General features: G+C 39.0%; 10 protein-coding genes, 2 long non-coding RNA genes and 2 other non-coding genes across 46 annotated transcripts; 7 read left to right on the forward strand and 7 right to left on the reverse strand.

Annotated features, from left to right (window-relative positions):
• Positions 1 to 141,546: 141,546 nt before the first annotated feature.
• On the reverse strand, positions 141,547 to 158,713 carry LOC119704944. The gene is made up of 4 exons (XR_005258104.1): positions 158,555 to 158,713; positions 142,968 to 143,147; positions 142,133 to 142,293; positions 141,547 to 141,999 (listed from the first exon to the last, which is right to left on the reverse strand). It is a non-coding gene; the product is annotated as an uncharacterized LOC119704944 (long non-coding RNA).
• A 50,927-nt stretch (positions 158,714 to 209,640) lies between these two features.
• EPHA6 (EPH receptor A6) lies at positions 209,641 to 590,652 on the forward strand. Of its 9 annotated transcripts, XR_005258586.1 has the most exons (20): positions 209,641 to 210,583; positions 238,887 to 238,951; positions 298,413 to 299,076; positions 390,043 to 390,198; positions 398,768 to 399,103; positions 464,964 to 465,088; positions 483,812 to 483,859; positions 484,286 to 484,448; positions 492,928 to 493,036; positions 495,811 to 495,881; positions 497,790 to 497,915; positions 503,486 to 503,671; positions 518,635 to 518,757; positions 531,540 to 531,601; positions 541,276 to 541,485; positions 569,848 to 569,997; positions 575,152 to 575,345; positions 577,688 to 577,837; positions 579,243 to 579,429; positions 580,770 to 580,897. XR_005258586.1 is itself a non-coding variant. In XM_038150636.1 (19 exons), the coding sequence occupies exons 1-19, from the start codon at positions 210,481 to 210,483 to the stop codon at positions 580,750 to 580,752; spliced, it is 3,045 nt and encodes a 1,014-aa protein (XP_038006564.1). In that variant the 5' UTR covers positions 209,643 to 210,480; the 3' UTR covers positions 580,753 to 580,859. The 9 variants fall into 9 exon arrangements, 8 of the variants coding, with proteins under 8 accessions (XP_038006564.1, XP_038006573.1, XP_038006545.1 ...); XM_038150636.1 differs by lacking the exon at positions 579,243 to 579,429 and having other exon boundaries at positions 209,643 to 210,583; positions 580,749 to 580,859; XM_038150617.1 differs by lacking the exon at positions 579,243 to 579,429 and having other exon boundaries at positions 209,644 to 210,583; positions 580,770 to 590,652.
• Positions 590,653 to 592,171: 1,519 nt separating this feature from the next.
• ARL6 (ADP ribosylation factor like GTPase 6) lies at positions 592,172 to 609,429 on the forward strand. Of its 4 annotated transcripts, none has more exons than XM_038149112.1 (9): positions 592,172 to 592,238; positions 594,797 to 594,947; positions 596,268 to 596,329; positions 598,024 to 598,092; positions 600,516 to 600,610; positions 604,395 to 604,524; positions 606,000 to 606,055; positions 606,159 to 606,171; positions 608,584 to 609,429. In XM_038149112.1, exons 2-9 carry the CDS (start codon positions 594,825 to 594,827, stop codon positions 608,618 to 608,620), a joined length of 585 nt encoding a protein of 194 aa, XP_038005040.1. In that variant the 5' UTR covers positions 592,172 to 592,238; positions 594,797 to 594,824; the 3' UTR covers positions 608,621 to 609,429. The 4 variants fall into 4 exon arrangements, with proteins under 4 accessions (XP_038005040.1, XP_038005048.1, XP_038005058.1 ...); XM_038149120.1 differs by lacking the exon at positions 592,172 to 592,238 and adding an exon at positions 592,287 to 592,512; XM_038149130.1 differs by lacking the exon at positions 592,172 to 592,238 and adding an exon at positions 592,545 to 594,216.
• A 12,542-nt stretch (positions 609,430 to 621,971) lies between these two features.
• Positions 621,972 to 703,835, forward strand: CRYBG3 (crystallin beta-gamma domain containing 3). Its single transcript, XM_038146758.1, has 22 exons — positions 621,972 to 622,362; positions 636,150 to 636,228; positions 648,000 to 648,427; positions 659,636 to 664,070; positions 665,058 to 665,105; positions 665,449 to 665,564; positions 666,521 to 666,668; positions 672,957 to 673,096; positions 674,391 to 674,505; positions 675,539 to 675,574; positions 676,279 to 676,412; positions 678,129 to 678,255; positions 681,998 to 682,140; positions 683,704 to 683,830; positions 684,845 to 684,877; positions 688,838 to 688,947; positions 689,470 to 689,596; positions 696,216 to 696,355; positions 699,575 to 699,698; positions 700,936 to 701,094; positions 701,370 to 701,529; positions 702,046 to 703,835. Exons 1-22 carry the CDS (start codon positions 622,034 to 622,036, stop codon positions 702,132 to 702,134), a joined length of 7,347 nt encoding a protein of 2,448 aa, XP_038002686.1. The 5' UTR covers positions 621,972 to 622,033; the 3' UTR covers positions 702,135 to 703,835.
• A 560-nt stretch (positions 703,836 to 704,395) lies between these two features.
• On the reverse strand, positions 704,396 to 715,616 carry RIOX2 (ribosomal oxygenase 2). Of its 5 annotated transcripts, none has more exons than XM_038146846.1 (11): positions 715,489 to 715,532; positions 714,234 to 714,330; positions 712,524 to 712,959; positions 711,272 to 711,391; positions 710,593 to 710,721; positions 709,745 to 709,848; positions 707,854 to 707,956; positions 707,384 to 707,549; positions 706,911 to 706,999; positions 705,664 to 705,774; positions 704,396 to 704,637 (listed from the first exon to the last, which is right to left on the reverse strand). In XM_038146846.1, exons 3-11 carry the CDS (start codon positions 712,953 to 712,955, stop codon positions 704,476 to 704,478), a joined length of 1,416 nt encoding a protein of 471 aa, XP_038002774.1. In that variant the 5' UTR covers positions 712,956 to 712,959; positions 714,234 to 714,330; positions 715,489 to 715,532; the 3' UTR covers positions 704,396 to 704,475. The 5 variants fall into 5 exon arrangements, with proteins under 5 accessions (XP_038002774.1, XP_038002764.1, XP_038002784.1 ...); XM_038146836.1 differs by lacking the exon at positions 715,489 to 715,532 and adding an exon at positions 715,235 to 715,366; XM_038146856.1 differs by lacking the exon at positions 714,234 to 714,330 and having other exon boundaries at positions 715,489 to 715,616.
• A 3,590-nt stretch (positions 715,617 to 719,206) lies between these two features.
• Positions 719,207 to 775,724, reverse strand: GABRR3 (gamma-aminobutyric acid type A receptor subunit rho3). 6 transcript variants are annotated; one of them, XM_038146889.1, is made up of 13 exons: positions 774,647 to 775,724; positions 767,149 to 767,361; positions 762,480 to 765,407; positions 753,637 to 753,746; positions 746,918 to 747,428; positions 738,159 to 738,271; positions 730,007 to 730,074; positions 728,470 to 728,693; positions 726,293 to 726,375; positions 725,540 to 725,680; positions 722,768 to 722,920; positions 720,446 to 720,642; positions 719,207 to 719,544 (listed from the first exon to the last, which is right to left on the reverse strand). In XM_038146889.1, the coding sequence occupies exons 5-13, from the start codon at positions 747,043 to 747,045 to the stop codon at positions 719,242 to 719,244; spliced, it is 1,410 nt and encodes a 469-aa protein (XP_038002817.1). In that variant the 5' UTR covers positions 747,046 to 747,428; positions 753,637 to 753,746; positions 762,480 to 765,407; positions 767,149 to 767,361; positions 774,647 to 775,724; the 3' UTR covers positions 719,207 to 719,241. The 6 variants fall into 6 exon arrangements, with proteins under 6 accessions (XP_038002817.1, XP_038002845.1, XP_038002835.1 ...); XM_038146917.1 differs by lacking the exons at positions 762,480 to 765,407; positions 767,149 to 767,361; positions 774,647 to 775,724 and adding an exon at positions 756,391 to 760,558; XM_038146907.1 differs by lacking the exons at positions 762,480 to 765,407; positions 767,149 to 767,361; positions 774,647 to 775,724 and adding an exon at positions 754,969 to 760,558.
• Positions 775,725 to 775,868: 144 nt separating this feature from the next.
• DCAF6 (DDB1 and CUL4 associated factor 6) lies at positions 775,869 to 850,391 on the reverse strand. 7 transcript variants are annotated; one of them, XM_038146779.1, is made up of 22 exons: positions 850,160 to 850,391; positions 833,633 to 833,694; positions 827,351 to 827,443; positions 824,571 to 824,756; positions 821,097 to 821,210; positions 819,915 to 820,050; positions 818,871 to 819,085; positions 817,019 to 817,112; positions 815,560 to 815,679; positions 815,107 to 815,352; positions 811,160 to 811,327; positions 804,745 to 804,804; positions 799,179 to 799,284; positions 796,741 to 796,856; positions 795,883 to 795,966; positions 795,411 to 795,729; positions 790,704 to 790,745; positions 785,123 to 785,261; positions 781,998 to 782,154; positions 780,390 to 780,478; positions 777,817 to 777,922; positions 775,869 to 776,317 (listed from the first exon to the last, which is right to left on the reverse strand). In XM_038146779.1, exons 1-22 carry the CDS (start codon positions 850,251 to 850,253, stop codon positions 776,253 to 776,255), a joined length of 2,811 nt encoding a protein of 936 aa, XP_038002707.1. In that variant the 5' UTR covers positions 850,254 to 850,391; the 3' UTR covers positions 775,869 to 776,252. The 7 variants fall into 7 exon arrangements, with proteins under 7 accessions (XP_038002707.1, XP_038002699.1, XP_038002735.1 ...); XM_038146771.1 differs by having other exon boundaries at positions 795,411 to 795,732; XM_038146807.1 differs by lacking the exon at positions 811,160 to 811,327 and having other exon boundaries at positions 795,411 to 795,732.
• Positions 850,392 to 850,912: 521 nt separating this feature from the next.
• On the forward strand, positions 850,913 to 858,069 carry MPC2 (mitochondrial pyruvate carrier 2). The gene is made up of 5 exons (XM_038147040.1): positions 850,913 to 851,112; positions 854,505 to 854,545; positions 856,075 to 856,159; positions 857,217 to 857,328; positions 857,843 to 858,069. Exons 1-5 carry the CDS (start codon positions 851,007 to 851,009, stop codon positions 857,880 to 857,882), a joined length of 384 nt encoding a protein of 127 aa, XP_038002968.1. The 5' UTR covers positions 850,913 to 851,006; the 3' UTR covers positions 857,883 to 858,069.
• A 718-nt stretch (positions 858,070 to 858,787) lies between these two features.
• Positions 858,788 to 901,012, reverse strand: MPZL1 (myelin protein zero like 1). Of its 4 annotated transcripts, none has more exons than XM_038146992.1 (6): positions 900,846 to 901,012; positions 882,161 to 882,321; positions 878,889 to 879,102; positions 873,253 to 873,385; positions 869,857 to 869,962; positions 858,788 to 864,557 (listed from the first exon to the last, which is right to left on the reverse strand). In XM_038146992.1, exons 2-6 carry the CDS (start codon positions 882,281 to 882,283, stop codon positions 864,456 to 864,458), a joined length of 678 nt encoding a protein of 225 aa, XP_038002920.1. In that variant the 5' UTR covers positions 882,284 to 882,321; positions 900,846 to 901,012; the 3' UTR covers positions 858,788 to 864,455. The 4 variants fall into 4 exon arrangements, with proteins under 4 accessions (XP_038002920.1, XP_038002904.1, XP_038002912.1 ...); XM_038146976.1 differs by lacking the exon at positions 900,846 to 901,012 and adding an exon at positions 896,253 to 896,351; XM_038146984.1 differs by lacking the exon at positions 900,846 to 901,012 and adding an exon at positions 890,226 to 891,638.
• TRNAP-AGG lies at positions 900,657 to 900,728 on the forward strand. Its single transcript has one exon. It is a non-coding gene; the product is annotated as a tRNA-Pro (tRNA).
• An 82-nt stretch (positions 901,013 to 901,094) lies between the features above and the next one.
• On the reverse strand, positions 901,095 to 901,166 carry TRNAP-CGG. The gene has a single exon. It is a non-coding gene; the product is annotated as a tRNA-Pro (tRNA).
• A 949-nt stretch (positions 901,167 to 902,115) lies between these two features.
• Positions 902,116 to 932,484, reverse strand: RCSD1 (RCSD domain containing 1). 2 transcript variants are annotated; one of them, XM_038146948.1, is made up of 7 exons: positions 932,309 to 932,484; positions 911,164 to 911,271; positions 908,626 to 908,715; positions 907,295 to 907,366; positions 905,818 to 906,012; positions 904,549 to 905,269; positions 902,116 to 903,700 (listed from the first exon to the last, which is right to left on the reverse strand). In XM_038146948.1, the coding sequence occupies exons 1-6, from the start codon at positions 932,312 to 932,314 to the stop codon at positions 904,562 to 904,564; spliced, it is 1,179 nt and encodes a 392-aa protein (XP_038002876.1). In that variant the 5' UTR covers positions 932,315 to 932,484; the 3' UTR covers positions 902,116 to 903,700; positions 904,549 to 904,561. The 2 variants fall into 2 exon arrangements, with proteins under 2 accessions (XP_038002876.1, XP_038002882.1); XM_038146954.1 differs by lacking the exon at positions 908,626 to 908,715 and having other exon boundaries at positions 902,116 to 905,269; positions 932,309 to 932,475.
• On the forward strand, positions 932,368 to 939,039 carry LOC119705079. 3 transcript variants are annotated; one of them, XR_005258131.1, is made up of 4 exons: positions 932,381 to 932,507; positions 935,087 to 936,297; positions 937,057 to 937,214; positions 937,477 to 939,039. It is a non-coding gene; the product is annotated as an uncharacterized LOC119705079 (long non-coding RNA). The 3 variants fall into 3 exon arrangements; XR_005258130.1 differs by having other exon boundaries at positions 937,057 to 939,039; XR_005258133.1 differs by lacking the exons at positions 935,087 to 936,297; positions 937,057 to 937,214; positions 937,477 to 939,039 and adding an exon at positions 933,237 to 933,269 and having other exon boundaries at positions 932,368 to 932,507.
• Positions 939,040 to 940,298: 1,259 nt separating this feature from the next.
• Positions 940,299 to 946,221, forward strand: CREG1 (cellular repressor of E1A stimulated genes 1). Its single transcript, XM_038147025.1, has 4 exons — positions 940,299 to 940,660; positions 942,690 to 942,809; positions 944,084 to 944,268; positions 944,656 to 946,221. Coding segments are annotated over exons 1-4 (603 nt in total). The 5' UTR covers positions 940,299 to 940,363; the 3' UTR covers positions 944,657 to 946,221.
• Positions 946,222 to 948,512: the final 2,291 nt, after the last annotated feature.

Genomic DNA, 948,512 nt, shown 5'->3' on the forward strand with positions numbered 1-948,512 from the left:
TATTTCTGGGCAGACCAAACCACTGTGTCCCTGTAAAAGCAAAAGGCATCAACCTTAGTTTGCTAAAGAAATTACCTTATTCCTCTCTAGACCCTCAGCAGCCTGACCTCAGGGCTGCACTTTGGACTGAGATGCAAATTTTTCAACACAAAAAATAATTTGAGCTTATGATCCTTTTTCCTCTTCATGATTAATCCTCTGGTACAGCAAGATTCAGTGCAACCCTTAGCTGGCTTGCCACTGATTAAATCATTCTGTTGAAACTAATTTTAAAAAAAAATCTTAAAGCAATTTATAGCAGTTTTCAAAGATCTGTAAAATGCCCTGATCTCTAGCACAGCCTCAGTGTGACACAGGAAGTGATACTGGAAATATCCTGGGTGTTTTAAAGAGAGGTGTCTTCACTGGCTTTTACTGCTGCTTTCCAAGTACCTGACAAAGCACAGTGAATGGCACTGATTAAATGCTGTCTTCAGCTATGAAAGTGAAAATTCACTTGGGCATTTTTGTCACTGGTAACACTAAGATAGCACAAAGATAATTGATACTATGATTTTCCTGTTCTTTACACTAACTGCACTAAAAACCAAAGTAAATTATGAGTGTTTCTCTTTTTAATAGAGATAAATAAAATTCAGGGTCTCTCTCTCATTATGACAGCTGACAGGCTGTAACTCAAACCTCTTAAAAAATTGTAATCACAACCTTTATCCCACAATCACAATGAAGCTTTCCAGAGGAAAAAAAAAAAAAAGATGCTTTTTTGATGATTCCAAGAGAAAGATGGTTTTTAAAGACAGATTTTCCTCTTTCAGTGTAAGCTCATGACTGCAACCACACCCAGTGAGACCAAAGCTCCCTGGAAGCATCAGCATTTTGTTTCAAATAGCACAACCCCCCCCCCTCATCTCACCTCTGTGTTTGTAGAGCATCAACACACTAAAATCATGCAAAATCACACAAAATCTCTCCCCATCCTCTTATGGGCCAAAGAGAGTGTGGTACCCAAAGTCCAGCAGTAACGATTCATGTCACATCACCTACTGCACTCCTGAATGTTGTCTGCTCCTGGGATTTAACCCCATGTCTGACAGGAAAGCAGCAACCGCAGCAGGAAAGCTTCACTTCCACAGGAAAGGCACAAAGGGCAGCTCCTCCAGAGCCTACAGGCACAAGGAAGATCTCTCAATTTATTTTGAATGAATTCTCTGCTTACGACCTGTATTTGGAGCCACATGGACTTGAGTCTGTTCCCACTTCAACTCCAGGAAGCTTCTGCCACTCTTTGGGAGCTGAGGAAATGGCAAAGTGAAACTCTCCCAAGCTAACAAAGCATCTACATATAAATGTCAAATGATTGCATTTCATTTCTCATATAATCTGCTGATTACTTTGAGGGTTTTAATGTGATTTGCTGTGATAACAGATTTTCCATAACATCTGAGCAGTATTGAGATCATCTAAACACCAGGTTTACATAAAATATTACATACCCACCCCAGTGCCCATGGTGAAATTGTGCGCTGCTTCTCAAAAGTTCTCCAAGTCCATACCTGCAGGGTGGTGTATCTATCTTCATTTTAATTGCTATCAGACTTTTACTTTGATTACTTATCTCAAACTGACCCAAACCCAAGGTTATTCAGTTCCACTTTAAGTGATTGAGATAAAGAATTAATTGCAGTATAATTAGATACTTATAGTCAGTTAAATACTAATTGAAGGCCTTACTTGAAACTAAATGCCACTGATTTTTTCCAATGAAAAGGCAAACAAAAGTTTTAAAAAAAAATATCAGGCTCATTTTTAAGCAGCTACTTTCTACATTTCTCTGTGATCTTCTTTCAACAAAGAACTTTTTTTAGTATTTTTTTCACAGAAAATATCTACTCATTGAGCACTGCTGATTTAAATAACAGGTATCTTCAAGTTACAAAAATTGCCTCTAAGGCAAGTACTTGCCCTGAAGAACTCTATGAAAATTACACAGAATTGTGAAAATGAACTGAAAGAAGAAAAAAGTGCAGTCAAGTTCTTCCAAGAAATAACTATACACTACGTAATTTTCTCAGTGGAGCCTAACTGCTTAACTTTCTTAACCAAGCAGATACAAAGAAGCACATGAATGACTTTAAACTGAAGGAAGGTAGCTTTAGATTAGATATTACAAAGAAATTGTTACCTGTGAGGGTGGGGAGGCCCTGGCACAGGGTGTCCAGAGAAGCTGTGGCTGCCCCTGGATCCCTGGAAATGTCCAAGGCCAGGCTGGATGGGGCTCTGAGCAATCTGGGACAGTGGGAGGTGTCCCCTACCCATGGCAGGGGCTGGCATTGGATGAGCTTTCAAATCTCCTCAAACCAAGGCCATTCTATGATTCTGTGAAAGAAAGGCAAAACATATTTACTGTATTAAAGAGTAAATGTAATCACTCATGAAGTTACTCAAAATAATGAAGTTGTGTATGAAGTCTATCGCTGGCAGGATTTGTTTTTTTTTCATGTGTCAAGAATAATACAAACCACGCCGTTCTCTTTGGCTTTTATGCCTGTGTAACAAAGCATAAAGTCATTATGCATAATCCATAAAATATTTCTGTTTCAGTACCTCTTCACAGATAGCTATCAATGTATTTTTAAACACACCTACAAAGATATTGTTACCTTTTTTTTTTTTTTTTCAGGGAAAATGAGAACTGAAACAAGTTGAATAAAATTTAACAGGCTAAGGATACATTCATTGGGAACAAAATGATTCTGAGAATTAATCTAGCATATTTTTCACTAATTTAATTAATCACATTTGACTGAAAGGACACTCTAGATTTATTGGTTTATTGTGGTCCACAACCCAACCAAACAACACATTTACCCTCCTAAGTCCTTGTTATTTCTCTTGTCTATTTTGGAATTGAAAGCCCTTATTCATATTAAGCTTGCAGAATGCAGATTGGTGCCAGAGCAGATCTCATCTGGGTCACAGTCATAAAGTCCACAGCTCTGCTACAGAGTTAATTGCCTGCTGCATCTGGTGTTCCTGATCTAAATCAAAAACAACCAGTTTGATCCATTTTAGGAGTCTCAGCCTTTGATTTTGTGCACATTATCAAGGCAATACTTAGAAGAAGGCACCACGATTTGGAGTTTGGATTTCAACTTTCTGACCTGACATAAATCCATAAGCTTTTAACAAAAAAGGGTGCACACATCCATCAAATGGAGTGAGAATCTGGATGAATCAGGCATCAGTGGCTTGCTGGAGGCACCCAGCTGTGTGTCTGTCGCTGCCAGCAATGTGCAGTGGGGTGTCAGAATTCCCAAAATCACAGCTTAATCATCACATGGGGAAAGGACAGGAAATCTGCACTGTGCTGGCACCAAGGACCTCCTGCTAGCAAGGCAACAATCTGCTCATGCCAAAGATGAGGATGATGAAACTTGGAGGCGAACAAAGAGAACTTTGCATGAAGCACTGCTGGGCAATATTCAATAACAGCTCCCAGAAGAGTCAGAAAAAACTCCCAATATCTTAGGCTATCCAGGGGGGTGACAAAGTGTACAATAATGTGATAGAGAACTTCAGAGGCTAGAAAGTTTTTATCAAAAATACCTCTCCACCCCTTTCCAGATAACTTTCAGTACCTGACTGCAATTAAATTCTAAAGCCTTACTCTATTTCCCCACTCATAAAAGATGTAGACATACTATTTGTCTAAAAAAAAATCCAAATTATTCTTTTTCCACATCAGTAGTCTTCAAGTATTAAAATAAAATTCTGACTGCAAGGTAGTAAATTCTTTCCCAGATATGTCCAATTGCAAATTAATAAAATTTCTATTAGCATATTTTTATAGCACCTCTCCAACCATAGAAAGACAAGAGACAAAGCGTAATGGAGCAAACATAATGCAAAATTCTTCACAACACATTACTAACACATTTTTAAAAGCAAAGAACAATGAAATTGGCTTTTGCACTCTTCCCTCCCACAAAGCACTACAGAAATAACCAACAATGAGAGACACCTGAAAAGTGTATAGATCCAAATGGAGAGGGAAAACAAACACCACAAAACACCCATTAAAAATCTCCCTATTCTTATATTCCCAGCATTTTAGTTATTGGGTGGTGCCTTGCAGCACCATTTTAAAAGCAAGATGGTCCCAAAAACCTCAGTGTAGACTCCTCCATGCTCCCGACAAATAAACAATTACCCACAGGATAATTTTGTTGCAGATCACTTCTGTGCACACACAGAAGTCCAAGCTGACTGAAAAACTTTATTGGGAAATATTAGCATCGGTCCCTGATTTTACTCAGTCCTTGTTCAATCAAGCTTTCAACAGCCTCTCAAAAATAAAGCTCAGGTCTTTAGGATCTTGTTCTGCCTGGTACATAAATTTAAATCCTGATGTCACCAGGATTCACCACAGTCACCTCAAGAACCAGAAAAAATGCTTTTTCATTCGTGTCTTGTCCCTGAATATGGGGTTAGGGATCCCTGTAAAGAATTCAAAGGACACCCTACTCTCTTTTAGTTTTTTACAGTCAACAGGAAACAAAACTATGAAAATTCATCTCAGCTTTAAGTGGCCCTTTTTCCTTCCTTCAGTGGGAAACTGGAGCAAAAAACCTGTACCCTTCCCTTCATTTTGCAAGACAAAACCAAGAAGTTGTACAGCTGGCCACCATCTGCAGAAAAACTGAGTCCCAGGCCAAGAAGTCAGACAAAAAATGTCACAACAGTGCAAATGCAGCCCCCTTTGCTCTGGGGGAGATCTGAACCTTCCTCAGAGTTTCAAAGAGGCTGAAAAAACATCTCCAGGAGATCAAAGAGGCCAACAAAAGTTCTCTCCTGACCTTTGCAGGCTTCTAGAAGACATCTGAAGTACATGGTTCATTCAGTACAGGTTATGATGAAACAGATGAAATGAGGAAATGAAGAAAGACAGCTGATTGATGATCTGACTTAAGTGGCACAAGCAGCTTGCAGTGGCCGAACTATTTCAGAGCTGAGCTTATTACAAAAGACTCTGACTTAATAACCACACTTTGAAGATGCACAAAAAGGATCTAAAATATCTCTCTTTTTTCAATTAAATCAAGTAAGGAGCATCAGAGTCAGTGGTTTAGAATTTTTTTTTCCGCTTGAGGCATATCTTGATGGAAATCTAGAACTTGAAGGTTGCACTAAATTAAGCAAACAGGCTAAAGTTTCCTACTACCTTGAAAATCAGCCAGTTCATCTCAGACTCTGTTTACACCTCTAGACTGAAATCTGGAGTTGCAAAAGGTGAGGGTGACAGGCAGGAAATAAACGCTGCTACCTTTTCACCCTTCCATTTGACCTAAGGGATTGCAGGGGGATGGGGTGTGGAACAAACAAAAAAAAAACCAACAGGAGAATAATGGCATCTTGCCAAAAATTGAGTCGAAGCACTCATTGCTGGGCAAACACAATAAAGGAGGGCTGAGGATGGAGAGAGTTAAAAAAGAGAAAAAAGTACTATTTCTCTCTTAAAACTGAATTGAACCTCAAAACCCTACCACAGTCAATGTCGTAGCAGTGACCAAGCTGACCAAAATGTAGATTAATAAACCACATGCTTCATTCTAGAATCCTTAAGGGAAGAACATTAAGCTATTATACCCATTAATTAGTTCATGATTGATGAAATTTATCTGTTCTTCCTAAGACAGGAACTGGGGGGATAAAAGCACTGTTGGTCCTTACATAGTACTGTGATAACTTCATGTGATTTAAATTTCCTGCACTTGGCTAAAACCAGAGGTTCATCCAGCCACACACAGAATAAATACTCATTTTAAGATTTCAAAAAGGAAAAACCTTAAAGTCAGGAATCAGCTTGTTCAATGACAGTTTCCTTATGTGAAAAGGAGATCCGCTACCAACTACTCAGCTGTGTGTTCTTACAGGAAAAATACATCCATCTCTACAAAAAGGAATTCAAATTCACTGACAATAAGCAACTTGAAGGTGAGGAGGGGAAAAAAAAGAAAATAGTTCAGTGTGACTTTAGAAGCTGGCAAACATTATGCTCTTGTTCTGTCCACCAAGACCATTTTAATATCTCTCTGACATTTGCCTACCCAAACGTTTTCTATAGCTGACATTTTCTCAAACACCACAAACCTTACCTTGGTGGAGACACAGTTTCTCTGGCAGGATTGTAATAGGATGACACAGCTGTTGCCATTTACAGATATAAATACAATTGACTGTTATAAAGGAGTAGAAGCTCTCCTGAGCATGCAGAAAGAAAAGTTTTTTTTAAAAAAACCCCATTAATTCCTTTTCAGAGGAACTTTCAATTTCAAGCATTTGTCACACTCCTACTTCAAACACACAATGCAGAGCTAAGGCACAGTAAGAAAATAGCATCTAATCCTTCTATGACTTACTCAGAAATGCAAATAGACTTAACAGGGGGTTTTACCAAAGCAAGAAATGGGATTAAAATATATTTCCCAGTTTGTGAACTTCAGTTGAAAAAAACCACACTAAAAACAGAAAAGCCAAACTGTTCACAAGTTAAAACACTGCAGTCCCTCAAGGGTTTTCTTCTCCAAGATCTTTCTGCAGTCCCAGAGGTTTGTGGGCAGTTCTAAAAGTCTCTGAAGTAGACCAAAAGACCCCATAGACTTGTAACTATTCCAAAAAACTGTGGGCCTTGTGCAAGAGGAAACACTTCAGTCCTGGGATCTGTGCATGGACACAGCAGAAGACAAACTGCACCCTTAGGAGCTTTAACAGAAACACAGAGAAAGCAGGTAAAAGCCACCTAAAGATAAGGGCTGTAACATGATGCTTTTCTTCATGAAGGTTCCAGAGAAATTTTTTGATCTCACAGCCATGTGATTCCTTCAAATACTACACCTCTACTAGCTGACCAGATTGTTTCCAGAATATAGAACAGCTCTCACCCACTTCAGTACAAATTGCATTTAATTTCATGCTCAGATTTAAGGGAAAACTTGTGTCTTTGCTCAGCTACCGCAAAACCAAATTGGAGCCGGGCAGCAAACAAAGTGAAAGTTAAAGCAAAGAGCAAGAATTTAAGTTAAATTAGAAATCATACATAATACCTAGATGCACATCTAGTAATATGTTCAGAAGTTGTGCAATTACTTTTTATTCAACCAGAATTACTAATTTTTTCCTCATATTCTGTCTTTTGCTTTTTTTTTCATGTTCTTTTCCAGTAGGGAAAAGGAAGTTAACAAAGTAACTCATTTATATGACAGTCTGGGGAAAAGGGACTCTCTTCAGAGAATGTAACAACCACAGAAATGACATCCTCATAGATTTGGAGAATACATAAACAGCTACTTCCTCTTCAAAATCTGTACAGACCCTGCTCTTGAGGTGAGAAAGCTTAGATCTTTCCCTTAAGTTTTAGAGCCACCTCTTCGTATCAAACACCTTTTATGTCAAAGAGTATAAATTGTCAGGCTGAAAATATCCATCAGACTCCTCCTCTATTTCTTGTCCTCATCATCACTGTCACATGCAGCCTCTGCCAATGTCACAAGTGATCTCTGATTCTGAGGCAGCAAATTTAGATATTAGAGGATGTCCAGAAAAGAGAGATTTTTCTTTGTGCCCATAGAAACTTAAAGGTCTTTGAGCTCAACATCCCAAAACTACAAAATTTTCTAGAAAGTTGCATGTTAACCTTATTCCTAGGAGAAGAAAGGGAAAAAAAGATAAGCTCCTTTTTCAGGTACAAACAACGACTGGTCAAGCAGAAAGACAGTAAAATGAGCAATTACAGCCAAGTGAATCTTAGGAAATAGTCATAACAAGCATCTTAAAATATAAAATTTGATAAGCAGCACATTTGGAAACAATTGGTCAGCTCTGTTATGGACTATCTCACCATTAGATACAGAAAATAGTTCATCTGATGACACAACACTAGAGATACCAGAAGAACAAAATATATACGTATATAAAAATTTAAATCTAAAATCCCTCTTACCATTCAAAGTAATGTCGCTCATTTTCATTTCAAAAGGCACATACCAAGTAGCTCTGGCTTTCTTGTATTACAGAAGACACCAAACTCACATATTTTTAGCACATGAAGTAGAAATAATATTTTAACATACAGCTATTGAAATTCATCACCTTCTTTAAAAAATAAAAATCCCAAACTCTTTTTCTATGTAATTCAGTGTTTAGAACAGCATTTTCAGCATTTATTCACTAAACTGCTTATTCAGAGCAGACCTTACATACACACACGCTTTCTCACATCACACCAACAGTTGGTGTAAAGCTTTTGTTCCCCAAAATTGCAGAAAAAGATGAAAGGTGATATTTAACTTGCTAAAATAAATTACATGTTCCAGAGATCATCCCCTTTGCTGTGTGCATGTGTTCCAGAGCAATGTCAGGCTTAGGTAAAACTCCCCAAATAGTCTTAGCTTTGCACTGATCACCTCCTAAGCGAACACTAACAGCCCAGAGCTGTGTCCTGCTCTGCCTGCTGAGGCACTACTGCATCTTTGTGGTGCTCAATCCCACAAGGATGGCAATGCCCACACTGCAGCCCTCTGGCACAGGAACAAGATGAGAAAGCAGGAGGAGAGCACAGACACATGAAATCACTCTTACATTCTGAGAGACTGGAGAGAAAAATCCATAATGTGACAGGCACACTTGCTAAGTTTTTCTAAAAATCATAGCAGAGCAACAGAAACACTTCAGAAATCTTTCTCAACCCTTTCACCCTGTGCTTAATTTCTGACACCTCTTCATAATCAGTGTCTGTTGGGGTTCCAGCTAATCCTTCACACTTCACTAGCTGTTTATAGACACTGCAACTGGAGCTCCACATTTCAGTGGGCTGGCACCTCCATTATCGACTTCTCTTTTTTTTTTGTTAAGCCAATTGTACAGGGGGGAAATCATTCCAGACTGAAATCAGGAACACATGCACAAAGTTATCCTTCCCAGTATTTAAAACATTTGTACATGATTAATCTTTGCTCAGTATCATGGCTTTTTGTCACACACTCTTGTTTCACAGCAAATTAAATGCAGCTCTGGAGTTCCAAGTCCCAAAAAGTACTAAAAGTACCAAACGATCAAAGCTGCACCATCACGTGATAGGATGATGCACTTGCTGCTTTGATCATGTAACCACAACCCACTTGTTACTTTCCCCTCCCCAATTAATTTATTTTCCTTAGGGATAAATGATATTTCTTACATGCCCTATATTTCAGAACAGAATGGCACAGCAAAACCTAAAGACAGATAAAAATGACAACACTGGCAGGAAAACAACTGTCAGTGCACAGTGCAACATACCAGGAGGAACATAGAAAGCATTTCCTCATGTTCTTGAAGTTTAAGTTTTCCATTGACTAAAACAATGCCTTCTCAGTCATCAAAAGGAGAAAACAATTGACACCTATGCAATAGGTATGTAATGCATTGATATTTTAAAAAAAAATCCACAAAAATGTAAAAAAAAATCCTACTCAAAACATAGTTTAATGATTTCAAGATACAGAATGATAATACCACTTTTTGCATGCAATCTCTGAATCCTGGATATATCAAGCGAACAATAAAGGAAAACATTCTACATTTGTGAAATTTCAATTATTGTCCCTTACCTTCTTGGAGTTTTCTCAGTTTCATCTTATCTGCTCAATACCATCACTATTTAATTTACATTTCTCAAAGGTCCATTTATTCAAAACTCCACTAGTGGGGTACTGTTTATTCCTGTACATAGTCCCTTTTCACTTGATGAAAATAAATGTGCAGTAGATACACTCTAGAAACAAAAATTCATTAGTAGTAAATATCACCATTAGAATTTTTAGCTTTGTTATTAAGAATATATTACTTCAGGGAGTCTTTTGTAAGAAGAACCTACTGTGCCACTGTCAGCAATTATGCAAAACAATAATGAAATATCAAAGTCTCAAGTGATACTCAGGAAGTTAAAAGGTTTGGGAAGCAGTGGGAGTTAAAAAAATCAAGTTCCTCAATAACTACCACCTTCAGACCTTAGGGAGGACAAACAAATGCAGACCAAGCTCCACAGGATCCATGGGGAGTCAGGGTGATCTCTTTGAACCTCTTTCTTTCACTAATAAAATTTTTATTAATCTATTATTCATTTCTTCATATGGTCAGATAAGAGACATCTCTCTCTCATTCTTTTCTTCCTGCATCCTATGAACACAAGTCACAGGATTCTCTGTCTTTTCTGGAATGCAAGCCAGGGAGCATTTCCACACTGAGTAGCCTTCCACATGGTGGCAACTCTTTCCATTAAGTAATGCAAAAGCAGTGACTAGGTTATAAAGAATACAAAAGCAAAAATTAAATTGATAGTTGGGGCTGGACACTCTACCAGCTCATGCCCTGAAGTGGGAAGCCTTCCAGGCAGGTGTTTTAATAATGATTTGTTTTCAGTATGCAACCCTTCTGAGTTCAGGTCACACAAACCAGAAGAGAGCACAGTGAAAAGTGAACACAAATTTGCTGTCAGACTGAAAGGCTAAGGAAGAGAAGGACAAGGTCAAGCCTTTGTCTTACTGGGCAATTGTCCTAACAATTTTATCTTATATACAGAAACAAAGCACACCACCAGAAAATTACACAAATGTAAAATAGTGTGCTCAAAAAGCTTTTGACCAGTAGCGAGTTAGATTATAAAAGGATGATCTTATTCATAGTAAATATTAAAAGCAACAAGAACAAAATTCTTCAACCCTTCCCAAAGACTACCTGAAGTCCAAGGAAGGAGTCCTGTAATCCCCAGTCACTTATAAATGATGACCCAATCATCTGACAAAAGACTGCCCTCAAATAATGCAGAGGTTTGGGTGATAATGGTAATCCTTACCCAGATCTCCCATTTGTGGGCACCAAAAAACTCCCAAATTATTCTGCTGTGACAAAGCTACCTTTCTTATGCTTGTTTCTGCATTACTGACTTTAGTCAATTTAAGAATGTCTAAAGTCTCATATCACTCAAAAAGCATACTGTAGAAATGACAGTATTAATACCAGACTCCAACCAGAGAATTCCCCAACTTAGCAATGAAACACTTGCCAGACATAAATTTAAGTCACATACAGGAAAAAGAGAAGAAAAAAGAAAGGGAAAAAAAAAAGATTAATGAACAGGTAGAAATTGTAGCACCAGAACTCCAGAACAGTGAGGAGGAGATAATTTCATTTAATCAAGAGAGCTCTTTGATGTGACACAGGATAGGGAGGACTTGTACACTGACAGTAATTGTTTTTCCCTCATTGAATGTCAGGGTAAAAAAAAATGAAGTCATGGACAATCTAACACTACATCAGATAATTTACAGACTTGATAAAGTTCTTGACAGCACTGAGGCCTTTCATATTTCATTGCATTCTTATTGCTACACATGGATTAAATGGATGTTTAAAAGTTCAATGTATAGAAAATGTAGCAAAACACCACAAATACAGGAGAAAAAAGGCTAAGATAATCTCAAATAATTACTTTCTTTAACATACCAGAGATGCTTGAAATTGACCCTGCAAAAAAAAAAAAAAATCCACATAAAATTGTGAAAATGACAATTCACAATTAGCAGAGAACTTTAAAAATGAGTAAATAAATAACCTTTCATAGTTTTTTTAGACTAGAGTTTAAGTAACAGAACTTAAAATTTTAAAAATAACAAAGTTTCAACTTCTTTTCAAGCTACCTTTTTCATAGCTATCAACTCTCTCAAACACACCAAGCAAGATCAAGCAGGAGCAGCAGCAGTAACTTTCACCCATTTAACTGTTAAAATCTGAAACAAATTCTCCTCCTAATAATATTTGTACAAGTATCAAGGGTTTCCTAACAAAGTTAAGCAGAGAACAGTTACAGCCTTCCACCAAATGACAACCAGGTGGTGTGGCCCAGTGAGAAATCCTCAGGAGCAAACTATGATTTTCTCTTGTCTAATAAGGCTCACAAAACCTTGTCTAAGGGGTAGAACGCAGCTCTACACACACTTTGCTCAAAACATTGAAAAGGTAGGGGAAGGGAGGTGAGGGTGGAAGTAGAGAAGAAAAAAAATTGCAGAAAAGAAAATTAACTTATTCCCAGAACTAGAAATCATTCTGTATGATGTAGTCCCGGTATATTTTTAACGTTGACACTTTCATTAGTCTGTGACATATATTAACTAAGGATGAACAGCAGAGCATGACATGATTAAATACTTAGCAATGCAGCATTAAACTCATTAGGTTAAACCTCCACTACCAGCAATACCACCCTCTGCAAGAACAACACTGACAGAAATGAACGTATTTTCATGCAGTTCTCAATTCATCACACCTGGGCTTTAACTCTCATGTTCAACATCACTGGAACAACATCACTTCACTATAGCAAGGGTAGGTGAGGCTATGCAGGTCTGCATTGTAAAAATGAAGATACATTCATCAAAAAGCCACATGCAAACAATCTGAATTCTCTGTTACATAAACCACACCTTCCTATCATGAAGGCATAACAGGAACGCTCATGGATTAATGAAACATTTGGTAGATGGGCACTGCTACCAGGGACACCACAACCATATGCCATTTTCATGCCATTCATAATGTTTTCTAGCTGTGATTCTTTCACTCTTTTCTGTTGCACGAAACAATAATAAATTTTCAAAGCCACAAAAATGTGAAACCTCACATTTCCTGCTATAGCATCAAATCAGCTGTAACACACATTCAGCCATTTTCTCTTAGCAGCAGCCAAAAGGGAAAAAAGGTATAGATAAAGAAACAGCTCTTACCCATTTACTTGTTTAACTCTGATACAAACCTTCTTCTGTGTGCTGCGTGCACAGGCATCATCAACCTTTTCTTAATGAAGTCACCTGGAGAACAATTACATTGTTTTCTCCTATGTCAAATGGAGCTATAGCAGAACAGCCTTGTGGCACTAAGAGAACTCCTTTAGAGTCCAAAGAAAGTTGGAGGACTGAAGACCACAAAAAATAATCATTTAAGAGCATATTTATAATACCTACTGTTTCTTTGTTAGTCAGCCATCTTCTACTTCCTTTCACTTCCTTCTAGCCCTCATACAAATAATGTCCACTGAAGAGCCACTTTTAAAACAATAAGAAGAAAAATTAGCAGATTCTCTTTTTTATTAGGGTATTTCAAAAGGAAACCTCCACTGGTTTCTCCAGAGTTCTCCATTATTCTTTTAAAATTCCCAATCATCCTGTCACCCATTACATCTGCTATTTCATAACTAAATGTGGCACTTCAGATCAGTAAATTCATGCTGCTAGGTCTCTTGGTCACAGTAAAAAAACACCAAGTTTAGTTTCCTTTTTTTAAGAAGTACAGAAGTGGAAAAGAAGGTTTTTAAGGTGTGTCAGAGTGCAAAAGAGGAAAGGAAGGCTTTAGAGATATTTTATTGAATAAGAACTTTTTCTTTCCCATCTATACTTCAGAAATGGAATTGCAGAAGAAAACCATTTTACAATAACTGCATGCCTGGATTCTGACTGTATTATTTCTCCTTCTTGCACATGATGTCTTTCTAAAAGATGTGAGTAAAATCTCATTCACTCTTTACCATAATATGCTTGCTTTATGTGCACCAGCTTCCTAATGAGCTGGCACATTAGTCAAATGCAATCAAGGTAATAACCTAATTCAGGTTTAAAATATTATCAAGATGTCTTACAAATTGGCTCAGTATTTAGCTATTCAACATACATTTAGAATGTTCCTTTCATGATGAGACTAGCAAGGCATTGTAGAAAAAAAAAAAAAAGAACTAGCAACAAAAGAAGAGACTTCACAGCTCTGCCAGGCGGCCTGAAACACCTGACATTGGTTGTGTACTCATCAGGTTTTTCAACTCATCCACAGAATTGCTGATCCAATACCCTGGGCAGAGAATTTCAAGGCCTAGGGAATAGATGACAAGGGCTCCAGCACCTGACATCTTTAATTTGCATTTGGAGATGATTAATAAATGACAATTATTAAATACATGGCTCAAGATGACGTGGAGGAAATGAAAGTTCAGCTCAGCAGGACTGAGGTTATGGAAGATCTTTGAGATTAGAAGTAAAATGTGAAGAGAAAAATTAAGCAGAAAGCAATATATTTAGGCAGTGACTGGAACATGCTCCTCAGCTGGGAATTAACCAGAAGCACTAATATGTTCAGTCCTCAAACTATTAAAAAACCTGCTCATTCCTAAGAGAAATCATTTATCCTTTCATGTACACTGAATAAATCCCCTCAACCTAGGAAAATGCAGTTACCTAACTGCCTGTGAAATCAATTGTTGTCCCCTTCAGCTCCCAGGGCAAAGTGCACAAAGTGCAGCAAAGATCTACTGTTAAGATCATCAGCTGCCACTCTCATTAATTACTGAAGGTGTATGGAGAAAAACCTCCTCTTTTCAGAAATGGCCCATGAGTTTCAGTTTTAGGCACATTCAAAGAAAAAAACCCCAGTCCTGTATTTAAGAATCTGAGTTTTATTCTGGAAATAGTAACACTCCTTGTAAAGCCAGTTCAGTTACACACATCCAGCCACTCTGATTCAACACCTCTGACACCACATTTCAAACAATGCCATCAGGGCTAAGTTAAGTGTCCCCTATATGTGACACTGGTGGAAAGGTACCCAAGTTCCACTGTGACACCAGAGCCGAGTTAATCTCAGTATTATTCTCCTCAGCATTTCCACTACTGCATTCTCTTCATGTCACAGGTACAATTTTCCACTTTATTTCTAACTACAGGATGTAATAAACACCTGAAAAAAAATCCATTAAGTTTCTCGACTAATTTACTCATCACATACTGTGAGAAAGGTTGTATTTGGTCAGGACTCTAAAGTTGTCCCATCTCTTGTTTTAATCACAGAGACCATTAACACCTAGTTTAGAAATAAGATATTTAAGACAAGCAAATCATTTCAGAACTCCTGAAGATGGAATTTTATGTCAGCTAAGTGCCTTTTTGAGCAGAATACCAAATGTTGCAGCACATTGAGATCTATAATATATCTGCACACATACCATTGGCACAAAGAAATAGTTATTCACTGCCATCATTGCAACCTCAAATCTCTCAGACACCTTTATTTTCACAGCATTCTTCCAGGAGATTTTTATAATCTTTAATGAAGCCACAAAAAACTTGGGTTTATCTTAGGTGATCAAAATTTTACTTTTACATATTTTTTCCTGGTCATCTATTTTTTACTCTGCTTCCTATTTCATATGAAATGATTTAATCTTCTGACATTCTCAAGCAATATAAATACTAAATTGAAAATAATCATGTTAAACTGTGAACATTTGTGAAGACATATGGCTGTCATAGAACAGTAATAAATATCCAGGGATTGGGTCAATACCCATGAATCCCATCAATGACTACAATTAGGCTTTGGTTTCTTTTGGAGCTGTGATCCTCAGACTTTTTAAATTCCTGGTTTCATTCTAATGCTTCTCACACAGTGATTTAGTATTAACATTGCCTCTGGGGGAACTGCTCTTTGCAATGCCTTCCAACTCATGAAGCACTTTGAAGCTTCAGTAAAAATTATGGGTTTATAACAAAATAATTAGTCACAAAAAGAAGCAGAACATGGGAAAAGAAGGAAATTAAAATTTTAACTTTTAAAGTTTTATTTCCAGAACTAATATTTAATAGAACAAATAATCCTCCTACCCAAGCAGGGAAAGTTACTGCAGTAGATTTTATGGGACTTCCCATAATAATGCTTCAACTAACTTTATTTTTGGTTTGTCACTAGTAAGTATTATGTATTAGAAAACACAGAATACATCTGGCCAGTAAAAAACAGAATATTGCTCTTTTTTGTTTCACTTTTGTGTTAGAATTTTAGTGCTAAATGGCAAAGCGTTAGCAAAAATAGGTTTGTGCTTTTAGTGGGCAACAGGTGCAGAAAACTGTGCCCTTATTAATTTTCAGAGGTATCTACCTTTTGATCTGGTTTTCTTTTGCTGATGTGTTTCTTCAAATCTAGTTCTAATATAGAGTAAAATAAATTAAACCTGAAGCTTTTTTATTCCACCAATGTAAGGGATGGCAGGGGGCTTTGGAAAAGGGAAGAATACTAAAATATAATTGCAGAATTTTAAGGTATTCCTTGATACTACACCAAGATATTCAAATTAATATTACTTGTGCTGTGTTTATTTACTTTCAAGACCCTGTACTAAATCTTGGCTGTAGAAGGTCAACACTGACTTGAAACTTTGGGAAAACACTCTGCATTTCTGTAAGAACACAGCAATGTGTTTGATAAAATTTACCATCATCATAGCTTATAAAGATATGAAAGGTTAAAATTTTCACAGAAACATCAATTGTCAATTATGTTTAAAAGACCAAGATTTCAAGTGCCTAAATATTAGAAATTAGGCTCAAAACTATGAGTTTGGAAGAATCCATTCCCAAGAGATGACCTTGCATTCTTTTATTCCTGTTTTTGGTTATGTACTCCATCTGAATGCCCCCCCTTGAAGACACTGGCTGAGTGCTGCTAAAGCTCTCAAAATAAAGTCCCTCATGGCTCTGCACTGACCCTCTTAGGAGTTCATGTGATCTCTAAGTCAGGTAGCAGATTAACAGCCCTCTATTAACTGCAAAATTTCAGCTCAGCAACAGCTGAATTTCATCCACAGAATGACTGGACTGTCCATGTGACTTAGAAAGTTTTATAAAATTTATAAAATAACCTGCTTGGAACATTTAGTCACATTCCAAGAATATAAGCATTATCTGAGTTCATACATAGTATTAAGTATGTATAATGAATGAAGTGTGAAGTTTTATATGTCCCATTATCACATCACTAATGTGACACTTGCTAGGTGTACTCTAAACCCCCTTTTCTGTGAATAATGTTGTGGGATGTGGAAGTACCTATTAAACCAGTCCAAATCATCAGCCTGCTAGTTAATTATCAGCTGCTCAATGCTTCTGTTCTGTTTACAGTTAGTCATATATGGTCCCGTCTCACACCTTGTTCCTATATGAATAATGCATCACTCCAGTACATCAATCCATGTGACAGCCTTTTTGTCATGGCCATACCTGGGGTTTTTTTTTTTGTTTTAGTTTTTTGTTAATGGTGGTTTTGGGCTGTTATTTTGGAGCCAGGATTCCTAGCTATTTGTAAATAGGAAACAAGCACCTCCACAGACGCCCACAGGACTTCACATTGGGAATGTGATGTGATATTGGGTTTCATTCCTTCTCTCTTTTCAGCGGCATTCACCTAAACCATGAAATATTACTTAAGTCAGTGTTGTAAAAAATTTTTTCTGGTTTTACCCAAATTTTTCCCCACATCCTCCACAGTATTTGCCAAAAAGAAACTCCTTTTGCTGTACAGCATCTTCTGCTCCATCTATCTACCTAACCCAACAAATTCCCTACTCAATGAACTGTATGCACCAGTTTTTTGTGAAGTGGAAGAAAAAAAACCCCAAGTTCATACTCTGTTCTAACTACCGGTTAATCTTTTGGCCCTCCAATAGCCACTAATTTTAGCAGCTCTGCTCCCAAAAACTTTCAGTATTGCCAAAGAGTTGCCTGTGGGAGGAGTCTTCTCTCCACTTTTCCAGTCACAGAAGTTGGGTCTGCTCTGGTGCCAAGAACCTGATTGGGACACAGCAGGCTTGCTATGAAACCTTGCTCCATTCCATCTTGTTAGGCTGTTTCTTTCATGCTACCTAATTCCTACACCTGTTTTTGAGAATTATCCATCCCTGGCATGACCAGGGATAAACCCAGAGCGCCCAAGGATTTCAGAGCTGAAATCCATCACTGTCCAAAACTCACTGACCCTAAAGCTACTTTACAGTATTTTCTGCACACCCAAACATAGCTGGGCTGAGCCCAAGACAAATGTGTCTCCACATTCAACCTGCTGACAGAGCAACTTGGGCAGTGTCAGGAAGTCTCCAGGATTCATGGATGCTGACAGCCACCACAGACCCAGTTTCAGTGGATGCCATTTTACAAATTCCAGAGGTCTTATTCATAGGAAAGGATCGCTTTAGAACAACTTACACATACTCAACTGAAAGCAACACTTCAGGGCTGTGCTCTTGGGCAGTAAAACACTGAATTTTCTTCTAACAGGTTGAGGGATCTTAATCTCAAAACAGAAGAACAGGAAAAACCCAACAGAAGATGCTGTTTTGCCCTTATAAATAATGTGGGGTTTATGTAAAAAAACCCTACACACAAAAAACCCTGGAAATGGTTATTTTTTCAGCTGTGAATAGAGAGAACTAATGAAAAATGCCTCTACACTTTACATCCATACCATAAAGGCTAACCACCTTTTAAAGTTGCAAAACACCCATTTATTGAGAAATACATGCAGTTTCAATTCTAAATTCAAATTACTGTGCAATCTGAACTCAGGTGAATTTTCAGAATTAATAATCTCATCACATAAATCATTCCCAACCAAAAAAATGAATTTTAAAAAAAGCACTACTCAACCAAAACCCAAAGGAGTACACCAAGACTAGGCCACAATTACAGCTTTAAGAAAATTTGTCATGGAGCATGAATTAGCTTCTAGGGCCAAATTTGTTTGCTCTGAAACATCCTTATCTCTCCTTTGTCCTGTAAAAATATAGGCAGAACTGGCAGCAGGGTGTTAGAAGTAATATTATCTTAGAAAACATTTGTCAAGGAAAAGAAGTGTTTGCTGGTCTAACATCAGAAAGAAAAGAAAGACCAAAACAAACTTTGGGTTTATAATGAAAGTGTTCCTCGATTCCTTTTTGTGTTAGAATTAATAGATTAAAAATTCAGCATTTGAAAGACTACGCCTTTGTCAGATCTTTTTGAGTTCAAAGGATTTCTTTATATTAATTTTGTTTTGGCAAAATTGATCAAAAGGGAGTAGAAAATATGCAGCTATTTGATAATGCAAAGAAAACTCAAGAAAGGAGAATAATACGTTAAGATTTTCTTGCCTGTATAAGGATTTTTATATTTACAGCACTTTAGTATTGTTATAAATAATTATGTACATATGAAAACACACTTTTATCTTTCATCATCAAGCCTTTCCAATCCTTACTCTCTCAAGCCAAACACTGATACTGGGGAGAAAAAAGAAAGTCTAAAGTAGACAGGAAGCATCCCATGCTCTGCTCATAGTGCCTTCTGCCAGCATCAGCCCCAAGGAAAACACCAAATGACAGATGACATAATTCCTGTACACTACAGTGTTTTTAAGAAATAAATTTCTATAAGCATGCAAATTTCTGGGTGTGCTGATTCTTTTTTCCCTTTGGATGGAACAGCATTCCTTGCTGTTGTCAAACAACAGATCCATTAAATTGATATGTCTGTCATTGAAAATGATAATTTTAGGGTTTTTTTCAGTTTAGTTGAGCTAAAAATTCCCAGTGCTCAATTAGCTACACAGTCACAAGGTAACCATACACACCAATCCACAACTCATGTGCTTTTCTCCTTAATGTTTTCAGAGGACTTGACAACATTTTTAGTACCTCCTGTCGTAAGTGGTCTGTTTGATTCACCCTCAAATCTTCCAGTACTAAAAAGGAATACAAGGTAAAATATAAAGAGGAATACCAGCAATCCATTTTCTTGCATTTACATCAACCAAAAAAAAAAAATCACTATTCAATAACTTATCCAGCATGAACCAACCATCACCATTGAGGGCTTAATAAGGTACAATTGGCACCCACAGAGATTTTTTTTTCCCCCCAGAAAATACATCCTTTAAGATGCTTCAAATGTATTTACATTTAGATGGTAATACATTTACAAATTAGATGATAATAATCAGCCTGGGCTATATAGAGTACACTTATCTTTTCATGTCAGGAAAATAAGCAGTTCCAAAAGGTTTGTGCCTGCAGGAAAAATGACTTTCAAATTTAAAAAAGATCTTCACAGTATATAAAATACAGGAACACAGTTACCAAGCAAAAGTACATCATTAACATTTTTTGCATTTGGTTTACTGACGAGCCTGAGAAAGAAAGCAAAATTCAATATTATTTATATCTTGACAATCTCTGTTCATGTAATAACTGTGCTTTCAGTCTGTAAATGTGCAATTATTCTGCATATATAGTACATTAGAAGAGCTCAAATATTATTTGCAACTGCCTAATTTTCTCATTCATCAAATAGTATCATCTGATCTCAGCATTTATTTTTTTCCTGGGATTTAATCACTTCATTGACATGCTTATTTTAAAGTACAATAACATGCTATTTTCTAATTTACAATGACATAACCACCAATTTAATGAGTTTGATCTGACTGAAGTGAATGAGACAATAAAATACAAGCTGCTTCTTGTCTATCATAGAAATATCCAGTGGTTTATTGCAAAATGAACTATTGAATTTGCAAAGCAGAACATAAAACCTGACACAACTGGCCCTAATGCAACTGCAAGACAAAGTGTAGTACCCAAAAAAAAGAAAATCAAGTATTTGAGGGAAAAAAACTTGGTTCCCTTCAGTAGCCATGTCCCAAACTTCGCATTTTTTTTAGCTGTACACAAATTAGTAAGAATTTGTTTCCTCTCATTTTCAAAGAGAAATTCATTTTGATTGATAATCAAACAAATTATCATTTGCCTGCCCGCTTAGAAGAGTAAAAAGAGTTTTTTACATGAACACATTGAATTCAGCCAAAGTTAGCACTGATTAGTTAACACCATGTGCTGCTGCTGCTGCAAAAAAAAAATCTTTTCTGTATCATCAGCACTCTTTTTAGTGCAAATCTCTAACACAGCCTCACTCCAGCCACTGGGAAGGAAATTAATTCTACCCCAGCCCAAACCAGCACAGCCAGAGAAACAGATGCGTATTGATGGTTACCGTTTTACCATTATTCTATGAATGTATCGTCTCAGCTGCATCTCTTTTTGTTATTTCTCACCACTGAAGGAACATGACCTGGCAGATCCCTTCAGAAAAAGGCATTTGAGGTATTAGTGAAGAGATATTTATACCAACAGCCTAAACAAAACAGGTGACCTGAATTGTCCTGTAGAGGGACATAGTTCAGTTCCAGTCACTTGAATTCTGAATTCGCTTGATATCTGATACCTCCAGATATCAACCTGCTAAACTGTAACTTCAGTAACTTACTATCCACAGAGACTCTTGTATGTGCTTGGGTTCTGATCCTTTGTTTTACATATTGTAAATCTCATTTATTTTGCCTAAAAAATTATCTGCTCACTAATCAAAGGCAGCTTTTTCATCTCAAACTTGGGAAAATCAGTTCAGCAACTTCTAAAGAGCATCCATCAGGTTCCTAAGGCTTCAGGCTGTAACTTAAAATTATCTGCTATTCAGACAACATTAACCACCATCACATTCAAAGTCATATGCATCATACCTGCCTGTAAATCTATCAGAGTACCCCTCTGTATACATAAGCTTAATTTTTGTTGACAGGGCTAAATTGGAATTTAACTTGTAGCAGAAGAGTATTTAAATGTAAATTTACTTTTTTCCCAGCACCAGATTTTCCAAACTTTGCACGAGAAACCTGAATTTAATCAAGACATTTGCACACACAACTTCCTGTGAAAAACAATCATGCAGGCAAATTTAGCAAGTGAGTTACTTCCATTTGGTTGCAAGTATCAGCGTACATCCAATCTGACTGGATAACGTTTTGCACATATATTCAATTCAAGCAGGAAAACTGCATGGAAAGCTGCCCAAAAGATAAGGTTTCAAGAGCTCAAAATGTTTGAAAGACTAGAATTCTAAAGAAAATAATACTTAAGATATCAGTGTGTTTTTTAAATACCTCATTACACATTTGTATCCACATTAAAAAGCAAAAGCCATGGGGCAAGAAGAGTAAAAAGGAAGAGAGTGAGGCTTTTGTTTCCCTTTGTTAAAGATATTATTGTAGTACTGTCAGTGTGGAAACTGGTATCAAAAAAAGAGAAAGAGGCTACAGAGAAAGCACCATTTTATGATTCAGAGTCTTTTTGTAAAGTCTATTAGCAGAGGAGATAAAAACCTGTGCAGATACAAGTTATTTGCCATGGAAGTTCCAGTAATAGAATTGTTTTCTAAACCAATAATCTACTCTGAGTTTAAAATAAGGTGGTATTTAACATGGTGTTAATGATTTTGAGCAGCAAGAAAATCATCTGGACAGAGAAAGTAGGCAGAGCCAAATTTTGTTCCAGAGAATCACAGCAACCCATGCCTCCCTTCACATCAGCTTCCCAGAAAGAGCTTGACAGGCCTGAGAGAAGCTGCAGAGGAATCCTGATAAGGAGTGACAAAACTGTAATGGATCTTCAGATATTTAGACACATCAAATATTTCTCTCATTATCTCTTAAACAGGTGCTTACAAACAATGAAAACCATTAGCAACTGAAATGGAAATGAATAATGATGTTAAGTTTGTTACCTCTCTGCAACAGCCTCCTAGATTAACTTCCCAGGAAGATGATCTTTTCTGGCAAATCATTTACATCCTTTCTTGGCTCTCACTTCTATATGAGGACTCCACCATAATTATTAAGAGTGGAAGTCTCACAGCTTGAACTGAAAATGGGGTTGCAAGAGGGCTGTAAAATGCACGGTGGGCTTCTTCCACCTGAGTCTGAGCCTGTAGTTCAGAATAAACACGTAGGTACTTCATTATTCAAATAACATCAGCAAAAACCATTCATACTCTCAGGTGTAATTAAAGTACTTGGCATGCACTGTTTGGGGGGGGTGTTAAGATGATATTTTAGATATAAATTAAGATACCATCAACTCAAGTTTTACTAATGAACAGCTCATCTCCATGGCTGCAGAGAGTGACCTTATACCATCTTTCTCAGCCTTCTGCTTTTATCAACTCCTTAAATTCCAATGTACTGAGTATCTTCTTTTCTTTTTTGATTTGTCTACTGAGTTATGGAAAGCCACTAAGTGTAAACTGTTACCAATTTTATTCCTTTATGGCCTTTCCTTATCTCCTTCCCTTTAGAGCTTTTCAGATTTAAAACAAAAGGTGCCCTAGGTTAATCTTTCTCATTCCCAAGGGTAACCAGTGATGCCACTGATTTTGCTATAAAATTAAGACCAACAACAGGAGACACTGTCAATCAAGTCTGAAGTTTTCATGTTACTTTTACAGCACAATAGGTGCTGTTTGCAAAAGAAAGTTTCAATTATTCTGGTTTCTTCCTCTCTTCTGGTACAGAAAATCACAATCCCCACATTACTTAAAACTTAACCAGTTCCTCCACCAACACCAGTTTCAGTCACTGAAACTGAGTAACTTCTCTTTCCACTGGCACCCTCCCCACAGCTCCACTAATGCAGGAAACCTAAAGAGAATGAATAAAAGATAGGGGAGGTTCTTGAGGTTCATGCTACTCTGGAACTCATAACATCTACAAAGTTAGTAAAAAGTTGACTTAGCCAATGTAATACGCTCAAGTTAGGACAAAAAGCTGAAAGTTATTCCTTTCCATATAAGTAATGAGAACTTACATGCAGGCAGAGAGGCTGAGAATTCAATGGCAACAGGCTTATGATACTGAGTCCTGTGTAGCTCTGGGTACAGAGGGGCCAGAAACAAACTGGCAGCAAAAAAAATTTTGCAAGGAGGAAAAATAAAACTGTGAATGTATGCAGACATAGGATGAAGATGTATTTGTTTAACCATGTTAAGAATGCGATTGTGTTGTTACCACCAAAAGAGTGGTACAGTTAAAGCAATAACATCATCTCTAACTGTACAATGGTGCTAGAGACTTATTTATTACACTCCAACTATAGGCAGTGAGCGGAGATCAAGCCCTTAAGCATAACTATTAAACACACTCCCCCAGCCATTACATACTCAAAAGACAATTCAGAAAGAACCTAATGTTTAGGACCTAAAATAGACATAAAATGAATCAAGACAAATGTGGTATGACCTGCAGAAAATCTGAAAATTAAACAGCTGCAGATCAATTATTCTTTGGAAGTAAATGAGAAAATATCAGGGCAGCATACAGATCGCAAAGCTTTTGACACAATAATAGAACAGAATGAGGACAGAGGAGTGCTTTTTCTTTGTAATTTTAACCCAAGAGTCCAAAATAAGATGGCCCAATGCTTCCAAAATGTGACACACAGAGGCAATAAAGATCCAGCCCCTAATGATGGTGACAAGGACATGACCTACTCCAAGCAGCCGCCATCAATGAGAGGGTTGGGAACACTTTCTTCCTCAAGGAAAAGCAAACCAAAAACCACCACAAACTTGTCAAGCACTTCTAAGCTTTAAAACTCAGTCTTGTGAACATTCGCTGTCTCACTTCGTGCATCCCTAATTAAAGCAAGGTAGGGCAGCATCTGCACAAACTACAACAAAGAACATATGACAACTTTATTTTGGAGCACCTCAGGCTCCAAAATAACACTGAATATTTGTCACATAAATGGTGACTGGAAGCAATGTCTTTGAGGAATACTGCAATTGTGAGTACGGCCTGTTTAGACAGGGGAATACTAATAAATGAACACAAAAACATCCACTCAGAGCAGAAAATTAATTAGATAGTGATCTCTTATTAGAGTGCCTAAAAAAATTCACAGAAGGACTATCACTTGACAAACGCCCTGCTTCAAAACAATTTTTAAAATCTATTTGTTGCAGGAGAGAGAGGAACATGGCAAAATAACCACCTTTAAAATGCAATATAAAACTCTACTTGAACAACAGCAATAGCAATTACATGTCAGTTATATATTAGAATTGACCTGCACATAATTTTTTCCTCTCTACTTGCTTTCTCCTTAAAACCTTTCTCAGCCTTTTCTTTTCCCCCTCCAGGCTGCTATTCTCATTGTCTATTTCAGCATTATATTCAACACATGTAAAACTTTGAAATAATAGGCACAGGCAGTGCTTGTTCTATTGCCTCACAAATGGGCTGCTCTCTTTTCTAGGTCAGCATTACCTAAGGGATGACACCTCCTTCACAACAGTATTTACTACCCAGATGTCCTGTGGCAAAGCAGGAACAGCATGAACTCAAACTCTGGGGTCTGGGATGATGCTCTATTTCCAACACTTCTCTGGTCCTGTATTTTAATATTACTTCATCGTTTGGTGTTGATAATATTTTCCAAATACACATTTCCTCTGGTTGCAGACATCTGGCAGTCCAGGACATCTTTGGGTGCCCTAAGCACATCTCATCACTTGATTTATCTCCACATCACCTGTTCTGTGGTTTCTCATGTGCTCACAACTGCAAGAGTTTTAGAACTGTGTATGTATTTTTCCCCTTACTGACAGACCTGAAGTAGAACTTCAAAAGGGCACAGGCTACTACAATGCAAATTGTAAGAGCCAACAGAAAATATATATTTGGTACCAGACAACATAACATGATCTAGGAAAACTCTTACCCATACATTATAATGCAACTCATGGGTTGCTTAATATATAGGTATTAGATCTTGGACTAAAGGCCTGAGAGTAGCTCTCTGCTCATTTATTCCTAATTTAACCCTGCAGGAAGGAAAAAAAGCAAAACTAGGGGAACACACAAAGCAGAAATCCCCAGCACCCATAGGTAATGTACCTGGATAATGACAAAGTTATTAGATCTTAATTACCAAGCTCTAAAAATAGCTGCTATTCACACAGCAGACTGAAACAGCCATTCAGATCTGCCCATCAATTCTAGGTTTTAACTCAACAGAAAAATATAGAGATATTTATACACATATAGATCCATATCCAGCCAAACACATATGGATAGATGAATATATATTTAACTTAGGACAACATTCACTTCCTAAATCAAAAGAAAACTGCCCAAGTGTTCACTGCATTTTTTAACTCCCTTTATTGCCTTTTCTCCTCCTGCTTTTTCTCCCTGTCTTAGAAACTACCTGAGACTTATGCCTGGCAGCCAAAACTGAAGTGTAAATGGCTGTAGCCTGGCAAAGATCCAAAGAACTGAAAGCAGACTTTTACTTTTTTACTATAGCAGGTGCTGAATAGATTTGTCTGCACTCAATGACTGTAATGCCACCAACAACAATCAGGAAGATGTATTAAGGTTTCAGAAGCAAATGGATAAACATTCAGGTGCACTGCTACAAAACAGTATAAGTGGCAGGGTGCAAGAACTCTGTTTAAGTACTGGCTATTGTGTGAATAACACAATAGCACAGCATTAAATTTGGTATTAGCAATGTCAAATTTAAGAGCAGTTTTGAAACAAGTGGTTTTTAGTAATACATATCTACCCTATAGAATATTAACTTTATCACAACCAGTTATTTATATCTTCTACTTCAGCATTAAAGAGCAAAAATATTTCAAGAATGCATTTCAAAGAGTCTTTTTTTCCTCCTCCTATTATGGAGCTATGTCATGGGTTGGGTTGGAAGAGACCTTTAGGACCATTTATCCCATCTCCTTGCCATGGACAGGGACATCTTGCAGTAGATCAGGTTGCTCAAAGTCCCATACAAACTGAGCTTGAATTGATTCTTCCAATCATGAAGCACCCACGAATTCTCAGGGCATTCTCTTCTAGTGTCCTTCACCTTTGTAGTACTTTTATCTTTATTTGCAATCTAAATAGATCCCTTTTTCAGTTATTAAACAATGTAAGGGTGTAATTTAATTATACATTTAGATAACCCAGTGTTCTAGGAAAACACACACTTAAACTTATGTATTTTAAGGATTATTTTTTGTGGTTTTGCTTATCCTGAGCCCTGGGATTAAGAGAAGTGTTAAGTTAACACTCCATTGTACTTACACAAGTTTTCATGTTATTACATAAACTACATTACACAATATTTAATTCTATGCTATTTTAATACACATATAAGAATATATACAGAACATATATAGTAACATATGATTGCAATGAGATAGTAACCAAAATTCAAAGGTCCTCTTGATCTCTCAAGCCCTGTGAATGAACATTTTCAGTCCACTGGTAATGAATAAGCACTTATTACACTGCTTCCCTTCTCATGCTACCTTTGTTATAATCAAGTTCATTGAAGCCAAAATAACAATAATTACTTATTTTCTGTGTCCACCACATTGCTTACATATACATTTCATATAAGTCTGCTCATGCAGGTACCTGTTAGTACCACTATTACAGATTTTCAGGTGATTCTTTCTGAATTTGTTCCTCTTCCTAAAGAGTTTATTCTGTGTCCTTGGAATTAGAGCCACTCTCCACTACTAAGAAGCACCATCAGCCTATAGCAAATAACATTTATTTCCTGTTAAGAACTCACAGGGGTAATTTTGATTAAAAATTCCCTGCTGAAGACCAGAGATGAAGTGTATCTCCATGCAGTAACATCAAGTCTCACACTGTTACATCACAATCAAGATCTGGTTATTACTGTGTTAATCTTTTCTCAGTACGCATTGTTTTCCATTTGAGATCCCTGCAAATAAATTTCTTTTGCTTGCCCATTGTTAGATCTTAAAAGGCACCCTGCTTCCCAAACAGTGGGTGCTTAGCCCTTTCCAAAAACTAAGCCATTTTAAAGCATTTCATGCAGAATAAGTAGTGCTGGACAAAAAAAATTAAACAGCTTTTTCTGATCTCAAGACTAAACATTAACGTGACTTTTTCCTGAGAGAAGCTGCAATAAGAAGGGAACTTGATTAGTAAGAGGACTGGATGGGGGGGCAACCCAAGGGGACCTGAAGGTTTCTGATGAAGCTTTTTGGGAGTTGCACCTTTTTTTTCCTATCAAGTACAAAAGGACAGGGAAAGCCTTTGTAACGTTACTCTGTAAATTGTACATTTAATCTTTTAGGGTGAGCACTCTGGACATTGGGACAAAACCACACAATTTTGAAGAGATTTCTTCTTTTTTCCCCCATCTCAAAATTCAGTTGTCCTAAAATAAAGAAATGCATTAAACACACTATGGTCACTTCTGTACTTAGTTCTTAATTAGATGCTTCTACCAGTATGCAAAAGATCTGATAGAGACTTGAAAAACTGTAGATGAGAAATCAACATATAAAACTCTAGTAGTAGATTCCTGACCCAAACTTTTTTCTTGGTGTTTTTGTTGGTTGGGGTTTTTTTTATACTGTGACAAAATATTTAGAGTAGATATAAAAAATTTACTTGCATGCTTTAGGACCATTCATAGAAAAAAAAAACCAAAAAAACATGCATCAAGGAAATCTGACAAAGCTATTTGGAATTTTATTTTTTTTTTCAATTTACTCTATTTTAATTGTGAAGTTGGCAAGAAGATCCAGTATTATATAACCAAGGAGACAAATCACACAGGAGCATAAACACAGAATAGCTGAAGACAACAATTTTTGAGGCTGCCAAATGTTTGTCATGCTATTTTTAATAATCAACAAATGCATTAAGCTGTAACAACAGATAATGTGCAATAAGAGAGAGAAGAAAGTACACTGAATAAGTAGCTGACACAGTTCCACAGAAACTGAAGGAAATACCAAAGTCAGTCATTCATTCAGGAATAATTCAGATCCCAGAAGTGGAAGTGGCTTAGCCAGAGGAGGGCCAGAACATTTTTTTAGGGGTTGTAGCCCCCCTCTGGTGAGGGCATCTCCACAGTCTAAGAGAACTGGGTTTCTTCAGCCTGAAAAGGCCCTGAGGAAGCCTTATCTGGAGAAGGCTTCAAGCAGCCTAGACTATTGGAAGGTGGGAGGTTGGACTTAAATGGTCTTTAAAAGTATCTTTGAAGTCAAGCTTTCTATGACTCTATGATACACATGGCATTCCTGAAGAAACAAATTGAAGATGGAACAGACAAGCCAAAGAACGTAATTTCGGCATCACATTCAGGTTTTAAAGATGTTTATGCACATGATACCAGCACATCTTCATAGTTCTCCAGATACATGGCATAAGGCTACACCTTTGGGGGAAAAGTGCACATTTTGCTTAAACACCCTGGTCCAACTGAATTGACAAATATAAGCTATTGCATGCAGAGCCTAATATCACTGAGGCAGCTTTTCTGAGTACAAGACCACCATGCTTGTTTGCATCTTACTGCAGATTGCCCCTCTTCTAAAGCAGATGCTGAGTACTCACCATGGTTACAAACCTACCCAAAGCACACATGATATCAATAAAGGATGGATGTTTAGAGGAGCCCTGTACTGAGCTTTGTAGCAATCCCAGGCCTTTAGCCTGATTAGTCTGGAGGGCAGCATCTCCCAAGCTTTATGTGATATACTGTTGAAGTCAGAAGGCATCAGAAAGAGCAGTAAGAAGTGAATGGACACCCTTGTGAACACTGCTGGCGTTTTTATGCTCAAGGACTCTTGTCTCAAAGGTTGTGACTAAAGCCACCTTGCTGGTTTAGAAAACATCACAAAAGAGGAAAAAAACAAACAAGTTAGGAATTCTATGGCAGCTCTATATTGCTTTTCATTGTTCCTAAGCAATCTATCTGAATAAAAATGCATTGCATTAAAACTGCAGCAGAAAAAAAGGCAGAAAAAAACAAAGAATAAATCTCCAAAGATAGATACAGTGCATTGTCATAGTCTAGACAGTTTTGATCCAGCTAAGGCTGCTGAGTGATAATCCCTAAGAGGCACTTGTTTAATATTCAAGACAAATAAGCAGGGTGACTAAAGAGTATTTAAAAAAAAAAAAAAAAGCTTGAAGACGAGAATGCCTCCCTGGGGATAACTGCCAGGATTCATACATCTCTGAAATCTCTGAACAGTAAAGAATAAAAGAAATCTTCCATAAACTTCTTATATCTAGGATGACACCTGTAGTTCATTTGGGTTTGTCTAATTAAAATATCAATTAGTCTTTGCCATCCTATCAGCCTTCTGAAACACTTTAATCATAATACAAGCCCTGCTGTGATCCAAGTTGCTGTGTTTTATAAGATACATATTATTTGGGTTTTGCCTTTCCATATCCACTTTTTTTAAATACCCTGGCATTAATTCTAACCACATTTCACTTCCCAGAGTGCTCTACTTGGAGAAAGAGGCGACCTTTGGGTACTCTCAGAGAATTGCCCTTTAAAGCTAATCAGTTTGCTCTATCACTCACAGGACTAGCACCTGGAAACTCCATGAACTGAAGGTGGCACAGTCATGCCCCAGTCACCAGGCTTGCTCACCAGAAACAAAGAATGTGACATGCCAGGGAACTGGAGACTGCAAGAAGAAAACTTATCAGATAGCTGACAATGAAACAAGATGGTTGAGTCTGAAAGAAGAAAAGTAATTTATATCTCAAACTGAGAGATATTGTACAGCTTTGATACACTTTTCATTTGCTTCAGAGAGAAAAAAATCCTCCATTTTCATAGTAAAGGACTGAATTAGTAAGGAAACACTTGTCTGAGGAATTGTAATATTTCATACTCATCTCTCAGTTTATATAGGAATTCAGCTTAATGTCATCTTTCCATCCTTACAGAGCTCACTTTGGCCTACTTGCTGTGCCAGGGTTTCCTGGTAGGAAATACAAAGCTAACCCACTGCAAACTGTCATCTCTGAGGAGTCACTCACGACAGACACAGCTGGTCCAGGCTTCACATATCACTCACAGGACATCATCCTGAACTTCCATTTCAGGAAGACCCTGCAGGATGTAACCTGTACCAGCTTAATTCATCTGCTGTCCCTATTCCATCCTTTCATCAAATCTTCCAGCCTGGTTTCAACAGTGATGGAATCGCAAAATGGCTTGGGTTGGAAGAGACCATCCAGTTCCAACAACCCACCACTACCTCCACACACCCTCTAGGGTGCCACCCACTAGATCAGGTTGCCAAGGGCTTCATCTAACCTGGCCTTAAACACATCCAGGGATGAGTGATGGCACATCCACAGCTTCTCTGGTCAGCCTGTTGTAGTGCCTCACCACCCACTGAGTAAAGAATTTATTCCTAACCTCTAATCTAAATCTCCCCTCTTGTAGCTCGAAACCATTCCCCTTTGTCCTATCATTATCTGTCCATGTAAAAAGTCACTTATCCTCTTTTTTATAAACCCCAAGCTTTTTACCCATCAGAACCACCAAGTCTTTCTGCACAGGGCTGCTCCCATTAAGTTCTTCTCCCATTCTGTACTCATATCTAGGATTGCTGCCAATTCTGGGACAGTGGACTCTGTTTTTCAGGGAATATTACTGCACTCCCTCAGATTCTATGCATTTTACCAGCCACTTCTACCAGATTTCCAAGTCTTAAGAGAAATGTGGAAAATAAAAAAAAAGGCAACAATAAAAAGATTCACAGCCTTATCTGACAGCGAGAGGGAAAAAATATTTTCCCAGATGGAACTGGTATCTTCTCTCAGAAGCCCAGTTCTAGTCCAAATCAAAGTGCTGAAGAAGACCAAGCACTCTCTTGCATCAAGTATCATCCTGGCTTAAAAATTTATAAGTGCACCACTGTCACAGAACCCTCAATAATAAACCACCACACTGTTTCATAAGACTTTTAAATGAAGTGCTCAGATATACAAAGTTGCCACGGCTGGCTCTACAAAGACAAAAGAGAGAAGAGACTCAGCAAAAGTTCCCTCTTCCACACACAAATCTGCTGGGGAAACAGGATGAGGGCAACCAAGCTGTTCGTGCGGGGGGGCTGTACTTTATTCCTTAGCCAACTTCTGTAACACAGTCTCATCTGTTAGCAGCTCTTCTGTTTTTCTTGTTTGCACTTGTTGCTGGCACCTGTATGGAGAGCTTATAGAAACATCAGGGTATATCCACCTGTATCCTGTGTTCTAAAATTTGCCATACATTGCCTTTCACATATTTTATGGCACCCAGACATCCCTACAGATGGTTTTATAGTATTCTCAGAAAGAACAAATTCCAAAAGAGGTGGGAAATTTCCAAGAGCCCCCACCAGTATACCTGTGCTTTACACATCATACTCAAGTGTGCTAAACTGAAAGAACATGGAACATTTTTCAGGAAAAAAAATCTATTACTTCATGGAGGGAAGAGCCTATGTGTAGATAGTGATATATGTGCAGTTCAAATCCACTTTTTCTGAGGAATTTCATACCTTTTTAAATAAGCTTTGTAAAGTATCACTAGAAAATACATTTTTGTTCAGAAGACCTGCACCATGATATCAGATAAAAGTCTTCAGTGAACCACATCCCTGTCTCTTCATTATACAGTTCTCTCCATTACAGCTAAAGTTTAACAAATAGAAGCTGTGCCCATTATCCAGATGTAATGTGAACATTCTTCACAGCTCTGTACATAACAGTAATGCATCAGAATCTATTCAAGTGACTATCTAATAAAAAGAATGCGTTTGCTAAAATGTAGGCCAACAAGTCTCCCATTCTCTGTGAATTTTCAGCAGAAGTGCACTACTCCACAACCTGACACATTCTGAACTCACTGTTGGTGTTAACTGCAGGCTATGATGGTAACCAGGAGCAACATCTGCCACTTAAGTGAAGAAGCTACTGTAAGTTTAAGGATTAATCTATTTATTACTTTATTCCCCAAATCATCACCTCCATCTTATTTCTGCCACGGCAGTGCCATACCATCACAACCCAAATACTCTTTCCATCTCTCAAGGGCAAAAGAATGAAAGGACTGATTTATAAAAGATAGCTCTTCTGAGATACTTGTTGAATGTGTGTAGCAAAGCTGGACTACTCCATGCCAATCTACAATGAGAGAACTACAGTTTCCATCCTCACAATCTTGTAAAGCTTCCTTTTTCCTTCTTTTTAGTGACATGAAGCAGCTCCAGCAAACTGGGGCAAGGCTACAGCATATTTCTCAGCTCACTTTTCTAAGTCCTGCTATATAAAATATACTGCAAGATTTTGAATAAGAAAACCCCAAAACTTGAAAACGCAATTTACATTGCAATGTATGATTTATTATCTTGTCCTCTTAGCAGCTTTCTGTACTGGGAATCCAAGCCTGGGGATATATCTGCTCAGCCTCCCACAAAGAAGGAAATGTGAACATGCAGAGATTAACACTCTTCATTTTTCTTCTACATTAAACTTTCCATCACTGATTGTACTCTACTATTTGACTGATTTTCAAGATAAATAATTATCACTGTTAAAAAAATATTTGGGGAGAAAGGAAAATTTCCAGTAGCCTGAAGTTGCTGATTTAGAGATGGAAAAAAAAGAGAACTCTGGTGTTCCACTTTATCAGCTGTTCAAGCTTTCATCCTTCTAAAACACCACTTTATCAACACTTTCAATATTAACTATGTACAATTTTTCAACTCACCTTTTCTCTTCAAAGTTCCCTGACTGTAAGCCTAGACTGTAAGCCAATGCTTTCTCTTGGTGCATTCTTGAAAACACTCATGTTTTTACCATGTCAGGTTCCCCTCTCTTTTAAGACCAATGTGAGCTGCATTTTCATTCTCTCAAAAGAAGCTCCTTTTATAGTGAAGAAGATCCAAGCACTGCAGGTGCACCAAATAATATCTAGGGCTTTAGCAGTAGCCCAGGGCTTAAAAGCCTCTGTCTCTCTCTGACCTACTTTTCCCTCAACATGGAGTTTTTTGAGTCAGTAAGACCACAAAGACTCACCTGAGTAAAAAGGAAAAGCCTGGTTAAGACAGGTGAATTCAAGCTAGGGACAAAGCCAGGCACAAAACCTATGCTATGCAACAGGGAAAAAAAACCAAAAAAAAACCCAAAAAAAAACCCCAACAACAAAATGGACAAATCCCAAACCAAACACACACACACTGCACACCCAACGTGTGGCTGTCACACAGAATTCACAAGCCAACCATGTGCCCAGCAAGTGACAAGGCTACCCAAGGCCTGTCCTATTCATGACACCAGGAGATCACCACCACTCCCTTTGTCCACATAACAATCCCCTGTATTGCTTTTTTACCCTAATCAACATAAAATCAGCAAATTCTGGGTACTTATTCTGGTTGAGAGTTATTAAACAAGAAGATTTGATTGATTTCTGAGCTGTGTAATGTGGGGTTGATAGGGGCACATTAAATTAAGGATAATGTTTCCAGATTCATCCAGCTCTGCAAGTTAAAACAGTGCCAGGTATAAATAGAACTGTATCATTCTGAGTTTTCTTTTGCATTTTGCTCATTCTTTTGATATGAAAAGCTGCTACAATTCATTACCTTGGCAGAAGGCAATACTCTAAGGATGAAACAAGTAGTGATTTGAGGTGAGCTAAATCAGGATGGAAATATTTTACAACAGGAGAGCTGCAAGGAGCAAAAAAAGAGTAATTCTGCTATTAAAAAAGTTATTGCCAAAAACAATAACCTTTATGGAGTCATCATGCCTTTGATTTAGCAGAGCACAGAACTGAGGCTTCAGTCTGAGATACCAGTGCAATACTTAACAAAGACAAATGATGCTTTGCATGAGAAGATGCTTTTCTTATTACTTCACACATCAGCAGCCTAAACTTTTTCCACGTACTTTGGTTCATTAATTTTAAATATAATGACATTTAGGGGCCACAGTTCTCACAGGTGTAGGTATGTTTGCTGAATTCTGTAGACCTGGAGGATTTAAAACAAAGGAAAGCCAATTCTTACTATTTGCCTAAAAAAACCCTAACTCCTTTGAGAATAGCAGATGAATGGTGCCAGTGCTGTGCTCTTATGTTCTTAGCATAAAATGAAAACACAATCTTTTAATATTTGTCATACATACAGCTAAGTGACTTAGCATTGCAGTGCTAGATTACTTTTTCTTGAATACAAGAAAAGGTCAGAAGAATTCTTCTTATTGTACTACTTGATCTTTAATGAATAGATATTTTGTTCCTCTGAGGATCTAGCCCTAGGCTTTGACAAGAATGGAAACACGCACCATTTGCTGTCTGAGATAAATACTTAACATTTAATTGGTATTAATTGATATCATGCCAATAATAAGAAACAAAATCACACTCCTCATTGAGAGAGTTTAGAATGCTCAGTGTGCTTTGCATTTGACCTCTAGCTTCGTAATTAGAAAGCATTATAACTGTGGCAACCAAAGCACCATTTTTTTGGCAACACTAACATACTGCTGGCTTTTCATTGCTCTCTGTTGCATTACAGAAAGTCAGGTATTAAATTACTTTCTCCATCATAAGTCCTATCCCACTGCATTGCTTTTCATCTTTATTAATTGCCACATCTATATGGGCTGTACCTGAGTGGACATTGGGCAGGTCAGAGGAGCAGCAAGAAGAGGAAAGACCTGTTATGATAACTACGAGAGCTCTTAGAAAATAAGAAACAGAAAGGGACTTGGAATTATTATTTCTTTTTATCTTGAAAGGTACTGTCTCCTGCAATCTTCATAGCCAATAAAGAAAAACCAATTACTCACCATGTAGTCACTCACAAAATGAGTAACATGAAGGAATTTTCCTTTATAACTCTTTTATAACCCCCTATAATTATTTTCCCCAAACCTGTAGACTTCCTGGTACTACTGTACATTAAACGTCTGTCTCACTTTGAAATCTGTGCTCTTCATTGGGGGTTTCTGACATTTACAGGGTTGCTTCCACAAAAAACAGGGTACCAACTCCTGTCATTTCAGACAATGAGGAGGTACTCATCTACCATGTGCCAATCCTCATTTACAAAGCAGCTGGCAGTGAAAAGAGTGGCTGAAAGTGATTAATAGCTACCTGTCAGCAGCACACTCTGCCTACACCGGCTGCACCTCTGAGCTCCTAAATATTCCATAGAAACCCACGTTTGAACCACTTAGCTATTCTGCTATCACTGCATCAACCACACAGATGGTAAAAAAGGTTCTGGAGTTGACTGCCAAGAGACTGCTGAAAGTGCCCCAACAGTGGTGGAAAAATCCTAATAACTCCATGTAGATTGGCATGAGATGTGCACCAGACTGACAGCTTTGCAGACCTAGCCCACAAAACAGCGAGGACAACAGCTGTGCCATCTTCTCCATCCTGCCCCATCCACTCTTTTCCACTGCTGACCTGGAGGGACCACCAGCAGAAGCAAAGAAACATTTCATTTATTTTGGCATCTCTGATGAGGTTCCTAGCAAGGGCGCCAATTAGCACCAGGTTTCATCATATTTGTAAGGTGAAAATGTGTTTACTCAGAACTGGGCTGAGACCACCAGATTAATTTCGCATAGAGAGCTCAGCCACCAGGTGGTAACAACTTGCAACTGCTAATGACTTGGCTGGCTGTGAATCCTAGAGGTAAAATAGGAAAGGCTGCCTGTCCCACTGGTCCCTTGACATGCCCTGACCCCCACTAAAATTTTATAATGCGGAGGGAAAGCTGTACAGCTGTTGGGCACACCAGGACATGAGGAAGATACCTGTTCTCATACTACTTTGCTTTTCAGACTCACTTAGGGCTACATAATGTACCACATTTGAGAGAACCACTGTGAACATGCTGCAATCTCAGAGCTAAAGTAAAATCCCTTGTTTGTGTAGACTGCGAGGACAGCCTCCTGTCAAAAGTGATTTTTAGTGCTTTAACATGCATTTTGCACTGCTTTGGTACCAGGAGAATCTGCTGGACTAATGCTTCCTGCCCAAGGCTGTGAGGTGTCCATTTTGTTTTATTGAACACGATAAATATCTCCAAATGTTTCCTATCACAAATGTCCAAATAGCACAGAGGCACACTTAAAATAATTTTGTCTTACAGTTGAGAGTTCCACCCAAATTTTAAGAGAACAAATACCATTATAACCACTCTTACATCTGGAGCACAAGTAACATTAATTTGAAAAAAAAATTATTCTAAAATCTGTCCCTTAAAACTATGCTCAGCTCCTTATTAAGCACTACAGCAGAGAGATTCTCTTTGACTTCAAGAAAATAATCTAGCTTCTCATAAATAACTTCAACAATGCTGTATTTTGTAACCCTCTCAAACACCAGGCCACCAGAAGTACATGTGAAGCACTGCAAAATTGTCTGGTACTGTGTTTAACATCCTTTCTGCTCAGGTTTTCTTCACAGTGAGCGGTTGTGTACCTTTTTTTTTCTGACTAGGATGTTCAAACCACTTTATATGGTTTCCCAGTCATTTAAAAAGTACTTCAGCTCAAATTAGAAGAGGGATTAGTATAGCAATTTGTCCAGCTGAAGTGTAATGAGCTACATTTTTGAGTCTGAAATTTGTAGACCTAATCTACATTAAAACCTGCATTGTGGAGCTCCACAGGCAGATACCATCCTCTAATTTTGATACGGTTAAAAGAAAAAAAAAAAAAAGTCCCATACTTCATTTCATCCACCCACCCTAAAACCCTGCAAACACACCTGAACTTTAGCTCAGTAGCTTGGGCTAGGACATTCTCTCCTTCAAAGGCTCAGGGGATGAGGGAAGGGAGTGAGAAGGAGACAGACATCCCCTTCCTAAAATAAACTTACATGAACTTGGCTTCCACAGATAAAGCCTATGAACACTACTATCATGAGGGGAAGGTGTGTTGGTGGAAAAAAGAAACTAGAAGTTCAGAAAGTCCAAATGTAGTCTTCAAATCATAGCAATTCATTGGCTCTACCTGAGATGGGGTTAATTTTTTTCATAGCAGTGCACGTGGTGCTGTGTTTTGAATTTCTGATTGAGCTAGTGCTGAGAACACACCACTGCTTTGGCTGCTGCTGAGAAGTATTTGCACAGTATGAAGGGGTTTTTTAACTCCTCTCTCTCCCAGCAAGCAGGCCAGGGGTGGAAAGAAGTTGGCATGAGACACAGCCAAGACTGCTGACCTCAACAGGCCAAAGAAATATTCCATGTCATATAATGTCGTAGTCAACAATAAAATTCCTAAGCCTAAGAAGGCAGTTTTGGGAGGTGGTGATTCCTCAGAGACTGGCTGGACATCAGGCTGCTGATGGCCGTTGCATCACTTCTAGGCTTTTCTTGTTTCTCTTTCCCTGACTTATTAACTATCCTTACCCTGAATTTCCTAAATTTTGCCTTCTTCTCTTCAACATTCTGCTGAGGGGGGAGTGAGGGAACAACTTGGTGATGATGGCTTAACTGATGGCTGGGGTCAACCAAGCACAATCAACTATAACGAAGTATTCTTTAAAGCAGTGTCCATAGTACCATTGCAGCTATTTTCCTCCAATGAGTAAGGTTGAGGAGGAAATAAGGAAGCTGACATAGCACAGATAGTGCTGAATTTAGAGGCCAGCTTTAATAAAATATATTATTCAAATTAATGAGATTTAAGACAGTCATTTAAATTCAAGAACAGAAATGTAATAGCAGATGTTCAATGAACCCTTTTGTTGAAATGAGTTCGTGTGAAAGAGATGAGAGAAAAGTGGGAAAAGTATTCTGTATCAGAGAGGTATCCTCTGACCTATTCAGCAAGAAACCAGAAATTTTGCACATGTGTGGACACAGGTCAAAAATACACATATACGGGCCTGCAGCTGTAATGAAGAGGAACATCAAAGAAAATGCCTTATCTTTCCCACACACCTAACAAGCTCCTCAATTGATATTTACAGAGGGAAAAGCAGCACGAGTTACAGAGCAGGGCGAGCACACTTTTTGGGAGGTCACACCGAAAGGTTACAGTGGTTTCACACTGCCAGGGTAGTCATGGAACCACAGCTCTTGCAGGACCAGGGGCAGGTAACAAAACCAATCCATGGCGCACTGATGATACCACTCCTAAAGGCTGAGAAAAATACATTCAAACCTGTAGGGGGGAGGTTTATATTTTGAACTTGTGTGTGTTTATACTACACCGACCACTGTTACTCAAGCCTTGGTTTTATTATCAAGCCTTCTGATCGCATAGACCTCTAAAAAACCCAAGAAATGAAAGTGGCCCTACTTGTCTTTATACTTCACCCCAATCAACCAACATGAGGTCAAATTCCAGTAAATCAAAATCTTCTGTAGCAACCAAGCCTTGTACTCATGCCATGTCCTTTTTTCAGTAGGATTGTCTTTCAGATTACTAAGGATACAATAATAGTGAGAAAATGGCTAACATACAGGGGTGCTGGGACAGATTATCCCACAGATAGTGATGAACATATATTGGAGAGATGGATATGCTAAGTTTTATGAGGAAATTGTCCAAAACCCTAAACTAATTAGGAAACCTGTGGTTTCATTGAGAAATAATTAAGCTAACCAGTTAAAAGAAAAGACCAAGAAAAACAAAAAGATCACAAAACCCATTTAGTAGAGTGCTGCAAAAAAAGCAGAATTCCACCCAGAAAGAAACTGAAAAACTGAGTTGCAGTACACACAATAACTCTTCCTTTTTCTTCCCTAATTTGTATTCTTCCTTCTGCCAGCTATATGGGGGTTTTAATCAATGACTTAATTGAATCTTCTATAATAATATTACCACATTCCATGCTAATTTTGCAAGGAAGGCCACAACTATATCAAGGGCTGTGTGCAGTTATCGCTGCCATCATTTGAGTTTATCCAGCCTACAGCATTAATAATGGAGATAAACTTAACCAAGAGCCATAATTCCTTCATCTGCTGCACCAAAGCAAATGGTGTTTACAGTTTGTCTGGAGCATTAATACAGTAAAAATGTCAAGTGCAGAGTTTTCTTCCAATCAAAACAGGAAAAAAAAGCCTTCTATTTTTAATTACTCTTTTGTATCTGATTTAAAAACAGAACTAGAAATCCTTCTGGAAACAGCATCAGTCTAATAAAACAACCAAACACCCTTAACAGCCATTGTCTTCAATCCATCTCATGGTATCCAAACCAGCCTCTCCAACATTTTTCACTTTTACTTTGAATAGCAAAATAGCCCACTGATGAAAGAGAATTTATCCAGTTATTATAAGCAAAGAAGCTTTAACTTCCTTTAGATTTCCACTAACAAGATATAAAATGACACTTCCTGGACACATCACCAGCACAATAGGGCCTCCATTGATTTTCAGATCATGTTCTTTAGCCTGAGATGATTCTCCTGTGGATTCTGCTTCCCAGCAGGAAAAAAATTGCCTTTTCTATGTTTGAATTCAATCTATTAATGCATCCCTTGCTGTAGACAGTGTCTTTTTCCTTCTTTCCCTCTGTAGTTGATGTGTCTACACCTTGCTGGCATGGGGTCCTAATGGATCCCAGGGTTAGATGTCAAGGTACAGAAACCAAAAATGAAATTGCTCAGCTTGGGAATCAATAAAAAGGAGACTCTTAATCTTTCTGAGGGTGAAATGGGCAACCAATGAGGCGTGATAAGTGTGTTCAACCTTATGCTAAAGCTATAAATAGAGTATCAAATCCAAAAGAAGTTACACACCTAAACTAAGACAAAGTTAATATTGTTGTTCAGCTTGCACTAATGCCATCAGGAAATGCCATTAATGCCATCACAGCTGGAGGAACAGATACTGTTCCTCTTCTGTCATTAGGAAGGTTTCTCTGGTGCAATGCTGACATCATCTCTTTGCCATATAATTTAAAAGGCTAAGAGACATCCAAATTACTTCTGAGGTAAGGTTCACAGATCAGGATAAATTAACTTTGGTCATATGTCTGCATTTAGCTGTGATTACAAATTCAATCTGGGAAAAACTAACAGCAATACAACTCTTGGAGATATTTCCTGCTTTTTCCCACAGCCTTCACTTGAATTTGAAAGTACAGGAAATTAGCTTTGTATTGTGCAGTCTTTGGCTTGCAGGAAAGGATGAACTTGAAGAAACATTTCAAGTTTGCAATACCAAAATAGCTGTATAAAAATACAACACCTGATATCTTGCACCACCCAGTACAGAGTAATGGGATACTTAACAGCCAACAGTTACAGAGCTTAGATCACTGCAAGATGAAAAAGGGAAAGTTAAAAAGGCACAAAAATAATTGCACAGCTCAATTTTTACTGATCTATCTTTGTCCTAGACATGAAATACAACTGTGTGACATTTCTGACAGGAACTAACTCAGTGACAAAATGAGAAAGTAACTTGACAGCTAAAGAAACACATTCTGATAACAGACACTACACACACTGAAAAAAAGCTCTCAACTGTGAGCCCTACAACATGCACCCATCTGTAAATTCACTCTTCTGTGCAAGGGTGTAGAAGAACATCAGCACCTGGACCAGGGGGTTGAACCAACCTTCATTCCCCATAAAGAATAGTTGTTTAAAGACATAGCACACACACAATCCACGAGTCCATCTTTCTCTATCTTGGTCTCCAATTCTTCTGGCACACTGCAGCCCCAGGTGATCTACATGTTCCCCTTTACCAACTGGGGGACAAGATCTACTGCAGCATCAATAGTCATCTGCTACAGTCAAGTGTCACAGGCTTAATTCTGGGGGGGATAAAGGGAAGATCACATCCATATGGACACCCAGGGACAGTTTACAAGTATTCACAGAAATGAACTGACAGCTCTTTCCTTTATCTCAACATTTAATGACACCAAAACTCATGCCAACCAATGGGGAACTGTATGCATTGTTGTTTTCCACAGAACATTTAAAACAGTACACAGCTAACAGAGACCAAAACATCAGGTTTTATCTCTAGGAGTTGCATCCCTACTCGCATTTTTAGAGAGAATGAGAAGTTAGGGGGACTCAACTAGCAATTTGATAGACAGATCTTAAGGATGTTTTGGGGGCACATTTCTACCTCCCTGGCAAGTTTGGCAAAGAGGTGATTGCAAACCATCCATCAAGAAAAGCCAACCATTCCCTCACCTGCTTCTCTTACTTTAAGTATCACTGCCACCAAGATGAGGAAAAAATTCAGCTCAAGGCCTTATCATCCAGTTTCTACCTCACACCTGAACAGTTCTGCTTCCAAGCATCCCATCTACTCAAAAAGTTAAATGTAGCAGGTCACTAAAAAAAAAAATGCCCTGAATTAACTTATAGGAGACAGATTTTGCATTTTCCTAGAGGAAGACAAGCTTCTTGTCAATTTTTTTTGTGAAGCGCTGAGTTTCTTAAAACAAAATATCTTCATCACCTTGAAATTGCCTTCCTTATAAACATGTGAATATGGTGCAATGGTCTCTACATGGAATTGAGTGATTTGCAAAGCCTTTAGTTTCCTCAGCCCTCCACCCATCATTAGCAGTCCTTTACCACCTGCCAAACCTTCTTCCAGGTATAACAGGGTATCCCTGCAGGGTGTCTGTCTCTGGCCCTGGAGAGGTAGCTCTGACCTCTTCAAAGGCCTGCTTAGAGGAATCCTGTACTTTAAGGCTCCAGAAGAGAAGGGGGTCCAAGAGGACTGGTCCTGGAAACTGAAGACAGAGAAGGTGGAATTTCTGCGCACCTTCTTCTGCCCTAATCTACTGCTGAGGGTGGCCCTCAGCAATCCCAGACTTAGGAGGTAAGAGAAGAAAGCTGGAGAAAAGAGTCGAAAGCTGGAGAAGAGTCTTCACAAAACTACATAACTCAGTTGAAGTGTATTGTATTATTCGCATCAGATGATTAATTTACCATATCCATACATGATATATTATTGACACTTAACTAGGGCATCTATGACCTGTTAGAGGGGATATTTGCCATACAGCTCTGTTGGCCAAACACCTGCTGAGCCAAGACAATCCCCATTTTGGCTGGGACAGTGCAGGGAACCCTGCACACAGCAGGAACCCTGCAACAATGACTTGGTCAATTGATTCAATCTGAGCTGTGACCAGCAGGTGTCTTTTCAGTGTGCTTTGAACAGCTCTCCATGAATCCCTGTGATTCACAGGAGCTGGAAGTTTGGCACATCAGTTTGGTCATACATCAGTGTGTCAGGATTTTCTAATGCAAGATGCAAGTATTTTAAGCTCTCAGAAGTAGCAGCTCCCCACATGCTTCAAAATCAGGTATCTCCTCGGGAGATCTCTCAAAAATTTACAAAATCAAAGACAAGAGGAATGTACTCATTTGAGTTGGCTTTGATGAGGCAAATGAAACCCGGTTTCATTTGTGGCTTTTCCTCCCTGTTTAACGAGTGAAGGATCAGAGGAGCGCTGCCATAGCAGCCAACTCTTGCCGCAAACTGTCACTGGGCATCTGGAAAATAGATTTGATTACATTGGGCTTTCAAAGAAGCAAAACACTGGTATATCTCTCTCACATTCTTCTAACATGCAGTTTGTCAGATTTGCTAAGAGGCTCAGGGTAAATACCTGACTATGAAGAGGGCTCATGGCATTTCACCTCATTCCTGGAGTTTACTGAAGATTTTCTAGATCCCCATGACACAGCCTTTCTATTCAAGCCTATATAAGCATTTAACATGCACGAACACAGAAAACATAGCTCTTCAGTGAACTGCCAGGAAATTCGACTGCACAAATTTGTTGCTCATAGCAGCACATTACAAAAAAGAAAAAGTAACTTTTAAAGCAACATGACTTTAAAAATACCAGCAATATACATACCACCATCCTCAGAATTTGGAATATCTGATTGAAATTACTGTGCCTAAAATGGGGTTATTTGGAATTGTCATTAAAAATAATGACATATTTAACCTCTGCAGATTTCTAATGAGAACACTTCCAGCAAAAGGAGCCACTGTATTCTCAGTCCCAAAGCAATATCAAAATCCCAGAAGCAAACCAAGTTCACACTCTAACTCCAAATTCTTTCATTTACACAATTGTCTGTCTTACACTTTAGTCTGATAAATTTGGTGCCTCTGTAAAGGCACCACTTAAAAATATTTGTTTTTTCTATACAAAAAAGACCTTGCATATGATACACCAACAATTTTGCAAATGGCAAAACCCAGCACATAGTTTGAAACAGAAACAAGAATGTACCATTATTTAGCAAGGTAACAACACAGAAGAAATGGCTCAACTATCCAGAGCCACAACTGATGTTAAATATCTTTTGTGGATGGATCAGTAAACACCTGCCACATCAAAGGACAAATTGATGCCTACTCATTAAAGATCCAAATGAGACATAACCACAGAGGTATCTTTATCTCACGTATTTTTGATTTTTTTAAAAATCATTCTTCATAAATGCAATTCTACTAGCAAAAATAAGCACTGTACTAAACTAAGTTTGACTGTTGCTCAAATGCAAATCATTATGGTCTGTAGTTTAGTGACGTCCTCAAAGCATTTGCAAATACCTTCTTATCTGAATTAGGTATCTCCCACAAAAAATGAGGAAGTTGTCCAGGAAGAATTGGCAGCCTCTCAGTAGCAATGTACACCTTTGCACCATCACATATTTGACCTTTTTTATTAAACTGCCAAATGCTAGAGTGCCTTCACGAGAGGAACATGGCACTGGAGCAAAGTCCAGCAGAAGGGAGCTGCAGTGAGGTAAGAAGTTTTACTGATCACATTAAGCCCTCTGAAGGGTTAGCATCAAAATACTTCACAAGAGAGCAAGCATGGCAGTATTTTATGAGCAAGGTGCCACTGAACTTGCAGCAGTAATTTACAGTATACACTTCTCTGAGCACAGCCATCATCTGTAGGCTCAATAAACAACCCATTACTCAGGATCAGCTCAAGGCTTCTAGAGGCAGATGTGTCCTTCTGAGGAAACTCTTCATCCTTGAGGAGCTCAGATTCAGCTTTGCCACAGAGAGAGGGGGAAAGTCAGAGGGGGCTGGCAACATCCAGGGGCCACCAAGGAACTGGAAGTAGCTGAAGCCAGCAGAAAGGGTACAAGACTGGAAACAAAAGTCCCAAAATACAGGACTGCTGCTCAAGATATGAAGACTCTGGGCATCTAGTGACCACTGATGTCCCCAGCAACAGCAGTCCTAAGCACTAAACTGGCATTCCAGGCCCTGACATTGGCAAAGGTCATGCCAGAAGAAGATGCAGGGTTTCTGTGCAACTCTGACCCTGCCCTTACTATTCCCCTTCTGTACCAGTAGGCATTTTGGTCCTCTATTTTCTCAAATGAGGATTATACCCAGGTGCATTTCAGATCTCCATTTAATGCAGCTCTTCAATTCCACTGGGGAAAGAAAAACCAAGCCAAAAATCTTTACCTTGACGAGCAAGGGCTTGTAATCTTACAAGTAATCATTTCTTCTATCTCAGACGCCAAGCACAAGCAGCACTGAACCACAGACTCTGAAATACACAAGCCTAAGGAATCAGAGGGCTTTGGGGAGACATATTCCTCATGAAATTGTCATCTTCAAGTTTGGCTCTAACTCCAGCTTACAGTTTAAGATTTAGGTAGTCTTGCTATTCATTCAAAATACATCTGTGGCTTGATATGAGCCACTGCCCAAAACACACTGAAAAGCACTATCTGGAGTATCACTATAAATACAGCCAGAAGTATTTCCACCAACACAAAAGGCTGAAAATATCCTTGAGGTTACAGTTTCCATAACTAACTGAATCGCATCAGCAATCTTATTTATAAGCTGGGAAAGGATTTAGAAACACTTGACCTTCAGGAGTCAAAGAAGGATGCAGCTGTCCTCGTTACCATTTGAAACTTCACTGCCACTTGCTGAAGCAGATTTAATGCATCCTCCCAGCTTATCAGCAGAAATGGTAAATAGTCCACATTAATCAGCACATAACCATCTCATCTTTTTGGAGATGAATGTCCATTAGGGAATCAAAAGCAGATAAAGCAGAATTTCAGTATCTTGAAGCTTCTGCTCTGACTCTGCCTGAATTATCCTTGGGTTCCTCACAGAACAAGGGTGGAGGAAGCGATTTATTTTCCAAGATATACCCATTAAGAAACAAGACAATAGATTTCCATTGTCTTATCTAGTTTTTTAAAGCACATAAGGGCAGGCAGATGCCAATAGGACAACTCAGTGTTTCCTGGATTTCCAGCAAGCAAATCCTGCTCTACACTCTGCACTTTCAGATCAGAGCAGCTGAAGGTGCTTTTAGGCAAGTTAAGTGAGAAAATAAAAAAAATAGACATCACCAGTTTTTAGTCCATGTCCTTTTGAAATAATTTGAAAACTGTTGTAATTCCCAATTCTCAAAATTAGCTGAGGTTTAGAACACAACCAGCCTGGATGTGGTACACAAGCCATTATCAAAGTTGCAGTAATTCTTCATGTAACAACTGGTGAGATTCTCAGAGACTTTGCACTGGGATCAGGGCAAATACCTATAATGCAAACATGTTACAGTGGAATTTTTTCCCTGATTATATGACTTTTGGCTTAAATAGTATTTCATCAAGAAGCATTTTCCAACAACTACACTTTTTCAGCAAACTTGGTGCAGGAATAAAATACTGAATTAGCCAGGAAGCATCTGGAAAACCATGGACTTCAGTTCCTTGTATCTCACAGGATTTCGTTTTCAAAGGACTACAGAATACACCTTTCCACATTAAAAAAATACCTTTACTATATATTTTGGCTTCTCTCCCTGCACCTGATAACATGCTGTAATTCTTATACCCCTGCCATCTCATGTAAGAAAAACCCAGATAAACTCAGATGAAATCCTTCAGACTGAAATATTTTTAAGACCCATAATGAAGTAGAAAAACATGGAAGAAGAAAGCCTGAAAATAAAAAGACCAGCTGTGTATATTTTGTGTAGAACCATACTCTTACTTCAACCACCACTCACTGCTTCCCAGGTTCTAAGCAAACTGCAAAGAGCCAAATTCTAAAGAAAGTTGTATTCAGTGAAATTGTGGAGCCACTCAGCATTCAGAGCAGCAACATGTTAATTCCTTCCATGCAAGGAGATGTTTTGAATGCAGTAAGTAGCTGGATTCTTTCATTAAATCCAAACTAGTAAAGTTCTTTTCCACAGAGATTCATTACAACACACATCACAACTATTGCAACATTTCTGGATAGGAACAAGATGATTTTGTGTCCTCTCAGAGGGGAAGAGCAGTTACTGAAGAAGGTCACAGTGTAAGAAATTCTCTGAAAGGTCTAACAGCATGTAAGGCTAGTTACCCAGGATTCTTCAAAAAGATACAATATACCACTCTTAAAAATGTTCCTTTCTAACTGATGTTCTGAACAGGAAGAACAGAGACCTATGTCAAAAAAAAAAATAAATTAATAAATCACTTGTTCTCTCAGACTGAGTCTACTCTGAGGAGGCTGACATCATGCAAATCCATCCAGAAACACAATAAAGCCACATGAACTAACACTGATCTTACAACATATTGTACATAAGTATACACAGTACATATTGAGAAAAGTGTTTTATGAATGCCCTTTTCCTTCCAGTGGGAAACAACCATGCTTTGCATAGAAAGCTTTTCTGGAAAAGACTGTTCTGTCATTTATAAATGACTTTCCTAGGAAAAAAATGCCATCTCAATCTCCAGCTTGTAATTAGCAATTTCAATTTCTATAGGTAAATTTATTTGGAAATTATAAACCTCCAGACTGATTACACCTGAGAAAGGACCAATCCAATACCAACTGCTTCACTCCACCACTGTGAATCCAGGCACTGAAATACTCAGGAGCATAAGCCTGGGGCAAACAGCATTTGTGGTGCTGCATGCACAAGCAGCTGGCACACTAGAAGGAAGCAGCACCTAGAAGAGTGACAAATTTAGCCAGGTACATTCAGAAATTAAAACTGCTGCTCTTGGAAGAAAGCTAAGTTGCTTTCAGAGTTTACTTTGTGCATTTGTGAGGATATTCCTTGGGTTTTGTGGGTTTTATCTGTCACTGCTGGTGAAACAGGGCACACCAAGTAGGAAATTGGTTTGGTTTCACTCCTCTGTATTTAACAGCCTCAACACACAGGGAAGTCTGTCAATAATCAAATGGTCTGGCATAGAAGTAACTGCTTTTACTTCCTTCCTTCAAGCAGAGCTGCGCAGCAGAACAGGCAAGTGGGACATGGCAGAAGCTGCATTCTCTTCCCTTTGGGAGGAATTCTGCCTCCCTACAGGAACTGCCAGAAGCATCCCAACACACACTGCTTCCATGTGAAGGGCTTTGCTTTAGAGCCACCATCACCCAGTCTCCTAACAGATGAATACAGCCTGAAAAAAATTATTCATTGAAAGCAATTTATCCAACAAATATTGATTATTCATTGAAAGCAATTTATCCAACAAATATTGATATTTACTCAAAATTCCTTTCAGCAGTTCATTGTTTGACCAGCTCCACAGACTATCCATCAAATAACTCTTTCAACAGTTTTTTCACAGCTCCTGAATGCCTGCTTAGGAATAATGACTTTTATTATTTCACAAGCACATCTGTCAAGGTGTATTTTGTCTCCACCTTCCATGTAGTGGAACTACAAAAGCCAAGGAAAGAGGACACATGCAGCATCTCTAGATGAGATACAGGAAAGGCTACAAACCGTGTAAGGTAAACACCAGAACTCCTGATGCAGAAGAGTTCTGGCTACAATGAAGATTGATGTAGCACCCACTAACCCTCTGCCATCACTCACACAGAGCAAAGGAACACAGTCACTAATTTTCCACTCAAAGATAATGTGCTTGTGTTGCAAACTTGCAGCCTGCTCCCAACCTGGAAGTGGATTTCACCACACACAACAACCTGCAGGACTGCTCAAGATTGTACAGACCTAGGGCCTGAAAATAACATTCAATCAATCCTTACCTCTGCTGGAGGTACAGGATGAGTCTAATTCTACAGTCTGACCCTTCATGTCAACACTTATCACCATGATGACAAACATGTAGGCAACAAGACAGGACAGCTTTTTAAAACAGTCTTATAAGACCAAGCAATTGCAAAAGCAGCAGGTGAATGAAGCATTTGCACCCCTATTTTAAACAGTGAACTCTTCCTGGTGTCACAAGGAGATACTATCAGGGTAAGCAAGAAGGAAGATTTCCACCATGGATAGCCAAGGGCAACTATTCTGTACTGCAGAGAAAAAAAATTAAAAGTCTAAATATAAAAAACAAAAGGAAACTTACTGGGTTGCATTGCTCTGTTCTTTTGCTCCTCCATTCCACAATTTAAACATAAAGAACAACTGAAACTATAGAGGGATTTTTCTGAGTTGTTACCTCCTCTACCCCTCCTTGCAAGGAAGCAGCAAAACAAACTACTGTACTACCACACAAACTAAAGCACTCCCTTCTTGTTCTCTCAAGTTCAGCCCTTTTTGCCTGAGGAATTCTCTTGGCTCACGGGTTTGATGTCAGCCCTTGATTGTGTTTTGATGTTTCTGCAGATCTACAATTGAGTTCAATTCTCAGCAGCCAAAACAGACATTTGTCATCCTGTATGCATCAAATTTCCTGTGGCACGCTGCCCACTTAATCATGCAGGCAAGGGGAGCTTTGACAAAGCAAGGGGCTGTCTGCAAGCCCCCGTGACCTAGCGTGTGTGGAGTCACTTGTAATTACCATTACTTAGAAGGATCACTCAAGGCTTCCCAGTGTTGCTGCACACCAGCTCAACCGCTCCAGTGTCTGAGTAAATATTTGCACGCAACGAGGAGCTGTTGAGAGGGTTTTGTCTACAGCCACAGCCCCCAGTGCATGAAATATTCAGCACGTTAAATGTCTCCACTGATGCAGAGTGGTGGGTTTTCACTCTGATTTGATTAGCAGTGATGATTCTTTCATGAAGTGTGACTGTCCTTCTAGATTAGCATCAGCCCAGATTCCATGCAGCAGTCACGGAAAAAGGGAGAAAGAGGAGTCTGCCACGTTACGAGGGTTACTGTACAGAGTCTGTCAGGTCTGAGATTCCTGGTTTACAGGAAACTGCTGGAGCCTAATCCTAAATTCATAAAAAGCATTGCTAAGTAGAACTCCAAATTTAAACACAAACATGAAGCTCAAATGTCAAAATTAGTAGTAATAAACTAGGAAAAAAACCTAAAACACAGGTTTAACTGAAGGAATGTCTGAACAAATAAGACATCAACTCTTCATCCATAAACTGGAAGCATGTCACCAGAAGAGATGCTTCCATATTATGCATAATGATCATCTCCTAATGAACACTGAAGAACTTACACTGATTTAAAATGTGGCTGCATCACTCCTAAAAATTTTCCACCTAAATACATCTCCTCACTACCCAAGCAATCAGCAATTTTCAATGATGGTGATGAGACATTGGTTATATACTTTTAATATCTATCTATTTTAAACTAATCCCTTATGTTAACATTCCCATATTATTTCTATACCATACCAGTGAAGTGAATCTAATGGAAGCAAGCAAATTCTGCAGGAAAAAGCAGTTTATTGGACTGAGTAATGTAGCTGGAACAGAGATAAAAACGGGCTGGTACTCACAAAAGCCACACTTGTTTGCCAGTCTGATCAGCTGCCTTGACCAACAGCAGTTTGGACACAGCTCTGACTTAGACAAATTGGATTTTGAAAATATTTGAAACTCTGCAGCAAGCATTCTGCCTTAATATTAAAGGCTGACTACGCATCCACTTAAAAAGCAGAGCACTAACCTCCCTAGCTAAATCTTGGTATGTATGTCAATACTGGCTGCACTGGGGACAAATGAAAAGTCTCTACACAAATTCACAGGCACAGCAAAGAGAAAACCCAGGGTCTATCAGACAAAATTTTCACAGTACATCAGCAGAAGTTATTTAGCACAAGAGGATTCTGTAATTGACACTGAATAGGAAAACTCAGAGTAGCCAAGAAGCTTCTGTTCTCCATGCAGATCTGTGTTAAAAAAGCCAAACAGAAAAGCATATCAGTTTCTGGAGATGAATTATCTTCCACAATAAAACTGATTTAGAAACAGGATGTCTCACAATCTGCTTCAAACCATTAGAAAAGTTTTAAAACTATCAAAGGCCAGTGTTGAGCTTGGAAGGCTTCAATCCCCATGAGCAAGTTCATCAGCATGGTACTAAAATGGACAGCAAGGGGTAGGAGCCCACCATGCTGCACATGGAACTCCTTTTCACTGCACCACAGGACCCAGACACAAACCCACTTTTCCATTTAGCTCCCATTTAAACTGGGCTGTCAGGAGGCTGCAAGTTACACACACAAGAGATTCTCTAACTTCCTAGGAGTCCAACCAGCAATTGTATTTTCCTAATTAGACCAGCAAGGATGATGGGGGAAATTGAACTACACAGAGCTAAATTAGGAAAATCAGCAGAGATACAGTGCTTTGCTTAAAAGCATTTTAAAACACTGCCACTGGTGCACAGGAAACTCCAAGATGAAGAAACCACAAGTATTCCTTGTACTTTCCTAACTTCCAGTATTGTGTATTATATAGGATTATATTTGCCTACACACAGACAACTGATGAGAATCCTATTATGTCCCTAAAAGAAGAAATAAAGAAGAAATAAAGCTACATGCACTCCCAGCCACATACAGATTTTACTACACTCCTTATATAAAATGTCATTTAGTTCTATTTTCAGCCAATTCTTCCAGGGAAGAGAAAGAACTAGGAGCCCTTATTCACCATTTCCTCAAACTTCACAAAACAGTGGAGACTGGGATAAGTGTCCACTTTGCTGAGCACACCAGGTGGGGATTTGTTTGCCACAGAGGCAGAGCTCATGGAAACCTAAAACCTTCTGTGCCAGGACAGGATCTTGACCCTTAATTACCTGAGGCATAATTTGAAGGGCTACTATAGCAAAATTTCTTTTACACATTCAGGAAAGGATAGTTAAAATTAAAATGTGTATGCCCAGATGAAACCCATGGCGTCTGCAACCTGTGGTATTTGCAGAGCAATTGCTTAAGCCATTCTCAGGGTCAGCAGTTTACCATGGAACAAATAAAATCCACAGCTACTCCATACAAACCAACACTTAGATGCAGCATCATTCACACAAGCAGCTTCCCAAATCACAAAACAGCACTAGGTCTGCTCTGTAGAAATAGCTACAGGAGTGCCAGCAACCTCAGGAATCACTAATGATGACAAATAGCAGGCCTGGAAATTCTACAAGATGCCAGTTTTTCATAAACTGCTGAATCTCTGCTTTCTGCTAAGTGAAGCCCCTTGTTCTGGCTCCAAAAAAAAAAAAAAAGCAATAAGCAAAGAAGAAAGGACTTGAAATTGCTGGAGTAGGAAGCAGAGGAGATAGGAAGAGCAACACAAAAATGCTGTCCGGCCAAATGAATCAGGAAATGCAAATAAACTGAGTGAATCTCCTAAGAAAAACTTCCCCAAGATTTCATGCACTGCAACAGAACAATCACTCAAATAGATTGTGTGACTATTGACTTTTTTGATTAAAACTGCACCAATATTTGTATGACTTTTGTCAACAATTTCTACCAAATTTGTATGGTCTTTTTTAGCTTTGTTAGAAAGGATGGAGTACCTGCAGAAACTTCTCATATCACTCTTATTTCTTATGGTACTTGGAAAATTCACTTACAGCTGATAGACTGAACTTTCAATTTCTGTTGAGGCCTAAACCTTACTTCAAAGGGCTGTTTAATAAAAATATAACACTCCAATGATAAAATGTTGCTAAATAATTTGCATTCCAACATTATGCAAGCTTCAACACAGGGTTACATTTTATAGAGACTGAATAGGGTGAGCCTACAGACCACAGAAATCTTAAGACTCAATAAACCAGCAAGTTCATTCTTCACATTTGCAGGGATACACATGAGATCAACAGCATTAAAAGCCACAAGAGACAAAAGTGCACTTGCTGGAAATCAATACCCAGATGCTGAAGTACTTAAAAAAACCCAAAAACCAACACCAAAATGAACTACAGCTGGAAAAGATCAAATGCTAACCTGATTTTGACTGAGTTGCTTTTGCTGTTGCCATTTTGTGTCAAGTCAAAAATCCAAACTAAATAATAATCAAATTATTATTAATAATAAAAATATTAATAATCAAAATAATAGGACACAGCAGTTTTTCCAGAGGCACCAAGCAATCATCTTATAACCCTTCCCAGCCATAAAGTGCTCTTGAATTAAAAAAACAAAAAACCAAACCAAAAGCTAAAAGCACAAAACCACACATATAAATAACCCAAATGTAAGCACTCAGTGTTCTGACACAATTTGGTTTTGAGACAAGGAGTTTCAAATGGCAAAGACAAACATTTCTTCTCTCAGCCTTTTTTTGCCAAGCTTGAGGACCTGTAAAGCTCTTCTGTTTAGTTGTGAAATTTCTAATGTAAATACTAAAAATTAATTATGTTGGTGCCATCTGAAAATGACATGGACAGATTTAAAACTAATTTTTAAAAAACCTTTAATATATTTCAAACCAACTCTTTATAAACAGTATCACTAGATTTATATTATATAGCCATAAAATAGTGTTTTAAGTTGACTGGCATAAAGTTAAGAGGAGTAGTAGAAATGCCAGGATCAGCGATGAAAGAACTGAAATTCAAATACAGGATTAAAAATTTAGAGGAACAAAATAAAACAAAAAAAAAAAACCAAAACACCCAAAACCAAAAACAAACCAAACAAAAAAAAAGTAACCAATCCAAGCACCACTTCTACCACACAGCAAAAACCTCTCTGTTGGGTCAACCCAACTTCTGAGGTTTTCTACACCTTCATCATTAAAACAGGCCTGAGAGAAAATTTTACTTGATTTGGCATTGAACCTTCACAGAGAAACTTAGCAAGTGGAGAAGTATGAAAGCAGTTTTTAGAAAAAGGATTTGGCTCAAAATCTCGTAAAAACAAAGGTTGAAAACTCATAATTCTTGGAACCCTCTGAACATGAAAGGTTTGATGTTTGCAAGATATAGGCCAGCCCCGTGGTGCCTGGTCTATTTCTCCTGCAATTTACAGCAAATTTAACCTTATCAGTATTCAGGACCAACCGTAATAGGGAGACGAAAGATGTCATAGCAATAGAAGAAGAAGAGATAAAAGGAAAGCAGCAAGGAAGAAAAGTACATCATATCTTAATTGAGCTGGGGATGAGATAGGGATGGCTGATAGAGCCTGGAGCAATGGGAAAACACTTCTGATGGTGCAGCCTGAGAGCCAAGCCAGGGTGGATTGGCCCCAAAACCTGTCACTTCTTGAAGACAGCTTCAGCAGCCCTCAAAGCACAGCAGCTGCTGAGTGCTTGTTAAAGCTGAATGAATAATTTGCCACGAACAATACGTTTTACAAACTTAGCCTCTCTCTTTTCATCGTGTTCCTAAAACACCGTGAATGGAATTGCATTATTCAGATGTAGCTGAATGTCTCTGCGGCGTTTCCCCACGTAGAGCTCAGCTGACAGTATTCAGAGGGTTGCTGAACTGTGTTCAAAAAAGACAATCTGGTACTTTTCCTCTTCCTGACTGGATGAACAAATGTAACCTACTTCTGAAAACAGACATGCACAAGTATTTAAAAATTGATTTCCCTGAGTAACTGGCTATGTGACACATTCAGTGAGAAAAAAAAGAGGGTTTAGTAAACGTGAGTAAGACTCCCTTGCACACCAATAGTTAAGTTTGCTATACAAATTTAACTACACTAAAACCAACACACATTACCATATGCTGAAGGAAGATCTCTCTCATAAAACTCACATTTTCTGAGTGTTCATGAAATCCAGAAATTAATAAAAGTTTAACCAATTAAGTTCAAACATTTAAAGTTAAGAGTTATGACTGCTTACATTCATTTCATTGTACAATACTATTCCTGATCCCACTAGCATTATTAAATTGTGCTATCTTTCTAAAGCACTCAGTCATTTATAACTACCTACAAAAAAAACCAAACCACAACTTCTGTCTCACTGTCCCCAGGATCTGCTTCTCACACAGTACAGCAATGAGAGCACAATTACTGAAATGAAGATGTTGGCAGCCATCCAGGTGCCAGTAAGAATACAACGGGTATTACTCACCAGCTCCTTGTGTTCTGTAATCTGCCAGCTCTAAAAACAGAACATTCCCAGCAGTGCCTGTTCCCTCCTTTTGATACCAGATTCTTTTGTAAAACGCTGTCATTTTAGCTTAGCAGGAGCATTACTTATTTTTTAATTCCCTGTTGGTATTTATTTTTCCTGTTCTCTAACATGGACATTTGGTATGGCTGCCCTACCCCAAAAGCCTAAAGCACAGCAAATGAGCACCTAAAATTCTGCTACATGAAATTCAGCTGAATGCAAACATGGCCTAAGAGCCAATCATTTGGTGTTTCTTGACCTCTGGGTGACATGGAAGGCTTTCAAAGCCAAATCTGAGCAATAATTTCAGAAAAAAAACAACATTCTAGGCATCAGAATGCTATCACTTGGGATGATGATTTACCTGCAGGTATCAGTTGTGCACTCCTCAAGCACAAAACAGCAAGGTAAAATGCTGAGGGGTTTTGGGAAAGCTGACAGGCATGAGCCAAAGGCAAACAGAAGAGGCATTCTGGGTTTAATTTAGGTGACTGGTTGCATTACCTCTTCAGTTCTTAAACACTTAGTCACACTTAGCATAAACACTTTTATTCCTTTGTAGTCTCTCTTCTGTAAGGGTGTGCTTGGTCACCTACCTTAAACATTGTGAATTTCAGAGTTATTTTGGAATAACACTAGCTGGTAAAAGCAAGAAACTTTCACACCACTTCGAAAAAAGCTGTGCTGGCAAAACCAGGCCATTTTTAGTGTTGGATGTTCTCTTTCCTATTTACTCAGATCACCTGTTATTTGAAATATCAAACCTGGGAAAAAAGGGGTCATATGACCAGCAAGGTTTTCTGCACCCACAGTTTCATCTGCAGGATCACACCTCTGGTTTTTTAAATTACTGAGTCCATGAGGCTGGCAATACTGCAGCTCTGGAGCTGCAGTAGCACCTCTCAGTAATTTTCTGCCTGTCTGTACACAGACATATATTCAGAAAATGCCTCTTTAAAAAGCTGTTACTTCGCAACAATGTGAAATATATTTAAAATATTATTTGCTCCTTTCCCTTGACTATGCATGGACTACAGTAAGAAAGTGACCACACTGTCAGTGTTTGGTCTCTTTAGAGGCACCAGATCCTCCCTCTTGTTCCACATTACTTTTCAATTCCGTGTATGCATAAGCACAGATAATGCCTTCAAATAATCAGAAACTTTAGGAAAATAGTTTTTAATAGCACCACATCTAAATAACTCCTGGCACTAGATAAATATTCTTAAATAAACTAGCAGTAAAGTGCCTTTTGTTGTGGTAACTCCTTGGCCTCTAGAACTTCTACAAATATTCACTCCAGTGTTTTGTTGGTCTTTAATAAATGTGTTGTACACAAGTGAAATATAAACGAGGTTATGCTATGGCCACAAACATCACATAAAAGAGAGCTCAGTACAAGCTCCAGGAATTGTGGAGAGACAAGCTCTGTAAATCACATCACCTGATCAGCTGCAGACTCAAATCTGGTTGGTTTTTATTTAATATCAGTTACACTTCTCAAAGGTGTTCAAGTGCTGATCAGGAAAGTGGAGAAAGACCAGATCAAGCACTTAGGATGAAACATCAGAGACCAATCCCCAGTTTCACTTCAGAACCTGGGTGCCTGACACAGCCCCTCAGCAAAGCTCACCTCCTCACTTGCTCATCCTTAGAGCCATGGAATCAATGAGATTGGAAAAAGCCTCTGAGGTCATTGAGATCAGCCTGGGACTGAACACAACCTTGTCAACCAGACCACAGTCCTGACTGCCATGTCCAGTTTTTCCTTAAACATCTTCCGGGCTGGGGACTCCACCACATTCCTGGGTAGCCCATCCTAATATCTCATCAACCTTTCTGTGAAGAAATCCCCCTGAGTGTCCAACCTCCCCTGGTGCAGATTGAGGCCATGCCCTCCTTGTCCTGTGGCTGGTTCCCTGGGAGAAGAGGCGAAACCCCACCTGGCTCCTTTCAGATGGTTGTAGAGGGTAACAAGGTCATCCCTGAGCCTCCTTTTCTCCAGGCTGAACAGCCCCAACTCCCTCTTGGGACTTGTGCTCCCAACCCTTCTCCAGCTCCTCTATGCATGTCTGGTCATGCTCCAGCTCCTCACTGTCCTTCCTGAACCGAGGGACCCAAAACTGGGCACAGCACTTGAGGTGCCCCTCATCAGTGCTGAGTAGAGAATAAGCTCCTGAGACACAAGCTCAGCTCCTGAAAACTTCCCCTAATGCATTACAAGTGCCAGGACAAAACCACATCACTGCTGCACATCTAAAGCATTCATGGAAGCTCAGCAGCCACAGCCACTCCCTCATCACCAGCCAGTATTGCACCTACCTCTAATACAAGCCTCCAAAGGGGACATTCAGGAAGCAAAACTCAGCCTGGTGGAAGGGCCAGCATCAGGATGATGGTAGAAGCACAACCAACACCAAAGAAAGTTTCAAACATCTGCAACTCTTTATTACTCTGTAGTACATGCATCCCACATGCATTGCACCTGTGTGCCCTCTGGTCCCTTTGGTGGTTGGTCAGTGCCCCTGGGCACTCCATGGCTCATTGCTGCCAACGCTGTTCACCTGCTTCTCACAGCTGTAGCTCATTGGGGATGAGGCTGGGCCACAGCTCCATCCCCAATTCCCACAAACTGTGTACCTACAACAGGCCAGGACCAGGCACAAGGGGCACCCGCTCTCAGCTGTGATGCAGCCCCAGGTGTTGGGCATGACAAGAAATTAAAATATTTTTTATGTAACTTCAGTCAGTTTTCACAGAATGGCAGAAGGAGCTAGGTTGGAAAAGAGTTTTGAGATCATCGAATCCAGCCCCTGTTTGCCTTTGGCCCAGTGGAAGGGAATTAAAGTTTCTTTCCAGGGGATTGTTCTACCTGGTGAGGCCTTAACATCTCAACGAGCTGGGAGTAGCACAGAAGATACACAGAAGATAACAACCATGAATGGCCATTAGTTGAATTCACTCCAACATCACTGACTCCAAACATCGCCCCTCGCACTGTCAGAGACACCTGCTCTGGGAAAGCAGAGATAAGAGAGCCAAGGAATGAGGATTTCCTAATTATGGGAAACCCAATACTAAGAACTGTGTAACTTGGGGCCAATGAACACTGAACCAATGAATTTCTATGGGTTTTGACTATAGAAGTATCTGAAAAATCCAGTAAAATTCACAGGTCATGGAATGATTTCCTATGCACAGCCCAGGCCGTGTGTGAATGAAAGGATTTCTGTTGCACATCCTGGCCAGCAAAAAGTAATGCTTTGATTCTCCAACACTAAAAATAACGTTGGAGGGGTTTTATTTTTCCCCTCAGTTTCAGTGACACAGGTGTGCCCTGGATGGAGTTTTTGTTTTTGTTTTCCCCTCATTTTCAGTGACACAGGTGTGCCCTGGCCATGGATGGAGTTCTGAGTCCTCATGGGGCCAGCTCAGCTCACAGAACAGCACAATCAATTAAGCTGGAAAAATCCATCATTGAGTCCAACCTGTGACCGAACACTGCCATGGCACTGAGTGTCACCTTAAACACCTCCAGGGATGGTGACTCCAACACCTTCCTGGGCAGCCCATTCCAATGTCTCATCACCCTTCCTCTGGGTTCACTTACTCCAAAATTCCCCCTGATGTCCAACCCGAACCGTCTGGGGTGCCTGTGCCCACATCAGAGCTTGGCAGGGGGCTCAGCACCAAGTCTGGGGTGCCAAGGGGGTGCTGGGCATCAAAAAAAATAGTTGCTTATGCTTAGAAAATTGAGCTGGATGCTGGGCTCGTTTTTTTGGCTTGTCCCCCTTATGTAAAAATCATCTCCTGCATGATTAACATGCATGCTACAACCCTGAGCTGGGGAAATCCAGCATGCCTGGCTGTAATGTTTTAATGGGTTTGGATCTGGATCCAAGGAAACAAGCTGGCATAGCACTAATACAGCCCAGCCATACACAGACTGATGTGTGCTGCTGCTAGTAAAATCCCAGTGGGTATAATGATAAAACAGTTGTGGCCGTAACCCCAGCTACTGACAATGGCTCACACAGATATCATTCCCAAGCAAATTTCTTGTGTGTAATAATAAGTCTGATCGTAGCCTACTGATTGCATATGAGCCTGAACGCCTTCCTTGGGAGGATGTTAACAGATAGGCACTGAGCCTTGCAGTTCCCACATGGCTCTGCAAACATCACCTTTTTCATCCTGAAGTCAGCTAAGCAGGCTGGATAATGTTACCTAATTTTATATTCAACAGCTACAGCAAGAAGATTTGGGAAAATAAATAAATCTGTTACTATGCCTAGAACTCAGGAAAGACTTGCACGGCTGGTACAGAGCTCTGTGTTTTCTGACACCTGTGTTGTCTTTTAAGGTAAACTCTGACTCACTAAACAGAGTCACCTCAAGTATTTAATGGCATCCAGCTTTGCAATGTGTTGACATTATTTTGAGATATGGCAAGGTAAATTTTTTTTTTTTTTAAAGCATGTATCACTTTAGACTGCAAGTTATTATAGCAAGCTCAATTTCCATCAAAAGCACCACCAAGCTTGTTGCTTTTTATTTTTATTTTTATTTTAAAAAAAGATAAATAATCCATACAATAAAAATTGTTAAATTTCTCTTATATTAAAAAACTTCAAGAGAAAAAGGTGTTTTTCTCTCATCCACAAAGAAACAGGGAGTTGAAGCACATTCTGAGAAAAATTGTTTGTGAAGTAGAATTCAGAAGTTTTCAATGAAAGCAATTCAGTCAGTTCTACTCCAGTATATCTTCATCCACACGTCTCAAGTTATTATTTTCTTTTAGAGTAGAGGACCATAAAAATCTCTTTTCTTCTTAAACATGAGGTGGAAAGAACTGGCCCAAGCTTCTGATGGCTCATAGGCTCATTGAAGCTTTGGGTCCTGAGACCAAACCAAAATCTGACTAATAACTATTCAGTGCAAAAATTACTCATCTGGAGTGCAGCATGATTTTCCAGCCTTCAGTCAAGATGAAGTTCTTGATTATCACATGCACAATTAATTTCTTGCAGCTGTGAGTGAAGTTTTCTCCAAAATTTTCCTTGCTACATTGAAATAATGAAGGCAAGTAAGATAACTGATCTTTCCAGCTAACTATAAAGACATTTTAAGTGTATAATGCACCCTAAAGCTGAGGAGGACAGCACTTTAGCAGACAGTTGGAGAATAGAAATTGTGCATGAAATTGCAAGTGGTTTCTGTTCATTCGTTAAGAGAATTACTTCTAGAAAGGACCCGGCCACTTGTGACTTGCCTTCAGAATGTGAATTGATCCATCTGTGGTCTTTTGGACCAGGTTTTAACTTTTTTATCCAACAATCAGGAACCTGTGCCCTTCAGACTTCATTATTCACATAGATCACTTCCAAAATAACATGGGTTTTAGCCATAAATCCCAGTTTTGATAAATGAAACCTTTTTTTTCCCCATTAGTTTTTCAAGATTTAGTTGAAATTCCCAAGCTGCAGTGAAACTATTGAATGAAAGTCATAAATAACTAAAAGCCATATTTTCTTTCAGGGGTTGGATTAGCGCACAAAATAGACTCTACCTTGAAAGAGTTTTTCCTCTGCATCAGCCCTGTACAGAAGGCTCGTGAGCCAGTTTTCCAGGCAACATTCCAAGATACATCCTATCCTCTGACCACAGTGGGCTTTAAATAGGCCATGTAGAGAAAGGCATTGGCCATTCACAGGGATGTGGGTTTAGATGTGAGTTTTCTCAAACAACAATTTTGTATTTTCAAGGAGGGAGTGGTGGGGTTACTGAAAATAAGGTGTAAGACAAATGGTTTGGTTTATAATTTTTTAGAAAACACTCTTTGGAAGACCAGAAAACACTGTGTTAAACAAATTGTATTTCATAAGTTTAGGGATAAATTGACATACATTATTTAAATAATGAAGAAATATCAAGAAAATAATTGCAGACAATCTCCATCAATTACAGCTTGTTTTGTTCTACATTAAAAATCATGGCATGGAGCAATAAGGAAGAGCTCAAGCTTGTTATTCTGACGAGAGGAGTTTTTCTGGAAAAACATCAAACTGACTGTGTGCATATGGTCAAAACCCAACCAGATAAATCATTAGTGCTTCTATAGAATATTTAGCCTCAGGATCTCATAGTGTTTTGCAAAGTTTAATTAATTCTTATGTTATTTTGGCAAGACAGGAAATAAAGTACTACCTCCAGATTGCCACCTCATCAGTAATTAGAGCATCTCTTCCAAGGCTGCACACCAAACTTCCCAAGCGAGGAGGTGAACCCAGGCTTTCTGAGTCCCTGTTCTGACAACTGCTGAGCTCTCACAGCCACTGCAAATCCAAGTTAAAAGTCCTGCAGGTTTCTGGTGGCTCCTTATTGAAACAGAGCAAAGAACCTACAAAATTCATAATTCAAAGAAACTGTTGTCAAGGCCACTGGCTTCTGCATTTGTAAATTCTGCTCCAGACTCCCTTTATCTAACATTGTAAAGTAATTTAAAACTCCCAGCTTTGATTTGGAATTCCTCTGTATAATACATAAACCTACCTAGATTTTGGGATGGTGATAAAGAAGACTGAATTGTTTTCACTGTCAGCTACTAAGAATGTTCTTAGATGAGAGATCAGGCTAAAAGCTAAGGGGTTTATTTTTTATAAATGCTTTCAGACCTCAAAGAAAACAGACCAAACCCCTATTTGTATAACAGTTTCCATTTCTTTCACCCACTACTCCCTTTCAAATCATCATGGGACCAGGCTCAAGAGGGGATTTCCCTTTTAGATTTATTTTTCTGATTACCATTGACATATTCATTACATTTTAGGGCTGATTTCTGACAGTAGGTGCACTTGCTAAAATTATGAGCTGTGTTCTAATGAAGAATTGACTCCAGCTGCAATGTGTATGAAATACTCCCAGTTCCTTACTCAGCTTTGACAGGGCTGTGTTTCATGGGACTGAGATGTATTCTTACTACATCAGGACCTATAAAGCAAAGCAGTCATGATGGGGCCTTTATATTTCAGAGAAAGGTGACAAAATCTATTCCCTTTATTCTATTTATTTCTATTCACAGAAAATCCTGTGCTAATGCCAACCAAAGTATGAAACAATGAAAGTGGCAATTTGACATTTTAATAGAGTAAGTAGGATTTTATTACTTTTTCTTTGGCCTTATTTACACATTTATTTAATTTTTTAAAGATATAATTTTACACTTTTTTTCCCCTTATATACTTACTGACACACTAGTGTGAAATCTATTTCAAGTGATCTGAATCTGATGGAACCTGGAAAGAAACCTGGGAGTGCAACAGTGTTTGGGGCAATAATTAACAACATTTTAGCATAAAAATCACAGTCAAATTAACTTTGACTGAGAATTACCAAATTAACTATTAACTATTTTTGGCCTGCAGATTTTTCATTGTCCCACCCTACTTCACCCCCTGCAATCCCTATTTTCTAGAATAATGCCTACAAACATAACCAACTAAAACCCAAGGAACTGACTTGCTCCTCTTTCACCCTTCGAAAATGTAGATGGGAGTAGAACTTACAGAAAGGAGCAGAGGAAGGCTAAATGTGTCTGCAGTGTGTCTTCTTTCTGATTTAAAACCTTCTGTATTGTTGGAAAAAGTGTGGGGAAAAAAAGTGGTTTAGCTTCTATTTCTATCAAGACCGGCTGCAGCACCACAGAAAAGTTGTGTGTCCTTTTACAGAACTCATGGTGTCCATTAAAAATGTCATTACAGTCCTTTCCCAAGAAGGGGTTAGTGTCAACTGCAGGTGTTGTTAACCTGCAGTTAAAACCATATTTTTTGTAAAAAAATTGTGCAGTCAGTGGTACTCAGACCTTGGTGAATGCTCAGGTAAAAGCACCTGGCAGTACCTTATCTCTTGCAAATCCCACAGCCTCTCTCTCTTTAGGTTGACACAGTTTGCAGAGGAGTTGGGAAGCATTTAGAGCATTGCTTCCTTGTGTAGGCAACCGGTATTGATTGCTTATACAAAATACATCAAATAGAGAGGTAAATTTTTAAATATTCTATGGTTTTTGCTTAATTCTCTATTTTAAACCATGAATTCACTCAGGGAAGTTGTAATTTTCTTGATTCTAGCAAACACCATGATGTATTTGAGATATTGTCTCAATTCTACATCAGCTTGTCAGTGTTTGATCATTAATTCTCTGATATCATATGAGTGGAAGGTCCGCTGGTGTGTCAGCAATGTCTTCTCAGATTAGTGACATCTGCTGTCTCTCGTACCTGTATCTGTGTAAACTGTGGCATATTTTCCCCTATTTCTTTCCACTAATGCAATCCTTTAGCTATGCTGCTTTAGGCAGAGCACTTGAAAATGCGAAGGATGTGCCAGTGGGTTGGCAGAATCAGGTATTTGCACAATGTTATTTTTATGTTAATCTGAAGTTTGACAAATATTCTATTTATATTCAGCAGTGCTTCTGTGTAATAAAATGTGTCTGTACATATGTGCATATTTTTGGCTAAGCAGAATACAGAGTAAAAGTATGATTTATGAACGGTGCCAGATTTCTTTCATGCAATGTGCAATAATCTCTAACAAATCTAAACAGTTCCATTATAATGTATTAACCCCTAAATAATCTACCAGAGGGAGAAGCAGATACCTATATGCGTATTAGATTATGGATAGGCCAGCCCCCAAAATACAAACCAGCCCCCAAATTTATGGCATGCAGGCCCACAGCAATTGCTGCACCGAGTCAGAGAATCAAATTACTTATTTAATGTATGTAGGTGGGTGCAGATGCTGGGAGACAGATATTAACTCTCATGAAGAATGAATTGCCCTGTTACATAATGCTGAGGACTGGGAGAGAGCAAATTTTTAGTCTGAAATAACTCCTCTAACTAAAGAGCAAAAGTGCCTCTATGCCTGTGGTAATTTTCACTGCTCACCCTTGGACCTGTGTCTATTTATAGTTTTTATAAGGAGGATAAATTAGGAGAATATTTGTGATGAGACTACCATTAATATGACACCACTTTACATAGTTCTATCATCATCATTAATATTATTATTATTATTGAATTTGTTCTTCAGTGGATTCCAGACAGATAAAAGTATCCTGGGATGTTGTACTCTGTAAACTGAGCCCCTGCAAGAATTCAGGTTAAAAGTAAATATTTAAAACTGCTGTTCAACTTTTTATTTTTATTTTTTTAATTTTAATTTTTTTAAAATCACAGTCATTTCTGCAGTTTGACTCACCCTGACTCACCACAACCTCATGGATGGAAAAAAGAACAGGAGTGACTGGCTGGAAGAAGCTGTAGGAGGTGGAACAATAAGTGGAAAGAACACAAAGGGAAGGTAGTTATTTAGCTGAAGAAACACTGAAAACCCCTGCAAACAAGCTTAATTTCTGATTAAAGTTTTCATGAAATTAAGTTATTTATCTGGCTCTGAGAATGTCAGGGGTGATTCTTGATTTTTTAATTAGCATCAGTTAAAGAAACATTTCTGTGTATGAGGTGAGGGAGAGAAAAGTAAAGCATTTTGGAACAGACAGGTGGGGCCAGAATTCCTGCTCTTTGGGAAGTGGCTCTTCCTTAAGGCTCCTGGGAACTGGAACTTCCTTTCCCTGTGTCAGAGTTCATTGGCTGTAATGCCAAATCAATCTTCATCCATTTGACAGATGCTCAGGCTGAGCTGCCACCTTCTTCTAGCAGCTGTCACCTAACCACAATTTGCAGTCCATACTCAAATTATGTCCATACCCAGATTTTAGACATCTCCAAACCATCATTCCCAAGGGATGTAGAGTTTATTACACCTGCTGTACCTGGACCACGACTCAAATTCCTCCTCAAGGCTGGTGCAGGTGATGGTCCCAGCCTTTAGATCTGTCACCTCTGTGATTTGTCAAATGCCGTCAGCACTTCCAATCTTCATTGGATCACCTCTTTCAGTAGATCCAGCATCATTTTTGGTCTTTTGGACAAAGTCAGTGCATTATAAATCTCCTCTGATGAATATTTTCACCGAGATTCTACCAGCAAGAGACAGGGTTTTCCTCTCCTCTCTGGTCTCAGAAGGCTCTGTGACCTCTCAGTGGTGGTCAGGGTGCTGTTCTCTGCATGCACAATGAAAATAATTCCCTGAACATAAATTCAAGTGTTAAAGATACCTCATCTTTAAAAATACTTTTCTATAGAAGAAGGTTTTATTGGTTTTTTTATTTCCTTTAAAAATACCCCAATTCTTACGTGACATAAGCAGACAAGTCCCGGCCTGTCTGATCATATTTCCTAGCTGTTCAAAAAGGGAATGAGGAAAGGAATGGAATAAAAGATGAAAAGAGGTTTGAGTGTGCAATGAGAAGGAAGGGCAATGACTAACGTGCACTTCGGCATAGGAAAGGAAGGCTGTAGGAAAGAGTCAGGTCACTGTCACAGGGGAGAGAAGTTCCAGTCTAAAAAAAGCCAGAAGTTTTCCTCTGTGAGAGGGGAAGTACATGAAAAATTGATGCTACTGCCCAGCTTCAGTTCCTGGATGATTTTTCTCTACCATCTTTGGTAAAGACATTAGGAAGCAGTCTCTTGAACAGATCTGCCCCGATTTTGGTATTGCTCTTGTACCTCCTAAATTGGCAGTCATGCATCTGGTTCCTTCCAGTTCTGATCCAGAGACAGCACCCTCCTTAAATTAGGCTTCCATTTATCTTAGTTATCTTGATTTATGCAGCATTCTGTGGACCATTCATCACACAGCTAATCTCAAGTAACCTTGAGTAATATTTTAATCTTGGTGCCCCTAATTTTAACCTTTCTTTCTCAGCATTAGCCTTGAAGACTTCTCTTTCTGTCTTCATAAAGCACCTGTGAAATCTTATCAGGTAGATCATACTTTCCTGCTAAATTTTTCTCCCAAACTCTTCCCTTCTTCTCAGCAGGTCTTATTGCCCACCATGATTAAAACTTGAAAAATCTGAGGTGTTTAAAGGGGCACCTCACTGGTGTGACACTGACTGCCTACAAAATCTTCTGGAAAATTTCACAGCACGAAGTGTTTAAAGCTTTGGTTCTTTCCAGTTCTGAAAATCTGAGTTATTTAATTTGGGGTTGCAGAGGTATTTTTATTAGGAGGTTTCTCTTCTCTACAAACTTGGGACTGTTTAAAACTTTGTTAAACTGTCTGATAAACCTTTTGTGCCTCTAGACCAAATTGCTAACTGAGGCATCAAACAATATCTCCCAGGTATTCTATTTCAGAGTCCATTCTTCAGGGACTAGACCTTATTTATTTAAAGTTTAATGCTTTTTAAACCTCAGTCATCTTCTCTGTTATCATTCTCCCACACCCCCATGATCTGTGAGCTTCTGAGGGCATGTCTTCAGCCCAGCTTCTTCCCAGCCAGATCCCCTCTAGGCTGCATTCTGCAGCCTGTCCTTGCCTTCAGACCCAAATATGATAAATTAAGATATTTCCACATCTAGGCCCTCTGGAAACAGCTCTGCAGTGATCCCTACCAGCAGAGCTGAGTCTTTTCTCATGATGATCTCAAGGCTTCTTCTGGTCTGGCCCACCTAAGCCTGAAACCAAGCCTGCCTCCCTCAGAAAAGGGCCACTCCACTCAACCTCACTGATTTACTAGGAGAGAACTCTCAAATCTATCCAAAGGTATGCACTCCTTCCTGTGTTTCTTTTCTCCTCCCTGTACAAGCTAATTTTTGTTTAGGAAAAACAATAAAAATGGAACAATAAAAGGAATTTTGTTAGCATGTTTATGCAACTGTAGCATGAAAAATTTAGAGGCCATGATAAAACTTAATTCTGTAGCTCAATGTAAAGTGTGAGGATCTAAAAGGTCTCCAAACAGCAAGTAATTTCTCAAAGTGTATTCTATGCACAGTGATTCAGAGCATACTAAGGACAGAACTGCAACCTAAATGAATTTTGTGCCTTAATTTCTGCATAGTTTGGTGCTTTAATCTGAAAAATTAGCCACAGACACCCAAATTGTCACCCAGTGGTAAGAACCCAAGTTCTTACCATTTCTGTGAAGCAGTTTGATGAAAATTTAGAAGCAGACTTGTTGCCTTTACTTTCTCTAGAGCTCAATTCAGAACGCTTAATGAATCCAACCCGAACAGAGCCAAGGCACAGCTTTGCTGCCTCTCCACCTTGATGAGTTCCTGCAGCTCCTTCTGCTGAAAACAAAAGGGGCAGGAAAGTTTTTACCGAGGGATTTCCCACAGGAGTATGTTTTGTAGGCTGGGATTTTTGCTAGTAGTACAATACACAAAAATAACATTATTTGATTAAATATGAATATTAAATAAATTTAAATATGAATATTAATAGGTTGCATAGGGCCCTGAACAACCTGGTATAATGGAAGGTGCCCCGTCCATGGTAGTTGGCTTGGAACTAGATGATTTCTAAGATCTCTCCCAACCCAAACCATTCTTTGTTCCTGCTGGGAAAACTTTTGAAATAGAATCAATGTCCCTGGAGACTTTCTGACAGTCTTAAAAAAAACCACCACAGCCCCAAAGTATTGTTGCTCCAAAATCAAGCCACTACACTCAATTTCCCTGCACCTGATTGCATGGGAATGCTTGGAATTCCTTCCCATTGCATTAGTAGTCTAAAATGTCCATTCTTAACTCTCAAATCAAAGTGGAAACAGTACCTTGCAGGAATTTTCAAGTGTGTGTTGAAGGACACTGAATTTTGTTCATTTTTACCCCTCATTTACCAAATGCTTTTCAAAAATAAAAAAGAGTTTTGGAGATCCTGAGTTTTCCTTTTTATCTCCTGTTGGAGAAGGAAACAAAGATGAACATACAAATAGAAAAGCTCCCACACAAAAATTGCTTGCATTCCTCCTGGGATAAAGCAAGCAAATAAGTTCTTTGTGGATCAAATTTTAGTATATTTTAATAAGAAAATTTCTGGGAAAGGTTATGTATTTCAGAAACATGCAGGTTTGGTCAAACAGTGTTTTGAACAAAAAAATGTGTCATTTTTTGGGAGAATATCCTCCTTTCATATCAGGTAGTTCGGAAACAGTATTAAATATTAAGATAATTGAAGTTCCTTTTTAGCAAACACAAACCTGGAGTAGAAAACATTACCAACCTTATAAATTGGATCCGTTTGAACAAGAAAAAACAGATTTAATATTCTTTGCAGAAGAGATGAAAGATATTTGAACTGTCCATCAATAATTAAAGTAGCACTGAATATGATAATACTTTGCTATCTCACTGTGTGGTAGATAGTTGGATAAATCCACCTTATTTTCATTTCCTTTTCACCCAACAAGAGCTCTGCTATTTGTGTCCATAAAATGCTGCCACTTCTAAGCATCTCTGACTTATTGGTGAATTATTCAGTCTGTGTCACAATGCCAATAGCATGGCATCTAACTAAAAACTGTTGAGCCTAAATAAATGTATGCATTTACTGTAAACATAAAAAAATTTGGTTTATTTTGAGACTTATCTTCAGCCTAAATGCTTTTTCCAGAAAAAGTGAAATCATACAAGTGAAAATATCAATGCATAATTTGAAAATGCAGCAAATTCTACACTCCTAAGGAGATTTTTTTTTGTGGAGATGCTGAGCACTGCTCTATGCAGTGAGTCAGGGAGACTGAGATTCCCTCCTGGCAGTTTCTGTCAGCTGTGAAAGGATGTGCTGGATGCAGTGAAAGGATGTGTTGGAGGGGTGTCATGTAGGGACAGCCCTACTGAAACAGTCACTGCTTCAGCTCCATTGATTTTGGCAGGAATCTCCCTGACACAGAGCTTGATATTGAAAGGATGCTGACCTCCCTTATTACCCCAGGAGATGGGGTCTCAAGAGCTTCACTGGAGACTATTTCCTATTGATTTTAAGTCTGCTTGTTGTGACATGGATCACATTAATCTTGCAGGATGAAGGCAGCAGAGCAGCACCACAGCAGACACGATGGCCTGGGCTGGTGCTTTTGTGGTGCCATCCACTGTCAGCAGCTGGGCGCAATCCAGGTGGGAAATGTTCATGGCAAATGACCCAAACAATTGGCAATTTTCAAAAGCAGAATGTGCTCTGCTGAGGTTTACAGGGTAATCTCCCACTACCAGAAGCTACAGGCTGGGGTTTGATCCAGATAAGGGAGAAGCTGACCCTGTGGAGGTGGGATAGTGCTGCTGCCTGTAATAAAACTTTTTTTTTTTCCAAATGGTGTTAAAATTATATAAATATTATAAATTATATAAAACAATCGAAATAATATATAAATAAAAAATAAATAAAATTTGTAAATAATATAAAAGAAAATCTTTAACTGAAAGCCTTCAAGGTGCACAATATGGTGATATACACAGATGATACAGTATTTCTACAGTTTTATAAGTTAGTTGATCAGTATATCTATCAAACATTGTTCAATTAGAAGAGCAGTTGGTGAGGTGATTTCCCCCCAGGTTCTGCCACATTTGAGCCCTTCCTCCCAGTCTTTTAACCCTACACTTTATTGTGTCTATGATGTATAGTGCAAAACAAAGCGTCCTTGCCAGACTAAAGGCAAGACTAAACGGAATTTCAAGAATGTATTAGTAAGGGTTTGTTAAATTGTGGGAGAAGGAAAAGTACTAGAAATTATAATTGTGTACTAACAGTCTACAAAGTTACAAATACGTGAAAAATATATAGAAAGCTAAAAATCTTTAGGCATCAGTGCTTTTCATCATGCCAGTGCCCTCCCTGGCACAACTGGCTCAGACATAAAACTCCCCAAAGTGCCCCAAATTAATTTCTGGAACCTTTCATCAGAGGAGTGCATGTCACCCCCAGTGTTACATCAGACTGTGTAAAACTCCCCCCAGAGCAGACATCTGGGTGTCCCCATGTAAACCTTAGCATTTATTTATAATTAATTTATTAATATTTATGAAGTTTGTGTTTCATGGGCTTCCCCCATCCCAGATGGATCAAGGTAGAACCATCAACTAATGGACATCAAAATTAAAATAATCAAGTCCTATCCCTAATTCCATAGGTGGTGATCTCTTTCTATTCTCATCCTTTCTTTCTTTCTCTTTCTTATTCTTTTACATTTTCGTCAGTGTTATTTTTATGCTTTTATACTGCTGCATCTCTAGAGATAAGAACCCAAATGGCTACAAAACTCCTTTCCATTGCAACCATCTTGTCCTAGAACAAACACCCACATATATATATACATATACACACACACACACAATTAGTCTGGAAAATAATTGAGCATGTAAAAAAACATTGGGGATTTCTAACTCTATAAACAGACTGCTGCTCTTCTATGAAGAAACCAAAGAGGAAAAAATCTCTATGAACCCAGCATGTTTCCATGGGAAGGACTGTTTTTGTATCTTCATGTCACATTTTATGTCTTTAGGAAGCATTTTTAAGGTACCAAAACCTAAAAATAAATCCTGAAAACAATTGCTAAAAGTCAAGTAGCAACTTGGAGCAACCTATGGTTTAGAAAAGCCATAGATATATGTGACATAAAGTGTATTTTTGCTTTATATATTTGCACACAACACTCCCATCAAGCCAATCCCAATTCTTTTGCACAAGTTTAGGTGTTTCTGTCTGTATAACCCTCACAGAACAAGATGAGTATTTCCTAAATAAAGTCTTGCTATATTTATACAGGCAAAGACTAATTTCCATAATTTTCATTCTGTGATTACCTAGCTATCCCAAGATTTTTTTAAATATCAGAATTTTATGTTCCTCCCTACAACTGCAAGTTATCTGCCACACTCACAACAAATTGTATCTGTCTTTGTGGTCATGCATCAGTGCTACTCTAACTCTTCAAAGCTGGTTTAGATCCCAGATGATTTTTTAATGTTCCATTACTTTGGGATTCTAATGCAGTTTTCTGTTAGCATTTTAAGGGGAAAAGAAAAAAAAAGAAAAAAAATTAATTAATTTTTAATTAATTAATAAAATTAATTCATTCCATTACAGTATCCTCTGTTGTTTTGATGCTCATATGTGGTAAAAATGTTTGGAAGGCAGACCTAAAAGAGGCATTGTGGCACTGCCAGGGCAGAGACATGGGGTATGGGGATGTAGGATGCAGTGGGGCAGCATTCACCCATCCCACAACATTGCCCTTATCCAAAAAAAAAAAAAAAAAGTCAGACATTCTCAAACAGGTATCAAATGAAAGCAATGTGAAAAGAAAATTTTTTGATATAATAAAAATTTAAATGACAACTGTGCATTTCTTCCTCATAAAGTTTCAGCCACAGTGGCCTTTCTGATAAATATTAAGTTATGTGTCCACTGCAATGTTTAGAAAACCTTCTTTAACCTCAGTTTAAAAAAGTACATATTTTCTTTATCAAAAAGAAAAGAGAACAAGTTGACCAAAAATACACAGAGTAACATTTGGGAAAAAAGAACTATTAAAACCCACAGAGTAAAACATGTGACTGGCTATGCTAAGCACAAAGCAAAGGAAGTATTTGGAGGGAAACCTCTGAACCTCTTCTACTGACACTGTTTTGCTGTGTGAGAACGACTATTAATCAGAGCAAGGAGTAAACACTGAGTGAGCAACACTTGGATCAGAATTTCCCCTGACAGTGAGGAGGACACTCACCTGGGCCATTCTCCAGTGGACACCAAAGTCTGGCAGCATTGGCAGAAAGAGCTGAGAGCTCCAGCTCAGAATCACCTCACCATGGGGGCATTTCACAGGAGGGAGGAGAGGCAGGTGGGAAGAACCGACCGATTTGGGATTGCCTGCACCTTGGGGAACACCCCCACCTCCCAGCTCTTGAGCAAAAAGCTGAGCCCAATGATGCCATCTCCTAACTCTGCATTTAATTAGCTCCAACCCCCCAAGATCTTTGAGTTATCTTCCTGAACATTTTAGGGGCAACTGAACCCACAGAGCTTGGCTAAGTATCATGTGCCAAAAATATCAATCCATTTCACAGGTCTAATTGACATAAGTTACTCCTGCTGGGTGTCTGGGGGATTGGATGTGTGCCAATTCCTCTTGAAGCTTGTTTACTGATTTGATGTGTTAGAACCTTTTATCATATTAATTATTTATTCCATCAGTTAGAGGAAAAAATAATTGTAAGTAAATGCTTGCTGACTACTGAGACAGCTTAAAAAAAAACCAACAAAAACTCCATTAGCTGGGATCCAGACAAAAAAAACCTCAATCTATCTTCAAAGTCTTCTACACATTTATTAGTGTGCTCAGAAAGTTATTTTGTACAAACTGCTGGTGCGCTTCTTTAATTAGATAAAAATATGTGTCACCAGGAACTTGCACCCTCCCAATTCCTTAATTCTGCTTACAGAGAACAAAACAACAAATCCATCTGGAATGCTCTTCCCATTACTAATAACATAAACCATGTTTGTTAGCTGGCTTAAATAAAGAAATGAAAAGCAGATCTTACACACAAACACAGTCTGTGTTAACTCCTGCCTGTAGGCAGTACAACCATGGGAATGTTTGGGAAAAAAAACCACTACCTACTTTATTCTAATTAATTTGTGAGATATTGAAAACCAAAGGCAACATCTTTAACAAAAAGGGAAAAGCTCTGATAAATGCTAACAAAATTAGAGCTTCATGGCCTTTTATGACTTAAATTATTGACCAAGAAGAGAATTTTCGAACCTGCTCATTAATTTTGAGGAGGCTTTTTCATGTTTCTTATTCCCATCAAATGATTTTTGAGGTGTTTTTTACTTTGGGAAAAAACAAATTATCTGAGATGCTTAAATGCAGACTTGTCTAGCCAGGTAAAAACTCTAAGTCAAAAGAGAACATCATTCTTTAGTGTTTTGACAGACAAAATACAGTTTCAAATTAAAAATAAATGGCACAAGTAACTTTTTGGTGGAGTGTTAGGAAAATAGGGGAAAAGGTCTTTCCAATTAAACATAACAAAACCCATCAGTTGAATAACAATGCCACTGGAAATACAGAGTGTGCATCTCATTACATGCAAATTCAAACTTGAAACAGAGCAGTCAAAAACAGCCAAGTGCTCAGCTCTTCTTTCCTGCAATGAAAATTCCACCAAAATACTGTGGACCCTAATTTTGTAGATAAGATTTCAAACACAGCATTGCTACTCTCAGAGGGAGGACGATTTTTTTTGGGGTGTCCTGTGCAAGACCAGGAGTTGAACTTGACCGTGTGGGTCCTTTCCAACCCAGAATATCACATGATTTTGTGATTCTGTGAGCAGGAGCATGGGCTAAAACAGTGCAGGAGAATGGTTAACTTGAAAATTAAATTCCCACATTCAATAGGTAAAACTATTTCTTCTCCTGCCTGAGTACATGGATATAAATTCCAGTTTTGCACAGTAGATGAGAATAATATATGAGAGAGGTGCCTTGTTACCAATCTTCCAGCTGAGAGGGACGTCATTGCACAGCCAGCTGTGACAGTTTCTTTTGAACAGAACAGCAAAAATCTTTTGCTATAGGACATCAGCTGTTTTCTCCCCTTAGTTAAGAATGCTTTAGACGATGAGACAACTTAATTTGTTTCTTCAAATAAATTTTTGATTTCATATGAGCTAAGTAGAAATTCTGTCTGTTAGTAAATAATAATTTCACAAAAATCAACTCAGCAATACAAACCCACTCAAACCTCAGTTATGAGAAAAGGATGTATCCAAAGTTGATGCTTTTTAAAAATAATTTTAATTATATTGTTAAGTCTAAACCCACTCGTTTCTAGGGAATCCATAACTTTTCCTCTCTGAGTCTACAGCAACAAACCAGTTTGTCTCTGTACTGATAAGAATTAGTTATGCTATTGCACATTAATGCTGTAGAAAAATGAAGCTGTTGACAATCAAAAGCTGCCAGTGTTGACAACTTAAAAACTGCAGGGTTAATTTCAGATTAGTGCAAAACAAATCCTATTTAGCAAATAAAAACTTATGACTTTTAAATCAAATAATATGGGCTTGAGGTTTTGTTTGTTTGTTCTCTGTTTTGTTGGGGTTGATTTTCTCAAAGAACAAACAGTGATAGTCTGAATAAGAAATGTTCTAAGTAATGCTTAAATAAATATTCAGACTGAAAATTTTCTCCAACACTCCAGTAAAAAACTGTATGAAACAAAGTGACTGAAGATAAAATGGGGCTATTTCTGCTCTTTGGTGTTTGCTTTTGCCCTATTTCTCCACAGATTTTCAGGGTAGGTTTAACTAAACCTTGGTGAACAAAAACATAATCTAAACAAAGAATATAATTTTTAATGCTGTTAAGTTATTCTTTGGAGCAGTACTGAGTGCAGTATCTTAACATCTTTTAGAATTATGGCTTTCAAACAAGACACTATCAGGCACTATCAGGCTTCACCGGTTTTTATTTGTTTTCATAATACTCTTTTCTGAAGAAAAATGCCCAAACCATTGGTATTTGCTGTCCCTAAGTGAATGGTTGGGATGAACTGTCAAGGAATGGTCAGGATGAGCTCTTAAGGAATGGTCCTTGTGCAGGACCTCATCCTTGCTCTGTGCTTTCTTTTTCTCCTGGTGAGCGTGGCCTTATCCCTTGAGAGCACTGTGGAATTTGATTTCTTCTTGAATTCATTTGAATTCAAGAAGAATTTGATTTCTTCTTGAATTCAAGAATTTCTTCTTGTAGACCCCTTTGGCTGCATAGGGGTCTACAGCTTGGATTTCCTGCCAGGCTACCCAGTCCCAGAACAGGAAACAATGCACCAGGTCATCCTCACTGGGCTGTTTAGGGTCCATTATGCACCAGGACATTCTCCATGGGCTGTTTAGGGTCCTCAGGACTTTTCCTGGACCATGGATCTGGCAGCAGCATTGGGCTGACAGGAACTCTGCTGGAAGTTTTTCTTCATGGGGATCTCCAGAGGATTTGGAACCCCAGAGTAGGGCCTGACAGTCACTGCTGAGATGACCTTTGTGACAGGCTAGAGTGGCCCTTAAGAAGTAATCAGCTCCTATAAAGGAGCTTTACCAGGTTTTTCCAAAACCTGACTCTTGGCCAAGGCAAGAAGAACTTTAACAAGCTGCTTCTCTCACTCAGAAATTTTCCATGACACCAGCTCAATGCAGGCTGCAGGAAGCCTGAATGGCAAAGGTGCTTGGCCCTGAGGGCACATTAAAAACCACTCAGAAAGAGCAAATTCTCCAAGATGACTCTTGTAGAGTCACTCTCAGACTATTACAGCTCAGAGGATTTGGTGCTCAGGATTTTATAAACAGATTTTTTTTTCCCATACAAATCCACACTGGATTTTCCTCTACTAAGGTCCTTTGGGAACAGCTAGTGCAAAGTTAGTCCTCCTGCAAGGTATGAATGTTAATCCAAGCATTCCCATGCCCCGTGGGAGGCTGGTTCAGGCACCGGCCCATAGAGGCAGCTTCTCCCTGCCTCTGCAGATCCCTCTTTGAACACCAAGAGACTGAGCAGGGTGGCTCTCAGGTGATGTCTCGTTCACAGTGTCCAACAACAACATGAAGCCAGAAAAAGGACTCTCCAGATGTGCAAAGAGCAATTTCTACAGCCTGTTAATTGCTGTGTTTTTTCTAACGTGCTGTCAGTGCAGTATTCCTTAGGCTTGGGTTTGTCTGTCTATGGAGAAAGCACACTCCCATGTTCTACACAAAAATTGTGTGTATTTTCTGCACCCTCTCTCACTGACCTTGATCTGAGACTGGCTCTTTATTCTCAACATACAGCCAGGCAGCTGTAATTATTGCTTTATGTGCTTGATACATTTCATCTGAGATAACACATTTCAGCTGGAGGCTGATTTGACAAAGGGAATCCAGAAAAACAGATTTGTTTACACTGTTGGGCTGGCAGCATGTGGACTGCTTGACTTTTGTTTAAAAAAAAAAAAAAGGCACTCTGTGAAGTGGTTTCCAAAGTACTGCTATCAAGAATAAGAAAGTTAGTCTTTTTCACCATTGAAAAGTGTGGCATTTACAGCTCACTTACTGAATATTTTTCTTTTTTTTTTTCCTTGTGTATGAGTAGCTCTCAGCACATTGTAAAAAGAAAACTTGAAACACCTATTAAAAATAATTGAAGCTGGGGAAAAAATGTGAGCAGATAAAATTACTAGTTTTCCACTTCCATAAAAAAAAGGCCAAGAAGGACATTGCATAACAAAAGCCAAAGGAAACTTTTTAGAAATAAAACTTCTCGAGAGCTCGGGGCAAGGGTCCTGCAGTTCAGCAGATAACCAGATCATAGACACAAACACCTTTAGTTTGGAACAACTACAGTGAGGTTCTGTGCTCCAAGGCAATTTTCCTTGGGTTTTTTATTACTGACCTATATACTAAAGAAATGGATAACATTGAATATTTGTTCAATTGCACGGCTGACTGTCTGCCTTCAGATTATTTTACTTCAATTTTTTTCCTGTGTCTGTAAATTCAATTAGCAAACAATAAACTCCCCTGCATCACTTCTTTGTCCTTTGTGTACAGCATTGGGTCATGTACAATCCTTCTTGCTTCATACACATAATCTCACTCCTCCCTTTAATGGCCAGGGTTGTATTTCTCTCAATTTACTACTCAGAGTAGCTGCTACGAGCTCTGTAGGACAAAAGTGGCCTTAAAACACAGATCAGGAAAAGCTTCATGAAGATATGGCCAGCAAAGCCCTGGGAGAGACTCTCCAAAAAGGCTCAGTTGGAGACATTCAGGGAAAGATCAGAAAGGCTCTGTGATAAGAGAGAATTCCCCCCTGGGACCTCCTGGTGCTTGTTCTGTTCTTGTTCAGTGATTTCCTAGGAAAACTACCCTGTTTGTGCCAACAAAACAGAGGATAAAGTTACTCAGGACTGACACGTGTTACATCCTCACATTGTTCCTCCTCTCCCAAGGAACGAGAACTTCCTCCTGCATTTCCTCCATCACTGGCCACGAGATAAGTGTTTGAGCCCCAATGCCAACTCCTCCCCATCCCTGCCTCTACAGTTCAATCCCTTTCCATCTACACCTTCCTCCAGGCACATCTGCCCCTGTTTCTGGCAGCCTCTGTTCTTTCTCCTCAGCTCCATAAAGCCCCTGTTAAATGCTCCCCCACGGCTCCTCACTGGGCATCTCCACATATCTGATCCTCAGGTAATACTCTTTGTACTCCCTTCTGCCGTTTTCCATGGCATGGGAACATACAGGGAACTCTAGAAGTAGAAATGAAGGGACAACAAACATGGGAAGTGAAGAAGTAGAGTGTTTTCCTTCAGTTTTCCTGTGAATAGAATCCGTCCTGCAAGTCCAGGTTGTCTTTTCATATCCACTGAACTCTTTTCGGAGAGTTCTGTCTTGAAGGTGATTAATTTTTAAATGTTCGTGGGATTTTGTTTCCTAATACTTTGCATTTTTAGAGCGAGTTCTGTGAAAGGCACTTTCCAAATGATAAATGATAAAGCACTTTTAAAAACTCTGTATTGTGGCAAATAAAACAATGAGAAAACGAAAAGCAATTCACTTACCTCTAGCTGAACATTTGGTCTTCAAGTACCCAAGAGAAAGACCCTTGCTTTCACTGCTTACTCTTTTACTCTTAAAAAAGCATACTCTTACCTTACTCTTACTTTAAAAAGAGTACTACTTACTTTACTCTTACTTAAACTACATTGGTTGGGAAAACTGCAATCAAATGTCTTTCTCCATGATCATGGTTCCCAATATTATCATGGAGAAAGCTTCACACCTCCACCAGAGCAGGTCAATAAACCAAATTGTCTTTTCTAGACTTGTCTCTGCTGCTTATTTCAAAACAAATACCTGCAATTTTATCTTACTCTTATGAAATGTGGGTGTTAATAAATAGATATGTATACTGTAAATATAAAATAAAAACTACATCTTCTACTACTTCAGTGAGAATACATTCCAAAACAATATGCTTTCCTAAAATTATGTTCTGCAGGAAAAATTCACAGGAGAAATAGAAAATATCAGTTGAGTGGTTTGCGAGGTGTTTTAGGCAGCAAATGTAGTCAAGACTCAGGTGTGCTCCCAAGTATTTCTGTTTGCCTTCCCTCTCTCAGTTCATTGGTTTCACAAATGAAAAATTGCCTTTTAGTGTATTTGAGGAGCTTAGGAAAGCTTGGAAAGAGAAATTAGCCTGAGGACTATTAGAGATGCATTTTGATTTCTTTTGTATTTAACAAATTAATAAAGAAAAAGAGAATTAAACGTACTACAGAGGTTTAGGAAGAAAAGGAAAGAAGCCACACTTAAGGAAAGAAGTAACAAATATGAGACAGAGAAGCTAAAATGAGAAGACTCCTCTTCAGGGTGAATTCAGTCATGATTTCAGTTCAGTTCAAACACCATTCTTGCTAACTCTGCCCTGATGGCACCTCAGACAGGCTTGATCATCAAAGCATGCAAAAACTGCCCCAGCACCATGGTAGCACAGAAGGAAACTTGTCAGAAAGCACTGTTGGGAAAAAATTAATCCTCAGTCCTCTGCTGATAACCCTCTGCAGAGGGATGCTCCAAGCAGAGCCACGGTGTCCCTCCCATGACACCTATGTCACCCAAGCAGCTCCTGTCCTGTCCAGCTCTCCAGAAAATCCTTGTGTTTAATCCCCTGACAGGTTGCACCACAGTGGAGGGATTTCAAACTGCAGCCGAGCAGGATTTGATGGTGGTCAGAGCACAGTCTCTCACCTGAGAGTGTCCTTTTTGCTTTGGGTTTTTTTGCTCTGGGAAACGTCTTGTGCTCAGCTGCCACTTCAGAGCCTGATGTTTATTGGGATGCTCCTGGCTTCCCTTGGGAGTTTTGTTCCTGGGAAAGCTCCTGATCAACAAGTAGCAGTTTGATCACAGATCTCTGCAGCTGAAGCACTGATCTGGCAGGACCTGTTGCAAGCTCAGGAGCACATTCTCAAGCTGTCACAAATGTGACCCCCTTGCAATTCCTTCTGCTGTTCACAGTGTTTATTCAATTATTTATTATTATGAAAATGCACTCCTCCGTGATACTGAAAGGCACTGCTTCATTATCCCACATAAACTGGCATAAAATATATTTAAATTTTGTGGGTTTTATTGCTAACATTGTGTCGCAGTGAAACCTGTGCTAGGCTAAGGGTGTGAAGTGTAAACATAAGGAAAAGCTGCATGACACTGATAGATCCAACTGATGGGAATGTATTGGCAATGGCCAATAACACTCTTGAGAAACAGAGTTTTGAATTTCTGATCAGAGGAACCAGGCATATTATGAGTAGGTTTTCATTTTTTAAGGATCTAAGGGGGTTTGTCATGCCATAGTTAGGTACAGGTCTCCCTCTCAGGTGCCCCTTTACCACAGAGCAGAGCAGATTCTCCATGTGGGTGATTTGCTGCAAGCCACCAGCTTGTGATGTGCTCTGCTGCACATCACCTGTCATTAGCACTTAACAGGAGTTCATTAACAGGGTAATTTCACTGTGATGCTGCAATAGCCACTGCTGAAGCATGTGCCAGAAACATAAATGTTTATCCATAAATATCCATTTTCTTTTATTTTGGTAATAGAGCAATATGGGTTTTCTTGCAAAGCAGCTGGATGGTTTGTTTGGCCCATGCATGGCTTATGACTGAACTGAAGTGGAAAGTGCTTGCTAGCTACTGGAAATATAAGTCATCTTTAGCATCTGCTGCCAATCTGACCTTCCTGGGAAGGTGTATTCTGTAGGAAATTAGAAGCAGAAGTGGCACATAGTGTAACGAAGTAAACACAATCAGTCAAGCAAAAAAAAGGCAGATGCTGCACAGGTTCCTGTCTTCTGGAGTAACATGTGCAAGTGCCAAGGATGTAGGGAGGGTTTCTACAAGCCAGAAAGAGTCAGCACAAGCTAATATAATATGTAACATAAATATATAATTAACATGATGTAATAACATAGCCTAACACAAACCACTGCTTTCCAATATTGAGAGATCTACTTTGAAACATTTTGCTAAAATACTATTTTCTTCTCTAAATGAACTGACAACAAATCTGAACTTCAGCAAGCAGTTTGGGAGTCTTAGATGCTGGATGGGGAGTCAGGAGCTCCAAGCTCTGCCAACAGAAATGCTCCCTGAGGAAGTGGCTCCTCTTTGTCTGACTTTTGTTCCCTTGGGCATTTTCACCGGCAGTCCTTAGGGACAGGGGCTGTATTTTACCAAGTAATATAAAAACAGGTTTAGCAACACAATCCTTCCCCTGCCACCCTCTCTCCCTCCTGTAATCCTACCAGTCTTTAACTATTATTTGTATCAATATTTCTGTTTCCAGGGGTTTTAGGCTGCTCTCAGGTTATTGCAGTGCCTCTTCCTCAGCTCTTCTGAAGGAAACAAAGATTCAGATGTAAATTACTGAAAAAAAACCAGGCAGGCATCTTTACCAAGATGGATTTGTGTGGATTTGTGCTGGCAGAAGGATGCACCTGAAAGAGTGCTAATGGGAATTTGGCTCACAGGATGGATAGAACCCCAGAGGAGGTTTGTTTTTGCAGTGAATCGTTCACCCTGTTGAAATGCTGCAATCTGTATGAGGGTGTACACATATATATTTATCACTCTTTTTTATGCACTTGCATAAAGATACTGTTCTAGCAGCTGTTTCAAATTTTAAAAAAAGCCTCTTTGACTGGTGTGTTGGTAAAAACCATTTATAAAGAAAAGATCTTTCTACACTGTGGATCTGTGTCCTCTGCACAACACTTGTTTTAGTTACAGCACTTCTGGATTGAAGGGTAGAGAAAATAAAGCATCACAATATATGTTTTTTAAAGTTGTTTGTTTGTTTGTTTGAGGGTTTGTTTGTTTGTTTGTTTTTGGAAGGACTGAGCCAAGTTTTTTAGAACTATATAAAATAATACTGAAAACTGGAGCCTTCCATCAGAAACTCTTGATGCTGAAGGCAGAACAGGCTGGGGTTTAGATCCTGGGTGTGAACTTGGATTTGCATGTTTTCTTGTCAGAAGAGTATTTTTAGCTCAGAGGCAGGCCAAAAACTAATGACATAGCTTCACTGAAATTTCATAAAATCAATTTCTAAGCCTTCTTGGACCTTAAAGTCAGTAAAATTCAATTTGCTTTAAGCCACAAACTGTATTTCTTAAAGTGTTTTGGTGGGCAGCCAACAGTTCACATTTGACAAAGGCTTTTGTTCTGTGTGCATTTTCTGAGCTGACATTCTCTGGGGGAGGCTTTTTCCTCTCTTCTGGATTATTTGAAAGAGATGCAGACTCCTGTCCCACTGCTGAAGTTCCAAGAGCACAGAGGCTCCTCCTTGCAGATGCAGAAATGGTGGAAGGGGACAGAAAACTCATTCTGCAGTGGGGTTGTTGACATCTTCAGCCTTCCTGAGCTGAAAACATCTACAGCCTCTGGACTTTGAATTCATTGATCACATGATGAATTGGGGAAATTATGTTGATTTGAGTATTTATTTTCCAAAGGCTGTGACAGTGAATATTTAACAAAACAAGCAGGATTTTTTTCATAATCTGCTTTAAAAAGCATCTGGCAGGAGGCAATACCTGTCCAAGCTACATTAAGTATTTTGGCTGCACTGACATTAAAAAAAGAGAGGCTTTTTGTATCACAAAGTGTGAAATACAAGAAATCCACTGTTACAGCACTGCAAAGGATTTCAACGGAGTTACTCTAGAGTCACCCTGGTTTAACTTGAAGCAGAAATGGGAACAGAAGTTGTCTTCCAATTATTGTCAGAAAATTCATGATGACTGAAATACTCAGAAAAATCCCACATAGCTGTGATGAGCAAAAATCCTGCCAACTTGTGCTGCATCTAAAAGTGTAAACATGTCATGGCAGAGAGACAAAACTGCTTTGATTAGCACAGGTCACCGCTCGTTTATTCCAAATAATTTCATTTCTCAGAATCCTGTTGCGCACATTCAACCAACCTCACTACTTCTGTGGGAGCAGAGACAGATTCTGCAGCTCTGCAAGAATTTATTTCTTTTTCAAAACTCTGGGTGTGGGTTGAGGTGCTGTTTTCAAGTTTGTCAGCAGGCTGCTCTGAAAAGGATGAATGATAAAGCAAGCTCTGATTCCACGGATGTGTTTTGAGATGCGATGCACATAGGGAATGAGGCACTGACTAAAAATCTTGGAGAGTAGGGAAAAGAGGAGGTGGGGAAAACATTTAGTCTTCAAGCTACTTCAAAAGATGTTTGTCATGATTTTGGAGGTCTATTATACACAGCAGATGTGGATTTATGGCACAGATGTGCCCTTTATTGACTCAAAGAGTGCAGGCCTTGTGTCTGTGCTGTTCTACACACTCCTGAAGTTTTACAGCTTCACTGATTTCTGCACTAGAGCTTGGGTGGCTTAGAAAGCAGGAAACAAACCCTCACTGAATATAACTCATAATTTACCCAAAGATTAAAGAAAGATGGGTGAGAGAGAGAAATACCATGGCTTTGGGGTTACAAGGTAAGCTGTTTTCATTTTTCTCTGAGATGCAGATATGTTCATCCAAGCCCTCATTTATTTTTGTTAAGTATTGCAAATCTAGTTGCAAATAACAATATATATGAGTCCACAAGATGTGAATATTTCAGTAAGAACTGCTAAAAGTTAAGATGTAATCATTGTCTTGAAATTGTCTTCCTTTCCTTCCTTCTCCTTCCTTCCAGTTCATTCTGAGCAGTGATAATCCAGTAAAATAAAAAAAAAAATTGTTCCCGAAGTCCACTGAAGCCAGAGAAAAGAACTGTTGATTTCAGCGAGTTGTGGGCCAGCCACTTCTGTTCTCAGACCGGAAGAGGAATGACCAGAAAGGAATTTCCGTCATAATTTGCCATAGAGACAGAATTTTGGAATAACATCACTTGATAAAGAAAGAGATTTTCCTGAAGAGAATAAAATTACAAAAGTGTGGAAAATAATGGTATGAATGGGCATAGACCTCTTTTGCTGGAATTAATTCCATGATATTTTCCTTGTTACAATGAATTTCTGCATGCAAATAAGACATGGTTTTGTTCCCATGGGAGTTAAATTATATTTTAGAGGGAAGATTCTTTCTATTTTCTCACTACTGCCTAATGATAAAACAAGTTGGATGATTTGTAAGGAATGGAGTATGTTAAAGAGAATACAATGAAATACAAAGAAACAAACAAACAAAAAACCAAAAAACAAAACCCCAAACAAAAGAAAACCCAAAAGAAAGAAAAATAAACTTAAGACACTGCATCAGCTACTGCTGTTAAGCGAAACAGTGTCCTCTTGGTGCTTTATCTCCACAAGCTGGCCAGCTCTTACTGTGTTTTTAGTTGATAGGGTGACATTCCAGGCAGTCTCCCTAAACCCTGGGGTGGACTGAAAGAGAGCAAATTGACAGCTCATAAATGAATATATGTACCTATCTATAAGTATGTTTGACATTTGCAGTGGTCACTGACTTCAAAGCAATGTTGCTCTGTTAGCACAAGAAGTTTAAAATAAGAATCCCTTTTGAGCCACAGCAAAGGGCATATTATCATTTCTTCCAGAAATACTTCCAATGGCTGATTGTACAAGCATTTTCATTAACATAAGACCTTTAATAAACCTCTCTTAATAACAAGAAAACATGCACAGCATGTGGAAGGCTTTTCTCTGGGTCTCTAACCTAAACATCTTCCCTCCTTTTGTCTCCTTCTTTCCCAGAGGTATCAGCAGCATGTGAGGACCATGTCTGCTTTAGAACAACAAGAAATCTTGACTAGAACAGCTGCCCAGAGGCAGATCTCTGAAATATGTGGCAATTCTAGTTAAAAATTGTCAGAAGAGTTGATAAAGCTGGAGAATTAAATCTAAAGAAACATCATTTACTGACTTTTTAACCGTATAATCAGCAGCACCCTCATGCTGGCTTCCAGCAGAGGATCAGCCCCTGGTCAGGTTCAGGGCTCCTGGTTGTGAAAAAGGTTCTTTTTTGTCAAACCACCAGAAGGATATCACAGTTTCTTAATGGGTTTCACAGTTTTTTTGATGGGTTTCTCCCATTGAAATGCAACAAAGGAAACCTGCTGACTCAAAAACGTTCAAATTCTTCTTTGCAGAATCTGTCACATTATTTAGAATGAAGAAGAAATTAAAACCCAATGATTGTGCAATAAAAACAGGTGACTCAAACAAGGAGAAAGGAAACAAAAACCTGTCTAGCCCAGGGTTGCTGATGGAGCACTGAGGCAATACCTTGCACCCCACAGCTGCTGGTGCTGCAGCTTCGCAGACATCTCTGGGTTTAGCTTTACCTTCATGCCTGCTCTTGGTTTCCTCTTTCAATTCAAGAGCAAAACTGCTCCTATCTTCCTGTTTTTTTTGTCATAGATCCCATAATATCTGACTTATAGTGCAGGCAGATAAAGCAGATATTCATTTAATAAATTAATTAAATTAGATAAAGCAGAATCTAGTGAAAGGATGCAAAATACATGGAAATAATGTGAAATAAGATGAAAAGGGTTACAAGTTTAATGGAGGGCTATTTAAAATGCAGGATGAGATTCTTAGACAAAAGATAGTTGTTGTCTGAATTCCAGGCTTCTCAATTCTCATGAGAGACATGAGAAGCCTCCAGAAGATGGAAGACCAAAATAAAATCAAAATTTTAAAACAGGAACCATGACTTTATCCCAAAACAAATTTATTTTCCTCAGATCAGATGATAAATACTGTTTGAGCCTTTCCTAGCTGTTCCCATAAAAATTCAGTATTTCCCTGCAGGATTCTGAATTTATTTTCAGTTACAGCAAGTAGATCTTCGAGGATAAAAAGGAAGAGTACCAAACTTGCCTCCAGGCTGTGTTTTTCACCAAAGTGCATTCTCTGGCTCTATTCATCACCATTTAGATGCTTAGGCTACAAAACCCATTCCCAGCATTCCAATTCCTGCTTTCCACTGCTAAAACCCTACCACAATTGCCTTTTTTTTCTACACCTTTTCCAGTCCTCCTTTGAATCTTCATAATTTTAATTTTGTGATCCCTTCCTCCACACCTCTCTTGTATGCCAGAGCCAGGGACACTTCAGCTCGTGTCCCAAGACTCACTGGGAGGGTTTTATTTCAAGTTTCAGGTTCTAAGAGGGAGTCTGGTGGCTCCTTGACCTGTGTGTAATTCATACTCTGTGACTAGAAGGGAAGAAAAAGAAACTGGACTTATCCCAAACAAAGTTCACTATTTTCAGTGAGGAATGAAAAGGACTGAAAAAAAAAAGGAATGAAAAGGAATGAAAATTTTGTACTCCTGGACTGCAAATTCAAAGATATTTTATTTTTTAACAGATTTTGTAAATTTCTGAAAGTTATTTTTAAAATTTTGAGGTTTTTTTCCTATCCAGGAAAATAATCCCAACCAGGTGTAATATCTTAGTCTGCATCTTTTTTTCTCACCTCTCTGGTCAGCAATGAAGCTTTGAGTGGAAAGGTTTTATTTTTGGTTTTGAGGGGAGGAGATGGGGATGTTGGTGTTCATGTAGACTTTAAATAAAGTTAAATGAGGTCATAATTTTACCTGGGCTAAATTACAAAAAACTTCTATGACTGGTATGATTAAATCTCCTAGGCAAGTCCATTTTATTTTGAGAATCATGATACATTAGTGTTGCCTATTTTAGACAATAAAAAAAACACCTTAAACTGAGAGCATGCAAGGGTTTTTTTTCTGTCACTCATCACCAGGATGTTTTTGAAAATTAGAAAAGTTACCAGTCTGAAATGCAGAAAATTATCAGTCAGATCCAAACTGGAGAACTAAAAGTAATGTTTGCCAAAGCTGAATGGCTTAGCAAGGCCAGTTCCTTGAAGCTGGTAAAGAATAATGAAGAAAACTGAGAGATGGAAATGAGAACTGCTTTAAAAATATGAGATTTGATGGCAGGCAGCAAAGCCAGGCAGTTATATGGGGAGTGCCTTTGGTCAGTAAATAATTGCAAATATTAAATAAAAAACTGCTTATCAAAGAGAGCACAGAACTTTATTCTAGAGTAGAAATCATGTGAATACTGTATGTCCGCTAACCTTGAGTAATCTCCAAAATACACAGGGACTGCTGATGCAAATTAAGGCCTTGAATTGGTGATGCCTTGAATTGGTGATACCTTGGTTTAAACATTAAGGTTCTGCTGCTAAAGACTTGAGTAAATAGCAATCAATTTAGACTGTGAGTTTCAGTGTCTGTATTCCATGGGGACTGGGTACTGCAGGTCTCAGAGCAGATCTATTATCTCATACCCAAGATGATTTTTCATTAGTGCTTTTATTAATTTAAATCAGTTATGTTCTGTGGAGGAAGCTTTTGTAATCCCCCTGCTCTCATAAAGCTGGTTATATTACAATCTAAAGAGAGTGCTCACTTTACAGCCTTGTTAACATGCTAACAAGCAAGATTTTACGTTCTACAAGCCCCTTAATAAAGTGATAAATTAATTAGCTTGCCCGGACAATAAAGGTCTGAGACCATCAACTAATATGAAATTAATTCTGCTTGTGTTTCAAACAGGGGCATTCACATTCCCACAACAAAGTCTTCAAGGTCAGGTCAGTGGTGTCAGGACTGGATTTCTACTTGGCCTCTCTTCAAAAAAGTAGAATTTGTTCTGTATCTTTTTCTCTGACAATCACAAGCAGAAACCCCAGCCACCACCACTGGAGTCCTTTTCTGCTGCTCTAAAACCAACAGTAAGTAATATTTTTCTTCTGTGGGGAAAAAAGGTTCCTATAAGTATTTGGTTCTGAGTACTCAGTGACTTTATTAATCTTTTTTTTCTGCTTCCACTCTTTTTAGGCCAGTGGAGAGAAAGTTGTCCACCTCTAATTAGTGAAATGCAGAATTTATCTGCATTTCCTATTCCTGTTTGGAATTTCAAAAGTTTATCCTTGCTCCTGCTTCACCCATACCTATAACTAGAATTTCATGTCCTCCTCTGAAGTAAAATATTGTCTGTCCTGCTCTATCCTCACATCCCTTTTCCTACGCTTCCTCATCCCATCTTTTATTTCTTAATCTTTGCATAATTTTGGTTTTTTAAATCTGTTGTTAAGATCATAAAAGTCAGAGCTCAGCCTGAACCTTGCACTCACAAACTGAGTCTGCTCATTTGCTTCCTGGAAAACCAATATTTTGTAGGGATGCAGGGAAACCAAGCAGCCATGCAGCCCAAGCTGGGAATGGGACACAGCTGGATTATTGTCAATTGGCAAAGAGAGAAGCAAAGGATTACAGAGGTTCAATCTATTCTGTGTGAAATAGAAGCATGAAATATTATAACCTTTTAGCATTAGCAGCAGCCATAAAGCTGAGAAAACTTATTGGAATCCTGCTTGTTTAAAATTTAATGGTGTTTTCCTGCACTGCAGATATTGTTATGGCCAGATCGTAGTTAAACACATTATAGGATTCTGAACTGTAGACATTAGTGGAAACAGACACTAAAATCCAGAAGGGGGTATCATTTTCTAAGTGAGGATAAGAGGTGATCAATCCATGTCTTTCAAAAATCTCATTATAAAGTCTAAATACTTTATGGATAAAAGATTCAGATAATTCCCAAGCTGTTTAGCAACTGGAAACAGGTGATGACTTTACTAATGGGTTTTCAGCTACAAACAGTTCAATTGTGGCTGCAAGGTTCTAGAACATTTTGTTTGTTTGTTTGTTTATTCAATGTTGTTTCTTCAAGAACACAAATAGTGGGGTAAAGTTTTACTTGGTTTTTGAGTCTTTTGTTTGGTTTTTCCCCCTAGAGATCTTAAGTTGACACATGAAAACTTTTTTCATCTTAAAGGCAGGCAAATAAATAAGAAGCCTTTATAAACAAGAAGCCCCAAAGATTTTTGCTAAGATTACCACGGATGTCTAAGAATTGTCTGTCCAGAAGGATCTGCAGTGAGCAGCCTCTGTTTGGGTGACACAGAATCCTCACAGATCTTTGCACTGTCAGAAGCAGGGAGAGTCCCATAAATCAGAGGAACAGACAGCACTGAAGACTGAGTTTTAAACTTCTTGCAACCCATTATTCTTAAATACTTTCTAAAAATTAATTAAATAATCAGTGAAGACATAAGAACTATGCTGAAAAGCAAAATGCAATCAAATGTTCAAATAGCTTCCACGTTGCATCTGAATGAGAACGAATTTATGTTGATAGTTCTGATTCATAGACAAGGTTCAAAAATATTTTTTTGCTATATAAGAGGGAGAAAATTGTAGACTGATTGGGTGGTAATGAGGCTTGGAGGAGTTTGGTTTGTATAAGGAAATAAACACATTTGAACCTTGAATTATGAAAAGACATAGGGCAAGAGCATGTGATTGAAAGATAACACTTGTTCAAGAAATAATTTAGAGGTAGGCTCCAAAAGGTTGGGAAAATATATCAACATAATTGTAATTGTAACATTAAGAAAAGTGGTTTAAGATTAGACTAATATTTTAAGAAAAGAAATATCCTGCTTTTAAGGGAGGAATTAGCAATGAAACATTGTACAAGGGAAAAATGAGGAACCAAGGTCATGTCAAATTCTTACACTGAGTGCATGTTAACAAAGAAAGCCATTCTTACACGTTTTTCAAATCCATTCTCTTTTGTCCTTCAATGTCAAATTAAGTACTTGTGATGAGAATGGCAAGAGGTGAAATCCAGTATGGATTGGGTTCAGTGTGCCCTGTGATCAGGTCCTTTCAGTGAGGGTATTGGTTTCTTTACAATGCTGTACACATCTCCTGACACCACTTTGGTGATATACAACCCTCTAAGGTTAAGAAAGCCATTTCTGCATGAGTGTGTGTTCAGCCTGTGATCTTCGGCAGAGCTGCACCTCTGTATTTTACTGGCACAGGCATCTGTCCACCAGGAATTGGTGTAGGCACTGTAGGTCACAGACAGAGAGGAAGGAACAGCTGCTATCAGAGCAGAATTTATAAGGGATCTGAATGGATCGTTTCTGATTTCATCTGAGACACCCTTTCTTATCAACAGCAGTGACATGTATTTTTTAAAGTCTTTGCTTTGCTGGCAGTCTTTCCAGTGGGAGAGCAGAATTTTCAGACTAAATTGTTACTCTTTGAGATTTCTAGTGTCCCACACTTGGGGTGTTTCATTAAAACTCCACTGCAGTTGTCAGGAATAGAGCACCCATTTCTCCCAAAGAAGTGCCAGACCCCTGTTCTCTTTGGCCCAGGCCACTGTGGTACTGCCTGGGGACCCCAGTGAGGTCAGATACTTGGGCAAAAGCTCAGACTTTGGCTCTGAATTTGGGGAACACTTGTCAAACATGAGCAATTCAAAATCAAGTTCTGGTGTTGGAGAACTGATGGTTTTCCTTAAACAGAACTACCAAGTGTGCAGAAGTATAAGGGCAAAAGGAGCTGCAACTACTTCTGAAGGAATGTTGGATTCCAACCCTGTTTCCATTTATTATAGGTATGTTCTGAAAAATCATATCAACCTATCCCAGAAAATCAACTTGGTATAGTCAAGGAGAAACAACCACCAAGACAAATATAATTTATTTAATTGCAGTTCTACAGAAGTGGTTCACAAATAATATTATAGCTAATAATGCCGTGCTGTTGGGAAAAGGAAAAAAAAATATTCTGGAAAATATAACCCGGCTAAATAAGACACAGATCAGTTCTGTGTTCTGCCCAGCTCTAGTGAGACCTTGGCTAGAGTAATGTCTCTGTAATGTAGGATACTTAAACAAACACAATGGCCACTTCATACTCACAGAGAGACTGAAGCAATGATCCAAGCTCTAGAAAACATAATCTGTGAGGCAAGACTGAACCAATTGGCTTTGTTCAGTTAAAAGAAGAGACAGGAGTAGGCTGGGTCTTCTCTTGGGGTGCACAAACAGCTGCTGCTGAGTAAACAAACAAGGAAAACAGTCAGTTTACATTTGAGCTAGATTTGAACTAGGTAGAGGGAAGAGTAACACAGTGACAGGATAGACTGAAGGAGGTGTTATGGACTCTTCACTGCGGGAGCTAAAAAAAAACCAGGCTGGGCAAAAATCTGTTAGGAATTAGAATTTCTCACCATGCCCTGGGAGTGAGCTGAACAGTTCCTGCCATGTTGTGCCTCGTCCTTCCCAACCTCTGATTCCCAACCAGCTCTCTGTGTAAGAGAAACAAATTTATTCAAGGCTTCTGCAGAAAATATTATGGCCCTTGATGGGAAGAGGTAGATAAGTCATCATCAGTGTCACAAAGAGCAACCCAAGAGAAAGGAAAAGGCAGGGGAGCTCTGTGCAGCCTGGCTGGCTGAGGAACCCTTCCTGCTTGTGCTGAGTAACCCAGAGATGTTTATTTTCCTTCCACTCTTCTCCCTCCCGTCGTCTAAAAAAGCAGTCTAGACAGTAAGATTTAGATTTTCTGGAAAATATTTGTTCCATTTTATCAGCACATGGTAAGGTAAGAAGATTTAATGTGCTAAAATAGAAAAAGTAATTGATGTTTTATCTAGGGATAATTATCTGTCTTTCACATTGCTTTTTCCCACACAGAAGCTCAGCTAAAAACACTCTTTTACTTTTCAATTATATTTCTTCTGGAAAACCTTTTGCTTGCTAAAGCTTCTGAAAATGTGGAACAGGTTCTACATAGTACAGCTAATAAAAAAGGCTCTATTAATCGTAATCATAAATTGTGATCAAGTCCAGTACAGGTGTAATTTCTCTCTCTCAAAATATGATAAAAGATAGGATTAATCATCTAATATGCTAGTCACAGTAGTATTTTTCTTTTAGACACATTCAGGATATACTGGATATGCTGAGTATCATAAAAACTTATTTGGGAGAAAAAAAAATACTTTTTTAATGGAAGTTACTGTAAAGAAATCTGGCAGCTCTGCTTTTCTCCTTAACTTATATCACAATTTAGCCTTATGCTAGAAAAGTCATAACCTCCAAATCGGCCTCTTGAAGTTCCCAACTTACAGATGTTGAGATCATATAAGAGGATCCTTAATAAAATATCAAATGCGTTCATCTGCAAATGTCATGAGGGCCATAAATCAAAATCAGGGTTTTTTGAAAAGCTTCTGTCTCTGTAAGACATGAAATCAAAGTTCAAGATTCACTGTAGATTTTTTAAACTGTGGCTAAAGCTCAGCAGTTTTGTAGAGTTCTCATTAAATTCTAATTTTATATCCATAATGGGCAAGAGTCATATAAAGGCACCCAGATTTCTGCCTGATTGGGCAGCCTAGAAGATGAACATGGTTCTAATAGTATTTCTTCTGTGGTGTATAAATTTGCTATTAAAACTATCAATGTAACTTGTCCTTCTAAAATAAAACCCAGCAGGCTAAATAGCCTAATTTACATCTCCACTGAACTCCATTGTTAGGGTATTCTGTGATCTTGTTAACTTCTGTGTCAGCAGTTTTGCTGGCCCCAAGACCTTCAAGCTTCCTTTAAAGAGAAACTTAACAATTTGCACTGATGACTTGGAGAATAAAGTAAAAAATTCCTTGATTTGGAAGAAGAATCTAACAGCAAATCCATGTGGATGTTCAATGGAAGTTCTGAATTTAGAAATTCTAATGCTGAGTAAAAAAAGAACAAAGATGAAGGGATCACTCACTTCCGTGCAGCATTTAAGTCATACAAGGAATATTTTATTCAGTTTTGATCTTCCCAAGTTTGATAAAGACATTGTAAAAAATGCCAATATAATGTCCTTGAGGGATTTCATAAGATTCTCAGGGAGAAAAATCCTCATCTCTATTTATCCTGTTTATAATTGACAATAGGTATCTATTGGCATCTATCAGTAGGTACCTACCTGTCTAGGCACCTGCCTTGTTAAAAGAGTAGTACAAATAATTCCAATTTAATTTCTGATTTCAAAGCTAAAATCTTTTAATTTTTTAGGAGGACTGTTACCCCAGTCAAAATTCAAAAATTTCAAATTTTTTGTGTGTACTCCAACTCTTCTAGGGATAACTTAAAAGAAGCAGCCAAAAAACCCCTCTAAATACTTTTCAAGAATTCAGGTCTAGAATTGTATGAACTTATCAAGATGAATTCACATAATTTCATACCTGACTCTCTCTCCAACAGAAATATACACTGTCTGTATATTTTTTTTTCTGCTTGGATGATTTTTTTTTTTGTAGCAAGTGTCATTTTGTCCTCTGTTACTTTATGTCTACTTCACACAAAAATTGTCATGCAAATGTGATCCAATGTTTAAATCTGCAATCTCTGCAATCTGTTAAATGTGGATTCCATTTATACATATTTGTGCTGATAGACAGAATTCTACAGTAGGGCTGCATCACTTGTAGAACTCTTTGTCACTGGAGATCAAAATTTTTGTCTTCCTTTTAGTTAAAGGAAGCTAAACATACATGAGTTCAGTTCAATCCTGTTTTTTTCCCACATCTGATTTATCTAAGGTGTCTGATAACGTCTTGACCTGAAGATGTTGAGAAAAATGTATTATCTTTGCAAATTCAATTAATTTCAAAGACCTGATAATTAAAAAGGCTGGAGAAAATTGTGTCGCATTATTTTCTTCAGTTAATCAAAGAGAAAAGTAGGTGGCATTTTCATAGGGTTCAAACAAAAAGTCTCATGTTGGACCAGCTCCTAGGATAAGGTAGATACTACAGAATTTTCTTTCTTACCTCTTGTAAAATGTGCAGGCACAGTGAGAAGACATGGGTTGAAATTAAGCATAAAAATAAAGCAATTATTAGATAATTATGATCTTTTTTTGGGGTTTTGGAGGTTCTTTTTCATAATTAGCATGTACAAAGCACCAAATTTGTCAAACAGTGTGACAGATGAAAGCCATGCCTTTCTTACATTGCCCTTCTGGAACTGCTCCCTGACAGATGGCCTTACTGTCAGCATTAAGGCTGATTTTTATTTTTCTTTTCAGGCATGCTGATGAATATTAAGGCTTTTTAAAAAGAATGAGCATGTAGGTAAAAAAAACTACTGATTGTATTAATTGTTTGAAAGCTTGATTAAAAATTTATGATTTTTAAAGAATGGTCACTGCTCCACATTGGAAGGAGCAGGAGCAACCTTCTAGGCATCGTTTCATAGTATTCTGTTCAGCCCATTAGATCTATACATGCTTTAAGCTGCACAATAATTTATTTTGCAACTTGAAAATCATTATATACTTAAGAAAAAGTGCAGCTTCTGAGTTTCAGTACAAACATAAAGAAATGGGAGAGGCACGGGCAGCAATTAGCTTCCCAAAATCTTTCACTTTGAATTCCGTGGTTGGTTTTGGGGAGGCTTTTTTTTTCTCTTCTTCTTCTTCTTTTCTCTGTATTATTTAAGCAAACAGTTATGAAATAGCCAAACAAATTAGAAAACAGGCTCCAAGTTAAATTTAACCTCACTATATCTGAGAATTTGAGAAGGCAAGTCACGCACAGGTAGCCTTCCAAAAGACCCCAGTCCAGCTCTACCAGGGTGAGCAGCCAACACGAATCCTCAGGCTCTGAATTTACCAGGAGAGGAGATAGCTATAAAGGAAAAGCAGCATTTTCCCTCAAGTAATGTGATTATTTTTATGCTTCCTCCATCAAAGGTGTCAGATGACATCTTTACAATGGAGAAATAGATTTTCTTTCTTAAGAGCCCTACAACTGAAATGGGAAAAATTGTCTGTTATCTCCAGTTTGTAGCTGGGTAGCAATGTGGAGGAAAGTTAAAGGATGTGACCTGAGGCAGAATCCCAGCAGAGCCATGTGAATGTACAGGAGAGCCCAGTCTCCTCTGCTCCAAGGAACCCATCAGCACAACATTCCTGTTTTCAAACCTCCACACCTTACACTACCACTGCTGCTGTTCACTCCAGCACAGCCAGGAAATCTGTTCCTGCCCCTTACCTCCCTCTCTGTCACCCAGACAGGTGACATGGGATGATTATAAATGTTAACTCATCAAATTCCATCCAAGAATCCATGCTAGGAAGGACCCTCAAAGTATTGTCTTCTCTTCCAACAGCATTCCCTGACCTGTCCATGTGAAGTGTCTCGGCGTGACCTCTCCAGCATGAGGCAGACACCTGAGGGACACATTCTTTCCCCATAGGAATCAAAATTTAAAGTATTTAACATTGAATACTTCTTCTGGCTTCAAAACTAGCACTACCTCTGAATTGATTTTTGAGTGGAGTGCAGCTACACCATTCCTCATGAAATCAATGCTCTTGGAGCATCATCCATTGTGGTTTTGAGCAAAATATACCTCTTAGGCATTCCTTAACCTGTGCCCTGCTCAGTAATTCATCTTCTGGATGACTAAGACATGGGTAACTTTGACACTTTTCTTCTATTTTGACATTTTTTTTGCTGGTGTTCCACTAGTGCTTGTGGAAGTACAGGGAATCTCTCCCAAATCAATAAATTCTGTCAAAATATGAGAGAAAAAAACCTCTTAATTTATTCATTGTCCTGGATACACAGAAGTAATCCACAGAGCTAATGAGATCACCAGGTCAGAAACCTTAAATTGAAAAGGCAGATAAAAAAATCTGTCATTTGGGATCAGAGATATAATTCCTCTTTTTCTCTTACTCAAGCCATTCTTCAATGCAGACAGGTTTATTCTCAGTCTCTGAGCTCTCATCTGCTGCAGTATGGCACTAAATGCATCTCCATGAATGAATCCCCTAAAATTTAACTAAATATAAGAAATTATACTCAACAGAGAGGCCAGAACATGTTGTGTTATATGTGTGGTTAGAATTGTCCACATAGGATTTTTTCATGGTTGGTGAAAATGAGCAATAAAGATTAATGTTGGCACCCAAAAGACATTTTGTTTCATGCATATGTGAGTTCTTATAAAGTCTCATTATGCCTTTATCCAGACAGAAGTACCATGAATTATTCTTTTATGCAACTTCACCTTCCTTTCCCCAGGCTCCCCTTTCTTTGCATGATACTGTCACAGGCAACACTGCAAAGTCAGATTAGATAAAATGAATATATATGTAAAAAATATATTAAACATATTACAAGAGTTAAATATTTGCTCAGTGTTTGTCAGGGCAGGTTGAGCACTCTGTGTAGGCAATCTGCAGTAAAACCATGAGTAGATGAATCTTTCTGAAGCTTCCCAAAATCTTGCTCAACTGTTCCCCAGCTTTGTCAGCACAAGTAACTACAGCTGTCCTGTCGAAACTACAGGGTTGTCCCATGACATTGACACCGAGTTCATTTTTATTTACAGCCACATCAGCCAGACATCCCCTCCTAACAAGGTTCTCACTCAACAGCAATGCACTGAGATCCAGAAAATCAGATTTTCAGAAACCATAATGGTTCTTCTGTTTAAGTCTTCCTCAAATTTCACACACTCTATAAACCACAACTGCAACTCATGGAAACTGGCTGCATAGAAATTACAGCTCTTAGTATTTTTTGAAACTTATTTCCTGCCTGGTTTTCTCTATGAATTCTAGTTTACCACTCAGTGACTTTAGAGAAGGGTCTACAGAGGGACTGTCAGGGTACTTTGGAGATGGTGAAATATGATGGACAACATGATAATGGAAATTACCAATGCCTTGGGAGCACCAGTAATGTAATATTTTCTCTCTAATAAAACATATCTTTGCAAAAGCAATCTTAAAATACTTTTAAAACCTTCTTGCACTGGAAATATTAAACTTGACGTTACGTAAAAACTCTGAGGAAATGTCAGCTCTTTAGACATTACTGGAAACAGGGTTATTCATTAAGTCTAATTACCCACTTCTAGTTCAGAAAAGCTATTTCATTTGTGGGCTAACCTCTCTCTCAGATATTTCTGGGGAACTTTCAGCTTCATGGGATCCTGTCCCTGAATTACCCTTAACAGCTTTTAACATTTTTGTATTTAATTTTTCTCAAGCTCGTGACACTAGAAGTTGCATCTACAAAAAGACTTGTTGGGGTTTCCTGGCAGGGGGGAGATTTCAGGGGTGGTGATCTCTGTGCTGTTATCAATTCTTACATTTACCTGTGAAATTTTCCTACTGCTTCCTACTGCAGATCCTTACACCTAAAATTAAATATGTGCCCACCGGGCCATTCCTTTATAGGGCTAAAAGAAACCAAACAGCTCACACACTCAAAAACTCAGTACACAAACTTAATATCTTACTGAATATTCAGGCAAGCAGGCTTCAGGAAGCTCATGGAAGGCAGTGTTGATGAAAACATCAGGGTTTGAGTGACAAGTGGATAAGTTAGTTTTTAACAGCTAGAGAGAATCAGACATCAATATATCTTAGTTGCAAATTACTGACTGTCAGTATTTGTTTTACAATTGTGATGTTTCAGTTGCTGTTGACAACTGCTCGTTGCTCGAAATTGCAGAGAAATCTTTACATAAAATACGATATAGCAATTTTTTCAAATCATCCTTTCTTTCCCTAGTAATAAATTTACTCAAAGTTATACAGAGATCACTCTATTTTCATTGATAATATAAGAAGTCCATTTTAGCATTGACCTGTTTGCCCCTTTTAGCTATTTTTCCCTCTTTTAGGAGGAGTTTAGGATTAGCAGAATAATCCTAATTGATATCAATAATGTGACATTAAACTATAAATTGTTTTCATTTTTGTATAATATATTATTAAACTAATATGATAGTTAATACTAAAATATAATATATATAATGTAACATAATATTAATATAGAATATTATATAATATTAAACTAAAAATATTTTATTTTTTGCTTTTCCTGTCAAACATTTCCTGAAGAATCAATGTCTTGTGAACTGGTTGAACAATTAGATCTCTGTGTAATACAACACAACACCTGATCAGCAGGGTCTATTTTTAAAGTTACTTCCCTCTTTATGGTTTTTGTCCTATAAGCTGCACAGTGTGGGGTGGGAGGAACTCCTCCTTTTCCATTTAACCAGGAGGCAGCAGGTGCAGCACTCCCATGCCCTGACAGATGAAAATAATTTGGAAACAGGTAAAAACAACAGTGCCTAGAAATCAAACAGTGGTTATCAAGGAAAACAGGTGGGGTTTTTTTGAACAGCTGCTCCTCTGAGCCCTGCCTTGCCTGCAGTCACTGTAGGGGATCAGGGTGCAGAGCAGCTGCTTTTATCATTTTTTTGATCATGTTTTATCATGTTTTTTTAATGTTTGGATATCTACCCGAGATATCTGTGCTCATCAATAAGTTCAATAGCACAGAAATAAAGTGAGAATGGAGAGGGTGAGCCCCCTCAACATGGCACCTGGTATAAATGTGATGTAAGGTGTTCATGGCTGTCCCACTCCCAGGTAATTTATAATAGCCTCAAGTTCCAGTATAAAAAGCACAAAGCTGCAGGAATACAAGTCAGCTTTCCTTACACTGGCTGTCATCCCCTTGGAAACATAATAATTAAGATGCCTGCTGTAACTGCTTCTGTCAGAAATATTTTTAGATTTCAACCCATTTCAAAAAACTCAGACTATAAGGGGGAAATTACTGTAGGCTGAATGACAAACTTAGGAAAGCCTTCCTACTGTCAGGCGAAACATTTCAACAAATAGAGGCAAAATTCCTTGTCAATAATGTGAAAATTGTCTTTTCCAAAGAATGTATAAATGACAAAAAAGGCAATTAATGACAATAGGAAAGAAGAGCATTAGTCTGGCAAGGAACAAGTGCAGCTGTAACAGAAGTGAAATGGTTGGTAGTGATGTGAGAGATCTCCATCTGGTTAGATATTGAGTTTTCCAAGTCTGGAGGTGCTGGTGTGAGGCAGCAGCTGCCCCTGCAGGGCTCTGGATGGATGTGGGATGATGGGGCTGAGCAGCAGCTCAGGAGCTCTGCTCTCCCAGCTGGGCACTCAGAGGCTCTCACCTGCCTGAGAACAGCCCTCAGGAGATGAAACAAATGCAGTGAGACAGGGGCACACTACTGAGGGTGCTGCTGGCCTGTCAGAAACAGTTAATTCTCATTTAGCATTAATCAACGAAATAAGACTCAATTAAACAAGCTGCATCCAGGATTAACAAGTGACATTAATTTGCCAGTTTGGAAAGGATGATTTTTCTGCCCAGTTACACACTTTTCATGTAAGTTTCCATCTGTGGAGCTATTTAAAGGGAGATAAGTCTGCTTGAGTTGTGTTCCCAGGCTTTTCCCTGTAAATATTGCCACTGAAAGGCTACTCAATTATTAAGGCCTATATTTTAATATGCATTAAAGGCTGGGGAAGAGCTCTGACTGCTCAGTGTGGAGGAGAGACCCCTTGGCTGCAAGTGCTCAAACATCACATGCTTCTGAGGCTGATCAGAGAAAGCATCGAGCAAGGATCAGGCAGGAATCACAATTCTCTGGTTTTAGGAATTGCTCTGTGCTGTCATCCAGCAGATTTGGGCGGCTGGAGTAGCCAAAGCAACAAGCATGGCCATGACTAAGTAGTAGACCAGGGAATTAAAGTAACAAAAGTTAGAGAACAAAAGGTTAAGAAAGAAGGAAGGAGAGGAAAACTGGTCATGTTTTCAGTTTTCCACTTCTTTCCAGGAAGGTGGACACTGAACTCCAGCTGAGGATGTAGAAATAAGTGAAACAAAAGGATTATTTTTCATGCCTTGCACAGGTGGGCCCATTTATGTGCATCATTATATTGTCTGTTTTTCTTGCAAGAACCCAGTGTTGTTAACATGTGTTCACCTGATAATTGTGTGCTTTTTTCCTGCAAAATTGGCATTTTCCAATAGATTGTCACAGGTAATTGTTTCCTAGGATTTCTACCTTTCTCTTATTGTACTGTGCAATTTTGGTGCCTTCCTCTACCTCAGCAAAGTCATCCTGAATCTGAATTGTGTTCTCCACTGTGTTTGAAGCATCCCTAGTTACATGTCACCTACAAATTCCATATTCCATATTCCCCTACCCAAGTTACTCAGAATTTTAAGCCATCATGAAATCTGTTGAATCTCATTTTGGGCATCCCTCCATTTTGACAGCAAAGCTCATGATTATCTCCTTCTGGAATTCTAAATAAATTCACACAGAACTTACCTTTTCCCTATTTTATTTATTTTTCCCTATATTGTGGATAAGAATGTCATCTGAGAAAAAGCCAAAAACTTTATCAGGTTTCTGACATCTATTTCTTCTCCCTTCCCCAATGAGTTATGATTCTGTCTTAGAATGAAATTAAGTAAGTCTCAAGTGACTTTTTTCTTGAAAAATGAATATGGGTTCTTATCTTTTCTTTGTCTTCTGGATGCAAACAAATATTTTGTTCAACCATGAATTTTAGCATATTACCAGGAAAGATAGGTCAATCAAGTTAACCTTTATGCTTTAACTGATTCTTCTTCTCCCTTATGAAAAATAGATGCCTTTTTTTCTTGTCTTTCACTTTTTTTTTAGTGCAAGAATTGCCTGTGCAACTGCAAACTGTCTGTATTTTTTAAATAATTATTTCAGTGGATATGTTAAATTTCCATTTATTTGCATTCAGTGCCCTAAATAATTTTTCAATGAAGAAATATTTATTTTCCAATGGCAATTATAGGTCTGGGTGATGCTAAAAGTAGCATAAAATTCTCTAAATTAATTGTAAAAATCTTAAAGATATTAATTTTACTTTTCCAAACATGGTGAATCACTGATTATAAAAATTTAGGTTTTATTTTTTAATGAGTTTTTGTCTGTTAAAGATTCACAAGATCAGTAATTTTCTATATGAGCTATCCAAATGTTTTTTTTTTTTCCCACATCAGAAGAAACCCGTGCAGAAAAGGGTGATTTGCATTCACAGACTGCTGAAAAATGTCCTGGCCTTAAAACCTGAAGTTTGGATCAGGGTTGTACTATGAATTACAACTGGACACACACATACACACTGAAAGAAGTCCTTAATAGAAATAACCTGAAATTATTCTAAGGATTGGAGACCTTTCAATGAGATGATGATAAAAACTTGTACAATTTGGGCTGCAAAGAGCTCTCCCTCTTGCAACACAGAAGAAGAAAGAATTTCATTAAGTGGATACCAAATTTTATCAGATTAATGCTATATTATGTACCTTCTCCAGTCATGGATCTCCATAATTGAAACATTCTTTTGAAGGGGCTGATGTGTTTAGTTTATTTTTGTCCTCAATCACTCCATCCACTTTTTTTTTTTTTAATTTAACCCTCTGTACTCCCATATGCATTTATATGATTATTCCAACTAAAAAATTCAATTGCCTAAGCTGTCCATAAAAAAAATATTGTGTTTGCTCTATTTTACAGCTGCCAAAAGATACTGAACAACAGAGATTACCCTTGTAGATGTACTAATTCCATGCCCAACTATCTTTCAAATAATTTTTCAGTTTTAGCTACTGAAAGAAATTCCCCAAACTCTGCATTTTTAAACTAAATACGTACTAAATTGTATTCATCTACAGCTTTATTTCAACCATATAGTCTGACACACTTTTCTTGCAGTTCTCAAGGTTGCTCAGTTTGTTGGTGATCTGACCTTGTCACTTGAAGTTCATGTCCAAAATTGGAGTAATTCCCACAGTATCCTGCATTTTTTCCCTTATGAATCGTCCTGGCTACTTCAGAGATTCCCAGTCCTCTGAATAATGAATGAATAATTTAAGATTCAATTTCTTAATCTGTTGCATTCATTCATTTTGCAATGACTTTGATGAGAAATGAAGGCACTAACCATCTTGCAGGAATGAACGTATCAGATGTGGTTTTTTTTTTTAATGACTTGTTCTCAGAAAAAGAAAAAAAAAACACACAAAAAAATTAGACAGAATTTAAAGGAGTAATTGAAAGTGAAATCCATGGGCATACAGACATTGATTAACAAACCCCCTTTCTTCCTAACCCCAGCAAATGAAGCCGGCAGTTGCAGTTTAATGGATAAATTTCACTTTCACCCCCTCAACAGTACAACACTGTGGTGTACAAGGACAACAAACATGTAAACAATTTTCCACTCATTCCCACTCCTTGAGGAAATTAATAGATTGCAAAAAGATGTTTTTAAAATCATATATATATATATATATATATATATATATATATATATATATATATATATCTTAGAATTCTCTGGATTTATTTGAAACAGCCACCTGTATAATATCTTCGACTACAGAAGCACTTCTTTGTTCTGCTGTCTTGATGATAAAAGTAATTTTAATAGAAAGCATAGGAATTTTAATATGTCATTAATAATTAATATTTCAAGGATAAAATCTCTTAGAAGTTCTTGTTTTAATTCTGTTCTTTGGAATTTCACAGAAAACCTAAAAGAAGACTATTTAGGGTAGTTAGTATGCATAAATGCTGGAGGTGAGACTCACTGGAATCCAACTTTTTTTGAACTCTTTAATTAAAACACCGTTTATTAACAGGTTTATTTTATTTCCTACCTTTGTCTGTACAGGCCTGAATTTAGTTAAGCAAAGATAGAGAGAGAAAAGGAATTGTGATGAGAAAAAATAAATAAGCAAAATAAATTTGAAACAGAAAGGAGTGGTTGATTTTGACCCATGAGATACTTCTAAGTGCTTAGAGCTGAAGGAAGGACTGGTCACTGCTGGGAGACAACACAAGGAAAAACAGTTTTTAGGGTACCCAAACAGTTCTTATCAACAAGAGATTTCATAGCTGGTGTTGGTTTTGTTAATGTCTCTGATTTATGTGCCTTCGTGAGGGCTAGCACATCTCAAACATCCCTTGCTTTGACATACAAATGATATAATCAGCAATGATTGCAGAGACTGAATCAGGTGCTGTTTCTGCACAGGAGAGGGTCTGGGGTTGCATTTTATTAATTAAAGGAGTTTCAGTGCTAACTCCTAGAGAGAGGATGGCAAGCGCAAAGTGAACACAGAGCTGAGCACAGTTACTGACACTAGAACTGCCGTCTGGCACAGGAAATTAAAGAGAGCACTGAGAGCTCCTGCAGACAGGGTGATGAGGACAAGAACCTGTATTTATCAATGGTGATGGATAATTGGGTGACTGTCATTAGCTCTCCTGAACCCAACTTGGGCTTAGAAAACATGTCTGGTGTGTTCATCTGTGTAATGAGACTGTGGTATCTCTTTACACTCTCATTCTGGGTATATTTAGTTTCCACCTATCAAAAAAACCATCTAATTTATTTATCTTTTCCCTCCCCAAAATGTCCTCTTTGCTACACATAAACATTATCCAAAGCTAGTAGGCTGCAGTCTCTTGGTTGGGGGCTTTTGGATAGACATGAAGAACTGAACTAGGAAATCAAGGGGGCTGTGGGACTGTTCACTCAATTCCTGTTGGCATTTTGGCTACCCCAACTCATGCTGAGCCCTGATGTGTGCTGGGAGCAGCAGCATTAGGTCAAAGCAGGGCTTGGCAGGCAGGCCAGGAAGGGCTAAAGGGCATTTATGCAGCCATAGTCACCTGCAAATCCCTGTCATGTTTGTTTATTTTAATTCTTAATGAGCTCATGAAATAAAGCTTAAGTTAGAGTATAGGTTGTCCTGCCAATTTGAGAGATCTAAATGGCACTTGACATGCTGTCAGATTTAAATTTGTTAAGTAGTGTTCCTTTCAGGAACTGCAAAAAGAACAAAAATAAAGGAACCTGAAAAAACCTAAAGGAACCTGAAAGGAACCTGAAAAAAAAATTGAATGCAACTGCTCTGAGGTGTATTCTTTCTACAAGCAGCAAATCTTGAGCTTTGTTGAGCAAAGTTCTGAGTGCTTCTCTTGTCACAGTGTTTAGAGAGAACAAACATTCATTATTACATAAGTTTCACCTAATTAACCTGACACACACACCATGCTCTAAACCAGCCCTCCAAAAAATTAAAAGGTTTCCAATGTAGCCTTGGCATTTGTGTCCAAATAGGATCAATTCCCTTCGTGACATTTCCTTAAACTATAAGAAAGGTGGTTTTTTACCTGTACTCAAGCTCCAGTGACTTAACTCCTTCTCTCATTAAGAAAAATGCTATAGTTAGCAGGTGGATTTGCACACCTGAGACCCCAGAGTTCTCCATAACTAACCCTAGGGAAAAAAACCCAAAACCACCTTTATGAACATGTAATTCTTATTTACTCACTGGACTAAACCAGTACTTTTTCACTACAGCTCTTGCAGTAGATTTTTTTTTTGGCTGAGCATTGCAAAAAATGCCTCAGATTTTAAGTGGCATAATCGATGTTTCTGGTGTGTGAATCAGGTGTTTGAGAGTACAAAGAGTTTGAGCTCAGTGTAGCTTTTCCAGATTTTAGATATTCAAAAAATACACCTATAAGAAGAAAATACATATTTGATTCATTTGCAACAAATTCCTCCTGGATTTTGCCCACTTCGCAAAACAAAACATCAGCAATGTGCAAAAAAAGCAAGTAAAAAAGGTTTTGCTGAATTGAACTTAAAATTTCTGCTAGGATGTAAAACATCAAAGCCAGATGCAAATCAGCAAAGAGTCCTTTCAGGCTCATCATCATTTCCTTGAAAATTCTCAGATCTACCCAAGTGTTGCAAATCTGCTTTCAAGAGACCCACTGCATAAAATTATTTTTCTTTTAACATTTCTCATGGCCTACTGAACTCCATCACCTCACACATCATCAACTCATCTTCTCTTTTTGATGCAATTTTGCCAATTCTTCAACAATCCTTTCACTAACCTGGAATATGACAGCTTGAGAGAATCCACATCTTTCCCTCATGCAGCTGATTATTGCTAAATCACAATTGATCTTTTCACTTTAGTAAGATGATATTCTTACTAAATATTCTTACCAAATATTCTTACCTGAAATAAAGCACCTGAAAACAACAGAGTGCCACGTTTCAAAAATCTCATCCTAAACTTTAAAGTATTTGGGAGAAAAAAAATCCTTGGAGGGTGTTTATTTCCAACATCCATGTTCTTCTCAGTATTAACTGCTCCAACAGTAAAATAAATGAGGCACTGTCAGTAGGGCACATTCTATTACACCCAGAACAAAGAATGCAAAATCTGTACTTGTACCTAATCTAAATATGTGCTCAAGGTAGAAAAGAGACCAAATTTTGCAGAGACAGAGTTGCACCACTCTACCTCTTTTAGTGTCTACCTCTCCTAGAAATTAACACGTGTTATAGATTTCAGACCAAGGAATTGTCTCACTTAAATTACTTTTCAGAAGAAGAATGAAAATATTGAATTTACTTAAACTATTGGAATTTTTTTTTTGCCTGTATATATTTAAAAGCAGGAAGGAAAAGATTTTTCTATAAGGTTAATGATGGATTCACATGGTTTTACTGACTTAGTTCTATATTTTCAGTTGCTAGAATAAAAAATAACCTTGAGAGTTTATTCTAACAAGTTTTTCTTCTGCAACACCAGGCTTTGCAATCAACCCATACTCCAACTTTTCAAGTTATGCAAATTTGTATTTGCTCAACTAATGCTTGGTTACAAAAAGTACAGACACTTATTTGCATTTCAGAGCTAATAAAAAGTCATGAAGTTCCAATTTTAATCAATTTAACTTAGTCCCCATGGCAATGCCAGAGGAAATATGAGGGGAAACAGGGTGTTTTGTTCCTATTAAAAATAGCTGATTGATGGATTGATGGACTGACTGATAGATAAATAGATGATGTGTCACTCATAAAAGAAGATCAGAAGCCTCCACCATAATGAGAATACCATTAAAAGCAATAGTTCCAAATGTGAGATAAACTGCTGTGAGAAAAGCAGGTGCATTGTCAATATATCTTCAGTTTTTCCCTCAGTGTTTCACACTGTCCTGCTTGGATCAATGTCCCCTACCTGCAGAAGCCTCTCACTGATGGATTTTATTACTTAAATTCAACAATGGGATAACAATTTGTCTAATTAGAGCAGATGGATTTGCAGCATGGCAGTAAATAAAAATACTGAAAAGGCAAGTGCCAGGCACTGTGTTGGTTTTGCATTACGAGTTTTTGCCTTTATTTTCGTGAAGAGTTTGGAAAAGAAATACAAGCACTTTCAAGTCCAAGGAAAGAGCAGGAATAAAACTACCTACCCAGAGCTAATTGATATTCAAATGAATAATTACTGGCTTTGTCAAATAGATCTATTCTGATTATTTTCCTATATTAGGTCTGTCACTCCTTCTAAATTCAAACACTGTGTTTACATCAACCTGTCTTTAGCAATTTGCCAGAGCTACACATTTGCACACAGAGCAATTAGAGTGGCCTGGGCATCAGAAGCAGCTCCTAATAGAACTGTGGATCAGTACATTCATTCATTAGGTTATTATTACTGATAACAAAATGATAAATAGACACATTAATTAAGGGATTTCTTTTCTAGATAATGATTGCTATGTTCAAAACTGTATAAGGAGATATTTCTATTTATGTCTTCTTCAATACTATATGGAAATAATAGTTAAGTCACTTATAAGTCTGTCAGATTTTCTAATATTCATGTGAATTACTTAGACAACATATATCCAGCTGCATACACAGCACACATATTTTCCCCCATTATGTATGTGTGATTTTACCTTTTCAATGTGGTATCTAAATTCACTGCCTAAATTATATGTAGAAGCAGGGACTTTCAAGTTCATATCTTCCACAAATAATTCTGGAACATCTGCTGCAGCCCAGATTAACATATGGCAGATGTGTGAGCATGCAAACAAAAATATTCAGCTTGTTTCCAGACAGTGACAGCCCAGAGCTCCCAGCTCTGCCTTTGCCCTGCCTCAGTTTCCCCCTCCCAGGCCTCAAAGTTGGAGCAACAAGAGGCACAGCTTACTCCTGTGGTTAAAGTAGCATTCATGCAGCCCACAGCCCACTCTGCCTGGCTGGCAATAAGCTGTAGATGTGTGACAAGAGCATGGCTACAAAACAATTTGGTTCACAAAAGCATGCTACAAACCCAGATCTCCTTAATAGATGTGAAAAGGTTCCCTACACTCATTTGCCCAGGGATACCACAACAAGATGTACCCCATTTTCCCTCCTAATTCTTTTCCTCAGGAGTAATTTTTTGTCATAAATTCACCCTCTGGAAAACTTCTCTCAGGGATATTCAAGCACTCCATATTTTTGTGGCCCATTTCCCACTACACTGTGGGCACATGCAAGGCAGGTGACAGCACATAACTCTTGGAGCTCTCTAGAAGACATTTTTGAAGACATAAGCAAGTCCCTAAGCATGAACACTAAAAGCCTCTTAGGCTTTAGGCCTTACAGGAGAATTCATATTCTTGACTGGGACACAGGTTGAGATTCAGCTCCTCTGATTTTGTGTCAGGAGCTGAATAGATTCACATGTGATCTGGTTGCTGTTGATCCCTTTTACAATTTATTTACAGTGTCTTCCAGAATGACATGCCCATGACTTATTTCTGTGATTTGTCAAGGATTTTTGCTGACTCCTTGAACCAGGGAACTCCACAAGTGCTGACAGTACATCAGCATAGGCCAACATGCAGGATTCCCAGGGTCAAACACATCCTTGGAATGTCCAAGGAATGGACCATCCTTGGAATTCACCAAGGACAAATACTAAAACAGAAGTGCTGTAAGAAAATATTAAATGTAGGGTTAAGTGTGAGCTGGATGCCAAACTGCTCAGCCCAATGGATGTAAAAGTGATTTAAAGTGGGCCCATGAGACAATGATCCTTGCAGGACAAGACCAGTGATTTTCTTTTTCTCTCCCCTGATTTTGCAGTCAGCTTGGGCCCAGCAGAACAGTGGAGCTGCACATTTGGAACAGTTTTCCTTGTAGCTCAGATGCATTGCAGCTGAACAATCTTTTTTCTTTTTCCCTGAAATCAGCAATGCTTGCGGAGTTACCTCTCTGAGCTTAGAAACCCAAAGTAACACTCACTTCAATGAGTGCAATTTCAATAAAATCACACCTCCTACACAAAATCCCACCTTCAATCACAGAAGGTGAGGTCCATCAAAGCCCTAGACAAGTGAAACCTATTCCCATTTGCACAATTTAGGCATATTTTGTAGTGTGTTTTATGATATTAGCTTGATTTAAAATAACCATCCGCCCCTACATGAGAAAAATGGCTGGTATTATATAGGAAATCCATAGAATTTCCATGTTGCTAGATCAATAATTACTGAGCAGAAAGAAGTACAAAAACCAAAATGATATGACAGGTTCATTTGTGACAAAGCGTGGTGTTTTGTATTTTTAAAATACGTTCTTACTCTAAGGCTTGTATTAATGAGAAAGTTATTGATTCATTCAAACTTCTTTAGTTTTTCTCTAATCCATATTGAGCTGAATTTAAAACTCACTGAGTTGTCTATAAATATTTTGCATAGGAATAGCAACATGCTGATCTGTGAAATATGTGGGCTTTTCTGCATAAAACTTTGCTTTTTATTTTGCTTGAGTGCAGAATGTATGGGTGTACACATCTTTTAAATTGCCTTGTTTTTATTAATGCTTAGATCTGTAATAGCTTAATTTTTTAAAGTGCTGGCCATTTCACAGATGATATAATTCTTCAAGTTACCATCAATAACAATTAAACAACAACAACAAATAAAAACCCCCAACAAACAAAGAAAAAAAAGAAATTGCAGTAAAGAAAACAGTATATTTAAGGTCACCTAAGAGAGAAGCACTTCAGCTCAATGCTAAGATCAATTGTGCCAGCTGCACTACTGGTGACAATCCAGTGCAGAGAGAAAAATGAGGTTATGTTGGAAAACGATGTATCTAAAGTAGGTGAACAAAATTTTTTTTGTTTTGATCATTTTTGTTGTGGGGTTTTTAGGGAGGTTCCTTTTTCTGGTTTTTGTTTTGTTTTGAACGAAAATGCAGACCACTGCCCAGAGTGGTCTACTGGGAATTTAATATATATGAGGTCACAAAAAAATCAGTGACATGATTTATACTACAAAACACATTTAAAAGTTGCAAACATGCGGAAATATGTCCTCCTAAAAATTAAACCCATCAAGTTCAGGCTGAATCTGATGCCAGCACACAACCCATGTGTTCCCCAGCACCAAACCAATCTGTTTTTTCTGGCTGTGTGCAAGAACAGGGCACCTACAAGCCTTGCTTGTGAATCAGTACATTCCATAAATAGGCCAGGAGCTTCACTTCATGATTTCCCTCCCCACTCTTCCACCACAGTCACCGAGAAAAAATTGGAATACTTGTGGGCACAAGGCCACAGAAGAGTTTCAGCTCAGGAATTTATTTCTGCAAACAGAGTGCAAGTGTGCATCTCTATTTTCCTTCAATTTGTGTTGTGCTGTTAGCACTAAATCAGTCTTCAGTTACATCCTTGGTCACTGAATTCTGCACACTTGTGCAGAGATAAAAGTGAGTATGATTTGTCATTTCCTCATTCAGGGATATATTGTTACTTGTTTAGCTGTAAATACACATTTTTAGGTGTTGCTTTGTCTCCCAGCTGCACTTCCTTTCTTGCAGGCCACTTCAAAACCAATATACTGTAAAATGCACCACCAATGGTTTTAAGTACACAAAGAAAAGCACCGAACACTTCAGAAATCTTCACTGCCCTTTCCATATTGCTTCCCTAAGGGAATAAAAATGAATATTCACAAAAAGCTTAAAAATTTTCAGGTTATTCCAGGACTGGTATTAATAGGTACATCATCTGAGCACCTGGGGGAAACACTTTAAAAGGGAGAAATAAAGAAGAGTTCACATTTCTCAGATTTTCACAATCCCTGGGTATAGTCAAGTGCCTGACTCTCTTCTGGTCCAAATAATATCCAGTGTGGGCACTTCATGGGGCAAAGTGTGGTGAGTGGTAGCCACTGGAAGATTTCCTCCCAAAGCCCACTTCTGATCTGAAATAAAATGTTTGAAAATACTACTAAATAAACCAAATAAACCTCAACTTCTGAACATTTGTATCCACATCCAGTGTACCACAACAGCAACTGGGATTGGCAAGTTTGGCAGTTTCTGGAAGCTCATCAGGGAAAAAACACCTCTGGAAAGCAAAGCCAGCTTTGTCTGTGAGAAGTAGGGCCTATTTTTCCTCTTCTGCTGCTCTTCTTCCAACTTCTTCTAACAACTTCTACCTTGCAGTGGGATCAGCAAATTCAGCATGAACACTTTCCAGAGTCATACTGGCAGCTGCTCAGCTTGAGTCAGCAGGCAGCACATTGAGCCTGCAACTTCCCTAGATCAGGAAGATAATACACAAGTAATGCAAATTAGTTACTATCAAACTCTCTGTTCACATAATAAGCAACAGATCAAAATTTTCTAGTTAAAAAAAGAGTCAGCAGAGTAAAGTAGTAAGTTTCCTTTGCATCTGTTGTGATGGAGATGGAGTAATGGTTCACAGGCAGGAGCTGGAGTTCTCAATCAGCTTGCTGCAGTTATGGGAATAATCACTGTGGACAGGAGTGTTTCAGGGAAAATAGAGTTCTGGATTAACAAATTGGCTGTGAATCATTAAGGGATAGGGCATGAAATTATATTAAACCACAGCAACAACGGACTTCCAATTATTTATGAAAAAAGTCAACCGAGACAAACTGCTGTAGCATTCATTAAACTAATGAAGGGAAGCACCATGGACTGCAGTTTGAGGAAAATACCTTGAGGTCAGAATGCAATTTGATGCAACTCTGGTTTGATCTCCCTGCTGAGAACTATGACCCTGTTTAAAAATTAAATTTTATAAAGATCTGAAGCTGTAGATGTGGCTGCCCTTCCTTCACAGAACAAAAGGGAGAAAAAAACATGAAAAGTGTCTCTATGTGGTAAGACTGTTAAAACTTGAAGCACCGCATTTGGGTTTGATGTTTATATACTTGAGGAATAAAAGCTGGAAAATGATGAAGTAGCAGACTGACCTGGGTTTGCATCTGTCCCTCAGCACAAACACAGCCCTCAGACTTCTACAATCTCCTGGCTAAATTCTGGCATGGGCAGAAGGACTTCCAAAGTCAACACGACACCATGTAATTCACAATTCTGTCTTACTGCTCAGTTTAAAGAACAAATTATCAGGTCAGAGCCCAAAATATATATTGTGGTTGTGTAAACTTTGGCGTGAGGTATTCAAAAACTGGGAAGGAGGGTTTTAGTGCCTGTATGAGCACCCTGTATGAACAATGACAAGCCTGGAAGCCCTGCTTCACATTCTGTATTTTATCCAAGAGATCGATGAGCAAGTCCTCACTGCCTACAACTGCTTATTCAAGAAGTAATTTTCTACTACCAGAAACTTGTCATAAGTGACACAACCAGATGCAACAACAAGGTCAGAGGTTGATCTAGGCAAAACTAGACAAAAAATTGGGAGCAATTTTACCCAGTGCTAAGACTATAAGCATTGGAATGAAAATGGCAGGAGAGAGTCAGGCTTGGAAAAGAAAAGGTGCATTTTCCAGTTATTACTTTCACTCTGAAGAACAAACAGAAATAAAATTGAAAAAAGCATGCTTAAGATCCAAACAAAATTAGGCTGTTGCTATCGAAATCAGCAGCTTCTATTTTTAAAGGTTTTTCCATCCAGGAGATCAGACCAGGCAATCTCAGTAACCCAGTTTGGATTTTAAAATCTTTACACAGACAGGACAGGAAAATTATTATCATACCTGGGCAAGCCTAGAGCAGGAGTTTGCTGAGACATTATGCATGAAAAATCTGAAATCAGCCAGGCCTGCTGTCTGATAATCAGCTGCAGCACTGGGCTTTTCATTCAGCCCCACACTGAAACCACTTCTGATTTTCCAAAAGTAACAAAGCTGTTAGTATTTCAAACAAAAGAGAAGGAGACAAGATAATTGAGTCTTAAAACTCCTGCAGAAGCAAAGCAATCCTCCTGGATTCAGGTGGAACCATTTTATTCGAACACCAAGACATTGCATCTCTCAAACTTCTGTTGAGCCGTGGAAGTGGAATCACTTTAACAAAGGTTTGAAATAGATGTGTGTGATTGATCTATTTTGGGTATTATACATACTAGATATTGTAAATAATATTTATTATCCAATACAAGAACTGTATAAGTAATATTCGTACAAAGGAAATGCCATCACAAACAATTAAAGTCTTCTGAGGCTGTAAGCAACTATAAATTGCTGAAAATACAGAATAAATAAAAATAAAGAAAGAATGGGATTTCCAAAATGGTTCAGAACATTAATTAGTCAAGTCTGGTGTCCTGTCTCTGTCCTCTACCATACAACTCATTACATGAAAGTCCTTCAACACACCTGCTAAGCTGCAGGAAAAAAATATTCCCCTCAGCTGCTCAAAATAAGAAACCAGCCTTGACAAATGAGATTTGATTACTTCTGGTTTAGCCTGAAAAATAATAAAAATTTATCACAAGATTATCCACACACACTGTCATTTCAGAAATTATATTTGGACCAATTTTCACTACTGATGTACATTTTATTATCTCCACATGTTATGGTAGTTTTAGATCAGAATTGAGTTTGTCCCCTAAACCTTTAATTTTCTCCTTCATGAGCTCACAATAATAATCTGGCCATGTTTTAAATTATTCAGTTATAATTTGCAAGAAAGTCTCGTTTTCTGTGCATCCGCTGGTATCAGTGAAAGATTAAAATAAAGCGTGTTGTACTGCAGCTGAAATGTGCTGCAGTGTGCTTCAACAGAGTTGCTTGAAAGAGCAAAAAAAAGAATTACAAATGAAGATAACTGCCTGTTGTTGATTGACAGGATCAGCACTGCAAAAAAAAATATACAGAATTGGATCATGCTCCAAAAAGAAATTAACAGAAGGAACCAACACTTTCCAAACAAGGACAAACTGAGAGCAAAAGGAAATAGGCTTATGCATGTCAGAAATCATGATTTTTTAAGAACATTGAGAAGTAAAGCAAAACAAAATGCACAGCAGAATTCTTGACAATTTCCCTTTAAATGCGCAAGGTACCTCTACAGCTTGGATTATGATCTCAGCTATTCCTGCTGGAGCAGGTGTCCTTCACATTCTGGGCTCACAGTCCTCAATCACTCATCGAAGGGGAGAGCTGCAGAAAATGCAGAGATCATTGGAAGTCTGGGCATTGGATACATTTTTTATTTCTTTGCATTTTCAGTAGTCAAAAAAGAAAACCCCTCATCCATCACTTTGATAAAAGTCCATAGGGCATCCATTTATTCTCTTCCCAACATGATTTGATGAGTTTGGATTCTTATTTATGTTCTTTCAATGCTCAGATGTTACATTTTCTTGGCCATTATCTGAGCATTACTATTTATTATTGGTCCACAATGAAGATCCTATTGTAATGAACTGTGATGCACTGACATTTTTCATGTTTGCTGGTTATGCCAGATTTATTGCAATTACTCCTGAAAGGGATGGAGTAATTTACTGAAATCTCATTGTGGGAAAAGGAACTCCTGCAGGAGGTTCTCACTGAATTTTCTATGAAGCTGTGCTAAGATCTTCTGTTCCAAGAGCCTGAATGATTGCCAGCCTGCCTAAGACTCATGCTTTACAGAATAGAAAGTTTTAATTAAAAATGAGCAATAAATTCATTATAGATTTGTCTCATATCAATAGCAAAACCACACAATTCTACTACTTTTTAAAGGCATTGTTTAAAGATGTGTTACAATGAAATTCCAAGCAAGATGATGGGGAAAAGACTTTAAAATAAAACCTTTCTTATGAAATCAGGCTGTCTGTGGAGATGCTTGGTTTCCAAGGAGGTGCTTGGTTTCCAGAGGTTCAGCTGCTTATTGGAAGTCTCAGGGACTTTCCCATTTCAGCCCTTAACGATCTACACCCATGAAATGAGCCCTGCCCCTTCCTGAGATCATCAAGGTGTGTGTGACATGAATATGCTGACACAGATTTTCAATAGATTGGCCCTTTTGCCAGGCTGAACTTTTGGATAAATATTGCAAGATTTCATGTAATTAAGAAACGTGCTTGAAAATTAAAAAATGTTTTCAATCAAAATGATCAGACAGACATCTTGCAGTGATGTAGGCAGTTTTCTTTCATGCATTACTGTTATATTATTGATTTTGTTGGTGTTGCACTTGGGATGAATTTGGCTGTTTCTTCCTAAAAAAAATCCATCTGAAGTCTTATTGATAGTAACCAAGTGAGCATCTCATTATATTATCCCCTAGATTCTTAACAATAGGAGGGAATAACCACCAGGGAAGGAGGAAAAAGCTAATCCATAAATTTCTCATTAGCTGAAAGAGAGAGAAACATTTGCTTGAATAATGGAATATGTTTAGCATCACAGCCTGCAGTTAATCATGTTTACTTGCCTTACTTTTCCAATATTCACAGAATGAGAATGCATGGATTTTAGCACAAAATCATCAGCTATCAATATGTAAACTGGCTGTTCAAAAGTACATCTAAAGATACACATCTTTAAAGCAATGAGAGAATACCTGTGTTCAGAGTAATAATGAAAACAATTAAATTTGCATATTGCACCATTATTCTACTTAAACATCAGTAATAAGCAAAACCTAGACATCAAGCTAAAGTGAACAATTCACTGCAAATAAATTACTCAAATAATTTTCCCTAGTTTTCTGCTTAGGAAGATTAGTATTTTTTTTTTAATCCACTCATTGATTTCAATTTTTTTTTTCCACATAGACTATTAGATTCACCAAAATCCAAGTTCTGTCCTTCATTTCTACAGTTTTATAAACTATTTGGAATAAAAAAACCTTTGACAAGAGAAATCCAACTGATCACTGGAAATAACTTGTGATTTGAGACTAGCTTGGGAACAAGACAGCCAAGGGTGATTATAGCATTGAAAAATTTTAGGAAAACTTTTGTTAAAACCTGCTTTTGTCCTTTTCACCATGTATGGGGAGAACAGTTTGTTCTCGTGCTCTTCAGAGAGGAGCTTATTTCAATACTGAATTTCTTTTTCCAGGAATGAAGCCGACTCAAACTTTCCTTACAGCCATTGCTTTCTAGGTTTTCTGGGTTTGTTTCCCTTGCCACATTAGTGGTGAAGATTTACATTAATTTTATGATATAGCACAGAGAATTGGTACGAAGTCTGTTTCTCAGCCTATATTTGTACTTACCAGCAAAACCTCCCTTTCAAAGTCCACATCTCCTATGCCAAGATCACCTTAACTCCTAATCCCATCTACAAACTTTCTTCTGCTGTCTCATCCACATAAGCAAATTTTAGTAAGCAAATTTTCACCTAAAAGTAAGAAAAAAAATTGGATACTCATAGACCCAAGAAGAACCTTCAGCTGTATTTAATACATTCTTTCATTTTCACACATGCAGGAATGAGAAGTAACTTGCACACAATTTTCTTTTTTTTCTTCAGTTGTATTTTATATCATGGAAAACTGATATCCTGTCATAAAGTAGCCTTCATAAGAAATGGAGAACTAATGTCATGATGGAATGGTTCATGTAACTTCTGTGATTACAGCTGATTTTCTTTTACTTTTTTTTTTTTTTTGGCAGTTCCTCAGCTAAAATATGAAAGTGAAGCTTAAATTTTGAGCATACAGAAACGTAATTGTTTAAATACCAGTTGCAAACTTAGAATTTCTTCAGTGTTTTTATTTGGCAAATGGCCTCATATTTCCTTCTAATTACTTTGATTTTTATTGGACAAGAGAACCCTTTTTCCAAGGCATAACTCCTACTGCAAGAGAGTTGAGTTGGCAAGAAGATTCCTTATGAGAGCTCTAAGCAAACTGAATATGGCAGTCCACGGCATTTAACCCCTTCACCAAGCAGTGCCTCAGATGCCAAAGTAATTCCAGCTGCTTCAGTCTTCCCTGTAAATGCTGTATATGACTTCAGTAAAATATTGGGTTTAAATGCCTTCAAATTCCAGCTCCATGGCTGACAGCAGGAGCATCATAAGTAGCAGGCAATACAGATGTACTGATAATGAGTATGCCCAAAGTACTCAACCACAGACAGGTGTGACACATCTCTCTGACAGATTTGCACAATTTCTGTGGCAAAACACCAAGCAGGTGCTCCCAACAGCACAGGGCTAAGACCAAACAGAGCTGGCAACATAATCCATCTTCTCAGAACTGAAACTAGGGAGTTGCTTGCTAAAACTGAGATGCAGGATTAAAATACACTCAAAAAAACCCCTCAAGCGATAGTGGTTCTCTGGATCTTCAAAAGCAGATTTCAGACTCCATCACTTTTGTGCATTTGTTTAATTTAAATGTAATAAATTGACAATGTATTGACAAGTGGTGGCCCTTAAAATACATTATATGGATGGTTTAATGCATTTTTAAAAAGTTTTTGTACCCAAATGGTATTATTGCTATGATTTAAGAAGCTGCACATCTTGCATGAATCCTGCTGTACCAGTCTTTCATGGAAATGTGGCTAAACATCACAACTTCTTGTTTCACAGAAAAACCAAGAGCTTCAGGTCCTTAGAATACATGTGTGACACACAGAAAATATCTGTACATTTAGAGGATGAATGTTTTCAGTTAATTTAGCAAGTATTATTGAAACTATTAGTCTTAATAGGATTATTGAGATTAATGACTGGGTGAGTATGCTAGAAACCATGAATTTAGTTTGACCTCCTATTCACAGATAAAAACAATTCATTTTCTTTGCAATCCAGACCACAGTTAGTTCTAGCTATGTTTCAAAAATTTAACCAGAAATCCTCATCACCCATTCTGTGCCTTCAGAGCTGCATTTCAAACCAGGAGCATATCATCTTAAAAAAGTTTTTTAGGCAGTCCTTCAATACTTTTCGTAGCAGAGTTGAGCTATTTGTTAAAGACAACCTGTTCTCAAAAACAGAGACCTGGAATGTGCCTCCTGCCTCAGCAGTCTCCCTGCTTTGCTATTTCTATGGCTTTAGCCTCTTTATATCATCCCACCTACCAAGCTATCAAAAGCTATTTGGGAAGTGTCAGCTTTCTTACCTCCTCCAATATCCCCCACATCCACACAGTTCTACTGGAAAAAAACCTTGCAAAGATGATCCTTTCAGCTCTTGCCAGAGCTGAACTGAAGATCAAGCCCTCTCTCTTTGGGTAAGAGAATCTCACTGTTCCACTGACCTTGCCTGAATTCAGGTCAGTTTTAAACCTGTTCTGAAGCAAAGCTGGTCAGAGGTGAACACAATCCTTCTATGTGTCAAGATGACCCAGAAAATGCTGATAAACTTAAAAATCTTTGTTTATCCTGCTGCACAAGGAAGAATTCCAATTTTCATTGGCAACTTAGCTGGGAACTTCCAGAACAGCTGAGAAATCCATGTTCCTGTGCTAAATCACTGCCCTACATTTCTGCTGTGCGGGAGGTCACCAGACAGCAATCACAAGTTTCACAAATACATAGAGAACTTGGTGTGGGATGCATTTGCCCATCACACCAAACTGACTTTGCTATGTCTCTGTTCAGGAGTGTTTTTCAAAGCTGGTCTGGCAGTGTTGCAGATGTAAATGAGGTAGCAGGCACAAATAGAACAGCATTTATCTAGAATTTCAGAGTAATTGCTTTTAAAACCATCAGAGTTGGTTAGTTTACATTTCAGTGATTTTTAACAAGTTTCCTGCTTTGAATCCCAAAGTTGGTAGAGCTCCATATTTATTTTCCATAAAAATCGAAACAGGCTGTCCTAGAGTCTGTAATTTTCTTACAGTCTGGCTTTCCACTATATTCTGAGCTACAGAGCAATATCCCTGAAAAGAAAGCAAGTCTTTAGAGATCACAAATAACCAATTTCACAGTACAAGCAGTTGTAAATAGAGCTAAATTCCCTTTAGTAATAAACTATTCATCTTTGTGCTTCATTGAGTTCAAAGAAAAGCATTTTTCAAGTTTAAGCAATTAAGTTTACATTTTATTTTCTCCTCTTGAAAGGAAGTTATCACAAAAGCATGGGATTGAGAAGCCACTGTGGTATTGCAGGTATTCTCTGTGTATGAAATTTCAATTTAGCAAAGCATGTAAAACTCTACAGGCAGTTAAGGTTCAATACACTAAACCCACTTTGTTTTCACAGTGTGTTTGTTTTGAATCATCACTGACCCAGCTGATTAGCTGCTGAATTAGGATGTCTGAATATTAGAACCATAGAATTGCTGAGGCTGTAAGAAGAACCTTAAGAGCATTAAGTCCACCCCTAAGCCATGTCCCTCAGGGCCATGCCCACAAGTTTTTGAAATACCTTTAGGGATGGAGACTCCACCACTTCCATTTTGCTTTCAGCACAGCTGTGTGACTCAAAGTTTGTGTTCAGCCTGCACAGTCTGATTCCCAGGGTACATTAACACCTGCACTCCTCCTGTGTCCTATGACACTGAGCCAAGCACAGGAGACAGAGGGCCTGGGAGCTCAGTTTCTGTTGTGTCAGTGGGGATATAACATTATGTCCCTCTGGAGAAACACAAGGTGAAAAACCAAGATCCCAGCCACTTATGGATGCTGGTAACGTTCCCATGGCTCTCCTATTAAGTGCAAAATTGTTAATCTCAGTGTCATGGCCAGATTCGACCTCAGGTAATTACAGTTTGTCAACCTAAACTTCCCATGCAGATCCAAGTGGGTTTCTGTGTAGCTGAGCAGTCCCTTTGTTTCACAGCTTTTCAGCAGAGCATGAAATGATCTCTGCACAAGATTTGAATACCTTTAAAGTTTGCCTTCAGCTGCACAGAGGTAAGACCAGCATTATTAACACCATATAGTTGCATGCTAGATTTTGTGACTTCTTCCCTGGTTCCAGGGTGTTAGAGCTGTATTGACAGTCCATCCCACAGAAAATGTCTTTGCTTGTACTGAAAAACAAGTTTAAATCGTGTCTTGCAGAGGCCAGGTAAAATCCCTTCAGATTTTATTCCCTTTATTCATGTCATGGTAATTGTTTTCTTTGGCTCAGTAATAGATGAAATGCAGCTGAGCCAGTTGCTTTGCATGGACTCATTTGTCTAATTTTGCCCTTTTTTCCAAGTGGCTGAAACATCTGTGGCACACCATGATTGTTTATTTGCACATTGATTCAGCAATAAACTGAACTAGTAGATTGAATAAATTACTGAAGCAAATCTCCTCATGAAAAAGTGAATGAAGAAAAGGTGCTATGATATAGGTGCACCCCACTGAAAATACCTAATTTTAAAACAAGCAAGAAATTTGGAAACAAATAAGGAAAGAACTGGTGAAGCATGTGACCTTGGTGCTAGAAAATCAGATGTGGGAGCCTAGCAGCAATTGAAAGAAATTCAATTTGCCAGGGAGAAGCCTGTGAAAAAACAACACCCCCCAATGAGCTTTTTCCATGAGGAAATATGAAATCTAAATATTCTGATATCAGAATCTAGGCAAGGAATGTAGGAGCAGCTGAACTCCTGAAAACAAAAAAACAAGTTACCTCAGGAATATTATCTTTTGATGCAGAACTCAAACAGACATCATTCGGTTATTCATTCCATCTTCTTTCCACATATGAGACAGATGACACATGAATGAAAGCTCTGCCAATTCACTCTTGGATTTCAGTACATCTACTCTTTATCCAAGCCAAACCAGTTGCTCAAGCCCACAAAGCCCTGAAGAAAATATACATTGCCTATATAGTATTTTTTGGATTCAAAAGATTATAAAATTGAACAAGATAAACATTTCATGCAAGTATGGTAAGTATCTTTAGGATAAAAATCCGGACATCATGGTTAAGATGATTTACTGCAGTTAAAGGATATCACACCAGTTGTGAATGCCATTCACAGAATTTCTTTATGAGGTGCCAGCAATACACATCTTTTCTTTACAGTACCAGAGCTGTGCTAAGCACATTTAAGACTGGTGTAAATCCCAGATTAAGAAACTCGGAGTAGTCATTGTTCATTTATCCAAGGAGGGGTGGATAAGAACAGCACTATTTCCTCTCTCCTTTTCTCTTCCTCACTCGTCAGCACTGCCTGTCCTAAATCAGATACTGCTTTAAATTTCATATTTAAACTATTTGAAATAATGTATAGCAGTCTTAAGGATCAGAAATACTCAATATATTTAGCTCATTATGTCTTTGTCCCATCTGAACAATTCAAAATGCTTAAGTTAAATATCATCGTTTCCATTTTTACAGAGGAAAGACACAGTTCAGCTTGCCCAGAGCCACAGGGGTGTTTGGGTCATTGTGGTGACCTAACAGCTGGCTTTCTAGATATTGAAAATCACAGTCTAAAATGGCAGAATGACACAAAACTCATTCTGAGGCAGCTCTAAAGTGGAGTTCTTCTGATCTTTACCTCTTATTTTCTCTCTACACGTAGAGGGGAAAGACTGAGAGCAAGTTTTTGGTTGCAAGTAAGTTTTCAAGTAATAAGTGGTAAATTATGTCAAGCATATGCTTTATTAGATAAACACTCTCTGTACCTGAATATATGCTCCATATTGATATAGCCTCTAACTACCTTCCAAAAATTTTAAAAATAATTTCCTAAAGGCTATTCGTGCCTTTGGAGACATTTAGTAAAATCCCACGAGACTTGCATGTGCCTATCTAAGCACAGACTTAGTGGCAAATGCTTCCCCTTCCCAACACATTGCATTGTTACCTGCAACTTCTGTATTTTTCTTTCTTTTTTTAATCACACCTGAATCTTTGGGGGACACTATAAAAAGAAATGCAGCATGTTCCATTTGTTGACAGTTCATTTCTAAAAGAACATTCAATAATGCTGTACATGGGCAAGAGCAAATGGAGTCTTGCTGCCAGTGCTATCCCTCAGACACATTTTTTTTCTACCCTCATTGAGTCTAAAAATTAAAGTTGAAAAAGGCAGAAAATCAAAATGAGCAGAGCAATGCAAGCTATCGCTACCAAGTTCATGAAAGTCAAATGATCTACCATAATTCTAAACACAGGATAAAAATATAATGCTAAATACAGGATAAAAATATCAAAATACAAAAATATTGCACAATATGACAATTTCCTCTTACACACCAATATTATAAACCTCAGGGTCCAGGTCTTCTCCTCCCACTCCATCTGACTCAACACACCTCCTCAAGAATTATTTTTAAAAATAATAAACATCCATTATATTATTAGCTACAAGCTTATGGATTAGCCCTGATCACAAACAGAGATACACTTTTAAGTTGCTGAGTTCAATCAAAGTGACTCTATGTCCAAACCTTAAAATTTGGTTTTGACTTGGGATCATTCAGTTGATAACTAACAGTTTAATGTTTCTTTCACAACACCCAGATTCCATCTGCTTTTTTAACATTGTAATTTTTTTTAAAGTGAAAATTTCACCATTTAAGTGTCATGAATTTTAGCAATTCTGAAAAAAACTCTGGAATAAAATTGTTGTCCTTTATAGGCCTTATAGGACCAGAGTCCAGTTTCCACGAAATGAAAGAAGGCTTTGTTATTCATTTTCCATAAGAAGAAAGCAGTTTTCAACAAGTCAATTGCTTTGCAATAAGCTAAATTTTGGATTTATGAGGCAATGGTTGCCATGTGGTATGCATAATGCTTTTTGATTATTATTTATAATGAATATCATTAATGCTAAGGGACTTCCTGCAAGGGGTTCAAGACAGGTACCTACAGGAATCAAAGACTTTCTGCTTTACAGACTGGATATTTAATAATGACTCAATGAAATTCCTGACCACCCTTAAGAACCCAACAGTGTTCTCCAAGGTTGTCTTGCTCTGAAAAATTTTTTTTCTTTAATACCTTGAATGGAGGATGCCTAAAAACCTGACAGCATTGCAAATAATTTTAAAGCAGCTCAAACCATCTAACCAAACACACCTGAATGAAAGAAAATCCCTGTGTAATGTCACTAAGAAAAATAACAAATGAAAAGGAAAAAAAACCCAAAACCACACTGGCATGCAAAGGAATTTTACCTTTAATATTTGCCTCAGGTTCAATAGATTTCAAATAATCTAAACTTTTATATCCTAATGTCCTACTTACAACCCAAAATCAGAGAGACTAGGCATTCCTACAGCAGTACAGGAGCCTGTTTCTGAGGATGAATTTACCAGGCTCCTTTATCTGGATGTTTAATACACTTGCCTGGAGTTGTCTTTATCCCCCCCACACCCTTTCCTTAAAAAAGGAAGATACAGTCCTTTTAGCAAGTTATTTATCTGCAGTAAACCTTCCATGACCAGATCACAACCACCATCCCAGCCTAAGCTTTTAATTGAAATAGATTACCATAGGTTTCTCTGTATTCTTTTTTTCTTCACACACATAACAAATCCCCCAAATCCAAAGTTCCTATTTTCAGACCATTTAAAACTATTACAGCTTTGAATCACCATACTGTCATTAGTGGCCTAGCTGCCAGTCACATATTGTTGTGCCACTCTATTTTGAAGGGCCTAAGATTTCTCGTTAGCTTTCTGAAAGCACAATTTTTTTGTTTGAAATAAGTTTCTCAGACCATTGTGTGCAGCTTGCAGTGTAAAAATAAACACAGGGAAATGCTGGAAATAAATTGCTGTAGAAATACTGACATTGAGCATGGCTTTTGAAAAGAAGAAAAGAAATCTGGATATGGTAGTTACTGTCAGCATTATCCTTCCTCTCGGAGAGGAATTCAAAAGCAGACACACAGTTCCACCATTCATAGCAAAACCTACTAGTCCATGAAATCAGAAGCTGTAAGAAAAGAATGGTTTTTTATTGTATCAAAATAGCAGAGAATAGAGCTTGGCTCTTGCAGCTCCCAGAGAGCCTTGAGGCCTTGAATCATGACTGTTTAATAAGCAGGTCTAATTCTGCAGCAAATACAAACAAGACAAAACCTCTTTCAATGGAGGTTTGGAACCTCTTGTGGTAGCTGCAAAGACCTTCTTCAAAACAGACTTGCCTCTGTTTTCTATGTTCTGCACATCAGGAAAACTAACCTAAAGTAGGAATTACATAAATGAAAAGGTCTGTGACATGCAGAAAAATTAAAATTTACCCTCTAATCTAATTTTTTCATGCAACACTTACAGCACAAGAGCAGGGAAATGAGGGAATCAAAATATTTAAACACCTAGCCAGTCCAAAAAACTAAAAACCCACTACACTTTTTTTTCTTTTTTACCAAACAAATTACAAGCAAAACGTGTTGTCAGATTCAGGCTTAGGAAGTTACAGTTTCAGGCAGAAATAGATGCCTTGTGCCCTTAAAAGGTTTGTTCATTATTTAGTTCCATGTGATTTGTTTTCTGAAGTTGGAAGAAACAAATAAGTTATTTCTGAGGTAAAAAGTACTGTTAATGTTTTCATATGGTCTTAAACAAAAGACATCTGGCTATATTTAGATATGGAACAATACATTATCTCAAGAATATTTGCCCAGGGACTAGGGAAGGACTACAGCAAACATTTGGAAAAGTACAAATTAGAGGGAATTTGAGCTTTTTCATTTTTCTTATCCCTGTGGAAACAAATTTTTACTAGACTTAAAAAAAAGGGGGGGGGTGGGGGAAAAGAAGATAAAATACATATTTAAAAGCAGCTTCGCTGTATTCACTAATAACACACAGCTACTGTGTTGTGTGCATACAAACATACAAAGACTAATTTAATAGAATTGTAAATGAACCACTGGTCTTTGCAGTCTTGTTTCCAAATTTCACAAGAGCAAGGCTGGAATAGTAAAACAAGTTCCATTTGAAATGCCTTTTTTTCTGTACCCTAGTTGGGATAGTGAATAGAATTAAATGAAAATACATAAAATGATCAATTGTAGCAGCTATGGGCTCTGTTTGCTGTACTCTGTCTTCTTTCAATACAAATTCTGAAGACAGAAAATACTCAGTGTCTAAATCTGTTTCAAGTCTGAAGAAAGGCATCTAATAATCAGTGCCTACCAAAAATAGATTTTAGTCATAGATCTCTCTGTTTACTGATGCCATTATTAAACAACCCCCAGTGTGAAAGGTACACCTTATAATGTGTCCTTCATGTGAGAGCTGACCAAGTTTTCATGCACTGCATCTTAAAGAAATGCTGGACTAAATACATATTTCCCTCCTAAAAGTCACCTGGAAGACTGGTAGCTTGAGAAGCTGCAGAAATCCATTAATCTCTATAGCTGCCTTCTGGTTTTATCACCTAAAACAATTTTTAAATCCAGATACTTGCCAAAGCTTTATAACAGACAAGACAGAGATATTTAGAACATACTATTTTAGGGGGAAAAAAATGAAATAAAAGATTTGCTAGCAGTGGAGATGCATATTCTTATTAAAAGAGCACCTGTTAAAAATTATTGTGCACCAAGAGGCAGAATAAATATATTTTACTCTTCTTCTTGCTGTAAGAGATAAGCATCAAAGGGGAACAGAAAGCTTCTATTACACATTAAAAACTCACTATATCTTACCAAGGATGCTTTGGACTTGTTATGAAGTCCCAAGATCTGCATGAGACCATGTGAATAAATCTCAACCCACAAAAATGTTTGGATGTGTGGGAGAGCACTCCTAAGGATTAAGAATATTTGTCAACTTTTGATGACACATCAGGACTCAGAAGACTTAAGTTTGATCCAATAAGCCTCGCTTAGTTTACAGAGCAATTTAAAGGGATATAGTTTGCATATTGAAAGTTTTCTGCAAATATAAACAATCATTAAAATTTATTAGTATTTGTAAAAATAAATAAATTATAATATACAATCCAATGCCTGTTCATAGACAAGAAAAACCCAGGGACCGGTCTTAAAACTAGAGAGAATATTTTATTGGCAAAGTGCTATAAAAAACTATGGGCAAATGAAGCACTGAAACACAGTAAGATGAGACAACTATTTTTTCTTTATTCCATGTAAAAAACATTTGCATATTTAGTGCATATTTGACTTTTCTAGACTCATCATTGTTTAAAAGCTTCTAATTTTGCTTAGAATGTTTTGTATTGATTTCATTCAAAAAAAATCTGTCCTCTGGTAGAAATAGAGGATGAACTGGGTCCTTTGTGTGCTTCCTGTTCTTCTAGAGCTATCTTCATCCTGAACTGTAGCAAAAATGAAATATCAACCCACACAAACACTTTGAAAAATACATTTCAGAAAACTTTCATCACCAGCTTGCCAGAGTGGTTTCTATTTTCTTAAAAGATAATCTTAAAAACAGCTGTTAATCAAGGTGGTATTTTCTACAGGTTTGTAGGTTTGCCAACTTGAGCAGTTCCTTCCCTAGGCAGAGTTTGAACAAAGTTCTGCACCAAAGACCAGATTTCTTTTCAGTTCTCCATCATATCCCCAGGCACAGTCCCAGTCCCCCTGGAGCAACATCTTTTAGGTTTGAAGATTTTGACTTACATGCAGAAACAAATTTAAATCTGACATTTATGGAGGTTGCTGAACACACATTTTGGTGCTTTTAATCTTGTCCCCACAGATGCTGTCCCCACCACAGCAGCTGCTGCTGCTCTAAGGTGATGCTTGGTAGCTTGGAACAGGAATCTCAGGAACAAAGAAGAGAAAAAAATAAACAGGGGAATGGCTCCTAATGTGCTAACATTTGCAAAACAGAGTTCCAGTTGATATGAAGGCAAAATAGAAACAAGACCTTTAGGATGAACTTTGTATTTTTTAGCATATGGCCTTTTTGTGTACAAAAACTCAAAGCCTTTTCTGCTGACACAAATGTAATTTAATGAAAAGTAAGAAATGGTTTTGCCATTAGGCTAATTATTACATTTTGTACAAAACAACGATGCTAAGGAATCAGGATATTCTTATTTCTTCTCAGTTTAGTGGGATCTTGGCATTTGGATCCCTTAGGCAGCTCCAAAACTCTTTGTCTTAATGCTCATGTTGATGACTCAGAAATGCATTTCAGCCTCTGAACTTACTTTGCAGTACAGGCATAACACTAAGTAAGCACAAAAACTAATTAAAAAAGAAAAAAAAAAGTCTATATGTCTAAGCATTCCCTATAAAACTAACTGAGACACAGGAAAGAATTTTTTAAAAAAAATCTGAGAAACAGATATTGGCACAATCTACCCTGAAAGGTTTTTACAGCTCAGTGGAAGATTGGGCAGACAAAGGAAGACAGTGTGAATTCATCTGGATTTTAGCAGAAATATCAGGGAACCTGGCAAAAGAAGACCATGCTAAAATAAGTGGTAAATGGTGATGGAAAGCAGCACCAATTACTACAAAAGATGTCACATAAGAAGATTGAAAAGGATCCTACAAAACAGCATTCTCCTCCCTACCTGGGCCATTCAACATGCCAACATGCCAACATTCAACATTCAACATGCCAACAGAGGATCTGGGGGCACAAATCATCTCAGCAGCATTTTCAAAGCAGCAGCAAGATATAAGTAGACATAATCAAGTTGAGTATGGATTTATTTTCCTAATCTTATGTTTTTACTGAGAACTTTGTGAAATGATGAGGGGAAAAAAAGGAAAGGATCAGTTCAGAGCAAAAAGAAGCATTTAAAGATTACCCCCATGTCATTTTCTGTAGTCATATGATTTCTGGTATACTCTTAAATAAAGGCAACACTGTCTTTAATGCTTGATTGTCCATGATAAGCAAATGTGAGATGACTATGCAGTAGAGATGAAAGAGTCACTTCTAATCCTATTTACTGACTTAATGCCACTGATTTAAAGATATCACTTCAAGCCCTCACCATAGAGACGAAAATAATTTTCCAAGAATTCTTTGCCACTTTTCTCCTGTCTACAAGGAGTGTGTCTCTCTTCACCCTGCCCTACAGCTCTCACTGCTGCATTCAGACTTCCTGTCAATTCACAGATATTTCAGTGGCCTTCCTCTTTGCAGCAGGAATATTCATTGATCTTATGCAAGGGGCAGAAAGCTGATATAAGTGGAGCTGGCTGGAAGAGAGGTGATGAATGGGATCAGCACGGTTCAGCTCTTGGAGTCAGGGCTCTGCAGGGGAGAGCCCAATCAACTCCTGGAACCCTGCAAAGCAGCAGAGTGCCCCAGGGCAGGATAAAAGGCAGTGCCCCCACTGCCAGGCATGGCCTGGAGGCAAGCAAAAAGCATCTGAGAGGAGGTCCTTGAGAAGCTGCTGGAGTTATTCAGCAGGAGCTGAGGAATGAGGAGCAGAGGCTGGGTGAGGCTGCTGGAGAGGAACAGAACCATCAATCACCCAAGGTGCCCAGAGCTATCTGTTCTTTTTTGGTGGATAACAGTGACAAGACCAAGGGAATGCCTCCTCAGGAGCAATGCAAAGCTTGCCATCCTCATCTCCACGGAGCCAGGGCAGAAGCCAGAGGATACAGGATGCACAGATCTTACCAGGGTCTCAGTGCTTTGGAGCATGCACTGCTGGCCTGCCAGGCATGGGAAGGATCCTTGGCCTTTCAGGCTGATGAGGGCAGAGCCATTTCACTACTCTCAGATGCCTGAGATGGCTCCAGAGTGAGGGAGAGCAGGACTTGGACGCTCACTGTAGGACAGCAACATCTCACTTGGACAGGCCCGTGGCAGGAGAGAACCAGGCTCAAGAACGTGTGAGGAACTACAGGTGCACAGATCCTTGGGTCCTGATGAGATACATCCATGAATCCTGAGGGAAAGGCCTGAGGAAGTGGCTAAGGTACTATGCAGCACATTCGAGAAGCCTCAGCATTCCAATGAAGGCCCCACTGACTGGAAGCATTGATCAGAGAGCTGGAACACCTCTCCTACAAAAACAGGCTGAGAGAGCTGGGGTCATTCGGCCTGGAAAAGAGAAGGCTCTGGGGACACCTTATAGCAGCCTTCCAGTACCCTAAGGAGGCTACAAGAAAGGTGGGAGTTTTTACCAGGGTGCCATTGGGAGGAAAGGGTTAAAAGCAGAAGATTTGGTGAAGAGGGAGTGGCTTTGCTCAAAGTTACCCTGCAGCTGAGAATGCTAACAATGTTGCTGTGGGAAACCTTCCCTTCATTATACCTATTGTTGTTCATCTTCTGCCTGCTTTGAGAGGAGGAATTCCTGTGTGGGGATAGCACAAACTTGAGTCTCCTGCTGGGACAGAGAAATAATAAAGGCAAAGCCTTGTGATAAACCACATATGCACAAAGTTCTTTGATATTTTGGGGCAGGCAGCAGCCCATGGATGAACTAAGCCTAACAGAGTCCCTGTGAGTCTCTACTGCCCAGTGTTGTTAGAGAGATAATGAAATAAATCTCCTTTGCATTTCAGCTGTGTTTCATCGTCACCCTGGCTACCTGCATGGGTCCATTCCCAAAGGCATACAGTGAGTGATAGGGTAAGGAGAAACGGCTTCAGCTGAAGGAGGACAGGTTTAAATTAGAATTTATGAAGAGATTCTTTCTTGTGAGGGTGGTGAGGCTCTGGAGCAGGTTGCCCAAGAGAAGCTGTGGATGCCTCATCCCAGGAAGTGTTAAAGGCCAGGCTGGATGGGGCTTTGAGCAGCCTGGGACAGTGGACTGATTCCATGTCTAAGCTGGAATGAGATGATCTCTAAAGTGCTTTCCAACGCAAACCATTTTAAAAAATACTTACTCAATAAGAGCTTCTTGGTTGATACAGCTAAGAAATTTTTGCTGACATACACAGACCATTTAGAGTTTGCAGTCCTTTTTGTTTTGCAGCTAACAATCTTACCTCTGACCCACACTTCAGGAGAATGGTGTGATACGTGCTTACACGGCCAAATTAACTTCAAAGTTAACAATTCCACCCACTGAACTGAAGATAAAAAAGTAAGAAATGAGGAAACATATTGCTAAAAGAATAAAAAGTCATCTTTAGTGCGAAACAAAAATTAAACCTATCAAGATACATGCTATACCAAAATCTTATTATTAAATGACATCTGAATAGACACACAGGTTTATATTACTAATGAAAATAATGAATATCAGGTGTGGAAGAGGAAGCAATCAAATAACCCAGTCCTGTATAACGCCACCACAAAGAGTAATGAAATTGCAGGGTTTTCTCCACCCATGACTATATATTCTCATAGCACTGTCATCTTCAGTTCATGCTACACTATTTTACAAGTGATTCTGAGTCTTAAGAGCACATACACTTTTCTTTTTTTGGCATAAGGATGTCTCAATTAACATGATCTAGAGAATAACATCATCTTATGCCCTACAAGCACTCAATAATACTTGCTTGCTTCAAAAGAAGGTTCATTTTTAGGCCTTACTGCTTTAACCTGTCCAGAGGCAATAAAAATCCAAAGGGGAAAAAAAGTCGATTCTGAACTGCAGAAGTTTTTACAAGCACTGCTTTTCAGAGCTTGAAAGCTCAAAAAACATCTTTACTTTTAGGTATTTTGCCAAAAAGCTTTATTAATTCACAAGTCCTGAAGAATTATAGTCAAGAGTTCACATAAAGGTGGAGAGGAAAGAAAAAGATAATGGTGAAAGAGAATCATATGCATTTCATAATGCATATAACCACATGAATTTACATATTTTCAGCAGAACTTTATGCTCTTGGTACTTTCAGCCTTATGGGTAGGCTGAAAAAAATAAAAGCTGTTTCTTTTTAGAATTATATTTAAGGTAACTTACTTCCCCTTCCACCCTGCTTTTAAATATTTTATTGCCTGTAGCAAATTTAGAATACGTGGTTGAGTTCCACAGAGAGCTGTCTGATATGGCACCAAACAAATAAATTTTTACTGAAATATCTACAAAAAAAATCCTGAAGAAATTATAGAAAAACTGACTGGATACAAAGGAACACTTCCCAAAAAATGCATTTAAAAGTATGACATTTCATAGAGATATGGAAGACTTGATTTAAGGATGCTGCCATGTAAAATAAAATTAGCAACTTGAAAAGTTTCTGGAGGTCTGCTGTTCACTGTGATCCATCTCAGAGGGCCTGGATTTGATAGTAATAAAAAACCACTCTGATCATCTAATCTGGTGATTTGGCTTTTGCCCCGTGATCTAATTTAAAGTATAATAAATAGGTTTCACTTAAAGATGATTTGTTGTTGGTGCTTTCAAAATTCCAACAGAGATCTTATTCTTACAACCTATGCATGCAATAAGCTCAGTTGCAGGATTCTTTATTTTAATTTTTAGGTTTTTTAGTGTAAATTCAACCACTGGCCACTGAGCTTTCTTGCAATTCTGCGTGAAATACCCAAATCTAACAACATAATTTAATTTCTTTTAAAGTTCTGATGTTCTTTGATGAGTTGAATAGAAGATATTTCTGAAGATCATTATGAAAAGCTCAAATTCTGTTAGATTCTGTTAATGTTAGATTATTTTAGTGGCTTGCCTTTTTACACTGCCCAGTATTTTCCCCTGGCCATTGACTGGATTACAAGAAAGTCCTTCTAGTGATGACTTGTCCACATTATGATAAAGAAAAACACAAGAAATACAAAAAAAATCAATTTAAGGAGATGTTAAGGCATTTTTTTCCCCTCTCTCTCATTGACTTTGCATGGAAAACACCTGATTATTTCAGAGAAATTACACAAGAAGTGAATTCACACTTATTTTCTTTCTGCTCCAGGTTAACCCTGTCAAAATTGTAAGTGATTACAAAATATGCCCAGAACTGGAATGTTCTGCTTTGAGTCTACAAATTAGGGCTCTTTTCAGCACACACAGCAGTTTTTTAAGAACCAGGAATAGTCATAGAACTGCTTTTGTTCTCTCCAGCACACCATTAGTGAAATGATGAAAAGAGGATTTTTCAATAAGTATTGGCATATTTTTATTAACTCTTCCTGTTGGCTTTCCCCACAACACCTCTCAGCACAAAGCAAAAAAATACAGAAGGAGAGAAATACCCTTAGATTTTGTTCTTTCTTCAAGTCTTTTTCCCACAGGAACATATTCTTAAAGATTGTTTGTCCCCTTTTCATTTCTAGCATGTGATTCCACATACACAGCTTTGACACTCGCCCCTAATACTGAGGTGGTTTATTTCAGGCTAATAGTGGTAGAGAAAAAAACCCAGTTCATAAAATATTAAGAGCATATAAGAGAGGCATCCTTATTGTTGTATGCAACTCCTATAACACAAGTCCTAGAGAAGCCCAAAGACATACAAATACTTTCTTTTCTGTGTTTCTCTTTCTGAACCACTGAATGACTTATATTCATAAGATTCAGTTTTAAAACCGATTTTAAATCTTGTTTTCTCATTTTGTTTTTTTTTTTTTTTTAAGCATTTTTCTCAAATTCAAGGCACAAGGGAACAAATCTCTGGTTCTCCACTGTTATGCAGCCAGGCAGATTGCAAACTGACCTGAAGCAAATGAAATTCTGCAAAGGCAAAAAATATGTACCTGTATAGGTTTGGGATGCAGGAGTACAACTAGCATAGGATTTTCCTTCATGTTTTCCTTCATTAAACTATGTATAAAAAACCCCAAACTCCTACAACCAGTTATAGATAAAGATCCCAGTTTTAAAGCCTCAATACGTTTCAGCTCAACATTTAGGTCTAGGAGTGCTGGGACAGATACTAAAGAAATTTGAAATGGACTTATGTGCAAAAATATTCATACTGGTTTTGACTGGAATGGCAGGAAGTTATATTCAAGCTGAACTGGCAGCAACAGCATTGGAACTGTCCTCCAAGCAGCCAGATGTTCCTGCAATTAACTAGCAAGGATGGGTGGATCACTGGGGGATCCATGGTAAAGTTAATGAACCCCATTTCCAGCAAATGCAGAAGTCCAGGGAGGTGTCAGGGACATAAAAGTTGCATAGAAGGGAGTGTGGAGTGGACACATTCTGTACAAAAGCAAAGCTATTTACATTTTAGATGTCAGCAGTATCTTGCCTGGCATTTCTCTGGCTGAAAAAAGTCATATTTTAAATTGTATTGACGTGCCCAGAGCAAGCCTTGCTTTATCCTGAATCGATCCCAGCTCAGAGCAACATTATCATTCATCAAGTTATAGACAGGTGAAACCTGTTTATGTACCCAGGACTGCTCACAGGCAACAGAAGGACTTTTCCTGCTTGTTTCAGCTCTGACCAAAATTCTTATGATCCAAAATGTGTCTTACACACAAAAATAGGGAGATTTGGTCTGTAAGTCTTGATTTAAAAATAAGTCATGGTAATGCAAGTCCGAAATAGCAGATTCAGAAAGTTATGTATACAAAACCCTACCAGTTATTTTACATTCTTTATCCTTCACACCCAAATACTGATGGAAATACATGGTCCTCCCTCTATTTTTCTGCAAATCAGGGAAAGAGTGTCTTACTATCACTTTGATAACATCTTTCAACTAACTTCTCAAAATATCCTCTAGAACATCAGGCTATTAATGACTCTTCAAAAATGGAGAAACTGAACTATCAGGTGCTGAAGATCTGAGCACTCCAAATGAAAATATAATTCAGGACAGGTCAGACAAAAGCCTCCTTAGCTATGATCACGGTGAGAGAACACCTGAACAGCATTTCCCCCTCTGTTCCTCTTTTCTCTGCTGAGTGATTTCAAAGACCCAACCTATACAGTGTTTCAGAAGGGGAACACCAACCAAACTAAAACCCGACACAAACAGAAGGAAAACAGCAGTTCTAAAAAGGCAAACAGTAGCTAATGTGACATCTTAAGATGGCTCTTGTTTGAGCCTGTAGGAGTGGCACACACAGTGCTAACTTCAGTGCAGTAGTGGGCAGCTGCAATCCCAAACACTTACTTTGTTGTTAAAGGGAATGCTCTTTTATTTGGGATAAACTTGTTAGCCAGACATCTCAGATCTCATATTTTAATAATTTTACCATCACTCAAGGCAAGCAGAATAAACCAGTGAGAGTGAAAAATGACACCTCATCCAAGTCTCCTAAGCACTATCCTGTTTGTCATAGTAGCTCTCCTGTGAAAAAAAATTGTGATGGAAGTGGGATAGAGGCAGATAATCTTTAAAAAATATGAATAGAGCTTGAAGCAAGAATATGAAAGGGGAAAAGGTAGGAGCGAAATGCTGTTGTCTTGTTTGAAACATTAAAATTTGCTAGAGATGATTTTGAAACCCTCAGAAACTAGGGAAAATAAGAATATTCTGTGAAAACCTGAGTTGGAGGGGACCAACAAGGAGCATCACATCCAAATCTTAAGTGAATGGCCCATACAGGGACTGAACCCATAACCTCAGCATTATTAGCACCATGCTCGGACCAAGTAAGTCTTGTAGTCTCAAGTCAAAAATGGCTTGTTAAACTGTGTGAAAACATTCAGCTTATCCACAAGGTGATTCTTAGTAAGTCCAGAGAAGAACATTGGTATCTCATTCCAGCATTTGGTATCACTCAGATTCCTGACTCCAAACATTTCAGTGGAAATCAAGCCCTTAACCAAGGGCATTTATGGCATTTGGGACAGAAATAAAAATTCACAGAAATCACAGTGTTGGAATAGAAAAGCAGACTCTGAGAAACCACATTCTGCAAATATTTAGGACACGGCATTTGCTAAAAGTTCTCTTCCATTCAGGGCTTCACTCTAAAGTATTATACTGGAAACACCAACTAACAGTGCTTTCTCAATAAACAAATATTGGTCAGGCTACACTTCTCCTACCTAACATTCAGTTCCTGGATATAAGCTTAGCAAATCTAAGCCCACACTACACTGGAGTTTTAAGTTCCATGAAGAAACACTGGCATGGAGTTTCTGTGGAGAGAGCTGCCTGCAGCAGGGGCAGCCAAAGGGAAGAGAGCCAGGATTTTGAGAAGGTGCATGAGTGACACTGCCATGGAGATGGGATCACACACACCTCTCTCCCAGGAGAATGTGCTTGAGGGAGGGTGAAGGAAGCATCAGCTGATCAAAGTCTCCAGGGAGCAAGGATCACTTGGTACATCAGCAGTCACACAGTTTTCCCTGAGAAGTGAGGGAAAAGTTTCCCTCCCACTCGTCAGCTTCGAGTGTGCCTTCCCACTTGAAGCAGCTCCTTGGAGCACCATAACTCTTAAAAGCTCTGGTCTAAGAAATTCTCAGAAAGAACTAATGGAAATAAATGCATTTTTAGAACTCTTCCAGTTTCAGCTCAATTTTGTCATCTACATGACACTTCCAGTAAGTAAATAATTTCAGATGGGAAATCACAGGTGGATTAGTGTAAGCTTATCGATTGCCAAGGTAATCATTCTGCAGCACAGAAATCTGAGACCTCTTGACCAGAAAGGGAATAGAACACACATCTTACAGAAGCAGGCTTTTACGAAAAGATAATTTAGAGGCTTCAGGGCAATAAAGACAAGTTTGAGAACAGTTACAATCCACTTTTAGATTATATTACCTCTCAGTCCTTTTCTCCTGAAATAACCTGCTTCTCCAACTCCCTCTACCTCAGCTTTCCTTCTTTCTTTGCCTTTCTTCAGAGCAGCAAGGGAATGAACATTATGAATTATTGATGTGAGAAATACAGAAATCTCATCAGGAGAGGCTTTTTTTTTCTTTTTTTTTTCCCCAAAAAAGCTCAGGAGATAGTTTGGACAGGAGCAGAAAGCCTACACAGCAGAGGAAGGCATGTGCATAACCATCTGTAGCAGCTCCACACTTCCTACTGCTTTTCAAAAATCACTGAGACAAGTGACTTAAGTAGACAAATTCCACCAGAAAAACAAACAAACAAAAAATCCCAGAAGACCCAGAAAACACAACACCAATACCCCACACCAACAAAAAAAACCCTAAAGCAACACCAAAACCACCAGCCCACCACCCTATCCAGAATATTCATCACAGGTATTTGTGATTGTTATGCTAATTTAGACTTTTTGAGACCTAGTCAGTCCTACCTGAGAGTGCCAGTGAAATAATTTACATTCTTTCAAGTTTCTTATCAATATCAGAGACATTCTTACCAGCCTTTGGAGTTTTATATTAGCAGGGGAATCTCCTCCTTGTGTTGCTACAAAAGGAAGGAGGTTTTGGTCACCTTTTTTCCCTTCAGTGACCCAGCCTGCATCAAACATCCAAGTCCTCCTGCCTCAAGGCTTTCACATTTCATTTCTGCCTCACAAGGTGACAGATACAAATGGCCATGCATGTGAGTTGAGGCCATGCCTGTACCCAAAAGGACCTTCAGGAGGCCAGCATAATGTAAAGGAGCTTGTAAGACTCATATAAGCCTGTCAAATACCTATAAACTTTTACAGACACCATGGCTAGAGACTGGTTACCAGTCTGGACTGGAAGACCTTAGGTCAGTTCTTTGCCTTTGATCCTTCTGGACATGATTTCACTGATGGAAGGTTGTGGGAAATGGTTTGCTGTTACCTGTATCCCAGAACTCTCATGCACAGCAGAGCAAGATACACTTAATATTTGAAGGCATAGGGTCAAATGTGCTTTTCAGTCTCTCTCTGTGGTTTTGAATACACACTAATGGGATTTTAGGGGTTATTATAAATGCATCCCTTCAGCCTTTCTTAAATTTTCTCTTACTCCATTAAAGGGCCAGTCATGCCAAATGTGAACTGTCAAAGCAGATGTCAATAATTTGAATCTAACTCTACATCTACCTTGAACAAGAAAGAGGAAAATACCACTGATACTGCAGAAAAAAAGCAAAAGGCATCAAATATGCAAATGGCAGTCTGCAGACTGACTGCTCAAACTGTTCAAGCTGATAGCTTCAATACCACTCAGTTTTCCTTCTCACTTTGGCAGACATGTCTGCCTTAACCAAATGTCTTTGCTTCCTTTCCCCTAAGACTAGGGAAAAATGCATTCTCATTTCTTACCTTCCTCTCCCCCTTTCTTCTACATGCTTCAATGATGTTTTTATGTAAGTTTACATTTGGTCTCATCATCCTCAAGAGTTTTTTACCTCAAATTCTACTTTCCTAAACTATGGATAGAAACCCCTGGCTGTTGTCTGGAGGATCCATTGATTGTTGCATCTTTATTTTTACATATTTAGCTCTTGGTGGTTATTGCTTCTCCATAACTGTTTTCTCACTTCAAGAAAACAAACAAACAAACAAACAAACAAACAAACAAAAACCTTTTTAACTTTCTTTTTCTTCACCATCTCCTGTTCTCCTTCACTGTATTGTTTGCTATTCCAAGACTATGTCTGTGTTTTGCAGTTAATTCCTACTTTGCATTACTGAAGTGCTGTGTAACTCTGCAGCCATATGAGTTATTTTTAGTGCTAAAAACAATTATTAGGATCCTCCATTTTACAAGGCTATAAACTGGTTTCCACTTAAAATGGAAATGAGTGAAATCTTCAACATATATCAATAGAACTTGTTTGTAAAGTTTCATGCTCTGGTAACCTTCATCTTTATTAAGGCTGAAGAAGTCAGTCCCATGTGTCACATTTAGAGGAACACTGGCAGAAATGGCCCTGAAGACATAATAACCCACTAGCCCAAATAATTTGCACTTTAAATGTAAATGTCTATCTTTCCATCCCCTGAAGCTTCATCTCCAAAAACCACCTCTAGAGGTTTATCATCTGTATTCAAACATAGATAAATACTTTCCATAAATTAATAAAAATTAAAAAGAGAGAAAGAAGAGACGAGAAAATCATAAGGAAAGGAGAGGTAGGATAGTGAGCCTGAAACACTGATTACTCTGCTGTGGTTAGTTAATTTGTAGACTAATTGAACAACTAAACCAGTTGAAATAACCATTGGTAAGTTCTAGAAGACACAGCTTCCACTTTAGTCCTATTGATGGGTTGTCATTGCTTTAGTAACAAACATTTACTGAACAATTACCTCAGACTTTTCAGCCCTATAGAGTTACAGGAGGAGGTCAGGTGACGTTATTATAAATCCCATCTAGCCTATATTTTAAATAGAGTATATTCTAAATAGTCTGCAAAATGCAGAGTCAGAAATAGAGACATCATTGGAGGGACATAGATTTAAGCAAATTCCTGAAAATTGCTATGCTTTGACAGTCAAGTTTACAAAGATTTCCTGACTTGGGAGCTGTGATTGAACAGCTTGTTTTAAATAAATAGGAGGAGATGAAGCTGACTATATAAAAACCCAGTTGGAAATTATTAGGGAATGGAGATACTAAAGTCTTGCAGGCTTTTATTACTTCAAATAATTAACAACTCAAAGGAACAGGCAAATAATATAAGATTATCTATATATACAAATTCTATGTATGTCATTTTACATTGCAAAACTTTTAGTCATTACATTATGAAGTTCTCCTACATACCTGTTATTAAATTTAAGAGAAAACTACTAAAATTTTCAATAATAGATGAACTCACACAATGACATTAGAAGTTGGATTTAGAATGTGAAACTTGCTATTCTCTCACATCTGTACAATTTTCCCACTTAATTTACATAACAAATTAATTCCACTCAGATTAAAATACTTTAGGCTCTCTGTTCTTACTATATTTGATCATGAAGAATTACCTGGCACACTGACATTTCAGAGCAAAATCAGGGTATTGTACTTCTTTTAGGCTTTTTCCTTTCATAATATTTCAAACCAAGACATATTAGCATAACATCTATATATGCTTACAAATGTGTGCTAAATACCCATAAGCCAGTAAGAGTTAGCAAGGCAGGCACCACTCAACACCTTCCTTGTCTTAATGCTGTTTAGAATATTGGAGGAAAGAGCCTTTACGCTCAGTCATTTCGTATTTATAACAAAAAGGCAAATTGTGAGGGAAATAAAAAGATAAAATAGTCCCGAAGCTGTCATGCACCCACTGAAAAATGAAGAATGAGATGCTTTTGTCATGTTTTTGTTTTACTCCTTATATGCAGAATGTGGATAATGACATCCAAAAAAAGAAGGGGAGGGGGAGATGAAATATTAACACACACACACAAAAACCCAATAAGTTCTTTCAAGGATAAAGTTCTGGCACAATTCTGGTTATTTTATGCAGCAAGACAGGCAACACAGAGGGAAGGCAGCCAGTAAAGAAAAACTCACTTATTATCACCAGGGTTTTGGAAAAAAAAAAGTTTAGTCGGGTAGAATGATATGTGGAGAAGATTGGATATTCAGTCAAGCCCCTTCCCTGAAATAAAAAAAGGAGTTTGCACAAGGTGCTGTAGGAGTAGGAGATCAGTACCTGGCATTAGTCAGTCCCCGGCATTATGCAGCAGGACTGGCACTCCAGCTTTGGGGTTTTGGGTTTGTCCCTGCATACTGCAAGGGGTTTTCTTTTGTTTTTAAAGAAGAGTTCCAGAAAGACCTGTTTGTACCTGGCAATAAATATGTAAAAGTGCTGAGACCATGGAAAAACTGAAAGAACAGGCTTCAAAAACAAAGTTCCTAGCAGAGCTTCTAGCCCGACCCCAGATCTCCCTGGGTATGCCCAAGAGGTCACTTTCCTTGTAGGTTCACTGTAAACTAAACACAACCCCAAACAACTCTCTAAGCCTCCTCTCCTGGAATTAATCCTCATTATTTCACAGGAGAAGCTTAGCACACGACCTGTTCAGGCCTCTATTGTTTGATTGTCAATCACAACCTATCATGAGGCTTGAAGAGGTTTCATGAGCCACTACAGGAGCACAGACCCTCCCATCATCACCTGGAGTTGTCAGGTACATTTAATATCAAGCACCTTTATCAGCCTTGCAGTTTCAAGCAAAAAGCACCATCATCCTCAGAAAAATAATCTCTTATTGCAGCACTTCCTCACAGCAGGAAATGAAACAAACCCACTAAAATAAGCTTTTAAGAAGTTAAATTGGGACACATTTTCACAGAACAAGGAAAAAAAAAATAATAGACTTCCAGTATAAAAGATTCCATGGCAGAAAAACAACAAAAGAGTACTTGGGCATAAAAGGAGGAAAACAAGTAACTGACTAAAAAAATGGCTGCTTTAAAAGCATTAAGTCATAAAGACACAAATGCAAAGTTTCCATTGCATTTGCTCAAGTCTGTCTTTGTAGAAAGTGTGTTACGATGGGTGCTCTCACTGAACAGAGAAATTTACAGTGGCATCTGTAAGTACAGAAGGCTGCAAGGACAAGCTTATGCCAGCATTTGTAACTAAATGCTTTTCTGAGGAGTTGAACTGCTATGTAACATTTTTTTAAATTTTTCATCTGTGAAGGAGATTCATTTGACACTACCACACCAACAGGGTGAAAAATAGAAAGCACATATTCTCTGCTAGAGACACTGATCTATCAAAACCAGCTTTTAAAAATCAGACGAGAGCTACAGTGAAGGTGAGAAACCTGGGAAGATGTCCAAGAATGACACTACACTCATTCCATTAGTGGGGTCCCATGCAGCTTCACATTCCACAGTATGGCTGGAAAATGTGTCAGAAGCAGACTCTCCCCTCATTCCCATCAGGCCTGCAACAACCACATAAAATAGCAGCACAGCAGTACCACAACAGAGAGTTGGCCAAATGTCTTGTGAAACACAGTTTGTGATGTGGGGATATCTAGACCCAAGCAGCATCCTCAGGTTCCAAGGAGCTGTGAAGGAAGCCTCAGCCTGAAGCACCTGTTTGTTTACCCCAGCCAGAATCTGCTGTGCAAAGTACTTGAAGCTCAGTCAGACATCAGATATTGAGGTGTTTTTTGCTCACAGACATTGCAAACCTAAGGAAGTCTATGGAAAACATTGCCAGCTTTGTGTGTATTACCAAAGCCAGGCTGAAAAGTGCAGCACAAATCACTGGGATGTCTTCAGCAGTTTTCTTGTTGTCATGGCACAAAAAAATAGTGACATATGGGTGCCAGAAATTTAGAACCTTGTCTGTACTTCACCCAAAGCAGAAAGGTTACCCTAAGCCACAGTTACATTTCACAGAAGACATTCTGCCTGCTAACACTGAGAAAAAAGGAAAGCAAATTCAAAATTCAAAGTTTTCAGGGTGCTCACTGCAATACCGAATTCATCTTGAGCAAATCTTGCTCTGTCACAGCCAATTGTGGTCAACAAAAAAGCAAGCAGAAATTTAAGTGGCTAATCTTTTTCTTTCTCTTTATATTAACTGGAACTGCATTTTCCTGGAAAGATGCAGATTTTATGTTCTGATCCTTGATTTTGAAAGGCAAGAGCTGACAGTCCAATTGAAAACTCTGGCTGGTGGCAGAATTATGCCCATTCTATTCCTCCTGCAAGAAAGGGGACAAAAAACTCTGGCATGTATGTGTGTGGTGTACAGGGAGGGAAAAGAGAGAGGGGAAGTAGCTCAAGTTTAATATTTTGTGCTTCACATTCATATATTCCCAGCATAAGACAGAATTTGCAAGTGTCTACCCAACAGATTTATATTTTAATACCACACCCAAATTTAAACCTGAGATCCAAACAACTGAAAATAAGTCAGGCATTTGTAGTGCAAACTAAATTGCCTCACAGAGAAAGCTCTAAAATATGTACAAGTTTATGAAGCCTGTCAGGTATCAGCCAATGGGAAAAAAAATTTATGCATAGCAAGACATATGCACGTTACATAAGCAGGGAGTGCAATCAGAATGTTAGGGGTGGAAAAAAAGTAAAGCACCCAATTTCTGTGAAAAACCAGTGACATCTTAACAGAGTTTAGCAACTAAATCAGTTCCATGATGTTCATGCCTTCCCTTCCAAAGCAACTATCTGAAAATGAAAGACATGCTGAGGTGAAATGCATTTCTCCACACTCTTAGGTATAGAAAAAGTCACCTCTGAATTACCACAGTTAATATTCCAGAATGCACACAATAAGTGACCATGGATTTCCACAGTTCTGCGGTTCTGTTGGACAAGAATTAAATCTGAGATGTGGTGGCATTATGGCATAAAACTATTCAATTTATAGTGATTTGTAGCATGAATACACTAGAAGGTGTCTTCAGCCATTTCATTTAGCTGCATTATTTGCTTATGAGTTCAGGGTAATGACTGAGGGAAATAAAGGAAACCTCCGAAAGCTGTCCTGAAATTATCAGTAGATTTAGTGCTCCCTTTCATTCAGTGTGACTCCCTGGTAATTGTAGCTTTTAACTGTACTATTTCACAAAGTCAGAACCAGCCAGCAAGTCCTTTGGATGGTTTCACAGGAAAAAGCCACACTTTGAAAACAGAGCTCCAATTTAAAGACAAATATCACTGTCCAACAGACTTTGGATGGTAAGACTGCCTAGTTTAGGAAGTTTCCACAGGCCACCCTCCTGGCTAGTTCTAAGAGTTTTAAGTCAAGAACATGACATTTAAAATAGGAGGTATACTGATATTCTCTAATTTTGGTCAAATCTTTAACGCATTTTGCATTAAAATGCTGCCACAAAGTGACTTGGCTCAGTGCCCAAAGTAACATTTTTTACACTGCTCTCTTAACTCACTGCCAAAAGGAGGCATTTCCCTCAGACAACTCTGTTAATGAAAACTGTCCTTTCAACACCCCTGATTTTGTCATCTCAATTGTGTGGCTTGCAAGATTTCTCTTCTCAGCAATGTATTACTTAACAATATGCTCATGCCTTAACAATAACACTGAAATCTTTCCCTTTCATTGAAAAGAACACCCTGAATATAAGAGAGCTCGCCTTTGGTTTTGACAAAAAAAATTATTTAAAAATTGCAACCAAAAATCCCCAAACGAAAACTCCTCACACTCAGCACTGAGACAATAATGAAAATCTGTTCTTCCTCCCACAGCTGGTTAAAACTACTATCTCTCTTCCACCCAGCAAAGTTCAGGCTGGGAAGGCTGCGGCAAGGCTGCTTGAGATCTTGCAACCCTCTCTGCCCTGCTGCACAGCTGTGTGGCTGAAAATGCCTCACTTCAGGTGGGAACATTTCCTGAGAGCCCCACCATGTGAATATTATAAAAGTTGTTTGAATAAGAGCTGTTATCTACAGTTTTTCCACAACGAAGAAGCATTTGGCCTTAGCCTGATGGCAAATATTTCCGAATCAACTGAAAGAAATATCAGATGACATCTGTAGCCTCTGCCTCCCTGGAGGAATGAGATATAGTACAATTCAGGTGCACTGTGAGGAAGTCATCACTTCTCCTGACATCTGGATAAAAAGACAACTCTGTTTACCAGAGCAACCAAGTGCACCGTGCACACAAAGAGAGTTTGTCAGCCTGTCTGGAGGAGAAAAAGCATTGCTGTGCTCATATTCAATCAAACTGGAGGCTTGAAAGCCACAGGAGGATGGTGGCTGGAGGCTGAGCATCTGTCTCACACATAATCTGAACACCATGGAAAAAAGGAAAAAAAAGGGGGGGCGGGGGGGAGAGAAGAAGAAAAGTGGAACAGAAACATCCCTTTGACTTGAAAACTCTATCAGAAACAGAGACTGCTACAAGCATTTCCTCCCAACCCATCCTGTTACTATCACACACTCCCATTGTGCCTTTTTCGACATCTGCAGAATCAAACACAGCTATTCCATTCCACCCTTTGGTGGCCAAGCTTTCCAAAGCTCAGAGCTGCTCACAATGTACACTAAGAGTGGTGAGAATGAATCCAAGACACATCCACAGGGCCTCCCCTGAACTCACCAGAGCTTTTTGTGAATTCTCTGCCAGTCTTCCTGACAGGGACCCTGGAAATACCTTCTATGAGGTATTATTGATGAATGGAAAACATTTGGGGTTTTTCAAAACAAGCCAACTGATTTAAGGGCTACCTACCATACAAGACAGGTCATGGCTGCTGACAAGAATTTAAAAAAATAACTCCCAGAACATGCTCAGATCATTATTGGATAAGATTCTGGTTTACATTTAATATAAGATACCACAGCAAATAATAGAAATTAAGCACAGTGATGAATAAATTTTCCTTCCTGTCATCCCATTGAATCTCACTGAAGTGTGAATTGAGAACATTTCATATGCTTAAACCATTGAAAGAGACCAAGAATGATTTGGGATAAGTTAGGAAATATAAAATTTAGATTTTTTTTTAATCCCATAAAAAAATTAATACAGATAAGGTATAGATTACATTAAGTCCCACAAATTTTAGAAAGGTGCTGCATACATAACAAGATCATATCAAGTTAAGTGACACAGACTGCCCAGTGAGGTGTAAATTACCCTTCAGCCCTTACCACCCACAGAATTAACTCCTTTTTCCATGAAAATAAAGTCAGCATTGCAAGAAATCTTATTTTGCCACAAGTGACTGAAGGAAAGCAAGATGATGTAACCAAGGGAATCATTTGCATATTACAGTGCTGCTCCACCTCAACCTACTCACCACATTTCATCACTTCCATTCCAAATCCACAGTCTAGAAAAGCAAAACTAAATAGCATCACTATTTCTGTTCTTACATTAGGGAAAAAAACCACCAAAAGTGCAATAAAAATCAAAATATGGATCAGTTTTCCATTATATTTCCTAGGGTGTCAGGGTGCACTCACTTTTCCTATTAATTTATGCTTTTCTGTTTCTCTCCTCAGTTACATCCTAACACTTTGTTGGATGCAATTTACCAATCTAAAAAGTGGAATTTGCACAGCTGCAAGTCTTGGAATCCACAGAGGGGTCAGAAGAAAGTAAAAGCTCTCCAAATGGCCCAGAGCTGAAAGAAAAAAGGAATTCTTGAGTGGTCCATTTACTGCTTTTGTGATCTTTTCAAAATCAAAAGCAAAGTGAGAGAACCAAAGCTGTCATTTCCTCTCCCTGCTTTTCATTTTATGTATTCCTTTCCTTGTCACCCTCCATCTGAAAAAAGAAGGCAACCTCCCACCATCCAAAAAAAAAAAAAAAAAAAAAAAAAAAGGCAAAAACATTTGCTCAAACATTTAAGCCTTTTTCTATCAAGATCTTAACAAAACTACCTTTGCTGTGAAAATTAAGAGAATGGAGTACTGCTCTTGTTGTCAAGTTGGTTATCAACATTCAGCCCTTGTCTAGCCCAATTCTACATAACGAGCAGAATTCAACAACATTTTAAAATGTCATTTAAATTATTTATAATACACACATTTACGATCCCAAGTATCAGCATATTTAGTTTTCTGGATATCACACATACAAACAGATCTCTTGGAATCTTTCTGGCACTATTATGATTATTCTCAAACAATAAGGCCAAGTCACATCTCCCTTCACTCCCTACACTCTCAGCACCACGTAGAAAGGCTATCATCCCTTGGTTCACTTTTAGAAGGATATCATTTTCAATTCTGTGAGCTAAACTTGCACTTCAAAAGACCACAGAAAAAACTCAGTCCATGGTTTTTGAATACTTACCAGGCCACACAAAAATTAATCTTTCTTTTTATACCACCACATTCACTCCTATCTTCCTTTTTTTTTGTTTTCTGATACTTCTTCATTTAAAACGACTGCTTATAGACACCTTCACGCTCAGAGTTCTTTCTGCAGCTTGCTTGAAGACAAGCTCAGGTTCATCACAGAGATCAAATCCACCTGAGAAGACAAAAAAAACTTCAGACAGCCATCAGCTGGTTTGGTTTTCTTTAAATTTGTTTTGGCAGCATGAGTCCATGTGTCAGCAATCTCAGTTAATTATCTTGTTCCAGCAGTTATCCTGATTGTCCCATACCCACCTAAGGCTAAAATGTCTGTGGAGAAGTGAAGAGTTGATTGTGATCTGCAATGGCAGAAAACTTTGAATGAAGGGACTGAATTCCTATTGCAAGCAAATTTTCCCCTTCTAGTGCTTTCTACTGCCCAGTGATATCCAGCTTTATTGCCTTTCCTAGGAAGGTTTTGTTGGAGGATCCATTTTGCTGAGGGGGTTTATTGCTATAAAGTTGGGGAGTTCAGCCCTCTCTCATACACATCTGATAAGAGTAAGTTTATAAGAGTAGTACCCATTTCTATGTTTTGTTAATTCTTAATCAATAGAAACATTTATAGGAAAATGCAAGATTTGGGCTTTCCATATCAAAATGTCCAATTGTAGAAAGACAAGAAAACTACTCCCATTTTTTTTTATTTTTTTTTAGGAACAAAGAAATACTCCTATTAGCCACAGGAAAATTTAGATGCTTCTTCTAGTACTCAACTAGCTCATGGGTAATAAGCAACTTTTAATTTTATATCTGAAAATTGAGGAAATGCAAGAAATGTTTGAGGCAAAATTATCTGAGTGTCTCAGATCTCAAAAATTTTCTGACTTTGACACCTGGACACTAAAGTGATTTGTTTTAAATGAGTCTGAGTTAATGAAAAAAAAAAACCAAAACTCTTTCTCTTATTCCTTTTAAAGGTATTATTTTCTTTGAATTGCATCATTTCATGTACCATTATCTCAAGAAACAGTAAATAACTTCCAGAAACCTTTTTATACATGTTCTTTTTTTTTTTTTTTTGACTCCTAATTGCCACTTTAAACTTATGCATCAATTTTTGCTTGAACATCCCTGCAAAAGAATAGGATATAGTTTGCACTTTTCAGGACTACTGCAGCAAATAGAGGAAGCTGATCTATTACATCTAATGATTTGTCAAGTGGGAGCACAGTTAGGGGAAAAAAGGAAGCTTTTATTCTGCTCTTAATGTAAGACAGAAGTGCTACAAGAATAGACATGAGATACTTTTCCTTGGATACTTCAGTAACAGTTAATTATCGAAACTTTAGAAATGTAAGCTGAATTGTTTAGGATAGTTCCCTTCTGAGGGGCTTTGAGTGACTCCAGAAAACTTGCGCTGTGGCTTGGATTGTGTAACTGCTTTTGTTGGTGTGTCTTCAGCAAATAATAGGAAGAGCTTCTAATAATAAGTAGCAATTAGAAGCAAAATGAATACTTTTGCTTTTATGGGTGTCACTGAAACACCATACTGAAGAGCATTTAATAATTAGTGTAAGTCATATAAATGACATCCTATTTCTTACAGAGATATTCAGTGGCAAAACTCTTTTTTTTTGCTGTAAGATGGCTGATGAATTCAAACTCCTTAAGTTGCCTTTTTTAAGTCTGTGTTCAAAACTGCCAAGTGCTTAACAAAGGGGACAACAAAGGCAGTTTTGCTACCCACAAGCCTTCCCCAAATTAAATTCTATGCAACTCCTATTGATTTCTAAAGGCATCATTAACCTGGGCTGAGGACTTGAGCTGTTCCACAGATGATTCTGCCTTCCCTCTGTGCTCCAGGCCAGCTGCAAACGGTGTGATTTCTGTCTGCCACTCATGGGGATTTGAAAGCTGAAGGGGGAACCAGCAAGCTGCCTATGAGCAGAGCACAGCTCTGTCTTCATGTGCAGCTCTGGAGCAGAAAGGGAGGGAGCAGCTTCATCTCATGGCAACAGCAGGTTCTCTTTACCTGGCTGCACCTCCTTGCCTGCTGGCACTGAATGTGGAACTCAGAGATATGACTTTGTGGTGGGCATGGCTGTGCTGGGTTAATGTTTGGATTCAGTGACCCTAAAATACTTCTCCAACTTAAATTATTCTATGATTCGATGAAGTCGTTCTTGCTTATGAAGCAAATTGGGCTGGAGTTATGATAAAATATGTAAACTGCTCTGTATGCTGGAAATCTACAATTCTACCTCTGGGGGTTTTTGCAGCAGTGAAGAGAAGCTCAGTTTCCTGTGCTACAAAGGAGGTTTTGTTGCTCTCACTCAGCTGAGTAAGAGTGGTGAGCACACCATGAGGTTCACATCCCAGACACTGAAGTACCACTGAATGAGTAAAGGAAAAAAAATCAGATGCTTCTTTAGTAATCAACTAGCTCATGGGTAATAAGCAACTATACAAATAAAAAGGTGATCTTTGGCTATGGAGTATTGTAGTCTGTTAGAACAATGAGGTTTTTAATATATTGAATTTCAGCTTTTTAGAGGTCAAATGAAGTGCTTCATTCTCAGGCAGAAGATTAAGGCTGCATATGAAAACCAATGTGATGCTGTTTTTAGGTTCCTTCTGAGTGTGGTTTTCAACGATTCTCAATCTCTGTTTCAGATAGAGACCTTATTTCAAGAAGGTTGGCTACAGGTAAGCACTCAGGAGCAAGCAGCTGCAGGTAAAAAATTCCTCCTTGCTGAAGGCACTCTCTCAGTGCCTCTTCAGTTGTAGATATCAATCGTAACAACTCTTTGGAAACAATTTTATTTTAGTTTTCAAACCAAGCTCATAGGAACTATAACACACATACAAAAAAAAAAATCCACTATTTGTTTTACCTACCATTTAAAAAGTGGCAGAAATTTTTCATAGAATGTGTCTGGGTGGAATGATGGTTGTTAATGGCATGGCTGCCTTGCCAGGCTGCTCAGATAAAAAACAGCATATGAGACAAGCCTCTGATGTGTGCTTAGACAGAGTTCCAGCTCAGCATATACAGAATGTATATGTATTATTTCTTGAGAGAAAGAACATTTTATGTTTTGAGAATTCCAGGCTGATACTGGGAAAGCACAAGCCAGCTCTTCTTCCATATTTGTCTTTCAATGCATCACCCAAAAAAAACCCAAAAAAACAACAGGGAAAAAAAAAAAACCAAAAAAAACCTGAATAGATCAAGTACATGACAGTAGGAATTGTATAGAAAACAAAAGGGCTCAAATCCAGGCTGTTAGTCCTATATCAAATTTTTCCATAAACTTCTTGGAGGACTTTTCAGAATGTCATGAAAAGAGAGCAGTCCCAGGAAGGTGCCATTTGGTACTCCAGAGCATTCTCCTTCTATTTGCAAGGAAATATCACAGGAACAGCCTGTTCTCATAGTGGGATGGGAACTAACCCTCTCCATAACATTTTCAGTGCCAAGCAGCAAGCCCCCCATCTGTCTGCCAGCAGGAGAAAGAGAAAACAAATGAGAAATGGAAAGGAGAAACAACCAGAATTTGGGCATAGGAGAGAAACATCTGGTAAAGGGACACTAAAAAAGAGGTTCTGAGATAATCAGACGAAGAATCATAAAGCAGGTGGAAGAACATAACCATGTTCCCAAAAAAAGAGAAAGAGAGGGAGGAAAAAAACAGGTGGTGGCCATAAAAATAAAGGACATTTTTAGAAAGAAAGGAAGAGAAACATAAAGCCAGATGTAGTGTAGGTATTTACCTGTGTTAATAACAAGAGATTTGATGAACAGAATGGCTGAATAACAGTGGGTTCTGATTGCTGCAATACATGGGCTGCAATACATGGGCATACAATCATTTGGCTTGGTCTTAGTTTTTTAGCTTTTGAAATCCATGTCATTAAAATAAAACAAAATGAGGATCATTCTGGGAAAGCTATTTTTCACATTTGCACAGGAATTGTGAGGCGGGGTGGGGATAAAATCAGCCACTTACATTACAACTTCCTGAGTTTTTTGATTCCTCCAATAGAAACAGAAGAACATTCTTGTGTGCCTGGATAAAAAATGTGGTTAAAATTTATTTTAAAAATATATTTTAAAAATATGAAGAGAATAAAATGGAATTAAGTACAAAATCCCAAATCTTCCTGGAGATGCACACAAGTAGATGCAACAGATGGAATGATCCAGCAAGATGATTCAGTAATAAAATTGCTGGGATTGACTGTTAGTCCTGAACGCTTCAGATATAGAAATTGGGCTTCTCAGAATTACCTTTAAAATACTCATACATGAAAAATGCAAATAACATCTGATTTTTTTTTTTTTGTTTTGTTTTGAGATAGCTACACTTGGAGCACCTAGATATCATTCTTTGGAGCATTTTCTCTAATTTTTAACCTTTTGTTTTGTTTTTTTTTAAGTGTAACCAATGTAAGGCTTTGTTTCTGTATCTAAATTTTTGTTTCACTAAACCCAGAACAAGACAGCACAATAATTCATTGTTACTTCATGCCTGCTGCCATGAGAATGATTAAACAAATGCTTTCCCAAGGCATTGCAAAGGAAAACATCACTCAGCTGATGCAGGTTTCCATTGCTGGTACCCAAATGCAACAGGTAACAGCCATGAATTCAGATTATCCTGCAGCATATTCCTGTAATACTTTTTATTCTGGGTTTGTAATTTTCTGACTCTGTCAGCATTTGTGGAAAATGCTTATCTTAGCTACTACAACATTGTTGTTTTGTTTTTATATTTTACCAGAATTCTAAACTCTTAATAAAACTCCAAGGTTCAATGACAGCTCCCAGTACTTTTTAGCATTTTATCACAGCTGCTCATTATAATATTAAAAGTGCTCCCAATTCGTGGCCAGTCTTGAACAAGCAGAAATGTGTCAAGTGTTTAGAAAAAGAGAAGGAAAAAAATAGACACAGATTTTCTTCTACACTTTGATCTTTCCTGTTCTGTTGTCTCATGCAAATTATTTTACCTCTTAGTGATGCTTTCCTGGTGGTGTATCAGAGATAATTCACAGAAGAAAATATACCTGCCTCAAAATACAGCAGGAGCATTTCTAAAAAGATTTCTAGATATGTATAGCCTTTGATGTTTATTAGTCTCACTGCATACTTAAAATTCAAATCAAGGCATCAGAAAACCCTGGAGACAAATGCATAATTCATATTTTCTATTTACTATACTTGTTCTATGTATTATATCAGCTTTTATTGATTTCTGTTCATGGAATATTCACAAAATAATAAAATTCTCAATATTATTAATGTCTTCAGAGCTGACTTCAAAAAAGATGACACTAATGTCATTATTTATTTACCTTAACTAGTGCTATATTGGCCATTTTTTTGATTAGTAAATTACCAGAGGTTGTGGGATTTGGTGAAACACACATCAGCATATTTGTCCAATTATTTTAAGGATGTCATTTCTTTCTTACTGTACAACTGCATCATATATCAATAGGGGATGGATCTTTCCCATTCATTTCTGATTGAAGAAATTATTTTAATGCTTGCTGCAAAGGAAACTCTTGGTATTTTAGATTTGTCTGTTTTCCTCAGCTGTCACTGTCACAGTTTGGTGTGGCACTTTCCACTGAGATGTTTCCACAGCTGATGACAAAAATATTTTACAAAAAAGTGCTGTCAGCATGACTGAATCAGGTACTCTGAGATCAGCTGCACCTCAAAGATGGTACACTTTGTGTAGGGGCTGCTGTAGGAAAATGAAATTGCAGATGGCTTGAAAGGGAGTAAAAAGGGGGCCTAAAAAGGAGGTAAAATTTCAGACAGTGTTCTGAAAGTCCGCTCTGGAAAAAAAAAAATTAAATCCATGTATAAACCTGGGAATAAGAAAAAGCCTTCAAGCCTTACCTATAGGACATCAGCAAAATCTATTTTGTGGTTCAAATCCAGCTTTACAGGGCCCAGCTTAAAAGTATTGACTTATTGATTATCTATCATAATCTATTGATTATGACTTCTCTATTATATATGTTTACACACTATAATAAGAAAATTTTACTCATTATGAAGTAACAATTAATCAGAGGGACAGGAGACTTAATAAAAAGATAGCATTTTATGAGGGCTGATAAAATTACAATTGTTGTCAACCAAAATCTTCCTGCTTTTCCATTTGAAAAAACCTGAGAAGTAATTTTCAGACAAAATTTAGAATCTGAGTTTCTGAAATATACCTAGACTACAAATAGGATCAGAATTTGAGTTTCTTATGCACCTATTCTGTGGTGAGAAGTACCTCTGGCCTTGATTTTTGGAGTATTACAATGCTTTTTCTAATTCACATAAGAAGGTGAAGAAAACTAAGATACACAAGCTGAAGGACAAAGACTTGCAGCTGAATCTTGTAAAATTAAAAGAAAAAATCAAAATAAAATAAAAATAATCTAAGAATGCACTGCTTCTCAACCATTCTAAGAGCATTAAATATTGTGTAAATTATGCTTAAACCAGCATTTGCTGAAAGAACATTAGTCCGGGTAAGAACAGTTACTTCTTTCACATTAATTATTGGATTATACGATCATTACTGCTGACCACTTCCCTATTTTTTGTTTACAGAGCATCTAAAAATTGAGGAAAGCCCTGAAGCATAATATTTTCCTATTATAAAAAACACAGAAAATGGTAATTTTTTCATGTTAATGTGCCTATATATGGAGGGGAGGAGGTAGAGAGAAACAGACCCTGTGTTTTCAATGTTTTGAAATTCAGGGAAGACATTTTTGCAATAAGTTAGCCCACAGAATGCACAATGTGAAACAAAAAGATGATTATAGAACCTATTTTTCTGTGGTATCACTTTCTGAAAGATAACAGCCTATTGGAGACAGGATTTAAACTTCGTTAAGTCACAGCTTCTGGAATGAGGATAAAATGGAAGATAAAATGTAGCAAGATTTTCATATGATTTCAGCAATCCACAAAAAGCCCAGAGTTTCCTGTAACATCACTTCTCACTAATGGTCACAGCAAGACCTTGCTTGGACAGGGATATCTCAGATACAGCGAAGACAATAAAAATGCAGCAAACTGCAGTGCATAATTCCTCAGGTCTTTTGGTAGCTCTGCCAGGGAGTCTCAGCATTCATCACACACTAAAAGAAAATTTTAGGGAGCATCTAAGGGAAAAAAAAAACTCTTCGAATTGAATTTTTATACATCACTTTGACCTCATAACCTGGTTTATAGCTACCAGTTCTTTAAAGATGAGACCACGTGTCAGAGTAATTGGCAAGTTTAGCATTTTCTGTTCAGAGGGACAAATGCACAATGAAGAGTAGGGACACTTCTAAAAGAACTTTTAGAACTTCTAAAATAACAGTTTTACCATGCACACCAAAAACTGGTCTTGTTTTTGTAACTTCACTCATGCAAATACAGCCTGGAATGGTTTGCAGGGCTTGTGCAGCCTCAGAGGGTACTGAGGAAAGGCATGAGGATGTTCCTTGTCTCATAACCACCCCTCATTACTCAACGTTTACTTCTAGGCTTAGTTACCAGCTGCAAGCCATTCTCATCAATTCCCATGCAAGCAACTGCAGGATTTTAGAAGGCTTTAATTTTATAAAATTGCCCATTTTAAAAGAGCACTTTCAATGGGCAAGGCTAAAATGGCAGTGTCTGTATTGACAAATTCAGTCAGAAAAAAAAAAGAAAAGCCTCATTTTAAATCTTATTTATCACACTCAAGCTGCCAAGTATGGCTGTGCAAAATCTGTCAGTTTTTAAGTGCTACTTACTGCATATTCAAAGCCTCTTCAAAGAATGTTTCCTTGAGTTACATCACAAGAAGCCACCCACAGCTTCCTACGTCCTACCTACACCTCCAAACAATTCAGGGAGCAGGGTGACAGAGCAGCATTAACCTATCACATCTGAAGGGTTATGTAGGGGTTTCTTTGATTGGGAGTTTTTTAAAGACAAAAATAGAACAAAAACCCCCTTGCCTATTTCAACATTATGTTTCCTAATATCTAAATGCTCTTTTGGAGACTATTCCCACCAGTAATGAGTGCTGGCTGCTAGGGGCCCTTTAGGTAAAGATTTCTGCAGGAAGCCTTGTTAAGCAAAAATGTAAGAAATAAGAACCTCACCCACCAGAACTCCATGTTGTGAATATTTGTACAGCAAAATTCCAGCAAGGATTCCATTCTGCCACTTCAACTCCACAGAGCAACACTTGGCTCAGGATGAACAGCTCATTTTAGATGGAGGGATTTAGTTCAGGCAGGGAAGGATTACTCACCATGAGTTAAAATGGCAGAATTTGACAGCCTTTGCAACACCAACACATCATTTTAAAACAGCTGGGAAATGGGTATTAAAAAAAAAAAAAGGTTATGAAGGAGGACCAAATGCTGTCTTAATTGAAGCAGGAATTCTGTTTTTAATTCATCTAATTGTGTTAAACTGCTAATAGGCTAATTTGTAGAGCTCAGTGCATTCAAGAAGCTGGTATTTAATTAACAAAATCACGTTTCACACAATGCCAGACAAGGGGTCAATCCTTGAATGAGGAGCTCCCTTGAGAGGAAAAGGCACAATTAATGCTGCAGAAACTTCTCATTCATTCTTCTGCTGCTAAATATCACTGATTGGGAAGGACACCATTGTTTCTTAGTTAAATTGTTTTGGGCATAGATTTCTCTCTTTTCCTTGTCTCTGTATCTGATCCCTGCATCCTTTCCTCTAGTGGATTTTGACCTCTATCTGGTTTTATGCATCTGTGATTATATTTTTTATAAAGAGAGTATTAACCATGCAGACTTCTGCCATGGAGACAGGAGTTTCAATGATGCCATTTTAGTGTCCACCTAGAATTTCCAGCTTTGTGCCAGGAAAATGGCTTCTCCTGGCTTGAGAGGATTTTACACAACCTTAAAATTACTGGACAGACTTCAAGGGATTCCTTAAAAATGTTTCAAGCTACTATGCCAGTCAGCCACCATTCCTTAGCTTCAGGATAAAACCTTGTAAATGTTCATTACCTCAATTCAATTTTATTTGGAGGCATTGCTGGGCATGAATAAGGTAACAGAACCCAGTCCCTGTTAGGGCAGTATGCACACACCAAACTGAAGTAGTGAGAGGTTCTGGGAATATTGATGAACAAGGAGAAGAGATTATTTCAACACAAAGCATTTTAACAAGAAAAGAGAGACTGCTTGGTGAATACATGCAAAAGTCCTGGCAGGCATGATTATAGAGGTAGAACTCAGAATAATTTTCAGTCAGGGAAATTTCTTCCTTGCTCCTTAAGTTCAGGGCATTTTAAATCAAAGGTTACCATTGCTCAACTGAGGAGACATTCAGGAGAATATCTATAAATATTGATATTCTGATTTGTGAGGGTCTTTAAATTGATATTCTGATTTGTGAGGGTCTTTAATATTCTGATATTGTGAGGGTCTTTAAAAGGTAGTTTTTGTCAGTGGCAAGATGCTTTCACAATTAGAAAACTCTGCCTGGGGTTCTATTAACCACAACAGCCTTTCCTCAGCAGCCAGACTTCACAATTAGCACTAAGAGTTGCTTTTGGCTCAATACTTCCCATAACTAATGCTCTGCTTGTTATCCTCTAGTGCTTAAATTAAGGTTAGTGACCTTCTGTTATTTATTACATGACAGTTTTTTGGTGTTGACCTTAAAGAGAAGGTGTTTAAATGCATGTGAACATACATTCATAACACTTGAGGAAAAAAATTTATATTGCATAGAAAGACCACAGCTTTTTGTTTCTGGCATTTCTGGTTCTTACAGACTTTATTCTGTGGACAGTGTTAATGACTTATAAAGTGTAAGACTTTTCTATTTTAAAGAAAATGTCACATTACCACAACATATGTGGAATATATGACTCCTCCCTGCAATTCAATCTGTACACAGTACTTGAGCAAAAGATCGAGTACAGCATCTTTTGAAAGAAAAATAATTAAGAACCACTGGAAAACAATAGTGGGAGGGCAATGGCCAAAGTGTGGGCAGCCTTTGGTAATAATCGAAGAAAAAAAAGAAATTATATTTACATTCTATCAGCAAATTGGTTGATAAAAAATACTTATTCCTTGGACACAAACTCATTCCTTTTAGGCTTCAGCAATATGTTCTCTTTGCTCCACAGCTGAAATAACTGCTTTCAGAATTACTTCACAGGTCTGAAAACAACTCCCTGGAAAAATGTCACTTCTGTTCGCTTTTCCCTATTGTATTTGTGTGATTCACCATGAATGTTCAGCAGTCTTAGGCATAGAACTTTGGTTGCAGCAGTGCAATTACAGAAAAAAGCAATTTTACAGTGTACCTTGGGAGGAAAAAAATAACCTTTTATTAAGAATATGGGCATGATTTTTATTGGATACCTCTGTGATCTAACTGTAAGAAATATAAAAATCCTTTACCATTGTCTCTCACTTGTTATGTCAGAATTAACCAGTATAAATTAAATTTATTATGAGAATAATTTCTAGTGGAATTTTCAGTAGAACATTCACATGCCCAGAAATTATATCCTTCACACCTTTAATATATTTAAACAGAACAAATATCTGAATCAGCAGATAAACTCTACTCTTTTCTCTAGGTGAGCAATACCTTAAAGATAAAGATTCTTTAACATTTCATGTTGGACTGAGCCTTCTACATCTGTTCAACCCTCTAATTGCAAATACAAAAAGAACACAATCCTGAATTACACCTATAAAAGTTAGATTAATGATTTCAGTGCCTGCGTATGATCCCTGTTCAGGGCAGCACAGATTCACACTGCTTTTCTTGTGGCTTAATTAAAAGTGAAGAAATAGGTTCTTCCTGGAGACTATTAAAATCTTTCATACAATGTGATTTGTATAATAAATAATATAATTTATCATAATCCAAAGCTTCCCTTGAATGCAGTCACAGAAGCATTGGTAACAAAGTCTTACTACACTCTTGACCTGTGACATCACTCAGGGGCTGTTTCAAACTTAATTCGAAGACACTTTGTTATCTTCAAAGTGTTACTAAGCATCACTGCAAAGAAAAAAATATTAGAAAAGCAAGAAATGACATTCTCCCCATAGTGCAGATACACAGTCCTTTAAATAAGTCCACATTCTTGTAAGAGGGGAGGGAAGAGAGAGAGAAAATGCACAAACACTTTGTATTTACAGACAAAAAGCTCTACATGAAAATTTCTTGGAATGTTATTTTTGCCCAAATTCACCTTATTTATCCATTTTCTTTATGCACTTACACATGCAAAGGCTTTGTAATATTCTTGAGGTCCTTGGTGTTCTTACAGTTTTACAGCTAGTTAATTGTCTCTGCTAAATAATTAATAAAATATTTCCTTTGAGAGCGTGCCTGTGGTTCCTAAAAGCCTCTAGAGCCAGAGGTGAATGAAGCCCTTTATCACATAGGAGGGGAAAAAAAGCTCTTTATATTCATCAGATTTTAAGATTTTCATTTAAGACTTACTGAATACAAGTCCAGAACTAGTAAAAAACAAAGGAACCAAAGAATGTGTCCAATGGAAATTTACATCTGCTTCATTTTGAAGCATTTTAGAAGAAAACTTCATTGGAAAAGAGATATCAAAACAAACTGACAAGTAGGTAGACATTTCTTAGCCCTTGCATGGACTGGAATCATACTGGAGGTCACAGAAGGAAATTATCAGCTTTTTTCCCTTGTTATAATTTTCAGGACTTTGGTTATACCAATAACCTGAAACATCTCAACTTCTTTGTTTCAGAATAATACCTTGTGAGCAGGGAATGAAAATGCTCTCACTGCAATGATGCAGAACTTCTGAAAGTGTGAGGAATTCAGAATGGAATTGTACTTTTTAATCCTTATGTCTTCCATGAGATATAGGAGTTAGAGTACATTTAGTTGAATTACGGGTTTAAAATCTGTTTTCACTATTTCATGAAACCCTACTAATTAAGTGGCTGCTTTATCAGCAATCGGTAGTTTTGTGTCAAAAATGTTTCCCTCATAGTTAGAAATAATTTCTTTCACACATTCTTAGAAACCCTCCTATACCATCACTCTGAAGGATACCAGAAAGAAAAAATTCAGGGGATTTTTGTAGCAATTAGTGTTTTTACTAGGGAAAATAGGGATTGGAGTAATAAACAGGATCCCTTTATTCACCTGAAATGAGTATATTCTGCATCCCTGCACCACCTCACTGGAATATCTCTGAATATCTCAACAGCATAGTCTGTTCCAATTCTATAAGTTTTGTGTCACAAGAAAAAAAATACTTAGTTTCTTGATGCCTGCTACTGAATTGGGTTTTCACATCTGAGTTTTGATAGGCTCCAGATTTTTTTTCTTTGTTCCAACAGCACCAGAGAAATAAAGTCAGATTTATGCTTTACATATGTATTTATATATATATAGACTCCTAAAAGCCTTGATGCACAGCATTATTTAACATAATTTTAAGTAAATTTCAGGGTTTTTTCTTTCTTTAGATGTTAGAATATCCTAAGAAGGAAAAAGAGAAAAAAATTCATATACATAAGGAGAAATACCCAGGTAGGCAAACATTTTCCTATATTGTGATTAAATTCTAAGGGCCATTAAATGCTGAAAATTTAACTGAATCTCAGCAGAAAATTACAATTCAGATTATTACAGAAGCCATAAAATAACTGAACTCTGGGGCTGTTATAAACTCTCACATTTCAACTAACTGGCTGGCCTGTGGAAATTAATGCCAACAGACCCAGACTTCTGCCTTTGGTTTTCTCACACTGATTTATCTTCTAGTTTTTATTTTTGCTTTTAAGAAGGTTTAAATTTTATTTACACTGCAGCCTTTCAGCATTCTCTCAATATGTTCAATTTTTCCCCCAAAATATTAATAGATTAACACTCATTACAAAGTCAAAAAAAAACCCCAAAGCAAGCAAAGCCAAACCAAAGCAAAAAATAGAGAATGAAAGACCCTAAATGCCCTAAATGTGATGTATCAGTGTAACAAAGTTTCATATGAGTATAAAATTAGATAGTTTATTCATACATTGCCTTGGTGCATATACCACCAATTTGTCTGTAAAGATCTTCAGCATATTAAAGATTGTAGCTACTTCCTCACAAAGACCCATCTTCTATTCTAGACATGCTCAGTATAAAGAGATGAAACTCATGCTGAGAGCTTTTCTGCTTTGGTAGATTGGATGGAGACTAAGTATTTCAGCACAGAGAAACATAAAAATTTGGATTCTTAGGAAAACATTCCCTTTTACATCCATCTCTGAGTCCATAAAGTGTTCGCTCTCCTGCTTTTTAGGGAATTTAAAGTGTAGCAATTAAATCACTCTGAGAAAACTCCTCCATGCCCAAAGAGATGAGGATTTCAGATACCCTTTTACACAAATATTATACAAAATTTTGAGATTGGGCCTCTCACATATACAGATCACTTCTGTGCCTCATTAGACAACAGCAGAAAATAAAAGTATGACATTTGTAAATAAGGAATCATGATTCAGGGAAAAAAAGGTTGAATCTGGATACAAGAAGAAATAGAGTTGAAGAGGGTATAGAAACTTCTGTTCTTAGGTATTTATTAGTTGCAACCACAACTTCAGCACAAGTGACTGATGGCTGATGAGTGAATATTTGTGTGCTTTCAGCAAGCTTCATAGTTCATCAAAAGTGGGGTTTTTTTCCTTCTCTTCATTTCCTTTTCACAGAAACTCCATTGATGCTCTAATCAGGCATATTGGACATTTAAAAATTAGCATAAGTTTAGCACGTCACAATTATTCACTTCACTATCTCTACTCCCCCTCACATTACTAGGAACAGATCAGAACATCTATCAATTCCCTTTAACACAGGCCTCAGAAGTGATATTTTCACTACATAGTCCAGCTGTAAAAACAGCCTCGCAACACAATCCTTGCAGGCTCAGCAGCACTATGTCTGTTTTGTTTAATGGTACCTTTCAATACTCAATTAGAACTATATCAGATTTTCACTTGTCATTACTGTGAATCAAGGGGGTTCTCAATTGTTAGGTTCTTCAAAGAACAAAGTGCAAAGAGGTTTTTGTGCACTTATCTGAAAGTGTCAGGAATTAATGAACCCATAGTGAGACACATGTGTTACTGTGCTAAGTTCCTAGAGATGCAGACAACAAAATCTATCATATGCCTTGAAAGATAGTGGCAAACAATTTTTTGGGACAAAACCAGTGGTCCAACAATTAAAGTCTCTTGTCTGAAGGCCCAACTCTTGAGAATTGTGCCAGTTCCCTATTTTAGCCCCATAAGGACCAATATTTAGTTTAGGATATGGAATGTTCTAGCCAAGACTGGCACACTAGGGGAACTGCAAAGGAAGGGAAGGCTCTCATTAGTAAACAATTCTTTAATTCTTTTGCTTTTATTCTGGCCTTTGGAACATGCACTTTTCCACCAGAAATGGCATCTTCATCTTCCCTCTGCTGAAGCACTCATGAAAATTTACTTCCTCTGTCAATCTTGGGTGTTTTGGGACTAAGTAAAGATATTAGATGCGGTATAGAGAAACAGATAAAGCAATAGCTAGAATCTCACAGAAACCTCTTTTTTCCAAGAGAAGCAGCATGGCATCATGTAATTACATGTGAAATCTTCATACTGACCAAGAAAATTTGGATTCCACAGAAAATAGTGTCACACAGAGAAAATGAAATATCTTAATGCACCACCTAACCAGTGACAGTCACCCTTTTTTTTCCTTTTTACTCCTTATTGAGAAATCTTTCATTTTTTTGTTTTCTCCAAAACATTAATAATTATTCATATAGAATATTCAAGCAGAGAGAAAAGTCAGTGAACTTGAATATCCCACCGCAAGTCACTGCCCTTTGGTCTGTATTTATCAGGAACTGCATCACCTATAATTTTTAGGATTAACAACTGAAAGCTTTTAAGGCCTCTTATGAGAAGTGATTTAATGAACTGACTTTTTGGAGACATTCATGACAGAATGATGAGAAAGAAAACAGCTTAGAAATTTCTCAGTGAGCATGGGGCTTCCACATACTGGTACCACTGAAATCGACATAAGTACTGAAATGTACTTTGTTTTCACTCTTGAAAAGGTGAATGCCACCAGCAAAATTGTACACAAAAGATGCAAGCTACATGTAAAGGAAAAGTGATTAAATATGCAAAGAGGTGTTGACTCAGTTTTCCTGGAACACTCTTACAAAGAGTGAAAACCTGTTCTTTAGCAGTGTTTTACTGCTCTGTTCCTTCCTGGGAAGCTCTTCAGAGAATCCCCAAACAACCTTTTCTCTTTTCATAGTTTTTTTCTTGAGATTTTCCTTTACATTTGATGCTCAATCTTAAATTCCTCTCCAAAGTTTTTTGATATTCTTCTCTTCTACCTCCTGGAAAGTTTTAGCCTCTTCAAGTTTCTTTGCCTAAACTTCCCCCCTTTTAGAGGTACCAAATAGCTTCTTCGATTATCAAAAATTGCACTATCATGTATGTATTGCATAGAAAGTATAAAATTACACCTACCCACACTGCAGGGCTGAAGACAAAAAGGACAAGCAAGCAGCTGGCAATAGAGAGGCACAAACACTTCTCTAAGTAATAATTGTATCCATTTTCTCTCTGTTTTAAAGTAAGACACACACAAGAAACCAATATTGTAGTAAAATCTTCGTACTTGTTATTGCAGTAGGTTCTTAGGACTGTTATTTGAAAGTCAGCTGCTGAAATCTGGTACTGAGAGCTGTCATCTGCTGCCTGCCTACAAGATGCCAATAGATTTTCATTCCTATTGCCATGGAAACAAAGGTTGGCATGACTTGGAGGGGAAAAAAAAGAAAAAAAGTCTTTTAGACAGCCAGAGTTTTCAAACTTTGACCCAACCTGGAATTCACCTTTATTACCCATAAAGGTCACACTGAAAGGGTCAGGCAGGGATAGTGCCTGGCATTGTCCTTTCCTTGTGTGATCTCCCAGCTGTCAAAACAGATTAAGTCACAGATGCCTTCTCTCCCAAGTAGCTGCAATCAGGAGCGGGAAAGGAGGATAAAAATCTGGGATTTGTCTCACCTGGAAGCAGGACAGAGCTGCTCAATGTGCCATGTTTGGGAACCTGCAAAGGATTTGACAAGCATCACAGTCACTTCAGGCCCCATACTACACCCAGAAAACACACTAATCTGTAGGAGCTGCATTTCTCATTGAAGAAGAAAGCATTTCTGAACTATCAGCTAAAGAAGCTCTTTCAATGTCTGTTTAACAGAATAATCATGGAATAGCAGTCAAAATTTGCCCAGCTTTAAGGTGGAACAACCCCTGTCACAGATTTAGTAGCCATTCCCTGAGTCTGTATTTAAAGGTTCATGCAGGTGTTTAGTTATTTTTTATTACACCTGACAGTGGCCAACTAGAAATGGAGCTTTAAAAATTTGCAAGCTTCCTTTCATCCATTTTTTCTCCCTGACACTTTGTCTTCATTCATCACCAGGTGTCATTACCTGTGGAAGTCATCCCAACTCTTCCATTTTTCTCTCAAGCATCATTCACGGTTTTGAGCAATCATTTCACTTTTAAAATTAGCTCAAGGAAAACTAAAGTTTAATAAACAATTGGAACAAACTGTTGATCTCAGTTTAATCCGCTGGTGTACTTATGGTTTGTTTATTAAGGTTTTTTTAATGATGCCTTGCTATTGACTGCTTGAACCTTCTGTCTATTACAGCTCCTGTCTGATGCACATTTTTTCCCCCATTCCTTAACTTCTTTTTGTATGACCTTTTCTTTGCTTCTTTCTACTTGAAGAGCACCAGTGGGGACCTGCTGGTGTTTCTTCTTGATCAGTGAAGTGCCTCCTGTGCCATCCTTTAAATCACACTGTGTAAGCCAGAGACTTAAGCACCTTGAAGCTTCTGCAACACGATTTTTTCTTCAGACAGTACCTCATCTCCTGAGGTCACACAGAGGAAATAGATTCTGTGGGCTGTATTGTGCCTGCAGAACTTCCAAAATTACTGCCCTAAACACAGACTGGCAGATAAAGTGGAAAATTAAGAAGGAAATACACGTGGACACAGATGTCCCTACACACACAGATTCCTGTGGTAAAAAATTCAAGGGTAAAAGTCACAGATGTTCTGGTTTAGCAGGATGCTTCCAGACCAACAAGGTAGAGCAGCAATCAAGGTTCACAAAGATGACAGAACATTACCACAGCCATAATTTCAGGGGTTCAATAGCAGCTTCTCATAAAATTAAATTAGACATCTGTTTTCCCTCCATACTCCCTATCCTTTAGGAAATTATTTTTAAAAGAAGTTTACTCTGGCCTATATCACAACTGGATGAAAACTCACAGTACAGAATAGAACAATTTGGTCTATATTTGGGGTTTGGTATTAAAAATTTTAGGATTATATTTCAATTCTTCTAATAATATATGGAAGGGTAGCAGCTGCTTTATTGAAATGCACAACAGCAAATGATTAAAAAAATCATGTAATCACTACCACAGGAGGAAATGAAAAGCAAAACAAGAAACATCACATAGCTCACAAGGAAGTGCAAGAGCTGAAGTGGCAGTTACCCTCCCCAGCCAGCCCACAGGACTTGGGGAAGCAATTAGATCCTGGTGACCTGCAGACATTTACCTGCCCTTCACAGCTCGTTTCAAAGGAAGCCTAAAAAAGCCCTGCAATGAAACAGCTCTGTTCTGCCTTGACAGCCTTCCTGAGCACCTCCCATGACCAGGAGAAGCATCTCCAGGGGATTGCAGGCACTCTGAGAGGACAAGATTAAGCAAGGGAGGTCAGGAATAATGAAGGTGGAGAGAGCAAACACAGGCAAAGACAGAAGTGACATTCAGAGAATTAAGAGATAGAAGAACTGGTAAGCAGAGGTGAAGAAAGATACGGTATTTTCTTGCCCAGTGGAATCAATTGTGTTTCAAAAAATGTCAACATGCTGCTCAAAAGAGGGATCAAGGACACAAAAAGAAAGTATAAGAAAAAAAGAGGGTTTGTGAAACTGCTACACAAACACCTCTCATAAACTACAGGTTAAAATGTTGTATTCAATCAGCTCCTGCAGTGGGTGAGACCCACAGCCACTGGCCCTTGCACTTCCATCAGATTATTTCCTTGCAGTGGTTTTGAGGGAATCCTAAAGCTTGCCTTCCCTCTCAGGCCCAATAAGCCATGTTTAGGACTACCTATTTCAGTCACTAATCCCATATTTTTTTGCCAGTACTACTGTCATTTGAAATACTAAGCTTAATCCACATGCAGTTTTCAGTTTCTCAAGTTGCTACATTTTTTTTACTTCAACATTTAAAGATGCTCTGAAACTTTCGGTCTTAATTTAAAAAAAAAATTAATTCCTATTTTTTTATGGTTAAGTCAAGTATCAAGGCACAAGTTTTTGTTATAGTCATATGATAAAACAGGCTTGACATAATATCAGAGAAGACATTGACAGAACAGGCAGGGAGCAAAGAAAAACTTATTGCTCCTGACTGATTTATTTTTCAAGACTAAAGGTTCCCAACTCAGAAACCTACTGAACAAAAAATGTAAAGATGGATAGAAAACTCTGTCAGATAGACCTAGGAAAGTCAAAGCCTCATTATTTTCCATAAACTGCTGTTCTGAAACTCTGGACTCATCTTCTGGGGAGATCTGGCTGGACTTCAGAGTCTGTAGCTGAAGAAAATGAAGGAACTTGTGTGAAAAAACAGCATGGATGCAGCACAAAGAGACAGGAATTTTTCTGGGCCTGTCTCCAAAAAGAGTAACTATTGGCTAAGCTTTGCAATTAAGTGGGATTTTTTTTTTCCCAGTTGTTTCAAAACTTGTCAGGACCACTGGAAAACCTGTGGCTTCTCATAGGCACATTAAGCCTGGCAGCAGACATGACCTTCCCCTCTCTGAGCCAAGCACTCCAAAATGATGCTCCCATGATCCTGTCAGTCTCTTGCTCTCTAAACTTGAAGAACCAGTTATAAGAAGTGACAAGCAGAGAGAGGAGGCATCTTTGGCAAGGGTTTCCTCAGTCACTTTGGACTGTCACACACCTGCAGGAGATCACTCCACGCAGTTTTCCCCCCCAGAACTTGACAGTTATTTATATTCTGTGCTTCTGCCCAAAACATGAATTGCTTTCATTATTTCAAGCACCAGCTACCCCACAGAATTTCACTCCTGAGCAGCACCACATGGAGAAAACTCTTCCCAAAGACTTTTCAGAAAACCACTTTGGTGCCAGCACAGTCACACCACACTTCGTGTGTAGAAGTTGCTCAAGTAGGAATGATTTTAGCTCCTTGGAGAATTCCACCCATGGAGCTGCTGCTTGACAAAGCCCAGTGCAGCAGCATTTTTTCTCTAGTGAGCATCTCTTGGAGCGTCAGTGACAGTTCTCTCATCAGTGCTTTGTCTCAAATGAAACATGTAACAAAACTTGACACATGTTCAGATATTTTTTGGCACAATTGAAAGCAAGACAGAATTCTCCAATTATAAGAAAATGCAATTATTTTCTCAGCAGCTGTAAATTAAAAGAAATAGTCCTATTTTACTCTATAGAGGGGTTCAAACTAAATGGGCTTAAGGAGAATGTTATTCTTTACTTTTTCAAAGTGCCAAAGATATCTCCCCATTGATGAATTTTGAAGAAGCATTAATAAAAGTGAAGGCCAGGCTGATCCCAAATGTGTTGTAGAAAAGTAATTATAATACTTCCTTTTTTCATATTTGCCTTTTTATCCTTGGTCTGCAAAACCACGCTAGTTCTACTAATGTATTTTTACAATAAATTTAAATATGTGAAAGTTTTGTGATGAAGAATTCATAGTTTTTAAAGCATTATGCAATCATTTCTGTGGAATATTTATCAGACCAAAGAGTGCTTTATCTGCCTATTAGAGAGTATAAAAATCAGTGGTTTTCAACATACTGCAGAAACTTGGTAAGAGAATGTAAAACATTGCCATTCTCCAAGTTAGTCTATTGGCAACCAGGCAAATAAATGTTGGAAATATATGCATTAGCACTTTAAAGCACCCAGAACAAGAGAAGTTAAGGCAAAATCCATGATATTAGACAGAAAATATTATCTTGCCAATGCTTTTACACAGAATTTTAATTGGCTGCCTAGTGAGTGCAAATTACCATTTGTGATTTGTTGCCACTACTACAATGTTTCGTTACAGCAGTTTTGGAGAAAAAGCCACGTAACAGATCTGCTTAATTTTCTATATTCTAGTGCAGGAGTTCTATGACAAACAGTAATTGCTGTATCAAAGAGGTCTAGCTAATTCTCAGTGTTCCACATTCATACTGATATGCCACAACTCATAAGGCAATTGTTTTCCAATATTGCATTGAAAAGTAACAGATAAAGACCTCATTCTGATTTTTCACTAGCAGAGGTGGGAGAATTGAGATGAAAAGGTTTTAATCTTTCACTCTGATGCTGGAGAGGACACTTTTTTCCTTCTTTAATATGCACCTCATGGTTTGACCCCAGCCAGCAAGTGAGGACCACACAGATCTTGCTCCCTTCCCTCTGCCCTTCCTTGGTGGGATGGGGTAGAGAATAAAGGAAAAAAGTAAAACTCACAGATTGATGTAAAAACAGTCCAATAATTGAAACCAAGTAAGTTATACTAATAAAATAATAATGATCATAATGAAAAAGAGAGAGAGAAACAAAACCTGAGGGAAACAGGTGATGTACAATAAAATTCCACACCATGCACTGAGCAATGCTCAGCCCAACCCTGAGCAGCAATCAGCTCCTCACAGAAAACTTCCCCAAGTTTATGCACAAACTTTCTGGGGTATGGAATATCCCTTTGGCCAGTTTGGATCACTTGTCCTGGCTGTGCTCCCTCCCAGCTTCTTGTGCACTGGCAGAGCATGAGACGCTGAATAGTCCTGGACTTGGGCTGAGCATTACCAGCAACAACCCAAACGTTGCTGTGTTCGCTTTGTTATTCCCATACTAAATCCAAAATACAGCACTGCACCAGCTGCTAAGAAGAAAATAAACTCTATCCCAGATGAAACCAAGACAATGCAGCTCCACAGGAAAAATATTGGGAAGATATAGATGGGAATTTGAGCACACAGGCATTGTAAAAATAGCTTCTTAAAATACAGATCTCTGTAAATTGAGAGGATGTCTTGATTATATTTTCTCAACCTTATGCTGACTGCTCTTTCAATCAAACCTCCTCCGTTCCTGTTTATCATTCACAGTGGATTTATTCCTTCCTTGCACCTCTTCTAATATTTTTCCTCAGCCCTCACATTCTCCCCTTTGCCCTACAATGTCTCACTCCACCTTCACACCACCATCCCCTAGAGGTGGCTAGGGAAAACAGCAAATAGGGTGACTTTTGTAGAAAGTTTACTGTGCTTTGCCTTTCTACATGAATCCTAAAACTTCAGCTTGGTTTACAGATAAATATCCTCTTTTTTTTTTTGCAAAAAGCAGACTTCTCCAAACTTGCATAAAGCTCTGTGGCCAGGGGTCTGGTTCTTGGTAGCTCTTCAGGACCACTGGGCTGACCACCCTAATTCTCCTTGGTATCCACAGCAGCAACTCAACAAGGGATCTGAAACACATCTGCCAGACACTGCAGTAGATCATACACAACTTGAAAGGGTCAGAGCTCTACAAATTCTGTCCCAAAGGGAGCCTGGACTGACTATGCAGATTACATTGCCACAGTGTAAGGAAAAGGCTCTTCCAGCACTTACACACATGGCAGCAGATGCTCTGACATGATACATCTTCATTTTCATCTAAAAAATCCGTAAAAGAGAAATTATGATGTTACCAAACAAAAAGGTGTTCTTTTCTTAAGAATGATGAGCTCCCAAATTGAATGGTATTGAAGAAAATCTATCGGAAAACAAAGCATCTCTTTCTCTTGCAGATGAGAAAAGCTCTGCAGTTTGCCTAGGGCACTTTAAAGCATCCCTTTGTACAGCGTTCATTAACTTCAACCTTGTTATCACCCCATCTCCCTCTGTTCATCACTGGCCATCATTAAATTCTTTTAAACTCTAAAGGTTAATTACAATATAATTGTTCCCCTTACAGTGACTGATCCATAGATACACCAGTTTTCTCCTTTTCAGTAACAAATAAAGAAATGGAACTGAACTATTCTTATTTAGGATCTGTTCTGAAAGAGCTTTCTTAAATATTAATAAACAATTTCTATGCCAATAAAACCCAGCCAGTACCTATATAATTTACATAAACCAGTGGGATGCCTTGAAAGGGGGGTTTAAAGGAATTGTGGGGAGGGAGATAAAACTACCCTTGTGGCCCATGTTTTTCACATCAGATGCAAAATACAGCAGTAACTGTCAAAGTGCAGCTGCAGCAGCTGAGCAGTTTATGGAATTTGTAAGTAGTATTAGCAATGGGTTTCAACTTTGCTACTCACACAAGCACACAGAGCTTTAATCTGGAGGGGAGTTACCATTTTGCTTATCTGTAAATCAGTCAGACATGGAAAAGTGCAAGTAAGTCATAACAGAAGCAGAAAAACATCTCCTCACACCCATTTCATCAGGATCCAGACTTCAGTTTTTATTCTTTGGCTTTAGATTTACTTTCCTACCACAACAGATGACAGATCCAGAAGATGTGGCAGATCAGCATTACAAAAACTTAGACCACTCTTTGGTGACAGACAAAATCTTATGTATAGTTAAAAATGGTAATTATTTAATTCTAATGTTTTTGTCTTTTTTATTATATTTGTGGGTTTTTTTCATTATAAGTCACATGTTCAATTTGACTGTTAGTCTAAACAGAGGCCATGGAATAGGTGACTTGAAGAGGCTGATGGACAATATCCTGATTAATATGACAGAGAGCAGTAGTCATGCTTTTTTAAAGACCAATATATATTTTTGATGGTGTAAAATCAAATAATCATATGAAGACAGAGGTGGAGATCCAATGACAGCACAGACATATTGTCAAAAGTCCAGCTGTGGGGAAAAATGCCAGAGGGAAAGTACATGAAGCAATGAGAAAAAAATATCACTGATAAATTAGTGGCAGACAGCATAAAGAGCTCCTGTGTTTATGTGTTTTATTTTCAGTTGCCAGAAGAGAGGCAGCAGTTGGTGGCAGATGTGAATAAAGTGTCAATAATAATCACCATTTTAGAGATATATTATGTGTTCCACCTGTAGCAGGGGAGAGGAAAAAGTCTGGCAATGAGAAAGACACAAAAATTAGAGAAAGCAATGAAAAAGAAACAGGCAATGGGAAAAGGGAAGTTATGAATGTGAAATATAGATTTGTGCAGTAGGCTGAAAAGGGAAAGAAATAAAGGTCACAGTATAAAGAAAATGAACTACTAGACAGAAAACAGACATCACAATGCAGAGCAAAATGTTATGAAAGGCATGGGAGAGTACAGCACAGATAATGGTTGTTAAACCTGTGCCCCAAAGAAGAGGAATAAAGAAGCTTTTAGACAAGTGAATAGGGAAAAGCACAGACGGGTTTTGAAGTAAAGAGAATGGTTACTGTCAGCAAACATTCTGACATTTGGTAAATCTCAGTTAGCTTAGATTCATTGGTACCAATTTCAGGGAGTGAAATTTCTGTTAGATAGTAAAAAACTGAAAATCTGATTTTAGATAAATAGCATTTCCAAGTACTTATGTCCTGAATTACAGATAGTAACATATATCTTAGTTACATTAGGACAATTTTTTTGTTGGCAATATTCAGGGCTAAACACTTCAGGAAAGGACATCAAGCTCTAAAATGCTGTACAATCCAAGAGAAATGTTTTTTTTAGGTATTTCTTGTTGGATTTACTATTGTCTCTTTCCTAATTAAGACAAGATTTTGAATTTCAAAGATAGATTTTGGTTTATCTTTCTAAAATAATAAAGGCAACTGCTTATCCTTGCAATTCCTGAAATTAAGTTTGCTTGCATGCAAACTTTGCCTGCATGCATGAGTGCTTAGATTCAAGTTTCTAGCAGAAAGCATATCAAATCTGTGTGTCCATAGTACTTTTTGAAAGGTGTTCAAAGGTCTCACTAATGTTACAGAAGATGCACTAAAATCCAGATGAGAGCATCGCACTTGGGACAAAAAAATACCTCTGTTGTATGAAAGGAAACAATTGGGTTTTTCTCACTCTCCTTCAAAGAGACTTGAGCTTATAATCATTTTCTCGTTCACATCTGAGATAGAAACATCTTTGGAGCAGCCATTGCCTTTTGTTTGAGCAGCCAGCTGCACCTTAAACAAGGTTTATGCTCACCAGCTTCAGGTTAGAAACATTTGGGTTTATTCCTGTAGTATCTGTTGGCCTTTATCAAGTTGACTTAGTTGTTAAATCAACACCATATATTTAAATATCTAATGAATATAAACATTAATTGAGAAATCTTATCTTTGTTTCTTGAACTCTTTACAAAAGCATGAAGTTTGCTTCTACAAAAGTCAGGCATTAGAGTTGTGTTGCACTGCCAAACTGAGCATAATGTTGGATTAAATTAATAAACAAGTAATCTTGTTGGCAGAACTGTCTCTCAAGAATTTTGGTAAACACTTTAGTTGGTATGTATTAAAGCTTCTGAGTGTTGATAATATTTTTCTATTATGGTAACATGTGTCAAGCATTAAAAAAATATTACTTGTTTATTTCCCATGTCAGTCTGCCTCATTCTGCAACTTTCACCTTCTGTTTACCGTCCGAAAAGTTAAAATATAAAGAGGGGCAGAGAAATTCAACACTAATTGGTAGCAAAAACAGCATCATCATTTAAAATCACACCATGTCATTAAACTTGGTTATGATGAACTACTGGGGTTCATTTAGCTTATGAATCACTTAGACCTTTCACTTCAGATGAAGCAGTGACAAAGCCAGAGCTCATGCAATCAGGTAGTAATACCTAAAATTAAGCAGTCACCAGCTGCTCCACCAGAACTAATGGAAATGTGGAGTACTGATTTATTCTTGAGCAAAATGAGATTAGACACTTGAGAATATGTTTAATCTCACTAGGACAAGGTGGTACAGTTACAATTGTACAGTGGAAAATCATAGGAAAACCCAACAGGTACTTAGAACAAGCGTGGATATACCCAGTTTTTTAACAGAATTCATTTCTTCCATCACCATTTTTTATAAGCCATTCTGACATTAACTGAAATATTCTGCAGGTTTGCTGCTGGAGCTGTATAGAGACTTCTCTTCACAAAGGAGAAAAAACCCCAGTCCAAATCCCTGTTCAGTTATTGGCTGTACCCAAACTCCCTGCAAGGCATCACACCTTACCTAAAAAAAAAAAAAAAAAAAAAAAAAGCACACAGCTGAAATTTTGGTGTCTGGTTACAAACCAAACTCAGAAAGCAATGACTTGAGAAAGCTTGTTAAACCTCCTCTGAGAAGCCAATTATTCAAAATTCCCAATTAAATAAACCAACAACTCCCACCAACCTTTTGCTCCTCCATTTAATTTGGAGTAGTTGAATATGTGCAAAGGCTAGAGTTGGCAGTATTTAGTATAAAGTTTCATTAAGGTACCATGCAAAGGAACAGCTTTTTCAAAAGCATTAACAAGTGACTACAGCTGCTTCACCAGAGCTTTCTCATTATAGTAAATGATTTTGCAGCACTTTCTTTAGTGCCACACAGATGTCCCATCCACCATGAGAGGGGATGCACACTCTGGATTTTAAAGGCCCTGGAAATGAAGTCAGCTCAAGAAAACCAGAAGAATATATCAGAGGCCTATTGGCAATGAAGAGAGATGGGGAAGACTTTGAGATGGTCAAAGAATCCAAATTTACTGTGGAGTACAATTGCTTATATATTTATTCTAGGAAGACTAGTAATGTTTACTACAATGATTAGGGTAAAATCACATACACAAACTCATGCATATTATAACATCTCTTGCTTGCATAGTTTAATGAAATTTTCTTTTTCTAGTAAACTTGTCTGATTTAAATCTTCTTGCAATCTTGATTTAATTCTCAAAGTTCCATTTTTGCTTTTGCCAAGGCATTTTGTTTATCAAATCTCTTATGCTAATAAGGTCCAAAGTCCATCATCTGTCTTGTGTCCCAATATCCCAACAGTGGCCTACCTACAAGTGATACTCTCTAAAGACCCATGGGTCATAAAAAAACCCCATTCTGTAATAATGGTGGCCCAGTGAAGTCAGTTCAGTGACCATTTCACTGTTTTTAGCACAGGTATGTGGAATTTTGCCATGGAATCTCAGAGCCATAACTGGCTATAAACATTGGTGAAACCCTCAGCAGGTTCTGAGAGCTCCTAATGACTTACAAAAGCAAGCTTCCAGGCTTGAAAAAGGGTAGGCCAGACAATTGTTATGCCAAATAATACTTTCAATTAAGCTGAACTTCACATAAAAATCTTCCAGGTGAAATCAGAGCTCTCTGTCATGAGGGTGGCAGCACTGGCCTTACTGGTGCTGCCCACCTTGGCTTACCAAGCCTGATCCTGACCAAAACACAGCCTCAGGGGTGCTCAGGGCTGGGGCCATCTGCAGCTGTCTCTGCCTTGGGACAATGGGAGAGGCCTTGCCTGGTTGTCCCCCAGGGATACCCCTATTGTATTTACAAGGAATGCCCCGACAAAGGCAAGAATGATGCATCTGACTCCAGGTTTTCCGAAGGCTAATTTATTATACTATATTATATTAAAGAATGCTATACTAAACTATACTAAAGAATACAGAAAAGATACTTATAAAAGGCTAAAAAGATAATAATGCAAACTCGTGACTCTTTCCAGAGTCCCGACACAGCTTGGCACTGATTGGCCAATGAGTGAAAACAACTCACATCAGAATCTAATGAAAATCACCTGTGGGTAAGCAATCTCTAAACACATTCCACATGAGCAAAACAGAGGAGAAGCAAATGAGATAAGAATTGTTTTCCTTTTTCTCTGAGGCTTCTCAGCTTCCCAGGAGAAAAATCCTGGGCAAAGGAATTTTTTTCCGAGAATGTGAATGCCACATACCCCCGCTACTGCTCCTGTGCCACTTAAGAGCAAAAGGATAAAACCTTGCAGTGGTAGGATAAAAGCACCTCCCTAATGAAAGCTTTCAGGTGCACAAATATGGCTCTGTACTCATGTGATAAAGAATTACTACAATTTCTATAAAGTTAATTAACATATCTTGCAGGTACATCCAATAGGAGACCAGTTACCCCAGCATCCCACCCTTGGTTCAGCTCCTTGGAATTGATCCAGGAGCTCCTTTGCCCCACTTCTTGTTATGTCTCAAGTTCTGGTAGAAAGAAAAAGTCAGAAATTTTCTTGTTCTTTAGGTAAAACAGAATTTCAAGAATATAGAAGTAAGAATCTGCTAAGCCATGAGAGATGGCACAAAACATAATAGAAGCTACACAAATTTATATATTGAAAATCCACAAGGCAACAAATGCACAAAAAATAGATAAAAAGCTGTAAAAAATCTTTAGGCATGACTGGCACCTTGGCCCTGCTGGCCCTCATTGCACACCCACAGGAAGATGAAGTCTTTTTTTCTCCCATCTTCTCTTTTCTTATCCACAAACACTGACCATTTAAGACACAGTGCATGCTTACTCCAGCTCCATTTCTTGCTGCTCAGAAGACTGCTCTATCAGGTCCTCTAATCAGTATAATCAAGAACACACTTGTTACTTTCTAAGCATCTATTGCAGTTGCAATTGTTAGGCTAACAAATGGAAAAAAGGAACAGTAAACCCCTCTGCTAGTTTTCAGTATTCATCCATTTCACTGCAGTACTTTTAGCTTGCTATTATTCACTTATTCCAAAGCTGAGACTTGTCAAAGCTTTCAGGAACTGTGGGTGAAAAATTCCTTCAAGACCTTCAGCTGGGAACAGTGACAGACCATGGCTCTGCCTTTCTTTTGCAAAACACCTCAGGACAAGAACAATGCATTTGTAACAATTCGAGTGAGACTGTTCTGCAGCAACTTTATTATTGTGTGAAACATCGTGGCCTGCACCCTTCAAAGAGGCCTCAAAGATGCAATTCACTGCAATCATCTTATTCACAATGTATCCATTCTTCTTTTCCATTTACATTTGAAAGTACTGCTCCTGGACTCCACCACACAATGGTATTCACAAGATTAAGCACTTCTGTCCATTGAAAGGATACCTTTGAAAAACTGAAAACTTTCCGTTCTAATTGAAGAGAACTTAATTTCTTCAATATGCTCTGCTATCTACCTTTATCAACTCCGTTCCAACAGCCCTGATTAGGTCTTTTTTAATCTAGTTTTTTTTTTTTTTACTGAGTGATTACAAGACAAGTGACTCAGAAGATACATCCTGTAGTAAAGAAAACAACCACATTTAGGCTTGGGAATAAGCTGTACAACAACTGGGGAGTTAAAAAGAATGACAAAACCATTATGTTTCAAGACAAAAGAACGATGTGTGGAAGTTGGCTAAATCAATAACTAATTGTAAACTATACATCCAGTCCTAGAGGTGATCCAATAATTGAAAACTGCTGCTGGTCACCTGAGTCCTGTTTAGCAGGGTCAGCTCATAATTCAACTGACTTCTGCACTTCTCATTGATTTTATTTAGCAGTAGATTTGTGGTTCAGATAAGACTATTCATTCCTCACCACTGGCTCAGATTCAATGAAAGCAATCACACTCAATTAAATATGTTTGTATGTAGTCTTTAAAAACATGCAAATAAGAATCTTCTTTGACCATATACTAATAAAACTGTGCATAATAAAAATTGCCGGGTTTATTTTCCTCTTTACTCTTACAATATTTATAGGAATGTTATATTTTCATTATTTAAAAAAAAAGCCAGTTGATAGTCTTTTTCTGTAAACATTAGTTAGTAGACTCAGGGGCAGTTAGAGCAGTAGGAGATGAAGGTAAAAAAAAGAGATAAAATCTCAAGAAACTAGAGAAGTTGTCTCAATTACAGAATCACATACATTAGAAAACCAAAACCGCTATTTTTGCAGTTTGTCATGCTGCTTCCCCAATGCAGAGAACTATCTTCCCTCTTTTTTTTTTTTTTTTTTTTTATGAGCTTTGACAATTCTATTTCGTATGACATGGAATTAAGGGAGAAAATAGTGCTGTCTTCAGGAGTCATCCTCACTGAACTGCAGTGGAACACAAGATCTTCTCAAAGCTTCACTTTGTGTCTGGCACAGGAAATGTGGGGATCAGGGCCCGACTGTAAGGAAAATTATTAACAAGATTTATATTCAGCTTTTGTAGAAAGAATATCTTTCATTTTTCATTCATGTGATGAGCAAATGTCTTTCACTCTTGACTCACTTGTGATAGCTCAGTGGTGTCAATGGATATTCCTTCTCCCTGTCCCTATACTTTCCATTTCTATACCTTCAACTGTTCAAGTTTTTGTTTCATGTTTTTTTTTTTTTTCTCCTGCCTTTCTGGAGTCCACCAGAGAGGAGCCAATATCAAGGAACTAAGAGGGGAAAACACCTGCAACAGGCACTGGGAGGTGAAGAACCAGGATGCTGAGGCATAGGCAGCAAAGCTCTGAGACAGGAACAGAAAACTCTGTTCCAACTCCTAGGCTGCCCACACTTCTCTTTGAGAGCCCCAGCAGATCAGCACAAGCAGAAAAGAAGGTCGCAACAAAGCTGTGGTCTGACACACAAGCAGGGCAATCATGAGGATGAGAAATAAGAGCAGCATCAAAATTCTTTCACCTTTCAGCCCTGGGGCATGTGCAATTCAGGCAAATTAATATTTCTGACCCAGGATGGGTTTTTTACCTTATTCTAGAAACTTCAATAACATTTTGCAGGTACTTGATACAAGTTTTTTTCCCTTTGGTTTAACCTCACCTTGAGCATTTCAGGCTGAAGATGCCTGTGATGCTCTGCTACATTTTGCTATTGCCCTGGTTCCCATTCCTAGCCCATGACAGAATTCACCAGACAGAAGGAGCAACAGAGAAAAGTAGAGAGCAACGTCTGTGAATTCTTCTTTTTCAGACCTGCAGAAGCTTGGGGTTCCACTATAACCTTTGTGGGTGATGGATAACTGAGCAAGTGATACCAAAGTTGTAAGACTTTGATTCAGAAGCAAAAGTAAACTGTTTGTGCCCTTAAATGGTAGTTTATAAAATGCTGCTTAACCACTTCACTATTTAATTTCTAGCACAAATTCATAGCAAACTTCATGAGATGGTAAACTGCATCAACTTTTAAAATAAAAACCCTCATGTATCAGACTCTCCATGGGTATTAAAACCATCAGAAGGAACCCGGGTAAAAAACCATCAGAAGGAAGAGGGTAATAGGACTGAATTTTGTTTTCTAAGACCATATTGACAGTTTTCTTTGCAAATTCTCCAATTAATTTATGATGAGATGCTTAAAGCAATATTTACTGCTCCCAGTTCTCCCATATAAGTCAATAATTCCTCCATTGAACCTTTTTTCAATATTCCTTCGTTTCTGGGACAAGAATCATAGAATTGAAAAGATGACATCTTTACTAGTTTATCTGATGTTAAGTAGAAGCAAGCTGTAAAAGACCACGTCAGACCATGTCTTCATTTTCTATCTCTTTCTTCCAATCAGTTTTATTTTGGAAATGTGCTGTCAGTGCCCTACATCCTAAGTTACATGGATCTTCCTGCTATTTTCTCATCTCCTTTTAACACAGAAGAGACATTTTGCAGTTTTTAAATGGTAAGAATTTTGGAAATTTATAGAGAAGCTTTCCACTAAGTTTTTAACTAAACTGGCCCCTTTCATGAATGAATCTGGAAAAGACAACATCTGATGCACTACAACAACCATATATTTATATAACTTGCTTATTCACGTGAGTGAATTGTCAGAAAACTGCTTTAAGAGAACTTCAAGAATAGCATATTTATTTTAGCCTGTCTTGTCTGAACCAACAACTCTAACGAAGAAAAAAATCTAGTCCCAGGACTACAGAAAAACAGCTTCCTAATTAATATAGAGAGCAGATTATGAAACCTAGTCCCAGGTCCTGGCTAGAAGCTGTTGAACAGGTTAAATAAGGAAAAAAAAAATCAAAACTCAAGTCTTTAATTCTCAAGTAAGCAGAACATAAAAAAATTTAAATTCCTGTTCCTCTTGCACAGAGCAGTTCTAATATAACTTCCTATATAACTTCCCTTTGTGCCAGCTGGGAGGTGCCCTTTGACTCCTGCCTAACACAGAATGCAGGATTTCTACTGGCAAATTTACACTCTAACAGGTAAATTGCAGAGGACAGTTCAGAATTATGCTGATCTAGGTAAAAAAAAAATAGAAAGAGACCAAAAAACCCTATGAGCAAGCCTTATCATATTGCAGGCCTGCTGCCAAACCTCTGAGCTCTGCAAATATGAGAGGTTTGAGGCACTAGTGTGGAAAACACAAATGTTCCCTATCCTCCATATCATTTGCAGGAAGTGTTGCATCTGTGAAATCAAAACCTGTGTTTAAATATGCCATTTTCCATGAACATGATAACTTTAATAAACTACACTGTGAGCTAAACTAACTGGGTTAATACCCTAGAATTGCTTGCTTCAGGACTTTCAGGACAAATTCTGTCACACTAATTGCTGCAAATAATAGACATTACAGCTGTATCTGTACAAACAACTTGATTTGCCCCAAACCCCAAATAGGCACTTCAGAATGCCCATAAATGAAGGCCCTTAATTCACATAAACCTTAATTTCAGTGTTCAGAAATTAATATCCTCTGGGCTATCATACCATGCAGCTGTGAAAATATCCAGGTCCCAAATCCTGAGCTAGGGAGCCTTTAGACCATGCTCTTCCACATGAAAAAACTCAATCCTACAACTAATACAGTGACCTTCTGGTTCCCCAAAACAGTCATTTTCATCTTTGTCTTGTCCAGTCTGTACCTGAGGCAGAGCGATGGCACTTCCAGAGAGTATCATTTCATACCAAGTGAAGAGCTGTTTTCAACAGTGCTTCAGAATGATCTCTTTTCTTGAAAGAGTGTTATTTTAAAATAATTCTTACATTTATGGCCTCTTATACTCTTGAAAGCATTTGGAAAGACCAGTAAAAAGACTTACCAGCCACTTACGTAGAAAGGATAAAAGAATGTGATAGCTAGAAAATCCCCTGGCATCTGTGCTTGTTTGATGAAACCCAAGACACCAGGCTTGGATGCAAACCTGTAGTAGATGATTTCATACTAAGACAAGAGCTTTAGCTTAGCTCTTTAAAAGTGCATAAGGTTATACCTTCAAAATGAATGGGACACTTCAGCATGAAATACTCCTTATTTGAGGGTGGAAAATACAATGCAATCTTTTGCTTTGGTATTATGCCCTCTAAGAAAATTCATGCAATTGTCCAATTTCTGCACCAGACAGGGTTCATTTCTTTGGTGTCCACACAGATCAAGTAACACTACCAAACAAAACCCCTCCAGCTGCACCTCATACCTGCACAGATCACAAACACAGCCCAAATTCCATTAATAATTCCAAAATTCATCTTGGAATGCCAGCTAATACCCTAGTAATATTTGCTGCCGTTCAATGTACTGTATAACATTAACATTGATCATATATTTAAGGTCAATTTTTTTTTTTTTTACTTGTCACTGCACACTGATTCTGACAAAGTCCAGTATATTGCTAATCCCACAGTTACCTCTAGGAGACTTGGTATTTGAAACTGCTGTAGAGAAAAAAATTGTTGCTACATCTCTTAATAGTCACATGTGGAAAAAGAATCAGCCATGCTTTTGTTTAAGCTTATTTTCATAAGGTTACAAAAAAACGTTAAAAAACACACCACAGGGGAAAAAAAACATACATGCTTACACCACCACATGTTTCTAACAACAAATCTTATATGACCAGCATAACAAATGACAGACAAAATGCCATCTATAGAATTGCTATTAAGAATACAAAACATTGTTGTTCCTACTGCTTTTTACTACTATGATTCATGCTCTTGAAAGTGCTGTGGAACAATTGGACACCTCATATTTTTAATCCTGAAGATTTTATATGGAAGATCTAATTAATGTTTTCAAGAGGCAAACCTGAATGTAGACAGCCTCCCTTCTGGTTTACCTGCAAGTTTCTGACAGAGTTCACAGAATATATCAGTTATCAGCTACTACATTAACAATTTTTAATTGCTCAGAGGAACAACTTTCAGGCTGCACTATACTTGCCTTGTTATATAATGACCATCCAGGCTGTTTTCTCTTACCTTTCATTTCCAAAAGTACAAATGCTCGAAGTTAGACAGAAAAGAATTATATTCAAGGCCCACACCACTCAAGGCAACTCAAATGGTGAAATCAGCAAAAGTGTTACATTACTAATCTTCTGAAACACTAAATAAAAAACACACAAGCACTCAACTTGTTATCTAAACCCATCCTTCCACCAGCTTTGAGAGGTTTCCTTTATAGAGCTGTGTTGCAGGTGGGTTTGGCAAAGTGTGATCTAATTAAAATTATATGTGTTAGTTAAATTGTATTGCAAACATCTGCAGTTTTCACCACACAGACTTCATTAGCACAGCATCAGCCTTGGAAATACAGCTGAAGCTAAAAGCTCTTCTAAATTTCCTGTGATCTTTGAATCTTTTCCTGCCTTGCAGTCAAATATCTCAGCCTCAAAATTGTTCTCTTAACACAATTCTAGAGGTGTCATTGGCTCCTGAGAAACACTGTTCCTTCTGCACTGAGAAAACAATCAAATATTATAGGAAAAAAAATTTTATAGAAATTAAAAGCTATTTGTTTCAATTGCCAGCTAAGAAGAAAAGATAATGATTTGTTTAGATACTGCTGTGTTAATACTTGTAGTTAAAGGACAATTTTACATACCTTGAGATGGGATGAAAATGAGATGGAATGTGACTTCAAATCCATGTTAAATGCTGTATTTAGCAGTTCCTAATCACCTGCTACCCAAGACTCATCTACAGAAGAAAGCACAGAGATTTTAAACAGTTTATTAAGATGGTAACGGATTAATGCAGAGTTCAATAAAAATCTTTGAAATGCACAAATAATGCAGGTATGAATCCTAACCTCATCCAGGCAGATAAAGAAATATTACATATAAAATACAAGATAAATGTAACAAATTTACATATGGCCAGATACTGACAGCAACATTTTATCTCACTGGTGAAAAAAATGAACAATAATTATTACCTATACAATGTTATTTTGATTGCTACCCTAAGGTTACAAAAAAAGAATCAACTTGGCTCATTTTTAAAAAATGCTGAAGAATTTAGCAATAACAATCAGATGCCATGCTGCCAAGCCATGGGACATGTTAGATGTAAATCTGTGACCCTTTCTAAAAATGCCAAGGCCAAAAATGAGAATCTTTGGAGTAATTTTTTGTAGTTTGGTACCTGTGAAGCAGCAGCTTTTGGAAAGAATGTAATACATCATACATCACCGCAGCCTTGTTTGCTTGTGCTAAACAAAATAAATTCCTCAAATTATTTATGTACGTCAGTGCATTGCTGATTCACAGCTTCTCTAATTTCAGCTGTGTTTTGGCATTTTGCCCTGGATTTGCTTCAGACCTCTGTCATTTGTCTTTGCAAGGGAGTAATCGTTTCCTTGGCAAAGGATGTGACACTTATTGTGAGATACTAAGTAGCCAAGCAGTTGTTCCCTTAAACACAGTGGGAAAATATGTTTTGAATAAAGAAGCTTTTAAACTAAACAGAGTAAGTGTCAGAGGCTTAAGATGTATATTCCATTTCACTGAGGGGTGATATTGCACCATTCATTTTCCATGGGTATGAAGTAGTCCGAGAAGTTGTTTATATCCCCACACTACAGTAATGAATGCTTGTAGGGATTTAATCTAGGAGATGACAGCAAGGCTGACAAGGACACTAAACAAAAGGAGAGGGACAAAAGAGCCTGAAAATAAAATGGGTGTTTTAAAATAAAGGCCAGTGGGACATCTTAAATAGGTCTGCCACAGAAGATAACCTGATGCTCTGAATTCCTGAGAATATTCTTCCTACACCTCAGAAGTCTTGCAGCATGGAAACTGTGTTTATGCATATCACAGACAGACCTGAGAGCTGCTGTAAACAGTGAAGGCAACACACCAAACAATAATGGGATATGATGGAATTATTAGGGGTAACAACTTAAAATGTAATCTCAGGCCTGGCTGTTACTTGTACTAATCTTATTCTCTGCTGTTCAACACATTTTTGATGGGGTTCAGGCCTAGATCTGTGCATAAGTCAGATGGCTGCCAGTGAATAAATCACACCTTTCAGTTCAAGATCCAGCAAACAAGGCTATCACTTGTGAGAGCCACAGAAAATGGAAGAATTGCAGAGAAATCTCTGGGAGGGGTGATTGGGAAAAGAGATCTTGAAGTAATATTTTGTGTAGACTTTCTGGACTGAGTTCAGGAAATTGCTTTATCACTGAATAACCCAAAGCCTAGTGAGAGAGACATCAGTATGTTCACTCATAACACAATGGGGGTAAATACCTTGCAATACAGTTCCTCTCAAATAAGCACATTTTGGGATTCTGGTGATATTGTAGAAAAACAAACCAGTTTCTTTTTAATGCTTTGCATGAGACTGGAGTTTAGAGGCAGGAATAAACATATGAACACAGAAATGATGGGCTAAACCTCTGATTTTGAAAGCTACAAAGACTGGGTAGGTCTGGACAAACCATTACAAGTAGAAGAACTGTAAGTCAGTCAGTATAAAATAGAAACAGCCAGCAGATTGTGATGTCTGTACTCACACAAGGCTGTTATTTCCAATAGTTACCAAAGGAGACTCCATGTGATGCAGGGAGGGGATTGCTTGTTGAAGGATCTTGACCTCGTCTGTGGCCTTCACCTACAAATGCCAAGAGAAAAAGGGTAACTAATTCTTCAGCATTCAGCTATAATTTATGACTTATTGGGATAAAAACAACCAGAGTAATTATTAAAAACAACCAGAGTAATTATTTATTAATTTTTAAATTTTCATCCTGCTAATAACACCAAAATTGAAATGAACAACACATTTAAATATTTATTAACCCTTTTTCCTCTTTCTTGCCCCTTCCCTGTTGTAGCCAGAAGTACCCTGGGGCCTGTGGACCCTCCTGAAGCAGTCAGGGATGTCTTTTCTAGCGCTCCAGAACCCCTCATCAGCCCATTGGGACTGCCAGCCCCTGTCCTCAGATGTCATAGCAGGGCTGGTGTCCCCAGGGAGTGTCTCCACCTTGGCCGTGGCTTGGGGCAGGAGTCCCTCCTCTGCCTGGACCATCAGCAGCCATGGCAGGCAGCAGCTCCTCTGTCCAGGCTGAAATGGACAAACCTTGAAATGGTTGGAAACAGAGCAGGAGATCCAAAGGGATGTGGGACCAAGGCCCTTTTGTCTCTGGGATTTGTCCTAGAACATCCCTCCCTGCCCAGTACTTGAGATTTTAGCCTCTGGTACTCAAAACACACATTCCCACCCTCCAAAACCTTGTTTTCCTGTTTTCCTCTCCTCACCCAGTGCCTGGGGGATGTCAGGATAATTCTAGGCATTGCAAGTCAGGAGAGAGGGTTCACTCTGCTTTCAGTTTTCCCTCCACAAGCAGCACATGGAGGGGCAAGGCTTGGAGTGGCTACTAAACCAGAGGGAAGACAAAATTAAGAGAATAAATGTGGTGTTTATTGAAGGCCTTCAATAGGTACAACTTGGGCAGTCAAAAGCCTCTGAGGGGCTACACCCAGGATGGATGAGAGTGATCAGTTTTTCAGACAGATAACATTTTGGTCAATTTACATATCAGGGGTTAATCTTTCAATTACAGTTTCAGGTAATGAAGTTATTTACTCCAAGTTTGCCCCCCAAATCACTGTTGTTTACATCTCTCAGGGCCTGAGACAGACCTTGAGTTTTAGACCCAGAGAGGAATTGTTTTGTCTGAATAAAATAGGAAAACAGGAGCTGACAGGCCATGGAGTTTTAGAGTTATACACTAAAGCAGTGCAGGATCTGAAAAATAGAAAAGCTAAATCCTAAGGCATCCCTGGGATCCCTGTGCCAGCCCTGAGCCAGCACACAGGCCCTACATGAACCCCAGGGCTTTTCTGGCTTTGTTTGCAGCTCCTGGATGAAGAAAAACAAGCCTGATTGCCCCATTCTGAGTAATCTGTGCTCACAGACTAAGTGTCAAGATGAAAAAATCACACTTTAAATCATGTTGCAGCCACAGTAAGGAAGGTGAAACTACAGCTTAGCATTTTCTTCACCACTGATTACTCACTGTAAATATATTCAAGCAATTGTGCTCCAGTGTAGAGGGTAAATGACTTTTTCTCAGGGGAGCCATAGACCTGTGGAACAACTTTAGAACATGAGATAAACTTCTGACACACCAGTCATAGATGGGGTTTTGACATTTAAGCACTTCCCTGGCTTCTGGGTGTCATGTTAAATAGAATACATTTTCTCTGGTGAAATAGACCTGTAATGTGGGGTTTCACCCCCGGATTGGGATGACCCCAAAAGATGGAAAAGTCTCTCCTCCAACCCGTGCCTTCGAAGAAAGACTCAGTAGTCTTCTGTTGTCTGGTCTCAAGGTAGTTTATTGTTGGTTATCTAAAAGATTCTTCTCCTGAACTGCTGTGGCCCGTTCAGCAGCTCAGACAAAGGCACACTGCCCTCCCAGGGGGCTGGTGCCATCTTTTATATCATATATTACGTACTACATGTTTATGCTTTTTCTCCAATACCTACTATCTATATTGAATGGTGACTTTCTACTCTAAACCAATCTGTGAGTGCCAACATCACCAAAGACATGGAGGCTAGGAAGGAGAAAGAAAGAGGACAGGGCACACCCAAGTCCCTCCATCTTAGAATCCCTGACCCCCATGAACAAAACTTGGACCCCTGCGTACAAGGCTTAAAACCCCCCTGTACAGCACTCAGAAATCCTACCCTTTACTTCGTGACTACTTCTACTACAATATCTAAACTTTTGTGACTTCTTGTTCTTCCTGCAAAGTTGGTAAACTGTTCCATGGGTCAGATTCAAAGCCACAGGGGTCTCTGGCTGCATGCCAGGGTCTCAGATGCTTTTGACCTGGGTCTGGAACGTCCGAGAATGTCTGTGGGACATTCTGAGTTCCGACACCGTAAGACAGAAATATGTTGCACGCTGTATTAACAGGGAGGATAAAGCTTTTCCTGTTTTAGTACCTTGTAAAAAGGGAGAGATGCCCAGACTGCCCAACCTGGCACAGGTTGGGAGAACAAAATGCAGACATTCTGTCTTCTTTTCTGTAACTAGCTCATGACTACTGGTACATGACTTCTAACCAGTCTCAACTCTTAAAATACTTTACTTAATGTGGTTTTATACTGGTTCCTTTTCCACACAGTCCAATCAGATGAGCAACATTCAGATCCATGACAAAATTAATACTTGTTAATACTTACTAATTGTTTATTTGGGTACAGATCACTCGGTTCCTAGTAAATACATACAATACTATCTAACAAGTGTTACAAGATTTTTGGAGACTTTTGTGCTTCATTGTTGTGAAAGAATACACCTGGCAGAGCATTCAAATTCCTGCTTTGTGTACTGGGAGACATTTCATTCTTCCTCATGTTAAGCTGTCATTAGTGCCTGATCACCAAAATGAGCAATTTTTTAAGGCTGTAAAAGAATACTGTGCACCACAACAACTTTTTTTTCCTGTGTTCTTTCAGGGGAGCAAGCAGTTGATGTAAACAAATCTTTCCTACTGACCTCACAACAAAGAGTTTGCTCAGACATCATTTAAATGCCTGGATTCTCTTTTAAGAAACTGTATCATGGAAAACAGATTGTCTACATAATAGTCTTCAAGAAGGTGGATACAAAGAGTAATAGGTTAATAAAGGCCATAATTAAGTCTGTAAGGGTAGTGTTGCTAAAGAGAAGGACAAGCTTCACTAAATTTTCTGGGGGATTCACATTTAGCTTTTAGAGAGAGCCATACTAAGATCCTGCTTTGGTTCTTTTCAAGTTCAGAACAGTGAAAGTCTAGATGAAAGTCTTCAAATTGATGTTAGTTTATATTCTTGATTATTTAACATTCAGCCCTCCATGCTGGTTACTTGTGGGCATAGACTGAATGCAAACACATCAGTGTTACAGATATCAGCTCCAGTGAACTAAAAATGTACTAGTTGGGATCCACTAGCATTGAAACCATCCTAAGAATTAACAGGAGTGAAAAAATAAAGCCTTGCTGTAGCTAGTTCCTAATTACATTTAAACTTTCTTATCTGTATTTGACAAAAGATCCAGAACACATGTGAGGAATGACAAGTTTCCTACATCTTAAGGACAAGGAATTTCCTGTGGCTCTGTAATAAATTTCAACATTTCTATTTCTAGATTGTTGGCAAATAATGCAATAAGTCATTGCAGAGTATCTAAAAAGTTTCTGCAAATGCACCAATGGATTGGATATTTCAACACCCATAGACTGCTAGTAATTTATTGCCCCACACTCTACAGCAAGAAACTTCCAGCCACAATGTGTTAGCACCTGGACAAATTACAGTCATTATTCCTCCATCTTCATGCTGTAGCATCACTCCAGTGATAAGATCTGCTTTTGGTTCAATAGGAAGGTTGTTGGGAACCATGCATTTTCTGCTCCCTGGAGAAAGGCATTCATTTCCACTTGGAATCAAACAAAAAAAAAAAAAATCTATCACAGCATCACAGAATATGCTGAGTTGGAAGGGACCCATCAGGATCAGTGAGTCCAGCTCTTGGCCCTGCACAGAACACCCCAAGAATCACACCTTGTGCCTGACAGCACTGTCCAAACCTTTCTTGAACTCTGTCAGGCTTAGTGCTGTACCCTACACATTGATTTATTTTAATTTTTTTTAATTTCCCAAGAGATTAATTGTGATCTACTCACAGAGACCTATTTTTCCCACATGTGGCAAAATAACGTCCTTGACAAGAGGATAATTATATTTCAGTTCTTTAGATAATGGTTCTTGCTTATCTTTTTGCTCAGCTAAACTTTGGTGAAGTGGTCCCTGATTTGGAGGGTCACTGCTGGTGGTGGAGGTGCCACATTCTTGATACTGCAGCCACTGGGTTCCTTGTGACACATCTTGGGTGCTGCTGACACTTGAAAATTCAATTCTGATTGCAGAAAGATGAAAAGAAATCTATGCAAAAGTTTTGCTGCAGTAAAAACATCTATGAAATAGAAAAATTTGGCCTTTTTTAGTACTGTGATAACCACAGAGCCCTGAAAATATAAATGTCTGTCTCAACTGACATAAGTTACATGGAATTGTAACATCATCCACTCTTTCACCTGCTGGAGTAGAAGAAGAATCAAAGGCTGGGGAAAGGAGTGTGGGTTTAATATCTGCAGGCATGTGTGGAACCTTCTCTGGTTCAGATCTCCCAGTCAGGGGTTCAGTATGAGAACATTTTGTGTGACTTACTCAGCGAAGGCAGGTGTTATCAGGCATTGCCTTTTGCTTTAACCTTTTTGTTGATTCACCAGATCTCGCTGTCTTGGCTGTCATGAAAACTTAGAATACTTTGCCTGGCAAAAAAAAAAAAAAAAAAGAAATAAACTGGCAACATGGAGCAGCAAAAAAAAAAAAAAAAAAAAAAGGGAGTTTGTGAAAGTAACAAAATGGCAAAGGTTTTAAGTTCCATCTCCCACTCAAGTTGAGCAAGAAATGTAATTTCAAATGAAGTTGTTAAAACAGAGTATTGGTATAACCAAAGGCTGAAATGAACTAGTTTTGTGACCTGCATAAAATAAAAATAAATTACGCATTGTCACAACTGAAACACAACCAACCAGTGGTGGTTGACTACATTTTGTCTGTGTCCAAACTCTGCTCATGGGTAGAGGATGATGTTCCACCTCAATCCTTCAGAAATTTTCAGGGAAAACATATCAGCTTTTTGAGATTCTGAGTTAATATCCAGTCAATGGATCCTGAAGTCCTTGGAGCAATTCCTACACACAGGTTTTCTGACTTCCAAATTTGCCCCAAGTTCACTTCAGTCAAGATTTTGTGCTCTACAATGGAGACAAAACTGAATGAACACCAGACAATTTTAATAAAATCACTTTCAATATAATTTCTTTTAAAAAATAAGGGAAATGGGCTGTGGAACGAAGAGATTTATTTTAAGTGAGTTTTAAATGAGGAATAAAATGTAATTTCTTAGCACCAGTTAAAATTCTAAAATAATAATTATGTCTCTGTTATTCAGGATTCTGCTAGATTGCAAAAGCTAAGAGCACAATTTCTTTTGTAACTAAAAAAATCCTTGCTTACAGAAAAAAAAAAGAGAAAACAACTTTCATTATGAAACAGATTTTATATTAAACTAGACTGTTTCAGAGGGTTTTTTTCCACTCAATGCTTTTGCCAATAATTGCCTTTCCTGTATGCCCCAGATGAAGAGTCACATCTCTTTAGAAGCATTTTCTGTAACAAATGTTACTTGCTTTGTTTCTCTTTACTCCATTTAATGCTGATTCTAATTTTCTTCTATCTTCTGTTGGTCTAATCCCTGTTTATACCTTTCTGGGAACACCAGAAGTCTAACTATAACTTAAATTCCATGAGGATACATCTGCATCTGTAGGAAGCAGACAGAAGGAAGCTGCTTCTTTAAAACTCATTTGGCAGTTTGGAAGCCTAAAACATCCATCCAGATGGAATTAAGATTCTCTAAAGGTTTTGTGTTATGACATTTCTGATAAATCCTTTCAGAAGGCTATATTATTCTGGGGAGTGGCACAACTCAAAGTTGTAGAAGACAAAGAAACAATAAAATACTGCTATAAACTCAAAAGGGGGTATAAAATTCTGTTTAAATAAAACTTATTCTACTTATTTGATGGTTGAAGGCATGTGTATCTTGTTTCATGCACTCTCTGACTAAAAATTAAAAAGCTCTTGATCTATATTTCAATGACTAGACACAATTCTTCTGAGACTGAATCCAAGCACGTGTGTCCATCCCCATCTTAGCCAGGATAAGCACTGATTATTCATTAAGGTTCATTTGCATGAAATTTAGGAAGAGGAACAAATTTGCAGTTGACTAAACATGCAACAAAACCATTTTAAAGTAAGATATGCCTACTTCAGAACAAGAATGTGGCTTGAATCTGAACCTGTAATGAATTTTGAGAGACTTTTTAGCTCCCTGACACAGGTGCAGATAGAGATGTTTTATATTATGTTTGAGGCATGAGACTTCATGAGGTCTCTTTTTTTTAGGAATGGTGATATTGAAAACTTTGATTCCTTAAGAAAAGTTCTATTTTTCTTAGGACAGAGGGAGGAAGTGAACATTGCAGTGTAAGTCTTCCCCAACCACAAACTCATCTTGGAGGGCACCCTAGAGAAATGAAATTAAATGTTTCCTAGGAAATTCTCTTTTCATTATGTAAACAGATAAAGGTGTTGCCAAACTTAATGCTTTGCTCTCTTTTTTACCCACTTATTTTTAAATTTCTTTCCCATATTTTGCTGAAATCTTCCTCAAATTACAGAAAGTTAGAAACTACCTTTCCTGCTTCGTCATAAGTTTCATATTCTCCTATCCTTAAGGTGAACAGATTTATTAAAGTGCATTTACACAGTTTTGTAGAAACTCTTGACATTTAAACGACTTTTGACAGGATGTGTGATGTCATTTATAGGGTGGATAGCCTAGATATAATATATCTACAAGAAGGCTTTAAACAGAAGGCTGAGGAGTTAGGGTAAGTTCCTTGAAGACATTGAACATTTATAGCTGCAGAAAGAAATTCAGTAATCAATAGCTTTCAGTATACAATTTATAATGTCTAATTAGAAGATTGAAAATGTCACCAATTACCTATATAAAGGCTAAATCCTCTAGGAATGAAATCAGAAAACAAATAAGTTTATAACTGTGCATTGTCTTCATGGATTCTGATCATATTTTCCTATAACATCAGGGATACATGAGTGGTCTTAAAAATTAGGTAGCTCCAGAAATAAGAAGAGACTCTAGAGGAAAATTAAAATATATCCTTTCAGCTGAGTTTTGAAAGATAGATAATAGTAGAATTATCCAGACAAGGCATAAATGCTTTTATGACATTTGCTCTTTCAGTCTGATCTAAAGATTCACTATATGGGACTGACATTTTTTGTGGGGGTATCACGTTCTGAACGCACAAATGGGGGGCTTCCTAAACTACCCTGTGTCTACAGAGCATTGTGTGGGGCAGGTGTCAGCCTTGAACAAAGCTCAAAATGTGCAGAGCTCATTCTGAAACAGGGCCTCAATTCTCACAGTCAAAGATGTAAGAAAGTGTAATCCATATTTTATACAGAAGGGAAAATGTGCGATAGTTAGAGAATAGTTGAAGGACACATAAAAAATTTTATATTGAAACCAGGTGCGCAAGTCAATTCTCCTTCCAGCCCAGTCTTAAAAAAAAAGTCATTTCTTCTTCTCTGGTCTTTTTATTGTAACAGCATCTCTTGTTTGACATATCAAATTATCTCATTTTCCAAAGGCAGGCAGAAAAAAATGAGAGAATCTCTTCCCTTTGATTTGATATTATGGTACTAAGATGAAGATTTCATAGAACCCTTGTGAATCAGCAGCATCAGGGCCTGACCAAAGCTTTTCCCTTTTGTGGGGCAGTGCTTTGTAGTGTAACATCAGCTGGTGGTAGGGAGGGGTGGAAATACAGAAGAAGTTCATTGAACAGCACACATGCCCTTATCATCATAAATATCTAGAAAAAAGATATCAATTTAGGTGAGGTGAGAGAAGGAGAGAGTATGGAGAGGAAACAAGCACCACTTGTTTATAATCATTTGGGAAGTTAAAATGGGTCTTAGAATGTGAGAGAAGGGATTTATCCTTTTCCATAAAAACAGGAGCTGAAAATCTCTAAAAATCATGAAAAGGGCTTAGGGTAACTTGAGCTCTTTCACCTGAGAAGTTAAGGATGTACCAGAATGCGTGTGTGGAGATCTACAACATGAAATAATGTCAACTATGCATATTTTTATACCTTTCAGGCTGCTGTTTTAAGAGGTTTCCTTGAAATTATATAGCTTCCTGTGGTTTGCCTTTGAAAAGTCCAAATGGAAATAATGTGAACCTAAACCCCTCAACCCTCACTAGGGTTTAGTTTAAGGCTGATTGTCTCTTTCTCTCTCCAGACCAAAATTATAGATGAAAAAGTAGTAGATAGAGAGCATCAGACAAAGTACAACTTTCTCATCTCCCCTGTTTGGCAAAAACTCTCCTTTTGGTGTGTCAGAAAAGGGAGTTCATCTGATGGAATGCTGGAATAAAATTCTGGTCTTTTGAACTCACATAAAAGCATTGCACAAAATATGCACCCCATAAATGAGGTAGTCAGGATAAGTTTATTTTGTGTCTTCATTTTGGGGGGGATGCATCATTATCTGGAGAATTGACCACAGTTAATTGACTCAACTTGCATGAGAATATCTTTACTCAGATCTTTGCAGTATCATCTGCTATTTGCTCTTGTTACTGTTCTCATCAAGAGATGGTGAAAACTGATAGGGACAATTGAGAAAATATTGTACAGCTGGTAATTCAAAGATTTTTCAACTTTGCTCTCTTCCGACTCACCCATTTCTTTTTTGCTGGATGTCTCTTCATGGCAGGGTCATGATCTTAAGCAGGCAGAGCCAAGGAGAAGGAGATGCAGTGCAGTGACTGCTAAAAGCTTGAAATTTTGGCAGCATGGTAAAAGTGGAGTCTAGCAGATTACTCTTATGAAACCATGAAAGCCAGTGAAAAGCAGAGCAGGTACTTCTAAATGGTATCTTTACTTTCTTGTAGATTTCACAATCTTTCTCAATATGTTTTGGGACATATTTTACCAGGTTTATATGGGGGTTTTCCTATTTTCATAGATACTATTACAAAATTAGTGTCAGACAGGCTGTGTTTAATGGTGAATGCAGTATACTGACAAAATTTCAATTCTTTTCAGTAATTGCTATCTTTAATTTCCTTATTCTTTTTGAGACACTGGCTGGTTTTTGAATATCCACGATATAGCTGCATTCCATCTTCAAGAGATGGAAAATCTGCTGCTACAAAAATGTTCTGAATTATTTCACAAACCAGAAGTAGATTTTCTTCCAGTTTTGCTGTGTAACTCAAGTCCCAGGTTTATATGTTTTTGCTTACATGAAAGGTTAGTAGAAAACACAGCCCATCCTTGGAAAGCAAATATGCATTTGGATTTGGGATTGAAAATTACCAGAGGAAACAGCAACACAGAACTTCTGGGGGCTGAGAGCTGGGTTTGGCTCCCATCCTCCCATTGTCTGTGCAAATACAGCCATGTATAACACACAGATGTCCCCATGTCAGCCTCTTGGGCATTCGTTCTACCCATCACCAAAACACCCAGATTAAAAACCTATAGCTCATTAAACAAGAAGGGAGGAGTATCTTGCCTTAGAAATATTACTGTCTGTCTGGGTTGCCTTGTTGCAGAATGGAGACTTATCTGTAAAACCTGCACACCATTACTTCTTAATGATTTTACCCTGGCTCATTAGGAGAGCATCTACCACTGAGACTTAAGAGTAATCAGGCAGCTGTACCAGTGACACAGCTACCATGCATCTTGGGGTGGCACAACAGCATTAACTGGACTGAAATCAGAAATTGTAAATGAGATCAAAGCCAGGTAATAAAAAGCTTGCAAAATGTGTCCATGACATTGTATGTTATAACAACACCAACTGTTGACATGCTGGAATTTTGTTGCTGTTTGCTTTGCATATTTTATTGAAAAAAATTGTTGGACACTGCTTAGAACAGTACACTTCAAAAATTTTGGATTTGAAGTTTGCTTTACAAAGGATCATAAAGAGTTATAGACTTGCTGAAAGTATCTGGAGTCCCTTCTTGCTTTTCTTTTATCCTGTTCAGAACAAGTCATGCCTTTCCAGTCACCCACGAGAATTTGGGTTCACACAGTTGGCCTAAGAAAAGAGCAGGATTTTGGAATTTCTGGTGAGATAAAGCAACTGCATACCCATAATTCATAGCTAGGGTTTTAAAGTAATTCTTAGAAATGTGTTCTTAGAGAAAGTTCATTTAATATGTGACCTGTGTTTTCTAGTTCACGTCAGCTCAAGCTTCTGTGTGAATATGCTAAAAGCTCACCAAAACACACTCAAAAAACCACACAAAACACTGAGAGCAAGTTCCCAAATAGGGACAAATTGGTTGAAGGTCATTACCCTATGTCTTAAAAAAATCAAAGAGCAAATCCTTGGAAAGAAATGAAAGATTTTAGGCAAGGCCTTCTTTTTTATGATGCCACATTTTGAATCTTTAATTTTTTGACTCTGTCCCTGGGAGAAGCAGAAGCATCTTTTAAAAGACTTTTAGGAAGAAAAAGCCACAAATACATTAGGTTCTGATAAACACAGAAGAAAAAAATGCAATAATTAGAAGATATGAATGAAACAAGCCATCATATCACTTCCTTTTTATTTATAAAGAAAACAGTCATAATTTTGTCCTTGAGTGACTCAAACTGTAAATCAAAATGCTATGAGCAAATCCATGCAATTACACTTGTTACTTTTACTAGACACACAATTAATCTGCTTGGTCATGTAGAACATACTAACTACACACTGAAAAATGGTGAATTTTGACACTGCTTCATACACCAGAAAGCAAATAGTTGTAATAAATGTTATTCCCTAGACATTATTTATTATACAAAAGTATCTGCAATGCTGTCTAAGTTTCTGCAGATATTAAACAATTAATTACTAAACCCTACATTTTATATGAGCAAAAATAATGATTTTTTTTCTGCTCTAATGAGATGACCAGACTAATGGATGGGGGAAAAAATAGTTTTCCTTACAAACAATTCATGTCTGTTGCTAACATGGGGAAGAATAAACATAATGATGCCCTGAAAGCAGTTCTACTTAAAAATGTCAGAGCACAGCTGTGCAGATTTTCCCTCCTCCATTTCACATTGCCTTCTAACAAGTGCAGCAATGAAATCCCTGTATTTGTATAAAGTTCATGTAAGTTCTTACCTGCCAAGGATTTTATGTATTTTGTAATGTACAGAGCTAGAGGGACTAAAGTGAAAACTTCTCACCTCATCCATCCACCTTCTAAAGACAACCCAAATAACTTTGTGCCATTTGATATTGTCACAATCCTTCCTGAGCTATGTTGTGATCTGATGGGGCAGGGGAGAGGGTGCCTTCATTGCAAGGTACCAGTGACTTCAGCTGTCTCAGCTGAAGGAAAACAAACTGTCTTTGTTTTATTGGTGACCTATATACATATGCTCCTATAAGAGCATAATAATAAGACCTTATTATACTATATTTTATTGTATTGACTGTTACAGAATGCTGCATTCTTAGACTGCTATTAGCAATGCATTCAATGGAGAGTTTCCAGTTTCTCTCCTGAGTCTTTATCCAATTTAAAATGTTAGAGTGGAATACAAAATAAAGCAATGATAAACCTTTCCTGTCGTTTGGTCCCCCATTGTTCATATTTTTATATAGAACAATGAGATTTTACTCAGCAAGCATTATTACATTTTGACTTGGAAATACTTAAAATTATGTATATTTGAAAATGGCATTTAAAATTTCTTTTCAGTTGGGAAGCTACACTTCTGACAGTAGAGACTACCCAGGATAGTAGCAGGCAATATATTCCAAATGGAGAGGCAGCTGTAAATGTTTTATCTCTCTTCCCACTTTGAGTGCTTTCCTCCCTGGCACTGTAAAGCTCTGCTGACTTGACGGGGCTACTGAGAGTCAGAATCTCTGACTGCAGATATATTACTGCACTCACAGCTTGAACACCTCTCCAGGGTAGAATTTCAGTTGTACAGAAGGGTTTCAGTTCTTTTTCCTATCTTATCTGTTAAAAAAGATGTGTCAGGAAAGATAATATACTTAGATAAAAGAAACTAAGACATTCTTGTGGCCTTTATTTAACAGTCCTTACAGACACAGCTTTTCTTACAGTGCAACTCAATCTGCTTCTGGATTCTTTCTTACATAAATTTATGCTGTATTTTTGTTTCTTATATCTGTTTGATGGACTTTCTTGAGGACCACAGAGTGATTTTGAGGATCTATACAAATAAAAATGCTCCCTTCAAATAATTTTTCTGCATTGATTCAGAATTGAACTTTGAAATATCCACTCTGTCTAAAAGCACCAAGAGGAAGATCATTTAAAATCTCTGGAGGTTAGAAGTAGATACAATTTTTAGGTTTTCTTTTTTTTTTCACAAAAATAACAAACAAAAATCAGAATGTGTTAAAAGTCACAGTGGTAGAATAGAAAAAAGAAAAAGAAGAAAAAAAAAGAGAAAAAGAAAAAAAAGGGACTTAATTTCTGTTGGAAAAACTGAGACGTTATGTATCTTTGGAAGAGTAAAGGCATGTCCAGAGAAAAATAAAGGAAAAACCACGAGCAGAAGAAAAGCAAAGAGAAGGTTCCATAAACCTCTTTATTAAAAAAAAAAAAATAGAAGTTGACCTGTTTTGATCTGAGAATAAACATTACCTTTCAAATTTCAGAGTTTGAAAGACCTTCCCTCCTTATTCCAAATGACATTGATACATTTAGGAATTAATAACACAACTGATAAAAAGGTGCAGGTTGCATACTTTAAGTTAGTGAAGAATTGAATTAATGTAGGCTGATGTTCATTATGACTGCCAGCTTTAGAAAATACTCTTGTAATCCTCTTGTAGGTATCTCAAATTTTAGTTGTTCCTTTCATGTTGTTCCACGGTGGTGAAAGGCTTCCAGTCCAAACATACCTTGTTGATTGGCATGTTCAAGACCATATATGATTACAAGGAAATAACATCTCCCTGTTAGGAGTCAAACACTTCCTCACACGGAAAAAGACACGGAAAAACCTTGCCCTCTAGTGGCTGGAAAACTAGGAAGCAGCCATAAATCAAATTTTTACTAATTAGTACTCATCCAGGTCAGATTTACTTGTATCTTGAATCGTTTAGCTGGTTTGAATAACTGACATCTTCCTAGCTTTCAGATCTGAAAGAAGAAAGACAGCCACCAGGTCACTTGGTATTGGAACTCATTTCTCCTAGGACGGAAAAGTGTGGATAGAGTACTTGAAATTAAATGGTAATTAGGTTTTGGAACGAGCTGAAGCTGGTTGCACTTGTAGCCATCAGAATAATACAAATATCTTGCTGTAATGTGCAGCAGTTTTACTTTTCCAATCTTTTCTTCTGGAAAGGCAGAAGGCAGACATAATTTCATAGACAGCGTAATCCACTTTGCAATTAGTAAGGAATATCTGACTCTGTCTGATGTAAATCTATTGTCTTCCATTTAAAACTAAATTGCTTAATAAATAAAATAAAGCAGCATTAATAGAGAGCCATTTAAATAATGCTAGTCCAGCATTTTCAGAAGTAACATCCTCTGGGTGTGCAATATGTGTAAATCAGGGCAGGAATTGGGAACTGCTCATTTCTGCTCTTTGCACTACTGCAATCCACTGGATTTGGAAATGGTTACTCTGCACTGGCCCAGTTTAAAAGGATAATTAGGGCATGACAGACACCTCTCAAACTGAAGAATTTGATCCAAGCATAAGATTGGGAAGGATCATGGCTAATGACATTCTAGAAAGCACAGAATGAAGAATCTGGCCTGTAATGTGTTTACTTATTCAAATAAATACCCATTACTATATTGACTCCACAGCTGTTCAATCGTGTGTCAAACAGGGGATTCATCTCTTGTGAGAACAAGGTTTTCACTTTTTTATTCACTATGGAATGGATCATGCCAGAACAGTGTCCCTGGATGTTGCTGACCCCATATGGGTCTGCAGGAATCTAACTTTGTGCTGTCATGGGAGACAGTCTGCTAGTTTATTTTTCAAAGAATGCATAATTGCTCTTTCATTGGCCAAATCTTATTGCCTTACTCAGAAAATTTGCTTCCATAAAGTTTAATGGAACTAACCTTAATAAAGCAATACATTCCATATTGGATTGGAAAGCACCCAAGCTTTATTTTTCCTGGTTTCACAAAGACTGAAACAAGAACGAAAGATTACAATTATTTTTCCAACATATCTCTTACTTGAAAAAGCAATCACACATTCTCCTTTTGGAATACAATTTTTTTTATTAGCTCATGCAAATTGTACACTAATTTTCAGAAGAAAGCTAACCACTGCTGTCAGTTGCTGCTATGTAAATAAAACAGTCAATTAAATGACAATTGGTTTAGACTGTAATCAAAATCTCTGACACGTTATAACCAATCAAATGGAAAATATGCAAAGTTTTTTGGGTTTGGAATGTGATTTCATTGTCTCAATTAGAAACATCTCAGACTCAGTAATTTCCTGACTTTTTGCCCAGTTTAGTCTTTTCCGGTCTCATTCTACAGTAAAGATCCTTTAGTGCTGTCTACGAGTTACTGGGGAATCCCATGTAACCAATAATATCAGTGCTTAATAAATTGGATTATTTTCATTGGGTAGCCTGAAATTTGACAGAATATTGCAATTTACAATTCCATAGTAAATAAATTATTCAAGGCAGAATGCTCAACAGGCGTAAATAATTTACAGTCTGAAAATGGTGTAATAGGCAATCTCTCTCAATGGAAAAAAAAATAAAACATTGCAGTATATCTTCAATACTTAATCATGGTGTACTTAAGAAATCAAAGTCTGTTATTAAACGATGCCCATAAATGTTATTCTCACAGCAATTTATTTTGTTTTTCAAAGGATAGTAAATCTAATAAAACAAATTACTTCTGTGGATCTTGAGAGAATTCTGGTGTTTAGAAATTAGGAAATATATTACCTATTGCAGAAAGAAGTTGCAAATTTATAAGTTATTAAGTTCCATTTAAGTCACAAAAAGAGAAATATAACAAAGTGAGAAATACAGCACTCAGCATATATAGCTGGATATTTTCATGACCTTTGAACCTCACAGCAGTTTTTCTGAAACTCTGAAGATTTTATATAAATTTAATGTAAGATGGTATTTTTAAGAAGACAATGCATAAATGTAATTGTCCAACAATAGAATATACACTGTGCAAATTTAAAACAAAAGTATTTAAAACAGATGTGTTAGGAAAAAATTGTCTATATGCACGGTAAATGATAATATTACCAGGAAATGAATTGAATGGAATTTTAAGAAGGAATAATTTTGACCAATATCAAAATTGTAGCTCATGTGCCTGTAGAAAAGTGCATTGGGTTCTACTGCAAGAAGATGTAATTAAAGTTGTTCATCCTCATTGCAGGAGTTAAGCAACTTGTGATCAAAGAAATGAAGCTTAACATGGTCCATTTTTAAGATATGGAAATGTAGATTTTTTTTTTTCCCCAAAGGCTCTTTCAAGGCTCCTTAACTGCAACAGAAGTTCAAGGAGTTTCCTTTTGCTGATAACTCTGTTCCCTCCAGTAACACAGGCTTTAACCATTGCCACACAGGAGAGGTTGTGGTTTACATGTGTAGACTTGGGAAATTTCAGAAAAATCTCCGTATTTGACATAATTTTTTCAAGCTATCTGCAGCTCAAAAGATATTTTCCAGTGTATCAGTTGTGATAAATACTTCTTTTTTTCCTCTTTGAATTTTATGTGCAACCTGCTAAAGAGATAAAACCTAATGTGGATGATAGGGACAGCTAAAAGAGGAGGCAAAATATTCTCCCTAATACCCCAACCACTCTTAGGCTCCTTCCATAGAAACCAGTCCACAACACAAATATACAGATATGGAAATTCCTTATTTAGATCATCTGAAAAAAAGCCCCAAAACAACAAAAATACAACCAGATAAATAAAATACTTACCCCAAAACAAACCCAACAAAAATAGAATCAAGAAAAACTTGTACATTCCTCATTATGTAATAAAGAAACAATGCAAATTATTCAAGGGACAAACAACCCTAATTACAGATGTAGGAAGCAGTTCTCCCATCTGTAGTGTAAAACACAAACCTTGCCCTCTCTTCCACCCTATTCCACAAATCTGTGGCATTAAGAATCTAAAACTCTAGCAGAAAAAATTGCATTTTAGAAGTCAACAACAACAACAAAAATTCTGATCATTTCCTGTTGCTAGTTCAGACATGCCCTGGTGTGCTACTTGTGTGAATTCCATTCTAAAGACTGTCATCATTCCCATATGCATTGGAGAAAATTTAAATGTGTAAACTGAGACTAAATTCCACTACATGGTCCAGCCTCTAGAAGGTTTATGCTTGAACACTGCATCATAACTCAGTGCTCAAGCTTCTAAATGTATTTTATGATCTGTACCTAGAACAAAAACTGGCTGTTGGACCTGGTATTAACAACAAATCATGTCTGATCTCACCAGTGAGATTTGTCCAGGAGACTCTGGAGGTCAAAGTTGGAATGCTGTGATGCCCAGGAATTGCGATTATTCTGTTTGCTCAAACAGCAGCAGCTGAGCACAAGCCCAGCAAGTGGCCCCTGGTGGCTTGTAAAGAGGGGGTTGATGTCACTGTGTACCCCACGGAGGGTTCAGGATTGCATCAGGCTCTGCCAGACTCTGATTTGATGGAGAATGTCTTTGATAAGTGCTGCTGGACATGCCTCAAGGCAGAGGATGTTCCTGAGTGTGGGAGTTTCCAGAAGGGATAAACATAAAGGACAGAAACATAAACATTTTCTGTCAAAATGACATTTATTATGCAGTTTAATAAATCTCCCATTTAGTCTATGAAACTTGTGACTTGGGTCCAAAGATCAGAAGACATTGGAAAACACTGATAAACAGAATATTGGAAGAATCTTGTGAACAACTGAAAGGTGAAGTTAGTACAACTAGAACTTCATATAAACCTTTTGATATACAATATATTGTTAAAGGAGACATCCTTTCCCACAAATACCTCTTACATGTTTTTATAAGAAGGATTCATCTCCAAATATGCTTAGAAATAGCTGTTTTAATTTAAAAAAATTATTTCCCCAAAGGATGCTTAAGTGCTTTCCAGCATTTGCATTACCTAGGTAAGAGTCAGAGAAGTGCTCAAAAACCTTAAGCAAAACTATAAGAATATACTAATAAAGAATATATTTGGAAAGAGAAGGACCTTTTTGATGTGCGGAATTAGCAAATTAAATAAAAGTTTACTAGCCATGGAACGATCACACCACAAAATACTTCAGAAATTATATTTTTGATTCTGATAGTAAATTATGTGAGAGTCCCCTAAAAATCAAAGACATTTTTATGTTTTCTATGTTTATGGTTTTTTATGTTTTCTGAGCTTCAGAAGCCTGTCCCATCTATACACTGCCTTTGGCAAGATTGGAGTTAAAATCTAATGCTAAAACCTTATGGAGGCAACAGTAATCTGGAACACAAATTCTGGGTTCAGACATATCAGTAGTAAAATGATGAATAACTTGAAGAAAGCAGTGTAAAACTTTTTTTTTTTTTAGACCAAATATCCAGTTCTGGCACTGAAATTTCATCTCCAACAGATTTCTCTATGAAGGGAGAAGGAAATGGGGAGAGGACCAGGGAGAGAGATAAGGTGAGAGAATTGAGAGAATTTAATTCTCAGGTTGGGATTAAACGGTTTGCCTTAATATGTGCTTCTAAATTCCTAATGGCAAAAGATTTTCTGATATTCCAATTACTGTTAAATGTTAATGCTTATTTTGTTATATTTTGGTATTTTGTGACATGTGTGAATATTAACCTCTCCAGAGATTTAAAACAATGCATGGGGGAGAAATTGAACTGCCTCTCTTACATTTTTCACTTTTCCTACTTCACACTCCTTTAGTAACAGTACCTGTTTAGATGGTGTCAGATGATGTAAAAAAAAAAAAAAACAAACAAACAAACAAAAAAAACCAAACCAAGAATATTCCATTTAAGCCACTTAATGTAAACAATTTTTAAATTATAGATTTCCATCAAAACCTTTAGTTTTGTTAACCTTTTAGTTAGAGCAAGTGCTCTCTTCCTAACCACAAAATTATATTTGGATGAATGTATCTGAAATACAAGCTTCAGCAACTCCTTAAAAGTTAAAGTTGTCCAGTTCTATCTTTTGCTTTTCCTTGTTGCCTAATGGGGTAAATTTTACTTTGGATGTCCAAATAACTTTCTTAGTAGTTTTTTGTTTGTTTTTTCAGTGAGGGGTTTTTTTTTTTTTGTGTCATTCTAGGAATTAGTTATTGTGTCAAGTGCAGTTGTACTGAATAGCAAAAAAAAAAAGCCCTTTAAGTAGCTTGAAAAAGATGTAGTGCAGCACTGCATATTTCTAATGCTTGTAGAGCTTGGCTGCAAGCTTTGCCAGTCTGGATTCTGAATTTACAGTGAACAGCTGCTGCATGTTGCAGCCTCTCATCATTATGTGCATCCTGAACAGTTTTTCCCTGCACAGTGCCCCGTCACTGCTCCTGTCTGGAGAGCTTAGCTCTGCAAAAAAATCACATCTCTAATATTGCCTTTCACAAAGGTGTCAGTGAAGCCTCAAAATAACAAGATAAACATTTGGTTCTTCCTTACCTGGTCACTCACAAATGATTTGTTTTATACTCTTCTTTGGTTTCTTATAATTAGATCCAAATCCAAAATCTGTAATAGAAGGGAAATATTCCAAGACATTGTTGGCTGAAGTAACCTTTCAATAGACACAAGTAACTACCACACCTCATAACTTTGAAAAAAATCTGATTTTTTCAGTGTAGACCCCATCCATTAATCCTCTTTTAGTAAGTCCAGCTATTTGTGCTAGAATAAGATAATACACAGCAGAATATTTGATAACCATCAGAGGCAGAGCAATAATTCAGTATTTTTGAGCAGCTCTTAGAGGCAGAAAAGTCAACTTATCTTTCCAGGCTAAGCCTCTGTTACACACCCAGGAAATACATGAGATGTAAATTAAGGGCAAGTGACAACTTTTCATGGACAAAAAGAGAGAAGAAACTACTTGAGTGCCCAGAAGCCAATAAATCACCACAGTGCAGAATTTGCCATGTTTTATTCTTCTTGAATATTAACAGAGGTGGCTGGAAAAAACTCCTTGCAGGAAAGTTTTACCTATGCTGCTGATTTAATCAAAATATTCTACAATGGAGTTTCCTTTTCATTGTTTTTGTTTTCATGGAGGTAAGGTGAGTAATCTTCTTAACTTAATGGTCCTCTGTCAAATTTGTAGTTCTCCTTAAAATAATTAACAGAAAAGCCACACACTAACATGAAAATATTGGATCTGTTCTTAGGTATTTCAAGGGTAAAAATAATTTAAATAAAATGTTGTAAACATATGAAGAGGAGATATTACCATAAAATCAAGCTGTTGGTCAAACTAGGAATATATTTTCTCAGTATTCTTGATCCATTTTAAGAAGCACATGGTAGAGTTTTCTGCATTCTTAAACTAATACTATTTTGGAGACCAATTCTAGTATTTTATCTACTATAATTTACTCTCCCACTAATGCATAAAGATTTATCAAGTTTTCAATTTGATTCAGAAATAGGAACATTACCTTTAAAGGCACTAGAAAGCAAACTTTTTTATGCAATACTTTCAAATTCAAGTTGGAAAGATTTGAAGGTGTTTCTTTTTCTACCAATGGTATTTTTCTAGATAAAGTAAACACAGTTTGCGTGAACTAGAGAGGTAATAGAACAGATAATGACACTTTCTGCTTTGAATTAGATCCAACCATTTCAGTAGGGCGAAATTATCATTACCTTAAATGACTCAACTCATTTGTGTCTGGAATTTCAGAGTAGTGATTTTAAAGTTTTCAATTCTATAAGGTCTAAAATTATAGCTAAATACAATTGTCTATAGCCTTTCAATGATAAAAAGAAACAGTCTCACTTCATTCTCTATTAGCTAATATAAATTGTCTGGAATAAACATGAAGCCAGCTATCAATGCACTTTAACCACACTTTGAGTTTTACAGCAGCACTTACAAAAATATCTTTTTTCTGATAGTTTGGCTACATACTTTGCAATTTATTTCTTTTTTATAGTAATACAGGGTTTCTCTTCTTAGGCTAATGTTGCATATTTTACTACCTGGAACAGATGTGTTGAAAAGCTTAAAAGGACAGAAATACCTTTTTAGTGCAGTTCAAATGTTCATTTTATAAATGAGGGGTAGAAAATTCCTTGTCCCATTTTAGCAGTTCACTTACATGCTGCAGCCAGACCACTGCAAAGACCTCCTCCCAGAATTCATCTGAGAATCTTTCAATCCTTTTGCTTCATGGAATATTCATGGTCTCTCTATATGGGAGTTTTTCTATTTACTTTGCATCCTGTTTTACTACATCACCCTGCTCACACAGAAACAAATGAACTCTTGGAGTTGCACAAATTGAATTTTAATCAAGGGGAGTGAGGATAACTTTAAAGGCACTTAAATCAGACTCAGAAATCAAAACAGTCTATTTTTAGCCACATGATATAATCACAAAGCTATGTTCTTGAGGTTTTTTAGGATGTCAGTATTACAAACAAAATAAATTAAGATATTGATAAGAAAAGACAGAGATGAAAAGGATGAGTCATTTCTAGGTGTGATAAAAAAATCATAGATATAATTACTGTTTATTAATATTTCCATTTTTGCTAATAAATTATTTCCGATTCTTTCTGAAGCCCATGTGAGTGACTCTTGGCTGTACATGTCCCTCTAGTGGCACCACGTATGTAACGGAGAGCCATAAAAGCTTAGTCCTGTTTCTCATTCCTATTCCCTCCAACAGTTAAAATCAATTAAACAAGTATAACAGTACTGAGCTTTAAACTCCTTTCATAGTCCCAGTAACAGTTCAGATTGTGTCCATGTTATTCCCATCATGCATCTTTAAGATTAATTTGGTTCCCTGAAAAATTAGCTTTGTTGATACTGCTTAGTATTTGGAACAAGGTGTGTCAAGTCACCATTAGTTCTGAAATATTAGGAAGGTAAGGACTCTATGTTCTTACCTGTTTTTTGGCTTCCGGCTATAAAATAATTTAAAATGTTTTTTTATTTTGTTTTTTGAAAACTGCTTGTTAAAAGCAGTCAGAAGTAATAGATTTTCTTTAAGCAGTGGCAATATTTTATTTCACCTTTCTCATCTCCATGAGAACAACATTTGCCCTTAGGGCAAAACTCATTAACTTCTGCCTACTGTTAACTTTCAATATAGCATTAAGTAAACATTTCAGACTGAACAGAAATCCACCTTGAAAAGATGTTTTAAAAATTCAGACTTAGATATTAACAGTATCTGTGCCAAGATATTTAAAATTCTTGCTTGAGTTATCATGAGTGACTGATTATCCCATGATCAGCAGTTCAAACAGATTTGCTCTCTTTCAAAGACTCTTTTTCTCTTAGAAGCAGATACATTTCCAAATTGAAACATCTAGTTTATACTTATTTAATTGCTGTTTATTGCCTTTTAGTTCCAGTGATTATGGATGTCTTTCAAATTCTGGAATTAAATAAACATCACAGATCAAAAGATGAGGTTATTCTTACTGTGTAATGCTAAATAATAATGCAAGATTTTAGCTACTTCTTCAGTTGCTAGGTTCCCAGATGCAACCCCTGCCCTTCATTATTGTAGTTTTCTCCTATTACATCAGCAGTTCATGACTACAATAAGTATATTTAGTAATTTTTATTTACAGAAATATCTTATTCTTAACCGAAATAATGTTGGCATCCAGATAGACACTTAAAAAGGTTTTTTTTTAGAGGCCATTGTAATTTATGTTCATTCTTATGTGATTATTAACAGTAATTATTAAGGAAGCTGACAAAGTGTTTAAGGTGATCCAAATGAATAGATTTCAGGAACTAAAGTGGAAAAATTTCTGTGTTGAACATATGAGGCTTGGGGGGCAGTTTTAATAATCTTTTAAAGCTCAAATATTTTTTTTCAAGCTCAATTGTCCTACTGGAACACTGCCAGTTTTCACTAAATTCAGTGTACAGGATGGTCACAACTGATGCTTTGTTGAGTATTGTGGATTGGACATAAAATTTACAGAATAAAATGTTGACAAGTACATTGTCCTCAAAGCCTGTGAAGAACATTGTTTACCCCCAGTCCCTCTGAGCCCTCATAGGATATTTTCAAGTAGCCCATGGACCTTGGTGATTTTTATACAGCTTCCACAGCACTGCAGTAAATTATACTGTGGATAAATGCCGGTGAATAGAAGCAACCATCCATCTAGGAAGGAGGTGTTAAAATCCTGTTCCACATTATTAGAAAACACTGCAAGGATTAGGAAGAGGCAGCCAGATGAAGTTGTGGCAGGGAAGGATCTTGGCAAAGTCAGGCAGAAGTTCTTAGGAAATAATGAATCACAGCAAAGATGAAGTCACAGACACTTGTGTAGATGCAATCATTGGAAGCAGGGAAGTTTCAAAGTTTGAATTAAGCTCTCCAAGGGGCTAGTAGTACAAAATTGTCATACACACCTTGGATTTAAATTTATTAGTATTATTATGATGATTTACTTCTTTGCTAAAAGCTAACTAAGCCTTGCACCTAAATTTTTAACAGAAGATGCATTTTCTTTATTGACTTCCTCTTAGATGTGTGACTTTACAAGAATGTGGTTTAGTAATTCTGGGGGGTTTGTCCTCTATAATTATATACTATGTGATAAATTTCACCTCATTTGTACCAGATTTAACAACAGGGTAATTGGTTCTTTTTGTTATTTCTGCTCCAGTTTAGCTCTGGCTGTCATGTGCACCTGAACAGACCTAACCAATAATATATTACTATGGAAAGGGGCATCTCCTTTTTATTCCAAGAAATCCTCCTGTTCCTTACAGGACGCCTTACAGATCTGTCCTTTTAATTTGATGGAAATTGAAGGAAGCAAACCTGCAATCTGACACTGTACCACAGACAGCTGATCAGTGTGGGTCAAATTAGAAAATATGTAGCCATTTCTTTCTCATTTACCAACGTTTTAGTTAAAATCATAATGGCTTTGGCATTGAAAAATTCTGGAAGGTCTTTTGTTTCTTACTTCCCAGCAGTAGCATGCCCCATTTTTCCTTAATGTTGCGTGTGAACGGTCAAGCAAGAAATATATTCCAAATCTTTATTCTCACAGGAAAAAAAAGTACTTAGATGAAAGGTTATGGCAAGATGGATGGGAAGAGAGACACTCACAGTCCAGGAAAGGGATCAGACCTTTCTTAAACTTTTTGACCTTTGGTGACTCCCTGTTTTATCCATTCCTGACAATTACAGCCTACATGATCTGTTCAACCACCTGTGATTATTGTTGACTTCAGTGACAGTGTCACAGCAAAGGGTCAGGACAGAATCAAATTTGTCTTCCTGAAACCCACACAGCAAGTGATGCTGGTAATGCCTTGCTGTCTCACTTGACTTTAGAGCCCTGAACACTCCAATCCTGTGCATTGAATGAGGCAGAGATCAGGCACTAAACCATATAAACTTATACTGACAAAATAATAAATTTACAATGCTTATTTACAAGACTAATGCTCAAATATTTTTTTAACAATTTAGTCCTTCTCCCTTTGACTTATATTATTTTATTAAAGTAAAAATGGAATTTCCAAGGTTTTATAAAATAGACTTGCAGGAACATAGCAACATTCTTTAACAATTCCCTTAATTCTTTATCATGAACAGCCCTTGGAATCTCATCCTTGTACCTATCCATTGATCACAATGTCCCAACCCAGGATCTAATAATGGAAATACCTAATTTATAAAAATAATAAGAATGCAAAAAGCTGAGAAATTCACATATGAAAATTATGGAAGTAGATAAACTTTGAGGATGTTCCTTTAGTAGTACATATCAGTATCCAATTTGTTACCAACTTATCATCTCTAAAATCTAAAAAACTTTAAACACTCATAAATAAGGATTTAATGGTCTATCTGAAGGAATAAACCAATATCTCCTTACAGTTATGTGCAAATTTCTCTAGGACATCCAAATGCATTCCTCAAATATCCAATAAATGAGCTGTCATCACATGAAGGCAATGTGATGTCCAAGCAAAGAGGTAACTTTTAGAGCTTCTGAAACTAATGAATATTTTCCTTAAAAGTGTTAGATATTTTGTGGATATTTTAAGTAAATAAACTCGATGACATATTGCCATTTTGCAAAGTTTGTGTCTCCATTCCAAGACGTCTTTTTCATGTTTTAAGGGCAAAGTAAAGGCTGCCTGAGAGACCCAAATTTACTGAAGTTACAGTGACTGGCTACTTCCTATATCTCAGTGTGAGTGTGTACCAAGGATAGATTTTTTTCAAATCTGGGATAGTCTGTTTGATGCTGATACTTTTCCCAAATTAGTTACAATATTTGGTGTAGAATTTAGGACTACATGGTTGCAGGAGATTAGGTGGTGTGATGAAGGACCTTTGCATATAACTGAAAATAATTTGATCTATCTTTTCCAGGAGTTGTTCAGATTATATCACCTATGTTGACAAAATCTTCCCCCCATGCCTCACACATAATGTAGTTATTAGATCCTTTACCAGTTTTGTATGAGAAATGGTTCTTGTGGAGGAGGTCAGATCAGCTCATGCAGAAATGGATGTATCACATCACACCAGTTGGTAAAATCATGCAAATATGTACAGGAGTCAATGTTCCACCACAACATTAATCTGTGATAATGACAAACACATCTGCTCAGGTGCCTGAAGCAATTCCTGCATTAAGCTGCAGTTGGATAAGGGCAAAATGATCCATCTTTATAAGCCTGGTTGTTTGCCTTTATTGTTATTTGTACTGAGCCAGCGTCAACGTTTTCTCATTTTCATGTTCTAGGCAGAAATACCAAAAGGGAAAAACAATCAGGGAGATTTGAATCTTTAAGTACATAGAGTAGTAGTTCAAGTAAAAGAGTATATAGCCACAGGGTTTGATTTCAGAAGCAATATCTACTGAATGTGAAAATGTTTCCATTTTTCTAAAGTATTATAAATCTCAAGTAGGGTATTTAGATTCAGACAGCTCCAATTTGTCCATAGCTAATGCCATACAAAAGCAAAACTCCAGTTTTATCAAAAACTACAAGAGGAAATAATATTTCTGAACTCACTTTTGGGTTCACAACTTATTTGGGTATGGTATAAGTATTAAGTTCTTGCCTCCTCACAAAAGGGTCCACATTTAAGTCTCTTTTAAAGTTGTAGATATGGGGCGTGTGTTAAGTTTTAGCAATAATATTTCAATGGAAACCTCAAATGTATAATTATAAGCCCAGTCATTAAAACTGGGCTTATAACCCTTTTAATGTCACCCAAAATGTCAACAGTATAATCATTTCACTGTCAGACATGGTTGTATTCACTATCACTTCCAATGGCTAAACAAATATCCTACTACAATCATTAATTGGTACTCCATGTTCTCAGAAAAGAACATAAGAGGGTTTAGGTGCTGTTAACCCTAAATCGTCTAACTTGCAGGAGATAAGGAGTTATAACACAACCTTGTTGTGAGCCCTGACTTCATCATCCCCATGCCAAGGGGACCTTTTGGATAGAATGAGTAGAATCTGGTTCACTCTGTAGTAACTACAAGGCTTTTGTTTCTTTTTCTTTCAGAGCATTTTGTTTATTTTATCATTTTGAGACCCAACTCAATTTGCAATTCACTCAGCTGGAATTATTTAATTTAGTGAGATGGATTGAACATTTCTATAAAAAGTTTACTTGTTTTGGACATCAAAGTTTGATTAGTCTGTAATTCTGGTCTCTCTTGCACTTTAATTCAGATGCTACGCATGCACATCTATGTCTCTGAAAATACCTCTGCCAACACTATGAAGAAAAGTTTGGCTCCTTCACTCTCGATGAGGCCAAAATATTTACTTTTTGTGGTCTAGATGTTCCAATCCTCTCCTTCAGGATCTGTGATTTAATTAATTCTTCTGTTTTTATATGGAATCCCTTTGCTCTGCCACAGCAAGATTACACTCACTAAATTTAAATATTGAAAATATTCTCTGCCAAGCAATTTGTTATTCTTGAAAGATTTCCAGGACAATTTTATTAATATTAAACCTCCTGCAAAACATGAACTTCTTAGACTGTATCTACTGCTTTGCCTATTAATCCAAATAATCAGAATTATTTGAAGAAACTGCAAGTGAAAAGCATGGAAACGAACTTGTCTGTAACACTGCTTTAGAATTTGGATATATTGTTTATTTTATAAATTAATATGGAAAGGTAAAAGGAAATACTGGAACTGAAGAAGTGTTGTCATATGGGCATTTCTGTAACATCCATATGTAAACCCTGAAAAGTGTCTAAAATTTTTTGTACATTATATAATCTTCTAATCTTGGTATAGTGAAAAAATAATTTGAGGCAGTTCTAAGCCTGTGCATGTAACGAGATGGGGATGAAACCATACTGCACTTTTTATCAGTAATTTCCCCAAAACATGGTTTAGTCTAATTGTTTCATTTTTGCTTAATTAAATTGCACAGTGCAGTGTCAGAATTAGTGAGCTCACTAATAGGTCAGAAGAGGTGCAAACCATATACAAGCCAACTGAAAAGAAAAATGTAATCTAGGAAAAGAACTTAAATAATTAACAGGCAACACTTGGCCAAAACTTTCCTATATGTAACAAAATCATTGCCTATAACAAGCATTCTGCAGCACTGTAAATTCATAACTAAAGTGTTGATGTTGGTTCTATAATTCAAATAATATTGTAATGTCAGAATTCAACTAGTAACTTAGCCTACTTTTGGTATTCTTGTCTTTCTAGAAGATTTGTTGGGATAGTCAACTTTCTTTATGACTCATAACCTTTTTCTTTCTTTATTTTTTTCTGTATCCACAATAGGAGAGAAGCCTCAAAACGTACTAAACTTCTACTTTGCTTCCCTTGATGTGTGATAGAAAATTGTCCAAATCTGCAAATACTTAAAAGCACTTCATGTGAATTGCTGCACATACCATGGGCACATTTGGGGACTATGGTAGGAAGAGGAAATATTGATAACAATCTGGTGTTAGCCTGTCATTAAATACACTAAAAAATAAAGATGTTGATAAAGGAAAAGGCCTGCTCATTCAAACTACAACAACAAAAAAGTGTACAATTCTACAGACACAAGAATATAATGTATAACAAAATGGAATTCTCTTTCAGTGTTATGGGAAAGAGCCATTTATAACTGAAAAAAAGAGATACTTTTGGAAGGTTCATTTCTGGTTACACTGCCAAATCAGCAGTGTGTTCTATTCACTAAAAAAGCTCTTGCCTCAGACTCCAAGAGATCAATAATACATTGTGTTTTCCTTAGTATACAGGTTGTAGTTAAAGTCAGCAACTGTGAATGCTACTCTTTAAAAAATCTTAATGCAGGTGTCTTGGTCCAAACATCACAGCATTTCTAACATCAGCAAATCCTAATGAGTGCTGCATGGAAAAAGTGTTTTAAGTTTGTTGTAAATCTGCTCTTGGTCAGTATCCTAATTAAAATGTTTGCTTTGATCACAATAAAACAAAGACAGTAAAGAGTGATGGTTCAAAGCAGTAATACACAATACATTATATTATGAGAAATGTAAATGAAAAATTAATGGCTTTTGGTTTTTGTTTTTTTTTGAGAAAGTCAGAGTTTCATTGTAATTAACAGCACTAAACATAAATCACTTACAGTTAATTATAGAAAAAAAAAAAGGACAACCCATTATGTGTAATTTATATCCTATATTTCCTGTTTTGTTTTTTTTTTTTTTTGGTTGTTATTAACAGAAAGATTATCCCTTTATTTAAAAAAAATATTAAAAATAGAACAGATGTTTTTCTGTTTGCAGGGCAGATCACATTCTGGCTTTTTTAAAGAATGGTAATATATGGAATTCCTTGCTTCTACAAAAACACACTCTCCAGAAATCTGAGGATGAAGGTATTCAAACTATGGCTTCCCTTCTTTATCTTACCTGGTGCAATCATCCTGTTTAATTCTTCAAAGTTTGTTATACAAAGTGGCATAAGTTTCAGGGGGAAAGAAGTCCTATTTTTATAGGACTTTAGTTTTTTTATATTTAATATTTTTGCCACCCTTTATTGCATTTAGTATGTTTCCATACATCTGAAAAAGCACAATGGTTAAGACTTTATTTGGAATTCAGAATAATACATAAAGTTACAAAAAATTAATCTGTGTGTAGATGAATGAGCACTCTTCTTACAAAGTTTTTCCCCTAGAAATCCTGCTAAAATTCAAATTAAAAGCTGGTGCATGGACACTGTGGAGGGAATGCCACCCATCCTTTTTAGCTGTTTGGCTCCCCAACAGTTTCCGGTGACCTGTGGAGTTCAAGGCTGGCAGGAGGCAAAGCTGTGAAACACACTCATTTTGTCTATGCTCTTGTCACATCTCTCCCTGCCTCCTTTTTGTATTCAGCTGTAGTCTGACATGACTTGTAAAAGCAACAGAAATGGGAAGCCAGACCTTCCAAGCTCCTTGAAGAAGGAATTGCCTGCCTGATGTGCACACAGGTGTACGTGAGGATGCACTAGTGCTCACAAGTGTCTGGAGAGTGCCTGCACAGACATAAGCATTTAAATACACATGTAACATATAAACACACGTGCTGCTGGGGTTGTGTGAGAAAAGCCTGGTGTAAAACCCCAAATCTGTACTGTGCAACAGCAGAAGTGAGGGAAGGAACCTCAGTTCACTTCTGCTGTACTAATTCTTTGGTCTTTCCGACTGATGTGGGAAAAGTTTTTGACTGCTCCAAATGACTCATCTTCACCTGGGGCCCTTTACACAGGATATCCTGCATTAATATTTTATGACAGTCTGGCTGGGAAGCATCTTACTACTCAACCATGAACTGCAAAAGAATTAAAGCCTGAATCCTCACCCCTTACCCAAAAAGCACACCTTGGTAGGTACTTAGTGCTACTTTCCTTTTGGCTGTGCTAATTCTAAAACAGAACAGTATTGAGACTCATGAATCAGAATAATTTGTGTTGGAAGGGATCTTTAAAGGTCACCTAAACACCCAAACACCCAAACTCTATAAATTTAACTTTCTCCTTTAACCTGCCCTTGAACCTAAGGCAAAATACTAATCTTCTTTGACTATTTTGAAATATTTCCTCAAGCTTTTCTTGTTGACTTTCTTTGTGAATAAAAGTTTTCCTTATAGAACGTTGTAAACACAGCTATCCATAGGAAATATTGCAATGTTGTAGGCTCACTGCACTGTTTAAAGATCCATCCAAATACCTACAAATACGTATTTCTGTGTTGGCTTTGCTCATCGAACAACTTGACTGAAAAGAATCCTTAAATTAATAACTTTTAAAACATTCTTTATTCTTGCATTACAAAGCTAAGCATTCTCACACAAAACTTGTCTGAACATCCATTTAGGCACCTCAGCAGGAACTTTGGTATTCTCTGGTGCAGACTCCTGTAGCTGCATTACCCACTCACTTAAATGGGAGTTTTGAACACTGGGAAGCATTGGGAATTGGCTTTTCTTTTTTTCCCTCTTGCTTGTGGATTTAGACACCCGGTTTGATTCATATTCAGTAATATGGACATCAGTATCTTCCTTTGGGCTGGTTTTTTTTTCCCCCCTGCCTATGTAGAAACCCAGAAATTGAATTGTTCGATAGAATAATAAAAATAAAAATGAAAATAAAAATTAAAATAATAATATAACAGCAGACGACACAGGCCGGGATGTGGAGTGTGGCGGGAGAGCTGCACTTTCACAGGGCGCCCATCCCAGGTCCCGGCGCACCTGGGCAGGGGGGATGTGGGCAGCCGGCAGATCAGATCAGAGCAGATCAGATGAGCACACACACACCCGAGGCGGCTTCCCCAGCTCTGCACAACCTCCTCGTACCCGGCGGAGAAAATAATTCAAGAAAAAAAAAAAAAAAAGAAAAAAAAGAAAAAGAAAAAAAAAGGAAATGTTCCAGGGTTCCGGGGATGCGGGATGCGGCTCACGCTCGTTAGTCCCTTGCATCCCCTGGCCGTAACTTTCCGGTGCAGCAGCAGCGCAGCGCGGCACCGGGCTGGTCCCCTTGTCCCGGGAGCCGGCGCTACCCGCGGGTGGGGCCCGCACCCCTTCGAGCCGGGCTGCGCTCTGCCCGTGCCTTGTCCGCGAACCCCCTCTAGCGCCGAGCCCGCCGCACTCGGCCCGGAGCTGCTGGCAGCGCCGAGGCGAGGGGGCGCTTCCCGCGCCCGCCTCACGCACCGCACCGCACCGCGCCCCGCGCTCCCCTCGGGCGGGCGGCTGAGGAGGGGCCGCCGCTCCGACGCTCTCCTTCCATCCCTCCCTCTCTCCCTCCCTCCCCCGCTGCCCCCGGGCGCGCCGGGCCGCCCGCTAGCTGGCGGGGCGCGAGTGCCGGAGCGCCCCCGGCGCGGGGCCGCGCTGGCTCCCGGCGGACCCGGCTCCCGCCGGGCTGCGCGCAGCGGGGCGGCCCCGCGGCCGCGCCGGAGGAGGGGGCGAGCGAGCGCTCCGCGGGCGGCAGGGGAGCGGCGGCACCAAAAAACTGCAGCCGGCAGCGCGGCACGCAAATCAGGAGGGAGCAGCGAACATCACACCAGAGCCGCCTGGTTTCTGATTGCTCCGCGGCAGAGGGGGAGAGACAGAGACTGACTGAGAGGGGCGAGCGGCAGAGCCGGGCACGGCGGCGAAGGGTCGGGGATACCGCCCTGCAAGTTTCCTTGATGCATCCGGGAGCGTGAGGAGGAGTCGCCGACCCTTCTCGCCCTCGTCGCGCTCCACCTGGGGAACCTGAAGCCCCTCGGCGCTGCATCCGGCCGGGGATGCGGGGCACCGTGCGGCGCGGCCGGGGGAGGAGGCTGCTGCCGCGCAGGAGGCTGCTGAGGCTGCCAGGGGCGCTCCTGCGGGGCTGAAGGTGCCACCGGCCCGAGCCGGCGGAGGGAGCGGGGCGCGACCTCCCCCGCCGCCGCCGCCACCGCCTGGAAGTTGCCGGAGCTCTCCCCGTCCCCAGCACCGCCGCCCCTCGCGGCAGGGCGGCAGCGGGGGTCCCGGCGCCCCCGCCCGCCCTCGCCCTCCGTGCCGCCGCCGTGCCCCGGGAGGCCGGCGGTGGCTGCGCCCGGCCCGGCCCGCGCAGCCCCGGGCGGCAGTGCAGGCGGAGCAGCCCGGCGGGGCGGCGGCGGACCCCGCCGGCCTGAGGGAGCACGGGCAGCCTCGGCGGGCCGAGGTCGCGGGGCGCTCGGCGGGCACCAGCCATGGGGTGTAGTGAGGTGAGGGCACTGCTCTGGAGAGTCGGCCTCCTCCTCCCCCTGCTGACAGCGCGCCCCGCCGCCGCCGGGCACGTCGCCAGCAACCACGGTGAGTGAGGGCGGCCGTGGGTGCGCTGCGGGGCAACTTTCCGGAGGGCGAGGGCTGTGAGGGGATGGATGGAGGGAGGGGTCCGCACCTGCGGCCGCCAGCTCGGCCTCTCCCGGCCGTGGACGGGGATGCGGGACCGGGCGCCTCCCGGCGGCCACCCCTTCCTGCCGCCCTCAAAAGTTGGGGGTTTGCGGCCGGAGGAGCAGCGGGGCTCCGCTGCCGTCCCCCGCCGGGGATAACTCCGCGGCTGCCGGGAGCTCTCCGCTGTTGCCCCGGGCACCCTCGGCCGCCGCGGTGTGGGAGTGAGAGCAGGGAAGGGAAAGTTGCTTCTCGGCGAAGTGGAGCGGCAGCATCAGTTTTCTTTGAAGTCTGGGTTTAAGGTTTGATTCGGTCCTGCGGAACGCAGATCCTGTAGAATGGGTTTGCGAGAGCTCATCGCGTCTTAGGGGGAATTGCTGCTGGTGAGCGAACTGTTCAAAGGTGCCGGACTGCCCTTAACACTTGATTTCTGCATACTTTGGGCTGTCTGAAAAACATCCCTTTAAAATTTTTGTAACAGGTGCATGCTCATCAGGTCGCACCAAAGACGGTATTTTAATTCTTAGGGTTGTAAGGTGTGCGTTTTAGAAAATTACCTCTGGGTTAAGACGGGAATCACCCTGTTCATAGGAATAAAAATGCATAGCACGCCCAGAGGATACAGTATTTTGTTAGGAAGAACTAAAAGAAAAGAGCCCAGACCTGATTATGAAACATCATGTTACATGTTAACAAGCATCTGGATAGAGCAGAGAATTTCCTGAACTGCTTGTTTTATGTACGTTTATCTATTTAAGTTGCAGAGGATGCATCTATTCCCACAGTGTGAGAGGCTTCTGTACCTTTAACATTATTTTTGTACAATTTGACTTTTTTGAGGTTTTAGTGATGAAACTACAGGAACTGAAGGGTAGCTCTAAATGTTGCTGCTGACAGAAACTGCTTTGCTATGTTGAAAGGATCATTGAAATTGGCAGTGGTGGAAAGTAACAGTGAAAGAAAACAAACTGGGTTTAGTCCTGGAGTACTATCAAGTATGTAGTTCATGTATTTTCACAGCTTTGTTCTGCAGTCTGTTTTCAGTGCTCTTTGTATCGACCTCAGTAGCAGTAAAATCAGAGAATAAGATCTCCAGAAAACAGGGAAGAGCTATAGTATGGCCACAAAGCCCCTGTGGCATCAGGATGAGTTATAGCAAGGACATTCCAAGTTACTATGATTCCTTTACCTCTCCCATGCTAAATGTGATGAATAATTCCAGTTTGTTATTGTAGAGCCTACGATCATATCAAAGCTGATTTTTGCCATTTCCTGTTTCTTGGAAGACATCAGACTTTCACAGTGGCACAACCCAGTTTTCCCTTGATGTCACGGGCATTAGTGCATGCTAATGTCTGCTGCATTATCACAAGGCCTAACTCCACACATTAATCCAATTTAAAAAAATAGGTATTCTTGCTATTGTAGGATAGCTAAGGCAGCATAAAAGCATCAAAGGCAAAGAGTTTTTATCAATGAATGCAACTCAGTTTAGGTTTCTAAACTAGTATTTGATATTCTGGGATTAGATTTGTAGTGTTTAAATAGTGTTTTAGAAGTATGTTAATGGTGTTTTTAAAGGATGGAGAAGACAGTTGCCAAAAGTCTGTCAGGGATGAAGTGGTTTCTTGATGTTCATGTAACTTTTCCCAACAAGTCCAGGTGTTGTGGTGTTGGCTGCAGAGAGTACTGGTGAATTTCCTAACTTCTGAAGAACTTCTTTTTCTAAGTTCAGTGAAACGAGTAGCCTCTTACCCTTGGTACTGCCATATCACCATAAAAATCAAATAATTATAACTCAACAAAACCCAAATGAACTGAAAATGGACTGAATTAATACAGATGCTTTCATGCACCCCCCCCCCCCCACACACACCTTGTTAATAAAATGCTAGCAAAAAGAGTCTGCTTTTAATGATAACTTTCTCTAAATCCTGGAATTGAAAGAAAGGAAATTACTATTATAAAAAAAGTTTCCCGTTGTGTAAACACTTAAATGTGGAAGGTTAAAATGGCAGTTACTAATACTTGGAATCCCAATTGCAAAGAATTTTTTAAGATCTTTTGAGGAAGCGTAACTTCTTTAAATTTTCCTGAAGTGATATTTTCAGCATGCATGTCTTGAAAACATCTTTGCAAGAATTGCTGTTGGATTTTCACTAATAATTATTATAATGATATAGTAACTTAGCTATCTGGTACATTTCATCTTCTATTTTGTGTGTAGAAACATACCGGCATTAATAGTAAATTGCAAAGGAATGTCTTGTTTCATCTCTTGATGGTTTGGGTGAAAAGGATGGAAGGGGAATACGTTTATTAATCTGACTTGGTAAACAGACGGCCCTTCCACTTCATTCTTAATGGTTTCTTTCCTGTTATTAAAGAGGGATTTTCAGAAAAATAATATACTCTGGTCTTATAAATTGTTATTATAACCATGTTGGGATTAATCTTTTTTGGTCTTGTCAAACAGAAAGAAATAAATATTTTACTTTTATATAGCTGTAAGGCTCTTAGGTTGTCATTCTTCACCCTGTAAATCAATGTGTGGTGTCTTAGAGAATTTGTAGCAAGGCAGGCACAAACAATACTATTGGCAGGGATGTAAGCTTACTCATTCATCTTCATGGAATAGTCAGTTCAAAAACATATTATGGCCATGCCAAGGGCTAATTTTTACTGCTCAGAAAAACCCTGTAGGGTTTGGAATTGCATAGGGGGAGTAACCACTGCAGTGTGTGGCAGAACTGCTTGGAACAGAAGGCTCAATTAATGGTGGAGGTTGAGTGCTTGCATGTTCATACAAATTTCCAGTGGTTGTCCCTCACATCCAGTATGAACAGGCTGCTGTGCAAGGTTTCAGCATGCTGTGGTGTAGCTTTGTTCTTTGCTTGCCAGAACACCATGAATTGGGCAATTGCTGTCTGTCAGACCTAAAATTACAGATAATGGCACCTGACCTGTGCAAAACTTGTGCAAAACTTGTGGGAGCTTTCAAGATAAAGGTTGCACCAGGTAATGGCTCAACAGTTTCCTGTGCTAAGCACGCACACATAAATATTTCTACATATATAAAAATCAGAAACCATATTTGTTTCTATGTATTTGTCAACCAGAAAGAGTTTCTGTATCCTGGCTCCTTTCAGGTTGTATCTGCCATTATGTATCACCAGACAATTAATTCCTGAAGCCAACTATAGAACTTGCTGGGTTTATCATGAGTCATGTCTATCAGTGAGGTGTAAAAATGCTGTTGCTTTTTCAGTTTCCAGGTATCATTTCTTCCTGTCAGGTTATGCAAGCATGGTCTTTTTATTCATACCTTTAAAAGGCACCTGCATTCATTTTTCTCCTCTAACAAAAAAGAAGTTAAGAAGTATTGTCAAATGTCAGTTCTGAAATTCATACAGCCTTTATTTTCACAATGATTACACTTGATGTAAATTGGGTGGCTCAAAGTAGGTAATAAAGCTTTTTGATTCTGGTAGTAAAATATCAGTTAGATTGCTAATGACCTTGAGGTGTTCATCAGTTCAAAGAAGTTGGCTCATTTTCATTCACATATTTATTTTTACAGAAGTGCAATCTTGGCACTCTTTCTGAATAGAGAATTCAGATTTTTTTTTTTTTTCCTGTAGCAATAAGGAGACCAAGGACTAAGTGTGGAGAGATTGAAATTCTCTCTGAATGAAGCTGATGTTTTACTGCTAGGAGATATCTCTTACTTTGAGGACTTCAAGTACTGTGGAAAGGCTGTGCTGCTGCCTGTGTTGTGCTAGTCCTGGGGAATTCTGATGTTCAGTTGTCCGGCTCATGTTTTAGTAAGCATTTACATCATTTCAGAAACATGAGAAAGTTAAATAAACAAGGCCATTGCAGTAATTGTGTGCCAGTAATTGTGTGCCATTCCCTTTTCAGCATGTAGATGAAATCATGAGCAAAATCATATTTTATTTTCAAGTTCTTAAGAAACTTTTAACAATATTTTTACCCGTGTGTCAAATCCCACATCCATATGGACTTGTGTGCTAATGAAGGCCTGGGAACCTCTGCAGTTGTAGATATGTATGAAATGACTTGTTATCCAAGAGCCTTGATTTGTATGCCATGAAATGAACAGATTGGCAATTAATGGTTCAGGATACATTCCTAGTGTTGTATTTGGCAGTACTGAGGGCTGTCTGGATATTTTGCTGATTTTTTTTTTTTTTTTTTTTTTGACAAATAAGAATGATTGGTATGGAAATACTAAATATTAAGAAATGCATAGCTTAAGCAGATACAGTTTAAAACCAAATCAGTACAGTAGTTTTCATGTAATTTGCAGGAGTGAAAACACCACAGAGGAGCTGAAGTGTTTCCTGAAGTTTACCAATTTAACTCTCTGGTCAGACATCATTTCCTCTGAGAGGTCAAAAAGTTTACCGAGGAAAACAGAGATGGGAAAAACACATAGGAAATTGAATTTTTCTTCTTAAAATATCCTGTGTCTTCCCAGATAGATACTTTTAGATCTTAATTCTGCTTGAGGATTTTTTTAGAGCATCTGATGTTAAAATTTTTACTTGAGAATTTTAGAAAAGTCAGAAGTTCAGCAAGTTGTTTGTCACTAAGTTACACAGTAAGTCAATATCCATTTTTTTGGCTATTTTATTTTTTAATGAGAAGTCTAATGTTTAAAAACCTCATTTAACTGATTAGGGATATTGAGAAAATTATGCACATGTACATTATGGGAAGGATTTGATTGTTCTGAGATCCCAATGTAGCACAGCTGGGTGAGGATCTATTCCTACTCCAGCTGTGTGTGTTAGCTGGAATGTTTCATTAGGATCCTTGGATTTCCCCAGTGTGACGTTGACACAAAGATGAGGCCAGCCTTGTGTTTGATATGCCCCTTAACATGCTGAACTCTGTGACTGAGAGAATGATAAAATGGATGAATTATTTATCCATAATCTATCCTGACCTCCAGAAGCCATGTTATAATGCAGGAGAGGTCAACAATAAACTATCTGTTGTGAACGATTTGCCTTCAGAAACTGGTTTTTAACTTGTAAATGATATGTCAGTCTTTATGATAAGGTGTTAGAACTGAGAATTACTGCTGAAAAGATGTCACTCACGTGATAAAAGCACAAATATTTTTTTAGGATTTCTTTCTGAACCATACAAAAATTATTAAAATTAAACAGTGAAAATATTTTTAGCTTGTTCGTTTCTCATAATTCCCTCAGTCTTCCTAAGACTTATTCCATCTAGCCTTATTTTAGTTCCAAGGGTGCTTTATCAATATAGCCACACCTTTTGTGTAGGTCAGCTATTGATCATTCCCACATCTAAGAACCAGTCTGTTCAAAACAATCATTAAGGAGAAGTCACTTCAGTTGATCCAGCAGTCATTTGTGGCCTCAGTACTAATTTTAATGCGGTACAGAGCAAAGCTTAGAGACCAATCTTGTCTTGAAATAAACTGCATGTTCTATATTTGAAGCTGGATAATCCATTGTACTAAAAAACCCCAAAAGCCCAACCAAAACAAAACACAAAATTGTCTCAAAAAAACCCAAAACAAAACCTCCTGAAGATTTTTCTAGTCAGTAGTTCTGCTAACTTGTCTCACCCATACAGCATAATACTTCTTGAAGTCAGCATTTCTCTCACTTATTGATACTTGTGTTTGGACTAAATTCTGTCATCCTGTTAAAAAAAAAAAAGTGCTGAATACCTTGATAATTAATAATTAGAGATTTGTTAATTTTAATAAAGGAAGGCATTTTAATGAGGCTGTAGATAATTTTATAGATAAGAAAACCTCTACCCAAAAAATGCATGGGTATTTCTCCCCCTCTGGTTTATGACACTGTACAAACAGTTTTCTGCTCTTTAAACAACTGTTTTACAGTAGGTCATAGTACTCCTCCACCTTCAAACCAGCAGCTACTATTACTTTCTTTTATGGATCTGTTCCCATTCTACATATATAAAGCGTCAATAGTTACTCTGTGTTTTTAAAGACAGTTAGGGGTATTTTGATCTTTAAATTAAGACTAGATTTTAAAAATGCTGTAATATTGTTGATGTTTCTTTTGACAGTCAAGTCGGATCAGGTCTTTAAATTTCAAAAGCACTTATTTCATGAGGAGATTATCTTGAAAATAAAATTTTCTTTCTGTAGAACAGTCGGAAGATTTAAAATGTATGTTGTCTCTCAATAGAAATTCTTGATTTGTGTTTAGGTAGATTTCTGGGAAGCTGACAGATTTTTATTTTTTTTAACTCCTGAGAGACGGTTTTGTTTGCTGTCAGTTGACTGAGTCCCAGACAGTCTTTGAAGGTGTCTGGTGTTTGCTGACAGATTCTCCAAGAGGAGCAGTATCACGTTAATGAGGGGAGGTGGACAGCACAAGAAATACTTAGGTGAGAAGCAGTGACATAAACGCAGCAATCCAGAGGGAACATTTTAATCTTTGGGTATGTTAACTGCACTGATAGCACAGCTTTCCTTGATGCCAGCGTTGTTTTGACATTGCACAGGGTTTAGATTGAAACAGTGCTGTGTCACCTCAATGCAGAAGGAAAGGTGGGCAGCAGGCGCCGTGTGTAACAACCCCCTGTGGAGGTGCACACACACAATGAGAACATAGTTAAAAGGTGAATTTGCTGGGAGCTCCACTGCCTCAATCCACTTAATGGCTTCTGCACCTAGAACAAAAGGGGAAAAGTCACATACAGCAAACAGTATCATTGATGCATGTAATGAGTGATTTGTTTTGGCTGGGGACCCTTGGTTAAGAGTGCACTTGCTGCTGTAATTTGTATTCTCTGACTGCTGGTTGCTTCTTGCTTAAAATAAAGGAATAAAAGAACAAATTAGAAAGCATTCCATAAGATAATGCACTAGCATTTTAATCTGGGTAAAAGTGATATTCTTTCTGAATGTCCCCAGGCTGATTTTCTCAGTGAGTTTCACTTGCTGGTTTAAAATAAAATTTTATAGGGAAAAAATTTTGCTAAAATTTAGAATTGTTCCAACATATTTAGGTCATATTAAAAAAAGTCAAAGGGGACGTAGTCATTTTCTTCTGTAGTGCTTCTATTGTGGCTGGAAATTGATTGCATATAAAACATTTGGATGAAGGATTCATATTTCAAAATGTGGTTTGAATTCAGCACTTTCTGCTAAACAAAGTGAGACCATACAAAATTGCAGTCTTTTACTCTCAGTTGTGTGTGGCTGCTGAAGACCTTTGAAAAGGAAAGCAAGGGAAATGTAAAACCTTCATCTCTGGTAATTGCTTTTGTTTGTAGTGCAGAAGTTGCTAAACACTTCCACGCCACAATGGTACAGTAGAAACACCACTTAGAGGGTTATTTTAGATTTAATAATTTAGTTTAGTGGACTTTATTTTTTAGAGGACCATTTAATTTAGGTAAATATGAATACTGTTAGCATTTAGGAATGGAGAAATGTGATGAGATCTGTGGCACACAGAGTTCTCAGCCAAACTCTTTCTCAGCCTCCATCAGATGCAATGGGAACCCAAACTCAGCTGCTGTTGAGACAGCTGTAGGAATGCTTACCCTGTGATTTTGGTATGTGGTAAAAAAGTCATGAATTTACAGATTTCCAGACACAGAATTTTAGAAAGAGTTAGGCAAATTCTCTTAAGAAGTACGGATACACATCTCAAGGTAAGGGTAAGACTTTGCCTTTGTAAGATGGTGTTGTTCTCAAAGAAAGAGGAGTGGTTGCGTGCACTACACAGAGGAAAAATGGTCCCCTGGAGACAGGTATCATACAGAAGCTGCATCTGAAGAAATCTGGGATTACAAAAGGCAACCAGGAAATCAGATGGTATTCCATGTCATTTTAGTGGTTCCTCTTGATGCAGATGAATATAATGGTATTATATACTCCAGTTTTTCTACTGATTATCTAAAGGGCATCTCGTCTAGTGTAGAAAGATGAATGCTGGTGGATGGAAGGAATCCAGCATTTTTTGCCACTGTTGTTTAATCCAAGGCTCTGTGCAAACTTTAGGCTACATGCGGAGTTCTTTTTTCAGTGTTGTCTCTCTTCAGAACTACTATTCTTTTGAGGAAGCCTCTGTGTCTGTATAGCACTGATCTGAGTAGAAGAGTTAAAGGCCAAAGCTTTTAGTTCAGGTGACCAGCCTGTGACACCCAGTGTAAAACCCAAAGAATTAGTTTTTGATATGTTCAGATGTAGGTGGCAGAGGTAGATACAGCACCTTGGCTTTCAGTGTAGTCTTCAGTGAAACTTATAGTTATTTTTCTTCATGTCCATAACTAAGTTGTTCTCTGCTAGGAACACTGTCTTCCTGTTTTAAAAATCTGTGATATATCAAATTTCAGTTTCTCAAAATGCTGACTGCAGTTGAAGTAGGTTTGTACCACACAAATTCAAGACCTGAAACCTTCTTGCCATTTTAAAATGGTCTTTTAAAAGCCTTCCTGAGGGCAAGGTCTGAACCTCCCAGTAGGAACCTTGGCCTGGGAGCTGTTTGACTCCCACTGTCAGGAGAACCAGCTGTCTTCGATGGAGACTGAGCCACAAGGGACTACTTCAGCTCTGGCTCTTCCTGACTTTTGGGTGTGGGAGTTGATAATCCCATTAGTGTAAAAATATAGGTAATACAAACTTTCCTACTAGAAATTCTATATTTTGAAAGGTTCATTTTTTTTCCTCTGCTTCTTCACATATCATTCACATAGGGTGCTTTATTTAGACTGACAGTGCAATCCTCTTCTAAATTACCTGAATTACTTAAGGCAAGAGAGCTGACATCTTCCAGGGTGTCAGCATTAGATGATAATGAAAACCTTCACCTTACATGTAGTTTACATTAAGCAGCAAAGGAATTTTGAAACGTAGATGCTCCATGTTTAAACTCCATGTTTAGAAGGCAAAAAACTCTGTTGGAAGTTCAAAGAGTTAATTAACAAGAGATAAAACCATAGAGGAAGCCAATGGAGGTCACACTTGTAGGGAGTTTGCAGCTCTGTTACTTTCTCATGGCATCCCTTCAGCATCACTAAGTACATTAAAAGTTCCAGTAATGCTCATCCTATTCACTTTACTACTAATAATTTTCCTTACAAATTTTATAACAAGTAGTTTGGATTGTAAGTAATGCCCTGAGGCCTTATCATTAGTAGGTTTTCATTGCTTTAAAGCAAATTAGGAAATTATTTTCAATAGCTCTTATCTGACAGATGCATTTTATACTTGAGAGATGTGCCTGAAGAAATAAAAGCTGATGGAAATTTGTGTCATAGATGAATATTTTGAAAACAGAAAAGACGATCAATAATAGATTAGGCTTGATTAGATGTTGACATTTAGAACTGCACATAGTTTGTGTTAAATGTAGTGACAACAGACAGTGTTCATCCTGATTTGCATTTGTCCCTTCATTTGTGGTTCAGGTGGATCATGGGACACACACATTGTAAAGGTTAATGGATAAATTACCATATAGCTCATCTGATTGTTCAGGCTTCAGCCTGGAGGGCTGGATGGTTTATAATCTAGTTTGTTTTATGTGAAATAGAAATAGTTTAATCCTTTTTTCTATGAAATTCTGACTTGCTTAAGTGTTTACATGAGTCCACCCCTACAGCTTCTGAGTTTTGATAAAACCACTAAATCATGGAGTGGTTGCATTGACAGAGATCTTGGTCCGGTCTTTGTTTCCTTTCCTGAGCTGTGAGTATTATTTCCATGTTATTTGAGTAAATGTGAAATGTGACCTTTTGATAAAAATGTAATTCCTAAAACCCTGTGAAGATATTTGGCTTAAGTGTCTTCTTCACTTGTACAGACACCTCAAAACAGGAGTTTTCAATGTGCTCTATTAGCAGGTAATCCGTTAGTGCTCCCTACAGCTTTCCTTACCACCCCTCAGTGGGGTTAGTAACTACATGTGTCAGTTTTGGTGGAACCAAATGACTTCATTTTTGTAAGGGACTCACCCTTTAAATTGGTTCCAGTAATTCACCTGAAATTCCAGAAGTAGGAATAAATGAATGAATTAATTCATTAATAAAAAAAATCCCCTAATAGACATTTTCCCTGCACAGAGATAATTTACTGTATGTCCATTTGCAAACAAGGATGGCTGAAGTGAATCATCTGGAACTGCACTCAGCTGTGTAAATAAAATCAAGGGTACACTGTAATTCAAAGATGCAGTGTTTGGTTTATATAAAAGAATACCCTTCAGTTAAGCATTGCTTAGTTAAGGGTCTTCTTTTCTATAATGTCTGTAGGAAAGGAGAAAGTTAATGAGTTGATGTTCAGTCTGTGGAAAGAGGAATTGAAGAACTGCTCAGTCCTTTGCAGTAATTTATTTTGCCTTTAACTGTGATTTTGTGTTCTTGAGTCTCTCTCTGACCCAAGTGATTCTTTTTCTCATATCTGGTGTTCTTATCTCCAGATGGGATGTGATTGCACCGAATTCAGTGAATACATCATCCAAATTACCTGATTATTTGAGCTGCCAGGTAGTAGCTCAGGTTGACTTCACAGTTATTCAACATGGACAAAAAAAAATTACTTGGAATATTTGGGTTTGGGGGCCTTTATTGCATGGGACATATGTTAGAAGCTTTTTGATTTGGTGGAAACTAAGAGAAAACTATGAAAAAAAATGAAGAAATAGTCTTGCCATGAAATGCTTTATAAATAAAGGATAATTATTTTTGGTGAGGTTCATGGAAGTAGTGTTCTTTGAGCAGAACATTTATGCAGTTGTGAGGCACATCAGTATGATTTTCATTACACTAAAGTAATGAATTTTTATGACTAAAGCTAAAATAGCAGTGAGCCATCCTTTATTCAGATGGTGAGATGGAACAGTACATTTCTGATAAGGGAGAGGAGGGGAAGAAAATAGGAAGAAGGAAGAGGAGATGAAAAATAATCTAATTTTCCTGAATTTCTTATGTGAATATTGTAATTTACAAAATTTTGAATATAGTCTGGTTGTAAAAAAAAAAATTTACAGAACAATATGTCATCTTTAGCTGTAAGCATAGAGATTTGTAGACTCCAAACATAGAGGTTCCAAACATAGGTTCAAGTGCTTTTTAAAATGTACATAATTTAAAAAAATATAAAAATTAAATTAATTCCAATGTAGAGTAGGAAAGAAATGTTATCAACTTGAGTCCATTGATTCTATTTTTATTGCTGAAAACTGCTACAGTTCATAAAATGCAGTTTTACAAGCTATTAGTCCATGATGTGGATTATGCCCTTTGGACACTTAGGTTGAAGATAAATGGAGTAGTTTGGAGAGATCTGTATTGAAATTCTCTGAAGAGAGTTCAGTTATTAAGTTATTTTTACTATGAACCAAAAGCATATGGGTTGGAGGGAGAGGTGACCCTTGGCTTCTACCAGGAAATGAAATTAGCAGTGGAAGGGTCAGTTTGTCATTCAGGAAGTGGCTTCATTTCCATATAGGTGAGGAAAATAGGTTGCTGAAACATTACTGGCATTGAAAGTCTTTTTTAAGTGTTCTTGAGAAAAAGAATTGTATTTGCATTATAGTCATACCTGCCAAGATTATTTACACTGCATTGAGGGGCTCTGTAACACAGCATTGGGAAAGAGCTTTGTTACCACAATCAAATGCCTCCAGTGATGCAGTATAAAATTATTAATTTTCATCTTCAATCTAGTTAAGCTATGTTCCCTCATTGTGCCTGTTGGAAGGTTGTTCTGAACTTCAGTGCTGTGAATTTCAAATACATTTATGGGCTGTATTGATTAGTGAGTGGTGCTTATTCATTTATGCTTGTGCTGGCTTTGTCTCAAAATCCAAGAACACCTTTCCATTCTTATTTTTTATCCCACTCACTATTGTAGGAGAAGTCACATCTTTTGGGTTTTGGTGTGTGATTTTCCTCTTTCACTCAAGAGATTTCTGGTCTCTGTGACAGTTACAGGTGCCTTTGCTTATTCTTCATCCTGTTTAATTCACTGTTTCTTGAAAAAAAAGAGGTGGCCAGAACCACACACAGCTTTGCTGGTGGGATTTTACTGGTACTTTGTGCAACAGTAGTATTTTTATCATTCTGAATATTGGACAGTCCCTGTGATTTTTGTCTCTTTCATTCCTGTGTTGTTGGATTGGTCCTTCGTTGGCTTGTCAGCAATTAATATGCAGATGTCTTGTCTTCTCTGGCTGCTGCTAGGCTCCCATTTACTGAAAGGAATTCTGCTTGGCTCCCTTTGGATTGTCTGAGAGTTTATATTTAATGTCCTTCCTTCCTTCCTTCCTTATTATCCCAGAAAAGAATTATTCCTTCTCTTCCCATAGCCTCCCCCTCCACAGTGTTTCAGCCTTTAGTTGAGTTGATAATGCCTTCCAACTGTTCCATGAAAAAAATCCCATTAGACCAAGCCGATCCCGGACAAGGAAATTACTTAAATAACAAATAATATCAGTCTCATGACTTATTTTTGAGGAATTGCATCACAAATTGCACAGGTAAAGCTATTTGTCTCAAAACCATGTCTTTTATGAACTTGCTCACATCTTTAGCTCTGTATTTAAAGCAGTGAAAAACTCTTCTACAACTTGTTTTAGTTTCCTAACTCAGATTTATTTCTGACATTTATACAATGAATTGTACATGATAAGCTAAAATGTTCACTACCAATATGGTGTTGTCACACAAGCAGTAACTTCATTACATCTTAAAAGAAAATATAAATAATTTTTATAGAGTCAAAACACTTTGGTTCATATAATTCTGAATTAATGCTGAAAGAAGTACTGCTGAAAGTACATTGAATGAAATTATCCTCAAATTCAGCTGTAATTTTACCTTAATGCATTATAATTCAGATGTCAGCTTTTTCTTCCATAATTTGATTCTGCTTGGCTATTAGGATTGCTCAGTGCTTACTCTGTTTTATTGCTCTTAGATGAAATAAATTAAGCTGTGTAGCAATATAAAAGATAATATTCATTGTTATAAATTTGGTATTTACACGAATGAAACATCTTAAATTCCCCCTTCATCTGTTTTAAATTAAGTATGAGATTTAAATCACTTGATCTGATTGAGAGCAAGCGCTGGAAATGAAGGGACTGTGGGCAATCAAAAAAGCACTCTAAGATTCTGATCAAGGCATTCATTATTGGTGGTGGGAAACAGCACTAAACAATAATTGATTGCATTATGGAGAGTGTAGAGAAACCTGCCATGACAAAATATTCTATTCATAGGCTGAGAATGATTTTGAACAGGTGGAAAGTGAGAGCAATAACTATTTCCAATTGCAGTATGGTGGTTGTAAAAAAGTAGCCTTTGGATCATTCTGGATTTATGAACTTTGTGTGATAAATTTGCATTCACTTTTAAATGCTATCCCCCTTTATAGTTGCTCTTTTAACTAGGGATGTAATCATATACTGAATTTCAACCATAAAACATTTCCTTTTAACTCTGATTTTCTCCATCTGATTCCTTATAATCCTCAGTAATTCTTTTTATAGGCAAAAAAAATCAACCCCATACATGAGGTAAAAAAATGCTTGGCCTGGAACTATTCATAGATCCAAGAGTCTCAATTAAATCTATGCTAAATCTCTCAAGGATGTTGTTCACTCCAGAATAGCTCTATCATTATTGAAAATGAAACCTTGCTTCTTGAAGACAGCTTTCTGCCATGCAGTCTGAAATGAGAAGTGAAGACAGCTTCAGTTGTCTTAGTTTTAGTGTGTCTGGTAAATTGCTGCATTTTGAAAGACAGTGATTTAGACTTTTACACAGATCAGTTACTTACAGCGATTTAGAATTTTATACTAATCAGTTGCTGATGATATATTTTGGATTCTAGCTGCAGTTGTGGTGACAGGTTGTTTTAATAGAAGCATATCTGTGCAAAACCTGTTAGCTGCATCCGTTCTCCAACCCTGCCTCATTCCTGATGTGCAAAGAATAAATAATGTTTCTTTTTAACAGTCAGTGTTCATGGACAACCTCTAAATATGTTACCACTTTTCAGTGCCCCTCCTGACTGTGTAGCATTCTCCAATCCCTGTTTTCCTTCAACTCCAGTTGTGAAGTTTTTTTGCTTTTCAGCATAACATTTCTCTTCCTTTCTGGTTTAAATTGAAAGAGGGTAGATTTAAATTGGATATAAAGAAGAGATTTCTTACTGTGAGGGTGGTGAAAGACTGGCACAGATTGCCCAGAGGAGCTGTGGCTGCCTCATCCATGGAAGTGTCCAAGGCCAAGTTGGATGGGATTTGTAGCAATCTGGGATAGTGGAAGGTGTCCCTGTCAATGCAGCTGGACTAGAAAAACTGTTGAAGACTCCTCTGACCTGAACTATTCTATAATTCTATAATTCTGTGGTATGCTGGATAGCCTTCCCAGACAAACTGAGCATTTTCATTATGTTGTAGTCTTCAGATAGGAGAAAATAATATTTTTAAAAGCTTACTGGCTGGTTTTTGGTTTTTTTTCCCTTAATTGAGTAACTCATCTCCACAATCGTGGTGCTGTTTCTGGCCTTCTCGTGTTTTCTGTGCTCAGGCATTTCAGGCAGAATGCCAAAAGAGGGGGGAAAAAAAGTTGTGAAGAAAAATGTCATGAAGCACTTTTTAATTCAAATATTTCCTTTGTGGTAATCATTGAAATATAAAGGTTCCTGTTTTCTTCACTTACAGTGTGCATGTATTATTATATAGTCTATATTTGGCATTGCCTGCAGAGTCCCTGGGCAGTGCTCCAGCCATCCTCAGTGACATTGCTCTTGCATCACTGGGTTGTGTAACAGGCACTTAAGTCTCAAGTAGCCCTTTGAAGCAGTGCTTTGAGCTAAGTCCCAGAGAGCTGCTGCCTTTCCAGCACTTGACTACTGATGCAATGCTGTACCTGTCTAAATTACCTCTTGCACTACAGAAAAGCTGAAAAAGAACCCTTAAAAATGGAAAAGTAGTGTTTTTAGTTTCACTTCTTGATGTGAAATCAGAAAAAATAGTTTATTTTATACAATTAGATTATTTCATGTAGAAAAAGGAAAAAAAGAGGGTAACTATATACTGTGGAATAGGAGCCCAGTTACTCAACAGTTTACTACCTAAATGATGGCATTTTCAGATCTATTTAATGCTTTTCAGTTAGTTATCTTTGAAATTTAAATCTCCATGAATGTGTATTAAAAGTGTATAATTCAAAGCTGAAAGTCTCTACATAGTAGAGGTGGGTACTCCATGCTGTCCAATATTTTAAAGTAATTTGATCTTTGGTTAGGTAGTCAGACTTATTTCCTGTCAAGGAAGTGACAAGATGCTGTATATTTATTTGTTTATAACATTAAAAATATTGCAAACCTGATTAACTGATAAAAAACAGTTGAGCCTTCATGTTGATGTTCTACTGTATGTAAAGAGACCAAGAATTTTTAAAGCCGCTGATTATTGGTATGTACTTTGCAGCCTGACCTAGCACCTGTAAAATGTTCATGCTGTGAAAACTTGGTGCTTGACACAGTAAATTATAAATGAAGAGCTAGTGGAAGAAGGCACAGACTGACGAAGTGGAACAGAGAATTACAAAGCTCAAAAACATTAAACTGACTGACTGTGTAGATATTTAATCAAAGGAGATAAGAAATGTTTTAACATCATGAACATGTAACTAGGAGATATATCTGGGAATATTTGTCATGAGAGTAACAACTCTGCTTTCTAAGAGTTGCATTTATTTTGGTGTATTTTTGAGGTTCTACATTAAAATAAAAGAAAATATGTAATATAGCCAAATGTTAACCTCATTTTCTCAGTTACCTTTCTGTTCCACCCTGGCAGGTTTTTTTCATATTACTTCTTCTAAACTCCTCCTCTGTACGTCATGGTCACTTTCCAACTACAGTAGTATGGCCAAGTGTATTAAATACTTCACTTCTCAGGCAGATAACTTAGCAAACAAGCGAGATACCACTTCAGGAAGCAGAGGAGAAAAACTAATCCATTTGCTTGAGAGCGTTTTGCATACTTGAAAGTCATGGCTGCTTCTGCTTTGATATGCCCACAGCTTGTGGCTCTACTGATGACTTTCCTTATCCACTGACAGCTTAAGTCATTACTAACCACATTACCTCCACCCAGCAGAAAAAAACCCCAAATGTAGCTTTAAGAGTCCTCTTCTGTCCTTTTTATGTCACTTGCTTTCTTGGGTGTCATTGTTGGTACATTGCAAGTACAAGGCAGCCGCTCACTCAGTCCCTCAGGTGGGATGGGGAGGAGCATCAAAAAAAGTAAAAGTCTTGTTGGTTGAGATAAGAACAGTTTAGTAATTGAAATAAAGTAAAATTTAATATAACAATAATAATAATAGTAGTAATAATGGTGATGAAGCAGAACAACAACAGCTGGAAGTAAAAAGAGAAATAACACCTAAGAAAAGCAAGTGATGCACAATGCACTTGCTCATCTCTCACTGTCCAATGCCCAGTGCCTGTTCCCAAGCACTGATCAGCCCCTCACAGCCAACATCCTACAGGTAGCACACTGAGCATGATCTTCTGGGGTATGGAGGCCAGTATCCCTTTGGCCAGTTTGAATCACTTGTCCTGGCTGTGGTCCCTCCCAGCTTTTTGTGCACTGGCAGAGCATGAGACACTTAAAAGTCCTCGACTTGGGCTGATCATTACCAGCAACAACCCAAACATTGCTGTGTTACATTTATTATTCTCATACTAAATCCAAAACACAGCACTGCACCAGCTGCTAAGAAGAAAATTACCTCTATCCCAGCCCAAACCAAGACACTGGGTCAGTAGGGAGATCAGGGAGCATGTCTTACTGTTTCAGGAGGAAATGCTAACTTCATCCTGTTTGTGTGGCAATGCCATAGGTCTGGAGTGGATAATAATAAATGTCCTGTCACTTCTGGAGGCACATTTGTATGTCTTGTGTATGAATTCTGAGTGGTAATTCAGAGTACAGCTCTGCAACAGATGGGGATTGAAAACAGCTGTGCTTTCCTACCCTCTTCACCACTTCTAAGAGACAAGTTGAACTTTGCTGTTGGCTGGGAAAAGCATGCGAGTCAGGATCTGCCATTTCTGGGCTGGATGTTTGCTTTACTTTCTGCATTGTAGCTTTTCTGCCTGCAAAATAAGGATGACCCCATTTCATTTTTTATGATGGAAAAATATGAACTGGATGTAGATAAACTCGGATTTAGTTGCTGGAGTTAAAAAGTTAGGCTGAACTACAGAAATAGTAAAAGATGGTGAGAGAATGGTAGAGTCTTTGGTTTCAGTGGGTGGGTCTGTGCAGTGCAGAAGAAACCTCCTTCCTGTTTCATGTCTGGAATTTCCCTGACTGTTGTTCCCATGTCTGATTTGCCTGTGTGAGGGTTTCAGACTCCCAGTTCTTGCCCTCAGCCTGTCTGAAGCAGCTTTGCAGCTCTGAACACACCACCCTCAAGGGCTCTCCCCAAAATCCTGGACTGGTCCCTCATCTTAGTCCTTAGAGCCAGACATTCTCAAACAGCTCTTCATGGGGCTGTGCTGCCAATCAAGCACAAACTTTAGTTGCTTCAGTCTTTGTTCCTCTCCTAAGATTTGTCTGTTCTGTTCTCTGAGTCACCAAACTGCTAATTTTTCATTATGGTTATTAAGTGTATTAAGTGACTGCTTGAGTAAGCAGTGGCCATCTGTCCTCTCAGTCCCTATTTGTGACGTTATCAGATGTTCTCTTTAAAACTTCTTTCTTTTAAGGGACTGCCGTGGAACACTCCACACTTCTGGCTCCACTTAAAAAGAGACAGATTATGAGGTTTAAAGGTATTTCTGTATCAACCTTTACCATTAGGAAAAGGGAACAAACCTTTGCAATGCTATTTCATTCTTTACTATTAGAGAGGCTGTGCCTTTGGATCAGAGCAGGGCAAGGAAGAATGATTATGCCCATGAACTCTAGAGGAAAGTTTCTACCCCCCCCCCCTTTGAAGAGGAATTCCCAAAAAGTATGGAGTATAGGAGTAATAGCCATGGAGTTATTAACTTCATAATTAGTTTGGCTGACAGTTATGTATGGGTATTGTTATATTTTTCCTAAAGCTGTTGTATGTTGGGGTTTTATTTTTTTTACATATGGATGTTGTGAGAATAACTTTTTGTTCATTTTATCACCACCCAATACAAGTATTAAAGTAAAAGACATAAAAGAAGCTGCTTGCAAGAATGCAGGTTAACAGCAAAGTGAAGAATATTAAGTTTAGCATTAGTCCCAACCTGAATGAATTGGCTTCAATACACAACTCATTTACTAGTGCAAGGATAAATATGTTTGGGTGAATTTCAGTTGGTTCTAATTTCCCTAATGAAGATATACTTAGGTTAATAAACAGGGCTGACAAAACTGTCAGGTATTCTTGTTCATTTAGGAAATGCTGCCCAGTAATCTATTGTTGACATGAACATGATGGTGAATTGAATATCAATTAGTATTTTCAAGGCAGAATGAAAATTATGACGTAGGGCAGCTGGGCTCCTATCATAATTTTGTGATGCCTCTTTTTATCAGGGTTAGCTCTTGATCTTTTTGTATTACACATGTGAAACCAAAGACATAGAAAAATACTACAGGTCTGGTTGTGTTTTCTGGAGCTGGGAACAGAATTAATTTATCTCACTTCATTTTAACAGCAATCTCTGCTGTAAAGGAGTATCTTAAAGCTGAGTCAATGGTAAGAACAGATTGTTTCCCTGGTACCTAAACTCCTTTTTCCCCATCTCATTCTTTATGAGGAGCACATTAAAGTGGAGCAATCTGCCTCTGCCTGCCAGGACTTCCTCGGTTCTGTGCTCACTGCCTGTCCTGCAGGGCTGACATTGCAGAGCTCAGCCCCCTCTGGTGCATTACAAACGTAGGAGTTATCCCTCCTGGCTGAGCTGTGCATTTCATAACGTTCTCCTGCCTTGCTTTCCCGTTGAAAGTGCACTGATCAACAAAATCACTTTGAAATCACTTTGACGCTGCTCTAGGGGAAAAAGCTCTGTTACAGGCTAGGAGAGGTAGGACATTACCTACTCATTTTCCATTCCACAATTACCCGAGGAAAACTTGGGGCCTCATCTTTTTCTGAGGTAAGCCCATTTATTTTGGATGTGAGAATGCTTTCTTTTTACCTCAGTAGTTTTATTTTTTTCTTGTGCTGATGAGTAAGACTCACATGGGAGAAGCAAGTGCCTATGTGAGACCTCAAAATAGGAAATGTTTACAGCTGTCCTAGAGCAAAATAACCTGCTGGGTGGCAGAATAAGTAGTTAAGATGTAGCCATACACAATTTGGAATTGTAACTGTTATCCTAGAAAGATTTCAGTGCAGAAATTGTCATGTGCTTCTGCACTAAAAGATTTTCCCTATGCATTTGGTGCCACTGAATGTATCAAGTGGATTTCCAAGGCTTTATTTGGTATTCGTGAAATAAAACTTGGAATCCACCTTACTGGGGAAGACTGCATCTTTTATTGACTGTTATGACATGCTTTTAAATGATAAATTTTTTATTTTCTCCCTCCACTTTGATATCTTTTCCAGAGTTATAGACAGGAATTAAAATAATGGAGAGGAAAAAACCACAAAATTTTACTGTGATTTCTTTTGGGTGCAAAAGGATTTGTGTTTGAAAATAGCTCTGTCTTAGCTATTTTTAAATTGTAAGTTACAGTAATTGATTATCAGATATTTTGATAGGTGTTTAAAGTATTGCAGTTGCTTATTTTACAGTGAAATGGCATTGGTAAGGGAGGAACAATGTTAAAATATGTTTGTGGTTGGAAACTTTAAACCCTGAAGTTAACTTAGAGCTTGCCACTTTTTTTTTTTTAAATCTGCTTTTAAATCCTACTTTCAGAGAGACAGGTGTAACTGATGTAACTGAGGGGTCTGTAATGGTTTGCAATGCTAATAATGATGCAACATGAGAATATAGGGGTGCATGTTGATTTTTAATGTGAGAAGGGAAGAAAGTATGAAAAAAAGGATGTAGTAAAACTGAAACATTGGGTATGAAAATGTTGATTTCCATTCCAGAGAGAGATGGAGCAATAGGGTTACAGCAGCCTTCTCCTTCTCCTCTAAGGAGAACTTGCATCTTTGCATATGGAAAGGATCATTTTATTGGCTCTGTAATATGATAAATTTTATTTTAATTTAAAAAAATGATCTTCCTAAGAAATAGGTAAGAATGTGTTCTGGGGAAAAACGTTGAACGTTGTCATGGTTTGACACTGGCCCAATGCCAGTGCCCCCATGAAAACCCATTCTCCCCTGGTGTCTGCTGTGAGATGCGATCAGAGACAGAGCAAAGCAGGCCTCCACTTGTAAACAAGAAAGAAAAAAACTTTATTATCTTACAATTCTAATAAAATGAACACACACAGAGCAGAATGGAAACCTTTTAAACATTCCTCCTCCCCCCACTCAATTTCTACAGAATAACATGAAACCTTAGATCTTAATCCAGTCCATCACCCTTCAGATAATCAACTCAGTCCATCTCCACCCTTCTGACAATCACCTCTCATTTCATCAAGGAGAGAGGAGCCCCCTTGTGCCACAGACCAATTCCCCGTCACTCAGCACCACACGTCGTGACTTCTTCCTTCCATGTTCAGTGCTCTCACCACTGCACATGGACCAGAGCTGCTTTTAGGGTTTCCCCTTTCAAGGATGCTTCACCCAGTTCCAGGAGGAAACGACAGTCTCTCACCTTTTCGGGACACCAGTCCCCCCCAATATTTCACCCCCTGGGGCCGAGGGGTCTCACCATCACTCATAACCTGTCGTCTCCGCTCACATCACTCCTTTGGCACCAAGCCATCCGCCTCCCCCTAAAATGCAGTCTCTGTATTATAGGAAAGATTCTGTCCGTGGCTATACAAGAAAAGTCCAGCCAAAAGCCACTCCATCATCTCCTCCACCTAGGATTTTTCTCAACTCCTCTCAGTCGTTCTTCACTTGCACGGCTTTCATCACACTTCCATATTTCCTCTTTTCCGTCTCTCTCCTCCTTCGACTCCCGGAGGATCAGCATTTGCAAGGTTTCCACCGTCCCACAGAAGGGTTAAAATCACAGTCTCTGCTCATCTTGAACTCCCACACCGGGCACCGCCGGTTGCCGCCCCTCCCCTTCTCTTCCTCGGCCAGGCCGGTGCTTATCAAATTTCAAGATAGCACTGGCACCTCTCTCCTTCTCTCTCTCTCCTGAGAAAAGGGGGCTGCCCGCTGCCTCTCTGAGTTCTTCCACCCTTCCATCTCTGTGGGGAACTCACTCTTGTCTAAACCATCGCCTCCCGTCCTCTGCCCAAGGCTCCGGCCCACCTCCCTCGGCGGCGCGGCTTTCCCCTCCCCCGCCCAGCCCGAAGCCGGGCAGGGGAGGTCTGAACTCTTCCATCCACCGGAGCCAAGAGAAAGTTCCTCTGGGAGCTCCTCGCTTTTAACCCCTGTGTTCTCAGAGGCGTATCCATATCCTCAACGGTCAAACCAGGTGCCAATATCCACATCTGGGCACCTATTGGTTTGACCACTACCACCTCCCAAAAAACTCACTTCCTCTCAAACCACGACAAACGTAAAAGGTGAGTGCTAGCTTCTTTTTTTTTTCCCCAAAAAGAGTTATTGTCTGTTTTAATCTTGTTTTCTCAGAGCCACAGGACCTCAAATTATATCTATCCAGGAAGTTGTAGGAAACAGAAAGACTGAAACACATAACTGAATCAAAGGAGAAAAGAGGGGAAATCATTCCTTAAGCATCTGTATGTAATGTATGGAAAGAAAAATGGTGCTGTGGGGGAATTGGTTTGTGAAGATTCTCACTGGAGATCTTGTGTAATGGAGTAAAAGAGTACTAAGATAAAGACAGGCATTTATCCAATATAACCCCATCTAATAACGTTGCAAATTTCTTAGCACTGACAAGTATGAATGTATCATGAATGGGATGTTTGGCTTAGTACATGAAAAATTATTCTGGCCCATTCTCATTCATCAAAAGAAAATTTTAAGTGTTTGTGTGGGTGTGCAAATATGGGAGAAAGAAAGGTGAAAGAGGAAATTCCTTTTAAAAGTTCTTGATTAGGAAATCACTGAGCAGATAAAAAAGGCCAGTTTTGGATAACAGATCAGCCTACATTGGAGGTAACATGAAAGCAGAAGCTAGAAATATGAAGATTTCTCATAATTAATGGAAAAGAGAGGATACATGTGGAAATTAGCAGGTTAGAAAATAAGTAGTGTAGAAAACTGAAAATAAAAAGTGTGTTAGGTAAATGCCCAAGTCTCACAACACTCAGGAAAATGGGAATTTCTCTATTGCATTATGAATAAAAATGTTTGTGTGAATGGTATTGAACTATTTTTAGAAAGAGGCAGAAAATAATGTGTTTGAAATAGGGAAAATCAGAAATTAGTGATTTATTCATATAATATGGCAAATATAAAGTACTCCCCATCTGTTGTAAATAGTTCTCTTCCAAGAGTCCTAAAAGAATTGGCTGAGGACATCTCTGGGCTATTGATGGTAAATTTAATGAGTTCAGGGACTCGGGGAATTCAGGAATACTGGAAAAGCGTAGGTGTTAGAGTTGTGGTTTGAAAAGAAAAGGGAAGCCCCATTAACCAGGTAACTAGATTTTTATAAAAAACTCACATTTGGAGAAGTCATTTATCTCCTCTGCTCTGCCCCAAGGCAACAGGAGATTATGCAGAAACCAGGCCTGGCAGTGTTCAAGGTGTCTTAAAATCCTCCTGGAGTGAAGATTCCCCAGCTTCTCAATTAGTCACAGCTCTCCCTCTTCTTTACAACAGTAGGGTAGCAAGGATTTTCTTTGAGTCTTACATAAAACTCTTGGAAATGTTGAGGAGAGTGGAAGGATTAGTCTCTCTATTTTGCTGGCTCTAATCCCGCTTATCACAGGCAAACAGCATTGTCAATACTTTGTTTACTCTCTGATTTGCTGTGACTCCTGTACACTTCCCTGGCAGAATTGCTATCTAGACAGGTGCTCCTCATACTTTATTACTGCATCTCATTAATCTTGCCTAAACCAGATAGCTGTTGAATGCAAAATAATGAAAATTATGGAAAAGGATTCAATTGATATGTGGATAATGAATGCCAGTTTATTTGGTTTATGGAAAACAGGCCTGGTCATAAAACCAAGCATTTAAATATTTTTCCCAGTTGATTGCATGTTAATTACCAAGGTAACTTGGATATTGCATATCCCCTTCTTTCTGTCTTCCTCATGCAGACAAGCCACAGCAGTAATATGTTGAGATATTTTTTATAACAGAATATGATAGAGTCTTCTGACAGTAAAAAGCTTATTTTTTTTACTAAATGAGTTTTAAAAAAAACCTTGAGGTCTAAGAAGCCCTAAAGTAGTTTTAGTGACTGTTAAATCACAGAATTTGAGATATTCATTATGCATTATTCAATATTCTAACATTTTTCATTAGTAACATGAAAATAAATATAAACTCAATACCTGACAAAAGAGCAGTAAGTAAAGAAAGGAGGAGGATGTGCAGACAGGGAAGAGCCTCATCATTTAATAACGTTCAGTCCTCGCAAATGAAATTTGTTTTAGTATAAACCAATGGATCTTTGAACATTCAAGAGCAAAAATTTAACCTAAACTGAAAAAAAAATATGAAAAGGAGTGAATCTGTACAGGACAGTGATCTCGTAGAATAGTAACAGCCTATGAGTGCAATGCTGCAGCAAGAAAATAGGCTAATGTGACCCTGGATATATAAATAGGACATAAAAATAGCCAGGATTCTTAATACATAATCTTAAAAGGAATTATTTCAGAATACTACATGTGATCCTCTTTTTAAAAATGAAAAAAAACCCATAAAACCTGAAAGAAAATACAGACACTTCAGAAGACAGCAGCAACTCTCTTGAGGGCTGGAGGTGAGAGACTTCAAAAGCTCTCTGTGTTTGCCTTATAAATATAAACTTTGCAGTCAATAATAAAGTTCTCAGGGACAAAAAAACCTGCCAATTTTGCCCATTTCTGGGGGTCATCTGTAATGTCTCCCTAATTTTCTGGAAGATACTGAAACTTTTACAAAGTACAGATGAGACGTTCATGAGTTGTTAGTGCTGCCTTCAGAAATGAATGTCTGTGTATTGCTGCTTTCCTTGCAAATCTTAGGCTTACCCACTCTAGAGGTAACAGTGAAATGTTTAAAATGAGCAGATCAAACTGGATGATCCAATATCAGACTGTGATTCCATGAAGTTGGCCAAAATCCTGTATTAATTGTGTTAGTTCACACATACCCTGACCGGAGATGTGTAAACAAAAGAAGAAAAGAAGCTAGTGAAATGAATGTTTGGAAGGCTTTGTCCTTTGGTTGTACAGATATGATTGCAGAGTTCATCTTTAGAAGAGTATTTTGGACTGAAAATTAAAATTCCACCCTGTCAGTCCTTGGAGCTTTGCTCATCGTAATTTTAGGTAAAACAGTTTCCTTGGGACCAGGTAAAACCTCTGAAAAGATTAATTTCAGTTGTAAAGTCTAATAATAGCAGTGTAAGATAGTGTCCAGAAAAAAGGAAACTGAAGCTCAATAGGACATAATGAGTAATAATAATATATATTAAAGTATGTGCTGGAAAAAAAAGCTAAACACTTCTAAGAATGAAATGTGCAGGTAATTAAACAGTAGGCTTGCAGATGTATGTTCAAGTCTGTATATTATTATGGAAGTGTTAGAATCTCCAGTTCAGTTATTTAAGAAAGGACATTCAAGTGCTAAATTTGAGTTCTTTTTATCCAAAGAGTTTTTTTAAAAGGGTCTTTGAGTTCATTTTGAATCATGACATGACTTTGTACTGGCAGATCTAAACTCTTGTTCACTATGAAAGTTTTAGAGCCATCACCTCAGAAAAGTGCCTGCTAAAAGTAGAGTTTGGATGTCACAAATGTCAATAACATTGCTGAGTCTCCACCAGTGTACTCAGAGCTTTTCCTGTAAAATATTCACTGCAGTAGTTCCAGACACACTTCTGTTTATGCTGGCAGCTAATGGCTTGTCCATAATGGATACTTCATTTTTTTTTAAAGAAGGATGGAGCTTTTTATGGCATACAAAGGAGCATAAATAAGTAAATGTAGGGACAAGGGTCAATAAATATGACTTTGTGATGCCATTAGCTTTTTAACTAGTTTTCTTATTTTAAGTGTCATGGGAGTAGTGCCCACTATCTTTTTTCAGTATCTTTGCATATGAATTTCCAGTTCTTTTGAAACTTTCCCTGTCCTGCAGAGAGAGGGGAGGCCTCCACTCCAGATGTTTACATGCTGGCAGTTCCTCTTAGCCTGGAGCTCTTTGGCAGAGGGATTTTCTGCCATAAGAGCTGTGAGTTGGATGCCCCTTGTCAGTGCAGATTTGTCTGCCATCCGGGCTGTGCTGCTGGGGATAGGCTGCTTCTTAATCACCTTGTTTAAAGACAGCTTGGGTGTCTCTGTCCCACGCTGAAGTCTAGCATGTAGATACCTTCAAACCTCTGAAGAGCTCAAGGATTTCGTGGCTTTATCCATGTCCTCATTTGTATAGCAGACTCTGTTGAATCCACAGCTTCACCTGAGTTTGTGTTTCTTTGGCACAAACATAAGGTTTACTTGATATTTCAGTATTTGCACATTTTTGATTGATAATTATTTTATGTCTTATAATACAAGTGCTGTTGGAAAGACTGTATTTTCATTTTTATGATTTTTATCTCTGACCCTGAAGGTGATACCATTCCAGTTCTGGGTAGTAGTTATTTGGTGGTTTGAATCCTGCAGTTGGAGAATTCTCCAGTTGGTTTGAATTTTCCAGTTCTTACAGATTTGGTAGCTACAGGTGAGAATATGTGAGCATTCAAGAGCCTTGGTATGTCAAATGTATCAAAAACTGTATTTTGACAAAACTCAATTACTCATTGGGAATCATTTGGTAAATGTGTATGAGGAATATTATTAGATCATGGCTCAACTAAATCTAAACTTAATGTACTTTCAGTGATGAATTTACTCTAGTTTTTAATTTTTTTATGTATAACTTTGAGTCTTCAAGTAGTACTTGATTAATTCAGGCAAGGAATTAATTAATTCAGGCTCCACTGAAGAAATGAATGTTTTCCTTTCTGTATTTTGGGTCTTGTTCCACAGAAGTATTAATTTTTGAATACCTGGATGATGTTTATTAAATTGCGGTCTTACTACCACAAAAATTGTAAAACTGAAATGATGCTTCAAACCCTAATTTATGCTGCTCAGAGAAAAATTTATTTCTGCCTGCAGGTCTGTAGGAATAGCACTTGACAAAGAGCAAGATATAACTTGAAACTCAGCTGGTAACAAAGTACATAACAAATAGTCCATGTTTTCTGTGAGGAGAGAAGATGGGGGGAGAGATGAAAAGGAAAAAAAAAACACCTAAGATGAATTGAAATAGTCTTAGAAACCTGCTGAGCAGTTGGTTCTCTCTATGAAAAAGAAATGTGTAAACCCAGTTGTTTTTTTGTTGTTTTTTTTTTTTTTTTTTTTTTGAGGTAACAGATCCCCAGTTGTAATCAACTTAAAATTTTACGCAGGAAGCTGCTGCATCAAATGTCAAGTGAGAAGATGTTTTTTTTTTGACTCTTCCACAAGAGCATGGTAGCCTGACACAAATAGAAAATACTATGACAGCTGTAAATCACAGCTTTTTAAGCAAGTGGAAGACAGCAATAATCTCAATGAGACTAGTGATCCTTTTTTTTTTAAAGTAAAATAGGGATTGTAAAAAGTTATTAATTTATACTTGTATTATTCACAAAGCTTTATACAGTGAAGTGGTGAAGAAGTGGAGAGCAGAATATTCCCCTTTGTTGAATGTATTTTAAAAATGTCATTATTTCTTCACATAAACCATTAAGCTTTTATGTGGTTTATGTTGAGCATCTTACTTGCCTGTAAGTCTGTTGATGAGACAGCAAACTTCAGTTTCAACCTAAAAGTCACCATCCATTCAAATGCAGAGGAGCTCTAAGTGTGACTAGCGCAAAAGAGAAGGGAAGATGTTGGGTCAGGTTCCCTCTAATAAGCTTCCAAGTTCAGTGTCCATGCCAAGGTGCCTTTTCCACAAGGCAGAAAAGCATGACCTGGCTTCTGCTGCTGCTGTACTGCTCTCTATAAACACATTAGAGATAGCTGTACATTGATTATTTGGACAGACAAGAGGTAGAAGATGATAGCGCACAGCAATGTAAACCCCACAAATGTGTGGATAGTGGGGTCACGTTTCAAATTAATTGTTTAATTATTTTTCTCTATAATTTAACCATTCAAATAAGAACTGAAATTAGTGGGCTGTAAGGAGGAACTCAGCAATCAAAACACACCAACTCCATAATTAAAATAAACTGCCCTGTATAATACTTAATTTTGTGTTTAAATCCTAATACAGATTTCTGAAGTTAGATGGTTGGATGAAACAATTCCATTAGAGGGCAGTAATACCTGTGGGTAAAATGTCTCATGTGCTGTATATATTTTGTTTAGCATCAGTGAATGGAAGTGAAAAAGAAAGTTGATGTAATTTAGCATTAAAATAATGCAGAAACATTTTGTAATATACAATAACACACATCCTATCTTATATAAAAAAACCAAACATGAATATGATAGAAGTGATGCAAAATACATGCAGCAGATATTAACACTGAGGTACTCCCTCCAAGAGAGAAACTGAAGTTGTTTGTCTTTCTGTGTTCTCAATTTGTAATTGTATAACTTTATTTCTGGAAAGTTTATGGGTCTCATTAAAAAAAAAAATCTTGCTTTTGAAACTGTGTATTTTATTAGCTTTAATGCTGCAGATTTTCCAGTTTTCCAGGCAAGGGATTTTAGGAATGTGCATGTTTGATCAGGCATCTTTTAGTGATTAAATATCAGTAAATATCAGTAGTGTACTGTGATTTGACAATGATTTCTGAAAAACATTTAGGATTTTTTATTAATTTTGAGACCTTTTTAGGTAAGAAATATAAGGCATGAAAGCCCAAATGAAGCTGGCTTACATGGCAAGTTCAGTCCTTCCTGTTTTAATACTTTACTATGCCTAATCCAAGCAATACCACAAACACCATTTCTTTTTCCATTTTCAGTTGTGTTACTTGATACTACAACTGCCCTCGGAGAACTAGGATGGAAAACATTTCCCTTAAATGGGGTAAGTCTCTCACCATTTTGTTGTTTGTTTGTTTGGGTTTTTTGTTTGTTTTTTTTTTGTCTGGATTTTGGCATTCTGACACTCTGGAAGTGAATGGGTGGATATTCTTCCAATAGAGACTTGTCTGACTTGGGACTGGAGCTGCCTGTGTTGTGAGTAGGAATTACAGATGCAAGAATGACATGAGTACACATTATTATGTTCTTCTCTTGCTTTTCTAAATACTAAGTATCTATCTTGCTATAAATCCAATTCTAAGTGTTACACATCATAAAGTTTCATATTAAAAAAATTTTATGCTGGAGGAATGTGTTATGACTCCTTTATTTTTTTTTTTTTGTGAAATAAAAGGAAAAATAATTTTCTGTTTTACAAATTGGAACAAAAATTTTATGGTTTAAGTAAGAACCAGTATGGACTTCAGCATTTGATAATGTGGCATCAGACTGCCTAAATCAGAAAAATAAAAACATTAATAGTGTCTGTTATCCTTGGGGACAGTGAGCATGGGGTAGAGCAGCATTTTTATTCTCTGAAGTTCAACCATCAGTGCTTTGCCAGTGGCTGCACTTTCAGAACCTGTTTTTTTGTTTTTTTTTTTCTTTCCACTCAGCTAATGCATGTCACAGAGTTTCAGGGGCATTTGGAGTTTCACTTTTAAAGTAAGATGCACTGTTCTGGAGCATTTAACATGTTCTGCATCGACTTGTTCTGATATCACTGAACATACTGTGTATCACTTATTTTCATACTAGCTTGCATTATCTCCTGATTCTTGTGTATGAGGCATATAATTACTTGCTTCTCTGAAATGAGCTAAGAAAATACTGTTTTTCTGTGAGAAACATCATCTTGTTCCATTTTCAGTCATTTTGTTTGCCATGTTCTGTTCCAGAAGGAAGTAGAAACTGTCTACCCTGAGCACCTTAATAATCCATTCTTGCAAAATGCCTTCTGTGTCTTTGCCTTCAGGGATTTCAAGCCATATGACATTTCTTAATCTCAGCCTGTTTTCAGCTTTATGGATTACTACTCTTTTTCTTTGTATTCCTAGGCATAATTTCCATCTGTCACAGATACTTCTGTGTTTTACATTTTGTATGCAGTCTCACGCAATCTGAGTTATAATTCTGAAAATTTTGTTTCCTTTAAAAATCCCAGACAAAGTAAATACTGTCATACACCACAATGAGAAATTATTCAAGGAATTTTTGCTCTAGCAAAAAGTAAGGACTGTCATCTGCCATGATGAGAAAATCCAGTGAGGAATGTTTTGCTTGAGCACTGGGATGAGCTCCACTGAAGTGTAGAGTACATTTGGAAAGCACTAAATATATAATTGCAATTATTGTGTAAATTCTTAAAAGCTCTACGTACTCCAAAATAGCCACAGTATACAAACACAAAAACACGTGCACTCCAAGTTAATTTAAAACACAGCTATTATAACATGTATGTTTTGGCTCCCCATACATACCCTAAACAACAGTTTTGCAGCCTCTTGAGGGTTTTGGGGGTCTTAGGACCTCTGCTGTATATTAAGAACTGGCAGCACTTACTAGAATACATAAAGGAGTTTACATTTCAGTAAGAACCTGGAATTCAATTATTAAAATGTTTCCCAAAAATTTACAAAGCAATTTGAAAAAACAAAAGGAGGTAGAGTAAATATGGGGCAGAAAAGTGGTTTGTAGCATAAAATCACAGAATCATTTGTATTGGAAAAGACCTTTCACATCACTGAGTCCAACTGTTAACTAAATACCACTGTGTTTACCACGTTCCCAAATGCCACAGTCACACAGTTTTTGGACACTTCCAGGGATGGTGATTTATGTCCACAGTGCTACCTAATCTGAGTTACTCTTGTATACTAATATAATCCAGAATATGGCACAAGCATTGTTGTGATTGAGATTATCACTGCAGAGATAAGAATCTGTTTTGTCCCATGATGGGCACATTAGGATTTTCTTGTTTCCTGAAGGAGAGGAGAGTGACAGATTTTGTATTGTTGGTGTTTTTTGAAAGAAATTTTTGTTCAGATACTATTGAAATCTAATGTGTTACTTTAATCAAACCTTTAATTAAAGTGTTTGTGTAGTGTTTATGTGTGTAAGAAAAATGTCATTGACATATGATTACTGCTATGCTGAACATTTTTGACATTAGGAGGATGGGATGGTGGGTTTTCCTGAGCCTGTGACATTAGCAGAAGTCATTAATTTACTGGCACACTCTGTCACAAGGAATGTTTTCATTAAATTGAAGAGCAACTTAAATAATAATGCTTGGGCTTTGGGTAGTATTGAGTATGCCTCAAAGATTTTAAACTAACAGGCCAGGGTGAAGTGGGATAAAAAATCAGGATGTTCTTTTGGAACTTGCAGAACCTTAAACTTTGCCTCACAGACTTTTTATTTATAGTAGATTAATGACATAACATTTGTAAGCTTTCAGCAGTTTGGGTCATCATTGAACTGCAAAGATAACAGTGTTATCCATGTCTTGGTAATATAATATGTGATTTTGATTTAAAATTTTCTTCCCAGTTATTTGTGCGTCCTTCCTGAAACATGAGAATGCAATAGTTTTTTCTTACAAATGTGTTTTATTTGTATGTCAGATTTTTTCCTTGTATTTTGAACAGGTAATAAATTTAGTGCTTAGAGCTACAAAAATGCAGCATAAAACATTAATATCTCTGAGGTCAATAGCATCAACTTTTGTTGATTGAGTTCCAGTTTAGCTTCTTAGTGATGGGCTGTCTAAAATTTCTTTCTTAATAATGGACACATCTGATACTTCCTCTGTTCTTTGGGCTGTAGTTCAAAATGACCGATTGATTTATGAAAAAGCATGCACTATGAAAGAAGATCTTTACTCACCAAACTGTCACTCCATAACCTTGAAAATATAGAACAGAGGTTTGGGGTTTTTTTGATTGGTACAAAAAATGAGAAGACACAAGTTCATGTGTTTCAGAAGAGGATGTGGATGGAAACTAGTGGGCAGTCTCAAGTGCATGTGAAATAAAATCCAGCAGTCTAACCAAAGTCAGTTTGCTGACCTTGGGGACACTGTTAGGAGCTAGGAAAGAAATGAAAAAATCTGAAACTGAAAACTGAAAAGCAGTGGTCCACAACCTTCCTTTACACATTAGCAGTAATACTAATAAAATAAGGCACCTTATTCAACTCCAGTTGGTGAGATATCTTCCTTCTGTCTTCAGCATAAAAATAATACTAGTTTCCCATTGCATTAATCATTGCAACACAATTTTGTGAGCAAAGTTTGCTCAGAAGCTGTGGTTTGGGGACTGTTGCCATAAAGGCATGTCCAGTCCTGATAAATTTCTGCCACAGAATCATAAAATGGTTTGGGTTGGAATGAAGCTCAAAGATTGCTCAGTTTCAACTCCCTACCATGGGCAGGATGCCACAGGACCACATTGCTCAAACCTCAGACCATCCAGTCTGTCCTTGAACGCTTCCAGGGATGGGGCAGCCACAGCTTTTCTGGGCGACCTGTGCCAGGGCCTCACCACCCTCACAGGAAAGAATTTCTTCCCAATAGCCAATCTAAGCTGCTCTTTCAGTTTAGAGCCATTAGCTTTCATCTTATCACTCCATGCCCTTGTGAAAAGTCCCAGTCCAGCTCTCTTGTGGCCCCCTTTAGGCACTGGAAGGTGGTGGCCCCTTTAGGACTGGTAAAGTCCCCCCACAGCCTTCTTTTCTCCAGGCTGAACAAGCCCAACTTGTGTGTAGCCACTCAAAAAATCAGTTTAAAAGCAGGACAAGGTGACTGACAGCACAAAGCTGTGAGACATTTACACGAGGAAAAGACTTACAAAAGCTATCTTGACTTGTCATAGTAGACACAATGTATGGCCTCAGCAGTAAAGAACCTACTAGAAGTCCTCTAAATTATTTGACAACTCTGTGAGTCATGAAACTACTTTCGTTTCCACAATTATTTGAACAGTTTCCTTGTCAATTGGTAATTTACCTATTGGTCTATCCAGGGAAATAATTCTGGTTTGAATATCTTGTTTCTATAGGGGATTGTAATTATTTTTAATAACAGTTGCTAATATACAGTATTACTGTTCTTCCTGTGTTATGAATTTTTTGAGCCTAATCTTGTCAAAGTACTGATTTTTTTTTCCCTACCAGACTGTTTATATTACCCTCTCTGTTAAAATAATTGTTTTACAGTAAATGCATTCATCAACAATTTATTTTTAGCTGATTCTTAGCTAATTAGGAGACATTTTTTGTAGTTTATGGTAACAAGAGTTTTGAATGGCTTGGTACTGTTTGTCACAGATGCCACTGATGTTTTCCTGTGCCAGTCTGCAAACATTTTTCCATGCAGCTGCATCCATTTTCACCTTCATCTTTTAAATATCTCAGAAAGTGATGGGGGGGAATATATCTTGAAACATTCTTCTACAATACTTAACATTTTCAACTATTCATTTCCTTAAGTAGACTGTCTTTGAATTGTATTTATAAACATACGGAAGTTTATATACTTAATACTTATTTCCTTAATAACTCAATGATGTGTTCTCAGCACTGCTTTGGTCACCAGTATAAATATAGCACCAAAGGGCAGCTGGAAAGAAATTAACTCTGTCCCAGAGGGACACAGTAAACATAATTAAAATTCAAGTTGTGTGAAAGTTACCAGGATAAAACAGCAATACCATAAAAAACACTTCTATCTCAAAGTATTTCACTTTTCTTTCAAACAAATCATAGAATCATTTGGATAGGAAATTATTTGGATCACTGAGTCTGCCTTCAAATTAACACTGCCAAGTCCCTCACTAGGCCATGTCCATAGGTGCCACATTGATTTATCTTCACACATCTCCAGGGCTGAGGACTCAATTGCATCCCTGGACAGCCTGTTCCAATGCTTTCTAACCTTTTCCATGAAAAAAAAATAATCCTAATATCCAATATAAACCTCCTCTGGTGCAACTTCAGGCCATTTCCTCTCATCATGCCACTTGTTCCCTGGGAGAAGAGACTGAGCCCTGCCTGGTTACCCCCTCCTTTCAGGTGCTTATAGAGAGTGATAAGGTCCCTCCTGAGCCTCATTTTCTCCAGGCTGAACCCTCCCCAGCTCCCTCAGTGGTTCTCATAACACTTCAGACCCTTCCCCAGCTCCATTCCCCTCTCTGGACACATTCCAGCCCCTCAATGTTGTTCTTGTCCTGAGGGGCCCAAAACTGGACACAAGATTCAAATTGTGACCTCACCAGTGTCAAGTACAGGGGGACAATCCCTGCCCTGCTCCTGCTGGCCACACTATTCTCGCTTCAGGCCAAGAGGCCATTGGCCTCCTTGGCCACCTGGGCACACTCTGGGCAATCTGTGGAACAGAGAACTGCAGCTGTGTGGGGAGATGTTGCAGAAGTAGCAAGAAGTTTTAACTAAGAGGACGTTTTTTGAGGGAAAAAAAAAAAAGCATCCAAAAGTTTAAGTTATTTTACCCCTACAGCTACATCTGTGAAAGTTCACCAGCAGAATTTCAGAGGTGTTACAGAGGCTGTGGTTTTAATAAGAACTTTAATAGAAGGTAGGGATTTAGCTGTCAGAATATTTAACGGGGATGAAGGGAAGGAAGGTAATCAGATTTTCACACAATATGGGGAATTTACAGAGATGAAATTAAGAAAAAATATTGATACTCACGTATTTGAGATGTAATTTGGGCATAATCAGATATCATCCTCTGCAATGCCATATTTAGAATCCTTTTTGAAAATCAAGTCATTATTTGAGGAAAAAGGTTAAATCAAGGGGTAAGTTTTTTGAGATTAATTTCCATCTGCAGAGATTAAACAATTAGGTATATCCATGATCTAGTTAAATGGCTAGGAAAGCTTTCTTAAAGGAGTTGCAGTTGCTCATATGAGATGACTTGCTTGTGAGAGTCCAGTTTCCATATTTCTTTTAGGAGCATCTCTGAATGTCCTGGAAACTATGAGTGTCCAGGTAGATTGGTGCATGTCTAAATTTTTGGGTTTGCCTGTATTTCCTGGTAAAATGGCAAAAATCTTAAATTTCTTGGAAAACCCTGGGGCCACAGAATTAGCTGTGGCTGTGCTGGAAATTTGAGAGTCTGCTGGGTGGATGCAGGGTCATGGTAGCATGGTCCATCAGAAACAGGTAAATTCACAAAATTTGCTAGGCACTGTAATGTGATAGTATTTGTCACCCTCAGTGTTTTTGTACATACACTTGAGCAGTATCCTGATTATTTTTGTGTGGTACATCTCATTTCAGATTTCACAGAGGCTTGACTAACACATGGTTGTGTTCTTATTTGGATATTGCAAACACATTTTGGGCCCACTGGTGCTTGCCACTTGCCAGATCTAAACCATTCCTAGGCTAAATAATGACATGTAATTAATTAAAAACAAAACCAACCAAAAAAACCCCAAAACCCCCCAACCTCTCAGAAAAAAAAGCAAAGCCCAGGAGAAAAAAAAACAACAAACAAACAAAACAAACAAACAAACAAAAAAACCACGAAAAAAGCTAAATACAAACCTACAAACCACTTAGAGGGAAGCAGATATAATGGAGGAGGATTATAAACAAATTTGTATGCTCCAGTACAGAGCAGCCATATACTTACAGCTCATATATAATCTGTAATAGTACAGGATTAGAAGCAGTCTCTAAACTGCTCAACCAAATGCAATTTATTGTATTTTTAGTGTTACTGTGTGGTAAATCTGAATTTGATGATAGTAATGCTGCATGTATTTTTGCATTAATTTTCCATTCCTGTTTAATTTAAATAATCCTATGTACATACATACTTCTATTAAAGGCAAAATTTATTGCATATATGGATTATTTTTCAATGTATATTGTATATTATATAGCAAAGGAGGGCAAAGCGTGGCAGTAGTAGTATTTCTATTTTCTGTTGTGTTTCTCATTTTATGTGTGAGAACCATTCTAACTGGTGGAGCACAGTAAACATTTAAGTTTTTTAGTTGTGCAGGCCCACAGAATGAATGCTAGTTCTATATTCTTTTATTTAAAAAAATAGACTGGTTGGAAATTTAAGTAAATAGCATGTGTTGCACATTGATGTACTCAGTGAAAAAAAAATAGCTTTTAAGTCTGTGTAGGCTGCACATTCATCGCTTGCATTCACAAATTTACAATATTTTGGTTTACCAAAGTGGGCAGTAAGGGAAAAAAAAGAAAGAAAGTATAATTTAACACATTCTTGCTTTTTAATTTTTTTTTTTAGAAAGAATTGTGTTTGAGAAAGAAAACACAGTGGGTTGAAGGAAGAAGAATGGTTGATTTAAGTTCTGTTTGGTGTCTTTTCACCAGCGTAGGATTCCAGAATTTTATGGTTTCCGTCATGCAAATATTTTGAAATTCAAAAAATTCACTCATATGTATATTCCAATGTAAAATACAATATTTTCTGTTATAATTCAGCCTTCACTGTGCAGACTCATGGAGCAAGAAAGAATGACAAACTGGGTGATGCCCTCAGTAAAAAAATCAAGGAAAAGCCAGAACAAAATAAGTGGAAGAAAAGCAATATTTATGGAAATACCAGATGCATACTGAACACCTCTTTATCTGAACCATTGTATTTTCAGAGACTTCAGAACTGCTGCACTGAACTCTTGGGAAATACTCTTTGAAATTCCTGTGTGCTTAGGAAATGGTCTCATAAATGCTAAAGTAGGTGATAAATATCTAGTTATTCTGAAAAGAAATGTCTCTGAATTGTTCCAAAGCCTTTTTTTTTTTTTTTTTTCCGTGAGGAAAGGTAAAATTGGCAGCAGCAGAAGGTGCTTCCCTGTCTCATGACCAAGTGCTGCTTTTTACTCAGATGCTTAGTAATCTACTCAGGTGTTCAGTAATTTAGGGAAACTCTAATCAAACTACTGCTTTCTTTTTATCATTTTTAGTGCCAGGAATAATCTATTTTCCAAAAGTGGATCTCCTATGTATAATGAAAACCAAAAGAATACATTCTTAAGGATTTGGAGTAATCTGACCTTATATTGGAAGCCTTTACTTAGACTTAACAGAAAAGAAAGCTAAAAAAAAAACCAAACCATGACAACTTCACTTTTGAATCTTTTACAGATGTTTAAATACATGGAATGAATTTTTAAAATTATAGAGAAGTAACCCGATTATCAAGCTTGAAGCATTCTCTAAGCCTCTTTTACATACTTAGGCACACATAGTCCCTTTTGCAAATTGCAGTGAATCATTTATGTTCTGATAGTGCTTTAAATGATAGGATTATAGGATGTTTGTGGGTACCAGGAGTTTTAACCATTGATGAAAATACAGTATCCAAATAGTTCTTCTGCTCCACTGGAATTCTCACCAAATGAGAAAAAAATGCTCCAGCTGGACTGAAAGTGTGGTTGTTGAAGAAATTCTCTGCTTTGCCTCTCTGCCAGTAGATGTCCAAACCTCTGGTACAGCATTTGAGCTCTAAAACTCTTTGCTGAAGAACAGACAACTAAATAAAATATGCAGCAATTGCTAGTCCAAAATATAGAGAACTGTAAACTTCAGATGTAAGAAGATACACTTCAGACAGTAATTTTCACATGATTTAATATCCTGCAAAGGCATCCAGGCGAGTACAAAGCCTTTACCACATGGATTATGTATTTATGTAAGCAATCCTAGCAGAATTGGACACTCTTCACATAATCCTACCAATCTACTTCAAAAAATGGAAAATAGATAATTTGTATATATGTCTATTGGCTGCTAATAAGGAAACAGAATTATTTTTAATAATCATAATTCCTTGGAGAACAAAATAGAAAGGAACCCAGTATAAAAATCTATGTATTTATGAATAATAATTTGTAGCTGTATTTTATATTTAAGAGGATAATCCCTGCTATTGTATTTAATCAAAAGAATCCTATCCTAGGAGTTTAAAACATAATACATGACTTGCAGAAATAAAGTGATAGATCACAAGTGCTGTTGAGATGTAGAACAGTATTTGAAGATCACAGGTGTTCTGCCTGACCTTTTGTTTTGTCTTCTAAGAAGTCCAATAAATGTTTACTTTAGATTTCCTAGTAGTGTTAAAAGCTGGGCATATTGTAGAGGAACTAAAAAAAAAAAAAGAGTTTTAGTTAGCAGACACAACAGCTTAATAATGTGATAATATGCTCAATAGGGCCTTCTTCAGTGATTTCTCTCCATGTCTGCTAGTAATTTTCATCAGTTTTCCATGTTATAAGGAATACTCCCAATTCTTAATTTTCTTAAGGAAGAACTCCAACATTTTGTTTTCCCTCTCAGCTGATGGATACATGGATACTCTTGTATTATGTCTATGACCAGTAGGTCATGAAGTGGTGAGCAATAGAATTTTTATTCCATTAAAAATTGGATAGAAATGTTGTACCCTAGGTATTATTATTGCATCGTCCTGTTGGTTCTTGGCATGTCAGAAGAATGCTACTAATGATTTTATATCAAAATATTTAAAGGCTTGATAGAGTTCATTATTAACAGTAGCATAACTAAGGAGATTGCTTTAGTTCCCTTTTTCATGCAGGCTACCAAGGGGATTGACTTTAGCTCCCTGATTCTTGCCATGATGATTAAGGGGATTTGTTTAAACACCCCATTTCATGTGGTATAGCTACTGTAAAAGGATTAGTTTTGGATTCCACTTCCACGTGGGAAAGCTAAGGGGATTAGCTTTAGCTTTTCATTCCATGACAAAATAACTTAGGGCAATTGCTTTCACTGCCCATTTGATTGCATCAAGATTTGTCCTGCTTTTGCTGTTCTTGTTTCAGTTTCTTTCCCCTCTGCTCTTACTGCCCAAAGTCATTTGACTTCAGGCTTTCTGCCCTCCTGATGGAAGGCCCACTGCCCATAGTGAGCTTTGCATCTGTTAAGGAAAACTAAAGAGACGTGATGGAATCCCATGTGTTTTGGTTTTTTCCTCATGGAAACTCAAATGTTAGAATTCCCTTGGGTAAAATCAAGTGTAGGAATTGCCATAACTGCTAACAGTGCTAGTTCATGTGAGGCAGTATTTGATTTATGGCAATGAACAGGACCATGAGCTTCACCTGTAGGTAAATGTCTTGGGGGATTCTTTACACTGCCCATTGGAGCAAAACTGTGGAGATTTTTGACAAAATCCAACAAAACCAGCACCTGAGTCACAAGTGGTGTAGCCAATTCAGTGCAGCACCAAATCCACACCAACAGGCACTGTGTAAGGGCAGAATTTGTTAAGACCTGAGTGCTGTCAGAAACTCTGCTTGTGTTTCTGCACAGCTTTGCTCCTGTGAATACACCAGTCCCAAGAGAAAAAGCTCTCTGAGGTCTTAGTACCAAATTGCATTGCACAGCCAGCACAAATTAATATTTTCAAACCACTTAAAAGCAAATAAGATGTCTACATGTAAATTCAAAACAGGCACTTCATGCCCAGCTAATGAAGTTTTGTCTGAGCTATTAAATAAATCAGGATCTGTGCCCTGGCTTTGAAGATGGGTGTCTCCACAAAGCTGTTTTAAATACTTGCTCTTACCTGAGGCTCTGACTGGTGAATGAGCAGGTTTTAGTCTATAAATCCAGAAACTAATGAGGTTCTTCCTTTAGCAATCTTTTTTTTTTTATGTTAGGGTGGGTTTTTTTTTTTGTTTGGTTGGTTTGGGGTTTGTTGTGGGTTTGTTGTTGTTGTTGTTTGTTTTGCTTTTTGTTTTTATTGTTATTTACTTGTGTAGTGGAAGTGCTTGAAGCTTTACCTTACCAAAACACTTAAATGTGTTGATATTTAAAGGTATAGGAATTTATTTTAAAGTGAAGCTTAAAATTAAAAAAAAAATTAATTTAAAAAATATTTTAATGTTAAAATTTTATAAGGAACCAGCCTTGTGTATCCATCCTGTGTCAGAATAATCATAGATGTGAACAATTAGGAAAAAAAGCAGATGTGAGCCACTGCCCAGCTCTGGCATTACACTGGCACAGATGTAGCCTTAGGAGCAGGATTCTGAAGAAAATCCTTCCAAAAACACGTGCTGTTTTTCCAGTATTTCAGTTCTCCACGATGGAATATAGCAGGACTTTTTTAGCAGCTGTTCTGAGCTAGTTAGTTCTACAATGGGCAGCCACTTGAATTTTATATATACAGTCATGACTGTATATGAACATGAGACGTGCATATAGATCCACTCTCCTCTAGGATTGTATGTGCCCATACAGTGGGCACAACAACCCTAGAGGATGTTTGGCCCACTTGAGCTGTACAATTCCCTATTCTAAGCTTACAGCACATTCTGGAATTTACTTCACTCTTTATGCTGCTCAGTAAAACCCAATGTTTGAATTTGTCCCTTCAGTGTCCTACCACAGCTTTACATTTCTGAGGCTCTTTTGCTGTGGCATTTTCCCCTTTGCTTCTAAAAATAAAATGCATCAAAAGCAATTGGAAGAGAAAGCTGGGCTTCTATGAAATTTTACACATTTCTTGAAGAGAAAAAAAAAGAAAAAGGCAATGGGAAAGTTCTTCCAGAAGAACTCAGCTACAGAATACTGTATATCTTTAGTCATTCGTGGAATAGCTGTATGTTAAGACAAACACAGCAAACCATCTCAGTAAAAAATCTAATTCTCTGTAAAGTATATCAGGTAGCAGTGCCATGAGAAATATGACTTTATCTCAGGTCTTGCTGATTTATCCATATTATACAATCAGTGCTTGATGTAGATGAAAACAATCAATTTTTTTTCCCACTTGGGTCAGTGCAGGAAATTTCCTGAGGGAAAATGTTTTGTTCTTCATAATTTTTTTTTGTTTTATATACTGAAGACTGTTTATAAAGTTGAAGGATTTTTTGCTTTGACTGCTGCAGAAGAGCCAGGATAACAGGGTAAGAGTTACTGCAGTGGCTTTGATCTGAATATTTCCTCCTCATGGGAATTACCCTGAATCTACAACCTGGTTGCCTGAGCTAGAAATCATTTATAATCTGTGATTATTAAATTTTATATCTCTAGACTCTCTTGGAGTACTGTCACTCCCTGCATGTCTTTTAAAGTTATGAATATACAATAAAGTAAAGGAATATCAAATTAATCACAAGCAATGAGATAAATTTTGAGTAAGAGTAAAGCTTGAATCTTTATAGAGTGTTGAAGCAGGTTTTTCACTGCTATCCTATTTATGCCTTTTTGGGTAGTACTGTTGTATATAGCCGGGCTTTTTAAAATTCTCTTCACGTGCTTTAAGTCCACAGAGTTAAGGTTAGTCAGAAAAATGACAGAACTTCTTCAGTGAAGACAAATTTAGGCAGAGGAGCACTTATTAAGGGTAATGAAAGGTAGTTTGGTTGACAAAATGACAAAAAATAGAGTAACAGCAGTAACTTAAATACATAGTTATGGTCAAATGAATTATATTAAAGAGAGAACAGAGGCCTAGAAAGCTTATTTGGCCTGCAGCCCCAGAATAATGTTCACTTTTCCACTGGAAAAAAAGGTGTCTTTTTTTCTTTTCAATATCCCTATTTGTATTTTCTCTTCACAAAGTAAAGCAACTGTTAGTGATGTGTTAGAAGTAAGTAAGAAAAAAACAATCTTACTTTGGTTGCCTTAGTTCTCTTGCCACCAACTAATGGAAAGTTTCACAACAGAAATTAAACTAAGAATGCACAGGTGTTTTTAGGGCAGTACAAGAATTATTTAATATTTATATGAACTGTAGTCTAAAATCTCCTAGCACTTTAATGTTCAGTGAGCATTTCAATGACATTTTATAATTGTTTACATTTTTTAACCTACATTCTGCTGATATATAAGTTGTATAGAGGTTCAAAATAATTAAATATATTTATGCTAACGAAATAGGATTTTATAATTTGGGTTCTTATAAAATTATGGAAAAGTATGTTATTAAGATTACATGTTAAAAATCAAGTAGGGGATGCTTTTGCAAAGCTTCTGTATTTTAGCTAAAATGGTTGCATTTGAAATTACTTTGCTAATTCCTTTTTTGGAGTTGTAATTTTAAATTCAACTGTTGTAGTTGCTATGTAGAACTTAAATATTTTCAAAGAAAAGTGCAATAAGTGTTAAACCACATGTTAAGAAGTAAAATATTTGTTGAAATCACTCTTTTCTATGATTTTAGTGAAGAGGAAATGGATTAGCTTCTAACTTGTAGTTTAAGAATAAGGTCAAGGATATCAAAAAACCCACAAATATTTTTGGAGGTTAGTAAAAATTGTTTCTGTGCAATTCTGAGGGTATTTTGTACAGTTTTCAGTTACTTTGGGTACATTTTTTTTTGCTTTTCTTTTGCTTTGTTTTGATTTCTTGAAATTTCACTTCAGTATAAAAGTTGAATATTTAATTCTCATTTTTGATCTTTTTAATTTTGCACTGATACATCAAAGCTGTTTAAATTTTAGGAATGATACTGGCATAGAACATGTAAAGAGTGTTGAACAGTGCTATAAAAATTCTGCATCAATTACATCCTACCTGGATTCCTTGGAATTCCTTGTTGAATTACATTCAACAATTTTTAGATCCTGTATGGTGCATATTGAAAAGGAAACACAGCTCTGTAAAGCTCATGGCTTTGTGTGATACAATTTATTGTTAGCCTTGGGAATGTGGCATTAGAAGAAGAAAACTTCTATTCAGAATCTTAGTTTGTCCAAAATAGCGCCATAACCAATGCTGACTGAGAATATATTTGAGGCAGCAACTTTCTTAATTCCAGGATTTAAAAAAATTATTTTTAAGAGTTAAGTACATTTCAAGACCTTAAATTAAAGGCAAATATTAAGTTCTTGCCATTCATGGATTCCCCAGCTCTTTTTTCACTTATTAAAAGAAAACAGGGAACTAAATTTTATAACTTTTTTTTTTTTTATTTACTGCTCTTTCTGTTAGAGAGGGAAGCACACTAGAACAGAGGACCTATTTGTATTAAAAAAAAAAAATCTGTATTTTTAGTTTCAGGCATGTCTCTACTAGTGCACCTAATTTTTGCATCTGCATCCATGGATCCAGCTCTCTTCACTCTGGAGAGGGGCTTCACAAAGAAAACTTTGTCAGAAATGTGTAACATTTTACAACAGGAACTCAGATGTTGCTTAGAGTGCAGCTGGAAGAACAGACATTTTAAGGATAAGGGAATTCAATAAAAGTTGTAGCTGAAAATTCATCTCCATATCCATACAATTTTTAAATAAAATGAAATACCAAGGGTTTCCTTCCTAAGTGAATTGATATATTAACATATATTCTAAAAAGGAGGCTCAATCTAATTTTAAGCACCCTATAGACAACTGATACAGGATTATTTTACTTCCTTGGAATCTAATTCTAATTTGAGAATCATGAAGGGTGTCTTTTTGTCCCTTGTAGAAATACTGTGCATTTTTCTTTACTCCAAAGAGAAGGAAATCGGTCGTCAATCAATGGGACAGTATATTTCATATATCTGATATCATACCTTGTAAAAGAGTTGTTAGATTTCAGCTAACCAGGAAAAAAAGAACACTACTCCAAACTACTAAAGAAATTTTGCTGTGTGAATCCTGGAATTAGGCGAGAATAAAGGAGTGATGGACCTGTGCCACATTTCTACTCTGGTTTTCTTTGTAGATAGATAATGAAATTCATTTTCCAGCAAAAAATTCACAATGTTTTAGGTAACCATGACTATTTACAGCTTAGTTAAAATACTGTATTAAATGCAGAGAGTATTTGTTTAATTAGTTTGGGACTTGTTAACAGCAGTAATGGTATCTAATATAAATATCTATAGATCATTCTCTATGATTATGCATCCTTGAGTTGTGCTGCCTTTTAGAAATAACTATTATTTCCAAATTGTTCTAAGTCTGGCTTTTTTGTACCTGCTGTCTCACAAGTTTTCTGGCTGCATTTTCCAGTTCCTTTGGCTCCCTTCTCCTCCCTTCCCGGTTGTCTGCAGGCTTGCAGCATTTTCATCTCCTCTACCTGCATTGCTCAGGTTCCCCTCAGTGTTCAATCTGTTCTGCATTCATTTTGCCACATTCTGGGGTGCATTTGGAATCATGTCCAGAAACAGAAACTGACAGTTGGTCAGTTGGAAAATGGGACAGCCAAGAAATTTTGTGGTGACATCAGTTTAATGGACTTTAAACAAAAACAAACAAACAAACACAACAAAACAAAAAAAGACAAAGCATATCAAGCATAATTTAATAACAAAGTGCTGCTTAACAATGTAAGTATTTGGATTGTGTTTTCTGAGTCAAGAGTGAAATTTTGCCTTTTTAGAAAATATTGATACCTTGTAATTAAATATGTAGCCTCTGTCATTAAACTTTGACCAGCATCTCTAAAACACCCTACAGCCAGCCTTTGAAGGGAAATGAACCCATTTATCAAACACTGAGTGAAGATTTGCACCAATCTTCCAAATCATCAAAATTAGGCTAACTGGGAGGCGTTTTTATTGCCCATATATGTTTATATTTTATATTCATTTATATATATTTATTTTTATATATATTACAATACTATATCACTTGAAGATGTAACTGGGGTTTTTTTATTATTTTCATGTTCATAATATTGAAACCTTAAACATGGGCAATACCTAAAGTATCTTTAAAGCATTGCATAGCCTTAAAAAACCTCCCCTAATTCAAAACAATACTGAGCTGGCCAGGCTCCCTGAAATATAACTTTTGGCCTTCCTCTATGCAAGTACATATTGAAAACAAATGTGCTCTTTTCCACATAGCAACAATTTGGAAAGAGAGATGTTTGTCTTTTTCACACAGTGACACTGTATGATAGCATCTACTTTTAAAATCTGAAGTGCTTTTTTATTACAACTGTGCATTTGTGTTAAGAGGATGTCAGCAAATGGATGCTAAAATGTTCCCTAGAAAATTTCTGGGAAAAAAAAGAGATGTGTTTAGATTGTTATTTAGTAAGACTTTTTGCATGAAAGCTATGCTGGAAATTATGGTAACCACTTCAAGGAACAGGACATAGTGAGACAGTACATCCCTTTTTAGGCCATGTTGACCAGGTAATACTACAGGTCTCATGCAGGAATCATTCGAACAACTGGGTTTGGACAGATGTTCAAGAATTGAGAATAAAGAACCAGAGATGTTGAAAACTAGGCTGGCACTACTCTGTTTAAATGATGAATTTTAAAGGTGTCATCATTTGAAAAGAAAAAGAAATCTAAGAAAAACCAGTCATAATGTAAAAGATACTTGTCAACAGATAATAAAATCATTTATTTAAAGTTATGAATGATAAGGTCATCTTGTCTTGGTGTATATATTGCTCTTACTTTTTGGTGTTATGTATGCTTTTATTACCAAATAGAGTAATATATCAGGATTCCGTTTTTTATTCAGGCTGATGAGTAAAGATACAACACATCAGGCCAACTGTTTATAAGGTGTCTAAAGTGCTTCAGAAGAGTCATGTTTGTAATATAAATAAATTGCCAGAAAAACAATCAAAGATGATCAGTGTAAGTAATACAAAAGTGCATGAAAGAGGCATAGGACAATTGATAAAACCGATGCAATAAAGATTATACAGTCATAGTCAAAATATTTTGGCTTATAGTGGAATACATTGGTCTGAAAAGTACACAATGATGTTTTGCTGCAATATTAATTTACACAAAGCCTAATAGCTGAGTATGTTTTCATTATAAACTTGACAGACCAGTAGCTTTTTGGGAGACAGTTTGTATCAAAAAATGGATAAAGAATGATGGTAAAGGTGTAGTGTTGTATTGCTTCAGATAGATGAGGTGATAAAATGCATGACAAATCTTTCAGATCAATTTTCAGATTCAGATTTTGGCAGAATGGAGTTAGCTACTATTTTGGAAGCTTGGCCCATTGATAAATTTAAGAGATTATTAAATAATTAGAACAAATTTAAAAATGCTAATGTATGTGTCCTTTCACCTAACACACACAAAAAAAATTACCAATATTCATATGCTGAGTGATGAGATAAAAAAAGGCTACTAATTTTGTAAGAGAGAGGCTGAGAGGCCTGCAGGTACCTTGCAGGGCAGGATTTTGGCAAACTGCCTTTTACTGTCATGAAGCATTCTTTATTTTAGACTGCTGTGACATAAAAAGTTGAATCAATGGATGAAATTGAGAATGATAATACATTTAATCTGTTAATTGACAGCACAGAAAGGAAAGAGAAGAGAATGATGGTCATTTTGAAAGCAATCTGCATCTGTTGGGTGAAAAACCTTCTTAATACCTAATTTATAAAAATTTCCCATTCCTATGGAGAGGTGGCACTGGGGTCAGTTAAACTGTGTAGAGTAAATAGGTCAAAAAGTGTGGAAAGAAATATTCTGCTTTTATGTAGAAGATATTGTTCAGGTGGAGAGTTTGCATATGTGAACAATGAAAACTCCGGTCAGATGTAAAAAAAAAAGTATGAAAATTTGGTGATAAACCAACATAATTTCACCTAGAGACTCTTTGTAGGTGTGGGATCTTTCCAAGATTATGATAACATTCAGTTTAATATATTGGCATTTAAATTTTTGAGACATTTTAAATATTTTAGTCTGATTTTAGATGTTTGTGATTTTACTTCTGTTATCTGATAAAAATATCATGTTTTGTATCACTATTGCCTGTTGAGAAATTGCTTAAGCTAATGGATTTTGTGGTCATTTTGTAGGGCAAGCACAAAAAATCATGTGATAGGCGTCTTTTCCCTTTATACCCATGATTATGTCACAAGTAAAAAGCTATTTAGCCATACTTTCATTTCACATCCTTCTGTTCTCCATATTTCGAAGAGTTTTCCATATTATTGCCTACATGAGAATTCCAAAAGATAAAAAGATCAGCCCATTCCACATCAGTTAGTTGCTGAATCTTCTCAAGAAACCAAAATAGAAGGATTATTTTAATCTATGAAACACTGCGCTCTCTATTATGACTCATGTTTACTCATACAATTTGCTCCTCATCACTGCTGCTCTCCTAAGAAAGTCATTGGAAGGCATGAAATTACTGGGAGCATTTATGAAACCAGTCACACTCCACTGGAAACACCAGTAAGGAACTGGAGGATAAGGAGCCTTTTCCAAATTATTCTGCTGGTCTGCACAAAAGGGAACCTACAAATGAAATATCACTTGAGACCTTTAATGTAAAAAAAAAAAATCTCAACCGTACAAAACAGAGATTTAAAAAGATGACAGCAAGCACACTAAAATATTCCCAGATGTACTAGAAATAGTGAGAAAAAAACAGAAAGTTGTTTTTGGATGAATGCTGATGAGCTGGGTGCTCTAGAAGAAAGACACTATCTTCTGTTTCTTGATTATATCCCCATCCAAAGAAACTCTCTTTGTCTTTTGAAAAGGGACTTCATCAAAGAAGTAATTAACTGCCTGTGTTACCTATTATGCTTTCTACCAGGAAACTGAATTTTGATTAGTTTACCTTTTTGGGAAAGAAAGCTGACATCAAGAAATGTTCATCCAGATAAATATTAACCTCTCAAAGTTTTATGGTCAAGAAATAAAAATAATACATCGAATTAAAATTACTGTTTTAGGGACATGGATACTGGAACTTCATTTAACCAAAATACTAAGTGGGACATTTCAGAATGCTGGGGTTTTTTTCAATTAAAGGAATAGGTTTCATGTAAAATATGACATTTATATTGCCATTATTAATATACAAATAAGACACCAGAATGCTCAATTTCAGTTAATCTGAAGATTCTTCATCTTTGGAGGGTTTTGAGACCTGGCTGGACAAAACCTGGAGCAGTGTAGTTTGAATTCACTGTTGATCCTGGTTTGGACTAGAGGTGACTTTGCAGAGTCTCTTCCAGTTTGGATGATTCTATAATTAATACATCAAAAAGAAAAATATTTCTGCCTACATCAACTCATTTTAATTTGTTTAAGGACATTTCTTGTCAGTTCTTCTCTATTCTTTTGCCTCCAGACTTAAAACAAAAACCAAAAAAATGGGTGAAAGCACAGCATTTTTTTATCAGCCTTTGTGTTACCACTGTAAGAGTTATTGAATTTATGTAATATAGTGACATGTAGTGCTTAAAGGTGCACAGATACCTGAATGAATACACACAGTGATTGAAACATATTTTGACCCAGTGACCCAACAGCATTTGGGAACAAACAGCTCATTTTAACAAATGACAAGTTGCTTATTTTCCCCTTCTTTGTAAAACATTTTCTAGCTAACATCATTGACCTCTTTGGGCTTTTTTTCTTCTCAAAATGACTTGATATAAAGCTTGTATTCATTATCTGTCATAAAAAGGAAGGCAAAACATGCAAAGTTCAAGCATTGAAAAAAAATAAAACTTGACACGTTAAGGTTTTTCCTGTGCTGCAGGACTGAATCTGAGTGGTAAAGCTGTAGTGTGTCTGTCTTGATCAAGTTAAGATGCTTTTGCCATTTTTCTAAATAGCATCACAGAAGGGAATTCCTGACAAGAATGAATCCCAGATCCAGTTAATTTCTCTCTATGCTCTATAACCTCATAAAACTGTGTTTTTTTCCTGCATAATCTCAAGTTTGAGACTGTGAAATTTATCCTGTGGGCTTTGATTCTGTATCAGAGCATCAGTTAGGGAGATTTTCAGTGGGATTATTATTACCTTTATTAACTTACTGAGTTTCTGAGGCAGTTCTCCAGAGCAGGAAGAGGAGAACCTTGATGCAGCTGTAGTTGTCCTGGGAGATACATTCCTCTCCTGCCTTCCATGGATTTCTTTGTGACTCTGAAAGGGTTCAGCTTACCTGATATCTCTGTAAAGCAAAGAGGTTTTAACCTTTCAGGTTTACTGAGGATAGTGCCAATGATATAATGGCAAATTCTTCCCATGAAAAAGATCAAATGCAACAAAAAAGAAGTAGCTTATCTCACTCCAAGCTACTTCAGGGTCAGCCAGTAGTGGTCGCACATTTGGAATTAAGAAGGTCTTAAATCTTGGTTAAAGCTTTTTATTTCTCTTCTATTCTCACACCATTACATTGTATATAATGATCTGACATTTCAAAGCTAAGATTTATTATAGTGAGAATTTACATGAGGACCTTTTATTCAGGGAAAACTCTGGACAATTCTACAGGAAGCCTGGTTTCACTGCCAGAGGTTAGAAAATTTAATCAAAACATCTGCTCTGTCATAGTAGAGCCTTTTCTCTGTAGCTTAATCCTTTAGCTCAGTGGCACATGAAAAGTTCTCTATTTCACAGGACCACAAAAGTTTTTTTTTTTTCCCTATACTTCACCTGAAACCTACATTCAAGTACAGAGCTCTGCACACTGTTTCATGCAGCTCTCAGCAATTACTTGGTTTCATCTGAGGCTGTGGATACTAAAGGAGAATCTGCAGATAGGTGACAAGAGTGACCACAGCAAAAATCACGTCCCGTGGAGCTCAGAACTGGAGCACTGGGATGGAGACTTTTAGGAATTATGGGTCAAGAAGGAAACGTGCAGATCACAACAGCTTTAAATTATAGCAGCTGCTTCCAGATTTCCTTCAGCCACAGCAAACAGCAGTCACAGCTCTACTCACAAATAAAAAGAAACTCATTGGCAAGGAAAGGTGCTGAATTAATTTGAATTCTTTTCTATAAAGATTTCCCCTCTTCATCTGATTACTTGCAAGTCCAAACATATTTAATAGATGAACATGAGTAAAATGTGATTGTTTACCAGGGGGTCTTTTCAAAATAAATGTTTTGCATTAATATTTCTGACAGAAAGAAAACGTGGAAGTAATTTGGCCCATGTAGGAAAAAAGGTTACAATTTCTTGAAATATACACATTAAAATTTATAAGAAATAGTGCTCCAGCATGGCTATGTAACAGGTTTTTTTTAAGCTGGTTTAATGCTTTTTGGATGGAATAGATAGATTAGAAACGTAATGTAAGTTGCTATATTTTAATTTTATTTCCATTTTTTATTTCTAGATATTGTTAAGAACGACAAAAGGGATAAACATGTAAATGGGGAAAAAAGAAGGCTTTATTAAAAGCCTACTGTTCCACAAGGAAGAGCATGCTTAAAGCTTTTCTGTTTTTTATAGATGATGACCCAAATATTCTCAGGTTGGGCTTTGTGGTGAGTTGTGGGAAATGGAGTTCAGTAAAGGACAAAGCTTCCTAGGAGGCTGCAGGTTACTAAAGATCTGTGAAAACGTGAAGTGTGTTTAAGCAGAGCTTTCCTGCTGCCTTTGATTTTGTAATTCCCATCCCACTGAAGGGAGGGTTAACACTGGATTTTGGGTTTTTTTACATAATGAGTTTTTCATATCGATAAAAACAGTAGCATTAATGTGCAGTAAGAGTTGTACCAAAATCTGAATGCCCTGTACTCAACTGCAGGTAAAATAATGAACTTTTTTTTTTCACTGTAATTAAGGTGATGGTCCTATGTAGACATAAATTAGACAAAGTTTGTAAATAGAATTACTTTAATTCATGAAACTACTTCAGCACACAGTCTTCCATGCACAAAAACTTTTCTTCTGGTCTGCTTGGGACAGACTAGAAAATTTCTCTGCTTTTTCCTCTATATCAATTCATCTAGTAAAAATTATAGCACCCACTCCACAAAAAATAGTTTGTTTCATCATCTAAACAATAAACAGGATGAAAATTTTGAATCTTTCAAATCTCAATTATGGCAAATCCTTAAAACACAATAGCTACTAAAATATTTATCTAGAGGAATTAGTTAAGCAATGGATAATTAAGAATACATTAGGAATATTGTTTTCAACAGTATTTTTATTCAGAATTTAATAGAATCGTCCAGATTTGCATACTTTGATGGGAGTGAATAAAAATGTAAGTTTCAGCAATGTGCAATGTGCAATTAAATACATAAAATACACATTTATAATAAAAATCTAGATATCTGTGGGAATTAACTAGCGCTACTTGTAGTTGATTAAATCTTTAGCCTAAGTTCATTTAAATATATGAAGGCTTTATAGAAATAGCTGCACTGAAGAGATTCCTGTAAAGAAATTTTCATAAATGCTTAATTGTTTGTTAAAAAAGATTATTTGTTTCTAGAAAAACTGAGACATGGCTTAAAAAGAATCAAGGAATTGAAGCTATTTTTGTGTGGACAGCACTTTAAATAATAAATTAACCCAAAATTTCATTCAAATATTTATGCTCCTTCTGTTATGTTTTATTGATACTGCTCATATCCCAATGGAGGGCATGGTCCTTAAACCTCTCAGTGATATAAGTGGTTTTTATGTCTCTTACATATAGGCTGGGTAAAATAACTGCAAAGTCAAATATGTTAAGCCATTCTGTAGAGTATAAAAATTCAGGAAAATTCCACATTTCCGGTAACATCGTTCAGATGTTTTTTTAGATAGTAGTTTAGGACCTGCTTACTTAAAAATGTGATTTCTGTGGTTCAGTTCTGTAAATCTGTCTCTGACCATCATGGGAAAGACTGTACCATTCCTATTCTAGTTCCTGATAAAGTCAGCAGGAAGAGAGGAGAAAAAAATTGCACTTTCTGTGTCTTTCTGAGAGTGCTCTCTAGAATGAACTCAATTTTAGTTGTTATGAAGGAAATTTATGTTCAGAACAGCACAGAGGAAAAGATGTACATACAAAGTAGAGAGTGTTTAGTTTCTGTGTTTCTAAAATTGATAGTTTATTAAAAAAGAAAAGCTGCAGTCAGCTTAGAGCAGAGTGGGCCTGCCCATTAGTTTGGGAAAAGTTAATCCATATCCAGCCACAGTATTTCTTCAGAAGTTGTTCCCAAAGGGAAAAGTGGAATTCCTGACAGCAACCTTATATCTAATGCCCAGATCTGGCTGGAACCCCACTCCAGGTGGGTGCCTGACAGTGGAACCCCTGAGCTGGATTTGAGTTTTCTTCATGCCAGTGTTACACTAAATCAGGAGAATGTGCCTTTAATGATACTGTTTTCTTTCCCAAATAAAGAAGATGTCTTTCTTACCTGTCCTTGGAATACTCCATGGCACAAACAAATCACTTACTTAATGCCATTCCAGTTTACTGATAAAATGAAGCTCTGTAATCAACTCTGCTTTGGGGAAAAAATGACAGAGGCTGATGAAAACACACCAGGCTCTCAACAGACTGTCTTGGAACCTGCTCTACTCAGCTGTGATGACGAATATCTTTTGTCACCGCAATGTATTGCTAATCTCTCAAATCAATGCTTCCAATGCAGTAAAGCTTCCATCAAAGATCTAATCCTGCTCCTATTTAAATCAGCAAGAAAAATAGAATAGGTTCGAGGCAAGTATATGCAGAGAACTATAATCTCTGTAAATAAACAGACATTGTATTTGTGATCAATCACAGGGCAAGGAGCAGCAAATATTAGGGGGGAGAATACAGATAATTTGCTTCCATTACTGTATTAAGCCAATGATTTTTACTGGCTTAAGAGTTTTAGTACATAATAGTAGATAATACTGAAGTTGCAAGGACAGCAAATTGCTTTTTGTCTATTTCAATGCTGCCTGTCCCTGAAGAATAGAATGTGGTAGGAAACCCTCCCTGGGGCTTCTGTTCAGTACAATACCCAGCCAATAACTACCCATGCTGTTTATTTATTTGTCTGATAACTTGGAGCATCTGTTCTGAGTCCTAAAAAAATGGAAAATATTTCGCCTGTCTGACGTTGACTGGGAGGCTGCAGTTGGGCATCAGATCACCTCAGTAAGAGAGCTCAGCTACCCAGTCACAAATAGTTCTTCAGAAAAGCTAATGAGAAAGTTGAAAGGAAAATGTTTTCAGCAATTTGCTGGATCCCCTTTCATGTGTTTTTATGTGTTTTTAATATTAAGCATGAGAAATAAAGTGTATGTCTTGGTACCCAGTTCTTTGACAGTTTCATTATTCATAGGCATGAATGCCCACATTGTAAATCACAGCAAAAATACCTAATGCAGGTACTTTATTTTTTACAAATATAGATTCTAGAGAAATATTGACATGGCTAATGATGACTATGTTTTCATTTCCAAAATGAAGAAAACCATGTTAATTCTGTGAACAGCAATAAGCTCTTTTATTTTTTTAATTTTAGATGCTGAGATTTTGGGCTAAGCATAATGAATAATAGTCCCCAGCATAAGCTTGTCATAATGCAGATTCTTTCAAGTACATAAATGTGTAAAAGGGATAGCTACATTTTTTTTCTCCTGCAAATAGGGAAAAGCAAAAAAAAATGTATGTAGGAAGATATAAAGCACAGTTTACAGGATGAGTAACTCAAGCTCTGGGTGCTTTTTCCTTCTTACTTTAAAGTCTCACTTTTTCTTTTTTTTTTTTTTTCCAATAAAGGCAAATGAGGCACTACTATTTAAATACCATTGCAGGAGCTGAATTGAAGTCATTTCAATGCCTCTGAAATGCTGATGTGAGGTGGCAGAGCTATCAATAAGCTGGCTGCACACAGTTTAATGGAGCAAAGGCAGCCTTGGACAAGGAATAAAAAAACTCTAAAAGTACCAGAAAAAAAAAAAAAATAAAGGGCCAAGTGACAGAGGAGCACAAGTGGGAATGGGGTGAATGCTGAGTTTGTGTAAAATATGGAATTTCTTTTCATATATGCTCTGTGATTTGTAAAGAAGGTATGAAAGTAAATGAAGTAAAACAATAAAGGTGTATTTGTACATTTCAATACATAGTGGGCCTACATCTCCCTCTTTGTAGGTAGATGATTTTTTTGCTTCATCTGTAGAAATCAACATTCAATCCAGAGCATCTGTACGCCCCTCAGGATACAATCATTTAGTTTATTCCCTAGAGCAATTTCATATGGATGATCCTTTGTATCCCAGACCAGTTGTTTTAGACTGTTCAACATTTCACAACAGTTCATTCTCAGACTGCTACTTTTCTTCTACCAATAATTGCACAGAATGTAATAGTTCAGAAAAAACAGTACTGGTTTCTTTTAAATCTTCTTCCACAAATCAAGCAGACTTCTTGTATATTGAGAATTTATCTTCAAATATATACTTCACGGAAGGTTAGACAAATGGTTATCTGTTTGCAAATGCTGTAATTAGAAATAACAATCACAACATCTTCTTTAAACAGCAATTGTTTCAGTAGTTTGCCTTATGTAAATTACCAAGAATTTCTTCTTTCACATCTTGAAGATTCCTTTCTTCTGTGACCTTAACATCTGTGACAAGTCTAATGAAATCCAAAATACAGCTTGATGGATGAGAATATTTAAGAGACTGTTTTCACTCTGTGGTGCCTCAGAGAGGGATCATCATAGAATTTTTTAAAAACTACATATTATAAGTAAAAAATCAGTAAGATTGATTAGATTAGATCAATTAATTAGACTTAGAGAACAGATTGTTTTGTAAGTTGTATTTAATATGCACAAGGACATATTTTCTGTCAAATTAATCATAGGAGCACTATATTTATCTTAGCCTTACAAAAAGGGTTACTGACATGTTATTCTTAGAATCATAATAAAAAAACCATCCTACAAGATAAGCAGTGTAGGTGATAGACTGAACAGCATTCTAAATAAATCACTGGGCTTCCACCAAGCATTCCAAGGATGCATCAGCATTGTTTTGGAAAGTAATCAGATAAATCCTGTTGGAAAATCTGAGTGGGATAGAGGTTGCTTCAGGAATTTTATCCTCATTGGATGTAAATATTAATATTTATGTGTGTATGGTAGTAGGAAATGCTGTGGTAGTGGATCACGTGAAGCCATGGACATAAGTTTTAAGTGCCATACTTAAATAAAGCTGGTTTCTGCTAGTTTAGATTGACACAGCTGTATATTTCTTGTTACTGTTGTTGTATTGAGGCAAGTAGTATCTTCCTTTTAGGCGGTTAATCACTTTTTCTCCATAAATTCATGTTGAGGTTTAGATAAAATACCTTGAAAATTATTCATCTTTACATACAAGCTGAACAGCACAACTACAACCTTTTTTCAGAAATAATGGACGTAAACAAAAAACTGGAAGAACACTTGCTGATTAGGCCCAAATAATGTCCCAGATAAAAACCCTTATAAAAACCCAACCTGATTTGCTGTTGATTCTGCTCTGGAATATATCTTTACAAGGATTTTATCTTCCTGCATCAATTATATTTCCCAAGAAGTGCTATCACTCTCTGTTAATATGTGCGCCTTTTAGCTTACTGTCTTCCATACCCTCTAATAAATCTAGCGAGGAAAAGTCCTTCCTTTTGAAACATATTTGATTGAAATTTATTCAGGGGATAATTCCTCTGCCTACTCTAAGCAGAATTTCAGCCTTTAAAGCAGCACTTGTCCTTTTGTGAGACATGAGAGCTACTCGAAGGCTTGTGGGGAAATCCTTCCCACAGCCATGGCTGATCCATCATCCCACCTCCTTCCTGACCCTGTGCTCTTCCATCTTTTCTGATGAACTGCCCTCATGACTGACCTCTCCATTCTGTACCAACAGATGTGTTATCAAACATACTTGATGAAAACATCATATTAGGATAAGTCCTTTCACTGAGATCAGATACAGTGACAGCTAACAGCAATGCAGCAGGAGTGAAAAATCCCTGAAATCCATCTTTTCACTATTGGCAATAAAGCAGTTTTTAGAGATGGCTGTTTTAAGGGATTTGCTGCTTTGGGCAAACATGCTGTTTCGTGTAAAAAGGCAAAACCTTTCCTCATATTCTTTCATGGTGAACGTGGGCAGAGTCCTCATTACAGACATTCCAGTGTTCTCCTAGACAAGCAGAAAGACAGTGATAAAATACATGTTTTCCACTCCTTAACCTCTGTTTTTATTCTGCCAACATTACATGAGATATAAATAAAATGAAAATGAGCATTAAAGTGCTTTGCAGCGTTGATTTGTAGAGACTTCTCCTTCTGTAAACTGTCATCCTGCTTGATGCAAAATGGATGCAGGCTTTTTTCTTCTCTTTTTCAAATTCTATATCTTAGATGAAAGCTACTGGATGTATTTTTAATTCAGAAAGTGCCTTTTTGAAGTCCTGTCTGTGTTTCTCTTTAATCTCTTTTTATATTATTTTGTCTGATTTTTCTATTTCAAATGTAAGTCAAAGTGAGGCAGTGTACATATTCTGTACTTTTACCTGCTTCTAGCCCCTTCCCTACAGCTGTCTTTTCTGCTACATTGATGAAGATTTTTTTTTCTTTACCTGCCTACATTTCTGCTCTTTTTAGTCCTTGGATGTGTCAGTATAACTCTTTTTTATCTTCAAAAATTCTGCTCTTGCCCAAATGCTGTCATGTACAGTAGGGCTCCTCTAAGTGTCCTCCCTTGGCTGGATATAGATTTTTTTTTTCTTATATTCTTTTCTGTCCTTTAATCTGTTCTTTTTAATAGTTCTATTCCAACTTGATAGCTTATTGCTTTTAGCCTAAGTAATTCATCACACAGGACTTTTAATTAAAAATTTCCTACAAATGATATGAACTATGTCTACAGATGTTACATATTTTGGTGGTTACCCCTTCAGTAGTAGAGGGTAAAAACTTTTGATGACTGTATCTGCCTTCATGATCTAAATTTCAAACTGGGGCTGCTGTAGTTTCCATGATTTTTTCTTTTCCACAAAGTAAATTTAGCTTTCTATTTTTTTCATACCATCTGGACAAATTTTCCTTTTGGTTTAGTAGCCATAAATTTACAGTGTGGCATAACTTTTTAATGCTTATTAAATATGTAAAATGGAACTGCCCCAAATAAAAATAAGTTTCACTGTACAATCTTATATTTAAATCAGTAGCTTTGCTTCACTAACCTTTAACTTAGCTTTTGAGTAGTTACCACTGCCAATGGGCAATGTTGTACTGCCATTATTAAATGAAAAAATGATTTATTTAATAAGAAATGTTTCAGCACAAATGCTCCATGGGCTGAGCTCTGGAGCTCTGCAGTGAAAAGTTGCTCTATTGAAAATGTGATGAGCTTCTGAGCACCAAGGTGTTTGCTGCTTCCTACAGTGAGGAATTTTGCAATTCAAGTTTGTTTGAGCCCTTTTACTGAAACTAAACATTAAAGGTAAATGTAGGCAAATGTATGGCTCTCTTTTTCTTTTTTTTAATTTTTTTAAATTTTTTTTTAGTAACTATAAATAGAATATTTTAATTTTTCACATCTTGTATATAAGATTCTACAGTAATTTAATTCACTGAAAACTAGGGTTACACCACTTACTAACACCCCAGTTGATGCTAAATTTGGTTGGTGTAGGACCAGGTAATACAGGCTGAGGATGCATATTCATTCCAAAGAAGACAATGTGGACATAGTTTATTAAACAAAGCAGATTTGCCATCAGCAGGCAAGCTTGACTCAGAGTGCAGGTTGTCTGAAAGCTGTGTTCTAGCAAGAGATGCTGATCCTCTGGCAAAGTACACAAGCCAGATTTACAAAGCTGGGTAGAAATTAATGCTATAACAACCCTGTCAGTGGTGGAATTGCAGCAGACTGGTGTGGCCACAGTTTTATTCCCGTTAAGGAACTATTAGGAATGAGTATATGATCAAAAGAGCATCTGTCCAGGACAGAAACTATTCATTTGGTGTGTGCCTGGGAGAGTTCTTGGTGGGAACATCTGAGAGATAAAAACCTATTTATTAACTTTTATTACCAATTTATTAACTTTCCTTCCTTGTCAATAAATAGTGTTCAAGTTCAGGTAACTCAATCTGTTGTTTACCTTCTTTTCATGACATTTTCAACAGATGGACTCTTCTAGGATAGAAGCAGGAGGAAGGTTTAAAGACTAATGAACCATAGAATCCCAGAATCATTTGGGTCAGAAGGGACTTTTAAAGGTCCTCTGGTTCAGCCCCTCTGCAGTGTGCAGGGGGCTTCAACTCTGTTAGTTGGCTCAGAGCTCTGTCCAAGCCTGACCTTGAAAGTTTCCAGGGATGGGACATCTACAACGTCTCTGGACAACTTCCTCCATGGTTTCAGTGCCTTCAATGTGAAAAATTTCTTCCTCAGAACAAGCACTGTTGCATTTGCTTAAATACAAAGCAGATAACTAGGAAAAAGACCAGGAAAAGATGAAAAGATCACCACTCCCCCATTACCCCACATCTGTCACCACACATGCACTCATCAAGGGGAATAGTGCTTGTAATGTCCAAGGAAATAACTGCTTCTCTTCTGGAAATGGTTTTATTTTCTGGGCAGAAATAAATTAATAATTAAATTTCTTCATTCAGCTCTAGTAAGCTAAAGTTGCTTTTAACCATATTCTTTGTTAACTGTTAATTATACTTTGGTGACTAAGAAAATAAGGAAGTTTCTCAATGAAAAGCAAAAATGAAGACATAAAGTGGCTTAACACAAAAGATGACAATAGTGATAATGAAGACAAGAATGCATACTCTGGCCAGTGCCTTTTCTCAGAGGAAACTGAATTATTTTTAAAATCCAGATAAGAACTGTCTAAATGAACAAATGACTGAATGAAATGAGTATTCAAGTAAACCCAAAATCTGTTTCATTGTCCGGTTCTGAGTGATGCAAATATCTGGGGCTAAACTTGTCTTCAGTATCCTGTGTTCCTTGGAGAAGAGAGCTCTGACAGTATGATGGATTTTTTAATGCTCTCTTCTCCTGCTCCTTTCTCATTGGATTGCCCTTCAATTTAAGGTTGTTAAAATAAATGTCCCTGTTTTGCCAACAGCTTTGGCTGAACAAGTAGGGAATGCTTTGTCCATCTTAATAAACAAAGGATGCAATAGGGGTGTGATGTCCAGGCAAATTGCCAGTGTCTGGAAGTTACTGATGTTAGTTTGTGTGTATACCCCAAATGTCCTCTTTTATTATGTTAGCAGATTAGCTCTGTGAAAAATTTCCAAGGATGAAATGGTTCATTTGTGAAAATGATGTCAAATGGATTGTTTGGGCAGATACATCAGGGATCTAAAAACGTGGCCATCCGCATAATCAGTCTGGAAGAGAAGGTGCAGCAAAAATATCTTTGTTTCCTCTTCTGACATTTACCTTGTTTGACTTGCTAATTTAATCATTGGTGCTGAACATAGGGCGCAGATATTCAGTGGAAGAGGTGAGTGTATCCCACTGATGTTGTTAGCTAAAATTTCTGCCTGATTTGAATGTAAATCATGAAGAAAAAAACAACTAACCAAACAGGTTGGGGGCGCTTCATTCTCCAGTGGAGAGGGAGTGTGTTCTACTCATCAGGGGTATGAGTTTAATTAAGAACTGCTGCAATAGGAGCCCCTGTAAAAAAGTTCTGGTTCTCAGTGGCTAAAAAGGGGTTTTACCACTACTTCATGCATGCTTTTATAATGTACACAGTTATCTCAAGATAAAAACACTGTGGCATCCTTCCCACTTGGCTTATGGCTGTCCATCTTTGATTTGAGTTGCAGGCAAATTGATCTGTCTTCTTTACTCCAGAAAAAAATTCTTCTGAAGAATGAAAACAAGGTATTGTATGACTGCAGGCAGCAGTGTCTGAACAGAGATATCCGCATTAAATATTTCCTTACTTACTCTGTTGCTAATTCAGACATGAAAATCATACACCACTTGGCTGGAGTTATTTGGTAATAAACATAACAAAGCCATGAAGTAGTTCTAAATTCATGACGTGGACCTGCATTAATTTTCTTATTCCTCAGTGTAGGAAGGAGTACTGAAATCACCAGCACGCACTGCACTTAGAAGTACAATTTTTGTTGGTAAAAGGAGGGATGTAGATGTTGTGAATAACTTTCATGCAGGGAAATCATATTTTGCCTTAGACTGAGAGAATCAATAACTCACAATCCTTCTTTGCTATTCAGAAAGGCAAAGCTTTCTGTTAGTCACTGAGTTATTATATCTTAAGAACTTCAGCCATTTTCTTCTCAGATATCATTTGTTAAACATACTGGCCAGGACTTCTGATACAGGCAGATATGCAAGGTATATTAAAGTCTTAAGGAGCTGGTATAGAAAGAGGAGCCTGTGATCTTTCAACATGTTCAGTCTAAGTGTACTCAAATTCTCTTAGGAATCTCTAGATTATTTTTTTTTTCAGAATTGAAATGTGAAAACTATAAATACTTGAAATGTTTGATAACCTACCCTGACCCTGTATCTAGAACCTGCAAGCACAGTGACCTTCCATATATCCAATACAAACTGAATTACTGAGTGCTTTTTTCTAAGAATTAACCAACATGCAGTGGAACTTACTAATGTATAATTTAGACCAGTTAGCATGCAGTGTGTGTGAAATAATGAATGGACTTTTCTTATTCATACTGTGATGATATACATTTCCCTGGTGCTCATCGTGTCACTAATTCCAAAACTTCATGCTAGGAAATTAATTTTAATTATACAATAACTCTTAAGAAGGCAGTCTTGTTATTGATATCCTAGCTTTTCTTTCTCTCTTCTCTTTCCTCTCTCTATTAAAAAAAAAAGATAAAGGGAAAATTGTAGAACACAATATATTTTATCTAAAAATTTATATGTTATGCTTAGACAGAACTTGCTGTTTTATTTCTCTGTTTACTTATTCCATCTATTCATTTTATTAGAAAAATATTAAATAATACATCTTTGCTCACTTACTTAGCTTTATTGTTTCACTGTTATTCCTATGGACTTTTATTTCAAATAATTATCAAAAATGTTTGACATGGGTGAATCTTGTCCTATTCCAGTAGCTAAATGGTATCCTTTGGGTAAAATATCATAGCTTCTGCCAGCTTTAAAGGTAAATTTAAAGGTTGATTTGCTTTCTGTGTCATCTTGGTAAAGGAACCAAAGGAAGGGGTCTCAGCCTGGAGTTGCAGCCACCAGGATATTGCATAATCCTCATGGTAGAGGGTGTCCAAGTGCTCCCATTTAACAAATGCTGTGGCCTTATGATCCATGGGTGGCCCTACAGACACAGATTCTGGGAATCACTGCTTTAAAAGCAAATTGCTGTCACAAATACTTGTTAGCTGTGTTCCCAGAACAAGCTCTGCTTTCAAAGCCTTGAGCTGTCAGGCACATTGAGATCAGGATTAGGTCCACAATTTCTCTTTGTTGCATCCAAAGCTTTGGCTTTCTGGTGCCTTTGCTAATGAAGGATGTATTTTTTTTGTTCTCCTGGTCTCTCACTTCCTTTGTTTGTGCTTTCCAGTAAGGAAGCAGGAGTTGCCTGCTGACTTCAAGAAAATCCTTCACTAGAAGGTTCAATGTGGCTGCTTTAACCCGTGATTCTTTCTTACTGTCTTAAGAAATCGAAACTTATTTTGGATGGGTGTAATCTGGGTACTACTTCCAGTGAGCTCTGAAAATTCCTTATTTTATAATAAAATATCTAATAAAAATAAAATACAGAACTTCTGACTATGTTACTCTGTGAGCACCGAGATGAGCTTTGCTCTCTGTCACAAATCCAGTATGCACTTTTCCTGTCTGATGAGCTTGAACTCCATACCCTTGCTCATGTATTTTCCAAACCTCATTTCTCTCCTTGTTTCATGTTAAGAGTCTCAGTGTTTGGAGAGTGGCTTGATACCATGACACCTTATTTTTTACTTTCTAATTGGATCTGGAGTGATTTGCAAATGTTAATACTTCAGGTATGAACACGCACATACTTCAAGGGGAGCATTAGGTTATTACCAGAGGCAAGCTTTTCCAGAATTGTGGATTTATGAACATACAGAAAAATAGTTGTTTTCAATTTGTAGCTTGCATTATTTGGCCAATCCTGTAGCTCACATGAGATCTGTAAGCCTCCAAAGCTTGGTTGGTGAAGAAACTGCACTGGTTTTGTCAGGATTTCAACAAACTCCAGTTAGCACCATAGCAATAGTACTGCTATGAGGAGACAAACCACATAGAAAGAGAACGGGCTCATTTCCCCTGTCAAAAGTACAGCAGCCTTGTGGATCTGCAGTTCCTACACATCTCCTGAAAGCTGAGACTTACAGAGGAGCAATGCAGGATTGTAGTGGCAGTGCACAGCTGCAGTGATACCTTCCCAGTTTGTGGGTCTGATTTGCTGATGAGCTGCAGCTGGGGGACCCTATCAGGATCATTGCTTGCAGCTGGCCATGCTGGAAAAACAGAAATGAGGGAACAAAGGAGACTGAAGATGTCTGTTGAATTTAGGGAGAAGTTTTTTATCTAGTGAGAGGTGCATTTAGAACATAAGTTTTTTTTAGAAGCAAAGCTGAGCTTCCATTCTTGGAGAGTTTATTCAGTCTAGGTAAGTCCAATGATTGTTGTTTACAGAATGTTTTGTTTGCAGGTATATTTGCCCTAAGTTGTGCTTTGTGCTTTAACTTTTCTGAGTGTGTAGGTAGCTTCCCACTCTGTTTTTCAAGATGCTTCTGTTAATTTTAATCTCAGTTTTGTTGCATGACCCACTTGTGAGTCTCATGAGAATTTTACTGGTAAGCCTGGCTGAAGGTCAGGCCTTCAGAATTTATGTGGCTTTATATCCTGGGAAAATATAGCAGCACCTGAATCCTCCCTGTCCTATTTTTGTTTTTATTAAGGCTGTGATAGTGGCTGTATACTGCAGTTGAGTAGATCAGAGTCTGGATCCATCCTGAATAAATTCCTAGTAATGTTCAGTCCTTGCTTTGTAGAGTTTACAGTCTAGTCCTGGTGTAGTTCTCCTATCCTACCTCCATAGAGAAGATTTTTTTTTTCCAGTCACTTAGTGACTGGGAGCTAAAAAAGCTATTTTTTGATGTAAAAGGTTGAATTCCTGAAACAATTGCTTTGACTGGACGACTCTGTGAAGTTCAGGTAGGAGTGGTTGATCTATTGTGTGTGAATACAAGAAGGCGCAATCTCTGTTGATGAAGATCCTGAAATTATGTGAATATCCCTATTAGTGCTTTCTGATAATTTTGCCTGTGCAATTTGTTTTTCTTAGCTAGATAGTTTGCCTCAGCTACTGTCAAAAGGCTTTTAGCTGGAGTAGAAAATTCAGCTGTTAATTCAGCCAAACCAAACTGTTCTATCTAGTTCTTCCTGCAGTTTGAAGTTTTCTTGTGCAATTTAGTAACTCACTCCTGTCAAACCATGTTGGTAGATTTTAATCTACAAAAAAAGCTTTGTAAAAGCACCTCTGTACACCTTCCTGCCCCTCAAATTTCCTCCAGAAATGTCCATTTCTCTATTGTGGATGAGTCCTAGAAATGCATTATTAAAATATTTTTTTCACAGGGTTAATTGAGGAAAGATGTTTGCCTGTTTTGAGAGAAAGAAGGGATAGAAATGCTGAGTTCTGCATTTGGAAGACCTGAGATAGGCATGTTGAGGAGCACTCACAGCTCTAGGATTGGGTACCATAATGAAATATCAGTTCTCATGCTTTTAATTCTTTATTTGTGAAACATGAGGTTGTCTTCATCGGCGCATCCCATATAGGTTATTTTGTTTTCTGGAAACTGTCCGAAGTCCAGAGTACTTGCAAAATTTTGATATGCCACACTAGTAAGTGGTTTGGTTTTTCAAATCCCATCACAAGCTGTGTTCCCACCATCCTGAAGAAGCCCGGTTGGGGAAATTGGGAAAATCCAACTTGTTTTTGAACAGTATTTTGGGAAGATGATTCTTTGCAAAGAAGTAATGAATTTCTAATGCAATGATAATGCTAAGTGTTTTCTTTGTGATTTACTGACTAAAAAGCTCTGACGGGGTGGAGATAGTTATTTGTCATGGTGGCAACTGAAAAATAATGTGTAGAAATTAATGTAAAATTTTGAATGCATCATTATAACACTTGGATAGCTGAAGTAAAAAGTAATATGTGGATAATTGGGAGAAAATAATGCAGATCATCTAAATCACACTCCAGTCCTGAAGTATGTGAGTAGAGATGGTTAAGAACTAGAATTTAAAACTAATGGAAAATTTCAATAGTTGAGCTACCTAGCATATTAAAAGCCTATAGAGGATGAGAAGACTGAGCAGTGAATATTTTCACATAATGAAAAGTTTACAAAAAATGTAGCAAAAACCTCTTTGCATTTATGTGCTTTAAATATTTAAGTGTTTCTGCATATTAATATAATTTTCCATAGTGGAAAAAGTAATTTCAAATTAAAATTATTCATGTTCTTCAAATTTAGTTTTGCAGAATCAACCTAAATAAGCAGGTTTGAGTAATTGAGTAATGATTGAGTAATGAATTGAGTAATGTTTTCTGAAAGTGACTTTTTTTGGTTAAGAATATTTTTGTCCTCTTTCTATCCTTACAGTGCCAATAGCCCCATCTGCTAATGGCTCAATAATTATAGGACAGTTTCTGAAGGAAACGACACCAAAAAAATAAAAAACCTGAAATAAAACACTTCTCCTTACACAGCTGTAGGGCATGACATCAGAGTTACCTATCTTTGCGTGTCTCAACTTTTCTGACAGTTCAAGTAGGGATCTTGTGTTCTTAGAAATATTTGTTTTTTATGTCCCTAGGAATGACTTCTGTGTGTTAAATGACATTCAGCACAACGAATAATAGGGATTTTTTTTTTTTTTATATCAACACTTTTTTATTGGAAATGTGAGTAGCCATTTATTATTCTATTTAGTCTGCATGCATAAGAGTTTGGGAAACTTTCTGAAGGTTAAAGCCAAAGCCTAAAGAAATTGGGTGGGGCATGAAACCTCCAAAACTTTTAAGTTTTGAAGACTTGTAGTATCCAATACTGTGAATTATTTACTCTTTAACACAGAACATTGGGTTCTCAGTAGTACTATTAATAGATAGTCCCAATGACTTGGCTCTGGGATGCACTGCCAGAATACTCAGAAAAAAATGGTTTTGTTGGTAAGATAGACAACAGCTTATGAATCCCTGGAAGGATTGCTTGAAGCAATTATCCTTCATCTACTTGCTGGTCTGGAATTTCACATTTGCTCCATGTTTATATGAAGACTTAACCATTCCAATCTAAAAAGCACACTTTGGGGCAAGTTTTTGTGCTGTTGAAGTTATGACCAAATTTGCATTTGCTCTCTTGGTGTGAGGATGTGTTATTTCATCTAGCATTTTAGGGAGCTCCATCCTCTTAGAGAAATATAACTTGTATTTCAAATAAACATCAACAGATGGATTTTATATCAGACTAATAAGAAAATAAATAACTTTCTAGATATTTCTGACAGTGAAAATTGGCTCAGCATTGAGTTTAAAACTTTCTAGTCAGTACTTTACATTTTTTGCTGACAAACATGCACTCAGTATTGGTACTGTGACTCAATCCCTGTGAAGTTTAAAAGTGTTCAGTATTTTATTTTCTACCCAAATCTGCTGTCTAGGATACTTCTGCACAGAGGGTTTTATGCTATTATACTCCAGAATTATAATGCTGAATGTTTCTGAGTGTTAACTTATTCCATGTTTGACTTCAGTATTGTTTAGACATTCTAAATATGAAAACTCATTTAGAACTGGACCTCAAAAGGCAATTAGTATTAAAATTGGCTTGTTGCATTTCTGTGTTTGCGTTTGGGTGACTTGCAGGAGCTAAACCTTCTCTGTCCAGCAGCTAAATAACAAAGGCCATTTAAATGTTCCTGGTATGGATTTTGATGCTCTCTTGCCACCTCTTGAAAAGTTTCTGTGTTGACAGCTTCTCAAACCACTTTGATCTGCTAAACCTCATCAGCTGCTCTAACAATCAGGCTTTCACCTCTCTATTAGTTAATGATTGGGATGAGGATTTCTGTGGCAGCTGGTGGGCATGAGACAGCAATTCCTGTAACCAGTTGTCACCAATTTCAATGTGGGTTGCATGCTCTGGTGGCTGTGACTTCCCAAAACTCCAACAGTAAGTCTCTGTTGGGTTATGCCCCACCCCCTCCCACCTTGGGCTCCCAGCTGCAATTTAATGTTGAGATCCATTCCCTGCAGAACATCAGGCTGCCCCAAGACCACTGTTTCAATCCTGCTACAGCTTTCTGTTGCATTAAAAAATTTAAACATGGAATACTTGAGCTGCATTTTATGGATGAGCCATTTAGGGCTTATTGAGTTTAAGTTATAAAGGATTCATAGCTTAATAAATTTCCATTTGCCTTACACTTTACAGTATGACATAAAGACAAGCTTGGAAGATGTACTGAACTACTCAAATCAATTGGGATTAAATGTAACAGAGTGATTCATCGATTCACAATGTCAGTTTCTTACCACCTAATAAACTTTAATTTGCTTTTCTGTTGTTTTGTCTCCAAATGATCAATACTGAGAATATCGGGGCAGCTGCAGGGCTTAGAAGATAGGTATTTCCTTGAGGGATTCAAACCTTTTTGTGTCGTTTTCTTGCCATATTGTTCATTAGCCATTTGATTTTGTGCATCTCTTTAATGCCTATAATTAGCAGTTAAGTGTGCATAATGACTTCTAAAGATACCTGGAGAACTGTTAAGCTCCTTTGGGAGACTGCTGTTGAAAACAAGTAATAAATTAGGGAAGAGGGACCCAAAACAATATCAAAGCATCCTTTATGTGCTAGGGACATTTATGAAATAATGCTGCAAAGGGATGGCTCTTTCAGGACTTTGTCCTTGGAGTTGTCTTCAATTGGGCTATTTGTAAAGAGATCAACTTCTTAAAAGAAATGTTGAGATAGAAGATGATTGTGCATAAAGAAGTTGAAGGATTCAGTGTCTATTCAGGACAGTTGCATTTGTGTATTGCTTTAAACCTGCCTAAATTTCATTCTCAAGGATTTTTTGGAGATGAAAGGAATCTGTCAAACTCTGGTGTTTTTCTGTTACCACAAATACACTCTTTTCTTGTAAGAAATTTTTTTCAGCTCTTTTGTATTTCTAATAAACCTATCTCTTTGTTTGGTCTATTAGGATAATATATGTGGTGTAGCTTTCTGGTTGTCTTTATCATGTGAATTGGCTTTCTGTGTTGTTGTGTCCTGTTATAACTTAGTTTCTCCCAAATGAGCTGACATGTACTTCTATATTTCTTGGGTTTTTTATTGTGGAGAAGTATTTTACTAATTATGTCAGTTGATGTTCAAAAGAGCTTTAAAAATCTAATACTAAGAAAAGAGTGGACTGTATTGTAAAAGGAGAATGATCTTGAAGCACTTTTCTAAAACACTGGCCTTTCTTGTGTCTTGACTATAAACATTGATTTAAAATATTTTTCTGTAAAATAATTAAAATTAATGTAGACCTCTAAGACAGTGCTTATTAATTATTTCTTAGTTATGTTGATTCTAAATGTGCAGATATTTCAGTAAAATTAAAAAGAATTCTGTAGAAAGTTGAAATACTAAGATACAAAAGACTGCATTAGCATGTTGCTTCAGTACTAATTACACTTTAATTACTGTTGCTATTACACCTGTTTCAGGAAAGCTAAATTTTAAAAATAAACCTGCAGCTTTATTGATATTCAGCAGTGTAACAACTTTGCAGGAATGAAAAATCCTTGTTGAATATTTACCTGCTAAATTTTTGTTAAATTTTTTTTTCCCTTTCTAAGGGAAGGCTTTTTGCTGTTGGATGCCTTAATGTGAGCATTTGAACTGTAGTTCTTTGGTAAAATAATGTGAAAAAGTTACTTTGTTTTTAACCTTTTTGTGAAAAAAAATTATAATCCAAAATCAAGTCTCAGCTAGGGAGTTTCTTTTTCCCAAGAAACTGAAAAAATTATTTATTGCTAATAAAAGCCATGGGAAAATCTTCCTATTAAGGAGGAACTATTGTCACCCAGAATTTGTCTTGGATATACTTTTAATTACACTTCATTTTTTTTTCCTGCTATTTGAGTTATGAATTTTCTCGTGATGGAATTTCTAACAGAGAAGTCATCTTGCAACAGACTTAACTTGAGTATGGTCTATTTTACCAGTATCTCTTGTTAATTAAATTGTTTATTTTTTGTGTGTGCCATGTATTTACCACAGCTGTCAGTATATTCTTACTCCTCCTGTACAGGGAAAATATGTATTTCCCTGAAAAACTGCTACAGAAAGGGAGATTGCAATAAAAGATAGGATTTTGCTGTTCCTGTGTGATGTATTAAGAATCAACAGTCAGGCACTGGAAGTCAGTTCCCTGGTGGATATGGCAGAGGGCAAAAGTGGCACTGCTTGACTTTTAGTGTGATTTTCCACTCCTCCCTGTGCAATTTAACTGGATATTGATACAGGTTGTTAGGGTTGCTACACAGCTGATGAGAGCAAAGGAGTGTTATTCTTGGTTATCACAAAACATCAGCTATGAATGTGTATTCAATATTAACTACAGAGAGACAAGCAGCCTCTTTAGGTCCCTAAGAGGTAATGGCAGCATGGGAGATATCAGTAGTTAAATAGGCCTGGGGATGTTTATTGGAATAACTTGCAGCTGTTTTGGAGTGTCTTGGCCTCTGGAAGAGGGTCACTGTGTGCACACTGCATATTAAAAAGGGCCTGTGGAAAGGTTTGATTTTTAACTCTGAAAACTGTGCTGGGTGGATGTCTGGGGAGTTGTTCAGATCACAGAATATCCTGAGCTGGGAGGGAGCCATAAGGATCATCAAGTCCAGCTCCTAGCCCTGCACAGGACACCCCAGAAATCACACCCTGTGCCTCAGGGCATGGTCCAAACACTGCTTAAGCTCTCCTAGGCAGTTGCAAAATGTGCAAGGGACCATTCCCTCACTATGTAATAGTACAATAGAACATTGTCTAAGACTATTAATAGACAGTAATGGCTCCATCATATACCAGTGCCTGGCCTTTTTCCTGGACACTTCATTTTTGCCATTTACTGACTTTCTTGGGTATAGAAATGATGAACTGCCTTTTAAGCTGATTTGAAGAACCTGATTGTATTTCTGATTGATCAGGAGAAAATTTGCTGTCCTGGAAACCCCATGAAGTAGGTTAGACAATTGGTAGCCCAGCTGAAAGGCACCAAGAAAAGGGGCTGAAGCAATGATATGTAAGGACCAGCTGGGGACTGGAGTGAGGCTTGTTCAGCTCCTCTGCCTGGAGAGGAAAAGCCTCAGGGGACCCAGCTGCTGCAGCAAAGTGACCATGGGCCTGTGACAGTGGAATTTTAATTGCACAGCAGTTTTTCACTGTCAAACTGTAAATTAGGTGTCAGGGGGAGTTAGTTGGATACCCATCCCCAGGGATGAGCTGAGAGAGGCTCCAGGCATCTTCTGTACTTGCTGTATATTTGCTTTTATATCTGCTGGGTAGATAAGGTGGTAGTAGACACCTTCCAGATGTTCCTTTTTTTTACTTTTTCTTTTTTTCCCCTCCCCTTCCCTCTGTCTCCACGTAGCCACAGATTTTCTGCATCACAGTGAACTTCCTAAAAAGTAGAAAAGCTGTTACTCAGTGTATTGTGGTATGTTGTAGAGAGGGGATAACTCCTAAAGTATTACATTAAAAAGTACTGTTTACTGTGATAAACTGCTCAAGACTTGCTGAACTCATGCTGAGTAAAGCCTTTTAGGCAAGCAAAAAAGGCACTTTTCATCTGTAAAACTAGATAGTGATAAATATATTTCATTCTGGACTGTAGGTTTGCATGTGTGCAAGCTGGATCCCAGTGTATTAAACTGAAAATTAGGGGAAACATGTTTTAACTCTGGATTTTGAGTAACAAGCAGTTCAATCTTAGAATGAGGGAAAGGTGTTTCTGTGACTTTGACAGTGTTTTATGAGCTGTTTGCTTGTAGTTGTGGTTATTTTAGTGTGAAGAAATCAATCACAAGGCACTGCTAATTGCACCTTTTTAAAACTTCATTGCATTTACAAAGTGCAGCTTGAAATACCTTCTGTCATTAATACAGAAATAAAATTAGCTAGCTAAAATGAGATTTCTCTGAACTACTATCAGCTCTAGAGTGTACCTCATGTATTTCTTTGGGGGGGAGTGTGTTTACTCAAGTATTTGACCATTCAGTTCTTCAGTGTTCTTTTTTTTTTTTTTTTTTAACTTGTTTTGAGCAGGTTTGCTTTTAAACCATAAGCTTCACTCTCCTGTTTTATCCTGTTTTATCAGCAAGATTTTTACTTTTAAAATGTTACCAGAATAAACCATCATTTAGTTCTAAACAGTAACTCTATTCCATAAATCCTTATCAAATAACTTAAACTACTAAAAAGCACTGGTTTTTTTTTTTTGTTTTTTTTTTTTGTTTTTTTTTTTTTTTTTTGTGGGAGATATCCAGATGCTTTCAGCAGGCATGTGCATAACAAATATTTGGATTAAAAGTGTGTTTCACACATTCTACTTCCCCCATCCCAGATTACTTGCACTATTAACTCCTATTACGGTTTTCAGTATTTTTGTTGAATATTATTCTTTCTATGCAGATAAATCACTATTGAATCGTAATGGTAATGAAAACTCTTTAAGTAGGATTTCAATAACTAAAAGGAAATGGTTCTAGATTTATTTTCTAAGGGCCTCCCTTATGGATTTGCCTGTACTGGGGAATAAGAAATGCAAATAATGGATTTCTCTAACCATTTTACAATTTCACTGTCATTGCTAAAGACGTATTTTGGTTTTCATTACTTACGAAATTTCCATAATTGGAGGAAATAATTCCAGAATCAGTAGCTCTCTGTTAGCAGCAGCAGCTGAAGATGATTACTGGTGAGTAGAGAGATGTGAAATGGAGCAGGGAAATTCAAACAGCCATTGAGAAATTCTATTTGTGGCTCATCTTTACTTTTATATTCTGTTCAGGAACATTTATTTTAAATAAAGGAGCGGTACAAACATTTTGTCATTCTGTGGAGCTGTGGTTGAATGCCTTACTTTGTAATATAAATCCTACACTAAATGGACCTTGAAAGTCCTATTTGTGTTTTGCCACTGGAAAGTACCTTTTGAATGGACTAGAAATAAATAAGTAGCTGACATTTGAAGGTATTTTTGTTTAAAATGAACAGTAAGGAACAAATATACTTGCTCCTGATATTGGAGACTATTTTACTTGTAGTAGAGATGCAGGAGGTAAGAGACAGGTTATGGCCAGCAATTGAAATAAGATTTTTATATTTTATTAAATACTTTTTTGAAGAGTAAGGCACAGTTGTGAACTGCATCTCTACAAAAGATGAAAAATAACCTTTTTTAAAAAAATATTTTAAGGGTTGTAATCTTTGTCATGACTGTGTATGAGTCATGAATCTGGAAGCTGAGCATGAGCTGACCACGCTGCTTTTGTTAACACAGTAAAAGAACAAATAAAAGAGTAGTTTTTAGTAAAGGCTTTGTGACTGAAGACAGTGTTGTGGGATAATCACCACTTGATGAATACTGGGAAACTATTGCTCCGTGAAAAAGATTCTGGTTTGTTTTCTGGTTTTCCACTTGAGTGGTAGAAAAATCAATGAGGCTATCTGTATTTTATCTGCTTGGTTTGTTACAACTGTCCCAAAGCCACTTTGAATATGGGCTTTCTTTTTAATTTAGAGCAAAACCTTCAAATACTGAAAAACAGTTTGGCCTCATATTGTCAAAGGCAGCAAGAGTTTGGTTTGCTGAATAGACCTCTCTGCATGAGCAAGTTCTGCTCGGGTTTTGAGTTGGGGTTCACCACCCTTTTGAGATCTTTACTTGGATCTTCTGACCACTTCTCTGAAGGTATGAATATTATCCCAGACTAATTTGAGACTTTGGAACACTGCTGTTATTGTGTGTGTTTTTGTAATTTTATGGACAAATACATATTTTTATATGCCCTCAAGAGTAATGGCTTATATAAATCACGTGCTGTACATTTTCATGCTGACTGCTGTCACAGCAGTTCCCTTAGCATCCCATCAATTTCAGAATGTACTAAACTTCATCTGCTTCTCTTGCCCAATTTATATGACTTTTATATGTGTAGAATTTAATTATAAAACTGGAATATGAGAAAGAAGCTTTGATAGTACCATCACATTTTAATAATAAAATTAAAGTATCTTAAATATTTGATCATCTGTGTTGCATAACTTGCTGCATGGAGGAAGTCATTAATGCCAGGTTGTAAGTGCAGATGAAATATGCAATTCTTTAAAAGGCTTTACTAATCAGTAAGACACATTCCAAATTAATTGGATTGTTAGATCACACCATAGTTGCCAGCTCTACTAAGTGGCCTTATCTTTGTGGCTGTGAGAAATGCAGAATATTCTTCACCAAAACTAATAAAATAGAGGATCCCCATTATGAATTGGAAATTAATTAACATAAGAAGAGTCTGATTAATTTGGAAGGAAGTCTTCTTTTCTTCAAAAGATAAAGGGGAGAACAGACTTGTAGAAATAAAAAACAAACTCAGAATGGTGTTGGCTTTGAGACTATAGGGTGTTTTTATTTGGGGGAGGTGTATGCACACTGTTATATGAAGACAGACACCAGTAGGTGCAGAAGGATATGTCTGTCTGTAGTGATTAAACTTAAGTACTGAATCCAGCATAATTCATGTCTTCTGATTCTCAGATTTGCTGTTTGTTTTTGTAATATCTATGCTTAAGAAAAATTAAACTCTAGTGGATATCTGTAAACCTGATATGCCTAAGTATTCTAGGATTTCTTTGAAAAATATCCCAAAGTCTAAATTGCTTGGGTTTTTCTGGCTTTCCTGTTACTCTTGTATTTATTTTCTGTCTTTTAGTGCAGTGGTTTTGGATTTCTATTACTTGAAACCTCTATCCTTCTCTCCCGGTTTTTACAAAACTTGAGCAAATTATTTTTTTCATTAGTAATGAAGAAGATTAAACTGCAAGAATGGGATAAAAACTAACATTTATTTGTATGTATTTCCTTGGATTTTAAATGTTTCTAAAACCTGGTGATTATGATCTTTATAGGTTGCAATGCAGAGGACATCATAATTTTGAATTGGGGCTAAAAGCAGTTGAAAATCCAGATAGATTCTGTAGGTGTTGAACATTAAAGAAAATTTCTGTGAATTCACTTTTGGGAGACCTATTCCTTGAAGTCATAAGGAATAGCTCCAGGTATGCACTCACAGCCCTGTGGCCCAGGCAAATCCATTACAAATAAGAGTGGTAAATAATGATTTCTAATACTGAGATGATCTATTTTTTTCTCTCAGTATGTTTTACATATGAATAAAGCATTTTTACTAAAAGACTGAAATGAAAAATGTAACTTTTAAATAAAAGTATCTTTGCCTTTTTCCTAGTCTGCATGAGAATACTGATGCCTCTGTTTAGTTTCATTATGCAGAATATCAATTGCAGTTTTCTTACACTGTCAGAATTTAAATTACCAGAAGTCTGCAAGATTAGTCCTGCCTGGTGTGCTGAAGTTCAGTGTGCTCTATTTAGATGGCCTGCCTTAAATTTACATTTTTATAGGCACACTTCTATTATGGAAAGTAAGTAATGTTAATTTCTAAGGGGGGGGGGGGGGAGTAATCTTGTAATAAAATCTGTGATTGAGCTTGTGGAGCTCAGGGTGGAAGGATGTGCAGCCACAGGGCCCGCAAAACAGAGCTGCAATGCTCTTGTCGCTAACCTTCCCCCTCACCTTCACAGATGGAGCTCAGCAAGTTAAAAACCCCCAAACTTTATTACCCATGCCCAGCAGAGTAAAGGTTGTTTTTCTTTCTCTGGCTATATTAATGACTTTCAGCTGACTGCATTTTAATTAAAAACACCAGGTAGCCTCTCTTGGCTCAGCACAGGGCAGTGCTGGTTTTCAGCATCTGCGGGCACTACCTGTGCAAGTCTGTGCAGCCAGAGTGAGGGCCCTTTGTCCTCCACTCTTTTAATTTGTTTTTTGGGAGTTTTTTTGATGGGGGTAATGTCAGACACCACTGGGAGGCTCTTACAGACATAATTCTGGAGTTTTTTGAGAGCTGAGGGTAGAAAATGGGCAAGAATTCTCTGCTGAAACAAGGGCCATGTTTAATCCTTGGAATTTGGAAATTCTTGTTCAAATGTTTGTTCATGCAAACTGTGCTTGTTTGGACAAATTCATGCCAGCTATTTTCACCCTTATCATTAGCTACAGGAAATGCTATTTATTATTTAATGTAGCTGTTTTTAATTTTGTAAAATACAAAGTCTCTCACACCCATGGCCAGAATGGCCATGGCTGCATGGTGCAAAACCTGTTACAGAAACGGCAAGCAAAAGCAGCACTTATACAAATATGAAAATATCAATTAGTTCTAGGCACCTTAGATGCTTTTTAAGCCACCTCTTGCTAGGAACTTGCATATGAGGATTCTAGAAAAGAAAAACATGATGGAGTATGCTCTTTTGCACAGAAGTATAAGGACAGAATGGATCAGACTTTCTGTTACTTCCCACTGTGCCTGGGGAAGAACTCTGAATTAGACCATTCATTTTTGGTTGTATTTGCTGTTTTTATAAAGAGGTTTTTTCTGGAAATACACATGAGAATACCATGACAATGCAGTGTGGACAGGATGTTCCTGGGACAGTTGTTCACTGCTATTCATCTTTTTTGCTTCACCAGGTACATGAGGGCAGAATTGGAAAAACATGAGATGCAGCTATGCGTATATCCATTTTTCCCATCCAGCCAAATCAAGGCTCTTGCATTCTGTTTTCCGTTTCCTTTTTTTTTTTCCCCTCTCCCCTTGTGTGTCTCTCCTCTTTGCCTCTCAAACTTTACTGTGTTTTTTAGGTTATAATTTTAGTTTGGCAGGGAATCCTGGGAAAAATTTATGAAGATAACAGCTTGGGGAGTATTCTGGATTAGTGACCTTACCGAGTTCTTAAATGCCTCACTCTCTCAGTGGTCACTGCTAGGGGTAGGATGTTGAAGCAGCTGGGGCTTTTTGGTGTTTCTTCCTTTTTTCCACCCTCTAACCCCACAGTTATTTTACTCTTTCTTCTGCAATTATATGAAGAAAATATTTAGATTAAAAAAACCTCTCTACAATTAAAATTTGTTGTATAGTACACTTTGCATTTGGTGTAAAGAAACTTTAATGGCATAAAGCTCTTATGAAAAAGGTTAAAAATGGGTAAGAGCTGCCTAGATTTATATTTTTATTGCTACTGTGACTTTGTTAAGACTTCATTTGGGCTGAAGCCTGCCTTATCAATATTACCAGAGCTTACTGGAGTGCTTTGTTTCTTTTAAGCATAACTGCCATTTAAAAATAAAATGTTGCAAGTAAGCAAAACTTGATATTAAAAGCTAAAAGAGCAGGCCCATGGGTCTCAGTTTGTATTAAATATTGCATGCATTGCTATTGATTCGTGACACTACAGCATAGTTGTTAGTGTTTTGGTATAGCTTTTCAGCCCAAGTTTTAAAGGCTAAATATTCTTTGGGAAAATAAAATTGCAGGAAAAAGCAGGAATCTCTACAGTTTCTGACATAACTTTATTTGACAGCATCATTTAAAATAGCATAAGTACCTGCTCATTTCAGCAAGGCAAGTCCTGTCAACAGAAAAAGCCCACAAAAAGAGTTTCTGCACACCAGAGCTTATAAGATTATTTTCTAGATGACCTGCTGAAATCTAAATGATGTTTTGTGAAGCTGTGGGAGAAAAAAGCATGGGTAAAGGCAAAATAAAGACTTAAGTCTATGATTTCAAAGATGCCAGAAGTGCAGTTCCCAATAAAATGGGCTTTTTTCCTGCTCACTTTTTTAGCCCTGCATTTATTTAAGCTTCAAGACAGAGCCTCTGAATCACCTGAGCTGACTCAAGAGCTGTTGTTTTATGTACAAGAGACTCATGTATTTATTTTACTCTTAGATTCACTACATTTTTAGCACACGGTGGTTTTCTTCTTGGCAGAAAAATGTTTGGGTATAGCAGATGCTCTCCCCTATCATGTAAAAGCTGCTTTAAGTGACTTTCATCTGAAATTGTTAGTAATTTTTTTTATTCTTTTCCAGGCTTGGGTCTATGTATCTCTCCTGCATGTATAAAGTCGATGCAGGAATACTCACATAGGGCAAAGAATGATGAAATATGTGCAGTTATAGCAAAGAATGATGAAATATGTGAATTATAGCAAGAATTTGTGTTGAATTTAAATAAATGTTTTCTACAGAAAGTTGGATTTAAAGATCTCAATTCATGGGTAAAACTTTATTTCCTCTGTTAAGGGAACAAAAATATTAGACCCCACTCTTGAAATTTTTTAATTCTTTTATGTGTATTTATTGTGATTTTGTCAGCTTGAGGCTTTATTATAATTTTCCTTTTTCTGTTTCAGTAGCACAAGTGTTACATCAAAGCTGACAGTTCATTCTGTGCCTGTCTTTTGTTTTGGTTATTGATCTCATGGTTTTGTATTTACAATGCTAAGAGTAAGTATTTCTTGCTGTGCCAGAACAATGAGCTATGCAGCAACTCATCAGAGCATGAAAAAACTGATTGCTGTCAACTGTGCTGCTCTTCCCTCCCACATCAAAATCACAGGTTGTCCCAGAAACTCCATCTGATGTTTCTAATCTCCAGCAACTCTGAAAGGTGAACTTGAGCATGCCTAGATTACCTGAACTGTCTAATTGGCCTTTGTGAAAAGTCACCTGCTTATTTTCAGGAACCAGTATTAAATAGTGGGACTGAAATAAAAGCACAGATTGTGAGGTTCTGTGACTTGTGCTGCTACGCCCATTTTATTGCTTTCCTGTTGTTGGTGGCAAAGATTAATGAAACTTTTATGAAGTTGGATAGAAACAAGAAGGGAAGTACATTAAACTACCCCAACTTGCTGCACACTAATTATTGTGTCAGATCTCATTAGGGAACGGATGCACACAGCAGACTCTGCTTGCTTATTTAAACACGACTGCTTCAAGAATGGACTCTGAAAATTGGAGAAGAGTTTGCAGGTCAATATTCTACATCTGTCAATTTACAAAAGACATTTTTTGCTTCTAACTATCCTTCATCTCATGTCTCAGCAGAAGAGCAGATAATTAGGGAAGAGTTGTGCTGTGTTTGGGGCAGTGGTGGGTAGGAGAGAACTTGAATTCAGCACACTGTGCTCTAGGAAAATTCTTATTTTTTGCAGGCATGTAATTTAAGTAAAAGTGATAATAAGACTGATTAGCAGATAATAGGATTTCATGGGTTTTCATATGCAAGCCTTTGAATGTGATAAATAAGAGCAGAAGTCTTGAGAGGTGTTTTTGTGAGAGTCAAAGTGTTGTATGGAAAAACAGGTATGTAAGAAAAATGTGCCCTTCATGTGGTTCTACATATTAAATGCAATGCAGCAAAAATAATAAAACTATTTGTGTATTAAATTGATAGAAATGGTTTGTTTCAGTCAGTCATACATGCTCATTGTCTGCCTACTCCAATCTACATGGTTGGGATTGATGAAGAGGGCAAAAATGTGGTTAAGGAATGAATGATGGATTGGTGATATCTGTGATTATAAGGTTCTTTTCTGTCTCCTTTGGGCTGTGTCTTCCTTCTTGTGCAGCCTCACTTCCTTGCTCCTTTGTATGGAACCATGGATCCTGCAGCTTCTTTATTTCTCATAGGCTCCTGTTTGTCTCTCCAGAATAATCAGGGTTAGTAGGAGGATGATGTATTCTAAGGTTTTGCCCCAAATACAAATATGTGATGGAGTCAAAGCTTTGAAGGTTGCAAGGTCATGTCATAAAAAGGGAGAAGTGTTGCTCCTGATTACTTTTCCATTCTGTTGTTAAGAGGAAGTTGCAGAACTCCGATTTCTGATTTGATCATAGGCTAGTAAAGAAATCTGCAGGGAATTGGGAGCATTGTGTTTCTCCATCGTTAACATTCTGCAGTAGCAAAAAGTAAGTAATTTATTAATATGTCAGCAAACTACTAAATGGTTATCATATATTGAAACATTTGATTACAACAATTTATATCTGTGTGATAAATATTTTACCTTTAAAAAATAACTTTCAAATAGTTAGATGTAGTCATTGCTGTGGTCCCCAGAACTGTTCTTGGACAGAGTGAGAAGTACGAAGATAAAAACTGAACATGAAGTTGGCTTCTTCCTTCCTTTTCCTGAAATTTTGGTTATTGTCTAACCTCCTAATTTTACAGGATTTACATTCTCTTCATAACTCTCAAAGCTGAATTGTGCTGCCATCTTCCCTGGCCCTATGGATACTGCAACATTTGCTTTCTTAAAATCTGGGAGGTCTGTTAAAAGCATGATTTTAATAGCAGAAAAACCCCCTAAATAGTAGTTGTTTCCTAGCAGAAATGTATCTCATTCTACAGAAAAGAGGTTAAAGATTTTTAGTAATGTTCTTTAACTATGGCCTGCTTTTGGAGTGTGTTTTTTAATGATATTTAGTCAACTTTTATGAAAGGTTTTTTCAGTGTTTCATACTTTAAACCAGAACGTCATGGGACTATTTTGAGTAAATATATGAAGAGCTTAACTGATGTAGCACAGTTTGGTTTAAAAGCAACAACTTGTAGTGTCCTTCATCAAAAAATACCCTGTGAGGACATATGCCAAGAAACCTTTCTCTTTTTGCTGCTGTGAAATGACAAACATGAATGACTTTTCCTTTAAAAGGACATCCTGCTGGTAGCTGATATATTCACTAGAGGCACTGGACCAGCATCTCAACAATTGTGTTCAGCTGTAACTTAATAAAGCATTACTCTCTTAGGGGTCAAGTTGGTTGTGACAATAGAGAAAGTTCTGGAAGAAAAATGTGCAAAGTGTAATCTTTTTGGTAAATTACAAAGGAACCTGACATCTAATTTGACCTCTAGTTGACATTCCATGACCACCCCCTGACAGCTGCAGTGATTTTTATCTACAGTAGGTTCCAATTAAAGCTCTAGGTTTCAGTTGAGTGAAAAAGTCTTATTGTACTTAAACAATGAAGTCAGGTACAGCTGTTGCAATTGCTGTATCTGGAAAATAAAAGGATAATTATTATCAATTCCAAATGATAAAAAAAATAAAATAAAATAAAATTTGCCTACGTGTATTTAGGTACCTTCTTGATCAGCACATGCCCCAAGCAGAGATGGTGCTAGTTGCTTTGTGTTATGAACAAGGTTCTTTTGGAAAGCCAGAGCTTGTTCTACATATCTTGGGGAGTTTGTGGTGTTCTAAGAAAACTGTGGACTGGAAATAGAGCAAGCAAATATATAAATCTCTCCACAACTCCATAGGTTGTTTTCCTTCAGAAACCTGAACAGCAGACTTGTGAAATAAATGTACTTACTGAAGCTCTCCATGTCTTGTCATAACAAGTTCTTTGTTAAATACCTTTTAGCTGTTTTCTAATTTGGGTGAACTTAAAGGGATTGCAAACCTACATAAGATATCCTGGCCTGCCTAGCAAATAAACTGAAATATTGTAAAATGAAATTTTCACATTTCTCCCATTAGCTCTGACATAAGTTGATCCACAAAATTACATTTAATGTAGCTGAAAATATGAGTAATGAGATGAGGGAGGTTGAAAGAGCATGGGAGTTATTATTATAGTTCACATATTTTCTTTTCACACGCAGGACCATGTAGAAATGTCTGAGAGTTTTTGATGAGGCACTCTTCAACTGTAGTGAATGGAGTGGGTTTAATGACAGCTTATTTGTAGTATAGGATAATTCAGAGCTTGATGCTCCCTCCATTTGTGCACTCAGAAATGGGAGGAAAGGAAAGAGCACTGGGGAAGGGTAGCAAGTTATTTTCTTCCAGGACATTTTAACAATTATAACTGACCTTGAGCTCCCCAAGGAGATAGTGCTAATTTACAAGTCCTCAATAAATAAGTAATTTTATAGGAAGGATCAACAACCTGATATACTGGAAAACACTGGTAATTGTTTGATTTTCCTTTCTCTTCCCTTTTGTTTTTTCCTCTCTTTCTGCCTTGGAGTTCACAGACTATAGATAAGGTTCCTATGGATAGCTTTTTTTTATTTTAAAAATACTGTAGGCTTCTCATTTTTATGTATTCATTTCTCAGCACATTTTGGACACTTTGTTAAGGATGTTTGCAACCTGTAATAGAAGTTATTCCTTGGAGTTTTTTGGCATGGCTCTGTTTAACCTAGAAAATGAGTAAGGTTGTAATCCATGTAGCTGAAATACACAAGCATATGAATTTACATGCAAATAAACTGAGCTGCTACTGATGTTGTTCAGTTTGTTCCACTTGTAATAATTGGTTCTTCTGTTCCCCACTCAGATTTTATTTCCAGAGGTTTTAGGCTCAGTTAAATGGCAGGATATATTAGCATTGCTTTTGGCTTTCACTGGAGTATATCAACATGATCCCTTGCAAGCCAATAAATATAAGTTTGTGCCTTTAATTAGTCACATAGCTCTAATCTTGGTTTTCCCCCTTTTGATCCTTTGCCTTGAAGGGATAAGTAGCTTGAGAAAAAAAACTGAAGTCATGAATTTGTAATTTGTAGGTAGTGATAACGTTTGTTAGGATGGTGGTGGGAGGCTGGAGGTGATTTATGAGAGATGCAAGTGTTCAGTTCTCCAGCAGCAGTTGGGTCACAGGTATTCCAGCCAGATGTGTGCTGCAGGAATGGGCTCCACTTCAAGAGGCAGCACAACAGCTGGAGGGGAATGGAGAGTGGTCCTGAAGGAGCCCATTAGTAAATGCTCAAAGGAAGAGATGTGCTGCAGGGGAGCTTTGCAGTGTCATCAGTTCAGCTCCTGTGGGTAGTGTCAGATCAGGGCATCCACACTGATACAGCTCCTGACACACATCATGCTGGTAAAAATCACTGATCTGTTGCTTCACCTTCCTCTTAATACCCTTAGTTTTGCTTCTTTAGTTTTATGTCTCAGGCTGAATTAATGCCTTAGTGTTTATACAGCACTCCACAGATGAAAAGCTTTACATAGCTGCTTTGTGTAATTATTATTTTTAATTGTTTCCATTTGTATAATTTCAGTTAGAATCACTAGTGGACTAGTACAAACTTAGTAAAAAGTAGAAAATGTGGGATTTTTTTTCTTTTTAAAAGAAAGTAGACTTTAGAAAAAACTGGGGAGAGATGGAAGTGGACAGATACTCTTCTGGGTTTCAGTTCATCCATATTAACCTCATTGACTGCTTGCTAATTGCAGGAATTTAAATATGCCAATGCCCACATAAGAAACAAAATCCTCTGAGATCCACTGCTTTTCAGTGGTGAAACCTGGGGCTTGAAAAGGTATTAATACAATTTCTGCCATCAGTGGTATTGAAATGCTTTTTTTCCCAGAGTGACTAGTCAGGAAATGAAAGTGGGAAACTCTGAGTCATAGCCCTCTTTGTGGGTGTACATAGCCAGGACCACTGGTGTGCTGGGATTCTGTGCTACTCACTAGAACTCCAGTGCTTGGAATGGTGAAGGCAAAAAAATCTTCCTGCTGCTGAAGGGGAATGTCAAATATCAGGATTGTAGATTCAAGGCAGGGAAGGCAAGTAAAACAGAACTGGTATTTGGAAATTTGTGCATTCAAGTCAGATTTGTGATGTGATGCAATGCACAGTTTCTGAGGAGTTTAAGCGGTAAAAGCAGTCATTTGACTCAGTATGTGCATTATATCATGGGGCAAACAAGGTCAGCTCTCAAACTGAGGGCTGAGAAAATCTACCAAGTATCTCTGCCTGCCCTAAAGTTGTTCTGGCTTCCCAGCAGGCCAGCCCAATTGGCAGGGTTAGAGTTCATGGGGAGGGCAGGTCTGCCAGGAGGGGAGTTTATGGCCCAGCTTGGCTACCAAGGGGCTTGGTGAGTCAGAGCCAGTGCAGTGGTGATGTGACAGCCCAGGGCTGCTCACAAACACCTGAATAAGATTAACAGGCAATCTCTGAATTTGTAGAAATTTCTAAACTAGGACCATAGACCTTGCTCAAGGTTTGTTATTTGTTGTTTTTTTTTTTTCCTTAAAGCTTCCTCCACACTGCTTTTCTGTGTTTCTAAATACCTGAGGACACACAAACATTTACCTCAACATTATCTGTGTTATTTTGGAGATCCAGCAAGGTCCCCCAGGCTGCATAGCTGATGCAGACAGCTATTGTGCAGCATTACCCAAGTACACAATGGTTTCACTGAGCAGTGCTGTAGCATTCTGCTCCAGTTACCCGAAGTGTACGAGGTGCTTGAGAGGCAGAGCCAGGATCGCTGCTGCTCCCCATATTTAGGAAATAAAGCAACACAGCAGCAAATAAGTATTTTACTATTAAACAGCTAATACTTGATGGAGCTTGATTGGATTATACCTACAGTTTGATTTAGTTATTTTGAAGTTGTAATTTGTTTCTCAGTCCTTGTTTGTCTTATTCCAATTAAAAGGAAGTATAAGCATTAACACTTATGTATTTTAAGTCATGATATATCCCATTTACTAATCATATTTACTAGTTTACTGCTACATTTAATAATGCACTGATAGGACAGGGGGGAATGGCTTTAAACAGAAAGAGGGCAGGTATAGATGGGGTATTAGGAGGGAATTATTTCCTGTGAAGGGGGTTAGGAACCAGAACAGATTACCCAGAGAGGTTGTGGGTGCTGCAGCCTGGCAGAGTGGAAGAAGTCTCTGCCCATGGATGATTTTTAGGTCCCTTTAAACCCAAGCCAGTCTGTGGTTCTGTTGACCAAACTTGATCCTTTCATCCACACATCTGTTATTCCACAGCAGACCCCTGTGTTTCAACATGTGTGTGTTGATGCTTAGAGCAGTCATATTCTTCAGGTATTTTTGGTTAATCCCATAAATCTCACTTAGCCAAGTGAAGGTTGCTGGGCTCTTGTTCCCCTTGCCCTGCCAGAATCAGCATTATCAGCATTATTCTGTGTTTTATCACAGCAGACTCTGCAGCTGCTGGCAGCCAAATGTAGCACACAACTCTTGTGATTAGCCAGACCCAGCTCTATTCTAGTGGAAGATACTGTTAAACCACTGGGTTATGTATTTTTTATTATTATTTCTTTTGTAAGACAGAGACCAGCAGAGAGGGTCTCTGTCACAGGTCTCAGGGACAGTGCACTGCCAGATTTTTGAAGGGCACACAGCAGGGTTGAGTGTTAAGAGCTGTAGTATCTTGAAAATTCGTAGACTTACTGCTCTCAATTCCTATTCAATTCCAAATACATTGGAAGTATTGCATTACAAAGGGATGAGATACCCCTGGAAAGATGATCAGCAGCACTTTTCACAACTGAATTGTGGCATCTCTCACCACCCGCTGAGGTTTTACTAGTGGGTCTTATTTAAAAAGCATTGCTCACCATCCTTGCAGATCCTTGATGCAAATAATTGAGTCTTTTATAGTCAATAATGCATTCAGAGAAACAATGGTCTTGTTCCAGAGTGCTGGGAGGGGGGAAGTATTTTATATAGTAGTGGCTGGTTTCAATGATATTTCAGTTTATTATAAATAGCCTTCATATGTATGCATATGTGTGTGAGTTCTTTTGGGTTTTCTTCCCATTTTTCTGTACATCTCTTTTCTGAATGTACTTTTTCATTATCTGTTATAGAAGGAATTATGTATTGTTCTCTCTGCTTTCTGTTTTATACTTTCTCTGCCCTGCCCAGACAGTATGAACATTATTCTGTTGGTAACTTTTTCATTGGTGCATTATCCTGCTCCTGTCTAAATTCTGGTCAGTCAAATAAATGGATTGCCTCACTAGCCTGAGCCCTACATCAGAGTAGGTATTTTGAGATGTAAATACATTTCTTATCATCTTGATCTTTTCTAGTAGATGCAAAAAATTCTTTAAGACCTCTGGTGCCCTTTCCTTCTGGAACAGTCCCAATTCACTCTCCAAGGCTGGAGCAGGGCTGTCTTATTTTGCCTGCTGATCCTAAAGTCCTATGCTGGTTAATCCCCAAGTGAGAGTCAATTGTTTCATGTATCTGTAGCTGGTCTCGCTTGAATTCCAGGGTTCATCCCCCAAATCTCACCAAATCCAGGTCTTGCTTGCCTGTAGAAAACATTTATGTGAACCACAAGATTTTTCAGAGCAGAGTTGGATCACCTGGAGCAGCTCATCTCTCAGTTGTTCAGAGCTTCATGTAAATATCAGAAAAGCAACTCACTTTTACATTTCTATTTTTAGTGCATTAACAACTTTCTCTCCTGTGTTCTCTTGTTTATATTGCCCTAACTAGTCTTTATTTATTCAATTCTGATTTTATTTTCCTGTAATCATGTTTACTTCCACAGATTTTGAGGGGTTTACCCTCTTACTCTCATTTGTGCCTGAATAGAAAACAGATGTCAGAATTTCCTCTAATCCTGCATTGTGATTGTCATTTTAGTTCTACAGAGCTAATAAAATTGCTACATATCACTATTCATTCCCTAAACAACTTTAAACCACCTCAGCTCTAAATGTAAGAACATAAGTAGTTCAATTGCTGTTCTATTTTGCCAGCTAAGTCAACTTGTACTTGCTAAGGCATATACAAATAGCTGTGGAATTTTGTCTGCTTTTTTTTCAAATAGGCATCTTTTGGAAGTTCATTTTTATCACTCATCTTTGGGGGTCCGAGCACTTGTTTTCACATACAGCGCTATATATCTTTGGAAAAGGGGAAAAATATTACCTTGATACCTTTAACTTAGAGCAATTCTGTAGCTCTTTTAAATATTCTGTAGTCTTGCTGTTTTCAATGTCATCATAAATGCCAACTGTGCCTTAAAATGAACATTTCCTAAGCACATTACTTTGAGATAAGTTTTTTCTCTTCAGTTCTGTTATGTAGTGTGTAGCTGGTTTTGCCTGAATGTCACTACAGCAGCCAGATGTGTAAATGTGCATTGTCAGATGGCAGCTGCATGCCAAGTGCAAGTTCTCCTCTGGTGTTTACTCATTTGGACCTTTCTGATCTCATTTTGTGAACATCATCTCACTAGAGATTAGTATAAGGGAATTTTAGAAAACTTTTAAAACTGCCTTTATTTTTACTGTTCTGCTTGTTTCCATGGAAATGAGAATCTAAAAGATTGTCAGGAGTGAACAGTTGAGAGTGTTCTAAATGTGTAAATTTCATTAGGTGACTCCCAGCTGAGATCTGGGATGACCTAAATAAGTAGTAAACCATTTAGTGGGGTAAAAAAAGAGACCAATTTAGAGAAAACACTGTATGCATTCTTTTTGTCCTCGTTGGATGTGGTAAGTAAGAAAATTACTTATTTAACTTGTTTAACTGTTTTGGGTACATGAGTCGCATGGACACGCTTGCAACTTTCTTCAGACTTTTTCAGGATAGAAGCAGTTCTGTACAACAAACACAGTCCATCCCTTTGATAGGATGGACTTTTTAACTGTGACCTGAGCTCTCTCAAGTGGATGTTTGGGGGCATTGAGGGATATATATGTCAGAAAATTGCATTTCTACAGTTCAGGTTCACTGAATTTTCAAATGTCAGCCAATGTTTGTGTGTAAGAAATAGTTGACAAGTCTATTTCTGAAATTACCTTGCTTGCTGAAGCCAAGAGAGTAAACCAGATCTCTGTAGCCTGAATCGTATATATTTGTTCCTCAGTTTAGAATGGAAACCTTCCTCTTGTTGCCAGGTAAGAATAAAACTTATCACCACTGAGGATTTGCCTTAACAGTTGTGTCTTCGTAGCAGATAGTAAAATGCAGAATGGCTGAAGTCAACAGATTTTGCTCCCCAGTTTCCTGTCTCATGTTATTTTCATGCACTTACTTCTTCCTTGAGTTCTCTGCATGGAAAGTCAGTGCTTATCCTCATGTGTTTTGCTCAACAAGTGGTTTGTGTAGAATATTTTATCCAGGGGTGCCATGGTGTGCCTGATACCCAAATGTATTCATGTTGAGTCAGCCACAAACTTCTCTTCTTCAAGGGGTGACCTCAGATACACTGGTTAAGTCTGTGCAGGTGCAGAACCTTTCATTTTTAGAGAATTATCCTTAGAGTAAAATGATAAGGATAAAAGGCAGGGGAACTTTCTTGCTTAGAATACAGATGCAACAAAATTTGTAAGAGCAGATGGTTTCTTCCATAAACTTGTGAGTGAGGGCATGGGCTTAAATAACCAGTGTCTCCTCTTTATTTTTAGAATGAGGTAAAATATGAATAAAGAATCTTGAGGTGTGCAGGATTCTAAAATTGTCATCCCAGGTCACCAAACTGCTGCTGGGCTTGGTGCCTCAATAACTGTTAACTGAGATTAAGAGCCCAATATTAATCCATCAATCAGTGTGACAGCTTGTGGGAGAGGTGTCTTTCACTACACGTGAAGTTTACCTTGATAACAGCTCATTAGGAAGTAGATATTTTCAACTGCTTGATATATTTACCCCTATTAATTGGAGCAGCTTTCAGTAATGATGTGTACTAAAGGTTTGCAGCCTAATATTATATTTTGAACTTAGATGTGATGAATAATCTTGGAATCTTCTCTCCACCAGTCTTCCAATTATATGTTCTTCTACTTTAGTGATTTACTCCTCCTTTATGCTTCATGTAAAATGTAAGCTCTTAGCCATGCTGTTGTTTATTCTGTTGTTCAAGTAGAATTTTGAAGTCTTTCCTTGAAACAATGCTTTTAACATGTCTTTTCCATAAATCCTGCAACTCCAGGTGTAAGAATTAGCTTTATGCTGCTGCCGCTTCCATCAATATTGGCAGAGGTTTTTCTCATTTGAAAGGATTATAATCAAAAGGTTTTGAAGGTAGAGCAGTGCATTGGGATGGGCAAAGTTTGAGGGTGGTCTGAACTGTCAGTGTGTCTAAGCCAGACAACTCATGGCAGCTTTTGTGAGTGTCAGATCAGGGATTTTTGTGGGCGCCACCACATTCCTCTGCAGCCATCACCAGTGAGATGCTTCTGTTCATTTGATTTTGAAGTTCTGCACAACTTAAACTTAAAATTTGTTTTAATGAGAACTATAATGTGAAATACACCCAAAAGAAAACCTGTATGTGTTTGATAAATTGTTTGAGCTTTTGTTGACTGCACAGAATTCAACTGCTGCCTTTCCTGACTGTTTTTATCAGATGAGAAATGCAGCTCTCAGGTAAAATGAAAAGCAGATTGTATTTCATGCAGAGAGACTGTGTCCACTATCACAGAGTGAGTTCTGTCAGACTTTTCAGTCACTGAAAGAGACATTTTGGGGTGGTGGAGGTCATCTTGTTTCCACTGTAGAACTGATACTTAAGAGCACGTTCTGTATTTGTGACCACACCTTACTCAGCAATGACTGAGTTGAGATGTTCAATGTTAACCTTTTTCCAAGTATTTTATATGTATGATGTTTAGACTACTAGCTCTATTATAATTTTTTGCACATTGTAAACATTTTTCTTGGCCAAATGTAAATTCCTCTAAAATGGGAGATCTCAGTAGGCTATCTGGGAGCACAGTGGAAAGGCACAGGCACAAAGCATGAAAGATCTGCTTTGAATGGACTAAAGCCCTGTCCATGTTTGATCAATCTATTTTGTTTTATTCTTTGAAACCACTTATCGAAGTGCTGAGTCTTTACTTTCCTACAGAAGTAACAGATTTATACTATTAACTGCATGGTTAACAGCTAACTTTAGGGCTTTAATTTCTTAGTTCAAATTGAGATATTGATTCAGAGTGAATATATAAATAAATATTTCTGAGGAGAATCCCCTGGTAAGAGGAGGATATTTTGGATTTTTTTTTTCTTAATAATTTTAAGAGACAGTATCATGTTGAGGCTTTTGACTTAAGCTGGCCTATGCAAGTTTGGAAAGCTCTTCTATTTTTTTTTTTTTTTTTTTAAACAGCCAACTACTTTTTAATTCTGTTTGGTGTGCTGGAGTTGTTTGGTGGTATTTTTAGGTCTTTTTTTTTGAGACCTCTCTGGAGCACCTCATCTTTCTTTTAATATGACTGTAATGTTGGTTGGTTTTGGTTCTTGAGGTTTTTTTTTCCTGCTGCTTCTACCCCAATGGATCAGTACATCTAAAAGCTAAGCTAAAACTTCTGGTGGGATACAATATTTTTGGATACAGAACTATAAATAGTTCTGTGTTTTGATAAAAAATATCTCTAGTGGTAGATTGATATCATGACTGCTCAGTAGAAAGTTGATTCAGTTATATTGAAGCTACTTTTGGAGTAGCAGATTATATAATAAGAATTTGGTGAGCCTTTGATATAAGTTATAAGGAGAGATGTATACCTGTAAAATATAGACATGGCCTGTGTTTCCTATTTTGTTAGCCACCAGTCATTTTTTAATGTTTTTAATAATAGGAATTTATTGTGGAGTTTCTGAAATCAGACTTGTGTGGTGTTCTGTAGTTATCATCTTTTAACTACTGTCTTTTCTGAAGTAATTTTTCATAATTCAGCCATAGGTGCATATACGTGGGGCACGTGTGTGTGTATGCATAGTACGTGTTTTTCCTGTTTTTCAAACATTTTTACTTTCTTTTCAGTGGGATGCCATAACTGAAATGGATGAACACAACCGTCCCATCCACACTTACCAGGTGTGCAACGTGATGGAGCCCAACCAGAACAACTGGCTGCAAACCAACTGGGTCTCCCGCGATGCCGCGCAGAAAATCTATGTGGAGATGAAGTTCACCCTGAGGGACTGCAACAGCATTCCCTGGGTGCTGGGGACTTGCAAGGAAACGTTCAATCTCTACTACATGGAGTCAGATGAGCCTCATGGAGTAAAATTCAAGCCAAACCAGTACACCAAAATTGATACCATAGCTGCTGATGAAAGCTTTACCCAGATGGACTTGGGTGACCGCATCCTCAAGCTCAACACGGAAGTTCGTGAAGTTGGGCCCATCAACAAGAAGGGATTTTATCTTGCTTTCCAGGACATTGGAGCATGCATTGCTTTGGTGTCAGTCCGTGTCTATTACAAGAAATGCCCTTTCACGGTCCGTAATTTGGCCATGTTTCCTGACACCATTCCAAGGGTGGATTCTTCCTCGCTGGTGGAAGTACGGGGCTCCTGTGTGAAGAGTGCTGAGGAACGGGACACCCCAAAATTGTATTGTGGGGCAGATGGGGATTGGCTGGTGCCTCTGGGACGATGCATCTGCAGTGTGGGATATGAAGAGCTGGAGGGTTCCTGTCATGGTAAGAAAACATTGTTCAATTTTTCTTTTTTTTTTAATTTTTAAGAGAAGTCATATGCTGTCATATTCTCTTCAACTGTCAATAATAGTTTTGAAATTACTTGAGAATAAGGTGCTTTTTTTCTGTGGTAATGGTTGTGAACAATGATATCTCAGTGGCTGCTGAGATTCAACATTGTGTCTGCTGTGATTCAATATTGGCTTTATAGCAAAAGGGGTAGAGAGAGTCTGTACCCATCCTTTATAAAAATGATTCTGCTATTTTGCTCAAAAATTTCTCAGATTGGATGGTGTTAGGCAAGCTGCACAGAAACCTTGGATAATAGCATTAAAAGCACTATGCACTGTAATAAGAAAATGAAATTCACTTTGTTGTCTGATCTTGCTGGCATTAATTATCAAAATACAGTCATTGCAAGATACAATGTTGACAGTGCTCTTATTAGAAGCCAGCATCATTTTGTACATAAGGTCAAAAGGTTTCTCTCTTAATGGGATAAGGATTTGCTCTGAAACTTTAATGCTGAATGAATTCCTGTCCATTATGCGAGTCATACACTAGATCTGTGAGCAATATAGGCAGCAGCCAAAGTCTACCAGAAATGTTTTCTGCAGTACATTGACTCCACTGGTTTATTCAGTTGGCCATCTGATCTGCTGAGCAGGACCTTCAGAGTGAAATGGAGTACCCAAAGGCATGAGTTTTTGCGTATCTTACCTATTTACCCCAAGAATTACAAATTACTACTTTAGAAAATTCTAATCTAATAGAGCTTCCACATGTTTTGAAATAATTTTCGTAGGTTGAGTTGTCCATTTAATCTTCTACAGGGAATCTAAATTTTTATGCTATTTTTTTTTCCTGACAGTTTTTCAGAGTACATTTGTCTTACATTGCTTTGTGAATATCATGCCTAAGGCAAGCCCAACTGCAAGAGACGCTTTCATAACTAAAGGGCACAATTTAATTCCAGTAGTTCGCACTCTGCACTGTGTAAACCACTAGTGGAAGGTTTCCTGTTCAGGGTGGCCACATTTGTGCCAGAGCTGGTGGTGGAGATGCATATTTGGACAGCTGGCAATGCATTTGTACAATGGGATTTTTTCAGTGTGATTGTTGAGTGTTGTGAACTGAACCATGATGTGTGTGTTGATAGACACTTTCAGACAACCATAATGTTCTATTTTGAGACTTGGCTTCTTGGCTGAGACATGAATAACAAATTCAGAGTTCAGAGGTGTTGTTGTTTGTAAGTAAATGCTGAGAAAACTCTTTAATACCCAATAAATTAAAAAATACCTGAATATAACTAACTCAAAAAAGGGAAAATGTTTAAAATTTACATTGAGCTTCTTTTTAGAGAACCAGGGAGTGGGGGTCTAGGTAGAGGAAGAGTTATCTTAGCCTGATAATTTGTAAAATTTTCATATTTTTTGGGTTCTTCCCCCAAACCCAACCCAAAGCCCTTTTGCTCCTCCTATTTCCCGGCTGGAGTTGCAAATCTCAGTCTTGAATGTGTTTTGCACCATTCTGTCAGTGCTTTGTGCAGGCATAATCCGTGACATGCTCAGGAGAGAACCATTTCTTTCTTCTGTATGAAAACAAACATAATAATAATTTTGCATTTTGAAGTCTGTTCTGAAAAATAATTGGGTGGTGGGCAATACTTGCTGATACTTCAATATATTTTTCCTACTTACACATGGTGTCAAACTTTTTATACCCCAGCCTGTGGCTCAGTGGGGAATATGCACTTCATGGCAAATACGGCTTATCTGTCACAGAATTTAAAGAGCAAATTTCTGTTTTGATATTTGTGGAGATAAAGACTCTCTACTCACAAAATACTAAATGGCATAAGGAAGGATATTCTGCCATTGTCATTGCTCATCATTTTGCAAAGCAGCAAGAATGGAATAAAACCAGTCTTTGATCAGTTTTACTGCTGCTGTTAAAAATCATAGGTTATTTTCAGCTGCCTAAATCTCATTTACCTGCTTTCCTAACTGGCAACATTTCAATTATTTCAATATATGTCAGATTTATGCATCTCTCTCTGTGGATCTCTCAGTATTCCCTATCCATTGCATTTTCTTTTAAAAGCATCATTTCAGAGCCAAAGTGTCTGAGAAGAACTCCTAACTGGATTGAAAATATCCATACCTGTTAAATGTATATCCAAATGTTCCCAGTTAGTTCAGAGTCACATTAATAGGGAATTTTTAGTAATTTGGGACTGTCTTCCTTTTCTGAAGTCAGTGGGGGGAAAAGTGGCATTGACTGCAAGAGATTCCCAGGTATTTGTGTGTTCTGTATATTTTTAATGGGATTATCTGGAATATACAAAATCTTCTCTGAGTTTATTACATAAACAATCTCTCCGTCTTTGATTTGAATCTACTTTTCAAGATTTCCCCCACAAAATCCTGAAATAGCAAAATCAATCACGTGTTCTTCTGTATCTTTAGGCATAACGAATAAATTAGAACCAATAATTTGGCAATGCTGATCAGAAATGGCTCTGATATGAGCTTCTGGCTTTGCTAATTCATTTACACCCGCCCCAATACGAAGTTTCAGGTTAGAAGGAGGAAATGCTGCACAGGATTCTGGTAAACAACAATTAAAAGTGGCATGTTCAATACTCTGTGTTCTCTGAATGTCAGCCCAAGATATGAGTTGTGCTATATTTAACAAATGTCTAATATATACAGGTTGTATCAGGACTTTGTGGTGGGGGTTTTTTGCATAGGAGCAAACAATCATGACAAGGAACCTTTTATAAACTTAATCATAATGGTTCAGTTCTGTTAGGGCATGATATAGAAATAATTGGATGACTGTTAACTGAAGTTTGACTTTTTAATGATTTACCAAAAATTATCTGAATTATTCCAAGTTAGGAATTAATTGCAAAGAAAAATTCAATTATATATAGCAAATACTAATTATTATGTTAATTTCAGATTTTACTTTAGTCTTAACCAACCAATCACAGGGCAAAAGTGTATTTTGCCAGCTATAAAAAGTTGATTGTTTTTTGTGGAATATTCTTAGGAAGCCACAACTTTCAAAGTGGGATATATTTGGTATAGCTGGAGCAATGCTAAGTGTTAAAAATGTAAAACAACAGGCGCTGACAGACTCACCTGGCTTATTTTAATTGAGACAAATAGAGTAAGAAATGAAAATATAAAATTCAAATTCTCTGACCTTGAGTTGACTGAACAACACTTCCTAGGGATACTAATGCCTGAACACATGGAGTTTTTAATTGAACAAACAGTTCTTTCCATTATTCATGACTTGAATTTGTGGTAATGTTTCAGTATTAGGATTTCTGCCTTGGCAGCTGATCTTTGTGTTCTTTAGCCCTTCCATCTGATCCAACTGGAAACTGCTCTCATTTTTCAATTAACATCCCCTCCTCATAAATGTAAACCCCCGTATTGTGGCTTTTTTTTTTTGGGAAACCAAGCAGTTCATGTTACAGTCATGCTTTAGCTACCTGTGTGCTGGCATCAAAACAGGAAAAGGAGGGAACAAAGTACTTTGGAACTGCAAGATACGGAGATACAGTATTGTGTAAGGTTCCTTTTGGGTTTTCTTCCATGTGTTTATTTACTTATGAGATCAAATCTTTACCAGGCACTGACAGAAGCATTTTTAAAGGAAAATCATAGAAAGGCTTGTGACTACAGAAGAAGGACAAAATGAGATTAAATTCAAAATGTTCAATGGCTACAAATTTTCTTTTTAAGGGAAAACCTTTCTGTCCTTCCTGCAGCAGAGCTGGGGCTGTTCCACAAGGGCTTGAGTAGATCCCTAAGATACAGGGTGTAAAATTCCAAATTTCTGTCAGCCAGAGACAGGAGAGTGGAGAACTAAGAGGATCTACAGACTTTTATCTATGTTACGGAATGGGGCAATCACAATACCATCTGCATTGATCCCTCACAGAGATAATGTAAATTGTTGTCTTTTAATTGGTTGTCTTTTTTAAAGTATCTGTGATTTATCAGATCAATTTTTTAAAATTGCATTTTTTTTCAAGTAAACAGCCATATATTTAATGAAACTTTTAACAGATTTTTAACTTTCTGACTGTTCTGAAGGGAATTCGCACTTCTTTCCTGTGCTTAGGCAATGATGGTTTATTTTACACAATTTGTGAGTCTGCAGATCTTTAGATTTCGCCATTTCAATGGTAGTACTTGAAACCTTTGTGATTATTGGTGATATATATTTTTCACTGAAAAACCTCCTCTTTGGCCTGTGTAAGGCTGCACACTGAACACAGTGGATGCTCAACACAAATTTTAACTTTCAATTCTGAATATGGATAAAGTTGAATTGTGATTTGTCAATCCCAGATTGACTTCTTAGGTGGAACTGATAAGTAGTTTTTTTTAGTACAATGCAAGAACAAGGACAGGGAAAAACCAGAAGTGGTGGATAATTGCAAATGTGTAGGTTAGAGTATGGAAAATTAATTGATAATGACTGTTCAAGGCTTCTGAATATATTTAATACATATAGGGGCTAGCATATGGAAAAACTCTGAACTCAAGTATACATTAGAAAAGAAAGAATATTTACAGTGGAGAAAAATTTAAATTACTCTGTTGTGATGGGATATTGCAGATGCTACTGGCAGCACTTTTAAGTTCTCATATCCTGGTTTTAACTTCTAAATGGCAGGTCGTGTGCCAAGCTATTTCAGGCTGTATCTCTCATTTGCACTTTTTCCATTTGCACAATGAAAATAATTTTGTCCTTAAGGCTTGCAATTAGTGTGAATTAAAAATAACATTGTTTCCTGGCTAAAATAAGAGGTAAATGAAGGATGGTGAGCTGTGGTATGGATGGGATATTCCTTACTGTCAAAAGGATGATTTTTTAGTGATTTTACCAATCTAGAGAGATCTGACTTGACTAGATTCAGTAATTCCACTTTTTTTCAACACTTTTAGGTTGTTTTGATGCCTGTTTCTGGTTTTGAGTTAGTTTGTTGTGTTTTCATTTGTTCAGACAATTTATTTGTAGCATTTTTGCATCATCTTGTCAGTGCCTTAAAAATGGGGATATTTAAGTTAGTTACTGATTTTGATTTTTGAGGGGGTGGGCCTTTTTTGTTTTGGGGTTTCTTTAAGTGTAACAAAGTTGTAGGAGTTAAATAAGTACCTGAGGGCACCTGTCTTCAATGACTGCCTGAGTTAACAGCCAGAAAAATCTCAGTGCCATATAAATTCACATTGCAGCTCACAACCAAGCCTTTCTTTTATGTGATCTACAGCCATCTGCAGATTGTTCAGCTGGATAAACACAAAAAGTCTGATAAAACAGCTGAAAAGAGATGCTGCTTCAGAAGTAAGGATTTAAAGGACAAAAAAGCCCTTTATGTTTGATTTTAGATAGTAAGGAAACTCCAGTGATAATAGATGAACAAAAAATTGTTCGCAAATTCTTTCCACGTCATACTTGCATTATTTTGAGCAAATAAAGAACATTGCATTAGTCTCTGTAACCTGGTTTCAAAAATATTTCACTGTAAAAATTCAAATCAAAGCCTTGATTTTGTAAATGCACCTAAATAAATTATGCATAAATAGAAAACTTATTGTTTGCAAACTGAATTAATGTTGGAAATTGCCAGGTTTTACTCCAATACTGAAATGTGCATTGAATAGAAACTTGCCTTGATAGTAGAACAAGGAAGCCAGCTGAGGTTAAATAGTGAGTTTGAAGCTCAAAAACTTCAATATTTTCTGTTTGTACACACAGACATGGAACTTCAGCAACAAAAGCTTGCTGATAACTCAAGTGTGTCTTGCCTCAGGTTTTGCATTAGTGAATATTGCTGGATATTGATCCTACCAGCTATCCTTGATAAACAGTAGACAAAAATTGTCCAAGGGACTGCAGGGATTGATTTTGCTGTTGTGTGTGACTTGGTAACAGAGCTGCATGATTTGACATTAGCAGAATCCCACAGTAAATTAGTTACTTGCTCGTACTCTGCTGAAAAAAGTGCGGTGCAGTGATGGCCATGTGGAAAAATTGTGGTACTAATGGGAACAAGCTGTTTAACTTTGACAGAAAGTATAACTACCAGTGTATCTGTACATCTGTTTAACTGTATATAGACTAAGTACATTGTAAACCCATTATTTTGTAACTTGAAATTTCTCCTGTGTTGCCAAAAAACAGGAAGACTGACAACTTGGATGCTGTAGTGCAGCAGGAGGGGAAGAAGGAATGCACTGACTGTGTTATTGTCCTGTGTCCCTCACTGTCATAGGATTTGTCCTCAAAATGTGTGTCACATCCTACAGACACTATCAGAAACTGTGACCTCCATTATTGGGTAATGCAGCTTTTCCTTGCTTGCCATGTTTGTTTGTTTCCTTCTTCTGGGAGTCATTAGCTAAAACTTCAGCTCAAACATTTCTCATTAATTTGCCTTGGAAGGATGCTCATTGCACTTCACACAAGATCAACCTTAACTGTTTCAATGATCAAATCTATCAAATGGGTGACTTGTTTGAGTGGAACCCTTGGCCTGCTGCATTTACTGAATGTAAAATTTCAGCATTGGTTGCTTGCATGTTCCTACAGCTGAGGAGGTTTTCCTGCAGCTGGAAGAGAAGTGTGGTGGGAGTTTTTTATGGCTGAGTATATCCTCAGCACTTGGCTTTCCTCAATGTGCTGAAAATGTACATCTGAGTTTGGAGGAGGTCTTGTGTGACCAACAAATGGAGGAGAGTAAAACCATAATGCCTCACTTGCAAAGCCCTGATAACACTTGTGGAATACGAAATGCCTTGTGCTACTAATGAAAGTTGTTAAAACTTGTGAAAGAGAAATCTTCCTTTGTGAGGAAGCTGTAACAAGCTTTGGCTCCCCGTTTACAGAGGAGCACAACTGTGTGCATAGCCCAGTTGTGTTTTAAGGATTTCTTATAGGAGAATAACAGTTCTGGCACAATACTAAGGGCTTGATATATTTGTCTTTGGAAATTCAGTTTCTAGAATTGTTATTATTCCTGTTGGAGCCCTGAAAATAAATATAAGCTAAGAGAAAACATTGTAGTCATAGTCCTCAGTCAAAGTTTCCTAAGTTTTTACACTACAGTAGATTGTGGATTTTTTTCAATAATGATAAGAAATCTGACTCAATTTGTAGAATATATCTAATTCTAATTATATAATTATATGTAATATAAGGGCTCAGAAATATTCAAAATCTCCATTTTTTCTGTATGAAGATTTTTTCCTTAGGCTTCTGAGCAAAAGCACTTAAATTTGTGTTTTGAAACAATTGAAACATTTTAGAATATCATTATTATTATTTCAATATAGGTTATGTCCCCTTCGAGAACCCATAAAGTGGAGATCCAAAATCTGAAGATAATCACTAGCATTTCCTCCGAGGCAGGTTATTAATCAGTAACACATTCACAAATAAGCCATAAAACATGTTCTGTAATGAAACTGTTCCTGTAGAGGTTTAGCATCATTTTATTCAGTCAATTATTAAAGCATTTGTGCTGAGAAATATAATTTCAAAAGTGATCAATAAGACGTTCTCTCTGGCATGGCCTAGGAATCACAAGCATGAGTGAATGCACAGAGAGATTTCTGAGGATGTTTGTCTTGAATACAAAAGAACATTTATGGGGGTTTAAAAACTTGAACTATATTTGCTTTTTGCAAGCCTCAGTAATAATGCAAATGAGACAAGATTTCCTTTAGCCAACTCTGCCTTTTCTTACTAAACCTTATAGAGGAGAATAATATAAAGAAATTAGTATAACTTGTCATAGAAAAACTTATGTAGACTATAAGGTCATTCTGTATCACAGAATAACTTGCATTTTAAGGGCAGTGTTATTCAAAAGGTTTTCAGAAACTGCACCAACCAAAATTTGTGTTATGTGAGGCTTTTTTTGGGCAAAGCATTTTGGAGGCTGCTCACAAGCTTAAGTTCTTGCTAAATGGGAAAAAAACAAAAATTGGATGGCAAAGGCTGTACTGTTAGTGACGAAATTTATCACTCACACCTTTGTATAAGATAATAGGGAAATGAAGAAAAACTCTTGTAAAAGAAGAGGCACCACTTGGAGATTTTTTTCCATCCTCAGTAGTTTCAAGAGAAGTCATGAACATGGATTGGCTTTTGAGCTGCAGTGCTGTTGGAAGACTGTTGCAGGGGTCTTGGCAGGAGGAAAGGATCAGTAACTGGAACTCCAAAATGTCAGCTACCTTAGTTTTGGATGCCAAATTCTGAGAAAGACATTTTAGACATAAATTAACAAAGATTTACTGTTTGACATGTTTCATAGTCCCATAGTGTTTTAGTAGTTGTGCTGAAAGTTCTCACTTAAAGGGTTTTGTGGGATTTTTTTGTTTGGATTAGCTTCCACCCTCCTTAATTTTATTTTTAGGAGTCTCATTAGATCCCAGGAGAATATTCTGCTGGGAAGAACCTTGAGTTTACTGAGGTTACTGACCTGGAGATGGTGGCATATTGAGCAGGCATTTCTGTGAGTCCTTCCATCCTGCAAAGTAAATATCCCAGCATGGGAAGGTGATCCTTGGGACCCAACCTGCTGCAGTGAGCTTGTGCTGTTCTAGCTGTGTATCTAGGGATGTGTGCGCTAACAGCAGAATAAATTATGTAAAACAGGTCTTGTACCTACCAGGGAAGCATCTAACACAGTCAAGGACTGCACTTGAAATGTCTCTCTTTAAAGAAAAGTTGCTTCAAAAGGATACTGATCAAAGCATGAATAAATTCCCAAAGGACATGGAAATGTATGCATAGAGAGATTATACTCCAAATGCTAACAATGAATGTTTAGCTATTTGGTATCTGGCTATTATATAATAATAGTTATGGATGTGAAATATCTTAATTTTGCTGTGACAGCTTGACTGTATTCCCAGATGTTAAATATTTCAAAGCTTATCTTACATATATTCATAAACAAGATGAAAGTGTTAATTCTAATTAAAATGATGCACAGTTCAGTAGCAGCCCTAATAAAGTCCCTGTGGAACAGTGAATTTAATAGCAGTCTATCTTTTATGCAGAATCAAAATGTAGATTTCAATTTTATTGCAAACCAATCTTCAAGGAGAAACTGAGCAGTCAAGATGGAAGAACTGAAAAATCATATTAAAGAGTTATTTCAATATGTGCAGAATTTTACATACCAGTATCTGTGTGTAATGGTAGTTCATAAAGAAACTGGGGGCAGGGGGGGAAGTACAGGCAGGCAACAACCCTTCCCAAATTTGAAGACTATTCCAGTGTCCTGAAGTACATCTTTCACTTGGTAAATATTTTTAGGTTGTGCTTGTGGTAATATTCCTCGTCATATTTGCCTGTTACAGTTTTTCTTGCAATTATTTTTAATCAATATTTGAGAAACCACTCTTTTTAAATGTAATTTAATGCTTACACACATGTATGGTCAAGATGCCTTCGTAAGGATAGCAAGAACTTAAGTGTGGAGTTATTGGGAGGTGAAAGACTGGAATAAAAGATGTAAAGGTATTTTTTTATTTTAAGGCAGAAGAAGTTTTCCACAATGTTTAACAGAAAAAATAAAAGAAGGTAAAAAGTCAGGAGATAGTAAAGACCCTGGGGAGAGCCCAAGGGGAAAGCCTGGAGACAGGGTTGGTTCGTAGCATTTAGGATACCAGGAAAGGCAAATCCCAGATTATGAGGAAATACATATTTTTCTTTTCAAGCTCTGAATAGGGATTCTTTGTCATGCAGTAAATTAATATTGGGTTTAATTACTTCTGTCTGTATTTTTTTAAACTATTTATCTCAGTTTAATATTATATACCCAGTTACTGCAATTAGTAGATCCTGTTAAACTGCGTTAGTAAGAGAAATTCTGTGAAGAAATTTCATTTTGCAAAAAGTCTTTTTCAATTCTTACGAAAGATCTGAATTTTCTTCAAAACAAAGTTCTGGAGGAAAATTTAGATTGATCAGAATTTTTTTTTCCTCCTATATTCTTTCCTTATAAAACATTAAGTACAATGGTAGTGAAAAAAAAAACATTCTTAGTGCAGTATAGAAAATTTAAAGCTCCATTTCAGCAAGCTTTTGGATGTGTTGAATTTTTTTCTCTTATCATGTAAAATGTTGAAATTTTGTCACGTAAAATGTTTAAATTTTGTCAGAAAATTGGATTCTAATCACAAAGGAATAGTTTTTGGGGTTTGAGGCGCTCCTGGTTTTTGCAGTTTTTGTGGTTTTGTTTCTTTAAGTATTTCACTTATATTGCTTTCCATTCTGTGGGCTGTGGGGTTTTTTTTAACTTGATCAGTTGACCAAAAGTTGGAAATCAAATTTCACATTTGAAACTTCTTAAATTTAAGAAAATCCAAATATTTAGTGAAAACTCCCCAAATAAATGGCTGTGTTTTAGCTGAAAAACAGCTAAACAATTATAGCAGAAGAAGATGAAGTCTGTATCTGTTGTTAATATCCTAGAGGAAATGGTCACCACCTTGACAAAATCCCATTACAGAGATTTTTCACTGCACTGGTGTATGTCTCTGAATCAGCTCCTTGTCAGTCTGTAGGGGGCTGGCTGTGCTTCTGCTGCTGAACTTCCTTAGATTTTCCCTTTGATCAATGGCTCAGATTAGCTGGAGAAAAAAGTAATTTGCACCCTTCTTTTCTATGCAACTGATGTGTTTCACTGTTTATTAACTGTTGTATCCCAACCTGTTCATAGCCACCACCAAATTTTGCAATCATGTCTGGTCAGCTGGCATCACCAATTTTAGAATTAAAAATGCAAGAAGAGGCAAGAAATCATAATTAAGCAGGATTAATCTGATGGCCAGGAGTGAGGTGGTACAGGGCCTTATGAAACAAATCATGCATTTCTCTCAAGTTAGACATGAGGTAGACTTGCAGATAATTATTGAAAAATACTACTTCTGGTCTGGATTTTTAAGGGGTTTGTAGTTATGATATTTTATGAAAATCCCTTTGGTAGGATTTTCTTCTCTTGAGAAGCTGAGAGGGCCTCAGCTTCAAGTGTAAACAATTTGCTATCTGCTACTGTGGAATGCAGCAGGTGCTTTCTCGATTGGTCAAAGTGAGATGTTTCTACTTGGTGACCAATCAAGAAAGCAACAGCTCTCGAACTCTCTGGGAGTCCCAGAACTTTGTTATTCATTCCTTTCTATTCCTGTCTCACCTTCTGATGAATCTTTCTCTCTGTTCTTTGTAGTATAGTTATAGTGTTGTCATTTTAATGTAATATATATCATAATATAATAAACCAGCCTTCTGAAATGGAGTCAAGATCTCTCCTTCCCTTCACCAAGTCCTAATTACCCTGAAGACCACCACCACCGCATTAGGGGTTGTTTAGAACTTCCAGTGATAAATGGGGATTTGTGCTCATGGGAGCACCACACACTAAGCTCAGAATTTTCAGGATCAAGCCATTTAATGATTAGCAGCTCTGGGTTCTGATCCTGATGAGACTTCTTAAATTAATTTGGAGAAGGGGTGATGGTGCAGTTTGGGCATAGTGAGTGAAAGGCCTGTAGTTTCCAAAGGAAAATAATGTCCAATTTCTGTTAAGGTCATGGAAATCTGAAACAAGGCAGCGCTTGGCTAAGTAATTGTAAATACAACAGGAAAAAAAAAGTCTAGTCATCAATTTTATAGCTCCATAATCCTCTACTGTTGTGATTTAATACTTATGCAGGACTTCTCCATGGAGTTTGTTGGGTGCTTTGTTTTAGGGTTTTGTTTGTTGGGTTTGTTTTTTAAATGTTAATGTGTAATATATGAAGCAAAGTTGCCAGGAAAATCTATTCTATGAGTTCAGGCTGTTTTATGCTATGGATCTGACACATGCAGATGGATTATTGTGGCATTTTTAAACTTAGAAAGAACTTTGTGATGTATTTAAATCTAAAAATGCCATAACACGAACTCCGGTGAGTCTAGAAACCTTGCTTAAACTGAGTTCCTCCTTGAAGGGAGGAAGTGGCCCAACTAAATGAGAATAAATTTTACAGCAATTCACTTGTGCTCGAGGTAGCTGTTGCAGAAGAAGTAGTGACAATATAAATGTAAATGTATCTAAATGTAAAAATCTGCAAGTAATTTTCAGATTGTTCTCTGTGGCCATATTTTGTTGTTTTAAAAAATACAGATCATGCTATTCACCATAGCCTATGGAGAGAAGTAATCTTTTTTTTAAACTGTCAAGTAAAAATGTGAGCAAGCTGTCCATGGATAAAATGATATGATTTCATAAAATACATTGCCGAGTCTAATGATCCCAAACTAACCTAATCATTTTAAAAGGCAGCCTTGAGATTCCTCTTATCCCATGAGCCTTGAATTGGAATAAATTTCCTTCTGGTAGTATTGTAAGAGAAAAAGATCCACAGATAAAATACTGTTTGATGTCTTATAACTCTTGTACCCAGTGCCTAAGTCTTCTTACATTGTCAACCTCCTTTTTAAACATTTTTCAGTCTTTTCACCTCTTTTTACCAATGCTGCAGTGTCCAAGCAAGGATCCTAAATGTGGTACTGACTCTTTTGCATATATCTAGGAACTATTGCATTGTAAATGTCTTTGGGAAGCTGCAGTTTTGTGATTAAAAAGGAGTATTTTATCCCCAGTGTGAAAGCTCTCATTTCAAAATTCTCAAGTTTTCAAAGGGTTTTTTTTGGTTATTGTTGTTTGTGAGTTGTGGTTGGTTGGTTTTGGTTAATTTTTTTTTCCCTGAAGTAGTATCCAGTCTTCTTAGCAGTAAAATTAATATAATTTTTAAGAAATAACAAGCAATGGTGGAATCTACTGGGCAGTGATATTTACAGTTAGTTAGAAAAGGAATTGTATAATAAAAGATTTTCCTTCAAGAGAAACCTGTAAAACTGATCTTTGGTCCTGATTTATGGACTTTCTACACTTCAGGAATAAATTAGGTAAACCTGAAAGAACTGAAGGCTCAGTGGCTGTAAAACAAACTATTGATTTTTGACTAAATCTCTGTCTTCAGTAGTTTTTACAGGTGCCTGCATCCAAAAAAGCCCACAGTGTAGCTACTACGGAAGCAATTTAAGTAATTGGTATTTGATTGGCTCTTTATACCTGCACCTTATCCCTCTTTACCTCAGTGTTAATAGTAGCAGCAGAGCAATTTAACCTGAAAATCAAGGACAAGGGCACAATGAAACTCTTCTGTTAATGTAGAAGTGAGTGGTAGTAACAGTAAAGATACTCACATAGTATTTATTTTTTTTTGCTTTGAGAGCATCAGCAGTTTTACTTTCCCACATAGATTCCCCTGGGTCTTTCTGCACCTACTTTGTTTTCCCTTTCTGAAGGGAAAGAGACTGTGCTTTCTTGTGTGCTTTTGTGGGGTTTTTCTGTTTGTTGGGGGCTTATTTTGTTTATCAAGAGGACTTCAGCAGAGATACAAACCATGGGCATTCTGAGGAACAATCAAATGGCAATGGCTGTCATTCCTGAGAAAAGTCCATGATAAAGCTATTGCAATAATAATAATATGTAGCTATTTTTCTCAAAAAGGACTTGTGCCTGAGAGAATTGCATGAACTCAATTCAACTGTCAGCAATTAGCTGTGACAGGTATCTTGAAAAGGAGGTAACTTGAAAGAAACTTTGAAGTATTTTTCTTCATTAGGCTTCTATGCTAGTGACAGTGGGAAAATGCAGTGAATCCTTACAAATATTTAAAGATCAGTAGACTGTGCAGTTTGAATATGTTGAGTATACAGGAGGTCAGTGCTGTTGTTTTGAGCTTTACCAGCTTAGTAATCTTCCTTAATATCCTGTTAAAATCATCAGCTTAAAAATATTACTGTTTAACCCTTGCTACATATCTTAAAGTAGTTTTTATTTGGTCTGAAATGTTACTGCACTGCTGTACACACGCACACTGACCTTCTTGGAGCATTCATTCTGCATCCAGACTGTGCTGTAGCAGGGTGGAAAGGGAGCAGAACTTACTTTTTACATGTGGAAAACAGGTTGGGAATGTATTTGAAAACTGTTTTGGCTTCCCTGCAGAATTACAGCAGGCATGTTTGTGAGATTTAAAAATAGGGACAAATGAGTGAATGTATTTTATTTATTATCAGCATTCCTGAGATATTTCATTCTTTACACTTAAATATTGTCAGGACATTACATTTGAAAACGCAGTAATCCCCTGGGAGAGTGTTGTGGCAAAGCTTGCTGTAGTCAGTGCTCATAATGCATTTGCCAAGGAGTGTTTATCTCTGTCTTCTGCCTCAGGTTGTGATGCTCCTCTTCTGAGGGGATGTCTGCTGGTCAGTGAATTTCTCATTCTTTCAGAAGAAGCATTTGCATATCAAAGGCCCGATAGGAGTAAACACACTTTATACTTCCATCTGGCATTCTCTTCCCATTGAGACGCAAAATAAGAACAGTGTAGCAAGCAAGAGGTTTAATTTTTTGTTCTTTAATTCTATGCCATTTTGCTTTGAAATATGAAGGATGCCTGGGTTCAGTTTTCCATAGTTGTGTTTCTTTCTATTAAGGTCTCTTGACTGAAGCTACCCTAAAAATAAAATCAGTACTCTTTGGAAAAGTGGCAATTCTGAGACAAAAACAAAAAAACAAAAACAAAAAACAAACAAAAAGCAACAAAACAAACAAACAAAAACCCGCAAAACAAAACCCCAAAACCGCATTTGTTCTTAATTTCTTAACTCTGTATTTTTTAATATTTAAAAAGAAACAAAAAAAAAAAAAAAAATCTCAGAACATCTTCAGTCTTTGTCCAGTAATAGAACTTGAACTCTACATATCTTTATCTTCTTGCAAATTAAATATTATTAATATTATTTCCTAAAGCATGCATAATTTTTCAGTGTCTATGGGAAATGAGATCAGGTTTTGTTTTCATTTCTCACTTCTCTTGCACTGGTTCCCAACAGAATTTTTTCTTTGTAATTTCAAGGAATGAGCTTGTTCATAAACCAGGATTAGGGCTGTGTTAGAGGTTCCCAGCAGTGGTCAAAGTGCCATTATTCTGAGTGTGTGCATTCAAGTTTATTTTGAAACCTGAACTCATTCATTTAGGGGCGGTTTAGGTGAGCATCCAGCCCACATCTCTGCCCAGCCCAAGCAGGGTGTCACTGGTGTGAGGAGCAACTGCATGAGGATCCCAAGGGAACAACAGTTCCTCTACTTATCAACCCTTTCTGGGACAGTCTCTACAAGCTCAGCAGGGAAAACACTATTGGGCATCTGCTGTCTCCCATCACAGTGTGTGTTTCCATTGAAGCAACAGATTTCCCCCTTCAGAGTCCATCATGGAATTTTCAGAATGAGAAATCCAGATTCAGTGCTGAGTTTTCTAGTCTCTTTTCCCTTTTCATTATTTCTGAAGCTCTGCTGTTCATCACTTGACAGGAGTTCATTGTGTGAGACCAAAGAGAAAAACATCTGAAGTTTCTATTTATTGTAGCTTGAAACCAAATCTGGATTTGCTGCCAAAGAATTTTACTGTCTTTGATGGAGAAGATGAGTTCCCAGACTCTTTGGAGTGTGGATTTCATATTTCCACTTAAACTTGTATGGTACTGAGCCCAGTAGGGTCACAACCTCTGCTGGGTTCTTTGAGCAGTATTTTAAAGCTATAAACTTCTAAGGCATCTGCTTGGCAGTTCAGAATGCTGGATGCAGCCAAAGGCCTCACTCTCTCTTGTGCTTCGAAGTCATCTTTTTGACCGAGGTTAGTGTAGGAAAAAAAAAAATACTCAACTAAATCAATCAACTTTTGTGTCCAGTAAAAAAAAAAATGCTCTGAAAGACCTCTAAATGAAGCTGGAGGTTTTCCTTTTCCCCTCAGTAGAAGTTTCATAGGATTAATTAATGTGGCAAGAACCACTGAGCAACTGCATGGGCTCAGTCAATGAACAGGTGAGCTACTGAACTAAATTATCTTCTGTCATATGGGGATGCAACACAGCAAACTTTATTTTTAAGTGCAAGGACAAATATGTCAAAAATAAGGCTCTAATATGACAGAATGCATACAAGGAGAATGTCTTAGAACATTTTACTGGTTTCCTTCATCATTTTACTTATGCTTCTCATTCCTCATCAATAGCAGCACTGAAATTATTAAAAGGATATGTTGAATTTTTGGCATTTCTTTTCCCAGGCTTTGGTTTGTGGAGCTTTCTTCTGATGGACTTGTTCATAGTAGGTTTTTGCAATAGAGGGGGTTTTAAGGGGATTGTTGTTAAAAAAACAGATGCCTTTTTTAAGATGCCTATGAAACAAGGAACTTGTTTCATAACTGGAGTTTTTGATCTTGGATACCATAACTGGAAATTTGTCCTCTGCTTTGCTTGAAGGGGACACAAGTGACCCAATATGAAGATTGCTTCATACAAATTGTGTTGTAAATTAGGACAGTGATGTAAAGTGGCATCCAGTTCTTACAAGGCTGCTTGAAAAATTGAGTTATTATTCAAGTTGGGTTGAAAAAGAGAGTTTTATCAGACCCTGAGCTTTTTTTATCATGACCAATAAGTCCAGTAGACTTTTCATAAAAGAGAGAGAGATTTTGGGAAGCTCTTCAAGACTGTTGTCCCTTTCAGTGATAACTTGATACATTGCTTTTCTTTCCCTTGAGCTGGTTGCTTTCCTCTTTGAAAGCCACAAATGATGGTCTTTGAGAAGGAGGAAACAAATCTTACTTTCTAATTGATGCCAGTGAAAACCACCCTAATGCTTGCATCATGTTTTTCATTTGTAGCGATCAAAATTTTTGTTTCAATCAGACTTAAGATATAAAAGCCTCTATTATTATAAAGATTTTACTTGTGACTTTGTGGTTAAAAAGACATACATGCATCACTGGTATTTTTCAGAAGTACATATCTGGCAGTAGAAAAACAAAGTCTTGAGTATTTTTTTTTGTTTTGTTTTCTACCTTTTAAAGAAACTTAAGCACATAGTACACCTCCTTCCCATTCTATTTATTAGTATTTAGAAATTTGAAAGGGGAAATGATGCTTTGAAATGTCTAAATTGGGTGTAGATGTTTCAGTTTTACATGATTTCAAGTCTTTCCTTGGTCCAGTGAAATAAATGAGCATATCAATCTCCCTATAATTTTATTTTCTTTAATAAAGAATTTTCATTTTGGCTGGATCATTTGAGAATTCACCCTTTGCTATTACTTTCTCATAAACTTTGAGTACATTTGGGTAATGAAGAGGGACTGGAAACAAATGATGCAAATTAGAACAGAAATATCTTTACTGGGCCTTCATTCTGTGTCTTGCTGCAGGTGGCAGCAAAACCAAAAAACATTATGCAAACAGAGACGCATTGTCTGAACAACTTCTGAGCTGTGAAAAACATAACAAATTCTGATAAAATTTAATGGCACATAAATAGCTTCCAACATGATTGATAAATAAAAATGCTTTTCTGAGGCAGAAGAATGAGTAGTTGTAGGTACATTTGCTAAACTTTGGGGGATATTTTATCAAATACCTTCTCAGTAATGGAAAAGTCAAAATCTATTTTTTCTTCTCAATTTCACATGGATTAAATTAAAATGCAGTCAGTGTTGCTACTTCTAAGTTGAAAGGTAAGATTTTTCAAAAATACTTATGTACATCCCTCCATATATCAGCAGAATAGCCCACAGAGTCTGTGGTAAGGCTGAAATCTTAATTAAAGGAGTTCCATATTTTACATTAAAAAGTCTTTAAGCAGTCTTAGCCCCTCAAAAGACATTGAAATGATATTGTAGCAATAAGTAAAAAAGATCTGCCTGGATTATTCAAACAATGAAACAGTTCAAACTGATCTTATCCATTGTGGCTGAACTTAAATTTACATAAATTGATAGCCTGGAGGTTAATGAGGGAAGATCATAAAACAGCTCCAGGAATCTTGGGCTTTACAAGGTCAGCAACTGGGCTAGACAAGGAAGGAACCTAAACTGCCTTAAGCTGCCTGCATTTGTTTGGCCAATTGCAGTGTCAAAAGTGAAGAGCTTTATTTTAATGAGAGTACATCTATTACAGTATTGATTCAGCCAGCAGCTGGAGGGAGAAAAAGGGTTGAAAATATCATATTTAGTAGGGGACTTCTTTGAGAAGATGCTCAGATCATACAAACTGATCAGCGCTGGAGGAATGAGGGCTTGTGTTAGCATGGTGGAGTAATCAAAACAAGAGTGAGAAGTCAGATCCTTTGTGTTTGTCAGTGAAAAAAAACAGTCAGTGATATTCTCTAGACATATATCAATACTAAGGAAATAGATTACAAAGTAATACCTGTGCCATATTTTGTCATTGTATTACTTATATTAGCTAAATGCTGTAAATGGTAGAACAGAAACCTGTTATATCTAAGTGCTGTTCAAAAGCTGTTATGAGAACTTTCCTGAAAATACACTTATAGCCCATTCTGGCTCCCAAAAGTGAATGCAGAATAAATGAGTTGTTGCTGGGCAGTGCAATGTCTACAGTCTTAGCTCAGAATTGGCTTTTTAAAATCATTTGTGCAGGCTTGATGGCAGGTGAGGGAGCTTTTCAGTAGGAATAATAAAATTATTCTTCAGATGTTTATGAAGCAGGGAAGCACAAAATGTCCGACTGGAAAGGTGGTAATGAGGGTTGGTGTTTGAAGCCAGCTAGGGAGAGGGGAGCTGGTAGAATGCCAAGGGAAGTGAACTTGGGTACACCACAAGCAGCTCTCAGGAAGACAAGGGGCTTGTATTGGACAGTGTAAAGAAGGAAAAAGGAGAAAAAACCGGGATGCTAAAACCTGTAGAGGTGATCTTTGCAGTAATATTCTGAACGGGGATGAGCAGAGCAAAATGTGTTGTCAAGGCAAGAGAGGGGGTGTTACAGTAATTCAGTATTAATAAATGAACTTGAATGTCTTTGGGATGTAATAAAAAAACCACAGCCAACATCTGTCTCCATGGAGGAGAAGGCAGCATTTTGATAGGAGTCTGGTTATTTAATCTACTGCACAAGTGGCTAAGAACCATATTTATAAAGCTTTGCTTGAATTATGTTGATCAAAGTCCATTTGGGAAGAATCTCTTAATTGCCTGGTATGTTTATCAATAAATGCTTCCTTGGATCATCCAAAAGATGATGATTGTTAATTTTTAATTAGTAGAATTAAGCAGCAAATAGAAAACTATGAATATATTGAATATTTAATGTAAGAGCAGCAGTTTCCAGAAAGAGGGACTTCCAACCTTAGACACATTGTATATAATGGAAATAGTAGATTTTAAGTTGTTTGACTATGACTCCAGAGAAAGATTAATTTTTGTTCCTTTGTACTTTACCTTACTATTTATTTTACAACATATTATAGAAACCCATGATATATAATATATATAATAATGATATATTAATATAGAATACGGAATTATTAAATATTTTCTCTTATTTAGACTTAATATTTTCTCTTATTTATTTGTTATTTGATCCACTTATGATCCTCTTACAGTGTATTAAAAATGCATTTCCCATACACAGCTAGAAAAACACATACTCTCTCCCACATACTGAGGCTGTTCTTTATTTTTTCTAAAATTACTTTATATGATGCAGCCCTGAATTTTCCTTCACAGATGGACTGTTCTTGTTCTTCCAGTATCTGAGGATAATTATCATAGCAATTAGATGAAAAGATTGGGTTCCATTTCACATGGGATGCTGGGTGATTTAGATTGATGGAGTGAAAACTGACATGATTTTGAGTCTGAGGCTTGTGTTTTGGGGGCTTTTTTTTTTGCATAATTCTATTTTCAAATATTTGTGAAACCTCTGCCGAAGCCTTCTCACTGTTTAATGCTCTCAGAACATATGCTTGTAGTCTCCAGTGCTTTCCAAGTACCTCCAGCATTGTCATTTTGTCTTAAGCCCAGACTGTTCATTTTGACAAATATCTAGTAAGTTTTAGAGGCTATTAAGCATTGCTGCAGTGCCAGTTATTTTTCAACTGAACTTGTCACTTTTTGTGCAGATAAAACATCCTTTTGCTTTCATACTGCTTGGAATAAAGCTAAAAAGGATTTCTTTTTAATTATTCTACTAGAAGTTATTGAATACTGCGTTTAACGTGTATTTATTATTTTTATTAGTATTTTACATATATTTACCTAGGAGAATTAATTTCCTTCCAAAAAATTGTTTTTATCTCTTTTGCAGACTAAGGTAGAGCTGTTGTTCCACACAAATGTGATTTGGATAGAGAGAACAATGAATATTATTTCAAAATAAAAACATAACAGCAAGAGAATATTATTTCCTATTTCAGTTTTGCTGTAAAACACTTGGCCTTTTATTTGAAATTATGTGTTTTTTCAGTAATAAGCTGCACACTTTCAGGGATCCTAATTTGATTGGTCATCTGCTTCTATCTGCATCTCCAAAAACATCTTGTAATTTGATTAATTTAAATCTTAGTATGAGAGCTGTTCCTGAAATGCTTCATTCTGTGGTAGAGTTTCCTTTTTTGACGAAAGGAATTAATTTTTCATCTTGCCTGTGTGCAGCAATGATCTGTGCTGCAGTGACATTCATGCCCTGTATTCTGAGGCTGGGTAACCCTTGTGGGATGTTTTATGGGTGTGCAGCCTGTGTCCTGCTGAAATGAAATGAGTGAAGCCTTTGCTATCACATCGCCAGTGATGATTCTGGCGCCTAACAAGGCATACACAGAGTCCCTTGTAATAGAAGATTTCTGTGTTCTGTCCTTTGTTTTCAGGACAGGCAGTAACTACAGGAACTTAATCCCTTGAGGGAACATTGGCAAACCACATAAGAATTTGTAGGGCATTATTTACCTCTAGCTATAAGTGAGGCCATTGACTACTATTTTAGTCCCCAGCATTTGTTTTATAACAAGAAATCATGAGTTTTGTTGGGGTTTTTAAAATATGAGTGTGTGAGGAGGGTGATGACTGATGCTATGCATAAATAACTCTGAGCCACAGAGGTGTCTGCCTTAGCATTTGTGCTGTTACCAATCATCTGGTACCTCAGCACCTTCCATTTTTCTATCATTGCACAGAGACATTGCTGATGATTCTCATGGAAATGGAATAAGGCTGCCTGATTGGGAAAGCTTTGACTGTAATTGTAATCTTCGCCAGAATTACTTGTTGCCAGTCAGGTGTGAAGGGGAGAGCAGATCACACACAGCCTTCCCTTGTTTAGCACAATAAAACTGCAGTCTTTGGTTCTCCTGCGGTTACTCAAACTATTGCTCTTATTGGCACTAATTCAAAGGATTCAGAGCATACAAATTAAGGCACCAAGCTACTGGAATCTCTTCCATTTTTCTACTGACTGTCAAAGTTAATCCAGTGCATCATCCAAAGGCAGCATTTTCAATATCCCCAAAGGGAGGCATAGCTGCTGCTCTACTTTGTTTTCTTCAGTGCAGTCTGGAAAAGTTTTAACTGAGTCTACTAGAGTCTTGCTTTCAGACTTGCCTTCTTCTCAGGTGCATCCATGCAGTCTGTAACATTTACTTCCATGCATGAGAAATGAGTCTGGTTCATCTTGCTTCTATGATTGCACAGTCTCAACTGGTTTGAGTGCAATCTGCACAATATAGAAAGATATTTATATAAAACTTATAAGTTTATTTATTACCTTGTTAAGTATTTTTCACATGGTTGTCTTCTAAACAAGTACTTGAGATCCAAAGCAAGATAGAAAATCAAAGCAGTAATGTCCTAAAGTGTCATCAACTAAATTATTTAAAGGACCCTCAGTGTCCCCAGAAAACCTGTACACTCAGATCTGGATTGAAGATGTTTGTTCTCAAAATGCCTCGCGTCATCAAATCCTTCAATGCTTGGAAGCTTTAAGTGACAATTTCTGTGGAACTGTGTCCCACATACCTTGTACTTAAAGCCCGCAGAAACTCTGAGATTACATTGACCAAAGGTATCTTTATGCGCCTGGTGTGAAGTGAAGAAGGGAAGCTACATGCCGGCTATACCCACCCCCAAGCTTAAGAATATTTGAGTGCTGCCATTTTGAATTGCTTTTGGGGAAAATCACCTGCAACTAACTAGGGATCATGAGGAAAAGGGAAGACAGAGGAAAGGAGAAGGGACTCTGGGGTTATAGACCTCATTGTCACTGTGATGTGACTTGTGCTCTTCCAACCTCTGCGCGGCTGGAGGCACAATATTTCCATGTTTTCCATCTGATAACCTGAATCAGAATTCGCCCCAGTACAGAATAAGATGTTAGAGTGTTTAGGGGTTTCTTGTAAAACCATCAAATGTTTGATGAATGGAGCTTGCTGCAAAGTACCAGCTGGAATGGTACTAATATTTCAAGCAGAGCACAAAATCTATAACTAATTTGAACCTTAATTTGAGTAACACTTTTGAAAAATAGTCATCTATAGCTGCATTAATTAAAGCATCATGTGGAACATCCTGACCAGTACATAATTTGACATATAGAAGTCAATATAGTGAAGTCAAAGAGTGAACTAATGAGGTACTTAGTGATTTGAATTCCTAGGATCAGAGGGGCTTGACAGAATATTCTGGATATTGGAATCTTGTACTTACTGCAGTTTTCTTTGCTAACTTTGGAAATTTTATTATCACTTATCAATTCTAATGGATTTTAACTAACTTGTAGTGACCCAGATACACACAGTTCTTTCTGTTAGGCTGGCACTGGAGTGAGAATAATTTAATCCTAATTGTACTTGTCAGATCCTGCAGTGACAGTATCATAATTTTTCACCTTACTCTAGAAGAAAGAAGCATATCTTTACCATGAAGAACAAGAAAGTGTAATTGAATTAACTGCTGATGGGCATCTTGAAAATGTTTTGTTTTTCACTTCTGTTACACTTTCCAGCATTGCCATCTGTATTCCATTAGGCTAAATGAGAGATTATGAGGATTAAAATAGGGGAAACAATAAATAAAACTTGTGCTAACCAGATTTATCGTGGTGGTCTTTAGGGTAGTTAGGACTTGATGAAGGGAAGGATATATTTTGACTTTATTTTAGAAGGTTGGTTTATTATATTATGATATAAATGATATTAAAAAAGACTACACTATAACTATACTACAAAGAATAGAAAGATTTATTAGAAGGCGAGATAGGAACAGAATGGAATGAATAACAAAGTTCTGTGACTCCCAGAGAGTTTGAGAGCTGCTGCCTCCTCGATTGGCCACCAAGTAGAAACATCCCACATTGACCAATCGAGAAAGCACCTGCTGCATTCTACAGTAGCAGATAACAAATTGTTTACACTTGAAGCTCAGGCCTTCTCAGCTTCTCAAGAGAAGAAAATCCTAGTAAAGGGATTTTCATAAAATATCATACTTACACCAGATACACCCAGATTCCAGATATGCTGTGCTCTTTTGATTCGGATTTAACTCTCTTTTATACAGAGCTGAGAAGATATATTTATATAGTTTTGCTGGTGACCTTCCCTTATCCACCTGCCTCCTAACTCTTCAACTGTTGAACCAGTCACATACATTGTTCTGTATTGTTCATCATTAAACAGTTTTACTTGTTAAAATTTTATCAGCTCATGTGGCTTTTGTTCCTAAACTGTCAGTATTATATGAAAAAACATAAAATGCCAAGTTTGGCTGAGGTTGACAGGCTTTGACTTGCATTTTTAAGCAGCAAAAAGGGATATTGAAGCTCAGGAATAAAGATCTGTTGTCCAGATTTCTGCCCTTACTTCTGCTCCAAAATAGCTGAATTATACAGACCAATTAGATGATTATAAATGAAATGCTGTATTTATTCATATACTTAAGTGGTTTAGCATCCCAGTAGTGACAGAGAGCAGCTGTGAGCCCCCCTTACTGAGTTATTGTACTGTGGTTACTGCTTGTGAGTACTGATGATGCCTCTAAATTGTTTCCCAGGTTTTTTTTGTTCCTCTTTTTGAGATTTTTAGCATTCCTATATAAATAAATTAATTGTTAAAAAATTAAAGGAAAATAAGGGAAAAAAACCCAAACAAACCAAAAAAATCCACCAAACCCCACACCAAAAAAATCAGGAGCAGGGAAGTAGCTTACACAGTAATTTAGAGGGTTTTGAAGTGTTCAGTTCCACATTTTAGTCCTTGTAGAAATGAACTAAAAGGTGAATTCAGGAGATATCACACTTGAGATCTCATTTAAAGCATGACAGAATACCATGAGTGGGTATATGGAAGCAAAAATTAGAGAATACTCATTAATAACACACAATAATGCTACTTTCACAAAATACAGAAGTTATGTTAATTTTGTTAAAAATTAATTACAAAATATACACTAAAACTTTATTAAAGTGAAGTTTAAAAGTACAGACTGGTAGTTTAATGGAGAAATTCAGAAGTAGTAGTATTTAAACTGTCAAAACTACTTAGAGACCTGATAATGAGAGTCATGATAATGCCTAAAAAATGTAATGGACATTAGAAAAACTTTGTATTTGCACTGACTTCTCCTCATCCCCAGGAGGCAGGAACTGCCTCCCTGCTGCCAGAAAAATGTTTGTTTTGTGCTTAGGATTTCCTAGTCTAACTGTATCCTACAGGAAAGAACCTGTGACACCCAGGGCATTGTGTATTTAGGGCTCTAGAATCATTCTGATTCATGAACTTTCAGGATTTGCTGAGACAACAGCGTGATAATTATTGTGCTAAGAACATGCACAGTATAGTAAATAATGATGCGCCAAAGCTTTTCTTTTAGTCCTCATTTGCTTATGATGACTTCATTCGTTATTTTAAATATAGACTTTCTAAGTATGGCTGAAATTAATCTAATTAAGAACATCAGTATGTATTTAAATATGTATCCATATATGTCTAATTGTCTATATTTATATACCTATATGAACAGGCTCTTTTGCCTGTACACCTCACACTGCTCTGTTCTTCTTGGGAAGAAATATTTAATACAACCAGAGAGCAATTTAAAAGATTTATACTTTATGGGGTAGTCATTAACTCCGTCCTAGGCTTGAAGTATTTTTATTGTACTGGAATCAAAAGTTTTACATCAGTGGGATTTTATCAGATATATTCCAGAGGTTTTATTAATCTTAGATTTTATGACACGTATAGTGATTTTTTTAATCATTATTTTTACTGATTTGGTTTTCTTCTGACTCTTAATACTGCTCTCTTGAAAGCAAGGGGAAAATGCTTTTGACAGTGTTACTTATTATTTACTTAATTTTTGCACACTTATTCCCCTAAAGGACTTTATTTCATTATAATGCCCACAAGGGACCATTTATTTCTGTAACATTAGGATAATATTACTGTACTTTGTAGACTCATGGAATGGTTTGGTAGGGAGGGACCTTAAAGATCATCCAGTGCCACACCCTGCCATGGGCAGGGCCACCTTCCACTATCCCAGGTTGCTCCAAGCCCTGTCCAGCCTGGCCTTGGGCACTCCCAGGGATCCAGGGGCAGCCACAGCTGCTTTGGGCACGCTGTGCCACAGCCTCATCTCTCTCACATTAAAGAATTTCTTCCCAATATCCAATCTATCCCTACCCTCTTTTAAAAAGCCATTCCCCCTTGTCCTATAACATGTCCTTTAAAAATCCATCTTCGGCTTTCTTTTAGGGGGATTGAATGGGAATGAATTTTCAGAACTGTGACAAATTTTTTTTAAAAAAAGGATTTTTCATTTTTTTCTGATGTATCCTGGACATAACCTACTCCTGCACATTCCAAATCCATGGTTCATTGAGTGGCTGCAGTCTACCTGTGTAAAAATATTCTGAAGTTAAAATGCTGCTGTTGCTTGCTAAATAGAAAAGGGTTTGATATCTAAAGGAAAGGAATTTTTTTAGCTTGAAAATTAAAAAAAAAAGGAAAACAAAAAATCCTGATTTCACTTTGCTGTTTTACAACGTGTGAATGAGGTGATGGTGTCACTTCATTTTCCACTGTATTATGGACAAGAGGACAGGGTTTTCATGGATAAAGCTCCAAATTGTGTCCCCTTTGCTGTGCAATATCCAAACACAGTCTGGTCACCATGTTCTTCTTCTTGGCCCTGTTTGCATGATTCCACCTCAAAATTACTTTAATTTAAAACCTTCAAATCACTTCCATTCATAATAATGTCTCTGAGTGGTTCAAAAAAAAAAACAAAAAAACAAACCAAACAAACAAAAAAGGAGCAGTAAGCAGCAGAAGCTTACACAGTAATTTAGAAGTTTTTGAAGTGTCCAGTTCCACATTTTATTCCTTGTAGGAGTGAACTAAAAGGTGAATGCAGAAGATATGACATCTCATTTAAAGAATGACAGAATTATATCATGAGTGGGTATATGGGAGCAAAAATTAGAGAATACTCATTAATAACACACATTAATGTTACTTTCACAAAATATAGAAATTGTCAGTAATTTTCTTCTAGTACCTTCTTAATGAGAAAAGTAAGAGATGATGTCTAAAATAATGCAGATTCTGGATTTTCTGTGCTTTCCCAGCTTATGAATTTCCAGATTACAGAAAAGAATGGAGAAAATACTTTGGAACATCAAACCCTATGCTTCAAAACTGAGTTTCCTTTCAAAAAAATCTGAGATTTATGTCTGAAACCTTAATGATCTGAAAACCATTAATTAATTCTCATGTGTATTCTTTGAGGTAGGGTACAAAATTGGAGCATGTTTCTTATCAAAATCTTGTTAGAAGGATGCTTCAGTGAACACTTCAGTACAAACCTGCTGCCTTAGATATAGAAAAATTGCCATTGGCTTTGCATTGATTATTCAGCACTTCGTTTCAGTTTCAAAGTTCTATTTCAGAGTTAGACTACAGCAGGAGAGAGCGCAGTTTTTTTTATTCTATCTCCTTTTTAATTTTCATATTGCCTAGGAATAACAGTATTATAATCCTTCTGGGGAACAAGCTTTAAAATCTTATTGCTTTACAGCAGTGGGAAAGGTATACAAGTCTCTTGTGATACTGAGAGATGTGTGTAATTTTTTTCAGTTAAATGCTTTTTTTTATACCTAATTATTTCATAGGAGCCATTTATGTTAAATTCTCTTCCTGTATCTATATAATAATTAAAAAAAGCAAACAAATCTTGACAGTTCTTGTCATAAAGATAGTCTTTTCATACCTTTGCCAAACTTAGTCTGTTTTCTGTAAGGTACACCTATACAAATTTAATGATCCTCTCAACAGGGAAGGACAGGAAAAGTGTTTGGTAAATCTCCTTTCTGCATCAAATTTTTAAAATCTACTTTCACATTTTTTCAGTATATTATATTTAGCATTACTAGTTTTCCTGCACCAGTAGGAAAACTAGCCACTATTTCATTTTTTCATCCCTTCATGTGTTTATCATTATTCTTCTCTTCATTCTGGTCAACATCTTTATCTTTGGCACAGTTTGCACACAACTTTTCTTTTTCCTATTATTTTTTGAAGAGAAGAGCTCAGTGGCAGGAGTGTCCATCTGCAGAGGGGCAAATTTTGGCCTGAGGCTGGCACACCAGGGCACTGTGAAAGTATAGCTTGTAATAGAATGGAGATCTGCTCTGAATAAGCAGGCTACCTCAAAATTAGGCATGTATGGGAGGAGAATTGAAAAGGAAAAATTCTTTGAGATAAAATCAACTGTGAGGTCAATGAATTTAGGGTCAGGGAAGTATATTCTCTCTCATGAGGTTATGGAGTCCTGTGTAAAAGTCAAAGATAATCTTTTTGTTTCTTCTCTTTATATAGCTCACACTGTGAGCACTTACGAATTTTAAAAGACCAAAATCAGTAAGCAGAATTTGTAGTTCATGAAACTGCCATTTATTCTGTGCAAATGCTTGAAGGAGTACTAAAATTCTCTGAAGCTGAGACAGCAGGCTTGACTTCTCTTACATCCTTGTAAAATTAATCTCTCTCAACTTATTGTAGGAATTTGCTTCTTGCCTTGCTCCCAGAAATAGCAGTCCAAGAAGGATGGATATAGTTATTTACACAGTTGAATATACTTAGTTTGAATGCAAAACTAATTTTTTGGTTCTTTCCAACTTCCAAAGAGTAAAAATCAGCTTTTAAAACTCTTCAATAAAATCTAGCTAGGCTGAGAAACAATTTTTTTCTAGTTTTGCTAGAAATTTCCTGGTATAGCTAATACTGCAAACCTTATAGACGCATCAACAATTACTGATTTTGCCGAAGATGCACAGAGGATGCTTTTAGGAACAGCTAATGCATTTGAATTTGATAGTCTGCATCAATTAATATCTACAAGCTCAAGTATCTTGTTTATAGAAAGGCTCTTTGACTGGGTCATAGGTTTTGGTAAGATTTGTAGTCTTCCAGGAATTTTATTCCACTGTCATATCACTGGGGGACTCCTCACTTTTAGTTGGATATACTTGAATTATGATGGCAGGAAGCAAAGATAAGCTGATTGTATTTTTGGCTCAGATGCTGAGGCAGATATTACTTGGGGAGTTTCTGCTCTCAAGAAGTGAAACATCCTCATGAAAACAGAGGTGGTCCCTGATTCTGATCTCTCATCTGTTTATACTCTGATTGTTGTGTGTCAGAATTCCAGGAAGAAGCTTCCCTTCTTCACACCCCACTCTTCATCCTGAGGTTTGTGCAGAGAGAACAGATGAATAAATAAAAGCTGATGCTTCTTGGAGCCCTAAATTAAACTGCAAAGGAGCTGAAAGTTAGACCAATTTCTGAGTAACACTTTTAAGATATCGAGATTTCAGTCATAAACTTCTATCACTTAGAGCTAATTCCTTGTGCTCTCATTAAGGGATGAAACAACAGTAGAAATGCTCAAATTTTACACTTTTGCAGTGCCTTACCTCTGTTATACTCTTAACTTGTGAAGTGTCTACTTAGCTAAGAGCTAGAATGGAAAGAGTGTTTTAAATTCCAGCTACTGCTGGAATCTGTTAATAGTCCCATTGAAATATAATTTTGTTGCTGTGCTAGTACTTCATACTAAACCTAAATTATCCTACTGTTTATTCTATTGCAGCTGGTGCTTGCCAAGTCAAGTCACACCAGGTTTTCCAAACAGCTTGAAGATTTCCTGAGATATATGGTGACTGGACCTGTCTTTGCTCATAATATGCCAATCTTCTCTTTTGTTAGTGATAATGCACTTAAACTGAATATTCTCTTGGTTTGGAGGTAGTGGATCTAATCTGGAGTATTGGATGGAGTTACTTTAAGAAAGGAATTATTCAAAAAAGATTCTTAAAAAAACCCCAAACATTCAACATTTTTTCATATCTATATTTAAAAATAAATGGAGGCATAATTAAGAAGTGCTATAAATAAATAGATGTGATTATTGCTGGGTAAGTGAAAAAGTGTGACAAAAGTCTTATTTTGCATAATCTGGGTATTTTACCCTTGAAAGTTGCTGACAGCTGCACAGATTTTGTGTTTCTCTAATGCTTTTTTCTCACCTCTCTTTCACTCCTAAGTATGTAAGACCAACAGGGGAGCTTAAAAACTGCAAGCACAGGCACCTTCAATGCCGTACCCAGCAAATTACCCCCAAGTTAGGAAAGCCCAGTAGTGCAGAGCCAGAAACTGTTCAGTAAATGCTAACTTGTTCCTTCCTTTGTTTTTTTGTGGAAAATGAGGATGCGCACTCACACCACCCTACTTGCAGTCTCTGGAACCTGGTATCTGAAGCCCTTTCATTATTTTACACAACGTTTCATTTTATAGCAGAACAATCTGTTGAAGCAGATTGGCAGAGCTGTGACCGGGCTTAGAAACGACCGTGGGAGTGGAGGAGTCATAAAGTTTAGCAGCCATTTCGATGATGTTTAGGAGATGTTAGCAGATGTTGAACAGTTTAGCAAATTCCTGCACAAGGGCTTTTGATTGTTAGAAAATGGAGCTAAATCTCGCTCAGGAGTGATTCGGATGCCTTAGGGAGGTAATCCTATCAGCCAGAAAAGAAGTATTAATTTTACACAAATGATTGTTATTTTCATTTCTTCCTTTTCAGAAGTGTTTTATGAAATAGTTCTGTAAGGATCTGAGCTACTTTTCTTGGCACTAATAATTACTTTTGTTACCAGATTTCAAAAGTCTTTACAGGGAAAATAAAAAAAGTTTGGATGGGTGTGTGTGTGTTGTGTGTGTTTTTCTTCCCAAGTGTTAGAGATTATTTACACAATGGTAGCTGTAAGTAGAATATGACAGTGTCTGAGTGAACCATGCTGTGCCTGCATAATTCCTACTCATCCTTTCTCCTTAAATGCAACCGGCAGGGAAGAGTGCTCTGACACTTCTGAAGAGTGTAACTAGTAACTGAGCTTGAAAAAGAAATGAGAGGTGATATTTGATAAGCACAGCCTTGTTCTGAATGCTTGACAGGTTTCTGAAGGAAAGGTTGAGTGTCTGGAAGCCTTTACAGAAGAGCAGCCTTTTTTATTCCTCTCCCACTTTTTCATCCCTTCTACAGATAGTGCCTCATCCTCCCAGTTCACACTCTTTTGAGCGAAATACTTTTATCTTTTGCCATTAATTCATTAGCATTTTAGGTGTTACACATGATAAAAGACATAATCCTCTTTGAGAGGTACTTAATTGGACTTGACTCTTAAAGGCTTGAGCTGTCTTGGGTGGGACATTTTGCAGGTGTTCCCTCTTCTTGGGGCACAGCTGCTTCAAGGGGAAATTTCTATTTCCTTTGTTCCGTTACCTCCTGCTAAGGACCCTTCTGTGTCCTGGTCTGCATGCACCTTGGGAGATAAAAGATTTTCCTTCATCACTGCTTATTACTGAATTTACAAGGAATAATTGAAACCAAGCACATTTCTGATGTCTCTTCAAAAGCTCAGGTGATCCATATTCATATCACCAGTCCTGCTTTGAGGCTGCTGGAGATGCACCACACTTCATAGTTAAGTTGAGCAAACCTGACTTTTATGAAGGAGGGGGCCTCAGTTATTGTAGAGGTACAACTTTGCTCCCTTCTTACCTCACACACAAGATATTAAATGTATAAATGCTTTGAGAACACAGAATAGCTTCAAATATTGCGAGGAACTCTGCCACAACTAAAATTTTACAAAAGAAGCATACAGTGTTCTGAGCCGTAATATTCCTCACACAGCTGCTGTCTTTGATGAAGTGGTAATGTGAGGCTGAGCTCATGCTTTCAGTTTTGGATTTTTTTTTTCTTTAAGTGCCATCAGAAACTAGCATTGATTATGCCAACTGTGCACCCTCCATATGATGGTAGTCCTTCTATATATATCAGGCTATATGGTTAAATTTATGATTTTTTGACTAGAAGTCATTAGCACCAGTTCTTTGGATTCCAGTTTACATCCTTTCTCTTATTTCAACATATTTCTTCATCAATGCTAGATTTTCCAATGATTGATGACATTTAAGGAGTAGCAAAGTTGGAATACCAAAAATGTTTTGTACCATACCAGCCTTGCGTAATGCTGAATGAACAAAACAGATCACTGGAAAAATAGCTTATAATAAAAGTCTGTAATGAGCTGCAAGTCTTATTAATCATCCGTAATTGTGCTCAGAAAGGAAAAGGGCAGTGTTTAATACTGATACTGCAAATGGTAGAATCTTGATTAAATATGAATATGAATGGAAATGAATCAGCTGAGCACCGTATCAGGAAAAAGATATTTTGAGTCTGCTGCTATTTGTTCATGAAGTGGAAAGAAAATAGCTCAAGAAGGACAGGAATATTTGAAGGAAAAGGGAGAAGATGAACAGAGTAGTTGGACCTGCATTCATCAAAAGTGCTTCTATATAACTACATTTTCATTTAAAAGTTTGTATGAGACATGTTCATAATAGAAAAGTATCTGTGTCATAAACACAGTTTAATAAATGTGATTCTGTGGTTCTCTAACAAGAGAAATTTATTTGAACCCCTTGAAGTTTGTGGTTTAAGGTGTTTTTTGGGGGGGAACCTTTATTGTTGAAGTATAACTATATTTAGATACTGGTGGATTTGTCAGTGTTTCCAGAATTTTAATTGCTACATATTAATCAAATACTTTTTTGTTAACTACTGAGATGTAGCTTCCAGCTTTTTTATCAGTTTGATCACTGGTTCTCCTGTAAAGAAGCATATGTTCTGTTCTTGTTTCAAAAGCATGTTTGTATGCAGCCAGGTCATTTTTTATTTGGGGTCTGTTTAAAATGGCTGATCACTTGCACAGAGTAAGGAAAACCTGCTCCACATGAAGAATATCTTACTTTTTGGAATTCTTTGTTGCATCAGTACAGCATTCACAGCTTTTTGCTTGGTGTCGGTTTTTTCTAGCCATAAATTTTATTTAAAATCAGATCTAAGGGTAAGTGCTCATGCATTCAATATCTGTAAAATAAAATCTTTTACCCAGAAATATGATCTTTGTTCTCTAATGTTTAGTAGATCAGTGCCATTTGAGGTTTTTCAGCCTGTGACAAAAGCTCTGCCACATACTATTAATTTAACATCCCCATGCCAGCTCTTCAGGGTGGTTGGTCACACAGACTTGAAAATCCATCAGAAGTTCACCCAGAAAGAAAGACGTTGTGACTGTTCTGTGCTTTAAGGGCTTCCAACCCTTCTTCATCTTGCAGGTATGTGGAGTGTTCCACAGTAGATAGTTTCCTCCCAAATGATAAAGTCTATATTTTCCTCTGCTGTGTTACACACACAGAGTTTGCTCCCCTGTGTGCTGCTGGTGTACACACAGAAATATGGTGTCCTTTGTTAGACCTAAATATCTGCTGGCTCTCAGAGACATAAAAACCTGTCAGTTTACATGTGGTGAGGAATTGATATCCAATGACAAAAATACAGAACCATAAATGAGGTAAAAGACACATGAAAAAGTTTTTGTAACAGTCTAATATTCCTAATATTCTTGTGATCAGGTACTTGCTATGAGCTGTAGGGTAAACTTTCTTTCCAGTTCTGTAGGGAATCTGTCTTGACATCAGCCTGTGTACTGATTATGGCACTGGTGCACTGGGAAAGGCTGTCTGGGTGTGGAGGTATATGTGGATTTATTTTCTGCCTCCCTCTGTCAGGGGGAACTGGGAAGGCAGCACTCTTGTAGCACTGGGCCAGCACCAGAAGTGATTCCTGCTTCTGCAACAGCTGACTCATAAAGTGATGTGGCAGAAAGGACGCATGCTTGTTATTTAGCATTATCTCAAACCCAGCTGCTGTGATGCACTGCCTTTTGATGTGCCTTAAATTTGAGAAGTGGCTTCCCAAGGAGGATCATGGAATGTTCCGTACACACTGCTCCAGTAAATCCTTAACTAAACCAGCTGGAGGGCTCCATCCTTCTGAGACAAACCACACCAAAACAACAGCAAAGACCCTTCAGATTTCTTGCTGCATGCAGGCTTTGCTTTATTCTGTCAGAAAGTGGCCTGACTGATAGGGCTGAAGATATCTGACAGGGTGCCTAAGCGATTAGAACCTTCTGGGTCATAAATTTACATCCGAGCCACAGTAATGCTGCTATAAACGTGAAGTGACACAGCACACAGCCAACACTCACGCAGAAGGAATCTCTGATGCAGTGATGGAGTGTGACCTTCCTTGAGGCAAGCTGCTTCCTGATGAGAGCTGAAAAATACTGTCTGCTGCTCATGGTACATGGATGGCCTTAGAGGAATGTGACATCAGCTTGTCAGCTGCTTGACTTGCAAAAAATCCAGAGGTTTGGCTTTGGAAGATGACAGTTAAAAAAATGGAGACAGGAATTCTAGATGGTTTCAAAAGGAAAATAGCAGGCATGATGTAATAGTGCATCATATAAAATATTTAAGTGTATCAATATAGACATTCCATAATATTTTTACAATGCAAACAGATGATAATAGCACTAACTCAATAGTAACATGAATCCATTCCTCTGTGTGTGTTATGCTTATTTTCTCTGGCATACACTTGCATTTCTATTAGCACACATTTGTTTGTGTGAAACTCCGAAGTGTGAATAAAGCCCAAAAGATCATTTGAATATTTGCTGTACGGCCATATGTGCCCATTGCCATATACACACAATGTTTAGATGCAGAAAAATGTCAGTTTTACTTGTTTTCCTATGCACTCAAAAAAGCACAGTTTGAAGAGGGCAAAGTGTTGGCGATCTGAGAAGATGATGCTCTCCTCATGATGGTTTTGAACATGAAACAGGTGGTGATACACTTGTCTGTGTTTTATCTTAAACATTATTTCCTAATCTGTCTATAAAAATAGCTCTTATATATTTAAAAGGAAATAAGTTTATGGATTCATTTACCAGACAAAATAAGGTCAAACTTTAGCATTTATTTAGGTCACTTCTTTCTTGTCTTAGAGCAGGCACAGTTCTGCAGTAAATGGAACTGCATATAACAAGTTCCGCAGGATGTGCTTCATAATAGAGGTAATTTTAATGTATTACCAAAACAACTTTAATTTTTGAAACCACATTCACAGCCAAGTTGAAAAAGGATATTTTTTTTGTCAAATGAAGATTAAAAGCTACTCCATGTTTTTGTTGTCTAGCTCACTTGAGACTTTTGCTGAAGATTTTGCTCTGTTGTAATTAATATGATGATACTGTAATTACAAATATGGCATTGGGCCTAAGGAGTGGATGATAATATATAGGACAGTGATTTATTATCTTAGAATCAATAAAATGGTCATGTATTTGCTCAAGTGCACTAGATTCTTAAGCTTTTAACTAGAAAAAGGTTCAGAAATGTTAGTTCCAAATGATTAATATCATCTTTCTTTTTTTGCTTGTTACATTCAATCAGTTCCAAAATGTTTGGCTAGCATTTGCAGATACCAGAATGGAATTACATGAATCTTAATTTTCTGGGCTAAAATGTCTCTGACAATAAAGAATAAAAACATATGAAATTAACACAAAACATTTAAACATTATAAAACACTTTTTTTTTGTGCACTGTTCAATTACAAAATAGCAAATCTTTGCCATGAGAGAAAAATGTACTTCTCAGACTGAAATGAATATTTTTTAATCTTTCATTTTGAATTTTTAAAAACTCCTTTGAAATTTACTGTTGTCCTCAGAATTTCATCAAATCATTCCCCTGTTGCTGTCATTTGGAAATTTAATAAATAGAGTTTATCCCTATCATAGATTTTTTTTAATGGAGGAGGATTCTTGGGCTGGTGTTAGCACTGACTTTTCTGCTGGCTAGAAGTGGTAGCATACAACCTGGTGGCTTGTTCTCATGGATATATAGTCAGCTAAATCCAAATGTCATAGCTAAATATGCTCACTTGCACTTTTAGGTTGCAAAAATGGCAATAACATGCTTTTATTTAGGACGAAATAGCTCTCTGAAAGCTATCTTCTATGAGCAAGACAATATTTGGAAACCTTGTCTTGGTTAACGTGGTTTCTAGTTTATTTTTTAATAAATATGGTGTTAGTGAGGCTTACTACTATGCAAATTTTAATAAAATAAGAAATGTGAAGTCCTGGGCTATGAAACTTGCAGCTTTCATTTCAGTGTAAGAGGTGTGATTTCAGTTTTATTTCAGTGAGTAAAGTTAAGCTGAACAAATTGTGCTGTGGGCTGCCTACAGCAGATTGAGAGTTTTATAAATGTTCTTATTTATTCTGTCCCTGTGAAAAATCAAGTTTCAGAAGTAAGCAAGTTCAGTTCTATTCACCTGCACAAACACTGCAGCACTACAAGATGAAACTTCAGAGGCTTTCCCTTCTCTCTGCAGAGCTGTTCTTTAAAGGCTCCTTCTGGCCCAGGCTATTACTTCAAGCTCTTCAATCTCCTTTATCTGCAGTAAATGGGCCTTTTGCATCAATTATTTTTCCCTGATTGAAAAAAAAGGGACATTATAATCGCTCCTTGTAACAAATGTGGAACAGAACTATCGATTTCTGAAAGAGCAGCTATTACTGCTGCTGCAGGAGGAAGGCTTGGTAAATATATGCAACTATGCATGTGCTGCTCGTTCAGCATCACAGTATGACACATTCCTGACTGTGCATGGCCTGCAGCCATCTCAGGCTGCAGCTTATTTGTATTTCTTCCCACTTGAAGCCCAGCCCCACAAAATACCTGTATATTACTGTGCACACCCAGTGTCAGTAGCGCTGATGATTTCAGCCTTAAGTCTGTGTTACTTTGCTGCAGGTGTGGCTTACAGGGTTAACACTTCTGTGGCTATTTTTTTCCTCCACTTCCCACTCTCTTCAAGAATATTATAGTTGTTGGCTGTCACCATAATCCAAGATTTACTTTTTCCCTGCCCTGCAGGCAGTGTTGTAAGTGGAACATGAAGTGGGATTAATAACATATTCTAATGTGTTACCTGCAGTGATCAGAGCACTCATGGAAATGTGAGCCTTTCAGGGACCTCCAGAGGTTATTTAATTCAGCTGCTGGCACTAATGCAGGGTGTACTGTACTTCATGCACACCCTGGAAGATGTGTTTAAAATTTCAAGTTCTTAAAAATTTTACTAAAGGAGACAACCAGCTTCCTGTTGCTGTCTTTCATTGCTGCAACACTGGGAGAGCTTCCCCTGTTAATTACCTTGATTCTCTTTGTTGCAGTTCAAGCTACATTTTGCTTTATACATCATCATCTATAGGATAGCACCCTCTTTATCACGCAGCAGGATAGAGGGGTTTATTCTTCTTCTGTCCCTCTCCTTTTTATATCCTGCTAACCCCATTCCTTCAGTTTCACATTATAGTTATTTAATTTCACCTCATTCTTCTCATCTGCTTTCAGGCTGGGGTTTTGTGGGGGGTTTTTTAGGTTAGTTTTTGGTTGTGGGTTTTTTGTGGAGTTGGTGTGGTTTTTTGGTTTTTTTTTTTTCTTTTTGTATACTTTTAGAAGTATACATTTATACATTCTGAATTATTTTTAATGTAGTTCATTCACCTTACATTTTGTTCCAGTTACTGCACAGGCAAATGAAGAAGTTGAGTTTAAAATGTGCAATAAATGCTGTTGTCAAGCAGCATTACCCAACAATAACATTATAGAAAAATATTCCCCCTTTTTTTTTTTTTGTAATGAACTTTGATTTGAAAAATACATACATTCATAAGATAGTAAAGATAGCTTGATTTATTTTGGAGAGCAATATAAAGGTTTTGATTAATGGCACAGCCTGCAAGTATAAGATTCAGAAGTACCTATAGACAGGGACATGTAAAAACATGTCTTGGCAAGGAAATTATACCTGATTGACTTTGTTTATTTTAATCACATCTGTGTTTAATATCATGTGTGTGTGTATATGTCTGTATGAAATTATTTAAATTCCACCTGTGCCTTATTACGCCAGTCAGAATTCCCCTGGATGTCTCTAAAGACTGGGGTTGTGGAGGGCAGAAGTTGAATGTGATGCACAGAAGAAACAGATAAAAGTTTAACATTCCCTAAAATGCCTTTAAGTACTGTAACCCTTAAAAGCATGGGTCTGTAAGTACTCCATTAGAAATGGAGTATGTACTGTAAATCATCTTAAAACAGTCCCGTGGTTGATGGTGCTGGAGCTTTTAGAGAAGATGCAGAGTGGGAGCAGGTGATGCTTTGGCCTCAGAAGGTGTTTGTGCAGTGAAGAGAACGAGAGCGCCAAGTGTGGGAATAGTTGTTTGTAAGGCACAAGCTTGTGAATAACACAGGCATTTAGCCATTATTTAGAGGGGATTTTCTTAACACATCGGATTCCTACTTGCCTCACTAGACCAGCAGATGTTAATCATTAATGAGTAGATTTAAAATGACTTGTAGAATTCATGATGCTGATAGTAAATACCTCATGAAGAGGCCAGGAAAATGACTTCCCTTCTAATTTCTGCATTTCTCTCAGTGTAGCCATCTCAGCAGTGACAGTTGAAACTTTTTATTTTTTTCACATTATTTTTAATTTATTCTGTTTATTCTAGTCATATCGGAATCAGAAATGCTGCATGAATATATATTTTTATTTGTATTCACACAGTCAAATCAATCCAATGTCTCTATGTGGACCTGGCAAGATTGTTGCCATTTCTTATAAAATTATTTGAGAGAAGACTCTACTTGAATTTAGAGCAGATTGTTACCTGCATTTCGAGCACTGGCAGGTAAATAATTTGTTTTGCCTATTATCCACATCTTGGCCTGGTCAGTTGATAGACAAGGAAAACCAAAGGTTAGTCTCTTTTTGAAGTCAAATCACTATCTAAGATTTTATGTAGGAAAAGAGGGATTTGGTCAAAAAAAAAAATAGGAGGGGGAGAGGTATCTTTCTTTGAGCAAATCTGGAGAAACCATGTGTCACTGAGGTGGCTTTGACAATTATGTCTAGCCTAGTGTGTAAGAGGTCTCTCATCACTCCCAGCTCTGAGCTCTTCAAGCCACACTCACTTGCTCAGAAACTCTCTTAGGAACCCCTCATGTTCTCTGTCACTGTCAGCAGAATTGCACAGATCTATAACAATAATGTTGGGCTTGTTTGGGTTTGTACCAAATGGCTACACTTTCTAAGTGCTGAGGTGTGTTTTCCTATTAGATATGTGCAAACAGCTCAAGTGAATTCTCACAAGATGCCGGCACCCTGAAGGATTTCTAATGCTGCAGCCCATCAGTGATAAAACCTATTCGAAAGTTTGTTTACTCAGTTTGATTCTATCAGCCATTTTAATTGTGCTCAAATATCTCTAATGAGGAGAGATCTATTAAAGTGAGATGGCTGATCCTTTTTATTCATGGTCTCATAAGTATATGTATTAAATGAAGTTACTGGAGTCTTTTGGGAGAAAGTCCAAATTGTAATGTTTTGGCAATTATGTCACCTCCGGTAGTACTTATTCTACTTAGATGATGATAGTGCCCATTAAAATGAGAGAACAGCACACATGAAAAGAAAATATTCCCTACCATTTACTGTTTTGAATGAAGAGGAGAGTAATAAAAATTATGCTGAAATTTGGCCTGCTTTTAATTGCTGTGCAGTGCACAGCAATTGATAGCTAAAGTGCTAATTATTTTTAATGTAATTACATTTAATTATCATAATTGCTACTCATATCTCCTGTCCTAATAGAAAGATGTTAAGGGTCTTATTCACAGAACTGTTATGTTCCCATCATGCAACGGAGAAATGAATAGGGAACATTCTGTGGATTGTGAGACTAACAGTCCCAGTGATTGCTTCTTTTGGGGACTACAATTTGCAATATGTGTCCATTGCAGTGTGAAACTGAGATCAGCTTTTCAGAACTCTGCCCATGGCTCTTCCTTTTGGCCTGTGCAAATGGAAGCCCAGAAACTGGGAACAGACACCAGATAATCCTATTTCTGGTCTTAAATTTTACCCAAAGAAGTATCTTCCCCCCACCCACCACCACTTCAAAAAAAATCAGCAATTACACTCATGATTGCAATTATAGCAGTGATTAAACATGATCTGTGCTGATTGACTTGTAACATTAACCAAGATTTTTGCTAAATCAGTATCCAGAGCAGGCAGTTGAGATATAATGTTCACTATTTCTGGTGTTAGAGCAGATGTTCCATGTTTTATCATAAAATCTATGAAGTGGGACATATATCAATGATGTTCATATTCCATATGATATATAAGGAAATTTGTTTTCTCTTTAAAAAGCATTAACTAAATATTCATAAATGGTCACTGGTTTTTTGTTTGCCTATAGGCATAACTGAGTTATTTTCTTCCCAGAAAGTTAAAACTCATAGAAGGACATTTTGCATGATGTGGTTGAAATTCAGCACTGTATCATTATTCACGGACTTTTGCACTTTGATGTTCATGATAACGAAATAGTAGGTACAGCATCATTTGCAGGGAATGAAGGCCTTTTGTGGAGAGACTGAAAACTATAAAATCAAGTGGATATTAACACATAGTATTAAAACTGCCAAAAGCATTAAAATCCAGCAGGAAAAAGAGTGTGCACAGCTGAATGATAAATGGAGATAAGCTGTGCTAAAGCAAGGCAGCACATACACAGCTGCCTTCTTGTGCTGCACAGCAGTGGTGCTTGTGCTTCACTGTGCTTCTGAGATGGATCTGAGATGTAAGAAAGTGCACAAGTGTATTAACTTTCTTTTCAACTCTTCCATCAAGTGAGCCAAGTCTCTGTGAAACAGACCATCATTGCAAACCTTGTGAGGGTTTGCTCTTAGTACTTCATCAATAACTAGAATGGGTGAGATGGATTTCATTTGCTCAAGCCTTGTACTAATTAAACTATTCTGAACTGAAGAACCATCAGAAAAGAACAGTTGTATTTTAAACAAGAGCACCAAATGCCGTGTGATGGGAACGTGGCCAGTTTGCAATGAGGGAACCAGCCACAACAGATACAGAACGTGTCATTTTGTATTTGTTGGCATGGAGAGGATGTGCTTAGCAGTGTGAGTCTAGACATGGTTTCTGGATTTATAATTGTGTTTGGAATATTTTAGTCCAGTTCAAAACTGTTCAAATGGAGTTTATTTGCAGGACCAAAATCTAATTTATGTTTGCATGCATAAAATTGGGTGTAACACTCAACAGTAACTTACATTCTTCAGTATAGGCAGTGTGTGAGGTTATGTTTCTTTGCAAAGGCATAATTGCTACAAATTGGATACCAGGAACTCTAATTGCTCTCTGTGGATTTATATTTATCTGTCATTATTATGTCATGTAGTTCCTGAAGTCTTCAAACCAGGTTATATTTAGGAATCTGATTATTTTAATAGGATGCTTTTTGTTTTTAATTTGATGGTAAAATGCATATAGGCTCATAATGCATTTCTTTTATAGACTTGAGATTATTAAAAAGGAAAGAACTGAGGAAAAGGGGGAAAGAAAATCGTAATGAGTGAGACTGGGATCAGGATATAATGGAAAAATGGATGACATGGCTTTGAAGAAAATAAGGAAGGTAGTAGGAAACTACCTATACTATTTATTTTTTCCAGGATGGGAATTTTGAAATGCAGGACTCCAAAAGGAAGGACACCAACTGCAGATAGGCTCAGGAGGACTTTTAATGTCTATTTCTTTAGATGTTATACCAGTCTCATAAAAACTGATAATTAGCTTTTTTTCTCAGGGTTCTCTTAGTGACAGAATGGAAGGAACACAAGCTATCAGTTTCTGATTACAGCATTACAGTGAACTGTCTCCTCAGCAAGTTGTATAAACACAGACATAAAATTGTACTTTTCCTTTTATCCTAAAATGTTTTTCCCCCATCTTATATTACTTTGCCTTTGTTTTCCAATATAAGGTCTTTGTCCAGGCAAAGAGACAATTCAGTTTTGAACTGTGTTCCAGTTGTCTCATCAAAATAACCTCAGAAGTGTCAGTCCTGTAAACTTTCATCTGACTGCAAGTGCATCTCCTGGAGTTCTTGTATGATTTTTGAAGTACCTTTTCTGCTCAGCAGTGTCTCTTCCAGTTCAAATTACTTACAATTCAGTTACTTTTTTTCATGATTCTACAAGAGACCTGAGAGCCCCTGATTGATTATACAAGAGATACAGAAGTAGTTTTTGCCACTTTTGAAACAGCTTTTCATTTTACTAGTTCTTCTACTTATTTCTTGTCTATTTTCTAACCCTTGAGCAGAAGTTATCTGCACATTGACATCCAAGAATTGCCTACACTGTAGATATGTCTATAACAGTCATTTGCACAGTGTATGGTTGGTCTTTCAATATTTATCCAGTGGCTCTGCCAGCTCAGCTTGCCTCCATCACTAGGTTCTTAAAATAAAATGTGCAATTTAATTGCAGACACCTAGGATTTGTAGTCCTCCCAAGGAGAGAAGGTGCTGGGACTTGCATTTCAGCAGGTACAGATCTTTGATCTCCTGAAAATGGGTTCTTTGTTGGTGATATTTTAGCTGTGGCACTGCAAAGCTGTTTCTGCCACAGGAAAGTCTGTAACAGGAGAGAGACAAAATAACTGAAACTGAGGAGGTTGGTAACAGGTTTTACTTTCTGGACATTGAGTAGTTTTTGGAGATGGATATGAGTCTGTTTCAGCGATTTTGCTGCTTTGAAGGTGTGATTCTGAAAGTTCTTGGGCTGAAATTGGAATGATTTTTCTTTTTTTCTAATCAGAGTTAATCTCCATACATGTATTCCTGCACAAGTACAGATCAAGAGTGAGGGAGCAGCAGATGAGCTGGGAGAAGGCAGAGTTAAAACACCCAAAGCAGTGCTGATGCCTGAGCCCATATGCCATAAATGCTGCAGCTACATCCCAATCCTCGTGTTATATCCCAAATAAGACAACTTAGTAAATGTTTTTACTATTCCTTGTTCACCTTGTTGCGCCATGCTGTTATATTGCACTTGTTTTAATTAAATTAACTTCTCACTGAAATGAGTTTTTCAAATCCTAATGAGCACTCCCTGATTCACACTTTTTTCTTCCAAGTGACAGATTAACATTTGGTCCAAAAATCCACCCCCCCTCCACAGAAAGATAAAAGGCTAATTTTTAAATAGAAATTAGGCTACTCTAAGTCTCTAGTTGACCTATGAATATTTAGAAAAGTGTTAATTAAGGGATTTGTGAGTGAATCCACCTTGCTGTGTCACACAGTCATTAACCCTAGCAACTCCCAGATGTTCGTTGTGTCAGTGTTTAGGACAAGCCACAATTCCACTGTATTTGACCAGTTTGGGGAGGGCTTCCCAAGGTGGTGTTAAAATCTCTTTCAATTGCCAAAGAGTGTAGGACAGGCTCATATGTGCTCCTCCAAGCCAAAGTTTCATGTTTGGGGCTTTCACCAGTGTTGCTGTACGGGTGACGCTATGAACCCAATCTTGAAGAAACAAAGCACTTTTCAGAATTGTATTTCTCAGTTAACTCTGTTTATCAGACTTGATTCAGTATTGTGCCTATTTAAAAAAAGAAAAGCCCGATTACTGATACATGAGTGTAATAGGGGAAGGGGTTACTGTGTCTATTTTGTTACATTAATTTTTTAAAAAACCCTGAGATTTTGTGCATGATTTTTCTGAAATTGCCCTGTTATTAACTTTCAAGCATCTTAGTGAATTAAGATGCTTTTCTGCAATGTAGCCCTTAATTTGTGTGGGCTGAGGAATTGTCTTCAGACTTGTAGGAGTGTTCTGCTCCTTTCAATGTGTCCCACTCTTACCCCAAATGACACATGGGATATTTGCAAGGCAAGAAGGGGTAGAAGAAAGGAGAATGAGGAAGAAAAATTCTCAAAAATGAGAACTGATTTTTTTTTTTTTTCAGTGCCAAGGCATAACACTGATTGTGTTATTTTTATGCTTTAGTCTGATCTTGGAATACACCTAGGACATATTATGTGAAAGGTGACAACTGTTTTGTATTATTGAATAAGAGTTAGTAAAGTATATGTGTCTTCCCCATTGCACTTCAATTCTGAATTAAAAGAAACTAATATTAGAATATTTTTGGGTTTGGGATTTTTTTGTTTTGTTTTGGTTTTGGGTTTTGGTGGTTTTTTGAGTTCAAATAACATCATTTTAAGAGAAGTTTTGACTGTAAAAGTATGCAGGGACTTCTTAGAACAGTGGCAATCTAAGCCTCAGAGTACCTGCAATAAGTGGAAGTTGGTGATGAAAAAAGCCCTGTTAATTACTTCACCTTGCATATCAGCAGTGGGAAACCTTGCTGCTTTCTTTGTCTGCAAAACCTGGATTTATAAGAGCTTAAATGGCACATGGCTGAGTTCTGAGCTGCCAGCATAAAAAACCAACACTAAATGTCACCTCTCAAGATGCAGGAATTTGGCTGCAGTGCCACGCCAGCTGTGCTGGCTCTGAATGTGTCACTGCCCAGCTGCTGCAGGTCATGTCAGAGCAGCTGCCTCCCTGGCAGCTGCTCAACAGGTCCTGGAGGGTTGGATGAGCTGCTTTCAGAAACACCTGCAGGTACCTGCAGCTTTCACTGAGCAGCTGGACAGGGCTAATGAAGAAACTCCATAAATTAAGCAGCCTTTTTCCTGTTTTATGCTTTATGAGTTTATGAGGTGGCCAACAAGTGATGGAGAGTGCTTGGGAATTGGCAAGGCTGAGGTGTGTGGTGTCCTAGGCTGGGGTGTTACCCCTCTTCTCCTTTTCCAAGTGTCTCCAAGGCTTTCCAGCAGCAGCAGGAGGAGGTGCAGCTTCCCTTGGTAGGGCTGGCTGGAGGGGGTAGTGCTGCTTGCTGAAGTAAGGACAAGCACAGAGCCATCTGGACCAGGGGGAGCTGAAAAATTATGTTAAAGACCAGACCTAGCAACCCCTCCAGTTATATACCAGATATAACTTATTCCCCTCTTGAAACAACGTATTTCTCAATTTTTAGCATTTTTTCCCTTTACACCTGGCATTCTGTCACTTTGACAAAAATCTGCATATCACACAACTTAAATTCAGGAGACTTGTTTAAATTAAAGTTGGTCTATTAAACTACCTTTCCTTTTGTGTTCACTGACAGAGTGTTCCCTACCATTCCAAGATAAATTGGAAGCAATAAAGGAATGCTTTCTCAAAGGAAGAAGATGTACTAGTACTTAAATTTTATTAGGTTTTATTAAAATTAAGTATGGCTGGATCTGTTTTTGTGACTTATCTACATATTGGAAACCTAGGATTCTGCCCAGACTGAGGAAAAGTATTTAAGTTCATAATCAGCTGTTTTCCCTTAAAGGGCATAAACAATTCAAAGTGATTTAAACTGATGTTGAAATGTCAGACTAATTATCCCATTGTGGTCATGCTCCCAGAGGAGAATGAACCTCTGCAAGCAAAACCCAAAGCTTTTATTTCCATACTAATAGTTTTTTTTCCCTGAAACTTATCTTGCAATAAACATTATTTTTCAAGTTAACAGATATTCTAAATCAGTATTTAAGAAATATTTTTTTTTTAGTTGCAGGTATATCTTTGGCAGTAAGCAACTGGGGCTATTTCTTTTCAAGTTATACTTTTGAAACAGGATGGGTGGGGTGTGAAAATTAATTTTGAAATAGTTATCTTTTTAAGCTAAAACCCCATTAAAAATTAAAGAAAATTCTCAGTTCCTATATTTTGTTTTATTTGCATATATATTTATTTTCTAGATCAGAGAATAATGAGCTTTTTTCATTTCAGAAAGGATACTTCTGAGTATAAACACTGGGTTGTTAAGCTTGTTTCCAATGAAAGCAAAAGGAAATGGTTTCAGGAAAGGCATATAATGATGATATGGTAGAGAATCAACATCTCAAACTGAGAGAAACAGATAAACAAAAGGCAAACTAGTAGCTAATAGCACTAAGTGCTGGCCAAATACTTTGTGGTTTTAAATATGTGTGGATTTTTGTTCAGTCATTAGCATTAGAGCTTAACACATTTTAACAAAATTGCCTCCCTGGGGGTATTTCTGTTTGTTTATTTTAAAGGTGTTGTTGAAAGAGCAGATGACTGCATGGCAAACTAGGCCAGGACTTTTATGTAGTAATAATATTGGAAAACTAATAATCAGGTTTAAATATAATGAGCTGTTTGCTTCTTGTTAAGATGGAATTCATTTTAGTTTTTTCAGCAGGTGGATTTTCAGAGGGACTCTTGATTGCTGACTTGTTGTGTCAATGGAGAGAAATTATTCCAGTGAATTGAAGGCAAAAGTCAACAGGTGTAATCTTTAATTCAGAATAATCATTGTTAATATTGAGATACCTATTTCTAGAACACCACAACACAGCTTCCTTGTTTGCCAAAATAGCAGGTTAATTTTTGAGAATGTTCCTTAAAATGAACACTATTCTACTAACACTAACTTTAGGATTCTCAGCTGAAGGCATTTTTATAAAGTAATAGGGTTTTTTTTAAAAGCATTTTGATACTGAGATTAAGATTACTGTCATTGATTATGTTTCTGCAAAAGGCTGTGCTTCTGTTGCAGTCAATAAAATGGGAATAGGTTATAATACTTTAAAATTATGCTTATTATTTTATAAACTACTTCCCGTTGTAATTCTGTTGGACAGCTCATTAAATATCTTCTCCCATCAATGTCTTTTATGTTTGTTTATGACAAGTTTTGTCCAGCTTCATTGTTCAGGAGTTGTTATTAAAAAATCCAGAATCAGGGTTGTGCCTCTGAAGAACTGGAACAAATGTATTTTCTCCTTAGAATTTAGCTATTTATGTTAAAGATGCAAATTGTCTGTATTTTCATTTACATTTACTGATAAAATTGCATTTATTAATATTTTCAATGATCCCAGGCAGTTTAGAAGCTCAGTTATGAAAATTATCTCTAAAGTACAGTGATTATCTAAAAGGTTGTTTTGATTCTCCTAAATTTAGCCAGAGAGCTGGATATTATTCCTCTAGATTAAATAAATTCTGATGGCCAGCCTTGTGGTGTTAATTTTTGTTTTAAATGAACAGTATTTTTATACATGGGATGGTGAATTTTCTCTAAACTCTAAATTTAGCACATCTTAGGCTATCATAATTATTAGGTTTTTTGTTTGTTTGGAGGTTTTTAATCTGCTTTTGAGATAAGCAGCTTCCCACATAGGTAGAATGAGGAAGAGACCCCACTTCCAACATTTCTCATCACCAGGGCAATAACAGGGTCTTGCTTCTCCCTTGGTTGCAAGCTGAGCTGCACCTTGATTAAACAGAGAAATGAAACCACTACAATTATAAATCATTGACATGACCAGAGTCTCTGCCAGCCACAGGAATCCCAGAGCTCATTTCCAGCCTGGTTTTGTAGCCCTGATTTCCAGTTGTTCCTCACAGGGTGTCCACACTGGGAGAGGCTGAAGGGGGTGCAGGTCGCCCAGTCAATTGCTGGAGAGGGTAAAGAACTTGAGATGTATCTTTGCCAGTATTTCCACTGTTTTTCTGTTTTAAAAAGTAAAGAAATCCTTCCCCAGTGAAACTGTTAGAAATGGAGAGCTCAAGGTTGCACTGGACTGCACCAGCTGCTCATTTTGTGTCACTTGGTGGCTTTTGAGCACAGTGGAGCAGCTGGAATTAGTGAACTTTGAGCTTCTGCAATCTTAGATCAAAAACCTGAGCTGTTTCCTGTTTTCTCCCTAGAGAAATAAAGTGGCTGTAAAATTCTGTGGGCTTTTTGTCCCTGAAGATTACATCTCCATTAGTGAAAAAGTTCCAAGTTGTAGTCCATCTGGGTAACTAATGTTATCTTAGTTATGAATACAACAACCACAAGAAACTTTCATAAATTGTACAAAACTTTTTTTTTTTTTGAAGGTTAGCATTGTATTTTAAAGGGTAGGAGTTTTTTTTCATTCAACAAAAAGTCATTTTCAGGAAATTCACCCTTTTCTATTAGTGAGATTTGCAAAAGATTGATTTCTCTGTGCCAATTATATTAGACAAATATTTTATTAGTTATTTATCAGGTGAAAGTATTGGTGGATTAAAACTTTCCCCTTGAGTATCCCTGCTTTGTGCTCTAGCTTTGAGGGAGAGAAAGTAGTTTAGGAGTCATTAGAATTTTCATACTGCTTTGTTTTATTCACATAACTAAGTGTTTTTAATTTAATGTAAGAAATAAGGCCCTTGGGCAGAAATCAGCAGCCATCCCTTCATATGTAGATGCAAAATCAATCTTTCCTACCTTTTTGCTTCTTTAAGTCAGAAAAATCTTCCAAAAGTTTCTTAACCTGTAGACCATAACATATTGCTCTGTAGTTTGTATTGGCAAGAAAGGAGAAGATTAGCAATGTGGCAATTAAGATAAAAATTTAGCTATTGTTTCTTTTGCAAGTAAAGAAATGGTAACAGTGAAACAAAGTTTAGCTCTGTAGATTGTTCCTGAGGATTTCAATGCCCTCTGTTTTTCGTCACTGTTCTTTTTAATGTTTAGGTTACCTGCTTAAACGTTGTTTAATTACATCCCTTTGCAGGTTCTCTTGGGTACAGTTTGTCTAATATTCAGTATGAATGCTGGGTTGGGATGGCAGTAACTTACTAACTTCTCTCATTCTGTTTTTCTGTGGCTGAGATAGACGGTTTGTTTCTTAAAAGAAAATAGCAAACTGATTGATGAGGAGACCCTAAATTTGAAATCTGGAAGGCAGGGAACAGACTGCAAATCAAACAGCATTTTATCTGTCAGTGGAAAAGAGTAACAGAAGGATTTTCAGTTGGAGAAAATCATATGAGTAATGTAAGCAGGATCTGAAATTGCCTGCTATTTAAAACAGAAAGAAAATTGCAAGTGCAGTTGGCAGAGCCCTCCCTGGCAGCATTATTCCAGAAAGAAGGCCTGAAGAGGCAGATGGATAATGGTATATATATCATGATATATCAGCTACAAAACAGACCACTGCTTTGGGTTTTTTGGTTGTTTTTGTTGTTGTTGTTGTTGTTTTTTTGTTGTTTTTTTTTTTGCTCTGCATCTCTACTTCTAAATTTCAGAAAACCATTGTCATTGAAAACTAATTCAGTCATTTTCAGCAAATGGGTCAGCATTCCCCATATAAATAATTTGTTCATTAACAAAAGGTTTAGCTTTGAAGTGCTTGAAATGGAACCTCAGATAGAATTTTTTAAGTAAGCTTTGATCCAGTAGGTCACCAGGAACTGAGTGATAGAGATCTACTTTTCCAGTGTTTTTGTGAATCCCAAGCAGGGTACTCAGGAAAGCCATATCCCATAATCAGTGTTGTTTTGGGAGTTTTTCAGCATGGTCATAAGTACAAATATTTTCCTGTTTTTTTTCCATGTTGCTTCTTGGCTGGTTCATTTCCAGCCGCTGTGTAAGTAAAATAGTGCAGGATCCCAGCTGTTTCACAGTGATGTGACTAGATGGAAAAATGGAAAATGAGAGAAAGGAGCTGTAGAGAAATTGTAACTGAACACTGAGGTGGAAGTAAGCAACACTATGAGTTAATTGCGTGTAAAACTTCATATTTTAAATATTATGTCAGTGATTTGTTTAAGCATGTATGTGAAATTCTAAACATGCACGCATAGCTAAAAGCAATAATATTCAAAACAATAAAGGAAAAAGGAAATTGTCTTTTTTTCTCTGATGCTGAATTTCAGCCCTGAGAGGATTTGACTATTAAAATTCTTGGTTCATTACTGTTATAAAAGAAATGTGAGTCATAATTTGACATGTACCTCCTGAAGGAAATGCATGATCTTGGATTATTAACATATTTTAATGTTCCCAAGCAGAAGATTATCTCACAGTATTGACCAACTATTTTTTTCTTGTTTGTTTTAGCAGTAACTCTGATGCACACAATTTGGCTTCCATCTCCTAAAGAGTGTAGTTTGATACAAATGTCCCTTATAATTCAGTGTTTTCCCTAAAGAGGGAGAGTTCCCTTAAACTGTCCCACAAAGGCAGTTTTTAGAGCTTTTTTATCCTTTTTAGAGCCTTTACCTTAATGTTGAGGACCGGTTTTTTCACATCACTTACTGGGGTCTGTGAGATGTTAAGACTCTTGAAAAATCAACTTAACAATGTAGAAGCATGACATCCAAGAGCTGTTTTTTAAAGGTGTGCCAGATTTTATTTTAAATCTGAATTTGTCTATTTAATTTATTTACGCATATATAAATAAAATACTTTATTAATAGACTTCTAAAATACTTCTGTGTATAACAAATCTGAATTAATTTCTCATTTCCTGCTGTGCATGAAGCACCCACCTTATGTTAGTTTAAGTTCTTAACTTCTTTTTGTGCTAAATACAGATACTTTCTTACAGTGTATGTACACAACACACCAAGCTCCTGTAACACTTTCTAAATATACAGACGGATGGCAGTAACAAATTCAATAATTCTATAAATATAAAGTGAATAATAATTTAAAAATAATTTTTGTAGAGGATGAGAACATCAGTGTCCTTTTAAAAAGCTATTTTTTTTCTATTAGTAGAGATTTCCATTTTCATTTAGGATATTATTGGCCAAGGGAACAGGCCAGGATAGGCAGGTTCTTACCTTACACAGTAAGAGGAGTTACTTTACCCAAAAATTTGTTATACATTGTGTCTTGATATATGAATGTATATTTAGTGTTATTCCAAGATACTCAATCCTGGTTTGGGTGTCAGGACAAATTCTTTTTAGGCAGTTTTTGATGCTGCAGTGTGGTAATGTGTGTACAGATATAATTGGAACAGGGATCTTTGAAAAGCAGGGCAGCTCCTGTCTTGCTAATTGCTCTGATTCAGTCAGACCAGCAAGTGGTTTTTTGATTTTTATATACAAAGTAGGTGCATTTAGTGGGCTTTAGAATCACTCTTGAATAATGGTAGCAATATATTCCACGTGAAGTGTGCAAGTGAGCATAGTGACAGGTTGTTTTTCTTCTGTAGTTGCTAAATAACTGCGCCAGATTAAAAAAAAAAAACAACTGTGCAGCAGCAGCCCATGGTATTTGCAAGTCTTTGTTGTCAGATGAAGCAGAAAGTGTTTCCTCTTTCCACGCTCGATATTGAAAAGGAGAACACTGAATAACGTGATGGAAGAATGCAAACTATTTTGAGATAATACTTTTTTTTAAAATGAATTAATTTTGTTGCTGCACTTGTATACTGATGGCTAGTGAATCATCAACAGTGTCTTCACACTTCTGGTAAGCTTTGTAGCCGTTGCTGTCACATGGTGTTTGGAATTAAAATATTGGAGTCTGTTGCACAGAATTCCAGCTTTCCTTCAGTCTCAGGCCAATTACTGCAGTAGATCAGGAGTTTGTAACATTCATTTAACCACTTTGTTTATATCTAGTGAATATGTATTTATATAAGAAAAAAATAAGTAATATAGGAACTCACATTTGGGAGACTATGAATGCATAATAGCAACTGGTGTTTTTATGCCAGTGGGGCTGGGTGAGGATTTTCCAAAAAGTCACCCTCTGCTGTCTTCCCTTCTTCTGTCCTGTCCAGGATGGTTATTTTTAAAACCGTTGGAATCCAGCTCAGAAACAGATACAGGGAGTTGCTTTGGTAGAGAGCATCAAGTGCATTTTGGGGTTTTCCAGTCACGGCACCCGAGGGGAGGGCAGTGATCAGCCCCAGTGGGGCCAGTAAGAGTGGGTTTGGCTGGGATACAGAAGGATAAAGTTTAAAAAGAGACAGAAAGCATGTTAGAGCTTATAGGAAGTGAGCTGAGGGAAGAAAATATGGCAGTCCTAAGCAGAAGTTTTGCTTTGGGAGCATGAAGCCTCTAAGCACTCAGGTCTGCAAGGAGAAGCAAGTTTGAGGATAAGGGAGGATGGAGTACTTTGGGGAAGGAAACCTTTGTGAAATGCACACTTGGAGGTACAGAACAAGTACCAGGGAACTCAGTAGGAGAAAATGCTGTAGGATTTCAGCTGTGAGGGGAACGGACCAGAGGATTAGTGGGGACAGCCTAACTCTGGCATGTCTGACTTGGTTTTGAGACAAGAATTCAGACAATACTATCAATACCAGATTCTGGTACCCCTTAAAAAACAACCAAAAAAAAAAAAAAAAAAGGCAACATAAATGTTGTAGCCTTACTAAATGTGTTCTGATTTTGACGCAAGGCTGCTGTGTGGTTTTTCCCTGCTTTATGCACCAGACATGCTTTTAGGGCAATTCCAACCCTGTGGTGAGGTGCAAGAACAGGAGGTGGTGCTGCTGCAGAATGATTGTGCTGATAAAGTTGCCTTTGTAGCAGCACATGTGCCAGAGAGGGCAGGAAATTTGGATTTCCGTGATGATTCGTGTCAGGTTCTGACCACAAAATCAGTTCTTGTTTCCCTTCTGCTGCCTTAGGTTCTTTCATAAATTTTCACTCAGTTCAGTTCCTTTTGTGTTGTAAAATTCCTCACAAAGATGAGTCTTCTTCCATAGGCTGTTCCAGACTTCACTAACTGAATCTTCACCCACACAGTTGGCAAATTTGGCTGTATAGGTCTTGTCAAGTAGTTTCCATTAGCTTTATTTTTGACATCTTTACTATATTTCTCTTCACACGAGGTTCATCTCTTCCTTTCTACACACAGGCAGCTTTTCTCTCTCCTTTGGAAGACGATGTTCACTCTTTCCTGCTTCACACAACCACAGACAGTGCCCTTCAACTTGATTTGCTGTCTTACTCAGTTACCAGTTTTTCTGTTGCCATACAGCACTGAACAGTGTATTTCCCTGTGCTTTCCCTTCTCTCAAAAGAAATGTTCTGTGTCTACTCAGTTTTATTACTGATTTTGCAATAGCTGTTATAAGATTAGTAAGCAGCTAAATTTCTGGCCATAAAAGGATAAAACTCAAGCTTTCTAAATTTAAATAATGAAAATGGAATTTATTCTCCATTATGTTTACAATTTCTCAAAACATGAATATATTTATTAGTTCTAACAGGGTAACATCTTTCTGGTCCCTGAAGCAGAAACCTAAACCTGAAGCATTGAGGTCACTTAATGTGCCCTGTATTGCTTCAAAAGCTCTCCAAGAATGGGCATTTTATATCTTTATCTTTACAAGCCACTACAATATGGCTTTCTAAAATAATAATGAATAATAACAAAACCCTACATTTTTATTTGCAATAAATATTCCAAGGACTCATGGGTGTTTTTAATCCCTGCATCATTACATTGTCAAAATAGCAGCATATGTTTTTTTTACAGCCTACAAAGCAATACTTCAAAGCATCAAGATGTTATTTTTCAAGATGCAGAAAATAAACCCCTCAAGTTGCCATTGACTAAATAGCTTGAATCACAAACATAGTGACAGCCTGGTTTCCATGCTGATAGGCAATTGTAACTCGCCATTTGTATTTATACATTTATAAACAGAAAGCAAGACTCAATTTTGATATTTAGGCAGAACTCTTCGCAGTCTTGCTTAAAAAAAAAAAAAAGAGGAAAAAGTAGTTCAGTTTATACTTCAATGATAAGGTAAAAAGCATTTTCATTGTTATAAATTCTGGTAGGAGCATAAAATATCTGAAGCCATCTGAGTAAAGCATTTCTGTCATTTCAGGATGCTGGGCTGTGTAAACTGCTTTGAAGTGCAAATCTAGAAGTGGAAATGAATTAAGCTGAAAGGTCCATGTTTGAATGGATGTTTTATACTACTGAGTTTATCAGGATATAGAAATAAAATTACTTTAACCTTAAGAATAAAATAAATAGCCTTCATGAGATCTACTTATATGCTTTTGATTAGGGCAAGAAGTTGCATTCTCTGGGCCAGTACAACCTAAACCTAAACTTAACCTAGTGTTCATTGCCTTTATTGTCTCAATTTTACCGCATTTCTCCTATGTTAACACTTAGCTGTAAAATAATGTTCCTGCCCCTCAGCATGCTTATCATAAAATGGTGTTGACTAATAAATGCTAATTCCAGATAATTATTTAGTCCTGGTTCTAGACAGTGTCATTTATTGAATAGTCATCACCTTCTGCAGAACCAGGTCATCCTTAAATTGCTCTGGCACTGAGAATTAATTATATTTAAAAGTAATTATAAAAAATAAGTAACTTTGGTTTGAGTGTATCTAGTAGAATATGTTCTGACTTTTTCTGAAGTTTTGACTGAATAATCGATGAAGTGACTCCTAGTTGTCCCTCTTTATTTTTATCAGTTTTGATATAAGCTTAATTCCAATTATGCTTTATGAAGGATAGAACCTATATAGGAAGGTAAAAATTTTTTTAAAGATAGGTGATGTATATTTTCTTTTAGGATGGCAAAAGATAAAGGCACACACAACATGGAGTTGATTCTGGTAATGATTTAGATCCATGTCTTCACTTAGCATAAATCAGACTTCCTCTTAAGTAAACAAGACTCGTCCAGTTCTTTGCTTCTCCATTTTTGTTCTTGATAATATAACTTTGCTAGGAAGACATTCACTCATTCTGGTGAGAATTTCATAATATATTGCAATGTTACAACTGACAGTTTGGTAGAATGAAGTTTGAACATTTCTTGCCAATAATTGTGCTGGTGTTTGAATCCAAAATTGAATTCATGAATAAAAACATGGTAACAGGAAACCATCTGTGTCTGTTTGCTGCTCAACACTTTGATTCACTTGGAAGTTGATTGCTCCCTCACTAAAATAGACGTAGGATTTTTTTTTTTCTCAAATTGTTTTGTGAAATGAGATGAAGTTAGGCAAATTACTAAAAAACTCAACCTGTGTTTTCTTTTGTCATTTCCCACAAAGGAAGCTCACTACAGAGTCAGGCATTTGTAGATGGCTGACACAAGAATGGAGCTTTTCTTGCACAGTGAATGTGGCCCAGCAAGAGCAGCACCCACTGCTTTGGGGTTTTCCACAGCATTTTCTGTCATTTCTGCCTTTCTCTGCCCTGGCATCCAAATCTCTGCACTCTGCTGTGCTCATCTGAGCATCCAACTTCAGCTCTCTTTGGAAAACTGGTTTAGTCTTGTAAGGGTTGTTCAGACTTCTGCTTAGCGTAAAAGCACAACTCTTTCACCATGCCTGAGCACATGTCTTAAAAACTTCTCATTTATTTCTGGATTCTACCCTCTAGGAGACAAAGGTCTTTGAATCATTTCAGGTGAAGGAATATGTCCTAATGGGTGAAGATTTGATAACAGTGGATTCATCAGATTGTTGTATAATGGCTTTTTTTTCTCTTCTTGCTTTTTCCTTTCTTATTTGAAGACTTGATGCATCTTCTTTGGATTCCTCTCTATTTCCCAGCCTCCCACACTGTGATGATAGAACAAAAGGAAGAGCAGAACAGTTTATATAGTTTGAAATTATACTGGTGCTCAAGGCAGCTTTGTTTTGAATTAACACTATTTAAAGACCATTCCTCAGGAACTTCATGGTACTGAAACAGAAAGGGAACCCTAAAATCATTGGAAATGAGAAAATGTTGACTGCATGTAAAAGGGAAAAGTGAGCTTTATTATTAGTTAAATTCTGCTCTGGTTGCACAACTCTCAACCAAATAAAGTGAGAACAAACAAGGAAGTCCCCATATTCTTCTTGAGCACTTCTAATCAATGACTCTGGTCCATGAGTTGAAAGAAACTCTAAGATAATGTTGTTATAGGGAAAGGCAACAGGAAATAATGTGGAATTGTATTTATGAATAAACAGGTACCTTCTGGGCAATTACATCTGAATATTGAGCAGATGCACCGCATGATAACACTGCAGAGATTGTTCCATTGGTTTTCGGTAACAGCTTTTATAATCTTCCAAATGTACCCATTTAGATGGGAAGACTGTGGAATTCTTCTAAAGGATGGATTATTTTCTTAATTGTGATATTAAGTATGAAATCAACAATCTCATGTATTAGCTAGGTTACAGTAGAATGTTACTGCAAAATAGAACAGTGCAGGAATAATATGCAGTATTTTTTTAAGAACATGTAGCAAATTTTTTTAAATCCATTCACCTGTTGTATTAGAAAAGCAACTTGTTTGTGTTGCTTCTAATCAGACTGAGCTTCTAGATTCAGACATTTTAGAAGATTTTTCATACCATTAGATAATTTTGTCAGGACTCTTTATGGCTTTGATCAATATTCTGAGATTGACATTCAGAGATGTGACTATATTAAAGTTTAGTTTATAACATCTGCATTATAGTATTATTAGAATAACATCAACAATTTTATACTCTTGCATACATTGTTTTCTCACAGATTGTCTTTCAGCTGTATCAAGTTCCATAATTCTAAAATCTGTAGTGTCATTTGAATTTCATCATATTTTAAAATAAAAAGTCTCACAGTCAAAAATGAAATAAGTGAAAATCACAAAGCTCATGTATAACCTGCAGACTAAGAATAGCTTTTTGATTAAAGTTAGATGATCTTGTAGTCAGGTTGTAAAACATTTTACTGCTTTCTGTAAATTGTGTGACTGAGGTATTCCATATTAGTAGCAGCATATTTGTTTTGCGCTGAAGAGTCCTGAGAGTATTTTTAGTGCTCTAATATTGTTCATGTTAAGCAGATTATATCCATTACATCCATCACTCCTTTTCTAGTTGCATAGCAAGGATTAAACTTCACTTTTATGTGCAGGTAATAAATTAAGTGACTTCTCAATGTTCAGAGTTCCTCTTTGCTCTTGCTGAAGTAAATGTGTGATGCCTGCATGTCATTTATTTTCTGTTCTGATGGGTTTGCAAACTGGAGTTCAGCTAAAATATAATAAACATGTCCATCTGCATTTTAAAGGCTGTTACTAAATGAAAGAACCATCAGGGGCAATCCTGATTTCTGGCACACTCTTTGAGGCTGTTTTGCACAGCATATGGAATTAAAGAAAGCAGTGTATATCACTGTGAGGACTGAAGGCAAGAGGGTTCATCTTAAGAAGCAAAAATGTATTTTGATTGTTTATGGTCTTTCTTACCTTGATTTAAGAGGCTCTATCAAGAATTGCAGCTATTAAATCCCTAAGTGACCTCTGTGTTTTATAAAGAGGTTATTGCTCCTGAGTGCAGAGGTCAGTGGCAAATTTCATCACGTGTGAAGGATCTATTCAAACCTCAGGGATTCTTAGAAGAGATAAAAATTTCTCGTCTTTTCCAAGGCCTCTCACAGGTGGTGTTCCCCCCACCCCGATATTCAACAGACAGCTTTAGGAAGGCTTCCCTCATACCTAAACCACAACATCTTCTAAAATTCACAGTAGTTTTCTGAAAAACAAGATTTGTGTGTCTGCTTGCAGTAAGTTCAGTGCCTGCCCACCAGTTAGGTGAAAAGATTTTTAGAAAGCTTTAAAAAAAGTCAACCTTTAAAAAAAGTCTGATGTAACAAAGAGTAATTTTAATCAACAAGGACTTCATCAAAGTGTCTGAAAGCTGAAACTGTGAAAATCAATACTGAGAATTTTAAGAGAGCTAGGAAGAGTTATTTATTCAGTAAATATACTATTAGTGTTTTTTCAGACTAAAAATGACAAATGAAAATATGTCATTAAATAAAAAACGAATACTTGGAAGGGTCTGTTAAGAAGAAAATAGTGAATTTGTTTGCAGGAAGAAACCTAAGCTTTAGATTTCATTCATTTTTTCTAGTGAATGACTGTTTTGGCTGTTATGGAAACTGTGACAGTTCAACCTTTTTCTTTTTTTTTTTTTTCTTTTTTTTTGGGGGGGCAGGGAACAAAATCCTTATTACACATTCATTTAAAAAAAATAGTGGGAAATGGTCTTGGTCTGTATACTTTACTTGCTTGATTTTTATATTACAGTGCATGTCTTTTCTTACTAGCTGGGTCACAACATTTCACTTAATAAGAAAATAGGTATTGCCTTCCTGACTCAGACAACTTCCAGCCACTCCAGCCTCCTATCTTTGATAAAGCCAATACCAAACATTTCAGAGGGAAGTTAAGGTTCTCCACAGATGTGGTATCATCAGCCAGAGATTAGCTGCTACCTGGTTATCTAATAAGTAAATTGCTGTGGGTTTTGTGAACATTAAATTATATATCTCAACATTTTTCTTATAAATTATTCCGAAAATTCTTGATATAAAGATATTATTTTCTCAAAGTGTGACTAATGTACTTATTTTGGCTCTTACAGCAGCATGTATAATCTACAAGCCACATAATTTTTGGAAAGAAGGCATCTCACTTTTTATATTCACTTCATGTCCAGTATCCACTGACTGTGACTGGGTTACAAAATAGAAAGAAATTAAATCTCGAAGATCTCTCACCTCTTAGTGTTCCTTACCTCATTAATTTTTATCATACCTTTACTGTGGTCTTCTGTGTTGCCTTGAACACTGCACAAAATTTTGAAGGAGTAACTAGAGCAGTGCAGATCACCGTGGCATATATCAGATTAAAGGTTGTCTAACCTGTGCAAGAGGCACCTGTGTTTGGGGAATCGAAGTTAAAGTCTTATAAAGAGGAGGAAAAGGTTCCTTCTCTTGTCAGGAAAGGATGCAAAGTAGAGTTTCCAAGCAGCCCAGTGACTTGTCATAAATGTTGGGCTGCAGTAAATAGCATGTGTTTGAGCAACAGCCAGTGTGGGGTCAGGTATCCTCTGGAAAGGGTTGGAGGCTCTAAATAAATGTTTTCAGAGGCTCTCAGGGAGCAAAGACTGACTTTGATAAGCTTATACTGTGACATTAATGAGGAATTCCTTTGATTCCAGTTTAAGCTCAAATTCAGTATAGAACATCACATCTATTTGCAATTCATCCAAGATTTAAAGCATTTGCTTTTTGCATGTTTGCCACATTTTGTTGTATATTTTGGTAAAGAGCAGCAGTAAATCCCAGTTTTAAGCAGTTATTTTATATCTACACAAATGTATATTCTTCCCTTTCAGTGCACTGTGGGTGTAAAAACTTCTACAGCAGTGATTAACTGTAAAAAGCCAAATACAGGTTAGCAAGTGGTTCAGTTTTAGAAGGTAATCAGTTGCTTTGAATTTAGCATCCCATAGTATTAAGAATTTCAGTTTTCAAGTTAAAATACTTTCTCAAAATGTTGCTTCTGGTTTTGCAATTTCATAGCACCCATCATCATCATGAGAAGTTATTGTCTGTAGCACAAAGGAAAAAAAAAAGTAGCAAATCTGTATGAAGCAGGCAGTTGGCATATGGATTTTATACAATTTGTGGGGTGTAGAAGTGTAGAAATTGGCATCAGAGTAAAATTGCCAAAAGCACACCAGTCTAATTTTTGAAGTTGCTTTGATGTGCATATGTATTTATATATATATCTTTCCAAAAATCTTCAGGAAGCAGTTCTTGAGTAGCCAGATTTTCAGAGGTACAGATTGATGCTTGATACAATTTTCAGAAGCACAAGGAGGAGGTGAACTTTCTCTGAAAGCTGTAAGATTATATTTTCAGTACATGCTGCTGGTGCATTTTCCCTGCTCAGAATTTTCAAGGCTAATTATTACAGCAGCCTGTTCTTTCTTCCCATCTGTGTGTTTACCTCTGAGCAGCTGAAAAGATCAGGACTGTGCAGGCACACTCCTGGGCTGATTATTTACAAAAAAAAAACATGTATCTGTTACAAGGAGCAAATGCCATTATTGAGATAATTACAAGATGATTATGAAACACTTTGGAGATGTTGTAGCTGAGAGGACAAGGTCATTTGGCTGAAGCCACCTGCAGAAAGGAGACTGATGCCAGTTGCCCTGGAGCTCAGGGCTGGACATATTGGCCGGAAAATTTTGTGGCAAGAGACAGGTCACAGAAAAATGTTTTTCCTCATAACGCCTTTTAAGAATACACAGACACAAATAAGGATTTGTCTGTTTAACAAATGAGTGGGAATAAACATGCCTTTAACCTCATCATTTTTAGTCAAGACTCGAATCAGAGGAAGTCTTCAGAAAATCTCTTCTTAACACATTTTTAGTATCATCAGGCTCCTCTGCATTTTTGTAAGCCACGGGTTGTGATGGTGAAATTTGTAGCCATACCAAAGTATGAACACTGAGCCTATACTAGCATGAACTTTAAAATAAGTCTCAGCCCCATGGATTTGCAGGGAGGAGGGAAAAAAGCCAATTGTAAATATACTTTCCTATTGCTTGGTTTTCTTCAGCATTTACTACATTAACTCTTGCAAACAAAGCAGGTACAGGGCTTGTTACAGCTATAGTGTCATCACAACTGATCTGTTAAATGAGTAAAAGTGAGAAAAATGTTTTCTAAAAAAATTATGATGTCTATCTTAAGCATTCTGTTGCATCCAAAACTTACACTAAACCCAAAATCTTCTATTTGAAGTCTACATCTAACACATTTTCAAGTTCCCTGCTTCTTTTTTTTTGGCTTGTGTAGCCAATGAGCTGACTTAGGGGACTAAGCGAAAGCAAACAGAAAATCAATGGAAGGGCTCTCTTTGCCTTCAACAGGATTGAGATCAGTCCTATGTTGTAAACCTGGTGCTTACAGCCCCAGTGCACTAATTTTGGACAAGTTTCATAGCTGGAGGAAGGTCTTTCATTCACTGCACACTCTGACTGTGGAAATTCCTGCTGCTCCATGGGCTGTGCCAGACACAGCTCAAGGGGACAGAGGTTCCCTGGAGCACAGAATATCCCTGTGGCTCACTGGATTCTTCAGGTGTCTGAAGATACTGCTGGATTTAAATGTTCAAACAGCCTGGAGATTTTTTCCCATTCCTTTCTGGCCATGTTTGGGAATGTGTTGATGTGAATTTGTGTTCAATGCATTTGAAATTAGTCTGGTTTTGCACATTGCATTGCTGCATAATTGCAACTCTCATTTACAGTTTCATGGGGAGTGAGTGTATGGGGTACAGCAAATTTTCTCCTTTAATATGTACAGAGGAGACCAATAAACCCCTTGGATATGTTGTTAGGGTTGTGTAACATGAAATGTTATGTGTACAAAGTGTTCTGCATACTTAGGTTTATTACTTTGACAGTCACAGTTTGCTTAATGAAATTTCAGAGAGTATGTGAAATCAGTGAGAAACCTTCCATTTATGTTGTCTTTCCTATTGATGAGCATAACGTGTTACAAGTAATCTTTTTTTTTCTGGCTGGCTGTGGCATTTGATTTCATCTCAGAATAAGAGAAAACCTGGCTGTATTTTATATAAAAACTTGATTTTTTTTTTCCCTGCTTACTGAATCTGTAGTCTTTAAGTATGTGCGTTTTTTTATCAGAATGAAGGTTCCTGTTAATAATTCATTAAGCATATTTATTATTGAATTTAAATTTATATCAATATATGGGAGAAAACTTTTATATTTAACAATAAAGATGTCTAGTTAATTGGAGTTTAATTTATAGCAAGCAAAAAGACACTCTGAGGCTCATTATCTACACTTACAGATATACAGAAGGCAAACTTTGACAGATTACATTGCCACATAGTCAGTTGTTCTTCTTGCAATCAAAAATACAAGCAGGATAAAGAACCTTTTTTGTTGATCCTATTAAGTCCCGTTTCACCAGATCATAGTGCTGTTGCTATTTTAAGTTTATTCCTCACTGATTTCAATGTATACCATGGAGGGAGCTGATTCTAGTGGAAAGCAAATTCAGGAGAGCAAAATGCCTATCTGGCTGTTCAGGTCACTGATGTCACCAACACCTGCTGTCCCCTCTGTCTCAGCTCTGCTCTGTCCTCCCTCCACCTCCTCTGGGAGTAAGGGAGAGCAGTGGGGAATGCCCTCTCTTGGTTATTCTGCTGAAATGAAAATAAGCAGCTCAGTGGTTTCCATGAGTTTGCTGCAACTAAAATAGGAAGGTTTGGATTTCTGAGTGGCATCCTAAAGGTTGTGGATAAGGAGGTGCACATGTCGATGGCATTCCTTATTCCCTTCCCACCTGCTCTGCTGATCTCTTTGGCACCTGCCACCATCCTGCCCTTCCAACTGAGACCCTTGCTCTGTTCATTCCCAAACCCTGTCTCCATGCAGGAGGTCCCAGTGCCTGTCTCCCATCTCAGGTTGTCTTGGTTGGGTTCAGGCCTCTCTTTGCACACTCCAGCAGTCCTCCTCTGCCCCCATCAGAGTTCACTGCCTTACACAGTTCTTATTGCTGTCTTTGGAAAGCAAACAAACCGATTGAAAAACAAATGCAAATAAAGGAAAGGTATTCTGGGTTTCTTGTTTGTTTTTGCTCTGTTTCTGCATTCCTTTTCCACTGGCTCCCAGCCACGGGCAAATTTTTATTCAGCCACATTCTCCTCCACCTTCCTGCTTTGTTTTTTGTCTTTGTCCTTTGAGCCCTAACTGTGCCCTCTCTACTTCAGCTGCACGTTGGATCTGAGTCCACCCAGCCTCACAAATATCCTGGGTGAGATTTTCTGACCCCTTGCTCTTATTTCACATATTTGGCACAGCTGTAGCTGGGTGCAGCCAGTACAAGGAGGATCCAGCTTCAGGGTTGAACCCCTGGCCTGGCTTGTGTTGATGCCTTCCCTGGGGATGATACCTGTGGTGACTCATGCACAGGAACTGTGTAGGTCAGAAAAATTCAAATTGCTCTTCACAGTGCCCTTATTCCAGTCCAGCTGCGTGTCTGCCTAAAGCCATGGCCCGTCTCATCAGCCACATGCTCCTGTCCCAGCTTCACAGCCACCTGCAGTGGCAATTTGGCAACCACACAGCAAAAAAAAATCAGCCGTGCCATTGGCTGACACAAAATGAACCTGTCAAACCTGGAGTTTTTCTCTTAACTCTTTAGGCTGATCCAACTCACTGTGCGCTCATAATTGAATCTTACACAAGGAAGGGGGCTGCTCCAAATGGCCAGGTTGGGAGGGAAAAGGAAAGAAACACATGAACTTTCTGTTTTTGGCAGCATCCACCTTGCAAACCCTGCCTGCAGGCATTTGGAGTGGCTGCAAATGCCCTGAGTAGGATTGTTCTACACCCATGTGCAACACCTTTTTCTTTCAGAAAATCCAGAATTTTCTAGCACTTTGCTTGTGCTATTAGAATGACTTGGCAAGGAAAAGAAACCCCAAACAAACAACAGCTTGTGTTTTCAAGGTGTTTTTTTTCCATTTTCTGCTTTCCAGTGTTTTAGAAATTACTTGGTTTCTCATCAAAGTGAGCAATCCTTTCTCTATCTATTTCTGTCTGGGAAGAACCAGGATTCTTTGTTAAGGATGTCTTATAACATGTGCTTAACTCTTCCTGTTTCTTCTTTACTTCCCCCCCCTTTTTTTTTTCCATCATAAATTAAGTCAGCAACATAAGTTCTTGCAATTTTTCATTTTGTGAACTTTTTTTTCTCATTCATTAGTTCAGAGCCTTGGGCATGGAGATTGTACTCAGAAGGAAACAAATGATCTTCTCTGTAATTGCTTTGCACATGCACAAACACACACAAAATGCTGAAGGGTGTTAAGGGCAGGGTTTTATCTAGGTGATCATAACCTGAAATTGATGCCATGACATGGAAAAGAGACAGATAAGGAGAAATGAAATTAGTACTTATTCAGGGTAGCTCATCCTTATCATCATTTTGCACACTTCATTATGAGCTATAGATCTGAAAAATGCTTTTCAAACTACATTTTCTGATGTTCTAAAATACATTTTATCATCAGTTCCTCTTCTGACTTGTACAGGAGGATAAATGAAAGAAGTGGTTCTGCCAGGTTGGTTGTTTGTTTTTTTTTTTTTTCTCCCTATGGGAATAAGAGAAAAATATACACTTCAGAATAGAGATTTCCTGATGAATGTTGTAGAGTCCTCAGCTTTATGGTGCTGCAGCTCTGTAATGGATAGCACTGGGCATCAAAGAACATATATTTACTTAAGTGGGTTTTCAAGGATGAGCAAAGAAGTTTGGCTGCTGAAAGATTTTCTGCTAGCACTTCCCCTTTGCAGGGAAAGGCAAAAGACTAAAGTGAGATCTTTAATTATTTCAGCAGCTGCAAATTGTCAGCCATCTATACTGGGGTAATTACTGAGATCCCAGAATTGTAGGACAGTTTGGGTTGGAATGGACCATAAAGATGATCATATTCCCATAGGCAGAGACACCTTTTACCAGACCAGGTTGCTCAGAGCTCCAGCCAGCTTGTCCTTGAGCACCTCCAGAGATGCCCAGGAGAGGCAGTTTTTGGATGAGGGCTCAGTGGTGTGGCAGCCCAGGGCAGAGCCAGCTGTGTGGAGTGTAGGAGACAGAGAGCACTGTGGGCTCTACCTGTATTAGAACAGAATTTGAAAATACAATGCTGCTATCAGGGAAAACGGATTTCGGGGGTTTCTTTCACTATTAGGGTCAGAGGCACGTGCAGACACTGCGGTAAATTATTCTGGCACTTAAACAACAGCCATGAGCCTATGGCCAGTAATTATTTGGCTCCTCAGTGCTGTATATTTCAGATCCTGGAACAGACATTTATCAGGGGGGTGAACTGAGTGACCAGTTCTTCTTTCTAATCTAGTAGGGTGAGATTCATCATACCTGAATTTAGATGTCTGCATCTGAACCTGAGCCTTTCTAGTTACTGCAAAACATTGGTGATTTTGGTGTAAGGGCAGTACGTTGTATTTTAGAGATTTTCTTTATACTTTTATACATATAAATATATATATATTTATATATATATTATAATTATACAATATTGTTACATTAATATTATATTAGATAATATTATTATTTAAATATATATTTTTATACATCTAAATATATAATTTTTTTTTTTTACATTATTTGGCTAGCTTACCTTAATTACTTTAGACTAAGCAGAGTGGATATTTTGCCCATGACTTGCTTTGTTTTTCTAATCCTTTATAAGGACTGAAGTAATTAGCATTATTGGAAAACATGTGCAAAATTTCCAATTCTGCATGTGGGTCACTGCCAGTTCTCCAGCCTGTGTTTCATCATTCTCTGAGTACAGAATTTAAGCTTCTGTAGCATCCTCAGGTGTCAAGTCGGGTGTCCAGACTTACTCTTGGCAAGCCTGGATTCAGTTTAATGAACAGTTCTTATCACTTTCTTTGGAAAACAAACAGATAGAAAAAAAAATACAAATAAAGGAAAGGTATTCTGGGTTTCTTGTTTGTGGTTTTTTTTTTTTTTTTCTTTCTTTTTCCCTTAGTAAGTTTGAAGCTTGCTAAGGAATTTATATAGGATGTTTTACTGTAATTTTGGAGGTGGAGTTTTAGATTCTTTGTGATTCCTTGGTAGGGAAAATGAACTTTTTGTACTTCAATCAACGTTAACATATGCTGGACACAAGTCAGTAGCATTTCTCATTGGGATTAATGTAGTCAAGGAACTTATCTCTCAGCAATGAACATTCATAATTCTATTTAAAAGTGATAGGGAATTATGTACACATGTTCTTAAACTGGAAGTATAGTTTCAGTATGAGGAGAGAAGTTGCCACAACCCAAAGCCGTGCAGAGGAAATGAAAAATCCTATAAACTGCATTGATCCTAAGGACTTCTCTTATGTCTGTAATTTCAGAAGGGCCTGCTGAGTGCAGAAAGTGGTAGCAAAGGGGCTAAAATATTTCCTATCATCAGATCTGCTGGAGACAGCAATGATTATTTGGGACAGAAAAGCATAGTGTGTTGTACAGTCATTCTACATCTCTCATGGTGAGGAAATTTCTTTGTCATATCTGATTCATTTTCTTATGTATTAGTATTTCAAGATTAATATTTGACAAATATGTACTGTCATGAAATAGGGAAAAGAATTTTGTTTGATTTGAGATGATATCAGGAACAAGCCTTTGCTGCTGCATGTTTTCTGGTTTTAGCACCAAAAAAAAGAACACACAGTGCTTAGTTGTACCTCCTTCAAAATTCATCATCACAAGCTCGGTGCCATTTGTGGAAAGTTGAATGACAACTGAAGAACTGCTATAGTGAAAGTTATCAAGACTGCCTAGAATCTGTTTCTTTTCTCAGTGTCTTGATTTAAGCTTATCAACTTTAGGCATCAAAAAATTAGTTTTATTCCTATCTTCCATAGGAATATGTTTGTGGATTAAAAAATCATAGACATCAGACCACGATATTTATTTTCTAATCTCTTATCTAATGTGAAAATCTTGCAATATCAAGGAAAAAAATAACTTGCTATAGTAAAAAAGCTGTCTTGGAATAAAATGCCCACTTATGGATTAGCTGAAAAATTATTTGATGCCACCTTGGAAGGCAGGAGCATATCATTTCTGGGACAAAAATCTAGTCTCCTTGTATTACATGTTGCTATTTTAACTACCTCGTGCAGTAATATGTGTTTATAAGCCACCTTTAGGGGCAGAAAAAGCTCAATTTCCCCACATCAAAGATCCCTTTTTCTGCCCCTTGGGAGAGGAAAGCATAAGGCAGTTTCCTCCGTTATTAACATTTTGCCTCAGGGCAAGTGGCAATATAATCCCTATCATTTTTATTTCCTGCTGCTCCTCTGGGAAAACACAATCCAGCCAGGCGTGTGTTTGTGGTTCTTCCTTTCATTCTTGTTTCCTGCTGTGCCTGTGCTATAACAGGACAGCAGCAGGTGGCATAAATAAAGGAGAAATGTGGCAGAAAGCTCCGGACAGCTCCTGAGATTTCCATTTTGGCAATGGGTTAGAGTGCCATCCTCTCCAGGAGAGAAGAACAGGCTGGATTTGTTGTGGGGTTTTTTGGTTTGTTTGTGGGGGGTTTTTTTTTGGGTGTTTGGTTTTTTGGGGTTTTTTTGGTTTTTTTTTGTTTTTGTTTTTTGTTGTTTTTTTTTTGTTGTTGTTGTTGTTGTTGTTGTTTTTTTATTTTTTTTTAAACAAATCCCCAGCCTTTGTTGGGAAGCAAAAATAAAAGTAATGCTTTCATTGCGCCTAAGAACATAACTTCATGATTAAATGATATTTCTTACTGTGTTTTCCACTGCTGGCATGCTTTGAAACTGGTTCAAAATTAAATCCGAACTTAAATCCAAATTCACCAGGAATCAGTGGGAAAGGAAGGAGTTTATTCATCGTGCCTGTACATGAAATACTCTTCTGTGCAAAGGCTTCAGTGGATCCATGGATCCATATTAAATCTGTGAAATTTCTTTACAGGATTCTAACAGTCAAAAATGTATTATAATCATATAACATCTCATTTTATGGAATAATTGAAATAATTTTAAATTATTGTATGTTACCTTATTTCATATTTGGTTTTTATACTTGGTTGATTTTCTGCATCCAAGTTTTTCACATGTTATTAACTTTGATATTTTGAACACCTCATATCAGAACATAAAACACAAAATGTTTTTTAGGTAGGTAACAAATTAGACACAAAATTTCAATTTGTTTTGCAAGATGTGGGTTAAAGTATTTATAGTTGTTATAGAGTTTTCATCACCAACATTATTGCTTCACATTTCCTTTTTTCTAAGAGGTAATTATATGAATTTTAATTGTATTTCTGAATTTAAATTTACACTTTAAATAAAGGGTAGGGGATAATCAGTGTGCATTTTCAGGACAGTGAATCTGTCTTTGGGTGGTAGATATTATCTCTGCTTTACCAGAGGCAGTAATTTGACTGGGAATTTATAGGAATTAAATGCACAATTTGCTAGAAAAAATGAAACCACTGAAAATAGCTAAATAAGAATTAAAAAAAAAGAAAAAATATTGAAATCACAAATCCATCTATATGAATCTGAAGTGTATTTGAGTGCTTCAGTTACTTCAGGAAGTTGATAACAGAAGACTACATTTATATATATGTATATATACAACTTAGAGGAGTGATATTGAAGTGACAACAATCGCTCTCACAAAAATATGGCTGCAAATAATCAAAGTGAAGAATGAAGTTGTTACAGTCTCTTGAATCAGCATGAAACTTCATGGGCATTTAAAAAATTGGGTAATAAAAAATGTTGTGCTTTGCATTCCACAGAAGATGGCTCACGTTCAATGAACAGCAAAGTCCCTTAAATGTGGGGCATAAACAGATGGATGTTGATAATTTTCTGTAAGATTAGACATAGAAACTCAACCATAGAAAATCACACATACTTCACTGAAAGTACAGAGTAGAAAACTAACAGATTGGATAAGGGGATTTCTCTGTCCTCTCTTTTGCTTGTAGTGAAGCAAATTATTAAAATTTAGCTCAGAGAATCTCAAACTTGGCATGTGTGACATACTTCCAAGTACTTACAAAAGCCATGTGTCCAGAGGGTTCAGAGCATGCAGACAGCTGAGGAGAGGTTGCTGCTGTTGCCAGTGGAGATGGCAGGATGTGACCAAAATATTTATAGTCCAAATTGGCTTGAAAAACACAAGTTTTCAAGAAAAAAAATGAGCTGATTGCTAATGTTAGTCTGTGTCTTGCAGTGTTTGGTTAGGTTACAAATAATGGGTCACTTAATAGAATAGAAGGGAATTGCTTTTTGTCATTCATAGTGAATGAGAAATTTGTGGGGAAGACTTAACAATGGTAAAGCATCTAAGGTGCCTGGGGAATGTCAGTGTAAGTCAGAGGGATTTCTGGAAGTCAGATGGGATAGGAAGCTGAAAATATCATTATTACATAAAGATGAAAGAAAACAATGCCAGATTTTTATTTTACTGGTCTTAGCTGGCACCATCTACTCTTTATCCTCCCAAGTCCCTGAGCCTCAGTGGGAATGAATCATCCAAACTATTTGAAAATAGAGTTAGGGAGCACTTAAACTCACTAGAGACTGGCCCATGGGACCAGACTGGATGCACTCAGGGGAGCTGGGCAAGGTCCTGGTGAAGCTGCTGACGCCTTTAAAGATCACAGTGTTCCATGGAGGTTACTGGTGACTGGAAAAGAGCAAATGTCACACCCATCTTCAAGAGAGACAAGGTGAAGTGCATCCAGGCCAATCAGTATCACTTCAATCACTATGAATATTGTGGAGGAAATACCCTTGAAAGCCACATCCAGGCACATGAGAACAAGAAATTGCTTGGTACAACCCTCATGAATTTATCGAGGGCAAATTGTATCTGATCAACTTGATTGATGATTAACAGATTCCTTTCAAGTTGAATTATTTGGAGAGTCTGTGAATCAAGACTATTTTTTCCCCAATTATAGGCGGGCAATAATGAATTGAACCATCTTCCTCAAACTAACAGCAAAATTCAAAATGTGTGGCTAAAACTGAGTACACTTGGACTTTTCATGAAAATGTAAAAGGACAGAAAGTAAGAGTGATTTTTATGCTCCCTGTGACTCTTTTGAAATATCAAATGTTATTTCAGATAATGAGTTTCTGGAGGATGTGGAACTAATAAAACTTTTAACAGTATTCAACCCTGAGGTTGTGGTGTCTTAGCTTTAGTTCTCCCTCTCCTCTGTCCCTATAACCACTAATCTTTGTGCTCTGGAGCACATCTGCTCCTTTTCAAAGTACAGCAGAGCAGCCACTCTTTCCTCTGGCCCTATAAACTGTAAGAGAAAAATGAACATATTGGAAAACTGTAACCTCTAGCAGCTGACTGTGAAAAACAAGGTGAAGATAATGAACTACAGTGCTTCCTGCTACTCAGAAGCAGAATTAGGAATGATTCCTGCTTTGGTTTCTGGCATATAGTAAGAAGATATATTGACTTGGATTTGTGGGTTTTCAATTCTCATTGGGAAAGTGGCAGGGCGTGGTAAAACAAGATATAATTTACAGACCTTTTTTAGTCTCTTATAGAGGTGTATTTTATTATAGGAAACATATGCACTGTTTATTTCTGATTCATTACTAAGAATTATTATTGAAATTACTTATGCCAAGTATTGAAAAACAGATCCAAATATAATTCTGTCAATTTTCCTGCAAGGTCTGATTCTCCAGCAGTATTTGACTGTCAGAGAATACAGGCAATTGCATTCATACAGGTTGTTTCTTGTTGTTTATGGCCTTCCCCAGTTTCTGATGCTGTCCCTCCATCAAACCATGAAGAAAGCTCTAAGGAAAATCTCTGTGTATAGAGCCAAAGGCCTTGGTCATCTTTATCATAAGTTACTTTTTTTTTTCCCTTGCTCCTGCTTGTCAGCTGTCATTGCTAAGGGTCCACCAGACTCTTACTTAATTTCTGAGCCCCAGTCATTCAGCTGTGCTTGAATCAAAACCTAAAACTGCTCATTGCATAATGTTTGAGGAAAAACTCACATTATTTTGGTTTATACTCTTTTTTTTTACTTTAATTTCCATAGCACTGCTTCTATTCCATAGCACTGTGAACATGCTTAACATTTCATCAAACATTAAATATCCCTAATTGGAAAGCCTAAAAAGATGCATTGCATTGTTCTGTGTAAGTGAAATTCTGGTCTTGAGAACAGATGATTTTCTGTAGACTTCCTCAGCCATGTGCTATTTGCATATTAGTATAGAGAGGTTGGACTTTCTGCAGTTATTTTTACATTCTAGAGAAGATTTACTACTTGTGACAGCACTTGAGAGTGTGAAGTATCTGCCTGCTTTATTTTAGAATTTAATCATGCTGAAGTGGAAGGAAATCAATTTAAAAGTGTGGGTTGAAAGTGAGGAATGTTCATCCAATATTTGTGTGATAAGTAGGGAATAATTCAATTCAGCACAATCATACTTGAAATATAAACCCATTTAAAGCCAATTATTGTAATTGCATTAACTATTACAACAGAACTAGCCAGACTGATTCTGAAAAGTATATATTGAAGTAACTAATTTCTACTGGAAGAAAATTTGTTGACCACTTCTACTGCCAACTGTGTATTAAATTTAAATATCTAAAGTTTTAATTCTTTGTTATGCTTTGGGTTTAATTTCTAGACTCTTTTTTTTCTGTGCTGAATAATCAGGTACAGGAATCATCCTGTCCTGATCATGTGGATGACACCAGAACTCAGTTTTATTATAGAGATGAATTGTTAGAAGATATAGCATTATTTTACTCACCATTCTTTAGAAGGTAACCTAATGTTATATCTCCTTCAGACACTAAAGGTAGCAGTGACCAGTGGCTTTTTTTTTAAAAGAATGGGGAGAGTATGGGAATATTTCCATGTTAATAACCTATCCTGAGTAAGTTTAGTGTTCCAGGAGCCACAGAAGTGCATGTTAAATGTACAGCATCTACTACTTCATTTCAGAGTCACATTGTTTATTTTCTTGTTGATGGCTCTGGGATCATCAAGGTTGAAAGCAGCTAAATAAACTTCTGTCTGATTTAATCACATCAGTGGAATTTACTGAATGTTTCATGGTTGGAGTTGCTAAGGCAGATGTGTGAAAGGCTCAGTCTTGCATCGAGTTATGTCATTCAAGATCCTTAAAGACATCTAGTAAGAACAGCTCCTGCAGTGCAGAGCTTGAAATATAAACCTTTTTGTCTAGGAGTATTTAGGATTTGGCATGACTATCAGATTTAGCCATCTTCAAGTTAAGGTAGATTTCTACTGAAAAGGACTATATATATATATGTGTGTGTGTGTGTGTGTATAAATATATATAAAAGGACAAAAATAAAATCTTGTTTTACCATTTAAGCCCTTGGAAAGCTGCTTTGATTATGTCACATTACCAACCTGTCACTGTACCAATACAAAATAACAAATAAATTGAGATAGAAAAGTAGCAGATAGCTTTTAAATGTTTTTTTAATTAGTTCAAAATAATTTCATGTGTTTCATCAATCCTCTATTCACTGCTGAAGCCTATGAATAAGCTATCTACTTTCAGTTTAATTTTTCCTCGTTCTCTTTGATTCATGCAGATTTGTCTGTGGATGTGGTGTGTGCACATCTACAGGAAAATCTGTAACAGCAAGAGTTGATTTTCTAGAGTTCTGGTAATCAGTGTCTCCACTGCCTGTCTGTGAAGAGCAGGCTCATCCCTCTCTTCCTTACTGTGTTGATGACCACTTGCACAGTGCAGCTAAACACACTTGTGGTTCCCTAGAATGAAGGATATTTACATTTTTATTGCACAGGCCACACACCATTCATAGCTTTGACCTTGGGTTACTTCTGTTGAGCCTGAAACTCCATGGCCAGTGAATATTTGTATGTATATGGATTTTCTCAAGACTCACTTTAATACTCACCCAGATTTTCTAGGCTTTGACATTGTCCGTACTTTCACATCACGTCCCTCTACAAACTTGAAGCTTTCCTTGAATTTGAGCTGTCTATTGTGCTCTTTACCCATGTTTATGTTTGCAGTAATAGAGCAAACCTGTGTGAAATGGAAAATGGGCCAAGTGCTTTAGCAAGGTGCTCTTGACTCAACAGTGATGTATTAATTCTTTGTAGCTCTTTATTTTCATTAAATAGTGTTCTCAGCTGCTGGCATGGCATGCAAATGTTTTATTTCAAACTGTTCACTTGGCCACCCAGGAGACAGCTCTTTGAATTCTGGTACTATTAGCATGTTGTAGAATGGGAAGAGGTTAATCTTTCCTTTATATCTTGTACACCTTATAACAATACCACATAGATATATTATATGAAGAGTATAAACATTAGGTATAATAAGAATAATCTGAAGTCCTAAGGCAATGGTTAAGCCATGAGGAAAGCAACCAACTGCTATGGGTTGAAGTTGTCTAGGGGTTGTTCCCCATGTTTTCACACTTTCTAGTTTAATTTTTGGAGGAGAAAATATACATCCTTGCTAATTTTCCCCTACAATTCTTTGTGCATCTCCTCTTTGCTGCAGTGTAAGAAAGTTCAGAAAAGACTGCAGTAAAGTCATGAAACCTATTTGAACAGAAACTTGTATCTCCCGTTTAGTGTCTAAGAACCTTCACTAGTAATTAGAAAACATAGAAACTGCTTGTATGGGTAGAATGGTGTGTTTGGAATATGCTGAAGAGTTTGAGCAGCCAAAGCCTGGCAATGTCAAGGCTTCTGTTCACCTTTTCCTCAGAAAGCCCATAATAAAGCTTGAGTCCATCATGTATTGCTAGATTTTCTTCCATTTCTTTTTCTGTTTTATCAAGGTTTACTAATACTACTCTACCTTTGTTGTTAAGTGCAGATGCAGCTGCCAGTGACCATCTGTGAGTGTCACTGAAAGCTAAACTGAGCAATTTCTGATGTTGTAGATAAATCTTCAAGGAAAAAAAAATGCAAGCGGGAGACTGCTTTCCTCAAGAATAATATTTCTTATTTTATCACATACTTTGATTATTTTATGTTAGTATTATTATATATATTAAATATATATATACTATGTTGGGACCTCAATTGCAGTCCAAAGAGAATTCCGCCTCTGAACAGCTTAAAGCTGCTGTTGAGTACCTCTGTCCTGGCAGCATTTGGAGCTGAAGTTGTTGATCCCCCGCAAGTTCTTCAGGACAGCTGACAGGAAAACAGGGCACGTTGATACAGATTTGTTACAACTTCTTCTTTCCCCTTCTCCCTAATACATCAATTTTCTGCAAGTAGCATTTTTCCAGGGAAAAATCTATTTCAGTGGTAAATTGCTGATCTGCTCTAAACACCATGGGCAGGAGAGGTCACTCTGTCACTTTGGCAGTCCCATTACCCAGCCATTGCTGTGGCCCTCTAAGTCACCAGCATTCATTTATGGGAATTGAATTAATGAGGAAACGAGGGCACCCTAATGGCAGTAATGCCTCAAGGAGGGAATGAAGCAGCAGATCCCAGTGCCAGGGATACAGATTGTGTATCTGCTCAGAGCGTGGAGTGTTTAGGCTTTGGATTCTCAGCATAGTTGGAAATGCTCTTGACTGAATAAAAGCTGAGAGCTGCAGAGTAGAGGACAGGTGTGTATGCAGCTGTCTCAGGGAAAACTTGATCCTCAGTTAGAAGTTGTCACAAATTTCCTTGTAATAAGAATAGAATCTGTTCTTTTCTCCTGAAGATCATTTGACTTTTCAAAGTAAATAGGAGCTTTAAGTGTAGTAAAATGGCTTCAATCACTAATAGTAGTAGATAGAAAACAAATGGAGCAGGTCTGCTGTTTTAAGATTATGGAATTTTAATTGTGAGAGCTTTTTTTTTACCAGGTCACATTTCTATTTAAATCCTGTTTTAAGCACTCCACCACATTGGAAATCTTTAATATTTTAAATCATGTGTGATTTTCTCATTTGACAGTGTTACCAGCTTAGTCTGACAGCAGAGCTTATCAAAATCCTGTCTCTTCAGCACTCTGAATTTGTTCACATTCTAAAACTTCATTTTTTATTAAATTAAAAAATCAATAGCTAAAAGGATCAATGGATTTGGTACTAGCTGGCTTAATCTCAGCAGAAATGGATTGCTGCCAAACTCCATGTTGCTGTTTAAATTGATGCAGCCAAACATCTTTTGCTCAAAAAGTCAGTTGTGGTGAGAGAAGCACATTTTGTTTAAAAATGGCATATAACATTGGTAGTCTTTTGTGCATGTGTGCACATGGACACACACACTCTTTTTTTTTAAGAGACCCTCAGAAACAAAAATTTTTTACTGAAGACACCCTCTCAGGACCTGCATATAGGTAATTTTGTCCAAAGTTGGTGATGCTGTTTAGAAACATGAAAGAGCACTTAATTTTTTTTTTCTGTTTATGTGTTGGTTTTCTGCTCTACATCTGTAAGCATTTGATACTGCTCTCTATTTTCCCAGTCATTCAGCTTACACGTACAGTACAGGTAATTTTTTTTTGTCTCTGAGTGCCAACTGAAAGATATCTAAGTACGCAGTAGGCACTTTACAATCCTTATCACACACCATTAGACACTAATGTACTACAATAATGATCTTGATAATTGCTCTCCCACCTCACAGCACACCTGTGACTCACTTAATATATTTTTGGATCTTTTTCTTTTACATTAATGAAATCTCCTAATGAAAATTCTATAATGAACTTTCTATGGTGAACAAATAAAGCACCATATGTAGAACTGTGATTTAAATGGGTGTGAAACATGAGAAATTCCATGTGTTTCCCCACTGTCCAGGTATTTAGGGAATTGCCTTATTTCAAATCCAATATTGGAATCCCCTCCAAAAGACTTCTATATTTTGCTGGGCATTATAAGGCAAACTGGTAGCTTGACCCAACTCAGGTAACTCTAGAGAATAAAACATAATTGTTTGGCTAACCCTGGAAATATAACAGGCAGTTCCCTAGCACAAAGCTGGTTCCTGAGGGTTGCCCACAGGCTGTTGGATTTCTCCCTGTATTTATTTCCCTCTTCTTCTTCACACTCTAATTTTGTCAGGATGAAGTGAAACAAGCTCAGTGCTTGGACTGTGCTGGGTTTGGACCCCTGAGATGAGGGTAAGACATCATGCCCTTTATTTTTCCAGCTGCTGTGTATCAGCAGCTGCCACAGTTTTACCTGACAAGCACATCTTCCTTCTCAAATCCACTTCTTTTGAGGATTTCTTTAAAGGGTGACATTTTGAACCTCGCTTCAGAACACCTGTGCTTGAAGATCCATCTCAGTTGCACTCTGAGCAGCAGGGGCACAGAAAACCTGTCCCCTGTAGTGACAAGCCAGCAGGTGTCAGAGAAAGCCAGGCTGATAGAGAGGATGCAGCCTTTTATGGAAGCACCCTGAATCCCACAGAAATCTCCCAATCTGATTAAAGATTCCCTTTCCATGACAGTCCTAGGACCTCTTGTGATAGATCCCTGAGGTCTCAGCACTACCACTGACAGCTCTGTTACTTTGGGATTTCTGACTCACTTCTAATCATCTTCCTTTGTGACAGTGGGCTGTGAAACAAAAGTTCTCTTCTCTTTTCTGTTTCCCCTCTCCACCTTTGTGTTTTTTGGACAAGTTATCATGGTAACACACTGCCTGAGGCCAGGCTGGATCATAGCCACTGATACTTTAGGAGAGCCATGACTCAGTTTATACTTAGACTGCCTGCCTGACCAAGTACCTTTTCAGCTACCACTTTCCAGAACAGCTCTGCTCATATGGCTCTAGATATTTTCAGTAAATTTGGGGGGGTTGGTATCAAATGAAAGATCTTACTGCAGTTATTTCCTAGTGCTATTGGGAATGCTTTCAGTCTTCAATTCCCACTTACCTTACAATACAGACCTTAAACTTCACCAGAATTGGGTGTGAGAGATGCCCACAGTGTGAATGCACAGAGGAACAACACACCTTGAGGTTCCTCCAGTGACTGATGGGTTGTATTCCCTCCACAATAAGCTCACCATGTTCTGGAGAGAGGCAGAGCATGGTGTGTTTCCTTCACCTTGTTGTTCAAATTGTCACTACCAGCACCTAGCAATTCTCTTCTGTCACCCTAATCCATCACAATATTTCAGTGGGATGGAGAATGGCAGGCAATAAAATGTCTCCTGGAATATAAATCAGCTCCTAATTTGTTTTTCTCTAAGCCATTATTTCTTGTGCGATGGTCTTCTCCCAGGTGTTTCAGGCCTGTCAATCAGTTGCTGCAGGCACTTGTTTTCCTTTCCCAGGTTGTGCTATCTCTGGACCTGGCAGTAACAGAGTGAAGCACCCAGCAGCTGTAATTCCATGTTAAACCCAAACAGAATTCAAAGCTTGTCACAAACAGAATCTGAAACACAAACTGCATTAGCAGAAGGGCAAAGTGTTCTGCACGAGGACCTAGTTCAGTTCCCTGGGTGTTGATGAAAGAGTGCTCTGAGCTTCCTGATCACTGGTGGAAAATTAGCTGCTGTGAGACGTTGACTGAGGGAATGGGAATGTCTGTGCTTTCCATGTCACAGCAGAGTATTTTGGGACAGTAACAAGAAATTCTGTGCTCCAGTGCTCTCGGTATCTGTGTTACAGATATTTGCCTCATAGATGTGCTTTCTGTGCTACTTCTGCTGGAAGTTACATTTAGCCTTTGCTCATATCCTGAAGGCCAACAGAACAAGCTGCCTGACTGATTGATTTCCAGGTAATCAGCTTGTCCAATAGGGATTGATTAGTTCTTCTTCATTTGTGAGCAGGTCTCAGAAGATCCTTTCTTAACAACACAGAGCACTCAAAGAGTCACCAATGCTCCTGCACTGACTTCAGTCAGAGGGAATTCTGTGATACCATGGGCTAACTAATTATCAAATTGAGATGGACAGTACTGGACTGTAGTGCTTAAAAATATCAGTTATAACCCCCCAAAATCTGCTAGGTTTTGTAATAAAAATAAAATTAAAATTAAAATATTGGCATACAGTGAAGAAAATAAAATCCAGCTGCTTGCCAATTTAATATAGTAAATTTCAGCTGGCTGTTTTCTTAGCAGTGTTATTAGCAGGCCAGTTAATATTCTGTGCAATGCTTACATGAAGTGTCTGGGTCACTGTCTGTACTTACAACACTGAATGATTTCTCTTTCTACTGTTTTCACTGCCCTTTGGTACAAGACTCCATCAGCTGCACCCTCCTTCCTGACCATGAATTCCTAAGCCACAGGATGCACCTTTTCATAAATTAACAGTCATTTACTAGATAAGTGAAAACAATTTCTAGTCAATGTTAGCAGGTTTCAAACTAGTGGCAAAATTAAGGGCTAGGGTTTCCTAAGGATTAAGGTCAATATTTTATTATATATTTATTATTGTTTACAGTTGTCATTTGATATATAGTGCATCACCATCTGAAAGGACCTCCTCTTCAATTCGACAGCTGGGCATTTTAATGTGCATGTAAGTGTTCCTATAAATTGTCTCATACAAAGGAATTGCTGGCAGTTGCCAAGTGTTTTTCTCCAGTTAGAAGTACTAACAGATTCTATTTCTTTCTATTCTGTGTAAAGCCTACAGTCAGTAAAACTCTGCATTTTTCCTGTAACACCTTTTTGCTTTTGAAGCCCAAGAGAAACGGCCAGACATTTGTTCAGGTCAGTTCTATTTCTGTGTGCTTTGCTTGAACTTAATATGGCAGAGAAGTAGACAAGAAAAGTAACTCCATGTCCCTTGAACTATTTTAGTGCACTGAGATGAGTGAAAGTAAGACAGAAGCCATGGCACATTGCATCTGATGAAATAATGTTCCATTTATTACAGCATTTTAAATCCTGGCTGCTGCACTATCAGCATTGGCTCTGAGGGTACCCTTGCCAGCTTTGCCCTGCCACTAGGGATGCCATCATATTCTAGAAACATCAATCTCATCCTATGTTTCTGGTCAGTGCATACCAGGCTTGCCCAGTAGAATGGCAGTCTGGCGCTTCAGCTGAAATCCCTCCCTTCAGCTTGATATTATAAAATAAAGGAGATATTGCATAAAATATAATACTTAATAAAACAAAACCCAGCGCTAACTTATAAAAAATGAGTCCAAATAACAGTTAGGAAGCAACAGCCCACTGCTGTGAAACTGATCATTAGCTCTCCATCATTGCTTTAAATATGTGGGCATCATATTTTTTATTTAAACAATGTGCCAGCAGCAGGCTGTGCTAAAATGCATAACCATCAGCTGCAACAGCTCGTCTGGCTGGTTATGCATAAATTAATTCCAGCTGCTTTCTTACTCAGCTGTGTATCAAACACCTCACCTTTGCTTCTGTATGTTTTAGAGAAAAGATGAGCAACAGATGATAGATACTGTTAGTAGTCATTGAGATTTTTTTGTAGGCAAACAGACATCCCTGCTTTGGGGATTGTCTTGGGGATTTTAGAGTCTTACCTTATCTGTGTGCAGATTAACACAAAAAAGTATCTCTTCATCTTTTTTACAGTTTCAGGCTGTTTTTAGAAGTCTAGGCAAACTTGCATATGTAGACTCGAAGAGCCATAAAGGGATTACTGCTGTTTGTGATGTGAAGAGGGCTCCTTCTTTTTATCTGTTTTTGAAAAGTCAACTTACTTCTTTAATTCTAGTGCTTTGTTACTATGGCTATGAGAGGGGATTATCCAGGATGATTCCTCCTATTTGCCACATTGTACTGAACACCACTCTTCATCTTCATGACCCACATCAAAGTGAGAGCTTAGGAATTCAGATGAGCTCGCTTCCATCTTGCTGGAGGTGAGTTGTCCCTGCTGCTCATGAGGACTCAGGGACAATCTATGTCTTTCCCTAGTGTCCTGAGTGTTGATGCACCTGATGAGCATTAGCATCAAGGAGAGGAGGGTTGTTGCGACTGTAATGCAGTATCAGCACAGCCCTAAACTCCAGTTCGTCACAACCACCACAGGAGTTCTTTCCTCTTCCTTCTATCAGAGAATATCTTCTAAAAACTCTTGCAGAAATATTTTCATTCTGAATTAAGAATGGAATTTGAAGTTCCTCCTGGCTTTGACTAGATGAGCTTGTAGTGGTTCTGATTTCTGAGTTCTTGTGAGTTTCCCATGAAAACATTTCTGTTTTCAATTCAACCCTCGGGAGAATACAGCTCCTGCTTCAGCCTGCTGGGGTGGGATGCTGAAAGCAGTACCAGAAACACAAGTGAGGGAGTACAAGAGAAAGCACAAATGTTGCTGAGGTGGCTTACTTACCGTGACCAGTATGAACTTTTGGTATTTACATTAATGTTTACAATTAATTTTTTCGTAACCTTCTGCTCAGCCCCTCAGGGGAAAGGCTGACGTTGCACTCTGGAAGCTGATACTGCTGAGTTTGATTAGATTATAGGAAAAAAAGATTTTCCATCTTCCCACACCTCTTGCCAATTAAGATTAGGAGTCTCATAGTTGATTCAAATCTCATTATTCCACAAACACTGTTAAGATGCATGTACTTACGGTTTTGCAGTAGAAAGCAGTCTATAAACAAGCAGTTGTAATTTTAGGGATGAAATTTTAAAGTCTTAATTGGGATAATGAAGGAGATACTAGAAGCACTATGAAGGCTAACACTTAATGTACCTCTGAACAGAGGTTGCTTCCAATTTTGTATTTCAGCAATATTATACCATAGTAACTCATGGATATCCTCTTTGTATTGACTTCTTATTGTTCTTATAGCTTTTGATTGCTGTCTTAAGTCCTTCTGTAAAAAAAAAAAAGTATCTGAGGTCACTGATTTCTTCCAAATATCAAAAGTGGCAGCGAGTATCCCTGACAGGCCTCTTTGTGGGTTGTTTGTATGCCTTGACTGCATAGCCACTCTGTGTGAACATAAAGAGACTGATTAGGATCCATTCTGCAAGTATAGAATTTATAATATATGATGGAGGAAAGGAAGATGAGGATGGAGAGAAGGTGTAATTAATTCCTAATTATTTGAAATATTGTAGGTGTATAGCCTGAGCTGATATCAAGAATAATACCCAAGATGATGTAAATGTTTTCCCAGACCAATGATATCTGTAAATGAAATTACCTGTAGCTCCAGTCCTGTGCCTTTCTTAATTGGACTGCTAGTAAGGCCTTTCTTTATCAGCTGTGATAGGTTTGAAATGTATAGATGCAAATTAATAACTGAGATAAGATGTATAAATTTAATATTGATTTCCATTTTCGACCTAAGCTTCTGCTTCCATTGAACCCTAAAACATTTATCATTGTAATAATTACAAATCAAAAAGATTGTTGTTTACTATTCTGAAGTAATATAAGATAATCTTTCTGTTTTAATCAATGTTACATTTCATAACAAAAGTTCTTGCACCACATAAATGGCATTTAAGCATCATCTAATGGAAAGGTCTTAATTTCAGTTTTTTTGATGTCTCTGAGTTTTCAAATTCATCTTCCTGTCACATTTACCTGGGAGACTGATCCCATCTTGCTACAACCTCCCCTGAGCCTCCTTTTCTCCAGGCTGAACACCCCCAGTTCCCTCAGCCACTTCTCATGTGGCTGAGTCTCTAGAAATATATTTATTCCCAAATAAAATTAATGTAGTTTCGTGTATATATTTCTATATTATGTATCTACTTTTCTAAAACTAAACATCTGTGGCTATGTTACTTTTTATTGTGTTTGAAAATGTTCATGTCAAGTGTAGTTACATTATTGTAGCTGAGTTTAACAGTGGCTGTTTGTCTCGCTTGAGTTTTCTATTAAAAAATTAGCCCATAAAATAAAAAAGATGCCAAATGGTACAGCCCATCGTTACTCTTTAGATGAACACAGATTCCTAATTTTACAGTTCCAAATACTGAATGAAGGCACCAGTGTCTCATTTACTGTCAGAATTGTAGCTCCTGACCTTTGTCTTGCAGTCATTTTGCTCACAGTATGAGAAACGTGAATGTAAGTGAAGGAAAAAGGTGAAAATTGACCACATACAAGCAATGGGCCACCCCCAGGTGTGAAATAAATGTAATGTTACCTGCTGGAGGACTCAGACACAACCAGAGCCCCTGGATCAGTTAGTGAGCTGTAGCTCTCTTTATTCCTGTCATGTGTCCACACCTCAGTTAGAACAGAGATGTTTATCAACTCAAAAGCTCTCTGTCCTGCACACTTCTTAACAAGTATTTAAAAGCTGAAATGAAGTTAAACTTTACCAGAGTTAAATTCACAATCTGATGAGGAATGGCAATGCAGCATCAGTAGTTGTCATTTCTGTGGACTGTGTAACACTAATTCTGAATTTTATTTTTCTTTTGATTGAGGAATTATTCCAGACATGTCTAATCATCAGTCAAATATCGAAAATGATATAAAAAATTTGTTGCCAGGTTTTTTTTAGTCATTTGATTGCCCTGAAATGTTACCAAAAACCACATATGCCTATTTAAAACTTCAAACATTTTTCTTTCAGAATGTCATGTGAATTTACATATTTAAAAATAGCAGGATATTCACACAGTCTGACTAAGGTGATGCTAATAACTTCTAAAAAAAATATTTTTTGAGCTAAACAGTCTGTAGTTAAGAGATCAGTTTCATGCCAAATCTCTGATTGTATGTTTGCAACTGTGAAGAAAAGGGGGGAAAAAGAATAAAGTAAATTCAGTTGTAAGATGACCTTATGATGCTTTTTTGGGGTGTTTGGCTCCTCATTTAAAGAGCTACAGCCCCACCTGACCTGTGGCATGTGAGGGCCTGGCACCTGTAGTCAGGATAGTGAACTGCTAGAAAATCTTGAATTCAAGTCTCACTGACCTCTCTAAGCTTAAGGCTTTGGTTGAGATTTTCAGGATGGGGATAATGTTATTTTTTTTTTGTTTGGAAAAAAATACTTGACACTGCAATGTGCATCCAGTAGAGTTGAAAACTAGAAATAAGCCTCTCTGTACTTCTTTTAGGAAAGATTCAGCTTTTATGCAGATTTAATATGTTTTATGGTAATACTTACCTGTGTTCTTAAGCTCAAATTTCTCTATCAATACTAGAAGTCTTATTGGAGGGAACATTTTTCATACCAACTTGATTATTTGAGAATTCATATTAAATTCATGGTTCATCTCTGGGAGATTCAGTGAAATATCAGTGAAATATCAGTGTGAAATATCAGTGTGTTCAGTAGCAATATTTAACTCTGATTCTTGTCATCAATCATGTGAAATATTCTAGGCACAAGGATTGAAGATTTATCCCACATAATTACTTCAGTGAAATACAAATTAGAAGCCTGTTCAGATAAAGGGCACCTTCCTGATTTTTGCTTTATTTATATGGGGTTGGATTTGCATCATCAAAGGATTTATTCCTGTCCTAGAAGGCCAGTAGATGAATATTTGAGACAGTAGTCAGAGCTTTCCCTTGGGTTACCAAGGTATTGCCTATACATTGAAACTCACATTAATCAGACTGTGATGATGGATTGGGAGAAGTTTGCAATGTTTGCTTATGGAAAAAATAAACAAAACCCCCCCAAAAAAACCCACAAAAAGCCCCAGGAATGTTGGTGTCATCTGTACCTGTGTAAATACAATTAAATAGTTGCTGTAATTTGGGCTAAGTACTGCAAGTGATTCTACGTGGATGTGAGGAAAAGGAAAACTTGAATGAACTAATTACAGAATTTTATGTGTTGGTTCCATGGCAAAATAGGTATTTAAATACTGTGTTAGTTGCTGACATAAATCATAGAATTTTTATTCACAAGTACCACATTGTGTTACTCTTACATCTTAAAACAATGATAGAATAGAATAAGATTACATAAAATTAAGTATAGTAATGTAGAAGGCAAAAAGATGGGTTGAAAATAATTTTTAATAATCAAGATTATTTGCCTGTGATCTTGTGGGTATTCAGAGATAATGCAAAAGAAAATTGTATTTATGTCTCACAGCACATGAGTACTTTATTTTCAATGGTAAGTCAGAACTGAAATAGTCTGGGAGTCACTAATCATGTTTGGTGTCTTTAAAAATCAAGCTTGTGAGCTTTTCTGCAAACACATCCAAAAGGACTCTATTTTTCAAAGGCCAAATGCCTGATTTTATAAGGACATTTCAGCATTTTTTGCATATGAATTACCCGACTTTACAATTACATGTCTGGATTGGGGCATTTAAATATTCCCCATGATTACAGTAATTTTGTCTGTGTGCCCAAACTCCTGACTTGTAATGCAAATAAAGCAGGGCCTTAAATAAATCACACATTCAAAATCTGTACGTGAATGTGCAATCTTGGTAACCATAATAAAAAATTCAAGCATGATTTTAAGCCTCTCCTTATAAAAATTGGATTATTTAAAGTATTTTTAAAGTGGGTTAGATTGTTTTCGCATTGCTATTGCATCTTACTAATTACATTAATAATTGCACAGAGAAGAAAAAAATTGCTTTAGCTGATCATTTTAGCTGATCTGTTATCAAAATAATTGCTGTAGTGAAAGCAGTGAACCCAAAAAAATTTAGGTTTGGATCTTAAGCCATTAAAAACTGCAGTGTTATAATAAGGCCATAACAAGAAACTATAACCTTGTAAATGGAGACTGCACTGGTGTTCAGATTTTTATTGTTAATAACTGCCTGTAAGGATATTCCATTCCTTCAAGGTCTGCCTTTTCTAGAAAGCTTATCCAGTAGTAATTCATGACAGGGGGAGCTTTTGTAGGATTTCAGTGCACACCTTGGGTGTTTTTGGAGGCATGAAGCCAAGGGACATTAATTATTTGAGAACAGCTCTGGCAAATTACTATTTTCACACAGAAAATCTGACATAAAGCCAGCCAACAAAACATCATTGCAACAACACTCTGGCTGGAAGTTTTGGTCTTTGTGCAAAAGTGGAAACAACCTCAGAAAAAAAAATTAGTTACCAAAAATTCCCACGTGCAAAGGAAATTGAGTAATGGTTATCATAGGAATTAATTAACCCAGGCTAGCAGAATAATTTGTTATGGATAGAGAAAAGTGCATCTGCAGATTCCAAGGGGCTGTTACTGCACAGAGAAAAAGAGAAATCCATAACTACTTATCATATGTTCAGAGCTGAAAACAGAAAGGTTTCACATAGTAGGGGGAAGAAGGAGGAAAAATGTGGAGAGGGACGACAGAAACTACAGTTTATGATCCCAATAGAAGGACCAGAGAGGGAGAATAACACATATATGATAGATATATGACAGCATTTGATATAAAATATAATTAGGATATAATATGATTGACACACTGCTCTCCATAGATGAGCAGTTTTTGTACATTTATCTGGTACGAAAGCACTTTAAAGCTTTTTAATAGTGGGAGGGATTTTTCTAGCATTTGGTTATTATGTTCAGGCCAGGAGATGATGATTCTGTAACTGTTCTCACCAACAGATGCAAGAGATTCATAATTTGCAAAGGAATTGGCCACAAAATGCATCTGATCTATTCAGACCATTTTTTTCTTCTTGCAGAAAGTATTTGGTATGGTCTATTGCCTGTTTTCAGTGTCTTCTGGTAAGTCAGTCCTCAGCTGTACACAGGAGCATGAAAGGTTCTATGAAAAGAGAAGTTGGACACTAATTCCTCTTGAAATAATACAGAGAAATTCCACCAAACGCAGGTTCCTTCTGTAGTTACAATAAATTATATTTCTTGTTGCTGCATTCACTGCAGTGTTGAGAAACTTACCACACTCCTGCCTTATCACTTTCCCCCAAAAGTCCTTCCAGCTAATCTCAACAATGGAACAATGATTAAAAAGTAAAAAATAACAATGAAATAAAGCATTACTGATATTATACTTTAAAATAGAGAGTTTTCTCAGCTACTGTGGACAGATTTGAGGACTCAATGAATAAGTTCTGCATTGCCCTGAAGTGTTCTCAGGGTTACATTTCTCCTTTTCTGTTTAAAGGTGATTACTGGAGATGCTGGAGATGGCTGCTTGGAGCTGTAATGATCTTTTCCTTCCATTCTTTTCCTGCAGACCTTCCTGATCCCAGGAGTATACACTGATATATTGCAGGAAATTACTTCCCCTTCTTTTTCTCTGCTGTCACGTTCCTTGATTACCATTTTTATTGTGTGCCCTAATTAGCCTGACTGATTCCTTTCATTCACTATCTTCCTAAAACACAGTGATACTCCTTTAAAATTATGCAGTGTAGAAAACAGTATTTTTACTGTCTCCTTTATTAAATCTTTTTAATTGTGAAATTGGTTTTTCTATGAGGTCTATCCATAAAATATCTACAGAAATAAAGACTAATTTGGGTGTGGAACAGTGCATTTGAGTATTTGTAGTTCTCACCTCAACAAATTTATTGGACTTCAGGGATCCCCACCACAGAGTCAGCAGCACAAATCAGTGAAGGTGCATCCTGGTGGTTTTCTCTCTCTTTCCATCACTGATAAAGCACCTCAGTCTTGCAGCCGTTTTTGTCACTTGGCACTGCTGTGAGACTTTAGGAAAGAGTATCTGAACTAAAACCACACAAGATTGCTGTAAGTTGCAATATAGCAACTTTTCTTAAAATAAATCTCTTTTGACTCATGAGTACAGTTTATAAAACATTTTTAAGGGGTAATTTGAAAAGCATGCAGCCCCTCTTTGCAGCTGCGTAGCCTTTTTTATGAACAGGGTGTTTTTATGGATATTGTCTTTATCTGGATTTCAGTGCTTGATATTTCAATGAAATGAACCTCGTTTTGTAATTTTCTATTGATTTATTGTATTCATTGGAACACTTATTTTCTAATTCTGTATTCAGTGGAACATCCCTACATGCCATCGATCTGTTGTAATAGTAAATTTTATTTACTAAATTAGTCTGGAAAAAATATTTCACCTAGTTCTAAGAATTAAGTGAAAAAGAGTTTTATCAAGATTGAAAATATTTGCCATCTCTTTCTTTGAGCAGTAGTTATGCATTTAGAATCATATTCTTAAATTCTAGTTTAGCATTTAGGATCCTTGTTTCTGTTTTGTTTAGGGGTTTTGTTTGTTTGTTTTTTTTGTAGTACAGAAATGAGTCTGTGCAGAAGAGGATTCACCTGGGTTGTGTAGCACAGCCCAGCTCTTTGATGAGCTGTTGGATTGTACCCAGTATGACAGGCAGTGATAAAATTAATATAATTAATATCTTGTCTGTATGTATTTTTTTGGATAAACCTCAGATTCTTTTAAATCATGCTATGTGACCTGAATAATTGTTCAAGTTATTGTATTGAAACTAGTGATTTATACAAGGAAAAACAGCACTGCTGTGAACTGAAAATACTGTTTGATAGATGGCAATTATCTCTTTTGTCATTTCTTCTAATAATTTTCATTAAAAAAACTCCACAGAATATTGAAATATGGGAATGACAGAAGAGTCACTGGGGGAAAAAAGAGCACAAAGAGGAAGAACATTTAATTTCATTTACCTATTGTCATCATGTAGTCATATTTGAAGAAGCAGCCTTATACCTGCCTCTTTTTGTCTCCTCTGCCTTGCTTCTCTCTTAAGTCAAGGGCTGCAGTAATACTCCTATCAGTTCTCCAAATCTAAGAATAGAAATATTAGAGATATTGGCAAGAGAAGAGATTGACTGCAGCATATGAACACACATGCATTTAAGTGCAGACCATAGCACCCAGAAATACTAATTATCAAATTTATTGCAAACAAAAAAGGGAAATCAGTCTATTGTACCCCAAAGTTGAGTCATTCTGTCATTAGGTTTTCTAGGGGGGTCACCTGTCCCTGTGTAGGAACTAAATCAAACTAGAGCTTTGCTTTCTGGATACTATGATGTCTTTTATTTTTGTATTTTGAACTAACCAGCATGTTTGATAATTTATAATCTCTGATAGCTGGCCTTCCTCCACTGGATTCTTCCTCAGGTTTCTAGCAACTCATGCTGCACAGTCTCACTATCAGTTTGAACATGACCCAAAGTGAATCCTCCTCACAGTCCATTCATTAGCTGAATAAAACAAGAATGATGTGAGAAAGATGAGATTATTTAACCAGATAGTGCTCACAATCAAAGGTTGTCCTCATAGCTTTATTGTCCTAATTCTGTAATATCCTAGCCTTGATTTTGTGATTGTATTCTGCCTTTTTAATATAAAGCATCCAACTTTCATTTCATTCTTTTCTTCATGTTCTTTTCTATCTTTTCTAGACACTTCTACTAAAATATAAATTGGTTGAAGTATTGTCATAGTTCTTTCTGCACAGTGGTAGAACAGACCAGGCCTTATTGGATTGCCCTTTTTATAAAGTGAGCGAATAGAAGAGGGGTAAGAGTACTTTACAATTGAGATAATTCAGAATATAACAAATATGAAAGATGCCAGTCTCACAGGGATTTAGTGGGATCCAGTAAAGCAAGGTTAAAAAAAAATATATGAGGTGGAAATGCATAACAAAGTGTGTGATTCAGAAAGATTAAAACACCTCTTCCACAGCTACTGATGGTTGCCATTCATTGTAAATGACAACAGAGTCTTCTTTGATTTAATTTGATTGATGAGTTCTCACAAGCTATAAAAAAATCCGTTTTCATGACAAATGCCTTCCCACCCACCAACCAACAGTGTCAGACATGCCTAAAAGTTGTTCCTAAGTTTCCTTTGGACTCATCTTCAGCTAATACTGTAGTGGTCAATTCAAATGTTATGAAACTGAAACAACTGAAAACTGGAATCTTGGACAATGATGTGCTCCCAAAGAGCAGTGAAAATGCTGCTTTTGGTTTTTTTAAGGAGCAAGGTGTTATGACCAGGTGACTGCTGCATTTTTATTTCTGGGTTTTGTGTCTGTATATTATACACACCTGAGGCTGGGGAAGAACTTAATGACTGTAAGAGCCTCGAGCAATAAAGACTCTTGCACAAGAGAGCCCATGGCTGTGTTGTGGAGTGATGGAGCCATGCCTCATTTACTGGACTGGGCAATTCAAAAGACCCTCAGGTGGCCATGCAGTAAACAAACAAAACTAAATCCCATCTATTCAACATTAAATAAGGAAAATTATATTAGTTAGAAAACCTCCAAAACTCACAGTCAAATTCTGGTGAAGCTGCAGCAAAGCACATTTATAGATGTGTTATCTTTTATTAAGCCAATTGAATTATCAGTGTTTCTCTGCCTAGTTGCTCATATTTCATTGGAGAAACCTGTAGTGTTTTTGAATTGTTCATTCAGATACCCTGCTAATTACTGAACCTTTAAGACAATGTACAGTCTTTCCCCAGGCTTTACAAAAGTCGAATTTCATACACTTCCTATAATCAGTAACTCACAAAGTCACCTCTGCTAAAAAACATAAGGGGTAACAAGATGTCACCCAGTGATTTGGAAGGTAGAAAAAATACTCTGTGGTAACATAGATAAAAACAAACCTTGTTTTGTTGGTTTTGGGTTTTTGGTTTGTTTTTGTTTTTTTTTTTTTTTTTTTTTTTGAGTAATCATCAGAAATAATTTGCAGATTTTCTGTGGAAAATAGTAGATTTAGTAATTATTTTGGTTAATCTGCCACTTTGTTAATTTGTTAATTATTGAAACACAATAATTATTATCAGAGTCTAAGCTTAGATTTGTACAGTAGCTGAAGTGCTGTATTTCAGACTGAGGCTGCATATTCCTTGACTTTGACACAGCAACAGTTTATTTTCTTCCACCATGAATGGTGGCAGTCAACTCTGAGTTATCCAGAGGGATGAGTTTCCCAAGCTTGTGATAATTTTGGGGCTTTCAGCTTGTGTTCTTTTGAACGCAAGGACTGTTTTTTATTTGGAAGTATCAATAATCATTGTGAGATTCTGCATTTGAGTGAGGAGTGGGTTGTTAATATCTTTGTAAACCTCTCAGTTGAAATCTTTCCTGGTATCCCTGTAGCTTCTCTGCCACAGAATTTGATACATACTTGACTTAAGGGATAGATGTACTTGAGTTGACTTCAGAAGAAATAAAATTATTTACCTTAATCCATTTATTTTTTCCCTCCACCTTTTCCATGAGTATGCATGTGCTTTCTTTTAAAATACTTACCATGTCAAAAATATAATTGCTTTAAATACAACAGAGACTACCATTTCAGAATAAAACATATGCTTTTTGTTTTAATCAGAAATAAATCTTCTCATTGAGTTTTATTTTGTAATAGTGAATTTGTTGAATTTTATACAAAATATTGATCTTGAAAGGGAAATTTGTGTTTCTTTTGATCCAAAGTAATTTGTTGTTTGGGAGACAGAAGGGAAGAAGGAATGATTTCGGGACTGACAGACATGAATTTCAGAAGTAATAAGAATTTTAAAGAGCACTCATTTTGCTTTGAATGAAACTGTAATCTTGAATTGTCAGCTCTTGACTCACAAACGTAGCATATGAAATAAAGCAAGAATTTAATATGTATCAGGGCAGGATTTGGGCATGAGAAGATGAGGAGGGAGCAGGGAAGCCCAGCATCCTTCCCCTAATTTTGCCTTACCTCCTCTCTTCCTTCCAGCACATCTGAGAGGAGTAAGTGCCTACACTGCTGCCTTCTTCCCTGCACCAAACCTGCTGCCTTTCTAATCAGTGGAAAATTGCTACTCACTATAGTCACAATTGCATCAGACCAGTAGCCTACTTCCAAGGGGAAAATCCCTGCTGTTCCCACCCCTTTTATCTCTAACACCAGAAATCTTTTTTTTTTTTTTTTTCAGTCAGTGACAGCAAGGCAGGATGCCTCCTTAATGTCTATTCAGCAAAGTCAGAACAGCACACTGGGAGGAGAACTGCTGAAATTGCTGGGTCAAAATTAAGCTCTTGAAATTGCATTTGAAAAATTGGCTCTTGGGTTCTGAGAGGCAATCAAGGGTTATCTTTTTCAGTGTCATCTTACTCCTTTTCATTCAACTACTACTGAAACTGCTTTTCTATCAAGAAAGGCCTTCAGAATCAGAAGAAAAACTGATCCTGTATATGTTATCTATGAGTTGATACTTTTTAATAACTCAATTAACATGAACTGATATTGAATCCATTAAATGCATACTTTGAGGTACTTTTTAAAACCACCTAATTTTAAATCGTTTTGTATCTTATTACAAGAAAAGGAAGTACTGCCTATTTCCTCTAGCAGTGTAAAGAAAATAGTCTTGAATGTGTCAAAGTGAGAAAAAGCCACACGGAACCTCAAGATTATATTTATAGTGCTGGTTTCCATTGTACTACTGGAGGCGTTAAGAGGAAAAGGAGCCTGTAAAATCTGCACATGTCTGAGTTGCTCTTTAATTTTTAATGTTTTTATATGGGAAAGCCAGAAGATAGAAACTGCAGTACATGCTTGGCATGTGCAAACGTGGTAGCTGGCAGAAAAAGAAAGAAATCTCTGTTTAAATGTGTGTGATGAAGTCTGAGGATGATTTTAAAATAGTATCTCAGTATGCCCACCCGAGAGATCTGGGATAAGATTTATTTTATTGAATGTTGTTTCTGCTTGTTTCTGCTTTAAAGGCCAGCAAAAAAAGGCTTGTGAGCTTGTGCTGTGGTTAAGAACAGCAGGGACTCCAGCTCCCAGTAACTGGGGAAGTGATGAGCTCTGAGCATCCCAACATTCCCTGTTCCAAGGCTGGCTACTCTCCAGGTTGTTTCCTAGCCCAGTCAGGAGGGTTGTGCATGTTTGTGCTGGATGGTGTCAGCATCTCCTTCCTTCATCTCTTCCTTCATCCCTTCCTCATCCTCCAGCCTCTCCTGCCAACAGGGACCAGCTGATGTGGCCCTGCTCTCAGAGGTTTTATGAGGTGCTGGACGCAAGTCAGACCAGCCATAAATATTTGGGGATGTCATCCCTGTCTCATCAAGGAGTTGTGGGGGTAAATATTTTAGGTGTTGCAAGTTGTCCATTACTTCAGTAAGGAAGCCATATTAACAGCTCTGGCAGATATAGAAGTTATCTCACTCTGTTTGGTTAATACAGGTAGATAAAACATAAATAATGTTTAGTGATAGTAGTGAAGTCATTTAGAGACAATTTCAAGCAGCACTGAGGACTGACTAAAAATTGGGAAGTTATCTTTCTTCAAAATTCCCTATTATATACCAAGAACAGATTCTTTTTATTCTTTTAAGTCCATATACCAAAATAAAAAAAAAATGTCAAGAATTGTATCACCAAAGCATCTATATCTAGATTGGAAAGGAAAGAAGCAGCATTATTACTGCTTGGAACAGATTTTATTTATGATCAAAATGTTCTTCTGTTAATGAAACTTATCTTTTTACTTTGCAGCTTGCAGGCCTGGATTCTATAAAGCTTTTGCTGGAAATGTGAAGTGCTCCAAGTGCCCTCCACACAGTTTGACTCACATAGAAGCAACTTCTGTCTGTCAGTGTGAGAAAGGTTATTTCAGAGCTGAGAAGGACCCACCAACTATGGCATGTACCCGTAAGTCTGATCATTACCAGTGTTGGCAGCTCTGTTGCCTGCTTTATTTGGTTTTGTATTTAAAAAAAAAAAAAAAACAAAAAACAAAACCCAAACCTATGAGTTTGTGAAGAATTCCATTCCTGTTAATCAAAGGAGACTTTTAAAATCAAAATTCAAATGGCATATTTCTGCTTAGTGTCTAGATAACTGTAAACATACCCAGGTTTCTTAGTTTGGTGACTTCTGAACTTGTAATTCTGAGATAATAGGAGGAAGTGTAGTTGTTGTAATATAGATAACAATATGGTGTTTTCACTACCAGTAATGTGCATTTTATATACTTCAAAATTTGCTGGTGCAAAAAGTTTAAAAAAGCTTGAGTCATGTAAAGAAAAAAACTGATATAACATGCTCTGCTGTCTCCTCAGATTTAAATGAAAAGTATAAGATAATATCCCCACACAATCAAATAAAAACTAAATGCTCTAAAAAGACAAGAAAATAATTTTTAGAAAGGAAAAAAAAATTAAATCAGGATGAGGTATAACTTAAACCTCTTGCGCCATCAGCTTCTTTTAACAGAGAGTTATTCCCTCTTGTGCAACTGTGATAATGAAAATACATTAGGGGTTTTTTGACCAATTTTAGAATACATAATTTTTTGATTTTTGACTAACTTATATTTGTCCCTAAGACAAGCCTGATGTCCACCATGCTGGGGGCAGAAATTCTGAGAAAATATTTGTATTACTATGATCAATGGGTTTATGTCTAGAAATACATAGCATAAGTTTTCTTACCACTTAATAAAATATTTCTTAAAGATTTCTATTCATGGTTCATTACTCACTGGGATTAATTTATTGATTGTAAGGCAACTATAGCTGTTTAATTTAAAAACTGGAACAAACAGCAGTATTTGAAAATCTGTGTGTAAAATACTATATTTTAATAGGCTATTAAAATAACTTATTTAATAAAGGTGATTAAAGACTTTGCAGAATCCTCTAAGACACTCAGTTTTTGGTATAACACTTCATTAATTCTTTTGGTGGAGGATTTGATCTTGGTACTTTTTGTGCCACAATTAAGAGAATTCTAAAAAAATAACATGTTAAATTAATGAAGTATTTTGACAGATTAAGTATACAAAATTTTTATGAGATAAAGCCCTAAAGACAAAGGGCTATTGCAGTAACCATCAGTGCATAGCTGTGTTTTGGGATGTTTTCTGCAGCATCACGAAAAAATAACTGAGCTGACTGAATTGAGCTACTTCCTCTGCTCATTCTGCTTTTTCCAATGACACTGGACTGGGCAAATTTAGAAAAGACCTGATAATTTAAAGCTGATATACAAATACATAGATACTGAGGTCATTATCAAAACCAAGACATTGTCCATCCATTTCATGAGGGTGATGGTCACTAAAAATGGCCCTCCTCAGACCCAAGGCAGAAAACTGTTTAATCTAACCAGAGGGTTTTCAGGGGGAAGGGAAGTCTGAGCCTCTGGATACTTCAGGGGCTCAGGGTTCAGAGAGTGTCCCCCAGTCCCAGCTCACTGTGAAGCAGAGCACATAGGCCTGGCATTTTGCATGAAGTGTGTGAGGGAGTAAACAGCATCCTTTTAGGCTTCCCATAGGAAAATGGTGATTACAAATCCACTCAAATCCATGCCACAAGCACAGGCCATTAAAAACTTACTCCCAGAGCCAAAACATCCCAGGTGTTCTTGACACTTCCATGCGTGGGAAGAGGGTTTCACTCATACATTATGGAGATGTGGCTCCATATTATTTATAAGTCATTGATTTTTCATTGCCAAAAGAGAGTTCTTTGAAAAAATTACTCAAATGTGGCATTATGATTGCATAATTATCTTTCAGGGCACAGTTATAAGCCCTGATACCCTGGTATGTTGATAAGGTAGGGCGGAGCATGAGAGCCCTGTGGCATCAGAGTGCAGTTACTTCAACACCCTGCTGATTTCTTAACAAATGTGAGTGCAGAGAGCTGCTTTGGGTGAAAATTGTCAGGAAAAACTTGGTGCTAGACCTCCACATTCCTGCTGAGAATGTCAGCCAAAGTAACTGAGTTCAGGCAGGGCAAAAATCAATATCTCACCTCAACTTGGGAGAAAGAAGAACTAAAGGAGACAGTGAAGCACATTCTGATTTCTTGGTTCAGTGCCACCAGGTACTACTGTCTCCTATTCAGCCTAGGCTGTAGGGTATTGGTACTTTATTGATTGGCACAGCAGATGTATTCATCTTGCACCTACAGTGATGATTATTTCACTAATTGTCAGCTCTGCTAATGACAGTGAAGCTCTTGACAGGCAGACTGTGTTTTTACCTTGCACATTAGCAGTCTTGATGGAGAGTCTTCAGGCCAAATTATTCCCTAAGTGATATATTTAGCCCCACTGCTTTCAAATTAGTCTCTCAGTTATTAAAATTATGTTTCTGTCATAAATACAACCTCACTGCTTTTGGTGGATCTGTGCAGATGTGGTTAATTTAAATTTAATAAACAATGATACAGATATGAGTGGAATTTAGATTAGTCCTTCCAAACTGTTATGTTTTTACTATTAAAAAAAAAGGTGTTGAAAAGTTTTAAGAAAATTAGGAACTTTGACTAAATAGAAAATGCTGTGCAGAAATGAAATGCCATTTTTACATAACCGCCTTTGGGAAAGATCTGCATTTTCCATATTCATTTTCAGATTTCTATCTTGACATATGAGACATGACATAAGAAGCAAATTTTTCTTCGGACCTTTGAAGGGAGAGATATTTTTGAATGAAACACAGAATGAACAGTGGATACCCCTTACAAATGTCTTCATGTTCAAACATTTTGGCTGACTTTATTGATGCCCACTTTATTTGCTCCCCCATATCCTGCAAGGTAATATGCTTAAGGTAGATATTTTGTTTTCTAATTTCATTCCTGTGTAGGGTTAGGCAGTATGGGGTTAGGCAGAAACTTGCATATGTAGCATTATGGAAAAAAAAATTATGGGGAAAAAAAACCCACCTTGATTTAAGACAGGCATCCACTTCTTTCTAGATGAGCTTCAAATCCACTGTGATTAATTCTGTGAAAGTCCTGTGTGCTTTTACAAAATTGTACAGCTTCCACTTTTCCTTTATGTAGCTGCATTTTGTAGAGGAGAGTGTTCACTTTGCGGAACACCATAATAGAAATCTAATTTCAGTAAGAGGAATGAAAATTACATTAGAATATATTGTTAATCTCCTTCTCCTAGGCTCTTTTCATTTGATTTACACTTCTTATCAATCTCTCACTGCTACTCTTCCTCCTTATTGTATTTCTTTGCCATATGCAAGTACTCTATCAGCAATCTCTGCATACACAGTGAGCAACAAATAGCATCATATCTAATCCCCTGTCTGATTTCTCTGTACATAAACTCTAACATTTCCCACTATGAAGTAATTGGATGAATTGATCCATCTTTTCAAGGTCAGGCAGGCTTATGTTGGTCGTCTGAGTTGTCTGAATTCCTCTCTTTTCATGTTATGCTTAAACAATTTGAACCTGACAAACTTATGCTCTGTTCAATAACTTCTGCCACAAAGTATATCCTCTGTCCTCTGTTTTTAAGTCAACACTGAATTTCAGCAGCAAAATCAGGCAACACACTTGAAGTCTTTACTGCCTCTATTGTTATATATATATATATATGTGTATATATATATATATATATATATATATATATATATATATATATATATACACACACACACATTTTTTTGCAATTTAACATTATGCTTAGACTTGGGATATTGGTTTGCAGTCACTGGCTTCCATTCTTCCTGCCTGCCTCACAGGAAAAGAATAAGTGAGAAGGGAAAAATGTAATTCTATATCAAGTGACACTATTTATCTATGGTATATATATAGATACCAAAATGCAATCATGAACTCAAGGGACACAACCAGATGCTGATTCTGACTATCCTAAGGTGATGGTTAATCTTTGCCCTTCTGCTGTAACATCAGTAGTCAAATGACATAAAATTCTAAGAGACCAATAGTGTATAATGGACAGTTCTCACTTAAAAAGTAGCCATTTGTTTTCAAGTCTTTTTTTACTCACTCTCAAGTGAGGAAAATACTGCATTGCCCTCACCAGACTTCTGCAGTGCTGGGTTTGCTCCTCTTGCTTCCATACACAGGAATATGCACTTTGCCTTCAGAGAGGAAGAGAATACATAAAAGGAGATGAGGTGCAAAGCACTGCATGATGCACAAACTCAGCTCTGTTGCTTTCAGAGCAGACCAGCTTCACCATAAGACAGCCATGCCAGTCTCCTCCACAGCAAGTGTCAAAATACTTCCTCATTGTAATTTGTAAATGAAGCAGAAGACATTACTCATGCTCTGGCTGAGTTCCATCTCAGCAGAAGAGCTGCATGTTTTTATAATGCTCATCCATCTGAACTGTATTTTATTCTTTCACATAAAACTCAAAGTCATGAATTTTGCTGTGAGGAAAGGATCCCTTATTTTCACCAATCTACTTGTTTTTTCTTAAAAATCAATATAAGGAAAACCCTGAGAGCTTTGCATACAGATGTCTGCAGAAGGGTTATTGCTGCCAGCTTTTTCCAATGTGCCAAATAATCTTTGTATAATTTATAAATTATAACAAAGCAATCAGGCCACATTCATAAAAGCCCAGTGACACATAATTTAGCTGAATCTGAGGATTACAATTAATTGTCTCTCTTTGTTCCAAGTTCTAAATCTTAGTAAATGATTCACTGCATGTCATTACAGCTTAATATTTGCATGAAATCACAGTTTAACTGGCATAATTTAACAGCAATTAAAAAGCTATTTAATCCTCATGCAAATTGGCATGAGGGGCCTTGAGTATGAAGTGTATTTGCGGGTTTTTCCTGCATTTGTAAGAGGACAGTCATCTACTTTAAGACACCTCTAACATAATTGATAGTTTTCCTTTTCTCTGAAATGTGAATGCACAATAATATATGATTTTTCTTACAACTGAGAAACAAGGCACAAACTATAAGAACCTTCACTCTATAATACAAATGAAAAAATATCTTTTTTAAAAGTATTTTATTTGCTGTATTGGTTCTTCTGTAGATGCTATTCCATATAGTACAAGGAAAATCTGATAGAAAATCAAAATCCACAAACCCAGACAAAACACTCCTATTGCCCAGATTCATATTCATTCCTGTTTGAGCCTGCCAAAATTAATGAAATAATATAAAAAAATCTTGAACTGTGATGACCTGTTGTCATACTATCTATAGTTTATGTAAGACTAAATTTAAGCCGGTTTTAGAACACTGACTCCAATCCTTCAAGCAATTACACAGCTGCTTAGTTTTACGTGCATTAATATTACCAATTATTTCAAGGGGATTACTCATCTACTTAAAGTTATGCACATATGGAAGTGTGATTACAGCTCATCCTCCATATTCTGAAAACTCCTCGATGGTTTTAACAGTGGGAATTTTTAAAGATCCAGTCATTATTTAATTCTCACAGCATAGTTTAGGAGGAAACATAATTATTCCTGTCTTCCAAACATAAAGAATAAGAACTGAAGCTGAAGTAATGTGTGCTGGTTTTAGCTTATTCCAGTCTCAGGACTGTTTTCCAGAGTAGCTAGAACCATCATCCTCATAGTTATTTTGTGGGAAGGTTGGTGATCTATTAACCATAACTCTGGACAGATACATGTGTTAATAAATGCTCATCCATTCAAAAGATTTTAAACTTTCTTATCCACTAAAAAAAATGCAAAGCAGTGTAACACTTCAATCTATTTTAAATATCAAGTGCTTGAAATCCAGCAGGTAACACATCATTTATTTCAGGACAAAGTTAATTACTCTCTTATTACATGTTACAAGTAAATACCAGAAATGAAAAAGTGGCTGAATTACAGTTCACAGAAAAGCTTAATGTTTATTATTCACATTAGCACTCCCACACAATAGCAGCTTTTTATTTAGAAGCATTCCAGGTTTTATACCCATGCTTATGCCACATAAATAAATAAAAGGCATCACATAAAAATTATGAATGTTATGGTCTGTGTAAAAATTAGCTGGTGTCTTTTGCAAATGTTTCTTGTAGCCTTTCAGTCTACTTAGGAAACTCTGAAGTAAGGAAAAGCTCACTCAAAATTTTACCAGCGCCCCAATCAAAACTTTATGCCCAAGTCCTGTTGGCAGTTTTATAAATCATCAAAAGCTGCAAAGCAAGCTGAAAGTTTTCCAAGTTCTGCTAACTATTGGTGAGGCGCTGTGATTTTATTGAGAGCTGGGAATAAAATGCTTATTCAACTCATTCAGCCCAAAAACCCCAGAGGTCAGCCGTTGGGTTTACCACAGTCATCTCACTTATATCAACACTGGGAGTATAAGGCCTCACATTTTTCCAAGTACATGTTTCTTGTAATAATTTTTATTATGGGATTACATCAAAATTGGTTTTGAAAATCATACATCTGTAAGTGCTTGCTTGTAACACGTTAAGTGGAAGAAGACTAATACAGTAAGAAATTGAGATGATTCAGATATCCTGTAACAATTTGTACCTTTCCATCACCCCTTCATTAATTCCTATCTAAAAAATAATTAGTTGGTAAATTTCTTCTGTTAGACTGTGGAATCTGATATGGAATCATAGAATTACAGAACCATGAAGATTAGAAAGATCACCACGATCAACTTTAGATCAATCACCACCTTGTAAACCAGACCACAGCACTAAGTGCCACATCTTGTGGTTTCTTGAACACCTCCAGGGAATTTGGTTTCACTGCCTCTGAGGGCAGTAAATTCTAATGCCTGGTTACCCTTTCTATGAAGAAATGCTTCTTGATGTCAAACCTGAACCTCTCCCCTGGCACAGCTTGAAGCCATTTCCCTTTTTCTGTCAGTTGTTGCCCGAGAGAAGTGACCAACCCCCATCTGGCTGCACCCTCCTGTTGGGGAGTTTTGGAGAGCAGTAAGGTCATTCCTGAGACTCCTTTTCTCCAGGCTTAACACCCCAGCTCCCTCAGCTGCTCCTCATCAGACCTGTACTCCAGACTCTTCTCCAGCTCCATTGCCCTTCTCTGGACATTCTCCAGCCCCTCAATGCCTTTCTTTACATAAGGGGCCTAGAACTGGATACAGGACTCGAGGTGCCACAGCAATGCTTGGTGCAGGGGGCAATCACTAGATCACTCTATATATTTATTTTTATATGTATATATAAAGCCTCGGATGATTTCCGTGTGATCCTACACAGTAAGTCAGCAAGCAGCTTAAAACTTGTGGGACAGTCCATGACTGTTGTGTGATGCGTGGGAAATTGGAAATGGGTCACTTGTGGTACTCTGGCAGTGCACAGACAGCTCTAACACCTGCTTGTTGTCTTTGCATTCCTCCTCATACCCTTAAAGTACTTTTTGGCCTGCTTCCTTATCATCCTTTTAGACCTTTAAGTTGAAAAGTTGATGTCTTCACCGTTATCCTGATGCTGATGAGATGCCAGGTGGGAAAGAAAGAAAATTTGTAAACTGTTTCTTATGCCTAATAGTCTTGGCCTGTTGCCACCCAACCCTGTTAATGAACAGCAGCAAAGAAATCCCTGGGGATAAGCAGTGAAGGATGGAAAGAATATCTGGCAGTGCAAAACTAATACAAGCAATTTTACCTCATGTCTTTATTCCAAAGCTGTTATTTATTTATTACTCAATTTGTCTCTTACAAAACATCAAAGATTTTAAGTCTCAGAAAAGCCTACATTACTAGACATAAAATAAGGATATAAATTCTGTGGTTAGAGCTCTCCCTCAGTATCCTACAGCATCAGGAGCCATTGAAAATTTGGGTTATGTAGTCTAGGTTTGATGTTCCCGAGTCATTTTTGTGTTATCTTAAATTCTTTCTTATTGTATTTGCATTGCCCCCAGACGAAGGAAGGAAAGATGAATCTGACTCCATGTTCTCAGAAGACTAATTTATTATTTTATGATATTAAAGAATGCTAAATTGTACTGAAGAATACAGAAAGGACATTTACAGAATGCTAAAAAAGATAATAATGCAAACTCGTGACTTTTTCCAGAGTCTTGACACAGCTTGGCACTGATTGGCCATGAGTGGAAACAACTCACATCAGAATCCAATGAAACAATCACCTGTTGGTAAACAATCTCCAAACACATTCCACATAAGCAAAACAGAGGAGAAGCAAATGAGATAATTATTGTTTTCCTTTTTCTCTGAGGCTTCTCAGCTTCTCAGGAGAAAAATCCTGGGCCAAGGGATTTTTCAGAGAATGTGAATGCCAAACTTTCTGAATTAATTCTAAGTTATTTTGATTATTCAGCTTTTTATGATGTCGCCAATTCATTGTTCATTTTTTTTCAAGGATTGTATGTAGACAACTTTTAATTTTTACATTGAATCTGTCACTGAAATGTAGCTCTTATTTGCAAATAATTGCCTTCAGGCAGTTTTTTTCTCCAAAGTAGATAACACCGGCTTAACAGGCTTTCCCCTCCTTTTCTGCAGGGCCACCCTCTGCTCCGAGGAATGTGGTTTTTAACATCAACGAGACGGCGCTGATGCTGGAGTGGAGCCCCCCAAGTGACACGGGTGGGAGGAAGGATCTCACCTACAGCGTGGTGTGTAAGAAGTGCGGCTCGGATGCCAGCCAGTGTGAGATCTGCGGCGGAGGCATCCGCTTCATCCCGCGGCACACAGGGCTCACCAACTCCTCCGTCACCGTGCTCGACTTCGTGTCGCACGTCAACTACACCTTCGAGATCGAGGCCACCAACGGTGTCTCGGAGCTCAGCTTCTCCCCCAAGCAGTTCACAGCCATCACGGTCACCACAGACCAAGATGGTAAGTGCCAGCGCTGTGCGTCTGTCGCTGTGTCCTTGCCACCTGGGTGCTCGCTGCGGGGATCCTGTGTTTCTTGGAAGCCTGGGTCAGTGGTTAGGGGGTTTTGCAGATTGCTGGATGTTTTTAAGTGCCTTCCATGAGGACTTTTGGCTTCTGCTGATGAGGGCATTAAATGCTTTTGGCAGGTGGCCCTTGACCCTATTACATAGGGCACAAACCCATACATTTCTGTTTAAAATTAGGTGCAGGCTTTAGCCGTCTGAGACCAGCTGTGGTTCTTCAGGACTGGAGTCTCTCTGGTACTTTTGCAACTTCAGTTTTGCAAGAGTAAAACACCACAGGTTATCTGTTACAGCTCCACAGTTCGAAGGCAGAGTGAAAGTGAACTCACTTTCCTTGGTATCTGTGTTTCATAGAACAGATAATAGAGTTTACCTCACTGTAAGATACTTCTGCATGTGTATGAGCCATTTCCTAAAGGTGAGGTATCCTAATAGATTTTTTTTATGCCTTTAATTGTAAACTTTGCATTATTGTTTTGAGATTTTTTCTTGCCCCCATTTCAGTTTGAATTCATGTCCAAGGTGAATCTTTGTGAGGAACATGGGAAACTAAAAGAGCTCTCTTTTTTTTGTTTATTTTTGAAACTTTTTCTTTTTTGGAAATACTGTGCCAGGAAACAGCATCATAGGTTAGCAACAATGCAATCCATATAGCACTGCTCTCTTCTGGCTTGTGTAACTGTAGGCAAGAAGGTTATTTCAGAATTATCCCTTGCTGACATTTGTTCCAGAAATGTTTTTTACCTGCTGTGCAGTGACATTGCAACTGCAGCTGAAGTGTTTAATGTAGAACAGGAACTGAGCTGGCAGAACTGCTGTTTGGAGTAGAACACATTTGATGATATGTTTCTGCTAAGTAAAAGTGCTAATGTTCAGGAGCATCCTGTTCCACTTGTAGGGAAGGCCCTGGCTTCTTTCACTGATCAGCCTAGCAAAAATCTGCTTACCTGTGTATCTGGGACGAGTGGTTTTGTCAATGAGTAAGTAATGACTCATTTGCCTTTGGGCATACAAAAATGAACAGCTTGCTGTGATGATGATGATAATAATGACACTGATGGTAATACTAATAATATTAATGAAAATTGATTTGGAAAAGCACAAAACCCACTCACTCACTGTCCATGATGGTAACAGAAGAGCTAATTATATAAGATGCCTAATGATGTATAGGCCTTGTATTGACAATTGCCTGAAGCATTGAGGCAATGTATCATGTTAGAAACCTGCATCTCCCTTTCCCTTTCTCACTAAGGGAGAAAATGAGATATCAGAAACTTCCCCTGTGTAAACTTCCCCTGTGTAAACTTCCTTTTGGATGTTTTGCTCCATGGTATTAAATGTAGTCACCAAGCTTGCCCAGGTGGAGGTCACCTGAAATACAGTTCACTTTTAAAGTGGATAACAGCTGTGTAACACAGCTTGTGATGTGTATTTAAGTGGTAGGCTTTTTAAAAATAATGTCTTTTGCTGCTGTTTGTCCCTGGTTTAAGGATATAGATTTTCTCTGCAGTTTACTCAAAACGGGGAAAAGACCAATGCTTTGATAGTTTTTGACACACTGACAGTAAACTGTAGACTGTTTGCATTCCCTTTAATAATTCTTACATTACTAAAAATGCTATTGGAAAGGCTTCAGAGGATTTAAGACCAGATTTTCAGAATATCTATCAGTTTATCTGGATATAAAAAGACAGCTTTGCGTGAGAAAGCGCTGTAATAAATGAAATGGAGTCATATATAAAATGTAGTTACAAAGAAAAAAATATCTGTGGGCTTACAGGCTGTGTAGCTGTATAAAACAATAAGCATGGTGACTATATATTTAAAAGGACAAGAAAGAAATGCAGTGTTGTATGAAATGTGGAAGAAAATTCATGGGGTTTTTGTTGATGGAAAGCATGGAGAGAAAAATGGACATCTTTTTGAGTTACTTTTAGTCATAAATAAGAAGGGATATAGAAAAAGCTAGGGTATCCAACCTCAGAAAAGCAAGCTGTAGAACTAAAGCTTTGGAACATTGCAGAGATTTTATTATAAGCTCACTGCTGGTAGTCTTTCCTTAGAATCCTAATTCATATGAAATGGGTAGTAGTTATTGCATGATGTTGCAGGTTTGTGCACATATTCATAGAAAAAAAAGATCCCAGATTAAACATATGACATGAGAACAAAAATATATTTGTTTTTACAAGGTCCTAAAGCCAAAGATATTGCTTTAAATCCATTATTTTGCATTTGATACGTGTCTAATGTGAAAGATGCAGTGTGCAATAAATGATACCTACACAAAATATTTATCCCATGTTGATACTACCTTTTAATATGCAGTCTTTTCCTACATAGTATTTTAATAGTTTTGGTATGTGTGTTGCATGAAGTGCAAGACCTCTTTATAAATACGTTAATTGTTTTATTCAGTTGTAATATGTTTGTTAAGAATACAGACCAAAATCTTCTGCTGTTGCAAGTCCAAACCATTCTGTTAGCTGCCATCATTTAGAGTACGTTTTTTTAAAAATTTTATTTTCTTTGAGCCTATTGGATTTACTTCCCTCTAGTGGCCTTTTCTTTTGACTGGTTTGTGTGAAATTAAGAGATTTGTCATTAAACATGCAAAATTATTAGCTTGTTCTTTGGGGGGTTTTCTTTTCTCTCTTTTTGGAGAACAATGTTGCTGAATAAAGTAATTCAGTGAAGGGTTCTGTGGGCATCCACAGAAACTGAAGAATTGTATACTGCCGCATTAGTGAAGAGAGTAGTCTGAGAGCATCAAAGAGGGGGAATATTTGCTGACAGGAGAAGCGAACTAATTCAAAAGTGATTAAAGCTGATTTTTATGCACAGAGCCCTACCGCAACTAATATTAAAATCTTAACTGCCTCCTCATGCAGTTGCAAGTATCAACAAGATTAAGAGTGGTACTCGGCTTTAACAGTGACAAGTAGCAGACTGAAGGAAAGCAACGCTTGAAAAAAGGCTTCGCAAACTCAAACCTCTCTGTAATTTGATGTCTAAAGCATTACCAGACCTGATCAAATACTAAAAAAAATTCACTAACACTAATATGAGTAAGTGTTGTAAAATTCACTTGGTAATATCGATTACCTTTTCCTTTAATTTTATACAAGGACTCTTAAGTTTGACATCCATGGGTTTGGTTTTAAACCCTTGGCTTCATTGGGAAACAGAATTTCTGTGACCACATTGTCTGTCAGGCACCACAAAGAAATATGAGCCCATTAGCCAACATGAGTTTGATAACAGAAAAAAAGATTCGACAGAATTGTGAAGTCACCAAGCCCTTGGTTAGGTCTGCAAGTTGAAAAGCAAAGTTCAGCCACGTGAGGGTTACTTTCTGATTAGACACCAGCTGAATGACCACTCAGTCTGCCTGTTGACTGGCTAGCCAAGAAAATATATATATTTATGGTTTTGTACAATCACAGCATGTGCTGTGTCCTGTCCAGCCAGTGGGGCAAACAAGGATAGGGCAGGGTGGGTTAGGAAGTACAAATGTTGCAGATAGACAGATGAGGGAAGTGATCTATATGCTATCCTTCAGCAGCTTTGTTTCAAAGTGTTTTGAGATATCAGAATAAATCCTCACTTCAAACTCAGATAAATGGACAGATAAACAGGATTCTGCTCAGAAAAGCACTTAAGCAAAGTATCTGCTCTTGAAGGAACATTAGTACATATTAAAGCACTTTCCCAAATCACTGCTAAAGTGATTTATAAACAACTGAAAGATAAAACATGTTTTCACAAAAAGCCTCATCAAAAAATGTTTAACAATGCTATTGTTCAGAAAAGTGCCTGGATGCCTTTTCTTTATGAGAGAGAGAAAGTTTTATACAGCAGTAAATATGCTGAGTACAAAGTAATTGTACTCAGTCAACTTTAAATCATTGTGTGAAGAAGCAGAGAATTATATGCTGAGCTGTAATTTATGTTTCTCTTTTGACTAATGGAAGGAAGAGACATCTCAATATTTAACTTTCTTAGCATGCCATAGTGTCTGCATTGCCTAAAGAAAATTCAGAAGTATTGGAGGTTTTTCATGCATAATTAAAGTAGTAAATGATGAATAATTAAGCAAAACAGAACTTAAAACAGTAGTTCCTATTTCCAAATAACAGTTCATGTATTCTTTCACTCACTGTGCATTCATACATTCTATTCCTTTAAAACAGAGGGAGTTTTATCTTTACACTAGAAGGAGTGGGAATATGAGACATATCCCAAGTGGTGGAAAGTTTACACTGGAGAAATTCCCTTTCTGCCACTGCATCCTGGAAAGTCCTCTCCTTGCTCCATTCTGCAGTTTGTGGGTGACTCTGGTCTCTGTGACATCCAAGACCTGCTACCAGCTGACAGAATCTGAGGCACGAGCAACTTCACTCTGAGGGCACACACCCTACCATTGTATGAAACACTTGTCTCATTTTTCTGTGTCTGTCTAATGTTGACAGCTGAGAGTTTCAGTCAGACCCAAAAGTGCAAATCTGTCAGGATTCTGTTGTCTAATACATCTTATTTTATGTGAGCCATTGGCAGATACATCCTAGACAATGTTTCCTAATCTGATGGTAATATCTTGCCAGTGTTTAGAAGTGTTTAATCTAATTCCTTTTTCTAACCAAGTTAAGGTCTATTTCTAGTACAGGTGGCTCCTCAGACATATTTATAGTTCAGTGGAGACAATCTGTAGAAAGAGGAACTTCTATTCTGTGGGAATTGTTGAATACCTGGAAGAACTTCAGTGTCTCTTCCAGGAATAAACACGACTGTATCACCAGGAATTAAATTCATGGTGATATAATACTTCATGAAGTATTATAATCACTGTGGAGATGGTGTAAGTGGTAAAGAGCCTCATCTGGCTGACATTCTGTGTCTCAGTAACACTACCAGGACAGTTTATCAGTTTATCAAGAATAATCCTTGTGGCTGGTGACAGTAGAGTTTCAGGATCCTCACTGGGGTGGCAAGGGAGTTCCCTGTTCATTCATCCTAAATTGATTCCCACAGTAGCACCCAACATTCACCCTAATCAAAAGACAACTTTCCTTTTTTCCCCCTGAGTCTCAAATCTCTACAGACAAGATTGTAATTTGTGACTTTAAAGTCAAGAAGGCCTCTCTTTTCATAATGACATGATGAAGCCTCTTTGAACCATCTTCCATGCTGTTTATGTTAATAGCTTGTAAATCTAAAAGAACAGCTCTTCTAAATGGCTAATTATTGGAACAGAAGATCAAGTAAAAGTCAGTTATGAGAGTGACAAAACCCTCCATCAGACATTGCCAGAGCTCCAGCCCACATGGAGGAAAGAACATGACATTTTCATAGATGACAATAAAAAATGAGCTTTATGGCATTTGTTTACTGGACATCTACAGCTGCATTGAGAATTCCACCCAACACTGCACTATTGTCAACATTGCTGATGCTATTTTTGGGAAAAAATTGAAGAGAAATATCAACTTCTTGGTAACTGGCTAGGGATAGTCTGTAAATGTCTATACTGAAGGTGATGTGAAGACAGCAAAAAAAAAAGCTCGAGATGCATGATAATACATTTAAACAATACATTTTTAAAGGAATTCAGCATTATGTAAACAATTTTCAGTATGTTAATTATATGAATATGTATGCATATTTATAGCACTGTGTATATAAATTAAGCATTTTCAATTGGAAAGAAAACCACAAGAAAGAAATTCTGCATCTCAGTTCTCAGACTAGTACAGGTCTGCCAGAATTGAGTTTAGAGCCAAGGTCTTTGTTCAACATTGTTGTTAATCACAGATTTTCATCTGTACACCTCTGTACAGCTACACTACTTGTAGCTGATGTTTCTTTGCACATATGCCTGATTACTATACAGTATTCATAGGAGAGAAGTGACTTTTGAAACAATCTTGATTTATTTCCTGATTTTTTTTTTTAATGCTTATACATTTTTAACAGATACGTTCTTTTTCTGCTGGAGAATTTGGATGGCCACTTATTTTTCTTAAGGCAGCAAAAGTCAACTTACTTTCATCTCTCATACACCAGAATTAGCCATAAGTCAAACAGTGCATATATTTTAAGTTACATTCTTCTAACTTGCACAATATCAGGAGAACAAAATAAAATTCTAGTTTGAATGAGAAGGGGAAAGGTTAATCAATGTTGTATTTTTCCCCACAATATACTTACCAGTGTGGTCTTTCAGCTTCTGTAATGGTTTCTTTCATTGCAGAGTGCACCATTATTTACAACTATTAGCAATTTGTCCATGACATGCATTTTCAGCAGATTTCTGATGTCAATTGTAGTTGCTAAAATGCAACACCCAAGTGCTGCAACAATTTTATATTTAATAATAATAGTTTATTTCAATTTTTCAAAGGGGCATTTGTGGAAAAATATATAAAATAGTCATTACAAAGAAATTGACAGGCACAAAGTACTGAGATAAGAAATACGCCCTGATTTTGTTTGTTCCTGTTGTAGTCAGTAGCTGTGAAGGGCATTCAGCACATGATAAAACCCCTAAGAAGGAAATGTGTATTTATTGACTTTGGTGATTTTAACTAGAATGTCGAATAAGCTCATTGGTGCTATCTCCACACTCGCCTAAGAACCATGTTAAGATAATTAAGCACATTTCAGTTATCTGAAACCTCTCACAATGAATGATGCACGGTGGAAAGGATCACCACTTCAGTATTCTAGTCAGGATAGGGAACAAGGTATTTCAGATATGAACTGAATTAGTGAATTAGAAACTTCTGCAACAAATGTTAATTGACCAACTTAGGAAAATCTTCAGAGTTACATCAGGAACCTCCTGTTTCTAAAGTTTACCGAAACATTTCTGAAAGATAGTTAAATAAAAAACATTAAATAAAAACCAGCCAACCAAACTAGAAAAAACAAGAGCAACAGGAAACCAAAGGAAACTCTGGTGTTTCCAGTGCACGATAAGTGAAATTATAATTTCTGTTGCATTCGTGGTAAAAGTAGTGATTTTGGTTAAGTGTAGTAAAGGAAGGCATTCATCATAAATGGTCAGTCTGAAAAAATTCATGTTTATACCTCTCATGACTTTGACACAAATCTTTAGGGAGTGTGTTCAAAATGAAAGACACAGGAAATGACAAACCAATTCTGATAATGTTCAGGGTCTTTAAAGCAATAATAATTCAACAGTTTGTCTGAATAATTTGCTTCCTAAAAGTAGTTTCTTCATTACGCTCAACAGCTCTTGACTCTTCCATATCCATTTGCCTTAGGCTCATATTTTGGAAATAGTTTTAATTTATACACAGTAATGGCATTAAGTTGTGCACTTTGGAATGAGAGCAGACTCAAATTTACATAGTTTCCTAAGTTTTAGAAGTTTATTTTACAGCTCTGTAAGCGTCAAGATATTTCTAATAACATGCTTTTACCTTTTTCTGCCCAGACTAACAATGAGAGACATCTGTTTGCCGTCTTCATATCTGTGTTGCATTTTTAAATGTTTTCCTACTGTGGTAAAATTTATGCTGTGCTCCTATGAATGAATAATAAAGATTGCTTCTCTGGAAAGTTTATAGTAGCCAGGATATGAACACCTAATATTTAATTTAAAAATGCATGTTGTATTTAAAAACACCCTTTCTTGTATTTTAAAAACACCTATTTGAAGTGAGACTTCATATTTGAGTCTGAATCCTCATCTGTCAGAGATGAGACAAGTGTCAGGATTGGGGGATGCATTCTTGGCCAGGGGCAAAAGGGGAAAAAAGCCACACTCATAATCTGCTAAATCTTATTTCCATCCAGCATGCAATGTCTGGTTTCCAGTGAGAACTGATTATTGCATATTAAATATGCAATTTTTCTTTGTTTCTCTTATTTTATGGCTTCCCTTAAAACCTTCACTTGAACAGGAATATTCAGGTATTCAAGACATGGTTAGAGGTTTTAAAGTGGACTTTTTCAATAAGACCATTTTAAATCCTTTTCATACTTCTTGACCTAAAACAAGTGCAACTAATTCTGTGAAGGACTGGCTTTTCAGAGTATTTTGTGTTTCGTTGTTTTCTCTTGCTTAAGTGGCATACATTGCATCAGATACAAGTGTTTTATTTTGCTATCTATGTGTAGAGTCAGGATAGCCAAAAGGAGAAGGAAGATGACACACAAAACTATTCCCGTGGCAAATCTGAGTGAAAGAAAGAGCCATGGTAATGAAAGAATATATAGTATGAAAAACAAACTAAAAAGTTCGATAATTTAAGATGAAGATGAAAATCTATACCTTTTCAGAGAATATGTGTGACTGCGGAGCTGTATTAACTTACTTCCCTGATGTGTATTATTTTGATGCTGGGAAATTATCTCGAGCAGAAGAGCAGAGTTTTATCTGCATTCATCTCCTTGACCTTTTTACCTTTTTCTGAAACCATCAGGTTCAGTGGTGCCAGTGTAAGTGGTAACCTTTGGTGCATGAAACAGCACACTGTAATACTGAAAAATTTATTAACCTCAGCTAAACAAAAAAAATGTTTGTGAGACTTTTGAAGGCAAATTTCACAGAGAATAGTTTCTCATGGTACAACCCTTAGGAGCTGGTGTAAAAGGAAGTAGTGTCCCAACACCTCCAGCCCTGCCCCAAACACACCAAGGCATCACCATGAACTGTAAGGTTTTACTATCACGTTCCAAAGTGTTTCTCAGTGCAGTTCTCTGCACTGAGAGGGACATGCTGCAGTGGGTTTTATCTATTGATCTGTTTAACAGCTTATATAATATCACATTTACTTCATTATCTTCCCCTTTTGTAATATTTCCCTTTCTGTTAATGATGGCTCTGTAACACAGCTGGTTCGTAAAGATGGCCTAACATTTCTAGCTAAGCATCTAAGCTAAACATCTAGCTAAACATCTAAGATGTTTAGATGTTTCTAGCTAAACATCTAAGATGTTTAGATGTTTCTAGCTAAACATCTAAGATGTTAGAGCCACAATTCTGGGTGGTGAACAATTCCGAAAGAAAAATCCATGCAGATATTGGTCTTCCATATTCATATCTATAGTAGAATTCTGGATAAATTTCCTAGATAGTCTTTACATTCTCATAAACATCATAAAGCTAAGCTCTTTTAACCAGCACGGTGAATAAAATTAGTTTGCCTTTCAAGATTATTGTTTTTATTGTCAGACATTAAAAATGTGGCTTTCTAAGGCAGTTTAGGGAGGATAATGCTGACATCTTCAAAAATACTGGAGTGGGTGGAATATATGTCAGTTTTTATGAGCACTATTAGTCTCAGTTGATGGAAGATTAAAATTAATGAAAATATAAAGATGATTTTTTCTACAATTAAAGGTATTTGAAGGATAAAAAATGCATAATACTATATCTAGTTTCTACATGCATCCATATAATATAAAAAGAAGTCTTTTAATACATGTATAAATAGTGTGAAATAATAGTTTGTCATTGATTCACTAGTCTAACTAAAACTAAATACAGATTGATATGTTAACATCTTTCTATTTGCTATAAGAATATTTAATTTTGTGGAAATATTTTGTAATACTTACATATTTTCCATGGAACTTTTTCAGATTATTTGTTCTTCTCAGATATTTCTGCTTATCTATTGGGGTTTTTAGATACCCTTGCAATAATTACAGATAGAAAGAATTAATAAAGGTAAATATTATTAGAGCATACTCTATGGCCTTTAATGCATGAAACTATTCCATTATTCTGTGTTACAGCAATATTTGATAGTCCTTGTAAAAACTGCAATATTTGCAACAGAAAACAAGAATGGCACAAATTTTTCTGCAGTAATACCAATTCTCCAGATTTCAATAAAAGCAATTATTTTACTTCTGGTGACTTCACAGCCATTTTATGCAAAACAAAATATAGATGATCAGTCCTTTAATGGGTACTGATTTTCTATGTGGTTTTATTTCTTGAAGCTTATTTCCTGTGTGGGACATTTCATTACAAAATGCAGCAGGTTCCTTTTGGCTGCTTTACTGGATGATAACTGGGAAGGAAAGCAACTCAGACTGGTAGAGTGGGGGCAGATAATCCTGTGAATTCAAGGATTTACAGGGAGACTTAATGAGACAGAAACAAGTCCTCAAATCATCTTTGGCTATTTCACAGCTAAAATCTTTGGTGTTTGGATGACACTAGTGATCTCAAAACCAAAAAAGTAATGATTTACCAAAAAATGAGGAGTTATTTAGGAAATTGTAACACCTTTTTCTGGATGGAAAACTATGGCCAAGGAAAGGCTATTTAGCAGACAAACCAAAACAAAGCATTCCATCCAAATATCCACATTCTGTCTATTTTAACATTTTTTAATTACTTCCGTTTCCATAGAAAAATATTGTTTATTATTGTGTACTGTAGAGTAGTATGGAATAATATGTGGACTTCTGTTTCTTTCCTTCACTCTGTTTTTCTGACCTGAGTGGCTGAATGTTTTTATGACACCTCTATACACAGATATGTGGACGTCTCTATTCAGTTTTTATTTTAGTACATATTTTCACAAGTATTAAATGTAAAAAAATATGTACCTGTCTATTTAACCTTTTAAAGTGATATAAAATAATTCTAAATCAAATTAACTGCTAATTGTGAGATATTGGACCAAATAATCCAGATAATTCATCTTCTAAGTGGTTCAGAAATTTAACTGACATTTATTTTCACAATTAATTCCTATGAAGTATGTTCTTCCATTTACTAATTCCTCTCAAGTTTTTCCTACTACCTTCCAGCAGTGAAATAGTGCATCAAATGTCTGAAAAGAGGACAGTAGCAACAGTCAGACAGTTCAGGGATCGACATTTGGTTATTAGTTCATGGTTCTTTAGGCTAGTGCACTCACCTTTATTTGCTTCACAATATTTCCTGAGAACACAGCATCAATAGTCGGCATCTGTCCAGCAAGTGGTGGCTTAGTGCTGCAATAAAAAGTTCTTCTCAGTTTAAAGTGGGAAAGGAACTGTTTGAAACATTAAATTCCTTCTGTCAGGCAGATGGGGAATTTACTGGAGCACTCTCAGTTATAAAACAAGTTTTCATTGATCTGACTGGTTGAATTCCTAACTGTAGCTTATTTTCCCTTTGATTTTGAAATCCATAAATGCCAGTCATAGCTTTAAGAATGAAAATCATTGGCATGAGAGTTTAAATTAAAAGTGATAAATTGAGACTGCTGGTGACCACTGCCTCAGCCAAACACAAATGTCATGGCTGTGCCTCTAAACATTGCTACGTGTTTCATTTTAAATTTTTACAAATTAGTCAGGAAGTTAATTGCAAGCTTGGAATAGAAGTGATGATGCTGATTGGAAAAGCCAGCAAAAACCAATTTTTTTCTTTGCAGCAATGCCATCTGACTTACCGAAAATTAAGAAATACTAATAAAATTAGTCTGATTGTAAAAATGGGCATTTGTTATGGGAATAAGTGTGGCAATAGCTGTGTGTATGTGAAGGTGACTTCCCTTCAGAACACATTAGCCAGTTTAAAAATGTAAGAGAAGACCGAAAGATGCAGGAGACATTGTTCTCCCTCAGCCATAGGTTGTTGGAGGTTAGGGACATATATCTCTATCACTGCTGACTTGGTATTAGAGTTGCTATCAACTGTTTTAGTGGCAGCAAGTGCCAGGATGAACAATTCCTCATTAAGAGAATGTGACCTTAAAAAGGGAGCAAAACTGTTAATCTTAACTAGTTGCTCATTTATTTTACTCTCTGTCCAGAAAATGCACAGCTGTAAAAGCAGACACAACAACATTCAGGGATTCACCAGACAACAGTTTCCTTTTTTTTGAAGTTCCAGATTTAGTGCTAGTTTCAGTATCAGTGGGACTATTTCACAACTAATCAGTTGTTTGTTCTTTCTAGCAATGCATTACTTCCTTATTAGCAGCATGAGAAGGCCCTTGATAGTACATAAAGTGGTGAAATATTTATCTGTTTGCCTTAGGTTAAAAAGTATTAAAAAACCCAAACCAGCTAAAAATGCTGCATCAGTGCAAGGGATGCCTCCTAAACCAAGGACAAAAAGTATTTGAAGTTAAACATTTATCATGAGTTAAGACAGAGCTCCCAGTACAAGTGTGAAAGTATAAATAAGAATACTAAACTGAGCTGTTTTCCTCATTACAGAGCAGCTTGCTTGGGTCTCACCTCTCCACCCTTCCACTTCCTTTCTGCTCTCCTGCTTAATTTTTTTAGCCACTGCAAAGTTGGTGGTGTCATTTGTGGATTTTGTTCTGCCTTGGAAACTTGTAATGCATATATCCATCCATCCATACATTACCAGTTGTCCTGGGAATTTTGCCACTTACTGCTTTTTCTTAGAGGGCACAGCCTGAAAGTGAAAAGTTGCTTTGACCCATGAGTGAATGCACAGCAGACTTGCAGTGTCTTCTGCAGTTTTGAGTCTTGTATGAGTTTGCTGATCATAAAGTGAGATAATTTCTGTGTGCTCTCAAAAAATGCAAGTCCTCTTTATTTTGGAAAGTTTTAATCAAATTTTGTTACCGTGCTATGTGGTTCTGCTTAGAAAGTTTAGAGTTTTCCAATATTCCTACCATGCATGTTTTCAAAACTGGAAGATTCCACCATAAATATTTATTTTTCAAGTTACAGTTTTGTTGTAGAGCATCAGAGCAGGAGTTAAAATTTAGTGGACTGTTAAAATAATCATGATAGGCTGGTATCATGACAAAAGATCCTAGTAGTCTGGAAACCTTTTCTTTCATAACTAAAGTTTCCCTTGCAGTAGAAAAAAAGTTGGAAGATACTGGATAAAGACAGACCAACTGATACGGAAGAACTGAAAATTTTTAGAAGTTAAAAAAACAAAGCCATTCATATGGATTGCATAGAAAGCAACAACTTCTGATGGGATTTTGGAGATGCAAAAATCAGGGCTTTCTGCTCTGTTTAAACTCTGGTGTTTTTTCATACCTGCCTGCTACTTGAACACCAATGTTAGGACGGAAACAAGGGAGCTTCAGACCTTGAAATTCAGAGTATGAAATCCTTGTGCAGCTCACTTAAGTTCACAGAGCTGGGCATGGGCTCACTAGAGAAACATAAAACTTTCTATTGAGAAAAAGACATTATCTAAAATAGTCCTGCATTTGCTGCATTCAAAATCACCTTTTGAAATATATCTTTTATGGAATTATTTAAATTGTATTATAACACTTAGATCCAGTCTGCTAATATCTCATTAGAGAATGTGAAAAGGGCAGTTTGTAGTTAGTATATCTTGCAGTACAAAAGTGTTTAATTGTTGTTTAAAAGAGTTGGTTTCAGGCATTCGCTGCTTATATTCCTTCTCCTGATCTGCCTGAGTAGTTCAATATAAACCACTGTTTTCTGGGAGAAACATGCCTAGGAATAGATTATTTTTGCATAATCTGAAGTAATCACACATTCTGCTGTGGCATTTTCAGTGAGGTTCTGTGTGTAACCATTTACCAGCTTGCTTTTTAACAAAGACATTGTGAAGCATTGTCTTGGAGCTATGTCTTAAAAGACTGATGTAAAAATCACAATACTTTCTTTTTTTTTTTTTTTTCTTTTTTCTGGCAACAGAAGTCTCAATTCCAAAGAACATGATGCCTCCTAATAAAATTTGTTCCACTTAATTAATCTCTGGAAACTTTAATTATCCTTGTACCATGCCTTCATAAATACAGGTCCTTAACTTGAACTTTGTTAATTTAATAAGTTCTGGTTTCCTTATGTAGAAAATTTTAGAAACTACATTTTCTCATATCCAGAGATATCTCTCTCTGAATATAGGGTATAATATAGGGTATAAATAGATCAAGACATGTATAAAGGCTTCATCCAAAGTCATGCCTAGCAAATTTCAGCCCTTTGCTTCTTTTTAATATGCATTATCTCTGTTTTTTTTTTTTTAATATTCTTTTTCTTTTTTCTCTTAAAGACTTAATTATTTGTAGTATCAGTAGTAGGATTTGCACTACTTCATTTTCTTCACATTGGTGCTTGAGACTATTTCTTCTATTTCCTACTGATTTAGCTGAAATATGTGCAAAAATCACCACAATTCACTCACAGTTGCACATTTATTGTTGCTCTATCTTCATGCAGATATTGATTCTCATGAAAGTTACAGAAATAGATCTTTTGGACTTCTCTATATTTGTCTAAAAACTGCCAGTTTTCTCCAAAGTTGTTTGTGAAGAGCTAGCAAAAAGATGGGCAAACAGCATGCTCCCATAGAGTGCTTTTGTAGGAGGAAATCTTGCTTAATTTTAAAAGGTACTTATTTTACTTAATTTTGTTTTGTTGGTTTTTTTTTTCTATGCTGAAGAGAAGTAATGACAATGCCAGAATAAATTTCACGTTTGTCAGGCCTGCATTCTTTTTTGCACAGACATATGAACATATGAATACAAGCATATATATATATATATATATATATATATATATATATATATATATATATATGCTTGTATGCATATTTATGCAGAGAGATAAAAAGAAAGAAAGAAGTTTAAAAGTTTGACACCTTTCAACCCATTCTGCATTCTGTTCCAGGCAGCACTTGGCCAGCTCCGGCTTTGCTCTCTGAGCTGTGGCCAGGTGCCATTGCACATCTCACTGCACCTTGGCTGTTCCTGAAGTCCAGCTTAGGAAATAGAGACATTTCTGCCACTGAGTTCTTTGCTTTAGCACATTGAAGCTCCTCATGCCAAGCTCAGCACAGCCATGTCAGAGAATAAGCAGGGAGCCCTGTTGTCCCCAAGCTGTCCCACAGAGCCACAGCAAGACCATAAGAGCAGGGGTTTGAGCCTAGAACTGAGTGAAGGGGCCAAGCTCCAGCTCCTGATGCAGCTCTTGAGTTGAGGTGCCTGGGGTGGCTGCTGGTGCCCCTTTTCTCCTCATCTGATGCCCTGGTACCAGCCTTCACTCCTTTCTGGCACAGAACAGCTTCTGACAGATTTTCTTCTTGCATTTGATGGGTCTGGAGGAATTGTGAAAGCTTTTACAAATCGAGTTTTTCTCTTCAATCACTGTTAAAGCAGCATCACAGCAAACCTGCTGGATGTCACACCTCACAGGCCTGTGGGTGACAGATCTGTCATGTCATGTCAGACCTCACTGGAAATGGGGAGGGAGAGACCCTCCCTCACACAGTCACTGGGTTGGAAGGGGTTGTGCGTTGATTGGAAAGCCAAGATTTCTGCCTGCCCTCTGACCTTTATCAGTCAAAGCCTCACACTGATGTACTCTGGGCAGCAACTGTTATTTTACTCACAAGTCCCCAGAAAAATTGGACAAGGTCATTTCTGGAAGATTGGGCATCTTCAGTAAAACCTTTGTTTTGCCAAAATTAAGTTTCTGATATCCGTGACTTCTTAGGTAATGATCTTGGTTTGCACTAACTTAAGTTAATGCAAAACTTCTGCTAGATATTAGAAAAAGGTTCGTCACCCAGAGGGTGGTTGGGCAGTGAAAAAGGCTTCCCAGGGAAGTGGTCACAGCACCAGGCCTGACAGAATTCAGTAAGCATTTGGACAGTGCTCTCAGGCAGAGGGTGTGATTCCTGGGGTGTTCTGTGCAAGGCCAGGAGTTGGATGAGCCTTGTGGGTTCCTTCCAACTCAGTGTATTCTGTGATTATATTTGCTATATTTTCAGAAAGGTCTGTTTTAATATTTTTGCTTTAGGGTACATTTTTTTTTCTTTCAGCAAGAGTCTCAGTTTCTATTTTGATACACAAATACTTTTTTTCTGCTTGTCACCAGCTGAAAAACAAGGTGAAATCCTACAACCACAGAAGTCATGAAAGCAGTTAAGTCCTCAGGATGGAGCTAAGGCTTGAGAACACCCCACTGCAAATAGGAAAATCCTATCTTTTTGCTAGACTTCACATACATACACAATTTCATGAAGCAGAGCTGATAAGGCAGTCCCTTTCTCCAACACCAAACCATGTCTGTCTTAAGCTCTGAAGCTTTCCACATAAGTGACTTATGTGTGACTATGAAAATTAAATTATTAAAGCCAAACATATCTGCTTGGAAAATTATCAGAGCCCATTTTCTATACTCTTGAATTACAAAGGAGTCATTGCTAGACAACTTGGAGCTCTGGAAGCAATGCTGTGTGAATGGCTGCAGCCAGGGAAGACACTGAATGACATCTTTGTACTCAAAAACACAGAGCAAAAATAGAAATACCTTAAGAGCTTAAGACATTTTGGTTTTTCACATATGCTACAGAGTGGAGATGGTGACAGTTCTGGCATTTTCATGGTGATTTCTAGACCCATCATGTTCAGATCACTTTTAAGGAAGCTCTCCAAATTATGGCTCAATAGCAAAAGCCTCAGTAATCAGAATGCAATGCATCAATTCCTATTTTGTTTATTTTATTCTCTCCTACTGTTAGTGCTGCTGGTACTGCTATTTTAAATATTGCCATCCCTGTTGTCCTTATCTAAAGTCAGATGGTTGAGTGTAAAAGCAACAGAGAGAAATTCTTAGTTGGGTTGTATCTTTCCTATCAGACTGCAAGGTGCTAACCTTATTTTTTATGGAATTCTGCAGCTCAGGTAAGAAACCCAATTTCCATTTCAAATCAAGGTTTTTTAAAAAAACATTTTAATTGCAGTTGCTAAATCCTAGTTTGAGAATGTTTTGTACAGGCATTTATTTAGTTATTTGGCTGGGCTAATTACTTCTATCAACCAGTATACTTTAAAGAGATTACAGGCTGGGTCACTTCAGAAAGAGGCCTTTGTTTGCCTGGAAGACATAATTTTGGTTGCTAGAACAGATTGCTACCAGTTTCCATCTTCATATGTTCTGTATTAATGCTCACTAGCATTCATTCAATTTTTATTTAAAATTTTAATTGCCGCACCAATGAAAGGGCAAAAAAAGCAATTGGGAATAAGGAAAATAATCCTGTACAAATTGCTACTTTTTTAATTCTTCACAAATACTTTATTTGGCTTTACTCAACAAGCCAAATATGTCTGGCAAGAATCTTATGAGAAGCAGCCTTTTTTAGTGGTTTTTACCGTTCCAGCTGCTGTATATAAATTTACACAGCAGTTCACTGGGTTTCTGCTGTGCAAACTGAAAATGTATTATTTTCTGAAAATCTGCTGGTTTTTTTTTTTACAAGTCAGTTTACTTGCACTAGTAGCCTTCTGAAGTCCTGGTTATGATTTCCATAAATAATAGGAACTTCACTCCTTAACTGTGGCAGTTCTTAGTACCTTCTCAGGTGCCCTTTCAGAACTCCGGGGTGAACCAGGTGCTGAACAAGCAAATGGGATCTGTTGGTGCTGCTGGTGATTGTGTCCATGCAAGGAGGTTTTATCTCTCTTCTCCCCGCAGTAAACTATGGAGATCTTTATTGCAGTCCAGAGGGAAGCATTTCTCACCACCTTTGAAACCAGACATGGGTGAGGGGTGACCTGAGCATGCACCAGAAAAATCACAGAATCTTAGAATAGTTTGCGTTAGAAGGGACCTTAAAGATAATCCAATTCTAACAAAAAGCAGGGAATTGTGGTCTGACAAAGACAGCAAACTTAAACCAACTTGAAACCACATAAGATTCTAGGTGCTTATAGGAAATAGAATACAGAGAAAGGAGTGTAGTCAATTTTTAAATTAAAAAATATAAACCCCATCATTTTAAGGGGATGTGTGAGTTCAGAATGTGTCTCACAGACCAAGTAAATATGGAAAGCTTTCAAAGTTTCTGCCAGTGTAAACTACAGCATTTTCTTGGTTTCTATAATTTCCCAGCTCATCAGGTGTCCTGAGCAAAGCTGTGGGATTAATCAATCTTTCATCTCACTGGCCATAATGAATATTGAAAAAAATGATACTAATTGAGTGTTGAAAAAAAATCTGAAACATAGGTTTAAGTTAAGCATGTGTAGGGGTCAAAACTTTTATTCTTTCTTCAAATGCAATCAGTTTTTTAACGTTCTGAATTCAGCACCCTCCTGGATAATTGTTCATCTTCCTTGCCTGGCAAAACCACTTAGACAAGATAATTAGGTGTTAGACATGATGGAGGGTCCATTTAAAATTGCAGGGGTTTTAAATGACAGGTCTGAGAAGCTGTCTATACCATAGCCATGATTCTGTCAAATGTCAATAACAGGGACTCAGAATTCTGACTGATAAATAAATTGCTAGATGTGTTGGCTGTTAAAATGCAATGTTAGCCACAGCTATACCCTGTCGTGGTTCTCTTCTTTGTTTACAGAGATTTTGCATCATTCCCTGATAAAGAACTCTCATTTTTAGCAATTATGAAATCTTTTAGTGTCAATCATTAACTAAGCAAAAGATACAAGATGATTGATTTATGCTACTTTGGAGGGTTTTTTTCTTTTTAATATTATGGATTGATTCTCAAAGAGTAACTTTGGAAATGGTTTTAGAAATGCAGAAAGAAATAACTAGCAGCATACAATGAAAATAAATAGTTCCTGAAGTTGGGGGGGGATTTTGCTTTCTGCTTCTCTTGAAGTTGATCCTAGAATTTATTTTTTTTAGAGTTTTTGGTGGCATTAGGTCATGCCTATACTGAGAAATGAAGAAACCTATATTTCTGTCTGGAAAATTCTCCTGATAAACATTCTCTGTCTATATGATTAACAAAAGTAAATGTCTCATAACAGTAAATATGCTGAACAGATATAATTTTATTTATAAAGAAGTCATTTCTCTGCTCAAAGTTCTGAACTTCATTACTTCAAGGACCTTTCTGATTGGCAATGGAGGGAATTATACTAATTATTTTAACAATAATATAATTTTTTACCTTTTTTCAATTTAGCATGGAAAACATGCTTTAGCAGATCAGATCAATTATCCCCTTGAGCCACTAATTAATTTTTCTGACAGATATCAATACCATAGAATTCAGAGTAGAGTTTAAGAGCCATTTACTAGTTACAAGATAATCATCTGAAGTAAAATGCCATATATTTCACAGTATTGCTTAGATTTTATCCTTTTCAAAATATTCATTTACTTTAAAAGAACTTCCTGTTGTTTATTTCTCAATATCCAGTCAGTTTTAGATTTAGATTTGGTATAGAAAACTCAAATTCCTCACTGCTATAGAACAAAAACTTTAGACTTTTATTCTAGAAAGACTAATGCTCCTTTATGCTACAGAGATCTTCACATTGCTCTCTATTATTTGCAATAGACTTAAAAAAAAAAAAAAAAAAAAAAAAAAAAAACCTGCAACATTTATGATTCTCAGAGGCTTAGCCAGGAATCTGCTCAGCGTCATAAAAATCTGACGTAAAGCTCAGGCCTTTGGGGACTAAAGGTGTGTGTGACTTCCAGGGCTGGAGGCAGCTCACTGAGAAGGTCTTGCTTTGCTTTTTTGTTTTGGAGAGCCCAAACCCAGACAGTTCCAGGAGTGTTTGCACATGGAGTAAAACCACTGTGGAATGATAACAGTGAAACACAAAATTCTCCCTAAGGCTGTGAGGCTGTTTTCAGTTTCTTGACTAATAAGAATATTTTTTCTTTTACTTTTCTACCTCCTTCACCACCTCTTTACTTATCATGTCCTACCTATTTATTCATTTATTTTTTTTTTAATTTTTCACTTGAAGTGTATCATACATGATCTCCTGAAAAAGCATGTTTGTTTTTTTTTAAAGGCTCTTCTATATTTTTCTGACTGCTGATATTATACACTAAAGGGAACAGCTGCCTGAGATGCCAATTTGTCACAATGGAGTAGAAATACCCATTGGTGGTAGCACACTTTCCATTGACAAAAAAAACCAGTGGAAAATCACAAAACTACTTTTTTTTTATATGTGATTTATCAAGTTAAAAGACAAGTAACCCGTCACTATTTGATTTTTCAGAATATTTTTCAGAACATGGAACTCTTCCCTTGGATTAAAATATGCAAATATTTTTACTTCATCCTATTTTTTCAACTATTTCTTAAATGTATTCTGTGGTGTTTGCTGTGTTTCACCTATACTGTTTGCAGTTTGAAATTTTCTGGTGATACTCCACTGATACAGCCTAAGACAATTTATATGTCAGCCTGATGAATGTAGCAATAATGGTATCTGATCGATTTATCAAATGTCCTATACAATGCTTGGGAATATCTGTTCTTACCGTGGTAGCACCCAGTGGCTCAGAATAAGAATAAAAGAAGACATAGGGACAAACATGGAACAGAACAGCAGAATAATGAAATCAAACTGACCATCTAGCTATTTTAGCTTTCCTTTGTGTCTTCTGAATGTAAGAACAAGGATGAAATAAAGGCATCTTCCTTGGGATAAAACATTATATAATTGCATATTGTTTAGTAAATCATACTGTTCATATATAAATGTACAATAATGACATCATTGCATCAAAATACTGTTGGAAAATATTTGGTATTGATCCTTACTGACAAAAGTACTTGTCATAGTAAATTTTATAAATATGAAAAGAGCTAGAAGTCCCAAAATAAGACGCAGTTTTTAACCTGAAATTAAATCCACAAATTTCAAATGAAATGCCTTAATGAAATTTAAGATTAATTTTGTCTATGTGAAAAAAAAAATGTTGATAAGTGAGGTAACACTATCAGGAATTTTACAGAATAAACCTAAACTCACAATCAGAATAATTTCTAAATGTCAGCGAAATTATAGGATTAATATCTCATTAGTTAGTTGATAATCCCTAGTATCTGAGTTCTTATTGCCATCCAGTAACAAATAATAGGGAATGCACTGCATCTCAACTTAATGCAAAAGAAAGCTTTAATTAGAATACAACTGAATTCAGAAGAATAACAAACATACAAGGGAGGTCAGGAAAATGGAAAATTGATTGGCTGATGTTTTCTCTATATAATTTATGAGGGTTAAAAGGAGCCCTGCCTGCCTGGGCAAAACTCCTCTGCAGGACAGTGCCCTGATCCTGCTCAGGCAACATCAGGTGATTGATACAAATCTGAGAAAACATCAACCTCATGTTAGACAGAAAGTGAGACTGATTTTCAGAGATACGGGATTTCTTGGGCCAAGTGTGATTTCTCAGGACTTCCTGTGCTTCCCTGGATCTGTGCTGTGAGGAGCACAGAATTAGATCCCCACTGCCGTTAATCTGGTGAGGGAGAACAGATGAGTTCCTGACAGTTTTGTCACTCTTGTCTGAAATGCTCTATCCTGTGGTGTATTCTGAGTAGCTGTCACCATGTCTGCAGGGATATTATCCCAGATGTGGACAGAAAAGGATGTACTGACACATGATTCAAAACTTTTGAATGCTAATTAGGAAGTGGGTGTTTCACTCCATGATTCCTCTTTTAACATGGATGTTCAGCCAGGCCACTGGAACCTGCCATGCTTTATTGGTATTTCCTTGCAGCTTTCATAGGTTCAAACCATTAGCTGGCTTTTATTATTAAACTTTGTTGGAATATCAAGACAGCTCATTTTGATGTCCTTTATTTTTCTGTATAAAGAACCATTGTGATTATCCAATTTGTATGCACATTGAAGAGAAGTAAAAAAGCACTGGCAGTAGGGAAGCAGATAAAAAGATCTCAAAACAGAAAACATTTCCTATTCCCACAGAACAGGACTCATTAACTATAAAACATGTGTGAGAATAAATGTGCTATGTTTCAACATTCCTTATTTCATTTGTGCTACATTGCAGCATTCATTGTTTTATTTAATGGCTCTATACTGGCAAATTTCATTACTGACGTTAGCTTGTTTGGTTTTTGAAATGTATGCTGTGAACATACTTGCTTAGGGAAACTCCTAAAATTGTATTTGACAGGTCAGGATTTCTCTGTGGTGTTGCCTTCAGTGCACATTTCAGTGAAAATGTCACTGGGTGCTTTCCTTCTTCTAAGTGACCAAACTGCTCTTGAAGTCACCACCTCACAAATGCCGTACTTGATTTTTTATTATTTATTTAATTTGAAAATAGTAATTGAAAGCTCAAGTTTTTAAATATCATTAATATCAATATATTTCTTCTCCATGTGAGTGATTTCAAAAAAGAAAGAAGCAAACTGTTTTGTTTGTTCTGTAAACACCCCACTTTTCTATAAATGATTAAATGTTATGCTTCAACTGCTGTGGTTATGGTGAAGAATAAAATAACTCTTAAAAGACTTATCGGATGAGTTTATAAACATCAGTGAGTAAAGACAGAAAAATACAGAATCAATAAATACAATTCATAGCAGAAGTAATTTTCTTCCAGAATTAGAACATAGAATAGTAAACAGCAAAATAATGGGTAAAAGACAAGATATAGACCTCTGTGGAAATATTTGAATTGATTTTAGTGCAGTGTCCTTCATATTTATTGGGATGGGATTGTTAGGTGGGAAGGATTAACAAAATGAATCATTAGTTCAGAAGAATGTATTTATTCATCTGTATTACAGGAAAAAGTGTCAATCCCTATGTCTCCTTTGACATTAAAGTTAGAAAATTGACATATGTATATGTCAATCATAGCATGTAAAGCCACTCATTCCAAAAATCTATAAGTAATACAATGCATGTTTGAAATACTGATTTCTAATTCATTTTCTCTCCAAACCAAATTGAATCACTTTCAAGGGAAGACTCAAATCTCTGCTAGGTACGAAAATACACAGCTTTTCTTAGTGCCCGACAGTGCTTTTAAACTTTATATATTAGGCTCAAATTCCATGGTTCATTCCTTGTGCACGATTTGGACACACACAGCTCATGTGGCTTGGCCCCTGCCCCACCTGCAGTCCTGAAGGAATTTCTGCAAGAAAATATCCTGCAGGGTGATGTAGGAAAAGGAGGGAGAGAGATTTTGGCAGTCTTTCATGAATAACGAACTCTCCTTCCAGAATAACTCCCCTAAGAGAATTCTTCTCATGTCTTCATACCCAGGAGGAAATAAGTAGCCAGCTGGAAGGAAGGAAAGCATAGACTTAGCAGAAAAGCCTTTGCTTTACTTGTTTAGGGTTGGATATCAGTGGGTGATGAGAGATCAGAAATCTTTAAGAAAGAGGCCATTTGGCTCAGTATAGGAGGGAAATTAAAATTTATTCAATAATCTATATATATTACATTGCAAATTTAAGCTAAATTTGCAGTGTTCAGAGGTCTGCTAATGCAGAGCTTCATAATCTGCTTCAGAGTTGCTCTGTTTGGTAGTGTGAAAAAGCACCAAACTCTTTATATATTATTTTTATCTGTTCTGTTACCAAGCTGCTATGTTTTTAACATATTTACTTTTCTAGTTAACATCCTAGAGTAGGATGTTAAGGCCTAGAGGAAAATTCTGCTTGCTTGCTTTTTTTTAAGCATTATCCTATGTAAAGGAGAAAATATTATTTGCATTTTCTTTCCATCTGTAAGGAAGCCTCTTGGTAACAAATGGAGCCTTCAATGCAATAAAATTTACATGAAACAAGCTGCCATTTGAGAGCTGTGTGGTTGGAATGATGCCAGTCAATAATAGATTGCATACCTCTGGTTAATTTATTAGCCACCTGTTCCAGAACCCATTACAAGAGCACATTAAGATGCTATCAGGTTGGGGGAGTATTTTGAGCTTCAGGCCTTTGAGGATGTTTTTTTTGTGTAGAAAGTCAAGCTAATGGAAAACTGAAATGAACAATAGTACATACTGCCCTCCATGGAAAAGAGGGGGAATATTCCACAGGTTGCTATTTCTGCCTCCATCCTCTCTGAAAAATAATAGAGAGGTTTATGAAAACTTCTTCTCAATTAAAATGGAAACTAATAAAGGAAACTTAATAATGCAAAGACTGCAAGTATTAGTGCAACTGATGGTCTTTACAGACATGGGAATATGACAAAATGATGAGGTATTATAGGCTAACTTGTCTTCTGCTTTTCATGAGCAAGAAGGCATCATTTTCCATATGAATATTTCTGCAATTCAGAGCTTATTTTTTCATAACTCAGCTGATGAGAGTGTATTGATCTCACTTGCACAGTTAGAAGATAGAGTTACAAAACCAGAAGCTGAGAAAACTGTAGGGTGGAGAATAACATTGGGCAGATTGCCAGAGGAATTAAGATTTTAAGAATATGCCTGGATAGAAAAGGTTTGGGTCCCTTCTGTGTGCTCATTCAGTCTGCACCACTGAGTATTGTCCAGACACAAATGAGACAAGCAAATGACACAGGCTGGCTTTCAGTCCTGAGGACGGCACTGAGCAACAGGGATCTCATGGAAAAGATCCTAAAATAAGTCAGAGTTCATGCAGCAGGGTCCAGGTAGGAAATACCACACCACTGCTTTTAGAAAGTACAAGCGAATTAAAGATGCAAAAGTGAGAATAACACACAATCTCATATTAATTTTGAATAGTACTAAGGGCAAATATTTATGTGAACTGAACAGCCTTGGGTGATCAGCAGCTTTTTATATATCTAAGCTATTTCTTTATCTCTTTTTATATACCTAAATATATACATATATATTTATGTAGCTCAGTTGGTGGGAGCATGATGCCAATAACACCAAGGTCATGGAGCTGATCCGTGTACAGGCCATTTATTTAGAAGTTGGACTTGGTGTTTCTTGTAGGTGCCTCCCAGCTCAGAATATTCTGTGATAAACAGCACACAGTAACTTTAGCATTGATTCAGTACTGATTAGGGAGTAGTAACTACTGAGCAATCAGAAAAACATTGCTTCAGTATCTGACTTTGTTATAGAGGTATCTTATTCAGATCCTTATTGCCCTCATGTGAAACGAGGATAGCCAGAGGGGTATTGCAGTAGGCATGAAGGGAAAGAGGGAAGAGAAGAGAAAGGTGAAACCCCTATTTCAGCAACTCATCAAAAGGATTGTCAGAAAAAAAGCCACATCTGTGATTGATGCAGTATACCGCCATTATCAGAATTACCACATTTGGTTGTTTAAGGTTAGATGAGGCAGCAAAAGTTTTGATGGTCTGTCCGCTCTCTAAGTGACAGAATTAAGAAGTCTTTAACTGTAAGTTGCTTAATGCTAAAGGAAGAATACAGTGTTAAGACAGGAATACAAATTCTTGAAACAGCTTCAATGCAACCACTTATTTCTGGGTATAAGATGGAGTCATACTGCTCAAAATGTCATTTTGGATCATTTAATGCATCCCTAATGCTACTGCTGGATATTCTCACCTGAGAGAGAGTGATTCAGGTTCTGTGGTTACAGCTGCACTTGGTTTCAGCCAGAAAGAAAAGTAGCAATAAAACACATGGAAATTTGTGTGTGATCCTTTGCTGCTTTTCCTCTTGTGTGGATGTGATCAGTTTTGCAAAGAGAAAGGAAATACTGTTATTCTGAGCTGATATCTTTTAGCCCTCATACTGTATGAATGCAGGTACTTCCAGAAGATACATTTCAGCAATGAAGAAGACTCAGTATCTCCTCAAGGAACAACCTCACTAATATGCCATCCTTTAAAAAAATGTTACAGATACCTGATAAAGGCTCTGCAAAGTCCTACACATTTCTCCAAGCTGTCCACATGTGCAGCTTTTGTTCAAGCAAACTGATGCTGAGAATTGCTAAATAAATAGACTTTTTTTTTTCTTTTTAGGAGTGATAGTATGGAGCTAAGTGGTTCAGAGGATCCTGTTTGTATTACCAAAGCAGAATTTATGTTAGTAACAAACTCCTATTCATGACCTCAAAGTGATATTTTGGGTGACTTTACTGTAGGGTTTATAACTTAAGTGACCAACAGAGGTGGTATATCTCTGTTAAATATAAATATAGAATGGCTGATTCCTCTCATTCCTGTTCTCCATTTTGTTGCAGTGTGCTATAAACAGAGCAACTCCTCTGGGACTCTCCTTTTTATTAAGGTGCTTTGTCCTGGAAGCCCTGTGACCACATTGCTCCTTGGCCAAGCAGCCACACTGAGCAGGCATAGGGTATTTGAGCCTGTGCCAAGCCTAAACAGCTTCTGTTATTGCTCTCAGCTCTTCTGGGGGCCAAACATCCTGCTCCAAACCACCTCAGTGGCATTAAGCCCATCTTTTTCTTCCACTGCCTGGGCCTTCACTGTGCTAACTTAGGCAGGAGAATAAATTCACTAAGACCAAGCAATTTTAAAAGTAGCTCAAAAGTCGGTGCATATATTTTCATGCTCTTTAGAATTTTTATGCAATTTTATTCCATAATTTTCTGCCATTAATAAAGTGGCACCTGTCTTGCAAATGGCTGTTAATTTTAACATAGTCATAAGTACCGAAAGCAGAACAAAAGATTAAAATATCATGACTGAGTTATTTTTATGAAAACATCTCATCATTCCTAGCAGATTTTAAATTAAACTAAATTGATTTTAAAGCAGTAGCACTGTACTGTTCCCTCTGGAGAACTATAAGATCAGTGGAGAAAAACCTAGTTCAAAAAATTGTGTACCTGTCAGATCAAAAACTTTGTATTTTAGATTCTGCGAAGAACTAACTTCTCTCTCACTGTTCGTTATAAAATGTGCTACAATAATCACCTTTTAAGCAATACATAGGTCATATAAAATCTGGACCAATTCAGGGAGTTTTGAAACAATTACTCCTGACGTTTATATCTGTGAGCATTGGCTAGAAACTGAATTATTTGAAATTGGTCTAGGAGAACAATTTATTTTAATGTTTAAAAATGCAGTTAGGAGGCTTTCTAAGCAAGTTCTGTCCTCTAAGCTGGATGAACTCCTAAAGCAGTGAAATTCCCACCACAGTGTGGGGAAGAGTAATTTTCTTCATTTGAACAGAAAAAAGTGTAATGTGTATGTCATCACAACAGAGATGTCTGCTGTGAAAAATGATTCAAAATTGTCTGAGGCTAGAAAGTGGCAAATGAAAATACTGTAATTGAGAAACTGCTTTTCTAGTAGTGAGAACCTTGGGGTAGTCTGGCATAAAAGAGCCATCTAGAAGAGGCATAAAAACAAAGGGTTGAACAGCAGAGAACCCCCCAAATTACTGCCAGGTGGCTGTTTAGAGGGAAGGTAAAGAGCTGCATCAACAGGGCATTTTTCTGAAGGCTTCCAGTGTGCTGAACCACTTAAACTTTGACAAGAAAGATAAAGGCTTTCACAGGACTACAGATCTATTCATAAGTTCCTGGTGCCTTATTCAGATATATTATGAATAGTTTTGCATATTCCACTTAATTTGCATAGAAATTAACTCTACCTGCAAAAAAAATAATTCTGTCTACTTCAGTGAAGTGAAAATGAGCTTTTCTCACCCATTCCCCTGCCATTCTTGGTCAATAGTACATTTCCTCTGAGGATAAGAGGCTGTTGGTCCAGCCTCATGAGTAAGTCAGCATTTCAGCTGTGTGTCCAAAGGGGTGAAAGGAGGCATGGAGTGAAACACTTTGGGTTCATTTAGTGGATAAAAGCCTTACTGACAGAATAGGAGATGTTGATGTTCACACCAAGAGTGAAGCCTGAATTCCAGAGACCTCTGTTTGGTAAATGTCTTTGTGAACATCCCATGGAACAGGAATCGCATCAAAGCACTGAAAACCCAACAGCAGGAAAATAGCATTAGCACAGTATGGTCTAGTGACTAAAAATGGAGGGTATTACCAGAGGCCTGGGACCACTTTATTCTGGGACCACATGGCTCTTCAGAGCTCTTTTGCCTCAGCAGCAGAAGAGCTGTGGGGAATCAGTACCACACTGACATTTCATTGTAGAGCAAAATCAGGAAGTCTATAGTCTTAAAGAGTTTGGAGAGATCTTATCTTGTTCCCCTTTTCCTTTCTCTCTATGTGACTGATGATTGTTGTATCCTTTCAGAAAGATAGGAAATGGGGATTTTAAAAGTCTTTGAGATGCGCAGACATATTGAGCATTGGCACAGGATGTGGAATGAGAGCTCTGATTGTGGAATGAGAGCTCTGAGAGCTCCTCTGGACAAGGACCCTCTCCTTGTCCATCACAGGACATTGCCATGGGGTGTCTATGAGCACGGAGGATGCTGCAAAATTTCCAGGCTGTGTGCTGGTAGATCTGCTGTAGCAGTCCTAAGAAACCCAAAACACAACGTAGGCTAACGTTGTCCCTCTCAGAGCATTCTTCAGCTAATAGGGTTTGTCCTCTGCCTCTTATATTTCTGTGATACTAAAATTATACAGGAGTGAATGTACGTGTGTCGTGAATGGAGCATGACTGGTTTTGGGAAAAAAATCAAAATTATGTGAATAATTTAATATTAAATGGTGAAAAAGTGGGAAGAAGAAAAGGGGAGATGGTAAAGAACTTCCCTAGAATGAGAATGATGAGAAAGAAGAGGGATGCATTTTGTTGGTGAGCGGTTTTGTGTCATTGTAGCCCCTGCTGGGAAAATGTCTTGAGTTTGATTTTACAGTATTATGAAGATGTGTCTAAACCATGTAAATTTTACAAAAGTGCTGAGGTAAGATGTATAAACTTATCCAGATTTGTAATTTTATTTTAGTTGCTTTTATATGAATGCATTTCTACACTAAGTTCTTGCTAGATTAATCTTCTAATTATATGAATTGAAAGCCTCACACAACAGGATGCTAATAGTATTATATAATCATTAGTCCAGAAATCATAACTCTTTAAATATTAAATATATCCATTACATTTCATGCACATGTTCATTTAGACTCAGCTCAAGGAAATCTATGATTCAAACCAAACATTACTAGTTTAAATGCTTACTGTAGCTCTGTGTCAGTGTGTTACAAATTTCCATGCTCCTCTTTACCAGGTAAGCGAAGAGGCTCTGCTCCTATAAGAGAAAAATAACAGCAGCAACCTGTAGCTTTGTAAATACTGAAAGCAGCATGTTCTCTCCTGTCATTTAGGCTCAAATTATCCTAAATTTCAGATCTGAGTGTTTATAATCCTTGTAGAGGAGCTAAGGCTGGGAAAATCTCCCTTTGTTTGCCAAGACCACAGCTGGTGTCTCTCCTGTGCTGAAATCCTTTTGATGTCTCATCTGGCCAACTAAATAATCAGTGCTGGGCAACAACTCCTTGTTGTTCCCAGATCTGGTGAAGTGTCAGAGCATGATCAGAGTTGAGGGACTGCATGCTGTCTTTGAGCTGGCAGTGCAGTGAGGAACGGTGCAGAACATGTGAAGGAAGCTGCCAGTTCACGTGCAGCAAACAATCTCTTTCCTGGCGAGGCAGGGCTGTGGATAATGACGCACTTCAGAGAGCTGGCATCACATGAAACTCTCCAGGCTGACAAATCCTTCTCAGGTAAAGCAACAAATGAGCAGATCACAGGAAGGAAAGAAAGTAACAAGACAAAAAGCAGCTCCCTGCAAGGGCTTACGAGGCAACTTCCTTTCTCTCCTCTCTCACAAGATGCAAGTTACATAAATATTCAAAATAAACATCTGTTGCGGAGGTTGTACCCAACTCTGGCTATAAATTAAAAATAAAAACCAGAACAGAGCTGGTAGGGAATAAAGGACCAACACAACGCAGCTGGTACCTTTTCCTTAAAACTGAGTAAATATTTGTCTTGGTGTATTCTTTTCCCTTTTGATCTCTGGGAAAATAGCACATTATAAAGCCCCTGAAACCAAACATTCCACGGAGACCCATAGCAATTACTCCATCACTTGGTGTGAGGGTTCCTCAGGTACAAGGTTCTTCAGCTTTTCTCTACTGAGTGACTCAGGAAGGTTTGGGAAATAAGCAAAATGTGTCCTTGTCCTCCTAAAGGGAAGAGCATGCAGTAGCTTGTCTACATTTGGAAATTATCTGAATAGCTGTTGAACAATAAATTATTCCACAGTAGCTGACCTTATACAACCATTATTGTGAAATATTTATTGCATTTTCTGACTAATTTTTCAAAGAAAAAACAATTTTTCTGAGTGTCCTAGGGTGACGTTATGATGCTTGTATCCCCATTTGTGTGTTCTGTTTATGCTGGATATTATGTTCTGTGCCTTCAAGACTGGCTCTGAAGAGTGAATGTTTTGTTTTGGGTTTTGTTATCTGCCCGCTCCCCCACGGCTGGCGGGACACAGGGACAGGGAGTACATAGTGCGGCTTTTGCTTTTTGCTGGGCTTTTTGCTTTGCTCTTGCTCTGGCTTCTGCTTGCTCCTGCTTTGCTCTTGCTTTTGCTTCTGCTTCTGCTCATTAGCTAGTTTAGCTAAGCAGTCCATTTTTTTTTTTTTCCCCTGGACTGTTTTTTTTTCCTTTTTTCCTTTTTTCTTTCCTTTTTTTTTTTCCTCCCCTTTTTGGAACTACTTGAACCTGCTCTGGACTGGGACCTGGAAACACCGAGAGCTTGCACCTCGTGGCTTGTAGCAGCCATCTCCAGCGCCGGAGGGACTGACAACAGAGCAACCACCCCCCAAGAGAGACTTTCTGAATTTGTCATCCTTTTCAGAGTGGTGAAGGAGTGTTATCATCTGGTATTGTTCATTCTGTGTGCTGGGGGGTGCTGTGCCTGTTAAATAAACAGGTTCTTTCCACTTCTCTCCGAGGAATCCTTCCCGAACCGGTTGGAGGGAGGGGCTGTGTGGGTTTGCTTTCTGGAGGGGCCTCCTTTTGCAGATTTTCTCCCAAATTTGCCCTAAACTAGGACACTGAGGTAGAACGACCCCACAGGGAGTTAAAGAGCTAATTCTTCAGCTAATTCTTAATCATTCCTGTGAGGTGACCTAGACAGATGCCTTCTTAGCAATGTTGCAAGTGAAGAAAAAAGTTTCACTTTTATCTTCTTGTGAAAAGGCACACTAAGTTATACTGATCCAGTTTCACATTCATTTAGTGATCCAGCACTGCATGAGATTTAATTTCTGTTGACAATTCAAGGAAATAAATATGTTTTGTGATCAGCATCGCTGAGTTCCTCATAAATAAAATAAAAATGAAGCCCATGTTTATTTAACACTGCACACTCAATGAATAGATCCTGTTCAATTGCGGATTAATTTCATCTTTTCCCTTATAGCACATGTTTGTGGCTAGGAGGAAAGAAAGGAAGTGGTATCTTGCTTTGGAATTGCACACCAGTCAGTTTAGTTCTGTTATACATGGGCAATAGTGATGGAGTTAATTGAGCTGCAACTTGTAATGGAGATAGGATTTTTCTCTCACAATGTTTACTTTCCAGTTAACCTGTACTTCTCATTTATTAGTAATTTAATTCAAAATCCCTGTCTCTGCTTCTTTCCTATTCATATTAATTAAACAGATCCTTTACAAGCAAAATTCTTTCAAGTTTAATAGTGTTGGCATTCAAACTTATTTCTTTTTTGTAAGTTAAAATGTGAGGCTTTAAAAATACATTGGGGAAATATAGCAGGGGCCAAATGAGTCATCAGAACTCATTCTGGCTCTCATTTACTAGTCTGTTTTCCTCAGGATGTGCTATAATGACGCTCAAATTGTTATCTGCATTTGCTAAGTTAAGAGAGGCTGTTCTGTAGGATGAAAAATAAATGCAGATTGGAAATATCTGAAGGGAGGATGGAAAGAAGACAGAACCAGGCTCTTTTCAGTGTTACTCAGTAACAAGAAAAGAGTTGATGGGCACACACCAGCACACAGGAGGGGCTGCCTGAACATTAGAAAATACTTTATTGCTGTGAGCCTGACCAAGCACAGGCACAGCCTGCCCAGAGAAGTGGGGTCTCCATCCTTGGAGATAAAAGCAGGCAGACATCAGAGGATGCAGAGGGTTTCTCTGGGCACCTCAGCTCCCTGCTGACAAAATCTTTACCCTGCAGGAATAATTATATGGCAGGTGTGAGGCTTGTTTATTAGTTTTCATAAGGCAGCAGATTGCCATGTTGCCAGAGTTTGCTTTTCTCACTGCTGCTGGTTAATTTTCACCCTCTGTAAAAGGAGCTGATTTGCAGTTTCCCTTTGAGCATTAAAAGTCATTAGACCAAGGCAAAGTCAGGAAACTGTCCAACAGAGGCTCTTTTCCAGGAACTGAGAGAAAAAAAATGTTAGGTCCACAGTTTGAAAATGCCTGGAATCTTTTCCAGAATTTTTTTTTTTTTTTTAAGTTCAGGTTTCTGAACAGGTGAAACTGTATCATATACATACAAAAACATACTTAAAATAGGTTAAAAAAATCCTTTTTTTTTTTTAATTTTGCTCCTTGCCATATCAATTTACAATATCTGTCTTCTTCAGGGATATAAAGGAGCATAGTGATGCAGTTTACTCTGATTTGAGAGTCTACCTTTCCTATTTCATTATTACTTCCTACCTAATTAGGTCTGTTTCTTGTAATCCCTTACAAGGAAGTATCCAAGTTGAGTTGAGATTAAATTCCAACTAAAAAAATCCATGTCCTTTCACAGTAAGAGAACTGTAGCTTTGATGAAGAATCTTCTTTTAGGCAATGAAAAAGTCATACCTCTCTTATTAAAAAAAAAAAAGAAAAAAAAAGAAAAAAAAGAATTAGTGTTTTATGTTTCTTCTGTGTAGTAACTGAAAAATTGCTGATGTCTCTATTCAGATTAAAACTGGGTTAGCTATTGATGTCAGGGAAAGGAAAAAAATAAGTAATTTAATTCATACTTGACTGTTTGACCCAACTCAGTGTGCCTATGTATGCCACAAAATGCATCTACCAGAAAAGAAAGCAAATGATTTCTGGAAATTAGGACATGTTCACAGTGTTTTAGCAGCTGAACTGAGAAGTTTATTTACTGTCAGCTGCAGCAGGAATGGAGAATGGCACAACAAGCAAAGGTCAGGTCAGGCCACAAAAAAGGGTTTGTGTGGCACCAATTCTAGAGCATGTCTGATACCATTTCAAATTATTACTTTGTGGAAAGTTATTCATGTCCTTTTAAAATGTGTTGTGGGTTATGGACCAGTCTATGCAAAGAGAAGAATTCTCTGCTTTAAGCAGGATGAAGACTACTGGACAGCTTCAGTCTGTCAAAAGCAGCTGAGCAATTATATATTACTTGACCTCAAGTAAGTTGTTTTTATAGGCAGGAGACAGAACTGGGGCTGACATGAACTCCTGTTTTTTCAGACTTCATGAAAATCTGCCCATACTTAACCTGCAAAAATATCCAGGTACCTGAGCATCCCAGAAGTTATAAAAAGCTGATTATTTAAAGGACAGCATAAACTCTTCAGGAAAAAAAAAAAAAAAAAAAAAAAAAAAAGCCTGTACACCACACTTGGAGACACAGAGTTCAGTTGTTTAGTTTTTAAATTGTCAGAGCCAGTTTCCAAAACTGTGGATCTCATTTCCAAAAAGGATTTTGTCCTGGGCTTTTTTTCTGCCCAGCCCCCTAGAGAATGCACCTGCAGCAGATAGCGTATGGTTGGTACACCCCCATGTTGTCCACTGATCAGTCTTCATTTACTTCTGAATGCTTGTGTTGCAAGCTGTGCTTGTCTCAGGTTAGCAGATCAGTGGAAAAGCTCAGAGGCATGAGGCAGGAGAGATTTCACTTACAATGACACCACAAACCTCCAGAACCCCGTTTAAAATCTGACCCTGCATTATGCTCCTTTCCCCCCTCTCTGGCAGCTGAGGCTGCACTTCAGGGCTGAACTAAAACGTTTGAGAGGAGCAGTTATATTTTTACTCCTGTTTCTTTCTAAATCCAGTCAATTACATGTTAAAAACTATTTAAAACAGTTAACAACTGATGAGTCTAAGCAGTTTTTTTAATATAGACGCATTTTAGGACTTTGTTATTAAAAAAGCCCCCACAATGCATTAGCCTAGAAACAGAATAGAATATAGTCACATATATGTATGCAACATAGATTGAACTGATTGGCATTGCCTAAAGAAATAAAACTTGATAAATAATTCTGCATTCCCATCCATATTTCCTTTTACTTCAATAATAAAATGGATGGAGAGGCCAGATTAACTTCAGGAAGGAATTTCAGACACACATCATCTCCCAAAGATGTGCCTAGATAGTACTGTGAAAGACTTTGGCAAAATTCTATTCCTATATAGGATTTAGGACTCCTATTCTTGTTTAGGATTTTTATTCTGCTGGACAAATTAATTCCTGACAAGTTCTAGTCCTGCTGTCATTGGGAAGCCTGACAAGGCAAAAGCATCAGTGTACTTTGAAACCCTCATGAGAGAAGAACATCAGAGAGTCACTCTAATGTGGCTTGTTTATTTTTTTCATATGTCACCTACAATACAAATAAGGCAAATAGGGTGGATTTTGCTGCTGCTAAATGACCTTTATTTTTATAAACACTTCAGTGCTGTTTAGTAATCACTAGCAGAGGCAAGTTATTGTTTTGTACATTGCTGCACTGTTAAAGCTGTTCCCAAGACAATTTCTCAAGTATTTCTGATAAAGTAAAATGAAATCATTGCTGCCATGCCCACAGAATGATACATACTGAAGATACAGAGCAAAAATAATGAGAAAAATGTCAAGAGCTAAATTGCCTAAGACAGAAGGCTAAATTGATAGAGTCTTTATGTTATGCCTCAACCACTTGAACAGAATTTCTAGTTTATATCTTAAAATGCTCCAGGAGGAAGGCATGGGGCTTTTTTTTTAAGTGCAGAGCTGGTTCAGGCTGATTGTCTTCAAGCATTACCTTGACTTTCAGATGTTTATTTTGATATGCTGTTAGTCAATACTGCAATCATGACATTTTATGCTGGAAGCTGCTATGTCAATAAGTCCCTTATTCTCTACAGGCAGTGCAGTGGCATTTGCTAACATTTTGTATAAGATCTTCATTGAGCTGTTACAGTGTGAATGTCAGTAACTGAAGCAAATTTTAAATTAAAAAAAAAAAAAATGAAGGAAAATACCTGTGGTTTTGCTTCCATAATATAGGACTTGAGATATCTCTGATTTCTATAAACTTATTTTCTTGATGCAATCTTCTTGTTCAAAATGTGTTCTTAATTAAATGCACACCAAATGCCATGCAAAGGTGAGATGCATATAGGGCCATATCCTCCTTGACTTGCAAACAATTTTTTTTATCTTTGGGGTTTGTGCTATCTATAGAACATGTTTTTCTATCTTGAATTATACAGTCTTAATCTTTGTTTAATACCTGAAGCAAAAGAAGTGCATTTTTAGTCTAGGTTCTATTCTGACATGTCATCCATATAGTACTTTTTATTCTTCTCATCCTGTAGTTGATAAAAAATGATAAAAAACTCCCATCTTCAGATGCTTTTGAACTTCTTTTTTCTAATCAGCCAGAGCACCTATTCCCCATCCTCCCCCTCAGCTGGATGTACTGCTGTGTGCTTTCTCTGCTTGTTGTCTTCTGCTAATTTTCGCTTTGTCTGGAGCTTCCCTGCTCTTCCCCTTTCATCTCAGCATGTGGTGTTTCAGAATTTCATGCTTTTTAGCCCCAAACGTGCCTTCACACACAGTGCCTAGGTCACCAGAGAACATGTCGGCCATGGCTCCATTGCTGTTTGGGTCTTTTCTTAGATCGGTGCTTATGAATACTGGATATGTTTCTCTTAACAAAGGAAAAAGGTTATTAAGGCACACAAATGAGTATGAAAAAGAAGGGTAACAAGGGTATTCTGTTGTAATTCCCAGTATCAACTATTCCAACTCCACCCATTTTAGCAAGAATATATTGAGGCATGAAATAAGGCTCTGGTGTTAAAACTGGTATTTTCAGAACTTGGGAAGAATGGGTGACATGTGCTACTGGTTTAGCATGCCACAAACTCATGGATTATTATTTTCTTTTTCTTCTATATTGTGGAATAAAACTTTAGGACACACTATCACTGTGTAGATTTCTCTATGCCAAAGGCAGCATATACATTTCAAAAAACTTAACTTCTAAATCCTTGCCTTTTTCTTTTCTTCTGTTAAATGTAGAAAGTAATTCACCTCACAAAGACAATTTTGAAACATCATCTTGGTATTACATTTACAGATTCCTAGAGTGGGATTGTGGCTTTTTAGAGCCAACAGCAAATACAATCTGAGACCATGTTGGTTCAAGATAAGAAATATTGAATTACTTCCTATTCACTGAATATGATTCATCCCATTCAGTAACTGAAGTGCTGGAATAATGGATTCATGCATGTAATTAAGGATAATATCATGGTTTAAATGCATAGTGTTTAATTGGTTAATGGCCAGCCATAATTCTAAACTCTTCTAAATTTTGAATGCTTTACTCTGCAATCTTATCTTCTAAACATAATTAAATGTATGGTTACCTGTGATAGCAGTACATATATAACATTACCAACTTATTAGGTTTTATCATAATTATTCAAATAATATAATCACAGGATAATTGAGATCAGATTAGATATCTATAAATCATCTGATTCAAGCTCAAATCAAAACATGTCAAATAAGTTCAGGTTGCTCAAGGCCTTCCATGTTTGAGTTTTGAATGTCTCCAAGAATTCTCCTCAGTCTCTCCAGACAACCTATTACACTATTTGACTGTTTAAATGGTGAAAAGCTAAATTCCTTTATATCTTCCAAAAATTGGAGGGCTGCAACTTTTGCTTCTTGTCCTTTTGCTGTTCACCTCTGAGAATAGTCCAGCTTCATCTCTAAACCATCCTATGTGGTAGTTATGGACAGCAGTAACACCTTCCTGAGCCATCCCAGGCTTTAGCAGCTCTTTCCCTCCATGTATCAGCCACTCCTGCAGATTTGGTAATGACCACAAGTTTGGTGAGAGTTTATTTCATCCCATTACCTGAATTTTTAATGAAGACATTAAGTCAAATTGGGCCCAAGCAATGAAGTAACAGTTAGTAACAGACTGTGTATGTATAAACCAGTGCACTACACCACATCATCACACAGAGCCAAGCTAAAGCAAATTAGAGGACTTGTCATGTGCATCTGAGGTACTTGCTGTGATCAGCTGCTTTAGTTACAGCTCACCAAGGGCTAAGATTACTCCAGAGACCTCTGTGCTTTTAGCTTAACCCAAAGTGTAGGCTGTCATAGGCAGCATCGTATTTACTGAACTGTTACAATAGACTTGAACCCAAATCTGGACTATTCAGACAATTTATCTTTTCTCCAAAGTGCTCCTGACATGTTTTCTGATCAGTAGAGGTTTTTAATCATACCTATTTAATCAGCTAGAGATTTCCTCCCACCTAGGGATTTAATCTTTATTCTAGGCAACCTGTATGTGGTGAGAAATGTGCCACAGGGAAAGGGTTTGAGGCAGCTTTGTGACATCCAGGATGACACATGACCATAAATTGAAGCTCTACAGGCTGTGGAGAGCTTTGTGTTTTCATTGTCTCACTCTCAGGTCAAAAAAAGGCAAAGCTCCTGGCATGAGGAACACTTTGGAGAGAGGCTAAAACAGCCAACAGACTTGGAGATGAAAGTCAGTGCAAAAAACTTACCTAAATCACTGACCACAGATGTAATCAAATCCTATCAGTCCTGCTTAAATATTTGGTGTTGTTTTTTAAGAAATTGCATGATTCTTAATCGATCTCTTTTCCCAGAAAGTTGATTTATGGTTTCTTGGCTGATGGGTTTAGCAGTGCTTAACTCACTCAACTGGACTGTCAAGCACTCAGCAAACTTTAGGACCAAATTAAAAGTTGTTGGGTGGCAGTTTTGGAGAGAAGTGTATCTCTATATCACTTGATATTCTTATTGAGACTAAGATTTCTGTTAATCTGATTTGTTTAAACACTTTTCTTTACACTGAGAAACAGAATAAACAAAACATGTGCAAAGAGCCCAGCTCCAAATCACATGGAAACAACTAAACCTCATCATTTCAACTACTTAGTTGTTGTAAAACTTTTTCTCTGTGTATAGTGATGGAAAACTTAAGCTCATTACACATATTTTCCAGGCTAAGTCTATCCTATACTTTCATTCACAATCAACAATCATTCACCTCTGTACTTATTAGATTATCATAATTTAGCATATTTAATGGGGTGCTTTAGTGCTAATGTATTGTTACAATTGGATGTGATGTAGATTTTAGAAAGTTCTGGCAGTTTTTTTTGAATTTCTGTCCAGCAGAACACCTGGTTCTGAGAACAATAAACCTAGAGAAGCCCCATGTGCTGTGGTTTCAGGTCTCAGACACTTCTATGTGGATTGTCTGGTGTTTCATAAGGGCTGAGAGCAGTCTTTTGTTCAGTGAAGGACGGTAAAAAATGTTTTCTAAGATGCTGAAATACTTGTGGAAACTTGACACGCTGCAGACTTCTATCCTATCTTGGGAAATACTCCAAACTTGTTGAACAAAGCCCAAATCTAACTGGGCTCTGCTTTGAGCCAAAGGTTAGACAGGTGACCTCAGAAGTCCTTTCCATCCCAAATTACTCCCAGTTTCTGTCTCCAGCTTGATTGGGATTGACCATCAGGTCAGAAGTTCCTGAGGAGAGGCTGACAAGATATACATGGCAGACCATGGAGGCATTTTTTTTTCCTAATTTAGGGTTATCCAAATACCCTAAATTTAGGTAGAAGTAGCAAGCATCTGGAAGATACATTTTTACAAAAAACCAAGGAAGAACACCCTATTTGAACGAGCTATTTTTCTTGCATTTGACTTGTGGCTCATGTAAATAGAATTTGCAATGTGATTTTACAGACCACTGATGAAATGCTAAAATGTGCAGTAAAATCTATGGGCTTAATTAGACTGATTAACAGATTTATTTTTTTTTCACAAACATCTGGTACATATTTATACTATAGGATGGCCCCAAAACATTCTGGTCTATAAGCAGAAAAGGAACGAGTAGTTCTTAGTAACAGCATTTCTAAAGGTTTTTTGCTTTAAGACTTTGGTTTAAAGAGAGAAGTTAAGATTTCCATATAGGTAAAATTTAAACTTGAGAACAGTTTTAAAAATTGCCATGAGCTTCATACCTAAAAAAATGTGCATTGCAGTACATACAAGAGCTCTATGTCCTTTATGTAGAAAGGAAGAGCCCATCCAGGAGAGTAATGTAGCTGAGGTTGTTGAAACCATCATTTTTCTAGATTTGGTAAAGAGGGTTTCCTGGCTCTGACAAGAAATAAAAAAAAATCATGCAAGCATCACATGATTTTAAGGCATTCTTCTGAGCTCTCAGAAAGAAAGCATCATTCCCCCTCCTTGGTCACTTTGTGATTTCCAAGCATCAGTGTTCACATGAGGGCAGAGCTAAATTATGTATTTTCTCCTGCATTGCACTGTGTTCATAGATTTTTATCATGTGGCTGTTCATGGTTTTGAAAAAAGCCATTCATATTTGTTTTTCTATCTACTTGCTAATGACAGAAAGAGAAACTGGAGCATTTCTCATTCCTCTTCAAAGGCATGAAGGTTTTGAAAGTGTTGCCTTGGCAAAAGCCAAGATTTTTGAAGAAGCTCTTTCACCAGCATCTCATGAAAACCAGTAAATATTCTATTATTTGCCTCTGTTGACCATATTCAGTTGAATAAGATTACTGCCAGATTTGGAGAAACAAGAAACCATCATGCCCTTCTCTGCTTAGTAATTACAGAGAGAACTGACATAGGCTGGTGCAGTTCAACACCACATTTACCTTAGCTCTGCATTGGGTGGTGGAGTGAAAAAAATCTCATGTCAAAGGCTACCTGATTTTCTCCTAGCTGCAAAAAAGTCTTTAAATGAAAAAACCTACTCATATTCTTCAAAGTAAGGCTTTCCCCCAACTTCCTCTTTAAACAGCAATAGAAGATCGTAAATATTGTAGGAAAATCTAAAAGAAAAGCTTCAGAGACAGTTTTCTTTTACTAGCACTAACTGTATTTTATAGATTGAGTCTCCATTTTGTCTCCATCTTAAAGCTCTAAAACAACTCAGGCTGTAAAAATATATGATTGTATACTGTCCAAGAAGGACTAGAGAGGTTTAGGGATGGTCTCATGAATTAATGCCATTAATCTTTCAAGGCTAATTTCTAACATCAGTCATTATAAATCTACTTTCTAATATCAGTTCAGACATCTTCTATCTCTGAAATGCCTTTCTTTTTTCTTTCTGTTCAAATAAACCTTCTTTTTCACTGATGAGATTTTAAAAAAAGAAACAAAAGTTTCTCTCTTCTCAGTCTCCTCTTGAAGAATTATCCAGGAGTAATCCAGTTCCACCACACTTTGTTTAACCTTTTTATGTGAGTAGTGCTGCAATAAAAACAGTTGTGCTAATATTCCATGGTTAGGCTTTATTTTAATTAAAATGATTTTTAAACCTAAATAAAACCAGTGACAGATAACAGGAAAATAATTACATTCACTAAAACAACAAGGGGTTTCCCACGTGATGATTATCCTGTTTTACTTACCTATCATGATTCATCTGGCTAGTCCAAGGTGTTTCATTTTATTTCATTTCAAAAATAAATTCAGGAAAAAATTGACATTTAGTACGTGATAGGAAATGAAGTGCCTTGGGTTAACTTCATGATAATGCACACTGAAATGTAATAAAGGGGCTACTCGTATTTTCTACTTCTGGGCACCTCTGTTCTGCCAGCCACTGTCAGTTTCCCACACAGCCTGGGAATGAGAGGCCAACTCCATCAGGACATGCCCAAGTTAGGTCTGCCCAGTGTATTAATGCCACAACTGTGAATTTCACAGGAAAATACTGGGTTTTGTCACAAAAGGGTCAGCAGCTGGCTAGGACACATTTCTAAAGCGGTGATGATTTCTAAGCCTTTTTTTTCTCCTCTAATTAAAACTTTCAGTAACCTGGCAGGAAAAATATATCATATTCAAAGGAATTTTTATATAACATGAAATTCTGAGAATAATGTTGATGAACTAATCCCAAGAATACAGTAAAAACTTCTTGGAAATGTGCTGTTTCATTATTCCACTGCTTCAGTCTCTAAAAACAAGATGTGTAATAACTTTATTGTTGAGAGGGAATTCAGTCTTGAAAATTAATCTCTAGTGTCTTTCAGGTATTGTAGACTTTGAAAATCCTGCTATTAAATAGACATGGGTGGCTGGCACTAGCAGTTCAGTGTGATTGACCTCACAGTGCTTCATCTACACAGCTATTGATTTTTCTTTTTCTCTTCATTTTGACATTTCACATGATTCAATCCAAGATTCATCATTTTGGAAATGTCAAGTTTTAAGGTAGCTTTTTTTTATTGTTTTGAAAGAGTGATCTTTGAAGTGTTTTGCTGCCTAACTTTTTTTCAGACACATCAGCACTAAATCAACACATAATTGAGTGGTTCGGTTTGTTTTGTTTTTTTTTCTTTGCTAGTGTATTCCAATGTGCCTTTTTACTGGTTGTATCAAAGTCAAAGATAGCAGCACTGTTTTGGATAGATTTACAGTGTCTCAGCACTTTCCATGAGAAAGCTCTCTGGGGATAAAAGCCTTTATGCAACACCACACTGTGTGATGGGAAAGCAATAGAAAGCAAGCGTGGCACATACTAATGCAGTGTGTATTACAGAAATATCAGATAACATTTTCTGACATTTATTCAGCACTTAATAATTACAGTTATACTCACCACTTGCATGGGGCATGAGAGCAATGGGAACCTGAATAGCAACTCTCTGAGCTGAACAGAAGATTCTAAGCAGCACCATGAACTTGATTTGGAGCTGGTGCAGCTGCCTGGTTCCACTTCAATCCTGGTTGCTGTCCAGAAACACCACTTGACTGAAAGCCAAAGAGTCTCCAAAACACGGTGCAGCCTTGAATGTCCTTCTAATGGGTGTTGGAACACACATTTAAAGTGTTGAATGGCTGCTGAAAATAAAACTTAGGATGTTTGCTCTCTGCATCAGTGTCCCACGACACCTGAGAGCCACAGACCAGACTGCGTGACTGATCAGGAGGCATGAGCCATGTGCCACACATCAGAGAGCAGAGGAGCTGGCCACCAGGAAATTACAGAGGTTCTCTCCAGGTTTTGGATTCCATTTTGACACAGGACTTGAATCAAAAGACACCTGGTTGCCAGGAGACCCCAAGGAGATTGCCTGTAGATGTCTCACTTTCTCTGCATTGCTGTGGGTCCATGTTATCCAGCAGCCCTTGTGGTAGCCCTGATCCTCTGCCAGGCAGGAATGCAGTGGCCCATGAACCATGGGGGAGCTGATTTCTGGCTTTCTGAAAAGGCCTAAAAGCCCTTTAGGGACTGGTCATTGGTCTGGAAACCCACACATGCCCAGGTGCTGCTCCAGCTGTAGCAGGCTGTGGCTGATTACTGGCCCGGGTAATTTTCTCTCTGTACAGAACTGATCCAAAGAGTGCTTTTCATTTCTCAGTTTTACCACTCCCTCTCTCATCTCTTTTTACTGACTTTTCTGTATCTGACAGAGTTTAATTGCTTAGTCTGCTCTCTCTTTACATCACAGGTCCCAGCAGTGTAGACCACTCATGCTTATCTCTCACTCTCCTTCCCAGTGTGGTCCTCTCTAATGGGTGCCATTATTTTCACACTACTCAGAAACTTTCACCTCAGGGTTGGTGAGGGAGGAGCAATATGTCTCATGCAGAGCAGTCCTGATTTTTAAATATCCTGGTGGAATGTATCTAGGCAAGATGAAGACAGTTTGGAAAATATCTTAAACAGTGAAGTGCTATGGGGTAGGTGAAATTAAAGTGATGACTTGTGCAAGTAGAAGCTGTCAAAAAAAAAAAAAACATGCTAAAACATTTGAAAGAAGGTATTATCTCAGTGGTATGAAGGTTGATTAATTAATTTTTGAAAGACTTCTCTGATCTTTGTCTCTTACGAATTTAGCATTACCTGGGCATGGTAGTAGCTGCATAAAGCTTTGTCCAATTCTATGTCCTCATCATCTTATTATTCAATACACCTACCAGGATCCAATTTTCTTCAGTGCTGGTGATTCAAAATTTCTTCTATTAACTCCTACTAACATTCTTATGATATTAAAGAGATGCCCCTAAGCAAATAAGAATTTGATATTCTGTAAAAGAAGTTAATCTAAATTTAAAATACAAGGTTTTATGAACTGTGGGCTGCAGTGCACCTAACATCCAGCCCTTTGCTGGGTTACTGGGTTTCTTACCTTGAAGTTTCACAGGTACAGAATGTTTTTCTCTACTGTTTGTAAAAAAACCCTTTCATTGTACTCAGAGTTGCATCAATTTTATACAAGCTGAATAGATATTTATTTAGTGATTATCTATACACAAATTGAGCTACCTGTGTCAATTTTCCATTAATATTGTAGTGTCCACCAAATTCTGAGTATTATGTGGGTAAAAGTGGAAACAAAGTTATAAATAGCTGAATAATCTACATACATTTTTAAGCAAAATAATATATTTATTGAAGACAATTCAGTAGTAGTACCACTGCATTAGTAAAGGTTTCTTTGCAAAATCCCAGAAAAACTTTTCCCCACTCTTGTAAGTAGATGACAATAGCAAGTCCATTCAAAGTGAGACTTAGAACATGGTTTATATTTTCATAAACTACTGATATCTTCCTAAGTTGGAATTGACAAGGGAGAGTGGAAATTAAAGAGCATTAAAAAAACTAATTAATAACCAGTAGAAATAATATTTCATTTGCTCACTTGCTAATGTAGGAGACTTTTTCCTTTATAAAAAATTGTGTTACTTTACTGCTTTTTTAAGATTAGAGGTATCAGAGCTTGAGGCTGAACTCATATCAAGGTGGAAAACAAGGGCAGTGCAAAGGTCAGCACTTTGAGTTCTGACGGATCCATCAGCACAGTTTGACTTCAGTGCCAATTCTGAAAGTGATCTGTCTTTGTCCATGGCATCCCACCTAATCTAGTGGAAGGTGTCCCTGGATAGGAGCTAAATGAACTTTAAAGGTCTCTCAACCAAATCATTCTGGGGTTCTGTGATTTCTGACAGACCTGGTGCTTTATTGGTAACACTTAGGGTGTCTGTCTATTAAAAATAAATTAAATTACAGTACTGACATCTATAATTTTACTGGTCTTAATTTGCATTAATTTCATAATTTTCCTTTAATTTAAGACGTATTTAATGCCTTTTTGTGAAGTGCATGGGGTGTACTCTGAAAAACAAAGCAAAATAAAGCAGAAGTTATTTATCTTCTTAAATTATTCTAAGTCTTGTACAGGAACCTTATCAATGCTCATAGATTTCAAATATTTTACATTCAAATTGTTTCTTCTTGCAGTATTTTGCTACCACTGTTTCTAGCCGTTTCTTGAGCAGGGGGTTTCTTACTGCTGTGAGAGCCACAGGAGCAGATGCCTTTTGAAATTATTGCAGGTTGGATTTATGGGGAGGGGGACAAGAAGTATCTTTCGCACTCTGAAATTAACGTTTTTCAGAAAAACATGAATGTTAGAAGTTGTATTTGTCAACTACAAAAACTGGGTGTTGCAAGAAAGAGATAAACAATGACAGAGAATGAGGGTAGAAAAACAAAATAAGGCTGGATTTGTCCAGCATTGAGGACTCTTATCAGTTGTGACAGCTGTGCAGTCTGTGGCACAGTGTGCCATTTGAAAAAACAATAAAACCTCCAGTGAGTGTCTCTGCTGACTGATTGATACTCCTGAAGGCTCTGTAGCACTTGAATTTAGTAAAGGTGGGGCAGCACAGTGATGTGCACAGCACACCGATAAAAATAGTTTGTTAAACAAACATGTAACCTCAGCACTTTAGGTTATAAGAATCAGTTCTTATCATTAGATTTCTAGGTGGCCACTCATAAATAAATATATTTTCTGGCAGATCTTGCAGAAACAGGAAGACAAGAAAATGAACAAGAGAATGAACAAGAGACATTTACTCTGTTCTGGGTGTTCTGCAGCAATTCAGAATAAGGGTTATCAGTTACCTTATTAAATGTATCCAGTAAATAATTTTCTTACACTTTTTTTTTTCATTTTGAAGTAAAAAGCTCTGTATTTCTTTTTTTTTTTTTTTTTTCTATTTGCCAGGACAATTAATGAGCATGTTTAAAAGCTATTGGACAATATTTCAAACTAGAGCGACTTGAATCAATTTTCTTTATGTATTCCTGACAAAAAGGTTGATATTCTCTGCTGATAGTGCTTGCAAATAACAACATTGCTACTGATCTCCAGTTCAGCTTTTATCTTTTTTATTGCTTGGCATTTCTTTAGATTAGCAGTTTTGAGGCTGTAGATTGAAAGGGATATGGAGTCATAGTTTTCCTACATGTAAATATGGTATTTATTCTATTCCTTTATCAGCAACTCTACTCAAAATCCCAGCTCAAAAATACAAGGTGAAGGGCTCTAATGTTTCTGAGATATGTCTTGACCGATACAGTAAAATATAGTTAATATTTTTCTTTTTATATATGTTTTTACAGTTAATACAATTTTTAAACTATTGACAGTAACTTTTAGTGCAAAGAGGCCTAGAATTTGGAAGGGAGGCATGAAGGTATCAGAAAAGCATCCTCTGAAGGGCTGATGGGAGGACATGTGGCCCTTCCTCCCTGTAAGAGTTCAGTGAGACAGGGCCATGGTGCAAGGCAGCCTTGCAGAAAGCTGAGCTAATTGCTGGCATTTTCTTCTGCTTTAGGCAGGAATTCTTTGGATAGGAAATCTGACTTTCTATTAAATGAGATTTGAAGAGGTCTTGGAACGAGCATTCCTTAATGAATACCTTGTTAACTCCATCTCACCCATGCCTTCTCCTTAGGAAGGTCAATGCTTCCCTTCCAGCTCATTGGGAAATCACTTGAGAAGTGTGAAGGTTCTGATGTTGGCTCTTTGGGAGGCAGCAGTCAATAAAAAAGATCATGAACTATTTACAGTAAAATATTGCCGATTCCCAGAAGAATGAACAAACTTGTGCTGCACTTAAATGTCTCCATCTAATACTTGTCTCTGTTTGTGAATGCCAGGAAAGATAATCACGAAAAAGCTCCAATGCTGCCAAATCCTGTAAACTGTTAAGCAAGTGATGGGATATTTTTTTCTTGGCAAATATTGTCAGGCTGTAGTTCAATAAGGAGCTATGAAAGTAAAAGATAAATGAAAATCGAATGCAAATGTGATTTAAAACTAAACAAGGCATCTGTCTTTCATCACTCTGTCAAATGGGGCAGAAACACAGGTCTGTGAACAGACAAACTGTTGTGTGTAATTTGCAGCAATCACCTTTCTCAGAATGAATGGGAGCTGCAGGAGCAGCCTCATGTGTGTGAATTGCAGTAGAGATGGCAATTGAGTCATTGTAACTTAAGGCAGCAGGTTCTAATTGGGAAATGCTATCCGTAAAGAAAACAAAGATGGCCTTTGGGATAAAACTGAAAGATGAGGTGTCAGAGAAAGAGCTCCATCCTGGCATATTCTGTAGATTCTCCTCATGGGTGGTAATTTGAAGTAATGAGTAGTCCTTGTTGAATGACCTTGTACAGCTGCTGTACTGCCTGTTCAATCTGTAACTCACTTTCCATCAATTGCACTTTTATTACAATTAAATGTGCCATCATAAAGCCCTAAAAATGAGCAGCACAATCTCTGCATATGTTCACAGCCATTTAGCTTGGGACTGGGAGGGTGGCAGAAGTCCATCCTAAACCTTTTGTTCATGCCAAAGTGCAATTTGTTGATTGAAAGATGCTGGGTGATGTAGCTGGAGAGGATGGCAGGCTTTGTTCAGCATGCACAGAAGCACTCACAAAACGATTTGAGATTGGAATGCCTGCTTGAGCCAACGTGCTGCTAAGAAGCCACCTGGACTGGGGCATGAAGAACAAACTGCCCTTTCCCTCCCCACACTCAACACCCCATCCTAGGCAATACAAAATATGAACAAAAATTTTTCATTCATGTTGCCATTTTGACAGCAGAGACATTCCTGTTTTGTCAAGATAATGATAACCACAATGAATGTGGTTGCCAGGGTTTGGTTCTACTTTTAGTTATAGAGGAGAAACACTCATTCTAGTTTTTCCACTATGATATTTAGACAATACACTGCTTTTAGTTACTGCTGAAGAGAGATGGAAGGAATGTATGTTAGTAGTTCCCAAGTTGTTGTTAATATCTTTAAAGATTCAGTTTAGGATTAGTTTCAGCATTTTGTTGAGACAAATACTGCTTACCTTCTATGTTCAGAATTTTTAAAATATTAATTAGGTCGTTGTGATTGTGTGAAGGCCAGATTCTGCTGTGTAACAACAGAGTTGCTTTATTGCATTTGCCTTTACACATTGAGGTATCCTTTTCTGGATCAGTGAGTAAACAAATGCAATTGAGTGAAATATTTGTGCTGAATACAATGTACAGTGAAGAACTGTAATAAAATTTCATTTAAATTATCTTGTCCTTTAGTGTGTTTTATTGTGGTTTGCTAAATTTGAAGCTGTTACAGGATGGGGGTTTTTTGTTCTTGATATTTGGTCAAAGCATAAAACCAAGATTTTTGTGTCCATATAATTTTCTTCATTGTGGTAGGAGAACATGGAGATTTTATTTATAAATAAAATACCTATTTCAAGTCATCTTTCAAAAGATTGGCTGTTAGGATAAATTGTCCACTTTCGTAACAGAAGTCTTAGAAATCTTAATATGATTGTGTGAGCTGCTCGGAAACAACTAATTTAAAGATCATATGCATTTCTTTCTTCATTTCTTCTCTATAGGTAGCTTTAAAGAAAGCTGACTCCATATGGACACTTTAACATTTCTGAAGCTGAGTCAGTCCAAAATGATTCCAACAGTAACCAGTACTGCTTATGCATTATTTAGGATACAAATGCTCTCAGATAATTTCAAGTAATTTTACTAAATTTGTTACATATTCCAGACATTGGGACAGCTTGCTAGAAGTGACAGGAAAACACAATTTATGTCCTCATTTAGGAAATCATCTCTTACTTCCCCTTCTGTTTTTAATCCTTCATCTCTCATATGCAAGCCTTTGAAACAGGGACCTTTCCCTCCTACCCACAGTTCTCACGTTAGATCATAAATAATGGATCATAATCAAGCACTTTGAAGTACTTATATTGGCTGCCAGTGTCATCTCCAGTATTTATCTTGTCTACACTTCAGTGTTTCCAAATGCAGTAAATCTGAAACTTCAGACTGGTAACAGTCCTATCTCTTTATGATTTCATTGACTAGGAATTCAGATGTACACTTTTCCCATCTGTCATATCTTAAGAGCTTTTACCACGTTGTAAATTGTGCAAGACTAGATTCACTCTGTCTCAGGAATATGATTCTTAGCCTAGTCTGATTTTGAAAGTTCCCCTCCCTCTTTCAATGTCTCATTTGCTCATTTGTGGTGAAGCCAGCCCATGGAGTTCTGGGATTAATTTGCATTCACCTCATGATTGTGGTGTATAAATTCTGTAAGATTTTAGTTCATCATATTGATCAGAGGAGTTTTTAATTCCTTTTAAAAATGTACTCTGCCTCTGTCTCACATATATATTCCCAAGAGTCCTGTGTGCTCCAGGATGAACTTATGTGCTTACTAGCATCCAATTTTTTTGTCATTTTGACATCTAAATATGTAAGTATATCCTACAGGGAGAAATCAAAAAGCTTAAAGATGTAAATATAGTCCAACTGGTTACATTTTTTTGCCTTTAAAATTATCATTTTCATTGTGCAAAGTATGCTTTTATTGGAAAGGTTTTGCTTTCAGAAATAAAAGTTTGAAAACTGGAGTTTGGCTGTGATCAGAGCTGTAATTTGCTATGTCACCATCTTCTTCTGTCTCCTTGAAGCAGTTTCTCACATCCATCACAATAGCCTGATGTCCCAAGGATCAGTTGCCTAAAAAAGATCTAGTTACAACAAAGATCTAGTTACAACTGGAAAAGGAATGGTGCATATAGGAAATCTGGTAAAGGAACAAAGTCATGATATACCTGAATAAAAGCTCAAAATGAAACACCCCAGGCATTCCCAAATTAAAGTGTTCAGAGTTACGGACTGAATTATGTGACCTTTGCATTCTATTTACACAAATACTGAAATGGATAATTACAATATAAACAATCTTTCTTTTCTGCCAGGATTTTCTCTGGCTGGGAAAACACCCTTCTCTTCAGTGATAAGACAGAAAGGGAAGCAGGATGGCTTCTAAGTAGGAAACCAAAGTACAGAAATGTTTTCTGTGTGTTTACTGACCACTTTAACAGCATGCCTTCTTTAAACAGCGTGCACTAAGAGCAGAAATAAGCCATGTGGAAAGAAAAATAACTAGAGTTTTATGTCTAAATCAGTTGTATTTCCTTTGGTTGCTCACCCTGTTGATCCCAAGTAGCATATGTTGGCTCACAAGGCTAAGCCATACAGTTGTGTACTGTAGATGGAAACACTGAGACAAATAACCACTCAGTTTTATATGCACTTATTTATCAAGTAAAAAATGTCTAGTGCAGTTACTAGATAATAATAACAGATTCTGATCTCCACCTGTTTTGTTTTATTTTAAACAAAAAAATTTCACAGAAAAATATGTTTGAAGGAGTAACTGAGTTACCATAATTGTTAGGGATAGATATGCTTCTAATACAAAATTATTTATAAAAAAAGAAAAAAAGAAGAAAAGAAAAAGTTGAAAAATGAAAACCCCACTGTGGTGCTGCAAACTGAAGTGAAAATACATTCTTAACATGGTCAACAAAAATGCTCTCTCTAAAACATGTAAGGTTTGGTATTTTTCGTGGGAAGTCTGTTTTTCATCTTGTGTTTTTTTCTTGCATCACTGTGATTTCTCCACACCTCCTAAGTAATGCATACAGACTTCCACAAGTATGCAGTATATTTCAAGTTCAGAATATACATGTTCTCTGCCCTAAAACTTTTCCCTAAATTAGTAAAACCTGACTGAAGCCATCTGGCATATCTCTGTATTCATACTGTTGTTTCTTGCCACTGGAGAAGAAAACTCAGTTCAAACTTCCAAAGAAGTTTGCGTCTTTCCTTATTTTTCATTGCATGATAACAGCATAATCATGACTAGAAAATGTGGGAGCAGAAGGGATGTTTTGGTTTGGTTTTTCACATGCTGAGGCATCTCTCTTTTCTAAAACCAGTTTGCAGTGAATACATATGTAGACACAATGACTGAAAATGTAATGCATTGTAAAGCCTCCCAGAAGCAGCCTGGTTTTATGCATATTGAAGTTCACATGCCAGGCCGACTTAAAAACAATCCCTGCAGAGCCTTGCTTCCTGGACAGTTTAGATAAAAGAAGCCAGTCCCTGTGTTGGTGATACATTGGACTGGTGTGGGCACAGCATACAAATGTCTGTCATGTCCATCAGGATGTGACTGACAGCCTGAAGTGCCACCCTGGTCCCTGAGCCTGCAGATGCTCCTCCACCTGCAGCTGAAGGGGCTGTGGGGGGCTGGCAGGGCACAGGCAGGGCAGGACTCAGCTCACATCTCTGATTCAGACACAATGTGCCTCAGCCCTTCTGCTGCCAGCACACAGATGGGGCAGCTTCAATCTCTACATATGTTCAGTTTGATTAGTAGCCAAAGTGTGCTTATTATTTTTTGACCTGTAGGAGAGTAGATATTCCTTATTTTATGTACTGCAGGATATAAGCAGTGAACATCCAAGGTTTTATGAATTACATCCTGACTAAATGTGCTTTGCAAACTTTATGAAGTAATAAATCTCTCCACATGAGTTTTTCCATCCATTCCCATCTTTACTGAATTAAATGGTTGCTATTTTGATAGTGATGATACTTAAGACAGTGCTTGAGTTCTTAAACCAAGAAATTCCGTTAGGGAATAAAGCTCATACTTTAAAGAAATTAATGTCTCAGCCACTCTGAGGCTTATGAAAAAAGATCAATCCAGTGGTGTGTTAATTTCAGCACCTACTTTGTGTGGTTATAAAAATCCACAGGCAATGCAGATATCTCTTGGATAATCCACTCACAGATGGACTAATATTTCAGTGTACCCCATTTTTGGTACCACTAACTCCCTGTAGATATTCAAGTAAGTTTCATTGCTGTGCTTCCCCGCACAGGATTTTCTTCCTTTGCTGCTGCAGCAGGCCTGATGTCTTGAAGTGTCTTTGCTCCTGCATTTCTCTCCACTCAGTGCATATCCTGCAGCCTTTGCTCATCTTCAGGCCCAATGCATGGATAACAAATGGTGCTGAGAGGAGTCTTCCCATTCCTGACCATCCCAGAGAAGTTTGTCCTCTGATGAGTCTGCCCCAGGCCAAAGACACAAAATCTGTCTCCCCTAGAGAGTCAACCAAATGCATGTACCTGTTGTTAAGAAATTCCCACGTTTCTCTGGCCTGTCTGCCTGGCAGATTCCCTTCTGGAAGACTGGCTGGCTGTCCAAAGAGCAGATGTGCAGGGTTTTGGGAACTGCCTGACTGTGGGGATAGCACCCAGTGCCTCAGCCTCCAAATGAGCTGAAGAATTCCTTGGTGTGTTGTCCATTGGATCTTGTGGGAGTGGTCTGCATTTTAGGTTTACTTGTGTATTTCACTCCTCTGACTTCAGGCATGGTCAGCACTTCCCAGTTTGTGATAAACTGTTGCTCTCCTCAGAAAGAATATGTGCAGGTGGACTTGGTGATGAATGACTGCAGTGAGTCTGAGATAGAGCAGAGGTTCCAGATCTACTGCAATATGCAAGATGGAAGCAGTTTCTCCATGCATGTGCAGCAGATTAATTGAGAAGACTTCAGGCTTCTCACTACCATGCATGCATACAGAGAGATGAAAACACAAAAAACCCCTCAAAAAAACCCAACTAAACAAACAAACAAAAACAAACAAAAAACCCAGAACAAAACAAAACAAAAAAAAAATGGCTAAGACTCTTCATCAAGCTACTAAGTACCAAAACAGGCAGTAACCCTGCTCTCCTCTTACATTCATTTTCTGCTCCTGTTGATTACACAAAAGAGCAGTTATACTGGATCACACTGTTGGCTCATCTGGCTTCACATCCTGTCTGGCAGTAGCTGAAAACTGAAGATTGGAGCTGAGTGAGAGAACAGAAAAAGTTTACAAGATTCATTTCTTGAGTACTCAAACATCAAGTTGTACTTTTGGGGAGACATCCCTGCCCAGTAAAGATTAACAATTTATTACTAAATACGTAGTATTTAAAATCTACTGCATCCCTTGGCAAGGAATTCCAAAGCTTAATTTCATGTTTTATTAAGAATCACATCCTTTTGACTTCATTTGCCATGTCCAGCTTTTGTGCTGCAAGAAGAAGTAATCACACCTTGTCTTCTTTGTGTCATTACTGCTTCAACCTTTCATTGCATACTCCTTTTCAGAACTGCTTCTTTTCTTGAGTTAGCTGTGTGCCAGCCATTCCACAACTTACTAATTACTGTAGATATTCCCTGTTTTAACATTCCATTTTTGAGATGACAAACCAAAATTACACACAGTATTCAAAATGTGTTTCAAATGTGCACATAAGCTGTCTCAGTATGAAGGTCTGGTGGCTTTTCTTTTCCTTTGTAATCCCTAACATTTCATTTAATCTTTTTTTTATTACATTGGAGCACAGAGCTGGCATTTTCATGGATCTATTTATTAGAACTCAAAAATCTTGTTCCTGGGTGGAAATGGTCAGCTCAGAGCTCATTTTGCTTATGAAATTAGGGGTTCTTTTCCTGTGTGCATTACTCTCCTCTGAATTTCATCTGCCATTTTATTATCCAGTCAGCTGATCTCATGAAGCCCCTCCACATTTCTCCGTAGTCCTCCCTTTTTACTACCCTGATTAAGTTTAGCAGACTTTCTCATCTCAGCAGATCATTCATGAGCATCTCAAACAGCACAGGATAAGCAAAATGTACAACAGAAGGGTCTTGGTAGACTTGGTCCACTGTAAACAAAAAGCACATGTAGAATATGGACATATTTTTCAGACACAGAGAAGTCTAAATGTAACCCTGGAAACAGAATTATGACAGCTGAATATTTCAATTATATATTTATCATAACAACTATGTCTTACAAATTATTATTCTGAAACAGAAACCTTCCAGAAATCATTCTTAAACAGGTGAAATTTTCTTAATTATTTAATCAACATGTGTAAGCATTGAAATATGTCAGCTATTGTCTTCCTTGCTAGTTCCAATTACTTGAGAGTGCTAATAAATGTCTCCCTCTCAGCTGATTTATATTTTATATTCAGGACTGGGTGCTTACTGAAATGTCAGGTGATTATTATTATTATTATTATATCAGAATCTGAGGCTCCATGCTTGTATTTCTGCCTCTTTTAAAAGGAAGCAAACAGCATTTTTGAACTTGGCAATACAGCAGGATTATACCTGATGGGAGGTTCAGATGCAAAAGATTGCATTATGAAGTGTTTAATACATAATTTAATTTCTTTTTCTTGGTGATATGAACATTTATAAAATGGAGTAGGGTTAGAGTGGTTGTTATCTTGAAAACAAAACCATTAAGGTGGTTTTGTGAGTGTAGATTAAAGGTAACACATTTCACTGGTTGAGGAAAGAGAACTCGGTGTCTCTCCAGTGTAGGCAGTGAGGAGAGATGCAGAGCATGGACCAGACAGGCTGAGGTAATAATATTTTTAAGATGTGCCATCTTACAGACTTCAGAAGAAATAGAATTGCTACATTTCTTCTGCTAAGTGGGTCCTGATGCTCCTAACTTTAGGTGTTCCCATGGAATTAGATGCTTAAAGTAACTGAGAGTAGATGGTGTAAATTTAATGGGACCTGAGCAGCAAGTGGAGACTGAAACAAACACTGACAAACTCAAAGAGTTCAAAGAGTTTGAAGAGTTCTTGTCAGCCAGAGCCAATGAATTAATTATCAAGATAGCCTTTCTTCCTCAAAACTTCATGCATTCAGTTAATGTGGAATTTTTTGGAAGGACATTTCAGGGGAAGATCACCTTGCATAAGACAAGCAGTTACAAACCCAATCATGATATATCTGAGCAACCGTGTCATGACTAGTTAAGTCAACACTACAAATACTTTGTGCTCATGATCACTGATGAAATATGGAAAAGTCTGATTTATTGCAGAGTTAGCATGATGTCTCAGCAAATTCATTATATTGATGCAGGACCATCAAAATAATAACCAGTATATTTTAGAACAAAAAGTTTCAAATAGTCTTTTTGTTTCTAGTAATTATTTTCCACCAATTTATTGGCAGAGAATTAATCTGTGCAAGCAGAATAGTATTTTTTAGAAGCTATTACAAAGCTATCCTGTTTATTTATTATGTTGGTATTTTTAAACTTCCTTTTTGACCAGATTTTACTAATCCTGATTTTTCTGAACAGTACAGGTAAAGAGCTAGAAGATCCAGAATTCACACATTTGAGTGTGTCAGGACCCATTCATAGCCATGGGAGGTTAGTGTCCTCTAGACAGCGTTCAAGGAATTGCTGCATGTGTGGATGATTTTTTTTCTCTCTATCAAAGATTTCCTTAGCTGCTGGTTTTTTTTTGGTGGGGTTTTTCTTGCCCAGGTTTCACCATATGTTTGAGTGCATAGGGATTTGAGATGATTGTCTGCTGTAGAAATTTTAAGATGAAGGTCACAGAAACTGAGATCATTGCCAAGCACTGAGACATTGGTCTGAATTAGCAGGTCTTACTCTTTGGGGTTGTTTGTGTGCCAAAAAACTTTAAATATCCTGTGTGAACACACTGATTTCTCAGACCTTCCAAACTGCAGACTCACAACTGAATCACACACCAAAGTATGATATTGGACAAAGAGAATTACTTAGAATACCTAAGGAGGATTCAAAGAAGGAAGATTTTCTTCATTATAAAAATAAAAAGAGGCTGAGCAAACTTTTGCTATTGAGATTATTATTTGTACAATGTAACAATATTGCAGTAGTGCAATACCAATGTCTAACCCTGGTGTTTAACAGGAGCAATCAAACTGAAAGTTGTCTATATTGTCAAGCTCCAATTTTGTGCATGCTCTGATTTCTTCTGGTTTTGACAGTGTTAAGGAGCATAGTGGACACAGAGCATAATTTAACTCTGAATATCATTCTGAGGATCAGGCACTTGAAAGTTAGACCCCAAAGCACTCAGCTGCATGTCACTAATGTGCTGTGTGGATATGAGCCATTAATTCTCCATTAAAGCAACTCCCAGAGCTGCAAGAGCAGGGTGTTTTCTCTCTGTAAAGTTTCTGCAGTGCAGAAGGCTCCTTGGGATAGATGAAAGCTTTTTCCAGAAGGAAGCTGTATGTAGCCAGCTTGCCTTTGGACTGAGCTAAACAGAAAGTTTTGTAACCAGATAGTGTATATGAATTTCAGAAGGCTCATCTAGTCCTTTTTTTTTTTTTTTTTTTTTTTTTTTTTTCTCTGACAATAAGCTATGGGCTGCTCTGATGGAAGAAGATCAGGAAAGTGTCAAATGATGCTTCTCCATATGTGGTCTTCCAGTTCCCAGCAGCATTCAGTAGCATCTTAGTTAATAAAGAATATTTTCTCTGTTTCTTGCTTCAGTGTCTGTCAGCTCCCTAACTTTTTCGGCACCACAGAATTTTTATGGTCCTTTTTAAAAAACAACCAGTGTAAAGTCTGCATGTGTCAGTAGGTCCCCTAGACTTCATCCCTTGGACAAGAAGAGATTGGTTAGGACAGCAGTGCTCAGCTTTCTACCTCAAACCTTCCTTTTCTTTTTTTCTGTAGGAAGCACATTTGTTGTGCTACTAGAGATAGGAGATGAAAAATAGACCTGGGGAAAAAATCTCCAAGGGCAGAGTTCAGCACACAGAATGTTGAAGAACACAAAAACTCATTAAGTGTCAAGAAAAACAACAAAAATACCAAAGGGGCAAAATGGAAGAGTTCTGACAATTCAGAGGCTCTTGCTAGGAGGGCATTCCTTGGATAATTAATTTATTGGAAAGAAAAGGCAGTCTCCTTAAGCTAAGTGATGTACTGACCTGGAGGTGTGGATGCTCAGGTTTCCTTCTCACATGAGTCTTTGTCAGGAGACTGCCTCTCCATGAGCATGGATATGTGTAATAAGTTTTAAACCACAAGCTCCAGGGCATGAGCTAACTAGCAGCAAAGAGTTGAAGAGGCTTCCCTTTTGAAAGGTTATTCCATAATTACCAGCCTTCCACAAACCTCTCTTGGAAATATATTTTACTGCCTATCATCTGATCTAATTTCTACACTTCTTTAATTTGTCAGAAAGATGAAAACTCTTCAGATGCCAGTGGTTTTTCAGTTCTGCGGAGTTTTGTCTTTGTGAATAAAAGCAACTCAATCTTCTTGAAAGAGGAAAACACACAAAAAAGGCATTTATTTTTTAAATGCATTTAATATTAGTGTGACATGTTTCCAGAATAGGAGTACTGCAGTCCAGAAAGAGCCATTGGCCTCTTCTGAAGCTCAGGTTTTAGACGTAACAGAAGTTAAAGGCCAGCAGCTCGTTGCTTTTAGAGTGGATTTGCCCTGACACCTTCAGGTGTCATTGCTTCTATCCATCACCTTGAGAGCCTGCCCTCAGACTGAGAGGTGTGTAAACATCCCCAATGAGCTAACTAAAAGAACACATAAATTATCTTTCACTGCAGAGCATGTGCCTCGCTATTTTGCCACGGTTTTTTTGTAGCTTAAACATACTTCTTCATGTAGCAGTATTGTATAGATACACCCAAATAAAAAAAAAAGAGAAAAGAGTAAAAATTTATTTAGGATCTTGGATATCTGCATTGCTCTAGAGGTCACCTTTAAAGAAGATCCATGACTGATTTTGCAATGAGGTTCTGTGCTGATGGTAGTGAAGCATGTGTTAAGTGCGGTGGCTAAAATATTTGATCTACCAGCACCCAAAGCAGGTTCAGCATCTCATCTCTTGACTACAGAGGGACTTAAGACAACTTGCCAAAACTAATCCCCAGTTTTTTAACTTGCTTGAGTCAAGTCAGATTCTACCCTACTTGACTAGAAATTGAATACCTAAGCTACATTTGACAGCAGCAGTGCTTTTCAGTGATTCGTGTGCATCAAGTACAAACCATTGACTTCCTGGCCTCCTAGAAGTGTTTCTTGTCTGTATGCCAGAGTTTAAAAGGGTTTGCTTTTCTGTGCATAGGTTTCCACATCAAAGATTTAAAAGATACTTGACCCTCAATAAAGCAGAGCTAGACTAAACCTTTGGAATATTTTTAGCATTTATGAAGTATATAATAAGTACATAGTTTTGTTTGTAACATCATTCTGGGAATTAGTTTGTAAGGGCATCTCAATTTAGCATCACTGAGGTTTATAGAATGCTTTGTCAAAATCAAAATTTTTTGGGAAATCATTTGAAGATGTACATTTGAAGTCAGTATTGGATGTGTCTCCATGCACTTGCACACATTCACTCAAAATATTGAAGTACAGTAGCTCTGACATTCTCTGCACATGCCAACAAACACAGCTTTTACAGAAGGTTCACAGAAGATGTTCACATAAAATATTCATGATATTCTTGCTTAAAGAAAAACCTCTTTCAGACCTGTAAAGTACTGTTTGACAGAAAATTACTTACAATCTGATCTAGCCTCATATTTGGATATAAACAAGAGCAGGAACGATTTGCTGAAATGAGTGTACATTTTATGTTTGCCTCTTTTACACTGCAGAACGAGTGGCAATTAATGGAGTGAAAAGATGGCAGATTTCCTTGTGCTTTTTAACCTGCTTATTTCATTTTCCAGCTTCTGAGATCAATTTAGCAGCAGGAAGTTCTGCAGAGCAATTTGGTTGCAGTTGACCCTGGAGGGGTGGTTCTGAATGAGGCTTAGTTACAGCTCTGTTTCCGTAATGACACCTCGCTGCAATGAATGACGCCTTCTTAACCTCAAGTTGTATTTCCAATCAATTTATAGCAATACCCAAGTTACACCAGGAGGCTGAAAACAAAGTTCTCTGAAGAAATGTATCACCACAGGTTGTCCCCACATCACAGGGCACCTAGCAGTGCTGGAATGATATTTTCAACTTATATAACACACGGGCTGGAACACATCTTTCTTCATGCTGATTAACATCATTATAGTAGCAATCTGAATCTGCTGATAAACCAATTTCTCCTGCCTCCTTCTCTTTTAGCACAGTTTTCCTTAAAAAGAAAACCCCATAAGCCACTCTGCCTTCTTTTTTAAAGGACTCCTGTGTATCAGGAATAGTAGTCCAGGAAGGCACACACACCAATTTCAAATGTGCCACCAGCTGACAGTCAGTGGCTCACCACAATGGTTGAGTCAGGAGGAACAGTGAGCAGAACAACACAGAACATTAGAGGTTGTGAAAGCAGAAAATCTGCTTGTTCAGGACATAATGTTCTGTTACTTCTCCCCTAGGTACCACAGCAGGGTTTATAATCGTCATAAGGAGTCATAGGAAGGGAATGGACTTGCCTGGAGTGGCCTCTTGCATCCTTCCCTGGTTTTGATCCAGAACAACATGCCCAGAAGAAGCCAATGAAGAAAAGGGCCTTTTTCCCCAGTAATCATATTTTTACTGTGCCATTCAGCCATAGAAGTTGTTGCCAACTGTTGTGAGCTGATGTACCAGACCCACACAACCTCACTTTTGCCTTCTGCCGAACAAGCAGAGGGCAGCTCTGGTTTTCAAGGAGCTGTTCCCTCCAGAATCCCATGACCTATTAGGTCTTTCATTGCTTCCTGCTCCTCCAGCCCCAAAAGGCAATTGAAAGGATCCAAGAATCTGCTTATTCTGATGCAAATTCCTTTGGTTGCCAGAGACCTGTTGATTTGACATTATTTCCATTTATGTGACAGGCATCCTGGTTTAGTTTTGCAATTTTTTTTTGTTTGCATCCGATTCCTGGACTCACACCCTCCCTCTATGCTTTTTTGAACTGAATTTATTTCTCTTGCTTTAGACATACAGAGCACATAAAGAAACTCCTTAAAACATACATTTAGGTAAAGCATTTATGTGATTTTTTAGGGGATACTATTTAAAAAAAAAAAAAAAAACTTGTAACTAAGATTTTTTAATCATTCATTGTGCTATAAATTGTGTCAAACATCTCACAGTACTTTTTACCTTTGAGGTTTTGCATATACACATCATCAGAGAGAGCAGAACAGCCACAGTCTCACTGACAGCTGAGAAGGCTTTGTTTCATACTATTGTTTTAAGTATCTTCTACTAAAATCCACTTTGAAGTATCAGAAGCTTAGTAGGTCCTGTAAGAAGTAAAGATTTAGAAGTGCTTCTGTCTGAAGCTCGAAAAATGGAGAATGGCAGCACATTCTGGAAGCAAAAGAAAATCTGTAGTGTTGCAAAAACGTGTGGATGAATAATTACTGTCTCCTTACATAAGATCAACAATAGATGAAAGAGAAATTAGGCAGCAAGGAAGAAAAAATTATGGATCACAAAAAAAGAAAAGCCATGTTGAATCTACATTTACCCTGGAGGAAATCTGGGGGTTGTTTCTATCATGACCTTTAGCCCACAACACTGTAAGCAGAATCCAGCTTTTGACAAGGATATTGTGTTCACTTGGCTTCCATCCACCATTTCTGAGCAAGCAAAGGAGATCTGCAAGGGGAAAGACTTTAAGATGGAGGGAGAGATGATAATTATAACTTGCTGGAGGCCTATTTTCAGTAAATGAAGTGCTTCAAAAGAAGCACACTGCTCTGCTGTCTTTTGAGTGCAAACCTTTAGGGAACTAGTGTAAGAAAATGAAGTAAAAATACTTTTTTTCAACCCCAAACTTGTTAATTTGCAAGCTGTAATGCTTTGTCAGGGAAACACCATACTCAACTTTGAACTCCAAGGTTAGAGCCACTAATAGTATCCCCTCCAAGCATTGTAACCGTGAATTACTACTGAAATGATTAGGAAGATAAGAGACTCTATTATGGGAAGAATCAAATATCTTATCTAGTCATTGCACTAATTGAAAGCAAGCTTGTATGGTATGAAAACAAATTCTTGCTGAATTCACTATAAACCTGAAGATGTTTCATCCACGTGAACACCTTTAATATATAGAGGTGGGTTATGAACTGGGGATTTTTTAATAAAAGTTTAATTTCTGTTCCTGTTTCAGTGGTTTGTTTCCCATGTCAGCTTGTGCTTAGGTTTTAGTCTTTTATATTCACACACTCACACTTCTAACAAGAAAGTGCTCACGTATTGCAAATAAAGGAACTTATTGACATTCACATTATATGTTAAGATAGCTCAGTCAAAAGATTAAAGAAAATCTCTGGAGCACAACCAGAAAAGAATATAAACAGAGGTCTCCCAGATCCCTGTCACATCCCTTGTTCATAAGATACTCTTTCTTCTCTTATGCTACAAAGATAGCAACAGAAAGATGAACAAACAAACACAAAATAAAAAAAGGATGAACTGCATCTCTTCTGGAGGATTAATAACCGTACTGCAGGAGTGAAAACTGCTCTGAATGATAGACAGCATAACTACATCCCTCAGATGACTGATCATATGCTTCACACATGGCATTGGTAATACAGGATCAAGGCTTCTGGCCTCTTAACTTCCCTGGAAAATGCTTGGCAAATAGCTCAAATGGGTAAAACACTGGAGGCATTATCATTGATCAGGAAATGTTGTTTCATTGCTTCCAGTTTTGTTACTGGAGTAAAATGTCTTCTCTAAGAGAGCATCTTTCTACTGCCTATGTCCTTTCTAATAGTCTTCCTAGAATCAGAAGTAAAAGCAGTATTTTTCTTACTGTGCCCTGAAATAATGTCTTTTTTTTTTTTTTAGATGTGGCATTGTGAATGAAATCTCAATGCTCTTTTTATTGATATTTATAATATAAAATCCTACTCAGTGTCCAATTGTATAGGAATTGTAATATAGTTACAGAAAGTAGGCTGGTGAAACACTGTGAAATTATAATAGCATTTTCTGGTATAGAAAAAAATGCAAAGAGTGTTTTGACCATCTGGAAGAACACTTCAGATTTGGACCTTGAAACATCTCTATTCTGTTTCACTGATTCCTTAACATTTTTGTTTAATGGGCTTGGAATTATTAGAGAACTATAAGTTCTAGAGTGTTAAGCATAGTTTACTGTTGGTTTAATTTGTGCCATTAACCTGTAATTGAAGTTTGAAGAAGCCCTTTCCTTTTCATGACCAAGAAAACAGTTTTATTTTGTTTTCTGACCCAACACAGTCAATGTAAAGTAGTCTTTACAGCATTGTTATCTCTTCCACCCTCAAGTGTCCCTCTCTTTCTGAAAGAACTTTTTCCCCAGCAGGAGGAGTGCAGGCTCCCTGCAGGATGTTAAAGCAGGTTTCCTCCTCTGTAGGGTGAACCTACAGAGATTAATGAGTTTTAAAAGAGAAGCAAGGGCTTTAAATAGAGTTTAGTCAGTATTTTCCCATAACTGCAGTTGAGAAGTGACTGAGATAAGAGAGGAGGAAGAGGTGGGGACAGGGGTGGATTCCCTCCTCTGAAAGGAAACTCCTGCTCAGAAAACAGGTGACAAAGTCCTATATTTTGGTGAGTGTGCTCTCCTGTACCTTGAAGCAGGAAGAGGTCTCAAGGAAAGAATAACATTTAATTATTCAGTTTGTGTTATTGTTGCTAATGGCAGAGGTATAGAAACAACAAACTGAATTAAACATGTGATCCCAAATGGCATTATTTTACATATTGAGACCCCAAATATTTTACATACTGACACTCACAGCCTTCTCATGAGGATGGTGCCCAAAGGAATGAAATTGCTCCCCAGAGTATCCATACAGTTCAGATCCCATTTGCACTGTCTCCTCTCCAAATTTGTATCTGCTGGCCCTTCATTGTTTTTGGGCAAAACAGATACAATTCAGGGGAAAGGGAAGGAGGAGGATAAAACTGGTGCAGCTGTTCTTATTTGATGGTAGATTTTTTTTTAACAGGAAGGTGACTGAAGGGAGAGGCCTTTGAGCTGTCATGGTTTCTTTTCACCAAAGAAATAAGATTTGAAGTGAGATATGAAGGGGTGAAAGATTCCATGCATAAACAGGTAACAGGTGAGCTTTGGTCATCAGCTGCCATAAGGTCTGAAGCTTCCTCACCATGAATGGGCATCCTATAAAAGCTGTTCAGTCCTGTAAACAGGAGATATTTTTTGCCTACTTTCTTGTGAAACAAGAAATAGCACAATCAGAAAATACAGTAAAGGAAAAAAGCTTCAGCAGCCCTACAGATCACCTATTTTGAAATCAGACAGTTATGGATAATGGAAGTCAGCCTCAGAAAAAGAAATTTTCTAGGGAAAATTTAGATCCAGTCATTGTTTAATATATGCATTTTCTCTCCTGTATGCATTGCATGAGAAAAAAAAGGAATCTGAAAAAGAGAAGCCAAAAGAATTTAGAATAAAATCAGCTCACTCTGAATTAAAGAATGCACTTCCAATATTCAATAAAATTTTAAAAAAAACAAGAAGCTTATGGGACTGAATTAAATGAGGAGCTCCCCACTTTGTAGATGACTCATCGTAATTCAAGAAATTTATAACAGGGTAGAAGATGTAACAGATGGTGCAAAGAATCCTCTGTACAAAACACAGATCAGTGCTGAGCTCAAGAGCCAGAAACCTTCCTTCAGCCTAGGACCAATGGAAAGAAAATGCTGCCCTTAAGTGATTAAAACCCATGCTGCTCTTCTTAAGCATTTCTTTTTTTCAAATGGTTTCATTGGGTAACCATATTAGAGTTCTCCTGCAGCTACTGGATCTGAAACAGCTAATTAAAAGAACTTCCTATTGATTCATCATAGGGACATTAGAGCAGCCTTTAGGAATGGGAAAATAGGATTTACCTATCTTACAATCTTCTGCTTAAAAAGAGCTTTAATAATAAGTGGATAGGATCTCTAAGGTCTAATTGACTTCTGCACTGGTGAGCAACAGTTATAAGGAGCTGAAATTCCTCCACAGAAATGAGTGCTCTTTAGTAGCTCTTCACAACAAAAGAAATAGAAACTCAGCTAGCTGTGCTCTTAATTACTTGGTTTTATTTGTCTTTTTCTTCATATAATGAATTTCTGACAGAATCCTGTCTGCCAAAAACAGGATCATCCTTCTGCACATACAGGAAATGGTCAATTGAGATTCTTCTGTGCCTTTTTGTTAAAAAGTACACTCTGTTCTTTGTTTTTTGTTTTTGTTGTTGTTGTTGTTTTTTAACTTGATACAAACACAAATACCCTTCTCATATTCACAGCTTCATGTGCACATCTCTGCATTTGGATTTAGAGGATTCAGTGCTGGCATAGTGCCACAGGTGTGATGTGAGCCTTGCTGTATGGGCTTGTTGGTTTCAAGTGGAGGTCAAGACAGGTGGTTTAGGGGAGATCTAAAGTAATTTTGTTCCAATAATTTCTGACTGCGTTCTTTCCCAGGAAGACATCTGGGATTATTTCATATACTGAAGTTGAGACAATCTTCCAATGCACCATGACTGTGCTTTTGAAATGCACTTCATCAAATGGAAGAATTAATGTGTTGAGCTCAGGCTGAAAACATGTATGAATTGCTGTATAAATTTGGAAGTTAAAACACAAAGAAAAATCCCCATCATGCAGTACATATGAAAAGCTTGTAAAGTTGAGGCTATAATTTGAAGACGTGTTATATCAGCAGTGTATATTTTATAAGCCTAAAAGAGCCAAGAATATAATCTTATCTACAGCTTAACCTGGTGTTTTCTGTCACCAGTCTTAATAATTTTGTAAGGATTGGGTTGTCTGACCAGTGAGCTCCCAGATGCTGTGGGATGAAGCTGCAGTGTGCTGGGAAGGTGGCCCAGCTGATGCTCATCACCTCTAAGCAGGCACACAGGGGGTACCAGATGTATCTGACAGGTTGCTATAGCTCCCTCAGACCCGCCTGTAAATCACAGCTCAATGCCAGTGAATGACTCAAAATAACAAATAGTAAAACTATTTATGTGAGCAGTTCCTTACTAGGTCCTTGATTAGTGTTTAGCAATTACAAATCCATGTTTGCTAGCTCCTGCTTTCCTTTAACAGACCTGACTTTGTATCTTGGTTGGAGAAGTTGATTGTACCCCAGAGAAATATTATGAGAGCTCAACTTCACCCTCAGTTTCAAGAGTAAAAATTTCATTTCAGCTAAGGGAGTAGTTATACCTACACAGGGATAATATTTTGGTTCAAATCCTGTGAATGCTTTTTATTTATTAGTTTATGTTTTATTCTGTTCAGTTATTTACATTATGCTGTTTAAGGGCTTTCTGAAAACCAGGTTAATCCTTTATTCTGCGTGGCAGGAATTTTTTTTTCTTCTGACTACTTTGCATCGGACCTGCGGTTAAAGTGGCAAAGGTGTAGAAGCTTCCTATGTAAGCTCTTACACTTTGGTAGGGTTTTTTTTCTGGTGTTAGGTGTTGAATTGTTTTTTTTGGTTTTTTTTTCATATCAGAGGGGCAAAACTATTATCCCTAGAATAGTTACCCAAAGGTAAGACTGGGTGGAAGTTAATTTTCTCTCTCAGATAAATGCATTATCACAGAGAAGAATATGCATATCTCTGTGTAGAGTTTCCCTTTTTTCAAAGACAAACACACAGTTTTGTTTTTTCTGTTTTCTTCAGTGTTTGTTTGCATTCTATAATTTATTGTTTTCATTTCTTAAACCTCCTGAGATGTTTACAGGAAAGAAAACTAAGGCGTGAAATTTTGTGACTAGAAGCAGATTCTCTTTCATTTTCCTAGGGAGATTATTTCGTTCAAAAGATAAAACCAGAAGTCATAAAAATGTGTTATTTTTAGGAGACAACTCCATGGAAACTTAGAAGAAGTTAAGTAAGATTCAGAAGAGAGATAAATGGGGGAGGGTGTGTAATAAATATTTGCGTGGAAAGACAAATAATGAAATCTTTGAACCACTTATGGTAGCTGGGCTGTTGATCTTAGTTTTGTTCAAGACTGTTGAATAATATGACTGGGTTTGCTGTAACATTTGGGAAAGCTGCACATCCATACCATATTAAAACCACATTAGTGTCTGGAGAATATTTTTACATGCTCAACCAGATTAATAAAAAAGCAAAGATCGTTTTCTAGAACACAATCTTTGCACCATTTGACATCATTGCATTGATAATCGTGCACCTTCTTTTCCAAAAAGGCAGAAAAACTGGTTCTTAAAATTGGTTAATCCCAGAGTGAGATAATTTGGCTCCTGGGTACATCTATGCATGTTGGGACCTTTCCAGAAGCTGATTTTTTTCCCCCAGTTTGCCCCTACCCCAATCCCTTGCAGGGGCTCCTGAAGGAGCTGGCTCTTGGTGCATACAGACACCTCACAAAGGGCTTGCCAGAAAACGGATTCATTGCATCTGTTTTGAGCTGTGTCACTTTATTTTACCCCAAAGAGTAAACTGAATGTACATCCTAAACACTTGAATCATAACATTTAATGAAGATTCACCTGCATGCAGAATTTGCTGCCTCTGCAATGTGGTTCTGCTCTGGACACAGTGTCCCTGGAGTCAGCAGTGCTGCCTGCCTGGGGGAAAGCCCACCCAGCCCAGTTTCTTTCTGTATTTTTTGCACACAGCCATTTTCCAGAAGCTGCTCTGCACTTCAGCAGAGGAGTTACCAGCATGTACTTGAGACATTAATTCCAGGTTATATGGTTTCCCTGAGAATTGCCATCTGTCATGCTTTTCTGTCTGGAGGTCACTCCAAGTTGCCTCGGGTTGGTATCCTCAGGCAGGAGGTTGGAAGGATAAACCGTGTGCTTCGTCTTTAACCCTTAGTTATCCTTTTCCCTTTCAGCACCCACCTTGATAGGTATGGTAAGGAAGGACTGGGCTTCCCAAAACAGCATTGCCCTCTCCTGGCAAGAGCCGGACTTTCCCCATGGAGCAATTCTGGACTACGAGATCAAGTACTATGAGAAAGTAGGTCTCACTTACAGCATCACCCACACTCAGATCCTAAAAAGCAATGTGTTTTGTGTTCTTAATAGCATTTTTAAAAAAACTTTTCACTTGACACCACATACAATGCTGTCTATGCCAGACGTTTTATTTTGTGCTGATTTTTTATTGTTTTGCTTCTAACTTGTTAATGACTGTCTTGTTTCACACCAGAATTGAGTAGAGCAGCAAGCAGATTGTACATTTACTCATCTCATAGTAACTACATTTAAAAACGTGGATAAACTGATCATATGCTTCAACATATTTTGATTTATGGACTGTAAAAACTTCACATTAGAGTCACACAACAGAATTAAAGTGAATGGGAACATGATTTCATTTTGAGGCAAAAGATGTCTTTATTTATTTATTAATTATTGCTGAATAAAGCAATAGTATGTGCTTAAAGGACAGAGTGCACCAGCCTTGTTTAGAGGGTTACAAAAGGTTACATGAGAGAGAAACTTGGATTTCTGGAGCTCTGTCAAAATTAGGCAATTTCACACAGAAGAGAGCTACAGCATGCATTACAAGTAAAGGTACAAGGTGCACACACAGCATGTATTGGAAAAGCATAATTTGAAGCCTCTTTCTCCATAAGCACAAAACATATTTGGTCATTTCCAGTTGCTACAGGGCCTGGTACCAGTAAAAAATTCTGTGCTGGCCAGTGCCTTCAGTCCTGAAGACATACACAGGACATTTTTGGTGTCTGTACCTTAAACAGTTCCCTGCTAAGCCAGTTCTTGCTGTTTCCCGGCCCCCATCTGAAGTCACAGTGGAACTGATGTATATGAAGATCAGAAAGAATAGAAATACAAACCAAGTCATGGAAGAAAGTATTAGAGATATTAGGCTCTTTTAACATCTGAGAATTTTATTCCTTGACTGCACTTCTCTGTTGAGATTATGCAGCTTTAATGATGCAGAAGAAAGGGTAAACTGTGAAAAAAACCCAAACAATTTAAATAGCACTGCTAGAAGGAGAAGACAGATTGCTTAGAATATTTGGTAAGCCAAAGCAAGGAACCCTATTTTCCTGCTCTAATGGAAGTCCTTCAGGTTCTGATCCATTATCATAGTAAGCCCCATTATGACTTGAACTTCTTTTCTTCGTTGATATTAAAGAGGTGAATTAAACAAGACAAATTGTGAGATTTTATTCAATAATAAAATAGGAATAGGAACAGTTCCAAAGATCTGTAGCCATTCGTATGGGTGTTAAATTATAAATCTTAGCTAGGCATTTAATAAAATCATTTCTCAATGGATTATGTGCCAAGACCAGTCAGTGCTGAGTGACAAGGCAAATATTTTTTCTCAGAGGTCTATTTATTCTTTAGCCTTGACCATTGTGCAGCAAGACTACAGGCTTTAAGACCCTTTGCTAGACACAGTTCAAAACACTCTTACCTGTTTTTGTGAAAAAAAAGAGAACAATTTTCTGTGTCCACCTTTTAAAATATATGAGGAGCATCTTCGATCTATTCACTCTTTCTTCTGAGGTCAGGGGAGATAAAATTCACTGCTGACAACTTCCAGTGCTGTGGCACAGGTGTAATTTGCAAGACCTCTCTTGGAGACCTGGTTCTAGATCAGAGAGATGAATGATCCAGTACTGCAAGTCAGTCTGCTTATTTACAGCATTAAATTGGAAAATGTTATTTTGCGCCACTTTAATAATATTTAAATCTTGCTTTAATCATATATAAATCAAGAAGCATACATTACAACACTGGCTAAGTGTAGTGGCCAAATGCAAATGAAATTTTATATGGAGAAAGAAAAATGAATGGTTCCTACCTCAAAACCAGAAAATATTATTATGCACAATTAATTTCATTTAAGTTCCAGTTCATTTTTTCTTCTTCACTGTGAAGCTCTGTATATTAAATAGCATAGTTTGTGACAGGGCTAAATGTAGCTAGTGATACTCTAATCTCTCAGCCTTCCCAGGAACTCTGAAACAGGGGAATATCAGCATTCCTGTTCACAGCAGAAGTGACAAAATAGGGATGTTGTTGCATACTCACATGAAATATGATAAGAGTGAAATAATTTTCTACTGGATCTAGTATGAATTTATCACAAAGACATCCCTCTAACAGAGAGCAAAAATGCAGGTAAAGTTGAAGAACATGTAAATATGAAAAGGTCAGAAATTTTATTAATGTCCTAGGGAGTCAAGAAAAAGGCAGAAAACAGTAGTCTCAGCTACTAATAAACACAGTAGGTAGAAAAATGGAACAACTTCTGCAGTCCATCTGTATCCCTTTCTAGCTGTCATTTGCATTTAATAAAGAAAGGTTTTGTTCTGATAAACAATATAAGAAATGGAATGTCTCCATTAAATACAACCACTCAATCCCTCAAATTCAGCTGATTATATCAGTTTCTTAACTTCTTGAAGCTCTGAGGAATTATGCAATATTCTAAACTTTTACAAGTATTGCTGCTATTTTTTTAAGGTTTCTTGTTGACATTTGAAAAGTTGTCAGTACATCATCGGTGAGCACATTAGGGGAGCAGCCTGCTTTTAATTATCACCAGTAGCTCACAAATTCTGTGGCTCACAAATGGAAGTTGTATCTTGTCATGGGCTCCCAAGGTTCCCTGGAAGAAATGGAAACTTCAGAAATTAAATAGCTGCCCAGTAAACTTTAAGCACTCCACAAAATGGGGCAGTTTCCAACAATTTCATAAGGAAGACAAATTAGTGATGATGAGCATGGAACATAAAGATCCCTCTTTCCATGCATTTCCAGAAGAAGCACAAGAAGGGAAGGAGGCTACACTCTGCCAATTATGCAAGAAACTTACATTTATACTCTTGTAAAATACAAATTATTCACAGAGAACTATCAAAAGATAAATCTTCTCTGTGAAAAATATTCTTCTAATAAAGACTACAGAGTTATAAAGAAATAAAGTAGAGAAGGAGAGTTATCCAGGGGTCTCAATAGGTTACAATTATGGAATCATACATTAATTTCAAAGTACAATAAAGCAGTTCAATAATTTTTCTGTTTTAAAGTACCTTTTCCTATATGGCCTTCATTTCTCCAGGGAATTGCTGTAAAACACTCAGAACTTCAGGAAATATTGTCTCTAAAAATGAAAATCTTGTGACAATAAGAAAATTTCATTGTGAGCCAGTTGTACAGATTTGTAGTTTCTTCTTTTGGAGTGCACTGGTATATTTTTATGTAGTCTGACAAGAGGTCATTTTCTTCTGCAGCCTTTCAGCCAAAAATGCAGTGAACAAAATCTGACCCAGGACATAATTAGAGAGCTGATTTGACCTGGGAGAACAAAAATTCCTTGACATTCAGTCCAAGATTCTCTGAGTTCTGTCACAGCAAAGAGAAAGGGTTTTCCAGTATTTGAATAGTTGTGTGATATAACCAGGGGAAGAATATTGTGATCCTGAAAAATTGCCTTGTTGAGGCTTGGTAGTTGAAATGCCTGATTTCAGGTAGATTATGAATCATTCTGAAAACTATGTCTTGGATAATAAGTGAGTCTTTACAGCAACACACAGAAGATCAGTTAATTATTTGCCCTTGGAGATCTAAGACATGCTCATAAAAGCATTTCTTCATAGACCTTCTCTGGGGTCTTGAGAGCATTGCAAATTATCTCTGTCGATACAGGGTGTCTGTCCTATTCTGCACTCTGTCCATTATATTCTATGATCCCTTGATATCATCCACAAACACTGTTTCTAAAAGAAAAAATCTCTCATGGGCCATAGTGTCTTTTCCTTTAAAAATCTAACTCATTAATATAATCTCATTGCCACTGCTAATTGCAATTAATTTTTCTTTTATGCTTTAAACTATTACTCAAACACTGGCCAAAGCTTTCACTGTTTGCTAGATTCCAGGACATCATAATCTCTTTACTTCTCATTAAAAGGGTTTCATGTTTGGTGCAGATGAAGGAGGGGGCCTTGTTAGAGCCTTGTAATGACACTGAGTCCTTCTGTAGGAATTGGGAAAGGGAACACAGCACACAGTGGATATAAACCTCACCAGCTGCACTCCATGTTGTGCAACTGAACTGGAAAACACTTATTCCTCCCCTTTCCATCCAAACCCAGAAAGTTAATCATCAAAAATTAATGCTCCCTAAGACCTGTATTAGGCATACCAAGCTGTGCACGTATCAGCAACTGTATTAAGTTGTTATTTGTTCTCCCACATGGCCCAAGCACACCAGCTGGATTACATTTCCTGTTACCCATTAGATAACATATAATTAGCTAAGGAAACGTGTTTGTAGAGAAGGGATTTTAATGGAATATATCTAAACAGTAACCCAGGGCATTGCAGGGAAATCTCTAAATAGAAAAACCAGAGAATATCTTTAGAATCAGGATTTGGAGGAGAGAGCTGATATTTCTTTGCTTTCTTGTCTTTTGATGAAATTTAAAGCCAAATCCTTTTGCCCAACAAAATATTTCATTTTGTTGGGAGATTCAATTTGCAGCTCACAGGCAGTTTTCACATAAAAAAAATTAACGCACCTCCATTGGACAGTGAGTGGACAGGATATGTAGGACATCAGATATTACTTTTCTTTCATCCCAGTATTATTTAGAATTGAATAAATAAATGGAAGTGTGAAAATAACTGAGCAGTAGAGGCAAGGGGGAAATTAGTTTTCCAAGGCAATTTGAAAAAGAGATTAAGAGCTGTTGAGGCAGAGAGATGATAGAGGAAAGTACCAGATTTAAAGAATTAGAAAGCAGTATGACCTTGTTAATTTTTCTATCAGTCTACAGCTGTCTTCACTTAACTTATACAAGAAATGATGTGCAGTCTTAAAATCTAATATTAAACCAAAGACTGCTATTTCTTTGAGTAATCATTAATATGAATTAAAATGAGACATCCTGAATTTGAGTGACAGACCTTTAGGTAAATTACATGATAGGAATAATAAGAAATGTTAAGACTCTCAGTGCATAATGTTTTGAATGACAGAATTATTTTTTATAAGAATTAATATGGAAAATTATAAATGCCATAAGACTCATCCTGGTTTAGAGGACACCAGATGTTCCTCTGTGTCTTCTCCAGCTAAGGAGATATTGCATTATGATCTTCTCACATTAATTAACCTGACCCTGCTTGCGTATGGGCTGGAATCAGCCTCAGTGAACAGGAGCCCCACGTGTTCTCAGTAGATAAATAAGGACATTTCTCATAAGAAGCCACCTCATGTAGATCACATTCAGTCCTCAGAATTTCTGGGTGGAATTTTGGAAATGTGCAGTAAAATCAGTCATTTATCTTTTTGATTTCTCTGCCTCTCTGTCTGGTCTGAGGTCTGCATGGCATTTGTGAAGTTCCTTGACCCTCAACCTCCTTACTGCTTAAAAAGCCAAGCCTCTCCATTCTTTCCACCTCTTTAGTCACCACTTTGCACAATGTTTAACTAAGTTAAAAGGAGCACATTCTTTCAGACATGGTTGTTACAGCTCCTGTTTCCTTTAAGCACCAGCTGTTACTTTTTTGGTTCAGATTTTTCTTGTAAGGTAGATTTTTATATCCTGAAGAACCATATATGCAGCAGCTCCCTGTGGCATGAGGCTGAAGGGAGCCTGGGGGCTGGGTGACATTATCCATGGCCAGAGGTGTTTGTTTGGTGCTGGTGTGACTGGGTTCTTGGCATGTGCTTGTTCTTTCTTTTGGGCATGTTCCTTTATTGTTGCTATCCCTGTTGCTAAATTTTAAAGTCAATATCAGTGATGGGATTGGGGAACAGGTGCAGACTAACAACAGTAGAGATAAGCATCTGAGCATTTCAGGTATCTGGCCATTTATTGGGTGTACACAGTATAAAAAGCTGTTTGCTTCAAATGATCAGCTAGGCAATTTTTAATTTTATGCTAATAATTATTTTTAATGCACAGTTTTCTTCTGTAATATTTTTCAAATTATTCAAATAATTTAAGGCATGAATTTAGTAGCATTTAGTAGCAATCTGCCACCTGCAAGTAAAATGTTTCTGATATGACTGGAATCAAGAAACCTAGGACTCATGCAATAATACATTTTCATTACATTTTCAACAATTCTCATCAAAGCAAAAGTGCTGAGTATTTGGGATGTACAAGAGCTTTTGGACAGTAGTTTGAGGCAGCTCTTAATGTTTGTTCATAGCATGTCACAGGGAGACACCAGGGCTCTGAGCAGCACCTCAGGTATTCTCAGCCCTTTGTAGCTCCTGGGAAACATGCCATGTCTGCTGAATGTTTTTAAAAAATAATCACTACAAATGTGCTTTGGGATATAATCATTAAAATCAAATCTCCTAGCTTATTTTAGCATAGTAAGTGGTGTTAAACAAGCTTCTCAGTTTTTCTGTTCTGCTGTTATTAACCCAGTTTCCCAAGGGAAAAAAATGTAAAAGCCTCAGATTCTAAAAAGAGAAAAAAAAAATAGGTCTCAGAACTGTTGAAAATGAGAGTGACTAATTACCAGACTCTCTGACCAGATATAATTTTTGCCTTGCAGGAAGGAACCTAAGGACCTTGCAGCAGGCATTATTAATGACACCGATGTAATTACTATTAGGAAAAAAAGAAATCTGGCATCTAAATATCAATTACATGCAGCAAAGGCTTTATTATAGAAGTTCTAAGCTAGACCTCTATTAGATGCCTGGTTTGGCTTGTCTACTAATCATTGTTGTCAATTATTTAGAAACAGCTTCTGAACTTTTGTATTTAATAATAAAGTAGCCTGTAGAAGTATTGCTGTTGTTCCTGCTGAACCAGAAACTCTCAATGAGAAGTATAATGCTGTTTAAGCAAGCCTGGTGGATTTGATATTAAAAAAAAAAAAACAACCTATACTTAAGTCTCTGCTGATCTTGTGTTCTTGCCTGCAGCCAATACAATTTTCTCCAAAGAAAATTGCATGTACAGTGCTTATTCCAGTAACTGCTAGAAGAGCTGCACAAATTCAGAAAAAGTGCATTAATGGTTTTGTATAAGTGGTTTTCAAATGCTTTCAAGGGCCTAGGAAGAAGCATAGGAGGTATGCAAACTATTATGAGACAACAAACACGACTAGTCCCATACCTCAAATAAAGCTAAGAAAGGTAAATCCATTGATGACAAAGATTGGTTGCTAATAAAAGGAATTATTAAATGTTTTTTTCTATTCTCTAAAGCCTTTGAACCTCAGGAAAAATAGTTTCCAGAATTGTGCACTGACATAGCAATAATATTAATAATAGTAATAGTAATAATAATAATAATAATAATAATAATAATAATAATAATAATAATAATAATAATAATAATTTATTATTACCTCAGGAATCAGTGTTAATCTTAAATATGTGTTTAGGTGGGGTCAAAAATCAGAAGCTTCTGTTTTATAGAGCAGAAAGTTTCAGCTAAGGCAACATTTAGGTGATTTTGATGAACATACTGCAAAAAATAAATGTTTTCTCATCAGAGATAATGTATCAGTTGCACAAAAGGAAGTGGTAAGGAGTTGAACATGTTTAATCCTGAATTAACAAAATAGAGGATGTACTCCCAAAGCATTTTATTTTTGTTTTTTCTCTTACTATCAACTGCCTGCAGTGTGTTCACCTTTGAGTTTAGGTGCAGTAACTTTTAGGTGCATATGGTAATAGAGTTGGAGTTCCCTCAGATATCCTAAGACACATTCAGGAGTCAAACTTTGGGTTTGAAAGTTTCATAGATTTTTACCAAAAAAATGAAAAGTTTTGTGAAAAATGACCTAAATATAACAAGCATACCTGCCAAAAGATGGTCATCTAAATGAAAGTGATTTCATTATTTATAAATTAAATACAATGTCTATGTCTCAAGATCTCTAAAACCAGTCAGAATGTTTCCTTTAGACCTTCTTAAAATACAAAGTAGTTTTAAAATTCAAAAAAATCCTCTGTGAGCCCAAACTCTTTTAAAAATTGAAGCTAGCACAGTGATTTTCCTAATACACAGATGACTTACTGTTCATAAATTGTTGATTTGCAGCCATAAGGGTGGATTCACAGATTAAATCAAGATACATACCTTGAGACATGAGTTTATATCTTTGTCCAAATGAAAGAGTGTTCAGATATTGTTTCATTTACAGTTTCTTCCTGCAATATTCAATGCATTCAAGAGATACCTGGAGGGGTACAAAGGTGTGCATCATTTTGGAGAGTAAAACTAAAAAAAGTTCCTTTTTTTTCTCTCTCTTTTTTCTAAGACTGCATTTCAATTGTACTTTAAGCACAGAAAAGGACAGGATATTAGTTTTCCTCTTTGAATGGTCTCTTTTTCACATTAAATGAAGCCACTGACTGTGTAATATTAACAACCTCTTTTTTATAAAGTAGCAGTGTCTCCAAAGCAGTCATTCTGGGAGAAGGGAGAAATATCCAAAGGGAAAGAGGAAGCTCCTTTAAGGAGAGCCTCTCCATTTTAATGGACTAAACCATTACTTTCCTGTTTAATATCATTACTATGTACTAAACAAAAGCTGTGGGATTGGTATGGGGATGTGGTTGTTGGAATCAAAATGAACATTAGAGGAGCTTTTAATTTAAATTAATAATTTCATCAGCCAACTTGGATTCATAAAAATTGTACCTCATTCAGTAACTCCCACATAGTTTTGTTAGGTTCATCCCTGAATAAACCCACAAATATTTATTTGATTGATTGAAACAAGCAAAATCTTACAATTCTCTCCTTCTCTTTTGAGTTTTTAATGTATTTGCATTAATAGTTTCAAAGTGCCCTTTCTTATGTGCTTGTTGGGATGGCTGAGTTAACAACCTATTATTATGTACTCCTTACCGAGCTGCTAATAGCTTTAGAGTCTTTTGCAGGAATTCACCTGCTGCTCATAAACACATTTATGTTGCTCTAGGAACTTCACCACGTTGATGCATCTTGTATTTGCAACGACCTTGTACAAACTACCTGGTTTTCATGCATATACAGGTATTCATATTATATTAACAAAAGTCTTTAGTGGCTGGAGCAGCTCTTGTTAAAAAGGTATTGACATCCATCTTTGAATTTTGTTAACATTTTTTCAGATTTTTTCTTGCTCTTGTTTTTACCACCACCAGAAATGATATTTCTGCTCAAGTTAGCTACATCAGAAATGGGCACTTCCCAAAAAAACTGAGCAAAAACTTGCTGTGTTAGTTTTGAAAGTGCAAAATCAGCTTTTTGATTTACTTGCTGGTTTGTTTACTTTGCCCTTGAAATTCATGTTCAATTAATTGGAAAAAAGATTGCTGTTTTTGCTTTACACCCCATTAACTCACCGAGGTGTTTGAAGAAAACATAAACTTAAGGAATATGCTGTATTTATTGTTGATGTATTGCCAAGTTCTGCACTACAGTCATGACACCAGAGGTGAATTCAGCCCTTCTGAGATAGCATTACAAGATAGATGTTTGCTGTTTGCCTCCATTGAGACACAAAAGATTTTTGCATTTGCTCACAAATACACAAAAAAAAATGGATATTTCAGTGACTTTTCAGCAACTATTATATATTTATATCTGAAGAGGCTTGCATAATGAAAAGCAATACACAATCTCTATATAGAGATCAGCAGGTTCCCTCTTGCCTCTGATTTATTATTTGTATTGCAGTCATTAAAGTCAAACATTAGTTAGTGTCAGACTTTGTGTTTTAGAGCCAAAATTCTTCTTCCAAATTCATTTTTGTTGGATGGTTTGAAATCTATATTAATATTGTCAACATTATTCTATGCTGATAAATCCCAATTTTCTTTGAAAAGGGAAGTATTTGTCCCAAAGACGTGTATTCACAGTTAGCATATGAAAGACTTGTTACCATTTAACATTCATATGGTCTGAAATGAATCTTAATGACTTCAGCCATTTTTTCCAGAATAGAAAATCTGAATAGCAATCTGAATCAATTCAGTCTATAAAAGTAGATATTTTGCTTACTTAAATAAAAGTGATAGCTTTATTAATACAAATGAATTTGTTTTCAAGCTGTTGTGTATCAATAAGGATATTTTCTGGATTTGCCAGGCAGGAAACATTCAGTAGCAAATGAAAAGAGAAAATTCTGCATTAGTCTCCTCTTATAATATTAAAAGTTGTTTATGTAGAGGATTCAAACTTAAGCTGAAACCAATCTTAAAATAAGCCCAGGGAGTCTACCTGTCCTAACATCCTAAAAGGCTGCCACACATCTTAGAAAGGAGTTGTGAAGGCATGATTCCACAAGAGGTTTTTAGTACAGAATGTGGTTTTAGTACAGAATTTGGTTTTTACTAGAGTTTTTGTAGAGCTGCAAGCATCCCACAGGAGTTGAAATTTCCCAGCAAGGTGTTACAAACCTGACAAAATATTCAGCCCTGAAAGGAAGCCCTAATCCAAATCCTGGCCCTATCTGCCTTTGAATATTGTAGGGATTCTGAAAGGAAGTGAATTAAGCCAATTTGTCAGCAGCATTATTAGAGCTGAATTCTGTGTAGCTGACTCAGTGCTGTGCTATATTTTTGGATTGGTAGAATCATTTTATTTTCACAGCTTTTAACATATGTTGTGTGCTGTTGGGATTTTTTGGGGGGAGAGAGGGGGAAGGGTTGTTTGGGGTTTTTTTGGGATTTTTTGTTTATTTTGTAGGGTTTTTTTGCTGGGGGGGTTGTTAAAGTATAGTGCTGGCTGCTCTGAACGGTAGGAAGTGGCCTCACTGTAGAAGTCTTTAAGAATTGGATGATTGCTCTTGTATTGAAATTCCACTTCCCTTATAAGATGCTTTTCTGCATTTAAGTTGCCTTCACACTTCAGTAGGGAATAGAATCACCACAAATTTGAGTTCTGCCTTGAAGGGACACAGCAATTCTGTGTAGCTGTGATGTTACTACCTATGCTGGTAATGCTGGGTGTGAGAAGATTGCTTGCCCCATGGCTCAGCAACTTGGAGACCTTCAGGTGTCTGGACTGTGACTTTTTTCACATCACACGAGTTGTCCCTTTCTCTTATCTTTCTTCCAGGGTCTTGCATTTTCAATTTAAATATTTCATTATCCAGTGACCTACTTCCCATCTGTAACTAGAAGTACTGTTTCTATGATATACACAGTTATTTTGAAATTGGCTGAACATATTACTGATACTGATTATTATTCACTGTTTCTTATAGACAAGAAACTAAAGTATATTCAATAAAATAGTAAGAAAGTGGATTTTAAGAAATCCCCACAGAATTTTTTAAACATAGCTTGTAATTAAACTTGTTGCCTAGGGATGTTTTGGAGGCCACAAGCAAAATTGGTTGAAGGAATAATTAAGGAAATTCCTGAAAGAAAAGTCCATGAGCTGTAAGACACAATGAAGGAAATTTAGTTAATTCAGAAAGCCTGCAGATCTGCAGATTGCTGGGCTCTGAGGGAATGTTAAGGGTAAGAATGGGGAGAAGGAACCTGCAGTGGTACCAGGACCTCATTCAGAATTGTGAACCATGAACCTCATACACCAAAGGAATGACTTGGGAATCAGCCCACTGTATATCCATAGTTCTCTGGGCTTGTTTCACAGCAAAGAAATTTTCCAATCTTCAAATTTTCAGGATTGCTTCTGTTTCCTGTTGCACTGTATTTGTCAGCAGGTTTATGACATCATTATGAAGTAAACCTTAGCATTAGGTATCCCAGGAGAAACTGTGCTTGACTGTCCTAAGGTGAATTTTGAGTACTGCTTGAGTTGAATTTTAAAATCAGAAATTTAGTTTGTGCTTGCAGTAGCTTCTGGCTTCGTTCCAACTGGAAAATAAATTTTAAATGAGTGAAAAGATAAAAAATATCTTTGAGGCAGCTGGAGAAGCTGGCACTTTTATTTGCAGGTTAAAGAGACTTCTGGAGGTCCTGGTGCAGAGTTTTTCACTGGTAAATATTTTTAATTAGTAAACAATCACTATCACAGTAGCTTATTACTGCCAGAAAGATGGGATTTAATATCTGTGCTCATCTGACAACCCAGGCCATGTTCTCCAGCTGCCTTTGTTATATGCTGGATTGCACACTGTTCCATCCCTAACTTAAGGCCTGTTTTTATTTCATTTTGATCTCCCTGTTGGGATAATCAGCTCTGTCCTGCCTGCTGCCTTCATACCTGGCAGTCCCACTTGGCCCAGCATGTGAACCGCACAATTTTTGCTGTGCCCAGCCCTCACCTCCCTGTGCTGGTGAGAATTTTAACATTGTTTTAGAGCTTCCCTGTCCTCATCTCTCTCCTCATTTAATTTTCTGCTTTTTATGGTTCACCTCACATCAACTCATTTCTGCCTTTCCAAGTATAAAATCCGATTAAAATGCATTTTGTCTGGGGTTTGACCTTTCTGTATTTTCTTTATGATTGGTTATCTGTTCTTCCCCTTTTCACATTGACAGCCTCATTTTTATATATGGAAAAAGTATCAGCTGACTGACAGGCAATCAAAATATAAAATATTGAATGGCCAAACAGGTAGAGGACACTTGAGTGTTTCAGCTCCCCAGACTGTTACATCTCAGATTAATCAGGAGGGAGGCCAAGGAGGGAAGGGCCAGGGTTACAACCTTAAGGGGCTGATGCCTTGAAGTGCTGCAGATTTCTCCTCTGAAGCAAACACTAGAGCCGTTGGCAATTTTCCATCTGGCCCTGATTTTTTGCTGCCACAGTTTTCTACTTAGTTCCGATTGGTCCTCAGATCTTTGCAATCACTTTTCTAAATTTCCGTCAAGTTTGTGGTTCAGCTGAAAACCAGAGGTACAGGGTTTTTAGGAAGACTGTTTTTCAAAGAATCTTAATGGTATCTTTTACTTCTAGTTCTCTTATTGTAATTTTTCTTACCATTCTTTGTTACAGTAAAAATTTACCTAATCCTGTTGATCAGATTTTAATCAGTAATTAATGTTAGAAGCACATTTTTGAACCTTTAGGTCTTTAATAAAGTCTTCTGCCAGTATTCCTGTTAATTGATGTACTGTAGGTCAAAATAGTTTCATAGGAGAAAATCACACACAAAATTAGTAAATATAAAGAAACTTTCAAAGGCAGACACTGAGTTCCACAGGTGTAGTTAATTTTATTGCTTTCAGTGTAATTAGTCCTTATCTACAACAATCTGTGTAAGGTGACAAAGGTGCTATGACTAGAGGCGACAGGCATTCAGAAATCATATTATGAAAATATTTTATTGTAAAGAAATAAAATGCTTTTTGAGAATCATTGGGGCAAAATTAGTTGTGAGAGGAACATAGGCTCTATAAATCAGAGGCAGTTTATCTTCAATAGATTCTATTTGAGCTGATTAATCAGTTAACGACTAATACCTAATAATTAACTACTGTGTTATCCTAATGGGTAGCACAGCACTGAAGTTCAGGTGACTGTGGAGTGCCAGCATAGCTGATCCCATGGGAAAAGTAAGGAAGAATTTGGAGATTTCCTTGCGCAGTGGACTAGAGCTATGATCAGTAAACATTGCTGTCTTCTAGAATCATGGTCATTTCTCTAAAATAATGATGCTTCCTCTGTAGGTCACATTATGTGTGTTCCTCAGACTGATGTATCCAGGAAAGAGGAAAGATGTGACCAAATGGTCTCCTAAAAATTATTTTTTATTATTGGTGCTTTTATTTAAACATTTATAGCACCTGAATCATGAAACTCCAAATCTTCTTTACTTTAATGTGGTACTTACTCAGCTTTGACATTGTGCTTCAGTGTACAGGATAAAGACCTAGTCCCTGTGGTATATAGATTTAATCTCTATTAGTTCTTCTTTCAGTTAAATAACAGTGCTCTGAGAAGGCCAGGCAGGATTATGTGGCTTAATACAGAATTTTCGTGATGCAGGACAATAGATATAGACTAGAAAATGTGTTTGCAAACAGCTGATAGTAAATGCAGTTACTTTCCCTGGATTATTTCTGCACACACACACTTGAAAGTTGTGGGTACAATAAGTCTCTTTTAGCTGGCAGAAGGTGGAAATCCCTTTCCCTAGGGTCTGTTTAAGAAGATTTTTGTTACTCGTGACACTCAATGAGCTGAATACCTCCACTGTCATTTGTAAAATAAGCTAGACTAAGAGTATATAGCTCCCATTATATATTCTCAATCACAGCAAATTATATTTGGTTATCTTTTTAAATTGATAAACTAAAGACTGATACTATTTTTATCAGAGCCATGTCTCTTTCAGCCACTCAAATATTAATCGTGACAAATCATGTATGCCTGAAAGTGCCAGGATTTTATCAGTGCTTTACTGGTACAGTTAATCTTTTAAAGGTTATTTCAGCACTACAAGCAAAATTCAGCATTTCAGCTTTAATTTCTGTTGATTTTTTTTTTTTGCACTAAAGGTTTTGAGATAAATAATCTTTTTCTCACCTGTAACATCAGAATGTAAACTCTTTGATTGCCACAGGTGTCTAAAGTGATTAAAGGTCATCATATTTTGGTTAGCCTTTATCAGTATTTTTCTAATATGTGTCCACAAAGTCTTAATTTCTGTGCTCTTTTCCTCTGTACTAAGGTACTGATAAAATTAGAGAGCAATTTTTTCACACAGGTGTGGCATGTGATAGTTTATCTATTTAATATAGTTACCTATTTATTTAAAATTGTTAATGTTATTGGGGGAATCCCCTTTCTTTTAAGTATATGAGGAAAAATGGTGCTAATCATCACAATAATAGAACATCTGGATAGTGACTGCTACTCTGCTGCATTGCAGAAGCAGAGAGCATTTCATTAATATTTATCCTCTGATGGTGTTACTCCATTAAATGAGGTTGTCTAGTCTTAGACCATTAGCACCATTGTGCCTTCCACTCAGCCAGTCTGTCTCTTTAGATAAGAAAAAATACCTTATCTATAAAGCCAAGTATAAAATTAGGATAGATATAGATCTAGATCGGCAGAGGTGGCTGCAGGAAAGAATTTGAATCTGAAAAGTTTTCCTGTTCATGCACAGAACAAACTGTCATGGATTTGTGAACACTGTCCCTCATAATCAGAACTGATTCCATTTACAAGAAGAATCACACAAACAATAAGAAAAATACAATTTCCTTAGAAACAGAGATAGCATTTTCAAAGTTCATAATATAAATCTGTTTAACTTGGATAGGTAGTCATAGAGTTAGTATTGCATTGTATAATAACATTGGCATAGCTTGCATTTGGGTTATATTTATGTTTTAATTACAGATTTTCACCAAGATAAATTTGCAGTAGGCTATGGAAGAGGTCTTATGAATTTCCTCATATCAGATTGTTTCTCATAGTTATATGAGTATATTACATTAGATAGACTCCTTTAACTCATGTTTAACCCCTCAGCCTCTGTGTTCTCAGAGCTGCTTCTTGCGAGTCCTTTGCTATCTTAAGATCGCCAATGCTGCTTTGATACTGATGTAAAGCATCAGAGCATTTCTTGTGTCCCTTTTCTTTTTGTGAACACTGAACCATGCATAGTGGCCAACTATATATTATCTTACTTCTTATTCTTTACCCTGGACTATACTAGCAGCAATTCAGACTGCTACAGGAGGAGGTACAGCCATATCAGTTAAACTTATGTTTTACTTCACAGATTTTGTAGTAGCCCTCTGTAATTACCAAGTACAGAAAAAAATTTAGTCCTTTCCCATTGATTCTGGCCCTGTCACTGTCCAGATCAGAAAGTCTAGGTCAGAAATCTATCACTAGAGATAGATCCTTCTAGCACACAAAATCATGCTTCCTTTAGATGGAAAATAGGGTGCATAATAAGTGGATTGATAAATGTCTATATTTTGCCACAACATGAAAGCAGGATCTGGGAAAAGCATGCACTAACATCCAAGAAGTGCATTTAGGTTTAAAATTGAATTTTTAAAACTTCAGTTTAAAATTGAATTTTTGAACACAGAATCTCTGCAGAAGTGAGTGCTTCTCATGGTCTGTAGCAAAAATATGGTCTGTAGCAAGAATAATACAAAGTATCCCATACTTCTGTGCAGATTAGAATTGTAATTTTTTTGTTCTGAGTCCATCTTCACCCTTCCTGGGAAAGATCAGGGCAGAAGGAGTGGCCAGCCTTGAGAGACACCTCCATGCATCTCTGTGGAAAGCTCTGGCTTTCCTGGTAGGCTGCTGATCAGTTGTCAAGAGAATGGAGCAATGGCAAAGCATCCACTCTTTGGGGAATTCTCTGTATAATCCAGTCCTAAAAGGCTGGATTCTTTGTGCAAAACATTCTTTGTGCTGGGAAGTTTCCAGCTATTAATCATTTTGTCTTGAGTTTGAGCAACTTTTTCCTCAAGCTCCTGGAGCTTGCTCTCAAACCAAGGTGACAGATTCCCTTTCTACTCTTTCATGTGCATTAACAAATCTTGCCCCCTTCCCCATATGACAGCACTATTACTTTTAAGGTTGGGTACTCCCAGACATCATTTTTCAGTCTGTGGGGTGGATGGCATGAGAGGCTGCAGAAAGAAAGGACAGGGGAGGGCATGAAGAAGGGACCCTTCAGGGCTTCCTGGAAACCCAGGCAGGTGGTGAGGAAGCAACAAGCCAGACAACCCCTGGAGGTGGCCAGAATACCTTCCAGAAGGGACAGGCAGTGATGGCTGCCCCTCAGGAGGTTGAAGAACCCATTTTGTTGATTAAATGTCACCATCACAGCCCTTGTCACGCTCATTGTCTTTGACCAACTACAAATAATTAATTATATTTGCTACCTGCCTCTCCACACCCCTGGCTGTGCAGGCCGTGTATCCCAAATGTATGTTTTGCACAAGCAGTACTTAGCCTGTAATAACATATCATAGATTGTTTCTTTTCCAATCCAAAAGTAATTTTGGAAATCTTTCTCAGATTCTTTTCCAAAAGTCATTCCCACTTTTTATTGCTGGCTTTTTTCTGCAAGCTTCAGGGAGTAAATCCTGTCGTTGGATCTTGGGGAATCTCCACTATTTCTTTTTTTTTTTTTTTTTTTTTTTTCAGTTTCCATCCTCCTCTTAAAGACCCTATTGCTTTTTACAATTCCATCCGTTTTTTCTGCAATCTCTCCAGCAGGTCAGAAGAAGCAGTACACTGTTAAATGCCAGGACTTGATTTCAAGCAGTAAGGTAATCCAGGGAAAAGAAACAGCTTGCAACTATTACAGTGTACAGTGAAATCCCTTAGGTGCTGGTCGCTTCCTTGGCTTATAGAGTCTAAATGAAAATTTCTAGAGCATTCCAAAGTATAACTGCCCATCTATGGGCCATGACAGAATCATCAATACCTGTGTAAAACAAAACTTTGCTGTTTACATAATCTGCAGTGAAGATTTCCAAGATTTTTCCTTCACAGGAAGTCATGTAAGCTTAATCAGAAAAAAAAACCCAAAACACCTATCACTCAAACAGGTAGGCTTTCTGTCAGAAAAAAATAGGTAGTTTCTGAAATGCATTAAAGCATGTCTAAAATCCACTATACCTTTTCAAAGTGAAGTTACAACATTTCAAGTAATAGGGAGAAGTCTTATATTTGAAGAAGTAGTTAGATGGTGTATTAATTATAGTCTCTATCCATAAGATTACATATACATTTTATCCTACTATTTCAATTTAAATACATGCTACTCATGGCTTCAAATTTTGGTAACAGACTGTAGAAAAAAATCAATACTTCCTCTTACTGTATTTTCTCAAATTATTTCCACTGTTTGAAGCACAATAAATGCAGTTATTTTTAATATTGATCATTGTTGCCTTCTTCCTGCTCCTTCCCTTAACAGAATCATGAGGTTGCTTCTGTGTGTTTGTTTTTTAATCTGGTTTTCTCAGCTATCTCCCTGCATTCCTACTGGGGGAATAGTGATCCACCTGCTGCCCTGTGCTTATGTGATTTGTTATGCATGGCTGAAGTTAACTCAGAGTGTTTTATAAATACTGTTTGTTTTATTTAAAAAGTGCATGCATATTGCTGAGAAGAGGTTAAAAGTCCAAAAGAATCTGACTGAAATCTAATCCTCTCCTGGTTATATCTCTTCTGTGAACTAGATTTCCTTCTGAACAGGCTGGAAGCACCCTTGAAATAACTTACACCTGCTCTAATATCACTGCATGGTATAATAAACCTGTATGGTGCCCTGTGGGTGTCACAGTTGGACTGTTAACACATGCCAAGGACATTCCTTCTCAGTTTGGAGGCAAATACTGCTCCAAGGGAGCAAACCTAGCCTTAAGGCAGCACATAAAATATTACAGATTCCTGCTTTATCAAGTAACTAATGACAGGGAATAAATGTTCTTCTTCCAAGTCATCCTCTCATGTAAAAGCACCATCCAAGACCTGTCTAGCAAAGCAGCACTCAGTTAAAGCACAGAAATTTATGCTACTGGTCTCCATACTGGAGCAGCTGGTCTGCAGTGGTAATTCCCAGAGACCGTAATTCTCAGGGATCTCTGTGAGTCTCAGGAATTCTCAGCAGCTGCCTGGAATCAACTGCCAGGAGATTAACAGGGGACTTTTGCACAGAGTATTTCTCCTTATAGAGTTTCAAAGTGAGTTTCGTGTGTGACTACATTACAGCTACCTGGAAAGAGACAATGAGCTCAGCAGCAGTGAAGCAGTTGAACCATGCTCAAAGTTGACAGGCTTCAAAGAAAAAGTTAATTCCTATTTTCTTTTACCCACAGGTCTACCCACGGATAGCGCCGGCATTTTGGCACTACCTGCGGGTAGAAGTGAGTAGCGGGTATTTGAATACTCCCACATCTTTATTTTGCAGCTTGGTAGTGTTTCCTGACCTCCTAGTTTGTCCATTGTGCAAAAATAATGAGCTTCCATTCTAGTTGCCATTCCTCTGTGAATGTAGTCTTGTAGTAATTCATGCTGGTTTGACTATGGTTGGGTCGGTTGCTAACCCAAGTCACAAAAACATGTCTGTATGCGAGGTTAAAGGCAAAAAACCTGAAATCTGAAAGTCAAGACCATATCATACATTCTGACTATAGCACAGAACCAAAGTACAGAAATCCATACCTGCACCTCCTTTTATAAACACATTTTATATTCATGAGAAGAATATGGAGCTTCAGTTCTGTTATATCATTTTTGCAAAGATTGTTCAACTCAACTTGACATAATTTCTTCCCTCTTTTGTCCCTCAGGAGCATGAGCAGCTCAGCTATTCCTCAACAAGGTCCAAGGCTCCAAGTGTTATCATCACAGGTCTCAAGCCAGCCACCAAGTATATATTTCATATCAGAGTCAGGACGGCAGCAGGATACAGCGGCTATAGCCAGAAGTTTGAATTTGAAACTGGAGATGAAAGTAAGTTTCACTGAAGGGAAAAAAAAAAGAAATAAGTACAGCAGAAGTAGTATCTAGTTCTAAACCAGTGAGACAATGGGAGTTTGAATGGCTGAACCCATACCATTTGTTTATCACAAAATGACCAGTGCTATGTGATAAAAAAACAAGCCTCAGTTCTGGATTTACAGGAACCCATAGAAATGTTAGCCCAATGCTACAGCTGAAGGAATGTTCTCTTCCATAAAATTTCTTTATGAGTCCCTTCCAAGCTAAGATGCTCTAGGATTCTCTGTCCTTTCTTTCCATATAGAAGTCTCCTCTTGACATCTAGAAATACCCTTATCCAGGCTTTCCCTAAGTCCAGCAGCTTCATGCAAGCTCCCAGTGATGGACTCTTCACCCTGTAGTTGTCAGTGCTCCCAGACTCCACAAATAAAAAACAGAAAACTTTTATATGCATTTCCATCAACCAGTAAACCTACTAAATTTGGCACTAAGAAGCAAGAAGCCTTCCTATTCCTACAAAATATACAAAAAGGCTTCATGTGTGATGTTCATGCTCTGAATGATTTTATATTTGTCATGTGTTGTCATGTGTTGTTCAAAGAAACATGGAAAAGGTATTTATATGTATTTGAGAGGAAATTAGTGTAGTAGATACAGCATTAAAACACTCATTAATTAAATTACTTTAATTAGCAAATTAGGTATACCATGTTTTTCATTAGTGTTTTAGAATTCAAGTTGTTTAAGCTAATGTACAGACTCAGAACTATGTAAGTGCTTCTAAGAGCACCCAGGGATTTGTGTTCCATTTTTATTGCTTCTTAACTTCTATTTCAAAAATCAATCAGGGATAGATTTCCAAGTGCTTAATGCCTAATTGGACTTTTTAAAATTTGCTGGGTACTTAAGCCAATTGGTTTGAATAGGAGTTAAGCACTTGGGTGCTTTCAAGAATTTCAGTAGATCTTGTGTGTATCTTCTGGTGCAATAAATACAAGGCTTAATTCATTTTAAAAGAAAATAGTATTTAAACCTCTATGAGGTTTCACATTGTGGAAATGTCACTTGCCCATCTAAATCTGGAAGACTGTGGCTCCAGTGACATTTCCCTCATTGGTATTGAGGGAATCTCCTGGAAGTGACATTCCCCTTACTCCATCCTAGCCCCATCTCTCTTTCTCAGTGCACTGATGCAGCTGGCCCTTGGGCTGCATGGTAAGCTTAATTTTAACATCCTTTTTGAGTATAAAATCAATGCTGAACCTTATACTGAAATAAACTGGAGAAATAAATCTGTTTATGGTGCCATAAATAGACCTAACACAGTTTATCTCTCAATAATTCTGATTTCTTTTACTTCTGTGTCTAAGCTCTTGCTGTCTAATCTAGTACATGATTTCACATAGCTGAATAAATAGAATACAGCAATGGTTTTGTCAGTATTTCAAGATACTGAGTAACATTTACACAAAAAGGTTTGGGAGAGTTGTGTTGAGATTTGGCCTGCTTGGTTCTGTCAGTACCCATAAATGTTAATTTGCCCTTGCTGGCCTGCATCTGTCTTACAAACCAGTCCTAGTCCAGCTGTGTAGGAATCTCTCTTCATCATTTACTATTCTGGCAGTGTGCAGCTCAGCTGAAAATTTTCTGATTTTTTAATATACATTTTTCTCAATTTTTCTGAAAGATAGCAAATAATATTTGGCCAAGGTAGCCTATTGCAACTCTCTCCAATTCTCTTCACTAGAAACAAGTTACTTGGTGAAAGTAACTTTTTCAATTACTTTTTGTGGGCTTTCAATTATGTTTGAATTAACTAAAAAGTAGCATTTTCATGAGAAGACTGGGAAGAGTAGCATGTTTTAAAAGTCTGTGTTGTGAAAATTTATCAACCAACACTCTCATGAAAATAACAAAAAATATTTTAAGTCCTGTGTTTGATAAAAATCCTCCTTAATTGACCTTAGATTTTAACATCCTTCAGCTCTCTTCCACTTGAACATGTTACAGTAGAGAAGAATTCCCAGACTAGTTACAGGTAAACATCCAAGGTTATTCCATTTACCCTGCTTGAATTTTGACAGAATTTGCTAATAGATGGTGGTAAAGTGAGCAATCAAAAATTATAGTTTTTCTTTAATAGACTAATTACAGAAAATTAATGATTCATCAGCTGTGAGATGTGTATATCAATGTCCTAAAACACACTGTCCTTTGGCAGGGCAGTGTCTTGCCTTCTCTGATGTACTGGGTGAAACACTACCTGTGTCACTTCAGTTATAAAGTTATAAAGGATAAAATAGATACACCATTACCAGGAACACTAAAACGTTTTGGTGGGATTGCTAAAGGTGGTGCATGAGGGAGAGAGAAGACCAAATCTGCAGCTGTAGTGGAAGAAGTTAGTTATTAATGCTGGTGTGTTTTTTGGGAAGCACCCTCACTTACTGACCCACAGAGTGAGGCAGCCATGGCCTGGGGAGCTCCGTTGTGAACTCTCCTTCCTGCTGCAAAAGCAAACAAAGGGAGCATCCAAAAGAGTGAAATTTGTATTTTCTTTGTGATAGGAAATGGAGTTACCTAGGATAGTCAGAAAAAGTCTCCTCAAGGAAGGGTGGATGAATGGATTCTAACAGGCATTTCTCCCCCTTTTAAAGCCCAGAGGCTGCACCTGGGAAATGTAAAACCTTTCCAAAGCACAGCAACCACCACTTGTGACTTTGTTTCTTGTTGCCATTTTATTCAGTCTCTGTTTCAGCACCTTACAGGCAAAACACTCATAGCAAAGCTGGCAGGTTTTCATACACTCCAGTACACACACAGCTGCCACTGCTGGGGCTTTAAATTGGAGCATAAACCTCACTTGTTGGTCCTGCTTTTATCTGTCAGAATTACCAGCTTTCTGAGTCACCACAGAAACACTCTGTCCTTCCTAACAGAGAATAAAATGTGTTCTAACAATTAAGAAAAACATTTTTCCTAGGGCAGAGATGCTTTAATCTCTGACTGTTACCCTCTCTGTGTTTTTTTCTCCCTCTCTTCTAACCAGCTGGTTTTGAAATACCTTTTTTCGTTGGTTGGTTTTGTTGGGTTCTTTTCTTGATTAATGATTCAAACTTCTTTTTTTTTTTATTTTTCCTGGAGAAGTGGTTTTTTTACATTACCTCAGAGGTCCTTCTGCCCAGAGGAATTTGTAAAATATTGAACAATTTACAGCTTTTAGGCAGTTTTCATGCCAAAGCAGGGCTGGTTCTAAAACCAAGGGTATTTTCCTTCTTGGCCTGCCCATCATTAGGAAAAAAATAATCTGCAAGTGGAATGGTTGCCTTGTTTTGGAAGGGACCTACAGGACAAAGTAGCATTTGCACTGTGTACTTGTCCTGAACAAAGTGATAAATGTGAGCATATGATATTTAATCCAAAAGTAATGCAGACTTTATACTTTAAATTATTAACAATAAAACCCTAAACATTTCAGAAATGCTAATAGAGTACCTGATTAGGTGTTTTATAAAGTTGAAGACTGTGAAAAAATAATTGGCTGAAACTCCAGTCTTGATGGATCAATAACTTTAATTTCTTTACCATAGTCTCAGGTGGTGATTTTTGTGTATTGCCAGAAAATCCTGTTGAATTTTCACATTCTTCTCCCTCTTCCTACATCCACAAAATCTATGTTTAACTTTTCATCCTCAAATCAGGCCATTTTGGGTTTGCTACCAGATGTGACTCCATTCTTTCCAGAGCTCCAAAGCTCAAGAAAAGAGTTGTGAATCATTCATTCTAGTGCAGGTCCACTACTTGTTTAAGCACATGCCCTGGTTCATGCCATGACTGAGAAGCCATCCCAAAGATTTTTAGAAAATCTATTGCATTACCAATGCAAAATGGAGTTTTCTTGTTTTTTTTTTTTAATTTTTAATGTTTTGAAAATAATAAATTGAATTCTTTGTTGAAACAAAACAAATCAGATGACACATATCTCATATTTAGAAACTTCTTGTTGGATGTCTCCCTACAGAGACTGTCTTGTCCTACAGTGTCTGTCTTGTCCTACAGTTTATTCAGAATTAGTCAGCTCTGGATACCAAAGAATGTCTCATTTTGATCTTTAAGTATTTCCTTGCTGTGTTTAATACTTTTAGCCATTTGTTCTTCCCATTTGATTTTTGTCTATCTGATTGCATCACTGCATGTGTCCAGAAAACCCAAAAAAGACTTCACTTCTCTGCATTTCCTAAACAAGAGCAACATCCTCATTCAGATCTCAAACTGCCTGCACAGGCTTTCCATGTATCCACTGGCCAGGAAGTGGATATTAGAGGAAAACACTTGGAAGAAAGCTTTTCAAGTGAATAGACACCAAAAAGTTTTACATTCTTATGTCAGTGACAGTCCCTTTTAAGATCACCTTTCCTTTGCCTTCTCATGCCCCCTTTGACTGGAGCCCATCAGCTCACTGTATCACAGGAACTGCACAGGAAATACACTTGCACGTGTGAAAATGTTAAGGTTCCCCTAATGAGACTTTATGTTTTTCTTACCTATTGTTCTTAAGCACTGTTGTTTACAATGCCTTGTAAATCCCCCTGACAGCCTGTTCCTGTCTATTAGAGCTCCAGTGCTCACTGTCCACACTTATCTGTCTTACAGCTGCTCACTGTTATCAGTCTGGCTGTCTTTCTGTCACTTTTTTATCTTTCAGTCTGCTGGAGGGTCTGCTGCCTGATAGATGTCAAATTGAAGTAACCAAGGGATGAAGCTGAGAGACAGAAGTGAGCTGTCATTAGGGCTTCCAGCTCTTTTATTCCAAATACACCAACTTGTAAAGTGTTTTGGAGAAATTTGCTCAAAGAGCAGAGCTGAAAGATTCTCTCTGGTTTTCAGCCTCTTGCACTGTGACTAAAACATCTGCACCATTTCTTCCAGTGTGCCCAGTGAGGAAATGAGGAAGACTCAGGGTATTTCCTTTCAGCCCAGAGGAGAGGGAAAGTGCATCTCCTCCTCCATATATTTGGATGAAGAACCTAGAGAGAAGATGAGACAGGGCATGGATGTAAAAAGTGAATTGTAGGGGCAGAACTAACACCAGGCTGGATGCTGCCCAGAAGGGATTTCTGGGCGTGGTGTTAAGCAAGGAAGCTGGAACAATGCAGTTAGAAATTTCAAGCATCATTTCAGGCCTATAGCATGAGTTAGGGATGAAGACCAATGGCAGTGAGGAGTTTATCTGGATATAAACTCCTGGGTGCATATATAATCCATACTGCAGTTTTAAAAGCACTTGGACTACTCATCAGAAGCAGGTAAAATGTGTTTGAAGAGTTTTGCCACCCAAACATTGCAATATACTACTGAAACATCTTGGCTAAGTCATAAATTCTCCCTTTTCCTTAACTACTAATTTTTTAAATGTTTTCTGTCCAAGTGAACTCACTTAGCTGACAGGTAGATAGAATTAAGAATAGAACCAGACTAAGCAGTCAGCCCAGTTAGAGGGTGCTAAGCTCCCTTCAGCTCTGCTCTTCGTTTATGATAAAGTTCAGGTGCCCTGGACAGTGTGGAGACAACAAAATATAGATTTTAGCTGTAGGAATGCTGGCCATGTTGTCCAACATAAGATTCTGGAAAATAAAAATGCTGTGTACTTCTGTGATTAGATGCAGCACTCTCACATGTACACAAAAAGGGATGAGATGAGGTTGCAGGAACTTGCTTGGTTTTGCAACCTGACAAATTTTTTTTTAAATGTTTTTTTCTGTCTTGCATAATCAAGAAGTTCTGAGGAGAAACACAGGATCATAGACCAATATACACAGGAAAAATAAGGAAAGAAATTGAGGAAATGACAAAAAATATTCAAGACCATGCACAATAGAAACAAATAAAGCTCTTAGTATTTACCACTTTACTATAAGAGAAAGCTGGAGAAATGAGAAAAGAGAGATTGAGACACACAGAATTTAATTTAGAATGCTAAAATGCTGTAAAAATTCCAGGTATGGAGAGTCCCTGATTACTGTCTTCTCACTGTCTAGTTTTTTGTGGGACCTTTTACCTGTATGTGATAAGTCTGTGTATAAATATTTCCATTATTTTGCCTTACCAGCCTCTCTGTCACTGTTTAACAAATTCACATTTTCCAATTATTCTTGTCTATCACTTGGCATCTTTATCTGACAGGTAAATTAAGGTCATCTGGAAGTTTCAGGCTTGAAAACTCCTTGTAGTGATTTACCTACATGAAAAAAAAATCCTAATGTATTCAACTCTGGCCTCTAAAATACAAAAAAAAAAAAAAAGAAACAGAATTATCACTTTTCCAATAGGTACAGTCTCAGCTAAAAATCTGTATTGTTTACAGGCAGAGAGAACATAAATCAGTCTGAATTTCTCCCCTCCATTAATGTGACTTTGGTTCCTCATAGAAAAATGTTTGTCATTAAAGGGGTAGATTGGATTCTGTTTTAGTTAGAACACCAGAAAATAGCAGCTCCATCCAGAAATGATCCAGAACACATCTTCATCTTGATAGCTGCAGGTGCTTCTGTGGGCCATGGAATCAGCCCCTACATTTGCACCAGGAATCTTCCTGGGTTGTTGCTTTGGCAGTGAATGTTTGTTGAAAAAAACCACAGTTAATTTTTCTTTTGACAAATAAATTTTGCTGTTAATTTTGTGCTTGTGTTTTGCTTTCCTCCTGCCAAATTCACAATTTTTGCACACATCTTCTTCCTATTAAAAACAAAAGGAGAGCTGCAGTTTGTCCTCTCCACTGCAGACATGGGCAGGAAGGACTCCTCTGAAACCTTCTCCATGTTCAACTTCAAACCATGCCTGCCTTTAATAATCTTTGCCACATTTAGCACAACCCCCACTAGTCTGAAAATTGTATTCAGCATCTGCATTGTTACTTGTGTGGCATGATATTTGTTATGTTGCATTTTTCCAAGTAAACCTGAGCCTGTGGAAGGTAACACAGAGCTGGAATGCACTGCCATAACATCACTAGATATCATTTAACTATTCAGTCAATATTTGCTCCATCATTTCTTGGAAGATGTGTATATTTAATTTGTCTGGCCACTGGATCTCTTGTAATTTACTGCCTGTGCATGCTTCCATCAAATTATTTAGACAGAAACCTAAAAAGTTGGTTTTGCTGAAAATCTGACATAAGCTACTATTGTTTTTATTTGCTTTGCTACTCTTACAAATCCAGTTTACACCATGAGTTTTTAAGCCACACACAAATCTTGTTCAGAAGCCCAATGCTTTTCTAGGAAACTATTTTATGAGGCTTTGGATAGCAATGTGTGCATTGCATTGAGCTTCATCAGCTGCAAAGTGAGAGAATATCGCCTGCTGAGCTTTCTAGACAGCAGCCTAGGTGATTTCCCTAAGCTTTAATCACCTGATGCCTAAGGAAAGCTGAAGATTTCGCTTATTGAACAGTTTGCAAGTTTAGCAAATCAAAGTTTCTTCCCTTATATAAAAATTATTCCCTTTTCTGTATTTACTCCTGTTTTCAGAAGGTGTTGAATAGAATTATTTATTCTTCTTTCAATACAATGTTTTATTTCCCATGGAAATAGTAAGAATTAGGTAAATGTCATGTGATGTAAATGTTCAAGTGGAACAGAGTTTAACAAATAAAACTTTGGAGTCACAAGACAGGAGACAGAGAAAAAACAATGAGCCTAATTCTTTTTCTGCTAATGTAGTATTTGGACAGTGAGGACCACCTGGACTGTAAGTAGGTAAATCCTCAATTTAAAGATTTAATATTATACACAATAAATTAAGATAATTAGGAAGTCTCCAGCGACTGGATAATCTGAAGTGATCTTTTTAACTCCTAAACATACTACAGAAAGCAGTGAGAAAAACACGAGGCATAAGAATTTTTTTTTTTGGTCAACTACAGAGTTACCAAAGCACATTATGATAAAATATATGTATTTTGTGACAATGAAACTGAACAGCAGACATGCTGAAGAATGTGTGAAGCTACAAATTAGGTGTGGCGGTTCTGCTTTGCTTCCTCCTGCACCCTGAAGTTTAGTATTCCTGCACACCTGAAGTTTAGTATCTTCACATACCCAGCCCTGCTGCTGACTTCACTGGGACAGGCGGGAGGAGAGAACTTCTGAATTAGGTGCAGGATTAAGATAAATAAAGCTAAGGAAGAAAATACTATTTTGTGTCCAAAATCCTGTCATATTTAAACATTAGTAAGTTGCAAGTGTCTGATAGTGACAAATCCTCCCTTTAGAAACCTGTAAACATCCTCTCCCCTCCATCCTACTTGAGATATGGATTATGGTTTCTCACTTCACAGACACATTTGCATCTGATGCCCTTGCTAAACACTGAGGAAAATGTTTTAAAAAATTGCAATATTTTCCCATTGAAATTATTTCAGCCATTCTGCAAAATCCCTGGGTGATGGATGGAGTATTAACCCCTTTTGTCTGTGCTTCTCTTTCAGCTTCTGATATGGCTGCAGAGCAGGGACAGATTCTTGTAATTGCCACTGCTGCTGTGGGTGGATTCACTCTGCTGGTCATCCTCACCTTGTTCTTCCTCATCACTGGCAGGTAATTAAAACACTGTTCTCATATAGTCCCATCTAAAATGAAGAATTTTAGAATAATATTGAAGTCATTAGACCACATTTTCAGAGCTAAAATTAGAGTTAGACAAAGTGGAATATCCTCTTTGTTCAGCACAGGTCATACAGTTCTTTTATAAGTGTGGTTTTTCATAAAGACACAGTTTAGGGAGATAAGAAATTATGGGAAAGCAGGAAGTAGTTTGGATATTTAGAAATAAGTTTCTGGACTTCTTGCCTGCAAAGTGATAATTTAAAAATGCAGTATACCTGCTGCACCCTTAAGGCTCTGACATTACATGGAAAAGAAAAAAATATAGAAAAGAAGAAAAAAATCCCCACAGTGTGTTCTACAAAATCTTGTAACTGTCAATTGCAAAACTTTAGAGAGTGCACTACTCAGATATCAACAGAAGGTGCTGCACTCTTAGATTTGTAATTACACATCACTTTTGTTGGTATAGCCTTACCTCTAATTTGAACACAAAGGGAAGTTCTATCAGTGCAGGCCAGAGGTTTTTTTTGCAATACCCAGCAATACCCTAAATATGGCACTGCAGCAGCTGCCATTATGTGAATTAATGTTCTGCTAAATAATAAAACCAGTTAAATCTAACGTTCTGGTGAAGGAAATGAGAGCAGTTAACCTTGGAACATATTGTGGCCTTAGATAATCTTAGAGGCTAAGTAAAGATTCCTGCAATTACTACAGAAGGTGACAAACAGTAGGATGTTTCAGAAGAGAGAGGAATTACTTAGACAGAGACAAATTTCCAGAGAAAATGATTGTGTGGAATCCATATGTGAAATCCTGAAACAGCTCAAACACTTCCTTTAGAAAAAAAATCCCTAAACTTGGGAATGAAAAAAAAATATGGAAATGGGTTTCTTTCTGTATTTCTTCCTCCTGTTTTCTACTGTTAAGAATATCAGAGATTCTCTTAGATTTCTACTGCCTTACTCAATGGGACCATTTCAATTATGTTAGATAGAAATTCATTTTGAAGTGCTGCTTAAATGCAGTGATAAGAGCATGTTCCACAGCAGACAGAGCAAGGAAACTTTGAATAAATACTCAATTTACTCTAGGACTGGAGGCAAATTTCAGCATGAAAAATGGCACTGGTACCCTACAGATGTGCTCTGCTTCACTGTTTAGAATTATCAATTTGATGAGCTGTCGAGTCTCAGGGCTGCTGATGAGCCTATTCAGAGTGGAGAGGCTGGGTGAAATGTGCACCTGCCTCTGCACTGTGCTGGGTCATTACCCACCAGGAGCAAGCAGGAAGCAGGGCTGTCAATTGAAGAGAGGAATACGAAAGCAACAGAGGCTTCAAGACACAGGACTGGGGTCTTGGCTCAGTTTCAGGATATGGGATGTTAAACCTCAGTCTGATTTAGCCTTATCTCCGATTGTTCTGCAGCCAGCAGGAGCACAGAATGAGGAGACTTCTCCACTGGTGATTGATCACTGGCTTCTGTAGTCAAACTTTGGGGCCACATGGAAGTTTAGGAGGGCTGGATAAGGTTAAAGTCTTGTTTCTTTGCCCGTTCCCTTGGGCAAGCACTTGGAGTGTAAGAACTTGTGTTTGGGGCTCTGGACAGGTGGCACCCTACAGACCACTTGTTCAGGTCCTAGAAGTGGCACTGGCATCCTTAGGGAGTCCCAGCAACTGGTGCTCAATCTCAAGGTTTCTCCACAGAGTCTGAGAGTCCACTGGTTTGCATTCCCCCACAAGGGCACACCAGCTTCAGGAGTTTTTGCCCTTAATTTCCTCCTCATCACATGTGTAGCAGTGAGTGAACTTGTAACTGTTCCTGCTCTGTTTCAGTAGATTAAACAAACCCACTGAAATGAGTTGGGTGTGTTCACCTAGTCCTCATGGATCTCCCCTGTTAGTATGGATTTACTGACTTTAATTATTTTAATTAATTTTATAATGCTGTTAATGTTCACACAGATGACAGTCTTTTTTTTTCAAGCTGGTCTTGGAACTGCATGTCTGTACTACAGAGCACATGTTCACAGGCCCTGCTGTTCTCCAGGGTCACCAGAGCCTCAACAACCCTTTGCTATCCCTTAAACCAAAAGATTTCTCTCTAAATAGTAATTTTTAGGCTGCTCAGTGAGTGAGAAAGAGCATTAAGACCACAAGCAAATATTTTATTTTTTTCTTGACTGAGACAGTTGGACCTGCCATGTGACCCCCTAAATCAGCATTATCAGACCTGCATGTAGGCAGTGTTCAGCAGCTCAAACTGCATAGAGCCACTCAGCAAAAGAGAATAAAGGGGTCCTGATGTGAAAAAAAATTTTTTTCTTTTTTCATGAAACATGGTGAAGTCATTGTAATCCTATCATTAAGAAAATGAGAGGGTATTTTACCCACTGCATATGAAAGTTAATGGGATATGGTTTAATTACTACAGGCCTATGCACACAAACAGGAATGGAGGAAAGTAATAATTTACTGAAGTATCAGAATTCTTTGGAGGAGTCAAACATAAAAAAAGTATTACATCAAACTTAAACTCAGGCAGTCATTGTCATGCTAATCAGTCAATCATGATTTGTTTTTCTTTGTATATAATCTATTTGTAGTTCATCATGCATATTTCCCTCTTTAGATTTCTAAGTAAATATATATTCCAAATGCAAATAATTTGGCTTTCATAAAATTGCAGATAAAACTCGGTGTACATCTGTTTTATTCATGACAAGTATTTTATTTAAAACCTCACTTGTTTTTTTTTTGAAAGATGCCAGTGGTACATAAAGGCCAAAATGAAATCTGAGGAGAAAAGAAGGGCTCATTTGCAAAATGGACATTGTAAGTAGTTCAACACTATATAATATCTGTATCATGTTTTAAATGGTGGAAGAGAGTCCACCATTTCCTGAACAACTTTTGCCCTTGATGTTTTAATCTGGTTATTTGAGTAGTTCCTTATTGTCTGCATCATCTATGCTCTTTATTTTTGTTTGAAATTTCACTAAATCTATTCTTATTAAATCTATTATTATAGGGTTTTTTGGTATTCAGCTAATAATATTTAGCAGGTTCTCAGGTTTATTTCTTTGAATTCTCAGTTGTTCTGGGTACTGAATTTCTGCCACAAAATTCCTCTCCTGGTGATTGTATGACTTATTTGTATCTAGTTCTCTTTGGATTTAGGGATCTGCACTTCCAGCCAACCAAGAAATAAGAAGTGGAATGGGTTGTCTTCCCTTATGTTCCTGCTCACTGATCAGTACAGTGAGAGAAAATCCTGGTGATCTCTCATGGGCAATAATTAGTTTATATACCTTAGTTTAGCTACCTTCTTTAAATTAGTTGCCTTACTGTTTCTTGTTAGAGTAGCCATTTAAATGTATTTTTTTTTATACAAAGGGTATTGCACAAGGGGTATCAGATTTTATTCTTTCATCATTTTGATAACATCTCTGGAAATGCTATGATTAACACAGAAGTTACCAGAAGTAAAATATTTTTTCAGGTGACACCACTATATGGAGCCAAGTGTCTCTTTCTGTCAGGGAAAAGGGCACATTTGCCCATAAAGTATACTGCCTAGAAAGATGGTTTTGTCATTTGTTTCCAAGAAATAAAAGAAGACAAAAACCTTCTTCCTGGAGAGTTTGATATATGCCTCTGAGACCGTGACTGAATTTTGAAAAAAGCCTCACTCAGTGTCTTTCAGGCCAGGGTAAATGATGAATGTATTTCATGTTGACACAAAGCTTCATTTCAGAGCCTTCCCATTCATTTGTAGTGATCTCAGCAGCACACTGGAGGGGGCAAGTCTCTACTCATATATGTGCTCCACAGAACCAAGAATAAAGAGGAATTACTGTTTTAGACTCAGCTACTAACTGACAGGAGAAAGAAGGCTGAGAAATGCTTCATTCTTTTTAAAGGGATTCTCTGGACCCAGCTGCAGATGCCTCTTTTTGTCCTGATAAATTGATGGATTATTAGCATCAACTTCTGATAATGGATTGAAAGTTTTCCAGAAAACCTAATCATGATATGGCAGCAGCCTAAAAGAATTCCCACACAGATAATCCAGAAGAAACAACACAAGTTCTTGAACATGCTATACTCAGGAACACAAGGGATATCAGCCATGCCAGAAAATGACAGCTTGTTGGAGCCTGCCAAAGCAATCTGGCATCAACCCACTACTGCCATGGCCATCTCCAAGGAAACAGACAGAAATTATCTTGAAAATGGATTTGGATATTTTTGTTGTCATCTTGCACCTGGCTCTCTGGCTGTTCCAGCTGATCAGAAGAGAACAAAGCAGCACAGCCCTCCAGGACTCATCCTTAGAGAAAAGGAACTCAAAGATATGACCTGTTTGGCAAAACAGGATGTGCAGCCATCTACTCCTAAATGAAAGGAGTGAACTAGAAACAACTGTTTCAAAGTAAAGGACAGATTGCCTCAATTGCCCAAGGAGCAGCAAAGGGGAAGATAAACTGCTTTGGCAATAATCACTGTTATTTTGAAGCCGTGCTTTTCCCCATATCATTGAGCTCTCACTTGGTACCTCTGCAGACCCTTTTGCAAGTGACCAGCTTCTTTTGTAGGGTTCTGAAATTTTAAACCTGGAGGATATATTTTCAGGCCTTTCAATTGTCTAGCCAAAAAAAAAAAGAAAATAAAAGAAAACTATTGTTGCAATGCATGAATGTCAAGGAGTTCCTGATTCCTCTTATTCTCTCTTTCTTGCAGTACATTTCCCAGGACTCAAAACTTACATAGATCCAGACACTTATGAAGATCCATCTCTTGCTGTCCATGAGTTTGCGAAGGAGATTGACCCTTCAAGAATTCGTATTGAAAGAGTCATTGGGGCAGGTAAAACTATCCCTACTGTAAAAAAGAATGGCAATACTGCTTTTCATAAGTTTTAGGAAATAAGTTCATTATCAGGTTTTTGTGTAGGATTGATTTTTTACCTGGTTTGTTGGGGGGTTTTGTTTTGTTTTGTTTTCCAGATGTATTCAAAACACCGTGTCACTCAGCATGTGCCACAGTTATTGTCATGTATTCTCAGTCACTGAGGGTGAAATTAGGTCAGAATCTCTTTCTATGGGGATATAAGTTCTGAATGTAGAAGACTGAGAAAAACTTCTTCTCAAATAGAAAACTGGAAGAGTATGAGGGAGGAAAAGGAGAGGCTGGCTTGGGATAGGCTTTTCTGTCTGGAGGAGGATTACTGGCAGAGAGAGAAAAGAGTAAGATCTGTTGATAAGATGTAGACAGTATGAAAGATGATGCCCTGTAATCCTTCTTTTTTTATATTGTTTCATATGTCTTAGTCACTCTAGAAAGGAAGGGTATTTTTCAGTTTAAACCCCTCATTTAATGATATATTACTGCACTGATAACCATGGAAATATCCCCAGTGTTGCTAAGAAGTGTTTTATGCACTAGAAAATGTTGTCCAATAATCCTACAGAAATAAAACCAGGTCTGGTAGCAGACAGGAGAGAGAAAGTAAAAGAGAAAATTCTGTGTCACATTGCTGTCCATGGTGCTGGAGTACCTCAGTTTACCTGGTTGCTTAGGCCACATCATCTGCAGCTGGAGCTCTGCACCTCTGGAAGTATGAGCTTGGGAGAGCCCCCAGAGGGCTGACCTCTGTAGAGAATATTCACTTTGATTTCTTCTATTTCTTCCCTTTCTTCAGACACATTCTAGATATTGATGTCTCAGATTGTAAAGCAGATTGAGCTACATTCCACATCTGTAACTGCTGATTTCAGTTGAATACAACAGAAAAGCATTATTTGTTTTAGTTCAAATTAAAATTGTGTCCTTAATCTCAGTTTAATTCATTTATGGAAAGTCTTCTCTCAGCTTCTCTCTCTGTTTTCTTGTATGCATGGAAGTGTTTGCTTTGACATATTTTACTTTTATAGGTTTTATTTTTATGGTTTTCATTTTCTAAAATTGCATGGGTAATTTGTCAACTTCAACAATACTCACCTAACATGATTGGCAAACAGGTTGCCATGAAATTTAAACCCATTTCCATGCATACAAGATACAGGTTAAACACCATGTCTGAGGCAGTAGAGTACCATTTCCCACACAGTTCTTCAGTAGCTACTCAGGGACATACCATCAGTATAATTCTCAGCAGTCCTAAAGATTTCTGTGCATTCTCTCTAATTCTGTAGTACACATTTTAATTGGATATAAAATTGATTTCTTATCACAAGAGAATTACTTTTAAAAATATTTACAATTTTCACCTAAGTAAAACCAAAAATAAATATCTTCTCTTTTAACAAGTCAGTTAATAGATTCACTTCTAAATTTGTTCTATTTTAACATTTTATTTTGGCCATTAATTCTCATTTTTAATTTCTGTAACTTTAATTTTTCAAACAAAAATTATTTCCATTCAAGAAACAAAAGATTTCATTCTGATACTGCCAAAGTGGAAAATCACAAAAACTTGAAGAAAATATTCTAGCATTTCTGGTCAAGACATTTTTAAAACTGTTCATCTACTGAAAGCAGTTTCCAGTGGAAAAAGCCATGTCCAAAAGTTCTTAATAATTACTACTTGCAGTTCTGATGGCTGTGACACTCAAGGCAAGTATTTTTAGTTTCTTTTGTCAGCTTAACTCCAACCTAATTCTGTACTCAAGTTGTACTATAAAGTATTTGGTAATTATAGCTCACTCATACACTTTTTTCTGCTGCATCTCTTCTTGCTATTTGGTTTAAAGGTTCAGCCCTCTTCAAGGAATGAATTCCCAGAGGTACTTTATCAAGTCTGTCTTAAAATTTACAATTATCCTCCTATTTTCTTTGTTAAAATGTTGAAACTCGAGGAAGGGACCAACTCTTCAGTTTTTCCCAGAGCAGACAATATTCTTTGCATGATCTAAATCTCCTGCAAGTTCTCCCACAAGTGTAAAGACTGAAATGGGGAAGTGAGTTGAGTTGTATTTGGTGCTGTGACCTTTCAGTTCTATCAGCAGCCACTGTCTGTGCTGTAAGACATTTGTTCTGATCCCATGCAGTAATACCAGGCTGCACATCAGACTTTTAAAGGACTGGCTACTCCTGTTTCACTTTCAGTATGACATCTGCCCTTCTGAATGCAAAAAAGGACGTGTGGTTTGCACAGATTAAATTTCTAGACTGCTCAATTAGCTCCTTTTTGTATAATATACCGTAAGATGGGCGAGGTTTCTCTTATTAAACCAGACATTATTTTCATTTTATTAAAACTGAACAGGCAGTGGACTCTATCTTCTTCTCTAGTTGTGATTGGCCTTTTCCCTGGAGCAAGGAAAAATGTTGACTTCATTGACATCTGGCTCTGAGCTTCAACTTATTACACATGCAGTCATGAACCTCAGCTGCTGCAGGGTCAACATTTATCCTGTTTATCTTCAAACTTGAGCAGTGAGAATGAGATTCTTAGATGTGAAAAACCCCTTTGGTTGAACCCGTTCCCCTTTGACTTTAAAAACATTGAAAATTCTTTATCTGAACAGAAGTGTAGAAAAGCTACTGTGGGATGAAATCTTGTCAAAGTCTTAGTGTAAATAATTCAGTGCTTGAAATTATACCATTGATCTCCATCTAGTCTAAAACAGAAGTAGAAGCTATTATACACCTTATATTTCTGTCTGTTCTGTAGCTGATGATCTCAAGTTTGACATCATGTGACAAAAAATCCTGCTGGTAGTGTTTATGTTCACCAGTTTATCAATCCCAATATCCAAGGGGAGGGAAATTTCTTTCTAACTTTCCAAATCAAGCATCCAAAAAAAAAAAAAAAAAAAAAAACCAAAGTGAAAGAAACAGGGGTTCCTTCCCCTGCTTTGGATATTTTACAGATAATAAAGCTTGGAATTGCAAGTTGTTCAGCTGCCTCCTTCAGTTTAATTCATTTTAAAGCACTTGGTAACAGCCTTTTACAGTCCCTGAGGGATGAATGTCATTATTTATGAAATTCTGAAGCTGTAATATTCTTGTATAATCTTGTAGTAGCAAAATGGTTTATTCTATAACCCATGCTTTCCAAATTAGTCTTAAAATGAGATTTTGCAATTCTGCAGATTTATTTGCCACAACATTTCTTTTAAAATCTGGATATTGAGGCTCTAGTATTTTTCCTTTTCACTGCTTCGTCAAGAGAAAGAAATTGGAAAAAAAAATCTCATTTTAGGCATTTAAGCTTGAAAAAGCAGCAAGATGCAATAAGGTCATGGCTTTAGAGAAGTGTTCTGGTCCTGCTGAACATGTCACAGAACAGAAGATTGATAGACCATGTCTCCTGCAAAACATGGAGGTTTCATCACTTCCTTTTATGGGAGGACTTTACAAGTCCAAATTATCTACTGCTTTTTCAGTGCAAGTAGTCAGGCAAGCAAACTTTTAAGGAGAGTCTTTGAAAGGTGAAAGGGGCAAAATCATCTAGGAAAATCCTCACATATCCTCCCCTTTTGTCAAAAGATTCCCAGAGCATCACTCTAATGACATATATTTTCACATATTTTATATTTGCACACATCTTTGTTTTTTTTTTTTTTTAATTAAGTAGAAATAAATTGGTGGGAGGAACTGTACAAAGAAGACCTGGGAACATTTCATTTTTTTTTAGCTGTTTAGGAAGCTGCTAATTTATTCAGAGGTTATGTTCAGCATGTGTTAATTGTACTCCTGCACTTGATGATGCCTCTGTCATTGAAGTGAAAGACAAGCTATGAAATTGTTATTTTAATCTCACTCTTCCTAGATCTAAAGATAATAAAACTTTGGTTTGTTTTAGTGGAAACAAGAGAACCTAATAAAATAAAAGTCTTGTGACAATATTCATTCTAATCCTGTAACATCAGGGAGTTATAAGTTTGTGAAGTGAAGGTTGTGCCTTTAATGTACCTCTCTTCTAGATTTGCTTCATATTTGAAGATGCACTGTTACAGAATAGAGCTCCTTACTTTGTTTACTTCTGTCCTTAAAGTTTAGGGAAAACTAATACAGACAGCACTCAACAGAGTGTTAAATCCCCAGTTAAAGATATGTCTGTCCATTACCTGCTTTTTGGTTTTTAGCAGTTCTGATTCCAAAATGACTGGGGTAAAAAATTTAGATTTGCTGTGAAAGCAGCCTGCACTGAGAAATGCTTTGAAATATTTCTGTGAACATTGTTTTTCACTTACTGAATCATAACCCATTGAAAACTGACCTGCAGTCATCCAAAAGTATGTTTGGTAGGGACTCAAAATAACTTCTGTGTGACTTCAAGATCAAAGGAAAGTTGTGATTTCCATACAAACTGAATTATTAAATGTGTAAGGAGAATGCAGGGTGACAGACATCCTTCACAGGCCCTACTCAGACAGGGAAACATTAGGGGAAACAAGTCTTGAGATTCCTCTCACTGCACAACTCCAGATTTGTTGGGACTGTTGGTCTTTGGCTGTCTGAACAGGGAAAAATGTAATTAATTTCAAGTAGGCATGGAAGTCCATTGAAATAAATCATGTGCAAATGTTTTTCTAGGTCATAACATCATAAAGTACTTTTTAAATGCTTTCTGTAGCTGGAGGATAGTCAAGTGTTCTGATAGTCTCAGGGCTTTTCTTAACATAGAGGTCTGTGACTGTGTTCATGGGGGTCCCAGAATGAGGGAAGAGATGAGAATCTAGACTCCATTTTTCAGAAGGCTGATTTATTATATTATGATATATATTATATTAAAAATGCTATATTAAAACTATACTAAAAGGATAGAAGAAAGGATTCATCAGAAGGCTGGAAAGGAACAGAAAGGAATGAATAACAAAGGCTCGTGACTCTCAGAGAGTCTGACCCAGATGCATCTTTGATTGGTCATTAAGTAGAAACACCTCACATGGTCCAATCACAGATGCACCTGTTGCATTCCACAGCAGCAGATAGTTATTGTTTATGTTTCTTTCCTGAGACTCCTCAGCTTCTCAGGAGAAAAAAATCCTAGCAAAGGATTTTCATAAAAATGTCATGGTGACAAGAGGTCTTAGTGCATTTCACCCCTAGAGATAAATATTTCTATCAATAGATATTTTACATAGATATTTTGTCATCAGTGGAATAAAAATCCAAGTGTCATTTCATTCCTTCCTCAGTTATAAATCCCAAACCTGTTGATACCAATGTTTAATCTCAGTGGGGAGGGCTGAAGGTTTGCCTTTTGCAGTACAAGCTCCCATGATCTTTGCTGTGGCACAGAGAAAAGATGATCGTTTCTTGTGAAGTGCTGCTGAATATTTTGATTTTCTGGGATGTGATGACACTCATAAATCTGAATATTTGGTCAGTTATTTCTCTGTCCACTTCTATGGGATGTGTGAGTTCCTTGAACATTCTTCTGTACAGGCACTGTGAGTTACTAACAGATATTCAATCTATTTCAGGGGAGTTTGGAGAAGTTTGCAGTGGACGTCTGAAGACACCAGGAAAAAGAGAGATCCCTGTTGCCATAAAAACTCTAAAGGGTGGCTATATGGACAGGCAGAGGAGAGATTTCCTGAGGGAGGCGAGTATTATGGGACAGTTTGATCACCCAAATATCATTCGCCTTGAAGGAGTTGTTACAAAAAGTAAGTCACTAATACCCTCCCTTAACTGTTTTATGCTGGCTTTCCCATGCTGTCTCATTTAGTATTGAAATTAACATTATTTCCTCATTCAGTATGGGTTACAGTTCTAAGAAATCTTCCAAGTCATTGACAGTCAATTCTGCAAAGTTTGGGATCATAATAGGAAATGCATAGCCTGTCTGTTTTCAGTCTGGTGGGTTTCATTTTTATTTTTTAATAGCAATTACCTTCATTCAAGAGAAGTCTCTATAGGTTCTTATGAAAGAGAATGGAGAGTTTGCTTATTGGACAAGTGGAGAAAACCACAAATATAACTGAGCTGACAATGAAGTTACGTCATCTTGTAAAATATCTTATTTCTGCAAAAGTGCTCATTATTTATTTGATTGAGATTTACTGGGTTTGGTACCAGAAGAGATTAATTTCCTATTTTGAAGAAATAAAAAGTAAATTTTTCGTAGCCTGTTGTATACTGCAAATGATTAACTAAAATTCCAGAATGATCTTTGAAATGTTTTACTCCTTATAATTGTTGCAGCTGCCAGGAGAGATCTCTTGCCTCTGAAATCCAGCAGGATGTATGGTGTTATGGACTTTTCTGAAAGGCTGAAACATCTAGTTGTCACTTAACTTTTAAGAAGTCTAATTAATATGCATGTAATTTCCTCAGTGACAACCTTTTTCAGTAATGAATTAAAAAGCTCATGGTATATTCTTTTCAAAATCAATCATTGTCTCAACCAAGTCATGTTGTTTGTTTATTTGCAGAATTTATATTTTTCATTTAAAGGGAAGTGTTGTGTGTATAATGCAGTGTCCTCTTACGGTCACAGTAAACATAACAAATATGTTATGAATATTTCCTGTTTTCACCTCTTGACAACATCAAAGCTATGTTTGGAAAATTAAGAACAAAAAGGAAAGTTTAGCTCCTGAATTCATGTTGTTGGAATGGAATTTCAATAGGTTTGTGGAATGACTTCACCATGTTCAAATCTGTCTCTCTGTGATTCTAAATTAAGATATTTTTCTTTTCTCACACAGTATTGCAGGATAAATTTATTGCTTTTTAGGGATGTTTGATTAGTAGACTAACAAAACCCATTGCATTGCAGGAAAGACAGAGCTTAGTCTCTCCACTGCTCTCCTGTCAGTAGCAGCTCTGTGAATGCAAATAGGAACACAAGTAAATGCTGGCTGAGCAGCAATGGAGATCATGTCAAGAGATGTAAATGTGTAGGAACTTAAGTGAATTTAGCTCTTGCTTCACACTGAGCATATCAGCAATTAAATTCCACCAGTCTTCACCAGCAGGGGTGGTTTATGTATCAGTATCACAGGTTTGGTTGGGATCACATGCTGGATCTTCTAGGGTGTGTCTCGTCTGAAAAAGGCAAAATGTTGTGATTTAGGAGCATTGTTTAAATCCAATTAAATTGTGCCTAGGGAGTGCAGTATAATAATTTCCTTGGCAATGGCATGATTGTTCAATCCTTACCACATTTGTAAGTTTTCTTTCTGTAATGCCTCATCATCAGTCTAGAGAGAAATTAAGGTGGCATTCAGAAAAGAGAAACAAACAGATAAATTACTGCTCCAGTTTTAGAGTATTAGATGTTCTACAGGAAAGATTATAGAGAACTGTAACTCAAAAAATTATCATTAGTAGTTCTGCTTTTCACCAAGTAGTCAACAAACTTCATAAATGTTTTATAATGTTTGTTTGAAATTAATATAAAAATAGCAGGCGTTACTGTTATAGTCACACTGTTGTCTAAAAATAAATATATCTCAGATATAAAATAAGTAGTGGGACTTTGAAAGAATATACTTTGGTGTCAGGCAGGATTAAAAAAAAAATAAAACAATTATGCAGCCATAATTATGAAATGAAAATCGGATGTGAATTCTGAGCAAAGTTCACCCCCAGGCACAGAAAGTGCAAGTTACATAAATTGTAAAGGACAGGGTTGTGCAGCACTGCTCTGCCAGAGGGAAGGAGCCTGAAGCAGGCTGAGCCATGGACAAATGCACTCTGCTCTTCCCATTTTGTCTTTGGAGTGTTGCCTTGCATTTATACTGCCCCATCTAGGGTATTTAGAGAATACCATGATTTCAGCTTGGAGGAGAGCATTTGCCTTGCCGAAGTACTAATTGCAGAATCCAAATTTCATATTACTGAAAGGTATGCTCTAAAAGTCAGACAAAACTTTGTCCTAGCCAAATTATTTATGTATTAATAGCATGAATGATAGGTGTTTTGTGCTAAGACCTAGATTAATAACAACAGAAACTCTTTATCTGATGTGCATTGCAGTTCCACTAAGCTATAAAGGCACATCAGATGCAGTACATTTGATTAATAGATGTGTACTGCTGTTCTTAGCACATGCTTTCCTCTGTGTAACCATTAGTCATTAACTTCTAGCTCTTGCTGATAGATATTGCATCAGTTTGTAAGCAGTGCCTTCCATTACAGTGTCATTGACTATTGAACAAAAAAGAAAAAGGATTTGGTTGTAATAAGCAGAAGTGCTGTACCAGGTCAATAGCTATTGACTGGGGCAATAACAAATTTGCCTGCTCACTGCAAATGAGAGCTTTTATCTGGTGCTACCAGCTAAGCAAATGTTAACTTTTAAATTATACTGTTTTCAAAATTGCTGTGGAATATGTACTGTACAGGAGGAAATAAATGCTAGACTAAGCCTGTTCAAAAGTAGGTCTGAAACAGGGGTTTAATTCCCTTTTCTTATGGCTTCATTTCTCATTTGTCCTAGCTGCAGTCCCTAATCACAGAGAGCAGTAAGCAGAACAGTTGCTGTAGCATAAGTTTTCTGTTAGCAGGGAGTTCATTTCAAGGGCAATTTGCTGGGCCAAGGCAAACACACCATGGCACAGAATCTGGTTCCACTTGTATTGCTCACCAGAGCTCACAGGGGAAACTTTATTCTTGTTTGGTTTTGTTACAGCAACACCATTCCTTGCATGGTTTGCCACAAAAGACTGCTCGATTGCCTCACAAATTTATCATAAATGCTTGGTCACTTCATAAAAACATCCATGTTTCCTTTCAAGCCATGTTAGCACAGTGATAATTTTGGGAGTTCTTTTGGGTGTGCCAGGGCATGCTCAGGTGATTTTTATGTCTGTGGCCAAGCTGCTGCTATTTCATAAACAGGTATAAGAACAATCATTTCCTTCTCCAGTGCAACCACATGTGACCAACACTGAAAGGTGGACTCTAGGGAAATGAGATGTGTCTTCATTTTTACATCATATTGAAGATTTTCCATGGAAAGTCTATAAATTAAGTTAAAGGTGTGCCTGCAGAAAAAAATCAGGCTCCATAACTGTATCTACAAAAGGCATGAAGAAGGGTCCCTGACTATTGTAATTGTACTGGAAGAAATCCAGACTGGAATCTTTACACAGTTTTGCTCTACAGTGCCTTATACAATAGTTTAAAGCAAAACCTTATCAGTACTGTGTAACACTGGTCCAATAAAAAATATCAATGAATGCAAGGGCTTTATTACATTCACAATCTGTTTGTTCCTCTCCCCCACAAACTTTACTCTAAATAACTTCCAATTATTGGAAATTAGTTCTAAGGAATTGCTTCCGCTCCAAATTTTGACTGCTGAAGGATTCGTACCCGTCACATGTACAAGAGGAATCTTTTTAAAGCATTCATTTCCTTTGACAGCATTATCTACATTTGTATTCTCCAGAAGGATTTTCAAAGTAGTCCCTTCACAAAAGGAGGATAAATGAAGACAGCACCTAGAACTCTGGTTCTGTGTAAACTCACATCCTCAGACACTGAGCCTGGCTTTGGAATGACTCTTATGACTCCCTTATTGTCTCCTCACTGTTTTGATTTCATGGCTTTCAAATTGTGAAGAGTATTGCAGTTCTGAAATCTTCAGGCACTCATTTGCAGATCAAATTTAAAGCTTTAATCATTGATTTTCTTTTCAAATTACAATTTTCTTTTCAAATTATTACAATAATCTGTTCAGTGCAACAAAAGCCCTTAAATTGTGCACCTTACCTTGTCCATGAGGGAGGCAGAGCAGCAATATGATCCTCTTTCACTGGAATTTACCCTATGAAGCTCTTAATATATGACTTTTTTTTCCTTTTTTTTTCAAAAATTCAGGACATAGTGAACTCTTTAGCCAAGACATTGTGCTCTAGGCCTTTGAGCCTTTGTTGTAATGAATTTAATGTTGCTCTTTTCTCCCACCTGTTAAATGACGTTCAGAATCCATTTCAGAAGGTGACATATTTTGTAGTACATATGTTTATTGTACAGATAATGTTGTCTATTTTGTTGCCACACAAAAGGCTTGAGTCACTTTTGTGGCAATATTAACCAGATTCTTTCCTTGGTCATGGATGGTGAAATTGTACTCCCAGGAAGCATGATCCTGCGAAGTGTAAATATTGTTTATGGACAATGCACTGTGGTGGTGAGACTGTGTGTCATATTAGCCAGTGGACTTTATATGGCATTGAGCATAAAGCTGAATTTTTCTGATAAAATATTACTGTTGTTGTGCACATTATGACAGACAAAACAGTAGGATCTCAGCTGTGTTATAAATTGTTTGGTATGTGGAACTGTAAATTTAAATTTGGCTCACTCCCTTTATTTTCCTTTGTATCCCTATTCATAGATGAATATTGCAACACATTACTGAATCCAGGGTTGGCATGGCCATCAAATTAACACAAAACCCACAGCCACCACCTGCATTGTTAGCTAGATTTGTGAGCTCAGTATTGAAGTATCGTCCAAAATACAGAGCTGAAAGAGCTGTGCATATGACACAGACAACACAAAGTATCTGTAGCCTTCTTGCAGAGTAGGTTACCCTTCCCGACTTGTACTGGAAGAAATGTAATTAATGTTGATAGTCCTGAGCTATTTTTACACATGCATGCATCCATGTGGACATTTCAGTTTACACATGCAAACTACCATGCACCCATGTGCTGAAGGTTGCTGCCAAAAGTTAAGAATCCACAATTATTCAGTTCTCCTGAATGGCATATACTTAGAAGAAATGAGCTTTTAACCCTCTGGAAAAATTTACATTTGTCTTTCATGCATTACATTCTAAGAGTTTTGTTCCAAAAATCAAGGGGCCACTTTGGTTTCCTGCAGTTCAAATCAGGCATATTTCTGTGTTCTGCTTTTCCCTTTTCGCAGTTAGCAAGCTATACATCCTGACTGTCAATTCTGCTGCTGCATCTTTCACAGGACGATAAGCAGTGAAGAAAAAGCAGATTGTCAAACAGTCAAGCAATAACACCCTGTTAACAGCAGCTTAATCTGACCAAGGGTACACTATCTAACATAACTGAATTCCATAATTCTGCTTTCATAGGTTACAGCTGAGAAACAGGATTTCAGTTTCTTGAGAATCCTTTGCCTGCAGATGTCTGTATTCAGACACACAGGACCTGACTTTCGGAGATATTCAAATGCTTTGACATGAGATGTGGTTGTAGTAAAAAAGTAGGTGACAAAAATGATTCCTACTAACAGCTGTAAAAAGATAAAGACCTGTAGATAAGATATGGCCAGACTATTTCTTTTTCATTTTCTTTTGAAGGGAATGCATGGTCATAATTTTTCATAATTAGCATCATTATTAACAAGTGATTTCTTTTCCATCTGAAATATCCGAATACAATATGCAATTTCTTCCTCTGTCATAAAAGTAAAGAAGAATATGGTACAGTAAGTTAAAGGGCCAGATACTTAGATTGTGCAGGAGATACATGAAGGGTTGGGGCTTTTTTAACAGCAACCAGAAGATCAATGAATATCAGGGGGAGACAAGATTGCCCTGTGCTGACAGATTTGCTGCACAACGTGGCTGATCTGTTGCCTGTGCAGGAAAACCATAAAAGCAACGATGAGAGCAATTATAAATGACAATGGCAATTGCAGCTGACAGCTAAAGGAGTGAGGGGGTTAAAGAGTGTATAGAAAGCAATCAATAATCCCAATTCACAAGTTGTATTTGGTTGATTTATTTTGATAAGTGTACCTTCATTTGTTCTTCTGTATAGAGGCAAAAACACACTAGTAAATGTGCGTGTGACTGAGCTTTGGAAAAGACTGGGGATAACTCTGCATACATAGGGCAAGTTGTTTCACCCCATTCCAGGCAGAGCATCCTGCTACACCTTCCACTGGTGAAAGCAGGATGTAACAAGCAGGAAATAATTGTTTTAAATGTGAACTGTGTTACTCATCTTCAAATATGTGTGGTTTTTCAATTTCAGCAACCATTATTGGGTTTTAGTATTATTTATTAATATTTTTGTTTATTATTACCCATAGACCCTCCAGGTCTAGTCTCTCCACACAAACCTCTGCTGCAAAAGTTTGCATTGTGATATTTCCTACAGCTTTAAGGTTCACACCCAAATTTCTAATGCAAAGCAATAAGCTTAAGATATCTTCAACAGCAGATTCATATCAAGAAGAAGATTTGAGAAATGGACTGATAATTTTCTCATATAAATATCTGCTATTGCATTTTATAGAAACGTAAGAGTTAAATGTGAGGAAAAGAAACTATTTCACTGACTATAATTATCTTTCTGATTTTAATACATACATAGTTCAGGTTCAAGAAGAACAAATAACTTAGATGCAAACTGTTTGGGATCCTTTCCAAACTCTTGGTTGGAAATTCAGTTTGCACAAAATAATCCTTCATAAGTGGTACATTTCTTCAGAGATAAACATAGTGCTTGTAAATCAGGAGAGGATGATAAAGCTGTTAAGGGAGACACAATTGAAAGAGAGAAGCAACGTGGGAAAGAAAAGAATATGATTTTAAAACATCATAATAGATGGTGTGAAGTTACAGATTATTCAGTTTAAGTATGCTCTAAATATAAGCACAAAACATTAAAAACAATCCTGTAAACACATTTTCAGAAGCAAATGTATTTTGTGAGACATTCTCAAATAGATTCATAGCAACATCCATCTGTAAATATTGTCATTTTTCAACAAAATTTTAACAAGGTAATTTCTGCTGAATAAAATTTGAAAGCAAATAAGTTTAGCTGATAATGACTTCATTTCAATATTTTTTCTAGAGAAGCATAGTACAGAATTTTTATAATAGTAAAAACCTGAAGCAAACCACTGAACTGTTGCCAGAATTCCCATCATCGATTACCTTTCTTCCTGAAACAGCAGAAACTTGTTCATATCTCCCTAGACTGACAGTAATTAATTTACCAACTTTGGAAAACAGTCTCCCCTCTTTGCTTCCTCTGCTTTTTTCTTCTACCCTGTAGTTGAGCACATTCTTCAGCAAATGTTTCAGGTAAGACTGGCAATTTACTTCCAGTTTTCAATGCTTTGTAAGGATTGAAAAATGCGACTTTGTGGCCTAAGTAAACAAATGCTGCCCAACAACCATCCTGGCAGAGTCACTGTTGCCAAAACCAGCACAAGGAAGATGAAATGAGAGATTTTACCACATGGCATTCACTAAACACCAAGTGGTTTTTGAACTTCAGAGAATATCCTCTGAATACACTGGTATCAACAAGGAGATAATTAACAAGCACAGCTAATTCTCTTTGGTCAGCAGCATTTTTCAAAAAAGAAAGCAGAATTCCTGTCCATGTGCCTCAGGCAATCAGAGAGCAAACACAACCTGTCTTGGTTTACCAGGTGTGGGCTGGGACACCTTCACTGAGCAGAGGCAAAGAGGATTTTCTGTCTAACATACAGATTTGTAAATCTAAACCAGCATTTAATCCACTTCAAATCAAAGAGTTCATTCCAAGCCACAATTCTGGTAATGACAGCAATTTTCCACTTCTAATCCTGGCATCTTTTATTTGAGGAAGTCACTTGGTGTTTGTTAGAAGAAAGGAATTCAAACCTGTGGGCTTAATTTCACTGATATTACTGCACAGTAAGTTGTGACTGGATGAATGTGAAATAGCAAAAGGAATCCTCAATTTGTACCCTACATTTGTTCAACAGAAAATCACTGAACCCCAAGGGGGTTTCTTCAACACTGAGGCTTTTTCAGTGATACTGATTATTGTCTAAAAGTGGGGAGTGTTTGTCTCCTAGTCCTGGTTCGTAACAGGGTAACAAGGCTAGAAGAGGAGAAAATCAGAGCTTTGGTTGCAGAACTGCAGAGAGCACATCAGCTGCCTTCAGATGTCACCCATGAAAAGCTTCTTCACTCATTAAATTAAACCTTTCTGCAATTTCTAAACATAAAGAACAAAATTAATCCCCAAATCCCTGTTTATATGGAAATGCCATGAAGATGGGCAACTGAAAATTTAAAAAGCCCCTGGAACTTCTTAACCATCCCATTTACCCCACCAACATTTCACATGGGAGTTTCCTGTCTTAAAGGACAAAGAATTCCAAATTATAGGAATGCTTAGATTTTTCCTTCCAAAATAACAAAAAGTGCATGATGAAAAGATAATTCAGCTAGTTATTAATGGATTCATAATTCCCTGAAATAATGATGTATACAAAATGAATCAAAAAGTTTTCAGCTGATCTTACAGGCTTTGTTTTCTTCTATCACTGTAATTTTAAAGTATTTTGTTTTCATCTAATAATGAATGCATGATAATGAAATCCAAATGTACAGCATACAGTACTTGTAGCAGTGTCCTGGGTATCATACATCCCTATAAACACATAAAGATTTCAGGTTCTTATTTAGCATTGTGCTAAAGCTATTTTCAGTTTTGCAGGGACTGAAAAACACTTATTTAGCAGACAGCTTAAGCATACACAGTTTTATCCCATAGAAGCTCAGTATTTCCATTTCTATTCCATTAAGGCTACAAAGATGATTCAACACAGCAGTTGTTATGGCTGTTAAAAGCCTTAATCATATTATTGTTGTCACACCAATCTTGCCAGCAACCAGAACTTCAGTGTGCATTGACATTTAACACATCACAAAATAAATGCCTGTAGTGTTTGTAGAACTCTTTTTACAATTCCCTCAATTTCCCCCCCCCCCAAATCACCTGTTTGTCTAGAAGCAGCCAGGGAAATTAAATTAGATGTTAATATTCTTCCCAAATATTCTCTAACGTACATCAGTTCCTCCTTAGGAATTGACAGATTCTTTCAGCATTTGCTTTTTGTCCCAGAGAAGTCATAAGTAAAGCCAGAAGTTGTTATAACTGGGGTTTTCTAAAACAGTCTCACTGTGTGTAAATATTCCTACCTCTGGACTTATTCCCATCTGCCAGTCAAGAAATGAGAGTGCAGGTTTGTAGGGAAGCATTGTCTTCCACAAGGATCTCATGGTTAAACTCATCAGGGATGGAGATCTGAACAGCAGCTTTGCCCTGCACAGTGTTTGTCTTCTTCATGTTTCCAGAAAGACCTTATAAATTTAAATCTGGAGCAGAAATTAGGGAACTTGATATAGAAAATCAGGACTTTGAAAATATCTTCCCCAAGAGCTGGGCTAGAAGGGTTTGTTCCCCAGAAATGAAGCAAAAGCATAGGAATGCTTCATTATTTCCAAATCAGTAAACTGCAGGAAATTCAGAGTTAAAATCTAACTGAAGAGTAAAGAAACATTGAAATAAAAATCCAGACACCAGGAAAAAGCAGTCAAAGGACTCTATGAGTTCTTGAAAGTTTCTTGAGGGGTGACAAAATTATTTGTGCGTGTGATGTCAACTACTCTGGTGGAATCTGGGGAAACACAATGGGACCACCCCTTTGAAAATCTGCTGCTGAACATGAGAGTATAAATTTCCCTCTGCATAGCACAATGCAGGTTTGGTTTTACTGGTTTAGGTACCCTAGAGCAGAATTCAGCCTTCGGGAGTTTTATTGTGTTATTTGCAAGGTAATGGAAATCCTCACATGATTCACTTGGACTTGGTGGCCTTCAGAGCTCCTTTCCAACCTCAGCCATTCTGTTCTGTGATTTCAGCAGGGATTAAGCACAGTAATTTTTGTCAATTCTTACTATGCTCTAATATTTTGTGATGTCTATTGCAAAATACTATTTAGTGATCTTGAAAATTAGATTTTTCTAAGAGATATTAATTATTTGGGTAAGCATTAAGGCATACCACTCAATCAGCCTTTGCTTTTGTGTGGAAAAGTTCTAAAATAAATTAAGAGCATATTCTAAATCTCCAGATTATTGCATTGAAGAAAGTTTATGCTTTCTAAATGTACTGAAAACATGATCCAACAAACTCATCAGGGATAAATTTTTTCCCTGCTTCTGATTTTTTTTCTATTGCAAGTCAAGCCTTTTGAGTGCTCTAAAAATTGTAATCTGATATCATAATTTCAAAGTTTTATAAAGCCATTCCTTATAAAAATCTTCCATATGTTCTCTCATAAAAGATTATGAAGTAATGTGCCATTCCTGGTGGTCTAGCAAGGATAAATCAATAAAATCATGTGAGAGAAAAGTCAACTGGTTTTCAGTAGTTTCCATAATGGATATATTTCAAATAATTTTGAAAAAAAATGCTCTAACCCTGCTGCTAACTTCCCCAAGGAAACACTAGTAACAATAAAAATGAGCTTTTATTTTAGAATGGGAAGTGCTCCTAACAGAAGCCAGTCTTCTCTCAGACATTAAGTGATAAAATTGGATCATTCCCCTACGCAGAAGCAGGAAAACTTTCTGCATTCTGTCCTCCAGTATTTTGTTACTAAATGTTCAGCCCACCCCGCCTGAAAATGCAGTTTGGAGTGAAAACAGCCAGTTGCTTCCAGCCAAACTGAATGCAAAAGTTCCCTACAGCCCTCACTTCCCCATAGCCTTCATGTGCAGAGTTCCTGAGAACTTTCTCTTAGCTGGGTTTTAACAACTCCTGCATGGAAAGCATCAAGAGAACTCACTATATAGAGAAACAAATAGCAGTGGAATTTTTTACATTAAATACACCACCCGTGCATTTTTTTCTTTTTTTTTTCCAAACCAAATCTATGGGAAAGGAACAGACTAAATTCTTCTTTTGCTGGTGCCAAAAAAGAGATGGTACTTTTAAAAACAAATAGAAGAAGGCAATTGTGACCTCTCTAGAACCTCTCAATCCAGTTTGTAAAATTAGGCAACCAAAGAGCTGCTTTTGAATTTGTGGCTGTTAGATGCTCAGAAGTACACAGCACATTAAATGGTCCATTCCACCTGCAGAAAGTATTGAATAGATACTTAATAATAATAAATAATAGTTATAAATAAGGAAAACCAGCAGTGACAAAGAACAGGGCACAGTTTTGTCACTGGTGCAACGCCATGGGATGTGGGCTGGGAGCAGTGGCTGTCCCTCCTGGCTGGCCATGCTGTGACCATACAGTGCCAATAAATGGGTGTAAATTAATGTCTGTGCTCTGGAGCTGAACTAAGCATATGGATTTCCTTTGCCCAGCCACCTTCTCCTGCCCTTCTGCTCAGGGAATATTATCCTACTTAAACCCATGCCACTTTGGGTTGCTGTACCAGTGACTTCTCTATCAAATTCCACAATTTGTGGGATGATATTCCCCCAGGAACAACAGCTGAAGGTGGAAGGCAGGCTAATTGATTCAGCACTCCCCCACTGCCTCTGAGCTCAGGCACTTAGCTGTAATTATTGTGAAACAGAAGAATTTACACTGAGTTCTAAACTGGTATCACAGGGCTCAGAAAGTGGTGGATACTTCATGAACTGCCAGCTATTCCATGTATTTCTACAGTTCAACACACTTTTCCAACTAATATTGTAGCTTATGTGGTTCCCCATGTTAAGGTGACACAATGTTCATAGTGTGTAACTGTGGAGCAGGGAGAGGTTGAGGTTTTCTCCTCAATAAATCCATGACTGTAAACTGATAAATAGTAACTGCATTTGAGGACACTGAGGAATCATGGCTTAATATTCTTGCCTCCTTTTGCCAGTTTAGAATCTTGTACTGGAAAATCTTTCCATCAGTAGGAGTGCACCCAGTGCAAAAATGAGTGTTAGTTTTTGCAGAAAAGAACAGAAATGGTGGGAACCACGAGTTCCTCAGTCACATCTCTATGATGTGGACTGACAGAATGGCATAGATTCTCAAGAAATCTGGTTAACTAGCTGACTCCAGGAGTCCCTTCCAACCTTACACATTCTGTGATTCTGTGTCATTCATCCAAATATCTCATTAATGTTTATGCAAACAAGTAAATGTTTGAGTAACTTCTAAACTACTGTAAATGCCCAAAGCTCTTATCAAAGCTCTGTCCATCTGGTGGTGATTGATGTGGCTTAACAAGAATTAATTTGCTTTATCTGCAGTGATTATTACCTTCCCAACATGAAATCACATAATCAAGTCTCAAATCCTTTTCACATTGTGCACATGATGAAAAAAAGCACAACTGGGGCTGAAATAAAAGTTCATCCTGGGGCTGTATTTTAATTCAGAGCTGTGTATGTTTTAAGATGAATGAACTTTTAATCTCTCATTTGTCTGCATTTTTTTTGTTGATGGATACTGGTCAGGGCTGAATGTCACCAACCTTGTCCTTTTCAGGAGGTGTTTGAGGACTTCTAGAAGAGACTAAATGAGGTCTTGTTCTAGTAATTCTGACTTCTGCTTAGTCAGAAACATTTCTGAGGTGACAGGAGACTGGATGGGATTCAGTTCCCTAAAATGACACTCAGTGCCTCCTCTTAAATATCCAACTGCTGCTTTGCCTCTTACAGCCACTTTCAGAGTGAAAATCTCCTGCTGATCATGTCATGTCTGCCACTCAGCTGGGAATGTCTCAGATTTTTTAGATCATCTCAAATGACACAAACCATTTACACTTAAGCAACTGAACCCTGACTTTTGAGTGTGAGAGAAAAGCATTATTTATATGTATTCTTTTAGTTATTTGCTGCTTATAAAACGTCAATAATTTCAGCCCTCTAGTTCTCTTAGTATTTATAGACTTGCTCTAAAATTCACTGCTCCTTGGGGCATTTTTTTATTTCTGAATATGTACAATAAGTGAAATAAATTTGGGGTTGTCTTCATTACTTTCTATAACAAAGTAACTTATTGTAAGACTGTTAGGAAACTGGAGTTATTTGCCATTTAACAGCATTTAAATAGAGGAAAATGTCAATGGTGAAGCTGAAGCTCTTTGGCTTTTCTGAAGGTCTGTTCATATGGTGTGTGACTCAGTGGCTATACCTTATGGTTGGTATAATTCATATTTTGAAACAGGACCAAATTTTCTATTTGGGAAGTCTTCATATGTTCATTATTTAGCCTTTATGATTTAAGATGCTGTTTAGTACCAAACATCTTGGAGTTAATGGAACAATTTAATTGAATTGAACAATTCAATTAAAATTGAATTTCTGTGTATTGCATTCTGCACTGTCTGTCCAGGATCACTTCTGCAAATATTTTAAAGTGAAAGCCATGGAATATAGAAACACTTTTATAGGAATGCCAAAGACTTCTCTTGAGTGTCCAAAGAAAACTTACCTTTAGCAATCAGATATAAAAGTGCTGCATCTAGATCACCAATTAAATTAATTCTTTTTCCTCAGACTGCAGCATGGCTAACTAACAAATTTAAAGGACAGATGGATTGAGGGGAAACATTAGAATTCTTACTTGAAAACAAAAGAAAAAAACTCAAAGCTCTCCTAGGCAACTTTAAATTCAGCAAGTGCGCGTGTGTTTTGAGGGTAAATTTTCCCCAATGTATTTTTATTAATGAAAAAAAATATCTCAACTGTTGGAGGCCATTTATTTTTCTCATTGTCTATAAAAATCAAGATGCTTTCTGTCTCTTAAAAGAACAAATATGAAGTACCTGCAAGGTGAGGAAAACAAACTTGCCATTACCTAAATTTTTGGATGGATGCTTACTTGATGCACTTGCAAAAATACCCAGATTATTCTGATTTCCAGTTTAGATTTATTGCCAGGTGGGAGAATCTTGACCCTGTGCTTATCAGTGAGATTTGCAGAACTGTCATTTCAGAGCCATCTTTGATGCTGGCACTCACTGAGCACTAACATGAGGAAGTTGAAATGATGTCTGCAAACCTCTGTACAAATGCTGAAAGCTGAAACAGTGGATCAAATGCTAAGGCATCTTCATTTCTCACTAGTTGATATGTCACAAATATTTGTTTTAGAAGAGGTGGATGAGATAACCATTATTTCCAGGAATAAAACCATACATGTAGGCAATGAGAAGAATATACAGTTTATTATAGTGAAAGCATTAAAATGTATTGAGCTTCTGGTGACAGCAAAGCAGAAAGGGGCCATGTCTACGTTGCCTAAAATCAAAAACTTATAATTATATTAAAACTATATAAATAAGGTTAAAATCTTTAGGCATCTTCCATACTCCTGGTTTTTGCCTGTATCAATATATTGACAGGTGTTGGGAGATGTGACAGAATCTGACTACTGGAGCTGCCTTGACACAGAATTAAGTGTTTTAGCTGCAAATTCTGATTCCCCTTTGCCCCTTGCCTGACAGGACTTTTGTCAGGTGGCTTTAAAATGCTGGTGTAAAACAGCTTTGCTGGTATAGCCTCACCTCTACTGGTCTGTCTTTGATTTGAACACAAAATTGTAATGTGCCTCTATGGTGGGGTCATTTGGAATGCATTATGAGTATCCCACAGGTGCAATTTGATGTTGAAACAACAATTTTTTCTATTGCTCCTAAAAGTGCTGGAATTCTCCATTTGCAAATTATGCAGAAAACCTTTTTCTGGTTTAAGCTGTGTATTGTATGACTTGGTTAAAAAGCAAACAAAAGCTTTTAACTGCTTTTCATGAGCTCTGTTCCCATGAAATCACTGTTAACTCTGCAGAGATTTGGTTGTTCTTTCTTTAAACAGTCAACTTCTTTTGTCAGCCAGAGAACAAGTCATTTGATTAATGATCATTTCTATTTCTTTGAAAGGATCCTTTCCGACCATTGGGGTGAAGTCTCTTTCGAGATTCCTGAGGGCGGGATTTTTAAATAGCATCCTGGCCTCTCATCCAGTGGCAGGGGGTGGATCTTTACCCCCCAGCATTTCCTCTGGTAGGTATTCCAGCCTGTTCCCACATATGAGGTTTCATTCTTTTTTTTCCTTCACTCTCTACCCCATGTCTCCACACATCTCAGGGAAATCAAATGTGGTATTTGTCACACAGGGAGATCAGATGTCCTTTCCAATAAAAAGGCAAACCAAAAGGAAATGGAAAAGACAATAATTTCTCGGGAACAAGCCATTTTCCTGAATTAATATATAGGAGAAATTGTGAGAGAAACTGTTCTGCCGTTAAGTGGCCAACCTAAATATTGGAAGAGAAGGCCTGGTATCCTCTAATCATCCATTTCATGAAGCCTGTCCATGTGCACCAAAGGAGAACTTTAAACATGCCACAGTAAAATCTCAGAATGTATGTGGCTCTGTGACTCTTCCCTAAAAATTTATATTCCCTTGCTAAAACATGGAAGCAAAACAAATTTGGAAAGAGAAGACTCAATCATGTATTATTTTAATGTTTTGGTAGCTGCAAGTTGTATCTCATGAAAACCGCCTTTTTTTTTTTTTTAAACAACTTTTACCATTATTTGAACTCCTGTAATTCTCTTTAAATAAGTGAGGACAGGTTAGAGGCATCCTGTCCAAGATAGGCTACTTTTGTTGTCCATTCTCTTCTGGAGCCATTAAACACCATCTTCAATCAAAAGTAATAAATGAAGAGTAAATACATATAACTATAGTTAAAACTGAAACAAATTTCCTTTCCAAACTGCACATTTCTTTGTAAAAATGGACCTGTGCATGGGCTAATGTCAATCTGGTATCTTTTCTGGACATCCTGTGTTATCTGTAGTATTACTTAAAAGTTTTTCTTGAAAGAAAAAAAAAATCTCTTCTGGTAAAAAAAAAGGGAGAAAATTGGAAAATTGCATAATGTTATTGACTTGCTATACAAGAGAAACTATTGTACTTCTCTGTGCCCCATTTTATCTACTGCAGTAATTCTAATTACAAGATGATTCTTACTTTTTATTTCAAGTGCTATTATTTCTTTCTTTGCTCTCTTTGAGTAGAAGCGTCTCGGCAGCTTTGATGTCTTTTCTCATGACTGTTTGAGTTTCTTTTGTCAACAGTTTGTGAAATACTTTCCATATTATTTTCTCCATGGGATATCTCAGAGTGTTTAATAGCCCTTAGGAGCTGTGGCAGTCAGCATCACAATGAGGTGGTACCTGTAACCAAACAACTATTGAGCAGGAAACACTGCAGGCCCCATAAAATTCTCTGTTTTGAACACAGTGTTATGTAGAGCATCCCACTGATTCTGTTAAATTACAGATGGTCTCAAATTCATGAACTGGCTTCTCAATTACCTCCTTACCTACAAGTTAATTTTGTAAGATCCTCAGGACTATTGTTTTCTGTGGGCTTGTAAAGCTTTTGGTCTTATGGACTTAAAATTCTTAAATCTAGTTTGTTTAATGAAACTCATTCATAATTTCTTGCTATTCTGATTCAATCTGATGAAACATTGAAAATGGGAAAAGATGGAAATGCAACTGCATGATGCGTAACAGATATCCTCGCAAGTTAATGGAGATAAATGTTGTTGTTTGATCATGTCAAAAGCAACCAAAAAAAAAGGGGGTAAAGCAGCAACCCCAGAGAAATGGAAGATTTTCAGGTAGTTGAGAGGCAATGAAGAATTGTGATAAATCCAATGGATGAGATGTGTTCCTTTGAGAAAGAATGCTTGTTGGAGGACGGGTGGCATGAAGCTCTGCAGTGCAGGTCAGCAATTGCTGCTAACGGTTGCATCTCAACAATTTTACCTGCAGTGCTGCTATTTAACTCTTCCTTTTTTACTTTATCATATTTACATTTATATTAAGCATGGTATGAATTCTGAATTCCCTCCTTTTTCATCAGAGATGACCAGGGGATGCCCTTTCCCTTTCTAAATTGCTAAAAAGCTTTGCTTTACATGTGAAGAAAAAAAAAAGAAAAATCCCAACATTTTTTTGAAAAAAAAAAAAAAAAAAAGAAACCACATGAAAACAAATCTTGACTAGGTGATGCTGATCTGGGATGTAAGAGAACTGACCCTGTTGCTGTGCGTGATTCAGTGGAGATGTTAGGGCTTGTGTTGGATAGTAGCTCTCATAAGCCTAACATAGGTACTTAACATTTAATAAATGCAGAATTATAACCTAATTGTTTCACATATTGGTTATGAGTAAGATTTCAGTTAATTTAACTACATGGAAGACTTAAAATGCCAGCATTATTCTGCTGTTAGGGTCATTTAGAACTAAGATAATGAGATGCTTTTTATTTACCAAAACCTTTAGCTCAAGCTAAGTGGCAGATTCCCTTCCAAATACTCAGAAAATTTATTTCTAACTAAAGACAAGATGCTTTTAGCTCTTTTTTTTCTACAAAATTCGCCACAGATGTTTTAATGAAACACAGAACTAAACTAGAAAGGCTGCTATAAATAAGTGTCTGGAAAGCAGCTTGTCAGGGCCATGCAGCTGTTGGTTTCCTTTTTTCCCTTTCTACTTTAATCTCAGTTGTTGAGAGGAGTGTATTTCTTTTACCATTGCGTTGACAGCTGATGTTTAGTTTTGTGTAATTCAGCTTTTACACTGTGCAGAGATTCTCTTATGTAAAAGGTATCCTCATTTAGCCAATTTAAAGATTAATTTATGCTGCTGGGACGAGGCATTACATCTTTCTGCATAAATAGGTTGTCTCGAATGTAGGTGTTTTTCAAGCCTAGACATAACTTCTAATGCAATAGTGCTGGTATTTGATAGTTACATCCAAAGTCTATCACTGCTGTACAGCAGTTTCACCAGAAGCAAAACTTAAAGCAGGCTGGAAAAACTTGTCTTAGATTCTTGCAAAAACAAGCCCATTTGCAGACAATAGCTTCCTTTTTATTTAGCTATCATTTATGTCACAAATTACTTCATTCCTTGTTAGTCCACCTGTTAGCAGTACAAATTGACATGACTTAGCTGATGTAGGTCTGCAGTGACAGATGGATTCATATGAGCAATAAGTACTTTTTCTCAAGTGATAGCCTTGCATATATTAAATAGAATTCTTAAACCACTTAGCATTTACACTCCTCATCGCACTGACGCTGGCACAAGCTGTGGAAGCTTCCTTCATGACACACACACACACCTTGTGAAAACCCAAATTATAAACTCTCTCTTCACATTCCAGCTCTTCCAAACTACACGCCCTGTTCTTTGCTCCACTTTGGGGAAGCTCTCAGCTTGCTCCTCTTGCAGCTCCTGATTGAAGTGTTGTGTGAAGGGTTTGTTGTGTAAATGCCCACAGAAGTTACAGGCAGGAAGCTTCACGGTGCTCTGCTGTCTTTGAAGAGCCACAGATTGCTCAGCTTGCTGAGCTGGGAAGTTAAAAAGGGAAAACAAATACCTCTCCTACTGTTCTTTCAAGCTAAACTCCTTCACTGAGTTTTTCTGTCAACAAGAGCTAGAGATGGGTGCCAGGCTATGCGCTACCGTGGAAAGGTTCTGTTAGCCAAACCTCTCCTTCAGACTGTTCAGCATTCAAACTGCATTAGCAGGAGAGAACCATCAAAATTATTCTTGCCATAAACTCCTGTCTGTGAATATCATCTCCCCATCATGCTGTGGTCAGCAGCTGGATCATTGCCCCCTATTCCCCTCACAGAGACCCTCTCTGGAGCTTCCGTGGAAGTATCCTGATGTGACTTTTTTAATGAAGTGTGACCATCAGTTATTTCCTGACACTTAATTTGCAAGGGTTAACTATCCAGCTCCTTGACATTGTAGGAAAAATAGAAGCAAAGAAATTTGGTTTGATGAAACAACCTACCTTTGTGAACCTCAAAAAATATATTGCATGCAAGTAATTGAGAATGCACTTACTTTCCAGAAACTGGAAGTCAGATAGGATGATTTGCTCACTGTTGTCCTGGACTCCTCTTCAATAAAAAACACATTCTACAGAAGATATCCCCTCTTCCGTGTTTTACTGCCCAGTTATTTATGGCTCTTTGTCTAACACGCATTACAATGTTCACATTCATTTCACAGAGCTCCTCAAAAAAATCATGCAGAATTGCAGAGTACTAAACTAGATGATTAACAGTTTTCTTTTGCCCAAAATTAGTATTTTATTGCAATTTCCAAGTGCACCTGAGTGAGCCCATTATTCTTGATATTATACAAACTGACATTTGAAAGCAAATTGTATTGACAGACCATTATTGAACAAAATTGCTCAACAAAAACCATCAAGGAGCAATTGTACATAGTGAATTCAACTATGATTATAGTACTCCAATAATGAGAAAAGTAACTTTTTTTTCCCCCAGTTAATGCATTTTTGTCTACTCTGAATTCCAGCACCTACACTTCTATATTTGTTGTTAAATGATTGAATCCATGTGAAATGAAAATGAATCCTTTCCCAGTCACTAACAAATTGATTCTTCTATTGCATATGCATTTCCTGGGATACCTGAGCCAAATGGCTCTTCCAGTTTATTCTTCCCAGCCTCAGTGCTGTTCGACTGGAATGTTTACCTTATAAACCCTATAACTAACACATAATGGCATGTATTTTCTGAGAACAGAAGTCCAAATGTAGATGGACTTTTTCATTAGGCAGGCAGGGAGTACTTCAGAACCAAAATAAGAATGAGCAGCAAGTAGCATTAATACTGAAAGAAACACATTTTGTGCTGGTCAGTTAGGGTTAAGATTGAAGTGTAAAACTGAGATTAAGCTGTGAGTGTAGGACATGATAAAAAGAGGGTTTCAGTCTTCACCCTTGCTAAATATCTTATGTCATGTTCAGGTGGTCATGGTAAATAATCCCAAACATTTAAATCCTACAAGTTCAGAAAAAAAGTATTTGCATATGTGGTCATTTTTATATAATATACACTACTATTGCATATTTTAAAAATCTGACTATAGAAAATGTGGAAATTCATTGTTGCAAGCATGTTAGTTGAAGCAAGTTGCTGTTCCTTACTGACAGTAGCAGAAAGATATGAAGAGAGCAGGAGCAGCTTGACAGATATACACAGAAGTATATTTGTAAATGAGATGCACACAGATTTTCTTTGTTTCAAGATTAAGGGAAAACTGAACTCCCTTTGTTGCCAGTGGTAGAACACTGGATGTAAAAGCATAATCAGAACTGGTTCACTTTTGTGAGATGGGAGGCAGGAGAAATAGCTAACTTGAATAATGTTTGAATAGTTTTGGTCTGTTTTAGGTAGGAAGCCAGTGTGCCTTTACCAAATTCAACTTGCTGAAGTAGCATTCCCAGGCCCAAATACTGAGTATGGGAAATAATCTGCCTAAATATGAATTTTACATAGTGGTATTTAAAAAGCCTTTTTAGGTGGTTTGTGCAGTTGGTGAAGACTAGACAATCCTGTACAGACTCATTTCATCTGTCTGTGACACACAGGTAGAATCAGAGTTGGACGGAGAAGCTTGACAGTATGTGCCTCCATGTTCTAAAGGTAAAAACCCTCAAAGAGAAATTATGAAAAACCCCAGGAGATCACAAAAATATCACAATGTTAGGTCCAAGGCATCACGTATTTGTTGGAGCTCTGACTCGTGATGTTTTGTTTTCTTAATTTTGGATTTAGCAGCCTACATGTTACAACCAAAGGTTCCTTTGTGGGTTCCAGAACCTTCAGGAGTGTAGATGTGTGGCCTCCACTACTTCTGCACATGAGAAATGATGCCTTGCTTATGAAGGAAGAGTGGTGGATCATGAGTTTTTTATAGCTCAGTGGTATCTCAGATGTTTAATCTTTATGTAGACTACCGGCAAATGGGGAAAAATTGCTCAAATGGTAAATGGGGAAATACACAAAGGATATCCTTAAGTCATGTCAGAATCTTATCGAGTTCTCAATTAGGCATAATATCAAATAAACAACAAATGACATTTTAGAATAGGACTGAAATAATACCTTAACCACGTCATTATGCTTATGAAAGCACAAAACCCTGTTTCATTGTAATTGTGTATGCTTTTTTTAAAAATTTGTTCATTTTCAAATTTACATTGTAGTTTACAGCTTCTAAATAAATGCCCCTATGATAATAGGTAAATTCACAACAGAGATTCAGTAGGATTTGCTTCTTGTGTTCCCTAAGAACTTGTTATGAATTGTGGCAGACTGACTGTGAAGTGCAGAAGCCCAGATTTGTGCACAGATTTCACATTGTCTAAACCCCTTTACGTGCTCTGGGGTCAGCAGGGCAAGTTATCCTTGATGCAGTTGGACTCTGTGGTCTAATTCTGAACCAAAGAACATCCCTTGCTCCTTCCACAGGAGGATGTGGGTTGGTATGAGCCCTGAGGAACTTCAGGGTGAGATGTCATTAGATTAAGTGAAATATGCTGAATTTCAGTTATAAAATAACTGAGGTGAATTGTTTTGGTTAATCCAACTGGGCAAAAGTCTCTCTTAAACTGAATCTGAACAGAATGTGTTAGCTGTTATGATTTTTTTCTCTTATTCTTTGCTTCAGTGCTAAAGCAAAAGTGCCATTTTTTGTATTTCTGTAATATAATTTTAGCCATTACTTCCCTCTCACCTACCCAACCCCTAACATTATATTATAAATTATAATACTATAAATATTTTATAAATACATATACAGACTTTTCCTTGCTGCCAAAACACACCAACAGGCATAAACTCTTGCCAGTGGGGTCACAGAGTAGTAAGTAGAAAAGCATTTAGTGTATAATTAGAGGAAAACAGGTTTATGTTATGAAATATTTTCAGATTGTGTGGATACAATAAATCTTCATGTTACAGTGGTAGCTGTGTGGCCATACCTTCCTAATATTTAAACAGTATCTTATGGTCTTTCATATGTTTTGAAGTGTTATTAATTGATTTTGCAGAAGTATTTTCCCCTGACTAAACTAAATTAACTAATGGTATTTGGTATATAGACATGAGAAAATCCAAAGTGCTCTAGCAGCAAGATAAATAGGTTATATCTATGGGAATTTCTGTGGCAGCACAATGTAAATATGTTATCTCATCCTGTTTGCAAACTCTGGCTTCTAAACTCTCAAAAATTAGTTTGGAACTGCAACTTCTATTTTTTGATGCTGCTTAGACACAGGTCTTAGTCAGGGGCCTTCTGTCATGTGAGTCAAGAATTCAAGTGTGGTGGCTTGCAGTAAAATCCAAACTGGCTTCATGTGAATTGATGTGGGCTAACCGTTTTGCAAATGCAAAACCAAAAACGCAAAGTGGCAGAATTATTTTTATTTGCTTTTTTTCATATTCTTAAGTTTTCTTTGTTTTTTCTTCTACCTGTTTTGTATAATGGAAAAAAAAATAATCACTGAAATTAATTCTTTCTGGTGCAAACAAACGCATTTTTAGTGATGACAGGAGAGAAGCAGCTGCAGTGCTGTGGCTGTCTGATTTGAAGGGGTGTATAATGAATGGAGCAGCTGTGAGCTCCAGGAGTCCCTCTCAAGGCCTGGGCATTCCCCTGAGCTTCCCTGGCAGTGTGGAAGGCACAGCCCTCACCGAGGGTGTGCCCCCGTGTTTGAGGCTGGCTTATCTGTGCTTTGGCAGGAGATAAATCCCTGGCAACCAACAGCAGAACATGGCTTTGGAATGAAGAGATGCCTGATAGGGAGGTGATTTCCTGAGCCATGTGGATTCTGATCTGCAGAAGTGGTGGAGCAATTTTTTCTAATATGAACCAGGCAACAGGTGCCAACCTGTGCTGTTTTAAGTGAAAGAATGAGGATCATCTGTTTATGTTAACAAATCTATCCCCATAATTGGTATTAGAGATTTCCTTGTAAGTCTGTAGAAAAAGAACATGTGCTAACTGTTCTTTTTAGAGGATTAATCTTACATAAAACATTCATTAAAAGAGGCTTTGCTGTATTATTTAAAATGACAACAGGAGACAACAAGCTGAATATTTTGTCATTGATATGACACTTCAGATTCTCCTCCTTATTCATCACTCTGGCACTTAGTTAAATTGCATGCCATCAAAATCTTGTGTTGTGGGAAAAAAAAACCCTAAAAATATGTACAATGTGAATTTCAGATTTAATCGGTATTTTACATAATTTGGCAATGTATGGCTCTTTTTTATTTTTATTTTTGTGTTCCTGCTTATTAAAATATGACACAAATTGATCAGTGGAAAATACAAGATTGCAGCATATTCTGGGGTGGTATGACAACAACACAGATCGTTTGTCATTTTCTCTTGTTTTATTTGAGTGGCACTGCAGTACAGCTGAGTGGGAGAACTGCAGTGAAGAACTTTCTTAGGAAAAGTTGTCCAAAGCTGTCAGCCTCTTGTCACGAGGTGGGAGTTGCCTCAAAACAGTGAACAGCTCCAGCCCCTTCTGTAGATTCATCTCAGTTGGGATAAATTGAATTGCTGTCCTTCTCCTGCATCATGCCAAGCCCCAGTGCTGCTCTTGTGTGTTCAGTGGGGATGTCTGAGATGCTGGAACTCTGAAATGGATCTCCCAGAGCCACAGTTACTCCATGTGCAAGGAGGGAAAACTGTTTCAGACAATATCCCACACGTATCTGAGACGGGAATATTTATGCTTTCCCAAAAAATCTGAGAACAGAGAATGTGAGGATGGTATCAGTGTGTGTGTCATGTATAAATACAGTTATTTTTTCATGTTGTTATCTTAACTATGTAGTAAAATGATACACCTGTTATAATGTGCTGCACATTATACATGTGGTGTAAAATCTGTATTTAGGGTTCTCAGGACACTCTATAATTCTTCTGCTTTAAAAGGTCTGTTTTCTCACAATACTCCCCGCTCCAGCAGTGCTAAGCATCTAAAACTGCTGCAAGTCTGATTCGTTTGACTGATTTGATCACTGAACCAGCTTCAAACATTTTTATTTCATGCTGCCCCAGTTCAAATGAGAAGCTGTGTGCTCTCCTCCAGCAACACCTACAGTTTTTACCCTCTTGGTTGCAAACCCTCAGCTGACACCTTTCTCAGTGTCTTTTTTCCATTCCTTCTCTTGTGTGGCTCTTGACTGTAAAATTAACTCAGTTCTTCAGATGCTTCTCCTCTACCTGTTCCTGTATCCATGTGGAAACACTTCCCTGAAGTGGGCAATTCTTTGGGCTGGAGATGGATGTGTTCCCATCCCAGAAGGTTCAGTCATTTATGGATGTCATTATCACTCCCAGGAGTGCCTTTGCTGCCATCTGTGTCCTGCTGCTCTTTGTCCTTAAACCTCTTTATTCTCCATCTTCTGTGCTGTAAGCAATCCTGGGAAAATAATTCAATGCCTTGCAGCATTGCATTAGCCCACCCCTTGATGAAATAATCAAAGATTGCTTCTCTGTCTCAGAGACTTCTCTGCCCCACTCCCATTTATTCATTCCTGTTCTTGTTTTGAGGATGAAGAATTCTTAGTGCCATGAGAACAATGTAATTTTTCATAATCTAAGTAATAGACTTTTTAAAAAATTTATTTAGATGCAAACACTACACTAGTTTAGAAATCTCCCAGTACTATTTTTAAAGTCAGTTTTGTAGTCCTCTTTAAAGCTAAAACAGTATTTTGTGTTTGTACAGGGGTCCAGCACATACAAGTTTTCCTGGACTCAAATTGCACTACTCTGTGAAGGATGGCATACTGGCAATAGAGTCAGTGTTGCCACTTTGATGGTAAAAGTTCCCACTGGATTCTACTGTGTACTAGAGTTTTTTACTAAGTCTTCAAGCCACCCTAACAACAGCTGAGACATTTTCAATCCACAGGTGCTCCAAATACTGTGACAAATACTGTATTGACTAAAAATGTCACTGTCACAGTCTGGTTTGGAATACATAAATAACTCCAGGGATACAATAAACTTGCAGCCAAAATCAGGTGGTTTTTATCAAGTGCTGTCACACTAAAGACCGGATTATTTGAGAATTTAAGTTTGTGTCCAGATTAAAGATTTTTGCTTGAGATTATCAAGTGATGGAGCCCGGTTTGTTTTTATGGTGTCATAACACATTGTCTTGACACAATACCACCTCAATTTCATTTGAAATTTAGGTAGCATGGCAAGTGATGCAGACTGAGGCAGTGGGAAGCTATCAGCCTAAGTGATTGAATTTATTGATGATATGCTGATTTTTTGATACACAGCAACCTGTTAGAAGGAAAATGCTGCTTTTTTTGGTTTATCTAGTGCCATTCTTGTGCTGTCACTTGGAAGAGCTGGTTTTGTATTAAGACATGTCATTGCAAGCCATTAAAGTTGAGTGGTTTAAAACCTCATTGTCTAGTGACAAAAATAACAAAATATATTCTTTAAATCCACATATTAATGCATATAATTATATTTCATAGTTACTTTAACCTAGGAGCATAGGGTCTGAGTAAAAGGAAATACAGGTGGGTTTTTTGGGGTTTTTTTTTGGAGGGAAGAATATTTTGTGAGAGAAGGTAGAAAAATTAATAGTTCTGTTTAGCAAGTATGGAAATAATTTCTGTAGAAGGATGTGAATCTAAGGAGCATAAAAGCTGCAACGAGGGTCTGTGAACCTCTAGAGAAAATTGCAGCTTCTGGAAAGTGTAGAGTACCAAAGGATTACCCACAGGAAACCAGGGGTGCTGTTCTAAAGCTCCATTTGTCCTTCCCTTCAAATGCAAATTTTCTGTACAGGTGTTTTAGTTGTTGATTTACCCAGAAAGAGAAATTTCTGACTGAATATGCCATCTGAAAGCCACCTTTACACCCCTACTTATTGAAAAATGCTATTGTCTGTATCAATTCAGAAATTACTACTTGCTCAAGAGGGTTTTGCACAGTGGAAGATTCTCTAGCATCAGGCTGCAGGTTGTTTACTTCTTTAGGTTTTAGGATTTTCCTTTCATGTGGAGGTGTCGGCCCTGTGACAGTAAGGAAATGATAAAGGGAAGGGAATCTGGGGCATTCATGTGCTTGAAACTAAAGAGAGTGGGCTGTACAACCAGTCATCATTAGCAAACTGAACTGAAGGAAACATGAATTTTTAAAACCTCTGATCTCTAAGAGCTTAAAAGTGATGTATCTTTTAAGTTTATATTGCAAAACCAGGATATAACCAATGGGTGCAGATGAATATAACTGATTTGGCAGCAGATGCACATCAGCAGCTGAGGCTAAACATTCAGTTAAAAAGAAAGAAGCTGGTTATTCTTCACACTTCCAAGGGCTATCCAAAAAGACTTATCAAGGCATCTGGGAATTTTCACACACACACACACACACACAAAAAATAGTATTGTGACAACACTATGAAATGTTTTATTCATGGAAGATATGAACGTGAGAGTCAATACAGAAATAATCACAAATTTTATTAGAGGAAATGAGAGAATATTGATAGGACTACAAAAAGACCAGCCTAAGCTCTGTGAATGGGCATTATCAAGAACCCAAAATCTGGGTCAGCATGCTGGAGCAAACACAGAAATGGATCATTAATTTTTTAGATTGAAGGGAAACTGTAACAGCTCAGGAGAAATACCTGGCTGTGGCCTGTTGTACATTGTGGACAGTTTAATAAACTTCCTCTATTAACCAAACTGAACAGAAATGGACAATTGTGCTGGAACAATCAAAATGCCCTTCTATGCTTCATCAGCCCGAGCACTTTTCTTTGTTTCTCATCCCCTCATCCAAAAAAATCACAAACATAAATTGAGCAGAAAAGAAAAAAAAAAATGATGAAAGAGTCTTCTTTTGGTTTTGAAAAAATATTGTGCCAGCTAGTGTGGAACTGAGGAAGGGGAATGGTGGACTCACAGTGTCACTGCTTGGCATAGTTCTGGTTTCCCACAAACCCCAAAAGAGAGGGGCATTCCCAGTAAAAGAAAATCCTGCTATTTTAAGCCCTTTCACCTCTTTCCTAATCTTATTCACATTCTTCTTCATTAATTGTTTTGTATAGAATGGCTGCTTTGGGACATTAATAATTCTAAGGATTGCTGTGCAACCTGGTTGGCAGCCTGATTGCCCCTCTCCTGTCAAGCACTTATAGAGGGTTATTTTTTTTTAAGGGTACCAGCAGTGAGCTGGTGTTTAAGTTAAGTACACATTTCAAAAGTGTATCTTCACATTTGGACATCCTTTCAAGAAATAAATGCAATGTTTTGTTCTGCTTCAATTTGGATATGGTGCCACCCCCTAGGACTATGCTGGTTGAACAAAACCTTGATTTGAGTAACACTTGATTCATGTATATTTTAGGTATTTATAAACAAATTAATTCAGAGTTTTGCTGGATTATACACACCCAATGCACACAGCAGATGTAGGAGAACTGTTTTTGTGACACCCCATTCTATCTGTCTCCCATGTTCCTACGTCACTGAGATATTTTTCTTTGCAAGGAAAATTATGACCCTCAGTTTGTAATTACTTGGAAGTGGCTTTTGAATATTTGGGTTTTGCCTTAATTCAGATACATTCCAAAATATTACATGGCAAGTTTTGCTATTTGGAGATAGCAGGCTCTTCTTTGATCATTTTTTAAGGGAGAATACACCCAAGTGAATGATGTGCATTCGCTAATCCAGTAAGAGCAAAAGAAAAAAAAAGTGCATAGAAAATAATTCTTAGGAGTAACACAGGGAATTGTGTTTGTGATATAAATGAGAATTTTGGAAATATTTTATATATTCAGCTACTGTGAATAACCTCTACAGAACAGCTAGAATTGTAAAAGCCCCATAATATGTCCATAATCCTGATGGTGTCTCTTTGCTGTTTTGCAGGCAGACCAGTAATGATTGTAGTTGAATACATGGAGAACGGATCCCTTGACTCCTTCCTGCGGGTGAGGTGCCATTTTCTGATGACATTTGAATCAGAAACCATTCTAGGTTAAGATTTTAAATCATTTATCCCAAATTAATTTCTACATAATGTTATTCATAGATTTCTAGTGAAGAAAAGAAGCCTTTTTCCCCAGGGTATGTTTCTGAGGTACAGTAATACATTAGAGCACGGCTGGAAAAAAAGAAGATTTAAACTTCAGAATATAATTGATTTCTTCTACAGAAGTAGTTCCTGTATTTAGCAAAATGTATTTCAAATTGTTTTTGTGAAAGAAAATATAAATTGAAGCATAAATGTCTGGCCTTATTGACGTGGTTCATTTTTTTCAATCACCTTCAAAAATAGTCTGTTATGATTTTTTTTGGTTGGTGAAGCGTAGAATATACTCAGTAATTGATTTATAATATTTATGGCTACTTGCATTTAACAAATTGAATTAGAAAACAGTTCATGGGTGAAATGTCCTGGCATTAATTAACCCCCAAAGGTCCTTAGTAAACATTAAAGAAGGGCTACAGAAAATGTGAGTAATATGCTGGAAAAATTGTGTTTCATTCTTTTCAGTAATTTAAAAGGAAAGGATGACCCCCCTCTGTGAGCTAAACTTACCCTAAAATAGTCTCTTTGTTAACAGAACCCCTGGAAAGGCTCCAGAGACCCACTGACATAAGATCCTGTGTGAATAATTTTAATGTCAAGTATCCCAGATTTGTCTTTAAAAAGTAAACACCAGCCCTCAGTAGCCCCCTGCCTGGCCATTACCATCCTGCAGAATGGTAAATCTGGGCTTTTGGGAAGTCAGGGGCCTGTGGGTTTGGGAACTTGTTTGAAAGGGTACCCCAAAGGAGAGACGTTCAACAGGGAGCTGTGGAAATACTGGCATGAAAATCTTGGTGATGGTGATCGAAGGCTCTTCTGTGGTAGCAGGAGGAAGGAACTGCTTAGAGAAAAAAAAGTGAATAAGCAGGAGGGAGAATCAGCCAGCACTTCAGAAAGATTTACATGAGAGGGGAGAAAGTCATGGAGGCAGTATTGTTGGGAAGAGGGGAAGCCACCAGAGAAGAGCAATTGGAGCAAGGGATACAGCCCTGAGAGTGCAGCAGAGCCACTGCCACAGATACCTCCAGACCCTGTTGCTCTTTATTTTTTGGTTTGGATTATTCCATAGTAATTTTTCTCTGACATTTCTTTGTTGTCCTCCTCACCTACTCTCCCATATAATTTTTTTATTTTCCATTGTGAAGACACATGACAGATATCTGTTATGTTGTCAGAAACATACCAGCAGTTCCCTGTGATAATTTGCTGATTTCTCAAAATCAAGTTATTTTTAGGGAGCGTTTGATATCATCCATGTCTTGGACACCGGGTAGTTTTCAAAAATTACTCTTCTTTCTGGCTCATGTCTCTGTCCATCTGCAGCACAGGAATTGCCCCTGATTTGAGTACCTGCAGCTTTCCCGCTCTGTGATTTTTCAGCAGTACCCTGGGAAGATTTGTCTGGGCCTGAAACATTGTTCTGTGCGTGTGTGTGTGGAGAATTTCACAGAAGAGAATAGAACCAAGTCCTGAAATAATTCATGAGAGAGAATTACCTTTCTCTGAACTGCTCTGGTGTGATATCTATATTCCAGGTTTATTTCACATGCATTCATGTATCAGAACAGTTACTACTTACTAGGATAATTTAATAGAAAGTGGCATCAGCAGAATTATGATGTTACTGTGGAGCAATGCTTCTCACATTGCATCAGATATATTTGGAAGCAGAACTGCTGGGGGGAAATGTGAGCTAATAATTTCTGCAGCTGTTTTTCATGTATATTATTTTACAGTTTCAATTCACACTTCAGAGATGGGTTATTCTTCTAAAAGGCTTTTTAAATGTACTTTAGATAATATTCAACATCCCAAAGCACTGTAGATATATGTCAGCATTTCTGTTTAGAATTAGCAGAGCAAATGGCTGCAAAGTAACCTATTTAAAGAGAAATCCAGCTGCTTCATTAATAATAGTTGTTTCATGCAGATATAAGTCCACATTTTTAAAAGCTTTTGTGAAGATACAAAGCAGCAGAGAGGCTTTATCTTTAGCAATCCTAATGAAAGGCGTTCAGTGACTATAACAAATGTTCTGGGATTTGGAAGGGCTTATCACATAGTCTGTCTTTCTTATTATTTAAAGGAATCAATTGCTCAGTGCAAAGTGTTTTTACACAGAGAGGAAAAAAGTCCATTTCTCACCATAAGAAATATTTCCCTACATACCACAACCTGCAAAAATTCCCCAGCACATCCCTCCATCTTGTCTTTCTCCAAAAGCCTTCAAAAATGGGTCATTCTTACAAATTCAAAGTGAGATTCTGTGGTGAACCCCATGAGTGTATTCCAGAGGAAGAATTCCAATTGCCATCACCCTCCTCACAGCCGTGGTGGGATATCTGCTTTCCTGCCAGTACAGGTGCCACCAATCAGAAGCCTCCCCCATCCTTTAATCTCTCACCCCTAAAATCTAAAAAGCCTTTACTCCTTGGTTTAGAGACAGCAGTGCCCACTTTGTGCTATTTATATGTATTTAACGGCAAGCTCAGCTGAATTATGTCTTCCCCAGCCCACAAAGGTTCCCGTATGCTGGCTGCTAATGTTGAGGTTTTGGGTAAAAAACATTGGCATGGATTTGCAATACGAAACTGCTTCAGAGATATTCTGAAGTGGGAAGGCATCAGCTAATTAGAAGCAATTTTTTGAGATGATGGTAATTAATTTCAGTGATTGTGCTTCATCAGATGTCCTAAATTGCTGGATACACTTGACACTGAATTTTCCTCAGAAATACTGCATTATTTTTGCAATTATATAAATTCATTTACAAAAGATGAAACTTAGTTTTTTGTAGTGTTGTTTGGGAGTTTTTTATCATATAAGATTGAGACATGCAGGTTAATCATCCCACAAAAATATACCTGAAATTTGCCATCAATGAAACAATTGTTTGACCAGAAATGAGGTTCATGTGGCTTCATTTCTGGTAACACTTGGAGAGATTTCTCTGAAAAAGGATGTGGGTTTCCAGCTAAGCATTTCCTCAGGGGCTAGAAGCCTCTTCCAACATTACACCAACAGCTTTCAGACAGAGGAAATCTGTGCTTGGAAAGAAAGTGGCTAACCCTTGAGAATTGAGGAGACACAGGTAAAATTTCCTGTTAGCAGCTTCACACACAGATTTTGGATGGGGCTCATTGTCATTATGTTTTACCTGCCTGTATGGAGATCTCAGCAATCCTTTATTCTGCAGGCATATGAGGCAAATAATAAAGGCAAGAAGGGTTGAAAGGGCAGCTCTCTGTATCGATAGAAAGATGTTAGTGATTAGACAGGGCACTTGCAGTCAGATGTGTTTGCTCAGGCTTGTGGATACAGGCTGCAGAAGAGACAACAAGAAAGACAACCAGGAGAGGTGCATAATAACCACAAAGTAGAGAAAAAAAAAGCTGAAAACCCACAAAACCTTTTTAGCAAGCAGTTTGGCAGTTTGCCCTGCAGTGGGTTGGAGATGGCTGTTGGACCCAAGCCTATGAGATGATTGCAATAATTCCTACAAAAGTCCTTTCTCTGAGGTTGGTTTTTTCTCCCCGATACAACGTCCCCCACTCAGCCCACTCTCCAAGCCTGTGCCTCACAGATTCACAGGGATATTCAGATTAAAATCTCATCTGCTCCATTTTTTTTCCCAGCTCCATTTAAGGGATCATTTTTGGCTAAAATATTTGGATTTAGCATCACATGGAAAGGAACAGGGTGGTTAGGAGGTGAGGCGGCTTCTAGGGAAGAATGATTTCTGGAGAGCTCTGAGCTGGCTGTGGTCTGTGCTCACCTCCTCGTGCACTAGGCAGTGTGGCCATGGATTCAAACACGGAAAAGGAACTGGAAGCTGCCTTTTGGAGGAGGTTTGTGGTTGGCTACACAGAATCACATAAAATTAACCAAGAAGAGTACCACCAGGATAGAGTATCACCAGAATAGAGTATCACCAAAATTCTTTCAGTATTTTTCTGCAGCTGCAGACTACCAGAATGGTTTCCTGCTCAGTGTCCAAGGTGTGCTGAAGAGACAGAGATATTTAGGGTTGAAAGTTGCTCCAGTCTTCCCAGTTTTGTGAATCTCAGAGCTGTAAAAGGAAGGGATGCATTTACCTGGGGTAATCACAGCACCACCTTGCTTTCTTCATTGTTACTATTTGCTGTTGTAATTCTTCTCTTCCTGCTCAAAACTGGTGCTGATGGATTTCCATTCACTTCAGAAAATTAAAATACTTGAGGAAAAAGGCTAGATTTATATGCAGGCAAGCATAGTAAGTGAAAATGCTGCCAGACTTTTTTTTTTTTTCTTTTTAAGAGTCTATAAGAAATAAGCTTAATTGCCTTAGAGCACCAGGTGCAGCAGACAGCAAATGAAACCCTGGAATTCAGCTTTAATCCCTCAAGGCTGGCCTAGCAGAGGCTAAGATAAGTGTTACTAGACAGAGAAAATATTGTGATATATTGCTGTTTCTTGCAGTAATCGTTATGAAGTTATTCTCAGAGCAGCTTTGCCATCACACTCACCCTTTTTTCAGCTACAGTTTAGATGCTGTGGCAGACACATTTAGCAAGTTTAGGGGGAAAGCGAGAGAAGACAAAAATGAATACTTGCAGCAGATTCTGTGAAACAGTGTTGTAAAGTGTGTGTTGTATATCCATCTAACATGGCCTCACTAGACAGAGTAGGCTGTGGGGGGAAAAAAGCCAGATGGCCTTTCCTAAGTTTAATGGTTCTTGTTATTATTTATCTGCATTCAGAGAGGCAAAAAACACTGGAGCTCATAACTAATATTCTTTCTTTTTGCTTTCCCACGCAGCATTCATGTGCACTTTAATTTATTGGAGGCACGTTCCTTTCCTGGCAGAATAAAGGTGGCATTTTGCTTTCAAAAATCAGTCTGTGCACTGATTTTTGGAGGAAAGAGGAAATGTGCACTGGGAATCTAGAAACTGCTGATATTTTTTTTCTTTTTTTTTTACACTGAAATCAGATTGAGCAATTAGAAAGTGAATTTGAAAGACTGCATTACCTTAATAGTGAAATAGTAAGCAGCATGCATTTAAGTGACCTAAGATTGCACTGAGAAGGTGTGTCACTGATGCTACAGAGCCAGTGTTTGTTCTCAAGAAATGTTTTACCCTCCTAAAAGGATGTATAAAACAGCATTTCTGATGCTGCTGTGAGAATTTAGTTTAGAAATGCTGGGCATTTTTAATATGCAGATATTTGTACTTATACATTAAATACTGTAGATATTCTTAGTACCTAGCAAAAAGAAATTTTTTACAAATGGTCTTGTATTTGAAGGGAAAAAGAATTTGAAAGGTGATGTGGACTCTCTCAGTGTGCTCTTTATGAATTTGTCAAGAATGAAAAATCAGAAGATCAGAACAGAGCCTGTGTCTTTTAAATGAAGGGATTTTGAATGTCTTTTAGAAGAGAGGAAAAAAGAAGCCAAGAAATTACAGGCCAGTCAGCTTAATGTCAACTGCTGTAAGATTTCTGGAACAAATTATCAAACTAAGTATAAGCATCTTGAAGATAACAGAGAGATAAGTGTGAGCCAACATGGATTTGTCAAGAACTAATTCTGTCAAACAGATCTGGTTTCCTTTTGTAGCAGGGCTCCGGCTTTGAGAAGCAGTTGATCTCGTAAACTTTGGCTTCAGTAAGGCTTTAAAACTCTCTCTAAAACATGAGATACTTGTGAGCAGCCAGAGAAATATGATTTTCGTGAAATTTCTGCTACATCCTGTGTGGAGGGAATGGAATTTGGATGGAAGGAATATGGGGTAGGGCTGTTCTGCACTCTGTGTAGGATCACTCATTAGCATTTAAAGTGAACTAAAGTAATTAGAAATTGGATTAATGGAATCCATTAATAATAATTAAGTCTGCATGGAGCTCTGTCAACAGTTGAATGAAGAAGAAATTATCAGCTGACCTCATTTAGTACCAAAAATATAAACTTCAGTGTGACACATGTGATGGTTTGAAGCATGAGTTACACTTCCAAGAAATACCAAGCTGCAACTTGGATTTTGGAAGATTTATCTTGAGAAAGTTCTACCATTTACTTTGCACAGTAAAACTGTAACAATAAATGCATATCAAAAACTGCATCTTTCACCCAGTGACCAATAGGAAGTGTCAGTGGTGGATATGATCTAAGTTAGACAAAGACACACCATTTTCAGTGCTGTTCTCCATCTAAAATGGGATCTAAATAATCTGCAGTAAAATTTTTAGACCTGTAGTAAATCCTGCACAGAGGATAAAGGCCTAAAAGTGAAGCGGAGGGCAAAATGCAATGAGAGAAACTCTGGATATCCTAGTTCCTCCCTACAGTAACAACTTCTTCAGCAGCCCATTATAAGTTAGTGCTCTTGAAAGGTCTGTAACATGAGGAGAATATTTCACTTACATGAGGTTCTTAAAAGCAAACTGTAGCTGAATAAAAATTAATTTTTCAGGGCATTTTTAAGGACTGCGTGAATGCAAGAGCAACTACTCAGATATTGCATCTATACCCAGCTGTTGAGAAAAGTTTATTTAGAAAAGCCATCAAAGCTTGATTAAAATTTAATGGGATGAGAGGATAAATGTGGTGAGTCCACTGAGGTCTGAATTGCTGCCAGTATTGATTAACACCCTTAACAGCCCAGTGGGAATCCTATCAAAAACATATTTCAAATCTATGCTGTGGGAATCAGAATAAAGCCCTGGGTAACAACCACGCTATCAGTCAGATGAGTGTTTTATTTCCCTATATGCCATGTGAAAGAAACAAGATAGTGGAAAGTTGCCAAAGGATTGTACCTGAGGGCTTGAAAAATGCTGAAAATACGAGGTCAGATTCTACCTGCTATAATTTCATCAACCTAGCTGAATTTTCAAAAGGTTAAATATAGCTCATAGTCTGTATCTCAATCAGCTTATATCAAAAAATGTTTGATGTATTGAATGATAAGTTTATAGATTGTAAGGGGATACAGCTGGCATGGAAACTGATGTAAAAGTGATTACAAAGAGACTTGATTGAGAAAAGACATTCTGCTGACAGTAAAAATGTAGTTAGTCCAACTGGAAGGCTGGCAGTGAGAAAATATAAAACCAAGCATGAGAAAAGAGAGAGGAGAACAGATGCAGTAGAGGATTCTGAGAAATATACAGAGGGAGAAGGAGGACAGAATAAAATTGCAGCTGGTACGTTAGCAGGTCTGTCATTTCTTTAACAGTGAAGATAAGAAGGTTAACTTTTTGTGTCAAAGCAGAATCCCAAAAAAATTTGAAAGAAGGATGGAGGGAATGGCAAAAGCATGAGATTGTTTTAAACTCAGGCATTACATCTATACTGGTAAGGCAAGTACTGAGACTTGGAAAGAGCAGACAAAAGGTTACATTTTATGAAAAATCAGCCAAGCATGGCCTAGATTTGAAAGAGCAGAAATTAAAAAAGGAAGGAATGAATGCTTGCAGTCCAAGAAGACAAAAGGTTAAGGGAAGTGCTGCAGATGACTCTGAGGTTTGTTGAAAAAATTGAGCTGTTAAGGAGGAGGTAAAATCTAGAGGTTTGAGGGGTTGGTTTAGTTTGATGCTTTGTTGTGGGGGTAGAGGGGGGCTTGAATTGTCATTCTGCAAAAATCAGATGCTGGCACTTTGTTCCAAATCCTAATTCTAGCGTTAGCTGAAAAAAGTAATCCGTACATGGCAAGTGTGAAGAGTACTAACTGTTGGCAACCAGCTTTCTAATTTTTTAATCAATTGAACAATTATAATTATTAAATAAAAGACAAACCCAGAAATCCCATGTGGCCTCATCACAAAAACATTGGCTAAAATTCCTGTCCTTCCTTTACAGGAAGCAGCTTAAAGTAGTTAACAATATAATCTCTTGTCCCTCTTTGCTTAATTGCTGGACGGAATTAGATTATTGAAAACATCTGTCCCTGGTACTTTAGGACTCATAGAAGTTGTGTCTTGAGCCTCAGCTGAGTGCAGAACTATGTGCTCATCTATGGCCTTGATGGTGACGAGGGAGGGTGTCTCTACTTGGGGAGAGCTGTCTCTACTTCAGTGTGGAGATTTTAGAAACAGAAGAGCTTTACTGCCCTGACATAAGACACTGACACATTCAAGGGGAAAAAAATTGCTCTAAGTCAGTTGTAAATAGCTGGTTTCAAATAAGTGTCATTAAACATCCTTTCTGGGGAGGTGACTGTGGTGTTTGGCACTGCTCCTTCAGTAGAAATGTTGCTGGGAAGAATAATAAGGCAGTGAGGTCATCTAGCTGACAAGGTGTGTTGGTGTCTTTCTTTTACCATTTTCTTTCTGATTTTTGTTGTTGTCTTTAAATGACTAGCTGGATGTAGGCCCCAAATCATTGAATCATTATGGGAATGCTGAAATACTTTGCTGACCAGGGATAAAGCTAAGCATAGCAAAGCCTGTTATTTTGCTGAATCTAATAAATTTGCTGAATTTCCTGTAAGTTTCTTCCCTATAAAAATCATCTTCCTTAAATGCATGAGCTAAGCAATAGAAGTGTCCTGAATGCTGATCAGAACTTGTTATTTGTCTGCAGCCTAATGCTAAAAGTGAAAGAGAAGATGGAAAGTTAACTTGTTTGCAGGAATTGTTTTTGTTTGGCTGTTCCTGAGAACATAAAAAGCCTTGGGTCACTGAATAATCCATGAGAAGCTAAACGTTTGCCAGCTGAGGTCACAAAAATACTCCTGCAAGCAGTCTGCTGGGAATGGTAGATAGGGCAGGTCTAAACAAGGCAGAGAGCCTGCAATCACATTTCTGTGCAGCTCCCCACTGCCACATAACTCAGGAGCTGTCTGAAGCAGGACAGAGAAGTGTTAACTTTGATGATGCTGCAGATGGAGAGACTGAGGCCCAGCAAGGCTGCCCAGCTGGGCAAGCACAGTTAATGCCATAACTCTTATTTACAGTAGATTTCAGGTGTCAAGCAGTTTAATACATTCATGGGTCTGAGCGTAACCTTAATCTGCCAGGAAAATGTTGGCAAAGCTGAATTCCTGAATTCCACCCCATCTGATGTACTGTTCAGAGATTAGGTGTTAGGTGCAAAAGCAGAATGAGCTAAAGCCCCAAACTTTTTTCAAATTATTTTTGGATTTTTTTTTAACAAACAAACCCTCCCCAAAAAAATACCATGAAAGTGAGGTAACAGCAGTACCTCAATGCAGACAATCAAGGCTGAGACAATAAAAAGAGGGTTCTTTGTTTCCTGAGACCATAGGTGAAGAAATTTGTGTCCTTTCTCATTCTTGTACTAAAAATAGTGTTGGGGGAAGGTGTTCATAGTAACCAAGTATGAAAGCAATTAAATGTTGTCAGTAGGAAGACTGTGAAATGTGTGAAAATGTGGAGGAAAGGGGGATAAGATGCACAACGAGAGATGTGATGGGATGCACTGCCAAGCAACTTAAGTCCTTGAAAAAACAAGCTTGCAAGTGGGCAGCTTTGCTGGACGGGTGACAGAAGTGTTTTAAATAAAAGCTGTGGTTGATCTCACTGGGATGAAACAAATGGGAAGTAGCTGAGCTGTTTCTCCCCTTGCAGAAGCACGACGGGCACTTCACAGTGATCCAGCTGGTGGGAATGCTGCGGGGCATTGCCTCTGGCATGAAGTACCTGTCGGACATGGGCTACGTGCACCGGGACCTGGCGGCGCGCAACATCCTGGTCAACAGCAACCTCATGTGCAAGGTCTCCGATTTTGGCTTGTCACGGGTGCTGGAGGACGACCCCGAAGCTGCCTACACCACAAGTGTGAGTTTCTTATCTAATTTGAGCAGCTGATTGCCTGGTGCATCTTCTATTCCAGGTCCAGATTTGTCTGTGCCACAGGAAAAGCAGTTGGAATTGGCTTTGTTCCCTTCTCAGCCATGTGATTCAGCAAACATACTGGCAGTGCTAAGGGAAGTTGTTTTGATTTTTGGCTAAGGGATGTGGTAATAAACTTTGGCAAAAGTTTATTTTAAGCAAATGTGCAAGTATAAGTGGGAGACTGTGGGGGTTCCCAGTTGTGGGTTTCTCTGGGTCTGGATTGAAGGCACTTAAGATGGTAGTTTCATGTTCAGACTCAGGTGTTTATTATTTCTTATCAATAAAACAGTCTCCCTACTGTGAGCTGGACAACTTTTCATTAGAAGGCTTAGAATGGCTAACAATCTCTTGTAACAAGGCCTTTTGAGACTAAACTGTCCAATTAAGAACTGACACCTAGATTATTTTCCCTTTTAACCCAATAACTGACCCCAAAGAGCCCCGATGCGGACTTTTCTGCCCAATTACAAAATGCCACCCAAACCCATGAAGAAGAAGGAAGAGGAAGCATGAAGAAGAAACCCAGGATGACACCCTGTGCCCTCCATCTTGCTTCCATCCATGACATACTAAAAATCCTAAAATCTACATTTCTCACCAATTGATACACCTACACTACTCTCTAGAATCTATTTCACACTTTTGTGGATTCTAGTCTCTCTTGAAGTCTAGGAAACTTTCTCCATGAATGAGGGTCAAAGCCAGTGCTCCCCTGGGGGTCAGGACACCTCAGAGCAGACAAAGAAATATTCCCAGTACCCTGGGTTTCCACAGGAGACCTTTTTCATTCTTTGTGGTTTTGTTGGCTGTGGAAGCTCTTTTCCCGTGTTGTTTCCTCTTCCGGCAATTTGTGTTCATTTACAAGGATATGTTTGTAAAAGAGAGATGGGAGAGGAGAGAATCTTACCAGCTTCACTGTTGGAAGCACACTGCCAGTGCAAGCCTTGCCTTCATAAATTAGACTTTAAATTTTATTTCACTGAAGTTTATCTTCTAGCAGGACATGTAGGACCTTTGCAAGGTTTAGGTGTCAGTTTACTAATACTTAATTCCTTATGTGATGCAAATAAACTGGAAAATGGGATTTGGGTGAGGGGGGTTGGTGTGGGTATTTTTGGTTTATGGTGATGTAGGGGGGGTCCAGTGAAGGAAAAAACTCTTGAACTTGAAGAAGACAAAAGACAAGTCCCAATACACCATTTTTTCTCATACCAGACTACATTTCAGATGCAGTTATTATCACAACAGTTTTTGAGTAACTTTCATCTCTATCATTTAAACTAAAACTATTTCAGAGGCAGAGTGCGTTCTCATTACTACTCTCACAAAATGTGCAGAATTTTTATATTCCCATGGTAGGGCACAGTGACAGAATTGTAATAGAGAAGATAAATGAACATTAAATAATTTATTTTACCTTTTTTTTTCTATTCCACTTTAAAAAGTGATGTATGGCCAAAATAAGGAACTCATCTAATTTCTCTGTACTGCAGTAAGTGTTGTGATGCATCTACTGAATTCAATTAAGATACTGTAATGGGATTTTAGATCTTATATATTTATATATGTAGACTATATATTTACTTTTAGTTTAGGCCTAAAATAGAGGTGTTCTGATAATTTTGCTCGAACTTCCGTTTCTTAGAGGTTCTATACAGAACTGCAAGCTGACTTAGAGGAAAACAAGTCACTTTACAAAGTTTTCTATTGGTTTTAAAATGCTAGCTGTGGGGGAAAAGACCCCAGATTTTACTTTATAGCAGCAAATTTCCTTCATTTTGTTCTCAAAACCTGTTTTGCTTCACCCTGCTTCTTAGTAAGAGGCTTGAAGGGGAAGATAGACATGGCTGCAGCTGAGCAGGTTCTCACATGAGGGCTGAGGCTGGCTAATGGCCCATGTGAGGAGCTCAGCTGGCACCCAGTGCCCCAGTGACAGGAGTCAAGTGACAGTCTCAGCTCTGAGCCTGGGCTAATGGGCACAGCTGGTGCCAGGCACTGGGAATGGCCAGGCAGCCCCTCTCCCAGTGAGCTACAGGGAAGATACCAAATGAGAATTGGAGGCTTGCAGCTATTATTTATCCTGTAATTTTCTGCTGGATACCAACACAGAACAATTAGTTTCACAGAGCAGTTAGTGCCTGTCCTGGTCATCAAGGCTAGAGCTGCTTTTAATCAGGAAGTGCTATGCTGTGAAAAAAACAAACAGAGCCATGACATATTCCTTTTTTCCTTTATCTGTGGTGAAGGACTTCCTTGAAATTTGGAACAGGCTTTTTTGAAATGCTCCCTGTTTTTCTTTTCATCCAGCTGCTTAACATGAGAGCCTGGTATGGGTGTAGAACTCAGAAGTGCCTCAGAGCCACTGCTCCACCCTGGCAAGGCTGCAGCCAGGTGCTGAGCTACCAAATGCTGCTGAGCAGGTACCTAGAGCATGTCTAGCAGGAGGGGATGTCACAGAGGCTGATAGCAGTGGCAGATCCCTGTGGCAGCCAGGCATCCAAGGTGAATCTGTTTTGACCATGAACCCCACAAAGAAGATCAAAAAGCATTGAAACTAAGGTGGGAAAATGCTGTGTACATTATGACATGAACAAAAAACTTTGTAAATGGGAAGAGTTCAAAGCAACAGAGTCAAATATAAGGGAAATGGAAAGCATTTCAAATCACTTATTCCTTCACCTCCAGCTTTCCTGTCCTTGCAAGTGGATCCTCACACACTGACTGTTTTAGTCATTGTGGCAGAGCCTGCCCAGTTCTTCCTGTCACCTGTGGTACTTGGGAAGTGTCCTTCCCTCATTCCTAAGGGCAGACTGACAGCTGCAGTCCATCTTCTGTGTCACACTCACTCTGTATGAACTGGGGACAGCCAGGTTTCTGTGGGATGCTCTTGCCTTCCATGGGCTCCATCCTTGAGGTCATGTTCCCCTTGAGCAAGTGCGGCAGATTTCTCTGTAGTAACACCAAGCAGGAAGTCAAAAACCCTGTCAGTTTTTAAAAGGACTCAGCACAGCTCTGACCAAAATAAGGTGGGGACACAAAGAAGGAAAGATTTGTCACAGTGGCTGTGGAGGACTCAGGGAAGCTTTCATGGTACCAGAAGGGTCAAGAAGCCCACATTGGGTGCCAAATCCTCCTTCAGCTTTCACTGCCCATCATTTTGGCAATGACCTTTATCTCCCTCATGAACATCTTCCCAACAGCAGGCCTTGTGTATTCCTGGAGGATTTTATAGCAGCTCTTTAGTTCCATACTGTGATTTCAATGTGTGAAAGTTAAACCCTCAGTGTTCTCTCAAAGATTCTGCTGAGTTTATAATTCATGTTTCCTCTCCACAGAGATTTTTATTGATAACATCCCCGTAACTGTAAGAAATCCACAGAGTAGGTCTGCATATTGAATAGTGATATTTTTAGCCTCACATCTTCATGTACAGCACTGTCAGTGCTCTTGCATCTCTGTTTTTAGATAGACTGTGTTAGATGTTGTAGATTCATTTAGTTTAAAACATGGTCAGGGTTCACATGTATTTTAAAAGTAACCACATGGCCTCAGAACAACTCTTTACATACAGCAAAATACTTATAATCAGAACAGAATTTGTGGCACTACTGCAAAAAGGACTAAACTGATGTTTCTTTTACACGTAACACCTTAATAGTCTGCATTAAATCTGATTTTTAGCAAGACAAAAAGCTGCTACAAACAGCTTTCAAACAGGAATTATATGATAAAGAAATGTATTCTAGATTTCTTTTATCAGCTTTATTTCTGAATGCATTCTGAATTCATTCATTCAGCTTTACCATATGAAATATTTTCTTCTTTCCACAATAGTAGTTAGAGAATATTGATTTATTGCATTGTATTTCCTGAATCACTTTGTAAACTTTATGGGTCTGATTTTGCTCAAGCCAGTTGGGTGAAATAACCCATCTAGGAAGATTTCAGACTTATTAGATTCATTAGAGGAGCAAAGATTGATGCCAGTAATCTTTATAAATACTAGCAAGTAGCAAAACTCTGAGGGGATTGGGATGAGACATTCCTATTTTTTGACTTTGTTATGTACTTTCCACATTACAAGACACTTTTGGATTTCCCTGAGTGGTACACAAGTAAAAGGTTTGGGGAGAGAAGGTTTAATCTGCTGAAAAGTAAAACAAGGTGCAAATGTTTTTCCAATTAATTTGGGATGTTAGCAATAGTTTCTGAACAAACTCTGTGCTATTGCAAGCATATTGCCTAGGTATTTACTTTAGAGTTAGAATTAATCATGGACCGTAAATTGGTTATTGGCAACCACTGAGAAAAAGAAGCTGCAAAGGTCTGCATTAACCATTTTTTTAAAAACTCATTGGTGACCTAAGGTGGAGCATAAATGGTGTCAACTCTGTAACTCCTTGTGTGACACAACGTGAAGGGTCTGGAGCACCAGTCTGATGAGGAGGGGCTGAGGGGCTCATCCTGGAGAAAAGGAGGCTCAGGGGGAACCTTACTGTTCTCTACAATCCCTGAAAGGAGCCAGGTGGGGATCAGCCTGTGCTCCTGGTAATGAGTGACAGGATGAGAGGAAACATCAAGTTGCTCCAGGGGAGGTTTAGAATGGATGTTAGAAAAATAAAATATCCTTCCAAGGCTACTATGTGAGATTCTAATATTATTTGCCAGACTAGAGCTACAGACCTCAATGGGATCCCAAAGGGGCTGTCTTTGGATAGGTCACTTGTTGCCATCCAGCCTCATCAGGATTCTTGTGCTCTTGGGTGGGAATCCAGCTGCTTCTGGCAGTCCCCAGATACTGCAAGTCCCTGCTCTTAACTGGGCACCACCCTGCTGAGGACAAAGGTTTGCTTTTAACTGCAGTGTAACAGTAGGAATTATTCTGCTGGGACTCTGGCATTTTTTGAAGTAGAGAGTAAATATCTCAGAATGTGGGCAGGAAGCAAGTTCACAAGAGCTGTGCTGATGGGCCCAGTTGTGAGAATTGCAGTAACTGGATGTAAAGTGTGTGATGGGATTTGTGTCCACTGGTGGTGAGATGAGCCACCTACCTATGAGTGCCAGCTTCACCTGGATCCATTCCCTGCTCTCAGAGGATGCCTGGGGCTGGACACTCTGCATGTGTCCTCTTCAAGCCTCTGTCATCTGCTGTGGTGACCTGGGCAGAGCATCCTCAAGGACAAGTGGCCAACAGGTGAAGGAGTAGCCAAAGGAAGAGTGTCTTGGAAAAAAAGACTTTTTGCCTTTTGGGCTGTACCAGTGTGAGGTGAAATGACTTTCAATTAGTAGCTGTGTGTTTAAAAGTAACAGAAATCCCAAACTGAGCCATTCAGTGCAGGGTGTGGTGCTTGCTATTTATTTTATTTATTTTTGTTGTTTGTAGCAGCCCCTGAAGATGAAACTATGTCTGTGACTAAATGTAAATGTTTGGAAACAATAATTTTCAAAATCTCTCTTCAGCTTTTATCCAGCTGTGATCCCAAGTTCATCTAAGAGTTTTTCTGGTTTATTTAACCCTCCTTAAATTTAGTAATAGAAACAAACAGGCTAGAAAAGATCACAACAAAGGCAGACCCTTAGGAGGGAGGTCCCAGGACAGGAGTGAAACATAAATGTAAAATTAAACTCTCTCCATATTTTGTCAAACTGTGTATTTCTGTGAGTACTCACTTCCACAGTCATTTGAGTTTTGAGAATGCATACAAAAAAGCATGCAAATTTGCATTTAGATGTGCAGAAATTTAAAAGGAGCTTAATGGTCGAATTCAATTATAAAGCTTAATCTCATCCCTGCTTTTTTCTTCCACACCACTCCAAGTAGGAACACCAAATATGGATTTGACAGAGAAATACAGTTGTAAGTTTGCATTTCACTTTTTCATTCCCAAAATTATGATGTTAATGAATTCAATACAAGTTTGTCCTAAGATTTTGGCTGTAAAAAAGGTCGTATTTTATACTTCATTCCTAATGTGGCTTTCAAAGCAACATCAATCACTCATTGTAATCCGATTTAATTTCAAATTAGAAGAATATATTGCAGTGTAATCAATATAAAGGATGCTGCCTTTAAAGACTTGCAAGCTCTGCCTTTCTTTTAGCTTGGATTTCAGCTTTTTGTCTCTCTGGCTCCTCCTCTCATTTTCATGTTAACAAAATAGAGTTTTGAACTTTACATGTATGTGCTTCTGCTGTTTCTCTGTTTGACTCTCTGAACATTTCTCAGTGGTTTTATTTACAAATGTTTCATAGGACTGAGAATTAACTACTTACTGTAGATCTGTAGCGCTGGTGCTCTTGGGTATCTTTGCATCTTAGGAGATACTTGATGAATCTGTTTGTGGCATTTAATTCTGAAGGTGGTTGCAGTTTTTCCCCTCATAGAGAGTCACAGGTGTCAAATCTGTCTTTGGTGTAAGATTCAAAACTTGCCAGTATTCTATCCATACAAAGAGGCAATGTTATATCTCTGAGCAAATCTTAAGTAGCTGTGCAAGGACAGAGGAGGTTGAAAAATTCAATGCACTCGCAAATAATTTCTGAAGTAAGAGTTAAAAGAGGATTATGAATCTCAGAAAGCTACAGGTGGTGATTTGAAAAGACATGGGGCTGACCACGGCACCAGAGTTACTCATCTCTCAGCTGGGCATGAAAACCTTGAAAAATTATCTGTGCACACTGTTCTCCTTGGAAACCAGCCCCATAAATGTAAGCAGTACACTTCTATGTGTCTGTATACATGCACTGCATACTATGAGCAGTCATTTTGTTGTTAATTCCTTCTACTGCTAATAGTTTGGGTTTTTTTTAAGCTAACAATTTTCAGAATATTAATCTAATTTCAGACACAGCTGGGATTTGATTGCATGCATTTATAATTTTTAATGAGAACTGCCATTTTCAAACTACAATTGAAGAAGCTACTGTAAACATGCAGAACATGCTTATACATTTTTAGTGAGATCTTTATTCACTCAGAACAATACTGTCCACACTTAGGATTAAAAAAGTAGGTGTACTGGCATAAAACCAAAGTTACTGCTCTGTTGCTAATTCTGTGAATGAATGTAATCTTGAATGCCTGTTTTGTTTATTGCAAATGAAGGATCACAGTTCACCTAGGATTTTAGTATTCATTGTATTGACCAATGTGCAGTAAATCATAAAATACCTTTCCTTGTGCTGTAACACACCTGCACTATGCGCAGCTCCTGATATACTGTTTAATGAGCTTCAAGGCAGTCCATTACGGTCAAAGCAGTTGCTTTCAGTAGCATGTCAGCTGACAGTAATTCCCATAGGTTATGGTATTTTGATCTATAGAACAAGCAGGACAATCTCCTGAAAAAGCCTTGAAAAAGAATATAGCTTATTCATGTAGGTTTTTGGGTTTTTTTTTTCTCGTTAAAAACTACTGGTACCTTTCAAAGATGAGTTAAGAAACTATTAAAAAAATTGTTTACTGTGTGCTTACAAGAGGTAAGTAATTCACTGGGAAAAGAAAACCATTCAGCTCCAGTGAGCCAAACAGCTCAGCTCTAACTCCTTTATTTAGTTATTGCTAGGTAAAAGGAAATAAGACCTGGATGATTTTCCGTTTTCATTTGTTGTACCACTCTCAATGGGAATTTATGAGCCACATTAAATACCACTGTAAAAAGTAACTACTCTGCATACAGGCATATAAAACTGGGTTGAAAATTTGAAGCACTTGGCTTCACCAGGCTTTTGTAAAGCTTCATAATTAAATCTTGACATATTACACAGCAGGATGTGTTTTGTCCATGAGTATAATTAAAAGAATTCTTGACTCTAGTAAAAAAAAAACACCTAAAAACCAAAACCAACCACCTGTTGAACTTGGTTATTTAAAATCAGTCAGTTGTTTAGGTGTATATTTCAAAGCTGAAGTTGAAGGAGCTTGGAGAGGTGGAGACTCATCCTGTGTCTTCAGCTGCTGTAGGTCATTTACAGTTCTGTCTCATTTCCCCTGCTGTGCTGTGTGTTGCACTGAGCTGGCTGTGTCAGCTGGACAGCAAAGAGTTATGACCCTGGAAGAAATGGAAAATTCTCAGCAGTGCTGCTAGATTGTGATGAAAGCCTGTTTATTTTTCAGAGTTGGGAATTCCTGTGTGCTAAAGATCTGACATATGGTTGCACTGTTTTTTAAGGGGTGGAGGGTTTTCAGACTGGTTCCTGAGGAATTACCCTGCATTGTATTTGCATGTGACTGGCTAGGCCCATGTTTCTTAATGACTGTCATAAATTTGAAATTTATCAAATGAGAAAGGCAATAAAATTTCAGAAACACTATTTATGTTCATGTTCCATGAAAATAAATGGTAACACAGAAAACAAATTCTGTTAATTTAGCAAGGACTTGACCCTAATTGATTTTAGCCTGGAATTCTGATATCCAGTCTTCAAAACACAAGTCTAGGGAAAACCAATATTCCTTTTCTTTTTTCACTTATGTGAAGAGAGCAAATGGGGACTTTTTAGAGACAAATATCAGCATTATGGATATGCTGAGTCACCATGTGGATGTGGTACTTAGGGATGTGTTGTAGTGATGAACACAGTGGTGATGGAGTAATGAGTCGACTTGATGAACTTAGAGGTGTTTTCCAAACTAAATAATTCTATGATCCTGCCTGCTTCTCTGGGTAATATTGTACATCTGGGAGGGTTTAGGATACATTAACGATGGAAGAGTTCACAGATAACAAAGGACTGCTGATTGCTGTTGTGTCAAGATTTTGGTATTCACTTAAGCTAGAAGAAGGAAGTAAAAAAAAAAAAAAGCACGTCTCACATGCTATGAATTTTTCTGCTCACTTTGATACTAATATTTCTCCAGTACATGATATCAAAGTTGTTGTAAATAGGATTCTGTAATTACAGAAGGAGGTTTCTGAAGCAAGGTAGACACGTGTTAAACTTAGTCTACTTTCATATTTCTGTAATAGAAATGGTAACTTGGGAATAAGACTGGCCTAGTTATTCACCTAAATTAATCCCCGGTGAAATCAACCCAGAGGAATTTCCACTGACCATGTAGGAATTTTGATTTGCCCTAAATCAAAAGGATAACTACAGAAAGAAGCTTTTCACTGTTGCTTGTTTGCTTACAAGAATGAAAGCTAGATTATCTTCAGTCATACACAAGCCCTTGAGAATCTCCTTTGTGCACTTTCCTAATCAATCACATTTTCAAAACTTTCCAATGGTAAACTTTTAGTTCCTTGCCTTCTTCTTTAGTCTTGCTCTTTGGCAGACTTTCAGGATAGCAGCTTCTTGCCCAGCTGTGAGTTCTTCCCTTCTTTATAAGGGGGGGTTGGGAGGGGAGGATGATTCACAGTTTGTGGTTTCTGATTTTCCCTTTAAGCAGAATGTCACAGGAATATTGCAGCACGGTGCTCGTCTGGCTCAAAAACGTGTTAGATTGGTGTGACTCTGGTAATTTAGGTCAGACATCACAGTCTTTGCTCAGTCCTCACTCAGGCAAAACTCCTGTTGAGGCCAATGGGAGTTTTGCCTGACTAAGCACTGTGGGATTTTGCCCTTAGTATCTAAAATATTTGATCTGTTTCTTGCGCTTTTGGAAGTGCTCTAGAGGCAAATCTGGTATCTTGTCCTTGACTGCCTCACTGTGGCTGTATCCTCCTCAGCCCAAAGGCTCACAGATTCTTTTGCCTCCCAATAGTAAGCATCTCTTCATTAACAGAATATTAAAAAGAACTGCACAACTTCATATTTATTATATTTAAAATAATTCCAAAATCTATGTGCAGTAACTCTGTGTATTAGTGCATGAAAAGGAAACTATATTTTTGTATTCTGGACTCCTTGTTTCACTTTTTTCTGCTCTAGAGCTGTGGAATTTTGTTTTCAGTTCTGTGGGCTTGAGGGGGGAAAGAATTTTTATTCTTAAGAAATCTCATGGCTTTTTGTTGTCTCCTATAAAATATTTCACAGGTTCATATCACTGCATGTTTCATATAAGGTTTTTGGTTCACAGTTCAAATGTCAGAAATTCATTCAGTGAGGACCGGGGTCAGTTTTGTGGAGTAAAACATTTGGCAAACTGAGTCATTAAAAAACTCAAATTCACTACTACCTCAAAATAGTTGTTTTTGCAAGGCATTAGATGAACATGCTTAACTGCCCTCACAAAGAAATGTGTGGCATTTGGATATAAAGAAGGATATATATAAAGACTTGAACCCACATGGAAGATCTAATTTTCTTCTTAGTAATGTCACCATGCTTAATGTTATGATTTTTCATTATTTTACTAAAATTAGCTGAAGTGCATTTTGAGTTGAGACTTATCATCCTCCCCCATAACACCACATCACTGATTGTGCTTTCATTTCTGCCCTGATTTCTATCTGCCTCTGTCATCACTCTCAGTGCATTATCTATTAGTGCTTCCTCTGTTTCCTCTTTTCATTGCACCTTGTTTTATATCAGACCCTCTGGAGCTGGAACTATCACTTTTTTTTTTCCATCAGGCACTCCGCTTTTCATTTAAATTCCCTCTTGAAGATCTATATCTGAGGGTTTACTACAAACCCTTTTGAATAAAAATGCAGTCACCCTACTCTTTGTTTAAAAAAAAAAGCTCTAGGGTAAATCTCATCATAAATGTGTTGCACATCTCCTTAGAAACTTGCTTATCCTTACTCAGGCTGAATGACTCCCAAATCTTCAGAACTTCTCCTGAAATAAATACTCCTAAATGTGGATATGGTGTTATCCAGCATGAACAATTACCTTGAGCTCTTTCTCCCACTGTAGCTGTCGCAGCCTGTACAAAAGAACACTTGGTGAACAACCAGTTGTAGCCTAAGAAAAACATGCTAGAACCATTTCTCCAAAATGAGGAAGCTGGGAACAATTATAAAATATTTGCCTCTCTCTACACAATCTACCTTAAATTCATCACTATAACACACAGAGTGAACTCCAAGAAAGTATTAATTTCATGCCCAAATCCTGCAAGTCAACCACCACACTTAGCCATTCCTTTTATTTCAGCCTCTTTAGCAATGTCATGATTATAGATTAATTTATTTTATTTTTAAACACAGAGAGGCTTTTCAGTGCTGATACACTCCTAGAATTACAGGAGCAGCACTATTGATTAAATATGTAGGCAGACACACTGTTCAGAGTAATTTTTTTCCTGGAGAAGCATGGGATGTCCACCAGCCTGGCCCTGGTTTCATTCTCTGCCAGTGAATAAGCCTTGCACAATCATTGTAGTGTCCCTTTTGTATTATGCTTAATGTACTTAAAGACATTTCTCTGAATTGATCACTGAATTTTCAACAGACTAGTAATGAAATTGTTGGCTTAGTGAAAGTACCTAAGGTGAAGAGACTCGCTTCAGCTTTTTCTCTAACAAGCTAGAATAATTAATTCAAGTTGCCAAATAATGTATTCAGCAACATCTTTAAGAAAATCTTCTTGATATAAAGTTTAATTTGGTCTTTGTTCCCTTGGTCTGATTTTTGATATAATTTTTTCAGGAATAGCTCTCTGCCTAATCTTTTCCTTATAAGTTTAGTATAGTTCATTACAGGAGTGAAGTAATTTCAATGTGTTTTAAAAGTAAACAGCTCCTGTGCTGGGGCTGTGGTTTACTCAGGATACTTTTCAAATGTGCAGATGCTGATTAGGGATGAAAATGTATTCCCAGAAGCTGAGAGAGCTGGTGTGTGTCTGTCTTGAGTAACAATGATTCAGTTGTGTTGTTCTAAATGAAAAGAATACATCATATATTGGTCTAGATTTACTCAGTAAACATTTGGAGTTGTTTAAAGGGGAGGAAGTCAATAGAGCACCCTACAAATCATCCAGGGGAGTCAAGGATCCCTATTCCAGCATCTCTAATTAACACTGTGTAATTACACACATTTAATTATTTTATTCATTCTTTGTGCTCAACCGTGTAGCCTTAAAATTTTGTTTTGCACAGTTTCCAGTTTAATATCTCACGTGCAACATATTCCTATAGCCAGCTCTTCTGGGTAAGAATGGAAGCAGGATTGCCACAGTCCGCCTTGGCTTTAGGATCAGAGATGGGCATTGAATTGCCAGGTTAAACTGGGGCTTTATTCCATGTGCTAATTGAAATAACTCTTGGCTTTCTTTTGTACTTGCACTAGGGTAAGTCAGCAGCATTTCTGCTCATGTTTTTGTAGTGAGTCTGGCCTTGTGCATTTGCCTGTCTGCTTCTCAAGATTTCATCTCTGCCCCTTGTTCCTCTGTGCTGGAAACAGGCTGATGCTGGCTATTGCCACTGAAACAGGAAGGCATGCTTTGTACCATATAAATGGATTATTTCTTGTGAGCAATAACTTTCTTGGACTAGGCTCTTTTTTTTTTTTTTTTTTCTATCAGAAAGATTGAAAAACTTTCTCGGATTCCTTTAGTCTCTTGATCAAATTCTGGTTTTTTTTCATGGTGCAGCAATGTCACAATAAAAGCAGGTATAGAAAAAAGGGAGCAAATACAAAGATACACCTAACAGCTGTGACTAACAAAAGGAATATATTTCATTGCATAGTATTTCTTCTGAAATTTGCTCAGTTTATAGAATAAAAGGAAAAAAAATCCACACCACAATACATTGTAAATTATTCAATGAAACGAATGCACACTGTGTGTGCAGATTTTCTTTTCAGTCTTTTTTAAATGAGAGCTGCCAAAAGTTCATGAAACTGTCATGCTCAAAAATTGTTTAGCAGATCTGCTACACTCTTCTTGAAAGAAATATGCTGGGATCCATAGCTTCAGTATTTGCTGAGGTTTAAATATTTTTTTTTCTTTCCAATTGCATATAGAACATTTGGCCTCTGTCAGAAATAGGACCTTAAATAACATGTGCTTCTTAGTTAGGAGAGAACAGTGAGGGGGCTTGTACATATTTTTGGCAACAACCAATTCCACAGAATTGTAATACCCTATTGGTATGTGTAGGTGACAGAATCATCTTAAGGGTCATTTTGACATGCAGAAGATACCAGGTTTCATGGTTAAACATTTTAATTTCAGCAGGGCTTTAAGTCCCTATTGGAAATTGAGGAGAAAAGGCTTGTGACAGGACCCTGAGTCAGCCAGAACTTTGGGCAAAAAAAAGCAGATCTTGCTTGAAGGTTAGGCTTAGTCAGGTACTTTATGAATTGTGCCTTCTCATCTCTAGGAAGTTATTCCTCTCCTCTCTGAGGTTTGGCTGCCAGATCATCACAAACTTCTTGAGGCTATCTCTTGCCTGCTACATCTTCCCTTCTCCTGTGTCCCTCCCTGAGCAGAGTCAGTGGCAGCCCAAGCAAAGGGCCCTCAGAAGTAAAGCTGGAGGAAACCTGGAGCCTCCCCCAGGGCCTTCACCTAAAAACCCAAAGAAAAATGAAAATATCCATCATACAGGATTGCTGCCTTTTTCCTGTTCTAAAAAGGCCTATTATTGCTCCATCTCCTGGCTGGATGACTGACATAACAAGTAGCAAAAAGTATTTGATTTGACTAATGTCAGCTGTACATGATCAGATGTTCTTTGCTAATCTCTGCAGTAAAATAGAAATATCTAAAGCTCATACAAAATTTTAAGTAAAGATTGATGTGGCATGCCAAAGATTCATCAAAATAGAGATGACTACCTCAGGCTCTGAAAGTTCTGTCCAGAAGGTTTGTTCCATTAAGAGAAATAGCTGTTTCATTGCTAGCTTCAATTTGTGTGCAAATTTAATTACAGCAGACACACAGGCTGGGCCCCACAAACTGCTGGCATCTCATTTGTCAGAATGGGTGATTTTATTCTGAGTTATCTTTCTTTGGGAAGCATCAGCTGCTGGAGTGATCATGGCACTGAAATACTGGTGCTTTTCACAAAAAACCTTAAAGACGTGTCTCTTAAAAATTCCCTCTTAAAGTACTTGTTCAAAATACAAAATACAAACTCAAAATACAGTGAACATTTTCCAGTGGGGCTGTAATTTTTTTCATGGGAGATTAGTCTGGCACAGGCATTTATAAGGAACCTGCCTCTCTACACCAAATTTCTTACACTCCTGCTAGAGAGATGTACCCTACTGCTAGAGAGATGTGTACTTTGATAGATTTTTTTTTTATGGTAAAAAATCTATTTTTCATAGCTAATATGCACACAACTCTTGCTGCTGGCTGTGCAACACCAGTTTTATAGCCCATGCGAACAGCACCTCCCAGCTGCTCAGCGTTCCTGCAGGTCTCATTGGCATCACACACTTCTATTTGCAGTTGCTGTGTTGCTGACATCTCCATAGACCAAGCTGTTCATTGCTCATGAGCAATTCCTTCATGTAGGCACATGTGTTGTTTTCTTTATGTCAGAGTCCTTCAAAATACCAATTCCCAGTTTTCTGTCTTACTGAGGTTTTATAGGCCAGTATCTTTCAGGAGCACAACAGAAGCTGGTGAGACCCCATGAGGATTCTGGGAGGGTTATTCATGCACTTATGAGCCATCACATTTCTACCCAGCTGCTAAATGTAATTTCACAGTTTTTCCTACTTCTATCTGCCTTGTTGTTTGTAAGAAAATATGTATCTTGTCACAAAAGGGAATACAATAAACAAATCTTCAAAGAAGGAAATCTTCTGGGATGAGGCATGAAAATCACATGGATTTTTTTTCCCTTTTCCCTAACTTTGCCTCTTTCACTTTTGCTTCCTGCTTTGTGTCAGCTTATCAAAAGTACAGAGTAGGTGAGGGGACTTAGCTTATCTTGCTGCTTACTTATCCAGGGTCATGACAGTGTGGATAAAGCAAACTACAATGTTTATCCTAGAAATGGACCAAATGCTGTGTGTTCATTGAAACATCTGTGAGTTTGGCTCGATGACAAGTCCCAGAGCAACACAAGAAACCCAACATTTTCCTCCTGCAGTTTAATAGTGCTGATGCGTGTTTAATCAAATTAATGGTAAGAGGAATAAGACTTAATAGAAAACACACACCACAAAAAAAAAAAAACCTCAAAACAAATCCAAGCCTAAAATATGAAACTGAATTTCCATTATGAAAGTTAGCATGCAAGCTGAATAACAGAAAAAGAAAAATTAAGAAAATTGAACAGATTGTGTGATCTTAGAGCTTGAATACCATTCTGCTGGTTTTGTAGTGTTTACAAAATCAGAGGTAGGAGATCAACACTGCTGTACTTTGGGGTATACAACACAGTGTTGCACTGAGGAAAAGGTTTCATTTATTATAGTGAGTATGATTCATTATTTAACAGCCTAGAGGTTTATATGTGTTTCTGTGGCTTCATAACTTCAGCAGCATTTTTCCATTGCATGTGGAATATAATGCAGAACTGGTAAGCATTATAAAGAATGTTCCAAGGTAGAATTGTTAGAGGTAATACCTTTTTTTGAGTCACACAGTTTATCCTTTCCTGGTTAGGTGCATACTGAGAATAATTGTGCTTTTCCATACCAAATTAGTACTTTGCCTATACCTACTTCATTCTTTAAAGTCTGTATGTGGGTTTTTTACTGAAGTGAAAACACTGCAAAGGAGAAAGGTGTCTACATAAGCATTCAGAGCAGTTGACCATTATTTTGTTCTATAAGTAAAAAATCTATCATAAGTCACATGTGAGATGAAGGCACAGCTCAGGAACCCAGCAACTGCATAAGCTGAAACTTTGTTTCAGAGATTCGTCTCTTCTACCGTGATGTTTTACCCATATAAATCATTTACAGCCTGGTTTCAGTGACAATGAGCATTCAGAAATCCAGTTATCGCCAGTGGGAGTTGCAGGTATTCAGAACATTTGATGGTCCTCAACTTTTGTCTCTGTTTCTCCCACTGTGAAATGGAGACAGCAGCTTCTTCAGAGGGTTGCCATGAGAGTAGTTAGTTGGGAGCTGTAAAAGATGCTGAGGAGCAAAATGGCTGAGCAGTGTTACTGCACCATTTTCCTGTTTAATCATTTCAGCAAAATCACCTCTTGTTTTTGGAAATACACATAAAATATGAAGCATGAAAAACAACTGCAGATTTGGTTACAGTGCTTGAAAAAATCATTATTGGTCAGCATACCTGAAAAAAAGACTTTTATAGGCTTTTAGGGAATTGTGAAGACAATTGAGCAACAAAACAAAAACAAGATTGTTTATCTGACTTGAGGCGCATTTGCTGTGATTATCATGAATCTAAAGAAGGCAGTTTCAACACTGAGCTTTTCAACCCTCAAGTGCCAAAATAAACAAAATTATTTAAGTGTACTCATGCTTATTTTTGCTATACATTTTTAATGAAGCAGCAATTGTCTGTATTCCACTGCTGAAAATCTTATACAACTGAAAGATTTTGAGGCACTAAAAAAGATCAAATGTGCAATAAAATGCTATGGCATTAGTCCATGGAAACACTGTCCATATTGCAAAAAGCAATACACATGAAAAAAGATTGTTCATTGCTTTCATTAACTATTTTGTGATTGGGGATGGAGGGCATTACTTTGTTGTGGTTTGTTTTGTTTTTTTTTTTAAATTAAGCTGAGTTATGCCGAAAGTGCAGCCTAATCTACCTTTCACTGGTAAGAAGAATACATGCCCCAGAGCTACTGATGCTGTAGTCATGGGGAGAGTCTCAGAGAGTATTCCAGAAGGTGTGTAAGTTTAAGGATAGAGGACTGATCTGTATCAATTTCCCAGAGCACATTCTTAAGGCTGTAATTAGTCAGCTCTCTGGTACCTGGAATAAATCAAGTAATGTTCTGGAAGTTGCTGATAAAGAATGGTGGCTTCTTTCCAGTGTTGTTTTTGGTGGTGTTAAATCACTGGACACTGAGTTCACCTGAAGGTTTTTCATCCTGATAGAGCTGTTTTACTGGGTGAAAGTATGATCCCCATCCTCTGAAAGATTCAAGTTCTTCCTTCAGCTCTTTCACTGGATTTTCACTGGTTGTTGGGAGTTCCTAAGAATGACCACCAGGCTGCTCCAGGAATTTCCAGTCTATACCAAAAACAAGCAACTGAGGAATGCATTTGTTGTAAAATACACCCTACTTTGCTGTGAGTGTGAAAATAAGTATCATCTTGATTAGCATTCTGGGTTGGTTTCTTTTCAAGTGATACAGATTTTGAAGATAAGGTTGAACTTTAGCACTTCACACAAAAGACCTTAACAACAAGAAACCAAAACCATGCATTAGTATTTCATAACTTTGTTGATATCATAACTGTTTGCCTTTAATTTCCTTAAGTATACAAGGTCATAATGCAGAAATGAAGTGGGAGCTAAAGAGTAGGATGTTAGCTATCTAGAGACTGAGTAGAAAAATGCATTTTCCTAAAATGTCATTAAGTTCTGCTGAATGTTTTTGATTTATTCTACCTGAAAGTGTTTGCCTTCAGATGGTGGAGGCACAGCTGTGCTAGAGCTTCCTGTTTTAATGCATTTGTTTGTCCACCAGAGATTTGGAAATCCATTTCCTAACTTTATATTCATATATGCATATGTTCATTTTTCAGTATATAAATGTAACTCAGATGATTGGAAAAGAAGAGACTGTCAGTACATATGATTTTGTACACACAAAGAGCATAAAAAGATGCTTCCTGCAGAAGTTGCACCCATATATAAAGCAAGTTTCCATGTAAGCATGGCTGCCATGCACCTGTGCCTGAATGCTGAAAATTATTAAAATGGCTGTCTCTCAGCAAATTTGGGCTTTAATAAGTTTTGTCATTTGACAACCTACCTCTGTGAAATTAACATTTCTAAATTAAAAATAATAATTTTAAAAACTGTCCTTGTTTTCCAAGATTCTGAGCTAGGTAATTTGGAGTTGTTTTTTTTTTAATGTGAAATAAATGTGCTGGATTGTTTTTGTAGGGACACTCTAAAAGGTCAATTTTCAGCTACTTTGATGAAGCTTTGTGGTGAATTTATGAAGGTAATGCAAGAGTTCCAACTGCTTAGAGGGTGTCATTATAAAATGAACTACAGCTGGTCTAGCACCAGTGGCAAGTTTGATGTCAGGGAATAGTGACAGAATCCCAGAATGGTTTGGGTTGGAAGGGACCTTAAAGATCTTGTAGTTCTAATCTCCCTTGCCATAAGAAGGGACACCTTCCACTATCCCAAGTTGTTCCAAGCCCCTTCCAACCAGGCCTTGATATCCAAGTACTATTTCTTTAAAATATTTCCTTCTGATGATGTCTTACTGTAGTATGTCATGGAAGTGGCAACTAATATATGATAAGGTAAAATATCCCCTGAGCAAGGTACAGGAATGATAAATTATGTTAATATGTTATGCCCATTATATTATCATCAGCCAGATGATGATTTATTATGATGCACCATCAGAAAAACTCAAAGTTTTATGTCATCTGGGGATTACAAGGTGTAAATCCAACTGACTTACAGAACAAAAGGTATTCCAGTGACACAGTTCACAAACAGCCTAAATTAAACTATGTCAAGATACAGAGAAAACTACAAAATTCTTGGAAGTGCAATACTATGGAGTGAGACTGTTGTAAAGGCCTGAAGCAGATCCTCAGTGTCTGCAGGCAAACATTACACCAGTACAAACACCAGTATATGAAACTGGCCTTGCCACTGTGTGACTGGAGCTGCCATCAGGCTCATCAGTCAGGGCTTTGCTCTGGTGAGCTGCAGATGAGCGTGACATAGAAACCAGCTTGATGTTCAGTGCCCTTTGCTCAGGCAGCTGGCAGAGATCTGGGTGAATGTGGGTATCTGCAGGAAGGCTTGGCCACATTCCTCTGCCAAACCATTCATCATCCAACAGATGGTTATCCTATTATTCAACAATTTGCATTCTGCCACACTGCAGTGATCTATGGACACTGCCACTGCATCACTACACCAAATAGAAACATCAGAAGAGCTTTGTTGTGAAGTAGTCCTTGCTTGGACTGAAAACTATTCTTGTATGTTCATTTCTTTGGCATTTTTTTGGTGATGCACTTCATCTGTGTTTGTGCAGTTACAGTCTGACAACACTGTGTTGCATCTTCTGCTGGACTCCATGATCCTTGAGTGTCTCTTTCACAGATTTTTTTTCTGAGTAGCATCTGTAGGATACCTTCCAGGGTCAGAGGAGAAGGAAAAATTTATTTCAATTATTTATTTTAATAAAGCCCTGTGTCCTGGTGCTCCATTACAGACATCAGCTGCATCTTCATGCCTCAGTTACCCTGGTTCTCAGGCTGCCTTCTGCAACCTCTATAGCACAGCTTCTGATCTTCTGTGAAGCTCCCCAGACACCTTCATAACACCTCCAGCTTCTTGCTGTGCTCTTCCTGGTAAAGTTTAGATCCCTCTCATGCTCCTGTGGCCCCATGCAATATCAAATTACTCATAGGCCTTCCACATCTCTATACCAGCAGTCTGGGAATACTTTCATTCCTTTTTTTCTCCTAAGTAAATTATTTATTGCTGATGAAAGATTTGATACTAAAATCTTTACAAGACAGTGTTGTGACTCTGTGGAGCAAACATAAGACCTCCATGTGCTCATCCAGGAGTCAGCCCCCACTCTCTCAGGGCAATACTTTTTCAGATTCTTCTCCTCAGCATGCAGTGCTTTCTCCTTTGATAAAACTTACTAAGAGTAGAATTGATTATTTCCTTTTGTCAAAAAGTTTGGTCACAAAAGATATCCATAAACATGGTAGAGACATAGGAATGTAGTCATAGAACCAATAACAAAAAATTATTTGTGATGCTTCAGATACCCATCTATAGTTGCACTCTTTCCCATGAAAGAACACCTCACTTCAGATGACTTCCTTTAAAATTAACTTTTAAAATATTTTTTAACTTTCTTTTCCCTCAGAATGCTGTTGACATGTGCATCCTTGACTTTTTTCCAGTGACACTGTTAACTGTGTGCTTATATTTCATCTGCAAACAAACTGAGATGATGGGAAGAGAGTAATGTCCTAACTGAGACAGCTGCAATACTTGTGAGCTCCAAAGCATGAATGCAAAAGGCAAACAAGCAGGAGATTCCAAGGAGGAATTCCAGATTCTCTGTAATAAGTGCACATGCTGTGCACACGATGCGTTCTCAGTTCAGGTTATTGAGCTTTCAGCAGTCTGTGGCTCAAAGACTTCTTTAAATCAGAGGCAGGTCTTTGTCTGTAATACCCTTCACAAATATTTCTCCTTTAAGTTTACCTAGTAGCTTTTGGAAAGGTTTGAGTTTTTTAGAGGCTGTGGCATCCTGTAGCAATGTGTCTTTTTATAAAAATTGTTTTGTTAACATTTTTAATCTGCTTGCCACTTATGTTTGATGTGCTTTGGGTCTATTCTCTCCATCTATTATCTGATCCATTATATTCAGGGTTTTATAGACCATTCTTACTTTCTTTTATTCTGTACCTTTGATCACCTATTGTGTCTGTTAGTTTCCATGTGTCTTTTTGGAATCAAGACTGTGATCAATAAGCAATATGCAGGAATATCCTAGGTTTCAGCAGTGCTGTGCTTCCTCCTTTTCCTGATTATTTTTACAATTTCATTCCATTTTTCCCTTTACTCTGCTTTTGAGCAGGGGGTTGATGCTGTTATATAGCCAACTCTGTGCTGTAACTACAAGATCTGTCTTGTGACAGCTTAGTACAGTCGTGTTATTTGTTATGTAAAGTCAGGAGCATTTTAATCTGTGTGCATCACTATAACACTGAATTTTGTGACATTTTATCAGTTTTCAATTCAGTATCATAAGGTTCTTCAGCAATTTTTTATGGTAAATCCTCATCATCTTTACTGCCATGAATACCTTTGGATTTCTAGTACAATTTTAGATATTCCTAGTTCAGCTTGTATTATAGATTCTGCATACAAAGCCAGCAGGACATGAGCATTGATCTCTGGGAGATGCCACTCTAAAAACTGACCTTTTCTTCCTGACTGTTTGTTTCCCATCTTTTGACCAGCTACTTATCCATGAATTGACTGAAACTGAAATAACCAGCCAACTCCTTCAGGATAAAATGAGAAGTGACCTCACAAAAATGTGAGCAGAAAATGTAATCCATCAATTGCTAAGCTATTAATTCTCCTCTGCACTTCTTGATGGGATGAAAACTGGGATGAAAACTAAAGCAGTGATACTTGCAGAGTAGCTCAGCCTCATAATAATTCTGATCATCATCCATGTGTGGCACTGCAACTCTCAGAAGAAAAGCCTAATTTTCATGGTGTTTCCAACTTGTTTCTGGAATAAATTTTGAAGAAGCCCTAGATAAATAAAATCTCATGTACCCCAGAGCAAGCTGTCTGTTAATTCAGTATCTAGGTTCCTACATTCTCTCTAGAACAGCATCCCAAGTAATGGAATATTAAAATGCTTGCTGAGACAGTACTGTAGCCTATATAGTGTTAATTTTACATTTAGATCCATTTCAGTTTGTTCTCACTTTCTGAGCTCCCAGATACTTCTGAGTTTTTATTGGCCACTTCAAATTGTGTTGTATAGAAGGAGTTATGGCAGGATTCAGGGGCAGGGCAGAGGAATGAATTATCTGGGCATTATAGCAGTGCAGAGAGAGGCCACTTGATTCCTGAAACTTGGGAAGTGTTTGCCGTGCATGTCAGCTCAATACGAGTGTGGAAATCACTAGCCGTGAAATCGTTAATGATGGATAATAACATCCAGTATTCAAGCAGCGCATGGTAACAGTTTATTTTTGATCCAATAATAAATACTTCATGAAACCCTGGGCAAGGCAGGAGCATAATTTCAGAGATGAGCCTTCCTTGATGCTTTTAAGAAAAGATAGTGTCTGGTAAGTTCTTTTTTGTTTTCAACTGAAATTACTTGAGTTTAGAGAAATATTTGTGTTTGGTAACTCAGTTCTGCTGGAAGAATGGACCACATAGCAAATTCTTTTGTTGCAGAGTTGTGCAACGTAAGGCATCCTTCAAATAAGCATATCAGAACAAAAAAAAAGTCCTTTTCACCTTATCCATTGACTTTGGTAGGACTCCTTGTGTAAGCAAAGTGGATGGGCTGGATGTGCAGATTGAAGGACTCTGGAGGAGTAAGTCTCAAGAAATTGGTTACGGCTGTAATGTGAGCTGTGCTGACACAGCTGGCAGATAGCTTGAAATTGATGCTCTTGAAAAGAGATAGATCTTTGCCAGAAATACTAGTTTCAAAGAAAAATGACATTTTTTCCTGTCATTACTGTCAAATACCACTGTAGTTTCTAAACTGGGTTTGGTAGAGATGCATGCTCCCGATATTTAATTTCAGAAGAGGAAAGGGTTTCTCTGTGATCAAGAGCCAAGCACACAATACTGTAAAATGCACTCTTAATCCTAAAGAAATGTAAAGTCCCACTCTCTAAAACAATATGAGACTCCTTGGCCTCTTCAGTCTCATCATGACCTTTCAAAAGACCAGTCTCAAACAGGTTTTACAAAATACTTGTGTTTATTTGTCTTTGTACACTTGACTGGCTCTCACCAGGGCTCTGAGGACACCACCAGTCCTCACTAACCTGCCTGGCCTGGAATTAATTTTCAAACCTAACAAATATTTTAAAATTAATATTTCTGGCAAAAAAAATCAATCTATTTTCAATGAGCACCTCGTAGATAAAGGCATCCTGTCTGACAAGAAAATCTGTATAATCCAGTTATTTACACAATGGTATCAACCACTTGTATTTGGGAGGTCTTTGTCACTGTATAAAGTTCCTTAAACTGCCCTGTCAAGAAAATAAGAAGGCAGGATAGATGTAAATGATGAAAAATAATCTCTGCCATTTCACTTGTGTGGATTTTGAGGGTCAGAACCATGCATTTTTCTCAGCCTTCTTACCATCTCTCAGCCCAAGGTAGGATCAGTGCCTCAGAGCAGGCAAGGAGATGCTGAAGGTCTTTGTTTCAAAGGAAATGAATGCTGCTGCCACTCCTAATGAGAATCTCCACTGTATTAGAGAGTGTTTCTGATTTCATAATTTTTTTAATTTTAGCAAAGTCATTTAATATTTTAATTCTTTGATTTTTGAGCTGAAAGGTGACAGGGTAGAATATATCTGCCTTGCTGGAGGTTTGCATCTGTGTGCACTGCTACTCAGTTCATCCATCTCATGGCCTTCAGGAAGACAAAATGACAGGATGGTGTGGAGTATTTTGGAGAAGCACCTTGATTCACCTCTGCTGGTTAATGTGAAGTATTTCTGATGATCTCTGGACAGGCATTCTATCTTGTCTGCTGTAATTCTGCCAGTATCTTCAGTGCTGCTTCCTTCCATCCATCAAGAGCTTTCCTTCTTTTGGAAGACAGAAATAGATGTGCAGTATAGGGGTTAACAGCCACTAAAATTAACATACTCTCGAAACCATAAATAACTTGTTCTGAAAATTTGAATAGCTAACTTAGGGGGAAATCAAGTTCCATATACTTAACTTCAGCATTGTTAATCAGGACATTTGAAAGAAAATTAGTATTTTTCCAAAGATTAAAAGCAAATTCAGTCTTTTTGAAAATCAGGGGGATTTATTCATTTCAGTTCTGAGTGAAATGAGACTGGTAGAACTAACTGGAATTGGCATAATGAGAGCAAATTCTGAAATGCTTTTGCAGAGCAGTTTTGTTATCTTGCCATGTAGTTTCTCTGGTATTTCAATAGACACTTTTCAATAGGCACAACAGAATACTGTTGATAGTACTGAATAGTTCTAAATTATGATTTGAGGATGTTAAATTCTGACTACTTGTAGCATTGCACATGAAAAATTTGAGCATGAAATACAAGCATCACTCTAGTGGAGTGGCAGAAGGTTTTTGTACAGAATGATGAATTACGTCCAATATTTAAAACTAGTCTCTTTCATTACTCGTGTCTCTCTTCTCTCTGAAATTCTTTTTTTTCCCCTGTTTCTCTCATTGAGGTAAAGACAGGTACTCTGCTTGTGTCTCGGAGAGTGATTGCGCGATTCAGTGACACTGCACATGAAGGAGCAGTAACTGATAGATGCACAGGAACTCCTGTGCCAGATCAGACTGATGGTGCACACAGTTCAGCACCTCTTCTCCCAGAATCACACAGTTCTAGATACCTCTGCATCTGGATCCTGATGGGTTTGCACCTCAGCATTTAGGAGAACTGCAGCCAGCACTGTGACAGTCCCTCTGACATGTCTGTCATTCCAGGAAAATACAGAAGGGGATTTTCCACAGAAACAGGCATTTTTCACACCTCTGGGGCAGTGAGCCTGATGCCCTCACTGGGTTTGCTGCGGGCTGCTCACACACACCTTGCCTTCAGTTTTTCACCTCAGGCTCTCAGTTACCACTCCTCACTTTAATCAGCTACCAGAGCATGCCAGAAATTCCAGACATCACGAAGGTTTCCTCCTTTGTTTCTTCTCATCACACATTTTGAGCTTGCTGATGCATCCCCACCTTTTTTGGTAGAATCATGGGCTGTAGCTGCCAGCTACATTGTTCTGCTGGAGTTTGGAAATATGGTTAGATTTTTATTTAATAGGAACTATTAATACCTCCTGGTTTTAAAGAGACATCTAACAAGTAGAATAGAAAAAAAAAAATCAAAGTGGAGAAAGCAAAAACGCAGCTGTGGCCACACAAGACATCATAAGGCCTTTTTGGTGGTGTGAGCTCAGAGATGGCACTTGGTGAAGACTGTCTCTCTCTCTCATGCATGGCCTGAGGTAAAGAATGAGGTGTTCTACACCACGGAGTTCCAGTCCTGCCTTTAAATGTGTGGCAAACTGTGCTGTTGTCAGTTCTGCAGGGAAAAGCCAGTGTGTGTGTAGGTGTGGCTGAGGGGGAAAGTTTCATTTCAAGGGCTCATCTCTGAACAGTTCTACAAGCTAAGCAATGTGAACCTAATACTATAATTCCAAGGGGAGTCTTATGCTGTGTGGTAAAATTGCTTATTAAATTAGAATCACAAAAAAAAAAAATCAGGAGATAGGCACTGTTCAGCTGGCAGCATACAGGGAAAAAAGGCTGAATTCTAATTATTTGAACAGTGGAGTTAGTGTTATTTCACTGTGTGAAAACAAAATTAGGTTATCACTGATATCATTATTAATGTATGAAATGGAGCAGAAAAACAATTTGTTTCCTGACACCCATTCTGCCCCTCCTCCCCACCCCTTCCCCCCCCAAAAAAAAAAAAAAAAAAAAAAAAAAAAAAAAAGAAAGAAAATAACCTAAAAGCAAAAAGGGCTTTCTAATGCAGGCAGCTCTGAGAGATCTCATTGCTATAGCAGCAAAATGTAGATGATTTATAAATTATCTTAATTTGAAGGTGAGGCATTGTGCAAACAGTAAGTATTACATTTATTATTTCCCTAGTTAGATTAAAATATAAAAAGGCATATCCAATATCAGTAACACTGTTTATTACTCTAATCAGAAACAGGAAATATATTTTCAGCCACTCTAAACCTTAGGTGTTCTTTTATTATGCATGAGCAGCTATTGCTACTGTTCAGTCATACATGTTCCTTAAGGTACTCATATTGCAATCTCTACCTTTTGAATGCTTTTCAAATAAATAAAACAACTTTTTTGCATAAAAATATATTCTGCAACCATAATTAAGTATTGAAATTCACATTTTCATGAATATAACAACTTCATATATGAGATGAATCCATTGCAAAAATTTTAGAGGTTTCTAGAGCCAGCACAAAAGTCTTTTATTTTACATTACAACTCTGAACACGTCTTATGCCCTTGAATGTGAACTGCCTTGAATTTTGTTCAGATTCTGTTCTTCATTCTCATTTTCACACTCAATGAGCCGCTACTGTTTCAGTCCAAAAGGGATCAGTCAGTGAAGCTGTGTCATGAAAGTAGTTATAGAGTCTGATAAGATTCTTTAAAACTCATTTTTATTTAGCCAGGAGTCACAAATCTAGCTGCAAACACTGCTCAAGATGTGCCCTCTCTTTTGAGTATAATTTGAGAATACAAAATCAGATTTAAGAAAAGGATACAGTGTGAAGATTGTTTTCCTGTTATGTTATCCATATTATTTTAATATATATATTAAAAGTAAAATCTATAAATATCCAAATGCCTTTGATTCATGTGTACAATTTTGTCTTTTACTTACAACTAGATATTTAATTATTAACATAAGACTTTCATTAAAATTAAAAAATTATAAATTAATAATAAAACTCTCCAAAACAGGAATCTTTCTGAGGATGGAATTACATAAGTTTGGTGATAAAATTTTTATAAGTAAAGAACTAAACCAAATCCAGTAGAAAGGACAAGGCCCATAACTCTGAAGTGTGAAGAGATATTTTTGAAGTATCTTTTACAGTTAGACCCTGAAACTCTCTGTTCCTCAGATGCATCCTTTTGGTTTGTGTAAGCTACACATTTGTGGCATTAAATAGCTGATTTTTCCACTACCTCAGGGAGCCTGGCCCTGCATATTCCATGAAAAGACCACTGAAACCAGACTGGGAGATCAAACACCAAGTGTTCTTACTCAATTACTTTAGAAGGTGTAAATAAATATTTCCTGGAGAAGAGACAAGAAATCTTGTCCAAGCCTGGCCTTTCCTTGAAGAATTTCCTGTTAGAACTCTCTTTTGTCCCCTGTTTCTTCATTCACATTTCCAAAAATCATTTTTAACTGCTTCTTAAGTGGAACAGCTGTACCAGGAGGGGACCAAGAGCATCACACACTGCAGTGCTGGTGAGGGCAGGTGGCAGCAGGTGAGGCACAAAGTCTTATGCATCTCTGATGTGCCAGATGACTGAGCTGACCACCAGGATAACGGATAAATAAAAGGCAGATAGTGGAGGTACTTGGGCAAAAATACAAAAAATACCTTATTAGTGCTTCGATCAGTGAGTGATTTACCACATGGGAGGAAGCAAAGGCTTTGAAAAAGCAGCTGCAAAAAATGTAAAAATGTCCAAAGGACATCTTGGCCACTGTCATAGAACATAAATGTTAACCATGCATTTTCCATCAGCAAGGAGAGTGTGGCTGAGTGGCACATCCCCACAAACACAGAGCCTGGATTTGGAACAATTTATTGGTAGAACAAACAGCTTCTCAACCAGCCAAAGTCAGGCCTCAACAAGTCTCAGATAATTTTTCATATATTCAAAGCAAATTAGCAGAGATTTACATACTTGTTTTTAACTCTTGTTTTTAACTTGTTTTGTGGCCTCTCTTCATTGCCAAATGGATGTTCCAGCTCATTTCCTCTTTTGTTTCAGTCAGAAATACAATTACAGCACTGAGCAGAATCTATTACTGCTTGTTGAAAGCAACGCTGCTGAGTGAGCTCAGCTCTACTGACTGCCTCCTTCTACCATCTAGTGGCACTTTCACTATATTGCTTTTCTTTCTCCAAAGGGTTCTGTGAGAATGATAATAAATGTACGCTCTTGAAAGGAAAAAAGAACACTTTTTAAATGAGCAATGTACCTGGAGAGGAAATACCTTTTTTTTTTTTTCTGAGATGGAAAAGTAGTTTTCACACAGAAACTATTTATGAGAGAATATAAAGGATTCAGTGGTGTAAAGTACTTATGTCAGAGAAAAATTCTGCATCCTGTGGTCTTGTAAACGGTAAGTTAGGTTTTTTGATTGATTTCTTTCTGTTTGTTTTTTTTTTTTTTTTTGGTAGGAGAGCTTGGATTTTAAGTTGTAGGCTGCAGAATGACACTGTTGAATATCCTAAGGAAATGCCTATTTAGAAGCACACTTGGTTTGTTTTCTACCTGGATATTTAAAGGGCACAACAAAAACTAAAATATATCATCAATTGTAATGCTTTGAAGGCATATAGAAAGCGTATAGTTTCTTTCCTGATTATATATTTTCATTAAGAGCTTTCAGTGTTCTGTTTTGCAATAGATGTTTCTGTCTCATTTAGGGAAAAAGCTTAAATGTCAATGCACTAGGAATTTAAAGCTTGGGATGTTTTCAATCAAAATCCATGTTCTGATTATTTATATGACTGAACAAACATTAATCATCTCAAATGCTTTTTGCTCTTTGAACTGGCTTGTTTTCACAGAGTACAGGTATTGGTGAATTAGACTACACATGAAATCAATTTTTTTCCAAATTCCATAAAAAAGGCATATTTCTTCCTTTCCACTTGCAGCAAGTTGACACGCAAACTGATGGAAGTCAGAATGTAGAATATCAGAATCAAGGGGTTTTGTTTTTTTTTTCTTTTCTTTTAAAACGTGTTATTCTGTATCCTAATCACCTTGACAAGTTTTCAACCTGTTCCCAGGGTGGAAAGATCCCCATCAGGTGGACTGCTCCCGAAGCCATTGCTTACCGCAAGTTCTCCTCCGCCAGTGACGCCTGGAGCTACGGAATTGTCATGTGGGAGGTGATGTCCTATGGAGAGAGGCCCTACTGGGAGATGTCCAACCAGGATGTGAGTGCTGCCCAGGATTCATTTGCATCTTTTTCAAATGTGCTTTAAAAGTTATTGCCGCTCCCTGCCCTGCTTTGCTGTCTTGTTCTCTTTCTAGGCTGGAATCAGAATTAAAAAAAAAAAAAAACCAACAAAATTTCTTCTAGTATAATTGAAAGCTTGTTAGGGTTTTTTTTCTCTTCCACAATTTAGATTTTCACAAATTCTCTTGTTTGATGGATCCCTGTGACAGCTCAAACTGGTACACTCAGTCTTCACACCAGCCATCAAGCTCTGTGTCAAAATCTGGAATATCAGCCAAGCCACCTTAACCTCTCTCATATATGTGCCTGGAATATTCCTGCATTGGTTCTGAAGAATTGACAAGACTTTCCCAGATGGCTGTTTTTACATTGTTGCTAAGTTATTCAGCTGTTCAAGTCTGGTTGCTTGTTAAGGCTGATCGGTCATTTGGGGATAAGGATCTGAGAGAGATTTCAATTTTTAAAAATAATTTCACTGTTTCAGGAAGAAAAGGAAAGAAACAACCAAACCTTTTGTCAGAAACAAACAAAAAAAAACCAAAAAAACAAAAAAAAAAAACCAAAAAAAAACCAAAATAAAAAGACTGTCACAAACCTCTCCATTTAGAATATATTAAATAATCAGCTACAGCATGAAGATAGCAGCACTTAATTTCTCCTACATCCAAAATAAAAATGTCTCTTAATACAAAATGATGCTGCAGGCCCTAATGATGCCAGTTGCTGGGGGCTTTCCCTGCAGTTCAGAAATTCCCAGCACAAAGGATTCCTTTTCTCCTACACAGAGGATTTCAGTGCCAGAATGTGAGCAGTGAGCATCTGTGACCTTCTACATATGTTTAGTCACTTCAAGTGTCATTGGGAAATTTCAAGTTATTAGATATAATGTAAAGTTTATTTTACTGGATATTGGGACTGTTCTGTTAGTACAGTAAATTGCCCTGAATTCACATGAGCTTATTTTGCAGAAATAATAGGACTTTCAAAGGTCAGTGGTGCTGTACAGATGGCAGGGAAAACAACAGAGAGGGATGTGCACTAAACAGATTCAGAAAAGACACAGGATGCAAACAACAGTTAATAAGGTCTTGCATGGCTATAGTCAGAGGTTCTGCTACATCAGAATGTCTGCTGACATTACCATTAAGACACTTACTGAGTTTTGATCATAATAAAGCCCTTCTCTAGACAGCAATTAAAATATTTCTTGAATTGGGTGGATTTTGGTAGATCACCAAAAGTTTTCCAAATATAAACTCTGCAGAACTGGGTCTGGTTTTTCTCATTCCATTACCATTTGCTTTTCTAATTATACAGCTTTGGAGAATTAACTCCCTTTTTTTAGACCATGTGATGAACACAGCTGATGAGAGAAGTTTTAAACTGGTACGTGCCACCTAAATAAACCCAGTCTGGTGTTCAGAGACTACAGCTGCTCACAGGTATCCAGAATGACTCAACACCTCTGCAAATCCAGCATCCTCTATTTATATTCCCCAGCAAGGATTTGGAAGCTGAACTTAAGGAAATTGAGCTGCAAAATGCTTCTCACAAAATTAATACTGTACATATAATAAATTTAAGCTTCTGCATAATGCAGAGGCTTAAAAATGTTGCCAAGTTTGAGGATTGCTCTTGTTTAAGTAAATAACCATTTTATTATTGTGGTAAGTCACTTCCAAACTGGTGTTGGTGCTGATTAATGCACTTCTTAGATGTGTGGCAGGCACCAGAGGTGTCCATTAATTAGGGCTGCTGCACAGTCTGTCGTGTCTTATTGCTTAATTAATAAACATTAGCCAAGATATTGAACTTTCCAAGGAAACTAGTGTACTGATGAACAGATTGTGCTAAGAGTCTGGCTTGCTAATGCTCATGTGAGGGAAGGAAGATTTATATTCCATGCATTTGGTTTGTAGAACAGCTGTGAGTGAAGTCTACTGGGACACCTGTTAGAGGCCACCGTATAAATTAATGCATGTTGCAGAGCTGCAGTATTCAAAAAGAAGGAAAAAAATGAAAAGAATATTTAATGGGTTGTAATTGGTATGCAAGGAAACTACTGCAGCAAACAGAATAAAACTCCTTACACTCCTGAAAGTTTCTTGTAATACTGAAAAAAAACAACTTATCCTAATATAGCTCTTTCAACTCAGAGATATCAAAACACTTGGCAGGCGCCTGGGATTGGCTCTGTACCATAAGGCAGCAGCAGCTGCCTCTCCCTCCTGGTAGATTTTTCACATGTCAGAAGGACACAGGGACAATATCCCTCTGGACTCTCTTCTGTCTCAGTCTCATTAAAAAAGCTGCCAGTTAACTTTTGAAAGCAAGAATCCCTGTTACTATTAATAATGAAACTATCAGGAAGATTACAGCTTCATTTTCAGATGGCACTTTTGCCAGTTGCCAATTATTTTGAAATTGCACGTGTATAAATATTGTGTAGAAGTCCATAAAATACTGCTCAGACAATCATAACCAATATGTAATATTAACTCTGTTAATATTCAGACTTCACAGCTATGTCTAACAGCAAACAAGCTGTTGCTTTACTCTTGTAGATGCAGATTTCATGATTGATGTGGTGCTTTGTCAGCCTTAAACTGACAAGGGGAAAAGGCATTTGAGAGGAGTTAACATGCAAAATCTTTACATGTTTTATAATATACAATTTTCTTTTACTAAGAAAAACTTCATACTTATTCCCTTTTAGGTATATGGATATCTGATTTCTCTGAACAGAGAGATATGGGTGCTATGCACATGGTAGAGCAAGAGCTAAAATAAATATATCAATAAATAAGGAACTAAAATGCTCTAATTCTTCCTTTGAGACTTGATTCCCATTGCAGTATTAAACACTTATCACATCTTTACTCTTGCTTCTTAGAATCTAAAAATAATACTTGCCTCACAAGGGATACTAATGAGGCAATATATCCAGTTTATTTTTTAAATGTGCTGGTATTAATGAGAAATTATAATTATCCTAGTACCAGCTGGCATTTCTCCTCATACTGAAATTTTCGTTTTGAACAAGAGAGGAAACAAAATGCACTGTGACTTCAGTTTCAGAGATACATTAAAATAAAGTGTGGCAGAGAAAATATATCTGGAAAATTATGGTTGCTTTTGGGTTTTTCCTGAATAAATTACTTCAGCAAAACCTCATCAGCCCTCTATTGTTGTGTTGAGCAAATGCTATATGTCTCTGAAAAGTAGAGCAGCTTTCCTGTTGCCTTAAAAACAAAATACATTTCATAAATTCCACATTTGCAACAGGCACAGTTAAATGTAAAAATTTCGATGTCTGCATTTCTGGGCTGCTAAGGTTGGCCAGTACCAAGTAAGCTCTGCCCCTCTCTGTCAGGAGTGTTTTATGAACCCACTTCTGACAAACTGCTTGAGATACACTAATAATAAATGGAAAAACAAATGTGAATAAAATTCCATGCACATGGTTGAGTTTTGCCTATCCTCAGTCTGTGGGGGCATTTTTAGCTCTGGGAGGCAAGGTTCTGAAGGAAATATTTCCCTAGCAATGGGATGGTTGCATTTTTTCCTCTAACAGCAGCATGTACATTACAGAACCAGATCACCTGTGTTTATAAAACAGACAAGCAGCTGTGAGCAGCTACAAAAGCCTTATTCCATTTCCTGCCATGCCATCAAGGGGAGCTCAGGTCCTAACGTGGCTTCTTTACTCTTATTTTATTTACATAATGCTTGCAGCATAAGCATTAGGCATTGTTGAGCAGAGCCAGCATTAATTCAGAATGCAAATAGAGAACGGGGATATATTCCAGGATAATAAGATTGAATATATTGAAGCCAGAGCTGGTGCTGTAAAACACTGATTTACTGTAAACAGTTTAATGTAACCCCTTCCAGCTGCATTAACACTTTTGCAGCATGTACATACATCTGTGTGGAAATGATTAATGTCTCCTTGCAGCTCAGTGGGTATCAGTGCAGCAGGTATGTTCCTCCTAAGTGCACTGTGTGGTTATAAATATTGTGTGCAATCATTTGCATATTAGCAAACATTTAGCATTGGCTGAATTTTTATGTGGGAGAGTTATGCATGTGTGGTAAGGCTGGTCTTTTTCCTAGCTTCGTTTTTGATCGGCCACTGACTAGTTTTGCATTCCTTTTTACACAAGAAAAGAATCCTGACTGTGTAATTTGTAACATCATCCCTACTGCTACCACCACTCGTTGCAGAACCTCCTGACCTTCCCTTGTGTTTTTTAAACCTTACATAGGATGAATCCATGTAAGCTCTTATGAATCCATGAAGCTTTCCATGGAGCTTAAGCTAGTTTTACTAACTCCTATCAAGCCAGGCTGCTACTCTTCTTTTCAATCAATGTTTTTTGCTACCCATGTTACTAAAAATAAGCTTTCCTTCGACTTGGATCAACATGTGATTAACATGATTGTCATACATGTGATTTACCTGTGGCAGATCTGCTTCTTTCTGAATCTTTACCAAACACATTTTATGTATCTGCTGAATCTGAAGGTCTCGCTCACTTTAGGGTAATACCATAATTTTATTAACTTTTGTTTAGTCACAAACATCTCAGACATCCAAGTTTCTGAGGGAGACTGTGCAAAATAAGACTGCTGTAACTTGGTGTGAGGGACATTGCCAGATTTAATCTTATTCTAAGGATCAGCAGAAACGTGAATACCAAGTAAATTGTCTGGTGCCACAATGTGTATTTGTGGTGCTTGATTGTATTGGGGTATTTCTACACACAAACACTGTGTCAAAATGCAAATATTAGAGCATGGTGGGATGCAGTGGTCACACCAGGTAAGTAGAAAATGATGGTGGTATTCATGAATTCTTTATTCCCCTCCTGCTTTCTTAGGTGTTTGAAGGGGATGACCAGTGACCCTAAAAAGTTCCTACTGTGCCTTTCATATGCCTAGAAAATATTTCCTGTCTCCTCTGGTCACACCCCTGCCAGTCCTGATTCCCTCAGTGAAGCCCCAGCAATGCATAAAGTGATGGTGGCTGTGCCATGGATAATTTATCATCCGTGGTTTCTAATTATTAGTGTCACACTGTCCTTTCAGCATTTAATGCCTGGTAACCATACAGATTGTATTTCTGTAGGTTATACTGTCCATTGAAGAGGGCTACAGGCTTCCAGCTCCCATGGGCTGCCCAGCTTCTCTTCACCAGCTCATGCTTCACTGCTGGCAGAAGGAGAGGAACCACCGTCCCAAATTCAGTGACATTGTCAGCTTCCTGGACAAGCTGATCCGCAACCCCAGCACCCTTCACACCCTAGTGGAGGATGTACTTGTGTAAGACTCTTTTTGGTACATTTTGTTTTTTCATAACACATAGTGGCTATCATTATGTGGTTTAGGGCATTAAGTAAGGATGAAGAACCACAAAGTTCTGAGTTCATAAACTCATGCAGGTTCAAATAATTTTAAGCTCCTTTTAAGTTTTGCTTTATTGTTAATACACTGTTGTACAAGGAGGTTTTTTTTTCTCAAGCCATACAGATTATATTAGGCTTTTTTATTATTATTTTTGTCTGAGTTCTGTTTGTGCACTATCCATCCTTAATCTCTGTGAATCTCTTTGTTCTTTGTGTGTGTGTATGTGTGTGTGTGTTTTTCCTATGTGCTTGTTTTCTCTTTGTAATTTTTTTTCTCAATTCAGCAGCCTGTCTCTCCATCTGACAGTGCTCAAGCAATTTGTGAACTGCCTTGAAGTAATATCCTGCAGAAAGTAGCTGTGTCTTTGCTAAATCTTTATTTGTCTGCAGCAGAATGGCAGCAGTGACCAAATAAGAGACTATGCTGTTACCATCCCACAACAAATTCGTGATAGTGTTGCCCAAGGTTGTTTTGTTGTGGTTTTTTTTTCATTAATAATGTTTCAGAAATGAATGCTGCCACAGGATAAGCAAGGCTGAAGTAGAAGAATTTGTCAGTATTTGTAGGCTTATTGATCCAAGCTGTCCCTGCATATATTAGCTGAAATCAGCAAAGGTCCAGGTGGCCTCACTCTCTTCAGTCACTAAGAGTCACCTTAAGATACAGGTGCTTTCATAGAGACCCCATGGGCTTTGAAAGGATTCTCAAGCCCTGAGTGGGGCTTGCTGAGAACCTTTAAATGTTTTTGAGAAGGGCTGAGCAGCAAGGCAAAACTGGGGCTGGTACCTCGCTGTGGGAAAAGCTGAATGGAGAAGTTGGTAGGAAAACCTGGAGTGAGGACTGCAGCCATTTCATCAGCAGAGACTAGGGAGACTTGTGGGATTTAAATATCCATGCCCTAGAGTTAGCATCCTCTATGTGTGTATGCATATAAATATATATATATGACTTGCTATTTGTACCTGGATCACTTTATTTAGCATCAGAGTAGTGGGGTTTTTTTATCTCTTTTTATTTAAATCATAACTTCGAGTGTAAAAAAATATGCTTTATTGAAATATGACTGACCTCACCTGCTCGTGAAAGTTTTTTCCCATTCATTTGAGAATGCTTAATGCGGTTGTTGGGTAACCTTCTCTAGAATCATAGAGTAATTCAGGTGGGAAGGGACCATGGTAGGTCTTTAATTACAGTTTGTACTTAACAGTGTTCTCCTCTCCTTCAGCTTCTCCCTCTATCATTTTGATAATATTAATGAAAATCGCTGTACTTACTGTATTTGAGTATGTGTGGGTGAAACTTGGTTCATTAAGATATGACGCTGTGTTGCTTCCTACATGAAGTCATGTTCCATCAGTAAATGTTGGCTGGCTTTTGCTGTCTAAATTTCCATTTACAATAAATTGTGTCTTTCTCCTAAAGACTATCATAAAGCTTTTACAAACAGCAGTATGCATTTTCTGCATTTTGTTCATACAATTTCTCTACACAAAATGCATAAAGCCAGTGGAAGTTGTGAGCCCTCCCAAATGTAGCACACAACAGAAGACTGGAAATCAGTGCCCCAAAATCGCAATCTTTTTTTTTCCATCTTTCTGTTTCAGTTGTGATAATATTAGGGGAAAGAACTCAAAAAGAAATGAGACTAAATTAGCTCCTTCTATTTTATTTGCTACTCTATATAACTCTAGGTAAAAGCAAAGATACGACATTTTATTCTTTTGGCTTCTTTTAGGGTGAGTTTTAGCTTCTGAGTACTGTAATCAAAGTGTTCCTGTAGCATAATGATATCACAGTGAGGAGCCATCTGGGGTGGGGTGGTTGTAGATAAATGTAAAAATCATCTCATGGTGGCTTAATTTTTTTAATTGCATCTTATGCTAAATTTTCATTGTCCTCTACATTGACTACTGTATTCACAAAGTATTATAATCCTGAACATGTCGATCTGCAAGGAAATATTCTGGGGAACAAAAAGAAGTGCAGTGGGAGAGGCCTATTCCTCAGTGTGTTACTGAGCTGCAGTTCTTTAATAAAATGTGTTGTTTAAGTAGTGCAGCTTGGCAGACTGAAGTGATTTATAAGTTTTAGACAAGAGGTTAAAGAGATCCTCAGTTAAGGTCTGACCTTTACAGCTCAGACTCCTCTCTCATTCCTTCTGCCTTTTAGTAAAAGCTATGTCTACTGGGGTAAATTGGGTGTCATATTTTGTATTGCTTGGTAACCTTTGCATTTGTTTTGTTTTGTTTTGTTTACAGAATGCCAGATTCACCTGGTGAAGTTCCAGAATATCCTTTGTTTGTTTCAGTCAGTGACTGGCTGGATTCCATAAAAATGGGTCAGTATAAAAATAACTTCATGGCAGCAGGTTTCACAACTTTGGATATGGTTTCAAGAATGAATATTGAGTAAGTATATAATCTATTATCCCTACAGTCCTAATTTATCTGAATTTGGATGCTGCAGACAAACAAATATTGTGGAGTATGGAACAGTGCTTTCATTTCCTTTCCTCCCTTAGCCCACAGAAGACAAATACAGTTATTTAGCTAAACAACACAAGAGAAATGTATGATGGGGAGACCCAGAACTGATAGATCCACCCTGTGACCACACCAAATCCATCCAAAGGCCAGCGATGAGCGTGTTTGTTGGGGAATCAGTTTTGATCTAGACCACTGAAATCAGTGGCAAAAATATCTTCTTACTTTGCTATGAATATCATCAAGGCTTTATCAGTCCTAATAACGAAGTTGTTCCAACCATCTCTGACACCACCCTGTGTTTTTTTACTGCAAACCCTGCACTCAATACAGAAGTGTTTGGGCAAACTATGGATTCATATGGTAGCATGATGATGGGATCTGTTTTGCTCTCTATTCCCTTCCCATGAATTCCTAATCTTTTATTTGATGCTGGGACTGCCTGTATTAATGGTAGCTGTCAATTAAGATTGAAGAATTTTACATGTAAAGTTAGGACTGATTTTCTCCCATGTGCATATTCACCTACACTGAATTCCATCTACCACATTATGGCATAGTCACTTAGTCTTGTGAGATCCTTCCAAAACTCGGCACAGCTGCCCCTTTCCCTTCCTACCCTGAATAATTCAGCCTCACCAGCTGAGTTGTTCACCTCTTGCTCACATGTTTTCCCAGACCATTTACTGATTTGTTGAACAATAATGTTCAACATTATCCCAGCAGAAATCCCTGCAGATTTATATCAATAACTACATTGTAAAACCTGACCATTTACTGCTAACCTCCTGTATTTAAACTAGTTATTTAGTCATGCAAATACCACAATATGTTATACCCTATATAACACAGAAGTTGCTCCTCATTTTCATAATAAAGCTTTTGTGAGGAATCTTCTCAAAAGCTTTTAGAAATCCAGGTGCGGTGTATCAAATGGATCATCTGCATCCATTGGAAACAAGTAATTTTATAAAACAGAACTTTTATTTGCAAAAGCCATGGCGGCTCAAGTAGCTCATTTATCCAAGCATCCAGTAATTTTTTACTTTCCTGTAGTTTATCTTACACCCTGTAATGATCGCAGACTCAGGGGTCTGTGGTTCCCCAGTTCCTCCCTGGAAACGTTTTGTCTGGCACCATGTTCCACACTTCAGGCACCAAGAAATGTTTTAACATGTGGAGCACAGCTGGTAACTCCCTCTCTCACAGCCCTGACAGTAAGTCCATTATTTCATCTTCCCTTTCTTTTGGAACTTTTGCCTAAATATAATCTTGTCTGGACATGGGTTGCTGCTTGTTTTTACAGTTTTTCCTATAACCTCTCCTGCAGTCACTTCAGACATATACTTTGGCAAGTCCTCCAGAAAGGATCTGGCATGGAAGTCATTTCAATTTCTTCCACAGTGGATGTCAACTCAAATGGTTAAGTCTTCCAACAATGGCCACTCCTTCAGTGCTCTTTTATGCCCAAATCATCGTTAGACTCTACACATTTTATGGCAGGTTTCTTGTACCCAGTGAGTTTGCAAAAAGATTTATTATATTTTTTTTTTCTATTTTATTGTTGGGGTTGTTTTTTCTGTTTGCTCCTCAAGTTCCTTTTTAGTCTGCCTTACTGTGCTTTTACAGCTACTCTAAGGTTATCATGCTTTCTACTTTCTTTAGACACCATTTCAACTTTTTGAAGAATTCCCTCTCTCTTCAAACAATTTGTGTTACACAAGACCTGCTTGCTTCTTTCTGTGCTTTATCAGGCCTTCCTTGATAATTGCTAAGTATTGGTCTTGCATTTCTATGACCCCTCTCCACTGTAAAGCTTTATTCTTTACACTGACTCCTTTTAGTTTCTCAAATGCTCGATATTTTTGCTGACCTCAAGTGTTGTCTATCATGCCCTATGAGAATGTTAAACCTAAGCACATAATAGTTGCAAGCTCTGCAGTGGTTCCTCAGCTGGAGGATACCAATCAGGAGATCAGATGCAGATATCTGGAAGTGCACATCTGAAACTCATGAAGGCCATGCCTTACCCCATGAGCTCCTTTACTGGTTGTATCATCATACAGTTTTTGAGGATAAACAGGCAATATCTGTGTATGTCCCAGTGTGGGATTTGCATAATGGACAAATCTGGCATTTCTGAAGTTTCCTGTCCTCAGCGCCTCGGTGATCTTTCTCACCTCTTGCAGCTGGGGATGTTTATTGAAAAACTAAGGTGGTGGATTGTGCCGAACTCTGGAGGCTTTTGACTTCATTCCAGCCAGAGTCAAGCCATGTGGGTGACAAGAGCTACCAACTCTGGGGTGCAGGGCTAGATGAGAGGAACTGCGAGGGAAATCAGGGTCAGTCGGGAAGATTCACTGCTAATTTGATCTTTAGACCATCTCTCACTACCTCACTACCATTCCCCAAATCATCAGAAGCACAACCTCAGTTATTTCTGCCTCAGAACTGTGATACTGAGTGTGTAAGCCCCAGTCCTTTTCAAGTATGAGCGGGAAACAATAGCTACAATACCCATTACTAAAAATGGGCTATTGGAACTCACCTGATTAGTCCTTGAGATTTGGAAAGATTGACCATTAGTATCACTAATAAGCCCCAGTATCACTAATTTAGAGCACTAAGCCCCAGTGCTCTAAATACATCTTTTTATTATATTCTTTTTCTTAAATGACTGGTTTTTTCAAAAATTGAAATTGACAGATGCAGAAAATCTGAACATTTGCAGCTTTCTTATATGCCGTGGCCAGGAAGGTAAACTGCCCTGGAGAAGAAATCATCATATAATTATATTCTTTTGTGCACCAGAGGCATTATTATATTTGCATCCAAGATGAAACTTTTTATCTTGCAGTGACATTAGAAGAATTGGAGTTGCACTCATTGGACACCAGAGACGAATAGTCAGCAGTTTACAGACTTTGCGGTTACACATGATGCACATACAGGAGAAAGGATTTCATGTATGAAAGTAATAGAGCAACTGTGTTTTGTGCCTCAGCATTTCTAAAATGGAAAAATATTCTCATTCTTCCCTCCTGCTCTTCCCAACTTCAAGAACTGCAGTCTCCAGTTCAGACTATACAAGTACTTCTATGTTAATGCTTCCAAACCGGAAATTTTTAATCACACTGCACAGCTCCTCCACCAGTTCTCTGCCGATAAAATCCTGGCCTACTGCAAGACTCTTGCTACACATTGATGAATAACTCAGCATGGATGTGTAACTTTGTATAACAGTATTTGGGAAACTTTCATGGACTTACTTGAAAGTAGTAATCTATTTGGCCTGGTGTGGCTTCTTTATCGATGTATTTAGAATTTGCTGGTAGATCCAAAAGTATTTGACTTCTTTCATGTTCTGTGACCATGTAACTTCCAACACCAAATGTGCAATCAAAACAAAGTTTAACATAAATATTTATTTTATCTCTTAATTAAATCCAAAAGTATGTGTCCTATCATTATATTACTTTCTAATAGTTTGAATGCTGGTAAGCTGGTGCCTCAAAACATTAGTATTGTTTGCAGAAATGACTGATGATTTTATGTAGCAAGTTTTCATTGTGTGAATAATTGGAAGCATAGTGAGAGTAATCCGTTTGAAATCTTAAGGAAGGTTCTTGATTTTCGATTACTTTAGCACTCGACACTTTTTATGCTTTATATTTTAGATTCGGTTGGAAAATTTGTTTATCCTTGAGATTCCTCACCACCCTACAACTCTTTTTTTATTTTTTTTCCTAATGTAATACTCAGCATTTGCTTCTACTACTGGAAAATTGGTTGTAGTTCCCATGACCACATTTAAAACACAGTTGTCAGCTCTGTTGTGGACACACAGATTTCAGAAGAGCCTTCTGTTTCAAACATGCAGGTCTCTGCTGTTGGAAAGGGAATCATCTCCAGCAGCAGCAGAGCTCAGAGGGCCGGCCATGGGTGGGGTGATGGGATCATTCCGGTGGGAGCAGGCCGGCCATATCCTCTTCCAGCCAAGGGCAGCAGTACAGCCCCACTGCTGCTGGAAGTTACAGGCTGCAGGATGCAGTGACCTTGCACAAAGGCAGAAAAGGAGATGCAGGACAGCAGTGTGGTAACATGTTGCCTTGAGCCTACTTCTAACTGCTTTTAGAAGTTAAAAAGCAAACTCTGCTGAAATGGAGCTCTGGTCATTCCAGGCCAGATCTTCATTTAGTACAGATCTCTAAAGGACATCCGAGGTTTTACCTTTAGAACCCTTCAATAGCCATATTTACATGCAAGAAAACGTCAGCAAAGGCCTAACATAATATTTGTACCTCTCTAAGACTTCCAGCTTCCATGTTTTGTTCAGACAACTGACACAGACGTGCTGGGCTACATTTCCAAACTTTTGCATGGGATATGCACTCCTGGGAGCAGGGGCAGGACCGCATGGCCGTGCTGTGGGAACCCCACGCAGATCTACAATGCATGTCACATGTAACCCTGTGCAGATGCTTCTCTTCATTCCTGTGTCCTTTGGAGGGTATCTTTGAGTTCCGTGGCATTCCAATGTACTCAAGCATTGCAGCTCTTCTGTTAAAACGTGCATTTGGGTAATCAGTATAATCTATGTGTATATCAAAAGGAACTAACTACTTTGTGTAATCATAATGGTATTTACTGCTTCATTTACAGCTTGTAAATCACAAGGTATTTCCTAAGTCTTGGAAAAGGCTGCCATTGTATATCAGTGACAAAGAATGAAAATCAGAAAGCAACTCAGAAAAAAGATTATGCTTCCAACCAGATCACAGAGTAAGACACAAGAGGCCTGATTCCCTGTTGTCAATTTATGTTGGAATAATTGCATTAATTTAGGTGAGACAGCAGTAATGCACTAAGTAAATTTTTCTTTCTTTAGTTTAAAAAAAGGCAGATGTAACTGAGGAACAAGTTTTCTGAAGATCAGGAGTCACTGGTGTTCTACAATGCCAATTTGATGAGCTTGTTGAAAGAAGGGCAGCTTCAATCCTATTGTAGGTCCAAAGGTAATTTTGTCAGCAGGAGTATTCCCACTAAAGTCCTAAGTCCAGCACATTGATGTGAGTTTTGCAGGATTACAGCCCTTCAGAGTGGAAAAAACCATTTGTTCTCTTCTGTCACTATCACTTGAAAAATTCTGCCTGAATTCCACATCTGTTTAATTTTTTGGTAGAGGTGCTCTTACAGAAAGAAAACCATACTTACCTGAAACCTTTTGAAAAATACTGACACACCACAGAGTAATTTAAAAGTGGATTTTGCTTCATCATTTTATTATCTATTTTGCCTATCATTGCTTTCATGGCCAACAACAGGACATCTATGGAATGAGCCTTTCTCACAATTAAATCCATTACTGAGGAGGTATGAGTCTGTTATTTGTTAATGGGGTTTCAAAATCATTCATAGCTGATCCAAAACATGTATGTGCACTTCTAGATTGTCTTTTGCCAACTTTTTTTGTTCCTGGTAGTGAGGATGCAGAATTGACATAGTTATATGCACACAACCTGGATATATTTAATGAAAATTAATTTCTAAATTTATCACACTACTGAAAATATTTTTTCAATACAAAAAAATATAACAAAAGGAAAACATTTATTAATCAGATATATTTTTATATAAACGAGAGTTTGGGAAATCAGAAAGGAAAGAACAAGAGATTCTTTGAGTGAGCACATTTGTTAATAACATTGTAAATCCAGGATTTTGTGGCTTTATACAGCTTGTTTTTTCTGTTGTTGTTGCTGTTGTGGTGCAGTATGACACTTTTCTAATAGTTATCTTGATGAAATTTACATTTTCCCCATTTTTGAAATGTTTTATTTGCTCTTGTGCTGATTCCTAGTCTATTCTTACTTTAGTTTAGCAATTTTTTCATATTTTTAATTTAAAAAAAACCAAAAAAACATTCCTAACAGGTGTTATTTTTCAAATGTGAGCTTAAATCTGTACAGGCCACAAATGTATACGTGAAATTAAAGTAACTTTCTTTGTTACAGGAAATTCTTTCTTCAGGAGCAAATTAGCTCTAATTATCCTGCATACTGCAGTGTGCAGCTGGAGTTTAAATTTGATAAATTAAAGCAAATTTAATAGGCTGGTTTTGAGAATCTGGCCCACATTACAGAATGCTTTATGACTAAAAGTTCCCATTGAAAGTTCACGAAGTGTGCATGATATGCAAGCAACAAAAAAAAGGTGTCATAATGTGGATATATATAAAGAAATAATTCTTACCTGTTTCTCTGCATTCAGTGACAGCTCATCCATTCAGATATCTGTGCTTGGTCAGATGAATTTCATGCCTTAATTGTATCCAGTCATTTTGCTGAACCTGTGAAACAGAGAGGGTCTTGTTCATGATGTTCATGGTGTTAAAACTGAACAAGGCACAGCAGAAGGTTCAGTAGAATTTACTCATGAGGTGTTTGTACATTGGAATTACTGAGAAACAACAGGAAGCCATGAGGCGAAAGGAAGAGAATTGAGCCATGGCATTTAAATTTTTTTCAAACTAAATTTCCTCTTTTTGTTTCCTGTGAACTTAAATCCAGTCTCTATCCTCTGAAAGCTTAGAAACATGCCATGTTTCAGGACATTGAACAGCATAAAGCATTCCTTTACTTGCAAATAGTGCACTCAACAATAAAATAAATTAGTTAGTAAATTAGTCAAATAAATTCTGTGTCCAATATTCTATTAGGTATTGCTTGGATTATTCTGACACAGAACTCATAGACTGCAGTACTTTGGTTTTTACATCACTTAAGACTGACTATCCGTTTGCCATTTTTAATATGAGCATAACACGGGGCTTCATTAATTTCTTTTTCAATGCAGATTCCTACAGGATTCAAAGATGGGTCATAAGTAACAAACAGACCCCCTTTATCCTGAATCAGCTGAGATTTACCATGAGGAATAGCTGGGACTGTGGAGGTGCCTAGTAAGACTGCTTTACCCACAGCAAATTTCCATGTCAGAATGACCCCATGGGACCACATCAGCCACCAAGGTAAAGCAGCACAGAACATTCTTGACCTTGTATTGAAGAGCAGTTCCCCATTTCCAGCTGGTCCTGTTGTAAACTGCTGCAGTTATTGAACTGTTTTACCTCAGCTGATGGAATGGTTCTATGGGACACATTCTGGCAGCTCAGAATTCGTTTACGAACACAGGGTATCTCTAACTACCCTGTCATGGGCTCACTCTGTCTTGGAATATTCCTTCAGAGAGTGAAAAGCAGGAGTTGCCTCTAATCCAGTCCAACCTTTCTTTAGTTAAAATCATTATAAAAAGTCTGTCTTCCATTGCATTTTCCAGGAAAAGTACTAAAAATAGACACTTGCGGCATTTGCACATGGTTGAAGAACTCTGTATTCCATTAAGCAGTTTTCTTCCAGAATACCCTTGTTCACCAATTGTAATGAATCTTTCCTGAATAAATGGAAAAAATAATTTCTTTTTTATAATAGTACTATAATTATTTATTGAGAGTGAGGGAAAGATGTGTTGGGCTGGGCTAACTCTTAGAAGGACAACAATCTTGAAATCTCCTGGGCAGACAAATTAATCAGCTCTGAAAAGGAAAAAAAAAACTCCCTAAAACCTAAAATAAGGTAAAGAGGGAAGAACTGTCCATACTATGCCAAGGAGCTCTAACAAAAACCCTTGAGTTGCATAATACAGTGCCAAGTACTTACAGCTGGCAAAATTTTCCACCATCACATCCTATATTTAGTAGTGCACACTGCCCATCCATGAGTGTTGTATATAATTCCTCAGATCGTGGACCAGGATATGGTGAACCATTGTGGTTATAAAATATTTGTCTATATGTACATAAAGAATTGTAAATAGAATGTATATCATAATATCAAATTTTTTAAACCTACAGAATTAATTACCTATTACCAACAACACTAATGGGGTTTATTTGCTCCATTTGCTTTTCAAAATTTTTGTGCCATGCACTGTGTGTGAATAGTTCTTCCCAAAATTCCTTGGCTTGTTAGCTGGAAATGGACAGCCTCTCTTTTCCTCCACTGGTAGAAAAAATATTTTCAAACTGGCTCAGAGAAAGCTGCTTGCTCACCCTTCTGCTGCCACCTCACCCAACCCCTTCCTGCTGATTCTCTTCCACTCAGCTAATTACTGGAGAAATTAGTGATCCCAAAGCGGAAGCAAGGTGCCCATGAGCCAGCAGAACTAGCAAGATGGAGTCCATGCTATAAAGAGTTTTCAGTTCCTCTGCTGAAATCACCAAAGATGTTTACAGAGTATATGAATTGTTTTCTTTTAAATGTCCATTTATAGACACCCAGGAGGTTAAAGTGAGGGAAATTTTCAAGGGCATATAAGTAGGGATATGCCAACATATAGCATAAAAAGGTAAGCTGACTTTTAGAAGGGAAAAACAACAGCAGTTGATGAAAAACCTAAGGTTAAAAATGGATTAAAGTATATTTCCATATTTTATATGTGAAATAAGGTAACACCAGTTCAGTGGAATCAATTTGTGTGTGTATATTTCTTTAAATATCCTGCATGAGTATATCTTACTTTCCTTTCCTGCAAGAGATTTCCCAAGTACCTATCTCTTCCAGAAAGGTTTAGCATATTATCTGATATTTTCATACCTGAATAATTAAACTGTAATAAAAAATGCAAGTTCTGGCAGTGAAGATATGGGGGGAACAATAGAATTAAAAAGATCAGTCTCAAAGTAATTTAAAGTTTTCACATCTGTTCTGCTTTGTTCCTGTCCAAAATTTTTACCTGTATCTATCTGAGAACTTTGACTAGTTCTGCACACATCTCAGTGCCACCTCAGAAACTCCTAAATCTGTAAACACTTCTGAGTTTGTGCAGCTTAATGAATATAAAAAGGCATATTTTACATGGGACTTTATACAAGACTGAGTTAGGCATAATCAAAACTCAAAATCCCTATAAAATATCTGTAAGACACCATGAGATAAGATATTTTGCCTTATTGTACTAACACCTCTTCATTTCTGACAATTCAGTGAAGAACTGGTCAGGACCAGCATGTATGTTGAGTGGTAGGTAAGCCAAAACCCTGAGACTGAAAACCCACAAATTAAAGAGAAATCCAGGTCTCTTCATTCTGAACTATGGAATGTCAAGAGACTCCAGAGAAAGTAACCCTGAATCTAGAATCTGGAAAATCAGGTTTGGGAGAAATCTGCTTTGGAACCCCAATATTCCTTTCTGGTTGTGGATAATGGAAAAGTGCCCAATTAAACAGTCTAGGGACTAAATCTGCTTTGGAACCCCAATATTCCTTTCTGGTTGTGGATAATGGAAAAGTGCCCAATTAAACAGTCTAGGGACTATTTCCATAGTATTATCACCACATAATGTTCTGAGTGATAAGAAGGAAAAAAAATCTATTTTCTGACCTTTCAGGTTCTAGCCCAGGACAAAAAAACAGGCACAGTTGTCCTAATTGATATTGGAAAGTCCAGCGGACAGAATTCTCAATGACTAATTGTTCTTATAGCTACATACTGACTTTCTTGAGAGGAACCTAAATAAATAATAAAGCATAGAAATCTCCAGTTAATATTGGCTTAGAAACCGAGTTTTCAGTTTTCCCTCATTCAGACTGTTTTTTAGCTAAAAATTATTAATAGGAAAAATGAAAAGCATAATAGGATTATTTTTTTTTCCTGTAAGAAGCTGGGTATTCTGAGCTGTATAACTTACTATCACAGTCTCTTTGTGTAAAATAGGATTAGCTGAAAAAGACAAAGTGCAGCCAATGTTCCAAATCTGTAGATTGTCACTAATTGTCAATTTGGGAAGTTCCATTTTTGTCTTGGGCAAGTTCTGCTCTACCACACCCGGTATTTCCAAATCCTGCTGAATGATTTTAATTAACATCCTAATTAATTCCTGGGAGTGTGATGTGACTGTGAGGAATTAAAAGTTTCTGTGTTAACAGGCAATAGTGTTGCTGTGATCTAAAATCATGAGAGTTTGTTACTGACTTCCATGGCAGTGGGATTAGCCCAATGTCCATATTTTCTGTAGGTAGGCTCCAGCTCTGCAAACCGACTCTCCTTTCCTGCACCCCACTACTGTCATGGTTAATTTCTTGTTAGAGAACCAGCATTTATTGGGAAATGAGCTGTCTTGTCATCCAAATGGATTGCTAAAAGTTTTTGCTGGTTTTAATTGTTGTGTTTCAGGATGAGATGTAGGTTGGTCCCTCAGGGCATGATCCAAAGTCAGCTGTATCCATAAGAAGAGGTCAAGTGAGTGAAACAGGTTTTGAATCAAAGGTTTCTACAGATTTTCCTGGAACAGATGGCCTCATTTAATGGGGAGAAGACAGTGCACTGAGCCTAAAAGACAAGGCGGCTACCTCAGGGATGTGATCAAGTAAGCTGTGGTTACCTTCAACATGGAAAAGGTAAAAGGCAAGGTACAAAAGTTGGGTGCTGCAGTGTTTGTTGTTTTCTCTGGCATGGATGGTCAACTCTGACTTTGGAATTAGTTACCTAAATTACCTACACATCTAATAGGGTATCTAGCAGAAATTGTCTGGCTTTGTGGGTTTTTTTCACTCAGATAATTTCCCAAACTTCTGGATTTAAATTCAGGATGAAACCACCAGCCCCATCAAACAAATAGAACTTTACTATATTTCTTCTTTCCTAAACATAAATCAAGATGCAATATGGTCTCCCTTTCATAATACAAGTTCTGACTGATGATTTGCCTCCTTGCACAAGCTGCTTCATACTCCTGATGCACGGCAGTCTAAGTTTTCAGATTTGCCAGTTAATGAATGGCCCAATAGCAAATAAAATAACAAATGCCCTCTTAGTGGTTCCATTTTCTGGATTCTTTTACTATATCCCTATCTGGAGAGAAAACCATCCCACTCCAAGATTCCTAATAAGGAAAGCTGTAAGCATTTTACAGCTTAATGGCCATGATTCCCTATCTGCCTCTCCCCAAGAAACAGTGAGCTTTGAATTGGCCGTGTACCATTTTTACTACCATTTCTTCTGCAGCAATTTCTTCTCTCAACTCTTCTAAGTAAGGTTGAGAGGTCTATTTCACACTAAAAGTGGGAAAAGTTGTTTCTTTGTTAACTCTGGTGATGGGATTCAGTGTTTGTTGCTCTTACCCAGAGCCTTCCATCTGCTTCTGTTGAGGCCAATATCAACATTCTCTGGTGGTATCAGTTACATCACACACAGCGCTGCCGTGACTGAAAACCCAGAGACACAAAAAGGGCTCGTTCTTCTCTGGTGTGGTATAAATCCTACTGACTTCGGGAACTTCTCTGCACTTCTCAGGACTGCGCCTGCAGTTTAACAAGAAAAAAAAATCTTTAAAAGATCATGTGAAACCCTGTTTACTGAAAGGCAATAGTTTATTTTCTAGCAAAGCAACATTCATTGATCTAGTTGGAATTAACGGTTTTAATTTTGTCATCACTTTTTTAAGGAAAAACAAACCACTTTGACTTTCAGAAAAAAATACAAAAATAGTATTTTGCTATCTTCCAAACATTAGCTTTGATTTACTTTTGGAAGATAACGTGGTTGGTATGTTTTCTCAGGATAGCCTCAATCTATTTCTGTGTGTTGGTTTTAAATGTATATGAATTAAAAGGGGTTTTAATCTCTGTCTCTTCTGTGAAATTAGATTGTACAAAACTAAATATGACTGCTCTTCATAGTTTGCTGTTCTAGCATAGCCATAAAATGTATCAATGTATGTGTATATATGAATAAATATTTGATGACAGACACTTTAGATTATATATTTAAGCAGCCATGTCAAAACTTCAGAGGTAGATGGCTTCAAAAGCAATGGTATAGTCACAATACTTGCAAATCATTTTACAAAATCAAACCATGGCCTCAGCACAGATCTCATATCCCTACCAGTAGTCTGAAACCCACCTTTTCTTTAAAGACCCCTGCTAAGCTTTGTTTTGCCATTGCTTCTTTAACCAAGACATATTTGAATAATGACAACTACCCATGGCTCAGTCTTCAGCACTCATCTCCCAGCAGAGCCACCCTGGTGCTGCAGTACCAGAGGCTCTGAGCCCCTGTGGCTCTGGAGCCGCTCCTTCTGGGAGATGAACACTGCACAGCCAGTGTCGATGCTTCCCCCTGGGACTGCCTCACTCCCCCAGATTAGTTTTCTTCACCTAATACATCTCCCATACACATCCCACTGCATTTTCTTTTTGCCTGTTTGTAACGGTACCGTAGGAATATCCATGGAATAAAAAGCTTACCCTAATGATTTGCAGTCCCAAGGGGAATTTACATTAGACATGAAGTTGTCATTATTTACTGAAAAGTGGTGTTCTCTTCTTTTCTTTATTATTATGATTCTATTCCTATGATACTATGATGTTTCATGTAAATTTTCATGTGCTGGCATGCCTACAAGTTAATAGTGTAATAGAATGCTCAGCTCTCAACATTAGAGTGTTTTTAAGGTGAATTGCATCACATATGCCATCTCTTTGCAGAAAGAATATGGGGTTTGGCAAAACTACCTGCTGAGCAACATAATGAGATTTTTGTACAAAGTACAAGTTATTGATTATTATTGTATTTTATTTTTCTATGATTTCCTAAGAGGCATTATCAGGTCTTACAGATGGGGTAAGCCTGTTTAATAAGATATTTATTAGCAAATAAAAGTTACAGTACTGGTGGTTATTTTTGAGTTAATGGTCTTTGTTTGGCCTTAAGTTACTAATAAAATGATCCACAGTGAAGCCGTACACGATCATGCAAAAAAAAAAAAAAAAAAAAAAAAAACAAACCAAAAAAACAGCTGCTTAACACAGGGTGGTGTACTAATAAAGATGGACTGGCAATATGCTCCAACACTTGAGATGCTTCGGGGTGGTGCTGTTTTCTTCAGGTAAAAAAAAGCTCTTCTGCTTACCACTGAGAATTTGTGTTCAAAAAGCACACACAGTTCACAGCATCAGGGAAAAAAAACTGTGCACATTAAAAGCTGCCAACAGCCGTGCTCTCTCCTTCTTGGGAAACACTGTGAATCTGAATTTTAAATGGCTTTTAATGCGCTATTAAGATTCTGCAGTACCGTTCACCCTCCTCATGGTGATTCACTGAGCCATGCAACTCCTCTAGTATTTGTCAAAGCTTTCACTGACAAAAGCAGTTTAAAAACTGATCATATTATGTAAATAATGCCAGAGCAACGCACCACGATTCACAGAGAAGTGAATGCCATATACAATAACCAGACCCTACCTCAAAAAGTTTAAAGTTATAATGAGCCTTTCATTGCATAAAATCACATGCATGCAATGCAAGGCTGAACAGAAGTAGCTGTAAAGTAATAGGAAATGAGTGTCAGATGCCCACAGTCCATTACATCCTCTGTATTTTACATGGGAAGAGCTTTCTCATCGAGGCCTGTCAGGTTTAACACAGTGTACATAATGAAAAATGAATATTTCATTTTAGATCTGGTTACAGAAATGCCTTTGCCGTTCTGTGTTCTCCTCTGTATTCGGAAAGACTCCTCAGATACTGGCTGATTTCAAACAGAAACACCCTCCTCTACCATATATACCCCACAACTTGATGAGAGTCTGGGAAGTGCTTCATCATAGAGTTTCACTGTGGGATTAATGCTGCCTGCCTGTTCCTTTAGTGGCTCATAATGCCACTACAAAGGAATCTCATCTTTTATTCGGAACCTTCCTGATACAGGAAATACAGCAATGAACCAATCTGAAGGGACTATGCTACGCAGGAAAAAAAAAAAAAAATCCAAGGTGTATTCTCAGCCTCTGTGCCTGGCCTGGCCAGGCTGCCTTCCCCACAGCCCTGCTGCTGCACTGCCCCAGCGACGCGTGCATTTGAGATTTTCCAGGCTCTGCTAAAACGTCCGCGTGGGAACGGGCGGTGCTGTCAACACCTCGACCGTTCTTACTCGGGTTTCCTTCTGTGTTCATCGCAATCCTCAAGAGTATTTATCCAGGCGCTCTTGAGAGACACGGTGCTTGGAAACAGGCAATTCCCGAGGCGCTGTGTACGAGAATGAAAGGAACGCCCCTCACCGCTGCCCCGACCCCCTCAGCCCCTCGGCACCGGGGGCGCGGCCTCGGGCGGGCCCCGCCCCAGCGCCCTCCTCCCTATTGGCCGGAAGAGGCGGAGCGGGTGCGACGGAGAGACGCGATTGGTGGGGCGGGGAGAGGGCGGGGCTTCGGTTTCCTCGGCAACGGCGGCGGCGGCGCGCGGGCCCGGCCGGCGGCTCGCGGGCCCAGGTCGGTGCTGCGGCGGCGGGGACGCGGGGGCCGCGCCCGGGGAGGGGGGACCCTGTGCTGGCCTCCCTTGGGGATCCTGTGCCGCTCTGGGAGAGGAGACCCTGGCCTGGCCTGGGAGAAGGGACCCGCTGCCGGGGCGGCTCGAGGCCTTGTGGTGCTGAGGGGAGGGAGGGAAGGCCGGCCCTGGCAGCTGCGATCCCCCGCACCCAGACGTTGTCCTGAATTGGGTCCTTGCCCCCGGTGTGCCACAGGCCGAGCTACGCACAGAGCCGAGGTATTTGATTTATTTCTGGTTCTGCGCAGAAACGGGAGCTGGGTGGCGGATCCACCAAGCCAGCGCAGCCTCTACCAGAGCTTTTCACTGTTTATACATTTTAGCAAACAAAGGCGTTAATGTTCACTGCAGGTCACCTAGTTCTAATGGTTGCAAGTCACGTAGTTCTCTTATCAGTTAGTATCCTGTCTTCTGTTGGCTAATGATTCTTTTCTAATTAGCTTCCCATGCTAATAAGTCCGTACATTCAGTCTTTCCCTTCTTTTGGATCTTAGACCATTGGAATATATCCAGACCTAAACCTAAACAAGGAAGTCCTACCATTTGTCTTTCTAACACCTGGACGTCACTTAGAGCTTGTTTGTTGGCTGCTCTCTATTTCACTGATTAAATCTCCTTTGTTGTTGATTAGATTTGAAAATAGACAAAGACCAGACATGAAAGAACATCCTTTCTTAAGAAAAAAGCTTAGAGAGTTTGCTGTTAAGCTCCTGGACCAGATTCTGGCTTTAATAATTTTCTGAGATGTCTGATGTATGCTGTATAGCATTGTAGGCAAAATATCAGCTGGCAAAAAAGAGGGGGGAAAGGGCACCTGTGTTAGCTCTAACTACTGTAACTCTTCACAGATGAGAAAAAACATGAAAATAGGGGCACGGCAAGAGGTCAAGGGTACATTTCTTTCCCACTGTGTTCTTAAATAATGACTATGCCAACTGGTAGGAAATTTTGCTAGAAAAACATGGCTCTAATTAAAATGTTGCCAGAAACTGTGGTGTATTTAGGGTTCTGGATTTAAAAGTGAAGCCCTAGAAGTATTTTTAAGGGCTTGTATTTCCTCCTGTTTCATTTTAGAAGTGCCTACAATGTATTTTTGACTCTCTATGAATGTACTTTTTTGATCCTCTATTTTTTTGATCATATAGAATATATAGATGAAACTCTTGATTGGATAAGAAAGTAATTTGTCTTGGAGCAGGGTTTTGTCAGGTTAATTTGATAATAAACAGCTTTAATCTGCTCTCTGAGTTGTATATATGGATTAGAAAAGGAGTGGGGCATAAAGCAAAGGGAGTTAGAATGAGAGACTTGCTGTAACTAATGTTGGGGCTTTTTAACCTGGTAATATTTCTGTGTAGCTGTAATGTAGATTATGTCCAGTCCTGAAGCAAAATGCACCAGATAAAGCTCTAAGAAAGATCTGTATTTAGAAAGGAAAAATCATCCTTTAGCCAGAATTACTTTTTGACTTTATTGAATGCAAAGTTTTGAAATTACTAAAAAGCAGTTAACCATCATTTTGTAATCAGTTAGTGAAAAAGTGTGATCAAGGATTCGTTATTGATGGGTTTTTTTGCCTTTCCCCTCTCCTGCTATGATTTCCTCAGCTTGCAACCTGAGTTATCCAGTGCTGTGTGTGTTTTAATTTGTTAAGAAAAAAAGCATCCTTCTCCACTCCAGAAATCCTCTGACATGAATTAAATACTTTATTATTCAAGGCATCTCAAAGGTTTCAGATGTCTGATTGCTGAAATTATTTCTAGTGGAATTCATTCAGGGCAGACACGGGTTATCCTCTTTGCAGAGTGCATTTAGCCAGGTATTGCTGGGCAACACGTGATGTAAGCTCCTTTGAATGTGCCACTGCCAGGTAACTTCAGCCAGGGTCCGGGCAGCAGCAGAGGTTTGGCATCTCCCTGATGTGTGGGTGAATGTTTTGGTGTCTGTTAGATCTATTTTAGTCAGTTTCTATTTGTGGTTAATGAAGAGTTCCTAATTTATACATGTCAGTATTGGCAAAATATTGGCAAATTAGAGTTTGAATTGACTCAACAGAGAGTGCTTTATTTGGTGCAGAGTTCAGTAAATCATGTAGCAGGTGCTGAAGAAGGGAAATACTGTTTTGTTGTCCGAATGGTGTACTGCTGACAGTTTGAGGTAAAGATAATCACTCTGCTCAGTTTGGTGGGAGCCCTGGTGGCGCTGCATTGTGCCCCTGTTTGGGCTGCTCAGAAGGTTTTCTGCCCAGTGAATCAAGGGCATTGTGTGATATAGACAGGGCTATAAACAGCCAGTCTACTTTGGTATCGAGGCCTCCTGGCTGTAATCAGCTTACCCTCCATGTGCTTATGTGCAGAGGCAGCCCCTGGGACAGTGTTTGTGTAGGGTCCTGCTCGCACCATCGCTGCCAGGCGTGAGGCTGCTCGGCCCCATGCCCACCCTCGGTGCCAGCGCTGCCCTGCATGTAGCACTTTTCCAACAGCTCTGATTCCCTGAACTGCAGGTGGTCCCTGTGATTTCCAGCCACAGCCATGGGATTGTTTGACAAGCTGGCAGGATGGCTTGGGCTGAAGAAAAAGGAGGTTCACGTCTTGTGCCTTGGCTTGGACAACAGCGGCAAAACAACGATCATCAATAAACTTAAACCTTCAAATGTAAGTAGGCTGCGTGGTTTACTTGCGGGATGTTTGTTTGATCTGGGTTTGCATGCTGTTACAAAGGATGTGCCCATGGAAAAGATGTGAAGAGCTTGTGATTTAGTACAGTGGAACAAATATATTTTAAGATTTTCCAACTAACTAAAACTAAGGGTAAGCATTCACATGCACATTATTTTCCAAAAAAAACCCACTGTTAACGTGGCACACTATTGTTGACATCACCCAACAAGGAAGGCTTTATGAAGGGTTTAAGGAAGGGCTGAAATCAGGATCTGAAACAGTCACTTAAATCACTTAAATAATTGTCACAGGATTGCAGTTGCAAGTGATGTTGAACTTTTGGGATTAATACAATTGTACAACAACTTATCATGTTTATTTTAATCTCTTCCTGAAAAATAATAAATTCATAAGAGATAACAAGATAAGAAGTAAAAAGAAGATGCACATTTAAGGGTGACTTCACTATTTTTAAAGCAAAATAATTTTCAAAATAAGGACCATTAATACTTGCAGTTCATTCATCTACTGAAAAGTGTTTGAGGCCACTAGGAGTGCCCATATTAGTATTCTGAAAGTAGGATCCAGTAGGATCCTTATTTCTAGATATGTTTATGGACTAGAAATCAATGAATTTTGGTAGGCATATTCAAAGCCAAAGGTTGTACATCTTGGTTATTTGCATCTGGGAAACTGATTTCTGTTGTTTATATTCGGACACAGCTTTTTTTATTATTATTATTAATTTTCATTGACTTTTGCCCTATGATTTTGAATCCTGGGTCAGCTCAGTCTTCTTAAGAACTTCTGCTTTGCCCCAAGAGCAATATATTAGGGCCTGGCAAATCCAAATGTTTTTCCATCTGCCTGCAGTTGTTTCTGTTGGACCTGTCTATGGATGGTGTTTGGAATAAGGGGCTCTAGGAGTCTGTGCAAGGATTGCATGTCACTTTCTCAGACAGCTCTGTAATCTATGGGATGTGACCTTTCTTCCTGCTCAATATCGATGCTGCTTAGAGGAGCTATTCTTTTCCACCAACTTAGCTGATAGGTTCCTTGACCAGCTCAGTAGTAAATCAGTTATCAGACAGATCTCTTAATAATGCTCTGTGTTTTGGCAATTCCAGTAGTGTTTACTCTATTCCAGAAAACACAAAACCCTTGGTTCTGAATTACTTTACTTTTCTGGGAACTTTTTTAATATTGCACAGTTTAGGGCAAAAATAGATCTGTAATGTATTCATGTTTTAAATATATTTCAGTATATACATTTTCTAATTTGATTTTAAAATCTATGCTTTCTTTCTTTCAAAGGCTCAAACTCAGGACATCGTTCCAACAATAGGATTCAGTATAGAGAAATTCAAAACTTCAAGGTAGTATTTTCTTTCTTCATTAGCAGTAATGATTACAACACCATAGTTGGACTTAATTATCTCTTTCAGTGGGTTTGTAACTGAGTATCACATGTGGTGGTGTAATGATATGACATTGCAGTTTGTTGAAATGTAGTACCCACGAGACCTAATCATGATCCAGGACAGAGTGTGTTAGAATGTGTGTTTTGTGCTGCTATAAAACTATTAAAAATTTTTTTAAAGTTTTTTTAGGTTTTTTACAGTAGCCTGTATAAACATCTGATTCCTGTCTGTTGAGAGTTTCAGAATAGGGCACTGTTACAGACTGGAGGAGAGACAGCTGCTGAGGTGGCAGCCTAAATTCCACTCTCAATCTGGTTACCTAAATTAAGCACTCTCACTGGAGGTACTCTGAACAGATTGCAGTGTAATCTCATTAAATGCAAAAGGATGGCTACAGCATTAGCAATGTAAAGGTGGCAAGAGCAAAGGCCAGGAAACAGAGTAATAAGTCATTAGTTGAATGAAGGCTAAGATTTAGATTAAGAATGTCGTGACACGAGGATATTTCAAGGAGGCAGCAAAATTTTGTTATTTTGTGGCCATCACTGGATGTTTTTAGTGTGTGCAGTTAGTCTTCAAACCAAGCCGTGTGGCCTCACTGGATGGGAGATCTGCAAGAAAATTGTTTATTCCTTGAGCTGATATGTAAGACTGAGGTTCCATATTTCTCTAAGAGCTTTCACAACTGGGCTCTGTCCCAATAAAGAATATCAGACAAGTTTGGGACTTCCCGTGTGAGAATGTAAATTTATATTGGTTTTGTTTCATTCTGATCCTGTAGTAGGAGAGATGATGACCTGTAAATACAGCGTGTAGAATGTTTTAAAAAAACAAAAATAACACCTAAAAAACCCACCCCAAAACTTCAAACTCTACAGATTGACAAACCCACAACTCTATGTCTGGACATAGAGTGGGAAGGATGTCTGGAGAGCTTCCTTTTCCTAACCGCCTTGTTTTGGTGGCCTCCACTTGGGGAGCTACTTGGGGCTACCCAAAAAAGGAGAGCCGAGTTCTGAACTCTATGTTGCCTCTGTAAACATTTCAGGAGCAGATGAGAACTTTTTGTAATGTTCAGTAAGTTGCCTTGCTGTATGTAGTGTTTGGTTGAAATCTCACAGTGGCACAGACTGATCTTTGTAGCTTGGTCATCTGAACTCACCTGTTTTTACCAAAATATAATCAGGTTTTTTTCCCTAAAGGTACAATTTATTTATTTTTTTAAAGCCTTTTCTTTTGCCCACATTTATACCTGTCTATGGACAGAATTTAAGACAGGCCATGGATTTTAAGTCATGGTTCATCTGAATTTCACTTACTCATAAACAGCATTTGATACCAGCATGATAGAGACAGAGACTGAATGGGAGCTTATTTTGCATTTGATGTAACTCTAAATAATTGGTTTAGTTCTTTTATTCAGATAATAAACACATTTCCCATTGTGAAATATTTCTATAATAAGACTGCAAAACTGAGTAGGATCATTTGAAGGCAGATAGTGCGATCAGAGTTCATTTGGGAATTTTTCTCAGTTGATTTGGATTCAAACTGATCTGGTTTTTTTTTGGACAGGGTAGCAATGAAAATGGGTATGGTTTGGGTTTTGTTGTTTTTTCCTTGGCCTCATGCACTTCTTTTCTTTGCAGTTTGTCTTTCACAGTGTTTGATATGTCAGGTCAAGGGAAATACAGAGACCTCTGGGAACACTACTACAAGTAAGCCTGTAATTTATTTTAAAGCATTGCCGTTCATATTAACTGTTGTGTAGGTTATTTAAACAGAGACGTGATAATATCTAGTGGCTAGAAAAGGTTCAGAGAAGGCTTATACCTGGTGTTTGACTGAAGGTTTACTCTGGATAAATAAAACTTTCTGTTCTAACAAATGAAAATTTTTATCCGGTGTTACTCTGTGCTTTTGGGGACAACTTTGGGGAACATACTAGAGAGGAGATTTAAATGTTGAAACCTGGAAACCAATCCTGTAAAAAATATTTTTACTCAAGATGAGTTAGGTTTCCAGCTTTTTAGTTCTTCTATAGGTCAACTACTTAAAACCTGCAAGATATTGGCTGATGGCTGAGATTTTTAGAGGTGAGGGGAATGAACCTCTGAGGATAAGGCACATGAAACTAAGAACCTGAATGAACATTCTTAATGTCATTTATTAAACAGGATATTCTCTGTATTTTATAACACTCTGGTATTGCCTTTTGGTAATAAATGGACACCATTCTCTGGTTTTGGAGCTTTTAGTGAATCTTTATTATTTATTTTATATTCTTTATATTATTTATTATATATATTTAGTTAATCTTTATTGCATTGTCTCATTGCTATTCTGTAATGCCTGATCCTGATCTAGACAACATGAAAAATACTAAACCATACAGAAGTAGCTGGGAGAAGTAGAAAGGATAAATTCTGAAGATTATAATATTGATTAAATATTAATATCAGTTGAGGTAGAGCTAAATTGTTTTTTAATTGAGGATTAATGCTTCCTCTCCTTCCTGTGCAAATTGTGTTAGCATTGAAAACATTTGGCTGGGAGATCTTCATTGTTCAAGAGTGTTAGATTTGCATTTCAGTAACTGATGCCCTCAGGCCGCTCTCAAAATGCTAGCAGAGTGCTTCATAAGCAAATAATTTTTGTGATTGCTGTATTTAATGCAGTAACTTATCCCTTGTGGGGCATAAATGGCTTTTTCATCTTAACAATAACTCCCTAACAGTAAGGGAGTGTTTTAGGTTATGCTGACAGTGAAATATGCACTTGTATCCTCCTCTGGTCCTGAACAAGTGCATTTAAGATTAACTTCTAGGAATCATGTAAAAACAATAATTTATGTTAATTACATGAAAATATTAATAAAATAATTATGTGCTGTTCAGTTTATCAAATTAAACAAGATTTAATTTTGCAGAAAATTAGATCTGAGCAAATGTCAAAGTAGTTGCCTTGGAGTCCTTCAAGTCTGGACTTTTCTTCTGTTTAGCTTGAAAGTGTCTTCTAGTTCATTCTCTAAGTACATTTATCTTAAATAACCCCAAAGTCATGTTGTGTCTCTATCCCTGATACTTATTTGTGAAGTTATTTTTTTGGTGGTAAATACATGCCAATACTCTTGATTCCTCTGGTAAAATACTCTATGCTCATAAAAATTGCTTAGGCTTTTCCAGCTAATATGCAAAAGCTTTATTTACTAAAGGTTCTGTACACCAGAAAAGAGTGGGCCTTCTCATATAATCTTGGGCTGCTCAGGTTATTTCTGGTTTCCAGCAGGTTCTGTTTCTTATCAAAATACAAAGATAGATGGTGCTGGAGGGTAAAGAATGTATTCATAATGGTATCTCAGAGAAATGTAAAATGAAGGAGAAGTGAATTTTACATTAAAATATAAAGTAAATATATTCCTGTGGGTGTTTAAAACAGGTGAATTATGAATTGGTGAGATTTTATTTGGTTTTTAAAACAATTTTCTATAAATGGAACATCAAGTCCAAATATCAGTAACATCCTGAAATAATGAGTTGAGTAGCTGCATTTATGTTGACTGTGGTCAAACTACCAGCAAAATGTCCTGATGATTTGAAATAGTTGAAAGTTTTTACCTGTTATTTGGAAAAAAAAAGAAAGATCCTATTTATGCAGGATATGTAAAGTTTAAAATAACCTGATATGCCTAGCTGTGGACACAGGTTTTGTCTAAAAATGTATTTGACCTTTCTCTAAATAAATTTAGTAAAGGAAATACAGAATTTCTGTAAAGATCTGCCTTTATGGGGCTTTTTCCTGCCTGACCACAATGTCAGAATAGCAGCTGGTTACATTTTGAGTTCATTTTTCAGTCTGGCTAGTAAAAACAAGCTTTTCTAGAAGTTGTGTGGAGACTGAACCTTGTAGGGGCAGGCAACAACCTGTCTAAAAAAAGATGCATGTTACTGAAAGATTAAATTTCAGAAGAAAGACTGGATTCAAATGTTAATGGTAAATAACAATAACAAAAATTAGAGAAAAAATCAGGTTTGTTCGGACTTTTTTCTTGGTGTTTCTTCTGAAGCCTTTTCTTATTCACAGAATATTAATTTCTTTGAGAACCTATAATTTGCCTCTTTGCTCTTTTTATGTTATGCAGAGAAGGCCAAGCCATTATTTTTGTCATTGATAGCAGCGACAAATTAAGAATGGTTGTGGCCAAAGAAGAACTTGACACCCTTCTGAATCATCCAGGTGAGGAGGCTTTTTTCCCATTCTGTGTCCATATTTGTTATGTTGCCTTAAGAAAAGCCTTTATCTGACACATTCTGAGTACTTTGCAAGTATTTTAACCATTCATGAATATTAGCACAAAAATCTTCCAAAACATGTGGGTTTTGGGTTTTTTTTACCTATTCACATTTAGAAATTGGTCACACATCAGCTTTCTACACTGAGTTGGGTTGGTCTCTTATTAATCAATATTGATCAAAAGTTACATTGTTTTGAGAAAGAATAGACTTTGAGTTGGAAGCTGGACAGGCTTCTTGTGATGACCAGCACAGACAAAACTGTGTCTCCCTCTCTGTTTTTTCCATGAAGACAGCTAATTCCTTTAATGTAACATTTAATTTTCTTTTGCCATCTTCATAATAATTTTTTATGCTTTAGCCAGAAATAAAAAAGGGATAATTACACCAATCAGTTTCAGTTCCTTATGGAAGAGGATATGAGAGGATCTCTGATCAGGGTCTTGTTTTTAGGGGTTTGGTTTTGTTTTGTTTTTTTTTTTTACATGAGACTGCACCTTAATTAAGTTCTGATATCAGTCAATTCTTTGCCTTTCCATGTATCCAACATAACTGGGATGTGTCTGGAAGCAATATGCATTTTTGGCTTTCAGCACTTTTGATAGTTGCTCTGCCTAACCAGAATCTTAAATTACATCTAGGAAGTTTAAAAGTGAAATAATCCTGTGATTCCTTAATTATTTATTAAACTGACAGAGCCTTAACTTGTGGGATTCCCATGCTGAAAATAAGAAAGGAAAAGCTGACTTGCATTTCTGAGAAAAACAAAGTGGGATAGGGGCAAAGATATTCCCATGTCTTTATTTTCCATGAAGACTGGAAAACAACACTTTAATACATCACTTTAATTCATCAACAAAAATTACAAACACTGTACAACACTTTAATTCATCAACAAAAATGCTGGAGCTGACTGGGCCTTCTTATTCTCATGCTCTAATTTCTCCTTCAAGGGTATGGGCTCCTTCAAATGCAGACACTGAAAAGACAGTGTTACAAAAGTCACAGGGAGGATGAGGTGAGCCAAAGGCTACAGGTGGATTACACAGAGGCCAGGGCACTTTGTACTGAGTCAGGAATTAACTGCACCAGTAAAACCCAATTCTGTTAGTAAAGTGGAACCACAAGGGCCAAGGGTGAGAGGTAAAGCTGCTGGAAGAAGTTACTGGTTTAACAGAGGGCAGAAGAACAAAAATGTTTAGACAGAGTAGAAGCAACCTTAGGTGGGGCTTTTCATTTAGGCATTAATAGGTCACTAATGCTGGCCTAGCCAGATAAGTGCTGTTCAGTTGTTCATGAATTTGTGTCTTCAAGTTCAAAAGACCAGGCTCTGGCCACTGAGTCCTGAGAACCAGGAGACAGCAGCTGTGGATTTCTGTCTTGGAGTATCTTAGCTCCAACACAGCAACAGTGTCACTGATTTATCAGTTTTGATATATCACATCTAAGAGAACCAAAGAGCTTAAAAAGTTATTCTAGGATAATGTTCAATAAAAGTAGCTGTTAGGTGAATCAAAATACAACTGGTTTGCTCTATCAGTATTTTTATTTGTATTAGTGTTCTGCCTTTCTTGCTGCATACTCTACTTTCTCCCAATCTATGCTTCAGTCAGTGTCATCCTCCTGGAGTGTTTTAAATGTATGTATTTACCTAAGTTCTAAATGGAATTGAATCAATTCCTGTCTCTGAAAATATTAGCAATCCTGCAGTAAAATAGTTCCCTGTCTTTTTGCCAGGCTTCTTTGCCGGAGGGAAAGGGAAGGGAGTGTGTCCTGTGAAGCATTAATGGGGTTCGAAGTTGCACTAGCTAGGACTCTTTAGTGAATCAGAGCTATAATTTTTTTTTACTTACATTAATGGACAATGCATTCTTCAAATAACAGTTTGTTTAATGATAACTGTATTATATTTTGGTTTTTTACTCAAATTTCATTCTTCAGCACTTTGAAAGATGGTAGCTGTAGATTACCTGGATTAGATGATGACTCTTGGGTCACTTCACCTCCAGCACATGCTTCTGAACTAAACTAAAGTTCTTGTAAACTTGAAATTCTTTGTGTAAAATTGCACATCACACATCTAGTGTCTGGAATATTTTTAATGTGTTAATTCATAACCACTTGCAGCTAGAAAAAGTTTGCTTTCCATTCATAACTGTGAAAAGTGTGGGAGGGAAATACTGTGCATGAGGAAATAATACAAATTTCTGTGACCATGACTTTATTTAGCAAAATCTTTGGGTGTGCATTATGAGTCCGGGTGGGTAGGTTGTGCCCCTTTCTAATTGTTTAGGAAAACACTGGAAACTCCTTGATTAACTTGGCTGTTTGCATATGTGATGTCAGCTAATTTATGTGGTTTTAATTAACCCATAACCTGCAACCTGTGGCTATGGGGGTTCATTTAATTATACTGTAAATTACTGTAACAATTTCAGTCAGGAGACTCAATAGCTGTTCAACTATGGAATCAAAACAGAGATTTAATTATACTGTGCTTGTATTTTGAGGCCTTTGACTTGTGTTTGTGGATATCAGAGGGCAAAAGAGCTCCAGGAAGGGTAAATAGTTTGTGAAAATTGTCTGTGTTTTGATCAGCACTTACCATCTCTGAATGAATATGAGGAGGTAGCGTTATCTCCACTGATTCTGTGAAGAGGTTTAGTAGGAAGTTGGAAAAGAACATAATTAGGAAAGTTCAAACCATTTCAGCACTGACAGTTTGTTGGGATTTTGGGGGGTTTTATCATCCTCCTGCCCATCAGCAGGGGCGGATGGCTTATGTTTGACATTTTAAAATAAATCCTTACCTAGTTTTCTGTGTGAAATAACTTTTTCTTTTTACTGTTGTAGAAAGAGCCTGTGTAGCAATTTTCATTGAGGTGGTAGTGTGTAAGTTCTTTTCCAATCAAGCACTGATGTATAGACTAAAACCTGGATTTTCTCTAATCCTGGATATCATTCTTTGTATAAATAATATGAAAAACTTTGAGAGTTAGTCTTGGTGCTGGTCATTTTTCTGGCAGTATTACATCTGTAACTTTGAAGAGAATATGTTTTGTTTCCTTTCAATCACCATATAGTCTTTTGGGGTAATCTGTGAGGTTTAAACTTGTCTTTGTGTAAGTATCCTAGAAATTGCCAGAGTACTTTGTTTGGTCTGTAGCTCTCACTGCTAGCTGAAAGAGCTTCTGGAGAAGAAGTCCTTTAGGGAAGGGGAGAATAAAGGATGTCCATGTGAATTTTTTTCCAATTGTATAAATTCTATGAAGTAATGGATGCTTTCCTAGACACTAAAGGATAATTCAGACTACCCTTCTCAGCTATTGTTGTGACGTTACGAATGAACACAAATTATTTTTTCCATCCATTTTATACATCACTCTGCCTCACTAAGCAGAGATGGGCAGTATTTATAGGCAGTGGTTTGATCTCTTGTTCCTCAGCTTCACCAGCAATTCCTATCTCCTGCTTGAAGTGAGGGTATAAGGTAGGGGGAGAGGGGGTGGAAGATTCCAAAGCCTGCAAGGAAGTTTGTGAGCATTTTGGAAGCATGCAGCAGAGGCCAGGTGACCCAACAGTGTGTGCATCTTGGTAGGATACAACCTTCAGAGAATTGCAGCTACAGGTGAGCAAAATACCTTCCTGTGTTGTTTGTACCTTGTTACATGCAGAGATTAATGAGTGCTGCCTCATGTCCTGATGGTTCTGTCTCTGCTCATGCCTAGACATTAAGCACCGCCGGCTGCCTATTCTCTTCTTTGCTAACAAGATGGACCTCAGGGATGCAGTGTCATCTGTGAAAGTGTCTCAGTTGCTGTCCTTAGAAAACATCAAAGACAAGCCCTGGCATATTTGGTAAAGTTCTCTTTTTCTATCTTTTATTGGCATTACTTTGTGCATTCCTATTTTAGCCCTGTCATGCCACTCATTACTGTATAAAATAAATGGAGTAGATAAAAAACAGATTCTACCTGTGAAACACTAAATTTAAAGCAGTAATATTAAAATACTTATGGTGAAACTTACTTTAAATGTACAATACATTCATTTAGACTGTGCTTGTAAAGTTTTCACAGCAGAACTTTTAACCAAGTAATGGAATGGAGGATTTCCAGTGAAATCAGAAAGCAGGGTTGATATGAGAAGAATAGTTGCCATTATGTTGTGCTGGGAAATTAAGTAGAATTGTTATCAGAATGTTCCTGCTAGATTACCTTGCAGGTTTGAGAGTATCAACAATAAAACCTTGGGAGTTTTTTTCCACTCTGCAGATGCTTCAGTAAACTGTTGTTGAAAGGCCATTTAGTAAATTGCTCTCTTCTGTATTCAGAGAGACACTGTACTGTTTGTACCCAGTCATGTTTGAGGGAATTTTTAGTTGTGGGAGCTAGTCTTTTCTTCCTGAAGGATGTAAGCTTTACTTAATGATGGTGTTCACAAGGGAAAAACTCTCCTTTTATCAGAAGCGCTTTATAGAAGTTAGTTTTTTTGTCCTATTAAAGTCCTCAGCTGTTATAAATAAAAGTGAAATCAGCAGCTAAATGCTGCTGAAGGCTACAATTTTTGTTTTAGGCCCTTTAATTAACTTGATTACCTGGACATTGTTTATGTCCAGAAATCACACTCATGAATTCCCAAGCTTCTTGGAAATCGTTCTATAGGGAACTGCAGTTAGAGTCCAGATTCACTGCTGTGATGTTTTTCATAAATTGAAGAATGAAGAGCATTTAAACAGTTATCCTCCAGTGAGTCACAAGATGGATTTACACTGCTCTCAGTGTAGCAGAATAGTTTTATATATTAACAGACACTCCAGGGATTGCTGTTGCGATTAAGTGTGTACACATACATAATTCCTTCTTCCAGTACTCCAGCATTCTCACTGTGTGTAGGAACTGCATGGAGGACATTTGGGCTTGATCATCTTAAAGGTCTTACCCAATGATAAGACCTTTAAATGAAACCTAAATGATTCCATGATTCATGGCTGCTGTTGGAGGGAGTAAATATCTTTCACAGCATTGTCTGAGGAGGGAGGTGCTGCAGAACAATGTGTCTGCCTTGTGTGGGAGCTCTCCCATTGCCCCTAGTGTTCTAGGAATGATTCCTTGTGCCTTGAAACTGGAATTAAAAGAGATCACATCATGAAATGGTGTTTCCCTGTGGGAAAGGTACCCTATATTATTTGAGGAGCAGTCTTCTCCATAGCAAGAAAACTTAAGGAAACTACCTGATGCTACTTTGCAATTATGTAAATTACAAGTTTGATGATGACTCAACTAAAGGTGGTATTTTTACAATGTTTTTGAAATTTGATTTGTTTCTTTCAGTGCCAGTGATGCTCTTAAAGGGGAAGGATTACAAGAAGGTGTGGATTGGCTCCAAGGTATATCATATGTAATTCTCTTGCTGTATTTTCATTCTGTTAAACTCTTTCATTTTTTCTTTATTATTTCCTTTGTTTTCTTTCTGTCCATTTCTGCTGTCAGATCAAATTACACAGTGAGTACTAAAGCTCTATCTCATATTTGCCTTTCATTTACCTCCTTAATGTACACAAAACATCATGTGGCTTTCCCTGACCAGAGTGTGTATTATGAAATTCTAATGCACACTCTTGCAAACAGTGTAGCACTTTCATTTAAACAATACCAGCTCCCACACTTCAATTTCTTATTGTGGTAGTTTAGTTCAGTTTCTTCTTTCATTTATTCTTAATGTCCTGTCCCTGTTTTACATAACTTAATGTTATGTATTAAGAAATGGTGAAAGCAAGTAAGTCAAGAACACAGACAAATACACTGGTTTTAATTATACACCTTCAGCTCTTTAATCCAGAGCCAAAAGAAGAAATTCTTACACCACAACGATTATAGGACATACAGACACTCATGAATGCATGGAAAATATCAGATCCAGCTTGTATGATGTCTGACATCCAGCATCTTTAATTACAAACTTGGTACAGATGTTGCGTAATTACAAACTTGGTACAGATGTTGTCTTCTCCTGTTGCGTGTTGCTAAGGCTCTGGTCTCTCTTGTCCTCCTGCTCAGTGTTTAGATTAGTGAAGTGTGGCATAGTTTTGGCAGGTTGGTCCCAGTTTTAGCTCCCTGGCTGGCGTTGCTTGTGCTGTGAAGTGCTTCGGTGGTGCGGGCTCAGCTGACTGCAGCACCCGCCTGTGCCGTGCCCCGCTGGCCGCCGGGTGTCAGCGCTGGCCCGGGGACAGAGCCTCCTTCCAGAAGGGTAGCAGCCAGCCCTGGCCCGGGTTAACCCATCCCCACTGCTCTGGGGACATCCAGGCTGTCCTTTCGACTTGGACTCGTCCTGCTGACTAGAAGAAGATGGTTTGTTTTACCCAGTTATTGTAGAGTACAAAAACATTGGGTGATGCTTTCAGAGGGAGGGCTGCTCACCAAAAATAGTCTTTAGAAAGAGATTTACTGCCCTGCAGAAGAGCAGTGATGTACCCTCCACCAGCTAAAATTATTCTGGGGTGGGGAACCAGGATTTTGGTATTGGGTTTCCTCCTCTCCTGTATCCTGTCATCACAGAGGCAGATTCCAAATCTTAATTTTTCCTAATTTCAGGCATAGTTCTGGCTTAGTAATGTTTTCTTGCTATGTTCAGAGTCTCCGCTTCTCTTGGAAGAACCTTTAGAGTTTCAATCTAAATTTTTTGTTTGTACATAGATTCATGCTACTTAAAAGTATCTCAAATGCTTGTGTAAATATTTTCTGACAAAATATTTAAGTTATATATGTAGATTTTTAAGCACACCAAGCAGATGCTTCTGCTGTCACTCACATAGCTCTTACAGCTGTTCACTTCTTATGGAGTGTTAAACTTCTTAATTCTCTGAGCTGAAAATCCTGATGAAGGGGCTCTATCTGAAAATTTCCTTTAAGTCCCTGGTTCAGTATACCCAAAAGCTGAAGAGGGGTTGAGTTTAAATGGTACTGTTACCTAAGCACATGCAGTTTGGCAATTATATGTTTAAAGGCTGAATACTTTGATATTTCAAGGACAAATTTTTACTCTTGATTCTCCTCATTCCTAGAGCACCAGATGGAAATATTTGGAACAATTTGGTAGTTATGGTAGTCCCTAAATCACAGCCTGAGGATGCCATAAAATTCAGGGGAGGAAATGACACCTGGTGGATGAGTGCACAGTTCTTGTCAGCAGCCAAGCTTTCCTTATTTACCCCTTCCATACCCATTTCACAGTTGGGGTGGCAGGGGTAGAAATTTTGTGGGTTTTTTTCTCTAGTGAAGGCTGAGTTTGCTATTTCCCTATTTTGTAATGGGGTTCCTTTTGCAACAGCACATTCTCCATAGGGTAAAACAAACCTGTCTCACAGCATTTCCCCTTAGTGGCAGAGATTGTGCTGATTTCCACATTTTATAATGGGATGCTGAGTGCTTTTGGTAACCAAGAAAGCGTTTGAAGTGAGTTGAGAAGTGGCAATCAGGCAGCAATATGGAGAAGTGTGGCTATTGAGAGCAATGTTTTCATGTGAGTTATTAGAAACCAAACTTTAAATCTTTTGCTGCTGGGTGGTTCATGTTCAGTTAGGTGGAAGCCAAAATGCCTACAAGGAATTGAAATGCATACTTCATAAAACAAACTTCCAGGTCTTATGGTCATCAAAGTGATCTTATAAGCCTGAAGAAGATAAAAATTGTATTAGGTGGAAGAGTCTCCCTGTTAAATATGCAAGATTTGGGGGAAATAACTTGGCTGTACAGGAATTTCAAAAGTGGATGAGAGAGCAAGTTGAAAACAAACTCTGCATTGTCCCCCATTCTTATAACTACACCAAAATATCTAGATCTACTTTATGTTTTCAAAAAGCAAAATGCAGCAAGAATTCATCTTGTGCTAAGACTAGATGTTTCTTTTTATTAACAGGTCAGATGCAAGCAATGAAGACATGAGAGATAAATAAAGGATCTATGGGGTTCTTTTACACCCTTTGTCAGTAGGTGAAGAACAAGTTCCTTGGAAAGGAAGAATGATTTGAAAAAGACAGTTCAGCTAAAATATCCTGTATTGACTTGTTTCAGTTTAGTATCTCTTCCAGGAAAACTGAATGTAGACAACCTAGCACCTCAGGTATGCACAATGATGAATTAAATTGAATCTTGTGACTGGAGAGCATATACAAAGAAAAAATTGTGTTAACAATAAACATCTGCATTCATTTGAGGTTTAGGTGATAATTAGCCATCAGTAAATACCCCTCTGTTTTTTGGGGGGACACCTTTTGAGCAAATGGTAATATTTATTTTCCAAAGAAAGAATAATCAGCACTTCCTGAAATACATCTATATAAGATACCTACTGATTTTAGATGCCCAGTTTTAGGCATTACTGTCATTTTTTTATATTAAAGTTTGATGTTGGGTTTTTATTATCCATCTCTAATATACTTCTATAAGAGTATTTTGATTAAAGATATAAGGATTCACATTTTCAGTATATTTGTTATAGATGATTGCAGATGTTTTTAAGAAATTGCTTTTAATGAAATGTTATGAATTGTTTTTTGTGATTATGCCATGGTTATATTTGCATTCCCATCAATAAAACTTCAAATATATTACATGCCCTGATTGGGTTTTTTAACTTCAATATGCTCATTAATGATCTTTACATCCTAGAGATTTTTGGTTTTTTATTCGTTTCATTTGGAATTTGTTTATCCATATTCAAGTGGATATAGCACTGTATATGGAATAAAATGGTATCTCTGTTGCCAAGGGGTTTTTTTTATTAATTGCACATATTTTTTACACTACCTAATCCACTAGACTTCTCTTCCAGATACTAAAGGGGCATATGAATCACAGGATGGGTCAGACTGGAAGGGACCAGAGTGGGGTCATCTGGCCCAACCTCCCTGCTCAGGCAGGACCATCCCAGAGCCCATGGCACAGGGCTGCATCCAGGTGGTTCTGGAATATCCCCAGTGAGGGGGACTCCACAGCCTCTCTGGGCACCCTGTTCCAATGCATGGCCACTGCACAGGAAAGTTCTTCTCATGTCCAGGTGGAACTTCCTGTGCATCAGCTTCTTGCAAGTTGTTCGAAAACAGAGTTAAGGGACAGCTCGCTGGTTTACTAGATCATTATTATGAAATGAGTTATATATTTCTGTTGTGTATAAGGATTGTTTTACTTCCAAAAATAAATTTAATAAACTTTCTGGCTCCAAAGTATACCCATAGGTAAAAAATTAAGAACTTTATTTTTGTTCTGCCACTTCAGGAAAGAGCAGACTGACCCTGGCAGTGCTGAAGACTCCATTTAACTCAGTGATTACCTGATCCCTGTGGGACATGTAATATGCAGCACTTGCAAAAGCTTCCCCCCACGCCCATTAGCATATAAAACACACAAATGTTCTGTCAGCATGCCTTCTAGGCCTCACATCACAGAGGAGTATTTGGAGCAAAGGGAGCTGAAATGGGAGGACAATGTCATGTACTCTCAGTTATTAAATAGTTAAATTTAACTCCCCTGCTTTGCCAGAAGAAACTGTAAGAAATCTTTCTTACAGGATTCTGTGGTTCTTACAGTTCAGTTTGTCATGGAAGTATTTTCATGTCTCTTTCTGTGACGCTGTTGGCCTTTTGTCAACTCTAAATCTAAGGATCTATACAAAAATCAAATACAAAGGAGAAAAAGTAATACATCATTCTGAGAAATTTCCTCTGAATTGTGGGCAGATAATTTTCAGGTTTACTTTGCTTTGGATAATACAGTAATTAAAATAATGGGTTGGAAAGGACCTTAAATATCATTGAGTTCCAGCCCCTGCCTTGCTTGGACAAGGGACACCTTCCAGCAGACCAGGTTGCTCACTGCTCCATCCAGCCTGGCCTTGAACAATTCCAGGGGTGGAAACACCGCAAATTCCTTGGGTAATGACTGCCAGTGCCTCACCGCTCTCAGTAAAGAATTTCTTCTTAATATCTAATCTAAAACTATTCTCTTGAAAGTAATACTTGTAAAACTGTTCTGCTGTGTGTAAGTATTTTGTAATTATTGTGGATCACCTATATGTCAAATTTAAATGAAACATTTCATTTTAAGTTAACAGTTTCTTTTCTACCAAAGAAAATTTAAGTTCTTACATAGAATCCGTCTGCATTTCTGACTTCCTTGAATGGTATGGATCTTGATGGTTTTCTGATTATTTTTGTTTGTTTATTTTAAATTACATAAAGTGCTGTGTTTATCCTGTGGATTGCCTTTACTGTCATGGGAAGCTGTTTGAACCTACTGCTTTGTTCTTCCATCTGCAAATCCAAGGGAAATACTCTAATTCTTTTTTCCTCTCTAATTTGGTTAGGAAGTGCTTTTTGAAAGCAGCAATTAGTTTTGTACTTTCATTATTGTTCCCTTTCTTGATTTTTTGGTGTTTGATTTTGTTTTGCAACATCTCTTTCTGTTCCTCCCCTGTGGGACTACTGGTCTGAATGAAGACCTGTTGGAAGGAATGGAAATAGGGACAGTTCTATTAGAAAAATGCTGGATTTTTATTCCTCCCCCCCTTGTCCTTATTACTGCTTCAACCATTAGTTATGTCTTACTTTTAGAACATTTATGATCATTCTGTGAACATAAAACCTCCTGAGGGCATCTCTGTATGTTCACCTCTCCTTTCCACCTTGGTGTACAGGCCTAAGTCACCAACATCTACAGGTGCTGGCACCCTGAGTTGCTCTAAAAATGTTGAATTTGGTACAAGGATCATATATTGCACAAAATCCTCATGTATCTGTGCAAAAAGGCTGCTTTGGAGTTGGTTTTTGTGGCTGTCAGACTTCCATGCCATTCTCCCATTACCTTTAGGATGTTAAAGTAATGAATGAGTTCTATCTGGGTGTTCCAAGACAGTTTGCATTGACAAGTTCTTTGTGCCTGACGAACAAAGCAGACAAGGGAATATTCCTTTTTTTGATCCATGTTACTGTAGATATGTGCATTAAGTGGCAACTGGAAGGCAGTAGAATGACCAAAAGAGGCTCAGGGAATTTGGTCTTTACACCCCACTAAGTGTTTTGTGCTGTTGCTTCTATGCATGCTGCCCACCTACATATTTATTAATTTCCTTTAGATATGCCTGGTCAGGCTTAAGACTAGCATTTTCAGCTGAAATATGGTGCAGTTGTTTTCACATAAAAAGTGTTGCCTTCTAGGTCTCTTTACTGAGGAGGGGGCTATCAGGTAAATGTGTAAATCCTGATTTTCCTAGCTGTGCCTCTCTAGTACTGAGAACACCAGTCCATGGGAACCTTGTGTTCAACCACCACTTTGCAGCTGTGCTGAGAGACTGCATGGCCTCAACACTCCTGGGCAATTTCACATGAAGCAAGTGCAACTCTTAAGTGTGAGGATGTAAATGTAATGGAGCCTCCTTTTAATCTCCGCCCTCTAACTGTAATTTCCTTGGGGTGTTTTATTTACTAATATGAAAGATAAGCTGCTGTAAAAGACCAGACATAACAGCTCAGCTTAGTTGTCTGCAGACAGGCATTCTGATGTGGTAATATGTGGAATGGTAACGTTGCACTTCAGAGCTTCTGTAAAACAGCTGTGCAACTGTTTTGGAAAGCAGCTTATCTCTTAGGGGCTTTAAGTAGGAAATATCATTTTGTTGGTAATAAGAAGTAAAAGTAACGCTGATTCAAAATGCTTGTCCTTAAAAGCAAACATTTATTAAGCCAAGAAATGGCATTTAATCTCAAAAGGGGTGGGGCTGGGGGGAGTTGTTTGTTTGTTTGTTTTAAGTTTTACTTGTTTTTAAAGTTTTACTCGGTTGGAAAATCACTCTTTTTATGATTAATTTCTGCCATCCATTTATTTTGTTCTTTCTGGCCTGCCTCATTTGCTTTTTACAGAAATCCTTACAAATCTTAATCCTCAACTTCTTGGTCTGTTTCTTTTCAATTTAGCTGAGTATTCTCCTAGTGAAACTTTGCAGTTCCCTTCCCTGTTTTGGTTTTGGGTGGGTTTTTTTGAGTAACAAAATAGATAATGAGAGAAGGTCCCAGAAGACAACACTAAAAAAGTAAAAAAGGGTACTACCAAGAAAGTCTCCAACTCTCCTCTTTCAGAAGGGTCAGGAAAGTTTGCTTTCAAAAGTTAATTTTATATGCCTTGATCCTTTTTTATTATTTTTCACTGCTTAAATCTAAAAATGCGCTGTTACTATGCAAAACTAATATTGTGTGTAATAGCTAATCAGAGTTCAGAGATTTAAATGCTCTCTTGTAACAAATGCCAAGTGTTTTTAATAATATTTTGTAACCATCCTTTAGTTCAAGCCTCTGTAGCTCCTGTCACAGTAAGTTACATCAGGGAAGCATCTGTGTTTGTGTGAACCAGCACTTTGCAATTAATTTGCCACTGTTCAGCCAGTTGGATTTACCACTTAATTGGTTGCATTTTCCTGGCCATATGAAATTCTTGCTCTCACAAGTACAGCATGTATGTGATAATGTACTGTTCTCCTTCAGTGCATGTCAGGATCTCACCATGCAAATCAGCCGTGTTTGCTTTTCCCACTCTTCGAATGACAGCATGAAACCCCCTCCCACTACTGTTTTTCAAAATAAATCCTTGACATGAAAGCTAGGCTCCTTATGTCTGTCTACCATTAAATGATCTTGTGTTCTCCAAACTGTTTCCCAGGAGATGAACTTAATTGTATTACAATCATATTAATCAGGCACCAGCTCGAAAGGGGGCGTTTGTTATTTCTCTGGGATTCAGGGAGCACCTTTGAAGAACAGAGTAACTTGTGTAGTAAAGGAAGTGTAAATTTAGCAACTTCATGCTAGGCCATCTTTTGGCAAACAACGTTGTCTTTGAAGATCAGTAAGTAGATTGAAGGCCTAGCAAAATAGTTGCTGAACCAAATTTAAGTTGCTGAAGAGTTGCCTAATAGTTCTCAATAAAGGGAAGAAAAGACAGTAAGGAAAGAGTTTAAAAATCAAGAAAATTGGGATGTGTGGAGGAAATTTCTTTGGGCTGGAGTCATGCTAGAGAATATTAAAGAAACCTAAGCCTCATGAGGCTCAGTGAGGTGACCATGATAAATGATTGAAGTGGATGCTTGGCAATACAGACTAATGAGAGCAGCCCCATTAAACTGCTTCTACAGAGCAAAGAGAGCTGGTGCTGAGAGACTGATGTCCTAATCTGTGTGGCCTCAGTTTCTCTCAGCCTGAGCCTTTCCAAGGGCTTCTCAGTCCTTGAAGCACGCTGTGCACTGTTGGCTTTGAGATGTAGTTTCATCCAGAAAGAAATCAGTTTGTGACCTCCCGGCCAACTCTGCCTTGTAAACAAAAGCACTGTTAGGGAGGATTATCTTTAAAATACCCTCCTGACCTGAATTAATGCACAAGTGGAGGCATGCCTGTACAAACCTAAGAGGGAAACAATCCCAAAGTTTTCAAACCATGGGGTTGGAACCATGTGAAAGAACAGCAGAACTTGGCAAGAGGTCTCCACAAGCCAAGGTTCCCCAGGAATAATGCCAATGAAATATTTAGGAAAAATACAAGTTGGTAGTGTGCTTTACTTGGAACTGGGAAAATTTATTCCACAAATACAGGATATAACCATTGGACAGGGATTAAGGGGTAACACTTGCAACTTGAAGGAAATGGCATAATGTCATTGGGAAAAAACAAGCAGTCATGAGTAAATAATAATAATAATAAATATTAAAATCTTTATGTCAACATTAAAAGAGTTGTCTGTCAGGCATCACTGCTGTTCTTGGCATCGTTTGTATTTATGATCACACAGGTTTCAAGGTGTTACTAGTAAAAAGAACTTGCCAATTTTTATTTTTTTTTTTGCTTAAACTATTACTCTGCAAATAAATCTCTCTTTAAGCTTATCCACCAACATTTATTGGCATAAAGTGAAAAGGAAAAAAGTGTCTACTTACTGGTGTAATGAGTAACAAATGGAATCAATGAACCAGAAAGTGGGTGTTGTTTTCAGTGATAACAATATTCCAAGGATTTTGTTCATCCTGTATTACATCATCAGTGGATTACATGAAAGCATCTTGGACCCAATTTAACATTTCTGTCTGTGAGGTGATGATGTTGGCTTGTCTTTAATTCTTGCTTTAGAGGAGTAAGGACTGGTGAAGGGTTTCTTTTCAAGGGTGGAATGTTTCTGCTGGGAAAGTTGCTGGTTTTCTCTTGTAATATTTGTTTTTAGCCCCGTTTTTCAAGGCAGTTTTTTACATCCTTAGGTAGTTTTCAACAGCAAAGTGTTACTCTGTTTTGAGATGCCTAGAACCTGTGTGTAATTGTTTTCTAAGTCCTCCACTGAGCTTTAAATCAAGAGCAAGTTAATGCTGTAAAAAAATTTTGGCAGCAATTTCAAAGCAGGCTAAACTGATTTATAAACTAATCCAATCTAGTGGTTAGAAAGTATTGCTGTATTTTGCAGTTAAGTTTTGAGTCTTACTATTTCTTTCATTGGTACCATTATAACATAAGATCAATCACTATTATGTTAGAAAACAATTGTAGAACAGCCACTTTAGTGCTGATTCACCACTATTATTATAGATACATATAATATAATAAAGCTATGTTGTAGTAACTTTACAGTTCCTGGAAATTAAGACATAAAGGCAAAATCAAGTCATTCAGGTTGTAGGAATACTTTTAAGTACCAAATTTCCTTTTCACCCATTCCATAAATGTTAAAGTACTACTTATTTCTCTGTCTACTCTGTCATGCAATGATTTTTAAAAAGCATTAAAACCCCCTCTTTTTGTGGGTGACAAGTCTCATGCTTTCCTTCAGGTGTGTGTTCTGTCATCATGTCAAGTAACGCATTTAAGTAAGTCCTTAATTTATGCAGAATACAAACCATCTGTGTGATTTCTTAAAGGCTGTAGCAATACCTGAGTTGTGAGGTGAATTGAGGTGATCTGATACTGGCATCAAACTAAATAGGAATACATCAATCAGTTCCTAATGTAAAGAAAAATTGACAGCTTTATCCAGAGAATTGATTTACCCCAGAGATAATGCGAGCCTTTATTTTCAGCAGCAGTTCAGCACGCCCTGAAAATTGGAAAATACAGAGAACCTCTACTGTTCATGAACTACACTAAGTGCACTCTCTAAATACCATCTCCCATTGTAGAGCAACCCTTTTAGTCTTAGTCATATTTTGTTGGACTAGAGCTGTGCATTAAATACAGAAAATATTTCTAAACAACAACATCAGATAAAAAGACTGTTGCAGGCTCATGTCCCCAGTAAGCAGACATTTCCTTGTGATGGCGTTCACTTTGCTGAAAAAGCTTTTCTGCCTTGACTTTACTGATAATGAATGCTTGAGTGAGGAAACATGGATTACTCAGAATTTTTGTTCTGGGGTATTAAAAGAAATCTTTCCTCTGTTAAAAGTTTCATTGTGTTTGGCTTAAAAAGAAAAAATAAATTAATAAAACTCAGAAAACAAATGAGAGTGGGGGGGGGGGGTCAGTTATGCTGTTACTTACCCAGCTAACCAGGCAAAGTCTGATCATTGGTAACTTGAATTCTTACAAATTTGGCTTTTGAGATTTCTTTCTTACCCTTTTTCTGTGTGTTACACAGACTGTTTACTGTTATGTGGAACTTGTGTGCCAAGAATTAGACTCTGTTTTTCTGTTTGTTCTGTAATAAGATTGAAGTATTTTCTCCCTGTTTGGAATAACTTATGGATATAATTTGCATATATAAGAAAAGATCTCTTCTTTGTTTTCTCTCTCTCTCTCTTTTTTTTTTTTTTTAATTTCTTACTGTGAGCTTAAATGGAGAGGAAAATAAGTTGTTCCATGAAACCAGATGGGATTCTGCAACATTAGCAGCCAAAAGCTTTTATGATCCTGTTTGGCTCGATCCATAAGAATTCTCCTTGTACTTAGAGTCATTTTTATACACATATTTTGCACTCCAGACACTAAAGATGATTATTCCTTTCAGAATATGCTTACACACATGCTCAGTATGAATATGGTAAGAGGTTACTTTATATATATACGTTCTAGTTTTCAAACATTTTAAATAATATTTCATATTATTTAATATTACGATATTAATAGTCCAAGAACATTGGGTTTAAAAATATTCTGTGTTGTGAAATCCAGCAGGAAAGACAAGGGGCAAAATTGGTGTGTCTGCAGTCAGTGGTTCTAGGAAGCCTTGGGGTCCAGGGACTTGTTTTAGGAAATCTTTGAAAGATAGTTAAGAAAGGCAAGTCTGCTGTCCAGAGGCTTAAATTTACTGTACATAGGCTTGTACAACAATTTAAAACTGGCTAGTAAGCTGCAAGTTTAAAAATGTACTTTTATGTACATGTATGGAAATACGGTAAGGCCATTAAAATAGTAATTTGATTTTATATTTGTAGGTGAAAAGGTGTAGAAAAGGTGTATTAGAAAGGTGTATATTAATTTTTAACCACACATCTGATATTCAAAAGACATTCTTGGTGGAAAAGTGTTAAATTAATTACAATGTGTAAGTAGCTGGTAATGTATTTCCTGGATTTCTTTTATTTGCATGTAAGATACCTCTTTTGAAAGCTCTTGCATTCTTATGAATACTGAATCATTTGTGCTGCTTTTTACACTATCTGCAATATATGTTAGACTTACAGCTTACTGAAGCACTTTTTTTTAATCACAGTTTTTTGTGGAAGGCTGATGGTGAATAGACAGATTGCCTTAGCAGGTGAGCAGACTCAGAGCAGGATGGTTTCACAGAGACCTCATTATATGAAGTGCAGACTTTCCTGAGCTCTAGTTAGGGTAGGGTGGTTTGCAGTCATTAATTTGGTAAGAGGACAAGTGAGCTTAATCTTTATTTCTGATTCACACAAGTATAATTGATATGAGGTGCTGTCAAAAACATCTTGGGAGCCTCCCAGACAAGCTGTGCTAATCAGCTGAAAGTTGTCAAATCTTTTGGAATTAGGTACATACATCCCACCACAGTATGAGGCTTCTGAGTGCTTTTTGTTCCATGCCCAGGTGCAGTGAAAGTCTGCTTTAAAAAAGATTCTGTAGGTGAGTTGGTGGTTTCTTATTTTGTACTTAACAGTTAGTTTCTCCTTTTAGCACTTTTGCCACTGGGCATGTGTAGATGTCACAAATTTACAAGTGAAAAACAAATAGAGTGGAAAACAAAGAGAAGAAGCTTTCCAAAAAGATGATTTAAAGATTTTAATTCCTAGACTGAACTTTGGCCATAAGTATTTTTGGCCCACGATTTTTGGGTAAATCTTACCCAAAATAATAAAAAACACAGTTATGGGTCTCAGAAGCTGCTGTTTAACCCCATGAGTCATTTCCAGCTGTCTTCTTCAGACATGAAGGCATTTGAACAAGAGCAGCTGACCACATGGCTGTCTTTTAAACCATTTTCAGTAAATCAAATGGAGGAACTGTGTGTTTACAGTAAAGGATGAGGATTGCTGGAAGCTGCACAGCACATACTTTATAGCAGGAGGTCATGGCTAGATAGAAAATAATCCTAGAAATCCTTGCTAACATCCTTCATCTGTGTAATAATGTAGCCAAGACACAACTCTTCCATTTTGTTGGTCACCTTCATTTTAAAGTATGGATTAGAGATTTAAAAGTCATCTAGGTTTGTTTCAATATCTGGACAACATTGTGAAAAATGGCAAGAAATATTATACACCATGACTCCTTTATATGTATTTATTAAGTCATGGTCTCGTGGCACCTATTAAAAATCTTGCCGTAATGGATTATAAACTGGAAAGGAAAAAGATAGGTAAGGGCCTGTTCATTTTTAAAATACTGTTGCTATTTATGCCACATCTACCTGCAGACATGTTCTGTAAGAGCCTGGAAAATGGGAGTGCTTATTAACAAGAAAAAGTAGCACAGGTCAATAAAATACTTTGATAGATAAATGCATTAACACGTATGAAATGGAAAACTGAACTTTGCTTATGCATAGCAGAGTTGCATCTCAGAACACAAGAGCACTTATTGTTGTTGTGGTCCAACAATGGAACCAGTTTGAGAATGTTGTTTTCGTTTACTGGTTGTGTGAAATGTGCTTGCAGGCAAAATGTTTCATTTGGAGGTTTTAAGATTACATTTCTCCCCTAGTTATTACTTTAATGTATCCAGGAAGTTTTAAAAGAAGGGTTTGAAAGGAGGGCTCCTTCTAAACCAGCATGATGGAAATTTGCTTTCCTTTTTGGTATCCAAACAAAACAAAAGATTTGACTCAAGATTTTAAGAACCCGTAAAAAGGAGGAAATACAAAAAGCACAATTAAAATTTCACCATCTGCTCACTCTAAATCAGCAAGGAGAAGGGGGAGGTTTCCCTTCTGCGCAACCATTATAATCAGAATTGCAGTAGAAAAATTAAGTGGATGTGGAATAGGCACAGCACCCTCCCCTCTTTTACTTGACATTTCAAGTGACACTCTGGGCAGGATGAATTATGAAAAAAATGCATTGAGAGCCCCTGCTTGACATTTTCCTCTTCTGTACAATTCTATCCCTCTGCAACTGTGTTTTAATGGTTTCTGCCTGCGTTTGGTGCTGCCTTATTACCTAATGTGGGCCACATGTGAGCACTTTAATCTGAGGCGGAAAGGAACCTGTTTGCCCCATCTGTTTTGGCTTGCACGTGTTGGTGCTGCTGTTAAAGCTGGCAGCTGTGCTAATATGCGAGGCGACCTGCCACATGGCAGATACTGCAGCTTTGGGTAAAAGCTTCCCTTTCCCCCCTTTGCTGGAAGTCTAGGTGGCTAAAGTTCCCTTTCTATTATTTCAAATGTGTCAGAACTATTTACTTGTAGGTCATGTGATACTCAATTACTCCAGCGTACAAAAAAAAAAAAAAAAGAAACAGAAAAGGGATTCTCTAAGGTGCGCCATGTCCATCTTTTATATTGATACAGTTTTACTATGTTGATTCGTTTTTAACATTTTCATTATTTGTCTGCAATAGAGCTGTCATTTTGTAGGTTCCTGTATTTTCTGCTTTTAGATGCAGTGAAGAAAGGAGGAACAGATTTGAGCACAAAATGTTGCTGTTTGGGATTAGCATTTCTGATTAGCTTGGCTCTTTGTTCTTGGACAAGCAGAGCCCTGGTAATGCTTCGTGCTGCCCTGTGGTGCCCCTCTGGGCACATGTGGACAGCCTTTGGATGCAGCAAGTTGTTCTGACTGCCTCTGTGTGTGCAAACCACTCACCATATTATGCTTAACTACATCCTGAGGTGATTATGAGGATTAATTAATGCTTAAATCCTTTGAAGACACCGGATGCTTTATAAATGCTAATTATTATATTCAGGTTTGCTACCTTGCTATTCAGGGATTAGATCTTCCTTAAGCAATAGGTAGGGAAGCTGTGAGATGTGTGTGGCAAAGAAGAATTAAAAGTAATAAACAGTCACGGAGAGCCTAAGCCTCCCTGCAGCCTGTTTGTGCAGTCCTAATAAATTGCCACTTTTCTAATTTAGTTTTGGAGTCTAATTACTTCTATTTTGAATGTCAGAAGGAGTGTCTCCTCTATAATGTTTCATTGGGAGCTGCTGTTACATTTTGCAGTTTTAACCCCCAGTGCCATTTCTGTGAGAATTGGCAACTATGTGTAGGTACTCTAAAAATGTGGCTTCTTGTTTTCCTCTATACTGTTCTGGAATGAAACATTCCATGGCTTTGTGCAAAGCTTGGGGCATCTGTATCACTGAGAGAACTGTCTGCTCCTTGTCTGGACACTGAAAACTGAGCAGAACCTTGTGTACTAAGTGCTGGTCCCCTGAATAAGGTTTATGACTGGTTTCTATTCTGTGAGAAAGCTACTTTTTGTAACCTGTGATCCAACCAGCTAGTCCCAATTCTGACTGGTTAAAAAATTAAGTGAACGTCCAATATCCAGCTGTGTCTGTGTTTTTAAATTCCACATCAAAGCTATATGAGACTTGGACTATACAAAGCAGAGCTGTTTGCACATTTCTTAAAGATTTGTTCATAGCCGAGGAAGGAAAAAGAGGACAGAAAAGCAGACAGTAAGTTTTTTTCAGGCTGTTTTATTGCCGCTGCTCTGCGGATGGGCCTAGAGTACCAGCTTCATGTCTGCCTGTCACAATGACAGAGTGGTTAAGAAAGAGGTTTGCGTATGGATCCAGGTGAACAAATGGAAAAAACCTTACAGAAGAGAGGACATCACTGACACAGGTTACCCAGAGACCTTGGAGTTGGAGATATTCAAAAGCCATCAGGCCACAGTCCTGGGTAATCTGCTCCAGGTGGTCCTGGTTAAGTAGGGGATTGGACCAGGTGACTTTCTTAGATCCCTTCCAACCTCAACCCTTCCACAGTTCTGTGAGATGGCTCAGAGCAAAAAGGAGCTGATAGGTGTAAGGTGGAGGCAGTCACAAAGAACAGCAGAGATTTTCACAAAGATAAGAAAGTGTAGTTCTGAATTTAAAATCCTTGTGTCAAGGTTGGTCTACTTTACCAATAACTTACACTCAGTAAATCATTAAGGTTTTGTGCATCACCTTGATCTACAAAATGAGGATAGTATTTGTCACTGTGCTGTTGCAATGACAAGGTCATCTGTAGGTGTAGTTTGATGTTAAGTCAAGGGTAGCCACAACTCTTAGAAGGAGCAAAATGAAGGGTTTGGTATTAAAAAGCCCAAAACCAAACAAAAAACTAAACCAAATTCCTTTCTAGGAAGTAAACTTTTTAAAAGACACGACAGTCCCTTTCTTCCAAGCCACTTTTCGTCAGCAAGTGTGGTCTGACTGTATCCTCAAGTGACAGAAAGAGGGGAGAGCTGAAGCCGCAGCCGCTGCTGCCGTGTGCCTCCGTTCGATGCCAGTGTTTACAGCGCTGGGCAGCAGGCACAGATGCTGTGGCAGCCGCGCTGTGCCCGGGACAGTGCAAAGCCAGTTCCTGACTTTGCACGGACAAACGAGTGCAGGATCTCCAAGCTGGCGTGCCTTACAAAGCACTAGGCTGGCGCTGGCGTTTGCACTCAGTCAGGACTGCAGATTCTCAAGGCTGCCTAACCTTTTTCTTCAGAGGTTTGTTGTTTTGTTTTGGCTTTTTTTTTTTTTCCTTTTTTACCTCTGATCTTTTCTCTTTGTTCACGCTAATTATGACCCATTAACTTAAAAAAAAATAAAAAAGGCAACAAACCCAAACCAAACACAGCAGCGGCGCGGCGGGCCCTCCCCCTCCGCGGCCCTCGCTTCCCTCCGCGGCCCTGGGCGCTCGGCAGGGCAGGGGCCCGGCCGTCCGGCCTGCCGGGGCGCGGATGGGGCTCCCCCATCTCCTCCAGCCGCTGCCACAGCCACCCCCCGTCTCCGAGCGCGGCTCTCCCGGCCCGCCCCGCCGGCAGCAGGGCGGGGGCGCGGAGCGGCGGCTCCTCCCCGGGGCGGAGGGACGCGCTCGCCGCCACCCGCCTGCCGCCGCCGCGGGGACTGGGTGCCGGGCGGCTGCTGGCGGCGTCTCCCGTCCCGTCCGGTCCGGTCCGGTCCCAGGGATGTCCGGCGGGGGCAGCCGGCGGCGGGCCGGCCCCTCCTGGCACAGCACTTTCTCTCGTTTCTTTTCCAGGAGCCCACCCGGCGAGGGGGCGGCGAACAGGTACGCGGGGCACGGGGGCGGCGCGGTGCCACCTGCGCGGCCGGGGGACACCGGCGGACACGGGGGGCGCGGGGCCGAGCGGGGCCCCGGGCCGCGTTGCGACACTGCTGGGTGGCGGGGCAGCGGGAGGAAGCGAGCGTTCCCCGCGGGGAGCCCGCGCGTCCCGGGGCGGCTCCTGGGACGGCGGCGGGGCGGCGGCGAGTCCGGGGGAGCTGCGGAGCGGGCTGGGTGCGCGGCTGACAGCTGCTGCCGCGGTCGGGAAGGGCGGGCTGTCCTGGGGCAGCGCTGCCGTGCGGGCACGGCTGCTGCTGGGCGCTGGGGAGGGGGGACTCGGGGGCTCCCGGGAGATGTATCGAGCACCCCCGGCCCCGCCAGGCTCGGCGGAGCCCCGGTAGAACCTGCTGGGAGTAGCGCACCCCGCGGCTCCTCCGCCGCCGCGGTCAGGGTCCTGTGGCCCGGGTCGCAGCCCCTTCCTCGGGGACTGAAAGGAGAGCAGGGCGCTGAGGGCTTTGAGGGCTTTGTTTGTTTGTTTTTCCTTCTCAGTTTTAACGCTGGTAGTTTTCTTTTGGACTGGTGTAAATCAGGCGTTAATGCAACATAAATATTACTGATGTGTTTAAGTCTCAATGCAAAATTTGTGGTTTATGGAAACTTCGTTATTAATAATTTTTTTAGTGCAGGGAGACTTTACAAGATGAAAAGGTTTGGAAACTTCTTGTGTATTTGTTCCTCTTCCTTTTTTTCTTTTTTTTTTTTTTTCTTTTTTTTTTTTTTTTTTTTTTTTTCTTTTTTTTTTTTTTTTTATTCTGGTGGCTGATTGCCTGCAACTTGGAAAGAAGCACAGATAAGTTTCCTTTAGTTTCCCAGGCAGCCTTATTGTCAGCCCAAGTTAACGAGCATATTTCTGTGGTGAAAAGGTGTTAACTGCTTAGGCCTTTCTTCCTCAGGTGTAGTATTTATTTTTGCTTTTAACATGTTGGTTTTAATCTGAGTCATTCTTGATATAGGGCATAGGTTTGTGTTTAAACTGACAGAGAGTAAATGCTGTTTAATCAGATAGACAGTGGCTATCGCAGTAGTTCTTTAAGTGAAAAGCTGTAGGATCTTGTGTTGCGTATTGTCAGCAATCATGGAAAATAGAAGAGCCTATTGGTCTTTTGCACTGACCATCTTCAACAGTCTTGTAAATGCACCATGAGGATTTTTAACTTTGCGGGGTTTGTTTCACTGTAAGCATGTGACATGCTAGTACACCACCAAGAATCCACTGGTCTTTTTTGAGCAGAAAATGTTGGGGTATTTTATTTCATGGAAAAAAGAGATTGGGAGCAAGGCTGCTGAATCAAGGCCATCTTTACAATTGCTGGAATAGCCTGGCTGTTTTGTCTGGTGGGGGTGGTTAAGATATGGGAGAAGGCGAAGGTTTGGATCTGGCTGAGGACCTGGAGAGGCAATAGGACAGGTTTAATCGGATGACGCCTTGCCAGCTCCCTACAGCTGTGGTTTGGGATAACCAAAAAAGCCTAGCGGTCACCTCGGTGAGGAGGAGAGTGATGCCGCCTCAGTGCACTACATGGCCGATCTGTAGGTAGCACTCATGGCAGACCTACTCCACTTTTAACTTGAGGCTGCAGTCTAATCTCTATCCCAATCACAGTTTCATTTCCTGCAGCCGAGAGCCTTTTTTTTAATTCGGAAGCTGGGCTAGTCCGCGCAGATAGGCAAAGGCTCGGGCCCCTCGGCCTCGCATGTTGAGCTCCTCACGAGGTTCGCTGCAGGGCGGAGGCCGTGACTCCTTCCCGGAGCGCAGGCAAGCGAGAGCCCTGGCCATCACAAGTCCCATTTGGTATGTTAAGGAGCTTTTCCTTGTTGTGCCGGGCTGCAGCGTGGCACGTTCGTCAGGAATGCTGACGTTCTCGTATTTGGTTTCCAGTGGCAGCCTTGTTCGCAGATTAGCGTAATTGCATACATTACCCAGCGCCGGGCTGGGATGAGTGCCGCAGGTTCGCTCCTCGTGTTTGTTTAGCCAGCTCGGCCGTGCGGCAGAATGGATCGGTGAACAAAGCCGGAGTGCGGGGAGAGGGGACCAGGGCTGCCCTGCGTGTTTGTTGCGAAGGTGTGGAGTGCGTGGGCGAGTTGGGGAATGCAGCTTTTGTGAAGGGCTAGGAGAAATGTATGCACCGGCATGGAATCCCCTTCAGGTTATTGGTGGGATATATGCTAGAACCAGACCAAGTTTGATAGATATATATGTGTGTATATATAGGTAGATAGAAAGATATATATATATATATATATATATATATATATAAACTTTTTATGGAGGTATTTTACTTACTGATGGGTTTCAAAAAGTAGAAGACCTGAGTAGAGGGGGAGCAGTTTATAACATACACCCTGTGTGTGCCTGCACCGACCTCTGGAGACATGCATCATGCTTGATGCCTCTGCAGAATGTGATGGTTTCCTAAGTTATAAAAGCATGCAGAAATGATCCTCTGTCCGTCCAAAAGTCATTCTCTGTCTGCTCCTACAAATTTGGCAGTGGTGGGTGGATGGAAGCTTCCAGCTTTCCTTCCCCCACGGGCAGAGCTCCCCTCTTGCTCCAGACCCTGTTCAGATTTACCTCTAAAAACCACAAGAACCAAAACCCAAACCTACTGTGACCCTGGTTTAAAATGGGAGGAAGGGGACTGGGGGGAAGTTACGTAGTTTGTTAATCAGTGTCTTGGACTCAGAATTCTGAGAACCTCATTTGACAAAAAGCTCATGTGAATAACTTGCCCTTAGAGCAATTTGTAGTTCTGATGAACATGAGACTTGCTGGAGGCTTGCTTGTGGAAAAATTAGGCTGCACAGGTTAGTTGCAAGTTTTGTGGCAGCAAAAAGCACAGCACATGCCTTAGGAGTTCACTTGGTTTTTACATAAAATGTAGCCAAATGGAAAGCATCTCCCACCCAGTGCTTGCCTGCTGCTTAAGTGTGTTCTTGGGGCTGCTTTAAATGGCTTCAGTGCTCTTCATCCCAGGTCTTTATCATTGACTTCCATCAAAGGTAGTCATTATGCTGTACTGGACTGTTTGATATTTTCAATCATACACAATTGGTTATTGGTTGCCACAGTGTTTGTCCTGGAGCAGTCTAAATCCCCAGGGTGACAAAACCCAATTGCATTTTCACTATTCTAATAGGAGTCCTACATTTTTAATTTTTATTTTTTTTAACAAATACATGTGTCTTTAGTTCATCTGGAAGCAGACACAGCTTTTACACTACACTGTAAGCCTACACTGTGGATTCTTTCAGAAATATGTGGTTTCTGTGGCCGAGTAATTGTTCTTTTGTGAATAAATGTGACCTTTCAGGGGGGTGTGACACTTTTTACTGAGGTACTGTCAAAATGTCCTTTGGACTATGGGTGCATTTTATTAGATATTCTGTGTAGTGTTTAGCAGGTTCATTTCAGATTCCTCTTTTTCTCTCCAAGCACTGTTGGCTGGTCACAGAACTACCAGTGCAAATTTGGTTTGTCAGGATATTTTGTCTGCCTTGCTGAAGTATACCAGAGACACCAAACAGGGAAGAGCAACCTTTTATCTGGTTTAGAGGGATTTTGGGGGGCTGATTTGTTTGCTGGGATTTTTTTTTTTTTTTTTTTTTTGCTGTGGTTGTTGTTCTATTCATCCATTAGTATCTTACTGAGAGCTTTCAGAGACGAAGAACTTTGTTTATTCTGCCTGAGGAGAGATTAGAGAGTCATTTTCTTCCTTTGGGACTGCCAGTCATTGTTCCTGTTTACAAAGAACATGTATTTTTGTAGTTGTAAAAACTATGCATTTGAGGGACTGCTGGAAATTGATGGAAAAGGGAGTAATAAATTTCAAACCTAGTTCTTCTGAAATTGCTACCTCCTGGCTGGGTTTGATTCAGATGCCATTGGCATCTTTGAAGAAATCCGTTGTCTGCTGGAAAAATCAGTCTCTGCTTTCTAATAAAGAACCTTTTACTTTCAAAAACTAGAGCAGGATTCTTTGTCTTGTTGTTAAAATACAGCTTGTTTATGAGTCTACATGAGGGATGGTGGTTTGTGGAACCAGCAAGGGCAATACTCCAACCATGCAGAAGAATTCAAATTAGATTTGCCTAAGTAAGGTGCATTATGAAAATTTTTTGTACATTTGTTAATTTGGGGTTTCTTTCTTCCTTTTTGCTTCGTAGATTTTTCTCTTACGGCTTCCATTGCAGGATAATTCAAAATAGTATGAAAGGCCCTGATACAGCAGGGTACCAAAGTGGTTGCCTATAATTAAGCAGGTAAATAGTTCCGTGCGCTCTCGTGGGACTGCCTGCTTGATCAGAACACATACTTGGATGCCTCGTGGGACTGAGACCAGGAGGAGCAGGGCCAGCAGCTGGCCATGTGTGTGAGAGACATTTCCTGAAGGAAATGTTACTAGAGCCTTAATTATAATAGAAGCGCTCCTTGGAAGAAACAAAGCAACATTTTTTCCACTATTTTAAATGTTAACAGCGTTCTCTCCTTTTCCAGTTATTGGCATAAGGGCCAGAGCTAATGCAAAAATATTTCCAAAACAGCTACACGTCTGTGGTTTTAAGGAAGAGTTTTGCAAAGATCAAAACTCCTTGGACTTCTCTTCTAGTGAACAAAAGGCTCCCAGGTGGAAAAAACTTAAGATTCTGAAACATGTTGCTGTGGGGATTGTATTTCTAATTATTGTAACTTCTTAAAAGGGTGGAAACCTAGCTACTGCTTTTAATTTCTGAGGGGCTTTTGGATTTTATACAGTTCAGTTAGTATATGCTATTATACTTGCAGACGGTAGCACAGCGCTGGGTTGCTCAATTCTTCTGGTATATTAATTTTCATTTCTGATATAATTTTTATCTGTTCTAACTGGCTTTGTAACTTTTGAAGACTTGAGGTCGGAAATGTTGCCTTCCTTACTCATCTCACTTTCTCATGTCAGTTTCCAGACACAAGATACATTCTCCAGTAGTGCTGTTATTGTGATTTCATGACTTGCCTTATTTTGAAATAGAATGTTGTTTTTCTGAATGTTCCACTGCTTCTTAAGTTAAAAAAATATTTTTCCTTCTGCTTAAGGAGGTCTTGAGACCTAAGTGTGTAAACACCTTGGGGATCTGCACTTCACCTACAGACAGTGATGTGTTGGGAAAAAATGTAGGAAGAAGTTATTTCGTGTGAGCACAAGAACAGAAGAGGCAGGAAGAATTGTAGTGATAACATACTTTTATTTTAATCATCAGTTACAGGCTGCAAATTTGGCCACAGAACCTATTTTGGTAGGAATGGAAAATGCACATCTTCAAAACAAAAGAGGGAACTTTGGTGTCTGTAGGATGCTTCCTGGTGTATATTTTGTGAGCAAAGATGGGAATTCTGGAGAGTATTTTCTTGGGTTTTCTTCTCCAGCCTAACTAGAAGAGCTTGCTGCACTTTACTGGTGACACCAGTCTCTCTTGCTTGTTTTTTTCTGGGGTGCTTATCCTTAATGAATATTTTTGAAATTCTGATATGCTCCATTTATCAGAACACCAGTTGCTGCTGTTTTAAAGCTACCCTGGATTACTTTTTTTTTTTTTAATATCTCCTATTTTTATGCCATTTTTAAGTACCACTGTCGATCCCCCCACACCGCAAACGTGCCCTTTGCAAACAGTTCTATTCCCCATTAATTCAATAAATTTAACTTCAATAAATGGTTTGTAAATCTGTTTCTGATGTTATACCAAGAGTTTGTGTTTGTGACCAGTAACATATCTATGTCATAAGAATGCTGGAAACTGTCTAACCAATCAGACTGGCAAATAGGGAGCAGATTCCAGAGCAATGTTGGTTACTATGCCTGACAGATGCCAGAAGGAAAACCTTGATGTAATCTGGTATAATCGCACTGCCCAACAGTGGAGTAAGCTCTGCTCAGAAACATTTTTATTTCTTTTTCCCAGCCTTTGTAGGGCTGTTCAGTTCTCTCGCATGTAAAACAGATTAAGTCATTTAGCAAGGGTCATCATATTTATTTTCCTTAGTTCTAGCCTTTAAACTTAAAGGTGCATGTTCAGTGTAACGTCATGGTTTGGTTCTTGAAGTTTTTCTTATAAATTTTCATTGTAAAGTGTGGCCTATCTGCCATTTTTCTGATGTATTTATTTTCTATTAGTTTTAGTTGCTTGTTTCAGTTTTCATTTAATACTAACACATTTTGTGTAGCTGACATAAACCACGCAACACAGCACTGCTATTGCAGAACGTGAAGCTGACCCAGCTTTGCTGCACAAGCAAAGAACAGTATGTAAATCAGCAGCAGAAACAGGTCTGAGAGGAAAAATTATTTCAGTTAAAACAATCTAAATTGCTTATTGCTCTCTGTAATCAAACCAGTTTCGAAATGAGGATAGTTTAATTGAATATAATACATTTTGTGCTATTTCAACACTTACATTAATCAGCAATTGTAACACTTCTTCTGCCTAAGTTCCTGCTTTCTCCTCCTGGCTCCTTTTTCTCCTTCCTTATCTTTCTCTGCTTTCTTTTCCTTTTCCTCCATTTTACTTCTGTATTTTTTTTAAATGAAGTAACAGCTTTGCTTTCCTTTGACCCTCTAATTTCAAACTCAATAACTTGTTTTTATAATTACCATTTGTCCTAATGTCTTCAGTTCATCTCTTCTATGTGTGTGGCCTGAGCTTAGGCACAGAAGCAGCACTCAGAAACTTCACATTTAAATTTCTGTGCAAAATTCTCCCTCTCTCTTTAAGACAAGCCCCAACAGCCTTGCCAGAGACTAGAAGCAGATTTTGTCACTGCTGCTGCTCTTTGGTTTCTCAAGAAGTGTGTTAGCCTGGGAATCTTGCTGAGAAGTTCACTGGAAATTTTTCATTCCAAAGCTTTTCAGAAAAGAGCAACATTGTGGTTTTTGAGGGAAGAGAAACAGAGGAAAGAGGTTTAAATTCATTTAATTCATTGGGGTATTTTTCATCTAAAATGCTAGTGATTTTATTTTCTGTTAAATACTAACATTTTTTAGGTGTCACTTGATGCACAAGCCAATTTTTTGCATCCAGTTGATTTCCTCATGTCTTGTTGCCACTGAGCTTTACAGGAATATTTTCCTTTCAGGTAATTTAACAAATGGTTTCTGTACCCTTGCTCATATTACTGACGGTATGTGCTGAAAGCTTGACTCTTAAAAAATTGACTTTTTAGGTTAGGTTCTGATAGTTATCCTGGCTGCACAGCACACAAATGGCTTCACAAGTGTGATGATAGTGCCTAGAGGAAGGTGTTTCTCTTTAAAGTCTATTTTATTTAGTTGGATTAAAGGGGAAGGATAAAAAAATTTATTTACTAAGTCTCCCAGGCGGCCTGAGAAGTTAATAAACATGGGATTGATTGTAGCATCACTGAAAGATGGGAATTGTCAAGCTCAGTTTTGTTTATGAGATTACAGCTTCACTTGACAAACTGCTAAAATATCATCTTTAGATGCTTAAAACTTTGCATTGCTGCCCCACTTAAAATATTTGCAAGTGCAGTAACAGCAGGCTAAAGCTCAACATACAGAGGATTATAAAAAAAACAGACTTAATAAATAATTTTGTATTTGATCTGTTTGAAGAAAATGAAAAGGATATATTTTTGAATCAATTTAATATCTTCACAGATAATTTAAAAGAGTATGAAACTGTAGCATATGAAGTTTGCAGATGATCTGAGTAAAAAGTATGGAAATCACCATGTAGATGACATTGGAAACAAACTAAGTTGCCATGGTTGGCAGCCAGTTAAACATGAGCTGCCAAAGTGGTGGCTCAGAGAAGAAAATATGATTGTTGGGTGTATAAACAACAAACCACATGTATTCTGTGGATGCTTGGGTTACTGCAGTACTGAGTCCACTTTTGCTGTCCGTGATTTATCATGAAAAAGATGCTGGCAAACTGAAAAGGGCTCTGAAAGGATCTCCAGAACAATTTGATGTCTGGAAAAACTCCCTCGCAGACTAAAGTGAGGTAGCTCAGTGGCATTTAGTTTAGAAATGACAGCATTAAAGTTTGAGGAATGACTCTGCCTCAAGGAATCTAACTGGAAGGGAAATCAGATGTAAGTGCTTCATGTTATAGTAGACCTGTGGCTTCAAGAGGTTATTTGAATCTGAGACGTTTATGATCTGTCCCACATAGATGTAGATTGATGGAGAGATGAGACTTGAATAGTTAAGCCTAATAAGTAGTTAATTTAGTAGTAGTTTACATGGAAAGGTCTTATTTACAAATGTGGTTGTTTTTCCATAGTTTGTTGTTTTTCAATCACGTGTTAAAGGCTTGATGCAGGTCTCCCTTGGTGAAATTTCATAATCTAGATTATGCAGGAGGCCAGCTGCAGTAATCATAAGGGTCTGTATGGCAAGCAGGGTAACTGGTGTGTGTGTGTGTGTATATATATATATACACTTTTTTTTTTTTTTTTTTTAAATTTAAAAGTCTGAATTTTTTTGCAGTCATCTTTTTAATTACCACTCGGAAACTGGGACAAAGAAGAAACCAACACTAAGCAACCTATGGCTCTGTGCCGCTTTATAATAAAAATTTCATTACTACTGCTGGTTTGTGGATATGGTGTGAGAATTCCTGTAACGTGCTGAAACTTCGTTGAGGTCTTGCACATACATATTTGATGTTATTATTAGACTTGTGGATTTCCACTCATTTACATTCTTCGGGGAGGCTCTTGCACAAATGGACTTTAAAGTACTAGGTGATGAAATCCTTGTTTCAATGTTTCTCCATTGAAATATCTTTCTGGAAGGTCAACACTGCACGTGTAACTGTTGGCACAAAGTAAAATTGGAAAGAAGTCATGACATCAGAACCACATGAGGTGTATTTTCAAGAGAGAGATGTTAGCTGTGTTCAGAGAGAAAGGAGAAGCAGGGGTCAGGAGCTGGCATTACACCCCATATTGCTGAAATGAAGAAATAAAGAAAGTGAACCTAAAAGACATCTTTGAGGTTGGGCATTGCTTATTCTGTTACCATTACGAGTCATCACATTAAATGGTTCCTGAGTTAATCTGAGAGGACCAGTTAAAAGCAAGCAATGCCAGCCTTATGTGGTAGCAGGGTGGCTTTGGCTGCTCAGGGAGTCATCTGTCCCTAAGAGAGAGAAGATGGCAAAATGCTGGAGGACTCATCTGGCTGGTCACATGTGGGCTGCATGAAAAATAAATGCTGGAGCTGCTGCATTGGAAGAGATTTGATTCAAAGCCCTGGGAGAAATATATCCACATGTCAACATCCACATGTGCTATGGTGGTGCTGAACTGAGGTTCAGCTTTAGTCAGCTGTCCCCGTTTTCTTAAGGGAGTGTGCATTAATTTCCCCCTTCCCAAACATCAACAGGCTCTGCCTTCTGCTCATAAAAGGAACCTAAAGTATCACAGCAATTACTTTCAGTTTGAAGAACTCTGCGTGTGGTCAGTCTCATCCACACTTGTGTGTTTGTGCTTTATTCCCTGTATGTTTCCTGTAGCTTTTTTTTTTTTTAATCTGTCACAACACATTCACAATCTGCTGCGTGCATAACATGGGTGGGGTGGATTAGCAGAGGAAGAAGGGGATGGGCTTTTAATTTGCAAGTTCTGAGGGATTGTTCTGAAGGACAAGGGTGGAGGAAGCAGACTTCTCACACCATACAGAGATGCTGTGAGGGCCTTTTGAAGATGCGATTGTTTGTAATTGTCTTGTTCTGTTTTTAGAGGCAGTTGCAAAAGACCTTGAAAGCTGTGTACTTTAATATGCTCAATTAAATTGCTTTTCTTTTTTTTTTTTTTTTTTTTGTGGGCTGTAATCCCTCGTGTAATCTCTCTTGTGTGAGCAGCAGTGCAGAATTTGGACATGTCTTGCTCATAAGAATCTCTAACCTCTCTTTCCAAAGTGTAATGATTAAAAGCTTGGACCACAAACCTGCTTCTAGTTCAGACACCACCTGTCCAAGTGATACAGAATGGTCAAAACAGAGGCAGCAGCAGAGGAACAAAAGGCAATAGAAAATGGCACAAAGAAAGGTTTATTGAGAAGATACAAAAGATGCCATTCTGTAACTTAAATTTAATCTTGATTAGTTAGAGAATAAGAGTGATGCTAATCAGGTTAGGCATGCTGGCAAGACAGTAGAAAAAGCAGCAAGACAGCTGAGGAGAAGAAATCCGTCTAACCTTCCTCTAAACCTTCGGTAAAGATTAATCCATCTCTGTTGGATGCACTAATACATAAGAGAAAAAGGAATGTCTAGCAGAAATAGCAACAGAAGGGCAGTAGATTACATGTCTGAGAGGCTTTGGTTTCTAGAATTTATTTGACAGTGTCTTTTTATTTAGTATTTCCATGTCTTTTTTTTCCCTCCCTTTAAATCTATAAAATTAGAGTAGTATCTGTCTAAATATGTAAACAAGTGGTTGTGAAAATTTGTAAGTGATTGCCTGGATAGGTAAGAAGCCTGTGGAAGCAAGTTGGTAGAGATGTTTTCTTTCTTCCTAAGACCACACTTTGTTCTTTTACTTCTTAAAAGCCAAGATGAGTCAATTGATGAGTTAGTAGATGCCTGTTTCTGGGTGTATAATGTTACAACAGTAGTTTGTGAAATACAGAGTTGAAGATTAATTTGTCTTCCTGGCTGGACCAGTGTGAAATGCTCTCCTGAGAGGTGGGCGGTTAAGCATAAGCCTGGCTTTAGATGTGCTCAGCTGGAGAGAACATTGGTGGTACCTGCCATGGCAAAGTGCTCCAGAAAAACATGCTCCAGCTTTTCCACTGCTCTGGAAAAGCTTAAGACTTTCTGGAGCTAAACTTGATAAATACAGCTGTAGCCCTAGGTCACAGTGATGCCGTGGATGCAATGATGAGAAGAGGGAAAGCCCTAAAATTTGTATGGAGTTGTTGTGGGGATTGCTAAGTTGCATTGTGTGAATGAAATGAGCAGTAGCCAGCAGGTTCTCCAGTCCCAGGCACTGAGTGTGGCCCAACCCCTGTGTCTGTGGTGTTTAGGCTGTAAAGGTAACCTTGCCTCTCTGAGAGAAACAAAACCATTTTATTCCAAACAGCCCACGAGGCTGTTTTGCAGCAAAGAAGCTTTTGTGCTGTAAAATTCAAACTGTCTGGTTTCAGAGATCCATTTAGAACTGGGCCCTGGCTAAGGGGAGAAGAGGTTCACCCCAAGCAGCCTCTGTGGTGATGTGAGGGGCAGTGGTTTGTCCTTCCTGTTCCTGCTGAGTCACATTTGTTGCCCCTTCGTTGAGCTGTTGGAAGTCACTGCACTGTAAACTAGATCACAGGCTGGATTTTTCCTTTAGGAAACTCCTGTCCCCCTCTTGCTTTTGTTGAAAAATGTCACCATACTGAGAGCCCTTCTTGGCTGAGTTAAGAGATAACTGAGGTTGAGGAGGAAGGAGTAGAGATTTGTAAAGCTGGTTCTGCTGACAAAGTCAGCGTGTTTGAGGAACTACACCCTAAAGCAAAAGGTTAAGGAATGTAGAAACGCTAGAATATAAACCCTGAAAGGGTGTGGGGAAATGCTTCCAGAGTTAGGGTTATTTTATGGTGGAAAGGAAAGTTTTGATACTTTTTTTTTTACTTGTTGATTTTAAGATGCTTATCTGCTGAATGCATTCTTTCAGTTTTGGTATGTATGCTGTGGAATTTCTATGGCTTGCTAGAAGAAAGTAATTCAGACACGTGTTTGAAATAGAAACAAGAAGTAGGAAAATGAAAAAAGTTTTGGGGAAAAAAACACATGATGTAAAGGGAAGAATATGAGCAAAACAAAGTGATGCAATAATTCAACACTGGTGTAAAGTAGGCTGGCAGGACTTAATGAAAGCAAGGGTCTCATTTGTGGTCTGCAGACCAGTTCCATAAAGAGTGATACACTGAACTTGGAAAGAATGTCTGGTAGACATCAACCTCATTATTCCACTCTCAAGTTCAGGGAATTTTTGTTCATGTCAAATGTATCAACATCAGGAAAAGCCACGTAGATCTGAGAAGGGTGTTTTGGTTTTTAATTTTGTTTGTTTTTTTTTAAACCAACAACCAAACGAAAACTAGGAGAGAGAAAATGTTATGTACAGAGAAACACTTTTATTAGTGTCCCAGGCTGCCCAGAGTGATTGTGACATCTCCTTGATGAAATACATTAGCAGCAGAAGAATTTAATAGGTCAGAATATTAATTCATCTGCTCAGTCTTCCAGGGAGGCAAAGAGCAACAAGGACTTTCATTCTGATGTTCTCCCTGAAAAAGCATCTTTGTGTTTATGAATGCATTAAGGGAGATTACCTAAGGTGATGTGAAAGTACATGGTTTTCGACTTGGAGATGATCTCTAAACATGAGGAAGAAGTTTTTCTTTGATGGATCTGAAAAGATGCGAAAGATCTTGAAAAACTTAATAGCAGGAGAGTTCTACTGTCATTTTTGTTCAGGGAATGATGTTTCTGAGCAGCTGAGAAGGAAACTTACATTTAGTCAGAGTAGCTTTTGCCTTTTGTGTGTGTATCACTGTATACTGAATGCAGATGCCTAATGTGCAACAGGAAGAAAACCTTTCATTTTGGGAGTTTTACTGAGATGTGCTTACCTGTGGTTTACAGTCAGGAGCAGTAGGAGTACAGCAGCACCTTCATTCCTTCTCCAGATCCTGGCAGAATTTCACCAAATTGGTAATAATTGTTTTTATATAAAGAGCTTTCAGTTCATCTCTTCACACGAGTTCAGAAATGAGGGCTTGTGCAGTTTTCAATAGCAAAGTTAAACATTTAAGACTGGTGAAGAAGGATATTCAAAGTGATCATGAATTAATTGAAATTCTTAGTCATATGATATGTTAGCACAAAGTTATTTTTCTTTGTGTAATGGTACACAGTGTAGGAACTGATGTCTATCATTAACATCACCTAATGTTTTCCTTGATAATGTTTTAGTTTTTAAATTGGTTGTAGCATAAAGGTTTTTATTGAAATGTTCTCTGCTGGACTGTGTGTAAGGATTGTTCTAAGAACTGGGATTGTGGGCAGGGAGTTGGTTCCCTTCATTCCAAAGATGAACTCTCAAGAAAATTTGAATGAATTTGGTGAATTTCCCATAAGGACACGTGATTTTGGACTTCTGACTTTTAAAATGGAATAGCAGGCATTGCCTTGGTTATAAACACATACCTGTTGTCTCCTTTCTAAAATTCCTTCTGCATTTGCGTGGCCCATTGGGCATGTTCAGTGAGGAACTGTTCAATGTGGTGGCTGTGATTTGGGATGATTCCACCTGCCAGGAGTACATTCCTCTTGCTCACAGGCCTCAGAATGGGATGTGCCTTTGAGCTGTCAGGTGTGCCAGGTGGTCCTGTGGCAATGAATGCTGCTGTGGTAGATCATTGTTCAATTACAGTTGAAAAATAATACATGGGCATGGAAATCTTGTTATTTTTCATCTGGAAGAGCTGAAATGCTGTGTGCTGTTTCTGAATGCTTGAGTTCGAAAAGCTCTGTATGAGGTGAAACAGTCATTAGGTTCTGTCTTCAGCTTTTTGGGGCTGATAGTTACAATATCTGCGGAGTATGTACTACAGTTTGGAAAATATGTTTTTCTGTCCTTCTAAGTTAAAGCTCTCTTGTGTTTAAATTGAATGTGTTGGCTCTTGAGAGGATTTGAATAATGCAAGTACTCAGCGTTACAAAATATTTTTGTTTTTCAGTTCTGAAAACAAAGGGAGCGCAGCCATAAATTCAAAGAGCAGCCAAAAGGAAAGCACTACCCTGCCTGCACTTTTGAAGGTAAGATTTTTATTGACAAATACTTATTTTAGGTCGAACCTACCACCTCTGCTTGTGACTATTTGTTAGGGTTTTGATGTTGGATGCACTCCTGTACTGCAGCGTGGCACCTGATTGCCATATTCTGGGTTTGGGTCCGATATGCCAGGGTTCTAATGGAGATGCTGAAGACAGAAAAACTGTTTGTGCTTCACATTCTTTAAACAAAATCCACATATTCACTTGCAGGAAAGAACTGGGGCTTCAGTGCATGTTTTCCAGTGAAGAAAAAAACTAATATTTTTATTAAACCATGTTTTCAGGCATTGCTCTAAAGCACCATTTCTGTATAATTTACGAATATCTAACCAGCAAGGCTGTGCTTGCCTGAAGGTCTGCTGGTTCCCAGCCAGAGCACTGTAAGATCTTTGTGCTGAGATTTGTCTGTACGTCGGGTGCTCCTCACCAGTTACCCGTGTTAATCATGCTTGTCTTGTCCTGTAAGTGTTGTACTGCAAGAAAAGGACGTGTTTCTCTGTGATCAGGGCTTTCTCCTGTGGCACTAGACACACCTCTAAAGTTGTGCTTAGGTTCAGCCAAATATCATAAATAATTATTTACAGGACAGGTGATAACTGCTGTCACATCTTGCCCTGCACTGAGCTGTTCTAGTGATCCAGTCACTAAGCAATTTTGCTTGAGTTTTTGTTCCTTTTCTGAGTTTTCTCAGTGCAGTGCAGATAATATCATAGCTGCTTCTCCAAAATGGGCTTGGCTAGTCTGCCATATTTATTTGTAGGCTTCTTAGCACACTTAATCTGAGATTTCTATCCCATGTTGCATTTATTGAGCACTCATGGTGTATGGAGAAGGAAGTGCTCACCTTCTGTAGGGCCCACAGTCCCTGTGTAGTTGCATCCTTAGTATCTAGGGACCATTTGTTTGGGCTTCAGCAAAGTTGGACACTTTGCATTTGCCTCTGCAAAGACCTCAGCAGGGCTATTTTGCTCAATGAAATTCCATTTTGACTGTGGTTTGTCTACAGCAAGGTGGGACACAATGTTTGTTCTGAAGCCGGGTGGATTCACGCCAACTCTTGTCAGTTCAGAGCTCCTGGAAAATGCCACTGCATGGCTTCCTATTACCATAAATCATTGATGTTATGCCTTGGAATGCAGGCAGAAAGGTTTCTGATAAACCAGAGAAGACTCTTATCTACTATAATAGAAAGAAAATTTTCTCAGTTTAAAAAAAAATCTCATTTTTCTGTGTCAGATCAGTGAAAAATTCCAAACCAGATTTTCCTTTGGAGAAGGGTCCACCCCAGGACAGGACCGAGGAAGGGGAAGCATTCAGGATTCAGCACTAGGAGTTGCTTAAAAGGAAGTATGAATAGGGCTAGGTCTCAGGAAAACGCAGGATGTGTAGGTGGAGCAAAGCAAGCATAGCAAGTTTAATTTACCTAAGAGTGTTTCTTTCTTGCCAAAAACTAAATCTGATTAATTTTTTTTTAATTTACAAAAGCCACAATTCTGAGTCTTTCCTGCTGAATCTGTTTCAGTAGTCTTTTACTCAGAACTCATGTTTTTATAACACTATACTAAAAGCTGGTGCCAAAATTAGTGCTGTTAGGTTTTTTTCCAAGTATCTGATCTCCTCCTTGCCTCGCCATAACTTTTTACTTAATTATATTGTTTTAGACCTATGTTAAAAAGCCTAAAACCATGACATTATCTTTGAAATAATACCTGGTGTTTGTATAGGCTTTAGGAAGAAGTTGTGGTTTTCATACTAGTAGAATGTGCTGGCTCTTCAGCTGTACTGAGAGCTTCCTGTCGAATTTTCCTCTTTCTTAAGCTGATCAAAAACATTGTGATATTGAACAGTTTCCTGTGCATAGTAGTGAGTACTTTGAGCAGTCTAAATTTTATCTTATGTGCACAGAAATAACACCTAGATAGTAAAAACTTATTAAAAGGAAGTAGAGAAAGTATTGGTTTTCTGATGCTCCCCCTTGCTACCTTTTCTGAGGAAAATATTTTTCTGGTTTTTCTTCTCACTGCTGTCTCCAGTACACACTTGAAATTTGGTGACGCCACATTGGCCAAAATAAACTGTCTTCTGCAAAGATCACCACACTGCACTTGAGCAGTTGGAGAGAACTGATGCTGTCTTAATTGTGGTGTTGGGATAATCTTAACAGTCTTTTCCAGTCTAAATGATTCTGTGAAAGGTATGATCTGTGTTACTAAAAGGTGCTTCAGGTTTTTTCATCCAGTCATCAAGGTTACTGTAGTCTGACCAAAAAAAAAAAAAAAGTCATGGAAAGTATGCTTTATGAAGAATGTCTGAATCTGTACGTGGATCAGTTTTGGGCAGGTTTCCAAGCATGCCCATGTCTCTGAGCTGTGCTTCTACCTGAGCATTTCAGGTGGATGGCAACTAAAAGTGAAACCATGTTGTGTCGGTGTTTGCTGCACCAAGTTAATGAGCCATCCTATTTCTGATAGACTTCCATGCTGTGATTTTGTATATTCATTGGCCATCTTAGCAGGAGGCCAGGGGCAAAACAGCAGAGGAGCTGCAAGTCTCTGATTTAGCAGCAAAGGTCGAATGTCTAAATTATAACTGACTGGGTGAGTGGAGCTGGGAATTGTGCCGAGCTATGGTAGTTCTTTGACTCTTCTGAGCACTTTAGATACAACTTCTCTACTTTACCCCTGTTATTTTTTCCCTACAATGAAATATTTAGCTCATAAAAGGAGGAAAAAGTATTTTAATATGCCCTTTGAAAATAAAAGAGCTAATTTTTCTGTGCGCCAAGGGGACTTTATCAGTCATCACTTTATCACTTTCAAGAAAATATTACTGAAATGTATTTGCTGTGTCTGTTAATTGATTGCACATAGTACACCACCCCTTCCCAATGTTTATTTACAGATTTTGCTTTGCTTCTGTTTCTTTGAATTAGGGCTGTAAAGGGTGTCCTTTCTGAGTAAACGCTCCGGTTGAGCAGCGTGATTGTTGAACAGATGGTTGTGTGGATGTAAACAGCTCTTGAACTTCATGTTTAGTGTGCTAAGTATCTGCACTGCAGAGTGTCCAGTGCACATTAGTATATCATTAACCTCACTTTTAGTGCTGCAGGGATTTTGTTTTCAAAGGGAATAATGCAGCAATGCTCCCTGAAACAGGGTGTTTCATGGTCCCTGGATATCCTTCCTGTAGCAGTGCGTGGAGAAAATAACCCATTCTTCCATAACCCATTAGGAAGGAATTCTTAAGCATCTCAGCACAGAAACCACCATGTGGGCTCTGTCAGGCAAACCCAAAAGTTCCAAAAACTATGTGCAAATTTGATACACCAAATGTATCATTTAGATTACAGTATTTCAGTAGCATCAAGTATTCTATCATTTGGCCCATAGACTCAAGCCTGAATTAACTGGAGACAGTCTCAGCCTTCAGAGAAAACTCAGGGGCAGAAAGTACAGCAGAGATTATCAAGTCTGCTCCTGTGCCCCAAGGTGAGATCTCTGTATCTATGTCATACCTGATAAAAGTTTGTCTGACTCGTTCTCAAAGACCTCCAGGGATGGAGATCTCTTAAGGTCTCTCCAACCTCATCAGACAACTGTTCTACCAATTTCATAGACCTTATAATTAAAAACCCTTTTTCTTAACATGCCATCTAAAGCTTCTGTGCTACAAATTAAACCTGTAGCTAATTGTCCTCTGACAAGTATTCCTGTACACTGTGAACATGGAAAATAGAGATTATTCTGTAGCTCGGCTTTCTCACATGAATTTCGTTTCAAGGTAACATAAAGATGGCTGTATTTAAGCAGGAGACATGGTATTAAATTTTGATGGCAAGGACTGCAATTATGTGATAAGATGGAGCCAGCTGCTTTTGGAGTTGCAACGGGTACAAGTTGGAACATGGGGAATTCCAGTCACCTATATGAATTTACTTTTTTTTTTTTTTCCCTTTACTGTAAAAATGGTCACATATTGACACAGTTTGCCCAAGTGAGTTGCGGAGTCTTTAGGCTTGGAACTACTCAAAACAAAGCTGGATGAACCAGAGCTGCTTTGTGCAGGAGCACAGACTGCATGCCCTCCCCAGCCACATTCCTTTCAGCCTAATTTGTGCTGTAATTCTCTGTCACAAAATTTTTCATCCAGTGTGCCAATTTACACAAGACTTTTTTAGAAGTCCATGAACTTGCTGGATATAGGTTGCTGTCCCTACTGAGTGTCCCTTATTCTGACTATAGTTTTAAGTTTTACAAAAAAGTTAGAAATTAAAATTAAACCTAGAGTCTTAGTTAACTACATACCGTTTTCCGTATAGCATGGGGTGGGGATTTATATTGTGATAGTTCTATTTTATATTGATTTTATTTCAAAACTGTCATAATTTTAAATTTCATCACTGATTATCTAAGTAGTGTCTGCTCAGGCTGTCTGTGAATTCCTGCTAAATTCCTGACTTAATAATTAGAAATCAGATAGAGGAATGCTTTTTCTTCTGGTAGTCAGGGGAGATGGACTATTGCTGCCAACCATGAATTTTTTAAAAACCTGAGGGTTACTTTTAAAAACTGTTGCTGTCACTGTCCACAGCAACAAATGAAAGATAAAACAAATATTGTTTTCTACCATCAAGATTTCCCTTGTGAAAGCTGAAAGCAGATATTTTTTTCCTCAGCCGTGATGTAGACTTTTGCTGAAATGGAGTTTTATAGGTGGTACCTTTTAGTTTCCCAGGATACTTTGTTAAATTGATGGTTGATGTAAACAGCTGTATGTGTTGAGGGAGATATTTCAAGATCATCCCATCTAAAGTTCTGGTAAATTCCCTTGTCATATTGAAGATTTTAGAAAGAATGATCTTGAAATGTGCTTCCCTCTCTGCTACTTTACTTCTTCAAAGAAGGGATCATGAGCAGGGAACTTTGTTTCAGGATGGGTGGGGGAAAAAAAGGCTTAAACCTTGGTCTGTTTAGCTTAGAAGACCAGCAGACAGGTGAAGCAGAAGTGTGATGCCAGGTGCTATAATCTGCCAATAGAATGTAAGTGCAGGTGGAAGTCACACTGTCTCATCCCAGTGTACTGTCACCTTCTCCTTTGAAAAGGTAAATTTCACCTTCTTTTTTTTTTTTTTTTTTTTTTTTTTTTAATCCAAGCTTCAAGAAATTGCCAAGTAAAAGGGAACAAAAATTGTTTAATGTTTGTGAAAACATATTCATTAAAAGGCAATGAAAGTGTAGTACTGGAAGACTTTGGGGGAAAGAACAGAAGTAAAATAGACAATTAAATTCTGTTTGCTCTGGCTCCACAGTAGCCTTTGTAGTAATGAGGTGATGGTTGCTTACTCAGAAGTGAGTACCAAGTTTTAATCTTCAATCAGAGCTTTAAAATAATGTAATGAGAAAATTCAGAAGGGAAAATTTTTGAGCAGCTCTGCAAATGTAGTGAAGAGAAACTTTTAAATTAAAAAGTTAATTTGGTCATTCTAGAAACTTTCACTGAGTTTAAAATTCCCTGTGAAGGTGTCCCAGCAGAAACTTTTACTTCAAATTGTGCCTCCTTTTTTCTGCCTTTTCATTTGAAATGTTCATCCAAACCACTTTATCCGTTGTTCTTGTCAGGGAATGTATCTCTGGATACTTCCTCAGATTTTAGGAGAATACTGTAGAATTTCAGAGAATGCTTGTTTCATCTTTTCTTTCCTCATCTGACAAATTAAATATACATTAATGACTCCTTGCTGTTTCAAGAATTCAAATGGATAAACAAATTTTTAAAGTCCCAGTGCTGAACTTTGAACAGATGCTGTTTTCTTTCCAAATGTTAAATAGTCATTGACTTTAAATAGGTTTATTTTTTAAAATGCAAAACTGATACAGTTTAACTAAAAGTCTCTTCCTGTTGTTTAACTTTTACTCCTGATTATGATGATGCCATGATTTCATTAGTTTTCTAGTTACTTTTGTCTTCTGGGGTTGCCATGACCTGATTTTTTTCATGTCAAATCAAGCAGAGAAATGAGGATGTGGAAGGAAAACTTCACAGTATTGAAAAGCCAAAATATTCAGGTTAATTGGGTATTTGTAGTGGTACTGAGTTCATAACTTTAAGTTAAATTCCCCCAAAACCCCTTGTCACTCTTTGTTCCTTTTGGTGTTTTTTTTACTTTTTCTCATTAGTTAAAAGGTGTGTTTTAGTAAATACTAAATAGTTGTTTATAATGATGGACTTCCCTTACATCTTCTACACCACCACTCTAATTACTGGCTTAAATAGGAAAAAAACCACTTTAACCATGTGTTTTTTCAATCTGTTTGGCTCATGAACACTAACAACAGTGGACTTGTAGGGGTTCCTATTGTGTATTTCACTATCTGATAGTACATTTGCCTGAATTTTTCTTAATGCCATTCTAATTTCCTTAGAAAAGCTTTGTTCTTAATCTATGTCTCACTATGTCCAATAGTTTTTCATTAGGTTTCCATATGTAGTGCCTCCTGTTGGTTGCAAAAGCCTAAAAGATTTTCCTCCCAGTACTTAAAAAACAAAAGCTTATTTCACATGTGGATTTAAGGCACCTCAGTATGTCCTACTCACTGAGAAAGAGTGGGAGATTACACCAAAGATGCTTTTACTTCCCAGAGAAAGAAAATCTGTTGAAAAATCTGCATTAATGACTCACTGTGGTGATGAACTAGCCTGCCACCAGCCCTAGCTATATCACAGTGGATTTTGCTTAGCACACAGAATTTATATACTGTGTCAGTGTTCAAACTGAATGAGATGCTCATAATTGTTAATTGAAATGCAGCCATCTCAATGGTGTTGAAAGGTCAAAGCTAAGGCAAGGAACAAGATTAATTTTCCTGTACTGTATGTGGCAATGCCTACATGTGCTACTTTGTGTGCCCAGCACTTCAGCCTGAAGCTGTTAATTAATTTCTAAATGCCAGAAAACAGAAACTCAGGAGTAGCGCCATGACCCCTTCTCAGATCAGGATGTTGGGCTTAAATGACTTGTTGGAAGTCCCTGGGGTAAATTAGGATGATCCTAACTTTCTGATGGCAGGCCATCTTCTCCGACAAGTGCAGGAGAGATGAGGTGGTAGAAGGGTGTCTGTGCAGGAGGCAGGATGTTCTCCCAGTGCCGTGGGACAGGCAGCCTGAGAGGTCCCTGCGCGGATGTCTGGAGTTTCTGCTTCGTAATGAGCATTCATTCATGGGGAGGGAAATCCCTAATGTCTGGCAATTGTGGCTGCAAGCTAACGCTTTGTTCACAGAGATCTGTGTTGTAATGCTGGTAATGTTTTCATTTCCCTCATTAGGGCAATAAAAGAGGTTGTATTTTTGGCAGACGACGTAGCCCTTGCTAACTGAGAACCTCTGACAATTCCAACTTCAGCCACACAGCTGCTGAGAAAAGATGCTTTACAAGGGTGGTCACAAGGGTTCCCTGCTGGGCAAGAGGTGAGGAAAACTGAGGTAACCTGGCAGGTTACCCTCCTCAGGGCTTCTGTGCCAACTCGGGGGTTGTTCACCTGGGCCTGCCGGCCGAGGTGCAGCTGGCCGAGGGCAGGTGTCCGTGCTGCAGCCTGGAGTGGATTACAGCCTGGAGAGGACAAATCAGCTGGGATAACAATCCTGCCTGAGACGTGGCATGGGGGGCTTGTCCCCTGAGCCCCAGCTGGGAGGCTTCAGTGCAGCAAAGTGGGAGTGCGGTGCCCAGACAGAGCGTCACTTATCGCTGCCGTCTCCTCGGTCACCTGATGGAAGTCATAATCTTGTTTCACACTCTGCCACACCAGCCTGGTTGCATGCGAGGGCACATGCCCATAGGATAATTCAGGTTGAAGGGACCCCAGAGTGTCATCCAGTCCAGCCTCAGTTCAGCTACAAGGTCAGGCCAGGTCACCCAGGGCTTGCTCAGTGAAACTCGGAGGAATGAGTTGCCAAAGGACTAAAAGCTAATTAAAGCTTCATGAAGCATGTCACAAGCAGGGAAGCTCACAGAGAGTGGGAAAGGGGAGGCAAGGGGAAGACTGATGACAGTTCATTAGAAGAGAAGCAGAAAGACAGCACTATAGCAGGAAAATTCTTCTCCTTGCATCAGCAAGGATCTCAAAGAGGATCTGGCAGGTAGGTTTCCATCCAGAAACCACTGTTTTCGTGGTGAACCTTGAGAAACTATTCAGACTGCTGTGACACTGTTAGAGGACTTTTTAAATTTATTTTTCTTTGATTGATGATGTGAAGTAAAGGTAAAACCAGAGTCACTGATATTCCTGCAGTGTTTTGAATATCAAACTGCTCAAGCTTAATTGTGACACAGAATCAAATGCTCTGCAAAGGCTGCTAGAGGCCCTGACTGTTGAAAACTGGTGGGTGTACCAGAGAAAGGATTACTTTATATAAACCCTACACCCTTACCTTTTTGATTTTCCTGAGTGCTCACTAGGGGCTTCTTTCAGAGACAGACTGAGAGAGGCATGGGGAATGATAAGTGAAAGTTTCTGTGATACTGGCTCATGGAATTGCCACCGTACTGCGTGTTCATCGGGCACTGGTGCCTAAAGGCTCCTGCCATGCTAGAGGCTTACTGGCTTTCATAAAGTAAAATCGTGTGCTTTCGTCTCAGGAATTTGAATATGGCACCATCTTAAAATACAAACTTCAAAATCTGCAGCAGGAACAGTGCTGTTTGTATAATGCTTCAGACTTTGAATTGGGATTTTGTGCGCAAATGATGAAATACCAATAGCTCAAGCTGTCTGTTATGGCAAAGTGGAGCAGGGGAGAGAATATATGGAGAGTAGGATTGATTATATTGAAGGGAGGAAAGAAGGATTTGCATAGTTTCTGTGTTAGGACTTAATATCCACATATATCTTCAAATAAGCACAGTGTAAATGTTCTCTGTGGCTTTTTTTCATGCAAGACGCTATTTATGGTTAAAGGTATGGAAGGACCCTTTCATATTACAGCTTCCTGTTCTTTTGATTTACCAAAAGTTAAGTAAAGAAAGGAAGATTAAAGAGGAAGGAAAGTCTAAATAGATTTCTGTTTCTGGAAGCAGAGACTACAAAACAGCTTTTCAAGCAGAGCATAAATTATGCTCACAAATAAGCAGCACAGTCTTTACAAGTGTTATGTCTCAAAGCTGCTCAGAGGAGACTTTCACATGTGGAGATTTAACTATATTTGATGTCTCAGCTCCTAATAGAAAAAAAAAAAACCCTCCACTAGTTTCTGAATACAAATGATTTTAAAAAATGGGCAAAACCACACCAAACAAAACAACAAGAAACAAAAACAATTATAAGACTAAACTGTTGTCAAGTTTTTAATGTAACAATTTCTTTTATAGTTAATGCATTTAGTTGTTAAATTCATAGATATTTTAATAGTTAATATAAATGTTGATAGCTTAAAAGGGTTGTGCAGAGAAAAGAATACGATTTATGTGCATTTCCTGCACTGAGGTACTCTTTTGGATTAGACAAATCTGTGTGAACGGTACAAATCATAAAACTACGGAGAAATGCTCTCCTTTACCTAAAGTTAAATTAAAATCTGGCATTGAAGAATGCTGAGGTGTTAGTCAAAGTGAAGGAAGAAAATATGACAGTAGAACTTTGAAGCTGACGTGGTGAATCATTCACTCATCAAATTCTGGAAATAATTATGTTTTCTTGTTTCTGTTTTGTATTTCCTTATGCAAAGTACTCAGTTCCTCTGAGATAAAGTCAATTATTCAAGAGGTTCATTCCAGGCTCATGTGTTACTTGTCTGATACTGAAGACAGCAGCCAGAGCTGTGGCACATGCACAGGCTGCACTGTTGGCATCTTCATTTCCAGGGGTGGGTTTGTGTAGAGTTGACATGTGAAGTGGTAAATCTCTGATCCCACAGGGATGACTGTACCCCTTTGTGATGTGTCAGCTGTTGATCAGAGCAGTATGGGGGGAGTGGTGAGATTTGTCAAAGGTGGGATGAAAAAAGGCCAGAGTTTGACTTAGCTCACTTTTAAAAGTTTACTTAGTAGTTCAGTGTGGTTGTACAAGTGTCTTGCCCATATAAAGAAAATGGACGTTGTGTGGATTTCTCAAGGACAAATTAGTGCTGTTCAATTTCTATCCTCACGATTCCAATAAACAATTCTTTTTCAAGACATGCATCTCTTAATATTAAGCAATTGCATCTGCTCTGTTTTTAAAGGGTAAAAAAGCATTGCTTGAAGTTTAAAGACCACTGCTTCGGTATCACTAAATATATCTTGAAAGTTCTTAAGAAATTGCTGTTCCCCAAGGATGAAGCTGAGTTCATTAAAACAATTTTCATCATTAACATGATCCTAGGGGGCCTATTAACAAATAAGCCTGCTGGCTTATTTAAGATTACTTCAAGTAGAAATAGGATTGGTCACCTAGTGGAAATAGTAGCTTTCTGTGTAGGTGTTGCCCAATTTGAAACAATTACTCTTATCCAAATGTATTGTTGACACAACTAAAATTTGCATAGGACTTTTTGTTCGTGTTCTTTCCCACTCCTGTTGAGCAGGATAGATTTCATCTGAGAAAAGCTTGGGGTAACTTTAATCTGTGTTAATAAACTGGGTTGAATCAGGAATTGAAATTACAGGGTTGCACTGTAAAGATAAAATAGGCAGCAATAGCCTATGGCACCCTCTACAAAGGGTGGGGATGGGGGAGGGACGTGCTTCCCAGAAAACTTCAGGGGAAAAAAACCACATTTGCAGATTGTGAAGCTGAAAATGTGGCTATGAGTGGTGTTTGTGAAGCCTTCCAGTGAAGTTGCATCATCCTTTTGGGCAGATGGTCTTGAGAGAAGTAACATGAGCTTGGGCAGCAGTCCTTGGATCTCTGAGAGGAGCTGACATGGAGGAAATTCAAGGGCATAAATTTGTGAGGAATAGAGCTTGCCTTGCCTCTGGGTGTAGATGCTCAACTGAGTGGAGGGAAGAAATGAACATGTGGTTTGAATGAGGAGAAGCCCTGCCTTGGTGCTCATTAACTTCAGTTCACTGATGGGGCCGATAGGCAGTTCAGAAGGTCAGAGGTGCAGGGCTGGTGCTCTGTAGGACCTAGGCTGTGTGGAAACCAGGGAAAGAGTGCTGGAGACTGTGGGAGACAACAAATCCATTTGGAAACAGCTGTGCAATTGAAGTAGAGCTGGCCAGAGGGTTCAGCATCAAGTTGCTAAGGATAATAGGTGGGATTCACCTCTGAGATGTGAGTTGACTTTGTTTTATCCCAATTCTGTTCTTGGCTGTCCTCGGTTTTTCAGAAGTGCAGAAAGCTGTGGGATGTTTGTGTTTGGCTGTGGGGTTCTTGCCTAGATTTGCAAGCTGAAAACTGTTCTCACAAGCACATGGAGGTTTGTTTGTGAAGCTGTGCTTTCCGAGGGGATTAGTCTGAAGTGTGAAATAACTGTTCCTTGCTTCTTCCCCGTGTTTTTGATGCCAGTTGAAGCAATTGTTACCATTTGTCTTGTATTTTTTTTCACTGCAGCTGCTTTGGGAATATTCTAGCCTGTGTTAGTCCTTTTTTACTTTTTGTGGAATAGGGTCCTCTTTGGTACAAAAAGAGAAGACAACAAGCAGTGGGATTTAACCTTTTTAAATGACAGATCTCCTGAAAGGAATATAATGCATAGGTGTAAATTAAAATCAAGGAATTTGGGAATGTGTGAAAATGACAGGAACCATCATCTTTATGTGCTTTTTGTATTTATCTTAGGCTTGTCAAAATGAAGAGAAGAACCACTCCACAGAAGAGCTTAGCAGTTCTGAAATCCAGGAGGAACTGAAAAAGGCTAATAGCCTTCCTAGTTTGACTCCTGGAAGCAAAACATCACATAAAGACAAGCAACCCCGAGAAGGCTTTTTTCATTTCCTTGGAAGCTTATTTAATATTGCAACAAGATCTTCTTTGGTAGAATCTAAATCCTCTACCTTCCAAGATGAACCCAACAGATGTGAAAAGGATTTACAGAGCACAAATACCTTTCCAAAGGACATGCAGCCAAAGCACCTGAAAATTGAAGAGCCTACAGCTAGAAAAAAAGAGGATTCTGTAAATAAAGATGATGCCATCTTAAATAATATTGGGAAAGATATCACTCAGAATCCTCAAGGAGGCTGGAAACAATCCTCAGATACAGAAAAGTAAGTTTTAGAATTTATTATTAAATATGTTGATGTGTGTGTGTGTGTACAGAACTATGCTGACCAAGTTCAGCTGGCTGTATGAGAAATGTTTGTCATTTCTAAGGGTGGTTGGAGTGTCCCTGACTCGACTTAGTGCAAAACTCCAGTAGCAACTGCCCTAAATAAATGAGCAGGCGAGAAGTCAACTGCAACAAAATATAACTATAAAGAAGTTGATTAGAAGTCTCCTGACTAGATGTGGCATTTACAAATATGCTAAGAAAAAGAAGTGTAAAGAGATTATTTCCATCCATATTATGGCCTGTATAAAGGCTTGAATGTTTGTCCTTTTTATGTCTCAGCAGTTCAATAATTTTACTTCTGCAAGTAAGGTTTTCTCACTTTTAAATTATCATTCCTGATTTATTTGACTGGGTGATTTTTGCTTGTGTGATTTTTATCCCCCTAGTTCTTTGGGGTTTTCCTGTGATGTAAAGAAGGTTATGTAAAGCACTCAATTTCAATTAGCCAAAACATGGAGCATTCTTTATAGTCCTGTAGTATTTTTAAAAGAAGATTTAAAAAAAAAAAAAAAAACAGTGGCAAGGACCACCTTGTGTGTGTTTGAGAGTAGAAAACTTAAAACACTGGCTGTGGTCAACACTGTGTATTACAAAACCTTTTATGACTGTCATAAGCATAGATATTAATTTTCCAAAATCATTTTTAGCGGTTATGTTGGAAATTTGGCTGCATGTGGGTCAGCACAGCATAGATTTGGAGTTAGGTGTGAGTGTATGCCTGTGGTACCTGTCCAGTTTTTGATGGGTGTGTAGAACATGGAGGTGTTTATGGGCAGTGGATCTGCAAGTGATGATGACTCAGGCTTTCAGCATGGCCCAGAATATTTATTTCAAATTTAAGCAGAAGGCAGTGATTGGGAGTAGCCAGTGAATCTATCGCAGTGCTCCAGCTTGCATTGCAGAATGGGAGGATGGGCTCAGAAGAAACACCTTTTTTTTCTTTTAATTTTTTTTTAATTAATTTGAGTTGTGCTCAGTCTGTTCATTGGTGGTATGTGAAATGTTTCATCTCCATGTAGGAGGTCAGAGACAGACAAAATAGCTGCTTGTTGAATTCCATTTCCATACTGGGGATGTCTCCAGCACTCAGCCCTTACCTATTATTTGGCAGAATAATTATTTGAAGCTTTATGTTATAAATGCAGTGGCTGATCAGGATATGAGTAGGTGATGTGATACCTATTTAAGGGAAGTTAAAACTGTATTTCCAGTTTCAAAATACAGTATTTATTTTTTTTTATTTATATTCCATTCAAAATACAGTATTTAATAGTAATACTGGTTGTGTGCTCGTGAGCACTCTGGTTTGGTGTGTGACGTGGTTGACTGGTTTTTATCCCAGACTCTTATCATAGTATCACCCATCTGACTGTGCTTTTTCCAAGCTGCAGCTCAGCACCACCTCTGCTTTGATCAATGCAGGAGAAGAGTTCTCCTCCCCTCAGTTGTTCCCAGGAGAGATCAGGAGCGTGATGTTATTTGGTCTGGTTCCTGGGCAAACTGTATTCCCTAAAACCTGTTGAACAGGCCGGGTTGCTGCATCAGTCTCTTGCTGCTATTTGCTGTTTCTGTAGTATGTCCTTCACTGTCTATGCACAGTTTACAGGGTAAGATGGATCTCATTCCCCTTTTTCTTCTTGTGAATTCTTCATAAAAAGGTAGATTAATAAAATAAGGCATTTATCAAAGTTTGAAGAATTTGGAAAGTGCGGGTGTTAACTCACAGAAACGACCTCTTTGCTCTGTGCAAAAATATTTGTATTATTTTTGTTTTCCTGAAGTCGAAGTTACAGTTGGATTTTTCAATTGACCATCCTTTGACATTGTCCTGTATTGTTAGGTAATCTTTGCAAACCAGTGTAGTTTTTTTTCAGTATAGTTCACATGTCTCATGGCTAGGCAAGCATGAAAGAATGTGTGTTGCTAGTTTGGAGGTAAGGGAGGGTTGGCCTATATAGAGAATGAAGCTTTTCCATGGGAAATAACTTTTTTAAATGGAAGAAAAATTGCAAATTTTTCATTGTAGCTGTTGTAAATTAGGGGAAACATTAAACCAGTCTATGTCCTTTTAAGCTCATTCTCAAAAGTACAGTGTACATTCTGCCCTTTTTGGCTTGGGGTACTAACAAGTTAGACAATCTCTGTGTAACTTTAATTATGTTTTTCTCTGCCTGACCACACAATGTGAACTGCTCTTCTGAAGCAATTAGTAAAGAAAAATTGGAATGACTGCAGGGAAGCAGAGGCTTGCATTGTTTACCTTTCTAAAAAGTTTGAATAACTGGTTTTTTAGTAAGGATAACTGGGTTAGTTTTTTTTTCTTTTATGGAAGTGGTTGTGCTGGATTTGTTCTCTATTAGTTTATAAAAGTTTAAAGGATGTAGATTAGTTTATTCTTTCCAGTACTAGCTGGATTTTTTACTAAATATTAACTAGCTGGTATTCAATTAGCATGGCTAAACTGTAAAAATGCTCTTGGTTGCTGCCAGTTGCCTGAAGAGTCTTCTTGGGAGTGGGTGCTACAAGCACATAAGGAATGATGGGGAGAAGGGGTAAAGACTTAGCACAAAGCAGCAGGAAGGTGTGGAAACCATGAAGAGCAAAGATGATGTGAACCTAAGAGTGATTGAGCCCTAAAAGTCATGTGAGATGTGCTAGTGAGCCATTTAAAGCCAAAGGTATTGGTTCCATTGATTGTTACTTTAAACTGCAATTTCAGCGTTTTCTGTAGAGGCAGGATGCAGCAGAGAACTTTACAAATCCTTGTGGCCACTTCATTATTAATCTTACAGCAGTTTCCTTTGTCCTGAGGAAGATGTAAATGAATTTGTTAATTCTAAACTGCGGTGAAATACTGCATTAGGGACTGTCTCTGGTTAGTGAGGAGGTTGCAATAAGTGGAAGAGGGATGGTTGTTAGATTGCATAATCCCCATTAGAATTGTATAAAAAAAGAAAGCCTAAACCAAACAACTTTTCAGATTTCAAAAACCTACCAGATGGTCTCAGATGCCTCTACTCAGACAACCTCATTCTCCTCATATTCTTAAAGCAATATTTGGTGAAATACAAGGATATCAGAGTGCTCTGACCTGTAAACTGAGGTTAATTTTGCCCTCAGTGGGAGGTCTGGCACTTGGTAAAGACTTGAGTTTCCAGGCCTTGAGCCAAGGAAAGTGGAATTCATGAGCTCAGTCTGTGGAGTACGTGTTTTTGAGGGACAAAATGTATAGGTCACATTATTTATTCCTCCATCACACTGGCTGGTTGGCTCAGAGGTAACGTATAGGTCACATTATTTATTCCTATATCACACTGGCTGGTTGGCTCAGAGGTAATTTGTACCTCAAAGGCTTTTGCTCCTTTAATCCCAACAGTGGCAAGTGGTAAAGGAGGAGCACAAAAGACAAAACCGTGATAAATTTGGCTAAGTCTCTAGACAACAATTACTGTGGACAGTAATTGCAGCACAGAAGATGGGTGAGGAAAGTTGGGCCCAGTCTCCAGTTATTTCATCCCTTAATCTTCCATTTCTCTGGGATGGTTGAAGGTTTCTTTGGCTTGAAGGAAGTGAAAGGGAGCAAGAAATTGCAAAGTAGGGTATTTGCTACTCAGAGTAGAAAAACCCTCTTACTTAGGTAAGATGGCAGCTTCTGGGTGGAATAGTCCCCTGTGGCAGACAGGTAGGTATAAGAGTGAAAACTTTGTGTTTACTCTTGGCCTTTGCACTCCTTAATGAGTTAGAAGTCAACCTTTAACTGATGAAATAAGCCTTAAAAACAAAACCATGGAACAGTAGGTGTGCACTTCACCTCATGTCTCATTGCTGAAATTCTACGTGAGAGAGATGATGATTTTATGAAGTACGTGACAAATATAAAACACAGATTTGCCCCATTATCTTTCTTTCCTATAATGTAACATTCTTTCACTTTCATATATATTGCCTGTCACTAAAAAGCAATGATTTGCCTTCAAAATTGGAAATGGACTTCCTGCAGTAAATAGCTGCCATCGTCTCAAGAATCCCAGTGGTGGTAATCCCAGAGTGGTACCTTGTGCAGGCGACTGAGGGCAGAACTTTGGTGTTTTCCTCCTGCTCCAAAGACATATGACCCACATCTGTTCAATTGACTGCTTGCCATTTGTCTATTTTCCAGTAGATTTTTTTTTTTAATACCCAGTAACAATAAGTGGATGTTGCAAATAGTGGTGTGCAGAACAATCGTGCTTGTGAAACTGTACAGCTTGTTCTGGAGTTCTGCAGGGAGGAGCTTTGTTGCATTGCTGAACATGGCTGAAGAGCAAAAAAATCAAAATTTTACTTACTCTAAATGTTTTGTTTAAATAGTCCTGCTTAAGACAGTAATACCTCAATTCAACAAAATATTTTAAGATCCCATCTTCTTCCTTCTGTTATGAACCTTGTAGATATGGATGTGAGAAAAAACTCTGAACCCCACAACTGCAAGGATTTTCTTACTGTAGGTAGAAAAGGGGGTGGGGGTGATTTCCAAAGCAAATGCTCAAAACATGCCTTAAATTTCAAACCCTACGAAGAGCTAGGTAGTAGGAATAACTTAGTGAGAGCATTGCAAGCAATTCCATTCAGAAGGGAGGTAGCCCAAAGGAGAATGAAATTTCAGTCCATATACAGTTCTACCATGTTATACATTAGTGGGTTCTGTGAGGGCATTTTTTATTATTATTTATTTTATTTCTAGGTCTAGTAAACCTGTTGTTATGCATCTAATTGATGTATGTTAGTATTACCAATTAGTATTTCCCACCTTGCTACTGTCAGCAATTCCTGCCCTTTTATTTTGGTAGAAATACATCTGATAAAGTCCTTCGGGCTTACATAATTCTGGATAATAGATTTGTTTCAGAGTTTGTAATTCTCCTTTGTGTTGCTTGTCAGAGGCAGGCTTGTGGTGATAACAAAACACAGTCCTTAATTTGTCTGATGGATTGTTTTGTATTGTGGTTTTGGTTTTAGTCAGTAGCAGCAACATTCATCTTTCCCTATAGATGCCTTTGGCAAAAAAAATCAAGAGTGAATGAACAGAAATTCATCACTTAATTCCAGGCAGTGGTGTCATCGGGTAATTCCTGAGGAGAAGTGGGGAAGCGCTCTTCCTGCATTTGTTGGTGTTGATTTGTCGATCTTTTGATGGCTTTCTGGCCATGGAAATGCAGTCTTGTTCAGTTGCTGGTGCTCAGGTGGGCAGGGAGTCATTGCTGAGAGTGACCTGCTGCCATTTTAGGAGGGGCATAAACCACCTGGGCAGCTCCACCCTTCTAGGTCAGCCAAATACCACCCAAAATTAGAAGGCTGTCCTGAGGAAGGAGCAGGATCATCCTGCCCTGCTTGGGGAGAACTGTGGAGAGTGGTCACTCTCTGGGCTGTGCTGTGGAAGAAATGCAGAGCTCAAAGCATTTCTCTACCTGCCAGAGAGGGGTGCCTACCCAGAGATGGGATGTGGTCCAAAGCAAAGGTTCTTGTTGGTGCCAAAGCAAAGATTTTTGTGTTTCTGAAGAATGAAACTTTATATTTTAAGAGTAATTCTTAACAGATGTGTGATGCAAAATTGAGCTAAATAAATCAAAAATTAGTTCACTGGATTGTTTTCTCCACTTAACTTTTTTTTTTTTTTTTTTGGTAGGGTTGTTCAACTGTGCAATATATTCAACTGAGTCAAACCCTTTGCTTTTCCTACCACACCTGAGGCTACGCTCTTGCTTGAAGAGTGTAAAGCAATGTCTTGGCTTTGATTTTCATAACATCTCAGAAGAGGCCAAGAGGAATGGCTTTCTTCAGCCTTTAGATGAGAAACTAAGGGGAGACCTCACTGCTGTCCCCAGCTCTTGCACACCAGTGAGAAGCAGCAGCAGCTCTGCTTGTCCCTGCTCCCTGGGAAGGGCAAATCCTGGGCACCTGAATCTCTGAGTGGGGCAGAGGAAAAGGGAGGGGCAGCAGGTAAAGGAGGACAGTTCCCACAGGTATGGGGTAGGAAGGCTGGCTGCTGCCAGGTACAGGGGAAGTAGGGCAAGAAGGGGCTAGGAGTGATCCCTTTGTGCTGGTCTTGGTCTCACAGCCTCTGGTGTTTGGGTCAGCCTTGATGTGTGCTCTCTTCCTTCAGACTCAAAGAATAGGTTTTCCCACATGTGGGAGATAATCATGAAGTACTACCCTAAAGGGCAAGGGGAAGGAAAAACATTCCTTCCAAGGTCACATAGACTGTGTTTACTTTTATTAAAATTGTCGTTGACTCTTAATTGCCCTTATGGAACATTAGCTTTGAAATTTCCTGCAGAATCAACTGCCTGTAAATCACTTAGTCCAATCAAACTTTTGACCTTTTCAAACATACATTGTGACGTCCCAGGACACTAAGTATTTCAGACTGCAGATTTAAATCATGAATCTATCCCCTCTGGCTAAAAAATTTTCTTCCATCTAAGTTGTGTATGGCAACTATTCAGTTAGCCCACAGTGTCTTTTTTCCAGCAAGTCTTTAATTTTTCCCATTTTTTAATACCTTACATGAGCATAGAAACCAGCTGGCTGAGTAAGATGGCTTCCACCAGAAGGTGTTTCAAAGTGACTTTAAGACAGTTGTTTCCAGATGAAGTACCTTAACATAACTTTTTTTTAAACTGTCAGTTAACTATACAGTGGAGTAAAAGCTAAGTGGAATAAAATAAAAATAAACAACAGTGTAATTTTAAGATGGTCAGAGAGGGGTAGCCAGGAGTCACAAGTACCAAATCTAGATCAGTGATTTTCAGCCTGTAGCCTGCAGATCCCTCTGGTAGCTCCCTCTGGGGTCTATGAGAAGAGATTGGAGGAGTCATGCAAGGATATGCTTGTAAAAGCAGCAGACTCCTGGAGTGGGGAAAAAATATCTGGAAGAGTGAGGTAAGAGAGGAACATTCTCCATGGGATGTTTTGGAAGAGGCAGACTGGGCAGCAGTGCCCTGCTGTACAGATGAACTGTACTGCTGGGGGCCTGAGATGCTCTATCAGCCTGTGTGGTCTGCCTCCACCTTTTGGAAAATATATAGGGCTCTATGCTTTCTGCATTATTGTGTGGTACAAATAGGTTTGGAGGGATTGCCATCTCGATGGCAAACACTTGAAAAATGCAAACAATGTGTTCTTTACGGGTGCACTGGAATGAGGCATTTAAGGTAGCAGGTTTCCTCCTGCTTTTGGCCTTCCAAATCAACAACACTGTTTTATAACCACTACCACTTGGGCAAGTTACACAAGATGTTTGTCATATAAGATGTCAGAACATGTTCCCCTCTCCTCTTTGAGTTAGTCCCCCTTTAACTTTTTATATCTTTTTCACAATAGAAGAAATATCTACAAGCACCTACTTTTGACAAATCTAACGTAACTCATGTTGACATCCTCTCTTGTTGCTGTCAAAGTCTTTTGTGAAACTGATTTAAGGCTTTATAGGGAATTGAATAGCTTCCTGTAAGGACAGGAAAGAAGGAATCTACTATTTGAAATATGTGACAGAATGCACACTGGGTTCTTTGTATAATCAGGCTTTCATCTGCATCCTCACATGAGCTGAAAAATATTTTTGCAATGAGTTTTTAAGGTAAATTCTAAACTGACATTTTTTTGGTGATCAGAAATGAAACAAGTCTCCAGTGACACTTTCAGAAGATTTTTTTTTTTTGTGGCACAACCTGCTTCTAAATTTGTTTCATAAGACTTACAGCTGAGTTGCTGGTGCTGCATAGGAACATGGGTTTTCATTTTTTAAATGTCTTGTTGCATGGGAGCATTCAGAATGAATATGCTTCTGTGTTCTCTGCAAGGAAATGCATTAGAACTAAAAGGTCTGCTGGTAAATTTTTTTATAATATGCTGAGTAGCAAATTCTTTATCAAAGGTCAGAGACCCTGAAGTTGCCTTGTCTGTGGAGGATAGGTTGGTTGTGGTTGAAAACAGAGCTCACTGGCAAAAGTCTTAGTAGAGTGAAGCCTGCAGGAGAGCAGAGCTGTGTGTTGGGAGACACTGGCACAAGCTGGGGCCCTGCAGAGGGGCTGGAGCCAGTGCTCCTCAGATTTGGGTTTGTGCACAATTCTCCAAGGGGCAAATGGCTCAGAGTCTTCTGACTTCAAATCGGTCAATTGGAGCATAAAATTCCCTCAGAAGACAAATGGAGAGCAAAAAGAATTGGGAGACATTATGAAGGTTGCCACATAGGCAAAAAATGCTTCTGAGTACATTTTTTTTGTCTGGCCTTGTGTAATAAATTTTGGTTTGGGTGGATATGTAGCTCCAGTCAGTGTGGTTATAGAACCCAATCATGCTGGGTTCTCCTTGGCATCCCTTCTGTTAAATTTACCTATTCATCCCATATCTGGATGCTTTGGGTTTCAGAATTTCTGCGTTCACATGAAAAATTCAAAGGCAAAGTTGGGTACAGAAGACAACTGGAAAGGTGTGTTCCAAGTTTCTTCTGGAATACTGGTTCTCACCACATGTTTGTACATAAATCTGAATTCTCCCCACTGCATATCATACAAAAATATCAACCATGACATAAAAGACACTCAGTTCTTGTCAAGCTATTTATTCATAGTCATGCCTTGGTTTTGGTGAAAATGAGTGTTTGGCATCTTGCAATACCATTTATATGCTCACTTCAAATATGTCATTACAGTTGATCTGTACAAGAACCCATAAAACTTTTTTTCTTATGGAGAAATGATACCAATATGTGTTCTGCTCGTTTTTTTAAAAGAAATTTCATCTGGATTCAGAGCACTTGTAGGCCAACTTTTATTTTTGAGGTTGGCCAAAGTATAGAGGAGCTGCTGGAGTTTGTAAAAGCTTAATAGTGATTATTTAAAGCAGGAAAGGTTACTCAATGAGGTTAATTCTGAATAAGAGCATGATCAGGTCTTACATTCTTAAGACTTATTTTTAGTATGACTGTGACTGATGCTGAGTAAATATACTGCGCTTCAGAACTCAACAAATCCTTCCCCTCACATTTTTAGGATCTCTGAAATTTTAGAAAATATTAAAATAAAATTTTCTGTAGAAAACAATGATTTTTTTTTTTACTACCCATTTTCTCCACTGTGTTTTGGTTTTTTTCACTCAGAAATGTTTATGTTTCTTAGGAGGGTTGTGAATCCTCAAGTCAGCCATTTTAACAAAGGGAGTGTCTGATGTTTAGCAGCTACCACTGCTGGTGTCTCTGGAAACCAAAGTGGTGCTATAGAAGGCTAAATGTAAGCATCTAATTTGGCAAGTTGGGAGATGTGCTATTTATACTGGACTTTCCTGTTTCCTCTGTGACTTAATATACCTGGCCAACAAACTCTATATTGAGATTTTGCTCCATTAGAGATGACAGTGAATTTAATCCCAATACAAACTGAATTTTTAAGTTCTCAAAAAGTCTAAATGCCCATATTAATGTATTTTGGCATTAGACTAAAGGTACCTGACAATGTAAAATATGCATATAAATGACTGTTTATATCTCTCTTTTAATGTTTATGAATTTGAATGATTTCACATTTAGTTCACTTGTGCTCTGTGTGTATTCTTTTCTTGTGATTTTAAATAGCATTAAGTTCTCTCTTCAAAATAAAATTAATAGTGAAGTAAGAATCTTGCCAGAAAATATATTCCATGTTTAGATTGGTGAATCCATTCCATTTTTATATTCTTACATATCTTTTGAGAGAATATATGCTCAGAATCCATGCAGATGAGATTTGAAGTTACAGTTACTCAATGATACACAGATGTTTCACTTTCCTTAGTATACTTATTTTTTATTTCTCACTTAAATTATTTGTTCTCAGCTCTAGAGCTGTAACAACAAATTGAACGAATGAGAGAAGCTGCAAAGAGCTTTTAGAAGCTATTAAGCTATCTTTGTATATTGCAATGCTTTTATATTAGAAATCAAAATCTTAGCCAATACCTTTTTTTGTTCTTGTTGTTATTCTTGCCCCAGAGAGTCTCCTGAAATGAGTATGACAATTTTCCAGACAGCTGAATGGCTGATTCCAGCATTCCCTTTGTTAGCAGATATAGGACAGCCTTTGGAAGGGTTTCTTCTTAGTTTAAGTGGAGGCTGAGGCAGAAGGGAGTTGAGTCTAGTCTGAGCATCTACTTTGTCTTAAGGTGAAGAATGGAAAAGCTGACAGTGACTGATTTTTGCAAGAATTCTTTAACAGGCGGAAAAATAGGGGGTAAAGAGAGAAGCATTTGAAACAAAGGTGAGTATTTGTGATGTCTCAGCTTTAAGAAAGGAGAAAAACTGCTTCTTCAGAAAATTGAAAGTGACAGGCTCTGAACTTATTTTTAGTATTATGAGAAAGAGCAGTGAAGGAGCAGGATCACAGTTCCTCTGTGATGATTCTTTCATTTCTTAGTTTTTGCATTCACTGGTTTTTGCTGCTAAATGTAAGACTAACGAATAGCTAGATCTATCAATTCCTTGTAACATTTCTAGTTTTCCCATTTTGGTATTCCCTCCAGTATTCCAAGGGTCTTCACTCTTACCCATTCCCCATTCAATCTCTTTCCTTACTACCCTACTTCCAAAAAGCATCCCCTGTTATATACTTCCTTTTTTTTCCCCCACATGTTTTGTGTCTCCTCCTCCTTCTGTTTTTTGACAATATGTTGAGAGCTTGGGTAAAAGTTTAAATTTCAATTCAATATTTTAATGAATGTTAGTATAGTAAATTTTCTTCAGTTTTAATGTGTAGGTCTGTTTTGGAAGGATCAGTCATCTTCAAAACAGGATGATTGATTATGTCTCTGCAAATGTTGCCTTGCAGTGACACTTGTCAGTAGTGATTCCCTTGTCTGGTACAAAACAAATGATAGAAGTTGGTCAAGCCAACATCTAATTTTTTACTTATAGTTTAAGTTGGCTTTTTTGGTAAAAGGTGGTGTCCGTATAATTTGTCACACAAACCTCTATTTAGCAGAAGAAGGAGGAAAACAGTGTTGAGTGCAATCTACAGTTTGTGCTAACCTGTGGAGTAAACCAGTATTTTACATCATCTACAGCTAGTGCTAAACTTTATTGTGCCAGCAGTTTATTGTCTGTCCTTTCTGATATTGATGATCCTTGTTCCAGGCAGACACGACGGAAGCCGGAGGCACCCGCAGTCACATACGCAACGTATCGGGGTTCTGCAAGGATCAGGCAGCTTCTGAGGAACCAATCAGAAACTGGAAAAGGAGAAAAAAGTCCCGAGAACAAAAATGTTTCGACAGCCAAAGAAAATGGAGAAGTCCAGACAGCTCTGTCTGTGAAATCAGGATGCCTAATAGAAGAAAATGGAAGAGATGAGGGTAAAGAACACCAAGATGATGCCGTGTTAAATTCTTCTGCAGTTAGAGTGGGAAGCAAACAGTCTGGTAAAGCTCAGCATTGCTTGGGTAGAAGTAAACATGAAAGAACTGCAAAGGCCACAATTTCATCCACTGAATCATGTAATGAGTTACACTTAAGTAATGCAACTGCTTTAGCTGCAACAAAAGTTAAAAGGACATATTCACTAGATTCTTTGTTGCCCTTTACTGGTAGAAACAGTGGGATCCTAACCAATTCCACTTCCCAGAGTACTCAATCCCTTCAAGTCAGTTCTGCGAATGATTTGGTTGGAAGAGAAGATGAACTGCCAAGAGAAGCAGAAACTCTGTTTCAGACAGACAAAAATGCCCCTTCTAACTTTGATAAAGAAAATTGTTGTAGTAAAGCAGGTAATAAGGAGTCCTCAAAAGAAATACAGGATGATTGTTTACATTCACCCAAGTCGAAAAGCAAGACTTTTAACAAAGAACTGCAGGAGGAGAAGGGAGAACTTTGCTGTAATTATCAAGTGAATAATCACTCAGAGCGAACATTGGATGTCCAGAGGCTCCATTTCAGTACCACTACATTTCAGCAGAAAGCAGATCAGCACACCAGGTGTGACAATAAAGATGGTGATCCAAGAAATGGTGATACACAGAAAATTGTGACAGCCGTGGAAAGAGAGCTAAATCCACAGAACTCTCCTGCTACCATTCTTTTTCCTTTTAATGAACAAATACCTACTTCACTCAGCATGGAATCCAGAGGAGGAAACTGCTTAGCCACAGGCAATCTAACTGCTTCAGTGTCATTTATTGGACATGATGAAGATACAGTCATGGGCAGGGGGACTTGTAATGACGAACTGAGTGGGTCAGGGAAAGCAGTGCATGTACAAAATGGTCACAGGCTAATCCATGAGGAGAATTCTAAGGATACTGCCACACAGCAGACGGGTTTTCCTTGTCCAGGAGTGGAGAGTGAGGAAACAATTAAGGTTTTGTCTGAGGTTGCAGTGGAAAACCTTGCCAATGCGTCACCATGTGCACATGAATGTCAAAGAGTGAAAACAAATTTTGATGAGCTGACAGTGCTTCCAACCCACGAGTCTACCTCTATGATAGTTCCTCTTTCTGCCTTGAGATCTGAAGGAGAGCCTTTGACCAACCATTCTGCTTTCAGCCATGAAAAAGATGATGTAGACCTAATTTTTGAATCTTCACCTGTTTCTGGAAGCAGGTGTATTAATTTTTCTTCCAAGAAGGAAGACAGCAATAACGTTAGGATATCATCCACAGCAATTGATTCTTCATCTGACAAACAAGGAAACATGCTGCTTTCTGCCACTAACTCTGAAAATGGCCAGATTGCTGCTTCTGAAAAGGATGGCTTTATTTTTCCAGCTGCAGAGTCTGGGAGAATAATCCCTGTGAACAGAATGACGAAGGGGCCACCTTGCTCAGGAGACCTGAGAGCTTTGTGCCAGGCAAATTCTCTGGAACCTGAGATTACTCCTCCTATGCTTGATAGCTGTGCTGATGGAGTAGATGCAGAGGTTGTTTGCATCTCCAGGCCCACTTCTCCTCCTCTGGTATCCAGAGAAGCCTCTGATCTTCCTATTTCTGCCTTGGAGATGTCCAGCACTGCTCAGGGGAGCAGTAATTCTTCCAGTCACAGAGCTAGTGATGGGGCAGATGAGGCCTTCTCCACACAACAGGCTGATAGCAGTGTCCTGGCAGAGGCAGTGCCATCACCCATCTGTCCCTTGATGTCTTTGGAAACTGCATCTGAGTCAGCCCGTTCTGAGACTGTGTGCAGGGATGCTGTGGGACAGGTGATTCTTGGTGCTTCTGCTCCTTTGGAAGCCGCTTCTGGCCAAAAAGCTGCTGCACCTGCCCAGACAAATGGTCTCTGTTCTGGGAAAGGACAAGAATGTTCTTCTTTCCCAGATGCTGCTGTTTTGCTGAAGAAAGCTGAAGAAATAGTGGACTTGGTTTTACACTTGGCTACAGAAGAAATAATAGCAAAAGAAAGCTTTGGTGTCTGCCAGCTTTGTGGGAGCAAGGATGGTTTAATAAATATGGATATTACAAATTATCAGAAGGCTGCAAATGTACAGCTGGCAGCAGGAGAAATCCAGTCAGCTGTGCAGTCATTAAAAGATTTTAATGATGCCAGTGGAAGAGGCTCATCTTCGTTTACAGGAAATGAAAGAGTGGATACTAATAATCAAGATGAAAAAATACTCTCTTCCATCCCTGATAAAATTGACCTACATAGGGCACTAGAACTAAAAGCAAAAGAAACAGTTGATGGAGTCATTAACTCAGCCATACAAAAACTGGCATCCAATCAGCAGCAAGGCACTGAGAGGAAAAGGCTTTCTGGAAATGTTCAGCCTAAACCTGAGGCTGAAATACCAAAGACTTTAGGTCTGGATATGAGGTTTCCTGCCAACACTCAGGAACCAAGAGAGATGGTTGAAACTCAGACTGTAGCTCTAAACTGTGAAAAGGCAGATTGCTCAGGTCCTCCTTTGCTTCCAAATTGTATGGAAAATGGCATAGATTGGCCCCAAAAAGATGAAAAAGTAGCAAATAATGCAATTATTTGTCAAACAAATGGATTTCTTCCCTCTGGCAGTTTAGCAAGGCCAGAATCAGATCTTCTGACACCAGCAAAAGAGAGGCACAATGGAAAGGTGTGTGACCATCTGGCTGCAGCAGAAATGTGTGGCAAAGTATCAGCAGTAAGTCGAAAATCTGATGGAACTTTACATTTTATAGCTAGAGATGCTGCTGTGGCTGAAGAAACACTTTTACCATTGCAGTTAAAAGGTTCAAGCAATAATACAAATATGCCAGGCTGCACGCTGCTGCCAGCTGCAAATGTTAATTTGTCATCTTTTATGTGTGGTGAAGAATGTGTCAGCCTGCAGAGTGACTCCAAAGATAAAAGCAGCCCTCAGATGTCTCTGGAAAGCAATGCAGAGGACAGTCTGTATGAACACTGTGGGAAAGAGGCTGCAGAGGAAGTACCTGTACAAGTAAAAGCAACCTTACAAAAATCAAAGGCAGTGGAGAGTGAAGAGGAACTAGCAGAAGGGGCAAATCGGGGAGCAGAGGTTCATACACAGTCCATGACACCTGAAATGTCTGTTTCTGGAGAGGGCAGTGAAGGGAAACACTGCTTCAACACAGTCTTTGCCCAAAATAATGAGAATCTGAAGCTAGCACAAATCAAGGGTCAAGACATGGAGAGAAATGATCAGCTTAAAGAAGATTGCCTGAACTGCAGCAATGACATGAAGGAACCAACAGAACTTTTGGCCTCTTCTCCACTAATTGAACAGTGGGAAAACAGTTCTTTTACCATCATTTACGAAGGTGCTCTTCAAACTGAGAACAAATCTGTCTCAACTGATGAGATGCAAACTGGTTCTCTTTCTCCTTGTGATTTGCCTTCGGATAATACAGATCATCTGAGGGGTGCTAGAGCAAGGAACAGCAAGGTGAGCGAAGCAGCAGAGAGCCGTGGTTCGGAGTCCTTCCTGAGTGTGGAGGCCAAGCGCTACAGAGTTTATCCTTTCTCTCTGTCTCCCATCTATGAGGACGACAGCTCCCAGGAAGATGTGCTGTCCACAGATGTGTCTCCAGAAAGCCGTCCTGGGGGAGTCTCCAAAGACAGCTCTGAGCACACTTCTGTGCTTTCCCTCCTCCAGTCGGTGTCCGAGCGCTTGCAGTTCACTGCCCGCTTCAGCAGAGAGGAGGAGGATGAGGAAGACATGGTGGAGGAAGAGGAGGAAGAACCTTCATATGAGGAAGATATTCTTGATGTTGAAAGAGAAGACAGCTGCCTTTCCAGTCAGTGCAGAGAGAATTTTAAAGGAGCCCCTCAATTAAATGACCAAAGTAGATCTTTTTTTGAACAATCATTTCTTCTTTCAAAAGAGCAGCTTGACTCACAGGAGCAAACAGAACAGTTTCCAGATGTGTCTTCTCCTAGTCAGACACCTTGTAAACCAGTTCTAGAGAAAGTTGGTGCTGCTGTAACACAGCCTCCTACAAGTGTGTACTACCAGTACTTGAAATCTGCCAAAAAAGGCTCTTCTGAAAAGGGGATCAGGTTTGGAAGCATTCTCCAGGATATGCTGCAGCCAAAGTTTCATTGGTTTCAAGACAACACCATGCCAAAACTGGGAGAATTGTCAGCGGTAAGGTGTCCTGTCACGTGATATTTATAATCAAAGTGATTAGCCCAGATTCAAAGTTCCTGCCTCCCTATCCTCCTTGCTAGCTTTTAATTAAGTTTTTGTCATAAAAAGTAATCAAAAGTTTTTATCAGAAGTTATTACACTTTTTTTTTTCATAGTTTAAAAAAAAGTCTTCTGATAAATTTTAAAAGATAGCAGTCTTGGTTCAAAACACAGGTGAAAGTGATTTCACTTAAACAGAATATGTGAACAGAAGATAAAATAGAGAAATATGCATAATAAAAAGTGTCTATAATAGCACAAGACAGACTTCTCCATGTTAGGGACATTTTAACCTGAAGATGTTGGACTGTTGCTTTTTATATGAAAGTTGTTCTTTTACTTTTTTCTCTTCTGAGATTAATAGAGCTGTCATGTCCAAAAAAAATGTATAAATATCAGCTCACTGGGCTCTTTGATTGTTTCATCACAGTGTCTTCTACAGACTATAGCTCATTTAGCAAGTTAATAACATAGCTGCTTCCATAGATTAAGATTTCTTTTTTTAGTTTGCTTAAAGCAATGGCAAATGAGGGTATGGAAAGAGCTCTTCCCCATGTCTAGAATCTGAAAGTGCCACATAGACCAAGTATGTAACTGAAGAAGTCTTTCCACTATGTTGGGAATACTCCAGTCTGTGTTAGATATGTCTTTTTTTCTTTCCTCTGTTAAGAAATGCAGTTTATTGTTTGCTGGGAAGGGGTAATACATTTGTAAACGTTATAACTTTCATAACAGCTCTTCCTTTCTAGCACATGCTGCTTTCTACTGATTGACTCTGTTAAATAATTTACACCAGCTCTGAATGGCAGTGAAATAAATCTTGTTTTTTTCTACTAAAGACAAATGTGTACATGTACAGGAATAGTGGACCCAGAATAATCTGCCTGTGCTTTGTACCACTGTTGTAGTTGTTAATACTTGTTTGCCATGTCCTTTTAATTTCAGAACCTCATTGACAGGGCAAGTCTCAAATACAACCCAAGACCAGGGAAGGTAAGCAGAGTTTGTGTCACATAAATCAATATGATACATGGAATAATTTCTTATACTGTAATTTTTGAATGGAAAACATCTGAAGTAGTCTAATTTTCTCTATTTTTATGTATTAATAGCATGTTCTTCCTCATGCTAATAGTGAGAATATATTATTTAAAATCCTGCTGCTAGTAATTTTACTGTCTTTCTCAGCAATTGTTTTCATTCAGTAGAGTGTTTCATAAAGGAAAAAACTGTGTAGTCTCTCAGTTGAGTGGGCACAAATTGCAAGCAAAAAAATAACTGCCTGTGCTCGGTGTTGAAATGGGCCCTCATTTGCATGCATTGTGTATTGTTTCAGATTATTATTTATGATACTTGTGGCAACAAAAGTAAACAAGAACTTCATTCAGATGTGCTAGATGCCTCATCATGGATCTTTCCCATTGGAACAGTACTTAGGATAATTAGAGGATGGTAAGAAATCCAGGTCATATTTAAATAGAGTCTTTCTAAAAGACTGCCTGTGTGTTCCCCTTGTGTTTTTATTTCTTTTATTTATGACACATGTCCCATCTGCAGTAGTGTCTTTTTCCTGCTTTATAATTAGACTGATACCAGTGAAAAAGCATAAAACAAAGCTTTAAATGCTGCACTAAAAAAATGTATTGTTTCTCCTGGGAGCTAGCTTCAAACAGAAGAAGTTTCTAATAGAGTCACAAGTGAGTATAGAGCTCTTGCCTGAAGTGCTGAACCAGTGCAGCCATAATCATGACTAGAAATATGCGTGTTAAAAAAAAAAGGTGGATTTTTACAGTTCAGTTTCATTATACAGTAGCTGTTGCAAAAGGACCATCAAATGAACACTCTCAGCTGCTGGTTTTAATGTGGCATTGAAAGGAATGTGGCTACAGAAGGATATATGCAAGGACCTTTAAGTTTGCAAGTGTTCCTCAATTTGCTTTGGGAAGCTGGGACCAGGTCTGTGTCAGTTGTTGCATTGGGATTTAATTGGTGGGGCTTACAGGGAATGTTTCTGACTGTCAGCTATGCATGTCACGTTTATGCAGTTTTGAGGCAACTTTGTGTGCTTTTGCATACGTTTCTTTCACATGCTAAGGAATTCTGAATGCCATTATTAGTATGTTTTCTGCCTTTTATAGTGTCTGCCTGACCAGGACACATTTTGATGTGACAGTTAATATATTTGTCCTGGTAAAATAAAGCTATTCATTCACATTGTAGTTTAGCTGCATTTTTATTTTATATTTTGTCCTGGAGAAGAACTGTGTATTTTACCTTTCAATACTAAGCTACTGAGGGACAGCATAAGAAAGATGTGATATTTGTTTTGGTAAGAAGAGCTTTTCCCTGGGCTTTGCATCAGATGTGCTCTACCAGCAATGACTCAGTTCATTTTATCATTATTGCAGTTGGATCTTTTATGAGAAACCAAAGTTCCAGGGTCGAAAACATGTCCTAGAAGAAGGAGAAGCTGTGCTGGATCACCTTTGGGATCTCCCAGGCATAAAACATCATCGAAGAAACCTCACAGTTGGTTCCATCAAACACGTAACAAAGGTACAGACTTTTCTCCACAATATTCTCACATGCATAAATGTTTTGTTGGTCATAGTAGTGTATTACCAGCAATGGACAATGTGTGTGTGGTGTTCCTGACTTTATTCAAATTTGCTGTGACTCAGTTTTTTTGCTTTCTATGTGATAAATTCCAGGGCTTTTGCTGACCTAAATTTCTCTTTCTTCCTGAGTTGTTGAGCAGGTGGATTAGGTTTCTTTGCCACCGCCCTCACATGACACAGGCTCCCTTGCTTTTAGATGTTTACCTGTCCAGTTATTTGAAATTAAATGGAATAAATTCATTTTTTGGAAGAAGTTTTTATCTTAAGCTGTCTGCTGTGTCTGCATGGCTTCTGCTTCAGCAATAGTTGGGTTTCCAATCCTGTTTGTACCTCCAAAAACTGCTGCCATTCCCTCTACAGCTTTTTGCCATCTGTAGAATCTCCACTTGGACCAGTGATACACCTACAGCATGTAGCTCTGCCTACAGCCATCAGTTTAGAAGGCTTTTTGTTGAAAAGATAAGAATCAAATGTCTAAAACTAAATATAATGCATCCATTGTTATTCAGTGAATGAGGAATATATTTTCCAGACCTTGTGATTTAAGAAGACTTAGTGGTCTTATTGTTCAGTGTAACATTCCAGTTACTCACAGGGCAGTGGCCCTTGCTGTGAGTGGATTATCATTTGTATCACAATGTGAAAGATTTTCAGTAAAGTGGTTTCTCTGTTTTCTGCTGGTATAGAGGTCAGTTTAAAATTGATAACCTTTTTGTCATCAGTAGAGGGGCATAATGTCATAAAAATCAGAAATACTTTTTCATTCTCTTAAAAACTTGGAAATTAATTAATTAATTCAGAAGAGGCTGACTGAAGGCAAGAATAGTGAAGTTAACATTATTTGAGCTAAAATAAAAGCCTTTGACCAATATGCAATATGAATGTTGATCAATAATGTGGAATACAACTAAATAGATGAAGGTATTCCACAATAACAGCCAAGGGAAGCTGGATGGGTCTTGGCTATTAAAGAAGACTCTTGGATAGGAAAGATACTTGTTTAACTTCATCATGCTTGGTAAAAACCTTTGCAGTACAGCTAAATAGGTTTGACTTTTGTTCTTCTTCCAGTCTGTGGTTCATTTATGTAGAACACAGATGGAAAGCTTTGTTACTTTGCACTAGTTCGGTAATCAACACTTTCCTGGTGTAAATTAAACCTCTAGCAGGTGTGGTTGGTGAGTTTAGTGCCCTCACCAGGCCAGGTTTTGTCCTCTACACCTTGATTCATGAAGTCATCCCTGCATTTTTTAGGTTGTTTTTTATCTGCTGTGGAACTGCTTTTGGAAGGTAGTTTCCCAAAGTGCTACCTTATTTATTTATTTTTGTGGAAAATATAGGCTTTGTTTTTATTTGACAAATAGTGGATTCTTTTTCAGGCAGCTCGTGTGTGTGTGTGTGTTTTACTGCCATTTTCTTTTTCATTGGCTGTCAGTGTCTTTTCTCCGGGGCAGTTTGGCCGTACTGGCTCTGTGTCCAGGTTGTCTGGCTTGTCTTCCAGTTTTTCAAGTAGTTTTTTAGTGGTATTTGTTTAATGGCTGCTCAGTTGCCTTGAGTTAGCAGATTTGAACATTGGCTAATTATTTAGAAAACAGCTTGCCAAAAAGAGGAGAAACAGTTTTTTACTAAGGAAACTGTAAGGGGTACATTTAATATTTTATTTTTTACTAGCATATTGTCTGAAGCACAGTCTGTCAGTAGCTTTGTGCTCTTGATTTGGCTTCAAGCCTCCCCAGAAAGCAAAGGTTCTGTTAACTTTTTGGTTAGACTGTGGCCTGGCTAACCATGGATATGCATTAGGTGTATCTATGTGTATTTGATTTCCTTCTCCTGTGGGGAGGAGGTTCCAAAGAAACAGATTGTGCAACCAGTAAAATGAAGACCTGTCTGAAATGATGTGGAGATTGATTTCCTCTAAGACACAAGCCAAGGCCAGCAAAGTCTGCCTGCACACCCAGGTTTAGTGCAGCTCCTGCAGCACAGTCTGTTTAGCCAGGTCATTTCTCTGGCCTACTGTAAATACATATTTTTACTTTTTTGCACACATTGGGCTTTTTCCCATCTGTTTCTAGAAGCCCAAAGAGGGTGCTGAATGTTATGTTCCTAAAAATAAGAGCCAAGGAGAGTTCCTGATGCCTCCATTCTGGAATAATCTTGTGAACCACTGTTTTGCAAGGTGACGGGGGTATCTGAAACAGCAGTTTATAATCACTGTCTGTAAGGTGGTTAAGCAGGGAATGCCTGGATTTCTTGTGGATCTCCTTAAGCAAAGCTCTTTGTAATGGGATCGTTCACACTATTACAGGAAGGGTGTGTTTCTTTTGTTTGTGTTGTTTGCCAGGTGAAACGAAGCTAATAATTTAAGCAGGGACTACTTTGTCAGATGCCATAGGAAGACACCCAGCAGCTTCAGATGGTCTCATTTGCTGGCTGGTTTTTACAGGACAGCAATCATTTATTTCATTTGTATTATTTTATTTGCCACCCCTGCTGAGTTCTGCAGCTGGGTTTGGTGGTGGTGAGTGGTAGCAAGAGTGGTACAGTGCTGAAGCACTGGGAGCAAGAATTCTGAATGGGTAAAAAAGCCTGGAGGACCAGCAGGTCCAATTAAAAAGAAAAAAAAAAGCTACAGAAGCAGATAGCATCCTAAAGATAAAATGTGTATCTAAAGTAAAATGGTGTCTAGACTGAATAACAAAACAATTATGTTAATACCAGAACTAATTAGGCCTGGTTTTCAATAGGCTCTTCTCTCATCCTTGTTTTGGCATTTCCCTTAAGAAGGCAGACTTCAGTCATTCTTTGTCCTGTTGTTGACACAAAACTACCCCGTTTAAACTGGCTGATTTGATCACCACAGCTGACAGGTCCCAGGAGAAGACTTAACAGTGCTGAGTTTATTTAGCCCTGCTGGAGCTGTTAGGGCTGTCATCCTAGATCCAGAAGGATAAACAACCAAGACCACCTCGAGAGGGTCGAAGGCTTTAGGTCTGTCACTTCTGCTGGACCTCCTGGTCTGGCTAGAAAAATCTCAGAGATGCCACTGAAGAGGAATATTTAGTGCTAAAGGCTTAAGGGTTGTGTTAATCCTCTTCAGAGGGAGCTTTCACCTTTCTGCTGAGGGCCGTGTTACTTCTGGAGGTGTCTGTAAGTGTTCCACTGCTTCGTAAACATCTCAGCTCCCTAAAGACCACGAGGGAAGCACGGGCATTCCAGGATGGCTGCGTGGAGGCTGGAGGAGAATACCATAGAGTAAGGCAGGCAGAGAGGGATGCCTTGAGGCTGTGATCTCCCTAAGCATTTGCTGGTTGTGTATTATCACTGGAAATGAGCACAGCTGCCTAATCTGTTTGCCCTGCTTTTTATTCTGGTTTTGCCTGATGTGTCTGTAGGACAGTGAATGTTGTGAATCTGGACTGCTTGTGATGGGGGGTGGCACAGTTTGGGGGGGTGGGTTTAGGGAGGAGACCTTCCAGTTTGGGATCTGGGCCAGAATACTGTGGTAGCAGTTTAGCATGATAATAGTTGTGCATGTGTGTATCTTATTTCCAAATCTTGATGCCTTGCAGATGGCAGGGCTTTGGACTGGAGGATCTCCACCTAACTGCTGTCATATTTGTGGGGTTTTTATTTTGTTTCTAAAGATGGTGGCTTCATTGGGAGTGTTAAAGGAGCCTCTGAAAGTAATGAGGGCTGCTAAAAATGCCCAGGCAAATATAAACGTGCTGGGGCCAATATTTACCAAGCTAAGTTTGCATGCTTGAAATGTATAAATTAATGGCATGGCCCAGAGTGTACATCTGCAAATATTGAGTGTTCATCTCATACAGTAATAATAAATGGCACCATTCTCTGCAGTCTGTGCGTCAGTACAGGTAAATTGAACTCCATATTTAAGTCAAAATGTGTATTTATGACTTTAAAAAATGTGCTTAGAAAATATGATGTACTTCTTGCCACGTTACCACCTTTAAAAATAAATATTTAAATAGGTTTTGATGAAAACCTCATTTTATTGTGTGGCTCTTTATGAAAGAAATTTGTGGACTTAATCTAGAACACACACAAAAATACAATCACTATGAGCAGAGGTTTTTTTATTGCTTTTAAAATCTGGCTGGAGAGAGATGGTGATAATAGGAGAGACTTTATTACAAGTGTTTGGGCTTGACCTCCCCTGGTACACTTGTCACCTCTTGAGCTGGAGACTGCCTCATGAACTTCAGAGTCAGGAGAGCAGACTTGAAAAGAGCTTACAAGACTGCCTTTTTCCAATCTTACATGAAAAACAAAAACCAAAGCCTCCTACTGAATTAAAATTAAGCATACTCCATCTCATATTCTGTCTGAGCCCTCAGGCAGATATTTTATTTTGCTACTTGTCTAGTCTTGTAGATACTCAGTTTCAGAATTTATCAGAAGCCATTAGGAGTCTGGCGTCATTATTTGTGGAATTCTTCTAGGTGCAACTTAAATTTTCTGCATCAAGCTTTATTGCTGGATTTATGAATTTCAGCCTTCTTACATATCAGATATTTTTAGAAAAAAAACCCACAGACTTCAAATATTTCTCAACTTTGATTTAATAAGATACATATATGTGTGAGAAGTATGGGGAGTTTGTTTTTTTTTTTTAATCTTGTCTAGCAATACGCTTAGAATTGAGGAATGGAGTTCCTTAGCATGTTCCCATAAGGAGCCATTGTACTAGAAAGTCTTTTTTCCTGGTTTTTCTTGGTTTGTTAATCTGAAAATAAAAATTCCGGTGTTGCAGTTTCTGCTCTAAGAACAAAGAGTGAGCATTGTTTGTAAGGTAAATACAGAGGAAACGTGATTGTGCTGGAGGGAGAGTTGCCAAAGCAGTATTACTGTGTTACCTCAGGTCTCAGGAGGAAAGTGAAACAATATACTAAAGTTCATCCATTCTAATTGCCACACATAGTGCTGACAGTTCAATCGCTAATGAAAAAATCCTGTGAACCAAGAAGTGGGATGTCACCCCATGAAAACCCTGCTAAAAACCCACGTGCAAAAGGAGAGCATTGCAGGTGCTGACACGAATGAGGTGCTGTAGCTTCCAGGGCTTTTGTGCCCTTTTGCTGGGTTTCTCTGCAAGCTCTTGTGTTCTTCCTTTCAGAAGCCACAGTCCATGCAGGATCTCTGTCACAGTGTGCCCCTCCTGGGTCCTCCCCAAATCCAGAAATTGGGTGCTTCCCTGGGGACACCTTCAGAGAGCTCCTCATCCCTCTTCTCTAGCACATGTGCAGGGAGCATCTTCCTCCAGCCACATTAGGATTTTGGGAATCTCTGTGTGCTATTCAAGCCTTCTGTTTTAAAGCAAATGGGCCTGTGGGTAAGGCGGAGACGGGGAAGTATTCTGGGAGATTATGGCTGAGAAGTGAAGTTTTCCAGCTGCACACATGAGCTGCCTTCCCCTGGTCCAGAACACCCTGCTGGAACGGGGACTTGCAGAGGACCCTCATTGATTCACAGTGTGTTTGAGTGCTGAGGAAGAAAGTGTTGGCAATGCATGTTATATAAATACTGCAAAATGAGGGTGGCTCAGTAAAATCCCTGCAAATTCTAGAGAAGTGCATGTAGTCAACAAGTTTGTTCTCCAGCATGGTATCTCTCAGTAGTAAACCTCCAGTAAAGAAATAGAGGTTGTTGCTTTGTGGTAACAAGAAAATTGCTGAAGTGTCTACTTAACAGAGTAGATGTTTTCTAATTCTGATCTTTTTTTCCTTTCTTCAGCTAACATGCTGTAGATTTATTTAGCACAACAAACATTGAACTGGTATGGCTTGATACTGTAGTTGGATTCTGCATTACAGAACTTAATTGTCATGGAGGGGTGGAAGTGGGAATGTAATAGATATTTCTGGAAAGTTTCAGTTAATGCATGCATCGTGTGTGATGGAAGCATTGCCTTTTAAAACAATAAGTTAGTCTTATTATGCTGTTCGGTCCTTTGGTTGGAGAATATTTAAACTGACCTTTATGCAAGTAGCCTGACAGCCATAAATTTCTTCTTTGAAAATTAGTGGGAGCTGGAAATTTAGCTCCCTTGGATTTTCTAAAAATTCCAGCCTCCATTTTAAAAAGAATAAAACTCTTCCATCAAATGAAGGCTGGAGAAGGGTGAGAAGATGGGGCAAAAAAGGGAATGTTTGGGGTCAGAGTCTGTAAGTGTGGATAAACATTACCCTTTGATTTGTTTCCACAGGACTGTGGCATTCCAGAAGTGGAGTTCTGCCTGGCGGCTGGTAGTACAGAGGGACTTCCCATCTGCATACAGGGTGCAGCTGCCAATTTAGAAGAGCTGGATGTTGAGAAAAACCCTTACATAAGAGTCAGATCAGGAGTGTGAGTACTGAACCTTTCTAACAGCATTTTGCCAGCAGGTAGAAGAGTAATATCAGGGGATGAAAATCAGTCAGCAACATGAACAATATTTGGGGGCTTTTGCCAGAAATTAGTAAACATACATTTAATATTCCCAGCCCTACATGTCAGCATTGTGTTCTGTGGGCTCCTACTTTGAAGGCATTTTTTCCCAGTTGCTGGCAGAAGTGTTCAGTAATTCCATATTTGAGTAGCTTTATAAATAGAGGAAACAACTCAGCTATAATTAGCTTTTATTTCATTGGAGAACAGATACTGTCTCCCAAGTCACTCACCCTGTTACAAACATAATACTGTGGCTGAGCACCAGAAAATGAGTCTTACATCATCCAAGCATTTCTTAAGCTACAGGCAAATCCTGACATTCTGGAGGGAGGTGATGCAGTATGACACAGGCTCCTGGGTAGCCAGAACTTCCTGTATTGAGCAGAATGGGCTGTTGTTCCCTGGGCCAGAACATCACAGTTCCTGAAGTTTGGGAGTTGTGTGGCTCTCCCCATAGATAATTGCAGAATGACAGTAGCCCTTCTATTACAAGAGTCTTGTCTTCCCGTGTGAGCCAAGTCTTCCTTCCCACTGTCTCACAATATGTCTGTGAAGCTTGGGGTGGTGAAGGAGTTAAAAACAGAGTCCTGTCTTAGTTTTGACAAAACTTGGTAGTTTTAAGAAGATAATTTTCCATATGACTCTATGCCTGTTCCTCCATTCCTTGTGTGGTCACCTAAATCTGTGCCCAGCTTCTACATTCAGCTTTCTTTTAAAAAATTAGAACAGTCTGAAGGACTCCCAGCATTTTTAATCCTCATGTCAAAATTACAATAGCTTTCCAAAGGATTGTTGTAAATAATCATACTTTAATAACTTCCACTGAAAAGAAAAATTGCATGGGACTCATGTAAGAAGCCTTTTAATTCATACAGTGATAATCTTAGATAAAATTCAATGCAAATGTCTCATCCTCAGTACTGGCTCTTTTTTGTATACTCATAGAGTAGCAAGCTGGCTGTTTTAAGTGAGTGAACAAATTAGTAATTTTCTTCTCTTTCATTTATATTTAGCTTGGACTAAGAAAAAGTATCTGAGATCTTCCTAGCATTGACGTTGCCAGCATATTTAAATACAGCTTTGTTTTGATGTGCTGTCTCAAACATTATCTAGCTCTTATGAGTACAAAAAGGAAAATAATTTTAATAAGATCTTTGTATTTGGAATCTAACTGATGAACTGATTGAGTCATTTGTCCTTACTGTTGTAGATGGCTTGCTTATTCAGACTTGAATTACAAGGGAGAGATGACAGTTTTGGAAGAATGTGATTTGCCACCTGAAATTCCTTCAGCAGATATAAAATCTCTGCGTCCCTTAAGAATGGTGAGGACTTCACAATTCCCTAATAAGTTGTCTGCCTTCCTTTTTTTTATTGTTGCTTCCCCAGATGTTTTGACCTAAATACAGCTTGGGCTCTGATGTTCATTCTGGGTTAATCCTCTGTGGTGTGCTTGCTTTGGTCACCGTGACTTGTCAGGCTTCTGCACCCCCCAACAGCTTCCTGGGAAACTGCTGTTGTTGGGAGGAGGTCAAATAAGACAGAAAGGCTCTTCACTTTATTGCATCCAACACCAATTAATTAACCAAAAAAGCCCTTCTGAAGTTTTTTATTTTCTTTTTATCAGTTAGGGTGTACTGGGAATGGAAGACCAGATAAGGACTTTATTATCCAGTAGAATTTCTCTGCACACAAATCTGGGGAGGTGCAGTTGTTTTTTGTGTTGACAGACAGCACTTGGATCTGCATGTGAGAGAGATGGGAAGGGGTATAACACAAATTTTACTGTGTACATAGCAAGCCCACAGACAGTTTAAAAGCCATAAAGGAGTAAGACCTAATAGCTGTCTCTTTAGTCACTCAAGTAGGTCAGTCTCTTATTCCCTCACAGAGCATCATTCACTCAGATTTCCAGAGAAGATGCATTTGTTGTATTTGCTCTTTGACCATAAACATAAATGTCTGACTCTATTTTCCTCTCTTCTATAGTGTTGCACTTCTATAGTGTTCTATAGTGTTGCATTTGTGCTTCAGAAATTTGAAATGCATTCAACAAAGCTTTAAAAATTAATTTTAAAAATTGGTCAGTATCAATTAGTTTAAAAACATTTACTTTAGAATTGTAGGCCATGAAGGGATACTTTGAGATTGCTTGCAGTCTAAGAGGTTTGTCAGTGTACTGATTTGTTTGTAGGTCAGGTTTATAGTGTGCCTGCCCTTTTGAAATCTATGGCCAGCACTGAAAGTGGTGAATATAATTGCAAAGACTTCGTGCTCTGATAGTACTGTAAAACACATGTCAGAGTGGAACTTGAGGTTTAATATAAATATCTATTTTTCCCCCCCATCTGTTTTTAGGGTGGACTCAAGGTGCAAATGCCAATGAATGTCAAGGTAAGCACAGAAGGCATTGAGAATAAAATATAAGCACATTGGAAATATGAAATCTTTATGCAAGCTGCTTTCCTGTTGTTTGGTGTGTGATCTTTGATAACTATTCAGTGCTTGCTGCTGAAGAAAAATTCCCTAATGCTATCAATTTCACTTAGTGTTTGATGAGGTGTAAAAGTACCAGTAGTTTGTTTTTCACTTACTAGGAAAGTGTGAATTTGCTATAAAATGAGTTTTTCTGGCTTGACACATTAGTCACTGTAAATGATAAAGGGATTGGGGGAGATTTTCCCATTTAACATACCGAGTTTAAAAAGAAAAGGAGAGGGATGGGAGGAAGAGGACAGGAATAGAACCCTTTCATCCTATCCCCTATTCCAGTACAAGAGTTGTGAATGAGACCATGATCCTTCTGTGATCTGAGGAGCTGTAAGCTGATCCAGAGTTATTGCTCCTTTTTCCTCCTTTTTCTCCAAAAACGCTAATGCTTTAAGTAACTTTTAATTATACAAATACATGCACGACTTGGGTGTTTTTCTAATAAATCCTGCAACAGATACAAATATTGTTAGTAGCCAATCTGTGATTCAGCAGATAAGGATCTTGAAGGGGCTGTTAACTGCAGTCATGAAAATACCTTCAGCAAAGTACAGGGAGAGGCTTCTTGTCTACTTTTGAAGGATTAAGCTCAACATTGTGTTTTCTAGATAATAATATATGAGAAAACCCACTTTGGAGGATGGTCCAAAGAGTTTTCAGAAAACATCACTTCTGTACCAGCACTGTTTGCTAGTGAAGAGGAGTTTCAGGAAATTGGATCACTACGTGTAATTGGTGGAGTGTGAGTATATTTCACTTTTATATTTATTTATTTTAAAATAGAGAAGCATAACTAAATGCTTTAAAGTGCTAACTGAGGGATGATTGGAGTCTTCCACAGGTGAAATATTTTGAAAAGAATGTGTATTTCTTTTATTATCAGCTCTTCAATTATCAGCCTGCCAAGCTAAATGTGTGAAAGGTGTGAAGTCAGTTTGCCATTTGGATGCCAATAAATTAGGCCACTTTATTCACACAGAGCTTTAATTGGTATTGATTTATACTTCTGATAGTCTCTACTTAATTTGCTGAAATGATCTTGGGTAGGTGTGGTCAGTCTTCAGTTTGACATTTTAATACCTGTGAAACCTACAAACTGTTTTATTGTCCTAATGGTTTTCCTCTGCCAGCTGTTGCAGGTTACCTGGCAGTGGGATTGTGCTCTTATATTCATTAATTGAGGCACTGGATGGATTCTAAGCTGTCCTGCCCCTCCCTGTGTCACACACACAGGTCTGTGTCACACCTGTGTCACAGGTGGATGCTCTGAGGTGAACTCAGCACCAGCCACCAAGCCCTCATGTTGTTCTTTCACCCTCTCCCAACAGGACAGGACTGTCTGAGAGCAGGCAGGATGGTTGCTTCTGCCAAAGTCTTCAGTAATAAAACAGTGTTCAGAAAATTTTGCTTTTGTTTCATAAGGGATTTTCCACTTCAGCATAAAGATGGAATAACATACATCCTTTCAGGCTGCTGTCAGAATGTTATGAGCACTAAATTCAAAACAAACTTAATTGTTAATACTCAGATACTCTCTTCATAAGTGCATTGTGTGTTAGCTATCTGGGAAGCCTCAGATTATTAAAAAACATTGTTCTGTCTGTTGTGGCAGCTTTTATTTTTAGTGCTGTGGTAACATAAACAGTTGAATTAATGTAAACCAAATGGTACTAAAAGTAAAGCTGTCCCTGTCTGCCAAATTTCACTGCCAACAGAATTTGTGCAGCAATTGTAATATTTACAAGAGAGCTTTAATGAAAGAAATGCTGACAAGAAAAAAGGTGGGAGAAGCACTTTTTTAAATTGACATCCAGTAGTGATTTGAAGTTGATATGGAAACACCTTCTTTTAACAGATCCTTATCTATTTATTCAAAATATTTTGAAAATTTCTATTTGTTTACTGCTAAAACATATTTCATACACAATATGGCTTTTATCTTCAATTTGCTTGTCTGTTTATATGTATACAGTTTTAGATTAAAGCCAAAAAAATATAAGCAGGGGAAAACTTGTTCTGCTGAAATCTTAATTTTGTCACCAGCTCCAGCCAAGGGTAGGGTCTCATCATTTATGAAGAGAAGAGATCCACTGCTTGTGTATTTATCACTGAAAGTTTTGGCATCTAGCTGTATCCTGGGCTCTGTGGTACCAAATATTGCTGTTGGGAATGTGGCTGGCTGAGAGGAGGTACACGGAGAAGCATTACATAAATCAACTATTGTTGGATAAAGAATCACATGGCAGGATTTTGATCCACAAAGAGCACTTCATGGGTGCCTGTTGTGATTCCAAACAAGCATTGCTTTGTTCATTGGCTGGGTTTGTGATACTCACTTTAGTGTTTTGGGGGTGTTCTCTTTTCCTTTTATTTGTTAGAGAAAATCATGTGTGCAGTTGTTTTGCCTTTACTGACTTCTCTTTTTTTTTTTGTCGTCGTTGTTGTGGGGCTGCCACAGATGGGTTGCTTATGATAAGGAACGTTACAAAGGCCATCAGTTCTTGCTGGAGGAGGGGGATTATGAGGACAGACATTCCTGGGGGGGAAGTGACAGTGCCCTGCTCTCCTTCCGCTTCCTTCAGGCTGTAAGTACTCACATGGATTTCTCACAAATTATTCACAGCTCTGTCCATAAAGAGCAAGGTTATTCTTTGTAATGGTACAGCTGCCTTGGGTTGGGGCATTCCATCTTTTGTGTTCATCCTCATTCTTTGCCTACTGGCTGAAATCTAGACTGCACTAAGGAAGAAGCAGGTTCTGAACAGTCTTTGTGAAGTTCATACAAAAATTGTATCATTCAGAATTCCTTGTCTACCTGCCAGATTTTCCAAGTACCTCAGTCCTGCACCTCAAGCTATTTGAATCTCTCAAATGGAATTTTCTTAAAAGCATAACGTGCTTGAGTGTACAGAGTAGTTCTTGATTAAAACAAAAATAGCTTTTCAATGCAGCAGCTGTTGCAAGCCTTAAAACAGCATTACCCTCTGTCTGTGATTTTTCTGCCAGAAAATTTTGGCAGCAAAAATAATCATGGTAAAAAATCCCTGCTACTAAAATGTGTTTAGTGGAGGCAAGGATGAAATGATAGTAAAAAACTATTTGCAAAAGTCCACTATTGGAAGCAAAGTTAGACTTTTTAGCAATGGGGAAACATGGGGTTAGAACTTCTTTATAATTTCCTTTGTTTTGGGTTGGGTTTTTTGTTTGTTTGTATAAGTGTTTGAAGGTTTTTTTATTATAATGGCAACTCTGTGAGCATTAAATAGAGCTGCAAAGAGTAAGTTCTTCTGAGACTAAGATTGTTCACTCTGATATTACCCAGTTTTGTAAACTCAGATTACTCATCTCCTCATCTGAGGAGATGCGATATTCCTGAGCCAGGAATTTTGTGGAAATTGAAGATGGGGATTTAAAGCAAACTCACTGTCTCAACAGGCTTTTCTTTTTTTAAGAAAAAGTTAAGGGTAAGTTAAGTTATGGCCCAGAAGGCCATACTTAAATTCACAATTTCCAGGTTTGTTTTTCATGGTAAGCACCTAGCAAAAGCTGTATTTATAATCAGAATCTATCAAATTGACCATAGGAGAATGAATTGAATTCAAGAAAAATATCTTTCTCTAAATAATTTATTTTTAGATTTCTGAGAAAAAAAGTAGGTAGGAAATTTCTTCACCTTGCTCATTTTTCTCTTGGCAAAGGACATAAATACAAATTAAAAACATGCATGTGGGTGGCAAGAATAACCTTTAATGTCATGTATTTAGTTTAACTTGCACCTAAAACAGTCAGAAGGCTCAAGTCATAAACATTTTAAAAACATGTATTATTCACAGTCATATATCAACATATATCATTCCACTTGGCTTATCAATATGTATAAATATTTACCTATTGATAATAGAAATGAGAAGGAGTACTTCCCCTCAATTTGTTGCATAACTGAAGGCAACCAGCTGCTTGCCAATAAAATGAGTAATGGCCCTGGCACCGTGTTGTTTGGCTTGACCAGCAGATTGCCTCCCTCTGGGCAATGTGCAGCACACAGGGCAGTGCCCAGTCTGGCCATATGCTCCCTTTGTGACTTTGTATATCATACTTAAAGTCAGGGTTTTAAAAATATTTTAGTACCAAACGTTCAGTTTCAAGGGGACCTGGCAAAAATCCAAACTCTGTGTGCTTGAGGCCCCTCACTGCACAGCAAATGTCCTGGCTCTTCTTCCTGAGCTCAGGAATTCTGTCAGGGGAAGGTAAAGGTCGCAATGGTCTTAGAATCCACAGGGATATTGTCATCCCCCTGCCCAGGCACTGGTGAGGATGTGCTCAATGTGGGCATGCTGCAAAGGCCCTCAGCTTTTGGCTGGCTTGAATAATCCTGCAGTGAACAGTCACAAGAGCTGATGAGGGTTCAGGGGGTGTTTGGGAAGCAGAGATAAACAGATCTTGTGGGATGTTTTTTTCCAGCTGCTGCCAGCTCCCTGTCAGCATCTGTTTTGAACACACCTGAGTCAAATGCAGAGCCCATTCCTGGGGGCAGGCAGCAGTCTGGACTGTGAGCTGCTTTGGGGGACAGTGGCATTTGCTTCTGTTCTGCAGTGCCAAATGCATTTCAAGGTGGGGTTTGCCCCTGGTATTCCCCATGGCTCAGTGAAAGAGCAAAGTTTTTGAGTATGTTGTCTTCAGAGCTTTCCCACTAATGTTTTCAAGTCTAGAATGATCTGCCATGGTCTGAAAGTCTTTTCTTAAAAAGTATTTTTCCTGTTGCTTGTTGGAAGAGAAGTTGTAGTGGAAGTTCAGGCAGAAAAGAATGATGGCTGAATTTAAAAGATGTTTTAAATTTAATTACAACTGTGGATATATTTCAGTATTTTAAACTTAGTTAAGGAAATGATGTGTAGATTTGATCTAAATGACTTTTTGGGTACTCTTTTGCTTTAGGACTTTTAAGAGTAACTGGTTTCCGTTTGCACTAGTTTGGTTGTTCTTTCCTTTTTTTTTTTTTTTTTTCCTAAAAAGTAGTCTGAGGCTGCAGTTGTTCATGATGATTCTTCCAGACATGGCACTTTAATTTCTAGTGTATACCTGAAATAGTTGCAACAGTTTAACAGTTTAAATAAATGAAGGAAGGAAGTGGTCAACACAATAAGAGAATCAGTTTTACTCCAGAATTTGTTCCATCACCTTTTACTGTCCTGTAAACAGTGCAGAGAAGTTGAGCCACATCAAGTGTTCATTCTAAAATTTGTTTTCATTAGTCGGTTGTGATTGTGTCCTGTAGAAAGACATGGTGTCCTCCAAAGAGCCTGTTTGATCAGGTTCACCTGGCCAAATTATTCTGGCTGCATGCTTGCTTTGGCCTTAATTTCTAGGTGTTTTTTGCTAAATCTTTTATAAGTCTTTGTTTTCCCAGTGTTTAATGTAATAATACTCAGGGTGGAATCCTCATATCTTCGTGAGTCTCTGTCAACCACATTATTTGCTTGACAGCAATTGTTTCTTGTTTGCAGGATTTACTTAGTTTCAATTTATAACACTGCTGAATGATTGAGAAACACTGAAATTGAGTTCCTGCTTTCTGTTAAAAGTTAAAGGAGTAAAGTGGATGGATTGTTGTTTTCTGTTTTCCCAAGCAGCAAGTGAAGTGTGTGCTTAAAATTGCTAAGTGGTTAAAAAGCTGAAGATTTGAAACCCAAATTCAAATAATCTGAAGCTGTGCAAGTAATCTTGCCAAGAAACTAAGCTGGCTGAAAGCACAAAGTAGTGTCACACAGCTATGTAAGAGAGAATGCGACAGTGTTAAGCAGGATTTATTTATAGCTATAGTGGATGTATCCAAAAAGTACAAACCCCTTGTGCTGCAAAGGTGATATTGCCCAGGCTTTTCCTCTCCATAATTATTGCCATGTTGCTGGAAAGGGATGAGGAAGGAGAAGTTTAGTAAAAAATTATAGTCATGGTCATGCTTGGAGTAGTTATTTGTGAGGCTTTTGGAAGATCAGTGCTAAACTCTTTTCTTCTTAACTCTTCTCCTTCCCACACAGGCATCTTTGCACTCTGAGCCATCCTCCAAGAGGAGAGGATGGTGCTCAGGGGCAGCAGGCTCTTCCCCTCTTCAGTGAAAACCCCTGAAGGCCATATCAGATTGCCAGGCTTCCAGTTATTCCAGAACTTCAATGCCAAAATACTCCATAAAGATCCACACCCGGGAGCCAAGCCCCTTCGGGCTCTATAAAATGCTGTCTTTCTAGCTACAGTTCTGTCCCAAAATGCTTTATCTTGTGAAGAGTCATTGAGCTGTGACAGTCTTCTAACTCCTGTGCTGCCTCTTAGGATTTCATAGAGTCTTCAGTGGCACTTTTCCAGTCTGATGATGAAGATGGAAAAGCATTTGACATCATCAATGAAGAAATCCCTGATTTGGAGCAGGCTGGATTTGGCCCCGAGACGAGGTCGATTCTTGTGAAAAGTGGAGTGTAAGTCTGCTCAAATACGTGGAACTGTTAAACATTTCTGTGCACATTTGGGTGCATCTCTTGACAGACTATATTCCACATGGTGGTAAATATTTGGAGGAGAAAAGTGTTGCTTTAAATTTCCTTGGGGAGTGGAAGGGAAATAATAATTGTAGTTTTCTGTAGCTCTCATGCCTACACCTTGATTTTTATCTAAGTGTTCCTGTTCACAGAAAAAGCTTGTGAAGTCCCCCCAGAGTCACACAGTTCCATGGCAGTAATACTGCAAAGATATTTTAGAAATATTAAGAACTGGTATAATTTCTGGGACAGGTAGAGCCTGTCCAGAAAGGATGACATGTGCTGTATTTGTAATAAAGTCAGACTGCTGGCACTGAAAATTAAAATAATTTTTATAAAACTATAAAAACTAAAACATAAAAGACATTAAGGGAAAAGAGCACTGTGAAATCATGTGGGTATCAGACATTTAGTAGTAATGATTAGAATGGAGTATTAATATTGTCCTAACTACTCTAATGGTGATGGGGATCAGGAACTGTGAAGTGAGGGACCTGAACTGCTTATGTAGGGATTGGTGATTAGTGTCTCCTGAGGATTAGGTGCAGGAGTGAAAGGCTGGGATTCAGTTTGGAGAGGAGGGATACAAATGAGAGCTGCAAAATCCTGAAGGTAGTAAGACAAGATTAATGCAGTTCACAGAATCTTGCATGACAACAGTATAGGGAAATGCTTTACAGAACTGGAGATTGCTTTAAAGCAGATTTTGATGTGGAAGGAAAAAAGCTTTTCCTACACTAGAGACAGTGAGTTTCTGGAACTTGCTGCTGAAGGGACTGTGGTAGCAGAGAGCACCAGGAGGTTAAAAAAGCATTAGATAAATTAATAGCAAACAGATTCATCAGTGGGTGATAAAAGTAAAATGGGTAAGGACATGCCCTGTTATATCCCTAGTAAAACAGTCCCAGTGCTGGGTGAGTAAGAGTGGAGTGCACCACCAAAAGTGGGTGATTTAGAGGTGTCTTTCTAACCAGCCCCTATCTGCTTCTGTGCAGGGATAGAAGGACCCTCTAGTTGGAGGTTTCTTTCTTCTTAAATTGCAGGAGAGAAAGCAGGCTGGGAGAAACTTGAACTTCGTGCTGTTGCAAGCTTTTGCTTAATCTCATCAAGCCTTCCTCAGTTACTTCTCTTTCTTCTTGCACCATTTTTCCTAAATCCAACTGGAAAAGCTGTAAGAAAGCCCTGTTTCGGGGATGCCAAACAGGCAAAGATTCAATTAAGAGACATTAAAAAAGTTTTCAGTTAAGAGTCTTTCCTCTGAATTTCTGAGCAGGGCATCATCTCCCAATGAATTTGGTGGGAAGGCAGACACCCAAAATCTTACGTTTGTTGAAGTAGGGAAAAGCAGAAAATTAGGTGTGTGACAGTTTTGTACCTCTCATCAGGTTTAATGCTGCACTGTCTGCCAGGTGGACATTCTGTTGTGCTTGACTTGCTGTTACTGTCATCAAACTACTCAGGAGAATGCAATGTTTTGAGTTCAGTTTTTGTGTCATTCTCCAGGTGGGTGGCATATCAGCAGAAATATTTCTGTGGAGAACAGTATGTACTGGAGAAAGGAAAATACAAATGCTTCTTTGACTGGGGAGGATCTAGTAAAACCATCATGTCAATTCGACCTGTTAAATTGGTGAGTTACCAGAATTTAAGGGAAAACCTGAAAAGAAATGAGACCTTCAGGGTTCAGAGTTTACCATAATAATTAAACAGGAGAGCCCACATTATAACAACCTGTCTATTTGCTTGGAAACAATTTAAAGACCCTCATGGAAGGCATTATGAGTCTGTTCAGGATGTAGACTTAAATGGACACTGCAGATCTTTCTTGTCTTTTGAGAAAATTGTCAGGGAAACTTCATAAGAAGAATTTCCCTTTGGCAGACTGCATACATGGGGAAAATAGCCTGGCCTGGAAAGACTAATTTGCCTTAAAACATAGCAATTGGTAATGTATATAAAAATGCTTGAGAGTTTATCTGGCCTGTATCGTTACATAATAGAATTCTCTTGGGTTTTTTCCCTTACTTTTATGCTAAAATATTTGTACTAGATACAGTGAATAAAGACAGGAAATGTTTTTAATCCATTATTCAATCCAAGGTAGTGCCAACTCACCCAAGCAGATTAGTGCCAGCACTGTCAAAATGCAAATAAACGTTTTGCAAATAATGCAAAACAAAGACAATCTACAGCCATAAGTATTAAATGATAATAAGTAATAAATTATTAATAAGTAATAAATTATAGGAATGCAAAAGGAATACTTAACCTTTTTTTGAAGAGCACATGTTGAGAGTGGTGTCTTCTGTTGGTTTCAGTTCTGTCTTTTTTTCAAGAAACAGCTTCAAAAGTAAATGCAGAGACATTTACATGGACTCTAATGCACATTATGGGAAATAATTAATGCTGATGCAAGTTCTCTGTGTGAAAGGCACTGAACAATCAGGCAGGTAATTGTGAGCTTACAGGCAGCTCATGGCAGAAATTGGGGAAGAGAATTGTGCCAAGAGCCTGGGAAGTTTTTTTCACTCTGCTCCTGAGTTCATACTTTACAAATTTCAGGCACCTTGGCATGTGTCCTAGGAAATTAATTGTAATTAATGTTGGGGTTTTCTAATGTGTATATATGTATTTATTGTTGCAGGAGCCCCTTGGGACAAATGAGCCTCCACATTTGGTAAGTTGGCATTACATAACAGTCTCTAGTACTAAACTACACTTAAGAATTAATGTTGAAGGCCTTGCTTCAGGTGATGTCTCAGTAATTTCAGGTGATACTTAATATTCTCACCTTACTACAGCAGATCAGTGATGGAGGAAACTGATAGACAGATAAAAGTAAAGTCTGCTAAGTGTTCTGCTCTTTGCTTTATTCTGGATCATACTCTTTAGTGTTCTATCCTCAAAAATGCAAGCAGTCCTATAGGTTTTGAGTGACTTTGGATCTCTGTAGCTCTTGGTTTTCCTCTTCTTTCCCTCTTGTTTCTGGAAGCTCACCATCCCATCCATTCATCCTTCTCTTTATGGCAGATTGTCATTATTTTGCAATGCGTCCAGTTTGTCACTCCTGTGTTTGTTTGTGTGTGAGGTGAAGATATCAACTGCAGAAAACTGAACTGCACATTTCAAACCTGCAAATGCATCAACACTTGGAAGTTGGGGTTTTTATTTTAGATGCTAGTAGTTCTGCTTTCCAAAGTCTTCCAAGCAGGTAGAGCTGCTCCTTAAGGTTCCCTTTTTGTTACAGTAACATCAGAGCTTAACTGGACACATCTTGATCATGGTAAATCTATGATAGCTTCTGAGAGTTTCTCTGAAAGTTCTGTCCTACTTGGTGATAACTTACTAAGAGAAAGCAGTCCCTATAATTCACTCTGAGTCTCAAGAATGAGTTAGTTTAGGGTCTTACACTCTGGTCTTTACCTTACAAGGTATTATATTCCATTAATGGACCTTTGAGTTATCTTTCTGAAACACAAACCTGCTCTGTGTTCATCACCATGTGTGCTCTGTGTCCCCTGCAATGTTCTGTCCCAGCATGGGTTGTCTGATTGCTCTTTTCCTGTCCTGCTAGCATGGGTGATGATCTGAATGATTTTATTGCTCTCTCTGACATGCTTTTAATTAAGCAAATTTGGGAAAATTTATTTCAAGAAACATGACTTATTTTCAGACAAAAGATATTTTAGAGCTCTGTGGTTCTGTTTCAGTACACTTAAGTATTTTGTCATCTGGACACAATTTCTCTCTTTCTTGCTTGGATGGGAAATGTTGTGCATTGTGTTACTTAGCAGGTGGACCACACCCTCCTTTTTCTCCAATTCTACCATTTTATGTTTAACCCAGGACTACAGGAAATGTTTCCTGTCTAAAGACATAATTGGTTTATTATTTTAGCCTTAAACACTGACTTCCTGCCCAGCCTGTTCACATGGCAGTTTGCAGCCAAATCCAAAGACTTGCAAGTATGCTCACCAGAGGGCCTTGGTAAATGATACCAGCTGAAATAACTGACTCAGATAAAACTGGTGGGGTCTAAACAGTGGAAGATAATTTTATTTTCATCTCAAATTCTTACATTTTTTCAGGATCTCCCAAAATCTAGTCTTTGAGTGTATTATTCCACTGTTGCAGACCTTTAAGATCAGTTCAAACCTTTGAAGTTTCAGTAAATTGTGCTTTAGAAGCTTTTTTATTTCTAGAAACATGAAAAAACCTGTGTGTATGTATGTGCACAGACACCTTGAAATATTGACGTGTATTGGATTGCATTTTGCCTCTCGTGGTCTTTAATAACTGCCTTAACACCATTTGTGAAAAAATTACTATCCTGACTTACCAGAATCCTGGTTTTCATAGGATTCTGCCTTGGGGGTAGGGAAGGAAGAGCATATTCATATCACTACAGTTCTTATAGGAGGGGAGATATTTTGGGTAATTTTTAATGGGAAAACATTTAATCACTTAGGATAAGTAAAAGACAGGCCCTTAGATAAATATCAATATTTTCACATTCAGAGTAAAATTAAGTTTTCTACATGAAAACCAGTCTCCTAGTTTGGAACTTCTAAGCATGGTGCATATGAGCTGGCAAATCCTTCAATGTCCTGATGTTTAACCCTTGAGTAAGGGATCTGTTGGGTATTTTGAATGATTATACATTCCCCTACCTTTAATAAGCATATTTCTGAACTAAGGGAGCTGTTTGCACCATTTATAAGAGTATGTCTTTTTTTCATTTGTGTTCTTATGAGAAATTGAAAAGCAGCAAAATTTTCTTACATCTCTGAATGCCTCCCCTGACCTTTTTTGCCTGCCAAGCTTCCTAATAAACCAACTACATAGAGTGTGAGAAATCACCAACTCTGCAAAGCCATTAATTTCATTTATTAAAATAAAGCTTTGCTCAGCAAGAACAAAGCCTCTTTCAACAGCAGGTGACTTGTAGAGATGATGTAGGAAACAGAGATAATTGCTGTGCAACCCTGCATTTGTACTTTAATATTCTGTCCTTTGGCTTTTTGGGAAGCAAAACCTCACACAATAATGTAAGACCCTGACAAAGTGGAGGTGGCTGCAGTTGGAGACTAATTGCAGTGTTTGCACTGAGGAATCACTGCTCCACCCCAACTTCTGTCAAATTAAGACCCTCATTCATTACCAGATAAATTCTGGTTCAAATGAGTAGTGAATCTTTCTTAAAAGCCTTGCATAGCACGTGGCCTAGGAAAGAGAGGCAGTGTGTATGTATATATATTCCCTTTTGTAAAGAGCTTGGAGATGAGTGGGTAGAAAATACAGTGTAATTACAGCTTAAATAGGTGCTTTGTGACATAGCAGTGCAGTTGTATTTACAGAAAAGTCAGTTACACTTTATTCATTTTATTGTAGCTGATCTTTGCTCTCCAATTAGCACGCATAGCCTGCAAGGCCAGCTTAAGCCTTTCTTGTTCTTTCTAACAGGAAACATTCATTTCTTTTAAAAACATAGACTGAACTTTTCCATAAAATCATTTGCTGACACTTGTGTTTGGCCTTCTCAGTCTGTGCTGGCAAAAGCACTTGATTTCTTTTCTTTGGCAGGAAGTTTGGCCAATTTGGGGCATGAAGGGGGAAGTAGCTCTTGCAACAGCCATCGTGTTTTTCTTCCATTACAGAATATGAGCTGTTCTCTTGATACAGTTAGATTTTTTCATTCTTTTCCAGCCTGTCTTTCAGGCTTTCATGAAATTCATCTCAGTTACACAGTGGCAGCCCAAAGATACAGAATTCTGGGTGTCTTTGCTATAGATCATTGCCTACATCATACCAGGGTTTCCTCTTGTTTTGGTGGGGGCTTTAGGGGGGATTTTGTGTATTTTTTTGGTTTAGGTTTGTTTGGGGTTTTTTTTGGGGGGGTGTTTTTATTCATTTGGACTTTTTGTTTATTTGTTTGGGGGAGGTTGGTTTTTTGGGAGGTCGATAGTTTGGTTTTTGTCTGTTTGTTTGTTTTTTTTCTATTTTGCTGCAACATTTTGAGGCTTCTTGCTTTTTTGGGATGAACTGATCGCATCTTAATGATGGGGTGTGGTTCACTGTGACTTGCAATTCTTTACCATGACACACAAAAGCAGCTTGGCTGAACCTCAGAGGTCCCCAGTTCCCTCAGAAATCCTCCTGCTAGTTCTGAAATGAAAAGCCACCTGCAACCACTGTGATCACAGAAGATTTCAGGGCACATTGTCAATAGCAGCTCTCTATCTTTGACCAGCATTTCCCCATCCTGCTTTGAGCACTGGATTGTTGAGCTGTAGTGAGGGTTAAACTGCAGTTCAGGGGGACTTTGGGTGGATGACAACAGCCTTGAGTCCTCCTCTTCTGCTGCAGTTGAGCTTACACTTGATAACTCTGCCTGCTTTGGCACCACTGGGAAGCCGCCTGTGCCAGCCCAGAGATGACAAAATACTTGATATATTTCTAGAAATAAAGCAGCTGTAGAAAATGTAAGAGATTCTTTGAACGGCAATTCATTCAGTTATTTGTATCTTTGTGAGTTGAATGGATATTTCTCAGAGAGTACAGCTTTGTCTGTTGACATTAATGATAATGCATTCATTTTCCTTCTAGTCATTGTTTTTGTTTTGTTTTGTTCTTGTAGCTCAAAGCTTTCAGTAATACACATTTCCAAGGAGCATGTGTAGATTTCACAGCAGAAGTTTCTGATTTTACATCATTCATACCATGTTCTTTTAAGGTTCTCCGGGGATGGTAAGTGTCTGTTGTTTTACATGCCATCATTTTCAGATTATGATTTTTTTTCAAATGTTACAAAATTTCAGGCAGCAGAAAGCACATAACACATGCCCATCATCTTCCATTATGTCTTGGAACCTTTGTCCTGCAAGGCATCTCAGTAACTCTCATCCTGTCCGTGGTTTGGGTACTGTGCATTTTGCTCTCCCTGGGGAAGGTTTGCACAGTTACCATGACTCTTTTTTTAACTCCAGTTAGAATTTATTCCAGATTTTGAGAACTTTGGTACAGTGGAAATGCCTGAATTCCATTCAGCATCGTTTGACTCTGGAACTGAGATTTCTGTACCACACAATTTGATTTTGCTGCTTTGGTTGCTTTGCTGCATAGCCTTTCAAGTCACTTTACTTAAAGCTTGACAAGAACAAAGAGAATTTTATATTCCTTTTGTCCTTAGCAAGTATTAATCTTGAAAGAAACATACTGTAAATAAGCAGCTAGAGCAAGTTTATCTTTTCTCTTCCATTATTCTTGCAGTTGGCTCCTGTGTTACAAAGGGGAAACCACTGACAATCACTGTGTGCTGGAAGAAGGCCTCTATGTTGACCTCAGTTCCTGTGGCTGCCCAGCTGCTACAATCAAATCCCTCAAGCCTATTCAATATGTAAGACTTTATTGGGGAAAAAAAAATAACATTTTGGAACTCTTTTCCCTGTCAGATGTCTGAAGTGATTACTTGTCGTAAACAAACTTCCAGTTAGGGAAAAGAGTGAGGTTTGTTTTCTTGGCTCACAGGATTTTTCAGGTTGGAAACAGGTCAGTGTGTGCACACTTGCACAAGGTCCCTTGTAGCTGCTCTCGGGTGTTCTGGGTTTAAAGTTGTTCTCTTTCTTACAAGTGAGAAACGAGATCCTCCATGGCCAGGGGGTTGGACAGGAATGCATTTTGCCCTCCAGAACAAGAGAGATACAACCTTTTATACATCCCATTGTAATCCTGCACACAGGACACACAAATCTGCAGTCTTGATGTGATGTCTGTGCCTTTCTTGCACATCTTGGTGTGCTCTTGTGCAGGAGCATTAAAGATGAGCTGTAACACTGTGGGTAAAAGAGAAGCAAGTGGTTTATCTGCCTCCTCCTCACTGGCACTGGCCAGCAGCTTCTCCAGAACTCTTCCTCCTTCCCTGATCACAGGACACAAACTCAGCCTAAATGGTGTATGTCCTTCAGTGCAGATCCTATGGAGCTAGACTGGGATTACTCAGTTCAGCTTTTTCACATATGAAGTCCTTTTTACCACTTGTGAACAGTTTTTAAATAGAAAAGCATTGTCAACAGTTTGTAAAAAAGAAAAGCAAAAAAACCCAACCAACTAAATGAAAAAAAGCCTCCCAAAAAACCCCAAAGCCCAAGCAAATGCAAACACCAAACCCATGGGTGTGGTGGGAAGGATGTACAACTCAAATTTGAGAGCTGGACTTTTCACTAGACTATACAGATATAGTGACTTCCCACCTGCTGAGAGCCTGGGTTTTAGTTTAAAGTTCTCCTTTTCAAGTTAGGCTTTTGGACTCTGCCGTGCCAAATCCAAGTGAAGTTTTGACATCAAATAATAGTAGGCCTCATCCAAATCCCCCTGCCTGTAATCTCTCAGGGAAGTAAATATGAAGTTTGGCATGGTAGGAGACTGCTGGCAGCCCTTGTTTCCCAAGGGCCAGGCCCTGGAAGAAGTTTGTTTGGCAGGCTGTGTGTGGGGAGCTCACACACATCTTCCTCTGCTTTTGCACCTCTTAGTTTGGCTCTTCTCTTGCCAATAGTAGCCCTTGTATTTCACAAATTCCAGGCACTAAACAGCATAAAATGCCTCTGCTTTCTACCTGTTTGTCCTCAGAGCCCCCAGGGCAGTGCTGGGGACCCTGGTGTGGCACAGACGTGACCCAGAGCACGCAGCAGGTCACGGCCAGGAGCAGCCACAGTTAATTCTGAGCATTGTCCACAGTTCTTGGAACAGAGCCCCTTCTATTACAGCATATTTCTGTTAGCTCATTCCAGAGAGGAGCTAGTCTGTTCCCATGTGGAATTGTTGTGTAGCTGTATTGAATTCACGTGTGGTGTTGGGAACCCCTTCCATTATTCAGCTTTGAATACCAGCCTCATTTCAGAGCTAAGGTGTGTCCCCTGGTAGCTTACTTGTGAGAAGGAGAACTTTTAACCCTGACACCAAGCCCTGGATCTGCTTTGTCTGCTCCTCTCCTTTTCAGGGAGTTGTAATTGCTGCAAGTGGAACTGAGGAGGAGTCCCACGCTGGGAACATTCCATTTGTTCTATAGAAAGTGAAGCTTTGATGGAAAAAAACTATTTGCAAACAAATATAACAACTGCACTAAATGAAAAAAAAAAAGTTAATTTTTTTTCTACTTAAGAAAGTATACTTTTGATTTTTAGTTTGAAAACGCCCAGAAATGTAATTTGTTTGTCTAAGAGCTTAATTGCATAAAAAAATGAAAATTTTCCTTCTAAATCACTGAGTTGGTCCAACTAAAATAGAAAAAAATAGGAAAAAAACCCCAATATTTTCAGAGCAATGCAAAATTATTTGGATAAGAAATAGGCTCACAGTAGGGATAGTTAGATGATTTCACTGCAGTGACAGTATTTTAGGTTGGCTAATTTTTATTCTAGCTCATAGCTCTTGGAGGGATGTTTTATGTGTTGTCTGGTGAAAAGTGAAGTTGTCAGCATTTAAGTACATTTTTTAAGTATGGCATGCTGCTCCCACACCCTCTGCACACACACTCTCCCATTTCACAAGAAATTCAAGTTGATAGGGTTTCACTTTGGTTGTTTCCTCATTTATTGTGCACTGGCATCATGGAGGAATTCAGCACATCTTTGCAACCAATTTCCTCTGATAAGTTTTCTCTCTCCCGTCACACCTCATTCTCCAAAGTGTGTAATACTCAAACCAAATCTTTAAGCGGCCCGAGCTGTGCTTTTTTTCCTGTTGTTCCATTTTCCTCAAACATGTTGGACTGTTTCATCATCCTCAGAGCATTTAGGAAAAGCTGTGGAGTAACAGGAGGGTACAAGGAAGGAACAACTGACACTGATGCCATTTGCCTCTCATCATCTCCTTTCATCAAAAAATCCCAAAGCACTCTTCCAGCAAGGCTTGTTGATGGAATGTGCTGTTGTATTGTTGTTAACAGCCCTCCTGCAGGCAGGTGAAAGCCTAGCACAGGTTCAGAGTTGCTGCAGAGCTGCAGGTTTCTGTGCCTGCCTTTTGCACTGCCATGGATTCATGGAAAGGACATGTGGGCCCTTGTTCAGTTGCAAGAGCACAGGTGAAGGCAGCTGGGCCATTCATAGGGCCATGGTTACTTATTTGGGACATTTGTCCAGTGTTTGCTGCCTCGGGAGGGTAATCTTTTGGGATAGATAATCTTGCAACAGGGAGTTCTTGCAAAAGGTGTTGCCTTTTCTCAGGTGTGCTGTTTTGACAAACTCCCTGTCATATTTATTGTGATTTACATAGACAGCAATGCCCAGGATGGTTGCAATAAGCAATTAGCTTTCCTTCTAAAGTGTTACCTTCAACCTGTAAATTAACAGTCTCCTAGTTTCTAAAACCAAAAATGAGATCCAGGTTGTAGGTTGTGCAATGCTTGTTTTGTTTGGTTGGGGTTTTTTTCTCTTTTTTTCTGAGGCATTCTTTATTCTTGCTCTGATCAGTTGTGATAATCCTTGTTTTCCTATATTAACTTCTCTAAGTTAAATACAGGTGTTAACCAACCTCCCCAGCATTCCTGTGAGGCAAATAAAGAAATCAGATACAAAAGCTACCTGCAGTTTCCCAGGGTCAGGCACTGAGTCACTCTGTGTGGCTGGGACTGGACCGTGGACATTGCATTGTCCAGCCCATCCCACATCCCATCCAGGCAGGCATCCATCCCACACTGAAGGGAGCAGCCAGGCAGGAGCAGCTCCAGCAAAGGCAGTTGTAAAAGATGAGCTGGCCAAGCCTGGAGAGTGAAGATTTTCCCAAGGATGGTGGAACACAGCTGTGGAGGCTCCCCCACTTCAGGCTCTGGTCAATGCTCTTTGCAAAGCAGCAGCTCAGCACCAATGGGGAATGGGACAGTGCACCATCCCTTGCCATGGCTGGCTTACACTCAGCCTTTGCTCTGGCCCTTTGCATTTCTCCCTTTGCCTTTCTTAGGCTTTCCCATCAAAGTTTGCAAAACCTAAGTTGGTCAAAAAAAAAAAATAAGGTGACAGAAAATACAGGGGTTTTTTGAAAGGGATGGGCCCTTTTCAAAAAGGTTTTATTAGTAAAAATTCCACAACTTTCATAATGAGAAATTATCCAGATCTAAAACTATGCTTTTTGCTCTAAGCATCTGTGCAAATTCACCTGTGCACTTGGGTTTCAGTTCCAGTGCCCTCTGCTCTTCTTCTTTGTGTCTCTACACTACTGGGGAAGCTCATCTTGCACTGATCCTTGTTTCATCTCAAACACTTCATGCTGGCATTGTGGCTTTTTCCTGAGCTGGTGAAGCATAAAAATCTGTTCTGAGTTGTGAAAAATTGTGTTGCACAGCTTCACTAAAAGCAAAGTAAATATCATTGAGGGGGAAGTCTGAGCCGAGTTTTACTGTGCAAGACATTTCTGGTGTGTTGATTTTTAGTGTTGATTTTCCATGCTTTACCTGTGTCATTTTCCTTGCACCATGTGCTGTGTTAGCCACAGAGCACCACACCTGTTAAGTAAAGTATATCAGTGTATTTAACAGTTCACAAGGCTGCTCATGTCTTGAAATGCTATGTAAATACAGCTTTCCTTAATCACTGGCTTCTTGAATATAATAAATCCCTTCAAGTTTCTCTGTGGATAAATGTATGAAAAAACAGGACAAGCATAACATCTTAAAATGTTATTGGTGCTGGTTTAAGCAAAGGCATACATAAAAACTGTTAAGAAATTTCATGATAAGAAATTCTATAGTGCTTTGTTATTGTCACAATTGGCAAGCTTTTCCCAAAGCATGGCGTTTCAGGTATTTTCCTTGAAATATCTGGGAAAAGAAGCTAAAGTAATGCTGACCTAGACATGGGAATGTGTAAATATAGATGTCTTTGGCTCACCTTTCAGGTGAAAATGTTCCTCAGCATTTTGCAAGAAAGGCTGGGAACAAGATGCCTCCCAGCCTAACAGCATAGCTCCAAACCTTGTTTTTCACTGTTCCCAGTTTCCGTGGAGCCGTGAAAACAAAGTCAGAGAAAAAAGCCAGGCCAAAGTCACTGCTGCCAGCTGTTGGCCTAGAAGGGAATACAGAAGGTGAGGAATCAGTGCAGTGCTCTATATATGGCTGTGGAACAGGAGAGCTCAGGGCTTGGCACAGCATCCTGGTTTCTTTCTGGACTTTGTGTCTGCAAGGTCACTGCATCTCTGCTGAGGTTTCCCTGGCACAGAAGGATCAGATCTATCACTGGTGTGTGCCTCAGGGACTCTGAGCAGCTGGACAGGGAGTTCTCAGAGCTCTCAGTCCAAACAGTCACAACCACAGCAGAGCTGGAATCACTTTAATTGACTCCAGCAGTTTGCTGATGTGGTTCCTGGTGTATATCCTGGATATCCTGGGTCAGGTGACTTGTCCATCTGGTACAGCAGCCTTGTCTCTTAACATCCTCAGTGTTGCAACAGCAGGATCAATATTTATGTTTGGGCAGTAATGTCCTGCACCACAAATGGTGTTTCTCATGGTCAGCAATGCACTTGGGAAAATTTGGGCCTGTTCTGGACATGGCTTCTGGTGTCCACTCAGGTGAAAGGCAGTGCCAGGGCTCTTGCAGACAGGAGTGTGATGATTCTGCCTGGCTGAGCAAAGCAATCTCAGGAGTAGCTGCCTGCACTAGGCCTGCTGGTCTGGCTTTCCAAGTGAGCCTTTAGCCACCCACTGTAAATCTGATCCACCCCATCCAGCAGGAGGCACTTGGGAAGAGCTGACATTCCAAAATAGAAACGTTACAGGTTTTGATCCCTTTCTGGTGTGTAACGATCCCAAGCTCTTCTTCAGAATATCTTAGTGAGCTGTCCCTGCAGTGTTGCATGACTTGGGCTGTCCCTGCACTGGCTGGCAGAGGAAGGCAGAATCTGACCAACCAGCTGCATACCAACTGCACTGAGTCAGTGTCAGGCAAATTCATATGTCCTGACACACCCCTGAGCTTTTCGGAGACACTTCCCTACAGTAGTGTGCTCTTCAAACATGAAAATTAATTTCCCTTAATTGTTCAGTGCCTGTGTCAACTTCAATTCAAGATTTTGTTTCATTTATTTCACCTGAGGCCATGTCTTTGCTGCAAGGGAAATCCCAGATTTTGCCTGAGCCAGCTATCTCAGGGTAACATCTCCGACAAGAAGGTGCCTTTCCTGGAGAGGCAGCTCACTGAGTTAGTCAGACCTGTTCCCTCTTCCTTTCCAGGTATAAACTGCAGGTACTTTTGCTTCTGGTTTTAGGTTAAAAATGCTGAAGTGTTGTACAAGTACTAGGGCACAGAATTTGTGTAATAAAATCTGCTTCCTCTGTTTTTCTGTTGGCCTTATAGCTGCACTACATTTTCATGCAAACTGATCTTTTTATTTGCTTTCACAGCCAATCTGTCAACTGTAGAAAAGGGCATTAAGTGAAAAATGTTTCAATTCTACATGAGATTATAGAATTGACTTATTGTGCTATTCCTTCAAGATTGACATAAAAAAAACCCAGGAATGTCTGTTAAAAACATTGAGAACCTTTTAGTTGACATTTCTGACCTTTTACAATTCCTAGCTGCTTAAAATGTTTGCAGTGAACTACAGCTAGGTGAAGTCTGTGGGCCATAGACTTTGATTTGACTCACTGTTTTAGATGCATGTTCCATCAATAAGTAAATAAAGTGGATTTTTGAAAAGCAATCAAGGCCCTGATGATACAAATCAGACCAAAATGAGTTTTTCCAAACAGAGGCCTCTACATCACTTGGTGACTCTGTGCCTGGCCTGTGTCAGTGGAGCACTACACTGATGACAAAGCCACTGATAAATGCAGTTTGTTTCAGCTCTGTGTGCTGTGGAGTTTTCCCTTGTTGTTACATTTGCTAAGGGAGCACAAGCTAACCCAAAAGCATTGTAGGAAATTCAGCTGAAATGGGCCAATGTGTGCATCAGATCTAACAACTGAAATTGTACCAATCCCACTAAAACTTTGTGCTTTTTTTTCCTCCTTCATCCTGCCCCAGGTTTTTGCTGAGCCTTCCATCAGTCTGTTCAGCCTGGAATGCTGCAAGGGCAGAGAGCTGCACTTCAGTGAAGCAGTCAATTCTGTTTTGAATGAGGACCTTCATTTTTACACCCAGTCTGTGTGGGTGAGAAGTGGATTGTAAGTATGGAAGAAAGATCCCTGTCAGTTTTGCACTGTAGGAGCTAATATTGTCTCATGATAATTGCCTTGTTCATAGGATGGTTTACATTCTTAACTTCTATTCTGAGGCACAGACTTTACAAGGCAGGTAGTGTAAACTTTGAGTGCCTTTATTAACAGGCTGTAAAATGCCAGCTATAAACTGCAGTGATTTAAACTACTCCAGTGGCTCAGGGAAGCTTGATGTGCTGACTGGCTGCCAGAGAAGCAGCAGCTTCTGAGAGGAGCTCAGGGTGGATCTGACAGCTGGAACAGTTATTTGCTTCTGTTATTAGTTTAACCCTTCTCCAGGAGTGTGAATGTACACCCAGGCTCTTCTGTGAAAACATTTTACATCTGCAGCAGTGACCTTCTAACCTCTTCCACGTCTCTCCCTGTCACCTTTTGGAAGAGCTCCCAAGGGTTCTCTTTTCAGCCAGGTTTTCAGCCTCCACACCCACAGCAGCAACAAATAACTTGCAGAGTCTCATCCTGCAGCTGAGAGTGGCTGGAAGCTGCTGTTCTCCTTATGGGACACACATTTCCTATGTTTATGTTTGACCTTTCCCCACCTTTTCCACATGGGCAGGCTGTAATTTTCTTGAGAGAATAGAGAATAAGCTTCCCCACAGAGCTTTGCCAGTTCACAGCAGTTCCCAACATTTGTGCCACTTCCATCCTGAACTTTTGCTGAAAATACAGGAGTGTGTATTGTCTGGAAATTCAATCCCTTTGCCCCAGCAGTTGGCTGAAGGAAGGGTGATGACTTTGGGACCATGTGGCAAGAAAGCACAGGAGAGTGAGTGCAACAGGCCAGCATCTTTCTCCTCCTGCATCTTTCTGCTGATTTTTGGGTGTCCAAGCCAGGTTAGGTGCCTCCCTATCTCTGGGATAGGTTCAGGGCAGAAATGCTGGCTTTCCTCTGGGCTCTTTTTGATCCTTCCTAGGAAAGAGAGTGAAGATTTTCCCAAGGATGGTGGAACACAGCTGTGGAGGCTCCCCCACTTCAGGCTCTGGTCAATGCTCTTTGCAAAGCAGCAGCTCAGCACCAATGGGGAATGGGACAGTGCACCATCCCTTGCCATGGCTGGCTTACACTCAGCCTTTGCTCTGGCCCTTTGCATTTCTCCCTTTGCCTTTCTTAGGCTTTCCCATCAAAGTTTGCAAAACCTAAGTTGGTCAAAAAAAAAAAAAAGGTGACAGAAAATACAGGTTTTTTTGAAAGGGATGGGCCCTTTTCAAAAAGGTTTTATTAGTAAAAATTCTCACAACTTTCATAATGAGAAATTATCCAGAGCTAAAACTATGCTTTTTGCTCTAAGCATCTGTGCAAATTCACCTGTGCACTTGGGTTTCAGTTCCAGTGCCCTCTGCTCTTCTTCTTTGTGTCTCTACACTACTGGGGAAGCTCATCTTCCACTGATCCTTGTTTCATCTCAAACATTTCATGCTGGCATTGTGGCTTTTTCCTGAGCTGGTGAAGCATAAAAATCTGTTCTGAGTTGTGAAAAATTGTGTTGCACAGCTTCACTAAAAGCAAAGTAAATATCATTGAGGGGGAAGTCTGAGCCGAGTTTTACTGTGCAAGACATTTCTGGTGTGTTGATTTTTAGTGTTGATTTTCCATGCTTTACCTGTGTCATTTTCCTTGCACCATGTGCTGTGTTAGCCACAGAGCACCACACCTGTTAAGTAAAGTATATCAGTGTATTTAACAGTTCACAGCAGACTTCCACTGCCTGTCCCCATCCTACACAGCAGACAGGTAGCCTAAAGGCTCAGGGTGTCAGGTGATTGTGGGATGTCCTAGAGGGTTTGTTTGCCTTATCTGGGATTCAGAGTTCAGGAAGGCAGATTTTTTTGGCTCCTGGTCCCAAAGCCTGCTGTCAGTTTTGGGCAAATAGCAAAGATTTATGTAAAAGACTCCTTCCTGAGGCAACTGGCCACCTCAGTAAGGCACAAACCAGGAATCTGCCTTGGCAAAGGGTGCTGGGGTTCTCAGAGGTGTGCGAGAGGTGGCACAGCCTGTGTGAGCAGAGATGGGTTTTGCCTGTGTCACTGAATGCCAGGAGCCCAATCTGGCTTCAGATGGTGATCACTGTCAGTCTTTCCCCTCTGTTCCCTATCTGCTTTGAAACTGCATTCCACGTGGGACTGTTCATGCTCCAAGGGTAATGTTACCAGTAAATTCTCAGCAACTTGACAGAAACCATTGCAAGGAAAAAAAAAGCCAGGAATGTGTTCCAAGTCTAAGGAAGACACAGGGGCACTCAGGCTGCCCTGAGTACCTGTTAGTCAGCAGGTGTGGACTTTGTTTGAAGAAACAGGGACCCAGCCTCATTGCCAGGCAGCTCACAGCTGGCACAGTTGAGCCTCCATGGAGCCCTGAGCAGGGCTGGCTGTGAGTTGTGGGCCCTGGGCAAAAGCAGTTCCAGGTGCTGTGAGTGTTTCCTCACTGACTCAGAGCACAGTCATCCCTCATGTTCCTGGCAGCTGACCTGTACAACAGGTAACCTGGGAAACCAGCACTTGCTTTGTGCTCAGAGGAGTTAATTCAGGCATTTCAGATTCACTGTCCACACAGCAGTGTGCTATTGGTACAAACAGAAGGGATCTGTGCTCCTGAGGCTGCCTTTGTGAGCAGCATTTACTGAGCAGATGCCCAGATAACAAGGGGTCTGTATAAGCCAGTGCTTTAACTGGGTGTTACAGGGCTCAGCCATGTCCGTGGTGTATTCATGACAGGAAAATGCTGCAGCAGGGTGTGGGGTTTGGAGTGAATACCTGTAATGTGTTTTCAGACAAGTGAAATTGTATAAAAGCTTCAACTGTAACAAAAACATGAGATGAGATCCTCTCATAATTAATGTGCACAACCAGGCAAAGCTGCAAGTGTGGCTCCCTAGTTTCCTAACACAGGTCTGCTGAAACCAGCGTTATTCCCATCTGGGCTCATGCAGAGGTTATTTTGGGGGGAAAAAAATGAAGGGGGAGGGGGGAGATGGAAAGTATAGTTTACAAATTTTAGGCAGACAGACAGAAAACAGGTCTGAATTCCAACAGAAGGCAGTCATGGATGGCATTTTGCAGCACAAAAAGAGAGGCATCAGTGTGGAGAGCTCTGGGGACTTCCAAGAGCACAGTTTAGTTTTGCTGTGGATAACAAGTGCCCTTTCACGTTCTGTTTTGTGTATCCAGGTGGATTGCCTATGAGGGATGCAATTTTTTAGGCAAGCAGATTCTGCTGGAGCCCAGGGAGATTTCAAACTGGAGTGAACACAGTGGCTGGAAAGTGATTGGCTCCCTTCGTCCTGTGAAACAGGTACTGTAAGACTGAGTGAGGAAAAGGGGTTTTTATGGACAGGGGTTTGTGCACAGGTATCATTCCAACATCAAGCACATTGAGGTGTGTTGTACTCCTTAAATCAGGCCTAATGATAGCCAGAAGGACCCACTGGAAGATTGCTGAAGCAGAAAATGCCTCTTGTAGCAGTTACTGAGATCTGTGTTCAGTTTCTAAAGGGAAATGATTCCCAGTTTCTTGGTGCCAAGTTTTGTGTTTCCAAATTGCATGTTCTGTGAATGCTCTATTTTTACATTTTTGCCATATAACAATATAATGAGGAAACCAATTCCACACTGGCTTGTTTCATAATTAACATAAATTGAAACAAGAGCAAATTTTATTGTGCTGTAGCCTGGATTTCCAAAAGAGGCAAAGCTCATGCAGTTCCCATTAGGTTTTCTCTCCCTGTCTCACCCCAGGTAAATCCAGTTTCAGTCTCATTCAGAGGTTCAGATCTCTAAACCACAAAGAGTAACTAAACACTGTACTGATACAGGTTTTGTTCATGGATGTTTGGTGGGACAGAGACCTTATTGTCTGTATCTCAGGGTTTGTTTTATGGTAATATGGAAATATGGGAAAAAAAAGGAGATGTAAAGCTCCCAGAAAAAAAGCTGTGCTGGAGTTGGGGTTCCAACAGAGCTGCCCTTTGTAACTCCCTGCTCTTTATTTGCATTGAAATCAGTGAATAACAGAGCAAAAGCTCAAACCCTGCAGTAGCAAAAATCCTCTTTATGTTTTGAGTAAACCAATAAACAGGGATACCAGGTCAGTGCCCTGTTTCCCATGTCTTTTCAAAATCGGTGGTGCATTTCTCTGCCATATATTCCAGTTAGTGAAGGCTGAAGTGGCTGGATATGTAACTCAGTATGTTTTGTGTCCCAAGAATTAAAACATTGTGGAGTACAGCCCCTTTACTGCCCTTGGAATGAGTGAAATGTGCTGAACTAGGCATATTTGCAGATCACAGGAATTAGTTCTATAGCCATAATTACCTTCTTTGGGAAAAGACCTATCTACCATTGCTTTTAGAGCTGCCCATCTGCATGTGAAAAACCACTTACTGTGCTTCACATGCACATTGGTTTCCATCCAAAAAATTACTGAACATTCTCAGCTGAGAGCAAAGACTGAAACACAGATGGAGGGGAGGCCCTCTCACATCAATTTGCTTGATCTCTGTGTTTTAAATCTCTTCCTTCACCCCTGGCAGCCAGCAGTGTACCTGAGGGTGAGGAACAGGGCCCAGGGCAAGTACCTGACCGTGGCTGGGAGCCTGGCAGACATTCGGGTGACCTCAGTGTGCGCGGCCCCGCGCAGCCGCAGCGACTCCCAGCTCTGGCTCTACTGCCGGGGGCTCCTCAAGTCCAAGGTGAGTTTCAGAGTGGTTTTCTGTAAACGCTGCCCTTGATGTGCTGTTATTAATATTAAAAAAAAAAAAAAAAAACAAAAACAACTGATGGTTTAACATTTAAAAAATGAAGTAACAAAGGTCACCACCTTTGATCAAGCAGCTGGTCGGGTGTTGAATAATCTGTTCATCACTTGCTTCCCATGGTTTACTGCCATATGCTCAGTGTCTGAGAGAAGGCAGGCACAAAAGTGAGGCTCTATGGCCTGGATCTCACTGCTCTCCTTGTTTCTTAGGCCAACAATACCTGTCTGGATGTCATTGGGGGCAGAGACCTGCCTGGGGCCAAAGTCGCCCTCTGGACAGAACATGGGAGGGACAGGCAAAAGTGGAGACTCAACGAGGATGGAACGATCAGTTCATACCTCAGTGAGCAACTGGTGCTTGATATTAAAGGTATTTAAAAACAAAAACTCTCAAGCTCACAGGTTTTAAGTGTGTTTTTTGATTAAGGTTAACTTGCATAGTCCAGTTTGTTTGTTTTTTTATTTCTTTTGTACTTGAGGTCAGAAACTGAATCCTACCTTTCCTGTCCAGTTGCTTGACAGTGGGACAAGAAACAGCAGGGTGGGGAGGAAACTTTCTCTTTTGATTCCAGAGGTTTATTTTGATCAGATCAACTGTTGTGCTTTGGGGAGTTAAGTAGGGCAGATGGCAAGAAGTGCAAGTTACAGAAGACAAAGTGGTGAAGGAAAATCAACCACAGAATAGCTCAAAAAGAGAAAAGGAGTTTAAAAAAGAAGGCTGCTTAAAATTGTCATTGCTCAGTTGCAGACACCAGCTCCCTACCTCATGGAATTCCTATTTTTCAGCTGATTTTCCTACTTAGTCACACTTCTCAAAGATTGTGTATCATTTTCATGAGTATTTATTTCAAAAGCTTTTCCTTCATGACTTTCTTTTGTTTTTAAGGAGGAAATTACTATGACAAGAATCACATCATTATGAATCAGCCAGTAGAAAACAGACCTTCACAGAAATGGGATATTGAAATATTGTGAGTAAAATCCACCCCACAAATGGACTTTTTGTGGGCTACCAACATGTAGAGGGGAAAAAAGAACCCAACTACTGAAGTCACACACCACTGGAACCATAAGCAGCAACTCCTCTCTATTTTCCTTCGTGCCAAGCACCAGCTCCTAAAATAACTGAATTTTGCACAAATCTAGAAGATGGGAGTTTGATCCAATGTCTCTCTGCAGGGAAGCTGATTCTGCAGAGGCTGCTCCTGTGAAAGTCACCATTACTCTTCCTCTGAAGTATGAAAGGTAAATGCAAAAGAGCAGGTAGACGTTCTGCAGCACAGGATGTGCAAGAGATAAGAGGGGAAAGGCCTTCAGAAATGCTGTCTTTACCTTCCTCTCACACTCCTGGAAGCTCACTGAGGAGTGAATGCACTGATGAGCTTCAAGAACTTGAGTTGGGCTTTTATGTCCCAAGTGAAACCGTTTAGGCTCCAAGCGGTCCTGAATCATGTCTCTCATTAAAATGCAATTAATTTTGTTCATAAAGACACCTTTGAACTGGAATTCCAGCTCAGCATGTGAAATGAGGCAATACAGGGGCCTTTCACCCTCTAAAAGATACTGGTAAGCCTTTGTCTTCTCTGCTTTTAACAGCACCAAAACCAACTCACCTTGGCATGTATTTCCAAAGGTGCCAGCAGCCTGCACTCCAGGGCTGGCTTCACATTCCCAGAGCAGCGTGGGGACATCAGGGTCACTGTGGCACCAAGGACAACTGATGGTCAGATCTTGGAGTGCCAGGGCTCTCCTCAATTTCCACATTATGCAACCACAGCTATTGCTCCAACAGAGCCAGACCTCACTGACTGTAGGTGGTGCTTGAAAAGCTTTTTCCTGGCTCAGCCACAGCCCGTTGAAGGCTGTGAACACCTGATGTGGAAGAGAAGTCACTCAGCTCCCTGGCTTCAGCAGCACTAAATTAATCTTCATTGAAAACATATTTTTTCCAGCATTTGTACATTCAGGGTATGTATTTCTAGGACTATTTAAAGGGTTCAGGTTAGCTGAAGACAGATATTTGAGATTCCAAAAGCTATGCCAGCTGTGCACTCAAACAGGATCATCCCCAAACAAAGATATAACTCTAAGTTTGCCATAGAAATAAAATATATGGATGTCTATTTTTGTATGAAATGGAGTTCTATATAGTACTATTTAAAAAAGAATCTATTTGCACTTACTATTTTACATTCTAAAATTATCATAAATCCGCTGTTTAAGATCCTCAAATGTATGTATATATTTTTTCAACTAAAGCACTTGTTAAGCTTTTTTCCATATAAGTCAGTACATCAAGTGTTCTGCATGTGACTTTCCATATGAAATTTTAAAAGCCTGTGTAAAAAGTTGTAGTTTTTTAAATGAAGAATGACTAAATCATACTTGGTGTCTCAGTGTTACATAACAAAGTAAAGCGGGCTTTTGTACTTAAGAGACCTTGAATGTAAAATGCTAAAGCATGTATATTTTAAGTGTATAAAAGTTTTTAGGATAAAGATTTTGCTGGTTGATTTCTTTTTAAACAAAGTAAATAATAGTTTTCAGCAGATGTTGAGCACATTCCTGTAAAATATTTCTTTTCCAATGGCCAAAAATGGGGGATAAGTATATTGAATATGTGGCTGTGCTGTTACATGAGATTGCATATTAAAAATCAATGAAGTATTAAAGTAACTGTACCAGACTCATCAAAACCTACTCAAGAGAATATTGAAGATATAGATTCCAGCTACAGGCTTTTGGGTAACTTTCACTTGAAATTGGTGCTGGGGGAGGTAAAAGATAAATATTATTGTTTGTTTATTTCAGGGATGGCAGCATCTGAGGGAAATGGGGTTTTCTTGGGCAAAGCCTTCCCCCTGTGGGAACAGCACATGCAGCTTTTACCAGGAAGCTTTTGTTCTGTCAGGGCAATCAAACAGCTTTTCCTGCTGATGAACTTTACAAATGAAAAAAACAAGTTAATGTTTTATGCCCAAGGTTTTGGAGCCTGTTCCATGTATAACTTTAGATGTTCTCCACATCCCAGCAGCTCTCCAAAGGGAACGGGACACCACAGCACTGGGGGCACTTAGGAATGACTTCATCCAACCACAGACCTGGAGCTGTGGCTCACGTACCTGTTTTTCCCCATGTCCAGTTTCCTAGGAGTGTGGAATAACAGCTAACATTTGGCACCAGAAAGTAGCCAAGATATTGCAATGCTCTGTTAGCACTACAAACCAGAGGCTGGATGGATTTAAAAAAACCTAATTTAATAAACCTTGGTCTCAAGAGCTGCCTGATAGCCAGGAACAGCTAATTCACAAAAGCATCAAAGAACTTCGATCAGACATTCAGTCCAGAGTGACAAGGCAAGGTTTTCTTTCTCTGCATCTGAGGTAAGGTTAAGCTCTTTCACAGTGACAGTGCTGCTACTCCAGATCTGCTTCAGTGCATCCAAGTATGACAAAGGGAACCGCAGCCCGTGAGTCTGCTGGGGAAAAAGAGACAGAAAAAAAAATCCTCAGCAACGTGCAGTGACTTTATTACAGCCAGTATGTGAGGCTGGGGGGAGGGAGCAGCAGGAATGTGCTCAATTCCCACAGCACACTCCTGTTCCTGAGAGCAGCCCCCAAAAGATAGTTTTATCCAGACCTATTTTACTTAGAGGTAACTCTTCCATGCTATAGCACACTTTACAAGGTAGGGATGTTATAGCACATGTGACTCCTGTAGTTTTCACACAAGAAGAAAAAATCAATTTTACATTTACCTTCTTGCTAACCCTACCCATTATTTTAGCAAGGTCACAGAGCTTTATTTCTAGCTGACACATGCAGTCTTTGGGCACAGAAGCACAGAGGACCTTCATTCCTAAACTCTTTTTTAAGGGCAGGAAGGAAGGTCCTGGGATGTGCATGTGCTGCTCAGGTACCAGTGTCCAGCCTCAGCTCTAAAGGAGCAGTGAGATTTACCTCAAAAGGACAGTAACAGCCTTGCAGCAATGGCCAAGGCAAGGCCAGGCTGTGCTCTGCTCTGCCTCTTTGCTGGAGTTGTGTAGACCTGAATTACATTTTAGAAGAGTAGAGTTCTTTACTCCCAGCGCTGACCTGCCCCAGGCTGAAGTGAGCAGCCCTACACAGGGTGTTCCAGTGGATATGGGAGTTAACACAGGTTTAACATGACAGAAATGAGGTGCAGTGATGCCCGTGGAATGTGTGCTACATCTCCAGCAGCCTCCAACAGGCCCTGCTGAAGGACACACATGTAAGAGAAGCTTTTAGTTGCTCCAGCAGCTTTGCTAACTGGGCCATGGGGCATGCACAAGATATCCCATTAGCATCTCAAATGTTTAATTAAGCATGAGATCACATTACTTAGTTCTACTATTCACTGCCTGTGTTGCAGCTTCAGCTCATCCTGGTACTCTGGGAAGGGGCTGAAAAACTCTGGGTGCTGAAGAACACAGCCAAACCCACAGTGGCAAGACAAATTTTGGGGTGTGTTTGCAGGAACAAACCTGTGCCAGGCCATCCTCACTGGCAGTGTCATCCTCTGTCCCCATCATGTGAGTTTCTCTCCTGTTCTTTAAGGAATGATACACATAAACCATCTCCCTGCGAATTTCATCCTAAAAGGGAGGAGGAAGAAAATGGTCACAGGTGATCCTCACCCTCACCTCACTCCAATGCCAGCTCCTTAATTCCAGATGCCACTGTTACACCAAGGAAAGCAAGTCACCTTCTCAACAGAATGACCCAAGAGCCACCTCCCACAGCAAGATGGGACTCTCCAAAACACCTCTGAGAATTTATTTACAACTTTCTGCCTTAAAACTGACCCTGCTGGAGTCACAGGACTGATGCTGTGTAGAAAGCAGGCCATTTAAGGCACCTCTTCTGAAAAGTCTTAATGAACAGGTGTGCATCAATAAATCTCCAGTCTGAGACTGATCTGTCGTCTCTTAAAAATCACATACCCATTATCAATCCTGGGTCAAGGCTGTGCAATAAAATTGGAAAAAAAGTTTCCAAACCCTACACAGTCTCACAGCAATATGGACACAAATAAAATGGAGGAGAAAAATCAGAAAGTTCTGGTACGTTTTTCTTGGAGGGACACATTCCGCTCATAAAGAAAAATAAAACAAAAAACAGCCAACCAACCACAAAAAAACCCCAAAAAACTTTCACATGATAATACATCCTCTGTATGTGTTTCCCCTCCCCCATTTTTTTAAATTAAGAATTAAAAAAAAAGCACTTCTGTAATTTCATACTAATAAACTCTCACAGATAGGCAGCAGAGTAAACACAGAGAATGATTGCAAAATGCCAATAGCTATGTTGTGGAACAATTGGTAAGTGCCACTGTCACCCACTAGGTACAGAGATAACTCAGTAGTGAAGACTAAATGCAACCGAGAGAATTCCCTCTCTTCAGGAACCCTAATTTTATAACTTCATGTTCTTAAATACAAAGAATTTTTTTTAATTGTTAAAGATATTATCCAGAGCTATAGAGGCCATTTTAGCTGCTGTAATGACCTACCCCACGTAATTCAGAATCACAGACAATATAATTCTGTACCTCCCTCCAGAAGGCTGGAATGTGCTCAGCACACAGTCCCAGGATCTCCTAACAGCAATAATGGGATGTAGGATCCAAGCAAGCAGAAGTGCACAACCCTTTTAGTACAACAGAGCAACAATTCACATGCCCCCCACTTCCCATCCCAGGCATACAAGGGGGGCTTCTTATACTTACAGCATTCTCTTGATCTGGTTCCACAGTGATGAGAGCATGGTCTCTAAATTGCAGTCTGATTTTGCTATCTATTTTTGGCAATTTCCCACCTAAGAAGAATAAATTCTCCCTTAGAAAAGGAAGAAAACCAGACATGATACAAATTGAGCCCCCTGTGCACTACCCATTCTCTCATAGCCAGATTTTTTGTTAACCTGTGTTTCCACAGCCACAAGTTCTTAAACTTGTTTTGGAAGAGACATGAGAAAGATTTTTTAATTCTAGGATAACCTTTATTTCAGTCTAAGGGAAATGGGTCATCTCTCCTACCAGACACTGGGAACTGACCAAGAGAGGTGTGCAAACACACACAGAGCCAAGCACCACACAAAGCTGGGCCTAGACTGTGATCCTGCCTGCCATGAAATGCTACAAGTTGTAAGAGGCAGACTCAGGCACTACCATCAGCCAGCTTTGGGAAGTTCAAACTCTACCTGGAGTCAAAGGATCAGAGTCACATCCCAAGCACGGCGGCAACCGGTGCGTGATGAAATCCTTCTTCATGTCGGACGATCTCAGCTCCCTGGAGTTCTCCAGACTGTCTGCAAGCCTTCTCAGAAGGCTGCTCAGCTTTTTGGTGCAGTCAGCTGTGTTCACCTGCTAAACATCCACAAAGGATTCAAGCTGAACAGACCAGGCCTAAAGCAGTGCAGCAAAGCAGGAAAAATCTGGACACCCCTCTTATCTTTGCTTAGTCCCAAACCAAGCTTTGTTTCTTTTACACGTTCCCCACGAGCTGTTCACATATCAAAGCTGAAGCAGCAGGACAGGACCACCATAAGGAAGTTCCACAACAATTCACAGTTTCACTGACTTAAAGATTGACAATCTTGGCCTGACAGAACTCTTTCTGTCTGATAGATCACCTGGATGCACCATTATTCCCTGAATCCCACCTACTAACCATGAGCAGTTGCCTTGGAATGCTTGTCCTCAGTGCCATGTCCTCTTTTGCTGTATCAAACACCAGGCCAGGAATTGCATCCAGTAAGAAATCTCCCCAGGAGCTGAAGGACAGGAAGAAGAAAAAACATTACTGAAATAGTTTACTGAAACAAAACACACATCCTACTTTTTGTTCCTAACTAGTGTTAATATATAGAACAACTATTATAGTCTCCTGGGTTTTTTTTATCATGTCTACTCAAATGTTTCATTGTCTGCTACACAGTGGGAAGAAAGAATTCTGGCCAATAAAATGAATTGGACATTTACTTCTTAGTGCTTCTCTTGCCCCCAGTTTCCATCTGCCAGCAAATGCCTTCAGCTACTCACTGCTTTTCCAAACTGCCCTGCTTATCCCACATATGCACACCTCTGCCTGCTGGGATCTGGTCCGGACAAACTCTGCTTCAACAGAGATGTCCTTTTTGTCTTGGTGCCTAAAAATACCTGCAAGTGCCACCTCCACAGCTATTTTCAAATTCTCTGTCATTTTCCAAGGAAATGTTTCCACATCATACTTCCATCTACAAGCCAAATCAAAACACCAGGACTGCTGCTTATTTTACCTGCACTTGCTGACAGCAGGGCCACAGGAAGGCTCTTACACTTCATTGCCAATAACCTTAATGGATGATGATTCCACTTTTTAACTTTGGAAGAAGAGCAGTCTTGAAGCTTTTCCTGCTCTCTGCTCAGCCATGGCAGGGAATGCTCATCCCCAGGGAAGGTGCTCCTGACAAGTCACGCACTGGACTGGCCCTGGGCTGGTGCAGCCATGGAGAAACTGCACTGACTCCACACAAGGCTGCAGATCTCCAGCAATCCCATTACAAGGAGCTGAATCCTTGGCTTCCCAGCACTGCCTGGCCAATAAATCAGATCCAGCTGGACAAACCCGGCTGTGCACACTGGCCACAGGAAGAGTGACCAGCAGCACTGACACCCTGGGCTTCCACAGTTGGTGGTTAGAGATTCATCTCACCTAAAATATGCCCAGACTTGTTCTGCCCTGTTTCAAAGTTAACAGAAATCCTTCCCAATTCCTAAGTCAGGCCAGTAACTCCAAGCCCAGCCCCTGAGAGCTGATATGGGGGCAGTAACAGCATTTTTCCCTGTGTGATAACAATGTTTCACTGGAAGGACGAGGACCTGACCTGTGTCAAAAGAAATCTGACTCTCATGCATGAGGTAGAAAATGAAAAACACAGCTTAGCAGAGAATATTTGCATGGAAGAATTTGTCTGAAGAGGTGTGGGTGACCATCAAATACAGGAGGAAAGCTGATGAAAGGAACAACCCATGGCTCTTTATCTGGATTATGAAATGAACAGCAACTTCAGCCACTGGGTTTCTTTAAAGACAACAGTGAGTTTGCAGATGTAACATTATCTTCCACATTAAAGTCTCCAGCTGGTAAATAATAAATAAAGCAATTAAAAAGCAATCAAGCTTGCTGCATGAAAACCTGGCAAAGAGGCTGCTTCAAACAATAATGGTCTCACTCCCCTCCTTCCTCTACACCCCAAAACTTCAATTACTGCTACCTCAACACTTAGATTCTGTCCCTAACAGCAGGGCACCTATGTAATAGTGGGGTATCTACCTATATTCCATGTCACATCTCGGGGGGAAGCGACATGCCCTATCCCTGTGATAGTCACAGGAAAACAAACCACACAAGGGCTGAATGGGATGAACACAGGAAGGACCCAAGCAGAGCTCATTACAAGGTTATTTTTTTTAAGAAACAGGACATCACTTCTTTGAAACACCAGGTTCAGGTCTGTAATACTCACAAACATCATCTGGCAGAGGAAAGCCATACAAAACAAGAAATAAAGAGGAATTACTTGTTTTGGTAGGTGCTGATGGTCACATGTGTTGAATAGGAGATTCCATGAGGAGTGTCAGCCTGGTGAATTGTCCCTCTTGGGAAGTACAGTAAGTCACCTGGCTGCAGGAAAATGAAAGAGAATTTATATATTTAGGCCACTTGGTCAAACCTTACTGTAGTCCAGAGAAAATAACTCTGAGCAGACTGACAATATATATTCTTTTAAAATCACAAAACTGAGCAATTCTCCAATGTACACTTTAATAACATAAAGCACACTAAGTCTGAAGTCCAACATCTCAAATTTTCCAACCTACTGTCAATATTTGCTCTACACCTGTCTGCAAACATGAGCTTTTAACATGCTAGAACATGCACAGTCCTGCTGAGCTGCAGGAAGGAGACAAAGAATCAGCTGAGATGAATTTGCTGGTAATTCAGTGCCCTGGGAATTTGGTCAGATCATATCAAAAGTAAAGGCCAGTGTTTCACAAGAAAAGCCAAATAGTCTGAAAATTTTAGTTAAAACACTTTAAAAAAAATAGAACCTCCTCCCCTATCTTCTCACCTATGTAAATTAAATATCTCCACAGAAAATAATATAGATCAGGGAAGTTGAGACAAGAAAGAAGCGCAAAGCACATGAAATTGCCTCCACAAAGGAAAATCAGTTTACTCATGGCTTGTCCTAAAAACACCAGCACAAAGAGAACGGTAATAAAGCAACAGTGATGAAATTTGATTCCATTTTAACCTTATGGTCCTTAAACTTGGTCACATCAGCTACTTCTAAGAGCCTGCCAAGCATGATTACTTTTCTTGCTACCACATCCCAGCCCACCTGAAGCAATTAGATTATAATACCTTTAATATGAATTCATGTGTGGGACTCCCAATCCTCTCTTCTGGCTCAACGTTGTACTCCCGAGCCAAAGGCACCGTTGGTTTGTAGAGCCGCCAGTGCTTCTCTCCTTCCAGCTGAAGAATGAACACCTGCAAAAGACCATGAATCCTAATTTTCTGGGGGGGCCTAAGGAAGCCCTGCTGCTCCTCACACATCCAGCTCATCAGGTATTTTAATTTATCCTCTGACTTGCCAAGTCTGTGGAAACAAGGCAGACCAGGGACAGAAATACTGGCAGAGGTTGCTTTTCTGACAAACACAGGTTTTCCCCTGCCCTGCTCTCAGCTACTCCACAGCACAGCAAATACAATTCCTTTCACATCACCTTTTAGATGTCCAAATGCACAAATTTACATTTGAACTAAATTCTTGTACTCTATTTAGAGACAACAGAGAGAAGAGTTGTGGAGCGTGATCTGTTTTATCCTGAATTTCAAAATCCCTGTTCCTCTCCAGTCATTTAAACTTAGCCATTACGATTAGTACAAAAATATATAAGGAAGCACTTGCAAATAATTACCCTAAGTTTTCACAGGAAAAACAGAACTCTGTGTACAATGTTTATTGTGGGGGAGAGGTGGAAGCACACACAGAAGCATCCACTTCCAGGAGCCCACAGACAAGGTGTTGTTGTCCTACCTCGACATCATCGTAGTGAGGGGGAAGGCCCTGAGATCCCTGGGGAGTGATGTAAACATTGGAGCCCACCAGAGACCCAAAGTAACACTCCAGCTTCTCCTGAATCTTCCACAGCTCCTCCTATTTAAAATAATAATAATAATAATAATAATAATAATAATAATAATAATAATAATAATAATAATAATAATAATAATACGCTATTAGTACTGAAGGCTCAGCCAAGCCTGGCTGCCACCAGCCCGTCACTGGGGAAGAATGGTGACATCCCCACAGGAGCACACAGCCTGGGAAGCAGCTTTTCCTCAAGACAAGCATTGCACTAGCAAAGGAGATCTGCCATGAAAGTAATGGGTAAGACGAAAACTCTGGTGCCTCAACAGAACACTGATGTTTGCTCTCTTTCCTGTACCAATTTCAGGCTGCAAAACCAGGCAAAAACAAGGCTAAACAGAGCAGAATAAACCACCTATCATCCCATCTGCATCAAAGAGAGACTAACACAAAGGTTAGACACCTTTTGCAAGTGACTCCAATCATGTGTGTTCAAGAACAAACTTTACTCATTCATACCCAACATGTGACAGGTAAACATCAGGAGATGCCAACCACTGAGATCAGTTAGTGACACTCCACGTGGGACTCAGCTGTTTATTTGGGCCTTAGACTGTGATGACACCTTGGGACAAAAAAGGATTGCCCAAATCAAAGTATCTACAAGTATCCAAATCCTTTACAAACAGTGCAGCACCACTGTCTCCTTCCCATGCACAGAAACTGAGGACACTCAGCTAAAATGGGGTGGTCACTTCCATGGTGCAATTCAATGCTAATCCATTGGCAACAATTGTGGAGTGTCCTGGAAGTACTTTACATGGTTTCACACTTCATCCTTGATTAAAGGGAAGTGGTACAAAAAGCCCTGTTTGCACAAGGAAAAAGTGGGGAAGAAGAGATAATTTAAGCACAGATGCCTAATCATCATACATACATTTAAAAAGCACACTTAATAATATTACAGAAAAAGCATTACAGTATGAATCAGACTTTGTTCTTACTGCAGAGCACTGAAACATGAGGGGCAGTGCAGAAGTATAAACTGTGTTTTAATACAGTTCATGTAAGGATTCCAGCAGGTCATCAATGCAAGCCTCCCCTGGGGGCAGATATGAAGCCATGTCTAGTGCCACTCAGCAAAAGCCACATTACAGAGCAAGCATTAACTGCATTAATTACAATGAAACAATCCCACCTTAAATCTCTGAGGTTGATGAAACTGTATTGTTGCCTTTTTCTGGTCAAAATCCTTCTTCAGCTGCATGTAATTCACTCTACCTTCTTTATTTAAAACCTTCTTCTTCCCATTGACACACCTGCAGACATTCACATCTCGCCCGTAGTACAGGCCCTGGCTGCACAGCTCCTTCAAGTGTGACAGCTGGAACAGGGACTGGTAGTAAGCAGCCACCAGGACATCATTTCTCTGAACAAGCAGTGGCTTCTGCTCCCAGTAGTCCCTGAAAAACTCCTCTTCCTCGATGGGAGAGATCAGGCTCCTGAAGAGGCTCTCTGGGCTCTCAAAACTCAGGACAGACGGAGAACCAGCTGTGTCCAACCTGGGCCGTTTGCACTGAGCCTGTGTTTCCTTTGCCACATCTACAATCTTCCCTCCCTTCTTGGGCATCTTCCTGTCCAAGGGGAGAGAAACCCAGAACAATCAGCAAAACACAACCTCAAGAGATCACAGACCCAGGGCAGCAGCTCTTGCCCTATCCAGGGGATATCACAGTATATTGGGAACAGCTGTGGCTTCAGGGGCTCACTAATTGCTCCCAGCAGGCCCCCAGCCCTCTCCCAAACTTCAGCAAACTCCAAAAGGCTCTGCTGGGAGCCACTGCTCACAGGAGCTCACACCCCACAGCTGAGTTTATACTAAAGAACATGTGATGGAACTCAAGAGATCGTTATTACCAATGCAGGAACCCACTCACACAAAGAACCTGTGGGCAAGTGGACATGTAGCAAGAACTGCAAATTATTTTTTAAAAAATTAACTCAGGTTTAAGAGATTGAGTGGCAATATGCAGAGCAAGGTAGAGAGAGAGGGCAGGATCAGAAACTTGTATTCCTATTACACTTCTTCAACAGTAACAGTTTACAAAAGAGGGAACACTGTTAGGCCTTTCTGTTGATTCTATGTAATTACTAAATCTACAAGCTTAAAACTTGTAAAATGCACCACTTTAAAAACCAAAATGCCAAGATTCTGCTTTCATTTCTGCCAAGCTGTTAAACTTTGTGATTTATGTAGAATAAAAATAATTCTTTCATACAAGTACAGATATTTAATTTTAAAGCTGAAAGTCATTTACTTTGTTTTTCCACAGTATGTTGTGTAGAATTATGCAAGAACAAAAAAGTCAATTCACAAATGGTTTAGCTGCCAAGTCCTCAGGAAAGTTAAGGCACAAATTGAGTTAGCAGTAGGTCTAAACCATGTGCAGACAGATTTGCCTCGAGTCTGCTCCAGCATTTCCTCCCCCAGAGCAGCAGCAGAAGCCTGCCCGGGGAGCTGAGCTAAGCATCCTGAGGATCAGCCAGCCCCAAGCCCTGGAGCAGCACAGCCTGGCAGCCAGCTCTGGGCTGGCCAACCCAAACTGACTCTGGGCACGTCTGAGTGAGTCAGAGAAGCCAGTGCATGAGGAGTCAGAACATGCTGATGCTTTCACTTCTGAGTAAAAATAGCACCTTTACTCCCAAAAGCAAATGTACTATGTACTGAGGTGCTTTTCCTTGCACAGATCCCTTATCCTGAAACCTAAACTCCAGTTGTGGGTGGTATTTCCAAGCAGCACAAAGCTCTCCTGTGCAGCAGGACACCCTGCTGATCCCCCAGCTCCTGCACAATGCTTCATCAGCAGTTCCTGGAGCAGCCTGTCCCTCAGTAGTAACCTGTGCTCACCTCAGTCCTGCAGGAGGGAATTCACATCATCACCTTCCCAGCAGGACAGACATTTCCAGCTGCAGAAAGCCACTGTTCTACATGAGGCAAGGGAATACTTAAAAAAATTAAAGACTGAAAATTAGTCCCTGGTTGGCAGCAAGAGCTGAAGATACTGCTGGCACTGGGATCTAAAACTGGCATTCCCCAAATGTCAGGAACACAAATACAACCAACCCTGAATTGATGGTTTTGAATTCTAGACCTAAAGCCATCATTTCAACCTCTCAGCTAGCTCAGAAAGATCTAATGAAGTTAAATTCACATAGGTACTGTTCACAGAACTCTGCTTCATTTACACCATGTGCTTCTCTGTAGTGCTTTGTTATTTATTACAACAGCAAACCAAGGATTGGTTTGGGTTGGAAGAGATCACTGGGCACAAGCCCCCTGCCATGGGCAGGAACATCTCCCACTCGATCTATTTGGTCAAAGCCTTATTCAACCTGGCCTTGAACACTTCCAGGGATGGGGCAGCCACAACTTCTCTGGGCAAGCTGTCAGGGCCTCACCACCCTCGCCAAAAAACATCCTCCCTTACATCTAATCTAAACCTACCCCCTTACAAGGTAAAACCATTCACCCTTGTCCTGTTGCTACAGGCCCTGGTAAAAAGTCTTTTCTGTCTCTCTCCTACAGCATTTAAGTACTGAAAGACTGCAAAAATATCCCTGGAGAGCCTTCTCTTCTCCATGCTGAACCAGGCCAGCCCTCTCAGCCTGTTTTCACAGCAGAGCTGCTGCTGCTCTCCGATCATTTTGGTGGCATCCTTTGGATTCGCTCCAACACCTCCCGGTCCTTCCCGTGCAGGGGACCCCGGAGCTGGGTGCAGCTCTCCGGGTGGGTCTCACGGGGCAGGATCCCCTCCCTCCCTCAGGCCACGCTACTTTGGGTGCAGCCCAGGCCACCATCGGTTCCGTGCGCTGCGAGCGCGCATGGCCGGCCCCGGCCCCGTTCTTCACCTCCCCACACGCCCAGGTCCTTCTCGGCAGGGCTGGAACAAGAACCGAGCAGCAGAAGGGGCCCGCTCCCGCCTCGCTCGGGGACAGCTGTTATCACCAGTGTCACTCGCACAGGGACACAACGCGTGTTCCCGCTCGGCCTGGAGCTGCCGGGACTCGCTCCGTGGGAAGCAGCGGGAACAGAGGCGGGCGCGGCGGCTCCGGGGCCACTCCTCCCCTTCCTTCCCCTCCCCTTCCCGCAGCCCCGCACTCACCCTGCGGGCGGGAGGGAGGGGATGGCGGCGGGGCGGGATGGATCGGGCCGGACCGGGATGGGGCTGGGCTGCCCCCCCGCCGCAGGATGTGCCCGGTGGACGCGGGGGGCGGTCGCTGCCGCGCTGGGTGTCACGGGAGGAGACGCTTCCGGGCGGCCGGTAGGAAATAGAGCGCCGTTCCAGTGTTATTCCTGTGTGTATTCCAACGGGAACGCAACAGTGTCTCCATTGAAGTTATTCAGAGGATTAAATTTTGCTTCGTACACACAACAGTGTCTGGGCTTTAGTTGCGCGATCTTTTCCTGGACCAAAATCCTGTTCCAGAGTCCCTCTGAGGCTCCCTCAAAGAAATCTTCAGAATCCTTCCCGAGCACATGAAAACTTCCAGAAGTATTTTTACCTTTACTGAAGAGGCCTGTTAATGGTTTAGTTTACATTGGCTAATGGCATCAGAAAAAGATGTTAGGTAGTCTTTGCTAAAGCTTTATTCTTGTGTACTGATAGTTTGAAGAACTTTTATAAAACCTTTAAGAATGAAGTTGTCTGGACTTAAAAGTTTGCATCACCCACGCTAACACCCACAGGATGTTTTCTTATTACAGATGGGTGTAGCAGCAGATGTTAAAAATAGTGAGGCCACATCCTGCACCTCAGCTGGTGACAGAAATCATGACAAGCTGTTATTTCTGCTCCAAAAATCCACAAAGTACCCTCAGCATAACTGCCTGAGTGCCATCGGGATGAACTCTCACCAAGTATGTATTTACATCATGCCTGTGGTGCTTTAACTCACAGTAAATGTTGTGGGATATAAAGCCCACACATGGGACTGGCTGCAACACCAGCAGGAATGGGAAGTACTCGTGAATACCTTTTTAAAGACTTCCGTGCTGGTCTGCAGAGACAAATTGACTGAAAGTATTTATTACCATACCTGTCAGGAAGTTAACACACACTTCACAGGGTCATGGGAGCTTAGCCAGCCCTCTAGCACCCTCTAGACAAGAAATACTTGTCTAGTTTGTTGAAATACTGTTTGGTATCTTTTACTATTTATACAAGCAATAGATTTTTTTTAAAAACATAATTTATCCTGATATCATCCCTGTCACTGCATTAAGAAAATAAAAATTATAAGCTTTGCTGTAAAAGCATGCAGTTAAATGTCATCATCATTTACAAAAGCATGTAGTGACAGGACAAGGGGGAATGGCTTCAAACTGAAAGAGGGGAGGATTAGATTGGATATTAGGAAAAAAAAAATTCTTTACTGTGAGGTTGGCAAGGCCCTGGCACAGGTTGTCCAGAGAAGCTGTGGCTATCCCATCCCTGGAAGTGTCCAGGGTGAGGTCTGAGCATCCTGGTTTAATGAAAGGTGTCCCTGCCCAGTACTCTGGGTGGGGAGAACCCCTGGCCAATGGTTTCATTCACAGCTGAAAGTAACAACAGCTTTCTCCACCAAAAGCAAGCTCTGCAGCTCTCTGGCACCTGAACAGATGTGCCTGGAAGGTAAATGCAGACAGGAATCTCTTTTCCTCCACACCTCCACATGAGGACCACCTTGCTACAGCCTACACAGGGCTTGAGCATGCTGTTCTGCAGGGCTTCTGCTGCTGTAAATCCTGCAAGGAATTTAGAAAAGGGAACTGATTTGGAGTCTTTTCTCTGTTGGAGGCTGAGGCTTCACTGTTGGCTACACAACAAATACTTCTTGTAGGGCAGATAAATATGTGAAAACAATTATGTTATATTAGTTCATGTGAAAAGTTTAGAAGACACATTACACATCTGGAGCAACTAGATGGGACCGTCTCAGGCAATCTGGAACATCTGTGCAGGATGCCTCATAATGGCAGTGCAGGAGCAAGGCTCTGATGGTGTATTTTTATACACAGCTACACTATACATCTGCTCAGCTTGAGGTCTGGTGTGCTGTTACAGTTGCCAAAGTCTGTGTGTCCTTTGGCTTTGCATTCCCAGCATTGTCATTCCTGGTATGGTTCTGCTTTCCATGACAGGATTTCCTGGAAAAGTATCAAAGCTGTCTCAGCTCCGATACATTTGTTTGGCAGCGATCTGTCCCACTCACTCTGTGAGATTTCAGTCACTCAGCAGGCACAGTGTCACCACTTCTCCAGCTCTGGAACTTGGGAGCTTGACAAATGCAGCTCTTTGAAAACTTTAAGAGAAGTCAGCATGCTCTGAACAAACAAGATGGGAGCAAGAAAATAAGTATATTGAACAAGAAAAAAAATAGGTAAGTAAGTAAATAAAATAAAGTAAATAAGGAAACCAGAGAGTGGTTTAGGCTTCCAAATTTATTCCAACTTCCTTGACCAATAAACTTGACTGGGAATTTACCTTGTGACACTTTTTGTCACCAAATGATCATTTTGAACTTCAGAATGATCATTTAGGTCTGACTTTGTAAATATAAACTCAGCTCATTAAATGACAAACCCAAGGAATTTAGTGGAAAATGCTCCTTATTTGGGAAAGTTACCAAAGTAATCTTGATTCTTTTCTGGAGCTGTGAAAACTTTCTGTGTTTATCCCTGAACATCCTTAATTCAGCCTCCTTAGCCTGAATCTAAGGATATTTCCATGCAGGATTCATCTAAGACTGACAGGTTTCCTGTATGTGTCTCTGTTTTGGCACAGCTATTTCCTTTTATTTCCTGGAACTATGCTGGGGATCACTGCTGCAAGGGGCAGACGCAGCGTCTCCTCACTGGAACATTCAATCTCAAAAGCCAAAGCAAAAGGGAGGGAGGCAAAACCCCAAGTTCACGTGCAACAGAAAGCAGAAGAACCAAAGGCGTGATTGGTTTGTTCTCTTGACAAAGTTGTCTAAAATCTCTGTCTCAAAGCCTGTGTTTCTAAGCCAAAGGGTTCTGCAGGAAGCAGAGGATTACAGCAGGTCAAGGTGAGGCACAGGTGTGTGGGTGACTCATGAAGAACACAGCTCATGCTGAGGATGCTGCTCATCCACCTGGGAAGTGGCTGCAAGTGCACAGGGTCTGGGACCTGCACAGGGTCTGGGATGTTGTTCCTGTGCTGCCTCAGGGACTGGTGTGCCAGATTCTTCAAAACAGAGGTCCCATGGAGAGTCATGGACAGCTGACAAGGGTGAAGGGTTTTCTTGAAGTGTTGCTGATGCACAATCTACAATGCCCCATCAGCCTGGCTTCCTGCTGGTCCCTACTGCACTGCTAAGCCATAATTTTCCCCCTGGTTCCCATCCGAGGGCAGAGGCTGCTGAGGTGCACAGGGGTTGCCCAGGAAAATTGGAATGCAGGAAGTGAAACAAGGACAGGAGCTATCCCAAGGCTGTCCCAAAGCCGTTGGTGCTGATTGCCAACCAAAATGGAGCACAGATGAGGAACAGGGAGGCTGATTCAAGAGGAAAGGCTGGAGTGCAGACAGAGACAGGGCAATAGCTCAGGTGGGAGCTTCTGTCTGTTCAGAGACAGGACAAAGGGCTCCCTTAGTGAGCAGACAGCTCCTGTGCTACTGCAGTGGAGTCTGTGCATGGGATCACCCTGGTGAAGCTCTGCATAGTCCAGTTGGAAAAGAACCCAGACATGTGAGAGTTCTTCATGAAGAGTTTTGCTGCTGACCAAACCAGCCCAGGTTTGATGCAGAAGTCTCTTTTGGAAAATTGTAACCTTTTCCTCTACTGCTGTTGCATTATTTCTGAAGTATGATGCAACCCTCACACACAAATAAAGTCTAGCTTATAAGCATTTTTGCTCATATGTACAAACCCCAGTAAAAAAAGTTGAACACAATATATACACTGGGAAATATAATCCTGGAATACGTGTCAATAACATGATTGTTCTGCAAAATAATCCTGCCCACGTTTCCCTTCAGAGATCTCTTCCTCTTTAAGCGAGGTGTGTCAGCATTGGAGATGTTGGTTTGACTTGCCCTGGTCTCGTTCTCCTCACAGGGCTCTGGGAAGGGACTCAGGTCCATGTCCTCATCCGTGTCGTGGTAGCAGCCATCAAAAGCCATTGCTTGCACTGCATCCATGCTGTACATTCCTGAAGCCTGGCAACAAAGGAGAGTTACTAGCAGGAGCCATTGTGGCAAATCATAAATGAATAAACCAGAAGATAAAGAAAGCTTTCCCCTCAGTGTTGAGCATGTGGAGAACAGGGCTATCCCACAGTATGGCTATCTGTGGGGCCTGCCCCCCTGAGGGGGACATGAGCACAGAAATGTCATAAAACACACTTGTCTGCCTGATCATTGCCAGCTGCTGGCTGGCAATTCGTGCCTCAGCTTCTGAAACAGAGGAATCTAACTCTCTCCTGTAGGTCTGTGTTGCTGGAGTTGTGGGAAATTACTTCAGACATTTCTGGGAGTAGGTTTTTGATGCGATTATCCAATCATGTGAGCAACATATGCATTCTTTCTGTGCTCCTCCCCTCATGATATTCCAGCAAATGAGTTTGCAGAGGGGATATTCTTCAAGCAAAGGTTTGAAGTGAGAGCTTCACAGAAAGCAGATGTTTAACTTGTGAGTATTTCTGCTTCAGGCACATTTTTCTAAAAATTACCTTGTCGTTCATGTGGTCTTGGAACAAAAAAATCCCAGGAAACAGGGAGGAATATCATATGAGGGCATGCTGAGGTCTATTCCAGAGACAGGAGAAATACCTTGATTGATAGGTATTTGAAATTAGAAGGAAGGTTATATTCCTCTGAGGGGGAAAAAAGGGGGCAAAAATATCCCTAACCTCTGCCACAAGGGAAAGGAGAGAAAGCACAGACCTTTCAGGACCTCAGAGAGGAGGACACTTTATCTCTCTTCACCCAAGTGAAAAAAAAAAGTGAGATACAGAGTGGAGACAGAGATTGTTACTGTTCTGTTATCACAGTGGCGTATCAGGACTACTCTGTGGCTTGCATGATGCTTTCAGAAGGCAACAAAAGACAGAGGTTGTACCTTGCCCCTTTTTTTGAGTTGTTTTCTCTCTTCAATTGTGGTGAGATAGTTCACCGCTGCATACTCGATGACTGACAGGAAGACAAAAAGGAAGCTGATCCATAAATACACATCCACAGCCTTTATGTAAGACACTTGAGGCATTGAGGCACTTACTCCTGTCATGATGGTGGACATTGTCAGCACTGTAGTTATACCTGCCAGAGAGAAAAGAGAGGTTATCACAGCTCTGGCCGGCTGGTTCTGTTTAGCTCATCATCACTGCCTGGACAGCAGAGCTTTGTGAGGGATTGTGATTGACACCCCCTTTAACTCCCTCACACAGGCTCTGAGAAGTGGAGTGAACCATGAAGGACCCATCACACACAATACTGAGAGCACTAAATCATCTCTCTGCTCAGAATGGTCACTGAGCAGCATAAGGAACACGTTTCTGTGGCAGCTTTGGGCACTGCCACACACAGGTAAAAGCTGTGGCCATTCTTCACTTCCCAGAGCCAGGGTTGCCACTGCATATTTTCTTGTCCAGGAAAATCATGAAAGAAGCATTTTACCTCCCAACCCTTTCTCAAATTGTACTTCTTCAAGAAGTATTTGTATTGAGAACAAATATCAGCCTCCAAATATCAGCCTCAGTCCTTGTCATAACTCCACAGCTCTCTAAAAGCAATCTAGCATAAAAATGCTACAGCCACTGAAACTAAGAAAAAATTATTGTTTGACTCAGTCTGACCAAAATTTCACCCTCATCTTTTCAATCTCTGCTCTTACATCAGCTATTCATCTCATTTTGGTTTGCTCCAGCTCAGGAAAAAAACCAACACCTAACTCAGGTTCTGCTATTAAAGAAATCAGTGTAACTCTGGAAGTGAAAACATCCTGATATCTGTGGGACAGCACTGTCATCTGCAGCCCTTCTCCAGTTCTACACCAGTTCAAGTCCACTGGAACTTACAAGAATTTTCCCCCTACCTCTCTGCAGCTTTTTAGTTTGAAGGATGGAGCTTGAAATACACCATGTAAGAGGAAATCAATTTATTTAATGTACATATACTCTAGGCCAAGGAGCTAGGCTTATTAAACTTTGTTGTTAAGGTTTCCTATAAATTATGTATGATTATGCTAATGAAATGTGCTTTATTCATGGAACTCCTGATGCATAACATTCTGCAGAAATCCATACATAAAAAGCATGATCAGCAAAACCATCTTGACAACGTTCAAAATTGCCTACTGAGAATTAAAAAGTTATTTTTAAAGATGAAGTTAAATTTCTTCCAAATAAAAGGAATTCATAGATGCATTAATAATAGTAGGTAGGAGGTACCATAATTTGTTTACAGATTAAAAAAGAGATATATATCTCATGTATATAATAGCTTTGGACTGTGCCAATAGAAAGGGATCTGAGTGGCTACAGTCCTATTTTTTCTAGATTGATACAGTTACAGAGAAAAATGAGGGCTTCTTCTCTTGTCTAAGAAATATGGCAACATACAGTTGGCTTCTGGGACCAGCATCAGTGAGAAGAAAGAACAGGAGCTTCTTTATTTTTACCTGACAGTTGTGGGACTCAGGTGCATTATGGTTGCATTAGATATCTTAATAAATTTCCATCAGATCTTCGGGGATCCTAATTTTTGAAAAAATGTACTCATTCCAAGGCCATCAGCATTATATTCACAACAAAGACAGCCTTGGAGTGGCATCCACTGATTCACCAGTGAGGAAAAAAACCCAAACTTCTATAAAAAACACTGTAATAGCTCCTCTTCTCCTGAGCTGAGGTGTTCAGAACTTACTTTTTGGCTTCCACAGAAGATTGTGTGCCTTGCACAGCTAAGGCACCAAAGCAAACATTTCTAAGGTGTCCCCCAATGAAAGGCTTTGCCACACAGGAAACTGTTTCCAAGTTGGTAGGAAGATAGTGAATGTTTCTTGAGAAAATTTGGCTTCACCTAATGATCCAAGGATTTGGGGTGGGATCTGACTGCCTGTTCCTACCTGTTACTTTGCTGGGAAGAGGGAAGGAAAACCCAGGTTCTGCAATTAAGTAAAATTCTATCAAGAAATCTGCAGAATCATCCCTTCTTGCTTTTGTGGTGTGTGAGCTGTTTCCAAAAATAGCAAAGCCAGTCTGAACAAACATCTCCTTTCCAAATGTAGAGACTGACTACAGGTAATGACAACAGAGGTAATAACAGTGTTGTTCAGGCAATTATCTGATATTTTTGCTCATGTCCTGTGTAAATAAAATAAGGTAACTCCAAACCCTCCCCTCTCGATTCTATACCTCCCAAAGAATATACAGCAAAGATTTACCTAATGACACCCTGGCAGGAACAGCTCTTCTGTCAATCCAAAATGAAACCCAAGACAGCATCACCATCAGCATGGCTGGGAAATAGGATTGTAGCACAAAAAAGAAAATATGTCTGCGGAGTGCAAAGTTGATAAAAAGTCGGTTGTACCAACCTATTGGGGGGAAAAAAAAGGGAGAGGAACAGGTTTGGGGAGAAGAGAGCTGTGTTATTTGTGAGGTCTGTTTGCTGACGCCTCCTTCTGGCAAGAATGGTGTATCTACAGCAGGAACAGTAAATGCCTGAGAAATCTTGCCAGCACCTTAGTTTTACACAGTGCTTTACAAACTATCCATCCTCCCTCATTTATGGGAGCATGTCTAAAACACTCGGTTATAACTGAGGTGGAGAAATTGAAAAAAAATCAAATAGACTTGAAGTGAAACTGCCAGGAGAATAGAGACAGGATACAATTGTCCAGTGATGTCAACACCCTGCCTTCCCTGACATTACCTGTCAAGAAGCAGCCCTTCCTTCCTGTTTTTTTGGGTTTTTTTTTTTTTTTTTTGCTGGGAGCTACCTGCCGGCCCAGCACTCACTTCAGAGGACAGGGTGCCATCTAGTGAATTTGGGGCATGCTCTGCCTGTGCAGCACTGCATCCGTGCTGTACCTACTGCCACGGCAGAGAAACCAGGTTACAGGGGGGTAAAAAGGCAGAAGTGGGTGGCTGCACAGCATCTGCCTGCCCAGGACAGACAGAGGGATCTGTGAGCCTATGCTGGAGCAGTCCTGCCATCACAACAAGTGACTCTATAGAGAAGAACATATCAAAATGAACCCCAAGTAATATTATATGTTCTATTGTGTTTTCAGTTGTGGAGACAGTTTTTTGTTTTAAAGATTATTGTCTCTATAATGGATTTCAATTGTTGCTCCTCTGGAGGTCTGGGAACTCCAAAAGCCCAAACACCACCGGTATTGTTCACTGAGATTCACAGGAAAGGACATGCAGAACCTGAAATGCAGAAAGCTGCTTTGTGGGAATGATGACTCTCATTAGGGTGATGCTGTTTGTTCTCCACTATCATTTACTTGGAGGGTAAATTTGCTTCCAACAAGAAACAAAAAAAAAAAAACAAGACAAAGTGGAACCTCCTGAACAAAACAAAACCTCAAAGCCAAAGACAAGTGTAAGCCCACAAAAGACAGCATTCTGATTACCAGATATGCTACAAGCATTATTCAGGTACTTCCTAGTGGTCCCTGGGACTTAAAAAAAGTCTTTGCTTTCACCTTTATGCTGCTGAATAAGCTCACCATCAGAACCTCTGCATGTTAAGTGTAAAGTTACACTCTGCGAAGTTAAAGATGCTGTGAGGTGCTGCAAAGCCCTGGGTGCAGGGGCACTGTGAGGGTGCCTTGCTCTGCATAAAGCTCTATTTGCTTGCCTTGAGTGTTTTTTGATGAGAATAGCAAGGCAGAAAGAAGCCAGCTGAGCTCCTGGAACCCAGTCTGGTGGAAAATATCCCAGTCCCCTTCTGGCAACAAGGACAAATTTGATGCAGCTCTTAGCAAGGCACAGTTATCATAGCAGGGTATCCACATGACAGTGGCCCTTGAAAGATGGAGCTCTGTTCTTAGCTCACACAGGAGCAGGAGATAAGGGTGAAAAACCTTATCAAGCTGTGAATTCTTCACTGTTTAGGCTGCATCACAATTTAAACTGGGATTTCTGCATTCAGTAGCAGCCACCACAAATCTGAATGGCCCTCTTTTGAAAACAAAAAGAAAATAACCTGTAAAGAAAATACACTAAATAAATACATCTGCTGCTTTCTTTGAAGGCCTTTTTCCAAAGACTTGTGCACTTCATCATATTAAATGGAGTAATTTCTCTTTTATTCATCTGTTTTGATATAAAGGGCAATAACCAAACTGAAATGAATTGACACAGACTGCAAAGTAAAATAGCAAAAGTGCTGTTTTCTTTGGTTTAAAAACTTATGGTTAGACTACTTACATAGAGAAGTGTTTCAAAATTTGTAATTTCATGTAAAATACAAGGAAAACAAAGACTCACCCTGCATGAAATCAAACAATAAACTCCTAAAGCCTTGTGCAGTTTGCCAGAAAGTATAGAGCAAGATCTACAGGGAGAAATAAAACCTATCTGGGACAGATTAACCTGAATTTAAACTACGTTGCACTGACATAAAGGGAATTTTTTCCCTGCAGCTTTATGTATAAACAGGGAAAATCAAGCAAATCATGAATTAGACTTGAACAGGTAACAGTCTCATATGAAAATTCTCAAGTTAGCAGACTTTTAGTGATGTTACACAGCTCCAAAATTGAGGATATTTTAGCCACTAAAACACACTGGAATTCCTCTTGTTTACTTTCTAGTATCTGACATTTTAGGATTTCCATTTTCAAGCTTTTCTGTACAGCCAGGACATAAAGATTCCTGTACATTCAATACTCCAATGGCTTTCAGAGAAGAACCATGATTTTTCAAGAGCTTATAACAGCATGTTTTTGGTGGTTGTGCATTTTTTTCAGGTTCTTAATGCCACATATGAAGTTACAAGTATTATCGTGGCCCTTTTTCCCCTAAAATAAAGTTTTATATTGGAAATGCAAAGAGAACCAAGGCCCCAGACTGACAAGACCTCTTTTTTACTGATCTCTCAGCAGCCACAGTCATCTATTAGCAAAGGATTTGAATGTGAAAGACATTCTGCATGATTTTATCCTGTGCTTCTCTCTTTGGAGGAGAAGGGCTTACTGTACCAGTACTGCTGTAAAAAGCAAGTCCACTGGAAGCACTGAATTCCTCAATGAAGAACTGGGAGAGGGAGATGTGTTCATCTGTGCTCAGGGACTTGTTGCCATGTTTCCAGTACAACATCAGATCATCTTCATTGTATGCATCTGTGAGAGAGCAGAAACTGAAGTTACAAAGTTACTGAAGTTAATCACTTCCTCTTTCCTTTCTTAGGGAGAGGAGACCACTCAAGCAATCTGGGAAAACCCCAGAGAGACATTTTTTCACACCGATTTGTCAGTTGGCATGGAAAAAGTTTGCCAAGAGCATGTTCCATCTTGTTCCAAGTGCAGCCCAGCCCTGTGCCCTGCCAGCAGTTTACAGCTGAGGCAGGGGTGAAAAAACAGATGTTTCACAGTAACACAAGCAGCCATTTTCATTTTTCCAACAAGTCAAATATTGACATTTTGTTTTACATTTAATATGCACTTTTTTTTTTTTTTTTTTTAATCAGAGAAAAATCCCTCATGTTTTTTGAGAGATTTTTAGATTTAGGCCTTGGAATATATATCCAGTGGGAATAAAGCAGGGTGCATAATGGTTTTTCCACCTTCCCAAAGCTCACTGAGGCCTGGAAAGATCCCAAATTGCTTAGAGTTCAATGTGTACACGCTGAAGGGTTCAGGTGACACATCAAAGTAAGTGAAAGAGGTATTATGCACAAGATGGGAGTGCTGGTAAGAATGCACATGTGAAGAACAATTGGGAATTAAACTTACAGCTTTCCAGTTCTAAAGAACAATTCTGTGTGTCCAGAGGAAACCTACTGAAATCCATGAAGCACATTGCAGAAACTGTTATTCTGCAGAAAAGAAGAGAAAAACAGAAATAAAATTTTAAAGTTCACACTTTCTTAGCTGTGCACACATCTTAGTACCAATCTGCTGTTTAGAATCCTATTGATTGAGGTTTTCTGCCCTTTTAGATGCTTCTAAAATAGCTTCAAGATGATGAAATAGTTAAATCAGTGAGAGATCATATTTTTTTAAATCAACATAAATAGTCTTTATAATTAAATACATTACCTTTGATTTTAAACCCTATATTTGGCCTGATCCTTCATTAGCCTTTCACACATTTTAGTTTGAAGGTTTAAAATTACAAAGACTAACAAAGAGAGTTCACATTTCTTGACTTGATTTCTCATAGACTGGAGTAGATAATATTACAGATTAGAGCAAATATTATTCCAAGGGATGTTTTCCCAGCTAGAATGATTGTAATATTTAATTGTAAAAAGAATTTAGCTGCAATTTCTGAAAGCTTTCTCTGCTCTTAAATGAAATGCTTTATATTGTAAAAAGCTTAAGGAAATCTAGGCAAAGCCTATTTCACATTCCACCTGCTTTTTCACAAATGTTTAGAGGATAAATACCCCTTTGTATTTAACAAAGAACAAAAAAAAATGAATGTGCTAGGGGCAGAAAATTAAATATGGTAAATAATGCCAAATTTCCCTTTCCTGTCACAGCTTGCATATAATTTGATGGTTAAGTTCAATTTTTCAGTTTTGCTCAAATGGAATCCTACAGGAATTTCAGTGAGGGTTATACAAGTGCCCTTTGAAAACCTGTGCTCAGTAACCACACTGTACCTGAATTTCTACAAATATAATACTTTACTGGCTTGAAATGAGATCCTAAAAGTGGGACATGCATAAGACCTCCAGCTGTGGATGTTGTTTCCATCCTTCAGCTATTGGCTAAAGGACATGGGGAACAAGAGAAAAAGAAAGCCTGTTTTAGCAACAGATCTGGATTTTGGTTTCACTTTGCTTCAATAAAATCCTGGATGCCAGGCACTGAAAAAAAATTGTGAAATGTGAAGATTTATTTCATGGATGTGGAATATCATTTACTTACTACATGTGAAACTGGCAATACAAAAAAAGGTGTTTTAAGGCACATCTAAGGAACAATTCCTGCTTTTCACTTGGAGAAGCACTGATATAAGCCTTGGTGGAGGGTTATAGATCCTCTGATTCCTCCTTCTCAAGAATTATGGAAAGCACACTTCACCTCATTGTTCCTTACTGTCAGTGTGACTCTTGAACATACACTACTTTAAAGCGGTGTACAGTTGTTGTGAGGATTTCTGCATGTCCTCATGACAGAGGAGATAAATTCATTAATTGTTGCAACAATTATTACACAGCCACAATCTCAAATGCTTCCATAAATCATCAAACTGTCCAGACTGGATGAAATATCACTTCTGTGCTCAGAGCTAATTAGTACCAAACTGAATTTCTGCAATGCACAGGCCTCAGATCCCTTACCCTAGGGGAAAAACCGCTCCATTAAAACTATTTCTGCCACATCATCCAAATCTCCTTCATAAAGTAAAGCAGTAACATATACAGGAAAGGGAGACATATTAATGACCTTGCTATTCCAGTTCTGGAATTGCTGTTTCACTTTCCAGTTCCTTTTAGTCCCACAAAACTGGTGGTATCAGCACCACAAATCTGCTCTCTGTGCCTATCTAGAGCCCTGGTTTGTATCACTGACATGTTAACTGGTAAGCCAGGGTGAAAATAGCTGCGACGGTTTTAAAAGACTCAGGAAAAAAGAATAAAACAACCAAAACTATGGTTTTTTCTTTGTTAATAATTTTGGGCTTTAGTGTACTCAGTAGCAATACTGTTAGAGCCTGGTAAGGAATTAACACCTGATAAACTCCCTTGACAGGAAACACTATCTGAATTATAGAAGAAATACATTTTCAATCCTCAATTTATTTTCCCACTGGCACACCAGTTTCCCATGATGTGCTGCCAGGGGATTAATGCCAGAATCTTATGAGAGAATCCTACCTGCAAGTATTTCCAGTCATTTCAATTACAGCCAATACCTGACAACTGCAGCCATGGATGTAGGGAAGGGTATTTCCTCACCTCAGACTGAAGAGGACATTGCCATCAGGGTATACTCGGAGCATGATGTTTTCCACAGTTGTATCATGGATGAAAGATCTTTTGGAGTGCACAAAAAACACATCAGGCACCCAGATCTTTTTTATCAGCCGTCCATCGAAAGTCATACTCTTGTTTTTGTTGCTACGGAATGAGAGCCTCTCATCCTTCCAGTAGTGTCTCAGATATAAAGTCATTGTGAAGTCCTTTGTTTCATTAAAAATAAAAGGAGACAATATTTGTTTTAGTCATGTGCAATAGAAAACACTACAAATTATATATGCAAAGGATAAATTTCTTCTCTGGACATTATCTGAAAGATCCCCAATGAGAGGAACCACGGACCACTCAATGAGTTTGAATTTGAATATTGATGAGATTTAGTCTTGTCCCTGGTGTCTGAGGGTAAGACTTCATTTATCCTTAGATAAAACTTCTACATATTTCAGTGGTCTTCTGGATTGGGCCAGCTGTGCAGTGATAAAGAAGCTTTAAAACCAGATAAGGGTAAATGGAAAAAATGTTTCCTCTGGAAATCTTCACAACCTTCTCCAAGAATGGACTGTGGTTCCCTTAAGGTTCCTTTACAAAGGGATTAATTGGAGCTCTTCATGAGCACTAGGTCAATTTTTAAAATCCAAAAATCTGTTTGTTTTGTACAAATATTGTACAGGGGCTAAATTAATACATTTATTAATTAAATTAATCATAAAGAAACAATTCCATGAATATCATAAGAGTAAGCAGTTAGATTTTACAATAATTACAGTAACTACACTACTCTTTTAATATAAAACTTTATTACAAATATTTTATGATCCTATTTAGAGAAACACCATGACTGCAAATATACAAGTGGGAAGAGATGGAGAGGATGCTGCCAAGCCAGTGTGAGGTTCTGCACAGCCTGACTGCTCTGTGTTCACCTATATAAATTTTGTATTATTAGGCAGACACTATTTAACTCAGCAGAACAATTGCTTCTGGTGAGAATACTGTGAAGAGAGTTAGATCTTCCCCTGTAATATGATTTTATGGCCCTGTAATATGATTTTATGATTTGGGTAGGTTTGTAAAGGAGTGCAGGAGTTCATACTGACAATATTAGTGACAATTTGGGCTGAAGAATGAAGAGGCTGCATTCCAGTACCACAGGCCCTAATTGCAGTGTCTCCTTCCCAGGACCATTTCTGGAACTGAGGTTTCTCTTTCCATTTGTTATGATCACAGCTCCACCCATGCCACAATTATGGAATACTCAGATTTGCATAGGCAAAAGAAGCAAAGGACATGAAGCCTCATCATGCAATGGAGATTTCAAACTAGAGCACTGCTCACTCTGAGCTGCTCCGCTGGCCCAGGGAGAAATTCAACACTTACTAATTTGAATGCATGCTTCAAGGCAAGGATGAGCTCTTTAGAGTTTGCTTTCTTTAACTACATTATTCTGTATCATCCATCTGGATGTTTCTGAACTCCCTGTATTTTTACCGAAACCCTTTATTCCAGTTCTGCTCACCATGTCAACTTCAGATATGCTGTCAATGCTCTCCACCTGCACATCAATGCCCACAGGTATTGGTGACCCTGCATGGGAACAGAAAGAGGCGTGAGGAGCAAAAATCCCTATTTTTAAAGGGAAGACTGCAACACTAGCAGGATACAGAGAGTACTCTATCCCAGCATTTACTGCAGTCTCTCCACCTTAAAACACTGAATGATAAAAAGCAGCAAAGTAAAACCTGATGCTGAACACTTGTGAAAATAAGCACAAGATCTTCAGTGCTCTTTTTTCAGGCAGATTAGTTGTTTTTGGCACAGCAGTTTGGCCAGCAGTGGCAGTGTCCTTGTGATGCCACAGCTAATGAACCCCTTGGAGTGCAATTCAGAACCACCACAGGAAAAAGCTGAGTAAATTCATGGAATACATCAAAGATTGCAAAGCTTTCTTACCACTTCCAATGCTTATTCACAAATAACATACTCATTATGACTCTTATTATCTTTAGTTACTGAGCTGTTTACGGTTTGGTATAACTGTTCATGAAAAAGCATTGCTTGCTTACTACCTCACAAGGGAAAAGCTGTACACATGCTAATCATGTTCTGTCATTGTGTTGTGTATTTACTGAGTGCATTTTTAAGATGAAGTTACTCCAAATCAATTAAAAATTACAGCCAAATATGAAATTATTTCCACTCTTTTCAGTGGGAAATATCAAGAATGAAGGATCTAGTTCTACATGTGTCATGTCATTCCACTAATTGATTAATCACTTCCAGACAGGGGAGGAAGAGAGGAGCATGCATATATGCATATACACACCACCATTCCAAGAATATTCTGCTTTTGGCATGAAAATCAGTACTAATTATTGTACATGGGATTCCAATCACTTTTATCAAAAACAGCCAGCTAAAATATTTTTGAAGTACACATTTCAAATAACCAGTTAAAAACATGAATACAAGGAAGTCTGAACAGCAACAGCTTTTCCAACTTGTCTTTTTCTTGTCTTTTCCTTTTAGCCCTGTCAAGCCAAAACAGTCCAGGAACATCACTCTTGTGATAACCAGCCACAATATTGTGTCCCTTTTTGGAATTATCCTTAAAATAGCAGCCTTCGAGGATTACGCAGCTGCCTCCAGTACTTACCAGTAAAGATCTTGAACTATTTTAGAGGTATTTTTAAATCTGGCTCTGTAATCTCTTGATTTTACTTGTCTTTTTTTAATGGGGAGTCTGTCCCTGCACAGAACAGATGAAGATGCATTGTGCATGGGAAATAAAGCTGAGATGTGCTCAGATTTAGCAGGGCACTGACAAGAGCTGGACTCTTTGGCTCAGAAATTATGTCACTCTCTGAGAGGAATGCCTCCCTCAGCCTCTTGGCCAAAGCCCAAAATAAGATTCAGGACTCTAGAGAGCAAAGTTTGTTAGTAAAATACCAGGCAGCACTTGGAAAAATGCTGCTTCTTCTGGAGAATAGACAGGAAAAGAGAGCTGCTCCAGAGGCTGATGCACAAAAGTATCAATAAATATATTCAGCCAGACTCCTTCATACAAAACAATAGAAGTTTTTATACCTCTCCTAAACTAGTTTTGCCCACTTCTTGTTTTCTCTTGATCACAAGACAAAAATAGTTTATTTACACTAAATACCAACTTGTACCAAACACTGGTACAAAAGTGCCTGGTTGTAATCTGAGTCATCTTTTCTGTATTCCACTAAAATCTTGTAAACTAAAAACAGGTTTAGCCAAAGTAGAAGTCATTGTGGAATTTATAACTGATGTGAGCATCGTTCACAAAAGGCATTCACACATCGTTTAAATGCAAACAATTTATGTTGAATTATGTAGGTGGAACTGGAGGAGAGGGGGAGCAGCTCTCAATGTCAAGAAAGGTTTTACCAGTTCCTGAATCAAGGACAAATCTAAAGCAAATAAAGTTAAATGTTTCCATCAACATTCTTCAGGCAAACAAGGAACTAAGCACAAATCATCTCCCAGAATCAGACATCTGACTTTCTAAACCATGTGTCATGTGTAGTGAGGAAAAGGCTTTTCTTAGTGACTGCTGCTCCAAGTGTGATGATAGCAGTTCTAGTATTTTTTGGAATTTCAAAATTACAGACAATTTCTTACCCAAACAAACATTATTCCAGCGTGGGCAAAATTTCCATCAACAATTCAGCCCCTCTGGGCAGATACAAAGGAACTGATCACAGAACTAGAAATCAGTGGCAGCTTATGGTTGTGTTTGTTGCAGGCACACAAATCAAAGTGCCACTTATCCATAAATAGACACAGAGACACCTGATTCTTTGAAAGGACAGCCTCTACTGCACTGGGAACTACTTTAAAAATTTGCTGGTGATGACAATGAATAGCATAAAAGAAATCAAAACCTATGGCCAGGAGAAATACAGTGAATAATTCTAAAGTTAATTGAATAAAAAGGGAACCGTTACAATTAAATTCGTTCCTGATCAGGTAGAAATGCAAGAAGTGTGAAACAGACTGCTTGAGAAGACGTTCCTCTTCTCTGTCTGAAGAAAGACAAAGACCTTACTCGTGATGCTTAATGAGGAAACACTGTCCAGTCTAGCACTCACCACAGAGAATTATAAAAACACATCCCCTACCCTAGCCCTGATCCATTACTAACAAATCAGAGCAGCTGCAAATATTTCCTTCCTATTCAGACTCTACTTTGGCAACAAATGTAAGTAGATAATAAAGACAGTAAAGACTGCACATATATGCAGCCCTGATCACTGCGCTGTTCAATTTTCTCATCTGGAGCACTTCTGTATCATTGTCACTAACACACCCAACAAGATGCCTATTGGCTTCAGTCTGGTCTAATCCTTCATGGTTTTTGGAAACAGTTGTGTGTGTGACTAAAAATCAACTCCACTAGAAACAGGGATAATTAGCTATTGGGAACAGGCTAGGAACTGTAATTTCTTCATCCCTTGGATTTGTTTTGTTACAAGAGGATGTTTTTATAAAAAAAAACCGAAATTACAGTAAGATTTGAAAAGGTTCCTAAACCAGCCAAAATAGGAAAGCAATTCATCCACCTCTGTGTCTGCACCACAGCTTTCTCCCTGCTAGATTGAGAATTTCAATCTCTTGCTGGTCATCAGACAACAGCATCAAATTCACTTTAAAAAAAAGCAACTAGAGCAAAGCTGTGGTTTTTATTTCCCAGTTTGACAAAACTGGGGATGGCAGAGAGGATTTTGTTATTAAATTGAGCAGCTTCAGTTGCTTCTGGAGGGTCACTACAAATCATTATTTTAGAGGGATTAGTGATTTTCACAATGGAGGCTCCACAGATTTTCAGGATAATTACTCCTCAGCAGAAAAAAAGAGCATTGTTTTCAGACAGGTTTAACTTCATGCAAGCCATTGTCAGTCTTTTATTTTAAAGGTTTAAGCATAGCAAAAAAATTCCTTGATGAGCAAGGAATTTTATTAATAGATAGCACATCAGGCAAATTCTGTAATACCCTCTCTAGAAGGGATATTATGTAAAAAGGCTATCCTTTTAGCATTTTTAGGATCAATTTCTACAGTAATAATGACTGGCTTAGTGAATGCTATAATATTTTTATAATAACCAGACCTTTGGGCACACAACAGATTGCACCTGAAGATCAATGGGATACATGTTGAATTTAGAAAAAACTGTACCCAGACGGCTTTGTAAGAGTACATGCTAGGAAAAAAAAAAAAGGAAAGTCTAGAAAAATCTGCCAGTAGGAGACAGAGACCAGGGGAGAATTAAGATCTATAGGTGGACTTTGTTCTAAAAAAGACAAAGAAATCTGGATAGAAATGTAAACAAGCTCAAGGGAGGTAAAGCTTTGTGGATTTTTAAAATTTCTTCTGGCAATGACAGGAAGAGGAGACTTACTGGCAACAGTATTTTCTTCTTGTTACAACTGTGTTTCTTTCTTATTTATGTAAGAAACAAAGTTGGTCTGGTATGAGCAGTAACCAGCTCTTGGAATGGAAGATTTAGCAATGTGAAAGAAAAAAATCCAGAGGAAGACTATTAGAGGTCTTGCAAATAATTAATACATTTCCCCTCCTCTCTGGTCCTGGATCCCCAGCTATTCCTTCCAGTAAGAGATAATAAAAAGCCATTTCACTTTCACCCATGTGAGTCTTCACCACAGGGGAAAGACATTTCTCATCTTTCAGTGAGAGCTGTGGTGCAAAAAAAGAAAATAACTTAGTGTCAAAGAGCTGTTAGAATTGCAGCACTTTTTGAACATACACTGGGCCATATTTTCTTTCCTTTCCTCCTCCCTTTTACCTTCATATGAATGTAAATGTTACTAATTTATTTTGAAGAGGGAGGAAGCATAAAGGGGGAGTGCTATAATGGGATTTCCGATCCTCTGAAAATTCAGAATGAAGATTATGTTTAATTGCAGATTGAGATGCAAATTTTCAGGAAAGACTGCTACCTCTCCACCAGCTAAATACTGCTAAATTATTTTCATAATTTTTAATATTTGCTTATATTATTATCTTCTATATTGGTTGGAAAAGAAGAGATCATCAATTTTAAAAATTTAATTGATACACTTGTAGCATAGGAAACTACAGGTCCTTAAGACACAATGTAGAAGAAAAACAATATATATATAAAAACCATATATATATATATATATATATATATACACACGTGCATGTTACTTTGACCAGTACTTTGAAATAAGATAGTTCAGAAAGTAAAAGTATACAGATAAATATATGTACAATAGGGAAAAAAGTAGATTTAAAGCATTTCTAAGGATTTGCTCTAAGATCTCTCTCAATGTGGAGTTTTGGCTGCTATGGCAGTTTGCACTGGGGCCCTCAGATCTGATCTGTTACAAGTCATGATATGCTGAGAAGTCTCATTCATTGTCTGGGCTCACCCTTTCTTGCTGAGTTTAAAACTGGGGATAAGCATTCCAAGACGTGCTGACAGCATAATTTCATTTCTTACTTTTCCTCCATTCCCAGTTTAAGCTGCCTTCTCACTTCCAGACCATACAGGACCATGACATTACACAGAAGGCAACAATCAAACAACAACCACAACAAAAAATTCAGGAAAGGAAAAAACCACCACCAACCTCCATCAACAACTCAAGAGCCTGGCTTAGGGAGTAAATACAATGCAACAATGCCAAGTTTAGATTTTTAAAGTTTGGGTGTACTGAATTGTTCATTTGTGTCCCTTATCCTCACTGTATAATGAACTGCAAAGTAACATTTTTAAAGAGGAGGATCAGCTTGCCAGCAGTTGCTGGGTTTGCTTCATCTCAATGCTCTATGTTTCTCTGGCTTTGATCTCTTAATCTGCTAACAAACAGACAATGTCAGGACTAAATTTTAAAATATACAGTCAGAGAGTCAAATTCTAATTGTGCAGCTGCAATGGCACTGCAATCAACATAAGAATGCCAAAATACACTCATATAAATGTCAGCAGAGTTGTGTTCATTTGGTCAAAAAATGGATCTCTCACCTCCACAATTATTTCCAGTAACACTGCAGCCAGTAACATCAGTGCCCAACAGTTCTACATTTATTTCCCCCACGTTTTTCCCTGTGCATGTTTGCTCAGTTTACAAATCAAATTCAGCATGTGCTCCCTCTGTTTTTCCTTTGAACAACTTAACTGTAGGTACTAAAAATTCTGGGTCCTGTGGTCTGCTCATTTACATTGCATGTGTGGGGCTAAATGAAATCAAGCAAGGCAGACTTAGATTTAAGAGTTCCCTGAACTGAGGAATCTGCAGCAGCATGAATTTTCCTTCTACCTTTTCTCCTAAACTGGTGCAAAAGGTGATTGACCTTCTCAGGCAAAGGGGCACAGTGGAGCCAGATTAACAAAATCTGTCATTCCAACTCCCTCACATACCCAGAAAATCACAATGGGGTATAGGAGAGGGGGGAAAACCCATCCCTCTTCCAAAGGTAAAGAATAAATACTTTTTTAATTAAAAAGGTAAAGAATAAATACTTGTTTTTCATCCAGCTTTCCTGATCTGTATTTTTGTTGTTGCAAACTGATGCATTGTGCTGAGCTGAATAAATCATGAGATGTGGCACGTGACAGATACAAGTCCATCATGAGTCACAGTACAAAGCTGCTTCATTAAATTTGATGAAAACAAACCAAACATTTCACCTGTGGTAACTGCACAAAGCCACAGTGCTGTAAGGCTCAGTGCAGTTCAGGGTTATGCTGTAACTGCTGTGGCAATGACTGCAGCAATGATATCTCTAATTTCTCCTTCTCCTCTAAGTAAGATTCCTCCTGCTGCACACTTAATCATCACTGTTCTTCAGAGAAACCCACATCCCATGTCTGCTGTCATAAAATAATCCTGAGGATGTTATTCAGATTCGTGTTTCAGTAGAGAAACTTGTCCACTGATGAGGTCACAATTGTGTGTTGAATCTCTGCTGCCTTATGAATGCCAAACCACCCCTTACTACTGCAACACCACTGGAATCAATGGTAAAACAGGAACTCTGGAGTATAAGTTTGGGATTGACACTCATTTTACTAGCACTTTTTTCACTCTGTGCTAGTGGATCTGTTTTAGTCTAAGAGAGATTCACATTCCACATACTGAGTTCTGAAAATTTGGAAGTGTGTGAAGAAAAAGGTGCTTCCCATGCCACTGTGGCATGTGGGTGACAGAGGAGAAGCAGAGGAGAAGCAGAGGAGAAGCACTCTGCAGCTGAAAGCTATTTCTGAAAGACAGGAGTACAGCTGAAATCACAGCCAGGGCAATGTGATGAGTGAGAGGCCTGTGCAGTGAAGTCAGTGGAAAAACTACAGCTGGCTTCAAGAGGAACTGAATGGCTCTGTGACGAGTCATCTACAAAAAAAGGACGAGGAGAAAAATCCTGGGTGTGAAAAATCCTCACTGCCCATGGAAAATTACAACTGCCAGATCACAGGATATGTTCTCAAAGCTGCTTTTATGTATATCAATACTGTTTTCTGGCATGATCCAGTGATAAAGGACCCCCCAAACTACTGTATGCTTTCATGGATATGCCACCTCTTTTCTGAGGTGATACTCTCAGAAATTTAAATTCCTTGAGAGGTAACAGGAAGATGTCCAGATTAACAGATATTAGACAAGACAGGTATTAGGCAAGAGGAAATCTGAATTTCTGTTGCCAAGAAACAGACTGTATCTCAACTATTATTCAAAATCAGGCAAGGTTTTTGCTGTCTGACAAGACATCATTTCTATGGTAACAAGAAACCCTTTCCCATTCTCCCAGTGCATCCAAAGATGCTTTCCTTACCTATTCTCCCACTTGACATCATCAGCAGGCCCCAGATCCCAACAGCTGGTGTCAACAAGAGCAGCTCCCCAGACCTCAGCTTGCCTCCCAAATCTGTGTTTTTCTACACAACTGATTATTGGTCCTCATCTATTTTATTTTGGCCTCATAATCCAGAGCAGTTCAGTCTAATTTTCATGAATCATGAAAAGGGAACTGGTGACGCAAAGGCTCAGACAAAGCTTATTAGTGGGGCAGCTTTCTCATTTTCCCTTCCATGAGGGTGAGTCAAAATTGAATCCAAATTGTGAACATCCCATTGAATACTCCCTTGATCCAGATGCAATTTAGTTAAATGAACAAATAATCATCATAGTGCCCAACAAGACAGAAACAACATCATAATAGCCTGAAGGCCCATAGGTAGTTTTTTGGTTTTTTGTTTGTTTGGTTTTTTTTTTAATTTTGTACACAGCAAACAGATTTAGGAACTGATGGATCATTTCAATCTCTCAAAACAAATCTGATGACTAAGTAATTTGCTAACTGCTACTAGACTGTGCAGTTTACAGGGATACCTTAATCACTGTTCTCAAAGAACCTTATTCTAATACTACTTTTTTACTTAGTTCTGTAAAGCAGACAATTTAAGCAGTTTCTCCTGTTGTTACACTAAACTCAGAGAAGCCCCTTGTCTTTGACTATTTCTGTATTTCTTTAGTTGCTGAAGTACAACTGAGCTGTGCTGCCATTAAGTCTGCCATTCCATTTGAAATTACAAAGTTCAAGTAAACTTCCAGAGAGAGGATAAGCTCTTACCCAGCCCAGTGCAGGCATGTGCTGCTTACCTCCAAATCCAGGTCTCAGTGCAAAGTCATGGTCCTCTATGTGAAGAAGCTGCTCAGATTTGAGTGGTCGGACCTTTGTGCTGTCAAGCTTCCTCATTTTAATTTCTCGTTTGCTATGTTAAAAAAAAAAAAGAAGAAAAAAAAAGTGAGAAACTTAATTTATTTCTCCTGCCCTGACATTCACAGTGCTAGTGAAATGAAACAGGGACCTGGGAATACTGGACAGCTGAATCTGGAATGTTAAGGGTAACAACTGTGCTAATAAAGCTGGAGAAAGATATATTGGGAAGGGTTGGGAAATGAGGTATGAGGGTGCCCAGGTCCATGAAGAACACCAATTATTCATAAGTCCCAGGAAGAACTTCTAGGTCCTCTGCTGTTCCCCTCAGAGATTGTAGCTATCATTATCCAAGAGAATAGAGCTGGTTAAAGTTATTATTCACATAAACACTTGCAAATCAAACTCGGAAATAACACCACCTATCCATGGTTTAACCACCTTCATGCATTATCCATTCTACAGAGACAATTATTCCTTTTTTCCATAAATGTGGCTTTTTTTTCCAAGGAGCAAAAATGAGTCAATAATTTTTTAGAAGGACTGAGAAAGTATGATCCTGGATCTAGGGACTTGCAGGAGGACTGGCTTTAAGTGGAAAGACAATAGGTTTAGATTGGATATCAGGAAGAAATTCTTTTCTGTGAGGATGGTGAGGCGCTGGCACAGGTTGCCCAGAGAAGCTGTGGATGCCCATCCCTGGAAGTGTTCAAGGCCCGGTTGGATGGGGTTTTGAGAAACTTGATCTAGTGGAAAGTGTCCCTGCCCATGGCAGGGGGGTTGGAATGAGATGATCTCATGATTTTATGTTCTACTGTACACATTAGGAACACCCTTCTCACAGAAGTGTTCTCATGGTGAGAACAGTGAAACGTGGGAATGTATTGCTTGGGCAGGTTTTGAAATTCCTTTCACTCAGGCTATTTTAGAATAGGTCAGACATTTATTTGCAGGAATGACTTACGTACAGCTGCTTTGCCACAGGCAAGGGACTCTCCCTAGACACAATTTCTTTCATGCCTTCTGTGATTCTCTGGGACTTTGCTGCAAGCAACTCTAATTATTACTTTTGGCTGAATGATAGAGTTTTGTTCTGAAGATTGGCCTTGTAGTCAAACACTGCTTAAGGCAAGGTATGGAATACCTTAGGATAAGGTGTATGCCTCTATTTACTTATTTTTGTCCTCCCTCTCACTTTTTTCTTAATAAAGAAGACCAAGAAATTACTTTTACATTACAGGAGTGATGAGGTGGCTGCTGGGCTACTCAGAATTGTTGGGTTTGAACAAATTCATTTACCTTAGTATTCTTGAATGTCTCTGGCAGTGCTGTCTGAATCAAATTACCAAGGCAATCAGGTCTATGAGGCATTTCAAATACAGACTTCAGTTTTCGGAGTATGGAAATCATGTGGATGGTGAAATGAAAGGCCACGCTTCAGAGAATTAAAATCACCACAGATCAAGCCTGCATCAGGGTAGAATGGGCAGCAGAACTGAACAGCTGCAACGTTCTACATGAGGAAATTCTGCTGCCTGGAATCCAGGAGAGGAGAAAATGATGAATTATGTTCAGAATGCCATGGCACAGCGAATACAGTTGGGAAGCATGAGGTTATTTGTCATCTGATGTGCCATGGAAAATGCCTGTTTGATGCTCTGAGGATTTCACTGGAAGAAGCAGGCTGGAACTGATTCATCTATTACAACTTCTCACTAGAAGCAAGTCTGTGACTAAGGAAGACTTTCCCTGGACAAGAGAGGCAAAACATAAGCTACCAGGGCAGGAATTTTCTACTTAATAAGCCACTGGGAAGAGATCTTCTGGGATTTTAAGCCACAAAGCTATTTGGAAGGAACATGGCCTGCTAACTGCTCAAGGTAATGAGCTTAAGTATGCTGAACAGATTCTTACACTCCTGCAAAGTATTTGGAAGCCTATGGAAGTAGCTATCATGCAATGCAGAGGTCATCACAAAGGGAAAACAGCCCCCAAACTGGGAAATCACTTTGCTGATAAAGCAACAAGAGGCGTTGCAGAAAAGGGCATTCTTGCAGTGGTACCACAGAAAGAAATAAATTTGTCAGAGTTTACCCCAAACTATGATCAGAGGGATCACAAATTAATTAAGTTTCTTAAGGCTGAGATCAAATAAAGTGGGTGGGCTGCTATCCCAGCAGGACAGGTTGTAGCTCCACCTCTGCTCCTTCGAGAAATAGCCCAGCAGGAGCATGAGAGTACCCACTGGGGAACAGAAAATCTTTTAAAACATCTGAAGAAAGTAGTAATAGGGAGAAGAATGATTGATATTGTACAATCTATACCAAGCAAGTATGAAACTGTTGTAAAAACAACCCTGACACAAGCAAAAGAGTTGTGTTAGGGGTAAAAAATACAGGAGATCTCCCAGGAAATTACTGGCAAATAAATTTTGCTGAGATGTCACAGGAGGGCTGATGGATACCTTCAGTGGATGGCCTGAAGCTTACCCCTGTCACACCAACACAGCAAGGGAAGTAGTGAAAGCTTTGCTCAATCATGTCATTCCAAAGTTTGGGGTTCCTTTGGGAATGTCATCAGATAAAAGACCACATTTTGTTGTGATGGTAGATGGGGAAGTTATCAGGATTCTGGGACTTACATGGGACCTGCACACACCATACAGGTCGCAGGTAAGCAGCAAAGTTGAATGTATGAATGGAACCCTCAAAACTCAGATTTCTAAAACTTGTCAAGAGACATCCATGACATGGGTTCAAGCCTTGCCTAAAATCTTGCTGAGAGTCTGCACACAGCCAAGGCAGAGACAGCACTAGTCCCTATGAGATTATATGGCAGGTCATATCAGGTTCCCCGTGTCCGAGGGGAAATTCATAGGACAGGTAAAACTGATTTGCAGAAGTACTTAATGGCTCTGAGTTCCATCTTGCAGAAGCTCCAGACATTCATCATGTTATCCAAGCCAATAGGATTGGACACACCTGCTCATCCATTCCAGCCTGGAGATTGGGTCTATATCAAGTGGTGGGACAGTGACCCCTTGCAAGCCAAGTGAAAGGGACCATTCCAAGTTTTACTGACCACCCTCACTGTGGTCAAGGTTGCAGGCAAAGGACGATGGATCCACTACTCCAGAGTAAAGGAAGCTCCTGCTCCCAAAACCATTAAGAAGACAGAGACTGGTACAAACCAGGAGGATGTGGTTTAAACTGGTTTTCTTTTACATGTCTGTTGTCTGCCCAACTGGTAACCATGATTCAGGGTTCGCCCCATGACTTGCACAGGACTGTAGTCCAAAATGTGTCCAAAGTTCTTAATAAGAACAGTTGCTAGATGTGTACCCAGCAACCACCTCTAGATGGGGGTGGTCACTGGCCATTGATTGGCATTTAAATGGAAGAGTAACATACTGAAAGGTGGGAACCAATTCATGGTACCCTTCTGCCCCCTGTACCCCTGAGCAGCCTGATGGAACGTGGGAATTATACAGTTCCCTGTGCAGTTGTAAATGCCACAGGAAAGGCCACTCTTCCTTCATATTGTCAACAAACCAATTTCAGAGAAATAATCCGCACAAAAGTTGTGGCAAAGATGAAATTGACTGCTCTTCCATTTGAGACAGGGTTGTATTGGATATGTGATGATAAAGCCTGGAAAATCCTGCCTGTGAATAAAGATCAGGCTTGTGCCCTTGGGGCTGTGGTCCTGAATATAACAATATTTGATCATCTTGAAAAATCAAATGGGAGATCTCTTGATTTTCTCATTGAGTGTCCCACACTTTTCTGTAATATAGTCAGAGCTCTCCTTCCCTCTTACAGAGTAGTTGAACTGGAGAGAGCAATTGTAAACATCTCAGCTGTTGTTGAACATATTGAGCAGCATACTGCAGATGCAATTTCAGCCTTACAGGAGGAAGTTGACAGTCTGTCCTGTACAGTTATGCACAACAGGACAGCTCTCCTTTTCTTATTTGTTCTTATGTAGACCAAAGAGGGAAAGTTAAGAAGGATGTGGATGAAATTTGGAAGGGCACTCAAATTTTACATGAAGTAGCTTCCAGAAATGACACCTTGAAATTTGACCATATCTTCCACACCCTCACCTCATGGTTAACAAACTGGGTCTGGATAAAAGAAACATTTATAACAGCTGTAATTATAGTTATCATCTGTGCAATAGCCTGTGGGTGGCTGGTTTTGTAAACCGGTACTGTGGGTAATACAGAGTAGAGGCTGGACAAAGTAGAGCCTTGTTAGTCTCTAAAAGGAAAAAGAAAAAAAATGATGCCAAGATGATTTTTTGCCTTTTCTTTTATATACCTTTTATATAACTTTTACGTATCCTCAGTATTCTTAGCATGCATGCTTGTAATTCCTTAAGTCTGATAACTTAGCACTAGTATTTTGTTAGGCCAAGAAACCAAGCATCCCAAAGGCCTCATAGAAGGAGGCTGGAATGCCCTATGTTATCTTGAGAGATCAAGGCCTCCTCTAGAATATATCCTGTAAACTGGAGATTTGGCCCATCCAGAGGGGAATTCCTCAGATGGGGAATATCAGACCATTCCTCCAGGCCTCCTATTGGGGCATCCTACCTAGATGTGCTGATCTGTAAGGTCTATAAATTGTAGACACGATCTGTCGAGTGGGTGCATTGCGGCACATCCCACCTTGGTGAAATGGTGCACCATAAGGATCCTCATTAAAATACTGAGGTAAAAAAAAACCCTTTATCCCTTAACCATGTCTGACTCCCAGTTTTCTAAGATCAGAAAAAGGCATCAACAGAAGCACAGTAAAAAACCAGATTACATTTCAGTGGCCTCTTGATTGCGCAGCTTTCAGCAGCACACCATGGTCTAGGGATCTGAATACAGCCATGGATTCTGCACGTTTATGGTATGGCAGATGTCAGGCTGTGTTTGAGAGGAAAAGCCCACACAGAATCCCAGAACCATTCAGGTTGGAAAAGACCTTTAAGATCATTGAGTCCAGCTATTAACCTAGCCCTGCCAAGCTCACTGCTAAACCATGTCCCTAAGTACCACATCTACACATCTCTTAAACACCTCTAGAAATGGTGGGTGAATCAATCCCTTCCACGGACAGCCTGTTCCGGAACTTGACAGCCCTTTTGGTGAAGAAATTTTTGTGAAGCCATTAGCACACAGATGCACCCAAGGACAGGAAATCTCTCTTTTACCTAGCTGCAGTACTAGTAACAAAGAGAACCCTGGCATTGGTGTAGATCTGGCCAATGATAAAAAGTTGTTGGTCTCAGTGAGGCACGTGATCAAGAAACTACTGCTTCCACTCATAGCTGTGCTTCCCACAGCTGTATTTCAGGCAAGGGTTTATATTATGTAAATTAAATGGCAATCCATAATTACATTCCAAAAGAGGTCATAAAAAGCACTTGAACTGTTTCAGAGCACATAGGGAATTCACTCTTGTTGGTACTTCTATATCAAATAATTGGGAGCACTAACTTTTTGCCTGAAAAAGAATGAGGAATACTGTTTTGACTTTCCTATCAATACTATTGCATGGACCTTGGTATTTGCCAGAGATCTCAAAGACCAGTTAGTCACTGCCTACAAAACCAAAGCAGCTAATTCAGAATTAATTAACAATGGACAAAGACGTGTCAGGCTTTTAAAGACAAATTTAGCTGCTCCTACCTAGCCTTGAAAACCATTAGCGAATGAAAGGCTAAAGGTCTGCTCAAGGGTACTTAGATAATTTTTGGTTAAAGCATTTAATCACTTAATGCCATCAGTGAAGCTCCATAAACCAATGGCATGAGTGGTTTGTGTCCCATCTGGTTATCTTTAACTTACCAGGCTATCAAAAGTTTATGCTGATTCAAGAAGGAATCGGACCAAGTTAATGGAAAAGAAATCTACTGAAGATCACTAAATCTACAGAAATTATATCCAACACAGGATGTTGCTGGAGGAAATTTGGTGACTTGGTACAGCTTTGAATATTAGGGGAAATATCTTATTTGCCCTGTCCTAATTCATCCAAGGTTGCGCTTGCAAGCCCTTGTTATAAACTCAGTGTAATACAGGGATCCCTGGAAAGATCCTGCTTGGCTGTTCTTCTGTTTTAGAGCTCTGCTAATGATATGGTAAAAGTTCTTGTAGGAAACTAGAGAAAGGGTTTTTTTCCCCTACCCTCCTTTCATATTCTGAATTAAACTAGGTAGGTTTATGAGAAGAATACTATTGAGGTGCCTTTTGTGAAAAGAATACACTGGATGTCATGGCTGTAAGTTTCTTTCCAGTGTTGTGTCCCCAAGATACTCTGGCTACCACTAAATCAAAGGTATCCAAAGGTAGAAGTTACAGAAATCTCATTCCAAGGGAAGTTTTTGGGGTAATCCAACAGTGTGACCTCTTAAATGTTTAAATACATTAATCAAGCCTTGAAGCCCAGATAAATGAAATAATCAAAATTGCACAGTTCTCTCTCATATACATGAAAATGCATTTCTAATTGTTCAGTATCATCAGCAATATGTACTAAGAAAAAACTTAATATTTTGACAATCAAATGTTTTGTTCTGTGCTGTAGGAAATGGACTTTGAGAATAATCGCTTTCTCATGTACTTTTGGTTAATGCTTTAAAATCTTCTTTACAGGAGAATGCAGACAAACAGCTTTGGAGGGAGAATTGGGTTACTCTATTAAAACAGTGGAACTTGTAGGTTAAGTAACATTTTCACATGGGATTCTTTTTAAAAGACTCCCCATTTTAACCAAGGCCATCTGTCAGCTGTGTCCCTAATAACTCTAGTGCTGGCTGAAAGATTGTTCCCCAGAAAGAAAAAGATGCTGGTGGAAAGTCAGACCCTGATGCAATGTACTGGAGGATAATGCAGCCTTTAGTACAAAAGCAGAGAATGAAACAAAGAGAAATTAAACACGTTTGGATCCTTTGCAGAGAAAAGCTGATTTGCTGCTGTTAAGCTTTGGGATCCTCTGTGGCTCAGATTTTGCAGTCTTCTTCCCAGTTCAAAATCACCAGGACCTTGGAAATGAGGATGTGGGATGCCAAAGTTTGCCTTGTGCAAAGAAAACTGCCATACCAGGCAGCAGCAAATGGATTCCTCCTTGTCCCTCTTCTTCCTTTCTGATAACACACTCGTGCCTGTCTCGCGGGATTGTCACGTGGATTCATTGCATGTACCAGTAAAGATCTGTGACAATGCAGAGGACACTGTGCTACAATTGGTGTTGGAAGAGTATTGTCATCAGGATGCCACAAAATTTCCTGCCTCCTACCACCAGGTTTCCCTCCTGCTTTGTGATTTTTTTATGTCAACAATGGAGCAACTGCTCTCAGCTAAGGCAGAACAGGATAAAACAATAGCAAACAACAGCAGCATATGGTCCTCTCTTACCACAGACAGAAGTGTAGCAGCTGAGCTTAAAATAGACCTTCCTTGCCACTACCACTAACAAGGTATTTTATTCTGTTTCCATTTGATTCTTAACTGCTTCCTGAGACTGGCAAAGCACCAGATGAAATCTTATGTTGATACTGGAGCTAGTTCTGCTTATTTTCCTTGTTATTACAAATAATTGTGCACCAGCACTCAGACTGTTTGAAACAGACTGCTGAATAGCCATTCTTTTCATGAGCTTTTGGCTTGCACCAAACTTGGAACCAACACTTTGAACAGAAACCCAGAAGGCCTGAGTGACACAGCACCTCTGGGCATCTCTGTTGTGTCATCTGTTACCTTGCATTGCTAAACAGGATTTTATCAAGACTTGGAGGGTTCCAAGTGGATGATTGCATGAGAAGTGATACAGGAGGTTAACAGCGGTACACCTGCTGTTGAGGGGGGTAAAAAAAGCAGCTTAAACACATCAGAGGAGTCCAGTTATGTTACTTTTCTTCAAAATGTGATATTGTACAAATAAACTATGAGCTCCCAAGAAAAAGGAATTTTTCTTGGATTATCACTGGCAGCCATTGGTCTGTTCTCATAGTATTAGATTAATCTAGAAACAGGTTGAAAGACCTCACATGGCAGATGGGAGCTGCCTTCCTGGGGAAAGCACTGACACTTTGCCCGGAAATATACAGGTAAAAACCTCTCAATCATTAATCATTTTCAACCAGCTACTCAATTGAAAGGCCAAGAAGAAAGATAATCTTCTAAAAGATAATGTATAAAAGCATTAAATACATTCCAGAAAGGGAATATGCTGCGTCATCACTACAAATAAGGTGTCATTCACCTCATTTAGTGCCATGAAAAAGTCTTCTGTAACTTTATAGTATAGTTACTCTGCAGTTTATATAATGGAAGTCACTTTGTAACACTGGCATAGGACTTGGGAAGGCATTTCTGCTTCTTGTGATGGGAGTTACAGGGCAAGAATACTTGGAACATCACAGCAATAATCTGGTAGCCATGTATCACACCAGGTAAAAGAGCTCTGTGTGTGTGAGAGTGGCTACATACTGCATATTTATAAGACATTCATAAAATCACAGTGTGAAAGGTCTGGTTATGAAAAATTACTTAATACTTCACCATTTCTGTTATGGGAACATCCTACCAATACTATGCAAACAGAAACTGGAAAAACAGGATAGTGAACCAAAGGGGTGTGCTGAAAGGTGGCTGACAGCATGAAGTTTACCAGACAAACAGAGACAGATAAAGTCTATTTCTTACCTGTTATGTTTTCTTGAGAATGACATTTGTTGCCGACGATGAAGACGGTGATGCTGACTGTGAGAACTGTGTAGCACTGCTGTTGGCCATAGGCAGGTGAGGAACAGAAGTTTCATGACCAGGACCATCTCTTCCAAAAGAGAAATGCACCTGATCACCCAATCCACCTTGCTGACTTCTTATTTGTTAGTGTTTTTACCCTTCAGAAACAGCATAGCAGACAAAAGATGCTCCTGAAGCAAGGCATCCCTGAAGGGAGAAGACCGGGGCATCCCAGTCCTGATGTCCTCGCCAAGTTCCCCTCGTATTTTGGCAAATCATAAATATTCCCTCAGCTCTACATCCCTGCAGCATCTGTTGTCCAACCAGAAGCACCTTGTTTTCAGCACTGTGGTAGGTAGGGCAGTTTGCTTGGCCAGGCTGCTTTCCTCTGATCCATTGCTGCCTCTCTTTCAGCAAAGGCGCGGTTTTAAATTCTCCATCACCCGCTCAGTAACCTCTTCGACATAGCCTGTGCAGGCAAAGTGATGTCAAACATTTAATCCCCCTTAAATCCCACACAAAACCATACAAAAATCTGCTTTAATGACAAAGGTCTCTAAATTAATCTTGCTCTCTATATATGTGTGTATCTGCTCAAAATCATCTTCTGCACAGATCAAACCCTTTTGTTAACTGGCTGCATTGCCCAGTCTTCCCAGCCATTAACATCAATTCTGGCTCTGTCAGCTGCCAGCATTTTGTCAGTACATACACACTTCCTTCTGAATAGAACAATATCACAGTACAAGCCCAAACTAAAAATGAACTCCTGTTTTGATATTCCCCAGTACCAGAAAATACAATTTCCCCCTCTCTCCTTTTTCTTCTTCTTTTTACTAAGCTCTGCAGCTATTTAATTCACCCTAAATTTACAATGTATGTGCATGTCTAAGATCCAGTATCCTTCCACCAACCCTAATTTTATCTTTATTTCATTTAGCCTGCCTTACCTGCTCAACAGAAGGTTGAATTGCAAAACATTTTATTAACAAAATGTTGCTTAAGCAATAACTTGTACGTGGCAGCTAGAAATGATGGTAAGGTTTCTTAGGGGCTTAAAACTGGACAATACTGGGGACACATCTTCTTAGCTGACATGGTCAAATTTATCCTCTTCAAGCCATCAGCAAGTTCAGTTGTTATTAAAAGTGACAGCATATATTTCTTTTTCTTTATTTAAAAATCAGATATTTGAGACTGAAAGATCAGGAAATAGAAATATCCCACCCCTATCTAACAGCTGGAGCAATAATTTGGGTCTCCCAGTAGGAGGCTTCTTCCTAAGTAAGACAAATGCAGGAATAAAACCAAGCCCAACACCGTGTCTGCTAGACTATGAGCACCCTCACACCCTGGGACAATAACCCTGTCATGAGGATGTCTGCCACCTCAGCAACTCCCAGAGATTCCCAACTAACTTCACCTGGGCCAAGGAATAATTCTCAGGTGCAGGTGATTTCCAGGTGGAGGTTACCAATGGTAACCTAATTCCCACTGTTAGATTAAATTGGGTCTAAGATCAAAGGCTTTCAAGCCTACTATCCACATCATTCAGCTGTTTTATAGTTTAATCCTTTCCTGTTCAGCAAATTTAGGGAGGACCATTTGCAGCCTGGCCCAGGGACAGTCAGAGAGTGCTTCTGGGGTATTCCCAAGGTGGAATTTCCAGGCATGGTAAACATGAGCTGCAGTTATTAAAACCTGTAACAGGTTCCATTAATTTGCACTATCATTTGGGTGGGAAAAGGAAACTAAGACAATAACTAATGAGAATTTATTCCAGGTGGAGATAAATACAAGTTCCTGAGCCAGTCTGCTCAAGTTCCCTAGTGTCACCCAGCCTACATATATCCAAGTACTAGCCCACTAATTAAATTACATGTAAGAAAAAAAATCCAAGAGCCTTTGGATCCTCTTCTTTCCCCACCAAAGCACAGGCCCAAGAGTAGCAGCCAATTATATAAAAAGCAAACGACACTGCAGGCTGTGTGATAAATATGTTACCACATTTCTGTGTGTTTAGCTACCTGCACATCCATAAGAGTGAACTCATCCACTTTCACATCCAACCACTTTCCTCAGCTATGAAAGAATACATTTATATCCTGTGTTCCCTGCTAATTCTAGTTCCCACTGTTTCCAGATACTGTGGAGAAAGCCGTATTTTTGATGTTAATATAATCCCTAGCTGAAACCACTGGCTGTTATCCCCACTAAGCAGGAGACACTTGGGACGGGGGAGAGAGAGGATGTTCTGGGTGCTGAGGTTTATCCACCAAGAGCTCTGTAGGGTACCTGTGGTTGCATCATGTCATGCTAATATAGAAACATGATGATTTTGTGCACTGACCTCAAGGAACTCAAAGGAATACATTAGAAATCCATTAGGAATCCATTAGAAATAAATAAGTTAAAATTGCTTTGTGGATTTATTTTCCAGCTGGAAAAGGGAGCGCTTAGAAGTGTTGCTGCTCCAGAGATGTGGCTTTGCAGAATGACTGGCATGTCCCTGGCCAAGCTGCACATGGATGTCCCTTCCCCCAGGAGAGGGAAGTCTTTAACAGAGACACAGGAAATTAGAGCTGTTTTCATCGAGCTATCAGCACCCTGCTGCTTTATTACTCCTGGCCGTAGCAGCAACTTTACCACTAAGCTGTGCTGTTGAAAAGACTGCTCCATGGGGAATTTCCAAAACATGCTGAATGTTCCTTTGACTATCCCTGCTAAAATCAGCTTTAATTCAACAAACTAACTAAATAAATAAATAAACGGAGAAAGGGCTGCATGCATTGACATATTCCACCACCTTCACCCATCTAATGTCATAAATATATCTTGGGAGGCCTTGCCTAAGCACACTGAAAATCTAAGCACTACCCCTCTGTCCTATGGCATATTTCCAGGAACAGTCCAGCCCACACACATGGAGGGGTGCCTCTCCGGCAGAGGGGAATCAAAACCACTTCCACTGATGGGCATAAATATCAGTGAGGGCAAACCCACAGCAACAGGGTTTCTTAATGCTGGACCTGTTTTCATTTCCTCTGGGGAAGGGAGCATTACACAGAGCAGATTATACCACCACTATAAATTACCATTAAGAAAACAGGTTAATCTCCTAAGCATTTGTCAGTAATAAATTCAAAAAAGATCCCTCTTTGGAGAAGAATAAAAACAAAATAACACACTTTGCTTGTATTGGGCAGGTTGCTGATCAGTTCTTGTGTTTAGACACAGAGCACTGTCTCTTTGCTATCAGTAAAATTATTTCTTTAAAATGATCTGTAGCCTATTAAAAGTCTGCCATGCTTATCTTCCTGGGACTAAACCTGGCACATGCTAACAGTGCATCAGCTCATTGAACAGTTTGCAAACAAGCAAGCAAGGAAAAGAAGCAAAGGTGAACACACCACCTGGCTTCAGAAAATGAGATGCCTTCTTTTAGTCAGCAAAATAAAACATTCCTTCTGGTTACTGCAATCTGGAGCTACAGACCCCTCTCTACCACAGACCACAGAGCAAAGCAGATTGACATCAGCTACTATAAAAACAAGAACAGAAGAATACAGGGATGAAGAAATGCTTCAGAGGCTCGAATTTTGCAGAAAATCTGATCTCACCTAAAGGCCATTTTAAACATATGGAGATGAGAGACCACAGCACACACTCACAATTTTCAATCTATGAAAAATAAATTAGCTGCAGTGAGAAGAGATGCAATGTGGAATGGGGAGTCTAGGTTTACATGGCAAGTATTTTTTTACTCTCCTAATCAGAGAATGAAATACAAGGAAGAAAACATTAATAAGTCTCCTAAGAGGCACTCACTTCTTAAAAACAACCAGCAAATCACAGAAAGCAGATTAACCACATCCATGACTCTGACAGTGTTAATGCAATACAGCAGCACAGGAATAGGCAGCATTTTGCTTTTCTATGGTAACAGACTCAGTGCAGAGCACTCACCATTTATATCATGGTGACTTACAAAATTAATGTTAGAATTAGGGACAGTTCGTCCTGCGTATATTAACACAAATGACAAACCACGTTTCAGGAATTAAGATATCCATTCGCATTTCCCAACAGGATGAAGTGGGAGGAAAGCAGAGACTGGGAATTATGATTTCAGTTTGCAGATCTTGAAACAGAGCAAGTGCCTTTTCTTCTCATTACAGAACAACCAGCTGTTATTTTTCACTAAGGTAAAGGGCAGTTAATTAGAAGTAAAGGTCATCTAAACAATTTCCTGAACACAGCTGTCATGTGATATGAGGTCTCCTTGGGTGTCCAAGAATCCAGTCACAAACAAGGCATGGGACCTGTACAAAGTCTGCAGCTTTGAGAGCAGAGCTGGACAGTTTCCACTAAAATGGCCAGAGACTGGAGACCAAATTCTATTCCTGAGCCTTGTCCAAAACTGTCTCTGTCCACTGCCTATTCATCCAAAGGAGTGTTTTAAAACTGTAGTGCAGGATCCTCACAAGATCATAATCCACCAAAGGCAGGTAATATATTTTCCTATATAAAACAGCCTCTCAATGCCAGCCTTGAACAGGTGACTCTGTTTGGCACAAGGGTCTTTCCTGCTTTTCCTTCAATTTACAAAACTCAGGCTTCTATTTGCCCTGGAGCTGTGTTGGCTACACACTTTTTTGTACAATCAGACATTTGGTTTGGAAGAGTGACAAGAAAAACAAAGAAAAAACACACATTTCCCCTAACTCTTTGCATTCCCCATTTCCAGAGTCTCTAAATCAGGGATTCTTTCCCTTTCATCATTCTGCCCTGGACAGAACAGTCACTGAATTAATTTCATCCCTAAATCCCTTTACTTAGCTTCTACAGCAACAACCTTGAAAGTAGAACAATCAGTTTTGCTGCCTCTGGTTAAGGAACATCTGCATATTGAGGGTGATCTCTGACAAACCAAGCAGCCACATTTTCCCCAGATTTACACTTCTGACAGCCACAGGGGCAGAAAACTTAGCCTTTCTGCCACCTCATGCTGACCACAGGTATGGAATACAGCTACCCGACTTCTGCCTTTATGCCTATTTTTTCCCCAGGAGCAGTTTCTAGAGTTTGTTTCTTTATTTCTGTAGGATTTTTTTTAAATCTTTTAGCCTCTTTCCCAAGTCAGAGAGGATCAAGGGGCTGACCCTTAAGCCTGAGCAATTCTCAGAAAGCAAGAGTTTGCAGCAGCCCAGTGTATCCCCAAGAAGAAGGCTACTTTGCCATATGTATGGCCTCAACACTGTGCTTCAATCCCAAAAGCAATATACAGTACATGGGATTACTTTTTTTCCCCTGATTTCCTTGGCAGTCTGGTCAACAGCACAGTCTCTCATCAGTGCTTACCAGTCAGATCCTAACTGCTACCTGAAGTTCTTTTGGCTCATTTCCCCCCACAGACCGAAACAAAACAATTCAGCAAGTGTGTTTACTCTTTTCTTGCTGCCAAGCTGATGTGTATTAAGTGTTTCCTCCAGCATTCCCTGTTTGCTGTCCAGGAATCAGCAACATATCTCCGATGGGAACTAATTTATGAAATGTACTGCATCTCTACAAAGCTCCTTTTCTGTCACCAATGAACACGAGGAAAAAAAAATTGTTTAATTGTGGGGAAAAAAAATGTGCCTTTCAGCTTTGGCACTGCAAACTTTTTTCACCTTACAGTGAAAATAGAGACAGATTTATTGATTAAAGTCTGATCTCTACAGGTCGCAGAACAGCTTCAAAAACCATCTGAGAGGCACAACTCTCAGTGGCTGTTTTCCAGGCTTTTCTTTCCCATTGATATCTTCCAGAGAAACATATGTTAACATCACAGAGCAGGTGCTCATTTCAAAGTGGGAAGCCAATTTTTACTGCACGAATTGCAGTCCTAAGTAAATACATATTTAAGTTTACATATATTTGAGATTTAAGAGAAGGTAAGTGCATTTAGGTTTTCTAAGGCTTTACAACGTTTGTTTTCCTAGTGGCTGACAAAATAATGTAGTTCTAAATCAATAAATGTCTGAACAATTCACGTAAAAATCTTGAAGGAGAGAGAAGCTAAGTGGAACAGCAGCAGAGAAGATTGGTTGGAAATCTGCTCATAGAATCACTGAATGGTTTGAGTTGAAAGTGACCTTAAAGACAATCTCATTCCAACCCACTGCCATAGGTTTTCAAAACTCCATCCAAGCTGGCCTTGAGCACTTCCAGGGATGGGGTATCAGCCCAGCTTCTCTGAGCAACATGTTCCAGTGTGGTCCCCATGCTCACAGGAAGACTTTCTTCCTGAAGCTCCAGCACTTGCCCAAACTCTTGTGCTCGTGTTCATCATTTCCCTGTTAAGATGATGTCAGGGCTGAGAGATACAATATAGGTATGCTGGCTATGCCATGTTCCATCCTCAAAAGACACATAAAGTACAGCTGAGATCCACAACAAAATGGAGCACCTGCACTGCAAGGTATGGTATGTTAAGACCAGGTACTGAAGTTCTAAAGAAGTCCTCTTAGATACATCTTTCCAAGTGAATGAGACAGAGTAGAAGCAAAGCTAAGAACATCCTCTCTCCAAAAGAGAGATTTGCCCCTCAAACAGTCGTTTCGCATATTTTCCTACATGGAAGATTTACATGATTTTTAAAGAAGGTGGGTTTTTTTTTTTTCCTGGTAGATTACCTGGATGATCACCTTGCTGTGATGCCTTCAGGGCAGAAATGCTGATCTGGTAACTGTCTTCAGATACACAAAAAGCTGAGGGGAGTTCTGGAATGTGTCAACATGGATTTCTGTAAAACAAAAAAGTCACCCAGAGAAATCCAAAGTGGCAGGTCTTCTAGCTCTGCTTCCTCACCCCTGGGTGCCAACAAAGGACTCCAGACAGACTAACTCTCCTTTTGTCCCCCATTAATTTTTGTGGGGAGAAAGCCCCAGGGCTGCCCACTGGTTCACAAACCCCTTTGTTGTCCAAAAAAAATCACATTCACTACCCAGTGTGCAACACACCAATGATTACACACTGAGAGAGACATTGGTGTTTGCCTCAGGGCAAGCCTGGCTGCTCCCAGGTATTCCACAAATCCAAAACCCAGACTATCAAAACTTTTCAGTATTTATGCATATTAGCAAACAAAGGAATTAGTGTTCAGTGGCTACAAGCTACACAGTTCTCTTATTAATTAGTATTCTGTCTTCTCTTGGTTAATGATTATCTCACTTCTAATGCTAATTAATCCATATGCTCAGTCTTTCCCTTCTTTTGGGTAGGTGGTCCCAGAGTCAGTGGTCACGATCTGCCCCTGCCGGGATTACCTTTTACCCAGCTTGAGCTGATTCCAGCACAATTGCTGAGCTGGCTTAATTGGTTTCTTCCTTATCTTGTGGGTTCTGTCCAAGTGTCTGTAAATTCTGCATTCTCTGCATCCACTATCAGCGGCACATCCTTCTTCCCGAGCTTTGTTCACCTGCCCCTACATGTCCGAGCATTAAAACACGCCGAGCCCTAAACCTAAACACGGCAATTCTATCGACAATTCATTTGTCTAACACCGGCGCATCGCTCGGCGCTTGTTGCCTGCTCTGTTTCACGGATTAAATCTCATTTCTTGTTGAGTAGGCTTGAAAGTATGCGAAGATCAAACATCAACGAGCATCCCTTCGTAAAAAATTTTTTTACGTGTTCCACGTTTCGCAACACTTTTCCACTAAAACGTGGCTAAACCGCGGGCGTCTCCACACGGACGCCCTCAGGCAGCGCGTCCCCTGCCGCGCCGACATGGCGGCCGTTCCCTGCGAGCGGCCGCGAGATGGCAGCGCCCGCCGCCACAGCCGCAGCCCCGCCGGCAGCCGCGGCCCGGGGCTCCCTCCGGGAGGGGAGGATCAGGGCGGAGGGGAAGCCCGGTTCCGCCCGCGGCTCCGGTGGGGACGGTGGTGAGGGGCGAGAAGGGCTGGGGAAAGGGAGAAAGAGAGAAAATGGCCGCCGCTGGAGGGGAGAGCGGCCCCGCGGCGCACCTGAGGGAGGACGGTGTGGGGCGAAAGGCCAGCGAGCAGCAAGTATGAGATGATAAAAAGCGAAGGGGACAGCAGCAAGGGGAAAAAGAAAAGTGATTGTAAGGCTGGCCAAATATCCAAGATGATCGTGGAGGTTCCCACTTCACGAGTCCATGTCCAGCAGCCTGCTACTCTTCACAGTAGCTTTCCTGATGTTCCGTACGAGACTGACTTCCAGCCCCTTAGCACAAGAATAAAACAGGCTCTGGTGGCTGTGATCTTAATTCCTTCAGTAATCCTCGCTGTATTTGGTGGTGTGAGAGACCACTGGAAGTCATTTAAAATGGAAATAAAGATAGCAGCTTCGTAAAGTGTGACAAGACGGTAGGGAAGCCATTGGACTTTAGTTGGGCTTATTGGAAATGAGACCACTAGAATAAGGTGAAGGCATTCATTAGTAAGAAGCGAGCACCCACAGACCCTCTCCCCAAATCATTCAGTATTGGGAATAGCCTCTTTATGTACATTAGGAATGTTTCAGTTCAGAGTACCCAGGAGGAGTCTGCTCGGGAATGGTGTTCCTGGCCGCAGCCTGAAGCAGCAGCATCTTCAGGAGCCTGCAGCTGGAGCTCCACAGCCTCCTTGCCCAGTGCACAGATAAACACCTCCCTCTGTGTATTTGTCCGGAACACACTGCTGCCACCACTTCTTATGCCATTCTTTGTGCCTTGTTTTCATCCTTATTTACATGGGGTTGCTTGTATTGCTTGTACTGCTTGTATTGGAGACCTTACGTATTTTAATTATTGACTGCAAGAGGTCCCAGTTTCTCCGAGTCCCTGTAATTCACGTTGCATGTAGGGTGACCGAGGCCCCAGCCCAGATGCTGGGTTGTGCCATCAGGCTCAAACACATCCTCCACAATTGTATAACCTGACCCAGACACGGTGTCCTAGTACCGTATGGCCCCTGCCAGGTTACATAAGGTGGCACACCATCTGCACTGACATCTGTGACCTGATGCAGGTGGCATCACTCTGCAGCACATGTTAAGAAGGGGAGGAGGCTCCCTACAACCCAAGTATTTTTTTTCACTTTTAATCTGATCACTTTAGCACAAGACATCCCTAGCAACTCAGCAATGGCCTTTGTCTGTCACCAATACTGGCAGGAGTGAAATATATGTGGTGGAAATAAACACTACAGATTTGCTGATGTGGAAATAATATGAGGGCAAACATAGTAGGCATTTTGCCCCCAAATTTCAGAGGTTGTCAAGTGTGAAAATTTTTCAGATAAGAAATGCTATTTTGCTTGCCTCCAGCTTTGTTAGTCCTGAGTGGTCGTGTTTAAGATTTTCCACTAGAGTGGAAAAGGAGGAGTAAAAAAACAAGAGTAAACAAAGTTTTGTTTTACAGGGAGTGTGGGTCTGCCAAGTCTTACCTTATAGCCTGCTCCAGACCCACAGTGTTCAGAAAGGAAGGTGGTAAATTTGCTAGGTATTCCAGTGGCTGTCACCATAGTGTGTGGACTTGGAGAATATGAAGAGAAAGAAAAATAAATGCTTGGGAAATGCAGAGGTACTCCAGCTCCCTGAGATGGCAGGAGTGTGATTAATACTGTTCTGATGGAGGAATGTACGTGCAAACCCTGGCTGAGACATTTCCAGAAGTATGAGCTAATGGAGACTTGACCTTGAGTCCTAGAGAAAAATAAGGCTAATTTTAAAAGGCTTTATGCCTCTTTTTGAATAAACACTGAGCTGATTAAAACCTGTAGCAAAGCCCGGGGTTTCAGGGTTTCACAGGCTCAGGGATTTGGCACCTAAGAAACCTCTCCAGTATTTCTGAAGTGGATTTTTTCTTCCTGTAACAAAGGAGCTTCTCTCAGCACACGGAGGACAACGTGCAGCTGTTATCAGTGCCCACCGCTGTGTACCTCACTTGATCAGCCCCAGGCAGCAGGAGATATCTCCCAGCCCCAGGGCAGGCAGTCTCCAACACAGCCGGAGTTAAAATCAGCAGCCTCAATCCACACCCCAGGACTCCCAGCCCCGCCGGCATCTCACAAGCACACTCCTTGCACTGATGGATTACTGCGGGTGTGGGTGCCTCCCACCAGTGGTGACAACGAGGGGGTTTATTCACAGGTGTTTTTAAGAAAAAAAAAAAAATCACACTGAAAATGCGTGTGGTGAGAGCATCCCCATCTGCATCATGCGAGTCTCTCTCCGCTGCACTCCGAGAGCTCTGAGCGAGAGGCAAGAAGCTCAGGGCTCCGGTTTGCAATTTGTGAAATGTCAGGGAAAACAGAAACTGATTCTGATTGTCTCACCAGAAATCTCTTTTCTGCCTTTCACAGTGCTGCTTCTCCCTCTGTTTTTCAGGCTGCAGGATCAAGGTGTTCAGCAGTAGAGAGAAGGGCAGTGTAGAGAGTCCCGCATATCACAATCCAACGCAAGAGAGAGACAGGGTCTGTTATTAAACCCTGGGCAGCCTGCAGGGCTTTCAGCATTGGGTAACGAAAGCTGTTTGAAAAGCCACTTTATTTCCTGCAGAATTAAGTGAAAAATGCATAATTTGTGGTTTTTAGGATATTTGTAGTTGAGAGCATTGGGCAAACCTTCACTGCTTGGTGTCCATAGAGTTTCCAGCCCTTCTGTTGTCAGTTCCCTGATCATGCAGGATCTTAATTCCAGCCTGTATCAAACCAGTGTAAAAAAGACATATATTAACACAAATATTACTAGTACAGAGGGAGTGAGGAAGGCAGCTGTATCACTGCTCCTAAATACTCTTCCTTACTAAACTCTAGATCAGTTATGATTTGACATGAATCCTTATCCATAGGAGGGAAAAAAAAGGGTTTAGGAAGATTGTACATCACCTAAAGTCAGCCTGGAAGTGCAACTATGCAAATTGAAGTAAAAAGCAGTCATGAAGCTTAACATCCACTGGCAATGATTCACACTTCTGTTTACACTTTGAAAATCCTTTTTGCCTTAAATTTTCTCTTGGGGACATGTGTTTTTACAAGACAATTTCTCACTTTCATCTTCTCCTGCCCAGAACAGAGCTACTCAAGTAAAGGCTGTAACTCTCAGCAAACCCTACCAAGTATAGAAGAGGATTAGGTAGGGGTGGTATTATTTGCCTTGTCATCACTGAAAAGAATGCATTTTCATTACACAGGAATATCCTACTTTTTAAAGATCTTACACAAGACAAAGGGATGATTTGTACTATGCAGGTAAGAGAATTCAAATTAAAATAGGCACTAGAGGTCAAGATGCAACAATAGTCATGCTGAAGTAAAAGCTCATGAATCATCTCCAGTGTGTCTTACACAGTGTCAAAAGAAAACTTCTTTCTCTCTCTCTCTCTCTTTTTTTTTTTTTTTAATGAAGACAGAGTAGCTGTTATTCATGTAAAAATTCAAGAGAAGAAACAGGGGATCATCAAAAATCCATTTTGCCCTTTCTGGTGATAGTGGGAGGCTTTAAAACGTCCTAAAAGAGCCAAAATAGTGTTTCTGCTGCTGACTTTCATTTCACAATAGATGTAAAATTCTTCTTTAGCCCAGTGGATTGAGTAACAGACTTGTAAGGAGAAAGGGAAGAGAACAAATGCAAACATACTTTGACTAAATAGGTACATACATGCCCAGTAGATTCAAGTATTTCAAGCCAAACCCATTTCCTATTTTCTTAAGTTTTAGAAAGAAAACACAATAGCTCATGATTTTTATTGGAGTAGAAGGCGGCAAGTGATTTTCTTCATGTCCTCAAAGCCCCCTTGTCTTAAAAGTCTTGATGAAAATTAGTCTTTTGAACCCAGGTAAGTTTCAAAGGACTTTAGTTAAGGACCAGCAGCAGATCAAAAACAGAAAATACAATTTTCATCAAAAGGAAAAGCCTATCTGAAGACTTAACTGGGCTGATGGAAGAGGCTGTTCTCTCAGAAGTATCTGATATTAAAGGGTTTCCACCATAAAATGAGTTGTTAAACAAACACCCATCAAAAAATAACAACATCTTTTCTTAAGGTATTTGGCTGTAGGGATTAAAAAAAAAACAAAAAGGAAATAAAGTGGTGTTCTCCCACAGATATCTGTTCAGCTGTGAAGGCAAATCAGGAGGAATGTATCTCAAAAGCTAAACTTCTGGTGGTTTTTCTGATAAACAGAGGAGTCTGTTTCATTCAGAATTTTTCCTAAATTAAGTCTGGCCTGCAACCAAGACACAATTTCTCCAACAACTTCATGAGATTTCCTGACAGTTAATATCACAGCACACCTAATGAGCATTGAGAAGTCTGGGGCACAGTTCCCTAGAATTCTTCAGACTCCATGGTCTTGCAAACACACCAAAACAACTCTTAAATTCCACTGTGGGCTTTTGGTTCCAGTGGATTTCAGGAGGTGGAAGTGTGGGTGAAAACCCTGGGATGTTTTTGTCGTCACTGCAGGAATCACACTGATTACAAATCAGTTAAAAGACCCATTCTGTTTTTGAATTGGAACGGAATTTTTATGCTGGATGTTGCCTGGATCTACATGTCTTTCCCTGTGGGCTGGGGGTACCGGAGACCGCTTACTTCATCCAGCAGCATCTCCTCCTCCTCAGAACTTTGCAGGAATCTCTGTGACCAGGCTTGCTGGTACAAAGCTGCCATTCAGCTCTTGCTTGAATCTTAGCAGTTCCCTCTCCTAGTCCCATGGAGGAACATTGCCATTCATAAAAAAAAATTGCTATAATCAACCCACCAAGGCTGAGAAAAGCCAGGATGCTTGGACAAAACTCCTGAGAGGGGGACCAACACCACAGAATGGTGGAACAGGGATCACCAGCTCAAATGCAAGGTACAAGAGGATGGAGAATTTGAGTCTGTGTGTGCTTGTACCTGCAATAATTAGACTGAGTGGGGCTAGCAGAGGCAGAATTTGAGAGGGAAAGAAATACTGTAGTCAAAACAGTTGGAATTGGCAGCTATTTTGGACAGATCACTTTTAAGAACACTAGCATTCCCTAGTTTGATGAAAGAAATTTACTTCCTCTTCCTCCCTTCCTTTCTTCTGTGCATTATTGCATCCACTAGCCCTGCCAGCTCCCATGTGAGCGAGCATAGGGGGCTGTTGCTCACTGCTGGCCGTATGCTTCTGTCAGGTGTTTATTTGCACTAAATAAATACATAAAATTGGGCTACCAATTGTTCTCAGCATTTGAAAATCCATGTGAGGTGTGGCTGCTCCCCACTCCTACCTCATTCCTGGAGCTGTGGGCTGCCCTGCAGTCGAGGAGCAGGAGGCTCCCAGGCAGGCAGGGAGAAGGGACAAGACTCACAGGCCAGGCAGGTGTGGGACATGGAGCAGCAGCCTTACGCCCTGAAGGATGACACAACCCCTGGAAGTAACACAACCCCTCAGCAGCTGCAGAAGCACCACTCACTCTAGAGAGGAAGGTGTTCCTTTCAATGATGAAAGCTGGTGAGAGGAAGGAGAAGAACCAAAGCTGCCACTGCCCATCTCTGTTAAACTATCACAGGATTTTTAAACCTCTGCAATTAAGAGCTTATATCATATTAGTACCATTATTCTTAGCCACAATGAGGCAAATGAAGCCTGAAGGTAATGCTTCAATGCTTCAGTTTTATCTCTATCCTTCTTTTTAAATATACTTTTAATGTCCAGGTTACTTACTGGCAAGTTCGGATGTCCGCAGGACCTTAACACAAAGAAATTCTGTGTCACAAGCAAAACAGGTAAAGATGTGCTCCTCAGAGAAAAGCTGATGAAAGGGACAGCTGTAACATAAAAATCTGGAGAGTATCACAGAATAGGATGTTCACTTTGGCATGTATCCTTGGTACAAGCTCTGTTGGTGATAGTGTTTGTTTTTTAAGGTGTGCTTAACTCCTGAAAGGAGTCTTGGTAGCTATTACTTGATCAATGACTGGTCTTATGCCACAGAATCACCATGAAAAGGAGGCAGAATGTATATTCCTTCTGAGAAAAACCACAGATTTTTGTTTTCCTGTATTGTGAAGAGCAGAGGAGGTTCCAGTATCTCACAGTCTGGCCATCCTGGTGTCTCTGCATGAGAGGATTGTTGGTTATTCTTGAAACCCCGTAAAGCAGTTATTTTCTAGTAATTTGTGATCTGGTAGATGTCATTCCCAGCTTTCAGGAGATTCAGTTTTCTACAAAGATGTCAGTTGTGCTAAGAGCTTGGTCTTTTCAACAGCTTAGGGGAAGGTAATCCATTTTGCACTTAAACTGTCCCTCTACCTTTCCATGTCCTAACGTGCCCTCCATAATTTTAAATTGGTTCATTTTCTTTGCTTACAAGTGCTCTACTTCTCTAATCTTGGAAAAATTGCACTTCCTCACGCTCTACCTTTCTGACTTGCAATAAATTAGCTGCTGATTCCATGACAACAAAATTGATCATGTCTCGTCAAGCTGTCTCCATATGTCTCAGGCAAGTTCCTGGGACCTCGTCTTCTCTGACAGCTCATGTCCTGCTTTTCCTGCAGTACCCTCCAACAGTGACTGCTAAGTGAAAGGAGACAGTTCTGGTGCTGCTTTACCCGATTGTTCTGCCACCTTCATGAGCATTTGCTTCCCTGGCTATCAATGATGGCTTTTTATCCTATTCACTTCACAACTTGACAAATTTAAACTTTTGCAGCTTCCTGATTGTTGTTTTTTTTTTCAGTCAGTATCAGTGCTCCTACTTGATTCTCATCACTTATAGCCATTAAGTGTTCCATGACAGAGGCAAGTGTCTGGCTGCAAATCAGCAGTAAGGGTAGAAGAGCAGCCATTCCTTAAATTCAGCTCTTCAGCCAAACCTGTATTTTAAAAGGGTTTTTAAAAGTGTTATTATCATAGCTTGGATGCTCTTACCTAGTAGGATCTAGAAAATACAAAGGTGAGCAGACTACCAAAATTCCTGCTAATTAGCCCAAGCTGCCTGCAGTATGAGTGGAATATGGTCTGAAATAATTTGGCTTTGGGAGGCCTGTAAAACTTAATCTTGAAAAAATTATTAAAACTTTCATTAATTGCCTTGTCACTTTTTGACCTACAGGAATAGAGTTGCTATTTCTGCAGATACCAGGAATCCAGTACTAATGTCAAGTCAATAGCTTGGACTGAAATGAGGGATACTTGAGTGGAGTACAAGGAGAACAAAGTTTGTCTGCATGTAGACCAGAGAACAGTCAGGTTTTCTCAGAGGTAATAGGATCAACTCCTGCAAATTCAGGTGGAAAAAGTCTTTTGATTAGAGTTAGAAAAGGAGCCATGCCCAGCAAGGTTCTGTCTCCTCACCCCCTATGGAGCAATAAATCCTCTAATCCCACAGAAGTAAAAAAACCCCAACTTTACCAGTGGTTTTAGTATGTCCTTTCTTCTGAAAGGACTGTAACTTGTTCAAAATTCTGTTTGCAATCAGCTTAGCAATATTCTGTCTGCTCTACACGCATGGGAATTCTCACCCACAGCCACCCTGCAAATTCCTTGCTACTCACTGTGCAGCTATCAGCTTCTTCATGCTTGAAATAGCTCCCCTGCTCCCAGCTGACATTCCCAGCCCATAGAAATCTCAGTATTCTTGTGCAGCTCCTCGGTTTGGGAAATCTAGAAATAACACGCTGTTTTACTATTATCTTTGCAAGTTGAGTTCTGGAGATAGTAAAACCAAGAGAAAACTCCTGCATGTGCAACACTGAAATTCAACAATACATGACTGAGCTTTTTAGCTAGGCTCGTTTGTCACCACGGAGTTAAGTTCCCAGGATAGTTGGGGACTCACGTAAGAGGAGCCTGGATATTTTGGCCATAGACTTAGAAAGCTGGCTCTAATTTCAACTAAAAATACATTTGCATTCGTTCTGTCTTATTCTTAACCACACAGCTTCCTTCTCACAAAGGCACAGCCCTTGTGCACCCCTTTCTCCCTTGCCCTCCCTTCTCCCAGGGGCTGGGAGACTCTTTCCCAGCTCCCACTCTCAAGCCCCAAATTGCTCCCAGATTTAAGTCCCCAAAGTCATCCAATTGATTTCTCCTTGTTAGGCAAAGCCAGAGAAGATTTCAGAATATGGGGGTTGTATTATATGAAGTACATTGGTGGGTAAGATGTTATATTAAAGTGAAGTCACAGTAATAATTTTATTGCATTTGCACTAAGGTTTACAAATTTTTTGCAATTCTTGTTTAACCAAGATCAGTATCTTTCTCAAAAGTACTTAATTACATGTAATACTAAAGTACATTGTATTGAATCACACTAAATACAATGAAGTAAACCTTGTTTATTACTAAGCTAATCACAAAGTGTTCCTTTTACCCAAATTTAATCTGGACAGAATATTTTCAGATTCACTGTCTCAGAAGCTCAGTATAACACAGAATTTGTCAACTTCTTAACGAACAAGAGTAAAAGGCTAGATAATTGTGAGGTTCTTGGAATTCCTTCATGTTTCACATCTTCTAGGCAGAGATGCTGGTGATCATTTCTTTCCTTTAAAGTAAAAATCAAAACAAACTAAACAACCACCTCACTTTTCCCAGTGTTCGGTTTGGAAGGACTAACATAATTTGAAAAAGCTGCCTTAATGTATTGTTTTGTTCTTTTTTTTTTTAATGCTTTTGCTCTATCAGTAATTAGCAGATCCAAGTAATTTTAACTGGATACATTTTTTTTTTCTATTCTATTTATTTTCTTCTATTGTACAGCCAACCTCATAGTTGGCTGCCAATTCATTAAAAGCTGTTCAGTATCTTTGCAAGCTTCTAACAAGAATATGTTTTCTTCAGTAATTATTCTTGAAGAAGGTAATTTATATTATTAAATGTTTATATTATTATGTTCTTCATGTCTCCTTTCCTGTGGTTTATGAGCTCTTGCTAGCTTCAGTCATCTGGAGAGAAATAAGACAAGTAAGTCTCCAGAAAATAATATTAGGGTTTACAACAAGCCACACAAGGGATAGCATTTTGAAATCAACAATTATAAAAGTTTTATGTTAAAATATTTCTGAAAATTGTTAGTAAAGTCCATTGGGATTTTTTAAGGATTAAAATATTTTTCATGGAGAAATCAATAGTGACACTGAAAGAACTGTGTGTTGCCTCCAGGGACCCATTTTACTGAAAGCAAAGATGGGGAGTGACCAGCTGGCTCAGAATCATTGAACAGGCTTAGAAAATCCTGCTCTTGATGTAGCTGATTTTGGCAGTAGCTTGAAAAGTCTTGGTGTGATCTGGTACCTTTTTTCACTGCCAGCCACGACCACAGCATTTCCATTTCCCAATTTTTTGGCAGCATCTGTAAAACTCTTGATATCTGAGAGTGCAGTTGCTGAAAGCTTGAATCAAATGCTGTAGGCATTGAAGAGTGTCCCAAGAGCACCATGTGTAAAATGCAAAGTCATTATGTGTACGTATCTATAAACCAAACGTGTGCTTCATTTTGCTTTTCTCCTCGGTGTTCATCTGCATCCTTCAGTACATAATTATCATTTTTAAGTGTGCATTTCCTTACCTATCAGGGTGTACCAGCTTTGGCTCTCACAATACATTTCATATTAGGTGTCCTCTCTGTTTGATACATCGTTTTAGGAATACAATTATTTTTTGCTGATATCTCCACCACTTTGATTCATAAAATGAATTAAAACCATTACAACAGGAGGTAATTTATGAAACACTAAATAAAAGGCCCTCCCCCCTCCAAAAGCTGACTAAGACAAGAACAAAAGGAGTAATCATGGGTGATAATTGCATTGTCTCATTCCATTTCCTTCTGAAACCTTATTACAGCTGTCCCAAGAAAACATGCATTATCCAATCCAAGTAATGAAAGAGCAATTCTAAAAGCTAATTGTCTATAAAAATCTAGAGTTGATCCTTTACTCCTTGGAAATAGGAAGCTTATTGCATTGGTGTGCCAATTCTTGATCATCATCACTGGGTATCACATCCAGCCTCAGAGTACCAACTTCTCCCTTTCATAAGGTGTTGAAAGAAAAAAAACCCCATTCAGATGTTGCAGTGAGACCATTCCAGCACAGATGTGATTTTCATTCATCATGGGTCTGTATCTGAGAGAAAAATGCATGCAAGATCCAGTGGCTAAAAACTAAAGAGAAATTCTGTGGCCTGGAGCAGGAGGATTATCCTGGCACTTTCAAGCTTTAAAATCCTTTAAACCACTGCCCAAGTCAGGAAAACACTAACATCTCTTCAAGCATTCATTCCAAGCCACAGGAAACTAGAATGAGAAGAGGAAACAAATCACAAGTGGTTGCATACATGTAGTTTTTTGGTGCCCCACTGACTACATTTCATGGCACGGGAGTTACCTCAGATGGCAGTAGTGGGGTTGCTCCAGAGGGTCTGATCAAAGAGCAGACCTGGAAACTGTCTTCACTCAGCAAGCCTTGGCTTTTCAGCTACTGCAAAGACAGCAAAAGAAAGTGAGAAGAAGCATTGCTGTTCACCAAGGGGGATGAGGATACCAAAGATAAGGGCTGAAATGCTTTCTGACTGAAATGTAACCCTGTGAAAGAAAATGTATCAACTCTGCTTGGGAGTGGATGAGGAAAGTCCTAAGAAAGGAACATGAAACAGTATCTCAAATTATCCATTGTTATTTCCACAGCCTTTGTTGAGGGTTTTGTTGGGTTTTTTTTCTTCAAGAAGAAATCATTAGGAGACTAAATTTGGACACCAATCTGCCTCTTACTGCTGCTTCTGCTACTACCGTGGCCCCAAGCTGATGGTACAACAGCAAGAGGCCGACAGCCAAAATGCATTAGGAACTCAGCTGACATCAACATATCTCTGCTGAATGTCTTGTACCACATTAATGTCTCTGTGCAGATCAGCAGTACAGATATTTAACAGTGACTTTTCTGTGCAGACAATGTTTAACAGGCCAGAAACAATACACAGTACCATAAACATGCATTTTACAGCAGAAATGATCAAGCAGGCAGTACCATAAACATGCATTTTACAGCAGAAATGATCAAGCAGGCTCATCTCATGAACAAGAGGAAAAACAACCCTGAATTCAGCTCTTGTAAATATCCTAGTAGAAAAAGGCCATAATTATTCATCTCTAGAAATAAAAATATGGACTGATAAGTATAATCCCCCCTTTGGATTAAAATTCATGTTTGCTTGGTGCTGAGGTAGAAGACTTTCAATAAATGTAGAAGTGTGTGAGAAAATGGTGTCTAGGAATTTATCTTCCTTGATGATAGATCATTATGTATATGCAAATCATTGTGCAGCAAATAGAAGTTAGAGATGATTAAAAATAAAAATAAACATGCAGTTTCTCAGTGATTTAGTGAAATGCTGTGCTCTGAGTATAAGGGCAAGTGATCCTTTTATGCAAGAGAGTCGCACATCTCCTGCTAGGCCCAAGAGATAAACAAGTCATACTCGCAAAAATGACCAAAAATTGGGGATCCAAACTTGTTTTGATTAGGTGTGGGATTTCTATCCTGTGCCTTTAAAAGCTGGCAGTTTAGCAAAAACATCAAGCTGCATAATTTCCTACTGGCTAGAAAAATACTGCTGATGATCTCTCAAGTGGAACTGAGCAAAAACCCTTATCTCACGCAAACAGTGAGATGTGTATTTTTTGGGATTTTTTTCCCCCGCTGTGTTATATAAGAAGAAATCAGGTGTGTTTTCCATGGAAATACTGCTTCCTCATTTCAACTGCTGGTTTTTTAAGAGCTGCCTTCAATGTATATATTGGTTATAGGATTGAACATTAATCTGTAAAAAAGGCCTAGAATTTGATTACTACACACTCAGTGCAGATTAATGAATCTGCAGATTCAGCTACACAAGTTCCCTGTGCTCATCCTTCAAGCAAGGATATTGATAAATGAAAAAACCTGGCACATTTATCCTGGACTTTTCAGGTTGTACTGCACAAACAGATCAAATGGAGCCCAGAACAAATGGAAGCATCCTAAACGCACCACCCCTTACAGCTTAAACCCACAGCCTTTACAAGCAGTGCATCTCTCAGCTGGCAACTGCATTTTTTTGGCCATAACAAGACCATGTGTTGTTCACAATGGCAGAGCCCAAAGTGATGCACAGTGAATTATGTAGAGAACTAAGAAGCCTCCCTATTCTGCTGCTATTATGGAATCATTTTTGTCCACTCACCTGGAGGAAGAGCTGCTTTAACTCTTCCCTTCTCTGCCTTCTCCTGTGTTTTCTGTGCTTTGTCCATTAGCAAAGGGACCTTCCTGGTTGTGCCACTTTGGAGCTGGCATTCTTAAAACCCCAGTTTGGAGATGAGAAATTTCAGGTAACACTTGGCAAATACAGAGGATGCTGCTGGAAGCTGCTGATACGATTCCACTGTTCATCCATCTACTGCATATAGAATATAAGGAAGAGGAGTCAACTTAAAGGTTTCTGAAGTTCATTATGTTTTTTTCCAAGTAAACAAAGAAGTAATTTTTTCCCTGAAGAGTAAATTAATTTCTTCATACTTTAAATTTTTCAGCAAGTGAATTGAATCTGATGGGTTTTTAATGTTCTTGTAAAGCCAGGAAAATGTATTAGAAATTGCTAACATTTATCATGTTCCTTGGTAGAACAGTTAGATACTTTGGTTAAAAAGAAACCCCACACTGATTGTCTCTCTTGAAATAAATACTTTTAAGTAAATAACTGAGGCTGCTGAACAAATTAAAAATAAACAAAAGATAAATAAAATGATATTTCTGCAAGAAAATAGTGCCCAAATTTAGCCCATGCAATTTTCGTCAGAAAAGAGAGGCTAAAATTATCTCCAGCTAAACCAAAGCTCTCATATAGCTTGTCATTTAGGAACTCTTTCAGTGACATGCAGGCAAAGACTAGAACTGACAATTATTTCAACAGAAAAAAAGAACAACAAAACGGAGGTTAGAGGACGTGTTATTTATTGTGCTTATCTGACAGCCCAAATGCAATGAGATGAGGCAGAAGTGCCCAGGCACTGTTTACAGGAAGAATCATCTCTTGAAATAGATTTTCATTTCTCTTTGCTCTGTCATAATTAGAAATGTCAAATTTCTTTGGGGAGGAAAAAAATAAAAAGGCATGCATGGGAAAAGTTTTTGCTTCCTCTTCTTCCTTAGGAAATGAAAATATGAGTGAGAATTGAAATATCTGTCTGCAATAAATATTTGTTTGTTCAGCCTAAAACGTATTTACGTATTTTTGGAGGTGTGGCGTGCATTGTTCATAACCTAGTTAGTTCATCAAAAGTATATTCAGATATGATTTCTTTACCTTTGAATGATGATGAATCTGTTATCCAATGAACTTAACCTGAGATACCAGCAAATCAGGAAAAGTTTAGGAAATGCTGCATGTAGAAAGCAACAGGGTAGCTGAGAAGGGCAGGGAAAAGTGGCACACACAAGATGCTCATAGATTTTGGATACCAAGGCATACCAAGGCATGTTTCGAAAACAATCTTGGAAAATTAATTTAATATAACAACACATCTATTATAGTGGACTTACCATTGCACACAGGACAAAGGAACCACAATAAATGTGGCTCACAAAATCCCCCAACCCACAGCAGTAATTGTTAAAAACTAAATTGACTTTTGCTACACCTGTGGTGCTGGTTATTTTGGTTGGTTGGCTGGTTTGTTTGTTTTTCTCTTGATTTCTGCTTTTAAATCCAGGACGTTCCCAGATCCTCAGGTCTTGTGCACTCCAGCTGGCTGACAAACCCTTACAAGAAATGTTCTTGTTAAAACATGGTCCTGTACCATGTTGGAACAGGTTGTTTCTTCTCTCCTTGCTTCATTTCAAATTGTTTTGTGAACTGAAAATTCTAAGGACATTCAGTTTTCAAAACATTGCTGTAAGGAAATACACTGCCTGTGTTGTGAGAGGGGTGCAGTGACTCCAACAACATCAATTCCAGCTCGCAGCTGCGTTTGGATCTCAAGTCCTTGGCTCTGGGCATGTGTCAGGCTGCCAAACAGCTCAACTTCCCAGCAAAATGGGAAGCCCTTCCTGTCTCTGCTGGCTGCTCATGAGAAAGGGCTGTGGCTTCATTGAGTCCCTCGCTCAGGGCAATCCACGAGGCTTTCAGGCAGACTTGGATTACATGGGAATTCAGCTAGCTGTGCATGTTTTACAGCTCAGTGAGCAAATGTGGGAACAAATTGATGGTTTAAATTGAATTTTGCTTCTGATGTGCCAAATGGACCACCTGGGTAGATTCCTAAATCTGAATGTCTGCCTGTGGAGTACCACCCTCTGAGGCAGCTGAATCCCATCCATCTGCCACCCTCCAGCCCACAATTTAGCCCAGAAGTTGCATTTTTCTGAAGTGCACCCCCATCCTAGGGGGTTACCATGGCAACTGAGGGACGACTGGCAGATGCCGATCCTGCTGCAACTCCACTTCTGTCAGGAGACAGCTGAATCACTAAAGCTCTATTTTATGGTCTTTATTGTAAGACCTAAGGTGATTAAAGAGCTCAGGTCACACCTGCACAAGCCCACCCCATTCAGAACTGTTATTCCCCTATCAGTGACAAGTAATTCCATTTTTTGCACCAGCATGTTTACTATTCTGAGAAAGCCCATGAAGCGCTCAGCTTTGCCATCACACAGCTCACCAAGCAGTGCAGCAGCAATGCCACTAATGGTTTACCAAGAAACACGTGTGCTCCCTCTCCTCAAGAGGTTAACGTGAAGCCGCCAGTGTGGAGGAACTTAATAGACACTGAGTCACCTCCTATTTTTAAAAGGCTGGTGGAAGGGGACTCACCTCAGAAATGTTAAGGCTCCAAACCCTGCTTTTATTATTAGGCTGATAAGGGATGATAGACAAATTGTTTCCTCATTCATGCTCAATTTCTGAATCTTTTGAAGAGGACTTTTGATGTTGCCTCTCTCTGTAAACTGGGTCTCAACACCATTTTAAAGCTAAGCTGTGTAAAAGCTAAATATGATCACTACTTACATCAGCACTGAGGCAATCGCTGAGCACTGTCAGAGGAGGATGGCAATATTTGACTCAGAGCCTCATGTCTTGATGCTTGAGCATCCCCTGTTTGCTCTTTGGCTGCCAGAAGACTTGGTGATATGGCTCAAAACTGTGGTGGGCACAAATCTGAGGCTCTGTTGCCAGGCAAAAGAGATTCCCAGCCTCAAATTCCCATCTACTCTTTCTTCAGGAATACATCCTGATGGATGTCCCTTATTTTTCAACCTGCACTTTCACTGAGATGTCAGCTATCCTCTCATGGGAAGGGGAAGCCCATTTCTCTTCTGCAGCACAGCAGAGTTTGTTATCCTGCATAGATCTGCAACTTGGAAATACATTTTTAGAGCTGTGTCATGTGGTCACGACCCAGCAACACAGGAGGTCACATCCCTCTGACAGCTTTTAATGCAGGATACCCCCTGCCTTATTGCAGACACGTTGGAGCATTTCCCTGCAGCCCAGCTTCACTTCACTCTTCTCTGTAACATCCCTCTGCTTTTAGACTGTCTTTCAGTGAACCAAAATATCACTGCTGCATTGAAAATTTCCCCCCTTCTTTTTGTCTAACTCAACTTTTCATTTATCCTCCCATTGTTTGCATTCAGCTGTTTTCTGCTTCCCAGGTAATGAATATGCAGAGGGAAGTGGAGACTTTTCTTCTGCTCCTCCTGTCTGCTCTCTGCTTGTCCACTGACAGGCCAAAACTGCATCCTGGGTTCACTCTCTTAAACCTTTGAGTCACTTCTACAAACTGCTTCATTTCTTTTGCCAGAAAACAGAGGGGAAAGACAGCATGAGAAGCAGGATAACAGAAATTAAATCAGTTTCTCATTTCTGTATTTCTTGCCCAGCTCTCCTCTGTAAGAGTATGTAACAGTCCAAATTTAGAGCCTCCAGACTGCAATCAAATCCATTCAGTGCAGCGATGTGGCATTCAAGTGCTGTGAATGAAGCTGAGTATCTGAGCCATCACGTGGATTTTCAGTGTGGTGGGGGAAGTATGTGACTGTCACCCTCGGTGGCACCCATGGCCCCAGAGCAGGCACACACAGCGTGGTTGGGAAGGAGACAGGGGCTGGGAGCTGCTCCTGCCATGGAGAGGGGTTGCTGATGGAGAGGCTGACTGGAACTCTGGGGGTGTGCCAGTCTCCCTGCTCTTGGGTGAGCAAGAGCTCCTGCCACAGACAGAATCCCCTTCTTCAGTGTACTCATTGCACAACCTTTACATGTAATGGTAGCAGGTGCACAGTATAATTATATTTAAAAAGAGAAAGAAATTCACCTGAGAAAAATTGGAAATAATTTTGAAGTAGGTCTTCCATGTCCTTGTGCCTGGAAAGCTGCTGTAGTGCAACCAGCATCCAAGCCAAATGGTTTTGTCACTGTGCCTAACACTATTTTTAAACCTATGTTCATTTAAAGACTTACAGAACTCTTCCTTGCTCTTTCTAATCCTGGGTAAAATAACCACAAATTATTTTAAAGCACAGTATTTCTCCTTTGAATGCTCATGGAATTAGACAGGTAACAGTCCCAAACATTCTCCCATGAACAAAGTGCTGAATGAGCATCCCCAGAGCTGTCTGCCGACAACTGTGACAACATTAAGTCAGCAAGAATTGAACCCCAAGTCACCTTGCAGAACTACTGAATGGTCATCACTCTCTGAGGAACAGAAACCCCATCTTGCAACTTGGCCAGTGTCACATTCAACCCACCATTAAAAGTACCTTGTGTTAATTATCATTCCTTTAGATGACTTAACTGTTTGAGATTTGTTTTAAAGGTATGTGGTTTTTAGTCAAATTTCTTTAGAAGTGAGGTGAGGAAGGAGAAAATCTTGGAAATAGGGTCTGAGCATGGAGTCATCCTGCAGAGGGGAAGGAGAAGAACTGCAGTGCTGTTTGTGAACAGCTGCAGATCCCCTGGGATTTGTTTTCCAATTAGTTACAAAGCTCATTAACAAACTCTATTTAGAGGGTTTTCTATTTAAGTGAGATATTCCTAAATTAGTAGCCATCAGTTCTTATTTGGATAGTGAATCTGTCAAATTCCATGGACTATAATAGTGTATAGTCATCTTCCTGCAAAAAAAAAAAAAAAAAAGGGCAGCACAATATGGTAGAGTCATAATCAGAAAAAAAGGAGCTTGCTTTAAAGAGTAGCAAATAGTTGTTTTTTGAACTTCAGTTTGCTCTGCCAGCAAAGGGAAATTAATCTAGTAATCTAGAGGGGAGCATTGATAGAAAGTTCTTAAAAGGCACTGAGAAGGTAGATGGTGCTTTTTCATCAAAGAGAGCAAAGCAAATGCAAATACTAAAAGGAACATTTAAACCTGAGGAAAATAAATCTCTATTACCTTAAATAACTCATGCTCAGCAGTACAGAATGTCACTGAGAAGACAAACTGGATGCTCACACAGATAAAGGTATTTGTGCACATTATAATTCATGGAAAGAGCTTAAAATTTATTTCACTCCACATTTCAAAGACTAGTTCAATCTCTGTTTAGGCAGGGCAGTGACCTCACAGATGCCTCCTGTGTCATTCCCTGTGCTTCAGCTGAGGCTTTTGGGTTTGGCCTCTTGTTGAGTGTGTGACTGGATCAGGAGGAATATGGGCTGGGATCCAACTGCTGCTAATGGCAGTTTATTTCTTAACACTGTTGCCAGTCTGCCCACAAAACAGGACTATTCCCAAGGATTGTGAGTGATGGCCTGAGCCTGGCTCAGTGGGATCTTCCCATAAAAAAAATGGGTTTCCATAAAAGAAAGGTTCAGCTCTCCCAGGCAGCCCCTCTGAGCGTATTCATCCCCTGCACACAACCACACACACTCAGTGGTTATTTTGTTGGTGCAAGGCCAGTGAAACCCCTATTGAACATATACTTCCAGAATTTCTTCCTCAAAAATGTCATCTGGGATATTCTCAAAGAGCTAAAGGTGTACACCATAGCCTACTGTAACATTCATCTACTGCTTAGGTAAGAAAAATTCAATGAACCTTGTCCTGCCTCCATCAGATGAGGCACAAAGAGCAGAACTCAGAGTGGTTTAAACAAGCTCAGCATCTTTGTCGTTTAAAGGAGATTGTGTCCTACAGACACCATCTGCCCGGGCTTCAAGACACCAAATTATTTACCAGGAATTGTAGCAACATATCAGAGAAGTTGCTTTAGATCTTCACAATGGTGTTAAGAATATCCTTCCTAGAAGTGAGCAGTGACATCTGAACCCTTGCTCTTCCCAGCACACAAGCACTGAAGTGCTGAAGTGCATGTGCAATCCTCACAACAGAAGAAGGTGCTCCCTGTATCCTTATCACCATCCTGTCCATCAAATTTGGGCTGCTATTAGACAATAAACGTTTTGGATATCCCCAAGAGCAGCAGGAATGGGGCACTAGAGGGAGCTCCAGCAGCACCACCCACCTCTGAGCCCCAGCCTGAAACCAGACCCCAAGCAGAGATTTCCTTCTCAAGTCGGGAGGCTTTGGGATGGCTTATTGCTTTGATTAACTTCTCTGCACATTTGAGCAACATTTTTCACTATTCTTTTGCAGCTGCAGACTCTGGAATTGCCAGCATTCCCCATTTCTGCCAACAGCTCCTATTATTGTATGGTTCTAGGAACTCAGATTTAGCCCATTACATAAATGTTAATTAAAAAAAAAAAAAAAAGCCAACCCAAACACTATAGACATCTTCATTTTAGAAAAACTGCTTGAAAAGCTTCAGTGAAATTTGAAAAACCCTCCAGATATTACATTTTTTCCTTTATTGAGATTAAATTCTCCTTTTAATCAGTAAACCCACAGCTGTGCATCAGGAATTAAAGCTAATATTTAGCCTTTGAATAAATAAGAGACATTTTGGGAATAATATGCCTATTGGGGAACTGTGGGGAAAAAAAGACAAGATTATTGCTGTTGGTATGCTCTTTGCTGGCAATTGCTTTAACTAAAGCAAAAGTGGCAGAAGCAGCTTTTTTATTTTTAGAAAGACATCCACAATGGTTTATTAAACATCTCTGGGGAAAACAAAAGTTATCTATCCTCTCCATATATTTACTTGAGGAAGAATTTATTTTCAAGGCAGAAAACTAATAATTTCTAAATGAGAAGAGTCAGGCTTCTGTATAAACAACAGGGCTAATTTTAGAAGAAATTACCTCAAAAATCAGCTACAGAGAACCCAACTGCATCAAACATTGTGTTACTCTATTTCATTCACAAAATTGCTCAGGGGCCCCAGCAGTGGAGCAGACAATCTTGTTTTATCTATACACTTAACACCTTAGATATTTCCTGTATAGTTCTTTTAAATCTAATGAGAGCAGAAGCCCTGTTATAAAAATTCAAGCTTAATTTACATGTGATAGAAAAACATTGCTCAGCGCAGTGCTATGAGCAGCAAGGTTTGACTAGTGCTAAACCCCTGTGTTCCCCCTTTCCAAACAGATCCACCACAAAGCCATAAAACATTCTTTCATTTCTTACTGATATAAACATGCTTGACTAAAATGTTATTTCATGAGAAAAAACTACAGTTATGCTCCCTTCTCCCACAGAAGGGCCACTTACTCCACCAGAAAAGACAGATATCCATATTAGCTGTTCCTCCCACTCCATTTCCTTAACAAACAAGCATCTTACCTTGACTTTTTCTCCTCTCCCTTGCTGATGTTAGGTAAACATCAACACTTAGCAGATCTCCTTCCTCTCTCTGTTGCACTGACCTCCTCGAGATGTGAAGTTTCCTAGGTTTGACAGCACTTCAGTGTTTGAGGTGTCCATTCTTCTCAGCACCCTCTGCATCCAAAAACCTCTTTCCTCAACAGTTATTTTTTCCTTTGCCAAATTCTCTTCACTGCATCACTTTCAATGATTTCTTAACTGCTCCTTTAAAACAAACAAGGAAACCACCCAGGCACCCTTATCCATCTCCTCACACTTTTCCTCTCCCCTTATGTTATTTTTCCCTTGCCCAAGGGAATATGTTCACTGTTACTGCCAGCTGAGTTCCATATAATTCCCACTTCTCCTCCCTCACAAATTTCTCTTTATCTCTTTCAGTTCTAGTTTTCCCTTTATATCCCTTCCCTGTGTCCCTTCAGCCTGCCTGCCCTGTGAATCAGGACATCAGAATGTTGTGCTAATGTTATTTTTATTTAGTGTGGGGAATTCCTTTTGTTGATGTCAGCAAAGTTTGTGCAGCTCGTGTGATGAATGTGTATTTTAATGTCAGCAAGGTAATGAAGCCTCCAGTACTCTCATCCCCCTGATTTAGAATTCTTCCCAGCGTTCTCTATTCCCCAATGGAGCCTCTCAGCATCTGCCATCCTTGGCAAGAACTGCCATTGAGCAAACAGCTCTTTCCACAGCTCCACCTTCCTTCCTTCCTTCACTTTCTCTTCCCCATTGCCATCCAGAAATCTGTAGAGGAAGGGCAAAGCCCATAAAACAGACTGAACAGCCTTCCCAAATAATTACTCCTAGGAAGCAATGCACAGGAATTTTTAAATTCATGTTCCCTGAATCCAGTGGAAATTAAGATGTACCTGCTGCTGTTGCAAAGGCAGCCTCACAGATCTATCAGTGAAATGCAACTATTTCACCAGCATTACAGACCCAAGCACAGAGAATGGGAAGTGACATTATACAACTGAGGGAGAGATAATTTTTGCCTACATAAGTGTGGGAAATGCAAGAATCAAGAGACAAATGGTCTTAAAAGTTCCCAGTGCTCACTGCAAGAAATAATTGTGTTTGCACTTCACAAACAATGTAAGAAAGAATGCAAATACTGCAAAGGCAGCAATGGGGCTGTAGTTACAAGGTGATAAACCAATTGCTGCACAAAGAAAAACCAGAAAGCTACTTTAAACAACCAAATCTTTTAATTAGAAAGCAACAAACATGCAAACAGCAGGTATAGAAATTTATTTGAACCAACGTTTTTACTATCATGAAAGTTACTTTAAAACATTGATCCAAGCTCTCACATTTGCTGTTTAAGGAAAATATTGCACTTGGCATCTTCTAGCACCCCTCATACATGGCAAAAACATTTTAAAAACATTTTTGTTTATTTTAACTTGCACACTCTCCCCAAGTCATGCACACAGTCATTCAAAAAAACAAAAGGTTAGGTTATCCAAAAGCAATACCTCAGAATTGCACTAAAGCTCTGTAAGGAAAAATATAATTAATGTCTTATACAAATTTCATTGACTTCCAGGTGCTCACACACAACTGTTGGTTACTCTTCATCTTCATTTTCATTCTCCTGGCCAGATCCTTCTGACCTGTCACCTTCCAATCGGTCTGAAAAACACAGATTTAGTAAAAAGAACTTGCAAAATTTTCTTTCTCTGGTAAATATGTATTATGTGCTGTCTCCCTGGACTGTTACACAATGGGATATGGCTGTGGGTTTTAGGGTAGAAGAAAGTCTGTGTGGACTTACAGCAGAGAGTGGGTAGAAATGTTACCACAATAAAGGAGAAATGCCTTTAAGGATTCCCAGGCATGAAAGCATAATTTGTGTACAAAAGGAAAAACCTTGTAGCTGCTGACTTGCTGTCAGCACAGAAAAGATGAATGCTAGTAAAACATTAAAATGAGATGGTGACTACAAGGGACAGAGGTGCTGTGCTAGGGAGCTGAAACTACAATAGCTACAGTTAGAAATGTGAATAGTCCAGAAACTGGGGGATCACTGCCTGTCACTTCAATACATCAGAAAAAGTGCCTTTGGATGTAAATATTTTGAGAAGAGCAAATACAGAAATATGTGAGGGACCATGACTGGCTCAAGACCAATCACTCAAGCAACATGCAGTCAGGTTTAGAAACAGTCCACCCAGCCATAACAGATTTTTGCTGAAATTGTTGTAACTGAAGTGTTGGGCAGTTCTTTTAGCATTTCACTCAAAAGAGATAATGACAACTGAAGGAAACACAGGAGCATGGAGTTGCAGCATTGGGCTGGACATTGGCACCCTCCTGGCTCCCAGGGCTCACAGAGCAGCCAGAGGTGAGAGAGCAGCAGCAGCTGCCACCAGGCACAGCTTCCTTCACACCTCACCACTGCAAGCCACTGCTCTGCTCAGCCAGAGTCCCCATATTCAGTATTTCCCATCACTTTCACCTTCATCTATGGGTCTGTTACGTTTTTGCCCCATATGCCATGCCAGCCTCTCAAAACTTCATCTCCTTGCTTCCTACACAGCGTGTGATGTCTCTCCACTGTCCTCCATCTTCAGGGTCAATCCACTGCACTCAGCTTCTCCAGCACCAACATCCAGTTCCCAGTGATGATTCTTCCATGCATCCCTCTTATCAACAGTTTCAGCCCCATGGGAACTGGAGGGACATCCTGCTGCCCTGGGAACAGCTGCCAGCAGCCTCAGCAATGAGGCTGCTGGCCTCATTCAGGACCACAGTCCTGAATCTTCACACCTTTCTTCACCCCTAGACAACTCCCACAATCACTGCCAATTTATCTTACAGTTCATTCCAGTCCTCCCCAATAGTTTTCCCATCCTACTCACTGAAAAGATCACTCCTGAAGAGAGTATTTTTCAATATCTAAAAATATATTTTGGTCTTTGTTTTGAGATAAAAAAATAACAGCTGCAAAGATTGTTGCAAATCTCACACCAAAGAAGCAATTCTTAAGTATTAACAGAACCTTGAACAACCCTTGAATTTTCTCACCAACCCCAAATACAGCCACAGCCAGCTAAAGTCTTGATGATTTCCCAACCAACTTGCTATTTCATAGTCCAGTGCTGTGGACATGCTCTTCCGAAGTCTCTCACCTGCTCTTATGTGATTCAACGAGGCCAACATTCGGAGCATGAAGGAAGCGGGAACAGTGATGGTGTTTCTGGTCTCTTCCAGCATTAATTCATTACGAGTTATAACCTGAAGTCAGGGAAAGGGAAAAAAAACAGCATCAGAAATAAACACAGAATTATACTGCATTGAAAGGGGTTTGAAAATACAAAGTTTCTGTGCAAAATCCATTTTACAGAGTTCAAAATTACCATAAGGGAGCAATATTTTAATAATTTCTATTGAATACTGTTGTCTGGGGTAAGAAAAGTCAGCCAGTGGACTCTGCCTGCAGGTGTCCAGTTATGTGTCTAAAGAATATTCTAATAAGATCATGGTTCCATTGTCCACATATATGGCAGATACTAAGATGAGTGACTAAGAAAAACTTTGGAAATCTTTCATGAATTAAAGCAGACTGATGAGAGAAAAAGCTGTTTCCAGATGGCAACTGTTGTAGAGAACAAAGTTCTAGTACCAGTGCTGGCCAAGAATGTGGGAAGGAAAAGAGATGAGGTTACCCTCAACTCCTACCTTCATGCTGCTTGAAACTTTTGGAGAAAATCCAAGGAACACAAGCCATTTCTATCCCACTTCAGGAATATTCTTTAGCTCTATAATTCTTTGTAAACAGAGCTACAGCTTGCCTCTAAATGACTTGAAAGAGTCGGTTCCTACTGTTTCATTTTCAAGGAAAAAAATAATCCACTAATGAATACTTGTATTTCTCTTCCCTCATTTCCTTCCTCATGGTACTTCCTTGCCATCCTTCTTTCTTCCTCCATAAATTTTAATCCCACGCTGTAGGTTGTCCCAGCTTTTAGACTATATTCTTTTGTTATCATTAAGCGCAAAAATTTCTTTAGGTGGAGACAAGCTATGACCATTTTTCAGTCTTTGCTCCCAGATCAGATGCTGTAAGACAGGAAAATAATGAAATTCTTGTTCTCTCTGAGACTCCTGAAGCCTGTTCCTCTTGTGAGGAAAATGTTCTTGCAAATGTCTGCAGTTTCTTCTCCCTTCCCAATCAAAGCACCTCTTTTCTGTCATTCTCACCTGTTAGCCAGACACTCCCAGGCAGCAGGCTGCTCTTTATTCCTCTTTCTCCCCATATTTCTGCAGTGCATCATCAATAATCCCCCTGACAACCTGGTGCTGAGGCTTCTTCTCCATTCAGAGGTTTATTCTAATCCCCACTGTCTTTTCCTGCTCACTAAGGTAATGGCCTCTCTCAATTTTAAATACATTTCTGTATCTATATGGAACTTTCCTCAAACACAGTGTTTTCTCCTCAGACTTTCCCCCTTCTCTGGAAAATTCAGTTCAGATATGTTGAACACTTATTCCAGCCAAACTTGACATGGTGAGAACTATTTTATTGTTATGAACATCTCCTATCCCCTACATAGGTAGAGGGACAATACAGGGAGTAAATTAAAAAACAAAACCCATGTAAAATTACAAACAGCACTGCAGTCAATTCTTCTGAAAGAAAGGTCTACATTTTTAATTACAGAAAACACAACTAAATATCTAAATAATTTGCAATTATTAGAAATAAAGGCAGGGAACTAAAGTAAAATAATTAATTTTAGCACACATTTACGTATAGCAATACTTCTAAACCCCAAAGGCTCCAAAACATGTCACGACTAAAGCTGTCACACATTATGCAAGGAAGTGTCACTTCACACAGTGCTAAAATAATGGGAAAGGTTGAAAACTCACAAGTGGATGGTTTGGGGTTTTTTCAAGGGATGTGGGGTGGTGGCTAAGGGTTGTGGGGTGGTGGCTAAGGGTTGTGTGTTTCTGTTTGTTTAAAATATATTCAGCACTACTACAGAGTAGATTAAATTATTAAAAAATACTCAATCTTCTCTATCTGTACTGCCCAAGAGATTTCACAAAAAGCCCCCAACCTGACCACCCCATAACCAAATCTGTCCTATAATATTATTTACAGAAAACCATACAACATTTTGATACATTGTGTTATGTAAATCACTAAAATATGATTATTCAGCAGTCAGCTATATGGTCACCCCAGGCCAGTTGCTATATCCAGTTATTGCTCTGAGGGCGACACGAAAATAATGAGTTACATAACTTCACACTGGACTTTTATAACTGATTAGGCTTGCAATGTTTGCTTTATTCCATGAAGTTCCCAAGTGCACTCTTAACCCTGAAGTCCCTTTTATGCCACTGAATATTTAATGGGATTGATTTTTGTACTCTGTGTTTTTCTGTATATCCTTGTATTATCTTCAGTTTATTTCCTTCCTCTTCCCTTCATTTATTTCTTTAGAGACAGGCACTATGTTCATTTATTAATTCCTGCCTGTTTTCCTTCTATATCTGTGTGTTCACACTTCTTCCAACTCCTTTCATGTACATAATAGCAGATCATGTTATATAATTTCTAGGAGAGCTGAGGAAATGCAAAGTGCCAAGGATATGAAAGTCAGCTGATCTGAAGGGCAGTGTTTTATTTGTAGCTCATTTGTTGAACATTAAATACAGGACATTACCATGAAAAAGGAGGAAAGGTTCTTACCTCATCTGCAAGTTTTCTGTTAAAAATCTTGGATTCTTCCAGCGGTGACCAAATTTTTATATCATAATCAATACCCGAAGAGGCCAGAACTAGAAGTAAAAGTAATTCTAAATTAAATGTGTTATGTTTATTGGTATTTTCTGCTCTTAAACAGAAGAAAAATATTTCACTTGAAGCATTTATTTCCAAATGTCAGATCTCACGCTGAACAGAGCTTGTAATTACCAAGTCTCCACAAGAGGTCTGCTCCATAGATCATTTGTTTTTGAATCTATCTATATAGATATGAAGAAAACAAATGCAAACATCAAGAGCCCCCTGTTTTAAATTTTTTTAAATCACCAATATACAAAAGATAGAAGCAAAAAGAGCAAACCCAGCCACTATTTATCCATTTCTGCTGATAAGTCTATGCATTAATAACAAAGCTTTAGAATTTGTAGACCCAGTACAAAGGCAGAACCAAGATATTTTCAAATGAACCTTTGATAATTTCAGTGAATTTCATGTAAATTTATTTGATATTTAAATTAAGATGCAATGGATGCTGTTATAAATAAAGTATGAAAAATATGAAACTTGCAGAACATTCTCTAGATCATTGCACAAAAGCCACTGTAGGAATTAAAATTCCATAGAAAGCTCTCAGTAACTGGGAAGCTGAACAAGAGTAACTGTCCTAGAAGAAGGATGAGCTCCCTTAGTGACACCTTCAGAGTGTGACACACTCCAACAAGACATCAGCAAAGCTACAGGGCACTTTGAAAGGTGCTTCCAAAGGGAGTATCCAACTCAGAACATTTATGAGAACTCAGTTTCAAAAAAAAAGTTAAAAGTTCAAGGCTTACCCTATGTAGGACAGTGTTCCATGTTCCCCCAAACTGTTTGAAAAACCCCCAGCCTCTTCTAGTATTATTGTAACAACTTTACTTGCTAATTTACTAATAGCTGACTCTTACTATACAGCCAGATAAGCTGTGGAAAAAAAAAACCAAAACCAAAAAACAAAATACTTCCTCTGACTGTGTCAGAGCTGAAGGGTGGTTCAGATTTCCCAGCTACATGTGATTCCCTCTACTGCTTTGGTCCATCTTTTCTATGAAGGATTTCCTCTAAACACAAATGATTAGGATTTCTATTAATTTTATTAATTATTCTAATCTCACAATGTCAGTGAGAGGGAGACACCAACTTCCACTGCATTTTTTGAATAGAGCCAAGTAGAGACCAGATTCCAATATAATTTCCAAGTATTGCTGGCATTTCAGCAACTCCATATTTCCCTCATTAGTGTCATAGGAAACATTTTATGTGTTGAGGGCAGCAAAAAATTGAGAGTCTTCTTGTTACATCTGACAGTATTTCTATAAATTCTGTGCCAGGAGTAGTTTGATTTCAATAAATTTTTGAGTAAGGAGAGATTTAAGGGCCAAAGGTCATTAGTAAGAGGCAAAATTAAAAGCACTATTATCTGAATTATATTGGTAAAAATTAACAACGTCTCATTAATCATTGCATTGCTCTGTTGAGACAGAGTTTAAGACTGAGCTTTAAAATGCTCTAGTGCAGATAAGCTGGACATGCAGAGTGTGAGAATGCAGCTCTTACTGGGGTCAAAGGGGTGAGGCTGTAGGCAGTTCACCACATGGTTGTCAGCCTCCAGCAGCATGAGGTGCTCAGCAGTGTGGCGGTCCCAGATGAAAATGTGGCCACAGTCTGAGCCACTCATGACAAAGTTGGATCCCCAAAAGTTGGCTTCCTTTATCTGCAAGAAAAACAAAACTTTGTAAGACCCAGCCAGTTGAAAAACCCATCTAAGAGCACACTCCTGTGTCTGCACTAACAGTGCTGCTGAAGGAAAGCTCAGCCCATGCAGAAATGAGATTTAAGAAATTTTAAAAGAAACATTTAAAGACAAGTGATTAAAAAAATAAGAGTTCAGATTTCCAGAGCAAAGTAGCTGCAAAGAGGAAAAAAAAAAAAAAAAAAAAAAAAAAGAGAGAAAGGAATTGGGGCAGACTGAACAGTATGAAAATAAATGTCATCAGCAGATCTGTTCTGAAGTCACAGAAATGATACTGGAGACAGGAGTAAGCAAAGGACTTTTTAGGAAAAGTTTGGCCAAGTTAAAGTTTGTGACAGGCTAATCCCTGGGGGGGATTTTCTATTACAGAGGAACAGAAGGCAACACAGAAGCTTGTGAAACCTTCCTCAGAAAACCCTTCTGATTTTACTCAGCATAGGACCTCAAAATAACCATTGTGAAATGATACAAATTTGCTATCCTGTGCCCTCTGCAGGTGAGAGTCTGGGTGGGGTGGCAGAGGGAGAAGGGACATTGCTTCAACCACAGCCAGAAAACTCAGTCATGAGATGTGAGCTGAGAGCTCCACAACACTCTGGTGTTTGTGCTGCAGGAACAAGCCTGGAAGGCTGAAGTGTAGCCTTGTGTGTAGAACTGTTATTTTGAGAGCCAGCAGTACCTCCTAAAAATTCTTTTAATCTGCATAAAAGGGGCAAGAGAGGTACCTGTGCAAGCAGGAGCTGCCTGTGCAGCAGCTTGGAGTTCACACAGACCATTTCCAATGCTGGAAGTTCAGTTAGGCATTTAGGAGTAACTCCAGCATAAGGGACAGAATTTTGAGTTTGAGACTATTTACACAGAATCCTGCTATGAATTATCTTCCAAGTAAGGCTCTAAAGAGGGCCATACCTGGATCCTTCTTTCCTTAGGCAGACTTCCCTCAGAAAACTCCCTGAAGAGAAGGGCAGAGACATTGCCTTGCTCTGTACTTTGCCTCAGCTACCTTGATACAGATTCACTGGTAAATTGAACCCTTATGCTTAGAAATATGTGTGGTTTATTTCCAGCATAAGTATGCCCAGTTTTAAATTTCAGCCTTGGTAGATCTTTGTCTATAGAACATGTCCCAGTAACTGCAGTCAGTGCAATAAAGTCATCCTGATGTCTAAAAATAAACCAGAGAAGCTGCATTCCTGTAATGAATTCTAATGTATTAATCTTTCAGCAGCTTCTGTCTTATAGCTCCTTTTAATACATATTTTCATTATCCTGTTACATCTAGATTATCCCCAATAATAAAAAAATTAATTTTCTATTTTAATTTTCAACCATGACCTCTTCCTGTGTCCTGTGTATTCTCTTACTCATACTTCTCAATACTCATAAAATCTTATTTTAGCACCATAAAAATTAACAGAACTGAAATTCACATTTAAAAACTTTGGTTTTCAAATGTTTTTAAAAGTCACTGTTTTAAAAGCAGGACTATAAAAAATGTAATATTGCCAAATTAAGTTTTTAAAAGTAAGGAAGAACCAGAATTATTCCATTTGCCTGCGTAATCTTAATTTACTATATATACATATACACACACCCATATATATATGTGTGTGTATATGTAAAAATTATATACATATATATAAATCATTCATGTAATTGACAACACAACTTTATCCCTGGGCTGCTCAGGTGTGTAGGAAATAAAGCTTTTTTAAGCTGTCTCCTTCATAAATTTGAAAGGGAAATATCATTAGCCCTTGCCTTGCAGGAATGAGGGCATTACTCAAACCAGCAGATCAAAAAGAAGTTTGCAACCATAGAGACCAACAGGGAAAATAAAATTACATTTTCTTTCATTTCTGTGCATTCCTTGCCATAGGTGCTTGTGTGAAACAAAAGCAAAAAGACCAACACATTCCTGAGAAACCAAACAACAAAATGTGTTAAATAATCTGTATAATAACAGCTATGCAAATAGAGACTGAATTAAGCCTTAGGTGAACTCACTTTTAGCATCTTTTAACCACAAAGTGCCTGATGCCAGGACTTATAAACTAATCAGGGTTTGATCAATTCAAATAGATTTCTGAAATATAGTGCAAAACTCCTTGTCAATAATCAAAGTTTATTCTAAACCCTGTTACTTATGTAGACTGAAATATGTATTTAGTCAAGCATTTTTCCCAGTGTAATCAAAGCTATTCACACAAACCCTAGAAAATCGCTTTTGGGGGTAAAGGGACTACTCCTCACATCAGCATAACAAACCAGCTACTTCTGCAAAATACCACCTAGACCTCAGAACTTCACATCTTCAAAATACTGCAAAAACCAAAAAGAAGAAATAGCAAGGAAAGCATCATCTGTTTTTTGTGCACCATTGCTTTACAAACACAACAACTGCATTTTTCTTAAAATGCAGGATTTTTTTTTTTGTGAAAAAGAGAGGCATCTAGTAGCTAAATTACAATTTAATAACTAGCACTCTTTTTTAATTCAGAGATGTCAAGGTTCTTCAAAACTCTGATTTGATCCTCACTTTACTTTCCAAGCTCTTCAAATTTAAAGATTAAATAATAATTTTGAACACCTTGGAAGAGAAAGTGAGGATCAAATCATAATTTGGAAGATAGGCACATTTTATGCCACATAACCTGAGAGAGAAAATGAAAAAGAAGAAAAATACCCCAAATTTTAACAGATGTTAAGGGAAGAGAGTCTCAAATTCATGGGTATTTAAATGCCTTTCACAGTGACACAAGTTACGCTAATTTTAATTTTCATTTAGAGCAAATTCTGTGCCTCCCAAGCGAGCACAGAAGCCAAAGTGCTTACAGAGCATCCCAAGATCCTTTTTGGAAGCATAGCAGGGGCAGCTCCCCTGAGTGAGCCCATGCAGCCCCAGCCCCCAAGCCCCCAGAGGCTGTACCATGGTGCGGGAGTTGCGGTGACCTTTATAAACCATCTTTATCAAGGGGCGCCTGATATTCAGCGTTTCCAGCTCCTCCATCTCCTTCCTCTCCTTCCTCCTCCTGAAGAGCTCCTGGATGCGGGCCACAGCGGATCGTCTGTGAATGCAGAGACAGCAGCACTGAGAGACCCTCCCCAAACACTGCAGGGGGCTCCCAAACATCATCATTAGGCACTCCACCACATTCTCCATGAGTTTGACACAGACATCAACATAATCCCAACTGTAAAATTACAGACATGTTTTTTTTCCGTCCTGGCTTACAACAAGAATAGCATGCAAGACAGTGGAATGTCAAGTGATGCCAGATTTTATTCCCCCTCTGTAGAACAAACTTCAGCTGCTGGCAAAATTCACATGCTATTTTATTTTAATCCTCCACCCATATTGAGGTAGCAAAATTCTGACATGAAAAAATAAAATCTATGCCAGAACAGAAGTTTTTAAATTTTAAAAAGCCATTAAGGATCTAATGTGTCTCTCAGTGTGATTTGGTTTTTCATGAGATTTTGTCCAATGTATTTCTTGTCAATATTTCTCTATGACGACTCAAAATTTAGACTCAAGATTTTAAGAAATTCCTACTAAGGAAAAGATGTTTTGAGATCAATTATTGGAGCACCTATCCCATATGGTAGCAGTAAGGTTTACAGCTGGAGATTTCCTAAAATAACAGAGGAAAAAACAAAAGCCAAATTATGTAATTTGTTTTGTGAATGTTTAATTCCAGGAACTTATTATTTTATTAATCTGTGAGAAGACCTTGGTGTCAAATTTGTCCTGGCTCTTCAGTTTGCAGATCCCCATAATTCCAGCTATGACCAGACAGTCACATCTCAGTTCTTTTTCTTCTGTCATTCCTTGTCATTATTAGCTTTGAGGTCCTGAACACAGTCCAAGGGGAATGTCACTCTCAAGAAGAAGCAGGTACAGATTTTAGCAGAATGCAAGGAGTGAAACTATTACAGCAATTTATATTATCCTAAAAATTAAACTGATCTAGGAACTTCACTACACTGCTGCCAAAAGTAACCTGAATTTGTTTTTAAGTAATGTTTTCCAGTGTTACAGTCACTGTTCCTGGAGACTCCAGCAACAAGTCCTCTACTCCAGAAAAAAACCCCACCAGATCTATCTAATCACTAATTCTCTCAGCCAATGATCTGCTTAGATTTTTGTCCAATTTTTGCCACAGGAGAAAGTTGCACAAAAAGTTAAGGTGAAATAAATGCTATGCTACAGCTAAGCAAAGAAGAAGGAATACAAGTCATTAATGCAAATTTATTTACTATAAAAACAAACCAACAAACCACACAGTGTTTTACTAAGACAGATCACCTAATATAGCTAAGCTTTCAAAATAAATTTTAATACTTTTTTTATAGGAAACAGAAGAGTTTTGAAAGCACCAGTCAATAGATCCCCTTAACAGTGTGCTATTTATTATAATACATGTCTTAGATTGTTTGCCTAGCAAACAGCACCAGAAAAAGTAGACTACTACCACTTCCTTGGTGACAGTTTTCTATCCTTTCATTTCCTGGACAATTTCTTGGTTCATCTTTCTTATACTACAGCAAATAAATACACTGTATTTTTTAGTTACTCCTTCTAATATGCCGAGTTTCAACTTTAATCTTCAACAGATTTAAGAGGGTTCATCACAATATATTCATACAACAGAGGGGATTAAAAAAAAAGTCTATGTTTTTTATCTACTGTGCTTTAAAGATCACTGAGTTATTCTCCTCACCAGTTTGCTTCTACATAGAGGAAAAAGGGTGACAAACATGTGATAGGCTGCATCAAACACTTACAGAAACTTCAAACCATTACTTGTGCAGATTTGGGTTTTACTTGCTTTTAAAAGAAGACAGGGTGTGTGTGAGAAAGTAAAAGCATCTATCATTTACTGTGATTACTTTTCAGAATTTTGGTGGATTTATTCACATTAATTAATTAAAGATGTGCAGTGAAGAGGCTGGGAAGTTAAACATCATTAGGACTGAAAGAGCAGTAGATGTGTCCAGCTGTTTCAGAAGGGTTACTTGCTGGACAGCAGAAACAGGTCTTGGGATTAGAAGATGATATTAAAGTAGCTAATTGGTAAAGCAAAGTCGTTTCTTGCAATTTTTCATCCAAACATCTCTATGAAAATTGATCTCCTTCTCTCCATTTCCCTAGGCTGAAATATGCAGACATTACAAAAAACCCTCAATACTACTCAGCAATCAGAATCATGCATTTTTAAATAAGAGCAGAAGCACAGAAGTAACTTTTGGTTAAAACTGTCTTTCAGCTAAATAGAGCTCTGAATTTAACCTCCTCTTTTAGGGCCTCATTTTAAAAGGCAGAAGTGGATTTCTATTTAGTTATCTTGGAAGCCAATGATTGCCTTCACCAGGGAGAAGGCAGCCAAGCACACGCACCTGCCATGATGTGATCGAGCCCTGCAGAAAGCAAGAACATGGCAGAGGCAAGTCTGCTCCAGAAAACATAAATATGAGCCCAATTTAGTGACATTTCAGAACAAAGAATATTACAGGAAAAAGCCTTCCCTCTGAGAGATATTACTTGTTGATAACTACAGATTTTCTATAATTTTTTAAAAGTCATACACACACAAGAATTTTAAAATCTGACATAGCTGTTTTCATTTGTATTTGTGATGAGCAATTCCTGTCTTTGCCAACACAAACACAGAAGCAGCCTCATCACTTGGAGCATTGGTGGGTACAGAAATGTGCTGTGCAATTCGAACTGTTCTGAGGTCAGCTTGAGCTGAGCCTGGCTGGGAGCTGCTGCTTCCCTTCCAAACTGCTCTTCCAAGCACAAAATGTCAGACAATGGAAATTATGCACATTGTGTTGGCACTCCTCAGGCAACCCCATCAATGGGTACAGTTCTAGGAAGTATTCACAGAGCATTGCTTTTCCCCTTATGATCAGCCAGGTTTAAAGTCCTCAAAGTTAATAGCTGTAATTAATTATCAAAAGTCCATTTAAATTAAGCCCAAGATGAATAGAATAGGGATTCAGAAGTGAAGCCTAACTATTTTTTTAGTTAAATATAGGTTCAAGATAGACAAACAAAAAAAACAAACCCACAAAAATCCTGTAATGCAAGCTGATCCACAGCTTTATATTATAAATGGAGAGAAATGGAAAATATGTATACATATAAGCTAAGTCTTAAAATATATAAGTTGTCATCACATAGGGTGTTTTCTGTATATTTAGAAGTTCTGAAGCATAACAAGGATTTTTTTAAAAGCAAGAATCTGTACGATTTGCACAATTAAATCCTTGGTTTGTTTGTTAAAGGACAATAATGTAGTGGCTGCCATAAAACTCATCTGGTACCTGAGATAACCCTGCTTCTTCCAAACACCATTATCCCAGGCTCATAATGGTCAGTCTCCTGAGCTTAGCTGGGTGCAGTCTCACGTCTCTCTGCTTCCTTGCTCCATCCCTCTTGTCTCAGCTCTGCACTGAGTATTGAGCTCAGTATTGATTCCTACAGCACTGAGGATTTTTTTCACTTCCCAAGTTTCCAAATGTACTCACACACAGACAAACATAGTGTCTTTTTCATAGTAGACAGCTTTGAGCTGAAAGGGACCTTAAAGATCATCCCCCAAGCCCCTGCCAGGGGCTGATACATCTTCCACTAGACCAGTGCTGAGTACCACAAACCCTGATCCCTTCTCTTGAGCTCTCTGATTTTTTTATCCACTCTTGTTGCCATGTTCTCCTTTGAACTGTTTTCCCTATCCAAAACAATTGCAGAGAACATTAGACTTATATAACTATTAACTTAGATGCTATTTCTCCAGTGCCTTATGGCCATCTGGACAATGCTCTCAGGCTCATGGTGGGATTCCTGGGAGAGTCCAATTGAGTTGGACTCAGTTGTGGGTCCCTTCCAACTCAGCGCATTCCATGACTCTGATATTGTTTGTGTGTGTATCTAAACCACTGCAGCAAACCTTGATCCAGGTCTGGCATTTCTTCATTGATCCTGTAAAGGAATCCACTTGCCAGCTACCACTGATCTGCCCAAGAATTCCAAAGGCTTGTCTTAACCACCACATTAAAATAGATTCCTTGACTAAACGCCAACATTTGATTATATTTCTGATATTGATTACTTCCTTTAGGAGCCTCTGAACCTGTGGAAGATATTTACTGCTGCTGTCAAATTTCAAGCATTAAGACAGCTCAACACCAAAGGCAAAACCATCCTGTTAACAGCACACTGACACTACCTCTAAAGCCCAAGTTATTTCACGGTTGATCATACAAAACCAAATGTTTACTGTAATGCCCTCCTAGGTAATTTCCCAGCTTTCAAACACAATGAGTGTTTAAACTATTCTCATTTACAAAACATTTAAAAATTTTCACCTGATATGCTGATGAATGATGATGAAAAGCAGAGAAAAAAAGACCGATAAAACATTCTATGCTGAATGCATAATTTATTTTATATTAAATTTATAGCAATATGAAACTAATATTCCCCTGAGCTATGCTGAAGAGCTAAAGAACTCCTTGGTAAGCATGCTGAAAATAGAAAGAATGCCTATTGTAAAATTTCAAGTACAAACAGCAAAGATTCCTGAACATCTAAGAAAGCTGACGAGTTAAATCCAGGTATTCCAATTGCAGCTAAGATGAAAATATAAGACGAAGAAATACAGATCTGCACCATTTTCCTGGAGGCATTTAAAATATAGGACTCAGGCTAAGTCTTTTATGGAACCTCATCCTGCACCTTTGCCTTTTCAGCCACAGAAAGCCAAGATGTTTATTTTCATCATTGCAACAACTTTGGGCCATTTCCCCTCTAGATGGCCTCTGGTTGAAATCACAGCAGAGAGTTTCTCCCTCTTACAGCATGTGGCCAAACACAATTACCCAAATTGCCTTGTATGTTCTTACAACTGCTTCCCTCAAGTATTTAAATGAAGAATATGAGATCAAGTGATTTTTTTTTCCATTTAACTTCATTAAAAGCAATATTGTGTAAAATTTAGCATCTATATTTCTCAACGTGTATTACCCAATGTAGCTCTAATAATTATGCTTAGTTCCATAACCTTGTTCAGGCAAAAAATATAAATGGTTTTTGATCCATGTAGTCTTATATTTTTGTCCAGAACTGGATGTTCTCTACTACCAGACAAAGCAAGTCAGCAGTAGCCCATGCAAATATAACTCGTTCCTCAGCAGCTCAATTAAAAAAAATAAATAAAAGGAATATTTCTTTTCACAAGCTACACACTTTTCAAGTTCCATTAATTTCTATGGCACACGATAAAAATGTTAATAGGTTGTAAAATGTATACACCACCATTTCTTTTCAATTTCCATGCAACACATGCAGCTAAATATAACTCAAGCAATATGCTCTGTAATTCATAGCATTTGAAGTACAGCAATTCTTAAAATGCCAGTTAGATATGAAAAACAAGAACCTGATAAATCCAATATATGGCAATAAAAAGGAGGAGGGGAGGAATAAAATAATTAATTACCTCATTATTCTATCACCTATCGCTGTTCCTCTGATATTATATCTAGTAAAGGGAATAACAACTGAAGTCATTCACAAATGCTAAGTACCATGTTTTTCAAAGGTTAGCATCTCTTACAAAATGTGCTCTATGAATTCCAACTGAGAAGGCTCCTTCCCAGTGTATGAGTCAGTATATGAGACTACTTGCATTTCAGCCAAAATAGTATTCAGATTATATAACCGTACACAAATGTATAAAATGCAGTAATTCTTCATAGATCACAGCAGCTGTATCATAATTTCCATTTTACATTCACATTTCTTTAGATTTTAACCTATTAGTTAAAGCTAGTTGTAGCTTTTTCCAGGCTTAGCCTCCACCCCCAGATCAACTTCAAAGTCCAAACAAAATTAATTCAGTCATTTAAGTAGGAAATCAGTCCTCAGAGAGCACTTTTGACTAATTTGTGAAAATTAAGATCAATCCATTAGAAACTGCACTCTCTGTGTATGAAGAACATTTTGCTTAGATTTTTTTTCCCCCTCCCACAGACTACAAGATACCATCCTCTGTTTGAACTAAATTTACTGGATCCAGAAAGTTTTAAAGGAGAAATGCCCTTGCATATGTCCAGACTGAAAGACCTGCGTATTTTGTCTTATTTGTCAGAGAAGGCACATTTTCCTGGGGATTCCCTAAAATGCACAGGAGGTTATTTACTGGTGAGTATCTAGCTAAACTGCTCTGCTGTACACAAGAGGTTTTAAAATTTTTTGGTCATTTTAGAATATTCTGTGCACTTCCTTATCCATTTTGTTAAAAAAGAATGCATTGACTGGCCCAACAACATGAAAAAATGAAATAACTGCTTAGCTTCTTTTAGTCACTTGTGAAGACTATTCCTACAGTGATACTCAGTGGTTAAGAAACATTGCAGAAAAAAACTCAGATGTCACACTCTCAATTATTTATTTTAAAGACATGCCCTTCTGTGTCAAAACTCTCCCTAGCTGACTCCTAGTCAACAGGCAGCTGACTTAGGCAATCAACCCAAGGCTCATGGTATTTCTCTGCATTTTGCTGCTCCTATTTAAAGTCCTTTTCAAAATATTAAAGCAAGCGAAGACTTTGCCCAGTCCTTTCTGATAGCTCAGTTTCAGGTTAGTTGGTGAGAAACCACCTATCCTCATTATGTTTTGAGATTTAGAAGTATCCACAATATGAGATTATTTGAGAAAAAGATCCAACCCTCAGCTTGAAAACATTACAACTACAAATAATATTCAAAAAATGGAAGCCTTGTACAATTAGATTTGCAAAATAAACAATATTTATTCATAAATCTGAAATCTACATCCATCTTAGTAAAAATAAGGTGAGATGCAGCAGGAAGTTCTCAATTTATTTACAGCTCTGTTTAACAGAGCTATCAGAAGGGTATTTCTGTCACTTTTTTTCCTTAAGAGGAAGCTACAGATCATGATTTCAGAGTACAGAATCAGAAATCTACCCTTCTTTTTCAGTGGAGAAAACTGTACTTCACAGTGGGAAAATGACTCAGACAGATTCCTTTATCTGAATTTCTCCACCTGTAGAATATTCTGCTCTATGTAAACAAGAGCTATTTGGTTTATAAGAGAACACAGCCCAAAGAAAAACAAATTGATTGTAGACAAAGACAGTAAAGCTACATATTGGAAAAGGCTTCTAGTCAAACAGTTTTTAGCATTCTGCCTCAGAAGGCTACAACAGCCTTTTAAATTTTTTTGTCCTATAGAAAAATGAAACCTTTTTCTTCATTACATAAAATATGTTCACAAAAAATAGATTATTGTAGGCTTGTTTTTTTTCTTTCGAGAGAAAAACCACAGCAAAACTAAACCAACCCACAAAAAAAACCAAAAAACAAAGCAGCTCCTCCTAAGTATTCTACAGAGAAAAAAAAATCTACTTCATTACTTAGCTATTAATACCATTAATTATCTAATAAAATGACATATTAGAAAGTAAAGTATTAGATAATCTCAAAAAAAAGAGATTTAGTAAAGGAATGGTTAGGTAACACAATTTATTGTGAGGAAAGAGAAAACAAGCCTACAGAAAGCATCCTGGAGGAGTGGAGCCCCAGACTTGCAGGCAGTTTTGTGCCATGTATTGGTACTTGTCCTTGAGCAGCGTGTAGGAATGGAATCATGCAGCACATTGAGGGTGGGGAACTTAATAAATAGGGGACTGTAGAGCCTTGAGAAAAAGAAAACCAGCAGTATAAAATTGAGTTATACACCTCTAAGCTTCCTTCTGGTGAAAGGGAACACTCATTAATTAGGAATGACAAAGTAGGGAAGACTTCAGGATGCAGGACTTGTGTCTGACCATGAGCCCCCACTGGAACAGTGACAGGCAAGAGAGGAGGAGGACTCAGCTCCAGCTCATTCTGCTCACAGAATCCTCTCTAGACCAAGAGTAACAACCACAGAATTACTCCAGCAAAATCCAAACAGTGTAGGGCGCTGGGCTACCACATTCAGGCAAAAAGTGAAACATGAAGAGGAGACAGAAACCACCATGATGGCAGGACACCCATGAATTTTTACCGCTAAGAGTGAGAAAAATTTGACACTCAGTCTAAGGAGACAAAACCTGAAAATGGACAGGATGAACATCATTCTATGATGAGCACTGGGCAAGAAAAATTATTTCAATCAAAACAGAATGTTAGCACACAACAAAATGACCAATTTTAGTTCATGTATACCCAAGGTAGCAGCAATGCTTTGAGTTAGTTCCTTCTCATTAAGGGACATGGGGGATTTTATATAAATTTGATCGGTTTGTGAAAGGGATTTTAGGCTATAACAACTGCCATAGTACTACTAGAGAGAACTTCCAGTTCCTTTCACTGTAATATGAGATATAAATACTAAGAAGGCTTGGAGCTATAGCTTTTAGGACCATCAGTGTCTGCTTGCTTTCTGGAAATCCAAATTCCTTTGAGCACATATGGGATGTCTTACTAGGAAACGCCTGAAACCTGAAGAATAGGAGGGAATGTAATGCTCAGTAGCTAAACTGGAAAACTTCACTGCTTGCACACACACAAAAGCAGAACAAAATCATCTTGTCAGGCATTAAACCTGAGCAACGAAAGCCTTCAGGAAATCCTAAACCAACATTGACTACAACTTTTTATCAGATTTTATCTGGGGGAGAATAAGGAAGCAGGGGACTGCATAAAGGATTTTAATTGTATCATTCATTCAGATGAATGATCTTCCCTAGGTGATAAATTTAAATTGTTAGAGGAAAAAATCTCACTGCACAGAGAGGAAAAAAAGCATGTCAGATAAATTGTAACTTCATTTAGGATGGCCTCACTAGTGGGAAATGGTAACAGCTGTGTGATACCTGGAAGTGTAATTCTTATCGCATTGCTACAGAAACTATTACATCATAGAGACAACATGGTGCATGAAGAGAAGCTATGAATCCTGCTAGAAAATGGAGATAAGCCCTGCAATTTTAATCCTTTCACAGCTTGCTCCTCAATCACTGGATCATAATGAACATTGGCTCAGCAGGGGAAAATATTTCTGCCATTCCATATCTGCCTACAAATACTTAGTACTGCAAGGAAAGTTAATGGGTTAAGACAGAATCTGTGTACATTGGCTTCTTCATAAAAACTGTCATTTAGTAAGCAGAATTACTTGTGCTTTGTAATAAACAACCACTGACTGTTCTTTTTGCCACTACTGACAATGTGCTGGCTTACCATTTCTATTTTAACTGCAAATTATTCAAAACCTTCTCTAGAAACAGCTATTAAATTCTTCCTGATTTCCTAATGAATACATATTGAAAATTCCTGTGAAGAATTTGCATTGCTAGCATAAGAAATTAATAGCACTGTCTTTGAACAGGAGTAAAGCAAAGGTATGTGACATGAGGTTAAACTACATCTAAAGCTATTAAAGAGGTATTGTATGAAGCCTAACAACAGAAATGTTGCTTAAATAATGTTATAGTTTTGAAATTAGTGAAGAATGGTATTAAACCAACAATAGCAAATTGAGGGTTCAGTTTACTGAATGATCAAACAAATATGTACAGCTCTTCATATAAAAAAAGCACAAAGCTTACTAAATCTTTTATTCACAGTAACAGCTAGTCTACTTTTTTAACTGACATACATAGTAATATTTAATAATCAACAAAAAGAAAAGGATTAGTTTCTCTTTCAGAGAAAAAGAAGAATGAAAAATTGAACACATCAGTTTTAATGTATGTACTACAAACACCATTGCTGCACAAGAGCAGTTAAAAGCTCTTGTTTTGCCAGAATAAGAACACCTAAAGTACAACTGAAAGAAAATGTAGGTCCCTGTCCCCAAATTTATGAACTTTCTAGACTTCTGACTAGAGGGAGAATAATAACAAATAAACTGCAAATATTTAGCACTGAGGTATTCAGCAGGCAAGAGATCAGCATAAGAAGGTATTAGATCTGCAAGAGCCTTCCTGGCTTGCAGGGAAAATGCAGCTGTACATATCTTACACATGGGCAAATTACACTCAGCCATCAAGCTCTTGGCCAGTTGTCAAAGAGCATCTTTAGGATATGAGGGCTGAGTTTCTCAATCTTTGATTCAAAGAAATAAACAAGAAAAGAGAAAGGAAAAAAAAGCAAGAAGCATTTTGCCAAGCAGAGACAGGTATTGGCCTCACCTGTGTCCAGGACCTCCTCGATACCTGGCCCCCGGGATGAGGACAGGGTCGTCATCGCTGTCGTCGGTTTCCTGCAGGGCCGAGCTCCGGGTGGAGGCCTCGTCTAGAGCCGCCAGCCCGGAGGATTCCGGCTGGGACTGAGGCTCCTCGCTGGCCAGCGGGGTGCTGGCACTGGGGTCAGTGCTCTGGCTGCAAATGTCTTGGTTTGCCCCCTGTTCACAGGAGGTTTCTTCCTCTGCGTTGCCAGAAACAGCATCAGCATTGGGGCCATTTTTTTCTGGTTGAATTCCAGAGTGCTCAGGAGCAGGTTTATCAGATACTGCTGAAAAGCAAATATTGGGGAAAATAAGTCACACCATTCATGATTACAATCTATTTTAGAAATAGTCAGCGAAGTTAAATTATGCAAACAGAGTTAATATTTCATTCTCTACTTCTTCCTATAACTACTTGAAAGAGTACAGATACATACTTGCTTTTGTTGTCTCTGCAGCTTCATCTGTACTTTTCAGCTCTTCAGCACTTGCATCTTCCTTGAGAGATTCATCAGGAACCCCTAAATTAAGCAATTTAATGGTAAACCCCATTATTTCAATTAGATGCACATCTATAATGTAAGCAAGTCTAAGTAACACCAGCACCCCTAGAAGAAACCAATCCAAGCAATCACCTCCAAAGTCAATGTCTCTACTGAAATCTCAGCTATCAGTCATATAAAAATCAGTGTATATAAACCTATCTAGTTGACCAGTCAACACACTAAGAAAAATGTAGTCATTTCTTGTTCCTTAATGTATTTAACAGCCTATGCTATGAGAACTCAAGCAGCAAAAATAGCATTTGTACTCTTAATACAGACACTTACTATTATTTCTGAAGACAAATGAAGTTATCAGTCTATTAAAAGGGATTTTTTTTTTTTAGTATTTCTCTGGAGCCAGTCATTTGACTTGACTGCCCTTTTGGCAATGAACTGAGCAAGACAAACACATTTAATAAAACAGTAAAAGCTTGAAAGAAATGTAACAGAATTCCAAGCACTCATTTATGACTGCAAAGTGTAGTTGTTCTATTTTCCTATACAAATCAAGGCACAATATTACCTAACAAGAATAATGTTTTTAGAACTATAGACAAGGTAATTTAATGTTTATATTTATTGCAGCTATCTCAGGTTGGTGTCTTCTTTCCTAAAAAAAAATCCATGCTATATTATGGCTGTGTTCTGCCTTCATATGCACATCTGAGACTCCCAGTGTGTGCAAGGGGAGTCAGGGACATTGGAGGGCAGAATTTTTGCCTTAGCATTAGAAATCCCAATGTATCTTACTTGTTTCTTCCCCGTCAGGCCCTGATTCATCCAAAGCTTTTGTTTTTACAGAGTCTTCTTGGCCTTCAGTTTTGCAGTGGCTTCCGCTCCCTCTAGAGCTTGAATTTATGCTGCTCCTGGCAATGTGTCACGGAAAAAGAAAATAATTTAGGATCATGTAAATACATAAATAAGATCATTGCAACAGCACAGCCTGACCAACATTGTCTATCTCACTGCAGTAAAGTGAGAGCTCCTGGCAGCAGCTACAACCAATTTACAGCAATTTCAAAATTCTCTTTTATTGTGTCCATTGCCACTCATCCCACACAATTCCTCTGCATCACAGAACCCTGTTCTCTCCTTCCTTTTTTTTACCTTTAAAGAATATCGTCATTGCTTTACCAAATATTGTAAGAGCTCCAAAGGATTTGCTGTATTTCACTAATTGCACACTTTTTAGAAGTATAAATAATCAGAGATCATCTTATTAGAGGTATGAGATATCAACTGAGCACTAATAAATAATGTTATCCCATTCAATTAAAAAATAATATTCAGATAAAAGTCTCACCACTAGGTCCTTCACCACTAATTATCATTGCTGTACCTTTCAAGGCATGAACTATGAGTTCTCAAAGTTTTGTTATTTCTCAGTATTCACTATAAGCTGGTATTTGACATTTACTCCCCATTCATGTTTAGATAATTATTGTGGGACACCATTTTCTCTATACAATATGGAAATATGAATCCTTGGGAAATATGTAAAATGTTGTTCTGAATGTCATTGAAATTCATGTTTTTAGACTCTCTAGCAAAGACTTTCAGGAAATGCAGTCTTGTTGCTGGGCTCTGTTATGTGATGTGGCCTAAAACTCAGGCAAATCATTGGACAAAAGCAGAAAAAAAGGCAATTGTAAGTCTGAGTCTCAATAATTTAGAGTGTCTCTTTACAAATATCTTCTGACTTGTGCATGTTATTAGCAAATATTTAATATGCTACATTGCTAGAAGCAGCACAGATCATGCTTAGTTGAGATTCTTGAGAATTCAGTCTAGACTTTGGGAATTTTATGTCTTATGTTAAATCAGAGCTTTTACTCCCCTTGATGAGCAATATTCTGTGTATTCATTGCTGTACTGGATTTGGAAGCTGTAGGAAGTTTTTGTTAGCCCTTTCAGTATTTCTTCTAAATCCAGAATTTTCAGCATTGCTTCTGAATGGCCAGACAAGAAGAGTACTGCTAGACACCAGGTGGAGGATTTTTGCTATTTTATGTCTCAACTCTCTATAAACCTAATCACAGCCTAAACAGTAAAATATTTTTTTGACTTGTAGATTTACATGCCCTCCTCTAGTTCATTTTCACGACTTCCAATTCTCAGATTAGGGAGTTATTTGTTCTCAACTGCATCATTTTGTCAGATGGAATTGCATCCTGCTCCTGTTGCTCCACTCTTCAGCACAATGCTTTTAGTCAGCCTCTGAACTGATAGTCACTTGCACTTTGTCCTACCAGAAAATGCTTCTTCCTCTCACTACCCACATTACACTACCCACCACCAAATTCCATGGAATTTGCTGACTAACTGCAGAATTACATAAAAGCATCATAACAAAACTATTTTTTCAAAGTTTGCTGGATATTGGAGGAAAAATCAGTGTTTTAAGTTTCCAAATGGTGAGCAAAGTGCATGTCTTGTGTCTAAAGCCACAGCACTTAAGAGTGGCTAAATGTGGCTGGGTTTTGTAGGTTTTTTTCCCCTCAGTAACAATGAGCAAGCATTTCTCCTCACTGCCTCCTACTATAATTTTGAAAACATAAGTATAGGAATAGAAATGAGATGAAATAAGGATGATGATTGTTCTGTGAGATCCCAAGATGCTCTACTGATAGACTTGAACACAAAGCCAAGTACACAAGGCCATTAGGCAGTGTGCGTTCCTTATTTGAAAAGGATGTCACCACTGCAACACCTGAGCTGTCCACAAAGTTGCTATCTCAGCCTTATGCATTCATCAACACTCCTCAGACACAGAAATATTAATTTCAGTGTTTACAACTCAGGAACTGAGTCACAGGGAGACTCACTTGCAGAATACTATATGAGAAGTTTGTTAACCCCTGGACTACCATTCCACCCCTGTACTACCCTGCTTTATAATACCTTCATATTATGCCAGGGCTTGATGAAAAAAGCATGTTTCAAACTATATTAGCATTATAGAGATTCACAGTAAATACACAAGAAAGAAGTCTCTTGTATAAATTTCATGTTAAAGTATGTCTGTCTTATGTTCTGAATGCATTAAGACTACAGCCATTTCAAATTGTGTAGATACACCTAAAAATAGACATAAACCACAGGAAAAATAATTTATAGCTATGCTAGACAAGTGTTATTGATATGTGCTAATCATGAACTATTCAAAACCAAAATTTGCTTGTACTTACCACTCATCAGTGAAGTCCAGTTTTATTGTGCTTGTAGTCGTTCCTTCTGTACTGTAGTGCAAACTTAAAACTGGTTCACCTGTTCCTGTTCGTGGCTTATCACTCTCTGTAAGTATGGGGTTGATAAAGTTTGAACAGGCATTAGAAATGTACATAAAGTTGCTAGAATTATGAAGATTAATTTAATTATCAAATGCAGTAGTAACATATATAATGTCTGTTTAAGATCTCTTACAGCCCAAGCAAAAAGTTCAAAAGTTCCAGAGTAAACACATCAAATTTGCAATGCTTGTAAAATGGTCTAACATTATATGTAATTATAAGAGCAAACAAAGGAGATGCTGTCCTTCAACATGCAAGTAAATCAAATTTCAGATAGATATGTGTACACACAATATAATCATTAATAAGCAGATCCATTTTATAGCAAATATATTAATAGGATTATTTTTAAGTGGTATTCAGTCTTTTTGCCTTAGTAAATACACATGAAAACAAATTGAGATCTAGACATAATCAGCCTAGAAAAATCACCATCCTCTACTTTGCTGCCTCCTTAGAACCCAGACAACTACCAGTACCCTTAGCCTGCTGTAAATTGTCAGTCAGTTGTCATAAAAATACTGTAAATTCATGTTTCACAAGTTTTATGCTTAAAACCCTATTTTGTATTATGATAACAGCAAGCAGAAGGCAGCAGTTGTAAAATGGGCTCATTCACAATATCCAAAAGCAACAGAAGTGAATGGAACTGAAAACCACAGCACATTGGTCACTCTGCTGCAGAGATGGTTCTAAGGATGTTAATAGGCTCCTTTAGAAGAGAACTGCTCAATGACATCCATCCATTCATCCATCCATCCATCCCCTTGGAGTAAAGTTCATGGTCACCACCTATCCACAAATGGCAGGTTTGCCATCAGTCCTGAAGTTGGGCAATACTAAAAAGTGCATGGAAAGCAGCATCAGATGGAGCCTCGCTACAGAGGTGCCATTCTCTGAGAACTCAGAGGGAAGGTTTATTTAGTGTATTCAAATGGCCACTAAAAGTCTCTGCAGTCTTGCTTTTCCTGCCCACTGAGCCTTTAATCCTAGGATTATCTGGATGAAACCTTCTGTCCTTTCTTTAGTTTCTAGAATACAGAAATGGGACTATAAATATCCTTGCAGTATTGGCAGCACACTGACAAGTGTAATAAAGGAAAAGCTGCAGATCATCTTTGCGGAAGTCAGTTAAAACCTAATGTTGAATTCAAACACAAGCCTACAAATTTCCCCACTAAAAAGGCTGTTGTCATAACAGTAATGGCTACAATACTGGCACAGGATACTTAATTATAAAGTTACAATTAAATTATAGCAACTATGAGATAGCACATCAGAATTTAAGCTAACAATCAATGCTCATATTTTTAAGCTGCTGACAGGCAGAAGCCCACTCACAGGATCAGAGCAGTGATCAGCTGTGCCAAAGAACTTTAAATATGCACTTTTCTACATGTTCTGAAGAGAAATTTAAAACCCCAAAACATACCACAAAACCCCTGAAAGAACAAATTAGAGTACTTTTTTTTTATATGAAAGAGAACTAACCAATTACAACCATGACCCTAATAATACACAAGGTATGGGCCCCACTCTAGGGAAAGAAAAGCTTATAGCCCCTTTAATTTAAAAGTTCCAGTTACATTCTTGTTGGAGTGGAGCAAGGATAAAACAGATTAAAAGAAAGTTTATTTAAGGAACTGGAAACTTACGAAATTTAAGGAAATATTTTATAGTGCTATATAGACAGTTTGAACAAAAGTTACATTCTTTCTTAACTAAATGGGTGCTTCCTCTATTTTTTTGACAATCTATGATTTATAAAATCTCTTTTTATAAATGTCTGTTCAGACTTCAAATATCCCTTCCTCAGCAAGTAGAAATATTGATTGATCCCACATACTGCACAAGTCACCAGGAACTGACACTGAAAGCCAAAAGTGAGAGTGGGAGAATTCTTCAGCTTCCTTTTAACAGCCTCAGACAAGACAGATCTTTGAGTTGGGAACCCAGCTAAAGACAGACAATTTCCTGCTGTGAATAATCCAAGACAACCCCCAAATAATGACTTTACTCATGGACTTCCTACTGCTGTGCAAGTTTGGCTTCAGTACAAAACCACTTAATGCTGCCAATCAAAGTAACCAAACCTGGCTATCTACAATGAGCCTAACTGAATACCAGGATTGTATTTCTTAAAATCTCAGTGTCTGAAAATCTAACCAAGATGCATAGGACTGGCTGCACTTACTCTGGAAGCAATGCTCATATTTGTCCATACCCAAAAATTTGGAAGCAATGCTGTAGACTTCACTAAAGAGGGCACTGACTGAGAAATTATTTTTTAAAGTTTCTGGGAACAGATAGCTGTTAAACCATACTGGATAACAGCATTTTCCTAAATCTACAATAACACAAACTACAATTTGGATGGGGTCAGTTTCTTCTTTTAAGTAGCTTTAGGGCATAGCATAGATGCTAATAAGAACAAGAAACCTTTTAAAAGACAGATAAGAGAAGAATCTGATAATAAACTGCAGAGAATTAGTTGTATCATTCAATATTGATATTGAATTTACACTGCTAATGAAAGTTGACTGGGAGCCTCTGTGAAGAAAATGCTTTGCCTCCTACATAACTGAACATTCTTTCAGTTATGAAAGAATAACATAAACCCTACAAATCTTGAACTCTGTTTTCTGGGAGAAATGTGATGGCTTAAGACTGCAAAAATTAGAATGAAGCTCTGTTCTCTTCCTCTACTAAGTTCATCCCATCAGGGCAGATCTACTTCACACTGATAATGAAGGGAAGTAGAGGAAAATGGTCCAAATTCTGTGATCTAGGCAATTTAGTTTATTAATCTGGTTGCCAACTCTAGCAGAGTAATCACTGCTACAAGAGAAAGCTGTAGCTTGTCAACACCTTATTAAATTTTATTCTAAATTCCTCAAAAATACCTTGAAACTTTACTTAATTTTACAGTTGTTTCATAAACATCGCTGTCTAAAGCACACTCCCACTAAATGGTCCATTCTCCAGGTGCCTCCAGCAAGAAGACACTTTTAAACTATCACTCTTAAAACTGAAGACAAAATTTCATTCATAACCTGACATGAAAAACAAATCCACAAACCAAACTGCACAACTGACAGCAACAACATTCAGACCCACTTTTTCACTTAGAAAATGAACCTGTGCAAGTGTAACTTCACAGACACTGGGGCTCTCAATCATAAAGAGGTAAGTGCATAAGGACAAGTTTACAGATTGCATTTCCTAATTAAAATAACACCGTGCAGAACTTCAAGCCAGTTTGCCACATCTCAAATGCGGCCCTGTTCACTCATCTATTGGCAACCTCATAAGAAGAGGGTAGATAACTCCTCATTTAAAAAAAAAACCAAAATAGTTGCTATCCAGCACTATATTCTGTCTGAAGACCTAAGAGAGATACTTCTGGAAGGGAGAAAAATTGATCCAAAAAGGAGAAAGTAAGTTGTGTATTTCAGAAAAATAGGAATTCTGTGAGAATTTAACACGTGAAATTTAATCAGGCCTCAAGTTCCTTCTTTACTCATTCCAACTCAGGGAATACCTTAAAATCCTAACACTGCAATAGATCTAAAGGCCAACCCTCCACTGTTACAATCACAGTCCAAAACATTTTTAAAAAGTCAAGTGTAGATGACTGTGATCCATTTCAAACCATTTTGTACACACAGCAATGACTTCTGGGTTCTGCTGGACTGTCAGAATGCTGGCATTATAAATGGATGTGATTGCAATAAGAATCAAAAGATCTTTAAACCCAAAACCAGTCTTAAAACATGAATGCCAACAAGAGAGACAGGTCCAACAGAGGGCAGCTGATTCAGTACTAAATTAAGAGAAGGCAGGAATAAGAAGGAAAGGTAATTCTGTATGAAAAGAACTGCGATGACTTCCTTCATTAACTACTAACACTATTTTGAGACTTCAAACAGAAGTGAAACTAATGCAGTTAAACTTCAGAAATTCAACTGGATCTCAGCAAACTATTATTTCTGGTTATCATTTGAGCAAAAGATTTCCTATTAAATTTGCTCCTTTTTGAAATTCCTAGTTTTACAAATGAGAAGTAACATTGTCTGCTAACAAAGCAGAAAAACATTGCCTTAAAACAATTGGAGAACTGGGGTACTAAAAAGCAAATATATTTTGGGTTGGTTTTTTTCCACATATTAAAAACCTGAAGTGCTTCTATGAGAGGGAATCTCTTAGTTCAAGTGACTTAATGAAGAAAAAAAACAGTTTTCCTAAATTTTTAGTTGTAAGAATCTTAATGTAAGATTAATGTAAGAAACTTATGGACTTTCTATGTTAGTTCTAGGTTATCCTACTCTGATCAAATAATGTTTTATTCTGAGTTCAGAACAGAGAACATAACTTGGCCACATGTTATAAGCAAGGTTTCCAGCTAAACATGATTGTTGGAATGAATAACTAGCAAATTTACACATGGAGGTTTAAGGTTATTTCATCACAAAATGTATTTCCACAAAAAGAATTTATTTTGTCAAGGTGTAGCTTGATTTTTTTCCCCCCCAACATTCTGGCATCCTAAAGTAAGCCATAATCTCAACAGTTGCCAAACAGACTATTTTTCAGAAGTGGGATTTCAAAATGGCTTTCTAGTTTGGAATGTGAAAGAAGACAAAGCTGTTCTGTGGGATTTAAGTTATTAAATCTCTACAGACACTTTGATATGGAAGCATAATGCAGAGTGTATGGCAATCTATTTTTAAATTAGCATCTATCACTCCTTAATTATTCAGCCATTAATGTTCCCTACAGATGACATTGATGCAGCTGGAATAGGGTCACCTCTGGCCCACTTCAGTGCTCACAGTTTGGAGACTGATGCATAATGGGTACAGAGAAAGCTCCCAAGCATTCTATCCACCCCCAGTCCACAGGGATCCTACAAGAAACACCAGTACCTATTCAGCAGGAAGAGTGAAGGACAAGGGGATACAGAGGCAAGATGCATCTCAGTGCAATGAGTGCTCTGGAGTTACTCAAACTGTTCAGTAATCACAAAGCTGCCCATCACTCATTGATAAGAGAAATAATATAGCAATATGAAATTAAAGGTTATTGCAATATTGATATTTGCCCTTTGATCCAAAAAGAACCATTCAGAAAAAACCCAACATGTTTAAATAATGAATTTTACTTTGCATTTTACAAAAATATTCCAACTGTCTGTAAAATACGTGAGACATTTACTGTACCTACACTGAACCATAGTAATTGCATGAAGAATTGAGCTTAGGATGGCTTTCAAAAACAACAATTAACCTCACTCTGTTAATCATATTGATCATTAAATAATGAGTTTCCAGCAGATCTGCTTACAGAATTCCACTATATGTGGATGAACAGCATTTTTAGACTGTTTCTCATCATGAAAAGCAACTTTAAAAGAAGCATTGCAATCAGCTATGGCTGGGTATAGCGCATTTCCTGTCACACGCACCCTGTGGCTCATCAAGTGACATGGATCCAAGCTGTTTGTTAACCACTGAAGAAGGAGAATCTGAAACAAAAACGAGATTTCAACTTAAAACATAAGCAGCAGAGAACTGCACAGCAATGTCACGATCATATGTTAGTTTAAAATAAAAAAGCAGCAACATAAGGAAGCTTTGGGTTTGTTTAATGAGCAGCCAGCCATATTGCATTTTCTAGGCATGACAGAAGCAAAGCCACTTGTTTCAAACCATTATTTATTCACTGAACAGCCTGAAGCTTGCTGACATGTTGATAATGAAAATGCCTGTCCGTTACCAAATATTTTACTGTGTTCTTCACACTTCTGACATGTCAGGAAAAATACTGAAGAGTCACGACTCCTAAAGCCTTTGCTCCAGCTACCAAATGACACCAGTATTTCACACCATGTGCAAAATGTAAATTTCAGAATATTTGTACTTCAGCATAAAATACTCCATGACGTACAAGTACCTCCAATATTTAAATACTGTTTGAATAATGTTTTAGAACATCAAAGCACCAAAATACATCCCACTTATATAACAGTTTGGTAGTTCTGCATTCTCAGATGCTGCACCTCTGATGACTGAGAACAAGTCTTGGTGAGTTTGTCACGGTACCACACCCGTCAGTCTTACAAGCATCCCCATCAATCACATAAGCAAACAAATAAATAGAATAATCACCCCCCTCAGCAGGTAAGTGCCTTTCTTTCCCCAGGACACTACCAGTTAATAACTAACACCAACACTCATTCATTGCACAGACACAATATTCAGTATTTTCTGTGAATCTATTTCCCTTGTCACCTCTGAAGACCAGATCTTACTTATATATTATTTGAAGATGAGCTGATGTACATAAATTAATGCAATATTCCAAAGATATTGGCTAGAGTATCATGTCTTGGTTCCACTTGATGATCATCTATTATAAACAAATTCATCCTAAACTAAAAGGATTTAATATCCTGTACTACAAACTGAGTCACAGTCTGCCAACATCACAGCATGCTAAGTGAGTTTTAACATAAATGTACATCCTATATGAAGAAAGCAATGGAGTAATACTCTCTCCTACAGGAAGCTGCCTTCCAGCTTTGAGCCAGAATCACCAGAGAGACCTGTTTTGTAGTACAGCCATAAAACCTGCTAAATTGACCAAGATGCTTTAAATACATATATTCTCAAGCAGTTATAAATACATACATTCTCCCAGCCATTGGTGGAAGCATGGCAGCGTGCTGCTTTGCTACACTGATATCCAGGCACAGGGAAGGGGAGGAGGAGCAAAGGAGAGAGACCAGGAAAGTCTGAGGCAGTGTGTTCTGGAGGCTGCTTTGTTTTGGGAACTGGGCTTGCACAGCTTATTTCTGTAACTGAGGAACATTAAATTGGTTCTGGTTTGTCTCCCTTGCTCAACCATGCCCATGCTTTGCACCAAGCACACCTAAGTCAGACCACAGAATTTATCATCTAGATTTATGGCATGTAGCTATTATGTAGAAGATTTGTAGCATTAATATATTTTACTTTCCAAAAGTGAAGTGTGCTTTATATATAGTATCTAAATCAGAAGAGAAGAATTTACAGGGGAGTTTTTTCAATGGACTAATAAGCCACTTTTTAGAAGGTAAATCAGAGCAAAAAGCTGGTGTACAGATGCTCCACATCATGAGATGATCTCCTTGTGTTCCAGCAGACTCAGCACAAGAATCTGTGCCTCTTTCAAGGGCTGGCTTTGATCTCGGGCTCACAAAGTTCATGGCTGGGATTAACTTGTATCAGAAGTGCGAAAGGGAGGGCAGGTCCTGGACTGCAAGCTGAGAAACCTAATGCATACAGTGATCCCAGCCATGCTCTGTTCCTGCACTCCAATCCTTTCCAAAAGCTAATATGCCCTTGTTTAAGAGGTTTTTTGTGCTGCCAAATACTTCACTTGGCTGGAAAAGCTCATCTCGTCAACTCTGTAATTCAGACCTGTATGATCAGAAGACTGAACTAATATATAATAATTAAAAACATTAAGAAATTACATCTACTACCCTCACCAGCACTTCTAATTTTATTAAGACCTCACTCTATACAGCAGTAAGTAAAAAAGTAGGTATGTTTTGCCATGTGCATCACTCAACCACAGTATGTGAAAATGAAAAGGTTTCTAGGTAGAAGTCCATGCCAACGGAGGCTTAAACCTCCCACATTTCACTGTTACACCCACGTCTCCATACAACTTTGTGAATGCATTTCACTTTAATAAATGAATATTTAACCAACATACAGGAAACATCCTAAATACCTGAATTAGCATGGTTAGAGTTGTTTGTAGCAATTTGAAGACCCCTTGTTTCCTTTTCCAAGTACCCTGAAGCCACAGATCACCAGCACCCCCTCAAGTGGCTCTGCAGTCTGGAGCCCCCAGCTCACGCAGGGGAATCAGCAGGACCATGAAACCAGCCTAGAGAAGTTCAGGTAAATGCCTCTTTTTTTAATATATGGCTTTGTTTTGTAAAAAAAATCTGAAAAATATACTTTCATAATTTCTTAAAAAGCTTTTGAAAAAAAAGTATTACCAAAACTGTGCCATATAGTTAAAAAAACAAACAAAAATCCAAACTCTTACCTGAGCCTTCACAGGCTGGGTCTACATCCCAATGCAGTTCACCACTGGTTGTAATGTCACCAGTACATTCTAAACTGGAGCACCACTTAAAGAGGGAACTGGAGAGTCATAAATTTGGGGAACCTCAAACAGAAAATAGAAGATAATTTTAAGGTCAGTTATATGCTGAAGTATCTCCCTATAGTTTGGGCAATCAGCACCTGATGTCACCAAAATATTAGCATGCCACCTCAGTTCTGGTTGAAAAAAAAATCTTCCTTGTATCACCAGCTTCAGGGTGAGGTCTAAAGCAGGGAGAATCATTTTTGAGTCCTAAACATGATACATGTAGAGGAATCTAAGAAATTAAGTACTTGATTTAATAATTATAAATAGTTGTTTTGCACAGTTAATATGCTTTCATTTACATATTGTACACTTCAAATATTATGTCTACATCTTCAAATAAAATTTCTACATTTGAGTGTTAGCAAAGAATCTTAACGATAAAAACTGCTGCCATTCCCTTGTTCTTCTCCAAAAGCTTTAACACAGAAATGAAGGTCCGGTTTGCTCTGCTTTGAAGACTCACTGTATGGATACACCAAAAGCTTAAAAAAAAAAGTCAATTTGCAGCACAGGTTCAGCAATATGCCAGCATGCACATGTATATATCTGCATTCCACAGCAAATGCAGTATAAATAAATTTTTTTTCCTCTGGGGAAAAAAAAAAAAAGAGGCTAATATTGATTCATGGTTTTGTGGGTAAGATTAGGTACAATGACCACTGCAGGAACCCTTGATCTATGATATGAATTTTCTTTTTCATTTCATGATCAGCTGGCTCACATTTCTGTTACTTTTCAAATTGAATTCCATCTCCTTAAAATTCTCAGAATGAGAAGTGATGTAGTAATGGTGATGCATATGTGGCATAGCAGCAATAACAACAGGTTAAAAAGGTTTACTTTCTTTGTTGTTTGCATATAGCATGTAAATGCAGTTGTTTAAATACTGCACAGGATGTAAATGTTATGAAATACCACAAAAATGGAAGGAAAAACTAGGTTTTGAGGGAGAATCCGTTCAATAAATAAAAATCCAAACTAAACTGAAATATTTACTGTAGTTCCCCTGATTAAATAAAGTGGCAACCAAAAATATCTGAATCTATTCAATACCTAAGCAAAGGCTTGAAGACAAAATAGACCTGATCCATGCAGCACACACTGCTTCTAAAATTCAGCCAAATTCCAAATTTAGACAATACCTAAGAGGGGTATCCACTAAAACAAAATCTCTGTCATCTAAGACCTTTTGTCTCAGAGTCAAATAGTCAATCATCATTCATCTCCCTTTCACATTCAAAAATACAAAATTTTGACCATATTTTTCTAAATAGTGAAGGTTAAGTACTACAGATTGATCTTACAAATCTTCATGTAGCTGGGAGACAGAATAACTACCACACAGTCTAATTTTCTATTAAACATGTAAAAGCTTTCAGCTCTTGACATTTTCTACTTGTAATTTCTTACATGGCTGGGATATTTTTCTCTTCCTACTCAAGCTTCTGTGCCTGCAAAGATAAGGATTAATAATGAAGTACAAATCAGAAGAAGTGGCCTTAGTCTCACACTGAATTCTCTCCAAAATTGCAAGTGCAAATTATACAGGTTTTATCAGAGCAGGGATTGAGAACTTGCAGACACATTTTGTGGTGTAATTTTTTTTGTTTGATAATTTACATCTAATATGTGCCTGAAAATAGAATACCTGCCTCATGACAGGGCAGCAAAGACAACTTTTCAGGAAAAAAACATAGAGATTGTCTCTGTATAGGAATTTAATATTTTTTTAAAAGACTCCAAACAATTCAGAACTACTCACTTATTTTTCTCCTACCATATTTCTGAATAGTCAGCTAAGCACAGGGTTAGGAAACAACTGTGTCTATGGAGAAGCAAGAAACCAAAAATGTGCAGGTCTGGTTTTCCAAAGGAATAGATTATGAATAAGCAAGTTGCAAAAATAAATCTTGGGAGGTCAGAAAAGGAAAACAAAACAAAGTAACTTTCAAAAAAAGAAATGAGCAAGTACAGAGGATATCTCCATGTCCAGACTGTAGAAATCTTATGAAGGAAGCAAAAAATGCAAAAGTGATCCCCAGTCAAAAGAAATGAGTTTCATTTGTTCCTTTCCAGAGCAGGGGAAGGAGGAATGCAGTGAAAGAAGCTGACAAAGCACAACCGGAATATATTATTTTTACACATACAAATAGAAAGGAAAAGACAATGTAATCTTTTATCAAATTTCTCTAGAACTTATTGACCAAGCATATTTTCAAATTTAAACTTCTCATTTTATAACTTCCAGGCCAACACACCCTTGCAAGGTAGTAAAATCCCCACAGATAAACCTCCAGACATGGCTGTAAACAAACTTTATTCCCTACTTCAATTCAGTGGGAAGCAATTTAGCAAAAAAAAATATTTTAATTAAGCCGTTCTGAAAAGGAAATGAAAGATCAAGATTTATTGACTGAGTTACAATTGTTCCTCTATCAATACTTATATTTGAGTTAATAAATTCTGATTTCAGTTTGCTGGAAAAAAATTTTTAAAAAAGACAAAACCAAAATTGGCAGATTTTTGGGGTGTTTTTTTTGTCCTGGTAGGAAACTGCAGCCCCCTACAAGGCCACCACTACCACTGCTGTTCCTGTTCTCCTACAGGTAAACAGGCACCCATATCTTAAGGTTGCCATCCCTAAGATAGGCACACACCCTCCCAGTATGTACTGGTTTCCAAAACACTCTAAAAACTCACTGCAGTATTTTCTAGTGTAGAAAGTTATTCAAAATTCAGTAACTGCCTATTTTGACCACAGCATCAGCCACTGTTACATCAAATTGTTCTGTAGGGCTCCAGATTAAGGACTAGACATGGCAAGACAGCTGTAAATGTGTGACACAATCCTTAAAAGCAATTTAGCCACATCTCAACTGTCACAGGATTTATCCACAGAAGAGACACTGCTAGGCATGACTTTGCAACACAAAATACACTGAGTTCTCACACAGCATGCAGCTCACTCATTTTTTACATGGTGCTACAACAAAGTTTGCTTCAAGTTTATGCTTTAGGGTTTGCCTCTTTATTCATATGCATGCTTCTGCCCTAACTTTCTCAAATATGTTATTGTAAACATATTTGAGGCTTTCTTGTAATCATTTTTAATTTCAGTAAGACAAGAGAGAAAGAGGAGGGTGAAATGAAAAGATGCTCTCTTCAAAAAGAGCGTATCTGGGGACTTTGGCTAGGTACAAGTATTTTCACTACACTTATTGTAAAACCATAGCACTGAAGAGTGCCAAAACTCTGTTTTACTGAGTTGTTAACTCTGATTTAGAACACATGCTAACCCAAAGCCAAGTCATAAATGTTACTGTTGGATACAAGTAGCACCAAAATGCAATTTCAGTGTGCAATTCTCCTTCTACTCAGAACACAGCAATTTCTTGCTCAGCTGCTCTAACGACCATTGCACAAGCCTGATACCATGCACCTAGAAAACCATTTCCACATACTGTCACTCAACCCAAACATGTTAAATCAATAAACCTGTCCATCCAACTGTTTCCCTGACCATGTGATGATAAACACCACCACATGCAAGGCAAGACAAGCAGCGAATGCAGGAAATGCCTTGTTCTGGAGGAGAAGCATCTCAGCAAACAACAGCAGCACAAACTACAGCTACATCATTTGCTGGAGAAACCTTGGCAAGTGACAACCTGCTGCCTGAGGGTCCTGTGAGGAGCCCTTAGGGGTGGCCTGCTCAGAAGAGGAGGGTTGTGGTGCAGAACCCTCAGCCAGCTCTCGCTGTCTCTGCTGCTCTGCCTTCTTAAGCCTCAGTCGCTGCAGGCCCCTACGGATTATTGCTAACTCGGGTCCCATTAACTCTGACAAACAGGGAGGGGAGACAGAAAGAGGGGAAGAGAGAAGCATTGAGCAATCAATATATAGAACAGAGAGGAGGGGTGGGGAGACTGGCCAAAGAGACAAGCAACAGGTACTAAGTGTCATTACAGTGAAAAAAAATTACTAACAGCCAGAAATCATAAAATAGAAATATTGAAATTGGTTTTCTCTTCCTAAAGGCATGAATCACAGGACTTAAATGTCCAGGATTTGTGCCATATAATACAGCCCCCTCCCCATCTCCAACAATGAAGCCATTAAACAAAGAATCATTTAAGGAAAATAGATACAGCCTGGTTAAATCAAAACAAAGCACTCAACAGATATATTCATTTTGATGTTCCTGACACACAGAATAAATGAGAATATTTGGTGTAAAACTATGCAACTGTGGTCTACAGGTAAGGTTTCAAAACGAATGTAATAGCTTCCTGATGGTTCCAAAAAAAAGGTACATTTTGATCAAACCAAACCAGTGCAAAAAGTAAACCGGAACTATGGAAAGAGGTGGCAGAACAACAGCTAAACCAAAAAATAGACTTCTCTGTGAAATCGTTTTTAATTTCAAACATTCCCTAAGGTTGAGGGTTCACAGTCTGAAATCACTGTTAAGTGGTCCTACAGAAAAAGTAATTTATAGGATCAAAAGCAATTCTCAGTAGCATCCTCTAATTAGATTATCCTTTCAGTCCCATCTTTAGAGGCTTCATTGTTTTCATCATTTTGTCTTTATTCATTTGCCAGTTAAACTATTTTGGCATGTTAAGTTCATTGCCTGATTACCAGTACCTTTGCAAACTGCTATAAAATGAGGCGTCCAAGCAATTTTTTATTCTTTCCATGCTCTTTGCAGATTTCCTCCACTTACACAAGTGCTGTGTGGCAAGTGCTCCTCTTTAAATAACACAGATTGTGAATCACACAATGTTGAAATAGCAGAGAGCATTACATTGGCATGGGGCTTTTCAGCCAGGCAAAAGCTTAACAAATATTCTGTAACCCTTATCCACACAGTGAAACAAGCAAATCTTAAATTTTCTTTTATAAAGAGAAACAAACCCAAAACCAGAATCCAGTAATTGGAAAGCTAGTGACAAGCACCAGTTAATACTGAATGGTCATGAGGTTTAATGTACTTAGTCTAAATATCATGTCTGGGAAAAGCATACTCTCAGTTTATGGTTGATAAGGTGTAACAAAAATAAAGATATAGTTCCTAAAAGGAATATGGCATCAAGGAGATTTGCTCTGAATTATCTTCATGTCCCAAAACCATTTATGGAAAGAAAAACTCCAAATAGCCTAGGGAATATTTTTATGGGAATTTCAATGATGCCTAAAATTGCAGTTTTCAGTACTTGCTGCTGATTCAGTTCCACTGAGTTAAGAGACAGCCATAATTTAAGATGTAACAAGAACTACAATACCAAATGTATAAGCTGGATATGCTGGATATGGATATAATGGATATGCTCAGTGACAACACCTTTTAATATATTCCAGAATATCTAAGCAAATGTTTATTTTGCCAGCAAATGGAGTGAAGAAATATAAATAAATTTTTAAAAACCCAGTTATTGTCACATTTCTATTTAAAATTTAAAAGCAGTTACCTTCTATCAGAACATATATTAGGGTTAAGCTTTGTACTAATTAGCCAACTGGCCCCCTCCATCCTCTCCCGTGTCCCCTCTGGAATTCTATTTATGAGAAAAACTGTATTATATTTTACTGTTTGTTGTACCTAGTGTTTATTAGTGGTTTAAAACATCAGCATCTCAAAACTAATATACAAAATTAAAGGTGTCCACTAAATGGCACAAGCAGAGCAAGAAAATAAATTTGTTGTATTTTTCCAAGCATGACAATCTCCAGCAATTGTTCTCATTATATACATATATTAAAAATTATTCAAATGTTCTGGCAGTAACAGGCTACTGAGATTTTGCACTTATTTGGTTGTTTAATTGTAACCTAAATGTTTAAACTTCTAGAACACATATTCTGCTAAAGAAATCTATCCCACCAACAGCCAGTACCAAACCATTTCTGTATTGACTCTATTTTGAACAGGCACTTTATCTCTTAATATTTTAAAAAGTAATTCAGATATAGGAACTCAAATGCTCACCACGTGATACATTTTCAGGAACACCAACAATAAATTTGAACTGTATACTTATGCAAAGGTACTGTGATTTCAAACACAGGATTACCATGAGTGCCTGTGTTGAGGGTAGAAATGATTTATAGAAATCTGTTTACAGGCCTGGGTTAGGAATTCATGCTCTGATTCTAAAGAAGTCATTTCCTGAAAACAAGTTCTTCATTTGCTGACTCCTTGCTATAATATTCAAACTTGTATCTGCCATGACTTTATACAAAATGGTGGCTGAAAACCTTTTTTTCCTTCTTCCACCTTCCAAAATGCCTCCCCAGTCACCCACTTCTTACAACACACTTCTGTCTGGGCTTCCTACTCAGCCCCACTGTATTGAAACTATTCCTATTAGCACTTTCCCTCTTCTATCACCCAAAAAAAGCAGCAGGTTTTATTCACCTTTAAATGCAGGTGAATAAGCTCAGGGAATCCTGTCCTTGATGTACAGGGCAGTGTTTGCAGATAGATTTATAAACTACAGATTGTGAGTAAATAAAATCTCACAACCGAGCACAGCCACGGGTTACCAGGGTACATAAACATTGCAAAATGGACATTCCCAATGCAGCCTGCTCATTCATAGACCTAGTGCTACCCCTCTGCCCAGGAGCTTCCCCTCTTCCTGAACCATATTACCCAAAAACTTGTCTTACAGTCACTCCAGTGTCTCTTTTGCATTGCTTCTGAAACAGGATGCTTATTAGGTGTGCAAACACCTTGCACTACTACATTTATGCCTGCATGAGTCCTGTAGACAATTTTAAGCTGCCAGTCTGATGACACCCTGCTTAGATTTAGTCAAAGAATCTAACAAATATTATACAGCAAATTAGAAAGTATCCATTGTCTGTCAACAAAATACCACTAACCCCTTTCAAAACTAAATATATTCTGAAGTCCAAAGTAACACTGATAAAGAAGAAATACGCTTGGAAAAGAGCTAGACTAAGAAATAACTTCAGCTTCATGCTAGCAGAATAAACTTTTGCTTAGAAATTCAAGCACACTCAGAGAAAAATATTTTTCTGGTCAGCACAGATTCTTTAAAATGCAGGCTAGAAAATGCATCACAACTCCAGAAATCCTCTCTGGTGCATTATATTTTTGAAATCCACACAGTTTCTACAACATAGCTTGAAGCAATTATGCTTAATATGGTAGATACTGACTCTGAAACGTTGAGGATGGAGGTTCCTCCTGAAGGAGACATCCCCCCCCTCCCCTGATTTTAACTGGCAGAGGTTCTGCTATTCATTGCACTGGTGCTGCAACAGCCAAGTCCCAGTGGAAGAGGGCAAACTGTCACTCTACTCCATGAAGACAACAGTAAGTTTAAAAGAAAATAAGCAAAATGTTTTTATTTTTACTTCAAAATACTGGTGATCCCCTTGCAAATTTCTTTTTCAGACAAAGGCATAGATTTTATAGTTTTACTCTTCCTTTAAACCACAGCTGCAACCACTAGGTAACTATAAAACACCTAAATGTCATTAAGGATATGCAAGGAAGAAAACAGATGGAGATCAATTACCCAAAATATCCTAAGAGAGAATTGTTTCTTATTTTTCACAAACAATGACAAGATGGATTTCTTCTCACCAGACTGATGCAGCACAGGCTGAGTTGAGGCCCCAAAAGAAGGCCTTTGTTCACTATCAGGAGAGGACAGTAATGAAGTTGAAGGGGGACTTTCTGTCGAAGATGATGTTGAAGGAGCTTGAGCTGACATGGTAGAAGAGGAAGATGATGGAAGCTGTTCAGAACCATCTACTTCCATTGCAGTTTCTGATTCTCTACCAGGTGTCATGTTATTAGTAGAAGGAGCATCAGTCCGATTAGTCCCACCTTTGATTAAAAATAGAACAAAAAAGCAAGAAAAAGAGCTCAAAAGTAAACTTACTCTGCCTCTAAAGATCCCTGTGCACTACCATTCCTATGGCAAATAAATGTGCTCAGTTCTTCAGTGCACTAAAATTTTATTTACACCTAAGAAAGACTGATATTCCAATCCACTATAAACACAATTTCTGTTGTTGAAAAGAAGGAAATCACCTCTGGACCGTGATCTTCCTCGTCCTCGATTGCTCTGTGCAACTTCACTGGCTTCTTCAAACCACCTTGACAGCATGTCTGACATCCTCTGCATCAGAGAGACATTGGGACTCTGCTCCCCTGTAGAACAAGTGGTGCTGAAGTTTCATCTACAAGTTCACCAAAAAGTACCTTTGCCCCCCTCATTTCTTCTAGGAATGGAGACCACCCCTCACCCCCCTTCTGCCACAAGAAACAGTTCCCTTCAGCCTGTTCCCAATGCCCCTGTCTATCCTCATTTCCACAGTACAGGAGTCTGATCCTCTGCTGGGATCCCTCATTCCCCTCCTGTACCTCAAGCAGAGCAGCTCTGACCTTAAAAAATGGAATTACAACAACCAAAGAAAACAGACTACAGGTGGTTAAAGATGCCATAGGGAATTTTATCAACATATTCAAAAAAAGGGTTTCAGAAGCCCATAGGCAACAGAACCACATGCAGATTGTAAAGGAGCAGATGGGATCACACCCCCCCAAGGTGTTTCTAATCCAGGAATTCCAAATACTGGAGGAGCAAAAAGACAGACTAAGGTAAGTGGACAGGCTCATGTTCTCTCCCTAAACAGCATCTTCTACTGCCTGTGTCAGGTATAGAATCCTAGACACTTCTATTCTTGGGGAAGTTTGGGGAAGCAGGAAAATGAGAGCAGCACAGAAAATCTGGAATGGGAAACGGTAGGCAGAAAAGGGAGGAAGATTTAAGGAAACTAGAGTCAAATACTTGGAACCCTACAGCTTGTCAGATTTAAACAGAAACACATTATTAGATGAAAATTGAGATGAGTGACAAAAAGGGCTCTGCCCTGCTTTGGTATCCCAATTCTCGATACCCAAGCATTGCTTTGGAAATGCTTTATTTACTAAAATCTCAAGCAATTGAGTAATATATTATAAATATGAAAATATAAGCATAAAAATTAGCCACCCTGTGTTACTAAATGACATTATAAAAAATGAAAAGTATACTATTAGAATCCTATTGCTTTGAACTCCAGTCCCCTAATGTAACCATTAAAGAGCATTTCATTTGTAATTGTGATTGCATATGAGGTGCGACTGGGAAAAAAAGAAATAAGCGCTGGTGTAAGTCCCTGAGCAATGACAATGAAAAAAAGCTCTCCTTAACTTACATCAGCCTAAATGAAACAATATAATTTTCCTGGTAAGAATATTTTCAATATTTTCAATTTTAAAAATCATTGTCCAACAGCAGCTCTGTGCTAAACTCTAAGAAAACCATCTTAAGGCTTAGCTGATTGCTAGGACAAGGACAATCTGAACCACGTTTTTTGGGAATATGTCAAAAAAAGTGGAAAATAAAACCCAAACCAAAGCAAGAAAAAAACCCAAACCAAAACAAAACCCCAACAAAACACAGCAGCAAACACAACAATCCCCATTCAAATGCAAATGCTTTTACCATCTCTCTCTCTCTCACTCTCAGGCCTTGCTCTTGGCCCAGTATCTGACCAATCCCCTCTGAGCCGCAGACGTTTAACGGGAGGCTGACGTAACTGGGGGAGAGAAAAAAGAGAGAAAAGCATCACACAGCTATTTATGTTCTACAGTACAGGATTCTAAGCCTAAATATAAATCTCTGTTTTCTTAAGTCACCTAAATTCATACCTGTCACCAAAACACAGAACGTCAGCCTTATGTTCAGACTACCAATGAATAAGTACAACACTTATCAACAAAATGCACGAGTTTTAGCTTTAACAGCCTGAATAAATTACTCCCAGAATCAATGCAGCTTTTATTTTAAACTAGCTTCGTAATGTTAATTGAATCTTTCTATAGTGACCAATAATAATTAAGGTTTTCTTAAATTCAGCCTGAATTCTGCAGAAATATTCACCTCTTCACATTAAAAACTATATGAGAGTTTCAGCTTAACAAAATGTGGATTTGTAATAAGCAAAAGAAAAAAAATCAGGCATTAAAAAAACCCCATTTTATGCAAATAAACTCTGGTTTATTTTTTAACCTATTTTTGTAACACTTTTTTTACAGCAGGAAGTATAAAACAATCACTAAATGTGTGGTGTTATTTTCAGCAACTTCCAGAGAAACAGGGAGTGCTTTGCTCATTTAGAAAGGCAGCTCTGAGTTTGAAGTCAAGTGTATTGGCTGGATAATTCTGGACTTAACAAAAATAAACAAACCAAATCAAATCAACCAACCCAGAAACCGCTGACAATTTTAAACTAAATGCCCTATGGTGAAAGCACACCAAAGTTTTAACTTTCATGACTCCACCAACAGATTTCAGAAGAAGTCTTAAGATTTCTTCCACTCTACACAACTTCAAGCGAGGCTGAAATAAAAAAATACCCAAGCAATTACACTTCTAGGGATAACAACAAGGACAAAGTATAAGAATTCAAAAGCAAAATTCCTGACTGTATTCCCAACTAAGAAAACACATAACATAAAATGTGTTGGAAAACATTTAAAAATGGTTCCAAACAGATTCTAAGAAAAAGGAGGAAGGAAATGCCAACATCACACTTCTCACAGCAAAAAGGAAATAGAAATCATCATCATTATCATCATATTGATCCTGCAGATGAGGACAGCAGGATGCTGACAACTCATTGAGAACTCCCTTGTGGCCTTGGACAAAAGATGAGGAACTCAGGATACAGAGTTTGTGAAAGGGTGAACAAAACACCAGAGAAAAAAGCAGTGGATGGTTGAGAGAGTGCAGAGAGAGACAGAAACAACTTCACTGTAGTTAAGGCATTTATTTTATATTGATCAGAAAATTTAGATTGGAAGGGTCAGCATCATTGTAACTGAGCTGATAAAAAATAACTGCTTGAGTTTTGAAAATTTTAATACTGCTCAGTAAAAGTGGCTCACCTCCTTGATCTAAACATCTTGTACTCCCTCATATCTGCCAGGAAATGATAACTTTTACCAAGGAGTATTAATATTTGATTTCAAGGAATATGCTTCTCATGTCATGAAAAGTAAGAGAACACAGAGTGACCTGCCAGCCTTGCTGGTCTTATGCCCCAAGGTTCAGGCAGTTGCCTTCTCATCTCTAAGAGAGGGAAACCAGATGAGAAGGAAAACTAGAGTGCCCAAATCTTATAAATAAATACGTATTAAAAATACACCATTTTTGTGACAATCTACTGGTCACACCTCATTCTATGACCACCAGCATTATTTTCAGATTAAAGGGGAAGACAATTGATGGTATTTCTTGTGTGCTGCAAGCTATAAAACATAAAAGATGAAAGGAGGTCATCTTAACCACTTGCCTCTTCCCTTCTCTCTTCTGCAGAAGGGACTTTAAGTTCTCGTGCTGTGTCATCCTTGGGATCAAACAAGTAAATGTAATCTGAGGAGTAGCTCACAAGGATCTCTTGGCCATCTTCACTGTAACACAGGGATGTTACCCTGCAGGATTTGTTGTTGAGATGAGGAGGGACAAAACGTGCCACCATTCCAACAGTGCCCCTGCCAGCATAATTCCCTTAAAAAAAAAAAAAAAAAAAAAAAAGAGAGGAGGAAGAAAAAAATTACACATTTACTATTGCAAATTTTCAAGAGCTTCAATAAATAATCAGGGAAAAGCTATGTATCCTGTAGTTTCTGCAATAATTTTGATCTGGAGAATGACATATCAGATTTTACAATCTTTATTATTTTTGTTTACAAATTCTATATACATTACAAAAAAATAAAAGATGGAAACACACACACTTATATAAATGTCTCACATACCCACCACATTGTGTTGTATGGAAGCTATCTGTCAAATGTGGCACAAATTGAATTTTTAGAACCAAAAACCACAACATAATGATGCAAATCCATATCTACACACAAATGAGAAAGGAATTTAGTGCCTTTGCACTAAAAAGGCAAGCACAGTGCAGGATATTATGGAGTTCATAACATTTCCTCCCAACAAGAAGCATCAGGTTCCAGCATGGTAGAGTACAAGACAAGAACTTAATTAAAATTCAGGTGGACCACTGGAGGCTGCAATCCCTGGCTTTTTTGAATCCTGGAATCACATGTTCCAAGACAAAATAAGAGACATTACAAAATGCGATTTTCTGCATTCAGTACACAATGCACTCTGAGATGCATGAAGAGATTAGGTTTAGTTCTATGAAGATTTCTGCATTAGCAAGTATTAGAGTGGAATGACTCTACGATTACAAACCATAGCTCCCAGAGAAGGAAGCTACACTTCTGCAGTGTTCCACTTGAGCCATTCACCACCTATTTTGAAAATAAGCTGAAATAGGCACAGCCAGTGTGCAAAAATGCTCACTGCACAATGTGTCTCCTACCTGTTGCCCTTGTGCCAAGCATTCTCCTGTCATAGATCCTCACTGAGCTGTCAGAACAGCCTACAGCCAGGTAGTAGGGAATGGGTGGACAGATAGCAACAGAGGTGGCAGCACGACGACAGTTTATTAAAATATCCTGGAACACACAAAAATGCAGCATTGAAATAATAGCTCTGAACATTTGAAGTATAATTCTTTGTTTTGTTTCACTACACGGGCCCCTCCCTTAGTCAAGGAGATTTGGAGAAAATAGGTCTGGCCTGTGAAGACGGATCATAAATGTGTTATCAGAAAAACCACTGCACAGAAGGAAAATTATCAGAGAAAGAAAACTGGTACCAGAACAACTGAAAAAGAAACCTAACCAAAACAAAAATACAGGAACATTTAAAAATAGATAAGCTAAACAGACTTATAAACTACCTTGCACCTTGGATTTTCTTATGGAAACACAGTAACTGTGGAGGTGGAAGAGTACTAAATATGCAGAAACAGTTTAAATCAATTAAAGGATCAGAATAGGTTCCATCTACAGGCAGATAACTGGGTAAAAGGAAAAAAATTAAAGAAACCCCTAGAACTGGAAAATGTGCACAAGGCTGAACAAAATTAATCAAGACTAGCAAGACATACTTCAGTAATTTTGTTCCAATTCAACATTAAAATTGTTGCTAAAATTCAAACACAGTGGACACTGGTAATACCAGTAATCTAATATAAATCATTACCAAATCTTTTCTTACAGAGGGACGAAGGATGCTCAAGAATACAAGGCTGCAGGTGATTCTCAAGGCTCATTTTTTGCCTCTGTTTTTGCACTCTATATTACTAGTGTAGACCAGACTAAAAGATTCAGTTTCAACAGACAAATTTTTTCTACCATGTCTGAAGCCTCACATCAAAGCATTTTTGTAAAATAAATTTGTTTTTATAAAATAAAAATGCCAAAGGAGATATTAAAATTAAAAAAGAAAAATGAAAAAAACTTCCCAAACTTTTATTGTTTCTTGGGAAACATACTGTCATCTCCACCAGTGACCCGAAATCTATAATTTCTAAAAGCTTTACCAGAATACATATCATGTGTTTCTGTGATGCACAGCTCTACATTTAGGTAATTTTTATTAAAATATTATTATCATCATCATCAAATAAATCTTTATTAAAAGGTTTCATTCTTACATCTTTACAATCTTCCTTTGTGCAACTTGTTTTGATGCGAGTATCAAACCATCTCACAGTGCCATCCTCACCACAAGAGAGGAAAGTGTAGGGATCATTTGGTACTGTCATAATCTGCTCAAAAGACAAAAAATAAGATTATTAATAGCTCCAGAAATAGCACTAATTTAAAAAGAAAAGCATCAATATTTGGAGCAGCAGTAAGGCAGTTAGGACTCAAGTCAAGCTTTCCAGTGAAGTAATGAGAAAAATTGAAAACCTGATGATGTTTCCTCATTTTCAAGAAAATGTTTGAACTGTTGAAACCAAAGGAAACTTTTAAATGTCACATAAGATTAAATATCCATAGGTCAGGGCTTACAGTTGGTTTATTTCTTTTATCTTTTAATACACAACATACATTTACTGCAATCACTTTTCAGATAACTTATCAGTTTGCTGCAACATTTCAACAAAAGCTCTGTTTATTCTCTATCAAGTAATAGGAGACAATTATAAACAAAGTCCTCACAAGTCTGAATGCCTTGAAAGTACTAAATGGCTTTTATTCCCATTGGGCTATTCCTTTACATCCTAGGTAGTTCCCTGCAGCAAGTCTGCATTAAAGGCTGCTACCAAGCTACCTCCACACTGCAATTATTTTTTAATTTTTTTTTTGGAGAGAGCACTGTACTGAACCATTTTCCTAAGCTCAGCCCTTTTCCAGCTAGAGATAACTCAGATGGAGTCTCACATGAATGGCTTCACTCAAAGCCTCCTCAAGACAAAATGAAAAGGCAAGTGACCATAATTTTAAATATGACCTGAATTCCACAGGTCAGTGAATGCACAGGAAATGCCAGTTTACTTACACTCTGTCTCTTAGAACAGAAAACAGAGAATGTTGTGGCAGTATTTTTCTTTTCCTACACTCCTGCTAGTATCAGTAGAAATTTATAAAGCAACAACAATGGTTAATAGTGTATTATATTCATGGAACACAGAGCATGAGTGATTCTTCAACATTTTAAATTACATAATTTATCACCCCACTTCCCAAAATTCCTAATAAAAGTAATTTATGGATATGTGCAAATCTCTCTGCCTGAAATGGGGTTACACAGGTAACAGCTGAAGGCTTCAGCTTCTCTTCTAAGGCTCAGCACAGTAACTGAGACAATGCTTGCTGTGCCAAATAAGAAGTTTACCTTACAGAACAAAGGCAAGGCTTGAATACCAATAGAACTGCTGAGCTATGACCACTATTCTTCAATATATCAGTGTAACATATTGAAGACTGTTTTTCACTACATATTTAATTCAAATTAACTTTGTTTGCATTGTTATAAAAGTTAGCAATTGTTCTTCAATCCACTAAATTCTTCCACCATTTAGCAGAGCTTTCAGTGAAAACATTTTGCTCCAGTGATGTTGTTGAACATGACAAGCTCTTATTTCTAGTAGCTGTATTTTATTTTTGTTCACACTGATGCTATTTCACCCTATACATGTAATATAAGTTGCACATGGCAACTTCTATGTCCAGTGTTCACAAACATCCTAAGTACTTCATAAGCACTCAACCAGAGAAATGGAGAAGTGCAAACTCCAATAATTAAGTCAATATTGCTACATTTAAGTTCAAGTACACATTATAAATATATATATAAAATTGGCTTTTTACTAACTAAAAACTTGTTTGCTTCTTAACTTTAGAAGTGTATAGCTATATAATCACTTCACTGTATTTAAAACAAGAAAGTAAGAGGTGTTCATAAAAGCACATTCCCTTTCTGAAATGCAATTCACATGAAGGGCAATAAAGAAAAAATTTGGCTGAAGAAAAACAAACTTGTCAAGGTCTCGTACAAACAAAAAATTCTTCAGAAACATGAATCAAGAGCCTCTACCTCTACTTATTCTATTCTCACTCAGAACTAAAAACAATTGTACAATTAGCTCACCATATACAGCAACCTACACCAATTTCTACATTCCTCTGTTTCATGTTTTTGCAATGTCTTGAACTGCCACAAACTCCAAGAGCTGTATAAACCCAAACCACATTCAAATTTAGAATTTGTACCTCAGGGGCAGCTTTTAGCTTTTGTTATTTAGAGAACCCAGTGAGTCAAAGTTCTATATTTAACATGATGATGTGGTTACATACAGCTGGGCAGTAACATCACAATATTTAGAAATTATCTCCCCACTCCAGGAACCTCTCCACTTCAGTGCAAAAACAGGATAAGAAAAATGACTCCATAAAGAGACAAAGTTGTTAAAACAGCTAATGTCATATAGAAGTTTTAACTGTGTTTAAAAGCAGCAAAAACAACCAAAACTGTAACAAAATTGTCATTCAAAACAACAATAATCCCTCTTGTTAACATTATTGCTGAATAAAAATCATCCCAAATAAGACCATTTTGATGGTGCAATATAGCAGGGAAATGTAATTGGTGTAATTACAACCATAAGGACACTTTACTACAGGAACAAAAATTAACTCTGGCAGTACTTCAGCCACTGTCTTTTTTCACACATTCCAATTCTTTTTATGAGAAGTTTTAAAGATTTTGTTCATTTAACATGCAAAGAAAGTGATCTAAAAGCTTGCTATGAAATCTGAGCTGAATATATAAAAAACCAATGGATCTGGGATTTTTTCCCCTGTGTGTGTACTGCAGAAGTGTTAAAAAAGCCCCAACAAAAAATAGTGAAAGAAAGAGGAACATTTATAGCCTACCAAAAATTTTACAGTTTTTTCTATTTTAAGCATAGTAGTTTCGCAAGCAGCAGCTTTTGCTGTTATTTAAAAGAAGCAGATAGAACAATAAATCTTTCTATTTTCCTAACTTAAGTAACACTTTGCTTCCCCACTTGCCTAACTTATATGAACAAAACTTCCAAGAGAGCACTGAAAAGACTGTGGCTAAATTTACACCAAAAGAGTTAACTAGAATACACCATAGAAAAATTATCTACAACTGTAAACACATTTTTCAGATTAAGTTGTTCACACATGCTGAGCTAAGCATTTCTTAGAAGAATATAAATTGTGAAAATGGCATGAAACTGCTGAAAAGTTCAGGGAAGAGGGGAGGGGCAGAGGGGGAAGAATAAAAATAAAAATGTAAAACAGTCACTTCCCCCACCTCCCAACCTACTTCAGGAAGAAATTCAGAGCTCAATTTTAATCTGTTTTGCTCTGCAGAATATTCATTCAGTGAAGGTGAATTCATATTTGCAAAGTGGTCTTAATAGTACCACTTTTTGCAAAGTTCTCAGTTCAATTTAGACAGCACATTTCTCTGTTCAAGCCTACTTTTTAAATGGGATTAAAAAAGCAATTCAAAAAAGACAGAAGAAAAGTTCTGTAACTCTCACTGCACTGAAACTAAGTTTTCAACAATCTGGTTAAAATCTTGGGCAACAATACAATAGAATATATATTTTACCCATCTTAAACTTATGATTTATTTCAGGAGGTACCTCGTAGGTAGTCCCATAGTGGCAGGTGTACTGGCATTGCCTGTTGGTCTCTGCATCCTGTTCAACATTCGTGTAGAAAATTACTCCATCTCCGGAACAAGAAACAATCTGTTTGTCATTGGTGCATGGTAGGAACTTTGCACTGAAAATATTGGCTCTGTGTCCTGAGCGAATTGTTGTGAGAACCTAAAGAACAAAGGAAAAAAGGAGGCTGCAGCAGGTCAGTGTTTTCCAAGCAAATAAAGGATGGAAAAAACTCAGACTGTGAAATACGAGTATGCACAGGCTGCCAGGGACCTACAGTTCAGTACAACACAACAGAGAAGATGCCTTTACACCAAATTTCTTCTAAGAACAATGTGGTTCTACAAGAGAGATTTGCTCAGGCACTTGCACGAAGCAGTCTGCAAAATACAAGGGCTGGAATGCAGCTGCCACCTTTGTTTTTGCAATGCTGGCTCCAGAGCACATCAGGTTTCTCAAAGTGAAACACTGGTCAGGGTGATGGTTGCAGCCACTCAGCACGTCAGGGAGGAGAGACTTAGAAGATCTGGGATATTGAAAGCCAAGAAGAATAAGGCACTGTAATCCAAGCCAACTTTCTAGACTTAAAAATTTGATGTTACTCTTAAACTCACTCTAAAAAGGAAAACTGATGTTCATAAGGAAGAATGTTTTGAAACTAGCCCAAAATAAATAAACATTTAAGAACTTGATTATACAGGGCAATAAACCAGGACTTCACTTAGACTCTCATTCATCTACAATAAAGCAGAGAAACATATGATTTACTTGACCACCACAGCTGATTTTAGACACTTTGTGGTGACTCTTTATCCTTACTCACATACTTAGTTTACCAAAACTGAAAAAACCTCCACATCCTTTCCTGTGAACAAGTGAACATTATACTCTTATTCCTCCCATCTGCAGCACTTGAACCAAACTGCATTTTCACCACTCCCATTAGGAAAGAAATAGTCACCAAGTTGTTTACAGTATGAAAATTACTTCCAAATTTCCACTCAATTAACTTAATCAAAGGAAGTGTTTTGCAAATGAAATTTCTCTGTCAGTAGAAGCTCATGACTAACAGTTCAGAAGTGCTATTTCACACCTTTTAAATAATTCCCACTAAAAAAGTTTAACAGTGTATCTGAATATTCTGAAAGATACAAAATAATGATGGCTGAAGTCTATTTTTGTTACTCTACCTAGATAATAACAGAAAATATGGTAATAAGGATATTTGCCAAGATGACAGAATTACAACACAGTTCTGATACCAATTTGCTGCCTTTTTCTGTATAGATCCTCTTACTCAAGCCAGAAAAAAATTAAGCTAACATAATTGTAACACTCATTAAAAATCACATCTCTAGTACATTTCAGGAATAACACTGATTGAGTCTTCTTGCTGGTAACCTGCTGTTTTATAATTGCATTTGCATGTATTGGAGAAAAAAAATAATTCAAAAATCATCTTTTCCTCTGCTGTTACAAAAAAATAAATAACTCAGCTAACTGTGAAAAATCAAAAAAGAAAACATTTATCATATTCCTCATTAGGTTTAAGTAGAGAAGTAGTACACAACAGGGGGAGAAAACTGTCCCATGAAAGCATAAAGCTTTAAATTGCAGCACCTTTTAAAATATTGCAATATTTTAATGTAAAAATTATATAATGAGCAACTATCCCATAGTAGGATATTAAAATAAACTCTGCTCAATAGATAACATTGAACATCCTTTATTTGCATGAAAAATTCTTACTCTGCAAGTCACTCCACCAACACTCACTTTGGAATATATCCATCATCCACTTCACAGCTGTCTTAGATACTGCTTTTCCAGCAGAACTCCCAGTCCAAGAGAAACCCTACCTAGTGGTACTGATCTGAACTTTGTCAGGCTGACACCAAAACTGAAAGGAAGAGAGAAAGTTTGTAAGCTCTGGCTTATTTGGAGAAGTGAGCAAAAGGGCCTTACCTATAGGCACAGGCAACACTCCAAACCACCACAGCCCTTCAGGACAGCAAACTACTATTTTCTGCTCAAACTCTCTTCCACCACACCTTCTGTTTCTCCCATACATTTAATTTTTGAGCATATCCTCAGGGTTTAGTTGTCACCTTCTGAGAGGACACAGCTCAGAGCATCTGTTCTACCAAACTATCAGCAGTTCTTTCAAGAGAAAGGTGTGGGACAGTGCCACTACCTGATGGATGCCAGCTGGCACTACTGGGAGTCTTTCAGCTGCATTGCAACCCTTATTTCAGTACAAATTATTCTCCATCTACTTGCAGGCACACACAAGGCAATGTAATTTTACATTGGAGTGAACTATTTTAATCAAGATTGGCACCCCAACAACATTACACAGAAAGACATTATATACAGTACATTACACAGAGGAAAAAAATACAGTATTTTAAAAGTGAGAGGAAAACAGTTTATCTGACTATAAGATTTCATGAGAATTACTGAATCCTATTGCTGGTCCTGACACTAATCTGTGGTGAGACCATGTTCCCTTTGTGCCCGGCCATGTACCGTAAAATGGGATAATACCAATGTCACAAAGGATTAGAACTCTCAGGTTTTAAAGCACTGTGAGATTTTATTCCCATTTATATACACTAAGAAGTGCATGATATTATCTTTTTCACATAATAATTAATATCTGAAAGCTGATATATTGAAAAATATCTTTTAATAGCTTGAAAAATAATAACTTGCATCCTGTTTGAAAATTAACAAGCAGCCAAAAACAAACATACCTTTCTGCTGTAGGGATTAGTAATTACCAGGTTGGTGTCATCTGAACCAGATAAGATATATTCTCCTGTATCATTCCAGCAAATTGTATTCACCTGCATGAATTTAAAAAAAAAATTGTTTAGACACATATTAATTCAATTTTCACTATATTAAAACATCAATACTCATCCAACACTACAGAAGTAGGAGTTAACAAATTCAACTGAAATTATGTAATTTCTAAGCAGCTAGCATAAAAAAAATTGTGTTTTTAAAACAAATTGATAAGGGAATCACCTGCTTCACCTATGGCATCTCAATTACTCCCTCTGCTCCTCAAGAGTTCATCGGGTAAATTAAGCTTCCCACAGTAGCCACAATTTTACACACTCGGGTGCTTTAATGTACCAAATCTACTCCACAGAGAGTTCTCTGAATTTGAACTGGAGGGCATCACAGTGCTCTCATTACTGTATCTTCACCATATCCAAATTCTGACCATCCATTGCTTTGCACACTTTTCAGTGACCACACCTTCTCAGAGAAAAGCACTGCAGAATCCATTCCAGATCCCTTTTGAAAAGTGTGAGTACACTGGGAAAGAAGAATCCTACAGTGAGGTACAGAATTGTACTGGGAGAGCTTTACAATACATTTCCTTATCAATTTTCCTTTTCACAAGACTGTGCTTAATAATGTGTCAGTGAAACAAAGCTGTGAAAGCACTCAAAATCCAGGAAGCTCAAAAGGCATCCTCCAAGCAGCAGCTCATGCACAAGCACCAAAGACTGCATGCAAGACCATTGTTATTTCCAGTAAGCCTCTAAAATACCTTCAAGTGTCAAACTGCAGCCATCACCATTTTCTGCTGGCTAGATTCTGTTGGCAGAACAGCTGCCTTAGTGTGCTGTACCAAACTGGATTACAGAATTGGTAAAAAACCCACTTTGTTCTGAATTATTTTCTTATGTCTTTTTTTTAAAATTCAAATGTTTCACTCTGAGCCCCCCCAATAAAAGTAATTTTTGTTTAAAATAAATACACTCATTCTAGTTGCTGTTTTAATGGCAAGTTGAGTGGGGGTTAGTTGCAAAATCAGAGTTAGCAGTTTCAGGTGGATCACAGGGACAACAGCACCTTGATATTCTCAGGTGGAGGAACTTGAGGAGAGATCTTGGTGTTAAACAAACATGCCTATGCCAGGGCTAGCTCAGTGCTCAGCAGCAGTCAGATATTGTTAGGATTTATTAGGAAATGCACAGAAGAGCAGGATATACACCCATGCATGGCAATCCCACATGTCCCACGCTACGCAGTTTGGTTCGTATCCCGCTCCTGTATTCTCCATTTCTATTACTGCCCAGTTGGAAAGAAAAATTATGACAAAGAATTACTGGGGTGCTCACAGATATCTAACACTTTTTATTGCAAGAAGCAAATAATTTGTACTGCCGTAGGGAAGGGAAATGATAGAAGCTTATGAGAACATGAATGACATGGAAAAAGTAAAAAATAATTTTTTGTGGATCTTCACAATACAAGAAATGGAAGGCCTTAAATGAAACCATCCAATGACATATACACATTCATCAAAGGGAAATGAAAAATGATCAGAAACAAAGGTGCAGCTTCCACCTCTATCTACCCATTAAAGCATGGTGTGTTCTCCAGAACACCCATCAAATACTGTCTGCTTGCCCTGTCTCAACTTCCTTCAAAAATATGTGCTGGCCACTTTCAGGGCCAAGTTATCAGGCTCCACTGAGCTTTGGTATGACCTTGCATGGCTACTCTTATGATTTTATAACTCTGACTGTCAATCACCAAGAACCACAATTTCAACTAGCCCCCAGGACCATCTATCATTGAAATAACCTGTCCTGACAATGGCTGTACTCTAAAATGTTGTCAAACATTGGACAGCACTACAGTGAGGGCAAACACACAAGCCAACAATGTTTATTTTCATCTACATTTCCTCTCAGGCAGAAAAGTATTATTATCACTGCCCTAAAGAAACCAAAATGCTAATGTAAGAATACAGGAATAGAAACAAGAATGAAACACTGAAAAACAAGGAAGCTACCGAAAAATTTAAAGTCATGATATGAGAAAGAATAGTTAGCACAAAAAAATTAAACAAATTGAGGGGGTTGATGTGGATATATATGTACAAACCCAAAATCTGAACGACAGCAAAGCAGATAAACATTGAAGATGCAAAGGGGAGATGAGATTATCTAAATTGCAGCATCACAAGGCTACACAAGACATCAATCAGTCGCCTCCAAAATTCCAATTTCATTGCAACGATTGCCTCAGTTGAGCAATTTCAATATACCCTGCCCAGACCAAAGTTGGTTCAAAATAATCCTGAATGACATAACCAAATTACTAGAGCTCTGTAACTAAACAGGCTTTTTTATTCTCCACCCAATCACCTTCTCAGCATTGCTGGCAACAAATAACTCAAAAAGTATCAAAGTTTTTCAGTGAAATCATCTTGGTTTGGGTTTTTTCAGAGACTTTCCAGTCAACATAGTGTTCAGTACAACCTACTGACCAGCACCGAATAACCAAAATTTGTATATGGATCACTAAAAAAACAGAATTTAAAAAAGTACTCTTCTCATTCCATGGTAGTAAACTACTAAAATATAATGTAAAGTAAGAACAGGTTAGAAAATTGCATTTTATTTTGAAAAAGTTACATATTGTACTACCTGCCACTTAACACCCAACTCAAAGTATAATGTAACTAGTATAATGTTACTATTCTGAGCGTTTGGAAACCTCAGGAAAGGGTGTTGGAGACTGAAGAAAGGATACATCAAACACAAATGACAGACAATTACTAAAAAGCTAAGAAAAGCCAAAGGGTGTGAAATTAGCTTTTTTCTATTAAGTACTCCACATTACTAATTGTATCTAATTTTATTTGTCACTCATCTAACCTTGCAAGGAGTCAGCAGGCACTTTCGATTCATTAGTCAATTAGTCAGATATAAATTTACTATCTCTGTGCTTTCCTCAAAGACAGTGCAGGAGGCAGTGCAGCCAATCCTTAAAAAAAACAAAAAAGCCAAGTCCTCACTTCCATGCAAAGCGACCTCAGAATCAACTCTTTTGTGAACAGAAGCGATTAACAGAATACAAAAATAGAAGAAAAGAAATTTAAATGGCTGTAGATATCCAGAATATCAGGAATATCCCCCAAGAAAAGAAGGGGGTAAAAAAGGCAGTGCTTTTCATCTGTGGAGTACAAGGTGAAAATTGTTTCCAACAAAACACAAACTCCCTGTACTGGTTTAAGCCTGGCTTTGAGGAGTACATCAGAAAAGGACTTGTTCCCAAGTGCCATCCTGAAGGAGATGAATGCCATGAAGGATGCTGGTTTGTTATTGATCTGAATGCCTGTACATAGAAATGAGAAGTTACTCCTTCAGGTAATAAATAAATATTCTTTATTTCAAAATGTAGTATTTACTCATGTCAAATGCGTCATCTACATCCTGCATTTCAGCCTTCCTCAGCTTTCACAGGACCAAACCAGGAAGAAAATAATCTGTTATTTTTACTGCAATTCAATATGGTTTAGAGTTTCTTTATCCTCTACTTTCCTCACACTTCACTGCTGCTGGTCCAGATTGCTTCTCTTTCAACATTTCTCCTTTGGATTTAATCACTTCATACAGAACAGCTCACCTACCTCTGTACATTTCCTCATCTTCTTAAGCTCCCTTTACAGCTAACACAGAAAATGGCAATTTCTGGCATACAAATGATCTTACTGAATTTGACCATGTGAACCTTGTTGAAAGAGGCAAATCCTGCCCTGGAAGGATGATAAGGCTACTGGCAGACATCAGTAATTCTGTAGAACCAATTCAATTACTTCACACACTACTGCTAGAAACTGTGTCTTCAAACCAAGGGGAAAATGGGACTGTTTCAAAGAGAATTGCCCCTGAGCTCTGAGGTGAAAATACTCAGATTTTAAACAAAAGGTGTTTTGGTAATATTATTGTTACAAGAGCATGGATATGTCAAATAATTCATGGAATATTCCCTTCTTCACAGATATCCTGCCTGGGTATGATTATACACACAGCTGTATCTCCCACAGGATCTCTCCTCTGTGTACCAGGTAGGAACTTGGACTTTACTTTTATCCTCAATTAGTAAAAAATTTTCTTGCCTTAAGTAAGTTGTCCACCGTGTCCAATTACACAGCATGCTTTATATAGAAAATATAAGCCACAACTTATTCAACAGAACGATGAAAAACTTCTTAAAAACACCAATCAACCAAACAGCAACCAAAGAAAACCCCAAACCCCTGCCATCCAACCTTCATTAAAAAAACTGAACCACCCAAAACCACCTTTTAATAGGACAATATGGCATTTATTGCCCACATTTGAAATGCATACTAAGTCAGCAGTTGGGGGAGGGGGGGAGCACCAAATTACCATTGATGGTAATAAGGAATTTAATCAGTACAAGCATTGTAAATTTCATTGATTTCTACATCACAGATTTTTTAAAAACAAATAGTAAGAAATTATTCTGATTGGTTGTTAGCCTTAAAAGATTATTCCTTGCAAAAGACTGCACAGTAAATGGGGTAAGAACTCCCAATAGCCTATTCCTTAAAGATGGAGAGTTCTCAGCAAATTTAACTTCTAAAGACCTTTTTTTCAAACTATAGTGTTTTAATACTGTGGTATTTTAAACACCTGCAAATGATACTGTAAGTTTACAATTTAAACATTTTCCACCCACTGAAACAATTAGGCCATATGTTAAAGCATACTTTCAAAGCTAACACAATCACATCAAAGTTAGTTTTCAAATAAATATCCATCAGGTGGATTAACAATATCAACGTCAAGCAACAGCCAACACCAAATCTGCAATTTCTATTATGTGACACAGAGGCAGATAATTGAATAGAGATTGGTCACTTAATTTTTAAGAAGAAGTGAAGAAATATTATTTTCCTATATTCTATTTTAATAGGAAAAAATTACCTTTTTTTTTTCAAGGAAATAAAGAAAAATAAATAAAAAACCCTAATCAACTTCAGGAAAAGAAATTTGAAAAATTTAATCTTAAGTATTTGAGGAGATGAAAAATTACTTAGAGAAGAAATTTGGAAGCAAAGTATCACTGTTACAATCTTGTATGTAAAAATTAATAAATACACATAGACTCATAGAATTGTTTGGGTTGGAAGAGACCTTACATCATCATTCTTGCAACATTTATTGAAGAAAAAAGAGAAATGTATGTATTTGTTTCATTACACCAACACCATCTGTACCAGAACATTAAACTTATAATGTAGTCAGCACAGGAAAAGTAGGCCTCACAATTTATACACAGCAATTCTAATCCTGGCCTTTCCCAGACTTTCCAGGCTCCCAAAAACACAGGCACATCAAAATCATACTTCTGATCTCAAGGAGGCCTGATGTTAACAACACTTGTTCCTTAAAACTACTACTGTGTTAGTTAACAATTATATTGCTCCTCAATGAATTAAAAGTCCAAGCAACTCAAGCTAAAATAATCATTATGTTTGTACAGTTTTAGAAATACACATTAAAGTACAAAAGCCTCACTTACATTTTCATTTTTTATAGAATACTTTCATTTTTCAGATACCTTGTTCAACAAATACTTCAACAACCATAAATTTCCACTCTAATCCTCAAAGGTAACATGGCAGCCTCTTTGTCCTGAAACAATTTTAGGTAAAAGCTTTATTTAAAAGGATGTGTTTTAAAATATTTGGACCCCTTTCAAAAATTAATATTAATATTTAAATAAGCCTTTCAGGAAGGCTTATTTTTGTTTTCATTGCCTATAAGTCACTATGTAGCACTTGATGATTTGCTTTTTGAAATTGGAAAACAAATCACTCAAAACACTAATAACTTTTTAATTCAACACAGTATAACAAAAAAAAAAACCCACCTTCATTTCAAGGTTTAAAATGAGTCCTAACTGAAAAGGCAGAAATGTGCTTAAATGACAGGAGAGATTAATTCAATCAGCAATAGACACAACACTAAGATACAGGAATGGGATTTTGTTTTGCTTCAAAGGTAGAAGTGTCAGATATTCCAGAAGAAACAAATAGCAAGAAATTCAGATGTAGATCTCAACAATCAGAGTGGTCCTGCTCACCTTTAATACATAAGATATTTGACTTTTTAAGTTGAGGGACTATTGCCATGGCAACAAAATCACAATTCAACAATTTTTAACAAACAAAAAAGCAACAAGTGACTTACACATCCATCATGCACATTCAAGGTTGCTTCAAGTTTTAATCTTTGGATAAATTCTCTTCTCCCTGTGAAGAAAAATACCAATTAAATAACTTTTAAAAACTGAAGTAGTTAAGAGCCTGCTAATGACCATTCACAGGTAAAAACCTAAACGGCAAAGAACCAGAATCGAAAATTAAATCTTGAAACAATTCATATGGTTCTCATTTTACAAGTCCTAAGACAAGCATGGCATTTTCTGGTTCTTCCACTCCCTTTAATAAGAGGGTAGAAATGGCAAAATGAACATTTCACAGGTTCACAGGCTGATGCTCCCTCTAAAACTAACAGCAAGAAAACAGAAACTAATCCTGTGGTTATTTACTTCACTTTGCTGAGAGGGAGCTACAATAATATAATTCAAGCAGTACAACCCTTGCATTTGGAAAATTAACATTTCAGACCAGTAAAATTCCATTTCATTAAAATTATGTACAAAGAGGAGATGAAGGATAAAGGTGAAATCTATAAACGCATGTGAAGACAAAGCCCCAAGAACTTTTATGTCCTTATACCCTATGTACAAACTGATTTTACCACTGCACTCAAAAACACTACTGTACTAAACACATGAAGAGGGAAAACCAAAGTATATTGACAAAAATGTGGTCTTTTCCTGAACTAGATTTTTAAACACATGGCTCCAACTCTCTCAGGTTATACTGAGCCTAATATTCCCCAGAAAGCACTCCCAGAAAAGAAAAATACTGATAAACCTAATATTTTTAACTTCAATCCCAAAAACTCTTGAGCTCAAGGATCATTACCCCTTTTAAAATTCTGTGTTAGTACATCTCTCAGAACAAAATTCCAGGTAAGAGCATCAGACTGTAGGCCTGTGCCAGGCTGCACTGTTTCCAAATACGTAACTGTGAAATTCACTCAAAATGAACCTTAAAAACCTAGAATCAGGAAAAGAACAGCAACAGAATCCACATCTGAAAAATCCTATATTTCTGAACTTCCTTTGGCTCAGCTCAAGGCAGAGCCATGTCAGTGTTGTCTCTGGCAGTGTAGCACATACTTGGAAAAGTAGTTTCTCCTCTCTCCACTTGCTTCCTCTGAATGTTTTTTATTTCTCCCATACACTCTCCAGCCCTGCAAAAGAACACCTGATATCCACACCTGGTCCCTCACAACCACCTGTCTGGAAGCAGGCACTGAGAATCTCTGCCTCACTCCCTCCTCCAAGGCCAGGACACCCTTCCAGCAGCACCAGCGCTTGCACCCCAATGTTAATACAGCCTTCCTTCCATCAAAAGGTCTGGGCTAGATACCTCAGTTTTGCTGGAAGTAGAAGCCACCTCCAAAATTCAAAATTTCTCATAACACTGCTTAAGTACCACATTAGATGAAGATCATACTTCAGCAAAATATTTTTTCTGTTTCAAGAGGAGGTACTTAGTGGGTGAAATGGTTATAAAGTGCTTGCACTTAAAGCACGCCAGAGCCAGCTTTAAAAAGCTAAAAGCCAGACTTCCCTCATGCCCCATTTTATAAACACTGAACTTGTGACATCTCGGGTGGTACAATTTCTGTTAACCAGGAAAAACCATAATTAGAGAAAATTTAAAATAATGACATCTTATGCACCATGCTCTACTAGCAAGAATGTATGCATTCTTTGATTAGGAATGCACACATCTACCTACTTCACTAGGTTTTCTTTACCACTTCTCCTTGCCCATTTTTACCCCCTCCAGGAACACACTTTTGACAGTAGATTCTCAATGGTTGGTTTATTGTACCTTTCTGTGAAATCCTATTATTTTTTCAAATCAAATGATTTCTCTGTTTTCAATAAAGATTCCTGCTTTCAGGTTAATTTGATTTCTTCAATTGCTTGTAAATAAATGTGAATGCTGAGGTGGGAATTATCACCTGCTGCATGCTTGGGTATCACTTTGTATAACAGAAACCTTACGATTTGCTTCTGGGGTGCTCCCGCATTGCAAAATACAGAGCAGTAATGCACTACCTCCAATAGGATGACTTCATTAGGATTGTATACTCCACAAACCAACACAAAAATACAGAGTTTGCCAGACCCATCACACTTGCATTGATGAATAGAAAAAATCTGATAGCAGTGGATAATTGCTGAGCATTGCACCACATGCATAAAATACATGTGGAACGAGGTGATGTCTGCAGAGCAACACGCAGGTGCTTGCTGAGAATCCCCTGTACAATATAGTGACTATTTGATAAGTTTCATAAATTATTTTGTATGTCAGAGCAGGCAAATAATTCTTCTTAATTTTCAATTATTTATTAGTTATTTTAATTTTTAATTATTAATATTTCTTAGAAATATGATTCAAACTAATTTTTAAAAACAAACAGAGAAACAGATTTTACTCCTTCCTGTATGCTCTGGTTTTAATCCAAATCACTTAAACCAGCAAGTAAGAAACAATAACTGTGTTCTAATCACATTTTCAGTTTCAATTTTTATTTTCTCACAGAAATCTGTTGACAAAATAAGATATGAATCATTTGTTGCTGTTAGATTAGGATTTTTTGGTCTTAATTAGAACACAGTATCCACATGAGTTTCAGTAAACCTGAGATGCAGGCATAATGTGTCTCATATACTCAACACTTGGCCATTTACAACATTTTTTAAAATTGTTAGGATTGCATATATGATTTATTATATATGTGTTTAGTTATTTATCCTTTGATCATTTTTATCTATATATTTGAGAAAGGAATTAAATGCAAACAAAATTACAACCCAAATAGTTTCTATATTACCTAAAGGAAAAAGGGGGCAAGGGAGAAAGCAGTTAAAATGTTTTGCCTCCAAACCCCCTCTTATTTGATTAAGTACTAAATGCAGTAAGACTGCAAACAATCAAACTGAATTGATTGTTTGTAGCTTCTCTGATCATTCAAAACTAGAACCACCAGATCCTAAGTGGTGCTTTTACTCTAAAATAAAAACCTGAACTACATTAATAAACTGATCTGAAGAAAATACTGCCTCTGCTTTTTCTGTTGTTAAAAGCTGAGCAAAATCAGTGAATCTGTGTTCCTTGTACTTCAGCAACGACTCCCACAGGTTCACTTGGTTTGATAAAAAATGTTCAGCAGTAAGTATTAGAATTTGTCACTTGAATTTTTTGTCACTGATCCACTTTTATGATGTCGAAAAAAAATTAAGAAGCAATACCTCTTGGTTTGTTTTGTATTTACTCTTCAGCATCTCAGCTCTTATTGCTGGACTTCCTAACAGCCAGATTCTCCATGTCAAGGGCTCTGCTCTCCCAAGTGACAAGAATCTTCACAATCCTTAATTCCCATTCACCTAATCCAAAGGCTGCCTGTTCCCTCCACCTTCCTACAAAGGCAGCCCTCCTGGTTCCCCTTTCAGCTACGATGATGGATGAAACCCAACCTTTTCACAAAACTCCAAAAGTACTTTTCTCTGACAATATCAGCATCAAGACCTCTGTCATGTTTAGATTTTTCCCACCCCAATACTGAGACCAGGCTCTCAAGCCAAAAATTATTTCTTTTTCCCCTTAACTAAGTAGCATCCCTAGAAAGGCAATCCTTTAATTCTGTGAAGGTGCTTCAATATATTGTTTCCTATAATATTCAAATAAGGCCTAGGACATGGATCAAGTGATCAAGCTGTCATCACCAAGATTATCTCACTGGACACATGGGGTTTGTTCAAAACTGCTGAGATGAATTTACCAAGAAGGACACGATAAAGCAAAACAAAACAATAAGCCCTGTTAAATTTCAAATGGCTCTGATGACCTCCCTGTGTTTACATAGCTGAAATTTGGAAAGTTGTCCAACTAATGCTCCACCCATCCATTTTCACTAGTTATGCACCAAGTGAAGCCTCACAGTTCAGTGCTATTCTCAGTACAATGATCAATAATATTCTCAGTTTTTAGCCATCCACCTATTCTCACCAAACATTAAGCACTACTGAAGTCTAAAGGTACAGTGAAACTCACAGTGCAGTGATCAATAATTTTTTTCGTTTATACTAAGCTGGAGACTTAGGGACCATTCTGTGTATGAAAGAAGCCCCACCTTGAGTCGTTCATGATACAAATTTAAATACAAGAAAGCAGGTGAAAGAGAAGTTGCAGCTGTTTCTTTGTAACTTTATTTCTTCAAAACATCCACTGTGCACAAGGTCAAACCAAGCACTGCCTTGCAACTCCCACCTGGAGAACTACCCAGCCTGGGTGTCTGGGCAGTGCTCTAATCTCACTTCAGGGAGCAATACCAAAATAAAACAGCATCCCTTGTACTCCCCACTCACAGTCCTTACGACACCATTTAGGTCACAATCCCCAGTTTAAGGACTGCTGATCAGGTGCTTCCTATGTGCCTGATTTGGCAGAGAGACACATACCTTTCTTTTGTAAGTAACTTAGTCAAAGCTGCTTCAGAACTGATGACAGCAGACAAGTTAGATGCTTTGAGCATGCAAAACCTTCATATATTTAAAACTAGGCTCCAAAGTTTCCCCTTGAAGAAGTACAGATCATTTCATGATGAAGGTTTAGCTTTAAAGCACATTTGTGCTCCACAGAAATTTAACTAAACTTTGATCCAAAGCAGCACCAACATAGTATAAGATGTAAAAGACAACCCTTATTCAGTAATAGACCCCATTTATCAAATGAACACTCATTTATATCAAGCTGGCTCTTTACAAGGCCAAGTCCCTCAGCGCTGGCTTGCTGTGACATTTGGAATGCCCTAGTTTAAAGCTGAAATGGAGCCAGCATCTGTTCCCGATGCAGAGCACATGTTATCCTGCACTCTGAGTGCATTTCAAAACTTCTCTTGGTTTTCCAGGGTACAGTTTAGGCATTCCTGAAGTAACTCCATTTGCATATAGCTTATTTTGCTGGATTAACTACGTCAAACTTTTCTGATCCATATCTAAACACAATTTTTCCAACAGAATTCTGCTATTCTACTATACTATACCGTAAACAGGACTACACATAATAAGCACTGAATTAACTTCCATCAAGATAAGTTAAAATTCTTGAAGATTGTAATTAATCTTAAAAATCACTTGTTAGCTATGTAAGCCAACACTGGCCTTATTTTATAGTCATTGTGACATAGGCTCAAGCAATTTATCAAAGGAAAGAGTGAACCAGCAGTACTGCCAGAAACCAAATCCATGGGTGTGATCTCCAGTCCTTTGAACAAGGCTCTGTGTTATATTTCTTCACTTTTCTGCACTACTGCAAAAATGCAAAAAAAAATATAACTCTTGGTTCTGTCAATGTTTAAAAGACTACCTTTCAAGAGACTATGATCAACTATTTCATTATGGTTTAAGTTCAAAGCAGATAACTTAAATTATTCTTTGTTCTTAATGATACATCACAAAGCCTGAAAGAATGAACACTACAAAGAAAACACAAAATATTTTTATTGTCTACAAAGAGACTTCTTTGACATTTTAATATGTCAGAGTTTTGCTACTAACCAGCCAGGATCAAACAACTTGGTGCTAATCAAGCCTGTACTCAAATCCTAAGACAGGCTTAAGTAATGAGCTTTAGGTATTAAGAAACACAAAACTTTCAGATATTATGACACCAAAACAGAAACTACAGAAGACAGGACACTATGCCCTAAATTATAAATCAGTAAACCTATAATATTTCATGGCGAGTATATTGATACAAAATCTGATCTCAAAAAACCCACAAAAAATTCACAACAAAAACAAACAAAGAAAAACAAAACAAAAAACCCAAACCAAACAAAACCAAAAAAAAAAAGAAAAAAAAAAAAAAAGAGATCTGCTGCAGTTTTGAGTTTTGGAAAAAAAACAAAAAAGTAGTTCAGCAATATTATATATTTTAGGGTAATAAATAAGCATTTTGGAAAATAGTTCTGTTTAGGTTTGCTTTTACAGAACCTGCAAAAAAAGGTTACTGTAGGAAAGAGCATAGGTAAGAAGTGTTTGGTTAGTACCAATGGCTGTAATTAACTTTGAAACATCTTTTGGATACTGAAAGTATCCACTCCCAAATATAAGCCTCCACTGGGCTCCATAACTGGTAAGGTTACAAGCATTTGGGCTTTAAACCAATGTTTTTGATTTCTGTTTGATGTTTACCATCGTTTATGCTTGAAAGATTTCATAAAATTAATCTGCATTAATACAAAGTGTTTAAGGTGTTCTCAGTGACAAAAAAAGAGGGATAAAGTACGAGTACTTTTCTCAGAGAAGGCACTTTATCTGTGCTGTACTGACTGCTACTAAGTGGATTTCATTCACAAGTACACCACATTCTGACAGATATCCTTACACTTCCTCTTATACTGCCCATATTTAAGCCTTCTGTATTGTTCTTGCCACAGACTGCAAGCGAGGTTTTGTGACAGGAGGAAAAATATGCCAGTTTTCAGCAATTTTGATATTTATTCAATCCTTTAAAGTAGTTCGATGATCAAATACAAACTACTCACTGAGACAAAAGGCACTTGAATTTTTTATATTACGCCATAAAATATTTCTAATTTCTATAGAGCAGAGGACAAAATTCACATGACAAAACTAAGAGAAGCTCTATCTATGTAAAAGATAACACATACCATCTTACTCCTCTCAACAGAAAATTATCTGGCATGGCTTAAGTGATCAACTGGATGTAGGATTAACTACATGGAAAAGCTTTTGCTGTTTTCTCCACCAGCACTAAAACAGGACTCCCAAAGAAACACCTCGAAATTCTAAAACAGATACCAACACAAAAACAATAGTTACCAGATAGAAAAATACACTTGTGCCCTGCTTTCTTCTCCAAAGAAAAGTCTAAGGAGGCTTCTCTTAACTGAAGGCAAAAAGAAATATTATGCAGATTGTTGCAAGTTGGAGTAAACAGTATTACTGTAGGTTTCAATATGTCTTTGGAAATGCTTTCCTTTGGCTTTTAAGAGTCTTCATCTGAACCTATGTGGGCAGCAATGTTGAATACTTTCTTATAAAAATGACATCAATGTAATAACCCAGCCAATGCTTACACCACTTGAGGAAATATGCATCAGGAACTCTGCTTTATGTTATCAGGTGCTACTGACCACTGTGACACCCAAAGTTCATTAGGAGCTCCATCCCCCAGCAGGAAAAGATGATATCTAGGAAGCTGAAATGCAGTGTTGCTCCACCCCAGTGCAGAAGTTAAAACTGCTCGTAGCAGAACCAGGGTCTCTCACCTCCAAGCACTCAGGCAAAATGAACACTGGAGCATGCAGAATCGCCAGGAGAAGGGAAGAGAAAGTGGAATCTGCTTTGAAGAGAGCATTCCTAGAGGAATGTCCTCCTTCCTGCTGAGGAGGTGTGTGCCCCACTGTCACCAGTCCTGCCATGACCTCCCAGTGCCTGCCAGGGGCTGCTGCTTCTCCCACTCTGCCAGCAGGACTAACCCCAGGAATTCCAGACAAAGGCTCCAGCCAAAAAAATCAAAGCCTACTATTTAAAGTTATTTAAGCTAACTCAATACTCATCTTTAAACAGATTAAGAAGTGATTATGCAGAAGATTACCAGCATATCTATAGCCATGTCTTCTAGCAAAAAACACCCCAGGGCCTGCCTTCCCACAAGTCAAATTGAGAACTTGGATAGCTTGGAACTGAATTAAGGCATTTAACATTCTGCACACCTGCCTAATTTAACATACCATTTAATCCTGGGTAGTATATGAATTGTACACTGCTGGGTTTGTTTGGGGGAACTCGGGAAATAGATATATAGACAGCATAACACATATGGGTCATAACTCCATACGATTACAAATGCAAACACCAGTAAACTGCCCAGGATTAAAGACAGTTTACATCAGAAGTTGAGCTCAAGTAGAAAGCTGAGTCTTGATGGTAGATGACAGTTCACAGTGCACTGACATCGGGTAAATTATAACTGGGAATTTTAAATGAAATGGGGAAAAAAAACCCTTACCTTTAAAAATTACATTGCTTGTCGCATTAAACCACATGTATTCATCCTAGGTAACAAAAAACAACCTGTTTAACGCCATAGACTCTTTTTTTACTGAAGAAACTTCTCAGGACATAACAGTGTTTTCAAAATACAACCAAATTAAAAAGGAACCAGATTTTTTCCTCTTTTCCTAGAAAAGTAAATAACAGGAACACACTACAATAATTGTAACAAAGCAATGCAACCTAAATACAGAGGTGGGTTGCGTTTAACAGTTTAATTTTAACAGTTCTTTATTTTGGTGAAGTTTCAGTAGTTCAAAAAGGCTTGAACAAAAGCTGATGGTTCAGAACACATGAAGCTCACAGGGAAGAGAGGGGACAGATTCTCATCTTGCCCATGATATCTGTTAGAGAGCAGTCAGCATTAATGACACACTCAATCTTCCCAGAGGAAAGCCTGCAGATCCTTGAAGAACAAGATGAGGAGAAAAGGGTTATTAAAATTCACTGATGTGACTCAGATTCCATCTCACGATACTTGGATTCAATATTTAATGATTCAACACACACTAGAGCACTTGGGACACATCTGAATCAGCAGCTCACTAAGCTCCAAAGGCATGAAAAAGCCAAGACTTGCACTCAAACAGTGAAAAATCTGTCTTTGTTCAAAGGCTGGCCTAGTTTGTGTCTGAACTGATCCTTTTCCTTAGTGCCAGGACAGGACTGATCTTAAGTGTCAACAGGTTCTTGATACATGATCAGCTATAGCCCACTAGACTATTCTGGGGACACTCAAGGATAGAAGATCAGGAATCACATGCAAAGTCACAAGAACTCACAGAGCTGCAGTGCAACATCTTGGAAGTGACTGAACACAGGCAGGTTTAATGGTCTGCCCTAATGCAGTTAATGGAAGCAATCCAACTGGAAGAAAGCTACGGGGAGGAAAAAAAATAAATAAATAAATAAAGGAGAGAGATCTAAAGGATCTCTCACATCACTGCCTCATCCTGAAATACAAATCCAGTACATGCTGTACACGACTTGTTTTTGCAGCGAGAGACAGCTTTCATGTATCCAAAGCTCATTATTAGAAGATCAAGGTACAACTTAACTACGAAGCTGTCTGAAACACTCAGCATCAAGGCAGGTGGTGATTTACAATGCAAACACATTTCATGTACAAAGACAGTCTTTAAAAGCACACAATGTAAATGCAATGAAATATTGCAATCAAAAATGAAAATATACTAGAAGTGCACACAAATGTCTGCAGTCTCCAGCTCTCTGCAGAAGAACACTGAGGCTCCAAAGGATAAAAGCAAATACATTTGCATCCTAAGACTGAGTATATTTCAAATATAATAATACATGCAAAGCCTTGGGACCACAACCCACTTACACACACTCCTACTACCTGGCAGCTATTAACACACATGATGAATGTTCTGTTAATCACAGATATTACACATAGGGTTAATCCTTTACAATCAAAAAGTACATCTGCATAGTTCTGTCCATTTGAAGAAATTATGACAAATCTGCACACAACTGGAAAGGCCTCCTGAATTTCTGAAGGACAGAAAATCAACAGTCTGAAACAGTTATACCAATTTTTCATCATTTCTTTCTGGCCAAATATAATGCCAGAAATCCGCCTTCCATTTTAATTCATATGTCAAATGAATTAAATTTTATTTAATTTAATTCATATGTCAAAATGCAACAGCAGCAAAACAGTTGGTGGTTTAGAAAATTAAAACATCAAAACTCAGTAAGCATGTTCATTGATAAGTTCTGATCTAGGCAGTAGTATAAAAATTTTTGAAAAAGAAAAAAAACAAAACCCAAAAAGCAGGTTTCTGCAAAGTAATCCCACCAAAGAACATAATAATGTGATCCATTCGGGTCTACCACAAACTGGTATTTGTACATAAAAAACCAGAAGCTGTGCTACTATGAATCCCCAGCATCCTAAAAACAGCCATTGGAAATAATTCTCTTATTTCAGGACAGAGTGACAGAAGGCACCAAGTAATCCCAGACCCTGCATGTAATTTTCCCTTTTTTTAAAAAAGAAAATATACAAAAATGATCATCAACATGTTATCACTGAATGGAAGTAAAATGGGACAACACTGTGGAGAAAGGAGCAGTAACAAACCACAACAATTAAACCACAAAACACAGGAAGTTGTATGTGGTGGGAATAGACTATAAGGAATGTGTAAAAAGCAGCTTTACTCCCAAAGAGTTGCATCCAGGCCAATTATCCAAGATCAGAAACAGGCTTGACTCTCAGCTGTAACCAAAAAGGAAGAACAGTCCTATAAGACAGGGAGAACTGGGACCTAGAGTCAGTTGCTGTCTGGGCAGTGAAGAAGAAGGAGCAGTGTTGAGAAGAACTACCTATGAGAAATTACCGAGAAGGTATGGGACTCTTGCAATAAGATAACAACACTTTTGCATTGAGAACACAACAGTTGTAACTGAAAAAAAAAGATCAATGATATCAACCACACGCAGAGATTTCTAAGATAACAGCAAAACAAGCTGTCAAATTTACCTAGATTAATGTTACATGGCTGTACCCCTTGCAGGTCCAAGTGGCTCCTGTCCTCCACTCCCATAGCTCAGTTAGTCTATGCTTGAAATAAGCCCAAAGATAACAGAAGGCTGATTAAACTGAAATTAAAGCTAAGCATTCAGCACTCAGGCCACAGAAATTCTCATCTAACCTTAATCCTTCCTCCCAGCTCACATCTCTTTCTAGTTTTCTGATATGTACTAAATTATTACCAGCCAGCATTTTTTTATTTGTGGTTTTGTCCAGATGATTCTGTTACACTGTGCTTTTATTATCCTTTACCAACATTAAAGGCTTTAAAATGGGTGTCTTTATTATCTGAGCTGATTTACTTTGAAGTAGGAAAAAAAAAATCATTAATCCTGTATGGTAGGATCACCCCTCATATCTTTTCCTACAAGCTGTTTTAGACATGCATATAGTGCCTTTCTGCTCCTTGGTACCAATTTAAATGAGATTGTGTCTGAAATGAATTCCCTGATACTATCTCTTTATTAAACTCCTCCAATTTCAATTTGTTATAAACAGGTCTCAATGCCACATTGTTCTTTCAATAGCACATCTGTAATTTTTTAAGGATTGTAGTCACTAAGCCTTGATTTTATTAACAAGGGGAAAAAACTCCAAAGCTATCCAGTTTAAGGCAGCGACCTGATCACTGTCCTCTCTCGTGGATTTTCCAATTAGAAAGTTACATCCCTTTTCTTCAATGCGCTTAGGCTTCTTAAGCTTTCCTACACAATCAATGAAGATCCAATGACTACACCAAATTTCCTGCCTTCCTAATGCTTCCTGCCTCCTTCCAATATTAGACTGAGCATGTAAAAATTGTTCCACAGATGTGTTTTCCTCCAACTCATTCATTACACAGTGAATTTCACTGCATTATTCAGAAAACATTTCTAACAAAAAAAAAAATCTGAGGAGTTCACTTGCATCTTTCTAAACACTTCAGTTAGTCAAGTTTCACAAAGTATTTGATGTGTAATAGAATATACCACTACAGAACTGTGCTCTCATAATCAGACCATCAGGTACAATTACAATGCTTCTTTTTCAAGCAGCAGTTAATCTGTTGACTTGAAGAAAAAATAACATAAAACACCTCTACCAGATCTGGAGTTTAGCTGTGACAGATGAGTGTTTTTAACTCATGGTGGAAAAGAAAATTAATGCCAGAGGTTAGGACATGAAATACAACAGTGTACCAGAAAACAAACAAACAAACAAAAAACAACAAACAAACAAAAACCCAACAAACTAAACATCAGAAGTATAATGCAAAGAATTTAAGAAGAAAGGCTGATTAATACTCTGCCCAAGTTGGCAAGAGCACCAGCTACAAAGCTAATCATGTTAAAGCTGTCTGACCCTTCTTACTCTGCATTATTTTCAAAGACCAACATACCACATGTTAAAATATAGCTGGAGCAAAAACTGGGGAAAATAATGCCTTTCTTTTCGGTTGTTCCCCCAAGCATTCAAGTTTCCCATCTGCTGGGTTTGGTTGGTTTGTTTCACCAAGAAAAGCAAAAGAGAGAATGAAAGTTTACAGTATTTAAGGAAGTATTTTAATTGCACTCTCATACTCTGGGCAATGTATTTTAGGAAATACCAAATGTTCAACAGCAACACCCAATTCTATGTTCATTCAACCAGCCACTATTAGTTTTATAAACTGACATGAATGGAAGGCAGTCAATATCCAAACAAATCAGTTATAATAGCTATTCTTGCCTGGTTTTCAACCCTACTTTTGAGCAGGGGAATCAACTAACTTCAAAACTGTAATTAGCTCTGGGTTCATTACTGTGGTTCATCCCTATAAAGAGGGGGAACTATTGAAACCTAAGTAGTTCAGGGAGTTCTCCCTACATACAAATATTCACAGATCTCTTTTTAGTAAGAACTGCTGAAGCTTTACAAAATTTGATCACAATTAACCTAACTACTGGTTTCTTTACAGTGAGTTTTTTACAGACTTCAAACTTTTCCCAAATCTTAAAAACCAGGATGATAAAAACTTTCAGATATGCAACAATCTTTAAAGAAGGGGGAGTGAAAGCTCAGGGGAAAACACCACAATGCTATCTCTAAGATTTTTACTAAGCTTAAAAGAAAAAGAAGGAATCAAGATTTCAGAAAATAGTATCTGCATGAAGATATCAGAGATTGGGGAGAGCTGATTATTTTGATATTTGCTTCCTTTGTATGAAGCACCACCGCTTCCAACAACCACTCTGAGATAAAATACAGCATCAGTTCCTCTCCTTCTAAACTGAGAGACTTTCTCTGGATAACCTGCTATGTCAGACAGCAAAAATAAACCAACAAAACAAAAACCCCACAACAAACACATAAAAACAAAAAAGGAAATGTCTTCGTTCTTTCTGCTGTCTAAACAGAGCCATTCTTGGCAGCAGGACCCTTCACAGTAAAGCAAATAAACCCATCACAATAAATAGCTCAGAGAAGTTATGGATCCCTCTTTCTTGCAAGAAACCCATGCTGCCATTTCTCTAGCCAAATTGTTATATGCTATATTTAATCCACACAGAGGCCTTTATTGTGCTGGCACAGAACACTTTACCTGCCACCAAAACAGGTTTGTTCACTCGAAGCTGAAACATTGCAACAATGATACAAAATTGCAAGATTTTGAGAGTTTTGTGAAAGTATCCTGAGTAATTACACTTGCCAGCTTCAAGGCAGAATTTAACTTGGATACTACAGTTTGCACCAATGTTTTTCAGGGTAAAAGCAATGTGATGTGCTGCTGAAAGCAGTCTGAAACTCAGTTTCCATCCGTCATCCAGCAGCAGGGCTCCTCCCACCAGCACCAGGCTAAGAGGATGCCTAAACTGAATTAAAGAAAAGCGAGTTACTGATAGCCTCCCCCAGGCCTGCCTTCCTCTAGAGATTTCAAATACAAGAACTGTCTGAAATTGAGACTAATTAGCCTACAAATGCTGAAGAAAGGTAGCTAGCAGATACATTGCTGAGACCCACATCTTCCCTCTCTCATCACAGCAGGAGCTCTCACCAAAGGATAACATCTGAAGGACACGTCCCAGGGATGCACCTCGGGCCCCATCTTCATGAGCTGTTTCTCTGGAACTCTGTCCAGAACTGACTGGGCTTCAGAGCAATTATTTAGAGATCTTGCAAAATCAGACAGAGTTTTTGCAAGGTTGTAAATTCCAGGGGTGAGCTATCTGCATGGAAAGGTACATTACACAGATCCTTCCTGGAGCAGCTGTTTTCAGAAGCTGAGAGAGGCTATTTATAGAGTGCCACTTGATTGCCAGTTCACATGAAACTAAAACACTGAGTAAATAGGAAACAGCAATTAGTTCTCAGATGTCTTACTTCAAAACACGGTCACTGTCAATATTTCTGATATTTTACACTGTAGCACAACACAACCATCCCAGTGAAGGGCTCATTAAGCAAGTGCCATGCACACAGACACATCTTCCTCCCAACTGCATTGTTAGACATGGACTTGCTTTTCCTTTGATTTAGTGGCTGAAAAAGTGCAGCAAAGAACAGCAAGCAAAGATATATAAACTACTTCATTTTGTACCTGAATCCATAACTGTTTAGACAAATTTGCAAAAAAAAATTTGCCCAAACAAAAAACCAAAAAATATACATGGACAATGCCTCAAGTCTCCCACTACTCCTAAGTTACAATAAAATTCCTGTCCTCTATTTGTTCTGTCTGCCAGACTGTTGAAACACTACTAAAAAAAGAAATTATAAATAGGAAGAAGCCTCACTTCCCACGCAGATCAGACCAGCAGTGACCAACAAGCAGTGGCACCCACCTGACCACTGCAGTCTTGACCAGTGGGCCAGAGAACAAAGCTCCTACACAGAGCTGCTGAAGTCTGAAAGAGAAAAGACCCACACGTACACTGCCCTGCACACAAAAAGGCACAACAACAGGCCTCTTCTCTGGGAAATCTGCTCTTGAACAACCTCACCTGAGCAGCAGTCAAATCAGTGGGTTTATTAAGGCCATAAATGCCATTTGGGGTAAAAGTGCAGTGGTTCCACAAGACAAGTACACCCTGTACCAACCCCCTGGTGAAAAGCAGGAGTCAGTAAGGACTGAGCATGTCTTGCCACCACTAATGCAGATCTCAACATCAATTCAGTGGGAAGGCTCTCCCTCACAGGTCCTATTTTTTCAAGCCTTTCAAGCAACTGAACTTGTTTAGGTGAAAGAAGGAACAGTAAATATGAGACCTATACCAAGGCACCAGAGTTTTGTTTGTAACTAAAGTTATGTGCATTTTATTGGAGCAGTATCCAGAAAAGACATCTTGGTAAGTCTGGGAAGATGATTTCTACTGTTCAAATCTTAGTACTTCAACTTCCAGAGACACAACCACGTAAAAGCAAAAGAAAAAAGCCAACAAAGGTCTTCTTCAAAAAAAGGTGCTTCTTCAGAATCTGCACACTACAGTCCTAATTTTACCATGGAGCTTTTCTGCTTCAACTGCAGCAGACAAAAAGGAAAAAAAAAATCCAGTCGGAAGGATTGATCTCTAAAAGTTAGAACAATCCTCAGCTGAGGCTTGGCCAAGCACAGCTTGAGACGTAACCAAAATCAAAAGCAGCTAGATCGTTAGTTCTCAACCTTTTCTTTTATTTTAGGACTCAAAATTTCTTTCCAAGGGACTTGTGCACTGCACACACACACACACTCCTCTCTGTAATCGGCAGAAACCTACCAGCAATAACCTTGATTTCCTCGATTAACCTTTTGTGGATTACTGAGCGCTCAGGGACTTCAGACAGAAAACTCCTGAGTTAGGCTCGGTAACGTGATATCCCACCTTAAATTCCACCCAGGAAAAAAACCAAACGACAGACCATTACCACCGAGCACAGCCGGGAAAGCTTGGGAGGCACAGATCGGCACTCGTTTTACAACGCTGTAAATCAAGCTCCATCTCGTGTACTCGAGGTTTCCACTCCAAGGCAGGAATTGTTTTTGCTACACGAGCACAAAAGAACGCGTTCCCGACCCACCGAGCCATCTGCCCCGGAGAGACACCCTCCCAAATCCACAGTGCCGCTACGATGGCTCTCCACACCTCCGAAAACAGGTGAACAAACACCGGTGTTTAAAAATATTTTTGATAGCGTTTTTTACTGAACCTGCGCCACGACAAAGAATATCGATAGCTCCTTCACGCCACGGAAACCTCCCCGCGGCCTCGGGAACTAAAAGTGGAGCTGGCTTTAACTTGGAAAGTGAAAATACCTGGAGAGGGCATGGAGGCGAGGGCAGCTCGGGGCTGGGGCGCCTGCGGGGACCCCGCGGCGGCCGCGGAGCACTTGGGGACACAAAGGGCGGGCGGATCGGCCCGCGCCGAGCGCGGTCCAGCGGCTCGGCTTCCCCAGAGCCCCGGGAACACTTCGAGGGCGCCGGGACAGCGGCCGCGCCATGATCCCCGAGGCGTTTACGTGCTTTGTTCCCAGCCTCCGGCAGCTCAGCGCCGGTAAATCCGGACCCTGCCCGGCGCCGGGCACGGAACGCCGACACCTGAGCTATTTTGAGCCGCCGCCCAACTTCCCGGCTGGATCTCGGCGTGCAACAGTTCCTTCTGGGAAACAAGAGCGGCGGGCGAGCGGAGCCGCGCACCGAGGGATCGGGGGGGTCCTGGCCGGCCGGGGCCACCCCGGCAGCGCGGAGGGATGGGGCCGGGGTGTCTCGGACCACCCCTGAGGGCGCGGGGGGCCGAGAGTGAATTTGGAGGAGGTGTCGCCTCCCCACACGGGGCACAAGAAACTTCGGAGCCGCGGGACGGCGCGGCCGAGCGGGGGAGCGGCGGCGCCTGGAAGGGGCTCCGGGCCCCCTCCTTGCTTGGCGGGGCGCCGAGGACGGCCGGAGCTCGTCCGTACCACCCGCCCCCCCCGCAGCGCCCGTCCTTACCGAGGTAGTGCCTGCGCAGCAATCCGGGCTCCTCCAGCCCCAGGGTCCGCTTGCGCACGTCCCAGAGCAGGTGCGGGCAGCGCCCGCGGGACATGGCCCCGCGCGGGCGGGAAGGGCGCGCGCCGAGCGGGGGGAGTGCGCCGGGACCGGCCGGGCGCGCGCGATCACCATGGGAACCGCCGAGCGGGCCCCGCGCGCGCGCCCCGCGCCCGCCTCGCGCCGAGGCACCGACCGCGAGCCGGAGGCGCGGCGGGTCCGGGCCACGCCTACCGCGCTCTGGGCCACGCCCACCCCGGCCTCGGGGGAGGGCCACGCCCACAGGGCGGGAGGGGGGCGCGGGGGCCCGAGATTAATGGTCGTCTCGCGCGAACCGGTGACGTCGCCCCGCCCCGACTGAGGAGAGGGCGCGTCGTGGGCGTGGACCATGACGTCAGCGCGCTCGGCTCCGTCGGGAAGAAACCCGCCCTGTCCAGTGAAGGGGTGTGACGCCGCAAGGCGGCCATCTTGGCTTTGGGCGCATTACTCGCAGCGCAGGGCTCCCTCACGGCGTCCATGTTGAGGGCAGAGCGAAGCGGAGGCGGCCATCTCTGAGCCGGGCGCCCGTGCCCTTGCGAGGGCGGCGGGCGCGCCAGCTCTCCCCAGGTGCCCGGGCCAGCGCGCTTAGCCAATAGCGCCGCGCGCAGCTCTCCCCCGCCCCGCCCCCTGCGGCTATGACCAATCAGAGCGCGGGCTGCCGGGGGGCAGGTCCGGGGGGCGGGGCCTGGGCGGAGGAAGGACGGACGGACGGGACGCGGCCCCCGCTCGGTCCCCGCTCGCCCCTCGCTCCCCGCTCGCCCCGTCCCTCGCCATGGCGGCCGCCGTCGCGGGACTCCGCGCCTCCTACCACCGCATGCTCGACCGCATCGAGCTCATGCTGCCGCCGCGGTTCCGGCCCTTCTACAACCACCCAGCGGGTAATGGGCGGGGGTCACCTTGGCCCCCGGTTGGACCGGCGGGAAGGGCGGAGCGGGGATGTGTTCCGTACGGGTGGGGGGCGGGATCGGGGCCGCACTAACGCGGTTAGGGTGGTTCTGGCGCGGGAAAGCGGCCCTGGAGCGGAGTCCTGCTCCGATTGTGTCTGTGAAGGGAGAATAGGATAATCGGGCGGTTCCGGGAGGGATGCGCTGCTGTCACTGTCGCGGTACCGCGGCGTGGATCCAGGGATCGCGTGGGCTACCAGAGCCTGGCCCAGGAGATGTCATGGGTTTAAAGGGGCCTGGAGGCCTCGGCAGCCGCTTCTTTCAAGAGGAGGTGCTGGAAAAATCAGAGAATCGTGGAATGGTTTGGGTTGGAAGGGATATTAAAGATCATCCACTTCCACCCGCCGCCACAAGTAGGGACACCTTCCACCAGAACAGGCTACTCAGAGCCCCATCCACCCTGGCCTTGGACACTTCCAGGGATGGGGGAGAGAGCTGCCAGGCTTTCTGATCTTGACATGTGTCCTGGGCAACTCAGGCAGCCTTTGGTTTTATTTCCATTCTGCTGAATCCCACGCTACTACCGAAGCTACTCGCGCCCTTGGTGAATTCACTGGAGGACTCCTGTGGATAAAGAATGAGCTCCCCTCACCTGAGCTACCGTTTACCGTTCCGTGGGGGTTTGTGTTATTAGGGAGAAACCTCCTGTAAAATGATCTCATTCAGTGCCATCTACGTGGTGTTTGTCATGTAAACAAATTGCGTCGGTTGTTAAAACGAGCGCCCGATAAAATCCTGGCATTCCATAGGCTCTGTCCCCACTGCTCTGTGTCAGTGTCACAGGCATCCTTGACTCTTCACCTACCAGCAATATGCACTGTGAAAATGGACTTTGGTTTGCAGTCAGTTGCTCTATCCTCTTACAATAGCCCTGTCTTGGAAGGAAAATTGTTGTTCTAAAGAAATCACAAAGAGTGAAAAGTGCAGTTCTCAAAATATTTGATTTGCACTGAATTCACTGGACCAACATATTTAACATTAACGTATTGTTTTTATACATAAAGAGACAATGTGTCCAACACTGAGAGACACATTCCACTGGTGAGAAATATGGCAGCTTCCAGATGCTCTTAGTGGATGCAAGGCACAGCAGGTACTGGGAACATCCATGTTCCTTCTTCAATAGAGCTGTAGTGGGAATTGGAGAAGGCTTTGGAGGTTCTCTCGCAGTGCTTTTCACTTCACAAAACTGCCTGTAAGCTGCTTTTGGTCATCACCATAATGTTGTAATTAATAAAATAATTTTTAGGGATTCTGTGTATATCTGTATGTTATATATACACACACACATCTACCTGTCATAATCCATACTGATGGTATAAGTGAGAAAAGTCACAGCACAAGCAAGTATAGAAACTGAGCCCCTGCAACTTCTATTTTAGCCTTGGAGATGTGTCTGTGAGAAAGTTATGCAATAGATGTCACTCTGACTGCAGAAGAAAAAAAAAGTGGGTTAAAAATGCAATGCTTTCTTTTATCTCCAGTGACATCTAAATCTCTAGTCTTATTCAGGAATGTAAGCATCTTTGTCATGAAATTATAAATCACTTGTGAGGCATGAAGCACTTTCTGGCATAAAGAAAGCTTCCAGCAAAATAACTGGTGCCTGTTAAAAACTGTTTCTTTGGCTGGCATTGCTGGAGGACAGTGGAGGGCCTGGCACACCAACTCCCCAGGCTGCCATGGGAAAGCATTGGCTGAGCTTGTGCTCCATCCCCTTTGGCCTCTCTGGTTCACTTTGCCTGACTAAACTCCAGTTTTCAGCACAAAGACTTCTTATATTTAATAGAAGTAATAAATTCTATAAAATGGTCACACACATGATGTATCTAAATTAGCCTCTGGTGTCCCCCTGCTCTCATGTGCTGCTGTCATATTCATCCTCAAAAAATTCTGGGTGTCAGGAGCTGGGAAGAACTTACCCAGGCTGGGTGCTTGCTGGAGTGCCTCCAAGGAGAGGTGTTTGACAGTCTTACCTAATTACAAACCTGGCTTGGTACCTTCCCTGTCTCCAACTGTTTCTTAGTTCTGTAGTCAGCAGTTTGAAATGGTCGAGTCTTCTATTATTAATAAAAATTAATGTCAGTCTTCTTGAAAACTCTACTAGCTTTTTAGGGAAGGTCAGTTTAATAATTTATACTCACCCCACATCCTCTACTACTCTAAATCTGAATTTGTGTTTTAGAATAAGATAAATGTTAGTAATTAAAGCTACTTTGTAAGACTGATTTATTTACAACAAGTTGAATTTGCAGCCTGATACTGACACACCAAATAAGTGCCTAAGAGAACAGCAGCTGAAGTTTGTATCTTTAAAGGATTAACATTAGGCTGCTGTTATCTAATATTCAACAATATTAGACAAAAGGTAATGTGCTTGTAGTTATTAAGTGCAGTTTGAAACTTGATCACAAGCAGGGTGGGTTAAAAAGGGCTTTATGCAAGGCTGCCAAGCCAGTTTTTATTTCCCAAGTCGTAGTTTTAAACTTGAGGGTGGTTAAAACTGGAAGTACAAGTAGTTAGTGAAAGGTCTCTTAAAGGCTGAATTATTAGTGAAGAAATAGCTCTCATAAAAAGCAGGCAACCAAAGTCCTGGTGGTTACTCCTATGTAATATATTACAGTGAAAACTTGGCTTCATCTTGCATGTTATCAGAGTGCTGAGCAGTGACCTAAACATTAATTTTTTAGAACAGTGTCCTCACTGTTTCACAGGGGAGTTTGGTACTTTGGATTGTGGTCTCTCATTTAAGACTTGGAGCAGAAGTCCCAGATTAATGATTTCTGGCATAGTTGTAGGTGTGGCTTTACAGGGCTTTGTTTTAACCAACCAGTTGCTATTTTAGCACCACTGAAAATGATATGTATTTGTAAGAGAGTTGTTTTTTCCCCAGGTCCCATGCAATTGGATTTTTCTCCCTTCCTTCTTGAGAGTTCATCCTCTTCCCCATAATCCTCCTTTGCCTACTGGTAGATTTTTGGGATGTTTTCCCTAGTCCTAGGCCTTTTCCTAACTCCTTCAATTATAAATGCATTTTGCCTGCTCTGGTGTCCTCAATTGCTTAAACATGAACATACAAAATCCTATCCAGCTGCTGCAGAAATGTATGGAATGATTACACAACTGAAGGTTGATGCACTGAGTTGATGAATTATGAGTATTAGGTGCCAGAGCTTGTATGGCAGTAGAAAATGCTAATATAAACAATTCATTATTTAAAAAAAACCCAAAAACCAACCAAAACAAAAGAACTTAAACTTGCTGTGGGTATTAAAACAACCACATTTACTAAATAATTTAACTTCTTTTCTCCCATCCTCCCTCAGGTCCCAAAACAGTGTTTTTCTGGGCACCTATTATGAAATGGGTAAGTACAAGATGCCAGCTGGTGTCTGGGTGTCAAGCCCTGGGCAATCTGCAGCAACACACTGAGCAAGCAAGAGTTTCCCCGCAGATACCTGAGCCTGCAGAAAGATTAGAGGCTCTAATTCTTAATATATGGGGAGGAAGAAAATCAGCCTTAATAACAGATAGCACGACATGAAGGGGATACAGCGTGGGGAAAATGCTTTGTGGAAGAATTGTACTTTTCACTGGGTTTCACAAAAGTTTTCTCTTGTGAAACACTACCTGTTGCTCAAGGTAGGCATGATGCAAAACTCATAAAGCATGTGTCTCTTCTGAGATTGAGGAATTTGAGAAGTATCTTATAAGCATAAGTATCTTATAAGGAAGCCAATTCCTAACCTCATATGTTGAAGACAGGCTGAAGCATGTCAGAGTGCAAGTGGTTTTGACATAACAGACAAAGGCAGCTGCCATTGTGGCTGTCAGTGGTGCTCTGCCTCCTGTGAGGTTCTGCTTCCCACTGGCTACAGCCCTGGGCTGTGTTTGTGCCCAGGTGATGCAAATGCCACCTCCTAATTCACTGTGCTCCTCCGAGGTGTTGAATTGATACAGATAAAACAAGAGATCTCTAAACCCACGAGGGTTTGATCTTCTTGTTTCATAACAAGGATGTAACCTGCTCTTATTACCATTGCCAGCTGCTTTGTAACTTTGCCATTGTGAACCCCCGCATTTTATAGGCCACAGGCAACATTGTGCTCTAAGCTGCAGCTTGGTTTCTTTGTCAGTGTTTGGACTGGAGCTGCAGGAACCATGGTTAACCTTCCCCTTCCTCAGAGGTTCTCCCTGGAAACACCCTCCCAAGTCTGAGCATGCAGGCAGCTCTTCTTTGCCCAAGGAGTCCTGAGTGAAAGCACTAGGACTCACTTGGGGGTTTGTTTGGGGCTTTTTGTGAGCTGGTGTAACAGGAACATTAAATTGTATTTCCAGTAGAGGGCAATAACACAACAAACAAAGCAAGCAGTGTTTGCTGCTTATGTCAAGTAGGCTATTCCTCAATTCGGCTGCAAGTTTTCTACTATTACTGAAATTATATTTTTAAAAAAGCATTTTTACCCCCTCAGATGAAGCTGAGTGATGACTATATGGGGTGAAGTTTACCAGCAGTATTTTAGCCTGACCTGTGGAAAGAAGGCCCTTATCTAAATAAGCCTCTACTTGTTGCATGAAAACAAGGGTGGATTTTTTTTCAGCTGCTTTCTTAAGCAGCTGTGTTTAAATTAACCTTGTCCTTGAATTAATACAAAACTGCCAATGCCTGGGATTTTTTTCCACCCAGTTGTAGCTGCCATAAACGTGTTCTTTTTCCTACCACAAGGGACTGGAAATGGATGGTGTCTCCCAGAGTCTTAATTGCTCACAGAATGCATCCCATCTCCTGCATAATGGAGTAGGATAAGCACTGAGCTGTGAAGCAGCTTCCCCTTGTAAAGCTCTTCATCTGTTACAGGAGTCCCAGACTGGTGCTCACTGAATTTCTCTTTGCAGGGCTTGGTGGGTGCTGGACTGGCTGACATGGCCAGACCAGCAGAGAAGCTCAGCACAGCGCAGTCTGCAGTACTCATGGCCACAGGTAAAGCCACCCTTATTCTGTGTTTTCACACAGAATCTTCCATCAGTACTAATACACTTCTACAGAAAGCCTTATTTTAACACGCTAGCTGTCACTATTGCTGTTGGATGCTGATTCTAGGACAGACCTCTACTTGTTATTAAATCAGTAAGCATTCTGTAATTATGTAACAGTTTTCTACACCTGTCTTAATTTGGAATTGTTCAGCACAAGTTGCTATGAGTTAGGCATGAGTGTCATCCCTTAAGTTACCATGATACCATTCATTGCAGTAAGTGACCTCTCTTCCTTCCAATCAAGTACTTTTGAAATCAGTCCAGGATACAGTGACTTTTTTAGAACAGACTTTAAGGGATTTAGGAATGGTAGGGTAATTACACTAACATAACTGGAAAGAATTTCCAAGTGTTACAAGAAATTGGAAGCAGTGGCACATGGACTACTGCACTGCTGTCTGCCAAGAATTCTCACACTGGCAGAAACAATATTCTGTAATTCTAGAATCATTTAGGTTGGAAAAGACTTTTAAGATCAGAGTCCAATCATTAACCCAGCACTTCCAAGTCCACAACTACACTACTTATAAACACCTCCAGGGATGGTTCTGCACCACTTCCCTGGGCAGCTTTTTCCAATGCATCTCCTATATGAAAGGGTTCTCCAGACTTTGATATCTGATGTAGTCCTGTGCATTTTGCACAAGTTTTGCATAATCTCCAATGTAGTGCAGCAAGCTGGATATACAGCAAAATATCACTACCCTGCAACTCTGTTTGAGAATTAAGGTCTAGGCTGCTGCAGACTGTAGAGGATCTTTGATATTCAGACTATAATTGACCTTACTGTAGCTATTTCAGAAAAATGCAGTACATACCTGTAGATGTCCCTCTGGCACTTTTCACTGAGAAAAGGTAGTTAAAAGCAAAGCAGTTGTCTAACGTGAAGTTGTGAGATTTGTTTACTTGAACTGGCCTATGAATCTGCCTGCCTCCAAATTTAGGGAAATATCTGAATATTTAATTTGAACTATCTTTAAACTTTCCATTTTTTTCAACAGGCCTTATTTGGTCAAGGTACTCTCTGGTGATTATCCCTAAAAACTGGAGTCTGTTTGCTGTGAACTTCTTTGTTGGCTGTGCTGGTGCTTCCCAGCTTTTCCGAATATGGAGGTATGCATTAGTAAGGGACAAGTACAGCTAAGCATTAACCAGAAATTTATAAATGCTGCCAGCTTCTCTGTCAGTGCAACAGGCAAGAGGAACTGAACCATTCAGGAAACATTACAGAATGTTTTTGCTACATTGTTATTTTTACAGTTAAGTCGGAGTGAAGCTGTAAATCTTTTCAGTCCAGCTAGAGCAGCATTGAATCGTGTCAGTTCCAGCTGGCTCAAAGGGCTTTTAAGCAGAGCAGCATTTTTCAAAAAATTTCAAAAAAAATTCCTTCAAATTCTTGAAGGAAACTTTGGGAGTTTTCTGGCTTCAGTACTGGCCAGGAATGTGGCAAACTTAGCTACGTTGGAACTTCCTACAAGAATTAAGATATCCTATCCCAAGTTTCCACCCTCAAGTCCATTGTAATTTTAAACCTCCTCTGGTGAACAGATTGCTGTGAAAACACTGTTATTGTAACTGGTGTTCTATTCTATTCTTAGCCTGTACTCTTTCTTTTTTATTCCTATAGGTATAATCAGGAGCTAAAAGCACAAAAGCAGGTGCAATAAAGAGATGCTTAACCCAACAGGTCAAATCTAGCAACGCACAAACCCATCCCCATGGGACCTAGCTTCACTAATTTTAATGTTTTTTTCTCTGAGAAAATAAAAGAAGAAAATAAAGGAGAGCAAATGTTTTCTAAGTGCAAATAACCAAGTATCTCCACACAAATAAAGGGCAACCTTTTAAAAGGAAGGCGGAATTGTTTGTCTTGTATTGTCTCTTTAAAGAAACTGGCTGGATTTTGACTAAAAAGAGTTGCTGAGCCTCACCTTATCTGACTCCACTGAACAGTGCTGGGAGTGACACAGTACTGGTGACAGCCAGAGCCTCAGATTGAAGTAATCTTTCCTGTCACAGCCAGAAAACCACCTGGCTGGGGGTTTGCCGTATTTCAGTAACCAACAGTAGCATTTGCATTTCATTTCCTGATGCTCTTCCCTCCCCAGTAGCATGAGGATATTTGTTCCAGCTTCAGCTGTGTGTGTCTTCATTTGTTCCCCAGCCACCACTGTCCTGAAAAAAACAAATGTGCCACTGGTGTTTTAGCTTCCTTCACAACTCCAGGCAGAAGATGGGGGTATTGAAGCACCAGACTTAGACTCAGGAATTCACATACAGGGGAAAAGATAACTGAGACAAGGTAGGTTCTGATGAGTCTGTCAGCTCCCCTTTTTCAAAGACTGTCCCACCATGAAGTCAGTTCTCTGCTCTGCCACAGTTCCACTTGCATGTCTTGGTCCTTGTGGCTTGGTCCTTGGTCCCAGGGTCTCAAGTGGCAAGTTCTCCAGCTGTGTTGGCCACCAAGTGGACACAGTGACTGAAGAAGAATACTGCTAGGAAGAGAGGTGGTGTATTCCAGTCCCCCTCCCTTCCCAGTCCCCAGCCAGGTAAGACTCATCCAACAAACCAGTAATGGGAAAAAAAAAAAGTGTATTAAAATATTCACAAGATTACAATAGAAAACATTAAAGTCCATTCAAGAAAAAATATCCAAGATAACTGTTTTCCAGATGAGTCTGTAAAGCAAAAGCACTAACAGTTGGTACACTGGCTCTTCATGTAATCAGGCCATGCAATGCATATCTAGCTCCCTCACACAGATTATACACCTGTCTTACAGGTGTTTGTTGTCTTGCACACCTCCAGGACAGAGGTTTATAAAAGAAAAGTATCCAGTCTATGTTTTCAATTACATTTACCACATAAGAACAGTTGGCATTGCAGGGAGACAGAAAACATTGCACAGCACACTGATCTCCAAAGGCATTGAACTTATATTTTAGAGTGCAAAAATACCTGTAAATGAAAGGGCTTATTAGCTTTAGGGCAGTGAAGAGAAAGGAAAAGAAACCTAAAGAAGAGAATAATGGCTGAGCCTTATTAACATGATTTTGTAGTTTCCCTTATAAAAATGTTACACTGCAGAGGTGTGGCCATAGCCCAGAAGTCCCACCCATCTTCTCTCTCGGTGGTTTTATTGAGGAAGTATTTTCATCACCTGTGATACAATAAGAACTTTTTGTATTTGAGGTCCTTGGCAGATATACTAATAATGTAGAATTCCAAGACAAGATTCCTATACAGAGTGAAGGTGTTCTGGTCACAAATCAAAAACTCCATACCTGACCGCAGTGAACCCACTCTAAGGCAATGCAGCTTTTAAGTTGCATGCACACCTTTACTGCAGTTACAAGACAGATGGTTACCTAGACAGTTCTCACAGGTTTGGAAAGTTTAAAAACCTAATTACTGCTCTTCTAGTCACAAACTGAAATAGCACTAAAGCTTTGAGAGAAAACAAAACCCTACAGGTCTCCAGTTATAAATGACACATCAGGCAATGAGTTGCAGGGACATATCTGCCCCCCGTAAAGGCTCTTAATGCTAACATTTTGTGAACATGGTGAGCATCTTCCTCACAGAACAACTGCTGAAGTCAAAAGGGGCCATGGAAACATGATGGACTGAGAACAGGTACCACTTTACTTAGCTTGATACCTTATTTGTAGTCCTCCTGAAATTCATTTACGGTAATCAAAAATACGAAGATTTCAGACTGATCCCAGTTTTGTTTGCATGATGAATAAGAGAGAATTTATTGCAAGTCTTTCATCAGACAGGCCCTCCCAGGTCCACTATCCCCCTGTTTTAGTCACTGGCTACTGCCTCAAGAGGTGTCTGCTCCTCCTCTCAGCTGCTGCAAGCCTAGCATGCAGCACCTGTTTTGAAAATAGCTGGTCCTAAAAAGAGCTGGCAGCAGTGCTACAACAGGACAAGGACAACACCCTTTGTGTTCCTCAAAGTCCAAGCTGTTCTTTTCCTCCTGCAAGGAACAGCATCAGAAGATTAAGAGAACAGCAGCAGCAGAGCAATCAGAGTTAAACTTCTGGTCACCAGAACATTAGGATATGATGACCTTGTCTGACTTAAATCTCTGCTTGCTCTACCTTCAAGGAAGATAAGTCCTCTGTCTCCTGAGACTTTACTAAGTAAGGCAACTCAGCATTAGTCCCTTTCATCACCACAGGTTAACATATCATTAAACCATCTCAGATAACTTGAGGAACAGAAAGTTCACAAGTGTTGTCTCACAATGCCTGAGGTTCTCTTGACTTCAACATGAACACATTACTTAATAATTATATTGCTCACTTTTCCATGACAAAAAAAAAAAATCAACAGCCTTGGCACTGGAGTGGGATTCAGACAGATTTCTGCCATTCCTGGGGGAAGACTTCTGTTTCTTCCTAAAAGGATGTTTAGTGTTTTTTAAAAATACTTCCACATTCATTCTGCCTTCATAAAGAGGACCCAAGAAGCCTTGCAGGGAGCCTCCTCAGTCTAGGCAATATGAACATACCTGTAGCTAGACAAAAGCCATGCAAGGAGATGTCTCCTTAAGTCAGTTAAAAAATCAGCCAGACCAGTGTGTCTCCTAAAGTTAGCACCAAATCAGTCCTAAAGTTAGCACCGGCTTCATGTGCTTCCTAAAGTTAGCACCACATCGGAATTGTGCTCAGATTCTCCAGTACATTCCAGTAGGAAAAGAAGAAAACATTAGTAGCAGACTTCAGAGGCAAGGCCAGCCCCATCTTCTCATAGCAGCAAGTTTCTGATTGCCACATTCATCACAATGCTCCTTCTTACTCAAAAATGTTGGGGGAGCAAGACGGTGATGCACAGGGATGAACACAGGCAGATCAAAATCAAGTTTCTCCATCAACCACATCTAAAGCATTAACGTTTTATTAAGTGTAAAATAAATGTTGGGAAGTAACAGCCTGATGATAAGGAAAGGAGCAGCAGCAGCAGGATTCCTCCTAATCTTAATCATAATTTGTACTGGGTTGGAAGGGATCTATCAGAGTCATCGAGTCCAACTCTTGGCCCTGCACAGGACACCCCAGGAGTCACACCATGTGCCTGAGAGCAGTGTCCAAACACTTCTTGAACTCTGTCAGGCCTGGTGCTGTGACCGCTTCCCTGGGGAGACTGTTCAGTGCCCAACCACATGGGTGAAAAACATTTTCCTGATATCCAACCTAAACCTCCCCTGTTTCACCTTCATGCCATTCCCTTGGGTCCTGTCAGAGTAAAGAGAGCGGTGCCTGCCTCTTCTCTTCTGTGGGTGTTGAAGACCACAATGAGGTCTCCCCTCAGTCTTGTCCAGGCTGAATAGACCAAGTGACCTCAGCCATTTGCCAGAAAGCTTCTCCTCCAGTCTATTCACCATCCTCATGGCCTCCTTTGGGCACTCTCCAATGGCTTTATGTCTTTTTTTATATTGTAGCACCCAAAACTCCCCCAGTACTGGAGGTGAGGCCACCCCAGCCCAGAGCAGAGCGGGACAATCCCCTCCCTTGACCCACCTGGTGATGCTGGGCCTGGTGCCCTCCAGGACAGGGATGTCCCTCCTGGCTGCCAGGTGCAGAATTCAGCACTTGAGAAGATCCTATAGAACCACAGAATCACAGACTGGACTGGGTTGGGAAGGACCTTAAGGATCATCTGGTTCCAACCCCCAGCCATGGGCAGGGACACCTTCCATCAGACCAGGTTGCTCAGAGCCTCATCCAACCACACCCTGAACACTTCCAGGGATGGGACATCCACAGCTTCTCTGGGCAACCTGTGCCACTGCCTCACCATCTTCTGAGTAAAGAATTTCCTGACTACAGTCACCGCCATCAGCACTGCAGCAACCAAGGCAGTGGATCTTATCAACAGATGGAAGCCTGAGTGGACAAACTACCTCTGAGCATTTCTGGGGTGAGTAGGTCCCACTCCATCAGCTTCCAGGACTGGGTACAAGCACCATAGCCCTTCGTGTGGAGTGTTGCTAAAAGAACCCTGCTTAATCCATGAAATAGAAGAAGATATTTAAAGGTATCCTGTGAAGAAGAAATTTGTCCATTTTTCATCTTGTATGTGTTATTGCCAAAAAATAAAATGTTAAAATATTTACAGAGTTGTTAGTTACCCCCAGCTCGGTGTCTCAGTTCCCTGCAAGACTTGGCAAATACCTGAAAACTGATGCTTTAAAACTGAAACATGCCCTTTTTTTGATACCAGCTAAGTCTTGGAAGAAGATTTACACAAATTCAGATATTGCAGGATTAGCAACTGACATATGGCAGAATAAATTAATCCATGGTTTCCTTCTGAGCCTCAGTTTTAAGATGCTGGTTCTGGCATTGAGGACAATGTCCTAAAATCTACCCAGTGCATGTATACAAAAATAAAGCTGTTGATTTCTAATAAAGATAGCTGTTGTTAGGAAACCAGCGAAGTCTGATCCTGATGAAAGAATATAGTGTTGGCATATCTAATTTTCTGGGGGAAAAAAAACCCCACTGTACACAAAATAGTTATTAAAATTGCACTGTCATAATTATAAAGGATTATCTAATTCTTTAGTTGTGAAAGGGTCTGCCATGGGCCTGTAACTATTTTTCACGTGCTTGGTGTTAAGAGTGAAACATGGGCTTGAGTTTGTTTGGAACAGGTTGCCGAGAGATGCTGTAGAGGTCACACCTGTGGAGATGCTCAAAACTGGGCACAGTGCTGGGCAGCCTCCTCTGGCTCACCCTGCTGGAGGAAGACTGGATGATCTCCAGAGGTCCCTCCAACCTCAACCATTCTGGGACTGATTCTGAAACAGACTGAACTAGGAAATGGGTAAGAATCAGAGAAAAGGGGTTACCATAGACCAAACTGAAAATTATTTGCTGCCAAAAAAAAAAAAAACAACCCAAAACAAAACCACCACATTGGGATGTACAAAACAGAAATCCTTCCTCTGTATGTCATTTTGAGAAGACCTCTGCTGGAAGGCCACTTCTAGTTTTGAGCACCAAATTTCAGGATACAATGGGTCAGCAAAAGAAATCCTCATCAGCAGAGATCCTTAATAATCTAGGAGGAGTTTAACCAAGAAACAAAAGGCTGGAGAATTGCATTCAAGCAGTAGACTTGCAGAGATGAAGGAAATAAACTGCCCATCCACATTTTCTGTGCAAATATTGGTCACACAAAAAAACCCCACATTTCAAAAAACCCAAAGAGCCCTAGATTTCCTCCAGAAGTTGTTCAGCCTCCACTACAGGCTTTTGAGAACAGATAAAGCACTTCCAAGGAGGTGACAGTGGCATAATGGAACCATGGGAGAGATGAATGGGAGTACTACAGCTTCCAGATCCCTTGGAGCCCTTTTTAACGCATGTATGAAATGACAGAGCTTTGAGGAAGAAATATTTCACTGAAAGGTTCAACAGAGTCTGAGGTAACCACCTACAGCTACAGCTTCCTATGCCTTTAACTCACCATCTCCTTCGTTTTCACAGGTAAACTACCATTTCACAAAATTAATTACATCAACACTATCCCTGCCCTTTAAAGGACTAAGCTTGAATAGCTGGGCTCATCGAGAAGTAAACAATTTTGTGACCCACATTACATAGGTCAGGTAGGCCTAAAGGTTTCCTTCACTCACACTGCTAAGACATAAATTTCTGATATCAAGGAGTAACAATTTGGCTTACAAGACCAAGTGAGAGGATCTAGTTTACATGAGAAGGCAGCCTGCACTGAGAATTTGACCAAGGAATGATAAATACCCTGTATACATAAAGAATTCTGAATATAAAGAAAATGTCTTCTTTATAGTCACCTCAACAAAAGAAATTAGGCCCTATAAGCAAAGAAAAAAGAATCTCCAGGTCAATCTAGAATCTTCAGGCATCTTCCAGTTTTTCCATTAATAACCAAGATAAAAATATTTTTAAATTGTGATGCGAGTTTTCACTTTCTCTCTCGTCACACAAGATACAAAAAAAAAAAAAAAAGAATATTGGCAATTTATAAGCAAAATTCTTACCGCATTTCAACATGCAACATTGGTCTCACTTCTGTACGATTAAATAGACTATTTACACACAATACATATATATCTCTCCCTCTGTATGCACATGCATTGGTCCTAGCCTAGGCATCAAAGGCCACATGTGAGCTCTCTGGGTCAAATCTTGCTCAAGCAATTCCAGTCTGAAGGTGTGTTGTCCTTTGGATAGCTGAGGATCTCAGTTCTTCCGAATGTCGGCGTAGACCACAGACTCTGACTTGTTGATCTTGTCGCTGTGCTGTCCTCCGGAGTGATCTAACTGCGCGTAAATGACTGGGCCCTGGGAACACAAGGAACAGGCACAGTCAGGCTTTTTCAGAACTGGCCACACTGCCCCTCACTTCCACGGGGGCTGCAGCAAGATGAAAGCTAAGGCAAGACCACAGAGCTTTTATGACTGCGAACGGCACTTGGAAGCAGGTGGAATGAACCCTCAGCTGCACGTGAGCTCTAGTCTGCCACCTTTCTCCTTTCAGGAGCATGCCAAACAGCACCCTTGCCTCCCTCCAAACCTGCCCGCTGCCACAGAAAGCAAAATCTAGGATCCCTTGCTCTGAAAAGCAGCAATACTTATGTGCTATGTAGCAAAGACACGTGGCTTAGACAGATGCATGCCAGATTTAATATTGTTCAAGAGGAACTGTCCTAGAGGTTACCAGTCAACAGCAGAGTGTATTTCCCAAACTGCTACTCAGGTCCTGTAAATCCCAGCATGGCTGTGCCACTTGGATAACAAAGCTGCAGCCACCCTGTGACTCAAGTCACTGCCCAAGCCAGTGATGGGGCCAAGACTTACACAGCAGTGAGCCAGAAGTGCTAAAATGGTGCAGCAATACTGAATTCTTACCTGACCTCTGGGCCAGCCCAGGCAGCAGCAGCTCACAGACACCTTGGGCAGGCATGGCCTCACACCTTCGTGACATTTGCTGGGGTGCAGGGGAAGACATTACAGCCCTGTCTTTCAGCTGAACGTGTGAACAGTTCCTTAAACACCACATCCTCTAAAACATAGCCCAGGAAAAGCCAGCTGAAGCTACTGAGGACAGGACTGCAAGCTCCATGGAACAGAGGTCCAGCAAGACAGGTGAAACCTTGATGGCAAGAGAGCTGCAACTCCCATGCTCAACCCCCCAACTGAGGCAAGCACGGGGCTGCCACCACACACCCCATGCAGGAGGCAAAGGGACTGTGTTATCTTGGGATGACTAGGGGGGAATAAAAAATAGAGAGCTTTTAGTTTAGTTGTGGCTTCTTCAGCAGTTTTTCCTTCAAAACTTTGCATCCATTTAACTGTTCTGGTGTCCCTTATGTCCCAGGAAGAAGTAGCCTTCACTGGCACTCCTCTACCCCTTTCTCGCCAGTACTTTTGGAATTTAACAAATCAGGAAACATTTGTATAGACCTGTCACAGGTAATGAAATTTTTCCATATATTTTCCAAAGCAATTATGAGCCAGAGATTAAAACAGACCTTCTGTACAGAAAATTAAGCCCTTGAAGGACCAAAGATACCTTCCTGCACAGCTGTTTCAACTCCCAGCACAGCGGCACAGCTCACACCTGATAAATAACTTGTTCTCTTTGAGAAGAGATTTAAATCCACGTTTTATTCCTTCTGGGTAAAGTATTTACAAAGTAATAAAGAATAGAGGAAGAAGATTGACTGAAGGGTGAAAACTTGCAAGTAGGTATAAAACCCTGAATATAAAAAAACACACTGAAAAAATTTTTAAAAAAAGGACACTGATGTCCTAGGAAACCCTGAATTTCAAATCTTGTTATAGCCACTTAAAAGAAAAAAACCAGAACTTCTCTGCTATTTGCTTTCATGTTGTTCTGGGCTCCAACATTGTATTGAGATTAATAATTCTAATCAGATCACAGTGTCTATATAAACTTCAAGACAAAGTTTAATTGCAAGCAATTTTGGAAATCTCATCTGCCTGAAGCCAGAGGTCAAGGGTACCATAAATTCAGCTTGAGAGCACTATTAGTTAAAAAATATATAAAAATAATAAATCTAACTGCAGAAAGCACTGTGAAATTCCAAGTTTTGTTCAAGTAATTCTGATGGGTCAATTGTCTACCAGTGGAGTTCACTCAGTATCAGTTGCCACTGTACCAGATTTCTGCCAGTTTAAATAGTCACTGTGGTGCAAGCAGCATGTTAGCGGTGTGGAGAGACTGACTACTGTGATCAGCTGATCCAAACCCAGCTATCATTGTCTCAATGTGTTCACTGTCAGACACCTAAAAAAAGTGGTAGATAGCCAAAAAAGAGAGAAGGAGGGACCAAGGATTTATTACAGTGTTCCTCTATTTGATTTGCTGGCAATTGATTCTCTAGCTGACTATAAGCATCACCTGGGCCATTTTAAAAATTGTCTAAACAATTCAGAACTTTCATCTAATCCCAAGTAAGCTCATCCTGACTCTTCAGAACCAGAAGACAGACCAGCACTGCTATATAAAACCAGCATTTCCTGAAGCCTTGCAATTTTTCCATTCAGAATTGAAGGGAAAAGAGCAGCAGGTGTACCTGCGAAGGGATTGACAGCAGTCATTAATTCTAAATTACAAAAAAGAAAAAGGAATTACGAAGTTAGACCACCATGGTCCAAGAGGAGTCAATAGAATATTCAAATTTTTTAGATTCTGAATGATGTTGCAACTACCACAGATTCAGGCTCTGGGAAAGTTATCTGAAATTTCAATCAAGATTCTTGGCATTACAAACTGCTCCTTCTCAGGGTCCTGGGATCCAAACAAGAACATCCATGTGGGAAATCCATGTAGTTCTTGCTTTCACTGTAAATCATTTCTTACCCACACAAATAACAGTACTGGTAGAATAGCAGTCATTAGAGAATGATGGCACGGACAAGAACCACCACAGACAAATCTGACAGAACAGAACAAACCTGCTGAGAAGGAGGGCACAGTGAAAACAAGCAGAGCTGATTCAAGCAGCTGAACACTCGCAGAATCAGATATGCAAACTCCAGAAAACAAGGTCCACACCTAAGTAACTGGCACTCAAAACAAAGGAAGTACAGGCTCAGTGCACTTTCAGCCAAGATGTGATGCAGAGAAATACTCCATCACTGATTCTTGAACTGATACATAAATTAAAAAATGAATAAACTTCATTTAATTCATTTAAATGCCATTCTAAGAGCAAACACCTCTGTTACTGTTTCTAACTTGCAGAGGCAGTTTTGTATGTATTCACAGTTCTTTTCCACCAGTGAAGTACAAAGCATTCATTCACTTCCTACACATTCTACCTTGTAAAAAAGCTACAAGGAAGACCACAGGCCTCTGCTGTTTGACCACAGCACTGACTGCGGGAGCCACTGGTCTAAAACTGCCAGGCATTCCAAGAGACAAGAGTGTGCCTGAATCAGCAAACAGCCTGCAACAGCTCTGGGAACTGCTAGGAATGAGTATCTGCCTTTCACCTGCACAACACCTCAAAAGCTTGAACACTGCAATTCAATTCTTGATTACCAAGATATACTTGTATGTGATGAAAGATTTCAAATATGTTGATTTGCATGCTGATATGACCCTTAAAGAAACAACCAATCAATGGCTAGAGGCAAACAACGTAAGTGTAATCAACTGAAATTTAGCTTCCTCACTTGTTTAAATATTCTGTTCAAAATCTGATCTACCCTGATTTCACTGTGGTCTTTGTAAAGAAAAGTAAGTATGTTTAGTTGCTCTGTAAAGATGGGGCAAATGCTCAACAGGAGGTAGAGGAACTACTTGCTGTTACAAATGTCTGCTAGAAAAAGAAACTCTGTTTGCCTGACAAAAGAGATTAAAAATCTAAAAACTAAACTAAAACTGAATGAAACAAAAGCCATTTGCAGTATTTTTGGATGAGGTCAGCAGTGTTCACAGTTTGTGTTTTCCTTTAGGAACTTACCTGCAGGGAGAACTCTGTCAATGAAGAAAGACTGGAATGACTACAGAAGGGCAAAAGCACCCTGATTCTGAGTTAACATCACAAAGTTTAGATTTACTCTGCTGCTCCTTCCAGCACACTGAGACTCAGAACCCTGGGAACATGGAAAGGTGAGGACACCGCAAGTTTTCACACCAAAACATTGGAGTATTTTTGCTTTCAAGATGCAAGCACAGAACAGCATCTGTGTGTATCTCTCAGGGCACTTGCAAGTACTCCTTCATGCCATGACAATAATTAGATAAAACTTCTGGGGTTTTGGACCTATGGATGTTGACTCCAACAGCTACCATACCATAAATCCCACTGTGCTGGTTTTGCAATTTTTTTTTTTTGAAGGGGGGATGGTGGGAATCATCTGTCTCATTCACCCATTCCAGAAGCATCTCTCATGATCTAGAAAAGACAAGTTTTATCCAGGCCTTATAGGCAGCCTGCTGCTACAAGACCTATTCCAACCAAAATCTGACTCTTTTAAAATCCTGATTATATAGCCTCTGTGAATAACTGCTTGCTGAAGGCAGAAGGCAGCTTTGTGGGTGGGCCTGTGTGCTAAAACTTTGGAAATACTGCATGGCCCAGAACAAAATGCATTTCAAAACCAAACCAAAAACCCAGCAGAGTAGGAGCTTTGACTTTACTGAGCTGACTATTAGCACAGTTGGTTTTTTTCCTGTAGTATTAATATATTAATAAACATCTGCATTATTTTGTCAGGAGAAATTAAGAAACCAGGTATTGACTTGCACACACTACACTGCAGCCACTTGCTAAAAGGTGGCTAATTAGGAAAAAGTCCATTTTGAACTTAAACTCTCTCAGGACCTGTATCTTCACAGGAAAATTGCTAGGAATACTCAAATCAAGAGGGAAGAAACAGCTTCCAAATAAGGAAATCCTGTACTACTAACAGGTAATGATCCATTGCATAGAATCCCTGCCTGACTCATGCTCTGTTCCCTCCCACGGGATGCTAAGTCTGGATAAAAGCCACTTTTTCCCTTCAAAGTCAGCAGAACTTTGCCAGGTGCAGTAAGCATAAAGACTGGCACTTTCAAGCCCACAAAAGTTGGGAGGCTCAGCAGAAGAGAGCTCTCAGCAGCACAAATCATCTGCAAACTGGTCAGCACTTAGCTCCTCCCCTTGTGAAGGAAGTAGGTGCCATGGAACATGAGAGTGCAAGGCAAATTCCTCCCCATTACCATCCCAGAACAGACTAGGCAGCTTTATGGGGTGATCCATATCTGACAGACATTTATTTTGTCTGTGTGAAACAGATACTCACTGACCACTCCCCATCCTTGCACTTCACTACCACCTGTGTATGTTAATGCACAAGATCACAACCATGGTTTTTTATCATTTAGTATGAAAAGGGCATAAAACTCCATCTCAGCTAATACAAAGATGCTGCTCTTTGAACTGCACCAAGCCTTCTACAGCAGAGCTCACCAGTCCCAGCTTCCTGCGCACCCCTTGCGCAGCGCACGCACCTTCACCAGCAGACAGCCCCTAATGCACGAATCCCACCCTGCCTGGATGTTTTCCACAGCAGCTGCCCCAGGCTGGGGGGAATCCTGCCTCGGGGAGCAGCAGGAGCAGTTTACCTGGTGCGATCTGGCGGGCACGCTGTTTACCAGGCCCTCTGTGTCGGAGGGCGCCTTCTGCGGAGCTTGCTTAACCGGAGACATCAAGCTCTCAGAGGTACTGCAGCTGACGAGGTGGCAGAGCAGAGTTTGCACGACAATGTTCAAGAGGCACACGAAAAACAAAACAAAACAAAACAAAAAGAAAAAAGGAAAAACAAGAAACAAAAACAAAAGACGAATGATGGCAAGGTGAAATGTGGCAGGTCACGCCAAAGTAAAAAAATGAACGTAATGAACTCTGAAATAAACACACACAATTCTCCATCTCTCCCGAGACATTTCTCTGTCCTTCCTCTGAGCTTCAGTGGTAAGCAACAGGAAGGAGCAGCTATTAACATAGGACAGCAGCTCCTCCACAACCCCTGGTCCTTAGATACTCCCTTTCAATTCAGCCTCTCTAAAATCACGTGTTTTCTTCTCAGTTAACAGTGGTAAACAGCAATTATCTTCTAACTAGAGGCTAAACAAAGCCAGTCACTGAGGCAAGTGTTGTACCAGTGCTACAGTTAGAGCCAACACTTGCAAGAGCCACCAGCTCTCTCTACACAAGCAAGGTACTTCCTACCCAACTCTGCATTAGTTCCCTTGCTTTTATAGTAAGGCTGTGAGCCCAAAATAATTCTCCCAGCAGACACCAGTCTGTGGAGCAATTACCTTAAGAGTCACACAGGACATTTATGCTATGTGCCCTCATATAGCTATTTGAGTACCTAATCAGGCAAATCGTGGTTTTCAAACAAAAGAACAGTCTTGTGGTGGGAACCAACAGCCTTAAAAGAAGGCTGCCGGTTTTCACCCTCTGATTGCTTCTTTTCATCTGCTTAAAGCAGGACTGAAAAGAAAACAAGCCTGTGATAGAAAAATGAATACCACAGAGCAAATGCCTTTAAAGTTGGTGACTACTGGGCAATGCAGTGATGGGTCTAACTCCCTGTACCAAAGCACCCGGAAGAGTTAAGTAGCCACCTCCTTGGTAGCAGTCACAGGAGTGCCCTCTGCTACAACCCCCTAATCACTGGGCATCCTTTTTTCTCAGTCTTTGTAGACAGTGTATAAATTGAGTACAGAAACAAACAAGGACACTGACATTAGGTAGACCACCTCCTCACAGGGCAAGCATTTTTTACCCTTCGGTAGATCTTACCATAGCAGATTTAGCTCCTCATACATGCAGCAATTAGAATTAAAACAAAAATACTACCCCAGCCATCATGGCAAGGGGTCGTGACTGTCTCAAAAACAATGCATCTCTTCTGTTACCAAAATTATGTAATCATTAATTGCTTTATTCACAAAACTCCTCAGACCTACACTATCTAAATGTTCTCATTCAGATTTAAGCAACTAACATACTTAGATCCCTGCAAGTTCTCTAATACCCTAGCTGTCTGAGCCAGAGGAACGCTTACAGGGAATTTACTTTTATTTTGACACAGAAAGAGCTCTGAATTTCCTGTGCTTTAGTCAATACACTGGCAAGTTCACTGTTGGAAGAGATGGAGGGACATCATCTGGGATAAACAACAACTCCACCCCAGTCAGACACGAGACAATGAAACCCAAGCACCCAGTGAAATGCATCATCCCTTTGCCAACAGATTCCAGCACAAATTACAGTGATGTTAGTAGAGAGCTAGCTGGTTAGTCAGCAAAGGAAGAGGAAATGTGTACACACACACAGGTATTAACAGCAACCACCAACTTGATTAGTTACCATGGTGTCTAGTGGGACTGGAAGAGAAGACCCAGCCCTGTTACATTCCCAATCTGGCGTCTATATCAGGATCTCTGTAAGGAGAGGAAGGTAAGCAGGATCCGATCCCAGCACACCAGGGCAGAAAGAAAACAAAACAAAACAAAACAAAAAAACACCGAAGTCAGAGCATGAATGGAAACTGTGGCCATGCAGGGGTTCCAGATGCCACGCAGGGCCCCAGCCCACCTCAGTTCAAGGCAGAATGGTTATCTAGGAGTAAGTGCTTCTCTCCACCACCACACACCGGGTTAGCATCATGTAGAAGACAGTCCATAAGTTTGGAGGGGGTCACAGCACACTTGGTTTCTTTCTACACATCATGCAGAGCTGGCATGGTCAGTGAAAGCGGGATTTAAACCTCAGAAATTTCCTTCCCAAGAGAATAGTTTAATAGTTCGGTACAAGAAATCACAGTGCATGAACTACTGCTCCAGGCTCAGCACCAACATGTATCCTCCAGCTGGAAGACACTGGAGAGAAGGTCAGTGGGAAGCAGGGCAAGCAGGCCACCTCAGGCACACTGCTGGTGCATGACACTGCAGGGTTCTTTTCAGTTTTTAGGGGAAGGACACATGCAGAGAGGGAAAACCAGGCTTTCCACACAATTCTGAGCACACACAGCCACCCTTGCTGTATTTAGCCTTACCATTGGGCAATAGCCAACTCACTTTGTCTAAGCTCTCCAACTGGGAAAAGGACAGGGCAAAGTTTAATTTGGAAATCCCCACAAGCTTATTTTTGGAGTTCTTTTCTTTTATCCCACAGGCTACCCAAAGAACCTGCAATAAGCAGGAATATTTGTTGGGCAAAGAACAGAAGAAACTTGTATGTTTTGGGGTTGTTTCTAAGACTACATACATAATTTTCATTCTTTCTTAGAGAAGCAAATTACCAGCTAATTAGAGAGGAGAAAAAAGGAAGCAGCAAGTTTCATCACCACAGAACTGTCATCTGCCTTTGTCAGTTCTTGTTGCTTTTTCATATGCCCACTCAAAGAACTGCGCTTCACTTTGGAGTTATCCTCCTAACACTAAAAACCCTGCAGGTATGGTAACAGTTCACAAAAAACAGACAGTGGATGAAAATGGATGCAGAGTGGCTACTCCTTCCTTACTTTCAAGTGTGGTGATGAAGGAGGTTTTGGCAAGTACTTGGCAAGTATTTTGGTCCAGGCTTAGGAGGCAGACAGTGGTAACAGAAAAATCCAGTCCTCATCTCAACACACAGCATTTCTTTAAAGTGCATGTGTGGTGCTTTTCCTTTGGAGGTGGTAAGGAAAGGAGAGCTGGAGGGAAGGGGAACAAACCAGAGCTAGAGTGTCTTGGATTAAATGCTCTGAGGGCATATAGCCTTGTGTTTGGAGATCAACTTCAACACCTAGTGATTTTCAGGTGCAACTCATGGTCAGTAGGTCTCTTCAAGCTCAGTACAGAGGTAACCACTAAATGCAGATGATCACATCTCCCCATGACCATAGCTATCTCTAGCTGTGATTGCCAAGGCTTGGCTGAAACAACTCCTACCCCCCTTTAAACCCTCCCTCTGATCCTTGCTGCTGTTCCTCATATCAGCCATGAGTGAGGAGGGAGATCTCTTACCCAGAGTATCGTTTTTTAGAGTTGTTCTTTCTGATGACAAGACACACGACAATAGAGATGAGCGATGAGAGACCTGTAACCGTACCGATGGCTATCCCTGCCACGGTGGCAATGGGGAACGCTGGCAGGCTGTCTGCAGAGAGAAGGGAGAAAACATTCAACTCTTCTGCATCCCCTGCTCAACACAAGTGCAAACCACAAATGCCCTTGAGCCTGGATTCGTTCAGAGCAGGAGGCACTAATGTAATACCCAGAAATTACAGCATGCAGCCTAAGTGGCAGTGGCAGCAGGCAGCCAGCAGAGTAACATGAACACAGCACACACCAGGAGTGTTCTTAGTGTCACCGTCCTTCAGGAGAGAGTTCATGTTGAACCAAAAATTTTTACATGTCAGGGAACACAAGTGACAATGAGGACAACCCCGACTGATATTGTATCTGAAGGGGAAAAAAAACCAGGTTACAGCCATCTGGCAATTCCCAGCGAGGTCAACAGGAAAAGGCAGGCACGCTTGAAAGCAGATTTGGACACAGCACATCGCTAACCCACTAGGAGTGCTGAATGCTGGGTGTTCTCCAGGGAGCATGCAGCACACAGCAGAGCTCCTACCCAGGATCACTCTTAGCAGTGTTTATACATGACTCTGGTGTCTCAAAATACAGCCCTGTACATTTTTATAGACTCATTTTTTTCCCTTCTTAAGTCAGGATCGTTGTACAATACCAGGAAAACATGTAGAAGAACACAGTATTGCTTTACTCACGTTTTCCCTAATATTATTTTGGGGGAGAGTAGGCCAAAAAAGAGCAGCCAGAAACAAAAGCCAATCAGAGAATGAGTACAAAATACCTACAAGTCAAAGAATACACAGACTACCATTACAAATGAGAAACAAAGTCGTTTCCTTCCCCCCACATCATGGTCAACACAAGGAACAACTCAGGCCAGAGGGTTTTTTACAAGACTCCATGCTGCTCTAGCTACTTATACCAAATACAAGTAATCAGCAAAAAAATCCAACAGGTAAAACTTACACCTATATAGAAAAATCTGTCTCAGACACCTCAATCTATCATAACAGAATTGTTGAGGTGGAAGGGATGTCTTGAGATGGTCTAGTCCAAACCTCCTGCTTAAATTAAGCAGGGCCAAGTAGCACAGTTTGCTCAATACTCTGTCCACCACTTTGGATTTGACTATCTCCAAGGATGGGAGACTCTTCAGGCAACCTAGCTGTCATGGTTTGACAGTGGCCCAACACCATGCACCCACAAGAGTCACATGCTCACCCTCCCCTGCCACAGCTGAGCAAAGGAGGGAAAAGGAAAAAAATGTTCACAAAGGTTTCATGAGTGAGATAAGGACCGGGAGAAGCATTTCAAGATCAAAACAGGCTCAACTTCAGTTGCAAAGTGAAATGTATTACTAACAGAATCAGAGAAGGATAATGAGAAGTAAAAGAGGCCCTTAAAACACCTTCTCCTCCCCAGCCCCTCCCTCCTTCCCACTGACAGCACAGAGAGACAGGGCATGGAGGTTTTGGTCAGCCCATCACCGAGATTTCTTCTGCTGCTCAGGGAGAGGAGTCCTTCCCCTGTGAGGCTGTGGGGCCCCTCCCACGAGACAGATCTCCATTAACTTCTCCAGAGCAGCTCAGTCCACTCTCAGGAGCAGCAGCCAAACCGCACCAGCTGCAGCATGAATTCCCCCATGGGCAGACAGTCCTTCCAAAACTGCTGTGACGTGGATCTCTCTTTCCACGGGGTGCAGTCCTCCAAGGACAGGCTGTTCCAGCCTGGGAGCAGGGTCTCCTCTCTACACTGGGTCTTCCCACTGGATCACAGCTCCCTCCAGGCATCCCACCCACTCAGGCATGGGCACGTCCTACAGGGGCCGTGGGGGGATCTCTGCATCCCCTGCAGATCTCCATGGGCTGCAGGGGCACAGCTGCTTCAGCACAGCCTGCAGAGGAATCTTGGCTCCAGTGTCTGGAGCACATACTTCCCCTCCTTCTCCACTGACCTTGGTGTCTCCATGTTGTTTTCGCTCTTATATTCTCACCTCCTCTCCTCGGACTAGGAGCAAAAACGCCCATGACCTTGTTTTGATTTTCTTCTTAAATATTTCATCACAGAGGCATTACCAGCCTTTCTCATTGGCCCAGTTTTGGCCAGCAGCATGTCCACCTTCAGAGCCATCAGGCATTGGCTCTGCCAGACATGGTGGGAAGCTTCCAGCAGCTTCTCACAGGAGAAAGCTTCGTAGTCCCTTGCTACATATAAAAGCAGGCAGTGCCAAACCAATACATTAGTCCAGTGTTCCACTACAGTAAAAATGTGGGGTTTCAGACAGAATTTCCTGTGTTTCAACTCATGCTGATTGCCTCTTGTCCTGTCACTAGGCACCACTGAAGAGCCTGGCTCAGTCTTCTTTAGGTGCTAGCAATGTACATGAATACCTGGTGAGAGGATTCTCCAGAGTCTTCTCTTTTACAGGCTAGATCACCCCTCCTTCTCTTCTGCAGGCCAGACCATCCCAGCTACCTCCATTTCTCCTCATATGAAAGGTGGAATACTCCCTTAACCATCTTTGCTGCCCTTTGCTGGACTTGCTCCAGCAGTGACAACAGCAGCACCCTGAAGCAGGGGCATTATACTGAGAAAACTGGGCTTACATTTAGTCCTACTCCTTTGGAATACAGTGACTTTCAGCAGAAGGGGTACCTGACTTCTGGCTATTTTACTGACCATAACATCATTCAGCCAAACATCACAGCAGCAGCTTTCCTGGCTCTCCAGTTCATAGCAATATGGCAATTCAGAGTTTCAGTAAGAAATTAAAAATGAAGATATGAGCACCACAACTTAGAGGTGACATTCTTTCCAGAACCTTTCAGCAGCCCAGGGATCCATCTGCTATTAAGGAAGAGAGTCCTACAGTGGTAATATTCAGATATGTAAGATACGATCGGATTTCAGGCCCATGCAAAAATGAAGTAATTTATTTTGAGGCATGTAAGAGTTCCCTAGTTTCTGTGCTTTTCCACCTTCCCAAAAGTGCAGGAATAACTGTCCGCAAAAAGATCAAAACAAATATGCATTTCTGATAGCAGAGCTGTTGCTGCCTTGTACACCAGAAACACACACATTTTATCAAAGCAAGGAAGTAAGTGACAATCCAAAACCATAGTGCAGAGTATCTGCTGAAAGAACGATATTAGAACTTTGAGAATTTTGTCACTTCTTTGACTCATGAAGGTTTCTTTGGTTGGTTGAATCTGAGTGATGGACAGCAGTTAGATCCTGTTAGCAAACATTTTTAAAACTGTATTTAAAAAATGCTAGTGTTTGCATGTGAAACTAAGAGTCTGGCTTTATTGCTTTTCAGAAAATGGTCCCTATATTTTCCAGCATTTCACAGTTACACAAATTCCTCATAAGCACTTCCAGAGCAGCCAATGACTTCACTATGAAAGACAGTCCCAGCTACATAACCAAACATCAGCTCTGAAAGCCAGTATTTAAGTTAACAGCTCAACACAAAACAAAAATCCAGCCATTTAGAGAATACTTTTTACTGATTACTACTGAAATTCAGAGCAATTTCTATTTCACTGAGAGCATGTCAGTATCAGTTTTATGAAAGAGGCAGGAAAGTGAAGTTTCTATTGCTCCTAAGTGTAAAGATTTTCATACTATTCCATTTTTTTCCCCCATGTGCATTCAGATCAAAGATCAACCACCTCCAGGTAACAAGCTGTCTTGAGCAGTGTTAAGCAGCTTCCTGTTACAAGCAGGATCAGCCTAATGTAAGAACTTGGAATTCCTCTGAATTTCTGTTGTTTAGTCTTTAAATGGTAGTCCTTTCCAGATTCAGACAGTCTATGGAAAAAAACAGTCTTGCTTTTCATCCCTGCCAGTAGAATTGTTCCAACACACTTGATGGAGCTGTTTGTGCAAACATCATGTAGGTACTATGGTGAAAAACAGCTTAGTTTGGCAATTTTTAAAAATGAGGCTACCATGGAACTTATTAAATGTTTAATCCAAAACCTAAAGCTAACCTATCATCTATCAGATCACTTAAATGTGCAAAGAATGAATGTGGCTTTGAACAGTTTATACCATCAGATGTACAATTGAGAACCATTAGATGCATACATAGTAAAAAAACAACATGCAAGTGTCATCATGTATTTATTCCAATCAAAAAAATTGCTCCAGCTCAGCTCAGGATGAGTTACAACCTATTACAAGAGCTTGAAAACCCATTTTCACAGTCTTCCTAAAAATGTGAAGAAAACTGTTGCAGCATTTTCTCCAATGGTGAGAAGTGTTTCTAATACAGGGCTCCATTCAGAATCAGATTCTCTTCCAGGTGCCCCACCTATGGGGAAGCCAGCATGCAAGTCTGTTGAAAAATATCAGCTGAATTAATGTACTGAGGTCAGTCTTTAGTTGCTTAACCTGGATTAAAATCTGAAAAGGCTTTTCCAAGACAGCCTGACTTTGCCAAACCAGCTGCTGCTTTACTGCTTCTTCGTAATGACTATCATGGTCACTAAATAAATAAAAAGAATTAAACAGATCCTATTTTATATAGGCTTCAAACTTCCAAGAAACAGAAAGTTCTAAGTGATGGTTGGACCTCCAGAGGTCCTGCTCAACCCAAACTGTTCCATGAAGAGAAAAATTAGATAGAGACCTTGCCTACATAAGAACATGGAATGACCTCCTGAGCAGGGGTACACACCTGCTCTAGCAGCAGTATCATTCCCATTAGAACACACAGGTATCTTCCCTAACATATCAAAACTAATGGAATAGCTGCATCAGCACTGCCATTTATGAATTCAACATTTATTTCTTGTCCTTCCTGAATTATAAATTTGAAAATGCAATTACTGTAACAATCATTTCATTGTCCAAAACATCACATTTTGGCTGACCTCCAGCTGAACAATCAAATGTTTTGGATGATAAAGGCAAATAAAGAGCCAAACTGACAAACAGAATCTTAGTGCTTTTCAACTGTAACACATGTTACCAAATGCTAACCAGAAGCGTCAAGTGACTGCAAGTAGCCAATCTGAAGTTTGTAAGAGCCCCCATGGATTCTTTAAGAACACCTGAGTAAAAGAGACTGAATACACATTTGACACAAACACCTTTGCATGGAACGCTTTCTGGAACATTTCACTTTCTGTATGTTTGGACCAGATTTATAGTTTTGCATTCCATTAAATATACCAGAAGGGCTTCAAGCAAGCAAGGGTTTTCTCCTTGCTCACCAGACTTCATAAGTCACCCTAACCCTTGATGCAGCATAATGCAGGAATATATTCATATATTCAAAACGAGAAGTTGTGTTTTCATTAAGCCTTCCATCAGCTTTTCCTAATAATTTTTTAAACCACAAGAATCAGTGGGCATAGAGGAAAAGGGTATGACATACAGTTTTTAGAAAGCTAACAGATACTGGTTTCATTATTAGGACCTGGAAGAAGAGAATTAAAAAAACAGTTGTTCCCTCCAGGCCATGCCCCCACCCCCAATAAAAGTGATTTAGACAAGGAATGGAGGGGAAAAAAAAAACAAGTGAGAAGAAAAAAAAATCATATAGGGTGAATGAATACCTTTCTCCACAACTCTAACTCGGATTTCTCCTGGTTTGACAACAATGTCAGGTGGGTTCTTGACATCACAAATGTACGTGCCGTTGTCCCGGAACTGCATGTTTGATATTGTGATAGAAGCATCTTTCTTGTTAAGATCTCCAGCCCAAGTGATCCTGTCTTTAAATGGTATGTCTTTTCCAGGGTATGACTTCCCATTAGAGTAATAGAAAAACTGCAGTCAAGGAAAAGAGGATATAAGAACAATCCAATTAGCAAGGAGGGAGCCACCGTGCTTCTCCCACTATTACAGCACTCTCCCAGAGCCAGCTGTGTTACATACAGCCAGAAGCTGAGGTTTTTCTCCTCCTGCCTCACCACTTCAGTCTGCCTTGTTGCCTCTTGATAACATAACCATGCTTGTATCTCAACTCTACCAGGACAAGAGACTGCAAGTTTCAGTTTTCTCTTGGTTTTGATTTGTTTTGTGGTTGGATTGGCTGGGGCTTTTTTTCTGTTTTGCAGGGGACAGAGTTTTGCAGACAAGGAGGTGGGGGAAAGGAAAAAACCTGGTAACCTGGTAATAATTACCTGTCTTTCAGGCACAGGAAGCCGCCTGCATCCTAGCAGAAAAAGGATACCAAGTTTCCAATCTTGTGTTTTGCTGTGTGTTACTTGCAACAAAAGCACAGCTACATTAACATGCAATACTCTCCCTTCCTTCCACCCCCTCAGAAAATCCCATGACCAATTTAGAGTACATCTAGCTGTTTTCCAGAAACCTTCGGGTAACTAAATATAACTGTTTCCCAGTTTTTAAGTGACTACGCTGCACACTGGCTCTGCATTCCCTATACATGACCAAAAATCTTTTAAGAATAAACCTCCTTAGTACAGACTAAGGAGGAACTGAGTATTTCCTAACTACCTGCCCCAAACTGGAATTTACAGCAGTAGAAGTGCATAGACTTCTACAGGACAACTCTGCTTTCAAACACATGGGATACCCTAAGAGAGGCATCAAGGCTGCAGAAGAATTGCAAGAGCACATTCTTTCTTAATTGGATATCCTGCAGGACAGCAAGATAAATCTAATCAGGAATCAAGCTGAATTCCCTTCAGTTCAGTCTCCAGAGAACAATGAAAGAAATTTAGGACAATAAATAGCTTCCTCTTCCTCCTGCCTTATTTACAAAGCAGTGGCTCTGCCACAGAACAGACTGCCTACTGCCCCATATTTCCATTCAAGTCACCTCCTATCCTTTTTCCTGCCCTTGATCTCAGATTTGCTATCCCAACACCCTCTCTATCAGATCTGCACTCTGAATATCAGGCCTTGTCACCTGGCAGCACAAATCTTGTCCAGATCAGGTATGTGCACATCATGGCCATCTGTCCTGCAGCAGTCAATCTTATTTGTTGTCTACAGATTAACATAAATTCAATGAAGTATTTCATGTGGTAGAAAGCTGGCAAGCATACAGCCAGCTGTCAACATTTTGGAGGGACTCTGCATCAGTCTGCTGCTTTTCCACCTGGATTGTAGCCTTTAACACAGCAGTACTGCATTACCACACCCCTGTGCACAGGGGAAGTCATCCCACTGAAGTCTAGAAAGCCAGAGGCAGATTCCTCAACTCTCTAGATGTCCTCACCTGGGGGAGGAGAAATCACAAAGTATGTCCTGAAACACAATTTAAGTGCTTCAAGCCATCCCTTGCCTATGGTGGAGTGAGATGAGACTTCTTTGGAACACTTGGTGAGGGAAGAGGACAAGCAGGGGAAGCTCCCAGTCGAGTCAGCCTCACCACATGGCCACAAGATTGCCAGTGTGATTCTAAAGGGACACAGGACCATCCTTGTAAAGAGAAGCACAGGCTTACCTCAGACATAAGCTGATAATGAGACTGGTCTTTCAAATTCACACCCACCAAGCTATGCAGTGCCATGACTCAGGCTCATAAACAAACATTCCCTCTACACTTTCCCCAGACCCTCAAAAGAAACAGGGAATTAACATCAAATTATGCTGGGTCCCTGCTGCTCAAAGAAAATTTGCTTTTCTTTCAGTTGTGCTGATAGCTATGTCTAGGTGGAACACCTGAACTGACTTAAATTCCAAAAACAATGTTATGTGCTGAAGCTGTATTCCTACAACTAACAATGATGCAGAAAGGGAATGGCAAAACAGGATATATGGGGAGCGGAAAACACACCAACAGATGGCTTCTCTTCACCCATCCTGTTCAGCACTGGCAGGAAATATGCCCTACTTCCCTAACTTCTCCTCAACTCCTGCTTTGGATTCCCAGTGGGAAGAGCTCTCTCTCCAAAACTAAATATTTATTTCACTGAGAATTCAGAAGCTTGTTCTTCAGAACTCTACATACTGAGCAAGATGCTTACACACTGGTTTGGACCATCTCTGGTCTGAGCACTGAAGAGCTCCTAGAGTTTAAATGAGCTCATATCTGTAGCAGAGGGAAGGAGACAAACACAAACAGGCTGAGCAACCTGCTGTCCCCACATCTTCAAAGGTGTCCCACAGTTCCTTGTTCTGCTTCCTCTAAATTCTCATTCAGTACAAGGAACAAGAAAGAAGCAGAAGTGTCTGAGGAAGAAGAGGAAGAAAACAGCTATCAACCTACCAAAGCCATTTCTTTGAAGATTTACATCCAAAGGATCTGAGCCCAACATATAGGAACTGAGCCATGACAAACATTATTTGCCTAAGTTCCTTGCTAGTCTGATTCTTCACTTGTCAAGTAACTATGATATGAGGATGTAACCGCTTACTGATTTGAGCTATTCAATTCTGTTCTGAAACCAGGGAGACTGGTCTTACTTTAAGCCCTTTCAAACAGAGGCTATACGTTACACCAGCAAAATAAACAACATGCACATTACACAACGTAACACTGCAATTACAGTGGTAATTCAAATCCTGTGACTGCTATATTCAGTCAAATGCAAAAGGATAGAGGATTTACAAGATTCCTAGATGTTCATCTACTTCATACATACAATTCTATACCAACATTCCTCTTCTAAGACTAATGGAGTAACTGGAGTATTCTGTGGTCACTGCCTACTCCAGTCTTGGCAGAGATCTAGTAGAATGCAATATTTTCATACAAAACTAAAAAAGCCCCCTAAAATCACAGTGATGGAGATAAGGCACACAAAGGAAGGTCCAATCCATATCTGCTTGCTCCTTAAAACCAACTAGAAGACCACAGCTCAACTATGCCAGCCTCCCCTCCCAGGTCTGTTCCCCTCCAGCCACTGCTTACTGAGATACGAGTGGCTGCTCCCTCTGGTTGAAAGCTCCAGGAGACAGATGCTGCGCTGCTGATCACTTCTACGGATGTGAATGTGCATGGGAGCTTTGCGTCCGTCCCGTTCTCCACAAACATCTCCTCCGGGGTGTTGACCTCTACTGCTGATACTTGGACTGCATGGGAAAGGCAAAGAGAAGAAAGGAGGAGAACAAGACACATCAGTGATGCTTTGAGAAAGAGGAAGTTCACATCACACTGCCTAGAAGGGCAGAAGAGAAGAGGCATCAGTAACTCCTGCATCGGGTGACTGCACAGACATTGCATTATACCTGCAATCAAACAAGTACAGAGCAGGCCAAGTATATTCACTTCTCCTTCCTTGTATTATCTGTGGCAGGATGTTTTCCACTCACAGATGTTTCCTCTACAACACTTTATGGAAGTCAATTCTATGGTGCAAAGGATGAGTTTAATGCTTTTTCGTACCAGCTGACAGCAGACATTGTAATAATTAAGCCTCATCAGAGGAACTAACAGCCTGGCCCAGCTATTACTCAGTTTCCTCTCTGACACACATCTTGTTTCATATCTCCAGATTTTCCTAACTGTAGGTAAAACAAAGGCTCACCTCCAGACAGCTGAGGAGCAAACTTCTCTTGCTCCCAGTTATGCCATCTACTCCCACTTCTTGCCATGCTCCAAGGTCTGTATGTGCAAGGCCTCACAAATAATCACCGGTTATAGTTTAGAAGCATGAGAGTAATTTAGAGTTTTTTCTACATTATGCACAGTGAAAACAGCAAGCAGACCACAACCACCCCCAAAATTTAAAGTAATTGAGGTTAATATTGTGCTTTTACTGGTAGTTTTCCTAACAAGTAAGTAACATCCGTCATGTGTTGAAGATATGCTTTATCTGGCACCTTCTAAACTGCTAATGCACTGTCCCTATCCAGATTTAAGCAGCTACATCTCTACATTCATTCAGATTTATGTAGAAAAACAAAGCATGATCTTGTGACATCACAAGAGAATGTGTCAGGGTTCATGTCACTCCATGTGAAAGCAAAAACCTTGTCAAGTCAGTGTGGGTGGGTGCACATGTAATGTGTGTTCCTGGTACCTCAAATATAAGTTTTGATTTTTATTAAGTCATAATTTTCAGCATAGAGATGGTAACAGCAATCTACTTATGTTCATAGGATTCTACGTTTCTGGGCTCCAGTACCTTAAATCCCTGTGTTAGAACAGGAGAACAAACCTTCCTGCTCCATCAGTACCTCAGCTGATCTGTTTCTCAGCTTTGAATAAAGTAGCTCAAAGTAGGCAGACCAAACAGATGCAAGTCAAAGACTGTTTAGATAAAAAGAAAGAAAAGAAAAACCCACCTGTTGCACTTTGGACCTGATTAGCATAAAAGATTTGATAATCAGGATGCCTTGGCAAGAACAAACAGAGCTTTGAAGACTACAAGAAGATTGAATTAAGACTGGCTGACAGGAAGATTGAATCAACTTCTGCAAGCAAGAGATATTACAAAATGTTAAATTTGTTTATGTGATGATCAACCCAATCATTGTAGTAAAAAATTACTAGCCTTCCTAGATAGTATATAAGCATATGTAGTCCACAATAAATTTGTATTCTGATCACCACTCAGTCTCCCCATCTCTCATCATGACTGATACTCACCTACCTTAGTCCTCAAATCATGAGGTTTGACTTTTTAGTCAGTGAGAGCAACCAGCTCTGCAGCCTTCAGAAATTGGACAGCAAACATCTGACAGAATGGGCATGCAAGCAGGGGTGGGAGGAGCACATCACAGTAATCACAATAACCAAAACCAGAAGAAACCACCATTCATTAATTCTGCTGTTCAGAGTCCGCACTGTTCACTTCCAAAATTCACTAACTCCTCTGTCCCATCCAGTTGTCTCTTGATACCTCAGACTCTCCTGTCATCACTGCTCTCATTTCCAAGAGAAAAAGCACCCCAAGGGCGGTGGGGAGAAGAGATGGTGAATTTTTATCATGAGGTTCTATCAGAGCTTCCTTTCTCTTGTACATACTGACTATGGGCCAAAAAATATTATTTTGTAAAACAACTACCAAATATTTATTTGGAACATGCAAAGACTTCTAGCAATCAAATAAATGAACTGAGAGCTGCTGTGCTTTATGTATTTTTTTCCAGCTAATGGTGAAGAAAAGAAAAAAAAAAATCCATTGTACTAAGTCTAAACCACAGAACAAACCTCCCTTTCAAAGCATAAAACAAGCAAGATGCCCTCAGTATTTGTGTAGGAAGAAAAGAGTCTGCACAGACATTGTCTGCTCGTACATGGTACAGAGAACTCCTTGCCACACACAGGCAGTGGGTAGCACAGATCTGCCTAATCTAAAGAAGTCACTGTTCTAACTCACTAGAACTGTAGTGAAGCAAAAAATAAAATTAAAAAAAAAAACAACTACTTCTCCCTACTTCTTCCCTAGTCTGGGAAGGAAGGAACTATGTCATCCTGTAGAGATATTTCTATAAGTTATCAAGTTTAATTTTCATCTGTCTTATTGGCTCAATTTAATGTTCTTCTTTGCTGATTTTCTCCCCTCTGCCTCCTTCATGGCTTCAAAAAATTTTTCCTGCTTCTGCTGCCTTACAGCATGAGACACAGGCTCCTTAAACCATGGACTTTTTGGTAGAGAGACCACAAGATTTGTCAGTTGTTCACCCTCAGCCCTCTAATCCCATACTTATACTGATATGGTGGCTGTTCCCACTACATTGAACTCTTTGGCCTCCTCTGTCATAATAAAATTCACATGGATCATCTCCAGCTCTAGCTCTTTTCCTCCTCTTTCTACATTTACCAGGATTACATCTACCTTCCAGCTCCTACACCTATTTAAATATTCCAGTTGGAGAAAGTTGAATTTTGAGTCATATTTCAGTCACACTTACACACTGCTCTATTCCTCAAGCTTACTCAGCCCTAGTTCCTCTCAAGAGGAAAAAATGATCACAGGAAACTGTCTCAGAGAGAAGAGTGCTTTAGGAAGGGAAGGTCAGCAAGGTACATAGGGCAAAAATAAATATTTGCTCTTCTCCCATGCATCCTCCTTGAGCCCATCACCCTGTCCAACCATCTGTAGCTCCAGTATTTCCTTTTGAGCATCTAATCTAGCCTTCAGCTGCTTTTATTCTTTTCAGCAGAAAAATGGTTCTCATTTTCTCACCTATCATCAAATAATTTGAAAAAACCCACCAGTGCCTCTTCAGCCATTTCTTTTAAATCTCTATGGTTGTTCAAGCAGTTTTACTCTAACTACAATAACTTTCTCCAGCTCCATTTTCAACCCCCACACTGCAATTAAAACTCTCCATCTACATCTTCCTTTCCAGACAATCATCCTCTTTTGAAATAGGATAAGACACTCATATTCTTACTAACCTACTAACCTTACTTACTAATCTTTTCTTATTTTTCCATCATGGATCTTCATTCTTCTTCAATGCTCTCTCTTTCCTCAGTATCTCACCTCAGAGATCTCATCTGCAAAACAAGTTCAAGCTCCCATCACTGCACTGACTGCTCAGATCTGTGTCTCTGCTCAGGATCTGTCTCCTTATGTTCAAAGAACAGCCTCAGTCTGACATCTTTGTCAATGCTAAGTTGTCAGCTCACACTAAATGGGACTAAAGCAGAGCTCAGAGCCCTCCACAACTGCTTTTACCACTGTGGCAATTCAACACCTGTACAGCACCTCTGACTTTGAACTCTTCCCAGGTCAAGGCAGAGTCTCTCAGAGTTTCCAGTCACCTGTTCAGCTGACACCAGACTAAAACCTCCAGTCTGTACCTTGGCCTTCATTATTGTGATGTCCTTTTTGCTCTGGACAGATGGACAGTTATCAGTGATGAGAGACAGAGATGGGGAACACTGACTGGTGATCAAAATCCAAATTTATTGTGGACAACGTATGCTTATATACTATTCTAGGGAGGCTAGTAATTTTTTACTACAGTGATTGGGTTGATCATCACATAAACAAACTTAAACATTTTGCAACATCTCTTGCTTGCAGAAGTTGATTCAATCTTCTTTCCTGTCAGCCAGTCTTGATTCAGTCGTCAAAGCTCTGTTTGTTCTTGCCAAGGCATCCTGATTATGAGATCTCTTATGCTAATCAGGTCCAAAACACTCTGTCTGGAGTGTCCCAACAGACAGTAACAGACCAGTAAGTACTGCAGCTCCTGGTAACCAAGCTGTTCCAAGGGTGACACTGAGAGGAGGGGATCATCAGATATGCAAGATCACTGCTTCCTTCCCTGAAGTGGAAATGACACCAAGCACCCATCTCTGTTTCAGTATGAAGAGACTCTTGTCCCCAACCACATTATAGTATTGGTCTCACACAAAACTTATCAAATCCAAACTGTAGCACCTTCTCCTAAATGCTGTCCCTCAGACTTGGGAGGATCTGCTCAAAACCTGCAAAATCCTTTCACTTCCTTTGAGCCCCCTAAAGCATGTGGTAACTGCATCTGTATGAATCCAAGAGTACCTAAAGCTGCCAGTGCTTGGAGAGCAACACCTTTTAAAACTCAAGTCATCTTTTCCTACTTTCACTTGTACTCCCTGGTTGCTTATACTTGCCTCAGTGATTTTTTAAAAAATATTTTGGACAAGAATTGTTTTTATTCTACATTTTTAATGTAGAAATATGGTTGACCATTTGGTTTGGTAGCATATCACAAAGAAATCCTTCTGTGCACTGGAGTTTCACACTAACACATAGATAATTAAAATTTCTTTGCAGATCACTGTTTCTACTGAGATCTTGGATCCAATGAAAACGTTCTCTTAATTAAGACTGTGAACACACCAAAATAAAGTCAATTCCCCTGGATTCAACTCAATTTGATCACTAGGAGACCTAACAAACCAAGAATGCAAACAGCTAACACTGTAATCACAGGTATCTTATTTCCACCAGCACAAACACAGCCCACATGAAAACTTTCATCACACTGCTAAATACTGGATGCTTATGGCTGCTACCGTTCCCATCCTACTCCAGGAAGAGTGTTACTCCCCTCTTCTTGAAATGGCTAATCATCAGTATATTAATTGATACAAGCAACTTGCTTTGCTTATCTTAAAGACACCTGGTAGTGCAGCCATGTATACAATTTATAAATTAAGTCGCTTATGGATGCAACGTCTTGACAAAATGACAGAAAATTCAGTGTTTCATTATCTTCACTCTGGTCTCTCCAGCAGCCCAGAAGTTTCATCAGAAAAGAGGATATGGTTTTTTCTAATGACTAAGGGTCTAAAGTCACAAAAACAATATACACTTGAGAATCGGTGCTTTCACTAACAAATACTCTTACTCAATGTCAAGTGTCTTGTGAAACATCTCCTGTTGACAGCATTCTCAACTAGGGTTGCATGGCATTTAGTCCTTTCCCCCACAAAGCAGTTGCTCTGTACAATCAGCATGAAACAACAGCAGCCAGACCCCTACAAAACATCCCAGAAAGCCAGAACAAAGTTACAGTCCCCAATTGCAATCACAGGCACTCCTGTCCCCACAGACCATTTCTTCACTGTGGATAAAACACCTGGCGAAGAAACCTTAGCTTCCCTGCCTTAATAGACAGTAGACATGCCAAAACCGTTCCTCTGAAACAGCACAAGATCTGTTAAAGCACCCAGATGCTGGATAGAATTTCCACGCAAAGAGTTCCTTCACATCATTTAGCCTTAACAGAAAAGTAGAACCCATGCCAGCAGCTCCACCCAGGAGCAAACCATGGTATATTTCATAAGGACACAGGTACTTAGAAGCCACATGTGTCCAGCCCCTCCTTATGGAGACTGTCCCTGCAGCCCCCTCTGTCACCACAACCTTGATGTCTGCACTCCATACATTTACACAGGACACAAAGCAATGCCAGCTACAGAAATGATGACTGTCTTAGAGTCACACCAACCAATCTTGACAGCTAAGTTTCAAACAAATAAAAACTAAATTCCATTGCCTCGAAGGAAGGCAGAAGAGTTAAATTTCACTCTCAAATACCAATTCACCAGAACAGCTTTTAGCTGCTGCCACAGCATCTCCCTAGGTTGCCAATCTTGTCAAGTAACCCAGGCTGCTGGAGGAAAGAGAGCTTCCTGTCTCCAGTAACACAGCCGGTCCTGCAGCTCCAGAAATCAGAAAGCACAGCTATGACACCCAGCCCATGAACACCTACCACCTCCTGTCACCATGCTGCTGGAAACCTTCATCCCCCAAGCAGAGACAAGCATCTGCTAAAGCAACATTCACTTTCTCCTGGCCTCTTTGTGCATTCAGCTAAGCTCTGCCTGACTCTACAATGAGGGAAAAAATAGCATCTTGTCACTCCAAGTGAAAGGAAAGCAGTTTCACTGAGAAGTCTTGAGCAGGCTGTGGCTAAGCTGTCAAAGCAGACAATAACATCCATGTATCTCAGCCCTCCATAGCTCCATGCACCTACTCTGACAGGACTTAAAAGACAAGTCTCCAGAGTCACCAAACTTTGGTACTTCCTTCTCCTCCCACACTGCAGGATCAGCTTTTGGCGTGTTCTCATCCATATGACGCAGAGCTGCTCATTGTTCTGCCAAGGAGCAGCAAAAAGAACCTATGCTGAGATTTACTTTCAAAGCCCGTGCTTTAACCAGAAATTAAGAAGCATGAGAAAGAGAAAAAATTGCCTGAGCTCCCTTGCCAGGCCACAGATTTCTTGTTCAGTCCTGAGGAAATAATTTCACTGCTATATCACTCTCTCAACTCTCTCATCTCATAAAATGGAGATGCTTGTAAAGGTACTGAGAACTATGAACAAGTAAGGAGTGTAGCTGCACAGCTTCATGCTCCTATTACAGCATCAGTCATATGTCAGGTTTGGGCAGATACTTGGTCTTGAGGCAAGTAACTTCTAGTTACTTCTAGTACTTTTCCCTGGGGATCACAAAGCAACACTTTCCTGCCTATGCTGCAGGCTGGGACACCAATCAGCAGCTCAGGTACTTTCCAAACCACACATCACATTTTCCTGCTCAACAGCCCTGAAGTGGTTTTCCTTCCATGCCCGAGTAAGTTTAAAAGTGCTCAAACCCAAGTAAACAGTTCTTGTTGACAAAGCCAAACCAAAAGAGTGGAGAACCCAAAGGGGGTAAGTTAAGTAAAGCTGCTCAAAGTGCAAAGGGTAACTGCAACAGCTGATGGCAGCTGTTCCACCTCTAATCTTGCAATACCAACAGAGTCACTAACAAACATAGCACATTATTTTCTGGGCACAAGGAAAGATGCTAGAAAATGGGAACACAGATTACAGAAAGCCATAAAAGACAGAAAAGTCTCCTTGAAATAACACCAGATTTTTCCCCACAAATAGGGAATGAAGCTTACTTAACTAAAGATCTGAGAAAAGCTGGGTAAACATCTCAACACATGGCAGAGAGAATAAAAAAAGCATCCCACCATCACAAGCATTTCCTAAAATTGCTATAGCAATCCACTAAAACTGTCACAACTACTAAGGAAATGAGAGTATTAAAGATCAGAAGTTGTAGACTCAAAAACCACAACCAAACAACAGCAAAACCCAAATCCATGGAGCGGACAGTAGAGACTGACATATTGCTGGCTGGAACAAAAGCTTTCCTCCAGGCTTTTTTTCTTTTTTTGGTTACTAATACTATCTCAAGTGAAACTATGTTAAAAATACCAGTCATGTTGCCAACTGTTGATGGCATGCAGCATCTTTTTGACAAAAATCCATCATTAGCAGCATGGGAACTACCAATTTCCAAAACAAACTAGGCAGTAGAATCTGGAATGTGGATACACAAATTTCATGAGGACACACACTGCAAAGCCTACATATCAGACAAAGGAAGCTACCCCTTTCCTGACCCCTTTACAGTAATCAATCCACAAAGCTGCAACCAACTCAGTCTATACACACAGAGAAACATCTGCAAAAGCTGCACTTTGAACCATCCAAGGTATTAGTAGCATTCCATGAACACTCACTCCCACCTGTCATCATTCCTGAACCAAAATCATGTCCATCTCTTGCCAAGTATTGGTATTTCCACCAGCCTGAAAGGTGAGCACAGGATTTTTTTCCTGTAAAGAGAGAGACTCAACTAAAACCTGTTAAATAAAATCGTATTATTTAACTGAGCAAGAAGAGAAATGAAATTACATCATTGAAATGACCACCCTCCTCAGCTGACAGGGTATTCATGCAGCCAATCTGTTCTGGTGTGACTAGAGACTTACTCCAGCAGTTCAAGCTAATCCAAAGTCCTTGGAAGACCAGACTGCTTACTGATCCATGGACTGCTGAACACCTGCAGCCAGCTCTGGCACCAAGCTTGCAGCAATCTCACACTTACTTGCTAACTGAACTGCTGAGCAAGCTCCTAACCAGCTATAACCTGCAGCAGCACAACCACAAAACCAAAAGGAAAAGCCTGTGCTGAATATTTCAAAGCATTGTTCCACAAGAATTTGTCAGTGGTGGTGCCAACTTAAATAGCTCACATGCACATTCAGAACAAGATGAATCTGATCAGGAATTAATCTGTGTTCAAAACAGCCCTTTCACCATTGTCTTCTTTCAAACTAGACCAACACCCTAGCCCAGTCCACTGTATACTGTTTCGTACAACTGAGGAGGGTTAGGAAGCACCAAGTAGGAGCCTATTCAGCTGGTTTTTCTCAGGAACACTTCTTCTGTGAAGAATTTATGGCCTTTCTTGTAGCACACTACATCACTTTCCCAGTTTACAGTGTGGTGACTTCTAGAGCCATCCCTTGGATTGGAGCAGTGCCTTCCATCAAGCAAGATCCTGCCAGACCTTGATCTGAACACCTCAAGACAGAGAAACCAGTCAGATTTCAAAACTCCTGCTGCACATACAGCTTTATGGAATTTATTACCAAGTGGGAGCCCTGTGCACCACCTTTCACTTGCACACATTACAAAAACAAGTTACTGAATAACAGGTGGCTTGCAGCCAACAGTAAATGCCTGCAGCAATGGCCATTTCACCCACGTGGAGATGACCTGCCCTGATTTACCTCCACCTCATGAATTCAAAGTGCCACCAACTACTGACAACTGCTACACTCCCCAGAGTTTAACCCTCCCTTAAGGATCAGGATCTCAATCTGCTTTGAAACACTAAAGGTAGGGTATAACCAGTGTTTCCAGGCAAGTTCCCTTAATGCCCCTTGACACCATGTGTGTAAAGCATCAGTAAATGTACCACAAAGCATCTTTTTCTGCAGGGTGGGAGGAAAGAGAGCTCACAAGAACAACCACAGCCTTCCAGTTTTCCTTACGCACTTTAAGCCAAAATCTAGCAGCAGCACCAAGTGGAAAGTGCCAACTCAACAGATACATAAAAATGCAGGAGCTGAGAGGCACAGCAGCCAAAGGGAACAATATACAAGGACTGTGGGCTAACCCCAGCAGGCAGCTCAGCCCTGCACAGACCCTCGCTCACAGCCCCGGTAAGATTAGGGAGAGAACTGGAAGAGTAAATGCGAAAAAACTCAAAGGTTGAGATTAGAACAGTTTACAGGGAAAAAACAAGCCATCACCCTCTGCTTCCATCAGCAGGCAGGTGTTCACCATCTCCAGAAAAGAAGGGCTCTGTCAGGCATAACAGCGACTTGGAAGACAATTGCTGTAATTCCAAACAGCCCCCTTCCTCCTTCTTTTCCCAGCTTTTATTGCTGACCATGACTTCTGTGGTTCCCTCCCAAATCCTCATGCACCCCCTGCCCACCTGCTATCGGGGAGGGGTGACAAACAAAAAAGGCCTTGGGGTGTGTATGCCAATGCAAAACAAGCAATCAATGCAAAACATTGTTATCGAGGCTCTTTTCACCAGATGTCCAGAACTTAGCACCATCCTAGCTAAGAGCAAAATTAATTCTGTCCCAGATTAGTACCAATACATTTATTTGATATAAACATTTTCCATTAAAAAAAAAAAAAGCTTATTCAGGACAAGTAACAGAAGAGCCTTTAAAGATAAAAGAGATTGTGAGGAAAAACTTTCTTCAACCTGCTCAGCAAAAAATACTGTTAACCCTGCCTTAGGATGCATTGCCACATCTTCTGTGCTACGTGCTTACTGTTAAACCCTAATCCCAGTAAACACTTGCTTTTTCACATGACTGCTGTTAGAGATAACAGTGAATCACTGCAGTTAGAGTTCCCCAAGTCTCTTTGTTGGCAATAAAGCCAGTTCAAAACTTCTTGTCCTCTCCTGGCACAGCCTTCTCTTATACAAGATACTCACATCCTCTCCATTGTGCTAATCGCTTCTTGTGGGGTGCCACTAATCCAGACCACTATAATAATACAGACAAACAAACCACACACAACAAAACAAATTAAAAAAAAAAAAAACAAACCAAAAGGATATATGCCATAAGGATGTTAATGTTTTCACACACAGAGCTTCCAGCTTTCTGATGTATTCCAAGGATATCCTGAGTTAGCATTCAATAGTTCAAAAAAATGTATTTTCTTGCATACCAGCCTGTTTATTTTGTTAAGTGCACGCAGGCAGTAGAAAGGGCAATGGATGCCATACATGACCAAACCACATCACACCACACCACACCTGGAGAACTCCCACTACAGGTGCTAATAATAAGCTTTGCATACATGACCTGATGATGATCTATATGGCACTTTTCCAGAAAAACAGTAAGTCTTTAGAAACTACTCAGACTAAAATCTTTCAAGACAAACAGCACGGGACAATAACAGGCTTCATTTTTTTGGCCTTCCATCTCATGTCTGTATAGGACACAGGATATCCAACACTAGTCAGGACAAGATGGGTCCACAGACAGGCAGCAGAATTGCTGTTTAATACAATTAATTTTAATTCAGATAACAAGCAACACAGCTACGCATGCCATTAGTTACACAAGTAATTGTCAGAGACTGAGACTGTTGGATAGCTGGGGCCAAGAAGCATCTGTCCATTTTACCTCATTTTATCACCAAAACATTAAGGTACAGACTTTTCAATATATTCAAGAACTTTCTGCTGCTGCAAGCAAGGTGAGCTGAGAGTTTATCCAGCTTTTGCCTTTGCAGAACCCACTGAGCAGTGCAGGCGAGGCAGTTTTCCCACCTGCAGCATCAGTGGGCTGAGCTTAAAAGGACTAACAGCTTCTGACGGGGGTGACTACAGGAATTCTGACTAAACCTGGCACAGGCACGAAGTGAGCATTGCAACCCTGCCTTACACTGTTATTTTCAGGAAACATTTCAAGCAGCAACTGAAACGGGCTGGTGAGCTCAAAGTAGTAACAGCCACTTGAGCTATTGAACATCTCAATTCTCTGCTTGTTACTGACCCATGTGTATGTGCCCACGTGCACTTGTATGAGTGTGTATAAAAGGGGTAGTAGGAGAAAATTCATTTCAAAAATGATCAAGCTTTGTTGGTATCAAAAAGAATAATAAAAGAATCATAATTATTCTTTCCAGAAATATCTAGACATTTTTTGAGACTATCAGGAGTAATCAGGCACCACCCTCATGTCAAACACAGGCAGGATACCACTTTAAGTCATAATTATATGGCTTACAAATGCACAATTGCAAAATACTCCATTTTCCTGATACTCTTGCCGGGTTGCTCCGGGCTCACTCATGCACAGAAGAGATTATACCTAGATTAACTACTTGTGCTACAAAATGTCCCCAGAATCACAGACAGCACATTTGTCAATGATCCTTCACTCTTACAAGTAAATGAAACAATGCGGTTTTCAGATGACCGAGCATGAAGAAGCAAGATGAACTCTTAACCCACACATGCAGGGGCACATATGAAAATAAGCCTAGAACTGTGTTATCTGTGCTTAGCTGTGAAGCAACCAGGCTTGGCAGAGCAGGCTGTGGTGTTTAATGGGGCCTGCACAGCAGGGCACCCTAAGCAATATTTCTGTCTCACTGCAGGTGACTGGCCACAGGAGCAGACCTGCCACAGAGCATATGAAGAGGCAGAAGAGCAGGCACGAGGCACGGCAGCCACGTGTGCAGCACATCACCCAGCCACACGCCACACTGAGCGAGGGAGCAGCGCAGCCCTCTGCAAACACCACTCCTGCCCTTGCCAAAAAAGGCAGGTTTTGATTTCCAAACTTCTCACGAGGAGAAAATCCAGCATGAGGAAAGGGAATGGGAAGATGGCCCTTGAAAAAAAATCAGGAGCCTGAATGACACAGGCAAGAAGAAATGCACACACAGCACTGATTACCCAGGACACCTTAGCACCCCAAACTCAGGGGAAGGTCATCTTTTCCTTTCCATAACCAAACTTCTTTGGGTGTGCAAAAGAGGTGAAGAGCCTGCACTCTGATCACCTATTCCCAGGTAAAGATGTAAACCTTGCTTTTCACAGCAGACAGGAAGAGTAAGGATGTGCAAGGAGAGAAGAAGCCAACACGGGAATAAATTCAGACCTTCTACAATGATCTACTACTCCCACCTACCCTTAGCATTACTGCAGCTGTACCTTTTCTTGTGGTCAGGGGAAAATACGCTTCTTTCTTCTCTTACCTCCATATGTGTTTCCAAAGATCTCAGTTTTACTGTAATATATGCATATTTCACATCTACCAACTTCATCCTAAATACTAAGTCTGTCTCTGAAGATACACAGGAAGCCTAAGCATTCTCTACTTCTTTATTGCAAAATGCACTCATCTTAAACAAATGCAAACAATGCCCTTCGGCGATAGATTTAGGAAGAGGAATAATACTAGGAATCAGATATTAGGAGGAAGTTCTTCGCTGTGAGGGTAGGGAAGCACTGGTTGACCAGGGAACTTGCGGATGCTCCATCCCTGCAAGTATTTGAGGTCAGGCTGGATGGGGCTCTGAGCAATCTGGTTTAGTGGACGATGTCCCTGCCCATGGCAGTGGGATTGGAATAAAATTATCTTCAAGATTTGTTCCAATCCAAACCATTCTAAAATTCTATGAAATAAATTTTTTAAGTTCCGTACCACTCAGCACAGTTTCTTAATAAACCTCTTCCCAGACAGACTTACGGTTTTACACAGTTTTCTGGACACGTGAACTGAGGAGGCATCAGGTTTCTTCATGCCTCCTACTGAGGTACTTCACAAAGTTTTACCCACTAAGCAAGTACTGCCAGCCCAAAAGATCCATCATTGGATATTTGGGACGTATAATACTGGATATTCCCTCACTGTCCATGCCCAGCATGCACACACAGTGAGCTGGCGTGAGAAATGGGTGTAACTTGTCGAGTCCAAGTGATGTGTGGAACCTTCAGCCCTCTGAGAACATAAGCCACAGCGGAGTGAAGCATCACTCTTGCCATTCCTACCGCTCCACCGCTTTGTACTCCTCAAGGGAAATATTCCAGAACCATCTGGACGAAATCCTGTGCCATGTGCTCTGAGATGACCCTGCCCGAGCAGGGAGGTTGCACCAGATGACCCCACCGTGGTCCCTTCCAACCCGACTCGTTCAGCGATTCTGCACTTATTCTCTACCTTTACGAGTCATCCGGCTGAGACGATTCCCCCTCCACCCAAATACTTCACCACTGACCGAATCAAGTCATTTACCACAACCCCAGCGTCCTCATTCCTCGGTCACCCCGTGGCTCTCCCAGCAAACGCCACCCGCGTCCCCGGGGCGAAGAACCCACGGCGGTGCTCGTTCCCCGCCCGGGCTCGATGATCTCGGGGATCCTTTCCAAGCTAATGGATTCTGTGGAACCAGCGCTGACACGGGGCCGCCGCGCACCACTGCCCTGGCACCGCGGCACCCCTGCCCTGCCCACGCCGGCTCCCGGGTGCTTTGTCCCCGGTACACCGACCCTTCCCCCGGTGAGGACTGGGGTCCTCGGCCGCCGCCAACCCGGCTCCGAACCGGCTGGGCAGCGAGCGGCAGAGCCGTGCCCTGCCCGCGGAGCCGCCCTCAGCCCCGGGAGCGGCGTTAAAAGGACGAACCGGCGGCCGGCCCTCCCTCGGTCCCTGACTCACCGGCGGTGAGGGCGGCGGCGGCGATCAGCAGCCACGCCGCGCAGGGCCGCCCCTCGCTGCCTCCTCCCGCCGCCATCTTCCAGCCGCCGCCGCCTCCCCGCGGCGCCCTCATTGTCCGCCCCCGGGCCCGCGGGCCCGCCCCCCGCCCCCTGCCCCGCCTACCCATTGGCTGCTGCTGCTGTCATTCACACACACCCCCCGCGCCCCGCTCGCCCCGCCCGCGCCCTGCCCCGCTGCTCCAAGGCGATTGGACAAGAGATCCATCAGTCAAGTCCAGGTGACCGATGGACGCAGGGAACGCGCTGTCCCGCCCCCCACTCGGGCGCATCGCTGGCGCCCCCCCCGCGGCGGGCCGGCGGTGGTGCGGGGGGCGCGGGCTCCGCGGGGCCGCTCCCGGCCGGTGCTTCCCGGGGGTCACAGAAACGCTGAATCACAGAACCGCCGAGACACTGAGGCCGGAAAAGACCTGTGAGATCATCGAGAACAACCTATGACCCAACGCCACCATGTCAACTTGACCACGGCACTGACTGCCACGTCCCGCCTTTCCTTAAGCACCTCCCTGGGTGGCCCATTCCAATGTCTCATCAACCTTTCTGTGAAGAAATCCCCCTGAGTGTCCAACCTCCCCTGGTGCAGATTGAGGCCATGCCCTCCTTGTCCTGTGGCTGGTTCCCTGGGAGAAGAGGCCAAACCCCACCTGGCTCTTTTCAGATGGTTGTAGAGGGTAACAAGGTCATCCCTGAGCCTCCTTTTCTCCAGGCTGAGCAGCCCCAGCTCCCTAAGCCACTCCTCACAGAGTGAGCTGAGAGTGAGCTCTGGCGCTGTCCAACAGTTACCCTGCACCGCAGGAAACTTATCCAAGTGCCTTTGGAGACAGGGTACCAGCCATTCCAGCTGGCACCGAACCTGTCCGGACAATCTCTGAGAGCCACAAAACTGACAGTCACTCCGGTGGAGTTGTGCTTCCCATAGCCAAGATCACCCAGGAGCTGTGGGGTGACCCAGGACCACAGAGGTTTCATCACCGTGGTGTGGTGTGGTGTCCCAGCACTCTCGGCTATGGAAGTCTCCTGCCGTGCATCATTTGGTCCAATTTCCAGCAGAGAAGTCGCAGCAGGAGCAGATCCTGGTGCTCATGGAGTGCCCCAACCCCTCTGCGAGCCTCGAGCTCCCCTGGGTGCACGTTATGGCACCGGTCTGTCCCAAGGGAAGCAGGAGAGCACTGCTGCAAGCTCTGAGCACAGACAGTGGTGGTTCCTCCTGCCTCCACGGAAATCCTGCCTGCTGTTCCCTGCTAACTCAGAGAGCCTGTTTCGGCGTGCACTGCCTGTAAGCACAAGCTCCTTCAGAAGCTCTCCTGCTGCACCAATCTCACTTTGCCTTGTGCCTGAAAATACCTGCTTGGAATTTCCCTCGGCTTGCTGACTGGACTCCCAGCTGCTACACGCTCCCTGAGACCAAGCTTTCATCCTTCCCTCTTCCTCCTTGCTCCTGAGAACCTCTTTGTTGTGCCGTGTTTCCCAACCACGCATTCTAAAGAAGTTGCACAAGCTGAGTCATTTCTCAGGGCGATTGCTCACTGCTTCCCTGAGCCTCCAGAAGCCTGGGGGGTGCTCTGCTCATGCCCAGTGCTCCGTGGATGCTGGTCCTAGCCCAGCTCCCTGTGCCACCAGTTTCTCTGCCACTCCCTGGACACCTCATCACATCTGCAGGTGAAAGAGGCCACAGGAAAGGCCCCCGTGTGCCATGCTGAGGAGGGCTGTGACAAAGCAAGCCTGCAAAAACACAGGCAGATTATTTTCTTTCCAGCTGTGATGCCAGACAGCACCTTAAAATTCTCATGGGATTTAAAGTGTAACAGCTTGTGCATCCATTATTTATACCCTAAGGGGAAGCTCTGGAGCATGTTCCTCATCTAACTGTTGTACGTGTTTTCTAGAAACCCAGGCTAGCAGAAATCCAGGGCACCTCTTGGGAATAAATATCAACAACACAGGCAACTCTTTGTATTACAGGGAAATATCACCTTGTTTGGTTGGCACCTCATTTGTCTTCCCTTGTGGGTGGGTCTTTATCCAATTCATCAATACACCTGCTTTCCAAATGGAGCAGAAACTGATAGGCAGTGATAAGACTTTCATTGCAAGCCCTTTTTCCTCAATACTTCCTCTGAGCTCTTCCTTTCCATGGAAGCTCTGCCCAACCTTACAGCTCTCCTGGGTGGCTGGAAGTGTTCTTACCAGCATGGAAGCACCTCAGTACTCAGAGTTCACTGTTCACCTCCAGGTCCTTCAGTACTGCACAGTTTAAAATTGTCCAATCCTCTGAAGAGGCCAAGCTTCACTCTTCTGGGTAATTTTGCAAGATAGTAAACCTAAACAATTTTTTTTTAAATTACATTTTCTCATTCTCAAGTTGACTGTCCTTCACAGAGCTCACATGTTCCCTTTTTGTGTACTAAACCTGATTTGGCCGCACACAGCCCTTACCTTCCCTGAGAGAGCTGAGATCACATTGCCACAGGAACAGCCCTGACTTCCCTGTTTCTTGTGTAGTAACACAGATGTTCAGTGCAGAGAACACCTGGGACAGTATCTGGTCTACTTACAGCAGTAAATTCTTTACCCAGATAGATATGATCAAATTATTCTCTTCTGCTACTTCCAGAGATGAAACAGGGTGCTGGAACAACTTAACTTGTCCCAAGGAACATATATTGCATCTTCTTCCTTCTTACTGTGTATGTTAGAAATTCCAACCTTTGTTATCCTTATTATCCTTTGTTTTGGAGAGGTTTCTAACAGCTTGCAGGATTTTGGTGCTTAAAAAAAAAAGGGGGTAATAACTTCTAGGAGGAGAAGAAAATATATTTTGACTGATTTTACATTTTTAATGGCTTTGATTGTTTCCTCTTTAGCCTGCATCTCTGTACGTCCTAGAGGAATTGTACAGTATATACTGTTTAGTGTGCAAAGATATGCACTCCTGCAAAAAATATCCCACCCAACACACTCATTTTGAATTAGTAATAGAAGGACATGAGAGAAAAAGGGAAAAAAAAACCAGCCTCTATTTGTACAAGAAAGCATTGTGTGTCCCTTACAGCAATATTTTTTCTTCTGCAAGTTGGGAGAAACTGTGACTAGCAGATAATGCCACGTTCATGTTTACTTTGGCTAAATAGAAACGCAGGGTTTTTTTCAAAACTCAAGAGCTGGCAGCAGCACAGTAATTGCATACAGGCTTTGAAGAGTTTGGGAACTATTTTTCACAGAGTCTTTGTTGTTGAGGCTAAAAGGGACCACTGGAGATCACCCAGCCCAACCCTTCTGCCAAGACAGGGTCACCTTGAGGAAATGACACAAGGAAATGTCCAGGTGGGGTTTAAGTGTCTCCAGAGAAGGAGAATCCATGACCTCCCTGGGCAGCTGTTCCAGTGCTCTGGCCCATTAGCATAAAGAAGTTCTACCTCATGTTGAGTGGAACTTTTTGTGATTTAGTTAGTGGCCATTGCTCCTCATCCTGGCACTGGGCACCACTGAAAAGAGCCCGGCACCATCCTCTTGCCACCCACCCTTGAGGTATTTATACATATTGACGAGATCCCCTCTCAGTCTTGTCTTCCATAACTTGGCTTTTTCATGATTTGATTGAGAAGAATGTCTTGGATAACCAACCATACAAAGATAAGTGTTCTCAAGAAAACTTAGGATGGAAAAGGACAGGAATGATGAGCTATTCCAGTGCTGAATGGATGCTAAGGAACAATTTCAGTCATGATAACCTTTCCTGATAACCTTGATACATAAGAAAGCACATAAAATGGAAGCAATTTGTCTTCCTGTCTCTTCCTCCTACCTTTCCCCCAGCTTCTTGGAATATATTGGACTATAGGCAAAATTAGTTTAGAGGCTGTTACTGTAGAGAGGTAAAAGCCAAGGTAACAGTGACCTCCACCCTGACCAACATCAGGGTTCCAAGAATCTCTGTTTAAGCAGGTCTGCATAAAATCATAATCTGTAACTTAGGAATGTAACGTTACCTCTACTCGGCTGTGGTACTCTTTGAAATTATGGAAATGAACCACGAATTTCCCCTCACCGCGCTGGGGTTTGTGGCCTGCCCGCCGCGGTCGATGGCTCGCCGCGTTCGAGCAGCTTTCACACCCACAGGGAGACAGGGCTGCCGCAGTGCCCGTCAGGAGCCCGGGGAACGCCGGCAGCCACGGGGAAGCGCCTGTGCCCCCTCAGGAACCGGAGCAGCGCGGGAATTGGGACAGGTCCGAGCTGTCCCGGGCAGGGGCGGGAATTGAGAAAGGCCGGAGCTGTCCGGGGCCGGGGCCGGGGCCGGGGCCGCCATTACAGCGCTCCTGTGCAGGGGAGAGGAAGCTTTTTCCATAGCGGCTCGTTGGTCTAGGGGTATGATTCTCGCTTAGGGTGCGAGAGGTCCCGGGTTCAAATCCCGGACGAGCCCTGCTTTTTTCTTCCTTTATTTCTTTCCCTCTCCGCACACAGCGAAGGGGCACGGAGGGTACTGACAACGAGACCCACTCGTTCCTTTTTAGATCAAGAAAAAGCTTTAAGAACTCACCAACGAACGGCCGCTCCTCTTCTTCTGGCACCGGGCGTCGCTACTCTTCTTTTTCCCAGGCAGACCCCCACTTTCCTCCTCACGGAGGCAACTGCGGGGCCGCTCCTCGCCCTTCTGAGCGGCTCAAGCTCCGCACACGGTACCGCCTCGAGCGCCGTCCCCGCGCCGCCCGTCCCGCTGGCGCAAAAAGGCAGGAGGGCCCCGCGGCGGCAAAATACAGGAAGGGGGCGTACGCCTCCCCTTCCCAGCGGGCTCGTCCGGGATTTGAACCCGGGACCTCTCGCACCCGAAGCGAGAATCATACCCCTAGACCAACGAGCCGCTCTGTTGGTGCTTTCCCAGCTCAGCACTTCAGTGCCGTCCCGCCTCCTCCCGCCCAGGCCGCTGCGTCAGTGCTTGTGCGCGTCTGTCCCTGCCGACCACGGCCAGCGGCTCTGCCCAGCGCTCCGGAACACTATCGCTGCTTTCCCGAACTGCGGGGCCTGCGGCCGTTTCTCCCTGCTCGCCCCCTCCGTCTCCTTTCCCAGGGTAATCCCTGGCATCGCCCTTCCCCCGACCCTACGGCTCCGCTCGTTAGCGACGGCTCCGCGTGTCCGCGGTGGGGGGGCGGCAGCGGCCCGCGCGGCGCTCCGCTGCTTTCCCCCGCGCAGACCCCGCTCCCGCGCTCATCCGAAGGGCGCAGGAACAACCCAGCCTTCCCATTCCCACTTGCACTCCGACTTGCACTTCCAGCGAGGGCGCTGGAAGCCGGGCGAGCTCGTTCCCAGGGGATGGGGAGGCGGACGAATGGAACAACCCAACGCCCCCCCCTCCCCCCGCCAGCGGGTTTGGTTCGTCCCGAGTCGCGCTGTGCGCTGCGCCCCCTGGCGGTGCGGAGGGGTCGCCCCGGGTCCCCGCATGTCCCGGGTGCGCTCGGAGCCTCCCGGGGCTGATCCGCGGGCAGGACAAGCGCCCACGGGAGCCGCAGGCATCGCCCTGAGGTTCTGAGCCCACAGCACCCTCCTGCTTTGAATCCCGCTGGTCCCTGATGTGCTCTGTGCTGCTAATGCTTCCTGACATCCTCATCTTTCCACGCCTCTGCAACCCAGACTTCTTGAAAGAAGTCCTACTCCTCCCTGTTGCTCAGTAGTTGCTCTCTGATATTAAATTTTGGAGTCCTAATGCCAGTGGAATTCTCACTCCTCTTTTTGCCTGCTGCTACCAGTTCTGTCCATTCTTCCTTATTTCTCATTCCTTTTTCATTTCTCCAGGAGAAAACAAAACACAGAGATTTTTGGTTTGCTTTGGTTTTATTCCACCATTTATTTGTTCTGTTTCTCCCTTGGATTTCCATTCCCATGCTCGGGACACACATACACGTTCTCTACACAGGCACACATATATCTGTATGTACAGTAAGGTACAACCACTCGCATCCAATGGGACACTGTGCTGGGAGGAGAAACAGGGGGCAGCCAGCGATTGCAGCCTGCCCTGGAACACAAGCTAGAGCAAGCAGGTTAAAATGGATTCAAAGGCAAAAATGCTCCACAGCATGGCTCAAAAGAGTGTGGAGGTCGTGTCTGCCAACAAGCCCGTGATAATTCAGGAGGGCAAGTACTGCTGGCTCTCAGCACATGTGACTTCAGTCCACGTCACAGTACAGACATTTTGTTCTGTGTGGCCAACAGAACTTCAGGCACTGCTGTCAGGAAAACAGGTCGAGCGAGGGTCTGACATCCATCTTCCCCCAAATATCCTCCAGAATTAAATCATAGTGACTGCTAGCCCATGACTTTTAGCTGTCCAAGAGTGAATGCAAATCTAGTACAGGGCATAAGTACTTTGGAGGGACTGGCTGCCTGAGCTTTGCCAATTCACCCAGGCAATGCCACTGGAAATTCAGCCAGCTAAGACTTCTTCTTTGACCTGCACAAAATTAATTGGCTGTTTCCAGGAAGCTGGGATGCTTTCTGTAATGAGTGCCTCTTGGTGGCCACACACCAGAAGTTTCAAAACAGACTGGGTAGGGTTTGGAAGTGAGAAAGACTGATGGACAAGCAGCCCTTCTAAATCTGGACTGGAGCCCAGAGCCAGATAAGAGAACCTGCCCTATTGACCTACTCAGCACAACTTTTCTTTGCATACAATCTGCTGGTTGTCACTTTCCACCACACTAAAAGCACCCCAAAGCTGAAGCACACAGGACCTACCAGCCTACCACAGCTGGCTGTTTCACAGATCAGCCCCACTTCAAAGGGATTTTATTCTTATATTTTATATTTATATATTTTTATGATCAATGTTCTAGAAGTTTTCCCCGTGTTCAGGGTTCACATTGTCTGCCATATAGCACATATGGAGAAAACATAATATGTTTCCTATTGTTAAAACATTATTTAATGAAGTTTTAAAACCCGAAGTCCTTTAAAAGAAGCTACCAAAAAGGCACCGTACATGCATGTATGTACATAACTGATGAACTTCATCTAAGACCAATGCAGGGGAGAAGAAAAAGACATTTTGTAGGAGGATGAGGAAGCAGAAGGACTGTGAGTGGTGGTGGCTGTTGGCTCCATGACATCAACTATCAGGTCTCTCAGTCCCCAAATAACACCAAGGAACTCCAGCCAACACCTGCGTTTTGAACCCCGAAGAGACTGCAAACAGTCTCCTGTTCCAGCTGTCCCAAAATATGATGGTGCAAAGCAGAGAGCCAGCAAGTGGCCACTCAGCTGTGTGATGAGTCTGGACCTCAGGGAATTTCAGCAATCTGCTCCTCTCCTGCCACTGAAGGTTTTCCAGTAGCTTCCATCTCGATTGGGTTAGATGGCTCCTATCCGCACATTGTCTCCTCTGCCCTGATTAGGTGTGTCCTTTTGAGAGGGGAAAATAAGTAAGGAAATAATGAAAATAATCATGGGTCTAAGCAAAGACGGTGCTGGGAAGTCCTGGGGGTACTTTGGTGGTTTCTGTGCTAGGAGGCAAAGGTGAGCTGCAGCCGGACCACAGGAATCCTTCCTTCAGCTGCTCCTTGCCAAACCAAGGAAGCATTTGAAGAGGAGGTGGTTGAGGTGGGACAAGACACATCCTCAGGCATCTGTGGCTATGTCATCAGTGGTTACAGAACACACAAGAAGATGCATGGAACAAGGCCTGCTTCAGCCAGTGGAAATCCTCTTTTAATTCAGTGGCAAAGGCCCATGCTTGCACAGTTTCAGAGCTGATCATGAAACTGGTGTGCCCTGGGTTTGCTGGCAAAGCTAACAAGCTAAACACATAGGGAATATATATATAAATATATATATATATATATATATATATATATATACACACATGTATACATACAACGTGTGCACACATATAAATATTCATATTGATATAGTGTATGCATGGCTACTGCTGGGGAAATGTGCATTTTACTGCAAGTACTTTCAGATTGCTTTCAAAACAGCAATGCCAGAGGGTGCCTGGTGAGCGGAGCCTCTCCATTAGACTGAATCCACAATCAGCTTTGCTTCTTTTCCATCCTCTCTGTAACACCACCCAGGAGAGCTGGTTGTTTTGAGTACCCTTCTTCACAGTCTCTGCAGGCCTGAGATCTGAGGCTTTTGACATATGGGGAGCAGCAAAATCATTGTCATGTTCTGTCACAGTTGCCATTTTTGCAAACAGCAAAACCCTCAGGTGCCTCAGGAGCCACCATCACGCTGGCCCATCTTACCTGTGTGTCACAGCTACGCTGTGCCCTGGTCCTGCGTGACTGACACTGAAGGCTCACTGGCAGTCCCTAATCCCACTGCATCCTGCAGTGGTTCAGGTGCCAGTGCTGTTTCTTCAGTGTCTGATGTTCTCTGTGTATCTGTGCTCTCACTGCTTTCCTTTGTTTCAGCTTCAGCTTCCTCCTTCTCCTTGTCTCCCTTTCCTTGTTCACAGGCAGTGCTTTGCTGCTCTTCCCCCTGGGAACTGTCACACATCTCATTGTTTCCAGAGGGAGGCTGAGGAGAGTTCTCCTCTCCTGGGCCATCATGACACACTTCCTCCTCCTTTGTATTCCCTGTGTTATTCTTGCAAGTAGTTTCCTCTGCCTGTTTTTCTCCCTTTTCCCCATCTTCTGATCTACTGGATCCTCTCCTTGACGAGGGCTTCTCATCAGACTCTGCCTGTTTCTTCTGCTCTTTGCTCCCTTTTTCTTCATCCTCTGATCTGCTGGATCCCGTCCTTGATGCTGGCTTATCATCAGACCCTGCCCATTTCTTTTGCTCTTTGCTCCCTGTTTCCACCTCCTCTGTCTTGCCATTGGGCCCAAAGACCTCATCTTCCCTGGCACCATTTTCTGGAGAGGACAAGTTGACCCCTAAATCTTCCCCGTCTCCGTACTCGGACAGAGATCTTCGGAACCTCCGGGAGGGAGGCCGGCGCTTTATCGATCCTCGCGTCCGCACCTGGGAGGCAGGAAAAGCAGACATCGAAGCAGTCAAGAGAGGGGTAATGGAAAGCAGGAAAGCACAACAGAGGAAAATGCCACTGGATGTACCAGCCTTTTCTGCTCTTGGCAGGTTGAGGAAGGAGTCTGTGCTCCAGCTCCTCACTTAGGTGCTGAGCGCTCTGGTGACACCTGAGAAACTGCCGTGCTCTGTGTAGCTCCCTAAACTGAGCCTCAGTCACCTCAGACATTTGCTGGCATGTGGCACCACCTGCTCACAGCACCCCCTGGCACCAGGCTCCCCATTACTGCTGAGCTGAGGTGACTGGGTCCTGTCCCTCCATCCCTTCCTTCACACACTGGGCTGGGAAGGCTCCTTGGCAGACAGAGAGGAGACTCCACACAGCTGCACTGAAAGGCTGTTTGGAACCTGCTGCACAAATCTTCTCTCTTGGCCACAAATACACAATCTTACAGAGGGCTAAGGGTTCAGCCTCCTCTTCCTCTTCATCCCCAAGCAATAAGCAAGCCTTGTGGAATGGAGAAATCCCAGCACATATACCTTACCTTGTTGTAGAACTGCAGCTGGGTGCTCTCCGGGGGCTGATCAAAGCTGACGGGCGTCTCGCTGGGCTGGGACTGAGTCCCTGGGCTGGTGGGCGTTGAGGGAGGCGTGCTGAACGGAGAAACCAGGACTTTCATCCCAGGGCTTTTGGGAGACACTCCCGGCAACAGAGCAGCTGGAGCAAAAGCCAGATTGGCCTGCAATGAAAAACGCCCATTAGGGGCATGCGGGACAGCAGCGTGTGCTACACACAACAGCCACACAGGGGAACCCCTGCCCTGCCACATCGTTCAGCTGTCACATGCCACAAACCTCCTGGTTGTGGGTTTCTCCTGGTGACACTGTCAACAAACAAGTCTGGGCAGAGATGACTGGACATTTGTCTTTCCCTGGCAGCTGGAACTCAGGACACGTTCTTTTGTCATCGTGAAGCCTTTTGGGATTTTCCAGTGACCCAGCCAATACACCACAGTCTGCAGTGGCTGAGCTGGCAGAAAATCTGAACAAGCAGCCAGCAATGGTTCAAGATTTAAACCATCCCCTGTGTGCCCAACTGGAGCTTGCATTTTCCAGCCTCATCTTGTAGAATGACCTGTGCAGTTGTGAGAACACCATGGAAAGCAGTGAGCTTGTGATTAACTGTGGCAAAATACTTCCTGCTGGCCTCTCACTGGGAAGCTTCCCCAGGCAAATGTCCTTGGGTGCATCAGGAGGGACAGAGCTATGAAGAGGCTCAGGTTGTGTCAGGGTGGCCAGGCGCTCCGGAGTGACACGTGCTGCCGGAACAGGCGGCTGGCAGGGGCAGGGCACTCTGTCTTCAGGCCATCGAGTGCTGAGCTGCTCTCAGCAGCGCAGATCAGGCACAACAGAAGCTTTAAAAGGGCAGGAAGTGCTGGGATGTGTGTGGCTGCGGGAATCCAGATGAGGGAAGTGCAGTGCAGAGCTTCCAGGCACACAGATGGGACAGCCAGAGCCTGGAGCACACGCCCCACTGCCAGGATTGTCTCTGCCTGTGCTTGAGGCCAGCTCCCCAGTGGAGTGCAGGGGACTCAAGTGAGTGACACTGCTGTGAGGGAAGAGCTGGAGGAAGTCTCATCCAGGGTTTTCCTCACTTTCTCTCAAGAGCTGCACTTTAACTGAGGCTCCTGCCCCTGCTCAGGCAGCGTTGCTGCCATGCCCATGCCCAGCCATGTACTCCACAGATCTAAATCATCCTGATCCTTGCATTGGCATGCTTATGGGCACACCTGCGGATCACTGGACTGCTTCTGGTGCCTGTTACCATTACCAACCTGCTCTGCCTTCCTCTTTGTGTGTGGTGGGGCTGGTTCCTCCCCAGTGAGGCCCTGTTTACCTGGCTGTCACCCCTGGCTCCTGCATCCCCTTCCCCTCTGGCTGCTCTGCAAGGGAAGCAGCTGTGACCAATGCCAATCAGTTTTAACTTGCTGGGGAAGCCATGTGGGTTCTGCCAGGACCTACCTGCAGCTTTTCAATCATGGGGGAACTTTTCACCTTGACCTTGGGAATGGGGCAAGCATTTGGCGACCGCTTCTACAAAATAAAATGAAACAGGAGAATGTCACAGTGTAGTAGATGAAAAAGAGGAAATACAATAAAGACAGAAAACTTGGAAGAGATAAGCAGAAACTGCTTGTAGGGAAGCAAATTAAGCTTCATATAGTGTTCCAACACAAAAGTTTCTGTTTCTTCATTCCTGACCCCGTTCTCCTTTTGCTATGTAGCCATCCTAAGGCTACATACATGTACCTCTCTCTGGGCAAAAAGGGCTGCTGTCTGAAGTGTCTGAATTAGGTAATGTGGAATGGCTCTGCTCCTACATTGCCTTCACTAAGGTATCTAGCCTGTGGCACAGTTTCCCCTGGTATTATTTCAGGACCAGGCAGATTAAAATTCTACCTCTTAAACCCTGAATGTTGGCAAATATTGTGAACTTTCTGTAATGGGAAAGACTTTCTGCCACCACTTGAGTAACCAAGTTAAAGGATATCCAATTAGTATAAGCAGGAAGGGCCTAAATGGCAGGAAAGGTAGAGCTATGAAAAGGCTGGAAGCAGTTTGAGAAAGAGAGAGCATTGCTTTGAGAAGGGGCATATTGCTTTTTTCAGAAAAGGAAGGAATCTTAACATTTTAAAACTTCATATTCCTTTGGCATGGAGGCAGCAAGAGCCTGTAGCTCACAGATAAGAAGGACAAAGAACTACCTGCTTGTTAAGGGCAGGTGACAATGTGAAATTTGGTGGGTAGACCTCATATCCTGAAATATTGAAGGACAGAAGTGACCAAAGAGGGCCTGAATGTAAAATTCCAGAAGTAGCAGCCAGCTTACTGGGACCTGCTCATTCAAGGGTCCTAAAGAAATATTCTGTGGATATTGCCAACAAGCCCTTCCTTCACTCTGGATTAATTACTCCCTTTTTCTGAAGATGGAAAAATCTCATGAGCAGAACTATTACCCCATTATGCTCAACAAACAGCATGGGTGCTCCCTGTTCAAATCTAATAAATACTAGTGGTACCTCAACAGTGGTAACTGGATGGATCCATCAGTGTGCCAAGGGTGAAAACAAAAGCAGTAGCAATGGGCTGTGCATCCATGCTGCAGGAGCAGGGAACAGCATGGAGCTGACTCTGGGTCAGTACATGTGTGAGAGCAGGGGCAGGTTTGCTGCTGCCTGATTGATGGCTTTGACTGCACAGCCTGACCTCTCTGCCACCTCCAAACTCATGTCTCTGGAGAGAACAGGCTGCAGAGAGGAAAGACCTTGTCCCCCTATTAAACTGATACTCACTTGCTCATCATTGTCACTTGTCTCAGTTTTGTGGGAATACAAGGGAAGGGAGCAGGGTGGTTTCCTCCGAGTTGGCTTATGTGGTGGTACCTAAGAGAAGAAAACAACCAACTCAGCAGCAGGGAAATCGGGTTTCTTAAAAAGGAAGTGAAATTCAAGCACTAAAGGGCATGCTGTGTGAGTGACCTGCTCATGAGGCAGGGCTCAGCCTGCCCAAATGAGTCATCCAAAGGCAGCAAAAGATGGTATTAGCACATGGCTGTGCTTGTGGCATCTAGAGCCCAGTCCTACTGTTGGAAGAGTAGTTTGTATCTTTTTCTTTGTGCAACAGACACTCTTCTAAGCTGTGGAGGGTGGAGAAGCCTTCCCAGAAACTTTGCCTGCAAAGCATCCTCCTGGAAACCCCTTCACACTGGAGAGGTTGTTACTGTTCTGTTTCCTGTCATTACCAGGATTTCCTCTCCATGAGTCTCAGCTGCCTGGTTCACGATTTCCTACTTTATGTGTGATATATTTCCGGGGCAAAAAGTAGAATTCTGACTTTTTCAAAATGTCAGCCCCATTCATTTCTCTTGAATGACAAAAAGCAGCACACAGGAACAAGGCCTCAATTGCAACCTTAAATTTGACTAAGAAACAAATTCTCCAGAGAAGGAACAAGGCAATTTAATGGCAGGGACACTGATTCCTTCTGAATGTCCTTGGACTCTCAGAACTAAGAGAGAGCTCCCTAGGAAGGAAGGGATACATAGCACATAACTATTGTTCTGGTCTTGCAGCCAAGCTGTCTCTATTTTTATGCCAGGTTTGTAGTCTCCTACCAAGCTGTTAACACACTTTTCATGTGTTAAAAAAAAAATCCAAAATAGCTGGCTAATATCTGTAATCTTGGATAGTATTCACAATAAAGTATTTGCATAATTTTGTTATCTTCTCACAGGCTGGCATGTGAAAAGTTGGATTATGGCATCTTTGCCCTTTCTACAGTTGGCTGTATTGGAGGATCTGTGGACCTGATGTCCTGTGGACCTGTACATTTTGGAGGTGCTGCACCCAGCCATGGCACTGCTGCATCTCTAAGCAGCCCAGGGCAGCTCTACCCTTATCCTTGTGTCATGCCAGGAAGCAATAATGCGTCTTGTGGAAACCCCACCATTCTGCAAACATGAAATGCTGCGCTGTGCCACAGTGGATGTGACAGAGGTTCCCTGGTTGACAGGATTCCTCTCTGCTGGCACGGGCCAAGCAAGGGTTAAGGCCATCCCTTGGGTTATTAATCTGAAGCCAGCCTGAGAAAGCTGTTGGGGAAGTGACAGATGGCTTGGAGAGAAAAGACAGGAAACTTTGTACTCCTCTGTCTCTGGAGAAAATGAGTTCCTCTGCACTGTGAGGCCCCTCCACGCTGCCCTGGCTTGGGAGCAGCAGAGGTCTGCAGATAACACAGGAGAGGTCTGGGAACTTTCTGCCTTCTGAAGGGTGAGGGACTTGGTGCAATTAAATCCCATACCTTCAAAAGAGGAAATTACTGTAATGGGACAGACAGAGTGGTGTGCTGGCAACTGGCGGGGAAAAAAGAATAGTGCTTGGGAAAAGACTGGCTATTCCCATCCTGGGAGTGCTAAACTCTGATAGATGGTGGCATGCCAGCCCCTGCAGGGCAGAGGTCACCACTGCATCCAGCCAAGGATGGGAGGGGTGACAGGGAGAATCCCCTAAGGCCAGGCTGGGATCCAGAGCTGAGTGGCAGAAGGGAGCAGCTCCATTTCAAAAGGTGCCTGAAAAGGGCCACCAGCAAACATTTATGTTTCTAAAAGAAAAAGGCATAATGATAGAGGAGGCTTTCTGAAAATGTCCTCCTTTCATAAATAACCCTGACTTTCCTTTCTTCCTAAGAGAGGAATTCTAGTGTTTTGCTTAGCTGGAGAAAGTCAGCGTGTGAGGCAGTGCTTGGCATAGTGGAATTTCATTAAAATAGAGTTCAGCATGATAGAGATAGGCACAGAGTCTGAAATATAATTGGGAAGAGGCAGTGAAGGTGAGTTAAGAGGCAGCTTTCTCTCAGACCTACACAGAAGTGATAACCTGGAGGAAACTTCCTTTTGTGGACGAGGTGCTAATGACATGCCACTACACTGCTGCATCACGGCTGCTACACTGCATCATCTGCTGTGTGTTTCTTTTCCCATCAATATTGGCTATTTCATTATTCACTGCGGCTGTCTGCCCACAAAAGCCAGCTCAAACAGGACATGCATGCACTTCTGTCTGCTGCTGTAGGGTAAATCTGTGCACCTTACCAAGCTCTGCAATGTCTTGGTTAGTGTCTCTCCCAAGACATGGCTCTAGCAACACACTCATCCTCCCATCAGCAATGCATGGAAGATACAGCCACAGCTTGCATTGCACAGTGAGATGAATCCTTTGTGCAGATCCAAAATCAAGGTGGATTCATGCTCAGATCACTGATGTTCCAGGAGGAAGAGACAAGTGATTAACTTCCCATTCGATTTCCATACTTATGGCTGCAGAGCACCTTACCTCTTTTCCAGGGATATTGGCTGCTTGCTCTTTGAACTTTCCTGCTAGCTGAGCCACTGAGGGTGATGCTGACTTGTCCACCTCTGAGTTGGTCTCTGCTGGCCTGTTCTGACAAACCAGGAACAAGAAGTTGTGAGTGAAGGTTGGGTAAAGCAAGCCCGCGTATGTGTTACAAAGTTCAAGAGTAAGCAAGGACTTGAAGCAGAGTTTCTCACATCTGGCATCAATCAGCCAGCCTGAGAGCAAGAGGTTTTGGAAGACAGGATTTAGCAGCATTTTCAAATATCCCAAAAAATCAGTAATTCATGCAGAGCCTTTCAGCTCCAGCTGAAGAGCCTACACTCAGTACTTTTCAATGGAAGCAAACCAGGTGTCTCAGGCCAAGTGTCTGCTCCTTTTATCCTTGCAGCGAGCAGATGGAACAGGCAGTAATGTACATTCTCATACACATCCTCATCCCTCTCATACCCTTGTTACTGCCCTGGTCACCATCAGCCTTGCTTTTCCAGTGGTTCTGCTGTGAGAAGCCATTCCCAGTCCTCACAGCAAGCCAACATCTGCTTGGAGACGTGTCCCTTGCTGTTCTGCTTTTTTCTCAGTGAAATACTGAGGTGCGTGGGGGGGAAGGAGGAAATACCATGGCTGAGAGGAGCCTCCCCTCCCCTGGGTCGACATCAGGCTGAGAAGCAGAAACCTTGTGCTGGAGTCTGGATGATGCAGCTCTTCCCACACCACACTGCCCTGGTGTCATCCCACATTCACCTTGTTTTCTTTGCTATGTGTCTATTGAGCAGTGTGAGTAGAAAGCCTTGAAATCAAAGCTGTTAAAGGAAACCTTTGTTCTTCATCTCTAGTATCTGATGCTGGGGAAACCAAACCAGAGGAACTGAGCACAACTAACCAACAATTGTTATTCCAATCAGGAATAACAAGCCTGATTCTATTAGAGGTGGAGAGCTCAGAACAAGAAACCAGGCTACAAACCATCTGTAAGGAACCTCACACCTCATAGCTTCCTGTACCACCACCATGAACCCATGACCAGCACCACACTTCTCACCCCACTGCCTCAGTACCCTTTCCGTTTCGCAGTTTTTGTTTGCATCGTGGAGAGAAACCTTTCCCTTTCTCAGAAAGCTGTAAATAAATAGTCCCAATAAATGTTATCTTCTTTTTCCCAGGCCCACAAGCCCCTGTAGGTGTCTGCCATTCCCTGTAAAATTCTCCATACACTTTGGAATAGCTTTCCTGAATCCAAGGAAGTCATATCAAGCTGTCTCGTCCCAGTGACCTTCATGCACCTTCCCCTCATCTTTTCACCTTTCACTGGAGTAAATAGAGGCAGGGAAAGTGGCAGATAATGGAATGGAAGAAAGAGTGAGGTAAGCAGATCAGCAGGGCAACCTGCTGTACATGAAAAATGATGGCTGGGCTAAGTGGGGAGGGACACCAGTTCCAAGATGCAGGCTGTGTCTTCCTGCTGTGAAGGGAGGGCAGGCTGGAAAGGGGAAGGAGCAAAGAATGAACTTGGAGAATGCAGGATGGACTGAGAGGCTTGGCTCATCGTATCAGCTCCCAGGATACCTGGGCATGGCAGAATGGACACCTGAAGTAAGGACTCAGTTGAAGCTGAGCAGCTTCAAGTGCTCTGTCTGTGGCAGAAAGGCTGCCTCATTCAGAGTCCATTTTTCTCCAAGAGTTTCTTTCACAGCCCTTTGCTTTTTCCCAGAAAAGACACTGAACTTCCTCTTGGCCTCTCTGACCTCTTGTTTTCGGGGTGAATTTTTCATTTCTTTCTTTTTCTTTTCACTTCAGTCTGAAAACACAGCTGCCTTTCTTTGATCAGAGCTGCGAGGCCAGCACGGTTCCATGGGTGTCTTGTGCCGGCGGCTCCTGCGGGCGCGGGGTGCGGGGCCGGGGCGCAGGAAGCACTGAACATGCCATTCTAAGATTAGCACCAGTAGCCCACGGGGCTGTGTCCTCCAGAAACTGCCAGCTGCAGACTCTCCCATTACGGAAAATAAAGAACAGGAAAGGATCCTTACTCAGATCCCTTCTGGCAGTTACACTGCTGTGCTGTATCCAGCTTTTTTTTACAACTTTTTTTTCTGCCCCAGGTGATGTGTCAGGCTCTGTGTCTTCTGGTCAAGAGAAGGTGTTGTATTTGGGTGTAAAAAGTTCCCTTCCTCGCACTGCAAGGAGAACGTCACTCCTCTGACTTCCGGGAGCTGGGCTGGCAGTCTCCCTCTCCTCCTTCCCACCATTGTGAGGAAGGTGGGAAGCCTCATTTCATCACTTTCAACCCAGAGCATGAACCAGCCCTCAGCCTCTACCACACCTAAGACTAAGATATCTGCTTCTGCTCCTCTCACCCCAGAGCTCAGTGCTGGCTCTGTCCTGCCCCACAATATTAATTCTGCAATCTTTCCCATTCCTGGTCATGCTGCCCACCTTGGTGAAATAACCCACCACTGCTTTTCTAAATGGTTATAAGAAGTAGCTCTGTTTGTTTCCTCTCTCTCTGTTTTTGGGGTTTTTTTTCTATAATGGTGAAATTACTCAGACATGTTTTTTGTGCTTTTTGCAGTCAACTGCTGATTCTTTTCCTCTTCAGAACAAAAGCATGGTCAGCCTGCATGAGCTAAAACCACTGAGCTAAGGTTAAAGGCTTAGTCCATCAGTAACTTGGTGACTGATACTCTGAGGTCTTTTACTGTTCCATAAAAAAGGGTCTAAGCATTGTATATTCTGAAAAATGTCAGACAGAGCTGTAAACAGGAATTTAATTGTACCATCAATGTAAGCATGGCACTGTCTGCAAAAGAGGGAAGTGCAACTACCAAGTTCTCTGTAAGAGGTTTGTTTCACTTTTCTCTTCCAAATAAGTTTATAAAATTGAGTAAATTTGAAAATGGTTTTCAAAACCATGTTACTTCATCTGCTTTTAAAACTGAGCCAAGTCCCTGTTAGCACTGGGGAAGAAAGTTCTGCCTTTATCTGTGTCTGATGTACAAATGTGCCAATTTGATCCCCCCAAACCTCTCCTTCCTTATGCATGGGAGTCCTTGCCTCTATTGTGAGAGCAGAACTGCCCACCAACCGCTGACTCTGCAGACTGTGTGAAAGAAAGCCACTGCTTTTGGCACAGATCCTGCTCCTCTCACAGGCTGCCTGGGTCCCCTGGATCCCCACAGAAATGACCTGCTCCACTAGGTCCCCACAGAAATGTCCCATAATGTGCCTGGTTTGACTGCTGAAGAGAGGAAAGTTCTACTGGCTGTCATTCAGTGCAGAGTTTTGGCTAAATACCTGCTGAATAACAGCAGAGATCCATACTTCCCTCATCTCCTTCCCAGAATGAGTCAGAATCCTCTGACACATCTGCTTTTGCAGGTAGGACATTTTGGCCAGATGGGTCACCTTTTATCTGAGAAGCAACACCTCCACAGCACCTTGCAAGGCTGGAGTATTCAGCAGCTATGAAATCAGTGATGGCTACACAATTTTTGGTTCTGGTCCTATGCAACTATCAGCCCAATTCTCATGCAGCTGCATCTAGACATGGTTGTGAGGCCAGTCCCTGATCTCCATGTTTTGAAAATGTCCTGTTTTCAAAAAAGCTTCACAGGAATGACTCCCTGCAGCCTGTTCTCCCACCAGCCCATCATGTCAGATCCTGTGCTCACACAAGCGCAGCAAAGCTCCCCTGTGATATTTTCATTGCTTCACACTCAATCTACCTCAGCAACAGCAAATAAGGCAAAAACAATTTAAAATGCAATGTCTCAGAGGCAGATACAATGAGGCATTCAAGGCTCAGGGCTAGAGTCTTGATTACTGATCCAGAAAGGGTGATATTCAGCACCCAGTGCTGCACCATGGGAAGGGAGTTGTCAGTATGGCTAGAGGAAAACAAGAGGGTGTCAGTGTTTTTGGGGGACAGTTTCATAAGCCCTGAGCTTCTTATCTTTGCAACCACTTATTCTCCCCTGACCTTTCATTTCCCCCTTCCCCCTCCCCTGCACCTGTGTGAGTTTGTGGGGCTGTGCTGTAAACTGGATCACTGAAATGATCTGGGCTTAAAATACACCCTTTAACTCTTTACACAGTTATTTTTAACCCGGATCATTTCAGCCTTGGCACTCACAGCATGGCCCACCACGTGCTTGCCCTGCTGTAGTGGAGAGGGAGGGAAGGGTAGCAGGGGCAGCATAAAGCACAGAGGAGAGGGCTTTCCTTCAATTGCTCCAGCCAGAGCCTGAGGAAATTACATCCTTATGTGTCCTCCTGTTCTGATAAGACAGAAAAATCATATTTTTGCATGCCTGCTGGTAGAGGCTGGGCTGGTCTGTAGCACTGGTGTTTCACCCTGCAGTCTGTTGCCACCCACCTGAGGTGCAGCCAAGTCCAGGCCATGACCTGTGAGCCACCACAGGGAGCAGATCACTGGTAAGGAGTTGCCATTCAGCACCCACAAAACACCCATAAATACTGTGTCAGCCACCCCCAGCAGCTCTGCTTCAAATAACAGCAGCCACAAAGTGTAAGCAGGTTCTCTTTGCTGCATGGCAGAGGCCAAGCTCTACACCAGTATGACCTGTTCAGCTAAGGAAGGGATGCATCTGTGGGGAGGAAACTCCTTAAGTCAAAATAAACCATCATCACACTCTGCCTGGAGGCCAGGAAAAAAAAAAAAAAAAAGAGCAATGCTGTGGTTTCTCTGGGATTAAAGCATCAATCCTGACCAAGGCTGGATTTCAGGAGGGAACAGAGCCCCTTGCAGATCCTTGCTTCCCTGCCTGGCTCAGCCCTCCCAAGGTAAAGCATTCTGAACAAATCCTTCCCAGGACTCACCCTTCTCATTTTTCGGTGAGGTAGCTGCAGGATTCGAGGAGCCAGCCAGCCACAGCCCTTGTCTGCATAGGAAAGCTTATACCAAACTGAGCTAGCTCTCCCAGCTTGCAGGGCAAAACACAGCCTTAATCTGATCGAGGTGCTGCTTTTCTGCCTAACTGAACTCATTTGCAATCGGCTTGGCTGAAAGGAGCTGTTCTCAAGCTCACAAGTACCTGATTCCGACACAGAAAGCAGCATTTTGGGAATGACACCGTAAGCTGCATCAGGCAATACGACTCCTTTCAGGGCTTCCCAGGGGTTGGAGGGGATGAACGTCTCCTACTCCTGCACTGAGGTGCTGCCTCATCCCCAAAAATGTTCCCCTGCAGAGCTGGGGTTTGATGGACTGGAGATGTCCTGCACATCTCAGAGCAAGCAATGGAGAAGTGATGACAGTACAGCTCCAATCTGGGGTGACAATTTCCATTGGCAAGAGCCAATCCCTTCTCCCTGACCCATCTTTTCTTCAACCACAGAGGCCAGCTGGAGGCAAAAGGTCACTGAGTAGTCACACAGGGCACGATTTAAGGTATGCTTCCTGTTTATCTGCAGAGGACATGAACTTATGCTCTGGAAAATGCACCACAGATGCATCTCAGTTATTTTGGCTCTCGTATTTTTTAAGTGCAGATAAGATTAGACAGGCAGCTCATAAGGAGCTCCTCTTTAAATTGACTAAAAAAGCTCAAGAGTAGTTTTTAATTAGGATTGGACCCATGCTACTGAAAGGAAAAACCTCTGTAATTTGTAGTTTCATTCAAAGTCATTTCTCTGTCTCTGACATTTAGATGAATCCCAGCTTGCACCCTCCTGCCAACATAACCTGAACTGATTTGTTTATCTGTACCCATGCAAGTACATCAGTGGCATCAGGATCATACTGAAAGGGGAACATTGTTTGGACTGGGAAGGGAGAGGCAAGTAAGCAGGGTATGTTTAAAACACAAACTCCCCCAAAAGAGCAAGCTGAAAGATGAGAGGGTGGGAAAACACCTGAATCACATCATGTGGAATCAGGCAGCACAAAGTAGGAGATGCTGCTACCCACAAGCTGAGCCTCCCTCTTCTCCCTGTGACCCACAAAAGCACAAACACAGGCTGAACACAGATTGCCCAGGAAGTAGGTGGGCTCACACTGGCCTTGGCCCCTGTTTCACATCCCTAGAAGGAAATCTCATGATGCTTGTTCCGACTGGAGCTCAGCACCACGCTGGGCCCCTGGCTCAAGAAGCAACACATCCCAAGATGTAAGCCCTGAATAAACAAAACTCTTCTTGCTACTCTGACCCCTCTTCAGCCCAGCAGAGCATCCCTCTTTGCATCTCTCTCTTTACTCTTCTTCACAAATCATCCTCACTGGAGACCTTCCAGCTCTCTGTTTCAGGAGGGATTTGTGTGATTTATTTACTCACTTGGCGTCTTGTCTGGCAAGGAAGCTGCTCCTTGTCTCATTGTAGTAAATTTTAATTATTGGCAGAAGCCCCAGCTGGAAGTGGCTGCAGCTGTGGCTGTGTGATACCTCCTAGCCAGTCCTGTCCGTCATTGTGTCAGTGTAGCCTGTAGCACCTTGGGAAGCAAGGCCAAGGCTCCTACCTGCCTTTCCTACCATTTACTGTACAGCAGGGGTGATATTTACTGTGCTGTGCTCCACCAGAGCAAAAGCTACCCTGTGAGCCACCTCTGCAACTTCCTCTGATGGAGCTAGGCTAGCCCTGAGAACTTGGTGAGCATCTAGAGCACTACCACAGTTACTTTCCAGGAGAGGACAAGACAAGAATATCTTGCAGGTCTTTCAAATGTATCCTAAACACTACCAAAAAAATAATACTTTTCTATTTCTATCTTTCTGCAATATTTTCTTTGATCAGCCTTTACCAGATGCTAAACACCTCCATTTCACAATCCCAATGAGAATTTTGTGAGCTTTATGAATGGCAGCATGCAGAGTCCTCATTCTTTTCCCCCAAGCTGCCATCAGATGGCTGATCAAAAAGAAATAAACGTGTTTCAGTGCGTCATGGCCCCCTCACTGCTAGAATGCAGGAGTGAAACATCATAGAAAGCTGAGCAAAGAAAGTAAGATTTCTACTTCAAAGACACAAGAAGCATTCTGGGGCTGATATTTGGCCATAAAATCTGGTGAAAGAGGGTAGGGGTTTTTTGAGGAGTATAATGATGACCCCAGCATGCTCTGCAGATCCTTGGCTGTTGTTTGCCAGGACTGGCATTTTGAAGGTTGTGCAAAGAGGTTTCTAGTTTGAGTTGCAACAAAAGGAGTTAATGTCTCATTTGGCAGTGTGCACAACTGTGTAGAACCATTGCATGTTCAAGATAAAGCTTCATCTACATTGTGAAGCCTCAGCCAGGGCAGAGGAAGCCTCCACATCTGGTTGATGTCACACACAACAGAGTCATTCTTGCATCTTTGGGGAAAACAATCTGTGAATTATATTGTGAATGCTGGAGTTTGGGCTCCAGATTTCTGAACACTCTGCAAAGACAACAGGACCTCAGATTAGGTTTGGGACCAGTTTGAGCTCCTGGCCCCAAAGATAGGTTTTAGACTACTCTGATCCAGCCACACATCTCTTCTGTACATATCTCTACCTAGCTCAAGATTGTGGTTTCCCTGAGACAACAGAGTCTCGTTAATTGAGAAATGTCAGCAAAGTAAAGAAATATTGGACATGGAAGTTTTGGAGGCTGTCAGGAGAAGGTAAGGAGTCCTGCCTTCAAGGCAGTCAGTGTTGTTAGAATGCAGAGATCCCTAGCAGCTCTCCTCAGTTCCCTCTGAAAACAGGACCTCTCACAGCAGCCCTAACAAAGATTCAACTAAAACTCCTGAAATGCAAATGGCAGGAAAACACATCAGGTCTTCTCTTGAACTCCTTCTTTTTGACATGGGAGAGCAAGCTTCTTGCCAGAGGGTAAATCAGCACTGGCCTTTCTCCTAGAGTCTATTGAATAAGTTAGCCACAAGAACAACACAGAAGTACAACATTCCTTCTCAGAGTGGCACCCAGGTCAACCTTATCCCACCACAGATAAGTGAATATAGGATGAGTGTGTGCCCGGCCTCAACTGCAAGGCTATTGCACAGCTATAATGAGGGTGATAACGAGGAAGGAGCTCTGACTATAATCCAGGGCAGAATAGTATGAGGAATGTGGACTACAAGGGATTGTTTTTAAGAGAAAAGGCAGAAAAAATTCCACTTTACATAAAATATGTAAAAATATGTAACACTTCCCTGAGTTTGGAAAGAGTTTGCTTTAGAGCAACATTCTTCTCAGGACTTGCAGTGATCTGGTCTTGATTTTCTCATTCTGAGAGCTCCCTTGTGAAGTGCTGCCATCTTGACACCCGGGGTCAAGCATGCCCAAAGGGTAACGTGAGGATATTCCAGCTCAGCAGCTTTCATCCAGAAGACTACACGAAAATCTCTCAAATGCCTCACTTGAAAACTACAGAGGGTTGACATCTTTTGATGCCAAATTTAAAGGCTAACCAAAGCAAGATTTGGGAATTGGGTAGAGGCTGAGGAATTGGGTAGTAGCCCAAAACTAGTAAAGGGACAAATGTTTCTTAAAGGAATTGAACTAATCCACTACACCGTAAATAAATGGTTTGTGTACTCCCAGCCTTGCCTACTAAAAGTAGAGGGGAAACTCCTGATGGCTTTCATCCTTTAGTGGTTTGAGGTACCAAGGTCTGTTTGTCCCTATGAGGTACCAATAGCCCAAGTGTGCTGGGCCATGGAGACCACTGGGTGGTGGCTGGAGTGAGATGCTGTGGTGTCAGCAGAGCCAGGCAGTGCCAAGCAGGAGGAGACAGGCAGAGGAGAGCAGCCAGTGCCAGACACGCAGGAGAGGAGCTGTGTCCCTCACAACAGAATTATAGGAAACATCTGTAGACATTGGGAAATTCGATGTGGTGAATAAACTATCTACCTTCTGTTTCAGAGAGTGATTATAATGAAAATAAAGTGAGATAATAATTATTTTAAGCAAGTTGTTCTTTCCTTTGTGCCGTGGTATGTACACAGCTCTCAGGAGTGCCTGGCCTGTGCTTGCCAAGCACCGTCTGGCAAGATTAGCAAAAGCAGCAAGAGTCACTGTGAAAGGCACAAGTGAGGTCTTGAGAGTCCCTTTTGGCAATGAGAATATCTGGCAACTGCCTGGTGCCTGCATGTTCCCAACACTGCAGGGGCTGATTAATCTCAGCAGCATTACCTCAAATCACTGCCAGGAGCATCTGCTGAGAGGGCAATGTATGGGTTTGTGCGCTTTAATGCCTGTATAGCTACTGCTGCATACCCCCCAGAAATGGTCGTGAGGCAAGCTGGGGTTTCACCTGTCAGGAGAGCACTCAGGTGACCAGGCAGGTGTGTGAGGTCTCCTCTGCCCCAGCAAACCTTGAATTCCTTACTACATGTTGGCGCAGCTTTAACAAGCAGGCTAGCAAGTGCTTGCCCTAAACCCTGGATTAAAACCCATCCCTGGCTGGGCAGACCAAGGAGTTTGAAGCCCACACTCTCAGAGAACAGAACAGAGCCCAGGCTTCCTGAGCAAGTGTCTTATTGCTTCTGGCAAAGGCTGCCAAGAGTGGTTTGATCCAGCACCACCATTACCAAAAGAGGCAGTGAACTGCAGCACCTGGTCCCTAGCGGGCAGGGTGCCTGTGCAGGGGCAGCACGTGTGAAACCTCAGCCTGTACCCTACAGAGACAGAGGCAGCTCTTGGCTCTGCTGTGTCCTGAGCAGGAAAAGGCATCTGGCTGTTCAGCCACGACTCTCTGTGCAGGAGATGGAAAACCGGTTAAAATCAATCATTTAAATAAATTCATTTGTGTGCATTCCTAGTGGTTTGGGAATCCATGACTGAGGTGACCACAGAAATCTCCAGCAAAACATGGGTGTCACTGTTTCCTTTTCTGCAATAAGTGCTTTTTGTGAGATGCTGATCCTGTTTGCCATGCTCAAAGTATTCTAATGGGAAAAGGAGTGCTGGGAAGAAATCAGGATGTGGGACACGGGGAATGTAATAGGGACCCAAGGACAGGTGAAGCAGGGCAAATTCAAGCTTGTGCAGAAGCAGCATCCCAGGCACTGGTTAAATTTTAATATAGAGGAGACAGGTGCCCAGTGAACTGGAGGAACCTACAGGGTCAGGGAGTGACAGCAAGATATGGATTGCAGCCTTTCCGTTCTGCATTAGTCCTGTAGTTGATCTACGACACGATAATTCCCCTCGACTACTCAAAAATACAGGAAAGAATTTTAGTCCAACAGCTAAAATGAGACTTGGTCCCAGAGGCCAAAATGCTCAAGAGGAAAGACACAAAAGGTACTCAAGAAAGGACAAGGTGATGACTCCTATTGCAGGGAGAAGACAGGAGGTTGGAATGGGAGGTAGGAAAGTGAAATGAAAGGCTGTTAAGTGCCAGTGAGACTTGAGGGGGAGAGGCCATGAGACATACAGAAAAAAAGAGATCATGATCATCAGGATTATTTGGTTTATAAGATACATAACAACATGTGCCTGCAGACAGTGACAAGGAAAAACAGGAGGGCTAAGCAGAGAGGCAAAAACCCACACTGCCAGCCAGGCCAGCTGCCTACAGACAAGGTGACTGGGGTGTCCAAGAGAGCAGGGAAAACACAGAAGCTTCATTAAGGAGCCCAATGAATTCGAGGAGAAACGGCCTCCGCCTTTCCTGTAGCAGGGCCCTGCGTCTGCAATTGCCTCATAACAAGCCCAGCACAGCTGCTCGCAGACAGGCAGAGCAGCCAACATGGAAATAATTCCAGGCAGCAGGAAAAGGATCGTGGATAAAGTTGATATGTGGCTGGATGTGGTCATATCCAGCCACACAAGTGGAAAAAGAGGGAAAAGCAGAGAGGCTGTGCCCACACAGGCTGCATGGCAGCCTTTCCCTGGAGAGGCTCCATGCAAGGGAGCTTCTCCTGCTACCTGAAGCAGCACAACTTCAGAAGTGCACCCATAACTGGGTTTTGAGCCCAGACACAACACACAGGGTTTTCCCTTTGACTCTTTGGGGTGCACTGTTGTCTCTGTTCAGACAGAGTCTGAGGTATTTAAGATGACACAGATTCAAAAATAAAAAGGAAGTACAGAACTACTGAAAAGCTGGTAGTTTACCATGTGGCTACTGTAGGTGGAAATGTATTGCAAACCATCTGACTGCAGCTCTACCACTGCAAACTGGAGCTCAGCCATCAGCAACCTTAAGCACTGAGACACAAAAAATAAATAGTTGAACACAGATCTCTACAACTACTAAGTCTGACTACACTAGGAGACTAGATTAACATGCCTCTTCCCTTTATGAAGTCCTGGAAACTCAGTGTCTTGCTGTTTCCTTTGAGTTAATACACTTGTTTTAAGAATACTGGCTGTATTTATCTGGAACAGTTTCTAAAAAAAGGTGGGTTTTTTTTTTTTTTTCTTTTCTCATGTGGCCTTAAAAGAATGGTGTTGATGCTGCAGAGCTCTTCCCTTGCTCCAAGTGAACACCAGGGACACATTTGAAGCAATTGTCCATCAAGTTTACCATATCTCTAAGTCTCTTGGGGGAAATAGTTTGTGCTGCTTAAATGGGAGTGCTATCAGTAAGCCACAACCTTGCAGCAGATACACTGAGCATTCCTATTATTTGAGGTTATGAAAATTCAGATTGGGATGCTGAAAATAAAGTCCCTTTCTCTGGAATGCCCTGTCAAATACAGCCCTCGCTTAAAGAAGGCCATGATGAAGGAGGCCAGTGGGAATTTAACAAGAGGAAATGGCCTGAAGTTGCCCCCCAGGAGAGGTTTAGATAGGATGTTAGGAAAAATGTCTTCACTGAAAGGGTTGTTCAAGCACTGGAACAGGTTCCCAGGGAAGTGATGGAGCCACCATCCCTAAGGACATGTATATGTAGCACTTAGGGGTTTGTTTTAGTGGCGGGCTTTGCAGGGCTGGGTTAATGGTTGGACTTGATGATCCTACAGGTCTTTTCCAATCTAGATGATTCTGCGATTAACTAGGCAGCAGCATTTCAGTGTCATCTGAGAGCTAATGCATCACTTTCTTAAGTAATTGAAGATCTCCACTCCTTCAAGCAGCACTACTTTTCATTTCTCCAAGATTAAATTAGGTGAACACCTACACAGTTTTTAGCTTAGTTCAGGAAGACATCTGGGTTTTCTGGTATGTCAGGCAGGATACGGATATAAAGTCCTGTCATGAACTCCTTCTCTCCATCTGAAATAGTCTGAAAGCTCGGTGATACAACAGACATGAGCTATAGCAGATATCTAAACTGCAGATAATATGCTTGAAAGGGGGGGAATGCGTTCTTTCTCAGAAATTATCCATCGAATAAATAAGTTGATGAGGTTGTGTTGTTTTAAGAATCCACAGACACTCCCAATGTGGAATTGCTCTGCTGGAGCCAAGGGCTGATCTGTACCCTGGCAGGGTGATGCTGATGTCCTGATCTACAGCTGACAACAGCTGTTAGCAAGATGTTGCTCTGGCTGGCCTGGAGAGCATTGCTTCCCGTGTGTCTTCAGCAGCATGTCCAGGCAACCTCTGGGATGTGTCCTCGAGAATTCCAAAGGCTGCTTCCAAAGGCTCCATGGCTGGAGGGGTGTGGTGGCAGCTCTGATGAGGAGCAGTGGTGGCCACTGTAAGACGTAGCTGCTGTCCTGGTGAGCTGCCTCCACCGGCTGCTTGTACAGAGCTCTGCTCCTGGCCAGGGCTTCCCTCAGGATCCTTCTCAGCTTCCCAGTGCTTCCCTTCCAGACATCTGTTTCTCTTAATGGTCTGGGAACTGTACACAGCTTGTCAAGCTCCCCCAAATTAATTGGTGCCTCTCTGTGTGTACTTCCAGGCCTTCTCCTGGGGAGCTCTTGCTGCTCTAGGAGAGTAAGGGGTGAGCTAATGGAGGAATAACCAGCAAAACCTCCCAGGCTGCCCCCAGGAGACAGGAAATAGTGCAGTCTGTAGGGCAAGTGCTCTGCTCTCACGTGAGCAAGAAATTCAAGACTAAGACACAGAGTGAGGAGATGGCCAGGAAGGCTGGACTTCCATGTGTATTACTTCAGTGGGGAAAGACAGGCATAAACCATGTTTATCATATTGTGACTTGAAGTAAATAATTATTTTATGTCATCTCAACCACGGTGTTCCTTTAAGTGACTTGCTGTAGCTTCAAACACGATGGGAGGCTACACCCTGCTCTCACCTGCAGACCCTTGGGAGACCCTTGGGCAGCTGCTCTGTAAGAAATGGGCTGAGCCAATAAAACAGACAATGGAACAGCCCCTGCAGCACAAGAGGTCTCAACCAAATGGATCTTCTCCCTTGGTTGCCTCACAGGGGGTCAGGAAAAAAGCCCTGCTTTTAGCAGAGCCTGAAAAAAAAAATAATTTCAACATGAGGAGACTCAGACTCAAGATGCTTCAGGTGGAATGAGGAAGAGATCACTCTTGGCCTAATGAGTGTTACAGAGGATGAACTTTAAGCAAGTGCATAAACAAAAGGCACAAATTATCTATCTGAAGCTATTCAGAAGGTTAAATTTGAAACTGAAGTCACTGAACTGTCAAAGAAGGTGCACGGAGAATGCAAGATGCAGGGACAGTTCAAAATATTTCTGATAAAGGCTGTGAGTAGACTGTGGTACCTCCCCATTTAAACTCGGTTAAGACAGCCTAGTTGGAGCAGCACAGGGATTCAAACTCCTCTTAATTTATCAGGCTGGGAACAGAAAATCAGAAGGGTAAATGAGCCTACACAGAGCTTCCAACTACAGAGGCTTCCAGACTCATCAGTTAGGACTGTGCTATCTTTGTAACACATTGCTATTAAATTAGGTCTACACTGGATACAGGCAGGACAGAGAAGGAGGTTCATATTTATCTAAGCCAGGAATTTGGTCTGAAAAGGTACACAGATATGGAGTGGAGGAAAGTGATAGCAGGCACTCCGCTGGCAGCCAGCTTGAGGTGTGAATACTGAGCTATACCCACAGAGATGTCTTGTTAGTTGGACCCTGGAGGGCTCAGTGGCCCCAGTGACACTGAGGACCTGGGTCTGCAAAGCTGCTTTCCCATCCTTTGGCTTCATCCAGAGTCTCCAGCCTTTAAGACTCCTGAAAACTGGGTCAAACACTGGGAAAATGTACCCAGGCAGCTGTAATTTGCTGTTACATTTGAAAATGCCTGAGTTTTCAGCCCAGTCTGGACTGGCCATAATGTTGCACTGGAAATTTAGTATTTTCCACAGGTAAACAACTTGTCTATATACCCTAAGGAAAATGCACACAAGCAACTCCTGAGATGCAGCTTGGCCTTTGACATAGATTATTTTTTGGTGATGTGAAGAAGATAATGATCTCTGTTTCTGAGTAAAACTGCTCATAAAATTCTCCCAAAATGCTTTAACAGAGAAACCCAGTGATCATAAGAGCTTTGAAACACTCTACCCCTACTTCAGTGCTCCATTTTTGTTACCATTTTTGTTACCTGCTGGCTGATTGGACCTCATTTACGTGTTCTTTCTCTCTGGCAGGAAGAGGAACTAAAGTTCCTTCAACCTTAGGCAGAGTTTCCCCAGGTTCAAGCTGGGCCACCGGAACCAGGTGTCCAGGAAGTGTGGGCTCAGTGCCTGCACAACACTTGCTCAGTGAGTCAATCAGCACTAGGAAGCACTGGCCAGCAAGGCCCTGAATTCACAGGTGTTGAGAAGAAAAAATTAAATTCAACTTTTGATCTCTGGAATCACTGGAAAAATCCAGTGATTTTTCAGTACCTTAGTTGGCTATGACAGGATGATGTCTAACATGAGAATGAAGTCCTGATGTGAGTGGAAAAGGCAACTTTGCATTGAGCTGGGAGATGAAAGACACAGTGCTAAGATTGTTTATTTTTTGTAGGAGTAACCAGTGTGTCCAGGAATCCATCCCTTTTCTTCCACTCTGTCCTCTTCACAGGCACCTGCTGTCTAGAGGACCATGTTTGTTTGCAGAGAGAGCCCCTCTGCCTCTAACTGGGAATGAGCACCTTCAAACTGGGAATGGAAACCCCAGGTTCTCCCGGAGGGACAGTGTCGACAACTGCATACACCTTGTAAAGACTAAGCGGGAAACCAAATTAGACTGCGCACATTTCACTGTGCACATTTCACGTTAAACATGCCCTCACCGCAAAGCCCAAGGGGTGAAATTCCTGGGAAGCCTGGCACACCAGCTCAAGTGTGTGTCTATGAAAACAGGGCATGTTTCATCTGAATTTACATCAGGAGGAACATGGCACTCAGCAGAAAGGTATTTCAAGATGATTGACTTGAGTAAGCCATGACTGCTGTTGTAGTATGCAGTTTTAAAGGATAAAGAAACCCATTCTAAAAGCAGGAAGAAAGAATAAAAATAAAATTGGTTTTGTGTTTTACACAGGCAATAAAATTACCATTCCCAGACTCTTGCAGATGTGATGCCAATTTATTTTGACCTGAGCTTCCCACAGGCAGAAGTTTGCTGAGCTTGAACAATGCACTGCAGCAGGGAGGAATCATAAACACTTTTTGGGCCTGATGCTGAATAGCTACTGGTTTCTCCTAGCAGCCCACACATGAAAGAACTGCAGAAGGAGCATGGTGCTGCCCCTCTGGTGGCCCTATCAGTACCACTAACCTGAATACAACTGAAGATTGCTTCTTATCTTTCTACCACTCAGTCCAGTCTATTTTTGAATCATTCATGGGAAAAAGATTTTCTACTACATTTGGTTTCCACTACGCTACTCCAAGCCATGCCAGACCTCACTGTTAGAAATCTTTTCTGCTACTTGGTGAGATATATATCTTTCCTTTAATTGGATCCCATTATTTCCAGGCATACTCCTTTTTTGCATGCATTAACAAATTCTGTTTCCTCTTTTTTTCTAAAACAGTTTTACAGTACTGTCCTCAAACTCCCTGCAAACTCCCACACTGACTCGTTAAACGCCAATCTTCAGAGTCAGAATTCCCTCTCCTTTGCATTTTTGTGCCTTTCTGTGCACAACAAGTCACTGGTCTGCACCATTTAGATATCCAGGCTTTCCAAACCGCGCACATTAATTCTCTGTGCATTTGAGAAGCCTGGGATGAACAGGAGCTTTGCTGAAGCTAGCAGTGGTAAACCAATATCCTTTGCAGATTAGCCACCAGTCATCCACACTGGCCAAAACCCTGTATGCAACTCGTTAGAAAGGGTAAACGGGTGTATTTGCATATGCAAAAAAACCAGTTTACAAGTTTGCTAACAGTTTACAAGTTTCTATAGATGTGGGAACTTAAGGCAAACTACTACATATAGGGTTTGAGCACTTTTAAAATCTGGGGATGAACAATGAAGAAAAAGCCATGCACGTAAATATGCTGTAAATCTAGCAAGGGAGGTGTGGGTCTTTATTTGCAGAAGACCTCCAGAAACACCTTCAGCAAGTGACGTGCTTTAATCTGACAAGAATTTGGTGCAGCATCTTTTCCTGTCTTTCCGAAAAGTGGCACTAATGGGGCAGATAAGGCTTATCCCTACAGTACATTACCGGGACCCAGATACTGGTGGTAAGATAGAAAGATACAATTCAGATTTGATGTAAAACCATTTCTGGCATGAGACTGCATAGCTGGATACATTGTGACCTGCATGAAGTGTGACTTAAATCCATGCCTAGGTGAGACTCTGTAGGAATGAAGTGCCCTGTGCCTCTGTCACAATGAGGTGTGAAGCAACTCTACAGTGAGTGTGTAATAACAACTTCTCCTTACACAACAGCTCTGCTGTCCTTAGACCACATACATCTTATGTCTGCGGTCCTAACAACTGCTAAAGGCATATCCCTGTCTGCAAAGCACCAAACAAGGTCCTCCAAAGAAGTTTGGTTGCTGCTGGGTTCAGCTGCCTGCTCAGGTCCCAAATTCAGGCTGTAGAGCTGTTGTTTAAGGAAAAGGAGCACCTCTGTAAAACACCTCTGTTAACAGACCGAAGTGGAAACAGAATGGAAAACCAATCCCAGTTTGTGTGGGCCGGTTCATTTCCATGATAAAAGCCAGCAAGTTTCCAAGCAGCATCTATTGATAAAGCAGTGCTGATGTTTCCTCCTGTTCTTCAGATAAGCAGCTCCTGGGAATGTATGAGAAGGTATGCATGATATGCTGCCCAACTGCAAAGTATCCTGCCAATTAGACTGCGGAGCACAGGACAGAAGGTGTTTCCAAAATGCTGTCACGATGGCTTGGGAAACTCAGGCAACCAAACTGGGGAGTGAGGAGAGGTTCAGGAGAATTCTCCCTCTCTGGTGACACAGAAAAAGCCTTAATTCCATTTATTCTGGGAAGAAGGTGTAAGAAAGGGCTGCAGCACAGCCCATGGGGTTTGGTTTTGCTGTTTCCAGCCCTTCAAGAGGGAGGCCTCCTGTCACAGGCATGTGGAAGTTTGGCAAACCAGATCCTTTCTAGGACTCTTTGCTGCAGACATGTTATTTACTGTCAAGCAGGTCCCAAATCTGCCCAGACCTGAGGGGTAAAATGGGGTCAATGCTCTCCCAGTATATTTAAATACTCTTCTCTTTATTTTCACAGACACACCACGTGAATGTGTCATTTTGATGGGTTTGAGAGGAAATACTGAAAACAAGTGTATTTGAGGTTGAACCGTTCTGTTAAGCAAAAAGAAAAAAAAAAAGAAGAGGGAAGAAAGAACACTTTAACTTTTAGAACGAAAGCCGGTCATCAGAGCTTCCTGAGAAAGGGATATTGCTTCCTGGCAGAGCTAACCATGGTGTAATGCCTGCTCGTAATCTCAGCTCCACAGCTGCAAGGGTGGGCAGAGACCTCTCTCAGCCCAGCTCACCTCCTGTCCTGCTGCTCTGAGGACCAGGATGGTCACAGATTTCAGCCCCACTCATCTGCAAGTACCCATTCCTGCATCCCCTCCAATTCAGTCCCCTTGGGTGACATCTCCTCAGTGCAGTTTTCCTAAGGACAGGGTGAGTGCTGCCCAAGAGGTTGCCCAGAAGGGTGAAGTGAGCAGAGAACTGCCCTCAGCCCTGGAAAAGCTTTCCCTCTGCTGGGTCAGTGCATCAACAGGAAAAATGGAGATATAGCAGGAGTAGTTGAAGAAAAGAGACATATCAGTGGAGATGTCACAGAATTAAATGACATCTGTTGGCAGGCACAAAGAAAGGGAGAGCCTTCCCAAAATACATCTGGCTGCTGCACCTCTGCACCCCAGCAGCTTAGGGAACCCATTAGACTATAGGGAGCCACTCAAGTGAAATTCAGCCTTGGATTGTTTCCCTTTGCTGTGCAAATAAAGTTCAAGTGTCTCTATGCTCCCAAGCCCCTACAGAGAGGCTGGGAAGAGGAATGCCATGACTGTTGTGGAATATGGGCTGCAGAAAGCCACAAGCACTTCCAGTGGATGCCTTAACTCACAACATCTGCAGCAAGGTTTGGGAACCCATAAGCCATGGGAATTAGACAGCTTGGGCCAAATCTGAAGATGTAAACTAACAAACCAACACAAAAATTTCTAATACTTTCTGTACCACGAGTGCAAAGAATGTTTCATGGCTGCTTTTCTTTACAAGTGGCTTAGCTTTACCCAGTGCAGTTTTTCACATTTTTGATATGAACTCATGTTAACAATCCGTGGTAAAAACTTCATGATTTTTTTTCATCTGCCATAACACTGGAAAGAAAACTGATTGTCAAATCTATTTTGCATCACAAAGATGGGTCAAAAAGAACCCCAAACAACAAAACAAAACACTGAAGATCACCAGACACAAAATTACGTGAACTGTAAGGGCAGGGCTTTACTGCCTTTTTCTCCCTCTTTAGTATCTTAAATAGTTTCAGTTGCTGCTTTCAATGCGGCACATTCCTGACAGCAGGATCGCTAAGACCACAGGTACTAGTCCCTAAGTAGCAGCAACTGAAACTAACCCCTTTAAGAAAGAGATCCCAACTCTCTTGCTTCTGTGGGTTTTTCAAAACCAGGGTCTTCCTGCCAGGGACATGATGGAAATCAGCTGGCTAGGTCAGCCCTCTGCCCTTTTCCTCCTAATGCTGGTAATCCTCATGTGTCCCATTAGAGCAAAGAGCTTGCCAGTTATGCCAGCAGGAAAGCAGGGAGCAGCTCTGCCTTCCACTGATGAAGCAAACAGGGAAATGACAGCAGTCCTCTTGTGCCTGCTGCACAGGATCACTGAATTTGGTTTTAAAACAAAAAGTCTCTGGTGACCCTTTGTGTCCTGCCTGTGAAAAGCCCTTAGGAAGAAACAGAGAAGAGAATCAGCTGGTGAGAAATAAAGCTCTTGCTCTTGGCTCTATTTTAGTCTAATATCTTCTTACTTTTGGGACATTAAACACCTTTTTGGAGGCTTGGGGCAGGACCAAGCACACTACTTATAAAATATCTTGGAAATTGAGATGTTTTAAAAATAAGAATGGATTCAGCAATCTAGAGATGACCAAAAAACACAGGTAACACTAGGAAAAGTTGGGAAATAGAGGTAAAGGGACAGAAACAAGAGCAGGAAGCTCTTAGGTCAGATACTTCAGAGAAGCTTCCTGGCCACCTGATCTTCCACATGTGTCACACGCATCTCCAAAAAGGAAATGGCAGGTGTGTTCCTTTCTACTCCACAGAGACAACAGAAAATACTTCAAGGGGCGCAATCCTTTGTGTGTGGAGAGGAGAGGGGGTGAGGGAGAGTGTCCTCAACATGCTAAAATACCTGTCTCAGCCCTAAATTATAAGAAATTAGGAGCTCAATTCCCCCTCCCCTCTGAAACATTACAGGATACTATAGTGAAAAAGAATAAAACAAGTGTTAACAGTGAGTGAACTAGGCTCTGTCAAACCTGAAAACCCCTGTAAAGCCAAACATTTGTCATGTCACGTAAGTAGTCTGTGCTGAGCTGGTTTCACCACTGCTTTATCCTTCTCCACCCCAAAATCTATTTAGATAATTCGACTGAGGACATTTTTTGTAAGGAACACACCTGAACAGGCCAAATCTTTAACCCTTGCCTGTGGGGCAGGTCAGCACAGATAACAAGGATGGTGATGTTAGCATCTGGGTGTTATCACAATAGCCCAGCTGAGTTACGCACTGGAATTCTTCAAAGAAAAACTGAAGTGGTGCTTGAAGCACACTGTTCCCTGGCTCTCTTGCGTGTCGCCTGCTACTGGGGCTGCATCCACGCAGAAATAGGCTTATCTGGGAAGATAATATAAAGTGTTTACTAAGGTCTCTGTTTAGCAGAGAGAAATACCAAATGTCCTCTTTCATAATTTGAGGTTTTGCCAATGTTGTAATCACCTTTCTATTTCCTGTGCCCCTCCTAAAAATAAATATTCCTTTTCCCTTGCCACTTTAAAAAACTGAAAAGCTCACAAATCCAGCATGACATGACCAAAACACCATCATTCCCATTTTAAATGAATGGGACAGGAGGCAGAGGGAGGTGAACTGCCTTGCCCAAGAGGGTGTTACACAGGAGAAGGCCTGAATATAAACGCCAGGGAAGACAGACCCCTGTTCACCAGCTGTGTGCCCACCCTGAGACATGAGATCCAACTCTCCTGGAGCACAGCCTGCACGGAGAAAAAGGGACAGAAAACCCTCTGGGGGTGTGCTACTCATCTACCTCACTCAAGCACAGGTTCTTGTGTCCCCTTCCCTGACCTAAAATGCTCTATTGATAAGGAAAATGAGACTTCCCAATCCACGTGGGACAGGGGCTGCACACAGCTGAGGGTGTGAATCACAAATGCTGCTGCGCAGGCTGGGAAGAAACCATCCCCAAGGAGGTTGGAAAGTTTGTTCTCTTATGTCCCCATTCTTAATGACTCCCTAAAACCTCCTTTCAAAATGATAGCTTTTAAAATCTAACCCACTAATCACACCTCGGAGACCGATAAATAAATGGCAGCTCTTCCTCGTTCCCCTTTCACAGAGGTAATTTCTTCCCAAGCCATCCCCCTGCTTTCCAAACCTGGACTAAAACCTGCAAAAGAGTCTGAGGTGCACGACAGGAGTTGAGGTGGGAGGAAAGAGACCTTTATCTGAACCCCAGCTAAAAGATATTTTGAAGCTGCCTTCAGGGAGAAATTGCTCTGCAAGGTGGAGCTAAAGCAGATCGCGGAGCCAGTCACAAGCCAGTGGAAATAAAAAAGTTTTCTTTACCTCCATGTCCTGCAAGAGAGAGGTGTCCTCGGGGCAATCTTTCTTCCCCACCCCTTTCCCTGTTATCTGTGGGAAAAGTTGAGCCGAGCCAGAGCAGAGCCGTGCCGCCGTGGAGGGCTGGGAGATCCCAGCTGCTGCTCAGCCCGCACTGACCGAGCCCGGCGAGTGGCCCTGCACTGCGAACAAGGAAGAAGGGCGGGTGGGTGAGAGGAAGGGAGGGAGGGGAGAGGAGGGGGAGGCAAGGCAATCAGGGTTTAAATTTAGACACAAATCTAAACAGATACTGTCCCTCCCGGAGCGCTGGGCTCGTGAGACAACAAGCAACAAGCTCTGCCTCCGCGCCCAAACTTGGGGGACACCGCATGTGCATTTCCTCTCCCTTTTTCTCTCTCCCCCTTCCTATTTTCTATCACCTTATCTTTATTCCCCTCCCACCCCTCCGTTTAGTCTCTATTTCTCTCCAATGCTTGCAGTTCCTGCCCTGGTATCTCTGCTTCGATCTCTCTGCTGTCCACACTTCCCTCTCCCAGGCTGCAGGGTCTCTTGCCTGTTTGTTTGTGAGGAGAGAATCCCTTTCCTTCTGACTGCAGCTTTCCGTTCTCTTCCTTCTTTTTGGTAATTTCACTCAGCAATGAACTACAATTCTGTCTTTAGGAAGGCAGAATAGGAAGAGAGCGAGGGTGATTATTTGGCTTGAACAGAATTTAAGGCGTTGTCCTGGTGCGTGGCTGGGACTCCCAAGAAGGACAAATATCTACTGGGTGATCCCGCAGGGAGAAGACAGGGCTTAATTGTGGGCACTAGCAGAGGGTCCCCGTGCAAGGTTGTCACTGTCCAGCTGTAAAGTGGGACCAGCTCCTTCCACCTTGAATTTGTGTCTCACACTACCAGGTCGGAAGGTGCAGGTTGTTCTCCTCTTCCTTCACAGGAATGGACAGACTTGTGCACTGGAAGTGAGAAGCTTCCGTGTGGTAGAGAAATTCGGATGGGGAAAAACAAGGCTCCGGAATGTTTTTGCTGCAGTTTCCCTTTCCACGCTGATTGCAATGCTGTAAACCGGACATCTCTTTAGCAACTGTTTGCATATGCTCCTTCTCAAAGAATTTCAGTCCCCACCTCTTGAGAGCAGGGTGGTGCAGAGGAATTTGGAAATGCTCCCTTTGTCTTCTGCTGGCTTCCTCGCTTTGAGTGCAGCTGCAGAGAGACACAATGTCATATCGTCATTTTGGCACGATACCTTGGGGGCAGAAGAGAGTTGAAGCATGTTTTCTAGAAAGGATGCATACTTCTCCTTTGCAGTGTTTCACAAGTCCCTGCTGGCTGTGGCTGAAAACGCTCCAGCATGGATTTAAATGTGAGCATCATGATACCCCAGCTCCCTGTTACTGACAGTGGTTCTTCCAGTGTAGTTAACTGTTGCTGTCCTGCATGCTGCAGGACTCCTGTGGAATTTGCAGATTTAAATCGTGATCCAATTATCTCGCAGATTCAATATACAATAGTCACTCTGTCCTTAGCCAAAAGAATGATAGGCTGAGTTGTTGCAATCTGGAGATTGGGCAAGAGGACTAATTAATCTTCTGTTGTTGGAACACTGGCTTAGATGGATTAGATGAAACCCCTCTGCTGTAAGCAACCAGAAGATGCTGCAACTGTAGATATAAGAAAATAAAATCTCAAATAAATATGAAAATGAAACTACTACTTGTTTGGAAATCCTATTGATTTCTTCAAGTCCTGCCAATGGTACATTAGGAGAAGGAATAAAAACTGAACTGAGAAGTAGGGTTGAAGCAGGGAGGGCAGGATTCTTCTACTGCCCATGCTTTGCCTGCTGTGGGGACAGAAGGAGGATTTCAAGCTGAGGGATTTCACTGGACATGGGTTGCAAGTGTTGTTTTCTAGATATCTGCCATGTAACAGACCATCAAAGTCCCACCTCCCATAACTGTTTCCTGCTGCTCAGAGGCTCTTTCAGTATTTTCTTTCTGGTTTCAGGGGTTTTGCTGTGCAGAGGAAACCATTTGCTTAGGTGTACAGAAAACGAAACTGCTAGGGAGAGGCAGTATCACTTCACCCATATTAGTAAAGCAAAAGCTGTTGCAGCTACCCCACCACAATTCTTCACTCCATTTATTTCTGCCTCCAAGTATCTTGCCACAAAGCCAACCTTTTCTGCCTGCTGGATTCCCAAATGCCATTGCTCTGGGCATGGTACGCAGTACTCAGAGTACTTTTGTCATTTTGTCTGTCCTTTTGACACTTTTCCATGCTAAACCTTCCTTCCTGAAGGAGCAAGGGGTGAATGCACAGAAATATGGTGTCTGTTTTTCTCCAGACAAGAAGACATGAGGTGTGGAGTTGTTCTTCTCTCTCATGTTTCTTCTGGACTGAAAACCACTAGAAAATCTGAACAAACAACTCACATGCTTTAGCTGCAAGAATTTTGATACAAACCTTATTAAGGGAGGTTCTACAGAGAAACTGGGAGTTTCACATGGTATGCATTTGCAAGTATTTGGAGGTATCTTTGAGTATGACTCTTTGCATCCTTCTGTATATCTCTGCTTACAAACCTGGGATGTAGCAGTGTCTATGAGACTAACTTGTTCTTATATGCAAAAAAAAGTTCCACATCTGTTCTGCTCTGCAGGAAAAAAAAAAAAAGTCATCACTAATGCCATTAAAACATGTTCTGGGGGGAAATTTCATTTGACTGAGAAAATACTGCAGTTGTGCCCCCCTGATTTTGCGGCTTCCTGTCTGATTATTTTCAAGATATGTGAGGCAAACACAGCAAGTTTGCTTCAGAAGAAATGACTGGTACTCCTGCTACAGGCAGCACATTGGGGAGAGGAGCAAGGAACTCCTTCATCCTGGCATTCCTGCAAAACAGGTGGCGTAAGAGGTTCTGCCATGCTTGGAAACACCATGGGCAACATTTGCTGGCTTCTTGCATTTTGGCTATGAAGGATGGAGAATGGAGCCTCTGCAGGGTGCTCAGAGGGAGCAACAAAAAGGAGATGCAGAGCCATGGCTATGCTTTATTCAAAAACCAGTTAGTTAAAAGTGCATTGGAGGGCATCTGAAATTTTGTCTCTGGCATTTGTGTCCGTGCAGTTATCTCATTTGGGTGTGTCTGCCTAGCTGCCAAATCTGGGAAGGTATGTTTGTCATCGTGGTGGGAGAGCGAAGGGTGGAGGGAGCTGTGGGTTCCTGCAAGACAGATTGCAATTCTGTGCTTTGTTAAGACATTTGTTGATGGTTTTAGTACAGCTCACCTGTCAGTGCCAGTATCTGAGGTCGTTCTGTCCACCTCTCTGCCTGGCCTTGGCTGCTGTTACCCACATCCTTTCCTGGAATTCACACCCCTAACCAGCAGCTGTTACTATATTGGGCTTTTGACCTCCTGAAAATGGGGTCTCAACCCTTTCTGTTCCCTCTCAAGCAACTCAATTCTCAACTGAAAAAGAAAAAAAAAGGGGGGATAAGGTAACCACCGATGAAACAACATTTTTATTTCAAAGATCAATCAGTTCTAAAAGCCAACATCCTGTTTTGGGTTGGCTTTACACATCAGGTCTGACACTTGGCAGCCCAACAGGAAGTGAACGTGAGCAGCGTTTTTCTATGGGAAGCTCGCTTTTTGAACCCACGCTTTGCTGAGTGTGCCCCGAGCTGTCTGCCCGTGGCCCTCAGCACTAAACCAGCGCCATGGACGCTGAGCCTCACCCTCTTCTTCAGGGACTTATCAGCAGGAAATGAACTCAGCTGGAACGCTTCGTACCATTGACATTTTTGTGCTCGGGTCTTGCAGCTGCAGCGAAGCACTTCTGAGAGCACAGACGCACAAACACACACGTGCCAACACCCACACAGACACACGGACCAGCGTGCCAGGCTCTCTGCACCCCTGGGAACTGATGTCAGTGGGAAAGTCCTGTTACCAAAGGGAATTAAATGGAAGGAGTTTGCGAGTTTTTCAGAATGTGAGTTTGTGTGTTTTTTGTGGTGGGCATATAAAAAAGTAGGTAGTAGAGACTAACTGAAAAATGGAATAATTTCACATGTTCCTGACTGTCAGCTGGCACCTGACATTGTGGTTCAGACTAATCAGGCTTCTTAATTAGGGCTTCCTAATTGCCAAGTTCTGGGCAAAAGCCTGCCCCTAAGCAGAGTAAGGTTAAAAAATGCTGTATGGCACAGGGAGCATTTTACCTCGCAATAATGAGATCACAGTGAGGTTGATCACCCTGGTCCCACAGGGGCTGGTGGGTGGTGTTCAGATAACTGGGGTCATCTCTTGCAGCACCTGAATGTTTTTGGAGAGCTCTTCTTTCTCCGGATCTGCTTGACTTCAGAGAACAAACTGAGCTGAGGTGTTAAGGGGCATGGCTGCATCCCATTGTACTCATATAGTGGTGGGACAAATATTATCAGCGTGAGCCAGTGACAGCTTGCTTCCAGACTGAACAATTCCTCTATGATTACTAGTTTTAGTACACCAGGCTTAATAAAAACCAACAGAACCAGTCAGAACATAGCTGCTGACACAATTCTGGGTATATGTGCTGGTTTTGATGACACTGTTCTCAGGCCAGTCCTCATGCCCATCTCTCAGTGTCCTAGAAAGAGCATCACAAGCATCACAAGTGGCCCTCGCCAGCAGCTTCCTCAGCATGCAGCCCAAGCTCTGACTGAACAGGATTTTCTGACTGAAAATGGAACAATATTTCTGTCCCTTACAGGTTGTACCCAGAGGAAGCTTGCCTTGCCACTGCCTGTGTGGAAGCTGTTAAAAAAGTAAAAGGACTTTGGCTGAACACCAGGCCAGCATTGTAATAACTTTACCTATCTTCTAAAAAATACACCAAGGAAAGAGCCACAAGCTAAACTCCCAACCAAGGTAATTCAGGAAGTTTGAGAGCAAGAACAAATAATTGTCTTATGCACAAGCATGCAACACCTCTCTGCTCAGCAAAGGTTTGTGCTGTGTGCCACTTGTAGCAGCAGCAGGGCTGATACCTCCTCAGGAGAGAATCTAACCAACATTTTTAGAAACAATTTGCATGGTGGGTCTCATGTGGCACCAAGCGTTGGCACTTCAAAGCACTGAGCACGTCAGCTTTTGCCAGAGCTGACTCACAGGTCAGTCTCTTCTGTCACAGGCAGCGGCAAGTGACTTTAATCACCCTGGCTGTCATTTGGATGCGGAGAGCAGGCCTGGCTCAGGAATCAAGTGCTGCACACAGCGAGACTGCACAGCCCCCGAGTGCTATCTGCACACAGAAAGGTTTCTGTTCACAGACAGACTGCATGAGCTAGACAGGAAGCCTGGAGCAGAGCACAGCTAGGCTGTGTCTCGGGAGAAACCGTGCCCAGCCCATGCAGCAACCAGGCTGGCTGCAGAGAGAGCTGGCTCAGGGAAAACCAGCTCTGAAGAGGGCAGACGAAACATGACACAAGCCAGGATGGAAACCTTGCCCACTTTCTGACTAAAATACATCTTCTCCAGGGACACAGCCTGAAGCTCATCACATGTAAAACACACTGAAATTAACATTGTTCCATGAACTCGACCTTGGAGGAAGTAAACTTGGCTCCATTTATGGTGAGATATTACTGTCTATTTACTGGCTTTAAAATGCAGCAAAGCACATGATTTGGAAAGGAGAACTAGTAGTGCCTACCAATACTTTCTTGACCCTGTTATGCAAGGATGCTGAGAGCCCCTAGACAATATTGCAGCACATCAGAGAGAATCCTTCTCCTTTCTCTGAGATCTAACTGAGGAAGTGAGAGAGCCTAGTGCCTGCACATCAGGGCTTTAGAGCATCCTTTTTTCTTTTTTTTTTCCCCATGAAAATTTCAGTTTTTCCTGAGCATCTCCAGGAGAAGGCAGCAGCAGAAGGCTCTGTCTGTCCTGGAGAGGAGACAGGTTCTAACCATGCTCTGCATGCAAGGAAAATAGTGGAGGAAAAATTATTTTGTTCTGCTTGTACAGGACAGCAGATAAATAGCAGGGAATGGATGGGTGGTGTATTTTCCTTGCTGAGTTCATCCCAACAGGATGATCCACCTGGCCTGCTATAAGCTGTGGGTGCTGTGGAGCACCTGGGGCAGATGGTGGTCACAGGGCAAGTTAATTTGGCTTCCTCAGTGCTACAGTGCTATTTACATAGTGTGGACATACTTGGACCCAGGTGGAAATATGAAAACCCACCCTCTTTTAGGACAGGTTGAATCAAGTCTCAGTATTACCCCAGTTTAAAGCATCTCCTTATACAAACCTTTATAAGGTTACTGAGCACAAAGTGACAGATAAAATAAGCTAAGTGTTTGTTTGGAAAAGCCTTCAGTGGAAGGTGGAATGGTGTTCAACTGACAAAACCAAGCCTTGCAGAGGCAAGGGCTTTGACATACACCCAGCAGTGTGTAAGAGGTAACACCTGAGCTCTGCCTAGTGGCAAATCATTCTGTGGGCTTTGTAGCCCAAAAGAGGTAGTCCCTGCTGCTGTGATGAAAGGATAAGGTTTTCCCAAGGGAAGGCTGGGCCTCAAATACCGGTGGTGGCACAGAACCAGCCTTTGAGGCTGATTTAGCAGCGGGCGGGGATAGTGGGGCCGATGGTGCCACCCCTTGGATAGCAGAATAACATAATCATTATGGCTGGGAAAGAACTTCAGGATCGCCGAGCCCACCTGTTAACCCAGCGCCCCGTGCTCACCATTAAAGCACGTCCTCAAGCGCCATATCCACGCGGTTTTCGGACACTTCCAGGATGTGACAGACTTCCCCAGACACACAAAGCAGGGGCGATGCCGGCTGCTGCCGGGCACTTTGCCATGGCCCATCCCGCGTCACTCTGACCCCGCAGAACGGGCCGGCTTCGAGCCAGGGGGTGTTGGAGGCGGGGACCAGCTGGGCACAGGCGGGAGTCGCCAGGGCATCTCCGTGACATCCGCGGGACATGAGGGGGACTTCCCGGGACACGAGGGGAACATCTCGGGACATCGCCGGGAGCCGCGTCCCGCCAGCGCCCCCCGCAGGCCAGCGGGAGCGCTGCCACCACCTTCCCTTCTTCCCGCGCCTGGTGCTCCGGGGAAACGGGATTGTCCGGGAATTCTGTGCGCCGGGGCCAACGCGGTGAGGTCCGAGCAGGCCAACTGTGGCACCCTGGCCTGGAGCAGGAATAGCCTGGCCAGCAGGAGCCGGGCAGGGATTGTCCCTCTGTACTCGGCTACACCTTGAATGCCGTGTCCGGTTCTGCGCCTCTCACTTCGGAAAAGGCCCTGAGGGGCTGGAGCGAGTCAAGGGAAGGAGGGTCTGGAGCGCGAGTGTTGTGGGAAGCCACCGAGGGAGCTGGGGGTGCTTGGTCTGGAGAGAAGCTGGCTCAGGGGGGACCTTTCTGCTCTACAACCCCCTGACAGGAGGATGCGGCCGGGGGGGCTTGGCCTCTGCTCCCAGGGAACGAGGGACAGGATGAGAGAACACGGCCTCAAGCTGTGCCGGGGAGGTTCAGGCTGGACACCAGGGAGAATTTCTTCACAGAAAGGGTGATTAGACATTGGGATGGGCTGCCCGGGGAGGCGTTGGAGTCGCCGCCCGGAGGTGTTCAGGGAAAGGCTGGCTGTGTCACTCGGTGCCACGCTCCGGTCACTCGGCGGTGTTGGGTCACAGCCGGGACTCGGCGATTTTGGGGCCTTTTCCCTCAATTCGGTGACGCACAGCAGGGCTCCCATTGGCTGCCGGGCTGCCGCTGACTCCGCCCCCTCCCGGGCCGCGCGCTCGGGGTTGTTTACAACGTCCGTGCGCATTGACCCGCCTTCAGCTGCTCTCATTGGCTGAGGACCGCCGACCTCGCAAGTCTATTGGCTGACAGCGGGGGTGGTGGCTCGTCACTCCCGAGGTTGTCTCTCATTGGCTCCAGGGGGCAGGCAGCGCTGCTCCCATTGGTGAGGCAGGGCGAGGCTCCGCCCCTCCCGGCGGGCCCGGCAGTCGGTGTCCGGCACCGTGCAGGGCGGGGTGTCCCGGTGCGCGGCGGTGCGGAGAGCGATGTGCATGTCCTCCTCAGCGATGGCGCGGCTGCTGCTCCTGTGCGCCGCATCGGGGCTGCTGCTGGCAGCCGTGGCGGCCATCCCGCCGCCCGAGGAGGCTGCGCGCATGGCGCGCTACGTCCTGCACAGCTGCGACTGGGGCGCGCTGGCCACTCTGTCGGCGCAGGAGGGGCTGCGCGGCCGCCCCTTCGCCAACATCTTCTCCCTCAGCGACGGCCCGCCCGGGCCCTGCGGCGGCAGCGGCGTCCCCTACCTGTACCTGACCGACATGGAGATCTCCGTGCAGGACCTGGAGGTGAGCGGGGCCGGGGAGGGCGGTGACACCGCGGGTGTGAAGTGACCCCAGGGAGGACCCTCGGAGAAGCACCCAGGGTGCTCAGGCCGGCGCTCAGCAGCAAGCGGTGGTTGCGAGGCAGGGTGACAGCGCTGGTTCACAGAGCCGCGGAGTTGCTGGGGCTGGGAGGGACCTCTGGAGATTCTTCAGCCCAACCCCCTGCCACAGCAGGGGCACCTCGGGCCGGGGACACAGGAATGTGTCCAGCTAGGGCTCTCCAGAGAGGGAAACTCCAGCACCTCCGTGGGCAGCTGTTCCAGTGCCATGCCACCCTCAGCGTAAAATTGTTCCTCATCTGTGTTTTAGTTTATGGCTGTTCCGTGGATGTCACCTCCTTTGTCAGCCCTGGGGACAATTATTAGCCCATGAGCAGTGCTGTCTGTGGTGACAGCCAGGAGGTCTCCTGAGAAGTTCCTGCTGATCGTGGTCTTGAGAAAGGAAGGGCAGCACCAGGCAGAGGAAGTGTCTGCAGCTTCCAGAAGCACTGGGCAAAGAAATGAGGTGCCGTGGAATATTTGAGCAGAGAAAGTTTCACACACAACAAAGTCAAAGGACTGGAACTTGTCAGTGTGGGACCTAAGCAAAGAGAATTCTCAGAGAGACTGCTGAAGGAATAGTTATTAAATATCTGGAGCTTACTGTCAAAGGAAGCACACATGGAAAGGCAGCATTGGCGTGCTGGGACTCTGAGTGTGTAATTGGCCTTGTCCCAGAGCTTTTGTGGCCAACAGTTTGCCAAAAACTTAATGAAATAGCAGTTGTATGCCTCCTTTATTGGGTTTGTTTGTTTGTTTTGGTAACTTACAATATTAGTCAACACAAAATAATGGTAATTTTTCAGACTGTTTTATCATTTTTTTGTTTGTTCCCTGTCAGGTTTTAGTTTGTTACCTTAAAATAGTTTAATTATATGTCTGAGTGCTGTAAAGAGTCTAATTTATTTTGCCTGATACCTCTCTGTCCATCCCAGATACAGCTGTTTGCTTTTAAATAACATAAACCCCACGGTATAAACTGGTAGTGAATATTTCCTGCAGAAGGCTCCTCAACAGGTCCTTATTTTGCTGCTTCAGGGCAGAAGCTCTTGACATGTGATAGTCACAGGCAAGGTAGAAGGTGCCGAGTAATCATGAGTCAGCTTTTTGGGAGTTAAGCAACTTCCTATCTCTCAAGTGGTTGCTTCTGTTTCATGAGGTCACCGGTGCTCTCCGTAGTGTTCAAGTGACTGTGGAAGGTTTCTCATGGACATGAGCCCTTCTAATGAAACTTCTCAAAGCAGAGGAACTTCCCTTACTGGGAGATAATGACCCTTAGCTCGTGGCATTCTGCAGTCCTGTTTGGCACCAGTGCTTTCCAAGCCATGGTCACCCAATTAGTTTTTAGAAAAACAATCAGATATGGGTTCTTTAATCCTTCAAGTTGGGTGTTTCACTTAAATACTCTGAATTTTTTTTTTAAAACCTAACTTCTTAAGTTCACTTTAAATGCCAAAAGAGCTGTTTGGAATAGCCAGGAGGCTGTTATGAAGAGATGTTTGTTTTTGTTCTAAGTAATTTTGCCAGCAGTTGTGAAGATCACTTGGTTGCCTTCTCAGTAACACTTCACCCTTCCAACAGAGTTTACCTGATGAAGTTCACTGTATGTCCTTGTCTTCTGTACTGTCCATTTTGTCTGTAAATTGTAATATATCATCATTTGCATGTGAAATAGGTGGGCTGAATTCAGAGTTTTATGGAGTCTTGTTCTGTGATGCATTTTATGTTAACCAGCTTCAGCACACCTCTGAACTGGGCTTTATTTCAGATTCGGAGCTCGCCCAAGGAGCCTTTCAGATGTAGTTAGGAAAAGGTGGTGACAGCTCTGTTCTTCTTGCCAGTATTACTGAGCTGGATAAAATACCTGAAAATGTGCTGAAAATGTGGTGGATATGACATTTTTTTCACATAAGAAAAGTAAGCATAAATCTCTTATCTTACTTCTTGCATATCAGGTCAATTCAAATGCCTCCTTGACTGTGTCTTTGGCACAGACTCCTTACTGCAGGAAGCACAGATATGATCCCCAGAACCCCCTCTGTGCCCACATCATCTTCGTTGGGAGCATTGTAAAGGTAAGAGCTGAAAGCTGACACTGGGCAGGGTTGTGTGCATCAAATATAGATTTGTTTAGTGGAGGGCGAGGAAAAAGGTGAGAAATTCTGTGCAGAAGCATATGCTGAGGTGTTCTGTGCTGTGATACCCAAAGGCCAGCTCATAGTTTGTGGGAGGAAAAAAAAGTTAACCCTTGATTTTTGCAGGAGCTCTGTTGATATGCCTTTAGCAAGGAATTTGGGGAGACAATAATGCAGGAAATCTCCCTCATTCCTGTTAATGCATTCTGAAACTAAGAAGTCTGAGGCCATTATTTTGGAAAAACGTTCATATTTCATTCACATCTCTCTTGCTCAGTAAATTCTTTGGTTCAAGCAGTGTGACATGCCTGCTTCTGAAACTCTGTTGAAGTAAATACTAACCTGAGCTACAAAGTTGCAGATATTATAGACAAAAAGTGTGCATTGTGTGATGTGGTGGCATTGCTGCCAGGGCAGTGTTCTTTTGTGCACCAGTACTTTGGTAGGAGGAATTGAGAACTGCATGTGTTACTCATTGAAGATCTTAATCCCATTATTTGGGATAATGACTGAGGATGAGAACTAGTCATCACTACTCTCTCTTACTTGATAGTCTCAATTCTTATTTGGTGTTTTCACAGCTGTGATATTTGCGCATTGCACTCAGCAGTCTTGTAGTTGCTTTCCTGAGTTTCTCATTAAAAATGGAGTTGATTTGATTTAGGTGGTTTTTCTTATTCTATACCCAGAGCTCTAAATCGTTGATTTCACCCTTTAAATATCTGCACATCGTGTATTAAGTGCCATCACACTTTTCAGCTTCCCTTCTCTGTAGATTCTGTTATACCCTCCTATTTGTGTTTGTGTGTTTCTGAGTACAGTTGCATCTGTTTCTGTCAGTTTGAATGAGCAGATGCAGAGGAGGTGAAATTACACCTAAGACATCATATTATAATAATTCACCTAGCATCCATACTTCTCTGTTTTGTGGTTTGTTTAAAGATTTATTCTTATGTTGATGAAATGCTCTCTTGCTCATGCTAACTCTGAAAGCAGCATTTTGATTTAATGTTGAAATCCACTACTTTGTAAGTGTTGCCTGTCTCACACAGTTGCACACCGCACTGAAGATGAGCAGCCTCAGCCACAGTAATGAGCCCCTTGGGACAAGACATGGCTGGACTAAAAAAAACACACTGCAGTCAGCAGTGGTTTTTTAGCTAAAACTCATCTTTACTTGACTACCCTATTGTATTTTCCTGGTTTTTGTTTAGGTGAATGATTCAGAAGCAGACTTAGCCAAAAAAGCATTATTCACTCGCCACCCTGAAATGGAAAGTTGGCCCAAAGATCACAATTGGTTCTTTGCCAAATTCAACATCACCAATATTTGGGTCCTGGACTACTTTGGTGGATTGAAAATCGTGACACCAGAAGAGTACTACAGTGTCAAGCCTTAGTAAGTACTGAAGTTTTTCATGGCTAACTCTCGTTATATTTCACACCTGTAAACTTCTTGTTGTTAACAGGGAGGAGTGACTCCTGTAGAATTGGCACAGTCACTGTCCTCTGTTTGAATTAATTGCGAGACAGATGATGTTTTGGTCTACTAATTAATAGTAGTGAGACTCTTCAGCATTTCTGAAGCTGTATTAATGGGATCGCAGCAGTATTGCTGATACTTCCAAAAGAAAATTGCTGTATAATCTGTCCTTATGATTTTGAAGTATAGAGAAATTGTCTTTTATTATCTACATGAAACCAAGTCTTCAAAACTTTCAAATGCATTTTAGCACAGTCAGCATGAATTATGTAATTATTTTACTCTCATTCTTACTCCTTGTAGGTGGAAGAAGATCCTTGGTGATGCTGATATGGAAATAAATGACTTTGGCTGTTTCATGGAAGATTTTTCTATGTAGTGTAGAATTCATAATATAATAAATCAAACACCTTGCATTGTTAATGAGCATATCTTACCCTTATGAAGCAGATTTAACTTCTCACTAACTTGAATCATGTCACAATGAAGAACCTTTGTGCATAAGCAATAATTAAATTTTATTCACTGAATGTGAATTTTGAAAGGTGTCTGACAGTGTGCACTAAGAAATGTTGTGTTTACTGGAACCTAAAGGATTAGTCCAGTTCTAAAGTGCCTTAGTTAAATAATGTTTCTGAACACTTTCCAATATTATTTTATTTTTGATACCAGTTTAGTTTAGAATTGTATGGTGAAGTGCTACAGGATGGCTCAGCAGATGGAATGGAAAGCATTGTCTGTTATTACAGTGGCAAATGATGTGCTGAGTTCCCAAATCCTATAAGAATTTTCTCTGCATGTTGATAAAATCACTTTTTTGAGCCATTTTTCTCTTTTGTTGAATGTGCTGTAGAATACAGTTGTGTTCATGCCAGCTGTACCTATACCTCAGGATAAGTTCTTGGTGATTCCTCAGCTGATTACATGCCCTGACTCTGAAATAGAAGCAGATCAGTAGTACCTAAAATATCTGACTCAAGGAGAGTAGTGTCTTGTAAATTCAGTGAGAATTTTGTGAAGGAGAAATGTTTTCTGATTGAGATTCTGAAATGCTCAGCTTTGTTAATCTGATCAAATGGCAATTCATCAGCTTTTGTTCCCCTCAACAGCAGAACAGAGCAGATTTTGGGGTCTGGAAGCCTTAGCAATTTTGGATTAGTAACCCAGAAGTGAAAAAGAAGCAATACAGTTTGACACAAATGATTCATGATTTGTAGAGAATGAAAATTAATGAAAGGTATGCTTAATTAATTCTGTGTTTTAGTAAGTTACACTCAACCACAAAAACCACCTTTTTAACATCCTCTCCGATCTGCTGTGTGATGAGTTCACCAACACTGAAAAGTGTTTATGAACTAACAAGTTGATTTTACAGTGAGCAAATATTACCTAGTTGACCTAGAGTAAAGAATTTAGACTCCTTAAAGGAGGTTGATATATAGAACAGTGGGATTTGTCACGTAAGATCCCCATATCTTAATGTTGTTGTTATATCACTCATTTTCTCAGATACTGGGATGAATGTGAAAGTATTTTTTATGTAACTTATTAAGAGTTCTTTCTTCATAAGGGGAAGGAAGCTACTTGGTACTGTTCTACTGTTCTGTTCTACTATTTTAAAACTAATTTAGGACAAAAAACCTTACAATATAGAAACCATTTATGTTGAATAAGTAACACTGATATTTAATGTAAAATTGAAAAAAAATTATATAAGGTATGACAGTTGTGAAAACTCAACTGAATCTCTGTCATTGACTCAATATTTTCTGTGAGGACACCTGAATGCATTACGTGTAACCCTGCAACTTCTGATGTGTGAGACCGATGATGCTGGGCTTTTGTTAAAATTAAAACTTTTTTTGACAAGTGGTGTCAAGCATTATTTATTGCATGTCCAAGAATTATTCTCTCCCTCCTGCTCTCTTTCATACAAGCACTCTCTTTTCAGTGTTCTTGTTTTACTGTTTCTCTCATGTCTTTCATTCTTGCTAGAATTAATAGAGAAATGTCCCTACGTATACCTGCCTTCCCCTCCTTGGTTTAAATCTATGTCTTTGTACTTCACATGCTTTCCTGCATCTAATGCAGTGAAATGAAAAATTGCAAAGGCAAATGCCATCATTCCACACATCCCCAACTTCCTTCTTCCACCAGCTGCTTCTGCACCCCCGGATTCCATGGCTGGTAAGGCAGGGTAAGAAGCAGGAAAGGTCCTGACATTGCATAAACAATAGAACATTGGTGTGTTATCAAGATTGCTTTAAGCACAAATTCAAAACATAGCCCCAAGCAAACTAAGGTAAAAAAAAACCCAACCACAAAACCCAAATCTCCATCCCAGCCAAAACCAGTACCCCACTTTCAAAAGTATTGCTTTCACTTGAGGGTTTGGTGTAGAATAAGGCTGGCTTTGTTTCTGGTTTTCTCCTCCTTTTGCTATCAATTCCCAAGTATTTTCTCTTTGGAAGTGGAAGGGCCTTTTTTGGTAACAGTAAGATCTTAAAACAGTTTTGTAATGCTACTGCAGCAATTGTAGATCATCCAAATCACTTCTCCTTTGAAATTTGGGAGGACCTCAACCAGATATTTCCTTGGGAAAATGGTGAACAGCAGACTGGTTAAGCTACACGAACAGACCTGGATTTGAGGGTCAATTAGAGAAGAACTCTGGAGCTGTATCTGTGCATCTCACTGAATACTTTTTGTGTGTTTTACTGCTGTGTAGTAGTGGAAAGTAAAGTAGTTCGGGTTATCAATCTTCTCCCTTAGTAATAGGTGTGTAAATTTTTATATCACCAACCCAAGAAAGACATCAGCTGGTCCTATTTTTCCTCACCTCTTTTCCCTGTGCTCCCATCATTCAGTTCAGTTCATTCAGGAATTTGTTTGTGAGCATGTTTCCTTTTTTCCTGCCATCCAGGAGTAATACTGTGGCTTAGAACAGAAGAAGCTGAGTATAATCAATTGATACACCTGTAAGCAATGAATCAGTGTTTTGATTTCTGTGTGTATCCTCTGGCAGGGCATGCTTGAAGTACCTGAGCATATTCTGAACAGCAGTGATGTCAGCCTCCCCAGCAGGGAGGCACCTGCACTCACGGGAATCTGACACAGGATAGCTGCAGGCACCTCACTAAGCCACAGGATGTTTGTTAGCTGGGAATCTAATAAGGGTAATCACAACCTGTCATGTTCTACTTCCTACTACATGTTCTTCCTTCTATTGATCTTGCTTATTGACATGTTTGTGTTTCTACTTCTTGATTTTCAATTTGTTTCTTGTGTTTTAAATGTAGGACTTGTGCCCAGTGGGCTCTTGCAATATGCAACACCATTATACAATAGATCTTAAATATATCAAGTATTCATTTAATCCTTTGTTCAGTTCTCTCTGGAATTAATTTCTTAGCTGTTTAATATTGTGCTTGTGATCTTCACAATAAAATAGAGGTAGGTCAAGCTGAGTATCAGAGTAACACAAAAAGTGCTACTCGTAACTTAATGGATTAATTTGTTTGACGAAGGTTTTTTCTGAGCAAAAACATTGAATGGAGATAAAATCCAATAAATTGATATATTGTTGTTGAACACAAGAGGGTGCCACAGACTTACATTCGGCTGGAGTGTTAAATGTTTAATACTTAAAAGTGGTTATTGAATTCATCATAACTCAAAGATGCTGGAAAAGCAAACGATGGGGGTATAATATGAACAAATTCTTTTTCTACAGTGCTTTACATTATGAATGCTTCCCTCCATAAACACGGCAGCCTGCTGGCTGCAAAAAAAAAAGGAGCATTCATCATTTTTTTGTGTTTTGTAATCATTTTGTGCTACGGAGAGCTCAGAAGTAATATCCATGAAAGTGATTTAAAGGTTTTTAAATTAAGTAACTCTAGTAAAGGAAATGGAGACAGGTATAGAATGCCTCAGAACATTGACTGGGAGCAGCCACCTCCAGACTCAACAATGTTTATTTCTGTCAGATCCAGAGAGAGGGGGGTCATTAGTGTGACCATGCTTCGGCTTAGGCTTATTATGAGCTGAATTAAACCACTTGACTCTGATTTGTAATTTCCAACAGCTAATTCATCTTGGGTTCTTCAAGTGCCCCCAGGCTGCTCTCCAGTGGTTTGGGCTGCCCTGCTGATGTGCAG

The sequence above is a fragment of the Motacilla alba genome, chromosome 1 (genome assembly GCF_015832195.1).
Source record: "Motacilla alba alba isolate MOTALB_02 chromosome 1, Motacilla_alba_V1.0_pri, whole genome shotgun sequence".
In the NCBI taxonomy this organism is placed as follows: domain Eukaryota; kingdom Metazoa; phylum Chordata; class Aves; order Passeriformes; family Motacillidae; genus Motacilla; species Motacilla alba.

Bases quoted from the DNA above. Each gene is read 5' to 3' on its own strand.
- EPHA6 (XM_038150617.1), top strand. From the start codon at position 210,481: ATGGGGTGTAGTGAGGTGAGGGCACTGCTCTGGAGAGTCGGCCTCCTC. The intron at 575,346-577,687 runs GTAAGACTCTTT...TTTTGTTTACAG, and splicing joins CTAGTGGAGGATGTACTTGT to AATGCCAGATTCACCTGGTG. The intron at 577,838-580,769 runs GTAAGTATATAA...TTTATCTTGCAG, and splicing joins GTTTCAAGAATGAATATTGA to TGACATTAGAAGAATTGGAG.
- ARL6 (XM_038149112.1), top strand. From the start codon at position 594,825: ATGGGATTGTTTGACAAGCTGGCAGGATGGCTTGGGCTGAAGAAAAAG. The intron at 594,948-596,267 runs GTAAGTAGGCTG...TTTCTTTCAAAG, and splicing joins ATAAACTTAAACCTTCAAAT to GCTCAAACTCAGGACATCGT. The intron at 604,525-605,999 runs GTAAAGTTCTCT...TGTTTCTTTCAG, and splicing joins GACAAGCCCTGGCATATTTG to TGCCAGTGATGCTCTTAAAG.
- CRYBG3 (XM_038146758.1), top strand. From the start codon at position 622,034: ATGGGGCTCCCCCATCTCCTCCAGCCGCTGCCACAGCCACCCCCCGTC. The intron at 666,669-672,956 runs GTACAGACTTTT...TTGTTTCCACAG, and splicing joins CCATCAAACACGTAACAAAG to GACTGTGGCATTCCAGAAGT. The intron at 684,878-688,837 runs GTAAGTTGGCAT...TTGTTCTTGTAG, and splicing joins CAAATGAGCCTCCACATTTG to CTCAAAGCTTTCAGTAATAC.
- RIOX2 (XM_038146856.1), bottom strand. From the start codon at position 712,955: ATGCCCAAGAAGGGAGGGAAGATTGTAGATGTGGCAAAGGAAACACAG. The intron at 710,722-711,271 runs GTAGGACAACAA...GGTCTTTTGCAG, and splicing joins CTCACTACGATGATGTCGAG to GTGTTCATTCTTCAGCTGGA. The intron at 705,775-706,910 runs GTAAGTATAAGA...CCTCCCTTTTAG, and splicing joins AACCAGATCAAGAGAATGCT to GATGAAATTCGCAGGGAGAT.
- GABRR3 (XM_038146889.1), bottom strand. From the start codon at position 747,045: ATGGTCCTGGTCATGAAACTTCTGTTCCTCACCTGCCTATGGCCAACA. The intron at 726,376-728,469 runs GTGAGGAAATAC...TCTTTTCTGCAG, and splicing joins AATGTCCTCTTCAGTCTGAG to AATAACAGTTTCTGCAATGT. The intron at 722,921-725,539 runs GTACAGTAAGCC...TCCCCCCAATAG, and splicing joins TGCTTTTTACAGCAGTACTG to GTTGGTACAACCGACTTTTT.
- DCAF6 (XM_038146771.1), bottom strand. From the start codon at position 850,253: ATGTCCCGCGGGCGCTGCCCGCACCTGCTCTGGGACGTGCGCAAGCGG. The intron at 815,353-815,559 runs GTGATTTCCTTC...TTTTAATCAAAG, and splicing joins AGGAAGATCACGGTCCAGAG to GTGGGACTAATCGGACTGAT. The intron at 777,923-780,389 runs GTAAGAACCTTT...CCCTGACTTCAG, and splicing joins ACAGAAAACTTGCAGATGAG to GTTATAACTCGTAATGAATT.
- MPC2 (XM_038147040.1), top strand. From the start codon at position 851,007: ATGGCGGCCGCCGTCGCGGGACTCCGCGCCTCCTACCACCGCATGCTC. The intron at 851,113-854,504 runs GTAATGGGCGGG...ATCCTCCCTCAG, and splicing joins CTTCTACAACCACCCAGCGG to GTCCCAAAACAGTGTTTTTC. The intron at 856,160-857,216 runs GTAAAGCCACCC...TTTTTTCAACAG, and splicing joins TGCAGTACTCATGGCCACAG to GCCTTATTTGGTCAAGGTAC.
- MPZL1 (XM_038146968.1), bottom strand. From the start codon at position 882,472: ATGCAATGTCTGTGCAGTCACCCGATGCAGGAGTTACTGATGCCTCTT. The intron at 879,103-882,160 runs GTAAGCAGTGGC...CCTTGACTGCAG, and splicing joins GAGCAGCCACTCGTATCTCA to TTTTTCTATTACTCTAATGG. The intron at 873,386-878,888 runs GTATTCATTCAC...TTCTCTCTGCAG, and splicing joins AGTTAGAGTTGTGGAGAAAG to ACAGCCTGCCAGCGTTCCCC.
- RCSD1 (XM_038146948.1), bottom strand. The intron at 908,716-911,163 runs GTAAGGTGCTCT...TTCTTCTCTTAG, and splicing joins CCAATATCCCTGGAAAAGAG to GTACCACCACATAAGCCAAC. The intron at 906,013-907,294 runs GTAGGTCCTGGC...TTTTCATTGCAG, and splicing joins CCATGATTGAAAAGCTGCAG to GCCAATCTGGCTTTTGCTCC.
- CREG1 (XM_038147025.1), top strand. From the start codon at position 940,364: ATGTGCATGTCCTCCTCAGCGATGGCGCGGCTGCTGCTCCTGTGCGCC. The intron at 940,661-942,689 runs GTGAGCGGGGCC...CTTGCATATCAG, and splicing joins TCTCCGTGCAGGACCTGGAG to GTCAATTCAAATGCCTCCTT. The intron at 942,810-944,083 runs GTAAGAGCTGAA...GTTTTTGTTTAG, and splicing joins TCGTTGGGAGCATTGTAAAG to GTGAATGATTCAGAAGCAGA.